The sequence below is a fragment of the Ambystoma mexicanum genome, chromosome 3p (genome assembly GCF_040938575.1).
Source record: "Ambystoma mexicanum isolate Mex_15411 chromosome 3p, UKY_AmexF1_1, whole genome shotgun sequence".
Taxonomy (NCBI): Eukaryota; Metazoa; Chordata; class Amphibia; order Caudata; family Ambystomatidae; genus Ambystoma; species Ambystoma mexicanum.
The window spans coordinates 1,130,172,772-1,131,168,087 of record NC_090925.1 but is presented as its reverse complement, the minus strand read 5'-3'; the positions used below and the strand labels follow the sequence as shown (position 1 = coordinate 1,131,168,087).

Sequence of the window (995,316 nt, the reverse complement as noted above, 5' to 3'; positions counted from 1 at the left end):
AAACTGATTTCCACTACTCTACTTTTATATAAGATCTTACGCATCCAACACTGGACTCTGCAGTAGAATCCCTGTTGACACAGTAGAGCCTGGTAAACGTATCAATCGACCTCCATGTAGCTGCCCTGCAAATGTGCAGCAGTGGAATCCCAGAGAGAAAGCAGTAGTGGCTGCCACTGCCCTGGTGGAGTGCGCTATGGGTCTGCCCTTTAGAGGCCCGCCATCTTGTTGGCGGCAGAAAGTGATGCATGCAGCGATCTGTCTGGAAATTAAAGGCTTTGCTAAAGCCTTCCCAGCACCAGAAGGCCAAACGTAACAAACAATTTGGAATTTTCCTGGAAGGACTCTGTATGGGCGACATAATAATTCGGGGCCCAAACCACATCCAAAGAATGCAAAGAACGTTCAATCGGTGAGGTAAGAGAGCCAAATAATACTGGAAGAATTACTGGCTCATTGAGGTGAAACGCAGGATTTATGCACAGGATGACTTTAGATCTGTAAAGTGTCGGGTAAGGTGTCTTCCCGGAAAATCTTGGATTTCACCCACTCTCCGGGCTGATGTTACGGACACTAAAAAAACGGTCTTCCAGGAAAGATGCTTGAGAGATGTGCTGTGCAAAGGTTCGAAGGGTGGTCTCATAAGCCTTGACATGACAACGTTGAGTTACCAAGCTGGGGCTGGTCATTGTACAGGTGGGAGTGTCCTGAAAAGGCCTCGTAGAAATTCTTTCACCAAACGATGAGACTAGAGGGAAGTTGCTCCAGCTGAAGGGGTATACCTGGAGATGGCAGCTAAGTGCACTATGATGGAGAAATGTGCCAGTCCTGATTGCGCCAGAGACAGTAAGGAAGGAAGGAAGGAAAGAGATCCTGAGGCTGGACGGCCACGGGTTGTTAGGGAGAATTCTCAGAAATGTGCTAATTCCCTCCACCTTAGAGACCCCCAGCAACTTTTCTGCATTTTGAGGACATGATTTTTTTTAACCTGGAGAGAGTGAGACCCTTTTTCCCCACTCTCTCGTGTATTTTAATGTGGATTTTACCTCTGTGTTTCTTTGGTTGTGGAGTCTGACAAACTCCATAGGCATCATCTTTTACATTGTGTCACACAGCACCTTCAGTACAGTGACACAGGGAAGTCTCCCAGATTTCCCAAAGGTTTAACTACCTTCTCTGGGATAAACTACTGTTTCCCAGAGCAGTAAAGTGAAATTGACTTTACTTACCATTGTAACTTTCTAGACCCAGCACACAGTATCTTACAATAGAGTTCTGGAGTGGTCACCTAGTATCCCCTTTGTCTAGCTTCTCATGTAACATTTTTTATGTTACCCTTTTCTCATTGAATAGCTGGTGGCAGTGGTTTTGTTTAAACTACCATGGTGTGCATTTACCGTGGGCTGTGTTCACAGCTGCTGTAAAGCAACCACGGGAGCCATCTTTGTCAAAATGGCGCCCATTCTTTTTTCCCCCATTTCTTTGTGGAAAGTCCTTCTTGAGATTTATTCTGCGCAACAAACCAGGTTTGGTCACTTTGTTCATTTTGCCTTTGGTGGGATTCACGAGTGAAACCCGCCTCTGGCTTCAGAGTGTCTGGGGTAGCCAAGAAGTGAGGGAGGTGGCCGAAACCCCCTATGCTTAGTCTCCTAGGAGACCCAAATGCACTCTGTGGTGATTGGCCGGCTGACTGTCCAGAAAGGACAGCCACCCTGCTGGGTGACTGACAGCTAGGCTGGAATGAATGGGAGAGAACTGAATAAAAGGCAAGTCCTTTGGCTTGGAAGGCAGAGTCGACCACTGGGCGAAAGAATCGAAGAAGAGTTTGAAGAGGACGCCTGCTGCAACTCCTGGAGCGTTGGTTTGCCCAGTGAAGCCCTGCTGCAGTGCCAAAACGCCAAGTTCGCATCGACAGAGAATCCCCTACAAGAACGACTTCTCCCTTTGAGTTGGAGGGACCAATCTACTCCAAAGTAAGCCACCTGGACATCTATCTCGGAGCTGGTTGAATTTCCACAGAGTTGCTGCTGGAAACCATAGAGCCAGGGAGAGGAACACCAGATTGTGTGCATTGCTTTTAAGCTGGTCTAGAGCTTTTGGAAGATCATCCGGACTCCCAGGAAGCAGGAGTGACCAAGCCTGAGCCGCCTCAACAGAGTGTGGGACCCCAGAAGCAAGGAAAGTCCATCTCGACAGCCATGAACTGCAGTGTTGCTATTTGCGGTCGACGCGAGGAGCTGAAACACTGAACAGCCACTGAAAGTGAAGTTTGCCGGTTGCGAGTTTTGACCGTCCCAGTGCATTGCAGGAGTCCCCCCAAAATCCTCCCTCTTGTTCACACGACTGAGGCCCAGGAACAGCGAGATCTGCAGAGCTGCACAGGAACAGACAGCATCACCTGCATCTTTTCTTCATTTCTAAGGTACAGTAAAACAAGACTAAGAGAACTTACCTCTTAGTATAGAGTTGCTTGAAACTTCTACAACTTACAAGTCTAATCAGCTTGTGGCCCTACATTTGATTCTTCTTTTCACCAAAGACTCATAAGAACGTGTGCAAATACTTTTCCATTTAGTTACCAGAAGTGCTTCATCCTATACAAGACTTTTGCCCATTGACTTTGGCTCAGCCTATTGAATTGTATTGTGGGATGTATTTACCCATGCATCCGAGCCCTACCTCAAAACTGTGCAGTACTGACATGAAAACATCATGATGGCCAGAGCTTCCCAGAAAATGCCCAGGGAAGTGCATGAAGAATAGGCTGCCACCCATTTTTGCCGATGTTATGGGCACAGAAGGACACTGCCTAAAACCACCATTGGACTACCCACACAGTAGTCTGAAACCATTGGGAATGGCAATGCTGATTGCCAAAAGCAAACCCATAACTGTTGGGAATTCATTTTCTTAAATCCCAAAAAGGGGTGCAGTACCAGTACTCACCACTATCCAAAAGCCGGCGTTTTAAAACAACACCAGATTTTACTTTTTGTAAAACTGAATAAATGAACCCAAAACAGGCCAAAGAAAGACTTACTGAGAGGTGGATCCAATGTAAAGTCATATTCTGAAGTGACTTGAAGGTTTATAACAAGACTGGCTGAGCTGTGGATTTCAGCAGTTTAAGTAAATTTGGACTGAAAGACACTAAAAATCTAAATGTTTAAAAGAAATGAGTGACCTACTTTTGAGTGTCACATAGGTTGCAATTGTTTAAATGTCATAGTTTTAAACTTAGAATCAGCATCATAGCTGCATATGTAAAAAAATGTCTTGACTTAAACTGGGTAACAAAAAGTGACATTTTATCTGAAACCTGGCTTAAGGAACTGAATTCTGCCCACCAGCCACCCCCATCAGGAGTGAAACTTGAGTCACAGCTGTGTTCCCAGGCCTATCTGCCTTTTGCTGGCCACACTAAGGATATGCCATCTCTCTGATAATTGAATTAAGGGGAGCCCCCACAGAATACAGGAGCTCTGAACAAAGCCCTGCCCTGACTCAGGCAAAGGTTTTATTACGGGGGCTGTAAAAGTAGCTTCCTCCTGAAGCAAAGGGGAGGAGCACTGCTGGCTTGGCAGAACTGGAAAAACCAGAAATTCAACCTTGTGCTGGGGGAAAACCACACCCCTTTGGGGCCAGAACATAACTCTAAAAAGATGAATAACTCATAGAGCGGACATGTGAACATTTTATAAATGATACCATAATTCTTGTGATTTTTCTGCCCACATTTTAAGAGGTTTTTTAGAACCGGTGGTATGTTCAGGGGAGTTTTAGCGGAAAAGAGGATATTACTCAAAATGTGTGCATGTGAAAAATCTGACACTTCATCAACTAATGTCCATACTCCTTGCGCACATGTGTGTAAATTTGGGGTAATGTCCGGTATTGCAAACCAGTTAAAAAGTGCAAAATATTGCCATTTCTGAATGCAAGCTCCCAGGAAGAGCAGAGTTTGAACAGGGGTTACCTCCTGTGATATGTGAGAGATGCATATGATTTTAAAACAATATGTACCTCTGCAAATATGTATTTGGTTCAAATCTAGATTTGTGTGTAAGTTGACAGGAGGAGTGGACTTTCTGCAGGCTGTAAAATGACATCACTATGACACAATTTAGCTCCCCCAATCAGGGGAGAAATGAAAGCTTGGCCAATGATAAGTGGAGAGGGGTAGGGTCTAGTGATGCTGCACACACACCCATAAAAAAAACACATAAAAGCAGACAGAGAGGACAGATAGGGACATTCATTTTCCACTTGCAGCGGGAAGCTCTGCCAAAATTCCATACTTTACCTCCATAAACATCCAGAGATCCAGACTTCAAATCCCTCAATCTCCAGAATCCAGAAGCAGTGCTGTACCCAGAGAGAGAGAGCAGAGCTGACCCAGGCCAATGTTAACAGAACCAAAGAGCTGAACCGGAGTCCAGTCCAAAACCTGACCAGATCCGTGGCGAGGCCCATTTAACTCAAGAATATAGTGTGAGTACCTAGAAAACTGTGCAGAACCAATCTCTTAGTTAAAATAATATAATCCAAGCTATTTTAATATAAGTAGAACTGCCTCCTAACTGTCACCTGTCATTTGTAAAGCTGTCACCTGTCATTTTCTAGTTGCAAGCTGCACTTGTCTTTTTGAACTTTAAAATTTCAAATCTGAAAAACGACCTTTATTTAATCGCTCATATCTCCGCGACCGTTTGTCCTAGAGACATGCAGTAACTTTCTCCCGAAAGCTTAGAATCTCAGCTTTTCAACGAACCTAGAACCGCATTCCGATTCCCTATAGTGTTGCCATAATTGCGGAAAACGCATTCGCGAATTTGCCGCGATTTGCAAATTTCTTCACGTGTAAAAATCTGCTGCTGCTTGCTTTCATTTGCCAGAAATTCGTTTAACCTGCTAATCATCCCTGCATCACTGCTAGAGTGAGCCTGAGCTAATATTAACTAGATACCACTCACCCTAAACCTCTAGAGGGAATTAAAAGCATTTTAGCATATTTTTTTTCTTCATTGCCAGCACATTTAAAAGCATTTGGGCCTGTGTTTTCAACTTCTGTAGTCTAAGTTGCTGGGTGAACTGAATTACATTTGAATTGCATTTCTGAGAATTGTGTGCCTTCCTTCCATTTCCCTGCATTGCATAAAAGGGGGGGGTGAATTGTACAAGAAAGTGATTACATTGTTTTTGCTGAAATCCTATCAAGTTATTTTCTGTACTGCATTTCATTCCACATTTCATCCATTTGAAACCATAAAAGTATTGTTGCTATCTTATCCATTTCATGTTAACTCCTTAGTGATTAAGTATTTGCCTGCTTAAGAATATTTGTGGTCTCTTGTGTTCAAATAGCTTTGCCTTTTACCAATTCCTAAAAGTATTCTAAATGCCAACAGTAAGATATTAATGTCCCCAGCACCCTAGTTATTGAAGTCACCTGTGGGTGTGGGTTTTGTCTGTGGACCATCCCAAAAGGGTATTTACTGATTTAGAAACTAAGAGTGTACAGTATTGAAGTGTATGTGTGTGTTACTATTATATTGCCCCCTTCTTAAGAAGGCTTTCTAACTGACTGATAAATAAATTAATAATTGTTTATGCAAGAAACCTTGAGTGTAAGAGTTTATTTGAATACCTGTAACTGTAAATCTCTGTGTACCTCCACTACAGCTCACATTTACCCCTCTTGAGATAAGCCTGGCTGCTCAACACGCTACCAAAACTGTGTAGTACAAGCTTATACCAAAGGTTGGGTTGCCTATACCTGTGGTCAGAGTTGTGTGTAGTGGTCCCAGAAAGTACTGCATACAAACTTTGCCTAACATTGGTTGCAGGTGTTTTGTACTGCAAAAAACCTGAAAGCGGCTCCACTTGCTCTTACAACATGCTAACGTAGATGAAGCACACACCCTAGCAAGGACATCTTGGCAGTCTTCCGGGAGCAACAGTGAACTAAACTAAGAACACAGGAGCCAGGCCATCAGATTGAGTGAGGCTGGGTCGTGATGGATCACAGCTCCTTGGTTCCTGGATAGAATGGCTGGATGTGGGCAGCGCTTGATTGTCACTGGAAGAAGGGCCAGTAGGACTGAGTACCAAACCTGTCTCAGCCACGCAGGGCCCCACTAATATCAGTCTGCACTGATATTGTCTATCACTTGCAACACCACGGGGATCGAAGGATACGCTTGCAGGAACTCCCCCAGACTCCCTATGATATCCCAAATGCATCTCCCAGACTGCCGGGATAGGGAAGTTTTGTACCTCTTGTTGTCGTGGGATGCAAAGACGTCTATGTCCGGGGTACCCCAGCACCGGAACACCTGGTGGAGTTGATCGCTGTGTAGCTCCCACTGAAGGCAAGAGCGGTGTTCCCTGCTCAGAGAATTCACTATGGTGTTCTGAATACCCGGAAGATGGAATGGCATTAAAAACATGCAGTGTTGCAATGCCCAGTGCCACAGTGATTGGGTCTCTACGGACAGCTGTGGGGATCTTGTTCCTCCCTGCTTACGGATATACAACATCCTGGTGCTGTTGTGTGTACATATCCACACCACCTTGCCAGAAAGCTGCAGGAGGAACGACTTCATGGCCCATAATACTGCCTGTTGCTGGAGGTTGATGTGCAGAGGTAACTCCTCCTGTGTCCAGAGGACCCTGGCGTGGAGATCTTGTGAGTGAGCTCCCCAGCACTCACGAGAAGCATCAGTAGTTACTGTGACTTCGGGAGTGAGAAGCTGAAACGGAGCGCCCTGCACCAGGTGGGTTTTGACTGACCACCACTGAAGGCTGTGTCTGAACTGGGGGGTAAGTGTAATGCAATCTTCCCAGGATATGGAAATGTGCACCCATCAATGGTCGAGATATTCTTGAAGGGGGCGCATGTGCAGCCTGCAGTGGCTGATCAGCAGACTGCAAGATGACAGCATGCCTAACAGGGACTTGTAACTGCACACTGATGTGTTCAGCATCCTGCTGAGCTGCTGTATCTTGCTGAAGAGGGCAGCCACCCATACTCGTGATGGTCTAGCTGTGCAAGAAAGTGTGTATAGCTGTGCACCCAGGTACAGGGCCTGCTGTGCTGGGACGAGACAAGATTTCGGGAAATGTATTGAAAACCAGAGGGACTTTAGACAGTGAATCGTGGATGATGTGTTCCTCTCTGCCATGTTGTAAAACAGGGCTTGCACCAATCAGTTGGCGAGATGGAACAAGTTACTTACCTGTAACTGTTGTTCTCCAGCATGGGTCTGGCATGGATTCACATGCTCATGAATATTCCCCGTCGTCAGGCTGGGAATCCTCGGTAAAGAAAAAATCAGTATCAGTTTCGTTTCTGATCTGTCTTTCGTAGTAGTAACCAATCACTGATCTCTGCGTCATACTGACCACAGCCAATGACTGCCCTCTACCTAAGCCCCGCCTCTGGCAGCCATCTTCAGATTTGGTAGCACGTGAAGTGGCAGTATGACCAAGTGAAGAGCCGCAGAGGGGTAGGCGGGAGGGTTCGCATGTGAATCCATGCCAGACCCATGCTGGAGAACACCAGTTACAGGTAAGTAACTTGTTCCTTCTCCAGCATGGGGTCTGGCATGGATTCACATGCTCATGAATAAAAGAATACATAGCAGTACACACATGCACAACCACGGGAGGTGGCAAAGGCTCAACATTAAGCATTACTTCAAACTCAACATTAAGCAATTCTTACCTCCTCACCAGGCTCACCTTAGGCGAACAGGTTGCGCAGCACTGCTTGGCCGACCCTGGACTCCTCCCTGGAATCCCGATCGACGCAGTAGAATTTCGTGAAGGTGTGCGTCGACCTCCACGTAGCAGCCCTGCAGATGTCCAGCAAGGGCACACCAGATAGGAACGCCGTGGTAGCTGCGATCGCTCTGGTGGAATGGGCTCTCGGACGGCCAGGCAGCGGTCGGTTTGCCAACCGATGACAGTACATGATACAGCAGGAGAGCCATCTGGAAATGGAAGCCTTCGAGAGAGCCTTCCCCTGCTGATTGACAGGTCCAAAGTTCACAAAGAGTTGTGACGTCTTCCGAAAACACTTTGTGCGGTCCACGTAGAACTTCAGCGCTCTAGCCACATCCAGCGAGTGCAAAGTCCTTTCAGCCGGCGACGAAGGCGACGGGAAGAAAACAGGCAACACCAAGGGTTCGTTGAGGTGGAAGTCCGACGGCACCTTGGGCATGAAGGAGGGGTGCGTCCTGAGCACTACCCTCATGTCGTGAAAAGTCAAGTACGGGGCCTTGCAGGAAAGGGCCTGGATCTCTCCCACCCGTCGTGCGGAGGTGATGGCCACAAGAAACTCTGTTTTCCACGACAAGAACTTCAACGGAGCCGAGTGCAGAGGCTCGAACGGAGGTCCCATGAGCTTGGTCAGCACCGCGTTGAGCTCCCACGCCGGGGACGGAGCCTTCACCGGCGGGAACAATCTGAACAGTCCCTTCATGAACTCTTTCACCAGACGATGAGACCACAAAGACATCCGCCCCGTGGTTCTGGTGTATCGGGAGATCGCAGCAAGATGAATCTTGATGGACGCGTGCGCCAGTCCAGCCTTGGCCAGCGTCAGTAGGTACGGCAGTACCTGGGGAGCCGTAATCCGTAGAGGGTTAATCTTCTGTGCATGGCACCAGACAGAGACCCTCTTCCATTTGTGTCCGTAGCATTTAAGAGTTGAGGACGCTCTGGCCTTTGCAAGAACCTCTCTGCAGTCGGCCGGTATGTCGTATCCTCCAAACTCTAACACTGCAGGAGCAAGGCCTACAAGTTCACCGACTTCGGGTCGTGATGGAGGATGGCGCCTCCTTCCCTGGAGAGAAGATCCGCGTCCACTGGCAGCTTGATTGACGGGGACGCTGACAAGTCCAGAAGGTCCGGGAACCATATCTGCCTCGGCCATGCAGGTGCGATGAGGGTCATCCTGCACCGTGACCTCTTGAGCTGGTTGATGAGCCTGATCAGCAGCGGCAATGGAGGGAACGCGTATAGAAACAGGCCCTCCCAGGCGAACGAGAAAGCATCGGCCATGCTCCTCGGCTGGGGAAACCTGCTGGCGAACCTCCGGCACTTGCAGTTCGTCGCCGTCGCGAACAGATTGATCTGGGGTGTGCCCCAACGTCGGAAGAGGCGGTCCACTAGATCCTGCCGTAGTTCCCACTCGTGGCACGAGCGCAGCTCTCTGCTGAGCGAGTCGGCAATGGTGTTTTTTATTCCTGCCAGGTGAAACGGCACCAGAAACATCCCTTGGGCGATGGCCCAATGCCACAGATCCTGCGCCTCCTTGGACAGGGCTGGGGATCTGGTACCGCCCTGCTTCCTGATGTAGAACATGGTGGTGGTGTTGTCGGTGAAGATCCTCACCACCTTGCCCTTGAGGGACGGAAGAAAGGACCTGAGGGCCCAAAACACTGCACGGAGCTCCAGGACGTTGATATGGAGGGACTTCTCCGTTGGAAGCCAAAGGCCTCTCAAGTGCAGATTTTCGGTGTGCGCTCCCCACCCTTCCAGGGAGGCATCCGTGGTCACTGTCTCCTGGTGGCCGGGGGTCTGGAAGTCCATGCCCGCCGTCAGATGCGCGCGGGTGCCCAACCACCGGATCGCTCGTCGGGAACTCTCGTTGAGTGTGATCCTCTCCTCGAAGCTGCCCGTCGTCTGGATCCAGCGTGCGTCCAGGAACTCCTGCAACGGGCGCATCCGGAGCCTGCACAGGCGGATGAGATAAATGCAAGAAGACATCATTCCGAGGAGGGACTTGATGGACCTCATCCTGGCCGCGTCCGCAACCAGCATCCGCTGCACCTTGCCCAAGATGCTTGTCCTTTCCTCCGACGGAGAGGCCAGAAGCGACACTGTGTCAAGCTTCGCTCCCAGAAACAGCGCATCTTGCGCGGGCACCAGGTGGGATTTGGCGTAGTTTATGGAGAATCCCAGGTCCGTGAGTAGTTGGACGGTCCTTGCCGTGTGCTCCACGGCGAGCTCCTTCGTCTTCGCCCGGATGAGCCAGTCGTCCAGGTAGGGGTAGACGTGGATCCCCTCTAGGCGCAGCCGCGCCGCCATAGGTGCGAGGCACTTGGTGAACACCCTGGGTGCCGACCTCAATCCGAAGGGAAGGGCTCTGAACTGGTAGTGACGCCCTTGGACCACGAATCTGAGAAACTTTCGGTGTCCCTTTAGGATGGGGATATGGAAGTAGGCATCCTCCAAATCCAACGACGACAGGAAATCGCCCTCCTCCAGTTGACCCAGGACGTGTTGGAGGGTGACCATCCTGAACTTCTGTGCCTTGATGAATTTGTTCAGTCCTCGTAGGTCCAGGATGGGACGCCATCCTCCCGTCTTCTTCTTCATGAGGAAGTATCTTGAGTAAACTCTGGAGCCCCGAAGCCTCTTTGGGACGAGCTTGATGGCGCCCTTCCTGAGCATCGCCCTTACCTCCAAGAGAAGTTGAGGGACGTGATTTCCTTCCTGGCCACAGGGGGGACGCGCGGGGACCTCTTTAGAAACTCGAGCGCGTGACCCTGAGCCAGGGCGTCCAGCACCCAACGGTCGGTGGAGATGGACTCCCACGCGCTGATGAAGTTCGCCAGCCGGCCTCCCACCGGGGTGCTTCGGCGGGGCCCCGACCCCACGGCCGGTTCAGTCCTGCTTCGACGAGGCTTTGCCGCCTTGTCCTCCTTGGCGACGACGGCGGGGTCCGCCTGACTTGCCTCGTCCCCTGTAAGCTTCCTGTGACGACGAACGGGCCGCTTGACGGTAGGTGGAAAATCCGCCGCTGGAACCTTTGGAGGCACCCTGTTTGCCTCTGCCGCTCCGAAAGGGAGGCCGCTGTTGCTGGAGAACCCCAAGAGCCCGGGCCGTCTCTGTGTCCGCCTTGATGGCTTGAAGGGAATCGTCCACTGTTTTCTCAAACAGGTTGTTTCCGTCGAACGGCATGTCCAAGACTCTGGTCTGCACGTCCTGACGGAAGTCAGTAGCCTTGAGCCATCCACGCCGCCTAAGGCACACGCCGTTGCCCAACTGGCAAAATCCAGTGTCAGCGATGTCTGTCGCAATCGTAATGGCGTGGTCCGACGCCACCTCTCCCTCCTGCAAGATCTCTAGGGCTTCCGCCCTCTTGTCGTCTGGTAGGAAGTCCAGCAGGTGGGCCAGTTTGTACCACAACTCCCTGTCGTAGCGGGCTACGATAGCCAAGGTGTTGGCCGCCTTAATCGTCGTCGCTGCCGATGAGATGACTCTGCGTCCAATCGTGTCTAATTTCTTTCCCTCGCCGTCCGGCGGGGAGGTTGACGTAGAGGCCGTGCCCCCCCGCTTTCTTCCTGGCCGCCGCAGAGACGATCAAGTCCGTGGTCGGCTGTGCCCGAAGGCACAAGGGGGCCGCGTCCGGGACCCGATACTTCTTCTCGTACCGATCCCTTCTAGCCGGCATCGTGGATGGGTTCTTGAGGAGGGCGAGGCCCTCATCCCAAATATCGTCTAGTAGAGGTACAGCGAGGACCGTCTTCCTCTTGGTCTCGTGCCGTTGATAAAGGAAACCTTCCTTCTTCTTCTCTTCCGGGCAGAGCTGGAAAAGCTTGGATGCCCTGGCGATCATGGAGTGAAACGATCCAATCTCGTCGGGCAGGGAAGCCCGGGTGGGAGGTGACGACGGGAGATCCTCGTCGTAAACCTCGTCGTCTGTACCCGTCGCGGCCGTGTCAGTCCCTGTATCATCCCCACGTGTCGTGGACGGGGAGGAGGGCTGAGCAGGGTGCGATGCCTGAAAAGGAGGTGGAGGATGAATCCTTCTTCTCTTAGGAGGAGGGCTCCCAGAAGGGCCTGGCTCCGGGTCCCCGATCGGGAGCGGTTCCTCCGTTGGTGGTAACGGCAGTCTCGTCCTTATCTCCGAGCATAAGGACTGTACAGCCAACAAAATGGCCGCCGAGTTGTCTTGCGGCACTGGTTGAGGAAGTTCCGACAGGCGATCAGGAGCCCCGTCGGCACCCTCGACGCCCTCGTCGTCTTCCACGTCGGGGTCCCTCCCGACAGGATGGCCTTCTTCCACGCCAGAGCCGTGGCCTAAGACTTCGATCAGCTCCTCCTCAGAGGTTGAGGCCGAGTCCACGATGACCTCCTGCCCCCCCTTTTTCTTCTCCGTCGGAGGTTTCATGGGGGTCCTGTCGATGGGCATGAAAGAGGACTCCCTCTGCGGTGGCAGGGAGTTTCTGGGCCCCGAGGTCGCCACAACTGGTGTAGCCTCCACAGGCTGAGCCAGGGCCGCCGCGACTGTCTCGATAGAGGCCTTGGCCGGATGGATCAAGGCTTTCACCCCCCTAGGTGCGCTCACCGCCTTCTCCTTGGGGGGAGGATCACCACCTCGCTCCCCCTCCGATGGGGCCTTAGGGCACGACCGGGGTCTCTCCAGGAGTTTCGCAGGGTGCTCAGCCTTCCTCTTACCCGAGCCAGAGCGTTGGCTCGTGGTTGATGGCGCCGGGGAGGATGCGCCCTGCCTGGCGCCCGTAGAGCCCGATCGTTTGGCGCTCCCGGTGCCAGCGGACTCGCGGTGCTTGGCCTTCTGTTGGACCCCCGTCGCCGGGGCGCCCTCAAAGGTCTTAGAAGACCGCTCTGACTTCTTCTTCTTCTTCTTCTTCTCGCCCGACGGGCTCTTTCCTTCCAGCCAGTTGGCGAGACGTTGATAGCGGTCCTTCATGGTCCGCTCCGACATATTGTCGCAAAACGCACAGTCCTTCTCCACGTGCGTATTGTCCTCATGTAGGCAGTAGAGGCAAAGGGAGTGTTCGTCCTCCTTAAAGACATTCTGAAGCTGGCATCCAGGGCAGACCCTGAACAGCTTTCCGGGCATCGAGCTTCCCTTCTCCTGGGCCATGCTCGAGGAGGGCCTGAGAAACTTCTGGAATCCTCCAAAAGCGTGCTCGACGAAATCTTCACCCTTGAGGGGCGTAGAAGAATCCGACACGGGTCCCCGTTGATCGGATAAAGAAACGGTGGAGCTTGAGGCTCTTTTGACCGAAAGCAGAGAAATTTTTCTAAGAAAAAACGCGAAAAAAAGCACTAACGCTCGAGAGCAATAGCACGAGGATCCCAACACTTGAACGTGCGGTAAAAATCTGAAGATGGCTGCCAGAGGCGGGGCTTAGGTAGAGGGCAGTCATTGGCTGTGGTCAGTATGACGCAGAGATCAGTGATTGGTTACTACTACGAAAGACAGATCAGAAACGAAACTGATACTGATTTTTTCTTTACCGAGGATTCCCAGCCTGACGACGGGGAATATTCATGAGCATGTGAATCCATGCCAGACCCCATGCTGGAGAAATGGGTAGACGTGTATTCCTGTTCGGCGCAGATGTGCCACCACCTGAGCAGGTCATTTTGTGAAAACCCTTGGGGTTGAACGTAGGCTAAATAGTACAGCCTTGAATTGATAATGCACCCCTGCCTCCACAAAACCTAGGTAGCAGTGGTGTGAGTGTCGAATAGGAATGTGCAAATATGCGTCCTCCAAATCAAGGGACACAAGAAAATCTCCTTGCTGTAACTGAGAAAGCACTTGTTGCAGTGTCACCATACCTTGTGCCTTGAGGAACTTGTTTCAAACTCTTAGATCTAAAATGGGTCTCCAACCCCCCCGATTGATTGATTAGTGACTTTTTCCTTACCAGGAAGTAACAAGAGTAGGCTCCTGATGCCAGCTGTCTGGTCAGGGCTTTTTCCCCTGCACCCTTGCGTAGCAAAACCTGTACCTCCTGGTACACTAGACCGTGAAGCTTTTCCAGTTTGGTCACAGGAGAAATTTCCAGTGGTATTGTGACAAATTCCAAACGTCCTGCCAAACTGGGGTTTCCCACTTGGAAAGAACTTGCGCCACTGTTGAAATGTGCCTAGAGAACGTGCAGTCTCTGTGTCTATTTTGATGGAGAGTAGAGTCTCCCGAAATGGTCTACTTCATCGAAGGGCATGTCAATGACCTTGGCCTGCATCTCTGGACGAAAGTTGTTAGCTTTAAGTCAGCTCTGCTGTCTCTGCACAGCTCCATTACCGAGCTGACGGAAACCTGTGTCGGCAATGTCAAGTGACACTAATGGCGTGATTTGACGCTGCCTCTCCTTCATGGAAAATGTCAATAGCCTCCTGAAATTTGTCCTCCGGGAGGAACTCTAGCAAGGGCCCCAGCTTATACCATAACTCCTGATCATAGTGAGCGAGGCTGAGCATGGCATTAAGCGCCTTGATTGTGGTGGCGGCCGTTGTTATCCCCCGTTTGCCAAATGCATCCAAACGCGTACCCTCCTTGTCTGGAGGGAAGGAGCATGAGGAAGACTGATTAGCTGAACTCTTGCGCTCCGCCGCAGATACAACGGAATCAGGCGTGGGCCAAATGTGTAGGCAGACAGGAGCAGAGTCTGGGACCCTGTACTGTCCTTTTTTGCCGGTGTCGTGGCTGATTGTGCCATGGTGACTAGGCCATCCTCCCAGATATCTTCCAGGAGGAGGATGGCTATAACGGCTTTTCTATAATGTTCTCTCTGTTGGCACAGCAAACTGTCTTTCTTCTGCTCCTCCGGTGTAAGGCAAAACATTTTTGCCGCCCTGCCCATGAGCGAGTGAAATGGACCAATTTCATCTGGGGGGAGTATCCCTGGTTGGAATAATGATGGGTTTGGCATCGGTAGGGATGGAAACATACGCATCCGTTCCTATTGTATGAACAAAGGCCACATCGTCCTGTGGATCATTTTCGGACTCGGTGTCAGTGTCCATTAATCGTAGTGGCCCTGGAAATTGCAGCCCCCCCTAGATGGGCAAGGAGGGGCTGGGATACCACTAGGACCAGGTCGAGCTAATGGATGTATAAGAGCTGGTAGGGGTAACTGAGCTGGAAAGCTTTGCTGAATTATAGATACTAACGTAGTTAGAGTTTTAAGGATGTCTATGGTGACATCACTAGACAGCTGTGTCATAGGAGTAGGTGCCGGTGTTGTGCGAGCAGGTGTGGATGGCCTTGGGGACGTCCTGGGCGTAACTGTACCCCCTTGAAAGCATGGAACCACAGGCCTGTCAGGTGCCTTTAGTGGTGCCTTTGGTTGTGCCTTTTGCTTGTTGCATGCCCCAGCCTGCTCTTGTGACTGATGAGGATCAACAGACTTGTGCAGTGTGCGAATTGCAGCAGCTTGGGCAAAACGGGGAGGTGACATGACACCCTCCTGTTCTTCGTCCTCTAAGGAAACTGGTATGGGATCCTGTACTGCCAATGGCAATGAGGCTTCCCATGGTGTCGGAATGAGCGATGTAGTTGTCGTAGACTGCGTCTTAGTTAGGCTTACCTTAGTTAGGTTAGGCGGATATGCTTTTGTTGGCAGGGAATTGTAGGTATTGCTATATTAGTTTGTTAAATAATCTTTTGTATTGAATAATTATTAAAAAATAAAAGTACTTTGAGAAAGTATTTTAGTAAAATACCACGATTTTGTTGGTTGTGGTTGACATGGTCTTAGGTTTTATCATCGACTGTGTAAAACCTGTCATTGACGCGCCTTTGGTCTTTACCCTCGACAGGGTTCTTGTCACTGACGAGGAGTGTGTCATCAGCAAAGTGGATGCCTTGGTCGTGGTGGACTATGAGACAGGTTTGTTTGTCGACGCTGATGATGGTGGTGCTGCTTTCACAACCGTCAATGGTAGGAGAAATGTTAGTACTGAATACGAAGAAGGTGAAAAGGACGGTGGGCGCGTAGGTGGCACCATCCCTGCGTCCCTTGCCATGGAGGGTTGACAGACCTTGGGTACCTTCTCCGATGGCCTTGATGGCGTAAGAGGCCGGTCCCTGGATGGCTCCTTGTGCACTCTCTTTCAGCCACTGGAAGGCTCATCATGCGACCTTGACCTCTTACTCAAGGTAGTTCAATGGGTCAGCTGACCCTGTCTAAGTGAAGCACGACTACGTTCTAAAGCCGAGTCAGAGGCCCCACCAACTTCCTCGAGCCACGCGACTAACCTTTGGTGACGATGGCGGAGGGGTTTGTTTGAAAAGGATTGGCAAATACTACAATCCTGTTTTACGTGGTGTGGATGCAGGCAATATATACAATCCTTAGGAAGATCTTCTATGAATACGTTCTTTAATCCACAAGTTTTCAGTTTAAGTTTAAACTGCTGGGAGGCAGGAGGGATATGTTTACCATCTGAAGTATATTTTTTGTTATTGTGAAAATGCAAATAAAGTGTTTTTTTTAAAAAAAAGTTTAATCTGCTCTATGTTACAGAGGTTTCCCAGCCTGCCGACTGGGAATATTCCTAGCATGTGAATCTATGAAATATCCAGTGCTGGAGAATGAGGCCCTTTATCTTCTTTGCACGTTGAAGTGCACACATGCACCCAATGCACATTGCAGCAGAATGCATGCAAGTACCCCTCACCATCTCACACTATCTCCAGCACAGCCACACAAAGTTCACTTTGCGTAACTTGGCTCCAGTCAAAACTCCCACGACACATACATCCCCATTAAGCCTAAATCTAAGATGTAAACGTGTAACTAAGAACGCTACTTGGTAGCATACTTTTCATTTTAATGACCTTTACATTCTTGAAGCAATGTGTGAGGCACGGAGGTATGTCAGCTACTACTATCTTCATCCATATTTTGGACCATGAAAGATGGTGGTGCCTAAAAGCCAAGTCTGAATACCAGAAAGTAACGCTCAAGGCTTTTCTCCATTTCTGGACATGGCGGAGACAGGCAGATTTGTTTATCGAGACACGTGACTTCACTGAGGGGTCTCAAGCAATTTCTCATGAACCAAAAATAACCAGGCACAATACACATGTAATTTGATATACCTCACAATAAAAACTGTCTGTAAGGGTTGTTGTTGGTAAACATTATGATCAATAGGGGGACACTGACCACATTAAATTAAACACCGGAAAAGCGACCAAATTAACATGGAACTGAGCTTTGAACCTCAAACCTAAATTGTTCCCCATATTGCAATTACATGTCTTGATACTTCAAATATTTTGTCATCATCAAACAATGTAAATTAAATTGTTTTTGCATACACCTCTGCTTCTTATCTGACAATTTAAAATAAGAGTCAAACTGGGTCTTGATTTATATGTTGGGAAATGTTTTTCAAAACTGTTTCTGTAATTGAAGGGTTAGCCCAGAGAATTGTGTTCTATGATACAATGTTTCTATGTCCTTAGATGGCACCGTCACCAATGAATTGAGAAAGGAGGATGTGCACAATCCACTGTAAAACAGTACTATTTGCGTTTACCAGAAGCAATTTCATTGTGAAAGTTGAAAAGGCGAGATAGAGAAACCGGGTCCTAACCTGCAATCTGAACAAGTAAAACATATTTTGCCCCAATGTGTTTCTGAAAGAAACTGGTGAATATGTTTGTTATGGACTTTTGATCACTAAGATGTTAAATATTTGAATCAGCATGAAGCATAGACAGTGGTTCATGCAAAATATTTAGAATGTTTGATGATGATGAAATATTTTAATGGTCAAGATGCGTGATTGCAATTTAGGGAAGGATTCAGGATTAAAAATAGTATATACGTGTTGCATCATTTGTTTCTGTAGCCTTGATGGAAGCTCCAAACATCAGGGCCATAATCTGTTATCACAGTGGGTAATCGTTTGATAGCTAGCCTGCCTGTTTTTAGTTATAGTAACTTTTAGAGGTTTTCTTTGGAAGGTTGAAGTGCTTTAATGACATCTTCCATTTTATTTCTTAAATGCCATATACAGAAAATCTTGATAAAGTACTCTGAATGAGCCAGACACACGTCGACTAACGAATGGTTTTGACTGAATGGCATTCCGAGGAAATAAAACAAAATCATTTGGATATATTACGGGATGTCAGTGAACATTAATATATAACCGAAGCGCCAAACCGTTTTTGACCCAGGATTTCATAGTATATAAATGTGGTTAATCTGCACTGTGGACAGCACAGAGTTATCCCTAAGGTTTGAGGTGGTCAGTTAAAACGCTAAATAAAAAAATAACAAAAACAATACCACAGATTACAACTAGTTGACAGAGGAACGACAACGAGCAAGCTGTCGGTTTGGGTTTTTCCTGCTAATGTTTGAGTTTGTTTTTTTCTCTCCTCTGTCCATTGGATGTGATGTTTGTAATTGCATTATGGAAAAAAACATTTGAATAACAATTAATTACACAGCAGTTAATAAGTACAATCATTAAAATATTTCAAATATCTCGTCATCATATTACACATAACCGGTCAGCAAGACAGTGTACAAAAGTGCAAAGAAGAATTTCATTACAGTTCGTTTTTCTAGTTTCAGCAGTGCCTCTGTCCATGCACTAATCACGGCTGAGGTGGCTGAGTAGACTGTACTCCAGAACTGATCCTAGTTGAGTGGACATGAATGGAAGACACAATGTTGGTATGCTCTTCAATATTGCTTCCTTAATGCGGAACACTCAAGTAGCAAATGCCTGCAAGTCTCAAACTTTTGTCTGCACAGGTGGTATACTCTGCTGTCAAAGAGGATGCCCACCCATGCACTGTGGTACTCGTTAGTGGGCAAAATATTAAAACGCATATAAATAATAAAACGCCTAATAAAGGATGTGCAGGGCTGTGAAAAGTATTGGCGAGGACTTCCAAAGTGAAAGCCAGATCTGGCAAATTCAGCAAACCGTTTTTTTAACTCTGTTTTTTTCATGTTAGGTGAACGGTGCCAGTCTATTGTTTTGACCTTTAGTAGATGGAGGTAAGTGGGACAGTATTCAGCCGAAGGAGGTGGTAAGCCAATGTCATAAGTGGGTCTGTAAAGTTACCTCTAAATCAATGTAAAACAGATTTTGGCGGTTGCCTTTGCTGCCTTGCAGGGAACGGTTTCCAGTTTAAGACCAGCTAAGCTTGACAGCAAGCTTGCTGCGCTGAAGCAACCAGAGAGCTCTGAGCAAAGTCACGCCCAGTTCGCATCCGAGGGCCTCAACCGGCACAGCCTGTGGGGCACCTAAAATAGATTGCAACAATTTCTCCTCCATCCCCTCCATGAGCCAAATTGAAGTATTGCGACGGCAATGCCTCAATGCCATACAAGATGGGCAGAATAATACTGACATTATAAATCTCGAGGAAGCTCTCTATATTGTGCCCGCCCTTCCTAAGAATGAAATGACGGATAACTAACCCTTTCCTGAGTTTTTGTGTGCAATACATGTCTCGTAAAAAGTTCAATTAGGGATTGGGGTAATAGGAACCCGCAGGTAAACGTTTCCAAAGGCTCTGCACCAATCCGCCATTCAAAACATGTGTAACTTCTGGATTGTGCAACCATCATTTTTGTTTTCTTATCGTTTATTAACATCAGGGTCAGACTAGGCCAGTTGTCTCGGCTTACAATGGAAAAGTGGCCCACAGTGGCCCACAGTTCATTGTTACACTGTTTGAATATTACTCAAGGGGGAAGTTTTTGGATCAAATATGATGAACATGGTGCATTTTAAACATTTTAAAGAATATTTTTTCAGCAACACTGGTCAAAACTACTAGCCACATCTGAAGTAGCTCATCAAACTGGCCCACATTGGCCAAAAAAGTATCACTCTTTGACCAAAAAAACTGGCACACACCAGCATTTTGCATTTTTGGTTCGGCCGCGGGCCTATTGCACTATAGGACAGTCTGAGCCTGATTAACATATTATTAGCATGCATCTAGTTGGCTCTGCAAGCCTATGGCCGTATAATCCAGTATGATCGTCAGCGTAAACCAGCCAGGATATGCGCTAGACACCAATCTGAGATGGAAAACTATGGCAAGAGTATAGAGCATGGTCTATGTCTGAGAAGTATTCATCGAAAACTCACCCCTGCTTCAGTCCTCTATTCATTGAAATGGTGGTAGTAGCTGGCCGGCTTGGTCCATTCTAACTACCACTGAATTATCATTGCATAAAGACTTTATAAAATACAATAAAAGAGGGTCAATACCCTATTTTAAACGTTTTGCCCAGAGTAAATAACGTAAAACACAGTCAAAAGAACAGCCATAATCTCTGTAGCATAAGTATAGGGACCTATTCTGATGCTTTATAGTGTCTGCTATTATGTAATGGAGTGCTAATATATTAAAATAGGTATTGTGGCCCCTCCTAAAACCAGCCTGCAGTTTGCTCAAGAGTCCTTGCTCATGCGCCCAACACTTTGTACATAACATCTATGCAATTGGAGATTTAGTTTGACAGCATAATACATATTTGGCATTTGAAGACACAATGCACCCATTTTTCCAAACATCAGACGACAACTGGTTTATCATCGTTTTTATTTTGAAAACATTCCTAATTTGTTCACAATCTGTACATCATTTCCTGTCTACTACAAAAACAACAATTATTGCTGTTTGAATTGAGGACATAAGTTGCATTTTACTTTTCCCAGTGGTAAAAACTGGTAAACGTTCTTGGTGAGATAAGCACTGGACAAGACACACGTGAGATGCTTTCCAGAGGGATAATACAAGAGGTGATAATTCAGCACCGAATAAATAAACAAATCTAAAAAGTGTAAAATGATCATGATATCTAAAAAGTATCAAACTGTAAAAAATAACATTTAGCAGTAGTAAAATATTCTCAATTAATGCACAAATGGAAAAAGAAACAAGAATTTGGCATGCTACCATCAATCTGTAACTTGGTGTGTGACAGATATGTGATTTGCCAAGCGGGGTCATTTGTCTATGTGGCAAAATGCTTAATTGTACAGTTGGCTATCACTTTTACTTTGATGGGATGATTTATCAAGTTAAAGATTACAACATCAAGCAAGGCCATTATTCAAAGGCGGGTAGGCAGGACTTTACCGCTGAGTTACAAGTAGTGAGTGAGAAAACCTACAGGAAAAAAAAGGTGAAACACAGTTGTTTAGTAGTTGTCAGGAAGTGCAACTCATACTGCGGGAGGGAAACACGTTTGTTCTATAGTTTTTTTTTTATTGCCCAGGAGGTCCTTTAAGGGGGCATCACGTTCCCGTAACAGAGAACCAGTCCCTTAAATTGCATTTTTAAAATCAGACCCCTCTAGCTTTTTACTGTATGAATTCAGTGCATTAACAGGCTTTACGATGCACCATTTTGGACTTTCAGAGTATTTAAATGATTTGGCTCCACCCTATTCTCTGTCCATGTAAGCAGGTCCTTCACCATGTACACTGATGTGCTTCTAGGGGTGGCAGTGGTGTGCTTTGCGTGCACTGCACTGCTGCAAATAAAACGTACCAGGAGAAAGTGGCTAAAAGGACGGCATTGCTATACCAGCACTCAATGCTAGTGTGGTATATCAGATTTCAATGTTGTATCTTTCCCTTCATAATGTATGACACAATTTTGTATACCAAGAACAAGATTGGACTTTGGACAAGGTGTCAAATCTGCATACTGAAAGTAAGTAGCCTCATGCTCTAGCTCCCTGTTAACATGAACAATTGGGGCAAGCGCGAGAATGCAACGGTGGACAGGAAATCCAGGAGTGCAGTTGCATCTTCAAACGGCTGCAAATGTGGACACGCGTTCACATCCAGAGGACGCATAATCGGGGCTCCCAAAGCCCGCCGAGGACGGATTGTTTACTTACAGAATAGGGCTGTTTTTTTCAAACATTTTTTTACAATTGTGTGTCTTACTTTATGAACCTAATACTTCTTTGTACCTTAATAGAGGAGACAGAAGTGTAAGGTTTCTTTAAGTACAACGCTTGACAAATTAAGACTCCAATTCATATACGTTTTGATTCAGTTACTTTTTGCCAGCATGCGTTCCTCAGAAAACAATTATGAAAATTGCTCCTTATTCAGAACTCAACATTTTTGGGAAGATCCTTAAGAATTGGGTAAAATGTCAGTCATCGACCAACAGATCGATTTTCCTTATTTGTAATGGCTAATGACAGATTGCATTTAGGGGAGAACACAGCTTCTATGGCTGTTGATTCATTTACACGCAGACATCTCGCAAGATGCTCTTCTGTTTTTCGATATTGAGACATCACAAATGTTAATAATGACGGTTTCCAAATTGGATCTCCAATCACAGGTTGAGTAGAACAGTCTAACTGGCCATCTTCTTTTGGTCTTGCCTAGGTCTAGTCCCACAGGGATACAATACTGCATTGGATAAGAAAGGTAAAATACACGTTGTTGCTAATAATATGTGAAATACCTTGCTGAGCTTCCACTCGGACTACAGAGAAGATGTTCTTTGGGTAAGGAGACACGTGACATTGCGGGTGTTACATAGACCATGCACTGTTATGGTCTGTCTTGCCCGGTCTTGAACACGTTGCACAGTTTCAATGCATGCCAAGGGAGGATGAAGAGATGTCAGGATGGCCACGCATGAGATACAAGTCAAGATGCTAGACGCCCAGCATAAAAGACTCAATTTATCACAAACATCCTTCGGATGCTCATAAACCGATCAATGTCTGCTCATGTTGTGTAATTCTCACTACTCAGCCCTATATGAAATGTATTGATTTATTATTTATCATGCGCCCATACAAAAGTGTTTCAAGGCACACAAATATACGGGAACACATTATTTGGCTTTTGGACCACTCACTACACACAGGCTTTACAAAATCATGTTACATTATAATTTTCAGCAAAATGCATGTACAAAATGGGCATTGAATAAATCCCTTCCCTGGTCGAAAAATATGGACATTAAATAAAAAATTAAAAAGGTAGCACTGCAATTGGTTTTTAGAATAAACATTTAAATTAGAGTAAAGTGCCTCCAGGTTCCAGAGTTATCAAGCAACTCAATTCAAATATATTGTATTGTCTATTCTAGCAATTGCAGTTCTTTCTCATCCCCCCAATGCTATAATTGCACTGCTGGACAATCGTATAACTGTTGCATAACTTTTAGGGCTGTTGATGGTGTAAACCGCAGTGGAAAGTGCCCGTTTCAGCTCTTGAGTGAACAACATGTAAGCTCCCAGCAGGAACATCTTTCAGGAAACTTTCACAAGTGAATATGTTAAATTCCAGGCGCAGCCAAACCGGACTGCCAATTATCTTGTAAAATAGCAGAACTGCTTGACATGAGAGTAACTTCACTTCTAATGTAAGAAAATGAAATGTAATCATGCCCATACATACTCCAGAGAATGCATTCAAATCAACCAAACATAGACATCATGCTCTTTCCTACTCCTTCTTGAAAGTCTATTGCCTGGACCAGAGTATTACAGGCAGCCTAAGCTGTTCATACCAATACCACTGTACATGCTCCTAAGCATGTTCTTTAACAGCTTCTGGCGATAATTCTTTAGTTAAAAGCAAACAGAAAGTACATCTTTTTGAGTTTTATGAACACAACGTCAAGCAGAGCGGTTCAACCTAACAGGGTTTAAAAAGCTAACGCCATTTAAGACAGAACAGGTTTTGTAAGATCGAATACAACTCAAACGACAATCTGTTGCTGGAGAGCCACATTAAAATGTACTGTAAAATCCCCTACAAGACACCTTACTGGGTCTTACAAAATTAATGCCACGATGTAATATATATGAGTCAAGCCCATAACTGCTCCAGAAGCCTCATCACAAGCCCCGTCCCAAAAAAGTTAAAACATGAACATGAAAGAGTGATTTAAAATGAATTTGATTAGGTTGAAGTTAGCTTGTCACTGCGTTATTTGTGAGGGAGCTCTGGCTCCTGGCAATTGCAGAACAGTCTCTGCTCATTGTCCTTCTCCGTGGCCCACTTGTGAAATTCCTTCTTACAAAGCAATGATACATTCTCAAAATGGAAGACTATTTAAAATGAATAAATGCTGGATCTGTGAAATGTTTTGCTGTAACAGGGAAAACAAGTCCCTGGACGGAGCAAAGACTGAATAAGCGGACTGGCAAAAGATGATTGGACACCAGCTGCACAGTCATATCGACCAGTTGCTTGTGCATGGATGTCTCTTCAAACGTCATCTTCATTGGTATTTTCCAGTCCAGGAAGAGCAATGGTTCAATAAATATCAAACAACAATAGGACTTAAGCCCAATCAGTGTCCCCTCCAGCAAAATGCCGCCATTGGCTTCCACTTATTCGGGAGGTAGATGGAGCTATCATAGTGAAGTACTTGAAAGAATCTTCGGTGGGTCACTGCTTCTTGAAAGTCTTGTTGTGTGAAAGGCCGCCTTGTATTTGAGCCTGAAAAAAAGGGATTGTTGAGAACTCTGCACTGCAAATCATTTGAACATCGGCAAAAATGTTTTTGTTTTACTAAGAAATAAAGCAGACAAATATTTTAACATTCGAAAATAATGCCTATTAGTAATTGTGATTTTAGAAAGCATGCAATATCAAAATGCAATGAAACCCAAAAAGCATTTGCATATATAGACCAAAGGAGCAGAGTGGGTCCGAAAAACACTCCTAATTTGCAGCAGAAGGCAGGGTAGTCATCCTAGCTGAATTCACAATGAGGCACGGTGTGCGTGTGGGAATTAAACAACATACTTATGGGCACAAAGTCATACGCGTAGTCCACGTTTGCCATAGATGGGGTATGCATGTGATGCTAAGTACCAGTAGTGGTCGGTATCGGGGGAGCGTTGAGCATTCGCAGCCTGTGTTAAGTGGAGGCTCAGAACAGAGGATCAGCTGTGTCAGAAATGGTTAAGTAGGGCGGCTATGCATTAGTGACGGCATCAGAAGAGGTGTGTGCTGGCGGGCTCGAAAGGCCAGACAGGAAACCAAGGCCTTGTGAGTGGGTCTTTGGAGGGGGGGCGGCTCCCCTGGATTGGTCCATTAGCTGTGGATAGCGGCCAATCACAGCGAATAGGGCTTGCAGGGAGAGGAAGCATCTCCTATGCCGAGTGCTGCTGGTAATGGCGGCGGCCATTATCAAACCTAACGGATCCCTAATTTTACTACGATTCTGCCCAGCTGGCCTTTCCTTACGAGTTGCATAGGATGTTGTAGGGGTGCAGGCAATGAGCGACCCGCATTGGAAAGGTAGTGGGATGCCATGGGAGCCTGCAGCATGCGACCACTCTAGTTGCTCGAAAGGCCAGATAGGTATATGACAGATGTTGCTTAAGATGAAGCCACCCAAAACGAATGCTCGGCGAACTAGGCCTTTTCACAGTGATGAACTAGGATGTCGATCAGCTCACAGAAACCAAGGAACACAGGAATTTCTGAGCCTATAACAGCTTGAAAATCTTTCAGTAAGGCCATTTATTGTATATAATAGCAAGCTGGATGTCACCATTGTAGTACCAACTTGAAAAATGACATCCGACATCCCCTTTTTACAAGGAAGCCAGTAAAGATATGTTCTCATCTTGGCAGAGACGCGAATCACCTGGAAGGACTGGCCAAACTAACTTCCCGATGGTTCCCCAGGATCAACCACTTTAACTCTGTCTTGACTGCGCTACCTTGTCTACCTGCTATCGGAAGTGCCAAGGAACTTGAGCACCGTGCATGATGTTGATGATAGTAAGGAGAGGACGCCTGGTCCAGCCATGAGGTCAGTTTCAGACCAACATATAATGTTAAGGAGCTAGTTGGGACAGTGTCTGTTCCAATATGTACTGCCAAGGAGATCGCAAGACCAAAAGAGAAAGGGGGAGGAAACGATGAACACGAGGATGGAAGCAAAGGGAAGCCACTTTATAATTACGAGAGAAGGCAATACATATTTGATAGGGGTACTGCAAGTCATCATTGAGGTGTTTCATAACCAAATAGAGACAATAGTCCGGTATTTTACTCCTTATAAGACATGGCTGCACCATCATACCCTATAGCACTTGGTCTCTTGCTTGCTCGAAAGCAAAACATGTCCCAGTTATTTTAACATGTAACAACGATTTTTCGTTTGGATGAAATGAAGCACTACTATGCAGCATGCAATGTGCTGCAAAACATGCGTTAAGCCGTTTATTCCTATGCATTTAAAATACATTTTGTGTTTAAAATAGATAACATACAGATTAAACCACCATTGTGCACAAAATAAATATATTACTCTAAAAAGCGTTTTTATCAAAGTGCCACAAGAGGATATTTTCAAAGGGAACCTGAAACGCTGGAATTCTGTTCTGTGCATCAGGCACTTTTTTCTTAGTGCAAGTTTAGTTATGATGTTGCTTCTAACATGTGTCAAGGTCATTATTTGCAAACTCTTTTGTGGATACTGCAAGATGCCATAAGTTTTAGAGTGAATACAAGGAAAAACGGGTGCAGAAGAATGATATAGAGGTGATTGGAAATCTATGTACTCCGAGTGCCCAATTATTTGTCATTAGTGCAACCAAGAAAAACAGCCCACATCTCCCTGAAAACGTTTAGCCTATAGAAGATGCTCCTAACTTGGCTGTAATTACCCTACAATGGCAATCATGAATTATAGATATCACACATTTAGCTGAAATGAGTACACTCAGTCATTCTAGTCTATTTAGTTTTCCATTTCCAATGTATCAGTGCGCTTTACAAAAAGAGTTGTAACAATACTGTAAAATTGAAAACAGAAATGCAGTAATGAAATAGATAAAAGTAAACAATTAAAAGCACATTTAATTCTAAATACCTAAAGGAAGCCCTGTCCAGGACATGCAAAACAATAAATGAAATTAAAAAAATGAAAATAGCTTGGAACCAAAATCAGGCTTTAAACGTGAAGTAGAAAGTCAAAATGCCTGTGATGCGACATGAATGAGGAGGACCTTTAATGATTTGTATCCTAGAGTCTATTTTCCATTACAGAGGGGTCGGAACCCCCCTCCCCCACCGGGTGCTGTGCCATGTTGCGTAGAAGAAATAGTGCAATGCTCCCTGCAAGGCTCTGGAGAGCACCTTAGAGGTTTACTTCTGGGCAGTTAAATTGTAGTAGCAACTCCTTGAAAATCCAGGTACCAATTCTTATTACCCTTGTGTAAATGATTAACATTAGATCGCATTAATAGCTTCCAGACACAATTTTATCACTAAAATAACAAGTATTTAGACTTTGGGTATTGGTGTATTGTATTATGTATATTTATTCTCTTGCAGCTATACTATACGACCATGAAAGATAGTTTTGCAACGGAAAATTAGTATCTAATGGCAGCAATAAAGGATGTTGAATACAGTCCTACCATCCGACTATTTTCCTGTTCACTTCTAGGAATCTAAAACATACAGCCAATGAACAATGTGTATAGCCACCAAATAAATGGCACAGTAAAACTAAAGATATACTCACTCACTTTCTGGACTGGTGAGCCAGTAGCCAGGTGATGTTAGTACAGACAGAGTAAACCCATTAAATGAAAAGGGCTAAACAACTATTACAAGAACAAGGCTTCTAAGGGCATTGACCTAAAACAATCTAAAAGCATGGTTGAAAAAGTGCCACCTACAAGCAGAAACTATTGCATTAGAGCACAGATAGGGAGGCATGGCATATGAGGAGGGACACAAAGCTTGTAGGTGTTTCATTATTAGCCCTCCCATTGGCTGCCCATGGCCATGATAATCTTTATGACCAAATCCCTATGACCTTTGTCACCCAGTTCCTGCACCTCCCCATCCAAAAAACATCCTCCTGGTATCACTTTGAGCTATCTTTAATCAAGCCTTACCATCAAACACTGCACTCAAAGTGCCTGACAGTGATTTTCCAACAGTCTTCTGAGAATTCATTAGTTAATGGGAAATGTAAATGCGCAATTGAATAATGTCTTAGCCAGGTCTGCCTTCAGCCACTTTATTTATGAGCACTATTCATGTCCTTCACTGAAGTCCTGTTAAAACCAAGCAATGGCAAAGCCAACAGCTTTGGCTTGTGTACAGTAATTATAAGTTACTCACCATAGTGACTAACATACTCCTAGTCCATAGTCCCCTTTCCTCCATACTGTATGGGCATCCCTCACGAGGGACGGGAAACAGAAAAACTTTCACCAGAAAAAATTGTCTTCCCCTTTAAATTTAGATGCACGCGGGGCGTTGCCCCAGGAGCATGTGCTCCCCTGACTCTGCCCACTGGCGCCACTCCTCAGTCCCCTTTGACGCATTGGCTATATTACAATGCCTAATGACACAGGTTTTTTCTTAAGGGGGATGGTGGGACGTATCGAGGAAAGGGGACTATAGAATAGGAGTACCTTAGTCACTAAGGTGAGTAACTTATAATTACTCCTATGTCCCGTCCCCTTTTCTCCATACTGTATGGGTTATTACAACAGAATGAAGCCCTGGGGAGGAGAGTTGCCCGTCTTGGAAAACAAGTTTCTCAAAACTGCATGGCCAAATGCTGCGTTTGATCTGGCACTGGCGGCCAAGCAATAGTGCTAACATAAGGCCGATGGAAAAGCCCAATTAGCCGCCTTTCTGACTGTCTGCCATGGCAAGTTTCTTCGGAAAGCCACAGCCCTAGCCTTGGCTCTGATTGCATGGACATGCACGTTTGCTGGGAGAGTCATGTGCTGCCCCTCATATGCTTCTTTGATGGCCATAAGCATCCACCTACCTATTGACGCCTTAGATGCTTGGCCGCCTGGTTTTGACCCACCGAAGGTCACAAACAGGGAATCCGAGTTATGGAAGGTCTTAGTCCTGTGTAGGTAGAATCTCAGGGCACGTCTGTCTAACGGTTTTATAACACTGAACGCGGCGTACAATAAAAACATTTTTTTTAACTTTAATCAACCACAGGTTCTTTTATTTGAGTAGGCCCCCAACCCGTCTCGCACCCACCTTCACTAACACCCTGTGTCACAGTAGACGAGGAACCAGGCTGGTGTGTATCAATATAAATAAAAGCAAAATCAAACAATTGGACAGCAGCCACCAATGTTGTGGCAATACAATATGCAAAGATTCCCACAACACCATTAGTTCAAACTCCTAACACAATTTACAGAAACCTTTAATAGCAAACGGAAGACAAATTGTTTTGACATCAACAGATAGCATTCGAGTTAAGAACTCACCCTGCAACACTCACCCCCAAACGTCTGCTAACTAAATTATTTTTGGATGGAAGGCAGTGGCAAGGAGTCAGGATGAAGAGGGAAAATCAGATTTAGAATTCAGCCCACCACCCCAAGATGGGAGACCAGAAAAGAAAATGAAAACCCGATTTATGAGCAAAACGGCATAATCGGATTTCACTTGTTTCTCCTACAGCAGCTTAAAACCGCTGTGGGATAGCTAGGACATAAATTTGTGTTGCTATACTCGAGAGGTAAGAAAGCTTACAGATTACTAAGCAGGGCACCGAGGCAACATGAAGACAAGGTAAGAAAGTCGATTTTGGGAAAAGAAGACAAATGTAAAAGAAAACACACGCAGCAGAATGGAAATTCGTTTCTACACAGGACTTGGGATGACAGACAGCCACGGGAAGGGCTTGGCTGTCAAAATTGGAAATCGGTTTTCAGGCCAAGGAACAGAGGCGCATAACAGATAAGATTCTGACAGAAAGGGTTATTCTCAATGGGACTACGGTTTGGGTTTTTTCTATGGGACAGATGAAGATTGCAATTCGTAGGAATGCACAATACATGGGCAGATTCGCTTTTTGTTACACAAAGACTAATTCTATTTGCTATATTTTAATTACTATATTTATTAAAGAAAGGCACTTGACATGAGGTGGTTAATTTAGAATTTCAACCAACTCACTATGAATCTCTTTATAGGGGAATCAATTGATTTACTTGAAAATGATACCAAGGACTTACACAGATAACGGAAAGAATTATAAAAGGAATACGCTACAGACACAGGCGAATACAGATTCTTCTATGGAAAGGGGAACGATTCATACTGGCAATTTGGGACTATGAATGGGATTTTTCAAATGGGATGCAAGAGGCAAAAGAGCGGGCTATGCAGTTTGGGGACTGGGGTTATGTGCTACCTACAATGTAAGCTTGAGTTTGGGATTCTGGAAAGCCAGCGATGTCTCTGGTCACTCTGGTCAGCTAGGCCAAGGGATCTGGTCACTCTGGAAAGTGAGGCCAAGGGATCTGGTCACTAGGCTTTCCTGGATGGGATTCTGGACAGCTAGGCAAGGTCTGGTCACTGCACTCTCTTGGGTGGGGTCAGCTAGGCAAGGTCTGGTCACTGTACTCTCTTGGATGGGGTCAGCTAGGCAAGGTCTGGTCACTGCACTCTCTTGGATAGGGTCAGCTGCCTCCTCTCCTTTCTCCCTGGATTCTTGGGTGTGCCTGTATCTGAATGGATGGATCTGCCTGGATGAATGTCTACATCTCGTTTTTGAATCTAAAACCTTGTGTTTCTCTGTCTCCCCCTTATTTAGGCAAAATGATATCATATCATTTACAATCGGGGGGAGTACTCTGGAATTACTCCTATCCTAGAATAGGACAGCCTACCAGTTCTCTCTCCTCCCCCAGTGCCGATTGGTTCAGGGGAAATGACATAATTTCTGTTTGCATTTATGACCTTTCTTTGTCTCTTAGTATACTTTTTAACAAAAATAGTTATAGAACAAAACTTCAAACTTATACTAGCCACCGCCATAAGAATTAGATGTACAAGTTACTTACCATATCTGGAGGAGGGCGTCCTGCGTCGATCCGTTGTCCCTCGAGGGCCTCCGTCGAGGGTCGACTTCACCGGATGTTATATATAGGACGCACGGCGCCCGTAGCCTCAGTTGTAGTTTTTTCCCAGAGCGTGTGGCACAAAACTCCTGCCACTATGACTGCAGATAGCCTTGCAGAAACATAAACTGCAATTGCATAGGAAATTCAGTAGAGGGGCAGGCTGGGCGGGCGATGTGGAATACGTCGGAGGAACATCCCATCGAAAGAACGTTACCAGATATGGTAAGTAACTTGTTCTTTGAGGGGATTGTGTCCTCCAACGTATTCCACATCTATGACAGACTCCCAAAGCAGTACCAATTTATGGAGGTGGGAAAAGAATTTACAATTTAGAATTCTAGAATGCCCAATCAAATCGCTGAATAAAGGACTGCCTTACCAAAGGCCAAATCCTGCCCAAGGATGTAGACTGTTATATATCGTAATCTCAACCCTTATCAAGACAATATTTTGTGTTGGTTACGTTATATAGTTGACATTTTTGTCATCTGGAAGGGGAGTGTAGAAGAGGCGAACCAATTCAATGGCTGGCTGAATGAACAAAACAGATACCTTAAATTCACCATGAGCATGAGCAATAATATAGTGAATTTTTTGGACATTTCGATATACCACCATCAAGGTGTTTTGCTGATAAAGCCTTTCAACAAAGAGACAGATAAAAATGCCCTTCTCCATTTCAACAGCCACCATGTGCAAACATGTAAAAAACAATCTGCCTTGTGGACAATTTTTGCGTTTTAAAAAAAACACCAGCGCCAGTGAATCTTATGAGGAAGGAGCAAACAAACTGATTGCCAAACTTACCACTCGGGACTACCCTAAATGTCTAGTGAAGGACGCAGTAAAAAGGGCATTTAACAACAATAGAGAAGCCCTCCTCGATCAACAACGACACAGGAATAGGGTTACCAAGGAGACTCCACTAGTTTTTGTTAACACCTTCAGTAATTTATCCTATAAAATCAAAGGTATTATTAACAAAAATTGGAACAGTCATGACAAAAGAATGCAAAAAACCTTTTGTAGCTTTCAGAAAAAGCACCACCATACGTAACCTAGTGATGAGGAATGACATTGGGAACAGCAAAAACAAGGAGGTCCAACAGACAAGACTGTGGGGTTTACCGACAGTATCAGGACACCACCCATGTGGGAACTGCACCATGTGCGCACAGACTAGAAAGACTGTTACAGTAGATTTGGGTCTAGAAAGAGAATGGAACATCACAGAACACACTAATTGTAACACAGAAAATGTGGTATATGTAATTAGATGCCCCTGCCAATATATCTACATTGGGAAGACTAGTCGAAAATGTAAAACGAGAATGACTGAGCACAAAAGTTGTATCAAAAATAAGGTAGAACAAGCACCACTTGTAAAACATTCCGTGGAAAAAAATCACAAGTGTACAGACTTCAATTGGACTATCTTGAAACATGTGAAAGGAAAAACACAAGATCCGATCAATAAGAAACACTTGAGCTTGGAACAAAAATTAATTTTCCTAACTAAAAGCAATATTCAAGGTCTAAACGAAAATATAGAGTGGCATAATGCATAAAAGGTACAGGCTTATGTGCTCAGTCAACTAGTTATTTAATCATGACTTGTTATATAGGCATATGACTTGTTATCTAGGCATAGAGCAATGGTTAAGATATCAATTTGTGTTGGAACTGTTTAAGTGACTTTAACCTGATGATGTTCATGAATGCGATTGAAATATGTGCCATGTCTCTTTGGGGCCATTAGTAGATGTAATACATGTAGATAATATTGACAGTATTCCAACACTATCACCCGGCATACGCAGTTAGAGCTTCTCTAATTTTCGAGTTTTTCCCATTTGGAATTTGAGGCCACTTCATATGGCCACAATACCTAAACAACTCAGTACCTTAGAGCATTGCTGCTCTCTTTGGCCATGGAACCCTTTTTAATATAGCTAGCACTATTGTTGGGCGCTTTTTTCTGTTCAGGCTTAAACCCTACCTTGGCCTGTTAATATGGGATGCCCGGGATTACAAATCCTGTGAGTATGTATATGTGCGCGCATACAGCATCGCGTAGAGACACATGACATCATCATGTTGCATGTGATGTCATCGCGTCACCCGTGTGATATTTACGGCGGCCATTTTGGATTGCCCAATGGCACGCAAACCAATGATGATTGAACTCAGCCAAGAAAACTCCAGAAACTAAGGTGTGATGGGGTTTTTCAAGGGCTTAATAACCCATCCGGACTTTTAGGTCATCTACCATCCCCTTCACCATTCCAAGTTATAGGGGGTCACTTTTGATTCTTTATAAATTTTAAAACTATTTTCAGTCCTAAACCAAGATCAACATTGTTGGTGCGCTGAGACTAAGATAGTCCCTTACCAACTGACATTTGGGTTTTATAAACCCTCCACTGAACCATTCCTGGCCTTTACGCCCCATTGTTTTTTCCCTTTTCTGTAGAATCCTGACGAGCTACGAAAACATCACCCATCAAGACGGATGATGGATCCTACATATGAGTAGAAACCATTGAAATGCCCTGTAAGGAAGTTTTACTTGGCATATTGGTAAAATGGATCTGGAAAGGTCTATTTTAATTCTTAGACAGTCACTCTTGTATTTTGTGTATTGTATCTTGTAAACTAAAGAGGAGGTTGGAGTGATCTTCCTTAATGAACTGGAAATCGCCCCCACAAACACCAATTTCTTTGGTCCCTGACCCGTGGATTTATCTACCACACTCTAAAAAGTATGTAAATATAAAAATATACCAAACCCCTTAGGTGGATCGGGGTGCTTTTTTGTAGTCTAGTAATAAGACATAAACAAACATACCAGTAACACACAATATCTTTACCCTGCAGGGCCCGCATTTTGAAGAATTGGCAGTAAGAAAGTGATAGGAAAGGAATACCATCACCATTGAAAACCCATAGTAATTTTACCCCTGATGAATGTCCTACATTTGTCTGTGTTTTAAGGACAGAAACTTGTACAAGTTGGGTTTGAAAATACACCAACAGCACTTAGAAACACGAGAAATTACTCCAGTGTGAAGTTTCATACGGAGCTGTGTTAAAACCATTAAAAATCAACCCACGTTATGGGTTTTCCATGTGTTTTTGTAAAGTATAGTCTTTTACTTGTTTTATATATTGTGTGTTGACATTGTATTTTATGTAATGTGATCATTTTATGAGTGTTAAATTTAAATAAAAATATGTATTAATATGAACATTGGTAATACACCTGCCCCTGTTTCTTCTGCCCTGTGGGTATATACAACTGTGTATACATCTTCTTTTTGAATATTAATGATCTTATCCATGTGGTAAGAAGTACGTTGATCCCCAGAGCATGGTATTTGCCATTTGAGAATAACACACGTCCAAGAAATAGTGCCACAAAAGTATGGACAGAGGCCCATGTGGCTGCTTTGCAAATATTGCAAATAGGAACACCCCTCTGTAAAGCAGTGGAGGCAGCCCCACCGCTAGTAGAGTGAGCCCGTAAGCCTACCGGTGGGTCCTTTTCCAGGAAAAGGGTAACACTCAGAGATCGTCAAAATGATCCATCTGGACAAGGTCTGCTTGGAAACAGCCTGACCCAAGCGCCTTCCAGCATAACCAACAAAGAGCTGATCGTCCACTCCGACCTGGGACATCCGTGAGAGATAGAAACTCAAAGCTCTCCTAGGATCCAACCTATGGAGCCTCTCCTCTTCCTTACCAGGATGTGGAGGAGGATAAAACGCCGGAAGAATCACCTTCTGGCTCAAATGGAATTCCGACACAACCTTCGGAAGAAAAGAAGGCTGCACCCGCAGGACAACCGTGTCCTTATGGAAAACAGTAAAGGTGGCTTGGCGGAAAGTGCCTGCAACTCACTCAGCGTGCGGAAGTAACCGCAACTAAAAACACAGTTTTAAAGGACAACAGTTGCAATGGACAAGAATGTAAGGGCTCAAACGGAGCTCCCATTAGGAACTTTAAAACCAAATTAAAATCCCATCCTGGCACCTGGAAAGGCGACAGTGGAAACACATTAGTTAGCCCTTCCAGAAACTGGGAAATCAAAGGAATCTTAAAATAAGAACATTCCTCAGACGAGCGCTTAAATATGGACAGCACCGCCAGGTAACCCTTAATGGTACCCACTTGAAGGCCCTTGTGGGCTAAAGAAAGCAAAACAGACAAAACCAAAGGAATGTAAGATTGGAAAGGATCCACATTCTGTACTCTGCACCAGTCACAGAACGTTCTCCAACAGCAACAGTACAGGGATTTCGTTGCAGGCCTTCTGGCCGAAAGCAACACCTCCATCACGTTTTCGGGGAGGTCCCAATCCTTATACCTCAACCTTTCAGATACCAAGCATGAAGGCTGAGAGACTTGACCGCTGGATGGAGAACCCAACCCCCCTCCCGTGAGAGCAGATTGTCTCGGTAGGGAAGACGGCGTGGAGAGCAGATGGACATGTCTAGAAGGTCCGGGCACCACACTCTCCTGGCCCAAGCCGGAGAAATGAGTATCATTCGGGAACCAAACCTCCGTAACCTCCGCAACACTTGCGGAATGACGGGACTGGAAGAAACACGTACAGCAGTGAGAAGGACCACTCAACTACGAACGTGTCCCCTAAGGCTCCTTTTGGGGGAAAATTCCCGCGAGCAGAATCTCTCGCACTTCCGGTTGACACTGATGGCAAAAAGATCCACTTGTGGGGTTCCCCAAAGGGCTAAGATCTCCAAAAGAACTTCCTGAGCCAGTTCTCACTCGTGAGAGACCGTGCTCTTCCTGCTCAGAGCGTCCGCCGTCGCATTTTCGTCTCCGGCCAGATGAACTGCAGAGATTGAAATGTCCTGCTTGATGGCCCAGAACCAGAGCTGCATCGCCTCCCGGCGCAACGTGAGTGACCCTGCCCCCCATTTTTTGTTGAGGTTGTGCATGGCCACTGTATTGTCTGTCATAATCAGGACATTCTTCGCCCGCACAGATGGCAGAAAAGCCTTCAGGGCTAGCCTGACGGCCCTCAACTCTAACAGATTGATGTGGAGTCTGGACTCCGACGGAGACCAACGTCCACTTGCTGTCAACTCGTTGGCATGAGCGCCCCAACCTGTGAGGGATGCGTCCGTCACGATCTTCACCTCTGGCCATGGTTGCCAAAATGGGGCTCCCTTTATCAGATTGCCTTCATCAGCCCACCATAGAAGATCCTGGGCGACCGAGGTCGGAATCTGAACGGGATCCGACATCCTGCCGGAGAACTGCGACCACTGCATCTTGAGAGCCCACTGCAGGGATCTCATCCGCAGCCTGGCCTCTGGCACCAGGAAAATGCAGGATGCCATGAGGCCGAGCAACCTCAAGAATTAGAACGCTGGGAGACTCTGGGCACGTTGAAACTTTTCCATCTGCAGAATGTTATGAGCCCTCACCTGGGGAGACAAACACTGCCCCAGGGATGTGTCGAGCACTGCTCCGATGTATTGGAGCCGCTGGGTAGGTGTCAAATGTGACTTCTTTAAATTGAGGGAGTAGCCCAGCTTGTGAAGGGAGTGGCAGGTGACGGACAGATGATCCAGGGCTTGCTCGGGAGAGCGCGCCCTGATCAACCAATCATCCAGGTAGGGGTAGACGTGAATCCCCCCTTTCCTGAGATACTCTGCCACCACCACCATCAGCTTGGTGAAGACCCTCGGGACGGAGGTCAATCCGAACGGCAGGACCTGAAACTGAAAATGCGAGTCGCCAACTGCAAACCTTAGGTACTTCCTGTACTTGGGATGAATCGGCACATGAAAGTAAGCATCCTTGAGGTCTAGAGACACCAACCAATCCTAAAGTTGAAGGGCCTGGAGGACTTGAGAAAGAGTTACCATCTTGAACTTGTCGTTCCTGGGCAGCTTGTTCAAACAACCAAGTCCATGATGGTTCTCAATACCCCGTCTTTTTTCGAGATTAAAAAATAAGGGGAATACCATCCCTTGTTCCTCTCCGCTACAGGCACCAGTTCTATGGCGCCTTTCTTTAGCAGGGATAGGATTTCCTGCACAAGGAGCGGATCCAGACGCTTCAAAGAGAGCTTCCTCGGTGGATTGTTGTGAGGCCTCTGCCGGAAGGGAAGACAGTAACCGCGGGCTATGATCTCCAGAACCCACACATCTGAAGTAATGGCCCGCCATTCTCCAAGATGCTGTGCAAGTCTGCCCCCAACCGAGGATCCGTGGGACATGGTCTCATGACCGAGCGGACGTGGCTGCATGCCGGCGCGACTTTGGCACCCCAAGTACCTTGCTTTCCACCCCTGGTACTCCTACGGTGGCCCCTTTGACTGGCAGCTCCCCTCGATCTACCAAAGAAAGAGTAGTACCGAAAGGAACCTCCCCTCCATTGCTGTCCCCTAGGACGAAAAGGCGGAGGTTGACATACTGCAGCACTCAAAGACTTTGCTGCAGCTTTGGAGATCTGCAACCTCTCAAGGCTCTCGTCAGCCTTGCTGCCAAACAGATGAACACCATCAAAGGGCATGTTCAGAAGACGGGCTTGCACATCAGGAGCAAACCCCGACTTCCGCAACCACACAAACCTGCGTATCATGGTGCTCGCAGCCATGGACCGGTGTCCAAACCCGACTGAAGGGATTCGCACATGGCGTCCTTGCCGTCTTGCACGAGGGATAGAAAACCTTCTGTTTCTTCCCCTTCAGGAATATGCTCAGCCGCCAAAGACGCACAGTTCAACAGAGTGTGTGTAAATCTTGCTAAGGCACAAGTGGAGTTGACCGACTTCAATGCTATACCCCATGCCGAAAATACCTTCTTTGCCCAACCATCAAAGCGCTGATCATCCCTATAAGGGGGGATGGTAGGGTACGCACCCTGGTTCGAGGAGGCCGTAGCCGCCTGCACCACCAAACTCTCCGGAGTAGGGTGCGTCGATAAGTAGCAGGGATCACTACTGGATGGGCGGTATTTCTTCGGAAGCGACTTACTAACTGCCGGTAGACTCTCCGGAGCAGGCCAAGCCACTGCCACCCTCCTTTTCAAAGCCATGTGAAACGGCAACGCTGGGTCAGTGGGCGGACCTTGATCCAGGATGTCCATCAAATCATCCTTGACATGAGACGCCGATAGGAGGAATCCGCATACACCCCAAGCTCAGGTCGGCCAAACTCCACTTCTGCAGAGGTGTCAAGGCCACTAGCGTCATGCAATGACTGACGGAGTTCCTCCATCTGACTATACCCAGACAAAAGGTCATCAGGGACATCTGGAGGCACTGGCAAGGCCATCTACTCATCAGACAGTTCCTCAACCTCTGAAATATCCTATAAAGGTTGGAAAAACTTTAATCTAGGAGGAGGAACAGAAAAGGGCTCAAAAACAGGCCTCATAGACTTATTGGTAGCCTTCCTCAGAGGTTCCACAGCCCTCAGGGGCACCTCCATCAAATCCTCCCCAAACGGCGTCGAGGGCACCGAAGGAATCGGCGTCAATGTCGACCTAGGTGCCGACGGCGTCGAAGACTTCTTCGAGGACGGAGCCCTGAGAGTGTCCCCCGACGGACACGGCGCCGATGGTGTCGACGACTTCTTCGAGGCCGGAGCCTCGAGAGAGCCCCTCGATGGACATGGCACCGATGGCGTTGACGCCTTCTTGGAAGGCTTCACAGGTTCCGACGGTCTCGATGGCATCGAGGACCAGGACCTGGATCTGGCACAGCTATAGCAATCTCCCTTGTCCGAGCGGGACCTTGACGGCTCCCGATGATCACGCCGACCGCCAGAGCCCGAAGGCGTGCGAGTGGTGGACCAAGCCCATTCCCAGCCGGCTCCTTTCGAAGGCGTGGCTGGAACTGTGCCTTGCGACTCGAAAATCACTATCATCTGCTGGCGGAATGCATCCCATTCGTCTGGCGATGAAGACTTGGTGGGACAAGTCAACCGTCTGGCGGAGTACTCCTCCAACGAGGACGGGGAAGACGACTGGTGATGGTGCTTCCTAGAAAGCCTCAACGAGGCAGAGGAATGGCGGGAACCAATCGTAGACCGAGACCCCCTAGATTTTCACCGACACGGAGAGTCGCCCTTCGAGACATCGGTGGAAAGCCCAGTGGACTTCGATTTACGGGGCTTAGACACCCTACCTACCTTCAATTTCCCCTTACGTTCCCGCAAGGCCTTAGACGTCAGGGACTGGCAATCCTGCCAGTCGTCGGTGGCGTGGATTTCACCGAGGCACCAGAGGCAGATGTCGTGTGGGTCCGTGATGGACATCTTCGAACCGCAGTCCCGACATTTTTTAAAGCCCGACTTCGGGGTAGTAGAAGAAGATGAAGACATTGTACACAATGAAAGATTCAAGCGCGCCGAGATTCCGGAACAAACACGTTTGTGGAAAAAAACGGAACTGAGGCTACGGGCGCTGTGCGTCCTATATATAACATCCGGTGACGTCGACCCTCGATGGAGGCCCCCAAGGGACAATGGATCGACGCAGGACGCCCTCTGATGAAAACTTTCCGAAGCAGCACAGCTGTGGACATTACCTGTCAGATGTGGAATACGTCGGAGGACACGATCCCCTCGAAATGTGGATTCAATAGGTCAAAGGGAATTGGACAATCCGATTGCCGGCTCTGTGCAAGGTCACATCACCATTTGGTATATTTGGGCCCTTTTTATGAAATGCAAAATATTTAAAATTCTGCCAATGGCTACACAGGTTCACAATTACATCTTGCATCTTTCCACTTAGTTTCATATCTGTCCCATTTATAATTCAACCCGAAAGGCGTCTTTCATGGCCATTTCATTTCACCAGATGCTAGCAACATGTACTTGGTCTCTTTACATTCGCCTAAAAATCACATGGAAAACTAGCATAATACAAAATGACTACTTATTCAGGGTGCTGGTAAAAATGTTCTAAAATACAGAAGTCCTTTAATGTCAATTGGGTGCTGGAGGAAACCGCGCCCCTCGGTCATGCACAGGCCATACTGGCTTCCTTTGTTCCTTCTTTTAGGACTGCCTGCTAGTCTAGCAGGGCAATGAATCCTCACACTCTCAGCCACCTCACATGCCATTGTGGGTCGGTTCACTTATGGATGCAACTTTTCCGCGGGAGGCAAGGCCTGCCATTGAGTGCTGTGCCTGGGCCAAAATCCCAGTTTTACTGGTTTCTGAGTCTTTTCCAAGGCAACCTAATTTTTTGGGGACAAATATAATGTAGATTATGTAGCCAAACCGCCAACCACATATTCAATGATATCTCTGTGCAAGCAAAAAGCTGCCATTTGACATTGACTTTTCACAATATGTTCCTTATTTACCAAAGACCAGATTCCCACATGTGTAGGCCTTTTATTTCAAGTTGCAAATGCGGTTCTGCAGCCAAAGGATTGTTTTTCAATTATTCTTTAGGGGGGTTTTGGCATGTAGTGTTGGTTCATGAACACAGAGGGACACTGCACAGAATTTCTTTGATTTTGACACAGAAAGGAGCAAACCACACCATTTCTTTCATTTGCAGACATTTGAGCGTGAGGGTTCACATCAAAGGGAATCAAAAGCCGTGTTGGGTGAAATCCATAACTTTTCCCCTCATGTGGTTTATCACAAAAAAAAGGCTATTTCAGATGTCGTGCATACTTTCTCTTCTCCAAATGTAATAAAACAGCTGCAGCGCTGTTCTGAAGGCAGGGCATAGCTTGTAGTCATGCAGACGAAAATGCAGCAGTTTCAGGGCCGTTTCAATGGAGCGCACAACTTTGTGGTGTTTTAGATGAAAGAAAGAACAAATGCAAGGCCGTCTTGAATGCCGTGTACAACTTTAGTATTCAGCAAATGTAGTGTCGTTCTGAATGCAGGTCATTTTCTTATGATTCAACTGTAAGTAAAGCAAATGCAGAGCCATTCTTTGGGTGGCAGTGTTCAATACTCGCCACACATGTGCCGGGAAGACAAAAGCACTGCCGTTTTTGTGGCACTGTTTAAATGCAGTTTTTGGTTGAAGGGGATTTCTGCTTAGGGCCTTAAATGCACCCAACATCTGACATCCAGACAGTGAAATACTTTCTCCGGATTCAGAAAGAAGGTTGGGAGTACGATCTCCTCGTTGAGGTGATAATATGACACACCCTTTGGGAGGAATGAAGGCTGCATCCTAAGCACCACCTTGTCCTGGTAGAATGTGGTTCATGGTTCTGATGCCACAAGGGCCTGGATCTCACTGATTCTGCACGCTGAAGTGAGGCCAACCAGGAGAGCAGCCTTAATGGTAACAAGCCTTATGGACTCGAAAGGCTTGTGGGCCTGGGCGCCTAGGACCACGTTGAGGTCCCAGACCGGGTATGGTCGCTTGACTGAGGGATACAATCTGGTCAGGCCCGCTGGAAGTTTCTTGACCACCGGATTGGAGGAGGAGAAGAGGTTATCTCCGGAGTTTCTAGAAGCCCCAATGGTCACCAAATAAGTATGGCAGGTGTCGACCTGCACAACGGAATGAGCCAAGTGCGCTGAAAAAGACAACACATTGGGCCTCATTACAACTCAGGCGGTAAGGGGTTTACGGCGCCGTAAACAGCGCCGACCCTTACCGCCTGAGTACGAGGTCCCTTAGCGCCATGGCGGATTTAACACCTGCTTTTAGCAGGTGTTAAAATCCATGGCGCTAAGGGACCATGGAGTTAATTACGCCACCGTAATTTACGGTGGCGTAATTAACGCCTTCCCCACTCCCATTATGCCCTATGGGGCAAAAATGGGAATGGGGAAGGGTAAATGGGGATTGGGGACTTACCGCCCTGCCAAACTCGGAATGGGGCGGTAAGTCCGCCAACCACCATGGCATAAACGTAGTTTACGCCATGGCGTAGTTTACGCCATGGTGGTAAAGTCATGGCCCAGGCGGTAACTTACCGCCTGGGTCGTAATGAGGCCCATTGTCTAGTGTGCATGCCAGAGGGTTTATCTGGTTTGCTTTGGTCCAGTGACAGAACCCGGTCCATTTGTTCCCTTATGGACATCAGGTGGAGCTGCTACTTGCCATTGAATTAAGTTGTCCTGTGACAAGTGTAGATGCCTCAGTGTGACATGCTCAGGAACCAAGCTGCTAAGGCTAATTTCTCCAAAACGGGTGTACCACCATGCTGCCCTGCTGGGATTATAAGGGGAATGGTGCCACTGGCAGGAGGACTGGAGGTTGACCCGACAGTTGGAGGAGCTCTGAGAACCAAGGTCTGGCCGGCCAACGCAGCACAAACAAGATGAGGCAAAGCCGCTGCGACTCCTTGACCTTGCAAATGGCCATGCATCAACGAGGTTGGAGGGAAAGCATATGCCCACATTTCGTTCCAGTGAATCTGCAATGCGTCCCCTAGTGAGTGTCTGCCCTGTCCCATCCAGGAAGCATACTGGTGATATCTCCTGTTGCTCCAGGTGGCGAATAGGTACACCTGAGGATGGGCCCATTTGCTGACGATCTCCCTCAGGACACCCTCGCTCAACTGCCACTTGTAGTTGTCGATCCCTAACATGCTTAGTTTGTCCGCCTCCAGGTACGACTCCCCGAGAGGTGGACAGCCGATAGATAAATATTGTGCGACAGTATCTACTCCCAAATATTGATGGACAACCTGCAGAGAGGAGAAGACCTGAATCCCCCCCATGTTTGTTGATATAATATTTGCAGGTGGAGCTGTCTGTCTGAATGCAGACTGGCTTGTTACTGAAAATCGGGAGGAAAGCTTTCAGTGCAAGCCAAATTGGCATCATCGTGAGCCAATTGATGTGCTCTAGCTGCTCCTGCTTTGACCAAAGTCCGTGGACACTGACTGTCCATGGTAGCGCCCCATCCTTCCAGGGACAAGTTCATGGTAATGATGACTGCCGGAATGGCCTGCCCACCAATAGGTTATCATATGATTTCCACCACAACAGATGCTGTTGTATGCTGACTAGGGCCGCTTGGAGGCCTGTATCCTGATTCCAAGAGGCTGAGAAATGTAGCTGCATCCTCCTCATTTTGAGCCTCGTGTGTGGCACTGCCAGGAGGCAGGCTGCCATTATCCCAATCAGGTGTTGATACCACCATGTTTAAGTTACTGATCTGCTGAGGAAATGCCTTGTGGCAGACTTGATTGCATTGATCTTGTCCTCGGGGTGGGAGGGGGTCAAGATCCTCTCCACCCTCGTATCCCAAATTAGGTGCAAGATTGGCAAGGACTAAGTGTGAAGTAACTGCGATTTCCTGAGGTTGAGGGAGAACCACAACTCACTGTGTGCATCAGGCTGGCCACAGTGTGCTGGACTCCCTCGGGAGACTCTGCTCGTACTAACTAGCCAGTCGTTGAGGTATGGATAAAGGTGGTGGCCTTCTAATCTGAGCAGGGCTGCCACAGCGTTCATTGCTCGAGTAAAGGCCCTCTGAGCCAAATGGAGGCCAAATGGGGGGCCCTTGTATTGGAAATGAAAGCCCATGATCCTGAACCGGAGGAAGGACTGATGGGGCTGGAGATCCAGGGAGCACGTCCAGTCTCCCTCACACAGTGTTTTCGCTATAGGTTCAGGCATAACCATCTTGAACTTCTGAAGGGTTAGGGAAAGGTTCAATGTTGAAAGGTCCAGTACAACTCTCAGGCAAACCCTGTGAGGTTGGTACCTCTTCCACTGCCTGGCTCACTATAAGTGAGCAGCTCTCCCCCAAAAGAGTTGCTGTCCCAATCTGTGGGGGGTGGGAGGACAAGAGGAGATGGAGGTAACAGTAGGCGGAAGCCAGAGGAAATTAATGATAGAATCCATGGGTCCAGGAACCTCATCCGCCAGGACTGAATGTGAAGGGCAAGCCTGCCCCCACCGGAGAACTGTGGATCTGGATGACAGGGGGAAGGGTACGGAAGAACCCCTTATGTGAAGATTCGTGCTGCTTGCGCCAGTGCTGGCTGGGCGACTGGTTGGGCTGCCTGCATCTGCACTCCTGGAAGCCCCTCAAGCCGCCAAAGATACGACCTCCGTCAGAGCGTGGGTGACTCTGGCTAAAGCTCTTAGATGCATGCTTGGTTAATATTGCCAGGGACTTCGCTGTTTGGGAGCCATTTTTATTTTTGTGAAGCTCCTCGTCTGTAGTCGAATGGAACAGGTCCCCTCCTTCGAATGGCAGGTCAAGAATACGCTCCTGCACGTCAGGGTTCATCTTGGTTGCTTTAAGCCATGCAGTCCTCCCCATGTCAGTGGCCACACATATAGCCCTGCCTGCAGTAGACTCCATGATGTCCTGACCCACTACCTTCACCTCTGCCAGACTTGCCTGGAATCTCGCCTGATTGTGTGCCGGAAACTCAGGAAGGTATTCCACTATCTCCCGCAACAGTTTTTGGTCTACTGTGGCTAACATTGGACTGGCGCAGGTGGAGTATAGCATTTGAATACAGCTTCTGCCCATAGGCCTCCATAAGGTATTCCTCCTTACCTAGGAGGGCTGAGGTAGGTGCAGATGTGAAGGCTTGTGTATTAGAATACATTGAGTCTGCCGCTATAACTGAAGAGTGAGGTTGGGGGTGCAGCAATAGCACAAGGGAATCCCCCTCCACCTGCCGATATTTGGCATTTAGATTTGTAGGTTGTGTAGAATGGGGGTTTAACCAGCCTTTCTTTGCCAAGGACTCGACATCCTTTTGCAAGGGTATACCAGTTTTCGTGGTAGACCTAATGGTCAGCACCTTTGCCGATACCCCTGCCTCTAGCTGTTCAACCTGTGGCTGCGAGATCCCAAATACTCCACCACGCCAGCCAGCCTTTCATGGAAGGCCCTAGCTGAGGAGGAAGTGTCTTGATCCTCCTCGTTGCCGTCCATGTCCCCCGCTGTGTACTGCAAATCAGGGCCTGCTGGTGGAGTGCTGGAGGGTGCTGTGGGCAGCTGTGGTGTGCTGATGGGCTGCCCCAGGGGTGGAGCCACCATGACTGTCACCGTCGTGGGGGTGGGGAGGGAGGTGGAACTCTGGGTCTGCACTGGTGCCAGAGTCTGAACCAAGACGAGGAGTTTAATGGGTACAGGAGGCAGCATGTCTTGGATGACCCCCGTGAGTATGGTTCCCATTTGAGGCGACCTCATGAGTGTGCCGAATTTCTCGAACAACCTGTCTTCACATGCTGTTGAGGAGCGTTCTTGCATGGGTGCGGGACCTTGAACCTGTACCTGTTGCTGTGCTCTAGCCAGACCCTGCCTCAGGTAGCTGGGGTCTGTGTATCGCCCCTGCGTGGGTGTAGTTGGGTATGAGGTGGGCCAGGTGACAGGTGTTGAACAATCCCACCTTGATGTGCATTCCAATGCCTGCGCACTGGAAAGGAGAGGCTAAGGATGCGCCGCCATTTTCCCTGGCCGGGATGCCATTTGATCAGGTACTGCACCACGTACTTGCTGCGTGACGAAGGTTGTACTGGGACCAGACTCCACCTGTTTACTTGATTGGGAAGGCTCAAACCTTCCCTCCACCTCAGGCAAAGGCCTGGGAGGCGGATAGCCCTCGGCCATGACGCCGGTAGTGCTGTTACTGCATTTAGGGGCTTCTTCAGGATTTCGGCCAGCATCAAAGCTAAGCCCCACAGGGAGATCCCCGGTAAGAGAGCCTTGTGGCCCCTCAGCAGCGGGACAGGGCAGAACCTTGGACCCCTCAGCCGTTTGGGTGGTAGCTCAAGGAGCCTCGGTCCCCTTCCTGGTAGTAGGGGCTGGAAGGCCCCTCCCGTTTGGATGCCTCCCAGGGAAGGAGGAGCCCTTGCGGGGTGCAGGAGGAGAACAGGGCAGTTACCTTTTGCCTGGTCTTCTTCCTGACGTACTCATTGATGTGCTCCGGTGGTGATCCTGAGAACAGCTCCCTCCACCTGGCTAAGCAGTTTTCAACGAGCACGGGGTGAGCGTGTTGCCTGCCGAGCAGCCCACTCAGCCGTGGTCTTCGCCATGGCACCGGAGGCAGAGCTCGTGTGGATCCGATGTGGAGAAGGAACCCTCGCAGGCAGGACACCTGTTGAATCCCACTGCAGTCGACATGCGCCAGGGAGGAGCCTGGCACTGGAGCACAGAGTACTTATAACCCTGAAGAATTGGCTAGAGGGAAAAAAAGGGAAAACAATATTAAAGGGAAGTTGAAGCATCGAATTACGAGCAAGAATAAGGACCTCAACCACAGCCTAGGTGAAAGAGGTCCGTTCTCGTCAATGAGGAAAAGAGGACTGGGGAGTGGTGCCGGTGGGCGAAATCAGGGGTGCGCCTGCTCCCGGGGTCGTGCCACAGCACACATCTAATTTTAAAGGGGAATACAATTATTTCTGGTGAAAAAGGTTCAGTTTTCCGTGCCTAGCAACGGACGCCCATACAGTATGGAGGAAAGGGGATAGGACGTAGTAGTATTAAGCATTTGCCAGGCGCTGCCATTAGATACCCAGGCACCGATTTACACCTGCTACCATCAATGGACCACGATGACAGTGCGTGGCAAGTGCCTTGCCCATGCCTACACAAAAGCCCAAACTGTTGGCATTGCCAATGCTTGCTTAAGTTGCAACATACCCAATCCGGCACCACAACTAGGCTCAAACATACAGAACATGTAGAATCTAGCCTGGCACACATCAAAGGTACTCTTGGTTTTCAAAGAACAAAGAAAACAAAATATGGCATTAAAAGTCAAATTCAGGCTTTAAAAAGCAAAAAATACATTTGACTTTTGCCTGTTTATCAAAATTCTAAAACATTAGCACCATGGTGCAGATGAAGACATGTATTTGCAAAGATTATGGCCACTGATCTTTCATAGTAGTCCTGTTTACCTCCGCCGCCCCTAATGCAAACTGCTTGTCACGATTTTAGGAAGCTCTCAGTTCGTACACACCCCTTTAGAGATTACTATATACAGTTGACTCAGGCTTATTTGAACATCACGTTTCCTACTAGCCAATCTTGCAGTGTCATTTCATAATTTGTCCTTTGAGCAACTGGTTGGTATTGCCTATACTTTGGAATGGGTTAGTATGTAAACAATAGAAGTGATTGACATTGTGATGCCATAGCCTACAATCTAGGTCCATACTCCCCCTGTAACCATCTGGCAGCTTACTGCTGCCATAAAATACACTGCCTAGTACTTGGGCCGCCCAAGCAAGTGTCTTAGAGGACTGAGTTATAACAAGGGGGGTTGTCCTGCCCTCTATGGATCTCAGGGGTGCGCAGGGTGAATTCAGTGCACACTGGTTTTTAGACCCTTACGGGTGCCCGTGCAGTTTGGGCAACCGTTGTAAGAAACAGCATGCTTGCTGCTGTCAAACAGGTATCTCCAATTCATATACACCATTCATATACAAAATTCCAACTTTTTTATACAAAATTGCAGCTTTTTATTAATTAGCTGATGCTTATTTTCTTTATGCAAAACATTTTAGTAGATTTTTATATATGACAATCTATAATGTCCATTGTGGAACACAAAAGCATAGTTATACATTCACTATGACATAAATGCAAAAGGTATGGAAAATAGATCATTCACTTGTACATTTAACTGGCAGTTTGTTTGTAAGCAAAATGTTCCATGCCAATGAATGTAGAAAGCACAGGATGAAAGTGCAAATGGAGGAGACGTTGGTAGTCGGTCTCCTATGCCCGGCTAAAGTCTGACCTCATATTTGGTCATTAGAGGACTGAGTGCCATCCTGGGACAGAGGTGTTTGGACTGGGGGTTTGGTATGTGGAAGTCCCTATTGTGTCCCTCCCTTGGTCCCCAACAGGTTGTATTGGACAATCACGGTGCTTTATTACAGGCCTGTCCTGGAGGCCTAAATTCATCACACTCAGCTAGCCAATTAGAGCAGACCAGCTCTGAAAGCTTTGACACGCCCCAAAACTCTGGTAATAACCTGCAGGGCAGGGGTACAGAGCATCTCCCCAAATCAGAGCCTGACCCTCTCTGCAAGCAGAACCAAAATATTGGATCCAATAAGTACATTACGAAGAGAATTCAAACTCTCCAGAATAATGCCCTCAGAGCTGCCTTGCGCAGCACAAGGAGAGAGCACATCTCCGAGTTCAGAAGACAAAATAACTGGCTCTCCACGGGCGACAAAATCCATCTTAAAACTGCTTTGCTTACCTACAAATGTCTGAACAACGCTACCTCTCTCTACCTCAGTGAAATATTCTGCAGAAAACCTTCTACCAGGCCCATTAGATCAGCTAACTCTAACTGCTTTACTGTCCCAAGAGCTAAACTGTCCAATGTTGGTGGGTGTAGCTTTTGCTTAAAAGCTGCTCAGCTCTGGAACTCTCTGCCACCTCCTGTCCGAGTGGACCAACCATATATGCATTTCAGACAGAAACTCATAAACTGGCTCAAATCCCATGACCAGTAAGATCTGACACGCGCTTTGTATTATAGGAGACTTCCGATTGCCTCTCTTCTGTGTGACCATATAACTGTATTTTTTTTTAAGGTTGCTATTACTGTATAATTGCATTTCCCTGTATTGATCTTTTGTATGTATGCCTTTGTAACTAAGCTGCAAATCTTCATGTAAATTCTGCGCACTGATACCTTCGGGTCCGGCGCGCAATATAAATGAATAAACAGAACAAAACAAAACAAAACACTAACACTGAACTCTTATTTGGAGTCAATTTAATTCATTTGAATTAGTAGGACTTTTTTTTATTGTTACAAGGGAGCCTGCAACATCAGGCAAATAGTGTCTTAACTTCAATGGGATGCACAGTGAACCTGGCAATCTTATAGATGCAATCTTGCAAGTTTGCATCTTTCTGACTGTGGATTTACTCACACATGATGAACCGGGAAGTCCTGTGGATATGTTATGTGCAAAATGTATAATGTGCAAACAAAAACCCCTGCTAGAGCACCAAGGCAGTGGCCGAATTTGAGGGAGAAGTATCTTAACTATAAACTGCCTTAAACTACGATGGTTGCTGAGATTATGAAGATGCTGAGGTAGGGAGTTCCAGACTGCCCTGTTTCAACAGAGAAAGCATGCCCTCTTTTTTGTATTTGATTTATGATTTATTTACAGGATGGGAGTTACTAAAACAAAGATTGTGACGAGGATAATCGAAATTAAACTTGTCCAGTAGAAATGTTGTGCCAATCTAATGAAGGGCTTTATGTACCAGATATAGCGCCACAAACTGCACTCTGCTTACAGCACCAGAACTGTGAAAAGTCTATAAAATGGGTAATCTTTTTGAGATCTTCCATGGGATCATAGATGCTGTATTCCGATTCCTGTGTATTTGTGCATATGTTCCCTTGGCAGTCATAGTTAGGCCAGTTATAATAATGTAATCTCACAGAAATAAACGATACCTTTTTTTTACAGTAACCCGATTGTTCAAGGAGGAAAATCGTTTGGTGTGATTTGAAGACTATGAAACAGGACATTCATTTTTTTGACCTGTAATGTCATTGATAGTTGATAATCAAATTTGATGTCGAGATTTTGTATCTATTTCTGGAGCAGGTTAGATGGATTTTTTTTATAGAGACTTTTGGTTACCACAAATCATTATTTCAGCCTCCCAAGCATTGAATTTTTGTTGATTTCTGTTCATCCAGTCATTAACAGTTCTTATGCTTAACCTGAGAATTATTCACAGATCATTTGCACATATGAAGAAATTGGTAATGTATGGGTGCAGAGGTAGGAGACTGGCACACAGGTTGCATGCTTTTGGCTATAGACTTATTAGCGAGAAAATAAAAGAGAAAACCCTATCTGACCCTAGTTCTAAGAGGAGCTTCCCTGCCTCAACTAAATAATAAGGAATCAGTCAAGATGCCAGTCTAAAGCAAAGAGCCCACCGTCCTGTGTCCAAAACCTATTTCCAACCTTAACACTATAAACTAAACTTATGAAAAAGGGGTTGTCTTCTTGGTCCAGGAGAATACGCAATCTGTCCAGAGATCAAATTGGAGAGATACGGTCTGCCACGTTCTCGCCTGTAGGGACTCGATGTTTCTTCGCAGCTAATACTGCGTATTCAAACTGACACAGATGATTACTCTGCAGATCCGCAGTTTCCTTTTACTGCTATACAGCCTCACATGAAAAACTCATTAAACTAGATGTTATCTAACACAGCCCTGGAAATGTGACAGGCACAGTGATGTTCACGCCACAACGTGCTTGATTGTACAAGGCACCAATATCGTACACCCTTCTATATTGGCATAAGAAAATCCAGTCCAGGGCCACAGATGTTTACATAGACTGTATAGCAGTATCGATGAGGAGGATTCAAGTAACCTGCAATCCATCCTTCCCCTTTGTTTTCTCCAGTTTGTTCTGGTACCCAATGAAGACTGTCCTGAAGAAAGGGGGTAAACTCGATTAAAAACCACTGAAACCGGTAACTTTAAGAAATTATTTATTGGTTCTAGCTTCCATATCAAGGTGGGGGCCTTCTTAGGCTCTCCCCTTGCTGTGGAAACCTCAATTTTTGTCTTCAGCCGCCTATCCCTGGGACGCCCTAATAGTAAACACTTTACAGGTTTGCACATATTTACTCGGTTTTACAAAACTGATGACTCCAGTCATCTTTTAATTACACCTGCACATTCCTAGCCAATTCCATAGGTTATTAAATTAGATTTTCACCATAAGTAGACTGACATAAGGAATGTGACTGAGCTTTACTGTTTTGCTCATATCATTTTACTGTTTAACTGTCAGACACACTTCACATCCATTTAGTGTGTCTGACTCAGGTGTGAGACTCACTTTCACCCACAATTATTCAGACGTGAGTACTAAAAATGGTTAGATATTCCATTCCATTTCCTGTCACTGTTAGTTAAGCGGCACATCAGCGCTCTCCAGCAAGATTGGGTATTGAGGCAGGGATAGTGAGAATTCACCTCTGTCCTTCTGTCCTCTTTTATATGCACCTCACACTTTAGAGTCTCCCCTGAGAGTAATCTGTAGCGACCCTCACACCAGGACCGCCACGTGATTTACACGATTTTGTGTTGCTTAAGAATATTTGCATTTGGGATATTGTTCCAACTGTTTGTGTTACAAGCAGAGAAACAAACGGGGATTAGGATTAGTGGCATAATTTTACCAAATTCTTAATTGTTACTGAAGAGACACACAACCCTTGTCCCTTCAATAACATCACAGGAATGGACATCAAGATGACGAGGCCATTCTATTTAAACAATATTTATTCTAAAACTGACAAAGCAACAAGTAAATAAACAGTGATTGACAACACATACCTGAACAGTATGCCCAGTATTATTTATACAAAACGTTACGTTCTAAATTCTTTGATGTTTACATTAGACCATACCCCACCACAACATTAATATTTGTGTAATATTGTACTTTATACTGTTGTTCAGTGGGTTGCAAGATCGTCAAGCAGTTTTGGTAAATTGGGGAACCTGGATTAGAATTTAATTTTCTGGATCTAAATTCAGTAACTTTACTACTAGGTTGCATGTGCCCTCTTTCCTTTCCTGTCCAAAACATGTCAATTAACGTAGCACATGATACTGGTTATGTTTAAACACTCCCACATTTTGTAGGTAAGCAAATTGCAGTACCGTTAACTAAAGTGATGTGCCCAAGAACACACAATTTTGGTCAAGATGGTAAGCCAGGATTAGAATCCAAATGTTCTAGTTTCTAGTCTGCAGTGTAGCCACATAACCACATCCTTCCTCTGTTGCACAGCCTTCTTGATTTAATAAAGCACTTTACATTTATGTTAGGCTTATGTCAAGAACCCCCACGTATAGCTGGGATTATATTGGATAAGTAAGCTGAAGGACAGGAAAATAAGGTGGTTTTCCCCAAATCACACACATTTTGTCAAGTGCAGAATTATGGAGGTAGATGGTGAGTGGGAATGTGCCAGTGGGGGGTTTGGATGGGTTGAGTATGGAGAGTTGTGTGTGGGGCAATTGATGGAGGGTGGGGTATGCTTTTGAGCGGGGGGAATCAGAGGGCTATATCTGAAAGGAAAGGGGCTGGGCATGATTTGGATACACATCCTACCAACACAATTTCCAAGCTGTTTAATTTAATGTGTGATTCTGGATAATCCAGACCCTAACCTTTGACAAAGAACCCTGCCTGTCCCTTGAGGTAATGGCTGGGGGGCGCCACAGATGCCAGCTGTCACCACTTGCACTGTAATGCAGGGCCCTGTGGTGTAGTACGAAGGAAATCCTAGACAACCACACCGTGACTGGAGCAGGAGGCAGGGGTCACCACAGAAGCCATACGATGGCAATATCCCACATGGACACATCCTACCCAGAGACAACTCCACGTGGTAACCCACCACAGAGAACACCTTCCTAGGGACTTTCATACAACAGAGGATACAAGCAACACAAAGTTGCTGCCCACGTCTCATGAGGCGTAGACACCTGCAGTTGGAGAATCGCTTGTTCACAACCCGAACAGAGAAAAGTCCCTCTACACTTCATTCTGACAGGCTCCATACTCACAGCGTCAAAAACCCAAGATAGTGTGCGTCTTTGCTGGCCTTCACTGCAGAGCCATGTGAAGTAGGGTGGGATGCAATGAGCCTAACAGAAAGTTAGATAGTCGACCAATCATGACACACATTTCAAGGAGAAACACACCTGAGACCCCATAGGGTTCAGGGAGTTGGGATCTGGCCCATATATAAAAGAATATCAATTACTGGGCAGTGTTTGGGGAAGAGCAGTACAACAAAGGGGATCCTACCAGAAAACAAAGATCCACTTATTATTTTAACTGCTAGCTTGGATCTGTTTTATATGTATAAATTAATTCCATATTTCTCAGGAATTATAGCTAAGGTTATATTACTACAAAAAAGTCACCTGTACAATAAATAAATAAATAAATAACAGCAAAAATGTTGTGATTTGACCCGTTAAAGGTGTAACCCACTACACCATTCAAAGGGAGCGAGGGTGTCACCCACATCCTTTACATTGATTGCAGCGGCAAAACCACAGCCTTTTTGCCGCAATATTTTGCTGCGATTTTAACACATGGAACCGTGTGTTATCCTATTAACTAATTAATAAAATATAATGACAGAATATCAATCACCCAGTTGTGATGAGACAAGACAAAAACAGATAGAACCTGACTATCAATTGTAATACATCAAAGCAATGTGCTCTGAAAAAGACAAAGTTGAGTTGCAGGATTTTTCCAAGGTCTATACATTGCAAATATCAGTGTAATGGTAACACAAAAGCATTAAATATGCACAATAAATGGAAAGTTCCCTAAAGCAGCTAAGCTACTACTTGTAGTGTAGTAGTGTAACAAAAGGGAAAGCCGCCCATACTTTGGTATGGTTTGGTGACAGTGAACGGTCAATACAACAAAGGGGATCCTACCAGAAAACCGAGATCCACTTATGATTTTAACTGCTATTCTGGATCGGTTTTATATTTATGAATCAATTCCATATCTCTTAGGAATGATAGCAGAGGTTATTTTACTACACCAGGCAACATTAGAAGAGATAAGCCCTTTGGATGAATGAGGAGGGTGGAGAAGGAGGAGATTAGTAAAGAAGGAACATTTATAGAGTAGATGAGGCAGGTGCAAGGGCAAGACAAGAGATTGTATTAGGAGAGTTTGAAAGCAAAGGAAATGAGGAGACTAGAGTCGTAGAAGGACCCACCTTTTATCTCATACATTTTGGCAGGTGGGCACAACCCCCTGTTTCCCAGTCTTAGTCCCACCTCCTTTTGATAGGCTTTGATACAAACTGCTAGAGAGCTGAGAGCTAAGTGAGCTCTGAATATGGGGACTGTGAATCTAGGGTTTTGCAGAGTGACACGATGACGGAACGTGATAGGAAGCGGAAAATGAAGTAATTTTTATATCTTTTTAATAATTAATTTATGGTATGAACATGCATAAAAAGAATCCTTTTGTATATAGCAATGTATATAAAAATTAATATTGTATACATAACATTTATTTAACATTTTTATATAAAAGAGCCCCCCAAATACATTTTATATAAAAAATGTTTGATATCAATTTTGATATAAAAATGTATTTCAATGTTATATGAACTGGCTTTGATACAGAGTGTGAATAATGAAAGGCAGTTCACTTTATAAGTAAACTGTGCTTCCCAGATTTCGTACAAAAGTCAAATTATTATTTTTTTATTCAACCCGCGCCGCTCCGTCTCCCCAGCTCCTTCTCTCCCTCCCTCCTCCCGCCTCCCACCCTGCCCCCAGAGCCTGATTTGCAGCCCTTCTTCCTGGTGTATCCCACCAGCGGCCCCCTGCACGCTCTTTGCCTTCCGGAGCGTCGCAGGTGAGTGCCCCCAGGACAGTGACCCCTCTGGGTCTGGTCTGCTAGCCCAGACCATCCGTCAGAGCACCGCGCCCGCGCCACTCCGTCTCCCCAGCTCCTTCTCTCACTCCCTCCTCCCACCTCCCACCCCACCCCCAGAGCCTGATTGGGCTTTGCAGCCCTTTTTCCTGGTGTATCCCACCAGCGGCCCCCTGCACGCTCTTTGCCATCCGGAGCGTCGCAGGTGAGTGCCCCCAGGCCAGTGACCCCTCTGGGCCTGGTCTGCTAGCCCAGACCATCCGTTGGAGCCCTGCGGCCCACTCACCTGCCATCTGGAGCTTTGCAGGTGAGTGCCCCCAGGCCAGTGACTCAACAAACACCCCAGGGCAGCCCTCTGTCCGCGCAGCCCAGGTACAAGGGCGGTTCCAGGAAGTGTAAGCCGGTGTCCCCCTGTGACCAGCCGTCAACCATCAACTACAAGGACGAGTAAGGTAGGAGTGGCCTGGTGTAGGAGAGAGCTACAACTCTCTCCCAGTATCCTAGCCACTTAGCAAACCAACATTACCAGGGGGATTAGGCCTTCTATACAGGTCTCTCGAGCTGAGCATGGGTTTGGTGTCCTAATTGCATTGTGTGATATTTGGATTGCATTGATAGGCCTCTCTCCCACTATACAGGACTCTCTAGTTTCTAGAGAGATTATAGGTCCATATTACATTGCATGACGGTTGGCCTAAACTTAGCAGGGCCTCTGTGCCCAAATTGCATTGTGTGATATCCAAACTGCATTGATAGGCCTCTCTCCCACTGTACAGGTGTCTCAGACTTGGCGGGGCCTCTGTGCCCAAATTGCATTATGTGATCTCCAAACTGCATTGATAGCAGGGCCTCTGTGCCCAAATTGCATTGGGTGATCGCCAAACCGCATTGATGGGCCTCTCCCCCACTGTACAGGTGTCTCAAATTTGATGAGCCTCTCTCCCCCTATACCGGCATCTCAAATTTAGTTCACTCTCAAATCTAGCTCACTCGCAAATTTAGCTAAATCTCAAGCGAGACAGAAGCCACCAGTGAACTATGGTGGTGGGTCACTCTGACTTTGGCCTCTCGCATCACAAGACGAAAGTCCAAGCTGCGCCCGTCCAAGCCACCCTCCCAACCCACACAGCCTGCTCACCACAGTGAACCGCGCTCAGGGAGACAGACAGTAAAGAGAGCCACCGATAACACCCAATTTAATAACCCTTCCCACCTCCCTCCCCCTCCTAGGACAGCGACTGAATGAGTTGCCAACTCTAACCGGAATACCACCTACAGACGGAGCCCAAACTAGTAGCAGACACCCCCTCACCCGCCACTACACCACAAGACCACAAGACAACCAGGCCAAAGCAGGACCAACTAGACGTCACCAAACAAAGACTAAACAACTCTCAATCTTACAATGCCGCGCAAACGACCTATTCCAAGGAAAAGACGAAGAGCTGAAAGAACAAACACTCCAGAACAGCAACTTAGAAAAACAACCATGATCTGGACCCCCACAGACAGCAACTCTGAGAGAAGAGAAAAATCCCTCTACCTAACTCCATACCTCGCAGACAACTGGCCACCACGGCAATCCAAGCCAACATTAGAAGCAGCAACATCAAACAACTCAACACAAGCAAGTAGAAGAAGGATGACCAACACAAACAACAAACAGACGACCGACGCAATAACCCCCTACATCACCAAAGTAAGAGGAACTTCCAATCAACAACCACAACTCCCGGAAGACAAACCTGATGAAAACACAAAAACCCCAAGACAAAACCTAGAAGAACTCTTCGAAGATGCTGACACCCCGAATCCCACAGCCCAACAAGTGACCGACCAGGAAGGAAACCTCAACACGGAGCAGAAGACGACCTCGACAAAGCCAAAAACAAACAACACCTCCAAACTTCACTGCAATCTAATAAACGCAAGATCCATGTCAAAACACTCAACAGAGATCTTCGACCTACTCGACGACAACGGAATTGACATCCCGTTCATCACAGAAACATGGCTGGACGACAACTACAAAATGACACTCCAAAGCTGCCTTCCGACCGACTTCAAATGCCTACAAATAAACAGAAAAAACAAAAAAGGAGGAGGCATTGCTATAGCATTCAAAGAACACCTGAAAATAAAAACTGACGAACCACTCAACATCCTCAACTGTGAAACCATGGTAATACAACTAACAGCGAGCCCAAAAACCAACATCACATTCATCCTGGTATACAGACCGCCGACATATGATGCAACATTCGTCGATAACTTCATAGAAGCCATCACCAACTTAGCCATCAACCACGAACACCTAATCACCCGAGGGGACTTCAACATCTGGTTTGAAGACAGCCACGCCAACTCCCAAAACTCCCTAATTGAACAACTCAGCATCATGAAACTATGACAACTAGTCAAAGGAGTAACGCACTCGGCAGGACACACCCTAGAAGCAATTTTCTCCAAAGAAAAACTCATCACCACGGCACCTCCAATACAAATACTGTTGAGTGACCATCTCATCATCCCATTCGTCATCACTCTGCCTACACAAGCCTACACCCAACATCCGAAACTCACAACCACCACCAAAAGAAACTGGAAACACGTCAAAGAAAGCAACCTTTTCGAACACTGGAACTAACAAAACCCTCAATTAGAGAACTGGAGCTAGCTGACCTAGACGGGAAAGCAGAGATACTGCACAAATGGATCGCAAATACAATAGACAAGATCGCCCCAGAAAAACCATTCACCCCATCAAAAAAAAGAGCAATGGCAAAATGGTTCACCCCACTATTAAACGACATAAAAGAGGAAAACAAAAAGATGGAATTGGAATGGAGGAACGATTACAACCCAGGGAAAAAAACATTGTACCAGAAACAAATCTGCGCATACAAGGAGATTCAAAAGGCAAAGAGAAGACATTACGATGACAGAATCAACAATGCCACCAACACACAAAAAGAAATGTTTAGCATCATTGAAGAAATGAGAAACCCACCAGGCTGCGATAACAACCCAACCCCCTCAGAAAAACTATGCAACGACCTGACAGACCACTTCAAAAAGGAAAAATCAATGACATCTGACAAACCATACAAAAGCGACCAACCAACCACAACATACAACCCAACGAACCTAACACAGAACCACAGTACAAACTCCAAAGCTTTCCTGAAATATCAGCAGAGGCATTCGCAATGCTGGTAAAACGAAGCAAGAAAGCGGGATCACCCATGGACCCCTGTCCCCCAGACATCTACAAATCAATCTTCGCGCAAGGATCACCAGCAGAACACTACAGAAAACTTCTAAATCTATCACTATCAACAGGGACTGTACTGAAGATCTTCAAATCAGCATACATCAAGCCACTCTTGAAAAACACAAGTGGTGACGTAGATGACCTTTCCAACTACAGGCCGATGTCTAACATCTCCTACCCAGCAAAACTTCTAGAAACCTACGTATATAAACTAACCCAAGAATACGTAGGAAAACACCACCTGCTGGACCAAGCTCAAATCGGTTTCAGACCAGCGGGATGAACGGAAACAGCACTACTATCCATCTGGGACGACCTCAAAACTAACGCAGACTCAAACACTACCTCAGCCCTTATTCTGCTCGACCTCTCCGCAGACACAGTTAGCCACGACACCCTGACCAAAAGATAAGAATACATAGGCATAACAGACACAGCACTACGCTGGACCAAATCATTCCTAGCAGACAGAACAGAAACTGTGTGGATAAAACCTTTCAAATCCACCCCACGAGTTAACGACTGTGGAGTGCCACAAGGATCTTCACTATCTCCACTATATTTCAACATCTATCAGACTCCGGTCATCGGAATCTTCAATAAATACAACATTACATTTTACAACTACGCAGATGACACCCGGATCATCTACAAAATCAAAGACACTAATACCGACCATTCAACCCTAACCGACTGTCTAAAAGAAGTCTTCAATTGGATGGATGCCAACAACCTGAAAATCAACCTAGGAAAGACAGAAATCATGATCGTATCCAAAGACCAAGAGAACGAAACCACCATCCCATGGCCTACGGACATGGGAAACGCACCAACACCACCGAAGGTAGTAAAAAATCTGGGAGTCCTAATAGACAACACCCTAACCCTAGAACCACAAATAAATGCAACAGTGAAGAAATGTGGTTTCCTCCTCCACACGGCAAGAACAATTCTACCTTTCCTTTACGCACAAAAAACTCTATCATCGCCTTAATCATGTCAAGAATCGACTGTGCAAACAACCTCTACCTCGGAATACCAGAATACCTCCTGAAGAAACTACAACAGATCCAAAATTCAGCAGCAAGACTACTCCTCAAACTATCCAGAAGAGACCACATCACTCCAGCCCTAAAAACACTACACTGGCTCCCAATAAAACATTGTATCACCTTCAGAACAATGTGCATAACGCACAGGGCAATCAGCGGACAAGGAGCAGAATTCCTACAAAAGAAAATAACAGTCTACAAACCAACGAGACCCCTCCGATCAAGCAACGAAATCTGCCTGGAACTCAAACCATACCTTAAGAAAAAACTTGGAGGCACCTCCTTCTTTCACTTAGCCGCAAAAACCTGGAACAATATCCCAAAAGAAATAAGAAACACTGAAGATCACCTAAAATTCAGGAAATCACTAAAAACCTGGCTCCTCAACACCACAGACTAAATCTGGAAACCAAAACGGAAAAAGGATGACTAAACCGGAAAGGACACGGACATCCCCGACCCGAGAGGGTAACTCCCACGGCACCTGGACGGGTGACACCGGATAGAATGGAACACAGGCGGCACGCACGGAGACTGAGTCAACTACCCCAGACAATCCCACCAACACTTTTGCCCGCCCTAGTTACCGCCAGGTACCACAGTGGTGTGGAATTGTTGAGATATTGGCAATCACCACACTACCTGAGAGGTTGACATTGGCAGATGCACTGGCCGCAAGAGTATGAAGGGACGATAAGGGGTGCTATGAGAGAGCTTGTTAGAGGTGGGGGCCAGAGGAGTTAGGAATCTTGTATGTCAGTCGGACCCAGATCAGGACAGAGCCGCATCAGGGGAGACTACGCAAGCCGTGCATCTCAATTCAGGATAGAGACCCAAACTAACCAACTCTACTAGCAATTTCCCTTTCTGCATACACCTCTCGAACTCCAAACCAGACACAATCAAAACCTACAGCACAACAAACCGCACAAACTTCACTACATTGCAACAACAAAACAAAAACACAGTCTTGCACAACAGTACACGACGACTACCTGCCGCAAACACCCCAGGCACACCCAACGGACCCACCGGGCTGAGGCCGCCAACAGCACATCACTGCTCTCTTGCACTTTTCCTGCTTCCTCCCACTAACCCAACCTCCCCTCCTCTTTCAGAGCCGCCAGAGCGCCAGGGGACCACTCCGGTGGTGATAGTGCGTGGTACAAATGTCCTTTAACATTAACATTAACTATAGCATCATGTCCATGGCCAACATGTGTCCCTCTGCTGCTCTATGACCCACCAGAGAGCTGTGAAACAACACTGCAGGGGGATTTCATCTACAAGGCCAGTGGAATCCCAGGAATGTGGTGACTCAGAGCAGCATTCTAGACAAATCAGCAGAAAACACAGAAGGTCTTTATATTTAGCTCACCGGAATACAGAATGTTTTATGCCAGCTGTGTTAATCCAAACCCCGGAAAATACACATGGACATTGTTTATCAACTAAACCCAGCTGACAGAATGATTGCACGAGAAACATCTGTAGGCTGAGGTTAATTTTAGATGTTGATTTACCTATAACACATAGGAAGCAGTATGCATGAAATAGAATGCTGCACTTTGTTGAGAAGAAACCCCATTTCTGCAACCTAAGCAGAAATACATTAATCTGTGCATTGTTGATAATGAAACAACAAGGAACAAGTTACTTACCTGTAACTGTTGTTCTCCAGCATGGGTCTGGCATGGATTCACATGCTCATGAATATTCCCCGTCGTCAGGCCGGAAATCCTCGGCAAAGAAAAAATCAGTATCAGTTTCGTTTCTGATCTGTCTTTCTTAGTAGTAACCAATCACTGATCTCTGGGTCATACTGCCCCCAGCCAATGACTGCCCTCTCCCTAAGCCCCTCCCCTGGCAGCCATTCTCAGATTTGGTAGCACGTACAGTGGCAGTACGACCAAGTGAAGAGCCGCAGAGGGGAAGGAGGGAAGGTTTGCATGTGAATCCATGCCAGACCCATGCTGGAGAACAACAGTTACAGGTAAGTAACTTGTTCCTTCTCCAGCATGGGGTCTGGCATGGATTCACATGCTCAAGAAAATAAGTATACATAGCAGTACACACATGCACAACCACGGGAGGTGGCAAAGGCTCAACATTAAGCATTAGATAAACTCAATATTAAATACTCTTACCTCCTCACCAGGCCCACCTTGAGGCGAACAGGTTGCGCAGCACTGCTTGGCCGACTCTGGACTCCTCCATGGAATCCCGGTCGACGCAGTAGAATCTCGTGAAGGTGTGCGTCGACCTCCACGTAGCAGCCCTGCAGATGTCCAGCAGGGGCACACCAGACAAGAACGCCGTGGTAGCAGCGATCGCTCTGGTCGAATGGGCTCTCGGACTGCCGGGCAACGGTCGGTTTGCCAACCGGTGACAGTGAATGATGCCGCGAGAGAGCCATCTGGAAATGGAAGCCTTCGAGAGAGCCTTCCCTTGGTTCACAGGTCCAAAGTTCACAAACAGCTGTGACGTCTTCTGAAAAATCTTCGTGCGGTCCACGTAGAACTTCATCGCTCTAGCCACATCCAGCGAGTGCAAAGCCCTCTCGGCCGGCGACGAAGGCGACGGGAAGAAAACTGGTAACACCAAGGGCTTGTTGAGGTGGAAGTCCGACGGCACCTTGGGCATAAAGGTGGGGTGCGTCCTCAGCACCACCCTCGTGTCGTGAAAAGTCAAGTATGGAGGCTTGCAGGATAGGCCCTGGATCTCTCCCACTCGTCGTGCGGAGGTGATGGCCACAAGAAATGCTGTCTTCCATGACAGGAACTTCAACAGCGCCGAATGCAAAGGCTCGAATGGCGCCCCCATGAGCCTAGAGAGCGCCACGTTGAGTTCCCATGCCGAGGCAGGAGCCTTCACCGGCGGGAACGATCGGAACCGTCCCTTCATAAATTCCTTGACCAGGCGATGAGACCACAAGGACGCCCGTCCCGTAGTTCTGGTGTATCGGGAAATCGCAGCCAGATGTATCTTGATGGAAGCGTGAGCTAGTCCAGCCTTGGCCAGCGACAGTAGGTACGGCAGTACTTGAGGGGCCGTAATCTGCAGAGGGTTAATCTTCTGTGCACGGCACCAGACAGAGAACCTCTTCCACTTATGTCCGTAGCACTTGAGAGTTGAGGACGCCCTGGCCTTTGCAAGAACCTCTCTGCAGTCAGCCGCGATATCGTACCCTCCAAACTCTAGTGCTGCAGGAGCCAGGCCTGCAAGTTCAGCGACTCCGGGTCGTGATGAAGGATGGCACCTCCTTCTCTGGAAAGAAGATCTGCGTCCGTCGGCAGCTTGACCGGTAGGGACGCCGACAAGTCCAGAAGGTCCGGGAACCAGATCTGCCTCGGCCACGCCGGTGCGATGAGGATCATCCTGCACCAGGACCTCTTGAGCTGGTTGATGAGTCGGAGCAGCAACGGCAACGGAGGGAACGCATATAGGAACAGGCCATCCCAGGGAAACGAGAAAGCATTGCCCATGCTCCTCGGTTGGGGAAACCTGCTGGCAAACCTCTGGCACTTGGAGTTCGTCGCCGTCACGAACAGGTCGATCTGGGGTTTGCCCCATCGCTGAAAGAGTCGGTCCACTTGATCCTGGCGTAGTTCCCACTCGTGGCAGGAGCGCAGCTCTCTGCTGAGTGAGTCGGCGATGGTGTTTTTTATCCCTGCCAGATGAAACGGCACCAGAAACATCCCTTGAGCAACGGCCCAATGCCACAGATCCTGGGCTTCCTTGGATAGGGCTGGGGATCTGGTTCCGCCCCGCTTCCGGATGTAGAACATCGTGGTGGTGTTGTCGGTGAAGATCCTTACCACCTTGCCCTTGAGGGACGTGAGGAAAACCTGAGGGCCCATAACACTGCCCGGAGCTCCAGGATGTTGATGTGGAGAGGCTTCTCCTCCGGGAGCCAAAGACCTCTTGCGTGAAGATCTCCGGTGTGCACTCCCCACCACTCCAGGGAGGCATCCGTTGTCACCGTCGCCTGGTGGCCCGGGGTCTGAAATTCTGTCCCTGCCGCTAGATGAGCGCGGGTGCCCCACCACCGGATCGCTCGTCGGAAGGTCTCGTTGAGGGGGATCCTGTCCTCGAAGCTGCCCGTCAGTTGAATCCAGCGGGCGTTAAGGAACTCCTGTAGAGGCCGCATACGAAGCCTGCACAGGCGCACGAGATAAATGCAAGAGGACATCATCCCGAGGAAGGACTTGATGGACCTCACCCTGGCCACGTCCGTGGCCAGCAAACGCTGCACCTTGCCTAGGATGGCCTTTGACCTTTCCTCCGACGGCGAGGCCAGACGCGCCACTGTGTTGAGCTTGGGTCCCAGAAACAGTGCGACTTGAGAGGGGACCAGGTACTTGGGGAAGTTGATGGAGAACCCCAGGTCCGTGAGTAGCTGGACGGTCTTCGCTGTGTGTTCTACGGCAAGCTCCCTTGTCCTTGCGCGGATGAGCCAATCATCCAGCTAGGGGACGATGTGGATCCCCTGCAGGCGCAGCCGTACTGCCACTGGAGCGAGGCACTTGATGAAAACCCTGGGTCTGACTTCAATCCGAACGGGAGGGCCTTGAACTGGTAGTGCCGCCCTTAGACCACGAACCTGAGGAACTTCCGGTGTCCTTTTAGAATGGGAATGTGAAAGTATGCATCCTCCAAATCCAACGACGACAGGAAATCGCCCTCCTCCAGCTGTCCCAGCACGGAACTTCTGTGCCTTGATGTACTTGTTCAGTCGTCGCAGGTCCAGGATGGGTCGCCACCCTCCTGTCTTCTTTTTTACGAGGAAGTACCTTGAGTATACTCCGGAGCCCCGGAGCCTATTTGGGACGAGCTCGATGGCACCTTTCTTGAGCATCGCCCTTATCTCCAAGAGTAGTTGAGGGACGTGATTTTCTTTCCTGGCCACGGGAGGAATGCGGGGGCACTTTTTTAGAAATTTGAGGGCGTGCCCCTGGGCCAGGGCATCCAGCACCATACGGTCGGTGGACATGGACTCCCACACGCTGACGAACTTCGCCAGCCGGCCTCCCACTGGGGTGCTTCGGTGGGGGCCCGACGCCACGGTCGGTTCAATCTTGCTTGGAGGACGCCTTGCCGCTTTGGCTTCCCTGGCGACGACGGGGGGATCCACCCAACTTGCCTCGTCCTCTATAGGCTTCCTGCGACGAGGAGTGGGCCGCTTGGCGGTACGTAGAGGAGCCACCAACGAATCCCTTGGAGGCACCCTGCTTGACTCCGGAGCTCCGAAAGGACGGCCTTCATTGCTGGAGAACTCCTAGGGCCTTAGCTGTCTCTGTGTCCGCATTGATGGCTTGGAGGGACTCATCCACTGTTTTCCCAAACAGGTTGTTCCCGTCAAACGGCATGTCCAGAACCTTGGCTTGTACGTCCTGGCATAAATCCGTCTCCTTGAGCCACCCTCGTCGTCTGTTGCCACCGTTATGGCGTGGTCCGATGCCACCTCACCTTCCTGCAAGATCTCCAGGGCCGCAGCCCTCTTGTCATCCGGTAGGAAGTCCAACAGGGGTGCGGTCTTGTACCATAACTCCCTGTCATAGCGGGCCACGATCGCATTGGCCGCCTTAATCGTTGTTGCCGCCGACGAGATAACTCGTCATCCCATTGCATCCAGCTTCTTTCCTTCGCCGTCCGGCGGGGAAGTTGACGTTGAGGCCGATGCCCCCCCGCTTTCTTCTTGGCCGCCGCTGAGACGACCGAGTCAGGAGTCGGTTGCACCCTAAGACACAAAGGGGCCGGGTCGGGGACCCAGTACTTCTTCTCGTACCGATCCCTCTTGGCAGGCATCATAGATGGGTTCTTGAGAAGGGTGAGACCCTCGTCCCAGATGTCATCCAACAGAGGCACGGCGAGGACTGTCTTCCTCTTGGCCTCGCGCCGTTGGTAAAGGAAACCTTCCTTCTCTTCGGGGCAGAGCTGAAAAAGCTCAGATGCCCTGGCGATCATAGCGTGGAAAGACCCAATCTCATCGGGTGGGGAGGCCCGGGCTGGAGGCGATGGGAGCTCCGTCCCGTCGTCACTGCCGTCGTCATCCGTATCCGTCATGGCGTGTCCGTTCCCGTGTCATCCCCAGGAACGGGGGACGTGGGCAAAGGCTGAGCAGGCCACGAGGGCTGAAAAGGCAGGGCTGGATGGGTCCCTCTTCTCTTGTTTGGGGGACTTCCAGACGGGTCTGGCTCTGGCTCCTCCTTCGGGCCTGGTTCCGGCTCCTCCATCGGTGGTAGGGGCAATCTCATCCTTATCGCCGAACATAAGGATTGTATTGCCAACAAAATGGCTGCCGAGTTGTCCTGCAGCTCCGGAAGCCACGGTTGACTAGAAACCTCGTTGGCGCCGCCCGCGCTCTCGCCGTCCTCTTCGTCGGGATCCCTCCCGTGGGACCGGTCCTCTTCGACGACCTCGTCGAGGCCCTCCAAGACTTCAACAAGTTCCTCCTCAGAGGCTGTATCCGTGTCCACAATGGCCACCGGCTCCTCCCCCCTCTTTTTCCACCGGGGTCTTCACGGGGGTCTTCTCGATGGGCCGGAAAGAGGCTTCCCTCTGCGGTGGCAGAGAAAATCTGGACCCCGAGGTCGCCTCCACTGGTGTAGCCTCCCCAGGCTGCACCAGGGCCGCCGCCGGACTCCTCGATAGAGGCCTTAGCCGGGTGAATGAAGGCCTTCACTTTGGGGGGAGGGTCACTGCCTCGGTCCCCATCAGCTGGATCCTTCGAGACCGACTGGGGCCTCTCCAGAAGCTTTGCCGGGTTCTTTGCTTTCCTCTTCCCTGAGCCAGAGCGTTGGCTCGTGGTTGATGGTGCTGGAGAGGATGCGCCCTGCCTGGCAGCCAAGGAGCCCGACCGTTCGGTGCTCCCAGTGCCCACGGACTCGTGGTGCTTTGCCTTCTGTTGGGCCCCCGTCGCCGGGGCGCCATCACAGGACTTAGAAGACCGCTCAGACTTCTATTTCTTCTTCTCACCTGACGGGGCTCTTTTCTTCCAGCCAGTTGGAAAGACGAAGATGTCGATCCTTGATGGTCCGTTCCGACATGTTCCCGCAAAACGCACAGTCCTTCTCCACGTGCGTTTTGTCCTCATGAAGGCAGTAGAGGCACTTCGAATGCTCGTCCTCTTTGAACGCATTCTGCAGCTGGCATCCAGGGCAAACCCTGAACAGCTTTCCGGGCGTCGAGCTTCCTTTCTCCTGGGCCATGTCCGGGGTAGGCCACAGAAACTTCTGGACTCCTCCAAGAAGCGTAACTCGATGAAAACTTCACCCTTGAGGGGCGTAGAAAAATCTGAAACGGGTCCCTGTTGATCGGATGTAGAAATGGTGGAGCTTGAGGCTCTATTTGACCGGAAAATGAGAAAATCTCTTTGAAAAAGCACGAAAATGCAGCAAAAAGCTCGCGAGCTAAACACAAGGACTCCCAACACTTGAGCATGCGGTAAAAATCTGAGGATGGCTGCCAGGGGAGGGGCTTAGGGAGAGGGCAGTCATTGGCTGGGGGCAGTATGACCCAGAGATCAGTGATTGGTTACTACTAAGAAAGACAGATCAGAAACGAAACTGATACTGATTTTTTCTTTACTGAGGATTCCCGGCCTGACGACGGGGACTATTCATGAGCATGTGAATCCATGCCAGACCCCATGCTGGAGAATGAGCTTTACCCCTTTAAAAGAGCCCTTCTGAACATCATGGGATATCACTTCCCGGCTTTGGAATTCTGGCAGATCCCTGGATTGCTGACTCCCTGCCGGTGCTGGCTAACTGACCTGGGACACTAGATTGCAACTCTGTGGGGAACCTTGTTTATCGCCTGGATTTGATCGTGTGTCTGCGGACACTGGGAGAACACCTTGCAAAGCCTTTTAATTAGAAACTGGACCTACTGTTTATTCTGAGTTTATTTCAACAACATCAAAAAGTTGAGTACAGAGGTATTTTAGAAAATGTGCTTTGATGTATTGTTTTTGTATTTTTTTTAAACTGTACAATTTATGTGGTTTTAGTTCTCAAGCTTCAGCTCCATAAGGCTTTTTTCTTTACTGTTTTTATAGACAGTCAAGCCCTTTTTTAGTCAGGCCGGGGGCGAGTAGGCGCTCAAAGGCACTAGGCTGTGCATTTCTAAACTAAACACCTATGTGCTTTTAATGACAGGTTTATGAATGACCAGTTTGCTTAGAATGCTCAGTGGTTTCGCATGTCAGCCAGGATAACGCAGAGGCACTGGTAGCACCGTATTTTATTTGTGTGTGTGATATCACATGGGTACAGAGCTTATGTTCTAAAATTGTTTTTGACATTTTGACTAAAACACTTGGGAACAAGTTGAAAATATGTAGAACTTTTTTGTAAGTGTTCATAGCGTGACTACACAATCAATCATACACTTCAATTTTAAAGCTTGGAAAGCGTGAGGTCGAGACAGCAAAGCAAGTGACCCAGTATTCAGAATCTAGAATTTCACAGAGTTTATATTCTGTAAATAATGTTTTCCTCATTTATTTCTTTATGAGCTCACTGGCACTCCAATAGCCGTTCCAAGCATTAAAGTATTTGTATTGTATTTGTATTTATTTTGTTTATATAGCGCCTTACACCAAGCATTAAGTAAACAATGACAACACTTTTGGTGCACTTGTCTTTTTGGGATGCAACATATTTGCACACGCACAATGCGGTGTTTTAGTTAAACAGCACAGATAAAATATTTTTAGTGTGTAAAATATTCAGCAAACAGGGATCAGTATGTGCCAAAGATCACACATGGTGTGCTTAATAAAAGAACTCTGGAATGACAGAATTTTTAAGGGTTGCAAGTGTCAGGGCTCGAGATGTTTGGGGATGTGTAAAGGTTGGCTTCTTTCAAGTCCCAATGACTGTACCAGTGCATGTTTTAGGTTGTGCTGGATTCATTTTGTACTTCAAAGTAGTGGCTACAATTTATTTTATTCTGCAAGCAGAATATCCCAAAGTAAAACAAAATGTATCCATTCTCTATCTGCAAGGGAAGCGCAGAGTGCTGGCCTGCAGCTTTATATCTTTTAAAGCAGCACTCTGGTAATTGTATGCTAGCAATTTAAAATATGTTTCTAACTTTTGCAATGTTTCGTACAATACTGACACGTCCCAAGATGCGATGGATTTAAGTATGTGTCAAACATCACACATCTGGTGAAGTGGTGTAGCCAAAAATCGTTTATATAAACAGATTGACATTTCAATTTCTTTGGGCTCTGTACTTGGTTGTTACATTGGATTTCATATGTTTACGCCGACATTGCAACATTCTGTGAGTTGCTACAGTTGTAATATTGTTGCTGAATATTGTAATGCGCTCATGCTCACTGTGTAAAAGATGCTTTATTCTGAATCTATATTTGTTCTTGTATTTTGAACAACATTGTGAAACCAAAGAGATGGATGGCACAGCCGGCAGAGTCTATGGATGTGGATTGTGGCAACCAACAACCGGCAGCTATTGGATTTATGGCAAATGATTCAAGTAACACAACACACCACATTTGCTTTAGGAGGCAGCAAGACCCAAGGATGATGGGGGTCAGCCACAGTTTCAGAATGACCAAAGGTGGCACTTTAACCTGGGTGAATGGATGGGGCAGTTCAAAGATGGAGATTGTTTTTTTTTATTTCTCAATGGAGCTCAGTAATTGGTGTTGTGGGAATGCCTCTACTTATGGATGCAGGCTCAAGGAATCGCCATGGATTTCGCTGCTTTGTTGTAGCAAGGGGTTGTACATTTGGGACAGCACTGCAACCAGGGCTCAATCATGAAATGCACTAGGTAGTGGTATTGAGGCCCAACCAGCGCTAGAGGGTGTGACGGAGGCCACAACAGTTTTTAAGTGTGTAGCATTGTCCTGCAGGTTTCAACGCCCTCACTATTTCACAGCAACACTGCTATCTCTACCTTTAAATCCTATAGATCACACAGGCAAGATGCACCTGCCCTAGCTGAGTGTCTGAGAGTTGGTTGCTTGAAACTGCAGGTTTATTTTTTCATTGATTTAAATCGTTTTCGCTCTGCATTGACATGAATGTGCATAATCTTTTTTCCTCTATGTATTAAATATGCCCTTTTATATAAATAAATATTTGTTCCAAATCATAAAATTGGCTGGCTTTTTATTATGTGTTTCTTTTTATTATGTAAAATAACACCCATCGCTTGTTGATTTTTAAAAAGTTATTTTATTCAGAGGTGTAACGCTAAGATGTGGTGGGGACCAGCAAACCGATATGGGCTAACAAAACAGTTTCTATGTTTTTAATCACACGTAAGTTAAGCCACAGAGTAGAACTCTGCCGCTGTTCCAGATGCTGGCTTTTTTATTTTCACAGATGATGCTACAAGCTCTTGACACCCATTTGTCTTAATATATTTCCAACAACTTCAAGCCTGTGCATGTTCACCCAATAACAGCTGAACATAAAGATGCAAACTAGTTGTTAAACACATTTTTATTAACATTTAAAACAACAATTTGTATTCAGATTTTGTTCACAATTGTTTGGGTTATCAAATGTTGTATGACAATCCTGTCAGCTACAAAATGCAATAGTAGCAGCAGCCACCACATGGCATGTTTCTTCTGCACTTTAATTTATAAAAATCCAACCTTTCTGGGAATTTTAAAAACTCATTCATCTCTCTATGCTGCAAGCTAAGTTGAGAACTCTAAACTTTTACAAGTAAGTACATGTAAAAACGGGTGCAGACTGTTGCTGATAGATGTGTGCCTGCGTACACATCCTCCTATACATGAAAATGTTTTTCATGGCATTGTGACACGGTAACACGTTTGGGGCAGGCGGCTTGGGGTTAAATGAAATTATGCATAGTAATCCTTAATGTACAGCGTCTATTTATAACTATTAGGATGTCTGAGCTTTGGGTGTTGGACATGTCCAAAATGAGAGCCAGGACTTTTTATTCTAAAACTCTCCAGCCATAGAAAGCAAACATGATAAAATATATCAAACTTTTCTTCTCAGATGCAAAACCTTGAGCTGGTCTAATAAGCTGGCATGACAGGTGGAGCAAGATGTAGCATTCCCAACCCAAGAAGGACATTAGGAGTTCACTGTAATGCCATTCTCATTGAAAAATGCCCCAGCAGCTTTTCAGCGGATGGTTAACCAGATTTTGTCTGGTATGGAAAACTTCAGTGTCATCTATTAGATAACATTGCTGTGTTCAGCCACACCTGGAAGGATCACTTATCCCACCTAAAATAAATACTTAGGGCACTGCAGAATGCAGGTCCGAGTATCAATGCCAAGAAGTGCCAGATAGCGCAGGGCACCGAAACCTACCTAGGCCACCTGGTTGGTGGAGGTAAGAAACAACCTCTCAAAGCAAAGGTGCAGGCTGTGAAGGATTGGGACCATCCCCACCACACAGACACAGGTGAGAGCCTTTGTAGGCCTCACTGGGTACTACCGGTCGGTCATCAAGGGGTATGGGACAATGGTGCCAGCCATGCCCCTGAATGATGTAACTTCCAAGAAAATGCAGAAGAAAGCAACTTGGACCTCCACCTGTCAAACCTCCTTTCAGGATTTAAAAGGGCCGCAGTTCTGATAGTGCCAGACTGTGGTCAGGTGTTCATTATCCAGACAGAGGCCTGTGCCTGTGTTAGCTCAGCTGAACTCACAAGAGGTAGAGCAACCTGTCACCTAGATAAGCAGGCGATTGACAAAAAGGGAAAGGAACTGGGCCGTCATCGAAAGGGAGGCTTACACAGTTGTGTGGGCCGTAAAGAACCTGAAATCCTACATCTTTGGGTCACACTTTATGATCCAGACAGACCACCAACCTCTTGGATGGTTAATGGCCATGCAAGGAGAGATCCCCATGCTTTTGTGTGGGGCCATATCCCTACAGGGATTAGATATGGACATCCAGCACAAGCCAGGATCCCAGCCGGTACTTTTGCCTTGATGACGTACCAGACCCTCAGTAGGGTGGTGGTTCACATGTTGAGGCTGGGGGGCATATGAGGAATTAAACCATTCATTTGGGTTTTTTGAAATTTTAAAAGAAATTGAATGATGGTGGATGAACCTCCGGAAAATGTGTGGGGGTAATCCGCACACATTTTCCTATGCTCACGGCATGACATACACATAGACCCATGTGCTCTGGGTGAACACAGCCTACAGGCGCTGCCTCCCCAGTCATATTTAGTTGGGATATGACAGCCATGATTACACCATGTCCTCTCAGAAGGGGGGAGGGCAAAACATTCCCCCGACCAAGGCCAGCCTAGTAAACGAACATACGCCTCACAGATCCGCACTGGCCTTTTGTTAGCTCTGCTGCTGGTGGCAGCTTCGCATACTAATCAAGTTTAATTCAAACAGTCCCACATGTGGCCTGGCTGCAGAAGCTAAAAAAGGAGACAGGAAACCCCAACAACCTTTGATATGCACTGCGTCAACCTGAAGCCAGCTCCCGCCCTTAGTATCAATGAACAGTGAAATATCATGTCTGGAACTGCACTTTGTAATATTCATCCCTGCAGGGGCACCCCATTCAGAAGGTAGGAGCATGATTTGACAGAGACAAAGGGCCTCATTCCGAGTAGGGCGTTAAGGGATACCGGGCACCGGTAAGGAGACCGGTGCCGGTAATCCCTTACTGCCCTAATACAAGGTCCCTTAGCGGGTCCCTCCAGTAACGCCTGGTCTGACCAGACATAATCGACTGCACCCGCAAAGGGATCTGGGCGCAAATAACGGGCTTGACATGCGCAAGCCCGTTATTTGCACCCTCCCCATTCCCATTGAGCCCTATGGAGGCTCAAATGGGAATGGGGAATGGTATTTTCAATGGGGACTTACCGGTCCCGCAAAGGTCGGACTACACCGGTAAGTCCCCATTGAACTAGACCGGTGCTGGACTCGTTATTGGTGGCAGTCATGGCGCAAATAGCGCCATGACTACCACCAGTCTCGGAATGAGGCCCAAAGTCTGGTCCCGCTGCAGCTTCAAGGGAGACCTGCCGCTTTAATCAGAAACCACAGAGCTCCATTAACTAGACAGTCCCTTTGATCTACAACAGACAAGAAGATGGGTAGGACTTCGTATTACATGTTTCACCCCTTTACCTTTTCTGTTGCAAAGCACTCTGGTTATGACCTCATGCATACAGGAGATTGTTGGTGGTGACCCAGAATTGGTTCATTAAGGTACACCAATCACTGTGGTCCATTTGGCTTTAAAAGAGGGCTGAGCCTCTCTTTTGGGTAGATCGGAAGACTTTTCAAGGACTAAAAAGAAGAACTCAGCATTGAAAACTAGCTGAAGGTACAGTCTGCCTTACATCTTCCGCTAATGATGGAAGTCCAGGACATCAAAGACGGAAGCAAGATCCCTCCCCCAAACATCTCCCAAGAAACAAAGGGAAATACTGAATCCAGAAGACCCTAAAGCAGCTCCAGAACTGGTACCCAGCCAGCACACAGCGTACCCTGCTTGGCTCTGCAGCAAGATTCCTAGGTAGGAAGTGGCAGAGAGTCTCTGAACCAAACCAAGGACAAAGCAGCTGCCTGTAACACTCTCCTCAGCTTTGGGCCATCTAGCTTAAAGTATGACACGAGCCCAGTGAAGAAGCTAGGAGGGGTGCATCGACAAGCATCTACCGACGTCCGCTATAAAGGACATTCTTTTCGAGCCAGTCAAGCACGACTGCACTGCTGACTGTTACGCGGCAGTCGCTAACGCCCTCTCAGATGCATCGACCAGTGCTTCAGACCCACCGACCAGCACTCAGACAACGATTCCTGAACCCAAGCCGCCGTGTAGGACAGCCTGCAGTCGTCCGTCCAGCCTTGCTCATCAAACTACCTGCTGCCTGATACCTGCAGCTGTCTCCGAAGCTGCAAGGCACCCTGAAACCGACTTAACCCTTTCGAGCACCAAGAACCACTACAGCACAGGTACAATAAGGTTCTGTCCCCCTGGTCCTTCTCCAAAGGCTCCTATTGACATTTTTCGACACATTGCTCCCTTTATACTGAAACCAAGTATCCTTGAACTATTGAGATGAATTATTTTACTGGCTACCCTCCTCTCAGTATCCAGAGTGCATCCATTTGCCATGTATTTTGTAGTGTGCTAGAACAGTCTGTTGTGATGATACTTAAAGTAGATATTTGTATACAACCTTGACTGGACAGTCCCTTTTATCATGGGTTAATAATTAAATTTTCGCTGTGTTTCAACTATCCAACGATCCACGACCTTGCAGAGATAAGCCTGCCATTCCGTCCGCATTACCAAAATTGGACAAGGTGGTTTCTATTTTGCCCAGTGTTTCCATTCTATTCAGATAGCTTCTGGTGTACTAGAGGTGTGGGGCTGATTGATGGTTTAGAAACCGATATTCATCCCTGTATCACTGGTGCTCCAGAAGTTGATTTGTCACAGGAGGAGAGGCAGGACATCAGTAGTTGGAAAGAGGGGGGAAGAGGGTGAAAAGAAAGGAAATGAGGCAATTGGAACATCAGAAGCTGGAAAGAGGAGGCAGTGAGAAGAAAGGAAAGAGGAGAGCTGAAATATAATATAAGGAGTTGGAGGGAGGATTACGGTGAGAAGCAAGGAAAGGAGTATACGTGGAAAATCAGGAGTTGGAGAGAGGAGGAGGGGCTGAGGCTCAAAGCACAAGAGAAGAAAAGGCTGACAGAAAAAGAATGAAGGGTGAGACCAGAGAGTGAGAATGGAGGAGAGGAGGACCACCATCAAAATGAGGGAGGGAAGGTGACTAGAGAGAATAACATGTGAGGCCCAGAGAAGTATTAGATGGTAGCAATAACAAGGTGAAGCCCGGGTCTGAAGGAGGTTTGAGCATGCAATGAGATTCCAATAAGGTGCAGGAGAAGCACCAGAATAGAGAGGAGGGGATAAGGGAAGGTCTCATACGTACAAGTATGTGTTGTTGTGCCTTAGGACGTAAGCACTCAGCTTTGTGACAAACCTTGTGTCTGTAAACCCCACTTTTGTCCAAGTAAAATTGAAAACAGGAGGTTTACCATTTAGGTGGAGAGATTGGGAGAGCAGTTGGATATACTACAGACTTTAAGTGGGCCAGGGCCAGCTTGGGCGGGGCCCCGGTAGTCTACAAAAAGGGCTCTCAAGCCGGGGCCCTGCCGGTTCCCACCCCGACTAGCCCCAGCCACGCTGCCACATGAGGCAGCCTGCGTAGCCGAAGCTCAGCGGTTACACCGGCTGCCTGCAGGTGTCCTTTGAATACATAGCCACCAGCAGCATGCAGCCCTTTCATTCAAGGAACCTGTGGTTAAAGTGTTGCACCACGTGGCTCCTTGCATGTATGGGCTGCCTGCTGCGTGCGAGCTGGGGCACACTTGTGTCACACCTGTAGTGCGCCCAGACCCTACGCCCAGGAAAATGGATGCACCTTTGTTTGTTTAAAAGGAGGGGCTGGGCGCATCAACGGTAATAATGCCAGTGTGCCCCATCTCTACTCCTTTTACCAGGCACCCCCCCCTCCCCACCAAAGGAAGGGGAGCTCCCCTTTAAGGACATGGCCTAAGTACATGTGTACTTAGATCAGACCCCCTAAGGATAGCCCCCATCCCACGCCCCACCCCCAAGTTCTACTTCCACTTAAAGCACTGGATATACTCTATTGGTGATATTTCGAAGGAGAATAATATGATGCATTTTGAACAATAACCACAGTTCTATAGAAATTCATACCAAATGGAAAATGATACAACTGAAAATGTGCCTGAAAAAACCATCAGAACTGTGAAATCTGCAGGCCTCACATCAATGTTAGCATCACTATTTGGAAAATTGTATGATTACAGACACATATAGTTCTCCTTGGCAACAGTTCTCGATGCCACTCATGCTAGTATATCTAGTATGAGGAAAAGAGAGCTACATTGCACTTCCAATAATATCAGTGGAACAAGACATTGGTTAGACACAGAAAGGATCAGGGAAGTGATAGCAAAATGTGCACAAATTTAAAGTTACTGCTTAGCTGGCCATTGTCACTGCTAATACTTCATAGGACAGGCCACAATGATTTCTGGAGATGCAATAGAAAAGATGCTGACATGATACTTACGATTTGACCCTGCCTCAAACTGTTACTTCTGGCAGCAATCTCTGAACAGCATAGATGCTCTACTGGGGTTCAGACTAGAAAGGGAAGATAGAGTGGGACGCAAGATGATTTATCGAATTTGAAAAGGCTGGCAAAACACTGGTGTAGGTAGATCGTTAAGACACTGACTGCTGTCAAACGTTGTATTTAAAAGCACTGCTGTCCAAAACACTGTTCAATGCTCCAACATTGGATAGACAAGATTGCTTCAGCAGCCTCATATGAGCATATAACATACAGGTTACACGAAAAGGACTAAAAATATGCATATGTGTTGGGGAACCTCTACTATTACACCTGCCATTTTATGCTTTGGTTTTGTCATACAGTGTCTCACAAAACTGGACAGACAAAATATTCCACACATCAGTGGAAGACTGTTTTCATAAATACGCTGCCATACAAAGTTGGTATCAGTTTTAAGTGGGGCTAGAGAGAATTTGCTCTCTGCTAGAGATTTTGCAGGTACATTTTTAAAAAGACCACAACTACTTGGTCACGCACAATGAGGGCATCCAATGGAAAGCTCAGTAGCAGCAGTGGCCATTTATTTTTAAGTCAGTGGAGCTGGCAAATAGATGTCATGCTTTTAAAAGCAGGTTTTGGTACCCAATGTTTTTCCACTTTGCTGCTGTGATACATGGTGCCTGTGTTAATTGTGTTGCTTAGGTCTGTCTTTGTTCATGTTATCAAACTACAAACCACAAAGATCCCAATCAATATTGGCCACCAATGGCCGAGTAAATCCTTCAGCCCTTTCTTGATTTATTCTAGCATATGTTTTACTTGTTTCCACATAATAAAGTGCACCATTATCTGATGAGGGGAGGAAGTGAATTAAAGTACTCCTTTAAACAATGGCCGTGGGGACTTCAGATGGCCGCCGCACCAGGGGCACTGTAATTAGTGCGCTCATCCTTCCCTGCGCCAAATAATGCTGATAATGTGCAAATAAGCTTATGCCGTTGCACCTCGATGGCACACTACGGTATCGGGGCCCTCTGGTGAGCAGTAAAGGAGCAGTAGTGAGGTGTGGGTGCCCGATTTCAGGACCTGCGCTGAAGACGGGACCAAGCACTAGGGAGATGGTAGAGGGTGACCCGCGAGCTGTATTTGTATTTATTTATGTTTTATATAGCGCCTTAAGCCAAGGCGCTGTATAGACAACAGGGAATGGTACAATAAAATGAATAAGCAAAGAATAATCAGAAAGCGATCATACAAGCATGTTGCAAAAGGTGAGACTTCAATGTCTTACAAAATAAGGAATATACAGAGATCGAGCAAAGAGAGTAAGGGAGGCTGTTCCAGTGAAGTGAAGCTAAAAGAGTGAAAATACGAAAACGAGTGTGAGCACAAGGGGGGGGGGCGGTGCCACCAAGAGATATTGAGAGGGGGAGCGGAGAGAACGAGAAAGGGTATAGAGAGATATCAGAACAGAGAGATAGTCAGGAGCAAGACCATAGAGGCATTTGAAGACGATGCATAGGAAATTAAAGCTGCCGGGAGGCAATACTTCAGAGCTGGCATAGGTGGCGGCGAAGGCTGAGCCAGGTGTCCTTTCATGAGTCTGAAGTGAGACAATCCTTCAGGTGGCTAGCAAGCAGGGTGGTAGACGCGGAAGGAGCCCATTTCATCCCTGCCACCCTCGAGGATAAAACAGAGTGAGTGGCGGCACAGGGGACCTCGGAAAGGAGCCCTGCGGGTGCCCGTGGAGCCGCCTGTGCTCAGGAGGCCATCCCCGTGGGCAGCAGCAAAACACAGCCCCGGAGGTGAGTTGGCGCATTGCGCAAAGGAAGAGCGGGAGCTCGAGAGATACAGGGCTGGCCCTGCAAGTCAGACCTCAGTACTCAAGCGAGCTAGGCCCAGGAAGGAAAAGGGGGCATACACATTGCATAAACCCACTGTGCCTCTTGACTGGGAAGCGGCACACAACTCCAGGACTACAGAATGAAGAGTGCACAGGTAAGCAGGCCAGAAGAAGGCAGAGTGGAGCATGCTGGGAGTTTTTGCCCCCAGGGGCCACATTGCACACAGCATATTGCCCACAGCCCAGCACACACACCTGGAAAGAGGGGTCTGCATCAGGGATAGAGGGGTGAAGGAAGCGGCCTGGACAAGAAGTGTTGAGGGGTTCCTCAGTGAACACAGGCTCCCCCTTTGGCTGGGCAGAGGGGGCAAGCTACTGTACAGAGGGTCCCCACAGCTGACGTAGACCCAGCAAGCGGACCATAGGAGTCTGATGGAGAGGGGCACTCTCAGAGGATTGGATACTGCAATGGAAGCATTGAGGCAAAAGGATTTTTTGTGGCCCTGATTGAGCAAAGGAGCAGGGATGCGGAGGGGAGGGGCAAATCCCCCTCCATGTCAAGAAACAAGCCTAAGAATATTCAGCCCACCCGTAAACCCTTGAAGCACACCTACAGCAACTGTGGAGGAGAGAGGGCAAGGGGGGTGCGGCCGAGGACCAAGGGGGCCACTGGCAGAGGCTGATCTGGGGGGGATCGGACATCTCCCCTGGGGGACCAGGGGATAACAAAAGAGGACTTCCGGCAGCGCTTTCAGGACTTCAGCAAAAACATTACTGAAACGCTTCAATCACAATTAAGCATTATCAGAGCTGAATTTACCCAATCCCTCCAAGAGGTGAAAAACGACAAGGCGGTCCTGGAGGAACAGACAGATGCAAAGGAAAACGTGCTACAAGACCGGGCTGAGGACAACTGGAAGATGGATAGCTTGGTAGAACAACTCGCAAGAGTCAAACAGAACTTGGAATTGCAGAATGAGGACCTGGAGAATCGCTCAAGGTGCTCCAATATAAGAATAAAAGGCCTCTCAGAAGGAGTGTCGGACAAGGACCTGCGAGAGACCACCCAGAAGATTTTAGCTGGAAATGGAGAACTGGTCTGCCATCCAGCTGGATCGTGTGCATCGAGTGGGGCCGAGGAGGGGTGGAACTGGGCGCCAGACCATGGGATGTGGTGGTGGCACTGCAGCAATATGGACAGAAGGAGTGTATTCTGCTGGCTACCAGGATGGCCAACCCGATTAAGAGTAATGGATCAGAAATCCAATTATACCATGACTTGGAGCAGTCCACCTTGGTCAAGCAGAGGTTGATGGGCGTGGTGTTTAGGGTCCTAAAGAAAGCCTAGGTGAAATATAAATGGACCTTCCCTTTTAGACTGTTTTCGTGAAAAGTGAGCCAACATTGGGTCACCAAGTGTGAGGAAGGCATGAATATCTTGAAAATTGAGGAGGAGTTGTCCCAACGTCAAGCCCAGAGGTCAGAGAGGGAACCTGTCAAGAGGAAACTGTGGGAGTGAACGTTGGTCCAGGAGAAGGATTGGAAGAAAAGGGCCTGAGTGGCCTTGAAAGGCTGTGCAGCAAAGGAGGCGTTCCAGAAGCAACGGCTGCAAAGGTTGCAAGGGCTCCCCCTGAGTTCAAAGACATGGAGGAGCTCGGTGCCCACAGAGGGGGTTGAGGGGCTGTCGGGGGGCGAGGGGGAAGAGATGAGATTGTACATCTTGAACTGTTTTCATGGGTCTTATTGCACCCACACGGTTTACCTCGGGATGGTTCCGAAGGCTCAATTCCCATGGCCAAGTGCCTGTGGTATGGCTAGGATGGTTGAGCCTACCAAGGCATAGTTGGGGGAGGAGAAGAGGTACGGGGGAGAAGGGTGAGGCGAGCAGCTGGTAACAAATGAAGCCCTGAGTCTGGTGGGGTACAGACAATATACTAACATTGAGCTAGTCACTTAACATCTGCGGACTCAATTCCCCTGCTAAAAGGAAGAAGGTTCAGCTCTCCTTGGGAAGGGTGAAACCAATCTGTGTAGTTCTGCAGGAGATACATATCCAAAAATCAGACCGACATGAGCTTAAACTCAAAGGGTTACTCTCAGATAAGTCAGGTCAATGCCCATGGTAAAAGGGGCAGGGTGCTCTTGGCTCTTCGCGTGAAAAACCGAGATTGCTTTTTCTTTTCATGAACACTAAAGGGGACTCAGAGGACAGATACATTATGGCAAATATTAGATGGGAATGCAATACATAGGCACTGGTGTCGATTTATGGACCTAATACAGGGCAAGACGGATCCTGAGGTCTGCCTTGGGCAATGTGGAGCAATTCGCAAAGATTTGGATCATTTTTATAGGGGATTTTAACCAGCTTAGGACCCAGATAAAGATAGGAGCACAAGGATTTATCATAATCAGGCATCCCCTTCCAAAAACGTGAAGGAGCGCATGGCACAATTAGCCCTAGTGGATTCATTGAGGGAAACTGAAGGGGAGGATAGAGGATATACATTTTACTCCCATGTCCATAGGTCCTTCTCAAGGATCAACTATATTTGGGTATCTCGTGCCCTACTGGGACAAGTCAGGGATGTCGATTGGGGGGATAACATTGTCTGACCATGTACCCATTAGTCTTACAATGTCCCGGGAGAGAGGTGGGCTGGGTCTATGGCAATGGAGGTTCCCAGAACACCACCTAAAAGATTAAGTGATCTGGGACGACCTACCGGGTAAAATGAGGGAATTCTTTACAATTATTAATACACAGGGGGCAGAGGACCATATCATGTGGGACACATTCAAGGCCACCATGAGGGGGGAACTCATTAAAAAGCGCAGAGATACAAACAGCTAAATCAGTTGCAGGTGGAGCTTGAAGGTCATATCAAACCGGTAATATCCAAAATGGAGGACTCGGGTATTGCGGTCAGAAGAGAATATTGGCTGGTTAAGGGTCATTTAGAGATGATTCAAAGCAAGAGAGCGGAGCAATCCCTCCTATATCTGCAACAAAAATACTACATTAAGGCAAACAAGGCAGACCGACTTTTGTAAAGAAGCATCCAGGATCATATTGAAAATTAGAGCAGGGAAGAAAGGATAAAGATCTTCAAACCGGGACATCATAGGTGCCTTCCGAAATTCTACTCAGGCCTATATTCATCAAGAGATGACCCAGGAGGAATATCTGGCAGGAGGTCCCCTGCAGAAGATTACTCCGGGGCAAAGGGAGGAGTTGGAGGGGGATATTACCCGTGAAAGAAGTGAAGGCAGCAATCTTATCACGGCTGAGTGGTAAGGCCCCAGGGCCGTATGGGTATGTCAGGAGTTTGTATAAAGCGTTCAAGGACGTGCTGCCCCCGGTTCTTGTGCCTCCTTCGGGAGGACTGGGCATATCGCCCCATCAATGGAAGAGGCCAAAGTGGTGCCGTTCCCTAAACCTGATAAGGACGTCATGCTGTGTGGGTCATATCGGCCCACTGCCCTAATGAATATTGATGTAAAAATATATACAAAGATTCTGGTGCCTCGCCTGGACAGGTTACTCCCTAAGCTGATTGGCCCGGATCAGTCTAGATTTATCAGACACAGACGTCGACAATACGCAAAGTGTCTGCCATCTAATCGAGAACGCTAATTTGAGCAATACTGCAGCGGCAATCCTGGCCTTAGATGTGGAGAAGGCTTTCGACAGCGTAGAGTGTCCCGTCCTCTTCCGCACCTTGGAGCATAAGGGTTTATAGAGGTACGAAACAGGGGTGCCCTCTCTCTCTCTGCTTCTTTAAGTGATCCATTTAGAATCATTACTTAATCAATTTAGAGTTGCACCAGACATTAAGGGGGATCAGCTTCAGGGGGAGGATCACATAGTGATCGCCTTTGCGGACGATATGTTGCTTGTGATTACAATGCCAGAAACAACCTTGCTGGCAATTGTTAGGGAGCTCAATGAGTTCGGCTCTGTTGCATGCCTGAAGATCAATGGCCATAAATCGGAATTGCTCAACCTGCCCTTGCCAGAGGGGTGGGTTGAGGGAGGAATGCCCCTATGTTTGGGCAGAGGGCAGTATCAGATATCTGGGCGCAAATATTACGGGGTCTTTAGTTGCACTGTATAGGGCCAACTACCTGCTTCTCCTAGAGAAGGTAAGGAAGCTGTTGCTAGATTGAGGACCCTTGTTGATATCGTAGATAGGGAGAGTAAACGCTCTGAATATGGTGATCCTCCACAAGATCCTCCACTTTTTCCAGGCTCTCCCAGTACCGGTCCGACAAAATTCTTTTAAGGCTCTCCAAAAACAGATGGGTAGATTCATTTGAAACAAAAGGCTGCGGGTCTCCATGGGGATGCGAATGGCGCTCACATGGGAGGGCTGGGGTTACTGGACTTTCCTCTCTACAATTTGGCAGCCCAGTTCCGTGTAGTCCGCGAGTGGTTTATTTGGGACCAGGTCAAGATATGGAGGCAGATGGATAGAGCGGTGGTTCGGAAGCCCCTAGATGAAGTACTCTGGTGCCCCAGAGCCGACAGGACTAGGAATATGGATTTAAGCAGGATCACAGTGCTGATGGATGAGGTGTGGGACTCACTGGTTCAGTAGGTGAGTCTGCCCACAATTCGCCCTAGGATGAGAGGGGGGAGCATTCGCTAGGTGGGAGACGCGGGGTGCTGTAAGCTACGAGACACTTGGAGGGCCAAGTAACTGGGATCACATTTGGGGTCATGTGGGAAGCTACAACACTTTTGGGACCCTGTAAAGAGCACGATGTTTGGGATCTTTGTGATGCAGGCACTTAGGGACCTTGGGGAGGCCATGCTGGGGATGGGTGTCACGCTTGAGAGCTTGTCGATTAAAGCCCAGAGGAATGCTTATACGGTCCTTAGTATAATGGTATGATTACTAGTGGCACAGAAAAAGAAAAAAAGGCTGTACCCACAGAAAGGACTAGATAGCCAAGATATGGAACTTTGTCACCTTGAAGTGAGTGACCTACTCTTTGCAGGGGGGCCTGCAGAAGTTTAGCGTGGACTTGGACAGAGTCCTAACTTTTTTTCGCAATGGCTTTCGATCAGCACTTTGTCCACAAAGACTACGGGTGTTGGCCTGGCTTGAAGCTGATACATGTAGAACCTCAAAGGAAGGATCGGCTGTCTGACTGTTCAAGGATGGTGGGGGGGATATATAACATATCCATTGAAATTGCTAATAAAAATACTTTTGAAAAAACAAACACATTTGCCCCAAGTGGTTAAATCCACATCAGGGACGTGTTATGACGAACAGGAGAGTTGTATGCCAAACTTGCAAGCAGGGGAGGACTGGAAATGATTGGCCTGGTGGTCAAGCATAATTGCGTGGCTCATAGTGCAGTGGCCCAAGCCCATAAAGCAGCAGCGCCATCTCCCAGAACATGTAAACTCAAAACAAGACTCTATCCCTCCTATGCATTTTCAAGTATGTATGTATAGTAGACATTATTGATGTTGCTTTCCTTTTTTGCAATGTATCTTTCATTTATATTTGTGGTGTTGTAGAGACCAAGACACATGGAAACTCTTCCACATAAAAAACATAGTAAAAGGATTTCACTAGGAAAATATAATTTGGTGAGAAGAGAAAGCTGGGATTTGAGCCCAGATTTCCTTGTGTCCCTGTTTGCAAATTTCACAGAAGGCTACCTCTTCTATCATGGGTGTTGTCTGAGTTTAGGAAAACCCAGAGGTGTTCTAAACCTGGCCACTTCGACACCGATAACACTGATAAGAAGAGAATTGTGCTTATCCTCTCTTCGGGCCTTAAAAATGAGATCGACCATCATGCTATATCGCAAAGTCTTCGATTCTCCAAAAAATAAAGTTCTGGACCTTATTAGGGGAGAAACTAACTATGGGAACAACACAATGTTGACCAAATGGGCCCAATATAACCTCTCCATTCTCCAAGAACTAAACCTTAATCTGGAAACATTAATACAAAACCCCAACCAGGTATCAAAGAAACTTCTCGAAGCAGAGTGGATAAATACCCTGGAAGTTGCAAACAACTACTCGATGACAGCTAATCTACCCAGCACGCCGATGAAACTCGACGGGGTATGTGGATACCTATGCAAGTTCCCAGATAAACGGCTAAGTAGAACTTTCCTAAGGTTCAGACTGAACCAAATGAAAACAAACGAAGTCCTAGCGATTCGAAATCAATCCAGCTCAAACAACTGTCGGTTTTGTAAAACATCGGACATTGTGGAAACTACTAAACATCTGATCCTCGAATGCCCTGGCCTAACAGGGAACAGACACCGATTTTTGGCCGACCCTTTGAAGAACTACCGCACCCTCGACTTAGAGAACCTATGGGCCTTATTGGCTAGCGGTAACAGCAGAAGGTGCACCAGCGGTCTCTCTCTGTTTCTGGAAAAACTGAACTTGTGAAATTGGTCTTTCTGTTAAAAGATCTCATTCAGAATTAAGAATGAATAATTCAATAACTCATCATTGGTCGGATTTTTTGTAAAAATTGTAACACAATTAAATCAAATAATAAAAAAAAAAGAAAACCCAGATGTCTGGAAGGACCTAGCGTGAGTAAACCTGGCTGAACGGTCAACTTCTGCAGTACTCTCCCCCCCCTCTGGCTCTGAACCCTATCCATCCAGAGGAAGAAAAAACAAGGAAACGAGGTAAGCTTCCCCGCAAAACAGAGTATGCCCATGGGGAACCTTCCAGGGCATATATATTCCAAGATAATACCCAGTTAGATACTAGAAACCTACAGTTAGAACTCAATTCCCCTCTCCTTTTGTAATGTTCAGATACAGGACATCAGAAAGAGAGAAACTGATTGGGACAACACCTTGAAATCACAAGGTATGTCAACTAAGCAACTTTTCACCTAAAACCAAGTACTCCAAAATGCATTAAACATCAAGTGACACCATATCTTGTACCAGAGGTGATTGAAGATCAACACAGGTCAGCACCATTGACCTAAAGGTAGCCCACGAGAGTTTAGCCTGGTAACAGGTCATGAAGCACATGTTGGAGTGACGCATTTACAGGCAGGTAATAAAGAGACCTGCAAACACAGAGACAACATGAAGAAAATGTCTGTAAATATTCAATACTCACATAAAGTATTTGGTTATTTTTATTGAAGTTGGTCCCTGAAGATGGTCCGTGAGACTGAAATGCATAGTACACCATAAGAAAGCATGTCTCCGGAATTAATACTTCATTTTTTGTAAAACCAATTGAAGACCAAGAATATTTCTTTGTATTATATATTTGAAAACCTAAAGAAATGTGAATTACCTATATATATTTGAAGAATGTACTACCTACTTATCTACTTATGTGAAATACTCACGCTAGGTCCTTTCAGACACCTAGGTTTTCCTAAACTCAAACACCATCCATTGTAGCTTTAGATACCCCGCAGTGCAAGTGGGGTTTTTCTGGCAATAGGACAAAAGAATGTCTAGAAAGCATCCAATCTTAGAATTGTAAACTTTTAATTTAAATTCTAAACAATATACACTGCGGTGCCCGCTCAATCCAGAATCTCTCTACATCTCCTATCATCCCATCTTTATTTTTAGACCAATGTAAAGAGGTGGTGAAGCTAGAGCATTCATTAGTAGAACTGAGCTATTGCTGAAGAGAGTGTCTGGCTTCGCTCTCAGAGGCAAGCATGGGCTGCATTGGCAAACAACCTATACCTGGCACCATGTGCGCCCACCCTGCACAAACTAAGAACCTGCTGGCTTGGCATCCTGCCTCCCCACCAGTACTACATATATTTACAAATATAAATATTTATGGAGTAACACTATAGACAATAAACCCACATAACACTTTTCATACAGATAATTCAGTGAAATCAGGCACAGTGATGAAAAGTGATTAGCTTAGGATTACATAATGTATGGAGTGTTAAAGGTGGGAATTGGAGTCCTGTTTTCCTGGTGCGATAGTTTCCAATTTAGTGAGCATGGTAGTCCTAATCTTCTTGTATTCCATCTTCAATATTAGAACCAACAAAATGCTTTCTACAAAGATGCTATTGAAGGACAAAAGTAGTACACTATTAAATATATCTGACTTTCAAAGCACCAATGTATCAACAAGAGGGAAGCCTATTAATGGTCTGTATCTTTAGGAAAAAACATCTGATAGTACATACAATTGTATAGAACAAGATTATAAATATAATGAAAACACTCTATAATTACAGTCACAAGATAAAGCAACCTGAAAAAATATTAAAGAAGTCTTAATTGAAATATATGTTCGAAAGGCTAGTATGGATCACTTTCACAGAAAAAAGAAAGTGGTTGAGCCAGTTCCACAATCAGGCGCAGTGGCATGGAGGTCAAACATAGATCTCAGTAACATTCAACCTGCTAACTGACCTTTACAGCTGTGCACATCTCTAATTATTTACCCTATTTTCCATACCAATAACCTGTACTGCTCGGCTTCTAAAATACCTTTCATATAAATGTTGATTCTCTCCACCTGCCCATTCTCTTCGGGTGGTAAAATGCTGGAAAGCTGGATCTTTTGTGCTTTATGTTGTTCCTTTTCAGATAATTTCTCATTTTCTCAGAGGTGAATTGGGTTCCATTGTCCTTTATTAAGGGCTTGAGGGTTCCTTTTCTTCTGAACACCTCGTTAAAGAATTGTATAGTAGTAATGGTTGAAATCTCACTAACAAACATCAGTTCCATTTAGATGGGTAAAATATACCATAACTATTGCATGTTTCTGCTCGTCTGGCATGCAGTGCATGGGGCCAACAAAGCCAACTTCTATTTGAACCCAGGGCTCATCTTCCAAGACTACATTTGAGAGTGGGGTGGTCTTATTGTCAATCTCTTGTTGCTGTCTTTAAATATTATGAAAGTGCCAACCATTCTCTACAACTACAAAGCCTTTCAGGGCCATCAATATTGCCCTCATACAATGCGCTTCGTTAAAGTGATACACATGTGTCTCGGAAGGATAGCTCAGGGGCAACACACTCTTCTTGGAAGCAAAACGACACGGAACAACACAGGTTCAATCCCCGGGTCCGTGCTTAGAAACCTCTAGGTATTAAGCACATTATACATAACCAATTACAATTAAAATTACATCTGTTCTTTGTGACCCAGAAACAGGATTCTTTTTTTAGTGTATTATGAGTTATCACATCCTCTCTCATTACAAGGTCATCTTGAATATTCATATCTTGTCATTTTCCAGTACTCCTACATTTCTTTCGGAACAATCGCTCTACGGGCATTCATTTATTGTGAACTCCATAACCTTCTGTAGTGTGTATCCTCCTGCAGCTCTTTGTGCCATTCTCTGGAATTTATTGCAGTCTCGTTGATCACCTATCATGGCTACTACTCACTTTTCTTTCAAGCAAGTATTATTGGTCTCCTTTTAGCAGTACTATTGACAGACAGTCTGCTTGACAATTTTGCCACCCTGTTATGCGTTTTATTTAGAAAATGTATTCTTTCATCTTCAAAGTTTGTCTGGGTGTTTGATTCTCTATATTCCTTGGTCCCAATAGGTTTACCAAAGGGTTGTGATCAGTCCAGAATTTGCATTTTCTTTCTCAGACATAAGACCTGAAGTGATTGACTACTGTGATAAATCCAATGGAGTCATCACCAATTTCCCTGGCGGTAACCTCCTCCATTATGACCTGGGGACGTCAGCCGCTACCTGATCTTGACCCTGGGGGTGGCTATATGAAGGAGGATCACATGGGAGCAGACAGTCTCCAGGGAGAGGTCATGGCTTCATTGGATGAGACATGCTATCCCCTATTTGACCATGAAGAAGACCCCTTGATACATCCTAATGGCCTACTGCCATGCATCTATAATCCCTTTTGGGAAAATAGAGAAACATGTTCCCAAAGTCCTATAGGCCTTTCATCCCTAGTCTAAAATGTAAAAGCTCCAAACCTACCCTTTCCAGTTCAAATTATCCATCAAATTGAACTGGCTCATCATTTGGAACCATTGAAAGTGATTTTCCAAGTACACTGTATCAATCAGCATCAGTGGACTCCTTTTCCCACAATCACCCAAATACTGGGACGAGGAGGAACGAAAGAACAATGCAAAGCAGTGGGAGGCTCAAGCTCAATGAGAGGTCTAGTTGTTTTCGTAATGCACCTGTGTGCGGGACATTTAAAGATTGAAGACAAATGCTAAGAGGCTGCTGCTGTTTGGGAGAAGTTGTTGTACCTCTCCACACGGATTACTGAGTTTGGAAGCAGGAACCAGCATGGGCTGAGCAGAGTGGATCGCCAGTGAGGAAGCAGAGGAAATCTGCGACAGGAGGTCATGCCGCAGGCGACCCGGGAGCCAGTGGAAGACTCCTGGGCATTTGGCAACCAAAGAAAGCAGCGTTCAACTACCAGGACCTAGAGCAGGACAGGCATGCAGAAGCAAAGCTGCGAGAGGAACCATAAAGATGCAAAAGCAGTCCAGAGTGGAATGCGGGTGAACAACCTTTGCTGTGCAAGTCCGAACGGGACAGAAGACAACACACAGAGCAGGTGAGTCAACCCAGGAATAGCGGGGACCCCCGGGCGTTTCGGGAACTGGGCCAAGTACAAAGTATAACATTTAAAACCAAAGAAAGAGAGGCAATAAAGAGGCTGAGTGAAAAATTAGAAGGCATTTTGCCAATAAGCACTCCAGCCATATATGAATATATGGAAAGCAAATATGGGGAGAACATGAAGTGAATGACGTATCAAGGAGATGTAAAATGAGATAAATGTAACAATGAAAGTAAAAGAAGAACCACATATGAAATTAAGAAGTCCTGGCTAGCGTGTAAACCAGGCAGTTACAAGTGTGTGGGAATTACAAGAAAAGCCTGGCAGGAGAGTTTACCAGGGAATCACAAGTGCATAAGAAGTCCTGGCAGGGCAGTATACCAGGCAGTTGAAAATCGACAGGAAGTCACAAGAAAGGATACAAACGGTTTGCTAAACAAGAAGGAGTGCATGGAAAGTCCTAGCAGGTGAGTAACACCAGGCAATTGCAAAGTTACAGAAAGTCACAAGAAAGGATATAAAACTGCTAAACAAGAAGGAACTTTTGAAAGAAGTGGAACTGAAAGGCTAAACAGCTTTGTAAATAAAAGTATTGTTGTGGGGCAACGAAAACACAAAGAACTGTTAAAACAAGAATAGCCTGCGTTAAGGAAGAATCCAAGGGAAGGCAATCACCCTCCAGCACCAAGAATCTTTGACCTTGGCAAACTTTTATGTTGGAGCTGTTCAAAGTTCCTTTATGACATCTTTTTGCAATCACCTAAAGTTAAAGACATTTCCCTTTTCACCTTATAGTTTGGTTTATAGCGGGAGGGTCAGAATAGAATGTCTGGACATGGGGACAGTTTTGATTTTGACATCCTGATACAGATGGGTCCTTAGTTTTTGTGTTTTAGGTAGGAAAGTCCTCTTGGAGCAGGGTCAGAGAGGCGTTTTCCCAACCTTTTTGTTTTCAATAAAAGTCTTTAACCAAAAAAAATGTTTCTTGGTTTCATTCCTGACTTGTCACACTGCCCAGGTGGATGCTAGCATCTCTCTCAGTATGACAGAGTAGTGCTCTTTTATTTCCGGCAATACATTGATCCAAATACTACTGCATACATTCATTCTTTCCCAGTTTGCATCAGTGACAACCCAAGTGTGTATGCACTGGCATCAACTGCTAAAGTGGTTTCATAACTTACATTGAAGGGGTTCAAGTTTGGTGGATTGACACTATCTATTTCTCTAAATTTCGATTTGCATTGATCGGACCAGTCATATGATTCTCCCTTTCTCAACAGCTTCCTCACATATTCAGCTTTTGTTGACAATCTATGTGAAATGTGTGTAATATACCACCATGCCCATTAACTATTTGAGTTACTCTTTCTAGGTTTGTCCTGGTAGCATTTCAAGATCGTTCAGCAGATTCCCTTTGGGCTCTATTGCATTAGCTGATATCAAGTACTCCAAGAAGTCTAATCTTTACTTGCAGCATTGTAACATTTTAATTTGCATTTTGCACTTCAGCAGCGTACAACAAACAAGCCCTAAGGCATGGTTCCTAACTTCTCATCAAATTAACTGTTTTTCATCAGCACTCTCAGTGTTGTGAGATAGTTATTTGTTAATTTGCCTTTTGCTTCTTTTAATAGTAATGTGGTCTTTGTCACAATTCTTCTACTGTCTCACCCACATTCCCTCAGCCCAGGCCTTTCTTTCTACTGAGCCACCCCATTATGTGCTCGATTTGTAGGCATCGCTGCTTCTCTTTGTCTGCCTCCAACTATTTCTAGGAAACCAAAAGGACTACAAAAATGTAATTAAATCGATACTGCTGCCCCTGGTCTTACTCACTAGATGCACTATTCGCACTTGAGAATGAACACACTGTCGAACGTTTAGTCATGGAAAACACTTCCCAGATGCACATGACCATATGCTCCATCAGTCTGCTAATTGGCAGCAAAGGTCATGCAAGACTGATATAAATTAGGTCTGCTTGACTCTAGGTCACACCTGGTTGGGACTGGAAATCGAATCAGGTGTGTGATTGCACGGTTACAGTCATATTTCTAGAAATTCAGGTAAAACCATAGTTTTCACTGAGGCAATTAACTATTTTCAGTGGCAGTGCCGTTATTTACCTCGTTTATTGCTTTTGGTTAGTGGCATCTGTGATGAGCCAGGAATAAGAGGTGGGCTCAAGGTTATGTTATTCTCAAAATTATACATTTTATCAAACAAAAATGGGTTGGGAAAAAGAACTCTAGTCCTATTCTACAGATGAATTTCCCTGCCTGAAAACTAAAACTAATCATCTGTCTGTGTCAAGTAGTCAGTAACTTAAAAGCTGTCCTTGTGTCCAAAACATTCTAAGCTGACCCTCACACTAGAAATAGAACAACAAAGGGTGCAAGGAAATGTCTAGTCTTGATAATAGCAAAAGGTGTTCACAGTTAAAAATATAAGGATGACTCCAACAAAAATAGTTTCCAAGGAAAGACCCTTGGATCCAGAGGGTGGTCCCCTTCCCCTGGATTTTTAGGTAGGCTGGCAAAATTGTCTCTTTAATCAACAGTTTTGTTTGTGTCTTTGTACTGGACTCACAAAGTTCTTGTTCAAATAATACATTCCATGACAGTCGTTCTTTAACTTGGTCAATCAATAAATTCCAGAATAGCCTTGCTTTAGGTCTTCTTGTAACATGCACGGTTTACCTGGTGTACTCAATTGCCAGGAACCCTTCTATTGGCTTTCCAGGTCTCCTGCTATACTCAGCTACCAGGCATCTCCCCAGGATTGGCAGATTACTGCGCAGCACATTTGGTTGAATGAAAATTAGTCGCTTTTTTTTCTTAAATTAATTTGACTGCATATGTATGTGGGGGGTGGGTTTAGGGAAATAATTATTGCCGGGCGGTTAAGGGGAGGTTGCAGGGGGTCTCCCCCACATATATAGGCAGCAAAATCAACCCGTCAAAAAAGTAAAAAAATTAGACAAATTCTTCTTCGACAAAATGTATTCAATGAAATCACCCCAAACCACTTCCCACAATGTCTGAATCGTTACACAACTTCAGGTGCCTGGTATTCTTGCCAGCCAGGACTTCTTTCATGGGCTCCTCAGATACCCTGGTATACTCCCTTGCCAGGTATCTTCTCACAATGTCAGAAACTTTATGTTTGGAATTTGGTGGATTACCTGGTGTGCTCCCCTGCCAGGAATCCTTCTGTGGGGTTTTCAGATCTCCTGGTACACTCCTCTGCCAGGTGTCTTCCCCAATACCAGCTGCCTGTTGTACTCCCCTACCAGTACTTATTTCTTTCACTGTTCTTTTCACTACACCACAGTAGCATATATCCTGAGATGCTCGATTTAGCTTGCTTTACCTTTCCCCCACAGCGGCATCTCATGTATCTGTACTTGCTTGAGATTTGCTGTTGCACTTTGCTCCCCGGCATTCAGATATTCTGCTTATTGGATATTGAATAGGTATTGGGTTTTGTTTGCATTCAAACTACCTTTGAGTATTGTCTATATTACCAATCTCATAACATTCAGTCATTCAGATGCACGCGTGCCGGTACGCCCCGAGGTCCCCAGCGGCTTTGGGCAAACTCACTGGTCACTCACAGCATCTCAGACTCTTGGTGTGTTTCTAAGTTTCCTTGCTGGGTCAGCTTCTTACATGGTGCGCCCCCCCCCCGAGCGTTTCCCGTAGGTGCGCACTCACTTGCCAGCTTTTCTCCGTGGCCTGGACCATGGAATGCTGCTTCTCGGCACAACCATACCTCCAGTGCTTCCATTGTCCTTCAGGTGTGCCTGCTGTGTCTTTCCTCCTTTCTCGCCATGCCGGTATGTGCATCTCGTCTACACAGGCTGCTGCAAGGCTTTTGACGTCTTCTTGCACACTGGTTTCTCCTGCACTGTTCTCTTCTGCACTGCTTCTTCCATTTTTACATTTTCGGCACACTTTAAGTCCAGTAAAACAACTAGCCGGCACGTTAGGCTTCAGGCTTCTCTTGATCTGCATAGACTCCTTCCTACTCTTCTTAGTCTCAGTACCTGAGGGTTTATGGGAGTTGTAGTCGATAGATGTAACTGGATTTCTTGGATGTTTTTCAAAGGTCTCACATAAACACACGTAAAAACCTGAAGATGTTCTGTATGAGTTGTGAATGTTTGAGTCATAATTAGAGGCATGACTAGAGTGATTCAGAGAAAAGGTTTTCTTTTTTTTTTTTTAGGGTGGAACTGTTGAGTGACAACAAAAAAATTAAGGACTTGGGTATTATAGGGTCTTCCTCTGGGGAAAGGCAGGAATAGCAGGTCTCATCCGAAGGGGTCACCACCTCCCCCCAGTAGTTGTCTCCTCCCTTGTGATCCCCCCCTCATGTAACCGCCTCCAAGGTCAGGATCAGTGGTTGTCATATCCTGGACACATGGGAGGAGTTCACCGTAGGGGAATCCGTGATGGCTCCACTGGATTAATCACAAATCTGTGTAAATTAGCTTTTCTTTTGGAATAATTTCCCAGGGATAAATATACATGGCAAATTCACAAAGATAAAAGGAGGCTTTCTGTTCTGAAAGGATATTTTAATATGTGCATCAATTCAAATACCAGGTTTTAGCGCCATTATTTTGTATTTGCACTGTAGACCAGGGGGCTCCAGGGTGGAAACAAAAGAAATAAAAAAGTAATCCAAATGAAGTGCCCACTGTGCAGGAAAACTACAGCTTTATTAAACAGTCGACTGGGAGAAGAAACAGCTCTGTGCACCTGAACTGTAATACATTCTCACCTCTGCCCAGAAGGGCTGCAATGTTTATACAAGGACATCTCACATTGACATAACTTGTCAAATGATGGGGATGTGCTAATACACAATTGGTGGGTCGTCACATGACCCCTATAGGTTTATATACATTACATGTCCTGATTGAATAAAAACATTTCCTGAACATGAGAACTCTTAAGTATCCCTCCCCTCCCCTCAATTACATCATTATCTGCTGACCTGCAGAAAATCTGGCATGACATTGGTTGGCATCCGCTAAAGTACAGGATGATAAATCCCTCAATGCAAATTGGACCCTTTCGTTGGAGACAGTGCGAGCAGCAGCATCCCGCCAAATCAATCCAATGGAATTATGAGGGAACAAAGTCAGAGGCATTGTCACATGCTCTGCAACACCATATCCCAGTCCCCTGATTGGTTCCCCACTTCACTCGCCCCCCTGCACCTGTTCACTCCTTGTCCCCGCTCTTGCATTGTGCCAGCTATAAAAAAAACTCTGCAGGACACCCTTGGTGAAACAGAATTTCTTGTATTTAATTCTCTTTTACTGCCGTATTGGCTGTCTAGGCCCTTGGTACTCATCCCAGTGACCTTCAAAGAATTGTGTCGGCCTGCACCTTGCATACAGCTGAAGATCTGTTCCCATGAGAAACTTTTCCTTCTGCAAAATTCATTAGTTACTGTGGGCTTCTTGGTGTCTCACCCTTGGTGAGCTGATCTAGCATTTCTGCAAGTGTTAGCAGAACTTCCATTTTGCAGTGAGGTGTGGGCTTTCAAAATGACAAAAAAATGGCTTCTGTCTAGTCTGCCCTGGGCCTACTAAAATATAACAACCTGTTGATCATTAATATACCCAACCCTTAAACTCAATACACTTAAAACAAACTATATAAAAATTGCACTTTGCTGCACATGTAAGTTTCGTCGCGACAGCTGTGCTTACCTATTCCTTGTTACCTGCTAGTTTAAACTACATATGCATTCTGTGTTTTTGCATGTGCCCTTTTCTGCACAGTGCCCTATTCCACAACGGGGGCGCAGTAGGCGTTATTTAAGTGTGATATACATGTGTCGTTCTGACTTAATTGTCTACGATTAGGCGTGACCACAAGCCTCTTATCTCCACCTTGTGTAAGGATGTGAAAACAGATCCCTGGTCATCAGTCACTCATGTCAAAACTCACCCTCGGCTGTGTCCCAGCGCTAAAAGACAGGCATGCCTAGGTTCATGTGCTCATCAACATGATTAAACATATACAGTCAGGAATTGTAAAGTTCTTAGACTCAAAGAGATAACACTCTGATGCATTAGTCTGAATTATACACTTCACACAGGAGTTATGTTAATGCATTTAATATGACCCTCTATCTTCTTGTTCTTATTCTCATTAAACAAGCTAAAGCAAAAGCAGATATAACATAACATCACACCTATGAACAAGATTGCCATGTGGATAAAGAGCATGTTTGAATGTGTAAGTAATAGAGCAAGTGGTGGTTTGAGTTCAATAGCATGGGTGACCTATACCTCTCATAAAGCTACGCTACACTATAATATACACCCTCAATCTCCATGCACAGACCAAGCTTCCACTTGTCACTCACGTTTAGAGTGGAGTGTGCTTCAAATGAAACAACTCCTTCTTGGGTTGAGGAGTTCTGCTTGGATGCATGTGATTTCTTAGAAAATATTTCACCAAATGGAGATTTCACCGAATCCATTTCACTGAATCAATTTTGCAGAAAAACAAAATTAACTATTTACTTTTTTTGTTGTTAAAATGCGTGTGGAGACCCCCCGCAGACCTCCCTCACCACTTCCTACCCTAACTTATACCCTTACCCATACCCCACCTATTAGACATTACACATATACCATTTCACCTACCATTTTCGGTGAAATGGATTTCGTAAAGTCTCATTAGGTTAAATGGTATTAGAAGAAATCTACGGTAATGGTTCTGCTTAGTTGGGACGAGCTGTCTAGCTCCTATGCTGCTGCTGCTCTGCTTTCCTCCGAAGCCCCTCTGGCTTGAAAAGTCCTGACAAGTCTGCTGGGCTACCTGCTTTCCCTCCCTCTTTCCTTATTGTGCTGCGCTATATATCTATTATGCGAAATGGTGGCCCTGCACATGTGGGTTCATCATATCTGCTGTTTGTAACAGTTAGAGCTAGCGTGTCACTTTGTTCGTGGAGGTAGAGCGTCTATGTAAAACTACTTTAGACATGTTTTTGCACCTCAAAGTGAGATCTCTGAACCCATTTAGTAATTGCCTTCACTGTACTCTTATGCATCTTGTGAAGTTCTGCAACATTACGAATCGTATGCTTCTGCAGGCTATATTAGTCAGCTGTCTGTTATCAAGGGACGTCTATCTCGCTTGTTACCCTGTGATTTCCATGGTACCCTATGGGCCTTGACTTTACAAAAGTGCAAGATGCTTCTGTTCGTGTCTGTCAATTTCCTGTTCTTGAATCCTTATCAGATATAACACTTGCCAGTGTGAGGTTAAAAGGCTGCTCTCAGTTAACACCCAATGGTGTGAAGTCAAACAGGCTGCTAGCTAACATTTGTGGCTGACCGATCTGCCAGAACAGGAAAGCACTATATCCTGGTCATTGGCTCATCGTGCAGAGCTTATTAACACTTGTTCAGCAAGTGTCACAAACTTTGTGGGCATCATTAAATTCTATGTTAAAGTGTCCTGTCTGCTTAAAGAACACCTTTCATGGCTACGGGTCGTATGAGATATGAAACTTTGTCTTAAATTAGTCTGAGTTCATGTCAGTGCATCATGATGCCATTCTTCACGTTACTTTTGTTGTTACTGCATTACTTACTTCTTTATCTTATACATGCACCCTCCTTGTGAGCGCAGGATTTTCATTTTCACAGCACAAGTCAGGGGTCATTTCTGCACATTTTCAAGGGTATCCCATATTTAAAATTGGAATTTGCTTTAAAATGTGCAGAAAATAAAGAAATTTGGCGGCACAGGGGTATGTGCAATGTATCTAGAAGCCATTCCTAACCCTGTTATGCCTTTTATGAAGTAGAACCGCAGCGGTATGAACCCTTGCTCCAGGGTCCACCCCTTCACCCTCCCTCTCTCCAGAGGCTGTGCAACTCGCCATGGAACTGCCGGTCACATGAAGGATCACATGAACACTATAATACCTCCAAGGTCTTCCTTCCTAGAAACAGTGTACTACTTCCAATCTCCTGGCAGTTATGGGGGGCCACCCGCAGCCCAATAAGACCCCAGATCCTGCCACCCAGATCCTCTCTTGCCCCCTCGCTCCAGAGTCTGTGCAGCACGCTACCGGAGTACCGGTCCAGTGAACGATCACTTGACAATGCCCATACTCATTTGTTGCATCTCACTTGGGCATCCTTGCCTTGAGCATCCATTCAAAAGGCAATTCCTCTCAGGGCGAGTGTCTATCCTGTTTGCGCTACAATCCGCTCTATCACTCCATTCTTTTTCTTCTGAATCCAGAGATCAGTAGCATTGGTATTTCACTATGAGCACTCTTCTCATCTTTTCTTCTTTACTTGGATACCTATTTCTGTTCAGTCTTTCTCTTTATCTCATGGCTCCAGCCCATCCTCCTCCCTCTTCTTCTCAGCCAAACACTACCTCTCATTCTAATCTACATTGCTGTGTCTCTAATCTTATCTCGCCCCCTATTCTAACCTTGCATCACCCTGTTGTATCTACTGGCTTACTCAATGCTTGCTCTATCTGCAACAAGATTCATTCCATTCTGGAACTATTCTTTTGTCTGAATCTCCAGTTTCTATGTCATAATGAATTCTGTCTCTCTCGGTCGAACTCTGCTATTCATGCTTTTCTATTTTTGCCTACTGTATTTTCACACACTCCCAGTCTCCACGCTCAGGGAAGAGGAAACATGCATACTCTACCACTTTTCTTGGTCTCCATCGCCTCCTATAGGTTTATGGTCTTTCCATCAAATCTTTTGCATCGAGGGACATTTCCATAGAATTTTTTGCAACAAAAACATTAGCATCGAATGCATTTTTTTTTGTTGGGTCCCCCCTAAACTCCTGTTTTTTTACCCTTAAAAACCCCCTCAAAAACATGCATTCGAGGCATATTTTTTTCATTGCAAACCCTAAATGCAAAATAATTTGATAGAAAGGCATTCGATGGATATACTAGATACCCTCCTATACCCAACTTACAACTCTTCTCCTCCTTTAACTATCACTTTAATGCCTTTTCTAAACCTTCCTCCTTGGCATTGCACACCATCTTTCATCCTTCTGGACCTCAATCTAGATTTAACAATGATTTAGATGCCTTACTTTCTTTTCTTCTTCCCAACTTCCCACATTTCTACTGGTTAGAAGATTTCAATCTCCACTTCTCTTCTACTAATGTCTCCTTGCCCCTAATCCCTTTAATACCCTTCAACTCTCTATTCCCTCTTTCCTGTCCTCCATCTCACATCAATGGCTCCTCCTTTGATCTCATGTTCTCCTCCCTCGCCTTCAACTCTCAGGTCGTGTCCCACCATATTTACTCATCCGATCACCTTCTTTCCTTCTCTTCCCACCTTACACCCATGCCTCATCTCCTTCCTCCATTGATTTTCTCATCGTGACCTTCGACAGTTCTCACCACACAAATTTTTTCTAACTCATCCTCTCTCCCTTCTATTGTTCTCTTCTCTTTTTCTCCTGATCTCTGCGGCTTTGACTTTAAACAGTAACTTGTAACTTCCTTAGTACCTTCTCACAAACGCTCCCAAATTTGGCTCTCGCCTGCTCTTCGTTCACTCCATACAACCCCTCCCGAAAATGGAGCGCTGTTGGAAAAATTGACACTCACAAGAAGATTTTCTTCATTAGTCTTCTCTCCATTTGTTCTACGACTCATTACAGGCTGCAAAAAACTCTACTTTTCTTCTCTTACCACCTCACTTTATCACCACCCTCACTGTCTCTTACAGCACATCAATAAGCTACTCCCACCTCTCATCTCTTCTTCACTTTCTGCATTCAACTCTGCAGACTATTTTACTACTAAAGTCTGCACTCTTCGCTCTTCTTTCCCGCAGGTCCCGCTCTCGACAGCTCCTGTTCCCTCACTTGATCACCTCTCTTGAGCCCATCCCACAGCTTCCCCGATCCTTTTCCTGCCTCCCTTGTTCCTCAAGTCTATCCTTTACTCGAACCTTATCTTACTGTGATTATTAATGTCTACCTACAAACCTCTATCTTTCCTTTATCACTAAAACATGGCACTATTATCCCCATTCTTATGAAACCTTCTTTGTATATTTCTTCGAGCTTTCAATCTCTAGGTCTTCTGCCTTTCCTCTAAACTCCTGGAACTTGTCTTCTACACTCAAATCTCTTCACATCTTAAACAATATGCTCCGATTCCCTGCATTCAATCTGGCTTCCGATCTGCACATTCCTCTGAGACTGTTGTCCTTCACGTCTCCAACTCTCTTTCTGGCTGGCACAATACACTTTCCTCTATTCTAATCCTTCTTGATCTGTCTCCAGCCTTCGATATGGTTGATCACCCCACCCTTCTCTGTGTCCTTTCTTCCCTTGGTTTCCGTGGTACAGTCTTAGAATGGTGTCTCTTTGATCTTTCACGTTGACATAGTCTGTATCCTAGTCAGGTAACACTTCTTCCCACTGTAAGGAACTCGGTGGCAACAGTAAAGACAGACAAGTGATCACAGTTCAAGGGTGTTTAATAAACTGTATTCAGGTTGGAAAAACGCCTAATGTAATCCTAAATCTAAGATGGGAGCAAGCTTCGACCATCAAATGAAAAATAAGGCAGTCCTAGTGGGGTCTCGTGTCAAATAAAAAGGCCTATACTAAAAAAAAAAAAAAACATTGCCAATCCTTACAACTAATACAAAGAGAATGTGGGATAGTATTCAGGAGAAAGAAAGAAGTGTTCACAAATAATATGTCGAGATGCGGTAACTTGGGTCTCCCCTCCTCACATTTTAAGCACAGGGTGGGATCTTGGAGCACAGCACACTCCCTTACTCTCCCAGCACGAGATGACAGTTCTGTTTCAGCTATTAGGGCTGTCGAAGGCCAAGTCTCCTTTCCTTTGAAACTCACTTGCCTTCGAGGACTTTATGTATCCAAAATAACAAAACAAAAGTTCCTTTAACAAATGAAAGTTTGTTTCCTTGTGTTACTTATGGTGAGGATTCTTCACCCCTCTGTCTCCGTCTTCTGGGCGCTAACCCCTCCTTACTTTCAGCCTCCCTCTGCCGGGTTCACTATGGCTTTTTCAGCATTCACAAATCTGAATGTCTTTTTTAACAGTTCTCCGTGGACTTCCCTCTACCGGGTTCATGTTTTTAAACAAACCGTTTCTTGGGACTTTAGACTTTACCCCTCTTTACTGGCATCTCACCGTTGAGTTCATTCTTGCCGTTTCACATTTGCTTTTTGCTTTCTATGAATGTCGGAATTCCATTCCCTTGCTTTCACAACAGTGTGTAGGTCAAAGACTTTCGACTGTACTGGAATTTTGCTACACCGCATGTATGACCATCTGTCTTGGCGTCTCTCCTACGACCTTCTGGTTTCTGTAGTTTCACTGAACATGGATAGACCAGAGTTTCTCGATTTAGCCCCCATTTGGTGCCGGTTCCCTCTGCAGCTGGTCTCCCCCTAATACTTTATAGTTCTTTTAACTCTTCTCCATATGCCACTTTTGCGATTTTCATTTAACACAGTTCGGTTTTTATCGGCTTTCCCTTCCACTCACTGGCTGTGATGAACTGCTTGGCTTTCCTTGTATCCTGCGTCAAGGCCGGTACCACGGTAGCAGGAGTTTCCCTTGTCCCATCTTAGTGTAGGCACGCTCTGTGTACCCTGGGCATCTGCTACAACTACTTGGCATACTGTCCTCGGTCTTAAGATTACTTCAGCAGATGTTTCACGGGTTTGCGACAAAAAGGGCAAGGTCATGTCTCTCCGTGTCAGCCTCTTGCTATTCGCCGCCTTTCTCCTCCTCTTCAACTGCCGGGCCTGGATAGATGTCACGTCACACAGTCTGCCTTGCTCTTTCTGTGCTCCCGTGCTCCACCTTTTATCCCTATGGGGAAAGGAAAGGGTTGTCAGGTTTGTGTGATTCTGGTCAATTGCCTGACTTTGCCTGACCCTTGTATTGGGACAGGTCAGGTAAACGGCTCTGTTGTTAGTCCATTGTCTATCGTTTTGTGTGCAAAGGTGTTTGTGTCTTTAAAGGAGGAGCTGTGTTTTTGAATGTCCTACGTGAGAGGTAGGGGGAAAACGTGTTGAAAGAAGGGGGATACCGCGTCACACCCATCGGTGTCCCACTCCCAAAGGACCCCCCATACAGGTGATCCTCCCTCACTGGTCCACCCCCAGGAACTCAATCCAATAGCGATGACCCTGTCCTGGCCACCTGGTTAACAGTTCCCTGGGGACTAGCTAGGGAGACACCTTCAGGTTTCTCACACCACCTTCCACTATTGTATGTTGTCCCCCAATGCTCAGTTCTGGGTCCCCTCTTATTCTCTATATACACTACTCCCTGTCACTTCTATGCAGTCAACTCCCAGATTTATTTCTCCTTTTTCTGACTTTCTCCACTCGTTTTTCTCTTCCTGTCTCGAAATGATTCAATCCTGGATGTCCTCTCATTACCTTTGTCTTAAACCCTTCAAAATTGAAATCTACTTTGCTCCTGTATCTCCCCTTCCCCAAATCCATGTGTCCCCCATTTTCTTCTCTCCATTCTTTATCCGACTGTCCCCTATAGACCGTAACTTGGGTGTTATCTTGACTCTAGACGAACCTTCTCTCATCTCATTTCCTCTAATGCACCGACCTGTCATTTTCACCTCTTTAATTTAGTTAAAATCCACCCTTTTCTTTCCTTACACACTACCTTGCTCATTTTCCTCTCATCTTCTCACATTTGGATTACCGTTCTGCTTTGTTAATTGGTCTTCCTTCTTCACATCTCGCTCTTGTCCATTCTATTTTCAACTCTGCCATTCAACAACTCTTTCTACTGCTACCTTTCTCTCCCCTCCTAAGAATTTTCTTCTCTCGATCTCTCTCCTTCCTTTCGTCTCTCGCTTTCAGTTCCACTTTCTTTGCATTGTCTATAAATGCTATCATGGGCTTTCCCTACCTTAGCTTTCCTCTATTTCTTCTTACATTCTTTCATGTTCTCTTTGTTTCCAGCATCTTCACCTCCTTACTTTTTTTAAGCCTCCGTGTTCTCCCCTCATGCTTCCATTCCTTTTCCCTCCTAGCCCCGAAACTATGAAATGCTCTTCCCCCTTCCTCCATATTTTCTGCCCCGTCTCAAGTTTCCTCTTTCACTCTATTCTGCCTAATCCATTCCTGTTCATGTGATCATTTATGGCACTTTGGCGAAGTCGTTGAAAAAATGCAAATAAAATAGAAAATACACTGCTCTCCCACTTACATTTCTATCAGCCAAATTCAGATACAGATTGTTGGTTTTGGCTGTTTTTGGTGGCTTAAGACACCAAATATCGCCAAAACATTGGTACTGCTAAACAGAAAGGAGAAAGGGCAGTTTGGGAGCAGTGCATGGATTGGCATGGCAACTCGCTGACGCTTTACAGGGACATGGCAGAAGCACCAGCTGGGTCTTGTTTTTTATCCATGTGCTTCCACCATTCCCATTTGATGTGCTTTAATGAGTTCCTCAAGAAGGGAGAGCACACACTCATCCAGGCACCTGTAGCAAGTGTATACATTTCTGCTTGGGAACATTAAATAATAATTCCTCTGGGGAATCTGCGACTAGGGCATCTGGAAGGTCTGTGAGGGCGAGCGGTGATGGGCAGTACCCCCACCTGTGGTCAGAGATGAGACTTGGGCTCACAACCCCTTGCTTGCTTCAAGCAAGAGCTCTGACTGGCGCTTGGTGTTCATAAATTGTCTGCGGCTCTTACTCCCAGTCCTCTAACCTCCATCCACATTGCTTGAATCATCAGGACTTTGAAGTGCCAGAGTGCCTAAAGCCTGGAGACAGTCTGTGAAGGCAAGCCAAGGGATGGGTGCTCCAACCCTTCTAAAGCACATAGCAGCAAATGAAGTGTGAATAACTCAGCCCTGTTCTCAGTGTGCACTCTTTAGAGAAAGACACCCAGCCATGTTCCCTGACTCTGCTAGTGCTTAGCTCCCAGTGTGTAGGGGCCTGTGCGCCTTATTATTCCATTAGTCCAAAAATAGCCATGCAGCTGCTTGTAATCGGCTATTGTCACTTTTCCATCTAGCAGAATCTGGCCTACACACATTGGCTGGACTGGACTCATATGTGTTGGTGCTAGTGTCAACGAGGAGCCAATGAGGACGTTCCAAAAACGCTTCTTTAAGGGGAATCTGCTGTGCCACAACATCTGGTATGGGCTCTCTTTTGTTCCACCTGGCTCTGCCCCTGGCTGCTGCTTGGATCCTCTCCAGTCTTTTCCATTCGCACAGGCCACATCTCGCCCACCACCCAGGAATCATAAGCCTGACATACCCTACCATGGGCAAAGCCCCGATGAAGTCTGGGCCAAGTCCCCAGCTTTCTGAGCCTGTGCATTTTACTCTGTCTCCTTTCTTATTACTATGTTTTTCACCACTATTATATATCCTTTTGCTGCCCTCCCGCAGTGACTCTTCAGCCTTCTATCAGGGGTTCCTCTGACTCTGTCCATCCTTTGTGCCTCAGCCACTTCAAGTTCTGGACATATTTTTCTACTGTAACAATCGGGTGGCAGATTTTCTAATTTTTTTTTTAGGTTTTTTTTGTGCTTTTCTCTTTCACTTCTTTGTCTTTCGCTGTTTCCATTTGCTCTTATGTCATTCCCAAGACCAACTTGTGCAACCTCTCATCAATCTAGTTATGTCTCTATTTAAATTCCATCTGCAACAAAGCCCACCTCATTCTCGATCTCTTCCTACGCTCTAATCATCATTTCTTATCCATTACCCAGACATGGCTCAACTCTTTGAATTCTGTCGTCCAAGCTGCACTCGCCTTCATTTTCCTCCTTTTCTCATACTCCCACCCCCTGGTCCCAGCTGGTCATGGGGGATGGACTGGATTTTTGTATCGTTTCTAATTTCTACCCCCCTCCCAATCTTCATGGTTTTTCATATTTTGAATACCATTTATCTGCTTCCCAAAAACTGCACACTGTTGCTTTTCATTTAATCTATCGGCCTCCTGGCTTAGTGAAGTGTTTCTGTAAGAACCTAGACTCTCTTTTATATCCAAAGGTACCTCTTTGCTCTCCCTTGGTTCTTCTTGGTGACTTTATTCTTTATCTCGATTCATCCCACTCTACCATTTCACTTTATGCTACTCTTGATTCTTACCATCTTTCCCAGATCATTACCCCTCCCTCTCACATCGCTGGCTCACCCCTTAAGTTTTCTCCACCACATCCTCTGTTTCTTTGGTCTATGCCCTCCCCATGTACTCCTCTGACCATCTCTTCCTTTCTTTTACACTCCGGATTCCTTCTGCTCCACCTTCGCTCCTTCCTTTGCTTCACATCTACACCATGAACTCCATCAATTTGATACTTCTACCTTCATTTTCATTTTTATTTCTTATCTTCCTCCTCCCCATCTGCTGATTATGTAGCATCTTTGGTGTTCTATGGCCTCCAAGACACTCTAGACTCCCTCTGTATCTGGCATATCCTTTCTCCCCATCTCACAAACCAACATAACCTTAGATGATTCCTTCTCTCAGATCCTCTCGTCATCTCTTACTTCGATCTGAGCGCCATTGGAGGAAGTTACGCTGACTGCCTGATTTTCTCCCCCCATCTTCTCTACACACTTAATTTGACTCTTCTTTACTTTTGGCCAAAGAAAAATACTTCACTGAGCTCTTCGCTTCCTCGGCCTCCCATACCAGTCACCTGTTTCAAATTCTCAATCGCATTCTATCCTCTCCATCTATCGATCCTTCATGTTCCTCTTCCCTCTCTGCTTCTGACTTTGCCAATTACTTTTCTTCTAAAATCAGCCCTCCTTGTTCCTTCATTTCCTCCAGCCGTCCTGCCCATACTGAATCTTTTCCCTCCTCCTCTTCTGTTCCTTCCTGTAGGTCTACTTTCCACCCCCTTCTTGATGATGAACCTTCGAATAGTCTATCTGAAGCTCGTCCCACTGCACCCCCACTGGTCCAGTTCTATCTACTCCAAATCCCAAAGTTTACTCTCACTATCCTATACCTCACTATAGTCCTTATTTCTTCTCTTCTAATTGCAATCTTTCATTCATACCTTAAACACTCCTCTATGCTTCCTATTCTCAAGAATCAATCCCTTGATTCCACTTTACCTCCAACTACTGTGCTATCTCTCTCTTCCTCTTTCTCGCAAAACTCTTAGAATGCTGTGGCTATAATCCGGTTTCTTTCTATATACATCATTCTACTCTTCTCATCAGTCAGGCTTTTGTCCTGTTCACTCAACGGAAACCACCCTCCTCTCTGTCAGCTATTCTCTACTGTCAGCTCAATATTCTAAACAATCTTCCCTTCTTATTCTACTCAATTTATCCGCAGCCTTTGGCATTGTTGATCAGACTATCCTCTGTTCACTTTCTCACTTAGGCTTTCAGGGTTGTGTTCTCAAGTGGCTTTTTTCCTATCTGGCTGAGCACACTTACACCATCTCTTGGGCTGAATTGCATTCCCTTGTTCCTCTTCAATACTCTGTCCCCCCAGGGCTCAGTCTTGGACCCACTCCCACTTTTCTCTGTACAGAATTCCTCGGTCATCAACCATTTCCTCCTTTGGCCCCTCACACCACGTCTATTCGGATGATTCCCAGATCTGTCAGGAATGGCACTCTGTCAAGAGTGGCACAGGGTACCCAAGTAGGGTTTGCGTGGCTGTGCTGAGGTAAGGTAGCAGATAAGCACACACAGCAGGAAGTTCAACAAGAAAGAAGAGTAGGAAACAGTAGCTGTGAGCCAAAAGGGGAAAAAGATACAAAAGGTACAAACAAACTGGATTCCCTCTTGGGGTGTATGCTGAAATGTGAAAGAGTGTTCCACAAACCTTAGGAAACTCCAGCCTTCTGCACAGATTGCTATAACAGAGGCCCACGCTGTATGCTCATGGCTGGGAACAACAGCAGTGGGTGTCTAACACTGAAAACGCGACAAAGGAAGGGGCAGAGGTTGCCTGCCGGAAACCAACAGGCAAGCTCTGTACAAAGGGATTACATAAGACACATGAGAAGACAAGAACAGAAATATCCAGAGAAAAGGAAGTCAATGAGCAATCTAGCAGAAGGAAATGAAGGAAAGGCAGTTAGACTGAAATAGATAACCTAAGGTGGAGTACAGAGGACTCAAGGAAGAGAACAAGGAGCAGCAGTCAGGAAAAGAGAAGGCTACAAAGTAGGAAGCAGGTCTGCAGTCAAGAGTGGCACTAGTTGCAGGCAAACTGTATTGGACTGCGTAGGACTGTAGTAGGCTGAAAGGCAGGGAGTCCAGAAGAACAGGACAGAGAGAGATTAGTAGTAGGCGACAGACAGAGAGCCCAAAAGAATAGGGCCGCTAGGTAGGGAGCCCAGAGGAGCAGGGCTGTAGGCAGCGAAGAGGTGCAGGCTGCAAGGTAGGGAGCCCAGGGAACAAGGGCTTTGAGACAGCAGAAGGTTGCAAGCTGCACGGTAGGGAGCCCAGAGGACAAGAGCTGTAGGCAACCGGAGTGAGGCAGGCTGCAAGGCGGGCTGCAGAGGACTAGGACTGTAGGCAGCCGGAGTGAGGCAGGCTGCAGGGGAAGGAGCCCAGAGGAGCAGGGCAGCAAGGAGTGAGCCCAGAGGAGCAGGGCCGCTGACTGTAGAGGGCTGCAGAGGACTGTAATAGGCTGCAAGGCAGGAAGCCCAGAGGACAAGGGCTGTAGGTAGAAGGCAGCGGAGCGTGATTGGCTGCAAGGCAGGGAGCCCGGAAAGGGCACTGGCACAAAACAGGATAATGCAGCAACAGGAACAGCATACAAAGTAAAGGGTCAAGGCAAACAGGAGCGGGGAGACTCAAGATGCAAGACACTGTGCTCCTGCAGGGAGCTGCTTATATATAGCTCTGCCCTGTTCAGAGGCAGGCTAATTGACAGCACCTGTAGCAGCACACCTGAAGACAATCTGCCTCCTCCCTCTCTGGTCCTGAGCAGGTGGAAGCAGCACTGGCCGCTAGGGCTTCTGGGGATTGTGGTCCCAATAACGATGAATGAGAATAGCCAGGAATTGAGGACTGCAGCCAGGTGCATTATGGTAAATTTAGTTAATTGAATAACATAAGAAAGAACCAAAGTTGAGCAAATGGAAATAAAAGACCAAGGCGTGAAAAGGAGTTGTTCAAGGAGTATTAGGAGGATAAATGATTACCAAGTAGTCCATGATGGTTGCCAATGCGTGCGCCAGCGGCGCGGGCATGACAAGATCTCTCTACTCCTTCTTGGATGCTATTCACTCTAACATGACTGCCTGTCTCATATCTCTCCAATCTTGGATGTCTGACCACTTTTAACATCTCAACTGTTCCAAGACTTAAGTCCCTTTCTTCCCTGCTTCTACTATTCCTCTTCCTTTGCCGCCTTCTGTTATTTCACTCCCTCTTTTCTCCCAATCTCAATCTAAGCACATAATCTTGGAGTAATCTTCAACCCCACCTTATCTTTTTATGCTCATATGTCCACTGTTGCCGGCCCCCATCGCTATCATCTCTATGTTAGGCATTCCTGTTTTTTCCTCTTTATTTTCTCCTGTTCATCAATTTTGCTTGGTTTTCTTGCTTATCAACTTGCATCGTTTAGATATATCTACAATTCCTCTATCAGACTTCTCTTTCAACGCCCTGCTTGTGATTCTTTTGCTCCTTCTCCTCTATTCCTTATTTATTGTGCATTTTTAAGGTGCTAATACATCAAGAAATTGCGTTTCAAAGCACTCACAGTGTAAAAGGGAGGGAACAAGGGAACAAAACAAGACAGTGGAATACAATAACAATGATGAGCAAAAGGAAGAGGCGGTCCTCCTTGGCCTTGTGAGCATTTGAAACATGCAAGTGCAGATAGAGAGAAGGGGGAGGTGGGTAAGTGCTAGAGGTTCCACAGAGGGGGAAGAGCCAGAGAGCCAGTTGCAGGGCAACTGCTAAGTGCCAGGCAGAGACCACTTGGTAGGAGAGTGGTCACCTACAAGTACAATAAGTGCAGGTCTGTGAGACAACAAAGGCCAGTGGGTGCCCAAAGGAAAGTGCAGGGGGAGGGTAGAAGGCTGCAGGCAATTATACAGAAGGTCAGGGCTCAGAAGGATACACAAGGGCCCAGGCCACAAATCTCAACAACTGGGGGTTAGCACAGGAGGGTGAGGAGGAAGGAGGAGGAGAAGAGAAAAATTTTGAAGAGCTTGCGGATTTTGAAGAGATCCAGCTCAAGACGGAGAGAGTAAGGGGGGGGCGTTCCAGAGGAGGGAGCCAACAGAGGAAAGAGATAAGCCACTCACTCGCTGCTTAGAGAAGTGTTTGACAAGCAGAGAGTTCGAACCGGAAGATCAGAGAGATCCAGAGGGAGAGTATTTGGTGAGAGCAAGTTGTAGATAGCGAGGTCCCAGGCTCCAGGCCCCAGAAAGCCTTATGGATGATGCAGAGGGATTTGAATTTGAACTTTGCAGCACCCGGGAGCCAGTGGAGAGATTTTAAGGCTGGAGAGATGCAGTCCCTGGGCTTGATGCCAAGCATAAATCTTGCAGCCCTATTCTGGATTAGCTGGAGGGGGCGGAGAGAGGAAGAGGGTAGATTAAGGAAGAGGTTGCTGCAATAGTCCAGACTAGAGAGTACCAGAGCTCTAGAGACATTGAGTTTCTGGGGAAAAGTGAGGAAGTGGAGGGTACTTCTGAGGAGGTGGAGTTCGAAATGGGCCTTTTTGGAAAGGTCCAGAATATGAGGAAGGAAGGAAAAGGAGGGGAGGAGTCGAAGGTGACTGCATGGTTTCTGGCTTTCGAAGGAGAGGGGGGAGAGCCCATTGAGGGTGGTTAGAGTGAAGGGAGAAAAGAAGGAACAGGAGTCCCAATAGGAAGGATCTCAGTCTTGCTGTCATTGAGACAGATCATTAGAGGCGCACCAAGACTGTATAGCAGACAAGCAGGAATGGTAGAGGATGTGGGAAGAAATTCAGAGGGAAGTTTGAAAAAGAGTTGAGTGTCACCTGGGGAAAGTGGCGATAAGGTGAACAAGCCGGATGAGACAGATGTTAAAGAACCAGGATGAAAAGACAGAGCCCTGGGTAATACCACAAGCGGAGATAGAGATGGGGGAGGAGAAAGATACCATGATAACCTAGGTGGGACTGTCAGTGAGGAAGGATGTCAGCCAGTTTAGTGCCCTCTACGAGATACCAAGGGTATCCTGGAGCCACCTTATGAGGATAGAGTGCTTGACCGTATTGAAAGCATAAGAGAGATAAAGTAGAATGAGAACAGCGGCTGAGTTAGAGTCAAGAGATGCAAGCAATTCTTCCCAGGTGTTCAGGAGAGCAGTTTCCACGCCTCTGGATGCTCCGAATCGAGATTGATGGTTGTATAGGCAATCAACAAGCTCATTATGCTGAGTTAGTTGGGGGAAGACCAACTTCTCCAGAAGTTTCCCACGGAAGGGAGTGATAGAGATGGGGTGGTAGTTAGCCGGACACAAGGGGTCGGCAGAGGGCTTTTTCTGGAGGGGGTGCACAAAGGAGTGCTTGACGGAGGAGTAGACCCGGCTGAAAGAGAATGATTACAGAAATCAGCAAGAGCAGGGGCAAGGAAGCCGATGCCGTACTTAATAGTTCTGGAAGAACAGGCAAAAGAATGACTTTCCCTTGAATCTCGTATGTTAATTCACTTTCAATGTCCTGTCTTCAAAAGCCCCCATGGTATGGCACCCGTCTACATTTCCTCTCTCATCTCTTTCTATGTACCTTCAGGCTCTTTAGACTCTGAGTCGCAATATCTTCTTACTCTCAGACCCCTTATGACCAATCTCAATTTCATTCTATTCTTTTTCACTTCTAGTTCTGGTATACCATCCCTCTTGAGATCTGATCTATTAACTCCGTTTCTCTGTTCTGCGCTCGCCTTAAAACCGATCTTCTCATCTCTTAATGTCCAGTAATATACAAAGATTTAACATTTTACTCGGACCGTCTATTTGTTATGCGCTTTGGTGTAAAGCACTATAGAAATTAAACAAACTACAAAGGGTGCTGCAGATGTGTGCGCATGCTACGTAAGAGAAGAAAGAGTTTCCTGAATCTAGTATGTGCGATTTATGCAGACCTCGTGGAGAGGCACATGTATACCCAGCTCCATCCTGACCACTTACAGAAGCTGGAAAGGTAACTGACAAGAACATGCAATTTTTTTCAAACCTGCAAAATGAGATTGTCAACTTTCAAAAAGCAACTTGTAAGCTTTGCAATCTAGACATGCCCCCCTCCCCCCAACTACTTCTATTGCCATCCTCCCTCCTATTCCACACAACCTGGAACCTGGTAAGGCAGAGGAAATGATGCACCGCAATGCTGTGAGGTCGCGCCAGTGGAATGTGAAATCCAATTCTATTGAAGTAATGTCATAGCAGGAGGGTATAGCATTTAAAAGCATCTTTTTGTGCCAATCGAGGCTTCAAAAAGAAAGTTATTCTCAACATACAAAATTACTTTCTTCTCATAGGTGAGGTTCATCAAACCATACTGTTTCTCAAGAAGCTCTAAACTCATTGCTGCATTGTGCGTTTTTTTTAACCAACAAATGCTTTTTCCCAGTTGCATCAAAGATGGTCACCACATCACTTGGCTTGTTTCGAAACTATTCAAGCATAAGCTTTTTCTTGCGCCCGGTTGGGTAGGATGTATAGACGATTCATACAAGTGCAACTATCTCACGACAGACCTGAAAAAAGTGATCTGCAAAGGCAGGTACAAAAAAAAAACAAAAAAACACGAGGCTCCAGGAAGATCTCAAGACCAGGTGCATGTTGCCAGAATTCTCAGTCATTTTGGGCACAATTGTCGAAATCCACCTCGTTGAGGTCGTGCTCCATAGAATTACGACTGGTTACAGCAGCAGCGCTCCATTGCTTTGGAGAGCAGACAAGCTTAGACTAAGTAACAAAGACCTCAGCAGCACTCATGGAAGCAAACAGACGGATTGCTATATCCCTTCCTCTCCAGCAAACTGTGTTTATATACTGCACGGCGACCATGCGACGAGAAGGAAGTATGTGGCCACAATGATGGCCTGGAAACCAAATAATGCAAGAAAGAACCTCAAAAGTAAAGAAATCAGAAACACGAACACACACCTTAGAATGAAACTCCAAAGTCAGTTCTCACCAGTCACCATGAACCCAGAAGGTGAGTGTCTGCACCATGCAAATGAGCAGTACCTACCGCAGCAAACCACAACAACTGGCATAATGTCAACCAACACCACAGTCCTTTATTTTGATCACAAAGTATATCAGCAACCTAGAGTCTTGCTCTGCAAACGGGTCAAGTGCTCCTAGTGGCCAGATGATTCTGTACATGCACAGCAGTACTGCCATTGGCAGGTTTGCTTTTGAATTGTCCAAAGGCATTGACTTTCACCTATGTGGACTTAAACCATATCTCTGATGGCGAGAAGCAACCTAATAATTGTCAGCAGCAAAACAGGCACTATGAAAATTAAATGTGGGTCAAGTACTGTTAACGAGTGTAAATATTGTAACCACATATTTTAGTTTTTGTGATTTTACCACATTCATGTGTATAATGCAAATGCAAATGAAGTATTACCCCGCCCTTTTGGTGTTAACGCTCTTATTTTTGTTATGCCCCATGCAAGCAGTATGAGCCAATTCTTGCAGTAATAGTACTACCCCATCCATGTGGTATTAGCCCATGGATGTAAAATAATCCCTCTTAGGGGGCAATTTCTCTACCTAAGAGAGCTGTCCTTTTCAATGTTCGAAGGCAGAGAACCTGGAGACACCCCTGCTTGCCCACCTCACAGTGTGCGCGACTGGCAGAGTTCTGCATTGGAGGCTCCCACTGGATCTCTTCCCCTTCTACCAAGCTTTCTGACATACTCGTCCTGATTCTTGCTGCCACAGGCACATATGTGCAATCTGCAAAATGATCTGATGGTACGGGCATCGAAAACTCCATGCTTCTCTGCTATGTGGGCCATGAGACACGTTTGGGTTGTCTGCATGCACGCACGGACACGCCCTGGGAGAACCATAGAATCCAAAGTAGCAGAAATGTGCCAGTTAAAGCCATTTTGTTGAGGAAATCTCAGAATGAGACTGTAGCTGGAGACCTGGCAAAGCGCTAGTCTAATTTCCAGACAGGATAACTAAGCCAAACAGAACGAGGGGGCATATGTTTGAATATCTCTTGAGTCCAGAGCCCATGCATTGGGATGCATCATGGGAACCATGAAGCTAATGCTTTCCCAGAGGGAGTATTATAAATTAACAATGCATAAATGAACAATAAGTAAACCATGTTTATATTGGTGAAAGACGGGGCTAAGAGACTGGAACATGGAAATGCCGATTGCAATTCAGCAAGTCCCATTATGTGTATTATGGCATGTTTGCCATATGACAGGTAGATATGCGAGTTCTGTATTGACTAGACAAGATGGCAAGTACTCGGTATATCGCTCGGTCATGCATGCTTCCACTTCAGACTGATGTACTCTGCAATTAAGAGATATGGGAGATCTTAGCACCTTGACTATTCATGGTTCCTGGTGAGTTACAGCAGAAGTCTCGTGAAAGCGAAAAACAAGACTTGGGTGTGTCTAGATGGAAATTGACATTTTCCGCTGCCAAGGAGTGTTACCTTTGTTGAAGATGTATTGCTTCCAGCACTACTCTTACTCAAATATGTTAAAGCCCTTAAGCACTACTTAAATTATTCATGTGAAGTGAGCCCTAGTTAACAATGTGCATTTTTCTTTACACCTATTGGTAATGGCAGTGCTTGAACTCAAATGTGTACAAATAGGCACCCCCCTGAATGATGCACCCTTTTCTAGGTTTCTGACATTGCAATTTACTGATAGATGAAACAGTCTGTGTTTGCCTGAGTTGCAATGTGTTACTTCTGCTGTCAATTTAATGAATGAAAAGATTCCCAGAAGTCCAGGCTTGACAGCGTTTGGGTCTACTTATGTTTGAAATGTGTGCGCTGTTTGTGCTAAGTACCCATTGTTATTGCACATAATGGTGTCAATTACCTGCTGCTCTTTAGTCATGGCATGGCATGGCATGGCGTTGATCGGGGAATTTGATGCATCAACTAACATATGATCAGACGAAACCTGCCAACGTTACCAGTGCGTGTTTCTTTTACACTTTAACTGGCTTTAATGTGGCTGCCTACTCACTTGTTCCTCGTCAGGAGCGAGCAGGCTACCAAGTCCTAGTTTCGTTCTTTGCATATTGGCTCTTGTTATTTTGTCTTTTTGCTATTAAATGTGCAGGATTGCACGCCCAAGAACTAGCATTGTAGAAAGTTGACACATTATCAATCCTCAACTAATTTACATAAATGTATTTCATGTCCCATTGTAAATAATGAACAATGTATTGCACAGATGCAAAAATGGCAACCCCCTGCACACATGTTGATCTGACTGCACCCATCCATCCTATTCCAGTCATCCACAAAGTAAAAAAATCACATAATCACACATTTATCTATTTCCACACACAACTCACATGCACCTAATCATACCCATCCAATCACACACATCCAATAACAATCAAAGTACTAATGCATAGTCAGTTTCACTGATTTATGAATCAAACCCATCCATCCGTCCATACAATCACACCCAACCATCGGTACTCACCCATTCTCACAGACAACCAACCACACATCCACCTAAACATGTCCATTCAGAAAATGACGTCCATCATCCACCGGAAACAACCACTCTCATCAACACATCTTTCCACCAACACAATCCAACGTAACTATCAATCTTTCCATCTATCCATAAAAAAAAAAACTAACAGCAAATACCTATAAAAACCAGACCTATTAGTGCTGCCGGTTCACAATTTAATGGCCCTCTGATTGAATTAAAAAAGTTGTCTGTTTATGCACCTAATATAGTGGAAGAGGCACTTTTTGTAATTTAGTCTTATGATTTTGCTGCTGTGGAGAGCGTTTCTTTTTCTTCAATTATACATCAAAGCTGTAGCAAATTCTTCGATCGCCACTGGTTTTGAATATTGCATGTTTTAAGCGGTCACTAAAAACAATGAGCTAAATTTAAAACATTCCAATAGAAATACCCATGCTAGTTTAATCTGCCTCTACATTAGGATTCAGGGAATATGAATGTATTTTGCATTGTAGCATCACTTGCGCTATTATGTTTATTCATACTTCCTTCACACAAGTATTTCTGTGCTCTACATTTGATAAAGCTTGAAGTAGCTATTACACTGCAAGGGATGAAAATCAGATAAGCGAGGGAATTGGAAGGAATTTTGTCAAAATGGGCATCACTGGCATTTTGCTTAAAGCTTTCAACCTGACAAAAAAGGATAGAAAAACATCGACCTGTTAGAAAAAGAAATTAAGTTGTTAAAAAACATGAAATGAACAAAGGAAAATACTGCACAATTAACTCCCAGATGAATAATCAGAATGTGTAATCATGCACTGTGAATCAGAAGAAAAATAAAATTCAACTTTAGCTAGTCAATAGTCAGGAAATAGCACTGCCTGCAGCAACCTAGGGGCAGGAATGTGAGAAAACGCAAGAATGCCCATCCATTACTGACACAAGAAGATAGATGAAGGAGAAATACTGACCCTTTCAGTCTTAGCATCTGCTCAATAGTCTCTGGCAAAGGCACTCCGTGGGTTTCCGGGAGAAACAGTGTAAGTATTCCCATAAGCACAGTCAAACTTCCCATAAGTATATAAGGCAGAAACCGATCATAGGCACCTAACAGAAAATATGATATTCAAAATGTAATTATACAATGAAAACAACATCATGCCTAATCATTTTCATAAATACCAAAAGAAGTGATTCTCACTTTCTGGTTACATCAGAAAAAGAAACTAAACATTGTCTGTGGTCATCTGCACGCCACACCACAGTGCACAAACCTACATCAAAGGTTACACCCCAGAATAAAGATACTAACAGAATGCATGGGCGTGCACTGTCACAGAGGCAAATAAATATATGTACTCCAGGCACAGACATTAGGTTAAACTCAACCTTTATTTATAATCACAGAAACCCCAACATATTTGTCACGGGGTATGTTTGGAAGTTCTCTTTTCATTTTCTTAGTTCACATCTGGAGATCCCACCATTCCTCATCAGTAGTTTCCGTCGTTCCAGGTCACAGGGTCTAAGGGACGAGCTGCACAAATGCTACATGATCTAAGGGGCGTTAATTCAAAAGCAAAAGGAGCAATTTTTTTGCAACTTTGCCTGGACGGTGAAGTAACGAAAAGTGGATGAAAAGGGATCCTAAGCTCAAAAGAACCTAGTATAATTTGTCCCAACATTCAGTCACATGGCCAAAGGAACACACAACTACCAACACCCGAATAAATGAAAAGGGTTTTGTTAAATAAAAGTAAAACATAAGACTATTGCATGGAAATAGTTTCAGAACGGCTGCAACAAAGGTTCTTAGGAAATGTAGTCATTGAAAGCAGGATTATATATAAAGGATAATGACAAATAAAAAGGCATACAGAAGGTTTCAGAAAGTCCAGTCTCCTGATTAGTGTTTTCATGATGTCAGCTCTTATTGTTTCTTCTGGGCCCACAAAGCCTCTTCGTCTCTCTCAGGATTTTAGGGCTTCCTCCCTTTGCCAAGTGTCCCAAACTACTCCCCTGTTTGTGGCTCCCTTTCTCTCTGTTATTTACTCCCTCTTCTGGGTCATGCGGCTCTCCACCACTGTTTCACATCCCCTCACTGGGGATCAAAGTCACTCTTTATATCTCTCTCTTCACTGTAGCATACCCCGCTTCTGGGCTTCCGGGGTTCGCCTCCCCTCACAAGAGCACAACCCTCCTCTTGTGTCCAAGGGGCACTTTTCTTCTATTACTTATCACCTTCCAGATCCCCAGAATCATTTTTATGAAAAAGGGCATCGAAATTCTGGGGGCTGGGGGTGGGAAAGAGCAGGTAAGGAATGGGGGGGGGGCGTGAATAGTTAAAAATAGGCAGGGGAGGAGGGATTTGGGGGGAAACCCTCCAAAAAGAAAATGTCAATGACCTTTTGCATAATTGTGTACTCGTAAAAAAGGCAGTCCTAAAAATGACTGTTAATGAAAGAACATAGAACCGTTTGACCTTTATCCATGGAGTCTAGTAGCCTGGATTTAAGGTCCAGTAAAGCGGTTTCCGTTCCGTGACCCTGCCTAAAACCTGATTGCCATGTGTTTAAAATAATGTGTTCATTGAAATGAGCGGATATCTGGATGTAAACCATGCAATCTAATATTTGTAGAAGAAATGGAGTGTTTGTGATAGGCCGGTAATTGGCTGCCGTATTAGGACACAGTCCAGGAATGGGGTGATCCAGGCATTCTTAAGCCCCCCTGGCACATGGTTTTCCGCAAAGGAGGCATTAACAAATTTACACAAGGCACTGATAAGGATAGGGGAGCAGGACTTTATAATCATTGCCGGGCCAGGATCCCCTTGATAACTAGTAGGGTTAAGGTGGTCAATAATATTTGCCAATTCAGGTTCTGACACAGACATGAAGTTAAATTGACGATCTGACGGTTTTTGCAGAGGCATCATCCGATCACAGATGTCTGTTGCCATATTGATATTTCCCCTTTTTTTTTTACTTCAATGTCCTTTTTAATCCGATCTAGCTTTCCCCACATGGCATCTTGAATCAATGTCCACCAAGCAACATCTTTTACCGGTATATTGTACTCTTTTGGACAGGGGTTTTTAGCTCTTTCATTAATTGTTCTAATGAAACTTGGATTAGTGAGCCAATTTCTCTATTAGTTTGCGTTGGTGGGATTGGCGGATGTCAAACGGTTCTACATGCATGCACTCTGTCCCAAATTGAATTCCGTGTGTGTGGTTTCTCTAATGATTCAATTCGGCAAATGCCCCAGGCCCCATGGCCCAAGGTCTCATATAGACAGTCCACCGACTAGGAATTAAGCAGCGTTACTGCAGTGGGACGCTCTCGTGTTGGTGCTGCAAAAGCTGCACATTTGTGTACATGTTACTGGCATATGCACATATAGTACACATGCTTTGTTGGTTTACCTTTCCCCACTGCCATGAATTTCAGGTCGGGCTCAGACATGCAATCAACTTTGGTTGTGTTCACACCAGCTGTGTGCTTGTTGCAGAGTCCAGTTCCATGTTTGGATTTACGAATGTTGTCTGGTGCCAACTGTGAATCACCAGCATTTTCTGTTTGACATTGCCTGGGGCTTAAATTTCCAGGGGTTTCTTCCTCCTCACACTGTTCCCCTCATATGATGGCAGTCCCAGGCATTTTGCCTCACTCCACACAAGAGACATATTTTGATGGGGATACTGTAGCTTTTCTGTAAAACAATAAATGCCAGGGTCATCCACTTCACTTAACGCCCCAGCCGGCATCATATACTGCCGCAGTATCGTGGTCTTGAAGATCTATATATTTTTTCTGGGATAATTTGACTATTTCACATACAGCTGCTTTCTACATCATGGCAACGGTGTGAACATTGAAAACACATTCAAACAGATCTAAACTGAATACTAAGGACTGACGAAAATTCGGTGCCCAAGTCCTTAAATAACAGGTCTGCCATATTAAGACCACAACATCACCAAACATTTCACTAATTATTGTTTTCCTTTGTGCAGTTATGAAATACTTTTTTCAGGTGTCTGTGCAACCGAGATTAAAGGGGAACCGCTGTACATGTAATCATAGCAAACAAGCTTCCAGAATTTGGAGAAAAGTGGGCAAAATGCTGCAATTTAAAACAAATAATTCTGACTATATTTTTTAAAAAGCTATTTCATTGTGACACTTATGAAGGGAGACCCGTGCAATAATACAATACTTTAAATTGTGCACTATGTCCCTACAAATTAAGTGATGAATCCATCAGAAGCAGTTGGTTTGCAAGGAGAGACAGAGTCAGCAATGTTAGAAACAAAACAAGCTCTGCCAAAAATAATACCAGAAGAACTGTTTTTCAGCCCTTTTGATAAAATAAGTCCACGGGATGACTATTGGACAGCTCTGGCACAATTTAGGCACTGGCCTTTTCCTTGGGGGCTTAAAGGTGACTGGGGGATCCTCCATATACCACGTCCACAGGTCTCTCGGCCGGTGGCTTCTCATGGTAAGCAGATAAGCCCCCTTTTATGGTCTCCACAGCGGTGAACCCATCACATAACTCCTCCCCTTCTAACCGACCCCCTTACCTTTCCTTCTATGGTTTCAATTGGGTTTCCCTGTAAAGGAAGCCATTTCGACTACAAATCATAAACATGCTCGTCTGTTATCACACCACTAATTGTTTTTTTAGCGCGCTTGCATTTTGGCCCATAGTGTTCCAAATGTAGGTTTTGCTGCCTTATCTCGCCACTCTCAGTATTTTACCACTACTTGCATTTAGCCCCCCTAGAGGGTTCCAAAGGTTGATTGTGCTGCTCTGTTAGCACACCACTAATTGGGCTTCAGCACACTCGCATTTTGCCTCTAGAGTGTTACAAATGTAGGTTTTGCTAATCGGTTATCTCGCCACGGTTTGCGTTTTGCCAAAACTTGCATTCTGAGTGTTCCAAATGTAGGTCTACCACACTGAGTCACGCCACTGTTTGAATATTGCCACGCTTGCATTCTGCCCCATTGTGTTCCAAATGCAGGTTTTGTTGCTTTATCACGCCACTGCTTGGGTTTTTACCACAAATCACTCCTTGCCCCCCAGAGTGGGTATGCTCCCTTGTTGTACTCTGCCCCACAGTGTGTTCGAAAACATAGGTTTGCTGCTCTGTTTATCTCACCACTGTTTTGTGTTTTGACACACATGCATTCTGCCCCAGGAGTGTTCCAAAGGTAGGTTTTTTTTCTACTTTGAGTCTCACCAATATTTGTGCATTACAACAATTTACACCTTGCCTCCAAAACGTCTCCTTCGCCAGTGTTCATGCTTAGCCACACCTGCACCCACCATCACAGAATGTCCAAAACATACTGCACCACAGAATCTTGCTGCTGCATGAGTTGCACCGCACCTAGCTTGGCTATTGTATGGGTTGCAGCACATATGAATGTATGACTGATGCGTGAAATGCACCACATTTGAATTTCAGAGGCGTGTGTTGCCACCACAATCAAACTCTGGGGCAGCTGGGTTGAGTCGACATTTAAACATTAATAAAATATCAATAATCCCCTCACGCTCTGAAACACTTGTGTATGAGCGCGATACAAATAAAATATTAAAAACGTTGCGACTGCTGGGTTGCTCTGCTTTTGAAGCGTGCAACAGACAAGGAGCCCCACACTACAGTTCTGCAGAACACACCACCTTTGAATGTCGATACTATGGAGTGTCATCACATCTGAATCCCACAGCTTTGGATAAACCAACTCACAATCTCAAGATTCTGACAAAGTTATACCCTCGTACTGAACTAACAGAGAATCCGGGTCCATGATGGAACCGTGATCACAAATCAAACCCCACCCACCCACACCTAAATATAAGGCGCCAACCCAAATCAATAACACAATCACGAGACAAATTCCATAGGGAGGATTACGCCCCTGGGACCACCAAAACACTGCACATCTCAGTACCCAATCCATCAAATCCAAATAAAAAAAGTTTAACCATGAGGCAAGACACCAGAGAGAAGCAAGCAACCACAATCCTACAACCACAGCAAGGCAGACACGACTTTGTGTTGTTCAGTACATCAACCTACCCCCGAGACCAGGAAAATATTCAACCCCGGAAGGCTCTCACCCCTGGAACATGTGACAAACCTGTATCCAAAATGGCAGAATAAAAAAAGCCACCACAACCACAGCGAGGAAGATGCCACTGTGTGCTGTAGCACATCCATCTATTGCTGATACCAGGAATAAAATCAACCCCAGAAGGGAACCCGCCCCTGGAATATATTGCAAATTTGAATCCAAGACTGAGGTGAAAAAGCAAGCCACCACAATCCTAGAACCACAGGGAGGTACATGCCATTACTTTTAAACCCACATCAATTCGCCCAGCCAAAAACCATTATAAACCATGACTCACCTAGTCGGATCAAAACCAAAAACACCAGAGAGCTGCACAAGCAGGAAAGCCTACTACTGAAAACAACTTAATCGAACAGCCGAACTCGCTGTTCAACATCGAGCCAAAACAGCCCGACACATCAAGACCACAAACCATGATACAAGAAGGACAAATTAACAAGAATGGAAAACGGAACAAAAAAGGAGACTGAAAGCCCCCTCCCCCATTGAACTAGTATCACCTACCAGAATTCACAACACCTCAAAATTCCCTCCCACAACCACTAAGCAGACTAAAGATGCGAACTAAGAGGAGAACAAAAACAGCATACACCTCCTGTTCCTTCATCACCAACAATCCGACCACAAAGGAAAAAACATTACAACTCACAATTAAGGACCCAATGAACTGACCAATCGCACACCACAACACAGAACCCAGTAACTCCAAAAAAAATTGGAAAAATCCCCACAAGAATCAGAAGCAAGCTAGAATCCCTATCCATCCACACACCTTACATTACAAGAGACTGAAAAAAAGACCACACAGACAACCAAACACCCAATCATTACGAATCAGAACAAAGAAACCCACCGCTCAACTTAGTATAACTCATCAAAAAGAGCTAGAGGCCCCAACAACACAACCAGCAAATAACAGTCTCGGCCGAAAATCAGACAGGCACCACCCAAACCGAGAGCCGAGAAATGATACGAAAAAAACAAGAAAAAACACACGCACTACACTGCAGTCTTTTCAATGTTCAATTCATGGCCAAGAACAAAATAGAAATGTATGACCTCTTAAGCGGAGGCAGCACTGACACGCTCTTCCTCACAGAAACATGGGTATCGGACAACTTCAAACTAATACACTCTAACAAAGAAAAAACGAAAAGGAGGAGGAATCACACTAGCACACAAAAAACACATGTGCTCCACTCAGCCGACATAGAAGTTTGTGAATTACTCCTAATCAACATCAAACTCAATGACCACTCCAATCCGCTGCTCCTCCACAACTACAGGCCGCCATCCTACAACCCCAACTTTGCCACAAATCTCACTGACGCCATTGCCAACCTCTCCACTTATGACAACATAGTCGATGGACTCCAACATCTGGTTCAGAAGAGAAAATGAAACCACAGCAAACTCCCCAAGTGCCCTACTGGAAACCCTCCACTTGAAATAGTAAACGGTCCCACCCACAATGCTGGACACACCTTAGATGCAATCTTCTGCAGAGATGGACTGAAATATAGGAAAATGCTTCTGATGTTGAAAAGAATGGTTGGAGCAAAGTAGAATCAATATTAAATATGAAAATTGAGGGGTCAGGCCGGGGTACAATTTCTTATGCCTGCGACCTGATGTTACTTTTGTAAGGACGTGTGGCGTTGGTGTGGAAGGTTACGGAAGAACCAATACCCCTACCTCCGTTGTTATTTGCAAAAAAATATGTTTTTTCACACAATAACTGCGCCACACTGTTTGTTAAGTCTTTTTCAAAGAAATTGTATTTAAATAAATGGTTTGCAAAAGAAAAAATGTTGTGGTGCCCTGTAGTTTACACGTGTTTCGGCTTCACGCGAGCCTTTCTCAAAGCAAAAATAAGGCATATGTTCAAGTCACATATTCTAATCCTGGAAACTTAATTTCATGTGTAGAAATGTTATCCCCATTTTCATGATGGAATAATCACGGGTTAAATCCCACCTGACAAGAGTTAGTTGATGGTCAACTCGTTGGCATGGGCTCCCCACCCCTGAGTGAAGTGTCCGTGACTACTGTTATCTCCGGCCATGGTTGCCAAAACTGTTCTTCTTTCAGAATGTTCTCCCGACAGGCCCACCACTGAAGGTCTTTGGCTACTCTGTCTGGGATTTGCAGGAGATCTGACATTCTTCGTGTGAATTGCGACCACTGGGTCCTTAGCACCCACTGGAGAGATCTCATTCTCAGGCGAGCCTCTGGCACTAGAAAAATGCAGGATGCCATGAGGCCGAGCAACCTCAAAAAGTCAAAGCCTGGTAGACGCTGGGCATTTTGAAACCTGGCGACCATCTGCAGAATATCTTGAGCCCTCACCTTTGTTGGCAAGGCTTTTCCCAGGGATGTGTCCAGGACTGTTCCAATGAACTGGAGTCTCTGTGATGGTATCTGTGACTTCTTTAAGTTGAGGGAGAAGCCCAGTTTGTGGAGGAAGTGGCAAACAATCTAGATGGATCTGAGCTTGTTCCGGGGACACTGCTCTGATCAACCAATCGTCCAGGTAGGGGTAGACATGAATCCCTTCCCTCCCTTAGTTTGGTGAAGACCCTCGGGCGAAGGTCAGCCCAAATGGCAGAACCCGAAATTGATAGTGAGAGCTGTCAATGGCGAACCTCAGGTACTTCCTGGGCTTGTGATGGATTGGCACATGAAAGAAAGTAAGCATCCTGAAGGTCCAGAGATACCAACCAATCCTGAAGCTGGAGGGCCTGAAGGATTTGAGACAGGGTTACCATCTTGAACTTGTCTTTCCTGAGGAATTTGTTCAATTCTCGCAAGTCCAAGATGGGTCTCAGTCCTCCGTCCTTCTTTGGTATTAGAAAGTAGGGGGAATACCAACCCTTGTTCCTCTCCACTACAGGTACCGGTTCTATGGCACCTTTCTCTAGCAGGTCTGAAATCTCCTGCATAAGGAGCGGGTCTGGAAGCTTCAAAGAGTTGTTCCCCGGTGGATGACTGAGGAGTGTGTAGGAAAGGCAGGCAGTAACCTTGGGCAACTGTTTACGTAAAAGCTTGCCATTCTGTCAGATGTTGAGTTAACCTGCCTCCTACTGGTGTTTTGTGTGGTGAGACTTCAGAGGTGTTTAGAAGCGGCTGACGCAGATGCTGAGGGTAAAGCAGCACCTGCTGATGCGGGCTTGGTACCTTTGACCCGTCCACCATAGGTGAATCGTTTCTGGCCCCACTGATTTTCTGAATGTGGAGTATAAACGAAAGGGCTTCTACTTCTAGGACGTACCTGTGGGGCGATTTGGAGTTTGACGGATTGCAGCCCCATGTGATTTTGCTGTGGCCTTTGAGGTTTGCAATTTCTCCAGACTGTCATCAGCTTTCTTGCCAAATAGAGAGGCATGTTCAGAAGCCTGGCTTGTACATCAGGAGCAAAACCAGACTTCCGCAACCACGCAAATCTGAGGATTGTGGTACTCGCCGTCATGGCTCGGAGGGACTCACACATCGCATCCTTCCCATCCTTGTCGATGTTTAAGAATGCGTCCCGTTTAACCCCTTCTGGGAGATGGTCAGCCGCCAATGAAGCGCACTCCCAAAGGACGTGGCTGAATCTCGCAAGCGTGCAAGTGGCGTTAATAGACTTAAGTGCCATACGGCATGCTGAGAAGATCTTTTTAGACATGGCATCAAATCTTTTGTCATCCCGGTCTTGTGGTATAGTGGGGTATGCCGACTTACTACTTGATGACATCGCTGCCTGCACTACTAGAGTTGGGTGCTTACTTAAATATTCACGGTCTGAGGACGACACCCTGTATTTTGCAGAGAGCTTTTTATTTACTACCGGGATAACCTCCAGTGTTTCCCAATTTGCAGCTATTTTTCTCTGCAATCATGCATGAAAAGGAACTATAGGATCTTCTTGAGGCCCTTTATCCAAGATGTCTGTAAGGTCATCTTGTTGGAAAGAGGGTGTAGGTGTTGTCCACCCCATAAATTACATAATTCTTGCCCTGAGGGCTCTGTAAGGCATTTGTGCATGCTCTCCAGGTTCTGGTCTGGCAAATTCTGCCTCTGGAGAGGTATCTGTGCCACTGGCATCTTGTCAAGATTCTTGAAGATCTCTCAATCTATTCTCCTCAGAGGTTAATTCCTCTGGAATAGGCACTCTTGTTGTTTGTAAACCAAAAGGCCTCTCACTGTCAGAGTCCTCTCCTTCCTCATAAATAGAGGATAAAGTTCTGAAATAGTCAGATCGTGGAAGAGGGGTAAAGTCCATTTCCAGAGAAGAGGGTTCCAAATTGGTGGATACTGCATACGAAAAAGTTGCAGTTGTTGATGCAGACGTCATAGGTCTTGACAATCCTGTAAATGGCGTTGAAAGACTTGAAAAAGGCCTCCATGTCGTCGAGAGGATCGGAATCCTACTCGGTGTTGTCGATATTGTCGACGCCACTCTCGACGCCTTGGTCGAGACATTTGACACCTGTAGTGCCGATGGAGTAGTTGGGGCCTGTGGCTTCGAGGGCTTCTCTTTCATCCGAGTCGACGACGGCGTCGACAAAGCTGTCAATGACTTGTGCGTCGAAGCTACCTTCGACGATGGCGTAGATGACGCAGTCTTATTTGATGAAGTCTTGTCTTTACTCAAGGGTTTGCAACGCTCTCAAGGGTTTTTGTTTGCCGGGTCCGATGACTCTGCGTTTTTGTTTTTCGGGTCTTTCAACGAGGGTACCACCTCTAGGCATCTCCGAGGGGGTCAAGGCTGCGTTCTCGAAGACCCTAAGCATTTTCTTTCGAAATTTCTCCCACTTAGCTGGAGAGCTGTGTTTAGTGGGGCAGTTGACCCTTTGTGGGGAATTAGAGGATGAAGAAGAGGGCGATCTATGACGCCTCTTCTTAGAATGTCTCGATCTCGAAGAGTGGTGGGAACCGCTTTGAGACCTCGATCAGGAATGTTTCTTTCGATGGTGAGGAGACGAATGTCTCGACTCAGCCGAGGATAATTTCAAACGAGTAGAAGATTTAACAGGCTTACCTCTTTCTAGCTTCCCCTACACCCCTTCGAGGCTTTCGCCGTCATGGACATACAGTCCTCACATTCCTAACTCTGGTGCTCTGATCCCAGGCACCACAAACAGATCCTGTGAAGATCTGTTAAAATGACATCTTTTTATCACAATCTCGACATTTTTTTAAGCCGGATCGCGGCGTCGATATTTCGGACGAAGGTGACATCGTAGGATATTAAGATTTTCGATGAGTAGAAGAACCGAGCGTTGCGTCTCCAAGGCTCACGAAGCACGGACAAATGAAACTGAGCAACAGAAGCTGCGCAAGACTATTTATACCTATGGTGACGTTGGCGCCGATACGGAGGCCTTCGAGGGTCGTCGACGCACAGCTCCCTCTACTGTGAAATTATTTCCAAGGCCAGCAAGTTGGAAGTGGATTTATCAAAGATAAGGAATACGTGGGAGGACACAATCCATTCGAATGAATATTACAATCAGATAAATCATGGTGCACAAAATATGGTCGTCTAGTGGTGTCCCAATCACTACTATACTATTTTAAATGTATGCAACACAGAGTTGCACACATGGTCAATGGGGGCCAAAAGAGGATGGTGGGTTAGGTACACCAGATTTTTCTATGGTGGCAGTGCATGGCTTGTCAGAGAAACAATGTGGCAATGTGAGTCAAGGAGATCACCGCATAGCCTAGGATCCTTTTGGCAATCTGGAGTGTGACTTCATACAGATTCTCAAAGCTGCAGTGTGGAAATTTGTCTTGGGGATCTTTGATATGTTCTCAGAGTTCACTGAAGCCTACCCCTGTCGCCGAGCAGATGCAGAGGTTTAAGGCCACGCTTTGGGGTGCCAGTGAGTATTGATAGAGAACAAAGAACAGATGTTCCGGGAAAGTGGTGAAGAAGCTCTGTCAATTACTATAGATTCAGCAGAGGCTCTACTGCCCATATCTTCCATAAACTGCTGGGGCAATGGAAAGCAAAATGGGATCTTCAAAAATAGAATCTCAAAAATGTGTGTCGGAACTGACTTTAAATGGACAGATGCACTGCCACACGTCTTTTCAATATGCGACGCAAAGCAAAGAGAAAGATTGGTTGCAGCCCTTATGTGATTCTCACTAGCAACTTAAGCACTTACCAGAGTAACCCCCAGTACCACACTGTCAGGGAAATATTCAACTGTTAAACAAGGCTGTGCTGTAGTATTGTAAGAACCTGTTCAAAGTTGGCAGCCATACCTATATGCAGATTCAGCTGGCAAAGCGAAAGGAACCTGAAACACAGTGTCCCCCATGGGCAAGGTAATAGGTCTTCGTGAGGAGACTACTGTGCGAGAATTATTTTGAATCCAAATGATGGAATCCCTAAGAAGCTCTTATCAAAATTAGCTAGGTGGTTGAAATGCTAGATCTTGCATAGCTGGCTATTCGCTTAACCCATGGTTGTTCGATTTATAAGATGTAAAAAAATAATGACTATGAACCTGGATCAATCCGAAAGGGGGTTAGAGACATTGGAACAATTACCACAGAGGAAGTTAGAAACAGGCCTGGTTGGGAGAAAAGGGCAATAACTAAGGCAGGGAAGCATTTGCGGTGCTGCATCATGGGAATTGTGGAATGTGCTTACAAGTTGTCCCAACAATTGAAAGAAAAAAAGATTCCCCAAAAGTTACAGTTTGTTCTGTTAAACAAATTGGGTTTCCAGGACCAACACAGCAAACTAACTGGATTTACTATTCGAACAATCACTATTTAATAGAACAAAGACAAGTATGCCACAGTGATGCAATGGATGACTTGTGGCACAACAAGGAAGAAGGTGATGGGGATGTATTCTGCCAGGGGGAAATGCTTTATTGAATGCAAATGAGTGACAAGGCTGACATTTTAATAGTCACAGGGTTTGCATTGCAGGCTTTGAAATGATGAAAGCAGATGAGGAGTACTATATCAATACACATCTAGTGCTCAGCCAGGGGGGCGTGGCTACAAGGCCATGTAGGCAGATGTGTATCCAGGGGAGCTCCTGTTGATCCTGTAATGATCCGGGAAAAAAACATGCACTCATGTGCTGAAGACTGAATAAAATGGAATGAGCACCCGTGGGAAACTACAAGGAGAGACTGGAGAGCATTTTTCATTGATTGGCACCGGGGCTCAGGAACACCAAGCCCGAAGAAGACTGCCACGAACAACGGGTAGAAGTTCCAAAATGGCGATCATATGAGGACAAAGGGACGCAGCACGGAGGTGTACACTTGTGCAAGGACGGCGGTGGATTGCGGCGCCGGGATCGCACCAACTCGAAAGTGTGTGCACGGATGCGGAACAGCGCAGTAAATACCCTCTGGAGGAGTGTGAGTACTAATGGTGAGGCACCGATGTCAGTCACGAACTGAGGGAACACACGGAATCTGACAAGGGCGCACGAGAGACTGTGAGGAGCCGGACCCTGCCGCCCAGCGACCCACTTTGTACAGGACACGGTCGCAGGGGCACTGGGTCTTTGTTCGTTGGGAGCTGCAGCAGGCACAGAAGGACACATAAGAGGAACATAGCTTTCGATGTATCAACATCCCGTGCTACATTGTAACAACGAGGAACGAAGACAATCGATCCGAGCAGCTGTTCTGCAACAGAGGCGAAACCGAATGGCTGCCTGCATACAGGGAGAAACAGGAAGCACGGTGAGCCTCGAGAACAAAGGAAAAGAAAGGTAGAAACGAAGTCTGAGCGCCGTCCCAACAGTTACAAGGCCCCAGCAGTAAAGACACTACGGTATGCAAAGGGGATGGATTGGTTGGTAACGGGCACATGTGGGGCGCAGCCTGGAGAAGTTCAATAATCTCACCCACATCCACGGACAAGGCACCTCTTACACGCGCTGACACGGCATACAACCGGGGCTCAATCCAGACCTTGCATGAGTACACAGCAGAATTGAAGAGATGCAATTGTGGGGACCCAGTAGCGGCAGACACACAATAACACGGTGGAACATTGCCCATGGGCGCAAGGAGAATACAACAAGCGGAACCGCAGTAAGGTACTAGCAGGGACCGGCGCCACATGTGGGAAAGAGGATGCAGAAGCAAGGGCACTTAAAATGAGAAGCTAAGGAGTCCAAGAGACAGATGGTCCAACTGGGACCAGTAGCAATCTACAAGAAGCAGTAAGGAGACATAGAAACGTGGGACGACATAACCCACCCGAAGACATAGCTCAGCGCATTCGAATCCATACGGGGTACTTCAAGGATAACAGCCTAGGTCTGGAGTGACTCACAAGCGTCATGGCGGGACAGCGAAACAGAATTGCTGCACCAGGAACAAAGTAACCTCGGATACTTGACCAAGATCGCAAGATGACAGGGAGAGTAATCAAGGGCAAAAGCAAACAACCCATGATGGAAGCGTTTGCTAAGACACAGCAGTCTCCAGTGGAGTCGGCGCACAGTGGCGCAAACGCGCCCATGGAAAGTTCCCCGGGGACCGAAAACCACCAGATACTAACGGCTATAACGGAGCTAAGAGACTCATGGGGGATAGCAATGGCGGACCTGTGAGCCTCCTTGAAGGCTAAAATAGATGCAGTGGGGATAGACGTCAACCTGCTGCGACAAGACGTCAGGGTGCTGGCGGACAGGACGAGCAGTCTGGAGAGTGCGGTCAAAACTAACACGGACACCAACAATGATAACGCGAAGGAGGTCCACATACTAAAGCAGCAAGTGGCTAACCTGGAGAATCGTGCGGAGGAAGCCGAAGGAAGGGCGAGACGGAATAACATCCGTGTGGTTGGCCTGCCGGAGGGAGAAGAAGGCCAGGACCCTACGGATTATGTTGAGAACATGATCCTGCAGGAAATAGGGGCCGAAAAACTCTTGCAAGGATTCACAGTGGAGCGAGCGCATAGAGCCCTCATGAGAAAACCGAAGACTGGAGCCCCTCCCCGCGCAATAATCACCAAGATACTGAACTATAAAGATTGCAAGAAGATTTTGGAGTACTTTCGAAAAGGAGGAACTATCAAAAGAGCCTCTGCTACCATAACAGTGTATCCTGATTATACAATGCTGGTCCAGAGGCAGCGGTATAGCTATGTGGCGGTAAAGAGGAGGCTGCACACGGCCGGCATCAAATATATGCTTCTGTACCCTGCAAGATTGAAAGTACTGCACAAAAGTAGAATGTTCATTTTTGACGCCCCAGAGGAAGCAGCAACATGGCTGGACCTACAGGGCTGCCCGGAACGAATTGCGGAACGGGCCCAAGAAGAGCACGATAAGTGATTGGGGTGCTACATGTATACTGGGTTGTCACATAGCGGAGTATCCCAGTAGAGACTTGGTAAAGACAATGATAGACGGGTACGCATGGGTATTGTTGAAAGTAGGCTATAGTATCCTTGATTTTGTCGAAACGTGACGGACTGGAATATAGAGCATTGAACACATGAGTGAACTGAATAGCAATGCGTGGTTGAATTGAAGCAACCTCACCCAGCTGAGCTTCAAGTACATGCTATCGCCAGAAAGAGCTAGATGCGGGGGTGCCTGAGATCCAGGGATGGAGCTGGGCAACAGTTGGGTGGGGGTAATGTTGGGGAAGGGAAGGGAGGTGGGAGGGAAGGGGAAAGGGATGTTGGTAGTTAAGGGGAGTTTAAATTGGGAAACAAGCCTATATGGACTGAGATGGAGGCTAGATCTGGACTGCACTGGTGAGGGCCAGGGGGGAACTCTGATAGGCCATGGGGGACCTTAAAATAACCACGTGGAATGTCAGAGGGCTTAACAGTTATTTAAAGAGGAACAAGGTCATGTTGTACCTACGTAGACAAAAGATAGGACATCGCACTGTTACAGAAAACTCACGTGACACGGAAAAAGATGGAGATGGTTGCTAAGAAATGGAAAGGGGTTGTGGCGGGCTCATCATATTCTGCTTATGCAAGGGGAGTGCTTATCTGGGTTGCGCCGCATGTCCCATTTCAACTGTTGCAGGAAGTAGCGGAGATGGATGGGAGGATGGTCATAATGAGGGGACTGGTAGAGAATAGGGAGGTAAGCATTGTGAATACGTACGCCCCAAATCAAAACACAGCGGCATATTTCAGAACGCTGTGTACCAACCTAAGCATGTGTATGGGGAGTGCGGTGATCTGGGGAGGGGTCTTTAATTGCGTGTTAAACCCTAGGGTGGATAGATCAGATGGGAAGATAGATAGACCCACCCCAGCTGCCAAAGCGTTGCAGACTTTACTGGATGACTTTGGTCTGGGAGATGTGTGGAGGACGAGACACCCCCAGGAAAGGCAATACTCGCATTACTCAGACCCGCAGCAGCTACATACGAGGCTGGACTATGTCTTTGCTACGTCAGAGGTAATAACAGAGATTACGCAAGCGGAATAAAAAGCGAGGGTCCTTTCGGACCACTCGCCTCTGGTCCTCAGATGGCAATATCGCCCCCCGAGAGCAAGGATTCCGACATGGCGCCTCCGAGCGGAGGCACTCAGGGATCCCTTTTTTTGGAGAATATGAGGGAGGAGATTATAAACTATTTTGAATTGAATACTGGTAGCGTGGATTCGGTGGGCACATTATGGGAAGCCTTCAAAGTTGTGATGAGAGGGGTAGCCATTGCAAAATCTAAAGGTCTGCAGGGGGGGGTCTTGGCTGACCTACAAGAAACAGAAAGGGAACTGGAAAAGGTATTGGAACAAGGAAGTAACACTAAGGAAGACATGGAACTGATACTTAAACAGCAGCATAAATGTGAGGGGCACTGGGAAAGACTGTGTAACCTCAACTATAAAAGATATATAGAGAGACAGCATGCGGGAGGGGATAAAACAGGGAGACTCCTGGCATAGCTATACAAGAGCAAAACCCTCAGACCCATGATTAGAACAATAACGAGGGAAGACGGTAGTGTAGCTGACACTCAAGAGGGAGTTAATCAGGAGTTTGCAGATTATTATAGGTTACTATATGGGGATGAGGGGGGAAGTGGTCACACGACGATAACAGAAACACTGGAGGATATAGGACTGCCCAAGATAAGCGTTGAGGAAAGGGAGGAGTTGGATGCACCGATTACTTTGGAGGAGTTAGAAGAGGTGGTGAGGCAGCTGCCCACTAGTAAGACTCTGGGGGCTGATGGACTCCCAAGTTAATTTTATAAAGTATATAAAGAAGAGGTGCTCCCCCCAATGTGAGAAATGTTAAATGAAGCCTTTGAGGTGGGAAGACTGCCAGAGTCACTTAGAGAAGCGATCATAACACCGCTTCCCAAACCCAACAAGCCTGGGCATAGCTGTGGTTCCTATAGACCTCTGTCGATGTTGAACCAGGACAGCAAGATACTGACAGCTCTTTTGGCAAATAGACTGAGAAGAGTTATAGGTAAACTAATACACCTAGACCAGATGGGCTATGTCCCGCATAGGAATATAACTAATAATCATAGACGACTTCAACGGGTTATTGAGTTTGGGAGCGGGAACGAGGGCGAAATGGCAATTGTGTCCTTGGACGCAGTAAAGGCCTTCGACTCGGTCAAGTGGCCATGGCTACTGGCAGCCCTGGCGAGCTATGGGATGGGGCCTGGATATATACAATGGGCGAAGATGCTATATAGTGAACCGCTGGCCAGAGTTAGAGCGGGAACGGTGATATCAGAGAGATGGCAACTCCGTAGAGGCAACAGACATGGATGTCCATGGTCTCCAATGCTCTATATATTGGCCCTGGAACCCCTAGAAATATACCTGAGACAACAATATTATATCGTAGGTATCGCTGTGGGAGGAGAACGGCATTTGATCTCCTTATATGCGGACGATGTGTTGCTGTACTTGCGGCACCCGGAGGAAAATCTCCAATACATTTTGGAAGTGATGGAGAGATATGCGGGGTTGTCCGGTATTGCGGTGAATCCTCAGAAATCTAGCATTTTCCCACTAGACGGTTGCAGGGGGATTCCAGTGGAACAGTTACCGGTGTTACAGATACCATGGGCTGTTAGTACTTTTCCTTATCTTGGGCTAGACGTGTACCACACAGTGGAGGAGGAGCATAGGCACAACACAGAGGTAGCCATGAAGAAAATCGGGAATTGCATGAGATTTTGGGTGAAGTTGCCCCTAGCAATGATGGGACGTGGAGCAATGTTAAAGATGGTGGTCCTACCTAGGCTCCTGCACTATTTTGGGAATATACCATACCTGATACACAAGAGGTTCTTCATTAAACTGAACAGTATGTGTAGGGACTTCTTGTGGCATGGTACGCGAAATAGTGTGCCATTATGGAAGCTACAGAACTTTTATGAAAAAGGGGGGATAAAACTGCCTAATTATGAGGTCTCTTTTGTAGCAAGCCAACTGCAGTATATTGCTAAATGGCTCTCAGATGAAATGACCCCCGAATCCAGGTTGTTTGGACAAGACTGTGCCCCATTTTACTTACGAGAGATGATCTGGTTGCCCAAGACGGAAATGGAAGGGCGCCCCAAGATGATGATGCTTGGGTGGAAGATGTGGCGCCGGGCATGCCAGATGATGGCGAACCCATTCCCATGTTCCCCGCAGGTACCACTAGTTGCAGGGGCAGAAGAGCAGCTAAGGATGATAAATCAGGAAACACTGGTAACTGGTTGGACTAGTAACAATGGGTGATATCTGGCGAGAGGGGACCATCATAGATTTTGAAGCGCTTGGGGAGGAAATGGGGTTACACACGGGCCAGTATATTACATATCACAGAATGGTGCAGAGAATTAGGAGAACATGGCCCGAAACGGTACTGGAAGAAGAGCCAGACGCTACCATAGATACAATATATGATATATAACGGAGGGGGGGGGCACGAGATGATGATGTCTAAGGTTGGGAAGGAATTAACACAATTGAGACTAGAAGAAGCGGAAGTAGGAGCCCAGATGGAGGACAGGATGTGGGAACATGCATAGGGCATATATGACACCCCAGAGGTTATCTAGGTTTGAAAATGCAGGACGACAAGCATGTCCCAAATGCGATAAAGAAAAGGCGGCATGGTACACATGTTTTGGTCATGCCTGGTTATTGAGCGCTTCTGGGGTGAAGCAGTGCAGAAACTAGCAGAGAGGGGGGGGGTCAAGATTGTGGTGGATATAGTGTGGGCCTGTTTGTTGGGGGGATTCCCCAAATCACAGAAACTCAAGCATGTGAGTAAATTGAAAGATCTAGCATATGTGCTCGCAAAAAAAGGAGAATTGCCATGGGGTGGAAGACATGCGACACACCACGGGTGGAGGTGTGGTGGAAAGAGTTGCAGAAATGGGCAGATGCAGAAACCATGGTATGGCAAGAAGCGAGCAATGTAGGGGGAAGAGGAGGAGACGGGGACCCTGATGGCCTGGAAATTGTTAATAGCGGAGTTGTTTGGGTCAATACAAGACCCGGCAGAACCCATTGAAGGGGAGACCCTACCACAAGATGCAGGAACGGAATGAGAAATGTAATAGGCTCGGAATGGGGGGTGGGATAAGGGGAGCACTGACCGGAATTAAGTGATGTATAACTGGGCTGTTGATATGTGCACTGCAAGTTTGGTTTGTATTGTTTGTTTGTTTGAATAAACCAATAAAAATTGTTTAAAAAAAAGAAATCTAGTGCTCAGCAAGGTTACAGTGGGCAGAGTGCATGTACTTCAATAAAAATTATCTGCATAGACAAGTTCCCAGTGTTATGTTGCATTTGAACCAATTCAACATGCTCGTCAAAGACCCACAAAAGCAAATGTTTGAGAGACTCCATTGTCATAAAGAACCAAAGACTTTGGTACATGTCACTGGATGAATGCCCAGGCCCTGGGAACACACCTAAATAAATGGATAGTGATTCAAGCCACTTTGAGATTGATAGAGTTCTTCTTGCCAATAGTGAACTTAAAAGTGATGCCTCTGCAGGAACTGCAATACATTTCGCACAGCAGAAGGACCTGCTGATGATTAAAAGTCAGAAACTGAGGATCTAAAAGTTTTCATCTGGGTTGGGATAAATTCTTCAGTATCAACTGTAAGGGTGCAGAAAGAGTCCAACGACACACTGGTGGCATTATTGTGGTTTACAAGCTTTTTATTCAAAGTAAAAGGGGGGGTTGGAGAAGGCCCAACTGTCCCTTACCGCTAAGAGGGGTTGCCCTGCCTCAACAGAAAGAATACAATGGACTCTGTCAGGATGTCCATCAAAATAAAAATATGCTACGTCCTGTATCTAATCCTATTTCCCTCCCTTAAACTTTCTTTCAAAAGCGTACAAATAAGCCATGCCTGGTGTGACGAATCCCAGGGAATTGTCACTGCTTCCATTAGGGAAAAACCTTCCCATGGGGCCAGGGAGGTGATGCTGCTACGTGATATTCCCACTGGGGGTGGTACTCAGCAGGTGGGTCTCATGGGGAGCGAAATCTTTCATGGGACCGGTGATGATCGCCCTGGGAGAACCCTATCTATTTGACCCTTTGATGTGCAGACTCACCTCATCCCCCGTTAAGGGCTCTTTGGTCCCCCATACCACTATATGTTATAGTAAAGTAGAAGGTGTCCTTGACTGGCGTGAGACAAGGTAGAGGGAGATTTGCCCAAGCTTGATACAAAAGAATTCCGAGACAAAGAAGATGAACAAGGAGGCAAAAACCCACTGCAGAACCAACACACACGGTACAGCTGTCAAGAAGCAGCCCCAATCAAAAAGAGGGAAGAAGGACTCAATGGTCCATCGAACCAGACCAGGAGGAATACAAAATGAGACACTGGTTCCATGGGGCATCTGAAGGCTGAGAGCCGGGAAGCAGAGGATCATGACGACCAGAGAGGTCCAGGCGCGGTGGACCTAACCGGTGGCTGGAAGTAAGGTAGCCAGACCGGCAGAAGCAGAGCAAGAAGGAAGACGCGGGTAGCCGGAGACCTGAGGGAGAATCTGGAGCTGCAGAACGCCAAGCATTGCAGTCTCAGCGAAGCTCCGCTCCGCCAGCCGAAGAGACCGGAGACCGCCTGAAGCTTCTTAAAGGTAGGGAAAGGGTCGTACCAGTGGCTAGGGCATTGAGGGAGCTGAAAGAGCTGAAACCCCACACAAACACATCCCAAAGTGCACAAGGGGATACAAGTGGCCTTTTACTTGATACAAACTTTGTAAACTACGCAAACACATACCGAAGCGAACAAGGGATACAAGTGCATTATATTTGATAATAACTTTATAAAAAAAACACAAACAAATCCCAAAGAGATCAAGGAGATGCAAGAGGCATTATATTAGATACAAAGTTTGTTAACCATGCAAGTATATCCCAAAGAGCACAAGGGGATACAAGAGGCATTATGTTTTATACAAACTTTGTAAACTACGTAAATTCATCCTGGAGGGCACAAGGGGATGAGAGCAGTATTTTACAGAGTGACAAGAATTTTGTAAAGCAGATAAACACAGCCCAAAACTACAAAGGGATAACAGAGAGAGTACTCAAGCTGATATCAACATTATGAACACACCTATGTGCGATAGTGCTTGGAAAGAGAGTATACCAGGTCTGTCCAAGTGGACAATAGTTAACGGAAGAGAGGAGAGCCCGCAGAAGCAGAGAAACAAGATCTGGGACCCACATGCAAGCAGGAAAGCCTCACCAGCATCCAGCTCGGTCTGGGACCCAAATGGAATCGAGGAAGGCCCAACAGTAAAATATCTAAGGGCTGAAGACCCTCATCAGTGCAGAGAAACCTACAACCAGTGGGCTGGAGCCCAGAAGCAGATGGGTAGACCCCAACTAGAAAAGGGGAAATAAAACAGGAAACCATTGACAAAGCAAACATCTTTTTGGAATAAAAAGTTGTGAAGTCAAGTCTGGCAGGGTAGTGAACAAGAATTGATATAACATTGAGGAAAACTATGGTCAGGTCTGGCAGGTTAGAACCAGACCTGATACAGACTGGAAAGGTTTTTGTTTTAAATGAGAGCAACTGTATTACTTTCACAAATGGAAGCAAGATCCAAGTAAGGGGTTCCACCCATGGGTTTGAGGAACAGTGTTTTTTCGTTAGGCTGAACATGCAGGCAGTAAACATTTACCCATATATTTGTTGTACAAGAACTAAATCCAGCCTGAGAGGGGCCTACTCATGGGTGAATACAACATCAATATTTTGTTAGTTGAAAGTGTAAGTGACAGAAATAGGTTTAGACACAGGACAGTGGACATTTTACTTCACAGGGATGGTGACTTTTTGTTGAGGTAGGGTACCCCCTGATAGTAAATAGGGCAGGATAGGCTTTTCTTTTCCTTTTGTTTGTAAATAAAGGTCTATGCCAACCATGTTACCACAACTGTGTTAAGGCTCATACTTCTGCACCCATACATTGGTTATAGCATGGTGGCTACTGTGTTTACACAGTTATATAGCCACAAGAACTTGATTATCATTAGTGCCAGGTTGGTGAGTAAGGCTTCATCTATGACAGGGCTGAGGTGTTGTAGTTTTCTGGCCTAAGTGTTTTCATAAACACAATGTGGAACAATGTCCAGGAAGCTGTTCTTTTGTTCCCCCCGAAGGTCATCGCGTTCCTCCCAGGACACAGCAACCCTCCCCAGAAGGTCCCTTTGGGGAGCAGTATTTCTAAGGTAATCCTGACATAAACCCATTCTCACAAAAAATGTGCTGCTTATTAGAGTTGTTTTAAAATCAGCAGAAGCAGGTGGATTTAGAGCAGTACACTTCATGTAGACAAAGCACACCGGTATGATGTCAGAAGGCAATGAACACTTATAGTAGACATGCGTTCATTTTGACCTGTGAACGCTGCTTGCCATGCGCCTGCCAATCTTCTCCGCAATACAAATGATTGAAAATGTGGTGTGAATTAAAGGCATAAAAGCTGTGCTCAAGGCTTTTTCGCCTTTCAATTTGCGTTACGCTGCAAGTAAAAAGAGATCCTATCTCACCATCTCACTTCCTTTCCTGTCCTGTCCCTCTGATGATCCTCTTCCTGCTACTTGTCTTCACCTTCCAATCTTACAACCCCCCTAACACAAACTCTCCTTCTCATTGCTCCATCCCCTTATACCCAATACTTTTCTCCATGCCCCTCTCACCTACCATTGTCACTTCATGTACTCAGATGCCACTATTCATCTAACCTCCGCACTGCTACTACTCCCACACCTCTACTCTGCCATTGTCCCCATCTTAACACCAGCAGTACTCCAACCCACCTTCTCAACAATGACTCTCTCCTTTCACTCCCTCAGGCACCTTTTACTCACTCCCTACTGTGCTTTTACCTCTATAATTCGCACACCTTACATGCACACTCACAATACAGTACCACTTTCTCTCACCAGCAAATACTTCTCTGTAAACCGCCTCCACGCTCCTTTACACCATGCTTCCTACGGCTGGTCTCTTGTTCCGCTATCTCCTCCGACCTCCCCTAAGCAACCTACAACTTCCCGTTTCCTGTTGTATCTTACATCCTTCACCTCTTGCCCCTTCTTGTTCCCTTGGATCATCTTGCCTTGCATTGCCCCGCATGGGAGGTGTTCTAAATATTGGATTAGATATAAGAGGGGTGGGGGGGGGGTCTAAGCCTCGCTCCTATGTCCTGTGTGGGACCGGTGTAAACCAGCAATGGCAGCCCATAATCATCAAAGTTCCAGTTAGTGTGAGGGGCTAAGTCCTCTGTAAAATAATCTTATCTACCGGTAAGAGGTAACAATTCCTTGCGGGGCAAACCGTCTGCATTACAATGCCACTCTGCTGCCAGTGAGTATCTGCTATATGGAGCAAATTGCAGCATTCCGGCCATGCTTTGACACTTTGGGATGCGCTGACACAGGGTACCCCCGTGAATGGTTCTTGTGGGCTGTTTTTCACTTCTAGTGCTGGGCCAGGAGGTATTTATATTTTCCTGAAATAAACAGTCAAAAACAGCCAACGTGTGGAAATGAAGGTATGGGGTGATAAAGAATGGTACCATTATTAATCGCTCTGAAACAGAGAAGGGGCATGGGCCGGGGCCCAACTAATTGCCATATTACCCGTCTAGGGTAGGGCCATCTCTGGCTTCCATGATGATAGGTCTACCACCCCAGGCTGAGAGGTGTGTTGTACATCCCTTCCTGACAGAGTCATATTACTGACCCTGTCACACTGAGCACCCCGCCTATCAACAAATTGCCCTTTGCCATGAATGTCTACATTCTGTGTGTTTCTGTTGCATGGGTAAGCCTTTAATGTTTTTAATTAGTTGCAGGCATTGATAGTTTTTACTAAAGTTCCTATTTTTTCTAGAAACCTGATTAGACATTCTTTTATTTTAGTACCAATGTACTATTGTTTGTGATGCAACTATATCAGCTCACATCCAGTCTGAAGATATAGCTCGCCATCGACTCACATTACCAAAAGATGTGAAGGAGATAAACCAGTCAGGCTTTTTGGTCATTGGCATCACTGCTGGTTTAGTAGTAGTGTGGATCTGAGCAGGCATTATAGACATTACTCATTCCTCTACTATTGCAGAGCAGTAGTCATTTCGTCACAATTGGCTATGCAGACTGAGAAGGATGACCCCTATTGTCACGGGAACTGAATGCGGTATCCAGTGATAATGTGGCTGTGAAAATGGGCGCCAGGTGGTGACATTTCCCTAAAAATGCACCCTCCAGACAGTCAAACCCTTTCCCCAAATATTCTAGGATTGGAGGGAATAATATATAGACTCCTAGAATATTAGGGAACGAATTTTAGGGGTCAAGAAAATAAACTTATTCACAGCAACATTATCACATGGAACCCTGATGTACAGACACATTTAAAACATGTTTATATGTTTTGCCTGGTCATCCATAGTGGTACAGTGGTATATCATTTTGATAATTGTTTTACAATTATTGCCTACTGTACAAAAGATAGCAAATGTTTACTTTTACATTCTGAGCATTGAGTATTTGTGAAGTAAATTATATGTGAACAGAGAATATTAGTATTAACATGATATTTAATGCATACAAATACAATACTTTGGATAGTCATGTACAGCAAAAGTGACAGCAAGAGAACATTAAGGCGCAGCTAGGAGCCCGGAACATTACGGAATCTGAACATGCTGTATTAAATGAGCGATATGGCCATTTTCCGCTTATTGGGCATAATGATATTTAATCTAACTGAGCTCATACCTTACTGTGAGAACTCTTAATAGTGGAATCTGGCTTTCATATTAAATACCCCCAGTGAATCTGGCACTCGTATGTGTACACGGTGCAACAGTATCTGGATAAATGGGCATAACGCAGTCTGGAACTGCTGTGTTAACTAGGCATACCTGAATATGGCACCACTATTGTGAATACATCTTTACCGAGGAACGAAGTTGACAATGCAGCAGCATAAAAAGCATAAATGAGTAACATGAATATGTCAGGTATATAAAAATCCAAGCAAAAGAAGGGTACTTTGTAAAAATAAATGGTTTGTGACTACAGTGCTAATTTGGCATACTGGAATATGCTCTTGTTGTGCTTACTTGGCATAACTCACAGATAAATATAACACTACTTTGCTAAGTGGCAATACTCTTAATTAGGTGTAATGACACCTGGCACCACCATTTCTAAATTGACTGTGACTTGTGACTCGGTTCAGTTGTGACTTGTGTCCCAACTGAACCGAATGGAATCTGTCCCATGGTGCTAACTGGGCAGAAAGGAGCACGGCACTGTTCTATTAATTAGGCATATTGGAACATGTTCTAATTAGGCAATATGACCAGAGGAGGGGGGCCATTACCCGTCGCCACAGTTTGAAGCAAGGGCTTTAACGGATCCCAGGGGCATTACCCGACCAGTAATCGCCCCTCTCCGAGGGTCATATGCCATTAATACCCCGGCATATTGTACTGGGGTACTAACTGCAATTTTTCTCGAGTCGACATACGGCGCTGCAACCGTTTCTCGAAAAGCGAAAGAATTGTCTGCTAGGGATCGGGAGAAGGGACTACATGTAGTCCTATGACAGCCATTCAGATGAATGGAAAAAAGTAAACAAAAAAAATTGCTGCCATGGAACAGGGAGAAAGGACTATGTGAGGTGCCTTCTCCCTTTCCATGGTGGATAGTCACGGAAGGAAACCTGGAGCTGCAGCAGTGAAGCAGACGCTTCAGAGCCTTCTCGGCTTGAAACTAGCTCATTGACCCTCACCGGGTACTAATTGGGCGTAATGGAATGTGGCCATGATGTTCTAATTAGGCATAAAAAAACTGCCCCTTTCCAATGCGAGTAAAGGAATAGGAGCATAAGTGAAACTGGAACTCACTAGTCGTATCACAAACTGCTGATTATGCACTGAAGACTTGAGATAAACTTTCAAATCAGCTGCTATCAAACTTGAACGAACATTACTGGCCTCATGTGCTTTCAAATGTAAAATTTGCAAAACAAATTAATTTGTCACAAAAAATTCTAAAACGTTTCTGGGTGGAGAAAACCTAGTCCCTTTAAAATTAAATCTAAATACTTTAGTGTTCTGAACAATTTTAGTTATATCATGTTCATTAAACATACCATTTTAAAAAAAAATCAACAATAAAATAACTTCATTTTATTTCTGAAAATGTGACAAGTTTTGCAGTGTGTTCAGCGTGCTTTACACATGGTTATAGTAGGAATACACTGTAGGTTGCATGTTTAAAATGGTCCCAAAAGTGCAGGATGAGGTACCTTTTCTGAAAAACAGTTTCAAGGAGAGGAAAACACCCTGGATGCCTCTATGATGGGCAACCTATTAGTTTTTGTAGCCTCCACACGTTGGATGGTATGGATATATCATTTCACGTGAATCATGTTTAAGTGTTTGATGCGTTTGAAGCTCTCTATTCCTAACGGACAACAAAACCTTGCCATTTGCTAATTATGACGTAATGACTAATAAGAAATTTCAGGATGAGAAGTGAGCAAATGATATCTTCTACTCAGCCCCATCGTAACAACAAACCAGCAACAATCCCAATAAAACAGACATCGTACAATGGATATACCTCCTTTCGCCTCTTTAGGTAATGTGAGTTAATGGCAAGCTATACCTTCAGGAGGGGTGTGAGCTGATACAGTTGCAAACTCAGCTGGTCGAGTGGGTCCAACAAGCAGTGCTGTCCACGCAGCAACACTGCATGACATTAAGATGCATGGGACAGGAAAGCAATATCCCGGCTGGTGTGGCTTACAAGCAGATCGAGGCGAGAACCAGGGCCCTGGGCTGTTGCTTGACATCTGGGTTGCTGGATGACACAATCTAAGGTTTTTGACGGCCAAGGTGACTCCTTTACAAACCTTCCTGATTGGGAAGGGGAGAAGAGAGGGCACTTGCAGTGCTTCAGTCTCCTGCAGTATCCAGAGAGTACCACTGCCTCAGTTGCAAAAGACCTTGTCCACACAGCAGTTTCAGACCAAACGTGCACTTGGGATGAGTACGGAGCTTGCCTTTGCCTTAGAGGCTTCTGTCTTCATCTCTAGGATAGAAGACTTTGGAATGGCCTGTATTCCTAACAGAGTTACTGTGAATTCCTTTTCTGAGAGTCCAAAGATGAATTGACTAAAGGAAGTGGTTTCCTCACCTCATAAAAACAAAATCTCACAGGGGGTTGATCCAAAGCCAGTCTGCTGTAATGTGCCCAATCTAAGTTTTTGTAACAAGTGTCCTTTGCCTCCTGACATCATGCCCGGACTGCCATGTCGGTGTAAAATACAGAGGATAGGAAGTTGCAGAGAGCCCCAGCAGATAGCAAGATTAGAGGATCCCTCTCTGTCTACCTCCCTCCTTTGGCAATTCTAGCTCCCCCTCCCTTTTCCCATGTCTGCTGACTTCAAAGGAACTCCAGTGAACAGCACCCTGTGTGAAAGATCTTTGTTATGTCAGTGCTGAATTTAATCACAGTTTATTTGGCGATCTCCTGGGAGGGTACTTGTGCTCGGGGAGGACGTTTTTGCCCTTCCTCCGGAATGATCAAAGGCAGCTTCCTGGTCATTGTCCCACATGGCTGTTGTGGAAACACCCAGGCCAGACAGCTAATACACATATTGGTCATAGCTGGACGCTGATACAATATCAAATTGCTATGGCTGAATAATTGCATTACCCTAGTAACTACCGTGCCATAAACAAGCAGGGCTCGTTAGAGTTTAAAATGTCACCATGCTGTCTAGGATACACTTATGTTTTACATCAGAGGTGCAGGCAATTAAAAGGCCACCTCTGAATTCAAAAACGTTGTGTTCCAGCAGTTGTTTGGAATGCACATGTGACCTTTGAACCTTTCCTGCTGCTACTGCAGGGGTGGTGCTGGAGGCGTCAGGAAAGCAAAGGCACATGAGTGAACTAACTTTGGCATAGAGCATGATTAAAGCGGGATCTAATTGTCAGACCCCATTTTCAGGAACAGAATTTCTTGCATTATTTTATTGAAAAAAAATTGTTAAGGTTTTTTCACCCTCGCAAAGGTCATGCCAGCACAGTAATCATTATCACAAAACATTAAGTCCTTAATTTGCTTTGGACTGCTAATTTATTTCCTTGTATGTGTACCCAAGGGGATTGACAATTTAACTAAATTGGAGTACTTCAACACCTTCAATACCATCACAAAATCTAGAATTGACCTGCTAAACGGAGAACACTTGGAGTGTATGACTGCCACTATGTTTAACCAAAACTTGTACAGGGTTGTGAATGACAATGAGCATATGCTGGTTCAGTAACTTTAGGATGGATAACTGAATGATAAACCTGTATAAACTGGCCCAGTTTCTTCCTAAATGTAGGATTTCCGTTTCTGGCAATATAATGTTACAGAAAGAGGAATCCACTAAGGACTTGAGACAGAGGTTGGAGTATGGAATATATATAGGGGTATCAACAAAACAAGGTTACATCGGAGTATAACAGTGCAGAGGATCAGGGGAACATAGGCGAGTGCAAGGGGTGTTATAAGCCCTAATCTAGGTTGTTCTGTGGTACTAATTCCAACTTCCTCACTGTACAATATTCAGAGTTGTATCGCCCTTTGATGATGGCCACACAAATTAGTTGACAGGGCCCGATAGCCGCGGGGATTACATCATGGTGGTGTGGTCTGTAGCAACATCCAGTTGACAGTTGATTTCTTTCATGTCTGAACAAGGTATATTTTTTGGCTGCAGTAATTTGATCTTGCCCCACAGCCAAGCTCATCTCTGCTCTCTTCCAGTGTGGAGCCTGAGTAACCCATCTGAACACTATTTGATCCACTTTTTGCTTTTACTCTCCGTACTAGCCTTTTAAGCTGGCCAGGATCTGAAAAAGGATACCTAGTAGGTTGTTAGTTAGGGTCCTCCCTGCCAACACAGAAGCATGGCGACCTTACCTAGTTTTTGTTTAATTTGATTACTCTCTCTTTTTGCATCAGCACACTTTACATCTGCATACTCCCTCTCTCCAGCACCACCTTCCTCCATACTGTGCTCTTCTCTGCCTCCTTCTTGAACTTTCACTCTCAAAACTTTAACATTTGTTTTGAACTCTGTCTTCCCTCTCCCTTATTTTCTCTGTATCGTTCCATTCTTCCAACATCCTCCCATCCTTCCTTTGTTGAGTATTCTCGCACCCCTTTTCCTACCCACCATAGGGAAAAACAAGCACGCAAATGGCTTCAAAGGGGATACCTAAGACTAAGCACCATTGGGAGTGTATGATTAGTTTTGTGCTGCTTGCACCTTATTGCTTCTCAGCTGGATCATGTATTGTGATAATTGTTTGGTATGATTCAGAGACAAAGACAGGTGGTCCAGTCATCTTGGTTTATGGAATCTGCCATTCTTTGACCCCTCCCCCCACTCGTGCTTGCCTGGACGTTTTCTGTTTCGTATGCCACTGTTCCTCTGTCCCTCCGATCTGTGAGCAGTTCCTTCTCCTTGACACATTGAACCAACAAACTGGCGAGTTTGAGCAGGAATGAGATCTCGCTTGCTGACTGAAAATGAGATCTCGCTCAAAGAACGCAATTTTATTTGTCTGCTCTGGTAGGTCAGAAGGAGGACACAGACTCAGAGTAGAAATTGCACTTGTGTGTTTATTAAACAATATGAATAAAGCCTCTCTTTACCGAACTACAAAGCATACCTACCTAACAAAACTAGCTAAGGTGCTCGTCAGTAAGTGAATGTCTACAAATGAAACCATCCACCATCCAACTCCAACCTATCTGACGCTACCACTATTTTTACCAACTCGAATTTGTCCTACAATTATCTCTTTCTTCTGTGCTATTTCTTACGTTCCTAAATAATCCATAGTCTCTCTTTTCTCTGTTCAGAAATATTTTTACAAAGTCATCTTGATCTCGGGGTTCTCTTTTATAACCAGCTCTGTTATTGGTATGAATTATTATGAATTGGGTCATTCCCAAAATATATCTTTTGCACTTCTCTTTGTACTAGCTGTAGAGCACATTCTTCTAGAATGAGAGGAGTATGAATATTCCCACAATAATTCGCATTCACTCGTTATGTTTTCTCTCTCTTGACAGTGACACGTTATGAGCATTCCAATAATGATTGCCATTCACTCTAGTTATGTTTTCTCTCTCTTGACTGTGACTAGTATTAGCACTCCAATAATGATTGCCATTCACTCTAGTTATGTTTTCTTTCTCTGTTTGTTTTCTCACTTGACTGAGGAGTACGAGTATTCCAGTAAGGTAGATCCTCATATACTACCCTGGGGCTCCCGTTATCCCAGTTACATTCTGTTCTTTTAACGTCACAGGAACTTTAAAATGTTAAGAATCAGCTTCCTTTCCCCCTAAAATGGAATCTCTGGTCCTTTTGCCATCTTCTCTTCCCTCTTACATGATGGTCTGGTATCTCTGGTTACTGGCTTCTACCTAGTCGGCCGTGCCACAATGGTTTCGGCATCATTCTGAGGACCCCTGGTCCACCACGGACCTGCCATGGTCACTCAACCAGTCTCGACTTCTCTCCACTCGTCTTGGACTGGGATCGGTATATCAGGTATGTTAGGGAGAATTCTCTGTTTAGGCTGAATTTCCTAACCTAGTGAGTCCGTCAGCAGCTTTGCTGGATTTTTGGGGTTTATTTTTTTCTCCTGCCAAGAGTGAGACTCTTTCACCCTCACTCTTGGACATGATTTGAGTGTGTTTCTTTGAATCTATTTGTGTTTAATGGGCTATGGGGTCTTTTACTCCATAGGGCTTCATGTGTTTTTGTGATGTGTGTTACACAGCACCCTCCGTGCAGTAACACAGGGGTGTCATAGTGACCCCCCAGTATAGACTCCATACCCTGGGACTGACTACTGTCTCCCAGGGCATGTAAAGTCACCATTGACTTTACTAGTCTTAAGTTCTGAACAGAACCAGTACAAACCATCATATTGTGGACGTACTGGCTGGGGCAATTCAATTGCCCCGGGGTCTGTTAGTCGAGGGGGCACGTCTCCGTCCCCCCTGATCGAGTTTTGGCTGGTAGCAGTGGATACTACTTTTTATATTCAACCGCGAATATTTTCCTATGGGATTTCCCATTGTTTTAGGCTACTACCTTTATTTAATTATTTACGGTAGCCTCGAACATACCGCCGGTTTATTTAATTAATATTAATTCTCTGGTTGGTATTTTTTGCCAAAACTTGATTCTAAAATGGCGTTTGTGTTCTCTTCTGTGACTCCAACCCAAGTCGAGCCCTTTGTTCCACTTTTTGGTGGGCGTCTCCACAGAAGCCCTCAAAAGTGGTGCCACTCTGTCTGGGGTACTTAGGAGGGGTGGAGGGAAATTTAGGCACCCTGGACTGAGTTGCCTAGGCAACTCAAGTCGCACTCCATCCTGAATGGCCCAAGTGGTGAAGCCGGCCGGCTCACCACTTAGCGTGTTTGAGTGACAGCTAGGCTGAGTGAATGGGGGTTTGCTGCATAAAAGCATGGCTTTGGGGACTGGAACTTCAGAAGTCACCACAGGACCTAAGAATCCGACGAGGGAGAAGCTGAGCCGACCTGCCACGAAGCCACCACCAGTGGAGCCCTGCTGGACTGCCTCACCACTTTTCCCAACGACAGAGGAGATCTCCCGCCGGAGAGTCTTCTTCCTTTGACTGGTGGGGATAACCAGTTTCACTGTCTTTTCGCTTTCCCGACGTACCTCGTGGCCGCCTTGCCCGTGCCAAGCACCCCGGCAACCGGGATACCACGTTTTACGACGACCGCGAAACAAAGGTACCACCTTTAACCGGAAAACTCTGCGGCTGGCTTCTGCCCTGGTAGTGCAACGACCTTCATCTTTCCTCCAAGTCGAGATCTTCTCTTCCCCTGGACGACGACGCAACTTGCACCCACTACCAGGAACAACTGCCACCGCTGGAGGATCCTTCCCATTTAGGTTACCGTGTCCCGCCTGGCTTCCCTTGCTACCGACTGTACGGGGTAGATTTAGCCCCTGGCTTTCGCACCTGGGTCAGTCTGGGACACACTGGCTAAACTTTCTTAAGCCTCTCTAAACTCTTTTTGAACCCTCTGCAAGACTTTCTAAGCCTAGTGTAACTGTGTGATCTTGGGCGCATTTGTGCTCTGCTCTCTCTAAGAGTGGGCCCAGCCTTTGGCTCACCACTGACTTTTGCTCTTCTGCCTTGCTAACAGTGTTCCTGAATCTTAGAGTGGTGTACCTTTCCATATTCTGTCTTTTTCCCTCCCTTTCTCACAAACTTATTAGAGTGCAATCTAGTTAAGCGCTCACCTCTGTATGAAAATAAGCAGTGTTTTACTGTGATTTATCTGATAAGGAAAAAGGGGTGTATATATTACAATAGTAACTGTGTTTAGAATATTTTACAATAAGAGTGCTGGAGTGTTTCAACTGTGTGTTTTTAAATAAATAATTATATACTTTGATACCAAAGCTCTGGTCAGTGTTTGCTTGTATTATTGTATCTGAGTGCCTTTTGTATATACTTTGCATACTGCCTAACTCTTCTTGAGGGAAGTCCGACTGCTCAGCCACAGCTACCAGGTAAATCTGGGTGGTGCAGACTGCTACCAAGTGGGTTTACTGCCAACACCTGTAGTCTTAAATCTTTTGCAGTGGTCCCTAAGGGAACTGCACAGGTTTCTGCCTAACACTGGTGTACAGTGGTGGGATTTGTATTGAGTATACACTTTAGAGTGCTTTAGGATACCTTAGTGCAACTAACCACAAAGCTTAGCACTGAAAAAGTAATCTTTCTAACATATCAACTATGGAAACCTATAGTCAAGAGTCCTGTGCTACAAAAACTGCTGATTGTTTAAGAGTATTATGTAAGCATAAGAACCTCCTGACTAAAGGCAAGAAAATGGAACTAATAGAAAGGTTGTTAGCTAACCAAAGTCTGGATGATGGTTCTGAGGAACCTACCATGACAGAAAATGTAGACAACAGTATAGAAATTGATATTGATCAAAATGTTGATAATCTTGAGGAAGAGTCAGAAGAGGAGGGTGAGGCTGCTGTGACTGTCCCCCCTAGGCCTCTGTCTGCTCTACCTGCTGTACCTACTGGGCCTTTGCCAAGTTCCACACTAAGTCCTCAATATCTCGAATTAGAGAAAATGAAACTTGAACTAGAGTTCAAGAGACTGAGTACTCTGGCTGAACAAAGACATCAGGAAATGAATCAAGAACTAAGGCTAAGGGAAATGGAGCTCAAGCATGAGCTAGAAAGGAAGAAATTATCTGTCGAAAATGCTTCTCTCTCTGGCTCCTCTAGAAGTTCCAGTCCTAAAAGACCCTGGATGCCTAAAGAATTGGTTGGTATGTATGAGCCTAAGTTGGATGTGTTGGATTGGTTGTCTCTGTTTGAATATAATCATGGGCTCCAGAACATCACAGGAAATGACTTACTCACCTGGTTGTTCTCTAGGCTTCCCCGTGTTGCAACTGATGTGGTAATGGAGTTGGGGGAGGAGGATAGGAAAGGGTATGAATGTGTAAAACTAGCTCCGATAGCTAGGTTTGGGAAGACCCCTTCCCAGTATCTTAAGCGGTTTAGAACCCTCAAAAAGCATGATGGTACCCCTTGGGCTACCTGGGTGAGTGAAGGGTTGAAAAACATAGAGGGATGGGTTAAGGGTTACAAAGTGAACACTTATGAAGGTATGAAGAATCTTTTCATGTTGGAGTCAATTTATGATGCCTGCTCTCCTGAGCTCAGACAGCACTTGGCTGATTCAAAGAAATTGGATTCCCGAAAGCTAGCTAAGGCTGCTGACTTGTGGGTTGCCAACAGGGCCACTCACAAGGATTCTGGGGTAACTCAGAAAAAGGATGAGGGGAAACAGCCTAAAAAGGACTCCAAAGAGAATTCTAATACTGCAAATTCCAAAGAGGGCCCCAAACAAAACCAGAAGGGTAAGCCACCAGGGAAACCACAGCAGAATAGTGTCTCCTCTGGTGCCAAACCAGAGGGAGGTCAGAACAAGCCTCCTTTCCAGAAGGCATTTGGTAAATGCTTTGTTTGTGGCTCTACTGACCATGTGAAAGGAGATCCCAGATGCAAGGGTAAACCTTCAGGGATCCAACTTGCCTCCTTAGCCTTCGCTCTAGAAGAGGAAGTCCCAATGGCAAGTGGAAACTTTCTACTGCTGGCTGATGAACCCATTGGAGTCTCAGCCAGCGTTTCTTTAGTCTCTCTGGGTTTGTGGGAACAACAGATTTTAGATGTGTATAATTCTATCCCAGATAATACTAAAGAGTATTATAAAGACAGTGTCCAGGTAAATGGTCAGGAGACTCCTGCCATTAGAGACACTGGGGCCAGCATAACTGTGGTGGATGAATCATTTTTCAAGGCAGAGGATGTTGCTAAGGCACCCAAATGCCTCACCAAGTTAGCTGGAGGGCCTGTGCAGATGTGTCCCCAGTTACCAGTTCTCATGACATGGCTGTAAAAATACCTGTCAGTGTACAATGTGAAGTGCCAGGTAGGGTTCTGTTGGGTAATGACCTAAAAGCTCGTGGGGTTGTGTCACATACCCCCAGACCACCTAGTAAAAGGTTACAGGAGCTCACAAAACCTGCAAGAGAGAAAACCCTGCCAGAGTTATCTCAGGAGATGATGACAGAGATCACTCCTTTACCACTGGAGCAACTCACTGCAGTAACTACCAGATCAGGAGCAAAGGGGCAACCCAAGACTCCTAGGAAAAAGTCAGCAGCAAGCACTCCAGTGCTTCCAACAGTTACACCTGTAACTCCACCTCCAGCTGAGGCTGCAACCCTGTATGGTTGAAGTAGACTCTGAAGAAGAGCTAGTGGGAGGCCCAGAACTTATTGGAGATCTGGACCCTGAGGACCATCCTGAGCTGCAGTCTTTACTGGCAGAAGGTGGACCCAGCAGGGCAGCTTTCCGTAAGGGACAAAGAGAATGTCCAACTCTGGAGGGTCTCCGCCAACAGGCAGCTGCTCAGGCTGATGGGCAAGAGCCTGGGAAGTATAGGTTGCACTGGGAAGATGGCCTCTTCTACAGTGAACCAACTGAGTCTGGACCTGGAGACTACAAACGCCTTGTAGTGCCTCAAGAAAACAGACAACAGTTCTTGCACTTAGCCCACGAGATTCCTTTAGCTGGTCACTTGAGCTTCTAGAAGACCAAGGAAAGGCTCTCACTCTACTTCTACTGGCCAAAAATGGGGGCCGAAGTAGATTTTTGCAAGAGCTGCCATACCTGCCAAACTTCTGGTAAGGTTGGCGCCAAGAATGTGGCACCGTTAGTGCCTCTCCCAGTTGTGGGAGTCCCATTTGAGAGGGTAGGGATTGACATTGTTGGTCCCCTTGATCCCCTGACCTCCTCAGGCAACAGGTTTATCCTTGTTGTAGTAGACCATGCTACTAGATACCCTGAGGCAATTCCTATGAGAACTGTTCAAGCTCCGGCTGTGGCTAAGGCCCTCCTTGGTATTTTTACCAGGGTTGGGTTTCCTAAGGAAGTAATATCCGACAGGGGATCAAACTTTATGTCCCACTACATGAAAGCCATGTGGAAAACCTGTGGAGTTGCTTACAAGTTCTCAACCGCCTACCACCCCCAAACCAATGGGCTGGTAGAAAGATTTAACAGAACCATGAAGAGCATGATAGGTGCTTTAGAGGAACCTCTGAAAAGAAAGTGGGACCTTCTACTGCCATGCCTTCTCTTTGCTTATAGAGAAGTCCCTCAAGAGGGAGTAGGTTATTCTCCCTTTGAACTTCTCTATGGCCATCCGGTCAGAGGTCCATTGGCCCTGATTAAGGAGGGGTTGGAAGGCGCTCCTCCCCTCAAGCCAGTCAGAGTGACTGACTATGTGATAGGTCTCCGAAGGTGAATGTCACACATGATCGCAGAAGCTAGTGATAACCTGAAAGCTGGACAAGCTTTGGTCAAGCATTGGCATGATCAAAAGGCTAACATGGTTGAGTTCACTCAAGACCAGCTAGTTCTCGTTATGCTCCCAACAAGGCAGAGGGCCTTGCAAGACAAATGGATGGGACCCTTCAAAGTTGTGGGAAAACTTGGAGAGGTAAACTATCTGGTGGATATGGGCAGACCCAGGGAAGCTCCTAGAGTCTTCCACACCAACCGACTGAAAGTGTACATCTCCAGACCTGACGTAGGAGCCTTGCTTCTAGCTTCAGCAGTAGAGGAAGAAGAGAGTGAGTCTCTCCCTGATCTCCTCAGAGGTGTACCTTTAGATGAAAAAATTGAAGGAGTCAATCTCTCTTCAGATCTGACACCTGAGCAACAAGAGGAGTGCAAATCTATGTTAAATCAGTTTGCCTCCCTGTTCTCACTCTCACCAGGCTTGACCCCTTGGGGACAGCACAAGATACTCACGGGTGACTGTCTGCCAGTCAAAAGCAGAGGATACCGAATGTCAGAAAATGTGAGAACCCATATCAAGGGGGAGGTCAAGAAGATGCTTGATCTCGGGGTAATAGAACCCTCTACTAGTCCATGGTCTAGCCCAGTTGTGTTAGTACCAAAGGCAGGGTCCAAAGACTTGAGATTCTGTGTGGACTATAGAGCTCTTAATGCAGTCACCAAGACTGATGCCCACCCTTTACCAAGGACAGATGAGTTGGTGGATAAACTGGTGCAGCCAAGTACCTAGCACATTTGACCTTACGTCAGGCTATTGGCAAATAGCCTTGACAGACCATGCCAAGGAGAAAACTGCATTTTCCAACCCAGTTGGCTTGTACCAGTTGAGGGTCATGCCTTTTGGATTAAAAAATGCACCTGCTACATTCCAAAGGATGGTGAACCAAGTTCTAGCTGGGATGGAGGACTTCTGCATGGCATACTTGGATGACATTGCAGTCTTCAGCCACTCCTGGGAGGATCATGTGAACCACCTAGGACATGTTTTGCAGGCTCTTGGACAGGCCAATTTGACTATCAAGGCAAGTAAATGCCAGATAGGTCAAAGTAAGGTGGTCTACCTTGGGCATGAGGTAGGAGGTGGAGAAATAAGGCCTTTGCTCAGCAAGATTGAAGCTGTGCAAAATTGGACAACACCTACTACTCAAACCCAAGTGAGAGCCTTCCTAGGCCGCACTGGGTACTACAGGAATTTCATTGAGAACTATGGGACCATAGCTTCTCCACTGAATGTAATCTCCTCTCCAAAATTCCCTAAAAAGGTCAATTGGCATGAGGAGTGCAATCAGGCCTTTGAAAGACCGAAGAACGCTCTTTGCCAAGCTCCAGTATTGAGAGCTCCTGACTACCACCAAACTTTCATTGTACAAACTGATGCTTCCAATGTAGGTATAGGTGCAGTTCTAAGCCAACTGGATGAGAAGGGTAGGGAGCACCCCATTTGCTTCATCAGCCGTAAGCTGAAGGATCCTGAGACAAGGTGGGCAACAATAGAAAGAGAATGCTTTGCTATTGTGTGGGCACTGAAGAAGTTTAGGCCATACTTGTATGGTTCTACTTTTGTCATTCAGACTGACCACCAACCCTTGAGATGGTTAATGCAAATGAAGGGGGAAAATCCAAAACTATTGAGATGGTCAATCTGCCTGCAAGGGTTTGATTTCACCATTGAGCACAGGTCAGGGTGTCACCATCAAAATGCTGATGGACTCTCTAGGATGTATGTCATCGACTAGAGGTATGAGGTTCATCCAGGAGTGGATTAAATCCTCCTGTCCCTTAGTCTGGGGGGAGGCGAGTGTTAGGGAGAATTCTCTGTTTAGGCTGAATTTCCTAACCTAGTGAGTCCCCCAGCAGCTTTGCTGGATTTTTGGGGTTTATTTTTTTCTCCTGCCAAGAGTGAGACTCTTTCACCCTCACTCTTGGACATGATTCGAGTGTGTTTCTTTGAATCTAGTTGTGTTTAATGGGCTATGGGGTCTTTTACTCCATAGGGATTCATGTGTTTTTGTGATGTGTGTTACACAGCACCCTCCGTGCAGTAACACAGGGTTGTCATAGTGACCCCCCAGTATAGACTCCATACCCTGGGACTGACTACTGTCTCCCAGGGCATGTAAAGTCACCATTGACTTTACTAGTCTTAAATTCTGAACAGAACCAGTACAAACCATCATATTGTGGACGTACTGGCTGGGGCAATTCAATTGCCCTGGGGTCTGTTAGTCGAGGGGGCACGTCTCCGTCCCCCTTGATCGAGTTTTGGCTGGTGGCAGTGGATACTACTTTTTATATTCAACCGCGAATATTTTCCTATGGGATTTCCCATTGTTTTAGGCTACTACCTTTATTTAATTATTTACAGTAGCCTTGAACATACCGCCGGTTCATTTAATTAATATTAATTCTCCGGTTGGTATTTTTTGCCAAAACTTGATTCTAAAATGGCGTTTGTGTTCTCTTCTGTGACTCCAACCCAAGTCGAGCCCTTTGTTCCACTTTTAGGCGGGCTTCTCCACAGAAGCACTCAAAAGTGGTGCCACTCTGTCTGGGGTACTTAGGAGGGGTGGAGGGAAATTTAGGCACCCTGGACTGAGTTGCCTAGGCAACTCAAGTCACACTCCATCCTGATTGGCCCAAGTGGTGAGCCGGCCGGCTCACCACTTAGCATGTTTGAGTGACAGCTAGGCTGCGTGAATGGGGGTTTACTGCATAAAAGCAGGGCTTTGGGGACTGGAACTTCAGAAGTCGCCACAGGACCTAAGAATCCGACGAGGGAAAAGCTGAGCTGACCTGCCACAACACCACTACCGGTGGAGCTCTGCTGGACTGCCTCACCACTTTTCCCAACGACAGAGGAGATCTCCCGCCGGAGAGTCGACTGGTGGGGATAACCAGTTTCACCGTCTTTTCGCTTTCCCGACGTACCTCGTGGCCGCCTTGCCTGTGCCAAACACCCCGGCAACCGGGATACCACGTTTTACCACGACCGCGAAACAAAGGTACCACCTTTAACCGGAAAACTCTGCGGCTGTTTTCTGCCCTGCTAGTGCAACGACCTTCATCTTTCCTCCAAGTCGAGACCTTCTCTTCCCCTGGACGACGACACAACTTGCACCCACTACCAGGAACAACTGCCACCGCTGGAGGATCCTTCCCATTTAAGGTACCGTGTCCCGCCTGGCTTCCCTTGCTACAGACTGTACGGGGTAGATTTAGCCCCCGGCTTTCGAACCTGGGTCAGTCTGGGACACCCTGGCTAAACTTTCTTAAGCCTCACTAAACTCTTTTTGAACCCTCTGCAAGACTTTCTAAGCCTGGTGTAACTGTGTGATCTTGGGCGCATTTGTGCTCTGCTCTCCCTAAGAGTGGGCCCAGCCTTTGGACTTTGGCTCACCACTGACTTTTGCTCTTCTGCCTTGCTAACAGTGTTCCTGAATCTTAGTGTGGTGTACCTTTCCATATTCTGTCTTTTTCCCTCCCTTTCTCACAAACTTATTAGAGTGCAATCTAGTTAAGCACTCACCTCTGTATAAAAATAAGTGGTGTTTTACTGTGATTTATCTGATAAGGAAAAAGGGGTGTATATATTACAATAGTAACTGTGTTTGGAATATTTTACAATAAGAGTGCTGGAGTGTTTCAACTGTGTGTTTTTAAATAAATAATTATATACTTTGATACCAAAGCTCTGGTCAGTGTTTGCTTGTATTATTGTATCTGAGTGCCTATTGTGTATACTTTGCATACTGCCTAACTCTTCTTGAGGGAGGTCTGACTGCTCAGCCACAGCTACCAGGTAAATCTGGGTGGTGCAGACTGCTACCAAGTGGGTTTACTGCCAACACCTGTAGTCTTAAATCTTTTGCAGTGGTCCCTAAGGGAACTGCACAGGTTTCTGCCTAACAAGGTATTAGCCTGACCTGACCATTCCATGTCAGGAGGGTTTTGGCATTGCTACTTGGACGTCTGGTCTACCAAGGTCTCCCTGTATTCACACTGTCGTTCTCTGCTTCTTTCTGTATCTCTTTGTTTCGGGACGTCCAGCTATGGTTCTTCTGGCTTTCCAGTTACAGACGGTAGCAAGCATGACCCCTCTCAGTCTCTTGTGTCTGCAGGGCGCTGTGTGTCTTGCCTCAGCGTCTCTCTTAAGTTAGTGTCTCTCCCTTTTTGAAACTCTGTGGGATCTTCCTTCATTTCCCCAGGCACCTCTGCCTTTCTGATTAACGTAGCCGTGGAGCTTCCCCTGCGCAAAGATTTGTTCCTTTTTCTCTTTCTCTGGCCGCTTCTCTTCTCCTCCAAATGCCCCCTTTTTCATCTCTTGGAATGGGAGTTTAAAAGGAGGTGTTCCATATCAAACATTGACCTTCTCTTCACAGATCCTATCCTCAGAAAGGTTTAAAAGGTGTTATTTTACAATGTCCTCTATGGAGTTCCACCTGCGGAGCAGGTTCACCTCCCTAGCCTCGAGTGGGGGCTCCCCCTTGCTGAGCAAGGAATTCCTGCGATTCGTCACACTGCTCTCTGTCGGACTTGAGCCTGCTATTCTAATTCGAAAACTACACTTATTGCATATGGATTTTTGAGTCTGCGCTTCTAAGAAAGATCGGATTGTGCTATGAGTGATTTGGCCAAGTCCGAAGGCTGGGGTTGAGGAAGAGACTGTGTGTGCCCCCAGCTGCCTTTCCAGACTTCTGTGACCACAATAGCATTTTACCCCATTACCCAGCTATCTACATGGGGCATCCTCACAAGGTACGAGTCACCTTGCATACTCCTTTTCTCCCTTAAGAATCAACCAGATTTCATTTAGTGAGGGTGAAAGTTAGGGATGTGTTTGCAGATTAGATCATCCCCATGTTAAAAAAAAAGAACCAACACATCATGCACCTTAACATGTAGACACAGATGGGAGAAATGAAGAAAATCTGTTTTCCCTGATCTATATAAATCGTAAATGACCTAGTTGCATAGGGTGACTGAGGAGGCAAGAAGAGTGAACACGATTCCTGTGAATGTTAAACAGGGTCCTGTGCAAAATGTATTAGCTCCTGGTAAAGAAAAGTTCACCATCTCAGGTATCCGATATAGGCAGTTGGTGTTTCTCCATACCCCTTGACACTTCCTGTGATGACATTGTACACTGCCCAGAAGACGTAGAAAAGTTGTGTTTATGTCCTATGCCTAAACTTGTGCCAGACCTAAGCTCAGGGTTGTTTCAGTCATAGAAGTCGAACTGAAAAAAATGATAGTAAGCCTCCACCTCAAAGTATCTGAGTGCTGCCTCTTGTCTCCAATGATGTAGGGCAGCAGGAGATTAATCCCATCCATAACAGCGCATGAAGTATTAAAACACTAAAACAAACTAAAGTAAAAGGAATGTCAAAACAAATCTATACAAAAATCGCACTCTTAACTAAGTACACAGAATACACTAAAACTCTAACCAACCACTCTGCAACGGAAAAGCACAGGACCTTATCATTTAAAATGAGAAGACTGGATCTTTGGAGTTGCACTACAGGTGGAATGTCAAAGAGCAGGCCATTATTTGAAAACATTTCTTAATTATTATTTTGCACCAGGAAGACATAGTCTATATGGCCCAACTTAAGGCATGGGGATCAGGCTTAATGGATAGGATATCTATTTTCTGGTGGCTCGAGTGTGTCAGGCTGGTCTTTTTGTTCCTTGCTCGAGTTCGAGCCCGGTTTTGACATCCTCAAGTCGGCTCAACTGGACTCTGTTTCTGAAGCAGTGACTTCCAGCAGGCGCTCGACTGAGTTGATGGCAGTCGAGCGCTGCAGTGGTGTTTTCTATATAGAAGGCTCTATGGGTCAATTGTGACTATGACAGAAGTGGGATTCGGTAAGGTTTTTGTCTTGTCTGTGCATCGGCTCAGTGTTGCACTGTAGTGCAAGTGATGTCTTTAAAAATGCTGACTCGTTCAGCAGTGCGGTGCGGTGCGAGGCTCGATGTCTCAGCTTGCTGTTTGTTGCATTAAGACCAGTGGTCGAGGTGGGCGGGGGGCGGTTGGGAGCAATGCGCCTCTACTTTTTAACCCCTTAAATTGCACTCATTTGGCTGGCAGTTTGTTAGCCTTTCGAGCCGATTGCTGGCATGAGTGGCATTTGGTTCTCCTGGAAAAAAAAGTAGCAGCCAGAAATAACACTTCTGGACGTTTTGGATTCTGAGGGTTCTTCTCCCAATAATCACTTTAACTGGAGATCTCGCACTTCTTGTGAGGCTCACACCATCTTGCATCTTTTCTTACAACATTTGGAGTAGCTTGCTTGGCTGGGTCTGTTCTGCTGAATAATTGCGGAGGAGTTAAAACAGTAAATATGTACTGTTATGTTAATAAGATTACGACGGCGCACAGCTGAATATTTTTGCATGGTCGCAGGGATTTCTGGAGGATCTGAAAGAGAAGGAGGAGAGAGAAAAGGCAAGAAAGCTTTGCTGCTGTGTGGGTGTGTGCCGTTCAGAAACACTATCCACTGGAAAACTCCAAGAACAAAACAAAGTATTTTCATGGAATAACAGTGACGGCTTGCCTCAACACAAGGACATCTTGTTGCAGACATTTTCAAAATAAAGTCTGCACGAATAGGTTATAGCAGTTTCAAGGTCATTCCTGCACGAGCTCCTCTTCCACAGGAGGCTGTGAAATGCTGCAACAGGCTTGGCCTTTCTTAATCACCTTCCCTCTTCAGAGTAGAGCGGGAACCTTTGTTGGAGAGATAAATAGCGAGGACCCAGGCCAAGATAGTGATCGAACAGCATAAACGCACTCAACAATGGCAGGGATATACTTGGCAGCACAATGGACTAAAAACACTAGGGTGAAACGGGGCTGGGGTATATTTAGATTTGGAAGGGTGAGCAATAGTTATCAGTATAAAATGGTCATTCTCATGCCAAAAACAGACTCTATATTTAACCATGCTTCCACTGAAGGCTTACAGCACAGGTATTTAAACATTTTCATGCCAAGAACCCCACTCCCCACCCCCCCAAATGCACAAAAACATATTGTTTCTACCCTCCCCCACCTCGGGGTCACCCCTCAATCCGTATCTCGTCCATGGCAACAGGAAGGTAATCCCAAGGACGAGATACCTCGCCCTTGGCACTTAAGGGGTTTCAGTGGTCAAAGTGTGCAAAAAGAAGTAGTGGCACCAGAGGTGTTGTGAGGGGGCGAGGCGTGTTAGGGGGTCTATACGATTAAGGGTCAACAAGCACTTTGGATTAAAGCGCTATATAAATTCATTAAAATACAAATAATGAAATACAAATAAAAATCCCCCGTAATGGGCCCAAAGGATGTCCAGGGGAGCCACAGGCTCTTTGTAAGATTTTGCAATGCTGATAATTTCTATTAAAAACAGTCACCGTAATCCTTTTTTATATTAAAAACAGTCATCTTAATGCGTTTTCAAAGAGTCTGGGCCCCCCCTGGAAAATGTTTGGGCCCTCCTTGGGGGGCAAGCCCCACAGTTTGAAGAACAGTGGCTTACAGTGTCCAGCAACATGGGCCCACAGATATTTTGGGAAAATTTGTTTGAGGGACACCATAAAAGAACGACACATTGTTCCAAATAGAACAGGGAACCCTTGATCCTAAAAAGCCACTCTTCAAGGGCATTGTGGGGACTTTGTCCTAGGTCCAAATGATGCATACCCAGGAGTTGGAGGGGTAAGGTCATTAGTTCTTCGAGGCCCTGCTCCTGATATTAACAGACCATAAGTGCCCTTGATCGGGATGATTGGTTTTGCACATTTTGGTGGTACAGCCACCCAAATATCGCCAGTACCATTGCTACAGAGAAGAGAGACAGTGTAGAGGGGTGTCAGAAAGCAGGCTTTGTGGTTGGCATGACTAGGAATGCTTTGCCATAATCGGCCGACACTAAATGTTACTTCTTGTTCCATTAAGCGGATGTAATCCAAAATTGGCGTGTTTAACTCATGTTCTCCCAATCAGGAGTACTGTACCATTTCACATGTCTTTCACTTTCAAAGCTGGGCCCATTGAGCGATCTTTCTTTTCACAGCCAGAGGCAGTTCAGCTATATTTGGTCGATGTTCCTGGACCTGTTGGGCTACATGTAGGTTTCCCTGTCTGGACAGTGTTGTCATGTGCGCTTAGTATAAGTGACTTTGGGCTTGTGTTATCGGCAATGGGATCAGTGAATTGTTATAATGAATGATTCCGACTCACTGTCCCATTTTATTTTTCTCATTGGCCCCAATTCAAGGGCAAACGTGGCGTGTGCGCTTCCCCCCCTAATGGAGTGTCAGAGGCAACTGCTTACAGCTCTGATGGTTCCGGCAACGCACCGTTTCGATAGAATTCTGCGTTTCCCATCTATCTGCCTACCCATCTAAATGTCACGGATCTTAAGATGAAAGTTGCAATGGGGACCGTGGTAACTCGCGAGGTATTGATTTGTCTTTTTTTGTTCTTTGGTTTGGGGGAGGCGAGAGGCAGCAGAAGCAATCAATTATTTGGGTGCACCCGCTCAGCTGCACAAACGCATTCAATCTTTGCAATGGGCAGCTTCGGCTGACCCTCTCCCCCCTCGCCCCCCACACACGCCCTCACACACACACTCCTCCGTTCCCCCTCCTGTGACTGCATGCATGGATGCTTAAAGTTTCCATTAGTGTTGTGTGTTTGCAGAGCATAAGCAAAATAATGAAAGCTACTATTTTCAGAATGGTAGTTCGCGACAAAGGCAGTGTGCTTTCTAAACACACATTCGACATATATGGCCATCTTTTAACCATACGTAATGCACTAAAATGGTTAAAATCCATAATCTGATACGTGCTGAGTTGTGTTTTCTCGTTTTGCTAATTCTGTAACGGTGCCAGATGAGGTCATTTAGACAAATGACTGTATTGCCCACGCGCTCCATCCTTTTGCTTATGCTGCTGTTTGTACAGTGCTTGCATCTGGCTTATGCTGACCTAAAAAATTTATATTGCGCCAAGGAGGCACGTTTTCACTTCACGGCACAAATAAAGCGTGCCCACGGCTGATTGTGCAAGTATATTGCTGATGGTTTGGAGACAATTCAGACATGCAGTAGTGTGGAAATACCACACGTGCTATACATCTCATGACTATGGGGTGAAATACAAACTCAAAATCTGAGGTATTTACCCCCCCCCCATTTGTATCTACATCCTGCCCCCTTGCATGGCATAACCTTTTGTCCTGAAAGTGAAGGGATGGCCCAGCCTCAGGGGGACGGAGGGGTCCGGGGGGGGATCACCCATGACCCATTTTGTGCAGTGAGGTGGCACGTTCATTTTTCTCCTGCAGACTTTAATGCCCCAAGCATGGAGGGAAATGCATTTCTACTTTTTAAAAATAAAAACCAGTACGCGGCATAAGTATCACGTTTTCAGCTCAAATACTGCCCTACTATCAATAAAGACATGATGGATGTGTTCTACTGAGAACACCACGTGTCATTTTCAAGTTACCTCGTGCTGTATTCACTGCAGAAGTACCTCCAACCCCCTAAACAGTCAACTAGTTTGACTTCTCTGCTGATTTCACCCTTTACCTTTCCATCCATGGCAACCCCATATTCATATGGGCCGGATTGCAGGGGAGCATTTTGGGACTTCCTTTTCCTGCTATTTTAACTGAGGCTAATAACTTTTTATACAGATCCGTTTATTTAATGGAGATTACAGGGAAAACAATGCATTTTAGCATAGTTGCCAACATTCTGTAACCAAAAAGATGTAGGATTTTTCAAGTTTCAAAAATAACAATTCGCATAACAATGACATCACAAGAAACTACAAAACATACATTGTTGGCACAATTGAAGCATTCTAAAATACACAACCCATCCAACAGCACAACCTGGAAAGATGTTCAAATGTTAAAAATGTATAATTCTGAATGATAATAATAATAATACTTTAATGTGATATAGGTTGAAAAATTCAAACTTTACACATATTACTTATACATAATCAAAAAAGGAAAATTTAAAATATGCAATTTATACAGTTGTGTAAGTATAAAGGGAAAAGGAAAAATCAAGTATATCTAAATACATATAACTTTTACAATATCCAAAAGCTTCCTAAAAAACTTCATAATAAAACATCATTTCAATCATTTATTTAAATCCTGATGCCCATCGCCTTTTCAATCTGGAGCCATACATTATATAATGCAATAAAAAGATGCATGTTTACTGTATTAGTACAGTATAACCAAACAATTGATTTTCCGGTATAGATTCCAGATTATGGGCAAATTCTCCTAGATATTTAACAATTGTGGGTCTCATTGTGATGCATTCAGTTAATAGATGCTTGGCTGTCTCCAGGCTTTCAGGTAGGTTACATATACGACATATTCGTTCTACAGTTGCGGTCTTTTCCCTAGGTCCCACATTACACAAGGTCGGTAGTTGCTCCAGACGGAAAAGAATAATAAACCGTCTTAGCCTTGTGGAAGGGCATAGGTACAGATATGCCTGAGGTTTCATAAAGTTGTAAAGTCGATACTTTACAAAGGCACATGACTTTAAACTCCCTAGATGGGAAAAGTTCTCTAACCAATCCCAGAGATCTACCTTTTTCCCCAGTGCTGTCATGACCTCCTGGGAAATGGTTGTCCCTCTGTCAGTCCAGCCAATATCTCTCAGAAATTGGATCATACTTTTCTGGAGAAGAGAGGTAGTATCTTTTTTACTTACTTCTTTATGCATGGTAGCCAGCATAGGGTTAAAAGAACTATTCTTCATCTTGAGATAAAAGCCCACCCTCTTTTTCAGTACCATTGCTTTAAGTGAGGGTAGACCCAACTCCAGCCTTATAAGGGCCATAGGAACACTAGGGGGTAACCCCAGTATGCGTCGCCAAAATTTTCCCTCAACCACTTGCAGCCAGGCTAGATCAGAAGAGGTTAGTGCTTCCAGGCCATACGTAATCATAGGCGCAAACACCTGTATATACAGGTGTCTCGTCCCCCATAGTGTGAAACCAGCCTGCCTCCTGGTAAATGACGCAATTAAAGCTGTAACTTGCTGCGCCCTAGTTCTCCTATTTTGTCTACATAGAGAGTAATCACCCCAGGGTTCAATTTCAACTCCTAAGTACCGATAGGAAGGGGAATAAAGTATATTATCACACTGCACCCATAACTCAACACGAGAGACTTTTTTCTTCGTGAATCTAATCACTTTGGTCTTATCAAGGTTAACAGCTAACCCATTGATCTTTGCGTATTCCCATAGTGCTACCGCTGAGCGCCTAATACCAGCAATAGTGTTGTCGAAAATGACCAAATCGTCCGCATATGCCACAAGTTGTATCCCCTACTTTAGGTGGGCAGTTATTCACTTCGGCCAACACTATTGGGATATCGTATACATACAGATTGTAAACCAGTGGAGCAGTTACACATCCCTGTTTTACCCCCCTATCTTGTCTCACTTGTCTAGTCAAGGATCCCTCTTGATTTAATCGGAGGCACACCATGGTGTTATAGTGCAGCTGTCTTAAGTAGTACAGTAGGCTAGGCGGGCAACCCATAACTTCCAGCTTTGTCCACAGCCTGGCTCTAGGTATAGTATCGAATGCGGCCTTAAAGTCAATGTAAAGGGCATATAGCGGGGGCTGTCCCTTGCTAAGTGCCCGAGTTCGTAGTGTGTCCATCACCCACAAATTGTGCGTGGTAGAGAAACCACGCCGGAATCCACATTGGAACTTACTAAGAATGTTAGTCTGTTCAGCCCAATTCTGTAATTCCTTGAGCAATAAAGCCGCAAAGAGTTTTCCCGTGGTATCCAGCATGGAAAGAAGCCTATAATTATTTGGATCCATACGGCATCCCTTCTTGAACACCGGCACCAATATCGCCGTTTGCCATGAACGGGGAATCATCCCCTGAGCTAATACCTTTTTAAAGAGTATTGACAGAAGAGAAGCCCAAAAAGCCGGGTGGTTCTTACTAACTATATTCGCTAGCCCATTCGGGCCAGGAGCGCTAGAAGCTTTCAAGGTTGCTATTTTATTCAGTATGGCCTCTTCCGAGGCCTCAAAGGGCGGGGGGAAGGGTGTCATGATCTCTGCTTCCAAAAGGTCAGGGTTTTCCCAACTCCCTTGGAAGCAGATCCATAACCCAGGTTCCGAGTGCCAACCAGTCCCAATTGGGACCTTTTGGACCCAGTCCTGGCGCCAGTGGCATCAGGCTCATAAATATGCCCAGTCCCAGCGCTGGAAGCGCCGGGCTCATAATGCTTGGGTGGACTTACCTTCAGCAGACCATGCTGCTTACTTGCCTGCCAGTTGAGCCTCTGATCCTCTTCTGTTTGGAACTACTTTTCCTGTTGGGTGGGGCTGGAGCCACTCCCTAGATTCAGAACACTGGAACTGTTCTGGAAGGCAGGAACTCTTTTCTTACCAGGAACTCTTTTCTTACTTAGGCGTGGCTGTGGAAGGAGACACCTAAGCACTACAGGAGGCTATTTAAACCACACCCGGTGGATGAATCTTGCTTTGCGTTATTCTGCAACCTCTGCAGCAGAACGCTCATCGTGTCTTCTGCATCCGGTCCTGGGCCTAAGGAAAAAGGCTTACCATCCTGAATCCAGTCTTCAGCAACACCTATAAAGACAAGAAAGAACAGGTTAGCATTCCGGCATCTGAAAGGCAAAGGCTTACCATCCTGAATCCAGTCTTCAGCAACACCTATAAAGACAAGAAAGAACAGGTTAGCATTCCGGCATCTGAAAGGCAAAGGCTTACCTACTCTTCGTACGCTCCGGAGGCCTTCGGCGCTGCATCCCGCATCTGAAAGACAAAACAAGGTGCGTTTAAAGACATTGGGGAACTTTAATACTCACGTGCCATTACTCCTTTCCACATCTAATCCAGTGGGTATTGCGGCACCCTGCAGCCGCTCCGAACTCGTACCTGCAAAATAAAAAGACAGTTAGAGCGCATAGTGAAGCAGGCAACAAGCGCTTACTTATGTGCTTCCAGGCGCTTCTATTCATCACACGGGCTCCATCTTCAACTCACTTCAGCCCGTCATCCGCCATCGCCGGAACCCTGCAAAACAAGAGACATCATTACTAAAGACTTTAAAGACATTTGAATGACTCGAAACTTACCGTTCGTGCAGTAAACGACGGACAGCAGTCCTCTGAAGTCAAGAGGCCTGCGCTACCTATCCAGTGAAGAAACTGGTTACAGCACCCTGCCCCGAGGCAGATGGAGAGCTCGGCATTCACTTACCTAAGGTGAGAGCGTTAACCTTTGGGGGTCTACAGGAGAGGAGAAGAGGAAAGAGATAGGGACACCCCAATAACCCCAGTTCATTAACCCCATATTTTCTATCTGCAGACATCTTACTCTACACGTCAGGCATACAGTGCACAGAGGTCCAGCCCAAAGAGCCAACCGGGTGCTACACATCACCTTTGAAGATACGGTAGTCGCCCAGTCAAGACCGGCGCCTCTGCGAGAATCAGGTGAGCGTTACAGAACGCAAAGCCTACCGCAAAACTCTCGCCCAGGCGCTATGGAAACCTCGGATACTGACCCCCTAGCCCGGTTACTTGGGGAACTAAGGGCAGAAGTGCATGCAGCTCGTCAGGAAACGAATGCTCTAAGAAGGGAACTAATTATTTCCAAGGAGAGAACAGACAATCTTGCTAGACAAGTGCTACAGTCACAAGCCGGACAGACCCCGTTACCCGCATCAGGGGCAAATCTTCCTTCAACATCCTCTATGAATCCAGTGCAGATCAACCTACCTGGGAATGTACCTCTGGCTCCGCCCGAACGATTTTCTGGTGACCCAAAGAGGTTTGCAGTATTTATCAATCAGTGCCGGTTGCACTTCTTATGCCGGCCAGCAGCCTTTCCAACTGATCAAGCAAAAGTAGCTTTTGTACTTTCGTACCTTAGTGGCAATGCGGCAGACTGGTCGATCCCTCTAGTTAATCAAGATGATCCGATTCTCCATGATTTTCAAGCCTTTCAGCTTAGTATGGAAAAACTGTTCGCAAGACATTCACAGGGGCAGGCCTTGGACAATGAGCTTCTTTCGTTGCGACAGGGTAATCAAGACCTTTTGGCTTATATTGCATCTTTCAATAGACTAATAGTGGAAACTCAATGGCCTGAGGACAAAAGGATTACGCTGTTTTATAGAGGTCTACGTGGAGAGCTCAAAGACGTTTTAGCCCAAGTAGTGAATCCCCCACAAGACTGTTCGGATTATATAGACTTGGTCGTTCAAATAGATCACAGGCTGCAGAACAGGAAGGCCGATCGTTCCAAGTTTGATGCTCGAGTATTTTCCAAACCGCCAACTCCTTCCAAAGGAGTAGACTCCGGGGAAGCCATGCAAATAGGGGGTCTGAAAGATCCTCTAACACAAAGGGAGCGGGAAAGGAGGAAACAGTTGCAATTATGCCTATATTGCGGAAACTCAGGGCACTTTCTTCGAGACTGTCCGGTGAAACCTGCCAAGAAGGCAGTAGGAGCTGCAGTTACCAAAGTTACAAACTCTGAGCAGGGAAACGACCTCGCCCGACAAGAATAGAGGTCCTCTTGCCGAGCGTGAAAACCAGTTCCGTGACCTCGCATTTCGTGATACCTATGGTCCTCATTAGCCCTGATAATCCGGATCGATTACATGCAATTGAAGCTTACGTCGACAGCGGTGCCATCGGCAATTATGTGGATCATGAAATGGTTTTGAGGATGAATCTAACTCTTTGTCCCAAGGCTGTAAAGGACGTCATTACTACGGTGGATGGTACGGAGATAGCCTCCGGGCCAGTAACGCATACCACTCAAGAGGTGACGCTAGTAAGTCAAGATGGACACCATGAGAAGATCGTGTTCGATGTGATCAAGGCCCCTCAGTTTCAGATTATTCTAGGAATACCTTGGTTAGAGAAACACAATCCTCTGATCGATTGACGAGCAAGAACGGTCCAGTTTCCAGAATGTGTCTCTACTTGTCACCCTCCACCTGGTGTTGCACTGGCCGCAATTTCTTCAGAGACTCCCCAGTTACCTCCCGAATACCTAGAATACCAAGATGTTTTCCGGAAGGATCAGGCTAACTCTCTACCTCCTCATAGGTCTTATGACTGCCAGATAGACCTGATACCTGGATCTACTCCTCCTTGTAGTAGAATTTATGCCCTCACCGAGCCTGAGAACCTTCACCTTCGACAATACCTGGATCAATACCTGGCAAATGGGTTTATTCGTCCTTCCAAGTCCCCTGCTTCTTCAGCTTTGTTCTTCGTTCCAAAAAAGGAAGGAGACCTTAGAACTTGTATCGATTATCGCTCCCTGAACCAGATCACAGTTAAGAATAGATCTCCGTTACCTTTGATCCCTGAACTCCTGGACCAAGTCAGAAAAGCATGCATATATACAAAGCTGGATCTTAGAGGAGCTTACCGCTTGGTACGAGTAAAAGAGGGCGATGAATGGAAGACGGCCTTCCGCACCAAGTATGGGCTATTTGAATATCAGGTCATGCCCTTCGGACTTTGCAATGCCCCGGCCGCCTTTCAATATTTTATGAACGATGTCCTCAGAGAGCTCATAGATGTATGTGTTGTTGTTTACATTGACGACATCCTCGTTTATTCTTCATCGGAATCTGAACATCGGAAACACGTGAAAATGGTCCTCGAAAGATTGCGTCAACACAAACTTTTCGCTAAGTTGGAAAAATGTGTTTTCAACGTGACTGAAGTTGAATTCTTGGGATTCATATTATCACCTGGCGGAGTGCGTATGGATTCAAAGAAGGTCGATGCAGTTCTCAAATGGCCATCACCATCCTCCGTAAAAGGTGTGCAAAGCATGTTAGGCTTCGCTAACTTTTACCGCAGGTTTATCCCCGAATTCTCTCCAGCCCATCACTGCCTTGTTAAAGAAAAACAAACGTTTTGAATGGTCTACCGAGGCGGAACAAGCTTTCCAGGATTTGAAGACTAAATTTATCTCTGCACCAATCTTAAAACACCCTCACCCCGAACTCCCCTACATCGTGGAAACTGATGCTTCAAGCCTTGCCATGGGGGCAGTTCTATCACAAAAGGACCCGGTAACCAATCAGTTGCATCCCGTGGCATTTTGGTCCCGCAAATTCTCGCCTCCTGAAATCAATTACACGATTACTGACAAGGAACTTCTGGCTATCAAGTCTGCCTTTAAGGCTTGGCGGCATTATCTGCTGGGGGCCCGACACACCGTTACTGTGATTACGGATCACCGAAACCTGCAATATTTGAAGACCGCAAAAGCCCAATCCTCTAGACAACTCCGTTGGGCATTATTCTTTGCCGAGTTTGACTTCATAATTACCTATCGACCTGGTACAAAGAACGGTAAAGCCGATGCCCTTTCTCGGATGGGAGTGGAAGAACACTTGGTCAACCCTAAACCTGTACCAATCATTCCCGAACAAAGAATTCTGGGTGTAATCGCCACAGAATCCATAGAGGAAGTTAAGGATAAAGCCAGGCAACTTGTAACTCCAGCAGACATACAGAATTGGCATCTGCAGGGAAAGGACTTTGCAGTAAAGGACAACTTATTGTATTTCCAAGAACGATTATACCTACCCAGCACAGATTTACAGAAAAAAGTAATCTCTTGTTATCACGACTCTTTAATGGAAGGTCATCCCGGTATAGCCAAGACCTCAGAAAAGGTCAAGCGCTACTTCTGGTGGCCGTCTTGGAAAAAAGATATCAGAGGCTTTATAATGTCCTGTGGAGTATGCGCCCAAAACAAGAGTCAAAAGGAAAGACCAGCAGGCCTCTTACGCCCTATTGACATCCCACCTCGCCCTTGGCATACGCTTTCTATGGACTTCATCACCGATCTACCTCCATGCTCCGTATACAATACGATTCTAGTAATCGTGGACTTATTCTCCAAGATGGCGCATTTCATTCCGCTCAAAGGCTTGCCAACAGCAGCAACTCTGGCCCGAGAATTTCTCGAAAACATCGTCCGACTGCACGGTTTTCCTTCGGTTCTAATTTCGGATCGAGGTAGTCAATTTATTTCTCATTTTTGGCGAAGTTGCTGTCGGTCGGCTCAAATTGATGTGAGACTATCGACCAGTCACCACCCTCAGACCGACGGACAAACCGAGAGGACCAATCAAACTCTGGAACAGTATTTACGCTGCATGCTGCAACAAACTGAAAAAACTTGGAAAGATATCCTTTGGATAGCCGAGTATGCCTACAATAACTCTGTCCATTCGGGAACTGGGAAAACCCCGTTTTTTCTTTTGTACGGCAGTCACCCTCGAACCTCGGAGTTGGATCCCCTCCAAGATCTTGAAACACCAGCAGTAGACTACCTGCATTCTACAATCACCCAAGCCTTTAAGGAAGCTGTTTCTCACCTTCAAAGGGCTAAAGAACAATACAAGAAAGGAGCTGATCAATATCGGAAGGAAGCCCCTCACTATCAAGTAGGGGATCAAGTCTGGTTATCCACCAAATATCTATCTCTAAAAGGGCCACGCACATTCAACCCAAGATACCTTGGTCCCTATTCCATCACTACCATAGTAAACCCAGTAGCGGTCAAGTTGGACTTGCCCCCGCACATGAAGATACATCCGGTCTTCCACGTCTCTCTATTAAAACCCGTGCAACCTCAAACCCGACTAACCAAATCTCCAAAACCTATCCTAGTGGATGGAGAACTCGAGTTTGAAGTCAAAAGCATTCTGGACTCCAAGATCTCCAAATCTAAACTATTCTACCTAATTGACTGGAAAGGCTACGGCCCCCAAGAGAGATCCTGGGAACCTGCTGAATATGTCCACGCTCCTCGCCTAATCAAAAGATTTCACCGAACATTTCCTGACAAGCCAAAACCCCCGGAGAAGCCCGGTTTGGGAGGGGCCTTGAGGGGGGGTACTGTCATGATCTCTGCTTCCAAAAGGTCAGGGTTTTCCCAACTCCCTTGGAAGCAGATCCATAACCCAGGTTCCGAGTGCCAACCAGTCCCAATTGGGACCTTTTGGACCCAGTCCTGGCGCCAGTGGCATCAGGCTCATAAATATGCCCAGTCCCAGCGCTGGAAGCGCCGGGCTCATAATGCTTGGGTGGACTTACCTTCAGCAGACCATGCTGCTTACTTGCCTGCCAGTTGAGCCTCTGATCCTCTTCTGTTTGGAACTACTTTTCCTGTTGGGTGGGGCTGGAGCCACTCCCTAGATTCAGAACACTGGAACTGTTCTGGAAGGCAGGAACTCTTTTCTTACCAGGAACTCTTTTCTTACTTAGGCGTGGCTGTGGAAGGAGACACCTAAGCACTACAGGAGGCTATTTAAACCACACCCGGTGGATGAATCTTGCTTTGCATTATTCTGCAACCTCTGCAGCAGAACGCTCATCGTGTCTTCTGCATCCGGTCCTGGGCCTAAGGAAAAAGGCTTACCATCCTGAATCCAGTCTTCAGCAACACCTATAAAGACAAGAAAGAACAGGTTAGCATTCCGGCATCTGAAAGGCAAAGGCTTACCATCCTGAATCCAGTCTTCAGCAACACCTATAAAGACAAGAAAGAACAGGTTAGCATTCCGGCATCTGAAAGGCAAAGGCTTACCTACTCTTCGTACGCTCCGGAGGCCTTCGGCGCTGCATCCCGCATCTGAAAGACAAAACAAGGTGCGTTTAAAGACATTGGGGAACTTTAATACTCACGTGCCATTACTCCTTTCCACATCTAATCCAGTGGGTATTGCGGCACCCTGCAGCCGCTCCGAACTCGTACCTGCAAAATAAAAAGACAGTTAGAGCGCATAGTGAAGCAGGCAACAAGCGCTTACTTATGTGCTTCCAGGCGCTTCTATTCATCACACGGGCTCCATCTTCAACTCACTTCAGCCCGTCATCCGCCATCGCCGGAACCCTGCAAAACAAGAGACATCATTACTAAAGACTTTAAAGACATTTGAATGACTCGAAACTTACCGTTCGTGCAGTAAACGACGGACAGCAGTCCTCTGAAGTCAAGAGGCCTGCGCTACCTATCCAGTGAAGAAACTGGTTACAGCACCCTGCCCCGAGGCAGATGGAGAGCTCGGCATTCACTTACCTAAGGTGAGAGCGTTAACCTTTGGGGGTCTACAGGAGAGGAGAAGAGGAAAGAGATAGGGACACCCCAATAACCCCAGTTCATTAACCCCATATTTTCTATCTGCAGACATCTTACTCTACACGTCAGGCATACAGTGCACAGAGGTCCAGCCCAAAGAGCCAACCGGGTGCTACACATCACCTTTGAAGATACGGTAGTCGCCCAGTCAAGACCGGCGCCTCTGCGAGAATCAGGTGAGCGTTACAAAGGGATTCTTCACTCTAGATATTATGGGTACATCTAGCTCTCCAGAGTTACGGTCCAGAAGAAATCTTACCCAGGTTTCCTCTCCTATAGGATTGTCTAGCTGACCCTTGGCCTTCTCTCTGTTCTCTTTCAGTAGCTGCCATATATTACGCGAATTTCCAGCGCAGATAGTATTTACCAGCCTCTGATTTCTAATATTCCTCTCTGTATTTCTGATGGTTCTGATACTAGCTCTATATTTGTTTTTAGCTTTTCTGACTTTGTCATAGTAGTAGGAACCCGCTATGTTCAGTCTCCTAAACCCCCGCAATTCTGCTCTTAGCCTTCTCTTAGCATCACGAATATCCTTATTATAAGGCTGAGTGGTACCTACGGGATTTATCATAGCGTTTTTCCTTGAGGTCGCATGTAGTCCTGAGAATTCCAGGATCCATTCTTCTATTTCATTTACGGTCAGCTGTTCAAAATGGGGAAGGGGAGCCTGGGCTTGAGATAAGAGTGTTTCCGTAGCCTTTTTAATGTTTCTCTCCGACCAGATAATTCTAGTGCCTGTGCAATTGGTTTGTATATTGCCTATATTACACTTAATGGCGGGAGAGAGAGAAAGATGAAGGGAGCACTCGAGAGCCGCATGGTCACTCCATTCATTGGGTATGATTCTCATATCATTTACTATAGGCAGCATTTCAGGACACATGAATATGTAGTCTAGGGTGCTGTATGAAATACCATTAGACCATGTCTGTTTCCCCAGCCTATCACCCATTGTTCTACCGTTAATCATGGATAAATCCCATGTCTCAAAGAATTGTATCCACCCCAACCCTTCACTCTCTCTTTTGTCATGGGTCATTAGACATTTTTCATTCAGGGCAGGGTATTTGGCGACCAGCTGATCATCCTTCATATGACAATTAAAATCACCCATCACCACTACCGCTAAATTGCCTTATCAATGCTCCCGGTGGATTATAGAGGTTAATCAGTAAGAATCTACTGTGCCCATAGTCCTTGGGATAGTCAACCTCAACCGCCAGATGGTAATCAGTGGCATTGACCAAGATCTTCCGCGAGTTGATCGTATTAACCACCCCTATAATGAGTCCCCCAAAAGGGCGACTCTTATCCCCTCTTTTGGCAAATGTCTGATGTACTACAAAACCGTCCAATAATAGAGAGTTCAATGCCCATGTTTCCTGGAGACATATACAGCTATGCTTCAGCAATAAATCCATAGACCCCTCTGATCTCAGAAGATGGGCAAAACCCCGACAGTTCCAAGAAACAAAGGAAAAGCTTCAGAGGTTCTGTATCATTCGCGGAAGAGCTTTCAACAATGTTTTGAGGGCTTGTTGTATTTCAGACATCGCCGTGTTTTCTGGTGCCTCTTGATTGACCACATTATCTTACACCTCTAACTTGTCCAATGGAGTTTGTAACTCCTTGGTCATGTAATCCTTAGCTTCTTCAGTAAGGTCTCTCTCCTGTGGATCTACATCAGTAGCAATATCTACGGTTATCAGTTCTTTTTTAAATTTTCTGATCAGCTGAGCTGTGGCTAGGAAAGTACAGTGGATGGCGGAAACATGTGGATTAGGAACCTGCAAGGGTTCGATAAAAAGAAATCGTCGGATTTCAAAACTCTCAACTGTGGGATATAATGTAGTTGGGTTAGGAATTCTGATCTTGCCAGCCAGGGATTTTTACCACTAGGGTAGAGGTTCTTAATGTAGCAAATACGATTCACATTACATTCCTCCTCCGTACTAATTTGCACGGGCCGTACCGGCTCTGGTGTTTCATATGTACCAGCTAAGCCGATCTGATCCTCCAGCTCGACTGTGACACTATCATCTTGATCAATGTCTTCATCAGAGAGGCCATCTAGATCTGCCTCCTTAAATTTTTCTCCTGATACTAACCAACCGGCCAATGACCCCTTAGCTTCTGCGGCTCGAGCTACTGCTCTCGCCTTTCTTTTTCTGGTTTTATTGGAACGTGTTTCCGCGGCTGCTTTAGGTCTTACGCTGCAGGGTATAGGATTCGTTGCTACTTTCTTGCTTTTCAAAGCCCTTTTGGCCAATCTTCGTTGTTTCCTCGTAAGAAAGATCCCGGGGCTGTGCACGATTTCTAGATCCTCTATAGTTATTACTGAAAGGTTTTCTATAGGAGGATTGACCTCCAGGTCCTTGTCCAGGATCGCATCTTCCGCCACTTCTTCCATTCTCTCCTCTGCTTCTTTCATCTCCTCAATGGTATGAATAGCATCCGAGAGGTTCGCTTCTATCTCATCCTGCGGGAAATCCTTCCGCTCTAGTGCCCTCGTAATATTATTCGTATTTGTCAGTATGCTCCCAGTCATCTGCAATAGTATCTTGAGTGCAAATTATAATGACGCTACAGATGATTGGAGCTCCATAATGGCCGTGTTGCTAATATACGGATTTAAGTCTTCGTTATCCTCCTTCTCCGGATCATCTTCTATGGAGGCCATCGCTAGATTAGGAGATACCGAGAGACGTCCACAGCTAGACATAGGATTAGCTTCCTCAGGTGTTATATTATTACTTTCTTTATGGTGAGTCGAATTATTAGATGCCTTTGCTGGATTCTGCGTTACCATCCCTCTCTGGATACTCAAGCAGAGGTCAAGTAATGAGTTATTATCAATATCCTCATAATTTGATGAATTTAGTAAAATACTCTCCTTATTCCCTGGCTCAGCCATTACCTCATTGATAGTTGAGTTAATCTCCGGTGGTGGATTTACTCCAAAAAAGTCTGTGATGGCTCCTTGTGCCACAGGCGTTGTGTTAAGATTCTTTTTGCTTTTATTACCTTTCTTTCTGTTTTCCTTGCCATCGTTCACTGGCATAGTCATGCCTTTCCGCAGGTTGTAATTTGACTGTGGTACTTTTTTCCCTCGCTGCATTTCCTCAGCGTGATAATTCGATCCGTGGGAAAATACTGAATTACAATCCTACTATTTATACTACCCTAGAACAGTCACCACGATTCTGTGCCTGAAAAGACCAACCACCTCTATAAGTCACGTGCCCCAGGCAACGTTATGATTAGTGGATAGCTCACAGAGGAATATAAATGATGTGGGCATGGGGAAGGGGCGGCGGGGGGGGGAGGTGGGTGTGTGTGTGTACCGAAGGGAACCACAGAGTGCCCCGGTGGGCCCGTTGTCTGGGGCCTGCACAAAACACACCACACCTTATCAGTCATCCAGGCCCAGCCGTTGCCCCCTACCCCAGCCCCAGTCACCCCAGCCAAAGCACAGCCCACACCACTACCACTCCCGTGGTGGACAGTCACGTATGCCAGCACACTGGGGTACTCGGGTCCGGGAACCGGAAATACCAGCACCCACTACGTTCCTGTCGCCCAGTGCTCTGCCACCTACTTGTGATACTCCGAGGTGTCGCCTCGTCTCGGCACACAGTAGGCTCTTGTGGCTGCTGCCTCCGTCCTGTTCTCCGCGCCAGGACTCGGTCCTCGCTGCCCCAGTCTTGGCGTTACAGCGCCTCCAAGCTCGGGGCCCGACCGAGCACCCCGGACCTCCTGTGCTTTCCCGCACTGCCAGCACTGACAGCACCGTCAGCAACCCGCAACTCACAGCAGCCCGCAGCCGCGGCCGCCGTAATGGCGGATTAGAGGAAAGGACCTTCCAACCACAGAGTCCAAAGAGTCAAGCCGCACTGTCGTCCTGCCACAAACCGAGACACAGCCGAGACACAGCCGCTTCCGACTCTTCTCATCAAAAATTATAATAATTCTGAATGGAAAGTTAACATTCACAGAAGGTAATCACACAGAGCTGGTAGGCGACGTTTGCCACTGCCCTGTAGCAGTAGCCCAGGCAGTACATATTTATTGCAAGTTGAACACTGAATGACATGGAGACTGATGCGCCCCTCAGTCTGATAGGCAGATGCTGTGTGATGTGTTACTCTCTGCCACTTGCCTTCATTGGTAGTTCACCTAAGGCCTGTCCCGGCCAGAGTGCAAGGCGAGTCACATAGCTGTCAGGTCACTAGATTGGTCTGAGCCCAATCAAAGTAATCACCTACCAGCCCACTGTACAGACAGACTAATTAATGTGTTGCATGCTTTGTCCTGCAGCCTGCCTTAGAGTTACATACATTATCTGCCACTGTAAAAAGCAGTAGGATCTGTCACCCAAATCTGTAGGCTGTAGGACTGCTTAAAAAGCAGTAGCCTACTGCCTAAATCTGTACGGTTGGCAAGTATGTTTTAGGCACAAAAATGCTTGCAACACTTTCTAACATTGATTTACAGAGCAGAGGACCAGTGTCCTTAACAATGGCAAGAGGATGTGGATATAAGACCAGCTGATGCAGGGCAGGTAGAAACATGAACCACCCACGGACACTATGATATGATAAGTCATTTATAACGCACATGTTACAAGTGTTTCTAGGCGCGACACGACAAGGTAGGGAAACAGATGGAGGATGAAACAACGATCTTACTAGGCCATGTGTCATTCAGATCATGCAAGTGCAGGGGGGGAGGGGGAGAAGTGCCAGGGAGGGAGGGAAGCGCCATCACAACAGCATTGCTCTGAGTAAGTGCAGCCAGAAGAGCTGGCTCTGGGTAAGTGCAAGGAGGCAGGGGACTGTAGGGTTGCAGATACAACCCCTAAATTTGCGGTAGGCCCGGAGGCAGTGCATGTGCTAAAAGGTTGTGGAGGAGCCTGGTGCCCAATGGGTTCTGAGGGTGGCCAGGCATCCAGTCAGCGCAGCAGACAGGTGGGTCAGCAAGGGAGAGCAAGAGAGAAAGCAGAAGAGAAAAGGAAGGTCTTGAGATGCTTCCGGAACCTGTGGTGGTCCTGCTCGTGTTTGAGAGGGACAGGGAGGCCATTCCAGACAGAGGCCCCTACAGAGGAGAGAGATCAACCTCCCATTCTCTGCCTGGAGAAGCGTCTGAACATGAGAGAGTTAGAGGTAGCTGAGCGAAGGGCTTGAGGAGGAAGGTGTTTAGAAAGAGAGAGTTGGATGTAGTGCGGGCCCCGGCCCCAGAAAGCCTTGAGGCCAATGCATAGGTTACCGGACAGTAGAGCATGATATAGTAACGGGATATTGGAGGATGTGCTATGTTTTAGGATAAAGTGCTGTGCTCAGTGCATTGCTATGTTCTTTTTAATAACCAAGATAAATACATACAATCTACTTTTGCTGATCTGTCCCCTTCCCTGGCCTCATTCCTTAACTGGAAGGAGTGATGACGGTCAGAATTGTGTATGATGCATACAGGTTAGGTATCCTGTTTTACTGGTGTTGACAAAGCTTCCCTATAGATTGTTGACCTAAAATGTTGTGTTCCGTACATGCAGCCAACAAATTCCAACAAACAAATATATTATGTTTTTTCTGCTCCATTCTTGACCCCATGTAGCTTAAGCAATCTCCCTGAATGTGCAAGTAACCTCTCCCGCCATCATTTGTTGCCTCTGTTTGAACCAGTCCTTTTTTGTCCATTATGCCTTTGTTTATCTTTTCTATTGCTTCTATTTGTACAAAGAATACCCGTTTTTCTTAATCACTATATGGTCTTTTAAGCAAATGGGCTGCATACATATAGATAGGTACAACTAATGTCTCATAGATGTTGTGCTAGAATATATACTTTTGTTAATGCAATCTGATAACTGCACAGCCTCCTACGTCACAACTTGAGAGATTACAACCAAAGGTCAAGGTGCATGCAGACGCTACAGCTGCGCGCTTTTTCTGATTTGGCTTTTAGGTGGTGCTAAAGCACTTGCATTGAAGTCCAGCTAGGGGGAGATGAAATTTGCGGAAGGCCACAAAGCATGTAGGCCGCGTTTGGTTGTTTGCCCACCCACTGATTGCCCAGGGCCATGCTTATTCCCATGTCCATTCCCACCCACTTTCTTCCCCTTCCCCTTCCCCAAAACACATCCTTTTGGGATCTCTTTGAGCTCGAGTTTTCAAGCAGTAACATCAAACTTTCTGCTCAAAGTACCTGCCAGTGTTGTTTCAAAGCAGGCTTCTGACAGTTAATGGCTGAAATGGAGCTGCAAATGATTTCCCTCAGCCACCTGATTAATGAGCAGTATGAGTTGTCCTCATGAAAGTCCTGTTAAAACAAGCATTGGCAAAGCCAAACTTGTTGCCTTGTGTCCATATTAGATAGGCATTTGACAGGCACTGCTATTTATATGGCCAGAAACTTGCACCCTTTTTCAGCTGTTACCATAATGGTATTGCCAGGCAAATGCCTATCCTAAGACTACACAAAAGGCATTGCCAATGCTCGTTTTAATATGGTATCAGAAGTAGGGAGGAGCAGAACTCGTACGATCAAAGGAACACATAACATTTGGCACCAAAAAGACCCAACTGCAAGCAATGATAACACTATATTTGTTAATGGTCAGAAACAACATAAAACATGCATAAAACGAACAGCCATTGCGGAATGTATCATTGTGACGTAGATGTGCACTGCCTTAATAAAGTGAGTACGTTGGGTAGTGTGGTCTCATGGTGGCTCTTTTTTTTATAATGTATACAGTGACAAGTCAGATGGTCTCGTCCCTTTGATAAGGAAAGGACACCTTGTTCTCATACCCAAAGCAAGGAAGTTCATGAGGGTTCCCCCAACACCTTCTAAATTAAGCCCTGAAATAATGTATGGGTATATGTATTTCTGCATTGTGAATCCAATCACAGAGAACATGAATCCCGGGACGCGGAAGTCCCATGCAGAGGAAAAGCATACACAGTGCTTTACTCCTTTCTTTGTGACTGATGACAAATTAAACAATAAAATAGAAGGACTTAATCCAGGTAGTTGGAGCAGTAGAAGCAATAGCAGACCTTCTAGTAACAGCAGCGGTCTGGAGTGGAGGAATAGCAGTGTCAGTGACGGCCATGGTTGGACCATACAAATTAATAATTGGGGACTGAATGGAAGCGGAAAGTTGAATCCCCGGGAGCGAGCTGGAAAACTCCTGTTCGGCGTGCAAACCCCGTACCAGCAAGGAAGTTGGAGGCGGGGTTCTCCTGGCACCGCTTACCTCGCGTGGAGGAGGAAGTTGACTGCCGAGAAGAAAATAGGAAATCCCTACTCGGCTTTGGGGGATGCATGAGCATAAGGAAACTAGAATACCAAAGGCCGACGAGCAAGTCGTCAAACGGCAATCCATCCTGTGGTTGTGGGACCATGCACACAACTGGAAAGAGGGCTAAGCGTGTATAGCTGCTCTGTACACTGCAACAGTTGAAGGGCCCCGAGAGGACGGGGGACGAGAGAAATCCCAGAGACACACTCCCATGAAGATCTGACAAGCCTCCAAGGTAACCAAAACTACAGGTACCGGAGGGGTTGGGAGCGGGTGTGAATCCTGAATGGGTAAATAACAGGTTTAAAAAGGGTCAAGGATAACTCCACGGCATCTCCTCACACATGCAAACAAATAAAGCATAAACAGAAGGAACATTGGGTAAAATAATTATCCAGTGTGATAGGCAGCTGAAAGAATAAATAAACTGTTTACCCATCCTAGTGTTTGGCAATTGTTTGGCAGGTTAGTGAACCAAGTAGTGTGGGTAGATGAGAAGACATACAAACACTGGTAGGAGAGTGTACCAATAACGTTCATACAAAGAGAGGAAACATCTCTACTCTTCACCATCAGTGATTTTGGGAAAGTGGCAATACTTGGCAGGAGAGTAAACCAAGTCTGCTTAAGATCGGAAAACTGCTCTCTATAAGCTTTGCGAGTGGAAAGACCAAGGGATGTGGATTGTCTCCTATGGCATTACTGGACTCTGTCCAGGGGAAGGAAGTCACTTCCCCTAATAGCTGGTGGACCCAAGTAAGAAAATCTTACTTGGAGCGTGCAGAACTTTCTTTTGGAACACTATTTGGGATTTATTTTATGCAATGTCACGTTCTGCAACAGAACTGGAGATGGCTGCAAAGGAGCAGACGCAATACTTTGTTTCCCCTTGTTGAACCTTTGGCAGCATTTAGCTTGTGAGGGTCAGAATAGGTTTTTGGACAGGGCCAGCAAACTTTATTTTGGACACCCACGACGACTGTCTCATTAGTTCGTTTTGTTAAGGCACGGAAACCCCTTATAGAGTTCAGGCTAGTGAGGCCTTTTTTCCAAACCACTTTATGATTTAAATAAAAGCATTGGGTAAACGAACAACTCTGTGTCTGCCGCCTATGTCCGTCAACTCACAATACTTTGACTTAGTTTATGATTATCAGTATATTGCTTGGAGAAATGAGGGTAAAATAATTATCAAAATACCAGTCATTCAATTTTCTGCGCTGTGTTTTACATGTTTCTAAGAAAATAGCCAATCTCTGTCAGGGGAGTCTTGGAAAACACAGCCAAGGTCAAAGGATGTAACCAAAACACGGCATCCTTGGGCACTGCTGAAGGGAATGCTGAATTTAGATTCACAATTATTACATGTAGCTGCTTGGTAAAGATGACAGCGGTGACCTATTCACTATGAATCTGTATATGATTTGACACTGAACAAACACTAAGTTGAAGACTGTAATAGGCATAGTTTTTATTTTGAGAAGCACCTTCCTCCAAATAGGCCCAGGTGCAATTGTTTAGAGCGTATTTTCATAGAATTACTTCAGAACGGTTTTTTATGAGCTCAGCAGACTGACACTATGTGCTTCAACCGGGAACATTGTTGCAATTTTGTTTTCTTGCTGTCTATCCGTGGACATGTGTCAACATATATATTTTGGGCAGTGTAACACTTACATTAGACATGCTGCACAGAGAAAGGACATTCTGATGTTTTAAAAGTCTCCCACTTAAACACCTGAATACAAAGTTGAATAGGTGTTTGTTTAAAGTGAGTATGTAGGTGGCTTAGGTAGAGCATAAAAACACTGCAGTGTACTCCACCGACACCCATGGCTGATACAATACGAATGTTCACTAAACAGATAAAGTAATATATGTCACAGTAATTCGTGACTAGAAAGTCCTGCTATTGCTAAATATGACCCCAGATCGTTCGGTCAATATTCTTTGCAGCAGAGAGAAGGTTCCGAAATAAAATAAAATATGAATGAGAGGACTTGGGAGCCTAAATGTCAAACTATCATGGGACGCCTGATGCCATATTGTATAAATAAAAAGGAAAATATTGACTTTACAAATTAACTAACGTTCGAAAAAATGTGGAATTGTTCAGCGAACCGGAAGCAAAAACAAGCAGGTGGAGAACCTTGTATGTGCAGAAGGAGTACGGTCAGGAAAAAGACATTAGATTACACAGCTAAGCAAAACTATAAGGGCAAGTGTATAAGGCCACACGACAAGATGCAATGGGCAAATGTAGAAAATGTGACACTGTGGTGTCCAGCTTTAAAGCGTACTTCAAGCCAACTGCAGTCCGCTAAGAGCTCCCAATTTCGTCAGAGAAGAAACATGCATACCCGAAACAGTTGCTCCCTTGGAAGATGGAATCAGTAAATTGTGTCAATGGCAACTGTGATAAATCCAGTGACGTCATCACCCCCTCTCCAGGGAAACTCTCTTCCCACATGGCCAGGGAAGGGAAGCCGCTACCTGATCCCGACCCGGGGGATGGCTGATTGAGGGAGGACCATATGGGTGGAGATAACCAGCATCGGAGGGAAGAAGACTCATTGGCAGGAGCACGGTATCCTCTTTTCCATTCAGGGTATGACATCCCCCATAAATCCAAAACCTATATGGCATATTTTGGTATAAATCCAGTTCAAAAACTTCACACTGATAGTAAGTAGGGCTCTTTCTAACCCTTTTTACAAAAGCACTGAGACTAGGAAGAGGACGAGAGTAATGCAGAGCACAGAGGTTACAGAACTAGAGAAACACTCTTATGGTTGGAAGAATCAGATAGGTGCCAGGACATTTAAGGAAGAGGAAGTGGCACCGTGAGGAAGATGCAGTTCCACTATACCAGACGCAGGTCGGAAAGCGAGAACAAATTCAGCTTCAGCAGGGAGCAGAGCAGCTCCTACCAGTGCCGTCACAAGAAGCAGAAAGGGAGAACACACCCAGGCACGGCAAGTAGCGTGGAGCAAATAGGGTGCCAGTAGGAGGAGGTAACCCACTGGAGAGATTGAAGACATAGAACGCAGAAATAGCCAGACGACACCTGTGAGCACAGAAAGGCAGTGACATTCACAGGGCGTGCCTGGGCAAAAGAGCTGGGACACTGAGAATGAGATAAATGAAAAGGGGTAAAAGAGCCAGCAACTGAATTAAGAGAATTGTGGCGTGTGGAGAAAGCTCTGGCAGCAGAGTATACCACCAATGCGACTGCAAGTCTGGGACCCGCACCCAATTGCAAATAGACAGATTTAGGAACAGGAAAGGGAGCCTCTTGAGAGTGTAAACCCTAGGGAAAGGGACCCATACCCCTTGGGCTGGAAAGTTGAATAAGTTGTGGAAATCAAGAAAAAGAACAAGGAACCCCTTTGAGTGTGTGAAATCTAGGGCAGATAGCCATATCCCCTGGATTGGATAATTGCATATCAACAGGAAAAGAACTGAACTATAAAGAAACCTGGAACACTCAGGGGAAGGACTGTGGAACATTGATCATTTATTTAATTGTGCACCTTTTAGAACACTGGAAAAAGCTACTGATGGCCAGTTGAAAGACAATACCCCTTTGCACATTATTTTGAGCTAAGCATGTAAGGGTCAGGTTAGGAGTTTGAACACAGGATGGAGAACTCTCTTTTTGGACACTGACATCCATATGTTTTGTTGAGGCAGGGAAAACCATCGTAGTGATAGGGCGAGAGAGGTCCCGCTTCATACTTTAACAAAAGTTTATAGCAACCATCACAATGCACCTGTGTCCACATCTTACTCCTGGTTCATTACACAACCTAGGACTACGACTCAAAGGCCCTCTCCACTTTCAGACAGTACTTTGATGCTGAAGTAGCCCTACAAAAGAGGTTGTTGAGGAAGATCTTCCTCAATTCGAATAAAGGTTCCAGGGGAGTTAACAACTGGACGAGACACAAGAACACATGTTCTATGGATCAACCATGAGAGAGGATGGAGTGCTGAATGGGAAAGCAGGTATAACCTACAAATAGCCTCAAGACCTTGAGGAAGCATCCTCAGTGCCTGAAAAATCTACCTCCAAACCCCCCAGGAAAATCTCTCCCACTGGGAGCCGAAGAAAAAAGGAGGAAGATGCGTTACAAAGTGCCCAAATTTGCTCTAAGGGCAAACGATAAGCTGATGAAGGGGGCTGAGTCCTGCCATTCACTATGTGATACAGTTACTGGGGTGGAAAGGAGAAGATCCTGTGGAGAATCCTGCGGATCCCCCACCGAACCCATACCTAGAGTCTCCTCCCAGGTGGCCAGGAGAGGGCAAACGCTTTCTGATCCCAATCTTGTGGGTGGTGCACTGTGGGAGTATCACCTGGGTGGAGACCAGGCCCAGGGAGGAGGATAGATTTCTGAGGGTGAAACATGGCAGGGGCGTTGCTAGGGGGGGCCGAGGGGGCTATAGCCCCTGATCTTTTGGTTGTAGCCCCGGATAGAATCTCAGGAGCTACAGCCAAAAGACTAACTAGTCCCCAGTCCCAACAGCTCCGACATCAGCTTAGCCCCGGGTCTTTTCCAGACCTAGCAACTCCCCTGAAACATGGTATGGCTCTTTGGACGGTAGTAAGAGTGTTCCTAGAGAGGTTATATCATCTTGTCATTCAGATGAATGTCAATCTAGGGTTAAAACGAAACCAGTAAAATCTGGGACAAAAATGTCTAAAGATGTTAACTTTCCAGAACCATTCTTTCAGTCTCTAAAAAGACAAAAAATTGTATAATTCTTCTCTTAATAATATCATGCGAAGAAAATCCATCTTAAAACCTTTTAAAACCTTTTAAAGAATTAAATAAAACACATTTTCCCAAAATAAACTGAAAGTCCCAGAATCTGTCAGGGACTGTGACGAAGAAGAGGACTGAAGAGGCATACAGGAGTCCAAGTCAGGCAGACAAGCTTAATGGCTCTGGGCTAGCTCAGGCAATTAAGAAGAAGGGCCTTTACCTGAAATCAATTAGCCCACCTGAGGGGCAAAAAAGGCTGCAGCAAGGGGGAGCAGCAGAAAGAAGCTGGAGAGAGCAGGAGCTGGAATGTCGGCAGTAGCAGAAGCAGCAGAGCACGAAGTTTGCAGATCACAAGGAAGTGCGATCACAGACAGGTCACCTGTGCAGAGGAAGGGCAGATTTCACCTGCATGCTCTGAGTTGGTCCTGTGCCCACAAACCCTGTTTGGCTCTGGCAGTACTGGAAGGGACTGAAAACAACAGGCAGTCTTTCCAGCTGCAACACACGCTGGAGACCAAGTAATAATACTGGGTCACACAACCGCTCTCATATGGGGCCCAAGATGGGTTTATATCTGGTTCACGACAATATGTTCAAGTATCCATAATATACCATACTTCTTAGAGAAAGGAAGATGAGTCTTTCTGATTCATATCAAAAATGATTTATCCATAGTAGTTCAAACAAAAAGCTATCACTAATAATCCTTAGTGAGGAAGCAGTTGCCACAACATGTATTAGACTAAAAAAGCCAATGCATTTCGGAAATAATTTCCTTCATCAGGGCGAGTCTCATTGGTGTGGTCAGTGGTGAAAAACAGAACGTCCTGCGTTCATGCCCACTCAGCAGTGGGTTGTAAATGACATTATGCACAAAGGCATGGAGAAAATCCACTCGTGCTTACAAGGAAACCAATCTTGTAATACACAGAGAGAAACAATCCTCCACTGTGCAGCTGCAGGGCAGTGACTCTTTCCAGCTGCGCCTCATTGCTGTGAATGCAGAGCCGAGGGAAACTGGAGAGCGGGAAGCTCTCCCTTAATGAGGCTGGATTGGAGACGTCCGTACAGTAGAGGGGTGTGGATCCCAAGCATGCCTCTAGCAGTAGGAAGATCAATCACACCCATTGTAATTGGGAGTTGGAAAAGAAGCTCTGTATTCCTGAACAAAAGAAATGCCTTGCCTGTAATTGTAATCAGCTTTAATTACTCTTGCACATACATCGAAGTGAATAGATGTTAACCGCAGAAGTGGGAAGTCCAGATGAGGAGGGAAATGTGACAGACGCTTATCTTAAATGCTCACGTGCAGTGAAAGCCTCTCTTTCCCCAACATCAGAACTACCTTGTTGCCGAGCGGTTGCGTGACTCCTGTTAACACAGAGAACATTGCCAGTAGCTCAAATGAAGTGGAATTGACTTTACTGAAGTATTGCAAGCACCGCTTATAGACTGCGTGTGAGACAATGTTTCCCCATACCTTAGAAGCTGAATGCTGGCCAAAAGGTGGGAACCTGTCTCCCCTTTTAAGTGGCACTTTATAAGTGAAACAAAATCATTTGAGCTTAATTTCATTTTCAGTAAGATGTTCATATCTTGCAACATATTAAAGGCAGAAGTCATAGAAGTTGTTGAGGTCATAACAAGTATTACCCAAGCCCATAGAGTGAACTCTATGAAAGAACTATACACCAGTGTTCTGAAGTTGTTAAAGGTGTTGTTACCCAAGAGTCCTCTAAATTAAATGGAACAAGATCATCCAAAGCTGGAAGAGTGGGACAACAGATTTGAGGTAACATTGGAGCAAAGGTGTATATGAAGCTGGGGAAAGGAGATGCATACTTGCTAAAATAAGCAGTCTTTAAATCTGCATGGCTGAGATTATTTGAAAGGAGAAAAAAGGTCTAAAAGCTAGAAGCAGATTTTGTGCTAGCTGCAAGAAACGCAAAGAGGTGGCCCTTTCTTGCCATACAAGAGAGGTGTGCCTTGCCAACCTGTAGAGGTAGGTAGAAGTCTTGTTGAAGTTGTCGAATATTTAAGTTGCAGTTTTAGCAGCAAACCTATCTAAATCAGAAGTTGTAGTAGCAGCAGTAGAACTGTGCTTGTCAATATTCAGAAGCTGAAGCCAACTGTGGGCAAGTGAGCCTGCTCTCACAGTTGTAAAGTAGAAGGAAGTTGCTGAAGAGATAGCAAACCTTAAGCAGAAGCATTCTTGCAAATTGTATATCAAAGACGCCGCAGAAGTTGAAAGTAGCAAAGTCGATGCAAGCAGAAGTGGTACTTTTGTCTTCAACTTTACCTGTTCTTTCCTGGAAGGAAGTCAGCCATGTAAAATCCATTGGTGCAATAATTTTCTTTGTGGAACTGTAAAAGGAGGATCTTTTCAACAAGAAAGGAAGAGGCTTTTGCCAGTGGATTTTCTATTTGTGTGAACTTTTGTTTCTTTGGAACTTTTTCAAGGCTTCGGTTAGGTAGGTTTAGTTAGGGTTTCTTTTATAATTTGGTGTATAATAAAATGGCAAATTCTGAGACAACTAAACACAGTCATGAGTCTCACATTACTGACCCCTCACAATCCTCTGTTCCAACCCACCATATCCCCAAGAGCATGTTAGGGTTCTTGTCAAAAGTGTGCAACAGCACCTCCACTTTCAGACACAGACATCAGGTTCTGCAACAGCTGGAAGATGTGTTGGCCCTACAGAGAGAGAATAAAGATCATAGGGTTTGCTTACCCTACCATAGTTAGTGATCCCTGCATCTGAACAATCCTATTTGCAATCATTTGGATTCGCAAAACAGAAAACTCCAGCAAGCATGCTGTTCTGCTGAAACTCCGTGCAAGTGTGTGACTAAGCTGGAGCACATTCCTCACATCCACACGCTCCATTGAACCATGTACTAAAAGGGAGAAGTCATGGAACTGGTCTGAGTTTAGTTTCGTTTATGTATTTGTAACACGCACCAAACCCTAGGGTAACTGGGCGCCAGAACTTAAGAAAATGTTGTTACAGACATACAGATTACAATAGAAGGATTACAACAAGCACGACAAAAAGTGATAGTCAACCTGTGGTTACAGGATGCTCGGATTTGAGGAAAAAAGTACAAGTAGGCCTAGGGATGAGTCTACCAGAGGTTACAGTTCAAGCGACAGTGGCAAGCCAACAGTGTAACATATAGGAATAAGAGAAAAATTGAGCAGGGCACGTAGGTTTTGGCAGCGCAAGTTGGATTTCCATTTGTGTTTCTTATCGAAGAGCCAACTTTTTACTTTGGCTCTAAAGGGCAATAAAGATGGTTCCATTCTGATGGTGAGTGGGAGGTACAGGGAAACTAGCTCCTCCAGCTCTTTTTAGTTTGAACCTCAGGATGGTTAGGCAGTGAGAGTGCAGAGCTCTAGTAGGCCTGGCTGATTGGTGTTTGGAGAATTTGTCTGACAGGTACTTAGGGGAAGAGTTTGACAGACATTTGTGGGTAATGACTAAAGGGCGGAGGGAAATTCTATCACGCACCGGGAGCCAACGGGCATCGTGTCTGAAGCTAGTGATATGATTGGATCTGGGGATGTTCAATGCAGATCTCAGGGCGTTGTTTTGTAAGACCTGGAGTCTGTTAAGGTTCCGTTCAGAGGAGCCTAGAACAAGTTACTTACTAACTGTAACTTTCTTTCGACTGGATGTTCCTCCCACATATTCCTCATTTCAGATGTAGATTCGCAGCTTGCTGCTGCTTCGGAAAAAGATTTCGCCAGAGGGCGCTGTGCTCAGGGCCGTGTAGCTTGGTCCCTCGAAGGCCTGCCATCGAGCGTCAACGTCATCCGTAGTATAAAGGGCTCGAGCCGCGCCCGTTGGATTCAGTTCTGTTTTTTCGCTGTTAATGGTCGCATCAGTTGTATCAGGTATCGACAGGTGTCAGGTTCTTAAGGAAGTACAAGTGCACAAAGCGTAAAAACTGTACGGAGGGGTAGGTTGGGAGGGTCGATGAGGAATACCTGGGAGAAACATCCAGTCGAAAGAACGTTACAGTTGGTAAGTAACTTGTTCTTCAAATGGACTGTGTCCTCCCACGTAGCAGTAGTAATTTGGAGGAGGGAGTACCAGAGTTTTTAATGATGTACCAAATGAAGGATGGCTTTGTAAAAAGGCCACCTTGGTAAGAAGTGGAGTCTAAACAATGTTTTACAAAGGTGTGCATGGATGACCAAGTGGCCGCAGCACTAATGTCCTGCACTGGGACACCCCTCTGAAGAGTCGTGGAAGTTGCGATGCCACTGGTTGAATGAGCCCTTAAACCATCTGGAGGCTCTTTCTCAGCCAATTTGTAACATTCAGATATTGCTAGAATTATCCATCTGGATACAGTTTGTTTGGACACACCAAGGCCCAATTTGTGTCCAGTGTAACCGACAAATAACTGATCAGTTTGTCTAAATCTTTCCAGTCTAGAGATGTAGAAGATGAGAGCCCTTTTAGGGTCTAGTCTATGGAACCTTTCCTCCTCTTTACTAGCGTGCGGAGGAGGATAAAAGGAAGGTAAAGTGATCTTCTGTGACAGATGGAAATTGGAAACTATTTTAGGTAGGAAAAAAGGCTTGACCTTTAAAATAACTTCATCCTTGTGGAAAATCATGTGAGGAGGCTTACAAGAGAGCCTGCAACTCACTCACCCTGCGGGCTGAAGTTAAAGCCACTAGTAATCCAGTTTTTAAAGTTAGGAGCCTTCAAGGGCAAGAATATAAAGGCTCAAAAGGGGCACACATAAGAAACTTTAAAACTAAATTTAAATCCCAAATGGGAACTTGGAAAGGTGTAGGAGGGAACACCTTTGTTAACCCTTTAAGAAATTGGATAACTAATGGCATTTTAAAATATGAAACTTCTTCTGAGGAGCGCTTGAAGATGGATAGTGCTGTCAAATATCCTTTAATAGTTCCAACTTGGAGCCCCGAGTTGGCTAAATGTAATAGAAAGGAAAACACCATGCGAGTGGTACATTGAAAATGATCCACATTCTTATCCCTGCACCAGTTACTCAATTTCTTCCAACGAAACCGGTATAAGGATTTTGTTGCTGGTCTTCTGGCCGAAAGCAAAATCTCCATACCATCATTTGGGAGATCCCAATCCTTATATCTCAACCTCTCAGAAGCCAAGTGTGAAGGTTGAGTGTCTTCACCTCTGGATGGAGAACCCGACCTTCCTCTTGCAGGAGAAGATACTCTCTTTGTGGAAGACGTATTGGAGGGCAGATGGACATGTCCAGAAGGCCCGGGTACCACGTTCTCCTGGCCCAGTCCGGGGCAATTAGGATCATGGTTCTTGTGAACTTTCTCAACCTCCTGATTACATGAGGAATCACGGGGACTGGAGAAAACGCGTAAAGGAGTTGAAATACCCAGTCCACTATGAACGCGTCCCCTAGAGCTCCTCTTGGGGAAATTCCCTTGAGCAATACAGTTCGCACTTCCTGTTTGCCCTGGTCGTGAACAGATCTACTTGAGGGGTTCCCCAAAGGGTGAAGATCTCTTGAAGAACTTCCTGAACTAGCTCCCACTCGTGGGAGATTATGCTCTGCCTGCTCAGAGCGTCCGCCGCCTTGTTCAGCTATCCGGCAAGATGAACTGCTGATAGAGAGATTCCTTCTTGCATTGCCCAGAACCAGAGCTGCATTGTCTCTCTGCACAGTGGAAGTGATCCTACGCCTCCTCTTTTGTTGAGGTAGTACATGGCCACCGTGTTGTCCGTCATTATCAGGACATTCTTTCCCTGTACAGAGGGCAGAAAAGCCTTCAGCGCTAGACTGATTGCCCTCAGCTCCAAAAGGTTGATGTGTAGTTTGGACTCCGATGGAGACCAACGACTGTCGATTGTCAGATCGTTGGTGTGGGCTCCCCAACCCGTGAGTGAGGTGTCCATCACTACAGTTATCTCCGGCCATGGTTGCCAAAAAGGTTCCCCATTGAGGATATTCTCCTTGTGAGCCCACCATAGGAGATCGTGAGCCACCTGGATGGGACTTGTAGAAGATCTGACATCTCCACCGAAAACTGGGACCATTGAGTCCCGAGGGCCCATTATAGGGATCTCATCCTCAGTCGAGCCTCTGGCACCAGAAAAATGCAGGCGACCATGAGGCCTAGCAACCTTAGGAAGTCGAACGCCGGTAGATGTTGGGCATTTTGAAACTTTGCTACCATCTGCAGAATGTGGTCAGCCCTCTCCTCAGGAGGTGTGGCTTTCCCTGAGGTAGTGTCCAGGACAGTTCTGATGAATTGGAGTCTTTGGCTCAGAATCATTTGCGACTTCTTGTAATTGAGGGAGAAGCCCAGGTTGTGTAGGAAGTGACAGGTCATGACTAGATGATCCTGGGCTCGTTCGGGTGAACCTGCCATGATTAGCCAGTCGTCCAGGTAGGGGAGATGTGAATCCCCTCCCTCCTGAGATTCGCTGCCACCAACGCCATTAGTTTGGTGAAGACCCTCGAGGGGGAGGTCAGCCCAAACGGCAGAACTCAAAATTGCTAGTGAGATCCGCCAATTGCAAACCTCAGGTACTTTCTGTGTTTGAGATGGATTGGCACATGAAAGTAAACATCCTGAAGGTCTAATGAAACCAGCCAGTCCTGAAGCTGAAGAGCCTGAAGGATCTGAGAAAGGGTCACCATCTTGAACTTGTCCTTCATGATGAATTTGTTCAAATTTCTCAAATCCAATATGGGTCTCAGTCCTCTGTCCTTTTTAGGAATGAGAAAATAGGGAGAGCACCAGCCCTTGTTCCTCTCCGCTACAGGTACATGTTCTATTGCACCTTTCTTTAGCAGGGATAAAATCTCCTGCAGAAGGAGCGGGTCTGGAATTTTTACAGAGTTGGCTCCCGGTGGATGATCTTGAGGTCTTTGATGAAAAGGAAGGCAGGAACCATGGGTCACTATCTCTAGTGCCCAGGCATCTGAAGGTAATGCCCCGCCATTCGTCCAGCTACTGAGTGATTCTGCCTCCCACTGGGGTCTTGTGGCTTTGCAGCAGTGACTGAGGAGGTAGTAGCTGCCGCTGTGGCTGATCTAGCGCTTCTCCCTTTTCCATCACGAAAGGGTTTTCTCTGTTGGCCTCTCTGACTGGCCTGCCCTCTCCCTTTTCCAAAAGAGGAATAAAAGCGAAAAGGGCGACTCTTCCAGGAGGATGAGCCTGCGTAAGAGTGTTGCTGAGGTTGCCTTATAGCGGCGCTGAGTGATCTTGCTGCCGCTTTCGAGGTCTGCAGCCTCTCCAAGCTCTCGTCCGCCTTGCTGCCAAACAACCTCAAGCCGTCAAACGGCATATTAAGTAATCTGGGCTGTACATCAGATGCAAAGCCAGATTTCCTTAGCCATGAGAATCTACACAAGACCACGCTAGATGCCATGGACTTTATTATACTCTCTGCAGTGTTCAGTCCTGACTTGAGGCACTGTTCCATAGCCTACTTTCCATCCCTTAATATCGCCAGGAAAACATCCCGCTCCTCACCCTCCGGGATGTGATCAGCTGCTGCATCCAAGCAGCTCCACAGGGTGTAAGTAAAGCTAGCTAATGTACAAGTCACATTAGTAGATTTAAGTGCCGTTCTACCTGAAGTGAAAACTTTCTTCGCCCAGGCGTCAATCTTTTTGTCGTCCCTGTTAGGGGGCATGGAGGGGTAAGCCAATTGCCTATTTAAAGTTGCAGCCTGAATCACCAAGCTTTCAGTTGAAGGGTGTTAGACAGATACTCTGGATCTGAGGGAGAAGGCCTGTACTTTCACACAAATTTCTTATTTACAGCTGGTAAAGACGCATGGGTCTCCCAATTTGTCATAACTCTCTTTTGAAGAGCTTTATGGAAAGGAAGAATTGGGTCTTTCTGAGGTCCTTCATCAATAATATCAGTCATGTCGCCTTGGTCATTCCCTGGAGACACAGACTTCCACCCCATAAAATCCATCAGTCTTCCCATGAGGTTCCTATACTCCGGTTCAGCATGGTCAGTGGTGTCAGGCCTTTCAAATTCTACCTCAGGTGAGGTATCTAGGCCACTGGCCGATTGTAGGCAGTCATAAAGGTCTGCCATTTTTGAACTAGGATCTACTAGTTCCTCAGTGACTTCTCTTGTCCCAAATCTAACACCAGCTGATGTAATTTCCTCATCAGAGGTTTGGTCCTCAAAAATAGCAGACATGTTTTAAAAGAATTCCTGCCTGGGTTGAGGGTGGAAACTTTTCTGGTAAAGGTAGCAGCAAAGACCTAGCTTTAGCCATAGTTGTCGTCTTGGGAACCGTTATAAAAGATTTCTCTGACAAAGACGTTGACGGCGTTGACGATGGCTTCGATATGCTTCAAGGAATCCCCAAGGTCATCGAGGAAGGCTTCGACGCCGAGGCCGTAGGTATCAATGTCATCTTTGGCTTTGACGAAGTCATCGAAGGACGTGTCGAGACGATACCTGACTTCGACGATGAGGACGCCATTTTGTCCTCTGTCAACCTCGATTTGTGCACCAAAGGTTTCTGTATTGTTTCATGAGGCGCTGGAGAATCATCCTCCGAGGACTCCCTCCTCGACTTTTTGTCGGATTTAGCGTGTGTCATTTTAGATTTCCCTCTGTCACTTTTAGAGTGGACAGGGGCATGCTCTTCACGCAACTTTTTTGAGGGGGTCGGGCCGCCTTCTCAAACATTTTTAGCACTGAAGCTCTAAAGGCCTCACAATTTCTTGGGGAATCATGCTTAGAAGGACAAGAAATTAACCTTCTGTCGGGCGAGGAGTAAGAAGAGGACGAAGATCTGTGATGTCGCTTTTTTGATTTTTTAGATGAAGAGGAAGAAGACTTCCTTCGAGCGACTTTTCGACCTCGACCGCCTCGACTCGTGACAAGATTTTCTTCGACTCTCCCGAGCCTTTTAGTCTTTTTGCTGACTTGAAATACTACTCTCCCACCACTAGCATTCCTTAAGAGCCTTGTTCGACATAGCCTGACACGACCCGCACTCGTCGACTCGATTGTCAGGACTAAGGCACCAAAGGCAGTTGCGGGGAGGATCCATAATGGACATTTTTCTTCCGCACTTCAGACACTTTTTAAAGCCCGTTTTAGGTATTGTCGGAGTTGAAGATGAAGACATTTTTTATGAGAAAAACTGACGCGCCGTTTCGAAACACGAAGCAGAAGCTCGGAAAAAAAGAACTGAATCCAACGGACACGGCTCGAGCCCTTTATACGACGGATGATGTTGACGCTCGATGGTGGCCTTCGAGGGGCTAAGCTATGTGGCCTCGAGCACAGAGGCCTGTGGGGGAAATTTTTTCCGAAGAAGCAGCAAGCTGCGAATATACATCTAAGATGTGGAATACGTGGGAGGACACAATCCATTCGAAAGAGGCCGTTGCAATAATCGATCTAAGAAAGTACTAGGGTCCTGGCTAGTATAATGCAGCTGTTGGGTGACAGAAATGATTTGCAAGCGTTAATCAGCTTATTAGTGTAGGCAGTAAGGGAGGCGGTGGCACTCACTTGCTTATTGAGTGATAGGGTGGAGTCCAAGTAGACTCCCAAGCTTTTGATTTCATTGGCAACTTTAATCAAGTTCCCATCGATGTTGAAGGACGAGTATCGCGGGTCTAATTTGTTAAGGCTATTCGGGAACCGACAATCAGGAGCTCATTCTTCTCATCACTGAGATATAGACTGTTGTCTGCCATCCAGGCACGGATCTCCAAGTATATGTCATTGATCAGTTTAGAGTTATCTTCATAGCACACTGTCAGCGTAATGATAACTTGGGTGTCATCAGCGTAATTCGTGTATGTGACACCCAAGTTGTCAAGACGGTCAAAGAGGAGCTTTGTAAAGATGTTGTAAAGCGTCGGCGAGACGCAAGAGCCTTGCGGAACGCCGCAGTAGATGGGGATTGGGTCGGCTGAGGGTGCGAAGACCCAAGTGGTTCGATTAGAGACAAATGACTGTATCCAGTTAGAGGTGTTGCTAGAGAAGGCAGCTGCTGTGGTCAGGGGATCAGTGAGGATCTGGTGATCGACAAGATCAAATGCTGCCGATAGGTCTAGCAGCAGGAGCACAGCCAGGTTACCATTATCCTTGGCCTCATCCGTTTGGATTTTGAGGTCGAAGAGGGATGTTTCTGAGCCGTGTCTCAGCCTAAAGCCCGATTGTCTGAGGCCAAGTACATTTTTGTCCTCCAAAGTGTTTCTGGATTTGTAGATAGGCCACTCAATCTAGCATCTTTAAGAGGTAGGGTACAGTGGTGATAGGCCTAGTGTTGGAGGGTATATATGCGGGTCTAGATTTTTTTTTTTTTTTTTTAAAGAGGCATAACCCAGCCTCTTTGAGGTTGTCGGGGACTAAGCTAGTCTTCAACGAGGGGTTGATCAGGGTAGCAATGAAGGGGGCCAGATCCTTGGTGCCTTTCTGAATGATTGTAGCAGGACAGATACCTCCTTGGCATCTTGATGGTTTTAGGCCTCTATTGTTTTCGACTTCTTTAGGTGAGACTGGTGAGAAGGAGAAAGGTGGTCAGAGGGGGTGAGAGGGCTTGGTGGAGAGGTAGTGTTGGGATTCTTGACCAGGCTGTTCATTTTTAACTCAATTTTAGTTTGAAGAAATATGATTTTGTCAGCAAGAGCTTTGCGTATTTTGGCGCACCCAGTCTGCATCTTTCACTCAAGCTTCTGTGGGTGGGGCTGGAGACTCCAGTTCCCTTAGGATGCTAGAGAGCTCCTTTGTCCTGGATCTGGCGTTTAGGATTTTGTTGTTATAGGTCTCACTTTTTGTGTTCTGAATGGCAGATTTGTAAGTGGAGGCAGCCAAGGTGAATAACGCCTTGTTGGTAGTGGTAGGAGCTTTTCTCCAAATAGATTCAGCCGTTCTTTTGGTATTCCGGAGGATCTTTAGTTGAGGAGGGAACCATTTGTTGAGATGGGCTATGGGTTTGGTTTGTTTTGCTTGTTGTTGTAGAGGTCGACTAGTTTGATTGAGTTTAGGTCTTTGTAGTTAGATCGGTCCAGGATGTCATGGATCAAGGGGCTTAGGTTTTGGAGCGTTATGTTATGGTTGTTTTTAGAGAGAATTTGGGGGGCGATGGTAGGATTAGGGTTAGGGAGTGCATTCTCCTGAATTGCAAAATAGATGCAGTGATGGTCAGACCATGCGGTGGGCTCATTCTGGAAGATGGCTATGGAACAGTTGAGATCTGCAATGTTCGACCTTTGTTGTGCGTAGATGCAGTGATTAAAACCATGCTTGGAAATTGAGTTTACCAGTGCTGTGGCATTGGGGTCATTGGGGTCGCGGAGGCCCAAGTTAAAATCTCCAAGCAGGATAATTTGCGACCCCGGTTCAGTGTGTGTTAGTAGGTCTGTAATATCTTCCTCAAAGGAGGAGATGTGACCAGGGGGTCGGCAAATGAGATGGATGAGGATTGTTTGGGTGGCTGAGAGGGGGAGCTTAACTGACAGTAGTTCTGCCGATGGGAGGCTGACCTGGGGGGAGGCTCTTAGGCCCAGAAGCGTTTTAACTATGAAAGCTACTCCACCTCCTGTGCCAGAGTCTCTGTGTGTCCTTATGATTGTATAGCCTTCTGGGATGGCTAGGGATAGTGCCACCCACAATCAAATAAACCAGTCCAAAGTGACAATCTCTCACTCACAGGGTTACAAACGGCAGATAACGACGGGGGCAGAGCACTATAAGAGTGGCCAGGTTAGGAAGAGCATTGGGGGAGTTTGAAAACAGTAGAAGCAAAGAGAAGAAGCATGCTGGAGGTGAGAAGGAGATGCTTTTGGAGATGGCAGGAGGAGAGGAGGTGACAGTTGAGAGCAGTGAAGGAGGTTGAGAGGAGACAGAGATCCAGGCAACTGGAAAGCGAGAGGACCCCAGATACCGGGAGGCACAAGGACCCCAAAGACTGGAAGGCGCAAGGACCCCAGAGACCGGGAGGTGCAAGGAACCCAGAGACCGCGAGGCGCAAGGAACCCAGAGACCGCGAGGCGCAAGGAACCTAGAGATCGCGAGGCGCAAGGAACCCAAAGAATGGGAGGTGAAAAAAACAAACTGTGAAGCGAATAAACCTAGAAACTGGGAGGTGAAATAACCCAGAGACTGGAAGGCAAGAGACCCCAAGCGACTGAGATGAGATGTCCCACGGACTCAGTTGGGAGTGATCCAGGAGAATGAATGAAAAGAGAAAACCTAGGAAGTTAGGAGGCAAGGGACGCAGTACGACAGAGAGAGGAACCCAACAAGTGAGAACCATGAAGGCTAGGGAGAGAACAGAATGTGCAGAAGAATAGTGTAAGAAGGACGTGCAGGAAAAAGGGGGTGAGACGGTGAAGAAGGTAGAGGCAGAGAGGAGGAGAGAAATGCATGTGGAAGAGGTGGCAAAAGACCAAGAGGAGCTGGGAACAGGGAGTGAATGTGCATGAAAGGGAGGTGGTGAGAGAGCGAAGACACCCCAGGAAGGGAGCAGAAAGAAGGAAATAATAGAACAAGCTCAGTGAACTGGAGAAGTAAAGGAAGAAGACATAGCAGAAATGATGGGAGGAAGAGATGTGAGCAATGGAGAAGACCACTGAAACCTTGGTGGAGAAGACGATGGAGGCAAAGGTGAAATGCTTAAGCCCAGGCCTTCCTTGATGATAAAGAGCACCCATGGATCTTACGTAATGCTCAACCAGGTTTCCTAAAAGGAGGAAAGCCTCCTTCATACAGGGGTTCCAAGATGACTGTGTAAAAATGGAAGAACCTGCACCTCACCTTCCCATAAACTTCGGAGTCAACCCAATTTTGGAGTAGCATCCTGACTGGTAATGGATAAGACTGATGCTTTAGATCTGGAGAAAAATCAATTTTTCTTCTCAGCAAACTCAGAAGAAGAGGTAGAAGAGGCACAAGATTTAGCTTGACCAGATTGTCTCACTATAAATGCTCTGAAAGGGCCAGAGGGTTAAAAACCTGATCTGTTGGGTACAGAAAGAGTGCTCAATGATCACACCTGTTTTACAAGTTTGCAGTACTGCTATACGGAAAATAGGGTTTTCCCTTCAAATGGCCAATCCATCTCTTTATGCTGGACTTCCAAATGCAGTAATTGAGTCTCATATAAACTGAAGAATGTTTGGCCCTGGATGCAGTGCAGTAAGATTGGTTTTGACTTACACTGTTGCAAAGCAGCTTCCTTGCCTTCCAACAATGAAAAGAAAAATCTCTCCTATACGTTAGTAGTAAGTCACTGATTTCTCCATATCTTCTCAGTTTTGTAAATTGTATCCTGCCAGAATGTTAAGCTGCATTAATTGGCCTGATAAAGTGGCATTCCAGTAACCTTTCTTGTCCAGAGATTCCCATATCTTAGAAGTCCAGGATAGAAGCAGGATTTTGAACAAGATCGTCTCCATACGGAGGGCTGAAGAAACAACCACAGATTGAGCAGACAAGTTTGCCATAACCACAAAAAGGTTCATCTTTTGAAGTTTTATATTCGGAAACCAATGATTTGGAAACGATAAGCTCTGAAGGAGGTTGAAAACAATTGTAAATCAATAGCTCCATCTTGGAAACCTCCATTGCCATAAGAGGTCTGACGAGTCGCAAGACATTGTCACTTCTCGCAAAGGGGGAGCTCCTTCTCATGAGGCTAGGGAGGTGTGGCCACTACCCAATAGTCCCCCTTGGGGTGGTTTCATGTGAGCCACATCATTTCACCACATACCCACAGCCTCTGTCCAATCCCTCTAAATCCACACTCTGTTCCTGTTATATAGTGACTGTCTATGTTGATCTGCCATATGTGAGTGTGTGATGTCATATGGAATGTTGTTGGGTGAATGATGGAATGCTGATCTGAGGGTTCCATACTGAGGCAGGCAGTTGGAGCTCCCCTGCCTGGGTGATGGGGCCAGTGCTGATAATACTCCATACTCCTGTATTGTGGGATGTATTTACCCATGCATCCGAGCCCTACCTCAAAACTGTGCAGTACTGACATGAAAACATCATGATGGCCAGAGCTTCCCAGAAAATGCACAGGGAAATGCATGAAGAATAGGCTGCCACTCATTTTTGCCGATGTTATGGGCACAGAAGGAAACTGCCTAAAACCACCATTGGACTACCCACACAGTAGTCTGAAACCATTGGGAGTGGCAATGCTGATTGCCAAAAGCAAACCCATAACTGTTGGGAATTCATTTTCTTAAATCCCAAAAAGGGGTGCAGTACCAGTACTCACCACTATCAGAAAGCCGGCGTTTTAAAACCACCAGATTTTACTTTTTTGTAGAAAACTGAATAAATGAACCCAAAACAGGCCAAAGAAAGACTTACTGAGAGGTGGATACAATGTAAAGTTATATTCTGAAGTGACTTGAAGGTTTATAACAAGACTGGCTGAGCTGTGGATTTCAGCAGTTTAAGTAAATTTGGACTGAAAGATACTACAAATCTAAATGTTTAAAAGAAATGAGTGACCTACTTTGAGTGTCACATAGGTTGCAATTGTTTAAATGTCATAGTTTTAAACTTAGAATCAGCCTTCTAGCTGCATATGTGAAAATGTTTAGTTTTATTTGAATGCAGAAACTGGGGAACAGAAATGACATGTAGCTAAAAACTGGCTTAAAGAGATTCCAATTTGCCTGGCAACTACCCCCATCAGGAGTGAAACTTGAGTCACAGCTGTGTTCCCAGGCCTAGCTGCCCTTTTGCTGCTCACACCAAAAGGGATATGACACTTCCCTGATTGAATTACCTGGGCTCTGCAGGAAATTGAACAAAGCCCTGTCTTGACTCAGGCAAATGTTTTATGGTGGGAGTCGTAAATGGAGATTTCTCCTGGAAGCACAGGGGAGGGGCACTGCCTGTGAGAGCAAGCTGGCTTGGCAGAACTGGAAAAACCAGAAATTCAACCTTGTGCTGGAGGAAAACCACACCCCTTTGGGGCCAGAACATAACTCTAAAAAGATGAATAACTCATAGAGCGGACATGTGAAAATTGTATAAATGACACCATAATTCTTGTGATTTTTCTGCCCACATTTTAAGAGGTTTTTAGAACCGGTGGCATGTTCAGGGGGGTTTTAGCGGAAAAGAGGATATTACTCAAAATGTGTGCATGTGAAAAATCTGACACTTCATCAACTAATGTCCATACTCCTTGCGCACATGTGTGTAAATTTGGGTTAATGTCCGAAATTGCGAAACCAGTTAAAAAGTGAAATATGTGCCATTTTTGAATGCAAGCCCCCAGGAAGAGCAGATTTGGACAGGGTATACCTCCTGTGATATGTGAAGGGTGCATGTAATTTTAAACAAATGTGTACCTGTGCAAATATGTTTTTTTGAGCAAATATAGATTGTGTGTAAAGTTGACAGGGGTGGCTTCTCTGTATCATAAACAGACCTCATCATGATGACACTTCATTTCATTCCCCCAATCAAGTGGAAGCGGATGAAGTGGCCAATGACAAGTGGAGAGGGGCTGGCTAGTGATGCTGCTCACACACACCCATTTTCAAAACACATAAAAGCAGAGAGACAGGACAGATAGGGACTTTTCAAATCAATTTGCAGCTGGAAGCTCTGCCGGGCAAATCCATACTTTACCTCCATCAATCTCCAGAGAAAGCTGTGCAGAAAGATCCAGACTTTAAATCCCTCAATCTTCAGAATCCAGAGAGAGAGCAGACCCAGATCACTGTGAAGTGCAGAGACCAGAGTCCCGTCTAAAACCTGACCAGATCCATGGCGAGGCCCATTTCACTCAAGAATATAGTGCGAGTACCTAGAAAACTGTGCAGAACCAATCTCCTAGTTAAAATAATATAATTCAATCTAGTTTAATCTAAGTAGAACTGTCTCCTAACTGTCACCTGTCATTTGCAAAGCTGTCACCTGTCATTTTCTAGTTGCAAGCTGCACTTGTCTTTTTGAACTTTAAAATTTCAAATCTGAAAAACGACCTTTATTTAATGGCTCATATCTCCGTGACCGTTTGTGCTAGAGACTTGCAGTAACTTTCATCTGGAAGATCCTGAGATCCTAGGCTTTCCTAGGACCCCAAAACGATATTGCTAGCCCTTGTAGTTCCTCTGTAATCGCGCCAGACGCATTCGCGAATTTTGCCGCGATTTGCAAATTTCTCCACGTGTGAAAACAGCAGTTTGCTTGCCTCCCATTTGCCAGAAATTCGTTTAACCTGCTAGCTACACCCTAGATCCTTGCTAAAGTGAGCCTGGACTAATATTAACTTGATTTCACTCACCCTGAACATCCTAGAGGGAATTAAAAGCATTTTAGCATATTTTTTTCTACATTGCCAGCACCTTTAAAAGCATTTGGGCCTGTGTTTTCAACGTCTGTAGTCTAAGTTGCTGGGGTGAACTGAATCACATTTAATTGCATTTCTGAGAACTGTGTGCTTTCCTTCCATTTCCTTGCATTGCATAAAGGGGGGAGGGGATTGCCAGAGAAAAGTGATTACATTGTTTTGTTGAAATCATATTGAGTATTTTCTGTACTGCATTTCATTCCACATTGCATCCATTTGAAACCATAAAAGTATTGTTGCTATCTTATCCATTTCATGTCAACTCCTTAGTGATTATCAAGAAGTGTGCTAGTGCCAGATTCTCTGTTGTTAATCTTTATCATATCAGATTAAGTGTGATATCCAATTATTAATTTATTATAAAGCGTGATATAATATATATTGTTTAAGTTATCAAATAAACCTTTAAACTTGCAAAACAGAACTACTTCTTGGCTCAGTGGGGTCAGAGGGATTCCAAGGGAGGGGTTTTATATAGGGGTAGTCATCCAGAACGCATGAACTGGACATAAAGATGTATCAATAAGGGTTTTCATTTGGTATTATAGACTAGGCGTTGACTTAGCTGTAGTGTTGAATTGAATCCTCTTACAGTATTTACTTCCATGTAACTGTAACTGAAGTGTCTTGAATAAACCTAATATATAACCTAAGTTAAGCCTGCAAGTCACTTCGCAACATTGGCGACGAGTTGTCTTGAGAGAAGAATCTGCGGTTCCCAGTCAATTTGTCGAAAACATTTGGTCGACAGGACAACTGGTCGACACCATTTGGTCGAATGCCAAATGGTCGAATTTTTTTTTTTTTTTTTTTACCCCTTTTTTTGTTTTTTTTGGGGGGGTCCCCCCCCCCAACCCCCCTTTTTTTTTTTCCCCACACGAAAACCGACAAAACACATATATATATATATATATAAAAAAAAAATTCGACCATTTGGCATTCGACCAAATGGTGTCGACCAAATTGCAGTCGACCAGTTTGCTGTCGACCAATTGACTGGACACCAGAATCTGCGCACAAAAGAAAGAGCTGAAGATGAAGGAACCTGCTGCGGGGGGTGCAGTAGACAGGAGGAAACAGCAGAGATCAGCACTGCCCCCACAACACAAGTAAGAGACCCATCACCCAGGGTTAAGGAGGGGAAGAGCAAGGAAGCCCCACTTTATCAGGGATCAATACCTTGGGTTTAAACTATGAAGCAGTATGAAGATGAAGTAGCCCCAGGTGGAAACAAGCCAGGTTGCACTCATGTTCCACAGCTGCTGTATGTGTCACAAAATGAAAGAAGATGCAGCTAGTGCAATGGACTTGTGGAGAAAAAGGGGAGAGGTAATGGGACATTCAGCGTTTTGACAGCCCCACCAAGCAATGCGAGTGTCACTAAGCAGTGAAGCGGACTGTCCCTGTAAGCCCTTTAAGAGCAGCATGTCTCGCAAAGTAACTCTCAGGTGGAGGTAAAATAAGTCTGCTGAACTGGAAGGTGTCTGCCCCAAAAACTACAGTACGATTCATTCGTTCCCCAAAGGAGTTAAAAGGGGGAAGCAGCAGGCAGCCGGAAGGTACAGAGCGTGGTACACATATGGAGGCGACCCATTGCAGGAAGGAATCAGTGGCAATAAGGTACTGTGTAATGCTGACCGATATGTATGGCTGGCGGCAGCTGTCTGTTTGTGCTGCTAATTCTGAGATTCAGCTCTCATTATGCTACAGAGAGAGAGAAGGTGGGAGCAGGAACTATGTGGAAAAGTACTGTTTCAAAACTGTGTATGGGCCGTGAGCGGGCGCTCTGCAAAGTTGCCTGTGTATTGACAGCTGTTGTACAATTACCGTTAATACGGTTGGGAGGCAGGAGCTCCGTGTGTCCTGGAAGCTCTTGTTTGAGTGATGACGCATTGGAATTGCCAGGGGGATTGGTGGAGAGCCGAATGCAGTGTTCCTGAGAGTTCGGATCCTGATTCTGTTTGAGCTTCGTGCTGTTTTCGTTTCTTCGTGTCACAAGAACTCTTTGAAGAAAAGGCCATAGTAGCGTTGGCCAGCGTAATGACGCACACGGAAGGCTCTTGGATTGCCTTCCGTGTGATCAGCTGTTATGGGAAGGATCGTGTGGACATTTCCAGCATTCTGCTGTTCACTGCGAATATTCATGCAACGTGTATGCGGAAACAACTGTTTAAATCACAAGAAATGCTGGCACTCCCCATACAGCCATTCGTTTTCAAGAATTAAAAACAAGAGAGAGAAAGTGACGGACACTTGTTCTCAATGGACGAGAAAAGAAAGGAAACGGTTATGCTTTGGTGCCGACATTGAAGCATCAGGTACTGTGTTTCTTGAGTTACTGCTGACGTGGTGAAGAAGGTCAGCAGCACTTGGAAAGTTTATTATTTCAATGCTGCATTGTTTACAGAAACTGCTCCTGCAACGTGCTTATGTCAGCATGGTACTTATGTCAGCGTTATGTTGCATTGGACAGCAACATTATAAGGTTTTTAAATGAGTTTTAGGGTTTCTTATTTTATTTTAGTGGCAACGTGCTGTTTCCTGCATATTACATACACTGGCAGTTTAAAAGGGTCATCCATATACATTAGATATTGTTTATTTTGAGCAACAAAGAACCGGGTTGAGTTGCATGTGGAAGAGTGAGCTAGTAGAGCTAGCATAATTTCTTTGAGGATTTTCAGGAGTTCAGTTGCCATTGCATATAGGGTCAAAACTTGACCATGGACTTTTAGGAGCATAGTATTTATCTTAAGGTCAAGAGATGACCATGGACTTCTAGGACAAAAATGTTGGTTAACTTAATAACACTGCAGTTATAACATGGTGAATTGTAAAATGTTTTAGCCTGATTCAGTTAAAGTCGGAAGTAAAATAGATGCACAATAACGGGCATGTAGATGGTATGGATCAGGCAGTAACTGAAGAAGTAGCACTTCTGATGTGAATGACATTTTGTAAGGAAAGAGAGATGTGTATGTGTCTCCAGTATTGATAAGGGGTAGCGCCTCTGAGGTGAATGACACTGTGGTGGTACTTAGAGGTAGCGCCTCTGATATGTGGGTCACGTTTGATGGGGGTAGCGCCTCTGATAAGTGTGGCTCAATGGGTATTTTAGGGAGGTAGCGCCTCGAGTTAGAGTGACAAGTTTTCTTTGAGAGGTAGCGCCTCTCAGGTGAGTGTCACTAGGGTATGTTAGGGAGGTAGCGCCTCCGGGTTTATGCGAAGTTTAGTATTAGAGAGAGGTAGCGCCTCTGATGTGCATGGACATAAGTGCATATGAGGGAGGTAGCGCCTCCGGTAGGTGTCTTATTAGTGTTAGCAAGAAAAGCGCCACTGACGTGAATGGACACAAGTGTATGTGATGGAGATAGCGCCTCTGGTTTGTGGAACAAAGGGATGTGTGTGAGGTAGCGTCTCAGCCAGTGTAGAGTAGGACAGGTACCTCAGTGGATGAGCACCATGTCATATTGTTTCCACAATTGTTTAAAGGAGGTAGCCCCTCTGTAGTGATATTTTCTTATGTGTAGTTGTGTCAAAGCCTGTGTTTCATCCAAATTTGTGGGGTGTGGCATGTCAGTTTCTATAAATTCTGCATTGGGTTTACTTTGGTCATTCGCCGGGTACGCAGATGGGTTTGGGATGTCTGGCCAGTGTCTCAGCTTTTTCTGCAGTATTTGAATGTATTGGCTAAGTAGGTCATACCCAACGGGCTGAGTATAATTGATGTTTGAATGGGTGAGTAGTGTTGTGTCGTCGTGAGTGTGTCTGTTTTAGGTTTGGTATTAGATGCGTGTTTGAGACGGCTTTAGAAAAAAAAATCTTGTTGTGACTGATTTGTACATGTGTGGGTCTGATAAAGGAAGGAGATGTTACGTTGTGACTTCCTGTGTGTGTGTGGCTTTGGAAAAAGAGGGAGATGTGTTATATAGTGAGTGTCTATGTTGATCTGCCATATGTGAGTGTGTGATGTCATATGGAATGTTGTTGGGTGAATGATGGAATGCTGATCTGAGGGTTCCATACTGAGGCAGGCAGTTAGAGCTCCCCTGCCTGGGTGATGGGGCCAGTGCTGATAATACTCCATACTCCTGTATTTACTTCCATGTAACTGTAACTGAAGTGTCTTGAATAAACCTAATATATAACCTAAGTTAAGCCTGCAAGTCACTTCGCAACAGTTCCCACTCTACCTCTATGAACTTTTGTCAGGTAGAAACTACTGGGATGAGGAGTAATAGGAGCTTTTGCCAGTCAAGTACTGACACGAGTTGGCCCTGTGGAGCATTGAAGATCCCAAGCGGAGAAGCGAACAGCTGGTGAGTCGGAGCAGGAAACAGCGAGGAACGCTGCTCATCCGTCACTGAGGGCCCGAGACGCCACAAGAATCAAGCGAACCGCCCGCTGTCCCAGGAAGACCCACGGACATGTCACGACCCCAGCAGAAGTAAGGGGAGACAAGCATGATCTGGATGGGACGCAGACGCTGAGCGTTATGACTAGACCCCCTTTAAAGGATAGTTCCGGGACTTTTTTTTTATTGTCCCTACGGTTCGGCCATGTGTTTTTAAGCATAACTCGGTCGATCGTAGAAAACTTTCCTATGGACCTTACCCGACTTTTCGTCCATTAACGCACTCGAAATCAGCCGCCATTTTCTGATAATCCTATCATTTCCCCCCATCGCCCTGGCTCACCTGCTTTTGCGGCACTAAATCAAATCCCCCGCCCCTGAGCGTGACATCAGCAGAAGCGTAACGCCCATTTCCCAACGCCAAAGCACGTTTCGTGTCAACAATCGCTGCGCCTCAGCTAATGAAGTGTCGCCATGGAAATGGCAGGACGCCTCTTTCCTCAATAAGTATAAACACACCGTTTCACAACACACAGCAGCAGATTTTCGATTCCATTCCTCTGTCTGTGTTACTTTGAGTATTCTGTGACTCGTTTCTGTGCTCTGGTCAGCTACCTTCGCCGCTTCTAGGCCTTGTGAACACCTGTACCATCTCTGTAAATTATTTTACTTTCTTTACCACACAATGGCTACAATAATGCCGTATATGTACGAGCCCGAGTACACCGAGGAGGAACTACTGGAAAGGCAAGCACGCGAAAACGATGGGGATTCGGAAGGCAGTTGGGAGGGCCAGTCAACGGATGAAGAGCCTGGACCATGTCGCATGGACGGCGTCTCCACCTGGTGCACGTGCAATCGGTGCGAGCTAATGCCAACTGAGGAGGAGAACTGCTGCTGCCGTGAAAATTCCGGGTGCTTGGCCTACATTTCGGAAGGCGAGCCAAGTCCGCAATGCATCACCGAGCTGCCAGAGTTCAGGGAAGCCTGCCTCTCACGGACCGTGTTGAGGATGATGATGGTGCTTATGCACGAACTTCGCGGCACTGTTCGTCCGCGTAATCCGAGTAACGAGTAAGTATACTCTGGTTTTGATGTCAGTGATGCCACTACTATGTCATGGTCATCTCCCACATATAAAATGACATCTACATATCATTCGAATGCATGTAAATTGGTTCCATATTGTGCATTTTCTAGATAGAATTTTTTTCAAAGCAGAATGACATTTTTTACCTGAATCGACAGTGATAAGAAAGTTTTGTCATTTTAATACAGTTTGCATCTTTCGTTTTCACAGGTGGTACAGGCTGGTGGCCTATCGTTGCTTCACTTGGTGGCTTCACGGGAGGCTCGGACACCGCGTTCGGAGAGTAATACCTGCCTGTGCGGTACTTGCCATTAGACAACATTTCCCCAGCGACAGTGGACAATACCGCGGATTTTCCCTGGATGTGCTGCAACCGGAACTTTACAATGTGTAATGTTTATTATTTATGTTCAATTGAAATTAAGATCTAAAATAAAACCCAACATATATTTTAACAATGGTTGTTTTGATTTTTTAAATGAATCTAGTGTGTCTCCATTGAATAGTCTTCCTGTGCCTTGTCTTGTCACACCACATGTCTCCGGCCAGCATCCTCCCTCACGCTGGCCGCCCACCTTCAATCCACATAACCGTTGAACCCATATGCAGCAGACATACATATGTTATTTTGCGGGTTGGCATCAAGCCTCCCGGCCTTGCCTCCTCCCCCAAAAATACTTACCACACCACTTTGTTCAAGCGTTGGCAATAAAAGGAAGGCCGTTGGATTTTATTGATACAAAACATGGTTATAGGTAAATAATCAATATGGTTGATCATAATAAATCATCCTTTTGGGCACCGGGTACAGAGATGACCCCCTCTGGCCCGTGCCGCCTTGCCACCACAGGCCAGCCTGCTGCTGACTAACTGCCTAGGCATCCAGGGTCTCCAGGGTGAACTGCACCCATATATTCTCCTGGGAGGGTGAGGTATTTATAAACTCACCCCCCTGCCTTCCATGTACTAGATCCTGCAGCCTGCCTCTTACATGCAGTTAGATGGCCTCTCCTTGGTGAGGCCCTGCGGCAAACGAGTCTTGTCTGCACGACCACCGCCCTAATCCACACGCCCCCCCCGCCCTATCAAAGGCAGTTCGCACCGGGGTACTTTTGCTGCCAAGTGGAGCTGTCAGGGAGCGATAAAGGCCAAGCGGTGCCAAAGACCATGTACACTTCAAAGTGGTCTATAGAGCCTGGGTTGTTGTTCCCATGTCTACCTCCAGACCCCGTGTCTCCTGCCAAGCATCCCCCCTCACGCTGGACGGCCCCCTGCAATCCACATAAGTGTGTCTCCATTCACGAGTCTTCCTGTGTCTTGTCTGCACGACCACCGCCCCAATCCACCCCCCCCCCCCGCCCTATCAAAGGCAGTTCGCACCGGGGTACTTGTGCTGCCAAGTGGAGCTGTCAGGGAGCGATAAAGGCCAAGAGGTGCCAAAGACCATGTACACTTCAAAGTGGTCTATAGAGCATGGGTTGTTGTTCCCATGTCTACCTCCAGACCCCGTGTCTCCTGCCAAGCATCCCCCTTCACGCTGGACGGCCCCCTGCAAACCGCATAATGCCACGACATATACACGTCATTCATTCACAAACACACCCCTGTTTCGAATTCTTTATAACCCACTTCATATTTCTAATGAGAACTTCTTTGCGCTTTGCTAGTCAACCCGTGAAGGTGCTGGTTATCTGCTCTTCGTCTCTGTGAACTTCCGTGACCACTTCGAGGAAACTCGGCAGTTTGCAACCTGTGAACTGCTCCCTGTTCTACGACAAGAAACTACTCTGATCCCTGCATCTAACTGTTTGTTCGTCAAGGTAAGGCCATGTATCGTAATCATTTTGCGTCCAATTTCTTTTCGTTCAAGACAGTACATGCAAGGAACTAGTCACATGTTCTGAGTTTACATTGGTATTCATAGAGAATTGTTGATCTTTACTTTTCAGAACTTTCCACAATGCCTGCCTGTTCCATTGGCGGTTGCTCTTCGAAGACCCATAATAAATCTGAAGGTACTATAATGCATGTTTTCCCTAAGACAATAGATCAGATAAGAGAATGGGTCCGATATTGCGGATATCCACCGTCTGAGCTTGAAAGTAGAGTCCTAGAAGTCTTTGCGGACAAGAGGGGTGATCGATACCGCATCTGCAGCAGGCACTTTACCTCTGACATGTACTCCACATCATTGCTAATAAAGAAGAACACACCGCGAGCGAGGCGAAAATTGCTCTCAACCGCTATTCCCACTCTATTCGTCCACATCCCTCCACTGGTGAGTCATGTTTACGTATTTATCTCTCGGCCTTGCGGTAGTGTGTAGCATTAGCTAACAATAATTTCCCCATTTATGTATCCACTCAATATGAAGGCGGAAGATTCTCCATCCGTGTCGTTATTGCAGTCATCAGCCACTTCAAGCGCCTATCGGGTAATCTTACTTGGCTATTCTGCCACTGACTTGTTTTAGGCATGTAAATCAATAGTTTTAATTTATCGTGTAATTATTTTACCTAATGGTACACCCTTGTACTCGTCCTCTAGTCTTTGTTTTCAGTTATAATTATTGTTATCCAAAATAATGCAAGTACTGTCTTTCAGGGAGATGCTGAGGAGTCCAACGTATTGACGACTACCGTTGATGTCACTCAGATGCTCGAGGTACGTTTCCGGACAGTTCCATCGATGGAGATCATCAGATCTTGCATTCTTGTAGCGTGATTGTTACACACAATGTTTCTTTCGTTTTTAGCCATTGATATGTCCTTCTGTCGTCGCCCTCCTATGTGTCTTCTTTTTTCAATATTGTGTTCATTACTAATGAAAGTCCTATGTTTCAGGGAGTCGATGGAGCATTAGTCCAAGAAGAAGGGGGAGCATGCAGTTACGGGTCGGCGCAACAGCTTGCAGAAGTGTGCACCGCAGTTACATCATCCCTTGATGTTCTTATGCATTTCGAGGTATGGATACTGACAGTTCGATCAAGCGAAATCATATGACGTGATTACATCCGCTATACTTCCTTCTTTATTAAAGCAAGTACTATGTTTCAGGGAGATGACGGAGCTTCTTCTACAAGAACATCACCCCTAGTAGTTGATGCAGATCTCTGGGTGGTGACACTTCCAACGATCGAGCAAATCGAATCATATTTACATATCCATTATTTATTTTAGACAACTGATCATTTGTGCAGGTCTATTTAGATGAGCCGTTGACGCCTGCACAAAGTTTATGTTCTTTTTAACAAAATAGAAAACCATACTAATGCAATTACTGCGTTTCAGGGAGTTACTGAAGAATCATCTTCAATAATATCATCAATGGAAGTCTATGAGGAGCCCGAGGTATGGATCTTGACAGTTCCATCTAACTAGATCAACAATGCGTGAATAATTGTCGTTTGAATGTTCTACACAAAGCGTTCATTCGTGTTTTGCTATTGAGATGTTCGTGTGTATTGGTCCCCAAGTACATTTTGTGTTTTCGATATTATTATACATACTAATGAAAGTTCTATGTTTCAGGGAGTCGATGGAGCGTCAGTGCGTGATGGATGTGCTTATCATGAAAATATAGTCGTTGCAGCGAAAGAGGAAGTGGAGACATGCACACACGAGTCGGAGCAACAGCGTCCTGATGTTGAAGTTCGAGGCAAGAAAGTTTCAAAGAAAAGAAAGAAAAAGAAGGTTAGTGTCCTGGTCACTATATTATGTTGTTTTTCACTGTTAATAGTTCAATACTGTAAGTTGTGTTTAAACTGAACATCCCTTTTCCAATCTGTCCTCTAGTTGCGAGTGGGTGTACAAACTAGATCTACACAGACAGTGAAGCGAACGAGAGATGTTGCTTGTCAAACCTTTTGGCAGGGACTTGAGACTGGAGATGCATCGTGCCAATGGGAAGAATATGAAGTGATTGACAACGGAGCTATACCACCACCAGCCATTGATAGTGAATGTCCTCCTGGTAGTTCGGATGCAGTCGGAGATCAATTCACAGAATCCACACCCGCAAAAACTAAGACCGCGAGAAAGTTGAAGAAATTGTTTTATTCACCCATCGCCGGAGAAGGAACAGATGTTGCAATGGAAGAGAATGAAGTGGACGACAATGAAACACCATCAATATCACTGAACATAGCGGAAGACGATATCAGAGATTCTACCTTTCATGTGAGTGACATGTCCTCAACGTTACAGGCCGAACCAGCTGGGATGCAGAGTGACAGTATAAGGAAAGAGGCCAAATTCATTGTATTCGATAGTTGTTTGATTGATATTATTATTCGGATGAAATGTGGGCATTCGGTTGGTGGGGAAGTATGTGGGGAGCCATTGATTAATGTGACTCGTGCAATTCGAGGCACTAACCTTAAAATACATGCCACCTGTACAAAATATCATCCTTTCTCATGGTCTGCACAACCCATGCTGGGGCAACTGCCAGCAGGCAATCTACTTTGTGCAGCGGCTGCACTTTTTAGTGGTTCAAGTTTTAAAAAGTTAGAGTCTTTCTTTCAGTTTGTGGGAATCCATTTCATTGCGAAAACTCAGTTCTACAAATACCAAACCGATTATCTATTTCTAGCCATTAGCGAAGCTTGGAGAATGGAAAAAATGTCTATTGATAGTACATTCGCGGGCAAACGGTTCAGGCTAGCCGGTGATGGACAGTGCGACAGCCCAGGATTTTCAGCCAAGTACTGCACCTACCACTTTCAGGACATGGAAAGTAAGAAAATTGTGAGTTCGGTGGTCGTGCAGGTGTCACAAAGTACATCCTCAGTGGCCATGGAGAAAGTTGGCTTTGTAGCATCATTGCAAGAACTACAATCGCGGGGAATGGTGATCGACCTGATAGCCACGGACAGACACGTTTCAATTGCCAAGACAATGAGAGAAGAGTACAAACATATAAATCACCAATTTGACGTTTGGCATCTTGCAAAAACAATCAATAAAAAAATGTCGGCTGCAGGTAAAAAAAAAAGATATGCAAGGTATTTCACAGTGGTCCAAGTCAATCAGCAACCATCTTTGGTGGAGCTCAAAAACATGTGGAGGGTCGTTGGAAATTCTACTGGAAAAATGGCGGTCAGTAATGCTACACTGTACCAACGTTCACCGTTGGAACACAAACCAACATTTCCACAATTGTGAACATGGCCATTTGTCCACAGAGGAGGCACGGAAGAAGAAGTGGTTGATTCCTTCATCACCCACTCACAAAGCCATTGAAAAGATTGTATTTGATAAAACTATAACAAGAGATTTGAGGGGACTCACGGAATTCTGCCACACAGGAGATTTGGAGGTGTTCCACAATATGTGCCTAAAGTACAGGCCAAAACGATTGCATTTTGGCATGGAGGGCATGATAAATCGGACTCTTCTAGCGGTCTTGGCACATAACCATAATGTTGGCCATCAACAAAGTAGGACGACCGGAACTTTAGGGACGCTTCGCTACAATAAGGCCTTCACTAAAAGAAGTAAACAATGGATTATCAAACCAGTGTTTGAGGATATGCAATATGACTTTATTGAGAGACTTATTGTTGATGTCCTAGATAGGCACATACATGGAGTTGTGAACGAACCTGTGCAGGGGACAACTGCATTGCAACCCAACATTGCCTCTGTTCCATGTCCACCTAAAGAAGAGCTCATTGAGAAATACACATCACGGTTTAAATGATTGTAATTTGATTGTCTGTTCTCTCGAGTCTCCTCATGTTGCAGGCCCATTGAATATGTGTATCTATGTAATGTGTAAATAAAAGTGATTGCTCAGTGTACATGCAATGTGTCTCTCCACCGTTGCCCCTCTCTTCACCGTGCAGTAGTGCGAACCACCCGGGTGTCACCTGTGACTTTGCTCTCGAGTCTCCTCATGTCGCAGGCCCATTGAATATGTGTAGCTATGTATTGTGTAAATAAAAGTGATTGCTCAGTGTACATGCAATGTGTCTCTCCAACCTTGTTCATTTGCGCATTGAATTAAACCAAACAGTAATATAAATCATTTTTCAAAATATATAGAATGTCTCCGTATTTATGGTTCTCTGGGGCTGCAAATACACGCACACAAAATGCAAAGATGGAGTGTAAATTTCAAGTCCTGTGAGATGGCCTTACACTGAATGTAGCTAACTAGGAATGTGTGCTCGTTCAAAGTGAAGGTCAGCTGCTTTGATTTTTTGCTCGGGTGCCGGAATGGCCCACGACTCAGTATAAGGTTCTATTGTTATTTGACCTTGACAGGCCGGGACCATCCCGAAAGACTTCTTTTTGGGGGTGTGGTGCAATAACGTAAACGATAATGAATATAATTTCAGAAACGAAAGCCATTTAATGTTCGTTCATTAGAAGAAATAACGTCGGCATAGAAGGAGTGGTATTTCGGGGCTGCCCTACGCACAGACACAATGGAAAATGCAAATATAATGTAAGTAACTCTTTAGATGAGTTTATACCGCAATTTAATTACTATACAGTAGCTTTAAAGACGGGTTAAGTTGTACTTGTTCGTTCTATGTGGCATATTGTTTTGTACCGCGCACTATCTTGAGGAGAACCATCTCCTTTTACGGAAGCACCTCAAAACCTTCCTCTTTTGCTTCTGCTTTCTCTCTCCCTCTCCCCTGCTACTACTGGTCCACTGTCTGCGACCTCGGTCCTGGGCCCTTCCACTCTCCACCTGCACTGCCTCCCTGTCAACCCCTGCACTGGGGGACTGTCTCAGTATCCTACAGCCCCCCCTTGACGTATAATACCCAGTTGCACTGTCCTAGCTATGAAATAATTTCCCGACCTAATATATAAAATGAATAATTTTAATAAAGATCTGATGGTGAGACTAATTTCATTTTTTATGTTTTTCAAACAGGTACATCATCCATTATTGTATGTGTCACGAGTACCAGACACCGGCGGATGGGTTTTTCAACCGCCAGTTGCTTCTCCGCGTGAACAACGTTACCACCCTGACCATTTTATGGGACGATCACCAAGTACAAGTATGCCCTTACGCGGTACTAACGGCTAGATGCAACATACAGACCGTTGTGGTGGCCTAGTGCCTCGTTGTTGGAACAGCCATGCGATTATCAGTGCGACCGAAGAGCTTATTTTATCGTAAACCAACACCCTGTATACTGCACACGAACATCGCGTGCCTCAAGACGAACTATTTTGGATCGAGAGCAAAAAAAAATGCAAATCGCTGAATATTCTCAAAACATTTGATGTCAAATAAATGTACTTTGCCAAATGTACAATCTTGCCGTTTGCTTTTAAACCACAGTTTCATATTCCGAATTGTGGCGCTGTATTGTGAGATGATCTAAGACCCTGTGTACAGCAAAGGAACATCGCGTGCCTCAAAACGAACATTTTGGAACGTGAGCAAATAAAAATGCAAATCGCTGAATATTCTCAAAACATTTGATGTCAAATAAATGTACTTTACCAAATTTACAATCTTGCGGTTTAATTTAAAAGTACAGTTTCATATTCCCAATTGTGGCGCGCTGTGTTGTGTGAGCTCATCTGTGTTGATTTCCGGGTTCTGTGTGGAGTCGCGTAGAAGACGCCTGGGCGCGTTTGCCTACGCAGCTCAGTCACGTCACGGATAGAGGCGGGGAATATGAATGTTTTGATAAAGTCTGTTTCAGGGGCGGGGGAATTGATTTAGTGCCGCAAAAGCAGGTGAGCCAGGGCGATGGGGGGAAATGATAGGATTATCAGAAAATGGCGGCTGATTTCGAGTGCGTTAATGGACGAAAAGTCGGGTAAGGTCCATAGGAAAGTTTTCTACGATCTACCGAGTTGTGCTTAAAAACACATGGCCGAACCGTAGGGACAATAAAAAAAAAGTCCCGGAACTATCCTTTAACTAAGCTAATAAGGGTACCGCAAGAGGAATATACACTCCGCAATTCTCATCCACATCGTCACAGCTATAAGGCCAAGAACACTGGGCATCAGGGAAGGGTCGCGGACCCCGAACCGCACACTGCAAACCTGAGAGAGAGAATCCATCATTATGAGAACCTGAGAGGGAGAGTCCCTTGCTACAGTGGTAGACATAAGCTTACTGACCATCGGGGAAGGGTCTAGGACCTCAACCACCAAGCTGTAATCCTGAGAGGGAGAGTCCCTCGTTACAGTAGCATGGATAACCCACTGGCAGTACTTGGCAGAGAAGTGAACCAAGCAGGCCCCACTGGGCCTACCAGTGTATGAACTGTATTGCTTAGAAGCCTAAAAGGAAATGAGAGGCCAGGGGAAGGGAGTCATTCCCCTTGATGTTGTTGGACTGTGATACCAAAGTAAAAGAGAGGGCAGGGGAAGGGAGTTATTCCTTCTGGTGAAGTTGAATTGTGCAACCAATTGAAGAGAGACCAGGGGAATGAAATCATTCCCCCTGGTTGTATCAAACTCTGAAGCCAATACGCTAAGACACCAAGAGAAGGGAGTCATTCTCCTAGTAACAAAAGTTATAAAGACTTTCCAATACAGAGTTTTAAAAAGATCGGCGTGGGTCTGCCATAGAAAAGTGTATGCCCCAAACTATCATACTATGAAACTTTAATTTAGGCTTGAATGATCCCAATGATGATAATGCCACCATCCTAGCCAATACTATCATAGAAGCAGGCCTCACCTTCAGGAATATTGGACCTACTCACATAAAAGGTCATACTCTGGATTGGATAGCAGACATCAACTGCAAATCTTGCATATCGACCATGGAACCTTGCGTGTGGACAGATCACCACTTGATCTCATTCACTAACCAACACAGTCCACATAACAATTCACCTAAGCCCATGGCCACATCAGCCCTAATAAGAAACACAAAAAGGAAATCATTCAAACTAAAAAAGACATTCAATGTAAGAATCAAAAAAGCTAATTCGAATACCAAGGAAATCTTCACCATCCTAAGGGAACTAGTATCCCCTATGACTCCTAACGACTCTTGTATCAAAAATAAAACTTGGTGTATTGAAATCCAAAATGCCCTTTGTAACAAAATATCCTTGCTACAAGAGAAAATTACAGCCAAAAAGCCCACACGTCTCAAGATTGCCTTAGAAACTCAAGAAACAATATTGCAGGAAATTGCCCACAATCAAACCAAACCTTGTCACCACTTTAAATTCAAATCCATCTCCACCATCGAGGCAGAAAATATCATCACCTCACTTAAACCTTCCAGGTGCCTTGGAGACACCTGCCCAGCTTCAATTATTAAAGAAGCTGCCAGGGACCTAGCTCCTTTCATTGCCACATTTATCAATTCCTCCGTTAAATCATCTTCTGTCCCCACTAATCTAAAAGATGTCTGGGTATTAACCTTACTAAAAAAGCCTAACCTTCACCCTAGCACCCTCATTAATTATCGGCTCATCACAACTGTGCCATTTCTCTTTAAAATCTTAGATAAGGAGGCCTATCTCCAGATTCAATCTTACTTTCTTACTTGGAGATTAATAACTTACTTGGCACCTGCCAATCAGGCTTCAGACCCAGACATGGGACAGAAACCGCCCTTATTGACTTGAATAACGAACTCGACGACAGGAAGGACAAAGCTGCGTTCAACCTGGTTGACCATAAAGTCTTGTGTAACCACTTAAAATCAGCCGCATAATTTTCAGATGAAGCAACTACATGGATAAGTTATTTCCTGGATAACATATCTATGAGAGTTTTCTCTCCCTCCTTCGCAGCTGACCCAGTACCTATTACATGCAGAGTGCGTGACACAGGCTTTTGTGTCTCTCGAACCATGTATAATATATTCACTAAACCCGTGTTCGACATACTGGACAATCTGGGTGTCTCATACACTAACTATGCTGACGACACCCAGATTCTCATCCCTATCCAAGGTGATTATAACAATGATCTAGCCCTGATCAATAACATCTACTTAATCATACAAACATGGATGGCTACTCATGGTGGTTTACGGCTCAATGATGAAAATCATTGGGTCTACCAACAGACAAAAAACTCCTCTCCCCAATATAACTTAATTATTGATGGAATTATGATCAAAGTCTCAAAGGAAGTAAAGACATTAGGTTTTTACTTGGACTCTGCGCTCAACCTTAATAAACAAGTTAACGCTACAGCTTCGGCCACACGCTATACCTGTAAATTGATCCACGCATGCAAACCATTCCTGTCTACAGACAGCTGTATCACAATTGCTAGGGCACTAATCATTTCCACGCTGGATTACTGTTATGCCCTCTACCTGGGCAGTAGCAAACATAACACTAAAACTACACACTCACCAAAATAATGCCTTAAAATCTGCCCTAGGCATCCCAAAACGTCAGCACATCTCCCATGAAAGACGGTCTACCAACTTGCTGTCCATAATGATCGAATTAAGCTTAAATCGCTTAATCTTACCCATAAATGTCTGAGTAATAAGGCCCCACTCTACCTTGCCAATAGATTTACCAAACATATCTCAGAACGACCCGTCAGAAAGGTGCAATCCAATAGCCTTCGAATCCCCAACTTCAAACTTAAAAAAATGGAGGCGCCAGCTTTCCAGTCATGGCGGCCAAACTTTGGAACTCTATCCCTGATTCCTTAAGAGCTTCCACTCCTTTAAGACCAATGTTAAATGATGGTTGCACTCCTGCGACCGATGACCGTATCTGCCCATTGAACCCAATCCTATCTAGAACATGCCTACAAGATAACTTCAATTAATGCTTCTAATGTACATCTATGTATATAATTGTATGCTAGGTCCAATGCATCTGTAACTCTGGGCACCTGTAATGTTTGAAATATGTAATGCGCCTTGATGCCAGGCCCTGACTTCACTCCCCTGTCCACATTTGCCTAACGAACAAATCCTGACTAGAATATATTCACTAGTCAACTGTATCTTATATATATACATGTATGCTAATGTAGCTTACCTATTTACTTGGTAACATGCAAAATATGTACTGCTTGAAACTTTGTATGCGCCCAGATGCCTAAGGGCCCGGTGTGCTTTATAAATGAATAAACAATCCAATACAATAATTGAGTTAACTTACATTTTCTCCTTTTTGTACTGGGAGTGCTTCAATCCTTATATTGTGACTGTCACTCAGACTCTCATTTGTGTTTTTTACTGCTCTTCCTCTCCTAAACGTTTGAAGGTTTTCCTCTTGACTTTTGATGAGCAGTGGAGCTTTTACCTTGTCACTTTTCTCTCTGTATCTTCCCTTCTCCTTTTCTTCCTCCCCACTGGTACGCTTTCCAACGTCTGCATACCCTTTGACCATGCTGCATCTCTCTTTTACTATTTCTTTCTTTCTCCCTTCTCCTAGCCTTTTCCCCAATGTTCTCTCTCTGTTTTCCTATGCTCTTCTGTCCGCTCTCTTTCACCACCTCCTTGGTGGTGAAAAAGACAACACATGATCTTTCTTCCCTCTACCTTTCTCTATTTTTTCTCCCTCCAGCTGGGTCAAACATTTCCTCCTAACCACTAAGCAAGGCTCTGCTTAGCCACTTCTTCTCCCTCTCTGAGTCTTTCTCTCTTCACCTACTCCAGTCAATGTTTATTCCACAAAGTATTCTTTTCAAGATGTAAAAATGATTATTTAGAAGAATGCAATGGTAGCCCTACAAAATATCCCCACCAAAAATATTGGCGTACATATGGCCGTTTGTCTCGCCATAGGCAATATTTTTGGGGAGTATATTTTGTGGGAGCGGGGGTTGTGGGGGTGTCCCCTACACATTTCAAAATAATGCAGGGGTTGCGGGGGGTGTCCCTCGCAGGGTCCATGGGTCAATATTGCAGCAAAAATATGGTGATATTTTTTATCGCAATATTTTTGCGGGGATATTAACACATGGAACCGGTTGTACCAACTGCCTTTTCCATGGAATACTTTTGTCAGGACAGCAAGGGACAGCAAATGTCTCTCATTGTACAATAGTTTGTCAGGATGTTAAAGTACATATTTTCTTTCCAGAACACTCTTTATAACAATAAAGTTTCCTCCTTTAAAGCAACTGCTCCTTTCCTGGTTTACTCGCCTGCCAGGAATGGTTCCAACTTCAGAAAATGTCCCTGTCCTGGTTTAGTCCACACCACTATCTCTTATGAGGAGAATTGTACAATGTGTGCCTGCTTATTTGCTCATGGCAATGTGTGTTTTGGGTTTCCCCAAACTGACATCTCACATGAGGAGAACTGTACCCTCTTTGCCATTCTATCTCTTCTTTATGGTCTCTTGGCTGGTGGCAATGCGGGTTCCAGGTTTCCCCATACTGATATCCCATGTGAGGAACCCTGCATCCTTTTTGTCCATATTTTCTACTTGGTCGGTATTCAAAACGTTCTTTTAATTGTAACTGTTTCTTTCGGAGCGCCCCCGGTTATCTCTCTCCTTAGGCCAACTCACTGGATTATTTCGGCATCTCTGTGTTGCCTCACGCTGCTTCGGTACAGTATCAATGGAGGAAGGCTGGTCGTACAACACAGTTGACGGCTCTTCTGTGGCTGCCGTTGCCTATGCAGCACTTACCGGGAGTTCATCGGGCTGCAACAGGTCTCCTGATACTCTGGCACGCTGGAACGATTCTCTGCAACTCAGGAGCACCTCTCTCTTTCAGCGGGGCTTCCTCCCATGCGTATGCTTTCCTCCTTAATTCCGCTTTGCATACTCTGCAGCGCCACACAACTTCTCCTCCAGCTTCAGCTTCTGCTGCTGCGTCTGCTTCCCTCACCTGCAGATGATTTCCAGATTTAAATGTCCTGCCTGTTGATTGGAATACTAACAACTAGACCGCGCAGTCTTCTAGGCAGCACCATTCGATCATCATTAACTCATCATTAACTCTTTGCTTCTCTTCCTCCTCTCAGTAGCATAGGCATTATGGGTATTGAAGTCCATTATGTTTTTAGACTTTCCAAGGATATTTTGTTTCCAGTTTGTTGGAAGGAAGCTTATTAGAAACAAAAGACGTTATGTGAATAATAGGTGCAGTGATATTGGGTTCAGGACTTTTACCCAAGACAGAACCATTATAATCAAGGGAAATCACATGTGACCCATAGGCTGCTAGGGTGGAAAACGTATTCTGTTTAGGTGGTTTCTCGTGTTCTGTGCTTTCCGTTTTAGCATAGGAGGGACATGCACAGTGACAGCATGCCATCATGGATTTGGGGATAATAGGATCTTCATCATAAAAAGAGGAATACTGTGTAGCTCCTAAAGGAGCCACTACTTCTCTCTAGTAGCCATATCCTCCTAGGTTATCCTCCCTCATAATGCCACCGCTGGGGCCAGGATTAGGTAGCGGTTGCCTTCCCCTGATCTGACTCTCTATGATTCATCACAGTGTGAAAGGCCATGATTACCGATCAATAGGCAATAACAAGCAGAGGAAGTAAAGTAGTCTGCTAAGAAACAAGTACATTTAATACAAATGCTCTACTGGGTGATGTCTGAATTATCCTTCTCTTTGTTTATACAGTAAATACCCTTTAATACTATGATCAGAGTGCACTGCTTGGGTACATTACAAAACCATGACCATGCTTTATGAATAATACAAATAAAATCAAACAAGGTAGTCTAGTCCAATCCTAATCCTCACTGTGCCCTATTCCTGACTACTATGCACTTTTTACTACGCCTGTGTACTACATTTCAACTGATGGTCGGACCAAATAGGACCTAAAACCCCTGTTTAGTGTCTATTAACCTCGTACTGCCGGCAGCTTCTTTAGCAGTTACTGTTTCAAATGCCAATACACAAGAATTGGACGCAAAGAAAATATAGCTGGGGTTAGAATTAGATACCTTATACATGCTAACTATCTAGAGAAAAATAAGGCATTCCATGCAGGAATCTGTCCCCACAGGCTCAAGTGGACACAACAGCTGTAGAGTGCAATGGAAATCACGGTTACCAAGGTTCAGGAAAAACTCTGATTGTAAACAGCATCGGCCTCCACCATCGAAGTATTTGCTCATCAAGCTTTCTACTGGACATCTTAATAAATATTTGTTATTAGAAGCAGAGGAGATACAGAATCCTACAACAATGCCACAAAGAACAATGGTCCGTCAATCTACTTAGATCCCAGCTCAGGAAACAACTAAAGAGCTTGTGACACTTATCACTCATATAACATTCTAAGAAAATGTTAAATGGAGTACTGACACACGTGGCCAACTTGAAATCAAGAATGAACTCACCAAGGTAGACAAAGTAAGGTGACAGGATACTGCCCAATCTGGAAGCCATTGAGCTAGCACCAATGCCCATGTTTCGCACCACAGTGGGGTACAGCTCAGAAGTGTAGACATAAACCATTGCAAAAGCTGCTGTAATTCCAAACTTTCCCAACATCACCAGCATAATGGACAGTATGTAAAGATCTGTTGAGAATAAAACAATTATAATACTTTGCAAACGGATTAAGGTCATGAAAATGTCATGAAAATAACTTCAACTGAACTATATTACAATGGTGTGGGGCAAAATTAAATATTTGACATAGATAAATCTGAAATATCACAGGCGTGACAAAACATTACTGTTTTGGGAAACACAATGTTGCATGTTGTCCCTGCAGCCATGGTCTCATGAGTGAAACAAATGTCCTAGTATAGCTATTGAGTTAGGAAGATGATTTGACACACACCCACTGCATAACAGGTTGTATTGTAATTATGGGATGAGGTGTATCACTTGTGGGCAAAAAAGTCAGTGGGCTAGAGCAAAAACTTTACAAGAATGCAGTGAAAATACATTTGAAATAGGCTAATACGATTTTGGATAATGGATAGGTGAGAATATTCGATCGGTAAACATTACAATTAAATAATGTCTACACTTTGAATATGTGTGATAATATTTGCCCCACAAAGATAATAAAGTAATGTCTAGACTGAATATGTGTGGGAATATTTTATCTGCAACCAGTCATATTTAGACTATGACGTGCAAGTGGCCCTCTCTCCCAAAGCCTTCATTGATGCAACATAAAAAGGTAAAAGGTCATTTGAACAAGTTGTAACAGGCTTGGTGTGAAGCTACAAGACTCAAACAATGCTGTGTAAAGCGAACAAGACTGCAGTCTTAAGTGTGAGTTTTGTATCAGTTAGAGAAAAAATGGTCCATCATTTTAAAAAATGGCTCTTGCTATACACCACATTATACACAAAGTTTTAAAATGTTGTACCTGTAGGCACCAGCTGTATAAGGAGAAGGACAACTCCACCAAGGAGCAATACACTGGCCATGGTATACCGTCTTGGTAGCGTTTGGAGGAGAAGCCACGCTATCACGTACGCTGGAACTTCCACAATAGCGGACAAGAAGCAGTTCAAATATGGATCACCATGTAAATTTGGAGTGTTAAGTGACAAACCAAAGTATCCAACTGATATAATCATCCTGTAATAAATAAAAAAAAAATGACTCTCTCAAGTAGCAATCAAACACTGAACTTGACATGACTGTTATGACCAGTTCTCTCACTGAATTAGTCACCTAAAGTGAAATCCCACAAAACGTAGGAAAACCAATAAACCTACCTGGCTTTTGATGAATACATTTTTAGGAGATTGAATTTGTATTTAGGGGCAACAATGCAACGCCACTGAAAAATGACCACTGGATAGATCCATGCCCTACACACCCAAAACCTTAGTGGCTCTTCACACCCTCAGCCACAACCTACACCCTGATTCAATCTCTTTACTTCATGCCAAGTAAAATGTTTGTTTATAAAAAACAAAATAAAATAGGATCGATTTAGAAAGACCACTCAGAGGCTGTTCCGAGCAGTCCTTCTAAATCAAACGGTCATGCCCCTGGACGCAAACGAGTGTGCAAAGGAGCTGACAGGGGTAGCCATTAGAGGGAAGCCACTGACTTCTGAGGTAAGTGTTTTTAGATTTTGGGGCATGTCTTTCTCTGGAATATTTCTGGTGTGGAGGGAAGAGTCGAGTGGGTAAACCTGTCATTTCGAGTGTGTTTGCATGTTTGAATCAGTGTCTCTGTGGAATAGGTTGAAGGGGAATGCTTTGGGCAGAGGAGGGAGGCGGCAGGGGAGGAAAGGGAGGTTTGGAGGATGCAACTCCAATTTCTAAGAAAACCTACCAGCCTGGGAGAGAATGGGGGAAGGGGAATGGCTTCCGTGGGAATTTGGTGGGGGTTGAACCCCCGCAGAAGTGTGATATTTCTGCTTTTGAAGGCTGCACAAAATCGCTGAATTAAATCGGTCTTTTTGGTGTGTGGCATTCAAAAAGCATAAATATCACATAGAACCCTTTACTCCCTCAGAAATCAGCAGTAATCCCACAGATCTGCAATTCACAGCCTCAGTTACACAATGACTACATTTCAGTCATGCTTTGCACATATGCATAGGTTCAGTTACAGTCAGCACACACTTAGTTGTGCTCATGCTACTCTTATTAATGGCCTGACTGTTCTGCCCATGATCGGCCAAGCTCGGCCATTAACCATGGAGTCATCCACAGGACATACTGTGGAAAACTGGGAGAAGTAGCTCACAAACATTTTGTGTAGGTACTATTAATAAGCTTTATTTTGAAATTGGTTGAATGGTAGATCAAGCTGCTGCACCGAGCAGACAGTACGCTCAGAGAGATGATTTTAAGATAGTGGGTCAGTCCCAAGACAACCTGAGCCAAATGCTACTACGATGACAGCTCTTAGTAGAAATATTACAGATGCAGCCTTCTTACAAGAAACCCTATCCAATGATGATGGCTCAAAAGGGTAAATCTCAGAAGGGAATCGCTTTGAGTAAACTTAGAAAGTTGCTGCTGTACTATTACAAGAGGGCTCCACATCTTGGTACACAAAAAAGTAATTACATGGTTCATACTAAAAAAGTTGATGCAGAAGGTAGATGGCCAATATAGAAGCCAATACTCAAACTGAGCTTTCAAAATTCAAGATTTCCATTTGTCCCTAGCCAGAGAGAGCTGTACATAGGATTAGTTTCAACATGAGAGAACACCTTTATAACGTGTGTGACTTCAGTGCCCCAGACCCTGCTATGTACAAGAGTTGTTTTGCGGATAAGAGTTGTGTAGTGGGTCAGAAGAAGGACACACACTGACTTGCAATCTCACTGATGATTTTTCACCTACCTTTCCCTACACTAAGGATTTTCCCTAGCTAACAAAACTAAGGGGCTCGTCAGTGAGAGTCCCAAATCAAACTCTGTCCACTGTCCCAACTACCCCACTCTAACCCTACCACTATTAGAATAACAAAGACTAGGAGAAGGACTCCCTTCTCCTGAAAGATGGTTCTTCACCAGGTTCAGTTCAGTAAACTATTCTCAAGTAGTTCTTGCCAACTATGTTTATTAATTCACAAGTTCTGATACTGGGTTTGTCAAGTTTTCAACCTTCACTTTCATATGTTTACTCTTTCATTCCTTCTTGTTCTCTCCTTGCCTTATTTTACTTGTGTTTGTTCTTATCCTTTCACAAGGTAACCTTATCCAACAATTAAGACTTTTTATTTGACTTCCTGAATTCTCAATCCTTATTTCACAGAGTCTGGTTTCACTTTGGGCTTATCCTCTTTCCCTTATTCTCAGTTTCAATCTGCTCTTCAGGTTTTCCCCTTTCAAAGTTTCTTATTTTTTAGTATCTCAACTTTGTCTCCTGGACCACTTAGAGTATACATTTTTGAGTAAGGATTATCATACCTTGCTAATACTTTATCTCGACGGGGACGAGTATGAGCATTCCAGTGATGATTCTCTTTCTCTTCATTCAAGGTCAACATTTTATTTCTACTGGGATGTGGATGAGCATTCCAGTAATGGCCTTCTGTCCCCCGCCCGGGCCTCCTGCTTTCCCCGTTACATTTTGTGCTCAGGGATAACGTCACTGGATTTAATGACTGGTTGGGACCTTCTCTTCCACTTGTCAGGTTGGACTCTCTGAATTTATTTGGTATTCCTCTTCCCTGTTGCTTCATATACGATCTCCCCTGTAGCTCTTTCACCGGTATGTTCCCTGTTGAGTCAATGGAAGTGGCGTCAGCATCGTTCACAGACCAACTGGACCACCACTGCTCTGTTGTGGTCACGCCACCACTTAGCTTTTGTCTGGGATAAGGACACCTCATGTCTGCCTCTCCTTCTACCATCTCTTCGCCTTCCTGATGCTGTGTGTTTGAAGCTTCACTCAGTTTGGTCTCAGGTACAGGATACCACGCACTCTGCTTTTCTTCAGCATATGCCTGTGAGCGAATTCATAGCTCAAAGGTTCTCTCTCTTCCCAGTCTCTGCCTCTTTCTTTTCTAACATCACTGTGGATCTTCCTCCGTGCATTTTTGAAGTCCTTTCTGTGTTTCTTTTTTTTCTCTGTATCCCTCCACAGACCTTTTTACTTGTCTCAGTACAAGTTAGCTTTTCCTTCAAAGGGATATTCAGAGTTTCTTAAGGACAATAACATATTTTGGTATTTTCTTCATGCCTTTCTTCACTGGATGTTTTAGGAGGTGTAATATTGGTACGTTTCTAAGGAAGTTCCTCATAAGAATGGGAGTCCTTATCCCCAAAGGGGGAATCTCTACTGGTGAGGTCCTGCTTGCCTCTACACCTAGGGAAGGCATTTGCAGAGCGGGCTCAATTCCTAGCCTCACTGTCTCGGAACGGCTCCCCCCTAGGGAGAAGTGACAGATCCCTGTGATTCGTCGCATACCTTTTCCTTTAGTTTACTGGCTTCACCTTCTTCACAGATTGGAAATCGATTAATGAAGTCCACATTTCCTTGTTCTTGTCCATTTCGATTATCCACTCTGAAGCAGAATGGCTGCAGGTCTAAGAACCATCTCATGATTCCAGCGTTGGGAACTTTTCTTAGACTTATCCACGTCAAGGGAGAGCGATCAGTGACCAGCCTTAATTTTCTACCAGATAGATAGTACTTGAGGTGTGTGACAGCTCATGCAATCGCCAGAGCTTCCAACTTGTCTGGGGGGGATAGCTCAGGGGCAATGTACTCGCCTTGGAAGCAAGACGACACGGAACAACACAGGTTAGATCCCCGGGTCCGCGCTTAGAAACCTCTTGGTATTAAGCGTGTTACAAATAAACTATTATAACATAACTCAATGGTGGCATAATTCTGTTCTCTTGGGAAGAGTTTCCTACTGGTATACAGCACTGGGTGTTCTATACCTTTTTGTTCTTGGGATAACACAGCTTGGAGACCTGTTTTGGAAGCATCCATTTGTAGCACAAATTCTTGATTGAAATTTGCTACTTTCAATACAGGTTTGCCACACAAGATGTTCTTCAGTCCATCAAAACTTGCTTGTTCTTCCTTGTTCCATGTTAACTTTTGAGCTGGTATATTTCTGAGTTTGTCCATGAGCTTAGCAGCCATGCTGGAATAGTTTTGTATGAAATGGCTGGTAACAGCTGGTTAGCCCCATCAAAGCACGGAATTCACTCTTGGTTTTTGGGGGTGCAGTTAGTCAGACGGCTTTAACTTTGTTTGCTTGTTAGGCGCTTAAACAATAAGAATATACGGTTTCAATGCGCCCACAGGGAGGAAGGGAGGGTGGGAAATAAGTTACAAGAGAATATTAACAGCAGAGAGGGAAGAGGGAGAGGGACGAACCTACTATGCCTTGTGAGTATTCAGAACGTGCAAGTGCAGAAAGGAAGAGAGAAGAGGGGTAAGTGCTGGGGAATCAGAGCATGTGGTTGAGCCATGAACAAAGTGCTAGGAATGATGAGTGCTACACGGCCGGGGCCGCGGGAGGTGTAAGTGCGAAGTCTCCAGAGCGAAGGGTGTGCAGATGCAAGTGCTGGGCATAGACAGGAGCTGGGAAGAATTGGTGTGGGAGGTCAAGGCCCTGAAGATGCAAAAGAGCCAAAGACACCAATTCAGCAATTGAGGGATTAGCAGAGAAGAGAATGAGGGAAGGAGGAGGAATGTCTTAAGGAGCTTCCAGAATTTGAGAAGATGCTGCTCAAGGCGCAGGGATGGGGGAGGCTATTCCAAAGGAGGGAGCCTGCCGAGGAAAGTGAGCGACCCCCTGACCTCTGTTTAGCAAAATGCTTTACACAAACTGAGTTGGTGCAAGAGGAGCGAAGTGGTCTAGAGGGAGAGTATTTAGATAGCCTTGTGGATGATGCAGAGTGATTTGAATTTAATCCATGCCAGATACAAAACAGAAACAACCCTCTTTTTGCCTTTGCGCCCGAATACCCTTGGGTCTGGTGCGCAATATAAATAAATAAAGAAACAAACAATTATGACTCCTTTGCTGCCCAGGGAAAGCGCTGTGACCCTGTGCCAGTGAGAGAGCGATGGAGCAGCCGGATGCACCACCATCTCAAAAGGAGTCCCAGGAAGATCAGATACTCATGGCCATTGCTGCTTCACGGTCCTCCCTGAGGGCAAGATTGAGGAAGTAAAAGTGGATGTACACCTCCTGCGGAAACACTACAAGAGACTGCTGTGACTACGTGGCTCTGGAATCAAGAGTTACAGCCCTGTTATCGAAGAACGCTGCACTGGAATTGCGAGCTGAGACGCAGAAGGGTGGTCACGCAGGAAAAACCTACGGGTACAGGTGCTGGGCATGCCTGAAGGCACGAAGGGTATGAATCCTAACTCCTACATCGAGAATCTGATATGACAGGAAGTTTTTCCAGGAAGACTGTCCCAGGTCTTTACAATCGAGAGGGCACATCACTCACTACAGCAGAGGCTGCCTCCAGGCGCTAACACGTGGGCCGTAGTTGCCAGAGTCCTTAACTTCAAAGACAGGGAGGTGATATTATAATACTCCATGGAGGGTGGCACTATACAGCGGGGCAAAAGCAAGATTGCTATATATCCCTATGCATCCAGGCTACACGCTGCGGGTCCGAAGGAAAGAAAACATGTTTCTCCCTACGAGGGAGAGGCTCCGCCAACAGGGATTTAAATATCTGCGCATATATCTGGCCAGATTAGAAGTATTGTATATAGGGAACGCACTTTTTTCCTGAGACCGCAGAAGCTGTGAATATGTGGATGCATCGCAATAGTATGGCAGATACAAAAATGGCACAGATGGGAAACAAAAGGGGCCCTGATTTCATTGAGACTAGCCTGGTGCAGTTATAACTAGGATGTATCCGTTAGTTGGACTGTCACCGCTGCATGGGATGACGCTTTGCAGCGGGAGCAGTACACCGCTGCCCATGGTGTAGAACTTCTGTACCCCCCGCAATATCTGATGCTACTGGTGCCAGGATGTTATCGGTGCCGTTGTCCCATACCCCCATGGGGATGCATCGATGGGAGGGTATGGGTGCACACGAACGGCTTGATGCCATTGAGCATTGTGCTTGTCCCACAGTTGGGGATGTATTGTTTATGTTGCAGTATGTTGGGTTATGGTGGTTTGAGGGGGTTACTGCATCTAGGACATGGCTAGACGCTGTTGAGCATTGATTTTGCCCCATTGTTAAGGCGCTCACGGTTTGTTTTGTTACACATGGATGTTGTGTTTTGGTGTGAATGTTGGCATCCTGGATACTGGGAGGGAGTGGGCGGACTGGCAGGAGATGACATGTGGAAGGGGGCAAACTGCGAAACCTGGTCATGGTCGGCCGAGGTCGGGACCTGGGAAATGTTTACTATATGGGAGGCCATCACATGCCAGGACGGCAATAGCCCTAGGAGACTGATGGGGGGCGGTGGGGGGGGGGTTAACGTTTACACCGATATGGCTCAGATTAAAATAGTGACCTGGATCATCAGGGGGTTGGGTTCCTATGTACGTAGAAACCAGGTGAGATATTTTTTGCTTTGGAAGGGAACATTATTGCTTTATTGCAAGAATCACACTTGATCCCTGCCGAACAGGAGAAGGTGTTTGCCAAATAGGTGATGTGGGGGCCAGGGAGAGAGGGATATGCATCCACCTACTCAAAATTTGCTAGAGGGGTCATGGTGTGGATAGATCCTGGGGTTTCTTTTCGGCTTCTCAATGCTGAGATAGACAAGGAGGGTAGGTATGTGATTGTGCATGGATATGTCGACCACCAGGAGGTATTTATAGTGACCTTCCAAATGAGGGACTCCCTATTTCTTTGGGGTTGAGGGGGGTGTATTTCAACCATTTTAGAGACCCCAACCCTGGATAGATCAGACTCTAAACTAGCTGGGTCATTACCGGCTACTGCGGCCCTTAATGATATATGGATGGCGTTATCACTGGTAGCCATTTGGAGGAAACAGAATGCTAGCAGGCGGAAATATTCATACTACTGGTCCCCTCACAGACTTTATACTAGAATTGATTACCTATTCACTGGGGTTGAACATTTAGCTGAATTTTCAAGCCCAGACTATAAGGGCCACACTTTTTCAGACCACTCTCCACTGCTGGTACACTGGGACATTCAGGGACCAAGACCACCTGTCCCGACCTGGCATATGACGACTGAGTCACTACTAGATGACGCTTTCAGGGGCCAACTGGAGGATGTGCTTGTTACCTTCCTCGTTAATGATGTGGGGAACAAAGATTGTTGGGGAACATTGTGGGAGACGCTTATCTTTCCAGTTTTATGGAGAAGGCCTTTTTTAGCGAAAAGAAGTCGTCACCCCAGTTTGGTTCCCAGTCTGTATCTATGAAAGTTTTATTGACTAAGGTAGTGAAGCTGCCTCTCGGATGGGAATTGCTTTCTTTGCCCAGTAGTTTTAGCAGTGGGAAAGTAGGTTGCACACAAGACTATAAGAGGCAGCGTCTTTTCAATAGCATAGAGGATAACGACCCAAGTCCCAGCTCTAAGCTAATTAACTCTATTGGTGTACTTGGTCCTAAACAAAGGACACTCCTCCAAAATGTCCCCTCTATTATCGTTAGCCAGGTGATATCCTCCAGGCACAAGTTCTCAAGGCCGTATAATATAGTGGGAATTAAACTTTGTGTGTACAAAGCCATAATTCCATGTAAGCTATAACCAGAAACTAGGTTACTTCACCTGCGTATCAATAAAGTAGCGGCAATTGCTTTGCATTTTTTGTCTAATATTACTGCTGCATAATTGTCGCTAGTCGATAGTTCACAACCCAGATACTTAAACAGTCCCACATACTCAATTTGTTTTCCTGCGATCTCGATCGGTAAGGCAGTTGCCAGTTTACTTATGAAATGCATCAACTTGATTTTACCGTAGTTTATTTTTAGCCCGTGATCTACAGCATATTTCTCTAGCAGGGTCAACAATCTTTTTAGCCCTGCACAGGGATGGTCATATACAACCAAGTCGTCTGCATATGCCAACCAATAGACATTCTCGCCAGCCACTCTGGGTGGGCATGAGCTCGCCCTTTTCAAGCAATCAGGAAGATCTGCCAGGTACATATTGAAAGGTAGTGGAGCCAGCATGTATCCCTGCTTCACCCCTCTGTATGTTTCTATTTGCTGCGTGATAGCACAACCCCTATCCATTCTTACCTGGGCAGTTGTTCACTCAGAGTCCCTGCACTGCGGTCAACAATTATACTGGCAACCATACCCTTTCATTGTTGACCATAGTTTCTGCCTATCAATGGTGTCAAAGGCAGACTCAAAGTCAATCATGGCAAGGTACAATGAAGGCTTGCCCTTGGTCTTAGCTTCCCTTATTAATAACTCCATAAGGCAAAGACATTGTATTGTGCCTGATCCCCCTCCTAAAGCCCATCTGGAATGTCCCAAGCAGATTTATATTTGTCCACTTTTCAAGATGACCTAATATAAGGGAAGCATAGACATTGCCAGTAAAATCCAGCATGGCCAATAGCTGGTAATTCGCAAGCAAAGTTCTACTACCCTTCTTATGGATGGAAATCCGTATAGCCCTCCACCATGGTTGCGGGATTACCCCTTCTGCACATACCTTAATGTATAGAATTTTCAGGAGTTTTGCCCAGAAGTCAGGGGAGCCCTTCAACACAGCGTTTGAGAGGCCATTAGGGCCAGGTGCTCAAGATTATTTCAGGTGTCTGATTTTGATTTCTATATCATCGAGGTGAAAGGGCACTGCAAAGCTAGATGTAGTTGACCTGTGGTCTGTTTCTATAGGCACAACTGTCTTAAAGGTCTTACTAATGTTCTCCGCCCAATCATGTTCACTTAAACCACAGATGACTTGTTTTTCTTTCAGAGTGTTAACCTTCTTAACAGTTTCCACATTTTCCTCATAGCCTTACTTTTAACCACCGAAAGCAAATATTGCCATTGTGCATTTCTTGCTGCCCTCAGCCAACCTTTCACCCAGTTCCTATATTTATTTTTCTCCTATTTTGCTTGCTCTTTATTGAGGGATGCTGCCCAGCTCTTTCTATGCTCCGAAGGTCTGCTCTCATTGCTATTTTTATTCTGATAGTTTTATCATAGGGATGTCTAGGATCAGGTCGAGAGAGCAATGTGTAGCAGCCCTTCTGCGTTGCCAGTTTCCTCATGTTCTCCTTAATCCAAGCCTCATTTCCTCAGCTGACATGCACTCTATTAACGATGGCATGCTAGTTTGAATTTCGCTGGCGAACAACCTCGCTTTTTCCAGGTTTTTCTCTGGCCAGACAATCCTATTACATGCTTACATGCTGCATTTACATCTAATTTGCAGGTCATCCCCTCTGCTTCTCTTATAATCTTACTCGCGAGTGTAAGGGTTAACATTGCAAGGTCACTAAATTCATTGGTTTCTATTTCAAACATCCTAACCAAGGGAATCATAACAGTGCTACAAAAGAGATGGTCTAGTCTGGCTGTCTTCTGGCAATTCTTCCAAGTGTCCATTGCTGGCCTGTCTCCCATTACACGACCATTATGTAGGTAACAGTCCCAATCTCTTAATGCTTCAACCCAATGTTTTGGAGCGATGATGTGATCACCCATTTCAGGCAGATCATGCACCAAGTCAGTTTCTGGCAGTACAGATTGACAAATGCATTGAGCATTTAAGTCCCCTCCCAGTATTATCTTTTCACTTCTATATATAGTATTTATTTCACATTTCATTTCTTCCACTAATTCTATAATAGAGGTTGAACTTGTCATACCGGGAGGGTCTTATATGTTAATAATGGTAGGATTTATGCCAGCTAACTCTCACTGGCAGCAAAATGGGTGAGCACTTTTCCAGGTTAATTCGTGTGGCTTGTACTGAGTTTCTGACTCTGATGAGGAGTCCTGCGTATGGTCAGCCTCTCGCTTTTTCTGCTTTTCTTTGAAATATCTGGTAGCCATCTACATTCAGTTCTGATAATAGCAAGCGTTCTAGCAGTAATAAAATATTGTGTTTCAGCACTATCTCCTGGGAGCCTTCTACAGACAGCATATGGGAGAAGCTGCGGGTGTTCCATGTACCCAACAACCAATTTCAATTGATCGTAGTGGTTTTTTGGGTGCTGTTCTGGGCCACCCAATTTGGGACATTTAGTATATTTTCTTGCAGTGAAGTTGTGCATTTCTTTACCCCCAAATTGCCAGTGGAGGCCTTTACTGATTCCCATAGATTCTCTGCTGGCAACCTCACAGATGCCGTTGATAACATTACTTCTATCGCTGCATCCAATTCATATCCCAACTCATGGTATCAGGTTTTATAGAGTCTAACCATATTTGCAGTCTCTGTTGATGTGCAGTGTATTCTACTACATTGCTGCTGTGAGTTTTTAATAGGTTCAAAGTATTCAAATTCCAATGTGTCTAGTACTCTTAGTGGCAAAATCTTCTGTGTCACCTTCAGGAATTCTGCTCTATTAATGTGAGGTTTCTGTTTCGTAGCCATCTGTTTTATACTTTTTATGATGAAGGCCGGCTCATTACTCCTCGTTATTCCCACAGGCGGCCTATCATCAAGAGCGATGGCATCCATTGTTTTGGGCTGCGGCTGATCCATCTTTAAAGTAGGGATTACTTGCTCTTTCTGCATGGCTTGTACACTCACAGCAGTCAGATCATGGTTTGATAAAGAGCTAATGTCAGCGATCTCATTCCTTTCATTTTCACGTACACTTTGCCCGTTCACTAGCCAACTCGTTAGTGTGCCCTTTTGTGCACCATGTCTCCTTTTTACTTATTTAGTTTACTCTTCTTTTTCTTTACTTGTTCTTGAGAAGACACCAACTGTATTTTTCCTTTATTTAGACCCGTTTCATATGGTAATCATTTTTTAGAAACTTGTGACTTTAACCGCTTTCGTTGTCTGCGTTGTTTCCTAGTAAGGTGTATGATGGAGATTTTACTCGTTTTGTTTGCGGTTCCCTCAATTGCCACATTTTCTGCCTTGACGTTGCTAGAAACAATGATCAGCATTTCCTCTTGCCGCCCTGCAGTATTGCATCTATCAAGTTTCACTGCAGTGATTAATTCATCCAGATCTTTGTTTCCCTCTGTATCATGTGGAATATTTATGGTCTTAAACCCGCCTATTACTTCCTCCACAATTTTGCCGTTCTTATGTAATAGGACTTTCATAGTGAATTCAATCACTGAAAGTTGAGCCTTTATGTCTCCATATGCCACTTCTGTGGCAGGCACTGTATTTAATGTGTCTAGTACCGTATCCACGAGACTAAGGTTAGGTGAGACAGATAGTCTTTGTATGGTAACTTCAGACTCTGGTGTTGTTTCAGTAGGGGTCAGAGATTTATTTCCAGATACGCTTTGCTCCTTGCTCCTCACTTCTTCATTGATGTCAATTTCCGGTAGTTTAGCCGCAGTTAAAGTGTCTCTTAACGTACAGCATAGATCTAACAGGGAGTTGATGTCAATGGCGGAGAAAGAAGGCCCTGTCAAATTAATTATATTAAGGTTTCCTCCGCCCTGCTTCTGTGTAAGAATTGAGCTATTAATTTGCGAGCAGTTAGCCGGAAACATTACTGGGCCCTTAGAGAAATAGCCTGTTATAGGGCCTCATCACGAGTCTGGCGGTAACCCTTAAATGCGGCGGTAACGCTATTACCGCCGCATTTAAGGGTCCGCCAGATCATGGCTGTGACGGATTTCCCCCCAGCTCTAAGCTGGGGGGAAATCCGCTGCAAAATTGCTAATTTTCGGTGCGATTACCGCCATCGGGAAATCCACCAGCGGTAATAGTGCAAATTTTCCCCATTGGGCCCATGGGGGAATGAGGAATTCCCGAATGGGCCCAATGGGGAATGGGCAATAACCCTTCCGCCAAACCCGTGATCCGGCGCTAATAGCGCCGGGAGTTTGGCGGTAGGGCTATTAGCGCCGGCGTTACCGCCCAACTCGTGATGAGGCCCATAGTGTCAGCTGTTGGTTCTTCTTTAGCTTTGCGGGAAGAGCTAGTCACTTGTAAATTACTTTTGTTGCCCTTGGTGAGAGCTCCGACTCAGCGTTACTCTGCACCTGTTTTTTTTTTGGGCACGGTGGGGTTTTTCTCAAGTTATAGATATTTGTTTTTACTCAGACTTTGCCTGGCATCTTAATATTAGTTATTCTGGGTTTCTCTCTAAGGTAGAAATCATGCAATGTATCCTGCTGCTCCGCGTTTCACCGGCTCCCCTGGTCAGTTAACACAGGGAGATACTGTAATGCTAGAGTTCAGCTGTCATCCCCTTGTCTCGGTGTGGGGTCGCTGCAGTAGATCGGCTCCTATTTCGTCTGTACCCCATGGGCCGTGGTGTTATGTGTCTCACTTCACTCTGCACAGATAATGAAGATTTAACAAGCAACTCAAGGGCCAATCTGACCCAGAGTCCCGCAATCACGGCTTAAAATGCACAAGTATCGCAGATGTTAATAATTACCCAAGCAGCTCAAAGGCCAGCCTGGCCCGCAGTCACTGCTTAAAATGCACAGGTTTCGCAAATATTGGCGATTTCTCAAACAGCTCGGGAGAATGTCACTTCGGGTGCAGGTGGATTAGGTCTACAAGTCTTTACCAGATCCCTTCCATTGGTATGTGCAGGTCTTCTTAACTCTTTTGTGGCATCATAGGGAGGCACGCTAAATAAAGTTTGTGCATCTCATAGCTGAGTAAAAAATAAAAGAAACACAAATGAGTCACCGCGTCTCCTCATGGCGAACAACAGGAAACCACACTCACAGCCGCACTAACAAAATAATAGGTATTCCACTTCCCCAAGCTCAGGGCCCTCTTGAATTCAGTTGTCACAATGTACATTTTCTTTTATATTCAGTTCTTTCGTACACATTTCACGTGTGAGGTACAATTAGATACTTTTGAAACCACCAGGTTCTTTGTTTCTCCTAGGCATGACCACTCTGATCGGTATCCCCCTCATTATTCCTTTCTCTTTCTATTGTACTGCTCACCTTCAGGTGCTTCCTGCACCTCTTTCTTGCTTTCCTTTGTTTCTTTTACTTTCTCGTGCACTGTGGCACCTTCCTCTGCTTTGTTATATCGGTATTGTGCCTCTTGCACACTTTCCACACTTTCCTTTCTTTAACGTGCACACTTGCACCTGGTTAATGTGCACAACTGCACCTGTTTGTTCTTTCCCTGTGCCTCTGCACACTTTACATTCTTTCCTTAAGGTGCACACTTGCACCTGTTCGTACTCTTCCCATGTATCTGCACACTTTTACACTCTTTATATGTTATAGTTTCCTTCTTTCTGCTTTTCTTAAAGAGCTTTTTTAAGCTTCTCGTTTTGTGCTCCATGCCGCTTTATAAACTTTCTTTCACTTTTCCATGCCGTGCCAAACAAACTGTGTAATTCTCCTGCTCAGCTCCAATCAACCGCACGCTCCAGACTTTCTCTCTCACCGACATGAAACTCACCGGGCAGCGTCGCTTTGATGAACGGTTTCTATGGCTACATGGGGTTGAGGTCAGGGTCTCACCACCTGCCCCTCAGGCACCCTTGGGACAGGCACCAATCCCAAGGGAGCAAGCATTTCGCCGGACACCAACAACAGGATGCAGCCTGCTTCACTCCAGCTCCTTGGAGGCACGGCTCCCTAGCCACGCTGCAGCCCCTCACCAACACCAGGCCATCGTCTCGGCACACCGTTCTCCTCCACGCTTCCGGTCCTGCCGCTCTCTGCTTCTTGGCCTCTCTAACCTGGACAACATCCCCAGCTCGCGCTCCCCTCTGTGAAAAACCACACCTTTTATAGTTGAACAATCAAGTGTAGCCAACTGTAAGTGATCATTATCAAATGCCAGTCTCAATTAGTGGGACAACTTGTGTTTTTCCTATAGTAGGTTTCTCTTACTTTACCCATGTTGTTTCTATGGGCAATCTGCACTGATCCTAGTTTCATCTTCCTCGTCTCAGTATTTGCTGGAAATGCAGAGGGGGGATGGGGTGAGATTGGAAGTACCCCATGAAGGATGAGGGAGAGTGGTTTGGGGTATTATTGGGAAAGGGGGAATACCATGTCTTGCCCTTGGGTATCCTCCTCCCAATCCCTTGTGACCCTCCACTCAGGTGATCCTCCATCGCTTATACACCCCCAGGGTCGAGATCCAAAAGCGATGGCCCTTCCCTGGCCACCTGAATGGAAGATCCCAAGGGAGTAGGTGGGAGAATACTGTCAGGTTTCTCACAAAAGTCAAGGCAGTTGATGGGGTGAGGCAGTGCATGTCTTTTCAGGGTGAACTGTCACTGTCCCTTCTAGGTCGGATCGCAATAGTGAAAATTACAATACTGCCTTTTTACCTTATTCCTTTGCTAATGTGCACTATTTCATTGCAGCTGGCTTTTTCCGTCAGTTAAACACCTTACTCAGGGAATTCCCGTGGGGCCAGAAGAGACAGAAAATTGCCCTGAATACTATGTGTGGATTATGGAGATAGGGGTTGGGGGGTACAACTTCTGCAATTAGAGCTTTATTACTTAACTGTCCAACTCCAGTACGTGGCGAAGTGGATGTCAGAGGAGCCTACTATGGAATCAAGGCTGTTGCAAGATATGCTGCACCCGGCGGTACTGAACAAAGCCGTGTGGGTTACAGATTGCTGTGTAGGCCGCATGTCCTTGCTGGTTAGACTTGGGCGACAAGTCTGGAAAAGGGTGATGAAAGTGCTAAGGTTGTGCAACCCATACTCCCCACATGTCCCCATGACGGTGGACGCATGTTCGGAGCAGGAGATGGGACGACCTGGGGCTCACCACATGTTGGGACATGTATAAAGATGGAAGGTTAAGGAATGTTGAGGAACTGATGCAGACTGAGGGCCTCCCCAAAGGCCAGTTCTTAAGGTATCGGAAACTTGTAGCATTGGCAAGAAGAAAATGGGAGACCTGGCCGGAAGAACCAGAACCCAATGCGCTATTAACACTACTGTATGAACTGGGGGATGGCTGATGCATGGTGTCTCGGGTGTATGGATATTTATTGAGTGCAGTTAGTGTTTAGAACATGAGACTGAAAATGTTGTGGAAGGCGGTTTTGGGGCAGGAATTAAGTGACAACCAGTGGGATGCAGCACTGATTTTTGTTAAGAAAGTTTCTTGTAACATGAGATTCTGCCTTTTGCAACTCAATGTACTCCACAGAACATGTATGCCACCCAATTGAGTGGCTAGATTTAGCCCTACTGTGCCATCTGCTTGCCCGTGGTGTAATATGGATGATGCGGATATTATCCATATGTTCTGATACAGTAAGCAGGTGCAGGCTTTCTGGCAACAGATAAAGTCAACATGTGTTAGGGCTCTGTGAGAGACTTGAAGGTGTCTCCCTAACTAGTTCCCAGGGATCTGTCGTCCAGGTGGCCAGGACATAGCCATCACTATTGGAACCAGTACCCTGGGGTGGACTAGTGCGGAGGATCACCTGAATGGCGGGGTCTTCGGGGAGTGAAAGTGGGACACCAAAGGGCGAGATGCTGTATCCCCTTCCTTGTAAGACCCTTCCCCCATCCTGTCCGGTGGGATATCTAGTACCTGAACCCACCCCCCACTTTTTGCAACACAATCACTTTCCACGGGCAGTTCATCGTGAGCAACAAAAGACTAACACTAGTAACCGACATGTCCGAATGTAAGGGTCAGGCATACTCAAGCAATTGCTGCTAATTGCAGCCTCTGCTCTCCTTGCCTCCTCTCAGCTCCTCCTGCTGGGGGATCTCAACATCCATCTCGACTCTCCTGACACTTCAGAAGCTTTCCGCAACCTATACGACTCGCTCTCTCTCTCTCTCTCTCTCTCTCTCTCTCTCTCTCTCTCTCTCTCTCTCTCTCCAGTCTAACCTCCGGTCCGACACACACTACTGGCCACACCATGGATGCTCTCATCTCCAAAGACATCAATCTCTCTTACCCCTCTCACTATCGCACTCTCATGGACTGATCACTCTCTTCTCTCCTCTCACTTGAAGCTTTCTACTCCTTTAGCGCTGGCACACCCTGCACTGCCTCCCAACTACAAGGTCTTCCGACCCATAAAAAAGTGTCAGTGGCTGCCTTTGTCTCCACCTACTCCCTTCCTCCTACTCTTGCGGCTGACTCAGCCCTCTCTAACTTTCACCTTTCCATCTCCAATACCCTCGACATCCTTGCCCCCGTCATGAAGGTCCGACTGAAGCCTGCCTAAAAGTGCAACTCTTGGTATGACTCTGATTTGGCTGACCTTAAACGCAAGTGCAGGGCAGCGGAACGGAAATGGGAATCTTCAGGTGTACTCTCTGATAAGCTGGCCAGCCGCCTCCTGCAAAGGCAATATATACTCTGCATTCGGTTCAAGAAAAGAGACCATATTCAAGCCTGCATCTCCGCGGCATCCAACAACACAGCCACATTTTTCAAAGTCTGTAAGGAACTGGCCAACCCTATTGCAGCCCCATTATCTATTGCACCCACCCAGGCCCTTTGCGGGGCCATGGCTGCACACTTCACAGCGAAAACACAGGACATAATGTCCTCTCTCTCTCCTCTGCACCCACTCATGCACCATCATATCCTGGGCTGTCGTTGGCTGCCCCCACCATGCCCCTTCTCTCCTCCCTCTCCCTTGTCACACCTGAGCAGGATTCTAGACAAGTCCGATCTATGAAAGCTTTTTCCAAACAGGTGTACCCTTGCCCCTCCAAAACCATTAAGGACAACATTGACTTTCTAGCTCCAGCCTTGGCAGACCTCTGCAACCTCTCCTTCGCCTGTGGAGTTTTCGTCACTTCTCTCAAGCATTGTCTTGTGCACCCTCTGCTCAAATAAAATGTCTGCCGATCCTTCTATTCCAGTAAACTATCGCCCGATCGCCATCATCCTTTCCTGGGCAAACTCCTGGAGAAGCTGGCTATCTCTCACAGTACCCTCTACACTGCATCTGTTGGTTGTCTCCATGACCATCAGTCTGGTTTTAGAGCATCCAGAGGAACAGAAACTGCACTTCCGAATACCCCTGAAGACCTACTCTCAAACCTTGACTCCAACTCTCCCTCTGTCCTCATTCTCCTTGACCTCGCCTCTGCTTTTGATACAGTAAACCACAACATTCTGATCTCCCGTCTCCAGGATAGCCTGGGCATGACAGATCAGGCCCTGGCGTGGCTAGCGTTTTTCTCTCCGTCTGTCCTTCCCACGTGGAACTTAGGTTCTTTCTCTGCGCTATCACTCTCTCTACTTGTGGTCCCCCAGGGATCTAATCTATCCCCTTGGTTTTTCAATGTCTACATGGCCCCTTTGGCCCACAAGATCTTTGCCTTCACCTACAACTTTCAGTGTTATGCGGATGGCACACAGCTCTTTCAGGCTACCCTCGGCCTCTTCCTCCTCCTCGCTCATTCCCGAATGCCTGTCCGCAATTCAGTCCTGGAGTGCTGCTAATGATCTCTACCTTAATGACAGTAAGGCAGAGATCGTCCTCATTGGGACCCCTGCTCCCACTTTCCCACTCTGGACAGCCTCCCTTCGTCCTGCACCCTCACCCACCAGTGAGGCAAATAATCTAGGGGTCATCTTCGACTCTTTCTCTCCTTCTCTTCTCATATCTCGGACATATCCAAAAAGTCCCACTACCAGCTGCACCTCCTCAGAGGTATTCTACCTTTTCTGACCTTCCCCAAGAGGCTCACCGTCTCCAGAGCTCTGGTTCTCTCCAGACTAGACTACTGCAACAGTCTCTTGGTCAATCTTCCAACTTCTACTCTATGACCTCTTCAACATATTCAGAACAGAAATGCAAGATTTATCCTTGGCCTCAGGCCCAGGGACTGCATCTCTCCGGCACTGAAGTCACTCCACTGGCTCCCTGTGGCTGCAAGGATCAAGTTCAAGTCCCTCTGCATAGTTCACAAGGTCTTCTGGGGTCGGGGCCCTTAATATCTACAATACTCTCTTCCCAAATACTCTCTTTCGAGAGCCCTCTGCTCAGCATCCTCCAACTCTTTGCGGGTGAGCTGTTTTTCCAAACAGAGATTTGGGGGTAGATACTTATCCTCTGCAGGTGCCTCCCTCTGGAACAGCTTTGCTGCCTCTCTCCGTCTTGAGCCGGATCTCCTTAAGTTCCAGAAACTCCCCAAGACTTTGCTCTTCTCTTACTCTTTTTCTCTCCCACTCCTGTCATGATTCCTGCCCCTCATGTCCCAAGCCCTCCAAGATGTCAGGCTGGAGCCAGGTCACGATCACCTACATGGCCCTCAAGGGCCTCTCCATCCCTCCAAAGACCCACTTGGAGTCAGACTTGGCGCTTGTGGCACCAGACTCACTCACTCCCATAGGATAACATTGGGGATTGGACTTGTAGTGCATTGATGGGGACAAGATGGATGCCCCCACATATTTCGGTTCCCAGAACTGCATGTGCAGTCTAGTCTTTTGGGTGTGGTTCAGCCCAGAGACACCTGTGATACCGAGAGGCCGAGAGACTATTTAAGCCACGCCCAGGCTGAGAAACATGCTTTGTGTTTTCTGCACCTGCAACGTGACACTCAAAGTGTTTGGATCGGTCTCCAGTAAGCCTGCATCTTTCTTCTGCGCTCAGCTCCTGCAAGAACACCGTTAGGAACAGCCTTACCTTGCGGCGCTTCTGCCCCTCATTCATTGCTCCTTCTGTTCTGCAGGCATCTTCGGCGGTGTCATTCCCATCCCGGCACGCCGCTTCCTAAGGAAAAGGGAAAAGAACAGAAAAAAGGCATTAATAAGCATTCAGCAAATCTTCGCTTATTTTTAAATACTGTATATATAAATACTGTACGAGCTTCAAACGCTTACCTGAATCCCAGCCGCTCTGGGGGAACTCTGTCTCCGGAACTTCTCATCCATTTGCAAGAGGGAAAAGACACTCCAGGTTAGTGTGGAAACATCTAGAGGCGACGCATACCGCGCTTACTCACCACATTTGTTCTTCATAACCGGCATTCACGCTGAAAACGTTGCGGCATCTAAAAGACACAGGAAAAGAACTCAGTTCAATACAAATACGAAAGGGGTGCATCGCGCATCGGGCTCTCACTCACCTTCAGCGCTACTCATCTCAGCAGCACGCCGCCATCCCCGGACGCCGGCCATCATCTAAGTAAGGAAAGGAACGAAGTTAGAGAACTGTTCAAAAGACTCATTATACTTACCTGTCGGACTCTTGCCAGTGAAGTAACTAGGCAGCAACAAGCCTGCATCAATCAACGCGCGCCTGTGCTGAAAGCAGGACGGAGAGCACACTATCCAAAAAAACAAGGTGAGCTGTGGATCAAAGGGAAGAGTTGGACCCCGGGGAAGAAAGGGTTCAAGCACACAGAGACAATAGGGAGTTAAACTCTACCAATCCTGTGTTTCAGGCCCAGTCGCCAGTCGAATAGCCTCCAGGAAGGGTTTGAGGTCGTAAGAGGTCAGAACAGGCTGAGTGACGTCCCGGTGGATACCAGGTGAGCGTTACACTCCCCTGCTAACCTCCTTCCACTTCTTTCCTGCTTCCCTCCTTTTTCTTCCCTAACCTGCTCAGCTGCTGAGTGGTTGCCTGGTGCACCTACACAGCCTCACAGGTCCCAAGCTCCCCCGCCAGTCCTGCACTTGCCTCCGGGCTGCTGCACGCTGCTTTGCGCTACTGCAATATGCTCAATGAGAGGGGAAACCACTCTGCATTTAACCCAGGCCCTTGCTAGACTGGGTGCACTTGTCGCCCTCCTTCGCACGTTCTGTTCTGCGCATTTGCACAAGCTGAATGTACTAGACCCAGCAAGTTTGTCTGTCCTGTCCTTCCTCCGTCTCCTATTCCTAGATTGGTTGTGCCTGAAATACTCATGCAGAGGCGCATTAGATGACCAACAACCAATAAATCTCAAATGTTGCCAGGCCTAGTACTGTAGTTTATTGTTCTGTATGTCCTTTCCCTCTCCCCCCACTCTCTGTCACACACCTATACTAGTGTATATGCCTCTGGACTAGCATGCTAGTTATGATTGTTCTATCCTTTGGAATCTTCAAGGCCTAAGAATGGCGATTGTATTCCTCTGTTCCCTTTCCACCTTGAAGCGCCTTGAAGCACTTCACTTGTGTTAAGCAGTTTACAAATTAACCATTACAATTACACCCGACTTCCATCACACTTCGCTAGATGGATAAGAGGTGGAGCACGAAAGCACACTGAGCGAGGGCAAACGTACGCGGAAGCAGCTATTCTGGGATGGCAGTTTAAATCGAGGAGAAAGGCAGCGAAACCAAAGAGGATGACAAGGAGCGCATTGCCCTTGCCCTTTTCAAGAAAGGATAGTTACTTTCAGCAAACCTCCAAGAAAAGAAACATAAGACCAGGAATAACAGCTGACTAACATTGCAACCTTTGTAAAAGGTACACAGGCCCTCCTGCATTGATAGTCAAGGTGGGGAGAAGAAATTGCCACTGTAGTGCCGTCCTTGACTCCCGACAACAAAGCAACGACAACCAGCTCAATACAGCTGGTGAGTTGGGGGAAGCTGACAGCAAGCCGGGCTGTGTGATGCTGAAGGTTGCAAGCAGCAACATTGATTGAACAAAGAACTTGTGTAGGATAGAACTTTAAGAAACAAAAGAAATGGTACCAGAAACAAAGTAGTCTGGCGCCACGTGGGTGCTCACTCGTAGGTCTCAGTTTTGGTACCCCAGAGCATGTAAAAGATTACAAAAAGATTAATCGAAGTGGTCTTGCAATGGGTTGAGTGGAATCCCATGCACATTCGAAAGTCTTTGATCGCCTACGTGTTGAAACTGGTCTGAGCCCAGAAGAGGGGGACTAATTGTGGAAAGGGGGGATCTGAGCCAGGCAGAGTGGATCCCTGGTTGAATTCCAAAATTCATCCCAGAAGATATTGTTATTGAAATTGGTTTGAGCCCGGAAGAGGGGGACTCATTGTGAATGAACTGGTCTGAGCCCGGCTGAGGGGGACTAATTGTGAATGTTTGTTTGTTTGTTGTTTGTTTATTCATTTGTTATGCGCACCAGACTCGTAAGTAAAAGGGCACAGCAGTATGGAAATGCAAAGCTTACAAAGTTGCGACATGAGCACAAGATACAATATTTACATGTTTACAAGATATACACAATGTACAAAGTAATGGCAAAGAGTAAAAATGGCCTATATAGTTACAGGAATAAACAATAAACACTGTACACAGATATATATTACAGAAGTATAGCCCTGCGTATATCACTTAAGCTCACAAGTAGACTAGATTGCGCGCAGGAAGACTGGATTGTACATGGTCTTCAAATGTGACGCCGTAATACGCTATTATTGCAGGTAAGAGGTCTCTTCAGAGGTAGGCAATTCCACAACAGGTGCAGGGGAACTAAGGGCCAGTGGCGATAATGTATTTTATTGCATTTTTTCTGAAATGTAGGTAGGGTCGGTCAGCTCTCAGATCTTGAGGCAGTGAGTTCCAGAATTTAGCAGCCTTTACAGTAAAACTGTTGCCACCAAAAGTAGTAAGCTTATATTTAGGTATGGTTAAACAATTAGCATTCCCAGTTCTGATAGGTCTGAGAGAGGTTTTTCTCTGGAGTTTATCTATAAGGTAGCTGGGGGCTGCGTTATTAAGGGCTTTGTAGGTCAAGGAGAGGGTTTTCAAATGTATTTTATTGGATGTAGATAACCATTTGTGCTGGCGTCTCACAGAGGAGATGTGAGTTTTTTTAATTTATGCCTAGGGCTGCTCTTAGGGCATTATTCTGTAGTGTTTGGAGCTTTTGGATGGTAGATTTATTAACACCACTGTAGAGGGCATTGCAGTAGTCAATTCTGGACAGTATTAGGGCTCTGGCCAGGATCAGGCAACTGTTGTCGGAGAGGAACGGCTTACCAGCTCTGAGTAGCTTGCAGGTGTAAGCTGTAGAGGAGATAAGGGATTTGATCTGTTTATCAAAGGACAATGTAAAGTCCAAGTAGAATCCAAGGGTTTTTACATCCTTCGAGACTTTGATGGTGTTCCCGTCAATATTAAAAGACGAAAATTCTTGGCCTAGTTTTTTAAACATTGGCCTGTGAGCCCAAAATGATTAGCTCAGTCTTATCATCGTTCAAGCACAGGCCACGAGTCGCCATCCATGCTTGGATGATAAGGTAAACTTGGTTCACTAATCCCGTGTCTGTAGTGTGATCCCCAGAAAGCGGGAGGAGAATCTGAGTTTCATCAGCTTAATTAGTATAGATGACACCCAAATGGTCCAGATCGTCAAACAGTGGCTTAGTGAAGATATTGTAAAGGGTTGGCGAGACGCAGGAGCCTTGGGGAATACTGCATAGGATGGTTGTTGGGTCAGCGGCTGCCGAAGGGGAGAAGACTCTCATAGTTCTCTCACTCAGGAAGGACTCAATCAATTTGATGGCTCCAGTGGAGAAATGGGCCGCAGAATCAAGATGTCTGCATAGGACCTTGTGATTGACCAGATCAAATGCGGCAGAAAGATCAAGTAGGAGCAAAAGTACTGTCCTCCCTTTGTCTCTCTGCTCGTCTATTTGGGACTTTAGGTCCATTAAGGCTATCTCTGTTCCATGTAATGGCCGGAAACCAGATTGTCTGTTACCTAGGCGTTTGTGCAGTTCAAGGTGTTTTTGAATTTGGATATAAGCAGCTTTGTCCAATATTTTGAGTAAAAATGGCACTGTGGTAATGGGCCGGTAATTAGTGGGAATAAGAGGATCTAATGACTGTTTCTTGAGAAGGGGGAGCACCTATGATTGTTTAAGGTTCGCAGGGATGGTACCTGTGACAAATGAGGTGTTTATCAGTTTCGTAATGAATGGGGATAGTTCTCTGACAGCATCTTTGATTAGTTGTGCTGGGCAGATATCACCTTTGCAGTTTGAAGGCTTCAATGACAGGATGATTTTTTCTACCTCCAAGGTGGACATTTTAGAAAAATGGAAGGTAGTATTATGTGCCGGTGGTGAAACATTAGGCAGAGGGGTATTGGGCGAGTGCTGTAAGTTCAGTACTTCTTTTTTTTGTTGAATTTTATTTTGAAGTGTGTTAATTTTATAGGCTAGGGCGTGTTGGATGTCTGTGCATCAGGATTTGTCCTTAGTGCAGACATCAGGTATAGCAATTGGGGACTCTAGTTCCTTGAGTATGGAAAAGAGTTCTTTCATGCTAGAATTAGAGTTGGCAATACGCTCATCGTAGGAATTACGTTTTGCCAGGCAGATTTCCTTCTTATAGTGTGAGGAAAGTGAGGTTAAGTGATGTTGACGATCTGAGCCCAAAAGGGGGGATCCATGGTGAAGAGTAAATTGCCTGATGTGAATATCAAGGAAGGAACTTCTCTTTATTGTTCATGGAACATCAGGCCTTCTGAGGCAAGAGACTTAGCACCAAAGAGACTAGGACACAGAAAGGCCCTGATATAGGAGAAAGGAACTGTGACCTCGTGCCCGAGAAGCCCAGGAGTGTGCTGTGCTCAAGTGAGCCGCCTTGTCCTGTGCTAAAAATGTGGGGAAGGGAAGGCCTGGCCTACACATCCTGTCTTGTAAACACTTCTTTCTTTTTTGTGAACAATGTCCCAAACCATTTTGTAGCATAGCGGTAAGGTTTGGCAATAGTTTCTTTTTAGTATCAGCCCTTTTAATTGACTAGACTCCACAAGATCTGTATTATTTGATGGTCGTAGCTTGCTCTCATCATAGATTTAGGGTTAGATAGGAGTTTTTCACACCCCTGATAAAGTTCAATAAACACCCTCGAACTGTGATCACTTGTGCCTGTCTTACTTTGATACCATGCCTTCCTTACTGCTGGGATCACACACTATTGCTGGGATCCGGCGGAGTGCTTGCTGGGAACATACCCCAGACCAGAGAAACGTAGGCACGTGGTTAGAGTGATGGTCCTGGCATGTATATTGGCCAAACAACGCATTGTGTTATATTCTATTGGTTATTACAGCCTTTTATATTGACACCTTACTGTAGTTATGTGATGTAAGGTGGAATGTGCAGTACCCAGAATGTGTGGTGGAATGGTAAAGGTTCTGGAGAAGGCAGTTGGAGGATGGCTGGCGAGTGGTGTGCACGTATGGTGGGGCCTGTTACCATTATTGAATTAGCTTAATAAAAAACACTTTGGAAGGCACAACCTACTTGTCGGAGGGGACTACTACACATTGTAATGGTCTGGAAGACGAAAGGAGGGCAGCAGTATTCCCTTTGGTACAAAGACCTGGAAAGATGAAGTGTGGCAGAGACCACTGCATAGTATAGGGCTTTGAGAGCTGGAATGTACAAACCTACGGATAATGTAGAGGCATGGAATGACTTCCTTCAGGCGCTGTTCCACCCAAGAAATGACAAGCCCCTGTGAACACTAGAATGTTATGTTATTTTTTATTGATTATGTATTCAGGTGGACTCATGTTCATATGTGACGCCCTTGATGAACACCGCCCTCTCCCACCCCCACTTGCTTGAATTGATCCTTTTATGTGGATGGCCCTGTGGCCACTAAACGTACCACAAAGGCGAAGCGTCCTACCCCAACTACTAGCCCAAGGAATCTATGATGCTTTGTTTTTTGTTTGTTGGATTACCTTTTGTCTATTGTTGCAATTTGTACTTTGCATGCTATGTTACCTACAACGCTTCTGTATTTGTTACTCATATGATATTATCTCTGGATATTTTACTGTGATAGTCTATACCAATAAACAGAGTTTAAAATAAATAATTTTAAAAATTTGAGAACATAGTCACACCAAATTTTATTGAGCACTGCATGACATTAATGATGCTCATTAGGCCACAGGGTGAACCAATAATGTCACACACAAACATATAAAATAAAATAAAACACTAAATAAGGTGGAATCATCTACCCTTTATGCTTTGTATGGACTCTGCAACTGCTGGCAATTGCCATTTTTGTGTCAAACAACATCGTAGGCATCCCAATTGGACTTGAAGAGAGCAAGCTTGTGATGTCCACAGACAATCTGGCGATCTTGCCATCATGTCCAGGCTCACGAATAAGAATAATCCTTGAAATGACTGACATACAATGTCTTCCTCTAAGCAGAAACACCCTTTGATTAAAGTCAGGGGGAAACCATCTGGAATAATCAGGGAGTAAGCTAGGCAAACGTGTCACTATCCCATTTAATAATGTCCATAATATTATTCCACTAAACATTTTCAAAATTAACAGGAAAATAAATCAGTATTATGAAAGATTGAACATGCTGTTGTATGGAACTGATGAGATGGCTGTCTGGAGAGATGAGAGTTGCTTATGGCCTTCAAGGACTGCACGTGTGGCGATTGTAGGAAACTGACAAAGGTGACAGGCATCTAGATGGAAGAAGAGCTGGCAGGAAATGAGACGACTGAACATTAGACCTTCCTTAAAACCATACCAGAGTGACCCCATATCACCTGACCAACCTATTTTGAGTGTGAATGAGGGAGCAGATGAGCAATTGATAGGGGCCCGAGTCAATGATCCAGGACGGGAAGTGCATGTGGAGGATCTGTCCACCTGGTGTGCTAGCAATGAGAGGGACGTCCCTAAACTGGGGATGAGACCTTGCCAAACCAAAATCTTGCACCAGGCTAACTGGACATGAAATACGAGGTTCTGGAAGCGTTCATTGGATCCTTCGATGTGCTGGAGGTGTGGACATGCAACAGGTAACAATAGATAACATGTTTTGAAGGTGTGTCAATGTTGGGGTGTTCTGGACCAATTTGAAGACGTACATCGAGGGAATCCTCAACACAATCATCACAATATCATGTGAGGTGATGATTATGGGTTGAGTAGGTAGAACTGCGTGGTTTTACACGACCATAAGGTCTGGTGAAGACAGGTGATGATGACCTCACACAAGATTATTTTGCAGCTCTGGAAATCACAAACATACCCTTAAATTGAATAATTGGTGTGAAGCAGTCCGGAAGACTTAGAGCATGGCAAGGTCAGTGTATAACTACAGGGGTGTACACAAGAGGTACATGGGGAGCTAATGCTGTACATGGGGGGGGTTTGTTGCAGGGGGTTCGAATATGGTTTGGAAGTTTGGAGCATAATCTACACCCGGTGCATGAAAGTGTCATACTATACCTTCTATTTTGTAACTTGTTATTTTATTGTGTCTGTATACTTCTGTTCATGTACTAAACAAATATGCTGGAATTGTATTTCTGGGCAAATATAAATGCATTTATATTGTTTATTGTACCTTTACACCAAGATTCCTTTATGCACCTGCAAACATACCACTAACTTCCATATGCACAGCAACTTGTTAGTGCTTCAGGAATATTTACCACCTAATATAGGTTACTGTAATCACTTTCCATGTTATTCTGCATTTTCAATTGTCTGCGGGTAATTTAAATGGAATTAATCGGAAGGTATATTCAGCTTCATTGGCTTCTGCTTTGGACTGAATCTAACATTGAACCAATGTTTATAACATATATCGTAATTCTCTGCGGTTAGTGCTTCAGGAATTAGAATATACTAAAATAGCTTATTCTAATTCCAGAAGCACTAACAGCAGAGAATGACTGGATACATTAAAAACATACTATATTCAGTCCAGAGCAGAAGACCATCAAGCTGATTATTCCTTCTGATTGATTAATTCCATGTGCATACACCACACACAATTAAACATGCTGAGGGAGTGCCAGAGAGTGCTGTTAGCTGTAGAAGACCTCTGCGGCCGTGTACTTGAGTCTGGTTTAATTACATCAGCTGTTTCTGTAACGTGGAATGACTTCCTGATTGCCTGCCGGAGTGGAACAGTAGTTAACTACATTGCCTGCCTGACTTGGAACATTGAACTTTAAACTCTGGGAAATATTAGTGTTCCTTTTTTGTTCTGTCTCTTAGCCACGCCCCCAGCCTGCCGGCACCTCTCATAAGCACACCTGCGCGTGCGCAACGAGGGAATGCCAGAGAGTGTGGGTAGCTGTTGGCTGGGAGCGAGGGAGTGAGGGGATATCTTTTCCTTTGTGTGTGTTTACATTGTTCGTCGTGTGGAATCATTGTGAACAGTTGTTTTGGGAAAGAACCGTTCCGTTGTGGAAGTGTCTTAAGTAATACAAAAGAATGAAGAAAAAATTATTAGTAGTTACAAAGATATACCGGCTGCAAATCTGGTATTCACTAACAGAAGGAATACCTTATCCAGGGTGATAGCGATGCCACTGCCAACATCTCCACAAAAAGAGTCTGAGGAGTAGGCAGCGAGGACGGGTTGAAACCAAAAGACTCAAGTAATACTCTACAGAGGGAAGTGTAAGTAAGGGGGTTGTTGCCAGAGTCATAATGCATGGTTGGGGATGGGACTGATAGTTCTGGGATTATTCCAGTTCATTCCCAATCCCTTTATGCAGATGATTTGGAGCAAAATGCCATCGGGGACAAGGTGAATAACCCAATGGGGAAGGTGGGGATTGAAAGAGTCACCCGAGATTGTTCATTTTTGGATACTCCCCTATCTTTCTTTGTGGAGAAATAACAAAGTTGGCTATGTCTGAGAATTTGAAAGAGGCGGGCCTGAAGGTGCTGAATGCTCGGTATTTATGGGCAATCCAAATCCCTACCAGGACCAAAATACGATACTGGATGTACCGGTAGGAATGAAAGAATAGAGTGTGCAATCAGCTTATTTAAATGAGATAAGTAGCTCTCTCTAAAACAAACAAGACCAAAACTATTGGAGGATGGAGAAATTGGAAAAGTTGGTAAAGGCTCTTCATAAGCCTGTGTTTATGGTGTCTATGAGGACAGATGTGAATATGGAAAAAGGGGGTAGGGAGGAGACTGCGGATGCGATTGTGTTGCCATGGGAGGCTCAGACAGAGAAGGAGGATAAAGGCTTGTTCACAACAGTGGCATCTACAAGCTTAAAGAAGCGTGAAAAAAGGAAACAGAGGATTAATATGGCTTTAGAACTAAAAGTCTCTAAAGCCTCTTCCAGTAAGTATCTTTGTAAAGTGGCTCTCCAAGATCTTAATGTACAAGCACTACAGGGGGAAGTCGTAATGAGCAAACAACTAAATGGGAGGGAGAGGAAGGGAGCTGAAGTGGAGGCTGTCATGGAGAGTAGGGAGGGAAAAACACAGGGGAGGGGGCACCTTTAGCCCATGATGATCTCAGCCAATCTGTTAAAATGTGTAATGGGCAAAGTGAGTATATAAGTGCTGACGCCAGATTGGTGGACATATTAAAACAAAAACAGAGGGAGGTTTGCACCATATCGGAGGAAAATAATATTGCTGAACCTGGAAAACAAACGTATGATATTCTGAATCTAGAAAACAAACGTATGATATTTTTAACCAAGCCTTCTTCTCCCAGACTAAGTTATCTAGGCCTCACTATAGTAATGAAAGCATCTGGAACACAGATAAGGAGGATCTAGTACCAGATCCTGATCCTGTAAAGGATTCAGGGAATCTTATTGGAGGAACTGTAGAGGGTGAAACAGGGAAAAAGCTGGAGGGTCTGCCTGTTCCACTGGAGGGTGGGGGGATGGGACCTTCACGTTGGGAGAGGGGGGAAATTCAAAGGTTCCGGTTTTGTCAGAAGTACAGCCAGGAATATTTTGGCTGAGAACTTTGGTTACCCAAGAGAAAATGAGTATACTGGTAAAACGCATATTGCGCGAAAGAGACCACAAAGAAGACCAGAGCGCCCTACAAGTACAGAGGGATATATTTGGGGGGAGAAATCTGAACATTGGTCAGTAGACCCGTTTAATAGCTGGGAAGACAAGCGAATCTGCATGGTTGACGCGATGAAAAGGGAATAACCATTAACGTTACGTGAACCAATATACCACAGAGGCACCCAGCCTCACTCCGAATTACATATTCGACGAAGGAGGGCGGGGTTCACTTCATAGAATGGGTATATTGACCTTCTTTGATGATATTCTGGTGCTTCATCTGATCACTACTGTGGACATTGCATTGGTTGACTTTATTCACCCTCAAAGTTCTGATTACCCGAGACTGGTTATCCACTCCCCTCTGGTACACAACATTGTATTAAAAGAACCATCTAACCTACAGAAATTACGGTTATGACACTGAAAATTCATCTCATTCTTAAAAATTGCAATCCGAGATGAGCAGGAGGGATAACTTGGATACCATGGGGAGGGATTCAGGGAAGGAGGAGAGCCATGTTCAAGGAGTTGAACATACTGAAGCACCCAATTGGAGATGGTTGGCATTAACATTAAAGCCCAACTTAAAACATTGAGTCAGCCACTTTAGAGAGAAGCAGTTCCTCACATTTCTCACATGGAATATTAGAGGATTTAGGAATTTACGGTCCAATGGAAACCTATGTGAGGTTTTGAATCTATACAATTTAATTTATTTTCAAGAAACATGGGCCAAAGCAAATTTGATAATCGATGGTTACGAGGTAATCAATATACATGCCCGTCAAAGGCAGAAGGGTAGGCCAAAGGGAGGGTTGGCAGAGGCCATTAAGCAGGGGAGAAACATCTGTAAATTAGAATGAAGGATTATGGATATAATCCTGGTTACTGGGTTGGAGGTTAAGATGAAAAATGAAATAGCCTATGTACTTTTAATTAATGTATATAGGACTTCGGAGAACAATTTGGCGATAGTCTTGCAATTTGAAATTGTAGAATAGAAGAGTGGTTCTCTGACTATCCAGGTGGCACAATACTGCTTGCAGGTGATATGAATGCGCAGGGCAACATAGAAAGGACAGATATTCAAGACTACCTCATGGTGGATTTAGTACCGAAACAAAAAACAATTAGTACATGGTTCCCAGTGGTTAAACTTAGCTGAGAGCTGGGGCCTGACATTAGTGCACGGCCAGAGGTTATGCCTCAGTAATCAACTATGTTTTTCTGACACAATTTTTTTATCTAGGATCATTAGCTATGAAATTAGGCCTATACAGCTGTGGTGGGAGATTAACAAGGAAGAATGCGAGGGGTGATTGAGAAAAATGTCAGTTAATGTAAGGGGAAACGGATTGAGGTGGTCACCACATAATATGGAAAAATGTAACACATAATGATGTTGGATTTTGATTTAACCCCCATAGAAAGGAAAATGGTCAATTACTCAGTTCGACACTTTCCAGCCTACTTGGGGAACAAGATGACAAGGCTGTCGGTACTGGGGAATAGGAAAGTGGGTGGACATCTAAAAGACAGGCATGTGTTTAACCCAGAAGTAAAAGAGAGGAAAACTATTTTACTCAGACAGATTAGAATAATGTTAAGGGCCAAAGATAATGGAGTATCGAGTAGGGAACATTTTCGTAAATTGAAACAAGCCTATAAGAACTGGCTTAAGTTTCAACATGCGAAGCTGTACCAAATAGATGGTGAAAGAATGCAATCTAGTGTTGAGGGGAACAACTCAAGAGGGTTTTGGGAACTAGTAAATAAACCTGAGGAAAAACAACATTGACTAGTTACCAACCCCATTTCAGAGGAGGGATGGGTGCTGCACTTTAAGAACATCTACAAAACCCTGATTTGAGAAGGGAGCATGGCAGGCTGTCAGACGTATGTGTGGAGGATAGACACCCCTGTAGGCAACATTGCAGGAAAGATTACTTAAATCCATCAAGAGCAGGGGGCCAAAATAACTTAACAAATACTCTTCTTAAGCCAAATGTGGAACTTTGGTCCAAAGTTTAACACATTCAATTCAACAATACTGTTGAATTACAAGAGATACCAGAGTCTTGGACACTATCCCATCTGATACCGATATACAAAAAGGGCTCAAGACTTTTACCACTCCCCTATAGACCCATTTCAATGGTGGATGTCGATTCGAAAATCTTTGCTGCAATTGTGCTTGACCACATAGAGGAATGGGTACAGTGAATCATATATTGGACTACAGACAAATGGGGTTCCGTAGGCACATTGGTACGGACTGTGGGGATCTTTTGCTCAGTTGTGTACAGGGTCTATCTTGGTCTTCTACAAGCTCCCTTGTGTTTATTGTATCAATGGATCTTAGCATGGCATTTGATACCTTAAATAGAAAGATATTGAGGAGAAAGCTGAGCATTGTGGCATGCCAAAAGGGCTTCTGAGTATCTTGATCCATTTACACAGGGATTCCAAAATGAAAGTCAGACTAAACTCGGAAGGCATGTTATCTCGTGCTTTCCCTACACATAACAGTATACGTCAGGGGTGTATTTTGCGACCGACACTGTAAATCTCTATGTGGCGGACATAGGAGTGGCCTTGGACCAGAAGTCTCTAGTCGCCTCCAAAATTGGGTCCTTGAAAATAAACTGGGTGGCTTATTTATTTTTATTTTTTATAGCGCACCAAACTCAGAGGTATCTAGGCGCTTATTCTTAAGAAATTGGTTACAGTGCTTATGGTTACAGTACAGAAAGTGCATAGGATAAACACATCATACACAACAGCACAGGTAGTTGCAACACAGACAAAGTGCGGGGTTACAAGTGGGCACATAAGTGGAGCCAAACCCCATGTTGCAGAACGGCTACAGCACAAAAATTCAGAAAGTCAAGGTCCTAGGCAAATTATTGGAGCCTAACCCCATGTTGCAGGGCGGCTACAGCACAAAAATACAGAAAGTCAAGGTTCAAGGAACAAGACATGGCAGCAACTCACCTCGGAGCGAGAGCGTCCATGTAGCGGACAGGGGCCTTACGAGTGGGCCTACAGAGGAGGGCCGGCAAAGCCTGCTGGCTATCCCATAGGCTCAGATGACCGGAACGCTGATGATTTTATTTTGGTAGATTCCACACCCATTGGATTGCAAAGATTGCTTACTGCCTTTGGTGAATACATTCATTCTATTGAGCTCAAAACCAACTCTACAAAAACAGTAATAATGAGAATGTCTAAAGTGCACCAACTAAAAACATTGAAGTTTCAATGATATCGGGAAAAGAACAAGCTCGCTATGAAAGATACTATGCAATACCTGGGATATCCTGTTATAGGTAACCACCCAAAAAATAATTAGGAAAACTGTTTGAAAGCTAAATCGGTGGGGCTGATTAGACAAATGCGTCAAATAGGGAACAAGTTACTTACCTGTAACTGTTGTTCTCCAGCATGGGTCTGGCATGGATTCACATGCTCATGAATATTCCCCGTCGTCAGGCTGGGAATCCTTGGTAAAGAAAAAACCAGTATCAGTTTCGTTTCTGATCTGTCTTTCGTAGTAGTAACCAATCACTGGTCCCTGCGTCATACTGACCACAGCCAATGACTGCCCTCTACCTAAGCACCGCCTCTGGCAGCCATCTTCAGATTTGGAAGCACGTGAAGTGGCAGTATGACCAAGTGAAGAGCCGCAGAGGGGTAGGCGGGAGGGTTCGCATGTGAATCCATGCTAGACCCATGCTGGAGAACAACAGTTACATGTAAGTAACTTGTTCCTTCTCCAGCATGGGGTCTGGCATGGATTCACATGCTCATGAATAAAGAATACATAGCAGTACACACATGCACAACCACGGGAGGTGGCAAAGGCTCAACATTAAGCATTACATCAAACTCAACATTAAGCATCTTACCTCCTCACCAGGCTCACCTCAGGTCCAAAGTTCACAAAGAGTTGTGACGTCTTCCGAAAACACTTCGTGCGGTCCACGTAGAACTTCAGCGCTCTAGCCACATCCAGCGAGTGCAAAGTCCTCTCAGCCGGCGACGAAGGCGACGGGAAGAACACAGGCAACACCAAGGGTTCGTTGAGATGGAAGTCCGACGGTACCTTGGGCATGAAGGAGGGGTGCGTCCTGAGCACTACCCTCGTGTCGTGAAAAGTCAAGTACGGGGCCTTGCAGGAAAGGGCCTGGATCCCTCCCACCCGTCGTGCGGAGGTGATGGCCACAAGAAACGCTGTTTTCCACGACAGAAACTTCAACGGGGCCGAGTGCAGAGGCTCGAACGGAGGTCCCATGAGCTTGGTCAGCACCACGTTGAGCTCCCACGCCGGGGCCGGAGCCTTCACCGGCGGGAACGATCTGAACAGTCCCTTCATGAACTCTTTCACCAGACGATGAGACCACAAGGACGTCCGCCCCGTGGTTCTGGTGTATCGGGAGATCGCAGCAAGATGAATCTTGATGGACGCGTGTGCCAGACCAGCTTTGGCCAGCGTCAGCAGGTACGGCAGTACCTGGGGAGCCGTAATCCGTAGAGGGTTAATCTTCTGTGCGTGGCACCAGACAGAGAACCTCTTCCATTTGTGTCCGTAGCATTTAAGAGTCGAGGACGCCCTGGCCTTTGCAAGAACCTCTCTGCAGTCGGCCGGTATGTCGTATCCTCCAAACTCTAGCGCTGCAGGAGCCAGGCCTGCAAGTTCAGCGATTTCGGGTCGTGGTGGAGGATGGCGCCTCCTTCCCTGGAGAGTAGATCCGCGTCCACCGGCAGCTTGATTGGCGGGGACGCTGACAAGTCCGGAAGGTCCGGGAACCATATCTGCCTCGGCCACGCAGGTGCGACGAGGATCATCCTGCACCGTGACCTCTTGAGCTGGTTGATGAGCCGGATTAGCAGTGGCAAAGGAGGGAACGCGTAGAGGAACAGGCCCTCCCAGGGGAACGAGAAAGCATCGCCCATGCTCCTCGTCTGGGGAAACCTGCTGGCGAACCTCCGGCACTTGGAGTTCGTCGCCGTCGCAAACAGGTCGATCTGGGGTGTGCCCCACCGTCGGAAGAGGCGATCCACTAGATCCTGCCGTAGTTCCCACTCGTGGCACGAGCGCAGCTCCCTGCTGAGTGAGTCGGCGATGGTGTTTTTTATCCCTGCCAGATGAAACGGCACCATAAACATCCTTTGGGCGACGGCCCAATGCCACAGGTCCTGCGCCTCCTTGGACAGTGCTGGGGACCTGGTTCCGCCCTGTTTCCTGATGTAAAACATGGTGGTGGTGTTGTCGGTGAAGATCCTCACCACCTTGCCCTTGAGGGACGGAAGGAAGGACCTGAGGGCCCAGATCACTGCACGGAGCTCCAGGACGTTGATATGGAGGGACTTCTCCGTCGGGAGCCAAAGGCCTCTCGCGTGCAGATTTTCGGTGTGCGCTCCCCACCCTTCCAGGGAGGCATCCGTGGTCACTGTCTCCTGGTGGTCTGGGGTCTGGAAGTCCATGCCCGCCGTCAGATGCGCGCGGGGGCCCCACCACCGGACCGCTCGGCGGAAACTCTCGTCGAGTGTGATCCTCTCCTCGAAGCCGCCCGTCGTTTGGATCCAGCGCGCGTCCAGGAACTCCTGCAACGGGCGCATCCGGAGCCTGCACATGGGAATGAGGTAGATGCAAGAAGACATCATTCCGAGGAGGGACTTGATGGACCTCACCTTGGCCGCGTCAGAAACCAACATCCGCTGTACCTTTCCCAGGATGGACCTGGTCCTTTCCTCCGACGGGGAGGCCAGAAGGGACACTGTGTCGAGCTTCGCTCCCAGAAACAGTGCGTTTTGCGCGGGTACTAGGTGGGACTTGGCGTAGTTCACGGAGAATCCCAGGTCCGTGAGAAGTTGGACGGTCCTTGCTGTGTGCTCCACAGCGAGCTCCCTCGTCTTGGCTCGGATGAGCCAGTCGTCCAGGTAGGGGTAGACGTGGATCCCCTCGCGGCGCAGCTGCGCCGCCACCGGTGCAAGGCACTTGGTGAATACCCTGGGTGCCGACCGTAGTCCGAAGGGGAGGGCTTTGAACCGGTAGTGACGCCCTTGGACCACAAACCTGAGGAATTTTCGGTGCCCCTTTAGGATGGGAATATGGAAGTAGGCATCCTCCAAATCCAACGACGACAGAAGTCTCCATCCTCCAGCTGACCCAGGACGTGCTGGAGGGTGACCATCTTCTGCGCCTTGATGAACTTGTTCAGACGTCGCAGGTCTAGGATGGGGCGCCATCCTCCCGTCTTCTTCTTCACGAGGAAGTATCTCGAGTAAACTCCGGAGCCCCGAAGCCTCTTTGGGACGAGTTCGATGGCGCCCTTCCTGAGCATCGCCCTTACCTCCAGGAGAAGCTGAGGGACGTGAAGCTCTTTCCTGGCCACGGGGGGGACGCGCGGGCACCTTCTTTGAAACTCGAGCGCGTGGCCCTGGGCTAAGGCGTCCAGCACCCAACGGTCGGTGGAGATGGACTCCCACACGCTGACGAAGCTCACCAGCCGGCCTCCCACCGGGGTGCTTCGGTGGGGGCCCGACCCCACGGCCGGTTCAATCCTGTTTCGACGAGGCTTTGCCGCCTTGACCTCCTTGGCGACGACGGCGGGGTCCGCCAGACTTGCCTTGTCCTCTGTAGGCCTCCTGAGATGACGAGCGGGCTGCTTGACGGTAGGTGGAGAAACCGCCGCCGGATCCTTTGGAGGCGCCCTTGCCTCCGCTGCTCCGAAAGGGCGTCCGTCGTTGCTGCAGAACCCCCAGGGCCCGGGCCGTCTCAGTGTCCGCTTTAATGGCCTGAAGTGAATCGTCCACTGTTTTCCTAAACAGGTTGTTCCCATCGAACGGCATGTCCAGGACTCTGGTCTGTACATCTTGACGGAAGTCCGTAGCCTTGAGCCATCCACGCCGCCTAAGGCACACGCCATTGCCCAACTGGCGAAACCCAGTGTCGGCGATGTCCGTCGCAATAGTGATGGCGTGGTCCGACGCCACCTCACCTTCCTGTAGGATCTCCAGGGCATCCGCCCTCTTGTCGTCCGGTAGGAAGTCCAGGAGGGGAGCCAGTTTGTACCATAGCTCCCTGTCGTAGCAGGCCACGATAGCCAAGGCGTTGGCCGCTTTAATCGTCGTCGCTGCAGACGAGATGACCCTGCGTCCCATAGCGTCCAATTTCTTTCCCTCGCCGTCCGGTGGGGAAGTCGATGTGGAGGCCGCACCCCCCCCCGCTTTCTTCCTGGCCGCCGCGGAGACGACGGAGTCCGGGGTAGGCTGCGCCCGGAGGCACAGGGGGGCCGCGTCCGGGACCCGGTACTTCTTCTCGTACCGGTCTCTTCTAGCTGGCGTCGTGGAAGGGTTCTTGAGGAGGGCGAGGCCCTCATCCCAAATGTCGTCCAGTAGAGGCACCGCGAGGACCGTCTTCCTCTTGGCCTCGCGCCGTTGATAAAGGAATCCTTCCTTTTTCTTCCCCTCTGGGCAGAGTTGGAAAAGCTCGGATGCCCTGGCGATCATGGAGTGGAACGATCCAATCTCGTCGGGCGGAGAAGCCCTGGTGGGAGGTGACGACGGTAGATCCTCGTCGTATACCTCGTCGTCCGTGCCCGTCGCTGCCGTGTCAGTCCCCGTATCATCCCCTCGGGTGGACAGGGAGGAGGGCTGGACGGGGCGCGATGGCTGAAAAGGAGGTGGAGGGTGAATCCTTCTTTTCTTGGGCGGGGGAACACCAGAAGGTCCCGGTTCAGGATCCCCCGACGGGAGAGGTTCCTCCGTCGGCAACGGTAGTCTCGTCCTTATCTCTGAGCATAAGGACTGTATAGCCAACAAAATGGCCGCCGAGTTGTCTTGCGGCGCTGGCAGAGGGGAATCCGACGGGCGATCAGGGGCCCCGTCGGCACCCTCGACGATGTCGTCGTCACCCGCATCGGGATTCATCCCGACGGGCCGGTCTTCTTCCACGCCAAGGCCGTGGCTTAAGACCTCGATCAGCTCCTCCTCCGAGGTTGAAGCCGAATCTACGACGACGCCCTGCCCCCCCTTTTTCTTCCCCGCCGGGGATTTCACGGGGGTCCTATCGATGGGCACAAAAGAGGACTCCCTCCGAGGTGGCAGGGAGACTCTGAGCCCCGAGGTCGCCACCACTGGTGTAGCCTCCACAGGCTGAGCCAGGGTCGCCGCGACAGTATCGATAGAGGGCTTGGCCGGATGGATTAAGGCCTTCACCACCTTAGGTGCGCTCACCGCCTTATCCTTGAGGGGGGGGACACTGCCTCGCTCCCCCTCCGATGGGGCCTTCGAGCTCGACCGGGGCCTCTCCAGGAGCTTTGCCGGGTGCTCGCCCTTCCTCTTACCCGACCCAGAGCGTTGGCTCGTGGCTGAAGGTGCCGGGGAGGGTGCGCCCTGCCTGGCGCCCGTAGAGCCCGACCGTTCGGCGCTCCCGGTGCCAGCGGACTCACGGTGCTTGGCCTTGTGTTGGACCCCCGTCGCCGGGGCGTCCTCAAAGGTCTTAGAAGACCGCTCGGATTTCTTCCTCTTCTTCTCGCCTGATGGGCTCTTCCCTTCCAGCCAGTTGGCGAGACGTTGATGGCGGTCCTTCATGGTCCGCTCCGACATGTTGCCGCAAAACGCACAGTCCTTCTCCACGTGCGTCTTGTCCTCATGTAAGCAGTAGAGACAAAAGGAGTGTTCGTCCTCCTTAAAGACGTTCTGCAGCTGGCATCCAGGGCAGACCCTGAACAGCTTTCCGGGCGTCGAGCTTCCCTTCTCCTGGGCCATGTCCGGGCCTGAGAAGCTTCTGTAGTCCTCCAAAGCGTAGCTCGACGAAATCTTCACCCTTGAGGGGCGCAGACGAATCCGACACGGGTCTCCGTTGATCGGATGGAGAGTCGGTGGAGCTTGAGGCTCTTTTGACCGAAAAAACGAAGTTTTTGAGCAAAAAACGTGAAAAAATAGCACTAACGCTCGAGAGCAATAGCACGAGGATCCCAACACATGAACGTGCGGTAAAAATCTGAAGATGGCTGCCAGAGGCGGTGCTTAGGTAGAGGGCAGTCATTGGCTGTGGTCAGTATGACGCAGAGACCAGTGATTGGTTACTACTACGAAAGACAGATCAGAAACGAAACTGATACTGGTTTTTTCTTTACCGAGGATTCCCAGCCTGACGACGGGGAATATTCATGAGCATGTGAATCCATGCCAGACCCCATGCTGGAGAAATAGAAAATATGGAAAATGTTCCCGTATTCCATGTCGTGAATACTACAGACTCAAGGTGTTACCTTGTTTATGTTATGGTCTATAATGTTTTCCTAGGTGGTTTATGTCTGAGTTTAAGTTAATTGAGAGTATGATTTGCAGATCTGTTTTATATCATTTGCCAAAATGTGTTCCTTTACAGATTATTAGATACGAGCTAGGTCTTCAGTCAATTGCCAGCATTGTATCACAGAAAAAACTGTGTTAGGAAAATGTGAAACCAGTACTGAGTGGAACCTTTATAATTTGTTGTGAGTACATTATACAGTAATTTTTAGGAAAGAACTGCACGGGGATTGTGAGACGGCCCTCGTTAAACTCAGGTTATCTGTCAATACTTTGAGGACTAAACCAACAAAGGTTAAGAAAATAATTAAGAGTGTGTATTGGGGAGAGAATAGGCTGGAAGCACTGGCTTTGCAACTTTACTCGCAAGTAGTTCCACTTCAAAAAGTTCCAGGTTCAATGGAGACTTACCTAAAAGTAAGGAATAGTTTTATGAGGTTTTGATTCAATGTAATGAAAACTAATCAAATCATTTTTACCAGTAATCCACTGGAGGAAACAAAGGGCTGTTGTAGGCATTGTAACATTTGTCAGAGTTGGAATCTTTGCTACATTTATTAATTTCCTGCTTTGCAAATTTTGCGTGTACAGTACTTCAGAGGTTTTGTAAACTTAGAATGGATGCCCCAGCTATCAGTTGTGGTTAACCATATTGCAGGGGGACTCGATGTCCCTAAAGCTAAGGGTGCTTTAGTTTTTAAAAAGTGTAACAGATTGAAATTGACATTGTTGTTTGTCAATTAGGGGAGATGTTCATATTGTTTGTTTACATCCTGTATGCCTCATGTTGGTAGAAGACATGTAATAATATATACTCAAACCTCTCCAAAACTAATGCTGAACAGGACTAACAGGACTTTATGGAAAAGCAATAAAGGTGATGTAAGGTAGAGCCAGATCTTATGAAAATATAAACCAGTTGCCAGGTTGTGAGTAGGACATTGGTGAACTCATCAAATTGTTATCTGGTCTAGATTTGACCTTGTCACCGTACACCAGGGGTCTGTGGTTCTCAAATATATTGGGACTACTACACGCATCGCTCATCATTGACTATCTTGCGAGTTGTAGTCAAAAACATCTAGAGCCAAAGATTGCAGATCCTTACCCTACACAATCATTCTAAATCAAGGCATAAAATAAACAGTGTTGCATAGCAATTCACTGTGCATTTACGTAATTATATTGGTTCTTGTGTAGCAAAGCTAGCTATTTAAGTTGCCCTGTTCAATGAAAGCACAGCTCGCAATGCATTCCTCTCTTACCCTCTTTTCTCTGTTCAGCGCTAATGGAAAGTAAGTGCAGCAGTAACCATCTCCTCCACTCTAAAGTGCAAAAGGCTGGTGTCAGAGTGCTAGGCAAGAATGTCTTTCTTTTTCAAATAATCTCAAACCAGAAGTAATCTGGATGATACTTTTAGTGATACGTTTATTAAGCTAACTATCCTGTCTAACAAAGACCAGTATGAGCTAACTTTTATATTTTTTAAAAAGACAAAGACAGCCGTGCAATTCCATTCCTAAAATCTAAGTTATGACATAATGCATGATTACAGTATTGAAACTGTAAAACAAAGCATCATCTCCATGTTTTACGGTAAAGTTTAGGTTAGTGTATCTAAATCTCAGTGTCAACTATATTTTATTTTGTTGGGGGAAGATGCATCATATTGACGAGTACAAATCTTTGAAAATCGTACATGATCACACAATTAAATGCTTAGTTCTGTAACTTGCTGGTTGCATACTACTGTGCAACTGGTGCTCACTCAACCCATGAGCTGATCCCATACTTCTTGACATTCTATATCACCCTGTTGCTTTATACGAGGTACCGTGAAAGTGAGATGACCACAAACTACAATATTCCACCTAGTTTGCCCAGATCTCTGCTTGCTACGCCATCCACTCTTCTTAGTCTCATACTTTCTTTTCTCTTGCATAATGAATACACAAAGCTAACTAGATATTTACCCAAAGTAGTGATCTATAGTTCCATCCAGTCTATAAATCTACTGCACTATCATACACTGCAGTTAGCCTCCAGAGCTCAAATTGCTTTATGATTATAATTGCATTATATATAAGCACCTGCAGGAGAAAGCTGGCCAAACTGTTTTCAGAGTCGTTTTATCATATTTATTTGTGTCTATTCATGCAGATAACCATTTACATTTTACAAACACTCATCCAGGGCTCGCTAAGTCTTGTTGCGAACTCGCATAGTCGAGTAGATTTTATGAAGGGCGAGTACCATTTGCAAAGGATGTTTGAAACTTTTATTTAACATTTACTTTGTTTGCAATAAATGTCAAATAAAAGTTTCAGTATGCATGGCTGGCCTCTGGGTGACAGGAGTGTGCCAAACAAAGCATGTTTGCAGTGACATGCACCATTTTACAGAAATCATTTGTAAATGTGTTGTCATCCGTTGCTATAGGTCGAGTGCATTTCTCTTAGGTCAGGTCTGGCTGATTTAAAGAATTTGCACGGTTTGTGACTGCTCTCACTAATGTCTTATTTCAGCTGTATGCTGTATTGTTGCTCATTCAATGCCTGGTTTACAATTAACGTCTGGTGACAGTAAAACATTACTAATCAAAAGGTTCTGTTTGCTAATGAAGAACATTTTAATTCACAAAATCTGCTAATCATTCTAAAAAAAAATAATGTATGTCTTGCTAAATGATTGCTCAATGACCTGTTCTGGGCAAACACAGAACTTATGAAACAAGAAAAATCCACCGATTATCAATCGAAAAGATTTAATCAATGATGTGTCCAGGTAGTACTAGAAAAAATAAACTACACAAGGCACTCAATGATAATAGCGTATCCATAAAGAAATTGTATGACATAACAGAATGTTTGGCCCTTGATATTCTTTAAGCCCGTTTTGGCTAGTCTACATTGTTAATGTGTCTGCTTTAAAAAATATTTACTTTAACTCTGGCATCTGCTATTTTCATCTTCTTTGGTCGAGACTTCCACATATCATAGAGCTGTAGTATTGAATCTTACAAGTTACACTCAGCTATGCAGGCTCTTAACTTTTCATATGTATCCCCTTTGTGATGTCGGAGCTGAAAAGGTGCTCGATAAAATGAGAAGACCTGAGAAATGTTCCACTGATGATTTCAAGATATGCTACTTTAAGAAATGAGACGATGGGTCCAGTTTGGGAGGGGTGTTGGCCATTGTCATGGATGCTGTTGAGAAGGGGATATCCTGGCAGATCAAATCAGAAATAATCAGGAGGCATGCAAAACGAGATCTGAGATGCAGTTATTGATTTAAGACGACACTCTTTTCTCAAATGTCTTGGAAACTGAAGAATACCAATTAAATTAAGGGGACTAAAGGCACGCTTAGTATATTAGGGCTTTGGGGATGTTATTATGTTATGATGATTTATACCGCGCACCGCTACCACCTAGGGGCAGTCTCCGGGCACTCACGTGGCTCTGCAAGAAAGAAGACAGGGTTGCTTAGTGAGACAAAAGGGACAGGATAAGTCCTGAGCCAGAAGAAACTGGCATTTGTGTGTTGGGTTGAGGAAGGTTGAATGCGTGCGCTGGCTTGTTGTATCCCTAAGGGTGAGGTCCAATGCCTGGAATGTTTGTTGTAAGCGAATGTCTGTTATGTTGGTTGTGTGTTTGTTTTATGTGTAAATTGGCTGGTATTTGAAGTTGTGGTTGAGCGCACTGGCTTGTGTATCCGTAAGGGTGAGGTCCAATGCCTGGGTTGTTTGTTTTGTATGAATGTCTGTTATGCTGTGTGTGTCTGTTTTATGTGTTAAATTGGTTGGTATCTAGGCTTATGGTTGTGTACACTGGCTTGTTGTGTCCATAGGGGTATGGTCCAGTGCCTGGGTTGTTGTTGTATGTGAGTGTTAGTTATGTTGGGTGTGTGTGCAGTTTTGCTATGCAAGGAGTGTATATTACAAGTGAGGTTTGTGGGAGGGGAGCAGGAGAGGGGTGGTTAGTGCATTGGGTACTCTCAAAGTTTGTCTAGATGGCTAATCTTCATGATTCTATCCAAATGTGATGCATGGCTAACCCTCACAATTCCGTCCAAATGTGACGCATGGCCAACCTTCGCAATTCTATCCAAATGTGACACATCCTAACCATCTATCTGATGAAAACATATTTCTATTCTATTCCAACTACACAAAAGTATGAGGATGAATGCTTGGAAGAGGTTTGGGGCATGGGGAGGACCTTGTTTAGAAGTGAAAAAGGGGTTCTGCGCCCATCTATTACTGCGCCACAGAGAAGTTCAGGTATCAACCAAAACCAGTTTTTTCTTAATTCATCTTATATTTATTGATAGCCCATAAGGATGACTCGTGTTTCGGCACCCTAAGTGTGCCTTTTTCAAATCTGGGCATTAAGGGTTGCTTGATATACTATCGTCGGAATGCGTGAACTGATCTTGTGTTGTCAGAGAGAGTCCCATCAGACTAATAAGCGCTGTGAGCACTTAACAATCTGTGATAGTATATCAAGCAACTAATGCCCAGATTTGAAAAAGGCACACTTAAGGTGCCGAAACACGTTTCATCATTTTGGGCTATCAATAAATATAAGATGAATTAAGAAAAACTGGTTTTGGTTGATACCTGAACTTCACTGTGGCGCAGTACTAGATGGGCGCAGAACCCCTTTTTCACTTTTTGCAAACGGAGTGGGAGAACTCGATGTCTCTGTTCTCTGCTCCCACCAAGGCAACACTGTAACACTTTTATGCTGCATCAAGTCGTGGAGGTCCAAGAGTGACTGCACAAAAAGTTCCCCGAGCTTCATTTGTTTAGAAGTGATTGTGCATGCACAGCACAATACCAAACAAGATTAATGAATAAAAGAGAGGAAACACCAATTACCGACGAAATCAAAGAGCAAGCACTTCATTCCAGACAAGACATAATATCATGAACAAAGGATCTTTCCCAAAATATTCTAGGAATGGAATTAGATTAGTAAATTAACCAAGTCCTAAATTACAGCCGTGTTTCTGCAGTCTTTTAAAAAATAATAAACTGAGGATCTGTGTTTATCAATGTTTTCCTACAAAACAATTGCAGACAACTTTTCTGGAGTGTATACAACAAACAGTGCTTTACTTACTACATTAAGAATGAAAAAGCCCAAAAAATACTAGCACTGCTGACAAATCCGTTCTTTAGAAGTATGCAACAGACAAATTACATAGTAAAGCAACCACAAAATATATACATCTTTATAAGAAATTTGTTAAGCCAAGAGAGTATCATTATAGCTCTATTTGTTCACATCCGGAATGGAGGACTAAAAGTATCAGAATGTAAAGTAGTTTGAGGCCTAACATTCTCTATTGAATTAGTGCGTAAAGATATCCAATAAAATACATTCTGTCATAGGTTTCCGGTCCATAGTAGTTGTTTGGTGCAAACTTCCAGCTTGTGGTTATGCATAATCTTGGGAAAATGTGACCATTCATAAACAGCTAAGTCTTTATTTTGTGTGTCAAGACATCAAAGTTATAAAGGAAGGGTATTTAGGTAACATTTAGGTAACTGAAGCTCCCTGTTGTGTTTCAGAGGAGAATGCTTCATCAAAGTGCCAATCACCTAAATCCTCAAACATTAAAAGTTGTGCTGACAGCTAAAAGGACTAGGTTACTTACCTGGAACTCCCGCTCTCAAGCACTGGTATCTTTCATATATTCACATGCTGTTTGACTATTCCCAGTCAGGCTGGGAATCTTCAACAACATTAAAAGCAGTTTACAATTACATTTTACAACTCCTGTCACTTCAGTGCTCTTTTAGAGACATTTTGGGTCACATTACCCAATAGCCAACAGAGAGGTCCCTCTTTAGTCCACCCCCGGAGGCTTTCTGCAGTTTTGGTAAGCTCACGTGAACATGGCAACGTGGCCAATGAGAGTGTGAATGAGGGACAGGCAGCCAGGAGTGGAACTTAAGTAAACCTTTATTCAGGATACAGGAATTCAAAAAAAAGGAACAAAAAAGTTCAAGAATGTTTCTTCTTTTTCTTGGAATATGGATGTGGCTTCTCGACCTTGCTGCTAGTCCTCGTAAGCCCACAGCGTCTCTCTCGAAGTCCTAGAAGAGAATGGCAAAGAGACACACAGTCCATCATTTGTTTTTACCTTATATAGGGGTTGGGGTCTAGGTAGCCAATTAGCACAGACTTGGCTTGGTTCTCTATAAATATCCCTGTAAGCCCCGCCCCCTTTCTCTTGGTTTGAAGGAGGGTTGCCTGCCCGGCCCGCCAAGTCCGGGTCCCCGTGAGGAACCCCCGTCTTGAAGAGGTCTGGCACCCTCGAGGTCTCTGTGACGCTTTCTGAAGGTGAGTGTTGGCGGTGAACTCGGAAGCGGGTCTCTGCCTTCCATGTCACTGGGTACGGCCTTGACCGTGTTGTGAAAGGAACCGCGTGGGGAGCCGGCTTCTGCCTGTGAAGGCGTTCGGCTTGCCATGGTCCAGGCTGCACTCGGAGCGGAACCCCGCCCTGGTAAGCCAGCGGTTGTCCGGGAAGGACGGCCCAACCGCCTCCGTTCTGGTTTTTCTGTTCGCTGGAACAAACTCTTTCCACGTATCCTATACTCATGTAAGCGGTGTCAGCCGTAGTCCTTTCGTCCACGTCTCTCTTAATGCTGTCTTCCTGGGTCCCAAGACTGTTAATTATCTGGACTGTGCTCTCCCGACCTTGTAGCTTGGCTGGTTGGTACCCCCTCTCAGGTGGTCTTCCTTCGACCGGGTGCTCTCTCTCATGTGGTTCCTCCTCTCGCCTCTTCCCTTTCATGCCATCCACATCCCTCCGATCACAGAGAGCTATAAGAGTTGGCAGGATGGTCCTATGTGCATCTATGAAAAATCCCAATGCAGGAGAACAGGAGTTACAGGCAAGTAGCTTATTCCTTCTCCAGCAGTGGATCATTCAAAACTGCACATGCTGTTTTAATAGATTACAAAGCAGTAGCTACAAGAAACAATAAAGGGTGTAGGTAAGGCTCACTTGGTGAAAACAGTCACCTCACCCAAACAGATTGCGCAGCACTGCTTGGCCGACTGTGGACTCCTCCGTGGAATCCCCATTGACACAGTAGAACCTCAAAAATATGCACCGATCTCCAAGTGGCAGCCCTGCAGATATCCACCAGGGGGAACCACGGCGAGTAACACGGTAGTAGCAGAAACATCCCTCGTAGTCTGAGCTCTAGGCCTGCCGGGAAGAGGCCTGTTAGCCAGCTGATGACAGTATGAGTTGCATGCAAACAGACAGGTAATGGAGGACTTGAAAAGACATTTCCTCATGGCCCAAGGTCAAAAACTCAAAAATAGGGATTCCAAGATGGCGGCCGAGCGGAGCGGACGCGCGTCAGCGTAGCCTGGTCCCCCGGCTCGGGCCGCAACATTAAGCACCACACTTCGAGAGCCTACCGAGACACCCGAGAAGCGACTTCCCCCCCAGATAGGGAGGAAGGTGAAACAACCTCCCTCCGACAAGCTACGGAACGTGGGGAACACCAAAAGAGATCGAGCGCCGGCCCGGACCCGCCCCTCACCCGCACGAAGCAAGGAATCGTCCCGCACCAAGGGGCACGACTCCCGCCGAAAGAACCAGCCCGGGCGGAACGAGGGGAACCAGCCGGGTCACAGCCAGACGGAGCGAAGCAAGCTCCCCAACTCCCCAACCGGCGCACCCCGCAAGCGCAAGATCGGCCCCAGATCCGACGCCGCACACAGCGGCGGGAAGCACACCGATAAGGACGGGACCAGACAGCGAGACCCACCCCCACATCAGGAATCGAGCGAGCCCAGCGAAGGGAGCGAGGAGCCCGCGGCGGCGGAGAGGCGGACGGCAGACCCTCGAGAGAGCCCCCGGAGCAACTAACGGATCAAAGGTACGAGGCGGGGGGAAGGCAGAGGGATAAGTGAGAAGGAGATATCCCCACAAAAGTCGTTGGCAACGAGGACCCCCCCCCCCCATCTAGCGCAGAGAAAAAAGAAAGACACGTCGAGGCAGGGGGAAGACGGGGAGACAAATCCTCGTGCAACACCCAAAGTTGGAGGGAGATAGGGAACCTCCACGGCAGACCCTCCCCCCACAAGGCAGAAAAGCGGGTTAGCAAAAGACAGCAGAAACACAACGCAAACGCGAAAAGGGGAGACCATCAGGCAGGGTTTAACCCGGGTCCCGGCAAGTAACAAAAAGCCGAGAAAGAAAAACGAAGCAGAGACCACGGGGAAACACGAGAAAGCAGAACTCGACAAGCACCCAACACAAACGAATAACCACTAAGGAGAACCCCGCTAAAGGAATCTCAGAAGCGAATCATAAGCCCCAGAAAACCCCACAGAAGAAACGACTCCACCGCCCACACTCAGGAGATCAAAAAAAATCCAAGCGAAGAGGCCCAAACACATGTCAAAGCCCAGAACGAAGAGTGGATCACAAGCAACGGTGGCGGAAAAAGGTAAACCCAGACAAGACCAAGACCTGACCCAAATCTGGGGACTGGGACACTCGATACCCAAACGTCCAATCAAACAAAAACATAAAAGAGGCGACACACCGGAACAGGTAGAAAACGCAGATATGGCCACGAGGGACGATATGAAATCCTGGTTCAAGGAATTTCAGGAACGGTTCATTGCATCTACCCAGGCGCAATTTGACAACATGAAGGACGAAATGAAGCAAGCAGTACAGGAACTAAAAAAGGATATAGACAACCTCGGAGAGAGAACAGACAATCTGGAAAAAACGGTCCAGAACATGGATGAGGAGGCACTCCAACAAGCGGAAGCGCAAGACAGACTCGCCCGCTTAGCGCAGGAACTAGAATCCCAATGCGAGGATTTGGAGAACAGGTCTAGAAGATCGAACATCAGAATTAAAAACATGCCGGAAACAATAGACGACAAAGACCTCCTAACGGCAGTACAACAAGTGTTCCAGGAAATCTTACAGGAGGGATCAGAGGAAGATATCCAAATAGACAGGATACACAGAGTAGGGCCCCGCAGAACAAGCGAACCCGGATCCCGCCCAAGGGACGTACTTGTGGCCATGACAAGATACACACAGAAAGAACAAATTCTTAGGAAGGCCAGAACAATGGGGCAAATAAGAATGAACGGGAAAGAAATCCAGCTGTTCCAAGATCTAGCCCAATCAACGCTTAGAAAAAGAAGAGAAATGAGTCAAGTAACAAAAATCCTCTCAGAAAAACAAATACGATACAAATGGACATTCCCATTCGGCCTCCTATTCACTTGGGAAGAAAGACAACACTGAGTAACGAATTGCGAAGACGGCCTTAAGATCCTGGGAGACCAGGAACCAGAGACCACAAACGATAGTGAACCCCGAAGGCAAAGGAGACAACCGAAGGGCTGGCAAACGGAGAAACGGAAAACGAGACTCCAATCACGCAAACCGGAAAAATGCTGAGACATCAGAACCCCTCTACACGAGAGAGAATCACCCGGAGGGGAAGGCAATATCCGCAAAATTAAGACAGCCAGAGCAGGAGGCGACCACAAGCGTGGCCGCGCCGGAGGACGGCCATGGAATCCACTCCACAAGCAGGGTTTAGGACTCCCTGCAAACCGCTACCCCTGAGAAGTTAGAGGGCATGGAGCAAAGGCACAACGCCAGAGCAACCATAGGGCCCAGTGCCCTCCTCAGGGACAAAGTTGGGGGGGGCGGTGGGAGAGGGAGAAAATAGAAGGGGAAGTTCAAAGGGGAAGGGACCCCAAAACCGGTATCAACGAACGCAGTCGAGTCCCACGAGGTGGAAATAATACGAAACAACAAACCAACCAAAAAGAATGGGGCTGAAAATCCTAACGTACAATGTCAGAGGACTGAACTCACCAGTGAAACGAAAGAAAATAGAACATTTCCTACACAAAGAAAAATTCGACATAATCACCCTCCAAGAAACTCACATACAGAAAAAAAAAAAGAGGACAGTTCAGGCTAAGAGGCTACAAGCTAATCCTACAATCAAACAATGAAGGAAAAAAGAAAGGAGTACTCCTCGCCTTTGCAAACCACTTGCAAGTAAGGATCAAAGAGACACTAACGGATAAGGAAGGCCAATATATATTCACGAAGGCCCAGATACATAAAAGCATACTTACAATAGCCACCCTGTACGCGCCTAACACAGGCCAGGAAGGCTTCATCAAAGACACAATAAACAAACTAGAACCCTTCGCAGAGGGAGAGATAATCCTGACCGGAGACTTCAACCTGGCATGGAACCGCATGGAAGATCGCTCGAACCCCAAAGGCACCCAGCAAGGATCCCCCAAGCAGGCGCTGAAGAAGGCAATGCAAAACCTAGCTCTAGAAGACATCTGGAGAAGACTCAAAGGAACGACAGAAGGATATACCTACCACTCGCATGTACATAATACAAGCTCCAGGATAGATTATATCTGGACAACGGGGACACTAGTAGGGGAAATACAAGACATCGAAAAAGGCCATATCTCGCTCTCAGATCATGCTCCGTTGTGGATCTCACTCCCAAAATTTGCGAAAAGATCGAACCTATGGAGATGGACATTACCTGCCGAAGTGATACAAGACCCAGTAGCGAAAGAAACCATCAGAGAGAAAATAGAGGAATACTTCGAAGACAACACCACCCCGGAAGTCACCCCAAGCACGACATGGGAAGCCTTCAAAGCGGTGACGAGGGGACACATAATAGCTATAAAAGCACAAAAAGACAGGATCACACACAAATGGGAAGAAGAACTCGAAGTAAAATTGGAAGAAACAAGAGAAGAAATGTCTAAGAACCCCTCCAGAAAGATCAAAAGGGCATACAGACACATACAGAGCCAAATAGACCTTATCAGAACTAAAAGAGCAGAAACACAGCTGTTATACACGAAACACTGGTATGCAATGAAATCCAATAAAGCGGACAAACTATTAGCAAGACAATTGAAAGGCAAAAGGCAGGAACAAACGGTGCAAACCATAAAAGACGAACAAGGAACAAAGAAAACACAAACAACAGACATTAAAGAAGTATTCCGAAACTACTATCAGAACCTATATTCCTCGCAACACCCGAACGAGCAAGAACAAGAGGCCTTCCTCGAGGACATCTCCCTGCCAACAATATCCCCGTCAGAGAAAGAAGCCCTGGATGCGCCAATAACGCCAAAAGAGGTGAGGAAGGCAATCAGAGACCTGCCAAAGAATAAAGCCCCGGGGCCGGACGGCTTCACCACGGCATTTTACAAAACATATGCGGAAACCCTGATCCCACATCTGACCACCCTATTCAACACCTTCAGATTACAAAATAACATTACCCCATCGATGAACGAAGCAAAGATTCTGGTCTTTCATAAAAAGGGGAAAGACCCAGAGAGCCCAAGCTCCTACCGCCCGATAGCCCTAATCAATATAGATGCCAAACTCTATACAAAGACACTAGCGAATCGGCTGGCGCCGCTACTCCCCACACTAATCCACCAGGAACAAGCCGGTTTCATCCCCACCAGAAAAACACACGACAACATAAGAAGGATTATACATCTCATAGAGAAGGCAGGCATCATGAAACTTCCATCAGCAATAATATCGTTAGATGCAGAAAAAGCATTTGACCGAGTCGAATGGACGATGCTGATGGCAACCCTCAAGAAAATGGGAATGGGGAATGAATTCATAAACATGATCCGAGCCATCTACAACACACCGACCGCTAGGATTGCAGTCAATCAGGAGCTCTCAAACCCCATCAGAATAGGAAGGGGTACGAAGCAGGGATGCCCCCTGTCGCCCCTTCTCTATGCAATATTCCTCGAACCACTATTGGAAAAAATCAGAGTAACGCCAGAAGTCAAGGGAATAGAAATGGGAGGTCTAAATCATAAGACAGCAGCTTACGCAGACAACATGATGATGACCATCACAGAACCCAGTACGACGCTCCCGCATCTTATCCAACTGATTGATGATTACGGAGAAATATCAGGCCTCAAAATAAACAAGCAGAAATCGTCGGTAATGACGTTGGCCAGAGACAAAGTGGAGACACGCAAGATAACGAAAGATCTAGGTCTCCAAATGGCAGAGGAAGGAGTGAGATACCTAGGAGTAACCCTTACACCCACGATAAGAGACCTATACCCCGGGAACTACACGAAACTCCTGGAACAAGTCAAATCAGACCTGAGCAGATGGAACCCTCTGAAAGTATCCTGGTGGGGCAGAATAACGGTCGTTAAGATGACGATTTTACCCAGACTGCTCTATTACTTCCAAGCACTCCCCATAAGAGTCCCAACATCATTTTTCAAGTCAGTCACAAAACTAATCACTAAATACATATGGCAAAACAAGACACCAAGACTCTTCTTACCGCCCAAAAACCAGACGGAGGGATGGCGCTCCCACACTTCAGGAAATATTACGAAGCGGCCCAGCTGTGGGTGTTACACGAATGGATCACAGACACATCAGATAAATGGTGGATGGCTCAGGACAGGGCAGTGGCGAGATCCAACTTGCAACATCTATTATGGAAGAGACCCACACATAGGCATCAAAACATCGAGAGAAGCGAAATCCTGAGCACCACAATGGACATCTGGGACAGAGCCACCAAAAGAGAAACCCTCACGATTGACCCAGCTCCATTCATCCCAATGTTCGACAATCCAGACTTCCCCCCAGGGGAAGAAAAAGGCACATTCCAGAAATGGAGAAACGCAGAGTGCACGAAAGTGGGCGACATGTTTGAGGGAGGGCAGATAAGATCATTCACAGACTGCCAGGATATACTAGGCCTCACGGAGAAGGACAGATACCAGTACGAGCAAATCCACCACTGGCTCATGTCACCCAGAATCACGAAGGCACTGACCAGAGATCCAACCCCGTTTGAGAGCTACATACTAACCCAAACGGGAGAAAAGAAATTTGTCTCCTCCCTTTACAAATTCATCAACGTCCAAGAAGAACACATCACATGGTACTACATGAAAAAATGGGAAATTACGCTAGGAAAACAAATCCCGAGAACGCAGTGGACATACCTGTGGTATATAATTCCCAAGTGGACGCGAGCAATTCAAACAAGGGAAGCATGGACTAAAGTGATGATCCAATGGCACTACACCCCGGAAAGGCTACATAAAATGTTCCCGACAACACAAAATAACTGCTGGAGGGATGTGACTCAGTGGGCACCTGGAGACATATCTGGTGGGACTGTCGAGAGCTACAACAGTTCTGGGTGGAAGTCAAAAATAAGATGCAAGAAATATTCAAGGACACGGCCAACCTAGAAGAAGAGATTTGGATGTGCGGCATGTGGGCTCCCACAGACAAAACACTTAATAGGACACAAAAACGTAATTTTATGGGATTCCTCATAGCCGCCTGGCTGGCAATAGCACAACATTGGAAACAAAAGACCCCCCCAACCACGCAAGAATGGCTCCACAGGATATGGACATATGTGGCGATGGAAAGGATAACATATACCCTCCAAGGGGACAGACAGAAATTCGCTACAGACTGGGGAGACACCATAGAATTCCTGCAAAGTGACTACATGCTCCAATGGTGCCCACATAACATCCGAATCTTAGACATGTTTACAAGCTGAATCAGAAACACACATGGGACTCGAAGGACCGCAGAGACACTAATACCGGAGGGGAGGGAGGGGGGTGGGAAAGGGAAGTTGGGGACTATGTTGAGTCGCAAAGTTAATGTTTAAGAAATGCCAATAAAAATATATTTTAAAAAAATTAAAAAAAAAAAAAAAATTAAAAAAAAACTCAAAAATAGCTGAGAAGATTTGCGCAATTGCTGGTTGCGAGAGACGTAGAACTTCAGAGCTCTCACCACATCCAAGAAATGTAAGAAGTGTTCAGCCAGAGGAGGCGTGGCTAGGAAGCCATGTGAAAGGACGTGTCTGTACGGGGGCTCCCGAAGATCCGTACATTATCCGACTGAAAACCGTGCAAGGACCGATGTAATTTGGCTGAGACTGATATGACTGCGTACATGAATCTCAGGTGAACGTGTGGACACGTTTCGATACGGGCCTGCACCGTGAGAGCGCAACAAGAAGCTAAAAGAAGACCTGGAGGCGAGAGTGCGATGAACGAGAAAATGGCCGCCGCCGCTTAACGAAGGAACAAAGGGGTGATTGATCTGGGCGCCTGACGGTCGCACTGGAGCGTGGTGGTGGGGAAGGTGCATGACTCGGGTGCATCGTGGTCATTAAAGACACCCAGTCCTGCGAGGCCGACGGCGCGGACCTGGGAAGGGAGCAGGGCCTGGCCGAAGATACTTTGTAACCGGAGCGTGCGGTGTGACCTGGAACTGTGCCCCGGGCCCTTCATGGCCTAAAGTGCGCTTCAAAGGGTGAGACGCGACCTGGCTTAGCTAGGTAGTAGACAAGATGGCCGGGGGAGCCGGAGGACAAAGGAACTTTGTGTCAGAGATGTGGCGATAACGATGGGGCACCCGAAGAGCGCACTGTGACACCCTGCCCTAGATCCGAGCGGGGATAGAAGGACGGGAGACATGTCTAACAAGCCCCTGAGAGCGAAGACCAAACAGCCCACGCTCGACGAATACGCTAAGATGCCTCCCGGCCCAGACGGAGCCAAAAGCAAAGATAAAACGCAAGCCAAGGAAATGGCCGCCGGGGGTGCGAACCAGGAGGTCCTCGCTGCAATCGCAGACCTGAAAGCGACCTGGGAGACCAAGCTCCAGCTCGCTGTGGCTGAACTGAAGACCGCAATGGAACTCCAGGTTGGGGCAGTGCAGGAGGACGTGAACCTCCTAAGGCAGGACGTGCGTACTCTGGCTGAGCGCACGGAGACTTTGGAGAAAGAAATGGGCCCTACCGCGGCGGACTGCGCTGTGCATAAGCGTGAACTCCATGCCCTGGTGCAACGCGTGGGCAATTTGGAGAGTAGGGCGGAGGAGGCAGAAGGACGCGCCCGGAGGAACAACATTCGTATCGTGGGCCTGCCGGAGGGAACTGAGGGCCATAATCCAACGGAATTTATCGAAAACATGCTACTGCAGGAGATCACGGGAGGCACCCTGTCGCAGGGTTTTGCGGTTGAGAGAGCGCACAGGGCCTTAATTAGGAAGCCGCCGCCGGGAAACCCGCCCAGGCCAGTGATAGCCAAGATCCTTAATTACCGGGACCGAGAAAGGATCCTTGAACACTTCCGCAAGGGAGGCACAATACAACGAGGAGCGGCGAACATAACTGCCTATCCCGATTACACCCTGCAGGTACAGCGCAGTCGTATGAACTTTGGATCGGTGAAGAGGAGATTGCGGGAAGCGGGGCTTAAATACATGTTGCTCTATCCGGCCAAACTGAAGGTTTTCTTTCAGGTCAAGCTGCTGTTCTTTGTCACCCCGGAGGATGCTATGGAGTGGTTGGATGCACAAAACTGCCCTCAGGAGTCAGATGTTCAGACGGCCGGTGGAAAATAAAAGACGAGATAAGTAACGCTGTAGGCCCGGTCGGGTGACGAACATTGGGACTTGAATATAGTCATTGAACTCGCTGGAGAACATGCGTGCGGCAGTGGTTATGAAACGTGGTCCGTGAGCACGGACATGGTTGCGAAGTAGAGGAGCCTCCAGAAGCCGCTCTTTACACCCCTTTTTGTGTTTAGTTTAGTCACTGTTAGTGGGGTGACACCCTGTCGGGTTCTCTATTTGGGTTTTCCAAGGAGGACCGAACACAGGGATGCCTGAGATCCAGGGATGGAGCTGGGCAGTTGTTTGGGGTAGGGGTTTGGGGGGGTGTTTTAGTTTTTGTATGAGCCTGGGGGTGAAACCGGGATTGGGTGTTCGCAAAGTGGGGAGGGATTGCCTCGGATGGGGGGAGGAAACTACTGATAGGCCATGGGAGACCTCAGGATATTAACGTGGAACGTTAGAGGGCTTAACAGTTATCTTAAGCGAAATAAAGTCATGTTGTATCTTAAGAGGCAGAAGATAGACGTAGCCCTGCTACAGGAGACACATCTAAAGCGAGAGAAACTGGAGCTGGTAGGGAGGAAGTGGAAGGGAACAGTGGTAGGATCAATGTACTCCGCCTATGCCAGAGGAGTGCTGGTGTGGGTGGCGCCACACGTCCCATTTAAGCTAATTGAGGAGGTTGTGGAGGAGGATGGGAGGTTGGTTATGGTGAGGGGGCTGGTAGAGAACAAAGTAGTGTGCATTGTAAACACATACGCGCCTAACCAGGAAACGGCGACATAATTTAGGACGCTGTGCACCAAGCTCAGTGTCGGGATGGGGGGAACGGTGATATGGGGTGGCGACTTTAATTGCGTGTTGAATCCCAGGGAGGATAGGTCGGATGACAAGATGGCTAAGCCCAGTCCGGCGGCTAAGGTATTGCAGACGCTGCTGGCGGATTTTGGCCTGGTAGATGTGTGGAGAGCGAAACACCCGGGCGTGAGGCAATACTCACACTATTCGGCTCCGCATCTACTGCACACGAGGCTTGATTACTTTTTCGCTACGCCAGACATAGTCGCGGAGTGCGACCATATAGACTACAGGGCGAGAGTCCTCTCTGACCACTCGCCCCTGGTCATGCGATGGCAGCTGTATTCCCCACGAGCGCGTATACCAACATGGCGCCTCAGGGCGGAGGCGCTCAAGGACCCTGCCTTCAGAGAGGATATGAGGGAAGAGATAACTGCTTATTTTGAGGTGAATAAAGGGAGCGTTAAGTCGGCTGGCACCTTATGGGAGGCCTTTAAGGTCGTAATGCGGGGGATCGCCATTGCGAAGTCTAAGGGATTGATGGGGGAGTCCTGGCGGATCTGCATAGAGCTGAGACTGAGCTGGAGGAGGAGTTGAAAGGTGGTGGGACAGATGCGGAGGCGGTCTCCAAATTGCAACAGGAGTGTGCGGAACATTGGGATAGGCTCTGTAATTTGAACTATAGAAAGTATATTGAGAGACTGCATGCGGGGGGAGATAAAACGGGCCGACTCTTAGCTTGGCTGTACAAGAGCGAGACCCCACGATCCCCGATCAGATTGGTAACCAATGAAAAGGGGGAGGAGGTAGACACCCAAGAAGGCGTGAACAGGGCATTCGTGGAATACTATAAGGTCTTATACGAAGATTGCGAGGGGGGCAGCCAGGAGGAAATAGACGAAGTGCTGGAAGATGTAGGCTTGCCTAAGGTCAGCGATGAGGAGCGAGAGGAGCTGGATGCTCCGATCACCCTGGAAGAGCTGAAGGAGATTGTGAGACAGTTGCCCACTAGCAAGGCCCCAGGGGCAGATGGGTTCCCCAGTGAATTTTATAAAGTGTATGCGGAGGAAGTGCTCCCGCCCATGCTGGAAATGCTCAACGAAGCGTACGAGATGGGACGGTTGCCGGAGTCACTTAGGGAGGCGATTATAATACCGCTCCCCAAGCCAAATAAACCGGGACATGATTGTGGCTCCTACAGGCCCCTGTCGATGCTGAACCAAGATAGCAAGATCCTGACAGCTGTCCTGGCTACTAGAATGCGTAGAGTGATCAGCAAGTTGATCCACCCTGACCAGACGGGCTATGTCCCTAATAGGAACATTACTCACAACCACAGACGCCTCCACAGGGTGGTCGAGTGGGGTTGTAGTGATGACGGCGAAATGGCGATAGTGGCATTGGACGCGGTTAAAGCGTTCGACTCTGTTCGGTGGCCTTGGCTGCTGGCGGCTCTGAGATGGTACGGGATGGGACCAGGTTACGTTAGGTGGGCCGAGATGTTATACAGTGCACCACTAGCCAGGGTCCGCACGGGTGCAGTGGTGTCAGAGAGATGGCAGTTGGGCAGAGGCACTAGGCAGGGGTGCCCCTGGTCCCCAATGTTGTACATCCTGGCCCTAGAACCCTTAGCGATTTACCTCCGGCAGCAATATGACCCGGTCGGCATCGATGTAAGAGGAGAGTGTCACCTTGTCACCTTATATCCCTGTATGCAGATGATATGCTGCTATACCTAAGATACCCAGAAGAAAATTTGCAGTTTGTCTTAGAGGTGATGGGGAGGTATGCCTGGTTGTCCGGTATAGCGGTAAACCCCCAGAAATCCACTCTATTTCCGCTAGGGGGCTATGTGGGGACTCCGGTAGAGAGGTTGCCAGTGTTGCAGATCCCGTGGGCGACGAGATCCTTTAGATACTTGGGAATTGACGTGTATCACACGACTGTGGAAGAGCACAAGCATAACACTGAACTTGCTGTGGGGAAGATCGAGAAATGCATGAGGTTCTGGGAAAGATTGCCACTAGCGATGATGGGCCGGGGAGCTATGCTTAAAATGGTGGTACTGCCCAGGCTTCTGCATTATTTTAACAACATCCCTTACATGATTCCTGAGAAGTTTTTTGTGAGGCTACATAGTGTTTGCAGAGAATTCCTGTGGCACGGCACGCGCAACAGAGTTGCACTGTGGAAGCTGCAGAACTTCTACGAGAAGGGCGGAGTCAAACTGCCGAACTTTGAGGCCTATTATGTGGCAGCGCAGCTACAATATGTGTCCAGGTGGCTCTCTGACGACGAGACCCCTGAACACAGGCTGTTTGGGAGGGATTGCTCCCCTTTTTATCTGCGAGAGGTGATCTGGGTGACTAATGCATGCATGAGGGAGCGGCCTAGAATGCTAGCTTTGGGACGGAACATGTGGAAACGGGCCTGCCGGATGATGGGTAACCCTTTGCCGTGTGTGTCGCAGTTCCCATTGGTCGCACTGGCGAAGGGAGATGGGCAGCTCAGAGTAATCATCCGGATATACTGGGAGTCAGTGGGGTTGGTCACCATGGGAGATATTTGGCAGGATGGGACCATCTTGGAGTTCGAAGAATTAGAGGCAGGGTCGGGATTGCACAGGGGTCAATATATGACATATCACAGGATAGTGCAGGAGATCCGGAATAGGTGGCCCGAAACTACCCTGGCCGATGAACCGGACGCCACGGTGGAGATACTATATGACACATCGGAGGGCGGGCATGAGGTCTCTAGGTTGTACGAGATGTTGATGACGAAGGTTGGGAGCGATTTAGTGCACTTGAGACTGGAATGGGAAACGGAGATGGGGGCCCCGATGGCAGATGGGTTGTGGGAGCGAGCCCTGGGGTATCATAAAAAAGTATCGAGAAACGCCAGGTTTAAGCAAATACAGCTTTATATAACGCACAGGGCATACATGACCCCCTTGAGAATATCCAAATTTCGGGATGTTGGACGCCAGGCGTGCCCCAAGTGTGACGAGGAGAATGCAGACATGATACACATGTTCTGGGCGTGCCCAGTAATTGCAGGCTATTGGGGTGAAGTGGCGCAGAAGCTGGCAGGAAAGGGTGTCACGCTCAAAGTGGATTCAGCCTGGGCCTGCTTACTGGGGGGATATCCCAGAGCGCGTAAACTTAGACATGTCGAGAAATTGAAAGATTTGGCTTATGTGCTTGCTAAACGTAGGATTGCCATGGGATGGAAGGAGTGTCATAAGCCACGAATGGAGGTCTGGTGGAGGGATCTCCAAAAATGGGCGGAGGCCGAGACGGCTGTGTGGCGGGATACCAGTATTGCAGGGGAGGAGGAGGAAATGTGCTCCCTCGCGGCATGGAAATTGTTGATAGCTGAACTGTTTGGAACGGGGTCGGCTCCAATTGAATCTGAGAGCGATGACGCCCCCCCGTTCACAGCGGATACCGATGGCGAACACCATACAGGCTCATAGGGGGGAGGGATGGGGATTGCAGTGCTTTTTGTTGTTAAATGTGTTTATTTATGTTCAGTTGTATTGTCGTTTGGTTTATATATAAAATAAAAATATATTTTAAAAAAAAAAGTGTTCAGCCAGAGAAGAGAGGCAAAATCAGAGGTTTGTTCAGATGGCAAGTAGGATTTGTGCAAAGAACCACCTTGGACTTACGAAAAAACAGGTAGGGAGGCATACACCAAAAAACTGCATTTCTCCCACTGTTCTCGCAGTAGTGATGGCGTCCTAAAAGGTAGACTTCGAGGACAAAAACCTTGTGTATGTCTCAAATAGTGGGGCCATAAGCCTGGAGAGGACCAGATTCAATTCCCAGGCAGGAAAAGGTGCTCAAATTGGAAGGGAAGGGCAGAACAGCCCCTTGAGAAATTCCTTAATTAGTCTGTATGATTACAAAGAAGGACGACCAGGGGAATGAGAAAATCTTGATATGGCAGCAAGGTGTTCCTTGATCGAGGAATGGGCCAATCCACTCTCAGTCAGAGATGGAAGATAGGGCAATACATTTTGAGCTTGTAAGCGGAAAGGGTCAATTCCTTGGATAGCACAACCAACAGTGAAGCATTTCCAATTGCTCTTGTAACAGGAAACCATGGAGGAAGCTTGGGCCGGTTCCATGTTCTTTCGTTGCCTGCAATTACAACGCCAGGCACTAGAATAACGAAAATGTTCATTGAAGTGTTTTATTTTTGGGGCGTGGGGGCTACCCCCTCGACACCCCCCCACCCATCTTTACCTATTTCCTAACCGCAACCCCTTATCTGCCCTTTCCCACCCCCCCTAAAAAATGTGATTACAGTTTTCGTTATAATACACACTTTGAAATGCCTGTCATTGCAATTGCAGGAGATGAAAGGACGTCAGACCCTTGGGCCTTGGCGAGGATATCCTGACTTTCTGGAGGCATAAGAATCTGTCCAAATTCAAGGAATGCAGGAGCCAGGCCGTCAGGTTGGGAGAGGCCAGGTCTCAGTGCAGCACCGCTCTTCTGTCCCCGGATAGCGGATTGAAGAGTGGTGGCAGCTTGATGGGAGGTGCCGAGGAGGGACTGAGGATTTCTGAGAACCAGAATCATCTCGGCCAAGTCAGGGCCAAGAATATCAGCTGTCTGCAAATTCTGAGCACACAATTGACAAGAGGAAACGGGGTGTTGAGGCACAAAGAAACTTTGCGTCCCCCAGGCTTCCCTCTTTTGCTTCCTGTTGGCCTGTGTAGCAAAGGGACCTATGTATGGAACTCCCCAATTGCGGAAGATGAAGTGAACATGGCTGTGGAGAAGCTCCCACTCCTGACATGTTAAAAATTCCCTGCTGAGGCAGTCCACCAGTGTGTTGTGTATACCTGGCAGATGGAACGGAATTAGGAACATCTCATGACCTAGAGCCAATTTCCACATGGCCTGGGCTACTGTGGACAGAATGGTGGAAAGTGTGCTGTCTTGCTTGTGGATGTAAAACATTGCAATTGTGTTATCAGCGAACACCCGAACCAGCCTTCTTTAAAGCTGAAAACAAAAGGACTTGACAGCCTAGAACATTGCTGGTAACTCCAAGACGATTTTCAGCACCTTTTCTTCCTTTGACCAGAGGCTTCTGGCATGGAATTTTCCAATGTGGGCTCCCTAGCCTTCCTGGGATGCATCTGCTATGGCTGTAACCTGATGGTCTGGGTAGCCAGAAGCGTGCCCGTTGGGTGATACTGGAGTGCATCATCCACCAACGCAGTGTGTCGTGGAAGGGTTTTGTTAGAGGAATCTTGTCTCCCAGCAATGAAGTTGGAGAGGCGCCCATCCACTGGGGTGTAAAAGTGGAGGGGCAGAGATGAAACCTGTTCAGGTTTGCTTGGAGGATTGGCCTCTGTTGTGAGAGGAACCACAGCGGTGCTGGTTCCCCCGGTATGCTTGCGACTTTCCCTTGCAGCTGTCTGATTTGGCGTACGTGTTCCAATGGTACGACTGAGACCGACGGGAGTGTCTGTAGTCACGTGATGTGCAAAAAGTGTCAGTTGCAGGAGCAAAAGGACTGATGCTGCTGCTCAAGCGTACCCAGGAATGTGGCTGTATCATTATCGCCTCGATGGTTTTGTGTCATCAACTTTCTTCCTGAAGAGGTGTCCGCAATGTGGACTACGTAATGGTGCAGAAGTACGAGTCTGACACAGGGGGTTGCTCTACCTAAAAAAAAAGACTGCGCATTCTGTCACAATGTCTAGTCAAATAATATGTTCACTGTGTTGTGTCCAAACCTATTTACATCCCTTACACTCTAGATTAACTAAGGAAAATGGGATGTCTCGTAGATCCAGAAGGAGGTTCCTCTCGTTCTGGATTTTGGGTCAAATGTTCAGTTCTTGGTGAAAAGGCACAATGAACGGTCCTTTAACTTGAAAGTTATTGATGTTGGATGCTCCTCCACACGTAAACAAAACACAATATGATTACTGGGGAACTATTTTCTCTCCTTTTCTCTTTCACAGTTAGTTATATTTTACAAACCACAATTATCAAATTTTCTCAAATTCACAAAATGTAACATCAAGTCTGCTTCACTATCCTGCCAGAACTGACTGTAGAAGTTCTTCTTTCACAAACACAGTTATCAAGTATCAGGGGAAGTCTCTTCTCCCGTTCTCCTTCACCAGTTCACAAATGCAATGCCCAGTCTGGTTCACTAGCCTGCCAGACTCTACTACAGATTTTAGGATTCTAGAAAACCTTCTCCTTATGGCAGGGGGTGCTCAACCTCTTATCTTCACTTCTCGTACCCCTCTCTCTCTCTCTCTCATGTGGGTCTCATACCCGTCTAGCTTGTCTCTGACCTTCCCTGACTTTCTGTGCACATTCTCGCTCTCTTTTCCGTGGGTCCTCAACCGCTCTGTGTTGTCTCAGGACTTCAAGACTTATTGTGGGCCCCAGCACCTTGGTTGCATGCTTCCTTTGGTTCTTGTGGGTCCCAGACCCTTTGTTTTACTTTTGCTGAGCTTCCCCGACTCTGCGTGGGTCCCAGACACTTGTGTCCTGCTTTCGCAAGCCGGACCCTGCTCTCTGGTTTGTTGCATGTCGCACCCAGGCCCGGTACACTAACCTGACAGGCACTGGTTTTCATATGCAATCATATTACTTTATCACAGGTATTGGCACAAGGGGGATGGGGCCCTCAGCCTTCTCCAACCGCCTCCTTTGGTCTCCTTTTCCTCCACCACCCACTACGGTAACCCAGGTACCTTTCGTGGCATTACTAGCTTGCAACAACTTCTTCCCGCTGCAGGCTTCTGCACACCTGTCAGCATCTCCGCAGATCCTCACAGCATTTCCAGGTCTGGTCCCTCTCATTGTCTGCTCGTCGGTCCGACCACATGGTCTGACTCCCGGTCTCCCCCGTGCCTCCGATTCTGGATAACTGCAAACACATCGTGTGTTCGGCGAGTCTCAAACAGCCCTTTCTGCTCAGCGGAGCAAGCTTCCAGTCAGCTCTCAGTTCCTCCAGGGAGGGTCTTTCAGAAAGCATAGTCCTTCTTCCCTTTTTAGCTTTGGCTCTGGCCCTGGATGACTGTACCGCATATGTTAATTCTGCTGTGGGCTTTTGCTTCCTGGACAGCTCTTCTTCGTCTCAGTATGTTTTCAAACTCCATCTTGCTAGGTCTCACTTTTCCTCGTCCCATTATGGTCTTTATGGCCAGGGGCCTCCACACTAATGTGGGGAACCCAAGAGGGCTGAGTAGAGTGATGGGTTAGAGGGGACAGAGATGGGGGTTTTATATACCACTTCTCCCAGGATAGTCATCACTTGCCCCATGGAGGGTTTCCCTCCCCATGAGATCCAACCGCAAAGTACAACCCCAGGGGAACTACTGGGTAGTGGCCTCACCTCCCTGGCCTTATGGGAAGGGGATTCCCCCATGGGAGTAGTGACAATACCCTGGGGGGAGTCACATATCCTTCCCCTCCTGCAACTGGCTTCTACATCTAGTTAAGGAAATCAAGAAAGAAAATAAACATTACCCTGTTTCTTACCTTTGCGATGTTGTACTCTATAACAAAGAGGGTGGCAGATTGAGAAACCAGTGCATGATTCAGAGATTTGGGTCTTTTCTTAAACTAAGCCACGTAAGGGGTGATCGGTCTGTGATTAAAGGAAATTTCCTCCCAGTGAAGTAATATTTTCATTGTCCCACTGCCCACTTTATTAACAGGACCTCAGGTTGTATGGTGGCATAGTTTAGTTCCTTAGGAAACAGACTAATATACATCACTGGATGTTCTCTTCCCTTATATGTCTGTGAAATAGCTGCTCTTACACCTTCCCCTGATGCGTCAGTTTGAAGTATAAACCTTTATTGAAGTTCAGGACCGTAAGGACTGGTTGACTACATAGTATATTTTTAAGGTATTTCCTTACCCCACTTTATCTTCTGAGGTTCAGCATTTCTCAGATTATTGGTTAAAGAGGCTGTGATGGATGAAAAATTGGGAATAAAGCATCAGTAGTATCCTACCAGTCCAAAGAAGGCCCTTAGATCCCGTTTGGTCTTTGGTACAGTTTTTTATTTTTACCGCTCTAACCTTTTCTACCTGGGGTTAGACCAACCTGTTACCCAAAAAAGAATCTTAGATATTTCACAGCGAATTAAGCCAAATTACACTTCATTGGGTTGGCGGTTAGTCTGGCCTGTTGTAGGGCTTAGGTAATTTTATACAGGTGTGTCATATGCTCCTCCAAGGTTTTACTGTAGGTGAGGATATCTAAAAAGGCCCCACAGAAACCATAATAAGGTCTTAGTACATGATCCATTAGCCTTTGGAAGATTGCTGGTGCACCATGAAGGACAAATGGAAGAACCTTAAATTGAAATAATCCTGCAGGAGTGGAGAATTAGGTCTTTCCTGGTCTGCAGGGTTCAGGGGGACCTGCCAAAAGCCTTTGGTGAGATTAATTGTGGAAATATAAACGGTTGCGTCCAGTTGATCAATCAGGTCATCTACCCTTGGCATGGGATAGTTAACGAACTGGGACAAAGCATTTAATTCATACAGCAAAGAGCACCCACAGGATCATTACATCGCAGTCTCGTCCATCGGTTTCTGCAAGCTTTCTTAAACCGCTTGATAAGCCCGTGTGTCTGGGGATGATATGCCAACATGAGGAGCGTCTTAATCTGTAGGATCTCCTTTACCTCAGCCATCAGTTTGCTCATGAAATTGGTTCCTTGTTCTGTGAGGATTTCTTCAGGGAAACCTACACGGTATAGGAAGGGAATGATGAGTTTTAGAATTTGTTTGGTTGAACTGTTCCTCATTGGGAAGGCTTCAGGGTAGCAGGTCTCTTAGATTTATTCATTCCCGAGCATGAATGGTTCAAGAGGACCCACCTTTATGCAGGAGAAAGGTCTATCTATAATGGGCAAAGGCTGAAGGGGGGTTTGAGGAGGTAGGTGTTGGTTTGACTTCTGGCATACTGTACAGGTTTCAACAACATGTTCTATCTCAGCAAAAATGCCTAGCCAGTAGAACCTTACCACCTGTCTTTAGGTCTTAACTGCCCCCAAGTGTCCCGAGTAAGGTATGCATGTGTGATCTCCAAAACTATCCACAATGACTTTCTGGATGTACAATCTGGAATAGTACAACACATTCCAGGGTTGTGTCTGCCCTATACAGTAAACCCCATTTGAGGAAAAAAAAAATCTTTCCTTCCTTCCTCCCTTCCCTCCCTTCTCTCGCTTCCTTCCCTTCCCTCCTTCCCTCCCTCACCCCCCCTTTTGGAAGGCCTTGGCTAAAATGGAATCATTGCGCTGAGCAAAGGGGAGGTCTGGCATGATTTCAACTTCCTCAGCCTCTGCCTTGGGGGTAGGTGTTTCTGGTTTGGGATCTTCTCGTATGTCCGCTTCACCAAATCCTTTCTCCCCTCTATCGGTTTGATCTTGGTCAGGGACTTCCAGTAGGTTAGGGAATAATGCCTTTTCTAATATCTCTTGTGCAATGTTATCTCGAATCCTAATGTGGGAAGCCCGTTTTCCATTGTTTTGCAAAAGGATCTTAGCATCTCCCCTATAATCGGGGTCCACCACCCCAGCCATTACATCCAAGCCACATTTCCAAGCAAACCCCAACTTGGGTGTCAATCTAATGTAGGTAACCCTTGGGAGTGGAAAGACTAGACCAGTAGATATAATTTGTCTTTCCCCAGTCCTATAATAAGTCAAACCCAATTGACTCTGAAGTGGCCACTGAGGAGTTGGAGACGCTATTACTCAGTTGGTAAAATTTAGGGTTCCCTGGTTTGGGTCAGCTAGATCAGATCCCACTCTGACACCATATGTAAGATGGTAGAAGTACGAGTCTGACACACTAGTGGCATGTTTGTTGGCAAATATTTATAAAAGGAAAGTAAAGGAAAAACCTATCTGGCCCTATTTCAATGAGGGTTATGCCTACCTCCTGAAACTTAAAAGTTACTCACAATAGTGACTAACGTACTCCTAGTCCATAATCCCCTTTCCCAATTACGCCTTTGTCCTGTTCGCTTTCCTCTCTATTGTATGTGTGATTACAACTGAAAAAACACCCTTAAGGAGGAGTGCAAGTCATTACTTAGCAAAAAGGTTCTTGAGGACAGCCTGTCCAAATTCAACATCTGACTTGGCATTAACGCCCAAGCAGTAGTGCTTGCAGAAATCATTTGGGGTAGCCCATGTGGCCGTCTTACTGATGACATGCCACAGCACCTGCCTCTGGAACGGAACCACTGCATTCTTTGCCCTCACTGGATGTGCATGCATTTTTGCTGGGCATGGCCTGTTCTGAAGCTTGCAAGCCTTCGAAATAGCTTCCATTGCCAAGTGGAGGTTTTCGACACTTGAGACCCTCGGCGAAGAACCGGCGAACGTGATTAACAAGTCGTTATCGATTTCCTGATCTATTTCATCCTGTCCAGGTAGAACGTGAGGATTCTCCTAAAGTCCAAGCAATGTAATGTACTCTCTGCTTCTGACTGAGGATGTGGTAAGAAAATGGGGAGCACAATCTCCTCATTGATATGAAAAGAAGACACTATTTCATTAGGAATTGTGGGTGCGTCCTCCTCACCACCTTATCTTTGTGGAAGATTGTGGAAGGCTCCAAAGCAACTAGCACCTGAATTTCGCTAATGCGCCTAGCTAATGTGAGGCCCACCAAAACACTGTCTTTAGAGTCAATCATTTGATGTCGGTAGTAGCTATGGGCTCAAAGGGCTAGCGCGCTAGTGCTGCCAATACCCCCTTACGGTACTACACGAGATGACGTTTTTTGACTGGAGGGTATAACCATGGAGAATGATTGTCCCTCTGTGTTCATGTTTGTGCCAATTGCCGCCAAGTACATGCGACACATGCCCACCACTAAGTGCTAAGTGGGCAGAAAAAGATAAGACTTGATCGAGCGATGTTTGACTCACTCCCCCATCACTTGCCCAGTGACAAAACCTGGTTCATTTGCTCTTGTACTGGAGTCGGGTGGACTCCTTTCTAGCGTTCTGAATAATTTTCAGATTGACCTGGGACAGTCCAAGTTGCAGCATCTTTAGTTACTCAGGTACCAGGGTGGGAGGGCTAGGGACTCTGGGTGGGGGTGTACTACTGTGCCGCCCTTCTGCGATAGGTGTACCAGCCTGATCGACCTGAAAGGGATTGGGCCGTGAGAAGCCATGCTCACCAAGTCTGAGTACAAAGGACCTGGCTGGACTACCAGGATCATACGACGATGGGTTGCATCTTCGAACTTCCGCAGCACTCTCGAGATCAAAGGAGTCGAAGGGAATGCATAGTACAACAGGTTGTTCCAGGAGATTTGGACTGCATCCCCTAGAGACCGCTGGTATATCCCCATCCCTGAGGCAAACTGCTTGCACTTTGGGTTGTTCTGTGTTTTGCAAATAAATTGACCTCTGCATGGCCCTATCCCCTGAAAAGAGTTGACGACCTGCAAGCCCTCTTCCCACTCGTAGTTGTCCACCGGAAGCCTGCTAAGCCTGTCTGCCTCTGTGTTGCTCTCTACCGGGAGGTGGACAGCAGTCAGGTGAATGCCCTGCTCCAGCGACCACTCCCAGATCTGAATCATTAGTCAGTCTGCAGAGTATAGGAGACCTTGTCCCGTTCTGCTGGTTTAGGTAAAACATGGACGTGGTATGGTCTGTTCGTATGAGCAGTATCCTGTTTGCAATCATCGGGAGAAACACCTGTAGAATCAAATGAATGGCTTTCAGCTTCAACACATTTATCTGCTTCGTCTGCTCCTATGGGGACCACAGCCCGTGCATTGAATAGATGTGCAGCATGGCTCTCCAGAGAGGAATCGGTAGGGATAACCACTGACGCCTCCTTCCAGAGGAAAGGCGCGCCTTTCATCAGATTACCCTGCTGCCCCCACCACACCAGATCTGGATCGACCTCTATCGGTATTGTGATCTTGTCCGTCTGAGAACCATTCTCCAGGTCCCAGTTGTCCGCTAAGTGCAGCTTCAGTCTGGTGTAGGGCACTGCCAGAATGCAGACTGTCATGAGCCCCAAAGGGTGTTCATACTGCCATTCCGACGTTGTCTGTGTGCCAAGGAAATAGCTCATCGCCCGAGTATTGCATTGACCCTTTCTTGTATGGGGAAAATAGTTTACCCAGTCGGGCATCCCACAACGATTTGAGGAATATCAAGGACTGTGCAGGGGTAAATTCAGACTTGGTCTGGTGTAGTGAAAAGCTGAGGTTGTAGAGAAGGTACATGAGGTACATTCATCAGCCTAGTGAACACACGAAGGGCATAGTAGAGGCCGAATGGCAGCACTCGATAGTGGAAATGCTGCCCCATTACTGTGAACTGCAGGAATTGCCAGTGCGGCTGCCAAATCGGGATGTGCAGTTATGCATCTTTGAGGTCCAGGGAGCACATCCAATCTCCTTTGCAGAGAGTCTCCCCGATCTGCGCTGGCGTTTTCATCTTGAGATATTTGAATGGGAGGTAAGGGTTGAGGAAAGATAGGTCGAGTCCCACCGTCAGGCTCGTCTGGTTATTCTTGGGGATGGCAACAATTCTGGAATAGTATAATATGCCGGGGTACTTCCTCTACTGCCCTGTTCTGTAGCAGGGAAGCAATCTATGTCAACAGAGCCAGTGAGCCTATCTCTAATAGAGGGGACGAAACCGGGTGAGGAGAGGGAACTGGGAGTCGAAACCCCTGGAAACCACAGAAAGTAACCAGAGGTCTGTAAAAAGGGAAAGCCACTGCATCTTGTGGAGAACCAGTCTGCCTCCCACTGGGGAAGGATGGACCGGGATGCCACACAGTTTCTTGGCTTCTGTGGCTGGGTTGAAGGAGGGATGAGGGGGGGACTGGAAGAACCCCTTGTGCAACATGCGTTGATGTTTGCACCTTTTCAGATTGGGCAACCTGTCCAGCTGCCTGGCGGGCCTGAAAGCCCCTGAATCTGTCCTGTCTGAGGGGTCAGAATTGTGAGGCGGACAATTTAGTAAAGGTTTTTCACAAGATGCCATTTTATTAACTCAAAAGAGTTTAATAAACGCCTCACTATCCCTAAACAACAGAGGATTTCCCTGCCTATCAAAATAAAATAAAGGAAACACTCTTAACAAAAGAAATCTGTTCCTCACACTTATGCATACATCAAACTCATAAAGGACATAGATGGCAATTCAAAGATAACAAAAATAACAACATGTATATGCAACTTAAACCTAATAACTGTGTACCATTGTATCCGGGGCTGGATCTTCTTCCCCAGATTCAAAGCAGGATTTTCAATCAAAGGTTCAAAGAGAAAAGTTCAATTTTGTAGCCAAGTTCTGATTATAAAGTTCTTCTTGGTACAAAAGTCTTTCACTTGGATTTTACGAAACGGCAAATCTATCTCTCCACTTATATCAAAGAGTTCAATATTACTTGTTAAGAAACGAAGCACTTTCACAATTCTTCTGTATCAACATTTTGTCAGAATGATTCCACAGTAATTCATGAAAAACTTGGGTGGTCTTGGCACATCTTTACAACCTTTCTCATCCACTAACCTGCCAGGACTACCACTAAAAAGTCCCAATCTTGGTACACTCACCTGCCAACACAAAAGGCTCCTAACACTTCTAAAAAGTACTTCTGTGGTGAGTTTTTTTTCAAACCGAAAGTCTTTGAATTTCAACATCAAAACATATTACTTCTGGGAAGATATGATACACATTTGTGCCGTTTGTTCAACTCTTGTGATTGCCATATGCAATGCAGGCTATGCTCCTTTCCTCCTGAAGAATTTCTATGAAGAGGGCATCTCTCCTACCACTCTTGTTTTCCCACTTTTATATCAAGCAAATGCTGAAAATGTCTCTTTATCACACTTGCTCTTCTTTGGCTTAGAAAATGCTTGTTGATGTCTTTCTATTATTACTGTAACGCTCACCTGATTCCCGTAGAGGCGCCGGTCTTGACTGGGCGTATACCGTATCTTCAAAGGTGATGTGTAACACACGGCTGGCTCTTTGGGCTGGACCTCTGTGCACTGTATGTCTGACTCGAAGGGTAAGATGTCTGCAGATAGAAAATATGGGATTAAGGAACTGGGTTATTGAATGTCTCTCTCTTCTTCCCTTTCTCTTCTCCTGTAGAACCCCAAAGGTTAAAGCTCTCACCTTAGGTAAGTGAACGCCGTGCTCTCCATCTGCCTCGGGGCAGGGTGCTGTAACCAGTTTCTTCACTGGATAAGGGGAGCAGGCCTCTTGACTTCAGAGGACTGCTGTCCGTCGTTTACTGCACGAACGGTAAGTTTCGAGTAATTCTAATGTCTTTAAAGTCTTTAGTAATGATGTTTCTTGTTTTGCAGGGTTCCGGCGATGGCGGATGACGGGCTGAAGTGAGTTGAAGATGGAGCCCGTGTGATGAATAGAAGCGCCTGGAAGCACGTAAGTAAGCGCTTGTTGCCTGCTTCACGATGCGCTCTAACTGTCTTTTTATTTTGCAGGTACAAGTTCGGAGCGGCTGCAGGGTGCCGGAATACCCACTGGGTTAGATGTGGAAAGGAGTAATGGCACGTGAGTATTAAAGTTCCCCAATGTCTTTAAACGCACCTTGTTTTGTCTTTCAGATGCGGGATGCAGCGCCGAAGGCCTTCGGAGCGTGCGAAGAGTTGGTAAGCTTTTGTCTTTCAGATGCCGGAATGCAGCGCGAGGCGTTGGTGACAGCCGATGGACCAGGTAAGTGAAGAGCTGTCACTGAAGACCGTAATGCTAACCTGTTCTTTCTTGTCTTTATAGGTGTTGCTGAAGACTGGATTCAGGATGGTAAGCCTTTTTCCTTAGGCCCAGGATCAGATGCAGAAGACACGATGAGCGTTCTGCTGCAGAGGATGCAGAATAACGCAAAGCAAGATTCATCCATCGGGTGTGGTTTAAATAGCCTCCTGTAGTGCTTAGGTGTCTCCTTCCACAGCCACGCCTAGGTAAGAAAAGAGTTCCTGCTTTCCAGAAGAGTTCCAGTGTTCTGAATCTAGGGAGTGGCTCCTGCCCCACCCACCAGGAAAAGTAGTTCCAAACAGAAGAGGATCAGAGGCTCAACTGGCAGGCAAGTAAGCAGCATGGTCTGCTGCAGGTAAGTCCACCCAAGCATTATGAGCCCGGCGCTTCCAGCGCTGGGACTGGGCATATTTATGAGCCTGGTGCCACTGGCGCCAGGACTGGGTCCAAAAGGTCCCAATTGGGACTGGTTGGCACTCGGAACCTGGGTTATGGATCTGCTTCCAAGGGAGTTGGGAAAACCCTGACCTTTTGGAAGCAGAGATCATGACAATTACCTCTTCCTCACTCTGGCAATAAGGGTTATAATTATCGTGTTTCAGTACTGCCCTCTCTTGGCTTTGGCAATGGTGGTTATTATTAAATTGTTTCTGTATTGCCCTTTGCTTTGGCAATAACTTTGGTCTTTATAGTAGCAATTAGAACCTTTCCTTTCTTGTCTTTCCATAAAGTATTTATTATGCCAAATCGACTTCTTTATATTAGTTCAGTATTCAAAATCACCATTAGTGGCCAGCGGTCGATTACAGTGAGTACCAGGATTACCAGACAATGATAAAGCCACCAGTTTCAGCAGACGCGTCCGCTCCCTCTGCTGCCACTGTGCCTTTGCTTCCACTGCCACCTCCTGCACGGCAGACTGCTTCGTTTTGCTTCCTGCAGCCCACGCCGGTCAAGAAAGGAGCGTTCCTTGCTCCTGAAATGCTCCAGTGCTCGCCAGCCACATGAACACTTTATACAAAACAGAGAGCCTCTCTCTGAGGGGGAATGCTTTTTACAACAATGCCTCCCCCCGCGCAACCTCTGCATTCAAGGCCATCAATGCTGGAGATCCTCTCAGGACCGTCATCCGCTCTGTACATAGCGGCGGTTCCGGTGTCTCTTCATCAGCTGCTACTGCGACTGAGTCTCTGCAACTACTCCACCTCCTACTTCTAATGGCCAGCACCAGAGGGGGCCTTAAATATTCAAATGTCCAACTCAGGTGTGGGTTATTAGAATCACTAGACTGCATACTGCATCCCAGTAATTAAGGCATTGTGGGACTTGAAATCCCCAATGTTCAGGTTATCTTTTCCTTCAATGGTTTTAGTTTTACAATAAGCCATTAAAATTATAGGGTCTTGAGGTAAGTTAGTGAAAGGGTTCTCCCACATCTCCTGACCGGATTCCCCTCCCATGTGGTCCTCCTGCAGAACGCCATCCCCAGGGTCGGGATCAGGAAGATTCTGTCTTTTCCTGGCCACATGAGAAGGGTTCCAGGCCAGAGTTTCTAGGAAAATCATCTGTGTTTCATCACAACTGATCCTCTGGTCCGACCGGCCTAGAGACTGGCCGAATGGTTTGGTCAGTGGTTTGGCCAGGATTGCCAGTGATTTCGCTATCTGCGAGCTGGTCTTTTTAGTTTAGTTTAGTTTATTTATTTGTATAGCACAGCCTAACCCTGAGGTATCTGGTCGCATTAAACTTGGAACATTAGGTTACACATACAGGATGGTTACAATAATGATGAAATATAAGGGACATTGTGAGGACCAGGTTGAAAAATAGTCATGGCAATAGACATCAACATATCACAGATACAGTAATTAGAACAGGCAAGCAGATCTTAGTCCAGCTACGGAGATGCAATTCTGAGAGGTGAAGAATTAGCGTTACTGGGTGAAGAGAAAGTCCTTCACTTTGGCTCTAAAAGACCAAAAGGAAGGTTCAGCTGTGATGTCTGTGGGGAGCGAGTTCCAGAACTTTGCTGCTAGCACCGGGAAGCTCGATCCACCAGCTGTTTTCAGGTTATACTGGAGTTCCTCATCCATGGAGGAGTGGAAGAGCTCTGCCCCTTCGAAGGGGAGATCCAGTATCCTGTCTTGGACATCCATGTTAAATCTGGTGGCATACAAGCATGCCGCTCTGCGCATGTCGGTAGCCACGCAGATGCCCCCCCCCCTGCCGAATGATGTGAGCCAACATAGACTCAAGCAAATCCTGTGCCACTACTCTGATCTCAACCAGGTCTAGGGAAGGCAGAGTGAGATTTTTGAATTGTTCCATTAATTCCCAAAATTGCATTGCGTTTCTGTGTGTAACCTATTTCTTGCAGGTGGGCTGAACTTTTGGGAATTTGGACTTGTGGGGGGGGTACTCGCCCGTAGTGACCAGTGGTTTATGGTCTTAACATTGTGTGTGTACTAAAGGAAAAGTGTTAAATGTTAACAGTGTTTTCTTGCAGGTCGAGTTTCCCACTATTGGGTTTGGACGGACTCGTGGGTGGGGATACTTGCGGGCTGAAATGCTGTATTATTCTGTGCCAAAAGGATTTTTGATGTAATGAATTGTTGCACTGACAGTTATCTTTCAATAGTATTGCTGCAGTAATTTTTGACCGAAATGGTGCATTTCTGCACATTTATTGTCATTGTATTTGAACATTTATGCAATGTTTTTGTGTGTATGCCCACCTGTCGTGGTTTGCATGTGTGCATATAGTGCGTGATGTGAACATTGCAGTGTGTAGGACTGGTGGGTCCTTAATTATATTGTGGCGTCCTGCGTTGGTGTAGGTGGCGGGGACTGGGTGTCCTCAGTGGTGGTGTGAGTGTGCTGCAATAGCGTAGTTGGCTGGACTAGGGGTCCTAGGTATGGTGAACTTGTATTGTGATGGTTTAAGGTGGATGTTCTTCTGCAATCCTTAGGATTGGGTTTCCTTAAGTGTTCTTGTGGTGTTGGGGTGCACTGTTGGGATGCTGTTGTGGACTGATCTAGGGATGGTGTGCTTGTTGTTGCTCTTGTTGAGCTGGGTCCGTGCCGGGGGGCAGCCCTGGTGTCCTAGGGGGCAGACTAGGGCGGAAGGATGTTTGTGCACGGAGTGTTTGGTACGTTAGGTAGTTTATTTCTGTGAACGCTGGGTTGTGGCTGTCCTAGGTTCCAAGGGTCAGCTTGGAACAGGTGGTAGTGCTTAGTTTATTGTTTTTGTTTCTCGAGGGTTTTTCCAGTTCTGTTTCATGGGAGGAGTTAGCTAGCCCTTATTAGATTGTTGGGTTCCTCATTGTTGTGTTTTAGAGGGAGGAGTAGAATTGGAGTAGAATTTGAGTTTGTTCTGAAGTTGGATTTGGGTGTCTTTGTTGACACTGATTGGTAATGTTGTCCAAATGGTTGGTGGCACAGTTAGATTGTGTATTTCTTGGGGTGCCATGTAGGTATTGTTTGTCCCATGGCTTCGTTGTTATAGCACATTTCCCTAGTGTCTTCAATTTTGGAGTGTTGTGGGTCATAGGTGAGCTCCGGGTGGCAGTTTTCTTGTCGTCAGTGGAGTTTGGTTAGTTGGTGCATTACGTGCTGGTCACATGTGTATGTAGGGGTTTGTGTCAGTGGTGGTTTAGTGGAATTTTTCTCCTTGTTCAAGAAATGAAAGGAGGGAGAAGTGTTGTAATGTGCATCTGAGGTGAGGTGGTGACATCATTGTTACATGGAATGTTGTGTTGTCAGAGTGAGTGGAGTGTTGGAATGTTATGCTCTGAAGCTGGGTTCTATGTTTTACAGTTAGAGTTATGCTGGCTTGAGACGACATGCCAATGTTGTTCCTGGCAACTAACATACAATAAACCTACATATATCTTAGCTGCTGGTCCGGGGGTTACTTCAGGTACCAAGTTATTACATATTCCAACTTGCTCAGAGTGTGTCTTTAGATGTTGCCTCTTAACCGTGTGAGGAGAGCTAATTGGTATCAGGTATATGCACTTGAAGTCAAGTGCCTGACTTCGCCTGACCCGATTAACGAGACATGCCCAGTGCGATGTATGAGAGTTAGTCTTGTTACTCTCAGTCACCCTCTTCCTTGGCACAGTGTTTGTGTGAAAAGGGGGTTGAGGGTTTTGGGACCTCGGAATATCATTAAAAAAATAGAATGAGGTAGAGGAACACAAAAGGGTGGGGACATAATGCGTCTCACCATCGGCTGCCTCACCCCCATTCAGCCATCCCCCTTCTTTGCCAAGGGTACCATATCTTTCTGCAAGGGTATACGAGATTGTCTTTGCGCCCTAAGGGCCAGCACTTCTGCGAGTACACCAGGCTCTGGCTGCTCCTGTTATTGCACTCCCAAGAATTCCGCCAGGCCCTCCACTCCGTTATGAAAAGCTTTCACTGAAGCAGAGGCCTCCAAGTCATCTTCCTCATCTGTGTCCTTGTCTACTTGACCTGCCTGCTTGTCCACTTGTGGAGAGTCTGACTGAGAGCCTGGTACCGGGATCAGATCTGCTGTGGCCTGCAGAGCTGAACTGCCGTCTGTTACCGGTGTCTGAATTCCATCAAGAGCACCGTCCCCTACTACCGGGGTGGTCGCAGGGGGAGCCTAAAGTGGCTGCTTTACGGGCACCTCTGGAGGTGGAGGAGTCAAAGCCGGAGGAATGACCTCCTTTATTAAGGATTTGAGGAGTCCATTCATCTGAAGATACCTCATTAGGCCAATGAAGCGGTCAACAAACCTATCCTCACATGGTGTAGCGATGCTGACGCTGCAGGCATGGCCCCTGCTGACGTGGTCCGCAGCACTGCTGCCCTGTGCTGGGACCCCCACACTATATGTGTAGTGCAGCACAGTGGTCATGATAGGGTACGAAGTGCACCACTGGACCCGAGTCGCAGACCATTTCACCAACAGGTTGAAATCTGGCCTCCATGGGGCTGGTTTCTCCGTACTCTCTCTTGTTCCGTCAATAGCTGTAGGACTCTTACAAGGCCTGGGCAGGGAATTGCGACTAGGTACCATTGGGTCACTTGACGCCATCTTGCATGTAGCGGTTGTAATGCTGGAAATGCATTGGAGGAAAAAGGTTATCCTTGCCTTATTGTTATTGTTATTGTTATTTTGCATTTATATAGCGCCTTATATACCATTGGTATGGTCTGAAGGCGCTGGTAGGTTGAACGCCCCTGGGAACCGAAGTTCAGATCAGTAGAGGGAGTAGAGAGTCAAAGGTGCGTGTGGGCACCATGTATGTGTGCAGCTTGTGCGGTATTCGTGTAAAAGCTGCTTCTTAGCGGTAGGTGTGGTGGTTGAGGGGTCAGGAGTATGTGTTCATTCTGGCAGGATTAATCCAGACCGGATGTGGCTGCGTTAGGCCTGAGGAGAACGCCTGGCTGGGGGTGTGTAACCAGCAGTGTTTACAAAGAGTGATGTGGAGTATGTGACGGATGTTGGTATGAGAACAGTTATACCGAATGGTGTCATAGTATCTCTGTGTTCTAGTTGAGTGGTGGTGTAAAGGAGAGAGTAAGCATATGGTGGGTTATATGGTCATTCAAATGTTTTCTAAAATGTTCTAAAGAGGCTATTGGGAACACTTCTAAATTCTACTTTCTCAGAGAGGCTATTGGGACACGTCTAAATTCAACTTTCACAAAGAGGCTATTGGGCACACTTCTATAGTCAGTTTTCACAAAAGGCTATTGGGGACACTTCTAGGTTCAACTTTTCACAGAGGCTATTGGGCACATTTCTAAATTCTACTTTTCACAGAGAGGCTATTGGGGACACTTCTAAATTCAACTTTAACAAAGAGGCTATTGGGCACACTTCTATAGTCAGTTTTCACAAAAGGCTATTGGGCACACTTCTAAATTCGACTTTTCACAGAGGCTATTGAGGACACTTCTAAATTCAACTTTCACAGAGGCTATTGGGGACACTTCTAAATTCAACTTTCACAGGGGGTATTGGGCACACATCTAAATTCAACTTTCTCAGAGAGGCTATTGGGCGCACTTCTAAATTCTACTTTTCACAAAGGCTATTGGGCACACTTCTAAATTCAACTTCCCACAGAGGCTATTGGGCACACTTCTAAATCCAACTTTTCACAGAGGCTATTGGGGACACTTCTAAATTCAGCTTTAACAAAGAGGCTATTGAGGACACTTCTAAATTCTACTTTCTCAGAGAGGCTATTGGGGACACTTCTAAAATCGACTTTTCACAGAGGCTATTGAGGACACTTCTAACATGCTAACGATCCCATTTCTATCTAGATACGACGCAAGCTAGGGTTTAGAATTCTAAGTGCGGTGCATCTTAAGAATAACATTTCTATCAGGATGCGCCGCAAACTAGGGTTCAGAATTCTAAGTGTGGTGCATGTTAAGAATACCAATTTTTATCTAGATGCGGTGCAAGCTAAAGCTCAGTTCCCTACATGTGTGGCACTAGCTAAAATTGGCAAGTAAGTTCATGTGCATCGTAAGGCAGTATTCACAATCCATTTACAGTGGTCGCAAGTCTTCCTAGGTATGTCTTGATTTAAGTCTATGGCAGTCTATGCTATTGGAGGTAAGGTAGAGTGACAAGGGCTTTCTGGAGTAGAGTGATTGCTCTACACCCCACCCATGCCATACTCACAGTTTTGTTGGTGTCTGGCTTCCTTTGCTTCACCTGCGGACACCTGCAGACACGTCCTGGAGCCGCCAATGTAGGAGCCGCCCTTTGCCCCGGGCCCTTAGCCGCAAGGGCTGCCGGGCAGGGGGCTGCCCTGGAAGGGTCAGTCAAAAGGGGCCAGCAAGCCAATCAGTCCACGGGGGACGGCTGGGGGCGGGAGGAGGGAGGAGAGGGGAAGCAGGGACAGTTTCTGTTCCATGTTGAGGTCGCAAGCCAGCTTGACGCAGGCCTAGCAATTGATTGGACTCTAAGTACTCTTGAATTTGCAAGTAGGCCACTCTGTCGAGGATTTTTAAGAGGAAAGGGACCGTGGTGATAGGCCTGTAGTTGGTGGGGATGGCGGGGTCAATGGATTGTTTTTTTAAAAATGGGAGAACCCATGATTGTTTCAAGTTGTTAGGTACCGAATTGGATGAGAAGGATAGGTTTATAAGTTTGGCGATGAAGGGGGATAGGTCCCTCGCAGCATCTTTGATGATCTGGGCGGGGCAGCTGTCCCCTTTTCAATTAGAGGGTTTGAGGGATGCTATAATTGTTTGGATTTCGGGTATAGTGACCATTTTGAACGTGAAGCCGGATGTAGTAATGGTGGGGGTGGAAGAGCTAGCGGTGGCGTTACTATTGGATAGTTGTAATCGTTTGGCCTCGATTTTGGATTGAAGCCCAGTAATTTTGTTGGCCAAGGCATTTTGGATGCTGGTGCACCATGGCTTGTCATTCACACAAGTGTCGGTCGGTGGGTTGGGATTTTCTAACTCCTTCAGAATGGTGAAAAGTTCTTTGGCAGAGGATTGTGCATTGTTTATTCTAACATTATAGGCTTCCTTTTTGGAGCGGATTATCTCTTTCTTGTAGTTAGAGGAGGTGGTCATGAGATTAGTTTTGTTTTCCGCAGAGGGGGTTGTTTTCCATAAGGTTTCCATTTTAGCTTTCTCTTTTCTGAGTAATTTGAGTTCAGGTGTGTACCAAGAGTTCAGATGGGCTCTTGGTTTACCTTTGCATAGTTTTAGTGGGGCAACGGCGTCGATGGCATTAATAATGGCGTTGTAGGTATTAACTAGAAGGTTGAGGTCAGCAGTGGTTGGGAGCATGTTTCGGAGGGGGAGAACCAGTGGTGTCAGGGTCTCCGCCGTAATATTACGCTTGTTTCTAGTCGGGCAGGCTGGTGCGTGGGGGCACTGCTTGGGGTTAGGGTTATTAATGTTAATGTTGAGGTATGAGGGAGTGGTCAGTCCATACCAGAGGTTGTGGGGCTTTGCAGGTGATGGAACAAGTTACTTACATGTAACTGTTGCTCTCCAGCATGGGTCCGGCATGGATTCACATGCTCATGAACACTCCCCGTCAGGCTGGGAATCCTCGGCAAAGAAAAAATCAGCACCAGCCTCGCCTCTGATCTGTCCCCCGTAGTAGCAACCAATCACTGATCTCTGCGTCACACTGACCACAGCCAATGACTGCCCCCCCCCCAAGCCCCGCCTCTGGCAACCATCCTCAGATTTGGTACCACGTAAAGTGGCAGTATGACCAAGTGAAGAGCCGCAGAGGGGTAGGCGGGAGGGTTCGCATGTGAATCCATGCCAGACCCATGCCGGAGAACAACAGTTACAGGTAAGTAACTTGTTCCTTCTCCAGCATGGGGTCTGGCATGGATTCACATGCTCATGAATAAAGAATACATAGCAGTACACACATGCACAACCACGGGAGGTGGCAAAGGCTCAACAATAAGCATTACATCAAACTCAACATTAAGCAATTCTTACCTCCTCACCAGGCTCACCTTAGGCGAACAGATTGCGCAGCACTGCTTGGCCTACCATGGACTCCTCCCTGGAATCCCAATCGACGCAGTAGAATTTCGTGAAGGTGTGCGTCGACCTCCACGTAGCAGCCCTGCAGATGTCCAGCAAGGGCACACCAGATAGGAACGCCGTGGTAGCTGCGATCGCTCTGGTGGAATGGGCTCGGACGGCCAGGCAGCGGTCGGTTTGCCAACCGATGACAGTACATGATACAGCCGGAGAGCCATCTGGAAATGGAGGCCTTTGAGAGAGCCTTCCCCTGATTGACAGGTCCAAAGTTCACAAAAAGTTGTGACGTCTTCCGAAAACACTTTGTGCGGTCCACGTAAAACTTCAGCGCTCTAGCTACATCCAGCGAGTGCAAAGTCCTTTCGGCCGGCGACGAAGGCGACGGGAAGAAAACAGGCAACACCAAGGGTTCGTTGAGGTGGAAGTCCGACGGTACCTTGGGCATGAAGGAGGGGTGCGTCCTGAGCACTACCCTCGTGTCGTGAAAAGTGAAGTACGGGGGCTTGCAGGAAAGGGCCTGGATCTCTCCCACTCTTCGTGCAGAGGTGATGGCCACAAGAAACGCTGTTTTCCACGACAAGAAATTCAAGGGAGCCGAGTGCAGAGGCTCGAACGGAGGTCCCATGAGCTTGGTCAGCACCACGTTGAGCTCCCACGCCAGGGCCGGAGCCTTCACCGGCGGCAACGATCTTAACAGTCCCTTCATGAATTCTTTCACCAGACGATGAGACCACAAAGACGTCCGCCCCGTGGTTCTAGTGTATCGGGAGATCGCAGCAAGATGAATCTTGATGGACACGTGCGTCAGTCCAGCCTTGGCCAGCGTCAGAAGGTACGGCAGTACCTGGGGAGCCGTAATCCGTAGAGGGTTAATCTTCTGTGTGTGGCACCAGACAGAGAACCTCTTCCATTTGTGTCCATAGCATTTAAGAGTTGAGGACACCCTGGCCTTTGCAAGAACCTCTCTGCAGTTGGCCGGTATGTCGTATCCTCCAAACTCTAATGCTGCAGGAGCCAGGCCTGCAAGTTCAGCAACTTCGGGTCGTGATGGAGGATGGCGCCTCCTTCCCTGGAGAGAAGATCCGCGTCCACTGGCAGCGTGATTGACGGGGACGCGGACAAGTCCAGAAGGTCCGGGAACCATATCTGCCTCGGCCACGCAGGTGCGACGAGGATCATCCTGCACCGTGACCTCTTGAGCTGGTTGATGAGCCGGATCAGCAATGGCAATGGAGGGAACGCGTATAGAAACAGGCCCTCCCAGGGGACGAGAAAGCATCGCCCATGCTCCTCGGCTGGGGAAACCTGCTGGCGAACCTCCGGCACTTGGAGTTCGTCGCCGTCGCGAACAGATCGATCTGGGGTGTGCCCCACCGTCGGAAGAGGCGGTCCACTAGATCCTGTCGTAGTTCCCACTCGTGACACGAGCGCAGCTCTCTGCTGAGCGAGTCGGCGATGGTGTTTTTTATCCCTGCCAGATGAAACGGCACCAGAAACATCCCTTGGGCGACGGCCCAATGCCACAGATCCTGCGCCTCCTTGGACAGGGCTGGGGAGCTGGTTCCGCCCTGCTTCCTGATGTAGAACATGGTGGTGGTGTTGTCGGTGAAGATCCTCACCACCTTGCCCTTGAGGGACGGAAGACAGGACCTGAGGGCCCAAAACACTGCACGGAGCTCCAGGACGTTGATATGGAAGGACTTCTCCGTCGGGAGCCAAAGGCCTCTCGCGTGCAGATTCTCGGTGTGTGCTCCCCACCCTTCCAGGGAGGCATCCGTGGTCACTGTCTCCTGGTGGCCGGGGGTCTGGAAGTCCATGCCCGCCGTCAGATGCGCACGGGTGCCCCACCACCGGATCGCTCGTCCGAAACTCTCATCGAGTGTGATCCTCTCCTCGAAGCTGCCCGTCGTCTGGATCCAGCGCGCGTCCAGGAACTCCTGCAACGGGCGCATCCGGAGCCTGCAAAGGCGGATGAGATAAATGCAAGAAGATATCATTCCGAGGAGGGACTTGATGGACCTCACCCTGGCCGCGTCCGCAATCAGCATCCGCTACACCTTGCCCAAGATGGCCCTCGTCCTTTCCTCCGACGGAGAGGCCAGAAGCGACACTGTCGAGCTTCGCTCCCAGAAACAGTGCGTCTTGCGCGGGCACCAGGTGGGACTTGGCGTAGTTTATGGAGAATCCCAGGTCCGTGAGTAGTTGGACGGTCCTTGCCGTGTGCTCCACGGCGAGCTCCTTCGTCTTTGCTCGGATGAGCCAGTCGTCCAGGTAGGGGTAGATGTGGATCCCCTCTCGGCGCAGCTCCGCCGCCACCGGTGCGAGACACTTGGTGAACACCCTGGGTGCCAACCTCAATCCGAAGGGAAGGGCTCTGAACTGGTAGTGACGCCCTTGGACAACGAACCTGAGAAACTTTCGGTGTCCCTTTAGGGATGGAAATATGGAAGTAGGCATCCTCCAAATCCAACGACGACAGGAAATCGCCCTCCTCCAGCTGACCCAGGACGTGTTGGAGGGTGACCATCCGGAACTTCTGTGCCTTGATGAATTTGTTCAGTCGTCGTAGGTCCAGGATTGGACGCCATCCTCCCGTCTTCTTCACGAGGAAGTATCTTGAGTAAACTCCGGAGCCCCGAAGCCTCTTTGGGACAAGCTCGATGGCGCCCTTCTTGAGCATCGCCTTTACCTCCAAGAGAAGTTGAGGGACGTGATGTTCTTTCCTGGCCACAGGGGGGACGCGCGGGCACCTCTTTAGAAACTCGAGCGCGTGACCCTGAGCTAGGGCGTCCAGCACCCAGCGGTCGGTGGAGATGGACTCCCACACGCTGACGAAGCTCGCCAGTCGGCCTCCCACCGGGGTGCTTCGGTGGGGGCCCGACCCCACGGCCGGTTCAGTCCTGCTTCGACGAGGCTTTGCCGCCTTGTCCTCCTTGGCGACGACGGCGGGGTCCACCTGACTTGCCTCGTCCCCTGTAAGCTTCCTGGGACGACGAACGGGCCGCTTGACGGTAGGTGGAATCTGCCGTCAAATCTGCCGCTGGAACCTTTGGAGGCACCCTGTTTGCCTCCGCCGCTCCGAAAGGGCGGCCGCCGTTGCTGGAGAACCCCAAGAGCCCGGGCCGCCTCTATGTCCGCCTTGATGGCTTGAAGGGAATTGTCCACTGTTTTCCCAAACAGGTTGTTTCCGTCGAACGGCATGTCCAAGACTCTGGTCTGCACGTCCTGACGGAAGTCAGTAGCCTTGAGCCATCCACGCTGCCTAAGGCACACGCCGTTGCCCAACTGGCGAAATCCAGTGTCAGCGATGTCCTTCGCAATCGTAATGGCGTGGTCCGACGCCACCTGTCCTTCCTGCAAGATCTCTAGGGCTTCTGCCCTCTTGTCGTCTAGTAGGAAGTCCAGCAGGGGGGCCAGTTTGTACCACAACTCCCTGTCGTAGCGGGCTACCATAGCCAAGGTGTTGGCCACCTTAATCGTCGTCGCTGCCGACGAGATGACTCTGCAGGTCGACGTAGAGGCCGCGCCCCCCCGCTTTCTTCCTGGCCGCCGCGGAGACGACCGAGTCCGGGGTCGGCTATGCCCGAAGGCACAAGGGGGCCGCGTCCGGGACCCGGTACTTCTTCTCGTACCGATCCCTTCTAGCCGGCGTCATGGATGGGTTCTTGAGGAGGGCGCGGCCCTCATCCCAAATATCGTCCAGTAGAGGTACAGAGAGGACCGTCTTCCTCTTGGCCTTGCGCCGTTGATAAAGGAAACCTTCCTTCTTCTCTTCCGGGCAGATCTGGAAAAGCTTGGATGCCCTGGTGATCATGGAGTGAAACGATCCAATCTCGTCGGGCGGGGAAGCCCAGGTGGGAGGTGACGACGGGAGATCCTCGTCGTAAACCTCGTCGTCTGTACCCGTCGCAGCCGTGTCAGTCCCCGTATCATCCCCATGTGTCGTGGACGGGGAGGAGGGCTGAACAGGGCGCGATGGCTGAAAAGGAGGTGGAGGATGAATCCTTCTCTTAGGGGGAGGGCTCCCAGAAGGGCCTGGCTCCGGGTCCCCCATCGGGAGCGGTTCCTCCGCTGGTGGTAACGGCAGTCTCGTCCTTATCTCCGAGCATAAGGACTGTATAGCCAACAAAATGGCCGCCGAGTTGTCTTGCGGCACTGGTTGAGGGGAGTCCGACGGGCGGTTAGGAGCCCCGTCGGCACCCTCGACGTTCTCGTCGTCTCCTACGTCGGGCTGGTCTTCCACGCCAACGCCGTGGCTTAAGACTTCGATCAGCTCTTCCTCAGAGGTTGAGGCCGAATCCACGACGACCTCCTGCCCCCCCTTTTTCGTCGGAGGTTTCACGGGGGTCCTGTCGATGGGCATGAAAGAGGACTCCCTCCGCGCTGGCAGGGAGACTGAGCCCCGAGGTCGCCACCACTGGTTTAGCCTCCACAGGCTGAGCCAGGGCCATCACGACTGTCTCGATAGAGGCCTTGGCCGGATGGATTAAGGCTTTCACCACCTTAGGTACCTCCTTAAACTGTGTGTTCTACTTATTTTCTGCACAGGAGTCCAGTCTGGACACCTTTCATTGCAGCTCTTCATTTTGTTCTTGGTGAACAGTACCCATGGGATACACTTAGGGGACCCAGGGCTAGGGGTACAACCTTGTACCTCTAGTGTATGTTTTTGGGCACATGTGTGTTGCCCACAGAGCAGGGCATGGGCTAGTGGCAGCTACCTACTGATGTGACACTGGCTCTCGGTATCCTCCATTTTTGGTATACCCAGGACCTGCCAGAGGAATCCATGGATTCCTGCACAAAGGCAAGATGGCCAGTGGTGGCCTCTTGGTTTCCTTTGCCATTCCCCCTTATTTCTCAAATTCCTGAGAAACCCTGGCGCTGTTCCCTTTTCCTCATTGGTTGTTGGGTGGAAGGACCATATATGGCTGAGCGGCCGTCTCCTGCCAGGCTGGCTGGAGCCTTCCCATGGCTGCTTGTTGAGGGTACACCTTGGGGTGGAGCCTACCTGATGGAGTGAGTAGTCAATATGCATTCTGTGTTGCAGGTGTCTGGTTTGGGTTGTGTGACACAATGTCTGAGCCAGCTCTGACTGAAACTGGAATGAATGCAATGTTGTGCACGGAAAGGCTGGGGAGTAGTCCGTGTTGTGGGTGTCTAGTTTCTGTTGAATAGCCTGAGTGCCTGGGAGCCTGAAAAGGTGCTGCCTACATGAATGCACTTGTGTGTGATTGGCTGTCTGAGCCTGGCTCAGCCTGATTGAATGGGTAATGTTTAGTATATAAAGGGACCTTACACTCACCACCTTGCCAGAAGCTGTAACAAGAAACCTGAAGTTGAAGTCATCTTAAACTAGCATCCCGGAGTACAGCTGGACGAAGTCTGTGGCTTCAAATATTCAAGCAATACAAAACCTGCTGTGCTGACTCAACAACTGAACCATAGAGTAGCTGGATAGACACCCTCTTCTCGAGTTTGGAGGGAACATCGTGCAACTGCTACTCTCCATCTGAAGTGTCCTGGAAGTCGTAGGCACATGCCTGCCACCCGGAGAAGAGATCTTCATGGGTACAGAAGAGGAGTGCCTGAACCTCTTGAAACCAATAAGTGGATATGCTACCGGTAGTGTTGCCGTTTGTACTTTGTGCATAGGGCAGGCGTTTCCGATCGATTATTAGGAGCGGGGGGCACAGCCACATTTGCTAAACCATTCAAAAACACAGAAATAACAGGATCAACTAATCTGTGCTGTTGTCTGGTCCTGTTCACAATCACTAACTTGATTTGCTGCCTAAGCATGGGAACTCCATTGAAGCCCCGACTGCCTTCATCAATTAATAATGAACACAGTCGTCGTGTGTTGCAGCGGTGTCGAGGTGGAACTTTTGTCAGATTCACTGAACTTGCAGTCCTTCTACACTGTTTCTTTAATCTCTGTGCCCACCTTTAAAACATCACTCCGGCGCAGAGCGCACATTGTGCGCCGTGTGTTGCAGTGTTACAGTGGAACAGCTGGGCAGCAGTAAGGTGCTTTGGTGAAAGGAAAACGTGAGTCCAACTACAGTTTACCTTCTGCATTTGGAGTTACGTCTTAAAAGGTGAGCTCAGTTTTGAGCTTGTCGCTTGAGGGAGAAAAACAGGGATGTAACTGCGGGCATAGCCTTTGAAACACCCTGTGAAAAGCTGTTTAATTCCTTACCGCTGTGTGTGCAGACTTTCTCACAAAACTCTGTTCATTCCCTCAATCCTTAACATAGCCCTGAGAAGTGGGGCCAAAATTGTTTCAGTGCAGCAGCTGCTTCAATTGGACGCCTCTGCGGCACTATTACTGGCAATAAATGTACCCCTCCCCGAATCTCCCTAGGATATCTTATCGGATTCTCCAATCATTCAGCCCCAACCAGAGAGGGGGGTTGCAGGTGGCAAAGGGCGTGGGGGGTGTTGTAGGAGCCCAATCTTCAAATAAGTTTAAGGTGTCCAATTCAATAAAAAACGATTTTGCACTTTTTTCGGAAGCCCCAGCCACTGATACTGAGTTTGATTCTTCCATACCCTCTTATGAATCTATCCCTGCACCAGCTCAACAAAGATGTCTTTCTCTGGCAATTACCACCATAGAACAACCAGGAACAGGGAATGTGGACCCAATCTTATTGGAGCTAAACCTGGTGTTGAGTTTACTGCTAACGCTATTGCCCTAAACTTAGAGGAACTCTCAATCACATTCACCGTCCCTGGACCAAATCTGGGGTAAATTACAATTTATGTCAAATCTAGTCAAGTGCTTGAAAATGTTCTCAGTGGAGACCCCAAGTTAGCAGTTGACAAGACGCAAGTGATAATAGATGACAGACAGGTCAGTGTCGACCAGTATTTTACAAACCCCCCGGATGTATACATCGTGGAATCAGGCATGGGTGACCTGGTAACAGCCCCTCAGAAGAAACAACCCCCCTCCAAATGCTGGGCCAAAATTAAGGGTAACTAGCCAAAGAAATCAAAACATTTAGAACTTCCAAAAATCCCCAATTCGATTGCAAAATCCTTCTTCATGTCTGTAAGGATCCCCATGTGAAAACCACAAGAAGACATTTGTGGAAAAGCAAGTTATTGCTTTAACCGAAGGGGTGGAGGATCGTCTAATAATCCCATCAGAATAATGGAAAACAACATGGATAGTGCCTGATACAGCAGATAAAGAAAGAATGAGATGTCTAGATTCAGCAGTTCAAGCATCTTTTCCAGTTGAAAAACAAACAGTGTGACTTAGGGCTTGGTGAGAACGGCCCCGGGTCCCCAACGGGCTGAACATCCAAAAAGCATTTTCCTTCATGATGGTTTGCTAGGTGTGGGGAGGGGTAAAACAAGGCTATACACTGTACAAGAGCTGGGGGGAGAGGGCACACATTGTTCACTTACTTCTGCGGCCCTAAAACATAGTCAATTGGGGCAACCTGTGTATTCTCCATGTGGTCCTGAAAACAAGAGGAGAAAGGAGGGTGCAATCAAGATTCTGGTTATCAGCCTCACTGGGAGTCTTCAGGGAACGTTTTGGAAGTGAGAAACAATGAATGCGAATGACTTTGGTTATAGCTCTATCCAGCAGTGGGAAGAAAATCGATTTTTGAAAGATGAAAGGTTGTAAATCACACGAATACAACATTTAGAGTGGCTTGTTCATCTTATGATAAAAGTTGGAATGTGCTGAATCGTATATGTATTCTGAGTCTGTTCTTGGGGTTCTCAAATCTCTGGGATATATACTTAAAAGACATCAAGAGAGAAGAATGTTGCTCAAGAGGAAGAACCGATATGACAATGATCACAATAGCATCAAAACGTGGATTGTAATCTGAGAACTAGTGAAATAGGTTCCCTGTATAATCTGGGTTTTGCTTTCTCAGAAGTAGCACTCGGAGAGACTATGATATAAGTAACACTATAAAAGATTATCGCAACCCTCTAAGAAGGAACCCTGGTACACTCAGTATGGGGCTGAACAATGGCCATGCTACCTCACAGACTTATGAAAGAGGCCCATTCGAGAAACATAGTGAAAGAATGGTTTGTATTTGGATCCCAGAAGTGGGGCATGAATCACAATACTCGAGGCAGTGGTAAAGGTACTCGGAAATTAACGATTCTGTCTTGGAACAGTTGCGGGCACAGACCACTCTTCACTGACCCAAATTTGGGAACACTTAAGAAATTATGTGATTGTGATAATTCATGAAATATGGTTGACAAAGGGGCCTGTTGTGGATGGGTTTGTTACTTTATTCTCTACAGCAGTAAAAGGCCCTAGGGGGAGACCATCAGGGAGCCTGGTAACTCTGATAAAGGAGACTGCTGGCCTAGTGGTTGATCAACAAGTTATTGCAAAAAAAAGACCCTGCTAGTAATTCAGTTAACAATTGAGATTGAAGGTAGAAGACAGAAGCTATTGTTGCTGAATACATATTGGCATAGTGCCCTCTACGATATTGAGAGTGTCCTTGATGAGATGTTGGTGCTCATCTCCAATTTGGGGGCCAGATGGACAGGGTGCCGGATCAGCCTGGGTGGAGATCTAAATTAATTCTGCTTTCCAGAGTCTTGCTTTCCACTGGGGGCGAAATAGAGGCCCCCAGGACGAAAGGTAGGAAATGGAAAGCGATGACTAGAAACCTTGGACTCTCTGGGTCTCTCAGGGTTGAACGGTTCCGTTAGTGGTGATATACCAAGCCAAACTACTTGCACCAGAGGCTCTAGTAAGTTTATTCTGGATTATATCTTTATGGATCAGGGCTTGTTTAATATTTGCTCATGCTACAAGGTGCTTCTTTCTGAATGGAGTGACCATGATATGATCATAGCAGAGTTTGATCACCCTCTAGTAAAAGGGTGATGTCCCCATACCCCTACTTTACTGGTAAACCAAGGGGCAAATACAATATCGTGGAACGATCATAATGTTACCTTGGTTAATGACAGGTCACAGGAATTACTGGCTTCCAGCTGTTTAGACTGGAAAATTGAAACATTTAATACCATGGGTTTTGACACCTTCCTGGGGATCATTCTCGAGGGGGTTGAAAGGAATCCGAATATTTGTATGGCAAAACATCTCCATCAGTTTTACTGAATTCTCTGGGAGAAAAAGAGTGAGTTGAGAGGGAGAATGAGTAACAACAGATATGATTTAGTATCCCAGGTGACAGAGGTTAAAAGGGTACAGCAGTCCTATCGTACCTGGCGAAGATGGTACAAGGGACAACTACTCCAAAATGACTCAATGTATGATGGGTTCCCTCTGTAAATCTACTACCACCACATTCTAGCATCTGATCGATCTGGGAAGAAGCCAGGTCGATTTCCAGCTAAATCCCATAGGTGAACAACAGTGGGTCACCCAGAGGCTAAATTTAGGCAGTCTTCACTGCTTGACACCCTCCCCCCTCTTATACTTCCGAAGGTCAGCTTGGACAAATGGACCTTGACAATAGACTTTGAAGAAGTGCTTAGTACCATAAAATCTATAAGCACTTTGAGGGCACCAGGGCCTAATAGGCTGTGCAACCTGCTATTTAAGGACAATACAATCTCCTGGTAAATAATACTGACCTTTTACTTTCAAATTTTAAAAACCCACATTTTTCCGGTGAGTTGGCAAACAGCCTTCCTGATCCCAATCTTTAAGAGAGGGGATAGAAACAACCTTTGTGATTGCGTCAAGAACAAATATTGGCCTGTAGTTAGTAAAGTTTTTGCGTCCTTCTAAATGAAACCTCTAGATGTCTGGTCTCTCGAAACAGGGCGTATTAAAAAATGGGAGACCGGTTTCAGAAAGAAACAGTTCCAACTTAAACGGTTTTCTGTTAAAATATGTTCCATGCTTCCTAAAATTTGATATCTGTCGAGTATGTTTCCTCTTCCTCTTTCGCAGTCTGTCAGGATAAATTAAAAAGGAATTTAGAGACTTTTTATGGGGGATTGGAGTTTACCCGAAACTTCCAATGTTGATTCTTTTGCGCTCAGTGGAGGAAGGGGGCTTTGGTTTTCCAGATGTATATCACACCGCTTTATCCTTGAGCAATCTACTTCACTGGATTAATGACGATTCTGTGTCAGCCCCTATGTGAGTAGGAATGGAAAAGGAGTCTGTCACCTATACCCTTGGATTGTCTTCTTAAAATGGATTATATACTCCGTCTTGACAAAAACTTTCCCTACAGTAGGATATATGGTTTTTGAATGGAAACGTGTGAATCGCTTAACTAAGTCAAAAATCCTGCTATCTCTGGAGTCATGTATCTGGAAGAATCCACCGATTACGGTTGACAACAAGATGCTGAATTGGCACACATGGCAGCGTGCAGGTATTTGGAAGCTGAAACATGTTCTAGAGAATAGCACCTTATTAGACTTTGGCTTCTTGAAATTTTAACATAAATTACGCAATTCTGAAAGATCAAAGTATACAGTGCTACAAGGAATTTTGACATCCATTTTCTCGCCATTAAATGCCAAGATCCATGACCCTCCTATCCTCTAGGTCATGTTGAAGAACTGCCCTATCTCTGCATCTGTTGTCTAGCGCCTGCTCTCTGTCACCTCTAAAGGGCCCTTGGAACGGCCAGACTGAAAACTTTGGGAGTTTGAAATGCATCTGCAGATATCTGATTGCAATTAGTCGATAATATGTAAAAGCCTCAAGAAATTGAAACTGGACCTTGATTTACATTTTACATAACAGAGGGTTTTATAGCTTGTCTGTATTGGGCGCCGTGGAGGATGTAAGTATGTAATCTTTCCCAATCTGATATTTGCTGCAACTGTAAAAAGGATATTGGAACCAATATCCATATGTTTTGGTGTTGTGCACAAGTATCTCAATACTGGGAACAAGTCCTCTCCTGAATGGAGTTTGTAACCCAGTCAGTATTGCCACGTACCCCACTATTCTGTGTTCTGGGCCTATTCCCAAATGGTTTGCAGTTATCAGCTGGAGTTAAAAATTGGACATACAAAGCATTATTACTGGCTAAGAAACAGATTTTGAGGAAATTAAAATCTAACGGGAAATCCCATCTTGAGGACTGGGTTCAGAGTATGTTGCTATTGGCTGCTAGGGAAAATGTGTCATATGCTAAAAAAATTGGTTGAAGACTATCAATTAATTTGGGGTATTTTCAATTACTTGTATGCTTAAAATGTTACTGTTATGGAATTGTATAATGTGTGTATGTTTAATGATCTGCTGGTTTGGCTCAACGCGTCCCTTTTTGCACCTATTGTTTGCTCATGCTGTTTGTCATATCTTTTCTTGTGATTTGTGTTGTGTGTGGGGGGAGGTTGGGATATTCTGTATTACTGCAACAATATGAAATGCTTTGATGTGTTTGCTATGTTCTGCTTTTGTAAGATTTCTCATTGGATTACTTACGTTACCCTTTCTTTGTTTTTTACTTGTATTATATGTTGTCAACACTGTTGTTTACTGCTTGCATTTGATGGATTCAAAATGATAAATTATTAATAAAACTCAAAAATAAATAAATCAAATGGCTAAAGGCAAAACAGAAAAATAAACATGTTCAGAATCTAGCCTTGAAAGGCACAGTAACAGCCACATATGTGGAAAGTATTGATTTGACATCTGCCTTTTATTCAGTGAACAGAGCATTCATATGGAAAAGAACTAGCTGGGTGCAATATACCTACAGGGTTACTAAGACTCTTGATAGCATTGTATGATCTCCCTGAAATTAAGGTCAGACTGAATGGGAGGGGAGAAACAACAGGCCCCATTCAGACTTTCTCTGGTGTTAGACAGGGCTTAATGTTGGCCCCCTGCTTTTTTAATCTATATTTCTCAGCTGTGGGACAGACCTTGGCTTATAATGCATTTGCGTCACTGACATTGAATAATGAGCATCTGACTTGGATTTTATATGCGGACTACTTTTTGTTGTTCGACCGGACTCCACGTGGTCTACAGAAACGGATACACGCCTTTAATATCTATACAAAGTCCAATGATTTGGTTACTAACAGCTCTAAATCAAAGGTCATCATAGCATCAAGGATAAGAAAGAAGATAACAGGTTACTGGTGGGTACATTGCCATAGGTTAGAGATGGTAGACTCGCTGGTGTACTTGGGATTTTATGTAATGTCCAAACCAACTAAGATGAAATCAAAAAAATATACTTAAGGTACTCTATGACATTGATATCCAGGATTTTTCCATTCTGGAATTTCTCCCCAAACTACAAGGACTATTGTGTAGGAAACTATTCAGGGTCTCTGATTCATTCACTACCTGGGGTACTGTTGAGGTATGAACTGGGCATTTAATCTCTTCAATCAAGGGAAAAGTGCAATTTTCTGAACCTATATCGAAGCATTTTAAGGGCCAAACTGGGAACCCTCTATGAGAATTCGAGGATGTCTTTGGTTACTACGTCAAATAGTGACCACTCGAAAAGTCCATGTAAAAGAATGCAAGGATCTCTTATTGGAATTTGAATCTAGTCAATAAGAGCTAAAAGCTAGACACCAGCATATCAAAAATTGCCTGAGACTAAGGGATTGGTGTGAAACAATTGAATTATTACATAAGTATCCATACCTGTTACATTTAAGTCTCAACTATAAGAAACAAGGGGTGGTAGCCCCCTTCTTGACCATATACCAGAGTATCAAAGCTAGAACACAGTTCCTTAGGTTATGGTGGAATCGGTTTGCGACCAAAGAGATTCTCTTCAGATACAATAGGATACAATATGATCGAGCTAACAGATCTGAAATACAGATTTTGTGAGGACGCTCAGAGTGTTCCTCTGTGCAGCGATTACTTAACAATATTTTACACAAGTATTTGGGTTTGGAAAACATGATAGATGGGGAAGCCCTTTGGAAGAGATGAACAAGTTACTTTCTTACCTGGTAACGTTCTTTCGATGGGATGGTCCGACGACGTATTCCATATCTATGACATGTAATCACCACAGCTGTGCTGCTTCGGAAACTTTTTCGGCGTCTGCGTCCTGCGTCGATGACGTCGATGCGCCGTCGTCGAGGACCTCCTCCGACGTCCGACGTCATCCGATGTGATAAGTAGGACGCACGACGCCCATAGCCTCAGTTGTAGTTTTTTCCCCCAGAACGTGTGACATAAGTCAACTGCCAGTCAGACACAAAGCCTTGCGGAACGTAAGCTGCAATCGCAAAAGAAATTCTGCAGCGGGGAAGGCCGGGCGGGAGCGATATGGAATACGTCGTCGGACCATCCCATCGAAAGAACGTTACCAGGTAAGAAAGTAACTTGTTCTTCGAGGGGATTGGGTCCTCCGACGTATTCCATATCTATGACAGACTCCCAAAGCAGTACCAAAGCAAGGAGGAGGGAAAGAATTTAGAATCAAAATGTAGAATAGCCAATCAAATAGCAGAGCAAAGGACCGCCTTGCCAAAGGCCAGATCCTGTGCTCGGATGGAATCAAGGGAATAGTGACGTACAAATGTATGTACTGAAGCCCAGGTGGCTGCATCACAGATGTTGCGAATAGGAACACCCCTCTGCAGGGCAGTAGACGCAGCCATACCCCTGGTAGAATGGGCCCGCAAGCCAGCCGGCGGGTCCTTACCCGCCAAACGGTAGCACTCCGAGATGGCCAAAATAATCCAGCGAGACAAAGTCTGTTTCGTCACAGCTTGCCCCAAACGCTTTCCAGCGTAACCAATAAAGAGTTGATCATCCACTCTGACCCGGGACATGCGTGAAACATAAAAGCTTAAAGCTCTCCTAGGATCAAGCCTATGGAGCCTCTCCTCTTCCTTACCAGGATGCGGAGGAGGATAGAATGCCGGAAGAACAACCTTCTAGGCCAAATGAAATTCCGTCACTACCTTCGGAAGAAAAGAAGGACGAACTCTAAGGACAACCCTGTCCTTGTGAAATACAGTGAAGGGAGGCTTAACTGAAAGTGCCTGTAACTCACTCACTCTGCGAGCGGAAGTAACCGCAACTAAAAACACAGTTTTCAGAGTTAACAGCCTCAAAGGGCAAGAATGTAAAGGCTCAAACGGAGCACCCATAAGAAACTTAAGAACCAGGTTTAAATCCCAACCGGGCACCAGGAAAGGTGACGGAGGGAACACATTAGTGAGCCCTTTCAGGAACTGTGAAATCAAAGGGATTTTAAAGTAAGAACACTCTTCAGACGAGCGCTTAAAGATGGACAGCGCCGCCAGGTAACCCTTAACGGTACCCACTTGCAAGCCCCTGTGGGCCAAAGAAAGTAAAAAGGACAGAACCATGGGGATGTCACATGCAAAAGGATCCACATTCTGAACTCTGCACCAGTCGCAGAACTTACGCCAACGGCAACGGTACAGAGACTTTGTTGCCGGCCTTCGGGCCGAAAGCAACACCTCCATCACGTCCTCAGGGAGGTCCCAATCCTTATACCTCAACCTTTCAGAAGCCAAGCGTGAAGGTTGAGGGATCTGACCTCTGGATGGAGAACCTGACCCCCCTCCCGTGAGAGCAGATCGTCTCGGTAGGGAAGACGACGTGGAGGGCAGATGGATAAGTCGAGAAGGTCCGGGTACCACGTCCTCCGAGCCCACGCCGGGGCAATGAGGATCATCCGGGAACCGAACTTCCGTAACCTCCGCAGCACTTGCGGGATGACGGGGACCGGAGGAAACGCGTACAGCAGCGGGAATGACCACTCCACCACGAACGCATCTCCTAAGGCTCCTTCTGGAGGAAATTCCCGCGAGCAAAACCTATTGCACTTCCGGTTGACACTGGAGGCGAAGAGATCCACTTGAGGGGTCCCCCAAAGGGCGAAGAACTCCAGGAGAATCTCCTGAGCCAACTCCCACTCGTGAGAGATCGCGCTCTGCCTGCTCAGAGCGTCCGCCGTCACGTTTTCGGCTCCGGCCAGATGAACTGCCGAGATCGAAACTTCCTGCTGGATGGCCCAGAACTCGAGCTGCATCGCCTCTCTGCACAGAGGAAGTGACCCTGCCCCCCCCTTTTTGTTGAGGTAGTGCATGGCCACTGTGTTGTCCGTCAGGATCAGGACATTCTTCCCTCGCACAGACGGCAGAAAAGCCTTCAGGGCTAGCCTGACGGCCCTCAGCTCCAACAGATTGATATGGAGTCTGGACTCCGACGGAGACCAACGACCGCTGACTGTCAGCCCGTTGGCATGAGCTCCCCATCCCGTGAGGGATGCATCCGTCACGATCGTCACCTCCGGCCAGGGAAGCCAAAATGGAGCCCCCTTCATCAAGTTGCCTTCGACGGCCCACCACAGAAGGTCCCGGGCGACCGAGGACGGCACCTGAATCGAGTCCGACATCCTGCCGGAGGACTGCGACCATTGCGTCTTGAGTGCCCACTGCAAAGATCTCATCCGCAGGCGAGCCTCTGGCACCAGAAGAATGCAGGATGCCATGAGGCCGAGCAACCTCAAGAACTCGAACGCTGGGAGCATCTGGGCATGCTGAAACTTGTGCACCATCTGCTGAATGTGAAGAGCCCTCACCTGGGGAGGAAAACACTGCCCCAGGGAAGTGTCGAGCACTGCTCCGATGTACTGGAGCCGCTGTGTTGGCGTCAAATGGGACTTCTTTAAATTGAGGGAGAAGCCCAGCCTGTGAAGGGAGTGGCAGGTGATCGATAGATGATCCAGGACTTGCTCGGGAGAGCTCCCCCTGATCAACCAATCGTCCAGGTAGGGGTAGACGTGAATCCCCCCTTGCCTGAGATGCGCTGCCACCACCACCATGAGCTTGGTGAAAACCCTCGGGGCGGAGGTCAATCCGAACGGCAGGACCCGAAACTGAAAGTGCGAGTCGCCAACCGCGAACCTCAGGTACTTCCTGTGCTTGGGATGGATCGGCACATGGAAGTAAGCATCTTTGAGGTCGAGTGACACCAACCAGTCCTGAAGCTGAAGGGCCTGGAGGACTTGAGAGAGAGTAACCATCTTGAACTTGTCCTTCCTGAGGAGTTTGTTCAAATCGCGCAAGTCCATGATGGGTCTCAATCCCCCGTCTTTCTTCGAAACCAAAAAATAAGGGGAATACCATCCCTTGTTCCTCTCCGCTACAGGCACCAGTTCTATGGCGCCTTTCTCCAGCAGGGCTTGAATTTCCTGCGCAAGGAGCGGATCCGGACTCTGCAAAGAGAGGTTCCCCGGTGGATTGTCGCGAGGCCTGTGCCGAAAAGGAAGACAGTAGCCGTGGGTTATGATCTCCAGAACCCACACATCTGAAGTAATGGCTTGCCACTCTACAAGATGCTGCGCCAGCCTTCCCCCAACCGGCGAACCATGGGACATGGCCTCACGACTGAGTGGGAGCGGCTGCGGCGTTACCTGAGGGCAAAGAGGCAACTGCCCGAGCGGCCTTGGCACCACGGGTACCCTGTCGTCCACCTCTGGTACCCCTGCGATGGCCTCTTTGACTGCCAGCTCCTCTCGCTTTACTGAAGGATGAGTAATAGCGAACGGAACCACCCCTCCACTGCTGTCCCCTAGGACGAAAAGGCGGAGGTTGGCGAACTGCAGCGCCCAACGACTTCGCTGCAGCTTTTGAGGTCTGCAACCTCTCAAGGCTCTCGTCAGCCTTGCTGCCAAAAAGGTGTTCACCATCAAAGGGCATGTTGAGGAGCCGGGACTGCACATCAGGAGCAAACCCCGACTTCCGCAACCACGCAAACCTGCGTATCACGGTGCTCGCCGCCATGGACCTACTGACGCATTCAGCCAAGTCCAGACCCGACTGAACGGACTCACACATGGCATCCTTACCATCCTGGACCATAGCAAGGAAACCATCCCGTTCATCCCCTTCGGGAATATGTTCAGCCGCTAACGCAACACAGTTCCACAGAGTGTGCGTGAAACGTGACAAGGCACAAATGGAGTTGGCCGCCTGAAGCGCCATACCACCAGAAGAAAACACTTTCTTCGCCCAGCCATCAAAACGTTTGTCGTCCCTATCAGGAGGGATGGTAGGGTACGACGCCTGCTTTGCCGGGGCCGTGGCCGCCTGCACCACCAAACTCTCCGGAGTGGGGTGCCTGGTCAAGTAGCAGGGGTCGCTACTGGCTGGACGGTATTTACGCGACAAGGATCTGCCCACCGCCGGGAGACTCTCCGGAGCAGTCCAAGCCGCCGCCACCCTTCTCTGTAAAGCCATATGGAACGGCAGAACCGGGTCAGTTGGGGGACCAACATCAAGGATGTCCGTCAGATCATCCTGCACAAACTCCCCTGGGGAGCAGACCATCCCAGATACTCAGACACCCTAGCCATAAGGCGCCGGTACGAGGAATCGGCATGGGAGCCAGGCTCAGGCCTACAAAATTCCACCTCCGGAGAGGTGTCCAGTCCACTGGCATCATGCAGTGACTGCCTCAAATCGTCAAACCGACTATGGCCCGAGACAATTTCATCTGGCACCTGACTAGGAACCAGGCCATCAGAATCCTCATCCGCCTCCGAAATATATTCCAGGTGGCGAAAAGGCACCCGAGAGTGCTTGCTCTTAACCAGAGCCTTCCTAGGGGGTACACCCGTGACAAAAGGCGTCGATGGCGTCGAGCGAATCGGCGCCGACGCCGAGAAAACCGGCAACGGCGCCGAGAGGATCGGCGTCGACGTCGAGGAAATCGGCGTCGACGTCAGATGCAGCGCCTCCAGTATCGGCGGCGTCGACACAGCCCTCGAAGCCGGAGCCCAGAGCGTGTCCCTCGACGACCTGATCGTCGACGGCTTCGACGAGGTCCTCGAAGCCGGAGCCTCGAGAAAGCCTGTCGACGCCCTCGACGCCTCAGATGTCGATGTCTTCCTCGAAGACTTCACAGGAGCACACGGTCTCGAACGCTTCGAGGACCGGGACCTGGAACGGGTACGGCGAGAACGAGCCTCCTTGTCCGAACGGGACCGCTCCCGTGACTCGTGCCGACCACTCTTGCGAGCGGCGTCTCTCGACCTCACACGGCCGACCCCACTCGGGGGCGCGGACGGCTGAGTACCCTGCGACTCAAGAATCGCCAACATTTACTTCCCGAAGGAAGCCCATTCCTCCGGCGTCGCACGGCTGGTGGGGTAACCGACGTGCCGTGCAGAATCCTCGGAAGAGGACCTGGAAGGCGACCGGTGACGGCGCTTCAGAGAATGCCTCGAAGAGGCCGAGGAGTGGCGAGACCCACTCCTAGAAGAAGACCGACGAGACTTCCGACGATGACGCGGAGAGTCACCCCTCGAATCATCCGTCGAAAGCCCCGCCGACTTCGACTTCCGGGGCTTGGACACCCGACCTACCGACAACTTCTTCTTACGTTCGCGTAAGGCCTTGGACGTGAGCGACTGGCAGTCGATACAGTCATCCGTGTCGTGGGCCTCCCCGAGGCACCAGAGGCAGGCGTCGTGCGAGTCAGTCACTGACATCTTGGACCCACACTCCCCGCACTTCTTAAAGCCCGGACGCGGGGTTGAAGACGAAGTGGAAGACATCGCCGAAGGAAATTCACAAACGAACAGGTTCGAAGAACCAGAAAGAACAGAACTCCAAAGAGTCGAGGCTTAGAACCGAGAAACACGAAGCAACACGTTCGCGGAAAAAACGGAACTGAGGCTATGGGCGTCGTGCGTCCTACTTATCACATCGGATGACGTCGGACGTCGGAGGAGGTCCTCGACGACGGCGCATCGACGTCATCGACGCAGGACGCAGACGCCGAAAAAGTTTCCGAAGCAGCACAGCTGTGGTGATTACATGTCATAGATATGGAATACGTCGGAGGACCCAATCCCCTCGAAATCTGGTTACTTCTGACTTGATAGATGTAGTAGGCTTTTTAAGGTCGATTTATGTTGCATTTGAATATGAGTTTTTCGATTTTCTTTTTCTCTTTTTAAAACAAACTGTATGTAGACCTTGTAATTTAAGCATGTTTGATTAATGATGTATGTTTTCTTTTTCTGTACTGTTGAAGGCTGCTTGTCAGCCGTACAACTTATATTTAAAAAAAGTACAAAAAAGTGCAAAAAATACAAGAAGTCCAAGAAGTTCATCTGTGCCACCCAGGGTCCGGAAGAGTGTTTGTGACCGCTGGAAGCCAGGTTGCTGAGTAGCGCCCGGAAAAGGGGGTTCCCTGGCACAGTGCCACCTCCTGCGCATCTGACCGATTTTGTTGGGTTTTACTTCAAAAAAGAAAATTCATCTTGTGCGTATCCGACCCATTTTGTTGGGTTTTACTATTAAGCAAAATGCAGCTTGTGCGTTTGTGCCTCTCTCTCCCCTATCCTTCTTCCCCGCCTGATTCCTGATTCCAACCCCATCCCAGCTCCTATCCCACTCACCACCTCCTGATTGGGCTGCCAGGGTGTTTTTAGACAACCTCCCAGGGCAGCCTCTGCCCAGGCAGCCCTCGGCAAAGGGCCCCAAGGCAAAGGGCCGCTCCTATCTACCAGTGGCAGCCCGGGAAGCAAGAAGCCAGCAGCAACTGACAAGGTTAGTGTGGTGCAGACAGGGGGGCGCAGCAATCACTGCACCCTACAACACTGCTCCACCTCTCTTATTACTCCTACTACGCCCTAAAGCTTGCATACAGACACAATGTGTTAGCCCACCACAACTAGGCAGACTGTGTAGCTTAGCCACCTCTCTCACCTAGGTGAACTATGTCCCAACTGTGCCAGTTACCAATATCTTGCATCTGGTCCAGGCAGGGATAACAACCATTACTGATCCCCTTGGGGCTGCCACGCCACTCTTGGTATCTAGTGGCTTTAGTACGATGCTCAAGTCCTGCAATGGGTTGGTGATCATATCCTGCACTAAAGCCATTATGTTAGCTAGGCATTCTGGATAACCCTCAGACTACCCGCCTGCAGCATCACCAATTATCCTACTGCCATAGGCACTCTGTCTCCCAATGTCCATCAGCCATAGTCAGCATTTACCACTTGTACAAGGTAGTCATCCTGCAACCAGCCTCATTATGTAAGTTAACCACACTTTGTATCGTGCAATGATTTTGGGCACCCACAGTTTGCATTTGAGCATGTAGGGACGCACACATCTCTCGTACTCAAAACAAACTTCCAAGCACAACAAACCGCATGCACTTCAGTACACTGCAACAACAAAACAAACCACACAGTCTGACACAACAGCACATGACGGCAACCAATCAAAAAACACACTTAAGCCCAGTGAACGGTGTTAAGCGAACTGATTCTGCCAACAGCACATCAAAGCTCTCTTGCTCTTCTCCAGCTCAGTCCTACTAACCCATCCCACCCTCTTTCCCTTTCAAATCCGCCAGAGTGCCAGAGGACCACACCGGTGGTGATGGTGCACGGTACAAATATCCTTTAACATTAACATACCCAGAGCTGTGAAAGTTCCAAGTCATTGAAGAATCCTTCAAGGGGCATTCTTGCCATGACATCTGCCAACGTCCGAGAAGGTCCAGGGTCACTAGCTGCAGTGGAGTGTCGGCCGGTGGGTTTACCACCACCAGAATCCGAAGATTTCCTGAGTGTCCAGACTTGGTGAGGGTCTGCAATCCAGTGGTCTTGTCCAGGTTACCAGAAGCCATGCCAAGGTATGTGTTGTGGGTGCAGCACTGAATAACTGAAAGGCCGTAAACTGCCAAATCCCAAAACCCAACACCTACTTCTGCCACTGCATTGGTCACCACTATAAGTCATCCAAGGCCACCCAAGGCCTTATCTTCTTCAGCTAGGCCTTGCTAGGGTCCACAGGAGTTTCACCTTTGTGGGGCATCCAAAGCCACAGTAACGACCCGCTCACAGAAGACGAAAGTGCTGCCTTTCTGACACTGCTTGGTTCATTTCTTTTTCTCGCCATCCCAGCAACTCCTTCTTCCAAGGGGGTCCATCCTTGAGGGGCCTCATCGAGTAAGGCCAAGAAACTCCACCACTTCGTCTGCCAAGGCACCCATGGTACTGTGACGAGGAAGAGGCAGTTTCCACCCCCAGGAATCATCCAGGGGTGCCAGAATAGCCTTGGCTCCTGTTCTTCTGTGACTTCCCAGGTGTCGTCGGAATTCCCCAAGTTCTCGGATGATATAGTGAAGGAAGCAGTGATGCAGCTTAAATCGGCCGCCCCCTCTGATCCTGTCCCACTGGCTGTCCTCAAGGACATTATGCCCAGCATTATTACATGGGTCTCTCAGGCAGTCAATCTCTCCTGCCAATCCGGCTGTATTCCAGCAGAGCTCAAACAGGCTGTATCCCTCTTCTAAAGAAAACATCACTGGATCCTCCGGTTCTGGCTAATTTGCATCCCATTTCTCTTCTACTCTTCTTCATGAAACTTCAAGAAACCCTGGCGTCTCCTCTTTCTTCCTTTCTTGAATCCTCTCGGTTCTTTGACCCATTCCAGTCAGGTTTTCGTCCGGGATGGACACGGAGTGTCTTAGTATCAGTGTTCGATGACATGGCCAGGTGGGGGACAGCAGAGGTGTGGGTGCACTGATTTTATTAGATCTTTCAGCAGCAATCAACACTGTCAACCATCCTATCCTGCAGTCCCACCTAACCCTGGCCAGTCTCTCTGGGCCTGCTATGGCCTAGGTTTCTATCTACTTGGCTGATGGGGGCCAACCGCTCTAACTCACCCCTTTTTTCCTCATCCTATCCTCCATCTTGTGGGGTTCGTCAGGGCAATGCCCTGTTCCCTATGCTTTTTAACATCTACATTCAGCCTTATCTGTCTTATCTGCTCCTTCGGCCTTCAGTGCTATTCCTATGCTGATGACACCCAAATCCTAGTCTGTTTAGACCTTAACCAGATGGAGTTGTCATCTTGGATGAACAGCAACTGACTGAAGTTGAATGGGGACAAGATGGAGGTCTTGGTGGTGGGTTCTCCTACTAATTTTACTCTGGGGACTCCTTTCTGCCCTACTGCACTTGGTGATTTTCCTATTCCAGTGACGGTCGTTAAGAACCTTGGGGTAGCTCTCAGCGACACTCTCGCTGGCTCCCAAGGTTGGCACAGTCTATGACTGGCAATTTCCATCTCAGGATACTGTGCAAGGTCCTGACATTTCTTCTAGTCACCTGTGGCCTCACTGGTTTTGAGCCAAATAGATTAATGCAGAGCCCTTTTTCTTGCTCAACCAGTGGGGCTCATCCATCAACTGCAGGTACTTCAAAATACAGAGGCCCGAGTGGCTACCAATTCACCATATGGTTCCCACATTACTACCATTTCGGGCTCCCTCCATTGGCTCCCAGTGGCCAGACGAGCGGAGTTCAAAGCTCTTTGCCTAGTTCATTGGGCATAGTACCAGCAGCTTACGGACTATCTCCGTGATGAGTTCTCCCAGGTCAAGCTTTCTGTTCTGGTCATGCTTGCCTGGTGCGGTTTCCCAGGTTTCGCCTTTCCAGGGTGGGGGTGGGGCCAAGCATTTTCTATTGCGGGTGGCAGGCTGGGTAATGCACTCCCCATCACTCTCAGATGTACTTTCGAACCATCTGGAATTCATACGTCTCTTGAAAATTCTGCTCTTCTAGGCCAAGGTATCAGCGTTCTATGTGCTCCAAGCATCAAGGTGCCCCCGGGTGAATGAGCGCTATACAAAATTAGTTAGCCTAACAGTATTGTCTATCTACTTTAAAGAAAGCATTTTGCCTATGTTCCAAATCTGACCTGCCTTTCTACATTAATGTGTATGCATTGTCCAATGCTGTATAATTCCTATGCTTTTGAAAAACTGTGGGTGCATTATAAATTGAATCAAAAGTATATTTTGGTACTACACAGATGTGTAAATATTTACTATTATTAGGATAGTGAGTACAAAGTGTGTTATTTATTGATGTATACATTTCCCTGAAACTCATTTTCTATAAAAGAACTTTGTTATTGCATAACACATTGTGTGGACATTCCTTTGTGGGGGGTTGGGGACTAACTGTACTTAAGAACCAGGCTGCATCACCTCCCTTGAGTCTCAGCCTTGGCCGCTCGCCCATTGCTACCATATAGAGATTCTTGGCTGGGGTGTTATGTGCCTCTACCCCAACTGTACAGGGGGCAGAAATGCAGATATGCCCCTCCAGTCTTTACAGAGGTTTCCTCAGGATTGCGCATGAAATATGTGTCTTGCGCTGATCCTGAACCTCCAGATCCAGAATGGCCCTTGAGCGAAGGCTTGGTGCGACCTTGGGGAGCTTGCCGGTAAGCTTAGAGCTCTCAGACTTGTGTCCGGTAGTGGCAGTACGTAGAGGCTTCCCCTCGGGCCTATGTGTACTGGAGTGTTTATGCCCCTTGGGGCAAGCCCTAGTGTCAGAGATTTTCTGTCCCTCAGCCGATGCCTCTGGAGGACCTACAGGCCTTTCGGTTCAGAGACCAGTAGTTCTTGGAGCCTCGAGACCCTGGCTAGTATTAGGGGCATTAGAGCTCTTCCGCTCAAAGGATTCCCTGGGAAGGAATCCCCTTTATGGTGTGCTTTAGAAAAGAGTTTTGCACTTACCTTGTCCGACTTGCTTCTTCATCACACAAAGTTTTACAGCTGGACTGGGGGAGAGGCCCCGAAGATCTCCCTCCACCGAGCCAACTGATGCTTCAACACAGGCGACGTAAGGGAATTGCACGCCGCACAGTCTTCCCAACGATGGCCCATGCCTAAGCACTGGAGGCACAGCAAGTGAAGGTCCATTGCAGGAAAGAAACTTTCGCAGGAGGAACACCTGCTGAAGCCTGATTGGGCCGACCAGTCGCCCTGGGGCAGACGAGACACCAGAGGCTGGTCAGAATATAAAACTAAATAGCTCAGAGAAAGCCAGAAAAATGAAAAAACAAACTCTCAAGAACTTGCAGAGGAAGGGCCCATCCAGTCAGTGCAGAAAAGGGGACTGTGGCCAGGTGCCGGAGGGTGGGGAAATGATGCCGTGGTCACGCCGTAGCCACGCCTACTTAAAGGGGAATGGCTATTTTTCGAGAGGAAAAAAGGTTCCGGTCCCATTCCTTAGGAGGGACGCCCATACAGTATGGAGGAAAGGGGACTGGGCGAAGGATTAAAGACTAAGAATTCTGTTGGGATGTCTAGTCAGATAACATGTCCACCGCCCTGTTTCAAACCTATTTCCATCCCTTAGACCCTCGATTATCTAAGGAAAACTCAGTGTCTCGTACATCTAGAAGGAGGTTCCTCTCATTCTGGACATTAGGTAAAATATTCAGTTCTTGATGAAAAGGCACAATGGGCTGTCCTTTACCTTATCAGGGGGAGACTCTTCTCCCATTCCCCTTCTCCAGTTCACAAATGTAATGGCCAGTCTGGTTCACTATACTTCCAGACTCGACTGCAGAGCTTATGATTCCAGAAAATACATCTCCTTCTGGCATGGGGTCCTCAACCTCTTCTCATTTCTTGCACCCCTCCCTCTCTCTTATGTGGGCAAGACCCCTCTAGCTTGTCTCAGGGTCTCCCTGACTTGCTGTGCACTTTATCTCTTTTTTTGTGGTTCTCAGACCATCTGTGTTGTCTCAGGAGTTTCCAGACTTGTTGTGGGCTTCGGCCCCTTGATTGTGTACTTCCTTTGGTTCTTGTGGGTCCCTGACCCCTTTGGTTTGCTTTTGCAGGGCTTCCCGCCTTCGTTTGGGTCCCAGACCCTGCTCTACCGTTTATTGCATGTTGCACCCAGGCCCAGTTCACTAACCTGCCAGGCACTGGTTTTCATTGTACTCTTCTTACTTTCTCCTAGGTATTGCCACGGCGGTCCTCAGCATTCCCCAACCGCGTCCTTTGGTCTCCTTTTCCTCCACCACCCGCTACGGTAACCCAGGTACCTTTTGTGGCAAGTGCCGTTTGGCTTTGGAGGCTCTGTGCAACTGCTTTTTCCCACTGATGGTTTCCGCACGCCTGTTAGCGGGCTCCATGTGTCCTCGCAGCGTTTCCATGTTGTCACAGTACACAATTAATTTACTTTGCAGAAATAACTACAAAGTTATTTTGCAAAGTAAACCAACTCCAACAACACAATCCAAAATGTACATCTGGCAATTTTGGTCGTCCCCAACATTTCAACTGTTGTAGCTTCCCAGAAGAGCGTAACAGTGTAGCCTGATGGATTTGAAATTGGGAGAGACGTTGCACCTGTGAAATGCTGAGCACTCGAACCTGGCAATGATGAAACCTTGGACTTGTGAGTTGCTGAGCCCTTTCACCTGAGAGGGGCCCACACAATGAACCGTGCAGTGGCTGAGACCATGAGTTTAAGCGGTGTAGTAAGCTCAAACGAGACTGTTGATGAGCCCCAGAGGCATGGAGACTTCAAACATGTGACATAATGAGCTGTAGTGATAAACCTGAAAAATGTGAAAGTCTGAGAGGTGAGGAACCCTCAAACCTGAGAAGTGACAACCCCTTGAATAAGAGGGCTGCTGAAAGCTTAAACCTAGACATCATGAAAAATTGTGCTCCTTGGACCTCAGGGGTGCTGAAAAACAAACCTGATAACTGATTAAACCATGAGCCAGCCAATTAAGCAATGCTCAAACCTGAGAAGTGACCAAACCTCGAGTCTGAGAGATGAGGAAACCTTGAGCCTGAGAAGTGATGAACTTTGACCTACAGAAATGTAAAAATGTAAAAGGCTCAAACCTAAGAAGTGACTAACATTGAGTCTGATATATGACGAAACCTTGGAAAGTGGCTAATCCAGACTAATCCATGCACCTGATCACTGCAGAAAACATTGGACATAAGAGATAAGGAAACCTCAAACCTGAGAAGTAATGAGCTCTTGGGCCTGAAAGTTGCATAAGAGTCAAACCTAAGAAGTGACTCCTTAAGCCTGATAAGTGTAGAAGTATTGACTCTGAGAGGTGCAGGTCACATGCAATTATAACTAATGAAACAATAACGAATACAAAATAACACATTTTTCATTGTTCTGGGTGGGAGGGGGTTGTTTCTCCGACCAAAGCCCCTACTTTTTTAATAATATTTTCCCCCCACCCCTAAAACTACTATTCTCACACAACTCCATTTTCATTTTTTTTTCAAAATTAGTTATTTTGGAATGAGTATTTTTTTTCATTCGTTATTTTGTATTCGATATAATCACTGCATACCATGATGCACCTTAGAAGTGACAACGTTTCAAACCTGAGAAGTGGTGTACCCTTATTTATGAGTGGTGTGAAAAGGTCAAACTAGAGCCTAGAAAGGACTCCATTTCAATTGAAGAACATGTCTCTTCATATGTTGCTCATGGCCTCTCAGTTGTAAACTGCTGTACCAGTGGAAGTGAACGTGGCATTTAATTTGTCAGAATAATAAGACGACCATCCTGCCATTTAAATTCTTGCTATAGATCAGATACCTTTTTCCTGTTCTTGCTCGCCTACATATCATCAAAAGGATGCATCTACTAAAAGCCGAAACCCGCACCACTTTTTCATGGCCATCCCTTGTGCTGTCTGTTCTTTTTAGAAACAGTCTGAACAGGAGGAAGCTCTTATTATATATATTTTTTTAATGTTACATTATTTTTATTGACTATTTCCAGATCATATCAGTACATCATACACACATTATAGCACGAGAACTTACTAAAAGCAATGTAATGTATGAGAAACCTGAGGGTATACTCACTCCTACTCCCCAGAGAACCAACCTAACCCTCCCCCGGCTTTTATAGGCTACTGTGAACTAGCTCCCCTAGTTTTTCCCCATTCAAACTACTACAGGACTGGACGAAGAAGAGGCGACTAGGAGTAGTGAACACCAGTAGTTATTTTCACCACTCTATTACTGAGACGAAGAAGATGACTATGAGATAGTACCAATGGGTAAGTCAGACATGTACAACAATCAAATTAGATGTAGCGTTAGATATTTTAGCTGATCTAATTGGTGTTAAATAAGCGCTGTGGAGAATAAAGTAATGGGACTCTGTGAGCAGCAACTGAAGTGGTGAAAGCCTGGTTCCAAATTCTAACCCATATGTCAGGTGATGGTTGCAAATTCCAATTAAATTCCCTGTTTTCACAGTTTGGAATTAAGAGGATACATTTGTTGGTTTTGATTATGAACAGAGCATCATTTAGAAACTTTAGTGGATGGAAAGTGAATGAGTAGTTTTTAAAATGTATTTTCACATTTGTATCGCGCACTAAGCCCAGAGGCATCAAGGCGCTATTGCTTACATGTTTCTCTCAATACCTAAGGATAAACAGACATAGAGAACGGAGTAGGAGGAGAAAATAAGCAGCATAAAGTTAGGTTACACAAATAGTTATATTTTGAGTGCTCTCCGAAAGACCCAGTAGGAGGGTTCAGCCCTCAGGGCAGGCAGAAACTAGTTCCAATGTTTAGCTGCCATGGACATGGAAGCTACTAACTCCAGCTCTGACCCATTTAAATGTGGGCTGGGTGATGTGGTGAGCGTAAGCGGCTCCGGTAGATCTATTTGATTGGGCTTTCCTGATTCTCTGTGTGAGAATGGGGGTGCAGTGTTGGATAGGCATCTATGCGCAATAGACAAGGTTTTGAACACTATTTGTTCTTTTATCGGGAGCCAATGCGCATTTCTTCTGGCCGTGGAGATGTGGTCTCTTCTGGGGAGGTTGAGTGCTGCACGGAGAGCGTTATTCTGTATTATTTGCATGCTACGAGTGTTGATCACTGAGGTGCCGGCAAACAGTGCATTACAGTAGTCAAGCCTAGATCCTATGACTGTTTAAGGTGTTGGAATCTTCTTGGTAGTTGTCAAATAGTGGGAAGAGGATTTGAGTGTCATTGGCATAGTTGGTGTAAGCTATGCTGATACAGTCAAGGAGGTCAAACAGAGGTTTGGTGAAAATGTTAGAGGGTGGGCGAGACACAGGATCCTTGGGGCACACCACAAGAGATAGGGGGTAGAGGGACACTGGCATTGTCAGAGAAGACTCTGACATCTTTCGTCCACCTATCTATAGGAAACTGGTTACCCCTCCCTTACTATCCGACACACTCATGTGTCTACACCGTTCACTTGCACTTCTGCTTACCATATTGTAAGCACACAGCAGAAGAGAGAGAACAGATCGTCATACCGAAAACTTTTTTTTTTTTTACGCAGAAAGGTTGTTCAAAGACCAAAAAAATTTAGTGACGGGGGTTAGTATGTGGTGACTTTTATGGAAAAATATATACGTACAGTACACAACACAGAATGGAATAATAGTCTGTGCTACAGCCTTGCTGTACTAAGGCTTCTTTTATAACAACATAAATTTGATTTTACAGGTACAGATTCATTCACTATTATTCTGTGTGTTTTCATCTGTGGGAAAATATCAAAACTCCAATAATGGCGGGTTTTGTTGAGGTGAAAAAATTGGGAAGAAAAATGTATACTGACCTGCCCAGTCTTTACTGTTTCACTCGACTGGCAGATCATGTACAAGAGGAGACACATCTTCCTGCATGCATGTGGATAAGGCACGCAATCTGTAACAAGACAATCCTGTGATTCTAATGTACACAAACTTTGTTTTTTAACTTTCATTTATGTTAAACACAAGGAGATTACTCTCTGTTCTGATGTTTGAAGTTGCCTGGTGTGATTTTTCCCAGGTTTTCCTATCATATATCGAAAATGGGGTGGGACAACCCTAGAGGGAGTATCGGTCTGCACCTACCTGTGAAACTGGACCCAGTATTAAGGTCCACACATGTCGATTCTTGTGCACCATTTATATATTGTTACGAACAACAGTATCTCTCTAAATCGTCGTCTTACCTCAAAAGCACTGAAGGTCAGCTGTTCGCCAAGGTGCCGTCTGTACTTCGGTTTGCGGAGTACCGAATGTAAGCTTCTTGCTTCTATATTTACATGAGACAACCAAGTCTCAGAATCAAAACAAAGCTTGGGATCTACGAAGGGAGCCATTTTAGGTGTGAAAAGTATCTGTGCAGTAATGTTACTGCTGCTGTCATTACAAGGGCATCACCATAAAAAGGGGACGGGACACACAACAGACAAGAAAATTATGTATTGTGCATAAATAAACCCCATTCTACACTGGTGTTTAATCCATGGTTGACTGTATAAACCTAAAAATCCACGTTTGTGCTGCTTTTCTGAATTTCACATCCCTATCACCTCCCCTTGGGGAAGCCTCAATACTCTGAATGATAAACCACAAGATGTCTGTGTGTTTATGTTGGTGTCTAGTGAAGTGGACTATCATTGGTTTGTCCTACATCTTCTTTTTAATACGTGAGTGATGCTCACATATCTGTTGTATCTCTGCTTCTTTTGTTTTACCAATGTAAATCAGGCCACAGGTGTATCTAATCCCATAAATCACCCATTGTGGTATGCAATTGGAGAAAGATCTTAATTGCCATTTCCAACCATTTAGGTCTACTTCTTTTATGTTCTGGGTCAATTGACACAATGAACAACCTCCACATCCATAATGTCCCACTAAAGGCGGTAGGTACCATAGTGTTTTCTTTTTGCCATGGAGGGTTTTGGATTCTCGTAGGTGTGAACTAAAATGTCCTTCAGGTCTTTTTTTGTTTTTGATAGCCAAATCTTGGTTTACTGGGGGTACTCTTTGGGTGTGTTTTGCCCGTTTACCAGCATTTTGAATTACTCTTGTGGGATACTCTCTTTGTTTTAAACGGCAGCTCAATTCTTTACTATGTTTTTAAAATTCTTTATTGGAGCTGCAATTTATGCGGACCCGGAAGAACATCCCAACTGCGAGATTGTTTCACATGCTTACTGGGTGAAAACTCACACATTTAAAGAGTGTTTTTATTCATAGGTTTCCCAAAGGGAGTGGTATCTAACTTCCCAGTTGGGCACTTGATCATTTGTAAGTCCAGAAAAGACATTCGCTCAAGGTTGTAGCTCTTGGTGAAATTGACTTTAGGGTCTTGCATATTCAACCACATCAAAAACACATTTAATGACTCTGGGTCGCTATTCCAAACCATGCAAACATCGATATATCGATGCCATCTGCTAATGTTAGAGCAATGTTGGTTGGCTTGGTCATAAATCGTTCTTGCTTCAAAAGAATTTGTGTACAGATTGGCAACGTCAGGGGCAAAAGTTTCCCCCATGCTTGTCCTGTGTCTTTGATTATATAAAAAAAAACATCAAACAGGAAGTCGTTTTCAGTGATGCAATTCTGATTCAAGAAAGAATTCTGTCGGGACATGATTTCGGCTGGGTGTACGCCGATCAAGGAAGTCCTTCATAATATTCATGCTGTCCATTTGTGGTATGCTGGTGTATAAAGCCTCTACGTCCAGGGGCACTAGGAGATCGTTTTGGCCAATCTCCATTTCTGCCAAGATGTTAAGCAGTTCTGTAGTGTCTACAACAAGGTTTCTAAAATAGAACCTATTACCAACAGGGCTGCTGTGCGCTATGTACATGTTAATAAATAATAAATAATGATTGATCTACCTGGCAGAATCCTGCAATTCAGATGGATCTTGGGTAGTAGATAAAAAGCAGGTATCATGGGGTGTGATCTTGTGAGGAAAGATTGCTCATCGGCATCTATCCAGCCTTGCAAGAAGGCGTGGGTAGTCAGACTGGTTATCTCTTCTTTGAGTCGTCTCTGTGTAGAATCATGTTCCAGTCTCCTTTTGAAAAAAGTTTCATTAAGGTGTTTCCTTACCTCAGCGGTATAAGCTTTGCATGACCACAACACAATACCCCCACCCTTGTGCATATTACAAATTTTGGATTCTGTTGTAGTTGCTTCAAGCCAGATCTGTCCATTTGTCAGACTGTCTCGATGGAAGTTGTGTGAGGTGAGGGGGGATTTAGATTCTTTAAGAATCTTATTTTCAAAAGCCACAATTGCTAGGCTCACCATATTGGCTGTGGGAAGAAAAGAGGAAGGAGGATTTAAACAGGTTACATTTCCTTTTTCCGACGTGGGTCTGTGGCCTTTGGGAAAAGACAAATCGGAGTTGTATTGATCCAAAAAATGTTCTTCGCTCAATCTCTGTTTGAAAATAGTCTGCTCGTGCGGTAGAAACAAAACTGAGTCCCTCACTAAGGACACCACTCTCTTGCTCCGACAATGGATAATCAGTCAGATTAAAGATTGGAGTCGCCAATTTTTCTGTTGCATTTGATTCCACTGGTGGGTGAGCATCTGGGGGACCCCATTCTGGCTGGTTCTGCCTAGTCTGCCCGGTCACTGAAAAAAATGTTGCAGAGTTTGCGGAATTTGAGGCCGAGCTGTGGTAGGCACCGACAGAGCGCTTGTATTATCAGTTTCAAAGAGGATGCGAGGAGAGAAGGAAGGCACAAATGTTTCTGGTAATTTTTATCCAAAAAAGAGACAGTATTCACATTTTCCATATTAACAATAAACAACTTTTTACCCACCAACCAAAGAGTTGTCCATGTGACAGTCTATCTTCTTGGGTACTTCCCCCCTATTTCTTGTTCTGGAGGGACCAATTTCAATTGGGGAAGAAGCAGAAAAGCCTATCTATAGGAAACAGGTTACCCCTCTCTTACTATTCGACACACTCATGTGCCCACACCGGTCACTTGCACTACTGCTTACCACTCTGTAAGCACACAGCTGAAGAGAGAGAACGGATCATAATACAAAAAAACATAGTATGGTTGTTCAAAGACCAAAAAAATCAGTGACTGGGGGTTAGTATGTGGTGACTTTTACGGAAATAAGCATATACAGTACACAACACAGAATGGACTAACTCATACATAACGTAAATTTGATTTTACAGGTACAGATTCATTCATTACTATTCTGTGTGTTTTCATCTGTGCGAAAACATCAAAATCCTAGTAATGGCGGGTGTTGTTGAGGTCGACACGTGATTCAGCTCTCAACTCGTGATGCATTTCAACCCACAAATTTATGTACTTGGTTTCTAGGGCCATCATCAGGACATACAATTGATTCAAAAGGCAGGGTCAATCTGTGCAAAACCATATAGGTCGCACTTCATATTATGCAATGACACAATACATAGATTTAAAACCAAGAAAAATGTATGCAGCCCGAATGATGGCTTGCTTATAAAGTTTGGTAGCTATGATGAAGAGCCGCTTATATGCGTTATGGCCTCAGCTTCATGCTTTTTGGTGCAGAGCAATTGAAGGTACTGAGTGAACCAAGAAATGATGTGCAGTGGTGGCTTAGATTGCACAGTGGCATGGGGTGAAATGGTGTCAATGGCTGTCGCCATAGTCCTGGTATGGATGGATCGGTGGTGTGGAGGTAGTTGTCCGATTGGAGTGCGCCAAGAAGTGGCAGAATGTTCTCATGTCCCAACAGAATTCTTTCTTGAATCAGAATTGAGAGGCTTACAGGAAAGGTTCGACAAGGGGGGTTTGCCAGTCTTCCTGGCCTGTTCCACCCCGCCATCTCCCAAGTGATCCTCCCGCAGTAAACCACCCCCAGGGTCGGGATCAGGAAGCATCTGCATTTCCCTGGTCACATGAGAAGTGCGACAAGCTGGGTTTCTGGGAGGAATTACTACTGATTCATCACAATACCCAGAGTCTATTTTTATCCATGCGGGAGCTTTTGCCAGTTGTAATTCACTATGCTGATGCACAATAATATGTCGTAATAGAAAGGCTTTTGATATTTTGGAAAATCAGAAAACTTTACACCCCCATTGTCTTTATTTGCCCTGAAACTTGGAAAGAAGCTTTTTTGTTTAAAGAATGTTGAGGACGGAATAAGGTGGATCATTCAAAAATAGTACAAAATAATAGGTCCAAGCATCATTTTGTTTGAGTCCAGATGACCCCAGTAGGAAAGGAATAGCTGGATCATTGATTAATTAGGGTGTTCATTTTGTCATAGATGATATTTTCATTCAGAGTTAAAGATTAAGCAGCATCCTTTGTTATAAGGATACCTAAATATTTAATAGAAGAAGTGCACCACTTCATGCCAAACAAAGGGATATCAGAGCTAGAACAGGAATTGGTAAGAGCTAACGTTTGCGATTTATCATAATTTTATTTATATCCTGACACATTGGAAAATGTAATTGTGTTAATTAATGAAGGAATGGATGTGTATAATTCAGAGATGTACAAATGAATATCATCTGCATAAGCACAGAATTTCATTGTAACCTTACTTAAAGTGATATCTTTAATATTGTCATTAGAATTGATGATTTGTAACAAAGGCTCTAGGGCTAAAAAAAATAATAAAGGATCAAGTGGGCAGCCTTGCATAGTACCACATGTGATGGGAAATGATTGAGAAAAGGAGCCATTAATGAAGAGTCTAGTAGGAGGTGAAGAGTAAAGGAGCTTAATGAATTTAATGAAATTAGGACCAAGTCCATACCATTTTGAGGAATCGAACATAAGAGGCCCTGAGGCACGATTGCAAGCTTTTTCAGCATCTAAAGCAAGAGGGACACGCGGATCAGAAGACCTTTGAGCCTGGTAGAGGACATTGAAAAGCAACATAGTGTTGTAAGAAGCAAATCTTCCTTTAATAAAGCCTGATTTGTCTATATTAATACATTTGAGCATTACATGTTCGAATCGATTAGCAATTTTAGCAAACATTTTTGAATCAGAGTTAATGAAATGGGGGAATATAATTAATAATGCTTCCACAAAAGTACCCGAACTGCAGTTTGTCAAAGAGAAAAAAGTTAAATAACTCAAGAAGCTTTGGAGCAAGTAATTCAGAAAAGGAGCGATAAAAATCAATAGGAAACCCATCTTCGTCTGAAGCTTTGACCGTTTTAAGATGAAGAATTGCATTTTGAGTTTCTTGCATATTGATAGGAGAATCTAAAAAGGACAAATCAACTGGGTTGTCTATAATATTTTTATATGTATGTAAAACATTTGATAATATCATTATTAATTTAAATGTCAGCTTTTTAGAGATCATAATTTGATTAGTGCTTGTTACTCTAGTACATTGTTGATTGATAACAGAGGTAATACTTGTTTTTTTCTTTTTCAGTTATAAGGCTAATAGTTTCTCTGGTTCATTACAACCACCCCAATTCTGGAATATCTTTTTGAGGAGCCAACTTTTGGTTGGGTTTCCCTAAAAGCGGACCTCAGCGCCCTTTTTTGGTAGCTTGATGCTTATTTTTTGTGGTCGCATGGTATTCTGTAACAACGGCGTTCTCTTGGCTCCTCTTACTCCGTTTAGTTTTTAAGCTCAACACAAATTTGTGTTACTTGCAATTATAGTCATGTGCCCTTTTGCTTTGAGAAAAAGAGAACACATAACCCTTCTTCTCTGTATTTTGTGACAAATGTGGCTCTTATTTAAACTTATTCTATGTTTTTTATGGTGCCCTTTGTGATAACACGTGTTTCGACGTTCACAACGTCTTTCTCAAATCAGGGCTGATCATATTACATATGCAATTTTTACAAGACATTTTCAAAATGTGATTTTGGTTATGTACGAGATTTGACTCCTTACCTAATGGTGTTCGTTCAAAATTTTGACCGAATACCATTAGGTAAGGAGTCAAATGATACATGTACTATATCCACTAACCTTTTAGGAATTATTTGAATTTTCTGAACATAGTAAATGGGTTTACAGCAATCAACCAAGTGATTTACATTTTTCTTCTCTCTTTTTTATTATTTTAATGTCTTTTCTGTCCATTTATTGTACATTTTTTTCTCAACCATCCCTAACACTCCTACCCTTTACCCCGCCCCAAGAATTGGCCATTCAAATGTATGCATTTATGGAATGAATATCTTAATTTCATTTGTTACTCTTACATAACCAATATTACAATTTTGGTGAATTATTACATTTTGAAAATGTCTTGTAAAAATTGCATATGTAATATGATCAGCCCTGATTTGAGAAAGACGTTGTGAACGTCAAAACACGTGTTATCACAAAGGGCACCATAGAAACATAGAATAAGTTTAAATAAAAGCCACATTTGTCACAAGATACAGAGAAGGGTTATTTTTTCTCTTTTTCTCGAAGCAAAAGGGTGCATGACTATAATTGCAAGTAACAAAAATGTGTGTTCCACTCCAATACTGAGTTTTACTTTTCAATTAAAAAAAAATTAAAAAAGTACACAGCTTATTGGAGCTCAATTTGTTAAATTCAATACTCTTGGCTAAAGGGGATTCAAACGTAATGTCAGTGTGGTTATTAAGATATGATGATTCCTATAATTTTATAGATTTGAGTAATTTATTGGAGATCTCTTCATTTTGTTTCTTTTTTAAAGGTAACATGTTGTATAACAAGGCTATGTAATGTTGATTTAAATACATCTCAATCATTCTGCACAGATGTGTCTTGTGGTTTATAATAAAACATGAATACATGTATTTTGGGATTTTTTGAAGAAAAGTGGGATCGTTTAATAAGAATGAATTAAATCTCCGTCTGGAAAAGGAATTGAAGATCCCATTCTAGGGCAGTGGATACTGGGGCATGATCAGAGATAAGAGATCATCTGAGATGATAATCAGGCCAATTTCTGAATTAAGAATTAGGGAAGCAAGAGATTAATTACTAAAGATGACGTCCAGTCTAGACATCAATTTATGAAGAGAATAGAAGGTATATGTATTTTTGGATCAGGGTGACAGAAGCACCAAGTGTCAATTAGATTTAAGTCATTTTTAAAGTTAATAAATTGCTTATGTGATTTGGTATTGATACATTTGGAATCAGATTTCCGGTCGAGAACAAAACCACATATTTGACTGCAGTCTCCACAAATAATGATGCGATCATGATTTAATTGACCAATGTTTAATTTCAAGTTTAGACAAAATTGTGGATCAGGCTTATCGGGACCCTGGATATTGACAATAGTGACCGGTAATTTATTGACAATGGCTACAATAATCGACCAACGACATTCAATATCATGCTCTTCTTTAATTAATTGGAAATTAATCCTTTTGCTGATAAGCATACCAACCCCACCCTTTTCCCAACTGCTGGAGCAAAAACAGCATGTTTGAACCAAGGTCTATTCAATTTATTATTTTCATCAATAGAATCCAAATGTCCAAATGTGTTTCTTGAAGGCATGCAATATTTGCTTTGCTTTTGCCTTATTGACTAAGGACTCTTTGCTTTTCAATAGGATGATTCACCCCATTTATATTCCATGAGATACTTTAGATGCTCATTGAGACTATATAGCAATACCATGACCACCTCTTGCAGAGGCAAATTACAGTTGATTAAAAAGTAATGCAATGAATAACCTTTTGCAACATGTAAAAATAAAAAAACTTCATAGGGGGAAAAACACAGGTGAATGGGACATATAAGGAATACAGTTGAGATAAAAAGGTAGAGCAAGAAGTAAGTATCAAATAAGGAGAAAAGTGTAAGAGAGTAAGAAGAAAAGAAGACGATAATAAAAGGAAATAAACATTTCTTCGGGGCAGCCATAGGATAGAACAAGATGGTAAGTTGTGAGTCCAAAAGGTACTCTAACAGGCTAACTAGACACAAAGTACCAATGAAAACAGACCTTTAGATCAAATTTGATGCAGTTACACATAAAGAGAAGAACACCATAGGACCGGATGTAGCATTAATTTTTTTGCGGTTGCAACATCAGGGTCAATTTGTTTAGAATCAGAATGAAGCAAACTTGAAGTAGGCTTAGAGTCCCATCTACTCCTAGAAGGATGAGATTTACTGTTGTTAAATGTTTTTAAATGTATAGTAGTTTACAGAAGCGGAGGTAGGTAAAGGTTGAAGAGAGTTGGAGCATGATGACAAAGAGTTTGAGGCAGTGGGTGAGGTATCCATATGAGGAGATTCAAGTGCCTTGATAAGAGCAAATAATTAATCAGGGTCTGAACATCCTTTAGTTATGCGATGAGGTGGAGTGACGATCATTCTTGCGGGTTCTAACAGTCCATATTTGATATCAAGTTTCTTTAGAACAGGTCTAAACTCCAAAAAATGTTTTTTTTAATCCTAAATTGGTTTTGAGAAATCTTGGGAAAAGTAAATTTTATTTACATGGAAAGTTAAAGGAGATTGTCTAATTCTCCAAACGACAAAGAAGCCAACTTGTTGATGACACAGAAGACAGGCAATGAAAGGCTTAGAAGAGGAATTGTTGGCAAGTTGAGGTCTTACTCTGAACTCTTTAAAACTCAAAAGGTGGTGTTACCTAGATATTCAGTAGTTTAGGGATCCAATCACATAGGAACTTAAGTCAGTGGGCGTCATTACAAGTTTGCTGGTCCGGTAACTACGGTACCGGTAAGCTTACTGGTACTGTACTTACCAGACCGGCAAACTACGAGTTCTGATCGCGAGTGTGTTTTCGCCCGCCCGGTCAAAACTGGCGGTCGGTCCAGCACCCGCGAGCAAAGCATGTCGAATGCACCGGCACCATTTTGAATGGTGGTGGTGTATCCAGCCTCCCCATTCCCATTGAGCCCTATTGGGCTCAATGGGAATGGGGAGCATTTTTTACTGGCGCCCAGGAATGGGCAACTACCGGGCACAGTGGGTCCGTAATGACCCAGTAATTGCCCATTTCCAGGCACTGGTAAAATGTGCACGTTTGGCGGCAGCCTGCCGATTTACCAGCAAGGCTACCGCTGGACATGTAATGAGGCCCATTGAGTTCAGAGTTTTCAGAAATCCCATGAATTCTTATATTATCTCTTCTATTCCTATCCTCTAAATTTGATATTTCTCACTCCATTTGAAATAATGTATGCTGCATATGCTCCAGTCCTTCTAATCTGTCTTCAGTAGTGGATATGCACTGTTTTGCTTCAGTCTTCCATTGGTAAGTTTATTTTCATTTTTAAAGATTTCAATACCATCTTGAATAGCTAAAGATCTGGACTATAATAAAGAAATTGAGGTGTGAATAGAAGATATTCTGTTTAATATTTTTCCTATCCCCAGACTGATAGTAGATACTCCATTGGTTTTGCAGGGGAGATTTGGTTACTCATTATAAATTATTGAGACAATACTGGTATGTTTAAACAAATATTAGAGTTGTGCATCCCCAAAATAAAGTTATAGAAAAGAAAAGATAAATGATGTAGTACCAGATGTGGGGCATAGATGTCATTCACAAATATGCCTTTCTCATCCACGGCACCATGTTGTTGCATAGAATGCAAGATAACAGTTTACCTCAGAGGACTGGGCAGAGATGAAGTCAGTTGCTCGAGCCTCGGTGGTGTGGTGCTTTTATTCCAAGATTCACTGTATCTCTGTATCTTTAAGGGGCGCAAACACTCACAACGAGCATCACCGTGGGCCAAAACATAGGAAGCCTGCCACCCAAAAAGGCACAAGCTGTGGCAGACACCCAGTGCAGCTCCAACAACGTTTGTCGCTCTTGCTGAATGGCGCACTGTGCAGCCTTGGCAAAACACAGCTCTTCTCCGCTAAAACAACCAAAAAGATGCCTGATGCAGAATTAGCCAAGTATGTGGTCAGAATCATTCCTGAAGGCATTTAGTTGTGTTAAAATACAAAAGTTCATGCCATTCGAGTGAACTAAAGGACTACACATACATCTTGTCAGGTCGCAGGCCACACACCCTGCCCCTAACCACCCAAAGCTCTTTTAGTCTAAGCAAAGTGAAGAAAGGCATTCTGCTGCTCTGTTGACAACAAGCATTTAATAAGGTTCATCTAGCCACCTGAAGTCTAACAATGAAACTGATTTAGTTTGTATTATTCCTGATTAATTACAAATATACATCAGCGGAGTAGATAGTTAATAGAAGCAATTTGCTCCCTTCTTTTCACTATAGGCCCTTCTTCAATGAAAAGAAGTATGCCTCTCAGTAAGAAACACCATTTTCATGATGAGCAGTAGGGAGTACTTCAGAGCAGGCATCTGTGCTATTGGTACACCACACACTCCTAACGAAAACACTGCTTGTACCGCTCATCATTAGATAAGTGTTCACTGTGCCGGCACTAAAATCGAAGGGATGTGTTTAATAACTAGAGAACATCCCATAACTTCCCCTTTATGCTATGGGGGAGCAGTGAATAGAAGCAATTTCTCAGTGCTTGGACGGTGAAGTCCTGCTACATTCGAAAGCTTGCACATGACCCAATGAAAGGGAATTATTGGCTCTGGCAATATTGAATACTAGGCAGGGAGATGCTAAAGCACAGAATAATTATCAGTTTCAGATATAATGAAGTGTTGGCACCCAAGCCCATCATAGGATTTGGTGGGGCTGTGGGTCTACAATTTGATGAGGCGCTCTCAAGGTTGCGCAGGACTTCCAACAGGAGATGCGAGAACTCTCCTTTGAGTTTCTGAATGGAAAAACAGATTTTGGTCTATTATGATTGCAAATAAAAGAAACCAAAGCCATGAGAAAGACAATATCCGAGGGAAAGTCTACTAGATGCATAGAAAAATCAATCAAATAACATAACTAGACGCCATCAAACACCAATAACCAATTCCTAGGTGGAAATGGAAGCAACTCTGTCTCCAGTGTAGTGCAGATGACCAAAAACCCACATGAGACCGAATAAATCCGATAAAAACTATTTGTCTCTGGTTGGCTGGCACTTCAATCAAAGTAAAATAAGGACCAGTAACTTAGAGATTCACTTGAGAGCCACGAATACTATAAGGTGCCAAGCAAATGAGTGGTGCCCTTAATGTCTTTAAGCAGTGTCCGGAAAGTAGACCACCAATAATGGGAACGGCCAAGGTTCCAGGTTATAAGGCTATTGACAGCAGTTACCATTTGCAGCTTCTCTCTTGTGCATTGTGCTCTGCTACGCATTCTGACGTACATTAGGTGACAAACGCAGGACGACCCAGATGCTAGAAATCTATAAATGAATCAGAAGCAGCAGATAAAAAGTACAGATTGCAGAGAAATCTGGCTGGTCCACCTAGCCTCCATGGTTGGGCCGGGCAGGAAAACAAAAAGAAAAATGAATGCTCAACAGAAAGCAAGGCCTTAGGCAAATTGCCCTTCCTTAACAGCCCTTGTGATGGCCCTGTTAGCACCTAGAGTGTGATAATGTAATAAGCCCCAGGGACCCCCGTGCTAAGGCCTTGCCCCCAGTACCTCAATGAAGCCACACAGATACAGGACTCTTATCAAATCGGGCTCCAGGCACGCACTGCCATGTCGCGGGAACGCCCCCTTTATTTATACGCATGCGCGACGGCAGAACGTTGCCGTCATACTACGTGACACTGCTTTTTAGCATTAATCAATGTCAACATGACAAACTTTAACATGGTAACGTACCAAACACTGGTAGGCCCAACGTGGGCAACAGTGGGGAACTCAGTCCTTTCAGATCTGGTTGCCCATTATGTAGTCTCTGAAGCGCAATGGGCATTTCCGGCTTTCTCTGCAGGGGTATCTCTCTCCAGCCGATACTTCCCTGGCCTCTTCTTCCACCTCCCCTGGGGTGGGCTTAGCCTCTCCCGCACTGTCTCCAGGAGTTGGCTCCCTGCCAGCGGTCTGGGCCAGAGAAGCTTCCACCCGTCGATCTCTCAGCTTCTCTCCCCCTCCTACCTTCTGAAAAAAACTGGAGTTCATAGTCACAGTTCCTCTTAGGTCAGCGGCAGCCACCATTGAGCCCTTAACCTGGACAACTCTGATAGGGGATGGCTCGGACAGCTTCCCTTCGGGATGACAGTTTCGTACCAGGACAGTGTCACCCACCTCTATGTCCGGTGGTTTAAGATGTCGTCGGATGTTTTCACCCTCATTGTGAGCTCTTCAGTCCTCTGACTTCTTGCTGACATCAATGATGCCACGCGGCCGACCTTATGCCTCTGGGAGAAGACCTCTTGGACACCTCCTGAAGAGTGCTTGAGCCGGCGGCACCCTTGTAGATTGGTGAGGGGTGGTTCTGTACTCCCTTAGGAACTGGTAAAGAGTTCTCCTCAGCTCATTCCCCTGGCCTTTGGCTATGCAGAACACTTTATTTAGCGTGCTCATGAAGCGTTCAGCCTCTCCATTGGCCTGAGGCCATTCTGGTGTCACTCTTCTGTGTGTAATGCCACAGTCTGCCATGAAATGGCGGGTCACTGTCCGAGCAGATGATTCTGGGTAAGCCGTGTGTGGCAAATACCTTCTCCATTACCTGTATGATCTGCTCACATGAGGTGGACTTAACCAGCCTGACCTCTGGCACCTGGTCCACTGGTCTATCATTACAAGGAAAGTCATCCCTCTTCCTGTTGACCCGAAGTCAACATAGACAACGTCCCATGGTTCATCACTCCGGTGCATGGATTCGATTCTTGAGTGGGGCGGTTGCTTGGCACCAGACACTTGCCCACGTGGCCATCGACTTTTGCTTCCAAGCCCAGGAAGCAGACCTTAGGTCGCAGTCTTGCTTTGGTTTTTGCTGTTCCCTGGTGACCACAATGTGCCAACTCCAGCACCTTTTCTACTAATGCATGCAGAATCACTATCTGGCGGCCCCGTAGTAGTAATCTGTCACGAGTCGCTGACAGCTCATGCTGGACTCACCTCAGTTGTTCCAGATCGTGTTTAATCTGACCGTTTCTGCGAGCGGTATTGGATAGTACGGTCTTCCACTCGCCCCGGACCATGGCCTCCTGGATGACTTGAAAACACTCATCCTCTTTCGAGGCCTCTGCCACTTCCTCAAGGGTGAAAGCCAAGGGCTTTGCTGCTTCCACCACCAGACAAACCTGCTCCTCAATGTCCACAGATGTCGATTCCTCTTGTCCCCTGACGTACCTGGGGTGCTGCAATAAGTAGTCTGCGGGATTGTGGGCCCCCGGTCTGGAGGTCAGTACAACTCCATACTCAATCAGGGCCAGCATTCAGTGTTCAATCCTGGGGGGTGGTTTTGATGATGACCCCGCCATGATACGGAGTAGCGGTTTGTGATCAGTTATCACTGGGACAGGCTTTCCTAGTATGTATATACAAAAATGCTGGCGTCCCCATAATACCGCCAGCACCTCCCTCTCCATCTGTGAGTATTGTTGTTCCGTGCTGGCGAGTGCCTTGCTGGCATATGCAATTTGCTTCATCTGTGCTTCGGCATCTGGCTGGGAGAGTACTTCTAGTCCGACCAGATTGGCGTCAACGATAATTTCCGATTCTTTCCCCGGGTCAAAGAAAGCCATTGATTCCTCCCCTGCGAGTGCCTTTTTGATGGCATCAAAGGCTCCTTGTTCATTATCGGACACCACCCAGGCCGTGTCTTTCCTAGTCAGCATCCAGAGGGGTTCCGAGAGGCTAGCCAGATTGGGTATGAACCTACAGCAGTAGGTCACAATTCCTAAAAAGCTTTTCACCTCCAACACGTTTTCTGGTGGTTTCGCCTCATGGATGTCTCTTGACTTTTTGCGGGTCTGGGGAAATGTCTTTGGCGTGAAAGACAAACCCAAAGAACTCAATACTATCCTTTACTAATTCGCACTTTTCATGGTGTAGAGTAAGTCCTAGGTTCTGGATTATCTCCTGCGCTTTCTCAAGCCGAACCATATGTTCAGTCTCTGACGTGGCGTAGACCAGGATATGATATGATAAGGCATTTATAACGCACCTATACGCAAGTGTTTCAAGGCGCAAAGGATGTTGTTGCTCAGGTTTATTACCCCTTCAAGGCCAGCCGAAGCCCTCCGGATGACGTATTGAATAACGTCGGCTGCAGAGGAGACTCCGAAGCCGAGGCGATTGTACTGGTACAACCCATTGTGGGTTGTGAAGGTCGTGATGTAGCACAAATCCGGGTGTAGCTCCAGCTGATGGTACCCAAACCGCAGGTCTAGTTTGGAAAATACTCTCGCCCCTTGCAACTCTCCCACCGTATCATCCAGGGTAGGTGTGATACGTCTCTTGCGCTTGATTGCAAGGTTGGGCAGCCTCATATCTACACAGATTCGGATGGATCCGGGTTGCTTTGGTTTGACAGCTACGACAATGGGGGACACCTATGCGGTGGGGCCCTCCACTCCTGTAGCTCCTTTTCCACATGTTGTCTCAGGTAAAACAGTATTTGCCAATGCTTCAGTGCTGTTGGGCGCGCGTTCTCATCAACGCGCAGTTTAATGGGGTCACCCTTGAGTTTTCAGACACCTTGGGATACTGTGGCAACCGTCTCGAGAGTCTCAATGATGTATTTGGCGTACATTGTGAGGGCAAAGTGAACAATGCATAGGGCCTCCGCTGCTGCGCAGCTTAGCAGGGAGTGCGTGCTAATGTCTGTGACTAAGAATTTCACTCTGATTTCTTTACCCTTGTGGGCAACTTTGGTCACAAACGCACCTCGGAAGGGCAGTGGTTGAGTCAAGTGCTTTTGCTAGTGTTGGGGGCCCTGGTAGTGCCTCATAGTGGCGGGTCGCCAGCACACACACAGATGTGCCGGAGTCCAAAAGCACAGGTGTCATTGTTCCACTTACGGCCACCGTGCACATAGGTTGTCTCCTCCTCTTTTTGAGAGTCAATACTCGAGATAAAGAAAATCTCTTCCTCCTCTTCTTCTGCCAGATCTAGGCTTGGCCTCTCTTGTTCCACAACTGCCATCGGTCTTTGTCACTGCGGCTTGTCACCGGTCATTCTACTGAGCCCTCTCGGAATGGTGATTGGAGTGGGGGCTCTGCACATACTAGCGAAGTGTCCAGCTGCTCCACAGCATCAACACACACTCCGCTTCATGGGGCATTCCTGTGTGTGGGAGGTCGCAAGCACACTTGCGGCACGGCTGCGGTGTCTCAGACATCTTTGGGGGTCATCTAGTTCTCGGCGGGCCAGCATTTGGCAGTCGCCCTATCGGACATGCGTCCTCCACTTTTAGTGATATGATCGCGGCATCCATTTTGGTAGCACGGCTGTCTACCAATTCATATGACCTACCCAGACTCAAGGAGGACCTGCCGGCACAGTTTTCCTGAGCTGAACCCCTGTATCAGCGTATTACGTACCATACTGTCCTCATTCTCCCAACTGCATGTGCTCGCCAGGTGGTGAAACCTGCCGTAGAACTCATTGAGAGATTCCTCTTCTTTCTGTTTCTCACTACACATGACAGACCTCTCAAAGTCCTGGTTTGCCAGTGGCATGAGGTGTTTCTTAAGGCAATCCTTACCAGCCTGGTAGGAGTCATCGGCGGGAGTGAAGGACTTGAATATCCTATGTACCTCAGATCCAGCTGCATAAATGTGGGTTGCCACTTTGGGTTCGTCATCTGTCTCACCGGTTGCTTTGAAGTACTTGTCAAGCTTCTTTATCCAGAGCTGCCACTTTGGCCCCAGCTTCGAGGGATTACCCGAGGTGTTGAATTCAGGCATCAGGGCCAGTGTACCTTGTTGGCAGGATACTTTCCTCGCTTGATGGGTCTCAGCTGTATCTTGGTCGGCATCTTCACTCATGGTGGCAGACCTCACAGGCAACTTCTACGTGTGTGAAGGCCGCAATCTGCTTCCTCAGACTCACATCTATGGTGGCAACGCTGCACAGGCACGCTTCAAAGGCTGCTGTTTGCACCGGTAGACCACCTCAAGAAGTTGTATGATATTCACGGGTAGGCACAGTCTGCTGTGCGATGGAGCAAGAGGAGAAAAACTGTCCCAGAGAGAAAATTTACAAATGTTTGGGAGGAAATAAAGGGCCCTTCTGGCCTAGTTGTGCCCCCTGTGGCCTTCATACTATGTTTCAAAAATAGCCCTCGTGGCACACGAGCACTCCGCACATGGAGCCGCTACCGTAGGGATCCAAAGTGGCGGTGGTTGTATTCCCCGCGAGGGTTAATGCCTCCGACAGGCGTTGGAAAGTGTTACTAAAGCAAAAATAATGCATCAGAACGTTATTCCCCCGTCCAGAAGCATTCTCGTCAATGCAATAAAGTATTAAGCCCCTGAGACCCCCGTGGTTAGTCCCCCGTGCTTAGGCCATGACCCCAGTACCTCGTATCATCGGGCTCCCGGCGCGCACTGCTGTGTAGCGGGAATGCCCCCTTTATTTATACACATGCGCGACGGCAAAACATTGCCGTCGCGCTACGTGACACCGCAAATAGAGTACACTGCTGCAAAGGGTGTCAGCAATCATATCATAATGCTAGGCATCTGGACAATATGCACTGGTATTTTTTATTTCTGGCCTGACATTCTGAATCACTCAGACCGCTGTTATTTCTCCTTTGTGGTCTGTCCCCATACTCCCCTTCCTACCATTGTGGCGCACATCTCACAGATTCAATGCCATATAGGTTAACAGTTTTCCTTTTTTTCTTTCTTGCTCTTACTGCCCGCTCACCAGGCTCCAAAAATTAGAGAGCGACTTCTCTGTGTCTTTATGTTTCAGATGGGTTGTGTGTTTTGCATGGTATAAAGGTTCGGAGCCTCAAGCCGTTAAGCTAATTCTTGGTTAATCTGCTGCTCTGTGTTGCAGAACGTGCATTTGGTTGGCTAATTACATCCTGGCTTTAGTTCCTCCATTACATGTTTTTGTTCTCCTTGCATTCACTGTTCTTTTACCCACCAAATATATGGACATAAGGGCTATGTCTCCCAAATTCTTTGCCTTGCACCTGCCTCACCTTATTTCCAATAGATGTGCAATCAGCCATGCCCGTGTTCATGGGGAATACCAGGATTTATGGGGCCAGAAGCATAACATATCGCCCTGACCCAAAGGTCAGGACAAGGAGTGCTTCAAGACCATAACTTCTGTGTTTTACTCCGTGTGACTCTCATTACCGCTAAAAGCACAGAGGCACGGGGCAAGGTGACAAGTTGAACCCATTGCGATCAGCCTGCACACCTGGAAAAAAGTGGCTAAATGAAGGAGGAAACCCATGGCAGGGCTTGCCTCAACAAATGCCCCTTGTAAGTGGAAAGTAATACTTGTGGAGTAGAAACACACTATAGTTTATTCTAACTATCAACTTACAGGCGATTCCAGCACTGCCAGATTCTCCAATTTGCTGATTTTCCAGAAATGAGTGGAGCTGGCTTGAAGCTACAAAGCCGCTCACTATACTGCCTGTGCCTCTATCACCCCCTTTGTGGATGTGCCTTATTTCCTCTTCTTGCTGATAGATTTTATCCATCAGCAGTGATTATTGGATGCCGAGGCTTGAGTCTCATTACTTCTTCTCAAGTCGAGTATGCAGTCGTGGGTTAGGATTCTTCATGGTCTGTGTGGACTTCCACAGTAGGGTTGGTTTCACAGGGTCCTAACCGTGATGGACCGCGGGTAGCGGTCAAAAGGTTTTGCAGTAGTTGCAGTAAGTCTTCTGATCAGAGGGTTTGGGTTCCTATCCAGTCCTTAGCAGAAGGTCTGACATGGCTTCACTAGATGTTCTTTCAACATCTCGATGTCCAGTTCTCTGTGAAGGTCAGCTATCTTTGTGAAGAGTGGAGCTCCAGACGATATCCTGCGTGGCCTTGTTCTGGTCTATCTGAAGACTCTTCCCGTGTTCCCAGGGAGAGAGATATATATATATCTCCCTCTCTCTCGGCCGGTGATTGCCATCGCTTTTGGATCCAGACCTTGGGGGTGGACCAGTGCGTGAGGATCACCTGGGTGAGGGGTCTTCAGGGAGCGGGGCTGAGGCAGCCGATGGCGAGACATGGTATTTCCCCCCTATTTTGTCTGTCCAACCCATCCTATTTTGGAGGATTCCCTGAGCCCCCTTTTTACTCAAACACTGGGCCGAGGAAGAGGGTGACTGAGTAACAATATTAATTTTCACACATCCTACTGGACATAACCCACTAATCGAGTCAGGCAAAGTCAAGCCCACGACTCTAAGTGCACACACCTGATACCAATTAGCTCTCCTCATACAAATAAAAGGCAGAACCCAAAGACAGTCTGAGCAAGGAGTAACACGAGTTTGAGCAGAACTTATGGAAAATCGGCAAATCAACTGGAGTAGAGCAACAGACCAAGAGTAAAAAAAACAAGTGTTCTCTACCAGAGGTTGCTGCCTCTAAAAGGCCGCGAGAACCATATGGAGAAGGCCTGACCCCACAAGTGAAGACTGCATTGTGTTTCAAGGATGCCAGTGATCCTCCCGGGTGAACATTAGATTTGGGGAGGTGAGGCCAAGGCTGTGGTACTAACCTGGACTCGAGAATTGGGTATCGCAAAACCAAGAAAGACACACACACAGCCAGTGAGTTGGCAAGCTACCTGAGAGACCGGTGTGTGTTGAAGTTTGAAGTAGCAACATAATATTCTAAGTGAAGGCTGCATGCGCGTGGATAAGACACAAGGAAAGGCAGACCTGTGAATGATATTTCAAGTGACAGATAGCTGCGAAATCAGCAATACTAAGTAACGAAGTGGTCCGGCAAAAGGAAGTAGCCCACTAAAAAGTTTCAGTGAAAAGTACATAGTTTGAAGCGATAAAACGAATGAACAGCAAAAGTGAAATAAATGAATAAAGTTCAACTCCTAGAGAAGGGGAGGGTGAAAATTAAAACGGTAAACTTTGAGTCAAAGTGGTCCTGCGGTGGTCTGTAAAGAAAGCCACGCACAATCAAAAAGACTTCGACATCCGAAAGTGATCCGAGCAAGACAGAGGGAGACAGAAGTATAATAAGCTTGGGGGAAGGGAGCCCCCTTGCAAGGGAGCCCCTTTGTGTTGAACTTTGTCGTGAGAGGTCTGAGCCCGACAGAGTGGGACCTTTGTGGACTTATTGGTTAAAACATTATGTTTGAAGTCAGGAAAAGAGACTTGCGTGGAAGACCAGGCAGGTCTCGAGCCACGTTTTTTTGAATGGTTTATTGTGTTGGAAACCGAGCCAGAGTGCGTCATCCTGCCACATTTATTCATTTGAACACTAATTTTACCTTTGGCATGCATTTCTCCTTTTTACACTTTTTGTACAAGAGATAGGGCAGGCATTAGTTTTTTTTAATCATAGGCCATTTTGATTTGACGGACTCCACTTGGACTGCGTTATTTATTATTTGATGGTCAAGACTACTTCCGTCTTAGTTATAGGGCTAAGTAGGAGTTTCTCCAACCCCAACAATTTCAATGAAGGCTTTACAAATTGTACCCATTGTGTCAGTGTCATACTTGTGATACCATGCCTGCACTACAGGAGTCATACGTCAGGGTAGGTCTGATGGTCGCCTTGTAGACATTGATCTTTGTCCAGAGGAGCACTGACTTGGTCTTCAGGAGTGGGTACACTGATGCCATCTTTCCTGTTGCCTTCTGTTGAGTATTCTCGATAAGGCTTTTCCAGTTGTGTTAGCGGCTGCTGCTCTCCCACTTGATAGTCTCCCAGTTGAGGCTGATGGGCGGGTGCTCCTTGGTCTTTCTGGTGAACAGCATGGCAGTTGTTTTGCTGGTGTTGAGTTTTATCCATCAATCACTGTACTTAAGCTTGCAGGTTCTTTGCCACTGTCTTTTCGCTGAATGACTGGGAGATGACTGCAACATCGTCCGCATACAGTGCCAGGTCGGTCTTGTGAAGGTCTGTCGAGATGTCGTTGGTGAAGCTGTTGAACAGGAAAGGTCTAAGGTTCGATCCCTATGGCACACCTGCTCGGATGGGATGTGATGTGATGAGGACATCTCAGACCGCATGGCAAACATGGAAGGAGCAGTCTCTCAGGTAGCTTGCAATCGTCTTCACCAGTTAGTTCGGAAATCCCAGGCCGATCATTTTGTGCAGCAGTCCCTTGTGCCAGACTCGGTAGAATACTTGGCGACATACAAGAAGATGATTCCATGGACTTGTTCATGTTGAATCCATGGCTGATGGTGTACACCACTCTCAGCAGGTGATGGCTCATTGCATGCACCTCTCGAAATCCAAACTGTTCCTTTGCTAGTAGATTTCTTGTGGAGGCAAAGTCGGTTAGGTGGGCGAGGAGGAACTTCTGCAGGAAATTTGATAATCCAGAGAACAGGCTGATGGGGCATTAGTTCACAGGATCCCTCATGGTTTGCCAGCCTTTGGGAATAAGATGACTCTTGCTTCCTTCCAGGATCTCTGGAAGTACTGAAGCCTCATGCATGCACTGAAGATCTCTGTGAGGTGTTCCATTGATGCCCGGGGGGAGATTCTTGATTGCCAGGTTTGTTATTCCGTCGCTCGTTGGTGCCTTGCCGGTCACCAGATTCTCTGCAAGTCCTGCTATCTCAGAGCTTGTGCACTCATATCTTCTGCTCCCATCCCAGTTCGGTCTTCTGCAAGATGATTCTCAACTTCTTCCTCCACTCTGTCTGAGAGCCTGCTTGCCTTGTTCGGGATGAACAAAGCCTCCAGTGTCTCGGCGAGGACCTCCGTCTTGTGCTTGTTGCTGCATGCAAGGTGGGTATGTCCCTGGATTGGGTGGCTTGGCTCCATCTTCCCAGTCAGGGGACGAGTCATTCTCCACACTGAGTTGTCCGCCTCGCTCAGCTTGGCTGTTGCGGCCTCCCAATTCTCTCTGCGGTTCTGTCTGATTTGCTCCCACAGGAGCCTTGGCGAGAGTGTTGTACTTCTGCAGGACATCAGTCCCTTTGTGCATCGGTGCATCTTCTTTTTATTCGATAAAATCTAATTCTATATTTTTTAAATTAGATATGATCACTGGATACATGAATATAACATCTCATCTTTCAATTCTGCTGGCAATTCCTGGGGTTGCCAGTAGTCTGGATCCCAGGCCAATTGTAGGGTGTCCAGTAGACTGGATCCCCTAACCTGCCTTAGATTCCACTGGATAGTTAGATTCGAAGTATGCATTGTGACTAATCTGGGAAATTCAGCTCTTCTCCCAAAAGGCGAGCCAACTCCATTGAGGCTAGGGAGGTGACCCTGCTCCGCAAGACCTTCCCCTAGGCGTGTGGGTAATTGGGACCTCACTGGGAGGGATTCCCCCTTTGGGGACAAGGACTCTAAGGTAGACTACGAAAACCTATGGCATCCATACTCTCTGCCTATATGAGGACCACAAAAGCTGTAAAGGTGATAAAGCCTTTCAATTTGTCTAACACCCATGCTGACCCCTCCTCAGACTTCTTACAAAATAATCAGAAGCACGTTACCCATCAGTACCAAGTCTCCAATAATAACACACAAATCCTTAGAAAAGATTTGCTAATCCGAGGCCGAATGACAGGGGAGGAGCTGCGCAGAGCATCCACTGCCACTGGAGTGCGTAACGCAGAGAGACTGAAGGGGAGACAACGCAGAGGATGTGGTGGGCTCACAACCCGCGAAACCTTTCTCAATCCAAGAGCGCCAGGGGCAAAAGCTCCTCAGTCACTGCATTGAGAATCCCAGAGGGAGAGAGAGCCACAAGCACGACGGCGCCCAGAGACAGCTACAACAACGAAAGACAACAGAACGGCAGGCGGAGACGAACGCAGCCGACACATGCATCACTGACCCTCCCTGGCGAAAGCACCGCAAGGGAACAGTATGCGCACAGCACAGGAAGAGGGGGAGACGCATTGTGGATTGATACCCTAACTTTTATGGTTTAAGGAGCCGGTAACAAACTAAAACAGGACCAAGGAGTTCTGAGTGATACAGAATAAGCCGAGAGCACAGAAAGTCAAGAGAATCATATTGCCAAGAGGTAAAAAGGGACACAAACCCTGACTGAAAGCTACAAGGAGAGTCCAGGGACTAGAGAGAGATCACAACAAAGGCTGTGATGTTTTGGATACAATTATCTTGAACTCAAAACAATTTGCAGCACAAAAATGCAAGGTATTCAAATTTATTTTGGATAAGCACAACAGTAAAACGGACAGTGCCCATATTATAAAACAATGGGGGTACCTCTGGGAACCAACCTCTTGATTATTGAGATAGAATCTCCATATGAGTGCACATGTAGATACAACAATTATGCAAATCAATCTGAAATTGAGCGAGTGCTACCCAGGACTATTCTTGGTCTAAGGGTATTTGCAGGACAGTATACACAACCAAATACATAGATAAACAAAGGGAGTCAAACAGTTTTGTCACAAAATTATCGACACTGTAGTGTTTCGGCCAAGGGTGGCATTTTGTTAGCACAATCCTTTCGAAGAGCAAGTTACTTACTGGTAACGTTCTTTCGACTGGATATTCCTCCAATGTATTCCTCATCTTCCTCCCAACTTGCCCATCTGTAGAATTTCCTGAGCTCTTGCAGCTTTCGGTCCAACAAGGTACTGTCCTGCCTGTAATTATGGGCAATTCTGCTAACATGAATTGTGTCTTCCAACGTATTCCTCATCTTTGACAGACTCACAAAGCGGTATCCATAACTGGAGGAGGGTGAAGAATTTAGATTTGCCAATTGTTACAGGGCAGAGTGAAGCACCGCCTTACCAAAAGCGACATCCTGAGCGTGGGAAGCATCCAAGCAATAATACTCAGTAAACTTGTGTATCGATTACCACGTTGCAGCATCACAGATGTTTTTAATGGGGGCACCCCTTTGCAGGGCGGTGGAAGAGGCCATGCCCCTGGTAGAGTGTGCCCGCACACCCTTTGGAGGGTCCTTGCCCGCCAGTCTAGCATTCTGAAATAGTGAGGATGATCCACCTAGACAAGGTCTGTTTTGAAACAGCCTGGCCTAATTGCGTCCAGTATACCCTATAAAGTGCTGGTCGTCAAACTCTCAACTTGGACATCCTAGAAATATAAAAGCTTAAAGCCCTTCTAGAGTCCAACCAATGGAGACTTTCCTCTTCCTTACTAGGTTGTGGTGGAAGATAAAAGGGTGGCAGTACAATTTTCTGATTCAAATGAAAGTCTGATACTACCTTAGGCAGGAGGGAGGTTCCATGTGTTAGAACCGTGGAAAAAAGGCTGTGGTTTTCCTGCTGCCGTCCATCTAAAGGATGCGGGGGACACCCCCGCAACCCCAAGACCCATTATAGCATTTAAAGGGAGCGGGGGACACCCCCGCAAGCCCCGCTCCCCTAAATGGTATAATGGGGTACACCTGTTACGCTCACCTGGTCTTTGCGGGGATGTTGGGGCACGGTTTGAGCCCTGCCTGGATTCCACTCCCCTGGATCGATTCTCACCCCCTGCTGCCGCCCAGTACATTGTTCTGGATGCTGATACTGCCCCTGCGGGAACACGAGAGGTAATAAGAAGGGGGTAGAGGTATTGTGACTCCCTTCGGATCTTTCAGGCCAAAATGAGGGTAGTAAGTCTTTATCCATATAAGCTCACCTGGTATTTAGTGAGGGCGAGCTCTCCGTCCGGCTTCTCATCAGCAGAGGCGATTGCTGATGACCCAGTTGCTTCACTGGTCCGTTGATGTGGTGGCCCAGACTTGCTGTGACCGAACCACTTTGAAGGTAAGAGTTTTCGTGTTGATTATTGTTCATATGAGTATTAATTCCATATCACATGATTTAAGTTCGTTCTCTTATAATGTCTCTTTCTCTCCTACAGGTGACGGCGACCCAGCAGAGCCGTTATGCCGGTGCAGAACTTCGAAGTGTTCCCCAAGAGGATGACAAGTTGGAATCTTAAGGTAAGCGCGAGATGCAATGGCACACCACCTTAAATAATGTCCCTATCCTGTTTCTGACCTGATTTCTTCTTTTCTCCTGCAGGGATGGTCTGGCGGCATCCTGAGAAGAGTTGTGGAGCGCGGACCTGACGGCGGTGAAAGAAGTCTGTGACCGCGATGAAGCTGACCGGGGAGTTGGTGCTCGAGTCGAGAGTCAGGTAAGTGTGCTCTGGCCGGTCAAGGATGAAGTCACTGCGAGCAGGCAAGAGGCGCTGCAGCGATAATTCGGCTGGTTCCGATGGAGAAAAAATAGTTAAGTGCGCCTCTGCGATGGTTTTGCTGTTTCTGCAGGTAAGATGCTTCCTCCGAGATGGGTCGTTGAAGAACAGGATGCATGCCTCGCCGGGAGGGTTGCACAGGAACATAGGTAAGGTGCTTCTCAGGCGGCGGTGAGCGTTAGGCTGCTTGGGCAGAATAACACAAAGCCTAGGCCTGCGGGTGGGGCAGGCTTAAATAGCCTGGTCTAGGCCACGCCCCCTTGCTCTGCTAGATGGTTCCATCCTGCCACTCCCAAATGCTTCTGCACGTGCAGCCTCATGGATTCTTATGACCACGCCCGGCCCAGATGGGAGTGGCTGAGTGAGATGAAATGGAATAGCACGTGCCCAATGAAAAAGGTGTGCAGAGCACACTTTCTCATGAGCCTGGCGCCAAATGCCCCAGGACTGGGTCCAGCTGGACCCTTTAGGGGATGAGGAGCGGAGTTCCAGTCCAGTGGCCATGACAACACCTTTACCAGGTCAAACTATGGCATTTTTGCCACAAATTTATTACTGCATACCAGGAAGGAGGGTTTAACTCTCAACACAAACCTGTCTTTGTGGAATACAGTAAAGCGTGGCTTGGAAGAAAGTGCCTGCAACTCGCTCACTCTATGTGCAGATGTTAAAGCAACCAATAGTATTGTATTAAAGGTTAACAACCTCAGTGGACATGTGTTTAAAGGTTCAAATGGAGCACACAGAAGGAATTTTAGAACCAGGTTAAGTTCCCAAACTGGAACCTGAAATGCAGAAGGTGGGAACACATTTGTTAGCCCTTTCAGAAATTGAGTCACCAATGGAATTTTGAAGTAGGAGCAATCCTCAGGTAAGCGCTTGAATATGGAAAGCACTGCCAGATAACCCTTTATGGTCCCAATCTGAAAACCTTTGTGTGCTAATGATAGCAGAAAGGATAGCACCTCCAGAGTCAACATTCTTTTCCCTGCACCAGTCGCAAAACTTAGCCCAACGGCAACGGTACAGAGACTTTGTTGCTGGTCTCCTGGCTGAAAGAAACACCTCCATTAAGTCATCCGGGAGGTCCCAATCCTTGTACCTCAACCTTTCAGAAACTATGCATGAAGGCTGGGAGTGTTGACCTCTGGATGGAGAACCCGACCCTCTCTTTGCGAGAGAAGGTCCTCTCTTTGTGGAAGACATAGGTCCGGGTACCACGTCCTCCTGTCCCAATCCAGGGCAAGTAGGATCATGTGGCTCCGGAACCGTCTCAACCTCCTGATTACTTCAGGAATGACAGGGACCGGCGGAAACGCGTATAGCAGTTGGAAATCCCAATCCACCACAAACACGTCTCCTAGAGCTCCTCTTGGAGGAAATTTCCTTGAGCATTACCGTTCGCACTTCCGGTTGATCTCGGTGGCAAACACATATACTTACGGAGTTCCCCCTCAGGGGGACAAAATCTCTTGAAGGACTTCCTGAGTTAGCTCCCACTTGTGGGAGACTGTGCTCGGCCTGCTCAGAGAGTCTGCCGCTGTGTTCTCCTCCCCAGCCAAGTGAACTGCCGACAGGGAGATTCCTTCTAGAATTGCGCAGTACCAGAGCTGCATTGCCTCTTTGCACAGTGGTAGTGCCCCATCACCTCCTTTTTTGGTGAGGTAATGCATGGCCACTGCATTGTCTGTCATTTATCAGGGCATTCTTTCCCCTGGCAGAGGGCAGAAAGGCCTTCAGTGCTAGTCTGATTGCCCTCGGCTCCAAACGGTTGATATGTAGTTTGGAGGCGTCCGTTAGTACAGTAATCTCAGGCCATGGTTGCCAAAAAGGTTCCCCCTTCAGGATATTTTCCTTGCAGGCCCACCAGAGAAGGTCCTGCGGGACTCTGGTCTGGATCTGAAGTAGATCTGACATCCCTCCCGAGAACTGGGGCCATTGCTTTTGGAGCGCCCATTGCAGGGATCTCATCTGTAGACAGCCCTCTGGCACCTGAAAAATGCAGGATGCCATGAGGCCGAGCAACCTCAAGAAGTCAATAGCCGGAAGACAGTGGGCATTCAGAAATGTTACCATCTGGAGAATACGATGAGCCCTCACTTTGTGGGGCAAGCACTTTCAAAAGGACTGGTCCAAAACAGCCCCGATATACTGGATTTGGGAAGGTGTCATAAGGAACTTCTTGAAATTGAGGGAGAAGCCCAACCTGTGCAGGGAGTGGCAGGTGACGTTGAGATGATCCGAGGTTTGTTTGGGATAACACGCCCTGATCAGCCAATGATCTAGCTAGGGGTAGATGAGAATCTCCCCTCTCCTGAGATGTGCTGCCACTACCACCATTAGTTTGGTGAACACCCTTGGGCGGAGGTCAACCCAAACAGCAGGAATCCAAACTGATAGTGCGAGCCGCTAAACGGCGAACCTCAGGTATTGCCTGTGCATGAGATGGGTTGGCACATGAAAATAAGCATCCTGAAGTTCTAATGACACCAACCAATCCTGCACATGGAGGGGCTGAAGGATCTGAGAAAGTGTGACCATCTTGAATTTATCCTTCCTGAGGAACTTGTTCAAGCATCTCAAGTCCAAGATGGGTCTCAGTACTCCATCCTTCTTGGGAATCAAAAAATATGGGGATGATTATAAAGGAGACCGCCAGGGGGCGCAGAGCATGCAAGTCGTGTGAGGCTCGCGCTCCTCCTGCCTCGCGGGGCCTAGTGGGCCTTTTCAATCCCCGGCGGGATTTTCGCATTGAAACCAGGGAGGACCAGCACCCGGGGCGATCTCCCCCGCTGAAGCCCCCGATCAAGGGCCCGGATTCAGCACAGCCCGAGGCTAAAGGGCCAGCCCCCCTGAAGACCGCCAAAGGCGACGAGCTACCAGTGGACTGGCGACGAGCGGGGCCCCACGCGCACACCATCTGGCCGCTCTGCCGCCTCCCCCTCCTGAGACCGGGCCACGACCCGGACAGTGGGTGGCCCCCCCTACACGCACGGTACACGCCAGGAGACCCAGAGCGGGTGGCGAGGGCCCGGTGCCCGCGGCGAGTGTCGTAGCAGGACAAGGGCCGCCCGTCAAAGGCCCGCGGGGGCCCGGCGACAGAGGGAGCGACCCCCCATGTACGAGGGTGCTCAGAAGACGTCGAGCAGAGAGGTAGTCCCCGCCACCCCATGCACAGCCCTGTGAGCCCCCTGCAGAGGACTCGCAGGGACGTCGACATTTCGATTCGCCGCACTCTAGAACAGAGCCCTCGCCCACGATACAGCCCGGGCCCCATGCCTACGCTCCAAGGACTTGAGACTACGACACAAGGCGGACACCCGTCCCCTCAAGCCTATCCCAGGGCGAGGCGGCCCCACAAGACACAGCTTTGTGGCCACCCCAGTGGGAGGAGGAATACGGGCCCTGAGCCCCAGCCTCCCTAAGTACACGGAAAGGAGGTGAGGAGACGGAGGGGTGAAGGGGACATTTGAGGAAACTGTGCTGCCCCCCCCCCTCGGCCTGCCCGGACCCCTTCCTGGGACACAACCCCCCTCCCAAAAACAGGCGGAAAAGAAAAGGAACGGAGCAGGGCGGCTCAGGCTCTGCCAGTGGGGCCGCCTTCCACGCCGCCTTCCTCCCTGCCACCACAGCAGAGGCCCCCAAAACGAAGTGGGCCTAAGCCCTAAAACCTGAGGGCCCCGTAGGCCTTCCTCAGCACCAAGTCAAGGCCTACATACTCGACGCCCCGTCTCCATAGAACCTGACCACCACACGCTGAGAGCACCACAGGCTGGCCTCGTAGTGGCATCGCACCATAGGTCACCAACAAAGAGTGACACCTTGGAGAGACCCTCGACCACTCGGGTAATCCTTTCCCTCCAACGCTTTCGCCGTAAACGAACAGCTTCAGCCCCGAGAGAGGACCGCAGTGCCACCATGCCTTCAGGCAGCGACCCGCACCCCCACACCATTAACGAAGGAGGACCTCAAGGACATCCTTCAGGAAATTAAGGCCATTCGCACCGACATACAGGCCTCTATAGTAGACCTCAGGGGAAGAGTGGAAACTTTGGAAGAAAAAATGGAGGGAATGGAAAATAACCACCTCCAAACAGACCTGTTGGACATGAAATATGAGGCAAGATTAACGGACCTTGAAATGAGAGATGAGGACATAACCTTGAAGATGAATGATTTGGAAAATAGGGAACGCCGAAATAACCTGCGTATAATGGGCGTCACCCAGCAAAGAGGGGAGACAGCGGCAGATGTGGGAAGGAAGGTTCAAGGACTGATCAACCAACTCTTTGCCTTGGAGGGGGGGAAAGAGGTCCAGCTGGAGAGGGCGCATCGAGGTGGAGGGGGCAGAGGAGGGGCCCCGAGGTCTATAGTGGTGCGCTTCCTTCGGTACAGAGAAAAAATGGAGGTCCTGAAGAAGGCAAAAAGGCTCGAGAGCTTCATCTTTGAAGGGGACACAATTAGGATCTACCAAGATCTCTCGACCCTCACGCTCACCCGCAGGAGGGATTGTCGCCCGCTCACTCAGTGGCTCACCAGCCAGGACATAAGATATAGATGGTCGTTCCCGTTCGCCCTCTCTTTTGAGCGAGCTGGTGTAGACTACAGGGTGATCAGCGGCAAAGAAGCCACACAAGTCCTCCAAGTGCTCAAGAGCGACTCACCGGAGGGAGGGAACGAAGGAGGTACACAAATGGAGCTTGATCCCCGGAGACAACCTGAGGGCCCTTGGTCCACGAAGAAGACGACAAAGGGCAGGAGAAAATTCAGAAAACCAAACACCCCCACGTCGGAAGCTGGGGAAGACCAGGTGAACAATGAGTTTTGATCGGAAAATACAGGGACACCTGTTTTGCAATCCCGTCCGGGGACACAGTTCATTGAGAATCCCGCGAGGTACGGACACTCTCTCACCCTGGTGGCTTGCCCGTTGGCAGGCGTCTTGAACTGGGAAGGGAGGGGGGAGGGGGGAAGGGACGGTGAGGTAGTTAGAGGCCTGCGGGCCCAGACCGAACCAAGCTCAACAAGGGAACGGGACAATCTCCTCATGACTGGGGAAAAGATGAATGCAAGGCATAGAACTAATGACACAGAATGAGAGGAAGGGCCGGGCCGAGTCCCTCAGAATAGGCTCCCTCAACGTCAAGGGGCTCAACTCCCCGACAAAGCGCTCACTTCTGGGGAGGGAAATGAAAAATGCGAGAACCGATATCCTTTTTGTCCAGGAAACTAGAACAGTGAGGGGGGAAGAGAGGGCGATCCCGGGATCCCACGTGGGCCAGACCTTCTGGGCATCCGGCCAGGTTAAGAAGGGGGGTGTCGGAATTATTCTGCATAGGAATCATAAACTGACAGAGGTATCCCGATGGGAGCGGGAAGATGGGAGAGCCATGGTAGTGTCAGGCAACTTGCACAACTCGAAAATCACCCTAGCAGCCATATATTGCCCCAACATAGGGCAGCTGGGATTTATCCAAGAAGCCATTGCGGAGGTGTTGACTAGAGCGGAAGGGCTCCTCCTCTTGGGGGGGGGATCTCAACATGTGGGCTGACAGGGAGTTGGACCATAGTGGTGAGGCCATCCCACCGGGTGGCGGGGGGGCACAACCTTATGGAGGGCTTTGGGACCTAATGTGGGAGAAGGGTCTGGTGGATATATGGAGAGAGCTCCACCCAACGGAGGGGGGATACACCTTCTACTCAGCCGTCCACGGTACGAGAACCAGGAATGATTACCTCTTTACGAGACACCAGCACATGAGCAGAATAGAGGCCTCAGAGATCCGCCCAGTCAGCTGGTCAGACCACGACCTCGTATGGTCTGACATTAGCATCTCGGGCCTAAAACCTAGGCACTCTCTGTGGAGATGTAATGGCTTCCTCCTAAGGGATGCGGTCTTTAAAGAGGAGATGATAGAGGCGATTAGAGAATACTTCGAACTAAATGATACTGGAGAAGTTGACCAAGGGATAGTATGGGAGGCGGCGAAGGCAACCTGGAGGGGCAGGCTGATTAGCGAGGGGGCCTCCAAAAAAAGGGAGAGGATGCTTGTGGCTCATAGACTTAAGTCAGAGATCCTTATACTGGAAAAGTCAGAAGGGAAGGGGGAGGAGGAGAGGGCGAGAGACTTGGGCATTGCAAGAGGGAAAAGGCCGGACCTGAGGGAATTAGAGATGGGCAGGATTGTGGCAGGACTCCAACACTTACGCCAAAGATACTACGAAAAAGGAGACAAGGCAGATGCTATGTTAGCGGATAAACTCTGTGGCCAACGGGCAGAGAGGTGGGTGTCCAGAGTTCTGTGTGGGGAAGAGGAGGAAACTTCAGAGCCCGAAGGCATAGCTGAGAGCTTTGCCGGCTTCTATGAAACCCTGTATGGGAGCGACGGGGGGCAGAGAAGGAAATGCTTGATGCATACCTCGGTGGGGTCACCCTCCCCACCCTGTGAGCCGCGGAGGCCCTGGACGCCCCAATAACGGAGGAGGTACTCAAGGCAATATCAGGCCTCAAGCTTGGAAGGGCCCCGGGGGAGGATGGGTACACGGCGGGCTTCTACAAGGCATTCTCGGGCCACCTAGCAGGATTCCTGACAAGATTATTCTCCAACATCATGGCCACAGGGAGGGCACCCCCATCATTTGGTAAAGCATTGATCACTGTGATCACAAAGGAGGGGAAGGACCCAGCAGACTGTCGGTCCTACAGACCGATCTCTCTCCTTAATGTAGATGCGAAGCTATTTACCAGGATTATTGCCACGAGGATAGATGGCCACATGCCGGAGCTGATCCACTCGGACCAGGTGGGCTTTATACAGGGGAGGCAGGGGGCGGATACCCTCCGCAAGACCCTCCACTTCATGAGGGAGGCGGCACGGAAGGGTGACAACCCGGTTCTGGTGCCCATCGACGCCGAAAAGGCTTTCGACCGGGTGGACTGGGGATTCCTGCACGGGGTTTTGGAGAAACTAGGCTTCGGGGTGGGGATTAGACAGGCCATTAAAGCCATATACATGGCCCCTTCTGCCAGAGTCACAGTCAATGGCCACCTGTCAGGTACTTTCGCCCTACAGAGAGGGACAAGACAGGGCTCTTCCCACTCCTGGGACAGGACAGACCCTCTCCCCAACTCCTGTTCGCAATGACCATGGAGATTTTGGCGGAAAGCATCAGAGGCTCCCAGATGGTGAGAGGTATAGAAATAGGAGGCCGCACGTTCAAACTGGGCCTTTATGCAGATGACATTTTGCTACACTTGAGGGAACCTACGAGATCAGTCCCGGTCGCCCTGCAGGTCATAGAACAATTTGGCCGCTCGGGCTTCAGGGTAAACGTTAGCAAGTCCATGGTCTTCCCTTTTGCTCCTGATGCAGAGAGAAACCTAGCCGAATTGATCCCACTGGGCCTCCAGGTCTGCCCCGAGGGTATAAAATATTTGGGGATCAATATAGTAAGTCCAAACGAAGACTTGAGCCAGGCAAACTACCCCCCTCTGTTCGACAAACTCTTCAGGGACATGGAGGGCTGGGCGAAGGGACAGATCTCATGGATGGGAAGAATTAATGCTATAAAAATGAACCTTCTACCCAGGGTGTTATACGTCTTCCAGATGCTCCCCTTGGAGGCCCCAGAATCCTATCTTAGCGAAGCCAAAAGACGAATAACTAAATTTATATGGCAGGGCCGGAGACCCAGAATAGGATACGAGACCCTCACACTCCCCAAGGATAGAGGGGGCTTAGCCCTCCCAGACCTGCGAACGTACCATAGAGCAGCTCAGCTTCGGGCCCTGGCCCCACACCTTAGGGAGGGCCCCAACAAACAATGGGTTTTTCTTGAAAATTTCTACCTACACCCAGCCACCGTGGCGGAATGGCTATGGGTCCCACTGAAAAAACTACCCAAAAGAATCAGGGACCACCCCATCCTTGGGACTATGTGGAAAGCACTTGCAGGAAAGGGAATCAGAGAAAAGGTGACCACCTGGCCCTCGTCCCTGAGCCATATCTGGTCCACACCAGTTCTAGAGCAAATCCCAGGCCACGAACACTACCAGCCCTGGTTCGAGGCTGGTCTGGCCAGAGTAGGTCAGCTGGTGCGGGAGGACTCCTTCATTTCTTTACAGGAACTTGAGGAGGCCTTGGGAATTGGCACCCTCTCCCCGCTCTTATATCTGCGTCTCAAGGGTGTCCTAATGAAACCCAAACTAAAGCCCTGCATACAAAGAAAGCTCACCCCGGCCGAAAAGACTCTCACGTAGAAATGAAAGGACTCATCTCCCTCCTCTACGGAGCCCTTATGATTCCCCGGGAGGGAACGACCAAAAGCCTCAGAAGGAAATGGGAGAGGGACCTGGGTTGTGGAGCGGGGGACGGGCTATGGGGGCGTATTTGCAGCAGGGTGTTTAAGACATCCATCTCCTGCCAATATAAAACACATGCTGTCAAACTCCTTCATAGATGGCAGTACGACCCGATCACCCTATCAAGGATGTTCCCGGACAATGACCCAGAGTGCTGGCACGGATGTGGGAAAAAGCCGACTACTGGCATATGTGGTGGTCGTGCACGAAGGTTCAAGCCTTCTGGTCTGAGGTCCTGAGCTGGTTAAGGGAGGCGGGAGAGGGGGTTTACCCACAAGATCCAATCCTGATAATGTTTGGCCTTCAGCTGAGGGATGAGCATTGGGAGAAGCTTCCTGACCTGAGGCACTCGTAACTCCTGGCAGCTCGAGCAGCTCGGGCTACGACATGGAAAAGGACCGGCCTTCCCATGAAAAGTGAGTGGGTAGCTGTGGCTAAGGATATCTACTTCATGGAAAGACTCACAGCGGCTACGCAGGGCTCGAGCGCCCAGATAGAGATGGACTGGCTACAATTTAGGGAGGCTTTCAGCCACACAGAGGAAACGCGCTGAGAATCACGGGGTATCATGACCCGGCCCGAAACCATCCGTAGCATGTAACACTATGCTTTAGTTCTGGAGGAGTCGGTTTAACCACGGACGGCCATTAGCCCGATTGGAGTTGTTCCAGGAGAAGAGTTACGGACGTTCCGTCCCGTACCTTGAACTATGGGGTTTGGGGGGAGGAGGGGGGAAATTTCAAGGGATGTATGGTTGGATTGTAAAGTTATGATTGGCATTTGCCCAAAAGTTGACATGCTGTAGAAACCTCTTGTTACCATTAAATGCCAATAAAATTTGTTTTAAAAAAAATAAAATATGGAGAATACTCAACCCTTGTTCCTCTCCGCTACAGGCACTTCCTCCAGAAGGGTTAAGGTTTCCTGTACAAGGAGCGGAGGCTGAGTTATAAATGCAAGGCAGTGACCATGGGCTATTTTCCCAGAGCCCACGCATCTGAAGTAATGGCCTGCCACTCTTCGAGATGCTGAGATAGTCTGACCCCGCAACGGTGACATGTGACGCAAGCCGTCAGAGCGGTTTTGTAGCAGCTGCTGCAGACGCTGATGGCAAGGCGCCTGCAGCTGGAGTTGGATGGCACCTCTACCAAGTCCACCACAAGGGAACTTTCGTTGGCCTCTTTGACTGGCCATTCTTCTCGCCCTTCCAAATGAGGAGTAGTAGCGAAAAGATTGCCCACTCCAAAGCTGTCCGCCCGGACACAAAGGCTGAGTTTGCCTAACAGCGGCACCTAAAGGCTCTTGTTAGCCTTGCTGCCAAAAAGATGAGACCTGTCAAATGGCATGTTCAGAAGACGAGCCTTCACATGCGGTGCAAAACCTGACTTCTGCAACCATGCAAATCTGTGCATCACAGTGTTCGTAGCCATGGACCTGCTGATGCTATCCACAGTGTCCAATAGACCGAAGGGACACGCACATGGCTTCCTTGCCGTCCTTAACAATAGCCAGGAAGCCGTTCCTTTCATTCCCTTCCAGAATATGCTCCGCCACCATAGATATGCACTCTCACAGAGTGTACAAAAATGTTGCCAAGGCACAGGTGGAGTTGGCCGACTTCAGGGCCATACTCTCAACTGAAAATACCTTACGTTGCCATCGAATCCACGTGATTATCGTCCCTATCAGGAGGCATGGTAGGATAGGCTGCCTTGTTCAAGGTAGCTGTGACTGCCTGGACCACCAGACCCTCAGGAGTAGGGTATTTGGACAGGTAGCCGGGGTCGCTACTGGAATGGCAGTATTTTCTTGTAAGGGACTTGTCCACCGTCGGATTGGTCTCTGCGGTCTCCCAATTTCTGCCCACCCTTTTTTGCAGAGCCACGTGGAAGGGTAAGACAGTAGGCAGACCCTGGTCCAAAATATCGGTGAGATCATCCTGATCAAAATGTACCAGGGGTCTAGACTAGCCCAGGTACTCCACCAATCTGGACATAAGTTGCTGGTACGAGGAGTCAGCGTGCTACCCTGGTTCTGGCCTGCTGAACTCCAACTAAGGAGAGGTGTCAATGCCACTAGCATTATGCAAGGTGCTGCAAAGGTCTTGCATCTTGCTCTCTTCTGAAATCAGACATTCCAAAACATTAGGGGTCCCATACTGGAGTCCAAAAGGAGCATCCTCCTCATCAGACTGCTCCTCCTCCTCGAAAATGGAGGTGAGGTACTTAAAATAAATACTTCTTTGCCAGTGGAGTAAACTGTTTTTCATGAGTAGAGCTCACTGGCTTCGGGACCCCCGAAGTCGTCAATGTAGTCTTGGCCTTAGCCTTCTTATGAGGCTCCCCAGGCACTGGGGCCTGAACCAACAAAACCGGTAGAGCTGGCTTCGACGGCCTTGGCGTCAACAATGGTGTCGATGGCGCCAAAGCCTACTCGAAGTCCATGATTCGACGGGCTCCTTCGATGGTTTTGATGCTGAGGGCTTTGCAGTCTTTGAAGTCAATGACCTTGAACGCTCACCCTGTCTCGAGAGATCCTTGTCCGATTGAGGCCTCGAGGGCTCTCAATGTGAATCACGCCATCCACACGGGCTCGAGGGCGCACATGTTTTCGGTCGAGACCGCTCCTTGCCGGCTTCAACAGAATGCTTCCCACTCTGCAGGCGTCAACTTTTTGGTTGTTTGGTCGGGCATCTCATTTTCTTGGGAGTGCCGGATGATGAGGATGACGAGAAAGGGGACCGGTGGTGCCTCCTCCTCAAGTGCTTCGCTGAGGACGAAGAGTGGCAGGAGCCACTTCGGGACCTTGAGCGCTTCTTCTTACGCCGAGGAGAGTCACCTCTCAACTTGGCGGTCGAAGAACGAGCAGGTCGATACTTATAATACTTGGATACCTTGCCTACCTGCAGTTTCCCCTTTCATTCCCGCAAGGCCTTCCCTGTCATGGCTTGACACTTGGAGCAGGAATCCGTTTCATGGATCTCGCCGAGGCACCACATACAGAGTCGATGCGGGTCTGTGATGAACATCTTGGAGCCGCACTTTTTGATCTCTGAATGAGGGGTCGGAGTTGAAGATGAAGACATTTTCAAATAGTAGAAGCTAGGCCCGGCCCGGAGTGGTGTATGATAGCACCCCCCCTCAGCTCTCAGAAGCGGGCAGCTCCCACTGTAAAAGCAGAGTGCTGGAGCTGTTGGGGAGTGACTGTCCCCCCTCTCCCTCCACCCCCACATACCAGAAGAAGAAAACAGGACGTAGCAAAGGCCTGTCGATGCCCCCAGATTGAGTTGAGGAGGGGGAGTAAGGAGAGGGGGCACATACAGATTCAAAACCCCCCTGGGGGGGTGCAGAGTGGAGGCGTGTAGTGGAGAGAAAAGGTGGCACCAAGAAGAGGAGGATTGGGGGCTGAAGTGAAGAAGAGGTGGGACACCTGCAACAAAAGGGGGCCGGGGAGAAATAGTGAGACTCCTGCACCCAATCGGGAAACACTGGGGCAAAAAAATCTGGGGTGGGGGGGGCAGCTGCATCCACAAAGCAACAGGTGATGCAGGACAGCATGAAGTAAAGGGGTCTGAGAACCCCCCGGGCAATTCAGAGAAGATGGAGGAGGGGAGCAGTCCCAGCCAGAAGCAGCGCAGGGCACTACGCCGTGCTGAGAATATAGGAGTGTTGTGAGTTATGAAGTTACCACCTGGGTGAAATGAGTGGGAACCGTGGAGGGGGGGGTGTCTTGGTTTATCTATGGGTGTAAGGTTACCCACATGCTGTTACTCTGGGTTGTTAAAGGAGTTCAGTTCCCGCAGGGGGAGTACAGGGGGGACTAGAGGCTGGCTGAGCTCCACCAGAGAGGGGGGGTAGGTAACGGGGGAGAAGGTGAGGGGTGAAGGGATGGAGGGGAAGGGAGGTTGGTGCAGAGGGGACAGATGTTCATCCTAGAGACAGTGGGTCCGAATTACTACAGGCTAGCAGTATAGCATTAAGTTAATTACTCTTAACGTGAGGGGCCTGAACTCACCGGAAAAAAGGAGGAACAATACATGAAGAGGGAAAAAGCTGAATGGTAGCACTCCAAGAGACACACGTCCAGAAAGCAGACAGAAACTCCAGCTGAGAGGGTATACCCAACTGATCCAAGCTAATGACAAGGGGAAACAAGGCGGGTGGGTGGTACCTTTGGCCCTCCGAGCACAAACAGGCCTATGGGGTACAGAGATGAAGGGGGACCTGGAGGGTAGGTATGTTATGGCCAACATTACTTGGGACGGGTACACCCTAGCGACAATATATGCCCCCAATGCAGGACAGCACTGATTCTTGGACGAGCTTGAGAGGTTTGAGAAGGGGAGGATAGTGCTCATGGGTTTTTTTTTAACATGGCATGGGACCCAGATAAAGATGGGAGCGCAGGGATTTATCACAACCTTAGGGCCGCAACCAGAAAGACGAAAGAGGGCATGGTGGATGCATGGAGGGAGCTGAATGGGGGGGGGGCAGTAGTTATACATTCTATTCCCATGTACACAGGTCTTTTTCTAGAATGGATTATGTTTGGGTGACCCGTACCCTCATGGGGCAGGTGGCCAAGATCGAGCTGGGGGCAATAGCATTACCTGGCCATGCGCCCATAGGCCTTTCATTGCAAAGGAGGAGAGGGGTTCCGGGATTATGGAGATGGACGCTTCCAGAGCACCTCCTCAATAACCCAGTTGTCTGCGAGGAACTGAGGGGATGGAATATAAGACTTCTTTGCAACAAACAGTGGGCAGGAAATATAAGCACAAACCGTTGGGGTTGCATTTAAAGCCACCATGAGGGGGGGAGATGATAGCGAGGAAGGTGCGGAGGGAAAGACGAAGAACTTGTTGCAGAAAGACCTGGAAGAACAATTAAAGGGGATAGTGTTCAGAATGGAGAATGACGTGAGCAGCGCAATCAGGAAGGAGTATAGGGAGGTTAGCGGGCAACCAAGAGGGCAGAGCAGTCACTTCTATACCTTCAGCAGAAATATTACATTAAAGTCAACAAAGCTGATCGGCTACTGGTTAGATAGTTAAGGAAAAAGAAGGGGCCAAGGACTATATTGAAGAACAGGCACAGGAAACTACAGAGACCCAATCCTCCGTCTGGCAATAAATGGCTGACTCTCAGAAAGTATAAGGATATCCCAAGGTACGAAGCAGGAGTGTCGGCTGTCCCCACTCCTGTATGCAATTCATTTGGAACCATACTCTCCCGTATCAGGGAAACCCCAGAGATCACAGGGATTAACTTTGGCAGAAGAACCCACAAGGTGATCGCCTTTGCGGATGACATGTTAGCAATTACAAACCATGAGACTACGCAAACCTAGAACAGGGAAGGAATTGGAGGAGTTTGGCAGGGTGGCGGGTCTGAAAATTAACCGTCATAAACCTGAAATGCTTCACCTGAATAGAACAGCAGGGAGGGTGCTAAGACTAAAAGAGAGATTCCCACTATACTTGGGCCAATGCGAGCATTTGCAACTTGCCGGTCCAGCTTGCAGGATCACGAGGCGGGGATGTACAAGGCGAACTATCGACCACTCCTGGAGAAGGTAAAGCTACTGTTGAGAGAATGACCCATTTACATGTTGTTGGTCCCCCGCATTCAATTTTAAACAATTCAAAAGCAGAGCACAAAAAGAAAAAGTAAATGAAGGCAAAATCACCTTTACTCTTCACCTTTTACTCTCCACTATGGAGAAATAAAACACTGCCTGCAAGCGCACTTTGAAGGCAGTATTTTATAATGGATTCCAATGAAATCCTCCTGCTCACGAGTAAGTGCCAACGAGAAGGTCTTGCATTGAATCCATTGCTTTTACGCCTGCATGAAAATCTCACGCAGGTGTAAAAGCATATTTTCTTCAGAGACTGAGAAAGAAAGCAAAGCTGTGGGATATATCTACCCACTCAGCAGTACTTGCTCACATCATCCAGCTGCACTTCAGCAGTTAACAGCAACAGGGCTGCGCTGGCTCCTTTGAGCACCAGGGCCTTGCCTCAAAACTGTGGTTTGCAGAAACAAAAGGATGGCTGCACTGTTTTGCCAAGCACCATTGGGCAGGATGGAACAAGGGGGCACACTGAGAAAGCCTGCCAGTGTGTTTCTTACAGATACCAAGAAGAAAATTCAGAAGCAGCACTGCTTTGCTGCTTGATCCACATTCCCCTTGAAAAAGGAAATATTTGGCCTTTCAAGATGGCGCTCTGACGCTATTTCCATTTGTTCAACATCACACTGCTTTCATCAATGAGGCCGAGCCATACCCACCCATATCCAGATTGTGCTCCAGCAAAATAGAACATGATCCCTGTATGACAGGCTGTGTCAGCCAAATCAGAGAAATAAAAAGAAGCTTTACTTTCAGTCGCACAGGAAAACGCTTGACTTTTGAGTTCCAGAATGTCAAATATCAATGCTGCAAAAGAGACTTTGGCTCTCTGGGCCTAGGTCAATTTCAATGGGCCCGTGTCTTAAACAGATTGTTGTATAAGTGAAACTGACTAGGGCTGCAAAACAATGTGAGACATTCAGAGAGAAAACCTTTTGAAATGGTCAACCCAGCAGACTTCACCATGTGTTAAAATGCGCTTTTGTAAATAAGGAAAAATGCCAGTTTGTGTAATGTTGAAAGAAGGCCCTGTTTTGGCCTAGCAATGTAAAGGGGGGTTTTGCTGGGAAACATATGGGATGCTTTATTCAACAGGCTTGCTTTTGATTTAAAACAAAATAAAATAAGAAATAAAGACATGGGCTGCCCTCTGAAAACTAGCCAAACAGGTTTCTGCCGTGGCTCAAGGGAAATTTGGCTAACAGGAGTGGCCTAAACCCCCGAAAGAAGGAGCCACATTAGATTCTATGACAAATACATGTTAATTACTACCTTGGAAAACTTTGAATGGGCCAGAAGGCCGCATATCACAGGCTCATCAGACTTTTGTCTGGGCTGAGGCATCTTACAATAGATGTTAGAGGCGTGCCTAGCATAAGCCTGCCCCACCATATACTTCTATGATGTCACCATGCCTTATAAATAAGGTTGGCTGACAGAACTCTTGACACACTCTTCAGAATTTTCCAGTGCCTGCGTATCCAGATATTCCACCTTCACTCTGCAAGATTCCAGACCCCACTGCCAGAAAAGGGATAGTTGGCCCAGGCCTTCCTATCCAGACAGAACTAGCCTTCAGCACTAAAACCCATAACAAAATCCCATTAACTTCAGGGAGACAGGGGAAAGGTGGCTGAGCTTGCTTTGGGATTCTCCAGTGCCGCCGGCTTGCCCTGCTTACCCGCTCCACCCAGCTGAGGTGTTGCTGTGCCATGACCAGACTTTTGCCAAGCTGTCTTTTGCCAGGAAAGCCCGCTATCCGGTGACCAGAACCTTTTGAGCCCAGAACCCGGTTGGCTGTCTGAAATCGCAAACTCAAGCATGGACTGTGAGTATTTCTCCATCCCATAGCAAAACATAGCCTACCCCATCTGGACCCTTTTGTCTTTGCCCTATTTTCTGAGTAATCCTATCCATACCCTGACAACTTGTCTAAACAGTTCTAATTCTCTGTGCATTGTGTCCTTGTTTTTCAAGTGTTAGCGCAATTCTTTCATTCACCTCATCTTGTAACTCCTTAGCAATTTTTGGAATAATTTAAATTAATTCCCACATAGATCTGAACATGGGGTGAAAGGGTTAAGTCGCAAATTAACCGGGGATCGTACTGTGTCTTTCTTTAACAATTTAGTCTGAATAATCTAGTTTAAGTAAACCTTGTCCTTTTTCTTTTGAAACCAATTTGCTCCCTTTAACGGCTTTATTTTACCAAAACCGACCCTTTTATCTTGCAAATCTCATCCAGTTCTTCTGCTATAGCCCTCTTTTCACTTCTATGTTGTCCCTGTGATGTGCATCTATCCCTCAGCACAAACACCGCATTCCAATTCAAAGTATTTCACCCGTTTTTCTGGAAAAAACGTTTGACATTTAAAACTGCACACTAAAAAAATGCAACTTTTCCATGTGTGATTGACTGCACTGCGTTTTCAAATTCAACCTGCTTTGTGAACTGTATGTCTTTTGTGATACCTTACCTTATAGTTGCTAGTGATATGATAGCCCTGAGACTGTGATAAAACATACGTTAATTACACATATAAATAATTATTTATTAAAATCTGAGTGTGATTTTAGGCCATTGCAAAGAGATTTTGCCTCTTATTTTGTGAGGGAATTTGATTCTATTTGTTGCCTCATATCCCTGACTACCTGCTGCTTCTTTCTATCTATCCACTAAGAATTAGATTAATTGTGGGTTGAGGGAACATTGCATGGGGAAACCTTAACTTGGGTGCTATCTATCCTAAATCAAAAAGTGCTCCTATGCATTTTTGCTTTGGACATGTGCTTGTAGAAGGTTACCCAAGTGTATTTCAGTGGTTTTCATTGTTATAATCACCCCATTGCCCCATATAAAAATGGTGTCATTTTCTCTGAAATTAAAATAAATAAATATTGTGTTACCACCCACCGGCCTGGTTCTTGGTCCATTGTGACCCGGGCTATTTGTAAAAGAGGTCAGGTATCGTGAGACAGGTCAGGTATCGGCTCAATTTGAATTTGTTGAAATTAAAGAAAAAGCATTTTTATGGCGCGCTACATCTAAGGCTGAGGTCGTAGGGCCTGGTCCGGTGTGGGACGCCCGATTGGAATACTTCACAAAGCCGAAAGGCAGTTTCCACTTTCCTGCACTCCTATGCCTCAGAATGACAGCAAAATTTGCTGGAGTGTTTAAGAAACCATTTTACAGTTTACTTTAACGTTCTGGCACACTACAAACTGACCCCCCACAGTGTAGGGTATTAAATCATTTTGCATACTCAAGTTTCCTAGCAACTAGTTACTATTCTGTGTTACGTAAACACATCAGTCTAGAGATAACTTGCCTGCTTAAATCAATTGTTTTAATGCATATCAGCGTCTTCAAGGCTATGTGTTGACTTTGCAAAATTATTCCAAAGTTCTGTTAAAGATATTTTTTCTTGACAAAATCGAAATGTGTTAATAAAACAGTAATTGATTGTAAAAGGAAATTATGCAAGTAATCAATTGATTTCTGGCAGATTTATTTTAAACATTCATCTTAAATTTGAAGCAAAATTATTAATATCACTCACCCTTACCTCCCTTTTCCCCTTCTATTGCTCACTGCTCAGCTAGAGCTCAGCAGCTTTGTGTCAAACATTGGCAGAGATTTAAATGCACAGTATAAAATAACCGTCATTATTGGCTGTTGTATATTAAGTAATAAGATGCTACATACCATATGAACACTGATAAAAAGGTGATTGTACGGATATTGTAAGTTTTAAGCAGGTCCAGGAAGTTATGAGCTCTTTGTTTATGTGAATCCAACTCTTGTATCTTAAAATACATAGGAAAAAAAATATAAAATGAAGTAAATACTGGTAAAATAGTTGTATGCAAATAGCAATGCCACTATAATAAAGAACAAGTTACTTACCAACTGGTAACGTTCTTTCGACTGGATGTTTCTCCAACTTATTCCACATCTATGAAATTACATGTCAAAGATGTGGAATACGTTGGAGGACACAATCCATTTGAAAATAGCATTTCTTAATAACATTTGAACACTTCCATGAAAAATTATGAAACATTCACACAGTAAAATGTTGTGGTATCATTCCCTAGATGGAACATTTCAGAATTGTTCATGGACGGCTTCATATGTGAAATGAATGTTCTTTAATTGCATTTTAAACAGCTTCTAACAAAGAACACACTTTTCAGTCCAAATATCAAACAAATGGGCACTTCGATTTTCAATAGTTTTGGCATGCACCTAGATTTTAACAAATGGATGCACTGAAAAAATGTGAAAATCAGATTATACAATCTTGAGATATTAAAGTTTCAATATCCATCTATGTAACATGCATGTGCAGAACTAATGTACATTTTGTCTACGATCTGTACACTTACATGTAGAAGATTTAGATTTTGTACATGTATAACAATATATATATATATATATATATATATATATATATATATGAAGTCGCAAAGACTTGACTGACTTTGATGTGAGATTTTTCATTTGTATATGAGCTGTGTAGATTTAAATTAGGTACACTATGTACTCTTACGTGCATCGTGTACACTTATGACACACTATTACGTCACACACTTAAGATACACACGCATGACACACACATGACACACACATGCTCTTACTCCACACACCCCACACTCTTATGCCCTGAGATCTTACTGTACAAATATGTGTAAAAGATGCACATTTCGTACATGTACACTTATAAACATATTAAAACAAAGTTATACTGACTCGTGAGTTTTCAAATATACGCAAAACGCATAGGAGAATTAAATTGCATATGTGTACGAAATGCCAAACTCATATACACCTTCTAAATGCATAAAAACTCCCATCAAATTTACACCTCACTTTAAAGTGAGCTTTCAGGTGTATAAAGGGACAAAAATGACATATGAAGAATAAATTAACACCTTCTATACAAACTGTACACATGCATGGAGGAGATGTACATTTTGTACATGTACACTAAAATACCTGTGAAAACTTGCATCAGTCAGTCCTGACTTTTATGCGAGTTTTCATATGTATAAAGGCCAAACAGAAGATATAAATTGCGTATGCCACATACTCTTACATATGCGTGTGGCAAGTATGCTTAAAGCAAACACGTTCACATGCTGATGACACACAACTCTCACGTATATGCCATGCACTTTTACTGTATACATACGTGCAGAAGATGTACATTTCATAATGCACACTACTATATACGTAAAAATAAACAAAGTCAGGATTGACTTTAATATGAGTTTTCATATGTGTATAAGACTTTCAGGAGATGTAAATTATGTACATATACAACATGTAAAACTCCTGAACACCTCAAAACCATAAATAATCTCAGTTTAATGTGAGCTTTCATGCCTATAAGAGGCATACAGGACCTGCGCAGAATGAATGTACATCTTCTATATGAATTTTAAACATACATTTAGGAGATGTACATTTCATACATGTACAGTAATATATATATGGAACTCACATTGAAGTTTGGACTAACTTTGAAGTCAGTTTTCATTTTTATCCGAGGAATGAAGGAAATTAAAATTGTGTACATGTACAAAATGTAAAACTCATGTCTCAGTACCCCCCCTTTCCCATACTCATCCTATTTTATCGTATTTTCCAATGTTCCAACCCCTGCCCTCCTTTTTCTACACAAACACTGGGCTGAGAAGGATTGAGAGTAAAGAGGCTAACACTTGCATATATCATTGGAAATGTCCCGTTAATAAGGTCAGGCACTTGAACTAAATCACATACATCCGATACTCCCCCACACGGATAAAAGGCAGAACATGGAGACACACTGAGCAAGGTGAGACACGAGAAGGAGCAGATGTTCCAGAGCGAAGGCAACCCCACTGGAGCAGTACGGCCGATTAAGGGACCAGAGCGAGGGGTAGGTAAACCCTGATGATCCCTGCAGGAGATTGTTGAATCCGGGAAACCGTGAAGGATAAGCAGAGTAAGCCAAATCCCAGACAAGAAGAAGCCTGCATCGTGTTTCAAGGACATCAGCAACCCTCCCAGGTGAACGGCAGAGTTAGGAAGGTGAGGCTAAGCCTGTGGTATCAACCTTGACTCATGAATCAAAAGAGAACAGAAAGGAATGCACACAACCAGTGAGTTAGCGAAAGATATGAAAGGCCGGTTTGTGTCAAAGAAAGATTGAAGCTGCAATATTGCATCTCCGAATTGCGGGTTGCGCGTGTGCAGATGAGACGCGAAAGAAAGCAAACCTGTAGTGAACTTTAAATTCAGCAGTAACCGTGAAGTCGGTGATACAAAGTAGCGCAGTGGTCTGGGGAAAGGAAACAGCCCACTTGAAAGTTTCAGTGAAATCTTTGATGTTTTGTTATAAAGCGACAAAGCGAATGAACTCTGAAATGCGAGATGGTCAAGATTAACCCTGACGAAAGGGGAAGTTAAAAGGGGATTGCTTTAAGAGAAAGATTTCTTTGTACTTTTTTGATTGTGTTATGGAACTACCAAGACCAAGACACACTAGGGCAAATACCAGAAGGGAAGAGTTGAAGTGAAAGTTGAGGTTGTCCTGCGGAAGCCTATGGAAAAAGCCTTGCACATCCAAAAGTCTTCGACATCAGTGAAAGGTCCGAGCCCAACTGAGGGAGACCTGGAACATGAAATAAGTTAGGTGAAGAGAACCCCTAACGAATGTGAATAAAGCTTGGGGAAGGGAGCCCCTGCAAGTGCTGTGATTGTGATGTCCGAGCCCGGCTGAGGGAGATCTACCTTGAATTGAATCAGGTACTTTTGTTGAGAGGTCCGAGCCCGACAGAGGGAGACCTACGTGAATTTTTGTTGAACCGTGAAAGACATTTTGGTGAACTTAAGTGACTTCAAAGTGGAAGTGCAAGTGGGCCTCGACCCACGTTTTGAACTGCCTTTTTTTGACAACCTGAGCCAGAGTGAGTCATCCTGGCTACGGGGGCCGACTTACTCTGTGCTGTCCAATGCGGGGAGGAGAGCTGACTCAGCCATCGTGATCCTTTATGTTAGAACTCTGACTTTCCTCTGCATACACATTCCCCTTAAAACACTTTTTGTATAAGAGATAGGGCAGGTATTCGTTTTCTTTTTTAGTATAGGCCATTTTGATTTGACAGACTTACTAGGGCTGTGTTTTCTTTATTATTTGATGGTAGAGACTACTCCAATCATATCTACAGGGCAAAGCAGGAGTTGTTCCAAACCCCAAGTCTTTAATAACGGTTTTGAAACTTGTAGCTCTTGTGTCAAGTGTCATACTTGTGATACCATGCCTCCCTTGCATAAACCATACGCCCATATACTGTAATCCTGACACAGATATGCCACACTTATAGGCCATGTGCACGCATGTCATATACACACCTCCTGTTCTGCCATATACACATTTGCGATACATATTACATACATATAGGGAATATTCTCAATTGCACACTCATATGCTCTACAGTACGCTCCCCACAAAAAAACACTGACATTAAAGGGAAAAAAACAGTTGAGGTTAATTGAACACAAAAAAAGTTTACAAAGAGTAAGAATACCAACATTAAGGGCAAACACTGACTGTATACCACTGCCACTGCAACCATAAATTGTAAAGGATACACACTCATTCATACCACTACTAAACCAACCTTAACCCTTCCTTCAAATATTAGGCATGTAACATCCATACCATAGTTGAAGAGAGTGTTAAAGTTCCTTTATGTGCACAGAGGAGCACAGGAACTCTTGTTCAATGCCCCAGGCCCACAGTATCCCAGTCTGCCTTACCAATTGACCTTGCAAGTCTGGGGAAGTAAAACGCATTTCCATTAGACAGTTAAAGTCAGCCTTCAGTGTTTTCACTGGGCTTGCTTAGCTCGTCCATAATGGGTGGCAGGTCAGTGCCCAGATTCCCATTATGGACAAGCTGTCCTTTGTCTCCTGTCATCAATCAGAGATGATTCACCCAAGAAACCTTGCCTGGCACCAGTCTCATGTGGCCAGGGAAAGGCAGACGATTTCTGATCCTGACCCGGGGGTGGTGTTTTGCGGGAAGATCACTTGTGGGGTTGGGGGCAGGGGAGAGACAGGTTAGAAAGAATGAGAAATCCCCTTGTATAACTTCCCCCAAGACCACAACCTTCTAATAGCCTATTGTAAAGTAGAAACTGTTAGAAAAGCTAAATTTGACGTTGTGGACCTCACGTCCCAGAATTCCCAAAAAACTGGGACGAAGAAGAAGACTGTAGAGGCACAAGACTTCAAGATGCAGTCAATTAGGAATAATGACCCACACCTGAGGGAGACTTGGAGCCATAAAAAGCCACCTGAGGTGCATCCCATAAAGAAGAGCAGTAGATGAAGGTGGAGTAGTTTTCCTACCTCCACATGGCAGCAGAAGCAGAAATCTGTTGCGAGTAGAGACGCCGTGTCCACAGTGGTGTGTAAATTGAATGCTGGTCCTGAGAGGGTCTCCTATGCTCGAGTTTTCAGCTGCAGAGATCGGGCAGAGGAAAGCACACAATTTAGCAGTTTTTTCTGCTGTCAAATAAGCTCCAGCGGCAGGCAAGCTCCGGATAGCTATGGGAGCCAGGAGAGCTCCGATATTGGCAGACGCGGGCCACGGAAAGCCATGAAGGAGAGGTTCCCGGGCTGTGAAGGGAAACGGAAGCAAAAGACCTGGAAGCAGCAAGGCCAACGGACGAGCATGCCAGACCCGGTGAGTTCACTATTACATTGTGACACCAGAGCACTCCGTAACTGCCCACTGGCCAAGTCCAGGGATCTGAACCTCCAAAATGAGAGAAAAAAAGTAACTTTAAAGCGGACGAAACATTTTGAATACTCAAATAATGTAAAGCAGGTTCATTCATCTGTTTTTAATCAAGCTGATTTAAAAAGGTGCAGATGGAAGAATATGAACTTGATCGTTATACCAGAAGAGTGTGATTATGACATTGTGGGGTATAATAGGAGACAGCAACAAGAAAGGAAACTATATCAATAGAAGAAAAGACAAATCATCATTGCCAACGTCAAAAGAGAAATACATCCAGGCAATTAAGAAAACACCTGAATTGCCAAAGCCAAAAGAAGGCAGTTGAGAATGCCCATGTTGGTAAAAGCTATTGCCCATATGAAAAAAGTTCAGAAGAGAAAATGGCTTAAACCCACATTGCCAAAGCCATAGAAGTGTGAAAGTAAAACAGTACCCTTATTATCAGTTGTTTGATGCAAAAGGAGACAACCAAGGGTGGCAGGAAGGCTGCCCTTCTGAAGGAAGATATTCAGAAGGAGTAGAGCATGACCTGCTAAGAGTGTGGCAATAACACAGGTGTAACAAAAAGCAAAAGCATTGTTCTTGTTTCCCTTGAAGAGTTTCTTATACTTGATGTTGTGGAGCAAAGGACATTGCTAACCTGTTTGTGCGTAACCTTTACCACAGAAGTACTTGCATGTAGTAGTTTATTCTGGCCTGGCAGGAGAGTACACAAGGTCAGAGAACGATGTAGTATTTTGATCTGTTCTGGCAGGAGAGTACAACAGAACAAAGAGCTTTGTCCCAGTAGGCCTGGCAGGTACAGGGACCAGGTGGAATCCACTGAAGTACTTTGGTGTGGTTAAAAAACCTGAAATGTTTAGTGGATTAATGCAGAATCATCCATCCTGACAAATGTATATCATTGAAGCAAGTGTTGTGTGAACTGCTGCAGAAGTATTTAATATTGTCAAGCAAGTGGTTTTGTGAACTGAGGCAGAAATATCCTGCCATAGACCCTTTTGTTGAAATCATTGAACTAAGGAAATATGCTGTGCTGATGAAAAGAAGTTGTTTCAAGATCTTTGTCGCAAGTAAAAAGAAGAAATTATGTTGAACACTTGTGAACTGTTGGTTGAATACAAGTTGGAACTTTGTGTCAAAAAGTCGGAACAAAAAGAGAACTGAAATGGAACTTTGTTACTGTTTGATTCTGGGGAAGGGGAATTCACAGACATTAGAAGGAGACACAGTTGTTATGATGTGAATTTAACACATAGGGCCTCATTACCCGGTAGGCGGTGAGCCATGGCGCTATTAGCGCCATGGCTCATGCGGGTAAAATACCGGCACCGCCTTGGCGGAAAGGTTGGAGGGGCATTAAATCCCCTTTCCGCCATTGCCCTTCCCCATTCCCATTTCTGCCCCATAGGGGTCTATGGGAATCGGGAAGGCGCTAATTACGGCACCGCAATTTTGCGGTGCCGTAATTAGCTCCGAGGTCCCTTAGCGGGTTGGATGCTAAAAGCAGGCGTTAAATCCCCCAACCCGCAAAGGGACCTCGTATTAAGGCGGTAGGGATTTACCGGTACCGGTATTTTACCGGTACCGGTAAATCCCTACCGCCATCCGTGTAATGAGGCCCATAGTGTTTCCTTTAGTTTATTTTAGGCAGAGAAATCCTTGTCAGGATAGGGATAGTGAGGCGTTTATCTATCCATCCTTTTGAGTTAATAAAATGGCATCTTTTGAAAAGCCTTCACAAAGTGGTCTACATCACATGTCTGACCCCTCACACTACACTACGCCCTACAAACTGCCCCTCTCCTAGTACAATGTTAGCTCTTCTTTGAAATAATGGTCTCCCTCCTTTCCTCTCCAACTCTCATTCTCCTCTACATCTGCTTTCTTCCATCACATTCCTACTCTCTACACTGCCACTCCATGCTCTGCTCCTCTTGCATGCAACTCCCAGGCTCCTTTGTTCTCTCGCTCTTCTTTACGCCCATATATAGAAACATGCAGGATGCTCAAGTAAATAATCATCAGCTGGCTATGGTCAGTGAGAGTGCAACGTTATTTGTGTAAGTGTTGAAGAACTACAACTTCTGCACTTGCGTCTATTTTGAAAGTGTGCTCCCACTCAGGTTCAATCCAAGAGGATTTTTCAAACAGGACGTCACCTTGGGCTCATTTATCCCAAAGCTGCATCGGCTCCTTGACCCGTGTGTGAGCACAATCATGAGCAAGTGCTGTTTTTTTATTGCCTTTGTTTTTTGAGCCATGTCTCAGAATTTTATTTCTGAAATGTATGGGAGCCTGCCAAGGTGAGAACAATCCGCTTCTGTTGAAATATTTAGAAGCTGCGTTTATCACATTTGTTTGCTCTACAGTCCAGGACATTCCTTCGCCTGCACTCCTCCGGGGTCCCTCACTAAAAGAGCTCTGCTCCCTCCATAAGCAGCTTCCTATTTAATAAGGATGTTTTGGGGGCAATGAAGGGGGTCACATGAGCAACCTGGAGTTTGGGCATTTCTTTCTGCTCCACAGTGCCCTAAGACTTTCCCCTTATCCCAATCTCAATTAGTATTTCCCTCTTTTCCACCACAGTTAGTTACTTTTCGGGAAGCCTTTCTTTGTCTTATCAGGCCTGCTTGACCAAGAAGTGTCACAGTCTAAGAAAGGAGTGTTGCATATAAGACTTGCAATCGACTGGCGTGGTTGGAGAGGCATGTAACTCTCCAACCTCGCCAGTTGGTCCGTGTGGGTGGATCCCTCTACGCCACTATCAGGGGTACTCCCTTCTTCCACAAACATTTTCCATAAATCTAGAATGCCCTGCCGATTCTGTATCTTTTTCGCTTATAGGTTGACAGCAAGTTTCTGTGCACATGTTCTAATAAACTCTTATTGTGTGTGCCTTCTTCAGGTCAGCATGTGGACATTTTGCTCTCAGTCCCCTGCACCCACTCACTGTGTTACTTTAAAATATTTTCCTTATACTGCAGAAGCATATGTTCCAATGGCATATCCATACTATCAAAGGGCTCTGACTGTGCTAAAAACAAAATCTGCTAAAACTAGCCTAATGGCCGTTCCCTTAACAAAACGTCATGCATTCCTATTTTTAAAAAAAGCTCAATTAAAAACAACTCCCATCCTAATAGCAGATCTACTTATTCACACAACTAATAACCAAGCCCAACAACAACCACCTTAATTTACAAAATTGCTACAAATATGTGACTCCAAACACCTTTGTCTAAGCAATTACAACCAATACTTAATAATAAACACCTTTCTATACACAGTTCCTAACAACATTCAACTAAAAAAACATTTATACAATGATGTATATCCTTCCTCGGTCTCCTTACCTCAAGACAAGGGTACGCAAAACCTCCTCAAGTTCCCTTCATTTTAGAACTGAGGGATACCTTGCCCTTTTATATTAGGACCATCACAGCACCTTGAGAAGTGCACCACTCCATCCAGACTTGTTCCTCTATGGGGTGATCATCTTGTTAGGTCTGGTCCCAGGGATTATAGACAAAATTGTGCATAGCTACCAAATTCTTGTTTGTCCGGCTTGGACAAGGATGATTTTGGATGGTGCACAGTTTATCCCACACAGCGTTGGAAAGATGTGTCCGGCAAACAACTGTTCGAGGACACAAGCGGACGAGACGGGGAACATATTTCAAGTCTCCATACCCTGCCAGGTAATAAAACAAAACAGAGAGATGAACAAGTTTGTAACCATGGTAACTTTCTTTTGATGGGATGTTCCTCCCACGTATTCCTCATCTTTGATCATAAACTTCCAGTTTGCGATATTTCATTTCCTTGACAGAGGGCGCTCTGCGGTAGTGTTGATGACTCAATGTCCCTCCAAGACCTCTGTCCAATGGGCGATGTCATCCGCAGTATATGTAGCACGTGCAGCGCCTGTTGGCTTCCGTTCTTGTTTTTCCATGTTTAGAGGAATTACTAGTGCCTTCTTCGAACCTAGAAGACTCAGAGAGCGCAGAGTGTAAAAACACGTAGATTCTGCAGCAGGGTAGGTTGGGAGGTGCGATGAGGAATACGTGGGAGGAACATCCAATCGAAGGAAGGATACCAGGGTAAGTAACTTGTTCTTTGAATGGATTGTGTCCTCTGACGTATACCTCATCTTTATAGCCTCCCAAAGCAGTAATAGTCTTGGAGGTGGGAAAATAATTTAGATCTGCCTGTAGCAGTTACCAAGGACCGAGTGCAAGAAAGGTTTCCCCGAAAGGCCCCTCTTGAGTAGAAGAAGTATCCAGGGAGTAATGTTTCACAAAAGGAATGTATGGTAGATCAAGTGGCTGCCGCACAAATGTATCCTCTCTGAAGAGCGGAAGAAGCAGCCATGCCCCTGGTTGAGTGAGCTCTTCGACCTTCTGGGGTATCTTTACCAGCCAGTCTACAGCATTCTTGGATAACCAGAATAATCTATCTGGATAGAGTCTGTTGTGTTATTGCTAACCCCAATTTATGACCTGTATATGGTTGTCCTGCTGAATTTTGACATTCGTGAGATATAAAAACAGAGCCCTCCTAGGGTCCAGTCTATGTAACCTCTCCTCCTCCTACTTTCCAGGATGGGAAGGGGGATAGAAAGTTGGTAAAACTATCTTTTGGGAAAAATGGAAGTCAAAGACTATTTTTGGCAGAAACAAATGTCTTACTTTGAGAATAATCTTATCCTTCTGGAAGACATATATAGAGGTTAACAAGACAGTGCATGCAATTCGCTCAAATGTGATTGCATCTGGCAAAACAGTTTTTAGTGTCCATAGTCTTAATGGACATGAATGCATGGGCTCAAAAGGAATACATGTTAAGAATTTTAATACAAGATTTAAATCCCAACCAGGAACTAGCAAGGGAGAAGGAGGAAACACATTAGTGAGTCCTTTAAGAAAATGAATGATTAAAGGGATTTTAAAGTATGTGGTCTCCTCTGATGAGCGCTTGAAAATCGAAAGCGCTTCCAGATAACCTTTTATTGTTGTGATCTGGAGCCCTAGATCAACACTGTAGGTGTATTGCACGGAAATGGATCCACAATTGTATCCCTACGCCGTTGAACTTGTTCCAACGACATCAATATAAGGATTTTGTTGCTGGCCTTCTGGCCGAAAGCAAAATCTCCATTACGTCTTCTGGGAGGTCCCAATTGTTGTACCTCAGCCTCTCAGTAACCATGCATGTTTTGACCTCTGGATGGAGAACCTGGCCCTCCTCTTGCAAGAGAAGGTCCTCTCGTTGTGGAAGACGTATCCTGCTCGTCCAATCCGGGGCAATTAGGATCATGGATTTCCTGAGCTTTCTCAACCTCCTGATCAAGTGAGGAATGACGGGGACTGAAGGAAACGCGTACAGAAGTGGAAATTCCCAGTCCACCGCAAATGCGTCTCCTAGAGCTCCCCTTGGGGGAAGTTCCCTGGAGCAGAATAGCTCATACTTCCGGTTGACACTGGTCACAAACAGATCCACTTGAGGGGTTCCTCAAAGGGTCAAGATCTTTTGAAGGACTTCCTGAGCTAGTTCCCACTCGTGGGAGACTGTGCTCTGCCTGCTCAGAGTGTCTGCCGCTGTGTTCTTAAGTTTGTGAAATGCCAACGTCACTTTTGGGATAAAGTGCGGGTTAGTGGCAAGGAAAATCTTGTCCTTCATAAACCTTAGGTAAGGCAGGTCAATGACCAGTGCTTGCAGTTCTGACACCTGCCTGGCCGAGGTAATCGTCACTAGAAAAGCCACTTTCCATAAGAGGAACTTCAATGGAGCCGTCGACATGGGTTCAAAAGGAGGTTTCATTAAAGCCGAAAGGACTACATTAAGGATCCATACCGGTGCAAACTTCTTCACCGGAGGAAATGTCTGAAACAACCCCTTCAGAAAATGAATCACCAAGCGATCACTAAACAGAGGAGCAGTATGGCGCTTTCTCATGAACCTAGAAATCGCTGCCATATGCACCTTAATGGATGACAATGCCAGGCCCCCTTCCGCCAGGTGTAACAAGTACGGGAAAACCTGAGCTGGAGAAACGTCCAAAGGCTCAACTTCAGGACGACCCTTACACGATTCACAGAATCTCGTCCCTTTATGACCACACAAGACCTTTGTGGAAGGAGCCCTCGACACTCTCTGGATATTCCTAGATGACCGAACTCGGAGTGGTCAGGAGCAACATCGCCAGGTTAAGAGACGCGGCTCGTGATACCACACTCAGCCGTCGTCCTGAGACAGGAGATCCGGATCTGCTCCCAACCGAACCGGCTCTTCCACCGCCAGATGAAGGAGATCTGAAAACCACATCTGCCTGGGCCAGAACGGGCCACCAGAATCACCTGGCACTGGTACTTCCGAATCCACTGGATGGTCCTCCGAATGAGCGGGAATGGGGGAAATGCATACGCGAAAAAGCCCGTCCACAGGAACGAAAACGCATCACATAATGACTCGGTATAAGCCCCTCTGCTGGAAAACTCCAGACACTGCTCTTTTTCCCTCATAGCAAACAGATCAAACGGAGGATGCCCCATTGCAGAAAGATTCCCGCCATCTTCTGCTCCTTCAGTCTCCACTCGTGCAGCTGACTGGCATCCCTGCTGAGTGCATCCGCTCGAACATTCAGAACTCTGGGCAGATGGAAAACGACAATGCTGATCACTTGAGCTAGAGACCAATGCCAAACATCCTGCACCTCTTTTGGGAGAACTCTGGAATGTGTGCCCCCCTGTTTTCTTAAATAACATTGTGGTGGTATTGTCCGTTAACACCTCACCACTGATCTGCAGATGGGCGGAAGAAACCACTTCAGGGCCCAGTGCACCACCCTAAACTCGAGCACATTGATATGCAACATGCCTCCACCTGAGACCATTAGCCCCGCACCTGTGACTTGTTGAGGTGTGCCGTCCACCCTACCTGGGAAGCGTCTGCTACGATCGTAAACTGGAACTCCGGCTCCAGTAAGGGCATGCCCCTCACAAGATTGGTCGGACATGTCCACCAGCGAAGGGCATCCAACAAACCCTCGTCGACCACCAACTTGTCCGACCATAATCCTCGACTTTGTGACCATCTGTCTGCGAGGAACTCCTGCACCAGCCTCATGAACAGGCAGCAATTGGGAAGAAGAGGGATACACAACACCATGGCCCCCAACAGCGACATGTAACCTCGGACCTTCTCCACTCGCTTGCCTTGGCCCACAACTTTTCCACTCGCTCGCTGGAAGGATTCATCAGATTTTTTGAGGTAAGAAACTGTGCCCCGAGAAACACCAACTGTCTGGACGGCACCAAATACGATTTGTCGAAGTTGACGGCGAATCCCAGCCGTTGCAAAAGCTGGATGGTGGCCATGAGAGACTCTCGTGCCCTTTCCTGCGACAAACCCCTCACTAACCAATCGTCCAGGTAGGGGTAGGAAGGCCGCCACTGGGGCCAAACACTTTGTGAACATCCTGGGGGATGACTTCAGGCCAAACGGGAGGACCTGAAACTAATAGTGTTCCCCTCCAACCACAAAACGCCGGAACTTTCGGTGCTTCTGCCTCATAGGGATGTGAAAAAAGGCATCCTGCAGATCCAACGACGCCAGGAACTCGCCCGGCTGCACCGAATGGATAACATCTTGGAGGGTGACTGGAACTGCAGACTCTTGCTGAACGGCCGAAGATCTAGAATAGGCCTCCACTTGCCGTTGAGCTTTTTCACAACGAAGTACCAGGAGAAGACCACCCTGGCCCCGTTTCGCAACCAGAACTGGTTCTATCGCCCCTTTTTCTAGCATGAGAACCACCTCCTGCCGCAGGATTGTAAGATGCGGCTGTAGGCCATGCACTGGCGGGATAGGGACCGGAGGCCACCAGATCTCAGCGCACTGTGTCTAGCAACCAGCGATCTAATGTTACCGTCCGCCACTCATCGACATGGATGGTGACGTTGCCCCCCAGCAGATTGTCCATATGGCAGTCATTGTTGAGCTTTTGTGTGCCGTCCCTTAGCCGCTGAGGACTGCAAACTTCTTTTCTTTCGCTGAGCCTGGAAGTCCTGGCCCTTCTGAGCCAACTTGCCCAATCGCCTATAACCTTGTGATGAGTAGCTGGAGCGCCCGTATCCTCGATCTATGGCGGAAGCAAACTGGGCATTCCCAGAGGCTCCACGAAAAGCACGAAAGGAGCGACCACTTTGTAAGGAACCCAAGGATTTAGCGGTTTCCTTATCCTCTTTCATCCCTTTCAGTGTTCGCCCTCACAGGGCATGTCGATGACCTTATATTGGACCTCCGGGCGAAAGTGAGCACTTCAACAAGGCCTGCCGTCGGAGCACCACCCCATTATTAATTTGTTTAAAACCTGACTCTGCCAGGTCCACAGCAATATTGATGCTGTGTTTGGAGGCCTCCTCCCCCTCTCGAACCAACAGTATTGCTTGCTTTCGGTGTTGCTCCGGCAGATGTTCCAGAATCGGGGCCAGCCGATGCCACATTTCACAATCATGTCTGGCCATAATGCCAAGGAATTTGCAGACTTCACAGTCGTAGCCCCTACCGTCAAGACTTTCTTTCCAAAGGCGTCCTGCATCCTGGCCTCACTGTCCAGAGGTGTAACACATTTATGTGGCTCTGGGACACCACAGACTCGGGCGTGGGCTGCAACACCAGGCATCTAGGGGTAGATTCAGGAGCCTTGAATTTCTTTTCAAGGTGACCATTCACCACTGGCTCCGAAAACGGGTGGCACATTGTGCGCAGGCCTTTCTGCCACACATGGTTGAGAATTGGCACAGAGAAGACCGCCTTCCTCCGCTTGCCCGTATGGTCGAAGAAGAAGCAGTCCTTACGTTCCTCTTCAGGCGCCAGCCCAAACTCCAGACACGCTTTCGACATCATGGCGTGGAACGCCCCAATATCATCTGGTGGCGATGGCTGTGCCAGACTACAGGGCTGCTCCACCTCAGGGTCTGTGTCCCACGCGTCATCCCTTGTCGGCAAGGATACAGTAGATAGGGTGTCCTGTGGAACTCTCTCAGGGTCCAATTCAGGTAGCTTGCCTTCTTCAGGATGGGAATGTGGACGGCCAACCCCACCGGCAACGGCAATGGCAACCGTGCCAGAGGAGACTTCCTAGGTGCCTCACCAGGCAACCCCTAGACCACTGGCACCGCCGGACTCGGAGAAGGCGGCAACCTTGCATCCAGTTGCCCCAATAAAGACTGACGTGTTGATACACGTACAAAAACAGAGTTCACAAACCGCTAACCTTGCGTGTTGCACAATTTGTAGAGGACAAATGCATAAAATAGAGAGTGTTGTCCCATCTTCATGAGCAAATAACAGAAGATGGTCTAATCGGCTATAGCAAAGAGAGAAGCACATTTATTTCATACAAAACATACTTAAAAAACAGAACGAATGGTCACATACGATTGTACTAAAATGTATAAAAATGTATTTAGACAAAAATTTATCCTAATGATGTTACAGCAATCCTTTCCTTTTTTTTTGTTCTATTTTCGTCATTCATAGATAGAGACACAGTGGTGTTAGTAGCCAGAAAAAGAGTGACTTTTGCAAAATTGATTAAAAAGAAGAAAAGTCCTCTCATCAAGGTGTCGACAGCTAAAGTATGTTTCCAGCCTTGCTAGTTTTCACACTTTCAGCCTATCTGGTTGTTCACAATATGGACGACAAGGCATGCTTTCTTCAGGACAAATGCCCCTTACCAGGGAACACATAGTATTGGCACAAGATTCTTAATTTGCAAAATTCTGCAGACATGTATATCTAAAAACCAAACAAATACATAAAAATCAATTAGAAAAAGGAATTGTAACCATCGTATTTACTTTTGTCTAATGTATTATGCTCTCTTGTGTTTAATTTGTTCACCCAACATCATCATTTTCTGTGCACATTAATCAAGAAATGTTTAGTTTCAATCCTTTGAAAGTTTCTTTTGCTTTTAAGCCTTTATCAGAACAACTTTGATTGTTTACTAAACCTCTTTTACTATTTAGCTTTTGTTGTGCGGCAGTCTTCTCATTGTCAATAGCTAGGTTGTACTTTCCATATCACAATATTATTTTGCGTACCATGCATATGTATCATAATTCTCAGAATGCCTTGATACTTGTGTGTTCGTCTTAGATGTTGTGGAATTGAATCGTCGCCAGAAGACGGAAAATCATTATTTTACCCAGTCACTTTTGGATTGTATCCCTACAAAGAAGGATTTGATCTTAATTAGAAATCATAGGGCTAAGGCACATCGTTTGTCTCCTAGTACTCCACGCTTTTAGAATCAAAAAGTACCTTTGACTATATCAGGCGTTAGGCACAGAAATGGTTTTTTGGCGAAAATACAGCACGTCAACGAAGTGTGTACGCTGGGTTTATCAGCCAATGAGCACTATTCTTTTCTTCCTGCAGACGGAAAATTACTGCGGAAGACCGAAACAAAGGCGTGCCTCTTTAGAATATCCCAGGAAAGAGACCGAACCTGTAGATTTACATACAGTGAACGTAGTTATGACTTACTTCGTAGCATTCGTACAGGTCCACTTAGTCTAAGCTCGTTCCTTTTCATCTTACCAATTGGGGAAGCTATCGAAACGCTTAAATCACGTGATTTATCGTTCTACGTGCAGCGTCGTGTGTATGGTACGCGGGCCAAAGACGTATACCGCCATCTTGTGTGTGAGAATCAAACTTTATTTGTAACTGCTTGACAAAATCTTTACTGTGCCATGTGCAAAAACCGGCAAAGCCGCACCCAAAAGGAGAATCTAAACAGATTTCCATAACACAGGAGGAACCGTATTCTTTACTCGGAGTAGTGTGGGTCTACATATATAGTTCTAGTAACACATATATGTTAAATGTGTGTGTGTGCTGATACGTAAATATAATGGCTATCAAATTTAAGGGCAAACTGTGTCCCTGCCACAGTAGCAGACCACAAAGTGACCAGAAATTGTTACGTATGGTTTCACAAAGGAGACATGTCTACCAAGGTCTCATTTTTTGCAGAAACAGATTCCATTCAATATACAGGTTCAACCCATGGTTGATGGAATCTAAAGAAAAGATCAATTTTTGTCCCAGTTTGCGCAGCCTTAAGTCGCGGTCCCCTTCACGTGGGTGGGGGTTGAGGGTTTGTAGGAGACACCAAAAAATATCCTCATGGGTATGTTTGGCTGTTTTAAAATGTTCAACTAATGGTTTGTCAGCAATAAAGTTTTTTTTTCTGTGTTGGTTGTTTGTATAGGCTTGTGCCACTAAGTTGATAGTCCATTTTAAAGATCTCTAGATCTAGAAATGAAATTATGTTTTCATTACTTTCCATGGTGAATTTAATGGTGTTTTTAGCCATCTCCCGAAAAGATTTAGTTCTTCAGTGCCTCCTTGCAAGATCATAAAAAACGTTATTGATATATCGATGCCATGAGATGATGTGTTTTTTCAAAGGCTTATTGTCAGCAATAATCGACTTATTTTCAAAATGGTCCATGTATAGATTGGCTAAGTCGGGGGCAAAAGTTGCCCCCCTACTCGTGCCGTGCAGTTGTTGAACAAAAAATGTCATTATACATAAATACATTTTTTTGTCAAAGCTAAATGAATGCATTCAACAATGAAATTGGAGGGTGGACGTTTATCAACTCTTTTTTCAAAAATTGGAACATTACCCTAGTGCATTCACGTTGTGGAATGTTAGTATACAACGATTCAGCATCAAGTGTGACAAAAATGTCATGAACTTCTATGGACAAGTTCTCCAACATTTTTATCATAGAATTAGAATCTTGAACAAAGGACCTCATATTTCTAACAAAAGGTCTTAGAAAGACATCTGCATATATTGAGAACGGTTCTAATAGGGACCCTATGGCCGACACAAAGGGGCGGCCAGGTGGAGTGCTGGTGTTTTTATGTATTTTAAGTAAACAGTAGAAGGCTGGCGTCATAGGTTGTTTATTAATGTGGAATTATTTCTCGTCCTTATTGATCCAGCCTTCTTCTGTCGCATGAGTCATCAGGCTAATAATCAACTCCATGATTTTTTTGGGTAGGATCAGATCCAATCTGTTTGTATAGCTTAGTGTCAAACAGTTGTTTTTCAACCTCTATTTTATAAAGGGCAGAATCCCACAAGACGATACCCCCGCCTTTATCGGCTGGTTTGATGACAAATAGGGAATTCTCCTCAAATTGTTTTAAAACTTGGCATTCAGACTTGGAGAGATTGTCTCTGTGTTTTTATTTTTACATAGAAATTTGATATCTCTCAGGATTTTGTATACAAAGGCCATGATCTCCGGTGATATCATAGATTGAATAGGAATAAATGTTGAAGGTGGCTTTTTGCCAGATCTATTGACATCTTCTTTTGGCTGATCGTCTTGGTCATGGAAGAAATATTTTAGTCTTTTGACTCTAAAAAAATTCATTTCAATTTCTGTATGAAACAAGTCTGCTTTGCAGACTGGAACAAAGGACAATCCCTTAGAAAGGAGACCTCTTTCTGCGGGGGACAGAGTGTAAGAGCTCAAGTTGAAGATTGGGTTCAGCAATTCTGAGGAGGTGGTAGCCATTGGCGTGTATGCATTGCGTGGTTTCCCCATTGTCGGGTCCCCCCCCCCCCCCGATTGCCATGCCAGTGAAAAAACTGACCTTTCTGTGATGGGCCACCACTGTTAGTATTGGGGCCATTAGTAGTGGAATCCAAATTCATACTATTAGAGGAGTTTGAAAAACTTACAAACCTTTTATTGTTTTGGGGCCTTGTATAAAAGATTGCCCCTTCCAATTAGTTTGATTTGTGTTAAGTTGTTGATGGAACCCAGGGACCAAACATGGGTATGTGTTCTCTTCTCTATAGTTTGTTATATCTTTTTTCAACTTCCAGATTTCTTTGTCTAGCGTAAAGGTCTTAAATTTGACCATTTCCTCATTCATTTTTTCTAATGTGGTTTTTATGTCTAAAATAGGTGAATCGTCCTTGATTTTTTTTCTCCAATATATCAAGTTCTTCCTGTTCTTTTTTCCCCTCTTCCTCCGCCATCTCAATTATAAGGATGACCCAATCACGGGAACATTTCTTGCCCACCCCACTACACCCTTTCATAAATTTGGGGTTTTCTAAGAACACTCTTGGAATATTTTTAATTTGAACCCCTTCGGGTATAACCCCCGCCTTCAAATATTCGATCATCATCTGACCATGAGACTGAGTTCGAATGAGTTTTTTTAGTTTTTTGTGTCAGAAGTTATAGGTCACCTATTATAGATGGTGGAGTGGGTCGAGGTCCCGAGGTTGGGGTCCCAAGAATTAATGGCATATCTAAATATTTCTTATGAGTATCTTCAGTGAAGAATACTATATTTACACTTTCCCTTATTTTTTCGGTAGTGCTCATCCAACCACTCTGTTTTTGTATATGTTCTATATGTCCTCTCACAAACAAGCCCCCTTTAACAAAAAAGAGGACCTCCTTGTGTGTTCACTTGAGTATATAGCGTCGATACACGTGCAACGACAGCAGTGACCAACCAACCAACGGGTAAAGGGACGGCCCATCCCCCACTCGACATCGAAGGCCTCACACACTGCAGACCTAGAGCCGACTGGTCAAAAACCAGCTCCTGTTCCGCCTCCATCCCCAAAGAAACAGAAAACGTAGCTGGATCTAGCTCCAAAATGTTCTCCGGAAGGATGGACGCACATGCGGAGGACTGTCACGACCCACCCGTCGTCAACAACCCTTCCGATTCCATCTGTGACAACAACAGCAGTGGACCACTGTCCGTCAGTCGTTGACGGCGCAGACACCACCATCGACGACAGGACCGTAGATTGCAGCACTACTGTCGACAAGCTCGTCATCTGAACCACGCCCCGGGCTTCGATTTCACTGGAGACCCAGATTTTTTGGAAGAACCGGAACAGTGTTTCAAAGACTCCCAGCTGGACGAAGACTTGTGATGGTCCCTGGACGACGAGTGCTTCGACGAAGACTCCTTCGCCTTTGCCAGGTCTTTCTCTGACCCCGTAGACTTATCAGGCCTACCACCAGACCCCTTGTCCGGCCAACCATGCTTCGACAACGAAGAGCCACTCTCCCCCTTTGAATGATGCAGCCTAGAGGAAGACTTGCTGCATTTCCCCACCTCTGACGTAGGCAACGCTGCCTGATGCTTCTTAGCAGGGGGTTCCGCCAACGCAGACCGGAGATGCTCCGCGGACTTCTCTGCCTTTCCTGAAGACTGGCTCCCCGGGGCAGAACCCACCTCAGAGGCCGAGACGTGCCCTTGTTAAACTAACATATGAGCTGTCGATTACGGTCTTTCAAGGTCTTCTGCGAAAACCCCCGACACATCTCGCAGGCATCTGCTGAGTGATGGGGGTATAGACAGTAAAGGCAGTCCATATGACCATCCCCTTCGTACACCTTCATGCCGCATGTAGCACAAGGCCAAAAAAAAATGACTTCTTCTGGGCTACCAATGACATCCTAGCCCACAAACCAAACGCATGTGCAAAAACACGAAGAAACATAAGGTGATCCCACAGTTTGGAGACGGTTGAAATCTGAAGTGAAGCCGCGGGGGTGGGCTATTTATACCAGACGTCCTATTGGTGGGGCCTAAAGCATCCAAAAAGGGCGTTGATAGGACACTAAAGTGTCAATATTTTCCACAGGTAAAGGCCAAGTCAAAGTTACCATGGTTTCCCAGCCTGACGACGGGGAAATATTCTCAGCATGTGAATCTATGAAAGATCCAATGCTGGAAAATGTGATGAGCCCTCACCTCCGGCAGCAAGGCTTTTCCCCCCGAGGAGGTATCCATGACTGCTCAGATGAATTGGAGTCTTTCAGGTGGTATCATCTTTGCTTTATTGTAATTGTGAGAGAAGCCCCGTTTGTGGAGAAAGTGGTAAGTCACGTTGAGATGTTCCAGGGTCTGTTCCTGAGAACGAGCCCTGATCAGGCAATCACCCAGATAGCGGCAGACGTGAATCCACCCCTCCTGAGACTCACTGGCACCACCGCCATCAACTTGGTGAAAACCCTTGAGGTGGAGGTCAGCCCCAATGGCAGAACTCGAAACTGAAAATGAGAACCGCCAACTGCGAACCTCAGGAACTTTCTGTGCTTGTGATGGATAGGCACATGAAAGTAAGCATTCTGAAGGTCCAATGATACCATCCAGTCTTGGAGTTGGATCGCCTGAAGGATCTGAGAAAGGTTAACCATCATGAACTTGTCCTTTCTGAGGAACTTGGTCAAATTGGGTCTCAATCCTCTGTCCTTTTTGGGGATTAGAAAATACGGGGAGTACCAAGCCTTTTTCCTCTCCGCTGCAGATACTAGTTCTATTACACCTTTCTCTAGCAGGATCAACATTTCCTGCACAAGGAGTAGATCTGGAATTTTCAATTAGCTGTTTCCCAGTGGATGATCCTGGGGCCTTTTTAGAAAAGGAAGACAGTAACCCTCGGCTCCTGTTTCCAGTGCCCAAGCGTCTGAAGTAATGTCTCGCCACTCTTTCAGATGCTTCGAGAGCCTGTCTCCCACTGGGGTCTTGTAGATTAAGGCCTCAGAGAGGTTTTGAGGAGGCTGAAGCAGCGGCTGAGGGCAACGCTGCTGCTGCTTGGGCTGATTTTGCACCTCTTCCTCATCCACCACGAGAGAATCCTTTTTGTCCTCTATAACTGGCTTGTCCCCTCCCTCTTCCAATTGAGAAGTAGAAACTAAAGGACGTACCCCTCTAAGATGACTTACCAGAGTAGGAATGATGAGGCTGTCTAAAAGTAGCGCTAAGAGGTTGAGCTGCTGCTTTTGAGGTCTGTAGCCTTTCCAGACTTCCATCAGCCTTGCTACCAAACAGTCTCGAGCCGTCAAAAGGCATATTCAGTAATCTAGATTGCACGTCCGGCTGCAAATCCAGACTTCCTCAGCCACGCAAATCTGCATAGCACAGTGCTAGTCATCATGGATCTGGTAATACAAACTGCAGTATGCAGACCTGACTGGAGACACTCGCGCTTTGCCTCCTTACCATCCTTGATGATAGCAAGGAAGCTTCCCCTTCAGGGATGTGGTCAGTCGCCATTACTGAGCAATCCCACAGGATGAATGAACATTTAGAAAAGGCACAAGTGGCATTTGCTGATTTCAAGACTATGCTACCGGCAGTAAATAGTTTCTGCGCCCAATCGTCCACTCGTTTTATCTGGAGTTGAATGCTTAGTCAAGTAATCTGGGTCACTGCTGGACGGTCTATATTTTTTGGTTAAGTTCTTATTAACTGCACCACAGAAATAGAATCTGGGGTTTCCCAATGTGTTGTAACCCTTTTTTGCAAAGCAATATGTAAGGGCAAAATGGGATCCCTCTGTGGACCTTGCTCCAATATGTCTGTTAATTCATCCTGTTGAAAAGGAGGGGCGGGGCGTGGCTTGGAGCCATGGCAGCTGGTGCGACTCTTTAGGAGCTCCCAGCTTGTGGCATGCAGCAGACTATGATGCACCTGTGAAACTGCTTTCTAAAGGCTACGAATGGAAGCAACCTGATCTCCATAAAGTCGGGCAAGTGTGAGGAAGTTTTCAGCCTTCAACCTCACCTGGCTCGGGAGATTTTTCTCATGAATGCTCTACGCGCCTGCGAAGTAGGAAACTAAAATGGCCAACGCCTTCATATGCGAAGTATACCCCAGAAAGTGAGGGGCTCCCCGGCGCCAACCATCAGCGGTTCGCTACTCACTGGGTGTGAGTTATTTCCACCGCAGACAGGAACGGTGTCTCCTGCTGCAGCGGCCTTCGAGGCAGAGCCCAAGCCGTCCTCAGCAGCGTAGGAAATCACTCCATGGTGCCACGGGCAGCCCATCCCAACAAGACGAGCAGCAGGCGCCGGCGCCCAGCTAATGGCACCCTCCTCCATGCGGAGGGAGAACAGGACCTCCCAGCATACTCCCAGAGCCCCGCAGAGCCCTGATGCCTTGGAAGATGTACAAACGTGGGTGAGGCAATCCCTGAAAACTCTACCATCACATACCACTCCGACCTCACACCAGACAGAGCAACACGATCACGGAGCAGAGGACAGGACACAGAGCGCAGCAACCCTGATGCTGCAAGCATTCAGCAAGCTTCATGGACCAAGCTTCTGGAACCTCCCGCATGGACGGTGCCCTGAAAGAGAAGAAGCTCGGGGGACTCCAACAATGCTGCATCCATAGGCCCCCCCCCCCCCAATATCACCCAGCAAAGCCCAGGAGCTCCACGCGCAAGGAGGACACCTCTGCCTTTCCGCACACCTCCAGCTGCAGTACACAGACACATTACATTCATTCCGCATCCCACCATCCGGCGTCACGAAGCAAGCCACACCAAGAAAAGCTGGGAGGTAGGTCGGCACTTGCCGCACAAGCTAGCACCGGCAGCGTTCCTCTCCCCTGGGGATAGTGGAGGCTGCAACAGCACCCTGTTGGCCCAACGCCGAGCAACACCAGCATGCTGCACCCACGTGACCCATGGCCCTGAACATAAGCCAAATTGATTGACTCCGCAGTCACTGGCAGCACTACTGGAGGGTCGGCCCCAGGCCATAAAGTGGCCCGTCCGACTAAAACCGCCCCGCTCGGAACAAAACAGCGAACAAACCCCCAAAATTCAAAATTCGCATACCAGGGTTCTCCTCTGGGAAATAAGGTCCAACAACAAGCAAACCTGCTGAACTCAGACAACAGAGAGTGAGCAGAAGGCAAAGCCCAGGAGCCAGGCAGCATCTGGCTGGTGCAGTGATCGCAACTTAAGACACCTGCAGCCCCATCCCATATACTGAGGGAGCTCACCCCCTTCTGCCTTACCAAACACCTGATAGAACAGTAAGGAGCATAAGAGGTCACAAATTCACCCTGCCAGTGCACAGGTGATACGTTGACAATGGCCAAGAACCTCAAAGCAACAAAACAGACGGACATTTCCGCGTTGCTGTCAACCCCAGCAGCAGAAAAAACAAAGAGGGGGGACCGCAACAAGGCTATGGCCACACAAACACACGCAGATGCAGACCCTGGCCCCTTCACGCAGGCGGTCACGAAATCGGACCTGCAGGATCTGCTATCGGCCATTACCAAGGAATACCAGAAGGGCACAGAAGAGGTTATGAACAAGATCACAACCCTCGCCAAGCGGGTTGGGGAAATGGAGGCTAGGACAGTGCAGGTGGAAACTACCCTGTATGAACAAAGCTTTGAAATTGGTGAGGGCACGGACATAATCTGTGCACTAAGCCAGATGCGATGCCCTCGAACTCAAGCAGAAAGAAACTGAAAACCATTATCGGAGCAACAACATTTGCCTAAGAGGGATCCCAATAACAGTTTCGGATGCAGACCGGGAGCTCTATGTCAGCTACCTTTTCTGCTTCATTCTGACCCTACCTGATGAATCCCCTCTTGAGCTTGGTAGAGTGCACAGAACAAGAACAAGGCCAAGCACATCCACCCGCCCGACGTGCTAGCAAGAATACACTTCTTCAGAGTGAAAGAGGAAATAATGCGGGAAGCCAGAAGCTCACCCAGCATACACTGCAGGGATGCCTCTATCTCCCTATATCAGGACCTTGCAACCATAACACTAATGAAAAGGAAGGCCCCGAGATCTGTCACAGAATGGCTTATAGAGAGAAAGATTCATTACTGTTGGGGGTTCTCCACGGCCCTGACCTTTACCTGGGAAGACAAACCCTGCTTCATCCGCACCCCAAAGGAGGAAGAGAAGCTTTTGAACCATGAGACAGAGGAGGATCAGCCTGACAAAGATGTGCCCTCCAGACAGGCCTCAAAGGATCTCAAACACTCCTGGACCCGAGTAGAAAGACGACGCAAGATCAGGGACCCCCATTCAAAAGCAAACGGAACAGCAAAGACTGAAAGAAATAGGGCCCAGGCAGCCTATACGATCTATATTTGACATGGATCCCCAGTAAAAGCGCCGTCCTGCGAGACACTGAACGCAAAGTTATAGCTTCCGATTTGCCGGACGCTAGAATGCCAAGTTTCACCGAACATTAGAAGAGGCTCAGTTGCCTCCAAGTTAGTCGGTGGCGTTGGCCTTGCTGGATACCCCATTGGTCGAAGGTTGATCCTGACAACCTGGTTTTGTTTTGAGTGGGAGGAGTGGGGTGGATCATGGGTGGGGGAATGAGGGGAATTTTAAAAGGGGGCAAAACTATTTATTTTATTTTATTCATTTTATTTATTTGCATTTATAAAGCACCTAGCGGCCCGGAGGCATCGTAGCGCTGGTACAGAAGGCTTATTTGGTTACATACGTGCTTGGTGTGATAGAGGGCGCTAGAGAGCCACCCAAGATGGCCGCTTCCTGAGTGAGCTCTGTGGGGCTCAAATGAATCCTGTGTAATCGCTGCTCCTGTGATCGCTGAATCGTCCCAGTTTATTGTTGTGTGCATGCACGACGTCCCGCGGCCCATTTTGAGATAAATCTTGTTTCTGACGGGCAACCAGAACTCGAGTTACACGCCCTCGGATTTGAGGCCTGCAGACTGCCTGGTGGCGGGAGAGGAGTCCCCCGGGTGCTCGCGCTGCCACACAAGGCGGGCGCTCGGCGCGAGCTCGATCGGTGGGGCTGTGCGCCAAACCGCTCAAGAGGGCGGGTGGACGTGTGCAGGCCGGCACCAGTGAGACAGAGCGATCTCCGTCCCTGCAGCGGCCCGGTGGGAGACCAGCGGCACAGCGACCTGGGGTACTGGAGTACCGTGAAGACCCAGGTAGGAGAGCGCTGCTGTGTGCGCGCTTGGCGACGCGACCGCTGGGCGGAGCGGCCCCGCTCCTCCCACCCTGTACGGGCTGCCTGCGGGCTCAACCCGAGGTCCGACACGGAGACGCCGAGGCATCCTACGCCAATCTCTGATCCGCGACCCCGTCGCCCAGTGGCTGAGACAGTGAGAGCCGCGGCGCCGCACCGTGAACCAGACCCGCGGTGCGGTGGAGGAGCCCGCACTCTGGCCCGCACGCTGCCAGCTGAACAGAGCCGCCCCCAAGGCCAATCCGACCCACTTCAGAGACAGCGTGCGACGAATCCTGCACCCGCGTCACTCCGGTGAGCGGGCCGAGTGTCGCGGACCACCGGCACAACCAGAAGCGAGAAAAGTACCGGATTCGAGCGCGGGCCATCTCCGGGGAGCACAGGGGCGGGGGAGAGCACTACCCACCGCACCCACCACGATTGTAAGCGCCCTATCAGGAGAGCACCAGCGCGCCTCGCTTGACCCAGATCCTCTGTCGGGGTCTAGGACTACAACTCCCCACCGTGTGCATCCGGTGGCATCGGTGAAACGGAGAGCGCACAAGTCCTTCTACAAAGCATCGTAGCACCGTTGTGATCTGGGTCCGACCAGGCATCTTCACCGATCTCCATAATTAACCCCAGCCTTGGCTACGAGCATCTCCCCAGGCCACCATGGGGAAAATAGACAAGACCCAAAAGAAGCTACAGTTTGAAACTAACTCCCAGAACAAACCCTCAGCGAGCGATAGGCCTGAATCCCCTATACCAGATGCAGGATCCACGGAGGAACAGACACCACATCTAGATATCAGAGAGATCCTGATGGACCTGAAAGCCGGCATCAGTGGCCTGGGGTGCAAATTGGACACCCTTTCAACAAAAGTGGATCAGATCCAACATAGACTTGACAAGCAGGCAGACAGGCTTGACAATGTGGAACGGCGCGTGTCTGACCTGAATGACGGAAAGGCGGTGCTGACCTCTCGAGTCTCCATACTTGAAACCCAGATGAAGGTAGTGTGTGCCAAAAATGAATATTTAGAGGGCCGTTCCCGAAGGACAACATCAGGATCATAGGAGTGAGAGAGCAACAACTTCCAGGTAAAATGGAGGATTTTGTGGAACAGATGTGCATGGCACTTTTCGGAAAAGAAACGCTGTCTCAGCTGTTTGTCGTAGAAAGAGCACACAGGATCCCGAACACCAGGCCGGCACCAGGCACGCACCCACGACCGATAATAGCAAGGTTGCTAAACTATAAAGACCGCGATGCGGTGCTCCAGGCTGCCAGAGTCAAAGGGAAACTGCAATATGACGGCGACTCCATTCAGTTCTTCCCTGATTTTTCCCAAGCAGTGCAAGCACAGAGGAGATCATATACAACTGTCAAGCAGCGCCTGCAGGATAATCAAATCCTCTACTCCATGTTGTATCCAGCGAAACTCTGTATTCAGCATGGAGGGAAAGCACCATTTTTCAATACCCCCGAGGAGGCCAGTGACTATCTAGACCGGGCCGGCCGTAGGCCCAGTGGGAACAATCCGAGACCTAGTCGCGATGGTCGAGCGAGGAGGGACCACCCCGTAAAATAGAACTCCAATTATGGGGGGTCGTTGTCAACACGCCCTCATTTTCAGCCACAATGATCACCACAGGAACGAAATCCTGTTGTCAATAGAAGCCCGGCACCCTCTTGGTGGGCTACTAACGCCCTTAGCGCAGCAATGTTTGCAGCAACGTTTCCATGGGAGGGACTACCGTGGGCCAGTTGGGGGTTGCCCACACAAGGGAGGGATTCTGGAGGGAGGGAAAGTAGTAATAGGGAACCGCCATCATCTGCTCAATCAAGAACCACCACAACCTCATACCTCACCACAAGATCACAAATCCTTGCTGGAACAATGAATAAACTTGATCTCCAGACAAATTCCACCGAACACGTCCGGCACAGCACCCTCTACCCACCTGTCACCTAGTGCCGCCGCTTAAAGTTGCCACATGGAACATCGGAGGTAGCAATCAACCAACAAAAACCAGGAAAATCCTCCAATACCTCAGAAGACACAAAGTCAGCATAGCCATGCTACAAGAGACCCGCCTTCTTCCTTCCGTGGAGCCACAATGGGCCCGGTCATGGGGATGCCATAGGTATTTCTCATCATACTCATCCTACGCCAGGGGGGTGGCCATCTTAATAGACAAGAGAGCCAGCTTCAGTCTGATTGAATCCAAAAAAGACACAGAAGGGAGAGCAGTGTTGGTAAAGGGCCTCCTAGCGGGGAAAGAAATCGTTCTCATAAACTCATATGCTTGTAATACCGACGGACCAAACAATTTTGATTGGATCATGACACAACTCAGGAAAGAGGACACTGCAAGGATCATCTGAGGAGCAGACCTCAATACACCACTAGACCTCAGAATAGATAAGTCCCATAACACGACAAGCAGACCGTCCAAAGCGAGTCTCCAAGTCAAAGAAATATGCCACACTTTCGACCTGATAGACACGTGGAGACACTCCAACCAAGACGCCAGAGAATATACATTCCACTCAGCGGTTCATAACACCAGCTCCCGCATCGACTATATTCTGACATCAGCCTTCAGCTCGTTCAACTGGGGACTCAGGCAGATCCATCCAAGCTCCTTCTCAGACCACTCGATGGTAACACTAGAATTCACGTCATCAAATACATCACCATCTAGGCACAACTGGAGGTTCAAACCAGGCTCACTAGCAGATTCAGTGTTTGCAATGGAACTGCAGCAAGAAATTGCGTCCTTCCTGGAGACTAACCAGTTCTCAGTCAGCTCCGCCGGCACCTTGTGGGAGACATTAAAGTGCTTTGTCCGTGGAATATGTATGGCAAAGGAAAATGGAATCCTGAAATTGATTCGCCGTGAGCTGGCAGAGAGCGAAAAACGTCTAAAGGAACTCGAAATCAAAAATGACGCCTCTAGAGAACCACAGACCCAAGCAGACTTGAAAGGAACGGACAGTTCTCGGGCACTGGCACCAGATCCTGCAATATGGTGAGGGCCAGAAGCCGGGAGCGCTGCTGGCCCGGCTGCTGAGAATTGACAAAAAACCCACTCGGGTGGAATTCATCCGTGATGCCAATGGCAACCGAGTCTACACGGAGGGAGGCATTGTCGAGGTGTTTCGTAAATTTTATCAGGACCTATACAGCTCCAAAGGCGGCGTCGACCCTGAGTTGCTCCAAGACTTTCTAAACGACAACAAACTGTACTGGGTGGCCGAGGAGCTACGTGAACCCCTGAACACTCCAATAAAGCTGGAAGAAATCCATGAGGCAATCAAACAGCTCCCGAACACCAAAGCACCCAGCCCAGACGGGCTCACCGGAGAATTTTATAAAGCACACGCGACTATCATAGCGCCTATATTACTTCAGGTCTACGAGGAAGCCACAGTGCAGGGAATTTTACCACCTACCCTTCGAGAGGCCACTGTGATACTACTGCACAAAGAGGGAAAACCCCCTAAAGAATGTGCATCCTATAGACCAATCTCCCTGATTAACCTGGACAACAAGATTCTGGCCAAAATCCTAGCAACTCGATTACTTCCTATAATGCCAGCACTGGTGCTGGGTGATCAAGCCGGGTTCATCCCGGGACGCAACACGACATATGGCATCAGGAGGCTTTTCGGCGTCATTGAGGCAGTGGATCCGACACAGCAAGCAATAGCTGTGCTTCTGGACGCTGAGAAGGCCTTCGACTCTGTCGAGTGGCCCTTCCTTTTTGCAACGCTAAAACAAATGGGGCTAGGGAATTTCTTCCTTAAGTTGGTTTCACTGCTCTATAACAACCCGACATCCTATATCAGCCTTGGCAATACTAGATCCCCCAGCATCAGACTAGAACGTGGTACGAGACAGGGATGTCCCCTCTCAGCCCCTATCTTTGCCCTGGTGATGGAGCCCCTGGCTTCCAGACTGAGAGAGAACCAAATACACCGAGGCCTTACACTAGGTCCCCACAAACTAGTGGTTTCCCTATATGCTGATGATGTCATGCTGTTTGTCAGCGACCCCCAAAACAACCTTAACCCGAGAATGCGCGAAGTGATCAGATTTAGCCAAATCTCTGGCCTCAAAACTAACCATTCAAAATCAGTGGTGTTCCCACTAACTCCGAATACCACTGAATTCACAGATGATCATGGCTTCAAGTGGGAGAGCACAAGGGTCCGCTATCTAGGCATTTATATGTCCCTTAGTTATAACGATATATTCAAGGACAACTATGTGGCAACACTTAACTCCTTACAAGAACGGGTCCAAAGGTGGAGATCCCTCCCGTTGACGCTCTGGGGTAGGGCCTCACTCATCAAAATGGTTGTACTTCCCAAACTCCTTTATCTATTCACAAATATTCCGATACTCCTCCCAAGGGTATTTTTCCAAAAACTCAAAAGCCTCATACTGTCACTTCTGTGGGCAGGGAAACCAGCACGAGTAGCACACAAAACATTAACCTTACCCACATCAAGCGGCGGCCTCGCACTTACAGATATGGAGAAATATTACTGGGCAGCTCAAGCACAATTTCTAAGTCATTGGTACACTATACACTTCATACGCCCGCATGTCCAGGTGGAACGTGTCCTCGCATCTCCTAACCTGCTGCGAGTCGTCATTATCAGCCACATCCCAGTACCACATAACGCGCTGAACACGGTATTATCCACCTATGCAATCTGGAAAAAGATTGCGCAAAAGTATGATGTGAACATAAGGTTCTCCCCCTACTACCAGCCAAATTTATCCCGGGGATCCCCCTAACAGCGGAGAAAGTATTTCTCAATTGGCTCGTCAAACTAAACATCCAATCTCTCAGTGACCTCTTCCCCGAGGGTGTGTTCCTGACTCCGCAAATGGCCAAAGAAAGGGGAGGTGCCACTTCATTAGACACGTTTCTATACTTTAGACTACGATACACATTGCAAGGTATGTTCCCATCATTCCCTAAACAACCTGCAACGTGGGACCTACTCCATAACGTAATTCAGGCAAAAGGTGAAGGGAGGTTAGTGTCATTATTATACAAATCTTTACTAATGGACACAGCCATCGCTGACCCCCGAACAAAGGCAAGGTAGGAATCCGCTATTCAGGCAACAATTCCCGAGGCGGATTGGACATACATTCGCCGTCAGACCCAGAAGGTTGCATTAAATACACGCTATGAACAAATTCACTTAAATTTCTTACACCAGACCTACCACACTCCAGCCAAAAGCCATAGACACCACCCAGAACTGTCACCACAATGCTCGAGGTGCGGCGCCGCTGTCAGTGATTTCATGCACTTAGCGTGGGATTGCCCCGGAGTACATCGCTTCTGGGCTTCTGTCCTACAAACTACAGCAGAGGTGGTGGGTGAGGAGTTACCCCCTGCCCCACTCGTGGCACTTCTTTGTTTGACCAAAAACCTACAACCTGCAGTGAGGAAACTAGCAGCCCTTCTACTGGTATTGGTACGCAGGAGGGTCGCAATGGCATGGGGCCGTGGTCCTGCCCCCGCTGTTTCAGCATGGAAAAAAGACATCCTATATTGTCAGGAGATGGACACCGAATTCATACGGACATTACCGCTACATGCGCGTCCCCCCGACATTTGGGGCCCCTACACATCTTACTTGCTAAGCACCGTCGTGTCACCAGACCCCCAAACTCAAGCTCCATGTTCAGTGGTGGAAGGCGAAACCCAACCAAGGAGGTCGCAAATAACTGACCAAGATAAAGGGAACCAGCAATAAACTAAGAACTGATTCGATGTGTGGTGGGAGGGGGAGGTTTTATGAGCAAAACGAATGGCACGTTGTACTTGTTATGATTGCACCCTGTTGGTGCAAATGTATGTGTCCGAAGTTGTAAAACCCAAAAATAAAGTTTTTTAAAAAAAAAAAAGTGCTTGGTGTGAAGTACATGGTAAGGTACAGTCAATCATGTGGGGGCATTAATACAGTCAATCAGATAGGTGCAACACATGCAACACATTGCAATCTGCACCTCCTGTTACGGGGGGCTTACAGCAAAGGATGCATATACAATCAGGAGCAACATATTAAAGTCAATCAGGTGGGCGCAACACATTACAAGCCGCACCTCATGTTACAGGGGGCTAAAAGTAGAGGCTGCAGGTAAAATCAGGAGCAACATATTTAGGTGGGTGCAACACAATACATGCCGCAGCTCATGTTACGGGGGGCTAAAAGTAGAGGATGCTGGTAAAATCAGGAGCAACATATTGAAGTCAAGCAACTGAGCATTTAGCACACAGGCGACCATAGGGGGGAGGGGGGAGGGAGAGCATTCAGCACACAGGCGACCGTAGGGGGGTGGTGGGGGGAGCATCCAGGACACAGGTGACCATAGGGGGATGGGGGGAGCATTCAGCACACAGGCGACCGTAGAGGGGTTTGTGTGGGGGGCATTCAGCACACAAGCAACCATAGGAGGTATGGGGGAGCATTCAGCACACAAGCGACTGTGGGGGGGGGGTGAAGACAGCATACAGCAACTGTAGGGTGCCTGGGGGGAGTATTCAGCACACAGGTGACCAAAGGGGGGGTGGGGGAAGCATTCAGCACACAGGCAACCGTATGGGGGGTGGGGGGAGCATTCGCACAGGTGACGAAAAGGGGGTGGGGGGAGCATTCAGCACACAGGCAACCAAAGGGGAGGTGGGGAAAGCATTCGGCACCCAGGCGACCGTAGCGGAAGTTGGGGGAGCATTCAGCACACAGGCTCTTGCAACCATTGCGCACCTGTAGCGGACAGGCAGCTAAGAGGAGCCTTAGGATCGGGCCTTTGGGGGAGGGCCGGCCAAGCCTGTCGGCAAGCACATTGGCTGTTAATAGTGCTAATCTAGCCAGTAGGAGCTTGGCACCAGCACACTGGTGTCTGCGAGCGGGCCGTCATCTTGCAATGGCAGGACAAAGACTGATATATTTGGGATATTTCTTCTCTGTGAAAGATAGTGAGCTAAAGACTCTAGGTAAGTCTCTCATAACCAGGACTAATGTCTGGCAGAGGGACTCCCTGGACCCCCCTTGTTAATTTGCATATTTAAGTAACTTTGGGTCTCACCCTAATTTACTAGGGGAATCCAGACGTGGACCACTTGCTCACTATTCTTAGAGAGGCACAGCTCCTCCCTACTGATGAGGTCCAACTAGACCGAAACACGTGTCTGGGGATGCAGTTGGTATTCTTGTTCAGAGGAGAATTGCCTAGCATTTCGGTGCTGGACTGCCCCAGGGCAGGACAAAGGGCCTCATTACACGGATGGCGGTAAGGGTTTACCGGTACCTGTATTTTACCAGTACTGGTAAAACCTTACCGCCTTACTACAAGGTCCCTTTGCGGGTTGGGGAATTTAACGCCTGCTTTTTGCAGGCATTAAAAACCAACCCGCAAAGGGACCAGGGAGCTAATTACGGTACTGCAATTTGCGGTGCCGTAATTAGCACCTTCCCCATTCCCTAGAAGCACCTTGGTCAACCGCCATCCGTGTAATGAGGCCCAAAGACTGATATGTTTGGGATATTTCTTCTCTGTGAAAGATAGTGAGCTAAAGACTCTGGGTAAGTCTCTCGTAACCAGGACTAATGTCTGGCAGAGGGACAACCAGGACCCCCCTTGTTAAATTGGTATATAGAGGAAACCTTAAAACACTTTGGCTTCGGGCCGAAATTTCTGAAATGGACTCTTGCTAACTACCAACACCTCACAACATCACTCAGAATAAAAGGCAGATCACCCAGAATCACGATAACAAGAGGCACTCGACAAGGATGCCCTTTGTCACCACTCCTATTTGCACTCTCCATGGAGCCATTTGCATGCAGAATCCGCCAGAACCTTCTGATACATGGATTGAAAGTAAAAGGGGAAGTCTATAAAATAGCTCTGTACGTGGACGATGTTCTTCTGACCCTAACCCAGCCCGAAGCCTACGTGAGCACCCTCTGGAGAGAACTGGACAGATTTGGAGCAGCATCAGGGTTCAGTGTCAACCTCGCAAAATCAATAGCCTTAGTAATTAATACTCCCAGAGACCTCGTGGATACCCTAGCAGCCAGGTACCCCAATCCGTGGGCAAAATCCCACATTAGCTACCTGGAAGTCCAGATCCTAAGCAAAACAGAGTGTACAAAATCAACTTCCTGCCACTGTTTAACAAGCTGCAGATGGACCTGGCATGCTGGCAAAAACAAGAGGTGTCGTGGAAGGGGAGAACCACAGCATTAAAAATGAACTTGGTGCCAAGACTGCTCTACCACTGTCTGGCCCTCCCGATTCCCGTCTCCAAAAAAGACCTGGAGAACTTACAAGCGAACATCCTGAAATTCGTCTGCGGGGTTGAGGGGGAAAGCCACGAATACCTAAGAGTAATGCTCCGAAGCCCGGGACTGGAGGTCTGGGGATTCCGGAGGTCGACAGATACTGTCTCGCAGCACAGCTCTCACTGGCCTTTACATGGAAATTAAGCACCAATCGACCACGCTGGATAAAACTAGAGGAAGACTGGAGCCGCTGTCCACTAGAATCACTCCCACACATTGTTAGGTCCAGAGACCCTCCTGATGCTGGACCCCTGACAGCGACCAGAAACATGGTGTAGAGCTGGAAAAAAGCTTGACCATGGAACTGCAGGGGCACAGTGGGCCCTCTGTCCCAATCTGGGAAAACCCTGACTTCAACCTGGGGTTACACCGAACAGCTTCATCAGATGGAAGGCAGAAGGTCTGAGGTTTTTAGCAGACTTCTTTGCAAACGGCACCCCGCTTACATTCAAAGCATGTCAAGTGAAATTCCAAGTGCCAGAAACCAAAAGGATTCCACTATACACAGCTCAGGCACTGGCTATCCCATGACTCTATAAAAACGCATGGAAGCAGGGAGTTAACAGCGTTAGAACGAACCCTAACAGCGCTTGCACCCACAGGTAAAATATCTACCATATACAGGCTACTGGACAGAGGGGACCCCAACAAGAAGGAAGCCTACATGCAGAAATGGGAAAGGGATATAGGAAAAGAACTAGAGATGAAGGAATGGAACCGCATCTGGACACAAATCCACAAGAGCTCGAAATGAGTCACCAACAAAGAGGGAGCGGTCAAAGTATGCTATGTATTTGACGCCAGAGACCCTAAACAAAAACAAACTAGCTATCCCATCGCAACGCTGGCGAGGCTGTTCAGACACTGGCACCTTGTTTCATTTGCTGTGGTCATGCCCGAAAACCACAATGTTCTGGAAAGAGATATTAGAGCAAATCAAGATAATCACAGACCTATCAATCCCATGGGACCCAGGAATAGTCCTACTAGGTGGTAAAGGTGATGGCCAATTCCTGATGACTGGTTGACTGGCGGATCTATGCTCTCACCTACTTAGAGCAGCAAATATTATGATAGCAAGACTATGGAAACATCCCGAGGACCTAGCAGTCCCCATGTGGTGGACAAAGTGTTAGGACATAGCAGTCGCCGAAAAAATCATTGCCTTCCGCTATGAAAACAGGAGCAAGTTCTACAATACCTAGGCTCCCTTTTTGCACTACGCACAATTCCCAGGAGTGGCGAGACAACCGTCTCTCCGCTGGCTAGCTAAATACAACTAAGGACACTCAAACCCCTGCTAGGAGCATCCACAAATCATCCACCGAACTAGAGACCATGGAATAAAGCAGAACAGTGCCCCACTCATTCATTTTGACCCAATAGCACCCATAAACACAATGCCTGCAGCCTATTTTCAGCAGCAGCCCCTATCATGATTCTCCACGAACTGAAGCTATCCCCTGCCCCACCAATTGCCCCCCCCGGACCTCTACAAACTCACTCTGCTATGTTTATTGTTTGACTTTGATTTTGTTCTCGCTGTTTCAATACGTTCTGAATGATATCTACCGAAGCTCATGTATGTTGACAAAACTTAAATAAAAAGATTTGTTGAAAAAGAAAAAGAAAAGGTGGAGCAGGTCTACTCCATCCCAAATATTATACTCATCAATTGCCTATATGAGCTCTGCCGGATCTGCTTTTCCAAATTCCAGTGCAGGAGATGTATCTACTCCACTGGCTGTTTGTAGTTTGTCATACAGATCTTTAAGCCTATATTCATCAGAAATAAACTCATCTGGCACATTTGGAGTGCCATATTGAAGACCAAACAGTGTCTGATCATCAGATGGTTCATATTCTTCATAGATTGAAGAAAGAGATTTGACGAAATCTGTTTGTGGTATATACTCATTGGTTGCCTTCAACGACTCAGAAAAAGTCTTTGGAGTAGGCCTCGATGCAGAATGGCATCGAAGTCTTTGATTTGGGCATCAAGGGCTTCGATATGGGTGTCGAAGTTTCTGACGTGGAGGGCGACAAAACCCTTGAATGCTGGAATCTCGAATTGTCAAGATCCTCAACACCTCTTGATGTTCATCAGGCTTGCGTTCGGACTAGAGGGTGCACATGGTTTAGCCCCTTGTTTTTATGCAGAGCGACCAGGACATGGTCTTTATTCCGATCTTTCGTGGGAGTAGGAGTTTCTCTCGCGAGGATTTTCATGTTATTCTCTCGGGGGAGGAGTCACTCAAGGAAGAAGGGGACCTACGACATCTTTTTTGCGACTTCCTGAAAGAAGATGAAGAAAGACGCAAACGACTTCTCGGTTGAGATTTCTTTGATCTTTTTCAACAAGGAAAATCTCTCGACTCATTCGAAGTATGTTTTTTCGGTCACAAAAGGGGATTTTAGAATTCTACCCACTGCCAATTTACCTTTGCGCTCTCTCAGAGCCTTGTCAGTCATCGCCCGACAGGATTTGCACTCCAAGGCACCACAGGCAAACATGGTGGAAGTCGGTGATGGACATCTTCGAACCAGTAAAGACATGACGTTTTATTTAATGAACTGAAGAGCGCCGGAATTTCTCTCAAAGCGAACTGAAGCCAATGGGTGCTGCACATGCTACCTATACTGCGGATGACGTCGACCATCGGATAGAGGCCTTCGAGGGACGTTGAGTCATCGACGCTACCGTACGGAGCCCTCCGTCCAGAACATTTCTTACGAAGCAGCTGAAGCTGGAAGATAATTATCAAAGATGAGGAATACATGGGAGGACACAATCCATTAGAAACGGCACACCTTGATCCTTGCCAACTCGTTATCGTCACGCTTGCAGGGAGATCTAGACAGGGTGCCCAATCAGTTATGGACCAGTGGCCCACCAAATGTAGGGGTGCTAAAAAGCATACGGGGAGTTCGCATCAAGCTGAAACAGGCACAGTTTTGCCCCGAGTGAGACAATATTCCATTTCAAGGGAAGTAGAAGGCATTTATTCCACCAATGGGGCTTTATGGCAGCAGGGTATAATACATCCATCAGAGTCACCATGTAACACAGCTATTTATCCTGTCAAAAAAGCAAAGGGGTCAAATTGGAGGATTGTTTAGGACTTGCCCCTGTTGAACAATAATGTAGACATTAATTGTATTGTAAACAATAATGTAGAGGCAGAGTTGCCAATAGTTCATAACCCGCGACCATCCTCTGCAATATTCCCACAGAAGCCACACACTTCAAAGCAATAGACATCGAAAAAGCATTGTTCGCTATCACATTACACCCTGAGTGCCAACCCCTTACCGCATTCACTTAGAGGCCAAAGGTTCCAACACACTGGTTTGCCCCAATGGTTCTGTGAGTCCCCCAGTATTTTTAACAATGGATCTAGTGAACTTACAAACACAGAGCACAGTGATTCAGTACGTGGATCACCTCCTGGTCTGTAGTACAACAGAAGAGCTATGTGGAATGACTCAGTAAAACCTTTGACCTTAGTGGCGGAGAACAGTTGCAAAATGGGCAAGGATAAACTGCAGTGTTGTCAGCAAGAAGTTGTGTTCTGAGGGCAAATATCATCAGTAGGCAGATAAATAACAACAGAATGGACTCCACAGCCTAGCACGGTCAAGCAGATGCAGCAGATCTTGGGTTTATGTAACTATTGTTGAGCATTGATAGACTATTCTAGAGAGTGAATTGGGCAATTGTCTCATGTGTCCATTTTATTGGGGCCCTGTTCTTCTGTGCCTCCTTCAGTGCTTGTAGCATTGGCCGTGTGTATGCTGCATAATCGAGGATCCATGCTCGGCAATAGTTACATATGCCAAGAAATTTCTGCATGTCCTTCCCTGTGTTTGGTATGATAATGTGTCGAATGGCAGCTGCTGTGTCTGGTAGTATTCTTTTCCCATCTTTAGATATTTGCTGGCCGAGATATACAAAGTCTGCAAGGCAGTATTGTAACTTTCCTTTGTCCCCCTTGTATCCCTTGGCAGCCAATATGTTAAGCAGTGTTATCGAGTCTTCTCTACACTCTTATGTTTTGCTGCAGACGAGTAAATCATCTACGTACTGTATAATGGTGCTCCCTACATCTATGTTGCCGATGTCTTCTCGTAGTACTCTGTTAAAAATGCTTGGGCTCTCGCAATACCCCTGTGGGAGTCTGCAGTGTTCATATCAGCTGTTTCCTAATGTAAAGGCTGTAAGGTACTGCGACTCTGGTGCGAGTGGCACAGAGAAAAAGGCAGTTTTCAAATCAATGACAGTGAAGCAAGTTGCCTCTTTTGGTATACTGCACAATACTGATGCCTTGTTAGGCACTAATGGGAACTCTTTTTGGATGACGTCATTGAGTGGGCGGAGATCCTGGACCATTCTCCACGCCCCTCCTTTCGCTTTTTTAATCGGAAAAATCACTGTGTTGCATGGGGAAGTTGATGGCACTAAGATACCTTGGTTTAGGAGTGCATTCACTGTTTCTCTAATACCTTCCTCTGCTTCTTTAGATATTGGGTATTGTTCCACTCTGGGTGGGAGGGCACCTGGTTTCAGTTTTATCTTTATGGGAGTCACCTCATGCAACAATCCCACATCGTGTGGCCCTGTAATCCAAATTTCAGGTGCTACCCTGGCCATGTCTTCCTCAAATATTGTCAGTGGGGCCTTTATGTTAGCCATGAGTGGGTTGTGTATTTCTCTGTATTGGATCCAATGTCACATGGTATGCTTATTTCCATTATTATTTCTCCATCCCCCTCGTAATCGGTAAACAATTCTTCATCAGTTATATCTTTTAGCATTATGTTCGGCTCTATGCATAGCACACTTCTCCACTCGCGTCCCTGCAAGTCCAGGCCTATGACCACAATGCGTTTGTTGGAAACTTAAACTGCCTCAATGTCTATAGATATAATTGTGCCTGGCACTACATTTGTTGGTGTGATTTGGCGGAATATGAAGTCTGATGGTATTCTCCACTCTTTTTCTGTTATTTCAGGCACTACTCGGGCTAATACCTGTATTCCATAGACGAACATGTCCATGTCAATGGGAATCCCTCTTACTGCAACTTCCTTTGTAATCGTGCTTGTTATCAGGAGTGCTCGTACTGGGCATACCCCTGGCGTCGAGCACACTATCCCTCTTTCAGTAAAAGCTATGGTCATGTTTAAATTACTGAGCAAGTCTCGTCCCATCAAATTGATTGGGGCGTCTTCGTAATACAATAAGGGTGCGCGCACTGTTTTTCCCCCTACTGTTACATCAAGATTTTTTGTACAAGGAACTTTTAAAATAGCCCCAGAGAACCCCTGCGTCTCCAAATTTCTTCCCGAGAGCTGAAACCGCCCTTCTGTGAGACATGATTTTTCTGCTCCAGAGTCTACCATAAAGATAAACTGCTCGTTTCCTATCTCTGTCGCCACTAGTGGTTCCTCATTTGCACTTTGTGTGGTGGATAGGACTGGACACGCAAGTACTCCCTGTGGGCTGTCCTAGTCTTGGTATCTTTGCCGACCTGGCACTGAAAAAACGTTGCATCTACGACCGTTACGCCACGGAATGGTGCAAGGGCACCGTTTGCAGCCGCTGCAAAAGGGTTATTGTTTATGTTCTCTACTGGGTTTTGTCTTGCCATGGGCTGTAGTGCATTTTGCTGTTGTGGCTGCTGCTGTTGCTGCTGTTGTAGGGCTGGCTGTCTTTGTTGCATTTGGGGGTCATAGCAGTACTGATCTTGTTGTCCCCCCTTTCCATTGGAGCTCCACAAGGGCTACCTGGGTGTGGGCAGCCCCACTCCTGTTCATTGTTCATGGGCTGCCCCTGAAAATACCCTGATGGTCGCATTCTACAATCTCGTGAATAATGTCCCCACCTTCCACAATTCCAACATGACCCCTGTTGTCCTCCTCTTGGTCCTTGCCCACCATACCCTCTGTTTCCCATTCCTCCATAACCTCCCCTCTGCCCACGGTACCCGCCTCTTCCTTGGGCCGACCTGTTCTGCCACTGTGATCCTTGGCATGGCTGCTCCTCTCCGTTCCACTGTCCTTGGTCTTCTCCAACCCACTGCACTGCTATCCCAACGGGCCTTCCTCCCGCGTTTTCTTCTCCTTCGTTTCCTCTGTCTGCGGTTACACTGGCAGTAATGGCAGCGACTTTCACTAATTTTGTCTGCACTAGTTTTGCTTCGTCGGCCAGCCTCTTTTGCGTGACCTCCTTTTCCTTCTCTTTGATTCTCCTCCAATGGTGTACAATTATGCTCTGAATTTCAGGCCACCCTTTGGCTTCGATCCCAGCTATTTTGTCCAAGGCCTTCTGCACCTCTTTCGGCAACCCCTTTTTAATTATAAAATAAAATAAGGCTGTTGATTGATTCCATGCCATACCAGTTTCACTTCTCCATAGGTCTTGCACTTGCAAAATGAATTGCGCAGGATCCTCGTTCTCCTCCATCGTGCACTGCATCACTGCATGTAAGTCTGGAACGTCTGGAAATGCACGCCGCAATGCATCCCACACTTGTGCTCGAACATTGTTGAATGGTGATCCATCGTGGCGATCACCGCTCATTGTTACTCCTGGGAACCCTGCCCTTTCCCAGATTGTGTCTGCTTGGTCCCCGATTGCTGATACTAATAAGCTTTTCAAATCACCTATAGCTAACGGCACGCCTGCCGTGTTCTTCTCAAATACATGTATCCACTTACCTGCTCCTCCCGTCAGCGGGGAGAGGAGTTTTAACAGGTTATTTTTGTCCTTTTGGGCCCACGGGATATAGTTTGGCCTACCTGCTCCTATATGTATTAGTGGCATTTGTAGTTTCTGTTTCTTTCCTGTTTTGCTCGTTCTCACTTTTTTTCGTTTTACTTACCAGTATGTTCCCTGTCCTCTCTGTTCATTGTCTTAATCTACCCTGCCATAATGGTGGTGATAGTGTGTCTGGGTAACGGCAGTTTGGCAGTGGGGAACCCTCTGCGGCAGCTGCCTCTTCGTATTCATCTAAATCATCCCATACTTCTTCTATTTCTGACTCTGGCTCGTTATTATCCTCCCAGTTTTCCTTGGGTTCACTTCCTTGCCTTTCACCCTGATCTCCACTTTGTTGACTCTCTGGTGTATCTGGGCGTATAATTCTCACTGGCGTGTTATTCAATTGGAACAGGAACTGTCCTGACTGCCACTCTTGTTCTTGTCTTTGCTGTGATGACGTCCCTTGTGATGCTATAGATTGCCCTGATACTGAGACTGCTGGGTTGCATTGCTTACTGCCCCTACCGGGGGTGTGAGATCTGCCAGTGACAGCGGGGGTACCTCCCCTTCCCCTGGCAGCATTTGCCCCTTGTCGCATAGAGCTCTTAACCGTGTTATTTCCATTTGTGCATGTGCTAGCTGGCGATTTAAATCGCCTGTTAAACGTGCTATGTTCACAGGAGGCGCACTCGTGGGGCCGTACAGGCCTCCTTTGTCATATGGTGGGGGTTCAGGGGCTGTTGCCCCGCACGGAGAAGTGGGGGTGGATGGTATATATATGGGCTCACTAAACCCTACTGTTGGCCTGGTCATTAAGGGATAGATTTTTGTTACTTCGTTCTCGGTTGTAGTTGTGGAGCACTCCCCTTTTGGTGTCCCGCTTACTTCTTCAGGTATTTCTCTGCCGTGGGGGTAACTTCCTCGAACATTCGCCATAAATCTAACACTTCTCTCCGGTTCTGTAACTGTTTCCCTGTATCGTGCTAGCAAATGTATTGATACTAGGTCCAACACTCTTTTGTCGAATGACCCTCCTTCTGGCCAAATTGGTATAACCCCATCTCCTTGTATCTCAGTGATCCACTGATCATGATACTTCTGTATCCTGTCGATATATAGTGGAAGGTGCTGGCAAATATGTGCCAGTGGCGTTACTCTCCCCATGGCAATGCTTCTTTTCCTTTCTTGTGTGTTCTGGTACCCTTGAGTCCCTTCCCACCTCTCACTTGGAATGTCAGTTACAATATGTGAAAATACGTTCTTTATCAATGCTCACAATTATGGTATGTCACATTAGCTGTTCTTTCTGAGAGGTGTTAACTGGTCACCTCTCACAATTTATTTCTATGCCTATTATTAATCACAAGTTATTTGTACTGAAAATACTTTGGCGTGTTCAACAGGACATATACACAAAGCAGACCAACAAACATATAATCATGCAACATACACATGCACTGCCTGCGCGCGTTTTGTTCTTTCCCTATTACCGTTACAGTTTTTCTTCTTCCCTATTCTTCCTACTATTTCCATTCACTCCCCACCTCTTTCACCTTTATTATGTCTCAAGATTTCTTACCTCCACGGAAAAAGAATATTCTAAAACTACTCTGAGTCTACTCAATATATGAGACCCCTACTTTTTTCTCTTTATCTCTTTTCTGCACTTGGTCAGGACAAATGCTATGCGGCGCCGCCTTCTACCCCGTACGGGCTAGGATAGCACTTCTCTTCTTCTCACTTCTTACAACACCTAATGGCTATATAAAGGATAGATCAGAAAAGCCTCGCCGTCACTCACACAGACCCTATTCTTAACTACCTCCCCTCTGTTGCAAATTCCCTTCTTCCCGTATTTCCCCTTACCTTACTTTGGGGTCTTTGCAACCGGGACTCCACGTGTTCAGTCAGGTACTCCGAGGGACGCCACTCACGGCCGGACCTCGCTCAGGTCCGTCTCCCAACCAAGCCATGGCCTGCCTTGGCGAGCAGCCTTTTCGATCGGGTATTCGTCAACCGGGAACCCTTGACCCTCTCTTCTTGATGTGCACAGTCTGGTCAACCGCGAAGGCGATGGTTTTGCTTGGGGCATCCTGGATCTCGCTGCCGGGCGGTGCAGGCCTCGAGGCACCTCTCTAAATCACGTTGCGGGGGTCACCAAAAATGTAGGTGCCTTTCCCCGGCTTACTACGTGTAAGAGAAAATAAAATAACCAACACAACCCCTGTCGGTGAAGGAGGCACCGAGACCCGGCTGCAAGAGTTCAAAGGATGGTTTATTTCTCCAGCTAGGAAATAACCCAAAAAAAACCTAACCACATTTACATCATTACTCGTATATATATCAATTAAAGTAACTCTAACAAAAAATACTAAATGGACCCGATTGGCCAGGCGGTGTGGTGCTGTAGGTGTGGGTGGCATCTCTTCCTCCTGATTGGCTGAGTGGCTGACGAGATGATGGACGTCAAATATCTTGTGCTCCACGCAGGTCAGGGTCCGGTCACTGTGGTCACTACCTAAGCTAATATGTTGCATTCGTAAAACACTAAATAACAAATTATCTAAACATTTTATGCTACTTTTCATATTTCTACACAAATCACACATAATATTTGTTGTCAGTAAAATTGGGTCATTCGTGGCTTTAATTGGAGGCCTTGACCTTTATTGTGCATGTAAAAAGAGTTAAGCTGTGTTTCACATATCTCCCTAGCTTTAGACCTATTAGTATAAGTAAAAACATATATTGCGGCAAAGTGCTTAAGGTTAGTAACGGGTGTGTTGGGTGGGTTTCGCAGCACAGGCGAGGGTCTGGCACTTGAAAGAAATACCTTACAGGGAGCGCAGGGTCAGGATGGCAATAAATTGCTCTAAATGGGGGTGGGTGGCTTGCACGTTTATGGGGACGAACGAGCAGAAAGTGCTTAGCTCATCCTGGTTCACATGCTGGTTCTCATGCTAACGGTGATCTCAGAGGAAGAAAACTGTATCATATTGGTTGCTGCAATTTTCTCCAGCTTCAGCGTGAGAATGGGAGCGCAGAGCTTTCCTTCGCAGGGGGAGTGCAAGGGTGGGGGCCAGCCAGCTGCCTGCGCCCTTATGTGTGTGTCTCTGTCCTTGGCTGCTGCGGTGGAAGGGGAGCCGAGCATTGCTGTACTATCGCAGTGAGGCCTGTTTACCCAAGATGGTGTCGAAAGGGGTCACAAAAGATGGATGCCCTGTGTCCTGCTCAGTAGTCCCATCTATGTAGCGGTCAACAGTGGTTAACTTTACATAAGGGCAAGGGGCAACCCCACTACCGGAGGCACGTGGTCCAAGTCCCGTACTGAGGAGTGTACGGCGCGAGGGACCTGGGGGCCCTCACTCCCATACAACACCATGTAAGGGAACAGTGGTGTAGTTGATAGATCAACTAGAGGAGGAATGTAAAAATGTATGTCCAACGCCCTAAACATAAACAGAAATACAGGGTGCGTGAATATTATTAAAATGAGCATTTCCGCCATTTTATTGAATTGGGCCTAGACTTTGTGGCTATTGAATTGAGCTTAGGCTTTGTGAACATTGCTAAAGTGAATGTTTCTGCCATTTACTGAATTCGATTTCATTTCTGCAGCATCCTCGAGAAACGTTATGGTTGCCAGGTACACAGCAGGATGGATAGCAGGGCAAATCAGAGTCATTTTCCAACAGTTAGGTCTTGACTGAATTTTCCCCCAAAAACACTTTCCCAGAGCCTCAGCATTGTAAGAAATAATGGCGTGTGCCCTTGATATGTGCAGACGGTATGCGATAGCTGCAAGGACATGCTTTAATGTGTAGGAGTAGCAAAGCTTGGGAATAGTGTGGGTTGACAAAATGTCTGGGTACAAGGTAGGGTGTTTTTCACTATACCTAGTTTGTTTCTGTGAGGGAAACATTTTGTTCTTCCTATTAACTGCATGCATTAGGTCATCTGTGAATGGATGCACATAGAGTGTAACACATTGTTAAAGTAGCCAATCAGGGTAGGCCAAGTTAGGTTTTAAGTAGTCTGTACAGACAGGAGCCAATAGGAGTGTTAGAATGTACTTACACCTAATGTCTAGAATTATACTATATTCTAATTTATGGTTTTTCGCTTTACATACTGTAGCCTAATGTGCGCCAGTTGAGACTTTTCAGTATTTGTGGTCTCACGAGACTAGCTGACCTCCCAGCCATTATTGCATTTGCATTAAAAATGTGTTTTCTTGCGAGAGGTGCGTTTCTTTATTGTTTCCCAGGCCTTTTCCCATATATTAAGCAAGATCTCCGTCTCTACTAAATTCTCCCATGATTCTCAAAAATCTAATGGGTGGTGGAAGTTGAAGTCTTTGAATTAAGAGATGGGGCCCATGCTCCTCTAGGATCTATGCATGCAGGAGGGATAAAGGGATCCTTATTTGGGGACCTTCACGCGGCCGCTAAGTTAGCCCATTCTTGGATCACGAACGCGGCCAGAGTAGCTGATTTGAGGCAATCGCGTGACATTGATGAGGTTATTGTGTGATGTGATGACGTCAGAACATGATATATTTACATAACACGCATTGCAGCGCCATTTTGGCTCCTGTGCACCAGAGAACACAGCAGCTTCAGTGAAGAGGGTAAGGTCTCGTCCTTGGTGCCAGCGAGATGGAAAGTTTTAGAGGGATTCAGCCCCTAAAACAATATATTTGATCTCATATGATGTGGCTTGTTATAGGTTGAACATGGGCTCTACAATAGTATGGGCAACAACATACTACTGCGAAGGAGAACGTGTTGAGCGAGGGACACACTGAAATAAGTTGGAAACAGACACAGCTTTGGGTAGCAGAAGCTGGAGGACAGTGTTACCAGATGTAGTGCTTATTACATTTGATGCTACTTATATATTTCTTGTAGCCCTAGAGATTGTGTGTTCTAACAAGAAGTATTTATTTACTTGGAAAACTCAAACTTCGATTTGAGGCAGAGACCATTCTACATACTCCATCTGAGTACAAGAACACCCTCCTCTATTGGATGAGGTAAGATGGGGGAGTGACATTATGACATTATGCAAGATATCAGAAATTGAGAAATGTGGGAGACTGTTAAAACTAGAATTGTATAAACTACAACTTTGTCAGTGTGTATTGTTTCTATCCTTCTAGGTGAGGGAAAACAGGATAAGCTAATACTCATCCGTACAGGAAAGACAGCTACATCAACACAAACAGTTGCAGTGTGGTCGAAAGTTGTATACTCCGCTTCACCACTCAGGTCAATTAATGAATATCCAACATGTGAGCCTTGGGGTTAGGGGTCTTGTGCTAGGTCTAGTCATAAGACCATTTAAGTATATTTCAATTGTGTCTTTATCCCCCATAGGGATCCTCAGGAAGACAAGGGTGATAGAACAGTGGAATCCATCACAATCTATTCTAAGATGGACACATTTTTGCCCCTGATGAATGTCCGACAGAATCAAGCCATATAGGACAGAAACTTATATCAGCGTGACCTATGAGTCTAGGCGACCAATGCTATGATGAACCAGGTCACAGAGACTTGTAAATCAATGGGTTAAAGTATATAATTGTGTATCATTTTTATACTAATTGATGTATACGTTGTTATATGGCTTTTTTTTTACAATTTCTATTTTTGAACTACGTGTAATATCTTTGTGGAATATCTTTTGCTTTTATTAATTGTATAATAAAATTGAGTTTAACTTTGTAAGAAACTGACACCAATGGAAAAAGCTATTATTTGTTTCAAAGCTCATTCATGAGGGATGTAAGGATACTAGTGGTGACATTTACCTATGGCCCTCCTTTGGTTTATTTAATACATACATTCCCACTTAGTAGGAAGTGCACTAACCCTTAGATGGTCTCAGCCATTGTGAGAATAGTGCGCCTGGTCCTAGCATGAGCTCAGTGGAAAACTTTGAGGTCGAATTGACCCTTTGAAATAACAGGACGCTTCTCTTGGTACCGGATACTAAGGCGCCCCAGCAATGCCTCCCCGGCACTGTACTAGATTTGTTGGCATAACATCTTGCTCTTCGTATCACAAATCGCGGGCTGTTTGGATCCTCGCGCCACCCTTAACAATTGTTGCCTGCTCCATAGTTTCATATGCAAACCTATCATATGGCTAGCTTCCAACTGCAATTCCCTGCACCCCTTCTGCCGCGCATGTTCATTTTCTCATGCGCTAATATATTTTCTACAGTCTGAATCTTCTGGCCACACTTGGATGCTGTACGTGCATCATGTTGTTTGTAAGGTGTCGGAACTAAAGAGGGGAGAACGTCTTTGGTGTCAGATGGGATGGTAGATGTCAAGATGACAACCACGCCTCGTTACCATTTTGGTATGGAGGGGAGGCAGACCCCAAACCCAAGATCTGCATAGCATTTAGTGTCCTCTGGCACTTGCTGAAGTTTACTCAAGGCTTGTTGTGTCCTTTGTAAATAAATCAAGTACTGCATCCACGGCAGACACAGAGAAGTTGGTATTGCAATAAAATGACATTCATTTGGGATGAAAGGTACAGAAAAAAAGGCACTCATGCCCACCGATGTATGCTGCGAGTTGTTAGAAGAGAATTCAGCAGTTGTTAATAGGAACCCCCGATCATCTTGTGCAGCAGAAACAAAACATCTGAGGTACTATTCCAGTGTTTGGCTTACCCTTTCAGTCTGGTCATTGGATCCGGGTGGTAACGAGAGGCAAGATTTCTCTGTATACCCAAGGCCTTACAAATTTTGACCAAAACATAGAAGGTGTCAATGGTGACCATCATGACTGAACAGATTTCTGATATAGGAATGCCCATGATATAATCTATGGATATCTTTTTCCGGGCTTTGTAGAGGTTCCCCTGTGTGTCTTTGTCTTGGTGTTTTGGTCTGAGCACAGACTGCGCAGGTTTTCACTTACTCACTTCTCAAAGGAGCGTGGGACACCAGAATTGGTGCCCCAGCAGGTCTTGTGTGGTTGCTATTCCTCTATGCACTGCTACAGTAGTGTCATGCCAAAGGAAAACCAGTGTGTGGCATAATGCTAGAGGAGGAATGTATAGATGAGATTCCGGGAGTAGAATATCATCTTTCACGAATCCCCATCTTGTACAAAAGGCAAATTCTGATGGGGTCTGAACTGATCACTTTTTAGGAAGTTGTCCAGGGGCATGACAAAGTCAGTGGTTTGGGAACAACTTTTTCCTTCTAGCCTTGGCATCTGCAGAAATCTATCCCAATCGAGAGAGCACATCTGACCATGTTCCATATCCCAGGTTGATTGTCGCAACAGCGGGCAAGCCCAATGAAAAGACTGAAGCATTTGTAAGTTCCTATGATCGGTCCTCAGCTATGTTTCCCCTCAGCTCTCTGACTTCCTGAGCACCTAGGAGGAGATGGCGTCTCTCAGAACAAGGCAGTTTTATTGGCAGCAGTTCTTTTTCCAGGACGGAGTAATTTGTTTCAGAATGTGTGTAGTGTTTTGTTAAAAAAGGATGAGATGCTCCTCTTGATCTTCCGGAACTTGCTTGATCATGGATCCCATTGCCCTATCTGAAGTGTCTGTTTCCTACATAAAATATATGTGCACATTAGGCTGAATCAAACAGCCTTCTTCAGGGTCTGAAAAGCCCTCTTGGTTTGGCCATCCCAGAGAAATTTGTGGTCTTTCTTGGAGAGATTTATCAAGGGCAGTAATTTCTTCGAAAACATGGTATGAATTTATGGCCAGAGGTTGGCCAATCCTAGGAACTGTTGTACTTCCTTGGTGGTAGAAGGCGCTCTCCAGTCTATTAGCGCTTTGGTCTTTCTCAGGTACATAGCAATACCGTGGGCAGAGAGTATATATCCCAGATAGGTAATCAAAATGCCATCAAAAATGCATTTTTCAGGTGTGGCTCGCAGATGGTTCTACTCTAACCACCTCAGTTTCTCCAGGACTTGATGTTGATGTTCTTCAGGGGTGCTGGAAAAAACAGTATGTTATCCAGCTATGTAATTATTGAATGCAAGAGAAGGTCTGAAAATAGATGATCCATGAATGTTTGGAAGACTGCAGACGTGCTGGCAAGGCTAAACAGCATTAGACAATAACCATAATGGCCAAAGAGGTTTCTGAATGTGGTCTTCCATCCATCCCTTCTTTGATCCTTCTGAGATAATACGCACCCCAAATGTCCAACTTGGTGAACAATTGTGCTCCTCGGACTGCCTCTAAAATATCAAGGGTTAAGAGCAGAGTATACGTGTCCTTAAGTGAGATGTGGATCACTTCTCGGTAGTCCTTTCAAGATCTTAGTCCTGTCTATTCTATTCTATGGCCTTTGTAAAGCGCCAACGGCACAAGGGCATCTAAACGCTAATACTAGAGTTAGGAGAGAAACCAATTCTGTGAGGTCTCTAATCAAAGATGTAGGTTTTAAGTTTGTGTCTGAACTCAACGTCATTTAACTGACTTCAAGACATAGGGGAGAGAATTCCAGTGTTTACAGGCCTGCACTTGGAAAGATCAAAATATGGCCCTGGTTTGTTAAATTCATACAATGCAAAGGTCTTGTATTATCATAATTTGATACAGGAAACACACTATCAGAATTAGAGAGGAAAACATACAATTTACTCCTTTATACAAAAGGTAATAAACAATGTATTTGCGTCCATATTTAGATCTATGTCAGTTAAAACAATATATGTGATGAAATAAGTGCACCACAGTGTGATCATTGCTTAATAAAACAATACGTATTTCAATTGATCAGATTAAAAAACATAATTATTGCGCACAAAAATGTTTTTATAGCAATGGACATACAATATTTATAATTAAATTGATGGTCTTAACACTTCCTATTTTAAGTCTCAATCTGTCTATTTAGTGACTCATAATTATACAGCCTTTTAACTGAGGCTGTATTCGCAACCCAGCATGTTTAGGTCCTTTCAATATAATTTTTTGTAATAGGAACTTCTTCGGGGGATTTCTTTATCGCTGATCTTTTCACAACACACCCTCTTGGGTTCAGTGCAATTTGTGCCTATATTTGAAGCCTCTTTCAAGTGTTAATACTGGATTCATGTTCTTACATTTCTTAAATATCTTGCAGAATTCTCTTAATTTGGTTGTGACCTGCATCGTAAAAAAATAACACAAAAACAGCTCAAGTTAGATGCTGTTCTTGTTTTAGAATTTAATTATATTATTGACCTGAAATACATTCAAAGGCCTATCTTTTATGGATTCTTACCCATTACGTTAATGTTTAATAGGTGATCTGGACAAGTTCAATTTCTCCAATGTCTCTTTCCATGGAAACAAACATGATGTCCCTTGATAATTCTCACAATATTATTTAGTATTACAGATTCACTATGATGCTTAACTGAATATGTATTCCAATCTCACTTGTTAGCTATATATATGCTGACTAGTGAAGTTAGCCATCTACAGCGGTCTTATTACTAGACAAAGGAATTACTAGTTAGTGTCATTCATAATGTCAATAGAATCCATTTAGCCATTAAGATTATGCCAATAAATATTTTCCATTTGGTGCCGTTAGATGGATTTTTGTAAAAATAAAAAATGAGACACAGTTCTTGTTTGGATAACTTCATCTTATCTAAATGTTTGTCATTACTTAAGTTGATCCTAATAAGCCTCGACTACTTTAGTTCTTCACATTTGTGTTCAGCTGCCATAAAGCGACCTACCATAGGTGCTGTCAGGACACTATGCCTAATACAGCTCTTATGTTCATTGATGCAAGTTTTAATTTTCCGTTCAGATTTTCCAATGTAAATTTTCTGGCAGGGGCGCCATATCACATACTACCCATGTAGTATTGCAATTGGTGATACTTCTTTGTTGCCAGGTCTTAATTAAGCCTATGTCCACTTCCTCTGTTCTTGTAGTTTGTGCACAGCATCTGCATCCTCCGCAAGGTCTATATCCAACTCATACCCCATTGCTCTGTTAGAGTAGTTTGCTTCACTGGTTGTTCATCAATGTCATTGCGCGTTACTAGTTCTTTCAAATGTTTACTTCTTTGGCACACGCACCTTAGTTGTTGAATTGAATGTATACATTTTGACAATATGTGCCATTTTTTAGTTCGTATCCTATTGATTTGACAAAGGATTAAAAGTGCTGACATACATAATGTCAACACTACTTTCTTTCTACACACGATATTCAAGGAGGACCTCACGATTATTAGAGGCTTTTTTAGAGCTTTCTCTTTCTTTCAAATGAATGCTCGAAATGGGCACCTCTTTCTCAAATTCTATCTTGTTTCTACTATTGCACTTGAGATACAAAAATTGACCAAATGGCAAGTAGTTTCTTGTATGTTTTGGGGGAAAGCTGCCTTAGGAAAAAAAAGAGAGTTCTTATCCGTCTCTTTTTGAAAAGGTTTTACCTTCATTACCTTCTCTATATGGTTTGCACACATTTTGATATCCAAAAAGTTGATGCTGCTACTACTTTGGTTACCTGTGAATTTTAAATATGGCTTCTGATTATTCAACCAAGCAAACAATAATCTGAAATTCCCTGAATCTCCATGCCAGATCACAAGCACATCATCGATGTAGCGTTTCCAGAGTTTTAAATGATTTCTGAAACGATTGTCTTCTGCTGGGCTATTACTTCAATTCCAAACTTTCAACATATAAATGGGCAACCATGGGGGCAAATGCCGAATCCATTGCTCTGCTGTGAATTTAGTGTAAAAATGAGTTGTTGAACATAAAATAGTTTTCCGTTAAAGACATTCCAGCACCCTATAATGTAAATGAGTTAGGGGTAACTCCTCATTCTCCTTTACCTGACCAACAATTCTTCTACCATGTTAAAAGTAGCTTCTTGACGTATATTGGTATATAATGATATTATATCAAAACCAACTAGTAGTTCAGTATGACTATCAAAAGAGCGTCCTTCTATTAGATTTATGACATTGGTAGTGTGTTGGAAATATGATGGCATTTCGATTATATATGGTTTAAGAAAACAGGTCTACAAACTTAGCTAGACGTTCTAATATCAAACCAGTATTCGAAACGATAGGTCGCCGAGGATGTTTATCTGGTGTTTTATTAACCTTAGTTAAGGTGTACAATTTAGGTAGGCTGGAGTTGTGATGATGCAAAAATGAGCCTGGGATTGGTAACCCTAGGTCTCCTGGGGGCAACCAGACGTGGTCTCCCTCTCACTGTGCTTAGAGAGGCATCAGCTTCACCTCACAGATGATCCCCAACAAGGGTGAAACACGTGTATAGGGTTGCTGGTGGTACTCTCGTTCAGGTTGGAATTGCCATTGCATTTAGGTGCTGGACTGCCCCTGGGCAGGACAAAGACTGATATGCAAATGGATATTTCCCATCTGTGAAAGGCACAGTGAGAAAAAGCAGTGGCTGCCAACTCTCATGTGGTTAATAACCACTGAACAGGTTATCAAGCCTTGTTCTATCGAGAGAGGGGCGCCCGCTACCTTTGCAAACCGAGTTAGGGGTAACTCCTCATTCTCCTTTACCTGACCAACAATTCTTCTACCATGTTAAAAGTAGCTTCTTGACGTATATTGGTATATAATGATATTATATCAAAACCAACTAGTAGTTCAGTATGACTATCAAAAGAGCGTCCTTCTATTAGATTTATGACATTGGTAGTGTGTTGGAAATATGATGGCATTTCGATTATATATGGTTTAAGAAAACAGGTCTACAAACTTAGCTAGACGTTCTAATATCAAACCAGTATTCGAAACGATGGGTCGCCGAGGATGTTTATCTGGTGTTTTATTAACCTTAGTTAAGGTATACAATTTAGGTAGGCTGGGGTTGTGATGATGCAAAAATGAGCTTCCTTTTTGGTTAACCATTGGCGATTGTACGCCTTCTCTACTTTAGTTATCAATTGTTGTAACCTTTCAGTTGGATCTGTTTTAAGTTCCTTGTAAAAAGATACATCACTTAACTGGCAGTTGCATTCAGTTATATGTGCTTCCTTGTCTTGTAGTACCATAGCACCACCTTTATCTGCTCTTCTTAGAATTATTCTTTTATTGGATTTCAATGGTTCGTTTAAACCCAATTCTTAACAAGGCGAGTGTTGGAGCTGATCACAGGGTTTGAGGGGGCGAATAGAGATTTAATTTCCGTTTCAGTCTGTGGTATTTTTCTTTGGTCTGAAAAACAAGGATTGGCCTCAAAAACACAGAGGGTCGCACCAGTAGGATACATTCAAAGGGACAATGGGCTGAGGTTTATTGGACAACGCACTTGAGAAAAATGTGCCATTTAACATGGATCATTTGAGATCCATGAAAAACACAACATTGGGTGGGGGAGGTTGAAGGTGCAGAGAGACTGCTTAAAAGGCTTTTCTTGTTCACTCAGTATGTCTCAGTTTGGGGGATATTTCACTGCAATCCAGCTGGTGGGACATCTTAGTTAGGGCAGTATTTTACAGTCTGAGAGATGGGTGTCTTTGAGAAACTAAAATACCTTTGGATAAGAATAATTTTATAGAGAATGGGACATTTGTACATAAACAAAATATATCTTCCAACATCTATAAGCTAAAAAAGGATTTGCATTGTATCAAAGTGTTCGGAGATCAACCTTTAAAGTGACAGAATATTCTACAAGTTTGTAAATATATAATGCAGACACCTGCACAAAGTTCATACTAACACTGAAACAATTCACTTTGAAGGAAAATATTATGTAACAAGCTCCAAGAATTTTATCTGACATTCTTTCATAAACAAAGGCTCATGCAATAACCCGTTTGGATTAAAAACTGAAATTGGCCAAATGTACCTCTGTTGGGTCAAATATGGTAGCAGGAGCTAAAATACCATTTTGTTTTGCAGCCTTCCGTATTATGATTTCGGCCTCTTCAATCCTTCCCTGGGAGATTAGCCATCGTGGAGACTCAGGAATGATCCTGTAAAAACAAACAATCACTTGACTTATACTTTTTTGCCATTCTGGGTATACTCATATCATACAGAAGATGCAAACTGACTGAACATTTGGGAAGAGGCAATGGAAATGTGGCAAAAGTCTTCTTTAACAAAAAGTAATTAAAATGGTATCATAAAATAAGAGGTATGTGAAGTAAAAAGAGCAAATAACTTATGTCTGTATTTTTAGTTCAGATGAGAGGGATTATCCTCCTGAAGTGTTCTCATCTTATGAAAAAGATCCAGAAACACACTGGATCAATAGCTCTTTGACCAGCAACCACAGAGTGTCAGAGATACTCAAGTCAGACTATATTATACTCTAAAACAGGGATCTGGGACATTTGGCTCTATGACTTCAATGATCCTTCATCATGGACTATGCTGGCTAGGACTGATGGGAGCTGTAGTCACAAACATCTGCACAGACAAAGGTTGGACACCCGAGGCCTAAGTGATGTTGTTAGAGCTCGAATTGAAGCACAATGATTAAATGGCAATGTAGTTAAGGTGAAACCTTTCATCCATAGGTAAAGGGAAGATTCCATGGTATTATTTATTTTTTTAATTTGTTTTTATTGGTTTAACACAACAATGGAACAAGTTACTTACCTGTAACTGTTGTTCTCCAGCATGGGTCTGGCATGGATTCACATGCTCATGAATATTCCCCGTCGTCAGGCTGGGAATCCTCGGTAAAGAAAAAATCAGTATCAGTTTCGTTTCTTATCTGTCTTTCGTAGTAGTAACCAATCACTGATCTCTGCGTCATACTGACCACAGCCAATGACTGCCCTCTACCTAAGCCCCGCCTCTGGCAGCCATCTTCAGATTTGGTAGCACGTGAAATGGCAGTATGACCAAGTGAAGAGCCGCTGAGGGGTAGGCGGGAGGGTTCGCATGTGAATCCATGCCAGACCCATGCTGGAGAACAACAGTTACAGGTAAGTAACGTGTTCCTTCTCCAGGATGGGGTCTGGCATGGATTCACATGCTCATGAATAAAAGAATACATAGCAGTACACACATGCACAACCACAGGAGGTGGCAAAGGCTCAACATTAAGCATTACATCAAACTCAACATTAAGCAATTCTTACCTCCTCACCAGGCTCACCTTAGGCGAACAGGTTGCGCAGCACTGCTTGGCCGACCCTGGATTCCTCCCTGGAATCCCGATCGACGCAGTAGAATTTCGTGAAGGTGTGCGTCGACCTCCACGTAGCAGCCCTGCAGATGCCCAGCAAGGGCACACCAGATAGGAACGCCGTGGTAGCTGCGATCGCTCTGGTGGAATGGGCTCTCGGACGGCCAGGCAGCGGTCAGTTTGCCAACCGATGACAGTACATGATACAGCCAGAGAGCCATCTGGAAATGGAAGCCTTTGAGAGAGCCTTCCCCTGATTGACAGGTCCAAAGTTCACAAAGAGTTGTGACGTCTTCCGAAAACACTTAGTGCGGTCCACGTAGAACTTCAGCGCTCTAGCCACATCCAGCGAGTGCAAAGTCCTTTCAGCCGGCGACGAAGGCGACGGAAAGAAAACAGGCAACACCAAGGGTTTGTTGAGGTGGAAGTCCGACGGCACCTTGGGCATGAAGGAGGGGTGTGTCCTGAGCACTACCCTCGTGTCGTGAAAAGTCAAGTACGGGGCCTTGCAGGAAAAGGCCTGGATCTCTCCCACCTGTCGTGCGGTGGTGATGGCCACAAGAAACGCTGTTTTCCACGACAAGAACTTCAACGGAGCCGAGTGCAGAGGCTCGAACAGAGGTCCCATGAGCTTGGTCAGCCCCACGTTGAGCTCCTACGCCGGGGCCCGAGCCTTCACCGGCGGGAACGATCTGAACAGTCCCTTCATGAACTCTTTCACCAGACGATGAGACCACAAAGACGTCCGCCCCGTGGTTCTGGTGTATCGGGAGATCGCAGCAAGATGAATCTTGATGGACGCGTGCGCCAGTCCAGCCTTGGCCAGCGTCAGTAGGTATGGCAGTACCTGGGGAGCCGTAATCCGTAGAGGGTTAATCTTCTGTGCTTGGCACCAGACAGAGAACCTCTTCCATTTGTGTCCGTAGCATTTAAGAGTTGGGGACGCCCTGGCCTTTGCAAGAACCTCTCTGCAGTCGGCCGGTATGTCGTATCCACCAAACTGTAACGCTGCAGGAGCCAGGCCTGCAAGTTCAGCGACTTCGGGTCGTGATGGAGGATGGCGCCTCCTTCCCTGGAGAGAAGATCCACGTCCACTGGCAGCTTGATTGACGGGGACGCTGACAAGTCCAGAAGGTCCGGGAACCATATCTGCCTCGGCCATGCAGGTGCGACGAGGATCATCCTGCACCGTGACCTCTTGAGCTGGTTGATGAGCCTGATCAGCAGCGGCAATGGAGGGAACGCGTATAGAAACAGGCCCTCCCAGGGGAACGAGAAAGCATCGCCCATGCTCCTCGGCTGGGGAAACCTGCTGGCGAACCTCCGGCACTTGGAGTTCGTTGCCGTCGCAAACAGATCGATCTGGGGTGTGCCCCAACGTCAGAAGAGGCGGTCCACTAGATCCTGCCGTAGTTCCCACTCGTGGCACGAGCGCAGCTCTCTGCTGGGCGAGTCGGCGATGGTGTTTTTTATTCCTGCCAGGTGAAACGGCACCAGAAACATCCATTGGGTGACGGCGCAATGCCACAGATCCTGCGCCTCCTTGGACAGGGCTGGGGATCTGGTACCGCCCTGCTTCCTGATGTAGAACATGGTGGTGGTGTTGTCGGTTAAGATCCTCACCACCTTGCCCTTGAGGGACAGAAGAAAGGACCTGAGGGCCCAAAACACTGCACGGAGCTCCAGGACGTTGATATGGAGGGACTTCTCCGTCGGAAGCCAAAGGCCTCTCGCGTGCAGATTTTCGGTGTGCGCTCCCCACCCTTCGAGGGAGGCATCCGTGGTCACCGTTTCCTGGTGGCCGGGGGTCTGGAAGTCCATGCCCGCCGCCAGATGCGCGCGGGTGCCCCACCACCGGATCGCTCGTCGGAAACTCTCGTCGAGTGTGATCCTCTCCTCGAAGCTGCCCGTCGTCTGGATCCAGCGTGCGTCCAGGAACTCCGGCAACGGGCGCATCCGGAGCCTGCACAGGCGGATGAGATAAATGCAAGAAGACATCATTCCGAGGAGGGACTTGATGGACCTCACCCTGGCCGCGTCCACAACCAGCATCCGCTGCACCTTGCCCAGGATGGCCCTCGTCCTTTCCTCCGACGGAGAGGCCAGAAGCGACACTGTGTCGAGCTTCGCTCCCAGAAACAGAGCGTCTTGCGCGGGCACCAGGTGGGACTTGGCGTAGTTTATGGAGAATCCCAGGTCCGTGAGTAGTTGGACGGTCCTTGCCATGTGCTCCACGGCGAGCTCCTTCGTCTTCGCCCGGATGAGCCAGTCGTCCAGGTAAGGGTAGACGTGGATTCCCTCTAGGCGCAGCCGCGCCGCCACAGGTGCGAGGCACTTGGTGAACACCCTGGGTGCCGACCTCAATCCGAAGGGAAGGGCTCTGAACTGGTAGTGACGCCCTTGGACCACAAATCTGAGAAACTTTCGGTGTCCCTTTAGGATGGGAATATGGAAGTAGGCATCCTCCAAATCCAACGACGACAGGAAATCGCCCTCCTCCAGTTGACCCAGGACGTGTTGGAGGGTGACCATCCGGATCTTCTGTGCCTTGATGAATTTGTTCAGTCGTCGTAGATCCAGGATGGGACGCCATCCTCCCGTCTTCTTCTTCACGAGGAAGTATCTTGAGTAAACTCCGGAGCCCCAAAGCCTCTTTGGGACGAGCTCGATGGTGCCCTTCTTGAGCATCGCCTTTACCTCCAAGAGAAGTTGAAGGACGTGATGTTCTGTCCTGGCCACAGGGGAGACGCGCGGGCACCTCTTTAGAAACTCGAGCGCGTGACCCTGAGCTAGGGCGTCCACCACCCAACGGTCGGTGGAGATGGACTCCCACACGCTGACGAAGCTTGCCAGCCGGCCTCCCACCGGGGTGCTTCGGTGGGGGCCTGACCCCACGGCCGGAACAGTCCTGCTTCGATGAGGCTTTGCCGCCTTGTCCTCCTTGGCGACGACGGCGGGGTCTGCCTGACTTGCCTCGTCCCCTGTAAGCTTCCTGTGACGACGAACGTGCCGCTTGACGGTAGGTGGAAAATCCGCCGCTGGAACCTTTGGAGGCACCCTGTTTGCCTCCGCCGCTCCGAAAGGGCGGCCGCCGTTGCTGGAGAACCCCAAGAGCCCGGGCCGTCTCCGTGTCCGCCTTGATGGCTTGAAGGGAATCGTCCACTGTTTTCCCAAACAGGTTGTTTCCGTCGAACGGCATGTCCAAGACTCTGGTCTGCACGTCCTGACGGAAGTCAGTAGCCTTGAGCCATCCACGCCGCCTCAGGCACACGCCGTTGCCCAACTGGCAAAATACAGTGTCAGCGATGTCCGTCGCAATCGTAATGGCGTGGTCCAACGCCACCTCTCCTTCCTGCAAGATCTCTAGGGCTTCCGCCCTCTTGTCGTCTGGTAGGAAGTCCAGCAGGGGGGCCAGTTTGTACCACAACTCCCTGTCGTAGTGGGCTACGATAGCCAAGGCGTTGGCCGCCTTAATCGTCATCGCTGTCAACGAGATGACTCTGTGTCCCATCGTGTCTAACTTCTTTCCCTTGCCGTCCGGCGGGGAGGTTGACGTAGAGGCCGCGCCCCCCCGCTTTCTTCCTGGCCGCCGCGGAGACGACCGAGTCCGGGGTCGGCTGTACCCGAAGGCACAAGGGGGCCGCGTCCTAGACCCGGTACTTCTTCTCGTACCGGTCCCTTCTAGCCGGCGTCGTGGATGGGTTCTTGAGGAGGGCAGGCCCTCATCCCAAATATCGTCTAGTAGAGGTACAGCGAGGACCGTCTTCCTCTTGGTCTCGCGCCGTTGATAAAGGAAACCTTCCTTCTTCTTCTCTGGCGATCATGGAGTGGAACGATCCAATCTCGTCGGGCGGGGAAGCCCGGGTGGGAGGTGACGACGGGAGATCCTCGTCGTAAACCTTGTTGTCTGTACCCGTCGCGGCCGTGTCAGTCCCCGTATCATCCCCACGTGTCGTGGACGGGGAGGAGGGCTGAACAGGGTGCGATGGCTGAAAAGGAGGTGGAGGATGAATCCTTCATCTCTTAGGGGGAGGGCTCCCAGAAGGGCCTGGCTCCGGGTCCCCCGTCGGGAGTGGTTCCTCCGTTGGTGGTAATGGCAGTCTCGTCCTTATCTCCGAGCATAAGGACTGTATAGCCAACAAAATGGCTGCCGAGTTGTCTTGCGGCACTGGTTGAGGGGGATCCGACGGGCGATTAGGAACACCGTCGGCATCCTCAACGCCCTTGTCGTCTTCCACGTCGGGGTCCCTCCCGACAGGATGGCCTTCTTCCACACCAGGGCCGTGGCCTAAGACTTCGATCAGCTCCTCCTCAGAGGTTGAGGCCGAGTCCACAATGACCTCCTGACCCCCCTTTTTCTTCTCCGTCAGAGGTTTCACGGGGGTCCTGTCGATGGGCATGAAAGAGGACTCCCTCCGCGGTGGCAGGGAGATTCTGGGCCCCGGGGTCGCCACCACTGGTGTAGCCTCCACAGGCTGAGCCAGGGCCGCCGCAACTGTCTCGATAGAGGCCTTGGCCGGATGGATCAAGGCTTTCACCACCTTAGGTGCGCTCACCGCCTTCTCCTTGGGGGGAGGGTCACCACCTCGCTCCCCCTCCGATGGGGCCTTAGGGCACGACCGGGGTCTCTCCAGGAGTTTCGCCGGGTGCTCGGCCTTCCTCTTACCCGAGCCAGAGCGTTGGCTCGTGGTTGATGGCGCCGGGGAGGATGCGCCCTGCCTGGCGCCCGTAGAGCCCGACCATTCGGCGCTCCCGGTGCCAGCGGACTCGCGGTGCTTGGCCTTCTGTTGGACCCCCGTCGTCGGGGCGCCCTCAAAGGTCTTAGAAGACCGCTCGGACTTCTTCTTCTTCTTCTTGCCTGACGGGCTCCTTCCTTCCAGCCAGTTGGCGAGGAGTTGATGGCGGTCCTTCATGGTCCGCTCCGACATATTGCCACAAAACGCACAGTCCTTCTCCACGTGCGTCTTGTCCTCATGTAGGCAGTAAAGGCAAAGGGAGTGTTCGTCCTCCTTAAAGACATTCTGAAGCTGGCATCCAGGGCAGACCCTGAACAGCTTTCCGGGTGTCGAGCTTCCCTTCTCCTGGGCCATGTCCGAGATGGGCCTGAGAAACTTCTGGAGTCCTCCAAAAGCGTGGCTCGACGAAATCTTCACCCTTGAGGGGCGTAGACGAATCCGACACGGGTCCCCGTTGATCGGATGAAGAAACGGTGGAGCTTGAGGCTCTTTTGACCGAAAAAAGAGAAATTTTTCTGAGAAAAAACGTGAAAAAAAGCACTAACGCTCGAGAGCAATAGCATGAGGATCCCAACACTTGAACGTGCGGTAAAAATCTGAAGATGGCTGCCAGAGGCGGGGCTTAGGTAGAGGGCAGTCATTGGCTGTGGTCAGTATGACGCAGAGATCAGTGATTGGTTACTACTACGAAAGACAGATCAGAAACGAAAATGATACTGATTTTTTCTTTACCGAGGATTCCCAGCCTGACGACGGGGAATATTCATGAGCATGTGAATCCATGCCAGACCCCATGCTGGAGAAACACCTTTGTCATATCAATGTTGTTCAACTTAATATTCCAACATCTCAACGTTACCACAACAACCCCACCTCCCCCCTCTCCCCTAAGCCTTCATACAGTATGGCCATATACCGTAGTGGATCCAGTGCTTTACCTTTGGTTTAGTATAAACCGTCTAGGCCGAATCATCGTCTTTGTTCTGGCAGAACATAGTTACAGTTAGAGCTATCCATTGCATTAGGTCATGGCCAGGTTCTTGCTTTTGATCACTCAGCGCCTTCTCCCATACCCCAGTTTCAGCAGTCAACCATTTCCTCAAGTCTTCCCACCACTTGTTCACACTTGGAGCTGCTATAGCCTTGCATGTCATAGCAATGCTGTGCTTCGCTAGTATATTTATAAGATCTTTAATCTTCCCCATTGCAGTATATATATAAGATCTTTAATCTTCCCCATTGCAGTATATATATAAGATCTTTAATCTTCCCCATTGCTTTTAGCTTTGTATCTCTTTTAAACTGCCCCAGTATGCATGCCTCCGGTGTCTGTATATCCAGGACAATTCCCCCCACTGCCACCTTTGTAGCTATACTATGTCAAAATTCCTGTATTGCTGCACATTAAAAACACGTGTGTGTCATGCCTACATTTTCTACATTACATTTGGGGCACTTCTGACTATTTGCTCCTTTAAACTTGGTTATCACCTTGGGAGTGAGGCATGCCCTTCCTTTGGGTGATGTAAAATTGTAGCATCTGTAGTCTAGCGTTTCTCGAAACTGTTTTTGTGGTATATCACAATGTTACTCCACTCCTCGTCTTCCAAGGATATCCCCAGCACTCTCTCCCACCCTGCTCTGCATTTCATGTCCTCCTTCGAGGTACACCCAATTAGGATCTCATACAGCCTAAATATGGCATGCCCTCCTTCCAAGATATTTATCATGGTTTCCATGTCATCGTTAGTTACCAGAGCCCCGTCTATTGCCGGCCACCTGTTTTTTATTGTTTTTAATATAGTCACGTGCATCAGGAAGTGACCTTTATGTATGCCCGTGGATGCATGTAGTCCAGGGAATGCTAACCGCTTGTCCCCTTCCCATAGATCTACTATTGTCGCTATACCACAGGGTTCCCAATGAGCCCTGACTCCAGCCTGCAGCCCCTTTTTGTCTGTCATTACTGCCGCTAGGGGCGTCTGGTGAGATCTGCTCCATGTTCCCCCATAGCCCTGCAGGCCCTATGCCAGACTTTAACGCCCAGGGTCACTAGAAATGGATACTCCATGGGCTCCCATAGGGGCACCCATACCAGGTCCCTCAAGTGTAATTTCTTTATTGCAGGTTGTAGAACAGCAGTATTAACTGTGGGTTTGTCTGCCATCCAGTTTACCACATATTGTAGCTGACACCCTAGGTAATTCAATTCGAAATTGGGTATCCTCAGCCCTCCCGGCGCATAGGGTCTCTGTAGCATGTTCAGTGCGACTGTCTGCCACCTTGCCATAAGAAGCTCCTACATTCTGTATCTAACTCATGGAAGAACCTCCTGGGTATATTGTACGGGATGTTCCCAAAGCAGTGCATCAGTCTTGGCAGGTGACCATTTTAAGGAGGGCGGCTCTACCCTCTATCGATAGAGGTAGCTTACTCCAGAATTGTATTGACTGTAGGCCATCTTCAGAACTGGGATTTAGTTCATGCACCTCTTTGGGATCAGGGTATATGTTAACACCAAGATATTTGAAGTGAGGTAAGTCTTTGTCCCTCCCTTTTGCCAGCTGGGCTAGGGGGAATAAAATGGATTTGTGCTTGTTTATCCTTATCCCTGATAATATACTGACGTAGTCCAAGACCTCCAGCACATACTGTAAATTCACCACAGGGTCCCGCAAGTATATCAACATATAGTCTACATATATTGGTACAATGTGTTCAGCCCTGTGTATGTTTATTCCAATATCACTATATTCCGGTCTCAGATATGCTGCTATTGGTTCTACCATAATTATGTACAACATTGAGGACAACAGAGAGCTGTCATGGCCATTGGGCAAGGGCCCAGGCCTTCCTCACCCTCAGGGCCCAAATGGACCCAGTCCTGGCGCCTCTGGCGCCAGGCTTATAGAAAAGTGTGCTTTGCACACTCTATGCCTAAGGCACATGCATCAGGGCCGGGTGTGGCCGTAGAACATCATTGGGAGGCACGTGCAAGAATCCCGGGGGGGGCAAGGTGGCGCTATAAGGCGGGGCCAAAGGGAGGGGCATGAGCCAGCCTATTTAAGGCCAGCCCAACCACATGCCCCCACTTCGCGTTATTCTGCTTTGCAGCGTGACACTTACTGCTGTTCCTCAGCCCAGTTACTGTTACTCCACCTACGAGGACCATCCTACCTGAAGCCTGCAACTCCATCGCTGAAGGCGCAACTTACCTTATTCCAGCCTCTCCATCACTGAAGGCGCATCTTACCTTATTCCAGCCTCTCCATCACTGAAGGCGCATCTTACCTTATCCCAGCCTCTCCATTGCTGTGTGCGCATCCTACCTGCTTTCCACCTCCATCGGAGTCGGAGCCTTCCTCACTCGATCCGGACGTCCAGCGACGCGGGAGCTCCTCTTCTCTTCATCTTCGCGTTATCTTCATCCGGGGCCGCAGATCGGCCTTCGAGCATCCAGACTCTGCTCCACGCAGCCAGACCGCTCCTGCAAGGGAAAAAGAACACAACAGGTTAGAAATCTTATAAATAACAAATATTTGGCCCCTCCATACCCGAGTTTAGAACTCCATTATAACGGCCAACTTACCTGCTGATTTGAGAGCTCCACCATCCTAGGGAATCTCCGGAACCACGCCACGTTTCTGATCTACCATCTTCACACCTATTGGGAAGAGAAGAAACATTGCAAGAATTATTTTATTATTTACAATCAAGGCAAAAGACTCACTGCCAAAGACATTATAAACAAACAATAATCACAACAAAAGACTTATCTTCCAAGTGGATTGGTCACAGCCGGTCTGGATCGCCACTTCTTCGGACCAGTGAAGCAACTAGGTCCACTCTATGCGCCCCTGCTGAAGGAAGCAGGACGGAGAGCTCAGCATTACAAAACAATAGGTGAGCTTGCATGGGAAAACTCTTGCGCACTACATTTTGGCACGAAAGGGTCGAGGGAGTTCCCGACACGCCCACGCCATTCTCATTGCCTCTCATATTCTCCCAGGGGCAAGAGCAGCATCCAGAACAGCCTACATCGCAGCAGCTGGGGAAGATAGCCGACACTGGGGAGCCAAGCCGAGGGAGGGCTCCAACTGTGACCCAAAGCCCCCGCATAGACCAGGTGAGCGTAACAGAACATGAAGCCTCTCCGAATCTCTGCCTGGGTGTAATGGAAACCTCTGAAACTGACCAGTTAGCCCAATTACTGGGGGAGTTGTGGGCTGAAGTGCATGCCTCAAGACAAGAGACTAATTCCTTGAGAAGAGACCTAAGAGTAGCTTGAGATCGGACGGATGTGTTGGCAAGACAAATGCTCCAGACACACGCCGGACAGGTTCCGTTACCCGGGGTTACACCAACTCCTTTGCCACCACCTTCACCTCTAGTGCAAGTGGTACTTCTGGGGGCAGTCCCACTGGATCCTCCAGAGCGTTTCTTCGGCAACCCGAACAAATACGCTGTGTTCATGAACCAGTGCCGTCTCCACTTCTTGTGCCGACCAGGAGCCTTCCCTAATGACAGTGCAAGGGTGGCTTTTGTACTTTCCTATTTGGGAGGCTTTGCAGCTGACTGGTCCATCCCATTAGTAATGCAGGATGATCCAATACTTTGGGGAATTCCAGCGGGAACTGTAAAAACTGTTTGCCAAGCACACCCAAGGACTAGGATTAGACAACGAAGCCATGATTTATTGACTTACATTGCCACCTTCAACCGCCTCATTGCACAGACTAATTTGTCGGAGGAGAAAAGGACCACACTGTTTTACCGGGGGTTACAGGGTGAGTTAAAAGATGTACTAGCTCAAGTGGTCAATCCACCCGAGTGTTGTGCGGAATATATCAACCTGACAGTGCAATTGGACCGTCGCATACAAGACCGAAACATGGACCGCACAAGGGCGGAAGGAAGGTCGGTTTACATGCGACCTCGGGACAATCAAACCAAGGCTCAAGAAGCTACTGAACCTATGCCAATTTTGTTTGATTTTATAGGGGCCCCCCAGTTCCAAATGATCCTCGGAATGCCGTGGCTCGAAACCCATAACGAAGGATTGACTGGCACACAAGGAAGCTGACCTTCCCTCAAGAATGTGCAAAAAGGGGGGGTGTGACCAGCGAGCACGCAATGGAGATGTGATTCCTAGGTGCTCCCGTGGCCGCCCGAAATATCCTGCTAATATCCTTTGATTTGGAAAGTTGATTTCACCAAAAAAGATATTTTCGTGCAGCGGAACCCAGTGGCTGCACACGACAGAGAAGTGGACCGAATCTGTTGCGTGAGGAGCAAGATATCGGCGCCGGAAAACAGCAGAGTGGGACCTCCGACGCCAAACAAAATGGCTGCCGCGCATGAAACGCACTAAAACACAGCGAAGGACGGGAGGTGCCCGCCCGTGATCCGAACCTGTTGAACCAGCCTTTGTTCTAAAAGCCCCCGGCTGGTGATATCAACCGGGGCCACCCACAGACGAGAAGCCTGGACGGGGACGGTGAGCGGGCCCGATATACGCGCTACGCCGACCTAAGAGTAGGATACGCCCCGGGGGCAGGCGACCAGACGGGACAGGCCCCTGCAGAGACGCCCGCTGCCCGGGGGCGACCCCTGCGTGACACCCACCAGCAACAGGACCGCCTAGACCAACAACACAGGCAGTGCAGGTGACCTGGGGTGAGATGACCTGAGGTGCGCGGCCGCGAGGTGATTGAGGCGGAAAGATCCAAGTCCCCAACACTGAGCAGGCAGCTCCCTCTCCCCACAGACAATCGTTTAGAACGACTGGAACCCTGCGCCTGACCCTGCTCAACAATCACAACCTTTTCTGCAAACACGGCGACACGGAAGTAACATAGTAGGGGCAACTCAGTCACAAGTGGAGGCCCAGACAACGCCGCGAGGGACAAGTCCACCCTTGGTTCTCACATTCACATCCCTGTGGGATTCCACATCATGGGCAAGGAAAGAAACAAGAAAACCACGACGCAAAGCACCATGGATCAATATGCCACGAGCACACAGCCGGCACCAAACGCGGAGGACTCGGGGACGACCCCCCCTCCAATAGAAGAACCCTAGTCCATAAAGGACGTGATGACCGCAATCGCCAGTTCGCGCTCCTCAATGGGGCAAAAAATGGACACTATTTCCACCGAGGTTTCGTTCCTTCGCCACGACCTCCAGAAACTCTCATCCCGAACGGGAGAAGCAGAGCAGCGAATATCTAGCGTGGAGGACGACCTAGGCGGTGTGCACCAGCAACTCACACAAACACTGACCCGCCTGAAAACCTTGGAAGCCCGAGGGGAGGAGGGAGAGGGCAGGTCTCGACGCAATAACATTCGCATTTTAGGCCTGCCGGAGCGCACAGAAGGTCCCAGCATGGAACTCTTCCTGGAGGAATGGCTGGCAGATCTCTTCGCGCCGAAAACCTTCTCAAACTTCTTCACGTGCCCACGGGTCGCCCAACACCAGGGGCACCCCCAAGGACAATTATCGTGAAAATTCTTAATTACTGCGACAGAGACACCATCCTACAGATGGCCAGAACACAAGGGATGGTGGTATATATTGGATCCAGGATCGCTTTCTTCCCGGACTACACCCGCCAAGTTCAGAAGGCCAGACAGTCCTTTGAACACTTGAAAAGGAAGTTTCACTCTATGAATGTGAAATATGGGCTGCTGTTCCTGGCACAGCTGAAGATCCAACATAAAGGCAAGACAGTCCACTTCACTGATCCACAGGAGGCATGGAGATGGGCGGAGACCAATATTGGAGGAGACTGGACCGGGGCGGATCAAAATCGCAGGGGAAGACTGAGACCGAGACCAAGGGAGGAAAGGCCCGCCCGACAACCTATATTGGAGAATCAAAACGAATCTAATGGGGGCCCCAATCCCTAGCACGGTTAACAGAGACATTGGCTAAACGAAACAGTGGAAGGAAATATCAAAAGAGCACACAGACCGATTTCCTTCCAAACGCATTATATGTAATCATAATCAACACACCATGCCATCGGCGAACAACCCCCCCCTGACTCCAGACACTTGACCCAAGAAGGCGTAGTAAGTCGGTGGGAAAGTAATAACAGTTTATATCAAGTTGATCTGGCAACATAGTTTTTAGTGCCAGTAGAGTTCGGGCGACAGATACATCATGTTGGGGAGGAGTATGGGGACGGGGGATGGGAAGTTGTAATATGTTAGAAATTTTTCAGGAAGTTACACCACTCTAATTTTCATCACAAGACCGCGAAACATATCATGCCCAACACCCACGATTCCACCGGGCACGACCACTGTACTCTCACAGCATATATATCATACACTCATCTGGCACAACAAATTGGATTCCTAGACAGAAAGGGCCACACAACAACATAATGACTTCACAAGGGGAGACGCACATGTCCCAATAGTAGTTACTGAACGTCATCGATCCCTAAGGATCCTCACATGGAACGTAAATGGCATGGGCTCAAGTATCAAGCGTTGGCTTATAATGCAATTCCTAAACAGGCGTTCCCCTGACATTGCTCTACTTACGGAGACACACCTAGCGGGTTCGACCTGCCGATTCTTCTGCAGGACTAACTATCGATTAGCTTATCACGCAGGGTACACGATGGGTTCCCGGGGTGTCTTGATCCTCCTCACTGACGGCAGTGGAACTAGACCCCAGCGGCCCTTTCGTGGCACACTGTGGGGGGAGGTGGTGGCTATTCTGGCGATATACTCCCCACCGGGGTTGGGGAATGCTCTCTTGAGGGATGTCACGGCATTGATGGCGCAACAACAGCCTGATCTATGGATCCTTGGGGGGCCTTTAATGATGTTATGTGTAATACACGGAACCGGACCCACATACGGAACCGAAACCCAAACAAACCCACACGGCTAGCGACCTTTGCATCAGCTCTAGGCCTAAGTGACCTATGGAGAGACCTCCACCCTACAGGTCAGGGCTTTTCCTTTCACTTGGGAGCCCACGCGTCCCTGTCCAGGCTGGATTACTTTTTCCTTCCGACTCCCGAAGCATATAGGGTAAAAGCAGCAGAACTCCTTCCCCGCGGCATATCTGACCATTCTGCCCTGGAGATACTGCTCCAGACAGATAGACCCCTGCCTCCCAGGACTTGGCGGCTAAATAACTATTATTTAGGCCTTCCAGAATTCGTGGAACACATCACCGAAAAATCCAACGAATTCTTTGAAATTAACGCGGGTTCGTTAGAGGATCCGGTGACATTATGGGAAGCCCATAAGGCGGTACTTAGGGGGGAAATAACGGCCTGGACGTGTAATAAAAGGAGGGAACACCATAGGAAAGTTATGGAGGCAGAGGAAGCTGTAAGGGAATGGGAAAATAGATATATCGCCAACCCCACCCCTGACGCCCACCGCTCCCTCGTGAAGGCCAGAGCAACCCTGCACAACACAGCACTAGATAACGCAAAGCAAGCGCATAGGGAGTCAAGGACCAGAATCTATGAACACGGCGACAAAGCCGGCAAACTATTGGCCTGGCTGGAACATCGGGAGGAAGGGCACAGTCATGTCAGGCAGATCATAGAAGCCCCAGTGGACTGGCCCAAACAGATCCGGAAATAGCGGAGCCCTTTGCTAAATTCTATGCCACACTCTACGCTGCCCCAACATCACCGGTAGATCCGTCCCTTCTGGACGAGATTGTGCTCCCGCACCTCTCGGAGCAGCAGACAACATATCTTGATAGGGAACTGGACGAGGCCGAAATCATGGAGGCCATGTCCCAGCTACAATCCGGGAAGACACCAGGCCCTAACGGCTTCCCGGCCGAGACCTGGAGGAAGCTGGGCAGCAACCAGATGGCGGCCCCCCTCCGGGATTTATTCCTGGCGGCCAAAGGACAGGGCACCCTTCCATTGAACCTAGGAATGGCCAACATTGTGGTTATTCCCAAACAAGGAAAGCCCCCTGACCGTTGCACATCATACAGGCCTATATCGCTTATTAACAGCGAAGCAAAGATTTTGGTCAAGGTACTGGCCAATAGACTTCAACAGGTCATATTCTCACTGGTTCATCTGGACCAGTGCGGCTTTATGCCGCAAAAATCGACCAGAATGAACCTACGCAGGTTGCATCTACTCCTGGAAAAAGCCCTGAGCATCGACGCGCCACTTGCTCTTTTAGCAATTGATTTCGAGAAAGCATTCGACTCAGTGGTGTGGCAAAGCCTGTGGGCGATAATGAGACGCATGGGCATTGGTGAGACCTTTCTCAGCTGGGTTCAACTGCTGTACGAGGCGCCAATGGCTGCGGTCAGGATAAATGGCTGGACCTCTAGGACCTTCCCACTGGGCAGAGGCACCCGGCAGGGCTGTCCTCTATCCCCCCTTCTATTCGCCCTAGCGATTGAACCGTTGCCCAATGGCTCCGACAGGTTACTACATGGTCAGGCTTTTGCTGGCCAGACGGACGAGAGGAGAGGGTATCCCTATATGCAGATGACCTGCTACTCTATCTCAGCAACCCAGACTACGCATGCCCAATCATAACCCAAATGTTGACGACTTGTGGGAATACAGTGGACTCAGAGTTAACTGGGGTAAATCGGTCCTGTTCCCAGTGAAGGGTGACGACCTGGCAGTCCCCGGGGCCTGTCATATCGGGTGGAGAGAGGAGGCTTCCGCTATCTAGGCATATGGGTCTCGGGGACTCTCTCGGAATACGTAGCGCACAACCTGCACCCACTAATCGACCGCTTTGCCGGGGATGTACAGTACTGGATGCTCCTTCCTCTCACACTCATGGGCAGATCGGCCCTCTTTAAAACGATGGTGCGTCCACGCTTCCTTTATGTACTGCAGAATGCCCCATTGGCCATACCAAACGCGGAATTTAACCGAGTAGAGCGCCTAGTCAGGAAACTGATATGGAAGGCTGGGCAGCCTCGAATCGCGTTGACCACGTTGCAACGATCCATCTCGGAGGGGGGCATAGGACTCCCACACCTCAGGTCCTACTACTGGGCCTGTCAACTAAATGTATTTAATGACCTCCTTCATGGAGACCCGGAACAACCACACATTAGAGCGGAGGAACCCATTATCCAAGGAACCCCACCACTGGAAACACCATACCAGACCCTAACCAGGGCCCCCACAGAAACGATGTCTAGCCATATCGCGATGATCTGGAGGCAGGCACACACCCACATAGGCTGGGGGAACAGGATCACTATGGCACAACCATTATGGCACAACTATGGGTTGAAGGAGGTACAGAAGTTGGCTGCATGGACCCGATGGCTGGAGGCTGGGATAACCACAATAGGAGACATTATTGCGAATGGTTCCATCCTCCCATTCGAAACCCTGCAGCAGAGATTCGGAATATCTGCCACAGAACATTACCACTACCTGCAATTAACTCACGCCATTAATGCACATGGGCAAGAGCTCGACGACATACCAGATTACACACCTCTGGAACGCAACTTACTACCACAACACATCCCTGCCAAGGTCACCACTATTCTGTACAAGGCGATTAACGCGTTCGCCACTCCAGATTTGGTCAGTCTCAAAAATAAATGGGAGGGAGATGAGGGGCCCATTGAACCAGAGGACTGGATCCAAATACTGAGGCACCCACGCGAAATCACAATAGACTCCAGAATTAGACTGGTACAACTTAAGATACTCCACAGGGTGTACTACCCCCGAGGGGCCCTATTTGGCTGGGGTAGGGCGGAATACCCTAACTGTCTGAAATGTCGGAGGGAGGAGGGCACTTTCATCCACCTTCTCTGGGAATGCCCTAAAATCAAGTCCTTCTGGGCGCAATGTTGTCAACTGTTAACGAGAACCCTGGGGCGCACAATAATCCCACAACCTGCAATAATGTTACTGGGGGCCCCAGATGAGAATATTCCGGATAAATGTGAGGGTATTTTTCTCTCCAATGCAATGGGCCTGATAAAACGCGATATAGCACAGAAATGGGGGGCCCCGGAGAGCCCATCAGTGGCCCAATGGTCAAACGAAATGGACATATGTGCAGCGAAAGAGCATAGAATCTATACAGCACTGGGATGCCTGGAAAAGGCCATCAAGATCTGGGGAAAGTGGGAAGACCATGTGATATAGACCTCACTGGTTAAATAAGAAAAGAGATAGACACAACCACTATACGGGACATGGTGAGAAATGCAGACCCCGAAAGTAAAGTGCAGAGCGGCAAGACAGGAATGGAGTGATGAACCAACCCGGGCGTTGAGGGGAGGGAGGGTGGGGGGGGATTTGTTGGTGTACTGTATGTATGTTTAAAAACCAATAAAATGTGTTATAAAAAAAAAAGAATGTGCAAAAAGCTGCTACCACAGGGACAGGAGGAAACTACAACTCGAGGGGAAACCCATCCTAGGAATTGTTGGTTCATTGCCTTCCGAATATCAAGATTTTTCTGGACGTGTTCCAAAAGGAACAAGCTAATACCCTGCCTCCCCACAGAATTTATGACTGCCAAATCGATCTGGTCCCAGGAGCACAAATTCCCTGCAGCAGAATCTACGCTCTGAGCAAGAAAATCAGCACCTAAGAACATACCTAGATTAGTACTTAGCTTATGGGTTCATCCATCTGTCCAAGGCCCCAGCCTCTTCAGCGCTCTTCTTCGTACCAAAGAAGGAAGGGGACCTCAGAACCTTTATAGATTATAGGGCATTAAACCAGATTACAGTGAAGAATAGGTACCCTCTGCCACTCATTAACGAACTACTTGACCAAGCAAAAAATGCTCGAATCTACACAAAATTGGACCTACAGGGTGCTTACCACTTGGTAAGAGTGAAAAAAGGCAACGAATGGAAGACGGCATTCCGAACCAAATACAGACTTTTTAAATACCAGGTCATGTCCTTTGGGTTATGCAACGCACCAGCAGCATTCCAGTTCTTTATGAACAATGTACTCCACGAATTGTTGAACGTCTGTGTCCTGGTTTACATTGACGACATCCTCATCTATTCAGCATCCAAGGAAGATCACGTGGGACATGTAAGAGCCGTGCTGTAGAAACTCTGCAAACATCGGTTGTTTGCTAAATTGGAAAAATGCTCCTTCCATGTCACGGAAGTTGAGTTCTTGGGCTTTATGCTTACCGCACGAGGGGTGAACTGCCTGTTTGACAAAAGTGTGCAGCCGAGGGGTATGTTTGCCCGGCACTGCAAATTTTAACTGCTTGGTGTCAAAATTAAGATTGGGTCTAATGCAATCCCTGTGAACAAAGTTGTCTGTAAGTTATCTCACTGTATGTCGGAATAGGGATAGGGTGAGTGTTGTCCGCATGTATCCCCTTCCTTTAGTCGGTGCAACAGCGCTTTCTAGGGTGAGGAGCATCATGAAGGGCTAGGATAGTGTGTCCCATCTAGGGCGAGTGTTAGGGTTTGTATTGACGTTGCAATAAAGAAATTGGCTCAAGTGAAGCCTCTGTCCGATTTCTGTTTTATGTGTTACAGTGTTTAACAGCACTTCACTCCTGAGTCTCCAGTTGGGTATGGGAGATCTTGGAGTGGCAACTACCCATGTAAGCTGAAGGGGCACGTGATCTTAGAGTACTCTTGTCAGGTATGTGGTCTCACCAAATTCTGTTATGTGTTCCATAGATATGAACAAGTAATCTAGTCTGGTGTATACTCTGTGTGGAGCCGAGTAGTGGGAATAGTCCCTATCATCTACATGAGGGGTCATTTATATATAAGCTAGTTGGAATTGAGATGGCCGTGTGTTCAGGATTTTGGCTGGAGGGGCCTGTCTTTTAAATGTATTGTCAGATCTATCTATCGCGGGATTTAGGGTGCAATTAAAATCTCCTCCCCATATCATTATTCCACCCCTACACGGGCCTAGTCTAGTGTTGTGTACAGAGACTTGAAGAGGATTGTGGCATCATGATTGGGCACGTAAGTGTTTACTATATTCACGGTCCTGTTTTCCAGCAGACCACCTATTATCACCATTCTGCCCTTGTTATCTGTTTTAGCGTGCAGTACTTTGAAAGGGGGTCGAGGGAGCTAGCCACGTAAGAACACCTCTGGCGTATGTTGATGGAGCTCACAACCACACCACCCCATTTTTCAGTCAGTTCCATCAATTTCTGTTCAGTCAAACAAGTCTCTTGCAATGCCCACTTTATGTCTTCTCAGGTATGTAATTACTATTGTCTTTTAGTATAATTGTTTGGTCCCCGAACATTCCACGTCATTATCTTCAGGTCTCCAGCAACTGCATATATGACCGCACAAATTTGATAAGGACTGTGAACCAGACCGGTGTATAGTCTTCCCGTGGATGCATTTCACTACTATTTCCATCAGGCTTCCCCCCCTCACCTTAACAGCCCCATTCCCTCCCATCCCACATAACATAACTCCCCATAACTTTAACTATCCAGCTATGCATCGCATGATTAGACTTGATTTGCTTCCGTTCCTCGGAATCCTGCCAGCTGGCAGGGCACCTGGTGCCCGACAGGTGGGTACTACAATGTACCTTCAAATAGAGTTGTGGGGAAGCAGCGGTCCCGTCTCAGGGTTGTCCTGCTGACAAGACTTCCAAAACTGAACCGTGTTGCTCCTGTGGTAGCTGTAGCTTTGTGTTGACGTGATATTGCCCAATCAGTGTAAGGGCGTCCTTTCTTATTTATATCCTTAGGGATCTAATGTTGTTCTCTGTACACTGTCCATCCAGGTCTGTGCTTCTGTCGGTGATTCAAAGAACAAGGCCTTTGCATTGTGCAGGATCTTGAGTCTGGTTGGATAGATCAGCATGCATTTGAGCACCGCTTTACGCAGTCTTTCTATCGCTGCAATGAATTGCGATGGTCTTTTCTGCGTTTGGAATGTATAGTCTGGAAGAAACGCTAACTTGGATGAGGCCCGTTGAACATTGCTGCCATTTCTGGAGAATGCAAGTATCTTCTCCCTGTCCTTGTAATTGAGGACTTCTGCTATGATAGGCCTGGGTGGAGCTCCTGGTGGCGGTCCTCTTACTAGGGAGCGATGCGCTCTCTCGATGGTGAAGCCCTGGGTTAAATTTCTCAGGCCCAGGTCCTGCAGCAGTAGATTCTCTATGTAGTTGGTAGGGTCTGATCCCTCCGTCCCCTCAGGCAGGCCAACAATCCTGATGTTATTGCGTCTCGTTCTTCCCTCAGCGTCTTCTGCACTGTCCTCTAGTAGTTTGACCTTTTGTTGTACCATATTCACCTCAGCGGTCCTTTGCACCCTCTCCACAGTGTTTTTTCAACCTGCGTTTCTAGCTTACTTGTTTGTTCAGCCAGGCCTCGCGCGTCTTGCCTCAGTAGGCCAAAATCCACTCTAAATTCCTCTATTTTGCCTTCTAATATGGCTTGCAGCACTGCAATGGCACTTCATATCTGTTGGTCCCTTGGTTAGCTGTTTCTTGTTGATCAGCAGTCTCACCTGTGTCACCATTACTCTCCTTGTCCTCTCTTGGGCCGTCTTGACTTTTAGCGTAGAACTCAATAGTAGTTTGCTTGCTCTTAGTTTTGTTGTCTCTGGCCGCCATTATTGTGATAACTGCTCTCTCTCAATGCCCTTATCCCACAAACTCCCTGTAAGCTTCTTTCTTTGTTACAGGCTGGGAACTTGCTTGCATGCTTACTCAGTTATGTTAATGCCATGGGGCCAATTCCGCTGCTTTTACCTGACCACCTATGCTAGAATCCCTTCTCCTCCTGCCCAGTGTTCCCATTTGATTTGGTAGTTGGTGATCCCACGTCTGTAGCATGCGGCCTGGCCTGTCTTGCAAGTTTGCTCAAGTAAGCGTGCGGCTGACTGGTCTCCCTCAAACGCCTGCTTCTTTACTTGTCCAGGGGGTGGCTTTTTTCCAGGGGGGGTGGGAGGTTGTTTCCTTCCTACCCTAGTCACCTGCTGATCTTGGCTTGCCACGCCTTGGGTGTTCCTAGGCTTTGTCCAGTGCCCAGGGAACCGTGCTGATGTCCCCGGGGGCCGTGCAATGCTATGTTGTCGTAGAGAAGGAAGGGGGGCCTGCTCCCCACATGCCAAAAAATTGCCTGTGCGGTATATAGCCAGATGGGGCGATTAGTTTCCACATGTAGCATACCCTCATGTCACCAAATGAGCGCCCGAGTACTTGGTCCTCCCAATTCTGTTTCAGCCACACTATTGTCTGGGGGGCTCACCCCACTTATCCAGAGGATGGCTCGCCAAGCGGTTGGATTTCAGACCCTTATTTCCTCTGAAGTGCCAGTGGCCCTTTGTTGCTTAGTGTCCGGCCCCCTACCCACTCTCTTTAAGAAATGCGTGTTTACTTATCCCGCAGCCAGGCCTTCCATTTGCTGTCAGTTTCTTATGTTGTATGCTTTTACGTGGGGCCCAGGGGAGTGTTTATGCTACCATTGCCTGCCACTCCTTCCACAGCTGGGCAGGTGGCTTGCAAAGCAACTAATTGGCCGCGGGGGCAGTTCGCTATTAGTTCCCCCTCTCCTTACCGCTGATTACTTCAATTCCGCATGCTTGGCGTCCCTGCTTCTGGTTACGTGGCTGGGGCTACCGCTGCCCAGTCTCCCTCCGCGGTACGCTCTGTGCGCCTCTCTATTCCTCCTCAGCGCTGGGTCTGCACGGGCACTGCCCTGCTTGGAGGGCGCTGCCTCCTTCTCAAGTCCGTGTCTACTACCTTTTCTCTCCATTGGGTGCTATTTCGCCACCCGGACTGCCGTACCTGAGCCGAGGCTAAGGATCTCAGGCGCTTACACCGCTGTTCCTCCACCGGGCTTAGTGTGCCCCTTTGCCCTTGTTCCATTTTGTCTACCCCTTCTAGATGTGATGAAGGGTAGAGCTCCCCAGCGATGCCTCTAACGCCGTGCAGAGTTCGGCACTAGTCAGTGTCGTCGGCAAGTTTCCTCCGGCTCCCTCTTCTCATGCTGCTCTGGCCACCATCTTTAGGGTTGCAGTATTTAGGGTTGCAGTCGACAAAGTTCTTCACTGCGTCTCTCGCCAGCCATGCCCATTCGAGACCCCGCAGGCACCTTTCCTGGTATGCACAGTGCTCAGATGTCCCTTTTTGTTGGATTAGAGTTGTTTTAGGTCGAATCTGCAACACGTTAGCTTATCGTTTTTCGGAACCTACGCAGCTCCAACAGGGCACGTCTGCTTACATGCGTGTTGGCCATGCCCCGTGAATATTCTATGGTTAATGACTTTTGAGCCGTAGGACAGATCAGCACAGTGTTTGACGGTCCCAGGCCCCAGAGGACTAGGACATTTCGTGTACATCCGTATTACAGTTGAAAAGACAAAGGGGCAAAAGAGGATGTGTTTTTCACTTTCCAGTCATTAACATGTTCAATTGTACTAATGTGCACCACCGCCCGACGCGCTGGACAGATTTGTGCCAAATAAACAAAATGGCACAAAGCGCTCCAAGGAAATCCTTTATTTTTTCGATGCAAATCCATCCAGTGTTTTATTTTGTTTTTTATTTGGCATAGAGAGGGGTGCCCAAAGAATTGTTATATCACTCACAATGCATTGCTTTTTCCAATCTATTTCAATTCTGAAAGTCGGCCATTACGCGATTGGAGAATCAAGTTCCAAATCGACATTGGACCGTTCCCTGAAAGGGTTTAATTAAACAGTTTTGAGGGCAAGGAGCATGTGGGCAGAGTGAGGAAGGATGATTGGGGCTTGAGGATAGCGTAGTTTATTATTTATTTTCCATTGCTTTGCCGAGATCGAGAAGCAGCGCCTTTTGGGAAAAAAAACAAGACCAAATACTCGAAAACTATGTTGAGATGTGGTAGTTAGTGTGGTTGCTTGTTAGGGGAAGATGAGTATTTCAAGTTAATTTAGGGCTTTTTTTGTTATTGAAAATATATATAAAAATGTTTTATAAATTAACTTACATTTTGTCGGGAGTTCTATTAAGGTCATTAAACAGTAATACATGAAACTATGGTATAACCAAAGCCAGAAATTTGCGGAAAATGTTTTAGTTAAAGTTTAGTTAACTTGACCAGATTTATTGCAACAAAAGCCTGCAAATTCAGCGGATGTAGGAAGTCATGACTGGCATAACTCTGCGCATTCCTGTTGCAAAGCCCATAAGCACATACATATTATAAAAGAAGGAATTCACAATCACATATAAAATGGCATTATGGGGGAATAGCAATATGGGTGACATCCACAAGAAATCCCAGAATAAAGCAAATCACATATAAAATGGCATTATGGGTGACTAGCAATATGGGTGACATCCACAAGAAATCCCAGAATAAAGCCGGTCATGGCTTCCCACATCTGCTGAATTTCAAGAGTTTTGTTGGGATAAATCTGGTCAACTTAACTAAACTTTAACTTGATTTTTGTGAGTGAATATATCAAAAAGCCTTTGTACCAAGTACAGAGAGCGGAATGCACTCCTGAGAGCAGCTGGGGATCAGGTGTCCTTTCAGCAAAAAGAGGTCATCACTGCAAATCCAGGTCACAGAAAATGTCTTTATCAATAAGTGTGCCTTGGAGAAAATAGAAACCTAATAAAATAACGAAGCGTTTCGTGGTATTCCAACCACTTGATTACGTAAGTATGGGAAACACAGATGATGGACAACATTATATACCCTGACAACTCTATGGTTGCATATAGAATGTCAACATATACAAAGCAATTCATGGCTGGACTATGCGGTCGGCCATGTTTGAGTAATAAGATGCCTTTTGATTCAAGCATATGTTAAAAGCATTGCATCTCTCAAAGCTGGCATTGGTTCTGGCAGAGGCCGCCGCGCTGCGCTAATGGAGGTCTGCTTCCTAAGAGTTATAGTGTGCTGACATGAAACACAAGCGAGTTGTAAAACTGTCTTAAAATAGTCTGTGTAATTTGTAGGCTGCTTATAAAACGTAGCCTCGCTGTGTGCAATTGTGAAGCAGATTTAGGCACAAGTGGCCATTAGTGTAAAGAGGATGGCTCGATCGAATTGCCAACTCTTCATTGTCACTGCTCTCATAAAGTCGGCTGTTTAAAATACAATATACACTGGGCATAGTGCATATTCTCCATGTTTAGCATGGAAGTCTCCACTACCCCCAATGCATGAGAAATTCATTACCAATTATCCATGGAATCAAGCATTCAAATTGCTGTAAACTAGGAGGAAACGACTGCAAAGGGAAAGTGCAAATATGCAAAACAGCAATATAAGAACTGTGCAAAATAAGCATAAAGCAGCAATTATAAAGTGCATAGTGCTCTCCGTCCATGCATGCATCTCCTTAATCCATAAGCATGTGCTTCTCATATCTGTGAGTAGCCAGATCGATTGCAATCTATATAGTAGGCTGCAGATGAAGTATCTGTTTCCTAACAGTATTATATTACAAGATAAATTGTATTTTTTTATATATACAAATCCCTCAAAAGCAGGAATATACTCACAGATACATGGATGCATGCATGGACTGCTAGATGTTAAAACCTCTCAATAGTAAAGTGCATAGTGTGTGCAAATATTGGTAGAATAAAGTGCCTAGTGCAGAGTTGTAAGTTGCAAACATATCCTCCTAAAATGTTAAGAGTTAACATTCAATTTGAGGTGTCTAAAATAGATTGCGAGCCATATATATGATGTGCAACATTTATTAAATAAGCTGTGGTATAAAAATGTCCAATAGACTCTGTCGCATGAACTAAATCATAGTCCACTCCTAGCGTACACAAGCTTTCATTACGATAAAAATAATCAAAATCACACAGTCTGTAAGAAGCATACTAACCAAATTGCATGTAAAAAGATATCTAAATTATTCACAATCAGTTAAGCTATGTGCTGAGCACATCAATTCAAAAACAGATTGCATATCAGAAAAAAATTGGGTTGCAAAATATCGAAGTAATTGAGTTAATTAGCCTTATTCTGTAAAGTTCTGGTAACTGTTTCGTCCACAAACCTGAGGGAAGGGTAGGCAAATCTTCTCACGTACCCAAAAACGTATACAATTCCTCATCAAGGTTGTGGCCTATGCGTTTTTTAGTTTCGAGATACAGAATGCACTTCATTTCCAATTGTCTTAACAAAAAGCTCACGGTTGCCCCCTCTGGGTGATTTCAATACTGTATGAATGCCAAAGTAGGAGAACCCCTCCAATTTTGCTCCATGTACGGTCTTAAATTGGAGCACTATCGGGTATGTGGGGTTGACATTTTTGATTGCCTGTATGTGTTGGAGCACTCTCAATTTCAATATAACTATTGTGCTTCTCACATACCATGTATCACAAGGGCAATTTAGCACATACACCACAAACTCAGTTTTGCACATTATCCTTGACCTGATCTTGATGTCCTGGCCCAAAATTGGGTGTTGGTAGCTAACAAGGTTGACCACGTACCTGCAGGCTTTACATTTTGAACATTTTTGAAAACCCGGCACTTTAGTATTAAGCCAGCTACCACCAGAAGGATTACTTGAAGGACTCATGAAACTAGGTACCAGAATATCTTTGAGTGAAGTTGATCTACGAAATGTAATATTCATTTTGTCGCCCAAAATTTTGTTCAGATGTTCATCTAGTGTCTCTGCATGACCTTGCGGATATTCTGTGCCCCAATTCCATAGGTCAAGATAAAACGTGTTTCACTCATGCTTGTGGTGTCCTCTAAAACAGTGTTGGATACCAGAAGTAAAGAGCGATTTGTATCTCTGGCTTTCAAGAAGGCTCTCTCAAGTACTTTTTTAGAATAGCCACGATGATTAAACATTTGCGCCATTAGGGCACATTCGCTGTCAAACTGGTCAATTTGTGAACAATTTCTACGTATGCGAATGAATTCCTCATATGGGATGCTCCATTTAAGGGCTGTGGGATGATTACTCTTCGCATGCAGTGGTATGTTGGAACTGGTGGGCTTTCTATATAGGGTAGTTACCAATTCACCATGAGCCACTAACAAGAATATCCAAACATATGATAGCAGTCTTGCTTTGGCTCTCTATGAATTTCAAATTCAGCTTGTTAACATTTAATTTCTTAAAGTCCAACCATTCCAAACTTGTCCCATCCCAGATGATAAATAGATCATCAATATACCGACGCCAAAGAGCAATTTTGGCTGTGTATTGGCTGTTACTCGGATGTCATATCACAAACTTCTCCCACCAGCCTATTGTCAAATTCGCATACGATGGAGCGAAAGTGGTGCCCATATATAAGCTCTGCGGTAGCACTGTGCCGTGCCACACCTTCAGATGTCAGTTTCCCTGTTGATGACACCATTGTGCTAAGGGGGTTTAATAAAAAAATGGAATTCAGGAACGTAACGTGACACGACGTAACGCCAGGATGTGCAGCAAGGTGTCTTTTTTTTTTTTAGATTGAAGACCCTTAGCACCTGTGCAGGAAACTAAATGGATGTTAATGGCTATGTAATCTGTTGCTGTGGGCCTAAACTGCCGGCAACGGCACCGCTGCCTGTGTTAAGGGGCCCTTGTTTTATTTGGACCTTTAACTTGGGATGCGAGCGGTGACCAGTAGGGTTAGACTTGTTGCCATAGTACTTTAATGTTAATCCCATCTCCCCCTAGTTTAGATTTTTTTTTTTTTAAGGTGGTTCTGAAAAGAACCGTTGTGGGGTTAAGGAGGAGATAATGGCGAGGAAGTGGATGTAGTAAAGTACACACTTTATTTTTGACAAGTTTTATATATATATATATTTTTTTTAATTAACAGTTAGGTTAAAAAAACAGAAAAAGGGAGAAAAAAGACCTCATAAAAAATGAATGGCAATTATCACCAACGCTCCACCCAGGTATCCTCAATTGCCTCAAAAGTTGTTGCATTCATTGCTATTGTGTTGGTGTGGATGGTCCAATGCATGGGCGTTCAAGGCGACACTCCCGGCACCAGATTAATTTGATGGGAGAGGTTCAGAGGATGACACTGCTGGTTGTCGGTCAGCTTCCTTTGCGGCCTGTGGCTCTGCGGATCCAGCAGTGGGTTGCAGTGCCTTGCAACCAAGGCGAATTGCCGGTTGCCAGAACTGTTCCTGAAATGTTCATCCACTTAACGCTAGTGGTAACGAATCAGTTGGTTGATGAAGGCCATGGTTCCCAGGCTCTGCACAGGAAGCACAGAGAATCCTCTCCTACGCACATTGCCACAAAATGTGTACTGTCCCTTCTTGATATCTAACAGTGCAGTGTCTTTTGGCACCTTGAAGTACTGCCAGCACTGGGAAGGTATGAAATTCTGCACAGGTACTTCTTAGGTGGGGCTGGCTGTTGCAAGCACGTCTTCAGAGTCTTCAGGGACAGTGACGAGGTAGGTCGATCTCTTCATCGCTGGAGAGTGGCTCGGGATATTATGTCGCCATCTCCAGAAAATAATCAAAAAGAAAAGTGAAAGGGAAAAAAAAACAAGGATACAAAAATCTGTAAAATGGAAATAAAAAACAAAACTGAATATGAACTAAACAGACAGCAAAGTACAAAAAAGGGAGAACACACGGGAAAGGTTTGGATAGGAAAAAGTACTCTTTGGACAACTCTTTGGACAACTGCGACAGTCAAAGTTTGCACTTCGACTATCTGAATTTGTTTCCAAAGCAGTGAGAAAGTATAAGGTTTTCTGGAGTACATCTATTTGATTTGCGATCTGTGTGTCTATCAAGCAATCAAATTTCATACCGTGCAATCCGTTTGTAGATTCTCTGTTATTCATATTAAGGGTTTTTGAATATATTTAGTGCCAATTTGGTAGTTGATTAGATACGGTGTGGCAAATACTTATTTCTACCAACGTCGTGTGTAGACCAAGAAAGAAGACACCCCAGGAGGGTTTTCGTCTCAGAACAAATGACAAATTAGAGAGCTTTGTGAAAAAGCAACCCACCACAAGACTATAAAAAACTCAAGTGGGAACCCTGCCCGATCAATGCACTAAGGCTATCTACAGATATCCAATAGTGTCGCATGAGATAAGATAGTGGCAGGGAGCCACTATATACATTAGAACAAACCAAAAACAATCAAATCTCTAATGCGCCTCTTCAAAATACCAATCACAAGAGTGACACTTGTAGTGACCAATTTAATTAGCCAAACAAAAGTAAAGCGCATATAGCCATGAAATCGAATGGCTTGTGAAAACCAGAGCTGACAACTGTTTCGAGAAAAGGATTCTCTTCTTCAGAGCTCACATTAGAGCAATAACAAAAAAGAAGTTTTTGTATAACAGTTGAACATTTCCCAAACAAACACAATTTAGACGAAACTTCATTAACCCCTTAAGTGCCAAGAACGAGATATCTCGTCCTTGGCATTACCTCCATAGTGCCAAGGACGAGATAGCTCGTCCTTTTGGCACCTTGTTTTGAACGATCCCCGCAAAACAAGAACCATGGGGCCACATACATGGAGACCCCTGGGGGCGGATGGGCGACTATCTGCCCCCAGGGGTGGGGGCAAAAAAAAAAAAGCCGGAAAAAAAAGATATGGGAAGGGGGTACGAGGTTGGGGACCCTAGACACCAGGGATTTTTTTTTTTGTGATGGTGTCCTTGGAAAGGGGAGATTCTCCCCTTTCCAACAACACCATTTGTGTAAGCATTGCTGCTCCCAGATCGGGCGCAGGGCACTCGATCTGTGGGTAGCAATGCCACTAGACACCACGGATGTCTTTTAAAAGTGGGGGGGTGGCTGCTTATAGGTAAGCCTGAGAAACCTGGGGGCAGGTGGGTGACCATCTGCCCCCAAGGGAGGGGGGCAAAAAAAAAAAAATATATCATGGCTGGTGTGGGGCACCCCAAACTGATGGGGAATTTTCTAATGGGATGGGGTGGTGACTCCCTCCCCCCATTCACAATGGAGTGGGGGCCACGTCATGCAGCCCCCCCAGGGGCCAGATATCTGCTCCTAGGAAGGTACACCTGAGCCCAGGGAGGAGTGCAGGACAGCCCCCGCCCTTATCTGCCCCCAGGGAGGGCTACATGAGATGTGCCGTCCCTCCATTTGGGGTGGAGAGGTGCACCCCCTTCACATTACAAAATTCCCCGGCGGTGTAGGGTGCCCCTAAGCCCCCCCTAAAGTGCAGCCTGCCATTTTCAATTTTTTTCTTTGTTTACCAAACTTGCCTTGGCGCAGAGGGGCACATTGGTGTGCCAATCTGGCCCCAGGGTGCCCAAACCTTACTTCCCCATCCATTGGGGGCCTTATGATGTTTTGGGGTGAGCTTCTCCCCCACCCCAAATGGAGTGTGTGGGGCACCTCATGCAGCCCTCCCTGGGGCAGATATCTGCCCATAGGAAGGGGCAAATGGGTTGTCACTGGGGGGTGAGGCTCAGTAGACCACCAAGGATGGCTTGCAAGTGGGGGAATTCTTGGAAAGTATTCATTTGTTTTTGCTTGTGTGACTGTAGGTAACATGTTTTTTGTTTTGTTTACAGCTTTTTCTACGCGAGCAGCTGCAAAGTTATGTGAGTACTGTTTTTTATTATTCTATGGTAGGGCCCACTGTCAGCGGGGTGGGTGACACTGGGGCTGGATTGTTGGTGGTGTGGGTGGGAATTGTAAGTGATTTCAATCCGGCAGTTCACCTAAGTCAACGCCTAGCGTGTAATGCACAACTGAAATCCTTATTTATTTTATGTCTAAAAGTTCTTTTATTCTGAACGATGTACCACTCATATCACGCCCCTCTCCTGGAACCCCCCGGTCACACTGAATCAGGAATCAGGCTAGTTTGCCAAGTTAAAATATTTATTTATGTAGTTCACAATATAATCACACTATGTTTAATGGATATACAATAATCACCAATGTGGTGATATAACATAAGCAATCTCTTTAATCACAAGGAGTAATAGTGAGCAAAACAATTCAGCAGAGAAATAATACTTTTGTGTGTGTTCAGATCAAGTAGCAGTGTGGTTACTATTTCCCCCTGCAACCCCTCAACACCCCCAACGAGCAATGTGAAGAGATAGGAGGAGAGAGAGCAGGTATTCAGGAATGCAGAATTCAAACAAGATGTCAATCCCAATTTCCCCCCAGCAAACACAAGAGAGAAACAAAATTGATTGGCAAACTGTTAAAATGGTTTTAAAGTTATCTGAGAACAGATTAGGTAAAACACTAAATATGGGCTAAATTGCTGAAATTGTTTAAATTCTAATGGGAGCCGCTTTAGATAGTTGCAGACAAACACTAGCAATGATTTGAAACTAATAAGCAATGTGAAAACTTAAAACTGAGGTCGGGTGCAATCAAAAGCTGTTTTACACATAATAGAATTTTCCTAAAACAAAATTTGCGGCAAACATTTCTGCGCGCGGTAATCGCGATCGTGGGAGAACTATATGGATTTGGAATGCTACCAGCAGAAGTTAAAATTTTATTTCTACCTTAAAAATGGAGGAAGTTATGGCCATTTTAGTGTAGGTTGTTTTTCTGAGACAGGCGCAAGAATGGGAAAACAGGGATACACTTTTAAAAGACAAATGGGATTTCGTTTACACCAGGTTATGACTATAAAAAAAGAGAATGTCACACATGAATCTCCATCAAACCTGGCCAGGGACCCTTCATGTGGTGGATAATCAATTTCTTTCTGGGATTCAATTTATTTATTCACAACCCTATTGATTTATGATTTTAGAATACAAATGAGAGAAACTCAGCGCAAAGAAAGTTCTGACAATTCAAACTACTCCTAAAAATATCAGGTTCTAAATACAAGCGAGGATGGGTTTAGATAGGGTTTGGACTATGGACAGTGCATATGCTAGTGACACAGTCCTATCTGTAGATACTCACTATATGGGTTTCAAACGGAACCGTCAGGGATTCTGGTCAGGGATTCAGGTTCTGGGACAGACTGCTGGGCACACCGGACTGGACTGGACTGGGTCTGCAACCAGCAAGGTGCTCTGGTCACCGCACAACGGGACTGGACAGGATCGGCACAGCACAGCACAGGATTGGGTTTAATCTGCCCTTCTTGGTTCTGAAGATAATTATTTAGCAGGCAAGCAGTTGCAGCACAACCCGGGGGGGGCGTGGCCAGCGCGCATGTAGTGAGGTCGGCTTTCCGAGGAGCTCCTGCCCATGATCCTGGAATATAAGCAATTGCGGCAAAATATTAAGGCTCTGGAGCTGAAATTTGACTGAGCCACAGAAGAACTTTTTCGACACACTCGACCAAATTGGCGACGAAAATCGTGGCTGGCAACACCAAAAACGAAGCATTTGAAAAATCCCCCCTGCGGCATCAAACATGCCACACCAAGCGGCCCGTAGAGGAGAGACCCACTCGGCGTTGCGGGACCGAAGCGAGGACTACAGACCCCCGCGGACTGTCACAGCAGCTGGTCTCCGCCACTAACGAGGAAGGCACCCCTTTGGGCTTCAGCTGAACCGTCCCGCGGCGAGGGAAAGGGAGGACTCGTGCCGCGGTCTGACGCGGATGAGGGCGGTAGGACCGAGGGGCCCCGGACGAAGCAGCAGCGCAACGCACATCGAGCCACTGACCACCGTCCCCGCCAGCCCTTCCAGAGGGGACACCGGCTCCCCGAAGCAACTCACCTGGGTGCGACTGAGGGACCGCGTCTGAAACCTGTGAGCCTCGTGTCCCCCAGCGCATGATACGCCCGGGATCAGCCCGAGGACTGCAGAGGCTGCTCTGAGCGGCCAAGAACACACGCGCAGGTCGAGACAGCGACCACGGAGCACACACACCTAAGAACTCGGACCAGGCAACACCAGCGGGACTACCCGACCCCAAACGAAGTAAGTGGCTACCCCTCACATAAAAGCTTATTGTCCCACTTCAACACCCATTGGACAGGGACAGCTACCCACTTCGCATAGCCCACTGCGCAACAGCCAGTGCCTTGGGTGCAGCTAAAGATTACAACAAAGCTCTGCCCAACCACCACACACGATCAGCCAAGGATAAGAAGGACCGAAGTGGGACCCAAACTCATAGCCGCAAAGGTCCTCAGTAGCGGGCTTCCCACAATAAACTAAGGCCGCTGACCGCAAATAGTTGCAGCCAACATCACGCTCCACGAAAGCTGGTACCCTCGCGTGGTACAATGTCTCCTCCCAAAAACAGGTCGAGAGCTGTCACGATGGATTCGTTCACTACAGCCCGCCCAAGGCAACAGACCCCACAGGAAGAAAACAACAAGGCCGAGTCACCAACCCCAGCGATGGACCCCCGGGACTCTCAGATCCTCCAGGCGATAGCAGAACTGAGAACATCTGTTGAAGATATGAGAGGGGAAATAAAATCAGACATGCATCTAATAAGGCAAGATGCCCGGAACCTGCCGAAAGAGTCACTAATACGGAGGCTACCCTACGGGAAACTACAGAGACCACGCAGGAGCTAAAGGCGAAAGTCAGAGAGCTAGAAATGACAGTTGCCCGATTAGAAGCACGCTCCGAAGATGCAGAAGGCCGGGCCCGACGAAATAACGTCCGAATTTTGGGAATCCCGGAAGGCATGGAGGGCTCGGACCCCACGGAGTTCATAGAAACACTTCTGTTACAGGAAATTGGCGCAGGCAATCTCACTCCACTCTGTGGAGCGAGCCCATAGATCCCTCCAAAAGCGACCACCCCCCGGATCTTACCCAAGACCGATGATTGCGAAAATACTAGACTTCAGGGATCGAGAGACGATACTGAGGTTCTCGAGAGAGGGGGGTGAGATCAAAAGAAACAACGCGTCAATAGTCATGCACCCAGACTACACCACTGTGGTGCAGCGAGCAAGAAATTCCTTCATACCTGTGAAAGCCAGACTGCAGAAACTTAACCTTAAATATATGCTGCTGTACCCAGCGAGACTCAAAATACTCTACAAGGGAAAGGCCATATTCCTAGAGACCCCGGCCGCAGCAAACCTATGGCTTGAACACAACAACCTCGCGGGGGACACTGAGGAAATCGCGAAAAGCAGCAAAGGATGATTCTACGAGCAGAAACCACAAGAGCAGCTAAATATTGCTAACACAATCAATGCCACATCAAGGAAACGTCACAATTGGGCAGGAAACCGGAAGCCCAATCACAGGACTGCCGATGACCCCCCCCCCCAACCGAAACGGTGTAGGCAAAACACCTACACACCGCCCGAACCGAAAGACCCGGAGAGGACTGGAAGGCTCGGGAGCCCCCGAGCGCTGTGAGTTTGAAACGACTGCTGGGGGCAGTTTCTTGTTGTTGTTTTTTCTCGTTAATCCATTCCACGGAATGGTGGTTAAAAAAGTTAGTAAGTCTCCATACTGTAAAATGAAACCAGGGAGCGGGTGGGCTGGAGCGGTGGTCGGGATGGGCTGGAATTCACGAGCCAGGGATAATCTTGGGACCCTAGTCGCGACCACAAACACTTCTGGGAGAAGCAAGCGCCTCCTAAATCTCTCCAGTAACCCGAATGGCCATGCACATTAAGGTATTATCTTGGAATGTGAGGGGCCTGGGTACTTACCTCCGTAGGAATAGGATCAAATCCTACTTACGCAGGAAAAAGGTGGACATTGCCCTATTGCAGGAGACACACTGCACCACAGAGGCAAACGCTAAACTGCAGGAACACTGGGGGGGACAGGGCTTCGGAGCACCCTACTCTAAATATGCCAGAGGGGTTTACACCTGGATCAACCCCCAAGTACCATTCCACCTAAACAAAATGGAAAAGGACCCAGAGGGCAGATACCTAATAATATGGGGCACTTTCGAAGAAAGAGAGATTTGCATAGTGAATTCATATTTCCCCAACAACAATATCCCTGCCCACCTGAAAGCACTGGGTGCCAAGATGGTGCAGTTCAGAGACGGCTTTTTTCTGTGGGGTGGCGATTTCAACTGCGTCCACGACTCAAAGTTAGATAGATCCCGGCCTTCAACGAATGGCCCCTCCACTGCCACCATGTCCCTAGCCACCCTGATCAAGGAACTAGACCTGACAGATGTATGTCGGGAACTACACCCAGACGAGAGAGCCTACTCGTACTACTCTTCCCCCCATAAACTACATACGAGTCTAGATTATTTTTTCATAAGTAAGGAGCATTTGCCTAAAATAGGGAAAGCGCAGTATTTAGGGAGGACTATCTCCGACCATTCCCCACTTCTGTTGGACTGGCACCATAACAGTCCCAGACCACCCATCCCCATGTGGAGGATGACTGCTGAGGCCTTGAAAGACCTGGCCTTCAGGGAGGAACTGCTAGAATCCTTAGAGAGCTACATAGCAGAAAATTCTGGTAGTGTCAAACACATTAGCACGGTATGGGATGCCTTGAAAGTAGTCACGCGGGGCGAAGTTATGGCTAAAGCAGGGGGTATCAGGAAAAAGCTGAGAGCCGAACTTGACCAGAAAGAAAATGCGATCCAAAAGCTAGAAGCCACCTCAGTAGATGCCCCAAAGCGGGAGGAAGACCTTAGGACTCTCAGAGAGGACTGCTCTGTCGCATGGAACAGACTAGCCAAATTTGATTTTAGCGCCAGAACGGACAGAACACATGCAGAAGCCGATAAACCTGGCCGGTTACTGGCCTGGCTTTGTAAACGAGAACACCCCAAACACATAACCACAATACTACGGGACGAACACGGCACAGAGCACAGAACCCAGCAGAGCATCAACGACACCTTTAAACACTACTATGCACAACTATACTCCCACACAGACAAAATCCCCCAAGAACAAATCACAGACACACTAGAAGAAATAGGTCTACCCAAACTATCGCTAGCACAATCTGACACTCTGGACTCTGACATCACAACGGAAGACATAACAGAAGCTATTCGATCCTTGGCCACATCTAAGACCCCGGCTAGTGACGGGCACCCACCCGAGTTCTACAAGCATTTGTACCCTCCCTGACGCCCCTACTGCACCAAGTCTTCTCAGAAACATACGAAAGAGGTATCCTACCAGACAGCATGAGAGAAACCCTAGTGATACCGATGCTAAAGCCCAATAAGAGTCCTGACAGATGCGACTCCTATCGCCCGCTTGCCATGCTTAACTATGACGTTAAAATACTGATGACAATTCTAGCTAAGCGACTATCCAAAGTGATAGGAGATATAATACATACGGACTAGAATGGCTTTATACCCGGCTGGAACACGTCCCTAAACTTGCACAGGCTTCAACATATCATAGCCCAAACCAGCACATGTGACAAACAGCTTGCACTACTGTCCTTAGACGCCATTAAGGCTTTCGACTCTATATACTGGGAATGGCTGATAGCGGTTTTGGAGGGATTTGGGATCGGCCAGGGATTCATCAGATGGGTCAAGATTCTTTACAATAAACCAAGGGCTAGGCTGAAATCTGGGAAGTATGTGTCAGAGTCATGGGACATCCAGAGGGGTACTAGGCAGGGCTGCCCACTCTCTCCTATGCTCTACGTTCTGGGGCTGGAACCCATAGCAATCTATTTTAGACAGCAGTTCTTTGATGCAGGTATTAGATTAGCAGGAAGCGATCATATCATCTCATTATATGCAGACGACGTTCTAATGTATGTTAACAATCCCCATCTTAATGTGCCGACAATACTGGAAGTCCTCGACAACTACGCCAAAGTCTCCGGCATTAAATTTAGCAAATCCAAATCCTGTTTGTTCCCTCTGGCAAGACTGAGAAACAAAGGCGCCGAAGAACTCCCCCAGGTGGGCGTCCAGTGGCAGACAGCTTCCTTCCGCTACCTGGGGATCCAAATAATGCATACCCCGGAGTTGATGCATGAACATAACACGAAAGCTGCAGTACCCACACTACGCAAATCCATAAGGTTCTGGGCGAAGCTTCCGTTATCCATGCTAGGAAGGGCTTCGATAGCCAAGATGATTATTCTCCCTAGATTTCTGTATGGATTCCAAAATGTGCACTTCTACATCACTAAACCCTTTTTCAAACTGCTCGATGCAATACTCAAATAATTCTTATGGGGAAATGGCAGACACCGTGTGGCCCTGTCCACCCTAGTCTTACCATACAATCAAGGTGGGATCCAACTACCAAGCCTAGAAAAGTACTATCTGGCAGCCCAAATGACCCATGTGTCCAAGTGGCTAGCGGATGAGGCCACCTCTGAGGCCCCCCTGTTACAAGCTATGATTACCCCAATTCGACTGAAAGAATTGATCTGGGTTCCTCAGCGCCTGATGTACAGACCACCATTTCTGGCAACCCTGGGCAGGAAGATATGGCACAGAACCACAACAGTCCTGCGCCTGAAACAGCCATACTTCCAGGAAGTGCCAATACTTTCGGGGTTTGGTAAAACAGACACCAACCTACACAACATCAGGCTATGGGAAAAGAAAGGTATTTACACTTGGGGTGACCTATACACTGATGGTATATTCAGAGAATTCGCTGAGTTACAGGAGGTGGAGGACATCCACGCCGGTCAATTCCTGTGGTACCAAAAGATCCGCACCATGGCCCGCACGGGATGGCCTACCTGGCCAGAAGAACCCGAACTGACCCCTTCCTGACACTGATGTATGGCCTGAACGAAGAGGGGAAGGCGGTATCTCAAATATACAGCCTCCTAAGGGACATCCCTAATCCTCGTAGCGCTGCATTAAAGACCCGCTGGGAAACGGACATTGGACAAGAAATGTCTGAGAACGAATGGCTCAGAGCACGGTCATTTCCAAAAGAGGTCTCTAGGAACCAGAGATTTCGATTAATACAGATTAATATACTATACCGCACCTACTTGACCCCAAGTAAAATAGCACAGTTCAGGCACAATGCACATGGTGTGGGGCAGACGGGGTAGACTTGATCCACATGCTATGGAACTGCACTAAGGCACAGAACCTCTGGTTGAAAGCAAAACAAACCTGCGAAGAAGCTGAGGTTACCAGGTACAAATGGACTCCAGCTGAATGCCTCCTAGGCAGTTACCCCAGGCAGGCCAAACTCAAATACGCTGTAAAACTAATGGACTTACTGTGCATAACGGCCAAGAGGACTATCGCCATGGCCTGGAAAAAGCCCGCCGGACCGAACCATAAAGTATGGCATAAATAACTAGAAAGATGGGCAAACGCCGAAACCAGAGCCTGGGAGGACAGTGTCACTAGATCCACCGAAGACTCGAGCATGGCGCTAGAGACATGGAAAGACACCATGTCCAAACTGTTTCGATCCTCCGATGATAAACCCCCCTGAACAACACACCCGACAAACCCATCGATTCACACAAATGGACATGAAAACTGGGCATTAGACCCCCACGACCCCGAACTAAACCGGAAATGGCTCCCCCACTGCCCTGAAGACAGAACACCCGCCCCCCCGGAAACCCATCAATCACCGCCTACCACTCACAAGGAGACAGTTAATGTTAATTTGTTATATGAGTGTTGTTATTTATTTATTTTTTAAATTTTTTTGAAAGCAAGGCAAAATTGCAGTGACACAGTCAGACATCCTGTGCAAAGGACCTGACCAGTAATAATGTAAAATGTTTATAACCACAAATGCCAATAAACAAATTTTAAAATAAATACAGCACAACCCGGCTGTTTCTTTGGTTCCCCTTAGGTCTCTGGGATTCTTTCTGGTTCTGGAAATTCAAGGCCTAGTTGAAAATGTTTCAACTAATGGAATGGGCCTTTCTGCTGCCAAGTTTCTGGAGTCTGGAGCAAGTCAAATGGATGGTTCTCTCGCAGGGTGCTCCGCCAGCAATCGGTTAGTGGGTGAATCTGTGTCTTTTTTCAGTCTGAGCTGTCTCTATTTATGCTTATAATAAAGGGGGTGTGTGTTGGTTTATCCTAAGCGCGCCTCTTAAGCAGACGATTGGCTGGATTCTCTTCTCTCCCTTGATTGGAGAAGAAAACAGGGTGTCACCATGATGGTGTGAGTTTATGAGTCAGAGAATCCTCCCCTTGTCCCTTTGAACATAAAATCTACTTTTGGTACAATTGTTACGCTCACCTGGTTCCATGGGGTCGCCACCCAGCAGTTGGGGTTCAGATGTCCCTCCTTGCGATGCCCAGATGCCACCAGTGGAAGAGTTCTGCCTGGAATACAGGTAAGCTATGTTCAGGACTGGGCAACAGGGGTAAACAGCCTCCCACCTCCCTGTAGGTCTGCGACCATTCTGGATTTCTCCTCACCTTGTTTTAGATGTTGCCGGGTTCTCCGTCCTGCTGTCTTGGCAGGGGTGCATTGTGCTTGGTGGGCGATGGCGATCGAGTTGCTTCATTGATGCCGGCCCGTCTTGAGTCTTTTAGGTAGGTCTTATTGCTGTGAATATTGCTGTTCTTGCATGCCTTTTAAACAATGTCTTTTTCTTCGTAGGTACGTGGAAGTCCAATATGTGGCAAGGCGGAATCTGTGTTTCGCCGGTAAGTATGGGCGTTTTTCGAGCACCTTGATGCGGTGAGTAGGCGCTATGCGCTGCGCTTAAGATGCCTTGCCTTTGCTAACCTGTTATCTTTTCCTCTCCACAGGTCGTGGTACTCGGCCGGAGTATGGAATTTCCATAGTGATGCTGATTGAGGAGCGGCTGGCGAGGTAAGCCTTTCGGCACAGTTTGTTAATTGTACAATGTCTAATGCCTTGTTTCTTCTCTTTTACAGGTCTGTCGATCCGAAGGAGGGCTGGTTCCAGGATTATGGTCAGGAGAGCTGCGGACCGCTGGCAATGAAGTTCAGGTAAGCTGCTGCCTTTTCTCACGATGTCTTCTCCTTTCCTTTGCAAGTGTTCTTCCGAGGTCCGTGGCTGAAGCTGAACACGGTGAGCGTTATGTTGCAGAAATGCAAACTAATGCGAAGCGTGTCAGTCTATTCGAGTGTGGTTTAAATAGCTTCAAGAAAGAAGTCCAGGTAAAATAGTCCCCATGGTACCACACCCAAAAACAATACACTGCAAGCCTGGTTTCAAGGAGCCAGGTTATGAGGATGCCTCCACATGACTGGCATTAATGAAAAGTAATTCCCAAGCACAAGTCCATATTCAAACATGAGCTTGGCGCCAAAGGCGCCAGGACTGGCCCCAAGAAGGCCTAGGCTGCAATTTCTTGGGTTTAGTGGGGACTGGAATCAAGACTCTCCCTGGCCCATAGGTTGGCCAGGGGGTCTTCAGAGTGTGGGTCGTGACAGCACTCCCCCCGCAAGGCCCCTCTCAAGGTGTTCCTTCTGTCCGGCCCAGGCTTAGTTGGGAAGTTTCGATGGTAGCTTTTGATCAGACGCGGTGCGTGAACATTTTCACAGGGTTCCCAGGATCTGTCTTGGGGTCCAAAACCTTTCCAATCTATTAGATAGTATAGTCTCCCCCTTAGTATGCCTTTAACTTCAAATTCAAGTTCTCCGTTGACAAGAATGGGTTTCGGAGCTGCTTCAATCCCTGTACCAGGTTGCACTGGTTTTAAAAGGGACATATGAAATACCAGATGGATGCGTAGATTGGATGGTAAATCTAACTTGACAGCCGCTGGACTGATAATCGTCTTGATGGTGTAGGGTCCCAAATACCTGGGTTGAAAGGTTTGGGTTCCTTTGATGGGTATAAACTTGGTGGCTAGCCAAACCTTGTCCCTTACTTGATAAATCAGGGGCCTTCGTCCTGTGTTGGTCAGCAAATTGTTTTTGCTTGGCTTTGGCGTGAATCAGATGTTCTCTGGCCTTTTTGAAAGCCTGAGTGATGCTGGTGTGAACGGTATTAACCGCAGGCATTTCCAAATTGGTTGGGAGATCCAATTCTGAGGTACGCGGGTGTCTACCATATAAGGTATAAAAAGGTGTTTGCCCAGTACTGGAATGTAAGGAGTTGTTATATGCGTACTCAGCTATCCATAGTAAGTGCTTCTAGTCTCTCAGCTCGTGATGCAACATACACTGTAGGTATTGCTCAAGGGTCTGGTTGGTCCTTTCGGTCTGACCGTCCATTTGGGGGTGATGGCTAGTGGATAACCGGATGTCAATTTGTGGCATTGCAGAACACTTTCTCCAAAAGTTGGAAATGAACTGACTACCTCGATCAGAGATCAGGACTGATGGGAATCCATGTAATTTAACAATATTGTCCAGAAATACCTTGGCTATAGAGTGGATGCATCTGGAAGGCCTTTGAGTGGAATAAAGTGGGCCATCTTCGAGAATAGGTCTACGACTACAAAAATGGTGTAAACCCTTGACTGGTAGGCAGATCCGTGATGAAGTCGAGGGAAAGGGTGTGCCATGGCGCTGGAGGAATGTCCAAAGGTCTCAAAAGATCAGATGGTTTGTGTTTTTGCAATTTGTTTTGATCGCAGACTCCACAAGATTGAATGTATTGGATTATATCTCTACGCTTGGTAGTCCACCAAAAGTTCTCTTTAACCTTGGCAAAGGTCTTGGTGATTCCAGGGTGCCCTTCGATTAGGGAATCGTGGTAACCTGAAATGACTTGCTGTTGTAGGTTCTTGGTGAGTATGTATAGGCGGCCCTTAAAAAGGGGTAAGAAGTCTTGGATGGAATGTTCTCTTTGCGCTTGCCATGCAAGGATGGTATCCGGATTCATGATTTGTTGAATTTCTTTTTTCAGTTCCATGTGTGTTAAGGCTGTAGTCAGGCCTAAGAGTTTGTCTTCAGGTATGATGGGACTGGATCTGGGGCTGTAAAAACCAAGTCATCTGTTCCAGTACGAGAAAGTGCGTCAGCCTTTCCATTCTTGACGCCTGGTCGAAAAGTTATGACAAAATTGTATTCAGCGAAGAAGAGAGCCCATCGCAGCTGGCATGAAAATTGGGCCTTTGCTGTTTTAAGATACTGCAGCTTTCGGTGGTCGGTAATAACCGTAATGGTGTGTCTGGCTCCCAGAAGGTAGTATCGCCAGGCTTTGAAGGCGGATTTCATTGCCACGAGTTCTTTGTCGGTGATGGCATAGTTAATTTCTGGAGGTGAAAACTTCTTTGACCAGAAGGCCACTGGATGTAGCTGGCCAGTTTCAGGATCTCTTTGTGTGAGGACAGCTCCCATTGCTATACTGGAAGCGTCCGCCTCTACGATAATGTGAGGTCTGGGCGTGGATGTCGTAAGATCGGTGCTGAGGTGAATCTTTTGTTAAGTTCCTGAAAGGCTTTTTCTGCGTCTGCGGTCCAGGTGAACTTCTTGTTATTTTTTCGTAACAACAAGGTGATTGGTTGTACGATTTGGGAGAAGTCTGGTATGAACCGACGATAAAAGTTCGCAAAGCCTAACATACTTTGTACTCCCTTTATTGACGTCAGTGATGGCCATTTCAGAACGGCGTCGACCTTGTGCAGGTCCATCCTGATGCCTCCGGGAGTAAGGATGAAGCCTAGGAACTCCACTTCAGTTACATGAAAAAAGCACTTTTCCAGCTTGGCAAATAAATGAGGTTCTATGTACACTAGGGCGCAGACATCAATTAACTCTCTCAGGACGTCATTCATGAAGTATTGGAATTCTGCCGGTGCGTTGCATAACCCAAAGGGCATGACTTGATATTCGAATAACCCATATTTAGTCCGGAAGGCGGTTTTCCATTTGTCGCCGCTTCTGACCCGAACCAGGTGACATGCTCCCTGAAGATCCAATTTGGTGTAAATTTGAGCATCCTTGACCTGGTCCAGCATTTCCGGAATAAGTGGCAAAGGGTAACGGTTCTTCACCGTGATCTGGTTTAATGCGCGGTAATCAATACAGGTCCTCAAGTACCCTTCTTTTTTCGGCACGAAGAACAAAGGACTGGCTGCCGGGGACTTCGATGGACAGATGAATCTGTTTGCAAGGTACTGGTCTAGATAGGACTTCAGATGAAGATTTTCAGGTTCAGTCAAAGCATAGATTCTCCCACAGGGGACTTGGGCACCAGGAACAAGGTCGATTTGACAGTCGTAGGGCCTGTGGGGCGGCAGGGTATTGGCTTGGTCCTTCTGGAATACATCCTGGAAATCGTGATATTCCTCAGGTAAAGTACTGGTTACACCTAAGATAGATGTCGTGGTTCCGGGAGTCGTTGAATTACTGAAAGCAGTCTTCTGTTCTTGATAGTAACAGGCTGGAGAGCAGTCACTGGAGAAGGTTAATTTCCAGGCTCGCCAGTTAATCGAAGGATTATGAGCGAATAACCATGGCATCTCTAGTATAAGCCGAAATTGAAGTGCCTTGATGAGGTCGAATGAAATGAGTTCACTATGCCCGTCCTGGCACAGCATTGTTATCTCAGCTGTGCATTGGGTTATGGGTCCTGAAGCGATTTCAGTCCCATCCACTGTAGTTACCTTATCTGTAATCAGCTTGGAACATAAGGGAAGTCCCATCTCTGCAGACAGAACTTTATCAATATAATTCCCGACTGCCCCACTGTCGATGTAAGCTTCTATGGCATGCATTCTGGACGCCCGTTGGTTATTGATCAAGATCACTGGTATTGCAAAGTGTGAGGTCGGTGGCTCCTTTCTCTCACTCGACAAACTGACCTCTACGTTTGCCGAGCTGGGTAGTTTTCCGATTGATATTCTTTCTCTTGGTCTTTTTCCGTGGCCCCAACGACCTTCCTAGGGGGTTTCACCAGGCAGTCCTTCAGGAAGTGCCCAGATTTTCCACAATACAGACACAGTTGTTGTTGCCTTCTTTTATCTCGCTCTTGTTTTGTTAATGGGGGGTCGCACTCCTCCAAGTTGCATGGGCTCAGCAGGGTTTTCTTGTGCATGAGTTACATTGTCTCTAGACCGAACATACACCGCCCGTGGATCCATTTTGGAGCGATCTGCTTTTCGGTCTTGCAGCCGGTGGTCTAATTGTACAACCAAATTTATGAACTCCGAACAGTCTCGAGGAGGGTCCACTACTTGAGCTAGAACATCTTTTAATTCGCCTCGTAAACCCCGATGAAACAACGTGGTTCTTTTGTTTTCAGGCCACCTAGCTTCAGCGACCAATCTGTTGAAAGTAGCAATGTACGTTAACAGGTCCTGATTTCCCTGTCGGAGGGAAAGGAGTTCATTGTCCACTGCTTGTTCTCGGGTATGACGAGCAAAAAGTTTCTCCATTTCCCTCTGAAATCCCCCTAAGTCATGTAACAAAGGATCATCATGTGTCACCAATGGAACTGACCAGTCTGCTGCGCTACCGCTCAGGTATGACAAGACAAAGGCCACCCGAGCCTGGTCGTTTGGAAATGCTCCAGGCCTGCAAAGAAAGTGAAGGCGGCATTGATTCATGAATGTGGCGTATTTCCGTGGACCACCTGTAAATCGCTCCGGTGGGGCCAAAGGAACTGTTCCTGGTAGCATGACTTGCACCGGAGTAGAATAAGTGTATGGCAGGGTAGGATTCTGCATCGTTGGGTTGCTTCCCGGTAGGGGGGTCTGGCCCGCTTGTGATTGCAAGTATTGTCTGCTAATTTCTTCAGTGCGCTCCTTAGTCACTATTAAATCTCTTCGGAGAGCATTAGTCCCTGATGGGCAGAATGAACCTCGGTGTGCAGTTCTCCTATTAGTTGGGCCAATTGGTCTAATTCTGAGGTTTCCATGGCGCCCAGGTGGATTTAGTATTGGAGGCTTCGCGTTCTGTTACGTTCACCTAGTTCCACTGGGGCGCCACCCAGCAGTTGGGGTTCAGATGTCCCTCCTTGCGATGCCCAGATGCGACCAGCGGAAGAGTTCTGCCTGGAATACAGGTAAGCTATGTTCAGGACTGGGCAACCTGGGTAAACAGCCTCCCACCTCCCTGTAGGTCTGCGACCCTTCTGGATTTCTCCTCACCTTGTTTTAGATGTTGGCGGGTTCTCCGTCCTGCTGTCTTGGCAGGAGAGCATTGTGCTTGGTGGGCAATGGCGATCGAGTTGCTTCACTGATGCCGGCCCGTCTTGAGTCTTTCAGGTAGGTCTTATTGCTGTGAATATTGCTGTTCTTGCATGCCTTTTAAACAATGTATTTTTCTTCCTAGGTACGCAGAAGTCCAATATGTGGCAAGGCGTAATCTGTGTTTCGCCGGTAAGTATGGGCGTTTTTGGAGCACCTTGATGAGTAGGCACTATGCGCTGCGCTTAAGATGCATTGCCTTTGCTAACCTGTTATCTTTTCCTCTCCACAGGTTGCGGTACTCGGCCGGAGTATGGAATTTCCGTAGTGATGCTGATTGAGGAGCGGCTGGCGAGGTAAGCCTTTCGGCACAGTTCGTTAATTATACAATGTCTAATGCCTTGTTTCTTCTCTTTTACAGGTCCGTCGATCCGAAGGAGCACTAGTTCCAGGATTATGGTCGGGAGAGCTGCGGACCGCTGGTGGTGAAGTTCAGGTAAGATGCTGCCTTTTCTCACAATGTCTTCTCCTTTCCTTTGCAGGTGCTGTTCCTCTGAGGTTCGTGGCTGAAGCTGAACACGGTGAGCGTTACATTGCAGAAATGCAAACTAACGCGAAGCATGTCAGTCTATTCGGGTGTGGTTTAAAAAGCTTCAAGAAACAAGTCCTGGTAAAATAGTCCCCATGGTACCACACCCAAAAACACTACACTGCAAGCCTGGTTTCAAGGAGCCAGGTTATGAGGATGCATCTGCATGACTGGCATTAATGAAAAGTAGTTCCCAAGCACAAGTCCATATTCAAACATGAACCTGGCGCCAAAGGCGCCAGGACTGGCCCCAAAAAGGCCTAGGCTGCAATTTCTTGGGTTTAGTGGGGACTGGAATCAAGACTCTCCCTAGCCCATAGGTTGGCCAGGGGGCTTCAGAGTGTTGGTCGTGACAACAATACATATTTACATGGGTGCAATCTTTATAACAATAACACATTTAAATCACATATTTTGTGCAGCAGATACTCATTCGAACCTCGTCGCTGTAGGATCTTGTGTTTGCTTTTGACAGAATTTCGCCCTTTTTGTCAGGAACACAATGTCCAGTTTATCCAAAGATTTGTACAAATATGCAAGTTGAACATGGGCATAAGGGTATAACGTTTCATACTTCTGGCACAAATACATTTGGTGTAAAACCACCTTTTCCGCCGTTTCCTTATAGAACATGTCACACGGTTTTGCTGCCTCTCAAAATGTACAGTCAGAATTTAGATACACAAATATGTGGTTTTTGTAATTTAAACAATTTTAAGTGGGGAGTTATATGTCTTAAACAAAAATGTTTCTTTGTGAATGTCCAGCCCCAAATGGCTGTTTGTCTCCGCCTCCTTCTGGCTCTCTTCAGTTCGAAGCAGTCTCCTCCCATTTCCTCCAGAGGCCCAGGCCATTTTACGACTCTTCACAATTAGCCTTCCTTTGACTGGAGGAAGTCCATTGTCTTCTTCCACAGGCAGACCAAATTCTCCTACCCTAATCTAATCATCACAGAGGTGTGATTTCCTGGTGGAGTGAGCAAAAGGGAGATGCCTGGCCTCCGTGGGGGAAGCTGTTGGACTGGTTAAATTGCTTTAGGCGGGCCTAAATTCAATGTCATTTTGTTACATTTTTTTCCTGATTTAAAACAAACTTGCAATTTCAAAACAAGCAGCTAGAACACTTATTCCAGATTCTAAACCATGAAATATAAATAGTTACAACCTAGGTTACTCTCAATAACAAGTCACTTAGCTTTCAGACATTAGATTTCAGTTGTACAAGTTTAAATCCTTATGATGCAATCTATTGACAGATGTCATACAGGCGGCCACGGGTACTGCGCCCAGATTTTGACAGATTTCACAGGCAGGCACATTTTTGCTGTGCATGTTTTGATGACAAATTCAGCTTTTCAGGGCATTGTCTGTTCATAATGATTTCTTGAACTAAGTGACTTGTAGCACCCATCAAGAATATTGGATGTTTGCGGGTGATTTTGTGCCGGCATTCTGCAGTTTCAGCCACCAAGAAAAAGATTTTAAAGCAAGGTTTTGGATTTCTTTCAGCAAAGCACTGCTTTTCACGCAGGCTTCATTTTTACTTGTTGGGCAACCCAGTGACATGTTTCAGGAGTGAGATCTCCGTTCCACCACTGACAACATGCATGGTAGATTTGGCAGCCATCTTTTCGTGTTGTAAAGCGCGATTTCCATAGGTTTTGCCGTGCACAGGGGTTTTGCAGCCATTTTGATAATTCTGGCACCACCAGAACATAGTGAGGCCGCAGGGCAGAGCATAAGTGGGTTAATACATCCCACAGAATTGGCCTTCTGGGCAGATATTATGGTGGGCTGGGACACAATTGCAGGGGCAGGCCACAAATTGCCCCCATGCCAGAAGAACATTGGTGTTTCCCTGGGAGCGGATGCCTCCCATGTGGGTTGTCTGTCTGCAAGCGCAGGCTGCAGCTCTGGCTGTGCTACGTTATAGGGGTCGCCTCTGGGGAGGAATGGGGATCCTGCCGGGGATCCCTGGAGCTGCTGCTGTGCTTAGGGGATGGTACCCCCACATGGTGCATGGATGTCCAAGGCCAGGGACATCACCTCCAACCATCCTGGAGATGCGGCTGGGCTTCATTACAGCTTTTCCCTTCGAGGAGGTATTGGCACACTGCCGGACTCCCTGGTGGAGAGAAGCTGTAACGCAGGCCAGCCAGAGCTCCAGCAAAGTCGGCAGTAATATCCCTGGTTTTGGGCACCCTTCTCCCTTGTGGGCCTTTGGCGGGGCTTGTGGGTAATACATTCTGGGGAGATTTGCGCAAGTCAGACATCTTTGGATTCCCACGGGTGTCTTCTTTTCAGAAATGCATGGAGTTCCCGGTTTTCCTTGCTGGCTTCGACACCCTAGGCCCAAATCTGTAGGTTGCACACACAAACAAAATGTGCTGTGCTGAAAGGCTTTGGGTTACAACTAGGTTACCCTTTTCCTTTTGCCCCCCGGTAGGCGCACCCACACATGTGAGGTACCGTTTTCGTCGGGACCCCTTTGGGAACGCGGAAAGGTATGACATCTGTTGTTGGCGATGTGTTTCGGTGAGTGGACAGAGGGAAATGTCTCTTAAATTGACTGTAAATAAAGAATTCTCAGACATTTTACTCTGGCCACCCACCGAAACACACCGGCAACAACACATGACCTACCTTCCCGCGTCCCCACACCGATGAAAACGGTACCGCACATGTGTGGCTGCACCTACCTGGGGCTCAAAAGGAAAAGGGTAACCCATTGGTAACCCCAAGCCTTTCGGCACAGAACATTTTATTAATGTGGGCAACCTACAGATTTGGGCCTAGGGTGTCTAATCCAGCAAGGAAAACAGGGAACCCCATGTATTCCCGAAACGAGGACACCTGTGGGAATCCGCAAAGTTCTGCCTTGCGAAAACTGCCCCAGTTTTTATTAGCCACAATCCCCAACAAAGTGTGATATTTGGTGGGGAAAAAACGCAATGTTCACTATGTCTGGGGTTCTGGGTAATAAAATCTGGTCCGCTTCGCGCAAGTCAGACCTCTGTGCATTCCCACGGATGTCCTCTTTTGGGAAATGCATGGGGTTCCCTGTTTTCCTTGGTGGCTTGGACACCCGAGGCCCATATCTGTATGGTGTGCCCCTCTGGAAAAATCGTGAAATTCAGCTGTCGGAAAAGACTTGGGGTTTGGGGTGTTTTCGGCTTTCCCCTTGGTGCCCAAGTAGGTGCACCCACACATGTGAGGTACCGTTTTCATCGGGACACTTGTGGGAACGGAGGATAGTATGACATTTGTTGTGTTTGTTATGTTTGTTTTCATAACTTTTCGACCCATTTGCTCGTGCCCTTTGTCATACACCCCTTTATTTTCCCAAATGTGCCCTACATTTAGTCACTTTTGTAACCTGCACAAGTCACCTACCCTTGAAAAGGTCTGCCTGTGCTCTTTCCGAAAATGTATGCTTGCTGTTCCTCCCCACATTGGTTTTCCTGATTTACACATACTAAGTACGTCTGTTCAGGCCGTAAGCATAAAACTCCTGTGTATCATGGCTCAGTGTTTGGCTTGTGGTATTGCTCATTTAGTGAAACACTACAAAATATGTGTGCTTTCCTAACTGCAAGAGTCGGGGGAATGTAGCAGAGCATTGTTATTCTCAAAATTCATAGAAGCCATTGCCGTACCAAGCCAACCATATCCACCACATACCTTTTTTTCCGGTCATTTTCCCGCTTTTTCCCCAAACTATGGGATTTTTCCCTACCTAGTTGTTGCCCAACCTGCGCATATCACCCCTTCCTAAACTTGGAATTTTGTCTACTTTTCAGAAATGTATGCCCTTGTGTCCTCCAATTCTGCTTTCCTACCCTTTTCTTCCATTCCATCCATGCATGTCCAATTGGCAAAAATAGCCAAAATCGCCTACCTCTCACAAAACGGTTGATAACCACACCAAAATATTTTTTTTTCATTTCCACTCAACCTGGTATTGAAAGCTAGGAAATCGGGGAATTCAGCATAGCAAACCATTTGTTCCTAGCTCTTACAAGGAAAAAAACACAGGCTTCTTTGTACATCAGTTTATTGTCATTTTTTGGAAAAAACACAACATTTTCGCCCCTTTTTGGTTATTTTCTCTCACCCCCCTACAGCAACCTAGTATTCCTGGGTGGCGTTACGACTGCCTAGATGTGGGGAAAGAAGGGGCCACATTTTGTCAAGATAGCTCATATAACAAAAAAGTTACTGGGCACTGAATGGCGACATACCGAAATCACCAAAAAAAGGCCTTGGCATTGGGGGAAAAACCCATGGCACTTAAAGGGTTAAAGTGATGTTCGTATTGGTGATAAGTTAATGCACAATCACAATATAGTCATCACATGGTCTGTGGTGCCAAATCTGGCTAATAGCCTGAAAATTATAAATGCGGATAACAGCACCCAATCGGCCCTCATATTACTGCCTCACGTTGATCTACCCAGTCAATAACCGTCTAACACTACGGCTTACCCGCCGTGATCAAAACCAACAGGAACCATCAACAACAGAGAGCCTCCCAGCAAGGAAGCCTACTATCAAAACAGCTTGATGCACAACCAGCTCTACAGTAGAACACCAATACACAACAATCACAAAACACTGCAACCACAAACATGCCCCAATAGAAGAAAGGCAAACAAAACCACACCCCTGTCGAACAGGAACTACCTACCAGAATTTGCAACACCTCAAAATCAACATTAACCTCCTCTAAACGAACTGAAGACACAGACAAAGACAAGAACACAGACATACTAAACCGGAGAACAAACAACCCACAACAAAGGAGCCAAGGAATACTAGAATGGACCCCACCAGACTATCAAACCACCTACTGCAACACACAGAACCTGGCAATGTTGAAAAGAGCTTCATAAAGACACTTACAAGAACCAGTGCTAAGCTAGAATCCCTAGCCATACACACCCCTTTCATAACCAGAGATCGGAAAAAGGACTGTACGGACAACCCAACACCCCACTACAATAAATCAGAACAGAGAAACCCTTTGCAGAACTTAATGGCACTCCACAACAAAAGGCACAGATGATTCAACCGTGCACCCAGCAAAAAAACAAGCTCACCCAAGAGAGCTGAAAAATCGCCGGCCACCGCCCCAACCGAAATGCAGGAAATGACACTTAAAGTACTAACCAGCTCGCACACACTGCACTGCAGCCTACTCAACGTATGATCTATGGCAAAGCACAAAACCAGAATGTATGATCTCTTAAGCGAAGGTGGCACAGACGCACTCCTCCTCACAGACACATGACTATCTGACAACTACAAACCAATACACTCTAACAGAGAAAACACTAGAGGAGTAGGAATCGCCCACATAAAGAAAATTGCATTGTTCTACACCCCTCCTCTTAACCAACAAAGAAGATTGCAAATCACTTCTATAGACAATCTCAAATTCAACAAACAATCCAAACAACTATTCCTTCTGATCTATGGACCGCCCGACCCCCACAACCACAACTTCACCACAAATCTCACGTACACCATAGCCAACCTCTCTATAAACCATTATACATGATAACATATTTCTTCTGGGGTACTTCAATGTTTGATTGGTTCAAAAGAGCAAATGAAACCACAACAAACTCCCTATGTGCCCTAGTGGAAACCTTTCACTTCAAACGAATTGGAAACCGTCCCACCCATAGAGCTGGACACACTTTAGGCGCCCCATTAGTACTAATCATATGGAGTGACCATCATATGTTCCCATTCATCATCAAAATCCAGAGTTGCATGATGCCCGCAAACAAGAAACTTGACAACAAACAAAAAAGACTTCACCTGGAAACACAATATTTGAATCTACCAAACTTGACACCTCCTGGCTAAACAGAATTACTGAGTGGAAGAGAGGCTTCACACCCGATTCACAGACATGCTAGATAAATTAGCACCCCTAAAACTCTTCAGATCCACTCAAAAGAAAATCACAGCGAGATGGTTCACTGAAGAACTGAGGAAACTAAAAAAGGGGAAAAACACCTAAACTCAAAAAACGATAGAGAAAACAGTACTATCATTTGGGCAAAACCAACTACCAATGACAAATTCTGAATATACAAATCAGCAGTCCCAAAAGGCAAAAAAAATACTGACCCGCAAGTATGCATTCAGCAACAAACCCACAAAAAGAAATTTTCAAATTCTCCAAGGAAATAAACTCAACTTCTTGCAATAACTGCATCATAACATCGCAATCATTATTTGACACCCATAGATCACCAGAAACTAACTAACTACTTCCTTCTCTTTTTCACATCTGCACAACTCTCACGTACTACACACGCCCAGAGGAATAGTGAACCAAACCAACTGAAAACATGCACACGGTAAACCCACTCTAATTATGCTGCAACCCCAATATCTGCAGACAACAAATAACTCAAGACTCTGGACACCACCCTTCCTGTCACAAGCGCAATGCACAAAAAGCACAACTAGAAAAGCTCATATGCACAGATGCCTGTTTATCCTGGTTCTGCACGCATCAACAGATGAGCACAACCCCCATCCTATCCCTCTCTCCCTCCCTCACTAACCAACCCCACACACTTTCCGACAGGGCAGTGTGAGCACCTGGAGACTAAGCAAATGGTAGCGGTGCATGGCATAAATCAACATAACATAACATGTATGTTTTTCCTTATATGAATATTCTAACAGATCGCGATTTTGGAATCTTATGCTGAGTTTTAGTGCTGTTTTCATTGCGGTTTGAATCATAAAATAGTGCATTTTTCTCCCTGTTTTTATTGGACTTTTCCCAAAAGAGAATGCAAATATCAATGTTTTTTGTAGTTTTTACATTCAGCCTTCACACAAAATAAAGTTACTCAGAGTAAAATGCCGTTTTTTTATTTCATTTGGTGTATATGGGGTTCTCAAACTGCATTGTTGTTCAATGTACTTTTCCTCGTCTCAGTTTGATCCGAATAATTCGTAACAATAGGAGTTCTGGATTCGTTTTGGGTGGGGGGTTGCAACAAGGTACACTTGGAAAACTCTCTGGTTCTCAATTTAGTGTCTTCACAGCTTTCCTTTTTTGTTAATTCTCAATCTCAACACAACGATGATGTAAAATCTAAACAATATATGAAACTCGTGCACATGTGATTGGAGTTGAGCTAGTAATGAAAATAGTCAATATTTTGAAATGTGTATGTAATTTGGCTGGGCTAACAAACTATTTTTTGTTTCTTTTATTGAATTTGCGATCCAATAAAGTACTAGGACAAGTAAGAGGGCTGCATGGGTACGTGATCTAGATTCGTGATGTGTGCTTAAAATGGACATAAAGAGAAAGCAAGGATTTCACATGTTTTCAGTGCATGCAGATAATGTTCAATTAATACAGTATTTACTCATTTTCATAGATACTCGTCATGAATCTAGATCTCATATCAGCACACCACTCTTGCTCGTCCCAGTACGTTCGTAGATCTCCATATGATTATTATTCTTGAAAAAGAAAGTGTTCACATTTTTAGGCAGTCCTTAACAAGAGTTCTGTGTTTGTAATATGTAAGGTATATTTGTATGCCAACTGTGAGAAACCTGAAGGTGTCTCACCCACTAATCCCCAGGGATCTGTCATCCAGGTGGCCAGGACACGGCCATGGCCATGGCTTTTGGATCCAGTTGCTGGGGGTAGAGCAGTGCGCGATGATCACCTGGGAGAGGGGTCTTTGGGGAGTGTGACAATGAATGGTGAGATGCGGTATCCCCTTCCCTATAACACCTTTACCCCATCCTACCATGTAGGATACTTAGGAACTGAAGTCACGCCCCCTTGACACGGACACTTTCTCACGGACAGCTCGCTATGAGAGAAAATGGACTACCACCCCAGCAATATGCCTGACATGTCCCAATTCAATGGTCACGCAATTACTGACCACCACACACACCTGACTTCCATTACTCTTCCCCACACGGATAAAAGGCGGAGCACGAGAACACACTCTGAGCAGGGCAAAGCACACGAGGAAGAAGCAGTTCCAAGATGGCAGTTTAACATGAGGAGTAGGCAGAAGGGGATCGCAAGGAGGGAAATGGCCTTGACCTTTTTGACAAGGGACCGTTACTTTCACGAAAACCTTGAGAATAATAAAAAGCGTCTGACCAGGAAACCAGGCTAAAGAATCCTGCATTGTGTGTCAGAGGTACCCAAGGCCCTCATGTGTGGATAATCAAGGTAGGAAGAATCTCTTGCTGCTGTGGCACTGTCCTTGGCTACTACAACAAAGCAGCGCCAGTGAAATCAACACAGCCATTGATTTGGGGAGGCCAACATCAGACCGGTCTGTGTTGAAACTAAGATTGCAAACAGCAACATTGTATGGCAAACGCTGAAGCGAACAGTGTATGAACCGCATGTGATAACCAACATGAGTAAAATTGGACAACAGATGAGTAATTGAATTTTTAAACCAAGATACGGTACCATTACGCCACCGCGTGCAGGCTCATTCGAAATGCTCTGTAAGGTATCCAACAGAGGTGGCAAAAGCAAAAGAGGGACAAAGGATTGTGAATGGAAGTGGTCCTGCAACGGGTCAAGCAAAATCCCATGCACAATTGAAAGTCTTCGATGTTGAAAAAGTTGGTTCGAGCCCGAACGAGGGTGAACAGCTGAGAGCTGTGGGTTAAAGAAAGTTTTGTGTTAAAGTAAATTAAGATTGGTCCAAGCCCAGCGGAGGGAGACTGAATGAATACTGTGTCAAAACGGAACTGAGCCCGGCAGAGGGGGATTCGTGGTGAACTGTGAATCACCCAAAAAATTGGATACATGAAAATCCTATGAGCATTATGTTAGAGGGGATATGAGCCCAGCTGTGGGGGATCCGAAATTAATAGTGAATCACCCGAGAAAGTGAGTGCGTGTGAAATCTTGATGGGAAAATAACGTATTGTTGGTCTGTCGCATCAGGCCCTCTGAAAGAAGAGACTTTGAAAGTCTAAGAGACTTGGGCACAGAAGGCTGAGATGCTAATTTTTGAACTGCTCCCTCAAGCTAGAGCAGCCAGAGACTGTGCTAAGCTTGAGTGTGCCACCTTGTACCTTGGGGAAAGGAGGTCTACGGCCTGAATATCCTGATGTATCATTTCTTGGGCACTTCTTTCTTTTACATAACATTGTTTCCTCACACTATTTGTAATTATAGGTAAGGATTGGCAATAGGTTTTTTAGTATAGGCCATTTTATTTTGACAAGACACCACTAGGACTGTGTTATTATTTGATGGTCATAGCTTGCTCGCATCTTTAGATTTAGGATTAGATGGCCGTTTTTCAAACCCTTTTTAAAGTTAAATAAACACCTTTGAACTGTGGTAAATTGTGGCTCTTTTACGGTTGATACCATGCCTTCCTTACATGACTCGGTCTTCCTCGTCACAATCTCCAAATATACAACTTTAGTCTTCCTCATCACAGCTTCCCAATAATCTCATCTTGCTCTTCTTCACGGTACATCATTACTAATCCCGTTTAATCTAGCAGACACAAGAAGACATACTTCATAAAGCCGACATGAGCAACCTCAGAGCCTATGCCATTGCTGGATTCTTCCTGCTTCTGCAGCGAGTTCGTCAAGGCAGACGGTCTCTCGATGCTTCGGGCAGCACAGGTTTGAATTTCCCGGGCCCGATACGAGGGACGCCAGCTTCCCTCGCTGCTCTTCCTGCTCTTGAATATCTTTAGTCCTTCCTTTGGCTTTGCTTTATATTGCTGGGACTGCCCTGCATCAATGTTGGTCTTCAATGTCTCTGGGTAGCCAACTCGTCACTGTACTGTGGTAATCCCATCCACTATTGTTCTGTATGTTTCTTTTGCTCTTCTTTGTATCTCCTTTGTCTCAGTCCAATTTGCTCTTACAGGTGAGACAGTAGAGACCTCACAATAACACACCGTAGTAGATTCAGGTTGGGAAGGAGATGGAGTTAATATGGCCATGGCTTCTGGGCACAAGGGTTTAGTGTGTCTTTCACGGGACGGGAGTCCTCCCCAGGAGGTTCTCCTGATTTATACTACCCCTAGGGGGACTATTTGGTAGTAGGTTGCAACTCCCTGCCCTCATAGGAAAAAGGGGTAACCCTGGGGATACCATACTTATGGCTGTCTGTCCTTTGGGAAGGGCCAGAGCCCATTCTGCACAGCACAAAAAGTGAAATTCCTCATTAACATTTATTGTGTTGTGCGGTAGGGTGCTGCAGCATGGGTGCTGCCAGCCCCCTTGGCATGTCTACCAGCAACACCTGTAAGTCCTTGGAGCTGCTAGATCAGTCACCTGACCAATATCTCATTTATACGGGGACGGTGGGGAGGTTGTATGAAGAAAAGGGGAATAGGATTACTGAAGCCACTACAAATACTCAACAAACATTGGTCTATTTCATCACAGATACTGATCTATCACCTTAATTGCATTCCGAAGAGCCAAAAATCTCAAACAAATACTGCTTCCTTCACACTTTAAAGCAAACAAGACATCGAAAGGTGTAAAGTAAACTTTGGCAGTCAATTAAATTCATGGGAAATTTTAAATATGGCAAATGTACAATCCGTAGATATTCGGACAATGGCACAACACACATTATGAAGCCAAATGGACAAAAACACCAGATTGAGGACTCCATAAACTGCAATACAAACTTTGTAACCTATGCAATCAGATGCTTATGCACAAGATTATACACAGGGCGCACAATACGCCCCCTTACATCTAGAATTTCAGAACACACAAGGACAATTAAGAAAAGGGATTTGAGATCTCCTTTGGGACAACACTTTGCATTAGAACATCCAGAAGACAGCAGTGATGGAATAAAATTCTTTGGACTAGAACATGCCAAAGCACCACAAATGGGCGGTGACAGAGTGAAACTGTTAAGGCAAAGTGAAGCTATCTGGATTTGCAACACATATCCTATATGCAGAAGCATTTGCAAATATATATGATGTCTAACTTTGTCCTATGAATACACCCAATTCTTGCCACATTCACTAAGTTAATCAATCATGGATTGCTCAAACTTGGAGGATCAACCTGATTAAGACAATTAACAGGCAATTGGTCAGCCATAACGCGATAAATTGCTTTTTGCTTCAATTCGTCCCATATACAAACCTCCATTTTAAATGTTGATTCTATAATTACCAAATCGTTGGGATCACAAGAATAATTACAATACATACATTGTGACATAAATCATAAAAGATGTGGCAAGTCACATACGGGAATTATCACAATAGATAATACACATAAACCCAATTTAAGATGGACTATGCAACGTGATGGCGTATAAACGCGCGCAATCATGCGCTCACGTCACGCGTGAGCTTTATAAGCCGCTCGGTCAGTCGGTTACTATCCCGATAACTGGAAAGACACAGAATTAACAAGAGTGAGATAAATTAAATATACAGAGGTAAGAAAACATTGACGTGCACTACTAATCTACTAGGGAACGGGTTTATCAATTATAAAACATAGTTCAGAAGTGTAACTTCCTTTTCATAGATATGCCGTGAATAACTCTGCAATAATTACATATGCGACAGGAAACCTAGTCCGAACAGCAGGACGACTCATAGCACGAGGAGGGATATAAGACTAACACAACGTAGGAACAATGAAGTGATTGCCTTAAATCTGATGTGAGCAATCCATGATAGGATTATACAGAATGTAGATTTTAATTAGATTACATTTGACAGAATATCTGTTTGTCTCTTGTTCTAAACTTTAGAATTCCCTCCTGAAGAACAATTTCACTAAATGGGGAAACACGTGTTGAGGGGCTGAAAATAAGGAATTGATAACATGTGCAAAGCAAATCTGCACAGTAAATTAATTGAAAATATGCGTGTAGTGAACATGAACAATAATCAATTGCAAATGAAGATATGAAATTGGCAAATGTATAAAACATGTTATAAGGAGTAAAAAAGAAGAATGGTTGAAAACAAGGAATTGCCAATATCATCAATAAATAATTGCAGAAGCGCACAAACAATGATACTGGTAATTCATTTTTAAGTAGTATTAGTAATAGCCTGAGTCGCCTCAGAAAGCTCCAGTATCCGAGGAAACCTCAGTGCTAACATCGATAGACGCTGTTAAGACGTCGGAGTGTTCCCTGGTGACGTGGTGGCTAGCCGCTGAAGGACTTGTGTCCCTCCTGCTTGCGTGCTGTGCCGAAATTACCAGAGACTTCATTTTAGAGGTGACAAATTCCTTGATGTGTTCCATGCATCACCTCCGGAAGACTTCACGACAACAAGCAACTCTTCTGCACAATGCGCGAGGAGTAAATGCGTGACTGGACATCCAATCCACCCACCCACCAGTGCTTGGGGCCTAAAAACTCCAAACAAAGCCAGCGAGAGTCGCAGCTGAGCAGTGCCTGCCACAGGAGTAACACGCCATAAAACCAGTTAATTGCATCACAAAAAGACCAACAGGTGTTGCAGGGAGGCGAGGTGAAGTAAGAAATTACTGGTAGAAAATAAATGCACAAACAAAGCGTGCTGTGCAGAGCGTCCTGTGACAAAGAGAAAAGGACTAACGGGTGTTGCTTGTATAGCAGGGTCAGCGGGGCAGGCAATGCCTGTGCTGCCTCACCCTAACACGCCACACATTTGTAAAAGGGGAATTGCAATTGCTGTGCTGTGCAAAAGGTCTCTCATCCCGTCCCACAGAAAAGACACCCATCAGTATGGAGGAAACGGGATAGAGCATAGGAGCATGTATTGCTGTGCAGGTTTGTGATAATACCAAACAAAGAGACTTAGATTTTCTGTTCCATGAGGAATATAGGACAAATATAGGTCATGTGAGATGGACTAACCTCATTAAAATGTATCCTTATGATCTTTGGGATGGAGTATTCTGCAAGCTCTTATGTCCCATGCGGTCAAACAAAAAGCAATCAACATGTGGAGATGGAAGTATTCATTAAAGTACAGCCTTGTGATCATGGGCAAGAAGTACACAGGTTTATGTCCCCTGTGTTAGGTACATTACAGGATATTTGTAATGCTTAAAACCTCATCAACTTTGTTTTAAACCTACATATATTAAGGGGAATATCTTGGATTGTATTGATTACAATAGCCAATAACTATTGGATCACCATCATCCCTTTTTTCAAATAAATGTTTCTCAGGGCTTTTGTATGGGGCATCCTATGAGGTAGAAATGACAAGTTTCAAGCTACTAGCTAGTCAAAAGTGACTCACCACCTCAGTTCTACACATACGCACAGGGCACAATGTTATACTTGCCAAGAGTCTATTATTAGCCAGTGGCTAGTGGAGAGTGCATATTGTGCACCCTGTGTGAGAAGAGTGTTACTCACAACTAAACTAAGATTGATATCGCTATCTTACAAGAAGCTCTCATCTTTACAAAACAGCAACGGGCAACATAGATGCTGCTTTTAAATAGTTTAACACAAATTATATTTGCTGGCGCTACTTTATCTATTCAACTGAAAAAGCACACATAAAATGGTAATGCCTGTAGTTTTTTTGAATTACCAAACCTACACTAAGGCAATTTTAAAAAACGATGGTGCAAAGCTAGATCACAAATGCATTTTTTCAATTTAGATGTCACATTTGCCTATGCCTACCGAAAACAACTTGTAGCAGAAGCTAAATCGATCTACCTATAATACACAGAAGATAACTACAGCGTGCATCAGATTGAAAATATTTTTTAATGCTGTTGAATAGGGCATTAATCCCCTCACAGGGCTCAGTCAAAATTAGCAATGTATTTAAGAAAAGTTGGAAAAAGTAAAACAAAGACTTTTAGTAAAGAAAATTGACATTTTCATCCCTCCATGGGATACCATTAGGGGAATATTTCTATCCTATTTTATCGAACAAGTTGCCCCTTATCTCAGATTTCCTCAAACCTCCACTGCATGCAGATGGCATCGTTCCACTCCAACTTCTGAGACAAATTGTTGGTGAAGCACTTCTACCTATTGTGACGAATCCCAGGATGTTGTCACTGCTTGTATGGAGGAAGCCCCTTCCCATGAGCCCCGCAAAGTGAGGCCGCTAACCGATATTCCCCTGCGGGTGGTACTCAGTGGGTGGATCTCATGGGAAGGGAAAACCCCTGCAGGAGCCTTGAAGAACAACACAGAGGCTGGGGAAAGGCTAGTGCCTATTAAGAGAAAGAAAACATATACGGAGGTTTAGAAGGAGGCACTGGTAGTCCAGGGAGGCTAGAGAGTGACATAAAACAAGACAGTCTGGGACCCTGAAAAGACATTACGTATCGAACATGCACCCACAAGAATGATATGTTGCAAGAGAGTTGGGGATGCAGAGAAATCCCAAAAGCAGAAAATCATATGTTTGGCAGGAAAGTGAACCGAGTGGACATAACAAATTGTGAGTCTGGGACCTGCACCCAAACACCAAACCGAGAGCAACCAAGATAAGAGGATCAGGTGCTTGGCAGGATAGTGAACCAAGCATATATCATAACGAACTGGGAGTCTGGGACTCGCAGCCATGTGAAAGGCAAAAAAGGGTCAAGGAGTTATATCCTAGAAAGGCTCAACAGCCATAAAGTTGGGAAACTGAGAAGAACTGCAGGAGAAAGGAACAGAATACTAACCTGGGAATCCTATACTTTAGAACATAGTTTATTTCATCACTTTTTACTACCAGAAAAACTGGGAACTTTTCTGTTGATTGAAACCACAAAGAACATGTGTTACTTTAAGAAGAGCATATCCTTGCACAAGTAGTGGAGATTGGTATTAGGGTCAAAAGTAGGTTTTTGAACATGAGAGTAACTGACTCTTTATCTGCTGACTTCCTGACAATTTCACTAGTTTGCTTTGAGGTAGGGAAACCCCTATCAGATTTTAGACTAGAGTGTCATGTTTCCAAACATGTCTTATAAATGTTTATATCCAGAAACATGCCACTACTGTGTCCAAGCCTTACTTCTGCACCAGTAAGTCACATGGTTCCTTGTTTCATTCTGTGAGGTATCAGGAGTAAGGCTTGGTCACAGTAACCAGTTTCAGGTTGGAAAAAAAGGCTTTTATTATCAAAATAGGAAGAGGGATTGGGGAAATCCTATTTATCCCTATCTCTATCTCTATGAGGGGTTTCCCTGCCTCAACCAAACTAATGCCTGTGTCAAGATGTCAACATCCCAAAAAAAAGTTCTCTGTCCTCTGTCCAAAAATCCTGAAGCTGACCCTCACACACTAAACTCAGTATGATGTGAAATGGAAATGTCTGTTAGCAACTTTCTTTCATGGTTTCAAACAAAGTCTCTTACAGCGAAGAATAGAAAAGGGGATACAGTTACATTAGAAAAGGGGTCTTCCCTTCCTTTAGGATTTCTCCTGTTGTCCAAAATGTCACCTTCTAATATTTCACAATCCAAACAATGAGATTTTCTCTGTGTCTTTCGGAATTTTCACAATGCCCCTTATTTATATTCCGCAGATCCAAGAAGGATGGGTTCTGCCTTGGATGTTCTCCATTTACATAAATATATCACAGTTCTTTCTTTGGACCTCTAATATCCTTTACAGAAAAGGGGTATTCCCTTATGATCCACCAAACAAAGTAGGGGATCTCTTCCCCTATTCTCTCAGCTTTCCACAAATCCGTGGGTGGGGAGAGCGGGGGTGTGTTCTGTCCAGCTTCTTCAATCCCTGGTTTACCCTCCTGTCCGGGTGTTTGCTTTGAGTGAGAGGACTTAGTTTACTCTCCTGCCTGGGATTTCTGCTACTTGACCTGGGAGCTGTGTGCCTAGTTTGCTCTCCTGCTGGGGCTTTTAAAGTCTGCTTACAACATGCGCGATCTGATTGTCACCTGGCCTAGTAGGATCGTTGTCTGTTTCCCACTGTTTTTTCTCCTCCCTTGCCTCGTCGCTCCCTGAAACACTTGTGTATGGGCGCTTTATAAATGCCATATCATATCATCATAACTTGCCTGCAAATGCTAAGTTTGCTTTTTTCCATGTGCACTTGCTCGTTTTTGTATCCAGACAATTATATTTCTTATCATTTAAAGCCACCAACCTTTCTCCAGTTCAGCTTACTGTCCCAATTCCCTTGTAAGGGCTTCTGCTTGCTGCTACCTGTATGCATATTCAGCCTGGATCGTCACGGTATCCAGTTTGCCTTCTCTGCGCTTACGGGTTTCTTTTGGCAGCTTTGGTGTTCCACACGTCTCTTCTGCTCCTCTGCAGTCAGTCTGTTAACTGGGAGCGCATCTGGTCGCCTACTCGTTTCGCGGCTTTGCCTTCTCCTTTGCTCCACGATTCCTGCTGCTCCTCTCAGCAGCACGGCAAATACTTCTCGGCCCCACCTCTCTGGGCACAGTCTTCTTCTGTCTTCTTGCTTTGGACTGCTTAATTTCCTCCTGTGTCCCAACCAGCAGTGGAAGGCTCAAGACTCCCATTCTGTTCAGGTGTTCTGTTTTTGTCCCGGCACCTGTCAGTAGTTTCCAAAGACTAGACTGTGATATTGGTTTGCCGCTCTTGGCGAACTTCGTTAGTCCATTACTCTTCCTCGTCACATTGTTGTTAAAATAATTTTTTTTTTTTAAAGGGGAGGGACGCACATAAGACTCATTACTGTCCGTTTTAATATTGTAAAAGGGAGAAGAATGTATATGGATCTCAGCACTTACTGTCTTAATGTTACTAAAGGAAGGGGAACATTCATAAGTCCCTGCACTTGGTGTCTAAATACAATAAAAAGAAAAAAGAAATCAAAAAATGAGGGGAGGATGGACATAAGTCCCAGTACTTGTTAACATGCCCCCTCGACTAGCGGAGTTGGTTTCTTGCTTCCAGGGATATTAGCTCCTCTATCCCTCTTTCTCTTCTTAGTGGTAAAGGTGGAGACATTCATAGAAGGTTGGTGACCATTAAGTAATAGGGATTATTGACATAATAGGGAGTATTTACCTACACCACAATATGCCATACAGGAATGGGGAAAAGAAATACTTGTCACAATGGAATCCAGGCAAAGAATTATTCTGGCTTCACATTCTTACTCTACCTCCCTGAAGTTTGTCCTCCCGCAGATAGGCACCTGCATGTTCAGAGAGAAGCTTCCCTCGAGGGAAGCAGTGACGACATTGCTAGATTTGTCACAATTCTCAATGTCTAAATGGGGTTTGGGGTGTCAGGTTGGAAGATTGCTTTGGTCCTTTCTGAGAGATTTGAGGAAATCAAGGTGTGCTCAGTCCACTCCTCTGCCTTGCCATTTAATCTGGTTGTTCACAAGGCTCAAGTCCTTCAAATAATTGGTTTATCTGTATGTGGAGCGATTGGGGGTCTGGAAACATGGGCATGAAATTCCACCAATTCCATTCCCATGTCATTCGTCCTCACAAAGTCTGTGAAGGCCAATGGTGTCTTTCAAGGTGTCCAATGGGTCGCTTAACCTTGGCTCCTCAGATCAGCTCTTCAGGAGCATTTGGAGTGCCATATTCCAATTGAAACCGAGGACCTCTCTCCTCCACCTCCCCCTCCTCAAAAATGGAGCTCATCGACTTGAAAAAGTCCTTTGCTAAGGCTTAAAAACCTTTGACTAATCAGTCAAGGATGTCAATGCTTTCAAAATGGATGGCTTTGTTGTTGAAGAACCCGACGTTGATACCTTCAATGGAGTAGAAGAGGATATTGATAGCTTAGACTTGACTAAAGAAGTTGAATCCCTTGACACTTCGATGGAGGCTCGAGGATTTACTGCCCAGGCTCTTAGGCACGCAAGCAGAGGTTTACAACGCCTTGTTGGCCTTACAAGGCGCGATGGGGGTCGGAAGTCTTTTGGTTCACTGGAAGGGGTGGATGATGCCGCCTTTGTGAACACCTCTAACATTTTGAGGCAAAATTCCTTTAGTTCGGCCTTAGAAGCTGACTTACTCAGAAAAGGTATCCGTTTTCTATCGGGTGACGAGTCAGAAGATGATCGGGATCGATGGCGTTGCTTCTTAGACTTCTTATGCAAGGGTGATGAGTTATGGGAACTTGACCAAACCAACCTAGGGTGGGTTTCCCCTTCCTCTCCTTCAAGGCCTTCACAGTAATCAACTGGCATGAGTCACAGTCATCAACCTTATGGCCTACTCGTAACACCTTAGGCATGTTCAGTGTGGATACATGATGGACATCTCTGTCCCACAATCCAAACACCTCTTAAACCCACTCTCAGGGTAGACATCTCGAAACTCTCGATAACACAGTAGATAACTCAATGAGGCTAGAAAAAAACATTTTGAAGAGTTGTGCAGAGAAACGGAACTGAAGCAATCTGGGTGTTCTACTTATGCCAGTGTCAATGCCACGGCCGTGAGCGGGATGGAAACCACAAGTCGATGATGCACGGCACCCTCTGCTGTTGAAAGGTTTCCAAAGCTGCAAGCAGGAAATCAGATATATCAAACATGAGTAACACGTGTGAGGACTCGATCCATTAGAAAAGTCTATTCACCAGAGGTTTCCTCAGCCTCTTTTGCAGCTGCACTATGAAATCTGTTCGACCACCCACCAACTGGCAAACCCAAAAACAGAGGCGACAAGAGAAGCTTGTTGCTAGAAGGCAGAAAGGAAGCGGTTGGCAGAGCACACATTCATGCAACAGGGTACAGGCCCCAGGCATTGAAGACAAATACAATGAGAGTCAGATCCAGAGAACTCCAACTGAAACAATTAACAGCATCTAACATCAGTTGAGGACAGCATAAACTGAGAGCAGGAACAGTGCTAGAAAACCAGGGGGCCAGTAAATAGAGAAAAGGGGGACATATCACGCTGCCCAAATAGCAAACCGGGATCACGGAATAGAAGAAATGGCCATGGGGAAGTAGCAAGTGGTGGACTGAGACTGGTGGCCTAAGGCCTTTGGCTGCAAATGGGTCCAAGGCACACCCTTTTCTAATCCTACTTGTGAGTACAAAGAATATTCAGTATGCTCCACTGCATCATGGATATCGCATGAGCCTCGAAAAATGGGGACTGGACACAACAGCAGCAATTATTCACAAACAACCTTTAAATGTTTTGCGACTGGATACATTACCATATCACAGCACTTCATGTTGTAAATGTAGGCATTGGGCCACTTTGTTAATCATTCAATATTAGCAACCGGTCACAACGTAGGTTTGTGCAGACCCTGTGTGCGATTGAGAAAAGGGCAAGGGATCAAAGTAAGGTGTTTCGACAACTAAGCTTTCTAGTCAATAATCCTATACAGGTCTGGGAAATCTTGCTTTCCTCCTGCGATTTGAGTTACTGCTTGCAAGGAAGTTCAGTTACCTGATTTTCAGGAAGTATCACAAGATCCAAAACCCCAAAAAACGGGCATAATTAGGACAGAAAGCCTGAAAGGAAACTTCAGTAAAATGTATCGCTGGAATGAAAATAATAAATGAAATTTGCAGCCATGGTTACTCAGCAAGGCTTTTCTCAGTAAGTCCTGGAATCTGATCATAAAAGTGATGATCCTGGGTGTTCTCCGTAATGGCATAAGGATTGGTCTGCAGAAGACGAATGTGGTGGTATCACATGGATATCGAATTAATTGAAATCACAATTTGTCTAAAATATGATGTAATCTACTCAGTCTGTCTCAGGGGTCGAAATTAAGAATGGATAAGCAGGAGCTAAAAGCAGCTGCTGGGCATCCATCATTAGCCAATGAGCAGGAGTAGGAGCTAGTAAATAGCTTTCTGCAAATCTCATGCAAACGTATAATTTTGTGTATTGTTTAACAACTCTTACGCTTTAAATGACATATAAAGGAGATGTCATGTTTTTTATAGATTTTTTCAAATGCACACAGTTATATTCAAATAGGTGAGTTTGTTTGACATTAGTTGGCCTGGGGAGCCAAAAGAAGCTCCTGGTGCACATTGGTGTCAAGCTATCTAGGCTCTTCTAGACTATAAGCAGTAGCTAAATAGCCCCCAGCTGCCCTCAATTTCGAAACCCTACTGTCTGCCACCATCTGTTTTCACTCCACAATGCACAATCCATGATCTGTGTCCAGCCTGCACAAAATATGCCAGGGAATACAACCTGGGAGGTGTGTACAATGTATACACAAGAGTCAACTACTTGTTACTAGACTGGGTGGAATGTTGTCAGTGCTAGGAATGAGATACTGAGCCTTTCACAAGTGCATATTAAAGTAGTGCATTTTCAGAAAACATGTCATGATAATGAAATTAACATGAAAATCAAAACGAACGGGTTGCAAGGATAGGTGTTGTGGAGTGTGATGGAGGTCAAAGCATCAGGCAAAAGGGGTTATGGAATGGGAATCCCCAACATAAATACCATGTTGAGAAAAAGAGGGTGCAGACTTGTGAAGATGAGGTTAACCTAATTTGTAAAAATCGGCTATCTTGTAGAAATAAATATATCCGCTAGGAACAAAGCTTTAATTTCAGGATTGCATAATCAAGTCTTCTTTTGACCAAAGCTATGTTGCTTGAAAATCGAAGTAGCCTTTTCATACTGTACACTAAGGAGCCACTGATGATACAGCCCACAAAAGGTGGACATTTAAATGACATAGAATGAGAAAACTTAGCTTTGAGAGTCCATCCAGACAGAGCACTCAAAGGTGGTTTCTTCTGGCGATCAGTGGTCTGGGCACAGAGGTGAAACTGAACATCGCTCATGATCAGATTTGGACGCTGCCATCACACGATCAATGGAACCACAGCAGAGCGGTCCAGTGCAACTCCGTGATGCCTCTGGAGCCTAACCTGATTGGCCTGCTAACCCTACTTGGCAGCAAGTGGCCACAAGATGGCAGGCAAAGCCTGCCCAAAACAAAGCCACACAACAAAGGCTTCTGCCTGTCTGGGCCGGTCAGGGCATGGAAGGCGCACGCCCTCTCTTCCCCCTACCAGCAGGCAGCACATTCCCACATCTACCAGCAAACGTCCTTACAAAGCAATCATGCCAGCCTAGTAACTCACCCCTGACCCTTGCAGACTATCTGCTGACACCGACAAGCTCCCAACGTGAATGGACCTGGACCGGCCAGGCTGTTCCAGCTTCTCATCACACCCATCTCCATCTCTGCTGATGATGCAAAGCATCTGTTCCAGCCACAGGCGGTGACCGCCCATCCTACTGCCCAGTGTAGCCTGCTTTGCAGTCTCCTTGCCCAGTGTCACTACTGTCAATGCTTTCTATCTTCTGCTGGGATACTTGGTTTCCAGGCTTCCAGGGAATCACCAACCCACTCCCTTCAGCTTCCTCCTCACCTGAGCTGTCGGTTATGGCCGTCTCTACATCCAGGTGTCTTCGGGTAAGGTAGTCCTTCTCTTTCTTTTGCGGTAAGTTCCTGCCTCGGGTAGAAGCCACAGTGACCGACTGTGAGCTGCAGCACTTTGGCTCCTATCCCGGGGACAGGCAAAATACAAGGGGAAAAAAGCTTTCTCTAAAAAAAAACCTTTTTGATGAATGAAGAAGTGACACAATGGAGATGTGGGCAGCCGTAGATCTTCACTCTGCTTTCCAAAGAGGTAGAGATCCACGCGAGGAGGAAAAATAGCTGGGCAGGAAGGGCAGCCAGTTCCGAAGCAAAGGAGAATCGGAGGTAGTTGGAGCTGGGAGAGGAACCAGGAGGGAGACGGAAAAAAGAGAGAGAATGCCAGAGTAAAGGTAAGAGGGAAAGAGCTGACAGAACCGGGCTGAACACCGGAGGAAGAGGGTGCTAGAGGCCGGTTAGGGGAAAGGAAAAGCTTTGTGCGAAGCGAAAGTAAGAGCACTAGCGTGACAACCAAAAAGAGCTGCGAGTCAAGAAAGTTGCAACGCCAGCACTGCTGGGAGCTAAAGTACCTCCCAGCAGTCGCCACAGTGCAAAGACTAGACCACCACGAGCAGAAAGAGAGAAAACGTAAAGGCTATACCATGCGTCGGAAGACGCCTCCCATCCTCCAATGCGGAAGCACTCGCCAAGCGTGATCGCGCAGGACATCCAGTCTCACTACAGACCGTCCACGAGCACCCATCAGAATCAGGTGACCCAGTGGATGGCATTGCCAGCTCTTCCCACAGACCCTCACCTATGGCCTATGGCCTACAACCACTGCTACAGTCAGAGTCCGCTGGAGCCCACGGCAATGATGTGCTCCCGAACACCTATTGTGTGCTCCACCTCAGCGGCGCCACATTCATCCCACTCCCCTTCCCAACTAACTTCCTGCCTTCCCCATCATCTTCTTCTTCAGCCCCTGCACCAAATGCCCCTTAGCCTATTCCTTCACCTCCCAACCATACTCAACTATCCACATCCATCTAAGCACCAGTCAGGTCTGACCAACCACTGCCTAGCCCCACACACACACACCCCTTTACACACACTGTCTACTAAAGCTTGTAACAGCCGCACCGAGAACTCCTCTACACTCACGCACTACATGCCGGACACAACCGGCTTGCCTAGCTCTCAGCCCACACCTCACCTGTGCCCTCCACCTCCCTCCTTTCTGCCCCCATCCACACTCGAAATAAACGCTTGAGTGATCAGACCACTGTGCTGTGCCTCCCAACCATAACCCGCCCTCTCACCAACAACCCCAATCCCCCTCAGACTATGCCCCCCACACCTCCAAAAAGCATGTAATGTGCCTTCATCAACGCACTCTCGCTTATAGCTCACACACCAGACATTCATGATCTCATCGAGCTCAACGACTGACATCTTAGCCATCAATGAAACTTGCCTCTACAATGCCACAGGCGCTGTCTTCTCTATCACTGCCCCTACGCCCCAACTATGGAATTCTCTGCAATGACAGAATTGCTCAAAAATGTGGCAGAGTCACCATGATATACAAAAAGACTCTTTCTATCTGCAGTGTAACCACCAACCCACTCCCAAATTGCCAACCTCTCACATCCAAACTCCTGCCCACCTCCACCATCACACTACATGTCATCTACCGCCCACTCGGACAAGCTACCACCTTCGAGGATGACCTTTGTCAGCTCCTTCTGCTGCATCTCAAACCTTACTTCAAAATCATCGACTTGGGGGACCTCAACCTCGGCAACACCAACCCTCCCAACAAAGACGCTGCATCCCTCTCCAGCTCCACAGCTGCCAGAGACAACTCCCAAATAAATGTCAACCCCACACACTCTCTCGGACGCACCCTTGATTGGCTACTTGATCACAAATTTAACACCTTGCGCATGGTCTGACCACCACAATCAAATTTGCCATCCCCCAACACAAACCCATCCCCATTTCCCCCTTTTTCTCAAGATGCATACGTAACCTCACCAGTTAATGCCTCCAGCCACTACTCACTAACTTCCAACCACCCCTGCAACACCTTCGATGTTGAACTACTCGTTGACCATTACAACTCCTCGCTTGCTTCAGCCATTAATGCAGTTGCCCCCCTAAAAGAACACTTGCCCAAATGCTCCAAGCCCACTAACCGCTGGTTCACTCCTGATCTGCAACCCCTACGTTCAGTGAAACGCAGCACTGAGACCATCTGGCATAAACACCACACAGCCGATAAAGCCACAGTGATCCCAAAAACATATAAAAAAGTGATCCAAGCAGCCAAGGCCACTGCCTAAAACACACAAATCACGAACACACACACAAATTCTCACAAACTCTTTGCCATACTACGCAAACTTGAATAGCCAGCCCCCAACCGCCCACAGTTATCAAGAATGGCAACTGGTGCAACGATGTCAAGAATGCACTTCAGGACAAAAATTGCATTACTGCAACAAAAACTCAAGCTCAAGTTATCTACCATCAGCGTGTCATCCCCACCCCCCACCAACCATCCTCCCCGTTCTTCCATTCCCACCCAGTCTTTGAAGCTGATGTAGCCAACATCCTTAAAGGCATCAAACACTCACGCTGTAGAGGAGACACCTACCCCGCTCATGAAGGAGTGTGCTAACCTTCACCTACTGCAAATCACAGCGATCATCAATGCCTCCTTCACCACTTGCTCTGTCCCCGCGTTACTTACAGAATCCTGTATCTAAACCTTTCCCAAGACACCTCTTCTTGACCCAGCCATTCCTACCAACTACGGGCCTATCACCACTGTTCCTTTCTTGCTAAAAATCATTGACCGAGCTGCCTACCTCCAAATCCAGCAACACCTATTACAAAACCACATTCTCTGCCATCGACAATCCGGATTCTGCCCCAACACATGGCACCGAAGCAGCTCTTCTGGACCTCAAGAACCAACTTGATGCCTGCAGAGATGCAGGTAACCTCTCCCTAATCATGCTCCTGGACCAGTCTGCCACTTTCGACCTTGTTGACCATTCCACCCTCTGCCATCATCTCTTGACCTCCACCTCCTTCTCCTCAGGTGCCCCCAAATGGATTTCATTCTTCCTTGCAGACCGCACTTCCAGAGTTTTTTCTGACCATCACTTCTCTACCCCCACAGCATCTACATGAAGAGTTTCCCAAGGCTCCTGTTTCTCACCCACCCCCTCTACAACGTCTATACTAAGACTCTCTTCGACCACCTTGACTCTCTCAGCATCAAGTACATGAACTATGCCGACAACACACAGATTCTAATCCCACTCTCTTCCACCTCCTTGGCTCTCAGAATGTCAATTCTTTGTACAAAATCATTCAAACCTGGATGACCACCTATCGCCTGTGCCTCAATAACAACTAAATGTAACGCCTACTCGTAGGTAATCCTGCCCACCTCGCCAAACTGAGCCCATCATACCACTCATTTACAACCACACCACACCATCCACTTCTCACCGGCGGTCAAAACACTCTGCGTCCACCTCAACGCCACCTCCAATATGTCATGCCAGATCAATGCCATTGCCTCCTCAGCTGCATATGCCACAAAACGAATTAATGCCAGCAGACCCTTCCTATCCACCAACAACTGCCTCACCATCGCTCGCTCATTATCGGCTCCAAGCTGTACTACTGTAGCACACTCCTCAGGGGCACCTCTAAGAAAAACCAGAACAATCTGCAAACTATACAAAACAAAGCCCTCGGCATCAACGAACATGGCCATAGTTCGGCAGTAAGAAAAAAAAAGGCACATTGGCTACCTCTCAGAGAAAGAATAATGTTCAGAATACTCACCATCACACAACAATGCTTCTCTGACACTGCCCCCAGCTAGCTGAACCAGAGGATAACTGTCCCGGCCTCCACCAGACTGACAAATGCCGCCTATTTCAACCGCCTGGCCATTCCCAGCTTCAAGTGCTCCAAAACTGGAGGCTCCAGCTTTCCTGTCAATGCACTCACACTTAGGAATTTGCTTCCTCGATTCCTGACAGTAGAACCCTCTTACAGATTGTTGCAGAAACAGCTAAATACTTATCTAATCAACTAGTGTCGTCCACCACCACCTGGCTAGGACTATACCCCTGCACACTTGTGATATATCTGTAACTATACCTCGGCATATTTGTGATGTTCCTGTAACTAGCGCCGAGATGCATCTGGGTTAAGTGCGCTCCTATTAATGTAAAATATATAAAGAAATACGTTTGTGGAACTTAATGATTGTAGGGATTACAACAACTAGGTCTTTCTAAACGCAGAATGGTACTGAAGATAAGTAGTTATCGAATCTGGCATACAGGCCTTTTATGGAGATGAATCAAATCACAGTAGTGCACTGGTCAAAATGAAAGGTGGGCCATAAACCGATGTCAATTTCAGAGAAGCCCCGAAGATAGAGGAGTTGAGGACTACTTCAGTGCTCTCTTTTCTCATTTCACATTATGTGTTTAGAAGGAAACTGAAAGGAAGAGCGGCTTATAGCAGGGATGATTAAGAGTGCGCTACTCTGCTCAGTATCGAGAGAGGAACTCATTCCTACAGCATTTCACTTCACTTTACCTTTGTGTGTTTGTTCTGCAGAAATGGGCTGTACTTTAAGGCATTTATCGGTAGCTTGACAGAAACTCAGAACAGCTGGTATGAGTGATTAACTGTGCCTGGACATTTCCACCTGATCAACTGGTTCCAAACCTGAACAACTGATTTAGATCAATCTCGAACAATTGTGGTGTGGAATTTGGCAGAGATCAGTTAATCCCTACATCAACAAACAAACTGTTAGAGCCACTACTGTACCACTTTACCAGCCTTCCTCCAAAGTCCTATAAAATAGCATTTCGCAAATGAACACTCATTCTCTTCGAGTGGATTAACGGTAAAGTGACAACCCATTTCTAGGAGGCTAGCAGAAGACATCTCTTTTATCGCTTGCATGCGATCTTGGGGACCTAAGGAGGTGTGTCATGCCTCTGACACAAACACAGATAATATAAATGAAACACTGTTGAATGTTTCCTTAGAAGAGATGGTCAACTTACTACAGCACATTCTACTGGTTAAAGTCTTTGCACTGCTTATCTCTTCACGTCACTGGCCTCAGGCTCTCCCCATTAAGTCCTCTGATGCAGTAAACTGTGAGGCATCTCCTCCTTGGGTACTTCAGCACTGCTTCAGCTCCTCCACTGTTCCTTTTTTTTCTCTCCCTCTGTGTCGCACCTCAAAGCGCTGATATTGAGGACATGAGATATACAATAGCAGACCTCTCTGGAAAGGACACAACCCTAGAGGGAAGAACGAGCCAATTGGTGAGGACGTCTAGTAGCTGGTGAATAAGAATGCAGGTAAGTACCAAGCATACAATTAAATAATGGAAGATGTTGCAAAGATGGGACCTCACAATAAGGATGTGGATTTTTAGAGATGTTGGGGCAACGCCACCTGGTGGGGGGCTGAAAACTGATGGCGAGTGTCCTTTTGCAGTTCCGGTGATGAAAATCATCTGAGATTCTGAGAGGCAATATTATCTGTTTAGGTGACAATGACTTGCCAAACATGTGCATATAGTTTCTCAAACTGGAGGTCAACGCAGAATAATTTAGTAGTGCATAAAACAATCCATCTGGGAATGGTATCCCTTGGCTGCATTTTATTTGATTGTTCATTTATAACGCAGTTAATACCAGCGAGTGTTTTCAAAATTCTGGATCGGGATTCCAACCCGTTTTGCGCCGCTTTGTCTTGCTTCCAACTACAAAAGTCTCTGCGGTCTCTAACAACATGGTACAACTCTTTAAAATCTGCAATGATCTGGCCAATCCTTCTGTAGTCTCCACCTGTCCCGTTCCTTCGCAGCCCCTCTGATACAGCTATGGCTTCTCACTTCTCCATTATAAACTCAGGACATCCTGTCCTCTCTCTACTCTTCCTTGATCAGCCCCCCCTCTGGCCACCTCTCCCTCTCCTCCTCCCTTCTCCTCTTTCTCTCCGACTACACCTGAAGAGGTTTATAGACAAGTCCGATATATGAAGATTTCATCCCAATAGGTGCTCCCCTGCTCCTCCAGAACCATCAAGGACCACATTGATACCCTTGTCCCAGCCTTGGCCAATTTATGCAATCACTCTTTTGCCAATGGAACTTTCCCCTCTCTCCTCAAGCACTCCCTTGTGCACCCCCTCCTTAAAAAGCCTTCTGCAGATCCAAACTGTCCAGCAACCTATTGCCTGATCTTTATCACTCCTTTCCTGGGCAAACTCCTGGAAAAGCTGGCCATCTCCCAGTTTACTCTCCACACTGAATCTGTTGGTTGTCTCAATGACCACAGTCTGGCTTCAGAGCAGTCAGAGGTACGGAAACTGCTCTCCTGAACACCCATGAAGATCTGCTCAATAATCTCGATTCAAGTCTTCCTTCGGTCCTCATCCTCCTTGAGCTTTTCTCTGCTTTTCACACGGTCAATCACACCATTCTGATCAATCGACTCCGTGAGAACCTGGGCATCATGGATCAGGCCCTGGAGTGGTTGTCCTCCTTTCTCCTGGACCGACCCTCCCAGGTCCAACTTGGGTCCTTTCTCTCCACCACCTCTCTCTCCACATGTGGTGTTCCCCCAGGGCTCTAACCTCTGACCCTGGCTCTGCAATGTCTACTTGGCCCCTTTGGCCAACCTTATCTCTACCTTCTGCTCCAATTTCCAGTGTTATGAGAATGACAGTCAGCTCTCTTTCAGGTTCCCCTCACCTCCTCTCCTCTCGCTCATTCCTGACTGTCTATCCGAGATTCAGGATTGGTGCGCCTCCAACGATCTCTGGCTTAATGCCAGTAAGACTGAGATCCTTCTCATTGGGACCCCTGCTCCCGCTTTACCGCTCTCACTCTGGCCACCCTCCTTGGGCCCACTTCCTTCGCCTTCCTGTGAGGCAAAAGACCTTGATGTCATCTTCGACTCCACTCTCTTCTTCTCACCCCACATCATGCACCTTGCCAAGAAGGCCCACTACCAGCTGTACCTCCTCTTCCTTTTCTCACTTTCCCCCAGAAGCTCACTGTCTTCGGAGCCCTGTTTTTCTCTAGGCTGTACTACTTCAGCAACAGCCTCTCTCAAACGACCTTCCTATACAACTAATCCAGAACAGGACTGCGAGACTTGTCCTTGACCTGAAGCCCAGGGACCGTATCTCTCCAACCCTGAAATCTCTCCACTTGCTCCCGGTGGCTGCAAGGATCAAGTTTAAGACCCTCTGCATCATCTACAAGCTTTCTTGGGATGGGGCCCACACTACATCCCACTCTGCCTTCCAAAACACTTTCCTTCTCAAGCCCTTTGCTCAGTCACCTCAAACTCTCCGAAGGTCAGACACTTCTCCAGGCAGAAAGCAGGGGCTAGACCTCCTCTGCAGGGGCCTCCCTCTGGAATTGCCTCCCAGCCTCGCTCAAACTTGAGCCGGTCCATCTGAAGTCATGGAAGCAGCTCAAGACATTCCTTTTCAGCTCTTTCTCTCTCACTCTCGCTCTCCCCTGCTGACCTACCTGTCTGCCGTGCTGACTGGTAGCCTGGCTACCCTCCGAGTCTCACTGAGCACCAGGCTCCTCCATGACCTGTAACCCAACAGTCCCCTATCTCCTTGCACTTGCCCAGAGCCACACTGCCCTGGATGTACTTCCCTCTCCCTGGCACTTCCCCTTTCTCTCCCCAACCCCCCTGCACTTTGAGCTATCAAACTTGCATGATCTCAAAGACCCAAGGCCTAGTAAGATCGTTGTTTTGTCCTCTCTCGGTCTTCCCTCCCTTGTCTTGTTGTGCCTATCAACACCTATGTACAGCCACTTTATCATTCCATATCATGCGCATTCTGTGAGAAATTAAGTTCTTTCATCCAATTGGCTTTTCAAAAGCACATGCCAGAGGCATCCATGGTCCATTCCCTGGATGATTTCTTAATAATAGGACACAGGGCGTCAATAACATTCATAGACGCATGGGGCATCCCTTTAGCCCATGAAAAAAACAGCAGGCCAACTACTACCATATCCTTTTTAGGCATTGAGATAGAGACGGTATTAGGGGAATGCAGAATCCCCAAAGAAAAAATAGAAAGTCTACTCAAGGCAATCAGGTCTTTAAAACGGAAAAACAAAGGAACAGTGAGAGAACTACAATCATTAGCAGGCAGTTTTAATTTTGCAGCAAGGGTAATATCGCAAGGAAGGTTATTTTTCTTAAGTTTACAGTTAAAACCAGAGATTTTTTAAAAGAACACACCTACACATAAGACTGGGACAAGAGGTTAGAAAGGACTTAATTAGATGGGAACATTTTCTGGAGAATTTCAATGGGCGGGTCATATGGCACACACCATTAAATACGGAAAGGAGAAGAATGTTATTACTGATGCTGCAAGCAGCAATGGTTTTGGTGCCATTTTGGGGGAAAGTTGGTCTGCAGGTCCTTGGCTAAAGGCGTGACCACAGAGGTTGACCAGGAACCTAACACTTCTGGAAATCTTCCCCATATGGATTGCCTTAAAGCTATGGGTCGCAGATGTAAACACAGAGCTGGTAGTCTGGTTGGATAATATGGTGATAGCATCATTGCATCATCAATAGAAGAACAGCATCATGTCAATAGGGTTTGAGAGTGCTAAGGGCAATGACCGCAATTTACCTGCACAACAACATAGAAATAAGGGCAAAAGACATTGCAGGGGCAGAGAATAACATTGCTGACATTGCTGACATTTTATCTCGCTTGCAGTGGGATGCATTCCAGCGCCTCTGACCAGATCAAACCAGATGATGACAGACCAGAGGATGACATAAGTGCCAAAAGAGGTATGGGAGGTTCTGACAGGAAACCCATCAAAACAGCTGATTGGTACACACGAAACGGCCGGGATCAGGAGAAGAAACCATCGGGCAATGAACTCACCTCAGAGCAAGCAGCCTACCGAGGCCCACTCACTGCCTGACACCCAGAGGCCCACACAAGGATCTTGATGGAGCTAGCCAACAAGGCACTGCCAGAAAAGACAGCCAAACAATAGAGTAAGTGCCTGGCCACAGTAAGGAATGCATTACTCACCGTAATCGTATTTCTGGTGCTTGTATCTGCTTAGATTCACATGCTATGCATAGGCTGACATCTCGTGGAAGCTGCAGAGTATTACAGTTGTTTTCGAAACTCGAAAAATGGACGTCGAAATGGGGCGTGCCAGTAATACTATCCCTAGTGTGACGTCCCCTGTACCCATGATCTCTCATGCGTGAAGGTGCCTCAGATTGTATTTTTCTGACATGAGGTAGCACGAGGAGTAGCATGAGTACAGAGTTCCCAAGCCGATAAAGATCATTTAACATCTATGCACCTTCTCTCAGAGGAAGAAGGGTGGGTGCATGTGAATCCAAGCAGATACAAGCACCACAAATACGATAACGGTGAGTAATGTATTCCTTCTGATGCTTGTGTAATCTGCCTAGATCACATGGTACGCATAGATTAGCGAGCAGTGTTATGAGAAGGTGGTGGGTTGTGAGAAGGTGTAGCGACAAATAGATGTTTTAGAACCCCTTGTCCCACCTGGGTATCTGTCTCGGTGTGTGTCAATGCAGTAGTGCTGAGTGAATGTGTGAACTAAGCTCCATGTAGCTGCTTTGCAAATGCTGTCTAAGGGGACATTTGCAATAAAGGCTAGAGTAGCCCAGTACCCCGTGTGGAGTGGGTACTTGGTGTAGAAGGCAGTGTTTTGTCTGATAATGAATAGCATAATTGTATACATTTGACTAACCATTTGGAGATTGCTCTTTTGGAAACACATTCTCCTTGTCTGCCTTTAGCCATGGAGACAAACAGTTGATCAGTCTTCCTATGCGGTTTGGTCTTGTCTACATAGTAGAGAACCACCCTCCTAACATCTAGTGTGTGGAGTTTGACCTCAGCTGAAAAAGTTGGTTTCTGAAACAAAGCCGGAAGCTCAACCGATTGGTTTACGTGAAACTTGGAAACAAATTTAGGGGAGAACCTAGGATGAGTCCGTAAAACCAATTTGTCTTTATGGATGACAAAGAAAGGGTCCTGCACTGACAAGGCTTGAAGTCTGCTGACTCTTCTTGTGGAAGTAATAGCCACTAAGAAGGCAGTCTTGTAGGTAATGTATCTAAGGGAAGCTTGATGCAAAGGCTCGAAAGGGGGGGGTTCCATGAGTTTTGCTACTACCACATTTAGGTCCCACCCAGGTGGGGGATTGGAGAATGTAGTCTCTTCAATCCCTCCATGAACGCCTTAATGACTGGCACTTTCCACCATGAGACTTTACTTTGAGAGGTGGTATAGGCTGATAAAGCTGCTAGGTGGACTTTTAGAGAATTAAAGACTAAACCTGAATCTAGCAAGTGGAGCAAGTAGGTTAGGATGTGTGTTGGAGTACATTCTATGGCGTTGATTTGCTTAGATTGGCACCAAATGACAAATCTATTCTACTTGTGGAAATAGCAGTGTCTAGTGTTAGGCTTACGTGCTTCTTTCAGGATCTCCATACACCGTTGTGGAAGATTAAGGTGACCAAACTCCATGACTTCAGGAGCCATGCTGCTAGGTTCAAAGAGTGAGCTTGTGGGTGTATAGTTGTCCCCCCCCGTGCTAAGTCAACAGGTTGACCTTGTACGGGAGCTTGATGGGATTGCACATCGCCAGTTTGCGCAGATGTGGATACCATACTTGTCTCGCCCACATAGGAGCAACTAGGATGAGTGTCATCTGATCCTTGTGTAGCTTGTTCACTTTTCTGCTGATTAATGGAGTCGGGGGGAAATGCGTAAGCAAATTTCCCTGACCAGTTCATCCATAGGGCATTCCACTTGGAGTCTGGTTGGGGGAACCTGGACGCAAAGTCTGGGCATATTTTGTTTTCTCTTATAGCGAACAAGTCTAGAGAAGGGTGGCCCCAGAGAGAGAAGATGTGGTCTACCACGTCTGTGTGTAGCTGCCACTTGTGTGGAGGACAGGGACATCCCTCGCCTGAGTGCTCACTTCCATATTTTCTGAGCCAGTTTGGACAGATTTGGAGAGTGTGTACCTCCCTGCTTGTTGACATAGAACATTGCGGTGGTGCTGTCTGTTAGGACTTGTACCGACTGCTTTGTCAGGATGGTTCTCGAAGGCTTGAATTGCCTTGAAAACTGGCAATAGTTCTAGTACATTGATGTGTCTCTGTGCTGTCACTTGTGACCACAGGCTTTGTGCTTTGTGGTGAAGTGATGCGTCTGTTGTGACGACTGCTTGTGCTTCCGGTTCGTGAAAGGGTTTCCCCTTGCACAGATTTTCCCTTGACCACCAGCGTAAGTTCTCCACCAGTGTAGGCGAAACAATCACTAGATCTTCCCACTGACCACTTGCCTGAGACCATTGTTTCGCCAACCACTCCTGCATTGGTCGCATGCGCAGGCGCGTGTTGGGGAGCAGGTAAATGCATGATGCCATCATACCTAGCAAACGCAATGCTTTGCGTATGCTTATCCGGAGACTGGCTTGATACTGGGGTATTTGCCGAAGCATGTTTTGTACTCTTTCCATGGATGGGAAGGCTTAGCTTGTCTTAGTAGTGCTGGTCTGCTACTTTTAAATCGCAAGACTCTTCTGTGCGCTGGGAACACTGAAATATGAAAATAAGCATCTTTCATGTCCAATGTTGCCATGTAATCCCCCCGTTTTAACAGAAGGATTACTTATTGTAGCGTTGTCATGCAACATTTTTGAGGTTTGACAAACTTGTTTGCAGGGCGCAGGTCAAGTACTGGGCACATGGTTAGATTTTTTTTGGCACAAGGAAGTACGTTGAATAAATACCCTTGTTTACCTCATTGTACGGCACAGCCTCGATGGTGTATTTGAGGAGTTGAGCCTTGACCACCTCTACCAGGATGAGTTGTTCTTCCTGTGATGGTACTTTCTGGCGCGGGGGGAGGTTTGAAGGTCTTCCTTCGAGTTCTATGCAGTAACCTCCTGTGACCATCGACATCCGTCTGATGTTGTCCCCTCCGATGCGTGGGTAAAATGTGATATTCGTCTCCCGACTGGGGAGGAATGAGAGGGGACCTGTAGCAGGGCATCATTGTTTGGAGGGTGTTCCTCCACCTCTGGTGAGGGAGCCTCTCCTTTTTCTGCGACCTCTGCACTGACCCTTGGGGTAAACTCTCCTGTTGACTATTGTTCCACTAGGAACCCTGGCTCTGACTGTATCCTGTGCCTCTTTGGGCGTTTTGGCCACGAAAACACCGAAAATTATTGCCACCCCTCTGGTTGGTCTGTTTGCCAGCTGGCCAATGTATTTAAGTGTCTCATAATCCTCATTGGCAGATTTAAGTGTGTCCTCAACTGCTTTCCAAAACAAAACATTCGGCTCAACAGGCAGGTTAAGCAGGGTAGCCTGAGTTTCTAGTTTAAATCCCGACTGTCTAAGCCAGGCATGACGTTTCAGGATAGTGGCCTCAGCAATAACGCGCCATGCGTTATCCGCTGCGTCAAAGTTGTTCTTTAGTAGGACGCCAGCTGTTGCTCTGCGTTCGGCACCCGTAAGGGAGAGCTTGGACTGGTGCTGATTCAGGAAGGGCTATAAACTTGTCACACTTTGTGCAGTCGTAGCTTGATAGTAAGGTGAAATCATTAGCAATATGTGCTTGGTATGCCGCTGGAGAGGTCATCTTCCTTCACATATTATACAGTTTCTTACTTTCCTTGTCTGGAGGAGCTTCGGACGAGGCCAAGGGGGTACCGGCTCTCTTGCGGGTAGTAGTAACTACCAGAGAGTCTGGTCTAATGTTGCCCCTTATATACAAAGGGTTGGAAGGTGCTGGTCAAAAAAGTTTTTCGATTGTGGGGTTTACTGCCCTGGTCTGATTAGCCATCTCTAGGGATGGCTGAATCCTTCTTTGTACCGACTTGAGTAGGGTTATAAACTGAGAAGTTGGTTTCTTATCCCCCAAGATGTTTTCTGCAAAATCCTTATCTTGTTGGGCTTCCTGTGTTTCAATCCCAAAGTGTTCAGCAGCCCTGAGAAGTATGTCATGGACTAGGGGCTGTTTGTCCACCGGGGAATCGGATAAGGTAGGGTCTTTCGGGGGTGAAAAGTCCATGGCAAAGACCACCTAATCGGTGTCATCCTGATCTTCCCCTGCACTGACGTTGTCAATGTCGATGTCTTTATAATAAGGGTTATCCTCATCTATGTATTCATCTTCTCATGCATCCAGATCGTAAAGGTTAGAGGATATGCGAGGTGTCTTGTGGACTGGTTCGTCATATAGTGCCCCTGAGGGGTGAGACCTTTTCCCTGATGGTTGAGTAGACTAATTTGGTTGGGCAGACTTGACTGAGTGAGCACAAGTGTTGTCTTTGAGCTTGACGCCTGGGTAGTGGGAGGTGTGTTGCCAGACTTTGGAGAGCCTGGGGGTGCTCTTCGAAAGAATTTGCTAGAAAAGTCATGTGCTGCATAACTATCTATATCTTGGGCAGACCAATTAGTTGAACTGGGGATAATTTCCTGATAGGTAGAGGCAGGTGTAGGGGTAGAGGCAGGTATCTCACTATATAACTCCTCTTCCTCCAAAGAGATAGGATCAGGCTGATGTGTGGGATCAGGCTCATCTATAATGTCTTGTACAGGAACATTATCAGGTTCCTGTGGGGTAGTTGGCTGTTCCCTAGGTATGTCCCTTTTATTCCCTTGGGTTCCTGTCCTTATGAGGGGAACTGGATCTGTGTTTGTCCCTATGATCTTTGCTCTTATGAGAAGATTTTTGTTAGAGCTAGGCACCGTAGTAGGGGTTTTGGGGACATTAGGTCGAGTCTTGACTATGGGAACAGCTTGTGCAATGTTTTTCGACGTCGCAATGCTGGGCAATGTAATTATGAGTCTGGCGTCCTTTGTTTTCGTGGGCTTGTCATGAGGCGGCCACTCGGGGCACTCAGAGGACCGTAAATCCGAGGATTTACCCTTCGACGTCTACTCTCGGCATGTGATTACACTCACGTCGCCGCAGGGTGTGTGCTTAGTGTGGGGAAGTGTGGTGCCTTTGTCGCCGGATGTCTTCCCCATAACAGGACCGCCAGCCTGTGTCTTAGGATCAGTGACTGGCACTGAGGAACGTCAAGGTTCACCGTCACCCTCGCCGTCCAAGAGGACGGCGTCGCTGCCATGGCTGGACGCCCCTTCTACATCCATGGAGGCCCGGCCTGCATGGCGTGATGGGCCCAACGTTTTGTCCGTCTATACTTGAGGGTCTTGGGTCGGAGCAATTTACATGCCCGACAATGAGCCTCGTCCTGGTCTCGATGCAAGCAAAGGTTACACACCTTGTGCTTGTTGACCCACGTGCATTTTTTATTGCAGGGCGGACAGAATTTAAAAGGAGGACACTCCATAACAGGGGCAGGCAGCCCAGCGACTCAGGGAAAGGGTGGCAAAATACATGATGTTATGACCACCCCCACTCTCCCTACTGTAAGGCCGAGGCCTGATGGGCCTTCCGCGGCCGGGTGTTGCCGTCAAGGTCTCCGGTCGATGGTCAATCTTGTCCTTTGAGTCTTCACCGCGTCGAGGCACAGCGTCGGTAAAGGAAAGAAAGAAATACTAATCTTAATACTTTGTAATTTCAATAGCGTAAGCCGAAAATGCACTCCGCTTATATGCAACCACTCACGATGGCAGAAAAAACTATCTGAGGGACATACACGCGTGAGGGATCCTGGGTACAGGGGACGTCACACTAGGGATAGTATTACTGGCACGGCCTATTTCGACATCCATTTTTGAGTTTCGAAAACAAAAACTGTAATACTCTGCAGCTTCCACTAGATGTCGGCCTATGCATAGCATCTGATCTAATCAGACTACACAAGCATCAGAAAAGAAATTACGAATGTCACAAACACAGAAAACATAAATAAGATGGAGGCCAACAAATCTGTCACGCAAGTTTATAGCCAGAATAAAAAGAAAGGATGGGCTAGGATGCACCTATCAGCAATAGCATATTTTGTAAGAATAGCCGGGGGGAAAAGACCCAACCTACAGCACATTGATAGATTATGCTTTGAAGGGGTAGGGCGAACTGGAAGGGCCAGCAAAAGACAGAAGACAGCCCCTGAATTTCGAAAAACTATAAGCATTAATGATAAAACTAGGGGAAATATGTGCAAACATATATGAGACAAGTTATTCAGGGCAGCTTTTGAGCTGGCCTACTTTGGAGCCCTGAGGGTCAGCAAGCCAATAGCATTCAATACAAGGGCAAATGATGGGTTGGCTACGGTAGATATACGGATGGGGGAGACTGCACAACACTAAAAATAAGAAAAACAAAAAACAGGGAAAGATAGGTAGATAAAACCTGTATTGCATAGAAGCTGGGGTCAACTGGCCGATATGCATCACCATTGAGTTTCTTAGAAACCGCCCCCACCTAGGAGGCCAGTTCCTGATACACAGGGACAGAAAGGCCCTCAGCCGTTTTCAGTTTCAGGCCATCCTGAAAAAAGCCATCTCCATGGCAAGATGGGACAGCACAGAATACGGAACTTGCGCTTTTAGAATAGGAGCAGCCACATCAGCATGGGATGGGGGCATAGGATCACAAGGGATCAAGAAAATAGGGGGCTGGACATCAAGTTCTTTTAAAAGATACATAAGGCCAAAACTAATTTAACAAATATCTCTCAACAGATGAAGAAACCCCTTATAAATCAGCATGGGTCGTTGCACATTCCTTTGTGGGTAGGACAGGAAGGTGGACCGAAGAAACCAGAGACAAACTACCTTTTGCAGGTGCGACCCCTAACAAACCCCAAAATAGCGTCCACGGCTAATGCCGGGACTCGGGGCTAGCTAGCCTTTTGGTTGTGACCCCTGAACTTCTATTCGGGGCTACAACCAAAAAAACCTAGGGCTATAGCCCCATAAACCCCCCAGCGACGCCTCTGCAACAGTTTCCTGATTGAAGAATCCAGAACCAAATTAAATTCTAACTCCGGTGGAAGGTTTCTAATGAGATAAAGGCGAAGGAGACTACCTGCTAAAGGCCTCAATCTGCAGATAAAAAGAGATTCATGCTCCTATTCAAGTAGCTACAACAGCTGGATTTTTTGATTTATAGCAAAAGTCAATGTTGATGCTAATACGGGCCAAATAAGATAAGCACACATTTTGCAAGTCCCCATTAATAGCACACAGGGGACCGGTTTTGTCTGCATCTACATGCAAACAGGTTCAGTCCATGCAATTTTATTTGTTTGCTCACCAAAGTGCAAAACAAAGGTTTATATGCATATGCAAACCTGTGTTCCTTTGTTTCTGTACTCAGTAGTGCAAATTGAGTAAATGCTACCTGCCGTTTATTGATGTCAAGAGTTTACAATTGATACTTACAGAATTTGCATGCTTTTATCTGGTGGCAAAAGCAAGTGAATTCAGAGGAATCCAAAGCATTTCCACTAGCTTGAAAGTGTCATGCTGGCATAAATGATTGTGCATTTGTATGGCTGAGTGGATGATGCTGGCTGAAATGGTTATTCCGCTCTGCGCCTCTGCTCCACCTTAAAAATGATTGAAAATGTGGGGTAGAGTAAAAAGCATTCATACAATTTGGGACTGAATGCATTCTTTTTACTCCATGATGAACATGATCCCATACCGTTGTCTATGGACACAGTTCGAGGGTTCAGATTTGACTGAGTCCCATGACCAAAGCACGTCCACTTGCTCTTGAATGGTATCCTGGTTGAATAAACCATTTCCTTCAAATCCACAACATGTTTCTGGAAAGTGGTGCCCTTTGTCACCTAGCAGATGACCTAGGGAAAATATGTGGGGGATCTTTTTGGGCCGAACATATAATTTTCAATGTGGGCCCAGAAGTACCCTCATGAGTCTAAACTAGCTGATAAGGTATCAAGTTTTCAAGTAGCACAATTCTGGCGTGGGTGGACAATCAACAATTTCTTCTGTAACACAAGGTCTTGAATCAACAGAAGATACAAGAGGAACGTCTGATAGCAGTAGTACATCCGAGTACCAGAACTGGGTTAGCCAGTTTGGGAATATGAGACTCATGCTGTGCCCGATTCATCTTGTGAGTCCATGTAGTCATGGGGAAGGGATACAGAAACTTGCATGACCAATCGAGTTGAAAGGTTTCTCCTAAGGAATGCCAAACTATCCCCATCAAAGAACCAAATGACTGGAGGTTGATCATCAACCAAATGTCAAAGGATGAACTGACAGCACCAACAGTGCCCATTTGAGGGATTCGGCTGGAATTTGCCCCTGGAAAAATGGTATTTGCCTATGCCCAGAGCCAAAGATGAACTGTCATCATGCATGTTGGCAACAGGTGACCAACTGCTTGTTCACATACAAAATTGCAGACCAATCATCTGTGTGAATTTTAATAAACTCCCCATGAAGGCTTTCAGGGACATGAGTACAGACTTTAGTTCTTAGACATTAATGTGTTGTTTCATATCCCTTGCAGTCTAAAGACTATATACCTGCTGAACACCACTACAGTGTCCTCCCCTACTAGAGAACGTTATAGTCTGAGGTACAGGACTGCAGAAGGGGACCCTAAGGATAAGGTGCTACAACTATCTTCACCACAGTATAGACTGTAACACTCTGGGGAAACCTCCAACAGTTCCCACTTCAAGTCCTAGTTCTTGTCCCGTTGAGTGGGCAGCTGAAACTGCAGCTACTGTATTATGTGCATCACACAGGTTACCATACAAATAAAAGAGGCGAAGAGGATCACAATCTTTCAGAATCAGATTGATTAAATTGCAGATTTTCTCTCGAAAACTCAGAGAATCTCCTTGATGACGAGCCTCCCCAGGGGAGTGAAAGGCACCCCTGTGTGACGTGCCCTGAATTGTCCTGTGAAAACAATCTTCTGCACCGAGAACAAGTGAGATTTTTTAAATCTAGTTTACTGATAAACCAAGCCTAAACAAGAATGTCACACACCTTCTGAATGTCTCCACGAGGAGTGACCTTAAAGGGGCTCGGATCATTCAATCTCCCAGAAAAGGCAACTAACAAATTCCCCGACCAAAGCAAAGACATTGGGTGCTGATAATGTGACCTCCCCGTTGTGAGCTATAGGAAATTCTGAGATGTTTTCTGAGATTTAGAGATGTTAGCTAATCACACTCTTGAATAGAGTTCAACAAGTCTGGAGTCTTTACTATGTGGATGTTTTCCAAAAGTAGACAAAGCTCTAGACATTTTTAGTCCAGAATAGGTCTCATGCTTCCTGATTTTTTTGGCTATCAGGAATAACATCCTCATCTCTTTGGTGTACCGGTAGCTCCTTGATGACATTTGAGGCAGACGTTTTTAGATCTCTAGGAGTTCCAGGGTCACCTCGTGGTAGCATTGAGGTGGTTCCGGTAGAATACGTACAAATCTCAAGGAGTAACCCTTCATGGTTATGTCCAATACCAATAGGTATTTTGTAATTTGTAAGCATTGCTGATAAAACTGGCAAATCGAGCCCGCTACTGGTGTGGAAAAGATGGTTTGGAAGAATACGGGTTAACTCTTGGAATGGAAACGCTTCTTTTTAGTGGAAACACTAAACTTTGATATGGCTGGTTGCCTTCACTTAAAAGCTTGAAAGAAAATGGGAAGCCATCTATATGTCAAGACAGGAATGGTGGACAAGAACCTGACCTTTTGGAGGTCAACTTGCACTGCTGCAGCACCTCAATTGTGTTGGGAGCCAACTACAATTTTCAATCAAAATGCAAGTCCAAAAGCTTTTCCTGAACGTACAACTTTGAATTGCATACATTCAGATAGGCATGGTGTCCTTTTACAACTCTGTGGGACATTCCCCAGGACATTGTGTCTATCAAATCCCTTAAAATTGACAAATGCTGCCATGATGTCTTCTTTTCTAGACAAGCGACAAAAGAAAATTCCTGAACCACATGCCGATGTAGCAGGTCTGAAAACATATGACTTCCCCACAGAATCTGCTTTGAAGTGCATGATGTCTTTGTGCCAAAACCCAATTTCTGGAAAAAAAACTTTTCGGACAACTTCCCAATTTCTTCATAAAATAGTGGGAACTGGGCAAGCAGGAGCCATCCCTTTCCCAAATGCTGAAAAGACTACTGCTCATTCAGCTTATAAATTGTCCTGTGATCACTGCTGAGTCGCCTTTGATGACATTTGTCATCAAGGCAATTTGAAAGAGCCAGATGTAAAAAGAGTCCCTTACATAGTAGATGCAACCTGATGATTTCAGCAGAATAAAGAAGGAAGACTCAATGGCTTGATTTTTGTGAAGATCCCAGAGCTCAAAAGCTTTTCAGGCAGAGAACAGATCTGAGGCCTTTAGGGCTTTCATCATCACATCCCTAAACTCCAGCTGGAGAGAGAGAGTGTGCCCCCTCGGAGGAGGAAGTAGTATCTGTTATATCAGCTCCCTTGGGAGGATACTCAGACACATTCACGGGTACTGGTTTATCAGGCTGGAAGGACACCTGTTCATGAGCTCTTCTGACCAAAATTAAAAGAACTTGTCCAAAGACCAAAATGGCAAGATTCCAGAAACTCTGGAGCTGAAACACTGGGTTTATGAAGGGAGAGCTACTCAACTTCCAAAGGATGGACCGACGGTACCACCCATGCCTGTTTGAGGGATCCGGCTGGAGCCCCACCAACCCCAGAGCTGGCCTGACCTCTTCCGTACAGTAGTAACCTTGTCTGGGTAGAAAACCAGTTCCTGAACCAAAGGACTTGTTGCTGCACTAAGCACATTAGTAGTGCCAGATGGTCCATGAATTGACAGTCCCTGAACAGCTGGTAGGAAGCCCACTATTAGGAGCAGCAACTTCCTACACAGCACTGACGGGCTCTTTCACCACCTTCACCCAGCCAGTACAGACACCCCCTTACCCGTGTCTAATGATGATCTGTTCAGGACAAACTCCAATGTCAACTACAGTAGTGGACCCCTTCCTTTGGCCAGCATGCATTGAAGATAGCTCTGGAGAGATCTTGGCATGATAATTTAGGAGACTGTATGCATTGGAGAGCCTAATGGAGGGTATGCATAATGGGGTACTACAGCCTTAATTCTATTGCTGCTTTATATAGCATCTGGAGAGCAGATGCTCTCTTCACCCCACTCCCTTTCCAGTTTGTTCTGCATTTATATAACAGCAGGACCTATGGTAAATTACCTGAGATGTGCCCTATATAGTAGAAACGGCATGTCCATTTCAGTAAGTCAGAAAGTCAGATTGTGAAATATGCCTTTCTGGTTCCTTACAGGATTACCAATCATAACTCAATCAACCCAAGAGCCATGACCTTACAGGTGTGGTTTACCCTAGAGATCAAATAATGAGATCACATGTTCATTTGCAAATGCTTGTAGCTCTGGCTTCAACTAAGACAGAGTGGCTCCATGTCAGAGTTCTTTTAAAGCCTTTCTTTTCAAAGGCCATAATCATTAAAAGGCACACCCTGGATCTTACGTTACCCGTATCACTCTCCTATCAAATAGACATAACAGTTACTCTCAGCAAATAAGGAACTGCTGATACAACCTAAATTCTTCATAGCCATGAAAGAGGAGTTTGTATTTGGCATGTATGTGCTCAAGCACTGGACTAGACTCTTTGTTGAGAGACAAATAAAGGTAGAGGGCACACAATTTTGGAAACACCTGAAAAAACATATGTTTAGATGCAAGGCCCTGAGCAATAGAGCAACTCTTGATGGCGAAAAATGGCACCTAGAAAAGTCTTAATGCCTATAGCTGTGCTTATTTACTTATGGATTCATCAAGCTTGTCTTCGAATTTGAGAGTCTCATCCACCTCCTCCTTCCCTCTCTGTGATAGAGGGGTTTAGAGTCCCAGTCCGGGGTGTGGGTTCTAGATTTAAAAGGATAGTCGGAAAGGAAGAAACCGAGATCCTGCATCAATTGGCACTCTTAGAAATCCTCTGAAACCAGTAATAATGGCCTGGGTCAGAACATGTGCATGAATGGTGGCACACGAGTCATGGCCTGGTGTGGTGGGAGTGGGACTGTTCCATGACTACCCAGTGATAACTTACAATCCCTGAATTACTGTCTACCAATCTTCCAAAAGCTACTATCACAGCCTGCAAATGACCTGGCACAGAACAACATGCGGTTGAGGGAGGTAATTTGTGAACACCGACAGCCATTTACAACAATAGGTTATGACAGTCTTTCATAAGGTGTATAATGTACCAGCAAGACCTACAGGAAATATTACCCCAAGTGCCATACATCCCTGAATAAATGAGCCTTCACTCTGACGTTACCTGGCACTGCCCAAGATAAAGGGGTGATGTCAGTGAAAAGAATGGGATATTTGTTTTGCTCACATTTCACACTTAGTGCTTGCTATCTATTTAAAAAACATAGTAAATATGTACACTGCATTTCCGTGTTTTATAGTTATGTTTATGCATGTATGTTTTTAATCTTTGAGTGCAGGGTACAGCAACTAATTTCCAATGTTACCTTCTCATAATTGACTGTGCTTACTGCAGCCTTAATGTTATCTTTTATTTTATTTATCGCTTCTTTAGAAGGCGCACTATACAGCAAAATGTATTTTGCAGGCGCCACAAGACAAAACAGGCAGGGGAACATGGGAGAAAAACAACAGTAACCATCCTACTAGGCCTTATGAAATTCCGATCGTGCAAGTGCAGTAAGAAGGAAGTGCAAACAGGGGGTAGGGGGAGTCAGGGGATGCCCAGGAGCTAGGCCAGTGCTAGGCAGGGGCGAGGAAGAACGGTGGGCACTTGCCAGGTGGGTGGGGTTGGAGGTGCCTGAATGTAGCTGGGTCCCAGGCCCCAGAAAGCCTGGTGGATGATGCAGAGGGTCTTGCATTTGACCCTTGCAGCCACTGGGAGCCAGTGGAGAGATTGTATATCTGGAGATGCAGGCCCTGGGCTTGAGGCAAGGATAAGTCTTACAGTCCTATTCTGGATTAGTTGAAGGGGCGAAGCGAGGAGAGAGGCAGATTGAAAAGAGGCTGTTGTAGTCCAGCCTAGAGAGAACCAGGGCTCTGGAGATATTTAGTTTCTGGGGGAAGGCAAGGAAGGGCAGAATGCCTCTGAGGAGGTGAAGTTGAAAGTGGGCCTTCTTCGCAAGGTCCGTGATTTGAGGAGAGAAGGAGTCAAAGATGACACCAAGGTTTTTAGCCTCACAGCAAGGAACGGAGTGTGGGGGGCAAGGAAGGCAGCCACCGAGAGGGACGGAAAGAGGGAGCAGGGGTTCCAATGAGAAGGATCTCAGTCTTACTGGCATTAAGACAGAGATTGTTAGTCTTGCACCAAGTCAGAATAGCGGTCAGACAATCAGGAACGAGAGAGGAGGTAGATGAGATAGAGGAGGGAAGCTTGAAGGAGAGCCAAGTGTCATCTGCTTAATACTGGAAATAAGGAGAGAAGGAGGCAATGAAATGGGCCAAAGGGACAAGGTAGATATTGAAAAGCACTGGCAATAGGATAGAACCCTGGGGGATGCCACTTGTGGAGATTGAGGTGGAGGAAAGGGTCCAGTTGCAACCTGGAGCAGCATTTGGAAAGAAAGGAGGTCAACCAGTCCAGAGCCAGGCCTGTGAAACCAAGAATATTGCGGAGTTGTTTTATGAGGGTGGGATTACTAACTGTGTTAAAGGCAGATGACAAGTCGAGGAGCATGAGAACAGAGGGAGAATATGAGTCAAGGTTAGAGAGCAGGTCTTCACAGATGTTCAGGAGAGCAGTTTCCATGCCTCTAGCTGCTCTGAATCCAAACTGGTGGTCATGGAGTCAGCCACACAATTCAATGTGATCAGTCAGTTGGGGGATGACCAACTTTTCCAAGAGTTTGCCCAGGAAGGGGGCAATGGATATAGGGCGGTAGTTAGCCAGGCAGGAGGGGTCAGCTCATTTTTTTAAAAAAAAAAGTTTTAGGAGAGGGAGCACAAGGGAGTGCTTGAGGGAAGGAGCCAGAGGCAAAGGAATGGTTTCTGAAGTCGGCCAAGGCAGGTGCTAGAGAGGAGATGTCCTTGAAAGTTCTGGAGGAGCAGTGGAACGCCTGTTTGGAGGAGACTTTCATAGGGTGGACAACTTAGAGATCTCATCCGGTGCTAAGGGGAGAAGGAGAAACGTGTGGGAGAGGGAGGCCAGGGGAGGCCTGAGAGCAGGAGGAGGAGGAGGGGAAGGAGTATGGGGGGTGGAGGAGAGTGATGCCAGGATGCCCCAGGTTTTGGTTGTGAAGTGAGAGACAAATGCAGTGCTGCAGGCCTGGGATGGGAGAGTAGAGGTGGAAACTGCAGTAGGATTGGCGAGTTCCTTGCAGATTTTAAAAGGTTCACCCGTATTGTTGGTGGATCCAGCGATGCAGCCTTGGAGATCTGCTCTCTTCTTGGAGCGGATGGATAGACGGCATTGTCTTTGGAGCAGGTGACAAGCCAGTTTGTCAGTGGATGTGTTTGACGCCTGCCACTTACGTTCAGCAACTCTGCACTTGCTTTTCAAAGATGCTAGTTCGGAATCATACCAACTGTTACGTTTGCAGGCAGGCTTCATACGGATCCTCATGAAAGGGACAAGGGTGTCAAGGGTGTTGGAGATGGATAGGTGAAGGTTAGTGAGGGAAGTGTTGTTGTGAGAGTCTGAGGAGGGGGGGTGAAAGAGGCGACAAAAGCAGCAACTGACACTTGCTTCGTCGGTCGAATGATGGAGAAGGAGACTGGCAATGCTGGCAGCGGCCTAGCCTGGGAGCCCAGCAACTCCACAGGAGAGGAGGGGAGGGCATGGTCAGACTAGGAGAGAGGAATGATGATGGGGTTAGAGATAGGGATGTCTGATGAGATGAGTGCATCCAAGGTATGTCCTGAGTAGGTCGGACTAGAGGGAAGAATGATGAAGGAATGAGCCAGAGGTCACTGAAGGATACAGTCGTTGCATCAGAAGAGTCAAGATGAACGTTGAAATCTCCAAAGAGGAGAAGCTTGGAGGTAGAGGTCAGGAGAGAAGAGGGGTGGTTAGCCCATTCAGAAAGAAAGAGGGAGGCCTGGCCACAGGCCTGTAGATGGTGGCAATAGTAAGCAAAAGGGTAGAGGAGACACCAAGCCTGCAAACAAGGCATTAAAAGGAGGAATAATGTTGAGTGGGTATGAAGGTAGCAGGGACCCATTCAGGGAAGTTAAGGCCACTCCACCTCCTGACCGGCTGGGCCAGGGCTTAAAGAGGATCTTGTAGACCCCAGGGAGGAGAGTGTCAAGAGCAGTGATGGAGCTGGCAAAGATCCACCTCTCAGTGAGGGCAAGAATGTCTAGGTCAAAGTCTGCAAGCAGGAGAAAGATTCCCCCTTTGAAGGATTTCTGAGGAGGCGGCACAGGGGGATGGTACACCCATTGTTGATGGCGAAGGGACCAGGGAGTGGCAGAAGGAGGAGAGTCTGGAGAAGGAAGGAAGGAAGTTGATGAGGGCTGTAAAGCAACTATCAAGACGGAACACGTTGGGTTGAGAGCCCTGGGCCATGATGGCATTCTGGTAGACATTAATGATGCACCTAGAGGATGAGAAGCCTGCCAAGAGTACTTCCGATCTGGTGCCGCTATTAATGGGCGAAGAGAAAGGGGAGAGGGTTGAGACCATATAGGGAGTCCATAGCTCAGGAGAGGGGATGACAAAGAGGATGTCAGTGATAGTCTGCCTGGAGGAAGCATTGACTTTAAGCGTCAGCAATGGGTATGCCTGGGTTGGAGACCAGGAGTGTTTTTTTTTACTTTTTCCTTCCAGGTTTCGAGAAAAGCAGCTGCAGTAGATGGGGGGATGGAGAGTACCATGGGGGTTGGGGGGGCAGTCAGAGGGACTGACTGCACAGTGCGCGAGGAACACACCAGGTGGACTAGCAGTAAGACAGGCGAAACAAATGGAGGAACAGTTAAACAAGTGTCAGGAGGGGAGGAGCCAAAGTTACGAAACAGCAGAAAGCATGCTACAAATCCGAGGAACAGTTCAAACAAGTGTCAGGAGGAGAACTGAGGTTACAAAAACAGCACAGGCACGGTACCAGGAAGTGACATATGACACGCAGGGAAAAAAACCTAGAAGGTGACCAGTATGTGCTAGCACACAGCAGATGTGAGTGACCATGCAAGGGTGGGAGCAAATACCAAGGCACATCACGTGGAATTAAAAAAGTCAAATTAGGTATTCAGGGTAGGGGTACAAGGATTAGCAAATAGGCACAGTCGCAATTTAAAAAAACAACCTATTTGGTTTCCTAAATAAGGTAAAGGCAAAGCATTTAAGCGATCAAGGAGTTGTAGAACACCTAGCTTTGACTTTCAGGAGTAAGAGTGAAACATATCATTAAACACAGATCACCTAGATTTGAATTTCAGGAACAGGGGTGAAAAGCAAACAAATACAGATCACCTAGATTTAACTACAGAATTGACTTTAGGAAAACGAGAAGCAGCAGATAACAATAACAGGAGCACAGGCACACACTGTTTGAAATAAATGCTGGCCTTAATATCCGTAGCGAGATAGCAGTTAGTGGAACAGGTAGGAGAAGTCCATAGATAGCAGTCCAGTCACGGAAACGCATAGGGTACAAAATCAGGCGGCGCTAGAGAGGAACAACAAAGATAGTACAGTGGAGGATGTTACGTTGGGTGAGGCTTACTTTCTGTGGTGGAATGATTGTTCTTCACAGCTTTGCACAAGTTAAACTCTACATCTTTGACTGTAGAAACTGCCATAACCATTTACCAGCATCCACCACCTTGGTATGCTCTGCAGTGATGGCCCGCTTCTTACTAGGAGTCATTTATCTGTAACACTTTCTTCCGGTGCATTGAACCCATGCTGGAGGCATGAATTTCAATATCAATAAAGCAATCAAGTATCTACATATACCAGGCAAACGACAGTTCAAAAGCACTCTTCAGAAACACTTAGAACAAGTCTTAAGTGCAAACAAAGCGTGTATGTATAAGTGCACATGCAGTAAGCACTCGGAGGGTGCATTCCGACCAAAAAAAGCAGAACAAGCGAGTGATCAAACCATATCAATGAATGCTGGACGTGTTGCATCCTTGGCAGCATTTGCGAAGAAACAAAACACAGCAGACGTCAGTCAGCGCCAATGAACTCACCACCACAATGGAATGCACAAAAGCCCAGGTGCAGTAAGTGCCAAAAGAAGCATTCGCCAGTCTCGGATGAAGTAAGCAAACAGAGGCAGCAGCATGTAGCCAATTGCATAAAATATGCAAACTCCTAACGTAGAGTATATAATACGAACAGACTTGCCAAGAATTTCTGCTCCTGTTGAAAACAATGGGTTACCGTGTATTAGTATTTCGGTATACAACAACCAAAGTTATTCAATACTTCTGAATTTAAGTTCAAAGGTGTGTGCAAAAAAAAAAAAAAAAAAGACATGACACTTCAAAAGCGTGATATTTATATCGCAACATTAGCACCTAAAATGAGTTTTTTCACCTCCACCACCCCACTCACAAGCTGTGTAACAGATGGAAACCCCATGGCCGATGTGGGGTGCTAAGAAAAGATCAGGCAAAGGTCCTGACTCAGTTAAGGACCAGGAAAGCACCCTCGCGAGCCAAACCTTGTACCACTTAATGTATTTTACTTTTCTATTACATGGGTACTATTGCTCATAAGTGATGGTGTCGTGAGCAATCATCACTCTAAGGAGAAATTCAGCATGCAATGTGCTCTATATACATACATGAAATCAACCTACGGTGGTGGTTAGTGCAGTACAGAAGCGAATATAAAATGATAACACATACAAGAATACAAAACCATATATGCATGAGGCTTTTGTGGAGATCCCACTTCACAGAATCACTTGTAGATTTTAATGTTGTCAGCAAAAGTAAAAAAGGTTCATTGAGGAGAGGGTTTTGCCCAGGATCACACAGTAGTTGAACGGGGAAACCTAGCTGTGAGCCCAGGTTTTACGATGGCACAGTTTGCAAATGAGTGTGCTTGACACTGCACATTTTCCTGTAACATCTTTAGTTGTCCTGGGTAAAGGATGGAAGCTAGGCAAGTTCTAGCAATTTAGCTCACATCATTCTGTATTTTTGCACAGTATTTGCAGTATTATTTTGCCAGTATAAAACACAGAAAGACAAGAACCAGAATACAATTCAACTCCAGCACTTGCAACCATCTTGCATGGGCCAACCTTTCTTAAATATGCATTTGTGTCACAACGATCTGTTGTTGGTCGTCAATATTTCAAACAGCAAGGAGTCATATTAATACGGATGATGTTAATAAGGTGCATTCGGACAAAAAGACTAAGCAGACAACAAGTTACATCAACTGGTGGTTTTTAGTTTTGGAACATGTTATTTCTTTGCAACTTAGTCTATTCCTTTAGACATGTTCGGATTGTATGATTATGTGTTCCACACATATCTAACCTAAAGAACAAATAATTGACTTCATTGTAATTTTAGCATGAACCTGCTAAATATCCATAAAAGCATCAAGGGAGGGTAGAGATTTTGCTATGCAAAAAGTGTCATTCAATTCATGAAATGAATGTTGCAAGGTTGTGAATGTCTAAATGTTGCACGGAACGTCTCCTGCATGATTCCAGGTCACCCTATAAAACAACAGGCTTCACACAGTGGTAAGTGCAATATTCCAATAACCCTCCCTACCCTCCCCCACGCTCGACACAACAAAAAAAACTTTATGGAATTCTAATTTGAGCAAAAGTCACCTTAAGAAGAATCTTTATTTTTTTTGTCTTCGTTTTGTTGAGAAGTTGGAATACTGTGTTTTAAGCACAAAAAAGCAGGTCTTTATAGATTATCTTACACACTTGCTCTGCTTGAGGTAACGCTGCATGACAATAGGTGGAAATGGCACAGTGATGATTTAATGGCACTTCATAACACAGCTCGGGGCTGTTTTGGTCTGGTCTCAGAGGATGGGACAAAATAAATAAAGAAAAATGTAATTTAGGACGTTTTCCCAGATAGAACTCCTTCCCCACCCTCCGATTTGCCATTCTGAACTCTGACCTGGTGAGCAGAGGTTCAGGAGGCCAACCTAGTTTCTTTGAACAGAGTAACTTTCTGGACAAGCCAGACCAATCACGGTAGCAATGGCGGCGGTCAAGACTAGGGGCATCATTACACGGATGGCGGTAAGGATTTACCGGTACCGGTAAAATACTGGTACCGGTAAATCCTTACCGCCTTACTACAAGGTCCCTTTGCGGGTTGGGGGATTTAACGCCTGCTTTTTGCAGGCGTTAAAAACCAACCTGCAAAGGGACCCAGGGAGCTAATTACGGTACCGCAATTTGCGGTACCGTAATTAGCGCCTTCCCCATTCCCATTATGCCCTATGGGGCAAAAATGGGAATGGGGAAGGGCAATGGTGGAAGGGGGAATTACCGCCCCGCCAACCTTGGAATGGGGCGGTAATTCCCCTTTCCGCCAAGGCGGTGCCGGTATTTTACCGGCATGAACCATGGCGCTAATAGCGCCATGGTTCTCCGCCATCTGTGTAATGAGGCCCTGGGTCTCAGGAGGGGTGAGGGTGATCGAAAGCCCACAATGAGCACACACAGTAAACAAACCCACACATTACTCTCAGTCAGGTATATATTAAAAATAGAAACATTCATTCAAGGCATTTTAAATAAAACACAAGGTAATTATTCAGCAGTAATAACAAAAACCCAACACCACAGTAATCTAGCAAACAGATATACATCAACCAATGGCCAAAAGGGATATTACTTAGTGCAGTTCCACAACCTGTAAAGAAAGGGGTTATAGAGTGTGAATATCTCCGTGGCAGTCCTTTACAATTCAAACCCTTACTTGAGAGGCAGTCCAGTCCCTAAAATGAGTGGAGCCTCGAGTTCAAAAGTACTCTCGGTGCTGGTGCACACAATCGTGCGGTTAAGTCAAAACCGGGTCTCTTTCAGGGGCTGTAGTGACTGAGGAAGGTGGGTGAGGCAGTGAAGAATACATTCCCACTCTTCGAGGAGGGTCTCTCCAAGAGGGCAGAACAGGATCCAAGAATTGGGAAAAGCTCGACAGCACAGGCTACATCGATAAAGAAGAGTGGCCTTCAGGGGGACACTTGTGCGTAAAAATTGATGGATGCGCCAGGGGCCACCAGTAAGGGTTGCACATACTCACAGACCCTCTGTGCACTCTGGACCAAACTTCAGAGAGTCAAATCCACTTCGGTAACAGGTTCAAATCCTGCAGTTGCACGGCTCTGCGGCTTTCAGATGCTGCGTTCCAGGGATGATTCCGTGGTGGGACAGTGGCGATTTCTCCGCTCCTGATGAAGGGATCAAGCCAGTTCAGCTGCAGCAAGTCTGAGGGTACAGGGGGGCACAGCAGCAAGGCACCCACAAAGTTAATCACCACAGCTTGGCGACAGTGACCGCATATGCTCGGTTTCAGGCATACTCTCCTAATTCCAGACATAGGAACGCTAGGTGTACGAAACTCGGCGGGAGAGTGCCTTATACTCAGAGCATACAGTCTCCAAAGGCCCAAGTAAAAACCCAAGACGGCGGCGGTTCCAGGGCAAAGGTCCCATTGGAGCAGGTCAGTTCACTGGGCGGTCCAGGAACACTTCCGTCATTTGCATGTTAAGTTGGAGGTGCCGAGAATAGTTGGTCCCACTATTCCAATGGCTCGAAGCACCTTTGCAGGCCTTCTAGATTCAATGAGAAACAGGGGGTCCAACTGGACAACAGCGGGCTCAGGGTGCCAAACCTTCCAGCGGGTCACCAACGGTTGCATGGAACTGCTTCGTTGATTCAGGATATTTGGCTCCTTTACTAAGTTCAGTGTGCACTCAGAAGATCGACCTGGAATGGGTGTAAAATGCCTTCTCTTATCCAAAATCTCCTTTGCGCCAAAACGAAGAGAAACCAATGAGAGATCTGCTCACATACAGCCATCCCTGTTACTCACCGGTGAGATGAGTGCGTAGAACCGGGGAGTATCCAAAACCCAGGAAGTTGCTTGAAGAGCTTTGGGTAGAGCCTCTACCCAAGCCTCCTCTCTGTGAGGGAATAAGACCTTCAAAATGATATGACCACTTGCTGTAATTAACCAGACAAGGGACTGATCACCCAGAAGGGCGGGGGAGAACGCACCGGCACGAACCAGGCTGTAAAGGAAAGAACAACAAGTAAGTAATACGAAGGTAACACTTGTCCCCTGTAAGCCTTACTAATTGATGGAATACCTGAGCTTTTTCCCCCCGTAGAATGGAAGAACGGCACAAACCAGGAATCACCTAGGAATATAACAAGACTTAGCACCTAACTGGTTTAAACTATGACACAATTCATGAGGTGGACAGGATCTTACCAGTGGAGAAGGACTGAAGGATTTGAGTAGTTCAGAACACAACGACAGGGCTAAAATAAGAAAAAGGTAAATGTTAGTAGGATACTAATACCCGGGCGGCACGAGGGTCGCACTGGATTCGGGATGGTGCACAGCTACAGAGCGTCCTTAAGTGCACAGGAAAAAACAAGTTCAATCCAAACGTTCCGTTCGTGAGGCAAAAAGTCTTACCACAGGTGAACGAAGAATGACGATAACAACCAGTCGGGATGGCAGTTCCAAGTAAGGTAAGTTGAAGGCAGGTAAGGTCTGGCACGGATGAAGATAACAACCAGTCGGGATGGCAGTTCCTGAGATAGGTAAGTCGAAGGCAGGCAAGGTCTGGTACACTAGCGGACAGGGACTATGGCAAAGGCGTGTAGAAGAGAAGTCCGGAGGAAAACAGGGTTCCGGTACACTTGCAGGCGAAAACAAAGACAAAACTTTTTTCTAGCGGAGTCCGTGGAAGCAAAACAGAGGTTCGGTACACAGGAAGGCAGGTCAAGAAGGGAATTCCAAATAGCGGGTCCAGTAAACAATCCGAGTCGATTCCGTAAGAAACAAAAGGGGTTTGGCAATCGAAGAAGGAACTTCTAAATGCCGGGAGTAGCTGTAAACAGAAGCGGTGTCCTGGCTGCATCCACGGACTACATCAGTGAGAGAGGCGGGGCAAGCCAACACGAGGCTCTACTGGCGAACTACCGCACGGAGCCAGGTTTTCTGGGAAGTGTAGTTTTCGAGTTGCTAACTTCCACGGCAGCTGCCATTGTGCATAGAATGGGGCAGCATGATGCCGTATCCTTTTGGGGAGCGCTACGAACCGCCTAACCTTCCTGGTAGCTGCACTGGGAAACCGAAGTGCTAGGGATGCAGGTGGCCGGGTTTTTCACACAGGACGAGGTGAACGTCGACCCATAACAGCATCCGCCCCCAAAGGCGGCGGCAACCCGTTGCGGGCATGGAAACGACGCAAGAGTACAGGTGAGTGAATATTACTCAAGGGTTCCCAAGACCTATCCTCAGGACCGTACCCCTTCCAGTCGACCAGATAAAAGGGCCGACCCCTGCGGAGTTGAAAGTCCAAAATATCAGCAACCTCATACTCGTCTTTGCCATCCACGCGAATAGCGCAAGGTCGCGTAGGTAGACACGTGGAAGGAAGGCAAGGCTTGATGAGACATACGTGGAACACAGGATGCAGTTTCCATGAAGTAGGCAAAGAAAGACGCATTGCCACAGGATTTAAAACTTCCGTAATGGGAAAAGGACCCACAAACTTCGGTAGCAGCATACGTTTGCCAGGAATGCGCAGATTACGCGTAGACAGCCAAACTTTCATGCCCACTTTGTATTCCGGAGCTGCAATCCTATGCCGGTCAGCGTATCTTTTCACTCTCTCCTGGGCAAGCAGAAGGTGGGATTGAACTCCCCTACGGACCGACTCCAATTCTCTTACACAAGCCTGAGCGGCCGGATTGTCAATGGGGAGTGCTGGATCCAAGGGCAAAGAGCGTGGATGGAATCCATATACGGCAAAAAACGGTGATACACCTGAGGCACAGTGTACCGAATTATTGTAGGCAAATTCGGCAGGGGCGAGCGTCTCTAACCAGGTAGACTGAAATTGGAGACACAGGCATCGGAGGAATTGCTCTAGAGTGGCATTAGCCCTCTCAGTCTGTCCATCGGTTTGTGGATGGTATGCAGAGCTGAAACGATCATCAATGTGAAGCGAAGAAGTCAAAGCCCTTCAAAAGCGAGACGTAAACTAAGGGCCGCGGTCTGAAACAATGATAGAGGGAAGTCCAAAGAAACGAAAGACATGCTTGAGAAACAAAGAAGCCAAGACGGGGGCCGAAGGCAAACCCGAGCAGGGAACAAACAGAGCCATCTTGGAGAAGTAGTCGATGACAACCCAGACGGTATCATAACCGCTTAGAGGAGGCAGGTCCACAATGAAGTCCATGGAGACCATATACCATGGTTTATGTGGCACCGGAAGGGGACGCAAGAGGCCCACAGGCTTGGAGCTAGAGACTTTGCATTGAGCACACACTGAGCAAGAGGCTACGTAATCGATGACATCCCTGGGCATTGATGACCACCAAGCCCAGTGGCGCAATGCCTCCAGCGTCTTTTGCTGCCCCGGATGGGCTGCCATCAAGGAATCGTGTGACCAGGCTAGAGCTCGAAGACGTGCTTCTCCAGGAGGTATAAAGAGACGACCTTGGATATAAGGCAAGCCCTGTACAATGTCGAGGTTCAATGATTCGCATTCCTCCTTATTTGAGGTCACCCAAGATGATATAAGGGCACGGAGCGAAGGCCGAGGAGTGCAGGCACAAACCACCCTTTCAGGTAACAGCAGGGGACGATCAGCCTTAGAAACACAAGAACTGTGGGATAACCTCGAAAGAGCGTCAGCACAGGCATTGAGACGAGCCGGTCGATATGTGATGACAAAATTAAACTGGGAAAAGAAAAGATGCCAACGAGCTTGTCGGGCCATAAGGCACTTCATTGATTTAAAGGCAAGGAGGCTACGGTGGTCCGAATAAACAGTAACCTGATGACGGGCACCCATCAGATGATGACGCCATTCCGCAAAGGCATCTCTGATGGCTAATAACTCGCGCTCTGTGATAGGATAATTGCGTTCATACGGGGTCAATTTCCTGGAAAAATATGCCACTGGATGGATTTCCCCTGAATCAGGACATTCCTGTGACAACACTGCCCCAATAGCTGAACCGGAGGCGTCTGCCTCCACTAAGAATGGGAGGAGAGGGTCCGGGTGTTGCAAGACCGGTGCCGTCGAGAAGGCGGTCTTCAGAATTTCAAAGGCCCGTTGTGCCTCCGGAGTCCATGCATACGGTTTCTTGGAGCTGGTCAGTGCCGTTAAAGGAGAAGAGATCGACGAAAATGAATGGATGAAACGCCGATAAAAGTTGGAGAACCCCAAGAAGGACTGCAATGCTTTGACAGAGGTAGGAATGGGCCATTCCAGAATCGCTCTAACCTTGGAGTGACGCATTAGAATGCCACGACTGGTCAAGTCATAACCAAGAAATTCCACCTCGGTGGAATTAAAAACACACTTCTCTGCCTTGACGTACAGGTGGTTCTCCCTCAACCTCTGTAACACAAGACGCACATGTACGTAGTGATCCTTCATAGAGGATGAGTAGATAAGGATATCATCCAGATAAATTACAACAAATTGGTCCAGATAGTCATGGAAGATGTCATTCATGAAGGCTTGGAAGGTGGCCGGGGCATTACAAAGTCCAAATGGCATCACTAAGTATTCGAACAAGCCATAGCGTGTCTTAAAGGCAGTTTTCCACTCGTCCCCTGCTCTAATCCGAACGAGATTATAGGCACCCCTAAGGTCAAGTTTAGTGAACACCACTGACGAACCAAGTTGATCCAAAAGCACTGATATCAACGGAAGAGGGTACTGTTTTTTTTAACGTAATAGCATTCAATGCCCTGTAGTCTATACAAGGGCGCAAATCCCCCTCCTTCTTAGGGACGAAAAATAGTGGAGATGCCACCGGGGATTTTGAAGGCCTAATAAAGCCTGTGGCCAAGGCTTTATCTATGTATTCCTTCAGAATCCTGTCTTCTGGTAAGGTGAGGGAATAGACTCTGCCGGCTAGTATCTTGGCCCCTGGTAACAGGTCTATCAGACAATCACAGGGCCTATGAGGCGGCAATTGATCTGCCCTGCCCTTATCGAACACATCCCAAAAGGATTCGTATTCAGGAGGAATGTCTTTACTGGCATCACGAACGATGGCACCTATGACAGACAAGGAAGCCACCAGAGCTTGACAAGAAGACTCCGGGCATACATACGTGTCCTGAAAACAGTGTTCATTACACTCCAAAGAAGGGAAGCGAATACTCTTCTTTACCCAATCAATAGCAGGGTTGTGGTGTTACAACCACGGAATACCCAATATGACCTGATATTGAGGAGCCTTGATTAGATCGAATGAAATCGAGTCAATGTGTCCGTCTTCGGTCTTCATGCTCACAAGGGAAGTATTCTGTGTGACCAAACCGGATACCAAAGTTGTACCATCCATAGTATGAACCCTCTCGGGTTGAGCCTTGGGTAGAATGGACACATTGTTTTTTGCAGCATAGTCAAAGTCCATATAGTTCCCCGTAGCTCCTGAATCTATGATAGCCAAGGAGGAGAAGGTAGCGTCTTCGGCTGTGGTGAATAACACAGGAAGACTGACAGGAGCAGACAAAAAACCCTGTGAGTCCAAAGAAAACACTCCCGGCGTAGGGACTCTATCGCCGGGATTTGGCGTTTCCCGCCTTTTTGACCGGTTTTTTGGGACAGTCATTCAGTTGGTGTTCTGAAGACCCACAATACATGCACAAATTATGTGAACGTCGATATTCACGTTGTGCCGGAGTCAAAGGGCCCCTCACCGCCCCTATCTGCATGGGTTCTGGAGTTGGAGCAGGAGGAGTAACTACATCTGCTGGAGAGGGGGTAAGGACCGGGGTTTTACGTTCCCCTCTTGTTTCGGACCTTCGGGCATCTATTTGTAACACCAAGTCTAACAATTCACCGAAGGAGGTCGGAACGGCCGGTACTGTGGCTAGGATATCTTTTAATTCTTCAGACAACCCCTGGTAAAATACGGCTGATTTCTTCTCCTCGGGCCAGTCTGTCTCAGCAGCTAGCTGATTGAATCTGGTGAGATAAGAAAAAAGAGAAGAAGTGCCTTGTCGTAGACTCAGCAACTCCAGGTCCGATGCTTGAGATTTGTAGCGGTTATCAAAAACCTTATTCTTGGCCAAAATGAGTTTGTCACAGTCATAGAGGATGTAGCTGTTGGACTCAAGCAAAGGGTTGGCCCACGCAGCCGCTGTACCTTCGAGATGGGAAAGAATAAAGGCTGCCTTGGTGGTGGAGATTGGGAAGGCGGTGGGCCGACACAAGAAATGTAGTTTGCATTGATTTATGAAAGTCCGGTATTGTTTTGGGTCTGCAGTGAAGCGTTCCGGAGGGGCCAACGGGAATTGTGTGGCCATCAAAACCGGAGCCGCAGAAAACCCTGAAGCGGAAGCTGAAGGTAAACCAGAACCTGAGGCGGCCGCACCCGCCATGTCTACCCCCGGTATCGGGGGAGTTTGAATACTCCGTAAGCTGTCGATCCTTTGATGCATGGCGTCATGAGCTATTGTCATGTCAGACCGTAACTCAGACACTAAACGAAACAGGGCAGCCAAAGGATCAGCTTCATCCATGGCTTCTGTTTTTGTTACTCACCGGTGAGATGAGTGCATAGAACCGGGGAGTATCCAAAACCCAGGAAGTTGCTTGAAGAGCTTTGGGTAGAGCCTCTACCCAAGCCTCCTCTCTGTGAGGGAATAAGACCTTCAAAATGATATGACCACTTGCTGTAATTAACCAGACAAGGGGACTGATCACCCAGAAGGGCGGGGGAGAACGCACCGGCACAAACCAGGCTGTAAAGGAAAGAACAAGTAAGTAATACGAAGGTAACACTTGTCCCCTGTAAGCCTTACTAATTGATGGAATACCTGAGCTTTTTCCCCCCATAGAATGGAAGAACGGCACAAACCGGGAATCACCTAGGAATATAACAAGACTTAGCACCTAACTGGTTTAAACTATGACACAATTCATGAGGTGGACAGGATCTTACCAGTGGAGAAGGACTGAAGGATTTGAGTAGTTCAGAACACAACGACAGGGGTAAAATAAGAAAAAGGTAAATGTTAGTAGGATACTAATACCCGGGCGGCACGAGGTTCGCACTGGATTTGGGATGGTGCACAGCTGCAGAGCGTCCTTAAGTGCACAGGAAAAAACAAGTTCAATCCAAACGTTCCGTTCGTGAGGCAAAAAGTCTTACCACAGGTGAACGAAGAATGACGATAACAACCAGTCGGGATGGCAGTTCCAAGTAAGGTAAGTTGAAGGCAGGTAAGGTCTGGCACGGATGAAGATAACAACCAGTCGGGATGGCAGTTCCTGAGATAGGTAAGTCAAAGGCAGGCAAGGTCTGGTACACTAGCGGACAGGGACTATGGCAAAGGCGTGTAGAATAGAAGTCCGGAGGAAAACAGGGTTCCGGTACACTTGCAGGCAAAAACAAAGACAAAACTTTTTTCTAGCGGAGTCCGTGGAAGCAAAACAGAGGTTCGGTACACAGGAAGGCAGGTCAACAAGGGAATTCCAAATAGCGGGTCCAGTAAACAATCCGAGTCGATTCCGTAAGAAACAAAATGGGTTTGGCAATCGAAGAAGGAACTTCTAAATGCCAGGAGTAGCTGTAAACAGAAGCGGCGTCCTGGCTGCATCCATGGACTACATCAGTGAGAGAGGCGGGGCAAGCCAAAGCGAGGCTCTACCGGCGAACTACTGCACGGAGCCAGGTTTTCTGGGAAGTGTAGTTTTCGAGTTGCTAACTTCCACGGCAGCTGCCATCGTGCATAGAATGGGGCAGCATGATGCCGTATCCTTTTGGGGAGCACTACGAACCTCCTAACCTTCCTGGTAGCTGCACTGGGAAACCGAAGTGCTAGGGATGCAGGTGGCCGGGTTTTGCACACAGGACGAGGTGAACGACGACCCATAACAATCCCAGACATGGACCTATCATGGACTACAGTGGTCCCAATCATCCCAGCAGACCAGACATCCTGGCACCCAGGATGTGTATTGGAACTAGACAGCTCCAGGCCACATTCTGGAGGCACACACACAAGGCATGCAGAAGCACGCGAAAACTTCAGTTTACGTGGGGGTCTGCATGACCAAATAAGGTATTTCCTGGGTCTGCTCGACCTTGGGAGGGCAAAGGGACAAGATGGCCAAAGGACAAAAAGGATATTGTAGCATAGCCATTTTAGGCACTGGCCACCATCCTGGGTGGACCCTTAAAAATAGTTGAAAATACATGAAAATAACAGCTGCAACCACCTCTGTCCAAGGCACACTTGTACATTCACCGAAAAATCCTTTGAGGGTGTCTCGGCCTTCAAAATGAAGAGGACCCCAGCGCACTGCACTGTAAGGTACTTTATGCACTGACAAAATGTTGCTAAGAAATAGCAACAAAGTGAAAGACTAAGGCAAACAAAGTCACACAGTACTGACTGTCTTAAGGGCATGTCAGTTTCTCCATAACAAAATGAGCAAAATCCCAGCAGAGTACACCAGAAGGCTGGGCTCCACTGGAAAAAGTCAGGCTAGAGTGGTCAGACAACAGCAAAATCTTGGGGGGCAACCACAACTGGAGGGAAAATTAACCATAAATGGAAATCTTTCCTAACACCAGTGGTGGCTGAAAACCTGCAGGCCCTTCAAGGCAACAGTCAGAAAGGGTCCTGAATTTGGGTGGAGGGGTAAAGCACTACCGGAAGTGATGGATCCAGGGTAGAGGTTGGATGGAAATACTTTGAACTCTCCTTGGCACCCATAGATGCACTCAACCAACAATTATATGCATGCATAAACCACAACGAAAAACAGTACAAACCACATTGAAAAACAGTACATCAGTAGTGGACCATAGATACCAAGAATGACTGATGATTTTAGGTTGTTACTTCATAAAGCCCAGATGAAATCCACCTCTCAAGGTTCAGCAACTAGCACCCTGTGGAGTGGAGGGGCGAGCGCTAGACAATCAGGAAGCTCAGAATGGGGGCTCTATTCACGGATATAAACCTGTGTTCTGAGCAGCCTAATTGCGACTTGGCTTGTGCTCCTAGCCCTTCTGTCTACTTGCTTTGCCCTCTTTAGAACCGGGTGCTACGGCCACATTTCAAATTATTTTAAAGAAATCTTACTGGTGCTGCCTGACACTGCCCTGTATTATTAAAGTTTGTTTTCTTGTTAATGACATCATGGTCATCAACAAGGAAAACAGACTTTCGAAATACCTTGCTTATGTTGGGCCCTTAACTTGGGTAGAGGGCCATTGGCAGCAGGGTTGGCCTGTCACCTCAGGTCATATTGCCTCATTGCATACCTAATGCTAGAACAAACAAAATGTAACACATGGCCCTATTAGATGAGACTAATGTTTGCTAACAGACACTTATTGGGTACTTCGAAAATGCCCCTTCATTGTGTTGATCACTACCCAACATTCTTGAAAGCCACTGTTAGGGATTAGAGGTGTTCAGGCTTGTGATCCGTTAGCAATGTGTAGCCTGTGGCCCCACCGGGCCCGGCTAGTAGGCGCTACATGCTTGCCCCCTAAGGGAACACCTAGGAATAAAGACGCAGGCACCAGGGTAATAAAGGTATATTATTTAATGTCAAGTGTTTGTGTGTGTCTCTGTGTGTGTCTCTGTGTGTCTATGTGTGTGTCTGTGTGTGTGTCTGTGTGTGTCTGTGTGTGTGTGTGTCTGTTTGTGTCTGTGTCTCTGTGTGTGTGTCTGTGTCTCTCTGTGTCTGTGTCTCTGTGTGTCCCTGTGGGTCTCTGTATCTGTCTGTGTCTCTGTGTGTCTCTGTGTCTCTCTGTGTCTCTGTGTCTGTCTCGGTGTCTCAGTGTCTCTGTCTGTGCCTGTCTGTGTGTCTGTCTATGTCTCTGTGTGCCTGTGTCTCTGTGTGTGTCTGTGTCTCTGTGTGTCTCTCTATGTGTCTCTCTGTGTCTCCGTCTGTGTCTCTCTGTGTGTCTGTGTGTCTCTGTCTGGTCTCTGTGTGTGTCTCTTTCTGTGTGTGTCTGTGTGTCTCTGTCTGTGTCTGTGTGTCTCTGTCTGTGTCTCTGTGTGTGTCTGTCTCTCTGTGTGTGTGTCTGTGTCTCTGTGTGTGTGTCTGTCTCTGTGTGTGTCTCTGTGTCTGTGTCTCTGTGTATGTGTCTATGTGTATGTCTCTGTCTGTGTGTCTGTCTGTGTGTCTGTCTGTGTGTCTGTCTGTGTGTCTGTGTGTCTGTCTGTGTGTCTGTCTGTGTGTCTGTGTGTGACTGTGTGTCTGTGTGTCTGTACGTGTCTGTGTGTGTGTGTGTGTGTGGGTCTGTGTGTGTGTGTGTGCCTGTGTCTCTCTGTGTGTTTCTGTGTATGTGTATGTGTGTCTGTGTGTCTCTCTGCGTGTGTCTCTGTGTGTGTGTCTCTGTGTGTGTGTCTGTCTCTGTGTGTCTGTGTGTGTCTTTGTCTGTGTCTCTGCGTCTTTGTGTCGCTGTCTTTGTCTCTGTGTCTCTGTGTCTTTGTGTCTGTCTGTTTCTCTGTGTCTCTGGCTGTGTCTCTGTGAGTGTGCCTGTGTCTCTGTGTCTGCCTGTGTCTGTGTCTCTGTCTGTGTCTCTGTGTCTGTGTGTGTGTGTGTCTCTCTGTGTGTGTCTCTGTGTCTGCCTGTGTCTCTGTGTGTTACGCTCACCTGGCTCCCACAGGGGTGTCGGTCGGACCCTGACTGCTGTGGCCTCCACCCACGTGATGCGTAGTGCAGCGATGACTGACTGGATCTGCCCTCCTAATCTTGTCTGCTTTGCCCGTAGAAATATTCTCCTACAAGTGGAGAGATAGATTTAGCCACTTGTGGATTCAAGTGATAGCACCCCCACTGTCCTTCCCACTAATCACCTCTGAAGCGCCCTCAGCAATCTCACCTTATATTCTTGAAGGATGAGCCCTCCATCCTGCGAAGCACGCAGGGGCGCGTTGATGACCAGTTTCTTCACTGGCCTGAAGATATTGGAAGAGTAGTAGACGAATCCTGACTCCAAAAGGTCCTGGCGAAGAGCCGTAAATATATAGGTCGTAAGAGTTCAAAATGTCTGGAATTCACTCCTGTCCAATTCCTCTTTTATCTTGCAGCTTTGACCCAATAAGAAGATTGACAGCTGAAAGCGCTCTGGTAAAAGTCTGTATTACCCAAAACTGTCCGGTAAATAATGCCAAGGGTTAAACTTGCTGCTTTCTCCTTATCTTACAGGTGCAGCGTTAGAAGATGTGGCGTGCTGATGAATTATACCTCTGGCGGTAAAATCAGGTAAGCATATGGCGGCTAAAGAGATGGTCTCTGTCTGTTCTCTCTGCTCACCTTGTTGTTTCTTGTCCCCCTTAGGTGCCGGGATTGGACGATGTAAAGGTGGAGACAGCGCCGGATCGAAGAGATGCTGCGTGGAACGGTGAGTATGGCGCAGCGCTGCTGCTGGCGATGCGACGCGTTTAAAACAATGTCTTCCTTTGAAGATGCGATGAATCCAGAATCAGGTAAGAAATCAGGTAATACTCTTGTTCTAACCTTTGCTTCTTTCCTTCTTTCTAGGTGCTCCAGGTTCGAGGCGGGCGTGGCAGAAGGCTAGATGCTGCTGTTGGCACGGTGAGCGTTACGCTGCTGGATGCAGAATAACGCGAAGCGTGTGATGCTCTTCGGGAGTGGTTTAAATAGCCTCCAAAGTAGTCCCACGTAGGTATTCCTCCCCGACCACACCCGAGTAACAAAATAGTCCCTAAGGTAAAGTAGTCCCTTCCAGGCCTCACATGGGCTTGGATCTTCTTGCAGCATGGTCTGCATCAGGTAAGTGTGCACCTATGAGCCTGGCGCCTATGGCGCCAGGAGTGGTGGCCCATATGAGCCTGGCACCATAGGCGCCAGGACTGTACCCAGACAGCCCCTATAAGGGGTTGCTGGGTTTTCTTAAGGCGACATGATGCCTGCTCCCGGGGCTGATGGACGTGGTCTGGATGCCCGGGGGTATGCATCATGACAGCACTCCCCCTCAAGGCCCCTCCTAAAGTCGTTCCTCCCCTTGGTCCTGGTTTGTCTGGGAAGTCCCGATGGAATCTCTTCACTAATCATGGTGCATAAACGTGGTCACAAGGCTCCCATGGCCTTTCCTGTGGCCCGTAACCTTTCCAATCGATTAAGTAAAAAAGTTTTGATTTAACCACCTTGGAGTCCAGGATGTTTTTCACCTCGAATTCAGGTTCTCCATCTATCAAGATAGGATCTGGTGGTTTGGTTAATCTTGTTCTGGTTGAACTGGTTTTAAAAGTGAAACATGAAAGTCCGGATGAATTCGCATATTGGAGGGTAATTCCAGTTTGACGGCCACTTGGTTGATAATGGCCTTAATTGTGTAAGGTCCCAAATATCTAGGATTAAAAGTCTGAGTTCCTTTCAGAGGCATGTGTTTTGTAGCTAGCCAAACCTGATCTCCAATTTGGTACTGTGGAGTTTCACTTCTATGTAGATCAGCATTTTTCTTGTATTTCTCTTTTGCTTGCTTCAAATGTTCTGTCGCTTCTTTGAAGGCTTGTGTAATAGTAGAATGTAAATGACTAACTGCAGGCATTTCTAAGTGCTGAGGCGAATCGAGTTCTGAGGTTCGAGGGTGGTGTCCATATATGGTATAAAAGGGGCTTTGTCCGGTTCCTGAATGTACAAAGTTATTGTATGCATATTTCGGAAATCCATAAAATATCTTTCCAATTACTTTCGGTCTGGTGAAGCATGCAATGAAGGTACTGTTCAAGGGTCTGGTTGGTCCTCTCCGTCTGACCATCGGTCTGGGGATGGTGACTGGTTGATAACCATATGTCGATTTGCGCCAACTGGCAACATTTCTTCCAAAAATGTGAAATGAATTGACTACCTCAGTCAGAGACCAATACAGAAGGAAACCTGTGTATTCGAACAATGTTTTCGAGGAACTCCTTGGCCAGGACTGAAGCAGAAGGTAATCCCTTCAAAGGAATAAAGTGGGCCATCTTGGAAAAAAGATCCACAATAACTAGAATGGTGTTAAATCCATTACATGGAGGTAGATCAGTAATAAAGTCTAAAGATAAGGTGTGCCATGGTGTAGGTGGAATATAAGGCAAGCTGTTTTTTTCTTCTGACTCTTGTTTTGGGCGCAAATGCCGCAAGACATCACAAATGACTTTATATCTTTTCGCCAGGTGGGCCACCAGAATTCGCTCTTAATTTTGGCTTCGGTTTTTGCGATACCTGGGTGACCTTCCATTAGGGAATCATGATAATTGGAGATGACAAGTTCCTGTAATTCCTTGTGTGGTAGAAATAGTCGTCCTTGATCTTAGGGTAGGTCATTGATGACTGAGTAATCCGGGCCTTTCTTTACCCAGTCCTGCAGAGCTGCTGGATCGAAGAGTTGTTGGATTTTTAAATGAATTTCTTCTAGTGTCTGTAAAGTAGTTATGCCAAGAATTCTTTGTTCAGAAATTATAGGCACTGGTTCCGGGTTCGCATATGCTTCTTCCATTCCTATTCGGGATAAGGCATCTGCCTTGCCATTTTTACAGCCTGGTTGATAAGTGATCACAAAATCGAATTTGGCAAAGAATAATGCCCATCGAAGTTGGCGCGATGATTGGGCTTTGGCTGTTTTTAGATACTGCAAGTTCCGATGATCGGTGATTACAGTAATGGTATGCCTGGCACCGAGAAGATAGTGTCGCCAAGCCTTAAAGGCGGATTTGATGGCTAATAACTCTTTATCGGTAACCGCATAGTTTAACTCGGGTGCCGAGAACTTTCTGGACCAAAATGCCACTGAGTGAAGTTGGCCAGTTTCAGGATCCTTCTGGGACAGGACAGCTCCCATGGCTAAACTGGATTCATCAGTTTCCACTATGTATGGAAGCTCTGGGCGTGGATGCTTTAAGACAGGCGCAGACGTGAATTTCACTTTCAGCTCTTGGAAGGCCTTTTCAGCCTCTTCGGTCCATAAGAAACGTTTGTTCTTTCGCAAAAGTGCTGTGATGGGATGTACAACATGTGAGAAGTCCGGAATGAATCTGCGGTAGAAATTGGCAGTCCGAGCATGCTTTGCACCCCTTTAACTGAACTAGGTGATGGCCACTTGAGAATTGCGTCCACCTTTCGTGAGTCCATTCAGACTCCTTGTGCTGGCGTAGTTTCTCAAGGACTGCACGTACGTGCTTAACATGGTCTGATTCTGAGGAGGAGTACACAAGGATATCGTCTATGTATACGACAACACGGACGTCAATGAGTTCACAAAAGACATTGTTCATAAAATACTGGAAGGCTGCTGGTGCATTGCACAACCCGAAGGGCATCACCTGATACTCGAATAAACCGTACTTGGTGCGAAAGGCCGTCTTCCATTTGTCGCCTTTCTTTACACGTACCAGATGATATGCCCCTCGGAGATCTAACTTAGTGTAGATACAAGCATCCTTTACTTGGTCTAGTAATTCGGGGATCAGAGGCAATGGGTACCAGTGATTTAGTGCGCAGTAGTCTATGCACGTTCTAAGGTCACCTTCCTTTTTTGGCACAAAAAACAAAGCTGAGGGTACAGGAGACTTGGAAGGGCGAATAAAGCCATTGGCAAGGTACTGGTCTAAGTATTGTCGTAGGTGAAGGTTCTCAGGTTCCGTAAGGGCATAGATCCTGCTACAAGTGGGTTGTGCACCGGGTATGAGATCGATTTGACAATCATACGATCTGTGAGGAGGTAAGGTGTTTGCCTGTTCCTTTTGGAAGACATCCTGGAATTCTTGGTATTCTGGAGGTAGTTGCATTACTGCTGTGGTTACTGTGGCCAGGCCTGCGTTCTGATTTTTCTTTGGGTAACAGGTTTGTGCAGAATCCGGGAAGGTTATTCTCTTCTCTCGCCAATCAATACAAGGATTATGTGTTTCCAACCAAGGTATCCCCAGTATTATCTGGAACTGTGGGGCTTTGATTAGATCAAACACAATAGTCTCTCGATGCCCATCCTGACCCAATAGTGTCATCTCTGCGGTGGAATGAGTTACAGGTCCAGAGGCTATTTCAGTTCCATCGACTGTGGTGATGACTTCTGAGGTGGTTTTTCGGCAGAGAGGGAGATTCATCCTGGAAGCCAATTCATGGTCCATATAGTTCCCTACGGCTCCGCTATCAATGTATGCCCTTACTGTGTGCATACGTGAGGGTTGTCTAGGATCAATTAGGACCATTGGTATGATCAGATGCGAGGTCGGAGTGTCCTTCTTTAAGCTCGGCAAGCGGACCTCTACGCTTGTCGGGCGTAGTCATTTTCCGAATCAGGCTCTTTTGGACTTTTATCAGCAACTCCTACCACTTTCTTGGGTGGTTTTATAGGGCAATCCCGTAGAAAATGTCCTGAGGTTCCACAGTACAGACACAATTGCATCTGTCTTCTTCTTTCCCTTTCCTTTTGAGTTAAGGGTCCCCCCAATTTGCATAGGTTCCGATGCATCTGTTCCTTTGGGGGCAACGTTGAATTTAACCAATACCCGATTTTCGAATTTAGCTCGATCAGCCTTTCTATTCTGGAGTCGATGATCCAGCTGGACCACTAAGTCTATAAACTCTGCGCAATCTTGAGGTGGGTTCACAACTTGAGCCAAGACGTCTTTAAGTTCTCCCCGAAGTCCACGATGAAACAATGTAATTCGTTTTTCCTCAGGCCATCCGGTTTCCACAATCAATCTATTGAAGGTTGCGATATAGGTTAGCAGATCCTGGTTACCCTGTCGTAGGGACAAAAGTTTGTTATCCAGGGCCTGTCCTTGGGAGTGCCGGGCAAATAGTCTTTCCATGCTCGTTTGAAAGCCCTGAAAATCCCGAAGAATTGGGTCATCCTGAGTAACTAGTAGAATCGACCAATCAGCTGCACTGCCGCTGAGATAAGATAATACAAAGGCTACCTTGGCTTGATAGCAGAGATCAGATGGCCCTGACGATCTCAACAGCACAGAGACTAGCAATAACAGTACAAAAGGAAATTGAGACGGATAAACTTAAATTCACATCTAATCCTCTAATTGTCAATGCGGAGGAGAAATTAAGAGAAATTGAAAAACTTTTTGAAGAATTTAAAACATCTACATTATCAAAAAAAAACAAAAAACTCAATAAAGATATCCAAGAGTTTAGATTAGAGAGAATATACCCATACCCGAGTGCAGAATATTTGCAACAAAAAAACCAAGAAAGATCCCAACAGACCGGACGAAACAGGAGGGGACCTAGAAGGTGGGTGACATTCTCGGACACTAGCAGTGACTCTGCAGGGGCTGACCAACACCAACTGGGACCCCAACAAACCTTTAGATCCAGGGGACAAAGACCTTTTTTAGGGAGAGGCCAGTTTCGAGGCTATCAAGGGGATTTCTACAGCCAGCCATGGGATACATGGGGAGGAAGAAGGTGGCAAGGACCACGCAGGAGAGGCTACAACCAATAGAAGCCCCCATTATTCCTCAGGCAAGAAATAGGGAAGTTCAAACCATTCCAGTTTTCAATCTATCAGATATAGCATTGTCTGACCAGCAAATTCAGCTCCTCACAAAGGGCCTTTCGTTCGTCCCTACTAATAGGACGGATTGGTACTCTACGGAAATTGAGATGAAACAATTTTCAGAAAAGTTAGACTTAGTAACTTTTTTTGTGAACAGGGGGACCATGAGATTGCGACAGACACTGGACTCAGGGTTCCCTCGGTCTTTACTCCATCAGATAACCAGGTGGCGGATGAAATTGTCTTATTTGAAAAATGTGTTTTGAATGACCTGAGAAGACTCCAGAATGTAAACCATCAGGTTAGAAATAATCTCTCAAATAAAGAGAAGAAAGCACTGGAAGAATTAACATCAAACCCCAACCTGATCATTAAACCCGCTGATAAGGGGGGAGGTATTGTCCTCTTCTCTTGGGCACGATAGAATCGTATGGCCTTAGACTTGCTGGAAGACACACAAAGCTATTGCCACCTGAGGAAGGATCCTTAATCAGACATAGAAAAAGAGATCAGGGATGTCACTCAATATGCAGCAGATCGATCATGGATAACAAAGGAAGAATTTGAATATCTAAATTACTCGGAAAAAAGGACTCCTTCTTTTTATAGCCTTCCTAAGATCCATAAGGACCAAATACATCCTCCGGGTAGACCGATTGTGTCGGGCTGTGGTTCCATCTTGGAACCTCTGTGCAAGTTTATAGATCTATTTTTACAACCGATCAGCCAACCAACAGACACATATCTGAAAGACACCACAGCAACCATAAAAATCTTTGAGGGAGAACCATTTGATGAAGATCAGGATTTTCTAGTCACGATGGACATTACATCGCCCTATACTAACATCCCTCAAGAGGAGGCAATAGAGATAGTCCATCTTTTCCTCACCCATCAGGCGACCCAACATAGGGTCCCAGCGGCTTTTATAGTCGAATTGATGACTATTGCTCTACAAAGAAATTTCTTTATTTACTCAGGTCAGTTCTTCCTACAAACAAGAGGCACGGCAATGGGAGCAGCATTTGCTCCCAGCCTTGCGATTTTGTTCATGGCTGCTTTTGAGATGAGATATGTCCTCTCAGAAAACAACATCTATAGACCTTATATTAGAAAATGGTATAGGTATATTGATGATGTGATTTTCCTTTGGAGGGGCAACATTGAGTCCCTACAGGAATGTTTTGCCTATTTGAATTGCCAGCATAATACCATCAAATTTACGATGTTGCATTCTAAATCGACAATCAATTTCCTGGATTTATGCATTAATGTAAAAGTAGGACATCTCACTTGCTCCCTGCACAAAAAAACTACCGATAGAAACACCTTTTTACACTTTAAGAGCTTTCATCCAAGATCTCTTAAAGAGAATTTGCCGTTTAGTCAATTTCTCAGACTCCGCAGAAACTGCACAGAGACTGCTGATTATTACACACATGCCAACAAACTTGCCAGTGACCTCAAAGAACGAGGCTACCCGAAGAAATTGGTGTCTCACTCCCTCAAAAAAGCGAGATTTACCCCCCGGGAAAATTTGCTAGAGCCCAGCCTGAGGGAACAAAACCAGAACCGCATAACTTACAGCACACAATCTTTTGCGATCAAGAAGACACTTTTGAAGTATTGGCCAATGGTGAGTAACTGCTTACAAGATAAAGGCAAACCGTTGTTTGCCTTCAAAAGATCGAGAAATCTGAGAGACAAACTGGTGCATTTCAACGAGTCACGGCAAGCCCAACACAAGCCTTAGAACTCTCAGACCATTGTTGGGACACTACCCTTGTGGAAATTGTCGGCCCTGTAAATTCACAAGGAAAATGTCCAATTTTAAAATTCAGCAGAGAACATGGGACATACGTTTCTTATCCAATTGCAAAACATCGAATGTAATATACTGTATCCAATGTCCATGTGGACTGAGGTATGTGGGCCAAACGACAAGATCAGTGCACATAAGGATCAATGAACATCGATCCAGGATTAGGTGCAAGAACCACCAAGCACCAATGGTGTCTCATTTTGTTGCTTTTGCACATACTCCTGATGACATTCAATGGTGGGTGCTAGATGTTGTGAAAAACAGCTCCAACCCGAAGAGAGCTTTGAATAACAAAGAATCCAGATGGATCCATCGTCTGCAAACCCTTGATAAATCGAGAGGACTCAATGAAGAATCTCCCTCCTATGAATTCCCACAATGATTTCGGGCACGCTTTAATCTAGCCTTGTGTTATGCTGTCAGTGATCCTTGAAAACAATGTCATTTTAACATACTTACATAGGGCTCTGAAAAAAATCCCTACAATATTTTGTGTTTCTCAAATAGGGCTTCAAAATCTAACTCTTTTTAACGGGGGCAATACAGCGCCTTCCCACCTTCATTGATTAGACAGCCGATTGAGCCGCACTGTAGAAGCACACTAGACTTTTTAGATCTATATTTGCTCACATGGCACCTATTACACTCTGACCATTAGAGGCTATCAGTCATCTTCACCTTATCCACCACCTGGTCTAGTGCCCTTCTTGCAGATCCCGGCAGCCATTTCTCCGCCCGAGCTGGCTGACACATCAGCCAGTCTTTGTACTTCACTTACTTCCCCATAGCTGACACACATGAGGTATAGTTAACCTTATGGGACATATGGCTATTTCTGAACAGCCTGCAGCTATTTGAGGGTTATTAGTTTGCCAAACATCATGGCACACACTACCAAGACCTTACTGTCATTAAGTCTTAGACTCTGATTACATCCGTTATTTGGAATATTGGCCCTTTTCAATACAGAGAAACCCTCTTGGGCAGGATACACTTTCCAACTTGGCCGCTACCAAAATAATGGCGCACTTCCCCCTACATGGACTGTTGTTTCAGTTTTTAAACACTATGGAAGCGTGGACTGCCTGCTGTACGTCACGCAACTCGATGCTCCAACACAAACCATTTCCAATTTCTTGGAGCACACACAGGCTGCCCTGTTTACTCTGTACCACGGTAACGGGGTGACCTCTGTGCAGCACGTTATTAAACGGGCTGATTTATTTGGATTTCCAGAGCCATGACATGTGCTCTGTTACTTGAAGACTCGTGTGCCTAATTACAGTGGAGGAAGCAACTCTGCCGTATTGCAACTAGCTGGTGAGTTTATGTCTGCTGCCCCTTAACAATTTAAATCCTTTTTTTCACAACTGCGGCCAGCACACAATAATAGTGCACTTTTGACACACCACTCGTTTTTTCTTCTCCTTCGTTCCTAGACGGATTCACAAATAGCGAACAGCCAGCAGCCACAGAGACTAGAGTTAACATGAAAACACAGGGCCCCTTATGGCCATTACAGCAAGGTATTGCTTTTATTCATATGCTTTGCCTTTTGATACTAACATGTTATATCCTCTTTAGGACTCTTTGAGAGTAGAGGATAATAAATATACATATTGTGGCTTGGTTTCTTGTCTTTCCTCAGGCACTTTGGAACAGATACAGACTACATCTGATGAAGTGCACCTTGGTGCCTTTCAGCGAGTCGATATTTTTGCATTTATATCCGGGCTTGCTGGATTTGTGTTTCAGCGACTTACCTAAAACCCTATTTGAGGTAAAGTTTTACTCTTAGTTTTTGGGCACACTTTTTTGAGACCTGCTTTTCTTGCATCATTGAGGGCCCCTTGCTTTTAATGCCCCATTCCATCAAGGCGAATTAGTGTGCACATGGGTCAGTTTTTTCTTCCCTCTTACTGAAACCATAATGTGGCTTTCCTATTAAATCATTCACTCTTTCATTTACTTCAATTTCTTTATTTTTGGGTTAGGAGTGACATATCTTTTTATTCTTTCGGAGCACGATCCTTCAGTGCATGTTGAATCACTTTACACTGAGATCGGGTGTGTACTCTTGCTCTCCCTTTCTGTTCCAGTGGCTGTATTGACTATCTGCTTAGAATAGGTCACTCTTGAATTATTTATAACCCTGGATTAGGAATTGGAATGTTTTTAGACATTGTTCAGCCATCGCTGGGTGGCTCTTTTAACTTTAATATCCCCCTTTATTATTTTTGTCTCTTTTCCTAGGGGTTAATGTCTTACACATCTGACCTTTGGTCCTGAGGAAGGCGTTTTCTGTCAAAGTCTTCACGCCGAAACGTATTTGACCACACCTGGTTGACCTTTTTCGGCCCCCAGAGGTGGCATCTGTGACTGCATCTGCTAGGCCAGACCTTATACGTAGACCCGAGCAGTATTGTAAGAAGTGAGACCCGAGCAGTATTGTAAGAAGTGATTGGCAAGTGTGAATACATTAACCAAATTGACACCAGTCACTTGTTCTCAAACCCTACAAGGAACAATAATTGGACATTTTTCCCTCCTTGGCACTCTTGACATATAGAGTTGAGGATTTCCACAATTGAAATAGGATGGAAACTAAGTAACCTTAGAATACTTCTTTTACACAGAAGAAGAATGTATTTTTTGTGACACTCAGCGTCTTTACTGAAAGGAAAGTTTCTTCTTTTTTATGTTTAATTTTTTCTTGTTTGTTTTTTCAAAATGTATAGCTTCTTTTTTGCTATTGATGCATGTTCTTTTGATTATTATCGTTTTGTATGGTGTTTGATTTATTGAGATATCGTTGATCTGATGGTCATATGTTTCGAGCCGGACACAAAAAAAGAGAAAAAAAAGTGTCTAATAGTTTGTGAAATGACACAGAGGCTCATGTGTAAAAGATTGTCTTATGTTCTTTATTAAATAATGAAAAACATCCTCGATGTATATGGTGAGATTTCATATCTAGTTAAGTGACAAAATCAAAGTAAATGATTGTTGACAACATCAGTTGCACTATTACAGATATGTATGATGGCAGTGTGTACAAATAGAGAATATTAGGACACCACCTGAAATTAAGGAATAGCATACCTAGTCAGCAGTGATCCTTTTGTGACAGATTTCTGTGCAAAAACTCCAATTTTTTGTTTGGTCAGAGAGAAAGAGTTGGGTATAGGTAATACATATACCATATCACCAGTTTATAACCTGTGGGGACATATTTTGTTGGTTTTTACCTAGGCTTGATCGTTTGGGAAGGCTCCTGGTCTGCATAAAAAGTGCAAGCGGCATTGATTCATAAACACAGCAAACCTTTTGGGATCTCCGGCAAAGCGTTCGGGTGGAGCTAATGGAATATTTCCTGGTAGGTTTATTTGCACAGGGTTACTCGATAACACAGGAGCTGGGTTTCCCCCGGAACCAGGTAGGGGTGCTTGTCCAGCTTGAGTTTGCAGCAGTTGTCTAGCAAGATCATCTGTGCGCTCCTTCGATACAATTAGTTCTCTTCTGAGGGCATTAGTCTCTTGACGAGCGGAGTGCACTTCCGCCCTAAGTTCCCCCAATAGTTGTGCCAGTTGGTCGGTTTCTGAGGTTTCCATAACGCCCGGGTGGGGATTTGTAGATAGGCTTTGCGTTCTCTTACGCTCACCTGGCTCCCACAGGGGCGTCGGTCGGACACGGACTGCTGCGGCGTCCACCCACGTGATGCGTAGTGCAGCGATGACTGACTGGATATGCCCTCCTAATCTTGTCTGCTTTGCCCGTAGAAATATTCTCTACAAGTGGAGAGATAGATTTAGCCACTTGTGGATTCAAGTGATAGCACCCCCACTAATCATCTATGAAGCACCCTCAGCAATCTCACCTTATATTCTTGAAGGATGAGCCCTCCATCCTGTGAAGCACGCAGGGGCACGTTGATGACCAGTTACTTCACTGGCCTGAAGATATTGGAAGAGTTGTAGACGAATCCTGACTCCAGAAGGTCCTGGGGAAGAGCCGTAAATATATAGTTCGTAAGAGTTCAAAATGTCTGGAATTCACTCCTGTCCAATTCCTCTTTTATCTTGCAGCTTTGACCCAATAAGAAGATTGACAGCTGAAAGCGCTCCAGTAAAAGTCTGTGTTACCCAAAGCTGTCCGGTAAATAATGCCCAGGGTTAAACTTGCTGCTTTCTCCTTAACTTACAGGTGCGGCATTAGAAGATGTGGCGTGTTGATGAATTATACCTCTGGCGGTAAAATCAGGAAAGCATATGGTGGCTAAAGAGATTGTCTCTGTCTGTTCTCTCTGCTCACCTTGTTGTTTCTTGTCCCCCTTAGGTGCCGGGATTCAGCGACATAAAGATGGAGACAGCGCCGGATCGAAGAGATGCTGCGTGGAACGGTGAGTATGGCGCGGCGCTGCTGCTGGTGATGCGACGCGTTTAAAACAAAGTCTTTCCTCTGGTTTGAAGATGCGATGAATCCGGAATCAGGTAAGAAATCAGGTAATACTCTTGTTCTAATTTTTGCTTCTTTCCTTCTTTCTAGGTGCTCCCGGTTCGATGCAGGCGTGGCAGAAGGCTGGATGCTGCTGCTGGCACGGTGAGCATTACGCTACTGGATGCAGAATAACGCGAAGCGTGTGCTGCTCTTCGGGCGTGGTTTAAATAGCCTCCAAAGTAGTCCCAGGTAGGTATTCCTCCCCGACCACACCCGAGTAACAAAATAGTCCCCAAGGTAAAGTAGTCCCTTCCAGGCCTCACATGGGCTTGGATCTTCTTGCAGCATGGTCTGCATCAGGTAAGTGTACACCTATGAGGCTGGCGCCTATGGCGCCAGGACTGATGTCCCATATGAGCCTGGCGCCATAGGCGCCAGGACTGAACCCAGACAGCCCCTATCAGGGGTTGCTGGATTTTCTCAAGGTGACATGATGCCTGCTCCCGGGGGTGATGGACATAGTCTGGATGCCCGGGGGTATGCATCATGACACTGCATCTCTGTGTGTGTCTGTGTCTGCCTGTGTCTCTGTGTGTGTCTGTGTCTGCCTGTGTCTCTGTGTCTGCCTGTGTGTGCCTCTGTGTGTCTCTGTGTCTGCCTGTGTGTGTGTGTGTGCGCCTCTGTGTGTCTGTGTGTGTGTGCGCCTCTGTGTGTCTGTGTGTGTGTGTGTCTCTCTGTGTGTCTCTGTGTGTCTCTGTGTGTGTGTGCGCGTTTGTGTCTCTGTGTGTGTGCGCGCGTGTGTGTCTCTGTGTGCGTGTGTCTCTGTGTGTCTCTGTGTGTGTGCGTGTGTCTCTGTGTGCGTGTGTCTCTGTGTGTCTCTGTGTGTGTGCGTGTGTCTCTGTGTGTGTGTGTGCGTGTGTCTCTGTGTCTGCCTGTGTGTCTGCCTGTGTGTCTGCCTGTGTGTGTGCGTGTGTGCGTGTGTGCGCGTGTGTGCGTGTGTGCGCGTGTGCGTGTGTGTGTGTGTGTGTGTCTGCCTGTGTGTCTGCCTGTGTGTGTGCGTGTCTGCGCGTGTGTGCGCGTGTGTGCGTGTGTGCGCGTGTGTGTGTGTGTGTGTGTGTGTGTGTGTGTGTGTGTGTGTGTGTGTGTGTGTGTGTGTGTGTGTGTGTGTGTGTGTGTGTGTGTGTGTGTGTGTGTGTGTGTGTGTGTGTGTGTGTGTGTGTGTGTGTGTGTGTGTGTGTGTGTGTGTGTGTGTGTGTGTGTGTGTGTGTGTGTGTGTGTGTGTGTGTGTGTGTGTGTGTGTGTGTGTGTGTGTGTGTGTGTGTGTGTGTGTGTTTTTTTAAGAATCAATCCAGTTCACCATGGTGCTGGATGGAATGTCAAGAAAATTAAAAAAAAGAAACAGGAACTCACCTGCCCAAGAATGGGCTGGGCAGCGAAAACAAGAATTCAGAGGAGATTTGAAAAGAAAAACCGTTACATAAAAGGTGAGACAGTTGAAAAAAGGAGTAAGGAGAGAGAATCAGAGAGCCTGAGCATCGCTGCCACGAGCAGCCACTAGGGCCCAAATTCAGGAAAAGGATACCAAGTGGCATGTGGTGATACCCCCAGAGAGAGATCTAAGGGGGCTGAGCTGCCCCAGAGCTGTGGCGGATGTCGGCCGAAATGGGGACCGGACTAGACTTGCCCAGCAGACTTCAGGGCCCGAACAGTGTGCAAGGTGCTGCCTGGGCCACAGAAGAACAGCAAAGGCTAGGCCGTGTAAGTGGGGCGGCCCAGGCTACGCTGCCCAGCCCTGCCGCTAATGCCCCGTCTCATGTTGAGCGAGGTTGGCCCTTTGTAAAAGTCCTCTCAGGCTGTGCATGCCAGGTGAAGAGAGAAGTCTGTTCCATGAAGGAGGGTGGAGCGGTGAAGTGAAGTCCTGGGTTGGTCTCCTCACCCAACCCGGGTGAAGAGGCGAAGGAGGAAGTCCTAGGCTGTTCCGTTAAGCAGCACAGGTGAAGAAAGCACCCGGGCGGTGCAGCGGCACAGCCCGAGTGAAGGCAGCAGCACACCCCCTGCATTTTGCAACGCCATTGCAGAGGGGTGGGGGCAGAAGCCCTATCAAGGCCGCAGGTGTGCTTCAATGAAAGCAGCGGCGTGACACCACCTGAAACAACCATGGCCACAGGAGCACAGTGGTGAGTGTGGCGGCATCCACACGACTACTGGAATGCTGCCAAAATTCTAGATGACAGTGCAGGCCGCACAGTGACGGGGCAGCCCCCCAAGGCTAAGGGGGCCACTGCAAAGATTTCCAAATTGCAGCAGGTATGGCCATGTGAGTAGGTTGCCCCCCCCCCCCCCAGCCAACAGGGCCCACCTTGGAGATACTAAAGGACAGTGGGGCAGACCCGAACTCGCAGATGGGGCTGCCCAAGACTTTAAGAGTGCAGGCTACACAGTGACTGCAGGTGGCCCCATGTGGTGGACAAAGAAAGAAGAGGGGTAAAGCCCTCATCATTCAGCTGAAGGCCATAGGCCCAAGCAAGCCACCATACAGCCTTGTCACCAGGATCAGCCAGAGCCTTCAAACCTGAAACCAGCCCTACACTTCAGACCTGCGCCAGCCAGCATATAGCCAATGCTACCAAGGACAGACATACAGGTACTGTGAAGGGGCCACTGGCTGTAGCAAACACCCCATTGTGACAGTGTTTTATGTGGTTTATATGTTGTATGTCAATGTAGTGTAGTTTATGTATACATTTATTAATTAAATGTTATGTAGGGCAATTGTTAAGTAGGGAGAAGTGTCGAGTTGGGGTAAGTATTGGGGGTATTTTAAGAAGAATGCAAAGTTAAGCAGCGGTAGGACATATATATGACCATTAATTAAGAAAGGGGGTAGAGGGAGGTACTCTGGCATGAGGTAGTGGGAGATTGTGGCAGCCTGCTTGAGGCCGCCTAGTGAGATGGCACCACACACAGAGGCCATCCTCTGGCCTCGTATTCCATGTGGGTGGTACCAGAGTTAGGGGAGGAGTCTGTTGCGGCAGGCTAACCCTAAGGATTCCAGAGACCCCTCAACAAAGGGTGAGCTCACATAGCAGATCCCCAATCAGTTGGTGGTCATGCCAGGGGAAATATGGTACCGGTAAAAGGTTTAAAGGATAGGTGTATGTTATAAATAAAGAGGGATCTGCAAAGGAAAATTGAACACCAAAAGCACACGCTTTTTCAAATGTTGTGTAATCATGAAATACAGGTAAGTATTTTGGGCAGAGTTCGTATTTTTGAATTAGGAAGGAGTTCAAGGTGCAGAGGAGAGAAAGACACCTAGGTTGTACTACATGAAAGAGATAAGGACAACTTCCCAAGCAGGGAACTCACGTCCCCTGTACACTATCTTTTGTCTGGAAAAACAGACAATTTATTTTATTTAAATGATAGATATTTTAGATAGTCATATCAAATACATATATTTGTAATCGAGCCATTTTCAAAAGAAATCACTAGTACAATCAGATTAGGTCACAAGAAAGAATCTTCATTTTATTCATGTTGATGAAGCCATGGGGGGCCCAACGCGTTTCGAGTGCTTCACACTCTTCATCAGGGGCATTTGCATTTCTGAGAAAGAACTATATACAATATTACGTTAAGATTCATAAGTCCAAAATAGCTCCAATCAAGACGAGAATTTAGCTGAACTTCATCGTCAAACATTATTAATTTTCACTGTGAACCCAAGTTCTCTGAGGTTAACTTCTTAGATGTCTCAGTTGAATGGAATAATATCAAACTTATAACATCAATTTTCAGAAAACCTACCGATGTGAATAACTCTTTACATTTCAACAGCTTTCACCCAAGACATTTGAAAGAGAACCTTCCATTTAGTAAGCTTCTACGTGTGAAACGCATGACTTCCAATGCAGAAAAACTACAAACTGAATTTGAAACAATGAGATTGAGATTTCTAAAAAGAGGCTTCCCAGACGAGGTCGTGACCCAGGCTATCCAGAGAACAGAAGACCACTCTAGTGAAACTCTATTGACTAAACAGACCACCCAAGAAAAATCTAACCTAATTTATACATTGAAATACTCTGGACAAAGCTTTCAGATCAAGAAGATTATCAACAAAAATTGGGATATAATAAAATCAGACTCTAACCTGAATTGCTTATTTCCAACCCCTCCAATATTGGCATACAAAAGAGGGAGAAACTTTCGTGACACTCTTATTTAGGCGGAATAACGCAAAAAAATAAATAAAATCAACTCAGAGGAATTTGATCAAACAAAAGCATGGGACCTTTCCATGTTTACATTGCCAGCACTGTTCTAACATCATAAAAAGAGACCACATCAGGCATCCTAACACTGGGAAAATGATCTCTCTGAAGAGTTACGCCACCTGTGAATCCAAAAACATCATCTACACCATTAAGATGCCTGTGTGACAAGACCAGCAGATGAGCGAAAGAAAGGTGGTCCGAACATAAGTCCCAAATCAGTACCAGGAATTTGAAATCACCAGTATTCCGATATTTTAGAGACAACAACGACAATATCTCTCAAATGCAGTTTGACATTTTAGAAGTAGTACATCCCCCATCAAGAGGGGGCGATTTACCTAAACTACTTTCACAGAGGGAACTGCTTTGGATACATAGACTTTATGCCATGTCCCCACTAGGCCTCAATGTGGACTTCTACCTGGGACCATTCATTTAAAATACACATACTCTTCACTTATCTATCTCTATGACTTCTCTTAAGTCGCCTTAAGGCTCTATACTACCTTAGGCATACTAGTGTCACGAGAGTGGGAACCCCATGAGGGGCAGTCTAATCTCAGTACTGGTTGTTAAATACGGTTCTATTTGGAATCCCATATGTCATTGTCTATACATCAAAAAATGTGTGTGTGTGATCTATGCCCCTTTCTTTACAGCAATTATCGGACTTATGTGCATAGAACTAGACTGTTCAGCTCTCTCCAGGCATAGTGCTCACACGAGAATGGGAACTCCATGGCGGGCAGTTAAATGTCTATATGGTTATGTTAGTAATTCCACATGTCATTCTCTGTATATTTAAAGATGGGGATGAAAGATCAATGTCCACTGGGTTTGGCTCAGAAATGGTTGAAATGTTGAAACTCTACGGTTATGTAGTCGTGGTGGTAGTTAACCCCACATAGCTCTATATTGAGCAAAGGGTGCACACGTCATTTTAAATCTTGCATGATGGGGTTTGTTTTAAATACTGTAACCCACTTAGTCCTGGTTGGATGAGATTTAGCTGATTGGATTAGTCTTAATGCAGTGTGGTATGATATGATATGGCATTTATAACGCGCCTATACACAAGTGTTGTACATTCTCTCTACTCCAATTACGAAGTATTTTGATACTTGCACCAGTCATCTTTTCTTAAACCACTCCTATAAACAGCACGTCTGTCTGTGAACATGGGTCATTACCAACCTATCATCCTCTTTGGGTGGTATGTAACTTACTTTATTGAACGTGCATCCAATATATCTATCAAGGACAATATATTTTTTTTTTTATCCCCGGGTTTACCTAGAAGTTGGAAGGACTTATCTACGCCACGCAGGCGCATCATTGACATTGACATGCAGCTATGCTGCTCATTCTTTCAATCTCCATTTCTTTCTCGTGAACATTTAATTAGTTCATAAGACCATCACAAACAAATAGATATTCTCTTTACTATTAGCATTTTGCCGCAGGCAAGGCATACAGTTCATTGTTTACAGATGACATCATCCGCGCATGCACGTGATGACGTCACCGATTAAATCAATATAAAAACTGTCACGCACGCAGCAATACTTCACATTTTTAACCCCTATTTTTTTCTTTCTCATGAACACTTAATTAGTTCATAAGACCATTTCAAACAGATAGAGGTTCTCCCTACTAATAACATTGTACCGCGGGCAAGTCACGGACTGTGTTGCGGTGCATTGTTACATATGACGTCACCCGCGCATGCGCGTTATGATGTCACCGACTAAATCAGTACAAAAAATGACGTGACCATCAGGCATCTTTTCGGGAGCCCTGATTCCGGCACACATTGCAGCGCTCCAATGGTAAGCAAGTTTTCTCCAAACACCTTGTTTGAGGTTTTTCCCTCTTTTACGTCCCATAGCCGACTTTTCTACTCCAATTTGAGGTAATTAAGCCATCCCTTGCCTTTTATCCTTCTCCATTAGATTCTTCATATTACTTCAGAATTTTAACTTTTTTGACCACTACAAATGAAGAATTGGGGAATCTTTCCCGCATACAAAGGGTGACTGCTCTGATACCACTGTAAGTTGCTTATATTGTCTTGTTGGTAAATCTGCATTAACTACCATCCCCATGGTAATACCTCTACTCTGGCTTATTAAACAGGTCATTGTTTCCAGCATTTGGAGTTATAATGTATTCTCTCTGTGAGCAAGTCTTGTAAACAGTTGCAATTAACTGAAAATATTAATCTGGAGTATCCAACAGCTACTCCTTTGATCAAACCAAAGGATCACAAGGTTAGAAAATGTTACCTACTGCATTCTCTGCTTTGTAGTAGAAACCACTACATAGATAATGAAGTCATTGAGCTAGATTTTTCAGACTTTTGTGCGTTTTTTTCTTCGATTTGGTTATAACATTAACTAAAAAACTTTAGCTTATGAATAGGTTATTGGTGTCGATTGATGTTACACTGTGATTCCAGTATTGGATGTAGTGCTATAAGATATAAAACCTTGAGAACTTGGGTTCACAGTGAAAATTAATGTTTGACGAAGTTCAGTTAAATTCTCGTCTTGATTGGAACTATTTTGGACTTATGAATCCTAATGTAATATTGTATATACTTCTTTCTCAGAAATGCAAATGCCCCTGATGAAGAGTGTGAAGCACTCGAAACGCGTTGGGCCCCCCATGGCTTCATCAACATGAATAAAATGAAGATTCTTTCTTGGGACCTAATCTGATTGTACTGGCATTTTTTGGAAAATCGCTCAATTACAAATATATGTATTTGATATGACTATCTAAAATATCTTTCATTTAAATAACAAATTGTTGGTCTGTTTTTCCAGGCAAAAGATTGTGTGCAGGGGACGAGAGTTCCCTAGTTGGGAACTTGTCCTTATTTATTATAAATAAAGAGTGATCCCCGTTGGGATCCATATAAAATTCACTCTGGTGCATGTGTCCCTTATTGATCTAAGAACTCAGGGTGTATCTCCTGTTATCAGCAATTTTATTTAGAAGGTGCAGCACCCCTCCCTACTGAGCCGGCTGGGGGATGTGGGTGGTGGTATCCATGGCAACTGTCCCTGCTCAGGGGAGGAGAAGACCGTACACTCTTGCACAGACCAGGGCCGGGAAACAGGCTACAAATGGAAATACAGGTCTGCAATGGAAGCTTTTGGTTTTAAAAGAAAATTGGCTTGCTTGAATTTATCTTCTAGTGTGTACAAAAATGTGAAAATAAACCAAGGCAGCAAAGAATCCCAACTTTGACTTAAGGCCTGCATTGATAAAGTGTTCTTTGCATTCCCTTTACTATGGTTGCCCTGGCACTTAGCACAAAATAGTTAGAGGGAGGATGCAAAGTTAACCCCTGTAAAAAGGTAGAAAATCCATTTATGCTTTTTAATTTGTAGTCCTCATTTTGTATTTATATTATTGGTGTTATATAAAGGGCCATTTTACGACAGGATTGTTTCAAAGCATAATAGCTTAGTTCAGAAAGAAGCTACAAAGAAAGCAGAAAAAGACAGAATAGACTAACAAAACCATGTTAGAATTAGCAGCAATCCTGGAGCCGCAGCAACTGTACCTGTAGGCTGGGCTGTCTGCTCTTCCCCTGCAATGCATCCCGCATGCTCCCTAAATCTTCATTTGTTAAAGTTGGCATGTGCTCAGGATACAGTCAGGCTAGTGTGATGGCATCCCATAGACTCTGCCTTAACGACAAGAAGACCGAGAGCCTCTTGGTCGGCGCACCTACCACCCTAAACAAACTAGACAAAGCACACATCTTTTATCATTGATGGCAACAACATCTCAGTCTCAAGCGAGGTTAAGACCCTAAGAGTATACTTTGACTCCACACTCACTCTCAAGGCAGGTCAACGCCATCTCATCCTCGGCAGCTTACACCAGCAAACTGATTAACACGTGCAAACCCTTCCTTTCCACTGACAGCCGCCTCACTATCGCCAGGGCCTTTATTGGATAGAGGATCAACTATTGCAATGCACTATTGGCAGGCACTTCTGGTTGTAACCTCAGCAAGCTACTGGTGATACAAAACAAAGCTCTTAGGGCTGCTTTGAACATCCCCAAGCGTGATCACGTCTCGGCTGCGAGAAGGCTCATGCATTGGCTGCCAGTCAAGGAGCGCATCCTCTTCAAAACTTTAGACATTTGCATAAATGCTGTCTAACTCAGCACCATCCTATTCGTCACAGAAGTTTGAAAAAGCTCAGACCACAAGGCCCACCTGTTCCACCCACATACACAGTCTTATCACCCCAAGATTCAGGCAATAGAGATCTGTGGGTTTAAGCTTCCCACTGATTGCCTCAAACAAATGGAACGCGGTACCACTACAGCTCAAATCGGAAAAAAACACACTGGACAATCCGCAAGCACCTGAAGACCCTTTTGTTCTCACATGAGATAACTAGCAGCTCCTCCTTTCTTAAGACTGCATCCCCTGCTAACAAGTGTTAGTCAGAGGTGTGAGATTGAGGAAGCAAGAAAAGGTAAGGGGAAGGAAAGTCAGAGTAGCAAGGTGGAGGTAGGTAGAAGCATTGGCAAGGTGGGTGATTGGAGAGATTAGGAGAACAGTGGAAAGAACACTGAAGAGGAGATTGGAAAGACAGGCGGAAGAATGTGAGGAGAAAGGATGATGAATGCCAAGTGAGACGGATAACCAGGAGTGAGGTGTAAAATACTAAGGTGAAGGAGATGGGAGAAAAACTAGAGTAGAATATCAGAGAGGTTAGAGAGAGATGTCAGGCAGGAGAGGAGAGGAGAGAGCATAGATATTTTCCATTGGGAACAAGATTGTTGTGGATCATTGAGGTGATAAACAAGGGCAGGATCTGGCAGAAGAGCGACAGAAAGAAAAAGGAAGAAGTTACAGAGAAAGTCAGCCTACTTATTCCCTAGTGGAAGCAATGGGATTCGCCCATCCTTCCTGAGCCCTAGCCAAACACCCTTGTGAAGCTTAACATGCAGGCATTGGAGAAGATAGTGACCCAGGAAAAGGCCCATCTAACATGAAGGACGAGGCACAGATGATTCAGAACAGAAGGCGCAAAGAGGAAAGAAATCTGAAGCTTGAGATCCGCTATCGATGAAGTAGCTCCACGCAAATCTAAATTACCCACATCTAAAAGAAGCAACTCCTGGTTCAATGACGAACTCATTGAACTCAGAAGAAACAAAAGAGCTCTAGAGCATCTAACTAGAAAAAAAACCTCTATCAAGTCCAAAAAAGAGCTCCAGGTAATCTCACAAAAATATAAACTTGCAGTTATTGCCCATAAAGCCAGCTAACTGAACCTACGTATCACCAACACTGCCTCCAACAGCAAAGAATTGTTCTCTATCCTCAGAGAATTGGAAACATCCATCCCACCTCATAGCTCAGCCATCGCCAGAAAAACATAGTACACCACCATACAGAACACCCTAGCTACCAAAATTAACTCTCTCCAAGAAAAAATAATAATGAAAAGAAAGCTACTGATTCACTCTGCTGAGACCACCTGTAGTGTCACGACTGACAAGGAAGCACCAGGAACCCAGGTCAATTTTACCACAGTATCATCCGACCAAGGACTCAAGACCTTAGCCTCCCCCAAACCTTCCAATTGCAAAGGAGATAGCTTCCCTGCTAAACTAGTGAAGCCCTGTGCTCCCACCCTAGCACCCATCATCAACAAATTCATAAACGCCTCCTTTAGCACTAACTCCATCCCTTCAGACATCAAAGAAGCATGGGTCACACCTCTGCTGACAAAACCCACATTGGATCCCACCATCCCCACCAACTACAGACCCATCACCACAGTTCCCTTTCTGCTCAAGATAATTGATAAAATTGCATACACCTAAGTGCCATTACACCTAGATAATTATCACATGTTAGGCGACAGACAAACCACAGCACAGAGACAGCACTACTAGACTTAAAAAATCAAATGGATGCCATCAGAGACACAGGGAATCTAAGCATCCTGCTAATACCTGATCTGTCCGCTGTGTTCGATCTAGTGGACCATGATAAACTATGCCTAGCATTATCTAAAAACATTCACTTCTCCTACAACGCAACCACATGATCAAATCCTTCTTATCTGAACGCACGTCCAGAGTAGCCATAGGTGATGAGGCAGCTGATCCTATAACAGTTCCGATAGGCGTACCACAAGCATCTTGCCGCTCCCCCACCTTGTACAATGCTTACATGAAACGTCTCTTCGCAGCACCAGACGCCATGGGTGTTATCTATACTCATTTTGCTGATGATACTCAGATACTGATACCAATCACTGGCAATTTAGAACAGGACATGATTATCATAAATAAAATATACTCCCACACCCAAAACTGGATGGCAACAAACAGCCTATGCCTTAATGGCGAAAAGACAGAGATCCTCATCGTAGGCTCTCCCGGCAGACTGAAAAAATTACACCAGGACTACATTTCTATCATTATAGATGATACCACCATTCCTATCTCTAACCAAGTCAAAACTCTTGGGGTATACTTAGACACAAGTCTCACCATGAGTAAACATATCAATTCACTCTCTTCTTCCACCGCGTACACGTCTAAACTTGTTGCTCTTAGCCGACAATTTCTAACCCCACAGAATTGCATCATATTAGCAAGAGCTCTCATTTTGTCTAAGCTAGACTATTGCAACATACTCTTACTAGGCACCTCCAAGAAAAATCTAGCTAAATTGCAACTACTGCAAAATAAAGCCCTAAGAGCCGCACTTGGGATCCAAAAAAGTGGCCATATTTCACAAACTAGGAGAGAGGTCCTTTCTCTACCGATACAAGCCAGAATACTACATAAAACACTCACCACCACACACAAATGCAGCACCCAAAACACCCCCATCTACCTTAATCAATGTCTCACTCGCAAAGCGCCAATGCGTGCTCTCAGATCCAACTCTAGCACTCACCTTCTAATCCCCCGATTCAAGAACTCCAGAACAGGTAGCTCCAGCTTCCCTGTAGCATCCCCCAGAATCTGGAACTCACTCGCCCTGAACATAAGCAACAATCCCGACCACACACAATTTAAGAAACTATGAAAAACCTGGCTATTCAACAAATACTAAACTGCTTGCTTGCAATCTAAGGACAATTAATATGTTGTGCCAACCTATATATGCACTGTATATACTATGCAAAATATCACTTGACAACCACTAATTTTGTAACCATAAAGTTTTACTGTCACCTTGCAACCTATGCAGTGACACCTCCGGGTTTGGGCGTTTAATCAAATGCAATAAATAAGTAAAAGAAGTGGGGACACCTAAACCCCAAGAGTGAATATATTGCCATCTGGGAAGTGAACACTTATTTCTAGTTAATCCATGAAGATGAGGTGGCGCTAGAGAGCCCTGCCAAGATGGTGGTCTCTCATTGAGCCCTCTGTGTCAGCTCCAATGAATCCTGTAAAATCGTGGCTTCAAGGCAGCGCAGTGGATCCAGCTGGCCGGAGTGAGGAGTGGATTGTGCCCCCCCCTGCCCCGAATCCCTCAAGCTGTACCAATTTCAGAACCTGAAGATGCCGGTGAGACCGGGCTAGCAGTTCCACCCCTCAGAGGAAGGTCGACAGTGAAGAGGGCCAATACCCCCCCCGGGCGTGGTGAGGTGTCCGGCCCCCACCGTCACTGTGGGTGGTCGGTGTGCGCTGGCTGGACCTGGTTTGGGTCCGTGGGAGTGAGGGGGCCCGCCGGAGGCCTCCCGGTGAGGAGGCAGAAGATGAGGCCGGAGTGCGGTGCTGAAGAGCCCCGGGGACGGAGGTAGTTTGGAGCCCGCTTCAGGCTCTGTGACCGTCCAAAGCTGCTGCACGTGCCCGGGGCTTCGCACCCTTGATGCCTCCTGGTGACGGGGCTCTGTGCCCCGGCGCGCTCATGACTTACCTGAGCACCCGGAGGAGATCCTGGTGAGACGGCGAGCAATGGCACACTCCTCCTCCCCCTGACAGAGGACTGCTCAGAGGAGCCGGGACAGGCCCTATTGGAGCCGAGACCTGTGAGTACAAGGAGTCCAGTACATTGGACAGTGTGGGGTGGGGGGTTTGGGCTGTGCAGTCACCATCCATCCAAGTGGCGGGACTGGAGACTCTGGCCCTGGCTGACTTGCCTTAAGAGACGGTGGGGCATAGTGAAGCCTTGAAGGAAGCTACTGACCCTTGGGTCTGGAGAAAGGGCCTTCTGAGGTGGAGGGTCCACAGCAGCATCCCAGAGTGGGGGGCTGGTATGATATCACCCTTCCCTACCGTCGCGGCCCACCGGCTGTAAGAAGCCCTGCACCCTTGCTTGCTCCCTGGTGAGGGCTACCCCCCAGGGTGGACTGCTTCCAGCATGGGGAAAACTGACAAAACACAGAGGAAGTTCACCTATGAGGGGAGGCCCTCTTTCAGGACCCCTAGATCCCAGCAACAGGCGTAGGCATCAGAACCAATGGAGTCGCTGGTTGGAGGGTGCATAGCCAGAACAATGGGAAGACAATTCTTCAAGCCCCCGGAGGCAACAAGCTCCTTTGTTGGATGACATTGGTGGGCATCAAAGTCCCGAAAAATTGAGACCATAGAACAGGGCCGGGAAGCAGGGAAGCAGGGTCGAGAGGGCTGGGAGGACCCCTGGGGCTGTGCCTCCTGGCAGGTGGCCGGGGAGAGAATTGCTAAACGGTTGAATAATTGTCAATGCCTGGCCTTTAGGACTCCGACTCTCCCATTCGGGCGCCAGTTCTGTCTTTATTTCTTACAGCCACGCAATCTCTACCTAGTCTCTCCTTTGTTTCCAGTCTCTTACAGGGGGACTGGTCTGGTAATATCATGTGTGTGTATATAAAGCAAACCCTTGCTGACTGCGCAGCGGTCAGGCGCAGTGGGAAAGAGCTTGTTGCGCCAAAGTTGCGCCTAAATTATGCCAGTCTGGGCCCATTTAAGCTGTGGCCGGCCAGGCTGGTCCTACTATTTTTCTTCCGGTAAACTACACTTATCAAGCCCTCCTGGAGCTTGCCCCAGCTAATACGGTGTACCCCATTAAATTCCATTCTTTATATCCAACCATAAACCATGATTATAACTTAGGGAAATGCGCATATAGTACTGACACATTCTTTAGTGGCACATGCAATCTCTATATATTATTTTCTGGAAACTCAGTCTCCGGTCATTTTGTGCCTTACGGAGACCTGGCTCAATGATAGCTTGACTCCAATCTTTTCTGAGGCCCTTCCCATTTATAGATGGAAGCCTTATTAATAATCTAGCTATTGATGCTTCATGTTCTATCCATCTTCTATTAGCTTACCGGCCTCCTCGCCTTTTTGAATCAATTTTTGGAATTAGTGGCATCACTTCAAATTAGGTTTTCTAATTTGATTTTATCAGGGGATTACAATATCAGATATAACACCCCCTTAGCTCCTGCTCTGCTTCATTTTATTGACTCTTTTAATGATCTCCGTCTTCAACAAACTGTATTGGAAGTTACCCATGGATTTCGTGGCATCCTAGATCTTATTTTTGCGACAGAGGCCTCCATTATGGTGTTGCCAGTCATCCCTGTTTTATGATCTGATTTGTGGTCAGTTTGTTTCTCCTTGTGAGAGAGGGTATGCCCAGACGTGGGTCCCTTGCTCGCTGCGCCACAGGAAACCAGGCTGCACCTCACTGAGGAGGTCCAGCAAGGCCGAAACATGTCTGGGGTTGCTTGGTTTTCTGTGCAGAGGGGACCTGGCCTAGCAGTTCGGGCTGGGCTGCTACCTTCGGTGGCGGCAGCTGCTGACTGATTTGCACATGGCTGGTCCCCTTTTGCAATGGCACAGACAGGCTAAAAAACGGTGGTGTGGAAGGTTGCCCAGAGCAATTGCCAGTGTTTTAGATTCATTCAAAACCTTCCACCCATCACTTTTGTGGTCAGTTTGTTTCTCCTTGTGAGAGAGGGTATGCCCAGACGTGGGTCCCTTGCTCGCTGCGCCACAGGGAACCAGGCTGCACCTCACTGAGGAGGTCCAACAAGGCCGAAACATGTCTGGTGTTGCTTGGTTTTCTGTGCAGAGGGGACCTGGCCTAGCAGTTCGAGCTGGGCTGCTACCTTCGGTGGCGGCAGCTGCTGACTGATTTGAACATGGCTGGTCCCCTTTTGCAATGGCACAGACGGGCTAAAAAACGGTGGTGTGGAAGGTTGCCCAGAGCAATTGCCAGTGGTTTAGATTTATTCAAAACCTTCCACCCATCACTTTTGTGGTCAGATTGTTTCTCCTTGTGAGAGAGGGTATGCCCAGACGTGGGTCCCTTGCTCGCTGCGCCACATGGAACCAGGCTGCACCTCACTGAGGAGGTCCAACAAGGCCGAAACATGTCTGGGGTTGCTTGGTTTTCTGTGCAGAGGGGACCTGGCCTAGCAGTTCGGGCTGGGCTGCTACCTTCGGTGGCGGCAGCTGCTGACTGATTTGCACATGGCTGGTCCACTTTTGCAATGGCACAGACGGGCTAAAAAACGGTGGTGTGGAAGGTTGCCCAGAGCAAGTGCCAGTGGTTTAGATTCATTCAAAACCTTCCACCCATCCCTTTTGTGGTCAGTCTGATTTGTTTCTTGACCTTGTTTCTTTTCAGATCCTTTTACCCTGTTCCAACCCCTACAGCTGGGCCACCTAATGTTATGAAACTTAATTGGCGGAATGCCAACCTGGGTCATATGGTTTCATACAATAATTTTACCTGTAATAATACACCTGTTATAGACTAGAGTGCTTTTTCTACAATCTTGCATGAGGTCACTGATCGAGTAGCCCCTCTAAAGAATACTGAGATGAGAAAACGCCTGTTGGCTCCTTGGTTTTCCGAGGAACTGAAACTTGCCCGTTTGAAGGTTAGACAGGCTGAGCGCAAATGACGCATGACATATACCCCCGGGTAGAGGATGGTGTGTCAACATCTCACCCGTCAATATCATGCAGCAATTCGGACTGCAAAACAGGCTTTTTTTTACACAAAGTTGAGTCTGCACTTAACAAGTCCAAAGATTTATTATCAGTTGTTAAATCTCTCTCCTCGGCTAGCCGTTTTGTGCCTGGTGTTAAATCTACTCAAGGACTGATTCTCTCAGTGTTCTCTGAGACTAAGATTGTTGACATCGCAATCTTATTACAGCAACTACCCCCAACATGGTACATGTGGCAATGCCCGAGTTATTAGCCAACTCTCAGGCATGGTCACACTTTTCTGTCTTTTCTTCAGAAGATGTTGCCAGAGCAGTTGGCAGACTGAAATCAGCCTCTCCTTCTGATCCTATCCCCCTTATTGTTCTTAAGGATATTCTACCTAATATAATTGCCTGTCTCACAACAGCAGTGAATCACTCCTGCCAGCAGGGCTTTATTGCTAAAGCACTTAACCAGGCTACTGTTATTCCGCTTTTGAAAAAGCCTTCACTTGATTGTCACATTTTGGCTAACTATAGTCCTAACTCACGCCTTCCGGTTTTGATGAAAGTATTAGAATCTCTTGTTTCTTCACTTCTATCATCGCTCCTTGAGTCTTCAAAATTCTTTAATTCTTTTCAGACAGGTTTTCGCCAAGGTCAGGGGACCGAGAGTGTCCTGGTGTCTGTAGTTGCCAATCTTACCATGCTGGTTAACCACGGTGGAGTGGGTTCTCTAATTTTACTTGACCATTCTGAAGCTTTTTATACTGTAGACCACACCACTCTGTTGTCCCACATGGAGTCGGCCGGCCTCTCTGGCCCTGTCCTTGCTTGGTTCTCTTCCTTCCTTGCTGACAGGTCTCAAGCTCTTTCACTTCCCCCATTTAAATCTTCTTCTCGTGCACTGTTCTGTGGTGTTCCTCAAGGCACCGCCTTGTCCCCGATGCTGTTTAACATCTATGTTCAACCATTAATGGACCTCATCCACTCCCATGGTCTCTGGTGCTATTCCTATGCGGACCACACCCAGATTTTAGTCTGTTTAGATCTTGACCATGCTGAGGTGTCGTGACGGCTGTGTGACTGCCTGGCGGCCGTGGGGGAGTGGATGGGTAGAAATTGCCTGAAGCTTAATGGGGACAAGACAGAGGTTCTGGTGGTGGGATCTTCGACTAAGACTGGTCTGCCTCTTAATGGCCCACTGCTCTGAGTGTTGTTCCTACCCCTGTGTCCTTGGTAAAAAATCTTGGGGTATATCTGTCTGCTTCACTGTCTATGTCGGCTCAAGTCAGTGCTCTGTAAAATTGGCCATTTTCTTCTACAGAGTCTCCTGTCCACCTGTGCCAGTTAGTGGTAGCGTTAGTGGTAGCCTCTGGCGTACTTAGTCTTATTGAATATTGTAAGGCCCGAATCCTGGCTCAACATATGGGGCTGGTTCATAGGCTGCAGCTCCTTCAGAATCTTATGGCTAGGGTAGCTACATCTACCCCCTACGGTGCCCATAACACTCCAATACTTTGCACTCTCCACTGGCTTCCTATGGCTAAGAGGATTGACTTTAAGGCCCTCTGCTTGGTACATAGAGCAGTGTATGAGCAAGATGCTGATTTCCTCTGCGAAAAATGTCTACCCTATGTCCCAGGCCGCATTCTTCGTTGCAGTAATGCTCTGTTGGTGACGGTTCCGAAGATCCACCTCTCCAGGATATGTGGCCGAGCTTTTTCTGTTGCAGCAGCAAAATTATGGAACAAATTACCTGTTTCTCTTAGATGCATTGAGAATCACCTTCAGTTTCGTCATCTTTCGAAAACAAGTCTCTTCTAGGCTGCTGCTACTCATTAGTCTATCCCTGAATATCCTTGCACCATCATGCCCTTGGGTGACCGTGCACGTTAGAAATACTGATAACAGTGCCACTGACCTCTCCATTTGCTAGACTGGGCTACCTAGGAAATATGTTCACTACTTATGGGTGGCGGGCCGACACAGGCTTGGTTGGGCTCTAGCGCCCAGATCACAGCACTGGTTATGGTTTGTGGTTAGGGGGGATCTTTCAGGCAGGTTGAGGGTTGCCCGTGGTGTTGGGGGTGGTTGGTTGGATGTGGGATGGGGGGATAAACTGCTGGGGTTGGTTGTAGGGAGGATGCGTGGGGTGTTGGTTTTGTTATGTTTGTCAGGAATTTGATTCTCAACCTGATGTCTCACTGTCGTTTCCCTTATTCTGATGCTTGCCCATGCTCAACGGGCGACGAGCTGATGGGAGGGAAAAGGGAATGTGGGGGTCGTCCCTGACAATTAGGTGTCGGTGGAGAAGATGGTATATGGGGTAGGAACGTAGAACATTGGGGAGGGGATAGCCCCTCCATGATCAGGAAGGTTGCACAGTACCTTAGAAGGCACCGGGTGGCAGTGGCTTTCATCCAACAGACCCACCTTACTTCCTCCTCCGAACAAAAATGGGGGGCCCATTGGGGATGTCACTGGTATTTTTCCTCTCATCCTTCTTATGCGAGCGGGCTGGCCATCCTGATAGGCAGGCGTGTCAAGTTTTGCTTGGTCTCGATGGCGAGAGACAATGAGGGGAGGGCCCCTGATGGTATGTGGTGTCCTGGAGGGAGTTCTGGTGATATTGGTGAACTTATATTGCCCAAATGTGGACAAAGCTAATGCTTTCGACTGGGTGATGGCGCAGCTGACTGGGTGTTAGGGCGCCACCATCGTTTGGGATGGGGATCCAAATATGGTGATGGACGCCTTAAGGATAGCTCTGCGGCAGGCCAAGGTCTGTGTCCAAGGCGAGTTTGCAGGTGCAGGAAATATGTAAGATGTATAATCTTGTGGATGGGTGGCGATGCCATCGCAGGGATGAACAGGATTACACCTTCCACTCTTGGGTTCACAGGTCCAGCTCTAGGCTGGACTACTTAATGGTGTCCCGTGAAGGGAAGCTCACGTGGGGAGATAGCTAGATTCTCCCTCGAACTTTTCTGATCACTCGCATGTGATTCTGCAGTGCGTGCTGGGAGAGGGAGCGAGGGAGACCCAATCTTGGCTATTCAATTGTTATGCGCTGCAGAACCCGGTGTTATATTAGGAATTGCGGGATGAGATCCAGCACTATTTTGATCACCATGAGGGCTCGGTCTCCTCGTCAGGTGTACTTTGGGAATGCCTTAAGTGTTACGTCAGAGGGGTGTGTATAGCCAAGGAAAATGGGATGGTCTGGGGTATTAGAAGGAACCTTGCAGTGGGTAAGGCCTGGATCAAACAATTGAAGGCTGAATATACATCCACGGCGGACCCCACAACCCTGCCAAAGCTCTGTAAGGAGCTCGATGGGTTTAGGGCAGATCCAGGTACTTGCGGAACCCGGACAGCATGCAACATTATCTAGAGGAGGTGGAGTTGTACTGTGTGGAGCCACAGCTCTTCAAAGGGAGGTCTCATTGGAAGAGATCCTGGCAGTAATCAAGGAGCTCACAGGATCAAAGTCTCTGGATATTTTATAAGGCGTATGGCCCCATCCTTGCTCCAGTGCTCCTGTGGGTGTATGAGGAATCGCTTGCAGTCGGGACACTTTCCCCCCCTCATACAACCTCCCTAGCTACGTGAGGCAAGCATTGTGCTTTTACATAAAAAGGGCAAACCGGTCTAGGACTGCGCCTCGTACCGGCCAAGGATTGCCTCATACCGGCCAAGGACTGGCCTCATACCGGCCAACTTCCCTAATTAGTGTGGATAACAAAATATTCGCTAACCGTTCGCTCCCCCTGATTCGGGCCTTGGTGCTGGCGGACCAGGCTGGGTTTATCCCTGGGAGAAATACCACGTATGGCCTACGCCGTTTTTCCAGAGTCCTTGCAGCACTTGAGCAAACGTCATATGCGGTTGCTGTTTTTCAAGATGCCGAAAACGCCAGTCGAGTGGCCCTTTTTATTTGCGGTACTCCAAAAACTAGGGCTTAGTTTGTATTTTATCAAGCTGGTCTCCCTACCATATGTCAACCCCGCGGCAAGTATCGTGGTGGGGCAGGCGAGATCCAAAACATTTGATATGGGGAGATTCTGCGAGAGTGCAACATTCAGAGGTGGTTGAATCTGGGCCCGCACAGGCTGATTATCTCTTTGTATGTGGACAATGTGCACCTTTTTATAGATGACCTGGTAAGTAACATGAGCCCTGTGATGCGGGAGGTGCTCAGGTTTGGGGAACTCTTGGGAAAGGGAGGTTTGAGGATGGGTTTGTCCTCAAGCGGGAATCTTCCGTGGTCTGGAACCTGGGGGTGCAGGTGTCACGCAGTTGGGATGACGGGTTCATGAAAATTACGGGATGACAGAAGGCGGTGGCAAGATGGCGGATACTCCCACTCACACTACTAGGTCGCATCTCCACCGTGAAAATGATTGTGCTCTCTAAGTTTCTGTACCTTTTCCCTAACGTTCCCCTGTTTTTGTCTGGTGGCCTCTTACTGCGGCTGTGTGGGCTCATCCTTGATCTGCTTTGGGCGGGGACACCTGCGAGGGTAGCATACACCACATTAACACAACCATTGGCAAGGGGTGCTTAACTCTACCAGATCTGGAATGGTACTACTGGGCAGTGCAAGCACACTTTCCCAGGCATTGGTACGCCACTCATTTTGTGAGGCTGCATGTTCAGGTGGATAGGGCACTTGCCACCCCAGACCTGCTGCGTGCGATGATTCTCGGGTTGCCCCGAATATCGCCTAATACCCTGAACGTTGTCAAGATTACCTGTGCAGTTTGGAAAAAGATTGCAGGGAAGCTGGATGTTTGTACTCTGTACTCGGCCCTCCTCTAGTCATGACATGTGGCCCGGCTGGTTATAACGGGTGAGCAGATCTATCTTCAGTGGCCGGACAAGCTTGGTATTATCACCTATGGGGATTTTTCATCAATGGCGAGTTTCTCTCCGTTCAGTAGGCGAGGGAGCAAGTGGGCTTCTCAGCTCTGGATGTTTTCTCTATTTTCGAGTACGGCACATGCTCAAAGCACCATTTCCCTCTTTTCCCACACAACCCTCCATGTGGGCGTTATTGCAGGGGGTGATCCAATCTCAGAGAGAGGGCCACTTTGTCTCGTGGATATATAGTAGTATTATGTTAGGCATGCCGTGGGAGCAGTAGGTGCTGAGAAGACAGTGGGAGAGCGCCCTGAGCAGGACCCTAGTGGACAAGGATTGGGCATATGTGTTGGGACAAACCCAGAAGGTGTCATTACATTTCCAAAATTCAAGCTAATACACTTTAAGTTCCCACATCAGCTCTACCACACTCCGGCCAGGCTCCATAGGCATTTCCCTTCTGCACCATCCGCCTGTGCCAGGTGTGGCTTTGTTGCGGCTGGGTTTCTCCATTTGGCCTGGGAATGTCTGCGGGACTCGGTCTTCTGCACGGGGATACTGGAGAAAGTCTCCTTGATCATTGGGGAACGATTGAAGCCATGCCCTGTCAATGCGTCTTTGGCATGTAAAAGGGCCCTTCAGTGGGGGATGAGGCAATTGGGGGGTTGCTGCTTGCGGTAGCTTGCAGGAGGGTGGCCATGGCTTGGGGAAGAGGGCCACCCTTCCAGTGTTCAGGGGTGTTTACAGGATGTTGCATATTGCCATGATGTGGAGAATGCGTTCATTCGAACTTTGACGCTCTATGCCCGGCCGCTGGAGGTTTGGGATCAGTAGGTACAATATTGGATTACAACAGCCGATTAACACTGTGTGTGGAAAGGTGGGCCTTGCCAATGTCTCATGCATTGCTGATGTGCAGACAATTGGGTGGGCGGTGGGTGGGATTGACTCCTTGTATGTTTTTGTTATCTTGGTGATGGACATTGCTTTGAGTTGCGTATCATTGTTCCTTTGGCCCAACTTGTAATTACTCCTCGATAAATCCTACTTTATCACTATTTTTCCATATGTCGGTCTGTTGAACTACCCTGTTTCCTGCAAACAGGCTGAGAATTAAGACTCGTGAATACCGTGGGAAGCGGTAGCTGAAACATATTGTAAGGTACGTTTTCACCACATGGGGCGTGCTGCTCAGAGCATTCAGAGCATAAGCATGACTCAGCCAATTAAATTAGAATCAATTTCAGCTGCTGCAAAGGTCTAGAACACAGTTCAGGTGGTGATTTTTACAGAAAGATCAAACACTTGCGTTAGCCATAACGCGTCTCATTTATTATCCTCCAAATAACCCTAACAATTACTCAGTCGAAAAACATCTTTGTTTTGTATAGCTCTAAAATTCTTTTTGTTGTTTATGTTCCTTCCATGTAAGTAAAATTGGACTGTCCCACTTGTAAAATTCCTGGCGGGCCTCCAGTTAGATAGCGCTGTTCGTGTTGGACTTAACCGTCAAGGAGCCATGTCTAATCCTATATCTATCGGCCTCAGACGAGGGTGTGTGCTGGCACCTTTACTTTTCAATTTGTACTTGGCCAAGTTGGGTGAACTTTGGGAAGCAAACACCACTTTCCCCGTTAAATTGGGTAAAATGAGAATACATTGGCTGGCATTATGTTTCGTCACCCTATAACCCGCAGTAAGCTATGGGTTAGAGTTACTAACATTGGATTTGGGCTCCTTTTGCAACACAACTCGGGGTTGGATGTGGGAAAAGCACTTGGTCTTCTTTTGGCTGTTCCCAATGCAGTAATTAGTCATGAGGGCGACTTAATTTTGTTGGAGACCAAGATTTTTCAAAAACGACTGAATTTGTATGCTAACATAATTTGCCCTCCTCAAGAAACCTTATTAGTTAACTTGGCAGACATCTACAAAAAGTGGTCTATTAGTTCCATTATCAATTATTTTGTCAGGTTGAAAAAGGTTTTGGCATTCATCGAGTCGTCTCATGGTGAAGTCATGAACTTGCCACTGTCGGTTAAAAGGAAATCTTTGGAGAAGGTTTGGTGAGCAACTATTTATAATTGTTCATTTATAATGCGCTTAATACCAGTGGTTTCCAAGCGTGGGATAAGGATTCAAACCTGTGTTGCGCTGCATTGTCTTGCTTCCAAGACAAATGCGTTGCCCCTAATCTATCCTTCCTCCCCTGTTGAGCGTCTGTGTTCTTACAAACTACAGGGAGTATGTGAATATTGTTAGGAAAAGAAATTATCTCTCTCCATACTTGTACTTATTCCTTGATGCAAAGGCACGCATGACTTATATGAGCTTTAAATTCAATCTATTCCCCACTCCCGAAGTTAGAGGCCCTTGCCTAGGGTTTTTACCTCAGGAACTAATGTGTCAAGGCTGTGTGAGAAACCAAAGGGTGTCTCACCCGCTAGTCCTCGGTGTCTTGTCATCAATGTGGCCACAACACGGAAAACGCTTTTGTATCCAGTTCCTGGGGGTGGACCAGTGCGGGAGGATCACCTGCTTGAGGAGTGTTCGGGAGTGGGGGTGAGGCAGCTGATAGTGAGATGCAGTATTCCCTCCTCTTTTGTTCATCTGATCCACCCTTTTTTTAGAATCTTCCAAAGTCCCAACTCCCCTGCTCCTTTTTTGTTTTACACAAACACTGGGACAAGGAAGAGAGTGACAGAGTAACAACACTAACTCTCTCACATCGTACTGGACATGTCTTGTTAATCGGGTCAGCAAAGTCAGGCACTTTACTCTAAGTGCATGCACCCAATACCAATTAGCTCTCCTCACACGAATAAAAGGCAATACCTAAAGACACACTGATTAAGGTGGAACACAAATATAAGCAGAACATCCGGGACAAAGGCACCCCTACTGGAGCAGGGCAATGGACCACAGGACGAGAGCAGCAGGTAGAAAACCCCAGGAGTTCCCTTCTGGAGGTTGTTGCCTTCGACAGGCCGTGCAAGACACATGGTTAAAGCCAGATCCAACAAGTGAAGATTGCTTTGTGTTTTAAGGATGCCAGCGACCCTACCAGGTGAAGCGCAGAATTGGTGAGGCAAGGCTAAGCCTATGGTACGAACCTTGACTCGTGAATTGGAAATAGCAAAAACAAGAAAGAGACGCACACAGCGAGTGAATTGGCAAGTGACCTCAGAGACCAGTGTGTGTTAAAGCGAATGACGTAGCAACATTATATCGCAAGTGAAGGCTGCACGCGTGTGAATGAGATGCGTAGAAAGGCAGGCCTGTGAGTGAACTTTGAAGCAAAGACAGCTGTGAGATCAGCGATACTAAGTAACGGAGTGATCCGGCGAAAGGAAGTAGCCCACTCGAAAGTCTCTGTGAAAGGTACATAGTTTGAAGCAATAAAGTGAATGAAAAGCAAAAGTGAAGTAAGTAAGAGTAAACCTACTTTGAGCCCAAGTGGTCCTGCAATGGTCTGTAAGAAAGTCAAGCACATCTGAAAGTCTTCGACGTGTGAAAGTAGTTTGAGCCCGACAGAGAGAGACCCGAAGTATAAGCAGCTTGGGGAAGGCAGCCCCCTTGCATGTTTGTGTTGAACTTTGATGTGAGAGGTCTCAGCCCGGCAGAGGGGGACCTTTTTCGTGTTGAAGTAATATTTTGAAAGTCAAGAAAAAAGACCTTAACATGGAAGGCCAGACAGGCCTCAATCCACATTTCGTAACTGTTTATAGTGTTGGAAATCGAGCCAAAGTGTGTCATCCTGCCTACAGGGACAGCCTTACTCTGTGAGGTCTAACGTGGTGAGGAGAGCTGGTTCAACCACATTTATTCTTTTGAACACACATTTTTCCTTTGCATACATTTCTCCTTTTTACACTTTTTGTACAAGGGATAGGGCAGGCATTAGGTTGTTTTAGCATAGGCCATTTTGATTTGACTGACTCCATTATGACTGTTTTGTTTATCGTTTGATGGTCGAGACTCGTGCCCATCTTAGTTATAGGGCAAAGTAGTAGTTTCTCCAGCCCCAACATTTTTAATAAAGGTTTTACAAATTGTATCCATTGTGTCAGTGTCATATTTGTGATACCATGCCTCCCCTACAGCTGGTACAATTGAAACTATGAAGCATTCAACACTTTATTGTGAAAAAACGATTGATCTGCGTAATTTGCATTTAAATGTTTTATCAAGGCTGAGTTTGAGGATGTGGATTGTACTCTATTGAAAAGGTTACTGGAGGGATAGAACAAATCATTGATATTGACACATTTGAAGATACATGATGTCATCTTTTAACCAGTCAAATTTAAATGAAAAATTGTATGTGTTGATTTCTTTACTGTTTTATTACATTTGTGAAATGTTTGATTAATAAAACATAACACAAAAAAGATATGCTTCAACTTCTCTATTGCAACACTTCAGCAGCCCTTCAAAATTAGTTTTTTAAACAAACTTCATCTAAAACAACTGGAAAACACTACAAGAGACTAAACTACAAATCCCCACAAGCCCACTCACTGGAGTAGTCTTCCCTAATTTTCATTTTTGTTTCCACCAATCTGGGCTCTCTCCCCTCTACCATGTCATATCCTGCCCCTGTCCTTTCCGCTTCTTTTGATGATCTGATAATTGGCACTTTTTATCCTTTAATAACTTGTACAGAATGGGATCACCGTCCATAAGACACCTTGAAACAAACTCCCCACAAAGCAGACTCAAACTCCAAGATTTGCAACTATCCGTATCCTTGCGATAATTGAATTTGGCACTAGACCGCTACTCCTCGCCCACTCTTCTGTTCTTGCCCTGCAGAACAACCAACTTATATTGGGATGGGTGATACGCAGTCAGTAATTCTCAACATGTCACTATTATATTATCTAACTGTCACATCTCCCTTCCTGCGTATCTTGGGATGGATAATGCTCGCATCTGTGTCTTTTATAGAATCAAGACTCACTGTGCTGTAAGCCTGGGTACCTTCATTCTATGTCAAGATCGGAGGCAAGCATTTTCACGTTTGAAACTTCCCATTACCTTGGCCGCCACAGTCTAAATCAGCTTAAAGTAAGAATACCTCAACCATTCCACCAAACTCAATATGTCTTGCAGCTTAGCACCTGCCGTAAAGGCTTTGAAGACAATGGCTCCTCTCACTGAATGGGCCCTAAACAATATAACACGAATGCCCGCTAGCGTCATCACCTCTCACACCTATCTGGCTATGGTAGATGCCGCCACTGCTTTGAAGGGTTTCTTACGTGCAATAAGCAGCTGAGTCACACCCTGCGGCATGAGGTTCTCCATCACTCTTGCATACTTTTAAATTCATTTTGCTAAACACAGCTTGCCGTCCTTTGGGATATATGGGTAAGAAATGACTGTCGGGCTGCATTTGGTAAGCTTTGCTATGTTAAATGCTACTCCTTCAGGATAAAACACTTCTCTACTTCCAATGCGTTCACATCCCACACTCTTCTACAGGACAGAAGTCAAAGTAACATCGCTAGTTTCCCTGACAACTACTGTAAGGTCCATATTCACAGGCCACTTCACAAAAAGGTCTAGCAACACATTAACGTCCCATAAAGATGCATACTTTGGCATAGGCGGTTTACAAAGCTTCCACCCTCTAATTTCACCAATGCATGGTCGCCTACTGGTGAATTGTCTACCCAGTCATGCTCTGCTGCTATGGCTGAACTGTATACTACGATAGTCCTGCACAACCTACCTTCTTGCAACAGGGTCGCTACGATATTGAACACTTGTCTATAGGGGCAGAAACAGGATGAAAACACTCATGCAGCACCATAGCTCCTGAGTGTAGAAGGAGCCCATGATTCTTTGATAAACTTAGCAGCTTGTCCCAAAATTCCCAGCATGCTCCATCTCTGCCAGAAACCCTGCAGGCCAACAACAGGAGGCTACCTGTCAGAGTGAAATTGCTCCAGTGGGTCCGTCAGTGGATCCCGACAATGCAGAATCGTCCATGGAAAATCTGAAGAAAGTTTGTCAGAACTGGAAACAATGCTTGCGATTTCCAGGCGGGCACCAGTATCTCTAGCGCTGCCACCTCCCTGCAGATGTCCTGGCTAACATTATGAACGGTGGGAAAGCATAATACATTGCTCTGTCTGAGTCTGTACCCGGTGCTCCCTGGTCTCACCTCCATCAGAAGTATCTCGGAGTTTGTGCGTTTAACCTTGACATGAAAAATCGATGTATAGAGGACCGCATAACCTCTGTAATCTCGCTAATACTTCTCCGTTCAACGTCCAGCCGGTGGGCGCCTGCTGGTAACAGAAAATCCAGTCCGCTACGGTGTTCCCTCCTGAGAGGTATTCCACTGCAATCAATCTCTTCCTCTCAAGGCAGAAGTGCCAGAAGTCTTATTCAACCCTACCAGCATGTTGGACCTTGTTCCTCCTAGATGGTTGATGTACCTCACCGCTGATCTGTTGTCCATCCGGAGGAGGATACAGTAGTGACTTGGTCTCTCACAAGCGTTTTCACAGCAAAAGATCCTGCTAATAACTCTAGTTGATGTGAAGTTCCAGCTCTCCTAGCAACCATTTGCCACTGGTCTCCAAATGACCACATCCAGCCCCCTCCAATCCCATCCTGACCCCCTTGCGTTGGACTTATTACCAAATCTGAAACATCTCTGAAAATGGCACGACCGTTCCATGCTTGAATGTTAGGTAACCACCACTCCAATTCAGTCCTTCCCTCTTCATCTAGAGCTACTAGTTGTTGGCATGTTAAACCTCCTTGCAGGCGTCTGATCTTCAACCTCTGCAGTGCACTGTAATGCAGTGGGTCTGGAAAAATGGGCTGGATCGAAGATGCAAGAAGCATCACTACTCTAGCTAGAATCTGAAGCAAGATAATCGTCTTCTTGAGGGCTCAACTCAACTACTTTATCGCTCTAATTTTCTGAGCGGTTAACTCCAGTGTTGCTTTTCTGGTATCTATCACGAATCCCAAGAATGTCATGCACCTGCATGGTATCAGCTCTGATTTCTTTTGATTGATGAGAAATCCGAAGGATGTCAGAAGCACCCTCACCCTCTGCACTGGTTCCTGCAGTGCACACCTGTCTTGTGTTAGGATGAGAGTATCATCTAAATATACTATGATCCTCACTCCTCTTACTCTTATGACGGTCGCTACTGGCCTCATCAGTTTGGTAAAGGCCCAGGGTCCCGAAGAAAGACCGAAAGGCAAACTCCTGAATTGCCAAGACCGCCCTTTCCAAAGGAATCTCAAGTTTAGTTTATTATTTATATGGCGCCCCCTGGCCCAAGGGCATCCAGGCGCTTCAACAAGGTTACATGGTTACAAGTTACAAGTAGTGAGAGTGTTACAGTCATAGTGAAAGTGGGTAAGCATTACATAAGGTGAAGACATTGTGATACAGTTGCTGGTAAGGTGCACATTTTAAAGCAGTTTCGGTTAGTATGCAGGTAATGACGTATTAACAAGGTTCGGGTGTGCAGCTTTTACAATATATACAATTGGGTTTGAAATAGGTCGGTGTTTTATGCTTCTTTGGCCAGGAGACAAGTTTTGGTGCTGTGTCTAAAGCGGTTAAAGGATGGTTCTGATCTCAGGTGGGTAGGGAGTTCCATAATTTGTAGGCAAGCACTGGGAAGCTTGTGCCATCTGCTTTTTGGAGCTTAAATCTGGGGATGTTTAAGCAGTGAGTTTGGGCTGATCTGGTTGGGCGAGATGGTGTGTGTTGCGTGAAGTTATCCGAGAGGTATCTGGGTGCTTGGTTGGATAAACATTTGTGTGTGAGGGAGAGTGTTTTATATTTGATTCTCTGGGAAATGGATAGCCAGCGACAGGCGCGTCTGGCATCAGAGATGTGCTCGTGTTTGGGTATGTTGAAGGCTGCTCTTAATGTATTATTTAGGATAACTTGGAGCTTGTCAATGTTCTTTTGGCTGGTGCCCAGATAGGGAGCATTGCAATAGTCGACTTTGGATAGTACTAGTGTCTGGCTGGGGTGGTACAGTTGGAGGTAGAGAGGTAAGGTCTACTGGCATTGATGAGCTTGCATGTGTAAGCAGTGGCGGATGATATAGCGTTGATTTGGCTTGTCAATGTGAAGGAGGAGTCAAGGTAAATTCCAAGGGTTTTGACACTGTTAGAGACAGTAATGTTATTGCCGTCAATGGTGAATGTCTGGTCGAGTTTGTCGAGTTTATTAAGTCTGGCTTGGGAGCCTAAGAGAAGAAGCTCAGTTTTGTCGTCGTTGAGGCAGAGTCCGTGTTTGGCCATCCATTCTTGGATAATGGAGTAAATGTTGTTGAGTACTGTGTTGTTCGTATAGTAACAGCAGTGTTCGTAAGCCACTGGAATCAAAAAGGTATCCCCGTTAGCCAATCTCCTTTAAGGAGGATATCTCTGAGGATGTGTATGCCCTCCATCTTTAAGGGCCTGTACACTAACCACCCGCAGAGTTCCCTCCGGATTATTACTAGCCCCACACTTTGTCCTTCCGTTGTACTTGTAACATGTTGCTGAAAAACCCAGTCAAACGAGGAGCGACCCGTTCTTTAGCTTCTTTTACTGTCAATTGTTGCAATTCTGCTTCCAGCAGCTTCTCTTTGACTTGCAATAATAGCAGATGAGTCAGAACTTTGCACTTTATCACCAGTGCCTCAGATAAGATTTGGAAGTGGAAGTATTTTACACCCTCTTTTTAAAAGTAGGGGAGTATAATTATTTTGTAATTTTGTTGGGAGTAAAAATGGAAGTCCAATTCCCAATGGGAGTATTTTATGTGCAGGCAAACATATGTTTTAGCTGGAAAATGGAAATGTTTTTGTAATAATTATTTATTTGCACCGAGCTATTCATGCACATAAAAAGATGACATGCATTAATTGTATTTCTGGTGCCAGTATCTGCTTAGATTCACATGATGTGCATATGGTCCGACATCCAGTGGTAATCGCAGAGTAGAGTAGTGCATCTTTTTTTCGAAGATCGAAAAGGAACGTCGACCTGGGTGTGTCCAACACTATCCCTACTGTGATTTGTAGTGTACCCATGAGCTCTCACGCATCTAGGTCCCCCATTTGCTTTTGTTCTGCCATGAGGGAGCTTGAAGAGAATGCGTGATCGAGTGCAGAAGAAGGAAGGTGGTAGGTGTTTAGGTTTGCTCAACTCCAAGAGGGGAGGACGAACGGGCACATGTGAATCTAAGCAAACACAAGCACCAGAAATATGATTACGGCGAGTAACCTAGGTCTCCTGATGTGTGTGACTCTGCTCAGAGTCACGCGTTATGCATAGACTAGCGAGCAGTAGTGGATGGTGGTGGGATGTGAGAAGGAAAAGCAGTAAAGAGATGTCTTCCCACCGCCTGACCCACCTGAGAATCAGTCTTAGAATGTGTACATACGCAGTAATGTTGTGTAAAGGTGTGACCAGATCTCCAGGTAGCTGCTTTGCAAATAGAATCTATAGGACATTTGCAATGAAAGCCATAGTAGCTCATGTGCCTCTAGTAGAATGTGCTCTAGGCATAAATGATACATCTCTCTCTTAGACAGAGAGTAACACTTTTGGATACATTTAACGATCAATTTAGAGAGTGCCGACCCAGCGGCAACAGAGACAAAGAATTGATCTGTCTTTCAAAGTGGCTTTGTCTTATTAACGTAATACATCACTGCTCTCCTAACATCTAGTGTATAAAGGCTTCTTTCAGCTGAATTAGAGGGATTCTGAACGACAGTTGAAAGTTCATGGGGCTGGTTTACATGGAACTTGGAAATTAATTTAGGTGCAAAGTGTGGGTGTGTGCACCAAACTACTTCTCCTTACGAATGGTAACAAATGGGTCTTGAACTGAGAGAGCATGCAGTTCACTAACTCTTCTAATGGAATTAATAGCCACCAGCAAAGCAGTTTTATAGGTGAGAGCCTTAAGACTAGCTATGTGCATTGGCTCAAAAGGAGATCCCATAGTTCTAGTAAGGACAGCATTCAAGTCCTACACGGCAGTTGGATTAGAAATAGGTTGATGAAGTATTTTCACCTCTTCCAGGAAAGCCTTGATTACCAGGACTTTCCACAAAGAAATCTTTCTTTGAGAGGTAGTGTAAGCAGAGAGGGCAGCAAGGTGGACCTTCTGTGAGTTAAAAACTAGTCCGGAGTCTAAGAGGTGAGTTAGATAAAGGACTATCTGTGTGGGTGAACAGTCAATAGGGTTGATGTTACGAGTACCACACCAAATGACAAAACATTTCAATTTACTGGAATAACAGTGTTTGGTATTTGGTTTTCATGCCTCTTTAAGAATGTCCATACACCTTTGGAGCAGTTGGAGATGTCTGAACTTTGACGTCAGGAGCCAGGCTGATAAGTTGAGATTTTGTGGGCAAGGATGCAGCGTTTTCCCCTGTTCTTGGGGCAGCATGTTGTAGGGCAAATGCAGCTTCACCGTAGGGCAAAGTGACAATCACATGAAATGGGAGAACCACGGTTGACGAGCCCACATCGGTGCTATCAGGATTAATGTAACTTGTTCCTGGTGCATCTTGTGAATTATCCTGTTGAGAAGAGGAGTTGGAGGGGAAAAAGCGTAAGCAAATCTCCCTGACCATTTGATCCAGAGACCGTTCCCTTTGGACATCTTTTGGGGATACCTGGAGGCATAGTCTCAGCATTGTGTGTTCTCCAGTGTTGCAAAGAGGTCGATGTCTGGATACCACCATTCTGCAAAGACGTTGTGCAAAATGTGTTAGTGTAAATGCCACTCGTGTTCTAGAGGTAGGTCAACGTCTCTGCTGAGCATGTCTGCAAGAAGATAATGTTCCACTGGAACGTGATGTGACAGGAGGAACATGTGTTTGAGTGCACACTTCCAAATGCGACAGTTTGGACAGCCCTGGAGAGCGAGTACCTCGCTGCTTGTTCATGAAAAAACATGGCAGTGATGCTGACTGTTAGGGCTATAACGGTCTTCTCTTGCAGTTGTTGAAAGGCCTTCAGGGCCGGTAAGACAACCACTAGATTGTCCCACACACAGCTTGCCTGACACCATTGGCTCGAGAGCCATTCTTGCATAGGACTCATGCGTAGACAGGCATGTGGAACCAGGAAAATGTATGATGCCATCATTCCTAATTGATGCATGGCTCTCCATACGGTTATCTGACAGCTGGCTACATACTGAGGGATCTCAAACAAGTTTTGGACTCTCACTGGAGGGGAAGACAAGCCTGTCTTCTGCTCGTATTAGGGCCTACAGAAATAGTTTTACTTGGATGGGGACAAGACTTAATTTCTTTTCGTTGATAGAGAAATCCAGTTAAAAGAATAGGTCTACAGTCTTCTGGGTGCTCTCCAGACATGCCTGATGTGTGTCTCCTGTTATCAGCCAGTCGTCTAGATAAGGGAGCACCGGAGCAGACTGTATGCGCAAGTGAGCTTCCGCCACTGCCAGAACCTTGGTAAAAACTCTTGGAGCTGAGACAATGTCAAAGGGGAGTACTTTGAATTGATAGTGAGTGTTCTCCACCTTGAACCTCAGGTACTTTCTATGTGCTGGCAACATTGAAATATGAAAGTATGCCTCTTTCATGGCCATATCCAATACCTCGCAGCACTTGCCTCGGCATCCACTGGCCTCAATCCTGTAGGTTTACACCTTGTACCCAATGCAGCTCCAGGCCTCATAGCACTTACCATACTATGCACTTCATCTGCTGCTCACCCACGAGCAACGACATTCCAACACTTGCCCCTACCTCCCCTCTTCTTGCTGTGCTTACACATTCTGAATACTCACAAGGAATAGTAGGTTTGTCTTCATCTTCCACTGTATTCATTGTTTTCAATCCCATGTTCCCTTCCTGTAGGCGCTTTGAAACATAATTGACTTATTATATAAGCACCTAACAAATGCACAATAAATAAAATAAATAAGGTGGAATTACTGCCTGCAGAGCTGTTATCCTGAACCTCTGAGGCATTACATACATTTTGGCAGGGTGCAGGTCTAATGCAGAGCGCATGGTTAGGTCCTTTTTGGGTACTAGGAATTATAATGACTAGATAACCCTTGTTTACCTGATCTGAGACGAGTTCTATAGCTCCCTTTTGCCGCAGTGCCTCCAATTCTGCCTGAATGATGAGGAGATGGTCTGGAGACAGTCGTCTGTTCTTTGACGGGTGATAATGGGGAGGTGTTTGAAGAATCTCAATGTAATTACCTTGAACTACTGTTTTGAGCATTCACTTGTCTGAAGTATGCGTGGGTTAAGAATGTTATCCGACCTCCTAGTGGAGATGCATGAGAGGGGACCCCAACCAGAGTGTCATTTGCTCGCAGTGCAGGGAATCCTCCGACGACTACATTCCTACCCCTTTCCTTTGCCACGCTGAAAGCCTCGCTGTTGAGGAGACTGTTAAGCGTTGGACACTCCTTGGCCAGAGTAATGAAATTAAATTATATTTTATTTGTATCGCGCTCATACACAAGTGTTTCAGAGCGCAACCAGGCAAAGGGAGTGGAACGGGAGAACAAAAACAATGATCTTACTAGGGCCAGTGACATTGAGAACGCGCAAGTGCATGGGAAGGGGAAAAGGGGTAAAGTGCATGGAAGGGAAAGTGGAAAGTGCGGAACAGAGGAGAGAACAGAATAAAGAAATAAAGAAATAAAGGTGGTAGTGCAGCCAGCAAGTGGCAAGTACTAGGTTAGGCAGATAGGGTATATCTGATAAGTGCAGAAGAGAAGTGGGTTGGGGAATGTATGGGTACAGATACATACCCCAGTGCAGTGGGTGGCCAGGAGGCAGTGCAGAAGGGTGGCAGGATGAGCAGGTACCTGTGCCAGAAGGACAGAGGGTGGCCAGGTGAACGGTGCAGAGAGAGAAAACAGATCAGCAGGGGAGAAAAGGGCAAAAGGCAGAAGCGAAGAGGAAGGTCTTGAGGTGCTTCCGGAACCGGAGGTGGCTCTCCTCAAGTTTCAAGGTAGCAGGGAGGCTGTTCCAAAGGGAGGCCCCAGCCGAAGACAGATCTACCCCCGGCATGTTTCTTTGAAAAAAGATGGACTCCGAGGGAGTTAGAGGTAGAGAAGCGAAGGGCTCAAGAGGGGAGGTATTCACAAAGGGATAGTTGAAATTATTTTGAACCCCAGAAAGCCATGTGGACAACGCAGAGGGTTTTTAAATGTAATCCTTGCATCCACTAGGAGCCAATGAAGGGAATTCAAAGCTGGAGAAATATGATCCCAGGTCTTGAGGCCAAGGACAAGTCTTGCAGTCCTGTTCTGGATTAGTTGTAGAGGCCGGAGAGTGGAGACAGGAAGATTTAGAAAGAGGCTGTTACAGTAGTCCAACCTAGAGAGAACAAGAGCTTGGGAGACAATAAGCTTCTGAGGGAAGGAGAGGAAAGGCAGAGGAGGTGTAGTAAGAGGTTTGATTTATCAGAGATGTCTGAGATATGTGCAGAGAAGGAGAGTGTGGAGTCAAAGATGACACCAAGTTTCTTGACCTTGAAGTAGGGGTAGGAGGAGTGCCAAGGGAGGCCGGCCAGAGAGTGAGGGGAAAGGATGGTGCAGGTGTACCAATGAGGAGGATCTCAGTCTTGTTGGCATTTAGACAAATTTTTAATGGCGATTAGGCAATCGGAGAGGAGGGAAGGGTGAGCCTCCTGTACCGTAGGAAACCTGAGCGGTTCTAGAGAAGGATTGCCCCCAAAAGTAGCAAAGGGTATTAAATTCTGCGCTGCACACACGGCCTGCTGTAAATCTGGTTGAGAGATTTTAGTGTCCCATATTCTTTCTTTGCCGTCTTGACAGCGTCATCCACTGAAGTTCCAAAGAGAGCCAACTTCAATGGGCTTGTTGATGAGCGAGGCATGCGCCTCGGATCTAAAACCGGAGTCCTTTAGCCAAGCATGGTGTTTTAAAAGAGTCCCTTCTGCCAACACTCAGACAGCCGCATCAGCAGCGTCAAGCGTGTTTTTTTAGAATACTCTGCGTGACTGGACTTTCCTCCTGCACAATCGCAAGCAGCTGTGACTTAGCCGGTTGAGGAACATTCTGAAGTCTGCCTTGTACCAGACCCGACTGGACATAACTGAAGTTGGTAAGCAGAGTGGTGTTATTGGCAATATGGGTACTATAAAGTAGCAGAGGAAGTGATTATTCTGACCAAGGCATAGAGTTTTTAAACTGTACTTATCGGGAGGAGCCTCAGCCGAAGACAAGGGAACGCCTCAGCGCTTTCTCGTTGTGGAGATCATCGAGTCCGCAATGGAGTATCCCCAAATATAGAAGGGGGGATCAGGGGGCGCGGGTCAAAACATCTTCTCAACACATGGGTTTACTGGCCGCGTAAGGCACAGCGTAAGTAAAGACGAGGTAATACGCTTCTTAACAGAGATGAGAAGGGGAATTGCCTGGCTGACCGGAACATTCTCTGAGAATTTCCCCCACAATGTTGGAGTTAGGCACCGTTTTCAGCTAGTCATCAATAGGGGAAGCCTCCCTGGACTGGGTGACATGAGTGACGTTCAAATAAAAATCATCAGGTTCTGCCTCATGAGAAGGGGTAGTGGGCCAGGCCCCCTGGTCATCTGCATCAATCCATACTTCTGGGCCATGAGAGACAGGATCCTGGGACACATCATCTTGGTACGGGACATAGAACATGTCTTCATCTGGATTATACTGATCCTTCTGAAAAATATCTTCAGAGGGATCAGGTAACTTGAGTCTAAGAGTGCAGGGCGGACCACAGAGGACTGAAGCTTAGGAGACTTGCAGGGCCTATGGACATCCTTGTAGGAATTATGAAGAATCTCATCAAATCTTGCCAAAAAACCTATGAACTCAGTCACTTTGTCCATAAACTGCTCAAAACTGTCCCTAGTCCAGCTGGTAGTTGGAGTTTCTGGAAGGGGGAAAGCTAGATCCTCTTGAGTAGGGCTTTAGGCCCTTGAAAGAACTATGATAATGCAGCAGAGGTCTCAGTATAGCCTGGAGGTAAAGGAGGTTGTGACTGGGGACCAGAACCATGGGAGTGGTTCTAGAGAAGGATTACCCCCAAAAGTAGCGATGGGTATATTACCTGGGATAACAGAAAGGACAAAATTTAAATGAAGTTCTCTCCATTATTAAGTGGAAAAAGGGCACCCAGACAAGGGAAAGAAGAGTGAAAGGAAAGAAAAGGCATTCTGTAAAGAGTAATGTCGAGAACAATTGTCTCCCTACTGTAAAGGCTGAAGCCTGATGGGGAAGGCTGTCTCCAGCTGTCAAGAATTCAACCGAAGATTCGTAGGACGGAAACTGTAAACGGCCATGGATGAAATTGTCGAAAGGATGCATCGAAGACGCGATGAATATAACAGTAAATCTCGTTAACACAAGCTCTGCATTAAAACTACTGACCAGTATGGCGGAAGAAACAATCTGGGCGACCTAGACACTTGAGGTATCATGGGTACACTACACGTCATGGTAGGGATAGTGTTAGACATGCCCAGGTCGATGTCCCTTTTCGATCTTCCAAAAAAAGATGCAATACGCTGCGATTACTACTGGATGTCAGACTATATGCACATCATGTGATTCTAAGCTGATTCACAAGCATCAGAAACATGTTTACTTCTTCCTAACAGGCAGCAATAACAGTAGTTTCTTCCTGCAGTACACATGCACTACTGGTGCAAACATCCACGGTGCTTTGTGGGTGAAAGCAATTTTGTGTTGGGAGTATTTTTACTCCCTATTTCATTTTTTGGCAGTATTTGGCTATTTTTAGGGAGTAAAAGGGGCCGATACACCCCTTATGTTATGTTAATTACACTTGTAGCACCTGCGTTCACCCGTAAGGTATCTTGGCGCTAGGACTAGAAGAGTAGGCTAGGTGACACAGAAGCTAAAATAGCAACGTTTTAAACAAGCATTGAAATTGCGAATAGTTTACAGTACGCCTAAATGCAACCGGCAAATCATTCCAAAATTTGCCGGCAGCAACAGAGAAGGCTCGACCCCCGATCCTGCATAGGCGAAGTTTAGGAATTACAAGAGTTGCATTCCCAGAGCTGAGAAACCGCCCCAGAACATATGGCAAAAACTTGTTTTGAAGAAAGTTTGCTCCCTGGCGATAGTAGGCCCGGTCGACCAAACACAGGGATTTAAACGTAATCCTTTTGGCCACAGGGAGCCAATGAAGGGAGTGAAGTACCGGGCCAAGGTGTGAGCCATAGGGAGTAGAAGTGGCAACTCGGGTGCCAAGGTTCTGTAAAATCTGCAGCTGGTGTATCAGACCAGAAGGTTGGGCCAAAACCAAGAAGTTACAATAGTCCAAGTGGCTAGTCAACAAAAAGGCAATCATCACAGAGTGAAAGAGAAGTATATCCTTATGAAGAGTTTTAAGGAACAAATGGCCAATTTTACAAACTGCACTTACCTGGGGAGCCACTGACAGCAACGAGGAGAGATAGACTCCCAGATTCTTAACAATCACCACAGGGACAGGAGGAGCACCTAAAATAGGCAGCCAGAAAGAAGGGGCGCAAGAGAAGAAATCGGAAGGAAAACCCACCATCAGAACCTCAGTCTTGCCCCCATTCAACTTGAGCCAGTTGCTATTCATCCAACTCTTCACGGCCTCCAAGCACTTGCATAAGCAAACTGACACCTCAGCCTGGTCGAGATCTACCGGACTAGGATCTGGGTGTTGTCGGCATATGAGTAATGCCTGAAGCCTCAGGAGCGGATGAGAGCAACTAGCAGCTGGACATAGATGTTGAACAACATCAGGGACAGGGAGGAGCGCTGAGCAACACTGCATGAAAGTGAGAAGAAGACAAAAAAGGTGGGAGAGACAGCGATTGGCCCCTGTCAGTCAAGAAAGAAGTAAACCAGGCTAGGACATGACCCGAGATACCTATCGAGGCCAGACGGGAAAGCAGGATGGAGAGGTTGACAGTGTCAAAAGTCGATGAAAGATCAGGGAACCCACTCCCCTGCTATCAACCAGCCTGGCCAGGTCATCCAGAATGGATACCAAGACACTCTCAGTACCATGCCCCGGCCAGAAGCCCTTATCTGTAGGGCAGTGTATCAGTGCACTTGCAAACTCCAGCATGAACCCTGATACTGTCTGCAACACCATACATCCTTTGATAGCATTTGCCAATTCAGATCTCATCCGAAATGTTGCCTACCTCTCAAGCAGTTTGTGCAATCTCTGCACCACATAGAGCGTCACCCTGGGTGATGGCAGCCAGTCTGTTGATTTAGGATATCTGATACTTTCAGGCTTGAACATACCCGAGATCTCTTCCTTAGACTCTTGCTCTTTATTCTCCTTGCCTTCTACTTTCTTATTCTTCTTGTCCCTGGTTACTGATTGTCCATCCGACTGATGTCCGTCTGACGATGTGTCAGTGTCCCCTACATTATGCACCCCTGGAGAAGGTGTTATGAGGCTGGGCACTACAAAGCTCCAGAAGAAAGCATTTCTCAGCATATCAAAAGCATCGGCTGTGTCTTGAGGTTGTCTCCTCTCCCCTACTCACTGACCAAGGAGAATATAAGAGCTTTTTCTCTTCCGGGTCAATCACTCCCCTGCCTTTCAACCTCTCTCTGGGGGGTATGCAGTGATAAAATCGCGGCAAAAATGCTGCCTGTATAAAAAAAAATAATAATCACTGTAAAAATGATGTGGTTTGACCCGGTAAAGATGTACCCCATTATACCATTTAAGGGGGTTTGGGGGGTCCCCCGCTCCCCTTAAATGGTATAATGGGTGTCGGGGTTGCGATGGTGTCCCCTGCATCCTTTACATGGATTGCGGCGGCAAAACCACAGCCTTTTTGCCGCAATATTTTGTAACCACAGCCATTTTTCCTGCGATTTTAACACATGGAACACTCTGGGGGTGTCCAGAGGATGTGCTTTCGCCTGGACTGGCTGCCCTTTTTTCTCTGTCTCTCTGTGTGTCTTTTCTCTTAATCCTATCCTCCTAGAGGGGTCTCCAATACTTCCAACCTCTCATGTAAGAGCTTCATCCCCTGTGACACTGCAACCGGGAGCGAGTCGTCCAACACTCTCTTGATGGTGCAGGTGAGGTCTGTGTCCTCTTCTGTTACGTAGTCTCCTTAACGGTTACCAGACATTTGGTCGAAAAAAATTGGTCGACCAGACAAATGGTCGAACCAATTTGGTCGAAAACCAAATGGTTGAATTTTTTTTTTTTTTATTTGAACCCTTTTTTTTATTTTTTGGGGGGGGTCCCCCCCCAACCCCCTTTTTTCTCTAAAAACCCCTTTTTTTACAAAACGAAAACCTGAAAAAAAATATATAAATAAAAAAAAAAATTCGACCATTTGGTTTTCGACCAAATTGCGTCGACCAAATTGCAGTCGACCAGATTGTAGTCGACCAAATGACTGGACACCTCCTTAACAGCCCTCCCTGCACCTGTGTTGATCCATATGAGGCTCCATTTATTACGTACTGTTGGAGACTGGGTGCTGTGGCCTGAACTTAGCCGGTGGCTATGCTCATCCGCACCAAGGAGTGATCTTTATAACCATGCAAACTAGCTAACGAGATTTATTGATTCGTTTCTCAATTCTTTCTTGCGTATATCGAGCAGAGTTTTGTGTATGAATACGACTGTATCATTTGTCTCCTAGTTTGGAAACTCAAGTAGTTTTCCTCATTGTTGTATTGCACCTCTATTTTGTAGGTCTATCGTGATGTAAACCTTTGGCAAACGTTCTTCGCTGCGGACTTAGAGCACCCCCCCCCATGTCTGATCCAGACCATGAGCCGGTCTCCTTAGGTGGGTGGATTGCGCTCACGGACATGATGTGACATACTCCGTGCTGCTCTCTTTACGTCTACTGAACGCCGGGCAGTCACCCCCCTACTCCAGATTATTTGCAACCATCTTTGCTTGCACTTCTCTCGCATGCGAGTTAGTTCACTCTGCAACAACTATATAATACGTTATTACTTTAGTGGAACTCGTTACTACGCTCACATCATTATCTACCAGTGTACACATAAATTCATTAAAATCTGTCCAATCACACTACAGTCACACAATTTTAGGGTAGTTATCTGCTTGAAGAGCAGCAACAGAGGAGGAAAGGACTGGGGCAGGATATGCCATGGTAGAGAAGAGAGCCCAGATTGGTGGACACAAAAATATGGGAAAACTACTCAAGAGAGTAGTCGTGTGGGGATTCTTTCTTCAGTCTCTTGTAGTGTTTCCCAGCTGTGTTTTACATAAAGTTTGTTTTACTTAAAAAAAGAAAAGCTTGAAGAGCTGCTGAAGGGTAGCAATGAAGAGGTTGAAGCATAATGTCCGCCTCCGGTCTTGACATACAATCGAAATGCATAGGGATCACAAGGCTAGGGTTTGGTGCCGGCAGTTAGGGGAACTTACTTGTGAGTTTTCAGACTGGCAAGGAGTTGGGCTAGGCTGTGTGATGGTGATCTTGATTTTAAATCTCTATGTTAAAAGTGGGAAAATGTTCCTGAATTGGCTTACACCAATGTCCTCCTTGCATGTACACTGTGAGCCTTAAAACATATAGTTTTGGGATACATTGAGTAAATAGTTCAATGTGAGAAAATCTTAAATGTTAAGAAAACATAAATGTCTACTAGCACATACTCGAAGCAACTACTATTGATCTGGGATAACAGGAAGACTTTCTAACAATGGGTATCTATGTGAATGACATTTGTGATGATGTCATCTTTGATGTCATGGGTGTTAGTCCTTGCAGTGCACAGGGGTAGCGCGAGTTATGGTTGCTTAGCTGACCATAACTTGCAAATATCTGGGTTTTTTCTGTTTTACTTGTAACCATAACGTCCCTGTAACAACATTTGTACAGGTTTTTAATAGTGCAACTTACCATAATGTCCCTTCAACAACGTTTTTTGTCAGTGAATTTCATTGGTTTTCAGCAGGATACCCTTCGTTTGTAAAGAAGAAATGTGCAACACAGTGTAACTGCTGGCACCATGTTAATGAGGAGATCGTGTGGCATCCAACCTGCTGAGGAAGGCAGGTGCTCTCTTACATAGTGGTACCAATTACATAGTGGTACCAATTACCAAAAGCAAAGAACATAGACAAACAGCACCATGTGCAAGAATTACGAGGGAAAATAGAGTAGGTTTGCAAATTTTGTACTTATGAAGCAAACAGGACAAAGACACAGGGAGTGCACCATGACCGTGACCGAATGCATCAACAACAGAAGTGATGTCTGCCTTCACCATTCTTACCACCATTCTTACCACACTGCTTTTGGAAAGTGAAACAAAAACGAATGGCCATAGTATTGACTGGAAAATGCCAAGACCTGACCATCACTACAATGTAATAAGGACCCTAAACTTTGTCTAATAATTGCACAGGTGCTGCAGTATGCAACAGTACAGAAGCATAACTTTGTCTTTTTGTAACGCAGCAATGGCAAGCACCTTTAGGTGACAGGATGAAAATGTCCCTCATGATGCAATGATTTTCTATGTAACCCTATTTTTACGCACAGTATTGTTAACCATAAATTATGTAATATATATTGCTTCATGTACACCAAACACATTTTTTTTCAATAAGACAACATATTGGAAAGGAAGGCAAGGCAGTAAAAGCAGCAACCCTTCCACAGCAGCATACGGGCATAGGCAAGGAAAGAAAGTCTGTGCATAGGGAAATGGACTTCGTGGAAGTTAAAGTGGAGAAATTGGTGAACAATTGTGCCGCTTTAAAGGTTGAATACAAGGATATGTTTTGTACAAAATGAAACAGCACTGGCACACCTGCACGTGTACTCCTTCCCCATATCAGACCCTGCCATTTCCTCAAAAACCGTTTCATAGGAGACGTTACAGTAATACATCAATCTCTTCCTCCCCTCAAAACCAAGTTGTGCAAATCCCCATTTCACCACAATAAATATCCACTTCTGCTACCCCCTTCCCTTTCCAAATGGGGTGTATACATGCGAACAAGTAAACGGTAATGATGAGAATGTTGTGTGTTATTCTTTTTTACCTGAAATGGGGTTCTGACACAGCGGCAAACAGTCCTCGTTGCAATGACTGCAAGTAATAAAAAGGTAAGTGTGCTAGGGACTCCGCAGCTGTCTGGCCTATCCACAATGACAATGAAGGCATCCGTACACCGCCAGCAGGCTCTGCATGTCTGCATGTTGTCCACCACCTATCAATGCGTGTGGGAGCACACATTTGTGCATAGTGCAAGTACACGCATGTGTATCTGTTCCTCTGTTTCCTGGTAACATCGCCACTGTGCAGCATGTGTGAAGGAATGTTAATTCAGTTAGGGCGTCCACCCACGCCCTACAGCCAGCTATACACAAACATCCCACCTGTTGTACCCTATAAATAGCCAGCGTCACCCAAAATGGTCGGCACACGTGTGGCGCACGTTTAGTCAGTAGAGAAGATGCAACGGTGTGAATAGGACACCCATGCACGTGCGCACAATGCATTTTGCCCAAAATGCATCCAGCGGACATCCATCCCAAAGGAGAACATTGGCAACATCACCATGCGACCGCACCCATGCAGCGCGTGGGCCCTTATTTCGTGGACAGGACGGACTCTCGAACACCAGCAAAGTGAGTGTTTTTCGGAAAGTACACGCTTACAAACACACCACAATGAGCTGTTGCCCATGTATGTATGTTTTGGAACAATGTAGGCCTGCTTTCTGGGTGGAAGTTGTCCACTGCAACCCTACAAAAGGGAACATCACAGAGGTGCTGTGCAATCTTTTTGCAGCTTTTCAGAACAGAGTAGCAGGCCACATAGGTTTGTTCTGTAAGTAATGGTGCTACAGTGTGTCTGCAACTAATAGCAACCATGTCAGCCTGGCTGAGTACGCACAGTAATGGAGAAAATTATGAACGGGCCTTGCTGTGACCCACACCCACAGCTGCGATAGTCCCCATTGTCCCAATCTCATGGGTAGCTAGCGGCAAAGGGGAGGGTGAGCACGTGCATTCCCCCCCCCTCAAGGACGGCGGGGGGCGTGTCCCAATGAAGCAGAAACATTCCTTCTTCCCTTTCCAGTGTCTTGTTTGCAGCACGCCGTCATTGCGTACTGTTAAAAAGTTTCACACACTTCCACCAATGACATTGAAGAGCTCCCCATGTAACAGTATCAGTTCTGTACAACAGTCCTCTGCGTACACACCACGCCCAGAAACGTTGTGCAATCCATGTGGCTCCACAGTCCCATTTCCATGGGCACCATCCGGAAAATCCCCGAATGTGGCTTTCAAGCTGCGTGCGAGTATGGGGGAATAGCTTGTAACCAGGGTAGGGGGAGTTCTTTGTAAGGGGCGGCTCTCAAAAGAGAGTTTTTTTTTAAGATGCTTTTAGAGAAATACCTTTCTTTCACTTTTTATTTGCTTTGTTTGTGTTTTCTTGTGCGGACATTGTTACAGTAAACTCTTCACCGCATCTTGTAGACGGGCAAACAAAACGGCATTATCAATGGGCGACAAAGAAATGCCATTTGCTTGGAAAAATTCAGCATTTCCACAACCAATGAGGTAATTGTTGCAGAAGAACATCCCAGCAGTGGACAAAAAAGTATACATGCTTCTGTTGATCAGACACCTTCCTGTCTCTGGCTTGGAACAACTTCCAGGAGCAATGTCCCATACTCTTCGTGGTGTTACGAATGAGGAAAGCACAGTGGCAGTGGGGAAAAAGCCTCTTCACTAGTTTTAGCAACCTCTTCAGTCAACGGAACAAGCCTAAACAAGACATGTAACCCATATGCATGCCACCGTAGTGGATGACAATAACATCGGTTCTAGCAAAAGTGGACAGGTCTTCGCAAATTGCATCCATGTCAGCGAACCTGCGCTCGTACACACTGTTCCACAATGTGACCACTCTTTCCAATCCGAAATTGTCAGCAAAGTTTCTTTCCAGGGCATACTTCTGCAGATCTAGTAGAAAGGCATCACCTATAGGCAATACAATGCGTTTCACCATCTCAGCCAGCCTCACTACGGAGAGTGTAATGTATAGCAGTTTGACCGCCCCTTCCTGTGAACCTTACCCACAGTATCCGATTGGATAATCCCGAAAGTCCCATGTCCATTGGACAGCAAGTTAAGAAGTGCAGATTGTGGCAAGTGCGGTGCCCAAAGAACTGCAAGGGCCAGACCCCAGTAAAGCAGGAGCAGTCCTTCTCTTTCCACTACCTTTTGTCCAGCATGACCTCATTGGGTACGGGTAACTGGGCACACACGTTCCCACCAATGCCATCCAAGACGTTACCCTCTAACACTGTCAGTTCTGCACAACACTTCATAGGAACTGTTACAAATTCAGCCTGCGAGTATGCGGTCACTGGACAGCACGTCGAGTAGAAAGTTCAGAAAAGATTTCAAGATGTGTGCATCCATATTCCTCCACTTGCACACCCATCACCACAAAAAGGAGGTACGGACACTTTTTCTGCACTGTGTGTATGACTGGGTTATAAGTGCGTCTGCACACGGTATCTGCCACTGAGCGGCCATAACGTTCTTTAAAAGCATACTGTTTTTTTTCCCATCCCCTACCATGAAGTGGCACTTTAGTGATATGTGCTTGCAACGTTCTCATTTAGCCAGATCATACAGGGTAATATTGAAACAGGAACTCTCTGCTTTTCTTCCGACAATGATACAAAATGATTTCCCCACTAACCCACCTCCTACGTAAATCGTAAAAATAAAACGCCACCAATAGCAGCATTGAATGTATGGTACCAAGCGAAAGCAACTTTCAAAAAGATCACTGTCTGCACAGCTGTACTTCTGGCTACACTGCACTATTGCAACATACTCTTTTTAAATGTGCCCCCTTATACTCTGTGCCCTCTGGAACGCATCCAGAAGAGGAGTGCGCGACTTGGGATGTTATCTCTCCTGCACTGAAATGTCGCCAATAGCTCCCAGTGGCTCAGAGGAATAAAGTGAGAAGACTCTGCATTATGCAGAAGGCCTTCTGGCCACTGGCACCTCAATATCTTCAATTGTAACTCCCTATATATTTGCGTGCGCAAGCTCTTCCCTCATCTGCCTCCAACTCCCTCAGAGTTGGGCACTTTTGCAAAAAAAACAGTTGGTGGTAGTTGTGCTTTTTCACCTGCAGCCTCCCTCTGCAACAGCCTCCCTGGCTCCCCGACACTTGAGGGGAACCATCGCCGGTTCCAGAAGCACCTCAAAGCCTTACTCTTAGCGTCTACTGTTTCTGCTCCTCTCCCCGGCTAACTGCCTGATTCTGCTTTGGTAGACTTGTGTGTTGGCGCATTACAATTGGTGAAGGTGACAATATATTCTATAGAGATCTAACTATGTTATTGGATCTGGGTGAGCTTGACACTACCATGACCTTTTTAATTACAGCAGGTGACTTTAATATCAATTGTTGTGATGAAAAGGCACGAGGAAATAGGGCAAAAATGCATCGATGGAATATGTTTATCAAGTACTGTAACCTTCACATGTTAAATGGTATGTTCAAAGCAGATATACCGCCCTATTAAACATGGAAAAGAGGTCACATTCAATCTGTAATTGATTATATTTATGTGAATGACAACTTGCTTCTATCTGTACTGGACTTTGAGGTTCGAAACTCCAAGCTAAGTGATCATAACATCTTAGCGATGAAATGGGAGAGAGAAGATCAAAGCCCAGAGTGTGCAAACGCTCAACGAGGAAGCTATTTACTTGTCAATCCTGGGTTGAATCGACTCTGATGGTGTGAGGAGGGTTTGCTGCATTTTGATCAATATTTGGTGAATTTACATGGCGAGAACAGTGGGGAAATGGGTTTTCTAGGGCTAGAGTATAGTAATACAATGCAACTATTCTATCATTCAAGATCAAATTATATTTAAAAAAAAGAAGGAAAAACCGCATCTTCACACATTTGATCAGGCTGTAAAAATGAGGAAAATGTTATATTGTGCCGAATTGAGGCAAGCTGCTCAATACCCTTTGACCTGAAAGTCATTCTCCTAAGGAAGATCCAAACCAATTATGTGAACTGGGTAAAACAACATCGAGCACGAATGTATCAAAATGATGGTGCTAACATGTTGAGCATTATCGCAACTAAAAATACAGCGAAAATGTGGACAATAATCAATCAGGTTGCAGTGGGTTCACAGATCGCCATTCAATCTAGCACAGTGAACAAACAATACTTTAGTCATCCGTACTCTGTGCCGGAGGGCAGTGTAAGTTTAGACTCTATAAAGTTCACGAAAAAATTCCATCTCAACTTTGATCGAGATTACTTATTATGCCTCATCAAAACAGCAAGCAATTCAAGGGCATCGGGCCCTGATGGGTTGTCGAATCACATGTAAAAATCGAATCCTGATTTTTGGGCCTCCATACTATTTAATATATTCTCGGCCATAAATGTTGCCCAAGCACTACCAAAAATGTGGACAAACTCAATCATGTTGCCAATGTTTAAGAAGGGAGATCGCCAGTCTCCTAGTAGTTACTGACCCATCTCATTGTTAGATGTCCTGGGTAAAATCTATAGGAGGTTATTGCTAAAGGAATTAAAACCTATGGATCACTGAGAACCATTTAAAAGATCCATTTCAATTGGGTTTTGTCATACGTATGGGGACTGTTCCAAACATTCTATGCTTAAATATGATCAAAAAGCAATATGCTGTCCAAGGTCAATCACTATATCTAGCATTTATAGACTTGCGGGCAGCGTTCGACTCAATTGATCAGGTTTTGTTATATAATAAATTTTAAAAACCTAACTGTCCACCATCTGTATTAGCACTAGTCATGCTGCTCCACTCGGAAACAATTATGCAAGTGCAATTAACATACAAGAGTACTCTGTCTGCCCCAACAAAGACCAAAAGGGCTTGAAACAGGGGTGTACACTTGCATCATTCTTGTTTAATTTCTTTATATTTGATATGGGTGAGATCTTTGTCAATACAGCCTGTGATGCGCATAAACTGGGAAATCAGAAAATAAGACATCTTTTATATGCTGATGATCTGGTTATGCTATCCCAGATACTGATTGGTTAACAAGTTGCATACTCTTGACACCTATGTGAAAGAAAATAATCTGGTAATAAACATTAGTAAATCACAGGTGGTAGTGTGTAAGAACAGTACAAAATGTAGGAAAATACATATAGATGGAGGTTACAAAATATAGATCTGACAATGGTATCCCAATATAAATACCTATGGATCATGTTTTCAAACTCTAACAACCTAGAGTCTCACAAGTGGGAACTGCAATGCAAATTGCAGGCTCTTACTTCGCAAGCCAAGTTACTGGCACATAGATTTGGTAAATATTCATTTAAACATGTACTTACATTAAACCAAATGAAAGTAGCACCAATTTTGGTCTATGGCATGGAAGCATTCTGCTCCGTGAAGTTTTGCACTTACCCAATTGCACTACCCATGATACGCTACGAGTTGGGATCATTGTCCCTATACTCACAAGTATTGTGGAAGATGTGCTTGTTACTCCGTAAATGTCTATTGGGAGCACACATGCCTAACATCTTGAGTACAATTGCTCATCATCTCTGGGCACACACCAAGGCACATTCTCCAGTAATTGGTGCAAAATCATATTTAATGCTGTGACCGAAGCTTCCATAGATCTGGATCTACTAATCAACAATCCTGGTCGAGCCAAAATCTAACTTTTCCAATTTGACTGGATATACAATTCAACTGCTTGTGACCATTACAAGGATTTTGATGCAATTCTCTTTGGGAGGAAAAGATATAGGCAAACAGCGGAATACCTTATCAAATGTCCATCATCTCACATCCGAAGTCAATACATGTGTTTTAGGTTGTTTAACCTGTGGCACACCCGAGAAATGCTATTTAGGAGGAAATTAATTCCTAAAAATCAAAGGAATTGTTGCTACTGCTCAGATGTGCTTGAGACCAAATCCTTACAACATCTTGTGGTAGCATGGACTGGCCTGTCCTCAACTGGCAAAAAACATTTCCAGCATGTTTTTTATCTGAACACCCAGTTAAACCATGACGAAATATGGCAATTGATTTTCTCATGCCCAAGATTGGCGGTAAACGTGGCAATAGCCCACTTTCTTGAAGCAACAGTGCCTGATACAAGGTCTGGAAAAAACGAATAAAAGCGAAGAATAATTGGTGTTTGATTAAGTGTCTTAATTATGATCGATAATCTAGATGGGTATTTTCAATAACTGATGCCAAACGGGTTATAAAAAGGTTTGAAACTGTACCCTTGTTATTATCTATTCTAAAAAATCCCTTTTAGTTGTGTGTCATAATATTTTAATGGATTAATGTTACATTTGTTTTTCGTTGATCTTAATTGTATTCTGATTATGTATGAAATTTATATGAACTCTGTCTTTTTTTACTTCTTGTTAATAACATTTGAAAAGTTGTGTTTAGCAACTAAACAAATAAAAAAAGAAAAAAGAAGAAAAGAAAATAACTATACTAATTGATGTTTTCTGACTGTATTCGATCTGGTCAGGATCTCACACAGACTGAATAGGGACTAAGTCCTTTTTCTGTGTCCATAGGAGCTGACTGACTGGAAATAGAATGCGTGCCTAATGCGTGGGGAAAACCATGTGACCAAGCTTCAGGCAGTAGCGCAACAAGTCACTCCTTTGTTGATCTCCCGTTGTCTGTAAACTGGGCACAGGTTTCCAGCAATGATTTTAACGATGTTTTGAATAATAAAAGAACATTTTAAGGCACTTTGCAATGCTGTATTAAGGAGCTGTTTTTTCACTTGGATCTAAACTTGGCACTATCATTCTGTGAGTGCGGCACGATTTTCACTGAGGGATCTGTGGAGTTAAATCAGGATATTCTAAAATATCACAAACTACCATTGCTGCGTGAATTTTAATGAAAACATGCACTGCTGAGTGCGGGTTGAAGAACTGCAGCTTTGGCGCATTATCCTTCCCATTCCCTATGCTATGCATTTACATTTACTATGGAAATAGTGCTCCTGGTTGATTTTGGCCTGTGGAATCCATTCTATGACACCCAGTTTTAGAGCATTTCACATCTAAAGATGGGTCTCTGGTCCTTTTTCTCAAGTGCCTTTGTCCTCAGGAAATACTTTGCAAATGTTAATATGGGTACACCTTGCTACCGATGATGAAAAGAGCATCAGCCTGGGTGGGCATAGCTGGGATCCAGAAGAAGATGTTGCAGGTATCCTATTAACCTCTGGAACAACTGGTATAGACCTACAAAGATTAATACAAATTGATTTGTGAGGAGTCTGATCAACCATCTTGAGTGATTTTGCCTAAGTCTCATCAACTGTTTTGCACCTAGGTACAATGAAAGCTTGGTACCCCACCACACAATGGGCCTCATTACGACCCTGGCGCTAAGGGGTTAGCGGCGCTGTAAAAGGCTGCGGCGCCGTTAACCCCTTAGCGCCTGATTACGAGGTCCCTTTGCGGGTCCCGACCTTAACGGCTGGTTTTACCAGCCGTTAAGGAAGGAATCCGCACAGGGACTTTCGTGGTAATTACGGTACCGCAATTTGCGGTACCGTAATTACCGCCTTCCCCATTCCCATTAAGCCCTATGGGGACAAAATGGGAATGGGGAAGGGCCATTGGTGAATGGGGAATTACCGCCCCGCCTACCTCGGAATGGGGCGGTATTTCCCCATTCACCAATGGCAGACCCGTTACAATACCGGCGGCAACCATGGTGCTAATAGCGCCATTGGTTACAGCCGTGGTTGTAATGAGGGCTAATACCCGAGACCATACAAAAGTTACTACTTCCAGAAAACAATTAATTCCCTCATTGCCAAAACCATTCCCCTTTGTCAATCTTCTGTCTAGACATGGCATTCCAAGACTGAGAATGAAAATGACTGACCTCTCTGTGAAGCTAAACTTCATTTGTGGAATGTGGCACAGAGAACTATGAAGAGAACCTACATCTGTTGCCATGCAGCGGGAGGCACAATCTTACCTTGTGCAGAATCCCATTAGCATCTTTGCACAGTGTGAATCACGGGGTATTTCAACCAAATTCCATGAAGCCACATCTAAGTCATGCAGGCTAAACCACCACATGTGCATGCATGTACATAGGCAAAGTAGATAAAAGCGGAGCATGAACAGCAAGTGAAAACGGCCAGTTGCTGACCATGTTGAAACATGTCACTGTACTTTGGTTTCAGTAACCAACAGTGGACACTAATAATTGAAATTCGGGACCAAATGTGCATAGACATGGGGCCAAAATTCCAGGGATTTGCGGGGGATTTGAGGGAGTTAAAAAAGAACAGTGAAGGGGGATGTGTAGGAGAGTAAAAAGCATGAATTCTTCTTAGGCTTCTTATATTTGTTTTAATGCTGCTGGCAATTACCAGCCCTCAACATATGATGCTCCAGTCTACAATAGACAAGGTACTTTAGAGTATTTCACTTAGTCACATTAAAACAAACCCTTTCCAACGTTCCCCTCTCTGCATACAGAGAATACAAACATACCTAGGAACAATGCTGTCAGTACCCAAGACATAGTTTGTCATCACCGGGAATTTACAATAGAAGACCAGTGGGTACTGAATTAAAACACTACTAGCTACAGCAGTTGTTATAGGACATTCACTTTTCTAGGTATTACTGTAAATGAATTTTTATTTCAATATGGCTATTGTTTATTTGAGAACATTGTAGCAATGCAGTATACAAAAGAATATAGTTCAGTCATACATGAACGTAGTGAAATTAGAAAACACAGTTTTTGACAGAAGTAATGAAAATTTAGCACAGACAGGTAATGTACTTACCAAGTATGAAAGCTGCTACGTAGTTGGAAATTTGTCCCATTCCCACTATAAGGAAGAGCACCGAAAACATCTCCCAACTCGACGAGAAGACTTGGATGAAGCTGAAGCCCGTTTGCACCGCCATAGTCGAGAAGAGCACCAACTTCCTGCCAAACCTTTTATAAAAAATTTTAAAATACAGAATATAGTTTACAACTCCTTTAATAATAAATCTCTTTCATTGACAAGTACCGCCATAGGTTGTTATAGCAAGAATTATTTTGGAAATGTTTCATAAAGTCAAACAAAATGTTCTAAAATGCCCATTACACAAAAAAATGCATAAAAGGTTTGCACAATTCTTTAAAATTTCACAGGCCCTTTGCCACAAAAATGACCAATTCCACAGAAACCAGCAATACCATAATTGGCTTTTTCTGCTGCTCTCGTCCTGGGCATCACCATCAGCCCGCAGCTTTGACCCGCACCAGATGATCTTTTTCCCGTGCGTCCTGCACTGTTACCTGGCTACAAGGACCCTCCATTATGACTGCCTCGGTCGTCTGCCCCAGCAGCTGATCTTGCCTTGTGCAACTAGCCACCTGATTAGCTATCTGTTTCCTTTTCAGCAGAAGCCCATGGAGCTGTCCTTTAGCCCGATCCACCATCACTACATGTTGTGCGTGGGTACATATGCGTGTCCTCCTTTCTGGTCCTACCCCATGTGGCATGCCTCGAGGTTCTGACTTCCTCCTCAGTCCACGGTCCTACTCAGCTCCTGCCACTATCCTCCACTCCTTGCCATATACTCCTTGGCTACCACCTGCCCTCCATGTTGCACAGCACCTGACTAACTGTTCTTCTACGGCACTAAATTCTTTCTCCCTCTCCAGTCAAATGACCCTGCAGTTGCTCTGCTTTCTGCAACCTCCTCTAGTTCAACAGTACTACTCATCCCCATGATAGAAAAGCTGCCCTATCTCACTGCAACATGTGTAACAAACATAATCGTCGATTGTTCTCTGCTGCATCTTACTGCCCTGATGAAAAGATGCACCTAGAAGCATCTAGATGCACTTCATTCTGCTTGCATTGAACAATAGTGACTCTGTGTGCTCCCTGCCAATTTCGTGCACTGCTCTACTTTGTGGCCTTTATACCCTATTTTAGAAAATCGAAACTGGGCATTCTGAACTTGTGACTGTGTTTAAACAGTCATTTTCAACTGTATTTTGAAAGTCTCAAATCTGGGTGTGTTTTGCGTGTATTTTTGACTCTTAAATCTATGTGCGTTTTAACTGCATTATTTGCTAAATGGTTTTCGAACTTGGCTCCTCCTTTTTCTCCGGATACCCATGACTGTTTTGTACCTCATATCTGCTAGGCTGCCTGGTGAGTTCTATTGTGCACCATACCTTCTCTGTTCCTCTCCGTCCCTCTTTATCCTCCTAACGCCCCCACCTTCTTTCTTTGCCCCATTGTGCTCTCCATCCCTCCTATCTATTTTATATGCTTCTCCATCACCTATCCTCCCTATCTTTTGAAGTCTAGAAACTTAAGAAGGCACTCCTGATTTAAAACCCTAGTCTGCCCATTGCCAACACTTATGTCAATGCTTCCTCCAGACAGACCATCACTGACATTCTCTTTGCCTTTCCTTCTCCTGACTTATGGACTCCCCACATGGTTTCCGTCCTCTCCCTTTTTTCTTCCTCACGCATTAATGGAGGCACCAGTTGGGAAGTACTCTTGGCCCATTTTGAATCTTCCAGGTGCATCATTAATGTCTATCGCAATGGCACCATCATGGCTCAGGGCTCTCAGCCCAAACTCCAGCTTCTTGACAGACGTCTTCTGTATCTTTTCAACTCCCCCCTCTCCTGCCTCCTGAACTTCTCCCATTCCCACTGAACGCCCCCACCCCCAAGTGGTGACACCCCACCCCTGTGCCCACCCTTGGAAACCATGTAAAGGGGGTGTTAGGAAGAATTCTCAAAAATGGCTAATTTCCCTTACCTAATGAGTCCCTCAGCAGCTTTGCTGGATATCTAGGATTTATTTTTCTCACCTGGTAAGAGTGTGAGCCTTTTTCCCACCCTTACATGTGTTTTGCTGTGTGTGTTTTTACCATTTGTGTGATCTTGGGCTCTGGAGCCTCACCTACTCCATGAACACCATTTTTGTGTGTGTTACAGAGCACCTTCAGTGCAATGACACAGGGTTGCCTTTTAGACTTCCCTCTGACTCAATTTTTCTGGGACTGACTACCGTCTCCCAGAAACATGTAAAGTTGCCATTAACTTTATGTAGTCTCTTTAAACTACAGACCCAGTACACCCCATCTTACATGGAGTATTGGAAAGGGTTAATTCCTATCCCTTTTTGTCTGCGTCTCTTGGAGCACTGCTTCGCTCCCTTTACATCAAGACTTGGCTGGTGGCAGTGGTAACTACCCTAACTTTTCTACGGCGGTTATCTTATATAACCATGGTATTGTTTTAGGCTATCATATTAGCCTCGAACATAAACCCGCTTGACCAAATACATTTTATTTTGGCCCCGGCTGGGTTTATTTGCCATTCTTTTTGTTAAAGTCTTTCTCGTGTTCTTCTCTGCGCGCCAAACCGGTGTTGATTCCTTTGTTCGCCGTCTTTTCGCGGGCTTCTGCACAGAAGCCGTCCTTAAGGCGCATGAAAGTCTGGGTAGGCAGGATGTGAGGGAGGGGTCTTCGGACCCCTGCCATGGGTTCCCTTGGTAAACCAAGTCGCACTCCTGTTTGATTGGCTAAGGGGACTGTCCTTGCCAGGACAGCCACCCTGCTGTGTGATTGACAGCCAGGCTGTATGAATGGGAGAAAACTGCATAAAAAGCAGGTCTCTGTCATGATCTCTGCTTCCAAAAGGTCAGGGTTTTCCCAACTCCCTTGGAAGCAGATCCATAACCCAGGTTCCGAGTGCCAACCAGTCCCAATTGGGACCTTTTGGACCCAGTCCTGGCGCCAGTGGCATCAGGCTCATAAATATGCCCAGTCCCAGCGCTGGAAGCGCCGGGCTCATAATGCTTGGGTGGACTTACCTGCAGCAGACCATGCTGCTTACTTGCCTGCCAGTTGAGCCTCTGATCCTCTTCTGTTTGGAACTACTTTTCCTGTTGGGTGGGGCTGGAGCCACTCCCTAGATTTGGAACACTGGAACTCTTCTGGAAGGCAGGAACTCTTTTCTTACCAGGAACTCTTTTCTTACTTAGGCGTGGCTGTGGAAGGAGACACCTAAGCACTACAGGAGGCTATTTAAACCACACCCGGTGGATGAATCTTGCTTTGCGTTATTCTGCACCCTCTGCAGCAGGACGCTCATCGTGTCTTCTGCATCCAGTCCTGGGCCTAAGGAAAAAGGCTTACCATCCTGAATCCAGTCTTCAGCAACACCTACAAAGACAAGAAAGAACAGGTTAGCATTCCGGCATCTGAAAGGCAAAGGCTTACCATCCTGAATCCAGTCTTCAGCAACACCTATAAAGACAAGAAAGAACAGGTTAGCATTCCGGCATCTGAAAGGCAAAGGCTTACCTACTCTTCGTGCGCTCCGGAGGTCTTCATACTGCATTCCGGCATCTGAAAGACAAAAGCTTACCAACTCTTCGCACGCTCCGGAGGCCTTCGGCGCTGCATCCGCATCTGAAAGACAAAACAAGGTGCGTTTAAAGACATTGGGGAACTTTAATACTCACGTGCCATTATTCCTTTCCACATCTAATCCAGTGGGTATTCCGGCACCCTGCAGCCACTCCGAACTCGTACCTGCAAAATAAAAAGACAGTTAGAGCGCATCGTGAAGCAGGCAACAAGCGCTTACTCACGTGCTTCCAGGCGCTTCTATTCATCACACAGGCTCCATCTTCAACTCACTTCAGCCCGTCATCCGCCATCGCCGGAACCCTGCAAAACAAGAGACATCATTACTAAAGACTTTAAAAAGACATTTGAATGACTCGAAACTTACCGTTCGTGCAGTAAACGACAGACAGCAGTCCTCTGAAGTCAAGAGGCCTGCGCTACCTATCCAGTGAAGAAACTGGCTACAGCACCCTGCCCCGAGGCAGATGGAGAGCTCGGCATTCACTTACCTAAGGTGAGAGCGTTAACCTTTGGGGGTCTACAGGAGAGGAGAAGAGGAAAGAGATAGGGACACCCCAATAACCCCAGTTCATTAACCCCATATTTTCTATCTGCAGACATCTTACTCTACACGTCAGGCATACAGTGCACAGAGGTCCAGCCCAAAGAGCCAACCGGGTGCTACACATCACCTTTGAAGATACGGTAGTCGCCCAGTCAAGACCGGCGCCTCTGCGAGAATCAGGTGAGCGTTACAGTCTCTGGGACTGGAAAGGCAGAGTCGCCACTGGAACGAAAGAATCCATGAGGAGCTGATGGAGGAGGACCCCTTCAACGACTGAACTGCCCGGTGAAGCCCTGCTGCAGGTCCGAATCTTCAGAATCCAAGGACAGAGAACATCCTCCAGGAAACTTCTTCCCTTGAGCTGGCAGGACCAACCAGTTCGCCCAAACTGCAAGCCAGGAGCCCTCCTCTGGTCGAATTCGCTGTACAGAGCTACAGTGGGCCAGATAGCCAGGAAGGTCAGACCCTGCTTGGGTTTTAAGGAGCGCACCTTTTATTCATTGCTTTGCTCTGCTGCTGGTTTCTTACCTGGGTAGTGCAGGACCCTCCAGTCTTCCTACTTCGTGTCAGTCCGACAGTCGCTTCAGGAACCGTGAGCCTGCAGGAACTACCAGGAACGTCCGCCTCAGATACAGCTTCCTCTCCGTTTTAAGGTACTGTGCAAACCCGGTGGCTCGTTTCGTTCAGCCGCGGGAAAAGGGTGTGAAATCTTTCTCCATTCCGAGGGCTTGTCCTTCTCTTCTCTTTGAACTAACTTTCTACCACCCAACCTCATCTGAAATCCATGGCACGAACTTTACTGCAAACTACCCTGAACTGTGTGATCTTGAGCAAAAAACTTTTGTCCTATTGACTTTGGCCCCAAGCCTTTTCTACCTGATTCTATCACTGTAGTGCCTCTTACTCTATTGCCCCGAGTACTTACCTGTTGGTGTGGTTCATTTTTATTAACTTTGTCTTTCCCTCCCTTTCAAATTGCTGCAGTGCCATTTTGCCCCCACTTCATTTTTGTGAGCTTAACTTGTCTGGAATTTAAGGGAAGTGTTGTGGTGTATTAAGAGTGTGATTTTTAAGTTGCTTTTAATGGTGTAATGTTATACAACTGAAGAGTGAAATAAATGTATATAGTTTTACTTGAAAACCTTGAGTCAGTGTTTGCCTGAATCATAGTAATTGCTGTCCTTTGTGAAACTATTTGATATTGCTCACTTACTCTTGAGATAAGTCAGGCTGCTCAGCCATCGCTACCACTTGTACTGTGTAGTACAGGCTTGTACCAAAGGTGAATTTGTACTGTTACGTGTAGTCATAATTGTGTGTGGCGTTCCCAAAGGGTACTGCATATAATTCTGCCTAACAGAGGGCAACCAGCTTCACTTCGCTACCTTCAATTCTCACTCTGCTGTCAAACACTCCACTGACATCTGTCTCCTCCTTGAAGACCTGGACGTTCTTGCTCTCACTGAGACATGGTTCAAGGCCAGCTCTGTCACTGCTTTTGACACTCTTCACCCTGAGGGCTACAAGATCCTGTACAATCCCCCACCTTCCCGGTCTGGTGGCGGCCTGGCTCTGATTTTCCCTACTGATTCTTTGAATGCCTTGTCTGTAGACTGCCTGTCTCTCTCTCCCTTACTCTTGCCACCATTTACAGGCCCCCTGGACTCACCTCCCTCTTCTACTCCGAATGGGCAGACCTCTCATCCTCTCTCCTTGCCTCCTCCCCCAAACTTCACTTCCTTGGTGACTAACATCCATCTGGACTTTCCGGATGGGGACACTGTACCCTTTCACAACCTCTGCGACTCTCTTTCCCTCACTATTCTTCCTGCTGGACCAACCCACACTGCCAGGCACACCTTGGATGCTCTTATCTCTACTGACATACCCCTCTCAACCCGCTTACCTCCCCGCTCTCCTTGTTTGACCATTCCCTCCTCCCACCTCAAGCTCCCCAGTCCCGTGATGATGCCTCTGCCTGCACTCCCAGTCTCCTTCTCCGTCATTCGACTGATGAAGCGGGTCAGTCACTGCATTTCCCTTTACCTTCATCCCTCCTCCCACCCCGGTTTTCAACTCTCCTACTGACTGCTCTGGCTAACCACCATCTCTCTATCTCGAACACCTTGGACATCCTTACCCAGTCATGAGGATCTGCATGAAGCCTGCCTCCAAAGGCAACTCTTGGTATGTCTCTGACTTGGCAGCTTTGAAACGCAAGTGCAAAGTGGCTGAGAGGAAGTGGCAGGCCTCAGATACATCCTCCAACAAACTGGCCTGCTACCTGCTCCAAAGACAATATCATCTTGCCATTTGCTCCAAGAAGAGGGCTCATGTCCAACCCCGTGTTACTGGAGTCACCGATAATACGGCTGAACCCTTCAAAATCTGCAAGGAACTTGCCAATCCAGCTGCAGTCTCCTCCTCTCCTCCTCCCTCCCCGGCCCTCTGCACTGCACTGGTCTTTCTCTCACTTCTCCTCCAAAACTCAGAACATCCTGTCCTCAATGTCATCTACTCCCTTCGCCACCCGCCCTCCTCTCTTACCTCCCTTGGCCCCCTCTACCCCACCCATACTCTCCTCCTTCACTCCCACTGCTCCAGATGAGTTCTTTAGAGTAGTCCACTTTATGAAAGTCTCCTCCAAACAAGTGCTCCCCTCCTCTTCCAGAACCATCATGGACAACATCGCCCCTCTAGCACCAGCCTTGACTGACCTCTGTAACCATTCCTTTGCCACTGGCTCCTACCCACAACCTCTCGAGCACACTCTTGTTCCCCTCTCCTAAAAAAGCCATCTGCTGGCCCTTCATGCCCGGCTAACTATCTCCCCATCTCTATCACCCCTTTCTTGGGCAAACACCTGGAGAAGTTGGTCTTCTCCCAAATGACCCTCCACACCAAATCAGCAGGATGCCTCCATGACCACCAGTTTGGCTTCAGAGAATGGAGAGTGATGGAAACTGCTATCTTGAACACCTGTGAAGACCTGCTCTCGAACCTGGACTCTAACTCTCCCTCTGTTCTGGTCCTCCTCGATCTCTCTTCTGCCTTTTGGTACAGTCAACCACTCCATCTTCATAAATCGTCTCCATGATACCCTAGGCCTCACAGACCGGGCACTGGTTCGGTTGACCTTGCTTTCAAACCGACCCTCCCAAGTACACATGGGCCCTTTCTTCTCCTCCACCTCACTCTCCACCTGTGGCGTCCCTCAGGGCTCTATCCTATCACCATGGCTCTTCAACATCTACCTAGCCCCTCTGGCCCACTTGATCACCACCATCTCTCCTCATTTCCAGTGTTATGCTGATGACAAACAGCTCTCCTTTAAGCTTCCTTCCTCCTCTCCTCCCTTTCTCATGCCTGACTACTATTCAAGCGTGGTGCTCTGCTAATGATCTCTCCCTTAATGCCAGTAAGACAGGGGGTCCTTCTCATTGGGATGCCTGCTCCCTGCTCTCCCCCCCACTCTCTGCCCCCCCTCCTTGGGCCCTTCACCCTCTCGCTTCCTGACCCCTACTCCTCCCTTCCCTGCACTTATCACCTTTGGTTTGCACTTGCACGGTAGGATTGCCACAAGGTCTCTGTTGGTTTCTTTTTCCTATGTACCCCCGCCCCCCATTTTCTGTCTTTTGGGGCCTGGAAACACTTGTGTATAGGGGCCCTACAAATGCCCATTTAATAAATAAATACAAATCTTTGGGCCATGAGAGGCTTAAAAACAAGGACAATCTACTGGTAACTTTTGCGGTGATCGGATGGCACTAAAGACATGAAAGCAAACTTCCGATCATATAGTTTATAATTAAAAGATGGGCTGGTCCATATAGGACTTCAGGTCACCTACTATGGGAAAAAGAAAAATTACACTAGCAATGATTTTCCTAGAGCAGATGCTGCATTAACAAAAACCATTGTGCAGGCTCAATGTTGTTAACCAGTGGCCAAAAGTAAAAAGAGATACAAACAGCTGTAAAGGCATCATGAGTCAGATACAGACAACAGGTTCAAATTTCTCAACAAAATGTTATTTTAACTCAAAAGGCCAGGGTGGATGAATGCCTAACTTGCCCTATGCGAAGGTGGGATGTTCCTACCTAAAGGATAGTGCAAATCCTTGTGCATCACCCATAAAAGTCTCATTAAGAAAGCACCAGTGTACATTAATAATTCATTTTTTTTTAAAAGAAATAATTAGAACGCTTAGATCAAACAAAAACCTACTCCTGGCAATCCCCCGCTACAAAAGTGCCAAAGCGGGTGGAGGCAGTTTCCAAGTTTTGGCACCCAAACACTGGATCGCCCTACCCAATAGCATTAAAAATGAAGAATCATTCCCCTGTTTAAAAATCTAAAAACATGGTATTCAACCAATATTAGAAAATCCTGCATTCATGTAGCCTGTAGTATAAATATGGAATATGCCGCAACTGTAAGATTATACTTGGAAGACTAACTGTATTATACTTTCTGTATTATATTGCCTGTATCCCTAAGATGTCTGTAACTACACTGTGATACCCGAGGGTCTGGGCGTATAACAAATGCAAATAATAAATACATTAAAAATAAATAGTCTACATCAGGAAGTCCAAAGTAACACTTTTGTCCGTTTCCAAAACCTATACTTGCCCTCACAATTAACTGCATACAATGTGTAGGGATGCCAGCATCAAAAAGGAACAGTGCTCGAAGTAGAGCTCAGAGTTTCTTCTAGCTCTTTCACTTGGGACCAGCTCCCCTTTCCCCAAGTTCGAAGTAGTTAATCAAATACAGGGGTTCCCCTCCCCAAGAGTTCAAATCTTCCAGCCTTACAAAACAACACTTGAATATCACAAGGTATTTGCACTTCACAAGCTTCTTTATAGGTGGTTTCAGTGGTTTTTCCATTTAGGGTTACCTAGTATAAGAGCAGTTGTCAGACCACACGGTCCACCCATTACAGGTCACGCAACCGGTAAGCTTTGATGACTGCTTTTCCTTTTACACCAGTCCACTGCTTCTCCTCAGCAGTGATGTTGCTTTTCCATTGACACACTGCTTCTCCTCAACAGTAAGGTTTGCCTCGGCCATATGTGTCACTCTCACTTGACATTGTATTGTGACTTGCTTAACCACCTTGCACTTGTTACACCACCAGATGTTTCCTTGGCTCTTGTCAATACTTGTTTCCCTACAATATGCTGCTTTGTTAAGTGTGTCACACTTTCCTGACACTGTATGGTGGCTACAATAACCAGCATGCTCTTGCTCCGCGTTCTTATGGTTCCTGGTCTCTTGCCAATGCTCATTTCCTTATACTGTACAGTTATTTGACCTCTCTTTGTTGTACTCTCTTGGCCTTGCATTCTCTAATTTTGCACATTTGTTAGTCATTGGAATGAGCAGCGTTTCCATGGGCCACATATAGTGGTCTACGCGACTCTGACTGCCGTGAAGGTGAAGGGGAATAAGAGTTGGATCTACCTGAAAGACACTCTAAGGGATACTGGCAGCCCTGCACCTGCACAGAAGCAGGAGCAGGCATAGAGGTTAAGCATGCCCTAAGGATTCACTGTTGGCTTTAGTGCAAAGGGAGGTGTGAATGGAGATCTGGAGTTTAAATATTTTTGTATAAGAAAGGAATGTTTAAGATTGTTAATTGTGTAACAATTAATGTTTTCGTGTTTTTTTTGGTCCTTAGGTTATCATATCTCAACATGAAAAACAGTACAACTGGAAACAAATCAAAATGGTCTATTCTTATGCAGTCTGAGGAGAAAATGTTAAAGAGGAAAAAGAAATGTTGATAAACGATTTTTTCGATAATGATGAATTAAATCCCATAATGAATGCACATGTTTTCGCAGCTGACAATGTATGATGTGGTCATATGAGGAAGGTGGGGAGAGATCCGTAGGATATTGCTACATCTGCTCGCTCATCCTCCATGCTTCTGGCGTTCCTATAGTGCTTATATCAAGTGAGATAGAGGTAGCAGATGCGCTAGGTCTAGTGCACTTAGCCCTGTGCAGGGTTCGAGAGCAGTTTAAAGGGAAATCAATTACAGCATAATCACACCAACTGATGACAGTTGTTTAATGGCCGGGTGGGCTGAGCACAAAAATATTAGGTATACTCTAAGAGTCCAATTGACGGGAACAAGGGATTCAAGGAAACTGTCGAACTACCTCAAAGCAACATCATTACAGGCCTTATAGATTCCTGATCAATATCAGCTGTTTAGCTATACCAAAACTTGTTTGAGCTCTCTCCCTCCTGGCACCTGGTGTCCAAGCAGCAGCAAATACCAAACGGCCCCAGGTGACCAGGCATGAGCTCCTGCACTTTGTGAACACTTCTGAGTCAGCATATAGTGCCATTAAGGAAGAATTACAGGCACTGAGGCTCATAACTTTGCTAAACCGTTACATTCTCTAACTCTTGACAGCAATGGAGGGCTGAGTATGCCGGAAAATCGGGAGTACCTGCTGTACATTTCAGCCTCCCAATGACATTGAAAACTGCACACTCACCAGAACTATTGCTGCTCGGCATAAACTGAAAGTGATCATGGAAACTGAGGCTGGGATCACCAAAAACTCATGGATTTACTATTTTTATGGGTACCTCCCTGGTTGAGCCTTGGTGTGAAGATGTTGATGCCTATTTTTTGCTTTTTACTTATTTTTGTTCCTGCTAATTCATCCTACGTTGTTGCTCTGCCCAGGTACCAACTGGCACGGCCATGCTGATCGTAACCCTGTCCAAGTCTGAAGCCGTTTTGTTTCCTCCAGCAAATTGGCATGCTGTGTGGAGCAGCGGGTAGACTGTGGAAATGGTGTGGGCGGGGAGAGTTGGGTTGATTAAGCAGAGGAATATGCCCATATTGAGAATGGGGTGATAGATGATTTTTGAGATGTTCCCCAAGAAGATGATTATGATTTGTTAAAGTAATAACTAAAGGGGTGTGTTGTGGTGGTCGAGGGGGGGTCCCCTTTATTATGAGGGATTCATATTGCACACACCATATTGATGATGGGAGATGGCAGCAAACTGCAGTAGTGTTGCAAATCCATATGAATCGAATGGAGTTCATTACATGTTATTTTTAGTGTTATAATCATTTAGAATGTATACATATTAGATCTTCATGCATGTAGAAAGATACAATAAAACCACAAATGAAACACGAACACAAATCCGCACAATGGGGTGCTTTTCACCACAGTTAGCTGTTACACGTGCATTCTAAGGAGCAGGGACATTCTTGACGGAAAAGCAAATGAGTTACCTAGTAAGAAGGTCGCACAAACAGAGCAAGGTTTACAGTCCCCGCAAGGGAGCAGATGTTATCTTGTCCTTTGTATTAAAATCTTTAGAGGGGGTTAGTCATTTGTTTGGTGGTAATAAACATGAGGCCCGAGGCCAGGGTCCAACGGCTAAGTGTTTTTCCAGGTCATCAGAGGATATATGTTGCCTCATAAATTAGAAGCTCTTTTTTAGGCGCCAGGAGTCTGTGGCATGGAGATCGCAATCTGTAGTTCGAAGAAAATCCTGTTTATGCAGACCTTCCTCTATTTGCTAAAATACGTCAGCAGGACCATGTGCAATCATACTTCAAGTTAAAGGCATTAGGGCAGTTATTACTAGCAATGAATTATGTTTGTTTGTTTGTTTATTTATAGGGCGCCCGAAAACTCTTGGGTAGCTGGGCGCATAGAATAACAAGAATGCTTAGAACTTGGTTACAGGTTGCATATTACAGGTTGTTGGTAACATAAATTGTATACAGTAATTACATTATTTACATTCTTTAAGGGTGGAAAGGTAACAAATTATATACAGTAAATACATTATGTACATTTTACATGTAAGAGTGGAGGGGTATTATGTTTTCAATACCAATGTTTAACTATGTACTGACGTCCTGACCTACTACAACAAATCCCAAGAAGAGGTGTGTTTTGAATATGATCTGAAGATAATGAAGATAAGCCTGGCCAATGAAAATTGAAGAATTGGGAAAAGATAGGATTCCTTTGAAGAGGTTATGAAGAATCATATTTGGGGGCGGTGGTAATAAAGTATCTAGGAGTATTTCATATTGTTCCAAAAGGTATATGAGCTGCCAATTGATGTTGTATTGTTGAGCCTCGGGCTCGTTTGGTCCTGCAACACCATCTAACTGCTCCCCAGAGCTTTTGTACAATAAACTTGCTTTGTGTACAACCGTGTACTCGTTTCTTAAGTGGTGGGCCTGTTTTGGGTTAGGGTGATTATTAAAGGCCCATCGCCACAGTTGTGCCCTTGAGAAATTGAAGAAAACACAGCACAGGAAAGCTGGAGAAGGTGTTGTGGCAAAGTATGATTGACATGGCCCGATTGGGGTTTAAGGGCTTATCGAGTCAAACTACTGTACCACAGTGGACACATAGGAGGAACTTGAGCGATGATGATATATGTTGGCATGTAAGAAAGCCCGGGTAACTTCGAGCCATTTAATCTAGTTCTACCGTAAAACCAATGAGTTTTGGAAAGGGGTGCCTGAGAGACTACATTCAGTTCTGGTTGATGTGTGATGAAAATATAATACGTGATGCCAAGGAAGGCTTGGCTGTTCATTGGATGCATGCTGGCAAAAACATCTACGTGCCTGGAAATTAACCACGTGCTTGAGCAACGAAGATTGGCTCCACTATTTACTGGCTGTCGACGTTTGAAAGGGGTCGTTTACAAGAACGGGGGTTGGGGTACTGTGCACATTCCAGGCAATATGGGGTTCTTTCCTAGAGAAGTATGGTTAAATCGACATACAGAACACCCTCGTACTAATTTTGACACTTCCACTGTTACCACTTCAACAAATTTCTTCTTGGAATACAGCTGTCATTCTGCTGCTGCCACCGCTTTCTCTGGCGCCCGTAGATGCCGTGTGTTGTCATATTATTACGTCTTCCCAATTCTTTTCGTATCACTCGTCATGTTTTTCCTTCCTTAGCCCCGCGAGATGTTCGTACACCTGGCTTGTACTACACATTTACTGCACAGTAAGGGCTTATTTTAGCACTATCAAGTATCTGCTATTTGTTTATATATGATTGTACTACCCTTTGTTGCATTACCTTGAGACTATTTTACTTGCTCTTCAGACACCGTCTAATGTGCTAAGTCAAAAAAAACAAAATGTAAATGCGGGGGCGGGAGGACGTTGTATTTTCTGCCCTGTTGATCCCATAGAAGCCACTAGATCTTTGACATCCGATGAACAATATTTAACTCACAAATCAAGAGCGAAAGGCAATTTGAAAAGAGAGAGAGGATGTTGGCAGCGCCTATAGGGCCGCATTAAGGTTCATGAAAACGCTTTCAAATGAGAAATTGTTATTTTATAGGCAAAATCATTTCTGCAGTATTAAATTCAATCCAACAGACCACCTAAAGAAACCTAAGCCTGCTGACCAGAATAGCAGCAGGAGATAGACCCGACTATATTAAGAGTCAGGAACACTTAAAACCACAATGACTTCTTTTACAGCCATGAGGCAAAGACGCAAGGAAGGATGGAGGGATGGACTGCGGTCCTCAAGCAATCTGAAATTGCTCCCTTCTAGTTTCTCTTTAAAATTCCCCAATTTTAAATTCAGTCTACCTCGAGCCTTACGCCCATTTATGTTGTAAAATAAGCTTATTTGAACTCTTCCTATTGAACCTCGAGCTGTTTGTTAATCCACCATCCTTGACCTCATGCAAACACATTTTTTAAAGAGACTGCATTTTTTACAGATACTTTAGAGAACTACCTGCGGGGCACACAACTTCCAACCAGGTGGGAAAGAGGGACAGGTGGCCGACTGAGATCCTATAAAGAGATTGGCATTTCAGTTTTCTACACATGTAACAGGCCCTGGCCTATATGCAAGGTCAATGTGCCCTGAATGACACGCACAAGGTCACGGTGGGTTTATTCTTGGAACTGACCTTTAAAGCCCAGTTCTTCACCTGAGTCAGTGCACGTGTTAATGCATTGTGGGTCTTTGCGAGGAAGCTTTGGATGGTACATTTTTGCGGTTATAGGTCATTCAAAGGCTGCAAAAGTTATCACTCTTCTTTTTATTTACTTTCCATCTTCAATTGTCGGAAACAAATCCTCTCACAAAGAGATCATATGCAGCCATCTAGTGGATTTCTATAACATCACAACACAAGGAAAGGGTACACGTTATATAAATTCCCAAACCATCCTTTATAAATATACATGTAAAAATGTATAATGTACGATAGGGGACACCCTCCAGCCCCCGTTCTCGTGGCATTTCACCCCCTACCACCCAGCTTCTTGTCATTAGCAAATCATTATCAGTATATTCATGTAGCGCTTTCGCCAAAGTGCTGTACATAGAACATATTTACATACATATATCATCCAAACGAAGTTGGTACTCATTTATCAACCTCAGAAGGTCGAAAGACTGAGTTGGCCTTGCCGGGATTCGAACCCGAGACCTGTAGATCACACAAAGATTGCTGCAGAAAGGATTCTACTCGCTGAGCTATCTCAACTATCCTTCCAAACATTGTTCCCTAACGAAAAATTTATCAACGGTATATTTTGTTCTTTGTTTTTGAATTCACTGTTTTATATACCGATAATATGACTAGATACCATTTTAGGAAGTTGGAAACCGCAGATGTTAACACCCGTGTGTGGACATCTGCTGTTTCTAATTGATTGGGCAACCTTGCGTCAGGGTTGTTTTTTCTCTCCGGCACCCCATTACCTATCAGAAATGTATAACAATCAATATGAATACTAGGGGTGCTCCTGGACGCTTCGAGAATAGTTTAGCAGGGACACCGCAAGTCCATCATGTTCTCCACTTGTCCAATACCCCTACTTTGGGCTGAGTGTCTGGTGGGTTATGCTATGCCTTTGGGAGCGCAGTGGAATGCAGGCTCTGTGCTGAGATTTTCAGCCCAGAAGGCCCGAGCGGCATCTTGGAAGGGTTGCTAAGCTACATTCTATACTACCTGAAACCTGCATCCATCCTTCCTAGCTTTAAGATTCAGGTGCCTGGTTTCCTAAATGAAGGTTACCCACGGTTTAAGAATCCGGACATTGGTTTCTATTCTGGTACCTGTGTTGTAAAGTAAATGACAGTTCATAGGGGTCAGCCCAAGATGCGCGCTGCAGTCTTAGTCTATCAAATTGCACATGAAGGCACCTTGGTTATTCTTGGTATTTATTTTAAGGTTGCATGGTCCTGCATCAAAATGTTCCTGTGCCACTAATTATTGGCGAGGGATAATTGAATTATGGCGTGAGTGACTTTTTATGGATGGCCAGTAACTTCACATTTCAGATTTGTACCCCTGAGTTCGTTTTAATTAGTACTGATTCATAGTGCATGGTAGCAGCATTACCTCTAGAATCTAAATGCGTGAAGAAGTAGGAAGTGTGATTGCAAATGATGTGCTCTGATCAGTGTACAGTTTCTGCGGGTTAATGTAAACTCATACATTTGAGCAATCACAAAATGAAAGTCATGCTCCGTCTATGGCGGAGTGCAGGTAGGATCTTCACTTCTAAAGGAACACAAAATGTAATTTTAAGACTTTGCACAGGCAATGTTTGCACACCAGTAAGTGATCTTGCGTCATAAATCTGTGCTGAGGGAAGTTAGATAAGCACACGTGTTACCAGTGTAAGCCCAATTGCACCACACCAGATCATTTTTCTCTTGGAAGCCCGGAAAAACAAGACCATAAACACATCGTGGACAGTGCGCTTACCCGCCAACACACCCCCAACATATACCTCACACGTAGATACACTTTAAGAATGAGTTGACGAGGGATCATTTGAACTGGCATCACATGCTAGTTTAAAGAATCTTTAGTGTTTGATCTGAGGAGAGAAGGGGGAATGGAGCACTTCCTTGAATCTACTTTAGGCTACTGTCCTCCAGGTAGCTTCCAGTAGCCATTAGAACTGGTGTGACAATGTTCCCAAAAAAAATCATAAAACAACCAGAAAAAGGTACACGTGTTTATTATAAAAAATAGTCTTACAAAAACAGGCATTTGGGATTCGCAGACTAGGGGTGATCCCAGTACTCTTTCCCTCATCCTTTAGAGGGGGATGTGAGGGGTGGGAGAGGGGGAGCGGGGGGAATGGAGTAATCCATCCACCCTAATCAAAACAGGCATGGGGACAGTACAGATTCTCTCAATATCCAGGTGACCCCTATGGTCTAGGCTGACCCTACTACAGCGAGGCCTAAAGGCTATAGCATTATGGATCCAACTCCCTGAGGAACTTTCTAAGTAAACTTGCCAGGTAGTCTGTTCCCTTTGGCCTTCTTCAGGAGATCCAGATCTCCCTTGCTCTCTCTCTCCACTCAATCTCTCCTGGTTTTACCACTCGCTCAATCCCTCCTGCTGTCTCTACACATTCTCTCCTCTCTATGCACAGTCTCCTGGTCCCACCATCATCTCTCCCTACTCTGGTCTCTACTCTCTAGCTATGTCCTGAGATTTCTCCTGCACATACTAATCTTGCCTTTACTTTCTCCTACCTCTCAATTGCCTCTCGCTCCACTTTCTCTCTCCCCTCCTCTCAAACACCGTCCTGCTCTCCATCCAAAACTACCTTCAATCACTCTCTCGCTCAAACTGCCAAATGGTCCCACCCTGTCAGTCCCAGCACCTTACCTTCACTCACTCCAAACAGGTCACAAATCTCCTGATAGTCCTCAACCTGCTGTGAACTTTGGCCACTCTCTGCCAGGACCACTGAAGAGACATGGTGTCAAATACTTATAGGGCCCACTTGACAAGCTAAGCCATAAATGCACCTGCTTCTAGATACGATGCAAGGGAAACTGCAGGTTTCCTTTGCAGACTTAATGTTTCTTTTCAGGAGATCAACGTGCCTGCAATAGGAAAGGATTGTATGAAGACCTGGAGCACTATGGTTTTAAGACCACATGCGTCCTCCTGCCAGCTGCTGATGGAGGCTGCAACCTACTCTTTCCTGACCAAAGATTCCAATAGCATAAACACTTGTAAAAAGGTCCTGGCTTTGACCAAGTATTGACTTGCGCGTGAGACCTTTCTCCAAATTGCTGATGCACTCTTATACCTCTGCCATGTACCACTGCTAAGGTCAAGAAGACCTTAAAGGAGCCCATCCACTACAACAGGATGGTGCATGGAATCTAGCAGCACCAACATTGAAAAAGCACTTTTCTTAAAATGACCGTTTATCACCATCAGTATGTCACGCATATTTCAGCAACTAGAAACCAGGCGAGGTGAAAAGGGCGGCGTTTATACCTGTTTCGAACCTGTGGAGCTGTGTTTCTGGGCTGCTGTGTCTGCTGTGCCCCCCTGCTCCTTCTCTGCTTTGAGAAAGGGAATTGTGCTGCAATTTATCACGGACTACCTTGGGGCTCTGTCCCTTTAAATTTCAACACTGGGACTTCCGTGTATTCGTGTGCCACGTGACTTATCACGTGACTCTGAAGAGAGTCCAAAAGGCTCACTGCAGCACTCTTGTGGTGAGAAGCCCGGCGAGGTGAAAAGGGCGTCGTTTATACCTGTTTCGAACCTGTGGAGCTGTGAGGAGTGGAGGATCTGTTTTCTGGTGACAGCACATGGCAGAAAGAAGAGTCAGGAAAAGCGGATTAGAACGAACATCTGGGCCAATATTAAGGAGTTCTACTCTGCGGTGCCCCGGTCGGCTGGTGACCCTGGCCTGTACTCCAGTGGAGTCTAGAGGTGGATTCCCAGTGCCTCTCCTCCTGACCTCCACTAAATCAGGTAAGCACGCACGTTCAATCTCGTGCTGGAATATGTTACCAGTTAACACATCCTCTACAATGCAAGACTGTTTACTTATTCCAGAGAGGGATGAGGATTATAGCATGACAGTGAACGTGGACTCGGGAGGGTTGGGATTTGTCCACATTCCCCCAAATCAGCCCCCCCCTCCCGAGCCCTTAGGGAAACAAATCACTATCTTCTTGAAACTCAAGGACCTATTAAGCCCATACAGTCCCTGATGCCTACAACCATCGGTGAAGACGGTAAGGGGTCAATAGATGGATGACAGGGCACGTGTGGGCCCACACCCCGTCGTCCCTGAAAGATTTGCTGCCCTCTGAGGGCCTGCCATTTCATATGGATGAACAAAAAGCGAGCTCAATTCATGCAAACAAACTTGTATTGCAGGTGGAGGTCCATGGTCTCCCACGAACAGCCCCGACTGACTTCATACCCAGAGACAATACCTACACCCCACCTTCAGCTTCCCCTGGTGACCTCCACGATAATGTCCACAAAGAGTAATTGGACTCTATGACACTGCAAGATACATATACAATTGCCTGGGAGATCATAAATAACATAATTGATAAATTGCCCCTGGACTCATATGAAACTGAAACATCAGACTCCTCTGACTCGGACTCTGAGCATACTAAGTCTTCGGAAAAAATTCCACCCAAACTTCAAGAAAAATAAGCTTTTCTAACAAAAAAATTACATGCCAACAAGATGGGAAAAGCAACAGCATTTAGAAAAAGGCGCGCTCAGAAAAAGAGACCTGCCGAAAAAATATCCTGCAAATCAGTTCTTAATTATTTCAAGAAAAGAGGCCAACCAGCGGGAGAAATTTCTAACGCTGAAATATTGGAAGGGCTGGGTGTGATGGTTGAGCTAAAACATGGCGCTGGTGCACAGTGCATTCTGGGGGAACTCAGAGCCATGATGGATATTTATCCATGCCTCAGTGGAAAGCTACACTTGCTTTGCGAAACAACATGTTTTCTGATGAGCTTGGAATGCAGGCCTTCCCAGCCAAGGACACGGCACTGGGAAAGCTAAGATCCGCAGTTGCCGGCTGGTACCTGATAGCGAAGTTTGTTTTGGGTTTGCTCGGCCTGTGCCAAGGTTTTGAGATGAGTTATGGAATTGTTTCCCGGGGCGTTTAGGAGAGAGAAGTGCTTTGCTCCTTGAGGTTACTGTCGGTTGACCCAGCTGGCAACCAATGGTCACCCATCAATGCGCAAGCGCATTGCCAGAAGGTTCGAGAAGTTGCCACCCCTTGTTGAGGAGGGCATATATGCGGAAGCCCTCAACAATCAGGGGGGATAAGCACAAAGACCTCAGTCGGAGGGGGGACGCTTCGGTCCGACACTCCTGTGGGTTGTTGTGCTCTTGGCCTGGCTGTTATCGGGGTCTTTCAGCCGCTTCTGGCGAGATGAAGTTCCATTAAGCTACGCCCACGGTGATGTATTTCTTTCTTTGACTTCTTTATGTTTTCTGTGATCTATGCCCATGTGAGTGGTATGAGCTATTTCTATGTACCTGTAAGCTTTGAATAAATAGCCGTAAAGAGCTGATTATCTTCTAAAGTGTGCGTGGCTGTGAATTATTGTGTCTGTTTTTGGGTTGAAGTATTTGCTCTATAATTGCACTGGTGATTTATGGTAGTTCCGTGCACTTTTCAGAGGAGAGCAATACATTTTTGGCGACGAGAGGATGGGATATTTGTGATGAATTGCTCCAAATATTAAAGAATCCGTCTGAACGCAGAGATATTTGTGATGAAGTGTTCCAAATAATCTGTTTGAAGCCAAGTTATTTGTGATGAACTGTTCCAAATAATCTGTTTGAACGAGCGAAAGGTTGTTTTAATTGGGCAGTGAGTGTTGAACTGTGTTAAGCTGTTTTTTTTTTCCTTTTCCCTTGCTGTGAAATGATGATTGTGTGAGAGAGTGCAGTGCAGGCTGTCACCTTTCCTTGGTCGTCTCACTGCAGCTCTGAGACAGCCAATAGACAGTACCTTTTGTGTGGGCCTGCCGCGGCCGATAACATGTGTGGTTGAGATCTTTCCCCTTCAGTAAAGCAGTCGTGGCTGACTTACTGCTGGGAAATGAAACCAAGGAGCCGAAAAGCCGTGAGCAGAAAGGAAAAAATGTCTATGTTCACAGTGCTCCGATGAATGATGAATTAAAGATTTATGTTCAATTAGGAAAGAATGTTTTCATGCGGTTTCCCTTGACAAAGTTGCAAAGTGAAAGCTTGCTCTATTTTGGCATGAGAGCAGAGAAAGAAAAAATTGCAAGTATTTGATAAGCAAATTGTGAACTAGTGTTTAAACATTAAACATTGCAACTCAGCCCCAGTGTGCTAGCGAGTGGGGGGCTGTAATATAAAGAGGCGAGGATGCGCCTTTCTTATAATGTATGCTTTTGAAGTGTTCACATTCCTGAAGATAACGTGGGAATGAGCCGTGTTTAGGAGAAAGAGTAACATCGGTGTTGAAAGCTTAAAGGGCTTGTTTTTGGCAACTATAAATTCCATGTGCTGGCGGTGCATTATGTTTAAGGAACACACTAAAATTGCCTGCTGTGCCATGTTTACAATGGGTGAGAGGCTCACTTGAAAAAAAAAGTGAGTGAATGGCATTTGAATTTTCGATTTTTGTGTATTGATTTGAAATTGCAGAACCAGTTTGCAAGGGTTTGGGGGGAAAAGACAATTTACATTTTCTAAATTGCCCCTAGAGTATTTTGACTGTTTGCACGCTATACCATGGAATTGCTGCTAAAAGCAAAAGTACTGTTTTTATTAAGGGATGTATGTTTTATACGAGACAAGGACAAGTTGATTGTGATAGTGAAAATGTTGTTGACAAATTAATGGCCCACAAGCAATACAGAGTGTGGGTTGCTTTTGCAGATAACGTGCAGGGAGCTGCACTACACATGACATGTTTTGAATGCACTGACATAAGTGGTTATATTCTGCCAATGGTACAACAGAATGGAAAATCTGTGTGTGATAAGAGAGCACAAAGATTTAGTGGGCTGTGGGTTCTTTTGAAAGATCGCATTGTGCATTGGAGGGAGTTTGTGAATCAAAACTACAAGGTTACGAGGAAAAAGAAAAAAAATGTATGCCTTTAAATGGGACATCAGTTTAAACAAGCTAAAAAGACATTTTGCAAAATTACATGAAGTTGAATCTGATGACAAGAAAATGTGCCTCTTTTGAAAATAAGACTCTTGCTGTGCGGAGCTTGTGGCTTGGAGATAACTTGCACTGTCTTGGGCAAGGTGCGCGAAAAAAAAAAAACGGTTGAAGGAAGGCAGAAAAGAAAAATGCTGCACTCCTGTTCGGTGAAATGGTGTTCACCGAAGCTGGCAGATATGGGAGCTTTTCTGAGTTGCTGGAACAGTGCAGGAAAGAGTTCATCTGGGTGAACTGTCTGAAACGAGTGCCTTCCATTGAAGCCGCCACAGTTTAAGAGTTATAGAGCAAAGAGATAAGCTTGCTGCGTGAAAGATAAACAATGACATTCCTGCATTCCATCCCCTGTGAGAGACACCGTCACAAAAACTGAGGAGGGGGGTGCAAAAACAGAATGCTGAAACTGAACTGAAGGCAATAATTGCTGTGAGTGAAGATGAAAAAGAGCGCAATCTACCTTACACATGATGATGTATGCAAGTAAAGAATTTGCCAAGTATCAAATGACAGACTGGGCGCGCATCGCGCATATGAACATTTGGGGAAACTGTGCATCTGTGAATGGGCTAAGAAAAGACACAGCTGCCCATTTCAAGAGACATTGCTGTGCAAGCTGCATCCCAGTACCCCATGTGATGTGAACTGAAGTAAAGCGCTGTGCACTGGAGAAGAAACCTCTAGGCGCTTTGAGAAGTGAAAATACATAGCTGGAAAAAATGTAAGCTACATTGCCAGGGCTGGAGTAACTGACAAAGACATTATGGTGTTCCAGGAAAAAGAAAACTGACAAAGGTAGCCGTTTTGCAAGAGACAACATGCAGAGCGAGGCTTTGGAGTATAACATGAACACTGCACATTAGCCATGATCCAGAAGCCTCACGGCTTAGTGCAAGAATGAATGATTTGTTGAAGCAAATAAAGGAACTGACTAAAACTATCGCTCTCAAAAGAGTGGCCCAAGAAATCCGCAAACACCCTTTAAGAAAATGACAAGTTGAAAACCAGAGGCTTGAAAGACACTGCCTGTATGGAGAACTGGAGAGAAGATAAACAAAGCTGCTTGTGCAACTGCAGGCGGTATTGGACTAAAGGACTTTACCTATGAAAAATGGAATGATGCCAGCAGGGCAATCTAAATCAAGATCATGAAACACTGGAAGCAAGTTAACGCCTGGCATTTGTGATCGCGTTGGTGACAAAGAAAAACATTGATCCATTGAGAAGTGCGACCTGGGTACTTATTATATGGCTATTGTAAAATCACAGATCAGTCTGAGGTACCATTGACCAACTATGATCGCATTGCACAAATGAGTTTGTGAGTAGGCGGTTACACCCCGTATGGTTGAGTGCAAATAAGCCCCCAGTAACATGCAGAAGGGTGGTGTTAAAGGAAGGGGTGGACAACGCTGATATTGAAGTTTTGATGACATCCTAATGTGGATAACACTGATAGTGTACCTTTTGATGAAATGTTAACCTTTCTGTTTGTATTTTGCCTAGGCAAATAACCACGAAAGTAGCGTGCCATTATTGGGGGGTAGACGTGTGCAATTGCCGGGTGACACTGATCAGTCAAGCAGACGCATTCTCAGAGAAAGCGAGTCACTGCGAAATGCTATGTCAACTTTGAACCTGTCCTGCACCGCACTCAATGCTGCTAACGTGCGTGACGTATGAGAACATTTGTTCGGCAACCTGTGAGAAGTGTCCAACAAAGTAATAACTTTTGCTGAACTGTCACGGTGCGGACTTGGTATATTGTCAAACATTTGATGCTGCACATTCAAATGGTTTAGTCAACGGTTGTAATGACCTTGTTGATATGTTTTGCCTTTCTTGCCTAAAGAACTGTGGACAATGAGTTGTGGACTGTGACATCATGCACCACAAACAGCTGTGTGAAACAGCACTTTAATGCCAACATGTTGAAACCTGATTCTTAAATGCAGTTTGAGATTAATGTGTGAAAAAACAAAATGTTTTGCCCTTCCAACTGAATTGCGTTAACCAGAGATGTTGATGTTTTGCCTTTTCCAAAATTATTACATTGCATGTGGCCAGGAAAATGATTCATGAATTGTTTGGGCAGCAGGGTTGGGCGAGCAGGAGCATAATATATTTTGAGATAAAATGAATGCGCACACCAAAGTTAACTGTGCGATTAAGGCCTTTGATTTGTAGTAATGCTGCCAAGTGTCTGAGCTATAATTAGAGATGGTTGAATTTGAAATAGGATGGCTCTTTCCATGTGGTAACATGTGCTTTGACTCGATTAGGACTAATGATATTTCCTTTACACTCAGTGATAACTGGAGATAAAAGGTCAACCTTTGCATCTGTAGGGATTCTCCTGACTGTGATTCACATGTACATTGGCTATCAGAAGCTGAGGTTTGAGCATTAACCCTTTCATTAGTAGGTGTTTGGGGTTTAGCTGCTGTGGGGTACAAGTCTTTGATCAAATTAGCATGTTTAGTAGTAAAAGGACTCAATCATACTTCTCAAGCTTTAAAAGAGTTACTCCTTGACAGCAAAGTTATTAGAAAAGCTACTTTGCAAAACAGAGCTGTTGTTGATTACTTATTGCTGAAGCATAATTTAGGTTGTAACGCAGTTGAAGGGATGTGTTGTTTCAATCTAAGTGACCACTGTAGATTCATTGAAAGTCATATTAGAGGTTTGAGGGTTCTCATTTTCTCAAGTGTCCCAAGAGCATACTGGGAATTGATGGGATTGGTTATTTTCTGATATTGGAGGTACACTGCGTTATGCTTTCGCTTGTATTTGTATTATATTAGCTATCACAATAGCTTGTTGTTGTCCCAACTTGGTTCTAACATTTCGTCGGTTTCAAAGACCGTCTCTTTTGCCACTAGGCTATGGAAAGTAAATATCCAAGGGTGGATTGTGATGGTTGAGCTAAAACATGGCGCTGGTGCGCAGTGCATTCTGGGGGAACTCAGAGCCATGATGGATATTTATCCATGCCTCAGTGGAAAGCTACACTTGCTTTGCGAAACAACATGTTTTCTGATGAGCTTGGAATGCAGGCCTTCCCAGCCAAGGACACGGCACTGGGAAAGCTAAGATCTGCAGGTGCCGGCTGGTACCTGATAGCGAAGTTTGTTTTGGGTTTGCAGGTGCCGGCTGGTACCTGATAGGGAAGTTTGTTTTGGGTTTGCTCAGCCTGTGCCAAGGTTTTGAGATGAGTTATGGAATTGTTTCCCGGGGCGTTTAGGAGAGAGAAGTGCTTTGCTCCTTGAGGTTACTGTCGGTTGACCCAGATGGCAACCAACGGTCACCCATCAATGCGCAAGCGCATTGCCAGAAGGTTCGAGAAGTTGCCACCCCTTGTTGAGGAGGGCATATATGCGGAAGCCCTAAACAGTCAGGGGGATAAGCACAAAGACCTCAGTCGGAGGGGGGACGCTTCGGTCCGACACTCCTGTGGGTTGTTGTGCTCTTGGCCTGGCTGTTATCGGGGTCTTTCAGCCGCTTCTGGCGAGATGAAGTTCCATTAAGCTACGCCCACGGTGATGTATTTCTTTCTTTGACTTCTTTATGTTTTCTGTGATCTATGCCCATGTGAGTTGTATGAGCTATTTCTATGTACCTGTAAGCTTTAATAAATAGCCGTAAAGAGCTGATTATCTTCTAAAGTGTCCGTGGCTGTGAATTATTGTGTCTGTTTTTGGGTTGAAGTATTTGCTCTATAATTGCACTGGTGATTTATGGTAGTTCCGTGCACTTTTCAGAGGAGAGCAATACACTGGGTGACTACTGCAATACTGGAACCACCAAAGTTAGTCAAAGAGCCCCTAAACGAATTTCGGGACCATACGTCCTCAATATCTAAAATTACATCAAGTAAAGCTTTGAGATGGCACTATCGCAATCCGAGATCCCCACCAAAGAGAGCAGAAAGTCAGCTAATTAACCAAACTGAACCCTCGTTTGCGGAGCTGACATCTCCGCAGCATGAAGATAGGAACTTGGATGAACCTCTTATTCATCAAAGTCCCAAACCTATGAACGAGACTGCCTCTCCAAGCCAAATGAATACTACCTGCAAAAACTCTCTGGAACTTGCAGGAAACTCATGCCCAGAATCCTTGTAGGCCCCTGGATCTAAAGGTGGCCTGCTGGATATTCTACAAATCACACCAAGTAAACTTCAAATTGAAAGTAGATCACGGCCACGAGAAACGAGGGAGAAGACCAGAGCGCACGCTTATGAAGCCACTCCAAGAAGAGACCGTACATCCTTGTGCTCTCCACAAAGGAGAAGGCAATCTGACCTTCAAACTCCTAAGTCTACAGATTCCTCAGGAAAAAAGCCCAATTTACTAACGATTATGTCCGCAATTTCTATCGCAATGGCCCCCTTCTGCAAATGGTATGGGGGAATATCGGAAACTTTAAAGGACCATACAAATATCGCTGCGGCAATGACCTCAAAAATGTCTCTGTTGGAAGGCTACATATTGGCAAAGAGCATAGAAGCACCAAACACAAAGAATCAGACAATTGAAACCTTCTGCAAATATTCTCAGCACCCACCTCACAAAATTAATCAAAACATTTCCAACCATGCAGGTGCTAATTGCTCTTCTTCACAGGGAACTCAAACAAATGAATGTCTAAATGAACCTGTTATTTTAATCCCAGACGCAGAAAATTGCCTTATTGACTTGACTGCGGGAGTTGGAACTCAAAAAGTACAAACAGCTGAAAAGACTGTAGCAACTGCAGATTCACTGCCCTCAGGGCCAGGTTGCAAACCAAATACTGCAACAAAGAACTTATCTAAGAGAGCTTTAATAACAAATGGATGTATATCCCAGAATAACTCCTTAGCTCAGAAGTAGTCATAGACAGATCCCCTCAAGTGAATAGCAAGTCGAAGAAACAGCTGGACGAGGTGGCATCCTTAGGAATATTTTTTAAAAAGGCACAAACAATTTCCGACTTTGTGTGATCCAAAGCAAAATGCCAGCATGGACAATCATCGATCAGAGAAACCACCAAAAACAAACAAGCGAAGAGTGGTCTTCTTGAATATACAAAAATCAAACGCTTCACATACATCCAAGGGTCAGCTTAAAGTTTCAAAATCCAAGACAAACTGCGCTCAGCCCTCATTAGACAAGATAGCCTCCGATGATCCAGTGGACTTATTGAATATGAGTATACACCTAGAAGATGACACGGAACTGAATCAACCACAGTCAGAAGGGGGGAAAAGGAAAGCAGTGACAGGAACAAGTGATGATAGAGAGCCAACATCACAGGAAAAAAAGAAAGTCACAAAGGAATCTTTGGCTCTGGTGTTCCTGACCCTTGAAGACAAAAGAAAAAAAATCAAACAAATAAAATACTGAAAGAAAGCCACAAGGCCATAGAACTTGCATCTCTAACAATTCCTTCGAACAACTGTAGACTTAAAGAGAGGAATGAAAATGGAAAAAAAATATATATTGGAAAAAAGATTCCCTCGATGCTACTGAAACCCTTAAAAAGCCGATTTACAGGTCTGTGGCGTTGGATGACCACAGAGCAAGAAGAGCACCAAATGAAACAAACACACCTTCATCAACAAAACATAGGGAATTTTCAGATCGATATTTGAATCAAACACCACAGTGGGAGAAAAAGAGAACTCTCGAAAGATCTTTTAAAATCCAAAGAGTGACTTACAAAAGGGATAATCGAATACTTAACAGAAGAACTCTGATGGACTTATTCTCAAGAATACAGAGTTTAAAACGACTAAGATCAAGTGATTTAAAAATCGGCGAGCTAGGAATAGATGGGCGCAACGACTCAGCTTTCCTGTTCATCGAATCCTCCACAGTAAAAGACTGGATGAGACAGGCAGCAGATGATCTATATGATTGGGGCTACACACTGGACGACATGAAGCCAAGGACCCATGAACGTCCTCACGCTTATAGATACTTGGACAGACCAACTCACAGCTCGCACCACCGAGACAATGCATCTTGGCAAGGAGGTAGAAGATGCTCGCCTCTCAGGGAATCCATCTCCCATCTGGCCTCCAGGAGTCACCCGGTAAGTGACATAATAAACGGAACATCAAGAAAAAGTACCAACCAGTCAAAAACAGAAACCAACTGGGAAAGATCAAAACATGAACCCCCCAGAACAGGAGAATCCCAAGGACTCGCCACTGGACTACCAGTGATTGCGATTCACCAAACGACTGCAAAGACTCAGATCGATTTCCGAAAGGCCCAATTCCAACGATGAAAATCAGCTTCGACCAGAAATTGACTTTGAACAAAATCAAAAGTTCAACTCACCAGGAAGCCAACAGAGGTAAGAGTGTGGAAACATGGTCTTGGATCGCACCAGCTCTAAACAATAAAAATGTTTAGCAATTACCAAAACATATAAGAGAAAATCGACCATGCGAACCTTCGAAAGTATGCCCAACGGAAAACCTATCTATTATTTCGTGGAACACTAGAGGCTTTGGTCACTTGACTAAAGAAAGTGATATAAATTTGGGACTTCACGATGTAATAATGTTACAAAAAACGTGGCTCCTAGACAAACCCTCTCTAAACGGCTTTGAAATTCACTTCACCCCAGCATACAGAGGCGTCAAAGACCGCCCAATGTCTGGTATATTAACAGCTTTTCGTTCAAGCAGTGGGTTCCATTTCATTTCAGCATTAACATCAACAAACTTTATACAAGCATCCTTAGTTCTATGGAACTGTCACACTGCGAAGTCAGAAATGACAAAAAGGAAGATGCTTTTGATAAATATCTACTGGAACCCAAATGCCATCACTAACAACGAGTTCCTTCACGACCTTCGAAAACGTCATTGAAACGATGTCCAAAAACCATGACATTGATCATATTCCGATTGGCGGTGACCTAAATATAACTTACGAAGGAGTTGGCAACCAAAAAACAACCAACCGACAACATACAGAGCCCTCAGCAAGGGCCAGATTATGGAAGTCCCTCATGAAAACCAATGACCTGCACAATCTCCATCTGCTGTTTCAAACAGCAATAAAAAGGATTCCAACCTGGGAAAGAGAAAACCACACAGGAACAACAGATCACATCTACGTTTCGCGCAATCTATTTGCAGAAATAAAATCTTTCAACGTAGTAAGAACTATCCATAGTGATCACAACATGCTGCAGATGAAGTGGATTTCTCCTAAACCACCAGTTGAGACAATCCAATATGAATAGAGGCTGATTGTAGTGCAATGCGCCTTAAGATAACAGAAGCAGGGATTGCACAAATAATCAAACAATACTCCAATACTGCCACAACTAATAAATCAATAGACTATCGCCCACTCCTCATGGCTTTCAAGAAACCGGACGGAATCAGCAAATTGTACAAGATCTACAATTCACACATACGATCAAGATTTAGTCAAAAAGCGTAGACAGATGCGCAAACTAAAGAGACAGGCAAAAAAAACAACATCACCCAGCATAAAAGCAGAGGCTATTAATGCTGAAAAAGAAGTCTGGGCGAGAAACCATAGAAAGAAAATGTACCAGACTGACTCTGAAGAAATGCTGAGGGCCATCTACGGGAGAAAAACAACTACTTTCTGGACCCTAGTAAAAACTGCTACAAGATCATCAAACGAAGTCCTACAGAACAGCGTGGGAGAAGCAAAATGAATCAACCACTTTAAACAGTAGTACCAGGCAAGGAACACCTTCTCCATACAGACGCTGGAAGAATCTTCTGAGCCATCAGTCATTCCACATAATCCGGCCCAAATACTAGCCAAAATAAGAAAATTAAACCACTCGAGAGCTCCCAGCCCTGATGGGGTGACCAATTTCGACCTGAAAAAGCATGCGGATGCCTGGTCGACATTCATCTCCAATGTGTTTAAAAAATGTCAGCGGACTAGATCAATCCCAGTGTCATGAAAAAGCGCAAATATTGTCCCAATATTCAAGAAGGGAGCAAGGGACAATCCAAAACACTACCACCCAATTGCACTACTTGACACAATCGGAAAGATCTTTGCCTCCTGTTTATTGGATCAATTTCAAACTTGGACCAATAACAATAACATCAATGATCCTCTGCAGTCCGGATTTGTTAAATCTGTAGGAACAACAGCAAATATTCTGTTATTGAGTATATTGAAGAACAAAGTTTTGGAAGGCAAACCAAGAGTATTTATGGGATTCATAGACCTCGTTCAGGCATTTCACCAGGTCAACCGGTCCAAACTTTGGAACAAACTTATTTCTTGGAAATGCCCACCACAACTGCTGGTGCAAATCAGAGCATTATATTCTGAAACAACTATTCAAGTACGCCTTAGCAGAGCTGGCCAATTAACAAAACCTATTGAAATTACCCGGGAGTCAAGCAAGGCTGCCCTCTGGTACCTGTGTTATATAACGCATACATTGCCGATTATAAGGGCAGTGAATCTGAAGTTCCAGCTTTCCCTCCAACCTTCGGGGGTGAACACTTACCCCGATTAATTTATGCAGACGACATTATCATCATTGATCAAACTCAAATAGGCCTCCAAAGAAAATTGGACAATTTGGCCTTGTTCATTAAAGCGAACGATTTGGAAATAAACAACTCCAAAACTAAGATAATGTCTTTTGAACTCTCAAAGAAAAAAAACGATGCAAGACACCCTCCAAGAAAAATTGAAAGCCCTGATTGCACAGACTAAAGCCGTCAATAGGAAATATAGAAGATTCTCCTTTATACCGGTCCTGAAATTCTATAAGGCCAAGATCATACCAAGCCTAACATATGGCGTTGAAGCCATGCCAAATCTCCCGGAAACCCTATGGGATAAGTTGGAAGGAAAGTTTTGGCGGAGGGTTTTGCTATTGCCGCAATCAACCCCGATAGCATCGATTCGGAGGGAGCTAAGCCTTCAATATATCTCATCAATAGTTGCTTGCAATAGAATCATGCTCTACCGGAAGATAATCGACACAGAAAGCCCGACATATTCGGCCTAATTAACAAAGAACTTCAGGAAACCAGTCTTAAGATTATGACTAGATGGGTCACGGGCATTCAAACGAGATTGGGCCAAATTGGTTGCACAGAGGAGGATCTTTTGAACAATCCAACAAAAATAAAAATAAAACTACTTATCCAGGATTGGATATCAACGCAAGACCAGGCTAACAGAAACAAATTGACAAAGAATATACCCCGGATAATAAATAAAATCAATCAACCTCCAAATTACATCCAAAAATTCCCTAACAAAAATCTAAGGGAACACTTTCTGAGAATAAGATTGAATTTAATAATGACTAAGGAGGTAGTAGCCATGAGGAGCAAACTAGCTGAAAAATGTTGTCGGTTTTGTCAAAACAAGGATTCGATTGAAGATTTAAGACATCTACTGTTCAATTGTCAAGCACTTGAGCAGCAAAGAAAAGTTTATTTTAACCACATTCTTTTTGACCTGGTCTTGTCTCATGAGTGGCGAACGAACAACATGGGTAATCGCAGTCACCAAATTTTTCAAGAGCTTGAAATTAGATGCCATGAGACCAGATTGAAAGTTAAGAAGAAAGACTGCACAAGGATCGGGGGTGGGAGAATCCTCGAATTGTTTAGCTGTAAGGAGAGAACTACATGCGACTTAGAGCTGGAGAGTGTGCCAATCAACCTTCTATCGGTCACATTCTATGATCATACGGCCATCTCATTCAACTACCCACCCCCTCTGGAGGATCTTGAATTTCTTTTAAAGTTTTATCGGATCCGAGAAAAGGCGAAATTTTTGATTCTTGTAAAAATTGGTTTTCAATTAAAACAAGTAATAATAATAATTTAAAAAAAAGAAACCATTTCCATGCACTCTAAGCCCAATAGGGGCCCTGGCCTCCAATTGTGGTCAATTCCTTTTCTATGTTAGGCAAGTGTTCTATCTGTGCAGCTTGCAGACATGGTTTGTTCTGTTGGAAATGCTTTTGGAGTAATTTTTTTACAGGAGAGCTGTCTTGCATTTGCCTCGACATCCGCGCTATCATATTGGTGTAAGGACAAACATTTCCCTCTGCTCATTTACAAATGTAACTTGGTATTTAGTGTGTTGCAACTTTTTTTGACAATGGTTAAAAGTATTATCTTGTATCTAGCAAAGAAAATATTGCAAAGTCACTAGATGAAACATGTTTTCATGCACGGGGCTTAAAGATAAAATCCTATAACTAAAGATGATATATAAGTGTCACAATTCAAAACATAGGGCCTGATTCATGGAACGCTTTCCGATGGGATTGCGCCATTATAAAACACTTCCATGAATCAGGCCCATACTGTGCACAATGAATTTCCCAGTATTTAATGGTTTATACTTTTCATCGATGTTGGGTGTGATTTTGGTATTTTGTGTGTGGTGCCTTCACTTTGATATGAAAAATCAAATTATTGTATAGGTTAATAAAACAGTATACACTATGTATGCAACATACCTGTCAGACATCTGTCCAGAAACGAAAGACCCAATGAGCACACCCACAAAAAATAAGGAGGAGGTTAATGGCCCTTTCCAGTCATTTTCACAAACCAGGTTCCACTGCAAAAAAGAAGAAAATAGTAGAATAGTCCTTAACATCGTATTACACAAAATATGCTGCTCCATAAAAGGGTTTAAAAAAGTACAACTACAATTGCATTTACAATTTTAAAAAATTGCTCATCACTTAATGGGTACATTTGTAAATAGAAACCTAATTTAACACGTTGGTGGCGGACATGTTAAAGTTGTGACTCTCTAAAGGAAAGCCCATGGGTAAACTAAACATTTAAGTCATTTTAAATGTTTTTAGTCAGGTGTTTAGAATAACTGCTTTATTCGGTCAGGATTCAAAACCTATTTAGAGGTATACATGGCCTCTCAATAAATAAGTCTTTCAAAATGTAAGAAAGCTGCAGATTGGTCCATCCCTGCATATTGCACTACTGAGTATAACCAACTGCAGACAGGAGGGAGTTCTGTCATTCTACGTTTCATTGATTCATAGCCCTTGTACCGATACATATTAACTGAGAATCCCTGGAAATCTTAAAGAAATGCTGAGACAGTATCACCAGCAATGGATATTTAGAGGACATTTCAAGGAATGCATGAACATCAAATCCAGCACATACAGAAGCAATGTCCTTTGCAGACTAAATTAGAATTTTTAAAGGAGGAGACGTGGCTAACCGGCAGCATGAATATAGAGTGCTCCTTTTAGCTTGCTCCAGCTGTTAACTAAAATCTGACAACATAAATATTGTTGATTAGCAGATAGCTAAAGCTTCTATATAACATTGCATACAGAGCTACGGAAAACAAAAACAAAACAAGAACATCAGGTTGGAAGCAAATAAGTTAGCCAACATAGTGATTACTAAACTCCTAGTGTGCATTCCCTTTTACCCCCATACTAATGGGAAATCCGGGCCACCAGGCTTGGGGCTAGAGCATGTGAAAGCTTATTCCAACCATGCCCTATTTCACCTAATTCACACGCTCCCTCTTCTCCCCATGCTAGTCCTTTTCTAAATGATCTATTAATAGACTATGAGAATAGGGAAATAGGAAAATAAGACATCTTCCCCCATCCCCTTCAACGCTGCTAAGCACATCATCTCCTCTGTAATACTCTCTTGATCAGACTACTCTGCCAGTTTCCAGTATGGCCTTCACAACTATGCGTTTTCACCTCTCAGCAAAGTAATCTACTTTGCTCTCCATACACTTTTCAACCTTCCCAGCTCCATCTCTACCTCCCCTGCCCATCGTCAGTTAGACTAGTAATCTACAAGACAAAGGGCAAAGAATTTACTAATTCCCACAATGTCCAAGACTATACACAGACTTGCCCCAGCCTACTTGTCTCATCGCACTCCTTAGTCAGCCCCTCGCTCCCTAAGATCATCCACGGCTCACCTACTTGCCACCTCTTGTGCCCCTTGCGCTTCCTTGTTCTCTCCCTCTGTCTCTGTCTCTCTCTCTCTCTCCTAATCCCACTCCATCACCATTTACATCCAACCTCTTGCCCCCTCCTTTCTGGTGAACCACTTTTATAGCATTCTACACCATCACATCTCTCTGTTCTCCTCCCCCTACCTCTCTACCCCCACAATACCTACCTCTTACCCCCATCATCCTAAATTTAGCGCTTCCCCCACTATTCCGTTCCTATATCAGGCTCTACTGTCTTCATCCCTAGTTCATGTTTCTACCTCCCCTGCATCATCTGGGCTTCTATCCACATCCTCTCAGCCATTTGAAGGACAGTGGCCCCCTTCTCTGTAAAGTAATGTTAAAAATGCTATAAGCATTTTTGTGGCAAAAATGCATTGCTTTACCCGTAATTTCCATAAGTAAAATGTTGAGAAACATTTTTGGCGAGGGAAGCGGATAGACTTTAAGAAGGGAGGGAACTGTGGAATTGTAGTAGTCAGTACAATGAGTAACTTCTACATACTCCTAAATCATGTCCTCTTCCCTGTACTCCAAGTATGAGATTCTGAGAGTGTGTAGGCAAAACAGAAGTAAACAAAAAGGGCTGATAAGGAGCACATTACTTACCTGTAACCATTGTTCTCCAGCAGGGGTCTGGCATGGATTCACATGCTCATGAATATTCCCCGTCATCAGGCTGGGAATCCTCAGTAAAAGAAAAAAACAGGTTTGACTTTCACTTACAAACTGTATTTCTCCTTTAAACCAATCACTGTCCTCTGGGTCACGCTGCCCCTATCCAACGACAGACCTCTCCCTAAACCACTCCTCTGGCAGCCATCTTCAGATTTGGTAAGCATGTAAAGTGGCAGTATGACCAAGAAGAGCCGCAGAGGGGTTAGAGGGAGGGTTCGCATGTGAATCCACTCCAGCCTCATGCTGGAGAACAATAGTTACAGGTAAGTAACTTGTTCCTTCTACAGCATGGGGTCTGGCATGGATTCACATGCTCATGAATAACAATACATAGCAGTACAACATTACACAACCACAGGAAGTGGAAAGGCTCAACACAAGCAATCAACTCTTACCTCCGGAACAGACTCACCTCAAGTGAACAGGTTGCGTAGCACTGCTTGGCCGATTCGGGACTCCTCCCTGGAATCCCTGTCGACGCAGTCGAATCTCATGAAGGTGTGCGTGGACCTCCACGTAGATGCCCAGCAGATACCCAGCAGGGGTGCACCAGGCAGGAATGCCATTGTCACAGCGATCTCTCAGGGGGAGTGGGCTCTCCGACGCTCGGGCAGCTGTCGGTTCGCCAACTGATGACAGTGCGTGATGCAGCCGGAGAGCCACCATGAGATGGAAGCCTTGGACAAGGCCTTCCCATGGTTCACAGGACCAAAGTTCACGAACAGTTGATAAGTCTTCTGAAAACCCTTTGTGCGTGTCATACAGAACTTCAGGGCACGAGCAACGTCCAGCGAGTGCAAGGCCCTTTCAGCCGGTGACAAAGGCTTCAGGAAAAACAGGTAACACCGAAGGCTCATTGAGGTGGAATTGCAACAGAACCTTTGGCATAAAAGAGGGGTGCATCCGCAGCACCATCCTCAAATCGTGGAAAGTCAGGTATGGCTGTTTGCAGGACAGGGCCTGAATCTCACCTACGCTCCTTGGAGAGGTGATGGCCACAAAGAAAGCGGTTTTCCACGAGAGGAACTTGAGAGGGGCCTGATGCACAGGCTCGAAGTGGGCCCCCCCATGAGCCCCATCTGCACCATGTTGCGTTCCCACGCCTGGCAAGGGGCCTTCACCGGCAGAAAAGATTGAAACTCCTTGACGAGTCGATGAGACTAAAGTGAAGATCTTCCTGGAGACCTGGTGTAGCAGGAGATTGCCGCCAGATGTACCTTGATAGAGGTGTGCGCCAGTCCTCATAGGGGTAATCTTCTGAGACCGGCACCACGTAGTGAAGCGCTTCCACTTGTAACCGTAGCACTTCAAAGTTGAAGACACCATGGCCCTGGGGAGGACCTCCCTACAGTCCACAGGCTACTCATCCTCCAAACTCTAGGCTGCAGGATCCAACCTGGGTTGTGGTGAAGGATTGCACCGCCTTCTCTGGTGAGAAGATCCAGAACCACTGGTAGCTTGACCAGGCGCAACGCTGACAGGCTGAGATGGTCCTGGTACCAAATCTGCCTCAGCCACGCCGGGGGGTGAGAATCATCCTGCATTGGCATTGTCTGAGTGTGTGGATGACCTACAGCAGGAGAGGCAATGGAGGAAACGCATACAGAAACAGGCCTTGCCATGGGAAGGAGAATGCGTCCCCCAGGCTCCTCGGTTGGTGGAATCTGCTGGCAAACTTCTGGCATTTGGAGTTCGCTGCCGTCGCAAACAGATTGTTCTGGGGCCTGCACCACTTGACAAAGATGAGGTCCACCTGGTCCTGCCAAAGTTCCCACTCGTGGCAAGAGCGCAGTTCCCCGCTGAGAGAGTCTGCAATGGTGTTCTTGACTCCCACTAGGTGAAGAGGAATGAGGAAAATCTCTTGTCCGATGGCCCAGCACCACAAGTCCTACGCCTCCTTGGAAAGCGCTGGGGATCGAGTGCCCCCGTTTCCTGATGTAGATCATTGTGGTGGTGTTGTCCATGAAGATCCTCACCACATTGCCCTTTACACGGAAGGAATGACTTGGGGACCCAGAACACTGCTGGTAGGTCCAGGATGTTTATATGGAGATCCTTCTCCAGCAGCCAAAGGCCTCTGGCGTGCAGACACCCGGTGTCGGCTCCCAAGCGTTCCAGGTAACCATGTTGACCGTCTCCTGGTATGGGGGGTTTTGAAACCCTGTGCCCTGGGCAATGTTGGAGCAGATGCCCCACCAACTTATCACCCAATGGAACTCCACATTGTACGGGATCTTGTCCGGGAAGCTTCCAGACACCTGTATCCAGCGAGCATCCAGGAACTCCTGAAGAGGTCGCATCTGTAACCTGCAGAGCCGGATAAGGTAGATCCAAGACAACGACATGCCGAGCAACGACTTGATGGTTCGCTCTGTCGTGGTCTTCACCGTCAAAAGCCACTGCGCCTTCCCTTAGATGGACCCTAGTCCAAGGGTGACTCCAGACAGGATACCGTATTGAGTCTGGCTCCTAGGAACAGCACGTTCTGTGATGGTGTCAAGCAGGACTTTGTATAGTTGATGGAGAATCCCAGATCCGTCAGCAGCTGGACAGCAGTCTCTTTGTGTCCGATGGCCAACTCTCGTGAGCGGGCCCAAATGAGCCAGTCGTCAAGCTACGGGTATACGTGCATAACCCCATGGACACAGATGGGCCGCCGCTGGTGCCAGGCACTTCATGAACATTCTTGGGGCCAACTTTAAGTGGATGGGTTGGGCCTTGAACTAGTAGTGCTGCCCCTGCACCACGAAGCATAGAAACCTCCATTGTTTCTTGTGAATGGGGACGTGGAAGTAGGCGTCCTCCAGGTCTAGGGACGTTAAGGAGTCTCCTTTTTCCAGTTGGCCAAGCACATGCTACAACGGGACCATCCTGAATTTCTGGGACTTGAGGTATTTGTCGCAGGTCTAGAATGAGCCTCTAGCCCCCGGTCTTCTTTCTGACCAAAAAGTATCTGGAATAGACTCTGAAGTCCCGGAGTCACCAGGGAACTAGCTCTATCGCCCCTTTTCGCAACATGGCCCGCACCTCCTCCAAGAACTGAGGGATGTGCGGCTACTGACAGGCCACCGGAGAGATACGATATGATATGGCATTTATAACGCGCCTAAACACAAGTATTGCCACTTGCGCTGAAGCTCCAGGGTTTGTCCTTGGGCTAGAGCATCCAGCACCCATCTGTCAGTGGTGATCTTTTCCCACTCGCTGACAAACCTTGTCAGTCGGCCCCCAACTGGGTTGCACGGCTGGGGGACAGACTTCCTGGTTTGTTCAGGTTTGCTTTGGCACTGGCGTCCTGCTCTGCGGGCGATGACGACGTTGTCTTCTGCCGCCTGGGACTGGTAACAGCCTCTGTAGGCTTCCTGAGTCATGGATCTGGAAGGCTGATGGTACAGTGTTTTAGTTACTTACCTGTAACTGTATTTCTCCAGCATTGGTATCTTTCATAGATTCACATGCTTCAATATTCCCCGTTGTCAGACTTGGATCCTCAGTGATTTAAATAATCATTTAAAAATGAAATATATATACATTATTTCCATAGAAATACAATGTAGATTTGTAGATTGCCCCTTATGGCCTATGAGCCATTCACTTGTGTAGTCCCTCCACCATACTTTGGTCCTTATGGCCCTAACCAATGAGGTGGCAGGGTCCAAGCTCTGCCCCTGGCAGCCATCTTCAGATTTTGAGCCGTAGAAGACTACAGGAAGGATGGCTGCGGGAAGAGGGAGCAGCCTCTCAGGAGAGGCGGGCGGGCACATGTGAATCTATGAAAGATACCAATGCTGGAGAAATACAGTTTACAGGTAAGTAACTAAAACGTCTCCAGCATTGGATCTTTCATAGATTCAGATGCTTGAATAGAATTCCAAGCAGTTAGGCCATCCATGCCCATATCATAAGTACATTCTGCAAATCCTTCTACTTACATTATTATACAACAAGTAACAGGTTACATAACCAGGGAAGGCAGTAAGAGAAAGCTGCTCCTACCTTATGCAAAGAGATGGCGAAGAACCTCTTCTCCCACTGCCGACTCTTTGCTGGCATCTTCTGCCAGGCAGTAATGTTTGCCGAACGTATGCAGAGTGCTCCAGGTTCTGGCTCTGCAGATGTCTTTCAAAGGTACTCCAGCGTGGAAAGCAACCGAAGCTGCCGCCTCTCTGGTGGAGGTAGCTGAAGGCGTTCTAGCCAGTGGATAGTCTTTTGACTGATGGCTGTGGCTAATACATTGGGAAACCCAACGTGCCAAACTTTGCTTCGAGATGTGCTGTCCTTTAGTCCGGCCAGCGAATGCGATGAAGAGTCTAGTCAAGGAGCAGAATTCTTTAGTTCTCTGGATGTAGAACTTTAGGACCCTTGCAACATTGAGTGAGTGTAAGGACCTCTCTGCATCGGAAGAGTGATTCATGAAAAAGGTAGAAGTACGATGCACTCGGTGAGTGTCATTTCTGACAGTACCTTGGGTAAAAGTTTTGGATGTGTCCCAAGTATGACACGATCTCTTAAAAACAAGGTGAAAGGAGGCTCTGAATACAGGGCATGCAGCTCGCTAATCCTCCTGGCTGACGTGATAGCTACTAAGAAATGCTTTCCAGGATAAAAAAAATGCAATCCAGAATTGGTTCATATGGTGGTTCCATGAGCGCTGCTAGAACCGTGTTCAGGCTCCATGTAGGAACTGGTGTAGGAGTTGGCGGTTAAGTACACATCAATCCTTTTAAGAATATTTTGATAGCCGGTTTGGTGAGTAAAGATTGTTGACTTGGGGTTAGTCGTGTATGCCGATATGGCAGATAAATGAACCTTTATGTATGAAAAGGAAAGCCGTGCTTTCGCTAGGTGCAACAGTGTGATGCTGGAAATGCATTAGAGGGACAGGGGCTCCCTGTCCTTGTACTGTAGTCCTTTTTCATTTGTGTTCTGTATTGTTTTCAGCCAAGAAGTCCTTATGGGACTCCTGGCAGTGGAGCTCTTCCTGTTTTTGGTTTGGTGTACAGACCCATGAGATACCCTTATGGCACCCATGGCTAGGGGTGCAACCCTGTCCACCCTAGTGTATGTTTTTGGGCACCTGTGTGTGGCCCACAAAGCAGGGAATGGGCTGGTGGCAGCTCCATGCTGAATTTGACAGGTGCTCTGAGTTTCCTCCATTTTGGGATATCCAGGCTCTGCCATTGGAATTAGTTGATTCCTGATAGGAAACAAGATGGCCCCTGTGGCCTCTTGCTTTCTATTACCTGTTACCTTGTTTTCCCAAAGACCTGGGAAGCTCTGACTCTGTCCCTTCCCCCTGACTGGCTGTTGGGTAGAAGTTCCATATATGGTGTTATCCGAGGGACCATCGAGCACCGCTAACCTTCGCCGAAGCTCACTGGAAGTCCGACCCTTGAAAGGCTGCCGACCCGAGATGGGGACCGCCGAGGAGAAAGAAGTAAAGCACCCGGACATCGATGCCGTTGAAGTCCATTGTCGTCAACCAGGGTTCAGAGTATCGCCGTAACTGCTGGAGGCCCGTCAAAGCCGTGTTGCCCAGAAGAGGGGACCGCTTGATGCTGTGCCGCCGACGACCAAAGCCACACGCTCCTTTGCCTAAGACTTTTGATTCACGGACGCACTCGTCCGCACCAACGCCTGCCTTATCCCGCCAGAGAAGGCCAGGCCGTTGACGCGCTGAGGAGCATCCGCCAGTGGGTTTCCCGCCACCCAAAGACCACAAAGACTTCGACGACTCAACGCCCTTATCTGGCCACAGTTCTTCAGAAACTCTGTGGTCCTGAACTATCAAACGCTGAGGTGCCCCACACACCTCATCCTCACAGGATGTCGCAGACGAGCACCACCTGGATCGACGCTGTGGTCTCGGCACCAAACTTTTCATCTACGCCAAGTTCACCTTCTTCGACGCCTCTCAACGATCCCTGGCTCCTGCTTTAAAAGGAGTCACTCAAGAAGGATCCATTGACGCCTCATCGAAGAACTCTGCTCTACCAGGTACATTTGGGGGGTAGGGATCTTATAGAAGGAAGTAAGACTTAAAGAACAATATATGGACTGGGCATGTGATATATCTTTTATTTACAGGTTGCCCAGGTGGGTGGGCTCTCCACATAGAATTGTGCCCAGTTGGTAGGGGTCAATATTCTGCCCATTGTTCTAACCAACTGCTTTCCTCCTATATCTATTGTTGGTTACTTTTATTCCTTGATCTGTGTGACATTTGACCAGAGTATAGTTGATGCACTTTAATGAGATCTGATAATAATTGTGGTACCCCTTTAGAACTGTATATATTTGCCATTGTGGGTTTTCTGAGCACTAAGTGAGTTACTGTGATACTGTACATAACCTTGAATATTAATTACATAAAGACTGCTTTAACTAATACAGTGTGTGGACATTCCTTTGTGGGGGGTTGGGGACTACACTGTACTTAAGAATCAGCCTGCATCACCTCCTAAGAAGCTAGGCCTTGATGGCTCGTCCATTGCTACCATAATAGAGAATCTTGGCTGGGGTCCTCTGTGCCTCTCCTCTACCATATAGAGAGCAGAAGTACAGACCACCCCCAGACTTTACAAACAGATACGGTAATATTTGCTCGATGAACGCAGAGAGCGGGTTCACTGAAGATGTTTCGCACCACTTGGTAAAATGGGTCCATTTCCGAATGTAGGTTGTTCGTGTATCCGGGGCCCTAGAGGCCTTAATTAGTCCCAGCATTCTGCAGGAAGATTCAGATTGATTAATTATCACTGCTCAGGAACCATGTATGCAGGGACATGCTCGCTGGGTCGTGGTGGAGCACCTTCAGACCTTGCTGCGTTAAGAGGCTCTCATGAACTTTGAGGCAAATCGGAGGGCATCGAGACAGGTGATGCAGGGTTGGATACCAAACCTGGCGAGCCCAATCCAGTCCTATCAGGATCATCGAGCAGGCCTATTCTTTCAGTCTAAGTAGCACTCTCACTATGAGTGGGATAGGAGGGAAGGCATAAAGGAATTTGCCCGTCCAGTCCACAGAGAAGGCCTCCGGATACCTGGAGGATAACCTGTGACATTTGTTGTTGGCCTTGTGGCAAAAAGGTCGATCTGTGGACATCCCACATGTGGAAAATCGCTGTGTTTCTGCTTCGTCCAGCTCCCATTGGTGGGATGCTGAAAAAGCTCTGCTTAACTTGTCTGCCAGGACATTGTCACTCCCGGTAGGTGTTCTGCATTGATGTGGACCTTGTGATGCAAAGCCCAGGTCCGTAGCTTTTGAGCCTCTTGCAATAGCAATTCCGACCTCGCTCCCCCTTGTTTGTTCGTGTAGTGCATCAAGGTCGTGTTGTCTGTTTGAACGGTCACCACCTGCCGTGCCAGTACCGGCAGGAAGGCTTTCAGCGCCCATCGAATTGCCCTGAGCGCTAACACATTCATGTGCAGCTGAGATTCTTGGGTGGACCAAGTGCCCTTGGTTTGTAGATCTGCTAAGTGCGCTCCCCAGCCCGATAACAAGGCATCCATCCTGAGGATAAGGGTTGACGTTGAGCCTGGAAAGGCATTCCCCATAGCAGGTTCTGAGGTAAGCTCCACCATCTGAGGGCTTTGTGAAAGGCCGCTGGTAGTTGTACGGTATCTTCCCATGAGCCGATTGCCCAGAAAAGATTTGAGGGTGCGAACCGTGGTCGCCCCGTTGCTTTGAAACCATGAAGACCGATGAGTTAGTGCAGATATTCTGTCCGCCGATGGTCTTACTCTGGGTATGCTGGTGTTGATTTCCGCCCCCAGAAACAGCTCTGTCTTGTTGGGAATGGGGCAGGGTTTCTCTTTGTTTATCGAAAACCCTAACTCCTTCAAGAGTTGTGTTGTTCTCTCCACTGCGGTGCAAGCCGGTCTGAGTGAGCTTGCCCTTATGAGCCAAACATCTAAATATGGGAAGACTTCCGTCCCTGACCTTCTGAGGGATGCTGCCACCGGTGCTAGGCACTTGGTAAACACTCTTGGTGCTGATTTTAATCGAACGGGAGGACACTGAACTGAAAATGTGACTCCCCTATTGCCTGTGGGCAGGATGAATGTTAATGTGGAAATATGCGTCCTGCAAGTCGAGGGTGGCCAGGAAGTCATGTTGGTTGAACCACGGGAGAACATTCTGACGATTCATCATCTTGAATTTGATACGTTTCATAAACTTGTTGAGAGCTCTCAAATCCAGAATCCGTCTCCACTGACCATTCGAAAGAACCGCGAATAGAAGCATCTTCCCCTTTGTTGGTATGGTACTGGTTCTATAGCTGCTTTGAGGGGTAGCTTGTGAACCTCAAGCATGACCTGCTTCCGATGATGCACTTTGCATGGAATGGGGCCAAGGGACAGAGGTTGGTCCAGAAATTCGATGGTGTGACCTTCGCGGACCACCTGTAGCACCAACTTGCCTGATATTATTTTTAGCCAATGCTGATAAAAAAATGGCTTACTCTCCCGCCCACTGGGGTGCGTTGTGAGAGAGGAGGAAGAAGATAGTCAGTTTTGCTTGCTTTGGGCCTTGGCGTGGTTGGAGCCATGCTTTCCCCTATGGGTGTACCTGTTTGATGACTGATGATACCTGTCTTGAAAGGTGTTACTCTGCGTCTTTTGATTGTAGGAGGGGCGGCTGAAACCCCAATATTTTGAGGTTGCACCTCGAAAGGACTGAAAGGATCTATGATCTTTGTCTTTGTCCTTAAGGGAACTGATGGAACCTGCCGTATTGGTATCAGCTTTAATACCCTTGGGATGGTCATCGATCTTTCTACCAAAGAGGTCTTGCCCAACGAAGGGCATATCTAAGATCTGAGCCTGAACCTCTGGTCTAAAGTTCGTAGCTTTCATGCAGGCTTGTCTTCTCAAGACTGTACCATGGGCCATTTGTCTGAAACCCAACTCTTCTATGTTAACAGCAGTGCCGATCATATGTTCATAGATGGCCTCGCCATCCAATATGATTGCTTTGGCCTCTTCTTGCAGGTCTAGCCGTACCGTCATGGCCAGGACTTTTCCAGCCCTGATGGTGAGCAAGGCTGAAGATGATACCTTCCGGCCCATGGCCTCCAATTTACGTCCTTCCTTGTCCGGTGGAGCTGAAAGAGGTGAGGATAGATTAGCCAACTTCTTCCTGGCTGCGACCGTTATGACGGAATCCAGTTTGGTATGCCCCCTTAGGCATAATGGTGCCATGTCCGGTGGCTTATACTTCTTCTCCGGCCTTGAAACAAGGGCCAGTGTGGACAATGGTGTAGCCAAAATTCTTGCTCCAGTGTCCCATATAGTGTCCAAAAGAGGAATCGTAGAGACTGTTCTACATTTGGCTCTATGTTCATAGAGCACTGATTTTTTCTCTTCTGATGCCACCTGTAAATTAAAGGGGTCCGCTGCTTTACCAATTATGGTATGAAAAGACACTCGATCGTTGGGTGGTGAAGCATCTCCTGGGGAGTCCTTCTTACTAGGCTTCTCTACAATGTAATCTTCCCACTCGCTCTGCACGCCTGGCTCCTCAGTAATCTCCCCTTCTTCAGGGTCAAAAAAATCCCTGAAAGGATCTTCTTGCCATTCAGAAACGGATGCGGTAGAAGGGACTATTGTGGGGTCCCTTATGGGTGGTCTCAGAGGTCTGCTCCTGGTAGGAGAGCTTCTTGGACAATTATGAGGTGATGACAACTGCCTTTGAGGAGATCTGTCCATCAGTGTAGAGGAATGATGCCTCCGTCTCTGACGCCTATAGAATTTGTCAATGATTCTCTGCATTGAAAACATGAGTTCTGGATCATATGGGTCTGTGGGTTCCCCTGGAGTGGGATGCCAGGGAGGACTGTTTTCCTTGGGAGTGATGGTCGGTTGCTCAGGAATAAGTTCGGAATCCGAGAAATCCTCCTGTAGGATGTCAGGAAGTTCTGCCATTTCTTTTAAAATGAGATAGTTGAGCTCCTATTGGTTGAGGTCTTCCGGTATATCTAGGCCTGTGTCCATTGGTTCGAACGACTCGCTTTCCTTGGAGGGCGTGTCAGGGATATCTGTGGATGGTGCCTTGAACTTGGTTTACTCAGTTGACGAGAGGTCAGTAGTCGTTGACGGTACCTTCGTGAACGAGGGTTTTGTGGACAAAGAAGGCTTTGTGGACGACAAGGGCTTCATGGACCGATGGTGCTCCTTGACCATCGACGATAGTTTTGTTGATGAGTAGTGAGATTCTTTCGTCGACAATTGCTTGGAAGTGGCTGATTTTGATGACAAAGACGATGAGGTTTGAAGAGTCGTCGTTGACCTCTTGGGTTTCGTCAACAGTTTAATCGTCGACGGACCTCCAACGCTGGTGCTGCTCATAGACTGTGTTTTCGATGACGGCTGCCCCCCCACCCCCTGGAATTTTTGAAAATGTCTCCTTACCTTTGGAGGAGGTTTTCTCATCAGAGTGCTTTTTCTTTTGGTCTCCAGATGCAAGGGATGGCAATAGAGATGACAATTCCATCTTTTTCTTGCTCCTATACGATGGAGAGGAGCTTCTTTCCACATAAGAGGCCCTTCTTTTTGAGGTTTGCCTCTCTGAAGGCTTCAAAGACATTACAGGGGCTATTCTTAGCTGATTCTTCATCAGAAGAGTGTCCTATACATTCCAAATGTAGAAGGAGTCTTATATGTCTGTCCTGGAGAGTTTTGTTAGAAAAAGTCTTACAAATTTCACATTTGTGAATTCCATGTGGTTAGAGACAGTAAATGCACTGCTCATGAGGGTCTTTCATGTAGACTAGCTTTTTCTTGCATCTAACACAGTCCCTGAAAAGGGAAGGCTTCTTGGTAGTAGATTCCTCTGACATGGTATGAAGAGAAGATTCACTCGACAAATTCTGAGTGAAAACCAGTGTTTTATGGGCCCAGAAACACTGTACATGAAGAGTTTGATCAGAAGATGAAGATAAATCTGGATTTGTGAAAAAATTATTAAGCTACCAGCAAAGAAAAATCGAAAAGCTCAGAGAGCTGAGGATTCCCTCTAGTCTGTTAGACTGCGGTGTAAAAGCTGAAGATGGCTGCCGGGGGCGGAGCTTGGACCCTGCCACCTCATTGGTTAGGGCCAAGTCAGGTGGATGGACTACACAAGTGAATGGCTCATAGGCCATAAGGGGCAATCTACAAATCTACATTGTATTTCTATGGAAATAATATATATATATTTAATTTTTTTATTATTATTTAAAAATCACTGAGGATTCCCAGTCTGACGACGGGGAATATTCAAGCATGTGAATCTATGAAAGATCAATGCTGGAGAAGAGGAGAAGACCTGCTTCACTTTCCTCAGGAGGAGCAAAAAGAAGAGCGGTGCTGCTGGAGTGTGCATAGGGAGCGGGCCGTCTCTGTATCCGCCTTGATGGCCGCTAGGTACTCGTCGTCAACCTTCCTGAAAGGGTTATGTCCATCAAAAGACATGTCTCGGTCCTTTGCTTGGACCTCCTGGCGGAAATTCGTGGCCTTCATCCAGCCTTGGCGACAAAGGCAGACATTGTTCCCCATCTGCCAGAACCCTCTGTCGGCAATGCCCTGCGCCACTGTGATGGCCATGATCGGAAGCTACCTCCCCCTCCTGGAAGAGAGCGATTACCTCCATCGTCAAGGAGGAACTCCAAAATCGGACCGTGCTTGTACCACAGCTACCATTCTTACCTGACTAGGATCGACAGTGCGTTGGCCGCCTTGATGATGGACGCTGCAGTGTAAATCACCTTCCTTCCCATGGCGTCCATCTTCTTCACCCAGCTTTCTGGAGGGACTGAAGACAAGGACGGGTTAGCTGACCATTTCCTCGCAGCCGCTTAAACCACTGAATCAAGTGATGGTTGCAACCTCAGGCACTTGGGTTTCCCATTTGCCCAGAGCCATGCAAGGGTTCTTCAAGAGGGCCAGGCCCTCCTCCCACACGTCGTCCAGAAGGGGCTTGCCGTGATGGTCTTCCTCTTGGCCTTGCACCTCTGGTACAAGAAACTCTCCTTGGTTTCTTCAGGCACAAGCTGGAAAAGCTCGGAGACTGTGACAATCATGGAATGGAACGACCCCACCTCATTCAGAGGGGATGCCCAAGGCTGCGGAAACCCACAGCCCGCTGCAACAATATTGTAGTCATCCGTCGTCATGGCTGTATCTGTCCCCATACCCGTGTCTGGCTCTGCTGGGGGAGAGGGTGCCCTACACGGATGTGGTGGCTGAAATGGGGACGTCGGGTGACGATTCCTCTTCTTTGCTGGCAGCTGATTGGGTGTCAGGGGGACCATTGGAACCCGGGCACTGTGGCATTCTCTTCTGGATCTCCAAAACCAAGGTGTGGAGGGTCGACAGGATGTCTAGAGACACATCGCTTAGCTGAGCAGAACACTAGGCCCGTGCCGTCGTCGTCTGCGTCGCCATCCTCCTCTTCCACATCCTCATGGACAGTGTGTAAGGACACCAGGTCTTCGTCATCCGTGAACGAAACCTCAATGTTTTGGGCCACGACCTGGGACTGAGGACCCAGGAGGGCCTCCTTGCCCCCTCCTTTTTCTGCTCATATGGGCCGGAATCGGGGTCTGAGACAATGTCCCCTTCTCCGTCATACCAGCAGACTTTGCCAAAGTCACTGCAGCGGTTTTGTGCCTCAGGGGAAGGGGTACTTTCTGCGCTGCAGGGGTTACCTTCAAAGGGTCATCCCCCTTAGCCTTTGTGAGAGCAGCGGCCACCAGCTCCATCGTCGACAAATTCTTCTCCTGTGCCAATTGGGCCTTCTTGGGGCAGTCGGCCTTCTCCTCAGTCTGCGGCTTCTCCCGCAATTTAGCCAGGTTGGCCGATTTTCTTTTCTTGGAGGAGCTCGATTGCCGGTTGGCAATGGAGGCAGAGGGTGATGTCGATCACGCCCTGTCCACCGCGGGACCCGCTTCCGCAATGACCCCAGTGGACTAGGATTCGTGGTTCTTGTTCTTGTCTTGGGCCCCCACAGAAGAGGCGCCCTCAAAGGACTTTGCCGCTCCTCGGACCGGCATGTGCTGGGTGAGGTATGACCCTGCTCGGAGCACGGGGCAGAGGCCTTTGCGTTCAGCCACACCGCCAGCCTACTGTGCCTATCCGTCGTCTTCTTGGAGAAACCGAGACATATCTTACATTCTCCTTCCTTGTGGTCTGAATGCAGGCAGTAAAGGCATTGCAGGTGCTTGTCCTCAACAAACATGTTCCGTAGCCCGCACTTGGTGCAGGACTTGAAGAGGGATCTTCCTTCCTTCTCCTCCATCATGATCTGAGTGCGCGAAGTAGGCCTGATGGCCTTCTGGAAGCTTCAACGATCTTTGCTCTTGAGCTGAAAAAGGGGGGGCTGAAATTCACAGACAACAGACCCCCACAGCTGGCAGAGGGAGAAGTTCGCAAATTGGCTTTTTTCGAACAAAAATAGAACCTTTTTTAGTCGAGGATGGGCTTAGGGAAGAGAACTGTCATTGGATGGGGGCAGTACAACCCAGAGGACAGGGATTGGTTTAAAGGAGAAATACAGTTTCTAAGTGAAAGTGAAAATGTTTTTTCTTTTACCGAGGATTCCCAGCCTGACAATAGGGAATATTCATGAGCATGTGAATCCATGCTGGAGAACTAAAGCAAACAGGTTTCTTAAAAATCAGTAAACCAACTGTGGGCCAACCTCTGAAGGTAGATTCCAAAGGGTAGAGCTAAGAGAAGCATGCTAGTCTGCCCTGAAAATAATGCCAAGGGGTATGTGATGCTAGACTGCTATCGGTACAGCCTTTGCTCTTACTGAGTGAAAGCAAAAACCTTTACAAGTAGAAAGTCCTCTTACAGAACATAGCACTGAGATATAGGTCATGGCCCATATGGAAATGGATGCTTTATGATCCACCAAAGGTAACAAAACAGCCTGCAAAATGTCCCAAGAGTTTTCCTATTCAGATTTAAGAACAAACCCCTGAAAGCATCCAAGGTATGATGAGTTCTATTAGCACCAGAGGATAGGTTAGGGAAACATGTTGGAAAGTAAAATCTCCTGATTGATAAGCTAATCAGACACATCCATTAGTAGTTAGAATGGGTGTGTGGGCACAATAAGTCCACATTCATCCGAAAGATGGAAGGGCTCCTCCGAACATGGAGCCTGAAGTTCACTCGGCTGTCGGTGAGAACAGCTGCAACCAAAACAGTTTTTCAAAGAAACCCAATATCAACCAAGGCTATCCTCTCAAATGGTTTGTGAGTCAAACTTGCCAACACTATATTGATGCCCTGCAAAGTGTGAGACGGCCTCCCAGTAAGAAACAGGTAAACAAGGTCTTTGAGCGGTCACTTGAATATGGAATTAAACATTGAAAAGGAGACATGATGTAAATTATTATATGGCTGAATCAACCAATGCTTGGGTCACCCTACTTTGTGAAAAAGGATAGGATGAAACATGTCAACTCTCTTGAAGTTTCATTTTTTAATGTTTAAAAAACGACCCTACATGTGCATACATGGGACTTTTTGATTTAAAAAAAAAACTAAAAAATAAAAACGAAATCTACCTACAGCTGGAAAAATGTGCGTTTTGTAGGTAAAGGCAAAATTATCCCCTTCTTCATTAGGCACACAGCTCGGCCCAGTCATCCAAAATTATCCAGAGTTTAATCAATCCCCTAGTGTAAGCATGGCAATCAGGGCTTATAATATGCACCACTAACTGCTCAACATTAACCATTTACTATAGTATCGAGTTCACGCTGTTGGTTTGCTAGCTGTGAGATATCTGAAAGAAGGCCCAAATGCCCTGCAGGAAGGTCCTCCGTTCCAGGCTGCCAAGTTCAGTAATGCAATGGAGGGGATCTTCCTGTGCCACTGTCCCTCTTTCTCCATTAGGGGGGGGATTCACTTATTGCTGCCGGTCTGTGCTCCCCAGGTGGTGTCCTGTTATGCACAGGTGGTGCTGTTGGGGGTGGCTGGCACTGCGCGAAGGACTTCCCTTCCCCCTGCTGCACTGTACCTTGGTTGCGAGGCAGGCAGGCCTTGTCCTTCAGGTTGCGCTTGGAGGCGCGCATTGGCAGTGCCCGGCGGCACCCTCCTGGGCTGCACTGTTCCAGCCTCTCGAGCTGCGTGGGTGCTGTTGCGCACGTCACAGCAGGCCTTGCCTGACTGGGCTTCAGTGCTGGGTGTGCCTGCCCGATCCAGGAGCAGTGGTGGCTGGAGCGTGGGTCCCGCTTGTACCAGTTCGTCACCAATGGGAAGTCTGGTCTCACCCAGACTGCGAGGACCGCTCAGGGCTGGGTCCTCCTTACACAAATCACACATACACAGGCCGGTGCGTACAGGCACGTCTTTATTTCACGCCACTGTAACCGTTACTGAACTCCCCTCTCTAACCCAACGTCATTCCCCCTTGTCCTGGCCCAAACATGGGCCTTCCACTCACAACGATGAGGGAGGGATCCGTGCCCTTATCAAGAACATGTCACAAGGCTTTGAATGTAACATGATAGGGACACAGTGGGCACATGCAGTCTTTAACTTTCACTAGGCGAAAAGAAAGACAAATAACAGTATCTTCCTTACGCAATCCATATTTAAGCAGAATACTCTGGCCCTTCCCTTATGGCTGACCATTGCCGGATTTGTAGAGATGGGTAAAAACTGGACGTTTTTGTGGGAAGGAAGAATGATTAATCTTAAAATAAGTATTCCTCGGAATGCTGTAAATGTCTTAATCCCCACCCATTAGAATCACAACAACATATCTGTTGACCTTCCAAAGTAACATGCTCAGTACATCCAGGTGGACAAACAACCTTGAGTGCCGAGTTCAACCTTGATAAAAGCACGGGACGAGGAAGGTCTAGGTATTCCCAACATTAAACGTTATCAGTATGCTTTCCAGCTCACTGCACTCTTGAAATGTCCTTGAAACCTAAAAGGAAAGAGTGGCTTAATTGGAAAAAGCTGATGTTCCAATCCCATTAAGACACTACTTCGTTGTGCACCTTCTCCGAGAGAAATAGTTGGGATCACTAACACATTCACTGTAATGGCCCTTGCACATTTAAAACACAATTGGACATCTACATATCCTTCATTACCAGCTACACAGATTGTGGGCAACCCGCAGATTATATAAGGCATGAACTAGGGGACATTCAAAAGATGGGAAGAGGAGGAGCTATTATGTAAATGGTTATTTGACATTCGAGTAATGCAAACCTGCATTCTCGTTTCCGACAATTGAATATTTAGGTAGAAGTAGATTAGATATTGTATAACCCATCACGAGAAGATCATGAGGGACTAAAATCAGGTATATATGTTCACCTATATGTAGGTTGAGGTTTTAACACAATAGGGTCACACTGCTCACAGGGTGTCCATCTCCCTGAAACAAAGCACTCCTATATGCCCCGGTGGAAAGCAGACCTCCAGGGGGGACATTTCACACAGTTACTGGGAAAATATAAGGTGTTCAAGCCAGATGTGGCTACTCATTTTAATGAAATGTGTATAAGCTCGTCTTTAGGCGATATCTGACTACTGACCGGTTCTCACACCATCTATCCTGATACCTCTGATCTTTGTTGAAGACTACAAGGCAAAACCAAAAATGTTTACATGCTTTTGTCGGGACCCATACCAAAGATCATTTTGAAAGAGACACTTGTGTTAATTAAAAGGCAAGTGGCCCTAGAACAGCCCCCAGGTGAGAACAGTATCCTGATGAGGGATACAGAGGATGATGGCACGTATCCCCTTACCATCACAACATCTAAACACATTACTCATGCTTTTAAAGCAACAAAACTCCCCTTAGCAGTGTCCTCGAAAATGAACCATCCACCCACTATTGGACTGTGGGCGGACAAGGTATGGTATTTCTTGGCAATGGAAAATATTGAACTGGGGTATCCAACCCAGCCGTTTAGGACGAGGTAGAAATACTTTGAGATGGATGGTGATGCAGAATATACTCAAACATCAATAATCAAACTGACTCAGGAAGTCTGTTTTAATGTCAATTATCTAAAACAGGGAGTTACAGCCAACATCAAGGAACTCGCTCAATCTCACTCAGTGCATGTTGTAAAAAACAAAACAAAAAAAAACAGCTTTTATACTAAAGACCCGTCATCACCGACATCAATCTTCGTGGCAAACTACAAAAACCTACTTGGGGACGTGCTAGGATTACAGGGAACATCTAAAACTACGTTCCATACTGGTCAGGGAAGTTGATGGAGTATCTAACATCAGGTGGGGCAACTAAGCCCCCCTCGAGTGCAGGTCACTACGAACATCAAATACAAGACGCCCCATTCATTATTCAAACTATAGAGCTCTCCATTACATGTCCCTCTATAATTGGTTGGCACCCTTGTACCCCACTATAATATTCCACACACGCAACCACCACACAGGCTGGCAACCAGGTGCTGGTCATAACCATAGCTTCCCACCAATTAGCTTGTCATCCATCATCACCCTTGCAGTCTGCTAGTCAATTAAGGCTTTGAACTCGGCCTTGGAAATGTTTTCTGTGCTTCAGAATATGAGGGAGTATAGGCATGCTTGGTCTTCTCAGATTCGATACAGCTCGTCCTAGTGTCTATTTTCATGCAACCACATGACTGCAGACCATGATTTTGAGCTTTTTTGTATTTAAAATGCTATTAAATGATGAACCTCTGACGTCGTCAATGGTCTTGCTCTTCACCTAAGACAGGAGTTTTGTTTGCCACATTGGCCTTGACTTCTTGGTGTTGGGCCAACCCAGCCCTTTCCTTGACTCACTTCCAAGGTTAAGCTTTCAATTTCTAACTGCGACACACTGAAAAATCCTTTCTACTCACAGTGATCAGCTCTGCTAAAATGCATTGTGGAATATCTCTAGTCCTCATATTCCTATATGTATACTTTGGCGCATCACCGCAATCTATTCACTACATAGCCAGTCTTAAAGAACATTTTTATCTACTTGCGTTGCTGCAACTGTACATTTGTAAAACAACTTAGTATCTTCTTCATTATTTCTGTAGCATGAACATTCTTCATCTCAAGCCCGAAATGCTGGTCATCTTTGACACCTCCTCCTTTGCTTCTATAAAATATTTATGTTCTCTCGTCTCTGCATCTCTTCTGTGTGCGTCAGCTCTGCTTCTCTGTGACGTCACCAATCTGCACATTTGCTTGTTTTTCCCACGTCCTCTGAGATTTCATTCAAATGGCAATCATATTGTCGTGAATGCACGTACGGCTTTCTCAATGGGAACCTTACTTCCATGATCTTTTTCGGTATAGGTATTCTTACTGGCATTGCACGAGTCTCATACTCTGGCTCCCAACATATAGGCAACATGAGGGAGGAGCTTTGGGTGGAGGCACTTCGCTCCACCTCTATAATATCATGATTCCTGATCAAAATGATTATTCAAAATGATTAAATGCCTGGGCCCCGTTTTGTATTATCACACAACACACTTTGATTAATGCTAACACCTGGAATTTATGTGCCTGAATAAATATGTAGCTAACGGCTGCTGAGAGGTCAGGGTTACTGGGTATCACCTACATCAATTAATGTGATGGGAAGGAGGGTTGACTTGTTGCAAATTTGTGGAGTTGGACTGATTGAACTGGATCTTACAGCTGAGCCAACCTGTGACCCTGTCCTCCTTTTCAGTCTGTTGCTGCTGCTACAGACTGTACTAATGCACGACTAGCCGCACTTCTCACCAGAGGTGGGGAACGGGCGTAAAGGGAAGCGTGTAGTCTTTTCAATGTTAGAACCTATACAGTGCAATTAATATTACCTGAAAATCCAATAAACAGATTTGACTTTTTGAAAAAGTCTATGGAACACACAGTATACTCGGAAGTTGTCTCTCTCCATGGCATTATTTTAATGTTTTCCATGTTTGTTTATCGTTTTTAATCTGATGACATGGCATGATTAATGATCCTGGTTGTTGATTTTATCTTGGCATGTACCATGATGGCTTTCAGACGAATAAAGGTCTATTGATCGATTATTTGCTTGCTACCTGATGACACACATATTTTGACCAACAAAATGTACACTAAACATTACAGAAGGGCTGTGCTTCTGTACTCAGGAATATTTACAAATTGAACAAGAAGCGGACCAGAGTTAGGGAACCACTAGTCACCTGGACCCAAAGGGCTGAAGAGATCCAGATGACCTGGAAGTCCAGCACTTCCCCAATTGAACAAGAAGCAGACCAGAGTTAGGGAACCAATAGTCACCTGGACCCAAAGGGCTGAAGAGATCCAGATGACCTGGAAGTCCGGCGCTTCCCCATTCAGATGACAACACAAATCACAGATTTAACTAAACAACTAAAAATGTACGTAAACCCATGCCCCTTTGTTTATTTAAATATTGAATCCCTTAACAATTGTAGCATATGAAAAAGGGGGGGGGGCATCAATTTCTCTCTTCAGGTAAACTAATCAACTTATTTCAGGAAGAAATGGCCTCCTGGAATTTGTGACATCTTCATGTGATTTCACAGATTTTACAAAGGAATTGCAAGGCATGGTGCACCCTCGAAAGCTCAAAGAAGTGTCAAAAAGCAAAATATTGCCTTCAGTGTGTAAATATTGAGTGGGTACTGTGATGAACCCGATGGTCATTACTCCTTTCCTGGGGATAACCTCTCCTCAAGTGGTCCAGAGACAGCAACCGCTACCCGATCCTGACCCTGGTGGCGGTAACATGAGGGAGTATCACATGGGGGAGGTAACCCTCCGAAGGGTGATACATCATTTGATGAAACATGGTATCCCCCTTTTAGGGATATACCCTCCATTCCGCAGGCATTGATGGCTTATTGTACCGATTCCCTTCAACCATCCATAAGACCTGCTGGTAAAAACCTTCCAATACTCTATACACAAGACACCAAGGACTGCCTACAACTCCCATACATCTAAAAATACTGGCACAAGGAGGAATGGAGTAATGCAGATCATCATGGACGAGAAGCACCAGAGACGCTTTAGTGTTTGTGAACGTGTGATAGGTGCCAGGACATTTAAAAGCTTTACCCAGCATGGAGTGAAAGAACGCTGTCTGGGGAAGTCAAGTCCTCTCAGTGTTGAACGTGGGACTGTGAGCACATCAAGATGACTGTGGAGCCAACAGGCTTGGAAACAAGAGGCAGAGGACTACAGAGCAATGTTAGCCTTGTAGCGAATGCAAGAGGGTAGGAAGAAGAAACTTCCTAGCGGCTACGGGAACCTGGATTCAGTCTCACCACTACCCGAACACAGTGCGAGAGCCCAGAGGAAAAACAGGAGCCCCGAAGGACATCTAAGCTATAAGGTGATGTCGGCGAGCACAAGAGGTGGAAGCATGACATCAGAGTACCACCTCCCGTCTACCGTGAAGGAACCGAAGGATGCCACAAGACAAGGGTGAGTGCTAGAGAGAGAGGGAGAGAGAGAATGGGACACTGAGGCGCTCCCGCAACACTGTCAGAGAAAGACAAACATGTATGATGTGAATAAGAAGGAATATAAAACCCAATATTACCCGAAATGGGTTTACCAATGAATGTGCCAGAAAAGCACGTTTTCAATTGTATAAAGTAAATTGGATGAAAAGCCCTGGCAGGAAAGTACACCAGGCCAAACTCAAGTTTGCAAGTGTACAAAACAAATCACGTAAAGAAGTGCTGACAGTAGAATAAACCAAGCAAAATCAAGAATGAAAGCAAAGGTAAAAAGTGAAAAAGAACCTGGCAGGTGCGTAAACCAGGTAACCTACGAAGTTGGAACTTACATTCAAGTTGGTTTTTGAAGACAAATAATGTGATGAACAAAGAGCCTTAAGGAAGATTCATTCCCTAGGCATTTGAAGTGTCTTGAAAAGAAACCTGGGGGAAAGGTCGTCCCCTTAAACTGTGGCCTTTATCCATTGGGAACTTTTGTGTTGAGTTAAACATTTCTTTTGAATTTGAAAGACATTACCCTTCATGTATTAGAGTTGTTTTGTAGAATGTGAGGACGAGGATATCATTTCGACACAGGACATTTTGCTTTGTAAATCTTGACACTGGACAGACCTTTAGTTTTGGTTGAGGTACGGAAATGACTCCTGGAGTAGGGATAGTGAGGCCTTTTCCAACCCCTTTTATTTTGAATCAAGGTTTATAGCCAAAAGTATGAGCTCATTGTGCCCACGTCTCATTCCTGGCTCCTAAAAGTACCCTATTAGGAAAAAATGTCATGCACGGCGGTCGCCGGCAGCTGTGGAGGCGCTGGCGGTGGAGCGGCCATTGACCTAGCCGTCACGCCGCCCGGGCTTTCCTCGGCAGCGGTCTAGTCTTCCAGCCATCCGACCGACGACGTGCATTTAACGAGCGCCAACCCGTAAGCAGGCGCGTTGCAACCTTTTCGCGTTAGGCTTCCGGGTTGGTACGCTCCAGTCCTTTCCTTCGCGGCTCTGCCGCTCTCTCTCTCCTGTTTGCCTGCCGACATTCAAATTGCTTCCTGCTCCCCTCTGCTCTACTTCGGCTTTCTTGATCTCTCTCTCCCTTGTTCTCCTGGGTCCTCCCCTCTCAGCCCATTTCATTGGCCTCCCAGCTTTGTAATTTTGTTTCCCCCCGAAACAGTCGCCTTATTCTACTTTCTGTGGTTTTTGCTAATCGATTGAAGCTACTCAGTTCTCACCTGGTATCCTGCTGCCATCTTCATCAAGGAAGGGGTTTTTTGTGCCTCAAGGCTTTTTCCCCTCCATCGGTCTGCCCCGGAACGGGGGCCCCCTTGGCCCCGTGTCAGAGGGGCAGGGTGGCTTCCTCTCGAGGCAGACCTCATCCACACTCCAGGGAGGAGGCATTGAGAAAGAAGAGATTCGGACTCGCATTGGACGAGGAGACTACAGGTGAGCAGGAGGGTGTAAGGGGCACTCCGAGAAGAGGGGCAAAATTGACGGAATCCGGGAGTGAGCCTGACAGTTTGCAACGCCCAGAAGGGAAGATGGCCACCCCAGAACAAATACAAGAACTAGTGGCCGCAGTCCAGGCCATGAACGTAGAATTACAGAACGTAAAGGCCGATAATGCAGTCTTGAGACAGATGGTCTCTACTCGGGAACTTAGGGATTCTGACTTACCTCCTATGGCCCTATCCTCGGGTAAGTTTGATGGAACTCCGAAGCGCCTCAAGGAATTTCTGGAGGCCTGCTCCATTTATTTCGCCTTTAGACCTCAGTTGTTTCTCAATGATCACACCAAGGTGGGATTTACGATATCCAATTTAACAGGGAATGCCTTAGCCTGGGCAGCCCCTCTAGTGACCAACAATAATCCTATAATCAGAGACTACGGGGGTTTTTTGGCCTTACTGCGTCAGACTTTTGAACAGCCTGAAATCATACATGTTGCGGCGGAAGAACTCTTGGATGTGCATCAAGGTTCCAGTGATTTGCTGACTTATATCTCCACTTTTAAACGTTTGGCCTCAGAGGCTGGATGGCCAGAACGGGCCCAGTACACAATATTCCGCCGGGGTTTGAAGGAGGAGATAAAGGACGAACTGGCAAGGATAGCCCACCCCACCACCTTGTCTGATTTATTCTCCATCGTTACCCAGATTGACTATCGCCTCAGTGAACGCAAGGCGGAGAGAAAGAAGCAAAGAACCCCTGGCCCCTTTCTACCGAGTGCCCACTCATTGCCCTCCCTTCCTCATTCCAGTAACAAGGAAGAACCAATGCAAGTGGGGTCCGCTAGATCCCCCTTGAAACCTGAAGAGAGAAGACATCGGAGGGATGCTGGCCTCTGCATGTATTGTGGATCAGGCGCACACCTACTTCGGAACTGTCCAGAAGTACTGTCTAAACGGTCGGGAAACGAACAACCTCGGTACTAAAGGGGACGTGTAACCGAGGTCAGAGCGCTAGTCCCTATGTCACTATGACGGTAGCCCCACACCCAACCAAGTTGGACTCTCGCCTCATGGCCGTTCCTATCCAGCTGGAAACTCCGACAGAAGTACTTACCACCATGGCCTTGGTTGATTGCGGTGCCGCAGGGGTATTTATGGATACCATGTGGGCACACCAACAAGGACACCCTCTGTTTAGACGGGACGAATTCCAGAAGGTAGAAGGTGGAGATGGTTCCCCGCTTTCATCAGGGCCTATTACCCATTCCACGGTATCCTTGAAAGTCCGCATATTCCAACATTCGGAACAGTTACAATTCGACTTGATCCAAGCAGCACATTTCCCAGTAATCCTTGGGATTCCATGGCTGAGGAGGCATAACCCGCTCATCGATTGGGCGCAGAACACCATGGCCTTTACCTCCTCATACTGTAAACAGAATTGTTCAGTTCCTTCCTCAGAAGAATTGGTCCAAATCCTTACTCCCAAACAAGAAGGAGTAAATGAGATTTGTAAGGTTCCCCCGGAGTTGGCCGAATTTACAGAAGTCTTCAAAGACAATCTTGTCTTGGATCTACCCCCACATAGGCCGGAAGACTGTGCCATCAAGCTGGTACCAGACGCTCTGGTTCCGTTTAGCCGCATGTTTTCTTTGTCTCTACTGGAGAAGAGGGCTCTTCGCAATTATTTGGATTCTCATTTGACCAACGGCCTCATTCGTCCTTCCAAATCTCCGGCTGGAGCCTCTCTATTCTTCATACCTAAGAGAGATTCCTCAGAATTAAGGCCGTGTATTGACTATCGAGGTCTGAACAAGGTCACGGTTCGTGACCGCTATCCGATGCCTTTGATAACAGACATATTGGAAGCCGTCCAGAGTTCTACCACCTTCTCTAAGTTAGACCTCCGGAGTGCCTACCACCTGCTCCGAATAAAGGATGGGGACGAGTGGAAGACTGCTTTCCGGACTCCGTTTGGCCTTTTTGAATATCGAGTGATGCCATTTGGCTTGGTTAACGCTCCTGCCATATTTCAGCGCTTCATGCATCGCCTGTTTTCTGATCTGTTATACCTCAGTGTCATAGTATACCTGGATGACATCTTAGTTTTTTCAAAATCTACCTCAGAACATGCCTTGCATCTCCAGACGGTCCTACATCGTTTACAGTCGCAACATCTATTAGTCAAACCGAGAAGTGTCTCTTCAATAGGTCTTCCGTTCCATATTTGGGATACATTCTTTCCCAGGAAGGTATCACCATGGACCCGAGGAAGGTATCTGCCAATCTGGACTGGCCCACGCCCACCTCTTTGAAAGACGTCCAACGGTTCCTAGATCTGGCCAACTTCTACAGGAAGTTCATCAGTCAATTTTCGCAGATTGTGCTGCCCATTACCTCTCTACTTAAAAAGGATGCCAAACCTTTTCTCTGGTCGGAACTAGCTGATCAAGCCTTCATCGATCTCAAAAGGAGATTCTGTTCTGCTCCTATCCTATCTCAACCAGATCAAGACCAGCCTTTTATAGTCGAGGCAGACGCCTCTGCGAGCGCCTTAGGTGCTGTACTCCTTCAACTGAAGGATGGCGAAGAACATCCAATTGCATATCTTTCCAAGACTCTTACCACAAGTCAACAGAACTACTCTGTTATCGAAAAGGAACTTTTGGCTCTCAAAGTGGCCTGTGAAGAATGGAGACACCTGCTACAAGGCGGAATGTATCCATTTACATTACGTACCGACCATAAGAATCTGAAGATCCTCCGTAATATGGAATGTGTCAATTCAAGGCAGGCTCGCTGGGCGCATTTCTTCAGCCAGTATGATTTTACTATTACCTACATTCCTGGCACCCAAAACAACATGGCAGACGCCCTGTCTAGAAGTCGGTCTACAGACTATCACTCTTCCTCCGTTAGCCACCATATGTTTCCACGAAACAAGATCGTGGGGATAGTTTCCTCGTTCTTGCAAGAGACTAAGACAGTAACCAAACCTAATTTGGCAACCACGGTACCCGAGGACTTACGTTCTCAGATCCATTGGTCTGAGGGTCTTCTACTGGTGGGACAGCGTCTGTACGTTCCCTCTAAATCCTTACAGCTTAAAGTTCTGGAATGGGGTCACAACCATGTAACCGCAGGGCACAGGGGAATCCAAGGTACCTTAGAACTAATTTCTCAGTCTTTTTTTTGGCCTTCACTCTCCCGAGATGTAAGGCAACACTGTAAAACGTGTGTTGTGTGCGCCCAGAATAAGAACTCCACCCACAAACCCTATGGGTTGCTTCTGCAGCCGGACTTGCCAAGCCGACCATGGTCCCAAATCTCTACTGACTTTATAGTGGACCTGCCCAAATCCCAGGGGTCGACTTGTCTCATGGTTACAATTGACACGTTCACCAAGCTATCCCATTTTTCCGTATTGCGGGGAGTGCCGTCAGCCACCGAGATGGCAGATGTCTTTCTCAGGGACATTTTTAGGCTCCACGGACTTCCTGACAAGATCATTTCTGACCGGGGTGGTCAGTATACATCCCGATTCTGGGGTGCCCTGTGTCAACGGTTAGGAATAGAGAGGGCTTTGTCATCAGGCTTCCTTCCCCAGACCAATGGTCAGACGGAGCGGCTTAATGCTACTCTCGAGCAATACCTTATGTGTTATGTCAATAAAAATCAGGACAATTGGGTGAACCTTCTGCCCACCGCCGAATTTGGGTAGAATAACGCTGTGCACTCAGCAACGGGACTCAGCCCTTTTTTTTGTTCTTATGGCTTTCATCCTCGCAGTATTCTCCCAGTATTTTCCTCACCTACTAATATACCCACCATTGAATCCACCCTGGATCTAATAACTACAGCCCACACTACAGCTCAACAGAGTTTAGCTTCGGCTAGACGCAAATACAAAGACCTATCCGATCGAGCTTGTTTACCCTGTCCCGACTGGAAGGAGGGCGATCGGGTCTGGCTATCTACTAAATACTTACCTAGGTGGGTACATCCGACCAAACTAACGCCACGATTTATAGGACCCTTCAAGATAATCAAAAGGATTAACCCTGTGGCCTTCAAATTACAACTTCCCAAGTCCATGTATCGGGTGCACCCAGTATTTCACTCCTCCCTTCTCCGCCCAGTAGATCCAAGCACCCAGTTAGGAAGACTACAGGGTTATTGGGAAATCCCAAGTCTATACCTGAAGAATATGAGGTATCTGCCATCTTAGATTCCAGATATCGCAAGGGTAGGTTGGAATACCTGGTGTCATGGAAGAACTATCCAAGTTCAGAGGATTCCTGGGAGCCCAAGTTGCATGTACATGCGCCTAGGCTTGCGAAGCGTTTTCACCGGACACATCCAGGGAAACCCGGTGGGTTCGGGTCTGGAGGGGGGTATACTGTCATGCACGGCGGTCGCCGGCAGCTGTGGAGGCGCTGGCGGTGGAGCGGCCATTGACCTAGCCGTCACGCCGCCCGCGCTTTCCTCGGCAGCGGCCTAGTCTTCCAGCCATCCGACCGACAACGTGCATTTAACGAGCGCCAACCCGGAAGCAGGCGCGTTGCAACCTTTTCGCGTTAGGCTTCCGGGTTGGTACGCTCCAGTCCTTTCCTTCGCGGCTCTGCCGCTCTCTCTCTCCTGTTTGCCTGCCGACATTCAAATTGCTTCCTGCTCCCCTCTGCTCTACTTCGGCTTTCTTGATCACTCTCTCCCTTGTTCTCCTGGGTCCTCCCCTCTTAGCCCATTTCATTGGCCTCCCAGCTTTGTAATTTTGTTTCCCCCCGAAACAGTTGCCTTATTCTACTTTCTGTGATTTTTGCTAATCGATTGAAGCTACTCAGTTCTCACCTGGTATCCTGCTGCCATCTTCATCAAGGAAGGGGTTTTTTGTGCCTCAAGGCTTTTTCCCCTCCATCGGTCTGCCCCGGAACGGGGGCCCCCTTGGCCCCGTGTCAGAGGGGCAGGGTGGCTTCCTCTCGAGGCAGACCTCATCCACACTCCAGGGAGGAGGCATTGAGAAAGAAGAGATTCGGACTCGCATCGGACGAGGAGACTACAGGTGAGCAGGAGGGTGTAAGGGGCACTCCGAGAAGAGGGGCAAAATTGACGGAATCCGGGAGTGAGCCTGACAAAAAAACAATAGAAACTTGCTATTTAAAAAGTGATTGCTTTCCTACAAACCCCTCCCATTCCAAAAGGAAAGCAACTCTACAAATCGGTTACTGAGATCAAACTTACCCAACTTCACAAATTTTAATTTTGAGATCCAAGCCTCCTCCCTCATGTCTCTTCCTCCTCCAAGCCATTCAGCTGGGGGTTTTACATGTGTTGCCCATTTAGGTTTCCATAGTTGACAAAGAAATATAAACACACATATCCACCTAAAATAATGATATATATATATATATATAGAGCTGGGGAAAAAGGTAGTGCATTTAGGGACAGTACAAATGTATTCCTGAATATTCACACAAAGCGACTTTGGAAGAACCAAATTAATCAGCTGGCATTCTTCCATAGCGGTGCCTTTGTTTTGTTAATGCAGGTTCTGATTCAGTCTTGATCCTGTCAGATCACTGGCGGAGTTGAAACATTTAGCTCCAGTGACTCTTCGCTTTCCCTGTATTGTCCGACACGAGAATGAATTTGTATCTGTAGATGAGCACCATGTATTGCATTTGCGTGTTTACTTGCGTTTCCTTATTGCTGCTGGATTCTCCATAGATCCAACATTCCTTTATTGGTCTCTTTTAGACTGGTAGAATACACTCTATCCCTATTTTAGATCTGGGGTACTTTCTTATTGATTCTTTTTTTCACAAGATTTTCCGATTTGTCGATATCAGAACACACATTGAATACAGATGGCCCCTTGTTCTACTTTTAATTTCCTTTCAACAGGAAAAGTAATTTCTTGACAGTCGTCCATCTCGTTCTAACACTATTGAACTTTGCAATGGAATGTAAGGGCATAAAAACAATGTTTTGTGCATTTTTGCTGCAAAGTAGTTGCCCTCTATTCCCACATTATTGGCCGATTCTTCTCATGCTTGGTCATATTCCTTGTATAGGAGTTCTCTTAAGGTAGAAGGCACCAATAGTATGGGTGTATTCCAATTACAAATAAGAGATTACTCTCACTTTACGACCTTCTACGTCATTGCCACATCAAGAATGCCCTGTGCCTCTAGAGTACCCACCTTCATCGTCATCACATGCTTGGAATCATGCGTTGCCAAAATCTTCCACAGGATTGTGTGTTCATTTGTATTAAGGCTTAGAGTTTTGCATAAGTGGAAACAGCAGACCTTCAGCAAGAAGCTCTGCGCACCCCAACATACAGTCTGAAGGAGAATAAACTCGATTAGTGTCAATAGTAAACTGTTGATCGATAAAGCGTCTTGGGACATACAGAGTGGACAATCTGCAGAACGCGGATATATATGGATGACATGACTCGAGTAGATGATTGAGAAATAATTGAGCAGGCTCTTCCCCTCTGGCTGCAATGCAGAAACAGCATGGCAACTGTGCATCACAACTGAATGCTACAGAACAACGTTTGAAGGCAAAAGGAAGTGTTTTGCCATGTAGTATAAGACAGTGCGGGAAAGCCTGTACGGTGAGGAAGGGGGAAAGGAGCCCTCTCCCAATGAACAGGGCCAACAGCGGGTGAAGATAGGGCACAATGGAGAAAGCCATACTCGGCCGCAAGAGGGAGCAAGCAAGAGCCCCGCGGCAAATGAAAGGACCCCACCTTGGGATTCCTTGGGGGCTTGCTGCAAGGACTGAGGTTCACTGTTCAGTGATATGGCTATTTGTTAGAGCACTGATAAATTCAACCTTTGGGTGCCTCTCACCTCATATGCTCTAATGGAGTACAGCACTGTTCATGAATTTATAAGATAAGATAACGATATAAGAAACGAGACACATTTAATTTGTGCACGGATGGTCACCGATGCTGGAATGGGAGCTGATGTAAAGTTACTACTGCTATACTTAGCGATCTATGTTGTATGTTCTGCTGTAGTGCAAACACAGAACGTGTTGCTTGTACAGCTTTTAAGTATTTTGTATTCTGATGGAATACACTTGTCTTCAGAAAAGGAAACTGAGTATTTCAAACAAATATGGGAAAACAATACTGCCTAATTTCTAATAATAGATATCCGACCTAAGAAATCATTACGCTTAAACATCATTTGATATGGTCTGAAGTACAGTAAGCCAAAGTTCAGCTCGTGAAGAACAACTGACTCTGCTATAAAGGGCAGTTTCTAGTCCATTTGGTGCCCAGGGCGAAACACTAACAACGGGCTGCCACCCCCCGCGCACGACATGTGCCACTCCCTAACTACACTCCACGGTTAAGTAACTCCTACCCAACGTCAATTAATCATTGCCATACAAATGAACCAGGTTTTATGATATTGTGATATTTGTAATTCAAGAACTTTGAAGTAATTCCTCTGACAAATCAGAGTACATAAACAGTACATACAAGTCTTGATTTTTAAAGATTTGTGTACATTTTTTGTCTATGTTAAGCGCACTCACCTTGACTTTGCTGGTGCAAAAGCATTTATTGCGCCCCCACCCCAAGCCTCTGCTCCTTATGGATTTCCCCATACCCTGCCCCCTGGCCCTGCAAGCTCTGTATTCTGATAACATTTATAAATATACCTGGAAACAATAAAATCGTGTTTCTCTGAGGCATGATGGGTGCTGCTTTGTTGGCTGATGTTCCATGCGCATCTGTGGTGCTGGCCGTTATGAGCACTTGCTCTGTTCCGGAAGATCACTTCAATTAAAAAACATTGTTCACTAGCGCATCACACTTTGCCAGTCCCTCATTTTGATCACACCCATCTCTGTCAAGGTTGTTGCCTACTCCCGTTACCTCTCCTTCTCCTCCTCATCTCTTCATCTTCATTGCAGGAAAATCGGAGGGTGACATTGCGCCTTAAGGCATCTGAGCTTCCTCTTCAAGAGACCCATATAATCGAAAGTATTCCAGGTCTTTAAGTGGGCCTCATTGTATCTGACCTCTGGTGCATTAGATGGGTTGAGAATGGGTATCAACAGACCTGGTTTGAGTTGAAAGACATGCAGCATTGTAAATGACAAACTCTCTACTGCTCCACATACCTAACAGCCATCCACCTTCCTGTGGGAGACATCTTATTATTATAGGTAGGGTATGGCTCTGGCATATGTAGCTGTCATGGGTTGAGCTACGGTAATTCGCACAAGTGCGTAATTTTCATGCTTGCTGCACACACCACATTTATAGAGTATGTCATGTTATGTTTGCAGAATATCTCTTCATGCCCTTGTAGCAGTACAGGATGAACGTGTGTCCAATCCAACACATTCACCACTTTAGGAAAACAAGCCATTGCATAAACCCCCTGCCCCCTCATCCTCCCTTTTGTTTCACGCAGTTCAATTTTACTCCTAGGAAACTTTGTCCCTGGGGCTGGAGATTGGCATCTTGAGCTGCAGCAGTGCCCCAATAGCACTTGTGCTTTAAATTAATGCACAGACATAGGGTTCCTTGCGTGACAGTGGACCCGAGCAAAAGCAGTGAATTGCAGCAGGACCCCTGAAGTGGCACCTTAAACTGCAACAGGGCCCGAAGAGGGGCACCCAGAACAGCACTAGGATCACAGCGGAGGCTATCTGACTGGCAACAAGGCCCCAGAAGAAGCACCGGGAAAGGGAGCATTGCAGTCACAGCAGTATGCCCTGCAAAGGACCATTCTGCTAGAGCACCAGTGTTTTCGCCAGAAGACAGTTTTTTTCGGGTGAGTGCTCGCAACTGATAGGTTCAAAACTGACCTATTGTTACGCACAGAACCGATCAAAAGAAGCTTGTAACCCCTGAGGGGCCTACCGAGAGCATTCCCCAGCATGTGTGAATGAAAAGAGAGCAAACAAAGGGGGAAGAGAAGCCCATAGCCTGTGAGGGGCAGACTGAGCACATACCCCAGGATGGGGTGAAAAAACTGAATCAGTGAAAGCACCAAAGAAGCCCATAGCCCACGAGGGGCCAACCACAAGTATACCGCTGGAGGGGCCATCTAAGGCAATAAATTGGGCCAAAGACGCCCAGAGCACAACCGGGGCTAAAAAAAAGTAGCAAACAGCTAGAAGGTAAAGAGACAGTAAATCGGAGCACGTAAGCCAGGTGTCTACCAGAGGACATCAAGCATGCAAGGCCAGGAAGGAACATTCTTGGACTTGGGGGTACTGAGACTCTTGGTGCAAACCTGTATATCCGTGAAGAAGGGACAAAAATCATATGGTCAGAGGACAATACCGTTTTCAGCAGCACAGGAACTTCAAGAGACATTTATTCTTCCGAGAACAGTTTTTTGATTTTTGGGACACCCAAGTCTCACCTAAACCCTGGGGTGAAGATCAGAAACCAGCCACCACTATTTCCCGGGGTGAAGTAACCCTTAACTGATCTGTAGCTTAGGATCCTTTGTTCCCTTAGGATCCTTTGTAGCCTTTTTTATAGGCTAGAATATTGTTAGGTTAGGTTTGGAACAGAGGCCTGACTTTAGTTTGGGAGATATTCTGACGAGCAACTTTTTGTTATTTTGCAGCATAGGAAACCCATCTTAGACATAGGGGATAGAATAAGTTTCTCCCTTAATTTACTTAATAAAGTAGTGTTGAACTATGCCTCTGTGTCCATCTCTTCTGTCTGACCTTCCACAGAAAATTAAGCAATGTTGGCACAGTCTGACTGTAAAATCAGTGAAAGATATAGTATACGCTATAGAGAACCTGAATTGTTGTCCAGGCCCTGATAGAATTTTCCAATAGATTTGTTTGGTGACCTGGTAAATCTCTTTGTACTAATTTTGACAATCATCTTTAACACTATGGTGAAAGAGTGTAAAGTGCCTCCTTTATGGAAACTAACATTAATATGGATCATTTCAAGAACAACAAGAGAGACAAGCCAGAAATCTATAAACCTATTTCCCTTCTGGACTGCTGCATTCAAATGTGTGAAGGGCTCTTCTCCTGAAGCTAGAGCACTGGGCTTGAGATAATATACTAGAAAAAGTCCATTTGGGATTTCGGCTGGAGCCGTGTAAACGAGCACTCAATCTTAATCTGATTGTTGCAAATGCATTTTACATCACGTTGGAGACAGGTTATCTGGACTTTATGGACCAGGGTTCTGCATTCGGTAGGTTAAACAGAATGAAACCATAGCAAGTCACTGGGTCACAAAATTGCTTGAGCGATATGTTGAACATCCTTTTAGAAATCCATCAAGAAACTAGGGCTTGTGTAAGGAGTGGAGGAAGGGGAAGGTACACACCCCATTTCCCCTGTGGAGGTGGGAGTTCAACAGGGCTGTGTTCTAGCCCCATTGTTGTTCTCTCTGTTTCAGGGCTCGCAAAATCCACCAGCCCACCAGCATGGGCGAGTCGTTTTTATGAAGCGCGAGCAGCATTTGCAGGATTCTCAAACTTGCTGGCGAGTATGAAGATGTTGGACACTTATTTTGCATTTACTGCAAACACACTTTGTAGAAACTGTCAAATGTAAGTGTCACTGTGCATGCTTGGCAGCATTGCGCCAAATATGAAGTGTGCTTATGGCGACAAGCACAATTTTACAAAAAGCACTAGTAAATAATTTGTCACCAGTCACCTTGGGGCGAGTGCATTTCTCTTAGGTCGAGTATGTAAACTAAGGAACTCATCCTGCAGGTCTAGTGGGATGTTAAATCATTTGCAAGGCCTGTAGATCAACGGTTTACATAAAATACTTGTGCAAGTTGGTTCTGATGTACAGATTATAGGCAGTATATTATAGCGCTAATAGATAGAACATCACATACCCTTCAGCGTTTGATTAATGTATACACAATTTTTATGAATCAAGGTGATCTACAGGTTAATACTGCTAAATCAGCTATTTTAGTCAGCCAACTTGGGAAAGGACAAATCAAAAGACTGGCTTCCGAATGCAACAAAAATACAGATGTCTTGTTTTGGTATAAAACAGAAGGGTTGATTTATAGGAATGTATTCCCTCCCAAAATGTGTTCCAACTTCTATTCCAAGATCCAAACTTGGTATAATTTCTGTGCATTGCTTGATAAATTGGAGAACACATAAATCCTAAAAAAATATCGGAAACGCCCATAAAGACGTTATTTAAGACTGTTGGTAACATGGCGATTAATGAGTCCTGGTGCAAGCTCAATCATTTGGTTTTATGTTGTGAAAGGATCAGATCTGCTAATCAGTCTGGGGAAACTATGCTGACTGCACCATACCTAATTAAACGCTTGTTATGAAACTTGGATTGGCACCTCAACAAGGACTCATGTCACGACATGCACTTTTTTTTATCATGGGTATTGCGAGGAGACGAGATTTAATTCAATAAGTGAATATCTAAAGACATTTCCAAATCAATTAATGAGAAAAGAAAAAACGTGCGTATAAGATTGAACCTAATTTCTGCCAATTAAGTGATCAGGGCATAGGAAAACATTCCTAGATGTGATCGCTAGTGTAGGTTGTGTTCAAATGTCGAATGTGTTAAAACATTGGAGCAACTTTTGTTTTTTTTCCAAAATTACAATTACAAATACAATGAGAGCAAAACGTTTATTTTATAACCAGCATTACCTCGACTCCTTTTTGGCTTTGGATTTCGTGAGGCAGACACATTTCTTTAGTTCAAGCTACCATTGGTTTCTTGAATGAAAATCGCCCTAACACTGCATACCTGTTGAAGTTTTGCTTGTGTACTTTGTAACTTTTCTTCTTGATAACGTTGATTCTTATTGTATAGTCTTATTACTCAATTTTAATGTTTTGTATTTAAAAATGATTTCATTTGTTTTTTGTATTTTTATATGAATGTGTGTATGATTAAGTAAACCATTTCACAATAAAAAAATAATTAACACAAATATTGTTCCTCGAGTGACTTATTGCGTTGGAATGCGATCCCAACCAGAATGAAGTGGAATTGTCACTTGGGAAAACAAATCCCAAGGATGAAACAGACTCTGGGGTGGTAAGATCCGTTTTATGAAAACCTTTAAAGCGCAGGAAATGGAGATGATATTGTATATCTTTAATTTGAAAAGGAAAGCCTTGGATGATTTTCAGATGCATCATTAAAAATTGTGGAGACCGATTTTCCGAAGAAATAGCTTGGCCTTCCTAGATCCGCTGCCAACTTCACAGTCCATAGTAAATTGGATCTGCATTTTCTGGGAGACAATCTCTTTTTAGAACCAGCACCCCATTGGCTACATAGTTGCAATAGTTGCAAGGCAGATTTGACTCAACACAATCAAATCTGTGTTGTAAGAGCCTGCGGCAAGTTCAGTGCCGTGGTTTCGGCATGTAAAACAGCTTGTTGAAAAAATTAATGCCCCAAGTTAAATTTACCCCGCGTAATATTTTATACTTGAAATCCTCAGTGCAACTAAAGTCTTGTCTACTATCTTTTGTTTGGAAGGTGCATGAAAGTAAGGAACTCTGGAAACCTTACAACTATAAGCACATGGTTTTAACTAATATTGGCATACAAGAATATCTATCCTGGAGTAAATTCCTATAAGAAAGGTCTCTAGTTACCAGGGCAAGATTTAATTGTCTTCCATTAAGAACTACAGGGTTCGAAATTGAGATTCGATGAGCAGGAGCTAAAACCAGCACCTGGGTGTCGGGCATCGCCCTGTAGGCAGATTTACTTCAGGGAAACCAAGAGCCATCAGAGATGCCTCTTTATCTTTTTGTTCATTTTGTATGACCCATTGTGTTTAAATGTGGTCTAATTCTCCTTCACTCACAGGTAATGTCACATTTACATACTTGGAAGGCATCAGTTGGCCCTAGGAGTCAAAAGGATCTCCTGGAAGCTTTTGGATTCAAGCTAATCACGCTCTACCATGCTAGAAGCAGGAGCTAATAGCTCCCAGCTCCCTTCAATTTCGAACCCTGAGCTGCCACTGCCATGTCGTCAAGGTTAGTGGCTTAGATAAATGGTTGGCTTGGTCATGCACCTTGTGAAGATTTATTACATTTTATGTTTTTCTGCCCCGCTTATTTCCATATTAGATCAAAAACGCTGGTTACCATTTTGAGGGACGCTGGTTTTACTCATTGTCTTCCTGCTCTGATTTTTCATGAGAGCTGAACTACCTGTAATTGGTTAGGCATGGGACGCTGGTTTTACTCATTGTCTTCCTGCTCTGATTTTTCATGAGAGCTGAACTACCTGTAATTGGTTAGGCATTAGTAACCTACCTTACACAAGTTTTAAAAAGCAGGAGTACTTATTTCCTATTACGATTACTATCTTGATGATGAATGTGTCCGCTTAACATATTTTTGCTGTGTATGTACAATTAATGTTTTAAGTATTTTATGGAATGTTTTTAATCCAAAATAGGGGAACGTGTTCTAGGTACCCGTCATTGATTTGTTCTCTTCTGTCAAGTAAGACCATAATCCTAAGGCCTACCCTCAATGATCATTACCATCTATTTCCAGAAATTGCACCAGAGGTGATCTTGCAGTTCATGCAACTGTCATCATGCTTCAATGGCTAACCCTTGGCACGTGTAGGCGATTTAAGAGATGTACATTCAGTGCTCTTCAGCTCCAAAATGACCCACCCTTTTAGTAAAAATCTGAAGAATTTGTGCACCCATGGTGTTGTCTATGTCTCAAGGTATTACTGTGGAATGTGTGTATGGTTGTTGGTGGTGGATTTTGAGTTATAACCACTTGAGGGTGGCATTATTCAGTTTTCTCTTTACAGTGCCTAATCGAGTGTAGAGTTGAGTGAGCCAAGTTTGTTTGTTTTATTTATTGGCTCCGTTGGACCAAAGGTTTCCACCTTTGGTTGCCCAAAAGACAGGGTAACCGCACAGCCCTCAACCCACGTCTCAGAAAAGAAAATGTAAGACGCATTTTTAAAAAGACTCTTGAAAGATTATTCCTGCACCAATAACAAAATCTAGCTTGGCCCCAAACAGGACTCGAACCAAGCTATACAGGAAGACTACATTCCTCAACTCACACATAGCTATCCAGGTGTAGGGAATTTCTTGAGCTTTTTCACTAACGTAGCTGTTGAAAACAATGACATCGGACAATATATTTTATTTCACTGATCTTATTCTCTTGTATACATGCAGCTAGTTCACTGATAATTGAACACACATCAGATAAATGTTTTGGCCCATTCGACTTATAATTCTAAAAATATTGTATGTGCTTGTTCGACACTGCACATAATTACAGACGTATTTGAGCTGTTAAACAAAAGATGACGGGCAGTTCATAGCGAACCTCTCACCTCAGACAGCCTTTGGATAATTTTCAATACTCTGCAGGCACAGAACGAAGTGGTTGGTGTTCATTATATATGTAAATCATCGTTAGAGAGAGGTTTAATCCATGTGGCGAGAGCAACCTTGATAGCTGCCTTTTTTTGTGCAAGTAAGATGGGAAGACGTTTAAGTGTGGGCATTTTTTTATAAATATGGGAACACTTGGAGCCTGAGGGGGAGTGAACTGCAGAGGTTAGCGAGATTACAAGTGGTGCGGCTGCATTCGGCTCAAATGCCTGATAATGTTCCCTTGTGGATCCTTTATGAGAAGTGCCGCGGCCACCCTGCACATGGGAGAGTCTACCCATTGTCCGCACAGCCCGTCTTGAAACGGGTTGGCTCCAAGAAAACCAGGCACATAATTTCTTCTATCTAAGTGGCCTTTTGACATTCTCAGGCGATAGCAGCAGGGGACGCATGTCCCTTCCAGCCTTAATTACTTCCAGGTGAGCTTTCTTCTTAATTAAAAACTGCGACCTGTGTTCTGGGAAACATCCGGTTATTCCCATACCTCATATGGAGCGTTGCACAAGCCACTCTGCCTTTGTTAAAAGTCTAACTGTAAGAGCACCTGCAACACCCACATTAGTCCCCTGTGTGGAACAAGGAAGGAGACGCAGACACAGAGGGCTCATGATGAACATATAAACTTTTATTGAAATAATAAAAGGGGCTAAAAATGCCTCACTGTACCTAATCTAGGAGGTATTTCCCTACCACAACCAAAAGCTAAGGGCCTGTCCTGTGTTAAGATGTCCAGAGCTAAAATGTCCTGTGTCCGAAATCGTATCCTAGCCCTCTCTTTCTAAACGTAACTCTAAGGTGTTAAGGGTATTGCCTTGGCTTGAAAAGTGCACAAATGTTCAAGTTCAACAGAAAGGTATAAATCCAACAAAGGATCCAAATGGCTAATGTTCGCAGTTCCAGGGAACGGCTCCCTTGCCCAGTTTTCTCTCCAGTAAATCAAAAGTCCAAAAGAATAACAAAGTTCTTTGTAACCCAAGAGGATAACCCCCTCCTTTTGGTGTTGCAACGCACTCCATGGGAAATTATTCTCTTCCCCAGGTCTTTTCCACATTCGATGAAGTTCAAATTCCTACGGGCATGAATCTTCTTTGTGATTCTCTTTTTCAAAATACCACAAATGCAATTCAAAATCCTTAGGGCAAGAATCTTCCTTCGGATTCTCAGACTCACAAAATGACTGTTATACTCTCATGCCAGGTTCTCACGCATAGTTTCTGGATACAATTTCGTTGCGGGTCCCAGACCCACAAAGCTCCTGTTATATTCTCGTGCCAGGCTTCTCTCAACTTACAAAACATCTGGTATACTCTCGTGCCATGTCCTAATTATACTTTTCACTCTCGCTGTCGTCCTGGTATACTTTCCTGCCAGGACAACCTCTAAAATGGTATGATTCCTTCCTTGAGAATTCCTTTCACCATATGTGATTAAGGGTGCAAGTCCCAGACTTGCACAACATTTAGCTTTCCCAAATTCACTTTTGTCCAAAATGTCCCAGCTCCTTTGTTCACTGTCTTAGAACAGATCCCTCTCTTCTGGGTTTCTCTGTGGACCACGCAGCAAAGCGCCACAATATCTCCCTGTTGCTTTCTCTGGCTCACCAGTTTTATTATTAGGTAGCTTCCAAGTCCTCCAAATTGGGCCCTCTCTGCAGCAGTCGTGGTTCAGTAAGCGGCAGCGTCTCCAACACTCACCGGTCCTCCCACCACTCTGGCATACATATGTCTTTGTTCCTAATAACACTGAGGGTGTTTAAGAGTTTTATGGCTAAGTGTTGGGGAATGTTGAGGATTACTGCCACTATATGTCATGAGGGCCTGAGGTACTGAAGGGCTGAAATGAAAAGGGAATGGGGGAGACCATGTTTCACCCAATGATGTCACATCAACCCCCCCCCCCCCAAGAGTGTCACCTCCCATATGTTGTCCTCCCTCAAATAGCTCCCCCCAGGGTCAGGATCAGGTAGCGGCTGCCGTCCCTTTGCCACATGAGCAGAGGCTACCATCAGGTTCACCCCACCCCACAGCTGGTGGGTAATGCTTCCGGCTGCCAGCCACAGCATAATAATTTGTACTCTGCTTGGATCACCCTGTAACTCTGCGGTTTGTGACTGAAGAAAAACAAAAGTAGTTTCTAAGACCTACACTCCCTAACCTCCTACTTTATCCCTAACCTCTCCCAATACTCTTTAACCCTCATTTCTGGGGTTAGAAGCTTCCCTTCAACCAAGACCAAAAAGAGGCTACCTTTTTGATGCAGGAACATCTAAGGCCCCCTGGCAGAAGCTCTCCCCCCAGAATGTTCTGCTGGAACTCCAGCTCCTCCCTTCCTGCCGCCACTAGTAGGAGAGTGGATCTGGCTCTTGACCAGAGGGTCGGCGCACTATGGTAGCTGCACCAACTTGTACAGGGGTGGGTGTAGACCCTAAGCAAGTACTTGCCTGGAAATTGGCAGGGGGTGGCTACAGAAGAGGTCCAGCTTAAACAGGAGGGATTGAACATCAGGATTCCAATACATATTTCTGGAATCTCTCACAAGTACTAAGTTTGCTATTCTTGTGTTTTCTTTTTTAATGTCTTCAGCAGTGGGATGAATAGGGGGAGACACCAACTATCTCTTTGACCATTCGTTCGGGATACTCTCTACTAAGTAAACCAAGGTCAGGGGGTTATGGAAGCTAAACTACATTCATATATAAAAGGTTTTTACAAATTTGAATTCTGTCTCTGAATACGCAGACATCATTTGGAGTTCCGATACTGCTTGTTCCCTTTATTATCCATCAGGCTATGTGTGAGAAATGTGTACAGTATTTTGCGAACTATATTACTTCAGCAGTAACAGATTTGCTTAGTTGTATTTGCCAACTGTATTAATTGTGCAGAGGATGATACTAGATCTCCCGCTACATTCTCTAATGTGGTTTAATCAAGGGACCATATTTAGTAATTTTGTATTCAGTATTTTCTTATCTATCCGAGTTGCCCTAAACATGAGGTGCTACCAAGTTTGGTCCTGGCCTCAAATAGATCTTAGACCACCCAACTAATACATTGGAGAACCTAACACAATTCTCCTCACGAAAATGCATGAAAGCAAGCAGCCCTGAAGTGTCTGTCTGTTTTGTGTTGCGTACCTTAAATGATTGTGATCACATGTAACAGTGACATTTATTGCAGTAATTTAGCCATAGCATGATGTTTCCTTCGGCATTTGAACCTGCACTTGATGTAGCAAAAACCCACTACCTTTTGGTTTTGCCTCTTTCTACCGTAATTTAGCAGCCTTCCAGCCTCTTTTCTTTTGCAGTTGTTGAGCAGACACTAGTCATGTCACCCAAACCAAAACCATTTAGCCCCGACTCGACTCTTCCTTTCCCTTATTAACTATTAGATCACAGGGCATCACTTGCCTGGGCATCTGAAGCAAAGGGCAGACAAATAAAAAAGGCAAACCCAGTTTGGTCTGGTTCGGGCCTTGAAAGAATGCAGGGCCAATTAATCTGTTTGTCTTACTGCAGGTAGACATCACCATGTGTCTTCTCTCACCCAACCCATTCCCGTCCCTTTCAGGGATCAGGCAGCCAAATGCCCAAATCAGCCCCAGACAACTTCCCGAACGAATCATGTCAATATCCCCTGTACAGCCCTGCAATACGGAACAAATTACTTACCTGTAACTGTTGTTCTCCAGCATGGGTCTGGCATGGATTCACATGCTCATGAATATTCCCCGTCGTCAAGCTGGGAATCCTCGGTAAAGAAAAAATCAGTTTCAGTTTCGTTTCTGAACTGTCTTTCTCCTAAAAACCAATCACTGGTCTCTGGGTCATACTGCCCCCAGCCAATAACTGCCCTCTACCTAAGCCCCTCCTCTGGCAGCCATCTTCGGATTTGGTAGCACGTAAAGTGGCAGTAGGACCAAGTGAAGAGCCGCAGAGGGGTAGGCGGGAGGGTTCGCATGTGAATCCATGCCAGACCCGTGCTAGAGAACAACAGTTTCAGGTAAGTAACTTGTTCCTTCTCCAGAATGGGGTCTGGCATGGATTCACATGCTCATGAATATAAGAATACATAGCAGTACACACATGCACAACCATCGGAGGTGGCAAGGCTCAACATTAAGCATTTCATCAACTCAACATTGAGCATCTCTTACCTCCTCACCAGGCCCAGGCTCAACATTAAGCATTTCATCAACTCAACATTAAGAATCTCTTGCCTCCTCACCAGGCCCACACTCAGGCAAACAGGTTGCGCAGCACTGCCTGGCCGACTCTGGACTCCTCCCTGGAATCCCGGTCTACGCAGTAGAATCTCGTGAAGGTGTGCGTCAACCTCCACCTAGCAGCCCTGCAGATGTCCAGCAAGGGTACACCAGATAAGAACGCCGTGGTAGCAGTGATCGCTCAGGTCGAATGGGCTCTGACAGCCGGGCAACGGTCGGTTTGCCAACCGGTGACAGTGCATGATGCACCCGGAGAGCCATCTGGAAATGGAAGCCTTTGAGAGGGCCTTCCCTTGGTTCACAGGTTCAAAGTTCACAAACAGCTGTGATGTCTTCCGAAAACTCTTAACTTCAGCGCTCTAGCCACATCCAGCGAGTGCAAAGTCCTCTAGGTCGGCGACAAAGGCGACGGGAAGAAAACAGGTAACACCAAGGGCTTGTTGAGATGGAAGTCAGACGGCACCTTGGGCATGAAGGAGGGGTGCGTCCTCAGCACCAACCTCGTCTTGTGGAAAGTCAGGTATAGGGGCTTGCAGGAAAGGGCCTGGATCTCTCCCACACGTCGTGCAGAGGTAATGGCCACAAGAAACACAGTTTTCCATGACAGGAACTTCAACAGTGCCGTATGCAGGGGCTCGAATGGCGGCCCCATGAGCCTGGTCAGCACCACGTTGAGCTCCCACGCCGGGGCTGGAGCCTTCACCGACAGGAACGATCGGAACAGTCCCTTCATGAACTCCATCAGGCGATGGGACCACAGGGATGAGCGCCACGGGGTTCTGGTGTAGCGGGAGATAGCTGCCTGTTGGATCTTGATGGAGACATGGGCCAGCCCCGCCTTGGCCAGCGATAGCAAATACGGCAGCACTTGAGGGGCTGTAATCCGCAGAGGGTTAATCTTCTGTGCCCGGCGCCAGACAGAAAACCTCTTCCATTTATGTCCATAGCACTTGAGAGTTGAGGATGACCTCACCTTTGCAAGCACCTCCTTGCAGTCTGCCGGGATATCGTACCCTCCAAACTCTAGTGCTGCAGGAGCCAGGCCTGCAAGTTCAGCGACCCCGGGTCGTGGTGGAGGATGGTGCCTCCTTCCCTGGAGAGGAGATCCGCGTCTGTCAGCAGTTTGACTGAGGGGGACGCTGACATGTCCAGAAGGTCCGGGAACCAGATCTGTCTCGGCCACGCCGGTGTGACGAGGATCATCCTGCACTGGGACCATCTGAGTTGGTTGATGAGTCGCAGCAGTAATGGTAACGGCAGGAACGCATAGAGGAACAGGCCGTCCCAGGGGAATGAGGAGGCATCCCCAATGCTCCCCGACTGGGGAAACCTGCTGGCGAACCTCCGGCACTTGGTATTCGTCACCGTCGCAAATAAGTCGATCTGGGGATTGCCCCATCGTTGGAATAGCAGATCCACTTGATCCAGCCGCAGTTCCCACTCATGGCACGAGCGCAGCCCCCTGCTGAATGAGTCAGCGATGGTGTTCTTTTTTTCCTGCCAGATGGAAGGGTACCAGAAACATCCCTTGGGCAACGGCCCAGTGCCACAGATCCTGGGCCTCCTTGGATAGGGCTGGGGATCTGGTGCCTCCCTGCTTCCGGATGTAGTACATCGTGGTGGTGTTGTCGGTGAAGATCCTCACCACCTTGCCCTTGAGGGTCGGAAGGAAGGACCCGAGGGCCCAGAACACGGCTCGGAGCTCCAGGACGTTGATGTGAAGTGACCTCTCCTCCGGGAGCCAAAGGCCTCTTGCGTGGAGATCTCTGGTGTGCGCTCCCCATCCCTACAGGGAGGCATCCGTTGTCACCGCCTCCTGATGTGCCGGGGTCTGGAAGTCCATACCCGCCGGGAGATGCGCACGGGTGCCCCACCACAGGATCGCTTGGCGAAAGGTCTCGTTGAGTGAGATCCTGTCTTCGAAGCTGCCCGTTGCTTGCATCCAACGGGCATCGAGGAACTCTAGTAGTGGATGTATCCGCAGCCTGCACAGGCGCACGAGGACATCTTGCTGAGGAGGGACTTCCTGGACCTTACCCTGGCCTCGTCCATGGTCGACAGCTGTTGCACCTTGCCCAGGATGGCCTTCGTCCTCTCCTCCGATGGGGAGGCCAATCGCGCTACTGTGTCGAGCCTGGCTCCCAGAAACAGTGCAACTTGTGACGGAACCAAGTGGGATTTCGCGAAGTTGATGGAAAATCACAGATCCGTGAGCAGTTGGACGGTGTTTGCCGTGTGTACGACGGCGAGTTCTTCTGTCCTTGCTCGGATGAGCCAATCGTCCAGGTAGGGGTAGACGTGGATCCCCTGCAGGCGCAGCTGTGCCGCCACTGGTGCTAGGCACTTGGTGAACACCCTGGGCGCCGACTTCAATCCAAAAGGAAGGGCCTTGAACTGGTAGTGCCAACCTTGGACTACGAATCTGAGAAACTTTCGATGTCCTTTTAAAATAGGGATGTGAAAGTAGGCATCCTCCAAGTCCAGTGACGATAGGAAGTCGCCCTCCTCCAGCTGCCCCAGCACGTGCTGGAGGGTGACCATCTGGAATTTCTAGGCCTTGATTTACTTGTTTAGACAACGAAGGTCCAGTATGGGTCACCGACCGCCGGTCTTCTTTCTTACGAGGAAGTATCGTGAGTTCACTCCAGAGCCCCGGAGCCTCTTTGGGACGAGCTTGATGGCTCCTTTCTTTAGCATCGCCCTTACTTCCAGCAGCAGTTGAAGGACGTGGTTTTCCTTCCTGGCCACGGGAGGCATGCGGGGGCACTTTTTTAGAAACTCAAGAGTGTGTCCACGGGCCAGTGCATCCAGCACCCATCGGTCGGTGGAGATGGACTCCCACACGCTGAGGAACTTCGGCAGCCTGCCTCCCACCAGGGTGCTCAGTTAGGGGCCCGGCGCTACGGCCGGTTCAGTCCTGCTGGGCAGCGACCTTGCTGCCTTGGCGACGTCGACAAGATCCTCCTGACTTGCCGCGTCCTCTGTAGGCCTCCTGTGACAAGGAGCGGGCCGCCTCATGGGACGTCGAGGAGCCGTCGCCGAATCCCTTAGAGGCACCTTGCTTGCCTCCGGAGTTCCAAAAGGGCGGCCGTCGTTGCTGCAACACTCCCAAGGCCCGAGCGTCTCCGTGTCTGCTTTAATGGCCTCATCCACTGTCTTGCCAAACAGGTTGTTCCCGTCGAAGGTCATGTCCAAAACTCTGATTTGCACGTCCTGGCAGAAATCGGTTGCCCTGAGCCAACCGCGCCATCGAAGGCAAACACTGTTGCCCAACTGTCGGAAACCGGTGTCAGCAATGTCTGTCGCCACGTTATGGCATGGTCGATGCCACCTCGCCTTCCTGCAGTATCTCCAGGGCCTCAGCCCTCTTGTCGTCCGGGAGGAAGTCCAGCAGAGGAGCAATCTTAAACCACAGCTCCCTGTCGTAGCGGGCCACAATCGCAAGGGCGTTGGCCGCTTTAATCGTCGTCGCCGCCAATGAGATGACCCGTCGTCCCATGGCGTCCAATTTCTTCCTCTCGCCGTCCGGCGGGGAGGTTGAAGTTGAAGCCGTCGCCCCCGCCGCTTTCTTCTTGGCCACCGCTGAGATGACCGAATCCGGGGATGGCTGCGCCCACAGGCACAAGGGGGTGGAATGCGGGACCCGGTACTTCTTCTCGTACCAGTCTCTCTTGGCAGGGGTCGTGGACGAGTTCTTCAGGAGCGCCAATCTCTCGTCCCAGATGTCGTCAAGTAGTGGGACCGCGAGGACCGTCTTCCTCTTGGCCTCCCATTGTTGATAAAGGAAGCCTTCCTTCTTCTGTTCTTCAGGGCAGAGCTGCAAGAGCTTGGATGCCCTGGAGACCATGGCATGGAAGGAGCCAATTTCGTCAGGCGGGGAGGCTCGAGGAGGTGGTGATGAAAGGTCCATCCCATCGTCGTCATCCGTCCCCGTTGTGGCCATTTCTGTTCCCATGTCCTCCCTAGGATCAGGTGAAGGGGATGAAGGCTGTGAGGGCCGCGAAGGCTGGAAGGGCGGGGGGATGAACTCTCCTCCGCTTGCTTGGAGGGCTCCCCAAGGGGCCAGGCTCCGCTGGATCATCTGTTGCGGGTAAGGGCAACCTCATCCTTATCTCCGTACATAAGGCCTGGATCGCCATCAACATCGCTCCCGAGTTGTCCTGTGGTCCAGGCACCGGCTGCGACGATTGGGGAGTGGAATCCTCCGCCTTCACGGATACCTCGTCGGTGCCGCCGGCGCTCTCTTCGTCTGCCTCGTCGGGATCCTTCCCGTGGGACCAGACCTCCTCGAACTTTTTGTTCAGGATCTTCACGACTCCAGCCAGCTCCTCTTCAGAGGCTGTATCCGTGATGGCCACCGCCTCCCCCCTCTTTTTTCCACCGGGGTTCTCACGGGGGTCTTATCGATGGGTTGAAAAGAGGATTCCCTCCACGGTGGCAGGGAAACCGTGGCCCAGAGATCGCCTCCACTAGGGTAGCCTCCACAGGCTTTGCCAGGGCCGCCATGACTCCCTCGATAGAGGCCTTAGCCGGGTGAATCAAGGCCTTCACGACCTTGGGCGCGCTTGAGGCCTTCACCTTGGGGGGGGAGGGTCACCACCTCGCTCCCCCTCGTCTGTCGGGATCGACCGGGACTTCTTCCGAAATTTCCCCAGGTTCTCTGATTTCCTCTTCCCCGAGCCAGAGCTTTGGCTCGTGGTTGATGGCATCGGTGAAAGTGCGCCCTGCCTGGCAGCCGAGGAGCCCGACCATTCGGTGCTCCCGATGCCCGCGGACTCGCGGTGCTTTGCCTTTTGTTGGGCCCCCGTCGCCAGAGCGCCCTCAAAGGACTTAGAAGACCACTCGGACCCCTTCTCACCTGCTGCTGGGCTCTTCCCCTCCTTCATGGTCTGCTCCGACATGTTCTTGCAAAACGCACAGTCCTTCTCCACGTGCGTTTTGTCTTCGTGAAGGCACTAAAGGCATCTAGAATGCTCGTCCACCTTGAAGACATTCTGCAATCCCAATCCAGGGCAGTTCCTGAACAGCTTGGATCCGGGCGTTGTGCTTCCTTTGTCCTGGGCCATGTCGATGCGGAGTAGGCCTCAGATCTTCTGGAATCCTCCAAGAAGTGGAACTCGACGAAACTTCGCCCTTGAGGGGCGTAGAAAATTCCAAAATGGGTCCCCGTTGATCGGAAGTAGAAACAGTGGAGCTTGAGGCTCGATTGACTGAAAAAAATGAGATTAAACTCTTAGAAAAATCGCAAAACGCAGTAAATGCTCGAGAGCTAGAGCACGAGGACGCCCAACACTTGAACGTGCAGTAAAAATCTGAAGATGGCTGCCAGAAGAGGTTCTTAGAGGGCAGTCATTGACTGGGGGCAGTATGACCCAGAGACCAGTGATTGGTTATTAGGAGAAAGACAGTTCAGAAACGAAACTGAAACTGATTTTTTCTTTACCGAGGATTCTCAGCCCGACAACGGGGAATATTCATGAGCATGTGAATCCATGCCAGACCCTATGCTGGAGAAATGCAGATTATTTGCTTCTGCATGGTTAAGATAGTTAGTGCCCGCTAAGTAAGTGGTCAGGCATGCCACCAACATAGAAGACCTCGCAAACAATATCAATTCCCTTTTCATTGCCAAAATTTGTTTTACACTATCCCTAAGCCTTTAATGTCTTTTGCCAAACGTCTAGAGTATGAACCGGACTGACCGCACAGGAAACACTAGAGGTGGTGTGGAAGTCCTCTATCAGAGCGACTGGCCCTGCAGAGTAATCCTGGCTCCACACACAGCTCCTTCTAATCTCCTTCATGCTGGTTCGGCAACTCAAGAAATGACTCAATTACATTCCATCTTATTTACAGGCCGATCCAAGGCAGTGGTAACTTGATCAATGTTCTTTCCAACATTCACTCCTTAGCCACTGTCTCCTATTCCAATATCATCCTCCTCTGAGACTTCAACCTCCATGAGTCCCAAGCAGAAAAACACCAACAGTCTCTCTGACTGATTTGAAGGACCTTAAATAGATCCTATTCTTCCCTTACGCATGTCAAAGGCCACAAGCTCGGCCTCATCTTCATCTCTTCCTGCTCCTCTCATGCTCAAACTCTCTGCCCTTTCAAATGAACAAATCACGCCGCAATATTCCTACTATCCAGTGGCCGCTGGTGATTTTTCAAACTGAAAGGGCGTAAATGATTGCACAGAAAACACAACAGTGAGAGCAGCGAGGGGTCCCAAACTAAACAAGGGATGTTCGGGGGCGTTTCTCAAATGGAGAAAAGGTTTTAAATAGGTTAAAATGGTGAATTTTCAAAACTTTCTGTGAAAAAAGGGTTCAAAAGCCACACAGTTTACTATCGGTATTGTATGGTATCACAAGAAAAAAAAGATAATAATTGCAAGTCACCAGCAGTACATAGCAGCGGTTTCCAACACATGTTCATGATGCCTTTGTACACAGCGTACGTCAGTATATAAAACATGTTCATGCTGGCTGACCCGATGCATGTCCATTCAGGCTGTACCTCTATAAAACAGCATTACCATATAAGAACTTCCAGCCAATGAAAAATGCCATGCGACAGAAAGTATATCCAGACTGGCTATACAAACACAAGCCAGTGTACCACATAATAATAACTTTTGTGTTTGCCTTTAACCTTGATGCTAGGTACAACAATGTCATGACACACTAAGAATAGATCAGGCCGCACAAAATCTCATCTCCAGCTAGCATAGTCTAGAACGTATAAGGCGGGTCAAGTGCCATTCTTATGGTACTCGACTTAGCAGGCGAGCGTACCTAGTATGTGTTCAATAAATATTTTACTTTCAGTGCATTTCATGTAATGAACACAGCAATCCACTCGGGGGCAGCAGTGCACGCAGAATTTCAATGTCCTATTTTGTTAATGCAGAAATAATTGTTTTCAAAACCTACAATTAGGGCAATCATTATTTCCAGTAATTCCTCTAAATGGCAACCACGTAGAAGCCTACAAATAAATATCAATTAAGATGCAATTCTAAATGTACATAGGCCGGGATACAGATAAGATGTGTTACCAGGAATATTGTATGTCCTTGTTAAATTGTTGGCAGTAGAATGTCCTTCCAAATGCCAATGCCCTTGTGATCTTGCATACCAGCAGAGGAACTTCCCTCCATAATAGGCTTCCAGCCACTCACCTGCCCCCCACAAAGCAGACCACCACTCACGTTTTTATGGGAGGGCAAAAGGGGCCCTTGCCCAGGGCCTCCAACTTGGAGGGGGCCCCACAAGGCTGCCTGATCTAAAGAAGTGAGATTCCTATGTTCACCAGACTTAAATAGCACACATCAGGATATTGTATTGCATGGTGCTAAGGCGCTAATCCTATTGTCTGTCTGTTTTGGCAAGTACATTCTACCTCGATCAATTCATCATGTAAGGCTTACTGTGTTCACTGTAGTGAATAGAGTTTGTGTGTTCCTTGCAGCACAACTCCTGTATCATTATTTCCTTCCTGTGGGAATTATGTTCATCATGTGCAATAGCCAAATTTGAAATAAATTCATACTGGTAAATGGAGTGCCACAATGCTTCAGAAGTTAGCTCAGTGTGTTACGCACTCATTGCAGCTATAGGAGTTCCTATGCAAGATTAGAATAGCACATTCCTGTAAGGCTGGCTGAGCCTTTCCTAGGTCTGAAGTTTATAAACCTGCCTGCATATGTACTTGGTCTTGCAGCACAACAGGTGCTATTATAAGCAATATACCTGCACCAGATAAGGGTTGCTATAAAAACGAACATATCATCCTTCTGGTGAAGGTCTAGAAATCGGTTTGTTCAGATGGGGTGTTGTAAAACCTAGGCAACCACCTCCAACAATGAGAATAAACTGTTAGTCCAAGAGATGAATAAGTATCAGAATTTGGAAGCAAAGCATTCAGATAATACAGTGATCCTGATCAATCATTTTATATCTCGTACATTACTGTACTGTCTTCTGTGAAGTTTGCCTCATCACATGCTGGCATCGTTTAGCCATTTACTTAATCTTTCTTCTTATGTAGAGTGGAAGGGTTGGCCGACAGAATGGAGCGGACCAGAAGGTGAAGGACTCTGGCAACCATATTTTAAAGTCTGCTCGTTTGACACAAAAAATAGCTTTGCATTTTTGTAAAAGTCAAAGGTTTTTCTGCACGTTTATAAATGACAATTTGACAAGCCAGTGTTTTGGAAGTATGTAAAGCTTTAAAATAAAAAAAAACAATCCAGATTAAATCAGTTAAATCACACTGATTGATATGCTGGTACTTATAAATACATCTCTTGATGATGGAGAGAATGAAGCTAGAATAATTATGTGTCACAACCTTCTATAATATTTTGTTTTTAAAAATGGTCATGTTTGGTAATGTGCTTTGTGTACTTTCCAAGTCAGTTTTATAAAATGAGATTATTTTAGCTCATGGTAAGAACTGGTAATGAAAGTGTTCAAATGCAGAAGTTGCAGGGTTGGCAAAACATCCCAGATTCACCCCTTAACCAGTTTGTTTAATGCTGGGCATCTAATTTAATCTTGTATTGCCTAGCCTCTCGAAATTGCCAGTCCCTAAACCTTTCACAATTGTCAGCCCTTCAGAGTGATTTCCTTCTCAGGGTGTGATCTTCAAACCAGCCTCACTCATGGTGTCACTGGCTGTAGTGTTGCTTCCACTATAATAGTGAGCATTGATATATTGCACATCACAGGCACTGTATTCTTTTGATCTCTAATGGCAACACTATTTGAAAACCATGTCCCACTTATAATCTCAGTCGGTCTGCATACTGACACCTTCCTGGTAGCTTCTAATCTGCATTCACTATCCATGCAATGGTATGTGTAGCTTTCTCCTTCCTACCACTTGGTCTCCTCTATCCATGCTTGATCACGTTTGCATTTTGTGAGGCAGCGAATGTGAGTTATCTGTCTATTCTGGGTTACATGTACCTTCTACATACAGTCCTGCATTAATACTACAGGCTACATACCTTCCTGTATTCTATTGATAAAATGCCTCCTGTATCTATGCTAGAACAAAAGTAACGCTTCATAGACTGATAATGTTGGCCTTCAAATGGTACTTTTTTATCAGTCTGATTAGAGCAAGAATGAAGAGGGCAAAGGGACTTAAAGGGAGTAAACATCCTTATTTTTAATGCTGTGAGGCAGTATATCAAGTTATGGGTTGTGATTTCGGCGGGCGGGGCGAGGAAGATATTCTTGATCACTTAATTCCTTTGGTTCGGTGGAGGGGAGACCCAAAGAGGTCTGTGCCAAGGGCCTCAAAAGTGCTTAAGATGGCCCTGCCACCACTCCACAGCCTGCCTCATGACAGGTACTCGCAAATTCGACTGCATCTTTCCAACACTGTGCAAGCTTGACTGGTTCCCCCTCCCTGCCAGGATTATATTGAAAAAACTGCGCGCGTCTCCTAAAAGCAGTCCGAAGTGGAACACCAATATAAATGGCGGCTGAACACCACATCTGTGGAAGGTCTCGCACCTCGCGTAGCAAAACTATCAGACTAGCCCGTAAAGAGAAAACATGCAAGCAGCCCTTGCCATTCCCCAACCATCTGGAACTCAATCCAAGCAGAGGCTCAAAAGGCGCCCACCAATCTACAGTTCCATAAAAACACAAAAAAAAGTGTCCCTTTCAACAATACATGCTGGTCGAATAAAAATCCCCCGGTCCTTCCACCAACAGTACTGCACTACTGCGTAACATGGCAAGGCTCATGGTGGCCTCCTCCTGTTGAAAAGCACTCCACTGCTCTTGAACTAGGTTTGCATGATAAGCAAATCAAAAAAGTAAAACACTTATTTAGAATATTTGTAAAGCAATATATTTCCGTTGTGTTACAGCACCGTTTTTCTTTATTGCATTCATGGCTTTAGCTTTCAATGATTTGTTTTCAATGAAGTAACTTTCTTTTCAGCCTGATGCTGAATTCTTCACCAATTATAGTCCTTAATTGTCCTTAATAATAAATGCCATTATTTCAATTTAAAAAAATGGTAATGTCACATGATGTACAGAGCACGCTAAATTCAGGCAGGTCGTAGGGACAAAAGGAGGAGATATTTGCCTAGTCACATTTATGTTTCCTTAACATCGCAAATCGTTCTAGTTGACTCTAAACAACTTCACAATTCACACCACGCAGCGTGGAGAATGGCTGTTCAAACCGATTGGTGAATAGCCAAACAGCTCACGCATAGCAGACTCATTCTAAGCAGATAAACCGGTCGCTCTCAACATAAAAGTAGGTGAGAGGGCACCTCTGAATAAACAGTAATCTCGCCGGCAGTAAATGCTTCTGCTACCTTCCGCCGGATGCTCTCCTTTGCACGCATTGCGAAACGATGGTCGGAGTGTGCTCCTAGTCACCTATTGCAATCACTCGCGTTCGCTACAATAAGCGTAGTCGTGGCTTCTAAACGCTGGCAGGAATGGCGAGAAATAAAACCATCGTCATGAAATGCTACCGCAGACTTGTGAAAATAAATTCACACCGTAAATCCGAAATGGCCTTTCTCTTTGACAAGATGGAATACATTGTCAGTGGAAACAAGCATTGGCAGCGGCAATACGTTGGTAAATAATGAGCAAACATTGTAAATCTTACTGAACATGCCCCCATCCATCAGTACCTGCACGCGAGCTGCAACTCAAACAGATTGGGGTTCGTTTTAACACGATGGAACCCGCGAGCAACCACTGCAGGGCAAATATAGCAGGCCCATTAGATATCAGAGTTAACCTCTGACTTTTGGATGTTACATCTTGTTCTCATTAAAACAAAAAAAACAAGATCTCATTTGTTGCATCAGTGTGTAAACTAAGGGTCTTCACCTTTATGGTTGTGTGAGCAGAGTCCCCATCACCTATGTTAGGTTATGTTATTTTAGTGTAATTTGAATGGCACAAACGTTTGATGCCATGGCGCCATCTTGGCGTTTATGAAATACATAACCGTGTATAACCGTCTGCGGAGGAAAAGTTTCGGACAACATATTGCATGCAAAATAAGTAGGTTTTCAGCTTCTTCCTGAAGGTAAGAAGTTTGCGTTACATATTTGGTTTTGCAGCATTTTGGTGGCACAACGAGTCGGTAACACTGAGGGTGTCATATTGGCCCCCAAACATAGACTCCATACCCTGAGACTGACTACGGTCTCCCAGGGCATGTAAAGTCACCACTGGCTTTACTAGTCTCAAATTGTGAACAGAACCAGTACAAACCATCATATTGTACCCCTGGGTCTGTTTTCCAAGGGGGCACTGTCCAGTCCCCGGAGGGGGATTAGGCACCCTGGACTGAGTTGCCTTGGCAACTCAAGTCGCACTCTTGTGTGATTGGCCCAGTGATGAGCCGCCCCGCTCACCAGTTAGCATGTTTGAGCGACAGCTAGGCTGATGAATGGGGGTTTGGCTGCATAAAAGCAGGGCTTTGGGGACTGGAACTTCAGAAGTCGCCACATGGCCTAAAGAATCCGAAGAGGGGAGAAGCTGAGCCATCTACAACGACGACACCACCGGTGGAGCCCTGCTGTACGAAGCTCACCACTTCCCCGACGGCAGAGGAGATCTTCTTCCAGGATAGTCTTCTTCCCTTTGAGCTGGCGGGACCAACCAGTTCGCCTTTTTCGCCTTCCTGGATTGTCTCGTGGTCGAATCGCCCGTGCCAAGCACCCCGGTGGCCGGATAGCCACGCTTCACCACTAGCGCAAATAAAAGGGTCGTACATTTTAATCGGGAAACTCTGCGGCTGGTTTCTTCCCTGGCAGTGCAACGACCTCCCTCTTTCTTCCTCGTTGAGACCATCTCTTCCTCTGGTTGAAGCCACGACTTGTACCCGCTGCCAGGAACAACTGCCACTGCTGGAGCTTTCTCACCATTTCATGTACTGTGTCCCGCCTGGTCTCCCTTGCAACAGATTGTCCAAGGTGTCCCGTAAATCCTTGACGTTCTAACTGGGTTGACCTCAGACCTGCTAACTGTGCCTTTCTGAACTGATCCAACTTCTTTTGAATTTTCTGCAAAGACTTTGAGTGCATTTCCACTGTGTGATCTTGGGCACATTCCGCCTTGCTCTCTCTAAGAGTAGGCCTGGCCTATGAACTTTTTGCTCTACAGTAGACTCTGCCTTTCTTGACTTGCTGTGGTTTCTTAAAAGTGTTGGTACTATTATTTTCCTCCTCTGCCTTTTCTCTCCCTTTTTAAACAAATTATTGGAGTGCCATCTACGGTTACGCGCTCACCTCTGTTTTGCTAAATAAGTGGTGTCTTAACCTAGACTTGTCGAATAATTAACTAGGGTGGTGTATATACTTATAGTGACTGTGTTTGAACTTGCTTGATATATTAGTGCCAGTGTATATTCATAAGTGTGTTTTTAAATAAATAATTATATACTTTTATACCAAAGCTCTGGTCAGTGTTTGCTTGTTCTATTGTATTTTTGGCCCTATTGTGTATACTCTATATACTGCCTAACTCTTCTTGAGAGAAGTCTGACTGCTCAGCCACAGCTACCAGGTAAATCTGGGTGGTGCAGACTGCTACCAATTGGGTTTACTGCTTACTCCTGTAGTCTTAAACTTTTTGCTGTGGTCCCTAAGGGAAGTGCACAGGTTTCTGCCTAACAAGGGGTTTAACATTATCTGAGCCAATATGGCTGCCTTTGAAAGAATGCTTTAGTGCACAGTGATCCTTTCTTTGTTCCTGCCCAGGTTTTGTGGCTCCAGCTGCTCTATTTCAAGGACAACTCAGTTCCCTCCTCTGCTGCAAACCCAGCCTTGCTCCCTGTGATGTTGTCTCCTTAACCCTCTTCCCCTATTATGATCCGGCCATAACCCTACCACTCTCCCTTTTGAAACTGGTAAAACCATGTTCGACACTACCCTGCTGTGCCCACTGCCTCTGGTGGTCAAAACATTGCAGCAATTCCATAATCCATCCAGGCCAACCCTACGAGGAAATCCAGAGAAACATCTGCCTGCAGAACCCTGAGGAGCATCGCAATCAGAGTCGCACCACCACAAGCTCCACTCCCTTACATTAGCATGCTCCGGAGCAATCTGGCAGAGGCACCAAGCCCCCTCTGCTTTTACTTTTTCTGGTTGTCTCCCTGTCAGATATCTCCCCTTACCCAACACCACTTCACCGCGCACCTCCGCACCAATCTACACCAACATCAGCACACCCCTACATCTACACTCCACATCCATCCTCCACTCCATCTCTCCACCCCTCCACACAACCACACCTGGCCTATACCCCCATAAGCCACACCCCACCACCACACACTCCACACTACCACCTCACCCTTAACGACCACTCCACACCACACCACCACTCGCTTCCACAGACCTCATAACACCACCAATCTGAACCACTTCCACTTTACAGCAACACCACTCTACACCACCACCACAACCACCACAACCACTCCATACAACCAGCACTCCACGCAACCTCAGCAAGCTAGAGACAATAGTAGATAAAGAAATACTAATACATATATTGCAGGTTACATATGGCATTGAGAAATGTGCCTTGCAGGCATCTAATTGAAATGCCAACTTATGCACCGTAAGTGATATTCTCTGTTTTGCAGCAAAAGCAGTCGGTCAACCAACATTCGCTATGGTTTATGTTATTAGTAGTACTATTCTTAACGGTTCTATTGTTGTCGAAAACACTTATAAAATACGTAGCAGGACATATCCACATTCAACCACACCCACAAAGCATTGAAATGCAGAGGATTTATTGAAGCCAAAATAATGTCTCCTAGCCTTAATGATTACATACATTGTATAATTTGTACAGAAATCGCTTTCAGTTTTTATTTAGCAAACTAGTTTTAGGCAGAGATCTCAATTTCACAGATATACAAGTTAATTAATGAAATTACTGCCATACTGCCGCTACATTTACACAAGAAATAAGTTTCTTGAAAGGTAACAGGAAGCACTTTACGTGTTATTGGTTAGCAGCAGTGATTTAAATTGTTTTACGAATTAATAATGCAGGTTTTTGAACAACTTATAGTTATGTAATAAACGCTTAATTTGCATATTGAAGTTTGCCATTGATGAATGGAGAAAATAAAACATAGATTTGTGAACTTTTTAGAGGTTTTCTTTCCACTCCCTTAACATAAGCAGGGCCGGCCTTGGGGCAGGGCGGACTGGGCAACTGCCTGGGGCGCCATAGCCCCCCTTGGCGCCAGCTCGTGGGAGCCTTTCAAGGGCTACCCCGAGCTGGTGTGGTGGGAGAAGTGTCCTTCTGAAATTAAACGCATTTAACAATAGTAGGGTGATGGAACGCTATTGAGATAATTACCTCCCGCTGCAATGCGGGAGCAGGTCAGTTTTCATTAGAATAGGGCGCAGATGCTTGCATCAGTGCCCTATTCCAGCGATTAACTCCCCGCTCTGACACGGGAGTGGGGAGATAATCATCTTAATAGGGTTAAATGCACCCGCTCCCGCAAGCACATTTAATTTTAAAAGGACGCCTTCTCCCACCACTGAAAAGTAACATTTGGTGACTCCATCTCCCCAACCCCCAAATCGGCCATAGGCGCAGCAGGCGACAAATTGACCTTTTTCTGCCCAGGGCACTGCCACCACCAAGGCCAGCACTGAATACAAGACCATATTGTAGTGTTTCTCAAGCAGTGGGAGATTGATAATTACTTGGATTATCCCTTGGTAATTATTATTCACTGCTATGTAAAAGGGCATAAGAAAGGTACCCATGTTTGACCAGCAAAGCATGGAAGGCCAGAAAGCACTGCAAGCAGAGAAGAAGCAGGGCCCATGGGAAAGTCAGGAGGTCAGAAAGGCTAATAGCACGCGATTAGATTAGCAAGGATGTTAAAACAAATGAAGCAGGGCATAACAGGTTACCTAGTGAGTGATAGGAGAAAGCAAAGGTTTATAAAAGGTCTATTTGTTCAGGCTCGTGTGAACCATTATGTTACCACTCCCTGTTCATCGTGAAAACGATTTTAAAAAGGAGGTATGTTCTGTGTTTTGGGGGGGGGGGGTCACTTATTCTAACTGGGATACTTTCTCAGGTTATTTCCTTGAATTGCAATGAAAATAAACTGATTCCGTTACTTTTACAAACAAAAAGGAAGCACGTGTTCTAGGACTGTTCCAAAACGACTTAATGCCCGATCTGAACAACCAGTTTGACAACCTCACCAGAAACATTTGGAAACAGGCTTTTATACGCCCACAGAAGTCCAGAGGGTTCAACAACGGAAACCAATGACTGGGGAAGGACCGCTACAAAAGAGCCCCACTCCTGTCACGTGGAGAGAATATTGAAGGCAGAAAAAGGAAAGATGGAGGGACCTAGAGAACTTGGAAGAGCTAACATTGCCCTGCCACATCCATCGAGATGAGAACAATCTTGCCCAGTCCACCAGGGAAACCTATTCTCTGATGCTACCTGTTGTATCTTCGATGTACCTTCCCTCCTGTTGCCATGTGAGCTTGGAATGCTAGGAATGTCTGGATACGGAGTGCTGAGAGAATGCTGTGTGCAGCGAGTACCAGGAGTGTCAGTTTAAGGGGGACTGGACTGTGAAAGAGGGTGCCAGTGGAGGTCTACTGATGTGTCCTACGTGTCTCCCTAGTGTACTTGTAACTTATTGCTTGTAACCTACAACCTAGTAAATAGTATCTACACTCACCTGAGACTACAGTGGGGTATTAAAACCGGTGGCTTTTTAGTGGTGTGCCTCTCTGGTTTATGGGAGGAGCACTTGGTTTGGTTGGGACGTTGTGTGCCCAAGTTGAGGTGAGGTTGTACGGGTCTGAAAGTGGGCAGTTTTGAGTTTGGCTTGAGATGCTTGGTGCCCGTTGTGAAAGGCTAATGGGTGGCATTCCCTTTTCAGTCGTGGGTTTCTTTTATTTAAATCTAATAACGTGCAATTCGACCTCAGGCCTCTGTGTGCCCAAAAGACTAGACAAGACAAACAATCTAAAAAACATATCCAATAACAACAAAAAAAATTCAAGTTCCGGGAACCAAAAGGATACAGAGAGATGCAAATTAATCATTAGAGTTGAAGAAATAAGTCTTTATAGCTTTCTTAAAGTTACCGAGATTCATCCCACTGTTTTTTGAGCATTTGCTCGGTTGTATGTAAAAGAAAAAAATATATATTTACATTGCATAAATGGGAGTTCCACCCGAATTACAGAGAACAATTCGAACCTGTTGTATGGTATGGGATGGCAATGTTTATTTATAAAGAGCCTCTACACAAGGCAAGTGTTTCAAAGCGCTCAAGTATTGTGGGAACATGGGAAAAAACAACAGTCGTTCAGAGCCCTTTAAATTCTGAGACGATAATAGTTTGCACAGGCAGAGTAAGTGCATTTAATACAATTAACAGTTGAGACAAAGGCAAATAGGCCTGACGACGATTCTGAAGTTTTACCAAGTGCAATTAAGGGATGAAGACAGGGGAGAACAGACAGACATCTTCAGGCATGGTGCATTCGGATCATGCAAGTGCACAGACGGTTACAGGGAGGGGGAGATCCAAGTGCACCCAGTCGGTGGAGACTGTGGTAAGTGCAGAGAGAGACACTTTCTTGGGTCATTGTTCAAGTGCAGTAAGGGTGAGGTGGGTGCAGGGCCCATAGGCAAGTGCGAGAGAGGATTGGCGGGGGTGTCAGGGACCTGCAAGACTCTGGGGTACACCAGGCGGCCAGTCAGCAAGCTGCACAGAAAAGGAGGAAGAGAGGGAAAGAGCAGGGGGATAGATTAGCAGGGTAGAGAGAAGGTAGAGGAGAAGGGGAAGGGGAAGGTCTTGATAGGTTTCCAGAACTTAAGGTGATCAGTCTCAAGACGGAGGGCAGCAGGGAGGCTATTCCAGAGGGAGGCCCCTACTGAGGATAAGGATCTCCCTCCAAATCTCTGCTTGGAGAAACGGCTCACTTGCAGAAGGTTGGAGGTAGATAAGCAGAGGGCCTGGGAGGGACAGTATTTTAGGTAGGCAACGTTGAAGATAGGTAGGTCCCAGGCCCCAGAAAGCCTTGTGGACAATGCAGAGTGCCTTGAACTTGATCCTTGCAGCCACAGGGAGCCAGTGAAGGGATTTCAGCGCCAGAGAGATGCGTTCCCCGGGCTTGAGGCTAAGGATAAGTCTTGCGGTTCTGTTCTGGATGAGTTGCAGAGGGTGCAGGGCAGACACTGGAAGGTTGAGGAAAAGCCTGTTGCAGTAGTCCAGCCTAGAGAGAACCAGAGAGGAGAAAGAGAGAGTAGAGTCGAAGATGACCCCAAGGTTTTTAGCCTTGCAGCTGGGGGCGGGCGCAGGGCCAAGGGAGGTCGGCCAGAGTGAAAGTGGGAAGGCGGGAGCAGGGGTCCCAATGCGAACGATCTGAGTCTTACTGGCATTGAGGCAAAGGTAATTTGCTGCACATCAGACTGAGTAGCAGACAGTCAGATATGAGCGAGGAGGAGGAGGATGTTGAGGGTAGCCTGAAAGATAGTTATGTGTCATCCGCGTAGCACTAGAAGTTAGAGGTGAAAGTGGCAATCACACGTGCCAAGGCAGCCATATAGACGTTGGAGAACCAGGGGGATAGATTAGATCCCTGGGAACGCCACTGGTTGAGAGAGAGCGATAGTCAAGAGAAAGGCTCCGAGTTCCACCTCCGATGGGTGGTCAGAAAGAAAGGAGGTTAAACACACCAGAGCCTGACCTGCGTCGTGAGACGTGCGATCAGGATGTTATGGTTAACTGTGTCAAAGGCAGAGGAGAGGTTAAGGAGAAGGAGGACAGAGGGAGTGTTAGTGTCAAGGTTTGTGAGACAGGCATGGTATTAAGAGAGACACTGACTCAAGGGGGTTTGTTTAAAAACCTTTAGTGACTAAATTTCAGGGGTTGGTGTAATGCCTGACTAGCCCCAACTCTAAAGGGATAATTCCCTCAACTGATGTTTCTAATGGCCGTCGCTGTCTAAGAGGCCAAAATAAAAAAAGTCTGTCTGTGTCTAAACCTATGCTTGCCCTCACTGTATACAAAACTGCGATAGGGAGTCTTTTAAAAAAAATAAGAAAAATAGTGGTTCAACAAAAAATGGAAACCAAGGTTGGTTTCAGGTGGTTTTCTCACCAGGTGCTGCTGGTCAATGTCACGCAAATAAATTCAATCCACAGATCTGTTTGTAAGCCTTTCATCACAGGTCCCTTGTAGTTATCCCAAATACTGTCAGTATCTTTATATCCCTCAGGGTTCCCTTCCCAAAGCTTCAATCCTTTCACCAGTTCAACAAAAACGAGCAAGTCTTAACTTCCCTTCCTACTGCTTTTCTCTCGCTTTGTCTTTTTGCTGCACTTACAACCTTTTCACTTTACTTTCACTTTCCCACTTTTTTTTTCCCAAATCTGTGCCGCTTTTCTCGTTTATGCCTTTCTCCCGCCCTTATTTAGGTGCATGCTCTGAGTTTCTCTTGCATTCCTCATGATCTCACTCGGCAGCGTTGCATTGAGAGGCGGCTCCTTTGGCACTACAGGATTTGCAGTCAAGGTCTCACCAGCTGCCCCTCAGCCACCCTTGGGGTCGGCACTGGCCCCAAGGGAACAAGCACTTTGCTGGACCAAGCCTGCAGAACAGACAGCACTTCTCCGGCTCCCTGGAGGCACGGCTCCCTCGCCACGCTGCAGACCACACACACTGGGCTAGCATCTCTACGTGCAGTCTTCCTCCTGCCTGAAGCTCCTGCTTCTCGCCACTCTTAGGCTTCACGCCCAGCTCATTCGAGTCTCTATGACTGACCACACCTTTCATAGTTTAACACACAGTCAAGTGGAGTCAAGTGTGAATGATTACCTACCCATGCCTGACTCTGCCTGACTATTAGTGGGACAGTAGATCTTTTTAAAGTCTGTTGCCTTTACTTTTCCGATATTATTCCTATGGGTAATCTTCATTGATCTTAGTGGCCTCCTCTTCGTCTCAGTATTTCTCAGAAATGGGGAGGGGCAGATGAGGTGATTGAGATTTGGGGAAGAGTATTTAACGAGATAATCAATTTCAAATTAAGTTCTGGTCTGCTTATCCGCATATTGCCAGGGCGTATATGGATTTCTCCTGGTTATGTTGTCCCCATGTGAGGAAATTGTCCCCTCTTTTCTCTCTGCTGATGAGTTTTCTGTATATGGCTTTAGGTGGTTTTCCCTATGAGTTGGGGAGAATGAATCATTCTTATTCTCAGGCTTTGATCCTGTGTCACTTGTGCCTTCCTTCCTCTCCCTCTTGGGTAATTAACTTCTTCCCTCCTTATTATGGGGTTATGATGGATAGTGCGAGATCTAAGGATCCTGCCACCCGGATTTGGGTTATGGGAGTCTAGATACCCCAAGATGGCATTTGGGATTTTATAACGCTTACCTGGACTCCTCGGCAGCGTAATACCTTCCCAGCCTGTGGACCTGATAACTTGGAGCCTTTGGGATTCTTTTTCTGTTTTTACAAACAAATGACAACAATAGAAATGCTATAACATCTATTAACTAAGATAATACTATATGAGATGTGTATTCCCTTAAATCATTCCCTTCTGACTCTAGGGCTGAATTCCCTTCTCACCTATGTTTTATTATTGTGGAGCTCTCCATCCTGATTTTCTACAGGGGCACGTTGAGATGGAAAAACAATGGTAACTTGGGTTGCTGATGAACTCTATAGCTTCTTGCCTTGAAATGTCTATTCTTTTAGGAATGAGTCTTTGGGAAAGTAAGCAGGTGAAGATACTGTAATCTTTAAGGGCTTGAATTGATTCCCACGTTGGAGAGATCTCTCGAATTACTTTTGTTCTTTTTCTCAAGGTTCTAGCAATTCGGGAAAAGCATTATGGCTGCGGATTTACTCCAGATGAGAAAACGTTTTAAAACGTAAGTTCGCCAATATGGAGTAACTGCAGCCTTCAAGGTGGAGCGCGGTAAGAACTGCGAGGTTAAAACTTGGAAGAACCTTGAGGTACGTAAGCATTTATAAAATGTCTTCTCTGTTAAACTGTTAAGTTCGTTTTTTAATTAAATACCTCTTGTGTTGTCTGCAGGTTTTTGGAAAGCTGAGGAAAAAACCTTCGGAAGATGCGGTGGCTGTGGAAGAAACATCCGACAAGATGCTGCGGCCGCAAGCGAAAAACTGCTGACTGAAGATGCTGTGGCTGTGAGTGAAAAAATGTTCTTAACTGAAGAGAACAGTGTTTGAGATAACTTCTGTCGGGTAAGGCTCTTCTGTGAACTATGGTAAAGAACCGTGCTGATTGTAAATGGGTTTTGCAGCGGCCATGTTAAGTGTATGAAATTACTGTGGAAGATCACAGGAGTCGATTGGAAGTAGATGCTGTGGATGGTGTAAATGCCATATGTGCCAGGCTAATACCCACCTTTGACCTGCTGATTGATATAATGTTCCATTCATAGCCCGAATGTAAAAATGAGGACTATGCTCACTGACTGGGATCTTGACAGTATCCCCCCACTCTCCCAGGATCCCTCCCAAGGATGGACCCTCGTGCCCTGGCTTAGTGGGGTGATTCTGATGAAACTTCTGAAGCAATTTGGGAGCATGAATTTTTGCAACTAGGTTCCCAAGTTCTGTCCTGTGGACCAAATCCTTTCCAATCCACTAAGTAGAAGAATTTCTTTTTGAGAATCTGGAGTCTAAGATTTCTTTCACTAAGAATTCTGGTTCACCTTCTATAATCCTGGGTTTGGGTGATGGTTGTAGTGTGGTCCCCGGATTCATTGGTTTTAACAAGGAAACAAGGAATACAGGATGAATTTGCATGCAAGATGGTAGGTTTAACCTTACTGCTACAGGGTTGACAATAGCTTCCACAGAGAATGGGCCCAGAAACCTATGCAGGAATTTATGTGGGCCCTTAAGTGCAATGTGTTTAGAAGAAAACCATACCTTGTGTCATGATGCCTACCCCCGGGCATCCGGATCAAGTCCATCAGCCCCGGGAGCAGGCATCCAGATACTCATTAAAACCCCAACAGCCCCGGCTGGGGGCTGTTTGGATTCAGTCCTGGCAGGCTCATCATAGAAATCAGTCCTGGCGCCATGGGCACCAGGCTCAGACTTTACTTACCTTATGCAGACCATGCTGCAAATGAATCCAAGCCAACGTGAGGCCTGGATGGGACTATTTTATTACAGGGACTATTTTTTACTCGGGTGTGGTTCTGGGGAACTTCTTACCTGTGACTACTTTGCAGGCTATTTAAACCACGCCCGAACAGCAGCTCATGCTTCGTGTTATTCTGCATCCAGCAGCGTAACGCTCACTGTGTCTGCAAGTCAGCATCCAGTCTTCTGCCACGCCCGCCTCGAATACGGAGCTTCTAGCCAAAGGAAAAGAAAGAAGAGGTTAGATAACGGACATTATTTGATTCCTTACATGAATCCGGACCCAGAACATCTCCGAGCCTGGAAAGGACATTATTTCAGCACGCGTCGCTTCGCCAGCAGCAGCGCCGCGTTATACTCACCAGTCCACCGCATCTTTCAAGTCGGCGCTGCCTCCATCATTTTCTTTGTCGAAACCCAGCACCTGGGGGGAAAACAAAAGGAATAACAAGGTGAGCCGAGAAAACCGACAAAGACAATCTCTTTGCCACCATAGGCTTGCCTGCTTTACCACTGGAGGTATTATCCTTTAATTTGCCGCATCTTTCTATGCCGCATCTTTCTATGCCGCACCTATAAAGGGAGAGAAAGCAAGTTAAACTCATGCAACTTTTACCAGACAGTGTTTGGTAATACAGACTCTTACCTGAACGCCATCAGCTGCCTCCATGCAATATTCTTTTGAGGGAAGTCCCTTAAGGGCAATGAAATGAGCCATTTTGGAAAACAAGTCCACCACTACAAGGATTGTATTATAAGCCGAAAAAGGGAGTCCATAGAAATGGTATGCCGTGGTGCTGGTGGACCAGGTAACGGTTGAAGAAGTTCTGCTTGTCTCTGCTTTGAGCTTTTGTTTTGAGCACAAATACCACAAGTTTGGATGAAATCTACGATACCATTGCGCCATGTTGGCTACCAAAAATGAACGCCATCAAAATTTCTTTTGATCTTGGTTGTTGTCTTAGCAATTCCAGGGTGGCCTTCTAGTGTTTCTCCATGGTAATCTGCCATGACCTGTTGTAGCTCCCGATTTGGTAGGTAAAGACGACTTTGGAAATAAGGTAAGCCTTCTTGAATGCTACACTTTGGTCCTTTTGACTTCCTGGCCTCTAACTCTGAAGTGGTCATGCTGAGTAGAATCTGTGACTTTAGGCCTTCTTCTGAAGATCCAGTGACTCCCAGCACCTTCTCTTCTGTAATTATGCTTACTGGATTTGCAGTACTTTGGGCCTCTTCTTTCTTTCCAATACATGACAAGGCATACGCTTTACCATTACATACTCCTGGGCGGTAAGTTTTAACAAAATGGTATTCCACAAAAAACAATGCCCAACGGAGTTGTCGGGATGATTGAGCTTTTGCATTGCCTAAATAGTGCAGGTTTCAGTGGTCTGTGTGGCAGTATGCCGGGCCCCCAATAAATGGTGTCTCCATTCCTTGAAAACATGTTTTATGGCTAGTAATTCCTTTTCTGTGATACTGTAATTTAATACTGTTGTTGAAAACTTCTTTGACCAGAAGGACACTTGATGCAGTTGTCCGGTTTCTGTATCTTTTTGAGATAATACAGCTCCCATTGCAGAACTGGATGCGTCAGTTTCTACAAAAAGCGGTGGCTCAGGTTGTGGGTGTCTCAAAATGGGAGCAGTGGTTAAATGCTTTTTTCAAGGTCTGGAAAGCCTCTTCCGCTTCCTTGGTCCAGGAGAATGCCTTGTGCTTTCGCAATAACGAAGTTATTGGATGGGCTGTTTGGGAAAATCCTGCAACAAGGAGTCTATAAAAACTGTGGTATCCTAAAAAACGTTGGACTCCTTTCACGGACGTAGGGGAAGGCCAATTCAAAATTGCTTAAACTTTTCGATTATCCATTTGAATTCCCATTGCTGACCGGATGAATCCCAAAAATTCCACTGAGGTCGAATGAAATGAGCATTTCTCCAGCTTGACAAATAACTTGTGTTGCCGTAGTTTTATGAGTACTGCCCTTACACGAGTTGTGTGTTCTTTGGTCGAGCTTGAAAAAATTAGACTGTCATGGAGGTACACTACTGCACAGACATCCAGCAATTTGCATAAAACATCATTCATAGAGTTCTGAAAATCTGCTGGAGCGTTTCATAAGCCGAAAGGCATAACTTGATACTCTTATAGGCTGTATTTTGTGCAGAAGGCAGTTGTCCATTCATCCTCTTCTTTGATTCTCACTAAGTGGCAAGCTCCTCGAAGGTCCAGTTTGGTAAAAACGTTGGCATCCTTAACTTGGTCCATTAAAGCCAGAATGAGCAGAAGGGGGTACCTGTTCTTAACTGTGATCTGGTTTAAGGCATGATAGTCTATGCAAATACAAAGGTCCCCTTCCTTCTTGGGCATGAAGAACAGAGGAGACGCCATAGGGGACTTAAAAGGCAGAATAAAACCATTGGCTAGGTAGTTATCCAAATAGGTCTTCAAATGAATATTTTCTTGTTCGGTTAAAGCATAACTTCTACTACATGGGGTTTTGGAACCAAGGATTAAATCAATTTGACAATCATATGGCCAGTGTGGAGGCAACATGTTGGTCTATTCTTCTTCAAAAACCTCTTGAAAATCTTGATACTCTGGTGGAAGGGTTGCTATTAATCCTAAAGTGGGTTCTTCTCTTGAAATCGCTTGAACTTCTTTTCCAAAGGTTCTGCCTTGAACATAGCAGGAGTGTTTGCATTCCTCGGTAAATACTAAGGTTCTGGCACGCCAATCAATCTGTGGATTATGTTTCTCTAACCATGGAATACCTAAGATTACTTTAAACTATGCAGCACTGATTAGGTCAAACAAGATCTTTTCTTGATGTCCCTCCTGGCAAAGCAGGGTGCAAACTACAGTACACTTAGTCACTGGTCCGGATTTCAGTTGAGTACCATCCACTCCGGTGACATTTTCCACCACAGCCTTTCAGTGTATACCAATACCCATCTTACCTGTTAGTTCGTAATCCATGTAGTTTCTAATTGCACCACTGTCCACATATGCTTCCAGAGTATATATCTTGGAAGGTTGAAGGTCACTACTTAAGATAGCGAGAACAATGAAATGAGAGATCGGAATTTCCTTCTTCGGGCTCGACAAGTCGACCTCTACACTTGTCGGGCATTGGGAGGTTTCCGTCAGTTCATTTTTTATTATGTTCCTGTCTGCCTGGTCTACGGCTCCCACTGGTTTCCACAGCGGTTTCACTGGACAATTACAAAGGTGATGACTGGCTGAACCACAAAAGAGGCATACATTCTGCTGCCTTCTTTTGTTTCTTTCTTCTTTAGAAATTGGACCCCAAACACCTCTTACCTGCATTGGCTCAGAGTGACTTTCAGTCACTTGATGAGTGCCACTGTCTCTTGAACAAACAGAGTGATCTAATCTCTGATCTGGCCTGATCAGTACGGTGGCCCTGCAACCGGTGATCCAGTTATATAGTTAGGTCAATGAATTCGGCACAACTTGTAGGGGGGTTCACTACTTGCGCTAATACGTCCTTGAGTTCTCCTCGTAATCCTCGATAAAAGTGTTGTTCTCTTCTCCTCAGGCAAATTAGTCTCTGCTACTAGTCGATTAAAGGAAGCTATGTAAGATAACAATTCTTGGTTACCTTGGCGGAAAGAGAGCAGCTCATTATCTAAGGCCTGTCCCTGAGCATGATGGGCAAACAGTTTCTCTAACTCCTGCCGAAAACCAGGGAAGTTGCTAAAAAATGGCTCATCTCGATTGACTAAGGATATGAACCAGTCAGCAGCATGTCCACCCAAATATGATAACACAAACGCCACCTTAGCCTGTTCTGAAGGAAAGACCCCGGGTCCACACAGGAAGTGTAAATTACATTGGTTCATGACGACTGCAAAACGCTTCGGATCCCCCATAAGCCTTTCTGGGGCTGCTAGTGGAATGATCCATGGTAAAACCACCTGCAGAGGAGGACTGGGAGCAAAACTTGGCCCTGTGGGACACCACCTGGAAGTGGTGCTTGTCCTACTTGCGACTGTAATAATTGGCGACCCAATTCATCAGTGCATTCTCTGTTATCCACAACTCTCTCCTGAGAAAATTGGTTTCTGACCTAGCTGCATGGACTTCTGCCCTTAACTCCCCCAAAATCTGGGATAAATTGTTTATTTCTTTGTTTTCCTTTATGCTCAGGTGGAGTATTTTTAGTACGGCTTTGCGTTCTGTAACGCTTACCTGGACTCCTCGGGAACGTAATACCTTCCCAGCCTGTGGACCTGATACCTTGGAGCATTTAGGATTCTTTTGCTGTTTGAACAAACAAATTACAATAATAGAAATTGCTAGAACATCAAATAACTGAGATAATACTACATGAGATTTGTATTCCCTTCATTCCCTTCTAACTCTAGGGCTAACGTCCCTTCTCACCTGTGTTTTATTATTGTGGAGCTCTCCATCCTGCTTTTCTATAGGGGCACATTGAGATGGAGAAACAATGGCTGATGAACTCTACAGCTTCTTGCCTTGAAATTTCTATTTTTTTAAGAATGAGTCTTTGGGTAAGTAAGCAGGTGAAGATACTGTAATCTTTAAGGGCTTGAATTGATTCCCACGTTTCCAATTACTTTTGTTCTTTTTCTCATTTTCACAAGGTTCTAGAAATTCGGGAAAAGAATTATGGCTACGGATTTACTCAGGCTGAGGAAACGTTTTAAAACGTAAGTTCGCCAATACGGAGTAACTGCAACCTTCAAGGTGCAACGCAGTAACAACTGTGAGGGGAAAACGTGAAGAACCTTGAGGTACGTAAACGCTTCTAAAACGTCTTAAACTGTTGTTAAGTTTGTTTTTGAATTAAATACCTCTTGTGTTGTCTGCAGGTTTTCGGAAAGCTGAGGAAAAAACCTTCAGAAGATGCAGTGGCTTTCAGATGAAACTTCTGACTGAAGATGCTGCGACTGCGAGCGAATAAATGTTCTTAACTGAAGATAACATCGTCAGAGATAACTTCTGTCGGGTAAGTCTCTTCTGTGAACTATGGTACTCTGTAGCTTTTCGTAAAACTAATGCCTCCATTATCTCCTTTTTCACAGGTTCTCTAAGGAGAAACGCCGGTAGCGTTACCCACTGTCAGCAGAGCAGACACGAAGCACACGTTCCAGGAGAGGCGGGGCTTAAGTAGCTCCTCTGCAAATATGAATAGAACCGTGCTGCTACTTGTTAATGGGTTTTGCGGCAGCCATGTTAATTGTATGAAATTACTGTTGAACATCACGGGAGTCTAGTAGATGCTAAGGATGGTGTAAAGGCCATATAAGCCAGGCTAATGCCCACCTTTAACCTGCAGATTGATATAATGTTCCATGACTCGCCTTAATGAGGACTATGCTCACTGACTGGGATCATGACAGATTTCCTCTTCCACCATTGTCTGATTAGAATACAACGTCTCCCCTAGGGTATTCACCTGAGGAAAACCTGACCTCCCCTACTCAGGTGATCCTCCCTCGCTTGTCCACCCCCAGGGTTGGGATCCAAAAGCAATGGCCCTACCCTGGCCACCCCAATAGAGGATTATTGGGGTCTACATAGGAGCATAGCCCCAGGTTTCTCACACTGTGCTCCTCTTGTCTGGACACATGCATTTCTGTAATTTCATTATGGGTAGTCAGCACGTGGTATAACACAATGCATTGAGAACAACCCTGAAACAGCCAGGCAACTCTCACAAGCCGGCCACTAAAGCAGTTTACCAAGTTATGGATATTCTGCATCACAGGGGCACTTGTGGTTCCCAACATCCGTTGGAGCGAGGCTTCGTGTTTCATTCCTCTCCACATTTCCAGGATAGACCTACCTTTGTATACTCTAGAGGCAGCCAGGTGTGTCCAATGTTGTAAGATTCTAACCCGTACAATCTCCAACCACTTTACGGTAATTGATACATTAGCAATACCAATAGCTGCATAAATCAAGCAAAGCTGGAGATTCATGGAGAATAGCGCTAAAGTTTTTGCACACTCTGGAGAGCGAGATAAAAACATACTTTTGAATCAACACCTCTTCAGTCTCATCAAAACGTATTGTGTGGATAGCTGTTTAGGCTTACCTGAGAGGCATTAGTATAACCGGCAATATCAGGATCCTGCACTCTCTCCATGGCACGTTAGATGACCCCGAGCTTAAAATAAAAGGTTTTGAAGACCGATATATCCAATGGGGACAGATGCTTCCTAAGTGGGTTCGGAGTGCGTTGGATGAGGTTAGAGCAGCCGTGGGCCCCGTCAGGTGAGATTCCAAAATTAGAAAGAGGGAGTGGAAAGTGGGATATCCAGGGCGCTTGTTATCGCAGGTCCTTAAGAGGGCGACATGGTTCGACTGATATTCAATGCATTTGGTCCGCTGACAGTTCAAGGTCTTTTAATGTCAGGGTCATAATAGGTCCTTTTACATTTGTTTTCAGTTTTTGGATTCTGCACGCCTAGGAGAGAATTTCTGGAACAGATACCTTTTCTGGCTAACGTTAGCCTCCTATGGATAAATGCGTATGACCACGACATGTTAAATGGCCCAATCACTGGGTGCCTCTCCTTTACTCAGTAGAAAAGGGGAGGGGCATGGTTTATGCATTTTGTCCCACTGTTGTGAGGACGATGTAGGTTTTGTTGTGGTGGGAGCCCTTCTCCCTGAAGTTGGAATGGATTGTTATGTGACAGTCTATATTATGTGTCCCTCTAGTTGTGTCAAAGTGTGGTGTTAAGGGGCAGACATGTTGATTTTTTTTATTTTTGGTGCATATGTCTCTTTCGAGTTTTTGTCTTGTTTGATTAAAGGAGGGAGATGTGTTGTATCTTGGATGCACCTTCCTTCCTGTTGCAATCTGAGATTGGAGCGTTATGAATGCCTGGATACTGAGTGCTGAGAGAATGTTGTATGCAGTGTATTGCAGGAGTGTCAATTGAAGGGGACTGGACTGTGGCAGAGGGTGCCGATGGATGTCTCCTGATGTACGTGTCCTACCTGTGTCCCTAGTGTACCTGTAACTTACTACTTGTAACCTACAACCTAGTAAAGATTATCTTCACTCACATGAGACTCTGAGACTCCAGTATCATCTGTACCAGGAGGTCACTTTGTTACACTACACCTGTGGAAAACAGATACACTTAGCCCATTACTCCCCTACTTTTCCCCATCCAGAATCCCCAATACGAGTTACAGTGTACCCAGGGAGATAGAGGAGGATAAAACTGACATGGTAGCTGAACCCATAGTACCATGTAGAAGAAGATACAGAGATGCTGTTCCAGGGAAGAGGACAGGCTCATCACCAGCCATTCCAGATTAAGGAGAAAGAAGTGTTGCCCTCCTAGACTTGAGAAGCAACATTTTGCAATTTGGGCAGAACTGTGTATGCCGAAAAAGTCAAAACACGGAAGCTCTGTCCCAATCATCAGTGCCCATCTGTATCTAAACGTCAATCCTGAGGCCTGTTTGTTTTCAGGCTCCTGGTGGAGTGCACATCGTAGAGCTGGCGGTTCTGCTTGGGCTACAAGAGCACGCCATTTTCGGCGCAGACCTTCCAGGATTTGAAGCATGTACAAATGGGCCAAAGATTCAGGCTACCCAAAAGAAGGATGCAATTCTGGCTGGCATGATAGGAAACTCCCTGCAGGCTTGGGAATGGCCCACTGACTCTCTGTGCCAAAATAAGCCACCCCGTTCCAGAAGGAACCAAGACCTTTAGTGCAGGCTAACACTGTCCCTCCCAGCTATACAATATTCGCTGTCTAATCCATAGTGTCGATATTCCTAGAGAGTAATTCCAGCTCTCTAGACAGACCCTTCGGAACACCCAGCATAGGAATGAATGCATTTCCCTTTAAGTTAACACATTTACAACAGTCTGAATTCACAGACGAGTGAGAAAACACATCTCTTTCATTGCCGCTGCCAAAGGATACACTTCAAAGCAGTAATCGTACTCAGGCAGCAAGCAGAAGTATTATGGATACATAACTGCATTAGAATAAAGTGAAATCTGCTTACTGTCTGGCCTCACGCGTGTCAAGGGCCGTTGTGGAATCCAAGATGGTAGCACGGCCTAATGTAAGCTCAGGCCAACTCCTCACAACCCACATGAGCACAGGAAAAAAAGCCCAATCTCTGAGAAGCCCAGGCACACTAGACGAGTGAAATGCATGCCCCTAAGCACCACCCAAGAGGAGGGGAGACAAGACTATAAAAGCCAGCTGGCTCAGTCAAAGTCTGGGGTTTCGGTAAAGCATCTGGAGGATAGTGTTTGGAGGTAATTGGCAAGCTAGAGGTCTATTGAGGGGTAGAGCTAGGAGGAGAGCTTTAGAGGTTGGCGGGAAGGAGGAAGATTGGATAGAATCCGGATAGAGAATAACTGAGGAGGTTGGAAGGAAGATTTTGAGGATGTTGGGGAAGGAGGAGAGTTTTCTGCAGAGGCAGATGTGAGATAGTTGCAGTAGAAAAGGGGCATCATTAACCGGGATGGAGGCTGGAGAAAAGGTAGAGGGTGAGATGAAGTTGTAAGACCTAATTAAGCGGGAGAAGTACAGGCACTTCTATTAGTCATATAAAACGGTGAGGTTCCGGCAGACTAAGTCGGTGCAGGGCAGAATTTGGAGGTCGAAGGAGGTATGAGACAGAGCAATCTCGCTGAGAGACATTGAGGTTATGACTGAGTAGTCAGGAGAGAAGTGTCCCAGGGACCAGGACTTAATAACAGGAACAGCATGCTTTACACGCCTATCCATGAAAAACTGGGAGAGGGAACAAATGTTAAGAAAGCTCTAAATTCACATGCCAGTTCGATATGGGTAGCTAGAAAGGACTTGGCCACCCCTAAACTCTTTGTATTGGACATAATGCACACACGCATTCTAAACTCCTCCAACAAATCTCTCATACCTTGGACTTCAGTCCCCCAAGGGTGTTCGCCTACAGCACGTTGAGACCATACCAATGAGAAAAGGTGCTATACCAATGACAAATTACATTACTTCTGGGGGAGGATTTCAGCCGAGTTGCGAATATGTTGGCCTCAGAGAGCCCCATATCATAAACTCATGCGGAAGAGAGTTTTGGTACCCCAAAAACAGACAACCCGAGGAATATGGCAGAAGTGTTTAAGTGGACATAGGAGGAGGGCAAGGATGAGGCCACCCCAGTAACTTTGTAAAGAGACAATTTCTTTTATCCCGATTCCTGGTTTAGGACTTCACACTACATTTTTCATTTCAAACTCCCTTGCAACCCTCCAGTTGGACTGTCTTACCTGCCCAGGAGTGAGGTTATGATACCCAAAGGAACACTGGCTCTGCTGACCTCCAACCTACTTTTAGTTTTCCCATTCTTACGCCTTTTAGTTGTAGTCATTTCCTTCACTACCTCCCTCTCTCCATTCTCTGTACATTCAATAAAACACTTGGATTATTCCAATTAACTTGCACTTTGTTGAATGCCTACTTGACGCTAGATATGACAAGACACTTTCCTCGTCAACTGCCCATGAGAGAAACCTGGGGTCAGGGCTGATTTTATTGAATAGCTATCCAGACCAACCTTAAGTTTACTTTTCTTTTGCATCCCACTTATTAGTTCAGCCCTCCCTTGTATTAATCCTCAAATGCATTTATGTTAAAAATGATTTGAGTGTCAGGCCTATGACTGATCAGCGTCTACTTCCTGAAATACCATTATGGCTCCATCTTTTAATGGGCTCGATTAGTGTCAGAACCTGCAGCTCATCACCAAATAATCCAGTAAGAAGACAAGCAGCAAAGGATGAGACAAGATGTATTTTCATATAGGTGTCATATATCGCCCATGGAAAGTATGGAGCAGATGGGCGCTATGGAAGAAGGACTAGACTCGGAGTCACTGCAAGGTGCGGTCTAGTCTTTCTGTTGTTCTGCCTACAAGTACCTGAAAATGGAGAACACTTATGCGTTGCAGCTTTCTTGCTGCCTTCGAGAGTACACCATGTTTGTGCTCTGCCTCCAGTTGTTTCTCTGTGTTCCCCGTGCCTTCCCTTCCTGTTCGTCTGCCTGTGTCTTTCCGTTACCGCTGTTCGCGGTTTCCTCCTCCCGTTTATTTCCACTTTCCTGTTAGTTTTCTGCTTCCGCTGTTTACCCGTGCTCTGCGCTGCCTTCTTGTACTCACTCCTGCTTCAGCGTCTCATCTACCATCGGACGCTCTCTGCTGTCCAAGTTCTTTGGAGTACTGTACTGTTTGTGCTGTTCCGCACTGGACCGTTATTTCCTTATCCGCTAAAGAACACTTACCAGTGCATGCTGATTATTGAAGTACGGATACACGCCAACAACTCCCTGCCAACTACAGCTACACAATCTTCCAGGGTTTTTCGGCAAGGCTTTTCCCTGGTTTGGGGTGGGCTCCCCGGAGTCCCCGCTGCCGGGCTAATTGCTTATAGGCAAGGTGGCCTCCGGGGGAGCTCGCTCCTATTTCATCAAACAGAAGAATAAGATCGTCAGGACAAAGACAAAGACAGCCTGGAGGGAAAAGCCGGAAAGCTCATCAGAAGAATCCGTAAAGACCCACACAGAATCATCAGGTGAGGAGTGGGCTAGTGGTAAGGAAAGTGTGAGTGATAAACCTACAGAATCTGAGAATAGGTTTGCAGAAATGGGTCGGGAACTGGCCCAGTATCCCCGTCACAAAACACTGACCGCAAAGCACAGAAACCTCAGGTTTTTTATACAGTTATACAAAATGAGATTCATACTGAAAAGTCATTATGACACATTTAGTTTTTTGTATTAATAATAGGCTTCCTAACAGTACCTTCTGGTGGCATAGCTTTACACCATCAAAACTTGTCACAAGTACATGCAGCCTAGCCAGGAGACACAAACTACCTCCTTTATCCGGTGGAGCCATCACTGATTCCCCAGAGGTAACCTCCTCATGTGGCAAGGGGACGGCAGCTGTTACCTGATCCTGACCCTGGGGGTGCTATATGGGGGGGGGGGGAGGATCACATGGGAGGAGACAGCCTTCTGGGAAATGCCGTGGCTCCATTGGATGAGACATGGTATCCCCGTGAAAATAACATCCCCATGTCCGAAACCCTCATGTCCATTGTCATGTATTCACTCCTTTTCAGATTCCAATACTAAGTTTCACTCCTTTTCCTATGAAGAGCAGGGAAGAACAGGGAAGACCCTTTTACTAAATCTATTGACCAACCTTTCTACCTTGCCAATGTGATGAAATCATCTTTTTCAGTATCAGAAGTGACTTGCCATCAAAACCTTTTCAAAGGGCTCATTCAAATTCCATAAGTCAATCATTCACAACAGACTTTTGTTCGCAGAATTCACAAAATACTGTGACGAAGAAGAGTGATCAATCAATGTGGAGCAAAAGAGACTAAGCCCAGTGAACACTTTCTGCACTCACCTGTGCCTGGAAATATAAGCAGCCCAAACAGAGAATGGAAGACAGCTGCTGTGGCAACTTGCGAGAGAGAGCTGCTCCTTTCAACGTGGAGCAGAGAGCCGACAAGCCAGGACCGGCGTGGTGGAGTCTGGTGGCTCACCACCGGATGAAGAAGGAACTTCTGAGCCAGGAGATGCTGTGGGAACACCAGGAGCCGGTGAAGGAACCCAGGGTATTCGCAGACGAAGGAAAGCAGCATTTCGCTTACCTGAGCCAAGAGGACAGCAGGCGTGTCGAGTCGAAGCTGCGGAGGACCGCCAAAAGAAGGGAAGGAGGCCACGAGAAGGAAGCAGGCGGGAATCCTACACCGGCTGACCATGAGATAAGACACCTATGCCTACAGAAACTGATGAGTCCTCTCAAAAGCAACAGGGACGCCGGGGCATATCACGCAGAGTGCAAACAATTGAAAGTTATTTACCTTAGAGAGAGAAAAACTGAAAACTGGCATATTGATGAAAGGGTACTCGAGTCACAAACAAAATCTTTTCTAATGTGTAAACATAGACAGTGCCAATTTGTAAAAAGCAGAGAGAAGATAATACATCAGGAAGATATAATATCCAATACTATAGTGCCGGTCACAATAGCACAGCGAGTAGAGCGCTCGCTTTGACATAAGTGCAGAGTCTGCAGGCGCAGGTTTGAATCACGGCAGAGCCAAACTCAGCCTTTCATCCTTCCGAGCTCCCACACACTGTGGGTAATTATAAGCAGCGCTCAGATGCCTGAGGGTTCATTGCGCTATATAAATGCAAAATTGTTATTATTATTATTATATAGAAACAAGTCTGGGAGGGGACGAATAACCCGAATGAACAGAAGCCCTGGCAGGTGCGTCTACAGGCAGTCAAATGTGTGTGGACATTGGAAGTCCTGGAAGGAGAGTACACCAGCCAATCTCAAGTGTGTGAATCAGAAGTCCTGTCAAGAAAGTACACCAGGCAAATTTCAGGTGTGTAAAACAGAAGCCGCGGCAGGGGAGTATCCCAGACAATTGAAAAGGATTGTGTTAAACAAGAAAGAAGTCAAACAGTTTTGTGTGCAGGTGTTGCACTTGGTCAAGAGAGGCCCAAAGAATTGTTCTTGAAAGAAACCAAAATTGTGAAGACAAACCATTGTTGTGCAAGTGTTTTACTTTGCTAGAGAGGGCTGTTGTGTATGAAAACCTCCAGGAGTAAGGAAGAATCCAAGGGAAGGGAACTACCCTCCGGAGCCAAGAGCCTTATTCTCGAGGAAACTTTTGTTTTAGTCATGTATTCTTTTATGAACACTTTTTCAGACCACTTAAGGTTAAAGACAATTCCACTTTTCACCTGGGAGTTAAGTTTATAGTGTGAGGGTCAGAATAAAACTTTGTACACAGGACAGATCATTCGTTTTTGTTTCAGTAGGGACAATCTTCTTAGAGCAGGGTCAGAGTGGCCTTTTCGCAACCCCTTTTATTTTCAATAAAAGTCTTTAGCCATAAACATGGCAAACTTGTGTCCAAGTTTCATTCCCGACTTCTCACAGATGTTTCCGTTGCACCTACTGGTACCTAAGTGCAGACTAAGTATTCAGGTGATAAACAATCTGGTTCTCAGGACCTTTTACGACATAACATAGGGGGCATATAGGTGGCGTACCTATGCCTCGGACGGTGGCCTACCTCATGCCAGCATGGCCTTATGGGAACTTTACACTTGCCAAAACAACCACACTTAGTTCCGTGCAAACACCCCAAGCATGGCTGTAGCTTCTAGGTCATTGCCACAACAATGGCTGCCATTTGGCAATGTAAGAGCCTGATGTACACCTATATATCTAAACTAAACTGCCACCAGCTTCCAAATTGGTAACCAAACGTTTAAAAATATTGCTAATCCCTTGCTTGATTTCATGATTAATAAAGTGGTGACAATGGAGGATAATAAATCTAAACCTGCCCAATTATCAGTATTGCTAGTCGGCCTGATAGTCATTATTTCTACTACCCTCTGAGGCCAATGTTGCTAATCCCTTGCCAAGGACATTATTGCTCTGTAAGGGGCAGCAATGTGGATCTTATTGGCCAATGCATTTATAAATGTGAATAAAATGCAGTGTTTGGGTCCCAATTTAAAAATAATCATGGTGGAGAAATCCCTTTATACTGCCTTAATATAGGAAAATGTTACATTGGTCCGCAGTTTGTTGGAAATTACTTGTTTGGCAACAATTTTGCAGGGCATAGTTTGGTTTTATGGTTTCACCACTCGCAATGATAACTCAATGCAAATAAAGAAAAACACTGACACCTCGAAGGTCAAGAGACACTGTCCAAGGGTAGGAAGTCATTGTCCATGTCAAAATGTTACACACGGTTCGAATCTACAGCAAGGGCCACAGGCTCTCATTGACTGCATGTTTCATTTGCTTGAGTCACACACATCCTTCGCCTTATCCCCCTGTGACTCCGCACTCCATGCATGTATCTGAAATACACAACAGGGAGAGTACAGAAAACAAACTGCCACCACAGGCTTTGTAAAGACCAGTTGATGCCAAAATAAAAATCAATAAAACAGACAAGAATCCTCCAATGCTGTTAACACATGACAATTAAATCAGAACAAAACACTACACAGCTTTAAATCTGCCCAGTAGACAATACGTTTGTGGTTTCAATGTGCAGGAGCGAGCATAAGAATTGCTTCATATAAGCACATTTTGTCCAGCATCAACAGATATTAAGTCATCATGAATAAATGAAACAAAACTGCATGAAATTCATTAAAGAGGTTTTAACATGCCAGGTACTGCATTTGTACATTAATTTCACTGAAGCAATTTTAGTGGTGATATGCACAAGACAAGAGAATACGTTCCTATTAGTGAATCATGGTTAATACAGATTTCCCCATTACTATGAGTGAAATTCTAATTTTATAGCACACGTCATGAGTCCTAAAACTTTTTTTTTTTTTAAATCGATGTCAAAAGTAAAACCAGCAGAACTGTACAGTAAATAGACGAGAACAAAACAATTAAAAGAAGAGCATATATAGGCATATCGTAGAAGCAATTGTGATACATCTGGGTAATTTAACCCCTCTTTGAGGCTAGGGAGGCGAGTCTGCTCAGCAAAACCCTCCCTAGGGGTTTAGTAAAGCAGGACCTTACTAGGAGTGACTCCCATTCAAGGGACAAGCACTCCGATTCCCACGGGGAACACTCTTTACCTAAAGTATCATCTGTGTACATGAGTGTAAGAAAGCATGACATCTATGTGTTGGACTCAAGGTAGCACTGACATTACCTCTATGTGCTTGGTTCAAGATAATGCCAAACTTTCCAAAGGCTTGAGAGTCGATGGTGAACAATCTGCCTCTTTTGAATCTTGGCGCGAGATTAAAAGGGCCAACAACTCTTGAATGGAGTAGGGGAAACCAACGCCGAGGCGAGCCTCCAATGCTAGAATGTCAGCAAGGGGCAGAGCCGCAGAGATGGCTGTAGCATGGACACTCGAAGGAGACGTCGTCGGTCCAGCAAAGCAGTGCACAGGACCTGAGAGGCAGGGACTGCGCAAAGCAAAGAAAAACGCACCTGGAGGCGGAACCAAGTACCGGACGTGGTTGTCCTGGAGTCCACAAACAGAAGCAGAGTCCAGGAACGATGGGAGGACGGCGTCCTCCACTCTCAACCCGAGAAGCAACCCATGAGAGAATTCTGAGACAAGCAGAACGTGCAAATCGCTAATATCCAGTGCAGAATAGCAGCAAGCAGTGGAGAACACTATCGCTGCTGATAAGGACCCTCACAACAACACAGCAGGTACGTGGGTGGCCCAGGTCAGAGGCAGCAGAGGAAAGAAAAGAAGAAGTGTGGAACAGGGAAGGACTACCACCCCATCCAAGGGTCACACAGACCCAAAAAGTGGTGGAACACAAGATACGAAAAAGGGTTGCGATAGCCCGAGAAACTAGAATCTTCCAAGCCTCCAGAAGGGTCAAAGGAAGTCAAGAAAGCTAGACGGAAAGAGGGGTCACCGATACCCCTGAGACATAAGTGAGACATTCGGACAGAGGAGTCCAAAGGAGCCACAGGGGCCCACTAGGCAAAGTGAAGAGCAGCTACGAAGGGAGTACGGAGGCACCCAATAGTTGATCAAAGTTGGGAGAGATCAACCAAGATGGTGGAGAGGGAGGAGGGAAATATCCCTCCATCTAAAGAAATGTGGTCATTTTTTTTTTCGAAGTACTTTATTTTCAAACTTTGGGAAACTTCTGATGAACCTTTATAGACTGCCAAGAATTGTTTCTTAGAGGGGAACTGTTATTAACTGATAATTATTGGATCCAGACCCAGGTGGGATTCTCGGTTTTCCCCAGAACGTACATGGAGAAAAATCCAGAATGCAGGGCACGCAACCTATTTTTATAGTATTCCCTTTTAACAGCCCACGGTTCTTGCACAACAGCCACAAATGTTACAAATACACAACAAACACAGGAATACATTACAGTGCTGGAAATTGAATGTATTAACTGTGGGCAGCAAAGGAGGGGGCGATGGGTTTTAGGAGCATGTGCAGGGGTTGTAAGTTAAGGTGAGTACAAACTCAAGATTTTTCTCAGTCGCCTCTCTCAGAAATAAACATTTACAAGTACCTGTAGTGTAGTTAAATCACTAGACTTTGTTCCGTGTGATCCAAATTCAAATCCAAGTCTTTGGAACAAAAGCAGTTGTGACTGGTTTTATAAACACTTAACTATTGGTAATCCTATCAATGCAGACATTGATTCCTGGACCTGCGACCTGCACACTCCACAAAGCAAATGGTCTCCTGCTGATCAAATAATAGCAGTTACCATTTCCCAACTCAGAGTTACTCCTTTTATCAAGCTCTGAAAGATGAAAGGTGAGTCAGCCCTTTGAATGGAGGCATCACCTACTGGGTGCCTGTCATTTTGTTACAGTGTACACTGACCATCGCAATCTTTTGGCTCTAAGTGCATGACCTCCAGGCACACGCGTTGGCACTCATTCTTTTCTCTGTTTGATTTTACCATCAGCTATCGGCCTGCTCGACTGCATTCCAACGTTGGCGCCCTTTCTCGCCTAAACAAGCCTTCACCTCCAGGGAACTCTGAACAATCCCTTCTTTTGCCCCATCAGGTCGCCTGTGGTTGTACCACACAAGCGACACTCAGAGAATCAATCCAAGGATGGGTTTCTCTGAACCCATCTGAACTGCAGGATTTGAATCTGGACGTGATTAACGATTTGCCATACATCCGAGGGAGAATATGCATACCCACGGAGGAAACACATCAGTGTGGCCTGCAATGGTGTCATGATTCTCTGGTCACAGAAAACTGTGTAACTCTTGCAGAGACATTGCTGGTGGACTTCTATGTCACGTGACATGGTGGACTATATCTCCTCCTGTGGTATCTGTGCACAATGCAAGACCAGTACCTGCAAACCTGAGGAATTATTACATCCCCTTCCAATTCCTCACAGACCAAGGCACATGATATCCATGGATTTCAATGTGGAACTACCTCAGATTTTGGATTTCGACACCATTTGGGTGGTAATCTATTATTTCAGCAAGATGGCTATTTTTGTTCCGGGTAATGGTCTTCCATCCGCTTCTGTACTGGCTGATCTTTTTCTCAAGAACATTTTTTGTTACTTTGGTCTACCATTGATCATCATTTCAGATAGAGGTTCTCAGTTCACCTCCCATTTCTGCAAGGCCTTGACCTGATCATTCCATATCGAAGACAGGTATTCCAGTTCTTACCATCCACAAAACGATGGACAGACGGAGAAGTTGAACAAAATGTTAGAACAGTTCCTCCACGGTTTATGCCTTCAACAGCAGGAGATCTGGTTGTCTGTACTATTCTCCGCTGAATTTGCCTATAACAATTCCGTTCACTCATCAACCCGTTCTTCCCCTTTTTATGCTCTGTATGGCCACCAACCCAGATCCATCCCCTTAGACCCATATTTATCAATTGCCAATCTGGCAGTTCGTTCCTGTGTTCCTGATCTAACATCACTACACAATGAAATCAAGGCCCACCTTGGATGTGCATGGCATCGGGCTAAGTGATTTGCTGATGCTCACCACACCCCGGCACCGGACTACCGTGAGTGGATGAGAGTATGGTTGTCCACCAAGAACCTAAAGATATCAGGCAAGAAGAAGCTCCTACCTCGCTATGTTGGTCCATATACTATGACCTGCGTCCTTACTCCAGTCGCAGTGTGTCTGGATCTCCCTTCATTCTGGCATGTGCACCTTGTTTTTCATGATTCCCTTCTGAATCCGTGCTTGCTGGCTACCCGTTTGCCAGTTCGTCCGACCCCCCCCCTTGTGGTCTAAGGGTCCGAGGAATATGAAGTGAACAATATTCTAAACATGGAGATACGTGATGGGATCCATTTATACCTTGTGGACTGAAAAGGCTACGGTCCTGAGGATAGAACGTGGGAGCCGGAACATTCATGCTCCCTTGTTGTTGGCTCGGTTCCATCGGGTCCTTGGGGGGAGGATACTGTCATGATCACACCCTGCACAGGCACTCGGCCCATTTTTCCCGTTCTGGAGCCTCCCCCATCTTCCAGAATTGGAAGTTGCCATTGCGACTGGGCGGACGCAAGGCACAGAAACGTAGCTCTGCAACAGTACCGCGGACTACAAATCAATACGGTCACATGACAGATGGCACAACGGCATCACGTTGAGTCTGTTCACTCAGGCGTCATAAAGAACTGCCGGACGGCAGTACGAACGCTTCCGATTGAAATTAGTACCCAGGCTTCTGTACTCTCTTGAAGAACTTCGTTGTTTTGTCCTTTTCCTCGTCAGACTGCCTCTGCATTTCGACTCTTTGGTTCTGCTGATCTCTTGTAAACAATCTTTTCTGCCTTTCTTTTGGATTGTCCCTTTATCTGCGTTGGTACTCTGAAACTTAGTATTGGAATCTATCCATTGTACCTTGGGAGATTACTACTGCAATGAACTAAGGACACCTTGCTGACCATCAACTGTGCACCATTCCGTCGTCGGTGCGTCCTCATGCCGCACGCGGTGTCTGTCCCTACTAATCCTTCGAACCCCCTTTTTATTTTCCTTTCGTTTCCGTTTTCCTTATGGATTATCTTGGATTAACTTCTGTGTTTCAGTTACTGTCCTTTCATTAATTCTTCAGGTAAAAAACCCTTGTTCAGAAATACTCTCTGTTTTAGTAAATCTATCAGGTGACTTACATTGTGGGATGTATTGACCCACTCTGCTATACTATGCGGCATCGCTCTGCTATCTATGGTTCAAGAAACAGCAAAAATGGCAGCAAAACCTTTGTGCGCGCCAAAACCTCCAAAACCCCATTTTTAACACACAAAAAGATGGCTGCACAACCTGCCACCCATGGTGCATGTGTGATGGAATAGAGCACACGCTGCAGAGAAAGTGTCAGTGGGCTCCATGACAAGAAACAGAGTGCAGAGGGAAAAGCAGCTCTTTGCATGTGAAACTCCAAAATTCGCCTGTAAATGACATTTACGTTGCTGCTAAACTCCAAAATGCCTGTACACAACACTTCCCAACACTCAAAATCTTGCTTGGCGCTAACATTTATTTAACCTAAGGAAGCACTGTGAATGTACAAAGTCCTGAAATGTTAAGAGCAAAACCTTCTCAGAAAAACTGGATTGCCTGTGAATGACATTTCCTGTCAAAAATCTGAGTGCAGCACACTGGGCTACCTGTGAATGACAGTTCCTGTCAAATGGGCTCTCCTGATTAAGCTTTAAAGTTATTTAAACTAAAAGTCTGCCGAATTAGCAAATATAAAAGGATTGTTGCTGAAAGAAACACAGATTTCAGTTGTTTCTGATCCCACAAGTTTAAATCTGAGAAAGTAATCTGTCTATGTCATTTGATGCAACAAGTAAGAACTTAAGAATAAATTAGCCTGGCTGGGTCTGCAAGAAATGGAAAAACAGGTTTCCCCCCAAGGGGAGGACATTCCGCTCAGCAGATACTCACGGACATATGGTAATTGTGGGGTAGGACAGACTTTAGTTCGTTATATCAGAAATCGCATAAGTAAAAGTTTTCCGCGAATTGACATTTGGAAATGTTTTACACGTGTGAATTCCCTTTAAATTATTTCCCACTTGGCCTTTGCGATCCCAACAGTTTCCTTTTTATTAAATCATTGTGTGTGTGATATGAGTGGTATATCATTCAGAATATTGAACTTATAGATAAAAAAAAAATAAGGGTTTCATTTGCGCACTACATGCTGGACGAGACTTGGGTGTGTGCCTGATTGAAATCACTTACAGCTTGGGGGCTTGTGTCTGGGATCCTGAATTTGACATACCACTCGTGACAGTCTAACACAGCATACTAGCTGGCAGGGTACATACACCTGGTTGGGTTGGCATACTGTGCTACACTGTACAAGCACCCCTCAAAAGAAATACTCAAAAGAATTGGGCCTGTTTGCAAAGGTAAATTAACCCTGAGAGAAGTCAGAAGGAAATTAATATTTCTGGAATAGCAAACCCAGTGGAAATTAATATTGCTAGGGAACACCTTCTGCACAAATTGTTTGTCAGTGGTGAGTGGCCAAAACAGGATGAATAGGTATGGGTGCAGGAAATAAAACAAGTCACTGCAATCGACCTTGATACCTGGCAGGACAAGGGTCCATTACATCGAGCGCTTAGCGAATTGTATATGGCCCCACAAATGAAAGAGGAGCAGTGTAAGATTGCTAAAATAGCAGCCTACCTATACCTCCACATAGGAATCATACAGGAAAAACATGCGGACAATATAGATTTGACAAAGAGGCAAGGGGAAGCACTGCAGAAAATCCAGACCAATCTGGACTCTCCAGAGCAAAGGCTCCAGGAAAGCAAAGAATCAGAAACAGAGGCTAGGCAGTATAGCACCAAACTCCAAGAAGATCTGGCTCTCTTACTGCAAAAGAATGCAGAGCAAGATACCCACGTACAGACACTGCAAAAATAGTGTCAAGAAAAGTTTGACTCTTTATAACAGAGTCAACAGAAGTTGGAGCAGCAATTAACCTTTAATAGAGCCTGCGCAGAGCAGATAGTCATCCTACAAAACCGCCTAGAATCCTTGAAAGAGGAAAATAATAAATCAATCATTAAAGACATCCACTCTCAAGAGGAATTTGATGAGGCGCGCCAGAAATCTAGCGCATTTAAAAAACAGAGGGATGACCTGGCTGCACAGAGGGGCACTAACGCAGGAGAGGGATGCCTAAGGCCAGGAAGTCAGCCATTTAAAAACTAAGTTAGAGGAAAAAGAAAGCTGGCCCTTCAGGAGTTAGTGAAATCAAACGGATTATGAAAAGCTTCTAGAGCACACCAGGCAGGTGGAGGATGCTCTGGCAAAGAACAATCAGACCAATAAGGACCAAACTCAGGAGGGGAGTCTCCTACAGCAAGAATTGTCCCAGTATTTCCAATCTAGTCAGGAGGCACAGAGAGACAATGAGGCTCTCTGTGAAAAGAATGAAAGGCTCCACAAGCAGATAGCTGTGCAGGAACAAATCACAGAGACCATTAAGGCCTTAATCGAGGAGCAATTAATTTGAGTCCTCAAAAATATCGCCTACCAAGCCATCAATCTGTCAAATTTGGTGGGGAACTTCATGAAACTAGTCCCACCAAGAGCATCTTAAAAACGTCTTCCCAGGTAGGGCACTGGGGTGTGGGGGTGCGGGGTACTCAGCCAATCCTGGGAGCAAGGGAGAGTCAGAAGACTCTTCCGAGTGCCACAGGTCTCAAGAGACTAGGCCCCCACATTCTGCAAGCCATTCCCAAGCTTGCAGAATCAGGGAGAACCTAGAGGATCAGATAGCCAACTCCTGTAGCAGTGCCTCTGAGTCAGAGGATGAGTGGACAAGGGTGACCAAAACTAAAAAGGCCAACAAAATTAAGAAGGCTTTACTGAAAGATCCCCTGAAGCAAATCAAGGCCATTAGGAGCGTCGTAACTCCCCATCATAAAAATGCCAAATATTCAGTTTGGGAGCACCTCGAGTTGTATGAGCAAATGATGGATACTTTCCACCTGAAGGATAGCCAAAGTTGCATTCAATATGTAAAGTGGACATTTTCCCCTGAATACTCCAGCTTCTTTGCGGGGCTGGAGGATCAGAATCACTCAAGATGGTCCACCTATAGGGTAGCCAACTTAAAGCATTTCTCTATACATATAAACACTCAAGAGGCCCGAAAGGCGGCCTACAATCTGCAATGTGGGAAAGACCAGGCCCGACAAGAATTTCTAAGAGAGTTGAAACGTGCCTTTGCACGGACCACCAGGAGGGCGAGCACAGACAGTAGGGAGTTCATCAATACCTTCTTTCATGCACTCGCTAAATACATCATGGCCCAGCTGGTGAGGGACTTTGATGAGAAGAGATCACTAGACTGGGTCATTGAACAAGCAACTCGCATTTATGAAGTGCAGAAACCGGTAGAAAAGAAAAAGTCCCAATAAAAACCCCAAAACAACCAACACCCCTGCTACTGCTAAGGTGGCAGAGGTGAAGGTTGCCCCCATTTTAGATCTGGAGATGGGGTGGGGCTAAATAAATACATTGCTGCACAAACTCCTCCTAACCCAAGACCAAGAAGGCCCTCGGGCCAATCCCAAACAGGAGGTAAACCCACAAATGGGACCCCTAACTCCCTTGACTACATCAGCCCCATTACAAGGGCAGCAGACCCATCCTGGGCTATGTGTGGACTCTCCCAGCCCAAGGGGGCTGGTGGATCCAGCCAGGCAGCTGCCAACCCAAGGAACTTCCCTCCTAACTTTTCCCAGGATAGCAGTAATCCCCCAAATGCCGGGTTCAGTTTCTTTCTCCAGTACCCACCAAACATCAACCCCCAAAACAACCCTTCTTTCTTTCCCCACTTTCCTGAGCCCAGACAGCCCAATCCAGGAGAGGGGAGGCCAAGGGTGGACGGGTACCAGAACTATCCCAACCAAGGATATCATGGGAGAAGGGACAGTTATCCTTCCCGTGATCAACTTAGGATGGACCAGAGAACCCCGTACCAGCCAGAGCTGGTGTCCCAACTGGAGCGCCAGGTCCAGAACTTGGCACAGGATCTGGGTTGCATGTTGAGGGCTCAGCAAAACCCGCAGATGAACATGGCGGCCCAGAACACCTCAAATCAAGGGTCTGGTACTCCAAAGCAATGACGGGGAGAGAACCCCGACAACCCACCGGTTCCTAGGGAGGAGGCACAGGGGGAAGAGGGGTGTAAAGCATTAGAGGAAGCTTCCTTCCCCACTTGTGAAAAGCCCATGGAAACCCAGGAACCGGCCGAAAAATCTCCTGCCCCCGAAAATATGCAACCTAAGGAAAAGAGGGCAGGTAGGAGAAATAAAGAGCCTAAAAAGACCCATTTTGTGGAGCAGGTTAGAATCTTCCAATTTGAAGGAGAGGGGTCCTCAGAGGATTTTGTGAAAAGGATCTTCTTCAGGGATGGCGGAACTCCTCCCAAAGAAAAGTGGGTCCCAAGAGATCCTGATCCAGACTGGGTAGATGTGGGGACTGAGTTAAAACCGCCCATCATTGAACCCCAGAACGACCGTCCAGAAAATCACCTGGCCCAAACCTCACCAACCACTTCTATTGACTGCCTCCAGAAAGGGGGGTGCAGCCCAGCCCCCCCCCAACAAACCTGTCCTTGGGAGACCAACCCTACACACGGCCTGAACAGCATTGCCTGTCGCAGGCAATGCTGTTCAAGCCATGTGCACAGGGTGCCTCAAGGTGAATGAAGGTGCACAGATCCAGATGCCCTCCCTGTGTCCCATTCACATGTAGGTGATTCCGGCTATCCCCTCCCTTTACTACCATGGCTGATGACCCCTGTGAGAGATCCCCAGACTCACCAGGAAATAGCATACAATTGCGCTCACATCTGGACACAGGTGACAATTGAGCAGACCTTTGGACTGTTGAAGGCACATTTTTGGTGCCTTCACCGCTCAGGTGGGACACTATTGTGCAGGCCAGTGAACGTGGGGAAGATGGTCTGGGACTGTGCAATGTTGCACAATATGTGCATCAGGCGGAACATACCCCTGTTCCTGGACATGGACATGGACATGCCTCCAGCGGACGCTGATGTCAATGGTGACAGGGATGCAGCAGTGGACATGCAACAACACCAACACAGGGATGGCAGGGATGGGTGTGCAGCCCACCAGGAGCTCATCGAGAACTGCTTCTGCTCAATTCACACAACTCACGGCACACACTGCATGTGATACAGTGCAATAATAAAGCAGACCACTTCACAAAATGAATATCCAGACGTAAATACCTTTGCAAAACTATGTGTATTTTGAAAGTAACAATCATCAGAAAACGTGTGACCCACCAACTCCTCCACAACTAATTCTCCCCATGTCCCCTCCCCAAAACACTACCTAGGATGCGTCACATTAACAGTTGTACTGGCTCACTTCTGTGGCCTCTTGTCTGCGGTCCTGCCCTTTTTCGGTGTTTCCGACAGGCGCAGGGAGCGGCACCCTGGGCTGCTCTATAGGGAGCTGCCAGGCGTGGTCAAGGTCAATGGGGGGGTCCGAACCAGCCATATCCCTGCGCTGCAGGGCCGCCTGCAGGGAAAGGGTGAGGGGCTCAGCAAATGCAGAGATTGCCTCGTTCACCTCCCAGATCCTCTGTGCCAGCAGGATCCTTGCACACGTGGCACAGCATAGGTCAGGTTCACAGTGCCGGCCGGTAGCTTGCACACTTGCCCGCAACATGCAAGTTTTTTCCTTGAGCTGCTGCCGCACGTGTCCAGCCATCTCCTCACGCCTTGCCTAGATCCTCCGGATGCACGCATCCATTTCCCGGATACTGGGGGATCAGTGGTGGTGGAGGTGGGCTGTGGAGGTCTGATTGGCTGAAGGAGGGTTGATGGTAGGGGGTATGGTCCTGTGACCCTTTGGGTCTGTCCCCGCCCTGCATCATCATCTGTGGATGTGCCGACATATCTGGGAGGCTGGTGAGGCGGAGGTACCACACAGATATGTCAGGGCAGCGGGATGCGCCTCTGTGGTTTTGGTGGTGCACCTGCAGCCGGCATGCTAACAGTACCCATATTTTGCATAGGTGGGGCTGCTGTGGCCTTTGCATTGGTGGCACGGCGTGTGCACCTCCTCCTCTGTGTCACTGGCTAGGATGTGCTTGCTCCACCCTACTCGCTGTCAGATGAGGGGCCAGTGGTGGTTTGATGAGCATGCCATTATTCACCTCTGTGACATCCTATGGCCTTGCAACATGCAGTTTATACATTGTGTGACATGATGCTTGTGCATGGAGTTATGTCGGAACGGCTTTGATGCAGGCATGCATGAGAGTGTGGTACGGAGGAACATTGCTCGTGGCGCATGCATGCCATCTTGGTCTGGTGTGTGCCTCGTGTATGTGTTGCTTCTCATATCATCACTTTGTGCACATGATCATTACTCGTGTGGCGATGTGTGTTAGAATGTTGGGGGTGGGTGGGCAATGCTTGTGTACCCCTGGGCAACTGCCATGGTTTTTTGGCCACTTTGTGTTGGATGTGGTTTGGAGGCAGGCAGTTGGACAGGACTCCTTGTAGTCTGTGCTGCATTTCCCTCTCCACTGTGTATACTTGTATTGGTTTGGCACGATGTACTCACCACCCTGAGCATGTGTCCCTGCACCGGCCTCCACCGCTCCCACTCCCTCGATTCCTTTGAGGTGCAGCACACTGCTGCATTTCTCCTCCCATGGCATGAGCTTGATTGGGTACGCCATCACACCTCCAGTGGCCAAACATTCCTTCCTGTGGGCCGAAAGCAGGTTGCGGACCCTCAGGCCGAGGTCATCACATCACTTGTGGCAGTCTTTTTGGGTGCGTGGGATGGGAGCTACAGCCGACACTTTCTGTGCCCCTCCTCCCAGATGGCATTATTACAGAGTTGGCTACTCTGCCTGTGGTCGGTGGCAAACAGGTCTCCAGGATGTTTCACTATGGTCTCTGTCAGCACAGTCAGTTTCATGACTGCTATCAGGATGCCGGTATCAACGTGATTAGATGGCAACAGGAAGTTGGTGATTTTATGTGGACTGGGTTTTTCAAAATGGCTGCCGGCGAGCTTCCAGTCCTGCGGTGATGTTGCTTCCGTTTCTGGTGTTAACGTCTGATACACGCTGGTAACGGTGCCACTGGCATTTCTGATGACGGTGCCACAGATTTTAGTGGGTGGTGACATTGTTTCCGTCATGCCGGTAGCACCGTTACCGGTATGCCGGATTACACGCTCTCACAGAGTTGTGATGTGCCAGTGATTCCGTGGTTGCTGGAAATGGTGCTTTCGGTTCCACGGAATCACCAGCATATTTCCGGCGAACTCATAACAAGGGCCCCTGTACGCTTTACAGAGATTGGGGAACATACCTTCCGCTATCCCTCCGGAAATATCTCCCCTCTCGAGCTCTTCGCTCCTTGACCTTTAACTCCCTCAGTGTGGTCCCCAGCCCCAGAAAGCCTTGTTGACCATGCAGAGGGCCCTAAACTTGATCCTTGCAGCAACAGAGAGCCAGTGGAGAGATGTCAGGGCTAGAGAGATGATCCCTGGGCTTGAGGGCAAGGACAAGTCTTGCAGTCCTGCTCTGGATACGTTTTAATGGGTGAAGAGCAGAGGCAGGCAGATTTAGAAAGAGGCTGTTGCAGTAGGCCAGCCTACAGAGGACCTGGGCTCTGGAGACCGTGAACTTCTGGGGGAAAGTGAGAAAAGGAAGAATACCTCAGAGTAGGTGCAGTTGATAGTGTGACTTCTTAGAGACATCAGAGATGTGAAGAGAGTGGTGGGTGGCCAGAGTGAGAGAGGGAAAGCGGGAGCAGGTGTTCCAATAATAGGATCCCAGTCTTACTGGCATTACGGCAGAGATTGTTGGAGGCGGTATCTGGTCTTTCCATAAAAAAGGTTTCCAACAAAACCTTTTCCAATGAAAATTATCCATAGAAAAAATATGCATCGAATGCATATATGGGTTGGGCAAAGGGTACATTTTCGTTGGGGTCGGTTTAGAAGGGTAAAAAAACAGTGTGTTTGGGGAGTGGAGAGGGGAGGCCAAAAAAAAATAAACACAATAAATGCATTTGATGCTAAAACTTTCGATGGATAATTTTCACTGGGAAAAGGTTTTGTTGGAAACCTTTTCAATGGAAAGACCATAAACCATTGGAGGCACATCATTCCTGAATTATGGACAGACAGTCTGGTATGCGAGAAGGAGCAGGAGCAGAAGAAGCTGTAGGGAGCCTGAAGGAGAGCTCAGTGTCATCTGCATAACACTGAAAGCTAGAGCAGAAAGTAGAGATGCAGTGGGTCAGAGGTGTCAGGTAGTGGTTAAGGAACCAGGGAGAGAGGTTGGACCCCTGGGGAACACCACAAGTAGAGAGAGAGAGAGAGAGAGATCAAAGAGAGGAAATACCCAAGTTGGACCTGGGAGGGTTGATTAGTGAGAAAGGAGGTCAACCAGGAAAGGGCGGGGATGATTGAGCAGGATGGAGTAGTTGACCATGTCAAAAGCAAGATAGATAAAGTAGAATGAGGACAAAAGAATGAGAGTCAAGATTGGAGAGCAAGTCTTCACTTGTGTTCAAGAGAGCGGTTTCTGTGCTTCTGGCTGCTCTGAAGCCAGACTGATGCCCATGGAGACAACCAACAGATTCAGTATGTAGATTAGGCTGGGAGATGGCCAGCTTTTCCAGGAGTTTGCCCAGGAAAGAAGTGATGGAGATCAGGTGATAGTTTGATAGAGAGGAAGGATCGTTCGAGGGCTTCTTAAGAAGGGGGTGCACAAGAGTGATTGCAGAAATCGGCCCAGGCTGGAGCAAGGGTGTCAATGTGGTCCTTAATGGTTTTGGAGGAACGGGGGAGCACCTGCTTTGACTAAACTTTCATAGATCGGACTTTCATAGATCGGAAACAGTCAGGCATGAACCGGGGGAAAGAGGAGAAAGGTAGAGGAGAAACACCAGAGAGGGGCCTGGAATGGTAGAGGGAGAGGAAGAGGTGGTAGGGGCAGAGAGAGTGGACAGGATGCAGAAGGCCTGGGAGGGAACAGGAGAGGTAGAGACTGCAGCAGGTTTGACCAGCTCCTTGCAGATCAGATTTTGAAAGGTTTGGCCAAGTTGTTCGATTGCACGGAGTTACAGGTTTGGATGTGAGCTCTCTTCTTAGAGAGGACAGAGAATCTGTATTGCGTTTGGAGTAGGTGGCAGGCCAGTTTGTTAGAGGGTGCGCTTGATGCCCTCCATTTCCTCTCAGCTACCCTACATTTGCGCTTAAGGGCGAAGAGGTCAGAATCATGCCAAGAGTTACACTTGGATGCAGGCTTCAGATAGATCCTCATGACAGGGGCAAAGACATCCAGAGTGCTAGAGATAGAAAGATGAAGGTTGGAGAGGGTTGTGTCAGAGTGTGAGTCATTCAAAGGTGTAAGCGGAGGAGAGAAAGTAGTGGCGAAAGCCTCCATGGACACACGCTTCATGGGCCGGATGACCGAAAAGGCAGGTGGCAGCACAGCGGTTGGCTTAATCTGAGGTGGAGAGAGAGAGAGAGAGATATTGTCATGATTCCTGCCCCTCATGTCCCCAGCCCTCCAAGATGTCAGGCTGGAGCCAGGCCACGATCACCTACATGGCCCTCAAGGGCCTCTCCATCCTGCCAAAGACCCACTTGGAGTCAGACTTGGCGCTTGTGGCACCAGACTCACTCACTCCCATAGGACAACATTGGGGATTGGACTTGTAGTGCATTGATGGGGACAAGATGGATGCCCCAACATATTTCGGTTCCCAGAACTGCATGTGTGTCATGTCGCCGTCTTTTGGTGGTCGCTGGCGGCTTGTTACTCACCGGAATGGGGAGTACGTAAAACAGGCCGGACCTCTAGCGCTGGGGAGTTGCTTGAAGGAGCAAGGGTTGGAGCCTCCACCCAAGCCTCCTCTCTGTGAGGGAATGAACACTTTAAACCGATATGACCACCTGCTGAACTGTACAGACAAGGGGACCGATCGATCAAAATAGCGGGGAGAACACACCGCCTCGAACCCAGGCTGTAAAGGAAAGGATAACAAGTTAAACAATCTGTCAATTCTGAATCTGGTATCCCCAATACTATTCCCCTTAAGTAGTACCTGGTTTAGCTCCCCTTAAGCCAAAAGAACTGGAGCAACCTATAAAGCAAAGAGGCTTTAGCATATAGCTAAGGTGTAATTCGCTAATATTGAAAACCAAGAAAACTATACTTTACCACTGATGAAAGTAAGATTGGTGTAAAGAATCCTGGGTAACAACGAAAGTATAAAATAAAAAAAAGGGAAGGTTAGTAAGGCAGCTATCCCCGAGCGGAACGAGGGTCGCACTGGTTTCGGGATGGTGCACCACAGCAAAGCGTTCCAAAATGCACTTTAGGAATGAAACCAAAATCCACAGATGTGATGACAGTCTGACGAAAGAGGGATTCAAATTAGAGAGTTGTTCTTACCAGAGTAATCACTATCCAAGAGTCCAGGAAGCAGGCAAGGGTTCTGAAAGACGGGCGGTCAGCAAACACAGCAGAATCAATAATCCAAGAGTCTGGGAAGCAGGCAAGGGGTCTGGTACACGGGCGGTCAGCAAACACAGCAGAATCAATAATCCAAGAGTCCGGGAAGCAGGCAAGGGGTCTGGTACACGGGCGGTCAGCAAACAAATCAAATGAGGTTTAAGAAGAAGGCGTCCGTGTGCAGGCAGGGTCGGTACACGGGAAAACAGGAACTTCCAAAATCAAGATACAAGGAGAGCACTTCGGAAAGTATGCCGGTTGTACTTTAAACAGAAGCAGCGTTCTGTACGCCGCTGTGGAATAAGTAACAACAAGGAGGCGTACCGTTTGAAAACGAGGCTCCCGTATCAACGCCGGGAACTACAACCCTTGACAGGTTTTCTGGGTAATGTAGTTCGTGTAGCAATTTTCCACGGCAGCTGCCAGCGCGATAAGAAGGGCGCATGCCGGCGCCGGAACCCTTTATGAAGGGCGATCACTTTCCTGTCCCTTATTCTGGCGTTACCTGGAACTCCCCAATTGTCCTTGTGTACACGGGAGCAACGACACAGAACCCGGGGAACGTGGTGCGGCTGAGGGCGAGGTGTAACAGCATCCACACCCAAAGGCGGCACAGACCCCCTCCGAGCATGGAAACGGTGTAAGAGAGCTGGAGAATGTATATTGCATAAAGGCTCCCAGGACCTGTCCTCGGGACCGTACCCCTTCCAATCAACCAAATAAAAGGGGCGCCCCCTACGGAGACGAAAATCCAGGATGTCTGCCACTTCATATTCATCATCCCCATCCACCTGAACCGGAGGAGGGCGATCGGGCAGCCGAACAGAGGGTGGACAAGGCTTCAGGAGACAGACGTGAAATACAGGATGTTGATTCCAAGAGGTAGGTAAAGAAAGGCGTACCGCCACTGGATTTATAATCTCAGTAATGGGAAAAGGACCCACGAATCTAGGTAACAACAAGTGTTTGCCAGGAATACGCAAATTACGGGTGGACAACCAGACTTTCATGCCCACCTTATAATTAGGCGCCGGTTTTCTGTGACGATCAGCATTTTTCTTTGCCCTTGTTTGAGCTTGAAGTAGATGTGAACGAACCGTTCTACGGGTCGTCACCAGTTCCCTGACACAGTCCCGAGCCGCCGGGTTATCAATGGGAAGTGTAGAATCAAAAGGCAAAGACCGTGGATGGCAACCATATAGGGCAAAAAATGGCGAGACCCCTGAGGCAGTATGCATAGAATTATTGTAAGCAAATTCAGCAGAAGGACGCATCGTCAACCAGGATGCTTGAAAACGAAGGCAGAGACACCGGAGAAATTGTTCAAGGGTGGCATTTACTCTTTCAGTTTTCCCGTCCGTCTGAGGATGATAAGCAGAACTGAACCGGTCGTCAATACCCAATGAAGCAGTCAAAGCCCTCCAGAAACGTGACGTAAATTGAGAGCCACGATCCGAAATCAGGATAGCAGGTAATCCAAAGAACCGGAAAACGTTCTGGAGAAAAAGGGAAGCCAAGACAGGAGCAGAAGGCAGGACTGAACAGGGAATGAACAATGCCATCTTGGTGAAATAATCTATGACTACCCATATAGTGTCAAGGCCTTTCACAGGAGGTAAATCCACAATAAAGTCCATAGAAACCATGTACCATGGTTTGTGGGGCACAGGGAGAGGGCGTAACAGACCCACAGGTTTAGAACGGGAGACTTTGCATTGAGAACATACTGAACAGGATGCCAGATAGTCAATCACATCCCTTGACATAGTAGGCCACCAGGACCAATGACGTAATGCCTCCAGCGTCTTTTGCTGACCCGGATGAGCCGCACATAGGGAGTCATGAGACCAAGCCAGAGCACGTAAGCGTGCCTGTCCTGGAGGCACAAACAAGCGTCCTTGAATGTAGGGTAGGCCTTGAACCACATCACGATTGAGAGTTTCACACTCTTCCTTATGTGCAGAGACCCAATCCGAAATCAAAGTCCGCAGGCTAGGTTGAGGGGTGCAGGCACAAACTACGTTATAAGGTAACAAGAGAGGTTTGCCAGAGACATTGTTGTCAGAATGAAAGGCAATGCGTGACAGAGCGTCTGCACAAGTATTCAATCGGGCTGGTCGATATGTGATTGTGAAATAAAACTGAGAAAAGAAAAGATGCCAAGGAGCCTGTCGGGCAGTAAGACATTTCATTGATTTAAATGCCAAAAGGCTCCGATGATCCGAAAAGACTGTGACCTGATGTCGAGCCCCCAAAAGATGATGCCGCCATTCGGAAAAAGAGTCTTTTATGGCTAGGAGTTCTCGTTCTGTGATTGGGTAGTTGCGTTCATAAGGCGTCAATTTCCTTGAAAAGAATGCAATCGGATGGATTTCCCCCGAGTCTGGACATCTCTGGGATAAAACTGCCCCAATAGCCGAGCCAGAAGCATCGGCCTCCACCAAAAATGGGAGTAAGGGATTAGGGTGTTGTAACACTGGAGCTGAAGTGAATGTTGCCTTAAGGGCATCAAAGGCTCGTTGTGCCTCCTGGTTCCATTGATAGGATTTCTTAGAACTGGTCAAAGCCGTCAGCGGCGCAGATATAGAAGAAAAAGAACGGATGAAGCGCCTGTAGAAGTTCGAGAACCCCAAAAAGGATTGCAAGGCTTTAATCGATGTAGGAACGGGCCAATCCAAAACAGCCTTAACCTTGGAGCGACTCATTCGTATACCCCGACTAGTTAGGTCATAACCAAGAAACTCCACCTCAGTGGAGTTGAAGACACACTTTTCAGCTTTGACAAATAGGTGGTTTTCCCTCAACCGTTGTAAGACAATTTGCATGTGTCTCGTGTGTTCCTCTCTGGAGGGTGAATATACGAGGATATCGTCTAAATATACTACCACAAATTGATCCAAACAGTCATGGAATATATTATTCATGAACGCCTGGAAAGTGGCCGGGGCGTTACAGAGACCAAACGGCATAACCATATATTCATACAATCCATAGCGTGTTTTGAAGGCGGTTTTCCACTCGTCCCCTTTCCTAATTCGAACGAGGTTATATGCACCCCTAAGATCCAGTTTAGTAAAGACTACAGAAGAACCGAGCTGGTCTAAGAGCACTGAAATAAGCAGGAGGGGATATTGGTTTTTTACCGTCACTGCGTTTAACGCCCTATAATCGATACAAGGGCAGAGGTCGCCCTCCTTCTTAGGGACGAAAAAGAGCGGAGAGGCCGCAGGGGACCTGGAAGGCCTGATGAACCCGAGAGCCAATGCCTTGTCAATGTACTCCTTCAGCGGTAAACACCACAGGAAGGCTAACAGGAGCAGAAACAGCACCATGAGAGTCCAAGGAAAGCACCCCCGGCGTAGGGACCCTGTCTATCGCCGGTTCTGGCGTTTCCCGGCTTTTTGACAGGTCTCTTAGGGCAATCCTTCAAGTGGTGTTCAGCAGATCCACAATACATACATAAATTATGTGATCTGCGATAATCTTGTTGTGCAGGGGTCAAAGGACCTCTTACTGCCCCGATTTGCATAGGTTCCGGAAGCGAAGTAGAAGGAGAAGGCTGGTCCACCTGAGGAGTAACAGGGACTGGCGACTTGCGTTCGCCCCTTCTCTCGGTTCTTCTAGCGTCTATTTGTAAAACCAGGTCTAGCAGTTCACCAAACGTGGTAGGAACCACTGGTACTGTGGCCAAAACGTCCTTTAATTCTTCTGACAACCCTTTGTAAAACACGGCTGATTTTTTCTCTTCCGGCCAATCAGTTTCAGCCGCCAGTTGATTAAATTTAGTAAGGTATGAAAACAAAGAGGATGTGCCTTGACGCAGATTGACGAACTCCAGGTCAGTAGCCTGAGATTTATAGCGGGTGTCAAATACTCTGTTCATGGCAGTGATGAGAGCATCACAGTCGTAAAGGACGTAGCTATTGGATTCAAGTAACGGATTAGCCGAAGCGGCTGCTGTACCCCCAAGATGAGAGAGAACAAAGGCTGCCTTAGTAGTAGAATTAGGAAAAGCAGTGGGTCGACAGAGAAAATGTAATTTACACTGGTTGATAAACGTGCGATAATGTTTAGGATCCCCAGCGAAACGTTCTGGGGGGGCCAGTGGGAACTGAGTAGCCATAAGCACCGGGGTAGTCGTAAAGCCAGAGGCAGAGGCTGTAGGACCGGTTGAACCTGATGCCGTAGCAGCAGAAGTATCCACCCCAGGGTGTGGGGGCTTGGAAAACTCTGCAAAGTGTCGATCCTTTGATGGATAGCACTATGTGCGGCTGTCATATCAGAACGTAGTTCAGATACCAAGCGAACCAAGGTGGTTAAAGGATCGACTTCTTCCATGGCTTCTGTTTCTGTTACTCACCGGAATGGGGAGTACGTAAAACAGACCGGACCTCTAGCGCTGGGGAGTTGCTTGAAGGAGCAAGGGTTGGAGCCTCCACCCAAGCCTCCTCTCTGTGAGGGAATGAACTCTTTAAACCGATATGACCACCTGCTGAACTGTACAGACAAGGGGACCGATCTATCAAAAGAGCGGGGAGAACACACCGCCTCGAACCCAGGCTGTAAAGGAAAGGATAACAAGTTAAACAATCTGTCAATTCTGAATCTGGTATCCCCAAGAGTATTCCCCTTAAGTAGTACCTGGTTTAGCTCCCTTTAAGCCAAAAGAACTGGAGCAACCTATAAAGTAAAGAGGCTTTAGTATATAGCTAAGGTGTAATTCTCTAATATTGAAAACCAAGAAAAACTATACTTTACCACTGATGAAAGTAAGATTGGTGTAAAGAATCCGGGGTAACAACGAAAGTATAAAATAAAAAAAAGGGAAGATTAGTAAGGCAGCTATCCCCGAGCGGAACGAGGTTCGCACTGGTTTCGGGATGGTGCACCACAGCAAAGCGTTCCAAAATGCACTTTAGGAATGAAACCAAAATCCACAGATGTGATGACAGTCTGACGAAAGAGGGATTCAAATTAGAGAGTTGTTCTTACCAGAGTAATCACTATCCAAGAGTCCAGGAAGCAGGCAAGGGTTCTGATACACGGGCGGTCTGCAAACACAGCAGAATCAATAATCCAAGAGTCCGGGAAGCAGGCAAGGGGTCTGGTACACGGGCGGTCAGCAAACAAATCAAATGAGGTTTAAGAAGAAGCAGTCCGTGTGCAGGCAGGGTCGGTACACGGGAAAACAGGAACTTCCAAAATCAAGATACAAGGAGAGCACTTCGGAAAGTATGCCAGTTGTACTTTAAACAGAAGCAGCGTTCTGTACGCCGCTGTGGAACAAATAACAACAAGGAGGCGTACCGTTTGAAAACGAGGCTCCCGTATCAACGCCGGGAACTACAACCCTTGACAGGTTTTCTGGGTAATGTAGTTCGTGTAGCAATTTTCCACGGCAGCTGCCAGCGCGATAAGAAGGGCGCATGCCAGCGCGCAACCCTTAATGAAGGGCGATCACTTTCCTGTCCCTTATTCTGGCGTTACCTGGAACTCCCCAATTGTCCTTGTGTACACGGGAGCAACGAGACAGAACCCGGGGAACGTGGTGCGGCTGAGGGCGAGGTGTAACACGGCTATGGAAGGCTTGGCGTTGGCGGCGCCATTAGACTGTCCCGTGTTTTTTCCTTTCACTTCCTGGTTTGACGGTCTAGTCTTTTCTCTTGTTTCCGTATTTAGCCACGCCCTTCTCTGGGCTCTGTGCGTTGCAACATTGTTTCCTTTTGCCTTGTTGCCGTGCTACTTCTTACATTGCCCCGTACCTGTTGTTTTTCCGCTGTTTCTCTAGCGGATTCTTCCCTCCTAGCCTTCTCCTCCTCCCTTCCCCTTCCCTGTTTTTCCCATCCTTACGGTTCCCGTACCGTATTGGGTCTCTCCTCTCCTTCTTTTCTCTCGGACCGCGTCCCTGGTTCCTTCTGGTGCTTCCTTTCCAGTCCTTTGCACTGCTCCTTGCTCAGTACCAGCATTTCCGCAATCCGGACTCTCCGGTTCTCTGCGGCATCGAGAAACTTACCTTCATATCTGCTGCTTCTGCTCTCACCTGCAATTCCGGACGACATTGGTCATCGCTTCCTGAACAGCATCACTACCAGCTACATCCGTAGAGAGGTTTTTTTAAGCGGCTGCTTTTTTCCTCTCATATTGGTTCCTGCGGGACGGGAGCCGGCTGCTTGCCTGTTTATCAGGGAATCAGGGTGGCTTCTTCCCGCGGACGGCCGTATCTCTTCACAAAGAAGAAAAGACCCAAGAACAAGACCTCCAGACGAGAACTCGTCCCGGAAGAGACAGGTGAGGAGAAAGGGGAGGTGGACATTGATATATCAGACATAGAAGATAATCCGCTTGCTCCTATCAAACGTGACAGTTTGCAACGCCAAAAGGAGATATCAATGACTACCCCGGAACAGGTCCAAGAGCTGCTTACAGCAATGCAGAATGTGACATTAGAATTACAGGCTGTGAAGGCCGAAAACACTGCTCTGAGACAGCGAGTCGACCGCTTCGAACAGTCCCGGAGTGATCTACCTCCCATGCCTTTAGCCTGTGGTAAATATGATGGTTCACCTACTAGATTTAAAGAATTCATGGAGGCTTGCATAATCTATTTCACCTTCAGACCTCAGACCTATGCCTCAGATACAGCCCGCATAGGTTTTCTGATTTCTAATCTTTCGGGCAACGCTCTTTCCTGGGCTACTCCACTTGTGACCGGTGCCAGCCCGTTACTACACGACTACGCCGGGTTCACCGCCCAGTTCAAATTGGCCTTTGAAAGGCAAGAGACTGCGGTAGTTGCCAGTGAACAGTTACTTGCTATTCGACAGGGAAGTTCAGATCTTCTGTCCTACATCTCCCGCTTTAAACGGGTGGCTGCAGACGCAGGTTGGCAAGAGAACGCCCAGTACACCATTTTTCGTCGAGGATTGAGGGAAGACCTTAAGGACGAATTGGCAAGGGTAACCAGACCCGCTACGTTAACCGATTTGTGGTCTACAGTGGTTCAGCTGGATTTCCGCCTTTCAGAGCGGCGGTCTGAACGTCGAAAGCAGCGTGGATTTCCTGCTACGGCTGATCCTGGGTTTATCCCTCCCTCTCCTACCTGTCCGTCGAAAGAGGAGCCAATGCAGATTGGGACTACTCGAGGGCCACTTACCTCGGAAGAAAGAAGAAGACGCAGGGAGAACAACCTGTGTATGTATTGTGGATCCAACCAGCACATTCTTAGAGATTGTCCTGATGTACCACCACAACGATCGGGAAACGCCATTCCTCTGAGCTAGTAGGGACAAGTTACCGAGGGGGATTTCCTGGTCCCTTTGTTTCTTTATCAGTAACACCCATGAATACCACAGAAGACAACCGTCTCATGGTAGTTGGAGTTGAGTTGTTCATCTCTCAACAGTCCTATGAGGTCCTGGCGCTACTGGACTGCGGCGCTGAAGGTTGCTTTATGGACTTATGGTTTGGGCTGACAAGGCCGGCATTCGCCGTTTGCAGAAGGACGAGGACCAAAAGGTGGAAGGAGTTGATGGTAAACCCCTGAGCTCGGGTCTCATTACCCATACCACTCCTCCTATGCAGATGAAGATCCTTCATCACAACAAAACCATTCAATTCGACCTGATCCGAGCAGCACATTTTCCAGTGATCTTGGGGGTCTCTTGGCTTCGGAAACATAACCCGATCATTGATTGGACAAAGAATCAGCTGTCATTTACTTCACCATTTTGTCGTCAGTCATGTTCTTCGCAGACCCTGCATACTTCTGTCCACATTAATCGAGATTTAGCCTCCAGATCAGATGTGTTGAAGGTAAATAGCATCCCCAAAGAATATCTCCGCTATCAGGAGGTGTTCACGGGCGATGGCCCTCAGGAGTTACCTCCTCATAGACCTGAAGATTGTCAAATCATTCTCCAGCCCAATGCGGTTGTTCCTTTTGGGCGAATGTTTTCTCTTTCCCTCAAGGAAAAGAAGGCTCTCAAGGAATATCTGGATTCTAATTCACATCATGGCCTGATCCGACCCTCATTCTCTCCCGCTGGGGCTTCACTTTTTTGTGTTCCAAAGAAAGGTTCTAATGAACTTCGTCCTTGTATCGATTATAGGGGCCTCAACCAAGTCACGCTTAGGGATAGGTATCCCATGCCGTTGATCGGAGACATTCTGGAAGCAGTTCAAGGGGCTAAAATCTTTTCTAAGATCGATTTAAGAAGGGCCTACCACCTTTTGCGGATACGCTCAGGCGACGAATGGAAAACTGCTTTTCGCACTCCTTTCGGACACTACGAGTATTGTGTCATGCCCTTTGGTCTAGTCAACGCTCCATCGATTTTTCAAAGATTCATGGACCGCATCTTTTCTGATCTGCTTTTTCATTGTGTCATTGTCTACCTTGACGATATCCTGGTTTATTCTAAAGACGCCCAACTCCATTCTAATCACCTTCACCAAGTTCTTCAAAGACTGCAAGACAACCTACTTAAGGTCAATGCTGATAAGTGCGTCTTTCAAGCATCTGAGGTAAGCTATCTTGGCTTCATCCTGTCCTCGGAGGGAATCTGCATGGATCCCGCTAAGATCGACGCCATACTGCAATGGCCCACACCCCATTCCATCAAAGACGTTCAAAGGTTTCTAGGGCTAGCTAATTTTTACCACAAATTCATCCAAGGTTTCTCGGATCGAGTCCTTCCCATTACAAGGTTGTTAAAGAAGTCTTCAATGCCCTTTGTCTGGTCTTCTGAGGCAAGCTTGGCTTTCCAACGACTGAAGGAGGAATTCTGCTCTGCCCCGGTACTTCATCAACCAGATCAAAGATTCATTGTAGAAACGAACGCCTCCTCCGCTGCGGTTGGTGCAGCTCTTCTACAGGAACATGAAGGTTTGGAATATCATGTTGCCTACATGTCCAAGACATTGAATGACAGCCAGACACACTATTCGGTAATAGAAAAAGAACTCTTGGCCATGAAATCCGCATGCGAAGAATGGAGACATCTCCTACAAGGGGCTAACCACCCCTTTGAAATCAGAACTGACCACAAGAATCTTAAAATTCTGCAAAAGATGGAATGTGTCAACTCCCGTCAGGCCCGTTGGGCGCATTTTTTCTCCCAATATGATTTCACATTGACCTACTTGCCAGGATCCAAGAACATCCTAGCTGATGCCCTTTCTAGAAGGCCTTATCCAGACATGTCTCAGAAGGAATACCCTAGTCTCATGCTTCCTGAAGTCAAGGTAATCTGTACGGTGGAGGCTTTCTTGGAAAGGGTTTGCAAGGCCACACAGTCTACCAGCATGTTTTCTGGCTCTCCTCTCTCAAAGGACATATCCATTCAAGATGGCTTATGTTTTAAGCAACAGCGATTATTCCTGCCAGACAGATTCACCCGTCATTTGGCTTTAAAGTGGTGTCATGATGACCCAACGGCAGGTCACAGAGGTGTTAACAACACTCTGGAATTGCTTCATCGCAGGTTTTGGTGGCCCGGCATGGCCAAAGAAGTTTCAACCTACGTCAAGTCATGCCCTTTATGCTGTCGATCCAAACATTGCACTCAGAAGTCGATTGGGTTTCTCCAACAGCAGGATCTTCCTAAGAGACCTTGGAGCCTTATTTCCACGGATTTTATTGTGGATCTGCCACCCTCGGAAGGTTGTTCATGCGTCATGGTAACTGTCGACTGCTCACCAAGATGGCACATTTCACTCCCTTGGCTGGTCTTCCCACTGCCGCCGAGATGGCTGCTGTATTTGCCAGAGAAATATTTCGTTTGCATGGTACTCCGGACAAGATTATTTCTGACAGTGGTTCTCAGTATACTTCGAGGTTCTAGAAGGAGCTTTGTGATAGACTGGGAATTGAACGTGCCTTATCGTCTGGCTTTCACCCGCAGACTAACGGGCAGACTGAAAGAACCAATGCCACACTGGAGCAGTATCTTAGGTGCTTCACGAATGCCCAACAGGATAATTGGGTTAGTCTGTTGGTCACTGCGGAATTTGCTTATAACAATGCCGAGCACAGTGCCACTGGTCTCAGTCCTTTTTTTTGTTCCTATGGTTTCCATCCCAGCTTTACTCCTTCTCTCTCTCTCCTTTCCACCACTCCATCTGTGGATGCCCTACTTACCAGTATCTCGAAAGCCCACAAGTCAGCCGCCGGTTGTTTGCGGGCAAGCAGTCTTCGGTATCGATCGTACTGTAATCTTAAGCACTTGCCCGTTCCAGCATGGCGGAGGGGCACCAAGGTCTGGTTGTCTACTAGGTTTCTGCCTCGCTGGCTTCACCCCTCTAAACTGTCTCCCCGGTACCTGGGTCCTTTTACTATACTTCGCCGGATCAACCCGGTGGCCTTTCGCCTCCTGTTGCCCAAGCACATGCACCGTCTGTCATGCCTGCGCCATGGGCGCATCCATTTACGCTCAATTTGGACTATATGTTTATCATTTATTTACAACAGACTCTTGGATCCATCTATATTTACTTTGGGAACTTTATTTCCCATTTGCGAGACTTTGTTGCTTTATTATTATTTCCAACAAACTACGCATACCATAATGCACCTGGCTACAAGCATCTATTCCTGGCTGTTCCTATTGGTTATCAAAGGAACTACACCCCCAGAAGCCCTAGGGACTTGCCCTGCTTCCACCAGCCCAGGAACAGAAAGGGAGGTGGCCGATTGCCTGCAGGTGTGCTTCGCCAGGTGCAACCAATTAGCCTGCCCCTGTGCTGGGCTAGGCAGTATAAAGGCTGCTGCCTGCAGTGGCTGTGCCTCTCGCATCTGAGAGTCCTTCCTCCACCTTTTGCATCTTCCTACGGATCTTGTATGCTGATTACCTTCACTCCTGCTTGGACCCTGCCTTGTTGCTTGCTCCACCCTGCTGCCTCCAGCCATAGCCTTCCAGGCTCCCTGCCTCACAGCCCTGCTCCTCTGGGCTCTCCACACTACAGCTGATCACGCTCTGCTGCCTTCCAGCCTCCGCCCTTGCCCTGCCGGGCTCTCCACATTGCAGCCGATCACGCTCTGCTGCCTTCCAGCCTCCGCCCTTGCCCTGCCGGGCTCTCCACATTGCAGCTGATCACGCTCTGCTGCCTTCCAGCCTCCGCCCTTGCCCTGCCGGGCTCTCCACATTGCAGCCGATAACGCTCTGCTGCTTTCCAGCCTCAGCCCTTGTCCTCTGGGCTCCATGCCCTGCAGCCTGCCTCACTCCGGCTGCCTTCAGCCCTTGTCTTCTGGGCTCCCTGCTCTGCAGCCTGCCTCACTCCGGCTGCCTTAGCCCTTGTCCTCTGGGGCTCCCTGCTCTGCAGCCTACCTCACTCTGGCTACCTACAGCCCTTGTCCTCTGGGCCTTCCTACTTTGCAGCTTATCACGCTCCGCTGCCTACTACCTACCTTTTCCGCTGGGTTCTCGGCCTAGCAGCCCTCTACAGTCCTCTGCTACCTTCTACGTTCAGCGGCCCTGTCCCTCAGGGTTCACTCCTTACTGCCCGGCCCTTACGGGATCCTTGCCGTGCAGTCTGCTTTACTCTGCAGCCCTAAGCCCTTTTCCTCTGGGTGTTCTACCTTACAGTCCTACTCCTGTGGGCTTACTCATTGCTTTCCTGCTCCTCTGAGCTCTCAACCTTGTTCCTTACTGTCCTCTGCTATCCTATCCTGTTACACGACTTTCCTTTCATTTCCTTCTGCTAGTTTGCTATCACCTCCTTTCCTGGATTTGTCTGTAGTATCTTCTCTTGTACTGTTTGTAGACCCTTTTGTACAGAGCTTGTCTGTTGGTTCCCATCAGTCAACCTCTACCCCTTCCATTGTCCTGTTTCTACATTACAGACACCCAGCGCTGCTGTTCCAAGTCATGAGCAAACAGCGTGGGCCTCTGTTATAGCAAACTGTGCAGAAGGCTAGAGTATTTCCAAGGTTCCTGGAATACTCTTTTCCTATATCTGCATACACCCCAAGAGGGTATTCATTCTGTATCTTTTCCCTTGCTACTCTTGCTTACTCTTCGTTCTCTTTCCTTTCCGCTGTGTGTGTTCTTATCTGTCCTCTTTATTTGGCACAACCACCCATACCCTTTCTGGGTGTCCTGTGCCACTCTTAATAGAGTGCCACTCCTGACACCGTCTCCATCCTGTTTTCCATTCCTCTCTCTTGAGGGAATGCAAGGGAGATCCCTATCATCGCCCTTTGCCACGGGATCCGGTCCCCACGGTAATTCCTTCCGATGAGTATGAGGTGGCCTCCGTTCGTGACTCCCGCTGTCGGCGGGGTCGCTTGGAGTATTTGATCCACTGGAGGGGGTACCCTCACTCGGAGGACTCCTGGGAACCGGTGTCTCATGTGCACGCTCTGGCGTTGGTTCAACGATTTCACCGTCTGTTCCCGGGTAAGCCAGGGGGGGTGTCTCTTGAGGGGGTGCATACTGTCATGCCGCCGTCTTTTGGTGGTCGCTGGCGGCTATGGAAGGCTTGGCGTTGGCGGCGCCATTAGACTGTCCCGTGTTTTTTCCTTTCACTTCCTGGATTGACGGTCTAGTCTTTTCTCTTGTTTCCGTATTTAGTCACGCCCTTCTCTGGGCTCTGTGCATTGCAACTTTGTTTCCTTTTGCCTTGTTGCCGTGCTACTACTTACATTGCCTCGTACCTGTTGTTTTTCCGCTGTTTCTCTAGCGGATTCTTCCCTCCTAGCCTTCTCCTCCTCCCTTCCCCTTCCCTGTTTTTCCCATCCTTACGGTTCCCGTACCGTATTGGGTCTCTCCTCTCCTTCTTTTCTCTCGGACCGCGTCCCTGGTTCCTTCCGGTGCTTCCTTTCCAGCCCTTTGCACTGCTCCTTGCTCAGTACCAGCATTTCCGCAATCCGGACTCTCCGGTTCTCTGCGGCATCGAGAAACTTACCTTCATATCTGCTGCTTCTGCTCTCACCTGCAATTCCGGACGACATTGGTCATCGCTTCCTGAACAGCATCAGTACCAGCTACATCCGTAGAGAGGTTTTTTTAAGCGGCTGCTTTTTTCCTCTCATATTGGTTCCTGTGGGACGGGAGCCGGCTGCTTCCCTGTTTATCAGGGAATCAGGGGGGGCTTCTTCCCGCAGATGGCTGTATCTCTTCACAAAGAAGAAAAGACCCAAGAACAAGACCTCCAGACGAGAACTCGTCCCGGAAGAGACAGGTGAGGAGAAAGGGGAGGTGGACATTGATATATCAGACATAGAAGATAATCCGCTTGCTCCTATCAAACGTGACAATGTGTGGTCTAGTCTTTTGGGTGTGGTTCAGCCCAGAGACACCTGGGATACCCAGAGACTATTTAAGCCACACCCAGGCTGAGAAACATGTTTTACGTTTTCTGCACCTGCAGCGTGACACTCACTGTGTTCTGTCGGTCTCCAGTAGGCCTGCATCTTTCTTCTGCGCTCAGCTCCTGCAAGAACAAGAACACCGTTAGGAACAGCCTTACCTTGCGGCGCTTCTGCCCATCATTCATTGCTCCTTCTGTTCTGCTGGCATCTTTGGCGGTGTCATTCCCATCCCGGCACGCTGCTTCCTAAAGAAAAGGGAAAAGAACAGAAAAAAGGCATTAGTAAGCATTCTGCGAATCTTCACTTATTTTTAAATACTGTACAAGCTTCAAACGCTTACCTGAATCCCAGCCGCCCTGGGGGAACTCTGTCTCCGTAACTTCTCATCCATCTGCAAGAGGGAAAAGACACTCCAGGTTAACGTGGAAACACCTAGAGGCGCCGCATACCGCGCTTACCCACCGCATTTGTTCTTCATAACCGGCATCCACGCTGAAAACGTCGCAGCACCTAAAAGACACAGAAAAAGAACTCAGTTCAATGCAAATACAAAAGGGGTGCATCGCGCTCTCACTCACCTTCAGCGCTACTCATCTCAGCAGCACGCCGCCATCCCCGGATGCCGGCCATCATCTAAAGGAAGAAAAGGAACTGTTCAAAAGACTCATTATACTTACCTGTCGGACTCTTGCCAGTGAAGTAACTAGGCAGCAACGAGCCCGCATCAATCAACATGCCCCTGTGCTGAAAGCAGGACGGAGAGCACACTATCCAAGAAAACAAGGTGAGCTGTGGATCAAAGGGGAGGGTTGGACCCCGGGGAAGAAGGGGTTCAAGAACACAGAGACAATAGGGAGTTAAACTCTACCAATCCTGTGTTTCAGGCCCAGTCTCCGGTCGAATAGCCTCCAGGGAAGGGTACGAGGTCGTAAGAGGTCAGAACAGGCTGAGTGACGTCCCCGTGGATACCAGGTGAGCGTTACAGAATGCAAAAGCCTCACATCAAAATCCACCTAGGCGTCATGGAAACGTCTGAAACCGACCAGTTAGCCCACATGTTGGGGCAGCTACGTTCCGAAGTACATGCAGCCAGGCAGGAGACCAACACCCTGAGGAGAGATCTGATAGTAGCAAAAGAACGCACTGATGATTTAAGCCGGCAACTTCTCCAGTCACAAGCAGGGCATGCACCATTGCCGGGAAGCGTGCCCTCGATGCCAGTGCCATCAGCCAATCCCGTTCAGATAACCCTTCCAGGGGCAGTTCCCTTGGCCCCGCCCGAACGATTTACGGGGTATCCCAAGAGGTTTGCAACGTTCATGAACCAGTGCCGCCTGCACTTCCTTTGTAGGCCAGGGGCCTTTCCGAATGACCAATCACGGGTCGCTTTTGTGCTATCCTACCTGAGTGGTAGCGCCGCGGACTGGTCTGTACCCTTTGTGGCCCAAGACGATCCTTTGCTGCATGACTTCAGGGGCTTTCAGCAGGAGATGGAAAAGCTGTTCGCCCATCGTACTCATGGGCAGGCATTAGACAACGAACTTCTGTCCCTACGCCAAGGGAGTCAAGACCTATTAACATACATAGCCACGTTCAATAGACTCGTAGTTGAAGCAGAATGGCCAGTGGAGAAGAGAACCACGTTATTTCATCAGGGGTTGCGAGGGGAGCTCAAGGATGTTCTCGCACAAGTAGTGAACCCCGAAAGACTGCTCAGAATTCATTGACCTTGTTGTTCAACTGGATCATAGGTTGCAGGATCGAAGAGCAGATCGAACCAGACCGGACCCTCGCCCTATGTATGTGCGTTCAAAGGACAATACTGCCCGAACAACGGAAGGTTCAGGAGAACCAATGCAAATCGGGGGGGGGGTCAGATCGCCCTTGACTAAAGCGGAAAGGGATAAAAAGGAGACAGCAGCAGTTATGTCTGTTCTGTGGAAGGTCAGGTCATTTCCTTAAGGAGTGCCCTGTGAAGCCACCGAGGAGGACGGTAGGGGCCAAGGACAAGGAAGATACCATCAAGGAATCGGAAAACTCCCCAGCCCGGCAAGTGTAGGGGTCCACTTGTCGGGCAAAGAAAGTGAACTACAGACCTCCCATTTTGCACTATCTGTGGTTCTTGATCAATCACCAACAACCATCTCGGATGCACGCAGTAAGAGCGTACATAGACAGTGGAGCCGTTGGGAATTACATCGACCAGGATCTTGCAGCAAAGATGGGGATTCCGTTACGCCCCAAATCAACCACCGACACTGTTATCACCGTCGACGGCACTGAAATAGCTTCTGGTCCAGTATCCCAATGCACTGCAGCTTTAACCCTTCTGTGCCAGGATGGACACCAAGAATCTATTGTTTTCGACCTCATTAAGGCACCACAGTTGCGGTTGATTTTGGGAATGCCATGGTTGGTAGCTCACAATCCTCGAATCAATTGGCGAGCAAAAGAATTGTCCTTTCCCGAGACTTGCGCCCACACATGTTATCGCCAAGAGAAACAACCAATAGACACCAGAACCTCCACGCTTGCGACTGTGGCAATTGGCACCCTACCAAGTGAATACCAGGACTTTTAAGATGTCTTTCAGAAAGAACAGGCTAATACCCAGCCACCACATCGACCATACAATTGCCAAATCGACCTGATACCCGGCGCACAAATCCCTTGTGGGCGAATTTACGCCCTCACGGAACCAGAAAACCAGCACCTGAAGGCCTATCTTGACCAATACCTGGCCAACGGGTTCATCCGTCCCTCAAAGTCTCCAGCAGCCAGTCCTCTATTCTTCCTACCGAAAAAGAAAGGGGACTTGAGAACATGCATCGACTATCGCGCACTTAACCAGATTACCGTAAAAAAAAACGCTACCCCCTGCCACTGATCCCTGAATTGCTTGATCAAGTCAAAGATGCCCAAATCTACACAAAACTAGACGTGAGGGGGGCATATCACCTTGTTTGCATAAAACAGGGGGACGAATGGAAAACCGCTTTTCGCACCAAATACGGCTTGTACGAATATCAAGTAATGGCCTTTGCAACGCGCCTGCTGCATTTCAATACTTTGTGAACAATGTCCTACGGGAATTGATTGATGTCTGTGCTCTAGTGTACATCGACGATATCCTAGTATACTCCACATCAAAGCAGGACCACGTTAAACACGTCCAATCCGTATTGGAGAAACTCTGTCAACACTAGCTCTACGCCAAGCTCGAAAAGTGCTCATTCCACGTCTCTGAGGTGGAATTCCTGGGCTTTATTCTCAGCCCGAATGGAATCCGAATGGATGTACACAAGGTAGATGCTATCCTGAACTGGCTATCCCCAAATTCATTCAAGGGTGTTCAAAGTAGGCTGGGTTTTGCAAACGTCTACCGCCGGTTCATCCCAGGATTCTCGCAAATCGTGCATCCCATCAGGTCATTACTAAGGAAAAGCAACAAAAAGTTCCAGTGGACAACAGAAGCCGAGGAGGCTTTTCAGGAACTCAAAGCAAGATTCACATCTGCCCCAATATTACGCCACCCTAGCCCTGATCTCCTATACCTGGTGGAAACGGATGCCTCAAGCATGGCTATGGGAGCCGTCCTCTCACAAAAGGACCCCGAAACGGGCCAGTTAAACCCTCTTGCCTTCTGGTCGTGTAAATTCACACCCCCTGAACTCAATTACGCTATCACAGACAAAGAACTCCTGGCCATTTAGTCAGCCTTTAAGGCATGGCGGCACTACCTCTTGGGCGCCAGCCACACACAATCACCGTAAGAACTGACCACCGGAACGAACCTCCAGTACCTAAAAACGGCAATAGCCCAATCCTCACGACAACTACTTTGGGCTCTTTTTCTTGCTGAATATGACTACGTGATTACATTTCGACCAGGGTTGAAAAACAGGAAGGCCGATGCCGTTTCCCGTATGGGGGTGGAAGAGCAAGGGTATCAGACCCATGACCCAAAAGCAATCATCCCGAGTGACAAGCTTCTAGGAATCACAGCAACCATAACTCAGAAAGAATTACATGAAGAAATCCAAAACCTGATAGGTCTGGAGAAATTACAAGCGTGGAGTGCACAAGGAGAAAATTACATGATAAAAGATCAGTTGCCCTACTTCAGGAATCGTTTATTCTTACCAAACCAAGAACTACGAGAACAAGTCATGCCCGGTTATCATGATTCCTTGATCAAGGGCCACCCCAGAATCGCTAAAACACTAGCCAAGGTAAAACGAAATTATTGGTGGCCCACATGGCGTAAAGACATTATCCAATTCATCCTATCTTGTGGAGTGTGTGCTCAAAACAAGTCATCCAAGCAGAAACCGGCTGGGCTATTACAACAATTGGAAATCCCACCAGCACCCTGGCACACGTTGTCCCTCGATTTTATTACTGACTTACGACCCAGTCAAGGGTTTAACATTATTCTTGTGGTCGTGGACCCATTTTCAAAAATTGCACATTTCATTCCTCTTAAGGGTCTCCCAAATTCTTCCACTCTGGCAAAGGTATTTCTTGAAGGCATTGTATTGCTCCATGGGTTTCCTTCAGTTTTGGTCTTGGACCAAGGCACTCCATTTGTATCTAACTTCTGGAGGAAATGCTGCTCTATGGCCCAGATCGACATCCGGCTATCCACCAGTCACCATCCCCAAACGGATGGTCAAACTGAGAGGACAAATCAGACGCTCGAGCAGTATCTGCGTTGCATGTTACACCAAGCTGAAGGAAGCTAGTTTGACCTATTATGGATAGCTAAATATGCTTATAATAATTCCCTACACACCAACACTGGGCAGACACCCTTTTATACCATGTATGGCAGGCACCCACGTACTTCTGAGTTGGACGTTCCTACAACCCTGGAAATGCAAGCAGTCAAAACCTTGCGCACAACCATTTCTCAAACCTTTAAAAGGGAAGCTGAACACCTACTTCAAGCTAAGAATCGCCAAAAGAAGTTTGCTGATCAACACCGAGCAAAGGCCCCAAGTGGGAGACAAAGTCTGGCTGGCGTCTAAACACATGTCCATTAAAGGAGCCCGAACTTTCCGTCCAAGATGCCTGGGTCCATTCACCGTCACCTCTGTGATAAATCCTGTGGCTGTCAGACTAGCTTTGCCATCAAACATGCAGATTCATCCTGTGTTCCACGTGTCTCTCCTTAAACCTGTTCAACCTGGGACCCGGTAAGCAACGCCACCGCAGCCAGTAGTAGTCGCCGGGAGCCAGAGTTCGAAGTCAAGGACATCCTAGATTCAAAGTACGTCAGATCCAAATTGTACTACTTAGTAGACTGGAAGTGGTATGGTCCACAAGACAGGACATGGGAGCCTTGTGAGTACATCCATGCACCTCGCTTGCTTAGACAATTTCATCAAAACCATCCAACCAAACCAGGACCAGACAGAAGAGCCACCTTGAGAGGGGCCTTGGGTGGGGAGTGCTGTCATGATTCCTGCCCCTCATGTCCACAGCCCTCCAAGATGTCAGGTTGGAGCCTGGCCACGATCACCTACATGGCCCTCAAGGGCCTCTCCATCCCTCCAAAGACCCACTTGGAGTCAGACTTGGTGCTTGTGGCACCAGACTCACTCACTCCCATAGGACAACATTGGGGATTGGACTTGTAGTGCATTAATGGGGACAAGATGGATGCCCACACATATTTCGGTTCCAGAACTGCATGTGCGGTCTAGTCTTTTGGGTGTGGTTCAGCCCAGAGACACCTGGGAGACCCAGAGACACACCCAGGCTGAGAAACATGCTTTGAGTTTTCTGCACCTGCAGCGTGACACTCACCGTGTTCGGATCGGTCTCCAGTAGGCCTGCATCTTTCTTCTCCGCTCAGCTCCTGCAAGAACTAGAACACCGTTAGGAACAGCCTTACCTTGCGGCGCTTCTGCCCATCATTCATCGCTCCTTCTGTTCTGATGGCATCTTCGGCAGTGTCATTCCCATCCCGGCACGCCGCTTCCTAAGGAAAAGGGAAAAGAACAGAAAAAAGGCATTAGTAAGCATTCTGCGAATCTTCACTTATTTTTAAATACTGTACAAGCTTCAAACGCTTACCTGAATCCCAGCCGCCCTGGGGGAACTCTGTCTCCGGAACTTCTCATCCATCTGCAAGAGGGAAAAGACACTCCAGGTTAACGTGGAAACACCTAGAGGCGCCGCATACCGCGCTTACCCACTGCATTTGTTCTTCATAACCGGCATCCACGCTGAAAACGTCGCAGCACCTAAAAGACACAGAAAAAGAACTCTGTTCAATGCAAATACGAAAGGGGTGCATCGCGCTCTCACTCACCTTCAGCGCTACTCATCTCAGCAGCACGCCGCCATCCCCGGATGCCGGCCATCATCTAAGTAAGAAAAGGAACGAAGTTAGAGAACTGTTCAAAAGACTCATTATACTTACCTGTCAGACTCTTGCCAGTGAAGTAACTAGGCAGCAACGAGCCCACATCAATCAACATGCCCCTGCGCTGAAAGCAGGATGGAGAGCACACTATCCAAGAAAACAAGGTGAGCTATGGATCAAAGGGAAGGGTTAGACCCCGGGGAAGAAGGGGTTCAAGCACACTGAGACAATAGGGAGTTAAACTCTACCAATCCTGTGTTTCAGGCCGAGTCTCTGGTCGAATAGCTTCCAGGGAAGGGTTTGAGGTCGTAAGAGGTCAGAACAGGCTGAGTGACTTCCCCGTGGATACCAGGTGAGCGTTACAGAGATAGAGAGAGATACAGAGAGAGAATAGATAGAGACCCTGCAGACCAGGCATTCACAGGGTGGAGTACTCCCTAATGAGGACTAAACAAATATACGAGTACGGAAAAAAAGCAGGCAGCGAACATGGAAGTTAAAGGCGAGATCTTAGAATGGGAGCATTGGGGAGGTAGACAGTCCGGGAGGCAAGGTGCAATATTATCAAACACTCTGTACACTTCAGATGAGCTTTGCCAGTATGGGATACGCTCTTTCTTAATGGGATGCACGCTTCCAGTGGCCCCAGATGCTCAGCAGCAATTGTTAAACATGGACATCACTAAGGAGGAGATTATGTGCCATCTCATCCTTGAAGAAGAACAAATCCCCAGGGCTGGATGGGTTTACTCCGGCCTTTTACAAACCTTTTCAGGGAAGTTACTCTACCCACTTTAAATTCTCTTTAACCATATGAGGTGATGCAGCCTTGAATAGGTTACTATGGGGGAGCCTAGGATCTTGTTGATCCACAAGGAGGGCAAGAACCCAAAGTTGAGCTCCTCGTACCACCCTATTGCGGTTCTCAACATGGAAATAAAGCTTTATGCAAAGGTCCTAGCAAACTGATTGGATCGGGTTTCCCTTGCCCCTGTGGGGATAGATCAGTACGGCTTTGTGGTTGGAGACAGGCCTCAGACACTAATAGGAGTATGGAAACAACGCAGGCAGATTACCAGCTTGGAATTTAAATACAAGATCTTTGCCTGGGATCATTGGGGAGGTAGACAGTCCAGAAGGCAAGGTGGCGAGGTCCGAGGCCAATAAGTTGAAAGCATTTGAGTCCAGTAAGGAGACCTCTGTGCTCCTAGAAAAAGAGCGGTTTCATTATTTAGAGGTAAAGGTTAGACCCTGGGCCTTGCAATCGAGCTGCAGTGACTAGACTGCTGAATCCCTTTGAGGTATTTATTTTCTCCCTAACTGGCTCCGCAGGGCTCATTTCAGGGGTGTACAAGTGCCTGACCAAAGGACTAAATGAGGGATTACCATCCTACATGGCGGCGTGGCACAGTACGACGTGGGTGGGGGAAAGGGGAGGTGGACTGCTGGAGCAGTGGTCTAGAATATGTAAGGGGACAGGATGCTCAGCTTCTAATATTCGGAGCAAAATTATAAGATGCTCTTGAGATAGTACATTACTCCAGACAGAGATGTGCACATGGGCAGGGGACGTAGGGGGTATGTTAGACAGGTTGTGGGGGCACCAGCACCTTCCCGCCTATCTTGTGGACCTATGCCAACTCCAGCCCTACTGGTTCTCCTGCCAAGGATGACGAAGATTGATGCCCCTTGCTCTCCAGAGGTGGTCTCCTAGGTAATATACAAACCCAGGCGCGTCAGACAGGCTATAATTCGGTGGGTCTACTTCAACTGATGCTGGTAGTGTCAAGGAATGCCATCGCGGTTCAGTGGAGGTCCGCAAGGTTCCCATCGGCGGATGATTGGATGAACAGAGTGTGGAGACTCCTAATGTGCAAAAAGGTGACCTACTCCCTTCACAATAGCACAGGTCAGTTCTTAAGAAAGTGGGGGGGGGGGCTTTCTGGAATACATGAAACACTTAAATGCTAAGGAATAGACATCCCCATGCACCTAGGACTAGCATACTCATCCTTAGCACTTAATGGGTTAACAGAAGAATAAAGACTACACAAGCCAGGTCCTGTTGAGAGCCTTAGGCTTACTGAACAACTTGCAAAGGTATTTGGGGGTTTGGCGAGAGCAGTAGCATGCGATTAATGTGGAATGTTAGTTTTGTTCTTCTACATTGTTGATGCTGTACAATGTTTCCACAGCCCTTCTGTTTGGTCTCCCTTTGCTTGGAGCACTTACGGGCTCTACTACTAACAAGGATTATGGCAATATTGCTACTTCAAGAGGAGCATCGTAGCAACATATGTATTGTGCTTAAACTGTCAATAAAAAGAGTTGAATACAAAATAATTAAAATAATTTTTAAAAAAGAAGAACAATTGCGGCAGCCTGCATCTAGGCTAGTGTCATCCCTCCCATACAAGATAGCGGAACCAAGTGGAGTCACAGGCAGTAAACCTGAACCTCAGTACTGGAACTTCAAACTCATGCTCAAGATCTACCTCTAGTTCTCCGTTAAGCAGGGATCCATTTGTGCCAAGAGTGGAATTGTAGGATCAGACTAGCCCGTGACTCCTACTGACCTTGTTACTGGCCCCCATATTTTCTCCACTGTAATATGTGGACCTGTGGGTGGGTAGGCCATCCTGGAAACCGATATCAATAGAGCCCTTATCCAGGCCTCCATTGATCAAAGAACGGTGGCCCAGCCACAAACCAGGGGCAGTCAGGTATGCAAATTCAACTTCTTCGCCAGGTTTCATGCTCTGATGCATTCAGAACCAATGAAGGATTACTTCAAAGAGGTATTCTTTGAGTTGATCCCCCCAAAACAACACAAGGTCCGGTGAAAAGTATCCACATCAGCAGCCAAAGATTCTGGTTGTGCCCCACATGTCTCAACTACCCCCTTCAAACCAGATGCCAGACTCAAAGGGCCCTATCGGAAGAACCCACAGAAATCATCATTGACAACTCCATACTGGGGGTTGAGAGAAGTTACCTTCCTCAGCAAGGAGTAAGGGATTTTCAAGAATGGCTTGTAGATTTGATGGGGTGCTCTTGGGAATTATTCTTGCCCATAGCTATCCTGATCAGTGGTGGATGAGGCCACAATGTATTCTAGGCCAGTGTCTTCTCAGTCAGCCACCTCCCACGCACTATGCAAGAAGGACCACGCTTTTAAAGCACTTTGTTAAAAAAAAAAAAAAAAAGGGGGGGGGGAGAAGGTTTTCACCAATTCAACATCACAGTTGAAATAGGCAAAAACTACGGTCCTTCTAGCAGGACGTGAACCAGAAGCTCTGGAGAGACTTAATCCAAGTTTAAAAGGTTCATTTTCGGAGTCACAAGCTTGATTGTTTTAAGGGTTCAGCCCTTCATTGAGGGTTTGCTTGGTACTCCACATTCTCCCTCAACCTCTCTGTGTTTTGTTGTCATCTGTGAAGAACACCACGAAAAAAACAGGGGCATCCCTGCAGACCAAATTGTTTTTGTGCAGGATCTTCGGGAGGCGCAGTGCACCATGTAGGCAGTCCATCAGTAGGGTTTCTCTAGGGTTCACAGCATCCCATCAATGGCGTTGCTATAGTGCAAGTGTGGCTAGATGCCACCAAATTCACAAGGGAGGTTCAAGACAAGGTCTTTGACCTCCCCTTAGATGGTGTTTATCTTTTTTTTTTTTTTTTTTTTTACAGCAACACGGACAAGGAGTGCAACAAGGAAAAGGTCAGCACCCTAACATCAAAATTGTTCTCAGTGCTGACCAAAACAGCCTCCTTAAAGCCACCAACTGGCACCGGCCTACAATCTTGTTCCTGCTCTTTTGGGGGTATTCATGGTTCCAAGGGCCCAAGTCAGGGCAGTAGAACAGGTCACCCAGTCTAGAAGAGAAAGAAAAAGAGCAAAAAGGACCTGGGCGAAAGTTTTTTTTTCCTTTGAAGCAATCAATGCAAGCCCCTCCTCGTGTGCAGTAAAAAAGGCCATACATTATGGCTCAGTGCGTTCCTATGGTGCACCAGTGGGAGTGAGGATTTCTGTTCCTATTGAGACCTGGCAGACTACAATTTCAGACCCTTCGGTTTCATTAGTGGCCAGCAGAGGATTCAGACAGCCATTCTCTGCTTTTACCTCTTCCTGCCCTCGTAGGAAGTAGATTGGCTACCCTTCTTTGATGGAGGAAAGCTTATCGAGATGAAAGCAATAGTGGAACTGCCATGTTCAGTGAGAAGCCAGAGGTTCTACTCCCAGCTATTCACTGTGCAAAAGCCAAACCAGACGGACCTGCACACTATTTTGCATTTAATTTAATCTGCTTTTGCCTCGAGAGAAATTCAAGATGATCACTCCATTTGTGATCCTCCACTGAGTCAAAATGGTGTTCTGCACTCATGTGTCATTCTTAAAGAAGGTGACATCAGAGATCCAGATCAATCAAGAAATAACTCTTCCAGGAATTCTTTACCAAACACATCCTCTGAGGCGCAAAAGGCTTTTAGCTCCTTGGATGTCAGAAGAGCCCCAAAATTCTGTTTCGACAGAATCAAGGACTGTGCAAGGCAATGTGACCCAGAAGTTAGTTAAACCCAAAGGCCTTCATGCACACCTGGTGATGGCCAAGGCAACTTTTGTCAACTTTCAAAAGGTACATCTCCACAGGCTTGATTGCAAAGGCTGTGACTTGGGCTTTCCCTTGTGCCTTTTACAGGCAATTGGTATTATTACTTCTGAAAGGTGCCCCAACCAGAATGTCTAACAAGAACCAGGTGAGTCTCCTATGGAGGGCGTGTACCCAATGCCTCAAGCTGCCCAGCTACTGGCCAAACCTGTGGAAATAGTGGTAAGGCCAATCACGTCACCAAAGTCTGCAGAATACTGTGGCAATCCAAGAACCATCCCATCCCTATGCAATCCAACAGACGGAGTAAAGGTAGGGTAGGTTGTAATTTCATAGAATGATCAAGGCTCAAGATCAAATCTGGACAACAAGGAGAACTTTGTAGAGGTTTTCTTTATTTCAGCGGTTTGCCAAAAAAAAAAAGAAGGAATGCACCACCACCCTCAAGGTTCAGTGAATGTGCTTTCTGTGCAGGTACGAGTACTCAACACTAGCGTTTCCATGAATGTCATGCCAACCATGCAGTTCTTCCTTATTACTCCTGTTACAAGGTTAGCAAAGCCAAAGATCATCATTTTCCCTTTGAGGGCCCCAAACTCCCTTCCCCTGGATCATCAGTCCAAACGAGAGTGATGCACAAAGGTGAGTCGCTGCTTGCAACATTCTATGAGACACCAAAAATCAAGGAATGTTAAGCTACAAAATAGTGGAGGAGCTGGGATTGTTCATTTCGCAGTAACTACCCCGCTTCCTGACTCCTTCCTGTCTACCCGCTGCTAGGGCACCACCCTGGAACACACTCCTATGCCTCATGGTCTTTCTTGCTTGTCCATTGCAGGTCCACTCCGTGCCACCAGATCTCGCTCATGGCTCCTGCCCGCATGGCATTTACCCCAACATGTGCCTGGCTGCTCTTCTCTCTCCTCGACTTTTTCCTTCATCGTTCATGGCTTCTCAGCTTACTTTATATGGACTTTGTCTTCATCAACCCAACGCTGCTACTGTTTTTTTAATCACCAACCTTCCGTACCTCGATCTGCCTTGCTGCTTGTCTGACATCTGCACCATATCAACTTGACTGTTACTCTATGCTACAGCAGCCTACCTAACTGCTCGTTGTCGTCTACATCTACCTCCTAGGCCTTGCACTGCCTACTTTGATTTTGCCAATGTTTTCCTTTGATGCCGGCCACCCGCCTACTTTGTTCCTTGAATCTGTTTGACCTTACTGTTTTTAGCTTTGGCTGTTTGAATTTTGCTGTAATTATCTGTACATTAGGAGACGCTGGTTTTCAAAATTACTCTGCCATTTCATGGTCGCCGTTTCCCTACCTGCTGCTGATCTTTTGATGTGGCCCCCGCACCAAGAGGTGGAATTCCAAATTGTGACTCCTCTATGTTGTTACCATTTAACTACCTGTCAATGCATACCTGTTCCCCCTTGCGGCCTGTGATGAGGCTTCTCAACCCTGCCCACCACACGGTCTCCTCATTTCCAACCTTGTTCTGCGTTTGAACTTGCTCACCTGCATCAATTGTCCTTCCCCTACCTCCCTCCTAGCATTGCTACCTCCTCCACTCCCTGCACCCCCCTTGCTTCCCCCACCCCTGCATGTCATGTTTCAGTACTTGCACATTCAGAATTGTCACAAGGCCTAGAAGGATCATTTTGATTTTGTTTTATTTCATTTGTTCTTCACCCCAGTCCCTCCCCGACCTGCACTACCCTCCTCCTTTCCACCCCCCCTCCCTCAGCCACCCCCCGCTTTCATGTTTAGCACTTGCACGTTCCGAATGGTCACACGGCCTAGTAGGAGGTTTATTTTTTTTGTTTGCTTATCCTCTCATCTCTGTCCTACACTCCCATCCTCCCCCTTTGTATTCCCCTCTCCTGCATTACATTCATGTTATAGCACTTGCAAGTTCTGATTGTCTCAAGACCTATTGGGATCGTTTTTATCATACCCCCCCCCCCCTGTCCTCCCTGCACCCCTTGAAACACCACTTGGCTGTATAGGCACATTACAAAGAACCAATAAATACAAAAAAAAAAGAGGACATTATGTATTGCATACATATTCGAGGGAAGATGAAAGTTGTAGGATGCTTTAATCAGGCAACCTCTAGTTCAGAGGAGTTTTCCACCCACCCCTAATCAGATGCGCAGAATTTCTATTTATTTAATTATTTTTTTATGAACCTGGGATATGCCAGTTTGACAGCATATATTCACTAAAGCCTCCCCTCCCGGGAAAAGAAACACACAGGTTTGTACAAAAGTTCTATTTATTAACAATGGAAAAACTTCCCTCCTCAGTTTCTCTCTTTCTGCATTTGGCCGGTCTGCTGTCTTTTTCACTGATGAACACATGGGGTTTAATGATTATTATTATAATTATTATGGTATTTATTGAGTGCAGACCTAGTTTCGAGAAGCAATGGAGCTCTTTACAGAGGAAACAGATATACAGTGGGGGTATGATACAGAGGGGCAGAGAGGAGGGGTACAGCTGTACAGGGTGGCAGGGAGGAGGGGGCGGGCGGCATTTAGTGAGTCAGGTGGTGCGAGGGTGACATGATGGCCTAGGTGTTGAGGAGGAGAGACTCCTTGTTGAGGTGTGTCCCGAGTTCTTTTCTGAATTGTAGGAGCGTGGGGGCGAGTCTGATGCTGACAGGAGGAGGTTCCATATTCTTGGGATATGGGCAGAAAAGGATTGTTTTCAGGTCCTTTCCTTTTGGAGCGGCGGTTTTCTAGTCTGCATGTGTCCTGGCTTCTGGTGTTGTGCTGTCCACGAAATATGCTGAGTTCCACCGCGAGGTAGCTGGGTGAGTTGAGGGCGACTGCCTTATAGATGCTGCAGCAAGACTTGAAGGTGATTTGTGTGTGAAGTCGGAGCCAGTGAAGGTCGCTGAGGGCCGGGGTGATGTGGTTGTACCTGCATAGACCCTTGATGAGGCATGCGGCAGCATGTAGGACACTTCTAGGAGGCACAAGCGATGACAGGAGGCCTTTGAGGAGGGCATTGCCCCCCATTCAGGTAGTATAGGGCGAGTGCTTGAACGGTGGATCTAAAGCGATCCAGAGGGAGGAAGGGCTTGACTTTCTGCAGGAGGGAGAGCCGATACCAAGCTGAGTTTTCGTAGCTATGTGTGTTGTTGGAGTGGTTCGGAAAGGTCCCACTGAGAGAGGGGGAGGGGTGGGTCATGCTGCGTATGCCATATTTGTGATTGGGGGAGCGGCGAAGCTGGTGCGATGTTGCAAGATTATATGTATCTAGCATAGTTAATGAGAATGGGTTATGTGTTACTGTAAGTGTTAGTTGGTGTTGAAAATCATACATTGAAGAGTTGCATGAGCAGAGCAAGATAAATGTCAAAATCGCCAATGAAATATAAACACAATCTAGATATGGTGTGCTACAAAGTGCCTAGAAGCTGGGCAACGAGGAGTTCCATTATGCGCATGCAAGCAAGGGGACTAGTCATGGAGAACCCACTGAGAAGAAGACATATTAGTTATTAAACATGCATGCACACTGATCTACATACACAGGGAATTTATAAATCTACATATAGTGTACTCTTTTTATAAAGTGGTTAAACCCTGCAGTCTGGGGTTTGAGAGGTGAATTTTAAGTGAGTAGGAAAAACAGGTTATGCAGGGTTGGATGCCGAAGGAACGGTAATGATTAGCCACGACATTGAGCAGACGTTCAGCCAACAAACCGACCAGGGTTTCTATGGCTTGACAGTATTGCAAAGGAAGATGTAATCTAGTGTATGGAAGCTTGTTATTTCATTGTTCAGGGGGATACGGCCATTTGCTTTTGACCAACAATAAACTTAGTGTAGTGACGCTAGGCCAGAGTGACCAATACTCATGGGTTTCGACTGTTCTCAGGATATTCAAATGCGTGTTGGCGTGTTGAATTGGTAGTTGTTTAGATTAGAGAGTGTTCTGGAGACACCAGCAAATCGGGATGGGTGCAATGGTTATTGTCAGTTCAAAGGGAAACTGTTTATTTTGCCCCTCCCAACGTTATTTTAAGTATTCATACAAACCATGTGCAATTACATTTAGGGTTAGGAGGTCTCAGACGAGCTGTGACTTGTATTAAATTATGTTTCTATGTGAATGTGTAACTATGTGATGATGTCAGGACCTACCACGGAAAAATCCTTAAAAGGGGTGTGTTCTACACATGAGCTGAAGATGGTAGTTAAGATTATCGTGACCAATGAGAACAGGGGAATTGGATAAAGATTGGATATCTTTTGTATAGGTCTTGACCAATCATATGTGGGGGGGTGGATTGTAATAAAATATATGGGAGTGTTTTAACTGTTGCAAAAATGTATATAATGTGTCAACTTGTGTGGTTCAGGGAGACTCAGGTTAGTTTGACTCTACAGCATCATCTAACCTCACTACGGACGATTGTACAATAAACTTGCTTCACGTACAAATGTGCACTTGTTTCTTAATTGGTGGGCCTGCTTTGGGTCTAGGTAATTAGAGGCCCATCCCCACATTGGCAAGCCAACCAGGAGTTCATGCTTTACGGGAGGTTGTGGGTCCCCTGTCCGCACAACTAGGCTGTGGCGCCTCTCTGCAGGGACCAGTCTTCCATGCACATTGAAAAAAAGAGGTTTACGGGCTCCATATTGGTTAAACCTGTACCCCCGAAGGTGTGGTAGTGTGGTCCATCTGTGCAGGGTAAATTCAAGGAGCACCACTTCGGAGCGCTTCAGGTTCACATGAGTGCACCTTTGGGGTTAAAGCAAAAGGGGAAAAGGATGGTTTCTTTGATTTAAGAGGTTTGGTAGGGGTAGAATCGGAGTCCGTGCGTGGAGTTAACTGAGGTTACAGGGATTGAAAGGGTGAATGCTCTGAAGGAGGGAGTTTACTGTTTGACGTTACAAGTCCTTTGTATATATTTGTACTTTGTTTGTTATTTTGGAGATGTGAGATGGTATCCTGCACCAGCACATACAGTGTGAAGTATGTCATGATACCCTGCAGTTTCCTTATCTGGTTGGCTCGAGCCCTCACCTAGGGGTGAGGTGGCATCTTTATAGTAAGTCCATCTGTAGATACCTTCCTGGAGTATACCCTTGGCACCCTTTATTCTACATTTACTGTGCAGACGGGGCCATCGCCTCATCTGTAGTCAGGAAAAGACAGCGTTGTAGTAGAAAATACTGCACTAGTAATGAAGAGATCGAGAGCAGCAGTGTTGTAGTAGAAAACATTGCGCTCCTTTGTGCTTGAGTGAAGGAGATATCTCTGAGATATTGGCCAGTGTGTGTTTTTTTGGATAAGATTCTGTTTTTTGCATAAGAGTGAGAAGTATAATTAAAGTAAATAGCGAAGCAAAGTGATTGCAGTGAAATCGAATAAGGTGAGTGATTGGGGGGGGGAGTGGAGACAAAAAATAAATGGGAAGGGGAAAAAGCAGGGTTCTTTCAGTGGAAATTATGTGCTGTACGTTCGGCTTTTGTGTTATTTTTTGTGAAATTATTTTCCGTAAATTAGGTTCGAGTATGGAGAATCATTTGCATCAGGTACTTCCTGGCTATAAGGTTAAGATTTTAAAGTACCATCAGGAATGGCTGCATGAAACTAAGGGTAAAATACTCAATTGTAGTCCTACTGAGGGGACCTATGATAAGGGGATATTGGAAAACTTGCATACTTCAACTACAAGGCACAATGCTTCAAAGTTAGAGAAGCGGTTAAACATCCTTGAGCTATGGAGGATGTATGAGAAAGGTGGGAAGGCCTATAATGTTAAAATCTCAGTTGACCAAAAACAGGTGGATGTGGGAATTCCTTCTGCAACGCCCCCATATGGGTACCCCGAGTTTGAACGTCTATTTTCTCCAGTGGTCGCGAGACTAACACAGGTAACGCCTCCATCAGCTACGATTCCTAGAAAATGGGATATTGAGGAAAGTGGAAGGAGAACTCCTTCAATGCTTAAATCTGTAGAAAGGTTGAGAACGGAGAGCGGGAAAGGAATAACTCCCCCAACTACTACGTTAGCAGAGTGATTAAGGGTGGAGGAACGAGAGAGAGTGAGGCCGGCCGTCAGAAGCGTAGATGAAGAGGCACAGGAGCGAAATAAATTGGAAGAAGCACGGAGGCTAGTGGAGAAAGAGGTAGTGCTGTTAAGGCAGCAGAGAAGTGAAGAGCAAGAAGAAGTGAATAGACCGGCAAATAACGTAGAGGAAGGAAGGTGGAGGCATGCACAAGTTCATGTTAGGTTGGATAAATCAGTTATCAAAGAGGTCAATGTGTACCTGGAGGACGGACGTATGGCTATGGGTACAGGATTCGAGCAGGGAGAACAGTAGCCAGCACAGTGCGGAGTATGCTTCCGTGCCTGTAGAAGTATCAGGGGAAGTGGTAACAGGAGTAGACAACGAAGGTGAATGGGAATCGGATGTTGAGCAGGGTGTAGCAGCCCCAGCTCCCACTCCAGAAGCAGCGACAGAGAATACACCATACGGTCTTGGGACGTGCTGTGTTACTCGCAGGGCCATAGTAAGTAGCAGGAGAGAGATGAGGAAAGCTCCAGTAAGAGCGAGTGCAACTCAATTTCCATTGCTCCAGAAGGGTCATCGAAAGGCGTATTATGTCCTGTGGTCACACATGGACCAGAATAAACTCCCTTCACTCACTGCAGGGGTGGTGAAGTGGATTTATGCATTACAGAAATGCGCTCCTGGTGTCATGTTGGCCATAGGTGATATTCACTGCGCTAATGGGGACCAGTCAGACAAGGTTTGGAGGGGAGTGAAGTATCCGGGAGTTAAGTTGGATACAGGAGGAGCAGCTTTTAATAAATTACTGGGCGCAGGTATGGGGGGTGCTGCAGAATATGCATCCCTATCGGCCTGATATAAATTCTATTCTAGCTAAAATAATGAAGTTGGACGATGATCCTGCCGCCCACATACAGGTAATTCAGGAGATGTGGATGGCAAAGACAGGAGAAGCATGGGATAAGAATGTGGAATTTTAAACACACCCTAAGGAAGTCACAATCTAGATAAAGTAGTAGGGATGGAGGCCAAGAGTTTGCCAGAAATACAGGCACATAGTGTGCATTTTTGCAAAAGGAGACAAGAGAAGGAAAAGGAAAGTATAGAAAAGGTACAATAGGCAGAGGCCAAGCTTGTTCAAAAAGAGCTGGTGAAAATCTGTTTGGAAGGAGCACTGATTACCAGCTCTGCGGAGAGGGACAATTGGGACAACAGGGCCATAGTGAAACGGGTATGATACAAAGTTGGATGGACAGGTATGCTCCCGGTCCAAGGCAAATTAGAGGGTTTATGGGGGTAGGGAAGGATGTTCATAAGAAAGTGCGTCATTTGGTGGATTCAGAGGAATGGGTATCCGGTTTAACAGGCCAATGGAGATTAACTTTGGAGGGTTGCATGGGATTCAGCGTTGGTCGAGTGGAAGAATGAAACACGTGTTACAAGATTGTTGATTCGGAAGAGGAACCTCAGATAGGTGACCGAACATTTCATTTATGGTCAATACAGGGGCTACAAAATCTTGCATCAAGGAAGGCGAGTTCTCCTCATCAGGTAAAACGATGGGACAGAGGCATTCGCTGAGGCTGTCCTGGCGGTTCCTGACACTGAAGATCTACCTATTAAGGTAGGTACACAAAATGTATCTGTTACGTTGTTATATTGCACAGATACCCCAGCAAATCTCTTGGGCAGAGATCTCCTCAGTCGACTCCACATGTCCATTGCTTTCACAGAGGAAGGTATAGTATGCTAGACTCCAGGTTTGTATCCGGTAAGAGAAGCACCGCGTTTGCATGCATACTGTAGTGACAGCACGATAAGGGCGGGTGCCTGTACATTCAACTTTGTTTCTTTATGGCGTAATGGTTTTGTTGAGTTGGGTCCCGAGAATCAGAGATCAGACATGGCGGGTACCGATTGAGTTTATTTTTTTTATTTTTTCGGCCTGTTGTGCCACAGGAGGTAACAACAGGCACCATTGTTACAATTCTCCTAGAAGCAGTAGTTATCAAAAAGAAGAGGGTGGTTCTGTCAGGCACTGATGAGGAAGGTGGAGAGGGGTGCACAGATCTGACCTTACCGCTAAGGGACGTGTCCGACAAGAAATTGTTCGAAGACACCGAAGACACAGGAGAGATGGTTTTGCGATTGGGGTGCTTTGCCAGATAGCGACAGAGCAAAGGGGAGTACCACAGACCGTGTTCATCGCTAGAAATGCTTTGCCATATTGGAAGGAGGATTTGGAAAAAATGCATGTCCATTTATGGACCAGCAATCCACATGATGTGAGGCTGCTAAAGAGTATTGGAGCAGTGCGGATAAAATTGAAACCTGGTGCGATATTACCACGGGTTAAGCTACTGCTATATCTAGAGAGGCGGGTGAGGGAATTTATGAGAACATTATGGCGTTGTTGAAGCAAGGCATAATACAACCTTTGGTGTCCCCACATAGCACAGCCATCTACCTTGTGAAGAAGGCGAAGGGGCCCAGTTGGAGGATGGTCCAGGATTAGCACCCCCCTCAATAATATTGTTGAGGTGGAATTTCCTGTGGTACCCAATCCTGCTACCATTCTCTGTAATATCCCTACTGGGTCAACCCACTTCACGGTGACAGATTTAAAGAATGCATTTTTCCTCTGTCCCCTTAAACCTCGATTCTCGGTACCTCACAGTGTTGATGGATCGCAGTCAGAGATTTGAGCACACAAGGTTGATCCCAGGGGTATTGTGAAATTTACAAGTGTTTTCAACAGGGTGGTTCAAATTGATTTGGGGAATGTGCATGTGTGAAGTACAGTAATCGAGTACGTGGACGCTTTGCTAGTCTGCAGCACTTCAGAAAGGCGGTGTCGAGGAGAATCAACGGTCCTCATCCTGCTTGCGGAGAAGGGGTACAAAGTGGATAAAGAAAAATTGCAGTACTGTCAGACAGAGGTAGTATATTTGGGGCAAGTGATATCGCCTGCAGGAATGAAGGCAATGCCAGAGAATGCCAGTGCAGTTCAGAATATGCCTCAGCCAGTCACAGTGAAACAAATTCAGCAGTTTTTGGGACTCTAACTATTGTTGATCTTAGATCTTTGACTGCTCTAGTTGCACAAGGCCCTTACTGCAGGGCCTTAAGGAAGCAAGGAAGGCGAAGGGTCTGATAGAATGGTCTTAAGAAATGGTGACTTGCTTCTGGGAACTCAAGGCCGCTTCAGGGCTTGGCATCACCGAATTACAAAAAAAAATATCTGTTTTCTCATTCGAATGGGCAGGTGATGGGAGCAGTCCTTGCCCAACAAACATCGCTGGGCCATGAACCATTAGCATAATATAGCGGACTCTTAGACCGAGTGATGCAGGGACAGTTCCCTTGTGAGCAAGCTTTAGCAGCAGCAGCTTTTGCAATTCAAAAGTCTTCAACCATTACCATGGATTGCCCGGTGACATTGTACATGGAGCATGCAGTCTTTGCGATCTTGTAAATATCCAAGTCGACTTTGATGATCGAAAGAGTATTGGGATATGAGGTTATTCTATAGAATGCATCTATACATCCTGTACAGTGTCACATCGTCAATCCTGTGACATTTGAAGCCCAGCAAGTGTACCTGATGAAATTGTTCACGATTGTGCAACATTTGAGGGAGAGGAGGAAGAGAGTAGGAGTGGTAAGCAAGGCATAAAATAAGCAGTGTTGCATAGCAATTTGCTATGCAATTATGTAGGTTTGCTAATCAAATGGGCACTTTTGTAGCAAAGTTAGCTATTTAAGTTGCCCTCTTCTATTAAATCACAGCTCGCCCTGCATTTCTTTCTAGTCCTTGGTGCTCCCTTCAATCTCTTTTTCTCTGTTCACAAGTGCTAATGGAGAGAAAGTGCAGCAGTAATCATCTCCTCCACTTTTAAGTACCAAAGGCATGTGTGGGAGTGCTAGGTAAGAATTTCTTTCTTTTTCAAATTATTGCAAAGCAGAAATAATCGGGATGATACTTTCACTAAGCTTTCAATATCCTGTCTGGCAAAGACCACTATGTGTCAACATTATATTTTTTTAAAAGACAATCTTAAAATTCCATTCCTAAAATGCAAGTTGTTACATAATGCACAATTACAGTATTGATACTGTAAATCACTCCATCATCTCCAGTAAAGTGTAGGCTAGTGTTCTAAATGTCATAGTGTCAACTACAATTCATTTTGTTGGGCAAGATGCATCATATTGACAAGTGAGCACTTTTGAAAATGTACATGATCAAATGCTTTTGATGGCAAAACCTAGTTCTGTAAATCGCAGGTTGAATACATCTTGCAACTGGTGCTCCGATGAGTGAACCCATACTCCTTAACATTCTTTCTAATCACCCTGTTGCTTTATACCAGGTACCCTGAAAGTGAAATGACTGCAAACTACAATATTCCACCTAGTTTGCTCAGTTCTCTGCCTGCTATGCAATCCACTCTGCTAAGTCTTTCTTGCCGCTTATATAACGAATGCACTATGCGAACTAGATGCTTATGCAAAGTAGTGATCAATAGTTACATCCAGTCTGTACATCTACAGATCTACTGCAATACCAAACACAGTAGTTGGCCTCCTGAGCTCGCTTTGCTTTATGATTATAATTGTATTATATATTGCAACCTGCAGGAGACAGCTGGCCAAACTGTTTTCAGAGCCTTTTATCTTATGTATTTGTGTCCATTCATGCAGCTAACCTTCTACATTTTACAGACACTCATCTAAGGCTCGCAAAGTCTTTTCGCCCACTCGCATAGTCAAGGGGATTTTATGAAGAGCGAGTAGCATTTGCAAGAGATGTTTGAAACTTTTATTTAACATTTACTTTGTTTGCAGTAAATGTAAAATAAAATGTCAAAGATTTCACCGTGAATGGCGGCCTCTGGATGGTAGCAGTGTTCCGAACATAAAGTGGGTTTGTAGTGAGATGCACCGTTTTACAGAAATCACATTTTGAATGTGTTGTCCTCCGTTACTTTGGGTAGAGTGCATTTCTCTTAGGTTGAATAGGTAAATTAAGTTACCCGACCTGCAGGTCTAGCTGAAGAATTTGCTAGGCCTGACTCCTCTCACTAATGTCTTATTTCAGTGGTACGCAAAACTGATGTATTTTTGCTCATTTCATGTCTTGGGTACAAGTAACTTCTGGTGACATTAAAAATATTAGTCCAAAATTGCTAATCAAATGGGTCTGTTTGCTAATCAAAAAAGATTTAATTAGCAAACTCTGCTAATCAATTTTTGAAAACTAATTTATGCCTTGGTAAGGAATGACCTTTGGAGGGAGGTGAGGTATTTTTTTATTGATGGGTACTCGACAATCAATCAGGACACTGGTGAGAGTGCAGCCTTGTGGATGGGGAATACCAGGTCAGACTGAAGAAACTGTTGCCTTCGCATTACTCCGTGCAAGCAGTAGAACTAGTGGCACTTATAGAGGTGCTAGAAAGGAGTAAGGGGTAGGCGGTCGCAATTTATTCTGACTCTGCATATGTAACCTCCACTGTGCATTCAGTCTTATCAAGGTGGCAGAGAAGAGGGTTTAGAAGATCTGACGGGATCCCCGTCCAGCATCCTGCGCTGCTATCCAGATTAATCAAAGCACCACCATTGCCCACAGAGGTAGGGCTTGTAAAGTGCACTGCACATACTAATCGTACTAATTCAATATCACTTGGAAATGATGCTATATACATGGAGGCGAAAGAAGCCGCTTATTTGCCATTCCCAGAAAATGGAAACTGTGTCCCAGCAATTACAGTTGCCAGCTCCATACACTGCAGTCCTGTCGCTTTAAACCATAGAAATGCAAGGAAAAACACCTAAAGAGGAACAGGAGCTTTGGGCAAAAAGAGGATGTGCCCTCTCACCCACAGATTTGCTGTCGAGACAGGAGCGGACGGGGAAGGTAGTAATACCTGTAGAACTGCTTCTTGTGGCTCTAGAGCAACTACATTCCCCATCGCACACTTCTCAATGACAAATTGCTGTAGAGCTCCAGGAGGAATGGTTTACATCAAATCTCCATGAACAGGCAGGTACATTTGTAAGAAACTGATTAGATTATAGGGAAGTCAATCCTGGAAACACCATGAGTTGAGTAAGGGGAGTTTTGCCTAGGCCATCTGGGCCATTTCGGGAGCTGCATATTGACTTTATTGATATGCGTGTGAGATGTAACATTTACCAGTACCTTATAGTCATAGTTTGCCCATTCTCCTGGTGGCTTGAAGTTGGTTCCTGTGTACACCCTGATGCCAAGTCTGCCTCAAGGTTTCTGATGAGGAAGGTATTTCCATGGTGGGGAATTTGTGAGGTCTTGAAGTCCGGCAATGGAACCCACTTTTTAATGCCTTTTTCTCAGAAATCACTCTGCTCTTGGGAATCAAGTACAGGTTGTGTTCACCACTCACTGGCCAAAGGGATTGTGGAACATTTAAATGGGGTTCTAAAGGTCTGGTTTGCAAACAATTTAATGATTTAAGTAAACCAGGGTTACACTGTTTGCCTTTAGTTCCAATGTATTTGAGGAATCAGCCAGGGAAGCAGCACCACTTCAGTCCTCAACAAGATTGTGACAGGGCATAGATTAAACAGACTGTTCACACCTGAACGCACAGCATCAGATGCACACAAGCCAGCAGATGTCCTGGGTGAGGAGGTTAGGGAGTACCTTATGGCCTTAACCAAAAGTGTCAAAACGATATCTTCACAGCCGGACAGGGAGGACAATGGGAATGTAGACCCTGCAGTAGATGCACATGGTTTTGCAGCAGATAATGTATGTTATAGCAACATGCGGAGAGTTGGAAGAGAGAGATCTGGAGGATTTTGCTATATCTGCTCTCTAATGTCTCATGCTTCTGGTGTCCCTAGGGTGTTTACCCCGGATGAAACAGAGTTATCAGACATACTGTGTCAGTGAACCTGGCTTTGTGCAGGGTCCGAGGGCAGTTTCAAGGGCAATCAGTCACAGCATCTGTTTAACCTGTTGACGAACAGAGCATAAAGAGATGAAGAATGTCTGGTGTACGCAAAGAGTCCAATTGAGTTCAAAGGGAGCTATTTTCATCAATAACCGATGGGAGCAAGGGGTGAAGAGTTACAGAGCTGGAGGGATGAAGGGATTTTCAGAAGAAGGGGCGGCACCTGTAAATCAAGAATGTGTAAATGTGTGGCAGAAGTATTTAGAACATTCGACATGGCTCTAGGAGCCAGAAAAACCTGTTGAGATACATAGACTGAACCATTTTTTTCTCTGTGCTTTAAGGATGATGGAACGGTGCCTGCTGGCAAAAATGGAAACGGCTGCAGCAAACTTCACATCACGACCTGGCTGGAGATACAGCTGTGATTCCCGATGTTTTTTGCACTTGTAGATAGTTCACCTACAGGCAGTTCCCTCCAGCCTGGCGAGGTGTGTGCAGTTTCATCACGTTACATGTACCTGTCCTTGTTATTCCTGAGGAAAACTTGATCCATGCTGCCCTGTGCTCAAAGCCACATCTGTGCCCCCTCAGGAAAAGGAGGAACTATTGCAACGGACCAACCGGTCCAACTACCTTTCAGCGGCATCTTCAAAGGTTTTGATGGACATCCGTGAAAAGTATCGATTTTTTAGTGGTACAGAAATGTTCTTCTCGTCCCTCCTGGCACCTGGCACCCCAGCCACAGAAAATGCCAAGTGGCTCCAAGTGACCCGGTACGAACTCCTGCTATTTGTGAATTCTTCCGAATCAGCTTTCAGTGCCATCAAGTAAGAACTGCGGGCCCTGAGGCTCATAACCTTGCATTACAGATATACACTTGACCTCCTAACAGCTATGGACAGAGGGGGTCTGCCAGAAGATAGGGAGCATGTGCTGCACGTTTGTGACTCCCAATGATTCAGAGAATGGGTCCCTGACTCAGACTTTTGCACCTCCTTACATAAGCTCAGAGTGATCATGGAGAACGAGGCAGGAATCACAAATGTCCCTTGGTTGGACTCATTTTTCTTGGGTGCCGTCTTGGATGAACTTAGCTGTGAAAATCCTAATGCCGATTTGTGTCTTTTTCCTTATTATCTTTTGCTCTTGAGAAATGCTCTGACAGTGCTGTTCTGTCCAGGTACCAAAAGCAGCTGCCATGAGTACAAAAAAGGTAGGAGACGCCCCTCTCTCGAAAGAACACAGCATGATAACATGTTCAGTGGTTATTAACCACTTTGAGTTCGCAGCCATCTGCTTTTTGCTCACTGTACCTTTCACAGATAGGAAATATCCATTTGCATATCAGTCTTTGTCCCGCCCACATGGGCAGTCCAGCACCGAAATGCTATGGCAATTCCCTTCTGAACAAAAGTACCAACAGCAACCCCATACACTTGTTTCAGCCTTGTTGGGCCTCATCAGTGAGGTGGAGCTGTGCCTCTCTGAGCACAGTGAGCAGGGAGTCCACGTCTGGTAGCCCCCAGATAACTTAGGGTGACCAACCCCAAGTTCCCTCCAAAAATGCAAAAAAGGTAGCAGGCACCCATATCTCGAAAGAACACGGCATGATGACCTGTTCAATGGTTATTAACCACTTTGAGAGTTCGCAGCTCGCAGTTTACAAGGACTGTAAACCTGTCCAAAGCTAGAACCAGAACCACTACCATTTCACAGCAAATGGTACTGAGACTGAAGCCGTCTCGTGTCCTCCACCAAGTTGGGATGATTGTGTGGTGCAGCGGGTAGATTGCGGAAATGGTGTAGGAACGAGTTGGGGTTGCAGTGGAGGAGTATGCAAATATTGAGACAAATGTGAAAGATGAATGTAGGGTTCCCCTCCATCCCCCCAGAAGATGGTTTTAAAGAACAAGAATTTGATTTATTAGTTAAAGTATTAACTAAAGGGTGGAATGATGGGGTGGTCAGGAAAGGTCCTACTGAGAAAGAGGGGTTCATGTTACGCGCGCCATATTTGTGATTTGGGGAGCTGCGAAGCTGTTGTGATGTTGCAATTTCACATGCATCTAGCGTAGTTAATGGGACACGTGTTGCTGTGGGTTTAAATTGATATATTAAGATTTGCAAGCACGCAGCAAGATAAATGTAAAAAATCACCGATTAAATATAAACACAATCTAGATATGGTGTGCTATGAAGTGCCTAGAAGCTGGACTTGTCATGGAGAACCCACTGTGAAGAAGACACAGTAGTTAACATGCACGCACACCGATATACATACACATGGAATGTATAAATCTACATGTAGTGTGCTCTTTTTATAAAAGTGGTTAAACTCTGCAGTCAGGGGTTTGCAAGGTTAATTATAAGTGACTAGGAAAAAACTGGTTTTTCAGGGTTGGAGGCTGAAGGAGAGGTAATGATTAGCCACGGCATTGAGCAAATGGTCAGCCAACAAACCGGCCGGGGATTTTATGGCTTGGCAGTATCACAAAGGAAGATGTAATCTTTTTAAGTGCATGGGAGTTTGTTATTTATTGCTCAGGAGGATACAGCCATTTGCTTTTGACCAACAGTAAATTGAAGATAAAGTGACGCGCAAAGGCTGAGGGAATGATATACATGGGTTTCGATTGTTTTCTCAGGATGTGACAATGCATGTTGAATTGGTAGTCATTTGGATTAGAGTGTTCGGGAAACGCCAGCAAGTCAGGGTGGGTGAGATGGTTAACGTCAGTTCAAAGGGAAGCTGTTTATTATGCCCCTCCTCATTTTGTTTGAAGTATGTGTTCCAACCATGTGCAATTACATTCATGGTTAGGAGGTCTGAGACCAGCTGTTACTTTCAAAAGATGTGAGTATGTGAATGTGTAACTATGCCCAAACATAGACAACCTATATTATGCACCCTAGGTCTCATAGCAAAAACTTGTGTCTTAAGAGTAGACTACAAGAAAGCAAACCATTTTTCAGCCCAACAGAAGATGACGAAGCACGAGTAGAAGCAAAGATAGAATAGGCAGCTAAACAGGATATATTTAATTAGCATATGCAATGATACGATTCAAATATCCTGAATTACATTTAATTCATAAGGTATATTTGGATTTGGTTATTTTTTTGAAGAAATTGGTGACTGAAGATGGCCCCTAGGGCCAACATGCATTGGACATCCTAAAGAGAGCCTATGTTTTGGAGGAATAAAATCTTCTTATGGCAATCCCTTTGATGATTCTGATAATTTTTGTACTAAGGAAATCCAGAATTGTGTATACTGTTTATGCAATGAAACAGGATTTATATAAACTTTATTTAGTGCATCCTTCCAGATGCCTGGGTCATCCCAACCCAGACAACATCCATAGATACTTTCCATACCCCACAGTGGAAGTGGGGGTATTCTGGCAAAAGGTTCATATAACTTTCTTAGAAACATAAAATGTATGAGCTTTAGTTTAAATACTCAATACAAGCAGTGCACACTCTACCTAACCTTCCAACTATGAGACAATGTCACAACCTACCACAGAAGAAGCCTAACAAGAGGTATGTTGTACACATGAGCTGAAGATGGTAGTTAGGATTAACTGGGGAATTGGAGAAAGATTGGATTTCTTTTGTGTAGGTCTTGACCAATCACATTTGGGGGTGGACTGTATTAAAATATATCGGAGTGTTTTAACTGTTGCAAAAAGGTTAACCATTTATCAATGTGTGGGTCAGGGAGACTTGGGTTAGTTTGACTCTACAGCGTCATCCAGCCCCACCCAGGATGATTGTATGAAAAGCAAATGTATTATACAAACGTGCACTCACTTCTTAAGTGGTGGCCCAGCTTTGGGGAAAGGTGATTAGAGGCCCATCCACACAGTGTCTTGAAGGAGAGGCGTTTGTCGATGTGAAACCAGAGGGAGTGGACGGTGGAAGCGAGCTCGGTGGGAAGCCCTCAGTGTTCATGTTTGATAGCCACGTAGGTATGTCTGGGTGTTCAGTGTCATTGGTGAGGAGTAGGAATTATGTCTTGGAGGGATTGAGCTTCAATTATGCACTGGGCATCCAAGACTAGATCAGCGACAGGCAGGTTTTGAGCCCGTGTATGTCAATGGAGTTGATTTTGAGGTATAGCTGTGTGTCGTCTGAGTACTGCTTTAAGTGGACGTTGTGTGTGGCTAAGAGGGCTATGAGCGGCACCATGTATATATTGAAGAATACTGGGGAAGAGGATGGAACTCTGCGGGACTCCACAAGTGACGGGTAGAATTGGCGATCTAGAGAAGTCAGTCTGAACAAACTGCTGGCGGTTGGTGAGGTAGGACTGGAACCAGCATATGAACCCTATGCGCCAATGTAAGGTGTCCGCGAGTGTTTGGTGGTTTAATGTGTCGAAAACATCCGAATGGTCGAGTAGAACCAGCAGGCAAAGGTGGCCGTCATCAAGGATGTTGGTGTTGTCGTTGTCCACCTGAACAGTTGCTGTAAATACAGGTTTTAACTCAAGGTGGGCCTCTCTTCAAATGAAAACAATCTATTCCATTCTCCTTTAAGTGGTTGTCCTTTCTCTCCTTCTTCCAGTCAGTCTGTCAGTCAGTCCATCTCAGTGAGTGAGCAAGTGAGATTTCCCAGAATTTATGGATTTGGACTTTTTGAAATCAGAAACCCTTCCCTTTGAGGCGTGCATCAGGCCTCTAATATAATTGCTTGGTGTATGTGTTTGGACAATGTCCCAAAAGTTACATCACACTAAACTGTCAATTTCTTGCTTAATGGGGCTATTAATGAAGCGGGCAGTCTAATGAGTAACTTCTAAGCTCAGTTTCCCTCTCCGTTGAAGTGACATAATCTTGGATATTTCTACATTAAAAGATTGTGACTCTCAGAAAGATCATGTTCCTCATTGGTTGATCAGACTGCTCTCACGCAGCTAAATCCAATGAAGCAAGTCTGATTTCAGCATGGCATGTGATGTGTACATGAGTTTTGATTTTTATTCTCCGATACTTTACACAAAACTGGTATTTCCAGCTCAGAATAATGGCCTAGCTGGCACGTACGATAGGATATATGAGCCATCAATGTGTAACATTTGTGCAAAAATGTCCACATTTATATAATTAACACAATATCAAAAAACATTGCTTTACGTTCAAGTGATAGTTTTTCACATTAAAGAAAGTACTTTTCTAAGACCTGTCTATCAAAAGATATAAACAAAAATATGATTCATAAGTAAAATCTAAATAGTGCATTTTTATTTTACATGTAATGGGATAAATCACAATATGAAATGGCCTTCCATCCCTGGCCTGTCAGCAGAATATTTAGTGTCATAATGTTGGTTCCTCAGAGCTAGGTGATTTATGACCCATGAGAAAGCAGTGGTCATGGGACCAGTGTCAGAAGGCTCTTTGAAGTTCATTTTCTCAGGGCAGCGTGTTGATATAGCTGTGACCTCTTGATGGATTCCACCATCCGCCTGTCCATATGTCGGACTCCAGGTCTCCAAAGGTGCGAATTGCTTCCTTCTGGAAGAACATAAAGGTCTCATAGGTTGGGGGAAGACCACTGCAGGCCAACTCTTACATCCTATCTGTATTAATGGGGAGTTTTTGCAGTGGCCCTGTGGCAGATGGAAGACGTAAATGGGAAGCATTTGTTTTTATTACCCAGGCCTGTCTCTGAAAACAAAGCAAACATTTGATCCTTTGGTTCAGGCAGTACCAAAGCACCAGGCATATGTTTCATCTCCTTGGAGCAAGTTGCCCCCATCCTGTATCGGTTGAGGGAAGGAATGCCTCATTTCTCTCCAGGCCACATTGCTGGCTTCATTCACCAATGGAGCATTTCTTTCTTTTCGCAATTTCCACACAAGTTTGAAACAGGGCAACATTATAACCTTTTCTTTGCAAAAATTCTCCTGTGGAAGGTTTACATTTTTATATTTGTATCATTTTCTAATGCTTGGCCGAAATTCAGTTTTGTCCATTTCATAACATGCTGCGTTTTTAGAAAACCAAATTAACCGTTCTTCCAACAAGAGTTTACTGGATTCTTCCATGTAACTGAAAGAACTTATGTTCTTGGGAGTGTCATTTACCGGGCAGTATGATGAATCCTCACTTATTCCCCGCCAAGGATCTCCTCCCACATGGCCAGGGAAAGGCAACTGCTACCTGATCCGGACCCTATGGGTGGTACTATGAGGGTGGATCATGTGGGAGGAGAGGGCCAGGGGGGTTGGCGACTCCACCAGAAGAGATGTGGTATGTGAGAAACCAAAGGGTGTCTCACCCACTAGTTCCGGGGGATCTCTCCCTCAGGTGGCCAGGGAATGGCCATCGCCTTTGGATCCAGACCCTGGTTGTGGATCAGTGTGGGAGGATCACTTGGGTTAGGGGTCTTCAGGGAGTGGGGGGTGGGGCAGCCGATGGTGCGACACAGTATTTCCCCCTTTTTTGTTCACCTAGCCCATCGTATATTTTAGGATTCTCTGAGGTCCCAACTCCCCTCCCTTTTTACACAAACACTGGGCTGAAGAAGAGGGTGACCGAGTAACAAGACTAACTCTTATACATCTAATGCATAGACCGGATACCAATTAGCTCTCCTCGCAGATATAAAAGTCAGAACATAGAGACACACTCTAAGCAAGGTGGGACAAGAGTTTGAGCAGTACTTCTGGGGCATAGGCGGACCTACTGGAGCAGAGCGACGAAATAAGGGACAAGAGCAGCGGGTTGAACACCGCAGGAGTTCCCTAGAGAAGGTTGTTGCCTCCAACACCGCAGAAGACACGTGGAGAAGGCCAGATCCCAAAACAGAAGGCTACATTGTGTTTCAAGGACGGCAGCGACCCTCCCGGGCGAACGGCAGAGTTAGGGAGGTGAGGCCAAGCCTGTGGTTCTAACCTTGACTTGTGAATTGCAAATCGTAAAACCAAGAAAGAAACACACACAGCTGGTGAGTTGGCAAGCGACCTGAGAACGGGTTTGTGTGTTAAAGAAGGTTTGAAGTGGCAACATTATATCGTAAATGAAGGCTGCATGCGTGTGGATGAGACACGAAGAAAGGCAGACCTGTGAATTAACTTTGAATTCAGGACAGCTGAGAAATCAGCGATACTGAGTAACGCAGTGGTCCGGTGAAAGGAAGTAGCCCACTCGAAAATCTCTCTGAAAGGTGACTTTTTTGTAATGATAAGGTGAATAAACTGTAAACGCGAAGTGAGCTAAATTAACCCAGAGAGAAGGGGAAAGTAAAAAGCTTAACATTGAACTTTGAGTCAAAGTGGTCCTGCACGTGTCTGTAAAGAAAGCTACGCACTTGGAAAGTCTTCAACATCCGAAAATGGTCTTAGCCCAACTGAGGGACACCCAAAGTGATATAAGCTTGGGGAAGGGAACCCCCTTGCAAGTATTGTTGAACTTTGTTGTGAAAGGTCTGAGCCCAACAGAGGGGGACCCACGTGATCTTGGTTGGTTCTGAAAGGTCTGAGCCTGCCAGTGGGAGGGAAGGGGGGGGACGCACGTGAACTTTTTGATAAAACGTTATTTGGAAAGAGGCTTTAACATGGAAGGTCAGGTGGTCCTCGATCCACGTTTTGGAACGGTTTTATGTTGAAAACTCAAGCCAGAGTGTCGTCCTGCCTACGGGAACCTCCTTACACTGTGTTGTCTATGTGGGGAAGAGGGCTGATTCAGCCACATTCATTCTTTACATTTGAACACTGGTTTTCCTTTACATACATTTTTCCCTGAATACACTTTTTGTACAAGAGATAGGGCAAGCCTTAAGTTTTGTTAGCATCGGCCATTTTCATTTGCCTGACTTCACTAGGACTGTTTTATTTATTACTTGATGTTCGAGACTACTCCCATCCTAGTTATAGGACAGAATAGGAGTTTTTCCACACTCCAAGACTTTAATAAAAAGGTTTTACAAATTGTACCTTTTGTGTCATTGTCATACTTGTGATACCATGCCTTCCTTACAGGTATTCTACCCTTTCTAATGAGGGAGACATTATAATACCCAAGTTCTTAATGGCTTGTTGTCAACATACAAATTCACCCATCGCAAGACTCAGAACATTCTTCCTTTTGGTCATTCTAGACAATGTTCCATTTGTCCTTCGAATACACATCGAATACACATAAATAACATCTCCCATTTCTGATGTTTTTCTAAGAGAAACTCCTAACCAATATAATTTTTAGATTTGTCATGGGACTTAAACTACAATAAAGCCTCAAGTACTGAGATGAGGAAGAGGAGGAAGGAGTTAAAACAAAGTGAAAGCAACTCAAAGTTTGCTTGGGAGGATAGCTTAGGGGCGATGTGCTCGCCCTGGAAGCAAGACGACATGGAGCAACGCAGGTTCGATCCCCGGGTCCGCGCTTAGAAATCTCTGGGTATTAAGCGCATTGTAAATAACCAATTACAATTAATATGCGGTCTACTTTTTGTAAAGTACGAGAATGCGGGACATTTAAAAATTATGTCCACATACAAGATAGAGAGAGAGCCAGAGAACGTGGTAGCAGAGTCAGAGAAGGAGACAGAATGACAGCAGATCATGCCAGATATGATTGCAGGCACAACCCAATAGCAGCTTGCAACTGCGAGAATTATATATCTTCTTGGCGCGAAGGGAAAAGAAACACATGGTACCTGCAGAGAACAGTCGGAGCTCTGGCAGCGGCAGCAGGGTTACCGTTAATACGGTTGTTCCAAAAAGCAGCATTCCTCTGTCCAGATCACGGTGAGAAGCCAGCGAACAAGCACAGGATTGCAGGAGATTCTGAAGAAAGGTCCGCAGTGGGAAGGGGGACTTCACCGAGAAGATGCTTCCTTGCAGAGATGTGCCGTGGGTCGGGGACGCTACGAACAACCAGTGAGTCTAACCAGAGCCATTGTAGACCCCGGAGTGTACCAACAGACATTTAAACAAGTAAATGAAGCAAGAGTGCTTGAATACAGACCAGATAAAGCACAATTAAGCCCCCATATATGACATTTCAATGTGAGGAAAATTGTAGCAGAATGTTTATGCAGGAAAGATAGAACAAGCCTTACCCAAAGCCAACAATTAGAAACACACTGAAATGATATAACTGTGTTGCGTTAAAAGAAAATGTTAAAAGGTATTTGTACCGTGCACCGTCACCAACAGAATTGGTCCCCAGGCGCTCTAAAATGAAACTAATAAGAAGTCCTAGTGAAAAGAACACATCAGGCAGTGGACATTTGGGGAGGAGAGATAAATTGCAGTGGAGTATCCGACAGGATGTGCAAAAGCCCATAAAGGGATTCCTGGCAGGGGAGTATACCAGGCAATCCAAATGAGAACTTAAAGTTATGAGACATTGTGGAAAGATACCTGGCAGGAGAGTATAACAGGGACCCCTTTAAAGCTGTAATATAGAATTTTTCATATGAATACTTTTGATTTCTGTGAATCCTGTTTCTAATGCTTATGCGGACTAAAACAACATGGTGCCGGTGCGCAGCCATCTCAGTCACTCATCTCCCATCACCGTAATGAAAGCCTGCGTCTTCGTGGGTTTAGCAAAGTAAACAAGGTTTTCAGTAGCGAAGGCAGAGCAAGGACATGCTTTGATAAAGAGAAGAGGTTTTCCTCTGTGGTCAGCAGTTAGAATCTCGACCCTCGGGTGATGCAGTCTCACAGAGAGGGAGGACGCTCCGCTCCAGACCCAGCTATTACGAGTGATCCATTTGCCTACCTGCTCTGGGATTAAGCAGTGTCGTAGTGGATAAGATGAAGGTGTCTTCTGCAACATTGATGCTCTCTTTTTCCATGTTTCTGTATAACTGACTATATGTTTATTTTTTGGTAGGATGTGTTCATATGTAAGGAGAGAATAAGGGCCTATAGTAGCCATTTACATTTTTACCATAACTAATGGTCTAAGTGTGATTTCTTGCCTGTCTTGAGTCCAATAACTTGTTTTGTCAGGGTCAAGAGAAACGCAAGTCTGAGGTTCTCCCCATGTGGCCAAGCAAAAGCAAAACACTGTTCAACAAAGCCAAAGAACTGGGAGTTTAAGGAACCTATTGTTTGTAATCTTTTTGAACTGAATATAAAGAACCAGAAAGGAACTATTGTTTAAAGGAGAACCTTTTGCCATCCTCAAGAAGATATTGTTTGAAAGAGACTTTGCCATCCTGCCTAAATATCTAGGGGAAAGGAATCCCCTTTTTTGAACCCAAAGATCTCTCCTTGGAAAAGACAGTTTTGTTGGATTTACTCATTTACTTTGATTACGAACACTTTTTGCCAAACATAGATCAGGACATTTCCTTGCATCCTTTTTTGTTGTTTCTTTCTAATGCGATGGTCAGATTAGAATGTTTTGGACACAAGGACAGTTAATATGTTTAATGACTTGACACAGACTAATCTTTAGTTTTAGTTTCCTAGGTAGGGAAACTCTCTTTAGGTTAGGGAAAGAGTCCTTTATACAACCCTTTTATTTTAATAAAAGTTGTCCGATAATGAAAATCTTACAACTTCGTGTCTGCCTCTTTCTGACCCCTCGATACAGCCAACATCGCACATTTCCTCGCATGTGTCTTTCAAATGTTTGGCGCAGGATGTATATCACGTATTTGTTTTTAAGTATGGTGTTTTTCTTTCCATTCTTCTTTTCGGTACACATTTCCATGCAGGATTCAACTTCATATTGAAGTTCAACCTGTAGCTCTGCAACACAGAAGAATTCCCTTTCACATGTGGAAGAAGGTGGAGACAGAGCTCATGAAGCTCGCAGAGGCAGACCTTATTGAGGGGGTGGAAGGCGCAGACTGGGTAGCCCTGATTTTCGTAGCATGAAAACCAAAGCAGCCAGTTAAAGTCAGAATCTGTGTAGGCATAAGTGGTTTACTGGTGGGGCTCCCAGGGACGATAAACCTTAGCAATGACAATGATACATTCACCATCAGAAAGAGATCATTTACAGCGGCTGTCGGACGTCTTTCGGTGGCTCAAGCCGCATGGGCTTATGCTGAACAGGAAGAAGTGTAGGTCCATACAACGCAGGGTGGACTTCTTCTGGTTCGTCTTCCAAGGCCAAGAGATCTCGGAAGACTATAGTAAAGTGCAGGAAGAACGTGCCAATGTCACCAGCTGAGGTGTGGAGCTTCCTCAGAAGGCGAAGTTTTACGGCATGTTTATACTGAACCGGACTATGCTGCCGGACCTCCTACGTGCCCTGATGAAGAAAGAGTGCACATGGACATGATGTCCTAAGGAGCTAAACACTTAACTGCACAAAATGAAGCTTTCGTACTGGATAGGACAATGGGCTTCTTTAACCCGAATAGGCAGTCAGAGATCATTGTGGATGGGGGTCTATGGGCAGTCCTTGTCCAACTGGATCAAGAGGAAACCAAATGGTCCATTGCATAAGCGAGCAAAGCCCTCACGTCCATGAACGATGCTACTCGCAAATAGAGCGCAAGGTGCTGGCGGTGCTCTGGAGCTGCCGAAGTTTCCATATAAAACATATTCAGACATTCAACCACAGTGGAAATCGTTTTACCAATTATGCACAACTCAGCGCTAAGACCACCCATTCAGCTAAGGAGATGGATGCTTCAACTTGAAGACTACCGAGTCACACTCAAGTTCAGAGCAGGTGCGGATAAACTCACAGTTTATATATCAAGGCACCCACCACCTTCAAGTGGCCATAATCTGCCCATAGATAAGAAGCAGAAATGCAGGGAAACATGATTAAGAGGGCCTCCATCCCAAAACAATATCCATGCAGGACATAACCAAAGCTACATGAAACCACAAAGGAAAGCAGATGACAGTAACCCAGCTATAGATATGGGCATGGCGCCATTTTCTGGGGGAAGTCAGCCACCAAACGACATAGGTGCAATTGTTTTAACAAGACTTGGATTGGTGATTGAGAACCATATAATTGTGGGACCACCGCGCTTTCCGATGTGGTTATTTATTGTCCTGTGGACGCTGTCTATTAGGGACAGGGCCCCACTGTCCCTGGTTAATAATAAGAGTTGGGTGTCAGACCAGTCACAATTGCGCTAGACAAATTGCAAGGAGAGAACTTCTTCTCTAGCCAAGCTGGTGAAGTTCAAAATTCTGATTTATTCAAGGTATTTAGTCGTAGGATTTAGCCGAGACGTGTTTCGACCTTGGAGGTCATTTTCAAGGCCAATCATAATAATCAGTAACATTAAAACAGTTTGTAGAGCACAATGGCAGGTGTGACAATTGTTAAATACATACAGACAGGTTGGTTCAATACGGTGGATACATCAAGTTAAAGGTGAGGTAACAATACAGAACAGAGCAAACAGGGAGGGAGAAGGTAGGGAAGAGAGGTGGACAAGGATAAGGGTTTGCTTAAATGAACAATGATATGAGCATGATTCAGTTGGCAGTTATGTGCTTACCAGGATGGATGTGGTAATACTTGTGATTGTAGTTGTTCTCAATAGGGGAGGCCCCTGTCACTATATCTGGTAGATGATCCACAGTTCAAGGTGAGGAAGAGCGTGCGTGGGACAAGTTGGAGTATGACAGTTATGATTGTGCTGGTCCAAAATTGTTGAGTAATATAAGTACAGCAGGCAAAATGTCAGGAAGGAGCCAAGGGTTTGCATACATTGCAAAGTGAGTGAGGGAGCCAGATTGTTATGAAAAGTAACCTGTGAAGCGTGTGAGTAGTGCTGCCATACAGTGTCCCTGTGAATTTGGAGTCTCGCAATGAGAAGGAAAACAGTATTCCTTTCAAGATTGAAATACGGGGTCTGAATTGGGTCATACAGCCCTGTGGCCACTGCGAGGTGAGCAACGTCATAAATGCTCGCAGTCTCGCTGTCTCTGTTGACAGCCAGGCTGAGAGCCCCATCAGTACGAACCAAGCCACTAGTGACAAAGCTGCAACAATAGGAGGCACCACAACCAGGAGCTTCTTTTTTAGAACATATCAAAAGATTCAAAAAAAGGCAATCAGAGAACTCAAATGAATACCCAGAAGCATGTTCATTTTCAGGTTCCAATCGTAACCAATACAGCAATTCAGAGAGGGAGTACAGAAGGACAATGGGTGGCATACACAAACCCCAGCTCAGTAGGAGAGCCACGAATCACAAAAAAACAACAGGACCTGGGACCTCAAGTTTAGTACTCAATGTATCAAAATACGTCCTTACAGAGGCTTGACCTTGGTGATATGCTGCCTTCAAATCTATCGTAGAGAATACTCCTACGCCTGCAATTCCTGTCAACAACTCACTAATCTTGGGTAAAGGAAACCTGTCTGGTACCACACACTTGTTAAGTGCCTTGAGGTCAATGCACAATCTCACACTCCCGTTGGTTTTCGTACTGCAATAATAGTACTTATCCACTCAGCAGCCTCAGCCTCCTTTATGATGCCCTCACGCAACATTTGCTTGAGTTCACTTTCAATATCTGCTCGCAAAGCCAATGGAATCGTTCTAGCCTTAGCCCCGACTGGCATCGCTTTGGGTTTCAACTTGATGATATGAACAAACCCTTTTAGGCAACCAGTCACCTGCCCAAATACACTTGGATATCAGTGTGTCACGTCCAGCTCATAATGCTGCACCATATCCACTTGTTCCATTCTTTTATGAACAACCACAACCTGAGACGGATGATCTGGGTCCAGTCTCAATCCCAAATCCACCTGCGATCAAGTCAGCAAATTCCCACCTTTGATTGTGACCCTCACCATGACCTGCACACTGCAGCCTTCGTGCGCAAATTGCACCCAAAACTCACCCACAATATCAATTGGAACATCACCATATGCATGTGCCATCACGGTGGCCTCCTGAAAATCACAACATTTGAATTTTGTTTTCCACTTGTCCATATTTATAAGCATGTAATCTGCCACACTGTCCATCAGTAACTTCAGGGGCACACTATTCACACTTGCTTCTGTGTGTGGTTTCACTCTTCTTGGTCTTGCATCTATTGCGTTCACCACGCACACTTCATCCTCACATTCCTCGAACCTCTACCAACAGCTCGAATCATCTTGCACATATTTCACACTCCCAAACTTGGGCCAGTGTTTGCAGCAACGGGCTAAATAACACTTCTTTCCACAGTCTCTGCAAATCACATATTGGGCAAAGTAAATCACTGGGCAAAGGATCTGAAACAGCTTCTAGGGAACGATTTACCATTGAACTTCTGTTTCACTTCTGCTTTCTTCTTGAAGGATTGCTTCACTGCCTCCTTTTATCCTGTTCTTGCTGCACTTTCCCTCGCTCAACCTGGTTAGTACTGGGTCCAGCCAATTTCACTGCCTCTGCACACAACACCTCAATGCAACTTTCTTTGTGTTCCACCATCTTTGCTATCTCGAGTGCCCTGTCCAAAGAAATGTCTGCACCGCTACCACCTTCACGCCGGAACACTGCTCTCACCTTGTGGTTACTGCACCTTATCATTAATGTATCCCTTATGTGTTCATCTCTGCAGTGATCATAGTCACATTTTACAGCCAGACCCCAATTCGCAGTGGCAAACTCCTCAACAGATTCACTTGGTTTTTTATCCTGGGTGGCAAAGTGGTATCTGGCCCAAAATGTATTTTCTTACAGTAAAATGCTTGTCCAGCTTAGCCAAACTATGTTAAAAGAAAATAGTAAATCCATCTACAGCTTCTATCGGCAAATCTGGCAATTTCCGTTATAATGCCTGTCCCCGTTGGCCCAAACTGTAGTACAACAATGAGTCTTTTCTGTCAGGGGCAAAATTACCGCCATACACACCATGCAGATACCTCAGAAAATCCTCTTTCCAGTCACACCACTTTCTTACGGGCTGACCTGGTGCAGGTAGAAACAACATAGGCCCTGGAATGTTCATTCTCCTCAAGAAAAAATTAAAACAAGGTAATGGTATATTATTTTTCTCACTGGTAATTATTTTCCAACTGGTCAAGCATCATCTGCAGGATCAGTTATAAAAAGCTACTCATGGAAATGACAGAAGCCTGCATTATACAAGATCGGAGGGGACTGAATGATTAACCCCAATCAGCTTAACCCATAAGGCAGATGGAAATATCAGGAAGTGCATAGATTGCTGAAGTCTGAACAGTAATATTAAAATCAGCACAAATCCTCTTTCAAACATATTTTGAGAAATCTAGGTGAAAAAAAAGGAAGCAAACCAAATCTTTACGTTTAAGAATCAACATGTGAGTTGCAGCCTGCGTGCATCTGAAAAAACACACGTGCGAGGGAATGTGAGATGTTAACAGACCATCTATAACCAGAATATTTGTCCAAAGTAAATAACAAGGGACAAAAAGAAATGAGCTACTTGAAAGTATCCAGCAACCTTTCATTAAAGAGAGAAAAGTCTAATATGGGATGAAAAGCACAGCATGCCAGAGGAGAGTCAAAATCAAATTGATGCCTGCTGTGGTTTGTTTTTCTTTTTTACAAGACTGAGAATCAGCTTTGTATACAGAAACAAGAATAAACCTTTGGCAGGGGTTGATTGCAACGAAAAAGTACAATGTTGCACTGTTAAAGTGGCGATTACAGTGAGGAAATGTGGGTAATAAGGTTACTTTTAAAGGCTGGGTTTGTGAATGAAACCAGCCTCCGCCTGAAAAGCTAAGTGGCATTTTCCTGACCTCCTCCAACATATACAGGAGGGGAATGTCTGCTCCAAGGAAATGCAGCCAGGATTTGAAGCTGGCCATAAAATCTTATGACAATGCCTGAATCAAAAAGGACCAAATGTTTTGCCTTTGTTCTCAGAAACTGGTCTTGCAGAGGAACACAAGTACCTTATAAATACAAAGAAAATGCTGTGGAAGTGCCCAGCAGATGTCTGCTTTCAATGTAATCAAATCTGTCATCAGCCAGGCCCTTCCAGGGGATGTGATCACACCTTCAGAGACTTTTAGAAGAACTTTTGGCATGACAACCAGCATTCTCAGCAGTCATATCTCTCAGCTTCACAGGAACCAGATGTTCTATTACTAGGCAGAGGAACTGGAAATGGCATTTATTAGAGGAAAAAAAATGCATCATAAAATTTTACATGTAGAATCATTTTCTGCTTAGAACCTTTAAAGAAAATGTTGAGAATTTTATTTTTAAATTGTTGAAGGTGAACAGCTCTATCAGCTGAATTTAAAACTATATTTTTTATGTCAGTTTATTCATGCAAAATAGGCGAATGTGGATACATTCACGCAGAAACGGTGCGTATTAGTGATTTGTGCCGGCGAGCCAGTTATTCAGAGATGGATACATTTTTGTATAAAAGTATCAAGGGGAAAAATGTTTTTTTTATCTATAATTCCCACATCATATGTCGCGCAGAGATGAAAATTACATGATTGAATTTACCCGAGTGAGAACAATCTGATGAACTGATTAGTAGCATGATCACATGTGAGTATAGTATGTTTTAGAAAGTTACAATTGTTGGACTGTAGATATCTCCAAGATGACAATACATCACGTGGCAGGGAAACTGGGTGTAGAACTTACTCCCATGAATTCATGAATATGCCCATTGATTACAAACGGGATGGTATAGTCTGTCACTTTTGGAACACTGTCCAATCAGAAAACTGACCAATCAGATTAGAGAAATTATACACACCTCTAAAAGGGAGAGGTTTGTGATCTATAAAAGTCCAAACCCATGGATTCTGAAAACTTGCTTGCTAACTCAACAACTGGGATAGATTCCTGACCGAATGACCAATGAAGCGAAATGAGAATTGACAAAAACAGAAAGAGAAAGGAATGGATTGCTTTCCTTTTGGCCCCATTTTGGGTTAATAGCCATACACTGCAGGAGAGCCCAACCTGTAGTTAAAGTTCCAGGCCTTCTTCAGTGGAAAAGACAGCACACGCAATACAGAAAGAGGGAAATCAGGCGGTGGAGGAAAGCTGACCACATCTTGCTGACTGATGCCCACCTGTTCCTAGAGGGGGAAGAATTTAACTAGGCCTTAAGAAGATGACCACCTGATCTGTGAGACAGCCAAAAAGAAACTTCTATGCAAGAATAGTATTAAAGGGAAATAATTCTGAGGGGAATGATACTCTAAAAGGGGAACAGTTTAATTTGCAGCAGTTTTTTTTTTTAAAAGGTACTCAGGGCGTGGGAGTTTATAAATGTATACATACTGAGAAAATAAATATTTGAGAAGTGTATGAGCTTCTGGAATTATAGATTTGATAGAATCGGACCTATGGTGTTTATACTGGGAGATCCCCTGCTTTCTTCTTTGTGTAGTGGTCAAGCAGGGAAGTATTCTGGGAGCCAAATGGATATCTCACGGTGTACATACCTAGAGAAATAAGGTAATTTAAGTAATTTCCACATTACCAAGCAGAGAACTACTCAAGGATCGGGGGAAAGGGTTCTTAACTGCTACCCATTTCCCGCCTTTAAGTTGTCTATTGAAAATGAAAATTGTACACTTCAACACATTAATGCAATAGAAACACCACTGAAGGGGATCTAGCAAACATACATGTTCCGTTTTTGCAAGAAATTTACAGACAGGAGTGTTAAGCAGCCCGTCTTTTAAATTGAGTTTCTGGAATCGTGTTTGAGATGGTCATATGTCTATTGGGCAGAGGGGGAGATGTTTATGTTTACTACAAAGAAGTAGAGAGACTTCGATAGGCAGGGATGGTCAGAGGTAATTTGTTTTTTTATAAAATGACAGCTTAAATCATGAGCCCCATACACTTTTTAATGCACGGTGGATGGGCACTTAGGGTAAATTAAGGTATAGATAGAAATGTGTGCGTTTACAAAAGTCCACATTCAACGAAGCATAGAACGTGATGCGCCCAGTGTATTGATCATTCTTCATTGTAGTCATCATTAACACTGGAATTTCAGAGATGCATAACTTGATTATACTGAAATTGATTTACTTATTTCTATTTATTAATAAATAGACTGTGCGCAAGCATGTGCATTTCTTGTACCAAAAGGGGAGAGAGGTTGTAGGGAATCAATATTGTTAAACTGAGGTGGTCCCGGGTTCATCAAAAGAACTTTATTCAATAAATAAAAAATTGTGCGCACCCCATTTGGGGCGGTTGTAAAATTCCCCCAAACTAGTTGCCTTCTGATTAAAACATTCTACACAGCTCTAAAATGGTGAGCAGAATCAGTGGAGCACATTTCTTTACTACTCCACCGACGATCAGCCTATTACCAGGTGCAATTAACAGAGGACTCGCTATTTTCATGACGCCTTTTAGCACATATCAATGCCTGCGGATGCCCTTCAGGCTTCCCTTGCAGCAACAACGATTCAACGCCTCTTGGAACACCTTTTCAGGAGCATTGAAGGAGTACTCGCTTTTGAAGATGATCTCTTGATATACAGACACTATGGACGGCCATGAAACACTCCATCGATTTCTTGACATCATGAAACAATGCAAACTCACGCTAAAAACCACCAAATGTTGAATATTTTTCCGGGAAGTGGAAATCTTTAAGCTTGACATTCCAAGTAAGATCCCAGCTTCACATTCCTAGTAAACACATAATTTGACAACCCCACTAAGCTTTCAATTAAACATTCTCACAGCTTAACATTTTGTGTAAGCTCCAAGGTTCCCCAGCTCAGTTAGCTTAACATTCCCAGTGAACTCACAATGTGACATTCCAATAGACAATTCCAGTAAACATGAAGAATCCCAACTAAGCCCAAATATCACGTAGAACGGGGTTCCATAGAAGTCCCCCTGCTTTTGCAGCCCAACAAATCAGCCCTGCGCCCCATAGAACACAAGGGCAAGCAGTGTGATGAGGCTCTGGGAATCATCGCACTGATTGCTGTGTTCTTGGCATGTATGTCGGGTGCGAGCACTTATGATACCATAAGATGACTACAGCTCGATTATTGGGAGAAAGTATCGGGCAAGATAACAATTAAGCGAGTTAGACTTCAGTTTGTAAACTAATCGCGATCATTAGCGTCCAATAGTAAGTAGAATACACTTATGCAGAATTCAGGAGACAGCCAATGCAGAATTCGTGGTTTTATCAGGAGCCACTATAGTAAAATTGTAGATTTCATGACATCAAAACAGGTGTGCAGTGTAAGGACCGCCTTCATTATGACAGGGAAAGCACAGGTGCTTGAGTATAGTAGAACATGTCCACCCTCATCAGTGCAGCGCATAGAGCCGACGGCAGGGGGTGTCATGCACACTAACCTCGGTGACGATGGTCGAGTGGTACAGGTCGGTGCTATAGCTCCAGCCGTCCAGGCAGGGCTCCTGGGGTAGCTCCCCAAGGTCCACATCCACACCCGGGGAGAGCCCGCGGGCAGAGAAGTTCCTAATCAGCGCCAGCCGATACCGGTGGCACCTGCTCTCCGCCAAGGTCCCGTCCGGCAGCGACTCCCAGGGCAGGCTGGCGTTCCTCCAGGCGGCGCTCAGGTTGACACCGGCGGGCACCAGGCAGCGGTGCTCCGGCGTGGCGGACAGGAAAACGGCCGAGAGCCCGTTGAAGCCGTTGGGGATGATGCTGGCGCTGAGCAGGAAGAAGATGGTGCGCTGGAAGGGGCCCCATTCCCCCAAGAATGCAGTCTCCTGCTCGTAGTCCCGCATGGCTCCGGTAACCGGAAGGGCAGCAGCACCCGGTACCGGCGGCTGCCGAGGCTGAGGCCGGTGCAGAGCCGCATAGGTCAGGCGCGGGCTGAGCAGTAAGCTACGCCGGCTTCCCGCTTTAGCAAGGGAGAGAGGGGCCGACCTGAAGCCAGGCCGCCGAGGGAGGGGACTGTGGCACGGAGCAGTCACTGACTGGAGGGCGGTTTACAGCGAGAGGCGCCCGTGCTTATCATCAACACAGACTGGCCCTGTCCTCCCTCTTGCCTGTCACGCGGGGCCTAGAGCACGCCTACCCCCCACGAGCAACCTGGCCGGCCTCTTCCAGGCAGAGGTGTGCGCACTGTTTCCACGAGTAACCAAGCAACAATCTTGTCCGAAAATAATGTCACCCTGATAGGACACTGTGTACAATATCGCTAGAATGATATATTACATTTTGTGTGGAGGCCTTGAAAGCATTTCTTGTGTGGCAGTTCGGTTTCTTTCTGTTGACATATTTTCAGCAATCCGGGAAGAAGTGGCTCTGTAATTCCTTAAAATAGTTTGCACATTATCCCAACTCACATATGCTAAGGTTTGAGAACATCCGACCCAAGACGATGTTTTAGATAAAAGCATTCGTTTTGCAATAACCCATTCTATGTCAAGACAGAGGCGAGCATTATGCTTCATCTTATTTATTACTCTCCAGCAGTTTCAACAAATTAATAACATTTTCAATCTTTTCATTTTTTTTTTATGCTCGCCTCCTTGTCTTTAATAGAATCAAGATCTCCCTGCGCTATTAGCAGGGGGAATCTTCATTCTCGTCTTGCGTTAGTTGTGACGCAGGTGGGGAATGGGGGGCCGCCCGTTTTAAAACTATTCGACAGTGTGAACGTTTTGCACTCATACACACTGCAATATTGTAAGAAGACATTTACTCCCACTGCTAGCATTGTCAGCAGTACATGTATTGACGGTCTTGCACTTTTCTTAATATTAGCCATTTTAATGGGACACGTTCTCTCAACAACAGAAAAAAAAATATTCGGCCCGGTCTGGACTCGAACACGAATAGTTCTGGGCAATGCTGTAGGGCTTCCCAAAGCGAGGCAGGGTAACTGCTGGTACCATCCAGCAAGCCTGGGAGAGGGCCAGCTCCCCCACTGTCCAGCCCTAGTCCCTCTCCCTCTCCACCACTTAGGCCAGAGACAGCAGTCTCCCCCCAGTACAAAGCAAGACAGGCAGAGAAAGCAGGAACACACCTACACTTGCCTGGGGGGTCAGACAGTCGGCTCTGCCGGCCTGGGAGCTGGGTCTGCCCCCAACAGATACTTCAAAGACCCAGGGCTTCCCTGGGTCTTATAAAATGAGCTTTCAGCTCAACAGAAAACACACTCTGTTTGTAGACCCTGAACGGGGACTCAAACAGGCGGGAGGTGCGCTGTTAACTCAGTGTCCTCCATTTCTTCCTCCTTTTCCACAAAACCCTCCCACCCTAAAAAAGAAGGGAGAAGAACAAGGAAATGAGGTACATGGCACCGTACGGTGTCCACAACAAGTCGTGGGACAAGAAAGGCAGCACGGGCCAGAGGGGGCTACCTCTGGACCCGGTGCCCAAAAGTATGATATGATATATGGATATGTGATTATTGTTATTGTGTCCATAACCATATCTGTAAAAAATAAAATCCTACGGCCTTTTATTGCCAACACTCGCAAACTGTTGTTTGGCCTCTCTCACCATGCAGGGCGGGTGGGGCGGTCATGTTTGCATGCATATGGGTCCAGCAGTTATCAACTCACACGCTTTTGGCTGGTGTCACCGGCCATGGAATAAGTTCATAAGCTGTGGAACAGGTCATATAACTCATACAGTATATGCAGAAACTTGTTTTGTGGTGGCAATAAAAAGGCTGTGGCTTTTTTATTAAACATAATACAAATAAAACAAAATGAGTATTATGGGTATTTCCCAACAAACAGATGTGCAGTGTTATCATACTTCAGTACTTTTGGGCACTTGGGCCAGGAACTGGAAATCGCCCATCTTTGCTCACAGTGTGTGCCCCACAGTGGGGGCTCCCAGGTCCACGTATTTGGGACCTGTACATTGTCTGGTGAGCACCCCTGTGCCTGCTGGCAGATTCCTTACAAGCCCATGCCAGCAAACCTGAGTGGGTCCATGGCCATTTGGGTTCCCCCAAAAGACCCTTGCTCTACTTGCATCCCCTTGCTGCTGACATGTTCAGGATCCCTGTGTGGAATAATTCCATCCCTTTAACCGACAGGTGGGTTCCGTCTATGTGGAATAGGTCTGGGTCAGAAAAGACTATACTCCTGTGCCTGATAAAATTCAGTCCCCTGCTTATGCAACATTGTTCTACTTTTCCGTTCAGCTTTCTTCTAGCTATCTCAATGGCTCTGTTTGATTTAATCCCCTCTCCATATTTTTCTGGGTTGTATTTCGGACATAAATATTTCTGTGTCTCTCCAATTTCTAGCTATCCCTGTAAAAGATGTGCCTATGTCCCGTGTTAGTTTTTGCCTTCCTATATCTAATAGATTGTTGCCCTTTAGGTGTATTACCAGGTATTCAGGGGAGTGGGGGGTCCCTGAAACCCACCAGGTCAGCTAGTCTCTCATGTATGTCCTCCCATTTCATGCCCCTGGTGCCCCACCAGGATGTGCTAGTGTTCTAATAAAATAGTTGGTCTCTGGTTTCCTCACTACACATTCCTGTCCTACCCACAAAGGAACGTCCCATGATCTGTGCTGATTTGTAGGGGTCTTCTTCATCTGCTGAGAGATGTTTGTTAAATTCTGGCCTTATGTAAACAACTTGATGTCCAGCCCCCTATTTTCTCGACCCCTTGTGGTCCTATGCCCCCATCCCATTTTGATGTGGCTGTTCCTATTCTAAAAGAGTGAGTTCCATATTCTGTGCTGTCCCAGCCTGCCTTGGTGATGGCTTTTTTCAGAATCGCCTGAAACTGAAAACGACAGAGGGCCTTTCCGTCCTTGTATATCAGGAACTGGGCTCCTAGCTGGGGGCGGTTTGTAAGAAAATCACTTGTGATGCATATCGGGCAGTTGACCCCATCTTCGATGCAATAAAGGTTTATCAACCTACGTTTCCCTGTTTTAGTTTTTCTTATTTCTAGTGTCATGTAGTCTCGCCCCATGCGTACATCTAACATGGCAACCCATTATTGGCCTTTGTATTGGATGCCATCAGCTCACTGACCCTCACGGCCCCGACGTAGGCCAGTGCAAAAGCTGCTATGAATAACTTGGTTTCATGTATTTTTGCCATATTTCTCCTAGTGTTATAATTAATGCTTTTTTATTCAAAATTCAATGTTCGTCTTCTGTCTTTTGCTGGGCCTTCCAGTTTGCCCCACTCCTTGAAAGCATAATCTATCAGTGCGCAATGGGTTGGGTCTTTTCCCCCAGCTATTCTTACAAAATATGCTATTGCTGATAGGTACATCCTAGGCACACTTCCTTTGTATTCTGGCTACAAGCCCATGCAACAAATTTGTTGACCTCCATCTCATCTATGTCTTCTTTGTTTGTGACATTTGTAATTTCTTTTACTGTGTCCAGGCACTTACTGTATTGTTTGGCTTTCTTTTCTGCCAATGCCTTGTTGGCCAGCTCCATCGGGACCCTTGTGGGGGTCTCTGGGAGTTTGACAGGTGCGTTTGTTGCCCGCTCATTTCTTCTCTTGGCCTCGGCCGTTGGGCGTGTACCAATCAGCTGCTTTTATGAGTTCCCTGTCAGAACCTCCCACACCTCTTTTGGTACTTCTGTCATCCTCTGGTTTGCGTCTGGTCTGAGGCACAGAATGTATCCCACTCTAAGTGAGATAAAGAATCAGCAACATTATTCTCTGCCCCTGCAATGCATTTTTCCCTTATCTCTATGTTGTTATGCAGGGAAATTGCGGTCATTGCCCTTAGCACTCTCAAACCCCATTGGCATGATGTTGTTCTTCTATTGATGATGCTAAACACCGCCATATTATCCGACCAGACTACCTGCTCTGTGTTGTTTACATATGCAACCCATAGCTTTAAGGCAATCCATATGGGGAAGATTTCCAGAAGTGTTGTGTTCCTGGTCAACCCCTGTGTGTGCCATGCCTTTATCCAAGAGCCCACAGACCAACTTTCCCCCAAAAATGGCACCAATCCCTTTGCTGCTGGTGGCATCTGTGAATAACACTCTTCTCCTTTCCGTGTTTAATGGCGATGCACCATATGACCGCCCCATTGAAATTATTTAGGACATTTTCCCATGTGGCTAAGTCTTTTCTGACCTCTTCTGCCAGTCTTATGTGTAGATGTGTTTTTTTTGGAGAAAAAAACCTTCCTTGTGGTACTACCCTTGCTGCAAAATTGAGACTGCCTGTTAATGAGTGTACTTCTCTCACCGTCCTTTGTTTTATGTTTTTAAGACCTGATTGCCTTCAGTATTCTTTCTATTTTTTCTTTGGGGATTCTGAATTCCCCTAATACTGTGTTTATCTCAATGCCTAAAAAGGATATTGTAGTCGTTGGCCTGCAGTTTCTTCGTGGGCTAAAGGGATGCCCCATACTTCTGTGAATTTGATAAACTTCTCCAAGGCCTGCTTGCAGGTGTCTCACGCCGTGTCTCCTATGATTAAAAAATCATCCAGGTAATGAACCATGCCTCAAATAATGTGTATTAGATGGAACAACCCATGGGCAGGCATTTGTCTACATATGTTTTGTTTTCAAATTCGAAACACAGCCATGGTTGTGATCAGGGGTGTACTGCTAAAAGCCTGAAAGTGGCTTCTATGTCCACCTTGGCTAGGAGTGCGCCCTCCCCTGTTTTTTTGACCGATCTAATTTGCTTCTTGGAAATATGTATTGTACACACACTGCTGTGTGCAGCTCTGATATGCCGTCATTTACTGACCTTCCTGCGGGGAATGATAGGCGGTGTATGAGGCAATATTTTCCTTGCTTTTTTTTGGTAACCAATCCCAGTGGAGAGCAGAGGACCTTGCTGAAGGGTGGTGCATCCCAGGGACCACTTATCCTCCCCAAAGCCAATTCATTCTTGATTTTGTCTCTTACTGCTTCTGGATTTTCCCTGGCTGATTTGAGGTTCTGTGGGATCTCCCCAGAGCTGTTCTCTTTGAAAGGGATGGTGAAACCCTTTCCAAAACCTTCTCACAAACATTTGCTGGCTTGCCTGTCAGGGTATGTGTCCAGCCAGACCTTCATAGCCTGCATTTCTATGCGTGAATGGCTAATGCTTGTGTGTTTGTTATGGGTCCTCGTGCTTGAGGTTTCTGGAGGGTTCCTTGTGCATTTGCTAATGCTGTGAGCCCCTCAGCATCTGCTGCACTGGTGCCTATATCTGCATTCCTTCCCCCATGAGCAAAAGCCCTTGTCATATTTCCAATATATGGGCCCTCATTACGACCCTGGCGCAAAGCGAAAAACGATGGCGGTAAACGATTACCGCCATCGTCTTCCGCTCGTGCCGATTACGACCCGTGACCGTAAACTACGATGTCACTAGCGGCATCGTAGCTAACGCTGCCGCTGACTGCGCCAAGGGCGCGCGCACGCGAACATCCACACCGTACTTAGCGCCATGGCGGAAAGGTGCGGGAATGCCGACCCAAGCGGACATGCCCCTAACGCCATCACCCAGGCCGTTAAGTACCTTACCGCCATGGTGCAAATTACGCCATCGCGAACCAACCGTAAAGGGCCATGTAAAGTGAATGCAGCTGCCACAGGTGCACAGAAACAGCACAGGTGAAGGCAATACAGACACAGGAAGTACAAAAAGAGCACACCCCACCCCTTCCCACACCTAGTCACACTCCACAATGATACCAATAGGACTAGCAATGTTGGGGCTGGAGGACCTGATAGCAATGCGAGTGCTACAACAGCAACTACAACAACTACAACTACAACAACAACAACAACAGGCTGCACAGAGGAGACGCAGGAGGAGAAGGAGGGCAAGGCAGGCCCAGCAAGCCCCACCAGCACAGCCAGTGCCACCACGCAGGCAGCCCCCAATCCCACGCATCAGACCCAGCCCATTCAACCTCACCGCTGAGCAGATCCACACCCTGTACCGACTGGACCGGGACACCATCACCACCATTGTGGACATGATACACAACGACATCGTCAGCATGATTGATACACCCACTGCCACCCCCCCTACTGAAGGTAGTGCCCGTGCTCCACTTCCTGGCCACAGGCACCTACCAGCACACAGTGGGGCACTTGCATGGCATATCACAACCATTATTCTCGCGTACACTGATGCAAGTGCTCGATGCCCTCCTCAAGCACACAGATGACCACATCTCATTACCACGGTCTGCCCAGGAGATTGCCAACACCAAAGTGGGTTTCCATGCACTGGCCGGCATACCTGGTTGCATTGGTGCCATTGACTGCACCCATGTTGAATTGGTGGTCCCACATGCCATGGAGGTACCGTACCGCAACCGTAAACATTTCCACTCAATCAACGTGCAAATGGTCTGTGACTCCAACAGGATCATCACACATTGTTGTGCCAGATTCCCCGGATCAACCCATGATTCTATGATCCTTCGGAACTCAACAATACCACGCTACATGGAGCGACATGCAGGCCCAAGATCCTACCTACTCGGTGAGTCTAATGACATGAGCATGGCAATGCAAAGTGGGTGTTGAATGACGTACCAATGCATATTACATCTGGCAGATACAGGGGGGTGGGTGCAACTAGCAGTAGCCAGATCATTCCCTGTGGCAGCACTGACGTCAACAGAGAAGTGTACACATCATGCCTGACCTAATCATCCCAACATGTGAATGAAAGTGCATCCCAAAAACGACACAACCATTTGCAAGTGCATTGTGCAAATTGTGGCCGCATTGACCCTAAAGAATAACACCAACACGCACGTCACCATGCACCAACTACTGAAAGGCCTGTCCCCCACAACTGCGCACAAAGGAGGCACATGACAGACAGGGACATCAATGCACCACTACAAGACCCACAAACTGTCCCCATTGACACCAGTAATGCTCACTGGGGTCATAATGAGCCAGACATCGATGTTGCTATCATGTGAGCTTCAAGCTCACAGGACACGTGCAAGGTCACATGAATGACGTCCTGAACGGACACAGTGGATGGCCACTCACAAGGCAATCGTCCCCCCTGCATTGTGTTTTAGCATGCAAAACAGTACATGAGAGCCATGAACACATACTGGTTGCACAGTGTAAATCCATATCCACAACTCCAATTGGTGCACAGTAACAGTCAGAATCAAGGCATGGTTGTGCGTCTTGTTCACATATCAATCTCGTTCATGACACATTCTTTTCTCACATTTTACAGGTGATGCGGGCTATCCCCTGAAGAGGTGGCTCCTCGCACCAGTCCGGAACCCATCAAACCAGCATGAGGAGGACTACAACCATAACCATGCACGTACCCGTGTGGTGATAGAGCATGCTTTTGGCCTACTGAAGGCACGTTTCCGCTGCCTCAGCAGGTCTGGCGGGGCACTCCTGTACCGCCATGAGAAGGTTGCAAAGATCGTCATGGCATGTGTCATGCTACACAATATGTGCATCAGACGAAACGTGCCTCTGCCCCCTGACGCAGAACCACAACCACCTGATGATGGGGATGATGATGATGGGGAAGGGGCAGCACCTCAGGGAGGCAGCGATGCACAGGAGGGCCATATAATGCGTCAGAATGTCATTGACCGATACTTCTAGCACACACAGCGAGTGTGTGACAAATGGATGGCACTTGGGGCACTGTGTGTGTCTGGTATGTCAACACTGTGGACTGTAACAATTAAGCACACATACGCAATGAGCAATGTCCACACTTTTAGTTTGTGAGAAAAGAAAAAGTGTATTGTACTACTGAATAGGTATAACAGTACCCCTCCCCCTCCCCCCTGCACACTCCAACACACCCAATACCCCCCTCCCCCTCCCCCCTGAACACTCCAACACACCCAATACCCCCCTCCCCCTCCCCCCTGAACACTCCAACACACCCAATACCCCCCTCCCCCTCCCCCCTGAACACCCTGCAAACATGTGACAGTGCCCGTGGTGAAATGAGTATAGTTCAGCACACTATTGACTGCCCCCTCTCCCGGAACCTGGGGCCCCCCTGCCTGTGCTCCTCAGGGTCCTTGATGACCTGCGGACGGGAGAGGCTTGTGCTGAACTTGCAGCCGAGGATGTACCGGGCTGCTCAGTACGGCATGTGTCCAGAATTGTCTGGATGAGCTGGCTCATCATCTGCCGCCCTGCAGCAAGTTCGGTGCAAATGTCCCTGCTGGCAGTTTGGATGGCAGCCCTGATGCCATCAGCACTCCTCTCCATGGCTGCACTGGTACTTACACATTCTGCTACATGCTGCATGAGGAGTGTGCCCAGTGCTTCCTGCCTGTTGGCAATCTGCTCCAGCGACAGCTGGAATTCTGGCCCAATGGGGGGTGCCAATGGGGGACCAATGGGACTACTCCCATCTTCCACAAATCCCACTGGGCTTGGAGTTGCTGGCCATGAATTAGCTGGCGATGGGCCCTGGGTGTCATCTCCATGATGGCTGATTGGGGATAGGTGTGGTGAGTGCAGTTGTGTGTTGTGGTCAAGTCCGGTGTCATCCTCCACATCACTGTCGGAGCAGGCAGCGATGGCTGCAGTCTCCCCAACAGTACTGCTCCCTGCTGACGCATTGCCCTCAGTGGGCAACAGTGGGTGTGGTTGGGCTGCAGGTGCTGTCACGACCCCTTCCTCGGGGGACTTTGCTGCCCTGGGCTCTTCAGCCTGGCGTGGATTCTGCCTGGGTCCAGCAGAGGTGGATGCATGGTTCCCCTCTCCCACTTTCCTGGCCTTCTTGGCTGGGGTGCTGGTGCTGTCGTCCCTGCCAGTGTCCGATTGCGAGCCTGTGGTGGAGCAGAGGAGGGTGACTGTTATTGATGGTTCAGCGGACATTGAGCAGGCATTGTGAAGAGTGAAATGGATAGATGGTGGAGTTAGTAGCCCGTGACATACAGGTTGCCTCCCTTTAGGTTCGGTTTTGCATGCAGGTGTGTGTCTGCCTACTGTACACACAGGGTGTGGCTCATCTGCTGATGTGTTGCGTCTGCCACATTGTGATTGTCACGTGCAAGTGTATCAGGGTGTCTTGCAAGGCTGGATATGAGGCACCTACCTGTGTCTCCAGATCTCGGGGCCCCTCTCTCCATCTCGCCGACACCTTCGATGCACTCAATGCCAATCAGAGAGGCACATGTCTCCTCCCATGGCTGCATCTTCAGTGGGGAGTCTGCTCCCCCGCCAGTTCCCAGGGCCAGGTTACGGTTGGCAGACATAATGCCCCGGACCCTGATCCGCAGGTCGTCCCATCTCTTGCGGCACTGTTTGGAGGTGCGTGGGGTGGTTCCAACAGCACTGACACGTTGTGCCACAAGTTCCCACACCTCCTTTTTGCGGCCTATGGCTGTTCGGGTCATCTCATTGGAGAAGACAACATCAGCCTTCTCCTGGAGCGTGTCTGCAAGCATTTGCAGTTCCTCTCGACTGAAGCGCTCCTGCCGCTGCCTGTCACATGCCTTCTTGACAACTTTAGGCATGGTTGGCAGTGGAAATGGGTGGGTTATGGGAATCTCAGGGTTTGAGGGTTGGTTGTGGTGTGGTTGGGTAGGATGGCAATGGATTGTGTTTTTTAAGATGGCCGCTGTGCTGTTTCCCGTTCCGCCGCGATTACGCTATTTCCGGTTCCGCCTAATTGCGGTCACCGCTAATTACGGTGACCGCTGACTACGGTCGGCGCAATGATGGGTGGCGGTAGGTCACCCTGCGCTGTTAACGAGGGCGGTAAGGGCTGTTTACGGCATGGCGTAGTTTACGTTACCGCCATGGCGTAATGCTCGTGCGTGATGGGTCGTAATGTGGCGCTCTTATCGCCATCGGACCATGGCGTTAACGCTCATTACGCCATGGCGGTAATTTCTATCACTTACCGCCTGAGTCGTAATGAGGCCCATGGTGTTATTCACCTTAGGTGTGTGCATTTCTGGTGCACTTGAGTTGCTGGGATGTGACCTATCCCCGCCTGAAAGGGCTGTCCTCCTTTATTGTGATGTTGGTAATTATCATTGCCCCTGCTTATGGAAAGCTGTGGGGCCCTTTCTGCTTGCTGCCCTGTGTGTGTGGCATATGGGAATAGCCTTCCATTAATACCTCATGTATGTACAAGTTAGCATCAACTTCATCCCAACCTAGTTCTGGGTACTTCTTCATGTAAAGTCTGAATCCCTATCCTAATTTAGCCAAGCTTCCCCCTCAAAGGTGTCATTCACCTTTTGAATCTTTCTCAGGTATGCCATAAGCGCTACCCCTTCCTCTAGAAATGTTTCCATTGCAGTAGTTGCCAGTATGTCAAGTTACGTTGACCAGTTTTTAAAAGTTTGCTCCACTTGCTTTCTCTTATTTGTGTTTTTGTCTTCATCTTTCTTGTCTTCTGTTACTACATCGTACCCAGAGGCTTTGCTAGGGGGTGGGGGGGCTGAAGGGCACTATAGCCCCGAGTCTTCTGGTTGTAGCCCCGGATAGAAGCCCAAGAGCTACAACCAAAAGGCTAGCTAGCCCCAGGTTCCGACAGTCTCAACATTAGCGTAGCCCAGGACCTATTCCAGTCCTAGCAATACCTCTGATCGTACCCTCTCTGTTGGAAATCTAAAAGTGTAAATATTTCAATGAATTATTTCCTCCAAACTTTCTTTGACTTTGATATCTATGGGCCTCATTATGAGTATATTGGTCCGGTAACAGTGGTGCCGGTAAGCTACCGGCACCGTTGTTACCGGACCGGCATACTCCGAGTTCTGCGAGCGGTTGCCTTTCAGCCTGCCAGGTCTGACCTGTAGGGCGGAACGGCACCCACTCTCAGACCTTGACGGCTATCGTCCTCCCCATTCCCATTGTGTCCAATGGGACTCGAATGGAAATGGGGAGTAATTTTTTCCGGCGCCCGGCAATGGGAAATTACGGGGACCGCCGGGGCTGTAATGCCCTGGTAAGTCCCCATTGCCACCAGAAAAAAATTACTCCGGCAGCAGCCGTGCCGTTTTTACCGGCATGGCTACCGCTGGGGTCATAATGAGGCCCTATGCCCAGCTGATGTCCTTTTACATTTTCTTTGTGTTCCTTGTTCTGCTGTGGGTCTACCAAACTTTGTGGTGATGTATGCCCCATTATTTTCTGGGGCCTTTATAGTGTTTTGATGAATATTTACGTCACTGGTTGTGCCTACATGTATGTTTGTCCCTATGACACCATTAGGCACCGCTCTGTGGGCGCGCGTGTGTGTGTGTGTGTGTGTGTGTGTGTGTGTGTGTGTGTGTATGTCACACTGTGTGTTGCTGCCATTGCTGGGGTGCTCTGAGCATTAGCTCCCTCAGCTATGCTGCTACCTAATGCATTGCTGACCACTGTCGTCGTGCTCTGAATGAATTCTCCACTGGCTGCCGGGTACTCTTGTGTGCTAATAGCGGGGCCTTGCACATTACTGGTAAGGCCTGTAGTATTATTGTTAAAGCCTTGTGCACTAGTGGTAGGGGTGTCCATATCCCCCATGCTCTTCGGTGTACCCTGTCTGATCCCCCAATTGCCTGTGGTAGCAGCACCTGCTTCTTTAGTGCAGTTTACTTCCTTAGTTGCTCTTAATTCTGACATCATTTGTTTCATTCTTTCCATTTTACTCAATAAATAAATTATGGCATAGCTTTATGTTCAAACAGCAGTTTCTTAAACATTCTTCCCATTCTTTTTGTATTACCTTTGCTGTTCTTGTTTTCTGTACACTTCTTGCCCTGGATATCCTGGGTTGTTCCTGTGGCCATCTCTGTTACCTGATTCCCATCTTCCCGTCTCTTTTTGGTAGCTGGGCTCATGTCTTCCTGCCCCTTGTCGCTGTTTTCTTCCTCGGATGAGTCCCCTCCAAGCCTCTTTCTGACATATACCCAGCCATATTCTTTTTCCGCCACCGTAGGCCATTTCATCAATTTGGCATCTCGTTGTGCCTTTACATTTTTTTGAGGGGCTTGTGTCTTATCTCTTTTTGCTTCACATCTGATTTTAACCGGTTGCTTTCTGGCAAACCTTCGGTTTTGTGCAATTGAGGTACCCCCCAGCTGCCTTTTTATAAGCAGGTTAATTCTCTGTGCTTGCTCAGTAACTGAAATGTATCTTTTGTTTTTCTGCTGCAACAAAGCTTTGTGCTCCTATTTTGCAATTAGAATTTTCTGTAGCCCTCTCTCTCTTGCAAAACATTTAGCACTTCGCTAAAACTCTCCCCAGAGCTCTGCTGCTACCTTCCTTCGGATCGGTTACTATGGTAGCTTGGTCCTTCCCATCAACCAACTTTGCTACATTCGCCCAGGCCTCTTCGTGTTGCGTGCCTTCTCTTTGTCGGCTCTTCAGCTCCATCCAACACCCGGCGATTGGTGCTCCAAGTCAGCCCTGCCGTTGCTTTCTTGGGCATGCATGCTAAGTCTATGGGGGAGAGGTGGCTGGTGAACCATTAACAGCTGACTTCCTGATCCCTGCGCTGCGGACTGATCATTCTCCTGCAGCTGCTGTTACCGCTGCCCCAGTGCACCTCTTAAATGCTTGTGCCTTGTTCCTTGGAGCCTGTTAAGCCCAGACTTATTTGTTTTTGCCGGTATACAGAGAGCTGCTTCACTTGCGAATTCCGCCTTTTAACACAGGCCAACGTGCTCCTCGGGGGGAATGAGGAAGCTCTGTACAACCGCACTTGCTAGCTTGTGGGATTACTTGCCGCGACCCAGGTACATTCAAGCCAGAGTGTTCATTCTGCAGGGCTGCTCCAGCAGTCCTGTCTTTATAGGGCAAATATGCCCTGGGGCCATGTCATGTCCATAGTTTCTGGACACCCCAAAAGGCCGGCCTATACCAACAGGCACTTAGCAGCTATGTGCGTGGCTTCCTGCCTCTTCCCTCACCTTTTGTTTTATTGTTCTCTTTCCCTTTGAAGAGGGGGGAGAGAACACTGTTGCTAAATGGTGCTGGCGCCCACCGCCACTTAGCACCTTTTGCTTTCTTAGTCCCCTCCCTGTCAGACTCTCCTATGGGATGCCTGTAGCAGGAGAGAGGACGGGGGAGAGGCGTGCCTTATGGCTGCCTTTCTCCCCCCTTCCCTTCTCTGTGCCGCTGTGGGCAGCTCGCCAAGCTAAAGGGCCAGTGCCCTTCAGCTCCATGGAGGTGCCCCCTCATTCCACAGCACTGGACACTCTCCCGCCAAACCCATCCCCATTGGACACCCCGATCTCCTGTGGCCAGTCCAACACACATCAGATGAAATAACCACAGACAACTTTGTAAGGTTCTTTGGAATGTACAAGGTCACAGTTTATTAGGAGCAAGACAATAAACTTGGGACGGTCCCAGCCACATATATCATTACAGTGAAGTAAGGGTGAACCATGTCATCCTATTTGCCACCAGCAAAAACTGACAAGCTTCTGGTTACTATCATTTAACGCTGGTTACTACCAGCAGGACACTCAGTGGCACTGACAAGGAGGTTGTTGGCCTAGAGCCCTAAAGAAGGGAAGTCCGTGCCTGTCGAGGGATCGGCTCGAGCCCGGCCAATCCTGAGCCGCTGCCGCCGAAGCTGCAGCGTGAAAGTCCCTCATTGGCTAGGACGGCCCCGATACTCCGCCACACTTTGGTGGTGGCTTACGCTGCCACCAATGCCCCCATCCTTAGGACAGTGCTCACCATAACAAACAACACATTAAGACCACACCATAAGATTATCTGCAGCCGGCCCTTCTTAGTGCCCCTAATATAGCTGTCAAAAATACATCATTGACTTTGTCGGATAAGTGCACACCGTCTGCATGGAAATGGGAAGGCAGGGAGTTCAAGCAGCAATGCCCTATATAACCCAGGCCCTCTGCCTTTGTGAATTTTTCGACGCTTCTATTGTGGCGCTTCCTGGATTTTTCAATGCCCGCCAAGGAAATGGCATCCCTCCAGATCTGCCTTTGTACCATCTCAGACCAAAAAATGTCAGTACCTGGTAACTCCTGTGCCGTTATGCGCAAAGCCACTTGTATCTGGGCCAGCAAGTGTCCCCGCCCCAACTTGGCCAAATCGTTGCCCCAAAGTGAATAACCATCATCCTTGGTGCACGCCTCCACCGGAGTTGCCAATGAATGGCGGGCAGCAAAGAGTGCCACCTCATTCTAGGTGTGCCCAACCATACACACTCAGTACCCTTAAATCCTAGGTTTGGGCCCGTTGTTCATTTCAAAGTCCTTCTTTCCGCCGGCGTCACAAATGAGTGGCCACACTGCATCATCTGTGGGAAAAAATTGCATGTCATAAGTTGGCCACGATAACCCCCCAGATCTCCTTTCTCAGACGCCTTGCACCCGGACCTGTGGGAGATGGGCGTCTAATATTCTTACGGGAATGCACTGGGCTGCGGACGTACATAAAGCCGATATCGGCCAGACTCCAACCTACCCAACTTCATGATAGCCCGGGGAGACATGCGTTGCTGGAAGGCCATGGTAGCCGCACCAATTCTAAAGCTGTGAGTGGACCAGCCCTCCCCTTGGATGCCCAAGACCCCCAGGGACATAGCCAGAACGTACGGAATTGAAAAACAGAGAGGGGGGGTGCTTTGGCATGGGTTAACAGGGGGCCAGCACTCGATGATCCGATTCTTAGGAAGAGTTTGAGGAGGTGAACAGTGCAACACTTCTTGAGTGGAGCCCCATGCAATACAATGCTAAAACCTTTTCCCAGCTGGTCTGTTTTACTTCTTCTTAACTGGATTGTGACCCCCTTCTCTCATGCCTTTGCAGACAGAGAAACATCCCCCAAGGCAATGGCCCTCCCGATATGTCATTCTTGGATGCAGAAACCAGCTCACTAATCCTAAACGCCCTGAAAAAAGCCCATGCGAATGGTAGCCTGAATAGTGATATTTCATACTCACTGAAGCACACGCTTGACAGTGTGGATAACAACTTTACTAGTAAGCCAAAGTCAATGGGCTTGCGCACATCCTTATTTTTTAGCTCTGATCGGGCCCAGCCTTTCAGAGCGGTGCGCACCAAAAACCCTTTCGTGGGATCACTTTTTCCTTCCAGTTTAAAATGGAAGGCTACCGCCGCTAAATGCGATGCAGCCCAGCTTTTTGACTTGCCTTCTCTATGTGCCCAAACCACAAACGTGCGTACCTTTTCCTCAGCATTCTGTTTGACACCATGCAAACCAGCGGTTACACTCTTGAACTTACCATAATTCTGCTGATATCTAAACCGGACGCCGGGCGTAAGTGAACGCTCACTTAACTCACAGAGCACCCTGTCCACGCCGCCAGTTGCCACCATTCCTTCCTGAACTGTGCTCCCTCCAGCCTAGCCACCGGGTGGGCCTTAAATCAATGAAACATGGCGGGAGCTGCTGGACAAAGAGACTGATTGTCCGCAGCTCTCGCCTTATAAGCATCCCCCGGGAACGCGACCGGAAATCAGGCCCGGGGGACGCCTCTTCCGCCTAGACAGAGGAGGAAGAACAGAGGCTGGCCCTACCCCCAGAAGGGGGTGGCCAGAGGGGACAGCCCGCTATGTAGGCTGTCCCTCTAGCACCCCCTGCAGGGGCCGGTTAGCCTCTTAACCGCCCCAGATATTTCAATGGGCTCTCACCCAATGAAAACAACGTCATCTCTTTTCACCCGCCTGGAGGACTAAAAAGGTTGAGAGATATGAACAGGTTCTCCGCAGGTTAAGAAAAGATATATGAATGACATGCAGCAACTGCATTGAGCTATTGGCCCTGCTAGAAATACAGCAGAGTAGTGTTTGTTTTAGGAGCATTTCGGCTACCCCACACAGTATAAAGCACACATAGCCGTTCTCAGTTTAACCTCCTTTATTATCTTTCTCCATTTAACTAACTTTCCATCCCGAGTCCCCACCTCTTCCTACCTGCTCGCATCTTCCCTCCCTTCAGCTGTGCTCAGTCTCTTCTTAAAAACTATTATCAATGCCAATTTGATACATAGTAAGATTCTACTCCTATGCAATGCACTGTGCTCATTAGCATAGGTTCCTTTTCAATCTCTGTTCCTAATTCACCTCCTCACTCTTCCTATCTTTTTCTCCTCCTTGTTACTTACCAAATTGCTCTGAACTCCTGTTTGCTCGTACAATTCCAATGCACACATGATACATACACTGCTATCCTTGTCGCTTCATGCATCCGCTTTGTAACTGTGTATAATATACTGTATAATATTATTACTTGCAGATCTGATCCCAACGTATTAACCTTTTATTTTCACTAAGGTCTGCTGGTCACAATCACTGCCAAATATGGCACTGTGTTTACACGTCACTGCTTTGAGACTATGTGTGTATCCATTCACAATTGTCACATATGTCCAACTTGTAACATGTTCACTGGGCTTCTTCACATGGGGCTTTGATGCATCATAAAAAACCACAACACTGCACGATCATTACAGCCTTGAAAAAGAACCCTGTTGTGTCGAAAAACGCGTCGGCACAAGTGGCTAAGTAAAGCACTTATAAATTAATTACTACGCAAGACTCTGCTCTCATTGAAGATACGAGCCCAGATTCATTAGGTTCCAGCGCATGGTTTGAGTAAGTCCCCCCCCCCCACCCAAATTGAACTACAACTAAGACGTTAGGGCCCCAACTTTTCTGGAACTTCTCGCGTGCTGCAGGAAATAACCGTGAATACCGCGGAAGAGCGCAGTGATCTACAATTTCCCGGGCCCCTCCCTTCTCTGATAAAATCCTCGAACTCCTCAAGCCACTTTTCCCATCTTGGTCCATGGTCATGCTGTGGCTGTAGTGAGAACGGTCCTGGTCTCATCAAGAACGCTGCTCTGGATGAAATGCCAGCCATGGCGCTGCCTGTGCGCCTGGGTCCGCAGCCTCTTGGGCGTTGTCGACCATTTCTGCAGTGGTGGGATTGATCCCTTTCTTGGCCCTCCAACTATCGCGTCTGTAACCTGTAGCTCCTCTCCACATATGTTTCTGGGCTACTCTGTTCCTTTCTTGGGCTGTCTTCCTACCTCTGTAGTTGTCCTTCCACCGGCTGCAGTGCTTTCACTCCACTTAATGTATGGCCCTCTCCTCGGGCTCACTGGTGGCTGTCACTTCCCCAAATGTATGCGAGTTTCCTCTTTTCTATGTCTTTTGGCCCCCTACTCAGGCTCTTCGGTGTCCCTGGTGCCTCTGACCTTCTCCTTCTTCCATATATCATCCATTCGTTCTGTCATAGGTTGAAAGGCCCCGTCCTTGGTCTCCCTGGTGTCCTCATTGACCATGATGCCTTAGAGGAATTCGACCATCCGCATGGGGAGTGTGCAGTAGCCTGGGCTTTTTTTGAAGTTTGATAATGAAAATGAATGATGGGAGATCAATCTCAGAAAATGTGTGGGGCTAATCCACAAACATTTTCCTCTGCTCACCGCACAGCAAACACATAGTCAAGTGTACTCCGGGGAGACACAGCTAACAGGTGCAGGCCTCCCTGTCACATTTAGCTGTAAAGTGACAGCCACAGAAACATCAAAGCATCTCTGAAGGGGGAAGGCAACAGCCTTCCTCCGGCCATGACCAGCCTAATTAAAATATCAAAGGCTCCATGGGTCCGCCCTGCCTATTGTTAAGTTCCGTGTGGTGGCAGCGCAAACTGATGAGTTATTTGAAGCAGGCCCACGAAGAGGCCTGTTCACAGAACTAAGGGCAGGAAACCCCAACACCTTTTTGATATGTAATGTGTCAATTTGAAGCTAGCTCCCACCCCTCTGTATGAAGGGCAGTGAATGTCATTTCTGGGACAACTGTTTAAAGTAGGCAACCCCTGCAGGGAATCCCCTTTCAGAGGGAAGAAGTATGTGATTTGATAAGACAGAAAGTCTGTTCTCGCCACAAACTTCAAGGGAGACCTGTGCTTTGGTCAGGAGTCACAGAGAGCTCAATTAACCAGACAGACAGGAAAATGGGTGGGACATAGTAGTACATGTTGTCACCCCTTACCTTTCCTGTTGCAAAGCACTCTATTTATGTATGACCTCACGCATAACAGAAGATTGTTGGTGGGGATCCATGATTGGTTCATTAAGGTAGGCTTAGCCTGCACCAATCACTGGGACCCATTTGGCTTTAAAAGAGGGTTGAGCCCCTCTTTTGGCAGATCATCTGAGGAATTTGAATTTGGACCCTAGCTGAAGGTACAGTCTGCCTTACAGCTTCCGCCAGTGAAGGTAGGCTAGGATTTCCAAGAGGGAAGCAAGATCCCTCCCATAAATGTCTCCCAGGGAACAGAGGGTGATACCGACCTTAGATGACCCATCCTGCAGCTCCAGAACTGGTACCCAGCCAGCACACAGCGTGCCATGCTAGGTTCTGCCAGCAAGCTTTTTAGGTGGAAAGTGCCAAAGAGTCTCTGACCAGAGGACAAGGCCGTTGCCTGCAAACACTCTCCTCCGGTTTGAGCCATCCGCCTTAAAGGACGACGCAAGCCCTGTGGCTAGGTGTAGTGCCACAAAAAGCATCAACCAGCGTCCATCTTTTAAAGACATTTTCGAGACAGTTGAGCCCTCGAACCGTGACCGGCTGCACCACTGACTGTTGTCACGCTGCAGTCGCTAAAGCCATCCGAGACGCCTCCACCAGCATAACAGATTCGCCAACCAGCACAGAGACAACTATTCTTGACCCCAAGCCGCCCGTGTAGGCGAGCCTGCAGCCGTTCCGTCCAGCCTCGCTTGCCGAACTGCCTGCCGCCTGATACACGCAGCTGTCTCCTGTTTATACTCTGTCCCAGAAGCTGCAACGCATTCTGGAACCGACTCAACACTGTTGAGCATCAAGATCATCTCATGCACCAGGTACATTGTTGTTCTGTCCCCCATGGCCTACTACGAAGGCCCCTAGTGACATTTACGACCCCTTGCTCGCTCTCTGGTGCTGAAACCAAATAACCTTAAACAGTTAAGACTGATGGCTTTACCAACTTACCTCCGATCAGTATCCAGAGTACATCTCTTTGCTAAGCGAAACTGTCTGTCCTCTGTGTTCCTTTACAAGGTCGGTTGCATTTTGTAGTGTGCTAGAACTGTCTGTTGTAATAATAAGTCAATATTTTTATAGAAACTTGACAAGACAGTCCCTTTTATCATTGGGTAATAATTGTATTTTTGCTGTGTTGCAACTAACCAATGATCCATGCATGGCGTCCCGTTCCGTCCACATTTCCAAAATTGGACAAACATGTTTGAAATTTACTTGTGTTTCCAATCTGTTCGGATCCCTTCTGGTATACTAGAGGTGTGGGGCTGATTGATAGTTTAGAAACTGATATTCATTCCTGGACCACTGGTGCCCCGGAAGTGTAGTCGTCACATTGGTGGCAAGCGGTCAGATCAGTTGGAGCCTTGCACACAGTTTAGTCACCCAACGATAAAAGTACTGTTGCAGGTAATGTTTAGTCACTGCTAGGTATTAGTAATAGTCATGGATTTTGAAATGGAGATTGTAAAAAGGCAGGACCAAAGATGTCCTGTGTTATACACAGTACTAAGGTTAATAAACTGAGTTGCTGACCAGCCTCCAAGCTTGGGTAAACATTAGGGCAGTTGGGGAGAAGACCCAACAGGACGGGCTAAGCCCTGTGTACTAAAACGGACAAGACCTTCCAGAAGGGTAAAATGACGAGGACGACCGCATGAGCAGTGTTTCTCGCCAATCATTCTGCTGTTGGGCCTGTGTGGTTTATCAACACTCGAAAGTGTGAGTGTGGACAGGGGCTAGTGAGGCATCATGCAGGTCCTAGGCCTCAGTACAGTCTCTAAGTGGCCCAGTAATTGTTCCGGCTGTTAAAGACGTAGCGGCTCGAAAGCTCCTGCTCAATGAGAGGAGACTATCTCTAGCGGAACAAAAACATCGCGACAAGGCCACCATTGTCCAACAGATCCACCTCGGCGGTACATCCTCAAAGAGTTAGTGCAGGTTTATGAAGTGGGGAAGGATATATTTGACTGGTTTGAAGCACTGGAGCTGGCCTTCCAGCTACAGAGGTGGATGAGGTACTGTGGGGTGCAACCCTGATGAGTATCTTACCAACACCAGGGACTAATGCAATTCTTCAGTTAACTCCTGAAACAAAGGCCCATTTATGAGAGCATGAAGGCAGCCTCCTCGGAAAGAAAAGTGGGCAGACGTTTGAAGCGTTCACACACCTGTCATTGAAATATCTGAACGGGTAGGTGACTGGTAACAAAGTTGACACATTTAAAGGGATATACAATTTGATTGCGTGTGAGTTTGTATTGAATAAATGTGAGGTTGACCTACAAAGCATCTTGTGGACAAGACTATCACAAGACTATCACAGACCCTAGGTATCTTGCAAAGGCTGCCAACAGGTTTGTGAGTACTCGAGTCCAGAAAAAGGCTCAGGCGAGCATACCCAAACTGGAAGAGAAATCGGCCGACAACAAAGTAAACAAGGATAGGAAGGACAAAGGTCCAACCCAATCCTATTCAAAGTCAGGCCCCCAAAAGAACAAAGGGAAATCAAAACTCTAGTTCAGAAGTGCACACCGAAAAGAAGAGCGCAGGCACCCCAAACACTAGGACACCTGCATTCTCACCATCCAAAGGTTGTTTCGTGTGTAAGGAGCTGGGCCATAGGAAAGGGGATCCTACTTGCAAGGGCTTACCCAAGCAAGCCATAGTGAATGTTGTACTTGTGGAAGAAGCCATCACTAGTGTGGGCCTCTTAGAGGAGGATTTCCCACTAGGCCAGGGATCGGCCGAATGTGGATTGGTTACACTGAGTGGGAACGGTACCGGGTCTCCAGAAGATATCCCAGTTCTCAATAATACTCATCTCTATCTAGAACATGTGTATATCAATGGACATAAAGCTCCTGCGGGCTGTGGCACCACAGCTAGCGTCACTACTGTTACCCGGCAGTGGGCACAGTCAGGCCAGTATATTGATGGGACTGATTTGTGCGTCAGTGGGTTTGACAGGAAGAGTAAGTGCCCCTTGGCGATAGCAGAGTTCAACTGGCGAGGTGAAATGACCCAGCGCGTGGAGCGGTGAAAGACTCCATCCCTGTCCCATGTCTGTTGGGTAATGATCTTCCTGATCCCGAAATAATCACAGTGGCTACCCGATCGAGGGCCAAAGAGAGCACCAGATTGAACACTCTGAGAGCCTTAGGACCTGGAGTGCTTCCAGATGGCTTGTTGGAAGGACCGGTGTGGCCGGTAACCCCTAGTCCAGTTCCACAGATTACTGAGTCACCTACTCCTGTGGGAGAGGGGCTAGTAGCCACTGAGGACCCTACTTTGGTATCAGGGGACTCAGTGACTTCAGAGTTGCCTGGCGCAGCGCAGGAACCTTAGGTGGAGCACCAGGTGCGCGCAGAGCTGAAGGGTATGCCCAAGCTGGATGAGTTTGCATCAGCTGGGGGCGCAGGTCAGACTGACTTCTTCACAGCCCAGAAAGAGTGTCCGACTCTTGCGGGTCTGCAAAAGCAGGCGGAGGAGCATGCTAAGGGGGTGGCCCCTGGATGGTTCAACGTGTACTGGGAGGATGGTCTCCTGCACAGTGAGCCAAAAGATTCTGAGGGCGAGGGCACCAGAAGGTTGGTGATTCCTCAATGCCACAGAAGGTTCCTTTTGGATTCGGATCACCAAAATCCTTTAGAGGGTCACTTGGCCGTGATAGGTGGCTTGGAAGAGCATCTGAAGAGAAAATGGGATATTTTTCTGCCATGCCTTCTGTTCACCTACAGGGAGGTGCCACAGAACAGAGTAGGGTTTAGCCCCTTTGAGCTTCTGTTTCGACACCCTGTACAAGGTCCCCTCAGTCTAGTGAAAGAGGGATGGACAGCAAACCCTCATACCCTACACGAGATGTGGTTGACTATGTACTCGGCCTTCGGTCTAGAATGGCAAAGTACATGGAACAGTCAACAAAGAACCTAAAGGCCAGTCAGGGGCTAATGAAGCACTGGCATGACCTAAAGGCCATAGTGACAGTTTATTCTCCAGGCCAGGGTGTGTGGATAATGGAGTCTGTCAAACCCACTGCCCTTCAGGACAAGTGTACTGGGCCTTACTATGTGCTGGAAAAGATCAGTGAGGTAAATTATCTCATTGACATGAAAGGACCTAAACAGATGTGCTGTGTCTTTCACATCAACCGGCTAAAACCCCATTATAGCTGGGATGACTTGGTCATGGCATTAGTGACTGATGGAGAGACTGAGGAGGAGACTGATCCCCCTCCCAGACCTCTTGCACACTGAAGCCGCAGATGGGTCAGTTGAAGGTGTCAACTTTGCAACGGACCTGTCAGAACAGCAACTGACAGACTCTTGCTGTTTACTGGGACAGTTTGCCAGTCTGTTTTCTCTGACTACCACTCACGCAGATTGATGCACCCATGATGTGGAGACTGAAGACCGTAAGCCGGTGAAGAGTAAGAGTCACCGGATGTCTGATAAGGTCAGGAACACCATCAAGGAGGAAGTTTCCAAGATGCTATCCCTAGGAGTGATAGAGCCATCCTGCAGCCCATGGGCTAGCCCAGTGGTACTGGTCCCTAAAAAGACCAGTGGTGGAAAGACTGAAGTTTGTTTGGACTACAGGGGGCTAAATTCTGTCACTAAGACAGATGCTCACCCCATTCCTCAGGCAGATGAGCTCATTGACAAGCTCGGCACTGCCACACACGAGTACCTTCTGACCTCACAGTTGGGAAATGGCAGGTCAGCTTGACAAATGGAGCGAGAGAGAAGTCAGTATTCTCAACCCTGGAAGGACATTATCAGCTCACTGTGATGCCTTGCCGATTGAAGAATGCCTCTGCCACTTTTCAGCGAATGGTTAAACAGGTTTTGTCGGTCTGGAAAACTTCAGATTCGCCTATTTAAACGACATTGCTGTCTTCAGCCACACCTCGGAGGATCACTTATCCCACCTGAAGCAAGTGCTTCAGGCGCTGCAGAATGCAGGCCTGACTATCAAGGCCACAAAGTCCCAGATAGAGCAGGGCACAGTGACTTACCTAGTCCACCAGATAGCGCAGGGCACAGTGACTTACCTAGTCCACCTGGTCGGGGGAGATAAGAAACAAGCTCTCAAAGCAAAGGTACAGGCTGTGAAGGATTGGGACATCCCCACCACACATACGCAGGTGAGAGCCTGTCTAGGTCTCACCAGGTGCTACCGGTTGTTCATCAGAGGGTATGAGGCCATGCCCCTGAATGATGTAACTTCCAAGAAGATGCTGAAGAAGGTAACTTGTACCCCCGCCTGTCAAACCTCCTTTCAGGATTTAAAGGATGGATTGTGCAGGGCCCCGTTTCTGAAAGTGCCAGACTATAGTGAGGAGTTAATTATCCAGACGGACGCCTGTGATTTTGGGATAGAAGTCACATTTAGCTGAAATGTGACAGCGACGGGTACATCAAAGCATCTCTGAAGGGGGAAGGCAACACCTTCCCCCGGCCATGGCCAGCCTAATTAAAATATCAAAGGCACCATGGATCCACCCTGCCTATTATTAAGTTCTGTGTGGTGGCAGCGCATACTGAAGAGAGTTAATTGAAGCAGGCTTGTGAAGAGGCCTGTTCACGGAACAAACAAAGGGCAGGAAAACCCAACATCTTTTTTATATGTAATGTGTCAACTTGAAGCTAGCTCACACCCCTCTGTATGAAGGGAAGTGAAAGTCCTGTCTGGGATAACTGTTTACAGTAGGCAACCCATGCAGGTAACCCCCTTTCAGAGGGTAGAAGCATGTGATTTAATGGCAAAAGAAAGTCTGTTCTCGCCACAAACTTCAAGGGAGACCTGTGCTTTGATCAGGAGTCACAGAGAGCTCAATTAACCAGAGAGACACTTTGATCGACAACAGACAGGAAGATGGCTGGGACCTAGTAGTACATGTTGTCACCCCTTACCTTTCCTGTTGCAAAGCACTCTGGTTATGACCTCATGCATAACAGAAGATTCTTGGTGGGGACTGTAATGAAGGCATGGTATCAAAGCAAGACACACACACGTGATCACAGTCCAAGGGTCTTTATTAAACTGTAAAAATGGATGAGATAAACGCCTAATCTAAACCTGGATCTAAGATGGGAGCAAGCTTCGACCAGCAAATATTAATAACAGTCGTAGTGGAGGCTAGTCAAATTAAAATGACCTATACTAAAAATCGTATTGCCAATCCTTACCACTATGCTACCAAAGAGTGTGGGATAATGTTCACAAGAAAAGAAAGAAGTGTTCGCAAAATGATAAGTCAGGATGTTATGGCCGGGGTCTCACTTCCTCACGTTTTTAGCACTGGACATGGCGGGACTCTTGAGCAAAGCACACTCCTGGGCTTCTGACACAAGCTTACAGTTCCTTTTCTCTATATCGGGGCCTTCGGTGCCCAAGTCTTTTCTCATACAAAATCTGATGCCTCAGATGGCCTGAAATCTCAAAACCAACCAAGCAAACAGTTCCTTCTTGTAACCTTCATGTCAGGTGATTACCCTTCACCCTAGGATCCCCCTCAGCCGGGCTGTGATCCTTCTTTCAGCATCAGCCTGCCAAAGCACTTGCCGATTTAACCGGAGACTTCTGAAGGATGATCTTGTCTTTACTTTTACTTTACTTTAATGCATTTGTACTGCGCAACAATGGACCAGTGGGCATGATGGCGCGGACGAGACTAAACAACAAGAAACAGATATGCATGGAAGAGCAACTTTCTTTTGAAGGCCTTGAGGGTTGATTCCAATCTGAGGTCCAGGGGAAGGCGGTTTCAAGCAATTGGGGCTGCTATGGCAAATGCACCCCTTTCCACTTTCCGGGATTTACTTTTATGGATTATGAGCATATTAATATCCTGAGACCTGAGTGCGCGAAGGGAACTCTTGGGCAGAATAAGTTCGTTAATGTAGCTGGGCATAGTGCCCAAGAGGCTCTTGAATGTTAGGAGCATGAGGCGATACTGAATTCTAGCCTCTACATGTAGCCAATGGAGGGCTCTTCTTGCTGGTGTAATATGATCCCGCCTAGAGAGGCCAGTAACTATCCTCACAGCACCATTTTGGATAACTTGTAGCCGGATGATTTCCTTTTTGCTGATACCAATCAGCGGGCTGCAACAGTAATCCATTTTTGAACCTACAATGGCTCTCGCTAGTGTTTCAGCGTTGGCCTGGGAGATCATAGGTCTAAGGTGAGTGAAGAGTTTTAGGTAGTAGGCTTCCCCTGATACAACACTTCCCACATGAGCATTCATAGAGAGGTGTTGATCAAGAATCACTCCTAACGACTTAACTTTCTTAAGTGTGTTCAGTTTAACTTCACCAAGCTGAATTTGGCTGTACCTGGGGTCGAGTTTTGAGATCCGATTAGGGGATCCCACAATTAAGAGCTCCGTTTTAGTTCTGTTAAGCACCAATCCATTTTGTACCATCCAATTTTGGATACAGGTGTAAACTTTTATTTACACGCTCTGTCTTGTATGTAGTCTCCCGTCAGGGGAATGATACATTGGGTATCGTCTGCAAAGTTGGTGAACTCAATGTTTTCATGCCCCAGCATTGAGAAAAAGGGACACTAAAGATGTTGTAAAAACAGGGCGAAAGGATTGCTCCCTGTGGGACTCCATACTCGATTGGGATTGTATCTGCTTCAGCTAAATCTGAGCAAAAACAGCGGACCCTGTTTTTGAGAAAGGAAGCTACCCACTGCGAGGCTTCGATAGAGAAACCTGCCACTTGTCCGAGCCTGGTGACCAACAACGTGTGGTCAACCATGTCAAACGCGGCTGAGAGGTCCAGCAACATGAGCATGGTAGATAGTCCCTTATCTATGTTGGAAAGAAGCCTGGATTTTAATTCCAGAAGGGCCGTTTCAGTGCTGCTATGACCCGCTCTGAAGCCCAATTGCCAACAGAAAGCCACCCGATCCTTAACTATGTGCTTGGCTATTTGTGTATAGGCAACTCAGTCCAGAATCTTCATCAGGAAAGCCGAGTTAGTGATAGGCCTATAGTTCAAAGGGTCGTCTTTAGCAAGGCCTGGGTTTTTAAGCAATGGAGTAACCCAGGAGCGTTTCAGTCTGCCTGGTACGGCACTCTCTTTAAACGAGGCATTAACAAATTGCAAGATGGCCTCTAGTAGTAAGGGGGGGGACATGCTTTAATTATAATAGCTGAGAAAGGATCACCCCTACAAATAGTTGTTTTCAGGTCTTTGACCACCTCCGTCAGCTCTTCCAGCGTGATTGCCGAGAAGGAAAAATCTGGAATTAAGGGGCATCTAATGTGCTCCTGAGGTTGTGGAGTATTACCTTCGTTCGGGGCGTTAGCCTTTTTAAGGCTAATATTAGCTTTGATTCCCTGTAGTTTCATGGCCATAGCATCCTGGATATCCTGGCACCATTTCTTGTCTTTTTCCACTTCGTTGACCTCAAGGACAGGAGTCAATTCATGCTCCTTAAGAATTTTGAACAGTTCCTTGGCCTCTGATCGTGCTTCAGTAATCCTGTTGTTAAAGAAGTTCTTCTTTGCATCTAGGATGGCCAGTTTATACACTCTTGCTGCCTCTTTGTAGGCCAGTCGTAGGTCATCTGAGTAATTAATTTTCCATTTGAAGTAGTTTGCGCATAGCCACTTTTAAGGTGCATAGCGCTGGGGTAAACCAGGATTTATTGGGGGTGACTAGCTTGTGTTTTTTCACTTTCTCCGGAGCTAAACAATTGGTAATGTCATCAAAAGTTTCTAAAAGTGTTGAGAGTTCCTGAGCTGATTCTGGAAGTAGGTCGTTGGTCAGGTGTTTAACTAGAGGGGAGATATGTTCCAATGTGAGCAATTTGGAATTACGTCCCTTTATTGGAGGGGAGATTTAGCTTTTTTCGGTTTGACGGGCAAGAGCAACTGAATAGCAAAGTTAACAAAGTAATGATCTGACCATGGACAAGGCAAGGTGGTAAGGTCAGTAATGGGTACATTCATTGCTGCAAGCCAGTCCAAGGTGTGTCCCAGTTGATGGGAGGGATGACAATTGAATTGAACTAAACAGAGGGAGCCCAAGGTGGCTTCCAGGTCTGCTCCCTTTTGATCATCTTGGTGGCCAAGCCAGTAATTTAAATCTCCCAGTATGATGAAACTAGTGTGAGGTTTGAGACAGGCCATGACATCGTTGGATATGGCAGAGACAATTTCCTCAGAATGAGAGGGAGGTCTATGTATAAGTAATAGATTGATGGTGGTCTCTGCATTAATGCCGATCTTCACCTGTAGCGATTCTATGCCTTCCAGAATGTTAACAGAATTCCCCCAGATGGTGATGTGTGTTTTGAATATTAGTGCCACATCCCCTCCTTCCCGCAGACCTGTCTGCTCTCAACATGGAGGAGCCCTCTGGAATCGCCAGGTTGAGAGAGGGGCCCGTGTTTCAGTAAGGGCGCAAATATCAATGTCCTGCTCTTTAATTTGCGCTGCTAGTTCTGTGGAATGTTTTATCAGAGATCTAGTGTTGAGGAGGAGACAGGACAGATGGCCCCGGGATGAAGCAGGACTAAAAACCCTGCCTCTCCTCTCTTGGTCCCCGTGAACAGCACAGCTTGCTAACGGACTTATGGTAAGGGCATTATTATGCATAATAGCATTTGTGCCGTCTGGCAGCGTGAGGTGGGGAACACCCCCAACCGCCAGTGGCATGCTCCCAGGGGAATTTTTACAGGGTTCCAGCGAGGAATCATAGTCCCTTGTGTGAGAACCCTGGAACCCCTAGCTTGAGCCCTCAGCGGTCTCATGGGAACCAGGAATCACCAGGTGGCTAACTCTTGTGTGGATGACTGGCTCGGCAGACTTACCTGCATTCCTTGTGGGTGGCATACCAAGGCGTTCACGCGGCAGGATTTTCTGCTTTTCTGCCTCAATTACTCTGAGGACTTCTTGCAGGCCTGTGGTGCAATTTGTGGAGGCACAATGTTAAGTCAGGGGAAAGTCGATGCAAGCTTCCGGCCTGGTCCGTCGTCCGACACTGACTTACACAGACTGGCTAAGCCCGTATGCGCTGGCGCGTTCGTGCTGGGTTTCCTCTGAAATTCACTTCCGGATTACAATCCTGCTGGGGATTGTAGTCTGAGGGGGCCTAATAGTAAGTGCAGAAGGCAAACAGCCTCTGCTTCAAACCGTACTATTTCAAGATTGTACAAAAGCGAAAGTGGATGTTAGAAGGCAGCACGGCACAGTGTCAGTGTCAATACCTACAACCAGAACACTTTATAAAGACAAATAGTAATTTAAAACAAACGTGATGAAAGCACAATTAAATAAAAGCAGATTAGGGCAGGCAATCTCACTGGGTCACTCTGTTAGCCTACAGCAAGTGCGGACTTCACAAAAATCTCACTTTGCATGGCATTCCCATCAGCCGGACGCAAACACCTGTTTCCCAATCATCTGCAACGTGTTAAGGACTTCGATTGTACAAGGGGTTTGGCTTGACCCTTGTATGACCACCTTGACTTCTCACGCCGGCCTTTCCTCTGGCCTCTTGGTATTCGTAGTTTCAATACTTTATTCTTTTTGTTCAGGAGATGGGTACCAGCTAGAGACCTTCAACTGAGCGCACACATGGCACCACACCACTCTAACTCTGGTATCAAGTTTGTTCATACAAAGACCTCAGTCTTTTAATCTTCTTAATGTTCCCACTGCAACCTTGAGCCTAACACAGTACGGTCCACTATCAAGTTCTTCCGACTCACCGGCTGTGCTAAACTCATCTTTTCTTTTGCCTCTTGAGTCAAGGACGGTACCACAAAGACAACCGCATCTCCACGCCCTGGCTATCAGTGCGGCAGGGTTCCATGTACTGCTGACGTCCATCACACCATTCGCCAGCTGCAATTCCAGGTCTAATGTGTCTTTCATCAGAGGCTTTGCGGGTCTGGGTTGAAAAGGGCAAGGGTAACTCCCTCCTTGATGTCCTTTCAGGTCTTGCTGCCTTTCCCCTCCATTTGAACTGCTGTCCTGGAATAGCTGCTTCCTCATGCATTTGGCCTTGCTCAGAGTGTGCTCTGCCTTTTATCCCAGTGGGGAAGGGCAAGGGCAGTCAGGTGTGTGTAGTTGTCGTAAATTGCCTGACTTTGCCTGACCCTTGTGTTGAGACATGTCAAGTAAACGGCTATGGTATTTGTCCGATGTCTCTGACAGTGTGAGAAAGTGTTTGTGTTGGAACGGGGGTGGCGTAGAGTTTCTAATTATCCTACTGGGCAGGATGGGGATAAGGTGTCATAAGGAAGGGGATACCGCATCACACCCTTCGGTGTCCCACTTCAGCTCCCCGAAAAGCCCCCATCCAGGTGATCCTCCGGTATTAGTCCTCCTCCAGGAACTGGTTCGAGTAGCAATGGCAGTGTCCTGTCCACCTGGATTACAGATCCGCGGGGTCTAGCGGGTGAGACACCTTCTGGTTTCTCACAAGACCCAGGATTGTTTCATTAAGCTAGACTTAGCTTGCACCAATCACTAGGGCTCATTTGACTTTAAAAGAGGGTTAAACCCCTCTTTCGACAGATAATCCGATGACTTCGAAAGGAGTAAGAAGAAGGTCTCATTTGGACTCTGGCTGAAGGTAGTCTGCCTTACAGCTTCTGCCAGTGAATGAAGGCCAGGAGCTCCAAGAGGGAAGCAATATCCCTCCCTTTAACATCTCCCAGGGAACAGAGGGAGATGCCAACCTCAGATGACCCGTCCAGCAGCTCCAGAATTGGTACCCAGCCAGCACACAGTGTGTCCTGCTAGGTTCTGCCAGAAAGCCTCGTAGGCGGGAAGTGCCAGAGAGTCACTGACCAAAGGACAAGGCCGTTGACTGCAAACACTCTTCAGCTTTAGGCGTCCACCTTAAAGGATGACACAAACCCTGCAATGAAGCTAGGAGGTGTGCTACAATAAGCATCAACCAGCATCCATCTTTTGAGGACATTTTTGAGACAGTTGAGCCCTCGAACTGTGATCGGCTGCACAAATAACTGTTATCACGCTGCAGTCACTAAAGCTGTCCGGGACACCTCGATCAGGCATTCCAGATCCACCAAACCAGCACAGAGACAGTGATTCTTGAGCCTGACCCGCTGTGTAGGCCAGCCTGCAGCTGTTCGGCCAGCCTCACTTGCCGAAATGCCTGCTGCTTGATAGCCGCAACTGTCTCCCGTCTTGAGCTGCAAAACGACCTGGAAATGACTTGACCCTGTTGAGCATCAAGAATATCTCAAGCACCAGGTACATTGTGTTTCTGTGCCCTGGTACTTCTCCTAAGGCCCTTAGTAACATTTACAACCCCTTGCTCCCTTGGTGCTGAAACCAAATAACCTTGAACAATTAAGACTGATTGCTTTACGACTACTCTCCTGCCACTATCCAGAGTGCATCCCTTTCCTTCATGAAACTGCCTGTCCTGTGTGTTCCTTTACAGGGTGGGTTGGATTTTGTAGTGTGCTAGAACTGTCTGTAGTAAAAATAATAAAGACGATACTTTCATACAACCTTGACTGGATAGTCCCTTTTATCATTGGGTAATAATTATATTTTCGCTGTGTTGCAACTAACCAACTATCCACGACCTTGCAGACATAAGCCTGCTGTTCCGCCCACATTACCAAAATTGGACAAGGATGTTTATAATTAACTTGTGTGTCCAATCTGTTCGGATTCCTTCTGGTGTACTGTGGTTGGGCTGATTGATGGTTTAGAAACCGATATTCATCCCTGGACCACTGCGAGTTGATGTGTCACAAAGCTGTTGCTTTTGCCTTGTTGTGAATTAAAATTAATATTTATTTATTTATTTTTTCCTTCGCTCTTGCGCCCGTCCACTTTGCATCTTGCTGCTGATCACTTCGGCCTTATGCACACTCGCACTGCTGATCACTTCGGCCTTATGCACACTCGCACTGCAGCTTCCTCACTGCTGCCTGCTTTGGAAGCCGGGATGCTCTCAACTCGATTGGGCGCATTGGTCTCTCCTACGCGTCCAAAGCAGCAGGCCATCGTGGTCTTCCCCGTGGTGATCCTTCGTCAGTACCTGGACGCCGGCGATCATGACGTCACCTTCTGTCGGGTCGGGATGCTGCCTCACCCACAGCTCTGCAACTCTCTTGCGCGGGTCCCACCTCCTGCTCAATTTGGGGTCCCCACTGGCATCCTGGATGATCTATCGCAAACATACCTCATTTGAAAATCAAAAACCCTGAGATGTATGCCCCGCCCACAGCAGACTCCCGCCCATTTGCACACAGCTGCACACACATGCCTCGGCCACCTGTCAAAATGGTAAACTCGGTTGTTGTAGCTGCCATTAGAAACATGTCGGGGGATCTTACATTTAGCTGCCGCCCCAGGCGTTGTGCTCTACAGACGAATCCATCTTCCACCAAACCCCTCCTCCTTGAACAGCGCAGGTGAAGACAGCCAAGCAGTGACCCTGCCCCAACCCCTCCGGAACAGAGAGCAGCACGGCAGTCCTGCTGCAAAGAATTTCAGAGAAGGAAGGGAGGACAAACCCCCCTCGTCCCTCCCTCCTAGAAGCAGTTTCAGTAAGCAGCTGAGCGGCAGGCACGGCAGTATTTGAGAAAGAAGAAACAAGATGTCAACGCCGTCCACACAAGACACTGAGTGGGGAGACACGCCCCATTAAAATCGGAGAGAGAATTGTCTCTCCTGCCGTAGCAGGACTCCGGCATGCTAAAGGAACAGTGGCCTGCGTCCGGATCGAGAGGTACTGTGCTGTGGACACACGGCCTGTCTCGTGCAATCCTGCAAAGATGAGCGAGAAAAAAATAAGTAAAAGCTGCCCACCAGCAAAAGGCTCATAGCAGGGAGATCCCCATTGGACACCCCCACCTCCTTAGGTCATTATCATAACACTATGAAATGAATAAATGAATACACAGACAACTGTATTAAAGTTCTTTGGAAAAACACAAGGTCACAGTTTATTTTGGAGCAAGACAACTTGGGACGGTCCCAGCCACATTACAAACAGTCAGATACGGGTGAACCATGTCACCACTTTAGCCACTGGCCAAACTGACAAACTGCTGGTTCTTCCAGCTACACTGGCACAGCCAGCAGGAACCAGGGGCACTGACCAGGATGATTGTTGGCCTAAAGCCCTAAGGAAGGGAGTCAGTGCCCGTCGAGGGATCGGCTCGAGCCCGGCCAATCCCGAGCCGCTGCAGCTGCAGCGTGAAGTACCTCTTTGGCTAGGACCGCCCCGATACTCCGCCTGTAACAAGAAAGAAGGACTCCGGCATGCTAAAGGAACAGTGGCCTGCGCCCGGATCGAGAGGTACTGTGCTGTGGACACACGGCCTGTCTCGTGCAATCCTGCAAAGATGAGCGAGAAAAAAATAAGTAAAAGCTGCCCACCAGCAAAAGGCTCATATAGTGTGCAAGACAGGAACATGTGTGCCGTTTCCGGTCCCGCCCACACCTCCACCCGATTGGCTACCAGCAGCAGTCTTTTGCAGCGAATCAGATGGAGGATCTGACGAGACCCAGAAAAAACATAAAAAACCCTGAAATTCCCGGGTCTTCCCTGGAGACCCAATGGTTAAAAACCCAGAGTCTCTGGGAAAAACCCAGGGTTAGGCAGGTATTGACACATCCCCAGTGGGGACTTCTGTTTGTGTTTTGCACACTAAAAGTGTTTATCAAGTCACCCACTAAATTACTAACACCACTTTGAGGATTTAGGAGAAGCATTTATGTATGGCAAACAAAACACCAGTTTATATGTTTTTTGTTTATATGTTTTTTCTGTTGTGTTCTTCACACGATTTATTGTTAAGTTTTTACCTGAATGGGCTTTGTGCCCATTTTTTTATTATGTGCTAAAAAATAAAATTGCATTTATATTTTTGTAAAAAAAAAACCCTGACTTTATCGTCTGTACTTTTTTTCAAAGACGATATCTAGCCCTGCTCACTTGAGGTGCCATATGAATCCCCCAGCCTAATACGACATTAGCAGGTAGTTTGTTGTGGACCCTGTTTGTTATGATATGTTATTCTGTCCTCCCCCAACAAACCCCTAAAAAAAGAGGACACCTCTTTGCTCGTTTAACGATTGCACCAGGTATGGTCGCAGGACATCCCTTCATCACCAATTCTTTTGGGGGCATTTGCGCTACCCCCAACAGCATAAAGCCATACATGCATAACATACTGCATTTAGCCTACTCTGATATCTGTTCTGCTGTTTAACATAATGCATCTAGCCTACCTTGATATCTGGGCTACTAGTCCCATACTGTTTGTAGCCTACCATGCTATTTTAGGTTACTGATGGTATACTGTCCCTTGCCCACCTTGCCATACCACGCCCAAATAATATATTGTACATTGAGTCTATGACTACTAAATGTAACCACTCACACATCTGCTCCAGGCTCACTGCATTCTGAATATAGTGATGCTAGTTTGGGTACTTAACACCATGTTCCCTTACTGCATTGTCCCAGAAAGCACTCCTTGCACAGAAAGCCACCTATTGTTTTTCAGCAATGGCCTCTCAAGATTAGCGTGTCCCAGACATCACCCCATACCCTGCCCAACTCCTTTCTTACCATCTACTCCACCTTTTGCAATCAGCATTGTCCAGCACCCATTCACATGTCCACCCCTAAGCGCTCAGTAGACCCCAAAACTAACCCTATTGTTGGCATTGTCAGGACATCTCGCCTAAGATCACACACTAAATTACCTTGGGTTCACCACACCCAATCAGGACGCAATTCATCTAAGTGCAACGACTTTGGACATACCAAAAACAAATGACACCTACCACCCAGACCCCTAACAGAACACCCAAGGACCCTCAACCCCAGTCACCCAATCAGGCCCCAGTAGTCAAGCCTGAGGCCTCCAGCTTCAAAAGTGCCCTTATCAATGCCCGATCTCTAGGAGCCCATGCTATCGAAATCCACAATCTTATCATTGAACAAAACCTGGACCTCCTAATAATCACAAAATCTTGGCTTCACCAAGCGTCGGGTCCGTTACTAGCCTTGGCCATACCTCCCGACCACAAAGCTGCAATCCTACATTCAGCTCTCAAAGATATGAATTTTACCCAAATGGTGAATGAACCCACTCATACCAAGGGCAGAATTCTGGACTGGATCCTGTCACTAAACACAAGACTAACTATTGAAGCTATCACCCCCATTGGCTGGACAGACCATTACTGCATTATATTCACCCTTATGAGTGATGAACCCCGCCCTCCCAAACCTAAAAAAATTGACACCTTTGAAACCAGAAATCCTTGAAAGCTCACTGTAGAGAACTTCACCCCCACTCTTAATAAGATTCTTGTATCCAACCTAGTCACTAGTGACGACCCTATTATCATTGCAGATTACTACCACAATTGCCTCACTCTCACCATAGACGAAGTAGCGCCTGTTACAACCAAAACATGACTGACAAAAGGACCCACTTTTGGTTCAATGAAGAACTAGCCTCCCTAAGAAGAACCAAACGCTCTCTTGAACATGCCTACAATAAACTTCCCACCAATGACTACGCTAAAGCCTTCAAGGATGCACACATTTATAAAACAGCCATAATATCCCACAAAGTGAATGCATACAATACACAGATAAACAATGCCTCATCTGATTCTAAAGAACTCTTCTCTATCCTTAGGGAATTAGAAAACCCCATGCTCACCTCTACCTCAGAAAAGGCCAGTAAAGAATGGTGCACCACCATTCAAGACACACTCTCAGCCAAAATCACTCTCCTACAAAACAAAATTACTACCAAAAGACGGCTACTAGCAGATAAAAATATCATAACCACCAATTCCTCACCAACCTCTCATGAAAAACCAAAGCCACTATTTCACTTCACACCAGTCTCATAAGAACTAGTACTCAACACTATCACCAAACTCGAAGCCTCCAATTGCAAAGGAGATAGTGTCCCAGCTAAATTAGTAAAAGCTTGCGCTGGCACTCTCACCCCTACCATTACCAAATTCATCAACTCCTCCTTCTTCTCTAACACAGTCCCAGCCAGCATCAAAAACACTTGGGTCACCCCTCTCCTTAAAAAAACCAACATTGGACCCCACAGTACCTACTAATTATTGACCATTAACAATGGTCCCTTTCTTACTCAAAATCATTGATAAAATAGCATACACACAAATCCAAACACACTTAGAACAGAACCAACTCCTAGGAACCAGACAATCAGGCTTTAGGCCTAACCACAGCACAGAAACGACCCTTCTGGACCTCAAAATCCAGATGGACACTATAAGAGACTCAGGCAAACTCTGCATCCGCTTGCTGTTAGACCTCTCTGCAGCGTTTGACCTCGTGGATCATGATAAACTATGTACCTTATTAGCCAATGACTTTAACTTCTTGGATGATGCCACAAGATGGGTGAAATCATTTCTGGCAGAATGCTCATCCAGAGTGGCCATAGGTAAGGAAGCTTCCGATCCCATACGAGTTCCCATAGGAGTACCCCAGGGCTCATGCCTTTCCCCTACACTCTATAATGCCTACACAATGCTCATTTTTTCTGCTCTAGATGATATGGGTGTCATCTACACAAACTTTGCATATGACACCCAGATCCTCATACCCGTCTCAGGTAACTATGACCAGGACACCTTGATCATCAACAAAATATACACGATCATCCAAAACTGGATGGCCGTAAACAGCCTCTGTCTCAACGATGAGAAAACAGAAATTCTCATTGTGGGATCGCCAACCAAAATAGCTGCACTCCAACCGGACTACACCTCTATCAACATAGATGGCTCAATGATACCAGTACTCAAGCAAGTGAAAACACTAGGTGTTTACTTAGACGGCAACCTCACGATGAACAAATATATCAATACTCTCTCCTCCGCCAAAGCATACACATCCAAATTGATAGCGTTAAGCCGCCAATTCCTGACCCCAACCAACTGTCTTACTTTGGCCAGAACGTTGGTACTATCCAAACTGGACTATTGTAATGTACTAGTGCTAGGGATCTCAAAGGCCAACCTTAGCAAATTGCAACTCATGCAAAACAAAGCCCTAAGAGCAGCATTAGGGATAAAGAAATCCAATCACATATCTAAGACTAGGAAAGATGCCCATTGGTTACCCATTGAAGCTAGAATTATCTTCAAAACTCTGTATTGCACACAAATGTCTTACCAAAAAAGCACCAACCTATCTTAACAACGCAGTTCAAAAAAAAGAACCCACTAGAACACTACGATCTAACGAAAATCAACTCCTAGTATCACCCCGCTACAACAATACCAGAGCAGGGGGTAGCAGCTTCAAAGTTTTAGCTCCCAAACACTGGAACTCCCTCCCCATCAACATCAAAAAAGGGACCTCATTCCCTGGCTCCAAAAAGCAACTGAAAACATGGTTATTTAACCAATACTAGTAACCTGGCACTCCTGAACCAATAGAATGTTTTCCTGCCTATATTACAACTATGCCTATACTGCAACTATTTTCTCTTGATTGACTTGTATGACCTACTTAACCTTTTGTCACTGTCTGTAAATATGCTACTCGAATGTATGACTAACTACTAAGAGGTCTGTAACCACGCTGTGATACCCCAGGGTCTGGGCGTGTAACAAATGAAATAAATAAATAAATAAAGCCATGCCAACCCTCCCGATTTAGGTGGGAGACTCCCGATTTTTCAGGGAAAAATACTGCTATTTTCACGTTCTCCCGCCTAAAATTGTACTTTCCCCAATGCACTCCTATGGGGAAATAGTTCTCTCCCGATTTCTCTGAAGAAATCTCCCTCCCAGGTGCCTCGGAATGTTGGCATGTATGTAAAGCACACAGGGCCGTTTCTCGGTTTAACCTCCTTTATTATCTTTCTCCATCTAACTTCCCCTCCCTAGTCCCTGCCTCTTCCTCCCTGGTGCCTTTGGTGGGCCCAGCTCAGTGGGTTAATGCTCAAACTGATCCATGCTCAGCCCACCCCTGGCATAGGTGGACTGCAAACCAAAAGTGGCCCTGGAAGTGTTTTTCAAAATCGCACCATTTAATGTATGATCGAATGAGGCACGCAATCGAAATCACACTAAGTAGGGGTTCAGTGCTTCTCCAACCAAGGACATTTGGAAAAAGGAGTCCAATAGTGTATTTTAAAGCACATGTGGGACCCTCCAGTTTATAGCGATTTGCGATCCCCCAAACTGCTGTGAAAACGTACTTAAAAAAAAAAAAGCGCAAAAAAATGAATGTTTGCAAAAACACCTGCTTCAACAGCCATTTTTTGTTCAAAAGTGACACATGGGGCCAGGTTTTCTAAATATTTATATATATGTATATATACGTGCATCAACCTCTCGCACATTAAATCCTTATGTAAGTGATACGTTTTTTATTAATGTTTTGTGTATTATCGCTGCTATAGTTGTATTGCTTTTTGATGCCGTGTGTGGAACGCATATTTTAATGCTTGTTTTATGAATTATGGATAGATATACTTTTTTTCGGCAATTCCATTAGAGTATATTACAATACAATTAAATGTATTACTGTTACTATGGTCTGGTTATGGTATGATATGGTATGGTAATGCTGTGTGATATACAACCACCCATCACAGTCCTGGTATTGTGGTCCATCTGGTGTTTGTCCAAAGGATATCTTTGTTTTATTCTCCAATCTGGCTGGAATTGTGTCTGAGAATTTTTAATTTGTGGGCTTTCTGAATTTGTTTAACTCTTCTACTTACTGTTGAGTTTGAAAATTGTTTTTGTTGACAGCATCTTAAGTCTATCAGTTTAGTTTAGTCTAGTTAAGTTAATTTAGTTTATTATTTATAAAGTGCTACATACCCAAATGCCTCAGAGCGCACAAATAAACAAACAAAACCAACAACAATAGAAAGGGAATATAACATGAAATCAAGAAAGATAAAAAGGAGAAACATTAGCCAATTCCTCTATCAAAGAGGTGAGCCGTCAGGCCCTTTTTGAAGTGCAGCAAACAAGGGTCGTAAGAAAATTCCACAATGATGGCGCCCACACATTCAAGCAAGACCCACCAAACCTTTTTCAAGGCAAAGCGTGGTTGCTCAAGTAGGTGGCTTTCATTAGAACGCAAGACTCCTATGAGGGGCATCCATGATGCGATTAGCTAAATAATGTCGAGCGTTTCCAGTCCAGCATTTGTACACATGTTTAAGGGCTTGTGCTGTATTCTATGTTGAACCGGGAATGGGGGTTGCGACAGGCTTCAGTAACATGATCTTGTTTTCTTAAGCCATATACTGCACGTACAGCACTATTCTGAGTAACTTGAAGTTTTTTGACATTTGCTTGGGGGGAGCCCATAAAAAGACTATTATAGTATTCTAACTTTGCATTCATAGTCACAGAAGCTATAAGTGCACTATTCTTTTCCAATAGATAGCGTTGGATCTGCCAGAGAAGTTTAGTCATATATGAGCATGAAGAACGAAGACTGGCTACATATTTATTGAAAGAAAGTTGAGAGTCCAAGTGTACTCCAAGAGACTTAACATGCTGAGCAACCTAGATTGAACAGCCAGCAATAAAAAAATGACTTTTAAAGGAGTCCAACTTCTTTAATCTAGTAGCTGAACCAACAATAAGCAGCTCAGTTTTCCCATCATTCAGGGCGAGGGAATTTAAGGCCACCCAAGACTGCTTGAATACTGCAGGTAATCGCCAGATAGTTGGAGCAATAGCTACATGTCATCTGTGTTATTAGTGTATGACACACCTAACTCATCCAGCAGATCACACAGTGATTTTGTATAAATATTAAATCGCAGGGGAGATAGGCAGGAGCTCTGGGGACCTTGCAAGTAAGAATAATAGAAGTAGCATGTCAATTTTCCTTTGTTATTGTTGAACACAGAGGACCTAAATAGGACTCTATCCAGAGAGCGGTTTCAACAGAACGCCTAGCTATTTTTCTCAGCCTATCCACCAGAAGGGCATGGTCCACCAGATCAAATGCGTTGGATAGGTCAAAGAGCATCAGTAAGGCAGTATGACCAGTGTCAATGATATTGCCAATATTGAATTTTAAATCCAATAACGCTGTTTTTGTGCCCTGTTTGGGCGGAACTCAGATTGTGTGGTTCCTAACAGATTATGGCCTTTGATAAATGTATGCAATTGGCAGTATTGTATTGTATTGTTTATTATTTATATGGCGCACCAAACCCGGAGGGAACATGGCGCGAATATACATGTTACATAAATAGGTTACAAAGTGGAAAGGAGATATATACATGATACATACATAGGTTAAAATGCGGCAAGTAGCGTTGATGATATCTGTTGCAGTTGAACAGGATTACAGCTAGTATGTGTTAAATATATATAGACAATCCCATCCAAAATGGAAGGGCCTATAGTTCACTGGGATAGCCGGACCCAAATGATCTTTTTTTTACGAATTGAGGTAATGCAAGCTTCTATTAGAAAATCAGGTGCTTGAGCCTCCTCAAAAGAAGTATTGATAATTTTGGTAATTCAGGCTACGAAGGACTCTCCAGACTTTATAAGATGGTGAGCAGTGCAGACTTCTCCCTGGCAGGTAATATTTTCAATTATATCAGCATTCTCACTCTCATTTGTTTGAACTAAAACAAAAGTTGATCCAAGTCAGACAATTCTTAGACTGGCGATGAGACAGCTTTTGCTACAGGAGAATTCTCGAATAGCAAGCAGTGATTTCTGATAGCATCTGACGGCAGCAGATTTTCTGAAAAAAATCGTCTCGTATTGACTGCCACCACTTATGATCAATTTCAACATTGTGGTTACAACGCGATTTTCCTTCTAATTCACATAGAATAACAAACAGTTCTTTGTAATTGGATTTTGCGGCAGTAATTCGTTCAGTATAACTCACCTGTTTAGCCTAAAAAAAAATAAACTTCTCATAATCTTTAATAGAATCTCTATGTGAAGCCAGGGTAGCAGCACATAGTTTTCAGCCACAAGAGATCTCGCGCACGCTTCTGTTTCCTGGAAATGATGACAACATCATTAAACTAGGTATTCCTTTTAGTGTCACATTAGGGAATTAGAGTACGCAATGGTGCTAGAGAATCAAAAGCTTCCATCGTAATCCTTTGAAATTGTCACGTCCCCGGTCACACATCGCACTACTACCATGTCCCCATGTAATTCCCGACGGAGGTTGGACTACAGCTCATGTTGGCATAGCAAGCGACTCAAGAGAAACTCCTTTCCGACACGAGCCCCTTACCTCCAGCGGCGGTTACCATGAAGACTGTCATGGTCTTCGGATTGGTGTTGGGCCTTGTCGCGTTAAGCGACACGTGATCAGGAAGTGACAGGCTCGATTGGTTACATGAGACGAGGAGCACGCATCATGTGATCAGGAAGGAAGCATCGACATGCTCATGTGACACGGAGCCTAACACGTGACACGCCCACGTGACTTTTCTGCCTTTCAAAAGGTTCGAGCAAACGCTCACACGTCGCTTCACAGCTGCTTACGGCAAGTTTTGTAGAGCTTTTTTCCTGCTTTTGTTCCTTGGAGTACTTGATCACAGACTGTTTTCACGGACCTGCTCTGCTTCTCCTCAGTACCTTTTGCTTTGGCGATCTTTCCTGGATCAAAATATGAACTTGGTTTTTCCCTCGGTTTTACTTTTGGATCATCCATTGTTATTGTCGTGACCGGCCGGTTCTCTGACCGCGGACTTCATCTTGGACTGATTACGGATTTTCCATCACAGTACTTTGCTCACATTTCTTGGCAAAATCAGGTGTTTCTTTCCATCAAGAGTGCCACATTACCATCTGCTGCCTACCGCCGTCGACCATAATAGAATCCTGCCCAGTATTTCACCCAGGGTATCTGACCACTGCCATTGGGGTAAGAAAGATTGTGACTTGCACTTGTAACCATTCACTGTCTTGTCTTGCTTTCTCTAACCTAGTTGCTTGCCTTACAGTGGTCAGGGGGTTCACTTCCGGCGTTCCTGGTTCCAGGCTGACGGTGCTCCACACGTGTGGCCCCAAAGATTGCACGGGCAGTTATATTCTATACTTGTCCGTGTGGTACTTGGGGACGGAGGTTTCATCATCTACACGACCATCAAGTCTTGACAGGAATTGTCTAGTGAGATTTGAACAATCAATGCTTTGGGGTAATTTTTTCTAACTGCAGTAATGTAAGTGCCACAAGGGCACTGACATTGCTAACCAATTTAGGTTTTCTAGTCGATGTGCTTGGACCAAAAAAGGAGATAGTGAGCAGAATATTAAAAGAAATTAGAAAATGGTCGGACCAGGGACATTCGAACACTGACATAGATGCGATAGTGAGGTTCCGTGGCAAAACCCAATCAAGAGTATTGCTCTCACAATGAGTAGGAGTTTTGGCATATTGAGAATAGCCAATAGCTTCAAGAGTGTTCATAAGAGAGGGAGCCTCAGTATCTGCAGTTATTTGCCCATAAATTATAATCACTAAGAAGAAGCACTCCGGAAGAAGATTTCAAGGATTCAGTAAGGGTCTTGACTAATTGTTCCTCGAAATCCAGAGTTCTAGTTGGGGCTCAATATAACACAAAGATACTCACAGATGTGGTTGAATTCACATTTAATTTTACAAATAAAAGCTCAAAGTAATCAAGCTTAGATGTGTTCATGGTATGAATTTTACAATTCTTTAAAAAAATCAATGCGCCTCCCCCGCTAGAGCCAGCTTGATCTACACTAAGAAGATTTGGGTTTCAAGGAGAGCAGCATGAGAGGGGGAGTCCGTCTGAGGTACCATTTGGCACAGTAGTGATTTCTATAACTCAGAGCATCTAACAAAAATGTACAAGGGTCTGACCTATAAGGCTCCATTGTCCTCATCCAAGTCTATTTCTCTAGTGTACAGAAGGACAATTTTATGGATGTAGCCACATGCTTTCTATCTTAATGTCACTCATAGTTGCAGTGTTTATAGCACAACAGCATGAATACCTGACACTATAGTGTGTTACTTCTTGGTTCAGATCTTCTCCTTTTGTGTATTTTAGTTGTAGCTACCACACATGCATACAAGCAAGTAATAGTGATTTCCTCTTGCCTTGGGAGAGCACTCACAGTGATTATCAGCACAAACTACCCTCACACAGACCAAGCCACTTTTAAAACTGAAGTTATTCATATCCACCAGCCAAGGATTGCACTCTAGGCTTTAGCTCACTTCAGGCTTTGTGCTGCTGCCTCTTCTCCTCGCAGACACACTAATTTGCACCTGGGTCTTGGACATAGTTCAACATGTGCTAGATATTCTTGCCGCTCTACTGATTCTCTGCCATATACCAGGGTCTTGGTTATATCCCTAAACTGGTTGGCAAACAATCCCTCTCCATTAGGCTTCCCTGGCTAGGATCTAGGCAGCAGCCACCGGTGGGCACTTGGAAACATGTTCAGAAGTCTGAGCTCCAGTGCTCAGTAAACTGCTCTTCCTTGTTCTCCCTTTTTCTCAATCATCTGTGGGGATCTCCTTCCTAACTCGCAGCCTTTCTGCTTCCTTCTGTCTTTTTTATACTGTTTTAGAAACCATAACTGCCCCAATAATCCATGGGATCAAGTATCAAATGCTCATTTAAGCCCCAGGTCTGGATTGGTAAGTGTCCTGGGATCTTTTAATATCCAAATTGATGATCTTTTCTATCTCCTCATTGCACTCATGTGGTTTGGCTCCTGTCTGGGCAGTGAATTTGATAATCGTGTGATCATTGGGAAAGCTTGGGTAGAGGGCTTAAGAACTGGCACCGCCATTCTGGGATGAAGTTGAACTGTCATGGGTGTCCCATGGCTATTTCGAGGTCCTCACTCTCTCTATAGTAAAAGGAAATTTGTAATCCAGGTGTATCGCCGTGGCCCGCAACCTACTAATCTCTCTGCTATACCGGTGGATGCGCAACTTGCTTTGTGAGGCACTCATCATTTCAACAGTCTGTCTCCAGCAATAGCTGGCTTGAAAGCTCTTTGCTCGTTGCCTATGGTAATGTTACACGGTATTGCTTTCTGACAACTATATTGCCTGAACAGCGGAAGATCCCTGCGATCACCCTCATTATATTTCCTTACATGATTCGCTACTTCCCATGGACAGCTTTATAATGTGAAAGGGTCAGGGACTTGGCCTGGTCAAGGTGTGGGGGCGTAACCCCCCACCCCTCCCCTATTGGTGCTCTGAATGTGATTATCGGTACTGTTTTCTGTCGCTCAATGCCTTTCAGTCCTGTTTCTGGACAGTGTTCGCTTTCCTTTCTTACAGAACTTCAGAGAGGATGGGTGAGAATAGTAGAATGAGGAAAGGTCAAGAGGAGAGGAGCAAGGAGGAGTTAGTGTGAAACATTGGAGGGACAGGAGAAGGGGACGGAAGGTGAGACAGAGAAGAAAAGGGGGTAAATGAGAGAGAGCTGACTAGGGTATCTGTTATTGGCACAATTCTGACAACATAGAGCCCACAGAAATTGAGCGAGATTATCAGGTGGCCCTTAGTGTCCCCAGCTCCACCCACCCAGAGTACCAAACCAGTCCTTTTACACATATTTAATAAAAATCATTGAACTGTCTCATTTTCTGTGCATTATTAAGGCCATCTATGACACCTGGTGTCATTGTGGGATTATGCATGTCCAATATAGAGGCCGCAAACTATCCAGGACGATTCAGAGGGTAATGATTATTACCAGGACTTCAATGCTGCAGACCCGAGCTTAACCCGGAACAGCGAACTGCGACGTGCATGGAGAGGAGTAGGCATGATCCCGTCAAGGGGTAAGGCACTGGTCAGGTGTCTGTATGGAGGTTACTAAGGGAACATATGGAAAAATCAACCAAACTCGGTCCTAGCACATTGGCACTTGCTAGATTTAGGAACAGGAATCTTATAACCAGATTATCAAGGAGATATCAATGCTGTCCGATTCAATTTAGGGAATAACATCTGCCCAGGTATTATGCAAGAAGATCCTGGTCCCGGGGGAAAAGAGGTCCTAGGAACTAGAGAACATATGAAAAACTGAAGCGGGGTTTGGAGAGAGGAAAGCTGTACCAAGAAAGTGTGGTTTCAAGACCCTGGCACATCAGTATTGGTGGGCTTCGAACGGCAAGACCGAAGCCAATTTGGAAAACATCAGAGGAAGGAGACTGACCGCTTATCTGACCTCATTATAAATAGCGAATTCCGGCATTGAGGGGATGATCACCCGAAAGAGGGTTGAGTCAATCAAGACCATCTTTGGTGCCTGTACCAGAAAGCTGTGAAGGAGTTGGCCGTTCCAAAGTATACCACCAATCATAGACGTCTGAAGCAGACCACACCTGCCCTTCAAGAAGATTGAATGGGGCCACAATCCGTCCAGCACCAGGAAGAAGAAAGGCAAATCCTAAAGTCCCAGAGAGATCCAGCTGTCAGGCAGAAAAATCCAGGCGAAAGGAAGCCTATGACCTGGGAAGATATCAGTGAGCACCGTAGTGGAAGGACCCAGGGCAGTGCATCCAGCTACGTAGGAAAACCGAGGTCCTCCTCAGAGAGAAAAGGATTAGTCCACTATTAGTTCCTCTGTCAGAGATTGGTTTCCAGTCCTTCACCCATGGAAGGTAGGGCCATGTTGATAAGTTAATGTCTGAGGTTGCAAAAGGAAGATTTGAACAAGAAAGAACTGCTGAACCCCAAACCCCAGGAAAGGCCTCCCCATAATCCATAACAAGGCTATGGGGGTGGGTCCTGCGACCCACAAGACATCCCAAAGCCTGGACTCAAAGAAGAATAGGTGCCAGAATTGCCAGAATCCACAACCTGGACAATCTGCTTCACTGGGGAAACAGACCAAAAAATGTCATCTTCCTGTAATGGTCCTAGGAAGGTCGACCCTAACCGTGCTAAACTCAGGGAGTTAAAAGACGGCCATCCAAAATGACCTGATATTCCATGAAGAGCTAAATCCCACCTCACTTGCACCGAAAATATGTGTCCATGGGGATAGAGACCTCTATCCCTGAGGTCAGGTGGAAATCTGTATCTTGGAAAAACATTTGGTCCCTATGATAGTGATCCCTGCTGTAGCGGAGGGGTACATCTTGTTACAAATGCCCCCCTATTTGGAGAATGCCTTAGAACACTACAGAGTCAGAAGGGGGAGAAGACTCTAAACCTCAAACACCCTCAGTCAGCTAGAAGGTCCACAGAGGAGTGGGGTTTGGCAGGAGGGGTGGAGGTATGTGGCGGGGCCAGGGACTTGATACTATCAAGAGTTACCATATCCTTAATGGGTGCCTTTAATGTGATGCCTGTACTGCTTTCTGTCACCTGATGCCTTCTGACACTGTTTCAGGCAATTCTTCTCTTTCTTCTCTTGCAGAACCTCAACTGCAAGAATGCACCTGAGAGCAATGAAGAAAACCTGGAGTGCAACAAAATGAGCAAGAAAGCCAAATTGTTGCAACTTAATTGGAATTGGAACATCCATCACACACAGACAGCACAGAGAGCTTTAAAAAGGTAAACAATTTACTGCAGTATAAGAAAAATGAACTTTGCATGCCAGAGAAACAGCAGAGACAAAACCATGCTGGAAAAGGGAGAGGGGATTTGAGGTTTTTTAAAGCCTTTCCCCTGTGTAACCCATCCCCTAAGGAAAAGGTAGGCACATATTTCCCCCCACAACTCAGTCAGGTGAGGGCTAGAACCAATGGAAAGGGATGGATGTTAAAGGCAGTAGACATACAGTATATAAGGGGAGTGAGTAAAGGTCAGAGTGTGGGGATGCAGGGGTGAGGTCAGCAGGTGTGCATGTGGACCAAGAGACCTAGCGGTGATCCGACAGAGGAGCGGAGTGCTACCCCCACCAGTGTAAAACAGACAGAGCTGTTCGTGGTTTAACCGCCTTTATTATCTTTCTCCATCTAACTAACTTCCCCTCCCTAGTCCCTGCCTCTTCCTCCCTGCTCCCATGAGCCCTCCCTTCTGCTGTGCTCTGTCCCTTCTTAAAGACCCAGTGTCCCAATTTAGCTATGCAACATTTCCCCATACTTATCATGGAGCTTCTAACATCTGCTCCATAAGTCTCTGGGGTTTCCTGATGATCCGTCTGGGTCTCCCATGTGGCTCAAGTGACTCTCCTGCTCCGGTTTCTGCTGGGCCTGTCGTTTCATTTGCAGGTGGTTCCCTGGGGCTGTCCACACGGTATCTCTCTTTTGCCCCAGTTTGATCATCTTCACCTCTCGCCTGACCCTCAGTTTCCGTGGGCGAGGTGTTGAGTTTGTGGAAGAACAACTCATTGCGGGTTATGTCCCACCCTTCTCGCTTGGCCATGACATTGGATCCTTTCACCTCCACAACTTGGAAGGGGTGCGGGTCATGCCGGGTGCCGGTTTTCCTTTGCCACTTTGTGCATACAAGACATTCATCTCTGATCGGAAGCAGTTTCTCTCTGACCCCTCTGCAGCAGTCAGCCCACATCTTCGCCTTTCTCTTTCTCTCTGCGCCCTTCTGCCTGATTTCAACATCCTGCTCTTCAGTGTAGTCTTCAAACTGTAACAGGAGGGTTCCGGGTTTGTAGCAGATCATGTGTTCTATCAAGGGTTTCCCTGGGGCCTTGTGTGGGGTACTTCTGTAGCTTCTCAGCATCTGTCATAGGGCTTGTGGGGACGGGAACTGGTCAATGAGCGCCTTCTCCTGTGTCCGCTTGATGGTGGGCATGAAGCGCTCCACCATCCAATTCGCTTGTGGCCATAGCTGTGAGACCTTTTGGTGCTAGAAACCCATGTGTGCTGCAAATTTAGTGAAGGTTTGTCTCCGGAACAGGGGGTCCATTGTCCATTTTCACTACATTCGGCCCTCCCCACTAGCTGAACAGTAATACCATGGAAGGCACTTGCTTCATGACGGGGAAGCAGGAGTATTCGTCTATGGCCACTAGTAGATGTCCTCCTTCCCCGAGAGGCCCATAGAAGTCTAATGCAACCCTTTTCCATGGCCCTCGGGAAGCGGCACAACCTTCAGGTGGCATGGGGCCATGGCTGTTGCTGTACCCTGACCGGCATCACAATGCGTGAGTATGTCGTCCACCAGTACATTTATGTATGAGAACCACACCTGATTGCGTAGTATCTTCTTCGTGTTGGCGAGTCCCTGGTGGCTCTCATGTGCCAGATTTCCAGTGATGTTTCTCAGAGTCTTGGGCACCACCAGGCGACAGCCTCTCGAAGAATCCCTTGATCAGTGGTAGCTAATTCTCCCCGTATTTTGTCCAGTATCTCCATTTCCTTCATGTCCACCTCACTTGCCTCCTGCAGCTCAATCTTCTAATTCCTGAACTTGTTTTCGTTGGTCAGCTGAACTGCTGCCGATGGTGGTGCCTCCTTGCTCTTGTCGGTTAACGTTGCTAGGGTGAGCGTCGGGGGGGGGGGAGTTCTCTGGTAGATACTGGATGTAGTACTCTGCTTCTTTTCTAGCATGTCTTTCACCTGCCCCCCTCTCTCCCCCCAGGTGTCTGGACAAGTAGTCCACTGGATTGAACTACCCCTCCCCTCCCCCTGCTTGTGAATAATATGGAAGTCATACTCCTGTAGTCTGATGGCCCACCACTCGAAACCTGTTCCCAAACAGGGACAGCAATGGTTGATAGTCTGTCACAAGGGTAAACCGATGCCCAATCACAAAGTAGTAGAACCTCTCACTGGCCCACACAGCCCTACAAGCTCTCCCTCCACCTCTCAGCTTGTGAGTACGCCCTTTCGATGGGGGAGAGGGCCATGCTGGCGTAGGCTACAATGCGCTTTACTGGTTGGGTCTCAGAGTCACTCTGGCCCAAAATGGCCCGCAGGCCAACGGGACTGGCTTCCGCTGTGATTTCGGTATACCACATGGGGTCAAAGTAAGCCAGTCTGCGACTGGTAATGAGTTTGTCTTTGATGGTCTGGAAAGCACTTCTGCAGTCATCACCCCCACTCAAATGATGCATCCTTCTTCAGCATCTTCTGGAGAGGGTCTGTGAGAGTTGCATGGTTGGGGTGGTACCTGGCACTGCAGCCCGCCCTGCTCAGAAGTGCCCATGATGTCTTCTGGTGGAGCCAGGTTCACAATCGCACTGATCTTGTCCGGGTCAGCCATCATACCATGGTCAGAGAAAATGTACCCAAAGAATTTCGAGGCCTGTTGATATCACACTTTTCCCTATTGAAGGTGAGGCACGCCGTCTGTAGAATGTTGCAAACCTCAAAGAATTTGTGTTGAAGTGTTAGTTATTGGGCCCTAATCATAGTTACATGACTCTTGCCCACCAGGTTGCCCTGCACAGTCTCTGGCTGCTCATACTGAATGTCGATAAGGGCCAGGGCTCAGGTGGTTCGATAGCTCAGTAGGTATCTTCCTGTCATTGGACTTTGAATCATGTGGACAATAACTGACATGATGCGACCCTTGTGCTGTAATTTGCACCTGAACTGTCCTGTCGACTGCAGCGGGTGGTTTGCTCCCCATTGGAGCATGGGAGGGGTTAAGCGGATAGTGTTCCTATATCAGTTGGTGGTCATCACGTTGACGTGGCTCCTGTATCAACGATGAACTGATGGTTCCGGCCCTCATACTTGGGGAGTCACTCTGGCAGAAGTGTCGTCTTCAGCTTCTGCACTGATCAGCCGCACACATTCTCTGCTGTAGCGGTTGCCCTGGATGTAGTCGTCCCCCTCGTGGTACATGGGTGGATTTTGATATGGGTCCACAACATATTGGGGCTCGCACATGTCTGGGGATCTTTTATCTTTTACATGTGTATAATGGTATGTGTTCAAAAATGAATTGCTTATTTTTACTATGTGTATTTTTGTTGTATAAGGTTTCATGTAAACTAATAATGCAACAATAAAAAAAAAAAAATATTGGGGCTCGCACGTTTCTTGTTGGTATTCATATGATTCTCCTGGTCCTGGAGGGTGTTCGGGCTTCTCATGGTATTGTTGCAGCATCTGCTAACTAAGATCCTCCATCGCCTGGATTATCTTAGCTGGGGGTATAAAGGACGCGTTGGATTGCCCTTGCGGGGTCTCTGAAATGTAGTCCATGGTATGTCCTGTTACTGCTCCCTCATGGCAATTCTTGGCATCCCGCCGCCCACTGCGATAATGTGGGCTTGTATCCTTGGAGAGCCGTTGTTCTTTCTTTGCACATAGAGTGGAAGTGATTTCCCGGCCACACCGCATGCACATCTGCCCTATCGCCAGGCACTGTCCTCGGTGGGGAAACTCAAATCCACATCGGTAACACTGTCTTTCCCACTGGTGTCTTTGGTAGGGGCCGCCATGAGCTTGCTTGGGTGGATCACCCTGGCTCCGGGGTCTGGGCGTCAGTGTGGCCTGCATGGCTGCTACACTGTCAGTTTCCCTGGGCAGTTTTCAGTGCCGTAGCTTGGACATCCACCCTCTCATTCACATAGGCCAGGTCTATTATCTGCAGGAGTGTAATTGGATTATTCAAGAGATGCTTTCGGAACATTGACGATATGCAGCCCTCTATGATTTTGAGCCTGATGGCCTCATCGTCTGAGAAGTTTGCAAAGTCACAGTATGTGATCTTTTTCTGAAGCCTGATGACAAACTCACTTGTCTTGAGAGACAGTTGGGCATACTGGTTGAAAGCATATCACTCATAATCCCGATTGGGCAGAACTATCAGTTTCTTGTTTAGAGAAGCAACAGTCCTCTCATATGCGGTCTTCTCTTGCTGCAGTACATTTTCCGGATGCTTTTTATTTTCTTTCCTGCAAGTTTGGTAAATATGTCACTCATGTTGATGAGTCGTTGGCCCCAACTGCTCTGATAAAGTCATTGAAGTCCTCAAGCCACTCTTGCCATCTTGGTCCTTAGTCGTGCTGCCATCCTGGTCTCCTCAAGAATGCCGCTTTGGACAAATGCCAGCCATGGTGGCTGCCTGCGCTCCTGGGTCGGCAGCCTCTTGGGCGTTGTTGACCATTTCTGCAGCTGTGGGATTGGCCACTTTCTTGGCTCACCCAATCACATCTGCAGCCTGTAGCTCCTCTCCTCTTGTGTTTCTGTCTGGGCTACTCTGTTCCTTTCCTGAGCTGTCTTCCTACCTCTGTAAGCGTCCTTCCACCTGCTGCAGTGCTTTCACTCTACTGTAATGTATTGCCCTCTCCTCAGGCTCCCTGGTGGCTGCCACTTCCCCAAATGTATCTGCATTCCATCGTTTGTATGTCTTTTTGCCCCCTACTCGGGCTCTCCAGTGTCCCTGGTGCCTCTGACCTTCTCTTTCTTCGATATATAGTCCTTTCTTTCTGTTATGATTTGACAGGTCCCCTCTTCTGGCTCCCTGGTGTCTTAAACCTTCTTGGTTTCCTATTGGCCGTCATGCTGTTGCTTGTGCCTTGTTGCACGTTAAATGAATATTATTTATTTATTTTTTCTTTCTCTCATGTGCCCCTCCACTTTGCACGTTGTTGCTGATCACTTCTGCTTCCTCACTTCTGCCTGCTTTGGAAGCATCCCGCAGCAGCAGGCCACTGTTGTTAGGACTGATTTTCTATGCTCTGACCTGGTGGACAGATGTGTAGCAGGCCAACCTATATTGTAACAGGGACAACTCTGTGGAGCTGTAGCCAAACCAGTTCAAGGTAGCTAGGCAAGTGGTCTAGGCTAAGTCTCAAGAGGTGGTGAGCTTGCAAGGGGTCCACAATGAGTACAGTGCAGCAGTCAAAGAATACAGAGGTAGGTTCTCTGGGGCCAGTGAACAGTTCCAAGTGTCAGGGGACGAGTTAAACTAACTAACACACATGTTCACAACTTTTTTGTAGTGCTAGTGTAGACAAGCTATAGTAAAGTCAAAGTGTAAAGAAAGTTTGGTAAAAGTTAGCAAACTTTTAAAGGGAGTTTAGGGGGCAGGTAGGTATTGCTATAACTCACCCCTGTACTCCGATTCTTCATGGGACTTGGCAGGTTGGTTGAAGAAGGTCCGAGGTTGCTTTTCCTGCCGTTAGCCTCAGCCCTTGATCCACAGGGTTGCAGGTTCGAGCAGCTCTCCAGTCAATGTCAGATGCTGGTGCAAGGACTCTCAGTGGAAAGAAGGCAGCAAGACTTGATGCAGGGCCCCTCTGAAGACAAGAATGGATGCAGTTAAGCAAGTTTGGGTGATGGCCACCGATGCATGGTGACGCAAAGGGACTCACTTGTTGCGGTCAGAATTTCCATCCTATCTCGGGTCCCCTTGCTACTAGGACCAAGAAAGTTCACAGAGTTACGTCTTGTAGCACAAGCTGAGGATCCCCCAAGTTCCAGGCCTCAACTCGGAACAGCGACTTCGGCAGCACGGTAGCCCAAATTCAGAGCTGGTCAGCCAGAGGGTGGTCTCGGCACACTTCCAAAGGCTCTTCTTCACAGGACACCGAGCTGACATCGAGAATGGATGTTCCCTCCACTCCAAGGGTCACAGCTCCTTCGCAGGACTGCTCGAGATCTTTTACAAGACCGGGCTGTACCAGGGCTGCAGCAGAAGTTGGTCGCCAAGCCTTCTTCCGACTGGTCCACGGTCTCCTTGCACGTCCTGTAGCTGAACAGGCGTCTTGGCTCCTTCAGTTTCTTCCAGGATCTCTCTAGAGTGGGTGAAGGGGTCCTCTTCTTATCCAAAAAGCCTAGTAAGAGCAATAGCCTCCATTAGCCAATGACAGATCTGCCCCACACACACCCCAGCAGTGGTCAATCAGGACCATTGGTGGCAAAACTCATTAATTCCACCCAGACACACTGGCACCAGTATGTGGATTGGGACCAGACAGTCCCAGCCCACTTCCTGGCAGCAAATACACATAGCCCCCCAGTAGCCTGCCAAAAGCCTTTGCTTTCCCGGGTGCTGGAAGTCCATGTAAGGATTTTCCTGGCCTCACAGGCCAGGAAGAAGGCTAAAAGACAAGATGGCCAAAGGACAAGTGAAAAATCTTGTGGCAGCTCATGTTTGCCCACTAGCCACAGTTAGTAGCCGAACGCAGTAAGCCTAAAACCAAAAGAAGGAAAAAGTAACTGCTGCCACCAGCTAGCACACCCACAGTAACCAACAATTCTCTGAGTGTAAGTCTAGGGTAAAACAAAAAGTGTACACCATTGTGCTGCATTGTAAGATGCTTTGTGCAATGATAAAAAGTTACCACAAGTAGTAACAAAGTAACTAGACTAAGGGAAATGCTGTTTCCCAGTACTGACAGCCTGAAGGACATGTCAGTTTCCCCATAACAAAAGAGCAAAAGCCAGTGTAGTGAAGCTTAAAAGAACAGGTCAGATTAAAAAAAATAAAAGCAAAAAGTTTGGTGGTCCATAGAAATGGAAGGAAAGGTGCAGTAAAGAGGAATGTTTCCCAACAACTGTGGTCGTCCCCGCGGCTTTGTGCATGGCGATCCTTTGCAGGTACCTGCACGCCATTGATGATAGCGTACTCGGTCACCGTCTGCCGGGTCGGAATGCCACCTCAACCACTGCGCTGCAACTCCCTTGCTCGGGTCACGCCTTCCAGCCAAATTGGGGTTCTCCCAGGTAGCCTGGATGATCTGTCGCGGGCACATGCAGGATTTCCCTTCATCGCCAGTTGTTTGGGGGGCACTTGGGCTACCCCAAACAGCATAATGCACATAGAGCTGTTCTCCGTTCAACCTCCTTTATTAGCTTTCTCCATCTAACTAACTTCCCCTCCCTAGTCCCCTCCTCGTCCTCCCCGCTCACACGTGCCCGCCCTTCCACTAGGTTCAGTCTCTTCTTGACGAGCCAATGTCCCAACATAGCTCCACAACAGTGTTTACTCAATGGACCCTAGTGGTAGGTGCTCATTTGAGTCTCACAAGCCTTTTAGTTAGGCTAATATGAGCTTTTTTTTGCCTTTTCTCCATTGACACGGCCATGGCTTCAGAGGGAGGAGGGAGGACAGTGCCCACATGCCCACAGTGAGGCAGCTGGGGGGGACAACACTAAACCAACACCAGATCATCCTTGGTGCCTTTGATGGGGCCATCCCATTGGGCGAATGCCCGAACTGATCAGTGCTCAGCCCACCCCTGGAATAGGTGGACTGCGAACCAAAAGCGTATCTGGAACTGTTTTCCAAAGTGGCATCATTTTATTGTGTGAGCGAATCCGGCACACAAGCGAAGTCACACGAAGTAGGGGTTCAGTGCTTCTCCTACCAAGGAAATTTGGAAAAAAAGGAGTCCAAAAAGTGTATTTTAAAGCACATTTGAGAGCATCCAGTTTATAGCGATTTTGCAATCCTGCAAACTGCTGTGAAAACGTCCTTTTTTTAAAAAGTGCCAAAAAAAGTGTACAAAAGTAACACAAGGGCCCAGGTTTTGAAAACATTTTTATATATTTGCTTGCATCAACCTCTCGCACATTAAAGTTATTAGTTATGAATAGCTTGTTTATCTTATGATCAGCATGTAAGTGATACATTTTTAATTGTTGTTTTGTATACTATTGCTGCTATAATTGTGATGCTTTTTGATGCCCTGTATGTGGCACGCATATTTTAATGCTGCTTTTATTAATTATGGATAGGTATACTTTTATGGTTTTGCCGAAACAAAGTAATACAATACAATACAATAAAAATTATTACTGTTACTGTGTGTCAATTAACTTTATTCGGCCTTTTGGCAATCAAAGTACATCTTAGCAATACATTTCTAGAGAGTTATTACAACAATTCGAAGAAGGGGAAAAAAAACAACGGGAATAACAACATACTTATTGGACGCTACAGAACAAATCTCTCTCAAAGGTTCAGTACCTCTGACCCTGTGACCCTTTTAACTCCCAAATCGGTAAGGTTCGAACCAGATAGAAAACCATTGCTAGTGGAGATACCAGGGCGGGATGCAAGATCAAAGTTGGGGGATGGCCTAGCTGCAGTTCCACTTCTTCGCATTTGCCCGTACCACTTACATTTTCTCAAAACATCCTTTGCCATTTTTTCGTCCCTAAAGACCAATTTGACAGAGTCAGCAGGATTCTCATTAGACAATCTAGTGGACTCCACCATAGCGTCCTTGGACACAAAAGCACAATTCAGCCAATGGAGGCATTTTTTCGGAAGGTCCCCCATGAAGAAACACAGTGGCACTTCTAGACCATTAATGGGCATTATGCTTGGGCAGAAGCCTCTCAGGGCAAGGTTATGTGCATTGTTTGCCCTCCCAAAGGGGCGCTTGATACCCAGGTTCCTAGGGGCATGGTCCTCCAAAGGTGGGGACTCAAACCCCAAAATAGGGGCCTTAGGGGGCTCTTTGATTACATTTGGATTTGGGGGTTGGTCAAACTCTGGTTGCCTCGTCAGGGTTGAAGCATTTGGGGCACAAGAATCGGGGGATGGTTGAGGATACAGGGGATATGACCCCACGTTAGCAGTTGGGCCAAAACCCCTAAGCCCATCCCCCAATGTACCCACTCCAACCCTCCACACCCTTCTCTCTACCTTGGTCTCTGTCAAACCCTTAGACAAAGCCAGTAGTCGTTTTTTTTTTTATATTGGCCAGTTCAGAGAGCACTCGATCACAGGAGCAGCCCCGGGTAGTGATGTGTTCTGTGGGTGATGGAGCTGGCGCGGACCGATTTCCTTGGGTATGGGGCTTGGATGCCCAAAGGGGGGTGAAGTGTAGAAAGGACCTAGCCCCCGAAAGTGCAGCTGACATAGACTCACTCCAGGTGCTGCAGGGAGGACTGAAAGGATGCTTTCCCTCACAAGATCCCTCCAATGCCAGGTCCAATAGATCCACTTCAGTAAGGACAGAAGAAGACGGAGGGTGCCATCCATGAGTCATGGACCAAGCAAGTAGTTCCAAGGGCGGCCCTTAATGACAGCCCAGGGGGTGTAAAGGGCGCAACGGGCGCCTGAGAAGGGGCTGATGGATCACAGCCCCAAGTGAGTTTTCCTATGCCCAAAGTGATCCTCTTGCAACCACTGCCCAAAATATAAATGAAATCAGCAGTGGCCATGTGGTCTAGGCTCCCTTCAAGGGTTGGCAGATTAGTATTGGGAACATGTTCATCTTGTTTCATACTTAGATGGGTAATGTCAGGCAAAGAGTTGAGAGCAGGGTTTTGAATAGTCCCATATGGTGGTGGGAAAGACTCCCCATGGAAGCTGTGGGTGCCAAAGTTCTCAGGTACTGACTCCACTTTTACCTCCCCCACACCCCCACGTTGCAAATCAAATGTCTGAGTTGGAACACACAGAGTGAACTCCACTTCCCTGGTACTTTGCTTGGCAACCACCCCCCAAGTCCCTCGTTTTCTATGCACCACTTTAAACTTACGGTTTGCTTAAAAGTCTGAGGGGCCGGGGGCGTGGCTAGGCGACCATGGCTTAAGACGCGCTTCAGACCGTCTCCTGCCGATCCGGAATGATCCTTGGGTGCATTAGCACCGTAATCCTGAACATTCGCTACCAAAGACAGACCAGAGTCGGTGGGGACGCTAGCTGCTTCGAATGACGGCACCCCGCTCAAAATTCATCAAGTATTAGTGCGGCTACTGTGGAAAATTGTGCTGGCGGTGGAGGACAGTGCCCGGAATCAAAGATGGCGGCCGTACGGGCTCTCCGAACAAAGGAACAGAAGGACTGAGGAGGAGGCCTCGCTGGGCATCCTGAGGGACAGCGTCTCTGGTCGGCCGAGATGGCGGAATAGGGGATAATCGTGAAGAGCCCAAGCTGCGCTGCTGGGGATCCCGGAGGAGTGGACGCCCCTGCTGCTTATACAGGCGGTCATCGGAAACGGGAGTGCACGTGCGTTCCTTAGAACTGGCGGCGCACAAGCGCCCTGTGGACCTGAAGCAGATGACAGAGGGGATACTACCGAGGGGCCCCGAGAGCGGTTGCACATAAAACGGCGGCACCCACCTGGGACTGGAGGGAAGCAGGGTCCAATACTGGGCCCCCAATATATGGCTAGCCCGTTGGCCGGCCGGCGAGATTGCGGGCCTACTCGATCTACGGCACCGCGACAAGGGGCCAGTAGGCCTCGCCTGTAACCACGGGAATGCTGGAACTGCTCAAATCCAAGACGAAGCAACCTACAATGGAAGATTTCACCAAGACTCGTAACAGGCGGAGGGGGCGAGACCTAAAGACAAGAATCCACCAGCGGACATCCCTCCTACACGCGTCGACCGGCAGATCCTGGAAGCAATTGCAGATCTTAAGGCATCGGTGAAAAGTAAGCTAGAGGAAGCCACTGCCGAGCCTAAGGCAGCGCTGGTGCTCAAAATCGGCGCAGTGCAGGAGGAGGTCAACTTGCTCAGATTGGACGTGCGGAAAATGGCAGAACGCTCAGATGAACTATAGAAAGAAGTGACTGTAAACACGACTGCCCGGACCTCGCATGCCTCGGAGATCCATATCCTGAGGCAGCAGGTGACCAACCTGGAGAACAGAGCAGAGGAGACCGAAGGGCGTGCTCGAAGGAACAATGTGCGCATAGTGGGCCTTCCGGAGGGGGAAGAGGGCCCTAACCCGACAGACTATGTTGAGAACATGTTGCTTCAGGAGATAGGGGCTGAGATCTTCACGCAAGGCTTCGCGGTGGAGCGCGCAGAGCGCTCACGAGGCAGCCCCCTTCCAGGTACCCCCCAGAGGCCGATCATCGCCAAGATTCTGAACTATCGGGACAAGGAGAAGATACTGGAATATTTCAGGAAGGGGGGCACCGTACAAAGGGCCTCCACGACCATCTCGGCATATCCTGACTATACACTTCAAGTGCAGAGGCGGAGGCTGAACTATGGGGCGGTGAAAAGGCGATTGCGAGCTGCAGGGTTGCGATACATGCTGATGTACCCAGCTAAACTGAAAGTATTCCATAAAACCAAAGCTTTGTTTTTCGAGAGTCCGGAGGAAGCGATGGAATGGTTGGATGGGCAGGATTGCCCGGAGGGCGTGGACGGCCGCAAGAAGGACAATATGGACGAGTGATACCCGATTATGGGACCGAGGTGCTGTACATATTGTGACTCTGGGACTTGATTATAATATAGAGTAGCGATTTGTTGACTCTCACGGGCGAAGTACTTTATTGTGATATGGGGGATGCACAATGTGCCACGGTAATCATCAGGAGACGAGTGAGAAGCACTCTTTACCCCAATAGTTAGTATAATAGTTAGGTCACCTAATATTGGTGACACCCTGCCGGGTTCCCGACCTCGACATTTCGAGGTGGGACCGAACGCGGGGGAGCCTGAGATCCAGGGATGGAGCTGGGCATTAGTTTGGGTGGGGTTGGGGGGCGGGAGAGAAGGGGAAGTGTGCAGTGGGGAATAGTTGAGTGGGGGGCGGGGAGCGGGCTAGTTGGAGAGCCCAAGTTGGGGGAGGGTGGGGAATGAGCCCAATTTCATGCTGGCCGGGACTGGAACGGGGACCCGGGGAGGGGGAAGGCGGTGCATTTTTCACACGGCTATGGATAGCCTCCGGATTGTAACCTGGAACGTAAGAGGTCTCAACAGCTACCTGAAAAGGAACAAAGTAATGATGTATCTGAAAAGGCTGAAAGTCGATATAGCATTACTACAGGAGACCCATCTTACTACGGACAAATTAGAGGTGGTCAAGAAAAAGTGGAGGGGAACCACCTCAGGATTTGTATTTGTATTTATTCATTTGTATTGCACGCCAGACCTGAGGGTAAGAGGGCGCAGGAGCAGACAAGATTATTCTCAGCTTAGTTACAGTGCTGTACAGTAGTTACAGGAGCTACATACTCGGCATATGCAAGGGGGGTGGTCACGTGGGTAGCACTTCATGTACCTTTCCAGCTGCTTCAATCCACGCCAGACCCGGATGGGAAAATGCTAGTGGTGCAGGAGATTTTGGAGAATAGGGAGGTCAATATCGTGAACACATATGCTCCCAATCAGGACACAGTGGCCTATTACAGGGCCCTATATAACAAAATTAGCCCCCTAATGGGCTGCGCTACCATCTGGGGAAGCGACTTTAACTGTACAATAGATCCCAAGATGGACAGGTCCGATAAGAAATTTGAGAGACCCACCCCTGCGGCGAAGGCACTAATGGCCCTACTGCGGGATTTTGATCTAGATGACATTTGGAGGTTGCTGCACCCGGGGGACAGGCAGTACTCACACTATTCAGCCCCCCATAACTTGTACACTAGATTGGATTACATGTTTGTGTCCTCAGGAATAGCTGGGGAAATGACAGCTCGGAATACAAGGCCAGAGTGCTCTTGGGCCACTCCCCCCTGGTGGTGGAGTGGAGGCATCGGCCCCCCAGGGCGACTATCCCGACGTGCAAACTCAGAGCTGAGGCTTTGCAGCATTCGGGATTTCGAGAGGACCTAAGGGAGGCCATAACTGAATATTTTGATATTAACACTGGCACTGTGCAGTCGGAGGGCACCCTATGGGAGATGTTTAAAGTAGTGGTGCGGGGCGTGGCCATATCTAAGTCTAGAGGGCTCCAAGGGGGCATAGAGCAGGACCTACAGGAGATAGAGAGGGAGCTTGAAGAGATAATACGGATGGGATGTACCTCACAGGAAGATACTGTGAGGGTGGCCCTACTCCAGCAGGCTAGCAGTGGGCTTTGGGACAGGCTCTGCAAGTTAAATTACAAAAAGTACATTGAGAGGCAACATGTGGGAGGAGATATACCGGGCAGGTTGCTAGCGTGGCTTTACAAGAACAAAACTCCCGCGTTCAGTGATTAGGGAGATAAAGGACGAAGATGGCCAGACCTGGGATACCCAAGAAGGAGTCAATGAGGGATTTCTCAGATTCTACAGGCGCTTATACGAGGACACGGGGAGGAGATGGGGCGAGAGACTCAGGAAACCCTGGACGATATAGGACTGCCCAAGCTTAGTGATCATGAGCAGGAGGACCTAGATGCCCCAATCACTCTGGAAGAACTAGAGATGGTGGTACAGCACCTACCCACGTGTAAAGCCCCAGGGTCAGATGGGCTCCCGAGTGAATTTTATAAAACATACAAGCAGGAGGTGCTCCCCCCGCTGCTCGCCATGTTAAATGAGGCGTATGAACAAGGGGAGTTACCGATGTCCCTGAGGGAGGCGGTAATAATCCCACTCTTGAAACCAGGTAAACAAGGCTCGGATTGCGGATCTTACCGGTCTTGTCCATGCTTAACCAGGATAGCAAGATCCTTACTTCAGTGTTAGAAAACAGGCTTAAACGCGTTATAGGGAAACTGGTCCACACCGATCAAACAGGGTACGTTCCAGGAAGGAATATAACGGACAACCATAGGAGACTCCACCACATAATCAAGCAAACTGAGAAAGACCCGGGCGAAATGGCGATGGTCTTGGATGCAATTAAGGCCTTTGATTCAGTGAGGTGGCCATGGCTGCTGGCGACGCTGAGGGAGTATGGCATGGGGTCGGGGTACCTGAGGTGGGTCAAAATGATTTATAGCTCCCCAATAGCTAGGGTTAAAACTGGCGCCATGATCTCGGACAAATGGCAGCTCAGCAGGGGCACGAGACAGGGTTGTCCATGGTCGCCCATGTTGTATATCCCTGTTCTGGAACCGCTGGCAATCTGCCTCAGACAACAGTATGGGGAGATTGGCATCCCCACAAAAGGAGGGACGCACCTCACCTCGCTGTATGCAGATGACATCCTGTTATACCTGCGCTTCCCAGAGGAAAACTTGCAATTTGTCCTGGAGGTGATGGAACATTATGCCACCCTCTCGGGCATAGCGATGAACCCCAGGAAATCAAGCTTGTTCCCCTTTGGAAGATATAGAAGGGTTCCAGTGGAAGACTTGCCGGTCTTGCCGATATCCTGGCAGATAAGAATCTTTAGGTATCTAGGCATTGATATATACCACTCGGTGGAGGACGAACACAACACGGAGCGGGCAGTAGCAGGTATTAAGAACAGTATGGGGTTCTGCTCTAGGCTCCCCTTAGCCATGATGGGTAGGGCAGCGCTGCTTAAGATGGTGGTCCTGCCGAGACTGTTGCACTTCTTTGTGAATATTCCATGTATGCTCCCCAGATGTTTTTTTTGGGAAACTCCGCAGTTTATGTAGGGGCTTCATCTGGCACAATACCAGAAACATGGCGGCTTTATGGAAGTTACAAAACCCAAGCGACAAAGGGGGCATACATTTACCAAACTTTGAGCTGTATTATCTGGCAGGACAACTTCAGTACGCGACCAGGTGACTGTCTGAGGAAGAGTCCGCAGAGACCAGGTTGCTGTATAAGGACTCGGCCCCTTATTTTTTGAGGGAGGTGGTGTGGTTGCCCAAAGCTAAGGTGCAGGGAAGGGCAAAGCTCCTAACACTGGTTTGGGAAATCTGGAACAAAATGTGGCAGCTGGTGGGAATCCCAACCCCGTGCTCCCCACAGGTGCCGCTGGTAGCGGTATGCGGAGAGGACCCGCAGTTGATAATAGCGGTCTGTAAATACTGGTAATCAACGGGACTTGTGACCCTCGGGATGTATGGCAAGAGGGCGAGGCACTAGATTTCAGTAGGCTGATGGGAGACACCGGGGTGCATGCAGGCCAACACATTACCCATACTAGAATTATTAAACTGGTGTTGGACAGATGGTCTGTGGAAGAGTTATCAGAGCAACCAGATATGGCTATCGAGACAATGTATTATATCTCGGAGGGTGGGCATGAAGTGTCCCGCATATACAAATTACTGATGTCCAGGGTGGGAAAGGAGTTGTTGCAATTGAGACGGGATTTGGAGGATGAGGTGGGAGAACCTCTACTAGATGGACAATGTGACAGAGTTCAGAGGTACCACAAGAAGGTGTCTCGCAATGCACGGCTTTAGCAGATACAGCTCTATGTCACCCATAGGGCATATATGACCCCCAGTAGGATTGCCCATTTTGGGAACCCAGCGGCGCAAAAGTGTCCACGATGTGGAGAGGCGGAAGCGAGCTAATACATATGTTCTGGGCTTGCCCGGAGGTGGGCAGATTTTGGACAGAGAACAAGTTGCGCCTGGCGGAGAAAGGGATCACATTGGAGGTGGAATCAGTATGGGCATGTTTGCTGGGGGTGTTTGCCAGACCACGTAACCTGAAGCATGTTAGTAAAATGAAGGACCTAGCCTACATTCTGACCAAACGAAGAGTCGCAATGTGCTGGAAGGGGCTCAGATCACAAGTGCTTACTCACCTCGCCACAATCCAAATCCAAATCCATGGAACACTCTGGGACCTTCTACACCTTTGCCGTTGATGCTCCTCTGTCACACCACGAACACCCAGGTAGGACCAAACACCCACGCCCTTGCTTCCCGTGGGCTTTCCTGTGGTCTGGCTGGACCCCTGAGATAATGCTGTGTGATATACAACCACCTATCACAGTCTCGGTATTGTGGTCCATCTGGTGTTTGTCAAAAGGATATCTTTGTTTTACCCTACAATCTGGCTAGAATTGTGTCTGAGAATTCTGGATTTGTGGGCTTTCTGAATTTGTTTAACTCTTCTACATATTTTTTGAGTTTGAAAATTGTTTTCGTTAACAGCATCTTAAGTCTTTAGTTAAGTTTAGTTTATTGCTTATAATGCGCTACATTCCCACATCCATCAGAGCGCACAAATAAACAAACAAAACCAACAACAATGTTTTTATTTAATGTGATACCGTTTTAGCATAAAACTTAACTCATTATAAAATCTTTTTTTTTAAATATACACAAAACAATACATTATTCATTATTCCATGATCAATTTGATTCATAATTCATTACAAACATTATTTACGAATAAAAATAAGTAAAACCATACTCCTAAAACAGACGGGGACACAGAAAGACTTAAATAATCATAGTGCAGATCACAGCAGAAAATATCGATCTTTATACATCGTAAAATATCATAACATTTGATCTCAGTTCTTCTATGTCTTAACATTCCCCCACGTTTTAGAGGTACACCATATACCAACAATGAATGGCCATCGGTCACACATGTTACCAAACTTGTTGCACATATATTGGTGCAGATAGAATTCATATGTATTTCAATGTTATAACGGACCAGAGGAGAGGCTCAAGAATAGAGAAAAACAGACAAAAGACACAAGTGTGAATAAAAGAGTTGTGGGTACGGGCCACAACTCTGACCCCTTATCGTCTCGTACACCAATTAATGTTATGATGGTGTTCCAGAGGCACCGAGTTATACGATGGTTACAATGTATTAGCTGATATCGTAATAGCAACATCTCAATGACCTTATCGTCAGCCCAAACAATCATGGAATGGAAGTTCTTATTCCACCATAAGCATACACTTTTCTACCACCTTCCATATCCTTTATAATGCCATAGGAAATCCCCAGTTGTTAGTATTGACACATTGATTCCAAAACAGGGGATTTTTAATCGGGTCTAGATGATGTACGAATCTACCTAGGTCTAATATGGAAACCTTCCCCAGACCAGGGCATTCGGTCAGGACATGCTTCGCCGTCTCCGCCTTGGCTTTGCTGAGGAAAATGCGGCGGAAGCGCTCCTGTTCCACAACAGAGTGCGCCACGGCAACTACAGCCAACACCGGTAAGCGGTGGATACATAGGAGGAGAATGAATCTTCCAAGATGGCGAGATGGACATATGTTTGGATAGGCTTGAGCTTTCTTAAATGTATGTAAGACGTCTGACACAAATGAATAACTTTTTAGTAGGCCCAAGTGCAATATGTTTACATTCTAATCCCGAAGGTCAATAAGATTTCCCAGTGAGTATCTCACATTGATGTAATCATCCCCCCAATCAGGGGTCCACCTTTTGCTATGGAAAAGGATGTTTATACTCTTACTGAGAGGGGATGGGGGTTTCATCTTTTGACTGTGCTCTTCCTTGCCCATACTTGTCAAGAACGCATTGGAAGGGCCATTCAGCATCTTAACATACATTAGAGCTCTCTTTTTTAATACAAGTGATTTCAGGGACATAATACCAAGTTCTAACCTGATTATCACCATCAGAACACAGTTGAGCAACCCCAGCAGCTTCCTCCAAAACCTACCCTCCATCTGCTGAAGCCATTTCAGATCGATACCAATAAGAGACTCAAGCCAATATATCACTGCAGGTACCAGACACTGAAAATACAGTTTTCTGGCTCCCGCAAGTGTATACCCGCCTCTTCTTTAGAAAATTGGACCACTAGTGCAGTCAACTGTGCCGCCTTCCTGCTACAATCTCAATACAGGAACTAAAACCTGGAATGGTATAAAATTCAACACCCAAATATTTATAATGCAGTGCATAGAAAATGTCTGTGGGCTGAACATATCAACGAGGTCTAGCAATATGTTTACCAGAAAATTACATCTGTAGATTTGTATCCCTATTGATTATCAGGCTATTCTTATATCTGCATAGGCCCAACGTACCTCTGCCGAATGCTGTATGCCACTAAAGGTATGATCTAGCAGCACCAGATTGTCGGCCTAGGCCAGGACTGTACAATGCGTGGCATCAATTTTGGGGGGACAATTATGAATCAATGCCAGGAAGGCCTGACACAAATAAGTTGTGCAAAAAGGGCGCTTTCACACATCACTGTTTACACCACAATTCTGAGTAATGGGTTCAGTCGTGGTGCCCTGGGAATCCAATCTTTGTTCTTGTGCAGCAGTTTTAAATAATACAGGATCCCAGGTGAGCAGCCCAGCAATTCTAATTTAGTCCAAAGTCGTTCCCTGCACACCGTATCGAAAGCTGCTTTAAAATGTATGAATAAAGCATACAGTGGAGGGCGATTTGGGCGACGCGTCTGAGTAACCAAGGTATCCATTAGTAAAAGATTGTGGGCTGTGGAGTAATGTTGTTATGTTATGTTTGCGGTACTTGTATAACGCACCGTCACCAACGGAATTGTTCCCCAGGCGCTCTGAAGGATCTGTAAACAGGAAGGGTGGGAGGAGGGTTAGTAGGGAGGAGGGGAGAAGGAGAGTGGGACAAGTGGTGTGCTGTTGGCAGCTTCAGCTCGATATACACTGAGTGCTGGGCTTTGGTGCTAGTATCGGATTGGATGAAGGCCTCGAGTGCTGTGGGTGAAGTTTATGTGTTGTTGATGTGGTGTGGTAAAGTGCGTGCGACTTGCTGGAAGAGAGATGGTTGTGTTGTTTTGTGTAGGTTTAAATATGCAGAAGATTGAGGGTTGGGTTAGTGGGCTCTGTATCCTGGTCCAGGTACTTATGATTCCATTAGAGCTGTATACCTGTGGGTTCAGATGTTGCTGGTTCCTCGTGGGCCAACTCGATTTAGTGGTGTTTCGCTGATCCAACTGTATCCTATTGAGTATAATATGGATTGGTGGGTGCGTCTGAACCTAATCTTCAGCTGTGGGACTAGGTGGATTATATCTATGCTCAGGTGATCTAGTGTGACCCTGGTCGGTTAAGGCTTTGAATGGTTCAGGGTCGGGGTCGTGTTGAAGTGTTGTCCTAGTGGATCCGTCTTGGTGAGCGCGCGTATTCAGACGTTTGTATCCTTTTGTCCTGACTGGTTCTTTGTTTTCCATGGGGTGAACATCCTTGGGAGTGTTTAGTTGCAGTTTTGTGTGGTGGGGCATTGTGCTTCCTGCTTTGTATTGGTGGACATTGTGTAGTGATGAAACATTCTATTTCTCACCCATTGAATTGGGGCCCGTGATGCAGTGCTTCATTTCCCTCTATGTTTTGTTCTTAGGGCTGTTGGGGAAGTTCATAGTTAAGGTCATGGTCCTCTTGATGATTCGGTCTAGTCTTTCTGTCTTAGTTTGCTATGTTTACTGTCTTTGGTCATATTGTGACTGTCTCCCATTAGGTCCTTTAGTATCAGGGCGGAATCCACATTGCAATCTTTCCAGGATGCCCCTCTGTTCCACCCATCCCTGTAATTCATGCAGGAGTAGAGATGCAAAGAGCTTCCTGGAACAGCCTAGCATGGAAAGTAAACGATAGTTACTAGAGGTGGTCTTATAATTTTTTTTCAACACTGGAGTCAAGATTGCCGTTTGCCATGAGTCTGGTGTCTTCCCCTCTAAGAGCACCCTATCAAATAAGATTTTCATAAGAGGGACCAAAATGGGGGATTGCTCTTAAGAATCACATTAGCCAACCCATTTTGCCCCGGGGCCTTCGAAGATTTAAGGATCTTCATTTTTGTTGCTGTGTCTTCAGCATCTACTGTGAAAAGGGGGAAATCAAGTTTAAGATCGACCTGTACATACTGATGTGTTGGCCGTAGATAATTACGGTTTGTCAGAGCAGTAACCCATGAGTGCACACTAATCGTGTTGATTAAGTGGTTTTTCCTGCTTTCTTTTGCCTCACCCAAAAGGGACCAAAGACTGCCAGAGTTTCCTCTGCAAAGTGTGATCACCATCTGTTGCCATAGGGACTTTCTGCTCCTCCACTCTTTCAGCCAATTATGATCGAGATTTTTTAGCTTCCTTGCTTCTAAAAAGTAAGTCCCCTAAGATACAGTTGCTAGCGTAACTTTCCAGAGATCACCCCGAAGTTTGCGTTTAACATCACTGATTGTTTTATCATAGCTTATGTGTGACCTATGCTCTCTCACGGTCATTCTAGCTTTCGTTGTGGCCTGTTCACCTAAGAAGGATAGGATCCATCTCTCAATGTCATCAAGCGGCATTTCTTGAAATGACTGATAGTTAAGAGAATAGAGAGGGAATATAAAATGAAATCAAGAAAGATAAAATAGAGAAACACTTACCAATTTCTCTATCAAAGAGGTGAGCATCGAGGCCCATTTTGAAGTCTAGCAAACAAGGGCTGGTCTTCAAATGCATCATAAGAGAATTCCACAGTGATGACGCGCACACATCCAAGCAAGATCCACCATACCTTTTCAAGGCAAAGCGTGGACTCCTATGAGGGGCATCCTTGATGCGATCAGCTAAATAATGAGGAGCGTCTCCAGTCTGGCATTTGTACAAAAGCGTAAGGGCCCTATGCTGTATTCTATGTTGAACCGGGAGCCAGTGAAGGTTGCGACGGCCTTAGTAACATGATCTTGTTTTCTTAAGCCATATACTGCAAATACAGCACTATTCTGAGTAACTTGAAGTTTCTTGACTGTTGCTTGTGGGGAGCCCATCAAAAGACTATTACAGTAGTCTAACTTTGTGGTTATATTTGCAGAAGCTATAAGTGCACTATTATTTTCCAATAGATAGGGGTGGATCTGCCAGATAAGTTTTGTCACATCTGAACAAGAAGATCAAAGACTGGCCACATGTTTATTGAAAGAAAGTTGTGAGTATAAGTGTACTCCAAGAGTCTAAACATGCTGAGCAACTTGGATTGAACAGCCACCAATGAAAAAATGACTTTAAACAGAGTCCAACCTCTTCAATCGAGGGGGCAAGGTGTGGATCCCCTTCTCGTGATAAGGGGCTTGTGCCTGCCTTGCGGACCTAGCTAATATTACGGCCCGGGTAGAGTGTTAGGCCTCATGGTGCAGACACCACAGAGAAGGATCTAGGGGACTCTTTATAACAGTGTGCCGTGAGGAATTTGGGGTACTCCATGAAGAACTAAATGGGTGGTCCAGAGCCCATATCAAGAGCCATCCAAGTGAACGTTTAGTCCCTGGGAGAGGGGACGGCCCACAGCAAGCAATATCTGGGGTTAGAAGTCGAACGGCTGGACCTCAGCCCTATGACGGGCTTCTGCTGGGAGGGAGTGGTACTCAGAGGGCAGCAGAGTGAACTAGACCAGCTGAATTGTTCATGACCCAGTGGATTTCCTTGGAATAACACCTTGGGATGATGAAGAGCAGTGTGTGAGCTGCAATTACAAGGGAGCTCTCGAGAACCATAGGGAGGGCCTGGAGTAGTTGCCATTGAACTGGGTAATTCGTACAGGGCAACCGGAACGGATGGTATCGGTTGTGAAGTGACCCCCCCATCACTGAGGGTTGCCCAAAGGATCAGGTTTCCTGGGTCGGAGGGGGAAACAAGGCAACAGGGACCATAACCAGTTGGGAGACGAGGGATCACCCCTTGACACCAACCTGGAAGAAGGGACAGCAGGAAGGAAGTGCAGTCCCTGCCACCTATTGAAACGACTGTAAATCAAAGTTGGGGCAATTTGAGTACTCTCGATAGCCTGAACCTCTTAGGGAGGCGGTACTTGGGACCATGGCGGAAGGTGGGGAGGCCCCAATACTGACAAGAAAGGACATTGCCTCCCTACTGGAAGAAATAAGAGGCATGAGGGTAGATATTGGAGGCAAAGTGGCCAAGATCAACACTAGGATTGACAAAATGTATGAGAGACTACAGGATGTGGAGAATAATCAGACGTCACTTGATACGCTGGAGACTCAAATGGATATGCGGCTGACTGAATTAGCGAAAAGGGAGTCAGAAATCACCCTGAAGATGTATTTTAAGAATCGGGAGAGGAGAGACAACCTGAGAGTCTTTGGAATCCCTAAGAAAGAGGGTGAAACTGAAGCATATTTGAGGAGGGCCATACATGGCATGGCCAAACTCCTCTTTGGAGATGATTCCATTGACGAGCCAAAAATTGATAGAGTCCACAGGGTGGGAGGAACAAGCAAGGGTCCGAGATCGGTCCTCGCCCGTTTCCACAACTAAACATGCAAAATGATGATATTGGAGAAGGCGAAGGTGACGGGTGGGTGGTTATGCAGGGCAATGCCAAAATCACAGTGTTCCAGGACTTGTCTACTCTGACACTGTCAAAGAGACGTCTTTGTTCCACCAGAATGGAGTATGTTAATGATGGGCTTTCCCCATCTCCATCTCATTTGAAGTGGATGTATGCCAATATAAATTGGTTTTGGAGGATGACATTCGTAGAGTCACAGAAGAATTGACTGGAGATATGGAGCGGCATCAAGCAGTGGCAGGAAGAACACCGAAGGGAAAGAGTAGTGTACAAAGGGTCTCAAAAGGCAATGGATCCTGGGCTCAAGGAATTCCAGAAATGGAACGCTTCACCAGCAGCGGACACCTGAGGGCTTCTCATTGGTGTGGTCAGGGTTGATTTGTCAGCTTGTTTTGTCTTTGCAGAAGAAGAGTGGATTTCATAAAGTTTTATCTGGGAGATCTTGGAGTGGTGTTGCAAAAAGTTATTGAGGGGTGAATTGGCAGGATCTTGTTTTAAGCTGTTTGGGGGGAGATTTCAGGGGGGCTCAGTTATTTATTTTTGAGAATGTGCCGACCCAGTTGTCTGGGTCCTATTGTTGGTCCAGTATTCGGCCAGTGATGATAACTGGGTGGAACCTGGTGCCACAAGGTGGGCTGGGGGGTGCAGGGAATCTGAGGGTCTGGTGGGCAAAGGGAAAGGGTGAGTTGGGGGTTCTGGTATAGAGTTCGTTTTGCCTCAAGCTGATAAGACTCAGTTGGTTTTCACTTGGGCTGATAAGGGTACTGAGCTTTCTGAATGGATGGGAGTATGGCGCTAAATTACTTGACACAGAGGGGTCGTTGAATGTGAAGGGTCTCAACTCCAAGGCTAAAAGATCTATGGATGTACTCTTCCTACAAGAGACTACGTTTATCCGGGGGGGGGGAGGAGAATCCTGTGTGGACTTGTGGGGCAAGAATATTGGGGATCAGGGGATTCTAGTAAAGGGGGAGTGGGCATTTTGCTTCATAAATACCTTCAGATGGAGGTGTCGAGGAAATGGGACAGTGTTGACAAGTCATCCAGTCCTCTCTCGGGCCTCATAAGAGGAATAATGTTCACCTTTGCTTTATGCCCCCAACCAGGGGCAGATGAAATTCCTCCAAGAGACCTTGGCAAAAGTACTTTGTAATGGGGAGGGGTATCTCATTTTGGGTGGTGGCTTCAAAATGTGGGCGGATTTCACATTGGATAAGCGTAAAATGGGATCAGAAGAACAGGAAACTATAGAGGTTGGGCTGGAGGACCTACAGGAGAGTTTGAACTTGCATGGGTTGCAGGATGTTTGGAGCTTCTTTCATCCCCAGGAAAGGGGTTTTACCTTCTACTCCGCTCCTCACTGGACCTTTACCCATATTGACTTCGTTTGTATTTCGAGAGATTTGTGGGAGGTGGCGCAAGGTTCAGAGATTCATCCAATTAGTTGGTCAGATCATGATCTGGTCTCCCTGGACTTGACGTGGTGGGGGCTAAGTCTCAGAAGTTTCAGATGGAGATCTAAAAAAAATCTCTTTGGGAGGACCCGGTGTTCAGAGAGGAGTAGGAGAGGGAAATCAGTGCATTTTTTTGCATCAACAATACGGGGGATGTCGAATGTGGTATGGTCTGCGATACTGCTAAGGCACCCTGGAGGGGCTTGTTGATTATAGAGGGTGCACGAAAAAAGAGGGTCAGAACTCTGCTGGAAAATCGGTTGTGAGCAGAGATTATATCCTTGGAAAGGCATATACAGACGCCTGTAGAGGTGAGGGAAGAGTGGTTTGACAAAGTGAGAGAGAAAAGGGCAGAATTGACACTGTTGGAGGAGTGGAAAATAATCTGCAATCTCCAGTTTTTAAAACAAAAATATTACAAGAAGGGGGATAAGGCGACCGCTATGCTGGCGGGTCAGTTTAGGGGACAAAGAGTAGACAGGTGGGTCTCAGAAATGTGTTATCCGAGTAATATGGTGGAGGCAACACCTGAGGGGATCCGGGAAACCTTCGCCTCCTTTTATGAAGAGTTATACTAGGGAAAGGGTGGGTCAGACATTGAAGTTATTGAAGGCTACTTTGGCAAAATCTGTCTACCTAGTCTAAAGCAAGAGGAGATGGGGGGACTGAACAAACCCATTACAGGGGAGGAGATCCTGGATGCAGTATGCTGACTGCAACTCAGTTAGGCCCCAGGGAAAGATGGTTTAATCTGTGGCTTTTATAAAACATTTGCGAGTCGGATGATACCTTTTTTGACTGAATTTGTTCAATAACATACTTGAGATGGTAGGACTCCCGGGTCATTTGTCCGGGCTATTTTTACAGTAATACCCAAAGAGGGGGTGGATACCCGAACCTGTGGCTCGTACTGCCCGATTTCACTTCTTAATCTCGACACCAAAATATTTACCAGGTTCCTCACCACAAGGTTGAAAGGTCACATGCCTGGCCTGGTCCATGCGGGCCAGGTGAGTTTCATAAAAGGATGCCACGGGGCTGATACCATGAGGAAGTTGTTGCATTCGATTAATGGTGCCTTGAAGGGTAGAAGAGACACAGCTCTCTTTTCGGTAAATGCGGAGAAAGCCTTCAATATTTTGCAGTGGAGTTTCCTTAGGGAGGTCCTCCCCAAGTATGGAGTGGAAGGTTCATTTTTGCAAGGTTTCATGGCAATATATTCATCACTGAAGGCCTGTGTGGCTGTGAATGGGTGTTTGTTTCTTCCGGTGGTTTGACCTAGAAAGGGCGACAAGACAGGGTTGCCCTTTCTCCCAGATTTTGTTTGCCCTCTCTCTAGAACCCTTGGCACAGAAGATGAGGGGAGATAGTTGAGTTGAGGGGATATCTATTGGAGGTGCAGAATACAAATTAGGTTTATGTTACATATACGGAACCCGCTGATGTCGGTGCCGGTGACAGTCAATTTGTTAGAATGGTATGGGAGGTTATCAGGATTCAAAATCAATAGGACCAAGTCCATTTTGTTCCCTTTGAATCAAGCAGCGGACAGTGAAGTTAGGAGATTCTCTGCGCTGAAGATGAAGATTAGCTTAAGTACCCTGCGTTATCTGTGAATTCATGTTACAAGAGACATACAAGGTTTGTACGATGCAAATGTTCCGTCATTGTTGTCTAAATTGTTTGGGGACTTAGACAAATGGAGTAAGTTGACTGTTTCCTGGCTTGGTCAGCTTAATGCCATAAGAACAGTCTTTTTACCTAAGATTCTGTACTTGTTCCAGACATGATCTATCCAGATTCCTGATGCGTTGTTTCGAGAATTGAAGGGGTGTCTTTTGCGATTTTTGTGGCAGGGTTAGAAGGCCATTGTGGCCTAGGATATTCTTGTCCTCTCCAAGGATAAAGGGGGTGTAGGCTTCCCTGACCTCTACCTCTATTACAAAGCAGCCCAGCTTAGAATTTTGATTCCACACCTGAGGGGACAAGGAGACCTTCAGTGGCTAGATCTGGATAATTTCCACCTTAGGCCTGCCACGGTTGGAGAATGGATTTTGGTCCTGAATGAGAGGCTACCAATTTAGGATTAGAGAGCACCCTATTTGGGGGACTATTTGGGGCATTTGGCGTTTGAGCGCCAATATGAGAGGAGTGACAATCACTGTTGAGCCATTTGTGGGCCCCTGGCGTGAGGGATACCATTCCAAATTCTGAGCAGTTTCAGAGCTGGTTTGGAGGGAGTGGGTCAACTTTGGAAGGATTGCCAGTTAATTTCTATAGTGGTGCTTGAGGAAGCATTGGGGATTGGTCAGCTATCAGTGTTCTCATACTTACAGTTGAAGGGGGCGATCAAAGCAGAGTCCTGGAAAGGCATAATTCAGAGGGTTCTCACAGCCACAAAGAGAATTCTTGATATTAAAAGGGAAATTAAGGGGTTGATCTATGCCCTATACAGGACTCTGGTGGAGGCGGGAAAGGGGTATACAAAGAGACTTTGTGTACAGTGCCAAAGGAATTTGGGCACAGAAATTGAAGACCCAACATGGCTTAAATTATTTTGGGGTGCCTTTAAGGTGTCTATTTCGTGTCAATATAAGCTCCACTCAATGAAACTGTTACATAGATGGCAATACAATCCAGTCAGGTTCTCTAAAATGTATGTGGGCGTCAGTCCTGAATGCTGGTGTGAATGTGGCGCCAGAGCAGACTACTGGCATATGTGGTGTGGTTGTGTGAAAGTGCAATTTTATTGGGACGAAGTCCTGGGGGTGGATAAAAGAATGAGATGGGGTCATCCGTACTAAGACCCCAATGTTGATATTGTTTGGACTGAGGAGATAGAGGGGGAATATTACAGCCTTCCACATTTGGTGCATTGTCTGTTGCTGGCAGGGAGGGCATGTTTGACGATGCATTAGAAAATGGCGCAGCTCCCGGGGAGGAGGAAATGGTCTCACACCGCAAGGAACATATATTTAATGGAACAAGTGATATCATGGTGGTGCTGCGAGCCTGGAGACCGAAAGGGGTGAATTTTGTAAAAGATATATGCCATTTGAAGCAGAAGTTGAATTTTGGGGATCAAGTTATTAATTAAAGATACCGCTGGGGGTGGATAAAGGACCTTGGAGAGGATGCCAGGGAGGATTTGAGCCGTTTACCCATACCAGGGTTATGGGGAGGGATAAGAAAGTGTAATGTGCTTGTGGCTGTTGTGTAGTGTTGTTGGCCATAAAGTATGCTGTATTGTTTAAAAAGTCAATAAAATATAATAAAAAAAAGTAAATTAGGTGATTGAGCCTCCACAAAAGAAGTATTGATAACTTGGGTAATTCATGGTACTAAGGACTCCAGAGCCTTTTTAAAAAGGTGAGCAGGGTGAACATCTCCCTTGCAGGTAGTAGGTGTAATATTTTCAATTATATCAGCAACCTCACTTTGTCATTAGTTTAAACGAAAACAAAGGTTGATCCAAGTCAGACGATTCTCAGACTGGCAATGAGACAGCTATTGCTACAGGAGAATACTCTATGGCAAGCAGCGGTTTCTGAAAGCATCCGATAACAGCGGGTATTCTGAACAAATTCATCTTGTATTGACTGACACCATTTATGATCAATTTCAACATTGTGCTTACAGGGCGATGTTCCTCCTAATTCACATAGAATAACAAACAATTCTTTGGAATTCGATTCTGTGTCAATAATTCGCTCAGTATAACTCGCCTGTTTAGCCTCAAACATGACCATTTTATAATCTTTAATAAAATATCTATATGAAGCCATGGTAGCTATATGAAGACAGGTTTTCTGTCACAAAGGATCCCACACACACTTTTGTTTCCTGGAAATGATGACATCATCATTAAACCAGGTATTCCTTTTAATGTCACATTTGGGAATTATAGTAGGCAGTGGTGTTAGAGCAATCTGTTGAAATTGTCTAGTGAGATTTGTACAATCAAAAGCATTGACATTCTTAACCAATGTAGGTTTTATAGTCGATGTAGTTGGACAAAAAAGGAGACAGGGAGCAGAGTATTAAAAGAAATCTGAAAATGGTCGGACCATGGACATTCCAACACTGACATAGATGCGATAGTGCGGTTCCGTGGCACAACCCAATCAAGAGAATTGCCCTCAAAATGAGTAGGAGTTTTGACATATTGAGAACAGCCAATGGCTTCAAGAGTGTTTATAAGAGAGGGAGCCTCAGTATCTGAACAGTCATTTGCCCATAAATTAAAATTTCCATGAAGAAGCACTCAGGAAGAGGATTTCAAGGATTCATTAAGTGTCGAGACTAATTGTTCCTCAAAATCCAGAGTTAAAGTTAAGGCTCAATATAACACAAATATACAGATGTATTTGAAATCACATTTAATTTGACAAATAAAAGCTCACAAGCTTAGATGTGTTAATGGTATGAATTTTAGAATCCTTTTTAAAAATCAACTCATCCCCCTGCGCTAGAGCCAGCTTGAGCTACTCTAAGAAGAATTTAGCCCTCAGGGGTGGCAAGGAGAGCAGCATGAGAGGAGGAGCCATCAGTCTTAGGTACCATCTGGCGCAGTAGCATTTTCTATAACTTATAGCATCTTTATCTGGTCGTGTAATATCCTGGTGGGTAGAAACAAAAAACTTCACACACAAGAAATGAGGTTCAACACCTTTATTACTCTCCTAGGATAGATCCAATGAATGCATAACACGCCACACAGTAAAACTAAATTCAAGAGGAATATAGCTCTATATAAGAGTGTCAGGATGGTGGTTTAACAAAAAATTAACAAAGGTCTAACCTATGCGGCCCTATTGTCCTCATACAAGTCCATTTCCCTAGTGTACAGTGTGAAGTCATCATAAAGTATGACACAGACAACTGTAACGCTCACCTGGTATCCACGGGGACGTCACTCAGTCTGTTCTGACCTCTTATGACCTCAAACCCTTCCCTGGAGTCTTCTCGACTGGAGACTGGGCCTGAAACACAGGATTGGTAGAGTTTAACTCCCTATTGTCTCTGTGTGCTTGAACCCCTTCTTCCCCGGGGTACAACCCTTCCCTTTGATCCACAGCTCATCTTGTTTTCTTGGAAAGTGTGCTCTCCGTCCTGCTTTCAGCGCAGGGGCGCATTGATTGATGCAGACTCGTTGCTGCATAGTTACTTCACTGGCAAGAGTCTGACAGGTTAGTATAATGGGTCTTTTGAACAGTTCTCTAACTTCGTTCCTTTCCTTCCTTAGATGATGTCCGGCGTCCGGGGATGGCGACGTGCTGCTGAGATGAGTAGCACTGAAGGTGAGTGAGAGCGCAATGCGCAATGCGCAATGCGACCCTTTCGTATTTGTATTGAACTGAGTTCTTTTTCTGTGTATTTTAGGTGCCGCAACGTTTTCAGCATGGATGCCGATTATGAAGAAGAAATGCGGTGATTAAGCGCGGTATGCGGCGCCTCTAGATGCTAACCTGGAGTGTCTTTTCTCTCTTGCAGATGGATGAGAAGTTCCGGGGACAGAGTTCCCCCAGAGCGGCTGGGATTCAGGTAAGCGTTTGAAGCTTGTACAGTCTTTAAAAATTAGTGAAGATTTGCTGAATGCTTAATAATGCCTTTTTTCTGTTCTTTTCCCTTTTCCTTAGGAAGCAGCGGGCCGGGATGGGAATGACGCCGCCAAAGATGCCCGCAGAACAGAAGAAGCGATGAATGATGGGCAGAAGCGCCGCAAGGTAAGGCTGTTCCTAATGGTGTTCTTGATCTTGCAGGAGCTGAGCGCAGAAGAAAGATGCAGGCCAACTGGAGACCGATCCGAACACGGTGAGTATCACGATGCAGGTGCAGAAAACACAAAGCATGTTTTTCAGCCTGGGCGTGGCTTAAATAGTCTCTGGGTATCCCAGGTGTCTCTGGGCTAAACCACACCCAAAAGACTAGATTGCACATGCAGTTCTGGGAACTGAAAATATGTGGGGGCATCCATCTTGTCCCCATCAATGCACTAGAAGTCCCATCCCCAATGTTATCCTCTGGGAGTGAGTGAGTCTGGTGCTACAAGCGCCAAGTCTGACTCCAAGTGGGTCTTTGGAGGGATGGAGAGGCCCTGGAGGGCCTTGTAGGTGATCATGGCCTGGCTCCAGCCTGACATCTTGGAGGGCTGGGGACATGAGGGGCAGGAATCATGACAGCACTCCCCCCTCCAGGGCCCCTCTCAAGGTGGCACTTCTGTCTGGTCCTGGTTTGTTTGGATGGTTTTGATGAAATCGTCTAAGCAAGCGAGGTGCATGGATGTACTCACAAGGCTCCCATGTCCTGTCTTGTGGACCATAGCCCTTCCAGTCTACTAAGTAGTATAATTTGGATCTGACATACTTTGAATCCAGGATGTCCTTGACTTTGAATTCTGGCTCCCCGGCAACTACTACTGGCTGCGGTGGCGTTGCTACCCGGGTCCCAGGTTGAACATGTTTAAGGAGAGACACGTGGAACACAGGATGAATCTGCATGTTTGACAGCAAAGCTAGTCTGACCGCCACAGGATTTATCATGGAGGTGACGGTGAATGGACCCAGGTATCTTGGACGGAAAGTGTGGGTTCCTTTAATGGACACGTGTATAGACGCCAGCCAGACTTTGTCTCCCACTTGGTAGTTGGGGGCCTTTGCTCTGTGTTGATCAGCATATTTCTTTTGGCGATTCTTAGCTTGAAGTAGGTGTTCAGCTGCCCTTTTAAGGGTTTGAGAAATGGTTGTGTGCAAGGTTTTAACTGCTGGAATTTCCAGGGTTGTAGGAACGTCCAACTCAGAAGTACGTGGGTGCCTGCCATACATGGTATAAAAGGGTGTCTGCCCAGTACTCGTGGGTGTGGGCAATTATTATCAGCATATTCAGCTATCCATAATAGGTCGAACCAGCTTCCTTCAGCTTGGTGTAACATGCAATGCAGATACTGCTTGAGCGTCTGATTTGTCCTATCAGTTTGACCATCCGTCTGCGGATGGTCACTGGTCGATAGCCGGATGTCGATCTGGGCCATAGAGCAGCATTTTCTCATGAAGTTAGATACGAATTGAGTACCTCGGTCTGAGACTAAAACTGAAGGAAACCCATGGAGCCGTACGATGCCTTCAAGAAATACCTTTGCCAGAGTGGAAGCATTTGGGAGCCCCTTAAGAGGAATGAAATGTGCCATTTTTGAAAATAGGTCCACGACCACAAGAATAGTGTTAAACCCTTAACTGGGTGGTATGTCAGTAATAAAATCGAGGGACAACGTGTGCCAGGGTGCTAGTGGGATTTCCAATGGTTGTAATAGCCCAGCCGGTTTCTGGTTGGATGACTTGTTTTGAGCACACACTCCACTAGATAGGATGAATTGGATAATGTCTTTACGTCACATGGGCCACCAATAATTTCGTTTTAACTTGGCTAGTGTTTTAGCGATTCCGGGGTGGCGCTCGATCAAGGAATCATGATAACCGGACATGACTTGTTCTCGTAGTTCTTGGTTTGGTAAGAATAAACGATTCCTGAAGTAGGGCAACTGATCTTTTATCATGTAATATTCTCCTTGTGCACTCCAAGCATTTAATTGCTCCGGACTCATCAGGTTTTGGATTTCTTCATGTAATTCTTTCTGATTTATGGTTGCTGTGATTCCTAGGAGCTTGTCACTCGGGATGATTGCTATTGGGTCAGGGGTCTGATACCCTTGCTCTTCCACCCCCATACGGGAAAGGGCATCGGCCTTCCCGTTTTTCACCCCTGGTCGAAATGTAATCACGTAGTCATATTCAGCAAAAAAAAGAGCCCAACGTAGTTGTCGTGAAGATTGGGCCTTTTCCGTTTTTAGGTACTGGAGGTTTCCGGTGGTCAGTTATTACGGTGATTGTGTGTCTGGTGACCCAAGAGGTAGTGCCGCCATGCCTTAAAGGCTGACTTAATGGCCAGGAGTTCTTTGTCTGTGATAGTGTAATTGAGTTCAGGGGGTGTGAATTTACGCGACCAGAAGGCAACGGGGTGTAACTGGCCCGTTTCAGGGTCCTTTTGTGAGAGGACGGCTCCCATAGTGATGTTTGAGGCATCCGTTTCCACCAGGTATGGGAGATCAGGGCGAGGGTGGCGTAAGATTGGGGCAGATGTGAATCTTGCTTTGAGTTCCTAGAAAGCTTCCTCGGCTTCTTTTGTCCACTGGAACTTTTTGTTGCTTTTCCTTAGCAATGACGTGATGGGATGCACGATTTGCGAAAATCCTGGGATGAACCGGCGTTAGAAGTTTGCAAAACCCAGCATACTTTGAACCCCCTTGAATGAATTTGGGGATGGCCAGTTCAGGATAGCATCTACCTTGTGTATATCCATTCGGATTCCATTCGGGCTGAGAATAAAGCCCAGGAATTCCTCCTCGGAGATGTGGAATGAGCACTTTTCGGGCTTGGCGTAGAGCTGGTGTTGCTGGAGTTTCTCCACTATGGATCGGACGTGTTTAACGTGGTCCTGCTTTGATGCGGAATATACTAGAATATCGTTGATGTACACTAGAGCACAGACATCAATCAATTCCCGTAGGACATCATTCATGAAGTATTGAAATGCTGCAGGCGCGTTGCAAAGGCCAAAGGGCATTACTTGATATTCGTACAAGCCGTATTTGGTGTTAAAAGCGGTTTTCCATTCGTCCACCTGTTTTACGCGAACAAGGTGAAATGCCCCCCTCAGGTCTAGTTTTGTGTAGATTTGGGCATCCTTGACTTGATCAAGCAATTCAGGGATCAGTGGCAGGGGGTAGCGTTTTGTTACGGTAATCTGATTCAGTGCGCGATAGTCGATACACGTTCTCAAGTCCCCCTCCTTTTTCGTCACAAAGAATAGAGGACTGGCTGCTGGAGACTTCGAGGGACGGATGAACCCATTGGCTAGGTGTTGGTCAAGATAGGACTTCAGGTGCTGGTTTTCTGGTTCCGTGAGTGCGTAAATTCGCCCACAAGGGATTTGTGCGCCGGGTATCAGGTCGATTTGGCAATCGTATGGTCTATGCGGTGGCAGGATATTAGCCTGTTCTTTTTGAAAGACATCTTGAAAGTCCTGGTATTCACTTGGTAGGGTGCCGATTGCCACAGTTGCAAGCGTGGAGGTTCTGGTGTCTATTGGTTGTTTCTCTTGCCGATAACATGTGTGGGCGCAAGTCTCGGGAAAGACCAATTCTTTTACTCACCAAGAGATTTGAGGATTGTGAGCTACCAACCATGGCATTCCCAAAATCAACTGGAACTGTGGTGCCTTAATGAGGTCGAAAACGATAGATTCTTGGTGTCCATCCTGGCACAGAAGGGTTAAAGCTGCAGTGCATTGGGATACTGGACCAGAAGCTATTTCCGTGCCGTCGACAGTGGTAACAGTGTCAGTGGTTGATTTAGGGCGTAACGGAAGCCCCATCTTTGCCGCAAGATCCTGGTCGATGCAATTCCCAACGGCTCCACTGTCAATGTACGCTCTTACTGCGTGCATCCGAGATGGTTGTTGGTGATTGATCAAGACCACAGATAGTGCAAAATGGGAGGTCTGTAGTTCACTTTCTTCGCTCGACAAGTAGACGCCTTCACTTGCCGGGCTTGGGAGTTTTCCGATTCGTTGATGGTATCTTCCTTGTTCATGGCCCCTACCGTCCTCCTCGGTGGCTTCACAGGGCACTCTTTAAGGAAATTACCTGACCTTCCACAGTACAGACATAACTGCTGCTGTCTCCTTTTATCCCTTTCCGCTTTAGTCAAGGGGTATCTGACCCCCCGATTTGCATTGCTTCTCCTGAACCTTCCGTTGTGCGTGCAATGTTGTTCTTTGAACGCACATACATAGGGCGAGGGTCCGGTCTGGTTCGATCTGCTCTTCGGTCCTGCAAGCTAGGATCCAGTTGAACAACAAGGTCAATGAATTCTGAGCAGTCTTTCAGGGGGTTCACTACTTGTGCGAGGACATCCTTGTGCTCCCCTCGCAACCCCTGATGAAATAACATGGTTCTCTTCTCCACTGGCCATTCTGCTTCAATTATGAGTGTATTTAACGTGGATATGTTTGTTAATAGGTCTCGATTCCCTTGGGGTATGGACAGAAGTTCGTTGTCTAATGCCTGCCCATGAGTACGACGGGGGAACAGCTTTTCCATCTCCTGCTGAAAGCCCCTGAAGTCATGCAGCAAAGGATCGTCTTGGGCCACAAAGGGTACAGACCAGTCCGCGGCGCTACCACTCAGGTAGGATAGCACAAAAGCGACCCGTCATTGGTCATTCGGAAAGGCCACTGGTCTACAAAGGAAGTGCAGGCGGCACTGGTTCATGAACGTTGAAAACCTCTTGGGATCCCCCGTAAATTGTTCAGGCGGGGCCAAGGGAACTGCCCCAGGAATGGTTATCTGAACGGGATTGGCTGATGGTGCTGGCATCGAGGGCACGCTTCCCGGCAATGGTGCATGCCCTGCTTGTGACTGGAGAAGTTGCCGGATTAAAACATCAGTGCGTTCTTTGGCTACTATCAGCTCTCCCCTCAGGGTGTTGGTCTCCTGCCTGGCTGCATGTACTTCGGAACATAGCTGCCCCAACATGTGGGCTAATTGGTCGGTTTCTGACGTTTCCCTGGCGCCCAGGTGGATTTTGATGTGAGGCTTTGTGTTCTGTAATGTTCACCTGGTATCCACAGGGACGTCACTGAGCCTGTTCTGACCTCTTACAACCTCAAACCCTTCCCTGGAGTCTACTCGACTGGAGACTGGGCCTGAAACACAGGATTGGTAGAGTTTAACTCCCTATTGTCTCTGTGTGCTTGAACCCCTTCTTCCCCGGGGTCCAATCCTTCCCTTTGATCTACAGCTCACCTTGTTTTCTTGGAAAGTGTCCTCTCCGTCCTGCTTTCAACGCAGGGGTGCGTTGATTGATGCAGGCTCGTTGCTGCCTAGTTACTTCACTGGCAAGAGTCCGACAGGTAAGTATAATGAGTCTTTTGAACAGTTCTCTAACTTCGTTCCTTTCCTTCCTTAGATGATGGCCGGCGTCCGGGGATGGCGACGTGCTGCTGAGATGAGCAGCGCGCTGAAGGAGAGTGAGAGCGCGATGCGCGATGCAACCCTTTCGTATTTGTATTGAGTTCTTTTTCTGTGTCTTTTAGGTGTCGCAGCGTTTTCAGCGTGGATGGCGGTTATGAAGAAGAAATGCGGTGAGTAAGCGTGGTATGCGGCGCCTCTAGATGTTTCCACGCTAACCTAGAGTGTCTTTTCTCTCTTGCAGATGGATGAGAAGTTCCGGAGGCAGAGTTCCCCCAGAGCGGCTTGGATTCAGGTAAGCCTTTGAAGCTCGTACAGTCCTTAAAAATAAGCTGAATGCTTACTAATACCTTTTTTCTGTCCTTTTCCCTTTTCCTTATGAAGCGGCGTGCCAGGATGGGAATGACACCACCGAAGATGCCCGCAGAACAGAAGAAGCGATGAATGATGGGCAGAAGCGCTGCATGGTAAGGCTGTTCCTAATGGTGTTCTTGTTCTTGCAGGAGCTGAGCGCAGAAGAAAGATGCAGGCCAACTGGAGACCGATCCGAACACAGTGAGTGTCACACTGCAGGTGCAGAAAACACAAAGCATGTTCTCAGCCTGGGCGTGGCTTAAATAGTCTCTGGGTATCCCAGGTGTCTCTGGGCTGAACCACACACAAAAGACTAGACTGCACATGTAGTTCTGGGAACCGAAATATGTGGGGGCATCCATCTTGTCCCCATAAATGCACTACAAGTCCAATCCCCAATGTTATCCTATGGGAGTGAGTGAGTCTGGTGCCACAAGCGCCAAGTCTGACTCTAAGTGGGTCTTTGGAGGGATGGAGAGGCCCTTGAGGGCCATGTAGGTGATCGTGGCCTGGCTCCAGCCTGACATCTTGGAGGACTGGGGACATGAGGGGCAGGAATCATGACAACAGACCTCAAGCTCAAACAAAAGATGGTTGAAGGCCTAACTTGCCCTACACTGAGGTGGGATTTCCCTACTTGAATAAAACTCAGAGTTCAATTTAAAAGTCTGTCTGTGTCCAAAACCTAACCTATCCTTGCCCTCGCAACTAGACATGAACCAATGTGTAGGGATGTCAAAGTCAAAAGAAAAAGTGTGTACCTATCTCCAGTGAATGACGTGAGTGTCAACTGAAGGAGAGTAGATCAAAATGTTGTCTAGGTAAACGACTACAAACTGGTCTAACATGTCGTGAAATATTTCATTGATAAAGTATTAGAAGGTCGCTGGAGAGTTGCACAAGCTGAAAGGCATAACGCAGTACTCGAAGAGGCCATACTTGGTTTTGAAGGCAGTCTTCCACTCATCGCCCTTGCGTATCCATACAAGGTTGTATGCTCCCCTCAAATCTAGTTTCGTGAACACCTTCGCCGAACCCAATTGGTCTAATAAGACCGAAATCAAAGGAATAGGGTATTGATTTCTGATCATGACCACATTCAGTGCACGATAGTCAATGCAAGGACGAAGGTCCCCCTCCTTCTTAGGAACAAAGAACATGGGGAGGCAGCAGATGAACGTGAAGGACGTATAAAGCCAGTGTTCAAGGATTTCTCAATATAATCCTTCAAAATCAAGTCCTCCTTGGGGGTCAGTGAGTAAATACGCCCAGACGGGATCTTAGCTCAGGGAACTAGCTCAATAGGGCAATCATAAGGTCTATGTGGCAGGAGCACTTCCACCCCGCAGGCGTCGAATACATCCTGATATTCCCTATACATCATAGGAAGGATAGTGTTAATGACAGCCCCCACAGTATGGGCGGTCTCAGTGAGAGCATGGCTTGGACTAGTGGTCTCTGACTGGGTCGTTAGGCACTTGTTTTCACAATAATCCGAGAGAGAACAGACTTCCCCAGAATGCCAATCCACAGATGGGTTATTCAACTTCAACCATGGTAGACCAAGAATGAATTTGAACTGTGGTGCCTCAATGAGGTCAAAAAATATACTCTCTTGATGACCACAGTCCGTGGTCATGATGAGGTCAGTTGTACATTACGTCACTAATCCAGAGACTAAGGAAGAGCCATCCACTGTGTTCACCACTTCAGGACATGTTTTAGGGACCACCGGAAGACCCAAAGCCCAGGCATAAGAAACATCCACATAATTCCCTGTGGCTCCTGAGTCCAAGACCATCATCACAGCACATTTCTCAAAACGGGGAGCCGAAAGAGAAACAGACGATAAGGGCTATACACTGTGGGATCTATTGAAGGACCACCCGGCATCTGGATCCCTTCAGTCACCGGGTTTTGGCATTTCCCTGTTTCTTAGAGGTTTTTTGGGGCACTCCCGGAGCAAATGGTCTGATCCTCCACAGTAGAAACATAACCCATTCTTCCTCCGGTGTTCCCTGCCGACAAAGGAGCTCTAAGTGCCCCTATCTGCATGGGTTCCGTGGATCCAGATGCGGAAATAGGAACGGAAAGTGAAATAGGAGGAGCCGTTCTCCTTTCACCTTTCCTTGCTGCTTGTCGGGAATCAATCTGGAGAACCAAATCCAATAGTTCTGAAAAGGCCGTAGGGATCACTGGGACTGTAGCAAGGGTGTCTTTCAAGGAGTCTGATAACCCCTTATAAAAAAGAGAGGCCTTCTTTTCTTCGGGCCAGCCAGTCTCCGCCACCAGCTGATTAAATTTGGCTAGATAAGACAAGAGGGGTGAACTGCCTTGTTGAAGACCGAGCAATTCTAAATCAGTAGCTTGTGTGGCGTAACGTGTGTCGAACACACGACTCATGGCATCAATTAAGGCATCACAGTTGTAAAGAAGATTACTGCCACCTTCTAACAACTGATTAGCCCACGCAGCCGTGGTGCCCCCTAAGTGAGACAACAAGAATGCCGCCTTAGTAGTGGAATCTGGAAAAGAGGTAGGACGACAAAGAAAATGCAGTCTACATTGGTTAAAAAAGGTCCTATAAGTCTTGGGGTCTCCATTGAACCGTCCCGGCGAGGCCAAAGGGAACTGAGCAGTCATATAGACTGGCCCAGTACCCTGTCGGGGAGGCCCAGAGTCTGCCCCAGAGACACTAGCCAAAGGAGGCACCTCTGCCCCAAGGGGTTGAAATCCTGCCTGCAACTCAATGCGTCGTTGCGTGGCTGAATGAGCCACAGTCATGTCGTTACATAAATCGGCCACTAATTGTAATATATTGGCCAACGTCTCATTGGCATCCATAATGGTGGCTTCTGATTATGTCAGATGCTAGTTGCCCATGTCGTGTAGCCGACAAATTCTTCCTCCCGATGTACCCCTCTGGTTCCAGAAATAGGCAACCAGAGCGGTCAATCAGAGGAAAGAAAGGATGCCAGATGAGACCCAGGTAGAGCAGGTGACGACACGTGCCACAGGAGCTGGTACAGGCGAAGCCAAGTGATACGCAATTGTCAGAGGATAGGCGGTGGACCTGCAAGTGAAGTGAGTGGTTAATAGAATACAAAATGTAAACCAACCACACTTCTCCACCAGACAAGGAGCTTTTGACCAGCCAATTAGAGGCCAGCTCAGGTGCTCGATATATTCCTGGTTTCTCACAAGTTTCCGGTAATAACCCCCTCCTCCCTTTGAAGTACAAATATCACAATGAGACACTATGGGCTTACCGTATTAGTATCCTTTTCTTAGCCGGGGTAGAAAGTCAGATAGAAGGAAGCAGGAAGGCACAAATCCAGTAGGAAAACCAACAACCTATCCCGACGGCACGAGGACGCCTAAGTACACTCTGGCAGTCTCTAGTCTGTGTACAGAGCAGAGCAAGAAAGTCACGAATCCAAAGGTCAAGATTCCAAAGTGTTCAAACAGTTCCAAAATGAATCACAAGCGGTGCGGGTGAGTAGAGATCCTGCAGGCAAACGAAGGTAGACTCCGTCGACTCCGTCGACTCCGTCGAAGACGAAATGCAGCAAAGTCAAAAAGGGCAAAGGCAAAAGAGGTCCGTAGGCAATCCGAGGCCAAGCACAAATCAGGCAAAAAATAAGACCAAAGGCGGTCCGGGTAGCAATACCAGGTAACGGTCCGGGTCGAGGGAACAAGGCAATGCAAGGAAACAGGAGGGTTGGGGAGGAAAGGGAACAGCAACAGGGATTCAATGTATCGGGTCACAGAACACAAAGTTTTCGTAGCGCCACCAATTCTCAATCAGAAGCACCGGCAAGAGTGAGGGAGGTGCTTAAGAAGAACAGGTCACATGACAACGGTGCGCACAGTTCGGCGTCGGCTTTAGGAGGGATAGAGAGGACGCCAGCGTTGCCATGCCAGCTTCCAGGCACCTGGCTGCAGCGTCCTTAAAGGGCTACGCACCCGTGTTTTAACACCGCTTGTATGCCCGTACATGACATTAACACGTGCTAGATTTTCCTACCGCTCTACTGCTTCTCTGCCATGTACTAGGGTCTTGGTGGTTATAGCCTTAAACTGTTTGGCAAACAATCCCTCTCATTTAGGCTTCCGTGGCTAGGATCTAGGCAGCAGCCACCAGTGGGCTCTTGGCAACATGTTCAGTGGTCTGAGCTCCAGTGCTCAGTAAACTGTTCTTCCTCGTTCTCCCTTTTTCTCAATCATCTGTGGGGATCTCCTTCCTACCTCCCAGCCAGTCTGATTCCTTCTGTCTTTTATTATACTGTTTTAGAAACCATAACTGCTCCAATAATCCATGGGCTTGGGTATCTCATGCTCTTTGTAGCCCCAGTTTACTGGATTGGTAGAGGGTCTCTGGGATCCTTTCTTTCTCCTCATTGGTTATCCTTTCTTTCTTCTCATTGCACCCATGTGGTGTGGATCCTGTTTGGGCAGTGAATTTGATAATGGGGTGATCGAGAGGGAAAGCTTGGGTAGAGGGTTTAAGAACCGGCACTGCCATTTTGGGATGATCATGAACTGTCATGGCTATTTGGTGGTCCTCCCTATCACTATAGTGATATGAAATGTGCAGTGCAGCTGTATCCGCGTGGCCCGCAAGCCGCCAATCTCTCCCCTGTATCCGATGGATGTGCAACTTGCTTTGTGAGGCACTCGACGTTTCAACAGTCTGTCTCCAACAATAGTTGTCCTGCAAACTGTTTGCTCATTTCCTACAGTAATGGTACACAGCATTGCTTTCCGACAACTACATTGCCTGCACAGCGGAAGAGTCCTGCAAGCATCCTCAGTATATTTACTTACATGATTCACTACTTCCCATGGACAGCTCTATAATGTGAAAGGGTCAGAGACTTGGCCTGGTCAAGTGGTGGGGGGCATTCCATAACCCCCCTATGGGTGCCATGAATGTGAATTATCGGTACTGCTTTCCGTCACTCAATGCCTTCCAGTCCTGTTTCTGGACATTTTTCTCTTTCTTCTCTTGCAGAACTTCAGAGATGAGGGGTGTGAATAGTGGAGTGAGGAAGGGTAGAGAGGAGAGGAGCTAGGAGGAGTTATAGTGAGAGGAGAGAAGTTAGGAGGAGTTAGAGTGAGAGGAGAGGAGCTAGAAGGAGTGAGGGTGTAGAACATTGGAGGGACATGAGAAGGGGACAGCAGGTGAGACAGAGAAGAAAGGGGAGTGAATGAGAGAGAGCGGTCTAGGGTATCTGATATTGGTACAATTCTGAACACATGGAGCCCAAAAAAGATGAGCGATATTATGAGGTGGCCCTTAGTGTTCCCACCTTCAACAACCCAGAGTACCAAACCAATTATTGTAGACCTAATTAATAAAAATCATTGAACTGTCGCCCATTTTATGTGGATTATTAAGGCCATCTTAGACATGTAGTATCATTGTGGGATCATGCATGCTCCAATAAAGAGGTTGCAAACTATCTAGGAAGATGTAGAAGGTAATGGCTATTACCAGGACATCAAGGCTTCCGACCAGAGCTAAACCCAGAACAGCACACTGGGACATGTATGGAGATGAGCAAGCATGATCCCACCAAGGGGGAAGGCACTAGATGTAGGAACAGGAATCTTATAACCTTATTATCGAGGAAAGGTGTCATGATCCGACCCCATACATGGCCACGACAGCTTGTGAGTACCCCTCCAATCACCTGGAAAATCCCTTGGCGTCTGGGTCATCGCCTAAACCGCGGTGGTTCCGTGCAGACTACAGCGTCCAGAATTCCGCGTTAGTGCTCGAGTCGGACACTGTGATTACGTGACACGCACGGTCCGTCGTCTCGCGTCCTTACGCGAATAGTCTACTTATTCTAGCTTCTCCCACGGATCGGGTGCTCCTTAACTGAGTATTAGTGCCAGTTTTGTAGCGTTTGCATCCCGATACTTCTTAGTTGTGAATCCTGTCTTTGACTTCTTGGCCTGCGACTACGGACTAGCCGTTTGGATTGCCCCCGATTTCTGTTGCCTGGTTCCTTTGGATTGATTCCCGATACCCCTGTCGCAGCATACGTTTACCTGGATTTCCTTTTGCTTAGTGTCTGGTTACGTTGCTATTTCGGATCTCTGTAACCTGGTCAAGTACCACCCGATTCCTGCTTGGACCCCTTTCTGCCTACCTTTATTTCCTCTCTTTGAGTTCCATTTCCTTCACCTCCTATCCTTGCTTTTACCCTTCCTCCACACCTCCATACTCAGACTCACTTACCTACACTTTGGGACGCATTGCTGAATTCCGAGGATCATTCTGTTTGGACATAAGGGTAACTATTGTGGACGCTCTCCGGTTTTCTTCTTTGGTCACTCGTCCCACTAACACCGGGACGCTGTGCAGAACGATAAGAACTGCTGTGGAACTGTTCTTTTGGGATCGCAGGACTTCTTCTGGAATTTCTTTTCTGCTTCATCCTTTGTGGCCAAGTAGGTTTCGGGTCTTGTTCTTCATGGAGCAGGTAAGAGGGGGAAATAGGGGTGGTGGCTGGCAGGGTTGGTACCTTCGATCAAAAGTACTGAACTGCTGTTATTGTTGTTTCCTCTAGCTCCAAGACCATGGCACATCAGTATTGGCAGGCTTCCAACAGCAAGACCTCAGGCAGAAACCAATTCTGAAAATAACAGAGGAAGGAGACCAGCTGCTTAATTGACCTCATTAAGAATAGGGATTTCCGACATTGAGACGATGATCACTTGAAAGAGGGTTGAGTCAATCAAGACCATCTTTGGTGCCTTTACCAGAAGGCCATGAAGGTGTTGGCCATTCCAAAGTAAGCCACCAAACATAGGTGATTGGAGCAGACCACACCTGCCCTCCAAGAAGATTGAATGGGGCCACAATCCGTCCAGCACCAGGAAGAAGAAAGGCAGGCCCTATGGTCCCAAAGAGATCCCGCTATCATGCAGAATAACCCTGGTGAAAGGAAGCCTATGACCTGGGAGCACCGTAGTGGAAAGACCTAGGCCAGTGCATCCAGCTACAGAGAAAAACGGAGGTCCCCCTCAAAGAGAAAAAGGATTAGAACACTATCAGTTCCTCTGTCAGAGATGGGGATCCAGTCCTTCACCCGTGGGGCTCGGGGCCATGTTCATCAGTTAATGTCTGTGGCAGCTAAAGGGAGAGTTGAGCAAGAAAGAACTACTAAACCCCTGACCCCAGGGAAGGCTTCCCCAAAATCCATAACAAGGCTATGGGGTGGGTCCTGCGACCCACAGGACATTCCAAAATCAGGATTCAAAGAACCATAGGTTCCAGAATTCCCAGAATCCACAACCTATTTGGCCAATGCCTTAGAACACTACAGAGTCAGAAGAGGGAGAAGACTCTAAACATCAAACACCCTCAGTCAGCTAGAGAGTCCAGGGAGGAGGGGGGTTTGGCAGAAGGGGTGGCGGTATGTGACAGGGTCAGGGACTTGACACTGTCAAGAGGGGCCCTATTCCTAATGGGTGCCTTTAATGTGATGCCTGTACTGCTTTCTGTCACCCAATACCTTCCGACACTGGCTCTGGCCATTTTCTCTTCTTCTCTTTGTTCTCTTGCAGAACCTCAACTTCCAGAATGCACCTGAGCGCAATGAAGAAAACCTGGACTGCAGAAAAATGAGCAAGAAAGCTACATTGTTACAACTTAAATGGACTTGGAACAGTCATCACGCACAGACAACACAGAGATCTTCAAAAAGGTAAACAATTCACTGCAGTATAAGAAATATGAACTTTCAGACCCACAGCATGCGGAAAAACAGCAAAGACAAAACCGTGCTGGAAAAGGGAGAGGGGCTTTGAGAGTTTTCAAAGCCTTTGACCTGTGTAACCTATCCCCTAAGGAAAAGGCAGGCACATATTCCCCCCCACCCCCAAACCCCCATAGAGTCAGGTGAGGGCTAGAACCACTGGAAGGGGCTGGATGTTAAAGGCATGAGATATACAGTATATAAGGGGAGTGAGTACAAGTCAGAGTGTGGGGATGCAGGGGTGAGGGCAGCTGGTGTGGAGGTGGACCAAGAGACCTAGCAGAGAACCGACAGAGGAGCACTGTGATGAAGAGTTGTTGGCAGAGTGTAGGTGATGTATTGGTTGTGCAAGAGAGCGGCACCGCTTGTGTACGCGCGTAATCAGAGGTCGAAGTGGGCGGGCGCGGCCGGGAGCGGTGATCCCATACTTTTTTTATTTTGAAGTTTCACTGTTCCTATACTTTTATTTTAAAAAGAAACCGTTCTGGAATGGTTTCGTTTTAAAATAAAAGTGTAGGAAGAAGTTGAAGCTTGCATTTCAGTGCACTGCACTGGACATTCGCATAAATAGCAGGTGTGTTTGGGGTGTTTGGATTGTGTTTGGCAGGGGGCGCAGGGATGGGGTTTGTGGGGAGTGGGGCAGACCAGCAGAGAATATAGCTCCACTACTTATTTTCGTACACTTTGACCACTGCGCGCAATACAAATAAAATATCAATATCAATACCAGTTTGTGGGGGTGAAGCAATGAGTGAGAGTGTGTTTGTGAAAGTGAAGGTAGCAGTGAGGGAAGAGTAGTGAGGAAGATAGAAGAAGGCACGTGATAGAAGTAGATAGAGTGTGAGGGATCGGGTGTTGGGAGAGAGTTTGGATAGTAAAGAGTGGTGTAGGAATGTGGTGCGACGAGAAGGGTTCCATAGAGAAGCGATAGTTAGACTTGTGTGAGTGAATGTTGTAGGAAGAATATATGAGAAAGATGTTAGTAGAGAAGGGTGAGCAGGGCACTCTATCCCTGGAATGGTGAGCAGGGCACCATATCGCTGAGTAGTGTAGTGAGGAGGGGTGAGATTAGCGGAATGAGGATAGGTGAGAGTAGTAGAGTTAGGAAGGTCAAGAGGAAAGGAGCTAGGAGGAGATAGACTGCGAGGGCAGAACATTGGAGGTACAGGAGAGAGGGATGGAAGGTGAGAAGGCGAGCAAGTGCAGAGGAGAGGGAGCATTGTAGTGCAGTAGGAGAGGGAGGAGGAGTAGCAAGATCAGGGAAAGGAGAGGAAGGAAGTGAATTGCAGGTGGTACAGACCAGGGTGTCTGTTATTGGCACTATCCGGACAGCATCATTTTATATTTGTGAAAAGGTTAGGGAACTCTCAGGAAGTCCTGGAGGATGAACGATAAATAATGCTTCTGCCCTTAGGTCCTCACCAATAACTTGCAAGATTTTAGATAGTAGGTGTTGCCTAGCTCTAGTTTACAGTCACCCTGGGGACTGGGATTAGGGAATCCTGGGCTATGTTGGAGGGACCCACCTGAGGCGAGAGAGGGGGACAGCCCTTAATGTCCCCACATAACCTGCCCATAATACCAACCCAGTACTTTTGCAGATATTTCATAAAAACCTATGAACTGTCTCTGAGTTACTGTGGATTATTAAGCCCATCAGGGACAATATAGAAGATTGGGGAGGGAAAAGAAGCTCTGTGGGATCCTCCCTTCACGCCTCCAGAGTTTGTATTGCAGAGAGAGAGAAAATATGTTTATTTGACAGCGCCATGAACAATATAAAACAATACAATAAAAAAAGCAGTACACACAAATTAAATTACAAGAATTAAAAATAATATGTGCCAGAATACAGAACTAAAAGTGTGCAAAATGTCCATGTTTCTTTACAAACGTCTACCAATCCTTAAAAATGCTGCTTTACAAATTTTCCATATATCCATTGAAACATTAATATCGTTAACACATAAAGGGAACAACATTGCCTCAGCAGTGGTTCTTTTTTATTTAAATCCTTTATTGATAGCAAGATCCTCGTACACATAAATCATAACAGAACCAAGTAAACCAGTTACAAGAGAAAAAAGGAAAAGAAAAAAAAAAACAGAAAAGAAAAACCCCATTCGGGAGGATCAAGGCAGTGCATACTGTGAAAAACCTGAGGTTGTTTCACTGCCTAGACCCCGGGGATCCCTTACTCAGGTGCCAGGGGACGGCCATCACATTTGGATCCAGAACCTGGGGGTGGACAAATGCAGGAGGATCACCTGGGTGAAAGGTCCTCTGGGAGCAGGGGTGGAACGCCCAATGGCTAGACATGGTTTCTCCCCTTTCCAAATACCTCTGTCCCATCCTATTTTACAGGATATGCAAACTTCCCATAGGTCGGCCCCTTTTCTACACAAACACTGATCCGAGGAAGAGGAGATCCGAGGCTGAAAGGAGTCCAATGCATTGGACATGTCCCAGTGTATTGAGATCAGGCAGGGTCAGGCACATGATCTTAATTAGAAACCCCTGGTACCTATTACCTATTAGCTCTCCCCACATGGTTAAAAGGTGGAACACTGAGACACACTATGAGCAAAGTGATGCACGAAAAGGAGCAGTTCTTCCAGGGTGGCGGTGGAACAGAGCAACAGGCTGAGGGTCCGAACTGAGGTACGGAGAAACCTTGGACGCCCCGGTAAGAGATTGTTGCCTCCGAAGGGCATTGAAGGTTGCGCAAGGAAGCTCAACTGGAGAGAAAAGACAAAACTCTTTTGTGTTTCAAGGATGGCAGCCAGCATCCCGGGTGAACGGCAGAGTTGGGGAGGTGCAGCAGCAGTTGTGGTATCAGCCTTGACTTGACGAAAATGAATGAACACGACCAGTGAGTTGATGAAAGCAATGAAAGTCTGGTCTGTGTTAAATGAAACTTGACGGCAATAATATCCGACGAATGAAGGTTGCGCGTGTGCCGATAAGATGTGAGAGAAAGCAAAGCATTGTTAAGAACTGTAAATTGAAGATCCAAATAACAGAGTGGTCCGGCGAAAGAAAATTGCCCCGCCGAAAGTCTCTGTGAAATGTCTGATGCTGTAGAAGCGGCGGGAAGAGGATAAAGTGAGATGAATTGGTGTTCGGTTTGATCCCGGCAGAGGGAAACCAGGATGTTAGAAATATCTTTTGAACTGCTAGGTTTAATCCCGGCAGAGGGAAACCTGGCTGTAAGAAACATCTTTGAACTTTGAAATAAGTACTGTGCTCGAAACTACATTTACCAAGAGGCCTTGGTGTAAGAGAGAAAAAGTAACATTTAAGGAAAGAAGGTTGAAGTGGTCATGTCGAGGTAAGAGCAAAAGCCTGGCAGCTTCAAAAGTCTTCAACAGCGGAAGGAAAGTGAAATGAGGCTTGGGCCCGACGGAGGGAAGCCTATGAAGGTGTGATTGAAACTTGGGGAAGGGGACCAAAACAAATTGTGATTGAAATATTTGAGCCTGGCAGGGGGAACCTGTACTGAATTGTGGTAACTAGAAGGAAACAAACTTTGTTGAACTGTATTTCGTGGAAGGCCAAATGGGACCTGGTCCACGAAACGAACTGCATCCTTGTGTCCGAAGCCAGAGTGTGTCGCAAGTTCCAAGTGTGCCACCTTAACCTGTGCTACAAAACATGGGGAAGGGAGTTTACTCAGTCATACTGACATTTCTTTTGAACACTGATTTTCCTTTTTGCATTACACATTCCCTTTACATATTTATTGTATTCGAAAGAGGGCAGGCATTAGTTTTATTAGTATAGGCCAGGACTGTATTTTCTTTTTGTTTGATGGTCAAGAATACTCTCATCTTAGTTATAGGGCAAGATGGGAGTTTTCCAACCCATTTTAAACCATCAATAAAGGTTTTGAAACTTGCAGCTCTTGTGTCAGTGTCTACTTGTGATACCATGCCTCCCTCATAATACAGAGATACACCAAATTAGGTATAATGCAGCTCAGTCCAAATACGTCCAAATTGGTCTAGGCTGGGAGGCTCTCAACATCCATTCAGTGGCCAAGTCCATAGTGAGACCTCAACCCATCCACACACAGAACAATCATCTATCCCCAACATGGTAGCAGCCACATGTTTGGCCTCAGGTCATTCAACAGCAAGGCCCAGCCTCCTTACCCTTTGCCTTCCCACTGGTCCTACCCCCAGATGTACCCCAACCATATAAATCATGCCAATGACATTGTTCTTCACATCTACAGTTCATACAAGTCCCAAAGGTGGAGTGTCTTTTCCATGTCTTGCCTATGGGCATATGCATGTCTCTCCAATCTACACCGGCTGGATACCAAACCTCCCAGACTTTCATGAGTGTGCCGTCCTGGTGCCTTCCAGTTAACCAAAAAGGCTTTCCAGGTGACGAACAGCAGAGTATGTAGTAGCTTGACCACATTGCCATCATCATGACCATCTTCCACACCCTTAACAAAGATAATAGCTTTAGGTTCAAGAGCAAAGGTCTGGTATTGTCCCCGCAGTTCCCTGGATCTCCCCTCAAAACATCTGTACCACCGGGCAACACCAGAACATGTGACCCAGAGTACCCAGTCTTCCACACCTTCGTCAGCAGTCACCCGACAGCACAAGTTTAATTGCAGCCATTGTGGTTGGAGTATGATTAAACCTTTGAATGATTTTGTATTGGAGTTCGTTTTTGCCAATATTATAAGAAACCTCATTAATGAGGGAGAAGGAGTATATTTCCCTGCAATCCAGCTGCGTGCCTAACTCAGCCGCCCACTGCTCAGCTAAATATATTCCTTCCCATGTTGTTCGGGATGCTGAGTGGGTAGAAAGCCCTCAATTTGGGAAACTTCAACTAGTTGTTCTCAAGTTCCAACTCGCACAGCGAGGGACTGTTGGTAAATGGGGACTCAGCCACCTGAGCATGGATCGCCGAGATCACCACCCTATGTTACAACCAAGGGGTGCTTGGCAATCCCAATACCCCTCTAGCCTCAGTGAAGAGCAAGAGGACCTCCTCCTCAAATAGGTATCGCATGCAGACCTGCCGCCATGCATCAAGGTCAGGCCATCTTCCCCTCCTTTCCTCATTGGTCAGGAAAAGTGCCCCTAGGCTGAGCCGCCCTGGGATCAACTTAACATCTACCTTAGTCTTCTCATTTTTTTAAACATATTTTTATTAAGCATTTTCTTGATATTACACAGCCAACAAACCAACCCCCCCTACTCCCACCCTCCATGCCTGCCTCACCCACTCACCACCCCCACCCCTCCCGACGACAGTCCCATTCCTTTCGTCCATCTTAACTTAGCGTTTCCACCACCATGCCCTGCCATCACATCAAGTCCAAAATACTGATTCTTTGCGGACACCAGTTGATATGCAAGTCCCTTTGAACCTCCCCTGGTCTCCTTCAATCATATAAGTAACCCATTCCAAAGACACACAATGCCACATTTTTGCAATCCAGTCATGTTCAGTGTGGATGACTTGCTGCTTCCATTTCTGTGCCGTGACGGCCGCCATACTAAGAATCACATATGCCTTGCGCTGTGCTTTCGTATCTAGCTCTTCAAGCAAATCACCCACCCCCAACATAGCCTCCACAATGTGCCGTTGAATTTGTTGCCCAAAAATACTTTTCATTGCTCCATTGACCTTAGCCCAGAAATGAGCCAGGGCCAGGCACATCCACTAAGATGTGCCCCAGGTACCAATTTCTCCACAGCCCCGCCAACATTCCCCCGGCACCGCCGGATAGAATCTCTGCAATTTCTCTTGGGTCATATGCCACTGCACCATTACCTTCACCCACATCTCACTGATTTTCAGAGCCCTCGGGAGTGACGGTATGCTCTTCCATAGCCCTGCCACTGCTCCTCAGATATTGCCCCCCCCAAACACCCTCCCATCGCTTCATGTATGCCCATACGGGACCGATTTGGGTCTATGAGAATATCTTGTATAGTGCTGCAATCATATGACTATCCGCTGTGTTTGTTGTCTCATACCTTTTGAAAGGGGTTAGCTCCCTGAGCGCAGCTTGCATATTTCCCGGGGCCCTTAGCCAATGTCTCAACTGTGCATAGCAAAACCTGCCATCTTCCCCCAGACCAAACTGCTCCTTACATTGAAGGAAGGTCTTCACTTACTGGGCCTCTACCATGTTTCTCAGTTTTTGACAGCCCACCTCCTCCTAGCGCTCCCCGTTCTTCCCCCAGGCGAAATCGTGGGTTAAGGAATAGTGGAGTCAGAGGTGAGGAGAATGTCGTAAGGCCCACCTGATGCACCAAAGAATCCCAGATGTCTCCCACCAGGGTTGTTATCTTGCTATGGCACATATTACCCGTCTGTCCCCCTTTGGGCACCACAAGACTACCTGAAGAGGCCTGCTCACCACCGCCTAATCGATCCTTGGCCACACCTTATCTCGATTCCCCGAGAACCACTCTAACTGGGCTGCCTGGTAGTATCGTTGAAAGTTCAGTGCCCCCTTACTCACTGGTGCCATCAGCACTCCACAGGCCATCCTCGTCTTCTTCCCTTTCCAAATGAAGACCCTGGCCATCCAATTTAACACCTTGAAGCATCTCTGCAGGAGTGCAACTGGTGTTGCTTGGAAATGTATAAAACCCAGGGGAGAATTACCTTTTTGATAACAAATTACCTTTTTGATAACATTTACCCTCCCTAGCCAGGAGATCGATAAAGACCCACGCACCTCTAGCCATCGGCTGACCAAATCAAGTCGTCAGAGGGGTAGTTGGCCTGGTTTAGGGAATCCAAAGAGCCTGTGATCTGCACCCCGAGATAGGCCCTTGTCCGCCATTTTAAAAGCGTCAATATTGCGGCACCCGCCAATTGTACCAGTATACTCCCCGTCACTACGTGCACCAGCTCTGATTTGTGGGTATTGATTTTCAGGCTAGCCACACTGCCAAACTCCTCGTGGCACTCAGTCAGAGCTGGGAGTGATTTACCCAGGTTTGTAAGTGTGAGCAACATATTGTCCAAGAATGCAGCCACCTTGTGTTCCTAACCCCCAAACCGGATTCCCCTAATGTCACCGCTGTTCTGGAAACGCACCAGCAGCGGTTCTAGCTATAGTGCATACAATAACCGGGACAGAGGACAACCTTGTTTGCTGCCCTGCAAGACCCTGATTCCCCCGAATATGTGCCTGTTGATCGCTAGTCTGGGCGTGCAATAGTTTGCTTGGACCATCCGTAGAAATCGCGGGCCTATCCCCATAGCTTTCATTGTGAGAAACAAAAATGGCCACTTAACCCTGTCAAATGCCTTCTCTGCAACCACGGCCAGCGCCATTGCAGGTGTTTCTGTTAAGTTCACCTTCTCCACAAGATGGCAGATCCACCTGATGTTATCGAAAGTTTTCCTCCCTTTAACAAATCCTGATTGATCTGGTTGTACCCACTTGGGGATACTCTTGTTTGCTTGGACGCACTTTAAGGTATCGGTCAGGCAGTTATTGAGGGTGATCTTGTTGTCATCTAGCCATGTTTCGGTTACGAATAGTATCTCGATGCCCCCGTCACTTAGGAGGTCGTAGATTTTGGTGGCATGTTTGGACATTGACCTTGCGTTAATTAGATTGCAGTGGATCTTTTTGGTGTGATTTTGTTTATTTGTTGTTCACCGTTTTGGTTGAGGTTCAGTGAAGGGTGCTTTATCATTGAATTCGTCTGTAAGATTGATAATTGGGTTGCTGACTTCTATTGCTTCGTCATCTCCTGTCATTTGATGTGGGTATCGATAGTGCCCTTCTGTTCTTGTGATAAAGGTATTAGGGTGGTTGGAGTCATCCCATTCTCCTTTGTTCAGGGGGGGTTCTATATCCATCTGGAATTGTCAGTGTCGTTAAAGTATCTAGGTTCTTTGGTTGGTGCGAGGTACGGTGTAAGGTATAAGGATTTTTCTCTTACGATGTTTGTTCTGTCAATAGTATTATTTGGCACTGCGTGTTCTGTATTGAAGGTGCCTTCTACTGGGGCGGTTGAGCTTGTGTATCTGTATTAATTTTACTGTTTTCCTTTCTCTTTGTCAGCGTCCGATTCTGCGTCGGGGCATTTTGGGTCCTCAGTGGGAGGAGTTGGTCTGGGTGTTGAGTTTACAGGGGCAGTTGTCCAAGTGCTGTGCCTTGTGCCAGGCTGGTGTGGATTTCCATCCTCTTATGTTGTGGTGTCTGGATGTTTTCCGAGGCTGTGTCTTTGTTCAGTCGGATGGGTAGGGGTGCTCCTCTTACTACAGATGGGCTATCTTAGGGAGTATTGTACCTTGGGTGGCGCGGCAGGTTATGGGCTATGGGTGCGGTGACCAAGTATCAGGTATGGGACGCCTAGGTGACAGGGGAGGTTAATGTTTGAGAGAGTAGGTGGTCATTAATGCCTAATTTTAAAGACACCTAGACATCAGGAGGAAGGACCAGGCCTCTCAGAATGGCAGGCAGCAATTGAACACCCAGACTGGGACACCCAGACAGCGGGAGAGGCTCAGGCCTCACAGTGTAGCAGGTTTAACAGTATAAAGCTAGAAGTGGGAACACCTAGAATTGGCTTTCGTGTACAGTGGCGGAGAGGCCCAGGTCTCACAGTGCAGTTCAGGCACAGAGGAGCACACCTAGGTATAGTATGGTACAGGAGAACACCCAGATGTGAGTTCTGCATAGTGGGAGAGGCCTAGGTTCTACAATGCAGCTTGGTACGGGAGGGGACACCCACACCTGAGAGTCCTGCACAGTGGGAGAGAAGCCTAAGCTTTACAATGCACCTTGTTACTCGAGAGTACACCTGGACTTGAGAGCCCTGTATTGGGGTGGAGAGGCCTAGGTCTCACAGTGCAGTTTGGTACAGGAGAACACGCTGAGATTTGAGAGTCCTGTATAGCGGGAGAGCGGCCTACGTTTCACAATGTAGTTTCAAAATTGCAGTTTCAAAATCCAGGGGAGCACACTTAGAAGGGTCCTGCATAGTGGGAGAAGGGCCTAAGTTTCGCAATGCAGTTTGCTACAGGACACACTCTGAGATTTGAGATTCCTGTACAGTGGAAGAGAGGCCTACATTTCACAATGCAGTTTCAAATACAGGGGAGCGCATTTAAAGGGTCCTGTATAGTGGCAGAGAGGCCTGAGTTTTACAATGCAATTTGGTACAGGAGAGAGACTGAGATTGAGAGTCCTGTATAGTGGGAGAGAGGCCTACTTTTCACAATGCAGTTTCAAAATACAGGGGAGCACACTTAGAAGGGTCCTGTATAGTGGGAGAGAGGTCTAGGTTTCACAATGGAGTTCGGTACAGGAGAAACACTGAGATTTGAGAGTCCTATGTAGTGGGGAGAGGTCTAGGTTTCGTATGACGGTGTCTGTACATGTTGGAGATAGAAAATTGTTCCTGCCTTATTCGTTGATGCTGGTTGACGGCAGCCTGCTCGTTGTGAGTCATGTCAGGGTACTGTGGCTTGTTGCAACTGCTGGTTTGGGTGGAGTGACTTTGCAGCCACGGCTTGTTGGCTGTAGCTGTGGGGCGCTGTTGCTGTGTCTGGGGGGCTGGGTGTGGCACTGTAGGTTTCTCTTGGGCTCAGGGCTTAGAGCTAACTAGGTGGAAGGGCGCGCTGACTAAGTGGATGAGCGCCACTGGAGTAGGGAAAAGTAGCAGTTAGGGTTTGGTGTATGTTAGTGGCTGGCCCTTGGCCTCCCTTGCTGACACCTGCAGACACTGACTGGAGCTCGCTACTTCAGGAGCCACCCTTTGCCTTGGGCACTTAGCCGCAGGGCTGCACTGGCAGATGGCTGCCCTGAGAGGTAGTGTTAAAAGGGGAGGAGGACCAATCAGGGGAGGGGGCTGAAGGATAGAGGGACCAGGGCCGGGCTACAGAGCAGAGGAAGGGGAAAGGAAATAACACGTGCTCAGGAGCGCTTTCAAATTGCCAAAACAGGACACAAATGGAACATTTGAAACCTATGGGGCCAAAAACACGCTACGTCTTACCTTTTGCAGTCGGATAACAATGTCAACGTAAGTACACCTCTTGCGGGTGGATGCCGAGTGGGGATGAGAGTGCACAGTGGAGCAGTGTGTGATTGAGTTGAGTAGTGTGTGAAGACCATGTTGTGGTTTTATATATTTTTTCATTATTATTATAAGCATGTGTGAAGAGAAATAGAGAATTGGAATCCTTTCCGAGGCAGGGTAGAAGATGACGCCATATTTTGAAGGGATTACAGAAGTACGGGGTCCGTATAATTAGTAGGCTACAATTCCTGTGCCCAATATATTCCGGATGGGGGAATAAGATGAAGTAGTTGTTGGTATTTTTTAAAATTGTTTTAGCTTGTTGTTTTAGTGTTTTAACTCCTATTGTGTAGTGAGAGGGGGTCAAGGGAAGCCCTGTGGAAGAAGCAGTGTGGGTGTTGGTGGTAGACAGAGTGTGTGTAGAGAGAGAGTGTGTGTGTGTGTGCGTGGAGTGAGTGAGTGAGTGAGAGTGAAGGGGTTGTGGGTATGGGGTGACGGAAAGGGGAGTGCAGGACTGGTAGGAACGCTTAATACAAACTATATTTTGTATACAGTGCAGCATTTTCATATATAAAGTTTTTTAACATGGGGTAGTTATACTGTTAGAGTACACGTGTAGTGAGTGCATTGCCGTTGTATAAGGATAAAATTAAGAAATACCATAATCAGTGGGTGGTGGAGACAGAAGGGGGAATGTTCCGACCATGGTCAGAGCAGGGTATGAACAATAGAGGGATACTGGAACACATGTACACATTTTTGTCTGCCAAATATCAAGGTATAAAGCTCCAAAGGAGGAAAGAGATTTTAGAATTATGAAAAATGTTGGAGGACATAGAGGACTATGATGAGTGTAAATCCCAGTGTGAGAGCATCCCAACCCTGAGTGTAGTTAAAGCAGCAGTATCTGAGGGAATACAGCCACCTCTGCCCCCAGTAGGATGTTTCCTAACCCTTCCCACCACATGCTATATCAATCCAATGTTTGGGCCCCCGTCAGCCACAGTCACACCCCATCTGTGTTACCGCTCCATACCAAACAAATGCTAACGCTGCCGTACCGATGGATACAAAACCACAGAAGGAGTAAGGAGAGGCTTAAAAGGCAGCACAAATGGAATTGGTGTGGTTGAGGGCCCTCTGGGAAGAAGGGAGCACATCAGGGTGTGGACTACATGAATGGAGAGCCGGAGACATTTTGTATATATTAGATAGATCATGATCCAGGATATTCATATTGACAAGGAGAAGGGGAAGTGTGATGAACGAGGGGCTGGGAATGTAGATTAGGGGACAGTGAGGTCAGATGGAGACACAAATAGGCATTTGCGCGAGGAAGATTGGGACACAGTGGACGAGATAGAGGATGAAGAGGAGATGCTGATAATTATCCCACGGGTACAGAGCTTGTGGGGTCTGCAGTTGAGGAACAGATTTGGGCGGGAAACAGTGGCAGGCAAAAAGGTGAGTGACAGCAGGAAGAGGAGAAGGGGCGTGGGTACACTGTTGCCATTATTGCAAAAAAGCACTGGGAGGGCGTAGTATGTGCCTTGGGCTCAGATGGACAAAAACAACCTGATTAAAGCGCTCCCGCCCCTCACTGCAGGGGCTGGAAAATGGAGATATGATTTTGAAACAAAAACAGCTGGTATCCCTTTGGCAGTGGGAGATATACAAAGTTTGCCTATAGCAATTGTGAGAGAACAGGCAGGGGATGTTGTTACAAAGTTGATGGTCGTGCAGAGTATGGGCTATCCCTCTGTCCCCAAATATCAAACTGACATCCACAGTAATACCTGTCAGAATGAATGTTAGGGCCAAAGATGGTAGTCCGTGGAGTCAGGACGCAGGAACAACCGGAAGAACCCCTGGAGAGCTGTAAGGGAAGGAATATGGTTATGTACTGTTACAGAATGCAGTATCTGAGTATAAACACCTGAACCACTGAAATACCTGTGAGTGTTGGAGCGTGGACCCAGGGAGGTTCTAAGGACAACAGGTCCGGGTGAAGCTTGATAAAGTCCTGGCAGGCAACCACCTAAGGCAGGACCGAGGTCCAAAACAAATAAGGGCTAGACACAAGGCAGTCCGTAGAGCAGCGTGGAGGTCGGCAACAGATGGTCAAAGTTCCAAGGCAAGTAAGGGCAAGACACGAGGCAGTCCGTTATGGAAAAACAGTTCGGCAGCCAAATATATCCAAAGTTCCAAAGTTGACAGGGTTTAGACGAAGAATAATCCGTAGTACAAAAAGCCGTGGTCCAAAGTGAAAATAGTCCTGAACGAAGCGCGAGCAACACGTGATCCCAAAAGAACAGCTGTGAAGCAAGGCTGTTAGTAACTGGACTCCTTTTATCCGACGTAGGGAAACACGTGACAACGGTCACGTGACGCAAGTTACCAAAGCGTTGCAGTATTGCTAGGCAACTAGTCACGTGATCCGCGCCGTGTTGTGTCGGACAGTCCTCCGTGAACAGTGTGATTGTTTGTGATGAAGGAGCCTCCAATTAATCTGCCACAAACGTGAAGGGCGATAAACTCCAGTTTTGTCAAGCGTGCCAGGTCGTGCCCTACGGTGTGGAACCTGTTGCGGCAGTAAGGTACCTCTGTTGGGATGTGTGGATTTGAGTGCTGCTTGGGAGGAGGACATAGAAGGGCGTGTCTTTCGTGCGGGGGGCGGTGTGACAGAATCCCCCCTCAAAGGCCCACGACCACGTGGGCTGGCCGGGTTATCCCTATGAAACTGCGACACCAAAAGCGGTGCCTGGACATCACGGGAACAAACCCAAGAGCGGTCCTCGGGGCCATAACCCAGCCAGTCCACCAGGTACTGGAGGCGACCCCTATGGAAACGTGATCCAAGGATGGCACTGACCTCAAACACGTCCTGGGAGGACACAGGGACAGGGGCGGGACGAACAAGGACACGAGTGGAAGCAAGGTAAGGCTTGAGGAGGGATACATGGAAGACCGGATGGATCCGCCAAGCCTTTGGAACAGACAATCGCAGGGCCACGGGATTCAGGATTTTAATGATCCGATAGGGACCCACAAAACGAGGCAACAATTTGCGACAACCAGGGATTCGCAGGTGCCTGGTCGATAACCACACCCGATCGCCCACCTGATACACCGGTGCCTCAGCCCGCCTACGGTCCGCCTTAACCTTCATCACGGACTGCGCCTCACGGAGATGGACCAGGGTTTGTGCATGAACACCAGCTAGATCACGTACGCAGGCGTTGGCGGCAGGAGTGGCAGATGAGAAATCAGGGAGAGGAAGGACGCGTGGATGTTGCCCATACAAAGAATAAAAGGGGGAAAACCCAGTGGCTGAATGACGAGAGTTGTTGTATGCAAACTCAGCAAGGTAGAGCAGTTTGGGCCAGGAGTCCTGGAACTGAAGGGACAGACACCGCAGGTATTGCTCTAGGGCTTGGTTAACCCTCTCGGTTTGCCCGTCACTTTCGGGGTGGTACGCCGAAGAGAAGCGAGCATCAATACCCAAGAGTTTGGTAAGAGCACGCCAAAAGCAGGACGTAAACTGGGATCCCCGGTCTGATACAATGACTTGTGGTAACCCGAACAGACAAAAAACCGTCTTAAAAAACAGGCGAGCCAGCGCTGGGGCCGATGGTATGCCTGTGCAGGGAATGAAACGGGCCATTTTTGTATATGAATCGACAATAACCCATATGGTATTGTAACCTTGCCTACGGGGTAAATCAGTGATAAGATCCATAGAGATGGTGTGCCATGGCCTGGGAGGTATGGGTAACGGCAGAAGTAACCCTAATGGTCGTCCTCTGCGTGTTTTGCATTGTGCACATACAGAACATGTGTTTACGTAGTTTTCTACGTCTCTTCTCATGGATGGCCACCAGCACCAGCGATGTAATAATTCAAGGGTGCGTTGTTGCCCGGGATGGCCGTTTATGGCAGCATCATGCGACCAGGCAAGCGCCTGATTGCGTACCTCGCAGGTAGGAAGAAACAGCTTGTCCTGGACAAACGGCAGCCCGTCTCGGAGTATAATGTCCCATTCAGTGAGTGCATGAGGATGTTGAGCAACCCATTGTCTGATAGCAGTGAGCATGGTTGGCGAGGGTGTACACATACAAACAACGTGGCTTTTCCCTAATAACGTGTCTGGAAACGCGACTAATGAATCCCCACCGGGAGATCGGGACAAAGCGTCAGCCTTGCCGTGGATGGAGCCTGGTCGGTGTTTCACAACAAAGTCGAAGGCAGCAAAGAACAAGTGCCAACGTACTTGCCGGCTGTTGCTGCATTTCAAGGAAGCCAGATCTTGTAGGTTCTTGTGGTCAGTATAGACCACTGTTTGATGCTTGGCCCCCAAAAGATGGTGTCGCCAGGTCTGGAGGGCGTCCTTGATGGCCAGCAGCTCTTTCTCGGTTACCGTGTAATGAGTTTCGGCTGCCGAGAATTTACGAGAATGATAGGCCACTGGATGCAAACTACCCGTGGTTGGACACGGCTGGGACAATACAGCGCCCAGAGCAAACGATGAGGCATCTGCCTCCAGAACGTAGGGTAGGTCGGAGTCGGGGTGTTGTAGGACAGGGGCAGAAGCAAACCTGGACTTAAGTGCCTCGAATGCCTTTTGATGTGTAGGGTTCCATATGTAGGGAACCTGAGGACTAGTCAAAGCGGTCAGCGGAGAAACAATGGAAGAAAAGCCTGCGATGAACCGCCGGTAAAAATTAGCGAAACCAAGAAAAGATTGGAGTTGTTTGATGTTAACCGGTGTCGGCCATCCCATAACAGCACGAACCTTAGACTGATTCATGGACAAACCCCCGGGGGAGATGAAAAAACCTAGGAATTCCACTTCTTTTGAATGGAAAGTACATTTCTCAGGCTTGGCGAAAAGGGCGTTCGCCTTGAGGCGAGAAAGAACCTCTCTGACATGACAGACGTGTTCCTCCAATGAGGATGAAAAAACCAAGATATCGTCCAGATATACCACCACGAACGTATCCAGAATGTCAAAGAACACGTCGTTGATAAATCGTTGGAAAGTAGCGGGAGCGTTACAAAGCCCAAAGGGCATTACGGTATACTCATACAGTCCCTGCTTGGAGCAGAAGGCCGTCTTCCACTCGTCCCCAGGCCTCATACGGATCAGGTTGTATGCCCCTCTTAGGTCCAGTTTGGTAAAAACCGTAGCCCTTGTCAGCCTGTCCAGTAGGGTGGAGATGAGCGGTAGAGGGTACCTGTTTTTAATAGTAATGGCATTCAACCTCCTGTAGTCTACACACGGCCGCAAGTCGCCTTCCTTTTTTGGCACGAAGAATATCGGGCTGGCAGCCGGGGAACACGATGGACGGATGTGTCCTAATTGTAAAGCCTGACGAATGTATACTTTGAGGGCCTGTTCCTCTGGGTGTGACAACGAGTAGATCCTACCCCTGGGTATAGGAGCGTCTGGAACCAGATCAATCGGACAATCGTATGGTCTGTGTGGGGGTAGACCTTCCGCAGTGGCTTTATCAAAAACCATGTGGAAATCATGATATTCGGCGGGAATGTTCGCCAGGATGGCCCCCACGGTATGCGAATGCCTAGTGTCTGGTGTAATGTCCTCAATGTGAGTAGCTGCCAGGGCACCAAGGATTGTGGCCGGAGAGGAGAGCGACTCATTTTCCACAAGACAGAACTGTTGACACACTTCAGATTCGAACATGACTTGTCCCGTTCCCCAATTAATCAACGGGTTGTGCTGCCGTAACCAAGGTATACCCACTATAATGCCGAATTGGGGTGTAGTGATAAGGTCAAATGACATGACTTCCCTATGGGTACTCTGGATCAATACTTCCAAGGGAGCGGTCTGGAACTGGATGGGACCGGAAGACAAAGATGTGCCATCGACCGCATGTACGGGTTCTGGATGTTCTTTTCTGACCAGGGGTAGGTTGAGACGATGGGCCAAGTCTATATCGATGTAACATCCGGTAGCCCCTGAATCAATGACAATATGAACCACATGTGTGACCTCCCTAGTGGGTTTCATAAGGGCATGGACTACTACCGGTCTGACGGGGCCAAAGGCGGGTTCAGAGGGATTCGTGGATAGGCTCGGCGGTGCCCCCTGAATCATGGGCGAGCCCTCTGAAAACCCGGGGTTTTGTTCTTAGGACGTCGGGGGCATTCCCTTACATAGTGTCCGTTCAACCCACAATAAAAACAGGCATTATCCGTTCTCCGACGTTCTCGTTCGGTTGATGTTATCGGGCTTCGGATACCACCTATCTGCATGGGTTCGGAAGAGGTAGAGGAGGCTGGACCGGACTGGCTAGCGAACGTTGTTTCTGTCCTTCTCTCGGATCTCCTTGCGTCGATCTGTAAAGCAAGATCCACTAGATCCGAAAACACCGAGGGAAGAGCAGGAACCACTGAAAGCGCATCCTTCATGGTGTTGCACAAGCCACGGTAGAACACAATTGCCTTTTTCTCCTCAGGCCAAGAAGTCTCAGCGGCAAGTTGGTTATACCGAGCGATGTATTCTATCAGTGATAGTTTACCCTGTGTTAGGTCTAGGAGTTCCAGGTCCCTTGATTGAGCCTTATGGCGTGTATCGAAGACTTTGGCCATTTCCGCTATGAGGAGATCAAAATCATACAAGGCGGGATGATTGTTTTCCAACATTGGATTCGCCCATGTAGCCGCTACCCCAGATAAATGTGAGAGAAGAAACGCGGCCTTTGTGACTGAATCGGGAAAAGCCAAGGGTCTGCACAAAAAATGAAGCTTACATTGGTTAATGAAAGTACGGTATTTCCGAGGATCCCCCTGGAAACGTTCTGGAGCAGCAAGAGGAACAGGGTTTGGGAGTAACACAGGAGTGGGTGTAGGGGCTGGAACAGGGGCTGGCTGATTCGGGGGAACGGTATCCCCGAATTCGGCATCTGGGGGCAATGGGTAATGTGTGCTTTGTAGGGCATCGAGTCGGTTATGTATGGCGGTCGTGGCGGCGGCCATGTCAGTCCTGAGGGACGCCACTGCCTGTATCAAAGCCGTCACTGGGTCCCCGGTGGAGGGATTCATGCTCTGGACGACCAAAAATAGGCTTCACAGTCTGTTACAAAGTTGATGGTCGTGCAGAGTATGGGCTATCCCTCTGTCCCCAAATATCAAACTGACATCCACAGTAATACCTGTCAGAATGAATGTTAGGGCCAAAGATGGTAGTCCGTGGAGTCAGGACGCAGGAACAACCGGAAGAACCCCTGGAGAGCTGTAAGGGAAGGAATATGGTTATGTACTGTTACAGAATGCAGTATCTGAGTATAAACACCTGAACCACTGAAATACCTGTGAGTGTTGGAGCGTGGACCCAGGGAGGTTCTAAGGACAACAGGTCCGGGTGAAGCTTGATAAAGTCCTGGCAGGCAACCACCTAAGGCAGGACCGAGGTCCAAAACAAATAAGGGCTAGACACAAGGCAGTCCGTAGAGCAGCGTGGAGGTCGGCAACAGATGGTCAAAGTTCCAAGGCAAGTAAGGGCAAGACACGAGGCAGTCCGTTATGGAAAAACAGTTCGGCAGCCAAATATATCCAAAGTTCCAAAGTTGACAGGGTTTAGACGAAGAATAATCCGTAGTACAAAAAGCCGTGGTCCAAAGTGAAAATAGTCCTGAACGAAGCGCGAGCAACACGTGATCCCAAAAGAACAGCTGTGAAGCAAGGCTGTTAGTAACTGGACTCCTTTTATCCGACGTAGGGAAACACGTGACAACGGTCACGTGACGCAAGTTACCAAAGCGTTGCAGTATTGCTAGGCAACTAGTCACGTGATCCGCGCCGTGTTGTGTCGGACAGTCCTCCGTGAACAGTGTGATTGTTTGTGATGAAGGAGCCTCCAATTAATCTGCCACAAACGTGAAGGGCGATAAACTCCAGTTTTGTCAAGCGTGCCAGGTCGTGCCCTACGGTGTGGAACCTGTTGCGGCAGTAAGGTACCTCTGTTGGGATGTGTGGATTTGAGTGTTGCTTGGGAGGAGGACATAGAGGGGCGTGTCTTTCGTGCGGGGGGCGGTGTGACAGATGTTTGGGATAAGGCTCCATACCCAGGAGTCAAGATAGATGATAATGTGCATGATGGGGTGCACTTTAATGACATCAGAGCGCAGGTGTGGGCTGCACTTCGGCGGGCTTACCCTGATACATCAGATTTGCAACCCATAATAAAGTATACAATGGTGGATGATGAAGACCCCGCTCAATGCATTTTGAAAATACAGGAGATGTGGAGAACAGAGACGTGGGAAGAGTGGGACCGTTCAGTTCCTTTTTTCTATTTTGTTATTAAAAGGGGATTGCTAAAGGAAGTACAGAAAGCTCTCAAAATGATTGTGGGTATAGAGGCGAAAGGGTTGACAGAAATACAGACTATAATTATACATCACTGTGTGGATCAAAGAAAGAGAGAAGGAAACAGCACAAAGGTTGCAGGCGGAGGAAGCAAAACTGGTACAGAAGAAATTAGCAAAAATAGCAGTCGAAGGGGCAGTGATGGCAGTTACTCAAACAGACTCAGCAGAGCAGACAGCAGCATGAACGGATGCAAGAATAGCATTTTGGCCAGGTGGAAAACAATGGAACAGTGGATCTCAGTCACAGTACCCTGATTGGTACTAAGGAGGTCAGCAGCATGGAAGAGGGGGGTTTGAAGGAGGAAGGGGAGGGCAGAGGTGGATTTGGAGGAATGGGGCTGAGAGGGGCAGCAGGGCCAGTCCAGTGCTGGGGATGCAGAAAATAGGTCATTTTTTGAGGGAGTTCAGAAGCAGGATGGGAGTGGAATACAATCTGTATACTCCCACAGTCCCCATACCATAGTAGCAACACTTTCCGTTGCCCCGATGCCCACGTCAATACCATATGAGATGCACCAAGCGTATGCACAGATGCCACCACAACACCCTCAGGCACAGTTGCCCACACCGCCTGGCATCCCAAAACAAGCTGCGCCGTCAGGCCAATCATATGGCGCCCAAATGCCCAGAAGCAATGCTGTTCCTAATGGGACAGTACACCTTGTCGAGGAGTTAGTGTCATGTCCAATGGTTTCTTGTACAAAAATCCACCAAATAGGAGGCAAAGTGGTGCGTACACCTTTACTATACTTGGAAACCTCACCAGTAAATTTGTTAGGGTGTGATATCTTTAGCAAACTTAATACGACCATTTCCATTACAGATCGAGGGATAGTATGTGCTACCCCAGGAATGTGTGCCCTGAGAGCAATGATGATATTACATTCCTGAGGAGGGTACATGGTGGTTCATGGCATTCCTGTTCACCCTGACATATTTGTGTATGGGATAACAGTTTTATTTAATGCAGTGCCCCAGGTCGGAAAAGTGTGTTGGCGGGTTCCAACTCATTTTTATTTTTAGACCTGTTGGACCCCCTAGCTTGTGGCAGGGACAATAATTTCACTGGCTTTGGAGGGGTTGATAGCGTCAGAGAAGAGGATTGTAGTAGTTGGGACCAATCCAGACAGGTGTGAGTGGCGCTGCATATTGTGTATTGAGTCTATAGTACCCTTGAAAGAAGTAACAGATGAAGAATTGTTTGAGGATCGGGTTAATGATGGAGAGATAGTGCTGGCTATTTGCATACCCTGTGAGATAATGGTGCAATACCATAAAGTACAGTGTTCTATGATGGCCCTTGTAACAATTCCGCCTTTCACTGACAATGACCTAGCACAGGTTCCTGAGACGCTATGGACAACCAGTGCCCACAATGTAGGCCTCTTACAGGGAGTGGTACCTGTTTCAATCACACTCAAACAAGGTGCAATGTTATCTCGGGTGTCATGGTGTGCAGGAATTTGCAGTCCCCAAATAGCAAACTACGGAATAAACACAGTTTCCGCTTTTGTCCCTGGCAATTGCCATGGCGTATCTCGCAATGCCAGGGACGTAGATGGCAAGAGTGATGCAGCGGTCGGGAGCGTTCCAGTTACCACAGCAACGACGTAGGAGCACGTTGTTACGTTCTCCGATCGGCTATGTAATCCCTGCCTCCTAGCCCTTCTGTGCTTCTGATTGAAGTTGGTACGCAGTTCGCTACCTCCTTGTTCGTCTTTGGAGCTTCTTATACTCGTGCCTTGCTCTCTGCATCCTTCCTTGATCACAGCTTTTTTCACATATTGTTCTTGGCTATCACTCTACCTACCTCATGATTGATTGCTGCCAGACTGTGGTTCGCTTCACGGATTGCCTTTCGGATACTGTTTATACCTTTTGATTCTGCTTGCAGGCTAACACCCATGGCTTTTTTCACAGATTGTATCTGGGAATACCTTCTATTCTTTCTATAACAGCACCTTGCTTGATTCCATACCTTGTTTCTTTTTATATTTTATTTCTGTTATTGTCCTGAGATCTATCAACTGGGATTGTGCACAGGATATTTGTTATATAATTGGAGCTCTACATACTTGGTGTATGGACTATTGGACGCTATGCAGTATTTCGCCAAGATCTCCTTTTCCCTTGCGGTAGTGCGTCCTCATTTCGGTAGGTGCAGATCCTACTAATCAACTAACTCCCTTCATCACATTACCTCCGGATCGAGGGTCCTTGGTCATTCCACTCCTTCATCCCCGCAGGAAATGAATCCAGTTAAACAAATATCAAGGTTAGTGCAATTCGTTTTGATAGTTACATTATCTGTCCCAGGGTTAGAAACCTTTGGTAACACTGTCCTTCTCTTTCTTCCTCCAGCTTTGCGTGTGTACTGGTAGTACCTTGCTCTTTCATTTGAATTACAGTGGTGCCCGTTTGTTTTACGAACAGCACGTTATCTCAAGAGTAAGGTCACCCTCTATTGAGGAGACCCTTCCTGGGTTCAAGTGTGATTGTGAAATTAACTACCCTGACGAATCTCAACTAGAACCAATATCCGGGCGGCCTGTTTCCAGATACGTGAGTACTGACAGAATCAGAAGCTATGGAAACTGCAGACATAATGGCCAGTTTGTTAGAAATGGTGGCTGATCTTAGGTCCGATATGACAGCTGCTCATTTGTCCCTCCATCATAGGATTGATGCTTTGTATGACGCTCCGCACCAACCTCAAGGTGCAGACTATGCAGGGGTGGCTGCTACTGCACCCAGCTATCCCATTCCCGCACAGAATCCAGTCCCTGTATTGATGTCAACCCAATTCCCATTGGCTCCACCTGAGCAATTCCTGGGTGACCCAAAGAACTATCAAACCTTCATTAACCAATGTAAACTGTACTTTTCGTGTCATCCTGCTTCCTTTCCTGATTCGACTACGACGGCTGCTTTTGGCCTTTCATACCTCAGTGGGACCGCAGCTGCTTGGGCTAATCCATTACTAGAATCCAACAGTTACCTTCTATCTGATTGTAATGCCCTTATTACTTCCATGAATCAAGTTTTTGATACTCATTATAAAATTCATGCTACAGACCTTGAATTCCTGGGGTTAAAAAAGGCAGCACCCTGCTTCTATCGTATCTCACTAAGTTCAACCAATTGGCCACAGAGACCGGTTGGCCTGAGGAAAAGAAGGCAGCTGGCTTCTACAAAGGGCTATCGGATGATTTAAAGGATGCTCTTGCCAACGTCCCTGTTGTTCTCGTAGGGTTCCCAGAACTACTTGATCTAGTTCTTCAAATCAATGCCCACAGGGCTGAAAGAAGGTGCAAAAAGAGAACCCTGCCCTTGATCATAAAACCGAACCCCTACAGACCTCTATTAACAGTACTGAACCGATGCAAATAGGTGCTCTTAGCCGTGGAGCAGACCCCCTCCTTCACCAGAGGAGCAGGAGCTCCCCCGGACCCTGCAGGAGCAGTGGTCTCCCTTTCCTGGATCCATCCTGAATTGCCCTCGAATTCAGGTAAGAATCATTATTCCGTGCGAGATTCGTTTTTTCTCGCTGCTAATTGCACCAGTGATCCGCCGACCTGCAAGAATATCTACACAGCCTGCATGTTTTAAACTTGATGCCAACAGCTGCTGTGTTTGCCCCTGCCACCATTAGCCACCACGAGGTTTTTACACTTCCAAGATGGCCGCCCGCCATGTCTCAAGGAACCCCAGTGCCTAACTGAGCACATCCGACTGTCCTCGCATCCGATTGGCCATTGAGCCACCTTAAGCAGCCTATCGCCAGCCGGTAGGCGAAGCCGGCCCACTCCCAGCAAGGCCCAGGATAACAAGGCCAATACCTGTCTTCACCTGTCCTCAGCCTTCCTGGCCGTTCGCCCGGACCCCCTGCCGGATTCCAGACCAACCTCAACGGTAAACGCCACTTCGCTTTTAAATTGAACTGCCTAGACTCTGGATTATTATTGCCACTCTCGTGCACTCAGGCCTTATTACATGCTGTATCTGTGCCCAAAGTTGCTGCCATTTCCAGTACATAGGTGCTCAGTCGTATTTAGACTATTGTGTCGCTAGTCATCCCTGTAACATATAACTGCACTGTGCCCCACTGCTGCTCGGCTACCCTATGCAATTCTAGTTGCCATTTTTAACCGCATTGTGACCATCTGCTCTGTTCTGCTGATCTGCTCACCAATTGCCTCTAGATCTGTTGACCTGCAGCCCAATGTGTCCCCGCTCAACATACTTTTATAGCCACTAAACTCAATGTTGTGCTTAATCTGCTCTAAGTGCTATTCTGAAGTTAGGGGTTATTCTGATTCTAGGTGTTATCTTGAACTAAGTGTTACTCTGAACCTAGGTGCTATTCCCATTCCAGGCGCTATTCTGAATACATGCTACTCTGATCCAAGATGTTAATTGGTACACTGGCGCAATTCTAAACCTAATGCTGTGCTAATTGACAAACGCTTACTATGACCACTTTGCTTACCTGTACCTGAGTCAGATGCCAATCTGCAACCTTGCACTACATGGATTAGGTAGTATTCGGCTACTCCAAGCAGGCCGCACTGTCCACTGCTAGATTTCGACCCTAGCCAGGACACACACTGCACCTTACCCCCCTCACACAATGTTCCTCCCGGGCCTTTACTCTATACTACTGAGAACCATTCTCCACATCACCAATTCCGCATGCCTGCCCAGCTCACCCCTTAACTTGACCAGCCTAGGCACCGCATCACCCACCCTCACAGAGCCCAGCACCACAATCATGCTTACCCTACTCGCTCCCCCATGCCTTTCGGACAGGCTGACCAGATTACGATCCAGACTTCCCAAAATACACGAGCCTAGAGCCAGGGACTCCACACAATCCATACTCACACACCGAACATCCATTAGCTCCTGCGCTAACCTTACGCTAAAAAAACCCGAACCTAAACCCGTCAACTCCACTACAACCAACAATAGAGCGCTCAGCACAGCTACCACCCCCACCCCTGCCAAAGCCAAAACCCTACCTATAAAAGGTGCCCTCATCAACGCACGCTCCATGATTGCCCATGCCACGGACATCGCTGATCTCATTTTAGCTGAAGATCTAGACTTCCTAGCCATAACAGAGTCCTGGCTTCATGCAGCCGCAGGCCCAGCCCTTTCGCTAGCCATCCCCACTGACTACACCATCATCCGAGCGGACAGAACTGAAGCTAAAGGCGGTGGTTTGGCCATCATTGCCAAGACCCACCTTAACATCAGACTCAACTCCGCCACACACCACCCATCATGTGAATCACTTACAGCCAAACTACCCATCGCTAACTCCCAAACAATATCCATTCACTTACTATACAGACCGCCCGGACCCCCGGGATCTTTCGAGGAAGACCTCAATGCCATCCTTACCGACAACCTAAAAAACTCCTCACAATGCCTTCTCTTAGGAGACTTCAATTTAGGCTACAAAGACCCCAAAGACAATCAAGCCACTCATCAGTAACACCCTGTCTGAACTAGGCTTCACACAAAAAGTAACCAGCCCCACCCATAAGAAAGGGAGAACCCTTGATTGGATAGCAGACTATAACTGTGCCGTATCGATCACTAACAACACTCCCCAATCCTGGACCGACCACCACCTCCTCTCCTTCTCACTTGAGGCCTCAAGCCCTACAACCAACATGGCACTAGCCCCAGCCATCCACACGAGAAGCAAAAAAAATATTACAGTAGAAAAACTGATCCCACTCATTCTTCCTACACTAAGCCAACTCCAAGACTCTAATCCCTATGACCTCGTAGAAGGCTATAACAACACCATGCGCATAGCCTTAGACACCATTGCACCATTGAAACTTAGAAAATCCAAACCAAAAAAGCACCTCAACCAATGGTTCTCCAGCCATCTTAAAACCCTTAGATTGGAAAAGAGTAAACTGGAACAAGTCTGGAGACAATCTCCGACTGACCACAACAAACTATTGCTTAACAAAATAACGGCCAACTATAAAAAAGAAATCATAGCGGCCAAACAAGAATCCTATAACCAGAGAATCACCCAATCCAACTCCAGCTCCAGAGAATTATTTACTATCCTGAAAGAATTGAAAACCCCGGTAAGAATCCCAGATACTTGCGTTAAAAACAAACAATGGTGCACCAGTGTCCAAAATGCACTAAACAACAAAGTCACTGGCCTTCAAACAAAAATTAAAAATAAGAAAGACTCCCTCACCAATCTTACCAACCCCATCAACGCCCACGCGAGCCCTCCACCCTCACACCACACACCTCACACTGCTCGCTTCAGCTTTTCCAAAGTCTCTTCCCTCGAAGTAGAAAAAATAATTCTTAGCCTTAAACCCTCCAACTGCAAAGGTGACCTCTGCCCCCCACAAATCATTAAAGACGCGGCACGAGACCTCTCGCCATTCATCACCAGACTCATCAATGCCTCTTTCTCCTCAGGAACAGTCCCCAGTAACCTTAAAGAGTCCTGGGTCCTCCCTCTCCTCAAAAAACCCTCCCTTGACCCGTCCATCCCAACCAACTACAGACCGATTACCACCGTCCCATTCCTGCTCAATATACTAGACAAGACAGCATACCAACAAATTCAAAAGTATCTTGAAACAAACGACCTTCTAGGAATAAGAACATCCGGCTTCAGACCCCAACATGGAACTGAAACAGCCCTGATAGATCTGAAAGCCCAAATAGACGACCTTAGAGATAACGGGAAAACTGCATTACTACTCCTGCTAGACCTCTCTGCAGCGTTTGATCTAGTTGACCATAAAATCCTATGTAATCATTTAGACTCAGCTGCCCACTTTTCACAAAAAGCCATCAGTTGGATTGAGTCATTCCTCAACAACAGATCCATGCGAGTCTTCTCCTCCTCTGCCGCCGCCGAACCCATCCCCATTACATGTGGAGTCCCACAGGGCTCGTGCGTCTCCCCCACTCTGTACAACGTGTTCACAAAGCCCCTTTTTGATGATCTAGATGGCCTGGGTATCACCTACACTAACTACGCCGATGATACACAGATCCTCATCCCGTTGACGGGAGATTACAACCAGGATTTGGCCTTGGTGAACAGGGTGTATCTCATCATCCAGGCATGGATGGCTTCGCACAGTCTATGCCTGAATGATGACAAAACTGAACTCATCATCCTTGGTTCTACGTCCAACCTAACCAAACTCGACCACAATTATGCCAACTTCATCATAGATGGGAACCTAATCAAGGTTTCGAAAGAAGTAAAAACCCTAGGAATATACCTCGACTCCTCCCTAACCTTCCACAAACAGGTTAGCTCGATGGCATCCTCTACGGCCTACACATGTAAGCTCATAAGAGCAGCCAAACCCTTCCTCTCCACCCACAGCTGCACTACACTAGCCAGAGCATTGGTATTATCCAAACTGGACTATTGTAACGCCCTCTACATAGGAGCCACCAAACAAATCACCAACAAAATTCAGACGCTACAAAACAACGCCCTTAGGGCAGCACTCAATATTCCCAGGAGGGAACACATTTCCAATATCAGGAAATCCCATAACTGGCTCAGCACAACAGACAAAATCCTGCTTAAAGTAGCATCGCTCACCCACAAATGCCTGAATAAGGCTGCCCCACGCTATCTGGCAGACAGAATATGCAAACACAGCCCCATCAGACCAACCAGAACCTCCAATGCTAATCTGCTCACCGTCCCCAGGTTTAAACGCACTAAAATGGGTGGCAACAGCTTCCAGGTGAAAGCACCTCAACACTGGAACTCCCTACCACCATCGCTCAGAACTCCCCAACCTTACTCACTTTTTAGACGCAACTACATCCATTGGTTAAAGAACACGAACCACTAACACCTCTAACACCACACGGCTGCTCTCCGCGTTGCATGCTTTAAGAGAATCTGTAAATTTGTAATACTAAACTTGTATATATTTGTAATTCTTTAAATACATCTACTGCATTCTCTCCTGCCAAACTGTACACATGTTCCTTCATCGTCACACTGTAATTATGTAATGTAAAGTATAATTATGTAATGTAAAGTATAAGCATCCTGTAACCAAGCTTTGAATCACCTTGCTGCTCATGCGCCCTCATACCCTCGGGTCTGGTGCGCAATACAAATGAATAAACTAAACTTAGAGGTCCATTGTCTAGCACAGAGAGAGAGAACACAAGCGCAAATCTACCTGTGTATACATTGTGCTTATCCTGACCATTTTCTCCGGCGTAGCCCGAAAAAACCCATGAGGAAACAGGGAAAACCCAATACTCGGCTGTAGAGGGAGTCCCTCAGTCGAGTCGTGATCTATTGGACTCCTTTTGTCCTACCCATCACGTTCTGGTCCATGCATCTGTCTCCCTCCTCTTATCTAAACATAATGTTTTGCAGACGCAAGCAGTTATCGATTCAGAGGGCAAAAGCAACTATATTGACATAACCTATGCACGACAAATAGGCACCCCTATTATAATCAAACAACAACCCAAAGTGGTTAACGCTGTCGATGGAACAGCTTTGCTCTCAGGTCTCGTCACAGAACAGACACACTTTATCCCAATGTCCATGGGTTCAGGACATATGGAATCGTATTGTTTGATCTCATCTCTCCCCCCCAATATAAGTTGATATTGGGTATACCCTGGTTAAAAACACATAATCCTCACATAGACTGGGAAACTCAAGAAATTACATTTATGTCCGAGGATTGTAACAATAACTGTTTTGACTCTCCTGTTAACACACCTAGTATTGCTATCCTTTAATCTGTCTCAACAATAGGTGCCATCACCAAACCTCCTTACGTTGAAATCCCTAATGAATACCAGGAGTTTTCTGATGTATTTGATAAGGGGAAGGCTGAGCAATTGCTCCCACATCGTGATTACGATTGCCCCTATTCATCTGCTTCCGGTTCTATGATCCCGACTGGTTGAATTTATTGTCTTACTGTAGAAGAAGACCAAGTTCTGAAAGAATACTTGGACAACTCGTTGCCCAAAAGGTTTATACTGTCTTATAAATCCCCCGCTTCGGCACCTTTGTTTTTTGTGCCCGTTAAGGATTTCAATCAGGCACACACCCAGGTCTCACCTAGCATGTAGTGTAGTGCGCAATGAAACACTTATTTATTTGTCTCTATAAGTTTAATATTCTGAATGATATACCACTCATATCACACCCATCTCAAAATACCCCCCACGTCACACTGGAGCAGGAATCAGGCTAGTTTGTAAAGGTAAAGATTTATTTATTTATTTAATATTCAAATCACACATGAGTTATTATATATATATGGGGCAGCAATCACCTAGCGGTGACAATATAATTCAAAAATAAGTAAAGCAATTGAATTCACTTATAGTAATGTAGAATAGGAAACACTGGAAAAAGAACAGTTTTGGTTTATGAACAGATAGCCTTTAGGTTAATATTTCCCCCTGCAAAGTTCTTTAAGGTACAGTTGAGCAATCCTACACAGATGTAAGCAATCAGCAGGTATTCAGGAATGAAAGATAATAGCCCTCATTACAACACCGGTGCTAAACCATGGCGCTATTAGCACCGTGGTTGGTGCCGGTGTTGTAACGGGTCCGCCATGGTTCAATGTGGAATTACCACCCCATTCCAAGTTTGGCGGGGTGGTAATTCCCCATTGAACCATGGCCCTTCCCCATTCCCATTTTCGCCCCATAGGGCTTTATGGGAATGGGGAAGGCACTAGGTACGGTACCGCAAATTGCGGTACCGTACTTAGCACCAAGGTCCCTTTGCGGGTCCCTACTTTAACAGCTGGTCTAGACCAGCCGTTAAGGTCGGGTCCTGCAAAGGGACCTCGTAGTAAGGCGCTAAGTATTTAACGGCACCACAGCCTTTTACGGCGCCGTTAAATACTTAGCACCAGGGTCGTAATGAGGCCCAATGTCTAGAGTTTAAATGCAATCTTCCCTCCCCAAACAAGAGAGAAAACCGTTTTTGGAATTTGACACTTTAAAACGACAGGTGAAAAATGGCTTTGTGACACAGTGCAAAGTAGACAAAAATGCTGAAATGGCGAAAAATTCTTAGGAAAGCAACACTAAACAGGCCCTAACAAACATAAGCTAGAAGATAAACAACAGTACACACTTTAGATCAAGATGGGAGTTTAAGAAACACTTTGAATAGGAAAAAGACACGTGTAAAGTTTAGAAAACTGCAAATTCGCAGAAAAATTACACTATGCAATTTTTGATAAAAATGGGTCGAATACACTGTTTTTTGTTACGGGTGTAGCTAATGGTCTTAGGTATCGTGAGAGTTGAAAGTTTGTTTCTATCTATAAAATTGGAGAAGTTATAGAGGTTTTAGTGAGAAGCGTTTTTGCAAAATAGGTGCGAAAATGAAAATTGAAATTCGGTTTTAAAAATGACAGATGGTTTTATTACACGATATTAATGGCTATGAAAAAGAGAATGCCACACATGAATTTCCACAGTTACGTGGCCAGCGTAACCCTTCACATGGTGGATACTCTATTTCTTTCTGGGATTTACTTTAGTTACTCAAAATCACTAATGACTTATGGTTTTGCAAAACAAATGAGGAAAATCAGCGCACGAATGGTTCTGACAATACTAGGGTTCTGAAGTTAAAGATGGGATTGGTTGAGATTGGGATAAGTCAATGCAAATATACTATGGGTCACTGTTTTTCCTAATAAGACTTACAGTCCCTTGTAATTAAAATGGACCATCAAGGTTCTAATCATAGATCGGGTCAGGTTTACCGGCACTTCTGGAGGGATTGGATCAGCAGCGCGGTTCTGGTCAATTTTGGACTGCACCTCAGACTGGATTTGGATGGGCCTTTCCGGTCACTGGACACGGCAGATTAGCAGGATGCATGTTTCATCGGGCAAGCCTTAATGGTAGCAGGCCAAACTGAAATCCCTTCAAGTTTGAGATGGTTGAATTTGGGTCTAGCTATCAAGAGTTCAGCAATGCTAAAGTCTGGTTTCTGCAAAGAAATCTGGAGTCAGCTGCAAGATGAAGAATTCTGGACAAGATGAAGAAATCAGGAACAAGATGCTGTGCGGAAATTTGGATGTGTTCTTGAAGCAATGTGTGTCTCTGTGTGGTGAAGCTCCTATCTTTATCCTTCCAAGTGACATCACAAATTTTATGGTGTGGGCAGAATTTAAAAACACACCACCACAGCTGTGAGTGGCCACAGGCAGTTGCCTTGTTTTGGTTGGCAGTCAGAACAGAGATGTCATCTTATTATGGAATTTAGGAACTCCCACATTGATTTTGACCAAAACTTAACTTTTGCACAAATGTACATTTCTAAAATGATGTCTCCTAATAACATCGGACATATAAATTGCATACTTGATGGGTTATATTTACATTCAATCCCCATCTCTGCGAGAGCTGTCGTTCTCATTGTATAGAATTTTATCCATTTTAATCATAACAGTCTGGACTAATAATTTCAAAATCAGTACATCTCTGGGTTATTATCACTGGAGCGTGAATATACAATCTTATGCATGCAACATTAATAGTTCTGCTGCAATGAGGGTTTTCCTCTAACTTTGATTCCTTAGATGGTACAGGTTTCATCAATGTCTTCAAAGCAAAAGCCTAAAATTAGGTTAACATCTACCAATTTTCAGATGTATCCTTCTTTAGATTGCACAGTTAAAGAATTTCAAACTTAACAACAAATAAAGATTTAAACACCAACAAGTTCCTTTAAACAGAGTTTTTTTTCCTCTCCTTTCAACAACAGCAGTCAGATCCCTTTGATCAGGGTGGGGTGTAGATGGAAACATCCTGCCCCTCCCCAGCAGAGGCCACTGCTCAGCCTTTCCTTTGTTATTGGCTCAGCCAAAAGACAAATGTCTAATGAAGTTTATTGTGCTCCATATGCGAGAACCTCCAGCAGCCATTAGCCTTCCTGTAGTAAGGTAGTGTCAAACTGAAGTGTCAAACTTTCCCAGGCTGGTCACTGTCCAATCAGAATTAAGCAGTTACTTAACTCCAATACTGGGTTGCTTTAAAATTCACAATAAAGTCTTTTCTTTAACACATATAAAAATAAGCACAGTTTATAAGGGATACGGACATTTAAAAGAATTAAGCCCTTCAGAAACATGCTTTAAATAGGCACATTTTGCAATTTCTTCAGGAAAAAGAAACACATTTAAACTGAGTTGACATCTAATTTTCTTATGCAGCTGTCAGGCTGTGAGGCCTGAATTCCTCTGACTGCACTGGATGATTGGTGGTTCCAGCACACTCTTCTTTTCCATAGTTTACCTGGAAAATGATTGAAATTAGCGCCAAAAAAGCACTTTGAAGGTTCCAATTGATTGGGAAAACTGTATTTTATAGGCATTTTCTGGTTTTAGCCCACTTCTGTGGCCTTGCTTCATGTGACAGGTAACAGAACCCCCTGGCATTCTCCTGCAGGGAGTTCTGTTTTGACATCAACTTTGCCTGTGTGTGGCAGGAGTGTGCCGTCTTTTGTGATTTATGAACCATGCGCAGTTTTGCATATTTGTTCCGCACAGGGGTTAGCATCCATTTTTGGCTGTTTTCTTTCCCCATTGGCAAAGGGGTGCAGTGGCATGGGTAAAAATATCCCACACATCCCCCCGACTTCAGCGTGGCTTCCAGTAGTGTGGGAGTCGGGCACGTGGGATTTTTTTTTCTTTGATCCATGTGAAGAAATCTGGTTGCTTCTCCCGTCAGTGATGGATGCAACACGCTCTCCTCACTGGTTCTGGTTGGAAGTGTGGAGCGACACATCAGATCTCTTTTTTTTTTTCTTCCCGGTCCCCGTGGAGGTCATCCTTGGTGATTAGGTGGATTTAGTTCCAGTACTAGAAAACAGAACATAGCGCGGTTACGTATATTTCCCCACTACTGTTCCCGAGGGGTGTAGTGGGGCAGATGCATGCATTTAATAACAATTGACAATATTCCCTGCATATATTCAATGATAGTCTTAACACTTTCCCCGCACGTAATCAATGCACATTTAATAATTTTTTCTTTTTTTTTAGATCTCCGGATTTTCCCCCTCTGGGTTACCGGTAGGCTCTTCTATTTGCCGCAAAGTATGCCTGGGATGGCAACTCTTTAGCTGGTTTATGTGGACCCACTTGTCTTCCCCTTCTGTCAAATTTCCCTTGGTGATGCAGATTCTGTAGGCGACTGCTGAGATTCTGTCCACAATTTCAAAAGGACCCCGCCAACTTGGGAAAAATGTGTGCTCCTTGGCTTGGTTCATTTGGAAATTGTACAACTAGACCCTGTTTCCTACTTGATATTCCTTTTTAGTTGTCTTACGGTGATAGTGGGTCTTCATACTGTCTGCAGATCTTTCTAGATTCTGCTGAGCGTATGCAAAAGCATGTTGAAGGTATTTTCTCAGATTCTCAACATACTCATGAGTTGTGGAGACATTTATCAAGGTCTGCTCTTGGGTTCTGTAGAGCAGATGCTGGGGTAGCACCATCCTTCGTCCAGTCATCAGCTCAAATTGAAACATTTTTGTTGCAAAAGAAGGGGTAGATCTGATGGCCATCACGACACGGGGTAATCGAATGTCCCAACTTGGCCCAGAGTCTGCCACAAACGTTTTTAATATGCTCACAATAGTTTTATTGTACATCTCAACTCCACCACTAGATGACAGTGGTATGCAATGTGTAATTTCCTTTTGACCCCAAGTATCTCCCACATCTTTGTCATCACTTCGCTTGTGAAGTGACTACCTCGGTCTGACTCAATCCTTTGGGGTATTCCAAAATGCGAGTTCATGTGATTGATCATCAGGACAGCTGCTGTTTCTGCCTTGCAATTTGGGGCCGGGATACATTCCACCCATTTAGTAAACAAGCATGTTACGGTCAACATGTACTTGTTCCCCCTAGAGGAGCAAATCACGGGCTCGTTGAAATCAACTTGCAAATCTGACCAAGGCAGTGGGCCCCCACTTTTGGAGGGGAGCACGGTGTGTGAGTGATGTTGGCTGAAATTGTGCACACACAAGAAACCCTTCAAGTATTGGTTGAGGTCCTGCTCCTTGTGTGGCCAGTATGCAACCTCTTGTAGGATTTCTAATGTCGTATGAAACCCCCGATGACCAGCTGTGGCCGCATCATGGGCGTGACTTAGCATCAGGCTTCGGAATGAGGTAGGGACCACCCACTGGTCACAGCCAGATATAGATCTCCTCACCAATAAACCATCTTGGATTCAGAAGATTTTTGGACATTTCATCACCACTTTGAGGTCCTCTTTCCCAATGCAATCGGTATCTGTCAGGGGAAAGTTCTCAGGGTCCTCAATGTGTTGGTAAAACTTAACAATTATTGTATCCCCTTTTTGAGCCATAATCAAATCAGCATCTGCGGTCTCCTTACTCCACTGGCCAGTTGAGAGTTCATCGTGAGCATTTTTCTGGCACCTAATGATAGCAGTGACGTGGATTTCCCCCAACAGGGACTCAATCTCAAGTAGATCCCCTTGGATGGCTCCGGTTTTGGCCAGCTGATCAGCTAAGTCATTTCCAGTTTTGTCTAGTCCCTCTACTTTAGAATGACCCTTGACCTTTTTCCAGTAGATGGTCATCCCACTAGAGGTGACCAGATCATCAATATTCTGTATTCATTTTCCATGTTTTAGTGGTTTATTGTTAGCACATAGTATGCCTCTGGTTTTCCAATTAACCAGGGGCTACACAAACCCGTTCCGGACATAATCTGATTCAGTGATTATGACCAGTTCATGGAGCTGGTGTTGGACAGCAGTGAGTATGGCTTGATGCACAGCCATCAGCTCTGCCACTTGACTACTATGGGGACCGTTTTTGTACCCAGCGGAGGGTTCTCGGGCATTATTCATCTATGCATTCCCCACGCCGGCTACTAGAACCCTGTCTCCAAGAAGAACTCCTTGTTTTTGACAGGGTAAGCTAGGAAAGGCGCTTGTGAGAGGCTTCTTTTGAGCTGTCCTACTGCCTCGGCTTGTTCTGGACCCCACTCCCACTTGATCCCCCATTTAACAGATGGATCAGGGGTCTTGTGATCTCTGCGTAATCCTCAATGAACTTTCTACTGTAATTAGTCAGTTCAAGTAGGCTCCTTAGCGCACGCAGAGCTGTGAGGTCTTTTAGTTTCAGGAGTGCTTATACTTTCTTTTCCCGGGGACAGAGACCCTCAGGAGTTATCTCATGCCCCAAGAAATTGACACGGGTCCTGCGCCATTGTGCCTTTTGGAAAGATAGTTTTGCTCCGGCAGCCTTCAACTGTTAGAACATAACAGATCTCCGCTATGTGTTCCTCCACAGTTGAGCTTTTGATTAGAAAATCATCTACACAGGCCAGGTAACCCCTTTCACCCAAGTCGGGCATGGCCTTATGCAAGAAGATATAAAATTCATTGCCAGAGCTGATGCATCTGAAGGTAGTCCGGGCCCAAGTGTACTGCTGCCCCCGAAGGTAAAGGCCAGCTGGTATTGGTCTCCCTACTGACAGGTACGATCCAGTAACCATTGGTCAGGTCAATGAAAGTGTATACCTTTAACTCCTGGATCTGGGCCACCCCTTGCTCAATGTAGGTAAGAGGCCATCGGGAAGTGTGGACCCATTTGTTTAGCTCCCTCTGGTCAGCACAGAGTCTCCACTGGCCGTTTGGTTTCAGAATCCCCAGCACCGGATTATTGAAGGTGCTGTGGACTGGACGAATTATCCCATGGGACTTAAGGTTTTTAATTATTTCTGTGAGGGACTCATGGATGCGAGAGGCAAGCAGTATTGCTTCACAAACAGTTGAGTCATATTAGGATCCGTGGGAATGGTGGTTGTATGGATTTCGGTGCAAACAGTCATATGAGTCCACCGCAAAGAGATTCTGAAAATCTAAGAAAACTTGTTTCAATTTTTGCTTTTGCTCCAGAGTCTCACAGGCATCAGCTAGGTTGACTCTCTCTTCAACCATTTGCCTGAAGCCCAGAAAGACTTCTGGTTTGGCTATCTCAGCGGCCTCCTCCAGCTGGGTGGTGAAGTTCCTGATTAAAGTACTAACTTTGACTGATGGCTTCAGGTGGGGAAGGCAGTCCTGGTGGACTTGAAAGATCACCTCATCCCTTTTGAAGTCACAGGTCACCTCTTCCTTACCATAAGGGCAGGAAGAGTACACCAGGAAATTCCCCCCATGCCGGGTGAAGAGCCTGTCTGTTGTTGTGTCATTGTAGCATTCACTGTCAAAACAGTAATTGGGGATTGGTCCTATCAGTTCATTACCTGAATCTATGGAAAAATGTCGGTCATCAACCGCCATTCCAATAATGGTGCCTGCGCCCAGAGTGATACTCCTAAGGTCACTGTTATCCACCACTATTGGAATGGTGTTGTGTTCTATATTGACTAATGGTGTTGGGTTTAACCCCAACCCTTGCTGTTGGAGATGGGCATTGAGGTGAACCTATGCGTCCGGATTTTGCAGTTTCTGTCCTCTTTTAATTTTTACTTTAAGTAGGAATAGTCGCGTCCATACTGGGATGGTGACTTCCTCTCCAATCTGAACTTCAAATGCATATGGCAGCAGTTGAGCTGACCGAAATGCTTTCTCTGGATCATTAAAGTCCATGGGATTACCCGCTAATCGGGACCAGGCTTTGAAGTTTTTATTAGGTCCAAACAAATGGCAAAGCGATTGAGAATGTCACTGCCTAAATAAAATGTGGCAGGGACATCTCGCAAGACCCAACAATTATGGGATATGCTCTTGTCGCCTATGGACATTTTGAGTATGCACCTTAAATGTGGGAATGGCTGGATCTTTTGGGAGTTTTCGGAACATGGCTTCGCTGATGAAGCTCTTACCGTTGTTCATGCACACTCGGGCGAGAACAGAGTCCTTCCTCTCATTTAACTGAATAGGGATGAACAACTGTTCTCCAATCTTCTGAATGTCAGCCAAGCTTCGAGCTGGTTTCTCATCATTTTGGGCTACGGAAGTGGGATTTTCTGATTGTGAATTGGTATAGAATTTCAGAGTATTTCCTTCCAGTGTGGAATGCCACTTGAGACTTGAAGGAAGGATTGATATTCAAAATAGAGAGGACTTCCCATCACCAGTTTGTTATTCAATGTGATCCGGATTTTGTTCAACCATATGGCAGGTGCCATTTAAACTAACATGGTTGACACTATGTTTTAATTTTATTGTTCGGTTGGTCTGGTCCAGAGGACCTTGTTTACACAATCTATTAGGGGAGACAATCTACGCAGGATGTCATTCCCAAGTAAACATGGTGTGCCCTCTGGAGTCACTATGACCGTGTTAAACCATATTTGCATAAATATCGTCTGATTATGAATATTGTCCTAAGCCATTTCACATTTATATTAAAACCTGCAGTTAATTAGAATTGACTTCAAATGCGATTTTGGAAAATATCCTCCATCTTGATTTGAACTTCTGCTCTCTGTTCAGTAATGATTAACCATGTTTTTGGCTGCCAGAGCAGAAACAACCATTGAGCCTATGTCAACACTAGGGCTGGCAGAGCAGGCTATTTGTCCTGTGGAAACAGACTTTGTAGTCAGAATGAACTCTCATTCAGAGTGTTATCTATGTCTACAAAACTCATCTTCCCTCAAACAGTGATATACAATGCATGTAAACTAATGCTGTGTGTTTTTGAAGAAATCCTTTGTACATTTCTTGAAACAGGACTTACTCTAAAAACTAAAGATCCACACAGCTGACTACAACAAAGTTTGTCAGTATGTTTAAGGACCCTTGGAGCCAAAGTGTACTTCAATTTAAAGTGTTGTCTGCATCAATTGCCTCAGCCATATTCAAACATAAGAACTGAATGGTGACACACTAGAACTATGTGCCTTAGCAATAAGCTATTGAATTTGTTTCTTGAAACTAAGATCAACCTAAGCTGGAGAGCCAACAACACCATTGAATCTTCAACTAATGGACAACATGCCAAAAGTACAAACCAATATTGTATATTTGTTATGTGAACTGGGCACAAACCCAAATTTGTAACCTATTAGTTTGGAGATGGGCTGGGCTATGACCAGGACTGTGTATAAATACTGCATGTTTTGTGATGACCAGTACTCACTCCCCTCAAAGCGTTTTCTGGTACACACTGTGAGGTGTTGGGAGCCAGATAGCTATCTGCTTTGATATTTGAATCTTTACAGAATACATTTTTTACTTTGTGATTGGCGGATCCAATTTTTGGTGGTACTAAGCCTCGATATTCCTTGTTTGATCCTACAAGATGGTTCCCGGATAGGCACCATCAAGATTGATGTCAGGGGCGTGGCCTGGAGCTCATGGCGAGTGGAAGCTGAGTCGCCGTGCTCCGGCCGAGGCGCCGTATCCTGATCCTTTTGCCTGCCTAAAATTGCACCTGAGACGGAAAGAACCGGTTCCGGGGGAAGGGGAACCGACCCCAGACACGTTACTGTGGTCTTCCCCTGGACTCGGACCTCCAAACCCACGGATTCTTCCCGATAAAGGTCCCCCCCGGCGGGACCCAAGATGGCGGCCATCTTTCGAAGCTGATGTCGCAGGAGAACGCCAGCCGCCTTTGCAGCGAAACCGACTTACAAACTGCTGCTGCGACTGAATCGGGGAGAAGAGCCTCCACGTCCACCCAGGTCCGAACCTCTGCTGCGGGGAGCCAACTGGGAGCTCCCGACCGGGCCCGTGCCCTGGAATATGGCACTGAGAGAGGCTGGGTGGAGGTGAGGAGAGCGCTGGGCGAGGGCATAAACCAATTGAACATGTGCCATTGTATATTCCTCCTAGAACTTGATCACTGACTCTGCGTAAACCGGACCACCCTGCTTCCGGAACCATAAGCTCCCCAATCTCGCCCACCGTCATTCACCTCCACATTCACCTCCACACGACCGAGTGGCGCCTCTCACCATGGCGGCCAGGAACAAGACGAAGGCAAGCACCATGGACACGTATGTGTCCGCTAAAGTAAAAACTCCTCCGCAGCCATGCGCTTCCACTCCCGAACCTCCCCGAGCAAAACCGGCAGACTCTCCCGAAAATCAAGCTCAAGTGCTGGAGGCAATTGCATCACTGTGCGCATTTATAGATTCCAAAATCGGGGAGTTCAAATCCGAGCTACAACTCATGCGCCAGGATGCCCGCAACCTGACAGAAAGAGTAACCTCCGCCGAATCAACCATAAAGGAGACGTCGGGAGATACAACGGAGCTGAAAGCTAAGGTGCTGGACTTAGAACGGAAAGGTGCTCACACTCAAGGCCAGGGCTGAGGAGGACGAGGGCCGAGCCAGACTCGCCAACATCAGAATACTGGGAGTACCGGAGGGAAGTGAGGGCCCGAACCCGACGGCCTATATAGAATCCCTGATACAACAGGAGGTGGGCGCTGGAAAGCTGACGCAAGGATTTTCGATTGAAAGGGCGCACAGATCACTACAGAAGAGACCCCGCCGGGCTCAGACCCTCGCCCTATAATTGCTAAAGTTCTCAACTTCCAGGATAGAGAGATCATCCTCCGGCACTCCAGAGAGGAGGGCCCCATTGAACGCGGGAACTCGAGGATCACGATCTACCCCGATTACACCCCGAAAGTCCAACGGGAGAGGAACTCATTTGTGCAGATTAAAGCCCGACTCAGGCAACTGAACCTGAAGTATATGTTGCTATACCCCTCCAGACTGAAAGTGGTCCACAAGGGCAGGGCGATCTTCTTGCAATCCCCGGCAGCCGCAAATATGTGGCTAGAAGACAACAATCTAGCTGCAGATAAAGACCCTCAACCCACTGAAAATTGAAGAACCCCCCGCGCCTGGGACATCGAAGATGCCGTGACTCATAAACCCAACTCGGACGTAAGGCAAATGACCTAAGACAAGGTAAAATCACCCAACAGTTAGCAATGATGATGCGGCCCTCGCTCGGCCCACGCCAGGCACAGGGCCCCACCCCCCACGAACAGTACAGGACAGGCCAGTTGCCTGACCGACCTCCCTCGTGCCCGACACCCGGATGGGTCCTGACGGTACGAGAGCGCCTGAGCACCAGCAAGACCTTGTCGTTGCTGGGCGCACCAGTTGCAGTTTTGTTAATTGTTTTTGTTCACACCACAGTCCTCAGAATATCAGCGGAGCGGAAACATGGGACCGGAGGCCCTTGGGGGCGGCGGAAGAGAAAACACCAGAACCCAGAGGGAAAGCCACACCACCTGGAGACAGGGGCGACAGGGAAGATGAAACCAAGACACAAGCCCAATGGCACTCCAACTTAAGGTGATGACGTGGAATGTGAGGGGCATGGGCACGTACCTGAGAAGGAACCGGATCCACTCCTACCTGCATAGGAAAAAGGTGTCAGTAGCGATGCTTCAAGAAACCCACCTCACGGAAGAAACCACAGCCAAATTATCCGATAGATGGGGAGGTATAGGGAAATGGGCGCCATACTCCAAATTCGCCAGAGGAGTGTTTACGTGGGTGATCCCGACTGTGCCCTTCCACCATACCTAATATTATGGGGTACCATTGAATCCACGCCAATCTGCCTGGTGAACTCATACTTTCCGCAACATGGAATACCCTCGCAACGCTCAGTGCCAAACTGATTCCTCGGAGAGAGAGTGCTTTCATATGGGGTGGCGACTTCAACTCCATCAGGAACGGCGCTGTGGACAGATCAGACCCCCCCATCTCTCAAATAGCCCTGCATCCAACGCGCTAAACACTGCAATAGAACAGCTCGATCTGGTGGACATCTGGAGAGAACAACACCGCACCGAGAAGTGCTACTCCTATTATTCTGCCCCGCACAAGGTCCACACGAGAATAGACTATCTGTTCATAGATCGTAAGCTGGCTCAACAAGTGGACGACACACTCTACCTAGGCAGAACCATATCCGATCACTCACCGCTGATCATGCAATGGGCCCCTAGAGGACCCAGACCGCCTATCCCGCTATGGAGAATGCCACCCGCAGCACTCACAGACCATGCATTTAGGGAGGAACTTGGGACCAAACTTGAGGAATACCTAGACATTAACACAGGCTCAGTGTCAAGCTGGAGCACACTATGGGAGGCCATGAAGGTTGTAACAAGGGGTGAAGTTATATCAGGTGCCGGTGGTATCCGTAAGAACCTGAGACTGGAACTGAAGGAACTGGAGAACAAGATCACCCACCTGGAATCCGAAATCAATATCATGCCGGACGCCGAAATAGAACTGAAGGGCACCCTGGAGGAGTGCCTTTTGGCCTGGAACTGACTGTCCAAATTTGACTACACGACCTACATAGCCAGAGCTCACAAAGAAGCGGATAAGCCTGGTAGAATGTTGGCCTGGCTATGTAAGCGCGAGTTCCCAAGACACCTCCCAACTGAAATAACCGATGAAAAGGGGATAACTCACCGGACGCAGCGAGACATTAACTCAGCTTTTGCGGCCTTCTACTCCAGATTGTACGCCCACGACACCAAAGTACCAGTGGACGACATAAAGACCACACTGGCCGAGATTGAGCTCCCAAGACTGACGGAGGCCCAAAGAGAGTTACTGGACGCGGAAATCACTACAGTGGACGTGACGGACGCGATTAAATCACTGACCACCTGCAAAACCCCCGGAGCGATGGGCTCCCGCCTGAATTTTACAAAGCGTACGAAGCGACCCTTGCTCCAACACTCCACAAGGTGTATATGGAGGCATACGAAAACAGAAACTTACCCAACTCCATGAAAGAGACAATTATCATCCCTATACTCAAACCCAACAAACCCGCCAACAACTGTGAATCATACCGCCCAATTGCCATGCTAAACTACGACTGCAAGATCCTGACCACAATCCTGGCTAAGAGGCTGGCGAGGGTGATTGGAACCCTGATTCATGAGGACCAGAACGGTTTTGTGCTAGGACGCAACACCACCGCGAACCTGAGGAGGCTCCAACACATCATGGCAGAGACCTATGATCGGGACGAGGACCTACCAGTACTCTCCTTGGATGCCATAAAAGCCTTCGATTCCATCTACTGGGAGTGGCTGATCGAAGCGCTAAAAGAATTCGGCTTTGGCGAGAGCTTTGTAAAGTGGGTCGAGGTATTGTATAACACACCGACAGCGAGAGTGAAGACTGGTAAGACATTGTCCGAAGCCTGGCCGATACAGTGGGGCACGCGGCAAGGATGCCCGCTATCCCCAATGTTATACATACTGGGCCTGGAGCCAGTGGCTGCCTATTTCAGGACACAACACTTCGACGCGGGCATTGGACTGGGCAGTGATCACGCCATAATATCCATGTATGCGGACGACGTCCTCCTGTACCTGAATAACCCCCAGCTCAATGCACAAGTCACGTTGGACATCCTCGACAACTATGCCCGATACTCTGGAATAACATTTAGCAAACTGAAGTCGTGTACATTCCCACTGGCCAGACTCAGGGGTCTGGATAAGCCCGACCTCCCAGATGTCGGGATACAATGGCAACTAGAGCAGTTTAAATACCTGGGAATCTAGGTGTGTCATACCCCAAAGCTCACGCACGAACACAACACGGAAAAAGCAGTAAGAGCCCTCTGCAAATCTATGAACTTCTGGTCGAAGTTACCACTGGCAGTAATGGGTAGAGCGGCAATAGTCAAGATGATAGTTCTCCCCCGTTTCTTATACCACTTCACGAATGTATGCTTCTACATCAGACCTCCCTTCTTCAAAAAACTGGACTCTCTAATCAAGGACTTCATATGGGGGTCGTCCAGACACAAGATCTCCCTGCCCACACTCACGCTCCCGTACAAAGAAGGTGGGATACAACTACCCGATCTGCAAAGGTACTACCTAGCCACGCAGCTCAGCCACACAACGAAATGGCTCTCTGACGACCTGTCAGCAGAAGTAGGGCTCCTGCGACATCCGACTCCCAAGCTGTTCCCTAAAGAAATGCTTTGGAACCCGACGAAACAAACTTCTGGAGTCCCCATGATTGTTACCCTGGGCAGGCAGGTATGGGCCAGAATTGGCTTCCTTTGACAACTGAAACACCCCTACAATCCCAATACTCCCATCCTGGCGGATGTGTGCAAAACTCAGGCAGACTTAGCGACAGCTAGGAAATGGGAGAGAGACGGAATCTATACATGGGGAGATCTGTTTGAAGACTGCACGTTCAGAGAACTCGAATCGCTACAAGCCAATGAAGGCATCCCGATACACAGTTCCTGTGGTACCACCGCCTCAAGCGAACAGCAAAGGCACAGTGGCCTGTCCGGCCAGAAGAACCCCCATTGGACCCCCTCCTCCAGGAGATGTACGATTTAGCAGACGGTTGGAAACCGGTCTCCCGCTTGTACACCAAACTAAATGACAGACCCAACCCGAAAAGCGTGTCCCTGAGACAAAAATGGGAATCCGAATTAGGGACCACGCTAACTGACAGTGAATGGGAGCGAATACTACTATACCCCAAAGAGGTGTCGAGGAACATTAGATTTAAACAAGTTCAATTGAACGTGCTATACAGGACATACATGACCCCACTAAGAGTTGCTACCTTCAACAAACATGCACCGCCGAACTGCCCCTGGTGCGGAAATGACAAAGCGGACATGATCCATATGTTTTGGACCTGCACCAAAACAGCGAATTTCTGGTCCATGGTGGAACGTACCTGCACCGAAGCGGGACTCACGAGATATGAGTGGAACCCAAAGGAATGCCTACTGGGAGCCCATCCCAGACTTAGCAAATACAAACACCTGGTCAAACTAATGGACCTAGCCTGCATCCTTGCAAAAAGGTCCATAGCAATGGCATGGAAATCCCCAAGGGGCCCAAGGCACGGACGTTGGCTTAAGGACCTGGAAAAGTGGACGGAGGCAGAGACCAGGGCCTGGCAGGATGGAATCCGCTCAAACGATGATGACTCCAACGACACCCTAGACTCATGGAAGGCCCTGGTGCGCGACATCCAATTTGCCTCCGACCACAAACCCCCCTGAGCTTTCACCCCTACTAGAGACTTGCTTGTGACTTACCCCCAAGAATGGTCAACCTGATAACCAAGCCCCCGTGACCTTGGGTGTGCCGCACACCAGCCCCTCTCCCCCCGCAACAATTACGAACAATGTATTGAGCTACGAAGACTGTGGTAGTTAATTAGTTAATGTGACTTAGTTTGTTTGTTGTGTTACCGTTTGATGGTTGTGTTGTATTTATATAAATGCCAATAAAATACTTTAAAAAAAAAATCAAGATTGATGTCACCTCGCTGATTAAGGATGTGGCTACTGGACTGGGATCGGAGCGTGAGAAAAGGGGCCCCTTTTTGTATGAGACGCGACACCTCAACAGTACTGCACGATCTGCTCCCTGAACGGTGAGCAAGCGGTTCGAGAGGACATCTTGACAAAGGCCCCCATATCAAGGCGGGTATTTTTGCCAGAATCCCCAGCCACGTCGATCCTTTGTAATCCAATTGGACCTCCTTTGTCCTTTGTAATCAGGTGAGTCATGCCCCGATTCCTAAGTATCCTGATATCTGGTTGCAGTTTTGCACTCGCGAGTTCAAACGACGCCAGGTAACATGTCAAGACTTGATTGTCGTGAAGATTAGAGGGGCCTCCGTCCCCGTACCACACAGGGAGAGATAAAATGACTCTCTATGCGATCCTTGAGGCCAGAGGTAGGAGATTCTGGAACGCTGCAACCACGGAACACTGGAAACCACAAGGCCACTGTAAGGTAAACAATTATTAGTGCAAACAATCACAGTTACAGTATACAGAATGGACTAGTACTGTCAGGGAAAAAGCTTACCTAAGTGTATTAGTAAATGGCTGCTAACCACACAGGGACCTGAGATGTAGCTAAGTGGGGGTGTGTGGGCAGCACCCTCAGTTGATGGTAATGGTGACTTAGGAATGGTAATCGGAATGGTCACCAGTTACTGGGCACACCTGCAGTTGTTGACGTGATTCTTGATGAAAAAAAACAACCAAAGACGTGGATTTAGGTACGTTCGTGAGAGTTGCAGATCAATTCAAGGAAGAGCCAAAAGAAGTCCGGTAGGAAAGTCCTGAGGTCCAAAACAGCCAGATATCCACAAGAGAAAAGCGCCAAATCCGAAGGGAAAGTCAAAAGAAGTCCGTAGTTCGAGGTCCAAGTTCCAGTTATCCGGAAATCGGGGTTGAATTGCAAACGCCCAACAGAGTCGTTAATAACAGCTGTGAAGCAATGTGTGATCGCGGGAACTCTGCTTTTATCTCGTTTGTTTCCTCGTCACGTGACCCAAACAGGGTCACGTTATCTGGATCTCTGTGTCACGTGATCCAGAAACAGGCGTGTTCACCTGACTGCCTGACCCAATGCACCGCAGCAGTTTCCAATGCAGGAACGGATACAAACGGGACCGAATGTGACCCCTGCTGTGATTTAAGGTACCATACTATAATCAAGGATTACAGACCCCAAGCTGCTCACGCGGCCCCCGTCCTACATGTGTACCGGATGTCGGGAATGGGCATGCTGCGGGGAATCTAGCGGGAGTGGGGACATTATGCATGACAGAGTCCCCCCAAAGGCCCACGACCTCATGGGCAGGACGGATGCTCAAGGTGAAAATGGGAAACGAGGCGGGGAGCATTAACATCCCCAGCAGGGACCCAGGAATGTTCCTTCGGTCTGTACCCCAACCAATCCACCAGTTACTGCAACCTACCCCTGAAAATACAGGAACCCAGGATAGCAGAGACCTCGTACACATCAGGGGCATTCAGAGAAACAGGGGCAGGACATGGAGGCGGGTAGGACCAGGGCAAGGTTTGAGCCGGGAGGTGTGAAAGACGGGATGGACACGCCAAGTAGCAGGAAAACGAAAGCCAGTAGGCCACTGAATTTATCACCTTAGATACCACAAAAGGTCCAACGACAACCCGGCAAGTGGAGGTGACAAGTGGACAACCACACCTTATCCCCTACAGAATAGTCAGGAGCTGCCAAACGCTTCTTGTCAGCCGCGGACTTCAGGGATGCCTGGCTTCCTGGAGATGAAGAAGAGTCTGGGAATGGACAGTGGATAGATCCCGGACACAGGCAGCAGCAGCAGGATTGCCAGAAAGGGAGAGACCTCGAAAAGGTAAGGTGTGTGGGTGCTGACCATAAAGGGCATAGAATGGAGAAAAACCTGTTGAGGAATGTAAGGCGCTATTGTAGGTAAATTCAGTGAGGTGCAAAACACGGTACCAGTACTATTGATTTTGCAACGTTAAACAACGCAGATATTGCTCCATAGCCTGGTTCACTCGCTCAGTTTGTCCATCTGTTTCCGGATGGTAGGCTGAGGAGTAACATGCGTCTACACAAAGTAGTTTAGTCAAAGCCGCCAGAAACGGGACGTGAACTGGGATCCTCTATCAGAGACTAATACGGTGGGCAACCCAAACAAACAAAAAACTGACTTAAAAAATAAACCAGCTAAAACAGGGGCAGAAGGGATGCCTTAGCATGGAATGAAGTGGGCCATTTTTGTGAAAGAGTCTACTAATACCCATACCCATTGTACTCGGGTAGGTCAGTCACGAAGTCCATGGTGAGAGTGTGCCATTGTCTTGGGGGTACAGGTAGGGGTTGCAGTAGGCCTACAGATCGCCCCTTGCGGTTTTTGCACTGGGCACACACTGAACAAGTGTTCACATAACAATCGATATCGCGCTTCATAGAAGGCCACCAGCACCAGCGCTTTAACAAAGCCAGTGTCCGTCTCTGACCGGGATGTACATTTTTGGCGGTATCATGGGACCATTCCAGTGCAAGGTTGCGGGTGTTGGTAATGGGCAATACTAGTCTGTTTTGCACAAAGGGTAGACTGTCGTGGTACACAGGGTCCCATTCAGACAGTTGATCAGGATGCTGGGCCACCCAGGTACGGATAGAAGCCAATATGGATAGAGGTGGAGTGCAAAGGCAAATTACATTCTTCTGTTCCAGTAAAGTCTCGGAAACACCGGTGAGGAACTCCCCCCCTGGGGAACAGGACAAAGCATTGGCTTTCCCATGTGCTAACACAGGTCGATGTTTGATTTGGAAGTCATAGGCTGCAAAAAATAGATGCCAACAGACCTGTCGACTATTGACACATTTGAGAGAGTCCAGGTCTTGAAAATTGCGGTGATCCGTAAACACAGTCGTCTGATGTTTAGCACCCAGAAGGTGGTGTTGCCAAACCTGGAACACATCCTTTACGGCCATGAACTCCTTTTCTGTGACAGTGTAATGGATTTCTGAGGGGGTAAATTTACGGGAGTGGAATGCCACAGGATGTAAATGACCAGAAGAAGGGCATGCTTGAGATAGAACAGCCCCTAAAGCAAAAGAGGAAGCATCCGCTTCCACCACAAAAGGCAATTCTGGATCGGGATGTTGGAGGACTGGAGCAGTGGTAAAGGCAGTTTTAAAAGATTCAAAGGCTTTCTGGTGCTCATATAACCATAGATACGGGGCATGAGGACTGGTCAAAGCTGTGAGTGGGGCTACGATAGACGAGAATCCATAGATGAAGCTTCTGTAAAAATTTGCAAAGCCTAAGAATGATTGTAGGGCTTTAAGATTGACTGGTGTTGGCCATCCTAACACTGCTCGGACTTTTGAACGGTTCATAGCTAATCCCCCTGGTGTGATATGGAATCTCAGGAAATTGGACATTGTCAACGTGGAATTAACATTTTTCGGGTTTAGCAAAGATTGAGTGCTTACGTAGTCGAGAAAGTACTTCGTGAACATGTGTTACATGTTCCTCCATGTTATGGGAGAAGATGAGGATGTCATCTAAGTACACGACCACGTACACGTCCAATATATCGCTAAATACCTCGTTCATAAAACGTTGGAAAGTGGCCGGTGCATTACAAAGCCTGAATGGCATGACTGTATACTCGAATAAACCATAGCGGTACGAAACTCCATTTTCCATTTGTCCCCCTTGCGGATTCGAACCAAGTTGTAAGCACCTCCCAGGTCAAGTTTCGAATACACAGAGGCATGTGTGAGTCGGTCGAGCAAGGGTGTGATGAGGGGTATTGGGTAGCGGTTTTTTATAGTGATAGTGTTTAGGCAACGATAGTCCACGCATGGGTGGAGATCGCCTTCTTTCTTGGGGACAAAAAATATCGGACTGGCTGCAGGTGATGTGGAAGGGCGTATGTGCCTAGTCTTAGTGATTTCTGAATGTATGTTTTCAGGGCTTGCTCTTCAGAATGGGACAGGGAGTATATGCGTCCAGTAGGTATGGTGGAATCGGGAAGCAAATCTATAGGGCAATCGTAAGAGCGGTGTGGAGGGAGGATCTCGGATGTTCCCTGATCAAAAATCTCCTGTAGGGATTCCCACAGCGACCGCCCCTACCACATGAGGGCTGGACGTAGAATCCCCAGCATCTTCCAAAGTAAGTTGTGCAACAGCACCCAAAACCTGTGATGGTGTCCCGTCTCCTTCAGGCAAAATGAGACAAAAATGTTGGCATACTTCGAATTCAAAGTGCACTTGCCCTGATTTCCAATTAATAAGCGGATTATGTTTCTTTAACCATGGGATACCCAAGATGAGCACGAACTGTGGCATAGAGATCAGGTCAAAACATATGGTCTCTTTATGGATGGTTTGAATGATCAAGGTGAGAGGAGCGGTCTGTTGTTTGATTGTCAATCTGGAAAAATGAATACCCTTCATTTGAATGATAGATGTAACTTGATGGCCGTGGGCCAACCATCTTATGCACCGAATTTTAGAAATATAAACTGCTATGCTTGACCAACGAGCGGCCATTTTAAATGTAGCAAGAATCGCCATTTTGCTTGTTAACCATTGCTCATTGCTTTCTGTCTAAAAACTGCTTTGCAGCTTGCAATTCTTGCGGATTCTGCTTACTCTGCTCAACTGTTAACATTGTTGTCTGAATATGAAAGGACAAGGTCCCAGGACTGAAGAGTTTGTTGAAACTCCTCAGGAGTAGCCCAGAGAAGAATGCCCACGCTCCCTCTCTGTAGCCTTGGGAGAGAGCTGCAGGGCATTTAATCACTTCACAGCTGCCAGCCAGTCTCGTACGATGGTAGAATATGTTAGAATAATACAGCTAAAGGCTTGAATTATGCTTTTCTTACAGCCCCCCTTCGCAAAACCCTTTAGAACGTGTCAGCTCCCAGGACACGAATAGTACCTCATAGATAGCAAAGCTTGGAATGTGGCTCTTCCCCCTTGTGCAGCTTGCTTCCAAGAACAGAACCACCGTGTTCTGTTCAACAACTAAAAGATGCCTCAGCACTTTCTAATTGCACATTGTTACTAGAATAGACATCGAAAGTGTCATAATCGTCATGCTCGTCGGATATGTCCATCGTCATCCCGAGTTCAAAGGAACTTAATAAAGAGGGGTGTTAAACATGACATTGCTGATTGTATGATATGTATTTTGTATGTATGTAACTGATGTACGTAATTCGCTCTTTTGCGTCCCTCGAGGTCTAGGAAACTCACGTCGCGGGGCATGAGATCAGAAATGGCCATTTGATACTATTTTTTGCTTGCAATAAACCCTAGCATTGGGAATTTGAACCTTGTGTCTGGCGCATCTTTTCGTGTATGGTTATTGCCTTGTTTCCATAGCACGAGGGACCCCTAGGGGCCCCTTTCAAGATGGTGCCCGAATAGGGACCCTCCCCCACTTGCCCCATCGTATACGTTGTAACGGAGTAAAGGTGGAAAAACGGCGAGGACGGGACGGTCGAGCCGGGATCAAGGAGTGTACAGGGCACCCTGTAGAAGTGAGGAGAGATTCCTTCCATAGATCTGCACACATCTGATCCCTGATCTACGTACCGGGCCAGAGGGCAAAGGAGGCGAGGGTCCCGAGACGAGGCAGAAGCCAGAGAAGCGCAGACACGATGTTGGGAGAGGTTGTGTTAGAACAGGCGACTTGTTTTATCAGGTGAGTCATTCCCCGATTCAAAGAAAAACCTGATTTTTGTTAGAGTGTTGATTTTGCAAACTCAAACGTCCAGGTAAAAGTGGCTAACCAAAGGGGAAGGTTAAAGAAACATGCCTGGAGTACTGTCCACTTTAGCGGGGCTTTTCAGCTGCGGTAGACAGTCCTTGGAGTATGGCCAAAGTTCACCACCTGGGGGAACGCCGGCTTATGATATGTATGCAAAATATGGTGTGGGTGCGATAATATTTTGTGAAATTTGGCAAAGGCAAACTAGAAAGCAACCCGACCATCAGTGGCCGATTAATGGTAGTTTTGAGATTGGAAGGATAGATAACCTAGAAAGGGTGCTAATTAGAAAGAAAGCGTGACCTGCAGCTTTTGAGACTGTCAAAGATTGGAGGAGGGAAGCAATGCTCCGACTTAGGAGTAGAGAGAAGCATGCGCGTAGGCACAAAACGAAGCTTGAGGTAGCAGAAGAGAAGGAAGAGGAGGAGTGGACTGCAAGTCTAAGACGGGCCGGGAGACGTGACCAGACAAACATAGACAGAATATACCCACAGTGGGAACTACACATAGCAGACAAATTAATTAAACATTTGTTAACTAACACGGGTCGAGGCCCAAAACCAGAATCGAAACCAAACACGCCAGCAGTGACTGCGCAGGCCCAACCAGTAGCTCTCATACCCCCTCCCGTAGCCCAAGCACTTCCCCTCACCGAAGCGTTAACCCAAGCTCCGCCCACAGCACGAGTACTCCCACAAGTGCAGACCGCGGACACACAATTTCCCAGCATCCAGGAAGGCCCTTCACAGATGCCACCTGTGTAACTTGTCCCATCCGCACCTCCTCTCCAGAGACAGATTCAGCACCATCCACCTGTCCCGAAGTCGAAATTGAGACCGGGGAGGCGAGAGGCGGGGCTGAAGAGAAAGGATTTGGACGGGTAACTCGAAGCACGATCAGCAAGGAAAGAAAGATTGAATTACGACAAGAGGCAGAAATGTACATAGAAGGAAATGATGAGACGGCAGCATTGGCCTCATTGTATGGGTACCGAAGAAGCAACTAGAGACAGGTAGTGTTGGAATGCATGGCGAAATTTTTGGTGGGAGAATGGAAAAAGTTACGTGACAAATTGCCGCCACAACGATTGTTAGATTTGAACCAATTAGCATGTTGTAGAATAAAAGATGAAGAAATGAAGGAACATGTGAATAGACTTTTTGATCTTAAAAATGAGTTGGATAATGAATATGCGAAATGTTTGCTGCACCTGGGTACAGGGGTTGGGATATTAGAAGAGAGGGGAGAGGGACGGTAGAATCATACATAGAGCGGGGACATTGTACGTCATCTGTACAGAAGGGCGAGAAGTTGAAAGTATGCATACGAGAAGCGGTAAAATGGGTATCAAATCCTAGCATTCCAACAATGGTTATACATGATATATTTGACGAATATTCCATGCCAATAAAAAGGAAAGCACTGCAATCGATGGCTGAACATTTGATGAATAAGGATATAAAAAATAACAAGGTTAGCCCACCTGAGATACTAGCGGTATACAGGAGAGCATTCGAGCGAAGTACAGGAGAAACAGGCTTATCACTGGACTTAGGAATACTATTGAACCTAAGAGAAGGGGGAGGGATCATGAGTGGGGCATTTCAAATGAGAGAGGTTCCGCCCACGTTTGTATCAAAAGTAGAGATCCCTGCGACGGGTACAGTAGGAGCGCAGGTAACACCAGCCCATTTCATTGCCCAGTATGTGCATGTCCCCTTGTCCAGGCAAGAGGTGAATACTATAAAACAGACGATTCCCGATATAAGAAAGAATCCAGCAGGTTTCTATAAGGAAGTAGAGTCAATCCTGAGATCAGCAGTGCTTACTATGAGCGATATAGATTTGATTTTCCCAGTCATTTTGCCAGCAGATATATGGAAACAGATGAGAACGGTAGATGACGCGGGGGATTTTGGCGCCACATGGGCGGAGTTACTATTGGAGGACAAAAATAGAAAGGTAGGGGAAAATCCGGGAACCCGCATGGCAGATCTACCAGAACGGATAATGCAGAGATTGAGGGAAATAATTCCAGAAAAAAGGATTCAGTGGGACAAATTAACTAGATGTGTACAGGGCAAGGATGAGCCAGTAACTGATCATTTCAATAGATTTGAAGGAGTATTCACAGACTTCAGTGGGCAGGATGTGAGCACAGAGTCGGGGAAAAGGCTAATTGTTGATAGATATGTGAGGGGACTAATATCGCCAATTCAAGATATGTTAATGACATTGGAAAGTTCGTGGGCAGCAAAACCGGTGAGTGAGATATTACACATAGCCCAATATTACGAGAACAGGGTAAATGTGGCGAAAGAAAGAGAGGTGAAGGATAGAGTAAATTTAAAAACAAGGGTGTTACTGCAGCAGGTCATTGGATACAATAGAGGTAGAGGAAATGCACAAGGCAGAGGACATTTGAATAATATGCATGGGGTGTCATTGGGAGTAAATCAATGTGCGTACTGTAAGGAGGAAGGAAACTGGCGAGCACAATGCCCGCACCTACAGAATAGAGGTGGGTTTGGTTAGAGAAGGCCTCATAGAGGACATCAGGGGTCAAACGGCCCAAGCAGAAATAACATGCAGCAGCAGCAGGGATATACCAATGGAGGTACTCAAACCCAATCCTATGGTCAAAACCAAGCGCAACAGAACCAGGCATTGAACCAAAGTGTTTCAAACCAAAATCAGGGTGGGCAGGGCCAACAGAGAAATGATCAGAGTGGAGGACATCGAGGGGGAAATGGGAATATTTTTGATACACAGCCTAACACGTATTATAGCAGCAGCGGTGACTACACATCGGACGATGTGTTATTTTCGCGATAGGACAGCCCACGACAGGGGTCGGAACCAGTGTCTATTCCCGTGAATCAGAGAGGACCCTACGTAGAAAAGAGAGTCGGGAATACCGAGCACCGTTTCCTTGTAGATACAGGGGCACAGAAGTGCTCGATAGACCAACACTTGGTTCCGGAGATACCACTGTCGGGGCAGAAGAATGTTTCTGTAGGGTTCGCAGGTACACCAGTAATTAACCCCATGTCCAAAGCTGTCCCAATTACAATAGGACCATTCACAGAACAGTGTCCATTTCATTTGACAGAAAATTGTGGAGAGAACTTGCTAGGATTAATTTTGTTGAGAAAATTGGGGGCAGTCATACATTGTACGGCAGACGGGGTGTTCCTCACGATGTGGCCTCACGATGCACTGGTGACGGAATTTATGTCAAAAGAGATGCCAGAAGAGCTAAGTAGAGTACCAACCTGTCTGTGGGCAATGCATGATAACGATGTAGGATGCTTAAAAATAGAGCCAGCAAAAATAACTTTGAAAGAAGGTGTCACACTACCACGAATTCCCCAGTATAAAATTTCTGTTGAAGGTGAGAAGGGATTGAAAAGCATTGTTACTGACCTGTTGAGATTGGGGGTGGTTGAGGGAATTGCAGGTAGCACGTGCAACAGTTCCGATTCTTCCAGTTTACAAGAAAGGAGGCAATGAGGTACCCTATCGTTTCATAATTGATCTGCGCGCATTAAACAAAGTGGTGGACCCACAATTCCCTTTGGTCCAAGATGTCACAACAATACTAACAATGATACCGGCCACTGCAGAATACTTTAGTGTAGTTGATCTGAAGAACGCATTCTTTAGCATTCCAGTGGATAAAAGCAGTAGATATCTGTTCGCGTTCACTCTAGGAGGTCGATCATTCACATTCACACGCATTCCACAAGGATACACAGAAAGCCCGAGCATTTACAGCAGAGCGCTAAAAGAGCAGATAGACATGCTAGAATTACCCGAAGGTTGCGTACTCTTGCAGTACATAGATGACTTGTTATTAGCTGCTGACACAAAAGAGATCTGCAAAGAAAGTACTATATTACTATTGACACACTTAGCGACCCATGGTCATAAGGCAAGTTTAAAGAAATTCCAGTATAATCAGAAGGAGGTGTCTTATTTGGGTTACCTACTTTCGAAAGAAGGGAGAAGATTAACACCAGAACGCATAGAAAGTATTTCTAGTATGCCTATTCCAAAAACTCAAAAAGGAGTGAGAGCTGTAATAGGCATGGCCTCTTATTGTCGGCAGTGGATCATTAATTTTGCATTGATTGTGAAGCCGATGATAAAGTTGACAAAAAAGGATGCAGAGATGCCTTTACAGTGGGATGAAGAATGTCAGAAAGCTTTTGAGCAATTGAAAGCTGCATTGTGTGTTGCGCCAGTTTTAGGCACTCCTAACTATAAAAAGATCTTTAGACTATTTGTGAGTGAGAGTGAAGGATGTGCATTGGCGGTTTTGACACACGAAAAAGGTGGAAGAAATAGGCTGTGCGGCTATTTTTCTTGCGCGTTGGACCCTGTAGCGCGCGCACTACCACAATGTTTGCGATCTGTCGCAGCGGCTGCTGCGTCAGTGAAACAAACGGAAGGAATGGTATTGGGGCACACTTTAATTCTGATGGTGCCACATGCTATAGACGTTCTATTAAATAGGCCGTAGACGCAACACCTCACCTCAGCTAGACTGACAAGATATGAGCTCATCTTGTTTGCACCCCACATCCAAATTATGAGGTGTAGTGCATTGAATCCTGCAGAATTAATGCCACTGCCCATAGCAGAAATTGGTGACAACGAATCACCACCCCACGATTGTTTAATGATCACTGAAGAAGAAACAAAGGGAAGGATTGATTTGAGCGATATCCCACAGAAAAAAACAGATGGGGAGTTATTTTGTGATGGCTCTTGTTTCAAATTACCTGATGGCACATCAACGCCCGCATATGTAATTACTACCCTAAAGAGTGTTGTAGAAAGCAGAAGAATCCCCTACAATTCGGCGCAAGCCGCAGAAATAATAGCACTGACCCGAGCCTGTGAACTCTCTGAGAATTTGAACGTGAATATTTATACTGACAGCCAGTACGCCTTTGGCGTGGTTCACAACTTTGGCCGACTTTGGGCTGAGAGGGGTTTCTTGATATCACAAGGGGCCAGGATTCAGCATGGCCCTTTGATTGTGCGATTGTTGTCTGCACTTACGTTTCCAAAGCACCTAGCTATAGTGAAGTGCGAGGCGCATACGAAAGTAACTTGTAGAGTGGGAGAGGGAAACGCATTTGCAGACAGGATTGCAAAGCAAACAGCCACAGATTTGGGGAATAAAATGATGACAGTACAGACTGAGGAAGTACCTTGTATGATAGAGAATGGAGTTGCCGCAGTCAAAGAAATGCAGGCTGAGGCCACGACCGAAGAGATTCAGGGGTGGGCTGAGGGCTCTGCTGAGTTAGATTTGGAAGGATGTTGGGTGGACAAGGAAACAAAGAACTGGATGTTGCCAAATTGTTACGTAACTGCAATGGTTATAATGGCGCATAGCCCTACCCACATTTGCGCGAAGAAGATGGTACAGCATTTATCCACAGTATGAAAGAATGAGCACATAAAAAAAATGCAGAAAGGCTAGTGCAGAATTGTATTATGTGCCTGCAACACAATGTAGGGAAGGGAACCGTGACTCCAGCAGGTAGTTTTGGCCCACCCTCTATGCCATTTGAGGTGGTCCATTTTGATTTCATAGAAATGGAAAGGTGCCAGAACTACAAATATGTGTTAGTGGTAATTTGTGCATTCAGCAAGTGGGTGGAGGCATATCCTTTAAAAGACTGTACTGCCATGTCCACAGCAAAAGTAATGTTAAAGGAATATTTCTCCCGGTTTGGGTTGCCCCGTGTCCTGTGGTCAGACAACGGCCCCCACTTTGTGGGCGCAGTAGTGCTACAGATCTGTGCAGGTCTGCAGATAGAGAAATGATTCCACAGTTCCAGGTATCCTAGTTCTGCCGGGCTTGTGGAGAGACATAACGGAATCTTGAAGTCAAAGATAGCAAAAATCTGCGCTGGGAGCAAGTTGAGTTGGGTGGATGCATTATCCCTAGCGCTGTTGTGCATGCGCACGTCTGTGCAGGCTAAGATTGGGCTCTCCCCCTATGAGATTATAATGGGGAGACCAGCAAATGTATGGTGCGCACCGCAGCCCAAAAGATTATGTGAGGTCGAGCATCCTATGTTAAGCACTTATTGTGGGCTTTTAATACAGAAGTTGCGTTTGATTCATCAGCAGGTGCAGGAGGCGTTTCCAGTGCGATATACCGGACCGGGGCACTCGCTGGAGCCTGGAAGCTGGGTGTTAATTAAAAACTTTGAACGGAAGACAGCATTAGCACCCAGGTGGCGCGGCCCCTATCAAGTACTTTTGGCAACGCAGTCGGCCATCCGAGTAGATGGATAGAAGGCATGGATCCACGCGACACATGCCAAAAGATTCCCAGGACTGCTGACAACTTCCGACGACCAGAGAAAGAAACGGTCTCAGAAACGAAAGAAACTGTTGCCAGTCCAGTGCCAAAGCATCAGCCTGAGCGAGAAGTGAAAGTTGAAACAAAGCGCAAGTGAGACGTGAAACTCGAAACAGAGCCTGAGGAGGCTGCCATTAAGGGGAAAGGGCGAAAAGTGCCCCAACGGTGCTCAAAAGAAACAACATCACTGCTGAGCGACACAAACCCTGCATGGCAAACACGAACAGAAACAACACGTGTACCCCTTTGGCGCCCACCAGTTTCTGCAAATGCATCAAAGCCAAATAAAGAAACTACATTATTGCCAAGACGCTCATCACTACCCATCAGTGTGCCACAGGCTGACACTGAGCCTGATACTCGAAATGCAACAGCACTATTCACGGATCATACAATACTAGGAGTGATCGGTATAATTTGCGGCCTCGACAGGCAAAGTGATCCACAGATCTTTGGTGCTTTTCTTTTTGCTTTTGGTTCCACTCACGTACGGAGTAGGAGCCAGCGACGTAGAGGAGAGAAGTTTGAGAATTGTGAAAATCAGACAATTCAAGACTCACGGCTCCTCGGTGCGCTTATAAAAGTACATGTGTCAGGAGCCAGAGCAGGACAAGCTGGACGCACATAAGTACTGAGGCTGATAGAGTACATGTGTCCTAAGCCAGAGCAGGATAAGCTGGGTGCACATAGTACTCTATCATTAAAGAACTGTTCGGAAATCATCCGAGCAGTGGGAGAAGGAACAACTAATCTTGCTCGGAGTGGATAAATGATCTAGGCTGTGAAAAGGCTGGCAGAATTGAATGTGACATTTCTCGTTGAACTTTTCTGGCATCAAGAACGAGAGACATTCGCGACGAACTTTGCCAGCAAGAAGAAGGACGATGAAGAACAAGTCAAGACCGGTTTCAGCTTCCTCCTGCACCCCTGCTGAAAAGATAATAGATTTAGAGACTGTAAATTTAGGGAAAAAGCAATAAAGGTACTGATTTGGACATTGGTCCTGTGTTTCTTAAGTATGATAGTACCAACAATAACAGCTATTACACTATGGTTCCTGAAGTACGTACACCCATTAGAAACACTTTTGCCAAAAGCAGCTACTGAAAGCCCAGTTCATGTAATCACTGGTACTTTACCCCCAATGGAAGAGAGACATAGAGAAGGATACGGCAACAATACATTGTTGCTCATCATGAACATGACCCATGCGGTTTTAAAGAAAAAAGATTGCTGGGTTTGCGCCCATTTGCCACAGCACGGTGGGAAAGGGATAGGCTGGTATGTACAACCGTTGCCATTGATTTATTCATGTGAGGTAACATTAAGTGCAATGTTCTTTGGGAAATGGAACAAGAGTAATACGGGTCAGCTAGATGAGACCAATATGAATGAATTTGAGGAAGTGATCATGAGACCTGTGGGTTGTTCCATATTCCAAAAAGCTTGCGTGTTTGCACTAGAACCCATGAGAAAGAATACACGAAAAATAACAAGACTAGATAGATTACATAGGCAAAATAGACCAACCCCGCCAGCAGAAAGAACATCAGTAATGACATTTTGAATGAGGGATGAATGGAACAAAGATGCTGTGCCCCCTGCCTATACAGTGGATCACAGCCCCAAAACTGCTCCCCTATGTCTACAGAAAAAGGGTTCCTATAAAGTAGGAACGTTTGGCAACTGCATGAACACAGTGGTTTTAAAACACAAAATAGAACCCGTGTACGTAGGAGACCCTGTTTACTTTATATGTGGAGAAACAGCATATCCATGGTTACCTAGGAACTGGGGAGGTACATGCTACCTAGGTCTACTGTTTCCAGGAGTGTTCCTCTTGGAGACAGCAGAAGTAGCCAAACGAACAAAAGGTAGAACTCAAAGGAGTAGCGAGGATGGAATGATAGCAATGGATATAGCCAAATCATTTATACCGTTCTTGTCCCAAATAGAAAATTCTTACAATATAAGAAAACTGTCTGGAATATTACAAAAAACAATAGATTCCACAACAGATATTTTATTAAATATGATGTTAGAAGAAAAAGGAATAAGACTAATGGTACTTCAAGACAGGATGGTTCTCAATATAATATTAGTTGATCGTGGGGGAGTTTGCAAACTCGTAAAAACTGCATGCTGTGTGTATATAGATGACTACTCCCCTACGATATTTAAAGCGATCCGGAAATTACATGTCATAAGTTCCACACTCTCTACTGAAGAAGGGGGTTGGGGGATACGATCCTGGTTGTGGGGATTGTTGCGGTCTTGGGGATGGAAGTTAATTTCGATACTAATGATGGTACTTGGGATATTCATAACATGCTGCTGTTGCATACAATGCTTACCAATAGTCTGCACTGAAATAACTGATGGATGTACTAAGGGATGTATGCACATGGTGTCGAGAGGAAAACAAACGCGAAATAACAGAGACACTGAGGAAACAAAAACAGTAAAACAATTCATGGCGATAGACATTAATGATGAAGATGATTCAGACATAGATACCCCAGACTTATCCTCATTGGAGGAGGATACAATGAATAAATAAGACGTTTGGCATACGGCCAAAAGGAGGGTTTGTCAATCTGGAAAAATGAATACCCTTCGTTTGAATGATAGGGGTAACTTGATGGCCGTGGGCCAACCGTCTTATGCACTGAATTATAGAAATATAAACTGCTATGCTTGACCAACGAGCGGCCATTTTAAATGTAGCAAGAATCGCCATTTTGCTCGTTAACCATTGCTCATTGCTTTCTGTCTAAAAACTGCTCTGCAGCTTGCAATTCTTGCGGATTCTGCTTACTACATTGTTGTCTGAATATGAAAGGACAAGGTCGCGGGACTGAAGAGTTTGTTGAAACTCCTCATGAGTAGCCCAGAGAGGAATGCCCACGCTCCCTCTCTGTAGCCTTGGAAGAGAGCTGCAGGGCATTTACAGCTGCCAGCCAGTCTCGTACGATGGTAGAATATGTTAGAATAATACAGCTAAAGGCTTGAATTATGCTTTTCTTACGGCCCCCCTTCGCAAAACCCTTTAGAACGTGTCGGCTCCCAGGACACGAATAGTACCTCATAGATAGCAAAGCTTGGAATGTGGCTCTTCCCCCGTGTGCAGCTTGCTTCCAAGAACAGAACCACCGTGTTCTGTTCAACAACTAAAAGATGCCTCCGCACTTTCTAATTGCACATTGTCACTAGAATAGACATCGAAAGTGTCATAATCGTCATGCTCGTCGGATATGTCCATCGTCATCCCGAGTTCAAAGGAACTTAATAAAGAGGGGTGTTAAACCTGACATTGCTGATTGTATGATATGCATTTTGTATATATGTAACTGATGTACGTAATTTGCTCTCTTGCGTCCCTCGAGGTCTAGGAAACTCACGTTGCGGGGCGTGAGATCAGAATTGGCCAATTGATACTATTTTTTGCTTGCAATAAACCCTAGCATTGGGAATTTGAACCTCGTGTCTGGCGCATCTTTTCGTTTATGGTTATTGCCTTGTTTCCATAGCACGAGGGACCCCTAGGGACCCCTTTCATGATAGGGCTAGACGCTAAGGCAGTACCATCAACAACTTGGACTAGTTCCGGACGTGGTTTGTTCACCAATGGAAGATTCATGGACAAGGCCAATGTAATGTCGATGTAGTTCCCAGTGGCCCCAGAATCGATGACAATGGCGACTGGGTGCGTGAAATCTGGAGTTGGTTTCAGAATGGCTTGTATGATAACGGGTCTTATGCAACCAAAAGCGGGCACTGAGTCCGAGGAAAAACAAGGCGTGCTTGATCCAGTCCCCGGATCTAAGATCGAGCTGTCTGAAAAACCTGATTCTTCAACTTTGGGCGACGAGGACATTCTTTAACGAAATGTCCTTTCAGGCCACAATAGAAACAAGCGTTATCTGCCCTTCTACGTTCTCTTTCTGTGGGAGAGATAGGACTACGGATCCCCCAACCTGCATGGGTTCCCCGGAAGATTCAGAAGATGAAGTGGTAGGGTGTGTACTAGAAAACCAAGCTTCAGCCCTTCTTTCAGTTCGTCAAGCGTCTACCTGCAGGGCCAAATCCACCAGGTCGGGGTGTTGTGTTGGTAGGAAAGGAATGACTGAAAGGGCGTCTTTCATAGAGTTACTCAGCCCTCTATAAAACACCACCGCTTTCTTGTTTTCCCGCCATGAAGTTTCAACTGATAATTGATTGAAACGAGTGATGTACTCTATGAGTGTGCCTTTTCCTTGACTTAAATCTAACAATTCTAGGTCACGTGATTGTCTAGTATCAAAAACCCGGGTCATCTCTGTCACTAGTAAATCAAAATCATACAAGGTAGGGCTGTCATTTTCTAACAGATGGTTGGCCCAGGCAGCTGCAGTACCTGCCAAATGAGACAGAGTAAATTCTACTTTCGTGGTGGAGTCTGGGAAGGCCAATGGTCTGCACAAGAAGTGTAATTTGCATTGATTAAGGAAAGTGCAGAACTTCCTAGGGTCACCATGGAATCTCTCTGGAGCTGCTAGAGGAAACGAAGTGGGAACCACCACGGGGACTTGCGGTGGTACATTGGGCGCTGGAGGTTGTGGTGCAGGGGGCTGTGATGAAGTGTCCCCGAAATTCTTGGTCTGCAGGGAGGGGATGTTGGACGCTTTGTATGGAATCAAGATGTTGGTGGATGACGGTGGTGGCATCTGCCATATCAGCCCGTAAAACTGTGATTGCTTGAACCAAAGCGACCACGGGGTCATCAGCTGAAGCCTCCATAATCTAAATGACAAGCGGCTTCACAGTCTGTCAAGACTTGATTGTCGTGAAGATTAGAGGGGCCTCAGTCCCCAAGTACCACACAGGGAGAGATAAACTGGCTCTCAATGCGATCCTTGTGGCCACAGGTGGGAGATGCTGGAACCATGTAACACTGGAAACCCCAAGGCCGCTGTAAGGTAAACAATTATTAGTACAAACAATCACAATTACAGTATACAGAACGGACTAGTACTGTCAGGGAAAAAGCTTACCTAAGTGTATTAGTAAATAGCTGCTAACCACAGAGGGGCCTGAGATGTAGCTACGTGGGGGCGCATGGGAAGCACCCTCAGTTGATGGTAATGGTGATTTAGGAATGGTAATCGGAATGGTCACCAGTTACTGGGCACACCTGCAGTTGTTGACGTGATTCTTGATGAAAAATAACAACCAAAGACGTGGATTTAGGTAAGTTCGTGAGAGTTGCAGATCAATCCAAGGAGGAGCCAAAAGAAGTCCGGTAGGAAAGTCCTGAGGTCCAAAACAGCCAGATATCCACAAGAGAAAAGTGCCAAATCCGAAGGGAAAGTCAAAAGAAGTCTGTAGTTCAAGGTCCAAGTTCGAGTTATCCAGAAATCGGGGTTGAATTGCAAACGCCCAACAGAGTCGTGAATAACAGCTGTGAAGCAATGTGTGATCGCGGGAACTCTGCTTTTATCTCGTTTGTTTACTTGTCACGTGACCCAAAACAGGGTCACGTGATCTGGATCTCCTTGTCACGTGATCCAGAAATGGGCATGTTCACTAACTGCCTGACCCAATGCACCGCGGCAGTTGCCAATGCAGGAACAGATACAAACGGGACCGAATGTGACCCCTGCTGTGATTTAAGGTACCATACTATAATCGAGGATAACGGACCCCAAGCTGCTCACGCGGCCCCGTACTACATGTTATGTTATGTAATGTTATTTTGCATTCATATAGCGTCTTATATTTGGTATGGTCTGAAGGCGCTGTTAGGTTGAATGCCCTTGGGAACCGCAGTTCAAATCAGTAGAGAGTAGAGAGAGTCAAAAGGTGCATGTGAGCACCGGGTATGTGTGCAGCTCGTGCGATATCTGTGTAGTAGCTGCTTCTTAGCGGTAGGTGTGGTGGTTGAGAGATCAGGGGAATATGTTCATTCAGGCAGGTTTTATCCAGAACAGCTGCAGCTGCGTTAGGCCTGAGGAGAACGCCTGGCTGGGGGGTGTGAGGCCAGCAGTGTCAACTTAGAATGATGTGGAGTGAGCGGCGGATGTTGGTATGAGAACAGTTATACCGAATGGTGTCATAGTATCTCTGTGTTCTAGTTGAGTGGTGATGTAAAGAAGAGAGTAAGTGTGGGGTGTGATTTGGTGAGTTATATGCTCTTTCAAACGTTCTCTGCATTCTAAAACATACTATATCCGTCACGCAATTCTATGTGTTCCAGTCCATACCGTGCACACCTATCCATTCTATGCACCCCAGTCTGATCCAATACACTCTGGTCCGCCCTGCGCGGTCTAGACTGCCCAGCGCGTGCGCCCTTGTCCGCCTCACGACTATCCACTTGTCCGCCCCACGCATGCCCTCTTGTCTGCCTCACGCATGCGCTCTTGACTGCCCCAGGCATGCACTCTTGACTGCCCCAGGCATGCACTCTTGACTGTTTCATGCTCTACGCATTCAGTAGCTCAATGTACTCATCCATTCTACGCACTCATCGGTACTGAATGCGTCAGTGCTCGTTCGTTCTACATACTCGTCAGCTCTACGTGACGTGTCAGTTCACTCTGGGCACTCGATCGCTCCACGCACTTGTACGCTTTATGCCCTCATGCGTGCTATGCGTTCACCTGTTTTACGCCCTCACCCCCTCTGGCACTCATCCCTTCTACGCACTCATCCTCTCTGCACTCATCCGTTTTAATCACTCGTGATTTTCACGCATCCAACATGAATATCTTGTTCTATATATTCATCTCTACGCTCACTTGTCCTATACCTTCATTTACTCTGAATATTCATCTTCTTCATATATTCATCCGTTCGATACGCCTATCTGCTCCATGCACCCATCGGCTTCATACACTCAACCGCTCCATACACTCAACCGCTCCATACACCCATCTGCTGCATACACCTAACCGGTCCACACTCCCGTCAGTTCCATACACGCGTCAGTTCCATACACCCATCTGCTCCATACATCCATCCGCTCCATAGACCCATCCGCTCCATGCACCCATCCGCTCTAAACACCCATCCGCTCCATACAACCATCGCTCCATACACCTATCCGCTCCATACACCTATCCGCTCCATACACCCATCCGCTCCATACACCGATCCGCTCCATACACCCATCCGATCCATAGACCTATCCGTTCCATACACCCATCCGATCCATACATGTGTACCGGATGGGCGCGCTGCGGGGGAATCTAGCGGGAGTGGGGACATGATGCATGACATAACACCAGTGATCTGACACGCCTGGGAAATTGTCTGCCTGTTCCAGGGCGTTATTCCGCAGAAACAGACAATCTTTGATATTTGGCTGCGCGGCGCCACAGGAGGGTTCGTCGGCATGTCTATGTACAGTAAGAACGGCATTTGATAGTATATTTGATAGTATAGTATTCAATGATATTTGGCACAGACAAACTAGACATGCTTCCGAATTTCAGTGGCCAGTAAATGGTAGTTTTGAGATTGCCCGAATAGAGTATTTAGAAACTATATTGTTAAAGGAAAAAAAAAGCTAGACCTACAGCATTTGATGTGATTCAGAATTGGAAAAGAGAAGCTATGTAGCATTTTAAGAGTAAATAGAAGCATATACGTCGTTATATGTCAAAATTCAGAAAAAGCATCATTGTATGATCAACAAAAACAGTCAGAGTCTGTTAGAAACATGGATAGGGCTTTTTAACTTGGTGTACAGAAAATATATCCGTCTAAAGATTTTCATGTCTCAGATGAACTAATTGATAAGCTCTTAAATTAACATAGGCCTGGTGCTACTGCACCACCTCCTTATGAACCTATTCCTGTTGTCTTACCTCTTCCCACTGTCACATCTCTTCCAGTAGCAATTCCTGTTATTCCTCCGCTGCCAGCTATTGCTCCTCTTCCTATTGTTGTTCCTCTGCCTGTACCTCCACCTTTTCCGATTGTTACTATTCCAGTAATTCTGTCTTTGTTACCAGCGGTAGTGTATCCACTACTTGTTGTACAGGATCTGTCTACTCTCTATTTCCCAAGCGGTTCTGCTCCGCTTGTATCTGATGAAGGGGCGAGTGCTGAATCAAATGTAGTGACTCAAAGTACAGTTTCTAAAGATAAGAAGAGAGAATTGTATGCATGGGCTAAGCGATGTATAGAGAAAGGTGAAAAAAAATCTACTTTCTTAGCTACACTCCTTAATTTAGAAAGTGTTCCCAAACAGAATGTCTTTATTGAGGGGATGTCAATACATTTGGCTGTAATGTGGAATAAATTGGACGGTCATAGATGTCCTACAAGGGTTGAGGGATTTGAATGTTTTAGCCTATTCAAGGGATTCTGCGGAGAAAGTAAAAGAGCATGTCGAGAGGGTTTTTGACTTAAGAAGGGAGTTAGAATGGTTACAGAATCATGAAATAGATGGTGATAGTTTGGAAGCTTTTTATGCGCAGAAACAGTTTCTTCCTCCTTGTAAGTCAATGAGTGAAGGAACGCGAATTTGTACAAGGGATGCGCTTAGATGGATTTTGCATGTGCTGATATCTCCCATAGAAGTATATGCTACGTATAGTCAGTATACTCCAGAAATGCAGAGAAAAGTATTACTCGTAATGGTAGAATACCTGAAGGATGAGTGTATAAAGAAAAAAAGATTTGTTGTCCCACAGAATTGATGATTGTTTATAAGAGAGCCTTTTGCACCCGATACTGTTCCTACCACTTTAGCGCTCGATCTGGCTTTATTGCTCAACAAATGTTTGGAGTTGCCTACTTCTCAGTTGCCTATGAGGGAGGGTCCTCCGATATTTGTTCTTAAAGTTGAGATTCAGATGGTTAGAGGGGCTGGAGGTGGGAGTACACAGTTTAGAGCCCAGTTTGCTCCACAGAGTAATGCGCAGTTGGGTCCCGTACACATGAACCGATGTGCTTATTTCAGACAAGAGGGTCATTGGCGAGCACAATGCCCGATCCTTCAGCAGAGATCAAATAACACATTTGGTGTCATGGGTAGACGATCCAGAGGCCGCCCTGGGCTAGGGGGTCCTGGTAGAAGCCAGTTTGCTCCAGTTCGCTCCAAATCCACAGTTTTCTTGCAAGATAGCCAGCAATCTAGTATAGATAGTAGAAATATTTTTGATAATCCTTCAACTGCCTATCTTTCTGAGGATCTTGTCTTTGATGATATATTGTTTCGTTAGGACAGCCCGAAGCAGGGTCTGGAACGGGTACCTATTCCCGTCGATCAGAAAGGGCCCTACGTAGAAATGATGGTGGGGAATAGGAAGCATCTAATTTTGATAGATACGGGAGCACAGAAGTGTTCCATTGATCATTCACAGGTTCCAGATATTCAATTGTCAGGGCAGAATACCTTTTCTGTAGGGTTTTCTGGCACGCCAGTGGTCAGTCCGGTTTCTCAGCCGGTACCAATTTCACTGAGGCCATTCACAGATCACTGTCCATTTCTTCTAACGACGAATTGTGGTGAGAATTTGTTGGGGTTGAATCTGATGAAGGAATTAAATGCAGTAATTCATTGTTCCTCGGATGGAGTACGTTTGAAGATTTCACCCCAGCAATCTTCTGCCTCAAAGTTTTTGCCTAGAGCTTTACCGTCTGAATTTAGTAAAGTTCTGACATGTTTATGGGTGGTTGATGACAATGATGTTGGCATTTTGCAAATTGAGCCTGTTAAAATTGTTTTGAAGCCAGGAGTTAAATTGCCACGTATTCCACAATATAAGATTTCAGTTGTTGGTGAGCAAGCTCTGAAGAGCATAGTTTCCGATTTTGTCCATCGTGGAGTAATCAAGGAAATTGCAGGAAGTTTGTGCAATAGCCCGATTTTGCGGGTGTATAAGAAAGGGGATGATGCGATTCCCTTCCGTTTTATCATTGATTCGCGTGCTATCAATAAGATTGTTGCTCCACAATTTCCAATTGTGCCTGATGTAACCATGATATTAACAATTATCCCAGCTTCTGCTACTCATTTCAGTGTGGTGGATCTTAAGAATGCCTTCTTTAGTATTCCTGTAAATGTGGATAGTAGATATTTTGTTTGCGTTCACCTTAGGGGGACGCTCGTTTACATTTACTCGTGTGCCACAAGGGTACACAGAGAGTCCAAGCATTTACAGTAGGGCTTTGAAAGAGCAGCTTGATACACTTGAGTTGCCTCCCACTTGTACATTATTGCAGTATGTTGATGTCCTTCTTTTAGCTGCAGACTCAGAAGTTGCTTGCAAGGAGGGCACCGTGTTGCTGCTTATTCATCTAGCAGAGCATGGGCATAAAGCTTCATTGAAAAAGTTTCAATATTGTCGACAGGAGGTCGCTTATTTAGGCTATCTCCTGTCGAAGGAGGGAAGAAGATTGACACCTGAACGGATAAAAAGCATCTCTAGCATGTCTGTCCCAAATACACAGAAAGAGGTTAGAGCCTTAATAGGAATGGCTTCTTACTGTAGACAGTGGATCCCAAACTTTTCATTAGTGATAAAACCAATGTTGGCATTGACCAAGAAGGGCATTTCTTTGCCACTACCGTGGAACTTGGAACACCAGAAAGCTTTTGAACTGCACAAGACTGCACTGTGTTCAGCACCAGTTTTGGGCACACCAAATTATGAAAAGGCCTTCGAATTGTATGTGCATGAACGTGATGGATATGCTTTGGCTGTGTTAACGCAGGAGCATGGGGGAAGAATATGCCGTGCGGTTACGTTTCCTCCACCCTTGATCCTTTTGCATGCGCTTTGCCGAGATGTCTGAGAGCTGTCACTGCTGCTGCTGCGTCTGTAAAACAGAGCGAGGGTATGGTCCTAGGCCATGCTTTAACCTTGTTGGTACCTCACTCTGTAGACGTTCTATTAAACAGAATGCAAATACAACATCTTACTTCTGCACAATTAATGAGATATGAATTGATCTTGTTTGCACCACATATACAAATTAAAAGATGTTGTGTATTAAATCCGGCTGAATTGTTATCTCCCCCGCAAGACATTGCTTGCAGTGATGAAATGTCACATTACTGCCTTTATACCACAGAACAAGAAACTAAAGGCAGGATTGATTTGAAAGATACACCTTTGAACGATCCACAAGGGGAGCTATTTTGCAATGGCTCCTCCTTCAAACTTCTGGCTGGTACATCCACTGCTGCTTATGCGTCACTACACTAAGCACGATCGTGGAAACCAAGAGAATTTTGCATAACCCCGCGCATGCCGTGGAGATTATTGCACTGACTCGAGCTTGTGAACTTTTTGAAGGGCTTAGAGTGAATATATATACTGACAGCCAGTATGCTTTTGGGGTGGTTCACAACTTCGGTAGAACTATGGGCAGAACGAGGTTTCTTGACCTCACATGGAACTAAGATTCAATATGGCACCTTGATAGTTCAACTACTCTCAGCACTTGCGCTTCGCACTCAACTAGCAATTATGAAGTGCGCGGCACATCAGAAAATCATAGATGATGTAGGAAAAGGGAACGCTTTTGCTGACCAGATAGCCAAACAGACTGCTACTGACCTCTATTCAGATATGTATACAAAAAGGGACGACACAAACATTTGTACTATAGATGAAGGGATTGATTCCATAAGAAATATCCAAGCAGATGCCACTCTAGAAGAAACCAATCAATGGGCTGAGGGCTTGGCGAGGTTGGATGAAGAAGGGTGTTGGGTGGATAACTCAGAGGGAAAATGGATGTTGCCCGATGCGTATGTTACTATGATGATTTCAATGGCCCATGGTCCCACTCATATATGTGCTAGGAAGGTCTGCAAAATGTTAGAATCTGTCTGGGTAAATGTTAACATGCCAAAAACTGCTGAGCGTTTTGTCCAGAGTTGTATGGTCTGTCTACAGCATAATGTGGGGAAGGGTACATCGACACCAAGGGGTAGTTTTGGTCCTCCTTCTGTCCCTTTTGAGGTAATTCACTTTGATTTCATTGAAATGGAGTGCTGTAACAATTTTAAATGTGTTTTGGTAGTTATTTGTGCTTTTAGTAAATGGGTTGTAGCCTTCCCTGTGAAAGATGCCACAGCAATGACAACGGTGAAAACCATGCTTAAGGAATATTTTCCTAGGTTTGGTTTGCCGAGGGTCATCTGGTCGGATAATGGTCCACATTTTATCGCTGCTGTTATTCTGCAAGTATGTGTGGGATTACAGATCGATAAACGGTTCCATTCGGCTAGACATGCTCAAAGTGCTGGATGGTAGAACGTCACAATGGTATTCTGAAAATTAAACTTGCTAAGGTGTGTGCCAGCACCAATTTGAAATGGCCGGACGCCTTACCACTAGTGCTTCTCTCCATGCACACAACCCCACAGAGTAGGACTGGGCTCTCCCCTTATGAAGTTGTGATGGGGAGGCCAGCTAACATTTGGAATCTTCCCAAGACAAGAGCCTTGAGGGATGTAGAACACTTACTTCTTTCTGAGTACTTGAGCGGTTAACTCAAAATTTGTATTTGATTTATCAACAGGTACGAGAAGCCCTCCCAGTTAAATACGAGGGGCCAGGTCACAGAATTCGACCCAGGGACTGGGTACTCACAAAGTCATTTGAGAGAGCATCTAGTCTCGCACCACACTGCAAAGGACCTTTCCAGGTCCTGTTGGCCCCACAGACTGCTGTACGAGTAGCGGGGAAACAACACTGAATCCACGCTATGCATGTCAAGAGGATACCTTTCCCTTTGCCACACAACGGAGAAGATAAGAAGAAACGTACTGCTCTGTTCCCAACGATCAATCAGCCTTGAACAGCAACAAGGGTGTTCCGGAGACACTTCCTGAGCCCGCGGGGTTTGGGGAGATTGTTGCTTTGTCTCCAAACGCTTCTGCAGATCCTTCTGCACCCTTGCACAGTTCTGTTGTCATTTCATCACTTCCATCAGGAAGCAACGACACACTGTTCGCAGATCACATGGTACCAGGAGTTACAAGGTACAATCTGCGTCCACGGCACTAGTCTCACTGCACAAATATGACTGTGTCCACGGGGGAACGATCCATAGAGCTTGTCCTTTCCCACCTTTTTGCACTGAAGAAGAAGTAAGGTGGCTGGGGACTGCGAAAGGCTATCTACAATCAGGAAAACACATGATCAGGAGATCACCAGCAAACGGACTACAGAGTTTTTTACAGGAACTTTTCGGAAAAGAGCTTCAAGGAACAATGCCTGACATCGTCCCTACTCGTGCGGAACTATCGATCAATCATGTGGCCAACAAAGACATTGGATGATCAAATACATGGGGCCTCATTCCGAGTAGGGCGGTAAGCGTTAACGGTCACCGGTAACGAGACCGGTGCCGTTAAACCCTTACCACCCTACTACGAGTTCCCCTTGCGGGTCCCGTCCTTAACGCCTGATTTTAGCAGGCGTTAAGGACGGGTCCCGCAAAGGTACTCCGGGGTCAATAACGGTACCGTAATTTGCGGTACCGTTATTGCAGCCTTCCCCCTTCCCATTGAGCCCTATGGGGGCTCAAATGGGAATGGGGAATGGCCCTGGTGAATGGGGAATTACCGGTCCCTCCGACCTCGGAATACACCGGTAATTACTCCATCCACCAGGCCGGAGTTTGGACGAGTTCGTAGGCAGCCATGCCGCAAATAGCGGCGTGGTTACCTCCGAACTCGGAATGAGGCCCATGGTCTTTAAAGACATATTGTCTTCTTGTAATTGCGTTAACCAGTTTTACAGTATTGATTGACTTTGGGTTCTGGTATATAGAAGAAGTGCACCCACTTGAAACATTCTTGAGTACTCAAAGAGTTCTGGTTATGACACATGGTCAGCATATGGTCAGAATGTTTGAGTTATGCTCTTGGCTTAGGCCAAAAGGAGGGTTTGTTAAACCATATTTGCATAAATATTGTCTGATTATGTATATTGTCCTAAGCCATTTCACATTTGTACTAAAACCTGCAGTTAATTAGAATTGACTTCAAACGCCATTTTGGAAAATATCCTCCATCTTGGATCTAACTTCTGCTCTCTGTTCAGTAATGATTAACTATGTTTTTAGCTGCCAGAGCAGAAACAACCTTTGGGCCTATGTCAACACTAGGGCTGGCAGAGCAGACTATTTGTCCTGTGCAAACAGACCTTGTAGTCAGAATGAACTCTCATTCAAAGTGTTATCTATGTCTACAAAACTCATCTTCCCTCAAACAGTGATATACAATACATGTAAGCTAATGCTGTGTGTTTTTGAAGGAATCCTTTGTACATTTCTTGAAACAGGACTTACTCTAAAAACTAAAGATCCACACAGCTGACTACAACAAAGTTTGTCAGTATGTTTAAGGACCCTTGGAGCCAAAGTGTACTTCAATTTAAAGTGTTGTCTGCATCAATAGCCTCAGCCAAATTGAAACATAAGAACTGAATGGTAGACAAACTAGAACTATGTGGCTTAGCAATAAGCTATTGAATTTGTTTCTTGAAACTAAGATCAACCTGAGCTGGAGAACCACCAACACCATTGAATCTTCAAGGATCGGACAACATGTCAAAAGTACAAACCAATAATGTATATTTGTTATGTGAACTGGGCACAAACCTAAATTTGTAACCTATTATTTTGGAGATGGGCTGGGCTATGACCAGGACTGTGTATAAATACTGCATGTTTTGTGATGACCAGTAATCACTCCCCTCACAGTGTTTTCTGGTACACACTGCGAGGTGTTGGGAGCCAGATAGCTATCTGCTTTGATATTTGAATCTGTACAGAATAAATGTTTGACTTCATGACTGACAGATCCCATTTTTGGTGGTACTAAACCTCGATATTCCTTGTTTGATCCTACAACCGGGTGTTTCACCTTGTGTCGCCCAATTTTAATTTCGAAATCCGCACTCCCCTCGACAGGAATTACATTCCCATCGAAGTTCTGAAGTTGACCAGGAAGAGGGGTGAGAGGGATCTGGTATCTCCACCCCCCCTCCTGAATTCAGCTGTTCAAAGGCTCTTTTTGACAGAAAAGTTGGGATCCAGTGTCCACCGGTGCCAAAAATGTACATTGCCCTTGTATTTGGACCGGGGCATAACATCTCCCCTCCTTCTCCTCAAGGGGGCAAAGATAATGTGCATTTTGGGCCAATTGGTAGGTTAACTTCTTTACTCTTGCTTCTGACACAAGGGTAGTTTGGCCAGGATTCCGTGTGGGAGTTTGGGAATCTTTAAGAAAAATGTGACAGTTGGATATTGGAGGAGTTTTGGGATCCCCTGGTTCTGACTCTGGGGTGCCCCCCCCCATTTTGGAGGCAGTCCCCAGAATATGTTTGGGCAAGGTGGCTTTCTGGCTGATCATTCTGGGGTTCAATGATGTGGCCTTTTAACTCAGTCCCCACATTTACCCAGTCTTGATTAGGATCTCTCGTTACCCATTTTTCTTTGGGAGGAGTTTCCCCATCCCTGAAGGAGAAGATCCTTTTGCCAGAGTCCTCCGAGGACCCCTCTCCTTCAAATTGGAAGGCACTAACCTCCTCCACAAAATGGGTCTTTTTAGGTCCTTTATTTCTCCTACCCGCCCTCTGTTCCTTAGGTTGCAGACTTTTGGGGCAGGAGATTTGGGTTCCTGTTCCTGGGTTTCCAGAGGCTTTTCACAAGTGGGGAAGTAAGCTTCCTCTAAGGCTTTACACCCCCCCCTTCCCCCTGTGCCTCCTCCCTTGGAACCGGAGGGTTGTCTGGGTTCTCTCCCCGTCATTGCTCTGGAGTACCAGACCCATGATTTGTGGGGTTCTGAGCCTGCATGCACATCTGAGTGTTCTGCTGAGCCCTCAACATGCAACCCAGATCCTGTGACAAGTTCTGGACCTGGTGCTCCAGTTGGGACACCTGCTCTGGCTGGTACGGGAGTTTCTGGTCCATCCTAGGTGGATCACAGGAAGGGTACTGTCCCTTCTCCCATAATACCCTTGGTTGGGATAGTTCTGGTAACCATCCACCCTTGGCCTCCCCTCTCCGGGATTGGGCTGTCTGGGCTCAGGAAAGTGGGGAAAGAAAGGAGGGTTGCTTTGTGGATTGATGTTTGGCGGGTAGCGGGGAAAGAAGCTCAACCCGGCATTTGGGGGGGGGGTTACTGCCCTCCTGGGGAAAATTAGGAGGGAAGTTTGCTGGGTTGGTTGTTACCTGGTTGGATACCCTCCTTGGCTAGGGGAGTCCACACATACCCGGGGATGGGTCTGTTGCCCTTGTAACGGGGGCTGATATAATCAGTGGGGTTAGGGGTCGCATTTGTGGGGTTTCCTCCATGACTACCTGTTTGGGATTGGCCCCAGAGCCTTCTGGTTCTTTGGTTAGAAGATGGATTCTGTACAGGAATATTTGTAGCCCCCCCATCTCCAGATCTAAAATGGGGGCAACCTTCACCTCCGCCACCTTAGCAGCAGCAGGGGTGTTGGCTGGTTTGGGGTTTTTATTTGTATTTTTATTCTCTACCGGTTTCTGCACTTAAATACAAGTCGCCTGTTCAATGACCCAGTCTAGTGATCTCTTCTCGTGAAAGTCCCTCACCAGCTGGGTCATGATGTATTTAGCGAGTGCATGAAAGAAGGTATTAATGAACTCCCTACTGTCTGTGCGCACCCTCCTGGTGGTTTGCGTAAAGGCACATTTTAGTTCTTGCAAAAATTCTTGGGGGGCCTGGTCTTCCCCACACTGCAGATTGTAGGCCGCCTTGGAGGCCTCTTGGGGTTTGCTATGTACAGAAAAATGTTTTAAGATGGCCGCCTTGTATGTGAACCATCTTGAGTGGTTCTGATCCTCCAGCCCCGCAAAGAAGCTGGAGTATTCAGGGGAAAATGTCCACTTGACATATTGGATGCAACTCTGGCTATCTTTCTGATGGAAAGTGTCCATCATTTGCTCGTTTAACTCAAGGTGCTCCAAGACTGAATACTTGCCATTTTTGTGATAGGGAGTTATGACGCTCCTAATGTCCTTGATCTGTTTCAGGGGATCTTTTAGTAGAGCCCTCTTAATTTTGTTGGCCTTTTTAGCCTTAGTCACCCGAGTCCACTCATCCTCTGACTCAGAGGCACTGCTACAGGAGGTGGCTATCTGATCCTCTAGGCTCTCCCTAATTCTGTGAGCTTGAGAATGGCTTGCTGAATGTGGGGACCTAGTTTCTTGATGCCTGTGGCGCTCAGAAGAGTCTTCTGACTCCCCCCTGCTCCGAGGATTGGCTGATTAACCCCCCACTGCCCTAGCTGGGAAGAGGTTTTTAAGATAATCTTTGTGAGCCTGCTTTCCTACAGTTCCCCATCAAATTGGACAGACTGATTCTTTGGTAGGCAGTATTTTTGAGGATCCAATTCCCTTATTCTTCCCTCACAGGAATCTTCCTGATCAGAGAGGCTGGCCCTAACATTTGGGAATCTGTACAGAGATGCCCGCCCATCCATTTCTGGGAGGTGCTGATCTGTCAGTCCCATGTTTCCAATTCTACTGAAGTCTACTATCCCCGTGGTGGCCCTTGGTTCATATGAGCCAGTGGACATGAAGGCGCAGAGTTCATGGTACTGAAGGGGTTACAGTCCCTGATTACAGGAGTCCTTATGTTATGCTCAGGGGCTTCTCTGTCCCTTCCTATCTCTTCTCTTTCAGCCCCTATTCCCTGGTGACATGCCAAAATCTGACTCTTTTGCTCCTCTATTAAGGCCGTACTGGTCTCAATGATTTGCTCTGTTTGTAGAGCCTATCATTCCTTTCACAGAGAGCCTCATTGTCTCTCTGTGCTTCCTGCCTGGATTGGAAATACTGGGCCAATTTTTGCTGCAGGAGGCTCACCTCCTGAGTTTTATCATTATTGGTCTCGGTGTTCTTTTCCAGAGCATCCTCCACCCACCTGGTGTGCTCTATTAGCTTCTCATGTTCAGTTTTAACTTCACTAAGCTCCTGGAGGGCCAGCTTTCTTTCCTCAAACTTAGTTTTCAATTGGCTGATTTCCTGGCCTAAGGTGTCCCTCTCCTGACCTAGAGTGCCCCACTGTTCAGCCAGGTCATCCCTCTGTTTTCTAAATGCACTAGATTTCTGGTGCTCCTCATCAAATTCTGCTTGAGATTCTAGGTCTTTAATAATTAATTTATTGTTTTTCTCTTTTAGTTGGTCTATCTGGTCTTGTAGGACGACCAGCTGTTCAACACAGACTCTATTAAAATGTAATAGTTGCGCCAGCTTTTGTTGACTCTGTTGTAAACAGTCAATCCTTTCCTGACACTCCTTTTGCAGTGTCTGTACTTGGGTATCTTGCTCTGCCTTCTCTTGCTGTAGGAGAGCCAGATCTTCCTTTAGTTTTGTCAAGTACTTCCTGGCTTCTTTCTCTGATTCTTTGCTCTTCTGGAGCCTTTGCTCTGCAGAGTCCAGATTAGTTTGGATTTTCTGTAGTGTTTCCACTTGCCTCTTTGCCAGAACTATATTTTCTGCATGCTTTTCCTGTTTTATTCCTACGTGGAGGTACAGGTAGACCGCTATTTTGGCAATGTTACACTGCTCCGCTTTTATTTTTGGGGCCATATACAGTTCGCTAAGCGTCTGCTGTAATGGGCCCTTGTCCTTTCATATATCTAGGTCTATAGCAGTGATCTGTTCTTTTATTTCTTGTAGCCAGATCTGCTCATTCGGTTCTGGCCTCTCATCCCTGACAAACAGTTTGTGCTAGAGGTGTTCCCTGGCATTATTGGGATCGCCATTTTGGAAATATCAATTTCCTTATTACTTATTTTAGAGTTAATTTACTTTTACAAACAGGCCCGATTTTTTGAGTATTTATTTTGAGAGGTGCTTGTACAGTGTAGCACAGTACACCAACCCAGCAAGGTGTCTGTACCCTGCAGGCTAGTATGCTGTGTTAGACTGTCACGGGTGGTATCTAAAATTCAGAATCACGGCCCGAGCCCTCAAAATCTGTTAAGGATTTCAATCAGGTCTCGCCTAGCATGTAGTGCGCAATGAAACATTTATTTGTGTCTATAAGTTCAATATTCTGAATGATATACCACTCATATCACACCCGTCTCAAAATACCCCCCAGGTCACACTGGACCAAGAATGAGGCTAGTTTGTAAAGGTAAAGATTTATTTATTTAATATTCAAATCACATACATATGGGCAGCAATCACGTAGCAGTGACAATACAATTCCAAAATGAGTAAAGCAATTGAATTCACTTATAGTAATGTAGAATAGAAAACACAGGAAAAAGAACAGTTTTGGTTTGTGAACAGATAGCGTTTAGGTTAATATTTCCCCCTGCAATTGAGCAATCCTACACAGATGTAAGTAATCATCAGGTATTTAGGAATTAAAGATAATGTCTAGAGTTTAAATGCATTCTTCCCTCCCCAAACAAAAGAGAGAAAACCGTTTTTGGAATTTGACACTTTTAAAATGACAGGTGAAAAAAGGCTTTGTGACACAGTGAAAAGTAGGCAAACATGCTGAAATGGTGAGAAATTCTTAGGAAAGCAACACTAAACAGATCCTAACAAAAATAAGCTAGAAGATAAACAACAGTACACACTTTAGATCAGGATGGGAGTTTAAGAAACACTTTGAATGGGAAAAAGACACGTGTAAACTTTTGAAAACTGCAAATTCGCTGTAAAGTTTCACAATGCGATTTTTGATTAAAGCGGGTCAAATACACTGTTCCGCGAAGTTTTGTTGTGGATGTAGCTAAGGGTATCAGTGAGAGTTGAAATTTCATTTCTATCTATAAAATTGAAGAAGTTATAGAAGTTTTAGTGAGAGGTGTTTTTGCAAAATAGGTGCGAAAATGAAAACAGAAATTCGGTTTTACATTTTTTTTATTACACAATATTAATGACTGAAAAAGAGAATGCCACACATGAATTTCCACAGTTATGTTGCCAGCGTAACCCTTCACGTGGTGGATACTCTATTTCTTTCTGGGATTTCCTTTAGTTACTCAAAATCACTAATGACTTATGGTTTTGCAAAACAAACGAGGAAAATCAGTGCAAGAATGGTTCTGACAATACTAGGATTCTGAAGTTAAAGATGGGATGGGTTGAGATTGGGATAAGACAATGCAAATATACTATGGGTCACTGTTCTTCCTATTAATACTTACAGTCCCTTGCAATTAAATTGGACCGTCAAGGTTCTGGTCATGGATTGGGCCAGGTCTACCGGCAGCAGGGCACTTCTGGAGGGATTGGATCAGTGGCACGGTTCTGGTCAATTTTGGACTGCACCTCAGAGTGGATTTGGATGGGCCCTTCTGGTCACTGGACACAGCAGATTAGCAGGATGCAAGTTTCAGTGGGCAAGCCTTAATGGTAGCAAGCCAAACTGAATCAGTATTAAATCCCTTCAAGTTTGGGATGGTTGAATTTGGGTCTAGCTAGCAAGAGTTCAGCAATGAATTTAGGAACTCCCACATTGATTTTGACCAAAACTTAACTTTTGCACAAATGTACATTTCTAAAATGATGTCTCCTAATAAAATTGGACATATACATTGCATATTTGATGGGTTATTGTAACGCTCACCTGGTATCCATGCAGGCACCACCCAGTCCGAACGGTTTCACTCTTGGACCTCTTCCTTGGAACCCTCGTGCGGCTGGAGACCAGGTCTGAAATACAGTAGTTAGATTTTAGCTTGGTTGTCTCCTTTGACCCGGGACCCACCTCCCATATGGACGCTAGAACCCCCCTGGCGCACTTCTCACCTTGCTTCTTGATAAGGTGCGCTCTCCGTCCTGCCACTCGGTGCAGGGGTGCATTGGGGTTAGGCTTGTCGCTGTCTAGTTACTTCACTGGAGCGACTCTACAGAGACCAGACCTGCTGCGACTCCGTTCTTCAGGTATGTCTGTATTGACTGTGTGTTCTTTGTTTTGTAATAGTCTCTATTTAACTCTTTCCTTTGTTTATAGGTGTGGACGCTGTCCTTGTGATGTCGCGCAGTTGTGCACGAGATGGTAAGAAAGCACTCAGCGCGGCGCTAAATGCTGTTCTTGTGTTAACCTTTTTATATTGTCTTTCTTGTAGGCTGCAGTGTTGATCTGGAATTCGTATGCCTAGAAGATGGAGACCGGTGAGTAATGGTGAGCGAACCGCTTAATGGCACTTTAAGTTGGAACCAGCCCTTCAGTTCTTCTACAGGTGTTGGAGGCCGTTCTATGCAGGTAAGCAGGTGTTTTTGAAAATTAAGAATAAACGCTTACTAATGTTTCTTTTCCTAGGTATCGGTTTTCTTGATGGAGCGAGATCCGCCGAGATGTTGACTGTTCAGGATCCTGGAGCGGAGCACGAGCACAGATTCCAAAAGGTAAGCGAATACTAATGGTGTCTTCTCTTTGTTCTTGCAGGATCAGGTCGGGCGTGCGGAGGAAGATTCCAGCTGACCGCTGTGAACATCACGGTGCAGCAAGCAGAGCAACGCAAAGCGTGTTCTGCAATCCGGCCGTGGCTTATGTAGCCTGCAGGTTTTCCAGGTGTTCCTGGGCCTGCCACACCCAAAATGCTAGACCGCATGGCTCAGTTATGGAACTGAGCCATGTGGGAGCATCCATGTTGTTGTACAAATGCCCTTATGGGCCCAGATTATTGGCTTTTCATATGAGCCTGGCGCCAAAAGTGCCAGGACTGACTCCAAGTGAGTCTGGGGCAAATGTCCAGGCCCTTGAGGCCCTGATGGAGGTACAGGGTGCAGCCCACATGGTCTACACCCCAGGCCAAGGGCAGTAGTCGTGACAGCACTCCCCCCCCCCCAAGGTCCCTCTCAAGGTGGTTCTTGCCTCTGGTCTAGGCTTGGTAGGGTAATCCTGATGAAAACGCCGAATCTGGCGTGGTGCGTGGATATGATCATAAGGCTCCCATGTACTGTCCTGTGGGCCATACCCCTTCCAATCCACTAAATAGTATAGGTTCCTTCTGACATACTTTGAATCCAGGATGTTTTTGACTTCAAACTCTGGTTTCTCATCTACCATTACTGGTTCAGGTGGAATGGTGATTCATGTCCCTGGTTGGACTGGTTTTAAGAGAGACACATAGAACACGAGATGAATATGCATGTTAGCCGGCAAGGCCAGTTTCACTGCAGCTGGATTTATGTTAGCCTTGACGCGAAAGTCCCCAAATACCGTGGCCGAAAAGTCTGAGTCCCCTTAATAGGCACATGTTTTGAAGCTAACCAAACTTCATCCCCTACTTGGTAGTTTGGGGCTTTCTCACGATGTTGATCTGCGTATTACTTCTGGCAGTCCTTGGCTTGATGTAGGTGTTTGACGGCACTTGTGAAGGCCTGACAAATGATGGTGTGTAAGGTTTCAATGGCCGGCATCTCCAGTGTCGTTGGAACATCCAGTTTGGAAGTGCGTGGGTGTCTGCCATAGATTGTGAAGAATGGGGTCTGTCCCGAAATTGCTGTGCAGGGAATTGTTATATGCATACTCAGCTACCCATAATAAGTCTTTCCAGTTTCCTTCAACTTGGTGTAACATGCAGCGTAGGTACTGTTTGAGCGTTTGGTTCGTTCTCTCTGTTTGACCATCTGTTTGAGGATGATGGCTAGTGGATAGTCTGATGTCTATTTGAGCCATTGAGCAGCATTTTTTCCAGAAGTTGGACACAAACTGGGTACCTCAGTCTGAGATCAGCACAGACGGGAACCCGTGAAGGCGTATGATGTGTTCAAGGAAAACCTTCGCCAGGCTGGATGCATTTGGGAGACCTTTAAATGACAGAAAGTTGGCCATCTTTGAAAATAAGTCTACTACCACGAGAATGGTATTGTATCCCTGACTGGGGGGTAAATCGGTGATAAAATCAAGAGACAAGGTATGCCAGGGTGCAGGTGGAATTTCTAACGGTTTCAGGAGCCCATTTGGTTTCTGCTTAGATGATTTGTTTTGTGCACAGACCCCACACAAAGTGATAAATTGAATAACATCCTTACGCCACATGGGCCACCAGTAACTTCGCTTTGTTTTGGCTAATGTTTTCGCGATTCCAGGTTGGCCCACCAATAAAGAGTCATGATATCCTGAGATTACTTGGACCTGAAGCTCTTTTGTGGGAATAAACAAATGGCTTCCAAAGTATGGTAGTTGGTCTTTGATTGTGTAGGGTTCTCCTTGCGAATTCCATTGCTGTAACAACTCGGGCATCATCTCGTGTTGGATCTCATGCCGCAATTCATCTTGAGTCATCGTGTTTGTAATGCCTAGGACCTTGTCGCTCGGAATGATAGCTACGGGATCGGGAGTTTTATATACCAGTTCATCTGTACCCATGCGGGAAAGGGCGTCAGCTTTTCCATTCTTGACTCCTGGCCGAAAAATGATTACATAATCATATTCTGCGAAGAAAAGGGCCCAGCGTAATTGTCGTGAAGATTGGGCCTTGGCAGTTTTTAGGTATTGCAGATTCCGGTGGTCTGTTATCACAGTGATAGTGTGCCTGGCACTGAGAAGATAGTGCTGCCAGGCCTCAAAGGCTGATTTGATAGCTAGAAGCTCCTTATCCGTGATAACATAATTGAGTTCTGGTGGTGAGAACTTACGGGACCAGAAGGCTACCGGGTGCACTTGGCCGGTTTGTGGGTCCCTTTGTGAAAGAACTGCGCCCATTGCCATACTGGAGGCGTCTGTTTCCACCACGTATGGTAGATCCGGTCGAGGGTGACGCAAAATCGGGGCAGGGGTAAATCTCACCTTGAGTTCCTGGAAGGCCTTTTCTGCCTCCTCCGCCCACTGGAACTTCTTGTTGCACTTTCTCAATAAAGATGTGATTGGATGCACTATTTGAGAAAATCCTGGAATTAATTGGCGGTAAAAATTTGCAAAGCCCAACATACTCTGGATTCCCTTGAACGAGTTTGGAGCTGGCCAGTTTAGGATGGCATCGACTTTATGTGCATCCATTCAGATTCCTTTTGGAGTGAGAATGAAGCCGAGGAACTCCACCTCGGTGACGTGAAACGAACATTTCTCGAGTTTGGCATAGAGATGATGCTGGCGGAGTTTCGCAAGGACGGAGCGGACATGCTTCACGTGGTCTTGTTTTGAGGCCGAGTATACCAGAATATCGTCTATATAGACCAGGGCGCAGACGTCAATCAGCTCTCTCAGAACATTGTTCATGAAATACTGGAATGCAGCAGGGGCATTACAAAGGCCAAATGGCATTACCTGGTACTCGTACAGGCCATATTTGGTGCGAAACGCAGTCTTCCATTCATCTCCTTTTTTAACTCTGACGAGATGGTATCCTCCTCTAAGATCTAATTTTGTATAGATTTTGGCATCTTTGACTTGGTCCAGCAATTCCGGAATAAGTGGCAGGGGGTAACATTTTTTATGGTGATTTGGTTCAGTGCACGAAAGTCGATGCAAGTCCTCAAATCTCCTTCCTTCCTCGGTACGAAGAATAAGGGGGATGCTGCTGGTGACTTTGAGGGGCGAATAAAGCCATTAGCCAGATATTGCTCAAGGTAGGTTTTCAAATGTTGGTTTTCAGGTTCCGTGAGTGCATAGATTCGGCTACAAGGGATTTGAGCTCCTGGTACCAGATCGATTAGGCAATTATAAGGCCTCTGTGGCGGTAGAGTGTTAGCTTGCTCTTTTTGAAACACATCCTGAAAGTCCTGATATTCACTCGGTAGAGTACCAACCACCCCCAGGGTCATTGTTATGGTTCCAGGGACTGAGGGACTGATAGTCGTTGCCTTACTTTCCTTGGGATAGCATGTGCGGAGACAGCCTTTTGAGAACACCATTTCCCGAGTATGCCAATCTATAAGCGGATTGTGTACAACCAACCACGGCATCTCGAGGATCAACCGGAACTGAGGTGCCTTGATGAGGTCAAAGGCAATCGATTCCCATTGGCCATCTTGACACAGAAGGATTAGGACTGTCGTGCACTGGGATACTGGGCCGGAAGCGATTTCTGTACCATCTACTGTGGTTACTGTTTCAGTGGTCGGCTTAGGACATAGGGAGAGCCCCATCTTTGCTGCAAGATCCTGGTCCATATAATTCCCAACTGCTCCGCTGTCGATGTACGCCTCCACGGAATACATTGTAGATGGTTGTTGGTGGTTAATTAGAATCAGGGGCAAAGCGAAATGGGAGGTCTGTAGTTGACTTTCTTCGCTCGACAAATGGACCCCGACATTTGCTGGGCTTGGTAGTTTTCCGACTCTTCACTCATGGTCTCCTTATCCGTGGCACCCACAGTTCTCCTTGGAGGTTTTACTGGACACTCTTTGAGAAAATGACCTGCTTTTCCGCAGTATAAACATAACTGCAGTTCCCTTCTCTTGTTTCTTTCAGCCTTAGTTAAAGGCAGTCTCACCCCTCCCAGTTGCATCAGCTCCACCGAATTGCCCGTTGCTCATGGAATCTGGTCTTTAGGCCGCACAAACAATGGCCAAACATCAGGCCTTTTGCGATCTGCCCTTCGGTCTTGCAACCTGTGATCAAGTTGAACCACAAGGTTAATGAACTCTCCATAGCCTTTTGGCGGATCCACCACTTGGGCAAGTACGTCCTTTAACTCTCCCCGTAGACCCCAATGAAATAACGTGGTCCTTTTCTCCTCCGGCCACCCTGCTTTGACCACGAGTCTGTTAAAGGTTGCTATATAGGTTATTAGGTACTGCTTTCCTTGACGAAGAGACAAGAGTTCATTATCCACTGCCTGTCCATGAGTACGACGGGCGAAGAGCTTGTCCATCTCGTGCTGGAAACCCCCAAAATCTCGTAACAGAGGATCATCCTGACTGACAAAAGGTACTGACCAGTCTGCAGCGCTGCCACTCAAATAAGACAACATGAAGGCAATTCACGACTGATCATTAGGGAAGGCTCCAGGTCTGCAAAGAAAATGGAGTCGACACTGGTTCATGAAGGTGGCGTATTTTCTAGGGTCCCCCGTAAAACATTCCGGTGGGGCTAATGGAACAGCTCCGGGAGAGTGATTTGTACAGGATTGGTTGGTGGTGTAGGCATTGATAAAATGGTCCCAGGCAATGGAGCTTGGCCGGCCTGTGATTGGAGAAGCTGTCTACTCAGCTCGTCAGTCCGTTCCTTTGACACTATCAACTCCCTCCGCAATGCATTGGTCTCCTATCTGGCTGTATGCACTTCTGCGCGTAATTGCCCCAACAGCTGTGCTAGCTAGTCGGTCTCAGAGGTTTCCATGACGCCCAGGTGGATTTTATATTGTGAGGCTTCGCGTTATGTAACGCTCACCTGGTATCCACTGGGAGCCACCCCGTCCGAACTGTTTCACCCTTGGACCTCTTCCTTGGAACCCTCGTGCGGCTGGAGACCAGGTCTGAAATACAGTAGTTAGATTTTAGCTTGGTTGTCTCCTTTGACCCGGGGCCCACCTACCATTTGGACCCTAGAACCCCCCTGGAACACTTCTCACCTTGCTTCTTGATAAGGTGCGCTCTCCGTACTGCCACTCGGTGCAGGGGTGCGTTGGGGTTAGGCTTGTCACTGCCTAGTTACTTCACTGGAGCGACTCTACGGAGACCAGACCTACTGCGACTCCGTTCTTCAGGTAAGTCTGTATTGACTGTGTGTTCTTTGTTTTGTAATAGTCTCTATTTAATTCTTTCCTTTGTTTATAGGTGTGGACGCTGTCCTCGTGATGTCGCGCAGTTGTGCACGAGATGGTAAGAAAGCACTGAGCATGGCGCTTTATGCTGTTCTTGTGTTAACCTCTTTATATTGTCTTTCTTGCAGGCTGCAGTGTTGATTCGGAATTTGCATGCCTAGAAAATGGAGAGCGGTGAGTAGTGGTGAGCGAACCGCTTACTGGCACTCTAAGTCGGAACCAACCCTTCAGTTCTTCTACAGGTGTTGGAGGCCATTCTATGCAGGTAAGGGGGTGTTTTTGAAAAAGAAGATTAAACCCTTACTAATGTTTCTTTTCTCTGTTTCTTTTCCCAGGTAGTGGTTTTCTTAATGGAGCCAGATCCGCCGAGATGTTGACTGTTCAGGATCCTGGAGCGGAGTACGAGCGCAGATTCCAAAAGGTAAGCGAATACTAATGGTGTCTTCTCTTTGTTCTTGAAGGATCAGGTCCGGCGTGCGGAGGAAGATTCCAGCTGACTGCGGTGAACGTCACGCTGCAGCAAGCAGAGCAACGCGAAGCATGTTCTGCAATCCGGGTGTGGCTTATATAGCCTGCAGGTATCCCAGGTGTCCCTGGACCTGCCACACCTAAAATGCTAGACCGCATGGCTCAGTTATGGAACTGAGCCATGTGGGAGCATCCATGTTGTTGTACAAATGCCCTTATGGGCCCAGATTATTGGCTTTTCATATGAGCCTGGCGCCAAAAGTGTCAGGACTGACTCCAAATGAGTCTGGGGGCAAATGTCCAGGCCCTTGAGCCCCTGATAGAGGTACTTGGTGCAGCCCACATGGTCTGACACCCCAGACCAAGGGCAGGAGTTGTGACAATTATATTTACATTCAATCCCCATCTCTGTGAGAGCTGTCGTTCTCATTGTCTATAATTTTATCAATTTTAATCATAACAGTCTGGACTAATAATTTCAAATTTAGTACATCTCTGGGCGATTATCACTGGAGCATGAATATACAATCTTAGGCGTGCAACATTAATAGTTCTGCTGCAATAAGGGTTTTCCTGTAACTTTGATTCTTTAGATGGTACAGGTTTCATCAATGTCTGCAAAGCAAAAGCCTAAAATTAGGTTAACATCTACCAATTTTCCGATTTATCCTTCTTTAGGTTGCACAGTTAAAGAGTTTAAAACTTAACCACAAATAAAGATTTAAACACCAACAAGTTCCTTTAAACAGAGTTTTTTTTTCTCTCGTTTCAACAAACAACAGCAGTCAGATCCCTTTGATCAGGGTGGGGTGTAGATGGAAACATCCTGCCCCTCCCCAGCAGAGGCCCCTGCTCAGCCTTTCCTTTGTTCTTGGCTCAGCCAAAAGACGAATGTCTAATGAAGTCTATTGTGCCCCATATGTGAGAACCTCCAGCATACATTAGCCTCCCTGTAGCAAGGTAGTGTCAAACTGAAGTGTCAAACTTTCCCAGGCTGGTCACTCTCCAATCAGAATTAAGCAGTTACTTAACTCCAATACTGGGTTGCTTTAAAATTCACAATAAAGTCTTTTCTTTAACACATATAAAAATAAGTACAGTTTAAAAGGGATTTGGACATTTAAAAGTATTAAGCCCTTCACAAACATGCTTTAAATAGGTGAATTTTGCAATTTCTTCAGGAAAAAGAAACATTTAAACTGAGTTGACATCTAAATTTCTTATTCAGCTGTCAGGCAGTGAGGCCTGGATTCCTCTGACTGCACTGGATGATCGGTGGTTCCAGCACACTTTTCATTTCCATAGTTTACCTGGAAAATGACCGAAATTAGCGCCAAAATAGCACTTTGAAGGTTGCAATTGATTGGGAGAACTGTATTTCAAAGGCATTTTCGGATTTTAGCCCACTTCTGTGGTCTTGCTTCATGTGACAGGTAACAGCACCCCCTGGCATTCTCCTGCAGGGAGTTCTGTTTTGACATCAACTTTGCCTGTGTGTGGCTGGAGTGTGCCGCCTTTCGTGATTTATGAACCATGCACAGTTTTGCTGATTTGTTGCGCACAGGGGTTAGCATCCATTTTTGGCTGTTTTCTTTCCCCATTGGCAAAGGGCTGCAGTGGCATGGGTAAAAATATCCCACATGCCAAAGAAGGAAGGAGGTTTGAGGGCTTATATTGACTACAGAGCCCTCAATGCCATGACTGTAAAAAAAACAATACCCCTTAGCACTCATCTCAGGATTACTGGATCAATTGGGTTCCTCTGTCATATTTACCAAATTAGATCTAAAGGGGGCCTACAATTTGATACAGATTCGTAGGGGTGATGATTGGAAGACTGCCTTCAAAACTTGTTAAGGATTATTTGAACATATAGTCATACCCTTTGTGCTCTGTAATGCCCCTGCTACCTTTCAGCACTTTATGAATTACGTGTTTTGGACTATGCCGAATCACTATGTTGTCATATATTTTGACGATATACTAATCTACTCAGACTCCTAAAACCACCATGTGCAACACGTCTGCTCTGTTCTACGAAGGTTGCAGGAACACCATCTTTTCGCAAAAAATGAGAAATGCTTATTTCACGCCTCTACAGTTGAATTTCTGGGGTACGAAATCACCAACAGAGGCGTACAATTGAATCATTCCAAGATAAAGGCTATCTTAGAGTGGCATGTTCCTTCCTCGGTAAAAGCATTACAGTCATTCATTGGTTTCGCTAATTTCTACCGAAGATTTATTCATTCCTTTTCTGCTATTGTTGCACCTTTAACTGCTCTCCCGTCCCAAAATACCCTTTGAATGGAATGATGCTGCTCAAAAAGCATTTAGCGCTCTAAAACAGGCCTTTACCACCGCCCTAGCTTTAAAACATCCAGACGCGCTACATCCTTTTCTTGTGGAAGCAGATGCTTTATGCATTGCTTTGGTAGCTGTCCTATCGCAGAAGTGTCTTGGCACGGGGGTGACTCAAACTGACTCCTGCTGAGAGGAACTATTCCGTGACGGACCGTGAGCTCCTGGCTATTAAAGACACCTTTACAGAATGTAGGCATCATTTGATGGGGGACCGTCACACAGTATCTGTATATACGGAGCACTGCAAACTCTTGCCCTCAACTCCTTAAAGTGTCTCATTGCCAGACAGGCTCAATGGCACTCCTTCTTTTCGTTATTTGATTTCACCATTACCTATAGGCCGGCTGTATTGCATACCAAGGCCGACGCTCTATCCCGATTGGACGAAGTGCTTCCATCCCATACAGGGAATACTAATGACTTGCTACCACAACACTTGGTTTGTGGGTGTACACCGCAATTCAGACTTCCAGAGAAGTTTTAAGACTGGGTTCATCAGAACTCTACCCTTTTGGAAAAACAAGATCTAACCATCATCAACTAGCCTGCCCTAAATCCACAAAATGATATATATGCCCAATTAGGATAAATGGTTGTCTGCTATTCAATGGTGTCATGACTCCCTCCTTGCAGTACATCCAGGTAGACAGAAAACCTTGGAGCTGCTGCGGAGATGGTGTTGGTGGCCCACCATGTCGTGGGATGTCATCGATTACTTAAGGACATGTTCGACATGTGCTCAATGCAAAGGCCAAACTAGAAAATCCATGTGTCTGTTACGCCCTCTTCCTATTACACATAAACCCTGGTACATGATTTACATGGACTTTATCGTAGAGCTCCGGTCTATACAGAACCATGATACTATCTGGATAGTGGTAGACTACTTCACCAATCTAGCTGTATTTGTCCCAAGTGTGGGCCTCCCTACTGCTCCTGTATTGGCTGACTTGTTTGTCAAACACGTTTTTTGTTTCTTTGGCCTGCCATCGGCTATCGTTTCAGATAAGGGCTCTCAGTTTACCTCACATTTTTGGAAATCCCTGACATCCTGAGCAGTTGAATGCGACACTTGAGCAAGACCTTTGATGTCTATGTCGACAATATCAAGATAATTGGCTTTCGTTGTTACCTACTACTGAGTTTGCATATAATAACTCTCAGCATTCCTCGACCAGTTCATTTCCCTTTTCTTCTCTCTATGGACAACATCCTAGATCTATTCTGCTGGATCCATCCCTTCCCCATGAGAATCCAGCAGCCAGGGCCTGTATTTGTGAACTGACACTCGTACATACATACGTCAAGACTCATTTAGAACAAGCACAGACTCGCGCAAAGAAATATGCAGGTGCTCATCGCTTCCCTGCTCCGGTCTATTAAGTTGGTTGCAGAGTTTGGTTGTCTACCAAAAATTTACATATACCAGGGAAGCACAAATTACTTCCTTGATATATAGGTACTTACTCTGTCCTCTGTGTCTTAAATCCTGGTGCCGTTTGTCTGGATTTGCCGGCAAACTGGCAGATTCATCCAGTGTTTCATTTTTCTTTGTTGAAAGCTTGTCCTCTTACTACTAGACTGCCTTTACGCCTGGTCCCGATAGATGTCCGGGGTTCCTTTGAATATGAGGTACGGGCAGTCTTAGATACAAGAATGAGGAGAGGCAAACATTATTATTACGTTGACTGGAAAGGTTATGGCCCAGAAGACAGGTCCTGGGAGCCTGTGGTGAATATCCATACCCCGCTTCTTGTGGCCCATTTTCATACCTCTCAGAGGTTGGTTCCGCCTTTGAGAGCGGATAGATACTGTAACAGTGTGTAGGAATTCACAGTCCATAAAGCACAAACTACGTAATAAGCACAGTTTCCTCTTCCGTCCATGGCGGTTGTCATGGCGTCTCTCGCAAAGCCAGGGACGTAGATGGCAAGCGTGATGCGATGCTCCGGAGCGTTCCAGTTACCACAGCAATGACAACGTTATGTTCCGCGATTGGCAATGCAATCACTACCTCCTAGCCCTTTGTTGCTTCTGATTGAAGTTGGTAAGCGGTTTGCTACCTCCTGGTTTGCATTAAGAGCTTCTGATACTTGTGCCTTGCTGTCTTCATCCTTCTTTCACCACGGCTTGTTTCACGGATTGTTCTTGGCTAGCCCTCTACTTACTTCATGATTGATTGCTGCCAAACTACGGTTCGCTTCATGGATTTTCTTTTTGGATACTGCTTGTACCTTTTGATTCTGCACGCAGGCTAACGGCCCAGCTTGTTTCACGGATTGCATCTGGGAATACCTTACTATTCTTTCTACAACAGCACCTTGCTTTATTCCATACCTTGTTTCTTTTATATTTTACTTCTGTTATTGTCCTGAGATCTATCAACTGGGATTGTGCACAGGATATTTGTTATTTCATTGGAGCTCTACATACATGGTGCATAGACTATTGGACGCTACACAGTATTTCACCCAGTGTTCCTTTTCCCTTTCGGTAGTGCATCCTCGTTTTCAGCGGCAGCAGGTCCTACTAATCAACTCACTTCCTTCATTTGTTTCCTTCCTCAGCTTCCCCCCAAGATCGAGGGTCCTTGGTCATTCCACTCCTTCATCCTCTCAAGAAATTAATCCAGTTAAACAAGTATCAAGGTTAGTGTGATTTCTTTTGATAGTTGCCTTATCTGTCCCAGGGTTACAAACCTTTGGTATCACTGTCCTTCTCGTTCTTCCTCTAGCTTGGCGTGTGCTGGTAGCACCTTGCTCTTTCATTTGAATTGCAGTGGTGCACGTTTGTTTTACGAGCAGCACAGTATCTCAAGAGAAAGCTCGCCCTCTATTGAGGAGACCCTTATTGGGTTCAAGTGTGATTGTGGAATTAACTACCCTGACCAATCTTAACTAGAACCAATATCCAGGTGACCTGATTCCAGATACGTGAGTACTGACACCGGGTGAGACAATATCCATTTTCCAAAGAAGCAGAGGAGCGGATACGAAATACAATTTCCACACTCCTAACTCAAGGGATTATTAGTGTCTCCCGCTCCCTATGCAACACGGCTATATACCCAGTAAAAAAAGGTGAATCGGTCAAGTTGGAGAATGATACAAGATCTTTGCCCCTTGAATGATATTGTACAGGTGGAATTTCCGGTAGTTCCTAAGCCTGCAACCATTCTGTGCAGCATACCAAACCAAGCAACACATTCTACTGTTGTAGATCTAGAAAATGTCTTCTTTTCCATACCCCTACATCCAGACTCTCAGTACCTCACTGCGTTTACGCATTGGGGGAAAGTGGTGCGAGCACACAAGACTACCACAAGGGTATTGTGAATCCCCTAGCATCTTCAACAGAATACAGCATGCAGATTTGTGAAATATTCAGGTACCCAGCTTTATCATTTAATATGTGGACGACTTGCTAGTATGCATTGATAATGAACAGCAATGACGAAGGGACTTATCTACCTTGTACCCTCTATATGCTCTTGAAGCTGTTAGCATATAGAGGGTACAAGGTAGATAAGGCCAAGTAACAATACTGCCTCCAGGAAGTTCTTTATTTGGGACAGCTGATATCCGTTCATGGAAAGAAAATAATACCAGATTGCGCTGCATAAGTGCACAGTTCTCCCCAGCAAAAACAGTCAAACAAATGCAGAAGTTCCTCAGGTTATGTAATTACTGCAGAGCGTGGATACTAGATTAAGCTGCGTACACTAGGCCCTTGTTGCAAGACCTTAAAGAAGCACAAAAGACAGACAATATCATGACATTGACAGAGGACATGTTTACGAGCTTTAACAAACTGAAGGAGGTAATTTCCAACACCTGACTATACCCAAGAGTTTTACATGTTCTCCCATTCTGATGACCTGATGATGACAGCAGTACTCACTCGTAAGTGCACTATGGGCCACAAGCCATTGACCTATTACAGTGGAGTTCTAGACTCAGTAATGCAGGTGCAGCTCCCTTGCAAGCAGGCGCTTGCTGCTGCTGCATTTGCAAATGAAAAAAGCTCCACAATCGCCATGGGGTGTTCTGTAACATTGTACATGGAGCATGCACTATTTACCATTCTAGAACAATCTAAATTAAGGTTAACCAGACAGCGTGCACCCGCGTATGAGGTCATTTTATCCAGCCCAAACATCCTGTGTGTTTCAAAACAGTAAACCCTGCTACTTTCCTGACAGAACTGTGCACTGAGGAAGACATTGCTAGGCATGACTGTGTAACATTTGAGTAGGAGGAAGAGGACATACCAAAAGCAAAAGATAGTCCACTTGGCGGTGTGGGGGGGATACATTTTATTGATGGTTCAGCAAATATTGACCAGGGAACAGGCCTGAGACATATGGGTGCAGCAGTTGTCCGCCTAGTAGATGGTGAGTACGAAATGTTGGCACAGAAAAGACTGCCCATCCATTACTCAGCCCAGGCAGCGGAGCTCATAGCGCTTATTGAAGTACTTTTATCCTCCTAGGCATGTCGGGTGACCATTTATTCTGAATTATCCTATGTAGCAACAACAGTGCACTCGGGGCTTGTGAGGTGGTAAAAGAGAGGGCTGATGGGTCCCCGGTCCAGCATGCAGCATTATTGGATAAACTGATTGAAGCCCTTTCCCAGCCCTCCATGACGGCAGTGGTTAAATGCACTCGGAAACAAAGCCAATGCGGCCAAACAGGCTGCTAATCTCCCAGTGCCTATCATTTCTGAGTATCCAGTAGCATGGGGGCAAGAGCAGTTGCCAACACCTTACACTTCACTTCCAATAGCATAAATTATTGAATTACAAGGCTGGGATCCACAGGAGGAGAATGAGTTTTGGCAGGAAAGAGGGTGTACACAATCCCCCACAGATTTGTTGTGGCAACAAGAAAGCATGGGGAAAGTTGTCATGCCGCAACAAACTATTGCTGGTTGCCTTTGACCAGTTGCATCATCCATCTCATGTGCCAAAGCAACATATTGCTGCAGATATACAGGAGGCCTGGGTTGTCCCCAATCTACAGGAAGTTCTTACTAAAATGGTGATAAATTGCATCACATGCCAGACCTACAATACTGGCCACACCCTGAAAATGATATGGGGGCACTCCCTCACCCTACTGACCCGTTTCTGGATCCCTATATAGACTACGCTGATATGGGACAGCGGTGCAATGGGTGTAGGTACATGATCGTTGTGGTATGTCCCTTCTCCTGGTGGGTTGAGGTAGTTTGTTGTGCACATCCAGACTCTAAATGCGCTGCCAATTTTTTTGTAAGAGAGGTGTTCCTCCATGGGGTGTTTGTGATGTGCAGAGGTCAGACAATGGCACCCATTTCTGTAACTAACTTTTGAAAGAGGTGTCCGCATTACTGGGCATCAAGCATCGGATGTGCACAATTTACCACCCCCAGTCCAACAGGATTGTAAAGAGGATCAATGGATTTCTGAAGGCTAAATGATCTAAGTTGTGTGCCACCCTTAGGAGAAACTGGGTGCATTGTCTCCCTCTTGCTTTATTCAGTTTGTACATGCAGCCCTGTAAAGATAATCACCTATCACCACATGAGGTGGTAACAGGCTGACAAACCCATACACTTCTATCTCCTGTAAGGAAGGCCTCTGATGGTCCCACGGCAGCATCCGTTCTGGGTGAGGAATTTAAGGATTATTTGACTGTTTAGACTAGATCAATCAAATGTATTTCCCAACAGATAGCACCACAGCGGTCTGAGGAAACAACCGGCGCTGCATCTACTTCAACGGCATCATAGACTCTTCATTTGTTGCCGGGTGATCACGTTTTCATCAGGAACTTCGTACGCAGGTGGAGTGAACCAAGACACAACAGGCCTTTTACCGTTGTGCATGCTACTCCATTTGCAGTGAAGGTCCGGGAGTTGTGATATTAGGTGCACCTTTCTGATGTCTGAAGGGCTTAGAATGCTGTATCCCCTACTATCGAACCTGACAGTAGTACATGAGTAGTGTCTACTAAGAGTGAGCATGAATTTGCTGAGATGTACACATGTATATACATTTTATATAGGATTTCACAAATTGTCTATTTTAACTGAATGACATTTTGATTTACATTTTATTTTTTGCACTAGGATATTTTCACTGTTATGGGCAAAGTATCTTTTTTCCTTTTCCTTTTTTTTCTAACGATGCAAGTGCTATCGATGTACCTGTTTCTAATGTACGATATGAAGCTAAGAAAATATCTGATAATACTATGTTTTACTCCATGTATATGTGCGTGATGCAGTTCACATTGAAAATATTTTGTTTTTTATGTTTGGTTTAGGACTATATTTAGTATGTAATTTTATATAGTTGGAACATATAAAAGGGAGGATACATGAGGGAGGTGTACTAGGGGCGGGTGTACATATCGGAATGGGGACAATAACACAATACTGGGAATTGACATTAATGTACCAATAAATGGGAATGTGATGACACAAAAAATGAATATGGATATGTTTGTTTTATTCGTATTTATATAGCTCACAACAGCCCATGGGCATTGTGGCAGATGCAGATGCAAAGCTATTTATGTCATATGCAAGCAAATTAAAACGTTTTAGAAGACAAACTAAGAAGAAGTATAATGAATACAGAGGATTAGGTTTTGACATGATAGGGCACATGCACCATCTAGAGATTAGTAGTAGTTGGTACACGGATATGAGCTTGGTGGGGAAACAGAAAGTCAATTTGCTCCTTAATACCACACACGTTGGGAGTACCCAAGTTATAGTACGGCAAGAGGTTCCGCTTTTGGATGCTCAATGCCTTGTCCATCTAGCACTATGTAGGTTGCAAAGCACGTTCCAAGTGCACAGCATGCACCTTGCGATGATGGTTACAGGTGAACAGCAGTGTGCCTGTAATGCCAGAAGCCCACAGTGCTTACAAAGACCATGCATATAGTTAGGAGGAGTGAAGTTTGTGGCCAATAGGTGGGAAGAGACTGTGATGAGCTGCATGGCAGGAGGACATATCAGACATAGAAAAGAAGTGATTCCGAGGGTGAACGAAGCATGCCAAGTTTACTGGAGGAAGCATGTGGCAAAGTAAAATGGATTGAAGCAAAGGAGAAGCCAGTGAAGATGCCGAAACATATAGAATATCAACTATGCTTCTATAATGCAGGAGATATCTCTGTGGGTACCAATGTGCAATGTGACGATAAACATTCCAGACCTCAAGAAAGTGTTACGCTCACCTGGCTCCCACAGGGGTGTCGAGCGGAACTGGACAGCCATGGTCTCCACCAACGTGATGTGTAGTGCAGAGATGACTGACTGGACTGGCCCACCTAGCTTTGTCTGCTTGACCAGTAAAAATAGTCTCCTAAAGACGGGGAAAGGGAATTAGCCACCCGTGGATTTGAGTATTAACACCTCACTGCGTCCCAACTTATCACTTCTGACATTCCCTTTCACAAAGCTCACCTTATAGTTTTGTATGATGAGCTCTCCATCCTGCGAAGAATGGAGGGGCGCGTTGATGGCCAGTTACTTCACTGGCTTGAGGATATTGGATGAGTTCTGGACAAATCTTGGCTCCAAACCTCCGGGCGAAAGGCCGTAAGTATATAGTTCTAATGAGTTCAAAATGTCAGATTATTCACTCTTGTCCAATTCCTTGTTTCTTTTGCAGCTTAGACCCAAAAGATGATCGTCTTGTGGCAGCTGAAAGCGATCAGGTAAGAGTCTGTGTTTTGTAACACTGTCCGGTAAATGATGCCAAGGTTTAAGTCGCTGCTTTCTCTTTTCTTGCAGGTGCAGCGTAGGAAGATTTGGTGTGCTGGTGGATAATACCTCCTGCGGTAAAATCAGGTAAGCATATGGTGGTAAGAGATTGTCCTTGTTTGTTCCCTTGGCTCACCTTGATGTTTTCTTGTCCCCCTTAGGCGCTGGAATATGGCAACCAGGTGATGGAGACAGCACCGGATCGTAGAGATGCTGCGAGGAACGGCGAGTATGGCGCGACGCTGCTGCTAGCGATGCAACGCGTTTAAAATGAAGTCTGTTTCTGGTTCGAAGATGCGCTGAATCCGAAATCAGGTAAGAAATACAGTAAAGTTCTTGTTCTAACCTTTCTTCTTCTTTCCCTTCTTTCAAGGCGTTCTGGACTCGAGGCGGGCGTGGCAGGATGCTGGATGCTGACTGCAAACACGGTGAGCGTTACGCTGCTGGATGCACAATAACGCAAAGCATGTGCTGCTCTTCGGGCGTGGTTTAAATAGCCTTCAAAGTAGTCCCAGGTAAGTATTCCTCCACAGCCACACCCGAGTAACAAAATAGTCCCTAAGATAAAATAGTCCCTTCAAGCCTCACATGGGCTTGGATGCTTGGATCCCTTGCAGCATGGTCTGCATCAGGTAAGTTTTAACATATGAGCCTGGCGCCTATGGCGCCAGGACTGATGTCCCATATGAGCCTGGCGCCATAGGCGCCAGGACTGTCCCAGATAGCCCCTAACAGGGGTTGCTGGGTTTGCTCCAGGTAACATGATGCCTGCTTCCGGGGTTGATGGACTTGGTCTGGATGCCCGGGGGTAGGCATCATGACAGCACTCCCCCCCAAGGCCCCTCCTAAAGTCGTTCCTCCCCTTGGCCTTGGTTTGTCTGGGAAATTCCGGTGGAATCTTCTCACCAACCTAGGTGCATGAACGTGGTCACTAGGTTCCCATGACCGTTCTTGTGGTCCGTAACCTTTCCAGTCGATTAAATAAAAAAGTCTTGACTTAACCATTTTGGAGTCCAGGATACTTTTCACTTCAAATTCGGGTTCCCCGTCTATAAGGACGGGGTCAGGTGGCTTGGTTAGTCTTGTCCCAGGTTGTACTGGCTTCAGAAGTGACACATGGAAGACGGGGTGAATTCGCATACTAGCAGGTAATTCCAATTTGACGGCCACCGGGTTGATAATGGCCTTAATAAGGTAAGGTCCCAAATATCTAGGGTTAAAGTTCCGCTTTCCTTTTAGAGGTATGTGTTTTGTGGCCAACCAAACTTGATCCCCAGTTTGGTATTGTGGAGCATCACTTTGATGCTGATCAGCGTTTTTCTTGTACTTTTCTTTCGCATGTTTCAAATGTTCAGTTGCTTCCTTAAAGGCTTGTGTAATAGTAGCGTGCAGATGGTTCACTGCGGGCATTTCTAAGTGTTGAGGCGAGTCAAATTCTGAGGTTGGAGGGTGGTGCCCGTATATGGTATAAAAGGGGCTTTATCCAGTTCCAGAATGTACAGAGTTATTGTATGCATATTCGGAGATCCATAGAATGTCCTTCCAATTACTTTCAGTCTGGTGTAACATACAACGCAGGTACTGTTCAAGAGTCTGGTTGGTCATCTCCGTTTGACCATCGGTCTGGGGATGGTGACTGGTAGATAACCTCACGTCGGTTTGCGCCAATTGACAACATTTCTTCCAAAAATGTGAAATGAATTGACTACCTCGGTCAGAGACCAATACGGAGGGAAATCCGTGTATTCGAACAATGTTTTCGAGAAACTCCTTGGCCAGAATTGAAGCAGAAGGTAATCCCTTTTAAGGAATAAAGTGGGCCATTTTGGAAAAAAGATCCACAATAACGAGAATGGTGTTAAAGCCATTACATGGAGGTAGGTTTGTAATAAAGTCTAACGATAAGGTGTGCCATGGTGTAGGTGGAATATCCAAGGGTTGTAAAAGGCCAGCCGGTTTTTTATTCCGACTTTTGTTTTGGGCGCAAATGCCACAGGACATTACAAATGACTTTACATCTTTTCGCCAGGTGGGCCACCAGAATTGTCTCTTAATTTTAGCTTCAGTTTTTGCGATACCTGGGTGCCCTTCCATCAGGGTGTCATGATAATTGGAGATGACTAGTTCTTGTAGTTCCTTATGTGGTAGAAATAGACGCCCTTGATAATAAGGTAGGTCATTGATGACAGAGTAGTCTGAGCCTTTCTTTACCCAGTCCTGCAGGGCTGTTGGATCGAAGAGTTGTTGGATCTTTACCTGAATATCTTCTAGGGTTTGTAAAGTAGTTATGCCAAGAATTCTTTGTTCTGAAATTATAGGCACCGGCTCCGGATTCGCATATGCTTCTTCCATTCCTATTCGGGATAAGGCATCTGCCTTGCCATTTTTACAGCCTGGTCGATAAGTGATCACAAAATCGAACTCGGCAATGAACAATGCCCATCGAAGTTGGCGTGATGATTGGGCTTTGGCTGTCTTTAAATACTGCATGTTCCGGTGATCAGTGATTACAGTAATGGTATGCCTGGCACCGAGAAGATAATGCCGCCAAGCCTTGAAGGCGGATTTGATAGCTAATAGCTCCTTATCGGTAACCGCATAGTTTAACTCGGGTGCCGAGAACTTTCTGGACCAAAATGCTACTGGGTGAAGTTGACCGGTTTCAGGATCCTTCTGGGACAGGACAGCTCCCATGGCTAAACTGGATGCATCGGTTTCAACTATGTATGGGAGTTCAGGACGAGGATGCTTTAATACAGCTGCAGACGTGAATTTCGCTTTTAGTTCTTGGAAGGCATTCTCAGCTTCTTCAGTCGACAGGAAGCGTTTGTTTTTTTGCAAGAGCGCTGTGATAGGGTGTACAATGTGCGAGAAATCCGGAATAAATCTGCGATAGAAATTAGCAAATCCGAGCATGCTTTGTACTCCTTTAACTGAACTGGGTGATGGCCATTTGAGAATTGCGTCCACCTTTCGATAATCCATTCAAACTCCTTCTGGAGTCAGGATAAATCCAAGAAATTCAACTTCTGTAGTATGGAAAACACATTTTTCCAATTTTGCATATAACTTGTGCTGGCGTAGTTTCTCAAGGACTGCATGTACGTGCTTAACATGGTCTGATTCTGAGGAGGAGTACACAAGGATATCGTCTATGTATACGACAACACAGACGTCAATGAGTTCACAAAAGACATTGTTCATAAAATACTGGAAGGCTGCTGGTGCATTGCACAACCCGAAGGGCATCACCTGGTATTCGAATAACCCGTACTTAGTGCGAAAAGCAGTCTTCCATTCGTCGCCTTTCTTTACACATACCAGATGGTATGCCCCTCGGAGATCTAATTTAGTGTAGATGCAAGTGTCCTTTACTTGGTCTAGTAATTCTGGGGTCAGAGGCAATGGGTATCGGTTCTTAACCGTGATCTGATTTAAGGCGTGGTAGTCTATGCACGTTCTGAGGTCACCTTCCTTTTTTGGCACGAAAAACAAAGCTGAAGATGCAGGGGACTTGGATGGACGAATGAAGCCATTGGCAAGGTATTGGTCCAAGTATTGTCATAGGTGAAGGTTCTCAGGTTCCGTAAGTGCATAGATCCTACTACATGGAGGTTGTGCACCAGGTATGAGATCAATTTGACAATCGTATGATCTGCGGGGTGGTAAGGTGATTGCCTGTTCTTTTTGGAAAACATCCTGGAATTCTTGATATTCGTGCGGTAACTGCACAACTGGAGTAGCGACTGTGGCCAGGTCCTTGTTCAAGGTTTTTATTGGGTAACAAGTATGTGCACAATCCGGGAAGGTTATTCTCTTCTCTCGCCAATCAATACAAGGATTATGTGTTTCCAACCAAGGTATCCCCAGTATTATTTGGAACTGCGGGGCTTTGATTAAATCAAACACAATAGTCTCTTGATGCCCATCCTGACCCAATAATGTCATCTCTGCGGTGGAATGAGTTACAGGCCCAGAGGCAATTTCAGTTCCATCGACTGTGGTGATGACATCCGAAGTGGTCTTTCTGCAGAGAGGTAGATTCATCCTAGAAGCCAATTCGTGGTCCACATAGTTTCCTATGGCCCCGCTATCAATGTATGCCCTAACTGCGTGCAAACGTGATGGCTGCCTTGGATCTATAAGGAGCATTGGTATCATGAAATGCGAGGTCTGAGAATCCTTCTTCAAGCTTGGCAAGCGGACCTCTACGCTTGTCGGGCGTGGTCGTTTCCCGAGTCAAGCTCCATATTGCTTTTATCAGCAGCTCCTACCACCTTCTTGGGTGGTTTTACAGGGCAATCCCGTAGAAAATGTCCCGAAGTTCCACAGTATAGACATAATTGCATTTGCCGCCTTTTTTCTCTTTCCTTCTGTGTCAAGGGTCCCTTAACTCCTCCGATTTGCATGGGTTCTGAGGCATGTGTTCCTTTGGGGGTAGCGTTGGGTTTAACCAACACCCGGTTCTTGAACTTGGCTCGATCAGCCTTTCGATTCTTAAGTCTGTGATCTAACTGGACCACTAAGTCTATATATTCAGCACAGTCTTGATTTGGGTTCACAACTTGAGCCAAAACATCTTTGAGTTCTCCTCAAAGTCCCCGATGAAACAACGTAATCCGTTTTTCCTCGGGCCATCCAGTTTCCACCACCAACCTATTAAGGTTTGCTATGTAGGTTAGAAGGTCTGGTTTACCCTGTCGTAGGGACAAAAGTTTGTTATCCAGGTCCTGTCCTTGAGAGTGCCGGGCAAATAGTCTTTCCATGCTCATTTGAAAACCCTGAAAATCCCAAAGAATAGGGTCATCCTGATTGACTAGTGGGATTGACCAATCCACTGCACTGCCGCTGAGATATGATAATACGAAGGCTACTTTGGCTTGATCGTTTGGAAAGGCTCCAGGTCTGCATAAAAAGTGCAAACGGCATTGGTTCATGAACACGGCAAATCTTTTCGGGTCCCCCGCAAAGCGTTCTGGCGGGGCTAAAGGGATATTGCCTGGTAAAATCACTTGCACAGGGTTGCTTGGTGAAACAGGGTTTGGAATCCCCCCGAGTCCCGGTAGGGGTGTTTGCCCCACTTGGTTTTTCAGTAATTGTCTAGCAAGATCATCAGTGCGTTCCTTCGAAACAATCAACTCTCTGCTGAGTGTATTAGTTCTTGACGAGCGGCATGTACTTCAGCCCTAAGTTCCCCTAATAATTGTGCCAGTTGGTCAGTTTCTGAGGTCTCCATGACACCCGGGTGAGAATTTGTAGGAAGGTCTTCGCGTTCTGTTACGCTCACCTGGCTCCCACAGGGGTGTCGAACGGAACTGGACAGCCACGGTCTCCACCAGCGTGATGTGTAGTGCAGAGATGACTGACTGGACTGGCCCACCTAGCTTTGCCTGCTTGACCCGTAGAAGTAGTCTCCTAAAGACGGGGAAAGGGAATTAGCCACCCGTGGATTTGAGTATTAACACCTCACTGCGTCCCAACTTATCACTTCTGACATTCCCTTTCACAAAGCTCACCTTATAGTTTTGTATGATGAGCTCTCCATCCTGCGAAGAATGGAGGGGCGCGTTGATGGCCAGTTACTTCACTGGCTTGAGGATATTGGATGAGTTCTGGACAAATCTTGGCTCCAAACCTCCGGGCGAAAGGCCGTAAGTATATAGTTCTAATGAGTTCAAAATGTCCGATTAATCACTCTTGTCCAATTCCTTGTTTCTTTTGCAGCTTAGACCCAAAAGATGATCGTCTTGTGGCAGCTGAAAGCGATCAGGTAAGAGTCTGTGTTTTGTAACACTGTCCGGTAAATGATGCCAAGGTTTAAGTCGCTGCTTACTCTTTTCTTGCAGGTGCAGCGTAGGAAGATTTGGTGTGCTGGTGGATAATACCTCCTGCGGTAAAATCAGGTAAGCATATGGTGGTAAGAGATTGTCCTTGTTTGTTCCCTTGGCTCACCTTGTTGTTTTCTTGTCCCCCTTAGGCGCTGGAATATGGCAACCAGGTGATGGAGACAGCACCGGATCGTAGAGATGCTGCGAGGAACGGCGAGTATGGCGCGACGCTGCTGCTAGCGATGCAACGCTTTTAAAATGAAGTCTGTTTCTGGTTCGAAGATGCGCTGAATCCGAAATCAGGTAAGAAATCCAGTAAAGTTCTTGTTCTAACCTTTCTTCTTCTTTCCCTTCTTTCTAGGCACTCTGGACTCAAGGCGGGCGTGGCAGGATGCTGGATGCTGACTGCAGACACAGTGAGCGTTACGCTGCTGGATGCAGAATAACGCGAAGCATGTGCTGCTCTTCGGGCGTGGTTTAAATAGCCTTCAACGTAGTCCCAGGTAAGTATTCCTACACAGCCACACCCGAGTAACAAGATAGTCCCTAAAATAAAATAGTCCCTTCAAGCCTCACATGGGCTTGGATGCTTGGATCCCTTGCAGCATGGTCTGCATCAGGTAAGTTTTAACATATGAGCCTGGCGCCTATGGCGCCAGGACTGATGTCCCATATGAGCCTGGCGCCATAGGCGCCAGGACTGTACCCAGATAGCCCCTAACAGGGGTTGCTGGGTTTGCTCCAGGTAACATGATGCCTGCTTCCGGGGTTGATGGACTTGGTCTGGATGCCCGGGGGTAGGCATCATGACAGAAAGGAAAAGCAGCAGTGATGGGTATGTACTGGGTCTGTGGCCAGCAGGCATTCCTGCACCTCCCACCATCTTGGAGATGAATATGTTTGCTGACCACGCTGCACTCAGCTCTCCCCGTGTTTCCTGAAGCACACCTAGCCATGAGACCAGGGAGCTTTGGTCACCCTCAACCCACCACCAGGGCCAACCACCTCGGCATCGCCACTACAGCCCCCTGTCTTCCAGTTCTTGCCAGGAAAAAAGGAAAACATACTTTAAAAAAGAAAAAGAGGTCAACTATCTGTCAAGAAACCCAGCACAATTTTTTCAAGAAATACCTCATCAATACAGACTGTACAATAAACAAGAGACATTCGGGGTCATTCTGAGGTTGGAGGTAAGTAACTGTCCTTACCGGCATGGTGCAGATAGCGTGTCCATGTAGTCACAAGCCTGCTAATAGAGAGGAAATATGATTCACGGGCACAAGCTTTGCGACATGCTGGTAAGGGCATTACCGCCATGCCGTAAAAGGCACGAAAAAGGCCCTTAGCGGCATCATGTATAGCACAGATTGCACTACCGGCATGAACCAATGCGGCATTAGCAGCCACCCCTAATAGCGGTCACCGCTATTAGCAGTGACCGCTAATAACGGTCACCGTAAATAAGTAGAACCGGAAGTAGCGTCATCGCACAGGAACGGGAAGGAGCATGGCGGCCATCTTTAAAAACACAAACCATTGCCATCCTCAGCACACAGGACCTGTTGGATACTGCTGTTCATGTAAACTCATCCTCTAACACACCACAATGCCTAAGGCTGTTCAGAAGGGCACATCCCTCCAGCGCAAGGAGTGCTTCAATGAGGATGAGCTGAGCATGCTAGCTGACACCCTGCAAGAACATGCAGACGTCGTGTTTGGACAGAGCATAAAGAGGGAGGCCATAATACGGAAAAAGGAGATCTGGGCACTTGTGGCGCAGAAAGTAAGCGTGGTCGGCAACACCTCCCACACTGTCAAGGACTGCAGAAAGCGGTGGGACGACTTGCGACTACGAGTACGCAACATACTCTCTGCCAACAGGAGCCAGGCAATGGCAACTGGCGGAGGAGCTAGTTCCCCCATAAAGCTGGCCCGATGGGAGGATATCTGTGCTAGCCTGATTGGCATGGAGGGCATAGAAGGTGTCAGAGACATGGAGTGTGGGGCCACAACATCGGCGGATGAAGGTGAGTGTCCTAAGAAAACACTGTAATGCAGAGTCTGATGAAAGTCCAACAATATGTCTGTCCAAAGAGGCAAGCCATGGCCCAACACACACACATTCCCAGCAAAGTTGTCGGACGCAGCACAGACACAAGCAGTTGCCTGCAGCAAGGCAATGCCGCACATGACACATACCACACAAAGATGTAAATATCATAAGTCACACTGCATGCAGGCCCCAACAAATATGCATGTCACATACCCCGACATATGCCTGCATCACCCACCCATGTAGCAAGCAACATGATCATCCAAACTCAAATGCCTATTATCCTCGATTGTGTAGATAATTAATTGTATGCATGATGCCTATCAAACCATCACTCATGCCGTCCCTCTCTTCGACTCCCACAGGCTCAGACCATGACAGCGATGTGCAGGACTCACCCCCACTGCAAACCACACCCCGGAAGAGGGCCCGGGATGAGGCCAACAGGCCTTCCACCTCAAAGGGCCAACCCAAAGCCCGCCGTGCATCACCAATTAAACCACCTCAAGTTGCCAGGGCACTGGTGCTGCCAAGGGACGCTGATACGGAAGCGCCAACACCTGTCGCACTGCCACACGAGACAGCTGAGGCGCCACACTCGGCAGAGTCCAGTTCGGTTGGGGAGGTGGAAGCCACAGCACCCCGCTGAGGAGGAGGCACAGGAAGAGGTGTGGGTGCCTGTGGAGGACGAATCCTCAGAACTGCACAGCAAGTCCTGCACCATCCCCTCAGATCATATCTTTGGAGTCAGACCACGCCACCACCCCGGAGCAGTCTGGGGGGGAGTTTTCCCAAGGGCCCATGAGCCCATAGTGGCACCCATCCAAGTCCACCATGACAAACAAGCATCCTCCACCTCCACAGGTCTACCGGCAGGGCTGCAGCGCCATGAGGAGCTGACTGCCCTTGTGCGTCAGTTCGTGGATGACAATGCCCAGGCAAGGCAGGTGTGGCGAGAAAACATGGCCTCTCTGGGCAAGACAATTACTGACAAGATTATTGCAGACAATACTATCCAACTGTGCGAGGAGGTATCCGCCCTGCGGCAGGTCCTCAGCCGCGTTGCCGATGCCATGGAGGCAGAACGTCCGGCACCCCAGTTTGAGCAGGTGGCCACACCATCGTCATCAAGCGCAACCCAGACCGGCCCACTCCGCAGGTCATCGTGCACCCTGCGCCGGCCGGACATGCCGCCACCAGGTCCAGGGAGTGAAAACAAGTAGACTGGCCAGCCTGATGAAGGCATTAGACACTTGTTGGGACATGTGTGGGGGAGTTGTCGGGGGGTGGGGAGAGGGTCAGGGTGTGTGGGGGAGTTGCGGGGGGAGGGGGAGGGAGGTGAGCGTGTGTGGGGGTAGGGCGAGGGTGTGAGGGCATGTGGGGGAGTTGTGGGGGCAGGTGGAGGAGGATGAGGGTGTGTGGGAGATTTGTGGGGGAGGGGGTGAGGGTGGTGGAGGGTTAGTGCACTTTAGTTATCATTGTCAATACACCCGTTGTGTTAAAAGAAATACTTGAGTGGACATTCATCATTGCGCATGTGTCATTTATTCATATACAGTGCATAGGTACATGTACCCCCACACCCAGTGCCCTCCGTCCAACTATCATGTCACCCTCTGCAGCCATGTGTGTCAGAAATATTGTGCAGTTGAGGTCAGGTGGGCACCACTTATGAATATTTCTCTTTTCAAATAAATCTCAATTATTAGTATTGTTCCAATGGGTATTTGTTTTTCAATGGAGCTTACTGGGTCAAAAAAAGGTCCAATGGCATCCGGACCTTAACAACTATAATGGTATGAAAAACGGAGTGGAGACCACCCCATAGCACCCAGTGCTCACTGCTTGCCTCCTGTCTGGAGGCTAAATTCGGTACTTGAAGTTATATTCAATTCTTAGTTGAGTTAGATAATTCTTGAACTTCAGCATAATCATTAGACTTGATTCTTTTAGAAAAAAGGGATTTCAGCCACTTCATTTATCAAAGTTTTTACTCGGGTACTTGTGTTCATATCACACAATACATTAGGCGTTTTCCCAATTCCTCTACCACAAATCACAGCTCTTGCCAATGCATTTCGGTGACTAGCACCATCTTCAGCGCTAAATTGCAACATAAATTTCATCACGTAACACATGTGTATAAATTATGGATCATAAATGTTAAATGTACATACCAGCAAGGAGATTGGTTTCATCACATAAAAGAAATACAAAAGAGAAAAAGTGCAATGTGAACGTTAGTGTCATTCTACATGCTGACGTTGTTACCATTTATTTTTGCATGTTAACGCTGGCTGCACTGGTGGGGCATGCTGGGCCTGTCTCACCCTCCTTCTCCTCCTGCGTCTCCTCTGTGGTGCCGGCTGTTGTTGTTGCTGGTGTGGCAATGCAAGCATGTCCTCCAGCTCCAGTATTGCTGCTACTATTGGAATCATCTTGGTGTGAGACGGGGTGTGGTGTGTGCGTGTGCTCCTTTTGTACTGGGCCAGACTCCATTGCCTCCACCTGTGCTGACTGTGTGCACCTGTGGCAGTTGGGAACACTGCACATGGCATTTTACGGTTGGTTCACGATGCCGGTATCACCTATTAGCGCCTTCATGATGCCGGGATTTGCTTGTCCGCCTATCTTGTGATTTCCTTGGATTTACGACATGTCGGTATTGCCGGTATGATGGGCCGCATGCCCGCGCCCATGCCGCTATTGGAGGCACCGTTAATTACGGTACCGCTAATAGCGGTGTCCCAGGTCTGAATAGGCCGTAGGCATATGCGATGCCGGTAATCCTTTACCTGCATCGTTTTTCCATTACCTCCAACCTCGGAATGACCCCCATTGTTTGCTTCTCTGTTAGTGCCAGGGATACAAACAGTGGCCAATGCCAAATGGCTGCAAAAAGTTAGACGGGAACTGAAACAGCTGGCAAATGACACAGAACAAGGATTCAATGTGATTATGGTGGAACTGAGAGCCATCCAGTTAATGACGTTGTAGAACCGGTATCTGCTCGATCTACTCACGCCATGGAAGGGGCATTTGTAAAAAGAAATAGGAGATTCCTGCTGTACTTACGTATCCCAAACGATGCCATCAATGGGTCTCTCACACAAATAATAGAGGCCTTGCAAGGGAAGCAGGGACTTATAAGAGTGATTGGTTCAGTTATCTCTTCTCGTGGGCACCGTCGTGGATGGGAGCAGTTGTGAAGATACTTGTGCCAGTGGTGGTATTCATGCTGGTAATCTTCTGCACTTGCCAGTTCAGACTCCGATTCTGTGCTAACCTGATCCCTAATAGTGCGATGATCATGGTTTCAATTGGGGTAAGCAGTGCACCTTGCAGTACAAAATATGGGCAGGTACAAAAAGATGACTCAAATATGCCCACATGGTGCGAACAGAGCAAAGACTTGACCCCCATGGAACTAGTTACTATGGCGCCACCAGATGCTGAAAACTATGTGGATGGGTTGACCTAGAAGGAGATGGGGCCTGTATATATCCAACTTGCACCCCAGAGCAGTAAGCACAAGTGGGAGCAAGTTAATGTTCAGTATGTACAGTATGGGTGCCCAAGAAAGGAACAACATGGAGGTATGATGAGGTTGAGAGAATGCCAGGGGAGTTTTTTAATATAGAATTAACAAAAGGGGGAATGTTGGGGAGCAGGGGTGGAAGTCCCAGTCCCCTCAGTGATTTCGGATGAGGCGATTGTGGAAGGAGATGTTCTAGGGGAGCTAGGAGGGGCAAGGGGAGTCTCCCATGGGTTTATGGTCTTTTCAACAAAAACATTTAATCGAAAAGGAAATCCATCGATGAAATGCATCGAATATAAATGCATCAAATTGCTATCTTTTACCTGTAAAAGTACATATCCATCGAAACTTGTCCATCGAATATACAGGAATGTACAGGTTTCGATGGATTTGTACTTTTAAATGTAAAAGATAGCATTTCCATGCATTTATTTTACACGTTAAAACGTTACATGGAGCTGCCCAGTGCTGAAAACTTGAAAGTATTTCGGCACTGGCCAGCTTCATGTAACATTTTAGTGTTTATTATTTAATGGGGGGGTTCCCCCTAACCCCCAAGGGCACCCCCCAACCCTAACCCAAACCCTTACCCAAACCCTAACCCGACCCTAACCCAAACCCTTGCCCTAACCCTAATTCTAACCCTTGCCCTAACCTTAACCCAAAGCCTAAAATCCATCAGAATCCATTGAATTTTATTCAATGAAAATGCATTTTGATGGAAAATATTTTCATTGAATAAAATTCGATGGAAATTAATTCGATGAATTCATTTTCGATGGAAAGTCCAGATACCTCTCCCATGGATTCTGGATTGTAGTGGAAATATAGTCAATTCTGGTAATAGTATCAGGTGTCTAATGAAACGCCATTTTAGAAGTTAGACACCATCTTGAAATTAAGGCCTAGTGCCATAGCTATGCCAGTATGCTCACACCCCGTACCGATGGTTGGAAGGGTGTGCATGCGTTTTCTGCTTGTAGGCCTGCAGAAGGATAACTTCCTGAAGACACGTAATCTTTATTGTGCCTTATCATTAGTGCAGGCAATCCAGATGAAATGTGCCCTGCGACACCAAGAGAGGGCCGGAATGGACCTTTGAAGAGCTATCCCACCAGAAGGAGGGTGAGGGCTTTAGGCATTTGCCAGTCCAGAACTCTAAGTTAAAGTGGGCCTGGGACCCTCGAGCCCAAGACACAAACGTTTGAGTGCACTGACCAGTCCAAGACCCCTGGTCATAAAACTGTAAAGTGGCCAATCGATCAACAAGATCAGAGAGCTGAAACGGGCTGCCCCACCATCGGTTCACGTGATTTGTGCTGGGAGGTGCTAGGGAAGAAGGTAACAAATTTAAACTGCATGTGGGAAAGTTGTGGAGGCACCAGCGTGTCTGGTATTAGAGTGGGGGTTCACATAGTTCTGAGAAGTTATGATGACCTCGAAAGTAGCCGCCTCGCTCATGTCCTTGGTACCAGGTGCATCGTAGAGCTATGAAATAATGAATTGTGTAAACAAATTGCCAATTAGAGTCTTCGTACTTGATGATGGAAGAAGATCCCCACGTGGAAGGAAACGGACAGAAGATGCTGGGACTAATCGCCTAGCATCCCATATGGAGCAGGCTATATGTGTATAGGGTCTCACTAACCAGCTACCTGTGACGCTGTGTACCTTTAAAACCCATTGCTTATGCTGTTTTTGTCAGAGCGCTTCGTAGCAGCAGAGTTCTTTGCTGGGACATACTTGTATTTTTGTGAGAATAAATCTTGTTCTCCTTGGAAGAGGTGTGCTGGACTTTTTTCCCTAGTGGGTTGTGTTTTTTCTGGTGTGAGCGTTGAGGGGCTACTCTACAGTAATCAAGACCAATGGGCTTCAGGGCGGATGCCCCCCACCACCGATGGAAGGAGGCAGATTATGCAGACAACAGATTAGACAGTGCCAGAACAAGGTATAGTTGATGGGGGTGTAGGGGTCCTTTTCCTCGATTTTTAAAAATATTTTGTATGTTTGGTGGGTGGCGGGGTGAGGGTTAGAGTGGGTTTGGCGGGTTCTCCCCACCTAATAGAAAAACATAGAGGAAAACGAAAATGAAGAAAATTGCACAAATAAATTGCAGGGGGGTAAAGTGCCAGTGGAAAAACATGTAGGACAGCAGTGAGGCTATGTGACAAAATATGCGGTGGGAGCATCCCAAGCAAGGTGGTGCATACAGAAGCTAGACACATACCAACATGTTTCCACCCTTTCTATCAAATGGCGAGGAAAGGGTTCTAGAGCAAAACTTGGGTTCTTGGCTGTCTGTGGACCAATGAGTCCAAGCGATGTGACAGCTTTATTACAGTGGCCCTCATTAGGACCCTGGCGGATTTTTTCCGCCGTCGGCGGACTTTTCCGCCATGGCGCAAAGTCCCTTTACGCCATGGCGGATGGCGGACTTACCGCCCCATTCCGAGGTCGGCGGGGCGGTAAGTCCCCATTGACCCATTTACCCTTCCCCATTCCCATTTCGGCCCCATAGGGCTCAATGGGAGTGGGGAAGGCGTTAATTACGCCACCGTAAATTACGGTGGCGTAATTAACACCAAGGTCCCATAGCGCCATGGATTTTTACGCCCGCAAAAAGCGGGCGGAAAAATGACCATGGCGCTATGGGAACTCGTAGTTGGCGGTAAGGGGTCGGCGCAGCTAACGCTGGCGCAAACCCCTTACCACCAGGGTCCTAATGAGGGCCAGTGCATTTAACAATAGCTCTCCCCACCTCCTCCTGGATATTGCATTCCTCCCAAAACAGCTCACTCAACTATTGTGTCTAAATGTTGGTTTTGTTGTTATCCTTCAGCGCTGCCCATATGAGACCCTTTTAATATTGCAACATGCATATACAACACTTTGCAATAGCAATTAATGATTATTTGAAGAAAAGTGCATTGATAAGGAATACGTTGTATAAACATCAGAACAAATGCATGAAAACCACAAATTTAGTGCTCATCTGTCAGAATTCGGATTATATTTTTGGAGGCAATTGCTGAGATTGATATGCCACTGTGACCAGCATTTACTGTTCAATATAAGGTCAAATAAAATGATGCACAATTAAAATATTGTAAGAATCCGACGTCACTCATCTTCCATAATTCTAAAAGAAAAAATGACTTTTCATATTCATTTGCTATTAACCTCTGTAGGTGAAAGAGAGTAGTTTAACACGTTTTCCATAAACTATGGAAACTGTTGTAGTAGAGTAAACAAATCCCTAACGTTAACACAAAGACCTGATAATGATGAAGGTCTCTATTGAGCCCTTTTTGGCTGCTAAACCCCACAAATAAGGTGAGCGTGCCCTTCTTCTCGTAACACCACAACAGACTCTTTTCTTCTGATGTGTTCTTTTCTCTTTGTTTCTCCTTAAAATGTCCTAGATATCACATTGAATGTTCCGAGGAGTGCGTTTTTATGCACCATTGTTGTGCCTACGGTTGATCTGCACTGTGCTCTAAAACAGTGTGATTATGCACACTCTCTCAGCTGGTGCTTGTTGTGGAGATAGAACATAGACACTACACAACATGTGAACATTATGTAGACTGTGATAGCCTCACACCCTATTCCCCCAGTCAACACTTGGCACTGTCCCACAATTCTGTCTTTTTACAAGAGGTACAGGGATAGACACATTTTGTTTGTTTTTATCCTTTTCGTACAGCAAATAGTTCTAGAAAGGAACAGGAAGATGTCTGTTGCTGTACAGATGCTTTATATACTAGAGTTCAGCAGTTAATTTTCCTAGGCTATCCTTACCTCGGACTAGACTATTGGCACCTAAAGTTTCCTAAAATCCTCGACTCCTAAAATCCTCATATCATCTATCAATAAGTCACCAAACTGCTAGGTGGGAGGGTAATAACAAGAAATGTGTGGCCTTGTCTTAGATTTACTGTTCTTACCTGGAGTTAATGACTCTGGGTACAAGAAAGATCAATTTGAGAGAGCAATGAATTTTGACAGAGGGGGTTGTACAGATTTTATAGAAGCTGTAGCTTGGAAGATGTCTAAGCATACTGTGTCTAGTGAAGAATGGAAGTATGGTTTGGGGAATATGCGAGTCAATGCATTGCTGCACATGCCCTTAAAACTAGGTCACCTTATTAGACTGAGGGCCAGATTTACAAAAAAATAATTTCAATGGGACTTTCCTGTGTTAAAACATTCTTGCAAATCAGGCCCTTAGTCCTTTGATGAGAAAGGTTAATCTTCATCTCTTATAATAGTCACATGTTCAGCCTAGCTACACTGTGTTGTACCCATCAAAGGCTTTCGAAAAAGCCCTCATGGAGTGAATCCAAAAATTCCTAAAATCTCAGCACCCACTGAATCACTTCACTGTTGACTACCCCCAGAGAATGAGCCCTGGAAATGGTGCTGGCCTAGCGGCGCATCATGTACAGTGAATTGTACAATGAACAACATTGTGTATAGGCGCATTATAAAATACCAGAAATGCACCAAAATGTTCGATCCCCCCTTACACCACATGTATATTTGGGGGATATGGGATATAATAGTATAGGGGTGCGCAGGGGTCTACCCCCGCATATATAGGTGGTGTGAAGGGGGTTGGGAATTTTTTTTTTAAGTCGCCATTTTCGGCCGTCGGAATTCTGGGGGTCGTTGTAATCACACAGATCCTAAATACCCAATCTATAAATCAATAAAAAGGATCTTGGTACCCTTGGCTAACACCCTATTCCACTACCTGGACCAGCTTATTGTAAAGAGGACAGGACAGGCCTCGTGCGCATACTCCTTTCTGGAACATCATCAGTGTTTTAACCCACCTGTTATTCTTTCCACCCACTCCTACTGGCCTGGCACCTGCAGTGCCGCAGACCTCTTTCTATGTCTCATCCTTTTCTAATATGTATGTTAATCCATTGATTGCTCTAAATGCACATTTCTTCTTTCAGCCGTTTCAGCATGTGAATGATTCACAAATTCCGATTAGTTTGGCAGTAATAATCAGTGCACGGCCAGTCAACGGAAAGTCTTTATTAAAGAAGTCAGGAAATAAATGCCCCTCGACTTTTTAAAAAATAACTCCAGTAACATTGAAGTGATTATAGTTGCAAACTACATTCCCTGCGGTCTTCAACTAGAGCAAAGCCCCCCTGTCAGAGCGTCACTACTGTAATTAGACACATTTGGGCTTCATTAAAAAAAGATTAAATTGCAGACTGGAGAGCGCCTTTAATCTGCTCGTGTGTTCGTTATGTAGGTCATGCCTAGAGGCCTGATTCTTTGGGATGCATGGGTGCTTTCTGCATGATGCTGGTGTACAATCTACCATGGCCTTATTTTATTTAGGACAGCACATTTTAAGAATTGTATATTCAGGTGTTCTTACCGTTTTGTTGATGTTTTTCTTGAAGGGTAGTGTCATGTGGGAAAAGTTTATTAATTGTTGGGGTTTTCATTAAAGGTTGGGGTTCACGGTAGTTAGAGTCGGTTGCTACTGTTCGATGCATTTTAGAGTGTTAAGTGAAGTTATTGTATTTACAGTGGCATTTCATGCTACTTGCTAAGGTTGTCGTATCATAAAAGTGTATGTTCCCTGGTGCCAGAAAATTCATGTGTGACTACTTATCTACTCGGGTGGGATCTCTGTGTAGAACTTGGTCGGAGCTTGTGTTCATTGCCAACTGTTTGCTTGCAATAAGTGCATGCGAGTGTGTGTGTGCGCCTGTAGTGTGTTGTCTGCTGTTATCAGGCATGTTGTATTAGGTGGTGAATGTGAGGGCAGGTTACACTTCTGATTCCTTGTTGGTTGGTGGGTGATACTCTTATTCTCTGTGAGTAATATAGGATATTGCTGTTGGCTGCAAGATGGCAAGGGATTCTCAGTATGGTGTCGGTATCTGTCTGCATGACTTCGTGCCCTGTGTGCCTGACCATGCTGTGTTCAGGTTTTGGCTATCAGGTGACACTAGCCACCTATAAAGCCAACACTATTGACATAAAGTGTAGAAGGCATGCGAGGAGGGACACATAGCCTGCAGATGTTGTTTGGCTATTTGTTGTCCCAGTCAATCTTGAAGTCCATGCTGAGGCTTTTGTGACCCCCCATCTGTGCCCCTCTTTGCCCAAACCACACCACACCCAATGCAGATTTTTTTACATGTTGCCAATCAGTTGCGACATGCTTATCAGCAAGCCTATGATATGCAGCTGTTTGACACTAGCGGAAATAGGAAACTAAAATATGACTTCACAAGGGTGAATAGTTAACTCCCCTTTTTGAGGTCCCTGCACATAACCGCACATACCTGATAGCAGGCACTGACACGCAAAGTTCTGTTCATTTGTTCAGGGACTTTCCTTAGCCTCTTTCCTTCGTTTAGTGGAGCTGGGTTGTTTGGGCCTTGTTTCTAAACTGATAGAAGTTATTTTGTAAGTAACACATGTGTGGACTGTGTAGATTATACATACACACACACACACTCTCTCTCTCTCTCTCTCTCTCTATCTCTCTCTCTCTCTCTCTCTCTCTCTCTCTCTCTCTCTCTCTCTCTCTCTCTCGAGGAATCTGAGGGCGTCCTCACTTCTTTTTCCCCAGTATCCTCTTCTCGGGTGTCACTTTTGGATACCGAACTTGGGGGTGGATATGCGGGGAGGATCACTTGAGTGAAGGAGACTTGGGGAGTGGGGAGAGGGCGTCCTTAGGTGAGACATGGTATTCCTCATTTCTCTTTCGCTATGGACCCTCCATCCCTCAAGTATCCTCTTCTCGGCTGTCACTTTTGGATACCGAACTTGGGGGTGGATATGCGGGGAGGATCACTTGAGTGAAGGAGACTTGGGGAGTGGGGAGAGGGCGTCCTTAGGTGAGACATGGTATTCCTCATTTCTCTTTCGCTATGAACCCTCCATCCCTCAAGCCTTCATAGGCTTTTCTCTGCCCTTTCACTGTGGTTCCCCTAAAGTAAAGTATTCCCCAAATTGCATCAATATGGGGCTGGGATGAGGAAGAGGATAACTAGACCAACACATCCTCATTCTGTGAAAGCGAACAACTATCAGCCCCAACTATGTACTGAGACGAGGAGGAGGACAACAAGGGCAATGCAGGGCTACCGCTTTGCTGGTGAGCGGTCTAGTTCTTTTCGTAGTGAAAATGGAAGTAGGAGCTTTAAAAACTGGAAGCCCCGAACAAATGGTGTCAGCTGCTGGAGCACAGTCAGCTGTATGCAGGGAGACCTCGCTGATGTGGCATCGTGGCTGGAGGAGAGCTGGAGACCTGTGAAGCCGTGCAGAGTGCATGCGGCGGGAAGCTGTGGCACATGAAGCTGGAGGCCGCTGGCAAGCCATAAGAAGGAGGCCGGCAGGATGGAGAGAATCAGTCGTATGTATCCTGCTTTGCAGTGGAAACACTTATGGGTGTGCGCGAGCCACAAGTAGACCGCCGGGAGAAGACGCAAGTGACCGCATGACAAAACAGGAACCTGTGGCAGCGGAAGACCTTGCAAGGAGCCGTAAAACAGATCGGTGAGTGAAACCAGAAAGGAGGAACACCAGGCTGGCAAGCAGTGATAGAAATGAAATGAAAGCAAGGCATTTTGAATGCCGAACGCAAGTTAAAGCATGTGACAAGTATTTTGAATACAGAATGAAATGAAAGAAAGACATTTTGAATACCGAACGCACGTTCAAGCAGATGACAAGTATTTTGAATACTGAATGAAATGAAAGCAAGGCATTTTGAATACTCAAAGAAATGAAAACAAGTTAAAGCAGATGAGAAGTATTTTGAATATCGAATGAAATGAAAGCAAGTTGGAAAGAGTGGCATATTGAAAGGAGTGAATGAAAGGTTGTGAACTTCACTAAATGTAAAGTTTTGAACAGCATTGAAATAATGAACTGCATTAATTGAAGCAAGTGCTAGCAAAGCCAAGAGAGCACAGAGTTGAATGTAGGATATGAGAAATCCAATGCTGGTCACAGCCAAGAAAGTGCTAAGAACGGTATACTGTAAGGAATGAAGCATTGGCAAGAGGCAAGGAAACATAAGAAGGTGTAACAAGCTCAAGGTGGTTAAACCAACCACATTACAGTGTCAGGAGAGTGTGACACATGTGACTGAAGCAAACCCCAATGCTGAGGAGAAGCAGTGGACTGGTGCCCAAGCAAGGAGAAGCCGTCAAGGAAGGGTATTGGTTGCATGACCTGTAATGGGTGGACCATGTGGTCTGACAACTGCGCCAATACCGGATGCCCCTGAATTGAAAACCATTGAAACCACCTATAAAGAAGCTCGTGTTATGCAAAAACCTTATTGTGATATTGAAGTCAAGCGCTGTTTTGAAAGCTGCAAGATTTGAACTCTTGTGGAAAGAAAAAGCCTGTGTTGTTTTTGTTTTGAAAGCTGGAAGATTTGAACTCTTCAGGAAAATAAAACCTGCCTGTGCTGTTTTTGTTTGAAAGCTGGAGTATTTGAACTCTTGGTGAGGGGAACCCCCATATTTGATTAACTACTTTGAACTCTTGGGGAAGGGAACCCCTGTATTTGATTAGCTACTTTGAACTTGGGGAAGGGAAGCTAATTACAAGGTAAGAGCTAGAAGAAGCTCTGACCTTTATTTTGAACACTATTCCTTTTGTTGCTGACATCCCTACACATTGTATGCAGTTACTTGTGAGGGCAAGTATAGATCTGGACACATGGACTTCCTGATGTAGACTATCTTTAATTTCCTCACACGCAGTGTACTGCCCTTCCACACATCCTCTGTCCCATGTACACACACTGCACCCACCCACAAATACTGCCGCCACTCACACACTTCCCCCCTCTCTCTCTCTCTCTCTCTCTCTCTCTCTCACACACACACACACACACACACAATTCACACTGTCACCACACACACTGGCAGATAATGCCACTGCAAACAACGCCCCCCCTCACACACACACACACACACACTACTCCCCAGACACACTACCTGCCTCCCACATACACAACCCCTCCCCCAAACATGCAACCCCCACACATGCTGTACCCCCACACACACAAACTGCCCACCATACACACACTATGACCACCCCACACTTTCTGCACACAAACTGCCCATGCTCACTCCCCCACACACACAGCCCCACATGCACAGTATCCCCTTTAAAACACAAGTACACAAACGCAATGCCGTCCATACACTGACCCTTTCCACACCCACACTTTGCCAACACACACTGCCCCTTCACTCTCATTCCACACATGTCTGACCCACCCACACTGCCTCACAGACTTACTCCACTCATATTTCTTCCCACAAACACGGAGTGCCTCATACTCCCCCCACATACATTGTCCACACACTGTAAATTGCCTCATGCACATACTCCTTTACACACACATTACCCCCACACATACTACCACACACACACACTTCCCTCCACACGCTGCCTCCAAATATGCTACCCCTACTCTTTCCTTAACACACACACAGTACCTACAGAAACAGTGCAAACACACACACACACTTCGCCCTACAGACTCTTCTTGCCCCACGCACACACACACTTCTCTCCCCTCACACACTGCCTTTAAAATACTGACCCCATATGCAGCCTCACCACATTGCCCGACCAAACTGCCTCAACACACATTGCCCTGCCGACACACATTTTACCCCCACACACACAAACATCATACCCACACATTCACAGTCTCCCCTCAAGCACACACAACCCCTCACACACTGCCCCCACAGTGGGGTTAGGGTTGGGTTTGGGGTTAGTGTTAGGTTTTGGATTGGGGTTAGGTTTAGGTTTTGGGTTGTGGTTAGGGCTAGGGTTGGGTTCAGGGTTGGCGTTTGTTTTTGAGTTGTGATTAGAGTTATGTTTTGGGTTGTGTGTTAGGGTTAGGATTTGGGTTTTGGGTTGGTGTTAAGGTTAGGGCTAGGCTAAGGATTAGCATTAGGGTTGAGTTTAGGGCTGAAGTTAGGGCTAGCATTCAGCTGATGTTAGGGTTGGAATTAGGTTTTGGCTTGGGGTTAGGATAGGGTTAGGGTTGTGCTAGGGTTAAGGTTAGGTGTCACGCTCACCTGGTCTCTACGGGGGCGTAGCTCATAGTCGTATGAACGATATCTGTACTGGCGCAGTTTTGATGGTATGTTGGCGTCCTCTCCCTTTTAACCTCCCCAGGTGGCGTTAGCCTGCAATGGCGAAACAAGATGTTAGCTATGAGTGGGTTGGATTGGTCCCACTGCTTGCCACCACCTGAGGCCCGACTCCTCTCCTCCTCACCTTTGAGTTTGATGAGGCTGGCTCTCGTCCTGCTTAACCTTCAGCAGGGGCGCGATAGGCACAGTCTTTTTCTGGGCGCAGTTACCTCACTGTTCCAGAGTGCTGTTACTGTACGTTCCGAAATGTTGGGATTATTGGGTGAGTATCTACCTCAATAGCAGCTTGGAATAGATGCTGAAAGTCTTATTGTCCCAATGTGTAAACGTATTTGTTTTCTCTTGCAGATGCAGTTTTGGTACAGAAATCAAGTAGAAGGTTCGACTCTCCCAGGATGCTAAATAGTTGCCTCCAGGTGAGTATAACGCGGATGAAAGGCGCTGAGTGACTGGAATAAATGTTTGTTCAGTACTGAGCGCGACTAACCTGCTGTTCTTTTCCTGTTCCCTTTTGCAAGCGCGGCGCGATCCCTAGATGAAGAATGGAAGAACTGCTCCAATGAAACCAGGAGGTATGCGGAATCCCGGGTGAGTATCGGTACCTGCGTGGACGTCCTTTCAACAGGGGCGGCGATCAGGAAACCAACTGGAGATGCGACCGATGGACCAGATTGCAGGTAAGTGTTTGGTCGCTGAAGTAACATCTGTTCTTCTCTTTTTCTATTTCCAGGCTCTGATGGATGGAAGCACTGACGGGCGTGGCTGTAGAAGCTTGAGGACAGAGCAGACACGGTGAGCGTTACGCTGCAGGAGTGCAGAATAACGCGAAGAGTGTTCTGCATGCAGGGTGTGGCTTATATAGCCTTGTAAGTAGTCCAGGCAAAGTAGTCCCTTTGCCACACCCTGTCTTCCAAAGAAAAATAGTCCCTCTGCCCCTCCCTGGATTATACCAAGGCTCAGCCTCACTAGGCAGGTTAAATAGTTCCATGAGTTCTGCCCATTTCATGAGCCTGGTGCCAAGAGCGCCAGGACTGAGTCCATGAGGCTCTGGGGTGCTTCCTTGGGGCCTGACAACCTCTTCTGGGTGGTGGGGACTGGGATGGGCCCAACAGCTCCAGGGATTTCAGAGCTCTCACCATGACAGCAGGGCTATGTTCGGGGTTAGGTTTAGGATTGTGGTTGGGGTTGAGCTTAGGGTTGGGTTTTTGGGTTTGTTTTAGGGTTAGGTTTGTGCTCATGGTTAGGGTTTGCATTTAGGGTTAGGCTTTGGTTTGCTTTTGGGTTGAGGGATAGGGTTAGAGCAAGACATTGCAAGATTTGCCCAGGTCAGTAATCCAATAGAGGGAAGAGAGGGAGCATGAAAAGGACAGCTGGAATCAGGAAGTGGTACGTAGTTCAGGTGAGGTTATAGACGGATGAAGTGGCTGACTGAGACACTAGCAGGAGTAAGATAAGGATGGAACAGCAGCATTTGGAGGAAATTTCAGAAGAAGGTGAGGTATTGGTTATTACTACATTGTGAATGTTTGTGGAAGAGTAACATGTGTTATTGAAGTATGGTGTGTGGAGAGTGTGTGGGTGATGTAATTGTGTGTGAGGGAAAGAAGTGTGTCTGAGTAGGATGTGGGGTGGAGTGGCAGTAGTGTGGAGGATAGGTTAGTGTGAATGAGGGTATAGTAGTGTGGTAGACGGGGTAGTTGTGTGGAGGAGGTACAAGTATTGTGAAGGAGGGAATATCGTGTAATGAGGGTGTAGTAGTGTCATGGAAAAGACTATAACATCAATTTGTGGAGGTGAGGCCTAGAAGGAATGAGGGTGAGACATCAGAGGGACAGAGGAGGAGAGGGAAGAGAGTGGAGTGGGTGAAGTTGAAGGAGGAGAGCAATTAGAAGTAAGTTGAGTGAAAAGGGAAGATGAGCATAATAGAATGAAGACAGAATCAGGCAGATTGTTTGGTAGGCACAATCCCCTACCCAAAGCAGAAGACGACAACAAAAGCAGAGCCCTCTTTAAAGCAGTCAAGCACTGCGTCAACCCGCTACCCGACCCTGCCATACCCCACCGAAAATTCCACCGCCATCAACACCTTCTCCATCAACAGAATTAGCAAGATTCCCCAACACATAGACACCATCTCTGCATCCACAGACTGCCTCACATCACTACTCACGAAATCTCCACACCCTGGACAACATTCAAGACACTCTCTACAGAGGACCTGGCTGAAACCTTGGCTGCCTTCAAAGCTCCAACGTATACAAATGACATCCTCCCAGCATCCATTCTCAAGACCCTCCCCACATGCGCCCAGATGCCTAAGGGCCTGGTGTGGCATATAAATGAATAAACAATACAACCACAATACAATACACAGAAGCTCTCCTTCCCTACCTGGAGATCATCAACAGCTCCCTAACTCAATGAACCTTCCCATCGACGCTAAAGACAGGACAAATCCTCAGTCTACTAAACCCACTCTGGATCCTGACAACCTACGTAACTATAGCCCCATCACCCATCTTCCTTTCCTAGGTAAAATAATCCAGAAATCGGCAGCCGTACAACTGCAGCAACACATCGACACCAATAATCTCCTCCAAACCTACTAATATGGGTTCATACCTAGATGCAGAACGGAGATGGCAACTATACAGGTGGTTGACGACTCCCTCAACATCCTTGACAAAGGCCACCCCTACCTCCTGGTTCTATTCTACCTCTCGGCCGCCTTTGACACAGTAGACTACCAGGTTCTCATGGACACCCTACATTGGTGCTTAGGAATCAGCGACCTTGTCCTGCGCTGGTGCAAATCCTACCTCGCAAACCGTCAGAAGTTTGTTCAGATGGACTCCTCTAGATCACTAGTGCTACCTGTCACCTGAGTCCCAAAGTGTTCCATCCTCTCCCAGTGATCTTCAGTCTGTACATGGAGCTGCTCTGAGCCCTCGTAGCCACACACAAGATCCACACCCACCAATACATCGATAACACACAGCTATACCTCAAGATCGACTCCATCAAGGACATCCACAGGCTCAAAACCTGGCTCTTGCTGATCCAGTCTTGGATGTCCAGTGCATACTTGAAGCTCAACCGCTGCAAGAACAAATTTCTACTCCTCACTAACAACATTGAACACCCAGACATAAAGACCTGGCTATCAATCATGAACCCTGAGGGCTTTACACCCGAGCTCACCTCCTGCGCCAAGTCCCTCAGGTTCCACATCAACGAACACCTCTCCTTCAAGACACACATAGCTAAGAAAACTCAGACAATTTGGTATCAATGCTCCCTTCAAGCACTGGTCCTATCCCACCCTAGAAGGCCTCCCAATGTCCTCCCTTGTGCCCCTGAGAAGTGTCCAATGTGGCTGCATGCCTCATCATGGGTCTGTGCAGATATGACCACATCACCCCGGCCCTCATTGACCTTCACTGGCTCCGACTGCATGCAAAAATCACCTTAAAGTCTTGCTGCATCATCTATAAGGCAGTCGCCCTTAAGTCACCCAGATACCTCGCAGAAAAACTCAGCATCTCCGGGGGACAGCGCACCACCAGATGCCAGGACACATGCAGACTTCAAATCCGCCACTGCAAAAAGGAAAGGACCAGAAATCAAGCCTTCTCTGCCTACGCCACAAGACTATGGAATCTCCTCCCCATCAGCATCCAACTCACCACCACGCTCCTATAATTCATAAAAGAACTGTCTCTCCTCAACACCTAGGCCATCGCATCACGTTGCCGCTATGCCACTTGACTCGCTTGACACCATTCGCCCTTCTCCTCCCTGCCTCCATGGACAACTGTACCCCTCCTCTGTGCCCCTCTTTATCCTACCCCCGCTGTATATCTGTTCTGTTGTTACTTCTGAAAAGCACTCCGTTAGGCATCTGTAATGTTGTATACTTCTGTAAAGTGCTCGGTTGTGTCTCTTTATTGGTGTATACATCTGTAAAGCTCTACGTTGCACCTCAAAGCTAGGTCCGCGCTCAATAAATACCATAATAATTATTATAATCGGTAGCACACAAGATCAGTGCCATTGGATGTGGGAGAGTAAATGCTGATTACGAGACTGCAAGTGGGAAAGGTAGGCACACACATCAAAAAGTCACCCTTAAGGGTAGTCGGTGTCAAAGGAACTATGGTAACAGCAGAAAACCAGGTCTGCATTTTTAAAGGAACAAATCTAATTTCAAGAAATACCAGGATTAACTGAGTTAGGTCACTGTCAGCATTAGGTCATAGGTGATTGGTCAGGCATAGTAGCTCAGGCAGAGGTACCACTTCCAGATCTCGATAGAGTACAACTACCCTTCAGACTAGTAATAATAGTACTAGGGCTATTTATTTATTTATTTATTTATTTATTTATTTACTTGTTTATAATTAAAGGTCCGTTTGATTTTTACAAGAAGTTGTTTCACATAAAAGACACAGTAATAAAAGTAGGGAAGAGGTAACAAAAACAAAACCAGAATTGGAGAGCAAATGATATTTGCAGTAAAGAAAAACAAAAGTCATTGTTTGCCACAACACAGAAGAGTCGAACTGCGTTAAGACATACTGGCTCGATTTGCAGTTTCTGTTGGTAATCTAAGTGCAGCTTCCAGGATCTTTACTGCTGCCGTGACCATTTTGTTTTTTCACCTGAAACCAGGCGGCACCACCATGTGTCTTCCTCTTGAAGCGATGCGTCATACATCAAGGCTAGCAGGTAAGCCACCTGCAAAAACGCGGTTTTAGGACAGTTCAAGAGTAAATGTCTTAAAGTTTCTACCGTTTCAGTCTCAGAACATAGTCTACAGGATCTTGATTACGATTTAGTTCGGATGGCTATGATTTCTTGAGTTAACATTTGGTTGAGTCTTATTTTCATAAATGATTTCTGCAGTCTTTTGTTGGGGAATTGTATGCAATAATTCAGAGGTCGATTTAACTTGTTTGTTGTAGGGGGTAAATGAGCAAGTAGTTAATTGCTATTGTTGTCTCGCCGGTTTGGATCCAGTCTTCTTGGGCTATTTTTGTCTTTATTCTGTTCGAATTTAAGATGAGGTCCTCAGGCATTGCAGCGACCTTGGTTAAGTTCTGTCTGGATCAATTTGTAAATCGGAAGAGTATCTGGTAGTAATAGTACTAGTTATACTAGTTATTCTACAACACCTGTAGTATTAGTAGTGGCAGCACTGCTAACAGTAGCATCAGTAGTACCACTACCATCAGCAACATTACTACTGCTAGCAGTAGTATTAGATGTTCTACTACCACTACCAGTACCTCTACTACTACTAAGACCAGTAGCAATAGTTCTCCAACATTGGATCATTCTTAGATTCACATGCTGTTTGAATGTTCCCTGTCATCAGTCTGGGAATCCTCTGTAATATTAGCAACTTACCTTTACATTTTAAACTGCTTGTCACTTTAGTGCTCTATTACGATCCTTTTTGGGTCATATTGCCCACAACTAATTAGACAGGTTCCCTTAGCGCCACCCCATGAGGTCATCTTCAGATCTTTACCACACGTTATGTGTTGGGAGTCATTGAGAAATATCCCTTCAGATATTCAAGGATTTTAGTCAATTTTTGCTTTGTTTTATCGAAAAATCCTTCATTGTTTGGGGCCACATTATTTTTTGCCAGCTGGTGTGAACACACGGCACATTCTGTTGCCTCCAGAGTTGCTGTTCTGCTTCCATTCGTTTGAGTCTGGGATAATCATGACACACACGAGGAAGAAAAGCCTGTTCAAGGCCTGCTCGACTTGTCACCTCAACAATGTGTACATCGAGGATCTTCATGAGGAATGCCTCTATTGTCTGTACCCAGACCATAACCTGAACAACTGCACCATCTGCCAGTCGTTCTCATCCAAGACCCACAAAGATCGCCACAGGAGGTTGGTGGCGTGGTTGGACGACGGCGCTGGGGCCTCTGATTCGGCCTCTGTCGCAGTTATGCTTCTGCCAGACACAGCAGACCTCTTGAGCGCACTCCCTCATCAGAGGTCGAGGTCCCATGAAGAATCTTCCTGGGAGGAAGTGGCAGAAAATGTACATGGGTCACATGCTCTTTTTGCTCCTTCGTCGACGGCCTTGTTTATGTCTTCCTCCACACCGACGGTCACCTCAGTAACTATTACAGCGATGAGAACGCCTTCTTCATTATCAAAGCACTCCACTTCACAGAAGCGCTGCTCGACCGCAAATACGGCTCCTCCACCTACACCATCCCTGTTGACAAACCAGTTTATGGCCCACGGATGGCCAAAGTCCTTTTCGATGACGACAACCATCTTGTCGACAACTGCATCTGCTCCGTCGACCCCCTTGTGGACAACCAAGTCAATCCCACCTCCGTTGATCACCTCATCAACGACCAAGCCATTCCCGGACACCTTGTCAACATCTAAGTCGATTTCCTCTACACCAGTCACCTCATTGTCATCTTGGCTTCCGTCAACAAGTACATTCTTGTTGATAGCCAAGTCTGGTACAGACCCTTGGGTTTGCCTTTTCCAAGGGGTTTTGAAGTGGACCGAGAGGCCCCATCGGCACTGTCATACCTTCCTGGGCTAACACGTGCTCAGCCATTGTTTACACTGCCCCATTTGCACCAACTGCTGTTCCTGCCAGCCAAGGGCTACTACAGGGAGATGACTCTGACATGGACATAAAGGAAGGGGTGTTTTCCGAAGATAATGAAGACATTGTGCTTCCACCTGCTAGTCTGACACCACCAGCAGTTACTCCTAAGCAAGTGCCTTCTCAGCTGGAACCTGCTCCCAGTACAAGTTCTAAGCAGATGCCTGTCCAGCCTGACACACCTTCCTGACCTGCCCAGTCCCTACACCCTCAAGGTTCCTTGTGGGACATAACATTGATATTTTGTCAACATTCAAACACTGGTTTCAGAGCTTCTGCAATGGCTCGAGTCTCAGCGCCACCGTTACCTCCTCCCTCAAAGCCCTGTTCATTCCTGTGACAGAGCGTTTGGTTCCTTCCGGACCTCCTCCACAGACTCAGCTTCTCCAACCAGCCACCCTCACGGATACCCACACTGATGCTGATGACTATCCGTCGGATGGTTGTGCACACATTAACTCTACTGACGACTTTGAAGATCCGGTGCCAAGCGACAGCAAGTCAGCGGATCTACCTCAAAGAGACTCTCCTTCAAATGAGATTGGATTTTTTCATGCTCTCATGTCATAAGCAGTGAAATAATTTGGTCCCCTCCCAGAGGAACAGAAAAAGGAGGGGTTCCTTTACCAAAGGCGGGAGTCTAATAGAAGGTCAGTGTGAGCCATCCTGCTAGATGATATTTGGGAGGACGGCCTTCTGGTGATGAGGATTCCATTCTCTGTGCCACCCAAAAAAGATCGCTTCGAGAAGAAGTAAAAAGGTCCCGTATTTCACAGCTAAATGCCTGCACACACAGCCCATCCCTGACTCTGTCATCTCCGTGGCTGCCCGAAAGAGTTCAGCAAACCCTTCATGCTCTTGTATGGTGCCCCCAGACAAAGAAGGCAAGCAACTGAATGCTTTGTGCAAGAGGGTAATTTCTACAGCTGCTACAACCATCAAAGCAGCAAACTCTACGGCAATTCTCTCCAGCTACGATCGGGAGCTCTGGTTCAAGCTGGGTCAAATACTTGATTTTCGAACTGACGATAAGCAGGAGGCACTTGCTCTTCTGCATGAGGGGGAAGCGGAGTCAGACCATGCAATCTCCATTGATGACTGGTTGCTTGATACCATCAGAGCCTCACTGGGTACCAGGCTCCTCCATGGCCAGTCTTCCTTGAACTGCCTCCTGGTGTACCGCTCACTTAGGGGCTGTAACTGTAACCCCTACAGCCCCCCTGCCTCCCTGAAGTTACCCAGAGCTCTGCTGCCCTGGGTGCACTTACTCAGAGCCATGCTGCCCTGATCAGACCTCCCCCTACCTTTTCCCTTGCACTTCCCCCTCTCCCTTCCCCCTGCACTTTCTCATTGTCGCACTTGCACAATCCAAATGTCACAAGGCTTAGTAGGATTGTTTGTCTTGTCTTCCCTCTGTGTCCCCTCCTTTGTCTTGTGGCACCTAGAAATACTTGTGTACAGGCACGTTATAAATATCTTATCATATATCATATCATTGCTGTGGACATCGCAGACACCCGTTTCCCCTAGATGGGTAATGGGGCAGTGTTACGCCATCAAAGTTGGCTGAAATCCACCAACCTCCAGACGGAATTTCAGTCCAAGGTGGTTGACATCCTATTCGATGGCATTGATCTATTTGGCAAAAAGGTGGATGAGACCCTACAGGCTATCAAGACCAATATGAATACCACTTGTTCATTGGTTACTCTGCAACAGCGACTCCAGTTCTTTCATTCAGCAAATCAAGATTTTACAGAACTTGAAGGGATTATACATTCTCCAACCATCCGCACATGCCCTCTTTGAAGTTTATATCTTGGAAAACAGCATTCCTAGTTGCCATTACATCTGCCAGATGGGTAGGTGACCTACAGGCCCTCTCCTGCAAGTCCCCCTCCTTGACTTTTGATTAGTCAAAGGAGGTCCTTTGCACAAACTCTTCCTTCATGCCGAAGGTTCCCTCTTCATCCCACCTTAATGAACCTTTAATTCTGCCAGACGGGATTTCAGTCCAAGGTGGTTGACATCTTATTCGATGGCATTGATCTATTTGGCAGAAAGGTGGATGAGACCCTACAGGCCATCAAGACCAATATGAATACCGCTTGTTCATTGTTCACTCTGCAACAGTGACTCCAGTTCTTTCATTCAGGAAATCAAGATTTTACAGGACTTGAAGGGATTATACATTCTTCAACCATCCGCACATGCCCTCTTTGAAGTTTCTATCTTGGAAAACAGCATTCCTAGTTGCCATTACATCTTTGGCTCTCCATCATCCCCTGCAGAATGACCCTTGCATTCCCTGGATGTAGCCAGAGCCCTCAAGTTCTATGTGGCTTGCACTAAAAGATTCTACAAGTCATTACAATTGTGTGCAGCTTTCGGACCATCTTGCAAGGGTAACGCTCTTTCAGTCTTCCTCTGCTGGATGACTTTCGGTGTTTATTTCACACTGTCATCGTATGGCCAATGGGCCCCTTTCAGGAAGACCAAAAGCACACTCAACAAGGGCTGTGGCTTCTACTACGGCATTCCTAGCCAGTGTTCTACTGCTCGACATATGCAGGGCAGCCACGTGGAGGTCTATCCATACCTGCATGGTTCTACTGCATCGATAGGAATTCCTCAGAGGAGTTTGGGGTCGGCCAAGCAGTGTTTGGCAAACCGCTTGGTGCTTGAAATGATTTCACTTTTGTAAAGAAAAAATGTTCACTTCAACATTGCACCTAAAACAGGCTCATGCTAAAACGGTTCAACCAAATTTACAATTAAAATGCTTACCTTATATAAACAACATATTTATTTAAATATTACAATATTAAGCAACATTTAATTTACTAACGCGTTTTGTTTACCTTACTCATCATTAAATTAACATGTTTTAATTCACCACAACCACTGCAAAAGCGTTACTGCTTCTACCATGGTATTACCCAAATTGATCAGGGAGAATTGACCATATGCCCGAAATGACCAAATTTAAAAGGTCCTTATTGACCTTTTGCACAATTGACCGTATATGTATGTGTATATATATATATATATATACATATATATATATATATATATATATATATATATATATATTCAGTGAAAAAACATTGTTAAAGGGATGTTATGGTTAAGTTGCGCTACTAAAAACCTATGAAATTCAGTAAAAAAAACTTTGTTAAAGGGACGTTATGGTTAAGTTGCGCTACTAAAAACCTATGAAATTCAGTGAAAAAACGTTGTTAAAGGGACGTTATGGTTCAAAGTAAAACCGAAAAACCCCTGAAATTCGGCAGTTATGGTAAGATAAGCAACCATAACTCGCGCCGCCACCGTGCACTGCTAACACTAACACCCAGGACATCAAAGATGACATCACAAATGTCATTGATGACATCACTGATGACATCATGTGGCTGGCTCTCCCTTTTTTTCCTTTCCTGACATATCTAGGCCACATGATTTTCTTCAGTAACAGTCAGGAACTAAAAATTGTAAATTACTATATTCGTAGATTTATCTTTCAAGTATGTTCTTAGAATAATTCCCTTATGGTACAGTCATATCATATGAAACATATACATAGCAGAAGTCACAACCTTGAAAGACAGCAATCCTTTTTGTGCATTAAAATTATCAGTAGATTTATCAGCACTTTCTGATACTTTTGATGTTTTTTTATTACTGTACTTTCCCTGTATATGCTCATATTTTTATATGTTGTACTCACACTATTTTCCTTAGGGTCCAGACACATCATGTGATATATATAGATAGGGTAAGTAACAGCTTTGAAACAGAGCAATCATTTCTCTCCATAAAGGGAATCAGTTAGGTTATGAACACTTTCTGCTACTATTGCTGTTTATTTTTCCTACTTCAATTCCCTTGTATATATTCATATTTGTATGTGGTGTTGTCTCTTTGTGATTTGTGTATAATAATGCAATTATGTAGTAAGTGGGTTTTATTACCTACTTATCACAAGTTTCACTGTACGCAAAACTCTAATATGAAAACAGTTATCATTTCAATATTGAACATGGCAAGCTTATGAATATTGCACCTCCATCATGTATGCTGCACACAATGCCTATGTTTCTACATGAGTACCTTAGCATACTGGATTGAAGTTAATAATAGAATGCTATTTATATCAATGCATAGCTTAATGCACTGATTAGCACTTGATATTTATTCCAATAATCTTTGACACTTTTTTTATTAACATTACACTAAGAATCCCTTGTACAGACTTTTCATGAAAGGTAAATGCACATGTGATGTCATCAGTGATGTCATCAATGACATTTGTGATGTCATCTTTGATGTCCTGGGTGTTAGTGTTAGCAGTGCACGGTGGCGGCGGAGTTATGGTTGCTTATCTTACCATAAATGCTGAATTTCAAGGGTTTTTCGGTTTTACTTTGAACCATAACGTCCCTTTAACAAAGTTTTTTCACTGAATTTCATAGGTTTTTAGTAGCGCAACTTAACCATAACGTCCCTTTAACAAAGTTTTTTTTACTGAATTTCATAGGTTTTTAGTAGCGCAACTTAACCATAACGTCTCTTTAACAAAGTGTTTTCACTGAATTTCATAGGTTTTTAGTAGCACAACTTAACCATAATATCCCTGACTTCATATACATGTAACATAGAACATATTAACCCCCTCGTAGTGATTTTCATGTCCGCGGACTACCACCATATCCGAGGACATATCGAAAATCTGAGCGTGGTGAATGTTAATTTAAATAGTGTGCCCCATTTCCCCTTTGAAGTTGGCTCTGAAAAGAGACGTTTTTTTTTTTTACAGATGCTTGACAGACACCTGTTATTTTGTATTTTTTTTCTTGGTTTTTTTTCTTACTTTACTCCTAAAATCTTCACATAACCTTCTCCAAAGCAACCCTTACATTCCAAAATAGAAAGGCATTTCCCGTAAAAGATAAAGAAATACCATCTTCTTTAAAATTAACAGCATTACTGGCATCAATATTCTCATTGTTACAGAAGAACATACCAGCTCTAAGCACGAAGGCACACATGCCTCAGTTGATGACACACCTAGCAATGTTTTGCTGAGGACAAAAAACTGAACTATTGTCCCATATTGCCCTAGGTAGTAATCCAGAAAAAATTACTTTCGCATTTGGAAGGATCTTCCTTACGGCTTGAACCAAGCGTTCCAAATCAGCCAACAAAGTAGGGGCACTGACGTTGCCCAAATGGAAAGCACCATAGTGCAAAACTTCCACATGTGTACTGTTCATCGTGGACATATCCTCACAAACTTGTACAATTCCCTGTACATTGCAATCAGGCACAGTGCTCCACACCACCTCCACTCCTTTGACATCAAAGTTCTTTGCAACGTGCCTGCATTCAGCATACTGCTGTAAACCATGCACAAACATATCTCTGAGCACCAACACCCTGACTTTCTCCACTTCTGCCATCTTCACCACACACAGTCTCTTTCAACACAAATCCACAACCTCGACATCTGATTGGCTGATCCGTACAGTCTTCTTTCCATGTTGGATTTCCTGGAAAAACCCGGATGTAGCACGCCCTGTCCACGAACAGCCGCGGTGTCCGCGGACGGCGTCCACTTTACTCTCTGTGCCATTCCCTCATTGCATACAGCTAAGCAATCACACAATACGAATAACGTCCTCAGAACACCCCCATTTTGTGAATTTTCGAACATTTCAGGACAATTATCATTTCATTATTCAACATATTAACATTACAAACATTATACTTTCATCTTGTACTCTGCACACAATGCTATCTTTCTCCATTAGTAGCTCAGTATACTAGATAGAATCCCATAATACAATGCTATTTATATCAATGCATCGTTCAAAGCACTAATAACGGTATGATATTTATTGCAATATCCTTGACACTTTTTTCGGAACATTATAATAAAAATCCCTAGTACACAAATTCCATGAAAAGTACATACACATGTGATGTCATCAGTGATTTCATCAATACCATTTGTGACGTCATCTTTGATGTCCTGGGTGTTAGTCTTAGCAGTGCACGGTGGTGGCGCGAGTTATTTTTCATAGCTTACCATAACTTGCTATTTTCAGGGGTCTTTCGGCTGTACTTAGAACCATAACGTCCTTTAAACAAACTTTTTTTAATATCACGCAAACAATATACAAACATGGCGTGCAAAAACCAACTTCTACAGATGGCTTTACACAGAATGTTGCAAAGTAAGAATTTATGCTCGTTCACAGTGAAGATCAGCTGCTTCCATTTTTTTCTCGGGCCCCGGAGAGGCTCACGAAGCGGACTATAAGGTTGTATTGTGTTTTGACCTTGACAGACAAAGATTGTGATGAAAGACTTCTCTTGAAGTAGTGTTGCTAAAACGTAAGAGAAGATAAGTATGAAATTTCTGAAACGAAACAACTTTTATATATTATATCACTATGCGAAAGATCGTTGGCACACGCAAAGTCGTACTTTGGGACTGCACCACTCGTAGACAATGGAAATTGCAATTGTACTGTAAGTAACCCTTTAGATTATTTTATACCAAATATAATTACAATAGCGTAGCATTAAACACTGCTCAAGTTGAACTTGTTCGTTGAAAGTGGCATAATGTTTTCTACCGCGCACTATCACCGCTGAATTGATCCCCTGTCGTTTAGAGGGCTCTGAAAAAGGCAGACGACACAGGGTGGGTTAATATAAATAATTTAACCGGTCTATAGGCAGTCAAGCGCTCTACTCGCTGTGCCACTTCACTGTAGCCTGTCAAGTAGCACAGCGAGTACAACGCTCGCTTTGACATCCGTGCACAGCTTGCTAATGCAAGTTCGAATCCCGGCAAGGCCAAACTCAGCCTTTCATCCTTCCGTGGTCGATAAATGAGCACCACACACCGTGGTTAATAATAAGCACCGCTTAGATACCTCACGGTTCTTAGCGCTAAATGAATGGGAAAATATTATTATTTTATTACTAACATACTCTGTTGCACTATCTTCGATAGCAAATAGTTTCACGCCCTAATAAATAAAATGCTGATTTTTAATGAAGATCGGCTGGTGAGACTAATTTATGTTTTTTAAAACAGGTATTTGGCCCCATTTTGCCTATGTCACGATTTACAGACTCCAGCGGATGGGGTCTTCAACTGCCAGGTGCAGGTCCAAATATGCAACTTCATGACCCTCACCATTTTATGGGACAATCGCCAAGGACCAATATGCCCTTACGCAGTACTAGCGGCTACAAACAACATACCAACCAATAGGGTGGTCTAATGGCTCGTTGTTGGAGCAACCTTCCGATTATCGGAGCGACCATTTACTGCTTTTATCATAAACCAACAGCCTATCTACCGCAAAGGAACAACGTGTGGCTCCAAATAAACTTTTGCTGATCGACAGCAGAGACAATAGCAAATCGCTAAATATTCACTAAACATTTCATGTGAAATAAATGTACTTTACCAAATGTACAATCCTGCTGTTTACTTTTAAACCACAGTTTCATATTCCGAATTGTGGCGCACTGAGTTGTAAGCTGATCTAACACCCTCTGTACCGCAAAGGAACATCGCGTGCCTCAACATGAACTTTTGCGGATCGACAACAAAGACAAATGCAAATTGCTGAATATTCTCTAAACATTTGATGTCAAATAAATGTACTTTACAAAATTTACAATCTTGCTGTTTGCTTTTAAATCACTGTTTCATATTCCGAATTGTGGCGCGCTGTGTTGTGACATAATATGTGTTGTCTTCCGGGTTCTGTGTAAAGTCACTTAGGACTGGAGAGGACTGGGCGCGTTTGATGACGCACCCTGTAACGTCACGGAGCGAGGCGGTCAATATGAATGCTTTGATAATATGAGGCTTAGGGGCGGGAGATATGATTTAGTGTCGCAAAAGCAAGTCAGCCAGGTCAATAGCACCAGTCATAGGATTATCACATAATGTCGGAGCACACAAGCCGGATTTATCGTTTTTTTAGTGGACAAAAAGTCGGTTGACGCCCATAGGAAATTGTACTATTAGCGGACAAAAGGAGTGGTCTTAAAACACTTTCACCCTGACAACGAACAATACAAACAACGTTCTCAGAACACCTCCATTTTGTGTAATTGCAACCATTTCGGGACACCGCGAGTGTTCTTAGAACACATTCAACTAGACAGATTACAATACGGACAACGTCCTGAGGACACCCCCAGTTTGTGTATTTACGAACAATTAAGTACACCGCGAGTGTTCATAGCTCATTTTTACCTTCCTTGCGAACAAAAATGACACATACTCCCTCCTCTAAACACCCCACCATTTGGTTTATTTACAAAATGTCAGAACAGCCGTGTTCTCCACGGACAAATCGAACGCAACAAAAACGTCTAGCACATAAAAAAACAAAACATTGAACCTATCTCATACTCCCCCACCCTCCCCAAACACTCTTACACACCAACACAGGGCACTAAATACAATGTTTTATCCACGTTTCACTGCGCTGTACGCGGTCGACGGCGAATACAAGATGGCGGGCGCCACAGAAAATCTGACGCGCTCCACGCCCCTCGCCGTCCAATCAGCGAACACGTCACATGTCCGCGGACATGACGCAAGGCCATGGGCCAATCGGGGTGCTGTCCGCGGAGCGAACAGGGAAGTCCGTCCGCGAAGCGAACACAGATATCACTAATTTTTTTGCCTTACATTTTGGTCATTTTAAAAAAAACTACTGGACGGATTTACACCAAATTTGCAAAAGCACGCTTTCGGGACCAGGCCGCCACTACTGCCGCAAATTTGGTGTAAATCCATCCAGCGGTTCGGGCTGTAGCCGTGCGCAAAGTTTTTTCCCATTCAGTCTATGGGAAAAAAAAAAGTTTTGGGACCCCCCTATAACTTTCCCCCCCCCCTGGACGAATCCTCACCAATCTTTGCAAAAAAATTCAGAGTGGGCCATATACTTTTTTTGCAAAGTTTAGTGAGGATTCGTCCAGGGGGAGCGAAGTTATAAGCCGCCCAAAAAGTGCTCTTCCTATGGAAACACCAACTTAACCATAACTACATGGCCGCTACCGCGGCCACGTAATATATATATATATATATATATATATATATATATATATATATATATATATATATATATATACACATATATATATATATATATATATATATATATATATATATATATATATATATATATATATATATATATATATATATATATATGGTTGGTTGGTTTGGGTACATAATTAGTTAATTCCTTTGGGTGGGTGGTTGGGGGGGGGTTTCCCCCTGAATATATGTCCAAATTGACCTTTTATATTCGGTCAATTCTCCCGCGAGCAATTCTCCCGCGAGCAATTCGGGCACAATCAATTCGTATACAACCTCTAGCACTTCTAGCACTATGTGCATGTAATAGCCTGATAGACTTTGGAAGAGCTTATTATCAGTTGGGTTAATCATCCTTTGCCATGTTATGAGCCTTGGCCTAACTTGGGAGCGTGTCATTATTCTGCAATAATAACCCTTCCCTCCATCAATAATACGATAATAGTGAAAGCATTACAATATGACCAAACACTTGCCAGATACGAATGTTTGGGATGGATAAGGCAGGACCACAAGTGTGTGTCTATGAGTGTATGGGAAGATTGAGCATTACAAAACAAGCTGTAAGCAGGAGGTGAGCGGAGCGCAAAATCACCAATCTAACCATTCAAAATCAAAGAAAACACTACTTTTTATTTTGCATCTTTGCTGCCCTGATAGGTCTGCAGACTGCACGCCTTCTCCCTTTCTAACGGCAGTTTGCAATATTCCGGATAGCCTAAGTGAAACATTCTTACAGAAAATTGTAAAGTGGTAGATGTACAGATAGCCAGCTTAAACGCAAGGAACAACATTTGTTTGTAAAAACGTTATATGGCCCATTGGGGGGCATTTTGATGGACAATACTATTGGGGATTTTCTTGCAGTGTAGTCAAGGCTCAGCCCCACAGGGCCCCAAAAAGCAGTCAATACCTAGCATTCTGTCCCGTGTTCCCCATTTCAGTTTGGTGGCGCAAGGAGAAGCAGCTGATCTGTGCCCCGGAAGACATCGCAGAGCACCCCTGTCATTGTCCTTTGTTGGCCACTTGCTGGTAAACCCCATGCTTTAACTCGGGAGTTGCATTTCACAGAGGCTTTTTTTGTTTGACAGAGGCATCCCGCGTCTGAAAGCTACATGGGCAGAAGGCGCGATTGCTTAACTGTTTCCAGGTGCTTTTTTACTTAATGACGTCTTCATTGCTACATCTTCTCTGTAGTGCTTGACACTTCTAACATGGCTGGCCTCTCTGCAGTCCCTCTGCTGGTGTGCCTGGCCTGAGCCTGCTCCCGCCCCAATTGGCTGCCTGCATTTTATTTTAGCCAATTACTATCACCGGGAGGCAGGAGCCGCCCGTTGAATCTAGGCCCGGCCAAAACACTCGTCAGTATTTTCTGTCCCTGACTTTGTCACACCCTGCACGATCATCAGGACCCTGCTACTCCTGGAGGGTGTTGCCGAGGTCGCGGCACAAAGAAAGGACGCACACACGGAGGCATAAAGGAAGCTTCTTTATTCTTCTAACTATTCCCAGTAACTGGCGCCCTACGCGCCTTTTCCCACAAACCCCCACTTCCCCGCTCCCCCCACGTCACACTAACACTTCGCCTCCCCAACGGAGGGGGCCAAGTGCCTTTAACTCGTGGAGTGCTGGGTAACACTACCCCCGAACATTATATCCTGACATCAGCTCAACATTCCTCAACAAGTCTCATTGGTTTCTTGATCACTCGTCGGGGCCTCTCATCTTGAGCTGTCGCCTCTAGGACAAGTGGATTGTTCACTCCCTGTCTCGTCCCTCCCGGATCCCCGACCGGAGGGGTCCACAGGTCATCTCTCTGCATGCGAGGTTCTGGGGAAACAGACCTCCTCGGCTCTTCCGAGCCCTCTCTCTTGATATAGTGTCTAAATTGTTGACAGTTCCTGGTGACGGCTCTACTTTGATCTTCAGCCGTCACCATAGTACCTTTTACTGCGACTACCCTCATGGGACTTGGGGCAAATCGCGGATCTGTCTTCCTGGTTATTTGTTGTTGCACAAGGACGTCGTCTCCTACCTGGAAATCTTTTGTTTCAGCGTGGCGCCTCGCATCAGTGTCACGTCTTGCCTTCTCCTTTGCTTCAGCATCACGTTGGAGCGTCTCAGTGTCAAGCGGTTCTTCACTTGACGGGTTGCGTGGGATGCGGGTTCGCACCTCATAGCGAAACATTAGCTCAGCAGGAGTCTTGTTCGTTACTTCATGCGGGGTATTCCTGTAAGCTCTCAGGAGGCGGCACAGTGCTTGATGCGGGTGGACTGCCTCCACCTTGGCTCTTTGTATCGCTTTCTTGATGGAGGCCATGAAGCGTTCCGCCATCCCATTCGCTTGCGGGTGTCGAGGGGTTATCTTCATGTGCTTGAAACCCAAATGCATCGCTAGTTCTCCGAACTCGTGCCCGCAGAATGGTGGTCCATTGTCAGACTTGATGGTTTTGGGAACCCCCCACTCGCTGAATACTTCCTCTAGCACCTCTGCCACCTGGGGAAACGCTGTGGTGGAGACCGACTTGACTATGGGGAACCTTGAATGTTCATCTATTAGCAGCAGGAGGTAGTCGCCAGTTTCGGTCGGTCCGTAGAAGTCCACGGCTACTCGTTCCCAGGGGCGATCTGGTATCTGTGTGTGTTGCAGCGGGGGTGGACGTTCCATTGAGGCGGTGCACTGGCACGCGTGACAGTTTTTCACCCATTCATCGACCGCCACATCTAGGAAGGGGAACCAGACGTAGCATCTCAACTGTTTCTTGGTGTTCTCCGCCCCTCGGTGACCTTCGTGGGCCGTGCGGACCACCTCGTTTCGTAGTGTGGCGGGAATAACAATCCTGCAGCCTCGTAGAAGAATGTTGTTGTCCTTCACAGCCAGTTCACCCTGCACTCTGGCCAGTCTCGCGATTTCCTGTTTGTTGACGCCCGGATGGGCTAGCATTGCCCTGTGATGGTCTTTCCATTTGTTGGTTAAAGTCAAACTGATTGCAAGGGCTGTCGTCGGGTCAGCGGCAGATGCGGCGGCCACCCTTTCGAGGGACAACGCCGGTGGTAGCGATCGATCTGCTATATACTGCACATAGGCCACATCTCCTTTCCGCGTCAGCGGGGGCCCCACAGGGTGTCGTGACAGATAATCGGCTGGGTTTAGCTCACCTCCGGGGCGATGGATGATGTCGTAGTTGTACTCTTGAAGCCGGATGCCCCACCGCTCAATCCTTGGTGGCATCTTGGTGTGCGGGTTCCCGAACAGGGATAGGAGTGCCTGGTGGTCGGTAATCAGCGTGAACTTCTTCCCGATGAGGAAATTGTGGAAGTGTTCACATGCCCATACCGCGGCCAAACTCTCCTTCTCGGCTTGCGAATAAGCCAGCTCCGGCGTGGATAGCGCTCTGCTCGCATAAGCGACCACATGTCTCGGGTTGATGTCCGCCCCACTGGTTTGAGCTAGTATGGCCCCGAGGCCGACTGGGCTTGCGTCCACCACCACCTCGGTGTGCCACGCGGGGTTGAAGTAGGCCAGGCGGTGAGCCTCCGTGAGGGCCTGCTTGATGGCAGTGAATGCCTGCTGGCATGCGGGAGTCCACTCGAACACTGTCTCCTTCTGCAGGAGCCTCCTCAACGGGTCGGTGAGGGAGGCAAAGTGGGGAATGTATCTCGCACAGTACCCCGCCATGCCAAGGAAGGAGCGGACGTCTGCAACCTGCAGCGGTTCGCCAAGGCCAGTGATTGTGGCAACTTTGTCGGGATCCGGCATCATCCCTTCCCCGGAGAAGATGTGGCCGAAAAATTTAAGTTTCGTCTTGCTGAATCTGCACTTGGAGATGTTGAGCGTGAGACCAGCAGCTTGAAGGGCTTCACACGTGGCGTGCAGCGCTGTGTCGTGGGACTCCTTGGAGGCGCCGAACACAAGTATGTCGTCGCTGTAATTCAGAGCACCCTTAACGGGTCTGATAATTTGACGTATGGCTTCCTGAAAAATCTCCGCAGCGGACGAAATACCGAAATTCAGTCTGCGGTACCGGAATAGGCCATCATGTGTCGCAAATGTTGTGATGACTCGAGAGTCAGGGTGTAGCTCCAGCTGATGATAGCCCTGAACCAGGTCGAGCTTGAAAAACATCTGGGCGTTGTTCAACTGCACGATCATGTCTTCTATGCACGGACCCGGATGCCTCTCCCGCTGGATAGCCGTGTTGGCCACTCTCATGTCCACACATAGACGGATTTTTCCACCTTCTTTGGGTACGACCACCAGGGGGGAGACCCATGGGGTTGGGCCCGTTGCTGGCTCAATAATGCCGTCGGAGAGCAATTGCTGGAGAGCCTCGGACACTGCCTCTTGGAGGTGAAACCCGACCCGTCTGGGGTGTTGCGGCACTGGGCGTACCAGCGGGTCGATGTGTAGCTTGATGGGAGGGGCTATGAGTTTTCCCAATCCGGTACACAGCTTTGGGAATCTCTCCATTATGTCGTCTTGTGTGATTAGGTTCTGGTTTCGAACGCATGCCATTGTGCTGATTAAGTCCTTCGGGTTGTCTGAAGTTGCGGTAATGGTATCACCTGCTTTCACATGGATCTCGATCAGACCCAGGCGTGATGCTGTGTGGTAGCTGAGAAGGCATCTACTCCTGGTGAGCGAGCGAATGACATGGATGGTGGTGTCCACCTGTCGTCCATTCAGGAGAAACCGTCGAGCGAATTGACCCACCGTCTGCAAAGGGGTAGCAGCGCCCCACTGGAAGATTCTTGAATGTGACGGGGCAAGCTGTGGTGGGTCTGACATCCTGCCGTAGTCCTGCTCGCCCATGATGTTCACAGTGGCGCCAGAGTCGATCATGAACTGGAATTGGTAATTTCCCATCTTGATCGGGATTTTTGGGGCTTCCCGCGCCTCTTCGTTATCAAGAATGAGATTGACAAACTCGTCCTGGTCATATGGATCATGCGGCGCATTGTAGGCCGCCTCTTGATCTTCATGATAGAATGCCTCAGGCCTTTGTTCCATGGGGGGGTTTTCGTATTCATCCACGAAATGCCTGGGTCCACCTGGTCTGGTTGCACGTAGTATCCCTGCATTTGGTACTCATCAATTGCTCTGACATATCGTCTCTGGTTTTGCCCTTGTTGGTACTGCCTCGGTTGATTGTATTGTGGGGGTGGCGGCCGAAACGGCGTTCTGGCGGGTGCTTGTGGACGCATCAGGGGAAATGGTATGCCCTCCCTACATACAGAGTGGAAGTGCCCCTCTCTTCCGCAGTTAGTGCACCGTTGGGATAATGCTGGGCACGACCCGGAGTGTGGGAAGGACATCCCGCACCGATAGCACTGTCTTTGCTGGCGCGGGGTTGGTGCTCCTGGTGCTCTATATTGTTGTGGTCCTCTGTCGCCTTGTGGAGGCGGCTGTATGGCGCCTATGAGTTCATTGGTGTCTTGTTTGGGGTTATTTGTGTTGCTCATGGATGAAGCTTGTGCATCAACTCTCTCGTGTATGCGAGCGAGTTCGCTCACTTCGGGGATGGTGAGAGGCTTTTTCAAAAGTTGTTTCTTGAGCGCAGGAGAGAGACAACCTTCTATCACTCTCAGCCGTATTGCTTCTTCCAGGGAGAAAGCGTCGAACTGGCAGTTAGCACCTTTCACTCTTAGGCGAGTTATGAACTCATCAACAGTCTCGTGTGGCAGCTGGGTGCATTTGTTGAATAGATATCTCTCATAGTCTCGGTTGACTTCGATGATGAGTAGCTTGTCCAGGGCCTTAATCAGGTTGGGGAAGGAGTCTTGTTCTGCCGTCGGGATTGTTTTTACTACCGTCTTGATTTCACCCCCCACGAGGTTGAGAAAAATGTCCCTGATGTTGGGGGAATCACCATCGCCGGACCCCCGCACAAAATGGTGGAAGTCTTCCATCCAGTCAGTCCACCTGGGTCCTTTCGTCGCTTGTGGCGTCATGGTGAATGGCGGGGGCAGCCTCAGCTGTATTGATTTTGCTGCGCGCACAGGCTGGGGGGACCCAGGATTGGATCCCTGGACGCTCATGTCGTCAGGAAATGAGACCTCTGCGCTCTTCGGGCGGTGTGTGGTTATGGAGGCACTGGCGTGCACCCGCGCACTCACCCAAGCGTGCGAAGGCAGGTCCGGCTATGGACCATTAACGGTGAGAGGTGGCTCCCAGACGTCGTCGCTGGCGTGGTCCGTGACAGGGGACTGGAGCAACCGCCTTATGAGAGGGCGGGTTTGCCGGCATGCGTGAGCAGCAGGGACCGCCTGGAGTGGAGGATGCGGTTCACGCGCGTCGTTTTAAATAAACGAGAAAAGAAAAAAAAATTTTTTTTTTCTCAGCTGCAGCCTTGTATGCGGAGGAGGCGCGGCGGGTCAGCGGCCCACTGGCAGGTTTCTGGGCCCAGCGCCACGGAAGGAGGAGCAGGAGGAGGAGGCTCCGCGAGATTCCCTGCACGCGAGCCGGGACGCGGCGGACTGCCGCTGGAGGACTCCGGTGTGCGAGGAACAGCCTCGTCGCCAATGTTGCCGAGGTCGCGGCACAAAGAAAGGACGCACACACGGAGGCATAAAGGAAGCTTCTTTATTCTTCTAACTATTCCCAGTAACTGGCGCCCTACGCGCCTTTTCCCACAAACCCCCACTTCCCCGCTCCCACGTCACACTAACACTCCGCCTCCCCAACGGAGGGGGCCAAGTGCCTTTAACTCGTGGAGTGCTGGGTAACAGAGGGCCAGTGCTCCTGCTCAACACACCTCCTTCTCGACTTCCCCTAACATCCTGCCTTCTCACCTGGACTTCCACCTCTCACTTGACGTCTTCTTGTACCCTCTGGTAGTAAAGTGATCAATTGCCCTGCCAATTTCGATTCACCTGTTCCTTGTGACTACATTGTACTTTTCTCATCTGCCCTGCTAATCGTACTTATCTGTTCCTTGTGGGTACATTGTGTTTTTCTCATCTGCCCTGCTAATCGTACTTACCTGTTCCTTGTGGCTACATTGTGCTTTTCTCATCTGCCCTGCTAATCGTACTTACATGTTCCTTGTGACTACATTGTGCTTTTCTCATCTGCCCTGCTAATCGTACTTACCTGTTCCTTGTGACTACATTGTGCTTTTCTCATCTGCCCTGCTAATTGTATTTAGCTGTGCCTTGTGGCTACATTGTGCTTTTCTCATCTGCCCTGCCAATTGTACTTAGCTGTGCCCTGTGGCTACATTTTGATTTTCTCATCTGCCCTGCCAATTGTACTTAGCTGTGCCTTGTTGCCACAATGTTTTTGCATCTGCCCTGCTAATTGTTCTTAGCTGCACCCAGTGGCTGTATCGGCTTAATCTATTCTGCTGTTCCTTTACTGATCCTTTCCTTCAGCTTGCACCCCTCTTATGTTCTCCCCAGTGTCCCCTCCCCCCTCTCTTCGTTCTACCACCATTACCCACCACCATCTCTCATCTTCCCCTGCTTCCACACCTACTATGGTGCTCTCCGTTTCACTTATTTTCTCCAACTGTTTTTCCATAGACTATCCTTCCCTTCTCACTAAGTCTGGAAGGAAGAAGTTTAAAAAGGACATCCTGGTCTCCAACCCAGGCCTCCCGATTGCTGATATTTACACCAGTGCTTCCTCCAGACAGACCCTTACTGATATTCTCTTTGCCGTTCCTTCTCCAGCTCTATGGACTCCTCATATGTTCTCTGTGCTCTCACCTTACTCCTCCTCTCCCATTAATGGTGGTACCCAGTGGGATGCCCTCCTGGCTTCCTCTCCTCTAAGATCATCATCACTGTTTACCTCAATGGCACTGTCTTGGTACAAGGCTCTCAGGCCAACCTCCTCCTGTTTGATCGATGCTTCCCGCACCTTATCAATTTCCTCTCCTCGCCTGCTGTTCGTTTTCTACCTTCTTTGCCTCCCTTGCCCCCTGCCTCTGCCATTACCTTGGCCACCTCTTCCTCCTCCCTGGCTATCTTGCCTTCTACTCCCACCCCTCTGGTCTCCCTCAGTCTACCTCTACACCTCCACAAGGCATATCTCTGATTTGTACCCGTCCCCGGATGTCTTTCAAGGTTGGCAACCTTCTCCATATTGCCGCTCTCAACTTTCGCTCGGCTGTCAAACTCTCTTGGAACATCTGCCGCCTCCTGGAAGAACTCAACTTTGATGTCCTCGGTCTCACCGAGACATGGCTCCCGGGCAGTTCCATCATGTGGTTTGACACTCTGCTCCCCGATGGCTACAAGATCCTCTCTCTGCCCAGATCCAACCATCCGGGAGGTGGAGCAGCCTTGATCTTCACGGAGTGGATTCCTGCCTCTGTGATTCCAACGCAGGCCTATTCCTCCTTTGAATTCCTTGTCTGCAGGCTTTCTCTCTCCCCTGGCCACTCTCTCACCATTGCTACTATCTATCAGCCACCTGGTCAGACTATCTCTTTCCTCTCTGAGTGGGTGGACCTCTCCTCCTCCCTCCTGGCCTCAACCACTCAACTCCTCCTTTGAGACCTCAACATCCAGCTAGACGCTTCCTGTCTCTCCGCTGGACGCTTTCACAACCTATGTGACTCTCTCTCTCTCTCTCTTTTCTCCCCTCTGGCACGACTCACACCGCAGGGCACATTCTGGATGTTCACATATCCTCTGACCTCCCCCTCTCCAACCCTCTCACCACTGCTCTCTTCTGGAGCGATCAATTTCTCCTTTCCTCCCAACTCTCCCTCTCTATCTTGCAGGCCAAGCCTTCTCCAGCACTGCCATCTACCTTCTTGGTCATCAGGCCCATAAAGCGTGTGTCAGTTGAAGCCTTCGCTGCCACTTTCTCTCCCCCTCCTCAACCTCTTGTTGACACTCATCCTGATACTGCCCTTTCCAAGCTCCATTCTTCTATCTCTGATACTCTTGATGTTGTTGCCCCTGTCATGAGGATCCGCTTGAATCCCAAAGCCAAGTGCAACTCTTGGTACGACTCTGACCTTGTCACCCATAAACGCAAGTGTAGGGTGGCTGAGAGGAAATGCCGGGAATCTTGTGCATCCTCTGACAAACTGGCCTGCCGCCTGCTCTAAAGGCAATACCGGCTCTCTGTCTGCACTAAGAAGAGAGCACATATTCAATCATGCATCTCTAAGGCATCTAACAACTCGGCTGAACTCTTTAAAATCTACAAGGAGCAGGCCAACTCTCCATTTCTCCTGCTCCCTCCCAGCCCCTCTGCACTGCCTTGGCTTCCCATTTCATCTCTAAAACCCATGACATCCTGCCCACCCTCTCGTCCTCTCTCCACTTCTCTCTTCTCGTTCCCCTACCTTCTACCCTGCTGCACCTTCCTCTCTTCCCTCTTTCTCTTCCTTTCCTCTGTTCTCCCCTGACAAGATTTCTAGACAAGTCTGATTCATGAATATCTTGTCAAAACAGGTCCTTCCCTGTTCTTCCAAAACCATCAAGGACAATATTGACACCCTCGATCCTGCCCTGGCCGACTTCTGCAACTACTCCTTCACCACTGGAGCCTTCCCCTCCCTTCTGAAGCACTCTCGTGTGCATCCTCTTCTCAAGAAACCCACTGCCGACCCCTCCTGCCCAGCTAACTATCACTCAATCTCTATCACTCCTTTCTTGGGTAAACTCCTGGAAAAGCTGGACATCTCCCAGCTTAACCCCCACACTGACTCTGTTGGTTGTCTCCATGACCATCAGTCTGGCTTCAGAGCAGCCAGAAGCACGGAAACTGCTCTCCTGAACATCTGCACAGACCTGCTCTCCAACCTTGATCCTAATCTCCCCTCTGTCCTCATCCTACTCGATCTCTCTTCTGCCTTTGACACATTCAACCATGCCATCCTGCTCAATCATCTCTGTGATAACCTGGGTATCACGGATCAGGCCCTGGCCTGGCTGACCTCCTTCCTCTCCAACCGACCCTCCCAGGTCCAACTTGAGTACTTCCTTTCCTCTATCTCACTCTCTACCCATGGTGTT

At 46.4% G+C, this 995,316-nt stretch overlaps 1 protein-coding gene across 2 annotated transcripts; it reads right to left on the bottom strand.

The window, feature by feature from the left end:
- Positions 1 to 20,345: 20,345 nt before the first annotated feature.
- Positions 20,346 to 767,515, bottom strand: LOC138581301 (organic cation/carnitine transporter 2-like). 2 transcript variants are annotated; one of them, XM_069652516.1, is made up of 11 exons: positions 766,849 to 767,515; positions 617,233 to 617,336; positions 585,560 to 585,714; positions 509,807 to 509,978; positions 417,760 to 417,886; positions 364,836 to 364,936; positions 216,619 to 216,833; positions 215,630 to 215,812; positions 112,624 to 112,759; positions 74,522 to 74,595; positions 20,346 to 24,252 (listed from the first exon to the last, which is right to left on the bottom strand). In XM_069652516.1, the coding sequence occupies exons 1-10, from the start codon at positions 767,242 to 767,244 to the stop codon at positions 74,544 to 74,546; spliced, it is 1,641 nt and encodes a 546-aa protein (XP_069508617.1). In that variant the 5' UTR covers positions 767,245 to 767,515; the 3' UTR covers positions 20,346 to 24,252; positions 74,522 to 74,543. The 2 variants fall into 2 exon arrangements, with proteins under 2 accessions (XP_069508617.1, XP_069508616.1); XM_069652515.1 differs by lacking the exon at positions 74,522 to 74,595 and having other exon boundaries at positions 766,849 to 767,514.
- Between the last annotated feature and the right edge of the window lie 227,801 nt (positions 767,516 to 995,316).

Bases quoted from the DNA above. Each gene is read 5' to 3' on its own strand.
- LOC138581301 (XM_069652515.1), bottom strand. From the start codon at position 767,244: ATGCGGGACTACGAGCAGGAGACTGCATTCTTGGGGGAATGGGGCCCC. The intron at 585,715-617,232 runs GTATGTTGCATA...TTTTTATAAAAG, and splicing joins TCTGGACAGATGTCTGACAG to GTTTGGCAGGAAGTTGGTGC. The intron at 24,253-112,623 runs GTCAGTATTTCT...CCTTTTTTTCAG, and splicing joins CAGATGCTAAGACTGAAAGG to GCTCAAATACAAGGCGGCCT.